We start from the raw sequence: 1,153,433 nt of genomic DNA on the forward strand, positions 1-1,153,433 counted from the left end.
CTCTGTACACATGAAAATATTTACAAGAGATACGTGAAAGTAATATGCTATATTTATTACTTAAAATGCGTTTTACATAGAAGGGTATTATGTATGTAATTGGAGAATATCAACTCTTCGTGTGTTGTTTCTATATTTCTTTAGTAGGTGAAGCTCTTCTTCAGAGTCCGGATTACTCGCGGCAGGTCTGTTCGTGCATCTCTTTCGTCACAGATAGCTGCGCAGACTTCAACCTACACAGCTTCTCGCCCACATCTTGTAGTCCCGGCTCACGTGCGGAGGTGTTATGTCTTCCGGAGGAATGGGAAGATCTGTTCCGGTGCAGCGGCGGCAGTAAGGCACTCTCTTCTGTTGAGCAACAGCAGCGGTTTCTTTGGGGATGGCTTGGCCCTTTTCATCAAGGCGTGTCACTTTCCCCCCTAACCAATCGCAGGGAAAACCAGCCATAAGGACCCGCCTAGTTCCGCCCACTAGCCCGTCAGTCAATTTCTAGCTTTCGGAATAATGTTTCTTACCTCCCTGCTTAAGAAGCTGCTTTGGTTTTAGTCAGCTGGGAAGTCGAGGCAATCGGATGTTTTGCGTTTTTCCCATGGGGGAGTGGAGGTAAAGTCTATGTTCAGAAATCTTTCACTTGAGCGGAGATTGTTGTTATTGTCGCTTTATTTCCTTTTTAGGTTTGTGTTTTTTTTGCATTTGCCATAATCAACACCTTAGATTCTTAAGCATTCACACCTGAAACTTCTTTCACTTATATGTTGTTTAAACGGCTACTTCACATATGCTTTACCTGCTTGCTGGAATTTGTGATAGAAACTGTAGGCATACCACACCTTACATTTAAAATATTCTGTTACCGGCTGTCATCCTAACCTAGTTGTCTGGCCTTACTGTATTGTTTTTTTGATATGTGTATACCACTTACTACTCCTTGATGATGTGCTGGAACACTAAACTACGCAAATGCTAGGTACAATGTGTTTCTGGGAAGTGTTTTCATGGCATGCGCGATGACAATCGAGTTGTGGTTATTGTTATGGCATGCAGAGCCGAGCAGTGTGACGAGTGAGGGCACGTGATAGATAAATGCACACATTATAATTGTGATTAGGACTGAAACATAAAGGTATCTACTACACAACACTAGTTTGGCCATAATGACAGCGGGATGCTCAGTGGGCATACCCAAAAAAATAGAAGGTAATCCGGAAGGCTCAGTAATCCACGTGGCATCATGTAATAGGCAGAGATGGTGTTGAATGAGTAAAAGGAGACCCAAAGAGCAAGAATTTGAATTTGTTACTTGAGCAATCGCCGTGTATCTTTTTAAAGGCTAGGATACTGGGTGCTGCTGAAAAGACACACAATGAAAGAAGAACGACGTAGATGAACCATCAATGCTGGCAACTTGAGCAAAAACTACATTACTGATATTCCCAAAGCTACTGCTTTTAACAGTTGCGATGTGTCCCGCCACACTCAAAGTCATTCCGATAAAGTGGGGTCCTACTTCCTGGGTTAACCGTTCCAAACCCCATAAAAAACAATATTCTCTTACACGCGGGGCAATAAGATAGGCAAACACTTATCTGCGGGATAAGTTGGAGAGAGAATATATAGGGGGTATTCTGGGCCCAATGGGAAGGGTCACCCACAAAGACGAGGAGAAGGCAGCTATCTTCGGGTCCGTCTATAGGGACCTCTTCGAGGGGGATTCACTAGATGAAGAAGCACAACAGGCATTCCTCCACTCACTGTCCTTGCCACAGGTCTATAAGGCATGGAATGATCTACTTACTGCTCCCATCACCTTGGAGGATGTCACCCTAGCAATTAACTCTTTAAAATCTAATAAAGTTCCGGGACCCGACGGCTATACAGCCCTTTTTTATAAAACATTCGCCCCTGAGCTTTCCCACCATCTTGTTTCCCTCTTCAACAAGATGGCTGAGGAAGGGAGGACATCTGGCACTATGTCAGAAGCGGTGATCTCAGTTATTCCTAAACCAGGGAAAGACTCCCAAAATTGCGCCTCATACAGGCCGATTGCATTGCTCAATTTAGATGCTAAACTTTATTCCTCTATCATTGCTAACAGGCTGAATGACCTTATGCCACTTCTCATCCATCCGGACCAGTCATGCTTTATTAAAGGGCGTCAAACACACGAAAACACCCGCAGAATCCTGCACCTTATAGAAAAGGCTAACAGGTGCCATATCCCGGCGATTTTAGTGGGCCTCGACACGGAGAAGGCCTTCGATCGGGTCGACTGATCCTTTCTTTTCCATGCGCTTACTGCCTTCGGTTTTTCCCCCAAATTTCTTGATATGATAAGAGCGAACTATCGCGAGCCTAACTCTAGAGTGGTGGTCAATGGTGTGTGTTCCGACCCATTTTCACACTCACGGGGAACTCGGCAGGGATGCCCTCTTTCCCCTTTACTCTTTGCTCTCAGCATCGAGCCTCTAGCCATGGCGATTCGTGATAACCCAAACATCAAGGGCATCCCGTTTACTGGAGACCCCCACAAAATCTCGCTCTTTGCAGATGATGTGCTTTTATCCCTCACGGAGCCTGACCGCTCCCTACCAAGTTTACAATTCGAGCTTGAACGATATGAGAGACTGGCAGGCTTTAAAATAAACTCTGGGAAGTCCCTTATTCTCAACCTCTCTCTCACTCCGGAGAAGATTGCCCAGCTTCGCTCCATCACACCACTTGCTTGGGCATCTAAGTCTCTTCAGTACCTAGGAGTCTCCCTGACGCCAACCATCCAGGGGCTGTATGGGGCCAACTTTCCTCCCCTTCTTGCGCGCATCCAAGCTGAGCGCACAAAGTGGAAACCATTTTTCCTCTCCTGGCTGGGCCGCATACACGCCATCAAGATGACCCTCTTGCCTAAATGTCTCTATTTATTTCAAGCCCTTCGTATTGGATTGGACCTCGATTTCTTCCAAAAACTCAAAACCATGATACTGCTCTTTATCTGGCAGGGAGGTCGTGCATGCTTCTCCTTCTCCCTGCTTCGTCGCCCCTGCACAGAGGGAGGAGTGGGCCTGCCGGACATCCAGATGTACTACAAGGCTGCTCAGTTACGGGTACTGGTCGAATGGTCCCAGAAAGAATCTGAAAAACATTGGCTTCATATGGATCGCAGTGTGACGGGTTGGACTATATGGGATCTGGTGTGGCGCCCGCGTAGAGATAGACCCCCAAATACTTACATCAGCACACCTACACACACCACTCTTAGGGTATGGGACAAAGTTTCGGGTGACGATAGGTGGACCTCCTTCCCATCGCCCTTTACCCCGATCCACCACACCTCCCTTTTTCCTCCGGCTCTCCATGAGGGCCCTTTTGATCCCTGGAAGCGGGGTGGTTGCTTAGCCTTGACCCATCTTTTTCGAGACGGTGAGCCTCTCACCTTTGCGGAGTGCAAGCGGGAGTTTGACCTGGAGAGTACATAATTTTACCACTACACACAGCTAATGCACTGGGACCTCAATCCTCAGGTTAGGGAAGCTGCCACTCGACTCCTCGCAAGGTTCGAAGCCTTTCTCTCCAAATCGTCTTCAATGAAAGGGGTGATCTCCTTTATTTACACCTTTCTGCTCAAAACCACCTCCTCACCTCGGCCCAGGTACATGAGTATGTGGGAAGAACTGATCCAACGCCCTATTTTAGACGAGGAATGGGCTCACCTTTGGTCTGATACTATCCGATTCAACCACTCCATAGATCTCAGAGAGGCGCACCTTAAAACTATGATGGACTGATACCTGCATCCCTCCAAGCTCCGGCGTATTTTTCCTACCACTTCAGATAGATGCTGGAGGGGGTGTGGGCTCCTGGGTGACTTTCGGCACATCTCGTGGGACTGCCCGTCTATCCGACCCTTTTGGAATGAAATTTTAGCACACATAAAAGAAATGTTGGGCTACCTTATTCCTACTACTATGGCGGGGGTTCTCTTGTGGCTGCTTGACTCTTCCCTAGAACATCAGACCCATGCGGATAAGATGATCATGTCGCTATGCATTGGGGCGGCCAAGGTCACCCTGGCGGCTGCCTGGAAGAAAAAGGAAGCTCTGGCTATATCCCTGTGGCATGCCCGCCTCTAGGGGACTCTTGAGCCCTTAACGTATGGCTGACATATTCAGGGATGACTATAAAAACTTTGAATTCAAATGGGGTCCGCTGGTCGCTTTCCTCTCTCGGGGCCTCCCCTCTGCTGTGTGTCCCTCCACCGTCAGGGCTCTACACCTCTTTCAACTCTGACAAACATACTGGTGTCTAGTGTTCTTTTCACTTCTTCATCCCTTCTTTAGGAATGCTGCCGCCACCACAGGGGGGGTGGGGGTGGGTTAGGGTTGGGGGTAGGGCCTTGTTCTTTTATTACTCGTCTTATTGCTTGCCCATGTTGGGGCGGGCTTGTTGAGCTACAGTAGCCTCCTTCGCCACTTGGCTGCACTAGGGGAGCGTGTTTCAGATGACATGATAATGCTGCCACTTATTTGGCTACACGAGGCTTGGCTAACTAACTATTCAGGCACCTGCTCTTTGAGGACCGGCAACCTCATTGTAGTGGGGGACTTGCTCCGATACTTGAGCAACTGTGACTCTCAACTAGCAAATGGACTTGGAGGAGGAGCTTCCCTCCCCTGCCTTCTCGCTTTTTTCTCTTTTTGTTTTCACTTTCTTTGTATGCCAAGCTTTCATCATGTTTGTGTACTCCTCTGCGTGGGACCTTTCGCTGTAGCCATGGATGCCTGTGCACTGTATGCTCCTACATTTTCCAATAAAAATATTTTTGACAGAAAAACAATATTCTTTATGCAATATTTGAGCAATATTCGTTATTTCATTTCACAATGTGTTTATCAACATATTGTGAAAAGAAATAAAGATTTTTTTTTTCCAATCGTATATGATTTAATGGACTCTTGAATTTCCAATTTGACTCTCTGGATATTTATGAATTCATATTGATGTGCAGTTAAATTGTTGGTATTTTTGGGTGTGCCGGTCCTGTCTTTCTTTGAGAAACTACTGGGCATATCAGCAACAGACTGCGATAAATATCGCAAAGCGCGCTTAGCGCTTTAAAATGTATTGCCGTCTGTCTCTGGAAATTATCACCCGGTTAGCGTGCTATCATCAAAGCGTATCGCCGAGGCGATCAAAAATCCTGCAAAAGCAGTGATAGGCGGGAATATTGCTGGAAATCCAGCGATATTCCAACAGCGATAGAGGAAAGCTTGATGATAGGGAGATGTGGATTCAACCATAGAATCCACCTCCCATGATATGCATAGCTAAGTCTGTATTTTTGCAGATGTTAGCTTACGGCGGTAATCGCGGTTAGCGCTACTTTTGTGGACGCAACGCGGCATTGATAATAGGGAGAACTTGTCTTTGCGACTGTTTCCCTTTACTGTTACTGAGGAACGCCTACTTTGCATGTCATTAGCGCTAAATATCGCTGACATGCAAAGCGGCAAGAAAATTGGAGCTATTGCAAGTAAACTGTCGCTAAGAGCTGTTAGCGACAGCCTGCTAATAGGGCGATAAAAATATCGCTGCTTTAGTGGCCAAAAGTCCCGCTAAAGCAGCGATATTGCCCTTGATAATATGCCCCCAAATAAGGCCCAGATTCCACGTACTCTTGTTAGGCTAAAGGAAGCAAAATCTTGTGCTGCCAAGTTATGCAGGCCCTAGTCAGGTCGATGCTCATACCCTACCTGGATTGACACCTAACAAATGCGAGAGTAAGATACAAAGCTCTTGGTTGGTTAATGCCCGAAAAGTGCAAAAGCGGATGGTCTTTGCTTAAGTTACCCAGCTGTCCTGACCACTCCATGTGAGTTCTTATTATAAGGTCATGGAACACCAAGGGGACTTACAGTGACCTTTTAATGTACAGCAGAAGGTATTCTATTTCTTATAATACATGGTCACACCATCACCTTTTCCACAAACTACATACATCCCTAGCAGTTGCAGACAGGAAGATTAAAAGCAGAATCTCCAGTGGAAAATGTAACTCACTTAAAAGCATGTAATAATTTGTTGCAAAAAAAGATATTGAAATCAGTTTATTGTAAGTCAGATTAACAAATGCTGTAACTCAGAATGTGCAGAACAATCCGGTTTATATTTACTGTTATGGCCTACAGCATGCAGAAAGTAAACATGTTGGCAAACATTTCCTTTCTGTTTGTCACTCTTCATTTGAGAAAAGCAAATCAGAAGAAAGAAAAGCCAGTTCTCTTTCTGTTGATAAAAGTGCAGTTGTAGTAATGCTTTGTGACATTGCCTTTCACCTTGGCTGCTGGGTCTGAAAGCAGGGTATTAGAACGTTACAGTTGAGCAGCTGCATAAATTCTTTCTTACAGGTGATTAGCGACAACACAATTCGACTGTAATTTAAAAACAAATAAGGGGATTTCATACTCCCACATTTTAAAAATGTGTAATGTTCAGGAATATTTTCCAATACTTTTTCTTGTTAGGAGGAAGCTTTACTAAATTCGAACAATGTGGAAATAGTAAACCTGACACTGAGCTCCATTTGAAACAATTAAAAAATAGTTAAATGTGAAAAATAAAAAGTCTAACTTTGGGAAGAGTAAGACTTAATTTGTATCTGGGTCAATCCATAATGTTAGGTTCTTTTGTTTTTGTAGGCAGATTTTGTGAAAGCAGAAGAAATGATCAATGTACTGTTTTTATTTGAGACTTGACTGTTTTAATGAGGGGCTTTGTGTGTTACATCAGGTAAATTGGTCACATGGGATGTCAGCGTCAAAGACGAGCTGGAGGGAATTGTCGGTTTCATAATTAGATCCCACATTTCCTTGTTGTCGGATCTACAGCTGCTTATTAGATGGATCAATTTTCATCTTCGCTGCCCCCAACAAGTGGGGAAAGGGTGCTGCCTTCTTCAGACACGGAACTACAGAAAATGCTAATAGATGAAAGGATGCGGTGCGAGAGTCACAAAACAAACTACCAGACTTTAAAAGCTGAGCACACAAGGTATGTTATAAAAAAACTTATATGCTCATCTGAGCAAATATCCCCAATGGTATATAATACATGATTTAGCATTCACCTACAAGAGTGGCACTGGTTTTTTAATGTGCTTGAATATCTTGACATTATTGATTTGGGAGTTTTGATGTGGGTCGGGTAGGTGTTCTGCAACACCTGTGTGTGATCGCTCAGCCATATAATTTGACAGTATTGCCCCTATCCACACATCAGTCCTTGCTACTTTGTTTTGCCTTTGGCAAAGTAGTAAAAAACATAACCTCTCATTTAATAAAATATGCAACCATAATTGTGGAAAAAGATCTATTGTTCTTGGTACTTTGGAACCTAGAAATTATCCTCATTATGTGTTTTCTTAACTTCATTGTAGGATCCTCAAACCTTTAACCTCTCTCGGTAAAGTATAACTAAACTAATGATCACATTATTGATCTTAGACACAGAACATTTATAGGATTTGAGTATATTTGTAGAATTACAACGTCGAGTAGCGAGACTATGCAAGCATTACATTAAAAGGTAGTTTGCTATGTATGAAAGTATGGAGTACCTCCAGTAGAGAGAGTGCTGAGTGACTGAGACATAAGATGATAATAAATGTATATTCAAAGAATGCACCTCTGTGTCACATGGTATTATACAACTTGTGGGACACATACATTTTTTTTTTACTTTAATAAAATTAAAGTATACAGTGGTGAAGGTAAGAATCAGATTAAATATATAGTCCATAAAACATTCTGGAACTGCTTTTTATTCCAGGCTGCAGGATGAGTTTTCAAAGTCACAAAATGAATTAAAGCGGCTCCTTGTTGAAAAGCAGACTGTTCAGGAAAAATTTCAGCTTTTGCTTGCCGAACTCCGTGGGGACTTGTTAGACAAGACAAGGGAGCTGGAAGAACTAAAGACACAGGTAATGATGAAATGTGACTGATGAATGATTACCTTTTTCACGAAGTCTGTCCATGTGATTCAGCGATTTTATGAGGCTTGTCTGTACCTTTAGTGTTTTAAAGCTGTTGTATTTTCCACTTAAATTAATGTGTATTTATTTATTTATAATACAACACAACACTTCTAGGTTAATTCTGTACACTTTTCCTTGTGCAAAGGTATTTATCTTTGTTTCTCTGTCTCTTTAAAACGTACTTTGATTTGAAACAGTGCAAAGTACATTCTGCATTTTTTGTACCTGTATTTTATTTACATGTCATGAGGCAGTGCCAAAGAGATACAGTAATTACATTGTTAAATGTAATACAATGTTATGCTTAGTACAGTCTCTAAATATTGGCCCAAGTAGAGGGGGAAGAGAACATGACCAAAATATCAAAACCATAAAAAGCATTCAGAATGTAGTGAAACTTGCATATTATTTGTGTAGGCTTGAGCGTAAGAAATGGGCAGGCATCCATCCAGCCCTTTACTGTTCCTAGGGGTTGTGATGGCGTGCGGGATTACCAGCTTGGTTTACCATACTCACCTGGACCCAATACATACACACACTGAACCGGTAATCCTGCTTTACCTTCTGCCTATCAGGATTTTATTCACTTTAGTACATATACCTATACACATTGACTTACCAATCCTTGTCACCTGTACATAAAGTCCTAAGGGGTCAAGGGTGTTAGAATAATAGGTAGAATATAACATTTACCTTCATAAAATAACCACAGACTCGGGAAAAGTTTAAAACACTTTATCTGTTCAAAGTCTTAAATGTCAGAGTCCATACTAGAGCAGTTAAAGCCTTTTCAATTAGGAAAATAATAATTAATGCAATGATCTGTAGGAATATTACGAGAATTCTTTTAGACATTGGTACCTGGGAAAGGTGAGAAAGGGAAACAATACAATGACATACCACACAGATTATATTTAACTAGAATGGTGTGAAGACCAACCCTGGCCATGGGCTGGAGCAAAGACAGGACTCCCGAATAATCCGGTGCCAACGGGACAGGACAGGTGCAGATCAGGATAGGACTGGTGCAGATCAGGACAGGACCTCAGCTAAGTGCAACACCAGCGTCACACCCCTCTCTCTCTGCGACTAACACTCGTACCCCCACTGGGTAATCGATTCTTCTCCCTCAGCAATTCCCGATTCTTCTGACAGAGTGCTCGACTAGCACCTCTGCTCTCGATCTCCTCCAGCATACGTTGGGTCAGTGACAGGTCTGTCACAAGTGGGACAATCTAACTAGCTAAGCCTACCTTAGTTATACCATTTACCAGGGCAATGTACCACCCCCCCTAGTGTTGCGAATTCATGTATTCCCTTGATTTGATTGGTCAGAAAGGTGAGGAGAGGTCATCACACCATACCAGTGTGAGATCATTTCCATTCAATAATGTAGATCAATGTTCCAGCCCATAATTTACTTTCCCATGAGTTTTATTCCACCCAGCATTACTGTAGCAACATTATATACAAAGTATAACAAAATATTAGAGTCTCTTCCTCTCCTGGGGTCAAATGTTTATGTTCCCATGAATATTGCGAGTAAGTCAGGACTTGGCTGCTTGTCAATGTCAGCGTCTTCAAGGATTTATGAGTTCCAGTGCGCAGACGCAGCCTTTTCAAAATGGAGTTTGGAAGCACCCATCAGGCCCAAATACCAGCTAATAACAAAGTCAAAGAGAGACACATTAGAATGTGAAAATAAATGAATTCACTGTATACCTATTTCTACTCTAACCCCATTACTTTATTTCACCTATAGCTTTAATAGATAAGCAGAACGCACAAGGTTTAGTTAGAGCATGAGCATGTGCTTTAGTATGTGAGACATGAGGCTGCCATCTTTAATACTAGTGTGCAGCTGCAAAAATTCCCACCAAGCAAAAGATGCATCACACCACATGGATGTGGCAGACGCATGCGCAGAAGAATTCCCGCGTTTTCGGTGGCCATTTTTAGACACTCGGGTTACTGTTAGTAAAAGCACATAGGCGAGCTTCCCCTAGATACTATAAATGTCATGTGGTGCAATTATTAGTAATACAAAACGTGTTGATTAATAAGTTTTATACGTTATTCTGAGAGGGCTGAATCCAAGCAAGTTTCTGTACGTATGAAACCTTGCTCCATCAGTTGGGGAAGGGGCTGTGAGTAACTTCCAATTTCACAGTTAGCGCCTTAGTTGTAAGAACTTTCCTGAAAACCATGTTATTCGAGGTTTGCTAATGTCAGCCTGGCCAACAGAAAATACATTGATGGAGACCTGTGTTATGTACCATTCTGTCAACTTGAAATCATGTGATATGCGGATGAGACTGAGCTGATCCTTTAGGGCAAAGAAAACATAAACTCCTCTCAAGAGAATTTGAACGCCTATATAACCCCTGTAGCATCTTGTATTTAAGAAAGCTGCCTCAAGAATAACGAATATTAATATTTGTTAAACTGATTTCTATTTGGTCTCCCATGTGGTGCCCTGTGGAACGTGATAATCCACGTATCCTGCAAAGGTAAGAAACTTGGTATCAAATTTGACCAAGATCTATCCTTTAAATCTCAGGTTGCTTAGTGTCCATCACATGTTTTACCTTACAGAAAGCCTAAAGAAAAACGCTGAACTTCTCAGACTCCTTTACTCATAAAATCATGATCCATGCTCCAATCTCATCTAGACTTTACTATGCGGAATTCTTTACATTTAGGGGTCCCTATGTATCTCATTAAACAACTTCAGAAAATCTAGAAAGCCTCCGTCAAACTAATTTTGAACTTTTCCAGACACCATCTTCTCAGATCTCTGAGATCTCTTTCAAAGCTCTAGTTCTTCCATGCCTTATCAAAGTAGGGATATAAATATCCTCAGAAATTCATTATTTCAGCGAGGTATCTCAGATATTCTAGGGCCAGCTTTTTGCTGGTTTGAGTTTAAAGTGGGCCAGAATGGGGAGGGGTGCTTCTTTTCGTACCTGGTCTCTTAGTAGTGGAACTCCGTTCCACAGGACCTTTGCCAGGCTTTCTCAGAGGTGTCTTTCCGAAAGCTCCTGAAAACCATTTTTTTCCAACTCCAATTAATCTCCCTTCTCTGAGCAAAAGGCTTATGGGCTGATTACGATGGCGGACAGACTGAAATGCGTCCCTCATCATATTGAGACCACTCGCCTACAAGGCGGCGATTCCCCAGGGGTAATTACAATGCGACCACCACCACTGCAGTCGCAATGCTTATATTTTACATAGCCACAATGTAAAAACGGGACATGTTACATATCCCTGCACTACGTGGCAGGCACCATGCGGTTTCTGCCACATGGTACAGGGATATGTACGGGGGCACCATAATAATAATAATAATCCACATTTGTAAAGCGCAAACAATCACCCGTAAGGGTCTCCAGGCGCTAGCCGCCGTCGGGAAGATTAAGCAAGCTATTGCCCAGAGTCACATGGTGCTGGGCTAATCTGCCGCCGGCGCCGGGAATCGAACCGTGATCCCCAGATTCCAGCGTCAGTCGCCCTGGCCGCCATCACCTCACCATAGGTGCCCCCCAACACCCACAACCAAGGGCTGGGGAGGGAAGGGGGCCCGCTATGGTCCCCCAATGTCCCTTTCTGACAGCCTTTTCATGGCAGGTAACCTAAAATGAAACAACTGGCGAAAAGGAACATTGTAATCCCTACAGTGGTGCCTGGTAGGCACCACCAGCATTGTAGGGACTACAAGCACCTCCGCTGCACAGGCGGGCTCAAGGAGCCCGTTGGATGTGTGGCGGTTGGTCTTTACGACCGCCACACATCGGTCCGCCTGCCATCATAATGTGGCAGGAGGTAAAGTTGGTTATGATGGTGGGGAGACCGCCACCTACAGCCTTTCCGTGGCTGTCTCCCTGCCATTGCAATCAGCCCCTTAGTCTCTAGCTTTAGTACATCCTGGTATTGGGGAACGGGGAACTGTCTAACCCTTTAAATAGTCATTCATTCATTCTCAAGAACTGATTTATGTGAACATTCTAGATGCCAGTAACAATTGCATTCTCATACTCTTTAATTCATCAACATGTCTATCTGAAGTGATTGCTAAATTATTTCGATCGGATGGGCCATTTGGTGCCTGAATATCAATGAAGTAGGTGTTCAGGAAGTTAGACTCTGGGCAAGAGGTTGAAGTAGAAAATGTTTTATGGTGCTTTAGGATTAAAGGCTGTATACAATAGCTTCTTCCAGTAAGTATGGAAATTGAACAGGAAAAGACTATATCCATTGCCTGTGATGTTAAACTTGAGGTCAACAGCCTATTTTATGTCCTTCATTTTGATCTTGTCATTTCCCGCCCACTATTATGGAAAAGAGGTGTATCTAAAGCTGCACAGGAACGAAGCTGATTTAAATGTTGACTTGCCTTTTATAATAAAATCAGGGCCTTCCAAAGAAAATCTACACTAATTTGTCACACTCATGGGAGAGGAACTGGGCGTTCCAATGCATGGTTTTTCTTAGAAGTTTGGGAACATCCACAAACTTATTTCTTTGGGCATTCCAACATTCTCTCTGTTCCCATTCAAATGCTGAAATGGTCAGAGATTAATTTTGGTCAAGGGGCCTCCACGATGGCTAGGCAGATGGAACATCTCCGGATTCCTTAGGGGGTGTAGGGCGTGAACTTTCTTTTCAGGGAATGTTTTCCCTCGCAGAGTAAACCAAAAAGTGTGCCAGAGGGCTCCATTCCCCACTATGCTGACTTCGCTGGTATGGAGAATGCTATATAACCGCAATAGTATACCACGAGAAGAGTCCTGTAACATTCCCGGGATTATGCCTAGAAACCTACCCTTGTGTCAGCTTTCAAGTTGCACTGTTGGGAGTATGCAGAAGTACCAATGGCAGTGAATCTTCACTCACACATAAGATTACATCTGTGGGTTTAGATTTTCTACTTTTGCATGAATCTGGCCCTCAGTATGGTAGGACAAGTTATCTAGCAGCCAAGTTGAAGAGTTTGGAAGATTAAGTGGACCTGGGTTTGGATCATTTCTTCCCAAGTAACAGAATGCTTTATTTCTGGGCCTCTCCTTGTTATCCAGCTTCTCTATCTGCTAAGAATTGTTGTGCTCAGAAGTCACTGATTGTTTTTAAAAATGTGCTATATTTCGATTTTATTTAGGGTGGCACCGGACTTAAAGGTTGACAGGGGTTTCATCCCTTCTTTGTATCACTGTACAACTTTCTGAGAGTAAATGTACAATTACCAGTCCTTATCCCTAACTGCCAGCCTTGTCACTATATTTCAGGGTGCTACACTCTGCTCATGTGTCCTTTGCATTTTTATGAACATGTAATGCCTCATTTTACTTTTGGATGTGCAGTTCAGTGGTAAATTGTGTAAGTATACTGTGTTAAAGAGTTGGCGTCTCTGAAATATAACATTTATTTAAAAGGATTGTTCTGGGTTTGTGATTGGAAACTGCTGTAATTCAGGTTTATGGTAAATACTTCAGCATCATCACTTCTTGGATCTTACCAAGAGTCTAGATGTGATCCTTGATAAATAGCTTCAGATTACTCAGCAAGCAAAAGTGCGAAATGAGAAAAGTGCGATGGAGCATGTCATTTGTTCTTCTGCACAAGCATACTGTTGCCTCAGGAGGAGTTAATCAGTTTTTGGATTGATTACTGCAATATCGTTTATTGAGGACTCCCAAAAAAGGAATTCTAAGTCTTGAGTGAGTCCTCAGCGGTCTTGCTTTTCTAAGTGTGGTTTTAGAAAGCAACCGTCACCTGTCAGGATCTCTCCTTTATTGGCTACCTGTTAAAAATAAGATTGATTTTGAAGTGCATTCCTCTAGCAAGGCCAAACCTTAGTTTGCAAATCCTACAAGACTACATTCCAATGAGAGTGTTGTGGTGCACAGAGTGATTAGGTCTAGTAATTCTCAAGTTCTAATTTGTCACTCAGGGAACAGCGTAATTTGTTTCAAGACTTTTTCTATGCCTTTTTGCTTGTAATCTGGTTTTAGCAGATGTCTTTAACAAACTGAAAAACTAGAACTCTTTCAGGTGAGATTGCTTTCTTTTTGGGGACTTGTAATATGAATGGAAAGGAGTTACATTTTGGTGTCTCTAGTCTCAAACTTTCTGGAACTTTCATGTTGTCAGCCATTATGTTTGACTCCTGCCCTCTCTTCGCTGTTTACCTTTAGGACAGGACTTTCAGTGGATCTTTTCTTATTTCACTGACCACTCCCATGGTGCATTTTGGGGAGGCACATTGTGATACCTTTCACTTTTTGAGAATTAACTTTACGTCTGTATTTGGGCTTGCATTCCCACCTAACACCTGCCACTCTCTATGCTCTCTCTCATTTACATCTTCCATAAACCCAGGACCCAGTCTCACTGTTGATGATTCTCTTTGTTTGCTCATAAACACAGGGATTATCTTGCTATCCCTGAATGCTCTGCCCTCACTGTTCACTCTACACCAGGGGCAACGTTGACCAACAAATGCTACACTTGCGTGGAAGAGGCCTTCTTTTTGTGATGTATGTAGAAGGAGTACCCAGCAATGACCACATTGTGTTGCGTTTCTTTTACTTGTAGGTGCTCACACCCCAAAAGTTGGAGTTATTAAAAGCTCAGATACAGCAGGAACTGGAATCACCTATGAGAGAACGTTTTAATAAATTAGATGAAGTGAGTACTGCTACTGCTAAATATTTCATCCATTATGTTTGAATTGTGTTAATTTGAATTTGAATTTCAGTCTTTCAAAACCACTTGAAATGTAACTGCACACACAGGCTTCAGAGAACTGGTAAAGATATGTCTGCACCTCACCACTGTAGTCCCCGTCCAGCTGGTTCATCACGTGGAGACTCCTGCCCTGTTGGGCAACCTGCTAGTACCGAATATGTCAAAAACATAGATAGTGTTATTGGACCCTAAGCATGCCATTTTGAAGCTTGGTTCATTGCATGACCAGTTGTACGTTGGAGAAGCTCTCATCAGTTTGGTAAAGTAAGTAAAATCTTTGGGGCTTGTGTTCAAATCAATAGCTCGTATCTCAGAACATTTTAGAGTGTTAAAACAACGAGAGGAGAGCTATCCTATAGCAACATATGCAAAAGATTGTGAGGCTCAACTTACACATCTGAGCTTTAAGTTCCGTGGGAATGAGTCTGTACAGAATGATGTAAGTGGTGGAAAACGGGAACTGAGACTACGACAATGTGAAGCCTGATTGATAATGCCACTGCATGCGGTGGAAAAGACTCTGAATATAGATCACGAACTCCAGTATTTTCTAAGCACTTGAAACGCAAGTGATAGATGTTTTCTTACAACCTTTGTATCCTCCATATCCTTTTCTTTGTCCTTTATGATTTCTGATTTTGGACTTTGAGAAATATTATGGTACTCAGGTTATTCTGGATTTATTTTATTTACGTTTATATCTGTTTGAGTTTGGGACGACTACTCTGGGCTTTTCAATTACAGGAACTATTTTTGTGACTTTGAGTTAGTGTCTTAAACTGAAACGCAAATTCCAATTACTGAAGTCTTACTATTGTTTTGAGACACATCTATATATATGTGTGTATGAACTTTCTCATTGGGAGTACGAGAGGAGAAGTGCATGCAGCTGATTTTAAGACCCGAGTCCATCGTATGGCTCTTCCCAAATATGGACGTGAATCAGTTGTGATTGCCTTGACGAGATGGCTGGGAGTTTGAGTTGATTATTCATATAAGCAGTATTTTGATGGACATGATGAATTGGAACTATGTACAAACCTACTTGGAAAATAGACAACGATATGAGGCTTCTTACATACAGACATTTTGGACTATTTCCATATTTGTATTGTATTGGTTAAGTGCATATCATACAGGGTTGGATGCCATATTGGACTGATTTTTCCATTACATGTTATAGGCTTTGTACGTCGATTCCCCCTCTTGATAACAAGCATTTGCAATGCAGTATGTTTCGCATTACTGAAAGTTTGAGCTTTTGGCGTTGCAAATAATAATGTTTGTTAGATTTTTGTTTTGTTAGCAGTAGCATAAGTAAGAGTGCAGTACTGTATGTGGTTAATAGAGGGCCCTTTACAACTCCACAGGGACACCTACTAACAGCCCGTGTTACTGCACCTTTTCTTGCTTCGTGGATTTTATTTTGTTACTTATGCTACTGTTGAGATATTTTTTAGCAAAACAAAAAAAAAGCCTAAACATTATCATTTGCAATGCCAGTAGCTCAAACTTTCAGTAATATAAGACCTATTGCATTGCAATCCCTAGCCTTGGAAAACCCCTATTTTCCTAGGCATGTTTTCTGAAAATAGTGGCAGTTCCTGAGGGTTTGAGTTGTGGATAGACACTGGGAGTTGACCATTTTTCTTCTTGGACTAAAATGAGCCATCATGTGTTAACCATTATCCCTCTATTCATTTAGTGCACAGTCCACAAAAGAGGGGTTCAGGAAGCACTAGACCAAGGACATATCCTATCTTCAAGTACAATTGCACATCATGATCATGCCAGTGGATGTCTGAATGCATAAGGAACCCACATATAGCATTCTTCACCTATAAGACTCTGGATAGCAGACGTCACAAGAAAGGGTGTAGCAAGGGAGCCCATATCAAAATCGACTAGGAAACTCTCTGTAGCGGAGCCAGTATATCCGCCTCTCAAAGAGGAGTTTCCAGCATGAGAACTCCCTGCCATACAATATTCTTTGTGGTCGTTCTCCAAGCATTGACCGCAATAGCTGGGAGGGGGATGGGGGGGTGCATGGTCTCTTGTATCCGCTGCCAAAGAGGGTTCAATCTGCTCCGCGAAGACCAGGTGTTAGCCAGCACCAGCTGTGCTGCCCAGTAGTATAAATGAAGGTCCTGGAGAGCGATACCCCCCATTGAACACCTTTCTGGACAAGGCTGACAGAGATATCGTCAGGGCCGCACCATCCCACAACAATAATCTTGTTGTGGCTGCCGCAAGTTTAAAGAAGCCGCCCGGTACCTCAAACAAGCAATTTTGGAGGGTGTATAAGGATTTGGATAAATGGATCATCCTATAAAGTGTGACACACACTAGCAGCGATAGTGGCGGTTTATGCCATCTACCCACGTCTTTCCCTTATTCTCCCAACAGCCTGCCCAGGTTATGCTGCAGAATAGCTGGCGATATCTGGTATTGCAAATGCCCAGGTACCTAAGTCACCGTTCCTCCCCCGGGACCGAACAGCTCCAACTCTCGCTAGGCTGCAATCCAGTGAGGTGGTTGAGACAAAATTTGTTCCTGCTGTTGTGCCCCCAGTGCTCTCCAAGGAGGGCTGTGAAGCTTCTTTTCCCTGCAATCAACGTGTGGGAAGCGCAGAATTTTGGAGCTTGTATAAACCACAGGAGCAAGAACCCATCAACCGTGTTGGGATTGGGGTAGAGAATATGATATAAACATGTGATATCCCAACTGGTATTATTTAAAGGCAATTAGAGAGGATATGTCTACAGCATTATCAGAAAGGAAACAAGGATACTCTATTAGATTATTGCATGTGCTCATGGCATCATTTATATATAGAGAAATAAGAAAGGGCAATTAGCAGTTGTAACAGCACTACAGCAAACAAATAAAACAAATGAAACAACCCAAATTGTGCTTGGTGCTCAAAGTGTGTGAGTGAAAAACACGGTGGCGACGCAGGTAACAATGTGATCAGCGTAAACGGCGCATGGTGACTGGTGCATAAATATATACAGTGAATGGACGACACATTGTGATTCCAGGTTACTTGAAGAGTTTGTTTCTACTTTTCGCTCACTCACACACTTTGAGCACCAAGTACAATTTGGGTTGTTTCATTTGTTTTATTTGTTTACTGCAGTGCTGTTACAACTGCTAATTGCCCTTTCTTATTTATCTATATATAAATGATGCCATGAGCACATGCAATAATCTAATAGAGTCTCCTTGTTTCCTTTCTGATATGCTGTATACATATCCTCTCTAATTGCCTTTAAATAATACCAGTTGGGATATCACATGTTTATATCGAATTTTGGAGCTTGTCATCCCTGCAACTTGGCGTGTCGAGAACGTTTGTGAGGAGCACTTTCCCTGCCACAAAGGAACACCCCAAGGTGGATGCATGGGGAGTGCTTTAGCTTCTGAGAAATTCATGTTCCTGAACTTCATTTTACACCGTTCTGAGACTCTGCCTGATGTGTGGAACCACTGGTGCCGTACCGTTGTGAACAGCCGAGGACCTTCTAGTGTACAGGGGGGGCGGGACCCGGCGAGGGAAGCTGTGCCCGACCATCCCTACTCTTCCCAGAGACAGCCCCTGCAACGGATGTCAGTCTCAGGCACCAAAGCACTGGTTGCCTCCTTCGAATCAGTGCGGTGCTAAGGTCCGTATTCGGAAGCTGTAGAGGGAGCCAAAGGAATGAGGAAGCTAATGGACTCGCCATGTCCCACCTCTCACCGGAGAGGAAGAAGCGAAGGGACTCGTCGTGTCCCACACCCCAAGGTGAGGAGGTGAGCATCCACTAGGGAGGCAGGCTGCCGCTCCTGCACCTTGGGGACATTTCTCCAGTTAACCGACCTTAAGTACTGGCAGCACCTGCCCCGTGTAATCCCGGGCAGCTGCCCTGCCTCAAGTCCTCCAGCAGGAGACCGAGTAAGGTCTCCCGTCCCCTGCGCAGTGGTGGTACATACCTGATGGGGGCCCCTGCTGCCACGGTAGTAGCAGTGCCGGATCTCAGCATAGGGACTGGGTCAGACCTCAACGGAGGCCCCCGATTCCCGAGTTGGGAGGAATTCTCAGACAAATCGCATTCCCTGGTATAGGCGGACAGGTGGCCCAGAAACCTATCAGGAAGGGAACAGAAGTACCGTATCATGGATAACAAGAGCGTAGTTGCCGCCTTGGTATTCTTTATTGTAACGGGTGTTAAATGTGGATATGCTAGTAATTCTTATGTGTCATGCCTTACCCCGATGCTACAGCTCGTGCCCTGATGTTATGATGTATGTTGGTGTATATTACCTCAGGAAGTTACATTTACGTGTACGGTGACGGTGGTAGGCCTAATGTTGGCACGATGTTTGCGTTATGACAATTGCCCTATGGCAAAGTGATTTATGATTTATGTGGCGTCATAACAAGTGCCTAGTGGCACAGTAATTTATTTGATTGAAGTCTAATGTGTGTAATGAACAATACAAAGGATATTTTATATAAGCTTGTGTGGAGTCTCTTTTTGTGGTGTGCCTGTGTGTCACTGGTGTGTGTGCTGCGCAAACACTTTACACATTGCCTCTGGGATAAGCATGACTGCTCTGCTGAACTACCAATGGGTTGAGCATGGGTTATCTTAGTTGTGTAACTCCCTTGCCCTGACTAGAGTGGTTGGTTCTGCTTGGCTTAGGTGCATAGTCTAGCCAACCAAAAACCCCATTTCTAAAAGTCTGGTACACCTGTATGGCTTAAAGTCTGATTGATCAGTGGCTACGATGGTGTGGATCACCAGCAACAGGCTATTCGCCAAGCCCTTCGCCAGAAGCTTGGTTTCAATATTGATAAGAGAGTTTGGCTGGTAGAAGGAAAATAACTCCACAACTATGTCTGCTTGGCGAAGATCTGCGGGCAATATCCTCTAGGAACATGTTTCCATGTACATTTGCCATGTGCCTGAGTTAGGCTCCGTAGGAATTAGTCCCATTTCTGCATACACAAGATCCTTTCCCAAATTTGCCTTCTATGTGCCAAATCGACTTTTGACACACATTTGCACTCATGACTTTTGGATTCTTTTCTTGTTGACTCTGACCTTGCTGACACGGTACACTTCGTGAGCACACTATCACACTGCTTTGACATTAGGCAGGGCCCTCTCTCACGTGCATGACACAAATGTGCTTTATTATTGCGACCATGTGGAAACGCATCTATCTGTGAAATACAAACAATGGCTGCCTGATTACAATCTCAGCCTGAGGTAAGGATACAATTATTTATATATATATATATATATAAAATCTCCTTTTGTTTCCTAATATAATCAGGGGAGACACTTCTGCTGTCTTCGAGAGGTCCCTGCATGCCGAAGGTTTCACCTAGCAGCTGACCGACAGGCATTGTGTGAGGGGTGTCAAGTTTGTGACCAAGACAGTGTCTTACACTCTTACCCATCAGGTAATGGGGTTAGATCATCCAGCAGGGGGTTTCTTGGCAAAACATACATCTTCACCCAAGGCACGTAGGTTAGGGTTTCGCATTGTAGGAGTGTGCCACATAGCTGTACTATTGTATATGTATGCATATTTGTGTCGACAAGATGGTAGACTATTCATCTTGTTCACTGTTCTGACCTTCAGTATATTTTGTTTGCTTCAGCCTATTAATCATTACAGCCCATTTTCTCTATGCAAGAATCACTACGCTTCAATAAACATTGAAAATGCCCCGACGTATATTCTTTGTTTATTTCTCTGAGAGAAAGAGCATGAGTGACAGAGTGAAAAGTTTGGAGTCTTGAGGGAACAGAGTTGTGATGTTCAGTGGTTGCCAGAACTATTTGCTCCCAGTCTAGATTTGGGGGGCTAACAGTGGCACTGTGAGCTAGTTGGTCTCTGGGACAACATATCCTGCAGGGGTGCATAGAATCAGTCTGGCGCCATTCTAAGTTTACACTACCCCCAAACGCGCAGTTCCTACTGATGAGTGGAAACTACACAACACATTGTGTGAAGTGGTTTTACCACCAGCCGCTTCACACAGTGAAAGAATTATATCAGGAATCCATTAGGGCCTAGCGACTTCCATCCTTTCATCTGCGTAAGTACTTCTGCTATTTCCACCTCCGGCGGTTCTCCATCGAGAGACTGTACCGCCCCCTCTTCTAGTTTCATCAGTGGGATATCCTGTAGGAATTCACTCAATTTTCTGGATCGACCTCTGTCCCACCACTGAGCATAGAGTTACAAGATAGTCTGTGAAGGTCTGCACTATCTCTGGGGCCGTTTCTGCTGTGGCACCCCCCTCTGTATTCTTGGTACCAACCTCCAGCCCTCTTCCTTCAGCGCCAAACATGCCAACATCTTCTTAGCCTTGTTTCCAACTTTATACAATCTTTTTACAAACTATGTTGTGTAACCGGGAACAAGGATCTGCCTACCTGGCGGGCCAACTCACGATGTGTCTAACTCGCGGCCTGTATACGGGCTGCTAGCGCCCTGTTGGGGAATATTACGTATTGGGCATCCCAGTCCAACAATTATTGTGGTTTATCTCTGAAAGCTCGCTCCCTTTTTTTCCAGTTTTTGGCCCACTGTTAGGTATTTTAGTTGGCTTCACACTACTGTTTTATATGCCTCCCTCAGTATGATTACTGATGGTACTGAGCCCTTGTTAACCTTAAAATAGCTCTCTAGGGCCTCATGGGTGTATCACTTTGAGGACAACTCCATAAGGATCTCGCGGTCCAGCCTCCACACCCGGCCCGCAAGCCCTACTTAGATCTCAGCTCTCATAGTCAGCGGAGAGTGATCTGAAACCCCATACAGCAAGAATCTCACATTCTTACATCTGCCTGTTTGTCCTGCTGGGGCAAGGAAGTAGTTGATTTGGGACATCTATTGCAGTGCGTTGGGTGCATTAGAGAACTGCCTCTTGCGGGAATTTGCAGCTCGCCAAGGGCCCTCCAACCTCAGTGACCCAAGAAGGTTCCTCATTTTCGAGTCATCTCAGAGACTCTTCCCACCTTTGGTCAGCCTGTACAGTTCCCCACCCCAGACCTAGACTCAGGTCTCCTCCCACCAAAAGCAGTGCCCCTGGGATTATGTAATCCATCTCAACATTTTGTGAAGACCCTAAGATTGAAGTCGCAGCGGGAAATACTAGGATGCCACTCTCAATTTCTTCCCCAGCCATCTGTCCCCTGTAGCCACCCAGCAGCCTTGGGGATCAACCCATGTCTCCGACACATGGTAGGGAAGCGATTTACAGGCCAGGTTACAAATACCCCTGGATACCCTTGTGAATCTCGAGTGGGCTAATAATGTGTATCTGTTTTTACCCAGGAAGCCACAATTGCTAGCAGAACAAACTCCAATGTATGCCTCATCAGATATTTCGTTACCATTCCCCATTTGAGCTTATCGCCTATACCATTCACATTCCAGAAAAAGAAAGTGAGGGCGACCCCTCCTGCAGTAAATATGTGACGCGTCTCCTCTGTGAATGTGCGTCTAAACTCTTAGTAGGGTTGTGACCCCAGTCCTTCTCTCCATGTCCCACCAATTTATTCCCCAACTCCCTAACCCACCCTCTTTCCTAGTGTGGTAAGACTAGAACCTCCCACCCGTCAATTCTCGAAGTACCTGTCACCGCCCCCCAACATGTCATACATCAACCTGCTGGTTCTTGCAGTTCTGCGGTGCCACCTCGAGCCGCCGGGCCTCTTCTTCCAACTCTTCGTTCATCATTGTTTTCAGTGAGCCCAACTATCATGGGCTCCAGCAGTCAGTTGCCCCAGGGATGGCGCCCCCAGGATAGATCTCTCACACAATGTAATCTGTTCTCATGGGAGTCACCACGGGAGGGGATTGCTTCCCATCATCCATCACCAAAAGCCTTCTCGCTGCCTCTCAAGTCTGGGGAGGCCATCGCCAAGTCGAACTACTTGTTGTCTTAAGACCATAGTTGCCTCTCCTGTACCTTCTGGCCTACCCTCGAGCCCTCCCTCCGTGCCTTGTCCTTTGCGGGGGTCACTCTGGCCAGCTGTCTTGTGTCCCTAACTCAGGCCGTGGGTAGCCCTTATGCTCTAACAGGTCCCAGGTCTTTGCGGCCAAAGCAAAGCAGGACGCCTCCCCCTCCACCATGATACATAGTTTTGCAGGAAAAAGAGGAGTGTACCCAAGGTTCAGGCTTCTCTGGTGCAATTTCACTTTTTGGAATGTTCCCCTTTGCTGTTGAACAGCTGCAGTTTAGTCCAGGAAGATATTGACTGGGTTGCCCTCAACCTGCCAAGGGACTTTGCACATGCCTCCTGCAGAATATGGTAGCTGAAATTTAGAAGTATGGCTAGGATTGGCCTGGGTGAGCCCCCGGGGAAGGTGCCCTGCCCGAGACCCTATGGGACCACTCCACAGTATACAACTTGGAGGCCTTGCCGTTGAGCACATCTTTTAGTAGCTATTGCTCCACAATCCTGTCCATGCTGGGGCCCTCAGCATGTTCCAGGACCCGAGTAATGATGACATTGTTACGTTTCCAGTGGCCTAAATCTGGCTGCATCTGTTGGATCTGTGTAGCATGGTCTTTGACCAAAGGAGTTAAGTCAGTTATAGAGCTTTCCACCTCTCCTACCTTCTCCGCCAACTTAGGGAGATCTGCCCGCAAAATGGCCACATCTTGAGCCACTGTCTATTTTCTGCTCCAATACCACCTTAGTGTTGCAGATTGCAGCTGGGATTCTATCAGTGTGCATTTTGAGTAGCTATTCCCCCCCACCCCTTCCCGGCTTTATGCCCTTGTCCAACTTTAGGCTGGGGGCCTCGGCCCCCTGTGACAACTTGTTTGTTTAGGGCACACCATTGCTCCTGGTGGGTGTTTATTTCCCTCCCCACCCTTGCCAAGCCTTTTAACTTCTGACCCTCGACACGCAGGCAGGACTCTCTCACTCCTTCATGAACTGTGGGAATCAGTCATGCCATTTGTATAGCGCACTACTCACCCGGGAGGGTCTCAAGGCGCTTGGGGGGAGGGGTATGCTACTGCTCGAACAGCCAGGTCTTGAGTTGTTTCCTGAAGGCGAGATGGTCCTGGGTCAGCCGAAGGTGGATGGGGAGGGAGTTCCAAGTCTTGGCAGCCAGGTAAGAGAAGGATCTTCCTCCGGCGGTGGCTCTTCGGATGCGTGGTACGGCTGCGAGGGCGAGGCTGGTGGACCGTAGCTGGCGGGTGGGCGTGTAGAAGGTCAGGCGGTCGGTGAGGTACTTGGGGCCCAGGTCGTGGAGAGACTTGTGTGCGTGGGTGAGGAGCCGGAACGTAATCCTCTTGTCGACGGGGAGCCAGTGCAGGTTCCTCAGGTGGCTGGAGATGTGGCTGCGTCGGGGGACATCCAGGATGAGTCGGGCGGAGGCGTTCTGGATGCGCTGGAGTCTTTTCTGTAGCTTGGCTGTGGTTCCGGCGTAGAGGGCGTTTCCGTAGTCCAGTCGGCTGGTGACGAGTGCCTGGGTGACAGTCTTCCTGGTCTCGGTCGGGATCCAGCGGAAGATCTTGCGAAGCATACGCAGGTTGTTGAAGCACGATGAGGAGACGGCGTTGACTCATCTGTGCCCCCGGAAGTGTTACAAGCTGGTGTCTGAGCATCAGTGACTCCCTGCGCCCCACTGTCAGCTAGGCGGGTCTCTTCTACCAGGGGCAGCCGGCTATGTATCTCTTGGTCTGATCAGGTTATTGAGCACTTCCTGCCCAGGGTCATCTTGTGTGTCTCCGGTGATAGGGGCAGGTCCCGCAGTTGCTGTCTGGGCCCACCTCGTATGCCTGTCTTCCACTGTAGCCCCTCCAGGGTCCATCAAATCTCTGTACAGGCGCCCCAGTGTGCCCTCCTCCGTAGTTTCAGTGGGTACGATGACTGGTGTGCTGCTCTTGGTCACGTCCCTTCTCACTCAATTCCCTCAGGCTTGCTTCTATATCTCTAACTGGAGTCCAGCCACTACCGAGGGTCAGGAGGAGGGCGCCTCCAACATGTCACAACACAGACTTCAGTTGTGCTGCGCAGTCACTGCTTCAGTCTTGTGACACCACTCTTGGAGTCCCCTTGAACCATTCGCAGAGCCACTGGGATGCTCAGTTAAAGTTATTGTGGGCTAAAAAAGCAACAGTCACATCTGATCCTCACCCTCATCCATTGCTTGTGTGCACTCCAAATTGCCCTTGATCTTCGGGTCGGGGACAGGCATTCCTCCTCCGTCCCCCCCACCTCACTGGTGTAGCTTGCAGTCTGCTGGGCCCTAGGGAGATCGCCATACCACTGCTGTGCAGCTACATTAAGAGTTCGTCTGCTCCGGGCAACCAGCTCTTCAGGATCCAGAAGTCTGCTATGCCTTTCTTGATCACTCCTCACTCTCAGCTGCCACCCGGTGCGGGCCTCTATTGCTTCTGGAGGCAGCCTCTCTGTCCTGCTGTGCTGCCATAGCCCAGGGGTTGCTCCGTCCCAGGAAATCTAGCGCTCCTCCCCCACTGCATTTGCTTGTTTGCTTGTCCTCCAGCACTCTCTCACTTCGCCCCCTCTTGGGCCGCTCCTAACAGCCGCATCTCCCCACAACCGTTTCACTAGCCTTGCTGCGTCACCTCCAGGACCTCTGTCGCTTCCACGGCCCGCTCTCCTCGGCCAAAGGGGTGGGGTGGGTGCACAGTCCTCAGATGTCCACCTGCCACAACCCGCACCGTCTGGATGCCGGGAAAGTAAGTTTCGACTGGGCCCCTGCAGAATTGTCAGGGTTTTCTTGCCCAGGGATGCGGGTATCAGCATGAGTCGACCGCCGCCATTGTGCTCCAGTTAGAACAGTTTGGGGGATAAAGAAATTGCATCATTTTTGTGTAGCTGAAGAGAAACTAAGGTTTCTCCCCACAGAAAACAAGCATTAAAAATGCAATAGGTCTCGCATTTGTTTAAGTTAGAGCGTTTGGCTTTGCTAATGGTATTGTATTTTAACTATGTGTTATTGAGTGTATGGATGTGATGTGTAGTGGAATGATGTGTTTTGGATTGTAATTGTTAATTGTGTGGCAGTGTGAAGCATAGAGTTAGGAGGAGAAGAATGTGTGAAGTTTTGGGAAGGAGAGTGAGGAGGAGAAGAACAGCATGAGTGATAATTAAGGAAAGTGAGGAGGAGAGTAGCATGAGGCAGAAGAAAGGAGAGTGAGGAGAGGAGTATGAGGGAGAAGGAAGATCGTGAGGAGGGTGAGGGTAAGGAGCAGACCGGGCAGGGTGAGTGCACCAAGGTAGATGGCAGTAGGAGAGCGCGCACGGGGTCGGCACTTCTGAATCTTGACGGAATAAAGATAGTGATCTACTCGTGACCAGTGAACTATTGTGGGCGCGAGAGAAACTTTTAGTTAGAGTTAGTAAAGCAATGAAAAAGATCTTCACTCCTGCCCTTTTTGGAGCATCTGAAAATGTAGTACCTGAAAAAACGGTGCTGCCCCTGACCCCGAGTGCTCTGGGCGTAACAGGAACTCCAAGGGGGTGGGTGGTGGTCCACACTGTGAAGGAGGGGGCACAGACTCACCTTGTTCGTGGAACGCTGTTTTATACGTGGGAAATCTTTTCTTTTGCCTGATGTAGAATTCACTGTGGCCGCCGGGTGGTGGAAACGGAGGGAGGCTTTTGCAGGTTGAAAAATGCAGCTTTGGTTGTGTGCCTGTCCCTCTTTCCTGCTCTGCCAGCGAATAAACTTGGGTCCAGGTACAAGCAGGACCTTGTGGCATCTCTCGCTCGTTGGTTTGTGCTGGAGTTGTAGGTTGTGATTTTTGTCTCTTTTCCGTTCTGTTGCGTGGAGGAGGGCTGAAGGGTTTGATTATGGGAAACTTGTTGCTATGAGGAAAATCCTTTATTTTGGCCTATTGCAGTGCTCGCGGTGGCCGGCGGGTGGTGGAAATGGAAGTAGGCTATTTTGTTTAGAAATGCAGTTCTGGTGTGTGCCTGTTTCTCGTCACTGCTCTGCCAGCGAGAATCTCGGATGCGGGCACGAGCAGGACCTTGTGGCTGGTGGTGTCTCCTGCTCATTGTTTTTGGCTGGGTTTGCGGGGTTTCAGTTCTCCCTTTTGGCGCTTTGTTGGGTAACTGGCTGAAAGGCTTTGGAAGATGAAAGCCACTGTATTAGAATGGCGGCACTCGTGATGTATATTTAAACATCAAAGGGTGGGTGCGGCGATTGCTGCAGAAGTAAAGCAATCGGAAAAAAGTGTGCTTTTTTTTCAATTGCTTTACTTTTGAAGTTATTGCGGCATCCGCGCTTTAGCTTTACATGTTAAATTCTCCCTTTTGGCTCTTTGTTGGGTAATGTTGGGTAAAGGGCTGAAAGGCTTTGGAAGATGAAAGCCGCTGTATTAGAATGACTGCACTCGCGATTTACATTTAAACATCAAAGGGCGGGTGCCGCGATAGCTACAGAAGTAAAGCAACCGGGAAAAAAAGTTGCATTTTTTTCCGATTGCTTTACTTTTGAAGGTATCGCAGCACCTGTGCTATAGCTATACATGTTTAAGGCTAAAACGGGGCGCCGCGGCCACTGTAAAGCAAAGTAAAATGAGAAAACAAAGTGCCTACACCAACTGATGGAGGAGAGTGTACCGCCGCCAGTAAAGCATCCAGTCCAGGTGGGCGAGACTAAAACTGTACAGGGTGGTAACTAGGAGGGACTAAAGCCTCACAAACAATGGAAAGCCAGGGTTTAGCATGCGTGATGACGCTAGCGAATGGAAACAGGGGGCGGAGCCTACACTCCACTTCCAAAACTGTATCGATTACAAGAAGCTCTCGCATGGCAAGAGCAACGCATGCGCTCTGCTAACGCCTGGTGAGACCTGAAAAAGGATAGCATTAAAACAGAGCCTTTAATGAGAATACACTCTCTTTTCTCTCTGATCTTATCATTCCATATAACCTTACAAGAACTCTCCTTCCCAGCACTGCCCTGCTGATAAAAAGACTTATGAACTCTAAAGCCTGAGCCAGGGGCAGAACATTTAGGGTCATAGGGACGACAAGCTGGAAAGACTTTCCTCAAAATATCCGTGCAATTCATAATTTTCTTGAATTTAGAAGGCAGCTTGTGCTCATCTAGCTACACAACCCCTGACCTTGCTGGCTTATTACATTTTGGTTATTCTCATTTGATCGGTCATTGACTTCTTTTCTGTTGTCTTATGTGCTTCTAGTATTGATGGCAAGGGAGGCTCCTCCTCATTTGATGGTTTATTTTAAGTTGTAACTAGTACCTAGATGGCTCGGTGATCGTGCTCTTAATAAATGTGGTAATAAAAGTAATTGTTTCAGAAGCATCCAACATGACTTATGTCGAAATTAACATTTCATCTATTTGTTTACACTGCTGAAGTTGAATGTAAAATTTTATGTAGGTGACGCTGTACGACAGGACAGAAATCATGAATTCTGGGGCAAATTGGATTTACTAATTATTCAAAATGACCTGGATTACATGTTATTGGTGGCCTGAGCTGAAATCTCCAGCGAAGCTCTTTAAGGACATGCTGTGCACTCAGCTGCTGCTAAATTGGAAATTACATTCTTTTGGAGCACCAATAAAGTTCCCACTCAAAACCTATGGTTCCTAAGAGTTTGGAAGCAGACGTCTATGGAGCCAATCCACAATAACATACTCCAGTTTCAATCCTTAAGGTGTCAGTTTGTGAAATATAGTGATAAATGCAGCAGAGAATATGTTCCTCAAAGGTGCAAGGTCTGCCGGGTTTCCCTTTGATTCTGCCCCTCTGGGCTTCTGTATGACAAGTATTTAGCAGTATATAGCATTAGTTTGTGCAATAAATTGTGAATACTTTTCTTGATTCATGGGAGTAGAGAGGAGGTTGACTGTAGAGTTTGGCATAATGGTAATTTGTTTATGAGGAGGGATCTCCTTAATAGTTTGATGTTGAATGTATTTTTATTTATTGTTTGTATAGCTCTCACCAAGTAGCTTTGTAGCCACATTAGTGCACTAGCTGGTGGATATATCTATCACAAAGTAATCAATTGAAGGCTGAAGAAAAGTAGCATCCTCCTAGTAATTTTATAGGGTGTCATCTTTTGATTAGCTCCTGTTGAGTTATGGGCTCATTGCCTGGATGACAGCTGGGAATACTCCCATTCAGGTGTTGGTGTGCTGAATGGCCTCTCTAAAAGGGTACGTTTATAGGTCTTTTCTGTGTATTAGGTAGCTAGTTTTGCTAGGTGTATAATATTTTTGTCTCAGAAAGAAAAGAAATAAATCATTTGAACTCTCGGTGTGTCAGAGTCAAAAGAGCTGTCTGCTACTATGTAAAAAGAGCAATGGAGGCAGAGTGCTATCACAGAATATGCAGTGGCAAAAGCTCTAGAATGCATCTTCCTTCAAGAAGGAAAATGGGCGACAGAATAACTGAGTTAGAGCACTTCTTAAAAGGATTAAAACTACCAAAGCAACATTTCTAGATAGCACCTCATTGTTTGTAATTTGCAAACCAGCAGTTGCCCGTCTCTCCAAGTTTTCTGCTGCCGCTATTGCCTGGACAGTCACTCCTGCACAGACACTTGAATAAGTAAGGTTGGTCCTCTTAATTTAAGGACTGCCTTTTGACACACATTCACTTTTTGCTAAAAGCATGTGACTGTTCAACCTCCAGTGATTTAATTTTGTTTCACTATATTGCTGGTGGCTCAGAGGCAGTTAGAAGAAAGCAGGCTGTGGTGACCTTAGACAAAGCCATTTGATGAAGCTTATAGATTCATTTAGTAATATTATTTTGTAACTTTATCGAGGTATTTCTGTAGTTTATATTTATATATCCATTTACAAATGACTGCCATAATAAAATCCGTAGAAGACTGTTGGGCGTGGCCTAACTTCATGGCAGGCTATTTGTGCTTCTTCGGAGCTCCTGCCCCAGAGGAATTTATCCTGCCTGCATCCTGGCGAAGAAAACAACAGCAGAATACCCATCGAAGTAAGCTGAGTCAGTCTCGGGGACCACCAGCGCCGGAGTGGAAAGGAAAACCGACTGCAAGAATTGCGATGAGGCAGCCTGCCTGATTTCAAAATGGCAGTGCCTGGCCATTGTCTGCAGTAATGATAAGCCTGCAAGACATTCAGCGGTAGGGAAGTCGCACCCGGGGACATAGTGACGAGCGGTGCCCCTTCTTATAGAGGTCCTAATCGCTCGACCCCACAAACTGAATACTGGCAGAGTGATGGGGTTGAGGCTGGAGCCCACTCGGACCGTCGATGACCCAGAAATTACCGACATTGTGGGGCCCGGTGGCGCTGTGGGAGGTAGACCCTGTGCCCCGGTTGGTGAAATCGGAACCGTCAGGCCCCGGTGCAGACACACGCCAGATTGCCTAATGCGAGGATTGCGGCGAGGAGGCCTGCCTGTCCCCATCATGGCGTTGCCTGTCCGTTGCGAGGAGTATCACTGAGCTCTAGGGGGCACATCCTGGGCCCTGACTGGTAGAGTCACCTCGGAGGAATGTAAGTGCGCCTCTGTCTAGGGTCACAGTACGAGGGGCTTCACTGCATGAGTTCCAGCTGCCCTACTGGCTCCACACTCTACTCCACAGCAGCAAACGGCCTACAAGTGGAAAGGGAAGGCCCTGGGATATGGGACACTGTGAGTAGAGGCTGCATGAAGCGTGATTCCTCTTGTGTGTCTCAAATATACAGTGTGGGAGAAAGCGGTGATGGGGGCCCCCTTGATAGGGACTGCATATTCCTGTGGGCCTGAACGTGGTGCAACACTTTGAGTCTTCAAGCCGGGGGTGGGGGGGGGGGCGGTCGCAGAGAGGTCCCCCAAAATAGGGAGAAAGGCTTCACACCCTGGTACCCCCAGAATTTGGCCAGCGGAAGGTGAGACCTCGCAGTGTTGCCTCCTCAATAGGGAGCTCTGGGGCTGCGCGGGGGTGTGTTATAGATCTGCTGAAAACACTGAGTCTGGTGTGACGGACTGGTTCGGCACAGTTGTAGAGGTTCCCAGACCCGGGCCCTAGAGAGGAGAGAGGGACGCTGGGCTCGTCTGAGACTGTCGGATACGGCTGGACTATGGGAATAAACAAACCGACGAGGGGGGCCCAGGCCAACAAGATAATGCAATATACGGTACCGGACCCGACAACATCCGACCACTCTCTACGAGATCCTGGACAGGCGCAGCATCCTGGAAATATGACGCAAGATAAAGCGGACATCTTAGCCGCCATTAGAGCCTCTCTAGTAGCGCTTGAAGCAAAAATGGATACTATGGCAATGGATATTAACCATCTGCGCCTAGACCTGCGAAAAGTAGCGGATCGAGTCACTACTACGGAAGGGTACTTGGGCACAATGCGGGAGGAGGTCCAGAGGCTCCACACGACTGTGGTCTCACTCCAGGAGCCAATTACCCGACTGGAGGAGAGAGCTGAAGACTCAGAGGGACGATCGAGGAGAATTAACCTCAGATTTCTTGGTTTCCCGGAAAAGCGGAGGGCCCGGCATTACCTGTTTCTTGAACAATATATAGGGTGATGTTTCCGGCCCAGCTTTGTGTTCAGTACGGCGGCAGAGTCCTTTTTTACTCCACACCACAAGAGGCCATGGACTGGACGAACTTGATAGGTCTCGCCGGGCAAGACCAAAATAGAGGCTGGCGAGAACAATGAAGAAGATCTGGACGACAGAAGAGTCAATGCCGTAACACTGGGGAACAGGAACATACGGCCCAGAAGGCTCCTGAGGTGAGATGGATACTGGTGGGCCCGGATGGCACCCTGCAGACAGACTTGGAGGGCAAATCAACTCGCAGCTCGTTCTCCCCACTCTGCCTGGTAGAGGAGACCTAATCACAAGAGAAGGGGCAACCTAGCTGAACTGGGAACAAAAATAAAAAAAACCCTGAGGACTAACAGAATTGCAACAAGCATTAGCATAGCCAATAGGTCTCGCCCATGGGACCTTATACGTGTTTAGTTATCCAGCACAATATCCTTGGTGCAACAACATAAAGTGTTGCATGGCTAAACACTTATAAGGTCCCAAAGGCGAGACCTATTGGCTATGCCAATGCTTGTTAGTAGCTGCGGGGAGATTATGTGATTTGCCTAGAATCACAGGTTGTTGAGCCGATGCCAAGACTTGAACCTGCTACTGGCATATTTAACATAAAGCTACAAACAACATAACTTCCACTGTAGCAAAGCTCCAGGTGTATTACACTATATAACAGCAAGTATCACATATAAATGTGACAGTCCTCAATCCATCAATCCAAAATCGTCTTATCTTCGTGCAAGGGATGATGTGGTCTACACCGAATCCGAATTTAATGGGCCCTCCGGTGAAAGATGGGTAGAAATGGGAGTTTCTTCCCAAATCGGCATTCCAAGGTTTTCTACGGACACATTTCACCAGGTAAATCGTAATTGAATATGTCAGCAGAAAACAGTGCGAAATGTGGGGGGAAAACGGCTGAAATCAGTGCAGAAACGTGGAATTGAATAGTGCATTAATGTTTCATTCCAAGAATGCCACCTTGCTCCAGTGTCATTATTTTCCGGTGCAGAATTCCCGTAACTGAAGTCCACGAGAATCCAAATGAGTGCCTTAGTTGTGTGGCGATCTCACACTGAGAGCTACGGATTTACTCAAGGTTTCTGCTGCAGAGTAGTATGCATATAGCTGGCCACGCTCCATAAATCAAACTATTGACTTCCACTGAATACTGTACCCAAGCAAAGAGCTGTGCAATGGTACACCCGTGAGACACCCAAAACTAAACAGTCCTTTGAAGAGTATTTCAACAAAGGGTGTGCAGGTGCAACATAGAACGAACATAAAAGGAGAGATTGAGACGCTCTGAAGACCACAACCTCTTCCACGGGCCTCAATAAGGTTTAATTCACAGTCTCATAATTTCAGAATTAATACATTTTCAATATTCATTATTTACAACAAAATCGTTGTACTTTCTTGTTTAAGCCATGGCCTTAATTACAAAATTGCATAGGCAATGCCCCTTTTAGAGACCCCACACTTTTTTCTTCCCACTTATACGCAATAGACACACACTATCAATTTGTCTATCTTATGCACACAACACTCGACATCTCTTATCCTGTTTTTCGTACAAACTCGCATCCGGAAGTCTCTCGCCTTCATACACGCATACATGTTGTCAGTTTCCCACTGGCAGTGTTTTTTCACTCGCATTTGCATTATTTCCCGAACCCCCCTCTCATACATATAAACTGTCGTGATATCTCACACATTCCTAGTCTGTCTCACACACGTGGCCCCTGTCTGTTTCCCTCCTTTCTCACACACGGATGCACGGAACAGCCGCAATTCAGTTTCGAATATCCCAGCTGGGGTGCACTGGAGTTGCCTCGTTATGCCTCGAGTTGGACTGGGCGGCCTGGTGCCCGACAGCCTTGCCGAACTTCAGACCACTGATTCTTCTTTAAAGTCATTTATTGTATTGCTTGATTGTAAAGTTGGGGAATGGGATGTAGGGTGGGGGGGACAATGGTTGTGCCTTGGGGATTAGCTACTACTGTCTGGGGAGGGGGTGGAGGGTTATCTGAGTTTGCACAGTTTTGTTACAAAGTTTAAAACCGGAAGTCCGCAGAGAGGGCATCCCGCGAATCTTATCAGTCTAACCTGAGTATATGGAATTGTCTCCCCCAAAGGGATGAGGGGACGAAATTGAAACTACCAGGAGCTTATAGGGTACAGCTAGTCATAGGTCGCCCTCCACTCAAAAAGCAAACAAAACATCAATGACCTAGACTTTATAGGCACTTATCGACTCTTGTGATTCTTTTTAGGTATACTATATGTTGCATAAATATTGCAAACTTCCTCCCCTTTCATTAATTGTTGGGGTAGTCGGTATAATCTAAAAGTGTGCCTCCTTTAATAATTGCCCATTCCCTTATGGTAACAATAAAATTCCAATTGCGAGACATATAACAAACACACACCTTAGTGTCAAAACTGTACCCAAAACACGTTACAGAAAAGTGTGTATGAGCGAGATGGCACCTCATGGGCGCACCACCAACGGGAACCTGGCAGGTACTCACCAGGATTGCCCTGTTCTCATCATTGGCACCATCAAGCTCGGAAAAATTGTGTCCAGAAAACACAAACAAAGGTAAGTGTATTGTGTAAGTATGCAGTGAGGATAGACCACAGGACAACCAGTAAAGTGTCAAAAACAACATATAAAATACACACGACAACACAGATATGCAATTTTATTCTGTCTTGTGTTGGGTGTGGAACCTAAAAGAAGTGAGTGTGGTTACTAACTATCCAACCAACACCACTTTACTTGCCGACATGTTTCATTGTCATCGATTTTTTTGGCAATTTCTTCAGGGCGTCATATATATTAAAGCCACTGCATAAGGACAAACAAGTCTTCGCAACTGAAAAACAAATAAAAATAAAACCACGTTTTTAAAGAACCTGTCTGTAGACCATGTATAGTCTCATCCCAAACACATATAATTCTGCCTTAATTACCCTCACTCGGCCATCTGTACTCGTACCAGCCGGTAGGGTAGTGGTCTCATGGGACAGCAACCCCGAATGTGGGTCGTTGATCCTTCCCCTTCAATTTTGCTGTAGGGGTTTAGACAAAGAAAACAGTGTACGCATATCACACTTGTAATCCTAACCCATATTATAAAAACATATATAGCGACATCATATTGTCCCTAATCGTTCTCAGGGTGTATCTGCCAAACATTTCTGAATCTCTTTGTAAGAAATTGCTCGACCATGCCCGAGCTCTCTATTTCTTACAGGGCTCGCAAGGTGTGTCTAGCTCGATCCTGCCACTCTATATTGTTCCCACAAGGATCGAATCAGCGAAATTCTTATTAAAATAGTGTATGTTCTGCCTATTTAGTGAAAATGAGGCCAACGATATTAAGGAGTTTAATGCTGTCGCCTCAGAAAAGATTCATATCTAGTTTGTCGAAAAACTCGGAAAAGGTTACTACCTAGTTTGCGGCATGTCAGGCTACTGATCTTAAAGAGTAAACTACCCTCATGCCGAAAGGTTACCCCGGAGCCCGAACTCCTTACCGCGATAGAGAAAGGTAACCGGCATGAACTCCGCCTGTGTTTAATCTCGGCTGCCAGTGTATTTTATCTCTGAGTTACGTTGCGTAGTCTCGCGGTATAACGCGGCCGCCATTTTGGATCAGTAAAAGGTTCATTGGAATCATTACTAATGTGTGTTGTGAGCCGAAATCTCGCGAGATCTCGGCTCGTGTTGAGGAATTTAAAATAGCTTTATCAATCTTTGCAAATAACATAGGGGCATCAATCAATGTATTTCGATGTTATTTTGTAATTAAACAGCATTTTTCAAAAAAGGAGAAAAAAGAAGGAAAAACTAGGGGAGTCTCATCACACCGTTTTTTGTTTAAGGGCATCTCTTGTTTTAAGTATTATTGAGGGGCTGTAACCCGGCTTTGTGTATATGGGGTTTCATAGCCAACATTGCACCAAGGGGGACCAAAGAGACCGGATTTTGAGTACTGGAGGACCAAATAGATGGGAGGAAATGTAATCCTTGAGGGCCAGACTTAGTTGTGCAAGGAACCAAGTTCGGCGGCAGAGATGGGAAACATGTAAAACAGTGACTGACACTGGGAATGTGGGAACCATTATTACTATAGGGTGGAAACATTCCGGTTACATTTCGACATGTATAAACAATGAGAACCCATCCAAATACCAAAGAACTGTGATATTCACTGTCCCAATTCAATGTATTTTGTTCCATTCCAATAATTTATTCAGCCCAAATTTTTCGCTTCTTTCCTGGAAGATCTATTTAGCCTCTTTCGTGATTAGTAATTGCTCCACTGTACGTGTTTCACCTGTCACTTTTTCTAGGACTACCCATTGAATGAGTGTTTATTACTGTGGCAGTGTTGCATCAATTTTGTTGTAAGTTTTCCAGTCTTAATGGTGCTTAAATGCCCCTGAATGCGGGTTTTTATTTTGCGTGTGGTAAGGCCTATATATTGTAATCCACACTCACAGTCCAGCCTGTATACCACATTCGTGGTGTTACAGTTACTGAACTGTCTCAAATGCCATTCCTTGCCTGATTTCAACGTGACGCTAGTAGTCTTTGAGGTTAGAGGGCAGACTGAGCAGGTGCCGCATGGATGGTGACCTGTAGGTAGTGTCCTGCTAGTGTCTTTAGAGATTTGGGTATGAGTATGCACTAACTTATCTTTCAGGTTGCTAGATGGTTTAAAAGCTAATCTGGGAGGTGGCATTTCAAAGTCCTTATTAGACAGGATGGCCCAGTGCTTCCGTATTGACTGCCTGATTTTTGTGGCTAAGGGATCGAATGTCAATACCACGGGAAGACAATCTCTTTTTTCTTTTTGGTTTTTCTCCAATAAAGCACTTCTGGGAGTATTAAGTGCTCTCTTCCTAGCATGGTTTACAATTTTTGCTGGGTAAATCCTTTTCAGTAATTTTTCGCATAGGACCTGTGATTGTTCACTAAATCTTTCAGTGGTGGAACAGTTTCTACGGTAGCGAAGAAACTGTCCCACGGGCAAGTTGTCTCTAAGTGCCCTAGGGTGGTATGAATGATAGGACAACAGAGAGTTTCTGTCCGTGGGTTTTTGATGGACACTTGTGCTCAGGTTGTCACCACTCGCTTCGATGTCTAAATCAAGGTACACTGCCAAATTTCGACTATATGACCAGGTGAAACGGAGGCTTTGATCTTGGCCATTGAGCAGGGGCGGATTGGCAAGGCGGGCATTCGGGCATGGGCCGAAGGGCCGGTGCCTCAGTGCCCTCTTTGGGACGTTTTTTTCTTGCCTGTCCCAGTCCACAGAGAGTGGACTAGGAAAAGGGGAGAAAAAAACCGGCCCACAGAGTGCACGGAGACAGACAGAGAAATGAAAGCAGGCTCGCTGTGCGGCCGGCTGTGGCCTCTCCTTCACCCCTTCCTGCCAAGCAATCAAGCTGAGGCTGGGCTGGGGAGGGGTGATTGTTTGCAAGAATCGGCCTCCCTGGGGGCCAGGTGTTTCTCAGGCCTTTGAGCCATTTTCACCTCGGCCCCCCTGGGGCCCACGCAGCCCAGAAACGGTGTTAGTCACAGCCCTTCACGTTCAGGGCATAGTGGGCGAGGAAGAATGGGTCTTGCTGTGGGGGCCAGAGGATGTTTGGAATTTTTTATTTTATTTATTTATTTATGCGATTTTATATAGCGCGGACTTTACCCGAAGGTGTCAGAGCACTTCACACTAGGAACAGCAATAATACATGAGGAGAAAAATTACAAGTGGACAGATTACAAAAACAAACGTTAAGTTACATGAATCAAAAGTGACAATAGTGAGCAACCAAAATACATCAGATAGCAATCGGTACATTACAGGAGGAAAAAGTGATGTGTGCAGGTTACAAAAGCGTACAAAGTACAAGTAGAGGTATAATACTGCAATAAATGGCAGACACTCCAGCACAAGAACAAACGTTACGTAGGCAATGGTGGCACTTGTGCAAGTATCGAAAGGAAACAAAAGTGAGAGGTAGCATACAGTGTGATACCAGAGAAAAGTGACGTGTGCAATTTACAAAAGGGTACCATACACAGGTACAAGGGTAATACTACAGTAAATGGTAAACACTCAAACTGCCAGAACACACTGGGGTGGCGCGCCCTTTGAATGTGGGCCACGCCCCTTAAATATGGGCCACGCCTCTTGAATGTGGGCCACTTTTTTCGTCAGTGCCCGGGCCGAATTGTGATCCCAATCCGACCCTGCCATTGAGCCAGTTGAGAAACTCCAACAGTCCAGATTCCTCTCCAGTCCAGATGCAGAGCACATCGTCTATATATCTCCTCCAGAGGCGCAGGTGGTCTCTGAAGGGATTGGTGGAGGGATAGACGGTGTGCTCCTCAAACTGGCCTACATATATGCAAGCCAGACTTGGCGCCATCGTGGCCCCCATTGAGGTCCCTGTGGTATGCAGGAATAACTTTTCCTTATAGGGGACGAAATACCAATACTTACTGTAAGCATGGCAGACAATGGTCAGAAATATAAGTTCATAACTTGGAATATTAGGGGACTAAATAATATGATTAAAAGGATTCAGATCGCTGCATACCTTAGGCGATATAAAGTGGACATATCATTCTTTGAAGAAACACACCTGTGGGGGGACTGCCTTAAATATGTCCAACGGAGATGGAGGGGTCCGTTTTCTACGACGTCATACTCCCGATTTGCTCAGTGCACAATGATATGGGTGGTGCCGGGAGTCCCATTTAAGGTGGGGAAGTCTAGCTCCGATCCATCAGGATGGTATGTTCTTGTGAAGGGGACACTAGATGGGCGAAAGGTCAGCCTGGTAAATGTATACGCCCCAAATAGTGATGACGGCGCGGTCCTGGGGTCAGTTCTGAGCCTGATGGATCTTGCTCCGGACGTAGAACTGATTCCAACCGGGGACTATAACTGTGCGCTGCATGGCACCCTGGATAGGCAACCCCCCCAGACCCGAAGCCAAACCTAGAACCAGAGAGGCTATGCATCAGATGTTAATCAATTATAACTTAGTGGCTATATGGCAGCATCGCAATCCCTACCAAAAAGTATACTCCTGTCACACACCTGCAACGAATACTTAGAGCAGACTGGACTACTTTTTTGTACAGGTAGGACTAGCAAATAGAATTGAGGTGGCACAATATCTGGCCTGATATTTATCAGATCATTCCCCATTACTTATAGTGTACACTTTGGGTAGGCCGAGATCTAGAATCCCGCTTTGCAGAATAAATACAGAAGCACTCACCGACCCTGTTTATGAGGACACAATTGGTATGGAGCTACAGGGATATTTCAAAATCAATTGGAACACAGCTAGTACTAACGGTATGGAAGGGGATGTAGAAAAGTCAGCCCATAACAAACCGGATGCCCAGGCTGCTGGCGCAAGGCGCCTCTTAGTTTCCATCGTAAATAATTACCAAATGAAGAGACGGGCACTGGAAGCAGGAAGACAAGGAAAAAGGTTTATTTCTCATGAGGAGAGCATGTCATTTGGGACACTCACATAGTGTCTTCGGGAGGTGCTCTAATAAGTTTCTCTGAGGCTTCGCCTTTTATACACAGGTTTGTGGCACACAGGCATCCTTTATTACAATCAAGACATTGAGAAGTATGAAGATATTCCAACACGTGGCTACAGTAGGGGCCCTTATCCTCCATGCAATAGGAGGGGGCTGTCACGCAGCTGAGTGTTCTGCTGATTCCATTGGAATGTGTGTGCCTGATCGAATCTCAGGGGGTGGGGTGGCCATGATCAATAGTGGCTTCTTTCAAGAGAAACGAGTGCATACAGTGGTGGGCAATAAACTGTATCCTCGGGCTAAGGGATGACCAGCGGTCCGTGCAAACAATTAGGTTCAGAGGAAGAGGTCATCAAAGGAGAGATATTCATGAAAGAAAAAGGTCAGTGTGGAAAATCGAGTGTAGAGAAAGGGTTTATCCAAAGAGGGGTATTCATGAAAGGAAAGGAGGTGTTGGTCAGGCGCGGGGTGTGATCCCTAGAGACAGAGTCATGCGGGAGGGGAGGTGCTCATGACTTGTACATGTGAAAGCGGGGGCGGTCAGGGAGCATGGGGGAAGCTTGCAGGGTCAGGGAAGTGTGACGACGATCGATCGTGAACAAGGAGACCATGATACCTAAAATGGCTGTCGTGTACGTGTGTGCATGGGTCTATGCTAGCGGGATAACACAGTCAGTGTTTTAGCGATATCCGTTCTGCTTACAACAAGGGGTACTGTGAACACAAATGAACGCCGCTTATGTACATACACATTGCTATTTTCAACAGGGATGCCATGAAAGGGGTCCTACGGAGGGCATGTGTGTCCACTGAAACTGGGGTTAAAAAGGTGCTGGAAGGGGATCTACAAAACCAGAAACAGCAATTGGCTGTCTTGGAAAACGCACTCCCTACTGATGTGGAGTGACCTACTAAATGGACAGCACAAAGACACAAGATAGGGGATCTATGGGACACATTAGACTAATACAATAGAAATAGAAGTAGGAGTAGATGGTATGTAGAGGGTGATAAAGCTGGCCGACTGCTGGCAAGGCTAATTAGTATGGAGACACAACCCCCACCGATCCTGGCAATTAAAACTGATCGGCAGCAAATGGTCTATACACAGCATGAAATCAATAAGACATTTGCTATCCATCTAATTAAAATTTACACTGAATCCCAGGACCCCACCGACACGCACACATTATCATCATTCCTAACCGAAGTAGACCTGCCCAGCCTGGACTCTGAGGCCCAAGACCTACTGGGAGGCCCCATTAGGGAAGAGGAAATAAAAGCGGCAATATCCCATCTGAGTACAGCTAAATCCCCAAGCACGGGTGGCATAGCAGCTGAATTCTACAAGGAATATGCTAGGCAGGGGGTTCCCAGATTGTTGAAGAAGCAAATGAGTTGGGCGAACTACCTGGTTCAATGCGGGAGGCATTGATAGTGATGATTCCGAAACCAGGGAAAGACCTGACGCTACCAAGCTCCTACAGACACATCTCTATGGTAAATGTAGATCTTAAATTCCTCAGACAGGTGCTGGCAAGTAGGCTGCTCCCATATCTCCCCCAGTTGGTGCATCAGGATCAATCTGGGTTTTTACCCGGAAGGAACACACTTAGAAATATTCGCTGTCTTGCACATGTAATGAAGTCTCTTGGGGACTGCGCATTATCGCTTTTGGATATCGAACAGGTGTTCGATTCGGTCCGCTGGGAATACCTCTGGCAAGTCCTCCTAAAAATGGGACTGGGATTGGAGTTTGTTGCCTGGGTCAGATTACTCTATATGAAACCTAAGGCAAGAGTCTGAAAGGGACGGTTTGTAACGGAGGCGATATCACTCCATAGGGGCACAAGACAGGGGTGTCCTCTGTCCCCTCTGTTGTTTGCTCTCGCAATGGAGCCACTGGCATGTCGTCTCCGGATGGAACTGCAGAGCTCTGGCATAAGAATAGGTCAAACTGAACACTAGTGTCCCTGTACACAGACGACACCTTGATCTATCTGCGCTGCCCGTCCCGATCGGTTCCATTACTGCTCAATACACTGGGGAGGTTTGGGGAGGCATCTGGTTTACGTATTAATAAACAAAAATCGCAATTGTTTCCGATAGGACAGGCTGGGGTTGATTCCCAGTCCTTGGAGCTAGAACTCCCGTGGGAACTGGATCCCGTGAGATATCTTGGGATCCGAGTGACCAGAGAAAAAGATGCCTTTTCTGAACACAATATGGGCAGGATAATAACGGGCCTCCAAGGGAGAATAACATTCTGGAACACCCTAAAATTATTCCTCATGGGGAAAAATGCCTTGATTAAAATAGTGGTGCTTCCCAGGTGTTTGTACACAATGTAGTGAACTTTTTATGAAATACCACATAGGGTATTCAGGCACTTGGATAGGCTTCTCATCCCGCTGTTATGGACGGAAAGAAGTGCTGGGTAAGCTTAGAGACAAAGGGGGTCTTGAAATTCCAGACCTAGAGCTATACTATCTAGCATACCAATTGCAACATTCAATAGCGTGACTGGATACAGATCCCTCCTGGGAGTGTGCCCTGTTAGAGGGTTCCTATAGTAGGGGACAGCTGGGGGTGCTGCTCTGGACAGCTAAGATGCGAGGAGAGGAATACCCCCCTGTTGGGACGGGAAGTCTCCTGCATGTCTCTGGAGAGAGTGCTTCCCCTGCCTTATGCTAATCTCCAGGCAAGTCACTCAAAAAGCTACTGTATAGTTTCTAGATCCCTACCTCAGTGAGCATGACAATCATACATGTCCACTGAGGGTCTCCCTGTTTACCTGGATTGAGACCCTAGAGCTTGGCTCTGAGGTCGAGGGGGCATGCCTAGTGCACCCCTATTTTTCCGGGAGTGGCTACTGCCCTCTCTATTAAGGCTGTGGTAGACTGACAGTGGTGGCAGCAATAAATCTATAGTCAGGAGGGGTGAGTCCCTAGGCACCCTCCTGACCAAGTCTGTGCAGTTTGCCATGCCTGTGGGCCTGTTGCCGTTGTCTGGCTGATGTGTGTTTGAGAGCCCGTGGGTGTACAGGGGAAGAATGGTGATTTGAGCCAGTGTGAGGAATGCGAGCTGTCCTGCTGGACATCCCAGCTACCCCGTCCCCCTCCCTATTTCCTTGGAAAGGCCTGGTGGGCTGGGGGAGACCCTCAGCTCTTATCTGGGTTTAGCTGCACTAACTGTGTGGATAGGACCTTCCCTCACTTGTCAGGGCCTCCTGGGCTGGAGTTAATTAAAATTCCTCTCTAGAGGGTGGCGCAGCCTGATACCAGAACACGACCTGCTACATGCTTTACCCATGCATTGAACACGCGGTGAATGATCTGTGATTGGAGGTGTAAAAAGTAGCAGACCCTCTGATTGGATGAGCCTATCAATCAGAGGTGATAAAAGTCTGGCCTGAGTGGTCAGCTGTTGTTCAAGACTGGTCTATGACTGTCGAGTGGCCACACCAGAGCCCTCGGACAGTTACCAGCCGCGACCCCGCGGTGTGAAGACAGAGATAAGACTCTGTTCACTGCGGTCTGGAAGGAAGGCAACATTACAGACCAGCTGTTTGTGAGGCTTGGATGAGCGTTCGCTTTGGACCAAGGAAATTACAGACAGCTGCCCAGTGTGGGAAGGAAGCTTGCGGCACATCACCAAAGGTGTGGGAAGGAAGCTTACAGCACATCACAGAGGCTGGTGGAAAGAAGCTTGCAGCACAGGACAAGAGCCAGAGAGAGAGGAGGATGCTTGATTCTAGTCTTTGAAGGTGAGATCAAATCCCCTCTAGGCTCCTCCCTTGCGCTGTGGGAGCCTGTACAAGCAGTAACTGGGAAGAGAGGCCAGTGAAGCAGACCCCCACCTTACTTTTTGTGAACTCTGAGGGTATCAGGGTGAACTGGCACTCTGTCCAGCCACTACCCTCCTTCAGCTAGCCAGTGGCTACTGGACTAGTGGGACTCCAGTAAACTGTGCCAAGACATCCGGCACCTTTGATCAGATCCCTGACACCACTAGAGCGGTGTCCTCACTCACAATGGGAGGGCACTTCTGTTGCTTTGGGTGGGGGGTTATGGGGCGGATCACGACCATTTGACTTCGCATCATATGCTGAAACTATATCCTTTCAATACAAAGTTTGGTATCAAGGCTCTAGTGAATGAGAACAGCCCTGTGTAACATGATCTGTAATATGCAATGCTTACTGTGTGTTTTCATGTTAACTGTGTTTTTATAGTGCTTGGCGTCTAGGCGCTATAATACTGTTTGGGGTCAGAACTCTGCCCCAGAGGGTTGTAGAGACTTCTCGTTTTCACTGTTTATCCTAGTTTTATGTGTAGAATAATTATCTTATGTGTATTAAAGTACTTTTCTTTTATAAAAAGTAAAGCACTGACTGGACATTGAGTTTATCAGCTGGTGGTACGGTTTACACTGTATTCTGAATGTCTAACCCCACCTCACCTCCTTGAGTAAGCCTTGGACTGCTCTGTCTCGCTACCCTGAGAGAGTCAAGTGCTGGAGAGGAGTACTTGGTTATCCAGTTTTGGGTCCTTTAGTACTGAGGCCCCAGGACATCAGTGAGGGAACACTCCAGTTGATGCGATTGGAGCGCAGTTACCCCTGAGTGCCCTGGTGCCCAGGAAGCCGGGTCTAACATTGGTGGCAAGCGGTGACAGATCACTAGACTTCAGGCTCAGTGGACACTGAGGCCAGTTGATAATTCCAGTAGATATCCATAAGCTATATGTAAAATGGCAGATAACATTGGAGAGGATTTGGAATTGCAGAACTTGACTGTGGAGCAGTTAAAGCAAATGTGTGCTGAAAGGGGGTGGAAGGTCCCAAGGTCTAAGGACAGGGGGCCCTTGATTAGCCACATGACAAAATGCTATGAACAAGAGGTCACTGTTGTGCAAGAGTTGGAGAGCACTGATACCACAAGCCTGCCAAGTCAGTCAGTGCAGGCTTCTCCTGTACCAGCCCCAAGGCATTCCCCAAGGCTTTCCCCTAGGTATTCCCCTAGACCTGCCCCTAGACTTTCACCTCCCCCTATCTCCAGGGCTACCTTTTCCCCTGTCCCAGGATTCGCCTCCTTAGGAGGGACTGAGCTAGCAGAGACCCTTAAACTTCAGCTGAAACTCCAGGAAGCTAAGGATTTAGTAGAGGAGAAAGCAAGGGAGTTTGAAAGGGAGAAGCTAAGGATGGCCCGACAGGCAGAAGAGGAGCAGCGAAGGGTCAGACAGGAAGAGTGGGCTTGGAAGGAGAAGGAGAGGGAAAGGGAGAGGCTGGAGAAAGAAAGGGAGAGACAGGAGAAAGAGAAGGAGAGGGAAAGGGAGATGCGGGAGAAAGAAAGGGAGAGACAGGAGAAAGAGAAGGATAGGGAATTGGAGAAAGAGCGGATAGCCCTAGAGAAAGAGAAGCTCAAGTTAGCAGCTGATAGAGGGCTTAGCTCTGTGGATGGTGCATCCACTTCAAAGTTCCAGGGAAAGGAAAATACCAAAAGAATTGATACACATGTATGTCCCTGGCACTGATATTCTCAGTTGGATGCGTGCCTTTCATTTAGCATGTAAGGCTCAAGGTCTTAATGGTCAGTCCAAAGCAGCGACTTTACTGAGTCGCCTCCCTCGGGAAGGGACTGAAGTGATTGAAAGGATGCCTGAGAAAGACAGTCTGACATATGAGTGCATGAAGGATGCTTTGATTAGGCGGTTTGGGTTGAAACCAGCCCAGTACTTGCAGAGGTTCCGTGAGAACAAGAAGGCAGAGGGGGTTCCTTTTGAGAATTGGGTCCATGACATAGTGAGAGACTGGAATGAGTGGGTGAGAGGGATGGAAGCAAATGATTACCAGTCCCTAAATCAGGTGATGATTGCAGAGCGTCTCCGGGAGGAGTGCTCTGTCCCACTCAGACAGTATTTGTCTGACCTTCCTGAGAGGGATCCTCAGAAACTTGCAGTGATGGCAGATAAGTGGCTTGCCAACAGAGTGAACAGGGGGCAGGGGCAACCCCTTTCCAAGCCCAAGGGGGAGAAGAACTCCCAGCAGGCTGGCCCTAAACCAGAGGGGAAGGGCCAGAACGGTTCCCAAGGCTCTCAGTCAGGACAAGAGTCTAAGGGGAACGGGGCCTCTAGTCAGTACCAGGAGGGGAAAGGAGGTAAGGGTCCTTTCACTCCCACAGTGATTAAATGCTATAAGTGCCACCGAGAGGGACACTTAAAGCCAGACTGCCCAGTGAAGGACGTGGTGCCAGTGGCACCCGTGATAGCAAGTGTGCTTTCAGTGGGGGCAGACTTGAAGGGAGGCCCAAGTGAGTTTAACGTAGTCACCAGGGACATCTGGGAACTTGACCCAGAAGCCCTTAAGCATATTCACCCTAACTCAACGGGGTATATGAGTGTGGCAAGTATCAATGGAAGGAAGGTTCCTGCCATGAGGGATACTGGTGCCCACAGGACTATGGTTGAACGCAAATATCTCAAACCCGAAGAGATCATTCCTGGTTCAAAGGGGTATGGACTTGTAGCTAGTGGTGATGACATGGAGTACCCTCTTGCTAGAGTGGAGGTAGAGGTGAATGGCAGGAAGGCCATGGTCAATCTTGGGGTGCGAGAGAAGCAGGGTGCTGGGTGCTTTCTGGGGAATGATCTTGTTGAACCCGGGTTAGTACCAGGCCCTGAGGCCTATATGGCCTGGATTTCATCCGCTGTGCTCACTAGGGCACAGAAGGTAAAACTGCTTCCTAGTGAAGTGGGGACAACTCTAGCGGAAGAGACACTCGAGGGGAACAGGCCCGAACAAGGACCAAGGGCAGATTCTGAGAAGGCACCTGTCCTGGTGTCGGCACCTCCTGCTCCAGTGGGAGAGGAGGGTGAGCATCCAGAGGCGGATAAGGTGTTGGAGTCTGGGTCCCTGCCAGAGCTGCAGGAGCTGCTTGCGGCAGGCGGACAGTCCCGTGAGGAGTTTTGTAAGGCGCAGGCTGAGTGTCCTACACTGGTGGGCCTGCGGAAAGCTGCTCAGGAACAGGTCTCTACTGGAGTAGTCGGAAAGCACAAGGTGGCTTGGGAAGATGGACTCCTTTACAGTGAGCCTGCTGACCCCGAGCCAGGAGCCAGCAAAAGGTTGGTGGTTCCTCAGGTGCACAGGAATTTCCTGCTGCAGCTAGCCCATGAAGTACCCCTAGCTGGGCACTTGGGCATCAAAAAGACAAAGGACAGGTTAGCACCTCTGTTTTACTGGCCAGGAGTTGGTCAGGATGTGGAGACATTTTGCCGAACCTGTCTGGTCTGTCAGGCCAGTGGCAAGTCTGGTGGTCAGACAAAGGCACCCTTGGTGCCCCTACCTGTTGTGGGGGTGCCCTTTGAAAGGGTGGGGATTGATATAGTTGGTCCGTTTGACCCTCCATCATCCTCGGGCAACAAATACATTCTTGTTGTGGTGGATCATGCCACCAGGTACCCTGAGGCTGTGGCTTTGAGGAGCACTACTGCTAAGGTGGTAGCTAGGGCTCTTCTAGGGATCTTTTCCAGGGTTGGATTTCCACAGTCGGTGGTGACTGATAGGGGAACCAACTTCATTTCATCTTATATGAAGGCCATGTGGGAAGAGGTCGGGGTGACTTACCACTTCTCCACCGCTTACCATCCCGCAACCAACGGTTTGGTGGAGCGCTTCAATAAGACCTTAAAGAGCATGATGGGGACTCTGTCTGATCCCCTCAAGAGGAAGTGGGATCTCCTCTTGCCATGCCTGTTGTTTGCTTACAGGGAGATACCACAAAAAGGGGTAGGGTTCAGTCCCTTTGAACTACTTTTTGGGCATCCTGTCCGAGGTCCCTTGACATTGGTAAAGGAGGGCTTGGAAGGCAACCCTAAGTCCCCTACCCATGATGTGGTGGACTATGTCTTGGGCCTCCGTAGGCTGATGGCCCAGCTCATGAGTAAAGCAAAGAACAATCTTTAAGCCAGCCAACAGCTCATGAAGGAGTGGTATGACCAGAAGGCTATGCTGACTGGGTACCAGGAGGACCAGGAAGTTTGGGTCCTGAAGCCGATTTGTCCCCGGGCTCTGGAGGACAAGTGGTGTGGCCCCTACAAAGTTGTTAGGAAGATTTCTGATGTCAATTATCTAGTTGACACAGGTGCTGCACGGGAGCCCCAAAGGGTATTCCATGTCAATCGGCTGAGGCCGTGTCTTCGCAGGGAGTACACAGTTTCTTTGCTTGCAATGGCTGAAGAGGTGGAAGAAGAGAGTGAGACCCTCCCTGACTTATTGCAAGGTGATGAGAAGGATGGTTCAGTTGAGGGAGTTAAGCTTGCCTCTGAACTGACACCTGAACAGCAGGTGGAGTGTAAAGAGCTGCTGGGGAGATTCTCCCATCTCTTTTCACTTACTCCTGGACTGACACCTGTCTGTGTGCATGACATAGACACAGGGGACACCCTGCCTGTTAAGAGCAAGACATATAGGATGTCAGACCGGGTTCAAGAGTGCATCAAGACTGAGGTGGCCAAGATGCTTGACCTGGGGGTTGTTGAACACTCCCGTAGTACCTGGGCCAGTCCAGTGGTGCTGGTGCCTAAGCAGGGGTCAGCTGAACTGCTCTTTTGTGTGGACTATCACGGTTTAAATACTGTGACAAAAACTAATGCCCATCCTATTCCCCGAGCTGATGAGCTGGTGGATAGGTTGGGTGCCGCAAAGTACCTTAGTACTTTTGATCTAACCAGCGGTTACCTGGCAGATTGCATTAACACCTGGTGCCAAGGAGAAAACAGCATTTTCAACCCCAGGGGGCCTCTACCAATTTAAAGTTATGCCTTTTGGATTGAAGAATGCTCCCGCCACTTTCCAGCGCCTAGTCAATCATGTATTGGCAGACCTGGAAGAGTTCTGTGTGGCGTACCTGGATGACATTGCTGTCTACAGCTCCTCCTGGGAGGACCACATGGGACACCTGGAGCAGGTGTTGGTGAGGATGCAGGGGGCCAAGCTGACCATCAAGGCAACCAAGTGTCAAGTTGGGCAGTCCTCTGTTGTTTATCTTGGACATTAGGTGGGTAATGGGAAGGTTCGCCCCCCGGAGGCTAAAGTCCAGGCGGTGCTGGACTGGGAGACTCCCACTACTCAGACCCAGGTAAGGGCCTTTCTTGGCCTTACTGGTTACTATCGGACCTTTGTAGCAAACTATGGGACCATTGTTGCTCCATTGACAGCCCTGACCTCTAAGAAGCAGCCCAGGAAGGTGATCTGGACTGAAGAGTGTCAGAAGACATTTGATGAATTGAAGACTGCACTATGCAATGCACCTGTGTTGAAGGCCCCTGATTACAGTCAGACCTTCATTGTTCAGACAGATGCTTCAGACAAGGGAGTTGGGGCAGTTCTTGCCCAGCTCAATGAAAAGGGAAGGGAGCATCCGGTGGCCTTTATCAGCCGCCGACTACTCCCCAGGGAGCAGAACTGGTCTGCAGTTGAAAAAGAATGCTTTGCCATAGTGTGGGCCCTTCGAAGATTCAGGCCTTACTTGTTTGGTGCAAAGTTTGTGGTTCAAACAGATCACAAGCCCCTCAAGTGGCTTATGGCAATGAAAGGTGAAAATCCCAAGTTGCTCAGGTGGTCCATATCTCTGCAGGGACTAGATTTTACAGTGGAACATAAAGCAGGCTTACAGCACGGTAATGCAGATGGACTTTCCCGCCGGTTTATCCAATCAGATGATCGGTCTTCTCCCACTGGGAAGTAAGTACCGGCCATTCTGATCTGGGAAGGGCATATGTTGGGACGGGAAGTCTCCTGCATGTCTCTGGAGAGAGTGCTTCCCCTGCCTTATGCTAATCTCCAGGCAAGTCACTCAAAAAGCTACTGTATAGTTTCTAGATCCCTACCTCAGTGAGCATGACAATCATACATGTCCACTGAGGGTCTCCCTGTTTACCTGGATTGAGACCCTAGAGCTTGGCTCTGAGGTCGAGGAGGCATGCCTAGTGCACCCCTATTTTTCAGAGAGTGGCTACTGCCCTCTCTATTAAGGCTGTGGTAGACTGATAGTGGTGGCAGCAATACATCTATAGTCAGGAGGGGTGAGTACCTAGGCACCCTCCTGACCAAGTCTGTTGAGTTTACCATGCCTGTGGGCCTGTTGCTGTTGTCTGGCTGATGTGTGTTTGAGAGCCCGTGGGTGTACAGGGCAAGAATGGTGATTTGAGCCAGTGTGAGGAATGCGAGCTGTCCTGCTGGACATCCCAGCTCCCCCGTCCCCCTCCCTATTTCCTTGGAAAGGCCTGGTGGGCTGGGGGAGACTCTCAGCTCTTATCTGGGTTTAGCTGCACTAACTGTGTGGATAGGACCCTCCCTCACTTGTCAGGGCCTCCTGGGCTGGAGTTAATTAAAATTCCTCTCTAGAGGGTGGCGCAGCCTGATACCAGAACACGACCTGCTACATGCTTTACCCATGCATTGAACACGCGGTGAATGATCTGTGATTGGAGGTGTAAAAAGTAGCAGACCCTCTGATTGGATGAGCCTATCAATCAGAGGTGATAAAAGTCTGGCCTGAGTGGTCAGGTGTTGTTCAAGACTGGTCTATGACTGTCGAGTGGCCACACCAGGGCCCTCGGACAGTTACCAGCCGCGACCCCGCGGTGTGAAGACAGAGATAAGACTCTGTTCACTGCGGTCTGGAAGGAAGGCAACATTACAGACCAGCTGTTTGTGAGGCTTGGATGAGCGTTCGCTTTGGACCAAGGAAATTACAGACAGCTGCCCAGTGTGGGAAGGAAGCTTGCGGCACATCACCAAAGGTGTGGGAAGGAAGCTTACAGCACATCACAGAGGCTGGTGGAAAGAAGCTTGCAGCACAGGACAAGAGCCAGAGAGAGAGGAGGATGCTTGATTCTAGTCTTTGAAGGTGAGATCAAATCCCCTCTAGGCTCCTCCCTTGCGCTGTGGGAGCCTGTACAAGCAGTAACTGGGAAGAGAGGCCAGTGAAGCAGACCCCCACCTTACTTTTTGTGAACTCTGAGGGTATCAGGGTGAACTGGCACTCTGTCCAGCCACTACCCTCCTTCAGCTAGCCAGTGGCTACTGGACTAGTGGGACTCCAGTAAACTGTGCCAAGACATCCGGCACCTTTGATCAGATCCCTGACACCACTAGAGCGGTGTCCTCACTCACAATGGGAGGGCACTTCTGTTGCTTTGGGTGGGGGGTTATGGGGCCGATCACGACCATTTGACTTCGCATCATATGCTGAAACTATATCCTTTCAATACAAAGTTTGGTATCAAGGCTCTAGTGAATGAGAACAGCCCTGTGTAACATGATCTGTAATATGCAATGCTTACTGTGTATTTTCATGTTAACTGTGTTTTTATAGTGCTTGGCGTCTAGGCGCTATAATACTGTTTGGGGTCAGAACTCTGCCCCAGAGGGTTGTAGAGACTTCTGGTTTTCACTGTTTATCCTAGTTTTATGTGTAGAATAATTATCTTATGTGTATTAAAGTACTTTTCTTTTATAAAAAGTAAAGCACTGATTGGACATTGAGTTTATCAGCTGGTGGTACGGTTTACACTGTATTCTGAATGTCTAACCCCACCTCACCTCCTTGAGTAAGCCTTGGACTGCTCTGTCTCGCTACCCTGAGAGAGTCAAGGGCTGGAGAGGAGTACTTGGTTATCCAGTTTTGGGTCCTTTAGTACTGAGGCCCCAGGACATCAGTGAGGGAACACTCCAGTTGATGCGATTGGAGCGCAGTTACCCCTGAGTGCCCTGGTGCCCAGGAAGCCGGTTCCTATAGTAGGGGACAGCTGGGGGTGCTGCTCTGGACAGCTAAGACGCGAGGAGAGGAATACCCCCGTTAATCAGACTCCTGGGCATCATTTGGGATAGAACAATCAGATGGCGGATCAAAAGGATACCCAACGCACAAGAGGCGGATATCTGGGTCGTTCCTCAGTTTTCTCAAATAGAGCATCATATGTCTGTTGAAAAATTGAAAGAGGGGGGCTGTCTGATGTTTTCTGAGCTTTACCCAGGAAATAGGTTCATTACCTACCAAGACGCAGTCACCACGTTTGAACTAGGGACCGGTCAATTTTTACAATATGCTGAAATAGCAGCTATGGCTCGTCACCTTCGGCCGATGTTCCTGGAAGCCCCTGAGCCTACATGAACACTGGTCATTATATTGCAATGGTGAGTGGGCGAAAACTGGTTTCCCACTTATACAGGGCACTTAGAGAAGATAAAATGACTAAGCCCCTGAAAATCGAGGAAAAATGGCAAGGGTTCAGTGCACACATGATATTGACAAAAGACTCGGGGAAGATCCACGAAAACGTCTGCAAAGTTTTGATCCGTAATAGATTTAAACAAATACAATACAATATTGTTCATATGACTTATCTTTCGCCCAAGAGACTGCACGCTATCAATCCATCTAGAGACCCCAAATGCCCTCGTTGCCAGTATGGCCTTTTATCCATGTGGTTTGGCATTGCCAAGTAATACAAGGTTTTTGGGCTGCTATTCTGGAACAACTGAACAGAATCACGGGTTGGGAAATAGCCCTAGAGATACACACATGCCTTCTCGGCTTAATTCCCAAAAGTAAAACAACTAGACTGTTCCTGGTATTGGGTCTAACGGTAGCCAAGAGAAGAATAGCGATCCACTGGTTATCCCCAGAGGGCCCACAGCTGGACAAATGGAAGAAAGATCTCAAAGAATGGGCAATGGTTGAAGAAAACCCTATGAGACCCACCAGAAGGGATGTTAAGCTCCCTGATGTGTTGCTGGCGTGGGGGGCAATGATAAAAGAGATAAAAGATCTAGGAGAGTCGACTTCTCAGGCTCCTACTGTCCTGGCGGAGGAAGAGCACCACATTGCAACAATTAGTCAGTGGCAGAACAAGAAGTAACAGACACATAACGAATAGCGATGGATTTGGGGATAGGATATCATTTAGCGGCACCGGTTACTTAAGGGGGGTTGGGGGAGGTTACAAGTGTTCTTGAATCCATTAAACACTGTACTCAAATCGAAAACTGGTATCACTGAGGACAAAAAGAAGAAACAGACAAAAATGAAAGAAAAACTGTAGACATAAGTCTTCTAATTGTTGTACCAGTAGATCGACGCTGTAATACTGTGTATAAATGCTGTAACATGTATACAGCTTGTCATAATGGATAATAAAGAAATGTTTTTTTTAAAAATCCGTAGAAACAGCAATAAGTATTTTGTAGTGACAACAAACCTTTTTTTTAAATTTATTTGGAATGTTCAAAGTAATCAAATACAAAGCACTTCATCTTACTCATTTGATGACATAGTACAGTTGCGAACAGTAATATATGGTTTTGCATATCACACAAGCCATATTTTGGGGAAAGTCTTTACATCAGGGAACAGTATGTAGAACAAAGTATCACCAATCAAGAGATTGGCCATTTTCTGGAATATCCTTGACCCAATTTCATTTAAACCGTTATTGTGAGATTGCATCATTAAATAATATTGTAGTGCTTGTATACTGTTCACCAATCTCAATAGACATACCTGAGGGGAGATCTCCAGTGTGTGTAGTGTTATTTCGGCTATTGTTGCTATTATTTTGTGCCAAAAATCTCGGATCCAATTTACTCTAAGCTGTTTTCCCGGCCATACTAGTCATAATAATGATGTCCTGATTTTGAAAAACAAGCGATTCTGTATTATACCTATTCATCATCTTTGCCAAGTTTTCTTGGTCTGCACCATATGAGTAGTCAAAATGTGGGATTCTATAAATGATACCACTCAAGGAAAGCCCTGATTAATGGTATGTATTTAGTCAGAGTAGTGACTACTGTACTATTACTCTGTCACCCTTTTTCCACCTGAGCAACACATCGCTGTTCAGATGTTGAGCTGTTATCTGTCTCAAAGTGTCAGATGTACGACCGATAAAAACTGCTACTTGCAAATTGCGTCACGTTGCAATTCGCGACTCTCAAAACGATACCTACGTACCATATTGGCAACATGATTGTGAGTCGCTCGCGTCGCGGCTATCTGCGAGTCGTTAAGCACTTGCAAATAGCATTGCCAGTTGAAAAGGACCCAAAGCATGCACAAAAAGCGAGAGAGCCCAAAACAAGCACAATCAGCTTATGCAAATTGCAAACGCGAGAAAAAAACGCAAAAACACTGCCTGGGAGAGCTGAAGGACCCCAAAACAGGACGTGGTGGCCCAGGAGATTCCTGAGCAGATTATCCAGCACATGGTCAGGTGCAGCAGCACAGTACAACACTGCAGGCAGGCTCTCTGAAAAACCTTAAGCAGCAAGGCCAGTGGCAAGGGTGGAAAGGAGCGGCTGAGGAAACTCAAATTCTCTGAAAAGAAGATGGACATTGAGGAATGCTGCAATAATCACGAGGAACTGTTTGGGCGGGCATCTCTAAAGGTCCCTGAGGCAGACAAACATAAGATCTGGAGAAGAATGCAGCAGCGCATATATGCCCTGGGTGTGGCACACAGGTCCCTGGACAACATCAAGAAGACATGGTGTGAGACGTACTGCCACCCTCTCTCTGCATCTGAACCATCTGCAGCTGAGGCCATGGTGGAGAGTACACTGGAGAGGGCGGCAGCTGTTGGATTTGGCACCCTTGACACATCACAGCACCACCTAACCCTGGTAAGTGTGAAATATGTAAGTCTATTTCACCGCTTAAGCTTGTACTGCCCAAACATACTAATCATCCACACCCAAAATTTCTGCGCCACACTAAATAAAAGCAGATGATGCATTATGGGAAATGTAGTCCGTGTCATATACAGTGTAGTAACTGAATGATGTGAGCTGATAGACATTGCAACACCACTGAGATAGTGAGTCACATAGTTTATTTTCACCTTACATCTTTTGCCACATAGATACACCACTGGGAGGAGAGCACGGTGCAGATGACATGGAGGGAAGTCCGGATCAGGTACAGATGGAGGAAGGGCAGGATGGGGGAGCATCCAGTGGCCCAAGTTGTCCTGAAGTCCCAGACACTGCAGCATTGACCTCATCACAGGCTGTAGCCAGTGTGACATCAGCATCACAGCAGACAGCAGCATCAAGACACACTCCTGTCACCAGGGTCCTGCTAGTGCGTCCAACCCAGCAGTCCGTATGCGTATGCAAGCCAGTCTGCACACTCAGCCCCCTGCTGGAGCACCCAATCAGATTTTTTTTGGAGGCCTGGAACAGGCGATACTCCAGATCCAGGGCCCTCAACAGCAACAGCAGAGGCAGATGAACCTTAGGCTGACCTAGGGATTTAGGGACATCACATAAAAGATGACTGATAACCAGTGCCGGCTGGAAGCTAAATTTGATGACCTCACAGGTACCATTGGTGGTCTGTGCAAAGAATTGGCAGAGGAGAGGGGGCAGCACAGACACATGGAGCGCAGCAGGGAACACAACATGGATGCCCTGACCAGGGCCATTGGGAGGCTAGCACATGCAACTTCCCAACACACGAACCACACCCTGGGTCTTCAGGTGGAGATGGGCCACTACAGTGGTGATATGGCATGCGGCCTGCAACAGATAAACGCAGACAAATATGTGTGCCAGTGGTGGTGCTACAGAGGGCGCTGACATTGAGGTTTCCAGCCGCAGTAGTGTCTCTGCTGCGGAAACACCAATGATGTGTAGGAGTAGCAGCCGCCAGGCTGAAATTCCAAGTGGCAGTTCTTACCAGGCAGGACGTAGAGGCAGGAAGTGAATTGTGTTGAGTTACTGCACAGTCATTGCCCCACACTTTCTTCAAATTCTGTGGGCATATGTTTGTAATGGACAGTTTGTCCTGCTATTGTTTGTGCAAGCTTGCACAATAAAGCACAAATTCAAAGTTGAATTCACAATTTGTACTGTCTTATGTAGAGGGTGGTGTGTCATTACTTTGGACGTACCTTTAAAACTAATTGTTAGCTATCTGGTCCCAGCGCCTTCTCCCTTCTGCTACAGAGCTGCCACCCCACTGCTGTTGGGCAGGTGGTCCTGTGTCCTCATCCTTCCTATTCTGAAGTAGTCACATCCCAGGGCAATTCAGCCCTGCAGGCCATGTGGTGGAGCATGGCACATGTTGCCACCATCTTGCACACTGTCTCAGGTGTATACTGTAGGGATCCACCACTCACGTGGAGACACCTGAAGTGCGATTTTAGGATGCCAAATTTGCGCTCAATCATGGTCCTGGTGCGCCGATGTGCCCTGTTGTACCGCCTTTCATGTGCGTTGTTGGGAGACAGGTACAGTGTGTGGATCCATGGCCGCAGGGCATACTCGCTGTCACATGGTGAGAGATATATGATGGTGAGACAGCATGCAGCCAGACGTTGCAGTGCAAATACATGTCACTGTGGACAAGTACATTCAGTACCTAATAGGTATCCTTCATCAAAGTCACGTCTTTCTAATTTCTGGTATATACCACTCTGTCTGAAGATATGAGTCATTGGTGCTTCCAGGATATTTGGCAGCAATGTTTGTGATTATGTTGTTTGCATCACAGACAACTTGGATGTTGAGGGAATGTGTGCTTTTCCTATTATGGGATATGTATTGTATGTGAGATGGGGGACATATGGGCACATGGGTCCCATCTATGCACCCTATGACCTTTGGAAACCTTGCTATTCTGTAAAATTGACGATTTGTATTTTCAAGTTCCTCATCATCTCATGGCAGGTAGATGTGTTGATCTATTTGGTGTAGCATGGCATCTTGGAAATTGCAAAGGAAATGCAAAAGCACACTCTACAACACACCTCCGGCCACTGCAATGACATCTTGGAAGCTACCAATGGCTAATAAGTGGAGGGAGCACAACACCTGCACATGTGTGGGGATTACATTGCTGCGCAGGGTTCTGCTATCCAATTGTGGCTTCAAGGTGTCTATGAGGTTTAGGATGCCAGTGCTACTCAGCCTGTACTGGTCATAAATCTCTTCAGCTGCATTCTCTAACAATGTCATCTTAACTCTGAAAATCCTCTGCTGTCTCCGCCTACTCTGCTGAGTAGCCAGTATCCGCATTCTCCTCGCTATCACGTACAGGGCAGCCATTGTGAAAAGATTTTTGATGCATTCTGGGTCTGTTTTTATAGGTTGGGCCTGGTTACCACATGGTTCTGGTTAGTGGTAAATTGCATGTGCAAATGTTTTTTTTTGCACATTTTCACTATTTGCTAATGCTTTGTACATTGGAATTAGCGACTTGCAAAATGCGATTCGCTATTTTTTCATCGTAAATACCAGTCTCATTTATTGCTAGTCGGTATTCATTTGCATCGTAAAATTATACATTGCGCATGACCAATTTTGCATGCGCAAATCCGGTTGCGACCGATTTTGCTCTCGCAAAATGGTCGTACATTTGGGCCAAAATGAGCTCCTCATCCCTTACGTGCAGTTAGGGTATCACATAAGTCTATAGGAGTGGGTGTCCAAGAATCCCCAGGTAAGTCTATCCAATAAATAATCTTTGCCTCTGTTTTTTCTCTCTGTTCCTCTCTTAATTTGTTTCTCTGTGTTGGTCTTTCTCTCAGCCATACTGTTTGTCTAATTCTGTTGATCTCCATCTCTGTTTAGCTGCCATCTTTCTTTTTTTTCTTTTTACTCTGCTTCCATCTTCGTCTTTATATATCTATCTTATTTGGTCTTCCAATCTTTCTCCCCTTAAATAAATGACCCCTCCCACCTCCCTTCCCGGTAGCTGGTCTGCAATGGTCAACAAAATATTTAATGAGTTGATATGAACAGTTGTCCTCTGATGTGTCCTGCAGTAAAAACTATTGATTCAACCTTTAGTGAAGGTATAGTACTTAGCCTGCAACAGGAAGCCAAAGGTGTTTATTCCTATTACCTTCTTAATCTCATACAGTTAAATGTTCACTAACCATCTGGAATTAGAAGAAATTTCACAGAAAACTTCCCTTGTCTTGAAGAGAGCCTGCAGGTGTGTTGTCACACATTAAGTTGTTTTAATTTCGAAATCGTCTGCAAGAAGTTATTGATTCAACCAGTGTTTACATAGCAAGGCGGTGATACTCGCTCATCTCATTATAGTTGGAGCCCACTGGTGCAGAATTGTAGCGGAGTCCATTGCTGTTTGTGTAGTAGGGAATGCAGCAAGAAGGATTATTGGTGGGCTACAATACGTGGAGTTAATTTACTAAAGCAGAAAGTTGCTACATTTGTACTATGTTGTGCAATATGCAACAGAGCTTGAATGTCTCGCAACTCCTAAATTCACTATATTTCTTATATATTATGCTTGAAAAGTGATGCTTCACAAATAGTATAAACCAGTTGTATTTTGTTGCAAACATCCGGTGGAAAACACGCCTGCTTCATTTGTCATTATGTAAGAAGGGTGTAAGGTAAAAATGGAACATGCTTCATATTTCTCCACCTTTGTAAAACAATAATAAACATGATCCTGAGTGCAAGTTATTTCCTAACTTGGGCACCTGACTCAGGAAAAACTGGTAATGTAACATCACAGCATGAATTCTGATCTGCTTTATTAAGCAGGGATAGTATGATGCATGAAAAATACCTTCCCTAAATATTCAACAAAAATGTATTTAGCAAATTGTCTAATAATTACCATTTTAGAGAAATCATGCTATCTTGTTTTCACTTTTTAGGAGGTGGAAAAATATAGGTCAGAATACAACAAGCTTAGGTATGAGCATACGTTCCTGAAATCTGAATTTGAGCACCAGAAAGAAGAGCAGCAACGGATATTAGAAGAAAAACGGATTAAACAAGAAGCTGAGGTAGGTAGTGATTGTCATCGCAAGTGTTATCAATGAAACAGTTTTTATTCTGGCACTTCCCTGTGTTGGTCCATTAGGTCACCAGGAGTTCCTTGCAGCACACCACGATGTCATCTAACTATGCTGAGTGCTTTTTACTTGAATGTGGCTTGGTTTGCACTGAATTATGCATTAAATGACTGGGTGTAACATACCTAATTACTGCAGAGTGTTCTCTGTGTCTCAAAGCATGCTTCTAGGAAACCAAACTGAATACATCAAAGAGAAAAAGGAGTCCAACTTATCACTAAACGAGAGGCGAATCCAGACAACAAAGAGTTAATTCTTTTTTGGAGAATAGTTGACTGTATGTAATGTTTCCTTCGGTTTCGATACCTTTGTAGGTATAAGCATGCTACAAAATGTAGGGAGTCCACGGGTCATTCAGTCAAGCTATGCTTGTTTGCTGCCCCACTAGCATGGTTGTTTAATATGGAATAGAGGGCACAACTGATATAGACCTCCACACTAGGTCAGCACATGTGCATTTAGTTGGGGAAACCTAACTCAAGAACACTCTAAAATGTAAGTGCAATGGTTCTTTCCTCCTTTTGTACCTGCCCATGTTTTGGAATGGAGTGTAAGTGACTGACTGACATTCATTCAGTCAGACAGTGAATGAATCAACAAAAGGGGCACTGAACTGAAGCATCTGATGGAGTGTGTCGGGGACGGCACAACATGCCACTTCACACAGCCTGTGCACGAGAACTTCCAAATCCTTAATGTTTGTATAACTCTGAAACCAAATGATATTGTAAAACAATTCTCACACACCAATTGAACTGTCTGAAAAGGTTTGTTAGAAATGGGGTTTCTGGTTGGCTAGGGTAAGCACCTAAGCCAGACAGAACCCACCACTCTAGTCAGGGCAAGTAAGTTACACACATGTGCTCACCCTCTAGTAGCTTTGCACAAGCAGAATTATCAACAGAGGCAATGTGTAAAGCGTCTGCACAACACATTCACACAGCAATACAATGTACACACCACAAAAGAAGCTCCACACAGGATTGTAAAAATATATCTATAGTATATTATGCTTAACACAAGACCAATACAACATAAATCATAAATACTGTGCATACTATGTCAACACTGAAATAGTACTTTTTATCCTGACAATGCAAGAATCAAAACATACATCATGGCACGAAATGCAGCAGTTTGGGGGAAAACAGATACATCCTCCAATATCACCATTCGTACATTAATCATAAAGTATCATCATAAGGACATCAGTAACAGTAAGACAAGATAGTCACAATAACCCCTGAACTCCTGTTAGTGGGATTATGGTAATCTGTGTGGGCCTGGTTGAAACAAGTGCAGGAGAATCTGCACTTCTATTATACTTTATCTGGTATTCCAGCCTCAAACTCTAGTGCATGGAAGCATCTGTGCCTCTACTATCAGGCCTATGGTACTTCTGAGGTTATGAATAAGCAACCACGATCCCCTTTGTGGATCAACCCAGGACGCGTGAGGCACAGAAGCTTTGAACCTCACAATGTCCAGGTGAGAGGTCTAAATTCTCAATCCCCCCAAAATTGCCTAGTGCGAGATCCAGCAAGTTAGGAGCCCATCTTAGCCTCTGGGACCGCCACATGTGTAACACAACAGAAGAATCATCTCAGAGTCGAGACAGTCCCTTACACATACATGGCCAGCCTCAGGCCCGTATTATGCAGGGAATCCCTGCTAATTCAACGGGAGCAGCTGGACCACTTGGGCCTGTCTAGCAGCCCCTTCTTGATTTCAGGTGCCCTGAATACGGCACAGCAGGCCACGCCGCCTGGTAAAGGAGCAGCGGTGTCGACCTTCAAGTGCGCACCGGCTGTCAACTAGGAAAGGGAGCACCCGCTGTCCCCCCTCATGGACAGTGGTGCTCGAGGGCCTCAAGTACTCTGCTCTCGAATCACCACGACGTTCCTCTGGTCAGAGGGCTGTACAGGTAGTCCAGCCAAATTTTGGTTTGATGCAAAAGACTTGTTGTTGCCGGGAACCAGCGCCCCGTTGGTCTGTCCCACACTGATGTAGAGACAGGAACGGAGTGCTCCACATATGCTGACTGGGGGGGGGGGGGGGTTAGGACACAGACAGAAAACCCATGGTCCGGGTGAATCCAGCGCTTACCACATGATGGATGACAGCAAATTTCCTAGTAGCGCCCTCAGTCCCAGCTCCTCATGAGGGCATGCTCCTTAGTAGGACACAGGGCAAACCACAAGCCCTGGGAGTGGACTAGAGCACACAGTGGTCGGCAGCTGGCAGGCTAGCACATAAGGCCCTTAGCAAAGTGTCAGTCCCTCAAGCAACCCAACAGACAGCAGGCCAGCACAACAACATAGGTAATCCTAATGGCGGTTCCTTCTGGTACCACAGCCATCCGCTGGCAATGTGCAGCATGTAGAGCCCGAAGCATCTGGTTACAAGTCCCACACAGTGTCTTGTAAGGGTCAGAGCTCCTGTACATATACTCCAAAATGTTTTTGTTTTAGAGGGAACTTCATAGGGAATCTTTAGAAGTGAGCAACAATCCCTTTCAATCTAGCCCTGGCTCCAGACATCAGTGTGTGACCCCGCCTATACAATTGTAAAGTGTGAACGCCCTCTCCGAGCCCAGGAACACCATCAGTATGCAGACGATTGCCGTTGTAACCCTGTCACACCCAACCCTTCCTGTGTGATGGCTGTCTGGAAAGTTGCACAAAGTGTAACTGTCACCTAGGCCCAGACGTGGATTGGACGAGTCAGGCTGCGAAGCACAAAGAGCCATAAGCACAGAGAAAAGCCCACTTTCTATAAGTGGCATTTCTAAAATAGTAATATGAAATCCAACTACACCAGCAAGCAGGATTTATCACCACTATTCCAAACAAGGAAACGCTACTCCTTTCTGATCTTGAATTAGCACTTAAAATATATAAGGGAATTCCCCATGGTAGCCTATGAGAGAAGTAGGCCTCACAGCAGTGAGAAACAAAATAGGCTGTTTGTCACTACCAGGACATACCACACAATAAAGGCACATGTCCTACCTTTTATTTGCATAGTACAATGACCATAGGGCTAACTAGGGCCTACCTTACGAGTGACCTATGTATAATAAAAGGGGAGTTTACGGCTTGGCAAGTAGTTTTCAATGCCAAGTCAAAGTGGCAGTAAACTACGCACACAGGGCCTGCAGTGGCAGGCCGGAGACAAATTTGAAAGGCTATGTCAGTGGGTGGCACAAGCAGTGCTGCATGCCCACTAGTAACATTTAATTTACAGTCCTTGGCATACCACTTTACACGGAACTTACAAGTAAATCAAATATGCTAAACAGGTGTAATAGAGGAGCGAGCACATTCACTTTAGCACTGATTAGCAGTGGTAAAGTGGCCAGAGTCCTAAAGCCAACAAATAGAAGGTCAGAAAAATAGGTGGAGGAAGGCAAAAAGTTTGGGAATAACCCTGCAAAAAGGGCCGCGTCCAACAGGGTTTATTGACCAATGAAAAATAAATAACCTGTTAATCACAGGACTAGCCAACCAGTGGTCGTCCTGGGAGTGAAGCATGCTGCTTATACAGAGGTATAGTTACAACTTAACAAAGGGAGTATACAAGTGTCTAGAGACTGAGATCATGACAAAGGAAGAAGACCGCCATCAGTTGTACCAAGAATGTAACATTGTTTGACCGAACAAGCTAATCAGCAATTTTTTATCTCAGAAGCCAAGATGTGAAAGAGCGGCTGAAAAGTTTGCTATAGACATTTGTTACCATGAGCTGGCAAACCTGGCTAAAGCTAGTAATAGTTACTCTGATAAAATCATTCATTAGTTCACATTATCTGTGCACTTAAGTTAAAATAAGGGAGTTAATTTGAGGGACAAACTTGCCTGCTCTGCGTATTTTCTCACCAAAAGACACACTTCACAGCCTCGTCAAGGTTCGTAAGCGCTATATAAATACATTTACAATGTAACCCCTTTAGTACGGAGACCCCCCTGTACCGCTAATCCAAGTGCTGAGCCTTTTTTCAATGTATGGGGCAGTTTGCATTTAAGCCCTTAAAATGTTTTTCCAACAAAAGATATCGAGGGCAAAAGTGTGACCTTTTTTGCCCCACATGTTGGCGTCTCTAAAGGTACCCAGCATTTGTAGATTTTCCTGGAGGGAATGGAGAAAGTAGCCAAAATGTAGCAACACTTTGAGGTTTTGTTTTTTGGGGTGGGGATTGCTACGCAAGAAATGTTTTTTCTCCTAATAATTGCATCAAGTATTCTTGTACTAAGACCACCTTCCTCCCAGCTTTCAGGAATATACAGAGGTATAGTTTACCTTGGGAAAAAGTGTGAAACCCGCAAATATACATGTGTGAAAAGTAGAAAAAAGTCTTAATTCAGCAGTGGGTCATTTTTGTACATCGCACATGGTTTTCATAGAGAAATTAATTGTTGATATAAAAAACAAATGTGACCAGGTTACAATGTTTTTACATGTTTTTTTATGGCTGATCTACACACGTAATATACCATAAGGGCCATCAGGCAGTTTCCAGCCACAAAGATATATGGTGTTTGTTGGTTGTCCCCAAACATGTGAAGTACATAGCCATCAGCTAAGCTGAAAGCCCACCAGACTACCAAGAGAAAAAAGTGAGAAAAGTAATGCTGTGTGACGTAGTCTCATCTTGGCATCTGGTCCTACTACTGTTCACCATATAGCCATTCTGTACCCCAGGTGAGGCAGAATAGAGGAGATTTCCCCCTTTCTATATGCCCATTTGTCAAAACTGCACACAGAGGAATGCAGATTTCTTCTCACTTGCCATGTGAATGGCTGTGCAAGCGCCTAGTGAGGCAGAAAGACTGTCTAATCTCTTGGAGTGTCTGGCCCGACAGGCGGACCACTTCACATCCCATTTATTTGAAAAATGGGGAAATAATTAATTATGGGCTCAAATTAAACATCGGACACACTGTCCCTTTTTACAACCTGGTACACCCTATTAAGGCCAGTGCACCCGATTACAGATAAATCCTGTCCTTAGCATAGGAGCAAACCTCCAATCTACCATCCCAGAAGGGCACTCTGGCTGGTGTCCTCTAGGGTTGGAGGTGTGGCCTGATGTCAGGACAGGCCGCTCCCACCCCAATTCCTGTGAGGTTATTTAAATGTTTTTTAAACTCAATCTGTACCTAGCATCTAGTGGGCATTCTGGTGGGCTACTCCAAACATATTTTTACTTGTAGTCAAGGGCTTGGGCTACAAGAGAAATTATGTTTGGAAAACGAAATCTTCAGTAAAGGATCATATGTTAACTTAAATTTTGGACCATCGTGACATCATTGAAGACTTTATTTGCTATTTGGATACAATATGTTCATCACCCACTAAAATCAGAATTTAAGAAATACGTTAAACTGTTAGGACCATATCCTTAGATATATTGAAAATAGAGTGCTGGGTCATATAGTCTAACTATTTGAGAGTTTTTGTCTCATCCAAAGAAGGAGTTGTAATGGCAGTGCTTCTTGGACTCTCTCAACCTGATGTGAAATGAAATTATACCAGTTGATAACGAAAGGCCTGTGTTTTTTCTATTAAGCTGCATCCATTTTTGTGAATTTACATTACATTTCCTTATCTAAGAATGGCTCAATCTGAAATAATTTCATGAAATTCCTATTGTATTGTAATTGCATTTGTATAGCGCTTACTACCCCTGACGAGGCGTTGAAGCGCTTTTGCGGCAGTATTACGCTACTCCAGAACCCATAAAGCATTAGTGTTATTAGTATAGTGAAATATGAAAGTAATTGGAGTGTTGGATAGGTTAGTCTGTTATTTGGATTCAGAAGGATAGCAGAGAGATAGAGGGAAAAAGGTTTGCATTTATATAGCGCTTGTTACCCCTGATATTAGAATACTGTACAACAGTACACCAAAGAATCAAGGCGTTAAGATTGAAATATTGCATCACGGTGTTAAAGACTCGTCCCGTGAATAGCGGAAGACTGTACAATAGTACACTGAAGAGACAACATATTAAGATTGAAATATTACATGACCGTGTCAAAGAGTCAGACCATTAATATTGGAATACGGTACAACAGTACACCGAAGAAACAACAAATTAAGATTGAAGTATTGCATGACAGTGTCGAAGAGTCAACCCATTAATATTGGAGTACTGTACAACAGTACACCGAAGAGAGAACCCACTAATATTAGAAAACTGTACAACAGTGCACAGAAGAATCGACGCATTAAGATTGAAATATTGCATGACAGTGTCATAGAGTCAACCCATTAATATTGGAATACTGTACAACAGTACATCGAAGAGACAACCCACTAATATTAAAATACTGTACAACAGTACACCGAAGAAATAACCCTCTAATATTAGAATACTGTATGACAGTACACTGAAGAGACAATCCATTAATATTAGAATACTGTGCACAGTATGTACAGTGCACCGAAGAATCAACGCATTAAGATTGAAAAATTGCATGGCAGTGTCAAAGAGTCATCTCATTAATATCGGAATACTGTACAACAGTACACCAAAGAGACAATGCATCAATGTTGTAATAAGATGCAACAGTACACCGAAGAGACAATGCATTAAGATTGAATTATTGCATGACCGTGTCAAAGAGTCAACCGATTAGGATTGGAATATATATATTGAACACAGAATGACTGCACAGGTGCTAGAGTCAAACTATTAAAGTTGTAATACTGTGCTACAATGTGCCAAAGAGTCCACAAATTACTATTGAAATATTGTAAGAAAGAGTCAGTGCTGGGATACTGAGTGACAGTAGGACGAAAAGTTAACTCACTGACATTGGAAGACTGGGTGAGAAAGTTATTTAGAGAAAGTAATGGCAGCAAATGTGAGAATGCCAGCAACTGAGTAACGTATGGGCAAGTGAAAGTGAGTGAACAATTTACAAATAGTGACAGTAAACGAGTGATTGAGGTTGAATGAAAGTGAACGACTGATACTGAGGGACACGAAAAGAGAGTGGACGGGTGACAATATAAGAGACACAGGGTGAATGAGTGAATGACAGCGAATGAGTGACACTGAGAAACATAAAGTGAGAGTTGACTGGTTGCAATAAGTGAGACACAGGGTGAACGAGTGACTGACAGTGAGTTCATGACACTGAGAAACACAAAGTGAGAGTGGGCGGGTGACCATGATCAAGACCCTGAGATTAAACAAGTGTTTGAGAGTGAATGAGTGACAGTGAGTGAGAAACACTTAAGTGGGAGTGGACGGGTTGCCATGAGTTAGAAACAGATATTGAACAAGAGTTTGACAGTGAATGTGAACACTAAACAGTGTAAGAGTGGGCGGGTGCCACAGGGACATTAAGCGATTTGCCCAGAATCACAGGATATTGAGCTGAATCCCAGACTCCAACCTGGTTCCCCAGTTCCAAAGTCGGCAGCTCTGGCCGTAGCGTGTGACACAGCAAGAGGCACACAATAACAGGGGCGTTTCCTCCATTAGGGCGGAGGAGCGCCGCCCACTGCTTTCTCACAGTGGGAGAAGCAGAAAACAAAATGGTATTTTAAATACCATTTTATTTTCTGCTTCTCACACTGCGAGAAAACAGAAGGCAGGGTATGTCTGGTTGTGGGGGGGGGGGGCTGGAGGATATGCCTGGTTGGGAGTGGGCCGGTGGGTAGGTCGGGAGGAGTGGCTCCACTCTGAGTACCCTGACTGTTCGGTTGGCCCTGGGACAGACCAAAGCAGTCCTGCACACTCTACATTTTCTTTATGTAGGCTGCATGCAGCCTACATAGAGAAATTGGCCTCTCTTCCGGTGCCCGACTGGACGCTGTCTGGGACTCCGCACCAATCACAACGCTGCCATTGCAGCATTGTGATTGGCTACAGGAGGGGAGGGAGCATGCCTGTTCAGGACCGGCCCAGGAGCAGAGGCGGTGCAGGACCGGGATCAGGTAAGTTTTCGTTTTATTTTATCCACGCCCTGCAGTATCACCCGCATGAAACACCCCGCGCCCCCCGAGAGAATTGTGAGCAGTGACTGACATACACAGCGCTTCCTGCAGACAGGTGAGCTTCTAGGCGCTGGATGCTGGAGCACACGAGGAAAGGCTTCACACCAAGCAGCTCTTATATACCACAGAGAGCGGAGGGCGAGTGGGAACAGGTCTGTGCTTCGAATGAAAGGAAGCCCAAATCAAAGGGAGGGTCTCACCTGGGGTGGTCCACAGGGTCTCGACGGTGAGGAAGAAGAGGAGGAGAAGGTGCCTGGGGGGATGGAGAGGGCCCCTGTGGGACCCTTGCCCGGCCTCCTGCTCCAGGGGTCCCTCCTCGGGGGGCTGCGACTCCTCCGGGAGCGGGTCCGGCCCGTCCCATCATACTTCCCCTCTACTAGGGCTGCAGTGACTCTTGTCACACCCACCTGTCTCTCCTCTCTGCTTCTACCTGTCTCTCCTTTCTGCTTCTACCTGTCTCTTCCCCTCCTCACCTTCTGTCTCCCGCGCTTTCAGTCCCTCCTGTCTCTCTATCTGCTTCTTTCTTTTGCTTTCCCCACCCTTCCTCTCACACTTGACTGTCTAGATCTCCCACCCCTTCCCTCACTCATCTCTCAGTCCATCTCCCCTTTTAGCACCATCACCCCTCCCACATCCCTCTATCTTCCTGTCTCTGTTCTCACCTCTCACTCCAAACTGTATCTGTCTCTGATCTGGCAACCTCAAACCTACCTCTTTCCTATCCCCAAGTTTCTCTATGCACCCTGACTCTACCTTTTATCTTTCTACCTCCAACTCCCTCTCTCCTACTTCCCACCCTACACCTACCTGCCTCTTTCTAGAACTCAAACTAAGACTGTTCGTATGTCTCGTAGACCCTCTGCCTGTCCTAAGACCAGAGCGCCTGGGGCCCCCTGTTCTGTAGTAGTGAGCACCCTCCTACCTCCTGCACCAAGCTCCCTCCCTGTGACACTCTCGGCCGGTCCTCTGTCTCCTGCAGTTCTCTCATCCCCTCCACCAGTGACCCGGGCCGGCCCAGTCCAGGGTCCCCTGACCCGCTTCCTCCCTGCCCCGGCTCCTACATTTGGAGTGTTAGATTTATCTTACTTGTACTAATGTTATTTAGTTTGGTTTGGTAATAATGGTACAGCCCTCCAAAACCTATACCTCCTTATTATCCTTGTAGTGTAAGTTCATGATTAGATTGTTGGCTGGAGAAGCAAAAGGAGGTTGACTGAATCTAGTAAAAAAAAGTTGTTTCTTTATTTTCTTTCCTCTGTTGGACCAATTGATTAACTTGAAAAATGTATATTTGTTTGTTATCAGAAAAGGTTTTTGTGAATATATTTTCAAACAGATATTCTTAGCTGAATGCAAGAATATTTTGCCTATTTCACATAACCTGCTTTGACATAAATTAGAGGATAGGATGGTGTTGTATCTTTGGAATAAGACTTTATCATCTTGTGGCTAACAGCCAGAACTATTACTAGATGTGTAAATATTATAGCAAGTGGAGTAATATGATACTCCATCGATTTATGGCTTCCTTTCACAGTACCATTCAGAGGAATACATCATGCAGACTGTTTGATAGGTAAGTAATGTTTTCCTCCTGTGTCTTTGCTTAGTCCATTATTGTAAGCTTAATATGTCTTGCATTATAACTAGATTGCACGGCTGGAGAAAGATAAAGTGGAGATGCGAAACCAGCTAATGACAGTTGATCCAACCAGAGACAGTAAACGTGTAGAAGCACTCCTGAAGGACAAAGCTCAGCTAATTCAGAAATTAAAAGGCTTTGAAGCGGAGGTAGCAGAATTACGAGCTCAGCGAGACCATTCTGGCATGCAGGCTGAAAATGTCCATAGGATACAGGTGCGGCAGCTGACCGAGGCGCAATCTACAATTCGTTCTTTGGAGGTAAGATGTGCACAGGTATCTTATCACTATACAATTCCTGTTTGATTTACAATTTGAAAAGGGTTGCAGTATGTGCTAGTGAAAGAGTACAGGCATTGTTCGCCATGGAGCTGGCGATCTACATTAAGCACACAATTGATTGGTATCTGGTTTGTGGAAAATCCAGAGGTTGGTAGCACAACTTCATGTTCTTAATTAGTTTGTATTTGATCATTTTCTGTGAATGAATCTGTCAGACTCCTGATTAAAATTTGATGTACTTATGAATTGGTTGACAACAATTATGTAAATAAATGTTTTGTGAATTGTGCCTTGAATGTCACTGTGTCTGTTGCATTCCTAGAAGTAGATGATTAGATGTAGGTTGTCAGTTGAATATCTAGGCTTGTTTTATATCTTTCTAAAATAAGATATGCTCTGGATCCATGCAGTCAACAATTTACTACTGTCCCTTTATCAAAAGCAACTCTTCTGTATTCAATCATGCCATGGTTTGTTTTCCCCAGAAGTGCTGTCACTCACAGTAACATCATCTCTTGCTTTATTCATGAAAAGTATGGAAAAATATAATGCTTCGATGGGGATTCTTTACAAATTGCAGCCATTTAGTGATTATCCCTGTTGTTCTGCACTTTGGCAGGAATTCTGCGGAGTCACAGAACTATGCTTGTGATCATAGAACCTTAGTAGGCATGGACTGGGACCTTAGTACCCATGAGCCTGAGACCAACTAACTATAGTGTCTCACATGTCCTCCTACTCATTCACAGAGGAGCAGGTGATTACCCCAGTGATTACTCTTGACCCTCTCAGGAATCGCGGTTACAGGACACCCTTTCGCTCACTCACTCATACTAGTCATAATAGGAGCTGACTGAGACACAGGAAAGTTTAAAATGTTTATTTTCTTTTTTTTGTAAACTCTTTTTTATTAACATTTCTCATTTCAGTTGATATGTCAATCCATTGGTCACATAGCATCAGACAAACAGGCAGTGTACAGTATAAAGAATAGTCAGTATTAACTGTTGACTGGACATTCAAAGTAAGACCCCTATCCCAGGCCACTCCCCATTCCCCTGTATCTTCTCCAAGGCCCCCAGATCTTCTTCCATTTTTTGGGGCACCCCCTGCTTGGTCTCCTCCGCCCTCTGACACCAATCGAGGTCCCGTCCCACTAATCCCACTGTGGAGGAGCCGACTCCCCCAAGCCCTGGCAATATTCCTTTTTGCCACCCCGGCTGCCATGGCCAACCAGAGTTCCCCATATCTGGTCCAATCAGTGGGCCCCTTGATCATTAACCACTTGAACGCTATGGGAATTTTTCCCCTGTGCTGTAAATACAGGAACACCATTATTCATGACGAGCTGGGCTCGTCATCAGTGTAGCAGGAGGCTACTGCATGACGAGCCCAGCTCGTCATGAGCGTGGAAGGGGTTAAGAGTAGCCATCTGGGCTCTCTCGGGATCGGGGAGCCCACCACCTTAAAATGTTTATTTTCAACTATTGTTTATTTATTTTATTTATTTAAAAGGTTTTATATAGCGCTGACTGGACCCAAGACTATCAGAGCGCTTTACAGAATTTGTAAATACAGAATAGCAGGAAAGAAAACTTTTGTACATTGAGTTAAAGAGGCAGGGCAAATTGAAATTTTAAGAACTTTCTAAAACTAGGAAAACCTAAATCAAACAACAGATCGGAGATAGAAGAACTGGAAGACAGTAAAGATTAGATAGTGTGTGAGAAAGAATGTGATGGGTTAGGGGGATGGGGTGATAATATAAGTAAAGGGGACCTATATTGAAAATGTAAGGGGGAAGAGTTAGTAGGCACAGCCAATATATTACGTACCCCAGTATTTATTGAGAAGGAGCAGCTTGAGGTCTTTTTTGAAGCAAGGGTAGGAGGCGTTGCAACATAGATCTTTAGGAAGGGCATTCCACATGGAGGGCGCGTTTCCAGAGAAAGAGCGAGACTGTGTTGTTTTCTTTTTTAACAAAGGAGGGACAAGGACAAAAGCTTTATTGCTCCTAATTGTTCTAGTACAGCCCGCTTTGAGTAATTTGTCAGAGAGGTAAGATGGGGAATTTTGATGGAGGGCTCTAGTATGCAATATACGTGCCACATTAAGTAAGAGAATGCCTAATACAAATATGGTCAGCATAGTAAGCAATTCTTAGATCATAAAAAGAGCTGTCATTATATCAGACAGGGTAGCCGAAACCCCCACTCTTTGGATGGAAGCCCGTTGATTTATGTATCAGAAGATCTCTGGGTGGTAGCAGCAGACCCCGTACCTTAGCATGCACAGATGAAAGTTCTACATCTCAGATGCAGTCGTGATCTCTTCCCTGGAAAGATCCCTCCCCAAGTTTCTTGTTGCCTATCTGTTCATACCTATATAACAAAAGTATGTGTCCCCAAACAACAGCTGCATGTGCATGTGTTGTCTAGGTGCTAGGGCCTGACTAGAACAGAATAACAAGGGGCATTGTTTTTTGACCTTGTCTACGATGTTCACACTAAATCTCAGGAAAGAAGAGAACTTTAAAACAACGGCAGGTTCAGTGTGAAAGTACAGTGTGGCACAAGAAAGATGCGTTTCAAGGTAACATGCAGAGGGTAGTCTGCAATGCAATCACACACGATCATGCTAACTTAGGGAAAACAACAGTGAGCCTGCAAGGGACATATGACACCCTCCCCTTGGTCAGGATGGTAGCACCAAAATAATGACAGAAAGCAGGCGATAAGCAGACCCAAAGCGAATAGTACATTTTTAAAAAATATTTTTGTTAGGAACAGTCATTGTCTCTTGTAGGGACAATGGTCAAATCAATAGTAAAGTATTTTTGTCAAAAAATATGTCCAATAACTGCATGTTGCTGGGACCCAGGATGTAGGACGCCAAGTGAAAAGACAATGATTCCAGTAAGAATTCGGAACCTTCCAAATTAGAAATATCAGACATCCAATAGAGCAGGTCAAAAGAACAAACATGGTCTTCGTATACAGTTGTTGACAAGACCAGAAGATAACCAGTGTTGATTTCGATGAAGCTGCGATCTAGGAGACGTTGTGCAGTTGCACAAGGATCGCCAACTGCAAATGGCCATAACACTGGGTTGTACACAAACCGCATACCCAAGGAACAGTCCGGGTTATGGGCCACTAAGGGACCATTCAACAGTTCGAAATCCAGGGCAGCGTAAGATTGTGTCGCCAGGCCGACATCCAAGGCCCATTGAAAGGGGCACCGGATGCGGTGGGACACACGTTGCTCACAGGTGAAGGAAGCATAGCGGAAAGTTAAACAAACATCAGCATCCAGAACATTTAAGGTTCATATTCCAAAAAGTTGTAGCATTCGCTCACGGTACAGTTGCAGTGATGCCTGACCAGGAAGGACCACAAATGGAGTAGCCATTGGGGCATAGAAGAAACGCAAGATGATGCTGCAAATTAAGACGAGCATCAGCAGGAACTCACCAAACACGCTGGAAAATATTGAATGTATAAAAGCTGGGATTACTCCGAAAATAATCTGAAAAGATGTCACATGTTTAAAATAGTGAGCCAGGCCCGTGGTATCATACGCATTACATATTTGATGTATCAGTTCTCCGAAATGTAGGGGGAATTCATGTTCAACAATAACTGTATTTCACTAAATGTTCTCGCCACCTGCAATTCGAGGTCTCTCGAGCTGAAGAGACAGCTACTTCCTTTTGAAACCATAACCCTTTGAGTCTACTCAACTTATTGAAATCTGTTTTCAAAGTTGAAATTGAAGGCCATTGCAAACTATTTACACTCCTATGTGGAGGGGGAAACTGTACGTTGTTACAACAAGTAACTAACTTGGAAACACACACAACACATATGGGATTCCCACCCACAGACCGCAGCAGTGCTAATTATTAAGAACGAAATGACTGCCATTCGAAAGCAGTCTGAGAGTGGGAATAATTGCGGCAAACAGGAGTTCCTTTCAAATAAGCCAGATCGGAAGCAGGTGCCGTGAATTTTTACTTGTTGACACACAAGGGAATGACCGGCAGTGGATTCACAACCCTCCCTGCAAGGAAAACTTCTCTCTGATAACATTAACAATGACATGTAAACGGTAGGGACTAGGGCTGGGTGGAATTTGCGTAATTCGGTTACACAAATCTCCGCGAAACTGAAGGATTCAAAATGTTATCTATCGGGCTATACTTACCAATAGCCCATATTCTATATGTATTATAATAATTCAGTCGGCAATGGAGAAGGTTCAATCGTTTATTCTTCAAATACAAGCCCTGACAGGGGAGCCTCGGTCTACACGACCCTCAGAGGTGCGCAGAGGAGACTGACTACATGTTCAAAATACAAAGCATATATACGTTTCATGAGTTCAACATGACACCCTACAAGGAAAAATACAGTTTGTCAGTAAGCCAAGAGGAATACCCATATAAGGCACAATTGATTGCTAGCAACCTAGGCCTAAGCTATTCCGGGGGCAGGTCAGTAGGGTGCCTCCCTGTCTATCTGGAGCCCAGGAGGACAGGAACAGGCTCTGCTAGAATGTGCTCATCCCACAAGAAAGGCAGGTGCGACCTTGAGTTTTCCTTAATCTACCAGCTAACAACTATCGAAGATGGTTATGCTGACGCCATGGTTTCGAGTAGAAGGCACTATCACGTGATTTCTGAGAACAAGGTTTGCACATAGAGAAACGAAACATAATGGCTTTGGTTATACCAATAGGAATACACAAGTAAAAACGGAAATCGTTGGTCGTTATGTGACCATAGCACACTCTAAATACATGATTATATAATTACGATAATATAATTGGATATATTAGGCCAATAGTGTATGCTATCGAAAATTTGATCCCAACAGACGGCCCTTTTGGCCTACTATGGCCAATATACCTAAATTCATTCCACAAAAACCCCTTCATCGATCTGCATGAGGTCTGACACTTCTTTCTGAATCATCTGCTTCTCTACCTTCATTTGTCGAGAGAAATTCAAAGCAGATGTTATTCTAGTTGCACAAAACGAGCAGCAGGCTGGGCCACATTGGAGGTACAGGCAGCACGTAAATATGACTCCAAAGGCCCCAGCTAGTATTATGAATATTTTCCAACCCCAAGTGGCTAAAAGGCCCCAGAACCAACTGCTTAGGGACCAAGTGCCGTTATCCACATGGGCCTCATTGGCCAATCGATGTAGCTTCTGTATAGCAAGGTGAATGGTAGGAGCTGAATCTGGAACATACACGGAGCAAGAGCTGCCGATCACGCGACAGGCTCCTCCCCTATCTGCGAGGATGACATCAAGAACCATCCGGTTCTGAAGCGAAACAAGCCTCGTCGCAGTAATCTCTACAGTGATATTGGTTAAAATTCCAGTGGTAGTTTGAACCACATTCTCAACTATTCGGGACAGGCGTCCTATACTGCGACTATTGAATATGGGTCCCCAGAAGGGAGTGAGACCCTTAGCAAAATCTTCGCATTGCTGCAAACAAGTATCTGTTTGGTCAGTACTATCGAGATCATAGCTTCTAACATTCCGGCTAACTACTACCCCTTTCTGCATCAACTGATGGGTTCTGTGATAGTCAGGCGGGGCAATATACACAGGAGGGTAGAGAAATGAGAGATAGCAACTTCCTGCCCATCCCCGGGGAAGCCATGTATAGGCATTCTCACCGCAAACAAAATAGACATCTGGTGGGGTGATCATAGGTGGGGTACTGTATACTTGTAAAGTGTAGGTGTAATTGCATCTACTCTTGCCTACCTTGACATGACCTCTTCCCTGTATGCAAAAGGAGAGGTAGTATTAATGATGGAATCGGCAAAGCCTTGTCATTTGTAACGTTCCTTTCTTTAAAATGCTGGAAGTACGTAGTATCATTGAATCCTGCATTTCCTCCATTTACCAAGTAACATTCTTATAGTTAGTATATATATTCATACAGGCATTGGGGTCTAAGGAACCCTATCCTTCATTTCCAGTTGCGTCAAATCCCTGAGGTTTCTCTATGTACTTCAAAATTGCTTCATAATCTTTTTCAGAATATAATTTTGGTTCAGCTACATAATGCGAATACATCAAAGATAGCAATTGAAACCAAGCTTCACAGCTGGCTAAATAAGACATTGGCAAGGAAATAAACAGTTCGTGTTGATGCATGACCGAAGGGAGTAACCCACATACCCAACAATTCGTCTTATTCGTAGTAGAGTGGGTCTGATGTAACATTTCAATAAAAGCATTTTTCATATAAGTTTCTCTATGTCTGGCCTTATGAGGGGGTAACGAGTAGAAGAGATGCTCTTCCGGGGCAACAGTAGTTCCTAACAACTTCTGTACTGGATGCTGAAATTCTAAATATACAAATACACTCATCATAATTATTGTAATGATAATAATAAAAGCAACGAATGCCACCTTCACTCTGGTAGACAATCCGGAAAACAAATGCATATTATCCACATATCGCCGAGGGGCTAGAGGTCTCTCGTCTTCCATTGCAAATCTGGCAAAAGGAAACATGCTCTCTAAAAGTCCAGATATAACTCTGTCCCTCTCTATAAGTCCAAAAACTATCTTTGTATCCACAAAGCACGCACGCCACCAGAGGGGATCTTCTTCCTGTGTCCGTTCAGAGCCTCACAGGCAGACTCTTATTATTTCTCCATGAACAAAAATAGCAAACAACTTCCTTCGTCTTGTAGAACAACCGCAGCCCCCAACTTAGTCTTTCTCGCTGAACAGAGCTACTTAGCACAATGTTCCAAGCTCTCAACGCGTTCAGTCCAGTGTCTCGCTCAGTACCTCAGCAAATCTATCCAATGTTTCTCAACTCAAGTCTTTCCCTAACTCCTACCATGAGGATCTGGGGTACCGCGCTGTTTTCGGGGCCGCAGGTCGTAGTTGCAGCGACTAGGTCGCTCTTGATCAGAAATCAACTCGGTTGCACGGGCATCAGATGCATTCGAACTCTGTGATGTACCCACAACACTGGTCTCCGCTGCTTGGGTCACCACCTTGTCAACTGGGGGCACTGCTTTACTTGGCTGCCCCTCCTCCCGAGCTTCTGAGAAAGGTACAAAGCTTTGGAGCGACTCTCCTTCTTGGCTTGGGATTCCCTCGCGGTTTTGCAAATCAAAGGGCAAAGGGAGAGGGAGTCGTTTTACATGGCTTGCATGGATCCAGTGAGTTCGCCCATGCACCTTCACAGCTGACCTGGTAGAGAGTATGATCTGGTAGGGCTCAGACCATTTCGGCTCCAAACTCGATTTCCGTTGATAATTCCTCACCAGAACCCACTGGCCTGCCTCCAGCCGGTGTCCAGGACCCTCTGGTAGCGGCCGCAATGTCTCGGATACCTGCTGATGAATAGAACGCAGATCTTTAGTTAAGGCATACAAATAATCTGTCATCAAAGGGTAATCAATATCTTTAAAAGACCTAGGCCTAGGGACTCCCCACACATTAGCGGGGCGGCCAAAGATGACCTCATAAGGTGATAACCCCGTTCTTGTGTGTGGAGTCGTTCTCAGGGACAATAATGCTAAAGGGAGAGCATCGGGCCAGTTGCTGATTGGGGGTGTTTGCTGCATGAAATTTCTGCCTAATTTGTAAACCATCACACACACTCTGAACCAGTGCAGAGTTGAAGTGTGTTCCATTGTCAGACCAGATGATCCGGGGCAAACAATATCGGGGGAAATACTCTTTAACCAAAGCCTTAGCAGTTGCAACTGCAGTGGCTTCCTTGGTGGGGTAGGCTTCAACCCATTTACTGAAAGCACAAACCACCACCAACACGTATTTCAAATTATTCACTCTCTCCATCTGTATGTAATCTATCTGAATGACTTCAAACGGCAGTGATGGTGGTGCAAAATTGTCACTCAGGACAGTTTCTTTGCCCCCTGAGTTATACCGTAAACATACCGGGCAATATTTGACCACATGTACTGCAGTTTTGGGAATATTTGGGTTACTCCAAACTGGGCCTAAGACTGCACAAATACCCTTTGCTCCGATGTGTGCTGGACCATGAGCCATGGTCACTACAGCGTATACTAATGCATTAGGGAGTAACCAATGTTGTCTCTCAGTTCGATCTATCCAACATTCATTTTTGTCTAGTTGTCCCACTTCCTGCTCCCACTTCTGTGCCTCGTCTATGGTAGCTTCCTTTTACAATTCCTTTACACTCTCAATAGTATTGTCAAACACAGATGTTTCCGCCACCCACCGGGCTGAAGCACTAGGGAACATGGGGGTCATTTTAGTCCGGGCTGTTTCCTTTGCTATTGAGTCAGCATAAGCATTCCCTTTTCCTGTGGAATCAATGATTTTCTGATGGGCACTACATTTGATGATGGCTACTTTATCGGGTAGTGTCAAAGCTAACAATAAACGATCAATTAAAGGACCATGCTGAATTTTCTGGCCATGTGTAGTAAAGAAACCCCTTTCCCTCCACAGCCTCCCAAAACTATGGGCACTATGTCAGTGTAAATATTTACTTATAGGCCTTTACTGATTTCACATGCTCGTAACAAAGCTATTAGTTCAGCTGCCTGGGCTGAGTGGTGTGAAATCCTAGCAGTTTCCACCACTGTTTTCAAAGTCGTAATCGCATACGCAGCTGTTGCAGTTCCATCTGGTAATTTAAAGCAAGAACCATCAACATACAATTCTCCTTGGGGGTCTGGTAAAGGGGTGTCTGTTAAATCTACACGCCCTTTTGTCTCTTTTTCAGTTCTAAATATACAATCATGGATATCGTCCTTTTTATCATTAGAAGGGAGAGGCAAAATTGTTGCTGGATTCAATGTAGCACATCTTTTAATCGTAATGTGCGGTGCAAACAATGTCAGTTCGTAACCTGTTAAACGAGCACTCGTGAGGTGTTGGGTTTTAGTTCTATTTAACAGAATATCCACAGCATGCGGTACCATGACTGTGAGGTCCGTATTCAGGACTATCCCCTCTGATTGTCGGATGGCCACTGCTACTGCCGCAGTGGCCCTCAGACAACTGGGAAGGGCTTGTGCGACCATATCCAATACTGATGAAAAGAAAGCACAGGGTCTCTGTTTTCCCCCAAAATCCTGAGTTAACACTGAAAGGGAACAACCGTCCACCTCGTGCACATAAAGTGAAAAAGGCTTCCGGTAATCCGGGGTACCCAAGACTGGTGCGGAACACAAAGCAGATTTTAAAGAGTCAAAGGCTTCTTGACATTCATCCGTCCAGGGTAGGGGTTCATGCACATCTTTGGTAGTCAAATACAACAAGGGTTTAGAGAGAAGTGAATAGTTAGGAATCCACTGGCGACAGTAAGAGGTTATGCCAAGAAAAGCACGGACATCTTGTTGAGTACGAGGTATAGACATGTTAGTAATCACATATATTCGTTCTGGTGTTAGTCGTCTCCCCGCTTTCGACAGTAAGTGGCCAAGGTGGGTCACTTCCTGTCGACAATATTGAAATTTGGAGAGGGAGACTTTGTTTCCATTTTTAGCCAAATGATGCAATAATTTCACAGTTGCATCCTTGCAACCGTCCTCTGTATCGGAGGCTACCAAAATGTCATCCACATATTGGTGGGCAAAATTAATTCATCCAATACTGCCTTCAAGGCCTGGCTATATATGCTGGGACTTTCTGTATAGCCTTGAGGTGCGCGCGTAAATCTGAACCTTCGTCCTCCTAATGAGAATCCGAAGATATGTCTGCTATCAGGATGAATGGGGATGCTAAAGAAAGCGTTTTTTGAATCAAGTACAGAAAAGTATCGTGCAGTCGGGGGAATCATGGTAAGGATTGTCGTGATATCTGGTACCACTGGTTATTGAGGGACTACTATTTTGTTAACAGCTCGAAGGTCTATCACAAAACGATATACAGATTTGTAATCAGGAGCACAATCAATAGGGGTCTTTTTCAAGATCGGTAAAATAGGGCTATTACAAACATTCGCAGCTGTTTCTTCAACTACCCCCTTTTCAATGAGGTCACGGATAATATGCAACAAGGCATGTTCACCTTCTGGTGAAATTTTATACTGAGGAATGCGTGGCATCTGTGCGTTCGGTTTCACGGTTATGGACACCGGGGCTATTTTTAACAGGCCAACATCGGTGTCCCCTGTTGCCCATAATGTCGTGGGAATGGTGGCAAACTCAGGAGGTAAGGTCTCATTCTTCGCAAAATATTGGGACATTTCCACAGGTGGCTTTTTCATTGTGAGAAAAATACCATCAGGAGAACAATACATTTGTGCATGTAGTTTTTTCAAGATATCCAACCCTAAAAGGTTCTCTCCACAATTGGAAGTGAGGAGAAAGGGTGTATGCATGGAAATGGGACCGATTGTAAAAGGTAAAGGCTTTGAAACGGAGCTCACTACTGGTATTCCAGAGAATCCTACTGATACATTATTTTGGCCAGACAGAGCTGCCCCTGGGACCAGTGTATGGGCAACTGAGCTACTCGTTGCCCCAGAATCCACTAAGAACTTTCCCGATGTACCCAACAGTTCTCCTTTTACATAAGGTCCCTCTTGGTCAACTGGTACTGTAATATGGCCCCCGCTCTGTCCTTGGCTGTCTCATGCATAATCTCGCTCATCATACCTGTCATCTTGATACATTTCATTGTAATATTGTCTACTTTGAGGGTCATCAAAATGATTCTTATGAGAACCCTCCTGGTGTGACTCCTCCCTTCTCATACTATTTCGGTCTATGTTTCCTCGACCCCTTCCTCGTCCTCTATTGGGTCCGTTCCTTCCCTGCAACAGAGGGCAATCCACCCTCCAATGTCCCTCCTCTTTACAATAGGAACATTGGTTTATTCCGATATTTGGAGGGCCCCCTCGACCTCTCCCTGTCATCTGGCCTCTTTGGAACGAGCCTCGCACTCCACGTCCTGAATTTTGCCCTCTACTGACTTGCTGCAGTAGTACTCTGGTTTTTAAATCCTTAGTCCTTTTCTCTGATCTTTCTTTACTCTCATTCTCACGATGTTCATAATATTGGGCCATACTAAGGATGACGGATGGTGCAGCCGTAGTCCACGTGCTCTCAGCCGAATGGAGACGAGACATGACCTCCGGGAACAAATTTGTGACAAACCTATTTACAAATATTCGAATACCTCCCTCTGTATAGAGGTCCTGGCCGCTAAAATCTATGAAAACTTTCTCAAATCGAGTTAAGAAAGCGGACACACTTTCATCCTTTTTCTGTTTGCACGCAGTCAATTTATCCCAATCTACTTTTCTCGGGGGAAGAAGGGTTTTCATATATGTGACAATTTTATCCGGTACTGCTAATATTTCATCCCGGGGCTTTTATTTTATTTTATTTATTTATGTGTTTCTATAGCGCTGGAATCGACTCCAACCGGAGTATCTCTGCGCTGTGATACCAAATAGAGTCTAAATAAATATGCAGATGAGGGGAAAGGTCTAGATTTTATCAATGAACAGCAGAGTTTTCAGTTGCTTCCTGAATTTTAAATGGTCTGTGCAGAGCCTGAGGGCCAGAGGCAGTTTGTTCCACAGTGTGGGCCCTGCAACAGATAGAGCTTTCCCTCCATGTCTGTTTTTTTTTGCACGAGGTACTGCCAACAGAAAATTCTCACTAGATCTCAACGATCTGGAGGGAGTGTAGGGGGTACATTTCTGCTCCAGGTATATAGGGCCATTTCCGTTTAAGCATTTATGGATAATGCAACATATCTTAAACTTGGCTCTTTGTCGGATGCTCAACCAGTGTAGTTTCTGTAATAAAGGTTTTGATGCTGTTCTAGGGGGAGCATTTAGGACAAGGCGAGCTGCCGTATTCTGGACCACCTGGAGCCTATCCAGAACTCCTTCATTAGCAGAAAGGAGCAGTCCGTTACAGTAGTCAATACGACTCAATATAAGGGCTTGCACCAAAGTTTTTCTGAAGGAATCCGGTAGCAGTGGAAATATTCTGCGCATCATGCTGATGATGTGGAAGCATGAGCCAGCTACCATATTACTGTGCTGTTTGAGAGAAAGGTCGTGATCAAGGCGTATCCCCAGATTTTTGACAATCTGTTTGGGCTCTGGAACAGTACCCAGATCAGATGGCCACCAGTCAGGGGTCCACAGTAATTTGGCATCTCCAAACAGCATTACTTCCGTCTTGTTGACATTGCACTGTAGGAAGTTGGTGGACATCCACTGTGCGACGGCTTTCATGCCAGCGGAGAAGGAGTTTCTTATTTCTGTGGTGAGATTTTGAAAGGGGAAGAGGAGCTGCGTGTCATCCGCATATGACACGGGGATGAAACCAAATTTGCGCATCACTCTTGCCAGGGGTGCCACGTAGATGTTAAAGAGTGTTGGGCTCAAACAGGAGCCCTGTGGCACCCCTTTCGTAATCTCTACCTCAGTTGATCTGTATTTACCCATGGTGACAGTCTGGATCCGATCCGTAAGAAAACTCCTTTCGTTCCTTATCCCAATTTTTTAATTGATCCCATGTGCCTCCTAATTCGGGAGTATGGTCTGTATCATGTATCTGTCTCCAGATATCCACAGGAATCAGAAGACCAAAAAATAGCTCGATGTCGGCTATAGTCATGATGGCAGAATTGGCGGCTTCCGTTAATTCTTTATAATAAGCCGTAGGGTTTTTACGTGGGTCTGGAAGCTGAGCTTTCAATGTGAGGACCTCGCTTCGTTTCCAAGGGGTATAAACCCATTGTTCCTGAAGCCTAGCATCCACACGAGCCCTAGTTACCACATTATTAGCATCTTTTATTTCTGGTACTTCAGGGAAGAAAGGGGATGCACCTCTCTCATGGGGTGCTGCGCTCCCCATTCAGCACTCTTTCGGTCCATCCGTTCCCGAAAATGTAAAAGAGTAGTTACGTTCTGATACACTTCTTCGATTTGGAGATGAAATTTATGAGCATGATCCCTGATGTCACGCAGTATCTGAGGAGGTAGACCCTCTTCAAAACACTGTTCCCATAATGAAATCAAACGGATCGCCATGCTTTCTAAAGCCAGTTGCTGTGCAACGGGTTCATAATCCTTCATTGTGCTCCAAATATCTTCTAAAGTATAAATAGGGTTCCGCATCCATTGGGACGCTTGAACAATAATAGCTCTCCTTTCCTCTTGTCCCAATAATGACCGAGTGAAAGCTCGCTGATCACTCGAGTCAGTTAACGGTCGCTTGGGCGTGGCACCCGGACTAATGGTAGTTCGGAGATCCAAAGTAGTCTGAGTCGGAGGGGAGAGAAATACAGGGTGTAAAGAAGAAGGGACAGCCGCATCCGGCTGAAGAGTTATTAGGGGTGAGGTAGTTGGTCGAAGGGATGGAGGAGAAAATGGAACGTCCGGTCCCAATCTACCAACAGGGGCCGTGGCGACCACCCCAGACTGTTGTCTAGTGGTCGAGACGGCTCCCGTTTGGTCGACTCGTACCACCGGTACAGCCGGATACAAGCCCTGAGGGGCATAAGGAGGAGGTGGGCGTGCTTCCAACAATTCTTCCAATTCATCTCCTGTCTCTGGTCTAGCCACATAGCTTTTATCAGTTTCCAGCCGAAACTGCCTATCCATTCGTTCAATATTTTTCTCCACCTTTTCCTTCTCATATGCTACTGCTTTTTGAGTTATCGTCTGACCTGACTTCATTTTCCCCAGCTTCTCTTCTCGAATTCGTCGTCTTTTTGCTTCCTTCAACCATAGGTTCAAGGAATCAAACATCGACTGACGGCTTTTCTTCATAAATAATTTATTCTGTATATAATTAATCTTTTTTTCATCAAAAGACCCCGTAAGAGGCCACTGTAAATCCAAATTATCCCTGGTATATTTATTCCAAAGGGTGTTAAACATGATTGGTGGTAAACAATGTTTGACATACATATCAAAACTGGGACTGCCCTCGGGAGGGGCCGGCTGCCTTTCTTCGAGCCGCGTACCTCGCTGACAGCAGCACCCAAAACATAGTTTACTAAAACAAGGCATTTCGTCTACCTAATTCGTTCAGTCTACACAAAATCACAAAACACACATACTCATTCGGACGCGTCCCTTCTTATCACCCACTCCTACACTCTTCATACTATGGTCACAGTAAAGTGCTGTAAAACAGTGCAAGGCAAATATTTTTCAAAACCTATTCAATGCAAATGATGTCTTCAAATACGAACAGAGCCCGTCAACTCCTGCTCGGGGAATCGATTCAAAAGAATTCCAGACCAACAAAGTTTCACCAAAGAGAGCAATCGTTAGATTGATCTGAGACCCTCTGATAGGCGAACCACGAAGTCTCTCACAGGCCATCCCATGGTCCTGTTCTGGTTGGGCCGGGTATCTGGACACGTCTCCAAAGTCCTAGCTTACCCAGTTGCTCCCAGAGCTTTCCTGGAGAGATTTCGGCCGAGCGAGCAACACCGTACTCTGCTAAGGCATCAGAGATAGTCTCAATTATTCACCAAACAAGTCCGTGAGGTCTCCACCCGTGCAGCCCCTTCGCCGCAACGGTAGATCCCCAGATTCCCTCGTGGTCCGGCTTCCCCGGCCACCTTCCAAACAAAAGACAGTTAACTGTTTATCCAAAAAGAACACACTCGCTCTGAGTGATCCTTATCCAATATAATCACGAATATCACTCACCTGGTGCACTCAGGTCGATTACGAATTCTCCACTGCCGACCTCCAAACAGACCGGCACAGTCTGTTCTTCTCTCGGGTTAAGCCCGTAGGACTCCGGCGTAGGGTCTTCAGCAGCTGGGAGGGATACTGGGCTAGAGAGTGGAACGGCTTGTTTTCATACCACAAACGGGTGTCTCAAATCAGGATCCTCTTTCTGTCCACCCCCTCGGCCAGAACTCCTCCTTGTCCCGTTATTCCTGTTTACAGGAAGGGACGACCCTATCGCGGAGTCCCGGTGGAGTCGCCAACTGAAGGATTCAAAATTTTATCTATCGGGCTATACTTACCAATAGCCCATATTCTATATGTATTATAATAATTCAGTCGGCAATGGAGAAGGTTCAATCGTTTATTGTTCAAATACAAGCCCTGACAGGGGAGCCTCGGTCTACACGACCCTCAGAGGTGCGCAGAGGAGACCGACTACATGTTCAAAATACAAAGCATATATACGTTTCATGAGTTCAACATGACACCCTACAAGGAAAAATACAGTTTGTCAGTAAGCCAAGAGGAATACCCATATAAGGCACAATTGATTGCTAGCAACCTAGGCCTAAGCTATTCCGGGGGCAGGTCAGTAGGGTGCCTCCCTGTCTATCTGGAGCCCTGGAGGACAGGAACAGGCTCTGCTAGAATGTGCTCATCCCACAAGAAAGGCAGGTGCGAACTTGAGTTTTTCTTAAGCTATCAGCTAACAACTATCGAAGATGGTTTGGCTGACGCCATGGTTTCGAGTAGAAGGCACTATCACGTGATTTCTGAGAACAAGGTTTGCACATAGAGAAACGAAACATAATGGCTTCGGTTATACCAATAGGAATACACAAGTAAAAATGGAAATCGTTGGTCGTTATGTGACCATAGCACACTCTAAATACATGATTATATAATTACGATAATATAATTGGATATATTAGGCCAATAGTGTATGCTATCGAAAATTCGATCCCAAAAAAACGTTAAAAAATCTCCTAGAACATGCGGAATTGCGTGTTCGCGATGCTTTTTTACTGTTCGAGGGAAATATCTCGCGAACACGCATTTTGAGAACGCTAACAAGCAAAAAATTTCGCAAATTCGCGGAACCCAGAATTTTGGGCAATTTCGCGTTCTCCACGGAACGGGAAATTACCCAAATTCCGCGAGCGGAACGGAATTTACTGCCCAGGCCTAGTAGGGCAAAATTATAAACAATCGGTTATTGGTGTGCACTGTATTTCTTCACTTGTCTCATATTTTACACAATATATTCATTAAATGCAGGATGGTTAAATCAATGCAAATTTACGAATGAAAAAGAGGAATCCAAACAAACTGCAGTATTGCAAGATACTTTATAATTGCATTCATTTATAAGTACTTTCATTTTACCGGAGTAAAAGGCTGTCAACTTTATACAGTGGTGGGCAAAGTGAAAATTTGTGACAATAGGTGCTCTGTGAAATTGTGTGCCAGTGTAATATACAATATATATACAATGCCAATTTCCAGCATCAAGGAGGGGAGGTAATGGGAAGGGGGATCGTGACCAGTATTTCTCAATCGCTAAGAGTATTCTGTACACCACAATAGTCAGTCTTAAGTACAAAATCCTTAGAATGATGGTCCACTGCTATGTTATGTTGACATTTCAACCCTGTACTTGCGCAATTGAGGCGTCTGCGCGGGTCTTCATCAGGACTGTGTGAGGGAGGTAGGGGTATGAGTGGCAGCCTAGTGATTAAAAAGGTAACTGTCCGGTTTGGATTCGCAAACATTTGGTCATTAAACCCAATGCGAATAGCGCATCGTACTGACAACTCTCCTCCTAGTAGACCCAGCCGGGCTATCCTATGGAGTTTGATGATGGCAGCTAAGCAGAAAGGGGGAAACACGACTCCTTCGAGTTCTGTTGGGGAGAATGCGGCCTCATAAGTTACTCCTAATTATGCACAATTAAATAAAGTGTCACGTAGCGTTCTTTACACTTACCTCGGTCTAATTCCTGTAAAGTCCCATAGTTACTTCAGGTTTCCTTCAATTTACTTAAGATACCCAGCGTTTTATTGCTTTCAGCTGTGGCTATGGAGAAAGGTGCAGTGATTTAGCCTTATGTGCTGAACTAAAAGCTACTATTGTAGTTTAAATGGTTCAAAGTGCGGGAATTTATCATCCGCTTACCTGTAATGGTAGGTTGAAAACGAAATGCTTGCGATTCTTTAGTGCGGTCCAAAAGGATCCAGAGAGATGCACGAACCGGCGGCGAATATCGCTCTGACCCGGGTCGGCTTCACGGCGTCAATGACTGCGCCTGAAATCCTCAACTAGTTAAGGCCGGATAGGCAAGCGCGAGGACGCTGAGGGTTCTTGCGCGTTGCCCGTTGCTAGGCAACCCTTGCAACGTCAAATCTACTCGTTGACAGTAAGCCAATTATTATCAGGACCCACGCCATGACGTGTTCCGCCCGCCGAGGTTAGACTGGGGATGCCAATTAGTGGACGGAATAGGAGTCCTCACAATTGTATTCACTATGTGGCATAAATCACAACGGAAGTGCTTATTGAGTAATTGCGGTGACATATTAAAAAACAATGTTACTTGAATCATACATTGTACACATTTCATACAGTTATTATTAAAAAAAGACCAATACATCGAGCAACATTCACTAGATTGTAAGTCATCACCATATATATTAATTGAGCAGTATAAACCCCAATGGTAAATCATATTAAAAACATGATAAGGCATAATAATTACACGTTATTCAATTGAGGATATCATTCATTGTTATGGGGCAATGCTAAAATTAAACACACATATATTCTTTAAACCATTTGGCGACGGCCTAGAACATACGCGGGCGTGTTCAATAATTGCAGCAACATAGTCCCTGCCCTTGGTTAGTATGCCTACTGGTGCATATAACTAGCAGGATGTAAGGTGATGAAATACTATCCTGGGTATGCGAAGGTGGGCCTACCCTCAATGATGATATGTAGGGACCATAATTCATGCATGTAACGGCTCCCAAGGGTTTCATATCTACCTACTGGGAAGTGTTTCATGCAGGCAGTGAACTGAAACATCGAAATGGGCAACAAGATTAACCATAACCGGAGAATGAGTTTCCACTATAGTGAAGGGAAATTGTTCAGGTTTCTCTATATGTAGCATGGTTTAACTAGCGTCTTTCATAGCCATTGATTGTTGTTTCCACGTCAAATTAATGGTGAAAATAATGCACACAGATCTGTGAGTGGGGATGAATGTTTTGCCAATGTGCAACATTTCGTCAATCACCTTGTGTGTTTTGCTGTTCGCCCTATGTGGGAAGGGTATTCCCAGACGTGGGTCCCGTACTCACTACGCCACTGGAGTCAAGCTATCCTGGCTGATGACGACTGATAGCCAGAAACCGGTCCTAGGATTCTTGATTCCGGTCCAGGGAAGACATGGCTTGGCAGTTCGGGCTGGACTGTTCCCATGAGGCACAGGGTCAAGACTGATTTACATATGGTCATGTCTCAACTGGGGTGGCGTGGTAGGCAAAATAACGATGGATTAAACCCAGATCTGTGACTGGGGTTGAATGTTTTGCCAATGTGAACATTCCGTCCATCACCTTGTGTGTATTGTTGTTCGCCCTATGTGGGAAGGGTAAGCCCAGACGTGGGTCCCATGCTCACTACGCCACTGGAGTCAAGCTATCCTGGCTGATGACGGCTGATAGCCCGAAACCGGTCCTAGGATGCTTGAAACCAGTCCAGGAAGATATGGCTTGGCAGTTCGGGCTGAACTGTTCCTATGAGGCAAAGGGTCAAGACTGATATGCATATGCCCATGTCTGAACTGTTGTGGCGTGATGAGCAAAATAACGATGGATTAAACCCAGATCTGTGACTGGGGGTGAATGTTTTGCCAATGTGCAACATTCCGTCCATCACTTTGTGTGTTTTGGTAGTGTGATGTACAGCAGGAGGACTGCGTGGAGAAACCGATGGATTCCTAATTGGTGCTTGGGAAAGATGATGCTGAATGTTCTATTCTTCAGCTGAGGAAATGGCCTTTGTGGTGACTAAGATGTGAAATGTAAATGTCCCGTTAGTGCTTTGCTTAGCTCTTTCTTGAAAAAAATAGATTCTACTGGGTGCCTGTAGTAACAGACACAGATTCGGGCAAATCGGTAGAAATACAGGGATGCATGCCCATAGAGCAACAGCTAGTTATGCACAGAGGTAAACACAATAATGGGGTGCACACTTCAAAACATCTGATATTGACTTGCTTGTTCAGGTCATGGTTCAGTTTGTGCTTGGCATTATGGGCCTTGTAGTTCATGCAGTTTTAGTCATTATTGTAAAGTACAGGTCATACAATTTCAGAATCGTATTATGCACACTTTTTTTCAAACACAAAGACATCCACCAACACACCTAGAAATACTAAGTGACCAAGCGTTCAAGTCCACTGAGCACACCTCAGTATTCCTGTACTTCAGTCAGTCAATAAAACGTTATTTGTTTTTTTACAACCATAACAGTATAGACTAAGCAGCATATCAATCAATAAAATAAACAAATCAGAATCATGGAATATATAATACATTTCTTAAGCCTATAATTCACATATCCTTAAAATAAGGGATAAATATCTTAATTTTTTTATTTTTATTTTTTAAACCAGCTATCCTTTTTTGAGGCACATCACCCTTCAAGTATGTCTTACACCATACTTCTATCCATAGATCCCTCATTCTAGTCCTGTACTTGTTGCTGTGGAAGTAAATGTTTTGTTTTCTGATCTCTGCAGTGCACCACATTCCATTTACAAAGACTGCTGTAAAAAATAACAATTAAATAAATACTTCTTATAGATCTGGTGCGTTGATGGATGTGATGGTGTATGAGAAAAGTGGGAAAACATGAATCATGAGAGTTTTTTGATTAGAAAAATGTTTTTTTTGTTTTTAAAAGGCAGAAAGGCAGTCATTTCAACCACAGGTTGACCGTCTGGAGAGAGAGCTTCAAATGACCAGCGAACAGAACAATTTTCTAACCAGCAAACTTCACAAAACGGAACGAGAAGTTAATTCCTTGAGTGCCAAGGTAAGCACCTAACTATTATTTTCACCATCCGATTTATTTCCTGAGAAAAACATTCTAGTTACCAGTTTGCAAAACCATTTTTTCATGCCAAATAACACTCATAAAAAAGGTTTTTTTCTTTTTTTTTTTAATTTAAATGTGTTTATTGGTTTAAAAAACAGTCATACATACATATTTGGACGACATTTTCAATTCAATCAATACAGTATTTTTAGCAAACAGTAATTTAAATTGCATATCAATCATTACTCTCTTGGCCTGCACATCTACGCATCTCCATTTCTACCGTAGGTGACACACAGGGATCTACCCGATATTTATTCCACTGCGACCATTTCCTATCCCATTTTTTGGGGCACCCCGACCACAAAAACTTCGGTCTCTGCCAACATACATCTATCTAACTCCGCTGGCCACAGGGTTACGGACGGCGGAATCACTCCCCCCCCCCACCGTCTCGCCAATTCCCCGCTTGATTAATGTATACCCCAGTGTTGCGAATTGTTGTTTGACTTCCATGAGGTCAGTTGCCTCCCATATGTTCAACAGTCCCAGTCGTTGCGTCAACACTATCTACTTTCTCAAGGCTCCCTCCCAAAAGGCATGTATCGTTGGGCAGCTCCACAAAGTGTGATAAAAGGTGGCCTGTTGTCCGCAACCCCTCAAGCATCGGTCGTCAGGTCTGGACCCTATTCTCGCCAAAGTTTTCCTTGTCATGTATGAACAGTGGTGTAGCCTAAGCTGTATAACCCTGAATTTAAGTGTGATGGCCGCTTCCCGAGGGGACATAAGAGCTACTTGCCAATCCTCATCACTTATGGGGCCTAAGTCATCATGCCACCGCTCCCTAAGCTTTGGAAAAGTGTCTGGCAGGTTATTACATAACTTTTTATATGTGAGAGATATGGCCTTGGAGCTTAGAGGCCCATCTAACAGCCGGTCCTCCAGTCGTGACGACTCCGGTATGTCCTTAAGGGACGGAAAAGCCGCCCGTATCGCGTGTCTAATCTGCAAATATCTGTACATTTCTCCCTGAGCCAGATGATACTGACTCTGAAGGTCCCCAAATGTAAGTATAGCTCCTTTCTTAACCAGGTCCTTCACTGCGGAGATACCTATGAGGTCCCACTTGTCAAACCCAGGTTGATAGCACAGCATACCCAGCTTTTGTTCATACCATAATGGCGTTGCCTGCGAGAGGGCACCTGCCCACCCCAAACGGAAATTGACTATGCGCCATATTTCTAATGTGTGTTGGGTAGGTCCAAAGAAGAATTTTCTCTTGTTCTTCCTGTCACTAGTGTACAGCGCCCCTAGAAAACCAGAGCGATCAGTTTAGTAGCAGTCAAGAGCATATGCTGGGTCACAGGAGGGGTGATATATCCAGTGGTTGACAGTCACTAATTGTGTCGCCCAGTAGTAGAGTTGCAGGTCAGGCAGCGCTATACCTCCTTCGTACCAGCCTTTTGTTAATTTCTTCAGTGCGACCCTGGGGGCCTTCCCATCCCAAAGCAGCGTGCGGGTTTCACCCTCCACTGTGTGAGAAGCAGAGACCTCCAGTGCTTCACATCCGCTCGTAGTCTAGCCAATTGGGGGGCCAGATTGGAGCTGTAGAAAAGGGCTGGATCCGGCGTGACAAAGACCCCCAAATATCGAAACCCCTCCTTCGCCACCGCTATGGTGCATTCACACAGAAGTCGGGGGACTTGGCCCTTCAACATAAACAGTACAGACTTGTGCCAATTAATCGCATACCCCGAATACTTGCCAAGGTTCGTGAAAATGTCGAGAACCACACTGATTGATTTATACGGGGAGGCTAGATATAACAATATATTGTCCGCATACAAGGATATACAATCTTCCACCTCATCCGCTCAACGCATCCCTCCTACCATCACATCCCGGCGCACCCAAGCCGGAAGGGGCTCCAATAGAAGGGAGAATATCAGCGGGGATAGCGGGCATCCCTGTCTAGTTCCTCTTCTTAACCTGAAAGTGCGGGACATATAGCTGTTAACCCTCACCTGTCCCAACACATCTGTATATAACAGCTTCACCTAGGCTATGAATTTTGGGCCCAATCCCACCCTTTCCAGGACTTCCAACAAATACGGCCATTGAGGCATCTAAATGTAACACCGCCACATCCTCTTCAATATACTGCCAACAAGCTATCACGTTGTAAAGGCGCCTTAAATTAAGGGCCGTATTCCTTCCTGGCATAAAACCAGATTGGTCTGGATGGACCAGTGTTGCGATAACCGTCACAAGCCTATTTGCCAGGACTTTCGCCAAAACCTTTGCCTCTACATTAATCAGAGAGATTGGCCTGTAGGAGCCACAACTGTCCGTTGGCTTACCCGGCTTATGGATGACCACAATAGTGGCCAGCCGCTGGTCCACTGGTAACCTACCCACATCCAAGCTCTCCTCACACATGGCTTTTAGGTGTGGCACAGTTCGAGAGGCAGTAGCTTTTAAGTACTCAAGCCCAATCGCCTTACCGGATTTAATCTGTCCTAAGGCCTTGCTAATTTCTTCGTCCAAAAGATCGTCAGAAAGATCGTCTTCCAGGGTTTCCCTCTCTGGCCCGGCACGTCACTATCTCGGAGGAGCTGGCGCGAGTCGTCAGCAGTGTAGTGGGTGTAGTGGGTTGACCCTGTGGCAGGGGGTCCACGCCTGTAGCTGAGGAAGCTGCAATACGAACTTTACAGGAAGAGACGCTGATTTTAACTAGCACTCCGCTGCATAAAGCGCAGAGGCGCGCTTTTAACCTTTGGACATTTTTGGTTCTTATTCTCCCCGGATCCCTGGACGCTTACCTGCTCACTCCTCCTGAGTGCACCGGCAGCCGGCTGAGCGCTGACCGCATCGGCGGGCTCTCAGCGGCCGGGGGCGCCATCTTGGGCTGGGCTGCTCGGGGGAGGCGAGGCCAGTGTCACCATCGCCACACCCCCCGAGTTCCGCCCCTACTTAGGAGGGCTGAATTCTCCAACTCGCGGCTATAGCAGGCTGGTTGACCCTGTGGCAGGGGGTCCACGCCTGTAGCTGAGGAAGCTGCAATACAAACTTTACAGGAAGAGACGCTGATTTTAACTAGCACTCCGCTGCATAAAGCGCAGAGGCGCGCTTTTAACTTTTGGACATTTTTGGTTCTTATTCTCCCCGGATCCCTGGACGCTTACCTGCTCACTCCTCCTGAGTGCACCGGCAGCCGGCTGAGCGCTGACCGCATCGGCGGGCTCTCAGCGGCCGGGGGCGCCATCTTGGGCTGGGCTGCTCGGGTGAGGCGAGGCCAGTGTCACCATCGCCACACCCCCCGAGTTCCGCCCCTACTTAACGGTCCATTATGTGTCGGCGCAGCGGACGAGCGCAGTGGGCGCGACGAAGGCGCGCCGGAGTTGCGCCTGAGTTAAGCCCGTCTGCGCCCGTCCGCGGCCGACCGGGACCCGGGCCCATTCCCCCTGGCCAATTTGTGAAGTACTCGTCTTTGGAACTTCTAAGCCTGCGTCCTCATATACCCCACGGTTCTTGCCAGCACTCACTATCTCCACATATATTGGCACGCATTCAACGGCTAGGACTCTCTTCCCCCCCCTCCCCAGCGACCGACGCTCAGCCTGTCCTACCATCTACTTCTGAGCTTCGACCTGCACCCACTGTAACGCACAGCTTGCGCTGTTACTATCTTAACACCCGGTCCTTGGTTAAAAACCAAATTGAAATTTTTCTATTCCTGAAGGAGGCAAAACCTGACATCCTTTTACTTGCTGAAACTTGGTTAACCCCCCACTCTCTTCCCGATATTCTTGCAGCACTTCCCTCAGACTATTATATTTTGACAGCCAATCGTATATCCGGGAAGGCGGGAGGTGGCGTAGCAGCTATTATCCTGAAATCCCTTCATTTTAGGGAATTTTCTAACGCAAACGAAGCCGCCGCCAACCTCACCCTATGGTTATCGAACACCGCCGACACCTTGGCACCACTGAAAAAACGTCAATGCAAACCTGGCAGCAAAAAGGCCTCATGGTTCAACGATGATCTTAAGAAGTCCAAGAAACTCTGCCGCTCCCTCGAAAAGGCCTGGAAAAAAGACCCAACCACTAGCACCAAGGACGCCTTCAAAAACGCCACCCGCACTCACCACCAACTAATCCGAAAGGCCAAGAAGACAGCATTCAAGGATCGACTTGACAACAACGCCCACAACAGCAAGGAACTTTTCAACATCGTCAAGGAATTTTCCAATCCCTCGGCCAACTCCAACGACATCACCCCCTCTCAAGCCCTCTGCGACTCCCTAGCCTCATTCTTCCACAACAAGATTGCAGACATCCACAACAGCTTCGACAACCAACCCGGAAACCAACCCACCCTACCATTTGCTGAACATTCTCCCCCCGTGAACACCCTTAACGACTGGAACCCAATCTCCACTGAGGACACAATCCACCTGATGAATTCCATCCACTCAGGATCCCCCACAGACCCATGTCCTCACCACATCTTCAACAAAGCAGACTACGTCATAGCACCTCACCTCCGAGACGTCATCAACCGCTCCTTCAACTCCGCCACCTTCCCGGAAGACTGGAAACACGCTGAACTCACCGCCCTTCTGAAAAAACCCACAGCGGACCCCACCGAACTCAAAAATTACCGCCCCATCTCGCTCCTTCCATTCCCGGCCAAAGTCATCGAGAAAGCTGTCAACAACCAGCTCGCCGCCTTCCTCGAAGCCAACAAATCCCTCGACTCCTCACAATCCGGCTTCCGAGCAAAACACAGCACTGAGACCGCCCTCATCGCAGCAACAGACGACATTCGAACTCTACTGGACAATGGAGACACAGTCGCCCTCATCCTCCTCGACCTCTCTGCAGCATTCGATACAGTCTGCCACAGCACCCTTTTACAACGCCTCATTAACATCGGAATCCAAGGAAAAGCACTTGAATGGATCACCTCGTTCCTCTCCGGAAGAACCCAGAGAGTCCGCCTCCCACCATTCAAGTCCGAGGCCACAGAAGTCATCTGTGGCGTACCACAAGGATCCTCACTCAGCCCCACCCTCTTCAACGTATACATGAGCCCCCTCGCGGCCATCGCCCGCCAACACAACCTCAACATCATCTCTTACGCGGATGACACTCAACTAATCCTTTCTCTCACCAATGACCCCAGCACCGCCAAAACTAACCTACACGAAGGAATGAAAGAAGTTGCCGAATGGATGAAACAAAGCCGTCTGAAACTGAACTCAGATAAAACAGAAGTCCTCATCTTAGGTACATCCCCCTCTGCATGGGACGACTCCTGGTGGCCGGAAGCCCTCGGAAAAGCACCCATCCCGACAGACCACGCACGGAACCTAGGCGTCATCCTGGATTCTTCACTATCAATGAACAGACAAGTCAGCGCCGTATCCTCTTCCTGCTTCAACATTCTTCGCATGCTCAGAAAAACATTTCGCTGGATCCCCACCGAAACAAGGAAAACAGTCACCCATGCTCTGGTCACGAGCCGACTGGACTACGGAAACACCCTCTACGCAGGCACTACCGCTATACTCCAGAAGAAACTCCAACGAATCCAAAACGCCTCAGCCAGGATCATATTAGACATCCCACGCAACGAACACATCTCTGGTCACCTTAAAGACCTCCATTGGCTACCCGTCAATAAGAGAATCACTTTCCGACTGCTAACCCACGCACACAAATCACTCTACGACATCGGACCAGAATGCCTCAACTCACGAATGTCCTTCTACACCCCCTCCCGCCAACTACGCTCTTCCAGCCAAGCCCGCGCCACGGTACCTCGCATCAACAAGACCACCATGGGAGGCAGATCCTTCTCATACCTGGCTGCTAAAACATGGAACTCACTCCCCGCTTACCTTCGCCTTACCCAGAACCACCTAGCATTCAGAAAGCAACTTAAAACGTGGATATTTGACAAGTAATCCTCCTCCCCTTTCTAAGCGCCTTGAGACCCTCTGGGTATGTAGTGCGCTATATAAATTCTCTGACTTGACTTGACTTGACTTGACTTGACCCTTCCGGACACCGAGAACCTGGTGATCAAGCTTGACACTGAAAGTGGGGCCCTCATCCTGGTGCTGATATATCGCCCTCCCCAATACATGGCCAAGTATCCATCTCTTCTGGTTGAGCAGTTAGCCTCATATGTAGTCAGCTACTCTAAAACCATCCTAATTGGGGATCTAAACTACTGGTTCGACAGTATAGACACAGATACCCAAGCTGCTGAACTAAAATACCTGCTCACAGACCTTAATCTAACCCAGCACATTCACTCACCTACTACCCACCATAAAGGTCACAGCCTTGACCAAATCTGGACATACAACCTACCACTACCCAACCCTGTTATTAGTCCATGCATATGGTCGGATCATTTCGTTATTCATTTCACTTTAGAAATACCAGGGAATGTTAAGTCCAGACCATGCATGGGCAAAGAATTCCGTAAATGGAAATCTATGGACCTTCCGGGATTCATTGATGCTCTAAGTAAATCCGTACCTTTGCCGCATGATGACCTGGACACTGGTGAGAGAGCATTGTCAAACTGGCTACGCCACGCAGCTGACGTCTCAGCCCCCCTAGTACTGGTCTCTAGCATTAGAGGGAATGATGCCCACAAATGGTTTACCCAAGAACTGAAAAATCTTAAATTAGGGGTACGACAAAAGGAACAGAAATGGAGACAAAATTACTCCCCACAAGACAGAAAAGTGTATTGCGCTGCCAGGAAGGAGTTCCAAAAAATTCTGCACCAACACAAAACCAATTACTTTTCCCAAAATTTTTTAACCTCTTCCAATAAAACTAAAGATGTATTTAATATAGTCAACGAGCTTTGTGACGATGACCGGACAGCTCCCTCAATGGCTCCTACCCAGAAGTTGTGTGACTCTCTGAATGAATACTTCAGAGAGAAAATTGTAACTATAAAACGCAACATTGCAAGTTCTCCTATACCATCTCCTTTGGATGACATTTTTAATAATCCCGCTACATTAGATGCCTTCCCTGCCATAGACTCTAAAACATTCTCTGCTCTCCTGGCACGTGTCAAGTCTGGCTCACCCGACGACATCTGCCCACCCTACATCTTCACAGAAATAGGGCATTCCATCCCTCAGGGGATCCTTCCTCTGCTTAATGACTCACTTGATCAGGGAAAGGTACCTGTAGGGTTTAAACACGCTCTACTCATTCCCTTGATTAAAAAACCTGGCTTGGATCTTCATGATCCATCAAATTATCGCCCAATATCCTTGTTGCCATTCCTTTCAAAGATCCTGGAGGCACATGCTGCTAGCTGTCTCTCTAGCTTCGTTGAAACCACTGGATATCTAGAACTTAATCAAGCTGGGTTTCGACCGGGGCATTCGACCGAGATGGTGACATTGGCGGTACAGAATGTACTCAGATGCAACGCGGACAAGGACATTCATCAAGCACTAGTACTTCTTGACCTATCGGCCGCGTTCGACACGGTCGACCATACCATCTTGGTCGACCGTGTCGAACAGGCGGGCCTTAGAGGCTCGGCCTTGAGATGGCTGAAGTCATTTATCTCGGATCGCACCCAGGCAGTGAGATTAGGAACCTTTACAGCCCCTAAAATTAAAAATGAATGCGGAGTCCCTCAGGGACCGTCCCTGTCCCCTCTTCTATTTAATTTGTATTTACGACCTCTGCTGTTTTCATTACGAAAGTTTAGAGCTTTAATTTTTAACTATGCAGATGATTTGCAACTGATCTTCCGTCTGGACTCCCCTGGTGCTGCCACCGAATTTCGGGAGGCCATGGTCCACATCCAGAGATGGATGAGCCTAAATCACCTGAAACTCAACCCAGGCAAAACTGAATTGATTTTGCCTGGGAAGAGTGAACTGTACTGGGGGCCACATTTTTGGCCTCCAGAAATGGGAAATCCTCCAACCAAGTCCCAAACAGTAAAAAGCCTAGGGGTTACTTTTAACGAAGATCTTTCGCTTAAAAGTCAGGTAGGGACTGTGGTATCTTCAAGTTTCTTTCAACTTCGTAAGATCAAGAAGATTGCCCACCTATTAACTCACCCTGCTCTGATCCAAGTTATCATCGCTCTTGTGCTGTCCCGTCTGGACTATTCCAACAGTTTGTATTTGGGTCTTCCAGTTGGGCAGCTCAAGAGACTTCAACTGGTTCAGAACCAAGCAGCCAGGCTGATTTGTAAGATTCCCAAATGGCAGTCCATCAGGCCGGGTCTGGCCAGCCTCCACTGGTTGCCAGTAGCGCAGAGAGCAACTTTTAAAGCTGGATGCATTATCTTTAGGGCTCTACAAGGTAAGGGCCCTGGATTTATTAGCAGCCTGCTTGTTAGTTACACCCCCTCTCGTGCTCTTCGCTCAGGTCAAAAGAACTTGTTAGTGGTGCCTCGTATTAGGAAACAACGCCAGGGAGGCGGTTCTTTTCACTTCTTGGCCTCCTCCCTGTGGAACTCTCTGCCTCTGACACTGAGACTTCATTAAGACTTGTTGGCTTTCAGACAGGCTTTCAAAATTTGGCTTTTTAGGCAAGCCTACCCATAGTTAATTTCGGGCCCTCTCTGTTATATGTTATGTCTTTGCAAATCCTCCAACAGCGCCATGAAGCCTATGGGCGTACGTGCGCTAAATAAATTTAATTTAACATAACATAACATAACATAACATACCTTTTCCAGGTGATCAGTGAATTCCTCCGCTATTTCTCGTGGATGCGTTACTATTACCCCTCTGGTTTCGTCAGTTTGTGTACCGATCTCGTTCCCTGTTCTTGCCTCTCCAACCACGCTGGTGTCCTGCCAGCCCAATCACCCATTTCATAGAGTCTATGCTGTGAAGGCGCAATATTTAGCCATCATGTGTTCCCTAGTCTTTATTCTGTATTCATCTTGCTTCAATGTGAGCCTATGACTAATGTCTGGTGAGGGATCTTGTGCATGTTCCCGCTCCAGTTCAAGGAGGTCTTCCTCCACCCGGACCAGGAGCTCACATTTCTTGGCGATATATCCCATCTTTAAAGATAAAGCTTGCCCCTTCAGAACCACCTCATATGCCTCCCAAATTGTTTGTGCGGATTCAACCTATCCCACGTTCTCAGAAAAATTGTTCTCTGTATGCGTGCGGATTTCCTGCCTTATGTCTGGTATGTGTAGAAGCCATGGATTAAGGACAATGGTGGTGCGTGCCTGCCGTTCCCAGTGTGTATATTCGACCCAGACTAGGGAGTGGTCCGATATGCCTCTGTTCAGGACTCTAGACTGGGCGAAGTTACCTATCGAGAACAAATGTGTAGGGAAGTAGTCAATACGCGATTGACTTTTGTGCACACTGGAGAAATACGTGAATAATTTAGCAGTTGGTTGGGACGCTTGACCTACGTCTGTCAAACCCTTTACCTCTGTAAAGTCAGCCATAAGGGCGTTAGATTGCACTCTAGACTTCGGCGAGTGGCGATCAATTCTGTCACCCAAGGTCATATTATAGACACCTCCCATGATTAACGTGCCCTCTAGGAGTCCCGTTAGTTTAGCTCCAAGGTCCTCCAGTGCTGCCTTACCCAGAGCAGGCGGTAAATACACAGAGAATATATTTATATCTCTTCCATCCCATTGGGCCTCTGCCCCTGCAAATCTTCCCCCTGGGTCTACCCATGTCTTCTGAACTATAAGAGGTGTACTCTTCTTCACTAAGATTGCCGTCCCCTTTGATCCTGTGGTATAATCAGCATGTACCAAGAGTTTATACCCCCACCTAGCGAGGGCCTTAGTTTTCAGTCCCACAAGGTGCGTTTCTTGCAACAAAACCACATCAGGTGGATGCCTATTTAAATACTGTTGCACTATCCCTCTCTTAATCTTATCACCAACCCCGTTAACATTCAAAGTCAGTACAGAAAGTTTCTGATCCTTATCCCCCCCCCATGTCTAGTCAATACAAAATTCCCAAATATACGAATCAATGCAAGCAAAAGAAAGTGTGTACTAGTCCACTCCTCTTTGTGCGTCCAATCTTCAGCATGGCTACTTTGCTCATTAGGATCACAAAATCACATTTTATACCAATAAAACAATCAACATTTAAACACCCATCCCTCCCTAACCCTTCGGTTCCCTCCCCCCTCCCTGCCCCCCTGCCAGTGGATTCAGGACTACCTCCTCCCAAACATGGCAGACTGCCTCTCTCCCCCTGATATGCTGAAAATGCACGTGGTTGGTCAACTCCCATCCCCACATGTACACATCAGTCATTTTGAATTTGAGCCATCCACTAATTAATATTAGTCTAGTTTCATTCAAATCACATTGTGTAAACCCATCAGTCTTGGCCTGTTTACTACGTCAGAACCTCAATGCCTCACATCAGTAGGTATCATGTACCTTGTCCCTCCCCCCCCATACTTGCGCTTTCAGCCAGTCGCTGGTTTTCTGCGACTGTCCCTGGGGGTGTTAGTCCTGCTCCATTCTCTGGCCGTCTTCCTGGACCATTGTTTGTTGCTCCTGCACTGCTGCCTCTGTATTGACCAGATCTGCCAGGACGATCCCGTCTGTGGCCTCCCACAGTACTCCAACCTTCCATCCAGTCCCATACTGCCTCCGGTGACTCAAAAAACCATGATTTACCATCTGATTCCACTCGCAGCTTTGCAGGAAAAAGCATAGCGTATTTCACCTCTCGGTCTCGCAGTTCTTTTTTTCACCGCCTGAAAGCTGCGACGTTGGGCCTGGACCTTGGCCGTAAAGTCGGGAACAAAGGGCACCTCATCATTCTCTATTTTCAATGGGGGACTAGACCTCGCAGTTTGCAGGATGATGTCTCTAGCGCGATAATTGAACACACGAGCAATAAGGGGTCTCGGGGGTGCTCCCGGTTTTGGCCTACCTCCCGGCACTCTATGTGCCCTCTCAATGAAAAATAGCTGGACAGAGTCTTAGGCTGTTTAGTAATAAGGTCCTCAACATTCAGGACTGCTGCCGGCCCCTCTGCCTTTTCCGGAACACCTAGGATGCGTATATTATTAAGGCATGCCTGGCCTTCATAATCATCAGGCTGTTGTGGAGCCCCTCCTGCTTATTTTGCATTTCAATCATCTGTGTTTGAAGCTCAGACTTATCCATCTGCAAAGCGCCGGTGACTATCCTCAGCTCCTTAACTTTCTCATCCAACTTCCGTAAGTCAGCCCTGATGAGGGAAACCTCTACCGTAACTGAGTCCAGCGAGGCACGCACCCCATTGATCGCCGCCATAACATCGTGCAGTGTTGGTTCCATTCCCGGCTTAGAGGCAACTGCCCCCCCCACCCCATCCTTCTCCATCTGCGGTGGTACACGTTTGTCTCCCGCCTTGGACCAGGAAAATTTGGCCAGTTGCTTCTGAGCATTGACCGTGGGACTTTTCCCTCCTGTTGCCATATGTGCACGCCGGCCGCTGACGCATCAATCGAGAATCAAAGGCAGCACCGGGGGCCCCTTGCAACCCGCTATTGAGAGTGACCAGACTTATATGTGACTCCCTTGGGGACGTATCCTCTCCGCACCGTCTCTGGAGGCACGTGCTGCAGACTTGACTTCTCCACCACCGGTGGTGCTCCGTCGACGTGGCGTAGCCCCGGTTTCGACCCCCCTCAAGAGGCTCCCCCGCAATTTACGGGCAACCCAGGTTCGGTACATCTTGCAGTCCCGAACTGTAGCGCCACCACCATGAGTTAGTCTGTGACTAGTTGCAGGTCCCCAGGGTACACGAAGCTGTAGCTGGCACCACACAGTCAAATCTAGGAGAGCCAGCGTTCTAAAATCTGGGGTATATATTAATGATCTTCCAAACCTTTCCCCATCAGAAAACCGGGATCTTGCTGCGTGGCTACCCCTGGCTCCACCACTGCAGGGCGCCCAAACCTAGGGCACCAGTAGGGTATACGCACTCAAACCAATGTCTGTCAGTCTCGAAGGTCGGGGCACCTCTGCCTGATCACATCTCAGACGGTGTTGCCAATCCTGGAGCTGCCATGCGGGCCGAGATGATCTCTTGGGCTCGGGCCCAGTTATGAAGGCCTATCACTGCGTTCCCCGCAGGCTTCAGGGCGGCGGTCGCGGCGCGTTGCAGCTCCCTAATCCCCCGCTGGCGCCAATCGCTACTCCTCCGCTCCCTCCAATGTGTGCAGGCTGTTGCTAAGCGCCCCTCCCCGGCCTGAGAGGCCGCCGCCTTACTGTCCTTCATCTGTCCTCTGGCGCCGCACCACAGCTGCAAAGCCTGGTCCTCTCCTAGCTGCGAAGCGCCGGTACCTGTAGGAAGTGGGCCTCCACGCCCTCTATGCTCCCTGGGTCTCTGATGACAATAGTAACGTGGCTAAGTCAGGGGGAGCCCCAGTGTCGGGACCTCGCTTCACCCCCGCTTTCTTCGGCTCATCTGTATAGGCCTCCTCCCCCCTCTCAGCCAGGCTTAAAGCTGTTGTTGCGTCATGTGAAGACGTCCAAGCCTCGAAGCCAGGGCCTCAGGTGACTGGAACACTCACCGGGTCTTCCCTTTTCAGGCTAGAGTGCAGGTCACTGATGCAGTCGGACACCTTCAAAACACCACAGAGTATCCCACTGTGTATGGGGTACCTCAGGACGTTCTCCGGATTTCCCGGAGGCTAAGCGCCGTCACTCTTTCTCGGCCGCTACCTCCCCCTCCATGCCTCGGGAAGCCGCCATTATCACTCCAGTGGGGACGCCACAACGGATCTGTAAATCCACTGCACCAGCCGCAACTCCCACCAGTCTTCGCAGAAGGGGTTGGGGATGAGACACTGCAATTATCTTTTAATTTTGGGCCGTGGATGGCATTGGATAGGGCAGGATAAAGGTCGGGGAAACAGGAGCCCACTTAGGCAGCAGCCATTCCCGTAGGCTGCTAGCCACTCCCCTTCAAAAGGTTTTTTCTTACATGTGATCAGAACCAATTGTAAAAATATTCAAGTTCAGTAGTTGTACTTTTGCAAAGATATGTGGTACCACTGCATACAACTTTTGCAAAAATTTATAAATGTTTGCAATATCGGGTTGTATACATGGAGAATGTTTCACTGACGTATAAAATTATATATTGCCCAGTGATGTTTTTTCTTTTTGTGGCCAGAGAGTGTTTGAACTATGTTACCTGTGTTCTTAATATTTTTACAAAGAGAGGATCTAAAGGCCGCCCTCTTCAGCCAATGGAAGCATCATTCACATTTATGAGCCCACATTCATCAGTTGTGTTTCTGCACTGGCAGACTATCACTTAATTATTGCAGCAGAAAGGTGAGTGTATAAGTAGGGAGGGGTGCGCTTTTAAAAAAATCTTTATGCAGCTCACCTGTCTATTCCATTATTAATGACTCATTTATTGTCTATTATTGCTTCCTTTAATGGGCATCTCTGTCATCTAATTACAGCAAGCATGGGCCACTCTGGTGCTCACCACCGACCTAGGCAGAAATATTGTACAACTTAGGCAGAAATATTGTTACAAGTGGAGAAACTTGATGCCCTTTAATTGGTTTGATTATATTCTTGCCAGATTGACTAGTGAAGTTTTTGTTCCTCATAGGCTGGCTGTTTGGCTTGAGACTATACCATGGTTTAAAATTCGGTAGGGAAACTCATGCCATTTTTTGTCTTCTAAAGATGGTGCGCTCACTGACTATTCAATGGGTAGGCTTACTGTTCCCTAAGGGGAAGCCTGTGCCCACACCTAAAGCAGATGGTATACCCTAGTAATATGAACATTATCAGTACTGTTGAATGGACTTTTCAGCCAGACAGCCAAAGTCTCACTGCACTTTGACTTGCCCATGTAGCAATAGCCAGTCTGCACCTAAGAACCACGGACCTGCATCTGTCGCTCCAGTGAGCACCTTTTTGTGGCTCCTATCCTCATAAGTACTATAACTCCATGCCCAGTACTACCACCACAATGTGCTTCCTCTGCTCGCCGGCCTCTACTAGAAACCGTCACAAGAAACATAAAAAGGACAGGCAGTATGGCATCTCAGACTGTTGTCCTCTTCCGTGCTGCACTTACCACTCCTTTGAGTGGCAGGCTGGGCTATCCTCTCCACACTGATCGCACATTGTACTTGACTTCTCATGATTGACATTACCTCAGAGCTTAGCAGTTTCATGACACTGGTAGGTTCCTGTCACAGACCTTTGAAAGAAGGTGATGTGTGCTGCTTTATTTTGAAAACTTCACATTATTTTATTTTTATTTTACCAGTTAAACAAAGCAATAGTATACACTTAATATCTTAAGTGAGAAATCATTGATACAGCAGGATATCAATGAGTCTTAGTTTCAACAGATATATTAGGCAGCATTCATTTTGTTTATCGCAGTCAGCTACGCACATCACTTCAGCTGATTAAATTCAAAAGCATTCAAAGACTTAATTTGGGAAGCATTCGAGTTAGGGTGCCATCACAGCTAATACATTATACTCAAGCAGCAAGTGACAGTATAATCATCCTACTGAATATGAAACACGTCATATTTTCATGTACATTTCTCATCTGTTTTATCTATGCCGAGTATCTCATATCTCAGCATAAATTGCCAGAGAGGGCTCCGTATATCTATGGTGCATTCCTGTACAGAGACAGTGACGTTGCACTGGTCTCTGCATCCCAAAAGGATTCGGACAGGTCTCTGACAAGCACAAGCCATTTCGCTAATCAAGGATTCCCTTGGCAGTGGGACACCTTTGGTCCATGGCAAAACATAGAACTGTAATAATGATCCATGAACTGCACGGTGCTGCACTCTCAGAACTCATTCTATAGCTGTGGCACTACCTGATGGGTCTGAATTGTCTCATCAAATAAGTAGTCTTTTTTTACATTCTTCCTTGGTGCCACGTTCTTCGCTTTACATAGTTACGAACAGGACCACGGATTGGACCATATGGCCACTCTAACCATCAACGTGTCCCCATTATCACCAGTCCTAATGCACACTTGTAGGAAAACAGGTTTTTTGCAGGTTTTACCAAAAGTTTTGCCCCCATTTGGACTACAGGCTGCTGTTTATGACTCTGAAATTGCTCTGGAGCCTGCTAAACAGGTCCCAGGGCCAGTGTTCTTTCCCTAAACACGATGTAGCAAATTGGTACTCCCAATTGAAAAGGACTTTAACTCCCTTATAAGTCTATAGTAAAGTGGTACCAATGGTACACGCGTCTGAAGCACTATTTGTGCCACCCCAAGTAAACAGATGACAGCAGGTCTGCCATTGCAGACTGCAGGCACAGTGCAAACTGCTCCAACTCTTCTTTGCCTTTACCATGTATTGTAAGGTCAAACCACTATCTTTAATATATGCCAGTCACCCCTAAGGTAGGCCTCTTCAGCCCAGGAGGCAGGGGTGCGCTATATTAAAGGCGTGGACATATATATGCCAGTTTATATGTCCCTGTATACTATATACTTATAGTAGTCCATGAAGGACTACTATAAGGGTTCAGAGATTCGTAGGATTACATGGGCTGGCACCTGGGCACACTCGAGGTTGCCAGCGACATTATGGTACCGCCAAAAATGGTCATGTTTGGTATTAAACAACATACCTCCTTACCCCTGACAGGATTCCTGTGTCAAGGTTGATGTGGCATGCACCCAGTTGACTTCCTTAGTTGACCCCCATGGTTGCCCCAGCATTTCCTGCAGCTGCCACCGCCCAGACAGTGATCTAACCTCTTGCCAGGCAATGTGAACGCTCCCAGGAATCTGAAGCAAAGTCCTGGTCGAGGAGGTGACACCTCACTCCCTGACAGAATGACTAGTGAAGTGGCACATCAAGGTGGTGAGCTTTCAAAACATTCACAGTCTCTGATATGCACGCAGGCTGACTCCCAAAGGAGGAAGCTGCTCACCCCCTTCCCACAGGCACATTTGCACCCGGGCAGGCATGAGAATTATTTAGTCAGAGGGCATACACCCCCAGAAGGCTAGCCACACCCCTAGGGTGGGCTACCTGATTTGTACAGCCAAGAAGTTTCTGTCATTTTTAGAAGTGGCAGGATAGAGGATTCTGGGTATTAAAGGTGATACACATCCCCAGATGTGGTCACCTCAGGGGCAGATTAGCCATTGGCTACTTGCACCCACACCCCTAACACCCCTAAGTCTAGGATTTATGGGACACCTCTGACACCAGAACCTCCGATATGTGAAGCAAACAACAAAGGACAAAGAAGAGACCAGAGTCTGCAGCAACAGGACCTACACAAACGGTCCAGTTACCACCCCCTTTATCTCGATGCAGCATTAGGAGGAAACCATGCAACACCTACTACCAACCACGGCAGTGGCCCATTGTCTACCTTTTGCATTCGTTTTTTTCCCAAGCACTGTCTAAGCAGTAAATTCTGATCTTCCGCGGATCCCACTTCAGCACCAAAGACAGCCAGGGCAACTCTGCACCCGGGACTCTTGGGCGAGATCAAATTTAACTGACTGTTGTGACTTGGTCCGGGGACCTGTAGCACCTTACCCCTCCATGGATTCCACGTATCTCGACTTCCAATTGACCGATTGTCCTTGCTCCAGAAGTAGAAATCTGTTCACATTCTGCCTTTTATTTTGAATAGCTTAGATAAGGCCACACTGTGTGGTAGCAATCAAATGAGTCCATGGCACATAAGACAGTGGTTCTCTGAAAAACATAGCATATATTTTTCAGAATGGGACTTTAATTCTGTAACAGAAATATATCACATGCAACAACCATCTTCTACGTTTAAACTGGTCAGAGGACCTAAATGTGTCCTCTGGGTAAAGTTCTCCCAGTTTAATAAGCTCCATCAGTGTCAGCTGTGTCTGGGCTTTTCTCTCCATAATATCTGCAAATGATTGGTTGTTTTCTGGGTTAGAATTTCCTATGAGTGTAGATTATTTAAGCCATCAAACTTTGTTATTTATGCCTGGCCCATGTTGTGCAAGCAGGTGTGTTAATCATTGTGCTGGGTCTCAGAAGAGCAGTGGACATTGCAGTCTTCAACAGAAGGGGGTCTATTGTATCAGCTTCAATCCCTAAATGTAGAGAACGGGAATCTAAACATGTTTTGCCTGCACTATTGAGTAGTAATGCTCCATATCAGGAATAGAGAATCTTTCCTTTGTATAGAGAAGAGTCACCGAATCCCAACTCGGATGAGATTATTTGCCATCTTATACAAATTTTTATTCATATTATTTGGATGTTTTTAAATGATGATTTATTTTTTGGGATTGGTATATTAGTGAAGAGATACAGCACCATGGGAAGGCACAGCATTTTTGATAACTGCTGTCTGCAACTAATGTTAAAGGGAAGGCTTGCCATCTAGTAGCTGCCTCATAGATTGTAGTAATCACAGGACTTAAGCTCTCCCAAATTATAGTTTCTGCTTCGTGATGTGTACTAATATTTAGGTATCTTACCAATTCCTAGCCTCATTGTATTGGGAATTCCAGTTGTGGTTTAGTTGTGCATGGAGGAGAGATGATTTGTTCCCATGTATTTCTAGCCCAGAAAATAGGCCAAATGTCATAATTTCCCCAACCATTTGAATCACATCATCAATGGATTTCATTTAAATATCATAATTTAATTAGCATATTGTGCACCAGATACCATTTATTCACGTGCCTCCAATGGTGTGCTGCTCTCTTGGGGCACATGCCAAGGGTACCACTGCGATTGCAAATTAAGGTGGCGAAAGAGCACTCCCTTCATTAGTGCTCCTTGCAAGGTAAATAATAAGCAAGAGGTTAGCATTGATCTTTAATCGGGGTCTAGAGTTAATATAGACCTAACCAACCCCTCCCCCAGTCCTGCCTTCTCAACAAGAGAACATGTACTCTCATTCTAGTGTATTGGACAGCCTTTTTGGCGTGAAGTAGCTGGTTTATCTTGGTCATTTTGTTGTGTCAGTGAAAAGAAAGTGTGAGGATTATCTAATGTCAACTGGTCTGGTATAAATTCAGCCTGCTACGGTATCTGGTAATACTAATCCCTGCATATATTGCATTAGCCAGGCTGTTCTCACTTTGGCCAAAATGTTTGTATCCATAATAATTAGTGAAATCGACCCGAATAAGGCACGCTTAGTGGGGAACTTACCTGGCTTAAGTATAACAGTAATGATGGCCCTCCTCAGTGTGGTGGGGAATGGGAAGTGCAAAACTGACATGCCTTCACATAAACCGCAAGTAGGCGATGTGCAAGAAGGTCAGCATACCCCTTGTCGATTGACTTTCATCTGGGGCTCATTTAGAGGTTCTCTCTCGTGTGGAATCTAGCCAATTTAGGGTGAGTCTTCCAAGATATTCAGTTAATCTGCTGCTATAAATGTCTTTCTTTGCTCATGTAGTATTTGGTAAATATATGGAGAATCACCAGTGTTGCCCCACGTTTTTATCCATCTCCCCTTCCAGCTTTGTTATCTTATGAACTGCCCTTTTAGTATTCAAGATTCTACCCAGTGTCCAGTTGGGCGCTGCCCCCCTCCTTATTTCTTGGCCGCCCCTTATTTACCAAGAAATGGTCTGCTTCTTCCTTGGATGCATGCAGCTTTTTGTAATTTTGCCCTAATGTATGAGTGTTAGTATATTCCTCCTCCTGATGTTTTGGAGCTCTTGCTCCAGACTCTTGAGTGGTATGTGTTGCTTTCAGCACTCCAGTTTGTTTGGAAATGCATACGCTTAAAAGCCTCCAAAAGCATAGCTGAAGTAGGTGCTGTATCCTCATAACTCTAAAGTATTTCATAATGTCTGAATCACTTCTTCCTTAAATACTGCATCTGAAAGCACATTGGTTACAAAACTTTGTCACAATCTTCTAATGCTATATAGAAAGTGGAGTGTAATCGTGGAATGTTAATGATCTGTGAACAGCTAGGAAGCTGCTGAGTGTGTGAGAGAAGCATATATGTATTTGTTACCCCAGAAACCAATTGCCTCCAATAGACACATATCACAAAATACCATAGACACATATCGAGACATTGAAGTTTTACAGTCCTTGGGGCAGCTCAGCAAAAACTGCCAACCAGGGGAATGGCATTGCTGACTAAATGTTTAGCATGGCGGTACCTTAGCACAGACCACAATAACAGATGTCTTAGTGCTAGAATAACCAGTGATTTTGGTGTCTTGACCATATGCAACACACATGGATTGCTGATTAGTTTCATCAGAAGCTTCTCCTAGAATTGGTCACTTGGATAAGTCTCTTGGTTATCTGTGACTTTAGAAGTTAATGATCCATGCCTATTTTGACCCTACTACCTCCAGAGGTGCCTTTTGGACGGACATTATTGTTCAGCTCTTCATCATAATAAGGCTCAATATGGGCTGATAGATTGTTGGTGTCATTTATATCCTAATCGACCCAGATTCACATATTACTCTATTCCCCATAAAACATATTCACACATTTATGTGTTTTTTAGTTGCGCAGAACCTTTGTTTTAAGCCAGCTGTTTCCAAGAATAATTTTGGATCATAATTCAGTGGTTGTAAATATCCGACTTATTTTACAGTGTTTCAATGAAATTTCACAGATGAAAATTTGATAGAAACCTTCATTCCAACCTGGACTATCAAATACACATGTCTAAAACTATTCTGGACTATGTGGATCTTAACAGACATTCAGCTACCCCCTGCATGGCATAGTACTGCCTAAGTGCAGTAATTAGTGGTTTAACTCTTACATTTCCCACCTTAGAACATCTATTCTTACTCTGTAAATTGACAAAGACAAAATAATTTCCCTCTCTTTTTGTAAAAAAATGATTTATAAAAAAATGAACACAAAATGCTGCTTTAAAATAAATTATGGGACAAATTTCCTCATAAGACTACTCTGTATTTCCTTACTTGATTTAAGAATAGTGAAAATGTGGCAAAAATGTATCTTTGAAACTTAAGGAGCAAGCTATCTGCAATTATATTGATGTTATACGAGAGTCACATGTGTTAGAAGTTCAGGGTAGGGCTGATAATATCACAACCTTTTCTGAGTACTACTCTGAACTTCATCAAGTTCATTGGGTAACTACTTCCAAGCCGATGTTCACTTCTTCAGAGCCAATACATTTTCCTTGTGTGACTAATAGCCAGCATATTTTACTGGAAACAACAATTATGAAATCATAAATTATAAACGCTATCAAAAACTTTCTGTATGATAACGCTTCAGACCAGCATTTTATTCCCTCCGAGCTTTATAAAATATTTTCACTAGTTATTATACTATTTTTGCTACACTTTTTTAGCTTTTTTTCAAAATGGCTTCACTCTTTGCCCACGCATAGAGACAAATAATGTTAGATTCCTTAAAAAGGACAGATAGCCTAAAGACTCTGGGTCTTATCATCCTATTTCACTGATAGACTATGATTCTAAGTTTTATATAACTTTTTTGGCCCATAGACTTTCACCCAGGGTAAATGAATGAGCGGATTCAGCACAGCATGATTTTCTTTCATCACATGATACTACTCACTATACATACAAATTTGGCTGTAGCTGACTTTGATATAACTACGATCACTGGCCAGTCAGTAGGTATGATTCTGCTGGACACTGAAAAGACATTCAGCAGTGTGTTCTGACCCTTCCTTTGGTTGGTCTTAATTACATCAAGCTTTGGTCTTTTTTCTTAAAAAGGATCCAATCTCTTTATCATGGACCCGCAGCCATATCATGTGTATCTGGATTGTGACTTCTAAATAATTCTTAATATAGGTTGGGCCCCGCCAGGGATGTCCTTAACCCTCTCTGCTGTTCGCCTGCCTTGAACAATATTTGAAGGCCCTAAGTGATTCTATTAGCATTCCCTCATTAAAGATTGATAAAACCCTTCTTAAATATAGCTGCTTATGCAGATAATATGGCCCATTGTATTAACAATTCTGTTACAGATCTTTTATACATAGAGCACAAGACCACTCCACTATGTCATGGTTTCTGGATATCCTCTCACTAGAAATGAAACCCATATTTTGTTTAATGGTGTAGTCAACAGTATTGATCCTCTGTATGTTCCCTTGGGTATTTACTTTGGCGTTTGAATTTTCATTTGAATCATGCTAAATCATAATTGTTGTTTCCAGCCTCTACAAATGTGGATGCGCAGTGTGTGTACCTCGCCCTCCTACAGACACTGCTCATCCACCACACCAGAGGATGATCCCTCTCCCACCTCGCTGACAAATCCTGGAACGCCCTTCCCATCCACCTTCAAACATCACCCTTCTTGGCGGTCTTCAGAAAGGGACTCAAGACCTGGCTTTTCGACTGAGATCCTCAGCCCAGCGCCTGGATACCCTCAGGGGTGATAAGTCATGCTATATAAGCAGGCTTATCATGTTGATCTCGTATCTCATCCTGACTTTTTTGATTCATCATATATCACAGGTTTACACTTTAAAGAATGAGCCGTCTATTCCCATGTATGGTCAGCAATTCCCCAAAAGTTCCAGATTAACACAATACGCTTATCTCTGGTAGATTCTATCGCTCCCTGGCTTTTCACATGATATATATGTGTACTTCAATGATCTACCTCTTCACTCCAAGATATAGGTCAACTCCTAGATGACTCCACTTTTCACTCTTTCACCAGGCTTGCTCTCATACACACACATCTAAAAACTGGATTCTTTAAGTATTTGCTGATGCATCTTTTTTATGAAAACCCCAGATTTCAACCTCAATCATGCACTTTATCCCTATCTGGAACAACTTTTATTCAAAACATATAAAGGCCAAATTGACCATACTTCCCAGATATTTCAGAAGAGACAGCCAGATAATCTACAATACTTGACCAATCACTGGACTGATAGAATTGCAGAACACTTATCTAGCTGCTGTGCACCAAAAAGGCAATTAAGGGTTCCTTGTATAATTAGTGGCATGTGACATCCTTTTTTGCTACTAATGTCATGCAGTTCTGGGAAATGTAGGTTTGGAATGGTTTGGGTTTTTAATCGCTGCTGACTGGAGAATATAGTGGAAAGAAAACATAATCAGCACCTTTCATTCCTGGCATCAAACTCTAAAAATAGTATTGTGCCCCTTGGCTGTCTTGGCCTCCACACTGTAGACTGATGTTGTCCAAAACGATGCTCAGGTCATGAGTTTCTTTTCAATAACGTACATCCTTTGTCTCCAGTTTGATTACTATCCCCAACATAGCATTAATGTTAGATAATGACACTGTTAGATTCACTTCAGCTTTGCCTTTATTGGAGAGTGAAAAAGAGTTATGGATGTTGCCATATTTTGGGCACTACCCCTTTATTTTTATTTTTGTATTCTTTATTTTGCAACAAAAGCCACAGTGTTATAAAGCCATGCACAAACACATGGTGAGGATGATACCAAAGCATAGTACAGTAAAGTGATTGCAGTTTAGAGCAGCCCATGATATACCAGCCATTGCCCCACCCCATGGTATGCCCGTGATAGTTGGACCGTTTCTTCTTGGTTGGTGCACCAGTTCATTGCTCACTCACAGAGAACGAAGGGAGGAGGAAGCGCTGCCTTCCAGAATTTTACAATGTCTTGTTTGGCTAGCACAGTTCCAGTCCCCACCAGGGTTTTCTCCCCGACCATGTCCCTGATCCCTTCTGTGACTCCTAAAAGTGCAACTGCAGGGGAGATAACTAGTGGCCTCCCAGTTGCTCTAGATAGTGTAGTAAAAGATTGTGTTAGTCTTGGGTGATCCAGGGGCATTCTCATACCTGGTAGGAAATGTGCGCTTGTGGTTCCGGACAGCGCCTACATGTCAGTACTACTAGTGTACCCATGTGCCACAGTCTGAATGGTGTAAGGTACGTCATGTTGAAGAAGTTACGTTTGATAAGTCTGAGTCTCGAGCAGATGACTAGTACCCCTGGATGTCATGTGGTCATCCCTCCAGTCTGAGTCGTCTTGGGGACTTAGCCATTCCTCCCACTGGGAGCACAACTGTATCAACAGGTCTGGGGCGTTAAGTATAAGGATTTTGTAGATCTGAGAGATGCCCTTTCCTTCAATAGGGCCATTTAGGATTTAGAATCCAAGAAGGCTTTATTTAATCAGAGACGGTCCAGAGGAATTTGCAGTAGTTTTTTATGGTGTGGCGAAGCTGTAGCAGCACAATGAAAGACAAGCTCGAAATGTTTGTTTAGCCCAATGAAACTCCTCAAATGTGTGCCATAATAGGATGGAGTAAACTTCGTTGACCTGGCAACCAATTTTAGAAATAACCGCCAATGTATTTCTTAAGCATTGGCAGGAACCACCATCCACCTGTTCCTGGCAGTGCTGTTTAAAGTTTGGTATATGGCTCAGTCAACATGACCGCCGTCCATCAAACGTTTTTTTTCTTTAAATTCCAAAGCGGGATTTTCTTTTTGAAAATAGAAATGAAAATGCTCCCCTCATCATGGAAGTTATCTCCCTTGGTGAGGGGAGCATTTAACAGTTTTCACTGCCTCTTTCTGACAGGCTTTTTTGGCTGCAGTGAAAACTGGCCTCTATGTCCGCTCATCTAATTTAGGTGGGCAGACATAGAGGTCAGCCTCTTCGGCCCATACTCCGTTGGCCTGTCAGTGGGATGTAACCATGGCGGAGACGGAGTAGTCTTCACCATGGTTACAACTAAGGTCCACCCGCTTCTAAATCTGGCAGGCGGACCTTTATGTTGGCAGTGGTACCCTTAACACCAACATATAAATCTGGCCCTAAGTTTATTTGAAAGTTTGGTTAAAAGTAGGATTATGACAATAAGATTTAGCTCGCCTACTCCATGTATGCGGAGTTCGATATTTGGTTCTGGCTTTATTTAGCAAAATCAGTTCAGTTTGGGAGTTGTAGTCTTCATGTACTTCAGTTAACTGATACATATTATGACCAGCATTTGTAAGTACATTGTTGAGTGCTGGATGCTGTGTGTGTTGTAGCTGAAGTCAAACCTAATTTTCTTATGTTGGTACTAAAGAAATTGAGATTCTTATTTGCACAGCTACATCTGAGAAGCCAAGCATGCAGTGCTCATGCAGAGAGCACTACTTTGTTACCAATAGGTAATCGCTCGAAGGATGAAAAAGATTGATGAGGCAAGGAGGCTGAAGTATTCCATTACCTAGTGCAGGTGACTTCTCCGATGAGAGGCCAGGGACTGACGCCATTCTTTCTTGTGCTTCAAATTTGTTTTCGCCAGCAAAATATCTAAGGTTTGAGAGGACTAAAAGCCAGCATCAAGGCATTTATCATTCCCTCATTCTGTTCATTCAACTTCCTCTTCCTCTTTGTGCTTGCTTATGTGCTGTCTGACTGTATGTTTGTCTCTGAGAGCCTCTGTGTTTTTTATTTATTTACATTACTACCTGAATATTCCTGTTTAGCCCTGGCATTCCTCTGATAGCCTTCCAAACAATCATTCCCTGATTCCTGACACTCTTTTCTGCCACCACCTTGCCTAATTTATGCAGCCTTTTCCCTGCTGCTGTTTTTCTTTCCTGCTTTTCAACTAAACCCCTAAGGTTTGCTCAGACTACTGTTCCTCCTTTTAGAATATCATTCCATTCACAAGGCTCCATCCTCATTCATTCTCTTGTTTCCTCCTTTTAACTTTTCATTCAGGTCTTTGAGAAGGCCTGAAGGCAGCATAAAGAACTATGCAAAAAAGCAACCAACCAGAACAAGCTAATGTCTCTTGCTCAATCTGAATGAATGACTGTGTGTCAGGTGGTCTCCATCTCCGGAGATATATGTGTAAATGTGCATGATGTCTGATTGTAGACTCTTCGCTAAACATGCCAGGGTGTAGAAGTGCAAGTCTGTGTGTCCACAAGTGTATTTATGTATGTTGTGGTCTTCACCTTTGCATAAATTGGTTAGCTAGCTGAATGTGTTCCTGGAAGTTGTACATGTATGTGCACTGATTGGTGTTGTCAGTGCTTGACAATCTAACTTTTAGATGTAATTTCCTACTTCTTAATTTGTCATGTAATAGGAAAATAAGGATAATAAGGAAATAAATAAATAGTACGGGAATAAATAAATAAGGAAATAAAGATATTCCATTTTTTAATAGGTGGAGGAGCTAATGCATACTCATAAAATAGAAGTAGCAAATGTCAAACTGGAAGCCGCTAAGAGTAAGAGTGAAAGTGACAGAGAGAAGGAAAAGATTCAAACTGAATTGGAAGGTAACATTTCTATTATGCATTGTAACCGTGTAAGATAAATTTGTATATTTTCAAGATGTTAATAACTTTCTCTAGTTGTGTTTGTGATGCACAGGTATGTATGCTATTCGCTGGAAGCTTAAAAGAATATATGAATATCATATAAGACAACCTTATGAGCAAAACAGTGTTGCAGTTGTAAATTAAACTGACAATTGCAGTATATTGGATTTAGGGCTGTAATTTTCAAATTCAAATTTCACAGAATCCGAATTTGAGTATTTTCCTATTCTAAATCTTACTTGCTAAGGGTACTTGTGGTAGCATTACTGTCCTTAAGATAGCTACAAGGGAGCATTCCTTGCAATATGGTGAACTTTCATATAGCCTTAAATTGAAAATAAAATTCAAATATTCACAGTGATGTTTTATGCCTATCCTGTACACTTAAATGCTAAACATGGGAACAGTGGGCATTAAAGGTACCAACACACCCCCAAGGTTTTGAACTGTAGGAAAATAGATTGTATCAATGGCACAATAATTGTATGTTCAAGGCATTTGATTTGTAGATCATATACTTGTGCATAGATCGCCATCTGGTGTTGGGCTCGGATGTATGCACGTTATTTTAGTCTTGGAAGAAGTCTTTGACAGTGTGCATGGGCGTTGCCTCCATCTTCAGATAGTTTTTTTCCAACATCGGCTTCGGATGTGAGTTGCTGCGCTCCGGGTCGGTGTTGTTTTCGAACCCCCTTCGACGCGCACTCCCCACCACTCGACGGTATTGTCGCGATCGCGTTCCCTTCTCGACGCGTATCTTAGGAAAATATAAAAACCTCTATCTTCGATGCGGACTGTTGGGCCTATCCGCGCCGGCCACGAGGGTATAGAGGCAACAATGGTAAAGGAAGAGGTCGCGGTAATAATACCCGCAACTCCCCTACCACCAAGCAGTAACTTCCCTTCACTTCCCCCTGATCATCCTACTCCTGTCGGGGGTCGTATCTCAGAGTTCCTACCTGTCTAGAATTCTATCACAACAGACAAGTTGGTAAGACAATTATCCAGCATGGTTCTTGCCTGGAACTCACCTCCACTCCCCCAAATATCCCTCTCAGACAATGTCCAATGTCCTTGGAACATCTAACTCTTCTCAAACAAGAGGTTCTCTCTCTATTACAAAAACATGCAATAGGACCAGTCCCCTTGCCTCACCAAGGCACAGGGGTTTACTCCCTCTATTTTCTAATTCCAAAAAAAGACTATTCTCTCAGGCCAATACTGGACCTCAGACCGTTAAACCTATACATTCAGTCAGATCACTTCCACAGGGTCACTCTCCAATAGGTGCTCCCACTGCTTCAACAAGGTGACTTTCTCTCCACTCTAGATTTAAAGGGCGCCTACTTTCATATTGCCATTCACCCCGCTCACAGGAAATATCTCAGGTTTGTAGTAGACGGGCAACACTACCAATTCAAAGTCCTCCAGTTCGGGGTGACTACAGCACCCAGTCTTAACCTAGTACCTTGCAGTAGTGGCGGCTCACTTACGAAGACAACATATTCACGTGTTCCCTTATCTGGACGACTGGCTCATAAAATAAAAGTGACACAGCAGCTGTGTGCAACAGACACGCACAAGACAATACAGCTGCTTCACAACTTGGGAATCACGTTGAACCTCACCAAATCCCACCTCCAACCATCCAGCACACAACAATATCTAGGAGCCACAATAGACACTTCAAAAGCTCTATCATACCCCAACCCACTCAGGAGAAGCAGTATGCAAGCTCTAATACAAAAATGTCAGCCTCCGCACTCATTAGCAGCTCGAGTGTTCATGTAGCTAATCGGGATGATGGCTTCTTGCATGCTCATCGTCCCTTATGCAAGATTCCAAATGCGTCCCTTACACAAGGGTTTGGCACGTCAGTGGAACCAGACTCAAGGCCAGCTAACAGATCTGGTGTTGGTGGGCAGCCGCACACATCGCTCTCTGCAGTGGTAAAACACACAAAACCGTTCTTTGACCCGGTTCCACAGATAGTGCTAACAACAGATGCATTGCTCACCGGCTGGGGAGCTCACCTTCAGAACCATACCAATCAGGGCATGTGGACCCTTCAGAAAAACAATTCCACATAAATTACCTGGAATTGTTGGCAATTATTCTAGTGTTAAAATCTTTTCAACTCCATCTGGTAGGCAAAGCTGTCCTGGTCCGTACAGACAACATGACAGCAATGTACTACATGCAGAAACAGAGGGGGGCGGGGGGGGCACACTCTCTGCAGCTTTCACACCTAACTCAAAGCATATGGAGATGGGCCATTCTGCAAAACATATATCTCCTTGTAGAACACCTCCCAGGAGTACACAATCAAATTGCAGATCTGCTCAGTCGGTAAAGACAGCAGCATCACAAATGGGAACTTCATCCTCAAGTTCTTCTTCCATTCTTTCACATGTGGGGACACCCAGAAATTGATCTGTTCGCCACACACCAAAACGCAAAATGCCCAAGCTTCGCGTCCAGGTATCCACACCTATTGTCCAAAGGCAATGCGCTATGGATGAACGAGTCAGGCAAATTTGCTTACGATTTTCTGCCTCTCCCGCTCATTACGTTAATGGTTCGGAAACTCAAACAGCATTCCCTCACAATGGTCGTGGTTGCTCCAATATGGGCCCGTCAACCATGGTTCACAACCCTCTTGGAACTTTCAGTAGTTCAGCATCAAAAGCTACACCTCTCACCCAAGCTTCTTACTCAGAACCATGGAGAGATAAGGCATCCAGATCCCAGTCAACTCAACCTTGCGATCTGGCATCTGAAGTCTTAGAGTTTGGCTACCTCAATCTCCTGACAGACGGCATGAACATCAATAAAGAAGCTAGACTTCCTACCACCAGAGCATGCTACACAGCAAAGTGGAAACAATTTGTGATTTACTGCACAAATAACAACATCAATCCTCTAGATGCTTCTATTCAGAACATTATCTGTTATATCTTGCATCTACAACAATGTAACCTAGCATGTACATATATAAGACTACATCTAGCTGCTCTCTGGTGCCTGCTATTAAAGCTTTTATGGAGGGACTTAAGAGAATAATTCCACCCAGAGTTCCAACCCCTCCAGTGTGGAATATAAATACTGTCCTGACCAGACTCATGGGTCCCCTATTTGAACCTCTACACAAATGCAAATTACAGGTCCTTACTTGGAAAGTAGCCTTCCTAGTCGCTATCACATCTCTTAGAAGAGTAAGTGAACTCCAGGCATTAACCATACAAGAACCATTTTTGCAAATACGTCATAACAAACTGGTTCTTAGAACTAACCCAAAATTTCTACCTAAAGTCATATCTGCCTTTCATCTTAACCAGTTTTTTTCTTTCTACCAGACTCAATGGCAGAATGGGCTCTTCACACACTAGACGTTAAAAGAGCAATACTCTACAATATTAAAAGAACAAAATCTTTTAGAAAGACAAAACAACTCTTTGTGGCTTTCTCCCCACCTCATAAGGGCAATCCCATTTCAAAAGCAGGAATTGCAAGGTGGATTGTTAAATGCATCCAAATATGTTATCTTAAAGCCAAACACACATTAACCGTTCCCCCTAGAGCTCATTCCACACGCAAACTAGGGGCTTCTATGGCATTCTTAGGGAACATTCCCTTAGATGACATCTGCAAAGCAGCAACTTAGTCACCACCGCAAACTTTCACAAAACACTATTGTGTAGATGTGCAAGCAAAACAACAAGCTAGTGTGGGCCAGGCTGTGTTAAGAACACTTTTTCAAACAACCGCAACAGATACAGGTAGCCACCGCTGAGGAGATAACTGCTGTATAGTCTATGCACAGGTATATGATCTACAGCTCATATTCCTCAAACGGAAATTGCTACTTACAAGTATGCATCTGTTCTTGGCATGTAGAGCAGTAGATTCATATATGCCCACCCGCCTCCCTGGATACCTCTATCTGTTGCAGTACTATCTTACTTAGATAAGTTAAATACAAGTTCCCTTTGGAACAAATCTGGATAACATATACACTGTAACTGAATACAAGACAAATGACACATTTAAAACCTCAAACGTGTAATTTAAGATCTCTCAACTCAGATGAGCCATTCAAATAAAATTCTAACACAAGAGCTAAAGCGTTACAAATGTCTCTTTAATTAAAATCACATAAAAATCAATTAATTTAACCCAAAAATTCATTAATATATTCCATTTGCTTCATAAAATCACTTTGACATATATTACAAAACTATACAAGACATGAAAATACATACATACAAAAGAGAAAACACAATTTCAGACACCTAAATTAGTCATTGTTTTTACATATCATCTATAGCAGTGAAATTATTGTCTGGTTAGACTTCTACTTATGCAATCCAAGACCACGTTCCAACAGAGATTATGTCATCCGAGTAGCGTCGACGCATTTCGATGGTTATTTCAAAATAGTTCCATCTTTATCAAGACAAATGATTGATAGGGTTGATAGCGTTTTCTCTATATATCGTTCCCTGATTCTTAATGGTCCTGTGTAAAAACAAATATATGGACAATATAATAATTATACCTCTGTTATAACTACACTCCAGTGCTTGCATCTCTTAAAGGCTGAATGCCAATAACAATATTCTCACTCTGGATTACGTAATATCTCATGGGAATACATACATTTGTACATCTTATTAAGTTACATAATGTTGTTGGTACAATGAATAAAAACTCATCCAAACTATTCTTGCTACCACTTGCTCTTCCACCTATCTGATACATAGCATGCGTAGAAGCTCCCCACTTCATAATATCATGTCAATCTGTCAAATATGTGACTGCAGCCTATTTAAAACCAGGGGGGAGGTAAAAACACTTTATTAAGTAGTGCCTTCTAATATGTATTGGATGTTATTAATATTAAACATAGCTAGGTTCATACCTTTTTATTTATATTTCGTGGGTAGCCTTCGGTATTAAGACCTGTCGTTTTATTAATAGCTCCACAGTATGAAATGTCAGCTCTCACTCCTAAGAAAGAATCATGAAAGGGTAAACCTAGAAGGAATCTTCCCTGATTTAAAATCACTAATTTTTAATTGTTAAAGAGAATGGTATTGTACCTTTTATCAATTAGTAATTTGACAAATTTAAGGGCGCAGTTCTTCGCGCCATCAGGGGGCAAATGCGTCTTACTCCTCCACATTGTGCTTCTTAAATAAAATATCGAATGTCCGCTTGTAAATCTCTTAAAACCCACCGTGGTACATGGTTAATGATTCGTATCATTCTTGCTTTATGTTGTGATTATATAGGTGTAAGGGCTTGCCGGCTAAATAAAGACACATAGGCCCCCATTAGGATGACGGGCAGACTTTGTCCGCCCGCAATCCCATCGGAAAAAAGGAACCGCCCACCATAAGGGCGGGGGTCCCGATGGTGGCATTAGGATGCGCCCGCCACAGTGGCGGGCGCATCCTGTATTTTTACCATTGCGGCGGGCGGTGCTGAAAGCGTCGCCTGCCGCAATGGTAAAAATACATGTCGTGCATTTCAAAGCACAACATGACAGGCACCGCGCGGTGCCTGCCATGTTGCACTTTGAAATGCGGGGGGGTACCATAGGTACCCCCATGTGCACCCCCCACCCACCCGGAGTCCCTGGGGGCCCGCAATGGGCCCCGCAGGGATTCTCCTCATGCCTTTCCGCATTCAAATTGGCCCATCATAATATGGCTGGCGGTGTCTCATAGACACCGCCACCATATTATACCTTTTCCGCCCCGGTCTTACCGTCCGCCGCCGCCCCCACAGCCATCCTAATGTGGCGGGGGTTTTCAGAGCAAGGATGGCAGGCGGATCGCCCCTGCCAGGCCGGCAGTGGCTACCGCCAGCCTGGCGGGGGCGATCCGCCCGCCATCCTAATGGACCTCACCACTTGCCTGCATATTTAGTCACAGAGCCCTTTTCTCTAAACACTCATTCTCAAATTCACTGGGAATCACTGGGATACACTATCGTTTTTCTAGTCACTCCTTCTTCTTAGTTATGTCCTTTTCATACAACTCAACATACATTTCAAATTATTTCTTACGGATTCAGGAAAACCATGAATTTAATGTTTTATCTTTTTAGTGCCATTTTTCATCCTTATTTTTTGACAATACAGTCATAGTTTCCAGAGTGCTTGTGAGAAAACCTTTGAATATTGAGTCACAACGTTCCACTTTTCCCTTACACAACGGTCATGATGGACATATCACTTCCCACCATTTGGCTGATGAAACTCACCTGAATGCATCTGAGCACTAGCTAAACGTTTTAAAACTAGGCTGCTAGTTAATATCTCAGTTAAAATCTCATCAAATTTAAACTTAAAATGTATCTACCTACAGATTTAAAAATGGATGGTTCTACTGTCCTCTTTAACTATAAATCTTGTCTTGCTAAACCATGCCAAATCATGTTCAGACATATAGAACAAGACAGGACAGAGATGGCTGGAGAGTCCTGGTTGATGGCCTTTACATCAGGAGGGGTGTAGGCGTAAGTAAGCATATAAAACGTGGAATATTAGGCAGATACTCAGACCTGTGGAACCATTTATTCCTGCATCAGACTTCAAAACTAACTAATTTGCAGCCCCTGCCAGAGTAGATTATTATAATTTAATTTTGTTGGGTGATCCAAACATAAATCTTGCTTCCCTGAAAGTGTTTTTTCATGTGGTGACTCGTCTTATGTTGGACTCCAAAAATGTGGCCATTATACTAGAATCTTATCAACCCTAAATTGGGTTGCTCCAGATCACCACTGTGACTATAGTCTGCATCACTTGCAGCTATCTAATCCAACTGCCCAGAATACATGGCACACAGGATTTATGTTTTAGGAGGCCGGCACATGGTTAGAAGCAAAAAGATCCGCAAGCGGAACTGTGAGCTAGGGGCCCCTCCGGTCGCCCTCCCTCCTGTTATTAGGAACACTGGAGACAATATGGGTAGTGTCTGGTCTTTTATTAATGCTCTTTTAATGTTTATCCCAATAGTTCTTAGGTAAGTATTTCCCTTCTTGGACTTGGGGATGAAGAGGAACGAATGTCTTGAATGGGGTAAAACAAAGAAAGTCCACGTCCACAGGAACCTATCTTCTCGATAGAGCTTCGTCCCAGCCTTGCTCTTCTCATCAGGATGGTACCAGACAAAAGGGAAAGGAGCATAAAACAAAAGGACACAGTCAGGTCACTTGGTCTGGTGTTGTTTTAGGGAAGAGTGCTCCCGTCACCAGTGCTCTCTGTGTGACGTGCCTAGGTGCAAGGAGGGATTCAGTGCTTTTGGGTGTGTGGCCTGTAACCTCCGCCAACCAACTCCTGAAGGCAAAAATACTTGCTTGGGGCACTTGACTAGACCCCCGACCCTCCTGGGCTGTGGGGAATGGAATCCAAGCCTCTGCTTCTCCTGTTGGTGTGCTGGACTCAAGGCTGTTGCTCCTGGAGCGGTCTCCTCTCCAATGGTCCTCTTTGATCGGTAACGAGTCTCCGGTCTTTTCTCTGTCATCTGTCTCCAACGCTTCTCTCCCGGGTTCGATCCCCTGCGTCTCCTTGTCACCTTGGCTCTGCCCACCTGCTTCCTGGTTGGTGGTCTGTCGGTTCCCGATTGGTCCACTGGAATGCTCACCCAGTTTCCGGTCCGGTACATGGCAGCCACCATGTTGGAATTGTCGGGAGAACTCGCCGTCATGGGAGGGAATTCCTCACACTGCCTCCCATCCAGGAATGGACGCATGGGCCATTCGGACACAGGACAGCGGGAAAGGAAGTCCACATTCATCTACAGTTTCCCTGGAACATGTATGGTGGGAAAGGAGAAGGGCGGCAAAGCAAGGAACCAGCGGAGCACTTTAGGGGTAGAGTCTTTGTTTTGAGACAGCCAAGTTAAGGGGGCATGATCGGTCAGCAGAAGAAATTCTCGGCTAAGAAGGTAGTATTGAAGGGTCTTGATTGCCCATTTGATGGCCAGGCATTCTTGTTCTATGGTGGCATACCAAGTCTCCCTAGGAAACAGCTTGCGACTTGAGAACAGGATAGGGCGAAGATCCCCCTTCTCATTGGGCTGGTAGAGGACAGTGCCAATGCCCCTGTCAGAGAAATCAGTTTGGAGACTAAAGGTCTTATGATAATCAGGACATGCAATAACAGGGGCATTACATATAGCTTCCTTTAGTTGTGTAAAGCTCTGTTTTTGAGGGGCTGGCCAATGGAGGGGTTTCCCTGACATGGCTTTAGTTAGCAGTTCTATGACAGGACTAGCGATAGCTGAAAAATGAGGGATGAACCGTCTATAGTATCCCACCAGCCCTCAGAAGGAGTGGGCATCTTTCCCGGTGATGGGGCGTGAGATGTTAGTGATTGCTTCTAGTTTGTCTAACTGCGATCTGATTTCTCCTGCCTGAATGTCATACCCGAGGTTTTCAATGTGGTCCGTACCAAAGGTGTTTTTCTTTAGGTTGATGGTGAGACCTGCCTTTTTGAGTTGTGTGTAGGACCTTTTCTAGTTGGACAAGGTGTGTCTTCCAGTCAGGGCTGTGGATGACTATGTTGTCCGAATACGCGACTGCATACGTTTGGCGGGTGTGTAACAGGACATCCATCAACCTCCGAAACGTTGCCGGGGCACCGTGGAGGCCAAAGGGAAGGACCTTGAAATGGAACAAGCCAGAAAGGGTGGAGAAGGTCGTCTTCTCTCTTGAGTCCGGGGACAAAGGGATCTGCCAGTACCCTTTTGTGAGGTTGATTGTGGGCATTACTCTTGTGTCTCCCAAATGGTCTATAAGCTCATCCACCTGTGGCATCGGGTATGCATCAAATTTAGAGATAGCATTTAGTTGTTTGAAGTCTATGCAGAATCTTATGCTTCCGTCCGGTTTGGGAACATGGACGTGTGGGTAGGGCCAGGCACTGTGGGAAGGTTCTATTATATTTGCTTCCAGCATGGTTTGTACTTCTTGGTCTACGACCTGTCTCCATGCGGCGGGTATGTGGTAGGGCATTGCTCCTGCTGTATCTATGTGGTGTTCAACCAGGGTTGTCCGTCCCGGTATCCCTGATGGAACATCAGAAAACGAGGAGCACAGGGACAGCAGTTGGTGTTTTTGTTCAGTCTCGGATTTTTTCGGGGTGAGAGCAACCGTAGGGATTTCAATGGGTTTGTCAAGGGAGATGTGGTGTACTGGGTTGTCTTTGCATGGAATCGTTGGTAAGGGACGTTTAAGAGGTTGACATGATATGTTTGCCTGTTTTGGTTTTGTGTGGTACAGGTAAACGGTATGAAACTGTGTTTACCTTATCCATAACCCTGTAGGGACCCTCCCATGTGGCCAATAGCTTTTTTGTCTGTACTAGGTAGCTATATCAGGACAAGGTCTCCCGCCTTGAACTCCATTAGCTTTGTATTTTTGTCGTACTATCGTTTTTGTTTGGTCTGGGCTTTCTCCATATTCGTGTGAATCTCCCCCCAAGGAGACGTTAAGGTGTCTCATAGGGTTGTACTGTACCGCAACAGTGGTTTACTCTCATCTTCTTCCTCGACCCATTGTTCGACCGCCATATCGAGGAGGGTATAGGGTTTTCTCCTGAACAGCAGCTTGAATGGAGAAAACCTGGTAGACTTCTGTTTGTGCCTTCGTATAGCGAACAAAACTAAGGGCAATTGACGGTCCCAGTCCGCCCTGCTATGTCAATGGTTTTTCTTAGCATGGTTTTAATCGTCTTATTGTATCTCTCGACCAAACCATCCGTTTGAGGGTGGTAAACGGCTGTACGTATCTGCTTAATGCCTAAGAGGTCACATATTTGCTTCGTAAGTCGTGACATGAACAGGGCGCCCTGGTCTGTTAAGAGCTCTCGGCGAAATCCTATGCGGGGAAAAAAGGAGACCATGGCCTGGGCTACGGCTGTGGTACCTAATGGCGTAGTCCACCAGAACCAATATAAACTGGTGTCCATGGGCGTTGGGAAGTAGAGGTCCTATGAGATCCATACCCACCTGGTGGAACGGTGTGTCAATTATCGGCAGAGCCTGTAAGAGAGCACGGAAAAGTACGGGGTTGCTCACTAGTTGACATCTAACACAAGCAGCACAATATCTAGCCACTTCCTGATGCACACCGTGCCAGTAGAATTTGTTTAATAAGTACTTCAATGTATGTTCCTTCCCATAGTGACCACCCCCTGCCTGGCTATGTGCAAGGTCCAACACATACTCTCGAAAGGCTTTGGGGACTAACAACTGTTCCTTAGCTTGCCCAGTCTCCCAGGTTATTCAGTATAGCAGACCTTTTTTGACACAAAACAGAGGGCCTACCTTCTCTGGGTGACCCCCTGAGTTTGGTTCCAGGCTTGTTGTAGAGTCCCATCATCCCTATGGGTGGTTTGGAAGCTCCAGCTTGGTGACTGTGGTTCATCTGGGGAAACAACGATAGGAGTAGACAGGAAATCATAGGGCTTAAGATACAAAGCCCGTTCTTCCCTCTTTTCCCTACAGGTTTTCATTCATTTGATGGAGGGGTCCTCTATATGAGTCTGAGAAAACTGGGTGCTTATCAACCACCCGACAGTGGTGAAGGGGAAGAAAGGGATGTAAAATACTCATGAAATCGGGAAGGGTCGGTCCCTAAAAGGACGGTTTCAGGAAGCGAGGGTATCACACCGCTTTCCCCCCTTTCTCAAGAGGGGCTCCCCATCTATGGTCAGTAGGACCTCTGCAAGAGGGTATAAAACAAATTCTCCATGTACACAAATGACCTGAATGTGTTCTCCCCCAAAGACCTGACTGTCTGGAACGAGCTCCTTGCTGATGACCGTATGGTAACACCCTGTATCTACCACTGGTTTCCCATTCACCAGTATCTTCTTCTGAGACCTCTGATGTGGTTCCCCTGCTATGTAAATGCTACCTCGGGTATACCCACCTTCTATGGGCTCCTGGGGAGGGTTACAAGAAGGGCACTGCCGGGCTATGTGTCCCCACTCTGCACTGTGGAAACATTGTGGTCCCTGCAATGGTTGTGTTCCCAAGACTACACGCATGTAAAATGTCTACATTCACGTTGAGTGCACCATCCCTTCAATTGTGTGAGCCCTTGACAGCACAATGTGCATTGTACTCTAAAACAGACCAGCCCTTTCCGTTATTTTTCGTTCTTCAATCAATCCGACCAATCAATACAGATTTGTTGAGGGCGACTTATCACCCTGGGGGTTATCTAGGCGTTGAGGATGAGCTGATTAGTCAAACAGCCAGGTCTTGAGTGCTCTCCTGAAGTCAGTGAGAATGGTGGAGGTCCAGAGGGGCTGGTCTTTCCAGGATTTGACAGCGAGGTAGGAAAAGGGTTGCCCCCCTTCTCTGGCCCGAAGGAAGCGTGGGACATGTGCGAGGGCTAGGTGGACTGAACGAGGTTGTCTGGTGAGCTGAAGTTAGAAGTGGCATCTCTTTTTGATTGGGAGCCAGTGGAGATCTCTGAGGGGGGGGGGGGTGTTATGCTTGACCGACTTGGGGGATCCAGTAGGAGTCTGGCTGCCGTGTTTTGGTGATTACTCTTATCACTTTCAATCAGTCAATCAGGGGTTTGTAAAGCGCAGCTACTCACCCGTAAGGGTCTCAGGGCGCTGGGGGGGTGATGGCTCCGTTGGGTACTGGGGTCACCTGAAGGGCCAGATCTTGAGGTCCTTCCTGAACTGTAGGGCTTTGCCCGAGGTGGAGAGGGAGGTCGTTCCAGGTCTTGTCTGCGAGGTAGGAGAAGGACTTTCTAACCGTTCTGGTCTTTTAGATGCGTGGGATGGTGGCCAGAGGGAGGTCAACTGATCAGAGGTGTTTCTTGGTTGCGTGGAAGGAGAGACAGTTGTTTAGGCATGCTGGTCCGATGAAGCAGGCAGAGGATACGGCATTGATCTGGTGGTTCATAGTGAGTGATGAGTTCAGTATGATGCAGAGGTTTCGTGCATGGTCTTTCGGGGTGGGAGGGGGTTTCCGTGGGTGGGGACCACCAGGTGTTGTCCCATGCTGAGGGGGTGGAGCCAAGGATATGGACTTCTATTTTCTCTGAGTTGAGTTTGAGGCAGCTCTTCTTCATCCAGGTGGCAACGGCTTTCATCCCTTCTTGGTTGTGCCTGGTGATGCTGGGTTCCATGGTGAGGAAGAGGATTAGCTGGGTATTGGCATATGAGACAATGTTGAGCCTGTGGTTTCTGACGATGGTTGCAAGGGGGGGCCATGTAGATGTTGAAGAGGGTGGGGCTGTTGTTTCTGAGAGGTAGGGCGGAAGTCTGACTAACTGAGTTTTGCCTGTGAGAAATGAGCATGTCCAGTCGAGGGCCTTTCCTTGGATGCTGGCGTCGTGGAGTCTGGTGGCTAGTGTGCTTGGGAGATGGTGTCGAAGGCAGCTGAGAGGTCCTTTAGCATGAGGGCTGCCATTTGGCACTGGTTGAGGAGGGCGTGGATGTTATTGTGGCGGCAAGTAGGGGGGTCCCCGTGCTGTGGTTGCTGTGGAATCCGGATTGGGGGATGTCCAGGATGTTGTTGGCTTCAATGAAGTTTGTTAGCTGGGTCTTGACGGCCTTTTCGAAGACCTTGGCTGGGAAAGGAAGCAGTGATATGGGCCTGAAGTTCTTGAAGGCCGTCGGGTCTGCGGAAGGTTTTTTAAGGAGAGGGGTTGACTCTGGCGTGTTTCCAGTCATCGGGGAATGTGGCGGTCTTGAGGCAGCAGTTGATCGTCTGGCGTAGTTCTGGTGCAATGGCTGTGGCGGCTCTGTGGAAAATGTGGTGGGACAGTGGTCTGAGGGTCCTCCGGAATGAAGCGTCATCATGGTCTTAAAGGTATCTTCTGCAGTGAGCGGGGTCCAAGTGAGTAGGGTCTGTTGGGTGGCGTTGCTGGGAGTGGGGGCGGAAGCAGTGCAGAGGTCTTGGTTGTCGAAGTTGTCATAGAGCGTCTTCATATTGAGGTGAACAAAGGTGCTGAGTCTGTGGCAGAGGTCTTGGAAGGGTGGGACGTTTGTTGTTTCGCTGCCTGGTTTGGAAAATTCCTGGATGATGGAGGGGAGTTGTTTGAAGTTGTGGGCATTGGTGGGGATTCTGTCTTGGAGGAAATTCTTCTTTGTGGATTTGATGAGTTGGTGGTGTGCTGTGGTGGTTGTTGTTTAGGCTGTTCATGTTTTGGGGTTTTGCTGTTCCTCCATATCTTTTCAAGTCGTCGACAAGAGCACTTGGAGAGCACTTGGATTCTTGGATGCCTTAGGCACGTCAGCGGCGCGCCCACTGTGTGTGTCTGTACAGCAGCCACCATTTAGTGAAGTGCGATCACTAATTCTTTTTCCTGTATTCCTAAATTATTTGTAGAGATCATTATCTGGTCCTGCAATGTCACCTCTAAGAAACCACTAAAGATAAACGTAGATGGTAACACAATGTGAGCAACCACTATTTTCTCTTTTGGTCACTGATGCAGAGATAAATGGTGTTCCAAATTACTTGGCTTTGGTGTGAAATAAAATTCCTATGCGTCTCCTGAAACCTATCCAACCCATCACTCCTTGTTGCTACTTGCACCACAGGCAAATATGTAAAATGCTGTTTCATCTCAGAATCTAAGCAGTGTAACACAATTGCTTTCCCTTGGTTCTGCACCTTTTACTGTAAGTCCTAAAGGCAGAATATTCCAGATTGCACATGTAAAGTGAAAAATCATCATCCATATCTTGAAGTGGAGGTAAAAGGTACCACTTTTCAAAGTGCTGGTCCAAACGCCATAGAATAAGCAGGCCAGTTGTTTCCAAATTTTATTTCTGTTAATACCCATTTAAATACAATACAAAAGCCACATTACATCATCTACATTTATAAGTACAAGGACACGTATATACTTGTTATTCATAATCTCAAAACGTTCATGTTAAGTAGACAATCAAGTTGTTGTTTTGATAACTCTTTTTCTTGTCATCGACATATTAAATACTTGTCAAAATTAGTATTGCAGTCAGATAATGACATTCTGAAGGCAACACTTGATCGCCATAAAGAGCTCTTGGCTGAAAAGGATCGTGAAATAGTACGAAAAGTGCAAGGAGCCAATGAATCCGCCTTCAAAGCCATCACAGAACAGCAGGAAGAAAAGTAAGCAAATTCCTTACTGCTCTGCCACACTGTAGTTTCAAACCTGTCTTAAATAATTGTCTTTCTACTTTTTGATATTTTAACCTCGGTTTTCATTTAAGCACTGTCGTGCTGCCTTTTGGTGTGATGATTTCCATGAATTTGAATAACTGACTTATTATTGGAGAGTGTACAAATTGATTTGAAATATTATGTTAAAGTCTTTAATGAAAAAGGTTGAACATGAAGACAGTTCTGTGCTCCCGCATTCAATGTGTGCTGTATATTTGTTCAAACCTGTTGTTGCTGCATTAGACTGATTAGCTCAAAAATGTGTTGTGCATGATATGGCTAAGCTTTACTAATTTGATTTGCTGCTCTTATCATGAATTGTGTTGGTTTTAATTGTAACATTACTTAAGTGTTCAAGCATATCCACGCCAAGCCTTTTAGAATTTTGTTTATAACTGTAAAACGTCTGTAAAATGTAACTTGCGGCCACAAACTCCTGTTAGTATTGTCAAACTGTTAAAGCCTGACAGGGTGGAGATTCAACACAAATGCAATGGTTAAACTCATTAGTAAATTCGATCAGCTTGGGTGGGAGGGGGAAGGGGGTCTTTTTTTCGATTCACCATGAAAAATAAGTATAATCTAAAGCTCCTCGATGTACTTGTTGCTTTTGCATTAAAATCAGTTCTATTCAGTTAGAAAAATACAGAAAGATTATCTCACCATTTTTGGAATCACAAAGTTGCAATCTCCTCGATACCTCAGTCTCAGCTGAAAAGTAGGAAATTGCAGTTGAGCCTATGCCCTTTTTGAACCAATGTATATGGGTAGCTCTTGAAGTTTGTTTTCAGTAGATCTGAAAATCAAATGACAGTGGTGGTACTGTCCCTCGAACATGTTGAAGTGGGAACCCTAGGGAGGCCATCACTATAAGGCCATCAGAAGTCCATCAATGTTCTTCAAGAAAAAGTCTGCACATAAATCTTCTGGAGCTGAGGGCAGTGTGGCTATCTCCCAAGACTTTTGTCTTGAAATTTGGAAGAAAAAAATACAAATACTGACTGACAAAATATCTAGAATTGCTTACATTTACCCAAATGGAAGAGCTGATTTGGGAGTGCCAGAAAGCGCAAATGTTGTATTCCGATCTGACAGTGGCGATGTACTATTTCATATTTTACCACCTCCACCTGTGACCACATAAAACAAGAATATGAGGATCAGTAGTAGAAACTGGGTAAGGGGAATGGGATAAGAGAAAATAGGCACCAAAACCAACCATTCTGACTCCTCAAATCTGCTCAGTACTAATGTCTGTGGGGGAAAGGCCATAGAGATATCTTGTTAGCCTACCTTGAAAGTCCTACCTTTGTTTGTGGCAGTGAAATTATATACCTTCACAGTATCTCTTTGTATCCACCTCTGACTGTTTCATGAATAGCAAGTTTCATAACAAAATATAAGACAAGAATACCTTTATTTAAGCTTTGTCACCATGTACTCTCTGGTGAAGATCGACCCTTGTACCACCGGAAAAGGAATTCTGTAAACCTATTGTTAACGGTACAAATTTTACTTACCCTGACCATATGCGTCATCATATAAACATCATGTGTAACTCTTATCTTGACATGATGATTCTCGCTGTTCTGTTCCATCATAGAATCAAACCCCAAATTTAAATGGAACAATTACTAAAGTTTTAGCAGTGTTTGAAATATTTTGAACAACTTACTTTAAAGTCTGTTTCTCAACATGTCTTGGTTTTTCAGAATACATCTCTATATTCACAAGCTGCCCTCAAGCAAACACTCAAAAAGCAACTCTTCATTGCAAAACAGAATCCAGAATATCAAATCTCAATACGGTATCAACGTTTTAGCATGATTACCTACAAGGGCACCATGAAGCATGAAAGTTGATATATTTTTAATAACCGGCTTGGCGCAGTAAAGGTTTTAAAAATGCAGATCTGAGGCTTACATACAGAGGGCAGAACAGAATAAAGTGAAATATGCATTGTTTGGATACATGATTACAATGACACAGTGGAAAATTGTGTTTCCAAGTACATTGAATGGAGAAAGCCACTTTAAAATATATAAGAATAAATCTAAAAAGGGTTAAAAGCCAACAGTAAAAAGGGTTTTCAAGCTAGCACAAATATGGTTCACGACTTTCACAATGGGGCTGAATAAGCTTCCACAGTCTTCAAGTTCAACATCTTACATAGTATTTCATTGACACAAAATTCCTGGAAGCTTGACTTTACACTGTGTTTTGCATTGATGGGTCAGTAACATTTCCTAGAGGCCTAAATTGTCAAAGTATGTTTTTACATATGCCAGCCATGGTATCTTAGAGACGTTTTGGAGAGACGAACAGTCCGTCATACACTTTCTTGTCAAACCCGCCTCAGGATTTAGCCAACATTTCAGCCAGAGTAAAAGTGGTGCCAATTTTATTTGATCATCTACAAAATAAATTCCCACTTCTTCATGACATAAGATTTGCTACATTTTTGGGGGCAGCCAGCAAACTATGTGGTTGGTGTACACCAGTGAATCCCTGTGTTTGCCTACTATGCACATGTATGTAACGTATGTTCTTCTCCCAGTGAGGTATATTTCTTACCCATAATGTGATGTACTCTAATACCCTCTTGGTCCTTTCCCACTATTATATCCTCCCTATCCAAATTGTGAAGCGCTCTGACACCCGCCTGGGTCATGTTCGCGCTATACACAACTTTATAAAAAAATAAATATGTACATAACCGTTTTCGATGTGCTGGAAAGTGTCTGAGGTAGAATACCCACTTTGATACTCATTGTCCTTGGATGTCTGAAAGAAGCTCACTCTGTCTAGCTTCTTAATATGCTTAAAGACCTTACTTACTGTTTCTAAAATAATAAGTTTTGCCTCAGTGGCCACCATTATATATCCTCTACCTAGAATAATGTAGCTATTTTGTGAGGGTCCTTTAATTACAGGTGCCTACAGATAACTACAGTGAGTTGTGCAAAACAAGTGAAAGTAAAATGCTCTCTTCCACTGGAGTTTGTAGATATCACTCAACAAAAGCATCGCAATCCAGTAGAGGAAATGTATTTTCTAGATGGTTTTGTGACTGATCTTTAAACACTCTAGAGTTTGAAGTGGCTGTTGTGCTTGTGGGTAGATCTAGCAATATAGGAACAGTGGAAGGATATCTCACTGCTCATTTAGGCATGTCTATAGTCCCTGGACCAAGGCTCTTTTTTCCCTCAGGTAGGTAGACTTACAAGCCTTTCAGAACACATTTCTCCTGTTGTCTTTTTTGACCCTCTAGGGGTCGTAAATCAAAATTGAAATTCTTTTCATCGAAGCATACAATCTTAACTTGGAAGATAGCCTTTTTGTTATCCATCACTTCAGCAAGGAGAAAGGGAGCATTGCTTTTGCTTTCAGATTTATTGCCTAGTTTATCTCTATCTTGTTTATGATCTTAACTAAATGCAAAGTAAAACTGGGTCAAAACCTCCCTTCTGCTGACAGTCATTTTAGAGTTCCATCTATCTCAAGATCATCTATATTAGCCATCAAATGAGGAGCACGAAACTTCAATGGACAAAGCCATCCAATCATGACCAAGGGGCAGACGCAAACCCGCTTTTACGTATATGTTTAAATATTGGTTGCAATGCTCTCTACAAAGCTCTGTGAGGCTGTTGTTCGGAAACTGCAAAACTATCTCCATGTGGCAGCACACAAAACAGGACTAGCACTTGCCAAACTCCTTCAGTTGTGGGTTTCAAGTGAAACATGACTCACTAGCCCTCTCAATGCTTTCTATTCAGTGTGGTCCATTTTAGCAAGCCTGGAGTACTTCCAGTGAAGCAAAGCTTGCCAACTATTAATTTCTTCACATCTTTCATTTTCTTATCTACAGACTCGCTTCAGTTTTCATGAGCTCTTTATTTTAATTCAACTAACTTCAAGGGATTTAGGCATCAACTTCCAGCACACTGAACATCACTCATCTGGAGATGCACTTGGTTATTGTAACGTTAATATCTGCACCATATAAATTAGGGATACTCAAAGTACGGCCCGGAGGCTACTTGTGACCCTCGTGACCTTTACATGTAGCCCTCAGTTGAACAGCAACACTGAGCTGCTGGTTATTTGAGAGAGCATTAACATTCAGAAAAACAAAGTTAAACGGGGAAGCGTCTATGTACACATAAACTGAGGTAAAAGAAAGAACTCACAGATGCTGTGCTACACCACTTATGTTTAGGAACACCTCTATGTTTAAAGATATCCTTCAACAAATATGTTCTAATTTCTTTTTTTTTAACTGTATTTATTTGACATGTAGAAGTGTTTCACTTTGATACATGACTTTATTCCACTGCATTGAGAGGCATTTATTAAAAGATATTGTCTTACACATGCACTTAAAAACATGCATGCCTCTCTCTACCCTGACGATAATGCAATTTGTGAACCAAGAAGCAAGTCAGTTGTGATGTAAACCCCCTGTGTGACCTAGGGTGTCATCTATGTGGAAGAACATTAGGGGCTATATAAAAAACACAAAATAGAGGGTTTTGTAGAGCAAAGAAAACACCATAAACTCATGCATTTCAAGGTGCTCTAGTATGTGATAAGGAAGACAAGCATTAGAAATGCAATCGGTCTTGGATTTATTTGAGTTAGAGCTAATGGCATTGTAAATGGCAATGTCTTTTAGCCATGTGTTATGGAGTGTATGCATGTGGTGTGTAGTAAAATTATGTGGGTTGGATTGGAACTGTAGCAATGGTGGCATGCTGCGCTTTAGATGAATATGTTTAAAAGTAAAGTGCACCATACTGCGATTGCTACAATAGTTAATTGTGGATGCGTTAACAATTGATGTGTGCACTGCCGGCTGGAGGTGTGTGTGCCTGGTGGAAGCGTGCACTGACGGCTGGTGGTGTGTGTGCCTGCCTGGTAAAAGCGTGCACAGACGGCTGGAGGTGTGTGTGCCTGGTGAAAGCGTGCACTGACGTCTGGTGTTGTGTGCCTGGTGGAATCCTGCACTGACGGCTGATGGTGTTTGTGCCCGGTGAAAGTGTGCACTGACGTCTGGTGGTGTGTGTGTGTGGGGGGGGGGTTGTGTGTGTGGTTGGCTGTGTGGTGGTGAGTGTGTGGTGGTGAGTGGTTGGTGGTTGTGGTGTGAGAGTGGTGTGTGTGGTCTTATGTGTGTGGTCTTATGTGTGGTGGACTTAGTTTGAGTGTTCGTACCCTGCACACTCACTCTCACTCTGCAGTCATTTTGCACTCACTCTCACTCTGCACTCACTCTGCAGTCATTCTGCACTCACTCTGCACTCATTCTGCACTCACTCTGCACTCATTCTGCACTCACTCACACTCTGCGCTCAGTCTGCACTCACTCTGCACTCACTCTGCACTCACTCTCACTCTGCACTCACTCTCACTCTGCACTCTCTCTCACTCTGCACTCGTACTCATTCTGCACTCACTCTGCACTCACTCTCACTCTACACTCACTCTGCACTCACTCTCACTCTGCACTCACTCTGCACTCACTCACACTCTGCTGCACTCACTCACACTCTGCAGCACTCACACTCTGCAGCACTCACACTCTGCAGCACTCACTCACACTCTGCAGCACTCACTCACACTCTGCAGCACTCACTCTCACTCTGCACTCATTCTGCACTCACTCTCACTCTGCACTCTCTCACTCTGCACTCTCTCACTCTGCACTCACTCTCCACTCTGCACTCACTCTCCACTCACTCTCCACTCACTCTCCACTCACTCTGCACTCGCTCTCACTCTGCACTCGCTCTCACTCTGCACTCACTCTCACTCTGCACTCACTCTCACTCTGCACTCACTCTCGCTCTGCACTCACTCTCACTCTGCACTCACTCTCACTCTGCACTCATTCTGCACTCTGCACTCACTCTCACTCTGCACTCACTCTGCACTCTCTCACTCTGCACTCTGCACTCTGCACTCTCTCACTCTGCACTCTCTCACTCTGCACTCTCTCACTCTGCACTCTCTCACTCTGCACTCTCTCTCACTCTGCACTCTCTCTCACTCTGCACTCTCTCTCACTCTGCACTCACTCTGCACTCACACTCTACACTCACTCTCACTCTGCACTCACTCTCACTCTGCACTCACTCACACTCTGTAGCACTCACTCACACTCTGCAGCACTCACTCTCACTCTGCACACACTCTCCACTCACTCACTCTGCACTCACACTGCACTCACTCTCACTCTGCACTCACTCTCACTCTGCACTCACTCTCACTCTCTCTGCACTCATTCTGCACTCTGCACTCACTCTCACTGTGCACTCACTGTGCACTCACTCTCGCTCTGCTCTCACTCTGCTCTCACTCTGCTCTCACTCTGCTCTCACTCTGCTCTCACTCTGCACTCACTCTGCTCTCACTCTGCACTCACTCTGCACTCACTCTGCACTCACTCTGCACTCATTCTGCACTCACTCTGCACTCACTGTGCACTCACTCTCACTCTCTCTGCACTCATTCTGCACTCACTCTCACTCTGCGATAGAGCGATAGATGGATAGATAGATAGAGATTTGATGTTTGTTTGTTTTCTACTAAAACCCAAAACAAATACAGTATATAATATATATATATATATATATATATATATATATATATATATATATATATGTATATGTATATGTATATATATATATATGTATATATGTATATATATATATATACATATATATATATTCAGCTTGGGGTGTAGTTATAGAAGTGTATGAATAGAAATAGATATGTAAATAGAAACAGACATACATAAAAAGACAAAAGTAAATAAAAACAAAGTAGGCTAGGTCGAAATTTATGACAATATGTTTTTTTCGAAATTATACACTATATAGAGAAAAGTCGTAATTGTGAAATATTGTTTGGGGAAAACAATGATATATAACATGGAGTCCATTCCCCCACTCCACGTCACTGAATCATTCTCACTCCTAGACGCCTGTCCGTTTCCCGCTACACGTCACCTGACTATGCTTTCCCTCTATGTCACCTGCCTTTCCAGCGTCCACATCACCTGCCCTTTGCCAGCTCACGCAGTGCTTGCGAAAGAAACACCAATAGCTAAAATCAACCATTTTCTCTCTCGGTTGTTTCTGATCACGAGGTGCGATAAGGTGACACGCGCGCCCTTCCTTCACTTTACGTGCCCAGCTGTGCTGCACGTCTCTTCTGGGGGGGTAGCGTTGCCAGTGGGCACATACATCAGTCCATATAGGCAGCAGTATCTCTTCACTGAAAATAAATTCACATTTTACAAATGTGCGCATTTTTGTTCCAGCACTCCTTGAATTCAGGCTGCACAGAACAGACGGGGCCATAGGGTGGAGTGAAGATAAACTCCCACCGCCAGCCACACATTCCGCCTGTCTTGTTTTCCCGTCATCCGGGGTTCCCAGTCTTCGCCAGGCACTGCTTCACACCAGCACCGGACCCAGGCCTCGAAAACCTCAGGCGAACCCAGTATGCAAATATGCATTTCACTCCGAAACAGGCACGCGTATGTTTATGCATAATACCTCCTGTTTTAAGAGTTCTTGTTAGTGCCGATGACACAAACAAAGTACCACTTAAACATGAGACCTAAACTGCACGCTGGAGAAAACTTTATGAAAACATGGTTTGTTGTGGCCTACCCCGACACTCTACTCCCCCTCCTCGAACTCTCCCCCACACCACCCCTTTGATCGCAGCTCGATGCCCTCATTGTTAGCGCTCCATCCTCTCTGTGTGACATCTGAAAACGGACATGGCTTGTGAGGTAATCCTGGACTGAGTCCACCCGCCACCGCTGCACACAATGAACACACTCGCATCCGCAGCCTCGAGCGCCTGCTGGGCTTCCATGCGTACAGAAATAAGCCTTGGAAGCAGCAAGGACGCGGGCCGGCTTCCTCTCAAGAGGGAATCATGGCTACCAGCTAACTCAGAGGCACAGTGACACAAGGCGCACACCCTGACAATCAGATCACTACAGGACGGCCGGGGAAAGCTCTCCCACACACAGACACACACGGAGGCACAAGGGTACAAGGCACACTTAATTCCTGACAACCAGAAAACTACGGCACGGCAGAGTCAAGCTCTCTCCATAGCAGTGAGCAGCCGGTGGACCATGTTACGGGAGGAACGCCATCTAGTGGTTACCATCCATAATATCAGTCGAAGTGTTTCAATAGCCTCAAGGAAGAACGAGAGTGGTGCACGCGTGCCCAGCATCTGTCTTCAATTACCGCGGGCCCTGACAGCCTCGATAATTGAAGGAATATGCCCTTCTGCTGCGTGTGTCCGCACGGAATATGCAATAGGCGGAGCTACTCTACCGCCTATGGCATATTGCGTGCTCTCTTCCGAAAACACACGCACGAGAAGGCCAATCGAAATGCAGCTGGCAAAAAAAAGGACGAAAAATCACGAGCAGCCAGGAATTTCTTGGGTAGCTTTTCGGAGACGCTAACTACAGGACTCTTGGGCTCCGCCCACACTGCTATGCAGTGTGACGTAGGCCCGAGCCCTAAAAAAGGAGGCACAGTGAAATAAGACAATTGCCTAGGATCTCACACTTTGTGCAAGTGAGGAAGCCGGGCATGGGGACGTATTTTCTGATTTCACATTTTGCAATTTAGCCACTAGATTGTTATCCCTTTCCTTCTTTTATTTTACATTTCTTTGCACATAAGGTTAGAACGTGAGTGGCAGACAGAAGCCACATGAAGGGGCGGCTTATTTTGGGCTTCAGGATTCAAGAGAAGCTCAAGCTCTAGCTGTGCCAGAACCCAACATCTGATTCAAGCTTGGTTTTGCCTTCAGTGGTTTACCCACCTCTCTACACTTAATTGCTATTATGTGATAGAGACATTGGAAGGACAGGATTTAACCATCATAAAAGTGTGTGGGGCAGAAGCACCAAAACCACACCACAGGAGTCTTTGTTTCACGGTACATTTCTGACTACACCACATTTAGAAAATGGACAATGAGATTGGGTGTTCTCTCCCTGTGAGTAAAATCAAATGTTTATTGGGTTACAGTCCTGTTTTCTTAATGCATACTTACTAGCAGAGTTTAGTTTGATTTACGTTCTTCCTATCACTATAAAATATAAAGGAGCAGAAAAATATGTTGAGTAAATGATTGCTCAAGAGCACACAATTTGTCACAAGGGAAGGACCTGATTAATAACAAGCATTTGCAATGCAATAGGTCTCGCATTTACACAAGTTTGAGCTATTGCCATTGTACATGACAATGTCTTTTATTTATGTTTTGGTTTTTAAAACAAATAAAAGGCATTGTCATTTGCAATGCTAATAGCTTAAACTCTCGCACATGTGAGACCTATTGCATTGCAAATGCTTGTCATTCATGTGTCCTTCCAGAATACTGCTGTTTAGCTGCCAATAATGTTACCTGTACAAAACTGGCCCAGCTTTAAAGAATGTCTGACTCCTTGTCTAGTGCGTCCAAAGAAGGAAAACACATTTAAACAAAGAAAACAAACAATGGTGTCCCGACATGAAACAGCAGGTAAGGGAATGTGAACTCAAAAAGAGGTCATTTAAACTCGAAATCAAATAGCCAGCCTCTTTCTATGTGGAATTAAATAAGCGGGTACGGTTTTGTGACATGGCGAAGCGTGTTAGGTCCTTCCACTCCACCAACTTCTAATGTGCATTCCGGTCAGAATGGCGCAGTCACCTTGTTAAAAGAGATGCTGTCATGGGAACAGTTCTGTCTTACACCTGTTTGCCAACCCAACTAGGTTTCTATGGTCTGTTCACACTCTATTCGCCCTCACGGTTAAACATGTTCTTCACTCGCAGGCATCACTTCCTCCCAGTCCTATACAGTTCTATTATCACGGAACTCTTACTGTATCATTACAGACTTCTAAATCTATTAGACAAAACTCGGATGTGGGCGGGTCCTTTACTGACTGTGAACCAAGCACCGTTTAAATATCCTCCCTCTTTGCAGCTACTTGTGAGACAACACTTCTCCTGGCTAAATGACTCGTACATCTTAATTTACATCCAAGAAGGCAATACAACGGGAGGTGGGGGTGGTAAAGAAGGCACGGACAACGGGAGGGGGTAAAGAAGGCACGGACAACGGGAGGGGGTAAAGAAGGCACGGACAACGGGAGTGGGGTAAAGAAGGCACGGACAACGGGAGGGAGGGGGTGGCAGGTAAAGAAGGCACAGACAACGGGAGGGGGTAAAGAAGGCATGGACAACGGGAGGAGGGTAAAGAAGGCACGGACAACGGGAGGGGGGTAAAGAAGGCACGGACAACGGGAGGGAAGTGGGTAAAGAAGGCACAGACAACAGGAAGGAGGGCAGGGTTGTAAAGAAGTCACCACGGACTGAATGTAGGCAAAGCACGTCGTACCTGCAGTAAGAGAAACTCAATAAAGAAAATGGTGCTTAAAGACTAAATAACAGGTACTGTGTAACAACCGAAGTAAAAGGGCCAGTCGCCATGGGAGGTGACAATTGAGGCGACACTACGGAGGGACTAACAAGCCTATTTTCAAATCGGAAGCCAGCATTTAGGAAGGACAATGTCACAAGTCAATGGCAAATATGGGCGGAGAGTGGGGGGGGCTTCTATTCCCTACTCCACTGCAATGAGTCTCGCAAAGCAGGACATGCGCGCTGACTCTAGGCTCGACTTAAAAATGTGCTAGCCGCAGAGGGACATCCATTTTCATTTATTTTTTTTAAATCCTCGTTTTGGAGGTTTGCTACTGAGAAAAAAATAAAGAATGCCAAGCAAGCTGCAACAATATAGCGACTTGCTCGACATCAGATTGGCCGAAAGTGCTCCCACTACATGTATTTTTTGCTGAGATTCCTGCCAAGCATACATTAATCTATAGGTGGGGTGAAAGGCTTCCAGCAGACAGGGGAGGAACGAAAGTTTCGAGGTGCTGTGCTTGTTACTACTCACCAGGCTCATAATGAGCCCACAAGACATGTTTACACCACATCTACAGCACATCTTTTTCTGTTTACCCGTGAAGCATCATGAAATTGATAGAATTTATAAAATGTTCCTCTTCTCTCAGGCCTCCATCTTGGTTAGTTTCTGCTTCTATGCACTGATGGGATTCAGTCTAATTCCCGAGTGCAGACATTTTAGGTGAATGTTCTTTGAATCTAGCAGCAAAACATGAGCTCACTTCAACCTTACTTTGCTCGTGTAGATTTCCAGCTTCGAGAATTTTTGACTGTGATTTTTCTTGGGGCTAATCAGCAGGGTAGACACAGTAGGATTACTTTTCAGCTTCAGTAGGCACTTCTGTTTATAGAACACTGTAGTTGGCAGCATGTTTTAATTCCATTTGGTAGCACAGCAACATTCTAAGTACTCTTGCCAGAGTTGGAAAGGGAAAGATTATACTTAGAGGCAGCATTTTAGCACAGATTCTAATTTGCTTTTGGCAAGGACCACACTTATGTTCTTTTGAGATGGTAAATATAACCTTCAATTGCAAAGAACCGAGTGCAGATAAAGATTGTTTTGTACTTACATATGCTTGTTTAATGTTCTGTATAGAATCTCTGTGTTGCCATAGTAGTTATGTGTGGGGGGTTCTATAATGGTCAGTTGGTGCCGCTCATCTGTTGTGAGAGGAGCGGTGGCTCGATGTTCCCACAAATAAACTCTTAAGACTTACCTGACGTGTCCTGTGGTGGCATTCTTCATCTGGGGGCACAACAGATTGCTTTATATTTGACTGCTCTTCACCCTTGTCCTGCTATTGTGGCACGTGGTTGGGTCATGCCAGTGTGGAGAGATGGCTTGAAGAAGATGCAGGAGTTAAGGACTTAATGACTGGGTTTTTGGGAGTCATTCGCAGTGTGACACTTGTAGCATCTCCAAAGCAGTGTTGTTATCTCACAGCCTAAAATTTGATCTGTTCAGCAGGGCAGATAAAGCATTGCTGTACTTGCAGTCTCCGCTCTCACGCTTTCACTAAAGTTTCTTGAATATATTCGGCTACAAACACGAGTTTTGAAGACATCTATGCCAGTAAAAACAAACACTGGCACCCACCATTGTCAAGTGTTTCTTTGGCACAGTCATCTCCAAGTGGTACAACCTCCCAAAAACCTGTTTCTTGCACTGCCATGACACTGTTGTGATATCGCTTTTCTGACTTGTGCTGAGCCAAAACAGGGATCTGTCCTCCTACCCAAAGCTGCATGTACACTCATTTCTCTGTGTGGCAGAACATCTGTTTTTGTGTATAATGTGTCATTAATTTAAGTAGCCGGATATGAAATATGTCCTAAACATGTAGACCCTTTCTGAGATAGTATTCCAATCATTGAAGTAAATGACTGTTTTATGCTCCTATCTACCCTTCTGATTTTGGTTCTGGATAACCAAGCGCAATAGACGGATGTGAAGGTTCTGGGGCAGGATGTTGGAAGAAGCCCTGTAGATGAGGTGCACATTAAAGAGATCTCCTTTCCTGAACTCATCAGCTATATCATTTATGAGACAGTCTGCATTGTTGCAACAACTTTACCATCTGACAAGAACGAGAGGAGAGCTACATCTTTGAGTGTGTTTCGTACCGACCTAGGCATTTTTGTGTTTGTACTGATGTACTTTTTTGTTGTTGAATGATTTATAGATTTTTTTGTGTTATTTTTGGATGTGTGTTTTGTTAAGAGGGTTTGATATCTTCCTCTCGTATTGTAGTGCACTGATTTCTGTGTTCAGTTTCTTTATCTTTCCTTTAATCCATCTGGTTCTCCAGTTGGGGACGTTTGACGGTGTTAGGGATACCACTTTGTTGGAGCGTTTTGGAGGACAGCTGAGAAAGGTAGACACAGTGATTTGTACAGGATCAAACATTTTTGTCAAGTGCTAAAGGCCGGGAGAGAGAGAGCGAGAACAAGAGAAAAGCAGACACAATGTTTATGCTTGTAAATTTGTTCAAAATTGTTCTGATTCGTTTATGCCTAACTAATATCTCTTGCTTGGTCACATAATGTCCCTCTTGAGCATGTAAATGTCTTCACAAGTTCACATGGTAATTATTCTGGGCTTCAATTAGAAATATAAATATAAATATCTTAAAAGGCAGTCTGTACAACCTTATAATACCTATCCCACTAAACGCCAAAATGGTTGGCAAATGAGTTTGCAGTACACCCTTGGACTCCACTCCAGCATTCCCTTCATCAGGTGGGCTTGCACATTTCACTCTCTCTTATAGACGTTTGCATCAAGTCAAGAAAAATGTATGTTTCATTGTGGTACACTTATGTTAATAACCGTGGGGTCGCAAACCTTCAGTGCCCCTACGTTGTTTGTAAATGCGAACAGCTCAATAAATATAACTGTAGCTCATACATATATTTGAAAACAAAATGCAAAGGAAAATATATCATTTTGGAACACCTAATTCAGAAGTATCCAGTTTAACAGTGCTTTTTCGGTAAGTAACTGAACTATCTGGCTCTCTCAACAGTGCCATGTGGTTTCAGTTTGGATCCGCTGATCACAGAACTTTAAATCAGTGTTGGCACATGCAAGTGGTGCAGGATGCCTCTTATGTGGTGGGATTGGATACTTCTGTGCCAAATGTAGGGTGTGTCAGCGACGGACAACTTACCGCAGATTTGGATGTTTGTGGATCTGTCTGAAGGACTCTGTGGCTCTTGTTACAGTATAATGCATGTTGAACAAAAGGATCTAGGAAGAAATTAATGCAAGGGGCTGAATGAGAGTGTTGTTCTGGGGATCAGAATGGCGTTAGTTCTGGTCGTGTAAATGTTACGGGTCACGTATCGTAATGAGGCTGTATGCTGAACCAAAGAATGTTCCCCTACTGCACATCATTGGCACTGTGAAGAGTGAATTGGGAGTTTCTTACGAATGCCTCTCAATATGTCAGAATCTTTATTATCTCTCTCCCATTTAGTTATACCCTCTTGGTAGGCAGGAGTCATGTAGCCAGTTCACGTAGGGTAACAGGTTGTAGTTTTATAGAAGAAGACGTAGCTTAGGGTACAAGTTACATGGTAAAGTACCCCACCAGGAGCAGCATCCTTACTGCTCAGCCCGCTCTCTCTAACTGACCTTCTTACAGGCACTCATCAACATTCCAAGAATTCACACACTGGCTGAGCAGCAGGGAACAGAGAGTTATGGAGAGAAAGCATTACAACTAAACAGCAGGTTATATCACATCTCCTCCTCTTTGAAAAATAATAAATACAACAGAAACATAAGATAGAAAATAATACTATAGAGAAGTCCTATAAATTATTCTGACAGGTATATTACAAAGCCTTCACCACTTGTCCCCCTGCCGTGCATACTTGCCGGGCCAGGGACATAGCGTTAACGCCCATCTTACTGCACACTTTGCATATAGGCAGGACCAGCTAAATAAATGGCAGGACCAGGAAAATACATACCCCCTCTACTGCACTCTCTTTTGGGAAACATACAACATGCTTCCCCTCTACTGCACACTCTTGCATTACCAGGAAACAAAGAACACACCCTATACTGCGTACTTTTGTAGGCTTAGGGAAAAGCACTACAAATTCACCGCTTAGTGCATACTCTAGCAGGGCCGGGGAACTCAACACTCATCCTCTACTGCACACCCTCTTGCAGAACCAGGGATAAATACACTATAACAAGTCTTCTTGGTATGCGCTCGCAGGACCAAGGTCACATTTCATACACTTACCCTCTACTGCATACTTTTGCTGGAGCAGAAACGCAAAACTAGCAAAATACGTTTGGCAACTGACATCAGTAAATCTTCAGCGTAACATTGCGCAAAATTGTCACAATTCGTCTAGATAGCATTTGTAACCATTCAGTATTACATTGCATGCAAGCCCTCTTCAAAACATTCTACTGAAAACTTCACTCAAACCGAAGCAAAAGAAAACATATACTGTAACATCAAAATCAACGTGACATTGTTTTAAAAATTGCAACCCCAAAGTCCTTCCCTACGGTGAGCAATATCACACCTGAATCAGCATGACATTAAAATAAAATAGCCTTGGCCGGTAACACAAAGTTTTCACCACTCTGGTTAGCGACATCTCACCTCAGTACCCTTAGTATGAGTCCAATACTTCACATCACCAACATGAACTAACGTGGGAATCCTTTCTCATTCTGAATATCTCTTTACTGATCACTGGAGATAATGTTTTGTTTATAGGCTCCTTACCCCCAAATACCTTGTGAGGGTTAATGTTGCAAAAGTTATACCTCCAGGTTGCTGACTGTGCGTATACACCAAATGCACCTCTTGAAGCCCGTTTCATGAAGAACTGCATGTGACTCGACTGCTTATTAGAGTCTTTAAAAGCAGCTCCAATGTCCCAGAATGCTCCTCTGTCGCACATGTCCCATTGCAATCCCACGCAACACTTCCTGCTTTGTCCGCGCTCGACTGCTCCAATCACGCAACCTTCACAATACACAAGTCCATTCTCAGCTATTAATACTGATGCAGTCCACATTGTGGTCTTCCCGGATGGAGGAACATCACAATGCAGCGCACTTTGCAACTTGCCAGCTTACGGTACACCTGACACACAACAGTAATGGCATGCGCTGCTCACATTAGTTTTGTGTTTGTGTAAGTCTAAACTTTTTGAACGTATCAACCACACACACCTCGCTGCACACATGTGTTTCACATGGCAGCGCTAATGATCCTGCAACGCCTTTCATGGCAAAACATCTGGCATGCTGCTGCTGCTGCACAATGGCACTTCAGTATTGCGATTAACACAAGTAAATGCTTGCACTTCTACCTGTCACTGCCATCGAAGTAAATGCTTGCGCTTCTGTCACTGCACAATAAACTCACCGCCCATATTCTGTGAATAATTGATCCAATGAAATCTGCCTTTGGCTCAGTTCCTACCAGGCACAGCCGGCCTGGCTCAAAAACAGTGACTCGCCCAACAAGCCGTGAGCGTGCACATCCCGAAACCGGAAGTTGGGGAGCGTCACGCCTGTCGTGGGGCGGGACTTCCGTCTTCTGCGAGAAACCCACGCCCACGGAGTGGATGGCCCAGAGGAGCAGTGGTGATGCGGGGCTCCCATGCCTGAGGGAGAGCCCCGCGGTGGCAGCAGAAGTCAGGAGTGGCGGCTGAGGCCGCTGATGCGGTAAGTGGGGTTAGTTGTGGGGGGAGGGGGCGTGGGCGGCGGTGTGTGTGTGTATGTGTGTCTGTGTCTGTGTGTGTGTGTCTGTGTCTGTGTCTGTGTGTGTGTGTGTGTGTGTGTGTGTGTGCACGCGTGGGGGGGGGGGGGGCGGCGGCGGTGTGTGTGTGTGTATCTGTGTCTGTGTGTGCGTGTGTGTCTGTCTGTGTATGCGCGTGTGTGCGTGCCTTTGGCCGGCCTGCGTAAGCGCGTCCACAGACCCTGATCGGCTCATGCACCGGTCTGTACCACTTGGGAGGGAAAAGAACAGCAATACGTCTCGCTGCCTTCTGTTCCCTTAGTTTGCATCTTGCTCATTACACAAGAACTGGAGTGTAAAAGGTTCTGATGGTGAAACTCTGATCACTCTAACTAAAGAAATTAAACTGTGTTGTGGAACCTGCCCAGTCATTAAATAGATTTGCCAGGATTAAACATCAAGCCTACTAGTGCCACGGCTAAACCTTTCCCTCTGTTCCATATCTAGTGGAGTTTGGATGCTTGGGTCCGCCTGCCTCATTGCACACCATTTTGGGGGTGGGGGTCTTTTTCAAGGATTTTTATTTATAGCACTCACTACCTTAATTGAGCCTGTTTCTAAGCACTCCTAACGTTTAAAGATAAGAAAGCAAGACATAGGTAAACGTAGAGTTCCATGGTTCTATTTCACTCCAATTCAATAATCAAGTTATTTTCTTGTACACTTGACTCGCCAAAGGTAATGATAGCAGGCAGAGTTGGCGACAGCAAGTATATGATAGCAAGCTTACCCCAGGGTGCAGTAGATCAATAGCAACTCAGATACAGCATAAGATAGTATTGTCAAATATGTCTAGGGATTTAATTTAGATGCCAGTATTCAATGAAACCCTCAAAATAACTCCATAACTCACAGTCCACACTATGTACACACACTGCTCCCCCTGTTCCCACCTTACAACCAAAACCAGCCCCCCACCCTGCTGGAATCAATGCAGCCCTCTGTCACACAACAGACCATACTTTTCAACCCATGGGAAAATGTCTCTGAGTGGTATATAAACCATTTTACAGGTGCAAAGTTACCTTTTTAACCCAGCTTTTCCAATCGCAGTCACTGAAATTTGGATATCAACATTTCAAAAAAAGTCTTTAATGTGGTTGTGCCAATAGTTTCTCCAGAGGGTCGAGAGAACAGTGTCCTATCCTTAACCATTTTTTCCATCAAAACCAAACACTTTTGTAGAGAGTGTGTTTGCCTAAATTGGACATAGAAAGCATTAACATATTACAAAGACAGGACTAAGAAAGTACACGCTTAATTACCTTATGTCTGATCGACCTTTTAACAGTGGGCAAGCTTTATCTTTACCGGCATAGCCAGAGGGAGTGTTTTCTGCATTAAGTTGTGCCACCGTAAAATGAGCTGACCCATGTCTGGAGGAATCACAGGTAATTTAAGCAGGAGATTTGGAGTGACTACAGCCATTCATGCGAATACATCTCGTCAGGCGATTTCTTTTAATGTCAGCAGCTAGTAAGATGCCTTGAAGATTTGCATGGTCTTACTGGCTTGATGTCCCATCATGATAGGCAATCACTGATCTGTACTTTGTTCAAGAATTGCACATGTATGAAGGCTGCAATGCCAGAGGCTGCAGTCTTCTGTTTGATATCTTACATTTTCTTTTTCAACTTGCCCACAGCGATGGTGAGAAAGACACTAAAACAAGTTGTGCTGGTCTGTTCTACTATAATTTGATGTGGCCGCGTGGGTAGGAATGAGATGTCCTTCCATTCGCTCACTTGTTTTGTGGGGCCGGAATATGAAATGTACATGGCATATTGGTAAATGTTGTTTATGTATTCTCTAAACTGCTAAATGTATTTACACCAAGGAGGATTCCCAGTCCAGTCTGTGAAAGGTATTAATAAAGGAGAAACATAATATTTTATAAATCTATATAGGCTTTTCACAGGACCATAGAGCAGCAGACAAGGCATATCGTTTAATAAGCAGATTTAACAACTTTTTCTTGTTCCACTTGCACAAGTGTGTGTGTATTGAGAGAGAGCACAATGTCATTGATCTTATTACACTATCTAATTTCAGATTAGAATTGGAAAACAGACTAGAAGTTTTGGAACGAGAGAAACTGGAAAAAAACTCAGTGAGGATGGCCGATATAAACCAATTGGAGGAAAAATTACGTTCTGCTCAGATGACTGAAGAGAACACCAAAAAGGATCTTCAGACACTCAGGTTAGATGTTTGTGGAGCGAGGCCATGTTAAGAAAAGATCAAATTATTACTTTTTTTTTTAAGTGTGCTGAAAGTAAATCTGCCCAATGTTGGACAATGATGGTACCAAGATGTTACTAAATGCATGCCTTGACAACTATTCAGTAATCTGCAAGCGACAATTCCTGAATAGAAGTCTACTCCCTTTAATGAAGTTCTAACGATGTACACTTTACATCTTGTAGGTCGAAAGTTCAACAACAAACTATTTACATTGAACAGTTGGAAAAAGAGAGGAATGAGGATGAAGCTCTTAAACAGGCAAGTGTGCATTGGGTAGTATTACCTGTTGATGTGATTGGATTACTTTTTTCTGTTAGTGTTTCCAAGTATAGAATTTGTCGCACTATTGCACTTAGGTCACTGCATATAGATTTAGGACTCATTTAAAATTTGGTAGACTGGCTGCCAGACTACTGATGCAGAGGAGCTCTTGCTTTTGCTGGTTTAACAGTTGTAAACGAGCACGAAAGTTCTGTGAAAAGTTCACCGACACAACAGGAGACATCCTTTTGGAGAAAGTGTGTAGTGCTGGTCAGTCTGCCATGCCATGGTGGCCTGTTATAATATTTTTGTTTGTGTTTCAGTAACAAAACCCCAATTACACCCTTTTTATTCATAGGTTGGCAGTTCATTTGCCATTTGTTTGGTGAATTATGCAAATAGGAAGTTTTAATTGTGCAACTCTGTTATTGACTGCTTTGTATTTTTCTAGATACATTTTTAATAAGTGGTATGTTTTAGATGCTACGGTTTGTAGGAATGTTGAACACCAGTGTCTTATGTGTGTGGTGAGCTGCAAATACATGTGGCCTGGACTCGTTCAAGAATGCATCTGAGAGCTATGGAGATGAATCATTGAGAGTCTGTAATTCATTTGTCTGTGTTATTTAGGGCTTAATGTTATGTCGTTTTTCCCAAAACAATGAATCTCTATAAAGGCACCGTGGCTCAAATCTTTATATGTTGGTCGCTGTGTAAATTGTTGAATGTAATGGAAGTGTCTGACTTTTTCTATAACATTTGATGTCCTGTCCATCAGTGAACTAAACATAACTTAAGCAGTAGAATTCCCTGCTCTTTTAAGGGTCGAGTACTCACTCTCATGGCCAACCCTAATACATCCCGGCTGCCATGACTTTCTGACTTGTCATTGGCCCTTATCTTAACAGCTCAGTACCGATAGCTACTTGAGTCTCCTAAACAGTAGATGGTTCAGTTGTTGAATGTTATTTCCTCTGTTCTGCAGGAGGCACAGAAGAATGAACTCTATTGAGAGAATCTTACTGCATCTCTCCTAACTATTACAACAATTACTGAAAAGTAGATGATTACCCTGACGGCAAATGTTGGGTCATTGTAGACAGCTTATAGGCAGTTCAAACCAGCTCCTGACCATTTATATTGTACTATACTGGCACTTTTGAACTCTCCTGAATGTTAAATGTACCGTGTTAGCTTACCTTTCTTCTTCCACCTACTCCACCTTTGTAATGACATGGGTGCCATCTTTTGTTCTTAATTTGGTTGCCCTATTAAATGTGAAGTTTGTTTCGACTAATACTTAAAAGCCCGTAGAAACATATCATTCTGAATCATTTGCATGAGTGAAAGTCTGTTTTGCATTTGTGTTGTGGGTTTTCAGTGCAGAACCTTTACTCATAAATATATTTTACATTTCCTGAAGTACATGTACATTCCTAGAAGTGTTCTACATTTTCTGTGCAAATGGAAATGTTCTTGGTGATCTTTGGTATTCAGTTGTGGACAAGCTTTATTTTAGGGATTACCAAACCCTTGAAGACATTGTTTGTTGTTCATTTCCTTCTTTGCCCTCAATCTCAAAAGACTGGTACCAGTCATTTACAGCCTTGCAACAGTAAATGCTTTTCATTTTATAACAAACTTGAAGGGATCATTCATTGACTGTACTGCTGATTTGTGCATTACTCCGACATATTCTGTCCACAGCAACTCAATGATTTGCAGATTCATGTGGCTTCTCTTTCCGAGTCTGAATGTAACTTGCTGAACATCAATCAGAAGCTGAGAGAAATGCTGGATATGTTGAAGCAGGAAAATCGGGATGCAAGAACTCAGAGTGAAAAGGCTCAACAAGATGCAGAAAGGTATGATTTTATCTTCTTGCACAAAGTCACACCATAATATTATTCTATTTCAAATGTGTTATATATCCAACTTACTAAAAGGCTCTCTAATCAATATGTGTCATTAAGGATAGGCAGAATGACCCTCTTCAAAACAACCAAAGGAATCAGGGTACTTTCCACCATTTGTAGCTGGGTCTGTTGAATTGATCTAAATATCCTGAGATCAGCCTGCAATCTTGTTCTTGAATCCAAGTCCCTGCAGGTTCTGCTCCTCCTGATTCCTACATGCATCCATTGGTTACCGATAATGGCATTACTCATAGTCCTAATCCCTCGCCTTCCTTCTAAAACAAAGATGCCCTTTCCTTCAATAGACCCCTCCCTATTCTAATAACAAGCATTTGCAATGCAATAGGTCTCGCACTTATGAGAGTTTGAGCTATTGGCATTGTAAATGACAATGCCTTTCATTTATGTGTTGTTTTTAAAACAAATAAATAAAAGGCATTGTCATTTACAATGCCAATACCTTAAACTCTCACAAATGCGAGATCTATTGCAATGCAAATGCGTGCTATACATTTTTTCAAAGTGTTAGGAAAGTGTGTGTCCTACCTGCAACAGCAGGCAAGACAACTGTATTTGAGAAAATAGTGCTCGGAGGCTGTAATTAAAGCCTACCGAGCAACAACACACGTAACAGGGGCAGGGGTGTCACCATGGGAAGTTACAAAACAAGCAGAGCAAAGTAGGGATGTTAGAATTCACCTATTTTAAAAAAATAATTGTGCTATGTAACGGTGTTAAAACAGCTAAAACGTCACCGTGCTAATCTGATGGAGATTGTATTATAGTGTGGGTGAATCGTGTCTCACCATATGTAGCTAGCTGCATGGGTGTATTTACTTCCTAAAAATCTGCAACCTGAAGGTTTTTGAAACACATCCACGTGTGACGCGCCTTGTTTAATAAAATCAGGGCTAACCTGTGGGCAAGAGAAATGCAACAATGCGGCAAACAAACATGGCATCAAGCGCGTGCCTTGAAAGAATAAATTAGGAGGATTGTTTGCAGTGCTATGTCATCATTTTACAAGATCATTAACCCATGGGGCACCAGGGTGGCTGTACAAGCCCGCAAGTCTGGAGGCGTGCCCCTGGCTGTGGAGATTAGCCCTCCCCCGTGGGGCCGCAGCGCGCTGTTGCTACAGTGGCGACCCTGCAACAACTGAAAGGTGGTGGGTGGCTTAACTCTGGGGTAGGTAAGCAGTGGTTGCCACAAAGTGCGGCAACTTTAATACATGGATTCATTGTCCGTCTGTGTGCACTGCGGTTGTAATGTAGATGTAAGCAAGCTGTGATTGTGCAGAAGTGAACGGGGCTAGCACCAGTCTTTCACCATTATAAAATGACCACTACCATCCCCACTTGTTAACTGTTGCAAAGCCAATGGGTATCGCCTATGAGAGAACTATTGGCTTTCTCAATGTGTTTTAGCCAAGATGTACAGCAGAGCGGCTGTTGTGCAGCATGCCTGGAAAAAAAGCACCGATGCTGTCAGTGTATGCCGCGCCATAGTGTGTTCTTACTTTATTGCTATGGGGCGGGCAATGGGACTGGAGGCAAGATGAAGGAAAGGTGTGGGGGCAGCAAGGACGGAGGGTGAGGGGGAAGAATCACTGACGCAGCTAGCATATTCTTGTTTATTGCAAGCGAGGGGTTAGGAGACAACAAGGAGTAAGGGGGTGGGGTAAGCGGGAGGGGGCACAGACAACAGAGGGAGGTGCTTGGGGTAAGCCGACTACAAAGGAGAGTGGGAGGGAGGGGCTGGGGCAGATAGACGGGCAACAGCTGGTAAGAGCATTGCTTTAAATGTGTATACATCTATGTATGCAAATAAGTATACAAAGTCCGATTTAAACATTTGAAGAAACCAAGTAGACATAATGTACTCTGTAGCCATCGGAGAAAACATGCCCGGGCTGGCAGCTGGGCTTCGATGTTCTGGGCTGCTGGCAGGACTTCCGGGGTGGTGAAAGCCTTCAGCTCCCTGCCCGCTTCCTTCTGCTGAGGGGAGGGGGCAGTAAATGCGTTGCCCTCGGAAACACCACACATGTGCATCACATAGGAGAGACTCCTCCAGGAGACCGACGTCACTATTTAATGTTAATTAACACTCCAGCAGTGAGAAGGTTAATTCAACTTACCCGGGTGGTGAGTGGGATTTGTGTTAATTAAAGCGCCGTAGTTTTTAAAGCTAAAGCGCAGTACCCGGGGGCAGGACAGGGATGAGAGGCTGCAAGTTGCCGGTGCCAATGGCAAGTTTGGGTTAATTGATTTCGGCAGCTGTGCATTAGAAAAGAAATGCGCGGCTGCCGTTCTCGAACCTGAAGGTGCCTCGCACATCAAAAGTGACAATGAGAAAAGAGCGAACTTTACCCGCAGAGAAATGTTGAAGTCAAACGCGATAGTACAAAAATAAGCTTTGGCCATGAAAGAGACACGGTCTCGCGGCCGTGAAAGTGAAAGCACGGCCGTGAGACGCTCTCTGTAGTGGGGGAGGGGGATGGGCAGGGGCCGTTGTAAGACGGATTCCTCTGAAGTCTGATACGAGGCAGATGGTGTTTATGGCTGATGGGGTGTGAGGGGAAGTGAGTCCCAGCGCGCTGGGGAAGCTTCAGATGCCTGGCTCGGGGAGCAATGGGTGCAAGGCTGATGGCTTTGTGCATGCGCGTCTCACACGAGTGCACCACATGAACTGGACGTAATCCGCCATTGTTCAAGAGTTTGTTTCTCCTACAATAGTTCAGAGCTATAAATAGATGGACCTAAAAACACCCCCACCCCCTCCACGACCTGTACCTGAGCAGGCCAAACCAGATACTTGGTTGTACCGTACTGGGAAGGCCCTTTAAGGAATACGAGGGAGTAGGACTAGGAGTAATGCCATTATTAGTAAGTAATGGATGAATTATCTCCCGTCTCTCCCACGCCTTCCTTCAAAGAGACATAGCAAGTAAATAAAAACGGACAACCGAGTCAAACAACAAGGGCCAAAAAACACACAGAAACACCTCTACACCTACATATAGAGGAGAAAACTATGTGACCTACTCAGTAATCCCAAAGTAACGAACCAAAGGGGATGGAGAAGCCCATGCCACCGCCCCACAAATCCCCACCACCGAGGACTACCGCAATGCAGCCACAGCTGCAGCCATCCCGGATGCAGCATGCCCCCCAAGAATCACAAACATCAAGAGAGGAAAACATTCTGCATAAAAGAACAAATGGAAGGATCAACCAAAGCCCCCAAAAAGAAGAGCAGAAACCAATGTAGAAATGAATGCACCCCACTGGGAGCAAGACAACAGTCCTAGGAAACCGAAGCACAAATGGACGGCCAGACAAGGCCTCCAATGTTAACCATAGAATCCAGCCAGGTAAAGAACGCCCGATCCGGAACACAAGGTTACAGCCACGGAGAAACCTAGGCAACCATCCAATCTGCTAAACTCCAGAAAACAACAGGCGAAGGTGGAAACCACCTGCCACCCCATCACAAGACCGAAAAAGGCCTCCCCACGCCGGACATAAGAAAGCAGAGTAGATGGCTTTCCAGATGCCAGCAAAGACATCTTCACAGGAACCCCAACCCCAGCCCAACTTCGCCGGCCAACCTCCAGGCTGACCAGACCAACTTCTCCATTTAACTCAGGGTAAGAACCGTAAGAATAGAGGAGATGGGATACCCAAAGAGTCCATTCTAGACTGCCCCATAACCCCAGGAGAGGAATGCAAGTTGCTTGGGGTCACCACGAAACAGAAAATTGATTAATCATGAAAGCAGGGAGAAATCCTAGCAGGCCGGGCTTCCCCATCTCAAAAGAGCCGCCCAGACAGTCTCCTCCACTCAAAAGCACAGAGCACCCCAAGACAAAACAGAAACCTGCGCCCGAAGAAAAAACATGCTCAGTCAAGGTCAGGGACTAGGACCAGCCACCATCCTGCCCATCGACAAACACTGCTGTTACGTTCATTCTCCAGCATTGCCAAATACCTATGAGACATAGCCATAGTAGACGCTCCGTGGAAAGACATGACGAAAAAGAAAGCCTAACTTCATTGGCCACGTGAATGCAAGCAAAGGTTAAAGAAATCCAAACAAGCTAAGGAGAATGCTGCTAAAGCGACTCCAAAGCTTCAAACAGAGGTTTCAGTGGATCCCAGCCCAAATGCTCAGCCGTTCTGCAGCAACCCCAGCCACTCCTTCAGGACCTCCTAACTGAAACCAGAAGCAGCAGACTAGTAGATAATTCCTCTGAAGAGAGGCCATAAAAATAGTTCCTGCAGAGTGAACCTGTAGAAGCAACCCATCCACCACCAATGGTGCATCAAGAGCCAGCAAGCTGACCAACCCACTGCCAGAAAATTCCCCAGACCTCTGCGAGCCAGAAAAAGCACCCCAAGGGAGGGAACCACAGAAGAATGGTACGTATGGAAGTTTACCAACAGATTGTCCATACAGAGATGAACAAGAAAACCCCTTCTGCGACAAGACAAGTCCCTAGAGGTGCGAGAACCACAGTAAATGCTCAGGACAGTCCGAAAAACCTCAGACACCACCTGAACCAAAGCAAAATGAAAAAGAGACCAAAAGCAAGAGTGACGGGACTCATGCATTGGAGGCAACATAGGAGGAGGAATGCCACCCCTAACCAGCCAAAGAACCACCAGTACAGGCACGGCAAGCAACAAACCAAAAACGGCCTTAGAGATTTCAGAAGCCACAGTTCCCACCCAAGGGAACCACATCAAAAAGGCCAAAGATCCCCAAAACCCCCGCCCCCCGGTCTCCCAAGAGCCGCTTTCCACAGAACACAGCCACAGAAATGCCCCTACAGCACTGAAAACCCCAGTGGACATGGCCAAATAGCATATAAAGTATGAGGAACTGTCCACAAGCAAATTCCTCTTCTGCACCTCAGAAGCCAACAGACTTGCACACTCTGAATCGTCCTGAACTGCTACTGACTGCCTACCAGTGCCCTGCCCCACCAAACAGAACTACAGCAGAGACCGAAGGACTTGAAACTCCTCCAAACCCATTGGCTACTCAAGTACCACAACACGAACAGGAACTAGAAGGGCTCAGTAAAACCAGAGGGCTTTACCTATGGGGGAAAACAAGCCACTCCTGTACCCAGCTCCCAGAAAGGAGGTGGGTACAGGAGTCACCAAGCACTCACGCACAATTGCAGGGAAAAACTCCCAAACACCTTCACGAAAAAAAGTCACAGTCAGAGCCTTGGCGACCACCAAAATAGTCCTGGGCTAGACTGCATTCCCAGGATGTGCCACCGCAGTCACATGCACGTCTTACATCACCTCCCCAGACATAAGAGGTGTACTACTGCCCCCCCCCCCCCCAGACTCAAGAGACATGAGCTTCCTGCGGAGGAGGAGGAACTCCACCCCCAAGGAAGAATGGATACTGTTAGACTTGGCATCCTTTGGCCTGTTTCCCCTGACTTTTTGCTTTCTGACCTCCCGGTTTTGACTCTGTTTATGCTGGTGTAATGACGCACTTTACTCACTGCTGTCCAGTGGTAAAGTACAAATGCTCCTGTAAAAAAGTGTTTCCATGTTTGGCTTATTTGATCTATGTGTCAGACCCTAGTAAAGTGCACTATGAGTGCCAGGGCCTATAGATCAAATGCTGTTGGTGGGCTGCAGCACTGGATTGTGCCACCCACGTAAACAGCCCGTAAAGTGTAACTCTGGCCTGCCACTGCAGAGCCTATGCGCAGCCTGGGGCTGCAATGACGACTTGGCAAGTGCACACACTTGCAAGTCCCTAAACCTTCCCTTTTCTACACATGAGTCACCCCTAAGGTAGGCCCAAGGTGTCCCACGGGCAGGGTGCATTGTAGGTAAAAGGCAGGACATACCCTGGTGTGTGTGGCATGCCCTGGTAGTGAATTACAGCCTACTTCGTTTTTCACTATTGCAAGGCTACCTGTTCTCCGTAGGCCAGACTGGGCAGTTGGATCATTACATCCTATGACCCTAACTGACTCAGAGAACATGGTATAAATTCGAGTTTAGTATGCCTGAACTCAGAACATTCTGGGTTTGAAAAGGCCACTTTTAGAAAGTGGATATTTTCTGACCTACATAGAAACAATGTGGACTGGCCCACTATGCGTGTGTGTATATTCTTAGTCACTTGTATTAGTGGCCTAGAGACTGGACATATTGGGTGTTGTTAAAGACCCCTCACACACCAACCTGGTTGGTGTCATGCTTCATCATCGGGGTCCCAACCAGGCGGCCGAGTGCCATCTGGTTGTGCTTCGACGCCTGACTACAGCGGAGCGGGTGTCGTGCAACAGTTTGATGTGAGTAAAGGTGAGCTAAAAAATACCTCTGGGAATCCTTACCTAATGTTTTATTCTTGGCGGATCAGAGTATTGTTTAAAATTATGTGAGATGCAACTACAACTGGAACTCTCTTCCTATGTGTTGACTTATGTGCGGCGGTCATAAGTCTGCTGTAGTCAGGCGTCGAAGCACACCAGGTGGCACTTGGCCGCCTGGTTGGGACCCCGATGATGAACCAGGTTGGTGTGTGAGGGGTCTTTTAACAACACCCAATGGGTCCAGTCTCTAGGCCAGTAATACAAGTGACTAAGATTATACACACACACATAGTGGGCCAGTCCACATTGTTTCTGTACATTATCCTCTGGGACAGGACGCGCCCCTCAAAACCCTTGCTCTCTGATTGCTCCTTGCTCTCTGATTGATTTTCTGACATTTTTGACCTAACCATCCAGTCTGCCTCTGCTAGCGCGTGTATTTGCTGTCTGGTTCGTGAGTGACAGGGCTGGGGGGAGACAGGGTGATTCAGCCAGGCTGAATAGGCACATCTACACCTAGATGGGTGGGAGGAGTAGCGCCTAGGTCTGAATAGGGCTGATATCACCTTCCACAATGCTGGCTCTACCTCCTGTGGTGCGTCAGAGGACCCTGGCCCACACTGACAAAGGAAAGAAGGTGCACCCTGGCAGAATGCACCCTGAACTGATTTGAACTAGGTCCAGGCCCCTCTGCCTTCAGAGGACAAAGGATTTGCTGGTATAAATATTTGGACCCAAACCCCAAGATTTTAGATCTCGCTAGGAATTAAGGAACCGGCCAAGAAGAAGAGCTGGAAGAGCTGCCAGGAGGAGTGTGTTGTTGCTTTGTTGGGTTGGCCTGCAGCTGCTGCTTCTGCCTTGGGCAGTGAAAGGACTGGACTTTCTCTACTTGTGCTGAGTATCTCCATGGGCCTGAACCAGAGCTGGCCTCCTGTTAAGAAGTCTCAGGGACTGCAAAGACTTCACCAACCTCTGGGTACCGCCTCTGGAACCGTTGTTTCAGTTGCCACAGAGGAATGGGAACCGCAACCGACTCTGTCATCCGACTCTAACAATGGCCTTGTGTCCCGAAGGCACCGCAACGGAGCACCATCTCGCCCTGCACCGCCCGCCTCGATCTCACCGACGCCGTCCTGGACGATCGCCACTGAGTCGTTGCTGGCAACACATCGAGGGACACCGCATCCTGCATCGCCAGCGCTTCACTTCGTTGGCCTAGGCTCACCGACATGGTCACTGCTGGCTCGACACCCGTGACCGCCTCGTCACGTAAAGCTGTCTGGCTCGGCCATCACCGATTCCCACCAACCGGCTCTGTCGCTGCATTGTAATTTGCCAGCCCCGCATCGAGCACCTTCTCTACCTGCACCGCCCGCCTTGGTCTCACCGACGCCGTCTGGACGACCGTCACTGCGCCGCTGCTCGCACCGCATCAAGGGACACCGCACCGTGCACCGCTTCCACTTTGCACTGTAACCGAGATGGACGCCACAACCAGCTCTGTTACCTGCATCGCAACCTGCCAGCACCTCATCGAGCCCCGTCTCGCCCTGCACCGCCCGCCTTGGTCTCACCGACGCCGTATGGATGATATTCACTGAGCCGCTGATCGCACCGCATCGAGGGACACCGTACCGTGCACCGCTGCCTCTTTGTATTGCAACCGCGACGGATGGCAAGACCGACTCGCACCTCCGTGTGAGCTGCCCTAAGAAAGGTACTGTAAACGAGTCTGTCCTGCTGTTGCTGACCCGTACCGACGCGGTCAGCTAGAACTGTGAGACTGTTGTTTTCAGCATCCCGGTAGGCTCTGACTGAGCTACTGACTCATACGAATTGTGTTTTCAACGTAACTTTGCAATTTAAAGACATTTTGCAACACACCTATTTTTAAAAGTACTGTACTGTGGATATTTAGCGTATTTGGTTGTTTGAGTATATAAAAATATTGGATATTTTTCTAAACTTGTGTGGTGTCCGTTTGTAGTGCTTACATTGTGTTACTGTTGGTTGAATCCAGTGGCAAAGTGAGCAAGGGACTCACGTCTGAGCATACCCTGCCAACTTATGCCGAACAAAGCGGTACAAAAGGGGGTGGTGATGGACATGCTCAGACGTGAGTCCCTTGCTCACTTTGCCACTGGATTCAAGCAAGCCTGGCTGATGACGGCTGAAATGCCAGAAACCGGTCCTAGGATGCTTGTTTCTGGTCCTGGGAAGGCATGGCTTGGCAGTTCAGGCTGGACTGCTCCCATGAGGCACAGGGTCAGACTAATTTGCATATGGCCATGTCTGAACTGGGGTGGCAGAGTGGGCTAAAGAACGGTGATGGATTTAACCCAGATCTTTTGACTGGGTGCGAGTGTTTGATTGGTTCAGATGCTCCGTCCATCACCACCCCCTTTTGTACTGATATGAAAGATGGGAGATGGGCCTCTGCAAGTAATGGCCTCACCCAGAAGTTAAAGCAGAAATTTAAAGAACAGACTGATTTGCATATGGCCATGTCTGAACTGGGGTGGTCGAGTGGGCTAAAGAACGGTGATGGATTAAACCCAGATCTGTTGACTGGGTGTGAGTGTTTGATTGGTTCAGATGCTCCGTCCATCACCACCCCCTTTTGTGCCACCTTTCATATCAGCCTCCTGGATACATGGATCTTCATGGATCCTGCCATTATGTCCAGATTCCAGTAAGTCTGTCTATCTTAAAAAACAATAAAAATTAATCTTACACCCTTCAGCTCATGAAACATCCACACCATAATAAGTCAACCTGCATACATTCTTCCCAACATCACACAGCTTTTGCAGATAAATGTGACTGACACACTCAACCAGCCCCCACCATAATCTATCCATCCACACAATCAAGATCCTATATTAATAGATTTACCAAAATATGTAAACTCCCCCACCTTTATATATATATATACATTCACTCACCATGAAATCACAAGAGTAGCATCTACCTAGCATAAGAAATAACCAACATAATGTCTAGATAACCACAAATAAAATGGACCACAATATCCATCTGATAACCGCCCTGAGACTGTCTGTCGATTTATTTTGTTTCCGAAAAGGGCGGAAAAAATGTCTTTTCCCCAAAAATTAGAGTGTGGGTTAAGACCTGATACGAACCATATAATTGCAGTTCTCCTTCACACTGTACGGCACCCCATGTCATATTGATGAGTAATACAGCGCCATAATACCTGTTTAGGTGGCAGTGCGCTTTATAAGTAATATAAATAAATAGAGGAATATTGTTCATACACCCATACCGAGAAACAGAAGAACTATCTTGTCCCAAACCGATTTTCAAGAAGTTAGAGAGATCGTGGATATGGAATTATAACCTGCAAGACAAGCTTGCCCACAAGGTGGCATTAAAACAACCCAACTGAAGACACCAGACATTCCATACGTGAAGTGTTTTATATTGTTAAAGATTTATGCAACCCTTCACATCTATCGACCTTCGTTATTCCCTCTCAATCTCTGTGATAAGCCTTCTCTTTACTTTGTCAATAAAATGGAAAATCTCTCGGCTGAATTCGCTAAAGCAGCTCTGGTAGACTAAAATGCATTCTCTCAATTTGATGAAAAGAAGAACTCATTAGAAACTTTAACTCAGTTTCTTCCACCCTCCATCGAAGCTACAGAAACAACTTATGGTAAACCCAAATCTGGTTCCCCCTTCAATCCTTGCCCTCCTCACTTTTTCCTTACAGTAGTTAAAGAAGTTGCTTCTATCTATTCTGGTGGATATTTGTAACACTTACTCGTTTGTTACCTTGCTTCTGCCATAGCCCAGAGAAGTTGAAAGCAGGTACTAATAATACCACTTTTTAAACAAGTCTTCCTCTGATAATACAATGATTAGCAAATTGATAATCATATTTTTTTCAACGAGGAAATAGTTGGAAGCTGACAAATTTGAGGAGCTTTATGTCCGATGTTGCTCAGTTTATGTCAGCCAGTTCTTTAAAACGAAATGGAGATAATAAAATAGGTGTTGATTTTTGAAGCACCGGATTCTGCTTGGTCTTCTTTTTGGAGGCCTCCCTCCTACCCCCAGAGAGTCAGCCAGCACCCTATGTGTGATTTTAGACAGCAAGCTGTCCTTTAAGACTCAACTCAATATAGTCCACTCTAGCTGCTTTTATTATCGCGCACACTACACACAATTCTGCCTTTGGTACCACTAGACCACCGCAAAAGAGTAATTTAGGCAGTGATCTTGTCTTGATTGGATTACTGTAATTCTCTTTGTGTTGGAGTTCCTATGACATTAATGAACAAACCATAGATTATTCAGTGTGTTGCTGCCAGATTTCTGTTAACCAGTTGTAACGGGTGTACTCGGGGGGGGGGGGGGGTTTGACAACCCGTAGAGTGAAAAGAGGGTCAGCCAGAGAGAGTTCAGGTGGGACAAACGTTTTTTTATTGGGTTGTACTTCAAGAGTTAAGAAAATAACAAGAGTCTCGTGTCCGGAGATAGCAAACAAGTCTTGTTAGGTCTGGGGGCTCTTTATGTCCGGCCAACTTTAGGTCCTCCTCTGTAGTTTCCCAGGGTGTAATCCAACATAAAGGCTTCAGGCTTCAAAGGCACTCGAAAGAAGGAAAGAAAGAATAGCCAAGGTTACTGGCGTGACTGATACTCCGGTTATAACAGAAGGGGGCGGGGAGTGAAGGGGATCACCAGGGACCGTAACTGATTTGTGCAATGCAGCGTTTGTATACACTCGTGGACGTGATTAGGCACAAACACACATGTCCCGTGACCGCCCTCAACCACCCCTACCCGTTCCCTCCCGGTGCAAAGAACACTCCCCTTAGTCTCGCCCGTACCTTGTGGAGCCACACTTCTCCTCCTGAAGTGTGGCGGGGCGGAGCGTGGTCCCGTTGGCCTCCCGGGTTTTTCTTCTCCTGCGGCGACGCGGCTTCTGTGTCCTCTCTCCTCTCCTGGGGCGGCGACGCAGCTTCCGTGTTCTCCCGCTGTACGCTGAAGTCCTCCCGAGGTTCGCTGGACGCTTCCTCCTCTCCTCCTCCGGTCGCGCCGTTCTTCTCGGGACGTTGCGTTAACAGTGCCTCCGTCGCTCCGGATTGGAGGAACAAGGATGACGTCACTGGCGGAGCTCCCTCCTCCGGGTAAGCCCAGGCTGCCTTAAAGGGAGCGTATCCGTCCTGTGTACGCCGGGGTGGAAAGGAATAGAGGTTAATGTCGGTACCCGACTCGTGGCCGGCAGGGACCCCCTGACACCAGTCCATGACCTAAACCTATCATTACTACGAATCTTTTGGGGCTTCTCTTTGCCCCAAAAACAGCGGCGACAACCTTTTGCGCATTTGCATTCAATATTCTTTAGGTTCAAATTCATTATCATCCTTTATGGATCAGTTTCACTTTCCATACTCCATGTCCATTTAATGTTTACTTTCACCACGCAAGTTAAATTTTGCCAATTTCCAAAGTTTCTCATATTCCTGTCGGCCTTCCGAACCTTTTTCCAAGAATACGCACAAAAAGCACCATTCTTTTAAAAGCAGTTTATTGATGTCCAATGCATTTCGGACCTGCCAAGGGTCCTTCGTCAGGGAAAAACTGCAATAATAACAAGAACAACCTATTAATCACATATCCCACCTTTAGGCTAGCCTTCAAAGCTTGTTTTTTTAAAGAAACACAAAGTTGCACATATTTTTCTTTTACTAAAATACTCCATATCTTACACCCCTCTCTCTATTGCAACTTAAAAGCTTCACCAATACCATTCCACTACCACCCTCCAGTGTCTCACTATCCACCCTCTAGAAACTGTAACCTCCCCTGCTTTTATAGCCTTCTACTCGTAATTTAACATTTATATTTCCTTTCGTAATTACTTTGTGCACATACCTGCGCTACTGTATCACTCTTACAGCCCAAAGCCGGCGAGTTAACTCTCCTGTGTCAGTTTCACAACGCTACTTAAATGCACTCCCTCCCAACTATTTACATGAGCCCCTCCCTCTCTTTCCGTGGAATGATTAGCACCTGGGATTTCTTACAAAACTACAACTCCCATGCAGCCTGTATATTATCGTTTCAATACGTGGTGACAAATGAGTCTCTCTAATAAATCTCACTTGTGAACAGGTTTCACTTATAATAATGTCGTATTATAAAAAAGTTTTTGTCCAAATTAATATGCAGTTCCAGAAAACACTTTCATTTAAACGTGCTCCGTGAATGTAGATCTCTTTCCTTGCATGACCTATCATTAAACATGTTTGCAATCTCAATGCGCATTTGTCACAAATCCTTAGCAAACTGTGTCACATTTGACAGATTACTCCTTGCTGTCCTTCACAGCTGCCTCATTCCACCTCTGTTTAATTAGTAGCTCTTCCTTGATTCAACAAGTCCCGCATCAGAGAGAGATTTTTTTTTAACCTCTCTGCCAAATGTTAGATTGCTCTTCTTCGTAACCTCAGATTGAAACCCAAATACCTAGTCCTCCGGAAGGAAATAAAAAAGTAGGTATTCAAAAATGTAATTGTTCAATATTATTCCTAATGAGCACTAGGACAACCTAGGACAAGTATTTCTCTCCCTTTATAAATACACTCTTCATTCAATTACAATTTGGCAACTAAGAAACATCGGTTATACAGTCAGCATTACCTAGAAACAAAGCCACAATTCTAATCAAAACAGCTACCATCAAATTTACAAACACTCTCTTTCATAGCCATCTATCATCTTTATATGTAAATACAAAAACAATCCGATGTATCCACACAGCCACCACTAACAAGTTGCTTCAGTGTCACTTAACAAAATTATTCAAAACATTAAGCAACCTTTGCAGACACCTATAAATAAACATTTTTTTAGGACAAAGCCAATAGATCATGGATGTGCTAGACCTTTGGCTTTGACAATGCTTGTTTTTTTTAAAATATATTTGTTTTACTGTTGGCAAGCCGCTATTAGCCATACTTAGTGGTTAGTGTTTTAATTAGTGGCTGGTTTATCTTTTGAATGTTTCAAAAGTAATTTTCATTATTTGGTCAGCCTGTGATGGTGGCCTACCTTAATTTTGGTTAAGGTTGGATCCTAAGAGATTTCTGGGTCTTTGGGCTGTGTAGTATGTTGTAGAGTGCAGGTCAGAAATGCATTTGGGTTTTACAGGAGTTTTGGTGTCATACGGATTATGGATTTTGTCACAGGATTGTGTCCCACTATATTGTTTTGTTCACATAATTACTCTGAATCTATTGATTTATTAAATTGAATGTCTGGCTGGACACTTCGAATGTAGCACTGATTTCAGTCTATATTTATCTAGTCTGATTATTTGCATATTATAAGGACCATTGTTCTAAAATATATGATTGCTACCCAAGGTCCTTATTTAACTTTCGGGTTCCCTTGTTTATTTTCTAAAATCTTATTTGTCCAGCACATTCATAGAATGCTTCATAACTTTGTGTGGATTACTAGTGGCGTCTTCCGCAGCAGCATCGTATTAGGAAGTCTCTCACGTTTACCTTTAAAGCATTTCACGAGTATCCAGCTGCACTAAAATACCTTCTTTTAACCCTCTCCCCCTTGTTATGATTTTGCCGACTCTTTCTCCAGCCAGGAAAACATCGCTGGTGCATAACTTAGTTTTATATTACTGATGTTTGGAGCCCGGTTCATCGCAAATATTCTTCTGTGGTGTGTGACTTCCTTTTGACTTTCCTGCAATTCCAGGGGGGATCAAGGTACACCGTTCGCAAATTGCACGTGTGAACCACAACCTAGTCTGTAGTGCAATCTGTCCGATATACACACTTTTTCCCCCTGGTGAATCACACCAGTACATCTTGAGAGGAACCAGTGTTCCGAGATGGGCGGGGGAGCATGTGCTTTGCAGGTGCAGCAGTAAAACACCTGACACACACATCAATAGTTGGCAGGTCCTGCTAATGCACAGGACAAGTGTTTTTCTGCTTGAATTGCACCCCAGATGCATGCTGGGTGTGTCTGTGTTCTGGACCGATGTGTGTCTAGAGCTTGTACACCATAACATCGCTACCCATCGCAGTGAAAGTGTCATCCCTGCAGTTGGTTCTGAAATCCCTGCATTGGGACATCAGGGAAAAAACAGGGATATTGTCAGTGCTAACTTTGTAAAAGCAAAGAGTGCTGGTGCATGGAGCGCTGCTTAGAAGACTGCTGCATGAGCTTTGGTGCACCTCATTCCAAGACAAGTAACTGGCAAATGTGACACCTATTGCATTGCAAATGCTGCTCGTTTTATTTCCTGAGTTTGAGCTATTGGCATTGTAAATGACCATGCCTTTTATTTATCTGTTTCCAAAACCAGCACATAAATATAAGGCATTGTAATTTATAATGCCAATAGCTTAATCTCTTGCAAATGCAAGACCTATTGCATTGCAAATGCTTGTTTTAATAGCTATTAAAAATCAAATTCAATAGTAAAGTGAGATGTTTGATGAATATTAAGGAAAAGTTACTTTTAGAAAGTTACCATTACTCTACCTGGAACGACTAGAGTCTACGTTGCATAAACTCTTCAGCAATGACCAGCCTGTACTTGGTCTGAATGAGGTGTGAACGAGTTGTGTAATTCCTCCCCAGTAGCTCTATAAAAGGTTCGCTTTATTGGCTGGTCGACTTCAATGGGCAGGGTGACTCCTCTAAGCTCATCAATATGTTCAGGCTGGGGCTTTGGCAACAATGTTGGCATAACAGTGTTAAAGCCTGGATGACAGATCTGCCTTAGAACATATTACAGTTTTGCTCCCTGAAAGGGATCAATCATGACAAGAGAACAACTATTGTGTATCTCCTGTCTGGGCATTGAGGGACCCTGCTTTATTTCACCGGATTTCTGTCTCCTGGTTTGTTGTGGTTCCAGGGCCAGCTTCAAACTGGATGTTAGTATTAGATGTGATAGGGCACTGGTGAGTTCCCTGTGACACTCCCACACACTCCCCATTCCTCGAAGCCCAATTTAGTGTGGCAGAAGACTTTCACCGTCATGAAAATGCCTGGGCACGTGTCATTTTGGGCTTGCTCGCCCTAAGACAAACACAAACTACTAAAAAGTTGAGTAGAGTTGCCTTCAGGAACTTTTTCCCCATTGGTGAGAGAGTGCCCAGGAGTCACCGCCACCAACTAGCTGGTGCCAGTCATTGATTTGGCACCACAAGTATCCCTCCTCCGAACACTTTCTGGACCTATGGAAGAACACAAGAGGACTGTATCTTTCTGCTTGTGACCTGAGAGTAACCTGGATGGACTGGACCTGCTCTTCCGTGTACCCAGGTCAAAGAAGTAGGTTCCAGCGGTCAGTTGGCTGTCCTCCTGTATGACTACTGGACACACCAAGCTACAAGAGGAGAGGCCATTTGCCTTAAGTGTGTAGGTGACCAGTGGCAGTTAAACTTCTCTGTTGGCCACTGTCTGATACCCTGAGGTCATGGGGGCCTTAAACATGTACATCTGTGGTTGTTTCGGCACCAGAAGAAAGTTCGAACACTTTAAAATACTTTTTTTCCAGATCTTCAGAGGGATATACGGGGGAAAAGTAGTCTACCTGCAGTCCCACAGGATTAGATTGAATTCCAGCTTTGTCCTCCAGGAAGAATTCCACGTGTTGATACTAAGAAGCCTTTTCGGCTAAAACTTGAAAAGCTCCAGAGCATCAGCAGGACCAACCTGCCTCAGGCATCATACCTATGGTTCCACAGCAGTGGCTACAGTTTCACCGTAGACCTAAGCAGATAGGATCTTCAGGTCAAGAAATTACATAGTCCATTTTTTAATTGAGTTGTAATTTGTAACTTTTTTTTGCACCATGCAACTTCTAGGCTTTAGTGAAACCAAACTGATTGCTTTATCCAACCAGGGCTTCATCGCCTCAGATCGCGCCTGGGTCCAAGACTACTACAGCCATTGACTACCTTTGACACTTTATCTCTAGTGTCTCTTGTTGAATTTTTGTTGTTTGGTGTGATTTTGTGTATTAAAATGTAATCTATTTTTCTAAATTGTATTGGGGTTTTTTTGTTTGGCATTTTGACTCTGTTATGGTTATGGTTCAGCATAAACACTTTTACACGTTGCCCTAAGTTAGCCCTTTCTGCTCTGTGCCAAAAGTACCAGGAGGTTGAGCTCAGGCTTATGTAGTGAGTTTGAGGTTTCACCCTGATGAGAGTTGTGATTATCCCTTGGAGTGGGAAGACGCTCACCCCAAATTATAATCCAGTTTCATATATTTGTGTTGAGCGATCGGGTTCAGGACTTGTGTTTTGCAGTACCACGCAGTGATTTACATTTTAATTAAAAAATCCCTTTAGAAATTGGCAGCAAAAATTTGATTTTTAATTGGCTTTTGGTTTTAATTTGGTTCCTTTTTAAATGTATAATTTTATTTTTTACAAATTAAATCTTGCACTCAATTTTTCAACAGAGATTTTTGGGAACATGGAAGTTAGCTTAGCATAGCTGAGGAGCATGCACAAACAACAAGGGTTGAAGCTAAAATAGCAGTCCAAGAAGGAGGATTACCACGTTGACATCAGAATCTAGGAGGAGGTCGGTCCGCTGCAGTCCACCTCACATAAGAATGAGGATGAAGTTGAAGAAGGAAATGAGGGTGACAAAGAGGAGGCTGCAGAGCTAGGGAGGGGCTTCCCCAAGGAGCAGCATTCCCTCCATTATCCAGGGCAGGGAGTTGTGTGAACTCTTGCAGTTTATTCCCATCAGACTGAAAGAATAGTCCGGCTCAGAGGGCTTTACAATTGCAGCTGGCACCATTACCTCTGAGGAGAAAAGGTTGGCCTTGCACTTACAAGAGAAATTAACTCTGCTGGCTAACAAGGGGAGCAAGTGCAAGATGGACCTGAGGTCATGTTGCAGGGATTCTGCTCAGGAACAGAACTTTGCTTGGGACCATAGAACGTCAGCCTGTAGGGACGGAGTCACCATACCCCATCAGCATCTATGGGCCGCATCTGATTAGCTCATAGTACCTCAGTTCCCCACCTAACCTTTCCAGAGAGATAAGTGATTTGGCATCCCAGAACACAACACTCCCAACCATCTCACCCCCTCTCCTTCTCTCACTAGTACGTGTCCACAATAAATAGAAAAGAGACACGAGGAAAGTTTATAATTTTTATTTAAGCTATCGTGCTCTATTGTGTTATAGTTGTACAACAACTGGCAAATAAATACAGGTCAGTAATATTATTAGCATGACTATGAGACCGTAAACGATAAAAAGCCCTGTCATATTATCTGACAGATTTGCCTAAACCCACTGTCACTACGAAAGCTTAATGATTATAGATCTCTGGGCTTAGCAGCAGACCCCATACCTTAGCATTCATAGATAGTTCTACATCTCAGCTGATGCAGCACTCTTGCCTGTAGATCTTTTCGCTGGCTGCCCGTCTCTGCTCTCTGTGTTTAGAATAACATGTCCCGGGTTATATGATAAAACATGTGTTTTGAAAAACAGCAGCTGGGTGTTTCAATTATATGAAGGTGCTAGTGTCTGACCACAGAGAATAACAAAGAGCAGTGTTGTTTAATCTTGCCTAGGCCGTGCAGAATAAATCCCAGGAAAAGGACAAAATACAAAAACGTGCTAACTATATGTGAAAATATGATATGGCACAAAAACAAACATGTGCTTTGGCAATGTGTGCAAAGCCGAAGTGGCCTACAACGTGCATAGTTAGGCTAACGTAGGGTAAATGACGATGTCCATGTAGGAAACACCAACAGTCACAAAGGGCCTCCAAGTACAGTGAGGATATTGGCAATGATTCAGAAGTGCTTAGGAGGGAATCCGAGTATACATCCCAAAAGACCTGGTGCCTAGTTATGTGGTGGGGAGTGATATTGATAAATGATTTGCAGCTTATGAGGTGGCTTTGCGGATGCATAAAGTCTAAGAGGAGGTCAAGGGGATTAACTTGGGGAAGCGCATGGCCATTGTTTGGAGGGATACACTGTTGGACCTAGATGCAATATATGGGTGGCTAACCAGAGTTGATGTTCTTAGTAGTCCCTGTTCAGTTAGTAATTTAGGCAACAATGTATTTGCACTGTCTTTTCAGTCCAGTGCTCGGTTTTGTACTATTTCATATACTAGGTTCTTGTTTTGATCTTTACCTTTAGATGAATCGTATTATCTCCCATTAAGTTTGCACTTTACAGTGCAGTTGTTGTCTCAGCAGGCTAGTCACATTTGAGAAAGTCAGGTCCTTACACTGCAAAATATAATATGATTGTTTTACAGGAGTAAGTGGCAGGTGAAGGTCATTAAGAATGTATAGATTAAATATTGTTGTGCACAGTGTCTTTTGGTACCGGTGTGTACATTCAAATTTCATTGTCACTGAAAAACTTTGCAGTACACCAATGCGCATCATAACTTTAACTTGTCTGTACCTATGAACTTTCTACTCACTTATGCCCTTTTCCTTCTTTCTGTTTAGTGTAACATGAAATTTGTTAACGTAGTCTTTCGTGCTGGGTATCTGGTACCATCTGTCATTAAAGGCAAAAATGTCGCCTCATGTAAGCTGAGTCAGAAAATAGCAAACGTTTTCCCTTCTTTTTTGTTTTTGCATTTTTTGTTGTTGCAGTTCTAGATGATCTTTCCTTAGTGGAACTTTATGTATGGATTATATTGACTCAGCAGTCTGTAGGGGTTGTGCCAAATTGGCGTAATTTCTTTTTGCAAAAATCCTAGAAATTTCTGAGAAATTAGACAACACTATGCTAAACATAAATCTGCAATTTTATGCTTTATTTTATGTGCTGCAAACTAAAGCTGTTCATGCTTTGTCCTTTCACTTTGTTCTGGGGCTCAAGCAATAGAATTTGTTGCTTTGGAACCCCACCTCCGTCCAACCCTCCATTTATTCAAAGTGGCATAATTTTGCAATTTCACATAAAAAGCAATATGCTTGCATATTTGAAATTCCACCCGGCCTAGTTGTGATTATTAAGAGTGCCTATAAATAAGGATTCTTTTTATTTCAAGAAATATTTTGTAATTAAGCAAATGAAGATGTCCTTGGATCACTGTCAGCACCACGCAGATTCTTCTAAATATTAGCACTCTGACCTTTCATACCGTTATTCTTTATTGCCAAAGGATTGACATTTCAGTGACATGCTTTTTAGGCTGAGCCTAGGCAGCGCGCATGCACTGTCTGCAAGACATGCTATATTTATAATATGGGCTTCAAGCACGCCCATTGCTTGACATCGGTTCTTTGTTTTGCCATTCATAAATGTAGGCTTTTTATTGGTGCATTTGTTGTAATTATTCCTCCTTTGGGTGCTTGGTTCCCTCCTAGCGGAATACACTATTGTTACTTCTGGTTGGCCATTCAGCAGCTCCAGGTTGCTCCCGGTCTGCCATCACCTTCTTTTTGTGCATTATATACTCGCCTTCTAAGGGGTTGCAAATTGCCATCTACGTGCATTAAATCTGTGCTTTTTAAAATGTCTGCCTCTGTATAACCTGGTGTTAGGATGGTAATTACCTGCACCATTGATGCATTGGTGTAGAGAACAACAAGCACATTTTATATTATTGTTTTGAGGGTGTGCACTACTGCCCACTACATACAATGTTTCTTTGCTTTGCTTGCTTTGCTTTATGTAGGTTATACATAAAGTAGCACTTCTTTGAATTTGGGTGCCAAATCCATGAATTGCAGGAATCTGCTGAACGCATTAATGTGCAAATTTGTATTTTCGAACACTTTTCGTGAGCTTATATCTTTTTCAAATATGGCCACCATTGACTGCCAATCCTGGCAGCACTTTTAACTTCAAGTCCTCTTTCCGTGTCAATCATTTTGGTATTTAACTTACATCCAAGGTATGAACACGCCACCTCTGCGTTTCCTGCATAGCATGTGTGTCCCAAACGTGGATACAGACTCCAAGGGTGATTATTACTCCTGTTTTTAACATGTTTTAATTGGGACTTTACTTGGGAAAAAACTATTTAGACTCAATGTAGTCTGGATTTCAGTTATGTCTTTGAAAATGTTGGCTGGAAATTAATGGGGGTAAAATCTTTGGAACTTTGCAGTCGGTAAATATTTTGTAGTGACAATATGTGGTGCTAATGTGATCGTTTCCACAATAACAGTGACCTGTAATTTTTTAGCAATTAAAGAATGTGATTGCCCTAGGTGGTCAGAGTCTAAAATCTCCTTTATGTCTACATCATGAATGTGTTTATACAAGGGCCCGGGAGATTTGGGGGCACACTGTTGATTGTCTTTGAGGATGGCTGTCCAGGCTTAGTCAGGACATGCTATCACCCAGTGCTTATCGCATGCATGGAAACTGACAATGGCTCAACAAGAGTTTATCAGCCTGATCTTTGTTATCGATGTCGGTACACAATCTAGTAACATAATGCTCTCAATTTCGCCGTTAGACATTTGACCTCTGTTTCTAAAAGACATGCTGAAAGGCATACTGAGATCCGGGTTGGCTGCAGATGAAATGTTGCAACCCATAGCTGGAAAAGAAAAAACAAGTGTCCATTGGCATTATTTATGCTTAGACTGTCTATCTAATGATGTCCTTTCTCTCTGTACCTTCATGTGAGAAGTCTAAATAGTGTCCTTCCTTTTTCCCTTCTTTTCTTCATTCCTTTCTAGCTTCCACCCTTCGTTTCTTCCAGGCTTTGTTTTCACCACTCCTTTCTCTCTTTCTTTCTTCATTGCCAGCCTTTTTTCCTCTTTTTTTCCTTTCTATATTCCTACCAGTCTTTTTTAATCTTTCTTCCTTACTTTCCTTCCTTAATTTCTCTTGTCCTCTTTGTCTATGCTTCCTTCTTTCACTTCTCATCTGCCTCATTCACCCGCTTCTTCCCGTCTTCCTACACTGCATCAACCCTTCCCTCATTCCTTCCCTCTTTCCTTCCTATCATACTCCTCCCCCTCCCCCTCGTTCTCGACTTCCTTCTTTCCCTCACGTCCTTCTTTTCTTCCTTTTTGCCTTCCGTCCCTCATCCGCTCCTTCCTTTCCTCATTCTTCTTTCGGTCATTCCTTCGTTCTTTACATCTTCCTTCCCCACTCCCTTTCTCTTTTCAGAGTGCTCGAAAAATAGAATCTTCATGACGTAATGCTGTACTTTACTATCCTTTTGTGTGAGCCCTTATCAAGATTGGACATGTTGGTTTGAATTTGCTTGGAATCTCATTTTACCCCCTCTGATCCCAGAAGCTAGGCAGCTCCAAACGTCCATGACAGAAAATATTTATATAGTTCTGTACTGGTGCATCATATTGGGGTTTACAAATAAGCTACACACTGCCACAGAGCGATTTCCACCGTAACACAGTAACACCAGCCCTAGGCTCTAGTGCAATGGGGTGGATAATAAATAGCTGTGGCATGTTTAAAAAGGCTCTTTAAAAGTGTGGATACCTGGCAGCTCAAAGGTTCATTTTTAGCTAGCAACTTAGTTTACAACACAATGTTAAACATCACGTTATTTGCTATTTTAAAAAAAGGGCAACAACCGCATTCCAAGCTTAAAAACTACTATGGGGTAAAATTGTGTGACTGGATTATTAACAGGATAATGTGCTGCATGCAGGGTCGGACTGGGAATCCAAAGCATCCTCTCAATTTCGTTGGACCAGATACCCTAGTAAGTCTGAAGTATTGCTGCTTTTGTTACTGGAGGGGAGAGGATATTGCAGGACGGCTGCAAAACGAGCCCCCAGTAATAAAAACAGCCCTCACGGATGCAAAACCTCCCCCGCCCGCCCCTTCCTGCCTCCCGGGGAAACGCCCGATGCTTGCTGCGGCCAGTCTGGCCAAAGATGCATGGCTAAACACCTATGAGGTCCCAAAGGTGAGACCTATTGGCAATGACACTGCTTGTTATTGTCTTTTTCTAGGCCCAGTGTCTGAGCAGAGTGGAGACATAGCTATCTTCTTAAATGAAGTTAGACTCGAGTATGATTTTGCATACATCTCTCTAATAAGGTCTCTGCTTTATCACCTTTATTTTCCACTCGATTTGGGGATTGGAAATATTAAGTTACATTTCAGTGCAAAGTGGTCCAAAATCTAGGAGTGGTATAAGATATAGTTCAGTATGCCTTCTTTGGGCTGCCAAAGGCAATGTTGGAAGAGAAGTTCCACCACAGAAATTTCTATTTACCTATCCCTCTTCTTGGATTCTAAACCCTTGTTATTATCACACAAGGCTCAACGAAGCTGATATATACAGGAAGCACTGACTCATATTAGACATGCCAGACCCACTTTATGGGAGTTTCCTCCTGATTCTGGCGTGTGTACCTCCTGAAGAGGAAAAATGCATTTTACTGTAGCATTAGCATTCTGCTCCTACATTAATTGTCCATCACATTTCCTGAGAGGCTTACACATTTCTTTGGGAATTTTGAGAATGTAATCTTTTATACAATATGGGGAATATTATAATCTCCCTTAATTGCTTTTTCTCTTTCTCATAGTTTGCAATTATTTTCCTGTAGCTCTGCCATCGCCCGCTCAAACTTCCTCTGCAAATTTGATTTTTGCTGAATTTTTGGGGTTACTAATCCCTAAAGTACATTCAAACCGAAGATTTGAAGCCACTCAGAAACGCCGATTTGATGTGCCATCAAAGGGGGAGACCTCATTTGTCGTCAAGCTTTTGTGGTGCATAATTCAGCACAGGGGAATAGGATCCCATGAGCAAATGCACCATTGTTCTTCCCTGACCCCAACCCCAAACACTCGAAAATATTTTTCCTGTGGCAGAATATCATCCTTTGCACCCTTACCCAATCTGGGGGTGAACTGTTCCTTCAGTCCTTGCTGGAGTAACTCTATGACCCTTTCCGGGGTGGAAGTGGAAGGTGAGGAGTTTGTTAAGGCTGACAAACAGTCATGTTTGCGGGTGGGTATTTGAATTGTACCACGCATGACATTTTGTGTGATAAACCTGCATTTATGCACTATTTGCCATTTGCATTTACATTCCTGGGGTTTCCATGAGAACTGTAAAGTATAATATGTTTTGTTATGATAACTGAGCTTTTGAAAATCCAATACTTTCATTGATTGTTCTTGGTAATGTATATGTGTTGTAAAAGAAACCATTTGTAACCCCATTTAGAGTACTTCAACATTGGTAAATTAAAGAATTTAAAAATTAATAACTTTTGCCTAGTTTGACTTAAAAACTTATGGCATAAGAGGCACTTTTCAGTTTTTTTCTGTTACATTGTATATTGTCGGCAGTTTTTCGTTAAAAAATTATTTTCTTAAGAATTATTGTGTGACAAGTTGTAATTTAATGGTTAAGTTGACTTTGCAATGAGCTTTAAATTCTCGTGTCACTTTTAATTCTGAATTGTCATCTTGGGCAAAGCACATCCCTTATACTTACTTCTCGTATCTACCAAAGTTGAGGGGAAACCATTGTAATAGAGTGGCATATATCTGCGGTTGTGGTGGGTTGTTGATGATGCTTTGCAGAGAATGCACCCTAAAGCTAATGAGATGGAGGACTTTGTATCCGAACAACGAGAACAGAATGGTAGGCCAATAGTGAAACTGGAAGACAAACTAATGTGACCTATTGTGGAAGAAACTGAGGGATCTCAAGAATCTGTAATCACCTTGAAATTGAATCTGAATGAGGAGAAACGACCACTTAAGCTTTCTAGCCATTGTCTACCAAAGATAGTAGTTGAAGGGTGTCTCAGTATCCATGTAGGATGAAACTTGGTTTCATCCTACATGGATACTGAGACACATAACCAGAAAAAAGGTATCTTTGTTTTTTCACAACCAAAGGATCTTTGTGTTTCTGAAAGCGAGCTTGGCTGTCAGACAAGGGGAGGCCTGGAGGACATGCTAAACGTTTTAGTCACTGGCTGCTCAAGGCTGTGTGTTTTAGGTGTCACAAAATCACAGGCTTCACTATGTTTCAGTATGTATTCACACTGTTGGTGCTTCTGTGCATCAGTCTCAGGTGAATTCTCTGCCCCGTTGTCTCTTATACAGGTCCCACTATGAGAGTCTTCCTGATCCTATGTGGGTATTTTCATTGTTTTGACCTCCATTATGTTATCTTTGCAGATGTTAATGTATTCCATGAAGGGGGAGCTCTAGAGGGTGTATGTATGTGAGTGTGTCCTGGCATAAGATACTGTGCTCTCCACTGTTGTTTCAGATAATACGTGTGTCCTATTGTGGGTGACCACCTTGCCCCTTTGTATGCCTCTGTTGGGTGTCTCTGTCCCAGTATTAGTGCGTTCCCTTTCCAAGTGATTGCATTTCCTTTGTTATCATGTATGCCTCTTTCTTTCTTTCATAGATGTAACTAATCTTTTAGTCCGGGCTCTGATACTCTGGGACAGCAAATACACAATGTTAGTGAATTCCCTTCCAGGTGGAGGTGCGCTTTGCAACCCCCATGTTATTGGCTTCTCTGGTCCCTTGTGTTGTTTCTTGTCCCTGGTCGTTGCATTTTCAGCCCCAAGCTAGTGTCCCTATTCTATAGAAAGTTTGCGTCTTTTTTTAGGTTTCAGTACAGATGGCTGTGCCAGTGTTGTGAACCTGGAGATGTGTCAGACATTGTTACTAGTAATGCTCTCAGTTGTCATTCAATGCAGTATAGATACATTTACCCAACCTGTGAACACAATGCGTGCACAAAAAGGAAATGCTGCCATGCCTAAAATCAAGATTTCAAATTCAGTGTGCATTTTTTTATTAGTCTCTATGACTCCGCCAATTCCTGGAACTAGAGTGGTTACCAAAGGTAAGAGGTTCTTGGAGTCTATTTTTTTTTTTACTAATGGATAAAGTCTCCCTAGCCAAGTCTTGTACATCTTATTACATATGCTTTTTTCTGCCACCAATTTCAGATTAGCGAAAATTAAAAATGAACTGTACATGTAGAAGCTAAATATTTTTTGTAGAACTAAATAAGCATTTTGTCACTTGGTGCATTCATTTGCAGTTTGCTCAGCTGAGCAAACCCTTTCTCTTGTCAGGCTGTACATTTCTCATTCTGAGCTCCTTTGCTTACTCCTTCTCTCTTGCTACTGATAAACTCTTGCCAGGCAATCTCTGGCCTCCGCACTCATCCCATCCCATGCTCTTGGCCATGTTACGCCTTAGCCATGCTTTCTTGCCCTCATTTTCACTGTCGCTTATTCCTCAAACCTCTGTCCACATGTTCTCTTCTTTCCTGTCCCATCACCTCTCCATGCACCTGTGCTCTGTATCCCCGCTTACACCCTGAAATCATGCTCTAAAGCACTTTACTGTTTTTCCCTTCTCGGACCACCTCCTCACTCGCACTATTTTTTTTACAGATCTCTGGAAGATAACCGTCTACAATGGTTTGAAGAAAAACACAAGTATCAGCAACAACTTTCAGAAATGACAGACAAGTACAGCCAGGTGAAAGAGAAACTGAGCCGTGCTTCTCTGGCTCAAAAAAAGGTTTGTTTGTATTTTTATTTACGACTATTGCAATTAACTTTATTCCTTTCCAGGACTGTGATTCCTCTACTACCTAGATGTAGAAATAAAAAAAAATGCTGTTAAAGTAGTTTAGAAAAATTAAGGCTGTGAGATCAAATAGCACACTTTACTCCTCTATTCTCCCCCATGTTCCATGCTTCATGTTGCAGGTCCTGCTTTTGTGCTGACCAAAATGGACTTAACCCTGAGCCATAGTTATTTATTAAGGACTATGCCCTTAATTTTGTGTGCAATTTTCTAACAACTCAGTTTGTGCCACTAATTCCTCAAATTGAGGACGAGTAGGGTTTGTGACCGACAGCTCTCTTAAACTGCCACGTTGGCACAGAGCTGTCCTTAGTCCTAGTATACACAGAACCCCAGTAATGATTGATATGTAACAATCTAGGCAAACATAAAAAACACAGATCAATGTCAGGAATATTAGTATCAAGGAAATTAAGCTACAACAATATAATAAAGTTCCAGTATTTTATTGATAATTAAACAGAAAATCATATTTCAAGACCTAAAAAATTCAAGTTGAAAATTCTACAATTGGAGAATTGACATAATAATGAAGACATTTTACATATTAAAACATTCTTTTTGTTAAACAACAAGTTAAAGGGGAATGAGTACCAACTTGCCACTCATTCCCCTTTAACTTGTTGTTTAAAAAAAAGAACAAAGGTTCGCCGTGAAAACAAATAGGTCCTGCACTGAAGCGCTCCTCCTACACAGCAGGGAACGCTGCATCAATCACAACTCAGTTAATCGCCTACATCTGATCAGGTAACAGCACCGGAGAAAGTAAGACGCTCCTCGTACTCCTCACAAGGCCGCCATTTTAGGGTCAGGCACTGATCACTTGGAAATCGCCATGAAGACGGCCCCGCAAAGAAGCGCTCCACATCAACCACCGTCACTGTATCCACATACAACAACAATTGATCAATCGTCTAGTCTAAATCTCGCAGCACCACCGTAGACTGGAAGCCGTTTTTAGGATCAGGCCTCGCTAATCAATGATCACCTCAAGACTTAAATCGTTGCTGTAAGGTGAAATTACCTTAACGGAAGAAATGTCCGATCAGATCCTCAAGGGGAGGGTGCTCGGGCGCTCGATAAGCAATCAGGATCATTACTGTTCCCTTGAAAAATAGCCGTTTCATTGTTGTTCGTAATCTGCCATCTTGATCTGTAACATTTCAATAATCGGCGGAGTTATATGCAATAATTCTTTACAGACCAGCACATTATAACCCACAGATCGTATTGGGCTTTGAAGGTCTAACATTAAAAGCGTATTTAGAATGGAAATAAGCGTGAGTCTCGTTAAGTGGCCCTCCATACAGGGAGCAGACACTCGGGATGGAATCCGGACCTCCATCAGGCTGCGAGCACCGAAGTAGGGCACACCAGGGACTCAGCCTTCCTGCGCTCAACGACACCATGCCAGCGCCGGAGGATTAAAAGTCCTAAAAGTAGATGGCGGCCGGTTGGGGAGAGCCGCCAGCTCACATCCTCTCAGCAGTGAGGCATCCCAGATGATCTGGCGGCCATAATGTCATGGCTCCGCAAGCGCTCCTTCTGTAGACTCGGAGGGTGAGCAGCAGGCCACAAAAACGAATCCGAGGGGAAAGGAAGACTCCGGAGCACGGTCAGTAAGTCCCCGCAGCAGTAGGCGGCAGGGGGTGAGAAAAACCCTGGTGAAGTGTCAAAGGTAGTTCTCAGTCGGAGGAGCTCCTGGCCGGAGCTCCTCACCAGGTGGCTATGCTCAATAAGTCCCACAGCTGTAAATTATATTTTACATACGGTCCTAATTGTGCAGATTTGATTTCCTGGCTTCTCTATTTGTGGTTTTTGGACTTTTTAAAGAACCCCGATGAAAAGGGCTTAGCGGAGTAATTAGTTGACACTAAATAGTGAAGTGACCCCCCACAGTTCTGTCTGGCTTGACAAAGAATGCGCAGCAGCAAAAAATAAAATAGTCTCACGCACGCAGACAGAAAGGCGCAACTCATTCCACCAGGGCGAAGGCTGCTTTCACTGCACTGGTGCACGGTGTGCCAGTCATGGACATTTGCCAGGCTGCTACGTGGGCGGCCCTCCACATGTTCATGAAGCACTAAAGCCTGGATGCCAGGTCAGGCAGGATGGTCATTTCGCTCGATCTGTCCTTCTGGATTTCCTGGTCTGAGCCATGCCACACAGACCCACCACCTGGGGAGGTACTGTTTTGGTATTTATTCACAAGGTGGGGAAGTTACTTACCTTCTGTATCACCTTTTCTGGTAGAGCCTCTATCTAGCTGCAGATTCCTCACCTATTCCCCCTCTTCCCGTTCTGTGAAATTGACTCATATAGTTCAGGAATACGATTACAATCTAAAGTCTGCACACTGTCATGAACTGATTTCAGTGGCTCAGCAGCCATCAGCACGGATGGAGATCAGAAAGAAACGGATATCAGCACATGGAGGTAGCACAGATATAGTAGCTTAGACGTCTTTCCCAGGGCAGGACGAACACCGGACACCACCTGTCAACGTCTAGAGGAATTGCTACAAAGGTTTCCCGATCCAGTCTGGCGCCTGGGGAAATTCACAAGATGAGGAATCTGCCATTAGATAGTCTCTACAAGAAAAGACATTACTGATGGTAACTAACTTGTTCTTATGTCCCTATACCTCTACCCACCCTTGACACTAAAAAATAAAAATACTTGCGTCCCTGTACATCAATCCACTCCTGAACTCTAAAAATCTTATCTTACTTTCTCCTGTGTTCTGAATACATGCTTTGTTAAAGCACGCATTGTAAAAGCTCAAGCGTTGGAAAACATTTGTTGTAATTTTATGTTCTAACGGATGCATTATATTGTAATACAATTGCTTAGTAGTACGTGCAAGAAAATTCAGTAACCGGGAAAAAGACATTCGGTGAATGGCAAATGCAAACAAAATCTACACTAAGTGACCATTTCACTTGCTGGGTTTTATACTTCAGTGAAGCTTACCTAGTATAACTAACTTTGAGTAGAAGTTGAATTCACTTCTTCCAAATCTGGATTGATTTTCCAGGAAAAGCCACTAAGCTGTTCGTGCAGTATCAGCAGAAGCAGATACTTATTTTATGATCACCACTAGTATTTGTTTTAGTCGCATTGTGTGAGATAGGCTTCCTGCCCTTCCATGGACTCCGATACATTGTATACATTCGTAAATGGAGCAATAGCAGTCTGGTGCATTTTTCTTGCTTAATAAAAATAAACGCAGACCTCAGCTCATTGACAAACATGAGTACACTCGGCAACAAAAAAACATTTGCAAAGGTTTCTATCTAATGTCAATAGTTTGCACATGAAGGGCTGAGCGAAGACCGGACACGAAGAAAATACTCGATTTAGGTTTGCTGCTGGTCGCTGACTCCTATGGAGGATCTCCTGTAGTGTGGCCCGCTGTACTCCAAAAGAAAGAGAGGTTTTCACATCAATCCCGTCTTGTAAGCAAAAGGATGGTGTTTGTGAAATATCTCCTTCATGGCAAGAAGTGGCGTGCACACTACCAGTAACTCTTTGTGCACCAGAGAAGAGAAGGCTGCACATACAGCTTAAAGGAACAAAGTTTGCTACTGGGATATGGGCGATGCCCTCCATTAGACATTATTGATCCGCACAGTATGGGGATGTGGCGGATGCCTTTAAGAGAGAGCCTTTAAGAGAGAATCCCAGAAAGGGTTTGAAGCACAGGGCAAAAAGTCACCTGAGATGGGCAGATGAAGCATGGAAGAAGTAAGTCAATCATTGCTGAAGGTATGTAGGAAGGTATTGCAGGAGGGACTGAAGAAAGCAGCGAATTGCAGAACATTATTCCCAGCAAAGCACAGGAACTCTGAAATGAGGCAAGGGAGCTGGCTAGTATGGGACTTCAACTGCATTGGGATGCAAGAATGCAGTTCTGAAGCTCTGTATATAGAGCTGAAAAAGGTAACAAGAAGTTGTTAATAGGAAGTTCTTCCTTCTTGGAATGGAAAGTAAAGAAAGGTTCCTGAACATTCTGGAAGGTGTTTAAGAATGGGTTTGCACATAATATAAATCCTCTTGGGCCATTTAAGTACATGTTTCTCTTCAGGACGCAATCCTCTGGCTCCAGTACAGTCAGTTACAAATCAGATGCACCTTCGACAAATCAGTTGAGCTGGAACACTGTTGGCTGTGCCAGGTGCATCTCTGACAAACCAGTAGGGCTGCAATAATGGCACTAACAGTAACACATTGGGCCAATTCTAGGGAACAAGAGGGCAGGAACGCAGTCAGTCACAACCCATGCCTCTCGGCTGGGTTAGAGTCAATCACATGATGAAGTCAATAGGATGGTCAAAAAAATGTTTGGTATCCATATAGCCTTTCCCTACTTAGCATCTCTGTCTTAAAGTGTATTGGAAAAGCATGCAGTTTATATTTTGTATACAAACACAAACCAGCATGAGGTGAGCCATCTATAACTTGTGACAAGTTCTCATCCTACAGTAGGCGTCTCCTTCTTGCGCCCAGTGCGTATCCCACCTTTTTACCCTACACTGTTTCTCCCCTTTTAGTTTTAGATTTTGTATAGTGAAAATGGATTCACCAGGTCAAATAATGTTTAAGACCGTTACAGCATGAGCAACAGTGCAAGTTTTCCTAACTCAAAGAACAGTTGAAGGACACGTGATCCCAGTGTATGCTTCCTTACAAACATTGAACAGGTATAATGTGTAGCAGCAGTAAAAGGTTATATGTGTTTCAGAAATAAGCTTTGGTACCTGCTACCCATGTGCAAGTGTTCATAAACAAATTAACAGCCAAACCTTATGGCATCATTGTTACATACTTAAATTTGTCATTACATACCTCAAAAGAATTATATAAACAGTTTCAGAAATTACAGGGCTTGACATGTTGCTTTAATTTCTGTAACAGGCCAGTAACACAGCCCCACCAGTTGCTTTAAAACCGGATGCTTAGGCAGTATAGGGGCAGAGGAAAGGGCAGAGCCTGCACCATTCAGCAAACAACACCCTCCTTCTCCTATTTTTGCAATACTAAAATAGTAATACATTTGAAAAGCAAAACAATATAATAAAGAGAACCGAAGATCAGAATGTAGGTTTTAAGTAGAAATCGCACCAAGAAGCACAAAGTACAAATGCTAGTCAATGGTCGCAGTAGAATAGGAACTAGGTGCAATTTGACGCAGATTGCGAAGGAGCGCATGTCGGATAACCTAGCCAGGTTCACTATGATCAATGATTTTACCTTCGCACTTTAGTCCTCTTAAGCCCCACTCCACCCCAGGAGTACTCTTCTAAAGCTCCGCAGGACTTCAGGGGAGGCAATTAGAGACTCATTGTGTGTCACGCAGTGTCCAGTGTAGCTTGAACAGTGGGTCTGCCTGATGGCCCTTGGAATACACTTTTATGTCCTGGGTACAAGATTGAGAGCATTCTTTAGTCTTCCAGGGCTCCAGGGTTGTAGACAGCAAGGGTCAGTCATCTTCTTATCTTCCTCATGTCCTGGAGTGTTCTGACGTTGGTGCCAGGATATGCCACATTTATGCTAACGGGTGGGCATGGCCCGCTGGAGATCCCAAGCCAATGGGTAAAGGTTCCTAGGGTGAACCCTACCCACTTTGAGCATTTACAAGATAGCCATAGTCTTCGGTCACAATAAACTTGGGTTCTAAGGGCTGATGGCAAGTGTGGGGAGTGTACTGTGGTAATCCTAGTCCTTTCACACCTAACACCAAAATTCAATTTGAGGCAGCCCCTGTACACTCAACCGCCTCAGAGACAGAAATCTGGTAGAACAAAACAGAGTTTTTGGGAACCAAACATAGGATGCACAAGAATTGTTTTGGCATCCTTCCTTCGCCCTTTGAAGTTCAACCATATGTTATATGAAAAACCATCAGACCTGTCAAATAGTGTGTGACACCGTTATCTCAAAAAGAAACCTGCTGTGATGGGGCCTCACTGGCTGGTGAAACAAAAGAAGTGTCCTGCTCAAGTGTTATTAATATATAATTTTTTTTTAGGCTTTTCACTGTAGCAAAATGTTTGACATTACATTTCTACAGGTCCTACTTTTAAAGCCCATTCACCTTGCCTTATGGACAATAAGACCTATTTAGCACTGACTTAAACATTTTTAAAGGGAAGGTTTTGACCTGTCAAAAGGGTTAATTTTGACAGGTCGAATTTGCAGTTTTAAAAACTGCAACAAATAGGCCACACATGGTAGGTTTGCCCTCATATTTGCATTGTCACTGGAATGGATGGCACAATGGGTGTTGCGGTCCACAGGTGACATTTAACTTAAAGGCCTTGGCTACACCTTGGCACCATTTACTCTAGACTAATAAATAAGTAAAAATATGCCAATCCAATGGATCCAATTTTACCACGTTGAAAGAAGCATGAGCACTTTGTTACTGATTAGCAGGGGTAAAGTACACAGAGTTCTATAGCCAGCCAAAACATGGTTCTGCAAAAATGGCAACAAAAATACAGAGTGACCCTGCAGAAAGGGCACATTTCCGACACCATCCCTCCTTCCAAGAGGATCTGAAACATTTAGGTTATAATTCAGATTTTAGGGGGAAAGTCCTGTGGCTTTACACCTGCTAGGTCAGCTTGCTTTCTGCATGTTCTTGGGCACGTACACATGCTGGCATGTAAGGTTTCACCAGGGTTGCCTCCACAGTTAGTGGTACCAGCATGGGGGTTAGCTGTCAAACTCCATTGTAATTACCCAGGATGCTGCAGCACTACTGACCTTGTGGGCAGTGGTGGAGAACCTTTCAAGAGAAATGTCTTTCCACTCGCCACATGCCATGGCCACGGTTGTGACTGATGAATATCCCCCCCCCACACCCCATGTGGGAGGGGGTAATGCATCTGGAGGACCCGAGGTCTGAGGCCTTTGGTCTCCGAAGGAGCAGGCTCTTCACATCAACCTACTCAAACTGTGTGTGATTTACCTGGCGCTCAGAGCAAATCTCCCTTTCCTTCATGGCCAGTCTGTCTAGATCTTGACAGACAACACATCTACTATGTGGTATACCAACATGCACAGAAGAGTGGGTTTCTCACCTCAGTTAGGAAGCGTTGAGGCTTGGGTGCACCAGCATGGAGTATGGCAAGTAGCCAACCATCTGGCCGGATCTCTGAACTGCAATGCAGACAGCCGGCCATGAGTGCCGTCTCTACTCATAGGTGGCCCAGCGTAGCTTTGTCCTGTGGGGCTCCCTTATGTGGTTCTGTTTGCCACTCGCAGCAACGCCTATTGCCTGCAGTCCTGCACCCTCCAATATCTGTTGCAGAGAATCTTGGGGATGCCTTTCGATTGAAGTGGAGTTTTCTAATTCATTACTCATTTCCTCTGGCTCTGGGAAAGATTTGCCAAGACCGGGCCAAAGTGATTCTCATTGCCCCGGATTGCCAGAGAAGTGTGTGTTATGCAGGCCTCCCTGTGTATCCAGCTTACTCTCAGGGCAGATCTCCTTTCCCTACCAGAGGGGCAGGTACTGCACCCCCAACCTCCAGAGCCTCCACAGCCATACCTGGAGATTGAGTGGGGACACTTTCAGCTGCTGGTAGAAGTAGTGGATGTCATTTGTCTGCTCGCCATGATTCCACCAAAACAGTGTACTCTGGAAGATGGAATACATTTGTAACTTGGTGTACCGATAACCATGTGGATCACTTGAGGGCACACCCTCAAGTGATCCACATCCACTTTTGGGGTGCTTTCCATGTGTTTTCCAGGTGTTTTCCACAATTGCATGAGCCAGTACACCTCACGCTAGGCCCATCAAGTTACTCACATGCTTGTGTTCCACCTACACCAAAAACATCCATGGACTATTTTTTCAGATGATTGCATATTCTACCATAGCAGAGTCAATGGCATAACTGGGCCCCTCAATAATGTGAGTTGTACTGTCAAAAACAAACTTTTCATGCTCTGCTTCAAGATAATGGCATTTACTTCTTGCTCATCACAGATGGATGATTCAATAATTCCTTAGCCCCAAATGCATTCAGTCTCCTTCCTTCAGGCCACAGAAGTAAGACTAAAAACCAAGACCAGGGAAGGGCAGGTGGGGTTGCTTTGGTCTGCTCATTGTTTTCAAGAAATTCAAGGACCTTCCTGTGAATAAGTTTAGTATTTCCTCGCCAATGCTTTAATGAGCCCTGCTGCCTTCCTTGTCTGTGCCATCATTTATCATCCACCTAAGAAATACCTTCATTCAGATCACCTTAATCTTTTTCAATATGTTCCAGCTAACTCTGACAGAGCCGTCATTTGGGATGATCTGAACTCCTGGGAAGATGTACCAACCTGTTACTGATAGATAAAACTTTATTGAAGACAAAGATTCACTTGGCTTTACCCATTTTGTCAATGAACGCACTCATTGGGTTGGCTATACACGTGACCTACTGTTCTCTATTGAGGCCTGAACTCAAGTGTTTCTATATATCCCCAGAACCGACTGTTATTAAATGAAATACTACATTGATTGTGAGCTTGATCCTCTGTCAAACTCAAATCAGATTATACATTCCATCTTATAGAGAAACAAAATCCAGCCTTAACTCAAAGGCTTCCCCTCACTTACAATCTCCAGCTGATATTCTAGATTACCTGACATTCAAACAAACCAAGGCTGTGGACCCACTGCTCTCATTTCCACCAGTGTACACTATGCCTCTTGAAGACAAACAAATGGTACACTGCTACCCTCGACCAATTGAAATTTCAATGGAAAGTGCTGAAAAGTGTTATGCAAAAAACGAAATTAACCCTTTGATCACACAGCCTGCCCGGCACAAATCAGTTTATGCGAGAGCAAATGATTACTGTCAGTCTTGCTTTGATCCAGTTCAGGAAATGCCGCTAAAACACTGTTCCTCACTATAATGAGACCGGGTCTTCTAGATACTCATGTGGCATGTCAGTGTGACAGTTATGCCTTTGTGACAATATCCTATCATACATCAAGTTGAGACCCACTGGGATTGCATCACTGCTCGCATGAAGGCGATTCTTCACTCTCCTACACCCATCTATGCAACCCAATTCAGTAAGAATACCAGCATTAGCAATTTGAAGCTCTGATATCACTCCTCAACAGCCTAGTCAATTCCTGCCTCCAGTGGTGACACCACTTAGGTCCTCAAACATGCAGTCGTCACCTATATCATAAAGAAACCCAGTTGATCCAGATAATCTGGCGAACTACAGTACCATCCCCAGTCTACTTTGTGTTGCAAACAGACTTACAACCATTGTCACCCTCCAATTGTACTCTAACAAAATCCTTTCAATCGTATTTTAAAACCTGTCAGAGCATGGACACTAATCTTCTAAACATCAGTGAAGAACTTCCTAACCCCTATTATTAGGGCCAAACCTGTGCATTGATCCTACTGAACCCTATGAGCCACCTTCGACATCATCAACGTTTTGGTGACAATTGGAAGACTGTGTACCTCAGCCCACATAAGAGAATCCGCTTGACATAGTTCCCTTCATTGTTTCAGAACTGTTGCATTAATTTAAGACTTGGTCATACCTTTCTAGAACAGACAAGCATCAAATATGGTAGCTGTGAGGTCTCTGCTTTGCCACCAATGCTATTCAGCGACTACAATCTTGGAGTTCTGCAAGATAACTTACTACATGCATGTGGAGGATAGACAGTTACATGTCAACCAGGAAAATAAACTATCATCTAATCTCAATCACTTTAACAGACTCTTTTTTGGATGCAAAGACTGTGATAAGTCTGACATTGGGCCATGCTCAGTATCACCCCTCGACCATTTTCTTGGCCTATGGAATTGGTCTCTCCTCGAGTGCTTGTGGACAAAGACAAAGCTCATAATTTTGGAATACTGTACTTTGATATCGATCTATGAATTACCCCAAAATAAATTTTATCTCAGGAGTGCATTCTACCATGTTAGTCTGCTGCTGGAGGACTCTGCAATTGCTCCACTGCTTTACAGAAATGTCAAATCCTCACCAGGGTGATGTCTTGCCAGGATTAATGAAGTAACTTAGTCACAGAACTTCCCAATGCTTCTCTGTGAAAACTTTTAAAAAAACTTCAAAACTACACAGAGTGCCTGGTATTGTTGCAAACACATCATACCAGCTTTGAAATCTGTACATTTGCTTTCCGTAAAAGAAAAAACAACCTTCAACATTCTCTTTTTATAACAAAAAGGGGCTCCATGGCCGAGCATTGAGCTTCCAGCCACCTCCCTAAATTGTTAGACCCTTAATTACAAACCAGAAGCCTACAATCTGCCAGCAAATGTCCCTTGACTACCCATCCTACTGTATGCATAAGCTTTAGTGGTTGATCTTTTCAGGGTCAGGGCTGTTTATTATAGAAACACCCATCATTACATCAGAGACATCAAAATTACTGTGTCAAATTCAGAAAATATTTAAAGATCCATCTGTTCTCCCTAGCATTTGAAAATTCCGTCTCCTTTGCTTGCCCTTGCAGTCCTAATTGGTCAGATGCCTACGATTGGCATGCATTATTACCTTCTCCTGTCACCCGTGTGTTCTTTAAAGATTTGTCTTCTTAGTGGGTCATATGTGTTGACAGGTATCCAGGCGGGGCCCACCCTTACCTGATGGTCTATTTCATCCTATACCAACAGGCTCCTAATGTACTTGCATGCATCCTACCAATATTTGTATGTACCTGTCCTAAAAAGCAATCCAAGGTCCCTGCATAGTGTTTGGAAATGCTTTACCAAAACCAAAAAGGAATTATTAATTGCTCATCCCCCTTCTGCCACCATCCCTCATTTCCAGCAATGATGAAGGTACTGGAATTGATTAGATGATCCTGCAAGCGTTCATAATTGATTTCAAACACCTTTTCCAAAGCACAGAATAATTTTAATAGGTAATAGAAATTGCAGGTACAAATGTGGTCTGTTCTTCTTCCAGAGAAAAACGTTGACTGAAAACAAGCAAAGAAGACTTCAAGAGAAAATAGAGCTCCTTCAGGCGAAGAATGATGAGCTACAAGCGGAAAGACTTGCTTTGAATGGGTACCTTTTAATGATGTGATAAATTGGCTCATGGGTTGGTTGAAAACAGTCTTCTGCATAACATGGAAATGAGTTCTAGTTTAGAGTAGGCCTTTAATTTCCTGTGAGTTCCTCTTTTCTTTTATCTGGCATAGTTGCTTTTTGCTCATATACTATTGTAGCTTACACAAGCACAATTCGAACTAACCACTGAAAGAATATAAAACTTCATCAGCATTTGTTGCGTTTTGGTTAAACAAACAGGGTGCCCAAGAATATTGTTTGCCAATCTTATAGTGAAATCCTGAAAACTGTATTACCTTTCCCTAGGACCAGCAGTATCTTCATAGGTTAAGCAATGATGAATGTGCAATTTTCTCGAATGTTACTTGATGTGCTGAGAACATAATTATATACAATTCTTCACAGCCCAAGGACCAGATATCCAACTCAGCTGAATTCTCAATAACCAGCATAATATTTTTACATAGTTCACATTTCTAGTGTTATATTTATCTGAACTCAAGAAAGCACTCTGAGCATCAATGCTGTGTGTGGCTGATGACACCCCATGAAAGTGTCATTGTCCTTAATAAAAATGTCCCTGTGCTTGTGTGGAAAGCCTGGTTTTATAGCTGTCTGTACACACTGTGGTTTTAAAATGTTGTTTCGTACTTACGGTTTGAAAGATCATTTATGATTTTCAAACTTAGTCAGTAAAGTTCAGGGGTGTAAGGTAGGGGTCTACAACAGTATGCACTCAAATATTTAGGACCTTATTTAGAATCTGGCCGTTCAGATACTGCATCAAAATGTGACCGATATCCGACCTACGGTATTACAAGTGCCATAGGCTGTAATGTACGTTCATGACAGAGTATACCATCCTCCAGACTCAACATGAGGCACTTAGCCTGTAAGCATTTTGTTATCATATCATAAGTACTGTTGCATTTTCAACAGATAGATGTGAATATTGCATGTTTCTCAATTTTCCTGTTGCGGTGTAAGGTTGTGTGTGCATGTCTCTCCCTGTGACCCCTAGTCGTAATCCTATGAACAATGTTTACTTCTTTTTAGGTCGGGCTTGGAACGTAGGGCCCGATTATGATAGAGAGTGTGGCTCAATGGTTAGAGCGGCAGACCCTGATGCAGAGGTCTAGCCAGGGACCAGGGTTTAATTCCTGCCTCGGCGGGTCTTGGGCTCAAATTTCCTCGGACCTGATAATTCTCGCCTCGGTGCCTATTCTAATTCATGGGTCCCACTCTGCAACTCTGGGCAATAGCTTGCTTAATCTCCACAACGGCCCCAAAAACTCTAGGATGCCTGCCTTCACCTTGGGGGTGCCCAGGAGCGGGCACTTCACAGGGAAAAGCCAGGAAGGGTTCCACAGCGGTATGCGAACAAGCGCCGAGATGCCTCATGGGTGATTCGTGCGCTATACAAGTACTACTACATTACATTTACACACTACATAGCGGGCGGTCGGACCACTGCCCGCTATGACGGCAGTCAGGAGATAGCCCAACAAGCAACAAGCGGTCCCTCCGACATTAAAATCAGCTCTTTAGCTGTCTATTCCTATTGTTTACTTTAAACCTATTGGGCCCTATTTACATAAGTACATTTGAGCCTGTTGATTTACTGATGTGTAATCTTACTACTGGTCCTAGTAGCATCCTCAGAACAGGAGACCGAGCCTTCTAGAACAAAATGTACATGTGTAAAGCTCCTACTATTAAGTGTTCCCACCTAGCCAGAGCTCTTCCTCTCCACGGCTGAAATCTGTCTGTGATAAAGTATAGGGAAAAATAATAAATATTAGTCATTAGGTTAATGTAATATGTCAATTTATTTAAAATAATTATTAACTAAGAATTAAAAAAAGTTACAGAACATTAACCCATCAAATTAGATGTTTAGTAAACAATTAAAGAAAATATGTTAGTTCAATTTATAATATTAAAATAATTTTGTAAAAAAAAAATCCCACCCTCACTGTAATTTTTAGATTTAATTATTATTTAGTACATTTGATTAAAAGGTATTTATTTAGGTTAAAAAAAGTTTAATTAAAAGTTTAAAATTAGCATTTTTATCTAACAATGTTAGCATTAATTTATTTGAATTAAATGTAAATTTAATAGAAGTTTTAAATAAATTCTAAATTGAAAATAATTTTAATTATTTAACATTATTCACTATGGCGGAGTGTTTTTAAGTCCCTGCCTTCACTTTTTTATATGGGAGTGTGTTGCAGTGGATTTGAGTGGCCCTATGTGGTGCTGGGCTTACAGCTAGGTTGGGCTGAAGTAGATTTACAACTGTTTTGGAACCTTTTTGGCTATAGTAAGTAACTTTAGATGTGCAGTTTGGGAATAACAATGGGCTTACTCATTTGTGGGTGGGCTGGTGTTTGTATTTGCATGACCCTCCCTAGACCCTTATTTATCCATCCCTATGTCCCGTCCCATGTCCCATGTAGTAATAAGTATTCCCCGTTTTACAGCCAATCCCCCAGGTTCCTCCTACATTTACTGCTAAAACATATACAAAAGACCTCCACTGTCTGGGTGTAGACTACCACGTAGAAAAGATAGGAGAGGTGGAGGCAGACATTTCGGCATGTAGGTTTGTATAACACATTTTGTAATGCATGAGTAGTCCTATTGCAGTGCTACTAAATGCACTACAAAGTGCAGTTAGGAATAGGCCAATTCTGTTTTTTTAGCCCTGCCCCCTTGAATCTTTAGCCTGTTTGGGTCGAGTCCCTTTAGAAAATGCTTTGTGATGGCATTAGTGACTTGTTGGATCAGCTCAGCAACGTATAAGTCCCTCACATTGTGCTGTGGCTGTTTGGTATTCCTCCCATTGCAATGTATAAGAGACTGTTCTCAATCTGAAAAGTTCACTCATTGATCACACTTTTTGTCGCAGTCAGCTCTTTATCTCATACATTCCCTGTATAGCCAACACAATCTTTTTATGTTCTTATTTTACATTACAGGAAACATTAGTCCACTTTATGGCAAAAAAAGTGAATTTCTACGCATGCCAAATAATCATTACTCTAATGGTGTACATTAAAGTAAGGTACCTTGGTGTCCCCAGTAACCACCATTCACCACCATTCTTCTGCTAGTCTGCTGATAAAATTATGTGCACCCAGCAGTTCTCCGCACCCAGCAGTTCTCCTGCTACTGCTGAAATGCAAGTTGAGCATGCCTAACATCTTTGGCAAAGCTTCTTTCACAGATAATGCAAGCCAGACATATTAGTTTTACTAGTGCTTGTTTAATGTAGTGACCCAGAAAGAGTTGACAGAGGCGAGTTGGTTGACTTTGAAGGTGATGTTGGTGCAGAAAACTCCAAGGAGAGATGAGGAAGAGAGATTACGGTTAAATGTTTAATCTTTATCAGATTGATACTTAACCTAAATGTTCATCACATATTCAATTTAAAGGGGTATATTAGTGGACATATAGTGGCCTCAAGCTACTCCCACCCACCCCCACTACCGGCAGTGTGTGTAGGGAATGTCTGATAGACTGTGCTCAGTAGTTGTACTTTTTTTCAAGGAGTTGTACTTTTAGCAAGGATCTATACCTCACACTCAATGGTTCATAATGTTGCTGTATTCAAATATTATTCAACAAAAATCCCTTCGAACACTTGGAAGGGAAGTCATCTATTCATTACTAAATATTTTAAAACTTGAAGATGTGGTCACCTGTGCCCACAAAATGGTCACTTTTTATCTTCTAATTTGGACCAGACTAATTCATACACAAGGTTTCTTCAGCATGGTTTATCGCCTTAACCACGGCGGCAATTCTGCTGCGGTGTGGGTGTTCTAAAGGGTGGGCGGGGCTGCGTCGGCCAACGGTCGTTCGCAGCACCAGGGAGGGATTAACAAACCATGCTCACCACTGCTTTTTTGTACTGTGTGCATGTATGCATGACAGTGGTGGTGCTAATGTGTTGATATTCCTGCCTGTCCTTTTACACTTTTCAATCATCGGTGGTGCCATTAAAGCATGAGAGGTTTGGCATGTGTTCTTCTCTGACCACTGACTTGGGATCGATATTCCTTTCAGACCATCCTCTTTGCCAATCACTGATAGAAAACAAAACTGCGGAAAGGTAAACATTATTTTAAGTCTATGTAATTTAAGTACCATCTAATTTGAACATGTATTCAGTCAAATGTAAATGCATGGTTAAAACATCTCCATCTTCAATCCTTCAGAAGCAAAATGGTTAGGTCTCGACTCTAACTGCAACAAATGATGGACGGAATGCTGAATGATTCAAGCATTCTCCCCCAGTCAAGAGATCTGGGTTAAATCCATTGTTCTTTTGCCCACTACGCTACCCCAGTTTGGACCCAGCCATATGCAAATCGGTCTTGACCCTGGTCTTGACTCTAGACAGTGTATGCACTATCTCAAAGAGACATTTTGTACTCTGTGGGCTTCAGCCCGCCAATAGGCTTTCCATTTGCTGTCTCCATCGTCGCTCTCCTATTCTTTCTGCCCATTTGTCCATAGCTTGCAAGCGTCATGCCTCTTCCGGTGTTCAGCCCTCCCGGAGGACCAATTACTACTATCCTTCCACTGCTCCCATTTAATGAACGTTTTAGGAACTTCTTTTTTCTTTGTTTAAGAGTCATCGTTTATTTTACTAAACTGTTTGGATCAGCACAAGCACTTTTTGAGCCATAGGCTATGTTGTTTTTCATCCTATATCATTTTTGGTTTCATTAGCTCAAATGTCAAATGTCCAAACCTCAAATATTCTTACTTAGTGGAAATGCAGTTTAAGAAGACGATCATATTAGGATCAACTTGGATACTATTAAAGAGGTAAACATGCTGTTATTGCTACATTTTCTTAAAATGGGAGCAGCTTTAAGTTGTTCGCTTTAAACTTTTGATGCTTTCTTTTAGGTTTCAATCGTTGGTGAAACAAAACCAATAACAAGGAATGCCTCCTCGTGCTGTCCAAACACGGCATGTAATGTGAGGTTATTTAAGAGTATATCCTGCGAGTACATAAGTTACAATCCCCAAACCATGTTTATGCTCCCATCACAGGTAAAACGTCTTTTGTTTGAAACTCTTGATCAAAAACCAAGGCGAGCAGACTTGACAGTTACCAATACATTCTTGAAGTACCGTTGGCATGGGAGGTGCGTATTTTGGGTTTAATGCACGTCATACTACATTTTAAGATAACCCTTTTGGAAGGTGTTCACATGCCTCTGCAATAGCGCAAGTAAGCAAATGAATAAAGATTGTTGCCACATACCCTCCCATTGAAAATGTATGAAAATCATACTTCATCATACCACGTGTGCCTGTTCTGTTCCTCTTCTTGTTCACACAGTTTTATGACCCTCACTGTGTATGGCACTCATATTTTGTACCCGTTCCTGTGTGTGCAGATCTCTCATTGCAGGTATGCTCTCACACGCATCCCTGGATGCTAACATTTAAAAAAATATTTTTCTGGTGAGCTTATCTTGCCATGTTCGCATCCAAAGTTGCTTGGCAACCAACCGGTCTAACAGCCTGTGTTCACTATAAAGATACAAAATGTAAACTGTCAAAATGTGTTAAGAACAGGAACCCATTATAAAGTGAAAAAACAAACCAACTTGTGCCTGAAAACCAGAGTAAATCTGGGCATAATGTATAAATATGTAATTGTTTTAGTTGGAAATGAAACACTGCAGATAGCCCATTGTATGGTACAGAACGGTAGGTTGTTTTGACGGATGATTTACTGCAGTGTATGGTAAATGGAGTCTTATGCATGGCACCTTTCTACCATTGAAAGAAGTAATATTAATGGACATATAGTGGCCTCAAGCTACTCCCACTCACCCCCACCACCGGCATCGTGTGTAGGGAATGTCTGATAGACTGTGCTCAGTAGTTGTCACACTCAATGGTTCATAATGTTGCTGTATTCAATTATTATTTGACAAAAAAAGCATTTTATTCCAGAAATTAATTTCATTGGGCATTTAGCAGTTGTATTTGTACATAGCAAGATGTTTCATTCATTATAATGACCCTTCAAAAGTGATTGTATTGCAGACTCCAGTGGAGAACAAAGTTTAAGAGTTGCTATTTCACACTTAAGACTGCAGCTGATTGCATTTGTGCCTCACCTGGGATATGAACATTCGGCACAAGCACACTCCCAGTAGCACTTTAAATGTCATTACATAGATATGCAGTGCTCTAAGAATGCAAACGTTTTGCCAACAAAATCATGAGTGAGTCATATTTCACCCATCAATTAATTTTTGGGAGATTCTGAAAAGTTGAGGGAAAGCAGCGGATCTTTCTAGAGGAAATCACTTGCTTTAGACTAACCTGCTGTGACCAGGGTTCAATTGCCTCTTATAACTGAGTTGCATACCCATGTTCCTACATGTCCTCCCGGTATGGGTTCCCCTCTTTCCTCAAATGCGTTTCTCAATTCCGAAGGAGCACCTCAGCTAAGGTGGGACTTCCAGATGTTAGATGTCCAAGGTGGGCTAATCCTCGCCTCTGTGTCCTTAATAGAATTGAAACGTATCTTTACGATAGCTAGGACATTTTTCATTCTATGGGAGGACCCGGAGGCGAGGATCAGGCTAGTTTAAAGCTGATCCACCACTGCATTTGCCAGAGAGGAGACGGATTTAAAATAAAAGGTCGTAAAAGTAGAATCAGGTGACCCGTCAGCAGCGTTGAGGATATCTTCAAGTCCTGCTCTTAAGGCAAAAGCCTTGGAGGCCATCACACCGGTCACTGAATTGGCTCCAAAACTGGATGTATCAATGCCCTCCTCCTACTTGACGCATCTGACCCACTGGCAGTCTTAGGGGAAGAAACCGCTCTGTGAGGTTTCGTGAGGGCAATCAATAGTTGCCGTTCTCCATGAGGCCGTATGTCCTCAGTGACCACTTCATACCTTTTAATGGTGCGGACCACACTCAATTTAGGAACCTGCAAAAAAGCTGGAAATGACACCAATTTAGAATTGCATTTTGTTTGTCGAGCAATATGAAAAGTCACCACTTCTGGGTAAAAAACTCTACCTGCAATGTCCAAGGCTCAAACATCCGAGACCCGGAGACAAGAAATTAAACATAACAACGTTGCCAATTTCACCTACAGCTGTTTCCTAGACGATACTTATTAGAAGGCCAACGTTGAAACAAAGAAAGGACCTTATTGACATCCCATAGTCCTGAGGACCTAGGTTCAGGGGGAAATGACAACTGGATACCGCGCAACAATTTACAGACCATCATGTGTTCCCCAACTGGTTGGCCACCCACTGGAAGGTTGCCCGCCGATATTGCCAATCTGAAGGTATTGATTGACCTGTAAGTGAAACCCTGTGAAGCCAAGCTTGCCAGGAAGTTCAAAATCTGGACAACATCTGGTGTTGGAGACATCTACCCAGCCATCTAGACCAGGCAGAAAGGTACTGTTTGTTTGTACTGTCCGCCCAGGCCTTGGCAAGCAGAGAGCCAGCCTCTCGTGAAATCACGGGAATTTCAATTGTTCCCAGTAACCCTACAGGCCATGAGACAAAGAGACTGATGAAGATTGTTCTGGGGATCCCGGAGAAGATCAGTAAACAGGGGTAGAGGGATTGGACAATCCCAAGAAAGTTCCGTCATCGCTGGAAGCCAGACTTGCGACCTCCATATTGGGGTAATCACAACCAGGTCCGCTTTCTGCCTAATGCACTTGAGCTGTCAGTTAAACTATCATCACAAAAGGAGGGAAGGCATAGGGTAGCTACTTGCTCCAGTCCTGAAGGAAGGCTTCTGTGGCTAACTCATGGGGATCCGGTCTTCAGCTGCAGTACCTGTCGAGCTGGAAGTCCAAACGGGACGCAAAGAGATTAATGGAAAATTGACCCCACCAGTCCTGAAGTTGCCGGAAGAGATGTGGATGCAACTTCCAAAGGCTCCGCTGACAGGGAGATGTGATTGGCCACAGTGTTCGAGCGAGGTCCGACAAGGCCCTTGACTGAGCACCCCCCAAATGGTTTGCATAGCGAATCGCTGCTACATTGTCCATCTTCAAAAGGACTGAGCATTGCACGTTCTCCTTGATGCAACACTGGAGGGCGAAAGAGGCCACCATCAACTCCACGCAGTTGATATGCAGACACCATTTTCCTCTGGTGAAGAACTATGCACAGAGCACGCCCCATCCGGAGCCGCTGGCGTTAGATTCGATTACCAGCTAAAAATCGCTCGACCATACCACGCTTCCATGGGAGAGCCACCATTTCATCTCCTCCCTCGCTTCTTCTGAGAGCGGAACCAACTAGGTGCACGACAGGCCTGTCTGAAGGTGTGAGAATTTCAAGCATTGCAACACCCGGTAATGGAGAGTACCTGGGAAAGTAGCCTAGATGGAGGATGAGAGGAGACCCACAATCCGCGCCAATAGCCATAGGGAGATTTGCGCTTTGGATATTGTCCTCCTTAGCTCCTGCCTGATCTTGGTCAACTTCCGAGCCGGGAGGCTAAATGTCACTTTGACTGAGTCTATCAAGAACCCTAGAAATTGCACCGATTGGGCTGATACCAGCGCGGACTTCCCTGTGTTGATCGCAATGTCCAACGACTCCAGAAGGTCGAGGGCGATCTGCAAGTGAAAGGAGAGACGTGGGCATTGGTCCGTGATCAGAATATCATCGAGGTAGATGATCACTCTCTCACCCCGCGTGTTCGACAACTGGTCTCATCAGCTTGGTAAAGCACCAAGGGGACGTGATGTACTGAAAGGAATGGATGCAAACTCAAACACACTGGAGCCCCACCGGAACTGTAAGAAGCCCTTGTGAGGCGGAAAAACAGGGACCGCCAACTAGGCGTCCTTCATGTCCAGACGGACGATCCAATTCGACATCTGGAGTAGGTCCCTCAGAAGATGGACACCCTGTATCCTGAAGTGTCTGTATAGGAGTCAGTCATTGAACTCCTTGAGATTGATAATTGGACCTAGACCGCCGTCCCTTTTTTCCACCAGGAAAAGATTGCTGAGGAAACTGTTGGGATGAGCTGTTGTTGGGATTGTCGCACCTTTCTCTAACTGGCTGGCTATCCTGATCTACTAGAGCCTCATGCTCTCATATAAAGACCAGAGGTGGGGTACTGTGGCTGAGGCGGAAACCCGTAAACTTTTGTGTGGAAGCCTCCTACCGACTGAAGGACCCATGTATCTTAGGAGAAATTTTCCCAATTCCTTGTAAAAGAGGCAAGACGACCCCCAATTCGGATTCCAATCAGGTCCTGTATCCTCACCTTGTACATTGTTGAAGTTGCTGGTGTCTCTCGGTCTGCTTCTGCCCCCGCAGCGCGGGGAAAAGGACTGGTCAGGTAGAAGTTTCCAAACTTGCTGGAGTCCTGCCATTGGCCTCGGGGAGAGTCGCCTCCTCCGGATGCTTGTAGGGAAGGACGGCCGGTCGAGCGCTCCATAACTCGACCGGCTGCAGCAAAAATTTTGGGGGGGGTGAATATCCTCCTATTAGAAATCTGAGCTGTGTCCAATAAATTAAAAGTATTGACAAATTTGCTCCAATTCATGTATAAAGTGGTCTCCAAAAAGGTTGGCCTGGGCTATTGTACCCGCCTCTGACGTGGACAGTTCCCTCAACTTGGGGTCAATTTTAATCGGCACCAATCTGCACTGTTCAGTAGAAATTGCGCAATTCGCATTCCCCAGGAAAATAATGTCTCGATGAGCCCAGCCTGACAGAGCATCAGGAGATATGAGTGACCCGGAGCCTTTAGCATCCTCCACCATGGCAATAATGTTTTCCAGGGGTCCTGCTACGTGTAGGAGTTTATCCTGGCTCGAGCACCACTATCTGTCAATGCCCTTCTTGGGGTCACGGACAAATTTAGCAAGGAAGGCGGCCATCTTGGCGTCTATCTTTGGTGTGAGGGCCAGCTTCCCCTCTAAAGATGGCCTAGGGCATTCTGCTTTGAGGCAGCTCCTCAGCTCCTTATCGAGAGGTTTCCTCAACCTGTCCGCCATGTAGGCGACTACCTTGGGTGCCGGGCACCACTCCGCCAAACACTGAAGTAGCAGGTCATCAGGGTCTACCAGGTCCGCCTCTAGTTGCTGAATCGGGCCGTGGAGGGGCCTGTGTCGGCTCGGGCTAGCAGCTGGGTGCCAAGGTCTAGAATGGTCCCCATCCCCATCTGAGGTATTGAGAGAGTCATCCCCATCCCCATGGGGATGACTCTCTCAAGTAGGGGTAGGGAGGGGGGTAGCAGGGGAATCCCCTGAAGGACCGGGAGTCTGAGGGTCCTGTAAGGGTTGTAAATCCATAAACGCCTTCTTGAGGCATGTGAAAGTGTACAGACCGACTTCAGGGTCATCCGTGCGTTTGTGCTTATCAGGGACCTGAGTAGGGGTGGGAGCAGGGATAGCTGGTTGTCCTGGAGGTAGGGAGGCCGATGGCCCTGTTGTACCTTCCCTCTGATTTAGGGTTTTTTGGCATTGTGCCTGAAGAGCCATGATCTTCTTTTCCAGGGGGCTACCACCTGCGAGACAGCTTTGAAGATGGAAGCATCCATCACTTCGCAGAAATGCTCATCAGTTGGGAGGTAAGTAATCTCTTCTTCCTCCACATAATCCTCAGAACCTCAAATTCCATTATGTGCATGCTGAGTAATGGGGTAATATGGTAGGTCTAGGAGCTTTACCAACATTCAAAAGCAGGAGGAAACAGGAGTAGAAAACCTCCTTGGGACGTGCACCCCTTTGTTTTATGGGGATTCAATGCCTGGAAAGTCACAACAAACGCCTGGGGGGAGGCTAGCCTTACCCTCATGGGTGTTCTTTCTTCAGGCGGTGGCTCACAGAGATGAAATTACCAATAGCTATAAAGAAATACATCTGCCCAGACAAAAACCGACTCTGTTTTACATTAGCGCTAATTGACGAACCAAAGCTCTTCCCCACATGTTTGGCATCACAGTGGGAGCACTTTGCTGTACCTGCATTGTGAAACTGCCGTGCTCTGCTGCCGGTCAAACGGACGTGCTCCGGCTGCCTGGGGAGGTAGGGGCAAGACGCGCAGCGCGCAAGAGAATGAATGAGCGGGCCCCCTGGCGGTCGGAAGATGGCACTGCGCACGTGCCATAGCAAAATGAAATATGACGGCATAGGAATGTGAACGTTCCTACGGTCAGGAGACACACAACGCTAAACAAAGTATAGCGATATGGACAAATATGCCACTGCATACATTAAACAGTTAACAATTTAGTCAGTCAACCATGAGATGACAGTGAACTTATCTGAAATGTTGCTGGAGCAGAGAAGAAAGAGGATACTAGAGAGTCTGTGGGGACTGTTATACAGGAAGCAGCACTCAAATTGGACAGACTTTCTGGTTTTCTTTCCCTTGGTCTCATGGGAAAAGTAGTTTGTGTTTATAAAAATCGTTTCTTTGGCCGTAGAATTGATACGGTCGGCGAGCAATTATAATCTTTTAAAAAAACATACAGGAAAGTGCCTGTTTGATTATACTGTTCCCTTCTTTCTTGCCACTTCGACTGTTATAACAAAACAGCAGAATAAGGAAGCAGGCTTTATAAACAAAATATTGTGTCGTGGGATGTCGAGGACGAGTCTGGCCGCAGTGTTCTGGATGGTCTGGAGTTTGCGTAGCTGGGATTTGTTGATTCCAGCATAGAGGGCGTTTCCGTACTCCAGTCTGCTTGTTATGAGTGCATGGGTGACGGTTTTTCTGGATTCGGAGGTGGATCCATTTGAAAGTCTTGCGGAGGGTGTTGAAACAGGTGGAGGTGACGGCGTTGATCAAGCGGGTCATGGTGAGGGGGAGTCGAGTATGATGCTGAGGTTCCTGACGTGGTCCTTGGGGTAGGGGGCTGCCGAGGGTGGTGGGCCACCAGGTGTTGTCCCAGGCTGAGGGGGTAGGTTAAAGGATGAGGACTTCTGTCTTCTTCGAGTAATGGATGATCATGATGTATGCTCCACTGATGACCTTTAACCTCTGTCGTTGACCTGTGCTTAAGGTTACGCTGCTTACAACAGCTCTCAGTGCTGGTATATTTTATTGGAAGACTCTTGCATGCTTTGCTACAACTCCAAGTATGCCATGTTCTGCTTGTAATAGAAGCAAAATGCTAGTAAAGACAGTTATTGTTGGACATGCTCACAATTGCATAATCTTAATATTTTGTTTTTGTTTTCTTTTTAGAAAAACTGTTCCTGCTGAAGAGTTTGCTAGGCTTCAGAGGAGGCAGAAGGATCTTCAGCGCAGACTCAATGAATTTCGCAGCTTAATTCTTGGGCCTAATGTTACAGTTGCAGGAGCGCTAAACCAGATTAGTTTTCTCTCCTCTACCGTGATTCCAGGATCTGAAGTGGCTTTCCCTCTTCAGGTAATAAGTGTTGAATTGATGGTGTAACAATTAATCTGAGTTGGTCATTGCTGCTCTTCAGCTAGGGGCGCTGTTTCACATATGCTTATCTAATGGATTTCAACGATGTCCGCTATATTCCTTTAGGCTTGCGGCTCGTGTAGAATTCTAGCCTAAGTGCAAGTGTTGCATATCGCAGTCAGATTAGTGAGTAGGTCCATTCACACAGCCTGTATTACAAAAGTGATTTGCATTTTGGCCCTATTAGAGAAAGATGTTTTCCAGTTTTAGGGATGGCTGGCAGCTGTGCTGAGACTGAACCAGCCACATCATGGCCTGCCAGATCCAGTCGTAAGAGAGGCTGACGAAAAGGCTCTTGGGGGCAGGAGAGTAAGAACTCCCACACAGGGGTCTAGCGTGCCTAAAGTCTGAGATCCAGCCTCCAGTTGCATCTCAAATTGGTGTCATAAGCCGTGGATGAGCATGCCCTATTGACAGCGGCATTAGTCTATAAGCATACAAAACAGGTCATTTAGTTTAAAGAGGGCACTGCCACGCAGAGTGGTATTGGCATTGTACTTATAATGATCAGCCTAAATTAGCATATAAAAAGGCTGTGCAAGAATTTCCATTATTCATAGCCTGCCCACAGAAAGTTGTTTTAGACACCAAAATAACTACCTGATAACTTGTTTCTCTCCCCTGCGAAGATTGTCCATTCCCAAAAACTCAGTGACTCGCTTAAGGATTATTTTGTTACGAGTGACCATGGAAGAACTGAGCTTACTGTGTAAGAGTTAAAAGCTGGGAGATCAAAGGTGGAGAACAAGACTTAAAAGCCACAAAGTTAACAAGATATTATTTAACCAAGGATATGTTCATGTCCATTTGTTTTGTAACTCACCATAACTATTTACACCTTTAGGAAGAGCAGCACCAAAAAGAACTTTCTCTTCTTCGTAAGAGACTAGAAGAACTGGAAGCTTCACAAAGGAAACAACTTGAGGAGCTTGGGCCACCAGGAGACCGTAGCCGTCTGGAAATCCGTGCCTTTCCTGACCGACACAGAACAGTGGAAGAAGATGCAAGCGAAATCAGCGACTGCAACGCGAGACTGAAACTGTAAACCACTAAGTTGTTGTTGCTTTGTTTACATCTGTGCCGCCATTTGCACCTGAACAAGCCTTAACAGTAAACCAATGTGAGCCATCTTTTAGATCTTCCATATTATTTATGTAGAATGGTTAGTGCAATCATCAACTGAATGCATATTTTTGTTACTTACTGAACCACTTTTCTCTGCTTTTAAAAACGATTACAAATTAAGTTATTTATTGCACTGTTTTTAAATCTGTGAATTGCAGAGCATTTGCACATGCCATTTTATTTTTTACCTTAGTACTAGAAAGTATTTTATTTACAAGCCCATCAATGCATTTAAATTTCAGTTATTGACCATAAATGTAAGTGTATTTGTTTTCTGTTTCTAAATGTAAAAAAATCAAACCGATGCAAGAATAATCAGATTTTTAAAATAAATATTTTTATACTTTTGATGATCATATGTGTATTTTTTCTTTTCTTGAAGTGTGCATTTTATAAGAGGTTATTTGTATTGGCAAAAGGGTATTTACAATTCTGACCATTTGAAAAAAGACCCAGTTATTATGGAACTCAATAAAAATGCAAAAATAGGTAAAATTATTTATACATGAAATATAGCTGCAGTGATGTGAAAAAGAAAGTACACACTCTTACTATTCTCTAGTGTTATATGATGACATTCCTGAATTTCATCTGTTGAATAAGTCTCAACAATAGATAACTCTCTCCACATGTGCGAAATACCATACACATATTTCATTTTGTCATAATTACAATAAAATATCCAACATTCAAAAGACTTTTACCTCTCTAGCTTCTGCCACAGCATCTCAATCATGTTGAGGTCTGGACTAGACTTTTGAAATCCTGATTCTATCCTTTTGCAACCCTTTGGTCATAGATATACGGATGTGTTTTGGATCATTGTCCTGTTGCATGATCCATTTTTTGCCAAGCTGTAACCGCTGGACAGATGGTCTCACATGTTCTTCTAGAGTGCACTGGAATAGCAGTGGCAGCTCCTCCGAGCGTTACCTCGCTGCTTTTAAGCAGTAAGGAAAAATAAAAAAATGTAATTATAATTTAATTTTTTCTTGTTGCTGGCGTGGCAGCTTTGCGAGGCAGGGCTGCTCTGCTGACAGAGCAGGGGACGGGAGGATTTTCACTCCTTAAGTGCGCATGAATGTTTGGCTGGCATTCTCGAGCATTAGAGCCTGGGTGGAGAGCATGCCCAGGCCCCCAGTCCCCGTCTGAGCGCCGGACCTGGGCGCTCACAACAATCAGAACACTTCCGTTCCGTGCTGGCCACTACTGTGGAATAATGAGAATTTAATGATGAACTCCATGATTGTGAGGCATCCGGGTCCTGCAAGTATAAAGCAGCCCCAACTCTTCATCCCTCCAATGCGATGTTTGACTGTTGGCATGTGATTTTTGTACTGATACCCAGTATTTGGTTTTTGCAGACGACCTTTGCATTACAGCACAACAACTCCACTCTGGTCTCATCTGTCTAAAGGGATGTATTGTAGTTTATTCAGTTGCTGTTTTCCAATCCAAAGCCCTGCTGCAATGTTTTTTTGGAGAGGTTTTAATTTTCAACGAAAGTCCAGTCTTTTCGTAATTGTAGAATTGTGAACTCTGCTTATCGTATTCACAGAGGACTAAACATCCCTGAACATAGATATGGTGTTCTTTACCATCTTTAGGAGCATTATGCAGTCTGATGGGGGGTGAATTTCTGTGTTTGAAAACAATCCTTTTAACAGTGGAATGATGGACTTCGTTTTTTTTACAAATTACTTCATAATACTCCCTAGACTGATTTTCTTTTACATAGGTATGATGTGTTACCACTTAAGTGAATGATGCACTGCAAAATCACACAGTGTCTGTTTTTAACTTTACATACAGTTGGTAGTACTTCCGTATGATCAAGTAATCAAGCGCAGTAGTTCAGCACCTGATTCTAATTACCTTCTTGACTGATATAGAAGCAGTAAAGGTGCACCTATTTTTTACACTAGACATATGAATTTTGGCCGATTGTTCATTCAAAACGTTGAGGTAGCCAGGTAAAATCATTTCCGAATTCATTTCTTGTTTCTGCCATTGGCTAGCATCTGACCTGTAATGTAGTGTTACCTCAATCCCCCTTGGCTGTGTACTTGATGATTTATACTCTTGGATTATGTTAAATGAATTCACCACAGTTGAGTTTTCCTATGTTTCTGTTTTCTCTCTTGAAAAGTACGTTTTTAGTAGTATTTTTTGATTTTTTAGATTGGAAAATAGCGGGAAGTAAGAACCCAAAAGTAATATACAAAAATAAAACAAACAATCACAAGTTAACACATTTAAATGAAACAACACGACTTGGACTTTGCCTTCTAAGGTACTTTTCTAATTTATTGGCAGAACAAAACCATACATTCCTCAATTCTCTGTTTTATTTTAACTAATCCCAATTCAGTTGCTCCTTGCTTTTATAGTAAATATACTCTAACTTCATGACTAATTTTAATTTATTAATCCAACCTACAAGGGAGGGTGATTCGGCAGGTCAACTATTATTTGTCCAATTAATAGTTGACCCAGTAATGCCCAGAAAACACAGAATTTCTTTCAGAGTAAGTTATGAATTATGGGCGATCGTCTTCAGTAGTAAACCAGCAAAGCCCTTGAGGTATTTTGCTTGATTTGTATTGTGTATGTCTGCCTTACCTTCCCCAGGCATCCGACTGTATTCAGAAACTTTTTTGGGCATTACCTCTTTGCACCGGTAGGTGCCCCTTGTCGATGTCATCTGCACCACATGTGATTTGCTTTGGCCTATGTAGGCACCATTTATGCGTGTTGACATCAGTTCCTTTCTTTCCACACCAACAGATGCAGATCCAGAGCTACCTCTGTCTAAGACCAAGCTTTTAAAGATTTTTCTTCTAAACTTTCTTCAACCAATATGCAAGACAAATGCCCCCTAATATGTCCACAGGCGTTAAGCCTTGTGGCCATTGTCATAAGCAGATGCCTATGATTGATCCCCACTTGACCTGTCTCTGGTTCTGGCGTCGAGCCACCACCCTAAGACTTACAGGGTCTGTGTTTCCATGCACCTGAAAGCCATCCAGGTGCGGAAGGCAATGCTCTTTGTCACCCGGCACCGTACGCCTCTGTGCTGGTCTAAGTCTTGCGGAAAGTCCTTATCTCATTCCCGGAGCAGTTACTGTGACCAGGTGCCATTCAAGTCTAAGTCGTCTAGTAAGTCTAAAAATAAGTAAGTCGAAGCGCAGCCTTACTTTATTGCACCCCTCCAAGTCCCCAGTGAGATTGCATAGGCATCTTCATACTTCACAGTCCCTCTCCTGCAGTCATTCTGTGGAGCTGGTGCCGTAACCAGACCCTGTGGCATCCCGCATTTCACAGGCCAGGGCCACTTGGCCCAGATTCAGGAGTTTTATGATGTGATGGGTCTCATCTTTGGCTTGACCTCAGTTCCCTGTGGCATGTCTTCGGGCCCCAAGAAGCTGAGATGTGCCCCACTTGGGTTACTGCGGACAGGATCTTCTTTTGGTGTCAGTGGAGGACGCTGGATCCGGACTGAATTCCATCCTGGTCTTGAAATATTCACCGGAGAATGATCCATTGACACAGATTTCCTTCTCACCAGACAATGCCCCTATTTTGGCTCTATCTGGTTTCGAGATGGTGCAGTTGCAACCTCAGTCAAAGGCTTACTCAGTGTACCTTGTACCCCTCGCTCCGGGGCACCCCTCTGATTCCAATACCCTGCCTTTGTGCTATGGCTGTCGATGCATAATTCACGATCTGTTTGAGGATGGCTCAGACAATGGCTATTATGAGAATGATCAACCCCCCCACCCTGCCACCTGATTAGGGTTGACTGTATAGTGACAATATTGACTACGCACGGTAAATAAAGGAACTATAGAATATCTAAAATTGCTTAATTGAATGTGATTTTTTCTCGGATATGAATTATCTAGTGAGGTTAGGGGATTTGGCACCAAACTTCTTGCAGCAGTGTGCCACCCAAGCGCCTTGAGACCTTTTTGGTGACCCGTGCGCTATACAAGAGCCTATGACTATGACTATGACCTTACAGCCTCTAAATATGTAAAAAAAAAAAACTTACAAGCCCTGATGGAATTTCTTAACTTCGAAAGTACTTATCTGTCACATTATACTGAGCAACTGCAGCCCTTGTACACCTTAATTTCTCCGAAGTTTTCTGAAAAACATTGAACCAAAAACGATTAGCTGTCTTTTGTGAACTGTCAGCAGAACTGTTCGAGACTTAGGGCCTGATTATGATGGCAGCCGGACCGCACACCGACAGGACGTTGGTGTCGATCTGACCACTGACAGCTCTTTGGTCTGACCGTCAGATTACAATCCAGGCGTTTGGACCCTAAGAGCCTCCAAAAGGATCAGTGATCCTGACGGGGCGGCGGTCAAAATCGTATTCCTAAATGAAGGCAGTGCCGCGGCAGGCAGGCACCACTGTCAGGATTACGATATCCCTTTCCTACAGCCTTTTCATGTTGGAAAGACCGCCATGAAAAGGCAGTCGCAAACTAATTTTGGGGGCCCAAACAGGGTCCTGTCTATCGCGGGCCACTGTAAAACTGACATTTGGTGCCCCCACTCACCTCCATTGCACCTTGTGCCACACACCGCTTGGTGCATGGCATACGGTGCATGGATTTTCAGGGCGTGCTCCTTTACACAGCGGCTTGTGCTGCACCCCTTTTCCTTGGCCACAGCACGAGCTGCCGTGTAAATAAGCACTTTCCGGCCACAAGCCCGGCAGTCGCATACCAATGCGGCGGTCAGACGACTGACTGCTTGTGGGGCGGTCTCCTGATCGCCGCGATAGTGTTCGGCAGTCCGACCAACCGCTATCGTAATCACCCCTAGTTTACGCATACATAGTATATAATGTAGGACAAACTAGTTCCTACTACTTACAAATCATGTGTGTACTCCACAGCTAAAGTACACTTCATTCCCAAAGAGAAAATTCTGACCACAGTGCAGAGGGTCATTTAGAAGGACATTCTGTGGCATAAGGGAAACTAATAATTATAGTTTTTCCCATTCCTACGCTACATCAAATAAAGTCCTAATGCTCGAGATCTACACCTATTTTGAGTGCTGTAGGACGCATCTTTAAGTGCAGCTGATGTACAATTTGACTATGATCCGATTCTCTGCACTCTAGTATTTCTCATTCAAACTCTTAATATCCTACCCATTGAGAACTAATAGAGCATCTTTCATACACACGGTTCTGCACAACCTGCAGTTGGTACTAAACAGAAATACTCTGAAGCCAGTCAATTTAAGCCACTAAAACCTTAGGTGATAGCACTGCACACCTTGCAGAAATTCATGCCTGTTACGTGCACTAGAGAAGGCTGATCCAGCCGTTCTCACTCTAATTGTGTCAAATTCAGCATTCTGTGTGCAGGAGTGTAATGATGAGTTAGCACTTTGGCAACTGAAAGGATTCAGTGATTCGAAAGGGAAAACAGTTAAGACATAAATGGCTCTAGGGAAAGATGGCTATCTTAAAAGGCAAACTTCCTTTGGTCCATGTTTAACATACCATGGCCAATAAAAGTGAGGGAATTCGCTCTAAAGGGAATTGTGTAGCTAACAGAGCCAAAAAAGTAGCGGTACATACTTTTAAAGTATCAGCAGTACTCCGATTTTAAACCAAGGTCAACTCAAACATTTTGGTTGAGATACAAGCAACAGCTAAAGGTGAAAAGCCTTCAGACAGTTTACCCTGCTTTCTCCTTGATGCTTCCTTTTTCTGTGTGATGCGCTCAGCATCACACATAGAACAAGGAAAATACCTTTAAGGATTGTTTTTGTATTGGAAGGTATTTGTTCCTGCCCAAAAACATTCCTGCTTTTAACAGAGGTATCGTGGTGCAAGGTTGCCTGTGTTGGCATTAGGCAGCCACAAGTGCGCCACTGCAAGGAGACAGAAGAAAACTGCCATATCTTAGCATATATGGCTCATTTCTGCTCTCTCCCTTTCAATCAACGCAGCATAACAAGTTGTCTTGCTGTGTTGAGTGAAATATTGATCATGTGTTGGTAAATCAGGGCAAAGAAGCCTTATTTGGAGCGTGCATAAGTCCAAAAGAAATTATCTTCCTGAAATAAATTGTCCAGCAAACCGCCTATCTATTTTGCTCCATTAAAGATTTCAAGAAGCTGTCAATTCCATAAGTAAATTTGACCCAATTTTCCAAATGGAAAAGAAAATATAATTAATTCTACATTAAATGACATGATTCAAAATGGTACCTACAATTAGACCAAGTTACACCCCAGAGGGATAGCCCTGTCGCCAGTTGATATTTTTGGATACATGTGCCAATTTCTTCCCAAACCTAGTGGTCCTTTAGCTAATCACCGGGACCCTATGTATAGTAAATATTCACCTGTAACCGTCACCACATACAGTGTGGCCAACGATGATTAGCCCATTCCAGCCTCCTGGCTGTGAATGAGCATCTATCCACAATTAGTGCAACAATGGATTCAAGTTATTTCCCCCGGGAACGACACTGACTCGAAAGACCCGAAAGTTAAAGGCTTCCAATCTGCATGTTATGCAATCTATTGTGAAATGTAAAGACACTCAGAAAAAGAAGCAGCTGACAGAACTCGAGAAACTGGCAAGGAAATTATGCAAAATACAAAGACTCATGGAAAAAGAAGCCACATATACCTTATTAAGTGTTGAAGAAATAAAAGATGCCCCTTTATCTTTAGCAGAAGACTCACATACCATGTGGCTCCAGCTTGGCAGTCATTTATAAATTTGGTGGGCGGAGTAGTCTCGTCCTGGAGGACATAATTCCTCCACCAACCAACCGAGATAACTTCATTTGTAAAAATCGAATAAAGCCCTTAATTTCTTCACTCAACTAGGCAGCCTCTTTTTTGCCATGGAATCTAGTATTTTCCATCTCGATTTCAATGTGTGGGGTTATCGATTCTCGATTTTTAGATGTTCTAAATTTACTTTGACAATTCTTAGCAAAACGCCTGACCTTGAATAGTATAGTATGTCCATAAATTCTGTGTATGTCTTATTTCTCTTTACTCATTTGAGCTGGGACTTTTGTACACTATTATCATGGGCTCAGGAAGTTTCTACTCTCGTCAATTATCACCTTAGTCTGTGTTTTTTCTCTGACTGATGTTCCCCTAAACGATAGTATAACTCCACCCCTAAATCAATTAGCTCTGCTTACTTGAGAAGAGAATCTACCACCTGGGCCATAATAGCCTTTAGTTCATTTCGTAGACATTAATAAAATAATGATTCTCTTTAAGCCAAGTCTCAACAGCTAAACCATTAAATGTGATCATGTAACTCAACAAATCTTGATGGCCCTGTTTTCAATGTAATAATTCATTATCTCAAGAAAGAATATGCACATTACTGACAAACCACATGCACATTACTGACAAACCACATGCACATTACTGACAAACCACATGCACATTACTGACAAACCACATGCACATTTCCTGACAGACGGCAGAAGAAATATGCAATAATGGATCATTTATCTCCTCAGAGGCACTCTCCAGTTAGCAGCATTTCCATTCAAATATGACAAGACTAAAGCTTCTTTAGTTTCGTAATCAGGTTTACAAAAATATGACCATAATTAACGAATAGTGTGAAATTATTTAACTCACCGGAATACCTTTTTGGTTGTGATAAAGGTATATTGGGAGTTACTAGTGGATAGGCATGTGAATAGAGCTCGGAATGTCATAAAAGATGGAAAGGCCCAAGCATCTGTGGCTATAAAATTAGAGTGCAATGACACTTGACTAGCTTCTTTCTTTTCAGTTTTTTACGTTATAGCAATACTTTGTATGACTTCAATTCATTCTTTATTCTCAGATATTAGTAAAATAACATCCTGCTGTAATTTAGCTGCTACATATAAAAAGTGAGACGAGTTACATTCAGAATGTATTGTTCTGTTGAATGATAACATGATAACTTAGTCCATCAGAATGCACTAACCTGAATACCAGGTCCAACATTCCGCACGTCTCTGCATCCTCAGTGAAAATATATTAGTTCAACATTGAATAGGAGAAGGGGGAAACATAGACCCTGTATTTTGCCATTTTAGTTCTCTGCTGAGCACTGATGCTGCTCATAGTAGATATCTTCAGATTATCTCCATGTCTCAGATGCTCTGGGTTTTAGTGGAAAACAAATATTGCTGAAACGTCTTTTGTGAATAAACCCTCTCGGGTTCTGTTACAGATTCAAGGTTGTCTTTTCATAAAATTAAAAATGATAAATACATTGTGAAAGCGAAGACAATGCTTCTTGTTTCCTCACATAGTAACGAATACAAAAATTTACAATAAAAATAGTTCTAAATTCCCCAAAGAATCAGTGCTTCAAACTATTAAAGTTAGGGAAGTGTGTTTAAGTTTGTTTTCCAAATGCACAACCAGGGGCCAGATGTATCAATGTATTTTCAGTTTTAAGTCCTAAAATCAAACAGCAAATTGCCTTTTCCTAATATAAAATCCCCATTTTATAGGTCAGAAAAGTTTTTCCGAATTTGTAAAGTGGGGGTTTGGCATCCACACCAAATCATAGTTTCAAAGAGCTGTATTTTTTTTTACAAATTGTGATTCGGTATCGTTGCATTTCCAGTCGCAAACCATTGAGCAAGTACCAACCCCTCAAGGTAGGTGGTAATTGATTCACAAAGGAGAAGAGGCCCTTGTCCCAATTGGTAATTGTGTTAACAGCCTCAGGGAAGTAGGCAGTGGTCGGAGTGTCCACAGCCTGCTCTCCTTGATGCTTTTTTTGATGCAGAAAACTCTTGTGTGTTTTTTAAAGTAGCACCGATTCCCTTTAGAAACTCGGGCTCCTTTGAAAACAAAATGCTTCCCGTTTCTGAATGCAAACACAGGGATGGTGATCTACTGTCCTTTGCAAGCACTCATTGCCCATATCTGCTGCCAATCTCAGACAGTGGTAAATTGAGGTCACCCTGATTAATATTTATGTGGCAGGTGTTCTACGACCCCCCTGTGCATGTTTTACAAAAAGACAATTTGGAACCCGTTTTTGCGAATGGACTCTTAGGACATTTAGCCCTTAATCCTTAGAAGATGTCTCTTTGTTCAGCTTCATCTTCCATGCACACATTCAAAAGGCAAACAAAGGCAACAAGGTTTTCCAAGTTCTGGCAGCAAGGCCAGAGCAGCAGCAACAATCCATCTCTATTGCCTAACAAGATCATTTTGAACCACAAGGATATTTATACTCTAACTTCTGCAATTTCCAAACATCCTGCAAGTTAATTGGTACATGGCAAATAGAGCTTGTGTTCAGGTGCTGATGTGCGGTGCAAACCTCTTTGACAAGTGGCACTGATGTTCCAAGAGCATTGACAGCACTTCCTTCCCCAAAACAAACTCCGCACTAGTGAGCTTGGAGTACTGAGCTTCTGTGCCAACCGAGCACATGATTGTGAGCCAAAGCTACAGATCATGACATATTTAGATCAGCACAAGATGTTTTTCACATAATTTCCTCCTCCTTTGTTTTAGAATCAATCTTCTTTTATTGCGTGGTATAGGATCAATATACACAGCTCCGCTGCCTACATCCAAAGGCCGGCAGAGCGTAAAGTTATGGTCAGTACACAGCGTACAGGTCTACAACCTGGAGGGCGCCCCCGCAAAGAAAAGCTTCCGCCCATAGCATACATACAAGGCAACTGCTAAGATACAACTTTTATAAAAGAAAAGAACAAGAAAATAGACAAACACCCAGCCCCTCCACCCCCTAAAATTCCCCCCCTCCACATCAGTCTCTAACTCCTCATCCTACCACCCCATAGCCGCCGGTCACACCTCAGAGTAATTCAGACTACTTTTGTGGCCCCCAGCGGGTCCAGAGGAATAAGCTGCAGAATTTATAGATATTTTGGGCACGTGACTTTCCTCATTTCCTTGGAAAGGAGCTGCAGAAATGGATCCCATAGCTTCGCATATTCTGACCCCTTCCCATCTATGCTAAGCAAGAGGTGCTCCATTTCTAAGAGGTGCCAGAGTCTCTGAATCCGGTCCCGCGGATCAGGTGTAGTCGAGGAACCCCATTGCGCTAGGAAAACCTGTCGCGCCACGAGCAATGCTAACGCTATCTGTCTGCCCCTCAGCGAGCGCAAAGGGAAGGACTTGGGGTGGGGGAGCCCCAACAACACGTGCTCAGGTGCCCGGGGGAGCGTAATTTGGAATGCATCATTAAGGTCATCAAGCACCGCTGTCCAATATTGCACCAATTTCGGGCAGTGCCTCAGCAGGTGTATCAGGGTGCCAGGAAGGCATACCCCCGCCAGCAGAGGCCTGACTTAGTTTTGTCCCAGGACTTGATACGCGCCGGTGTATAGTACCAATACGAGACTATTTTATAGGCAGATTCTGCACCCGCGATATTGGAGGCAGTGTGGTGGGCTTGATAAAAGATGTGTTCCCATTCTTTGTGCGTCAGGGGGCGCCCTAGTTCAATCTTCCAATGAACCTGCGCCTTCGTACGCTGCCTCTTAGGACGCGTCAGGATCATCACGTATAGTTTAGACATGAGCTTACGGTCATCCTCCTTGCAGACTAACCATTTTTCGAAAGCGGTCAAGGGGCGAGACATTAAAGCGACATTGGAAGGTTGGGTCACCCAGTGTGCCAGTTGCGAGTAATGGAAGGCGTCTCACTCCGGCAGGTTAAAATAGTCCTTGCATAATTGAGAGAAGGGGATCAAGCCATCTAGATCAAATAGGGAGCCCACCCTTTTGCATCCCTCCTCCCTCCAGTGATAAAAGATTGGGGATGCGCACCCCGGCTGGAAGTCAGGATTGTCCACAATAGGTGTCATAGGGGAGGGAAACATAGGCCAACCCCTAAGCTGTGCTAATTGATCCCAAGATTTGAGAGTTGGCGAGGTCACCGGCGAAGAGTAGAGGCCCCACGCTCTGTGTTTCGGCAGAAGCCACAGTTCACACCAGATATTACAGCCAGCTACTGTCTGGTCCATAAAGTTCCAGTGCTTGCTGGACAAGGGTAATATTCCATGATTTATCGGAGGCAGGACGCTTGATGATAAGCACTCAATAGCGAGAAGCCCAGCCCCCCCCACTGCTTCCGGCAAGGTGACAAGGGATAATGCGAGCCTCGATCTCTTGTTACCCCACAAGAATTTATTAAGGAGCCCCTGCAATTTCCGAAGGGTGCCCGGCGGCGGGCTCACTGGGAGCACCTGAAGCAGATAAAGGATACGTGGGAGCACAGTCATTTTCACTGCCGCCAGCCTCCCATACCAGGCCAAGTTGAGGCAGGACCAGTCAGAGAGCGCTTTGGTAGTTTGATCCACCAATAAATTATAATTGAGGGAGAACTTTTTAGTAATAGAGGAAGTCAGTCGGATGCCCAGGTATGTAATATCAAAGTGCACCCACTGAAAGGCAAAGTCCTGTTGCAAATCATGGACCTCATCATCAGGGACAGAATTATTAAGAACTTGCGATTTCGAAAAGTTTACTTTAACCCTGCGACCTTTCCGAATTCAAGGAGTTCCGCCGCCAGATACCGCAATGTGGAGTGAGGTTGGGTAAGCGATAGGATAACATCATTGGCATACATACTAATTTTGTAGGTGTCAGCGCCAAACATGATGCCCAGGATATCCAAATTCGATCGTATGCGTTGGGCAAAAGGCTCCATATAGAGCGCAAAAAGTAGCGGGGATAAGGGACACCCCTGCCGTGTCCCTCTGGAAATGGGGAAAAGGGCAGATTTACACCCGTTCATCTTACCGCCGCTTTAGGAGCCGCATAGAGGCATTGGACTCACCGCACAAAGTTATCACCGAGACCAAAGGCCCGCAGGACTGCAAACAGATACTCCCAGTCCACCCGGTCAAAGGCTTTTTCTGCGGCAATGGAAAGGAGAAAAGCCTTGGCCCGAGACCGGTGGACTAGGTCTATAAGGTGAAGAAGGTGCTTGGTATATCCCCACCCTGTCACGTTGGAATAAAGCCGGCCTGGTCTGGATCGATGATACCCTCCATCAGGGGGCTAAGTCGCACCGCCAATATACCCGCAAAGAGCTTTGCGTCGATATTTAAAAGTGAAATCGGCCGATACGAGCCACAGTCTTTAGGATCCTTCCCCAGCTTAAGGATGACCGTGATCGCTGCCTCTGACATGGAGGGCGTGACCTCCCCAGTATCGAGAAAAGAGTTGGAAAGTCTTGTCAGTGGCGTCACTAGGGTTGGTGTCACCCGGTGCGGGTAACTCATGGTGTCACCCCGTCACGACTTACCGCATGGACCTCCTCCGCTCCGAGCCTGCCAGTGGACACAGTTGGCAAATAACGGGACCATATAGAATCCTTAGTAACGTTTGTAAATTTCATTTGTCACACCCCTATTTGAGGGGATAGCGAAGTCTATAATCATTGCTCATGAGGAGGGGGCAGCCCTGCTAGCCCAGAGGAGACGGCTTCCCCCTCATTTCATGGCGAACCTGGCGGTTTAACCAGATTTAACTGGTGGATGCGTTTCTGCCAGGCAGCTCTCCACCATGGTGGAGTCGTGTGACAATGACACCGTAGTTGAGCCTCCCACCCAGGCTTGGACATCGGGGGGAGCTGCTCCTACAAGCTATTCCAAATAAAGGTCTCAGTTCAATAGCACATAAATGCCCAATAAAGGACAGCCAAATATAGCCCCTGCTCCCCTTCCTGTACTGTGATGGGAGTGCCAGAAGTAAATGGTCTGAAAAATTATAGCGCCACAGATTCCCCCCTTGTGTCGTCTTCACATTTCAAATACAGATGGCTGCCAGTGCCAGGTCCCATGATAGTGAATTTTACAGCACATTTTTCATTACATATTAAAATTGTATCAACTTTCAAAGCACAGCAAATAGTAGATGATGACTTTAAAGAACATCAGGCTACCCACCCAGTCATATGTACCCATAGACATTCTTTCAGAGAGCACCAAAAATAGACACAAGTAGTGAATCAGAGAGAGAACAAAGTAAAAGGGAGACCAGCCCCCACATGGTGTGTAGCGAGCAAGCGCAGTGAGCAACCACTACTAGGGGGAGTATTGGGGGTTGAACTTCTCCCCTCCCAAGAAAATTTGGGAGACAGAAAGGTCAAAAACAAAGCATTTTTCAACACATATTAGATTGATTTAAGGTTATAATGAGTTATTGACAGTAAAATGTATTCAGAAAGTGGCCGTGGGATATGCTTCTAATAGCAGAATGTCCCCAAATACGATAAAATGTGGAAGCACAAGCCATTTCTCTCCGAGCCATGGAGTTTCTGTCATCATTCAGCACTTCTCCCTTTTCCACAACAGCAGTTCAAACATGAATGGCTAAATATCCTAGTTTGCAAAAGTTTTCTAAATAATAATGGCTCAGCCATATTTGCCTCATAATGCAAGATCTGCAGCATGATGTGACCATTTCAACTAATAAACTGTTTGTAGCTCAAACGTATCAAAAGTTAAGAAAAAATGTGACTTGTGTTGCTGCGGAGTAGATGACATAGCTCAATGTTCTATGTTAGGATTTTAACTTATAAACTGCAAGTAACAAAAGGATCGCTCTGACAAAAGCGGTAGCCCACCACCCACTGGCCTATTTACATGATTATGTGCACTTTGTGATCTGCATGGCACATGTTCTTTGCAGCAGGTACATTAACCTTCTGAGCTACCTTTCCATGAGTCAAATCTTCCATTAGACAAAATTCCGATCTCTCTCTAGGAAGAACATTAATCACCAGAGTCATCATGACATTTTTGTAGTTACTGAAAATTGCTGGAGGGCAGGGAGGAGGCACTGGTTATTAAGGCTGGCTGAACTTGGTTCCCCAGTTCCAAATTCAGCAGCTCCTCTACCCATAGTGCCACATCCTCTTCCCCACTGAACACCATACTGCAGTGCCCCACTGAGAAAAACTCAGACTGCCTTCAACTATAACCCAATTGTTGCCACTGCGCTACAAACACCTGGATGCGGCTCAATTACGCACTAGGCAAGAAGAGCAATATGTGGCCTACAAAACAAAAGTGACAGCATCCTGGAAAAAGCAAACAATCAAAGGGAATGCAAAATGTTGCAAACCATGTGAAATGTAAGCAGGAACAACATGGTTACCTTAACGCTTTTACACTCAGTGTTCAGAAATTAGTGCTTTTGCCTGAAAAGTTAAGGACATGACTCGGGGCCCTGAATGGACCCATTTCAATGGCCATTGCTTATATCCTAACAAAACGTAAGCAGTATCTATGGTAAAAAAGACAACATCTCTAGATGCAGAGCAGCAGTACAAATTTTGTTCTTGAATCCTCACATTGCAGTACCTCCAGGATTGGTGCACTAGTTCCAAGCCCAGGGAAAACAATGCCAAGACAACAAAAATAGCGCTTCACTAGCAAACTCTGTAAAAGTGGCGGTAAATGTATTTGGGTGTGAATAAAATCATTCTTGCCAGTTTGCTACCACTAGTCTGTCTTACTTTATTTAGTTAATTCTTTTTCATATTTTTTAACTTTTATTCCCGATGCTGCACTTTGGAATTAAATGTCAGAAAAATACGACATTGATTTCCAGCAAGAACTACAACCCATTAAAGGCAGTGGGCAAAAAGAAAGTTAAATAGCAGCTCAAGGGACAATCCAGAATCACCAAAGGAACTATGTAGAAAGCAGACATCGATCTCGCTGCTCACCTCACAAGTCACAACCCATTTCAGACCAAAGAAGATCCTCTTTCTCTTAGCCCACCCCTGGTGGGGGTTCGGGACGGCCGGGGCAGATGGTCTGTATGCAACAAGGCATAATGGAAGTCTTTGCAACGCACCTGCAGAGGGTTTACACGTGCTGCGTGACAGAGCTCAGTTGGGGGTGTGCGTACCTGACTGATTTGCAGAAGGCCTCTTTATTGAGATAAGAGAGATAAAGTTTGGACGCTCACATAACCAGAGAAGAAATAGTGTTAGCGATAAGGGCATTGAAGATAGCTAAGGCCCCAAGAGGGGATGGCCTACCGGCTAAAATTTACCAACCCAGGGTGTGGGAATGGCAGACTGCTTGCTGGAGATTCACAATGAAGGATACGGAAGGGGGCGGCTTCCAGCTTCTGTAAGGGAGTCGCTCATTGTTATGTTGCCCGCAGCCCAAACCAGTTAAGAATGATTCAGAGGTGACATTCGATCATCCCACTGTTGATGGTCAATGTGAAAATTCTTAGTAAAATATTGGCATCTTGACTGCTACAGCGCTTGTCACAGTTGGTACACGAAAACCGGTCCGGAGAAACTCACTGACTCACCTGTCCTGCTGCTAGACGGGGAGGGGGGGGGGGGGGGAGGCGCGATGAACTCCCCCCGCATCACCAATTTCAAGGCCTCCCATACCGCCGCTAAAGGTGTACCCTCCTGGTCATTATCTGCAAGGTAATTGGTTATAGTGTCCCGTATTTGGGTGACAACCGATTCTGAGTGGAGCAGGGAGTCACGAAGGCCCCAGCCGGGGACCGGCGGGCGTTTGCCGTGAGAAGTAAATTGAACTGAGATGAGAGCATGGTCCGAAGAGAGCAGGGGGTGATATCCGCTGCAGATAAGTAGGCAGGAGAGAGGTTGTGGCTAAAAAGTGGTCTAGGCGTGCGTAGACTTTGTGCGCTGCGGAGTAGTAGGTGTAATCGCGCTCAGTAGGGTGTTGGACACGCCACAGATCATGCAATCCACCATCAATCAGCCACTGTTCCCCCCCCCCCCCGCGACAGCGCTCCTGTCTGCTGTGACCGCTGCTCATACCTATCCGTCCCTGGATCCATCACTATGTTCAGGTCTCCACCCACCAAGATCGAGGCATCTTGAGATGCCAGAACCTCAGAGAGGGCGACGCGCAGGAAGGATCCTTGTCGTTTGTTCTGAGCATGTAGCGACCCAACTGTCAACTGCGTATCCCCCATTTGGATGCGGACAGCCAGGAATCAACCCTTAATATCAGCCACATGAGATAGTACTTTGCAGTGTCTCGCTAAAAAGGATTGCCACCCCATGCTTCTTAGCCGAGCCCGAGGACCACAATTGTAGCGGGAAGCGCTTGTCTCTCATCCGTTTATTATCCTTGGAGAAGAGATGGGTCTCCTGAAGCAGACACACATATCCCTCAGCATTTTCCAAGAGAGAAAGGATGGCCGAGCGCTTGATAGGGCTATTCAGTCCTCTGACATGCAGGGTCACAACCTTTAAGGCTCTACCCATAGCACCCAGGGGAGAAGTAGTAGCTAGTTAGCTGCCCAAGATCATAGGTACGAGGTGAGTAAGCATGCAGTGACCGCGGACCATACATCCGGCATACCTGCCTGAGAACTGATGCAAAGCCCCAAAAGTAACCCCATTCCCTAAACCAAAATTCAAAAAGAGGACATAAAGAGGAAAGAAACTCGTCTTGCACAGGGACAACAGTCTGTCTCACGGATCAAATGTTATGGGGAACATGGCGCCATTCTGGGTTACGTAACACGCCTGATACAGGACAAATCCACCATACAAGGGTTGAGTGATGGTACAAATCCTCAACAGAATATCTCCCTCCTCCGGCGCTGGAAAAGAGCCCACCTGATGCCATTGGTGTCCAGCTCAAGGGATGCCTGTATTATCTATCACCTTACCCACAGATGAAACAGCCACCACCCTTTCCAGCATACTAGCAGACGCATCTGGTTTACAAGGCTGGGGGGCTTTCCCGCAATGTTGCCAGTCAGAGGAGCGCCTGCGCCGTCTCGGACGAGTTCCAATATTCCCAGGCTGAGAGGAGGACCGTTCCAACCCTAAGGCATCGAAGGCAGAGTCCCGGGAACGAATCTGAAGAAGCTTGCCATGGTGCTTGAAGATAAGCCGGAACGGGTGGCTCTATGAGTAGGGCATGCCTTGCTCACGCAGATGGATAGTGATCGGCTTAAAGTCCCTACGTTTGACAAGGGTGGAGGCCAATAAATCCTGAAAAAGTGCCGGTTGATGGCCCCAAAATTGCACCGGGTTGAGGTCGCAGGCTTTGCAAAGGATTCGCTCCTTAAGTTGGAAATCGTGGACACAGACCAGTATGTCCGGTGGGGGAGCCTTTGCGTTCCTTGGTAAGCCAACACGGTGGACACGGTCCATCTATATGTCTTGGTCCTCGCCTTCTCCTAAGATCTGACGGAAAAGCTCGCTGACATACTCACGAAGGTTATCTCCTTCCCCCTTCCAAGGCACCGCCAGAATTCTAATATTGTTACGCCGGGAGAGTTTTTCTAAATCCTCTGCGTGGGCCTGGAGATCTAGATTTTGCTCTGTGAGGCGAATTACATATTGCTGGAGCTGGTGGAGATCGTCCTCACGTCCCCGGTCGTGTTCCTCCAAGGTTGCTACCCGCTCCGCAATGGCATCCACATCTCGCCGCACCTCCCGCAGGTCGGAGGAGAGTTGAGAGCGGAGCTCCTGAATATCTTCCTTAATGGCAGAGAACAGTTCAATCATAAAAGCTTTGGTTGCTGGTACATCATTGTCCTCAGACTGCGGCGATTTGCGTCTGCCTGAGAGGTGGACTGACCTGCCGATTTCTGCAGGAGATCCTTCAGAGGCTTGTCTTTCCCGTTCCTGGAGGAAGACATGTCGTCTAGGGCAGAGGCCTACTCGTAGTAACGTGTGAGCAAGTAACAGGCGATATCAGCCCCTCAGGAAGCACTGGCGGGGCACACTCCATGCAGGGCCCAGACCCAGAGCTACGGCCAGTCAGCAAGATATTAGAGCTCAGTACCACCCAGGCAACGTGACTATCAATTTGCAGCAGAACCAGAGCTCTATTCACACTGAGGGGTAATTATCCAGGGCAGGTGGGGGGAGCCCCCACGACCTTCTCCACTCCCAGGTATCTCCCCGCCAAAGCACTGCCATGCAAGCCTGGAACAGCCGAGTTGTCCTTCGCCAGCTCGTCTAAGGCCCCTACTGTTCATGCGCACAAGTCACCCCTCGGTCAGTGGCAAGAGGTGCAGTGGGAGATCTGGCCCACGAAACGCTCTGAATTTAGGAGGATGGTATGTAGACCCTCGGCCAGGGAGCACCTCACACTGCAGCAGGGTCCCCCCCACCCTCCAGGCCACACAACACACACTGACCGCCGATACATGGTCCAAGTATCCCTACCGGGGGGCAGGCGCTCATTCTCTATCCCTTGCTGCCCCCGGCTGCTCACGCATGGAAGCAGGTTACCGGTCCTCACACAGGGCAGAAGGCCTCAGTAGCACTCCTCCACAAGCGAGACGCAGCTCAAGAGGGGGAACCACCACCGCTCGCCGAAGGTAGGCCCGCCACTCCCAGCATCGCAGGTCTCCCAGGCCACAGACTCCCAGCAAGGCCCATTTAATGATTACACTGGGGGGGCCACAGCTGCCACCACTCCTCAGGCCTCACCGCGGTGGGGGACACACTCAGCCCAGACTGCACTCTCCGTCCCAGCTCTCACCACATGGTGCCTGATGCCGTCTCCGAGCCAGGTGGGGTGGCGTAAGGGACGCCACAGACTACAAAGCGAGCTCCATGCGCCTAGTAAGGCCCCGCGCTCCCTCCACCTGCCAGGCCTCACACCGTCTGCCGACTCGCAAACCGAGATCAATGACCCACTGTCTGCCGCTCCTCACCTCGGACTTCTTCTGGGCCGCGAGCACCTCGGCCCCTCTCAGCCGCGGTGAGGTACCATAGACCCGCGCACTGGGGGTCCGATCACTGCTCACTGCCGGCCCACAGCGAGGAACATACTGGTGAGACGTCGCTTGGCCGCTGGTGCACCAGGGCTCCGCTCTCCCGGATTAGGCTGGTGTTTCGGCGCAAAAAAATGGCGGTTGCGGCGCGGGCCGTTCTGCAATGGGTGACGCTGGCCCGCAAAGTCGCCACCTCAGCTGTGCCATCGGGGGCCCTCCTAAACAGCCTGGGCACCACAGGGCAGGAATTCGCTGCAGCGGCCTTGCTTCACCAGGCCCGCCGGACCACAGCAAGGCCGGGGCCGCACCACCCAGTAAAAGCAGAAAGCTACCTCACAGCATGGAAAGAAGCACACCGCTGGTGCCAGGGGGCTCAGTATGCACCGTAGACCCCAGCGTCCATCTCAGATGGGCACCAGGAGGGGTGATGAACAAAGCTAATGCCGGACGGCGCCGGAGGGACAGGGAAACACGTCCTAATCCGCCGCCATCTTGGCCACGCCCCTCCCTACTTTGTTTTAGATTAAACTCTCCTTTCTCCTCACTTCCTCCTAGTGGGACACAACTGTCTGCCCCCTGTCTTGTCAGTTATTTTGGTACATTGTTTTATGCTTCTGTCAATCCTTCACTTCACAACCTGGCCCCCACTTGCCTTCTATACGCTGATTCTTTCTTACTTTATTGTTCAGCCCAGCATTATACTTTTGTTTATTTTCTCCTGTTCATGAGTGTTCGTGACCTGCATTTCTAATGTCTGGCTAAAATGAATTATTTTGATGTTGTCCAAGCTTATTTGCAGCTCCTGTGTTGCAGTTATACTGCTGCTATAGGTTAGGGTCATCGTTTCACTTGTACTTCCATGTAGTGTCATCATCAGATACATCTGCCTTTCCCGCTTGTATTCTAGCTTTCAAAAGCTGGACCTCTCCACTCTTGCAGCAGATCTGACCTTGCGGTGGGCTCTCCAGCCGCCCCATGTCCTATTTAACACTCCTGACCTTCTGTGTCATATCTAGGTCCTTAGTAGCTATGATTTCCCAGGTCGATGCCATTACCCACATTACCAGTGGTATTCTGTACTGTGGTACCGGTATTTAAAACAGATAAGACTATAAGGTAGATTAAATATCCAATCTCTTTGTATGCACAGGAAGAAAACTCTGTCTACGTCACAGATAGGAGGCAGAAGCAGGGATCTTGGCCCATGCAGAACTTGAGATTAGGTAACTTGTATCCAAACACGCCCCTCTGCCATCACCTTTCTCCCCATCTGCTTCTGTTTTGTCTCTCAAAGTAAAGTGCTTGTCATATATATTTAAATATTTATCTCTTCACAATGAGTGAATAATTCATATTGAGAAGTAGAGTGAGGCATGTTTATCAGCACTATGCTCCAGTGCAAAATCATGCAAACTGGAGAAAAGTCTTAATAAAGTATTTACTTTCCAATGCAAAACCTTTTTGGACGGATTTGAACATCTGCGTTACTTTGCATTAATTCGTATCAAGGGAGTATCACACACAACCACCCATGGTTTTTGACACAAACACGGGTCTTCTCAAATTGATAGACAGGGCTCTGTGCTTCCTTGATGCAGACATTAACAAGAAAGTTTAAATTTCTCCTAACGTTTCCCAAATGCATTTGTGAAAAGTTTTCAAGTTAGTCCAAGTATAGTATTTGTATGCCTGGAAGGGTACCCTTCCAGTGTAAAACCTTTGCTAGACATCACCGACATACCTTTGCCCTATTGATAGCAGTCTGGAAGAGTGGCAGCACTGACAAAGAGTGTGGAGCGCCAGTTCTTACTAAATATTTCAATCCGGCAAAACTGTTACATAGAATTTCTCCTTTACCTTAGCCTTTGATGGGACCAACCTTGACATCCCTTGGGGTGATAGCCTAGGGTACTTGTGCCATTGGCACAGACATCATCATTCAGCATTTAGACACTTGTCCTTAATATGATTCATGTCAAGAAGCTCTTCACCTCCTTGCTTTTGTTAAGCGCTTAGGACATCATGAGATACTACTTGAAACATAAAGTCATGAGATTTGACATTAAGAGACTATTATTAGTAAGTCTGTCTGATGTGTACTTCAACAATGAGGACATCATAGAAGACAAATCTCAGGACCCCTTGCATCTAATTGCCAAAGTGGCCTCTCCACAGTGACACAATCTGCTTTTCAACTAAGAAAGATTTACTAATCCCATACATCAGTAAAACCAGATGCAATGCCAGCCATGAGTCATTTGGACCTGCACATCAAAATAAAAGCAGGTTGGGCTGCCACAAAGTCGATATACTCTTTACGAAAGCTGCACATCGGCATACTCCTCCTCAAAGATTGCACCATACACGCTCAGAATCCCACTGGAGCACCCATTCTCCAGCTTCTTCTAAATCAGATACATGACCTCACCACAGGCAGGATCAGCAGAGCTGCCACCAGCTTCAAAATACATCCATCCATTCGTAAGCGGGGAATGTTTATAACTACCGACCCTTGTAAACCTTATGGTCCACCTAAGCTGTGCATTTCTTTTATTCATGGGCATTCTTAGCCTACAGTACAAACTATTCATTCTACTACAGTTGCAAAACATTGTAAGTAAAATAAATAATGTCATTGAGGATTGGATCCTTATTTTCATAAATAATACACAGATGTTGGCTGCTCATCCTTTAAGGGATTTCCGAGGGAGGGGAGAAGGTTTTCTGTTGCATTGCCCATTACCATGAGAGCTCCAAGCACCACTGTATTTCTAGGCATGTAAGAACATTGTTATCGGATACCATTGCCAAGCTAGCTGACAAATGTTAAAGGCAGGATCTTCTGGAGTCTATGTTGGATTGAAGATTTATCTGCAAGTAGATACTGTCTTGGTATCTTCAGAGTACATAAGACTGGGGCCTGAACATAATTGCCCGACGCAATATTCTAGACCTGCCTGCCTGAGGGTTTTACATTGATACAATCTCATGCTGACGATAAAGCCTGAAGCTGTAATCCTCAAATGACTAGATTCTCCCAAAGGAAAAACAAATAATGAAACCTTTGCCCAGAAATGGCAGCTTAGGACATCCTACTATTAACAGCAGCATCAAGAACTGAAATAGTTCTGTTACGGACAGAGGTACAAGACAAATAGGCCTGTGTGGGTGGAACTGATTCAACTGTAGCAGCAAAACCCCTAACATCACTGAAGCACACATGTACCTTTTCCCCCAACCAAGTTTGAAGACCAGGGTGGGAGGAAATATCAGCAACAATTTCCCAGCAGAACATGTAAAAAACATTTGGGTTCTCAGCAGCAGCAGCCGGCACAGGTAAGCGCGGTGAGGTGCGGTGGAGGGAAAGCCAGCAGATGACGTAATATGTGTTATTTAGTTACGTATTTAATTATATACCTATTCCATCGTCTGTCAACTTCCCCTGCTCCCATCCCGCCCCCGCCTTCACATTTAGCTGTGACGGCCACCGCTGGTTCTCAGTAGAGAGCACATTTGATTTGCTTTTGAATTCCAGCACTCACCACTTAGTGGCCACAATGGAAATTATGCAGACCGCCTGTTCTTTATTAGGTCTCGGGCCTAGCGTCACACTGCGTAAGCAGTGTGGGCGGAGCTCGAGATTTTATGTTTTGGCTACAGTGGGGCTTGAACCCGCCCCTCTTCTCCATTGGCTGGCTTCCTAAACGGAGGCCAGCCATTGGAGGAGAGGGGCGTCACTCTGTTCAGGCCCTGTCTTTTTGCGATTCGGGGGCGTGTTTTTTGCAGTTTTTAAGCGTGACGTCATCCGTCACTCAACTGCTAAAAACACGCCCCCGAATCGCGAAAATGTCGGAGCTTTGCGGCAGCAATTTCAGGCCGACCGCCGCCGGAAGAAGTCGTCCTCAGGTGAGTGCTTGTTCTCTCATTGTACTGACTCGCTAAATAAAATCTATAGCCAGGAGACACAGCCATAGTTCTACGAGGCCTAAAGACATCAATCTGTGCACGCTAAAGACGTCCATATATGCGTGCGTGCCACAGCACATTACCTCATGTCTGCTGACGTTAGCTCCCCGCTCGGCAGCAGGTTCTCCCAGAGGCGCTCCGGGGCCGGTTTTGACCTCTCCCTCGGACCGCAGTGCAGGCTCGGGGCAGGCCTCTTGCTCCCGGGAAGCGTCCGCTTCAGTCTTCTACTCACTTCCCGCAGGTGTCCGCGCCACGAGGTCGTCCCCACAGCCCTGCTGCCATATTAAGACTATTTGTGTCCCCAGCTGTTGCTATCTTTAAACTCCCCGGGCTCTTTCTGGAGTTTTCGTGAAGCGGCGTGCTCCGGGGCGATTGGCCTATCGGCGTCCAGTCTGTGTAACCCGAGAGCATTTATCGCCCCATACCCAGAAAAGGTGTCCCACTCACGTTGTGCTCATGGTGGAGTTGCCGAAATTCCTTACATTCCTTAAAGATTGTCCCACTGGCAAAGGTGCACAAGGTTGCTGGGTAGAACGAAGATAGTGGCCTTATCCATGGAGAGGTTGCCTCCCGGAGTAATTGACTGGAATATGATGACGTAGTTAGTATAGGGAACCATGTGCAAATGTGCCAATAGGTTTTTTCGAAGAAGTTTTGAAGGCAAGTGTATCATTTAAGATGGGCGTGTGAGTCACTCGGGAGAGCCGTGCGCCCAGGGGGCTAGCCATCTGTTAAGAGTGTCAGACTTGTGACCGTTAGAGAAAGTGAGCATCTGTCTGTCAGTGCATCCAGGCAGGAGCATGGTGCTCATCGTGTTTAAGTATGTGCCCAGACAGACTTGGTGAAAGTGTCTGTCTACGAGTGTCTGTGTGTTAGAAGTGGGACCGTTAGAGTGCAGAGATGCCGAGCTTCCCAGTTCCATGCCTGTGTAGCTCACTAGGGCCACGAAGGAGAGGAGGTGTTTGATCCCCCAGCCTGTCGCCGAGAGAAGAAGCAGAAGCCGGCGTCTCCCACGGGGCTGCCGAGAGCCAGGGAGAGCACCGTGGTGATCAGCAGAGGAGCCTGCGGCCTGTTCCGGCGGAGGGAGGGGCGCGAGGCACATTGCCGTGCCTACCCCCCGCCTCAGCCCAGTGGAAAGAATCCCAGTAGCAGGGAGACGCTGCAGAGGAGCGGCGCCGAGGAGGAGCCCCCGCCCCAGGTCCCGGTGAGTGGGACCCCCTTGTATTGATTTGGGGGAGAGGGAGGCCGTCGGGGCACATTGCGTTAGACGCGAGAGTGCAAACTACTCTGATACTGAAGGAATGGGGCTCTGTGTGTGTGTGTGGGGCTCTGTGTGTGTGGGACTCTGTGTGTGTGCGTGGCTCTGTGTGTGTGTGTGGGGGGGTCTCTGTGTGTGTTTGTGTGTGGCTCGCTGTGTGTGTGGGGGGGGCTCTGTGTGTGTGTATGGGGCTCTGTGTGCGTGGGGGGGCTCTGTGTGTGTGGGGGGGGCTCTGTGTGGGGCTCTGTGTGTGTGTGTGTGGGGCTGTGTGTGTGGGGGGCTCTGTGTGAGGGGCTCCGTGTGTGGGGGGCTTTGTGGGTGTGGGGCTCTGTGTGTGTGGGGCTCTGTGGGTGTGGGGCTCTGTGTGTGTATGTCTGTGTGTGTGTGTGTGTGTGTGTGTGGCTCTCTGTGTGTTTCTGTGGCTCTCTGTGTGTGTGTGTGTGGCTTTCTGTGTGTGTGGCTTTCTGTGTGTGTGGCTCTGTGTCCGCGAATACTCTCTACTACTCTCTAATGCTCACCTATTGCCATTGTAAATAACCACACCATTTATTTATGTTTTTAAAAAAAATGAAAAGAAATGTCATGAGCAATGCCAATAGCTCTACCTTTAATAATGCCGAGACCATTGCATTGTAAATGCTTGTATCTCTAGTATAAGAGACATATCTGTTCCAGGAAAAACAGTTTAAAAAGTGCAGAGATTAGCAAACGGCAGACTAAAATAATTCAGACTACTTCTGGGTAGCAAAGAAATATCTGTAGAAGAATATAGACCTTTTCTCCACTTAGACCCTAAAATTATAGGTGAAGGGAAAAGGTTCAAGTTAATTGCATTCACCAAGTTTATCTGAAGCTAAATAATTAAGCTCAGAGTTATGATTATGCATTGGGAGTTACGTCACTTTTGTGGCAAAACTGCAATGCAAAACCCTTTTTGGCATTTACTAAGTCATGCAAAGCCACTTTGCATGTGATACGTTATACAAAGTAACGGAAGGCAGCGCACAGCACTGCCTTGCTTTACTGTGCGCAGGGTAGGTGTTACATGGGAGGAGCATAGGCATTCCCATGCATTCACTCATATTTTGAGGCACACCCAGATCTACAAATACTTGTAAACCTGGGTTTGCACCAAAATTGTGCTCCTACCTAACAGAGGCCTAACAAGGAGAAATATCTTTATTTCACCTTATTACTTCCTCTTTGGATTACCTTCCTGCATAAAAACAATCTTGTCCGTTACACAGACACCCTTGCATTATGGTGCAAGTGTGCCTGCATTGGCACAAGACAGCACATGGTGCGTCACCACAAGAAGAGAGCAGACATGCTCCATTTCTTTGTAAATAAGGAGCGTGAAATATGAAGCTTTTTTGCTCTCTACATTTCATGCGACACTGCGGCACACTGTATAAATAAAGCAAATTAGCCTAATACGGAATGTGCCCCACAAACCTTCAAGAGGCAAATACATACATTCCTATTTCTAAAAACATAAGAATTTGTTGAGGATTTTGGTAAACAACCAACATTACCTTTACAGCACCTTCCAATTCTGCCTGAAGTCTGTGCCAAGCAGCTTATCCAAGTATATGGTGATGGTAGAAGCACACTTCTAGAAAGATAGTTTATATTTGACTAGTTTGTCTATCAAAGGCCAGTAGGATTCCGAAGGCCAACCCTTGCCAAAAACATCTCCATCCACCCAAGTTAAAAAACTCAAGTGTGAGACCATCTAGGGCTCCAAATATTCCACTGCATCAGCAATTTGTTTCAGTGCTGACACTACAATATTAGGGGGCTACTCAGGGCCTACAAGAGTTTTCTTAAGTGCAGATTAACGTTTTACAATTTTGGGACCTATTCACAAATGTAAACTTACACATGAGTAAATCTACACAAGTACATGTACTCTTATACTTTGTAGTAAATTTACTACTGTAGGCTAGATAACATTTACAAGTATACATTTACTATAATGTATAGGCTTACTGGTCTCCAATCCCTGAATTCAGAGGTTGGAGTCTAATTTAAAAGTGTGAAGTTTCTACTTATAACTTTACATTCTGCAGGACCTCTGCTCTCGTGGTGGAGATTTCTGCCAATAAGGGGGTGGAGACCTCGACATAGAAGGTAATGAAACAAATGATACACACCTGTCTCCTATCCCCTTACAACAATATAAATATTGCCCAAACTGTAAGAGCTGCTTTTCTCCCCTTTAGCTTTCTAATCCTGCAGATGCCACATCCTGCATGAAGGATGCAGACAACTCTTCTGAAGCGGAAGAGAATTTGAAGTGAGTAGACAACCCTTGTAGTCAAATTTGTAGTAAAGCATTACAAAAATCTACATGGACTGCATCATTTCGCCATCAGTGAAACACAGAAGGCAGCTCTATGGCAAGAGGTGATAGACTTAGTTTGTACTTGGGAAAGAAGGCATGCACTGTGGGAGATATTAAAAAGAAGTGACAAGATGAGATGGGTGAAGGTAGAGTCCTTCAGTTTTCAGCTTGCTGATGGTTTTCCTGGAGGGCCAGCTGTATCATGCCCCCCTTGAGGAGGCATGATACTGTATCTGACCTCCCTTGAGGAGGCTGTCCTCTCAAAAATGCACCCCCACCTGCTATATAGGCAGCCTTTTTCTGAAAACATTAATGTGGTGGTAGGTACGATTCTAAACCCCTCTCTGTCTTCCTCTTCCTACCTCTTTGTCCATCGCTCTTTCTCACTAACATCACACCTACAATTGCACACCCATATCTGTTGTTCACTCATACTTGCATTGTTAGGCATACATCACATTTACCTCTGTCAAAAAGACCTTCTCACACAACCCCTACAATTTGCTACAATTATTTATTTTTTATACTCTTTTCATTCAGCCACTCCTGTCATTGAAAGTGCAGAAGGACCACACACAGAAAATACACAAAAGGTGAAGGGGGAATGCTTGAAAAGGACTAACCACTGACAGTTGCTCAGGTAGCATTCCAATCCATCGTTCTTTTGCCCAGTGTGCCACCTTATTTTGGACCCAGCAATATCAACCTCGACTCTGCTCCAAAGTGTTCAGTATAGAACCAGAACACAAGGAACGCAAGACTGGTTTCACCATGATAGGTCCTCATCAGTTGGTCATCATCCCTTGCTCAACCACTCATAACACAAGCACAGTCTCAATTAATCTCACCACAAGCATTGTGTAGCAAGAGTAGTAGAAGAATCCCTCAAAATAATAGTAATACCCGCGTTGTAATGGCACGTGTGGTATTACTATGTGATGTAACGTCATACAACCCAGAAAAACATAGGTATCAAACTCCATACACCTTCCAGGTCCTGACTCATTTCCCTATGATAGCAGGCATGTAGGTGTATTATTGTTGGTGTGTTGGTGTATGATGTTGGTTGTGAAGCCTTATGATAATTAGTGTGTTAGCTTATGACGGTGGATGTGTCCTCCTGCAATCCCTCAATATGCCATAACAACCTGCCACTTGAGCCCCTCTGTGTCCACCCAGCCCTCCTAGTGACACCCTGATGCAACATCTCTTTGTGTCAGCTGTCACTCTGTGTGCTCCCCTGCCCCATCCCTAAACCCCTCTTTGTGCCTCATCCGCCCTGAAGCCCCTTTGTGTGTGCAAATATTTCCTTTGCGTCTTGCCCCCTTAAAGCCCTTATGCCCACTGTAGTCCTTATGTGCCATCTCTGCTGAAGTTCTGTTTGCTCCTTCACCCCCTGCGGTCCATCTGTGAGTCTCCCTCCTCCCCTGAATCTCCTTCCTCCCCTGCATTCTTCTTTGTGCCACCCAGCCCGCGCAAAACCTATGTGTGCCCCTATTGCAGCTCCTATGTGCTTCCCGGCCCCACATCCGATGGCCCTCTGAGTGCCCTCCGCCTTGGCAGCACCTCTGTGTGCCCACTGCAATCCCTGCAACCCTCGTTGTGTTCCTTGTGTCCCCATCCCCGGTATCCCCTACATGCCACCCTGACCCTTGCTGGCAGGCATTTTGATTTCTCCCTGCCCTGAAGCCCTGTGTGCCTCTTGCCTCTCTGTGTGTCCCAGCCCCCTGTTGCCCAACTGTGTATCTCTGCCATGCATGCAGCTCCTATGTACCACCCTACTTTGCCTCTGTTGCCCCTACTTGTGCCACCCAGCTTACAGTGTTAGCAAAGCTAAATAAAATCGTCCATCTGTTTATGAACATTAGCTGTTTTTTAAATAGCCAGGGAAGTGGCAGGATAATTCTTTCATACCCTCCCAATCACCTAAATTATTTGTTTAAAAATCACTCCAGATGCTCACGAACTTCGGGAAAGTTAAAGAACAAATGTTCAAAGGGGCTGAAATAAACGCCCAGGGACAGAAGGGACCTTAATGCCCCTACATTGGCAGGTTGGTGGGTAGGGGTAGTGTGTGGCCTTATTAAACTTACCAAAGTTCAAAAGGGAGTTCTTCATTGACCTACATCTCAGGAGTAGCATATGCCCCATGTCCCTGCTAGCCTTACCCAACAGCAAATAGAGTTGAAATAAGGGATTTAGGGCCAGATGTAGGTAGCCCAATACCGGTCGGTAACGGCCGAAATTACCGAATTTCGGCCGTCACCGAACGGTATTCAGGGTTTGAGATGTAGGAGGCAGGTTTAAGGATTCAGTAATTTACCGAACGGTAATTTAAGGAATCGGTAAATTACCGAATTCTTAAATACTGATTCGGCAAATTACCGAATCATTAATGTAGGGAGCACTCAAGTGAGTGCGTTTTTCATTTAAGGATTCGGTATTTATCACCAACTACAAGTTGGTGTTAAATATCGAAAGCCTTTCAAAAAGCAATTTTGTGCTTTTTTAAAAGTGCCATGTGGCAGACATACATGTCTGCCACGCAAGCCGATTGGTCAGTATCATGAATGGTTCTTAACATTGTGGGCTAACCTTTACACGCGACTGTTGCAAAGGTCGAATTCACACGCTGGCATTGGGAGCGTACCGGAAATAATTGTGCTCTCTCTCTTTACAGGCTTATACTCAGAAATACTGATAAAGCTTTAGAAAAGTCATACCTGTACCAATTATATATTGTATTTTTAACATCACTTGTATATAAATTTCTTCACATATTGATAGCAACATAGTGAGTGACTGAGGGATCATACTCTGTCCTGACGAAGAAGCATCTTTAGCTTCGAAACATGTTGACACCCAAAGGAGAATACGCACATTACTAGCGTGATCTCTCCGACTACACATTTTTTAACAATACCAGCCTATGACCAAATAAAGTTTTTTTGAAACCATAAGGCCACGAATTTTTTAGCATCACTTTTCACTCACCCCTGTCCCTTTTTCACTCACAACAGATACACATCACATAGCACTTACAAATAATCAGTGCTCCAGCGTAGTCGCCAGTCGCAGCACGCCCCATCCAGCAGCAGGGCAGGAAGACCCCGATGATGAAGCATGACACCAAGGGCCCTTTTGGTGTGTGAGGGGTATTTTAACAAACATTGTGTATGCCTGACATTTCTAGACATACAATAATCCTCTTCGAGGTGGTTCCTTTTGTTTCATTAAACTTTGTTTGGACGATGTATACACCACAGTACTCTTAGGAGCACTACCTCTTTACTCCCTAATCTTGGATTTTGATTAGGCATATTATCAAGACCTGCGATAAAATTATCGCCGCTTTAGCGGCAGGAAACTGCTGCTACAACGGCGATAACGAGCTTGATAATATGCCCTTGTGAATTCCCATAGCAGCCCAGGTTAACACCAGAACCTGGGCTGCTATGGGAATTCACAAGGACATATTATCAAGCCCATTATCGCTGTTTTAGCGGCAGTTTCCTGGCGCTAAACGGCGATAATTTTATCGCAGGTCTTGGTAATATGCCCCACAGTTATTAAAAAAATCATCTGGATGAGCTTTAAAGGGTTAACAATTTTGTATACCTCTGTCTTTTAAAATCACGATTTTGAAAAGTTGCAAACCCTTTCAGCAACATTTGAATTTGTTGTCACATGTGTTAAAGTCAAAATTTTTCATACAAATTTACTTTGGTTAACGTTGAAGAAAATGTGCCTGACATTAGAAAATGCGCTTAACTTTGTCGTACTGTAGAAGAGAAAGAGAAAACATAGAAATGCTTCTTTAAATTATGATACATAAATGATGTAGCTTCAAACCATAGGAGAAGATGCTTTCTTGAATGTCTAAAAATAAGCATGCAGTTTAAATAAGTAGCAGGCTGTCATACCTAATGTGCTTCTATGACTAGGCCTGAAATTATTTTTCATCTTCTGCTTGACATTTAAATAAAATGTCTTTTAGAACTGCTGATCTAATCGTCTGACTGTAAAATCATTCATCACTTTACATGTGCTGCTCTGAGAGAAATGTATTTCTTTGCTTCCTCACACCAAATGATCGCCTCATTTCACTAAACAATGTATCTTCCTATCTTTTATAATGTATATAGTATTAGCAATGTTGAGCTTATTGCAGATATTGTTTTGCATGGTTTCATTAAGATTTATTGATAGGCTAGCCCTTTGTCCACATAATGGGATACTGACAACAGCTAACGGAATAGGCCTGCAAGGGTTCTCAAGAGAACCTTCCTTCTGTATCTAGTGCAAGACATATTAGAAACTTTTATATAACTGCTCGCTGGCGTAAATGTTTTTCGTGGGAAATGGGAGGAGAGATGACAGGCCATCATAAGTAAGCCCAGGCGGAGCTGGCGTAGTTGCACTACGTGGAGCTCCACGGAGTTGGGCAAAAACTCAGTGGAGCTACGCTCCGCGCCTCCACCCCCCTAATAAATAAATATTTATAAAACATAATAATTAGATAAAAAACACAGTTACCTCTAATGCGGCATCTCCGGGCTTCTCTCCGCCTCCTCGCCGTGGTCTCTTCTGCAAACCGAAACACCTAGGTCAGACACACGTCTTGAAGGACTGCGCACTCATGTGCAGTCCTTCCACAACGTACGTCTTACGCAGGGGTTTCAGCAGGAGAGACCACGGCGAGGAGGAGGAGGGCATCCTGGAGACGTCGTAATTGTGATTTTTTTATCTTCTTTAGTTTTCTTTTTTTTAAATAATTATTCTGGGGGGTGGAGTTCTCTGCCCACATTTAATCATAAGACCCTTTTCCATTGGGCGAAGATGATTCAACTGTGTTGAATATTGAAAATGTTTTATGTTTTCATATATATGTATTCCTAGTTAGAGAGGCTACGCCATTCTTTCTTTCCATGTCAACTTACCCTCAAAGCTTTATGCATTATTTTCCCTTGTTCTTGCCCAGTTTGCTGTGTGCTACTGCTAATGGCAATTTCCTTTCACCCTGATGTTTTTGTGGGGAGACTTTCTCCTACAGTTGATCATAGCTACTGCTGTGATTGCATTTTCCTTGATTTAATTAACAGCTGCTCCTGCAACATTTTGGGAACTCAGCTGAGTTTCTGGAACTGATCTTTATTGGGAGTTCATTTTTTGACTAACTAAAAGTTCCAGAATGGTGCTCTTTTTCCAAGAGAACTCTTTATGGGTTCTTATTTAGGTTAGGACTCTTAGACTAAGATAGAGATTATTTCCTTTAAGGAACACATGGCTATATTATACTGACACTAATTAAACCTTTTCTCGATATTTCTGTGATTTTACTTATTTGAATAAAAACGACTAACACAATACTACTCTCTTAATGAGCAATACAGCTTTAAAGCTATTACAAACCTCTCGTCATTGACTGATCATTAAGTTCCTGAAAGTTGATGATTATATATGAAATGCAATTTATTAAGCTCCATTCTGCCATGGCACTAAGATCCATTGGTCGGAAGACAAAGGAATGCCAAAAATAGGAGGCCTTTATTGTAAGTTCTTGGGGTTTGCACTGGTCATCAAATTGCCCTCCCAAATTGTGGGCGCTAACCCATGTGAATGGCTGATATATATGAACAGAGAACCCCCACTCCATGCAGCTAAAGGACGTACACAGCACGGGTAGGCCACCTCTGAAGGACTGGGTGCAGGACCTGCTGTAGGGGGGATGTTGGTTGTAGGGCCTGACAGAAGAAAAAAAAATCCCAGTCCCGTAAAGGCAAGCATATCCACCATAGCCAGTAGAAGTAGAGTAAGGGAATAATACAGGCAACAGTATTGCCTATAATAGAGGAAATATGGATACCTTTTGGATAGAAGAAGAGTCCAGCTGCAGCTGCCCACTTTTCACTCCTGCCACTGAAAGACAAAAAAGGGGTCCACTCCACAAACTCTGAAACCTGGTGTAAACAAATCTAAAATAATTCATCAGAAAAGTGAGACTGGGCACTTTTACCACTAAGCCCAATCATTGCAACTCACCAATGGAACTGGCCACAACACCCCTGTATACAATCACCTCAAAGGGTGAGGCGGGATGAGGCCAGTGGCGTAAAATAAGCCCCTGCAGTCCCTGCGGGGGCCCTTGAGCTCCAGGGGGCCCCTTCAGAAAAAGTGGTAGTTGGTGAGCCAGGGAAGGATCCTGCTGTGTACTTTGCAGGGAGGCCCTGTTAGAATTGGGGCCTATAGTTGGCAGTGGTATACACCCTGTCCACGTAGGGACCCTTCCTTCTAATCAGGATGAGTTAAGTACACACCTAAGTTTGCCTGTGCTCACCCTCTAGTGGCTTGGCATAGAGCAGTTAGGCTAAACTACAGAGGAAATGTGTAAAGCATTTGTGAAAAGCCCACAGTAACACTGTGAAAACACCACAAATGGGCACCACACCAGTTTTAAACAATATAATATATGTATCGAAACCAAACAAGACCAAAACGACAAAAATCCAACATACAGATATCAAAGTATGGCTTTTAGTAGGCAAAAACAGTTCTGTTCATAGGAAACTATGGATGTATCACTTTTAGCACAAAGTACCTGGGATGCGTCAAAGACACAAGTAAAAACAGCCACAGGGAAGGTGATGCATCAGTTCCTTACATGCAGGGAAGATGATGCGTCGGTTCCTTGCTCCACGGGAGGTGATGCATTGGTTTCTTACTGCCAAGCAGGGGAGGTGATGCATTGTTTCCTTACTGTGCGGGCGAGGTGATGCGTCACTTTCATAATGCAGTCCCAGCCTTTGATGTAGACTTGGCGCACAGGTGCAATGCGTTGAAATCCGGATGCGCTGGAGGTCCATGTGACGCGGTCATTTGGTGCTGGGTTAATTTCTTCAGCTGTGGTCCAACGATGCGTCAATTCTTTTAGCAGCACAGCAGGGCAAGTGTCGGAGTCGGTGCAGCAATATCTGACTTGGGAGATCAGTGCATGGAACACAGCTTGCGGCTGTTTTTCAGCCCGTGGGCTGCCCCCGCATCGATTTCTTCGGCTCCACGAGGCTGGGCGTTAGAAAGTTCTCCCCCACGGTGGTGCTAAGTAATAAACAGCTGCTAGCAGAGCAAAGCAATGATTTTCAGGCGTTCACAGCTTCCTGTATCAGGATCAACCACCAGGGTCCCAGAACTGGAAACGGCACTACCCGGCTGGTCAGAACTCCCAGCAGTGGAGTTCAGGAAAGCTGGAGGTGAAGTTTTTGTGTCCCTGGGTCTTCAGAACAGGTGGCAAGCACACACAAGCCTTGGCAATTCTTTTCAAGCAGGTTTCACAGCAAATTCCAGTCTTGTCCTCTCCTCGACAGAAGCAACAACTGCAGGCCAACCCAGCAAAGCAGCAAACAGTTATTGGGCAGTACTCCGCCTCACAGCTCTTCTCCTTGGCAGAGGATCCTCTTGATTCCAGAAATGATGAAAGTTCTGGGGTTTAAGGTCTCTTACTTATATCCCATTTTCTCTTTTTAGTTTTTGGCTCAAGAGTTTATGAGCTCAGTAAAAGCCAGTTCTGTCCTCTCTGGCCCAGCTTCACTACAGGAGGTGGAGACAGCCTTGTGCAGAGCAGACACAGCCTATTCTGGTGCTAGTGAAAACTACTCCCACCACTCTAAAAGTAGAAAGGTATATTCAGACTGACTATGTGTCATGCAGGAAAGACAGGGCACACCTCAATCCCACCTTGTGGACTGTCTAGAGTGAATGCACATCCCCAGCTCCTGTCACTCCAAAACCAAACGATGAATTTACAGACAGGCAGAGGACACAAGAGTAAAGCAAGAGAATGCCCACTCTCTAACAGTGGCTTTTTCAAACGCATAATTTAAAAACTACCTTTAGTAAAGGTGTGCCATTTAATTCTGAGTTCAGGGAGCCCTAACTGCATTTCTCTAATTTGTCCCAATAGACAATTACACTTGTAAGATGTTACAAAACCCCTGAAACAAGCACTGTCCACAGAACAGCCACCACAGCACAGCACCAACTGATCAAATCCACAAAAAAGAACTTCCTTCAAGACAGACTCCTCATCAATGCCCACAATTCCAAAGAAATCTTCTCCATCATCCAGGAATTTGACAAACCTGGCAGCGAAACAACAGACGTCTCACTCTACCAAGATCTCTGCAACAGACTCAGCACCTTTTTTCACCTCAATATTAAGATGATCTACATCAACTTTGACAACCAAGACCTCTGCAACACTTCAGCTCCCACCCCCAGCGACGCCACCCAACAGACCCTTCTCACTTGGACCCCGCTCATGACAGAAGACACCTCAAAGACCATTAAGAACATCCACTCTGGAGCACCCTCAGACCCCTGTCCCCCTCCCCACATCTTCCACAGGGCATGCAACGGCCATCGCACCTGAACTATGACGGAAATCATCTGCCCCCTCGAGACCACCACATTCCCAGACAACCCCCTCCTGAAGAAACCCTCTGCAGACCCGACGTACCTCAAAAACTTTTGGTCCATCTCACTGCTTCCTTTTGCAGCCAAGTCATCAAAAAGGGCGTCAACACCCAGCTAGCAAACTTCATCGAAACCAACAACGTCCTGGACAGCTCCCAACCCTTATTCAATAGCAACCACAGCACCAAGACCCCTCTACTCGCTGCCAATGACGACATCTGTGCCCTCCTCGACCAGGGCCAAATGGCAGCCCTCATCCTCCTGGACCTCTCAGCTGCCCTAGACACCTTCTCCCACCGCACACTAGCCACCAGATTCTATGACGCTGGCATCCGAGGAAAGGCCCTCGACTGGACACTTTCATTTCTCACAGGCAGAACTCAAAGAGTCGGACTACCACCCTACCTCTGAGAACCGACAGAGACCAGATGTGTAGAACCCCAGGGATCCTCCCTCAGCCTCACCCTCATCAACATCTACATGGCCCCCCTCTCAACCATTGTCAGAAACCACAGGCTCAACTTTGTCTCCTATGCCGTCGACACCAAGCTCATCCTCTCCCTCACCAAGGAACCCAACTTCAACAGGCACAACTGCCAAGAAGGATTGAAAGCCGTAGCCACCTGGAAGAAGAAGAGCTGCCTGAAACTCAACTCAGAGAAAAAAGATAAGTCCTCAACCATGGCTCTACCGCTCAGCATGGGATGACACCTGGTGGCCCCCCGCCCTTGGTACCCCACCTCCAACAGCCCATGCCGAAATCTCGGCATCATACTGGACTCATCACTCACCATGAACCGCCGGATCAACTCCGTATTCTCGGCCTTCTTGAACACCCTCCACATTCTCTGGATAATGTTCAGATCAACGGTCACGCACTCCCTTATCTCTAGCAGACTGGACTACTGTAACGCCCTCTACACCAGAATCAACAACAAAACTCCTTTGTAGCTCCAGAATGTCCAGATTGCCCAGCCCGACTGTTCCAAGACATTCCCTGTCACAACTAAATCGCCCAACACCACTGCGATCTGCACTGGCTCCCCATCGAAAGAAGAATAACTTTCAAGCTCCTCATGCACGCATACAAGGCCCACCACAACATCTGACCAGCATGCCTAAACAACCGTCTCTCCCTCCACACACCCAAGAGACACTTCTTATCAGCCGACCTCTCTCTGGCCACCATCCCACGCATCTACAACACCAGAACGGGAAGAAAGTCCTTCTCATACCTTGCAGCCAAGGCCTGGAACGACCTCCCCTTCCACCTCTGGCAAGACCTTACACTGCTCCAGTTCAGGAAGGACCTCAAGACCTGGCTCTTCAGATGACCCCAGCACCCAACAGAGCCGCCCTCCCAACCCCAGCACATTGAGACCCTCGCGGGTGAGTAGCTGTGCTTTAAAAAGAACCTGATTGATTGATTTATTGATTGATTAACTATGGGACAGACAGCCTTTCAATAGTGAACAACGAAATACACAGTATTTCACGATCAGGACATGTAACACATACCAGTACCTGTCCTACCTTTCACATACACTGCAACATGCCCACAAGGCTACCCTGGGCCTACCTGAGGGGTGCCTTACATGTAAGAAAAGGGAAGGTTAGGGCCTGGCAAGTAGGTGCACTTGCCAGGTCGACATGGCAGTTAACAACTGCGCGTGCAAACACTGCAGTGGCAGGTCTGAGACACATTTACAGGGCTTCTCTTGTGGGTGGCAAAACCAGTGCTGCAAGCCCACTAGTAGCATTTGATTTATAAGCCCTGGCACAGTTAGTGCACTTTACTAGGGACTGACCAGTAAATCAAGTATGCCAATCATCGATAACCAATCAATATCACAATTTACATGGGGAGCACTTGCACTTTGGCACTGATCAGTGGTAACAAAGTGCCCGGAGAACCTAAACCAGCACTGGGATGGAAAACGTAGAGAAACACCATTAACATGTGGTAGTTTGGAAATGCCATTCGGTGCCAAACCGAATTAAGAAAAACCTGAAACAAATCCATCAGTGTCTATGCCACCAGGGCAGCCACGGGTGTCAATCCATGAAGGCAGAGGAAACCTCCATGCAAAACCAAAAGCCACTTAGTTGAAGTCTGAGAAAGAACACTTTGACACAAAACCCAGGGCTAGAATACACTGGCCCATCAGGGCGGCCGTAGCCCCCACAGAGAAAAGTGGAAACTGGAGGCCTGCAACATATGGCATCTGCGGATCTTGGCACTGGAGAAAGAAAGAAAATCTGCTCTTGAATGCCTTTTCAATCTGGATCGAACTAAAAAGAGTCGGAATTTATGATTAAGTTTAAGATTTGCTTCTTGGGTATCAGTATGTAGTAGAAAGAGATGGAGTTGTGTTCAACTAATAGAAGGGGTAATAAAAATGAAAATGGCAGTGATGGGGAGACGCTGCTGGAAGACTAAGCTATTTGTTTTAGTTGAGGTTACTTCAAACCCCAAATGGCAATCTTTTTCAATATGCGACAAAGGAAATGTGTGAGATGGAGCATTAATGAGGAGGGGCTCTGGCTGAGATATATTGGGATTGTAGTATTCTTCGGGATAGTCCAGAATCAGTGGTAAAAGGGAATGCGGTGTGGGTAATGAAGATTACTGACCATCCTGCATACACCAGATGCTCATCGAAGCCGCAAGTGGAGTGCAGGTCATGGATTACTTCAGGCAAGACAGAGTACAAACCACATATGAGACAGGCTAACAGTGTAAAAATGACCATAATAGGACAAATATGTATTCTGTAGCATTAGCCATTACATCACATGACATTCAAGGATCGCCTGGATAACAACGCACACAGCAGCAAAGAGCTCTTCAGCATCGTGAAGGAACTCTCCAACCCCAGCTCCAACACCAATGACATTCTCCCATTACAGGACCTGTGCCACTCGTTGGCTTCCTTCTTCCACCGCAAGATCACCGACATCCACGACAGCTTCAATGCCTAGACTCCCCCACCTACCACCGAGTCCCCCACCTCCACGACCACCACCCGTCTGATCTCCTGGTCCAACGTCAGCGACGATAACACTGTCTAGATCATGAACTCCATCCACTCCGGATCCCCGTCTGATCCATGCCCACACCACGTCTTTAACAAAGCCAGCACAGTCATCGCCCCCCATCTCTGGAGAGCGATCAACATCTCCTTCGAGACAGCAACCTTCCCGGAAAGCTGGAAGCACGCCGAGATCAACGCCTTACTCAAGAAAGCCAAGGCGGACCCCAAGGACTTCAAGAACTTCCGTCCTATCTCCCTGCTCCCGTTCCCGGCAAAAGTCACAGAGAAAATCGTCAACAAGCAACTGACCCGCTACCTCGAGAACAACAACATCCTGGACCCATCCCAGTCCGGCTTCCGCAGCAACCACAGCACAGAAACCGCCCTCATCGCCGCCACTGACGACATCAGGACCCTGCTGGACAACGGAGAAACAGCCGCCCTCATCCTCCTGGACCTGTCAGCCGCTTTCGACGCGGTCTGCCACCATACTCTAAGAACACACCTCCACAACGCCGGAATCCAAGAGAAGGCACTGGACTGGACCAAATCCTTCCTCTCCGGGAGAACCCAGAGCGTCCGCCTCCCACCCTTCCGTTCCAAGGCAACCGAGATCATCTGCAGCGTACCACAAGGCTCCTCACTCAGCCCGACGTTGTTCAATATCTACAAGGCACCACTCGCCAACGTCGCCTGACAGCACAGCCTCAACATCATCTCCTACGCCGACGACACCCAACTGATCATCTCCCTCACCAAAGACCCTCTCACCGCCAAAGCCAACCTCCACAGAGGAATGAAGCCCGTCGCCGAATGGATGAAGGATAGCAGGCTGAAGCTGAATTCTGACAAGACGGAGGTCCTCATCCTCGGCTCCACCCCCTCAGCCTGGGACAACTGGTGGCCAACATTGCTGGGAACAGCCCCGTCACCCACCGACCATGCACGCAACCTGGGGGTCATCCTCAACTCCATCCTCTCCATGACCAAGCAGGTCATTGCTGTCTCCTCATCCTGCTTCAACACCCTCTGAATGCTCTGCAGGATCTTCAAGTGGATCCCCACCGAAATGAGAAGAACTGTCACCCAGGCCCTCGTCACCAGCAGGCTGGACTATGGAAATGCCCTCTACTCAAGAACAACAACCAAGCTCCTGAGATGGCTGCAACGCATCCAGAACGCCTCGGCACAACTGATCCTCAACATCCCCCGCCGCAGCCACGTCACACCCCACCTGATAGACCCACACTGGCTCCCCATCAACAAGAGGATAACCTTCAAGCTCCTCATCCACGCACACAAAGCTCTCCATAACACCAGACCAGCATACCTCAACAGACCACTCTGCTTCTACACCCCCACCCGCAACCTCCGCTCAGCCGGCATCGCCCTCGCCACGGTCCCCCGCATCCGAAGAACGACCGCCCGCGGCAGATCCTTCTCTCACCTCGCCGCCAAGACCTGGAACACCCTCCCCACCAACCTACGACAGACCCAAGACCTACTGGCCTTCAGAAGACGTCTCAAGACCTGGCTCTTCGATCAGTTGCAGCTCCTCCCCCCACCTGCGCCTTGAGACCCTCACGGGTATGTAGCGCGCTTTATAAATACCTTGATTGATTGATTGATCCACCTCACTAAGATACACAGAAATTCCTTACAACCCATCACCCACAAACCTCATTGTAATGCAAACACCCCTCAAACAACCACCTCGCACCACAAACCTCACACTCTTTTCATTCAAGTCCCCGTCCTTCCCAATCCGCTTGCACTTGTCTCCTTTTCCTATCTCCTTACATGTGTCCTCCTTTCTTCCCTATGCAGCATTCAAATTCCAGTACCACCCCACTTCCCCAACACCTCCCTCCACCCTCCGAGCCGGAACTGCCCATCCAGTAACGGTCCAACCCTACTGAATGATTTATTCTATCTCCTGCCAACCAGGAAAACCATGACCCGTTGTCACCCTTTTCCCTTCTCCCTATTACTCTCTGTGGAGTCGCTCAACCAGAATCACCCATGTTGCCAAAACAGACATATTTTCTGATTCTGCAGGACCAAGACAGAATCCAGGATGGACGTGAAAGATGTTCTCAGTCCCTATCACTGATAACAACTCACTCCACCCAGGCACTGTTTAACTTCATCTAATACCCCATACTGACACCTAACTGCCCCTAACTGGTATCCAGGCAACAGCAGACCCTTCAAGTCTGATGCATAAACTAAGACAGGCCCTTAACGGTGGCGTTACCTGTCTTATTTTTCTGTCTATTCTAGTCTCTGGGATGGCCAGTCGATGTCCTATCATCTAGTTAGATTAACAGTACTGATACATCTACCTTCTGCCAGCAGGGCACCCCTATAGAATGACTACAATACATCCACAAAAGCAGACAGTGCTGGTTATATCACTCCTCCTTTTGCACAATGGTAGTGGTTGCTCAAGGGGAGGCCATAGCTCAATGATCTGTTGATGAAATGTTAATCTTGTTATAACTATGACTCTTTACGAAGCATGCTTACTTTTTACATGTTTGACATTAATGCTGTAGCAAGGCTGTTTCCAAGTTGGTTGATGATAATACTACAGTGTGTTATGCTGGGTGTCTATATCAGAACATGCCTCGTGTCTCACCACAGCCCTAGACCTCAACATGGTGGGTTATGGTTTATCTTTTAACAGGGAAAAGGAGAGAACAGATGGTGGGGTTAGGGGGTTCTCTTTGGCTTCTCCACTTTTACCAGTCACAGTTTCTTGTATTTCCTTTATTTCAACTATCTCTTTGATACATCTTGCCAGACTCTGCCATTTCTTTAAAAAACTCTCATCTAGTCTGAACAAGGTAACCGAGTACCCCAGTTTCTTCCACATGAGTTCCAGACACACAGTACTACAATGAGAAGTCGATGCATTCAGGGCCACCATACCCTACTTTTATCCTTCACCCCTGTACAACACCCCGTTTCACAGTGCCGACTCCATAAACATGGTGAATGGGTGACACCAAGGTTCTTTTATTAAACACAAAACGCCTTAATCACCCCGCTAAAATTCTTGATCATTGTCACAAATCCAAAGTGCACATAATCTGCCTTCAAGAAACCAAAACTGGCTATCGGGAAGCATTATTACTTAGAGGTAGCCGGATCGATTAACTTTCCTGTTCTGACGTCTGCATCAAAAAGAATGGTGCCATTACAGTAATCTCTAGGGGCCACATGCATCAAGCTTTTTTGCATTCGCAAACGGTGCGAATCGCAAAATTCGGCCGTTTGCGAATGCAAAAACCTTTTTTGGGATGCATCATTTTTTTTTCATTTTTCGCAATTTAAGAAATCGCAATTTTTTCAATTTCTCAAATTGCGATAGCATTTAAGAAATCGCAAATTTTGCGATTTCTTAAATGCTATGCATGATTTTTTTTAATTTGCGAAAACGCAATTAGGAAGGGGAAAATTACCATGAAGTAAGCCTCTAGGCCCATAGGAATCAATGGAAAGCGATTCCTTATTTGCGATTCGCAATTAAGGAATCGCAAATAAGGAAAATAAAGAAATCGCAAAAACTTTAGCGAATTCTTAATGCATAGGAATTTACGATTCCTAAATTGCGATTCCTTCATTTTCGCAATTTAGGAATCGCAAATTCCTACAATGATGCATGTGGCTGAAAATGTTTGGATCTGTCACTAATCATGTCAGAAACCAACTCTAATGTAAGATGGTCGATAACCAGGCTTCCAAGCAATGACACATATATATATACTATTGACATTTCTGTCCCTACTTCGTACTCTCTTTTGGGTCAACCTAAACAAGAAAATATCTGCCTTGTAACCATTCTATTATCTTCGGTAGTAACTTTAGCTATACAATTGACAGAAGTATAGACAGACATTACTCATGTAGATTTTGCCCCACTGAATCTCATAAAGAGGAGCTCAAACTATGCAACTCACATAGACTCAATAGATGATTGGAGGTTGCACAACACTCCCGGGACAGAGTACATGTTTTTCTCTTTCCCCCATCAAAACTGCACCTGCAGTGATTACTTCTTTGTTGACCTGGCCCACCAGCAGCATATCCCCAACCTTAATTTTGAACCTACTCTCAGTGCTGACCATTAATTTATTTCATTGACTCATTCCGGAGAGCTTCACCTGTCAAAAATATCATCTGGTGCATGAATGGTTTATTTATTCAAAAAGAGGAAGACTTAAGAGTAATTTGAGAGAGATTCATATTTTTTAGAAGCGAACTACAACTCGTGCAATTGACTGATCATTTTATGGAATGCCTTCAGGACCACCATGACAGACTTCATGGTAGGTTTATGGCCATGAAAAATAAAGATATCAATGAGAAATTCGTTTTCACTGCTAAAGAAATTAAATATGTAGTATCTCAGAATTGGTAGCATAATAAATTGAGCACATGAGCTCCTGGAGCACTTAAAATATGATTACAGTAAGATCCTAAGTAAAAGAGATCATATTTGAGTCCAAATCCAACATATGCAAAAACATTACAAGACTTGATAAATCAGGCAAAATATTAGCATCTTATTTAAAATTTAAGATGAATTCTTGTCTAATTTCAACGATCAGAGATTAATCTGGTACACTTTCCTCGAAATTTAGTGACATGGCCTAAGTGTTTAAAAAAGATTATGCTTTCCTTTATGCATCAAATTCTAAAGTCACAGGGAAATTGTGTTCCTATACAAGATAATTTTTTTTAACTAGCTGAGGAGTACAAGGAACTGCCAAACAATACAGTTTCATGGCCCAGCTCCTGGTCCTGATGAGTACCTGGTGGCTTTTTACAAAACGTTTGCTGACATCATCATTGATCCACTAGAAAGGGTACTGAAAGATTATGAGATGCTGTGGGAAGTCTCAGACAGAGCCTTAGTGTCAACAATAGTTAATATTCCCGAGGAAGGCAAGTTTTCTTCTCTAGCAAAACTATAGGCCAATCTCCCTTTTTAACATGAGGATAAAATCTACAAAACATTTCTAAAATTTACATTGCAGAAAATAACAGCAATACTGATTTGTCCTTCATAATTCAGCTTTATCAAAGGCAAACTAGCATGCAATAACACCTACTTCTTCTGTCAAATAATAGAAAAGGCCCAATTATCTACGCCCAACACTGCAGCTATAGCCTTAGAAAAATACCTTTTTAAAAAAAACATATTTGATTAATTTTGGTGAAAATCGCATACTTACTTTGCTATCAGTGAATTTTAAATGTCCAATGTTCCATGGCTAACAATCATTTAGTTAGATTCAGTTAAACTGGGTACCACTTGTATTATTGACACCGCTAAGCTATAATATTCATGCACACACCCTCCCCCCCAACTTCCCCCGTCTTTCCTCCCCAACTCCCCCCTCCCCCCCCCACCCTTGCACTGCAGGCTGTTGCCAGTCTTGCAACACTTAGAAAAAGACCTCTGATAAGGTTTCATGGACATACCTAAATCTGGCCTCAAAGAGTTATAATCTAGGAGATCAGTTCATCAAAGTGGCACTTTATGCAAGCCCAAGTGATAGGATTAAAACAAACGCACCTTTTTGAAGAATTTCGACTGGGGCAGGGAACCCGTTCAAGATTGTCCTCTATCCTGGTTACTTTTTCTCCTACCAATTAAACCCCTCTTACAGTACATACAATACCAACACCGATATCCCTGGCACCAAACTTAACACTCACATTTTGATCAACAACATATGCAAGTGATATCTTAGTCTTCACATCAAATGATCACCTAATCTCTTAAACATCTTTCAGTATTTCTCAGACACATCTGGCCACTGCCTGAACCATGTAAAAACAGAATACCCCTTAATACATTATTATATTAAAAGATCCAACTTACAATGGCAAGCTACATTTATTAAGAATTTGCTAATATAATTTTTTTATAATCAAAATTATTCCATTAAAAATTCCAAGGGAAAAACACTCAGTGAGATAAAATGCCTATTGGAGACCTGATCCTTTTAAAATATCTCATATTAGGGTTGATCAGAGCACCAACAATTGTGATTATCCAGTGCGATAGTGAGAACAAACGCAGCAGTAGGCAGATGTAACAATATACAAGTGATAGCGTTTACTTTTGTTATGTTCAGCAGTGTCTGACAGTCTTTATAAGAAATTATAAACAAATGTCTCACAGCCTACTTCTTTTTTTCTAGGTGGTGTATGTGTCTGGTTTTCTTCAAACCACTCAACTTTTCATTATCATCATTATTGGACTTGGCCCCTTTTGCAGGGTCAACCCTGAACTTTTTGCCTTCCTCCTGTATTTTGTCTGACCTGTTTTTGTTGGTTTTAGGACTCTGGGCATTTTACCACTGCTGATCAGTGCTAAAGTGCATATGCTCTCCCTATTGTAAATTGATGTATGGATTAGTGATTCCATGATTGGCTTATTTGGTTTACTTGTCTTACCCTAGTACAGTTCACTGAGTGTGCCCATGGCTTGTAAACCAAATGCTGCTGGTGAGCCTGCGCACTAGTTGTGCAACCCACAGAAGCAGCCTGTAAAAGTGTGTCTCAGGTCTGCCATTGCAGAGCCTGTGTGCAGTCTGGTACTGCCATGTTGACTGGGCAAGTGCACCCAATTGCCAGTCCCTAAACCTTCCCTTTCCTTCCTGTCAGACACCCCTATGGTAGTCCCAAGGGCAGGGTGCATTGCAAGTATAAGGTAGGACTAGTCCTAATGTGTGTGGCATGCCCTAATAGTGAATTACAGCCATTCTTCATTTTTCACTATTGCAAGGCTACCTATTCCCCATAGGCCAGAATTGGCAGTTTGATTATTACATCTTATAATCCTAACTGACTCAGGGAAATAGGTAGACATTCGAGTTTAGTATACCTGAACTCAGAATGATAAAATACATCTTTTAGTGAAGTTGGTTTACCTCAGGGTGACTACGCGCTTTATAAAATTTTTAATAATAATTCTGTGTTTGAAAATACCACTTTTAGAAAGTAGGTATTTTCTTGTCTAACCATCCAAGCCTGCCTCTGCTAGGTTGTGTATTCCTTGTCTGACGTTTGAGTGACAGGGGCTGGGGGATTCCAGGAGACAGGGTGAGTGAGCACAAGGCTGAATAGAGAGATGGGTGGAGGAGTTGCACCTGGGACCTGAATAGGGCAGTGCCTCCCCACTACAGTGCTGGCTCCACCTCCTGTGGTGCGTCTGATGTCCCTGGCCTGCACTGTGAAAGGAAAGAAGGAGTCTTGTCAACAAAGTGCTCCAGGACTGACCAGAACTGGTTTGGACTAGGCAAAGGCCTCTCTGCCTTCAGAGAACAAAGAGAAACTGTGTATAAAAGAGGGGACCCAGACCCCAGAACCTTAGATCACTTTGGGAAACAAGAAGAAACCTTTGCTGAGGAGTGGAACCTTAAGAAACTGAGGAGAGACTATTCCTAAGCTGAAGGGCTGCTTGGGGGATTGGCCTGCAGTGGTTGCCTGACTGCCAAAGAAAGGAGAAAGGAACTTTGTGTGCTTTATTCAACTTGTGAAGGATCTCCAAGGTTTTGAGAGAAGAGCTTTCCTCCTGCTGAAGTCTTACGGACAACAGACTTCAACCACCAGCTCCCCAAGAGTTCTTTGGAGGTGCCTGCAGCTGTTATCGGCCTTCAGAGGGACTGCGTGTCGCAAGAAACTGGAAGCGCGACTCACTCACGAAGAAGCATGTCACAGCAGCTGCCGTCGCATCACGGAGATGTTGCCGCTGTAGCTGTCGCATTGCACGGCATCACAGGAAACGTCTTGCAACATCGAAGAAGTGTGTCACCGTCGCAGCCACTGCCGTCCCATCACTGAGCAAGGTTGTCGCCGATGTAGCTGTCGCACTGAGCGGAAGCGTCTCGCATCGTCGAAGAGGAGTGTTGCCACCAAAGCCGCTGTTGTCGCATCACTGAACAAGGGTGTCGCTGCTATCGCATCGAGTCGAGACATCTTGCAACATCGGAGGAGCGTGCCGCATCAAGAAAAAGATGCCATCTTTGTATCTTTGCACAGGATCTTCAACGCATCACCGTCTTTGCGTGTAAGGAATTACCGCATCACCATCCCTGCAACACTTTCGTTGTAGAAGCGTTACGCATCTTAAGGTACATTGACTTAAAGTGTTGCATTTTAAGATCTAAAGAGAACTAAGATAATTCTACCATTTTAAGTACAGTATTGTGGATTTTTGTCGTTTGTGGTCTTGTGTTAAATCTATATAAAGAATACTTATTTTTAATATACAACTTGTGTGGTGTCCATCTGTAGTGTTGTCACTTGATTAATGAATATGTTCACAAATGCTTTACACACTGCCTCTGAGATAAGCCTGTCTGCTCGTGCCAAGCTACCAAGGCGGTGAGCAGGGGTTATTTTAGGAGTGTACACCCTTACCCTGACTAGAGGCAAGGGTCCCTATTTGTCACAAGTACCTACCTGTCCCAACTAAAGACCCCCAAATCTAACAATCATCATTATCAAATAACTTTATTTCGATCTCTATGGGTCATAAAAGTGTAGACAGACAAAACAGCCACAGCACACATATACATAAAAATACAAATATAAACATTGATAAAAAAGATTATATTAATATATAAAAAGCTCCGGCTAGCATATTTAAAAGAAACAATATTAAACCACAAAATTCATAACACAAATCAGTGTATCAAAAGCATAAAAAGACAGTAGTCGCAATTAAAATCTACAGCAATATTAAATGTCCCACCACAGTACATCACAGACAGCAAGTGAATAATTTCATAGTTCAGAAGCTGACTGTACAGGTTTTAAAAGCTTAATCCAAAATGCCTTTAAAAACATAGCCAGACACAAAACTACGATCTGACCGATGTCACACTGCAATAGTCTGAACATTTGCTGGAGCTACCTACTTCCCAGATTTTTGCACAGAGGAACAATCCATTTATTACTTAAGTGTTTCTGAAAGGAGCAAAAAAAGCAAAACATGGATGAGCGATTCAGAACATCCATCACAGCCTACACACAGATCATCGTATGGACCATTATCCTGTTGCCGTCTAGCGCTAAATGATTTTAAATGTAAAATACCACACCTAAATTAAAGGTGAAGTTTCCTAGCCAGTGGAGGCACAATTTCATAGATGGTACTTTCATAGAAGGCTATTGGCTTTTGATCAATAAAAGAGAAAGATAAGGAGCCCTAGCACTGTTTAATGTTGCATATTGTCAGAAAATGTATTTTATGCTGGCCTTACACATACTCTCTGGTGAGGCCCAATATTTATCCAAATTCAGTCTATGTAAAAGGGTCTCAATAGCACAGAGCTACGGAATTTTCTATGCGTAATGTGGGACCAAAAGATATTTGATTCCCTCCTGATAGGATTCGAGGGTGGGTATTTTCCATTGCCTATACCAGTAGATCAACATTCTGTTCTCAAACTTGTGGGCAATTTTCTTTTGGGCCATATCTAAGCATCGGGGAATCTATGGTGTGCTTACAGGAGATTCAATAGGGTTCTTATAAACCTTGGCTCCACTATCGAAAGGCTCTCTGAATGTGAGTAATCCCGCAACTCTGTACCGTGAAAAACAACCCAAAGGGCCTTCACATCATACATTTTCAATGCCGGAGCCACCCTTCTAGATGAGGTTTTTCTATGGATTTTCTCAACTTTTCAGTAGCAGATATCCCTCAGAAAACAACCAGATATGCATTAGTCCAGAAAAAGAAAGATAAAATAAAGAGGAAAAAATAATTCTAGTCTGGTTTCTCTTCTTGATTTCATGTTATATCTAATTCCCCTAATCTTTTTTTCCTTTCACTTTTCTTAGACCTTGACTTGTCCTTCTTTCTCTTCTATTCTTTGCCTATTTTAAGACATTTCTTTAGGTATCTGTTTTTGCTCAACTGTCTTTCCTCGAATGTCTATCTTTGTTTTCTTATGCTTCGACCTAGTTCTGGCTTTATTGTCCCATCTGTCTTAAATTTAGTAACCCGTAAATTTAGTACTGCTTCAAATGAAAATTAATTATGACATCTTGTATGTGATGGTGCCCATTTAGGAAATATAACTTTGCTTTCAGAGACTTTTCTAAACTCAAACACAAGTTCTACATAGAGGAGGGGCGAAGTAATAAAATGGCGAAAACGCCTATAAGAAAAGAAAAGAGCCCTATATCAAGTACATTTTCCCCTTAGTTGGTCTGAAGCTTTGAGAATTGTTTTCCTGTTATTAGACTTTCAGTTGATCGGGCTTCCTGGGATTATAGCAGCACTCCTCACTTCAGAAATCCTTTGGTTACCGTTTGATACTGGGCGTCCAAGATGGCGGAGTGAGGACGTCGCAGAGCAGCAGTCCGTCCTAGCTCTACTGACCCACCCTACTTGTCTGCATTTCTTCCGGAGAGAATGGAGATTCGGACCGTGAATCGAGGGCTATAATGCCGCTCAGGAAAGCAAAAAACTGAACTGGGTACCTTGCGGCTTCGGGTTTTGCTCATCTGCCCTACGGCTCTCAATCAGGATGGCCCGGAGGTTCGGAGTGATTGCGGGAAAGCCTGCGACGTACGGCCAATGCTGTGGCCCACACTGCTACAGCGCCCCTTCCAGCTTGCTCAGCTCGCTCGATACGCGATACCGCGTCTGGTTCGTGACTCGGTGCGCAGCTGGTCAGGCCTGAGGCTGAGGGTTCGGCTGGGTCTACAGTTCCCTTTCCCTTTCCCGACGCGAAGCACCGAGCGTTTAGAGGCAGGGTCAATAAGGAGTATGGCTCCCAAAAACCTACCAAGATCCACACGGGCAACTAAGGCAGCAATGGCAGAGTCTGGGCCGATTTCTGTGGCATCTGGCATCCCTGCTGTGCCTGCTGTGCCTGCTTCCACTCTGGCAACTTCACTGGCTGTGGGCCTACCCATTGTTTCCAACGGCGTTATCACCTCAGCCATGACCCCAGTAATGATTCCAGCAATCCCAGTGAAACCTCCTGTTGGGGGCTCAGCATCAAACAGGCAAGTTCTCCGCCCACCTATTTTTACTACACCTGAAATAATTGATTCTGCTTCACTAAATACAACTAATATGCTGAACGCAGACAATGAAAGGGGCGGTGTGGACAGTACTGGGGTATACTCAAAACCGCCAGTTAAGAACAATACTAATCTTACTAAACCTATTGAAGCTGATGGTAATACTGACATTTCAGTTAACAATAATAGGATTAATGGTACTGATAGTGCCGCTGACTCCGGGACTCATGTCGCTAATGTGGCTGCTATATCTAAAAGTCTAACCTCGGAATATCCGGATGAACGGAGTCTTACTGAGGATAAGGACAGAGAGGTATTGGCTTGTGAACCAGGGGGTTTGGAGAATTTGACGATTGGGGGCGGTTTGAGCGCTTCTATTCCCCTAGACGGGGGGGTCGAAGAATTTGAGAGGGACGGCTCGAATGAGGAATATGAAGAGACAGATGACGCTGATGAAGGAGGAATGGATAACTCTGTTACTGGTACTGGTACTGGTACTGTTCTGGATACTGCCAAACCTCGGGTTAGCCGAAAGGTTAAAACAAAACTGAGAGTCAAAATGAAGACAAAGAGCAAGAAAGGGAAAGTGGGTATAACGGAGGGCTTGCCAGTTAATATCATTGTTCCCGCCCCCAAAAAGACTCTCCTCATCGATAAAAGCCCCCTGAGGAAATGGATACAGGCTAAAGGGCTAGTAAAGAACATGACCCTACGGCTATCAGGTACTAGCCCACCAATACCTGAAACTGAGAAAAGTTGCTCCGATCCTAGCTTGCTCCCACTAGTGTTGGTGGTTGACCCAGTGCTTCCTTCTGAAGACTTCAACCTGGCTCTGTCAAAGCCACCAGCTGTACCTCCAGATCCAACTCCAAAAATTGTTACGGCCTCTGTTTCTTCCTCTGATTTATCGGATTATCCAGCTGGTTCATCGGCGCTGGTATCCCCGGACTTAGCAACATCAACTGATCTGATTCCACCCCAACTTAACATCTGTGGAGAGCAAAATTCTTTCTCTTCCCCTTTAGATATTATTTTGCAAACCCTAACCAGTCATAGAAGTGAAGCGCAAGAGCACTTTCTGCAACTTTGAGAGGACAACACCAAACTACAAAGCTCATTAGCGGAGATGGCCTCCAAACTAGGAGGGATTTCCCAGGACATCGAAGACCTCCAACAGAGGGTCGTTAACGTCGAAGAGGGAACTGCACAGATGGAATCCTCTTTATCTCAGCATGATGAACAGATAATTGCCCTGCAACTTAAGGTGGAGGATTTGGAGAATCGCCAAAGGCGATCCAATCTAAGACTCTTTGGTATTCCTGAGGGTTCAGAAGGCTCAGACGCTAGGGTGTTCATAGTTAAACTATTACAAAGAGCTTTCCCTGACCTAGCTGACTGGGACTGGGATTCCCAGGTTCAAAGAGCACATCGTCTCCCCCTAGTACAGAGATATAGGGAGAATAAATTTCCTAGACCTTTCTTACTTTGTTTCGGTAATTTTCTTTTAAGACAGGCTGTCTCTCTGAAAGCACGCCCTAAATCCCCTGTCGCTTTTGAGAATATGTCTTTATTTACACGCTCTGATTTGAGCAAAGCTACTATGGACAGGAGATGGAAATTAAAGAAATGTATCGATCCTTTTAAATCCGCTGGAGCGCAAGTATTCTTACAAGAACCTGCCCGCCTTAAAATTATTAAAGGAGGTCACACCTATTTCTTGTCTGATGAGAAGGAAGCAGAAAGTGCACTATCTAAACTTGGTTAAGGGCTATGTCCGTAATCTGTGAGGCACCAGTTCAGGCTTGGTTTTCCTTTTTTTTTTTTTCCTTCTTCTCTCTCTCACTGCTCTCTTCTTTTTCTACTCTTCCCTTGAGGGAAGACATGGGGTGGTTAGGTGGTCCTAGGGCTGCTCCTCTCAGCACTGCCTTTCCATCGGCAGCAGATGCAGGGGGGGTTTTCCTTCGCTTGGGAGCGAGGGATAGGGGGGTGGAGGGTGGGAGGAGCCTCTCCGAAGCTGGGTAGGTGTGGGGGGGAATTAAATGATAAAAGTAACAGCACGAGTGGGGCTTTCTGGTTAATGGACCAAGATGAAGGGAAAGAGTAGTTCTGGGTCTTCTTTTTTGTGCAGAATGGTAAATTTGGTTTAATTTATGTGCATAAATGTATAAATTAAAATGTTTAGCCTGGAATGTTTCGGGTCTTAATAGCAAGAACAAAAGACGCTTGGTTTCTGAAGAAATTAGACTTTATGACCCACAGCTAGTCTTTTTATCAGAGACTCATATTGGTTATAAAGATAGGAAGCTACTAAACCATTTGGGTTAGGATACTATAGTTTGTTCTACCCAACAAACACTAACTAGAGGCGTTGCTATCCTTAAGGATAAAAGATTCAGAATTGAAACACATAAAACTGCTACAGATAAAAATGGCCGGTGGGCCATCGCACAAATATCTTTTGGGAATAGAAAATATTTGCTTTGTGTTGTTTACGGATCAAATTTTGATGATGATTCTGTTTTTGACCAACTGAATATAGAGCTTTTAGGGTGGGAAGGGGAGCTCATTATTATGGGGGATTTTAATTGTATTATGAGTCATCATTTAGACACTACGAGACAGGGCGCCTCTCAGCGTATGCATAAAGTTTGTGCCGCAATTCTGGATATTAGTCGGATACACAATGTTAAAGATATATGGCGTACTATTTATCCAAACATACCAGGCTATACGTATTACTCGGCACCCCATAAACTTGGCTCTCGCATTGATATGGCCTGGGCCACGGATAACATAATACAATCTAGCTCTATGCAGATTGGCCCCCGGATTTCCTCGGACCATAATCCAATCCTATTGATATTTAATAACCCCCAAGCTCAAAAGGCTCCAAGAAGTTTCTCTTGCCCCGTTATCTATTTTCTGACCCAGATTACATTTTACAGCTTAAATCACATCTTAGGGAATTTATCGAAATTAATCTTCATTCTGCATCCTACATAATTGTGTGGGACGCTCTGAAGGCTAGTATTAGGGGATTCACCCAGCAATATATTTTTAAACAGAATTCGGTACGACGAAATACTAATGCCAAATTGATTTCTAATATTTTAGCTCAAGAATTACTTCTGGCTGATGCTGTACGAACTGGCTCCTCTAATTTAGTTGAATTGGGATTGACACTCAGAACTTATAGATCAAACCTAAAAACAATATTTTTTGAAAAAAGCAGTGCCAAATTACACAAATTAAAAATTTCTCAATATGAAGGGGGGGATAAAATTGGGAAAATACTGGCCTATAAAGTGGCAGATGACAGAGCACAGACCCTAATAAAGAGCATCAAGGGTCCTAATAATACTAAATATAATCAGCCAGCTCAGATTCTGGCCCAATTTGTTGAATTCTATACAATCTTATACACTCCTGAGCATAAACCTAGCTCACTGGATATCTTAGATTATTTACATAATAACATTAAGGATAAACACAACATTCAAGGATTTTACCAACTATCAGAAGAGATTACTCTCCTCGAGATTAGACAAGCTATATTATCTCTGCCATCAGGTAAAGCAGCGGGGGAAGATACTCTCCCAATCGAACTGTACAAAATATGCATTGAGGAACTAATTCCCCTTTTCTCCCAGGTAGTCCAATCTATTGGGGCTACTGGGCAGGCCCCCCAATCATGGAATATAGCAAAAATGGTCTTTTTAAAAAAAAAAAGATAAACCAGCAGATGATTGTGGGTCCTATAGACCCATCTCACTTATTAACACCGATGCCAAGGTCTTTGCTAAGATCTTGGCAAGTAGACTGGCTCCGTTTATACCAAAGATTGTTAATTTACAACAGCATGGATTTGTATCGGGTAGGGACACAACGACCCACATTAATACAGCTATTACCATTTTTGACATGGCTGAGATAGAATCCACCCCACTCGGCATGATTTTATTAGACGCTGAAAAAGCCTTTGACCGAGTGGGGTGGGACTATCTCTGGTCGGTAATGTCCTTTTTGGGATTTAAGGGTCAATTGATTAGATGGAAAAGATCGTAATACGATAGACCCACTGCCAGTATAAGTTACGCCGGTCTGTCCTCATCTATTTTCTCTATTTCTCGCGGCACCAGGCAGGGGTGTCCGCTATCACCCCTACTGTTCGCCCTCTCAATGGAACCTTTTTTGTCTGCTCTCCAGTCTCAGGCTCGAATAATCCCATATAGATCTGGACCACATATATTAAAAATTACTGCCTATGCGGATATTGCCATATACTCAACTAATGTTACAGAAGCACTGGCGGGTATAACCTTTGAGGCTGACAGATTTAGCGCTGTTTCAGGCTATAAGCTTAACATAAACAAAACACAAATAGTTGTCAACTATAAATTACCGGCCTCGATTTCTGGAATCTGTAAAGCCGCCAATTACCTAGGGGTTAAAATATCTGCTAAGATCGGCAATATTATTACGGTAAACTACGATGCTCTAGTGAAATCTACAGCTCTGTTATTTGAAAAATGGCATAAATTACCCTTAAATATTATAAGCAGAATCAATCTGATAAAAATGAAAGTATTACCGAAGTTTCTTTATCTTTTTCGATCTATACCGCTGGCTTTAAGTAATTCTTTTTTTAAGAAGCTTGATGGAATGTTCAGTAGCTTCATTTGGGCTATAGGAAAGCACGCAGATCTCTACTGCTATTTAAAGGCTCTCTAGACTCAGGAGGACTTAACTTTCCAGACTTTAAGTTATATTTTTGGGCCACTTTTATTGGTCGTTTACGTTCTTTGCTTAATCCAGAAATGCAACTTTTCTATCATACTATTTTGTTAAAATCAGACGCCAGAATGTTTTTGCTAAGATTGAACGACCCTAATTATTTTAAGAGGGTTAGATTCAAGACTGCAAGGGATATCGCTAAAATATGGTTTAACATTTTGTCCTTCTGTAAAACCTCCTTTTTTTACCCTAAATTAGCGCTCTGGGGAAACCCGGGTCTTCTGGGGATTTTCAACGATGGTCAAGCTAAATTATTGGCCAATTTTGGGATTGCTACATTAGGGGATCTCTATGGAGCTCAGGGCTTTCTAGATTTCGCAGCACTTAAAAACCTATATAAATTAACTGAGGGAATGAGGTTTAAAAATATGCAGATTTATGACTATCTGATACGCAAGATGAAAATCTTGGAGGTTGTAGATTCGGATATATGGAATTACTTACACTCATCCAAAACAAAATCCTTGATCAGTGAAGGGTACAGATGTTTTGTTTCATATAAGATTGATGACTGCTCTAAATTGGCGGAGAAATGGAGCTTGAAACTGAGCCTGCCGATTAACTCCAATCAGATCACTCACTCTCTCTCAAACCTAAATAAACTGGTCCAGTCATCAAATCTAAGATTGCAACAATTTAAAACAACATGTATGCTATATTATACCCCTGAAACGATTCTTACATGGTCGGCAAATACCCCAACTAGTGACCGTACTAAATGCCCTAAATGTGATCTGGTAGGGGCCAATTTAGAGCACATGTTGTTTTCTTGCTCCGTTCTAGACGAATTTTGGTCTGCCTTTGATCAAGTTCTGAAACTTAAATTGGTTAGACCACCTTTTCTTTCACCTCCTCTAATCTTATTAGATATACACAATGTTTTTCTTCCTCAACAGTCCTTAATTACTATTTTATTATCTTGTGCAAAATTGACCATCGCTCGTGCTTGGATCTCCCCTCAACCTCCACATATATTGGAATGGTGGGCCTTGGTTAATGAAATTTATAACATGGAGGCGGCCTTGGCTAGGCTTAGAGGGGTTCGATCTTTATGCAAATTTGAAAAAATTTGGGGTAATTTCATTTAGATTGTTAAAACATTGCTAATTCTTCAGAGTTATAAATCAATATGGTATTTTGGCATCTTCTGTAACATTCCCTTTTTTTTTTGTTTTTTTGTTTTTTCTCTTTCTTTTATCTCTTATGAATGTAATGTGATACCGAAAGAATTTCTAATATCCGTATTCTGCTATATTATGTTTAAGACGACTTTTTCCTCATATGACATGATTTGTCTTGTATACGTTTATTTTTATTTTTCCACCTGTCTTGCTGTTAATAAAAATATAAAATAAAAAAAAAGAAATCCTTTGGTTACCTAACTTGTTTGTTGGGTTCAGAGTGTGAGCCTTGTTTGAGTCATGCTAGCTATCTTCTGCAAGTGTCCTCTGTTGAATGTGCTGTGCGAAGACCTCGCTTCAGAATCATGTCCTGGTCCTCATTTTCCAGTCGCGGCTGGCATGACTCATGGGTGGCGGGTAACGCAGGAAGGAGGTCACGCGGGCTGTTAATTTAAAAGAAAATTAAAAACCTACCTTCGCCTGCCCGGTCTGGTCCCGCATCGCGTTGTCCCTGCCCAGAGTCCAGTAAATACAGCCTCCCTCCCCTCCCCTAAGCCAGTCACAGCGCTGCAATCGCAGCCTTGTGATTGGCGGGGACGCCGACCACACATGCGTCTATGGGCAGTGTGTATGACTGGTATGGTCGGCCCTGGGGCAGACCAAACAGTCAGTGCCCACAACAGTGAGCAAGCCACTCCTCCCCACCCCCAACCAAACCCTTCAACTTTCTCGCAGTGCTAGAAGCAGAAACATAAAATGGTATTCATAATGCCATTTTATGTTTCTGCTTCTCGCACTACGAGAAAGCAGTGGGGCATTGCTTCTCCGCCCACATGGAGGAGCCGCCCCTGCCATCTTCTCTGCTGTTTTGCAGCTCCCTTTTTCCATTGGCGTCTGTGTTGGACTACTTGCTTACAAACAACCAAAGCAATATTAATGAAGTACAAATCAAAAAGGACACTCAGTATGGAGCAACACAAACATAGCTGATACAGTATGACATTAATAAAAACAATAACACAATCACTTACATTGGCAATGCTGGCTCATCAGGGAAGAGGGTGGAGGTCATGTCCCAGACTTTGTGTGGCGTGTTTGCAGAGTGATCTGGTGTTGATCAGGAGGCAGCAGAGGTGCTCTGGGGGAGTACTGGCAGGTGGGGAGTGCGTGGTGTGGGTGGTTAGTCCAAGGATGGCGGTGAACCGGCAGTTGAGGCAGGTGAACGGTACTGCTGTGGAGCGAGAGGATACAGAGCAGCAGTTGTTCTAGGATCCGTTGTCCATTGCACGGGGATCAACAACGGAGTAAATGTGGGAATCTGGAGGGCCAGAGTTTCTGGTGCTGGTTGCGGTCCAGGCGTGGACGGGTGCAGACGGGTATGACTTTGGTGCGCCCATGGAGTGGCTGTGCTGTGGGTTCAATTAAATTTGTCCTAGGAGGGGCACATAGGAGGTGGGAAGTGAGAAAAGCAGGAAAGGTCGCACAGGGATGGTGAGGCGAGAAAGTGGTGAGGGTGTGTTGCCTAGGGCACAGGAACCTGGGTCTAGAGTGACTGGGACCAGGGCGGCAGTTAGGGTCTGCTGTCTGGCGAGGCTGTGGACTGGTGAGGGTGTAGGCTGGTGAGGCTGTGTCCTAATGTAGGTGTGGTCCTCCAGTCAGCTGTGGAAGAAGTTGGCAGCAGGGGAGAGCTGGCAAGGACCTCAAGCACGTTTCTCAATTGTAAACATATCAATTAATTCTGGGATGAAATCCACATCTCAATGAGATCTTTAAGTTGATTTAAGCGTTGGATTTCATTTCAGTATCACTAGCTATACATTCAGCCCCTGATTGCCAAAATTACCATTGGAACAGTCAAACAGTTAGCATTAAGTGTGATCAATAAATCAATCATATCATCAGTTGGTCGAGACTCTGAGAGTGTTCCTGTAGACGATGGCGATTCCTCCTTCTGCTCTGTTGGTGCAGTCCCTGCAGGTGTTCTTTTAGCCTTCCGGGACGGCTATGGCTATGTCGGGTGCCGAGGTGGGGTTCAGCCAGGTCTCCGTCAGGAAGGCGATGTCTGGGGAGTCTAGTAGGTCCCAGACTTCAACGGCGTGTTTGCGGATGGAGCGGGTGTTGACAAGGATGCATCTGAGGTGGTTGGGTTCTTTCCTGGTCGGCAGCATGGTGGGGCGGATGCTTGTGAAGCTGCAGATCCGGCAGGTGAAAGCTCCGTGGGTGCGCTTCGGGGCGGCCAGGAAGCAGGTGTGTGATCATCCGGTGTTGAGTACGTGGAGGGTTCTGGCATCGTAGCTGTGTCGGGCGTTGTGGCGTTCGCAGGGTCCAGGGGTCCTGGCGCTGGGCGCGGTCCAGGCACAGACGGGTGCAGACGGGCTTGCCTTAGGCGCACCTTTGGCGCTCCAGCGGCGCGCCCGCTGCGCGCGTTCGCTGTGTTTCCACTGCGCGTCGGCTGCTCGGCCTCCATATGAGGGGATGTGGGAGGGAGGAGCAGCTGGGAGGTGGGAGCGAGGCGGCGAATGTGATTGCAGGGGGGGGCCACAGGAACGCAGCAGCGGGAAAAACGGGCGGGCCATGGGAGAACTGGGCACAGGAAGGAAAAACAAGTTTAGGCAAGAAAACAAGTACAGGCACATAGGAATAAAAACAAGTCTGGGCAAGAAAGCAAGTACAGGCACAGAGGAATAAAAACAAGTCTGGGCAAGAAAGCAAGTTAGGCACAGGGGAAAAATACAAGATTAGGCAAAAACAATGCAGGCAGAGCCGTGCAGCAGCGTGGGGAGCGACCTGCCTGCGAGCAGGGCCAGAGGGAAATCGACTTTTTATCCTATTGCAACGCAACTAACAAAATATAAATCTTCCAAACGTCTATCAGTTGATACACTGTGGATGTGGCTCATGTTTATATAGGGGTTCTACCTAGCCAGTATTTCTCTCTTGAAATGTGAATTTAAGGCTGCAAATATACAAACAAATCAATTAAAACGTGTTTTGGGTAGTCTAAATTGTTTTTAAATGATTTTTTAACAGAATTGTGACATTAAAAAAGAATACTGCGTACTTTACACCTTCTTATTCACTTACAAACTACTGGTTTAGTCAGAATATCAAAGTTTCTGATGACAAGTAATGCTTCCTTAGAAAGGTGGTAACCAGGGGTGTAACTTCAGGGGGGTGTTGTTTGGGGTGTTACACCCCGCTAATAAATGCATTTTGTAATGAACAGGTACAGGTGCTTTCAGTCAGGTATGGTGAGGTGTGTGTCGGATTTCACGTGGGATTTTTGTATGCACACACTGACAAAACCACACACTCTTACTCATCTCTGTTTTGAAAACCCTAAAAAGTTACAATACTTTACAGAATATTGTGTTTCTCTCACCTAGTACTCCTAACAATCTGCATTCCTCTCCCTTTCCACTACCTCGTAAGCCCCACTCATGCCCATGGTCAGGGCCGGCTTTAGCGCTGGTTGCGCCTGGTGCGACAACCATTTTTGGAGCCCCCACACCTCATGACCACCTCCTGAGATTCTCTCACTACCACCGGGCAAAAGTGCCCCTCATCTCTCCAATCATAAGTTATTGCTAAACACAGCACCCCCATCTGAGGTTAGCGCCCGCTCCACAGGTCAGCGCCCAGTATGGCCGCACCAGTTGCACTGCCCTAAAGCCAGCCCTGCCCGTGGTATAATGTATTTTAACATCATATAAGCTAGCGTGATTTCGGGAATTCCCCCCAAGCCTAGCTACAACCCTGGTGGCAACCCTACATTGAATCGTAAGAGGCCCTTACAATCTCTACAACCCATCACAACCAGGCCAATCTTATATGGAACACATGAGACAAATACCTACAGAGAGTGGGTCCTCCATGAGATCACAGGAACGCTTTTATGATGTAACTTCCTGTCCGACTCATTCTCATTCAGCCTCATTCTTATCAAATGATCCTCCCCAAAGCGAGTCCCTCCATGCTAACACACTCGCTTGTCTTTTATTTTTTCCTTTTTTTAATTCTATTGTCCATGTACTCACGTGGTACCGAAATCCGTAACAGTATTGCGGAATTGATCCTCTTAATCTTACGCTATTGCCTTGGATGTCTTAATGTATTTTTAAATGCAATGTAATCTATATTCGCTCCTATCTCTCTTTAAAAATATGTAGCCGAATTTAATTATGACGATCTTCTATCATGAAAAAATGTTTAACAGTGTACAATGTATATCCTGTTCCATTGGAGTCCATTGGATTGTGATATACCTTTGTTCCATGGGGGAATTGCTCCATATGTTTGCTCCTAGAACTTTGACGTCATGTTCTGTTGTCTCTCGCTCTTAAAATAAAAAAATTAAAATCTGGGATTTCGCAGACCAACTTCTTGGCACTCAAGAATAGAGCGCTAGGGACATCTAGTGTCCATTTTATGAACACCTTCTCTCTAGGTGGAACGATGTGATCGGTACCCGAACCCTGTTGTATGCTGTTCAGTCGTTTCTTACTTGAGCAATGATGGGGAACACTGGGAAGAAGCGAATGTGAGAGCGAGCGGGCGTGGGCGGGGAATAGGGTGGCCAACTGGAAAAACTTAAACCGGGAGATTACATTAGCATACATGCCAATATTTTGAAAGAGGAAAGTGGGAGATTCTTGAAAAATAATCTGGAGAATGTATTTCTCCATTGACTTCTATAGCGGCTTGGTTCGGGTCTAATGGCATGTGTGGGACTTTCAAGTGTGCTGCTGCAGGACCCGATATCAGAAAATCAAATATACGTTTTTTCCACACTTGTGGAGAGCACAGAGAAATCGCTATGGCAGGCAGATAAAGTGTGACAAAAATGTGCTGCACTTGCCTGCAGGAGCAGTTACTGGCAGTGCATACTCCAAGGCAGGGCTTTAAGTGGGATGAAAAAACTGGGGGGTCTCTCAAAGGGGCGTGGCCAATATAATTAAGGGGATGGCTTAAAACACAGTGTGCCGCCCGACTTGTATTGTGTAGTTGTCATTACATCCAGATATATGATACAACAAGTAACGTCATACCTACAACAAGACACGACTATTGGCTTTGTCAATGGTTGTTAGTAGATAAATAAGCAGCAACTATGGCTAGGATATAATATTGAAAAAGCTTCCACTTAAAGCCCGGGTGACACCACGACAATGTTGCTGCTCCTGGGTTTCAAAAAGAGAAGGGAAATCCAGAGAGAAAATGACTCTTTTGAAAGGATTTCCCTTCCCCTACGAAGCTCACACCTGGCATGACGTTATGCCCTATCCTCCACTTGTGAGAAGTGGGCAGTGTGAGCATGCGCACATCGATGTGCCTAGTGTCACTGCAGTCCAGAAAAAACAAGGACCGCCTGAGCCAGGGCACAAAACAGAGCCCAATAGACCCATTTCAAGGCCCCCTTTAAAAAACTGCTGGTGCTCAGCACCAGTGAGACCCTGCCCACTTAAAGCCCTGCTCCATGGTCATGCAAAAGCAGTGAGTCCCTGCGGGCTGAAGCTCACAGGTTCGGGTTTTGGCATGCAGGAATAGGAAGGTGGGAGTCTAGACTTGAAATTGGTAGTCTCCCGACTGAATCGGGAGGTTTGGCATGTATGAACCAGCAGGGGTAAGACTGCAGTTTTGCATCGACCTAAGGGTATAGAATAATTTAAGTGACAGCCCGCACTGGCTTAGAACAGAGGTCTTTAAATGTGTTTGTTCTGTGCCCCCCTAAGCAAAATGTCTTGAAATCAGGCCCCATCCACCCCCCCCCCAAAAATAAACTTTATGGCTCCAAAACTTTATGGCAAGGATTGGATGAGTGGGAGGGAAATGGCTGAGCTTAGGGGGCATGGCTTATGAGATCATTTCAGAAGTACTTTTTCTGTAGCTCATGAACCACACTAAATATGAAACATAAAACAGCAAATGTATCAAACAAAAACTTGTATTGACCCAAAAATAAAGCTTCCCATAATTGTAGTGTTGTAAGTCCCCTGGCAATCCTGGACCTCAATGCAGCCACACTTGCTGAACTAATGATAACAGCAGTTCTGTGTAGCAGGCTATCTCCTCTGTTTCATACTCATTCGCCACCATGCCGGACCATCACCACAATCTTAAAGCAGGCCGTCTGTCCCGTTAAAAAAAAGAGCTCCCACATGTTGTCTCCCTTTTTTCTGCAAGGGTGCCCTCAATCCTAATGCTAGAAAGGAGAATAAGCTTCCATGCCCAATTTTTTAAAGCGAGACAGTCATAATTGTGATGCTTTGGGCCCCTCCGACTCAGTGGCATACCAATAGCCACTGCAGCCAGTGCCCAGACTCTAGGGGGTTCCCTCCGGCACTGTGCACGGATAGGCCTTAGAACACCTGACTGGGTCCGGAGCATGAGGGGGGGCCCTCCATGTACTTTGCAGTGTGGCCCCCTCAAGGTTAGCTGTCTCACCACTTCGACCCCTGGGATGCAGTGCTGAAGCACCAGCTTCACTAGTGTTAGCTACTACCTTGCAAAGAGGACACTCTCTTCTACCCTTTGCTAAAAACATGGGCTCCCTTCTAGACACACCCCCTTCTCTGCCATATCTCTGAGACCAAACAAAGGTGTCTCCACTGCTTTAATTTTTCCCCTCCGATGGACCATTGCTCAGAGGCCTAAATCAACACTGGCAATTGTGCAGTGCGCCCTAATGCAAGCAAGGAAGGAGAGTAAACAGCCATAATTAGGATTTAGTTGGCGCCTCATTCCTCTGGGCCCTGGTGCCTGCAGTACCAATGATTCTTTCTGCCCCTTTGTGTTAAAAAGCAGCACGGGTGACCTAGGCTCTAACGCTAACAAGGAAAATAGGCCCCAATTCCACTTCATGGTAAGAGAACCATAATTGAACAGCAGTGGCCTATTACACACCTGGCAGCAGTACCTACTGCACTAATGAATGGCCTTTTTTCACAAAAAAAAGCCCCTTATATTGTTCCCTTCATTGGGGTATCTCTCTGAGGAGTAATCTCTGGCCATTTGTTAACATACCCATGAGCCCCCACGCAGTGCTTCCTCTTCTGGGCCATCTTTGGCAATACTATGAATCTCGCTCTATTCCTCTTTCTCCTGGACTATTACTCTGAGGTCCCAGGGGTGGAGAGGATCCGGGCTCTGCATCTGACTTCACAAAGGCACCATATTTACAAAGATATGATGCATTTATGTTGCAAAAACACAACAAGGGGGCCCTGGGAGCCTGTCTAAGGTCCAGCATACATGCTCCCCAAATATACATGTATTCACAAAGAGCATGTAGTTCCTCTAAAGTCACAAATAAAAAGGAGAGTAAAGCAGTCAGTCGGTGGAGACTGGGCAAGCGGAATTGGGGGATCTGATTGCTCAGAAGCTGGTGCTGCAATGCCCAATGGGTCCCTCGAGGGGGCTTTTTGCTGGAGGTCTTTTGAAAATAAGATGCCATGATGAAGTTTGTGTGGAGGCGCAGTGTGTGTAAATTGGTGAATGTGGTTTAAAAATAACTAAGAGAAACCCTTTGGTAGTTTTTAATACGTAGGTCCTCTTGTTATAAATAAAAACAAGTGGTGGCTGTGTGGGAGACAATGGTCCAGTACGGCTCACAAAGTGATAAAAACATGGGTCAACATGTTTCTTGCCAGGGTGGCAAAGAGGGGTAGGTTGCCGGAATTCTTTCGTACTGGACGCCTTTTAACTCTGCGGATAGCGCGGTCTATGCTATCACTAAAGGGGCCATTTGCTCACTCAAATAGGGTCAGATTGTAGATATTTAGCCAGTTAAGGTATACCCTACACTGTGAGGGTAACTTTCTGTGATTGGTACTGTGTCAATCCTTACACCTGCAAGAAGCATGTCATACACCAACCCAAAGGTTTTCTCAGAAGCCTGTGTCCAGCTCTGCCAAAAGATGGGACTGCTGAATATCTTGGTGGCTTAGTCTTAATTCCATATCACACCTCTTTCTTGCACTACCATACACTCCCTGCCCCTTTATTCACACTTGCAGATTCTTTTTCATCCCTGCATCCCCCCTTTGTCACTGTTCTTCTGTTTTTGTGTTCCTCCTCCTTTCTTCTTTTTTCCTCTTTCTTGCCCAGGGTCAAAGTCTAATGTGAAAAAGTAAGTGTCAGTTCACAAAAGTGAGTGCCGGTGGTCCCCAACTGAGACCACCAGCTCAAATTAAGCACTGGGCACTACCCTTTCCCCTGCAGAGTTAGAAAATCATGGTTTATAGTCCACCCAATGCTCTCCATCACCTCACAAAATAACGTGGAGTTAGGAAACCCAGAATAACTTGAGTCTGTTGCTGAGACAACAAAGAGACCTTTACAGGTTTAACCGCTTCCGTGCGGCGCCGATTCCCCCCCTGTGCTGGATATTCCAGAACAGGGTGCGGTCGTGACGGAACCATTCCGTCATCTGTACAGCTCAACCGTGACTGATGACGGAATGGTTCCGTCACAAGCATCAAAGGGGTTAAGAGACTTATGAAATCTTCTCTCTTCCGTCATACCTTCAAATAATATATACAAATACCAGGCTGCGAGAATGTGTGAAACCCGCTAACTGCGTGTTTAAAAAGCTAATTTTTAAAATGTTTATTTTCCGTAGAGAAGTAACATCCACATCACATACACTTCCCTAGACTACTCCTAGAAGGCAAACGCCTGTGGCAAATGCATTGTAAACATGTTTTTATGCAAAACGTTATGTGATATACACTTCCATGGAAACAGGGTATCTTCAAAGGCACTCATTAAACATTTAACACACTCCAACAGTGTAATTATATTTTTCTAAGAAAACTAAAGTCCTTTCTTGAACATGATTTAAATACAACAAAGGAGGAAGTACAAGACTGGGTTGTCCGCTTTCTCCTTTAACTAGCGCTTTGTTAATGGTGAACTTTGGTCAGAAGGGGAGTACAGTTAGAGTATTTCGAGCATCAGATTTGTTGTCCCTGGGTGCTGGCTCATTTGTATCCTACAGGGGCGGATTCGTCTTAAATAAGGTGTAAGACTGCCTCGTTGGTTACATACGAGACCAGATGATTTGCTTTGCGGGGATCACAAGTGAATTTAATGTATTTGCTCACATCTCCACTATGTGTGAGGTTGGAATGAGTAGAATTATCCTATATACGAAAGAGCCAATGCTCTTCATACCAATAATAAGTTGCACATATAATAATATGTGTGTGCTGTTATATCACTTGGAACAAAAAGTATGAAGGACTCATCTTAAATAACCCATATAGTACTGTAAAAAATAAGAATAATCACACCATTGTAGATGTGGGCACTGACTGTATAAAGTAGAGTTCAACCAAAAGGACCTGAAGAACTGCTACATGACCATATGAGCATTAGCGTTTGAAACATATCAACAATAGGAGAGGGACCACAGACAACCTCTGGTTCAACTGGTCCTCTGTGTTTTTATTCTTGCCAGAGATCCTCAGCTCCAATAAATAAAGGTCTAAAGTGCTTTGGGGAGCTTGAGACAATTTTAATTCTCTGATCTATCTGACACTACACCCACTATTATCACTGATACACAAGTACTTAACACAGGAAGTGAAATGCTTCTGACTAAAGAACCCCCCCACATTGTGCGGCCCACTTGACATTACACCACCCGCTTAGAGTGGGACAGAATTCTATGATGGAGCATGCCACCTTTGTCAGTAAGAATTCTTGTCCCTAAAAGAATTTCTTTTTTGCTTTCGTGTGGCCGATGACACCATTGATCATACTACATAAATTCGGAGTATCAAACTTCACATTTAGCAATTTCATACTCAGATACGGAGTGCATTTGAGGGCCTGCCCCATATATTTTGTATATTCAGCCAAGTACGGGAAACGCGTTGATATCTGGATTTATACTAATGATCCTTCAACTGTTGCGGAGACAGAAGTCAAACATCTTGTAGAAACCAACAGGTTGCATTGCTAAGAGATGCATTCATTGTACTGCCCAGACATAATCCTGTGTCGCTATCTTAGATTGGGATGATCATTGCTGAAGATTGCTTGACAGCGGCTAATGCGAGTACATTGACAAGTTGCATTCAACTAGTTGTGCTCTTAATGTATTAGCCAAGATTAGGACACATCTCTTCTTCCTTCGTAGAAGTAGCGATATAAAAAGACAATTAAATTTATTTTAAGAAAGGCATCTCCAAAAGCTGAAGTTATCTACAAAGATATATATTTTATTCACATTAATACGATTATTGAATCAAAACATTTATACATAATTTATAGTGTTAGTAATGGACATACAGTTTATAAATGTAACTTTATTTCAGTGTGAATGTTAGTATTAAGAGTGTTTGTTTTTTTCACTACAAATGTACATTACTAATACAAATTGCAATTCCAAGCTGTAGCGCAACCCAACATATCTGACTGTATGGAACAACAAGGGCATGGCAATAGTTTAAAACTTCTGGTTCTAACAGCATAGTTATTTGTAGTAAAGACCTGTATCGGATAAAATAGAATACTATGATATACAAAAATGCTGAGAAAGTGCCTTTATGTTAAAAATATCAAGTAAGCAAACAGACTTCCCTTTTTATTTTGGCAACAAGCATGAACTAGGTTTCCTGATGTAAGCAGAAAGAAGACATGAATCATCAGTTAGTGTAATTCCCTTCTGACAAGAACTCTACTTATTTGCAGAAATTGTGGACAGTAATACTGAAAAACAGAAGGTCAAGCAGGAGTGTCCTACTGAGCAATTAAATGAGAAGTTGTTACTGGGGAATTTAATTTAATACAACAGCATTTGTATTTATTTTCTTAGTATCTCAAACCATTATGCTGTACAGAAGGTCCATCAATAGGTAGGATTTAATTAAGAAGGGATTGGTCACAGAAAGCTAGATATTGCATCTGTTAGGCACACATCATATTCCAGGGATGTTCCTGGTATGATCTGTACAGAAAAGGTAGTAGAGCCTGAAGGTTCTCTGAGTTGAAGTAGGTCTTCATAAACTCTTCTTATCAGACATTAGGTCAAAGAAGAGGCTACATACATGACGGGTACCAGGAAGGAAAAAGTTCCAATTCTAGAGGAGGCTGGAAACACCAGAGATGGTAAAGCAAGGTTGGGTTGTACATTAAACAAGTAAATAGATGGCTGAAGGTAGAGGATCAGGAAAGGGCAAGGTCGGGTGAGATCATGGACACATTTTAATACTAGATAAGTACATTATAGAGTGGGTTTATAGACTAACCAAGACAATTATACAAACAAGTACAACATTGTACAGACTAAAGTTGGGATTTGGCACTCTATATGTATAGGAACATGCCTTTTGTAGCACTGAAGAAAATTTTTGAGGATTTTGATGACTGAAACATTTGTTTCTGGTGTATTTTGCCACAACCCCTTATTTCTTATAAGTGACTATTTTGGAAAATGTAATGACAGTATTTTTTAGAATTGTACCACCAAAAACGGCCAATATGTGAAGTCCTACCCCAAAACCTTTGTTTACATGTGAAGTGAAACAGCTCATGGACTGTGAATGACATGCAATCTACTCAGGAAAAAGATAACAAGGCAGGAGTGATCCAATGACATGGGCGTCCAACTCTTGTTTCTACTTGCCACAAACAAGTGAACAATTCCTCACATCTAACATGAATATTTGTGAAATATGGTTGAATATATTTGGAATGCTTAAACCTCATTTGTTCACAATTTTTTTTCATACTGGATATCCAGGAAAACTGCCCGTTTCGAGGGCTACAAGGACCCCATTTCAACAATGTAGAAACAACATAGTATCACTGTTCAGGTGAAATACAAAGCTGAAGTAAGATAAAATGTAATGAAAGTACAGGGAAAAAATGGTGGCAACAGAAAAAGGTAAAGAAAAACGTGTTGTTTCTCATTTGACTACAGTATACATTCAGAGCATAGAGATTAAGCTATAAAGGATGCAAATCCACGTTAGTCAGCTCATCTGTAACACTGATGAATGTCTATGCAACAGAAAGTGCTGTTAGTGTACAAAATAGTGCACTACACCCCAACAGTAGTGAAAGGACCTGCTGGTGATTTTGTGAGCTCATATTGCCATTTGACCTCTTGCTATAGTTTCTGTCCAGTCATAGGTTTCAAATGTTTTACCGCTTATTCTTTTAACCTTTTTTCTCTTTGAACCGGAGTGGATGATTGATGTTGACTATTCTACTTTCTCTCAGTCATTTGATAGAATGGAGGAAACTGTTAACAAATGAAGAGGCGGCTGTCCTTGGCTCACATTTTGACACAAATAAGGTCTACTTTGCTGCAAGGCTTGCCAGACCTGCAGTAAGGCTTGCTGGCCTTTAGCGATTTCCTACTTAAGCAGGATAACTAAATACAGAAAAATGAAGTGACGTTTACATGTTTATACTTATACCAATTAATTGTTTGGTTTACTTCTTTTGCATTCTAAAAACATCTCTTTTCTCACATGTGCTTTTATTTTGGAGTGTTTTCATACATATACAGTACGTCATCTTCTTTGTTTCCTTTGAAACACATGACTAGGCTCAGGCATTAAGCTTCAAACTAAATATTCATGTTTTAGTTGTAGTGCTATTGTTGTTTTGGCTGAAGGATTGCTGTATGCACTGTGCTCGTGCAATCTGTATTGCTGCCATGTACAGCCTGATTTGGTCAAGGGTTAGCGTGTCTCAGTGACCTGGGGTTGTATACTGGTGGGAGCTTAATATCCTGGCAGGGTCACACAAGCTGTACAGATCAAAGACAAAGGACCAGCTGAAGCACTATCTACTGGTCTTCCAGGTTGGGTCATTAGTTACAGAAACATCAGTAAGAACCACTAAAACGTCTTCTGGGAATAAGCAACTTTATTTTGGGTTAATAGGATTAATTTCTCCTCCTCCTTCCATGTCTAGGAATGTCTCATTATTACTAGGAAGGACTCTGGAATAGATTTAATGATTTGTTTTGTTTGAATCCTCCAGGTTTTCCTTTCTATGATTATCAAAGATACACGGAAAGAATAATGAAAGGACACTGAAGGCATAATAGGGAGTGGTTTTAACAAGGTAAGGGATCACAGCTGCAAATAACAAGTCAGGAGGTGTGATGCAACATATACAGATGGAGTGATATAAGCTTGTTTTTTTTTTATTTTAGAACAACAATTCGTTGTGAAGTTGATCCTTGACACCCATATGTATTTCCTGGATAACAATCATGCAGGTAATTAAGCTAAATGTACACATGGAAGGAGGAGAAGAAATAAATCCTATCGACCCAAAATAAATAGTATCGATAAAAGGTAGAGGGCGATTGAAAATATTATTAACACAAGCATATAAATAACGAGCATGTCTCCAATAGTACATAAGTGAAGGGTAATAAGTGTGTCAACTGCCTGGGGGTATGAGAGTGGCACTGCAAGCTGAACTCTGTATATGTGATGATGTTTTGTATTAAAAAGTTATTACATTTTATGTATTTTTTCAAGAAATGATTGTTGTCATAATTAGAGTCATGAAGATGGTGGTTATATCAAGTATCATCCAGCGAAACTCTGCGTCGACAACTATATGCTACTTGAATCATTTTGAATATTTTTGATATCTGTGTTGTTTTTAAACTTGTTTATTGTGCATGAGATTTCTAAACAGCATTTTAAACAAAAGTTTTTAACATGGGGCATTTGATGCATGAAATGTATTTGCACAGAGAGGAAAGCCCTTTTGTCTATCTGAAAAAACAGTGTTTTTAATAATCCTGAACTGGTTTTATTTATATTGGTATAGTATAATAAACAATAACATTGTCACATATATTTGGATTCATGATATTTTGAGTTTGCAGAATGATTGAGGAGTGAAAGGAGTTAGCACCGTAAAAAGCTCTGTTACATTGTTTAATTGGGGATACTTTTACATTTTATTGCAGATTAACCCTGTCCTCTACTGTTGTAATGGTATCTCAAATTTTGTGAATAGTCTAATAGCTGACAGGCCATTGGTCAATGATCTCCCTGGCAGAACCATTGGCGACTCTGCCGACAGAAATCTTGAAGTGCATCCAACTTATAATAGAGTGAGTGGACAAGCAATTTGGCAGACAGGGAACTTCACCATGTATGCGGTGAAGTACTGTGTCAGCCAAATTTAAATTAAGGCTGCAAGTCACTACTGCTGTTTTTGCCTAATTTCTATTAGGACTTTTAGTCTAAATGGCTGAGGGATTATGTCCTACTATCTTACAATCCTAATGAGACATACTACATTGCTGTAGAAATTTCTAACTGTTCAGATATGGATTTAATGGTCTTCCTATAACAAAATAAATATGAATACTCTGGATTTATACAAGAAAACAGTAAGAAAAAAAAGAAAAACAGGAAACGTCAACTTGATTGATTGATTCAGTGCGCAGTGGCTTGAAACACGAAATTTGGTTGGTTGAGTTGCACTGTAAACTGACTCATGTTTCTGTAGTATTTGCAAAGATTAAACATAAAAACAATAAGGTCATTTGTTGCCTTAATGAGTCATGTGACGGTACTTGGAAGCAAAAGTAAACAGTCCTGCCTGTTCAGCCCCATTACCACATGTATTTTTTATTTTCTCCATGAATCTCCCTAGATAAGAGGGGTAAGACTAGGCATGGGTCCATAGATGGCTGTGCATAGGGACTCGAGAAGCACATCAAAGATTAGGCTCACTAAGCCTGACACGTATCTGGGTTTCTTTACGTAGATGTTTTGTTGGAGGCTAAGCCTGACAGGGTTGTCCACATTCTGTAATGGCACACATAGGCGCAAAACAATGGAATGGAATATTAAGCAAAGGAATTCCAATGGTTGCAACGCACTAGATCAACCGCTTTTATTATGCCTATTACTTCTACTGCCAGCATTAGCCAAATATAGTGTCCATTTTTCAGACGTAGAGTAATAACATTTGAAACACGTATTCCAATGTAACCATCACTATACAGTCGCTATCCATCCTGAACATGACCTCTGGGGAGGTTGAAGATTCCCAGATGGGTGCTATAATGCAGAGTGATTTTGCTGCATCAGAGGAAGAGCATCACAGAGTGAAGTTAGGTCCCATTTTGCAAAGTTTGAATGTTTGAAGGACCTCCTTCCACCCCAGCCTTGAAGGGAGTTCAGTTTCGATTGCTCTGCGGCTGAACTGGTGTCACTAAATTTTCCCTATCTCCTCTTGGTTCAATCTGGTCATGGTGAGCAGCCAGTGAAGATTGGCATATGGATACTTTAATTTTCTTGTGCTACTAGTGGATAAAGCTCACTTAATGGTAAACCCATAGCTCTAGCATTACCTACTTTTTGTGTGAGTTGTTTGAGTTGTGCTTTGCCATAAAGAACTGTAAGCATACTTTTTCACTGAAACTTCTCAGAGTAGCAGCATGTGTCACCTCATCCTTGTGCAATCTGGACCTGCCGCATTGGAGGTTATATATTGCATAACCATATCCGGATGATGCTGATGTTGGGGTTTAGCTTTTTGTGTCGCCTTCCAGTTGCGTCTCTCATATCTCCATGTATGTTCCAATTCCCGAACAATTACAACATGAGAGCCAACCAAGGACAATTACAAAGTCTTTACAAGGCAACACAAAGCTGTGTACCTCTCATAGTTAGCCCCATGAAGCAATAGCATTGCAAACATGATCCTACCTTCGTGGAGGTCTTTACCGTTACACTGGTTACTGTTTCTGGTCCTCTATATTGTCTTTGCCTTTTAAAAATCGGAATGTACAAAGCATTTAACTACTGCCTGATTAACTTTTACACCCTTTGATGGCTAGAATAGGCAGGAATGGCACTACATTAATAACCCAAAGTACTTCTACTGAGACACTGAGTTCACCACCACATTTCCGGAAACAATGTTGCTAACATTTCCACAAGAATCGGTGCATGTCTGTATTTCTCAGTTCTTCATCTCATTCCCACTTGCATTTCTTCCTTTCTTCAAACATGGCTTTAAGGTGCACCAGCTGCTTCCGGGCTTCCTCCAGCTCAGGCTCCTTTTCAAGCTTGCTTAACACCTGTAACATAAAATAAAAAGAACGCAATTATTTAAGTACCTCTCTCCATCTGTGTGGTTGCTTTTCGAAACTGAATATGTATCCAGGGTTGTTAGAAGAACGACACTTTTTTATCAATACTCATATCTCTAAAATCTATAAGAAACACAGGCACTGTAAATCATCTTCTTTTACTATAACTTTGTGGATTAATCATTGTTTCAAGGCGAGAGCAATAAGTCATTAATTGCCATGCTGTAACTGTTTTCAATAGCTAGCCACATGCTATCTCCTGTATGGTGCTAAATCCTTAAAATACTGGATTAGGAAGCCTAGTATACTTTGTTCCACAACTGTCTCATTTGAGAGAAGAGGCCCAATTAATAAACCAAAGTAGTAAACAAGTGAATGTTTTTGAAGATCACAAAAAACCATAGAAGATGAAATTGTTTTCATGGGACACAGAGATGCATGTCAATTATCTCCCTGCTACTATTGGGTGATGGCAACACAGTTAAAATGTAACTCTTTTTATTCCCCCCAACCCTAGATGTTCCTCATCTTCTCAACAGCCCAGATATGTTCCCTTGATATAAGAATTTTGAGACCCACAAGTTTGTCATTTCTATGACAGTATCCGAAGTGGAAGAGGTATCAGATAATTCAGTCTGGCACCGAGTATCAGTACAATCCTTGGGACATCTACAGAGGTAGAAAGATCTGTATCTGTTCTACTACAAGGGGAGTCATCGTTTAGCTTGTTCCAGGTACCTAAATGCTATGGTTCTTGGGGCTACGGAAAACATCAGGCTCAACGAAAGGGATGAAGATTATCATATCAACTGTTAAAAACAATCTACACTTGCTCCAGGTATAGACCAGAATCCATTTCAAGGCTTCCTGCCCATACCACTGACCCATACCACTGAGGCATCCAAGACACAACCCCACAATATCATAGGGAAATTCCACAACTACCACTTGTATGTACTGTCAGTTTTGGGAGGGCTGCATTGAGCGTCTTTCCGGTTAAAATCTATGGGTGTTAAAAGACTTTTAAGCCTTGGAGCTCATCTTTGGGACACCCTTCCTTTGGAAATATGACTCAAGTCATCCACTAGCCAAGTTTTAAGTATCCATTAAATCTATGTTGTTCTCTTAGGGCTCCATTACGATGTCATTTGGAAAGGCTCTGAATCGGAACCCGTCTTTCCGACCAATTCGGAAAGCTTTCCGATCGACCGTTTACAATGTTCGGAAAGTGTTCTGACTTTCCGAGTCGGTTCCCATGGCATTCGGAGGAACCGTATCATCAGAGCCAACTCGTAGAAGTATACCAACTGAGCGATTACGTTGTTGGATTCAGACAGTCTTTCCGAATCGGTTTGTCTGACACGGATTGGCTGTCGGAATCTGATTTTGGGGGCCCGTAGCAGGCCCCCCTTCACCCAGTGCCTTCCGAATGGGGCCCATGGGGGTACCCAAGAGACCCCTCTTTCAGACCATGCACAGGGTGGCAGGCACCAAGGGGTACCCGCCACAGAGTGCACGGTTTCCCAACCCACCCCTTTCTTCAATGGGAGCCTATGTATTCGGTCGGAACACAGACTCCCATTGAAGTCAATGGGAGTCCGACCGAATGGTATCCGGGACCATCGTAATTGGTTGGATGGACTCCCTGAATCCGATTCGGTCAGAAACCATTCCGAGGCCGATTCGGTCAGAATGCTTTAATACCGACATCGTAATCAAGCCCTAATGTTGTGCTGTCCTTATGAATTCAGATCAGTGTCTAGAGACTCTTCAGGGTAGTCTTTTATATATATTTGTTTTTCAACAAAACTCAGTCTAAGCATGAGGATGATCACAATGTGTTTCGTTTGTCTGGAAATTTTCAAATTTTTCTGACTAGTATTGGGATAGCACTAGAACAGAAAAGCTGCATACCACTTCATCTTAAAGAGAGGCAGTGTATCCTATAAGTCTACCAAGCACATACATTTCCAGATAATGTCTCGTTTTGGTTTGCTTTGTCATTTTAACAAAGTGGATTGGTGCACTGTTTGAACCTTGGTGGTAAGAAACACCTGAGAGTTTGTTCGATCCGAAGGCTGTAGATAAGATGTCTGTATTTCCATCTGCTGTTTGTCTTAGCCAGGAAGCTTTTGGAAATCTTGATCAAAACACCTGCAATTTTTCGAGGTGTTAATTTTGGAAAGTAGACCGTGTTCTGCCCGACAACCGGCAGTAACACTGACTCCTATGGGGAAATGGTGTGTGTGGGGAAATGGTGTGTGTGCGGAAAATCATGCGTCGTGTCGCAGTTCAGGGTTTTTACAGGAGGGTCCCTTAGGTACCCCCTCGGCCAACAACGATAGGCTGAGGGGCCCTCAAAGTCACTTTCTGACAGCCTTTCTGTGTCAGACAGGCCAACCCGGAAAGGCTGTTTGAAAATTACATTGTAATCCCGTGGGCAGAAACGCTGTCCATTAAGTTGTACAATGCGGCACTGACCGACACGAATCCTCAGCAAGTCGCTCGGAACCGATTCGGAATGACCGCATAGTTTACATTCCGACCACAAACATCGTAATTGGGCGGTCGGAATGTAAAGCAACTGAGTCGGTCGGAAGGGCTCTGATGCGGTCGAGGAGATTCCAACTGTCGGGAGGAGGCTTTTCACCCCACATCGTAATGAGCCCCTAAGTGTTGCAGAAAATGTTACAGATAGCGGAATCCAACTTAATTGAAAACTTTGTCATGGTTGATTGCAAAGTAAGCAGAATAAATTGGCTACCAGTAACCTGATTGCCACACTGTTGAAGAACCCCTCAATAAATGTGCACACTTAACTACATTTCTTAATAATTATTTCATGCAGATAAATAAAGTGATTTGCTAAGAAAAGTGCAAAATCGCATTTCTCATGTAAACTGAGCTGTGGTGGACAAGAGATATAACAAGCCAAAAGTACTAAAAAAGTATTATAAAAAACAGGAGAACACAAAAATGTGAATTGGAAACAGCAGTGGGACAATGGATAAGTGGAGTAGGATAGGTGATGCGGGAAAACACAGGGAAATTAATCTTCTGAAAAATAGGGTTCAGAACCCTGAACCCAAACAAACGATTAAAATCAAAATGTAAACAAACTGATTAGCTACATTGCATTTGTACAGCATAAACCTTGCTGAAAAGGCAGTGGAGCTCGGTAGATGGTCAGAAGCAATAATATACAGTTAAGCCAAGATAAGAGAGGTGACTGGTTATTGAATTTTTACTGCATTATGATGTAGTGTTCTTTCAAAGGAGTGTCTTCAAATCGTTCCTAAATTAGACCTGCATTAATGTTTTGACATGAAAGCTTCCTATCATGATATCATCCAGCATATCTAGAGATAAACGACATGATGTACTAAGTAATCTCACAAGGCTGTGTGTGGGAAGGAAAAATTAAGCATATAACCCCAATATCATTTGGTTAAGGGAAAATACACTGGTTGGCTACTGTGGACCCATTGACAACAACCCACGTATTTTCATTCATTTTGTGTTTCAAATGTTTTTGTTAATCTTGTGTTATGTTTTGTGTTGAACCATAATAAAGTGCTGCTTGTTTGTGTACTGGCTATACCAAACGGATAAGACTATCATCAAATTGAAAACTATGAAAAAATAATATAAATTGATGTATGAGATAAACTCTCAATCCCCTTAAATTTATGTGTAGGTTGTGTTTCTTTAACTATTTTTCATCATTAGCCTAGTGGGGTACTCAACGTGTTATTTGTGATATTGATCTCTTCCCATATTAGGCCTCACTGGATCAAACACCCTTTTTAGTCTCTGTACTAAGTAATCTATCACCACGCCCCTTACGCTGCATATATATATGTATGCCATCACAGCTCCCTTTATTTGAGATAGGAATTCAATCCACACTTCACCCCTCATATCCTAAAAGTTACACCTCATACATTCTCCCACTGCCCAAATGTGTCGCTCAGTGCCAAGTTACTAATTTCTAAATGTGGTGATAGGACTGACAGCTTTACTTATGGGGCATCTGCCATTTTCCACTGCAAAGCAAAACTGGCAAACTATATCTGAACCTGAGCAAATTGTAACACATCACCCTGGACCACAAAGAGATTCACTGGTAACTAATGGCACACACAATACATTTCAAAAGACGGTGTTAATTCTTCAAATCGTTGAAGGGCATTGTCCCAATGTACAACTTGAAGCTCACAATACACTACATCTACAATCACTCCCTGAGATTAAATAAAAACCATCCTGGTCACACAGACACATTTCAACCGGAAAATTCAGAGGTAAACCAATTTGGGTTATGGGTGCACAACTGTGGAGTTCCCATTGTATTGTCCAGATTTAAAAAGCCACTGACACCTGTCAACATTCAAAATATTTAATAGAGGCTGAAATTATTCGAAGTTTGACTATCTCTATAAACACAGCGGTGCTGCAAAACGTTTTATGGACACAGCTAGCACTAAGCAAAACAATAAATACATTTCATGCAGTCCCTTGCGTCAAGTCCACAATTCCTCTTTACCTTTCTTCCATGTCTTAAAATGTGCCTCAGAGATTAGTATGCGCTAAGATTCTATTCACTCACTCTCATCAGAATTAACCAAAAGCATCTAGCTGAGATGGGCTATTGTAACACTTTTTATTTACAGCACTTGAAAATGTGATTGGTAAGTATATAAATACATTTTTTTCACTTTAAAAGTAGTATCGCTCAAGAGCATGATAATAGCAGAACAACAAAACACATCTGATACTTTAACCCATCCAAATTCAAACTAGAAAATCTTGTCTTTGCAAAGAAAGTGCACAAGAGACATGTCCTTGAAGTGTCATCCACTTCCATCAAAATCCAAATTGATTCTGCAGAGTCATCCCAAAAACATTTTGAACTAGTAAAATATGTTACTAATCTCCGACCAACTTTGCTGTTGACAACCCAGACAATACGGCAAACATGTCAGATTTGTTTAGCATATTACTCAAACATCTTTATTCATAAATTGATTTAACTTCAAACAACCCTCTATTATCTGCAGATAATCTCTGAACCACTGGTCCCACCTTAAAGCAATATGTCAAATCGCAATTATAAAAACCTCTTTCCACCTCAAACCTTGTAATCAATTCTCTCACCATTCCCTCCTAATTTAGCTGATGATCTTCATGCACAACAAGCACCCTCAGGGCCAATCTAGTAAGTGTCTCCCTTTCTCAGAGGGTCTTCCTATACTTTCTGAGAGTCGGCCAAGATTCTCTGCTCTTTAAAAACACATCTGCAGCTTCAGATGACCTCAATAATGTCCACATACTCTAGTGCCAAGCCTCTCCTTGCTAACATTCTTAAGAGTTGGCATTTTGACACCAGCACTATCCAAGTTATATCTCAATCCACTTGGTGAGCGTCTTAATGACATGGGAATATTACATCATCAGCATGCCAAAGGTAGACTACTTCAATGTGTGCTCCCAGAAAATACCTCTGACTTAATGGAGGTTCTGGCCAAAATCCAAACCTGGATGACTCTTCATAATTTATAATTCAATCCTTTAAAAAGCAAGTTTCTTTTCAGCTCACCCCTCATTGTTACAACCCTTTCCTGACCTGGCTTGATGTTACTGACACTACCTACCTAACTGTAAGCCTACCATCACGAAGATCTCATAATGTTCTTTTTTTTTTCTTGAAAGTCATCTCATTAATCAGAAGTAACAACATAGCCAAAGACACTCACACAAGGCAAGGCTTGTTCCTCCCTGGACCAGGACCTTCTGTGAGTGCTCCAAATCCTGGTTCTCTCCGGACTCAGTAGCATAATATCAAAGGTTTTGAGTCACCTTTGCAACCTGCAAGGAAACGCAGGGCGACGCAAAACCTAGAATGAGAATTAAGAAGCCATGCAAGGCCACTTGGGGTGGCCCTGTGTGGATTGGTAAATCTGGAGTAAAGCAAGGCAGCACAAGTTGCCGCCTTGCATTATCTGTCCCGGGAACGCGTTCCATGGGGGCAGCATGGGTGTTCCCATGCATCCATTCATGGATTTTGGTGCATTCCCAGATTTACCATGAGTGGTAGACCAGGAAATGCGTCAAACAGCTATGCCTTCCCATGGAAATATCTTTATTTCTCCTCTTTTTTTCTCAATTCTATGTATGCTGCATTTTGCAGCGCACATAAGAAGAGGGAAACGCCTCAAATGATTGTTTGTGTGCAGAAAGGTGGCCCTTCATGCACAAAAACAATCCTGCCTGCAACGCAGGCACTCTTGCACCATGACGCAAGGGTGCCTGTGTTGACGCTAGGCAGCACATAGTACGCCAGCACAAGGAGAGGACAGGAATGAGTCATATAATGTTAATTAGAACATTGGAATGTTGGGAGCTCCATTGAAAACAATGGAGTGCTCTGGGCTTATAATGGCTGGTATAAGCCTGGAGCTCCAACATTCCAATGTTTCTTTGTTCACAGCTCTGGCTGTGAACAAAGGCTTCAGGGACCCTGAGGGGATTCCAATCCCCTCACGCTTTCAAAAGGCTTTGTTTTTTTTGTTAGAACATTCTGCCCACTAGTGACAGAATGTTCTAATAGCCTTATAGCCCTTCGTAGATGGGCTATACCGCTATTAAAGTCCCTCTCCCTTGTTAAAGGCCCTCGCCTTCGGCTCGGGGCCTTTAACGATGGAGAGGGCCTTTAATAGCCGGTATAGCCCTCTACGGCGGGCTATAAGGCTATAATATAGAGCATTCCTGCCATCTCCCTGTCACACAACACAGCTCAGCAAGCTGTCTTGATGTGCTGCATTGCGAGACATTTTAATACATTTGCCCCTAAGTTTGCCAAACTCCAAAAATCCACCATGTACGCCTCTACCGCTTGAAGATGCTTTCCACATCAGAGCCAGTTTAATTTTGGGAAGCAGACAAATGTACCATATAACCAAAATACTCACTTCGCTGGGAGTATCTATAAACTACATCTACAATCTCCTTCACTTAGATCTTCTTGCTACCTTGCCAGGAACTTCAATATGTTCTGATTCACTACTCCTAGAGACCCTCGCCTAAACCAATAATTCTTCAGTTTTGCACTGCTTGATCCCATTCTTTCTTGAAACACCTACTATTAGATGAACACTACCTCTCCTCCACCTCCTAACATAATTGTACATGATGCCTAGTTCTGTCAGTTGCTTTGTCTTCCCTTCCCCATCTTTACTGAATGCCCTCTATGATTCCCAGTTAGCCACATTATTATTTGATAAAGATTTTATCTTCAGACATAGAATCATATTTTTATAAATATTAATTTAAGGGAAGTGCTAATAGAATTGTAGAGTAATGTGTTACAGTGGACATTTTTAAAATTCTGATATAGACACCGTTTCTCTATGCAGGCATGTTAGAGTGGGATGTAAGACCTGACCAGATCTCCAGTTGTGTAGTCAGCTGCAAGATCAGAGATACCATAGGAGGTGCTGGAGGCTTATTGTTAAGGATGACAGAATGTGAGGGTACCTGATGAAGGGACTCCTTTGTAGGTGATCTATGTGTGTTGGTACCTGACTATAGGCATGCCTTTGTGGGTGTGTGGGTGTTTGTGTAGTGAAAACATTTGCGTGAATTCTGGATTGAGCCCATGAGGAGACTGGATGAAAGGTCTGGCATGCTGGCAGCCCTGGGTAACAGGCCGCTTCTTTGCTGCCTTAAAGGTGAATGTTTAGAGAGATTATGCCAGAAGAGCCCCAAACTGTCCATTGTAAGATAAAGAGATGGGACCCTTCGACACATTGACTGCACAGGTATGCATTATGCTGGTTCTCATCAACAGGCAGGGAGATTTTTTGGAGAGCTCTCTTTCCCCAACCTGTCTCGACAACAGTGAAAAAAGCTGTAAAGAGGAGAAAGGCTGAAGGAAACCTAAATTCATCACGTCCCACGTCAAGATGTAAGAAGGAGAATAACGTCAGGTCACTTTATGTGCGGCCAAACATTGGATTAGGAGGACTATCCACAATTAACACACAGCCAAGTACAGATATATTTTCTTCCCTCCATAGAGTCGACACCTGCATGGATACTGACCACCTGAACCAATATTATCTTACTGGCTACTGTTTGGCATTCCTAGGAGGAGATGAGAGTAAACACCCTTGAAGCCAGCTTGGAATTTAGGATGTTGCTCTGACCAGGTGGTGATATAGAACCTTATCTATAGGATTGTTAAGGTCTCTAAGAGCCAGAAGAGTATAACTGAATGGGATAAATTCCTCATATACGTGTTGTCCTTTTGTCTGTATGACAATCCCATGGTTATGGCATGATTACTGTCTTTGATTATTAATCACCACCAAAAAGAACATCTTTGTGCAACCCTTCCGTATGAAGGAGGTAAGTAGATTAAGAAACACACCGAAAATGACATCCCACGATCAAGGTGTATGTCAACAGTTTATCCATAGATATGTTACCTGAGCCATCCAAAATAGGTAGAGACCTTATTCATCTTTTACTACAGATTTTAAAGTAATACTTTAAGATGTATTCATTATAAGAGAAACTTAATCAAACGAGATTACTTAAAAAATTACATCAATAATTGTTAAGACACATTTTTACAAAAACTGCATATTTCTTGTAGTGTACAATTAATTAATCCTACCTCATCATAATAGCCTGTGATGTATTTGTAGAGCTCCAGCATTGCTGTGTCTTCTTTAAATTCATTTTCATGTTTCTGAAACAAGGCATTGTAGTAAATAACACTTACTGTGAGGCAGATGTGTGCAGAATTAATAATAACACTGCACATAATTTGGTTCCAGTAATCTCAAGCAACTGACCAAAAACTGTAAGACTGATTTATTGGACAAAATTATTGCACACTTAATTTTTACCATCTGAAGCAGCGGTCATGGGGTGCAGTTAGTCAGATGTTTTAGGGCTACTTGGAACGTAAGTGGTTCTATTGGTCTTTTAGATAAAAAAATAAATATATATATATATATATATTTATATATTTAAAAGCCACCACAAACATAATGGTCTCATGACCCCAGCAAGCCAACTTGCCTGTGACTCTAAGCAAATTGTGACCCTTCACAATTGCTTTTATGATTTATACTTTTAAATCGAATAAATCTTGTTTAGATTTGACTAGTCTAGTCAATTGTAATGGGTTTCATTTTGTGATCTATCTCATCCATATATCAATGAGGTAGGTCGAATTGTGACCCACTACGATTCAGTATTTTGTGAACCAACATATTAAAACATACGTTGGTTTGCAAAATATCAATACAATCAGTAGAAGTTGGCGCATAAATTGCAACCACTTCTACCGAATAATAAACATACTGTGAATTGTCATTGTTCGTAATTTATGATTTCTTATTTGGAATATTAGTACCTGAAACCCCTGGTTGCCTATCCAGTACCTGGGCCCTGGCATTCAGAAACATCTACTGCTGGAGAGTTTTTAGACGTTCTCCAGCCGCCCAAAGTTGCAGCAGCCATGGTTATTTCTCATATGCATGTATGAAACACTTAGCCATCAACATTCAGTGCCAGGTAACACACATTACCAAAACACTACCTACCTTTGATTCCTGATTCAGGAATGCTTCTAACTCCATAGAAGTGAGAGAAGGACAGTTCTGGATACTGCTGTAGTACTCTTTCACCTCACGCTTGTAGCGGGCCATGTCTTTGGCGTACAGAAGCTTATTTGTTGGTGATTCCTTAAGGAAAAACAATTATTGTGTAATATAGTCCTCAATTTCCGATTTATTTTATTTTCATGTTTCCTGAATTATGCATCCTTCATTCTCTGTATTTTACAACGGAAAAGTATTGTTTGAAGCACACAATATCAACATACATTTCTAGCCGTATCTTGGCTGATTTCACTGTTTGGTTTAGAAACCTCATGGAGAAAGTGGTAAGAACTTCCTGTACTCAGGCATATAATCTGCATGGTCTATGATGTGTTATATGACCTCTTTGTCATCTCCTCAGATTTCCACTATGATACATTAATTAAACTCAGTCATAGTGGGGGCTCTTGGAGACAACAAAAAGTACTTTGCTTCCTTACCTCTTAGAGACTTTGAAATAGTGAGTTGTAACACTAAGGGGCCGATTACTACTTTTTGTGAAGCGGTGGCACGGTGGTGCAAACTGGCTCGCAACCACTCTGCCGAAGGTCGCCGCCAGTTGCCCGTCAGATTCCTACTTTTCAGAAGTCTGGCAGGCAGCCGGCGTGGTGGTTCCATGGCAGTGCCTCTTTTAAAGCCTGCAGTGCCTTTAAAAAAGGCACCGCAATGGGACCGCACTACAAGGTTCCTGCATGGCATGGACTCGAAAGTCCATGCCATACAGGAACCTATGTGCATGCACACAGGGGGGCACATATCATGCCTCACTGTGTGCATATACATATAGTTGAGGCACAGGGGGGGGCTGTAGGGTCCCCTTTGTTTCCTCTCCTCCAAGGTTTACATGGAGGAAGAACCTCAATGTAAACCTTAGAGGAGAGACTGCGGCGGTCCCGCCAAGCATATTGCGGCCTCTGACCGCTACTCCAATGCCAGGGAATGGCGGTTCCCCAGTAGGCATCTCAAGTTTAAGAGCTCGGTGCTAGGACCATGTTGATGTGCCGCCTCATGTTCCAACAGTGCAGCTTGGCCTGACTACTCTGTTGCTGGGGGAGACCCAAACCAATCATCAACCCGCATCACTGGTCGTCACCAGACCTGGCAGTATGCCAGGTGGAGACCTTTACAAATCTTGATAAGGAATCTTGGTAGCCTAGTGATGTACTTGTTTCCCTGGGGACAAAGAAAGTGTTACCTTCCTCAATATAGTCACTCACTGACTGCACACTGAACAGCCCATTACCACATACTTTCTGCCTCCAGGCTTGTGGAGTGCCTGGTACAAGTGCAGGAGAAGAACAAGAAGAGTACCTTGGCGGGTTGGGTGCAATAAGAAGCCAGGTACAGTGGGAATACAGGAGTATCCACCATCCCTGCCCTGTGTATGTGTCGATGCTTGTGGGACCTGAAGTGAGTATGAGACTTGTCATTGGACTGTGTGTGCTGTGCAGACCAGTTCTAAATTTTCGAGTTCGGCTTCATGACCTTTCATGCCCTCCACAGCAATGCAACTGACGCCGAACTCTTTATCCCCCTCAAGCCCAAAAAAACGACTTTCGCTCAAAATGCATGAGTGCCTGTTTTGAGATAGGTGGCGGAGGTGCAGTTCATTGATTGCTAAAATCTAGGTGGAGGCAGTAGGTATATATGTTTGGTTCCCTTGGGAAACTGCACATGAGACATTCCACATTGCTTTCACTCAGAAGAGTCCATCCCATAAACTCCAATTTCTGCAATGCAGGAAAAAGGCTGTCCGGGCTCCGGCAGGGACCACTCTTTCTCCTCCTAGCTGGAGGTGGCACATGAAGGAACTCAAGAGCTATGTGCTGTCACTGTTCTAGTAAATTCCTTAGAGTGCAGTCAGCTGACCCTCCCTAACTGTGTGTGTCCCTTCTGTGAATCAGAGCGCATGCTTATTTGACTGTGTTTGCAAAAGGCTTGCAAGCTCAAAAATTGGACTTCTACATTCTTATGCAAACACTAGTGATCCTAGCAAACTGTATTCAGTTTCTGTGAAATTACTACATTCTGTACTTTGCAAAGAACAATATTACAGAGAGTGCATATATGCACATGCACAACCAATCGATAGAGTCTAAAAAAAAGAAAACTAAAAGCTCTAGCTTCACTGCATGGCAGTCTAGAATAAGACGGACGCTCTTGGCTCTCAAACCAATGCATCCCAAGGCTCACATGGAGTAAAGCACCGTGGGGGTGTCTTCGGTAACCAGGCAAAAGGCAGGACTCTACAGCTTCGTAAGTAGTGAGCAGAGAGAGTTTCTGAATCCACTCGCAAATGGTGTGATTGGCCCCACTTAGCCTTGCTGCCACAATTGTATTAATCAATCTCTCATTTAGTACTATAACTCTGTGTAAGGTAATTGTGGGGTGAGTATCCTCGGAGCATTCACTTTAAATGCTGTCTGTAATGATATACTATCGCTGACAACATGCCTGCTCCTAAAACAACTGCCTGCAGGGCAAGCTTCTTCTGTAATGAGGAGGCAAATACAGAATGAGACAAACTTTCATTTGTTGAACTACAACTCCATGAACCCTTTTCACTTGGCTTACGATTGCCATCCTAAACCTCCTAACAACTTAGAAAGCCTTGAGCGGTTTATATATAATTCGACAACATAGCCCTATTAATGTCACGAACAGTTACACAATACCTAGAGAAGAGGAAAAAGCAAATACTATACCTTGCCAAGCATCTGGTCACTGAGTGAAAAGGAGTCGATGAAAGCTTGCGCAATCACGGACAGGCAACCGTCTATAAGGGGAGTCTTCTTAATGTCAAAGACAAACTGGGGGTTCTTCAGAATATTCACCCAGAAACGCAGAGGAAGGCTGGTTATGGAAAAAGAAACACTCATGTCAAGGTGGTGGCCGAAGGTGACTGGAGTTGTGCTGCAGAACTTTCTTGAGTAAACGAGCACCTTATTAAGATCATCTATGTTTTCCCTGAAGTTTTAAGAATTTTTGCTTCGGTATTTTCTTGCAGATTTCATCAAAAATTAAGCTTCTCATTCGAGGAACATGTTCAGGATTTTAAGGACCCTAAGCCAAACATATTTTGGAGACCCCTGCTCGGAACAACTTTGTTATTACTCATTCATACCCTCTTAGGCAAGTTCACAGGAGGTATAATCTTCACTTCCACTATGACTGTGGAACTGCATAAAAAAATATTTTGGGGACCCCCTAGTTGGATAATTAAGAATTAGTCATCTGTACAAATTGCACCCCACGAAGATGAAATTCCCACAAGGAATAAGGACAAGATCAGAGTCAGGCTTGAACATCCTTGCAACTCTTCAACAACTCCGAATTGAACAAGAATTCCATTTAAGACTGCTTGTATCACTCACAAAGACCCCCAGGACTTCATACCTTCTCATCTGCTCGAAAAACTGAAATTTGCTGGAGCTCATCAGGTGCTGAGGAACGCAGAAATGGTTCTCCTGGAGCCTTCAGCATTCAAGCAAGCACACTGAATGAAGCATGCGTTGTAGGCAGTGCACAGATTCAGAACTCCCTTCCACCAGATGTATGTACGACCCCCTGTCCCGCTACCTTTTAAAAGCAACTCAACATCTACTGGTTTAAAGACACTTTGGCTGAAAGCATTTCATCCAATTCCCCTTTCCAAGCTCCACTGCCCAACTTTTCGATGATGTGACCGTACTTGCTCTGTTTTGATGCTCAACTGTTTGCATATGTCGATTGTTAAGCGTAACTGAACTCCTGTTCTCTGTAAAGCGCCATTTTGCACTAAGACCCACATTCGTGCTACAGAAAACTAAAAATAAAAGAAGGAACCTAAACACCAGTGAATGTAGATAGTATGCATTATTCAAAAAATGTCATTGAGGAAAGATGCTTAAACAATCAAGTTTTCTACAGTATTTCGAAGTAGAGATAGTTCAGTTCAGTATAGAAGTCACAGGCTCCGACTTGAGTAAACTGAGTTTTTTTCATATAACTTTAATCATACCCATTCAAGCTTTTAACCTCAAAGTAATGTCTCACGTTACACAGATGTTAACACAGGCTCAAGCGTCACACAGGAAAGCTATCACCAATGCTTCACATGTAGAGGTTGCAGTCTCAGATTTCAACTCCTGAGGTCAAAGTAATCATTTGAAGTTCTGCATATCTCTCAAGTTACGCAGACTGTACAGGCTCACTCCTCAGACACCAGCCCTATTCCACATGCTGCAGAGATCTCAGAGGTTCGAGGGGATAGCTATCCTTACACTTCTGACAGGAATGCCATCCCTCGAATTTTACATATTTTATAGACACACAGGGCCGGACTGGCCGTAGCAGGCACCGGGCAATCCCTCGGTGCGCCGCACGTAAGGGGGGGCCGGTTTTGGGCCCCAGGGGGCCGTTTTTGTTACAGGGACATTTTTGCAGAACCCTGTAACAAAATCGGCCGAAAATCGGTCCTGGCAAAGACCTCGGTGGCACCCACATCCCCCCAGGTCCCCCCCCCTCCCCGTCGCCCGACAGAGCACTTTGTGACACAGGCCCCTAACGGCAGGTTACATCGACCTTACATGCTACACCATATTGAAGCAAAACAACCCCTCAACTTACCAAGGTCTTACTGGCAAACTAAGTCATCTCTCATATTGAATAAATCCTACACACCAAGACACCAGGCATGAAACCCTTCTCTTAGATTACAGAAATGTCACCAGGTAAGGTTTTAGGCAGAATTGCATTCTGTTGTAAAAAATATCGCAGGCACAGACTTCATATAACAAAGATACACCTTAGGGTATACATGTTATACAGGTCACAGTCTGACAGTGAGACAAGGACACTATCCTACAGAGGTATCACAGGATCAGGCATCCGATAAGACAGTTATACGATTGGTTATATTTTTCTTAGAAGAGTGGCATCTGTCAGGAAAGATGTTCCTCACTTTACACGGATACTATTGACTCTGGTCTCTGAAAGTAAAGCTATCCCTTAAGTAATAATATCGAAAAATATCTAGCGAGCTCTAAGGTAAATGCTGTGACATGTATGCAACTCGCTGAAGACTAGAATATAACATACTAAAATGGGTGTTAAACTTGTAAGCCCAACAAGAATGTTTCACAATGCCACTGATACATTTCCATAACACCCAAATATAACTGAAAGACAAACAAAATTGGTGGCTACTATGATTGAAGTAGATTTGACTAAAGATATATGCCTAAAGTATTTAGAAGTACTAGCCTAGCTGGAACATTGGGCACTACCATTTTAGGAAGGGCACAGCTACACCAGCATTGCAAGCATCTCCCACACACAGGTCAGGATCTCCTACACACAGGTCAGAAACAGTGCAAAGAGCAGAGCAAATACCTTGGCACAGTAGTTTAAACATTATTCTCAAAAAGAGCAGGAATCACTAGCAGATTTGGGATTTATCATGGCAGGAGTTTCAGCAGAACACACCTGATTCAGGTAGATGGATGAGGTGGGGACATAGTCTTTCAGCAGCCACCTGCAGAGCAAGTCTCTGGGCATGAGCCCTCTTCTTTTCTAGCTGACGTGGAGCCTTTATGTGACGCACAGCGGCAGAATGTATAGTGAATGAAGTCTCCACTCTATGTACTTTTCCACCAACACTGATAGATTAACGCCTAACTTAAATCCAAATATGGATGTGAAATAGTGTCTAGTGTCTTCATAGAAGATGGTGTGGGAACACAAATGTGTTGGCATTATCATCAGAGACACAAAGGATAGGTTAGGCAAAATCTAAACCACTTTCTCTTATTATGATACAGAAAAGGGGGTGGTGATGAACAGAGTGTCTGAATTAAGCAGACCACTCTTACCCAGTCCAAAGATCAGGGCTTGATCCATCACCGTTATTTATCTCACTGCCCCATCCCAGCTCAGAACCTGGCTATATGCAAATTAGTCTGTCTCTGGCCCAGTGCATCATGGGAACAGGGCAGACCAAACTACCAAGCCAATTCTTCACCAGAAAGGAGACAAGCTACCGGGGACCGGTTTCTGGCATTTCAGCCTCTTCGGCCCGGCTTGCTTGAATCCTGATGGAGCAGTGAGAAAGGGACTCATGTCTGAGTATACCCTGCCACACCTATAGTGGCCAAAAACGATACAGAAAAGGGGGTGGTGATGAACAGAGTGTCTGAATTAAGCAGACCACTCTTACCCAGTCCAAAGATCAGGGCTTGATCCATCACCGTTATTTATCTCACTGCCCCATCCCAGCTCAGAACCTGGCTATATGCAAATTAGTCTGTCCCTGGCCCAGTGCATCATGGGAACAGGGCAGACCAAACTACCAAGCCAATTCTTCACCAGAAAGGAGACAAGCTACCGGGGACCGGTTTCTGGCATTTCAGCCTCTTCGGCCCGGCTTGCTTGAATCCTGATGGAGCAGTGAGAAAGGGACTCATGTCTGAGTATACCCTGCCACACCTATAGTGGCCAAAAACGATACAGAAAAGGGGGTGGTGATGAACAGAGTGTCTGAATTAAGCAGACCACTCTTACCCAGTCCAAAGATCAGGGCTTGATCCATCACCGTTATTTATCTCACTGCCCCATCCCAGCTCAGAACCTGGCTATATGCAAATTAGTCTGTCCCTGGCCCAGTGCATCATGGGAACAGGGCAGACCAAACTACCAAGCCAATTCTTCACCAGAAAGGAGACAAGCTACCGGGGACCGGTTTCTGGCATTTCAGCCTCTTCGGCCCGGCTTGCTTGAATCCTGATGGAGCAGTGAGAAAGGGACTCATGTCTGAGTATACCCTGCCACACCTATAGTGGCCAAAAACGATACAGAAAAGGGGGTGGTGATGAACAGAGTGTCTGAATTAAGCAGACCACTCTTACCCAGTCCAAAGATCAGGGCTTGATCCATCACCGTTATTTATCTCACTGCCCCATCCCAGCTCAGAACCTGGCTATATGCAAATTAGTCTGTCCCTGGCCCAGTGCATCATGGGAACAGGGCAGACCAAACTACCAAGCCAATTCTTCACCAGAAAGGAGACAAGCTACCGGGGACCGGTTTCTGGCATTTCAGCCAGAAACCGGTCCCCGGAAGCTTGTTTCCTTCCCAGTGTAAGAATTGGCTTTTGTAGTCTGGTCTGCCCTGTTCCCATGATGCCCTGGGCCAGGGACAGACTAATTTGCATACAGCCAGGTTCTGAAACTGGGATGGTGCAATGAGCTAAAAAACGGTGTTGGATCTAGCCCTGATCTCTTGACTGGGTGAGAGTACTCTGCTTAATTCAGAGACTCTGTCCATCACCACCCCTTGTTGTAAATAATTTTGTCCACCCTAAGCGTGGAAGGGTATACTCAGATGTGAGTCCCTTGCTCATTGCACCATCAGGATTCAAGCAAGCCGGGCTGAAGACGGCTGTAATGCCAGAAACCGGTCCCCGGAAGCTTGTTTCCTTCCCAGTGTAAGAATTGGCTTTTGTAGTCTGGTCTGACCTGTTCCCATGATGCCCTGGGCCAGGGACAGACTAATTTGCATACAGCCAGGTTCTGAAACTGGGATGGTGCAATGAGCTAAAAAACGGTGTTGGATCTAGCCCTGATCTCTTGACTGGGTGAGAGTACTCTGCTTAATTCAGAGACTCTGTCCATCACCACCCCTTGTTGTAAACACTTTCTCTTATTATAGCATGGTTCTACATGAAATCCTAATGATAACCACCATCTACATAGAAATTAGCTTTTTATCTGCATTAATGTAAATGCATCTCATACAGATATTTTAAGAATCTGTCATGCTACGTCCTTTCACAGGTCATTGCAAGATTACCCTGCATGACTACCCTGCGCTAGAACGTTCCCAAGCACCCTCTGCTGCTATCAAGACTATGACCCTAGCACATTTCTTGCACCAGGGCTCTAAGGGTGGTGTTGTGGGGAACTTGAAGGGTTTGCATGAAGCATAGCTCCTCCCCAAGTCCAAAGGTCTGGACCAGAGGCGATGATCTACATTGGTGTGCCTTGTGTATGTGAATGTGTGTATATGTTGAGTTAACTGCACCAGCACACGTGGAATAAGGGCACTATCTGCCAGTCCTACTACACCTCCTCCTCTTTCACCTCCTCACCTAATGTAGTTGTATTCTGTCAAAATATGTTTTGAAAAATATTCTGAGACACAATTATTGTGTCAAAAATATTGTGATGTCAGAATTATGATGGAACAGAATGAGAGGTAAGATTATCATTTAAAGTCTTAGATATTATTTTTAAATATTGTTCAATATAACATAATTTTAAAATATTTAGTTGTTTGTTACTAGTTTTTGTGTCATAAGTTATTATTGTTTCGTTGAGCTTGTTGAATTATTTTTGGTGTACTTTTTTTCAAATTTGGTAATTTATTATAAGTTTTGATATTTTATGCAAAGAAAATTCTGGTGGTTTGTTGGGTTGGAAGAGACTAAGGTGGGAAGTTTTAAAAAACATTTTTAATTGATGCATTTTGTATAAGTTTTAATTTGGTAATTTGACATTTTAGTTATTTAATGGATAATTTCTAACGTACAACAATACTTTTTATTTGGTGATTGCTTAGCTAGATAATCAATTGTGTTAGCTATTTAATTGTTTTGAATAATGTGAATATTAATTTATCATAATATGTTCAAGGTTTTGTGCATACTAAATAATTTATATTCTTTTATAATATATGTATCCTATTTTTATATTATTACTTTTTTCGTGGGTCTTGAAATTTTAGGGTAATAATGCGGGAAGTATTCGAAATTTAGTTATTAATTTTTAAGTGATATAATGTTTTAATATAATTGTATGTATAATTTGATATGTTAATTTTGTGTTTTTTATTCATTTATATAAATCTATATTGTTAAAATGTTTATGTTCATGAAAATATATTTTATGTTTATATATTTATATTATTTTGTTTTAGTTTATGATAGGAGAAAATTAGATTTGTGATTTCTAAAGTTTAACATTTCTCCTATTGTTACTTACTTTGGGGTGGGAATAGTTGCACCAACATGATTGTATCTTCAATGGAAGGCTGAGTCATGTCACACCACCCCTAACAAAGCTGGGTTTTGCACCTGCCTTCCTTGGGGTTTTCCTGACCAGCAGAGTAAACACCAAATGCCCAGACACGTTTACATGTCAAAATAGACATTCAAAAATGCATCTCGCAAAGCTGATTTCGCTTGTTTATTTTTTTCTCACCTCTTAGAGGAATGCTCCCAGACACATGCCCACATATATTTTCCATGCTGGAAAGGGAGTAAAGGTGGAATGAGACAGCAAGACAAAAGGCCTACTGCCCCTGCCCAATTCAGCAAACGACCTTTATTATTTTCGTATTCATATATAGTCCTTTTCACCCAGGAACCTACATGCTGATCTTGGATTCGGCATGTCACCAAAGCAATGCTGCAATACTACTTTGTACCCCTCATCACATTGAGTGTTTTTGTAATGTGAATCGCACATCACATAATATTGTTCTATGTAGTACACCTAAAATTGGAAATGCTTCAGCTAACATAAAAATGTTATCTGACCAGTGCTTGTTGCTCTTTGGAGTTCATGCCATATCAAATGCATCTTATCAAAGAACCCTTGTGGAGAGTGAGAAAGAGCCTCACACTTAGCAGCCGGTACATTACCATACCAAAGTATGTTACTGGCAGTGAAACCGTAACTGTGAGATTTTACATAGGTTGCTGTAGCAGACATAGGTGAAAAGAGCTCAAGAAGTGGCGAGAAGATTGTCTAACCAATGAGCTGTAGTTCAGCACACATCATACATACATACCTGTTGGTTTTCCAAATGTGTGGTACATCAGGGTCATTGATTTTTTTGTTTTCATATTGGGCATCCAAAAAATCGAAAAAGAATTTTATGGCAACAGGCACTTTGTTTCCTGACACACACCAAATACTTCTGAAGAGCCCTTCGACTGCTGAGTCCACCGCCACCTGTGGAGGAAAGGAAGCAGAAGGAATACAGTATTCTGAAGGAACCTGCTATTGAAGTGAATATTTAGCCATACTTTCAACGCCAGATTTCTCAAGAGCAAGATTTGAATATGTGCACAATTGGAAATGGCACCTAGGGCCTCATACTAAGAATGAATTTGGTAAAAGTGATCGCAATTTCCACACTGACTTTTAATTAATGCATTGGTATTTTGCAAACTGAACTATGTACTAATAAGTCAATTCGCAAAATACCAAACCGTAGTGGGATGCAATTCGACCTACCTCATGACAATTTATGAGGCAGGTTTTAAACTGTTGCCCATCACAATTCTCTCCCATCATGATCAGTAGACCACCATGTCGGTGACTGCTTTCAAATAAAGCAATCCTTTTTTTAATGCAGCCCATTTATAAACAAATGAAAAGTTAAAAAAACTTTCTAAAGTCTAGGCAGTTGTCGTTGGGACCACTCCGTACTCTTAAAAAATAGTTTTTGTCAACATTAAAAAACGAATTGGTTACCACTACCTATGTGTTAATATTATGGTTTTGCGAGTGAATTTTGGTTTAAAAATATTATTACGCACCATAAGAAATCAATATTTGGAAGGGATGCCCTAAACCTCTCCTATTCCAACTACTGATTTGGCATGGTTGCCCTTACCCATTTGATAATTCTGAAAACCTCTTCAAAATTGTTAAGTGGCCTTAGTGCATTTGGAAAAGGGTTTTAGCACTCCAAAAATCTCTGACTTACCAAATATTTTAAAAATATCTACTCATTAGTCAAAACTAGACTGGTGAATATATCAAAGAGTGAATTTCTTAACTTTAGATCATAATATTTTTTTCAGGGAGACCTCAATAGGGGTGGCAGAGTTTTATGCTTTGAATCAACTGTACTCGGCTGCAAAACATCAGACTACTCCACATTTTTCTGTTGGTTTCACATCTGGGAGGCGAGCTCTGGAAATCGGAAGCGCCTGGTAAAGGCTGTGGTGATCCTAAATTCATAGAATTCAGCTTTCCTTGCTAGAATGACTTTTATGTAGCCTCCCAGCTCTAGGAGGTATTCTGAGCGGGAATCTGCATTGTAGGCTTTGCGCCACGCTCTCTCCTGCTCGTGGAGGGTTTGTTTCAGGTCTCTTAGGGAATCATTGAACCAAGGGGCCCCTTTACCTTCATCCCTGATTCTGACTCTACGCGGGGGCCACTATGTCTATGGCCTGCTTCAACCTGGTCGCCAGGGCAATGCTAGCTGTGTCGGGATCACCACAGCTAAGGACACGCAAAAAGAAACCTTTTGTGTACTTTCTGAGCTAAGACAAACAGAGTCGGTGAAGCCTGCCCATAGCCCGGAGGATTGCAAAAAGTTCCAATCCTTCTTCCTAGATAAGGTCAAGGATCCACAGAAAGAGATCGTTGCTACTCCTATCATCCTCTGTCTGCTGTTACCGGGTCCCTCGACCCCCTCGCACGCTGCACCGCTCCCCGTCTTCCCTACACTGACCTCCGACTCTCTGCCCCCCTTAATGGGACAGGTCAAGTTTGGCTCCCCAGCGGACCCCTACCCACCAGCAATTTTTAGATGGTACTACCAGGGATTGTAGATGAGGTACTCTCTCTGCTCAATCAATCCCTGATACATGGCATCGTCCCCGCTAACTTTAAGGAAGCACGTGTCACCCCACTCCTAAAGGAGCCAGGAGCGGACGTGAAAAACTTAAAAAACTTCAGGCCCATCTGTTGAAATCCCTGTCTCACCACCTGGAAACAAACAACCTCCTGCAGCACACCCAGGCAGGTTTCAGGGCCCACCATAGCACAGAAATGGTCATGCTAGCAGTGCTAGACGATCTTAGGCTTTGGGCAGACAAGAAAAAGCTGTGTGCCCTGATCTTACTGGGTTTATCCACGGCATTTGATACGGTCAACCACAGGTTACTTTTTGTCACGGATGCACAATCTTGGCGTCCAGGGCACAGCCCTCAGATGGCTCACATCCTTCCTCAGTGATCGATTGCAGAGAGTACAGCTGATGGACCACATGTCTGACCTGGGCATTCTTTTCTGCGGAATCCCTCAGGGATCAGCACTGTCCCCCCTCCTCTTTAATGCTTACCTGCAGCCCTTGATTGCCGCCCTAAACAGCATGGTGTGTCAGATCTATAACTACGCTGATGATACCCAACTTATCATCCAGATCGACAACTCCCCAGCCTCCCACGCAAGAACACAAAACATTCTCAAATTTATCACCAATTGGATGACCGCCAACTCCCTTAAAATCAACCCGGACAAGACCGAGGTCCTGGCCATCACCACTGACTCTAATCCCTAGAGTAACCTCTTCTGGCCTCAGGAACTGGGCGCCAACCCGGACCCGGCCAGGCTGTCAAGAGTCTAGGCATCAAAGTGGATGCTAATCTGTCCATGACTCAGCAGGTGTCAGCAGTAGTCAGAGCATGCGCTGGCCTGATGAGACAGTTTCGGAAGCTTGCCCCCCTTCTGACCTTTTCCACTCTCAGACTGATTGTTTCGGCCATGATAGTCTCACGAATTGACTATGGAAACGGCCTGTACATCGGCCTCCCGGAAAAACTACTTGCCAGACTTCAGGTCACCATGAACGATGCAGCCAGGCTAATATTCAGACTGCCCAGTGGGGCCCACGCCACGCCCCTCCTTCAACAACTGCACTGGCTCCCAGTCAAGCAGAGAACTAAGTTCAAGGGCCTCTGCATCGCGCACAAGGCCATTTATGGCCAATCCTCAATGTACATCAAAGATCGCCTCAAACTTTACACCCCGAATAGGGTGCTTCGATCCTCAGAGGCTGGCCTACTGGCATGTGCCCGTTTCAGACTTACCTCTAAAGGGGAAAGAGCCTTTTCCACCTCCATCCCCCACTTTGGAATAAACTGCCAGAGAACTTGCGCTCCCCCCAATACTAATTCAGCACTTCCGCTGACCAGGACATGCCTCCCTCTCTTGACAGCGCTTAGAGACCTGACGGTGATAACGAGCTCTACAAATGCAAAATACATACATACATGCTGCTTCTGATTAAAAGATGAGCTGAATGCAAGTATAATGCCCTGAAACACAATAATTCCTCATTACCTGAGGAATGCGAGGAACAATGAACACTTGGGGAGTTCTGCATTGTTGAGGCTGTCGGTATAATAATCCTAATAGTACATGCATTAAGTCAATTAGTCCACCTCTGACAGTGCAAGAAAACACGATCCCAGCAAGGGACCTTTTCCTGGCATTTGCCTGCTAGAATGTCCTGAGGACTCTCCAGGCAAACTCCCCTTCAGGAGAAGTTGCTTTCAAGAGCATTATCAGGGGTCTAGGCAATGCATTTACCATAATGCAATTATCATTTAGGTCATTACCTTGCCCAACCCCTCACAATGCTACTAAAATCAACTGTGTTGGGCTTTGGGGTGTTTTTCACCGCCTGAGAAGTATCCGGAATTCTACTTCAAAGGCAGGAAAAACTGCAAATTGTGCCTATTCCAAAATGTACCTGAAAAAATGTGCCTTGCCTTATGTCTCAACAGAGACAGTATAAGACACAGTTCCTCATGTAATACTTGGGGACAAGAAATGTACCAGTGTGATCAAATTATTCAACTACTAGATGAAGACCCTTAAAAACGTTCTCCATTTCTGCCCCACTCAAGTCGGAAAGTTGTAGTTAATTCATCGGTGATCAGCCAGCTACACCATTTTCGAAAAAATTTCAAAATTAACTTATTTCTGAATGTCACCCCTATGCTCCCGAATTCCAATCTAAGTCCTATGTCTCTTAGGCAATCACTGCTCTAAGCCACATCCAGCAAAGCTCTTGTGCTGAGCGATGCATTCGTTCATCATAGGTACGTAGCAGAAAGCCCAGCTATTTTACAATCTGCCTATGTTTTATCTATTCTGAACGTTAGCGCTGGGAAGTCCTGTCTGTTTAACCGTGTAAGTTTGATAAAAAGAACAACAATAACAATAAAAATATTAATAATAACTAAGCATTCTCCGGCATCTCACATCCTAATGTAACTATCACATCTAATGGTGTCTCCAAAGGCTGTGATCACAAACAGTCCCTACCTTGGTGGAGATGAGCTTTGTGAGGTACATTTCCTTCACTTTGAATTTTTGTTTTCCTTTGTGATGTGCTCCCTGTAAGTCTTCTGTTTCTTCTGTATCAGGCAAAATCTGAAAGATAGCACCAGCAGAGTTTTCACTACAGTATTTTCTACAGCGACTTTCATGCACATTGTGTCTCAACATTCTCAGCATGATGATTAAAAATGCACCAGTTCAGTACTTTATTATCAGAGACAAAATGAATATGTTTATTAGATGGAGAATGTGTAAAGGTACAGAGGCCAAGTCAGTCAAAAACAAAAACATGTTTTGCAGAGGTCTGAAAGTTACATACAAAAGTAAAATCACACTTTAAAAGGAAATTAGGTGCAGTGTATATGTTTCTTATTTTTATTTTATAGTCATCATATCCTCCTGTCTTAAAAATTTGTTGTGCACAAACACATTCCAAAACAACCAATAAAGGGTATTTTAAGTCTGTTGTGCACAGCAATCCTTGGCAACCCTGCTCATTTTGCGCTTGATAAGCACCACTGCGAAGTCCCTTTACCAGGAATCCAGGCTTGGATAATGACACCAGTGCACAGGATAGGTGACCTGTGGCTTGCTAGCAAATGTTGAATGGGAATAGTAATTCCCAAAGTGCATGTGGCTGAAAATAAATGTAATCCGTGCAAGTCTAGATTCACATCTAGGGTCTCATTACGATGTAGGTCGGAAAGGCTCCGAATTCGGTTTGTCCGAATTCATGTCGGAACCCATGTTTCCGACCGACTCTGAAACATTTCTGACCACCTAATTATGATACAAGATAACCGTTTGGTCTCTCTGACTCAGTTCTGACCAGCATTCAGAGAAATCGAGTCGGTCGGAGCCGACTCGTTTAGCTCTACGGACCGCATTTCCGAGCGAGCGATTATGATGTCTGATTCGGGGAGCCTGTCCAACTCCGTTTGTCCGACATGGAACGGCTGTCGGAATCTGACTTTGGGGGCCGGTTGCAGGCACCCCTTCATCCATAGACCTCAGGTTGGGCCCATGGGGGTACCCATGGGACCTATCTTTCCAAAGATGCACAAAGTGACAGGCACCATGGGGTGCCCGCCACAGTGTGCAGGTTTTTCCGCAACCCCCCTATTTTGCAATGGGAGCCTGTGCTGTCGGTCAGAACTCAGGCTCCCATTGAAGTCAATGGGAGTCCAACCGAACAGTGTTAGGAAGCATCGTAATCAGTCGGTCAGACTCCCCAAAGTCCAAGTCGTCTGGAAATCATTCCAACACCGAGTTGGTCGGAATGTTTTCCAACTGACATCATAATGAGGCCCCTAGTTGTTTGGTCAGCACTAGCAGCAAAGCCTTTGGAGGTCATTCACTTTTTAAAACACATAAACAAAACATGCAACTATTCAACTTACCAAGTGACAGTAGTCATCAGTGTAGTCCCCATCTATTGAAATTGAAAAAATATAAATAAGATCATTCAGCATTAACGCCTGGTCAGCTGATGTCTTATGATTATGTTAGATCAATGTATGACAGAAGAGGCACCATGAAGGATGACTAAATAGGTCCAGCCAGATAGATTTTGGGACAAGTACTTCCTGCATCAAAGACAAAGTTTTTCGGTCCCTTATAGCAGTGTGTAAATATCTGAACAGGCTCATTGAAACTTCATGCATTTAACAGAGGTTAGTATGCAGGTGCAGATGAAATGAAATTTCGTCTGACGGGCACCCATCGCCAAAGCCTTAGACCACATGTGGACATAGAAGAACAGTGAACATGCATAGTGGTGAACACAAAGTTTCCAAGGTAAGTTGTAAATTGATACTTGTATAGCGCACTACTCACCCGCAAGGGTCTCAAGGCGCTTGTACAAATACCGCTGTGGAACCCATCCTGGCTTTCCCTGTGAGGTGTCCACTCCTGGGCACCCCCAAGGTGGAGGCCAGGCATCCTTAGCATTGTGGGGGCCATTGTGGAGATTAAGCAAGCTATTGCCCAGAGTTGCAGAGTGGGACTCCATGATTCGAATAGGCACCGAGGCGAGAATTATCAGGTCCATGGAATTTTTGAGCTCAAGACCCGCCGAGGCGGGGAATTGAACCCTGGTCCCGGGCTAGACCTCTGCATCAGGGTCTGCCACTCTAACCATTGAGCCACACTTCTCCACAGGGACAATAAGGGTATCAGAAGAGGGGTCAACTTTCTCTTGAATGTTTTGATTTGTTCTGCATTCCGTCCATCAATTGTCTGCCTTTTGCTATTAGAAGAGGGGTTACAGAGAATGAGCTATAGGCTAGCACAAGTGGTGCAGTCCTCATAAAAAATACAGCATGTCTAAAACAACACCAAGACACAATTGAAAGAGAGAGGGGCCCCTAAAAAATCCAGAATCTTCCTGTCCATTATTCAACCCATAATCTACCCCATTGAATGAGACAAAACAGGTAAGGAAGGTATTCCATTTCAAAACAAGTCAGAATATATAAAGGTTGTGTTTACCTGCTGTACAACTGCTGCTCTTTTTAATCACACTGATAGTCGATCCTTCTGATAGCTGAAAGGTGATTACCATTGTTAATGTAATTCAACACAAAGTGACACACATGCATGCTTCTAAACTTTATGAAATAATGCTTCATTCACAAGGTTTATTACTTTAAAGTTGTGTTATAAACAACAGAAGAAACCCATAAAACAGAGGGACAGGGTTAATAATGACATTTCACAACAACGTCCCAAGGGGCATCATTTGACATGACCAGTTTCCATCATAAATGTAATACAATAGCTCAGTACATTGCTTAAGTAAATAAATTACAAAGGAATATATGGCCAACCGTAATCCAGAAGATTTTGTTTAATATTTTAAAATATATTCATAATATGAAATTATTAATTGGCATCAGCAATGTAAAGTGCTCAATGTGCAAAGTGAATACAGTGCTTGTGAAATTAACATGGACGGCGCAGAGTGAACACATAAAAAAGAGAGAACCAGGCAACCACAAGGTAATGCCAGTCCGATATTGTGCATGAAATAAATGGAGGAAAATATATACCATACACAATAAAAGTATTTTGCAGCCAGATTTTATTGTCAACAGCGTTTCGAACCGCCACTATTTAACAGGTCGTCATCGACCGAGGGGAGCCCAGATGATGGTATTGAATCAACATAGTCTGATTTCACAATTCATGATAATATTATGGAGGCGTTCATTGGTGATTGAACAATTGAGGTTATCAATTTGGGCTACGGCATGAATACACTTACAGGGGAAACGGCCACTTTACTAAAAAAGCACAAGCAAATATTTTTAAAGACCATCAGAGAAATGTACTGCTTTTAATGGCAGTGACCTTTGTGTCAAGCAGCGGTTGCTTCTACACCTTTTCTTTGGATGGTGCACAAACGTCAGACATAAGTAAGATACCTCATGACTGCACTGAATCTACATTCCAATTGGATTCTTCAGTGATGATGCTATTTTGAAACCCGGCAGTGTCACTAAGATAGAAATCTTTTTAATTCACATAATATCTGAGGAAGGTGGAAATTAAAACGTTGTGCTGGAGTTTACTTAAGTTTATTATTATTTCTTCAATTCAAACAAAATGCTAGAGCACAATCAGCCTTCTAGGCACCAAAATCAAACACTGTAGGCCAAAACGGTACGACACGGTAGGATTACCGCTGTGCTGATAATTGCTGCTAATTGATACTCACTTTACTGGCATGATATTTATGTTTTAAAATAAGGCTGATACTACTTTTATATTTACTACACTTGGCACGTCACACTCATTTTAAACTGGCACGTTATTGATGTTTTTAAATTAAGGCTGCTACTACTTTTATACTTACTGCACTTTGCACTTTTATCAGGGACTTCATTGTCTTTCTGCCCGCACCTGGGTCCATCACAGCAAGTGCCGATTGAACGGAGTGTGATTTCGGGGCCTTTACCTTTCTATATACTTCCGGGGACTTTGCTACTTCCGGGTGGTGAGCGGGCTAGTTGTTCCCGCTGCTCACTCCACGTAAACCAATGCGAGAACGGACGCGCCCATCTGCACCCGTCTGCGCCTGGCCCGGGCCTATGGTCAGAACCCCTGCATCTTTATCGAACAGATCACCTGGCAGAACTTACACTCGCAACAAGCTATATAAGCTCAAGGGTAAACCAGGATGTCCACTCCTAGACATGCAGACTGAGACCAGGCAGTGTGAGCATTGTAAACTGACATTTAGTTATACGAAAATTAACGCGCTACAACTAAGGTGTTCCCCCCTAGTTAAGAAGGCCACTAAGGTCATTAAGGCGATGCTACTTAATACGCGATCTTTAGTGAAACCCAACACGGAGGTGGCGGAATTGATAGAGTCACACAAACTGGACCTGGCATTTATAACAGAGACTTGGGCATATAGGGCCTCGGAAGTGGACATCGCGTTAGCACTCCCAGTAGGCTACTCCATTTTTTGAGCAGACAGAACATGGAAGAGGGGAGGGTGGCTGGCGATTATTTTCAGAGAAGAGCTGCAAGTAAGAGGATCCGCAGCTGGTAGTTCCCATGGTTGCAAATTTGTATCCTTTCAGGTCTCACTGACAGTAATCATACCCTAAAAGGTCTATTACTTTATAGCCATATCTTAGAATCCAGCTTTGTTGGCCCTGATTTTACTATTCGAGGGGATTTTAACTATCACCTAGAAAAACTAGCTGACAACAATACGACCTTACAGGTTGACGCTATGGCCAGTCTTGGTCTAGATCAGACTGTCAAACAGGATACATATGTGGCCGGGAATACGTTGAACGGGATTTTCTCCTCCAACTGCAACCTTAAAATTGATTAAATAATACCTGTTCTTTGGTCAGACCACAAGGCTATCTTGTTCTCTGTAACTATAGATCAGGGGCAGCAAACAAATGAGCATAGGCTAGTCACCTATCAGGACTAGGCCAATATTGATGCCCCTACGCTACAGGAATTATTAGCTAGGACTAAACCGGAATTAGCACCAAACAGCTATGTGGCTGTAGATAGGCTCTGTTCATGGATGAAGTCAGCGGTGAATATTGCAGCCCCTACAAAAAACTTTGTTTCTAGGAGGTAAAATCCGTCAGAACCATGGTTCACGGAAAAACGTACGACACAAAACCAAATCTGTAGAAGGGCCGAAAGGAAATGGAGAACTAACTATGACCAAGATAGGAGAAGGGAATATGCTCGAACACTGGCGGAATACAAAAAACTGCTTATAGGGGTAAAAAGCATTGCTATCCAAAAAATAAGTGAGGCCAAGAACTCTTGCAAGGAGCTCTTCACCACAGTCAAAAAACTAGTGAATCCTCCCACTGTAAAACAAATGGAAAGTAGTACAGAACTCTGTAGTACTCTCGGACAGTTCTTTGCAGATAAAGTTACATCAGTTTATGAATCTTTTAAGAGTAATAATAACGGCAGCAATTTAGTCAAACACTTCAAGCAAGGCATGGATATTTCTACTCCCAAAACTGGGTTCTGCTTCTTACCTCCCTTAACAGAACAAATCAGCCTTGCGGTAAAGAACATTAGGTCCGGGGGTCCAACCGACCCTTGTCCACCTAAAGTGATGCACATATTCTCAGAAATACTTAGCGAACAACTAACACTTGTGTTCACTGAGATAATTCAGTCAAGCAACTTCCCAGACAAATGGAAAACAGCATCAGTGCTCCCACTTTTAAAAAAAAGCCAATCTGGATACAAAACAACCCAGCAGCTACCGACCAATATCTAGCATTCCGCTCCCAGCCTAAGTTTTTGAAAAATTGCTTAATAGCCAATTAAATCAAATAGTAGAGTACAAAGTTCCCCAAGGAAGGTGTGACAACAAGGAGGGAGGAGTAGGTATCAAAAGTAAGGTGACTGGAAGGGGTCCCTTGTCGGAACTTAGAGAGCCTCACACACCCAGAGTATTCGGTGTGAAACACACCTTGACTGGAGGGTGTCCAGTGTCATCATCGACTCACTGCCCCTCGACAGACCGGCGCTGCAATGTCTGTCGGAGCACCCGGAGGCACTCTTTTGGCGGGGTTCTTTTGTTCCTAGCCGACAGTGGGTGTGTGTGAGGATGAAAGAAGTGTAGTCTGTGCAAGTGTGGGTGCAAGTTAAAAAGGGTAGTCAGTCCACAATGACTTTTATTGACGTGGCTGATTCCCTGGTTAAAAGGGGTGAGAGGGGAGCTAGAGACCGTATAAATATACAGCAGGCTAACTCAACCCCCTGATGTGATCAACATGTTTCTCGCCAACCGGCGATTCTTCAGGACCTCAACAAGGTACTACACATTAACACATGCTCATTCACTTTGAAGAAGGCAAATACAACCTCTCTGGGTCGATGAACTAGAGGGCCAGGGGGTCCTGCTCTATTTAGGCGACCCTATAGGACTGGACAAGAGCCTCGCAGTATACTCCCGTGAGGCCAGCGCTGTTAGGTACGTTGAACCTTAAATCGGGCGCTGGGTCGGCGGCAAACCTACCCCTCACGCTCACGGCACCTGGTCAGGGTGTGGAGCAACTAGCCAATTGACAGAATTGATAGCATCTAAAAACTGGAATCTTCTCCCGATCATAATAAAAAGTAGTCCTTCACTTTTGCTTTTCAGAAAAGGCGTAATAACGTGGCTTTTCACCTGTTAAAGCAGCACACTACTCTTTCCCGGTATACAACCTTTACCACGCAACTTTTACAACAAACTACCTTTACCATGCAATTTTACAACGCAGGATCCATTACAATGAACTACCATTACAACGCATGTTTTTACATCGCAGATGCCTTTACAACGCATACCATTACAACGTAAGTATTGGTAAGTATATAATTTTATTAAAAATGTTATAGGTTTGGGTTTTTGGGTAAAGGGGTATTTTTAGGGTTCAGGGCTAGGTTTGGGTTTTTGGGTACAGGGGTATTTTTAGGGTTCAGGGCTAGGTTTGGGTTTTTAGGTAAAGGGGTATTTTTAGGGTTCCGGGCTAGGTTTGGGTTGTGGGGTACAGGGGTATTTTTAGGGTTCAGGGCTAGGTTTGGGTTTTTGGGTACAGGGGTATTTTTAGGGTTCAGGGCTAGGATTAGGTTTTTTGGGTACAGGGGTATTTTTAGGGTTCAGGGCTAGGTTTGGGTTGTGGGGTACAGGGGTAGAGGGTAAAAATAAAGTAAAATTAAAATTAAATTATATTAATTTTAATTAATTTACATTTTAAAAAATATTATATACTTACCAATACTTACGTTGTAATGGGATGCATTGTAAAGGCATCTGCGATGTAAAAAAATGTGTTGTAATGGTAGTTCGTTGTAATGGATCCTGCGTTGTAAAAATTGCGTGGTAAAGGTAGGCGTTGTAAATGTATGCGTTGTAACGTCATACATCCCTCTTTCCCAGCAATCCTCTGTGCATCGGCAGACATTTTCTACTTTCGTATACCATGCTTTAAAGCCCATGCATTTATCAATACTCACACAACCACTCTCCCATGCTGGGCATTGTATATTTCCCTTAGATCTCTGGGTTGACCTTCATGCCATGATCTTTAAGGCTGATATCATCAAAACACTCTCATAAATAAATCATTTATCTGTGGTATAAGACCTAATCTTACAGGTTTACTGCTGAGGCCTCATATGGGCATGATTTTCCATTCTGCACTTTCATCTAAGGAACTTCAAGCTATATCACCACTTTCCTACACAATTTCTTAATCTTTCATGAACCAGTTCAATATTCGCACATAGAACTCACACCATTGCAGATATCAACCTGTGGGTTGAAGACAAAAACAAGACTTAAATGGTACATCTACCTGAAACTATGGAGCAACTAGTGTCTGTCAGCGCTTGACGACCCCTGCTCTCAACTGACTCTTAACTATGGCCTTATCAAACACTGTTGAAATTTACAACATTTTAAAAGTTTGTATTGAATGATATTTCTCGAAATTTCACATTATGTACTTTTGTGTTATTTTCTTTCCAGAGCATGCACCTCATGTAAAAAAAAGACAATCTGAGATACCAATAAGAAATTGGTTTGCACAGAAAATGGCTCTACATAAGACATCTTTTCAAAAAAGTGTCCTACTGATATTCAGTAAGACTTCTTTATACAAGATGTGCACTTGAGTTAAAAAAATGATGTGAAATAGCAGCAACCACATTTTGCCACAAAAGCTTAATTTAATTACATTTTCATAGAATTTCCTGAAATTTCACGAGAAAAAATCTTACACACAATTACACACCACTGCCATTCTGCCCAACTGAAAGACAGAGGGATGGAAACTTGAATGACTACATAACAAATACAAAGCTGTGTCTTTTAAACGACAGACCCCAGCTTTTTTTTTATTTCAAAGTAGACAGACCCCAGCTTTAAGGTTAATCGGAAGGTTTGCTTTCGTGCAATTATATGTGCTAGGATTGTTCATTATCCCAAGGCAATTGTTTCAGCTAACTATCCACTGAATGAACTATTCAATATTATGTAGTAACAGACTTTTTAGTAAACAAGAGACTGGGTTCTTCAGAAAAATTCTATGGAATGAAAGAAAAACTGCTAAGAGCTTCTGACTTCTTTACAAATGAAAAATTAGAAAGAGATGCCACATCACAATGGTGTCATGAAAAAGCCTTCATTTCCTCCAAGAACTGCACAAACACTACAAGCCCCCTTCACTGCTTCAAACCGATCAGCTCAAGCCATGTTGAGAAAACAGACCTGAGAATGAAAGCCTCACACAGTATCTTGAGTGGTAACCAGCATCGAGAATTACCTATCTTCATTTGTTCCACGCTTTTCACAATTTACTTATGATGGAAACATAACTGTACAGAGCACCAGACCTTCCAAAGTAAGCTTCTCCACTACTAGGTCCAGTAGGTGACCTGCATTATAAGATGGAACATTGTGTTCTCTGAGTGAAGCGTAAGGTGTTTAGCAATGTTAGAAAATCTTGAAGGCCATAACCATCATCAAAATGGATATTAAAACCCCCTAACACACAGTGCCTTCTGCCGCTGATGTTACGGGGGTGGCAGGACCAACGCGCTCATAGCACTGCCTCTCGCCCGCAGCGCGGGACCTTTTCTTGCTGTCTTGCTGTTTCAGGGGTGCAAATCCATTGACAGCCCCTGTTTCGCCACCCTGGTGGGACTCCTTGTACCAGGGTGCTACAGTCCCTGCTGCCTCTGATGTCACGGGGAGGTGAGAGAACTAGCTCTCATAGCGCTGCCTCTCCCCTGTGGCGCGAGACGAGCGTGGGATGTGCGCAGGATGTGCGCAGGACGAGCTTAGCAAAGCCCGAGCCAAGGGCTGGTCCATCCACACCTGCCAGAGACAGGAAGAGGCAGGGCAGGGCAGGGCCACCCCCTTGGCTTTGAAAACCTGATGGACTGTGCTCCCTTGTGCACATGTAGGTGGACTTTCTGATATTGGACCCTACTTAAAACACTTTATATTCCTTATCATTATTCACGATTGGACTGGGGGAAGCTGGGTCCTGTTTAAAAAAAGTGCAAATCTCCTGTGCCATTGTAGCGAAAACATGTTCTATTAAAGTGACGGTCTAAACTGCACTTTTTTAGGTTTGCATTGCGAATAAAGAGCAGAATTAATTCAGAGTGCACCAAGTAGGGGTAGAGAGGAAGACCTGTAACACAAAACCTCAAAGTCTATACCTTCTCTTATTGTTGACCACTGTGCAAAACTGTTTTTATAAAATCTGTACTGCAAATGGTGAATTGCTAGTGCTTGTGAACCTCTCACCTTATAATGGAGTACCGTATTTAACTTTGTTTTCCCATGCTCTAGTGTAACCGATGACTGGTCCAAATCTAGAAGCTCTTTACGCTCAGGGCCTACAAGAAGTTCTGCAAAAAAGTAGATTTAGGAAAGTTAATTTCAAACTTTTATCCAGGAAAAGTGTTGCTAAATTCTAAACATGCATGTTCTATGAGCCTGGCTTGAGTTAATCGTAATAATTCTTTGTCCCAAAAATCAAAATAGAATTCACGTGTCCTGATTGATAAAACATATTAGAAACACTGATTTTGTCTCAATCAAATTTGATTGACAAAAAGTTGTTTTTAACATTTACCTGTAAGTACATTCACTTTACAGATTTGTTAATGCTTTTACAGGCCAACAAGACAGAAGGGTGTTCCATACAATATATCATATGGATTTTTCTTTATGTTGTTACTGAGGGCTGATTCGACAACAATATCCTGCCTTGCTCTCTTAAATAGAATACAATATCACCCAGAGGTCATTCGATTTTTAAAACATGTATTGCAAAAATAAACAAGCACTGGCAAGGCCAATACATCTGGCCTTCACAAACTTGCGAGTGTTGATGTTGACTTTTTTTACAACTACATGCAACTGAGAATAAAAAACATAAAAGTCCAAACAATTAAAAACACCACCATCTAAATGGGCGTGTTTGCAAATAAAATACTGGCCTGTCCTGTAGGCCCGCTGTGGATGAAGCTAAATGTGAATGGCACATCAACAGCCAGTGCATTAGAGGGCTGACTGTAAGTTCCATTATATGTATATGGGTTTGTATTTTTATGATGCTTTTCGGGAAAACATGTTACTGGCGAGACAGTTAAAGTGCTGTCTATTCCACACCTAAAAATGGAGCTGGTAAGAAAATAATGTACAAAAGCAAAGGAATGGAAAGTAAGGACAAAAAGTAAAACGAAAGAAGCAAAGGAAAATTGGAAAAAAGTGAAAAAGCAACAGAATGAATAGGGGAAGGAACATAAAGGAGGAAAATACAGAACGAAGGAAAAACACATAGAAGGAGAAATAAGAAAACAAGAAAAAGAAGTACATGAAAGAAAAAGAAAAGAAAAGAAAGGATGGAGAAGCCTTGTTTATCCTCTTCTTTCATAACACAATAGTAGAGGTAAATATCAAGTGTCACGATATGTTTACTTTAGATATTGACATAATGTTTTTTATTTGACTGACAAAAGGTGTGCAAAGTATATCTATCAAAACAGCTGTTGAGACTATAGTATAGAGTTTGGCTTCTGGATGCTCAGAAATAGACCATAAATACACCACCCGTCACACTTTAAACAGAAAAGGTTTCAGTGAGGGTGCACCCGTCACACTTTAAACAGAGAAGGTTTCAGTGAGGGTGCACCCGTCACACTTTAAACAGAAAAGGTTTCAGTGAGGGTGCAACTGTACCAATGCCTTATAAATCAACATAGGTTAGACGTACAATATATCATTAAACATTTTTTTTCCCATAAGTCATCTTTTCATAAAGTTAATTTAGATAAATATAAGTGACACAGTTAATATACCAAATATTAATAGAGCAAATTCAAACCATGACATCAAAAGATGAAAAGAAATTAAAACATCTGTATATAAGATCTCATGGAGCAGTGCTTAAATGTCCTAATGGAGAACAAGCCAGTTTAAAATTGCCGTCCAATGTTGAGATTTGCAGTCCTTTTTACAGCCAGTGTTGAGACTAGAAGCCAACAAGTGTTTCGCAGGAAACCCTTCTTCATCAGGGAGGTTAGCAGCAAAAAGATGCTTCTCTCTTTAGATACTCCTGGAAGCACATAGTAAGAGTAATGCCTCTACATCAATGAGATGTCCTGTTTCATGTTATAGATAGCTAAATCTCAATGTGCTCCCATATGGAATTACAGATCATCTGTGACAAATGCATCTCTACATACTAAGTCTAATATAACACAAATAACGCAAGGACTGTCCTAAAGGAAACACAATTTACAGTAGGGGACAACCCCATGTTGAAACGTCTTGCCAGAGGTGACTGGCCAAACTTTTGTGACTGAAGCAAGTAGTTAAAAACCAGCAGCGGCCGGCATGACTCATGGGTAGGGGGGTGGCCACGGGTTGGGGGGTAGGCATGTCACCCAGGGTCATGATTGCGGAAGGGGGGAATTAAATGTTAAAAAAAACACTTACCTTCCCACGTCCGGTCCCACACTGCTGACACTGTTCTCCTGCTTATGATTGCAGGAACAGAAAGCAGGCAGCCAGTCTCCCTCCCCTAAGCCAATCAGAACGCTGCAATTGCAGCGTTGTGATTAGTCTGAGCGCTATGACACGACGCTCAGCCAGGGGCTGTAGGGCCCGGTGGCCCTGTTCTCCATGCAGGATGTAATGCAGCCTGCATGGGGAAGTGGGAAAGTGCGCACGACTGGTTGGGAAGCCCGAGAGGGCCGACCAAACAGTCACTGCGCACTCTTAGGAGTGGGCAAACCACTCCTACACTGCCCTGCTCGTTAAACAGAGTATACCCGCCCACCCACTCACCTGCCTGCAAAGCAGCCAAACATAATATGATAATAACTAGAAGTTATTATCATTTTATGTTTTTGCTTCTGCACTGCCTGAAAGCAGTGAGGCGACACTTCTCTGCCATTGCGGAGAAGCTGCCCCTGTTAAAACCTTTGAATATCCCAGCTTTTGAGAGTACGCAGGTCCCTTGTTCGGAGATCAATTGTTTGGAAAGAAGCACACTTCACACAGAACCTAAAACTCTTCACTTAACCAGAACTGTATTTATACATTTTTAACAGGCATATCTGACCCAAAAGAAATGTGTTAAAGATAGTCAGCACATTCATATTGATGATCTGAAACATATATAAAACAGACAACCAAAGACTGACCTGGCAGAGGGGAAGATGCAATGTGATGATGCCCATCATACTGTTGCATCAGACAATATGACGGCCATCTTGAGAGTACAGAGCTTAAAGAAAACTGTGTTTTCTATACTTTCTAGATAGCTGCTGCACTGTGTCGTCATATGCATCCATCTTGGACCAAAAGTACAAAGCATTTTTTGAGTCACAAACTCTCTTTTTGAAATATACCAACCCCAATTTAGGAGTCATAAGTTTTTACCAACTCCAGTCGAAGAGGGCCTTTAACAAGGGTGCAGGACATTAATACCGGGATAGCGCAGCTACGCAGGACTATAAGGCTATTAGAACATTCCGCCACTAGGGGGCAGAATGTTCTAACAAATAAAACAAACAGCTGTGAATGACAACAGTGGAAAGTAGGAGCTCCGGGCGTCTGCCGCTCATTAGAAATGCGGAGCATTCTATTGTTTTCAATGGAGCTCCCAACATTACAATGTTCTAATAATACATAGGTTGGGTGTCAAAATTCCACACTGGACGCAAAAATACCTGTCGCAAAGCGTAGAGTGAGGGGTAAGGGATGGAAGAGATGGGAGGGCGAAATAGTAAATCAAAAGCAGACGTTAACAGAGAGGGACGTGGAACATGGAGGAGCAGGGGTAGGAACAAATAAAACCCACAGAGCATTGGAGTTGGGAAAAAAAACCTGAGCAGGACCAAGAATGGCAGGTGGTAAGTAATGGACGATTTGGGGTGTGAGAGAGCAACAAAGAGTGCAGCAGGCACACAGAAGCGAAAGGGAGAAACCAACAAAATAGATGCATCTACATGAAGTGCTGAAAGCAAACTAGAAAAAATAGTTAACTCCGTGCAAGCAGTGGAAGATCACAAGTAATCCAATCAAAATAATTTTAAAGAAGCTGTGTTCTTGGTTAGGGACAAACACAGAAAGGAGAAGAAAAAACATTGAATAAGTAGTATGCAAATGAGATTTAGAGGTAAGATAAAAACAATAAGCAATGAGCGGTCCCGATGCCTACTGACAGTATTGGTATCGTCCACTATAGGTCCTTAACCCCTTGGCTGCGGCGGTAATTGCACCGCGGCAGTAATTCCGCCGCGGCGCTGGGGGGGATGGGGGGGTCGCGCGGCACCGCCATGCTTGTGACGGAACCACTCCGTCATGAGCACAGCTCGACCGTGGATCGTGACGGAGTGGTTCTGTCACTAGCACGGTAGAGGTTAAAGACCTAAAACACTAAAACAAGTTGTTACTACTGTCAAATCTACCCTCCTGAAATAATAATCTGTATGTTCTATGTTTTCGACAGTTGTCTTCAGACCATGCTGTTGCCTTCAATTGTTCCACACTTTTAATTTCTTCATAATACATGTGGATATATTGCTAACTGCACATTACTAAGCTCCTAAAATTTTTTTTAAAAATACTCTAGTGTGGATTATTGTGGGAGATGTTGATTGCTCTCTTTTGTTGACGACATTTATGCTTGCTTTATATTTGTACAGTGTTTTCAGCACATTGTCGCATGTTTAAAAAACAAAGTTAGGGTACATTTACATTTATTTTGTGAATTTTACTGAGCAGAAACATTAGTTATCACATACCTATAAACCTGCAATATCCTTTATTAGTGAATAATACCCAAATTGAAATCCTGGAAAATATGTGCCACACAAATACATTTACAACATTTCAGAATACGTAAACACAGACAGCCCCCTGAAGCTTCTAATGATGTAATACATATGGGTTATAAGTTCTTCAACAGTTGAAGGTAGGTACCGTTCTAACTCATAATGAAAGTTGTGCCATAGGGAAACTGCAAGTCCTACTGCACGGTAGCCAACCAAAAGTAATAAAAATGATCTCTCCCTTCCAACATGCCATGTCCTAAAGCACCCAGTGGTGTGAGTCCTCATGTCTGATTGTACTCTGCAGTAAGTGCCCAGCCACACCATAGGTCCGGCAGCAGCTAGAAGCTGACACTCAGCTGTGAGGTGCCTTCTTTAACCCCTTGGCTGCGGGGTTTTTTCACCTGCTGTGCGGGGGGAGGGGGGCCGCGAGCGGGGCTGCTGTGCTTGTGACGAGCTCAACTCGTCATGAGGCACAGTGGAGCTGCACTCATGATGAGCTGAGCTCTCACGACCACACCCGTTTTGGAACGTTCAGCACAGCGGGGAAATTATCCCCGCATGTGAACGTTCCAACAGTCATGATGAGCTCATCTCATCATGAGTGCAGCTCAACCGTGCCTCACATGAGCACGCAACGGGTTAATGTATGTAACCATGTACGTGTACATTCTGAAGGCGCAGCCTCACCTCAGTGGCAGAAAGAGCCTTGCTTTGTACACGGAACTAATGACAGGCGTGGAGCATCAATGTGTGTGCACGACACGCTGTCCAAGGAAGAATAGTGAGCATCAGTAACAAATGTCAAGGACCAAGAAGCAAGAGGATAGACAATCTACGAGTCCTAAATAGAGAGGTTTGAAACCGGATTTACGAGATACTGATGTAAGCTAAAACAAAACGCAGCTATTTTTTAAATATTTAATTTAATGAGTGGGTCAATGCGTCTTCTGTGCAGAGCTGTGTGCCTTGCAAATCACCTGCTTCAATGTCAGTAGTGGTGACCCAGCATCCATATGTCTGAAGTTGAAGAAGTGATTATCAATTGGATAACAGTAACCTGTGCTTTTATCAGGTCCATTTAGTCCCTCATTATAAGTGGGTCAGTGATGCTGGTGAAGGACATTACCAATACCATGGGTATCAATCATTTTGGGATGCAAAATTACCTCAAGATCACAAGTTGCTCCTTATGCAATGGAAACTTACCAGGAACACTTTGTCATTATCCCACCTTCTACTAGTAGCTCCTGAAATCTGGGCCATTTCTAATTATAGACTGTGCCAGATTTGACCTGGCAACTGAAGCCTGGAAACTCCCAAGGTAAAGGCACATGCCACATATGAAACTACCATCTTATTCTGAATGATGGCCTATGTCGGGATCTAGTGGCAGCAAAAATACACCTCATTTGAAAATGTTTTGTATTTCAATCTCACTCACCGAAAGAGCTGCATATTCCACATATTTTTTTATAGGTAAAATCAGGAATTCTTTCAGAACACATTCTGGTTTTATCCGGGCCAGCGCTCACGCACACCCATACTGCGTGGGTAGGTCTGTGTGGCCCATGTGGGACATACACCCTGTGTTTCAGATACCCCTGCTGTTTCCTATCGCTAGGGTCTGGGTACATCAAATGCCTACAATGATGTCCTTACCAAGGCTCGCATCACATCGCTGAAGACCATATGGGTAGCCATTCTTGTTTAGAAAAGCTTCAAAGATCTTCTCCTTGACTTGCCCAATGCTGTCGCAGTCCAGGACTTTCACTGGAATGTTCTGACTGACGTCTTCCTCATGTTCACTGTCAGACAGTCTGGGGAAAAAGACATTTAAAGTCTGAAAGAGAAAAAACAGCACAGTTTAAGACCGGTTCTGGAGCAGGAAGCTGTAAGAAGTACTCAAATGAGAAAAGTAGAAAGAATCTTAGTTGTAGAACATTTTCCTGTGAGCTCCTTTATGCAATGATCTAGAGAGATCAAAACTGAGTGTACAACTGATGCGTAATTCAAACGCTAGGAATGTCTCTTGGACCACTGAGGAAGAAATGCTCAAACCAATTACAAATTAGCTGGATGCTAAACCATTATGTCATTAGGTGTTGCTTTTGACTTGACTTTCTGAACAGGAGATTTTCTTGATAGAACTGCAGACTGGTGTAATAGACTTGGGAAGAGGCCAGCTCAATTTGGAAATGCATAAGTGACACACAAGGTACTCATGTCAATATGCCACTTTGAGTTCTTAGCATCGATGACGTTGGCAGTTTAATGATGTTAGTAATGTTTAAGTACATGGAGCTTTTTAATTATACAAGGTTTACAAACAATGTGCAACTTTAAAACATGCGATATGTATTTGTAAAGCGCGCTTTCACCTGCGAGGTGTCACTAACAATTTTGGATAATTTGGCCCCAGCGGCGGTTGCTCCGTCTCCCTGAAAATTGGTATCATATGCATCCGGTGAAGATATCTTACTAGATCGTAATTTTCTGTTGGCCTGCACCTCGACTGATTCGTGGCAGAACACACGCTGTTCTGCCACGAAGCAGTCGAGGTGCAGGTCAACATAAAATTGCGATTGAGTCAGATATCTTCACCAAATGCAAATTATACCAATTTTCAGGGAGACGGAGCAACCGCCCCTGGGGCCAAATTATACTATCGTGTTTCAGGATACAGTTAGGATGCCGGCACTTCCAGTACGCAGACACACCGTCTGGAGTAAGCGCCAGGAATGCACATATACCGTGCTTTCCTGATCTCTACCCATTTCGGATAATTCCCTGTTGTTCCATTTAGAACTCTGGCAGCCTACTTCTACCCTTACATGGACGCCCGGCTGGGTCCCATGTGAGTATTGATTCCTTCACTATACTCATGGTGACACACACACCCGTCACACAAGGCTGCTCATAGAGATCCTTCAGGTGTCCCTACACTCCTAGGTCCTGAAGAGACCCTACATTGCACAAAGGGTCGAAACGCTGTCGACTGTTTATAAAAGCGTACCATTAAAAACCAGCACCTATCAATGTATAAAGTGTGGTTAATACACTATACATTCTCCAATGGTCATTTTTATGATACATTGGAAACCTTGTACATATGTCACAAATATGTCACCACTGTTTTGAGGTTCCAATTTTTCACAGGGACACCACTCACTACTGTTAAATTATTGTTTCAATATTCTGTGTGTATTTTTGTTTCAAAAATGATATAAATAACTGTTGAATTGCAAATTTATAGTGTGTTGGGCTTTCTCTCCTTTTGACATCACATTAACCTATTTTATTGCCATTGAGCATTGTTATATCAAAATTACGTTGCCATTAGTCCACAGGAGCCATTGTTTTTTGTTAACAATTTAAGTACCCTGGTTCCAAGTGAGTAGGGTTCACTTGTATTTTGTTCTCGGCAAGACCACTAGTAGCATTTAATGTACAGGACCTGGTTATATGGAATTCCACTTTATTAGGGCCTTATAAGTAAACTACATATGCCAATCAGGTGCAAGCTAATTTTACTATGTTTAAGGGAGTAAGCACAAGCACTTTACCAACAGTTATTAGTGGCAAAGTGTACAGACCTAAGGCCAACAAAATCGGGTTCAGAAAACAGAAGGGGTGAAGGCAAAATGTTTGGGGTGACCCTTCAGAGAGGGTTGGGTTCAACACAGCCCTATGTATGACCCAAGTTAAACTAATTATTCTAGTGAATAATTTCAACACTATAAACTGTATGTAATTCCCTGAATACCAGAGCAGAAAGGTGTTTGACAATGTTAGATTGCATATAAAGACAATACTAGGAATCACTGGCAACTTGATCACTGTGATGTGATACTTTATGGGAGAAAAGTTAATTTGTCTGTACTAAATCCAATCATGGCATCTCAGTTTGCATCAAGCAACTGGTGCATTCAACATTGACACCACTTATGGCAAGTAGTGTAATGATACACCTGGTCCATAGCTTTCAAAAGACTTCGGGGGTAAAACTTCATTTTTATTACTATCAGTAGACGTGCTAAAAAAACTTACATCTCGCAAACCATGAATAGTCTGTGAAAGTTCTTCTTCTCCACCACTCTGCTCAATATAAAGTTTTTTTCAACTCTGCAAAATGTGTATTCCAATGACCTGTGTCATACCGACCCCTTGAATGACGATACAGTTTCACAAAGGACAGTGATACCCAAGAACTTGTTGCCTATCGTCAATAGTGTTTCAAACTGACTCCCATTTCTCATGGCCTGAGTACCAAAGACTAAATCATGGGCATTTGCTGTAGCATTCGATGAGACACCAGATGGGGTTCTAGAACCATCAGTTTCATGCACAGCACTCTAGTTTGTCTCTATAGTTTGCGCCCTTGGCTTCTGGCACCATCCTTCACTCTGAAGTCAGAGTGTTGAGCAAATGTTACATAAGCTCATGAATAATAAGCATATACAGTGGTATTGCAGTGGTATTGAACTCTTCAATATTCCCATGACTTGCCAGACTTTTACTGCGGAACAGGAACTTAGCTTGACCAACTGCTCCCTCAGTTCAGAGAAGATCTGCTTGTTAAAGCACTTGGAATGTGCCAATGAAGATGGTGCTGACAAAGAAGGTGCAACCCTCAGCGGCATGAGGCAGTGTAAACACGGTGGAGACTACTCTGTATCTGCCATGGCTAGATCCTCCATGGCCCGACTGAGTAAGGGCTGTCAGAGGGTGACCTTTATGTCTGCCCACCTAATTTAAATGGGCAGACATAAAGGTCAGTTTTTACTGCCTGTCACCACCAGGAAAACTATGTAAGGGGCAGTACAAACTGCAAAACTCGCATGATGATTGTGGAATTGTTATTTTTTTTTTCAAAAACAAGTTCCCGCTTTGAGATTTTGTTTTTTAAAATATATATATATATATTTTTAACTTTCCGTACGGCTCTGTCATATGCCATACAGCAACAATACAATGCATTGATAGGAAGGTGGTTCCTGTCAATGAATTAAATGACCACCAGCCCGATGAACATTTATAAATTTGATTGTCAGGACCTCTGCAAGAGTAAAATACTCCATCGCCCTGACGAAGGATGGCCCAACCACCAAAGTTTAACTTGGGCCCCTCAGTGTTTTATGTGTATGCTTTTGCAGCACTTGTTGTACTGAAGGACAGAAGAGCATGATACCTAATGTCATGCAAACATACGAGTTTCACCCAGATACCATATGGAGTGGTCATTGTTGTGTCTTTGACATCCGCGATTTGTATTTCCTCACCACTTTAAACCTGTAGGCCTTTTGCTCATGGTGAGAAAATAAGACCAAATAAAATATGAATGTGCATGACCAATGACACCATTGGACTTGGCTCTTACCACATCCTGGAGTCTCAATACCTTTGGTTGGAAATGAAAACAGAAGATGTGATGGAATCATTTATGCGCCAGAGTGCCATGCATGGGTCTGTACAGGGCAACACAAGTTCCTTGGGACATAAGTTTCATCCCCCTAGGCCTAGACTGCAAGTTGATTAAAGTTTTGGAGTCTCAGCCTGTCGGTAGGATATTTTTCCAAAGATAAGTAAACTGCAGAGCAAACAGTGTCAATTACAACATGACATAGTCAAGGATGGTATCTAGGTATGCATTAGACTCTGTACATAAAATAGGATGATAGAGTTTGCGGGTATTCGATTTGCTTTAGTCAAATGAGAGGGGAACTTGTACACTTTTGCATTGGTTGGGGTAAATAACTTATATGTGGCCTATGGGGATGGAAGTGATAGTACAAAGTTTAGGTGCAGAGCAGTGCTTAATTTGAAAAAAAGGAATACGTGCCAGGACCCAAACTTTTTCTTGGAATCCCGCTGCAAGGGCTGTCAATTGTTGGTTTTGCAGATTGCCCAACAATTGGTGAAAGAGGCATGATTTCACCTCATGCCTCTCTGGGTGTGGTGGTGGTTGAAAGAGCCATGAGGTGAAATCATGCCTCTTTCAACCACCACCACACCCAGAACCACACACTCCCTTGCCCTTTATCTCACTCCTGCATGATTTTTCATCCCTGCTTGCTCCCTTTGCTGCAGTTTCTGTTGTCTTCTCTGCCTGTGCCACCCTCTTTTCTGCCTTTCTCACTCTCTTTTCTGAGTCAAAGTCTGATGATGAGAAATAGTCAGTGGGCATCACCTACAACCACTCGCTCAAACTAAGGACTGGAAGCAATGCTTAGTTTGTGAAAAAAGCTCTGCTCAGAAACCGGCAGCTAGTGCAATTAAATGTCAGCATGCCGAATACCAAGGCTGGTATACATTAATGTATTTTCCCTCGCTCTTGCAGGTTCCTGCTTTCTCCCTTTGTGATTATTTTGCTGTCTTTCTTTCCCACAGTCTTTCCGCTTTGGATATTTTTCCCTCGCTTGCACTGGATAAATATCTGATGTGGAGAAATAAGTGCTCGTCCACAAAAATAAGTGCCAGTGGCCCCTATCGGCAACCCTTGGCTCAAATTTAGCACTTGTTATGTTATGTTAAAGGGCTCTTCTATAGCGCGCGGCTACTCCATGGAGTGTCCCGGCGCTTTGGCAAAGAGAGAAATAGAAGGAAAGTACATAACACAATGCCCTCCACCTGGCAGCAAAGAAATTACTGGGCGAAAAGCCACGTCTTCAGGTCCTTTCGAAAAGCAAGCAGGTTAGAAGTAGTTCTCAAGGGCTCTTCTATAGCGCGCGGCTACTCCATGGATTGTCCCGGCGCTTTGGCAAAGAGAGAAATAGAAGGAAAGTACATAACACAATGCCCTCCACCTGGCAGCAAAGAAATTACTGGGCGAAAAGCCACGTCTTCAGGTCCTTTCGAAAAGCAAGCAGGTTAGAAGTAGTTCTCAAAGCAAAAGGAAGCTCGTTCCAACAGCACTGACTGTTAGAGTGTAATCGCTCCCTGTAGTCATCACTCACATTGATGAAGATATATCCACAACAACATTCCTGTTACAGTAAACAGCAGCATTATCTGGCACATAGCAATGTCTATTTGAACATAGGGACTTTAGCAAGTATATCAGCAAAAGTAAGATCAATTTCACACTGTGGTAAGGACCTATGGCATGATACTGCCTAAGTAATACCAAATCAGACCTTAAATCATTTTACTTATGTGGGTTCTCTTAAGGAATGTTTGTGTTCTATATAAGGATGTGTTTTGGATGAACATACCACAGTGTTGAACTCTGACACTTGCCACAGCAGCCAGTCTTCATTCAGGGTATACAGTGCTTTGCAAGATATGGCATCGACTGGGCCTTTGTGGATTCTTTGATTCAGGGTGGTCACGAGCATGTACAGGGGCTCGCCGACGCTCTCCTACACCAAAAAAGCAAAAACAACAAAAATGAGTCTGTCACACTTTATCAATGCTTAAACACCACATTCCAGTATCAGAGTTCTCAGTAAAACGTTCCCTTATAGTAGAGCTGATAATGTGAATATGATCCCTTGAAAATAACTAATCCACCGCAACCCTGTTCTTTAATTCTCGGTACAAGGGATCAACACAATGATCAAATAATCCTGATGCCACATCCTACACAGATGTGCCAGACAAACGAACTGGTGGCCAGCCATACACACTGAACCCATGGCACTGCTAGGCTCCACTCTAAATAACTTAGGACAGCACCTCGGAACATCACACATAGCTTAGCTACAACGGGTCGAAAGGTGAGTACTGTATGCCATCTTCAAAGAGGGCAGTATTTAATTTGAGCCGGTGGTTGTAGGAGGGGCCCACTGGGACTCATTTTTTAGGACCAGCACCTTTTTTTTCTCTTCCGACTTTGACTTAGGGCAACAGTGAGAAAAGCTCAAAAGGAGGAAAGAAGGAAGAAGCAAAACAGGGAAAGAGTGACAAGGGAGAAATAAGGGATGAAGAAGAACTTGCATAAGTTAGAAAAAGAGGGAGGGAGTGTCTGGTGGTGGAGTAAAAAGGCAGGAGGTAAAATCAAGACTATGCAGCTTTGGTACTAGGCACCCACAGGGACATCTTAAGAATTTTGGGGGCCCGGGGCCGAACGTATTTTGGAACAGCTTTGAATTCATTTCAGCTCTTTCATGCCTTCGTAAAATTCTAAAGTTGATATGTCTAATATTCAGGGATAGTGACATGTGTTTTCAATATTGTAACACAGCAGTAGCTCACTTATATTACTGCAAATCATCTCAGTGACACCCCCCCCCCATTTCTCACATGTGAGTCCTGTTTTGAACTTAAATAAACTTTTTATGGATGTTGCATGAAACATAAACACAGCATTTCTCTGCAAAATGTTTACAATAGACTCACACAACTCACATTAACAATAAATTATAGGGTTATAGGGTCAAGACTCTGCAGAACAGAGTTGGCTCCATCAAGGGGCCCCCCTCAAAGACTGGGGACCTGGGCCAGAGCCCACTTCGCCCATGCCTTCAAACGTCCCTGGGCACCGGCATTGGATAGTAGAAGCTGTGGACTTCTAAGCAAAGGTTTGAGCACTGGCACCTATTCTTTTACAAATTAAGCACTGAAAGAGAATGCAATTTTGGAGGAAGCAGGGTTGGATTAAAATGTAACATCAAATGTGCAAAACTTCCTAGGCAATCAAAAAATATATATGGGAACTAATGCAAGGGAGGACAAAAAACTAAGTAAATGCACGTACATTCATATATTATTTATTTACCAAACATATTTTTGTATACATATAATAAAAGGCTGTAATTAATACAACACAATAATACGCACAATTAGAAAAAAAGTTAAAATGATGATACAATCACCAACATTCAAAGGGAAAAACAACAATTAATAATTAAAAGCAAAAAACGTGGCAGTTTATTATTTTTCATCTACAGTCAATGATGTCACAATAGGTCTCATAATATAACCAGAACTCATCGAACAAATGGGCATTCATGAGTCCTCATGTTGGTGACTCTGGATTGGTTAATGAGATGTCGAATTTTCCTTGTCACTGAAAGGCCCTTTACATATATTGTGCTTTCTCCTGTCTCCTGTATTTTCGGCCTAGAGTAGTGTTTGTTTATTGTTTGTTGACAAGCTAATCTGCGTGTGGTTAGCAGCAAAGGAAACATTTGTGCAGCTTAGATTCCGATCCAGTTGCTTTTTATTGAAATTCTGATGCAGTGCTGACACTCCCTTTACTAAGCATCCTGCAGAGGATGAAAACAAGAGAAAAACGATATTGTCTTGCCTTGTTCAGGCTTGCATCCGTAGTGTCGTTAGTAAGCTTTTGACTGCTAAGCCCAGTGGTCCTTTCTAAATTATTGCTTGAATTATTCCTTCCCCTCCTCCAACTTCACATATTGAATCTCTTGATTTTGCTTAATAATCCTTCCAGAGCCACACACTCTGCAGTGCTCACCGGACAATATGGGACACCAGCAGAAAAGTAGGCCCGGCCTGTTCTACATTGACAATATAAAAATGTCAAATAACCTCTTTTCAACCCAGAAACAAGCGATGAGCATTTGAAAGCTCCCATCCAGGAAGAGCATACGGTGACTGAAAGATCTTTTTATAAATGGAGACTTTATATCACTTGCTCTAATACCAGAAGCTGGGTGTCTTGGCTACACCCTCATGAATGGAGGCATTCATAATACAGGTTGCCAAACTCGAGAACGGTGGAAGCTGGGTCTGGGTTATAACATAGACGAAGAGAAATAGTCATATTGTTGCAAACAAATTAAATTGATCTCTATGATGACCAGACACAAACTCATACATTTTAACCTATTCATCTTATTTCATTACATCCCTCAAAAGTTACATAGACTCGATCCAAACATCAACTCTGTGTGCTATTGCTGTGCACACCCCACTGCAGATTCCATGCATCTATCTTGGGAATGATGACCCGTGATCCATCCAATGGTTTCTGGAAAACTGGCGTCGAAACATTGACTTACGTCACAACCAATCATCTTGAAAACGCCCCATTTCTCACTCTTCTGGGATATGTTGCTTAAAAAAAAAAACACTAGATAGCTGACTCCTATCCTCCAGTTCCTAGCTAAACGCAGAAAAGCAGTGACCTGGCTCTGTGACCCTCTACCTACCACAGTACCTTGGCTAAACAACGCAACGCAATGTGCCGAGCTCAAGGGCACCTTCACATCCAGACAGCCCCCAAAAATTAGATCAAGAGTTATATAGGGTCACCTTAGGACATACCAAACCAGCAGGAAGGAGCGCCTCCTGCTTCCCCAAATCCACACCGATCGCAGTAGCTTCTTGTAATGTAGATCCTAATCGCCAGGGCCGAGTATGATTTTAGTAACATGGAGTACAGGTCTGCTGGTTTCACACTCCCCATTTCCTGTACTTCTGAGCACGTCCCTTTAATTCTGCGTATCCCAGTACTCTGTGACTGTAATCGTGCGGCATTGATTGACATATTTTGACAGATACAGGTGTAAAATGATGTTGACTAAAAACCTGGGCTGAATTTCGCTTTGGAATTGTGTTAACTTTCCTTTACAAATTGCGAAAATAAAGATTGGAAAAAACAGAGTTCTACATAAAACCAGCACTTGTAGCCTGCAGCACATTTAAAAAATAAGCCTAATCATATTCTTGTTTCTCCACTAGACTGAACGTTAGAGCGCAGCATTCACAGCCAAGCTACTGTGCAATCTTGATCACTTTCTAATGTACCCAATGGCTTACCAAACAGTTCAATTTAAAATAGAACATTTCGTGAAACCTCGGAATAACTTTTTATTTAAGTTTTTGCAATTTAAATGTTGAAGGGATCTTTCACTTCTTCCTTGCATTGTTTAACTTGTTGCTATATCATTACTTTCTTTATTGCGATCTGAATTTGTTGAAATTGGTTTACTGCATTAGCTATTTAAGAATGTCAAAGAATCTCAATACGAACATAAGCAGCAACTAATTAGAAAATAGATAAATAAATAATTGAATGCTGTTGCCAAAAGCGTATTGCCCAATGGCGGTGGGCCTTCCTTTCCTAGCACTGTGCACCTTCACCACTGGCTCCAGGGCCCCCAGCCTAGGTCTCAAGTGTCCCACAGCAAGTTTTCCCACTGTCTGCACCATCAAGCTAAGCTTTTGTCAATGTTATTAACAAACACCGCAGAACATCCATCCCTGGGACAGTGGCCAGCAGCAAAGAACCTTCCAAGAGCCCAAGGGTGCATGCAACCTCTGGGGGCTAAGTCAACAGGACTGAAACCGGCATGTCACATGTTTGAATCCTGGAAGGTCAACCCAGCAGACCCTCTCTAGAGATTCAACATAATTACCATAACCCAGCCACCTCGTCATTTCTACCAACAGACGACTCACCCTGCAAGATGATGGACAGCATTATTAGTCCATGAAGGGGCAGACACTCACTACAAAATCACTAGAATTACTCTTTAAAACACTATCACTCCCTAAAAGTTGAGGAGGACTTCAAAACAATGAAACATTTCTGTTTCTCTTGCCAGGAGACCAGCCCTTGATTCAATGTCAGCCCTGCAATGAAAGTGAGAAGCGAAAGTGCCCACTGCATCACTCCCTGCATTCAATTCTGCAATCCTTTCAACTTGTTGCACTTGGTGGCAGAAATATATGGGTGCTTCGCTACCAACAGCAGCTGCTGAACACATACATGGTTCACCACTCATGCAAAGCAGGAAGCACAGATTAGCCTGAAAGGTCCAACTGCAAGACCTTCAAACTGCCTCAGAAGCAGAAACACTTTGAGAGAAACCGGGGGCAACGACCATGACCAGCAGGATCAATTTGCTTTGTCCAAGCCACCCTCAAATGTTCCAGAGTCCATCAGCACTTCACAAACAGCCATACGTGTAGACGAGGGTCTCTCCGCGAGCTGCACAGCACCACTCCACGGGAACAAGTTGTGAAGCCGGACACAAGTGCATGGGGCAGGAGGGATATATATACACACCATCTCTACAAGGCAGGAGCAAAGGACAATAACATACTTCACATTCAAACAGGCAGGCGTTAGGGAAAAGTGCATCTCAGTTACAAGCAATGTACATTGCTTGAGAGAAGAATGTTAGAGCGGCATTGAGTTGGGTAATGGTAAAAGAATGGTTGAGATCTCAACTCCACACCTCCCACCATCGTGTCCGGTCAATCCCTTCTTTGAGACTTCTTGTGGTGCTGGCACCCAAACCTGCAGGGAAAAGCCAGCACAACAGTGTGATCTGCCACTGCCTGGAAGCCACACCTGAAGATGTGAGAAAAGCGTGCCCATCAGGGGTACACCTGTGAGGTCACTGGTGTCACAGGTGGTCAAAACCACATCATCAACACTGGTCATTGGTATGAACAAGCCAACCCAACCCAGTGAGCGCAGTGCAGCGGTGGGGTTGTTGCATCTTGCTTCTGGGCATGGGCAATATCTGCCTGAGTCACAAGACAATCCAACCGAGGAAGGAGGTACAGAGATAGGGATGCTTGGCTGCATTGGTATGCCACAGTCCTTGGAAAAGCAGCTAAATGTAATCAACCAATGAGAATTGGGTGAGGGCTGACCAGCACTCTGAGCCGTAGCTCTCCTGCCTTATGAGCATTCCAGTTGGGTGTGCTGACACGATGGATCCTCATTACATAATGATGCATTAGAACCAGGACTTCTTTACATAGAAACTGCCTCCCATTGGTGTTGTACTTTCAACCCACCTGAAGTGCAGACTGCAGATATGTAAAAGTGTTTCTGTCCCATGAAATATCCGCCAGTAGGGGGCACTGCCAATAATCAGGCCCTGGGAATAAGGTTGGGATGGTATTTGGCCTGTAAAGAACTACATCACCTGTCATCAACAAACACATTCTGGAAACCACTGATATGAAATATCCTTGCACGAGCGCACAGTGCTCTGGGGGTGTTAGGTATCCCTCTCCACACACACAGGCGTTGCTGAGGTGGGTACGTACTCCCCTGGATAAACGTGAGTGCATTAATATTTCACTCTGGTGAGACTGTGGAACTTTTGCGACCTCTACTACAAGCCTGGATGCCTTAACCTTTAAATCAAGAACATTAAAAAGCACTCAACTTTCCAGGTGCTGAATAGTTTACTCTTTCACGAAATTCTCCCTTCAGGGCTCTTTACTTACAGGGCACAGGTGTGAACACAACGCAGTTAAGTCCCGTATAAATCCCCTTGCATAAAACATAGACACGACTATGACCCACGTGGCGGGTTTATATTTATAATTACCTTGGAACTACCATTTGTAATAGCACATTACTTCATACAAGTGTATACTCACAGGTGTACTACAGAAATGACTGCCTCATCAGATTACACATTTGTCGTATACTTCCCGTTTACTATCTGTACAACATGTACATATGTGTATATTTTCCCTTTTATTAAAAGTAAACTTAGCATTCCGAGTCAGGAATGGCACACTATTTGTGATTGTTCAAATTAATAGAGACAAAACATTTTTATAAACATCAACAACCCCTTTCGGCTGCGGTCCCAAGATGTGACCTAGCAACCGGTCATTTGGCGCCCAACACATAACGCCATTGGAAACTTCTCTTGACATACCCGAGGATCAGGCATTTCCTGACCCTCGCGCTGGGACACAAACATGTGGTGCAAGCTCAGACCAAACACGAGTGGCTCTCTGATTGACTTGCGGTTAGGCTTCACCTACAGTCAGGCATCAGCCTGTCCTTTGGAAACAACTTTCGCTCCGGACACCCGATCTCGGGCTCGGCCATAAATCCACAATCAGTGACGTTATGAGCAGGTCAGGCAATTGACTTGCAACAAAATATGCGTCTCTCAGCCTTTTTCCATGACATTATCACTATTTGCGTGGCCGGTAACAATTTTGTAACACCCTTGCCTCTGTAAAGGTAGTGTGAGTATGGCCTACAGAGGAACTGAGTGTGCTCAAACGCATATGCCGGCTGATCCCTCTCGCCGAAGGCCCATTCATTGATTACCATCAAGTGAGCAGCCCAATAGTAAGCCCGTAGGTCTGGCAGGGAAATGCCACTGCTATATTGGTTACATTGCAGCTTCCATAGTGCCACCCTGGGGTATTCCCTCCCCAGCGGAATTCCTCAGGATGTCATCGATTTTAATGAACACCTCTTCCGGGATTGAATGGTAGGTCTTTTTCAGAATATACAAAACCTTTGGAAGGGTTATCATTGTGAAGAGCGCTGCTCTTCCGAGCAGTGTTAAGGGTAAGGAGGCCGATAGGTCCGCGACTAAACGGAATTCCCCCAGTACCATGTACAGGTTCCGCTTCACCGCAAGTTGCCTATCTAGCGTTATGTGGATACCTAAATATTTTATCCCCGTGGTTGCGACCTGTAGTTGGCTGGGATAAGCGATATTCTCGACATCTTGCCCTACCGGATAGACACTTGATTTTTCCCAGTTAATTCTATACCCCGCAAAGCTACCATATTTTTGCTAATTTTACCTTTGTTTATCCATATTTATTTCAAGTTTTGGGAAAAATGAAGTTGAACCAAGTATATTTTCACTTTTTATTTAACTGTTAAGAGTGCATCTATACATGTTTACCTAATGGGTTATATTGCTATAAGAAGGCATTTATGATGACTCACTAATATGCAAAACACTCATATCAATACATTAGCATCAATGGGGGCTGCTCGCATTGGTTTGTGGTGAGGTGAGTGGCGGGGGAAGTAAAACATAATTATAATTATTAAGATGTCACTTACCTGCCACTCCGATAGCCGCCGCCCTGCTCCTCTCTCCTGATCTTCGACTTGCGCAGGCTCCAGTATACGAATCCAGGAACTTCTCTCATGCTGGGAATGCTATACCCAGCATGAAAGAAGCAATGGGATTGGTCTGAGCGGCCTGGTTTGCTGCTCTGAAAGTGCCTGGGAGCCTGTTTTGTTTCTCCAACCCGGCTGTGCAACACAGCTGGGCTGGAGAAACCTAAGTGCGCATGTCTTTTTGGCCGGCCTAAGACGGCCAGCCAAACTGACATGCCCACTTAAAAGTGCCCATCACTCCTTCCCCTGCCATGCCTGTCACACAGGATTGCCTAGCCCTGCCCCGCTGAAGACTCACGTCGTTGGCTGTCAGGCAAAAATAAAATGATAATAACATGCTTTTATTATCATTTTATTTTTCATATTTTAGAATGGGAGTGGCTCTCCTCTGCCATTACAGAGGAGCCGCCCCTGATTTGCATGGTAGTAAACACATTGGCAGCTTCATTAAACACCCCGGTCAATCAGTCTGCAAAGCCACTGGGCCGACAGTTATGATTGACAGCACTAAGAATGATTCAAACGAAGACTTATTTTAATTTTGTTTCCACATTTAAAAATAAATACAGACAGATTGTTTTCTGTTTATGTGTATCTGTAAAAATCCGTTAAAACTGAACAAATGTGCGCAACAATATTGTATTATATGATATCCATAGTAGTAGTTCTTATCATTCTGAGGGAACATAGCCTGTCACCATGCAGACCCCGAGCTGGTCTTGCCCTAGTGTCTTCTCTAACTCTCTTAGTTCCCGTCCATCTCCTGACACTGGAATTGGTACCCAGTGTCTGCCTCCTGAAAATGGGCGAATGCAACGCAGCAGGTTCTGAGTGTCCTCGTGATGAAATCTCCCTGCTTGTAGAAAGATGACAAGTCACATTGCTGCTGAATGTACACGTGTTTTAAGAGTGCGGGGTTCATGATGGGCACTGCAGTGTGTGGCCAGGCATTTCATGAATTGCTTGTAGGTGGAGGTGGGTTTATTGATCACACTCGCCCATCAAACTGATATATGCCATGTCAGTGACAATTAATGCAGCTCAATAACTCTCTATTGAAAGCAGCTCTTTTAATGGAGTTCATACGTGTATTATTCCAGTGCAAGGGACACATTCCATATTATCATCATAGTGTAGTGATATTGTCAAGAGATAACATTGCTTGCTGCCTCACAGATTGCTTGTTGCGGTGGCCATTCACAGGGACACAAGTCTGCTAACAGTAAAGGAGGCATCTTTAGTGTGATTTTACCACACTTCATGAACCTCCTGTATCCTGGTTTTGGTTAAATACTCTGTTTAAAACAAATGCGTATGAAAAACGCAATGGAATAAACCATATAGACCGTACATGCTGATGTGCAAAGCGCAAATATGCTATCTATTGTCACTGCTGAGGGACTCCCACACTCAACAATGTAAATAAATAACATATTTACTATCTATTGGCAGTTCTCTGATGTGTCACTTAGATGGTTCCAGGGCCTGTATCGTGAACCATACACCGCTGTGAAAAAATAGTTTTTTGCATTTCTTTTTCCACAGGTGCAGACACTTCTGTCATTTATTATGACCCTAACCACCAGCCCGTTGTAGTTATTAACGCAGATTTTGTTTTTCATCAGTTAGTGCTCTATTCATGAAGTTATTCCAAATGGAGATTTTTATGTAAACTGAAGCAAGACGTACTTTTGTCACATTCCTAGTAAGGAGCAACTTCATAAAATGTGTGCGAACTGATGAAAAACACGGAAACACGTTTGCCTCTGTGCAATTAGTGGTGAGCAAACCAGTTACACAGACGCAAATTGTTCAGGATGCAGTGACGGGTGTTTTTCAATTTGTAATCTTCCCTCTTTATTTTGAGGTCAGCCATGCCTTTCTTTAATAATGACAGCACATTTCTTTTTAATTTACTGTAATTTGAAATTGCCTTTTTCCTGTTAATGCTGGTCTTTGGATATTGTCCTTTAGTATCTAGAATATCAACTCTGTATCACCGAAATGTCTTATGTGCCAGAAAACATATTCCAAGCTTCCTGTTTCAGCAGAACAGGCACACTCTGCGTGTGAGGAATGGTGCTTGAGGTCTGTGGCACAAATCACAAACGCGCCCTGTGGATTGAAATTTGCATCTTCAGGGCTATTGCACAACTATGGTCACAAACCAAAGGCTCCTATTCTTGGTATATATTACTGGCTCTGATACGGCACCAGTTTGCATTTCATCGGGAAAATACATGTCTACTTTAGGTGCAGCTTCAGTAATTGAGCTGGCACACTTTAAGTGAGCATTTATCCCAACATGGTCCGAGAAGTTCACTCAGAGTAGGTGTGAGGCACATGAAACCCCCAATAATACAGGTTGAGTGCTGCGTGTCGCCCAGTGGTGGTGCTTCCATAGGGTTGCTGGGGTGTATAGTGATTGGGCTGCAATTCAAGGAGTACAGCAGACACGTGAAGTATAAATTGTAGATTTATTCTCCCGAGCGCCGGGAATGCGACCGATAACTACATTAGCGTGCAGCAACTCAAAATGGCCGCCCGCACGTTCCCAGCATGCACTGGGTGCGCCCTCGCAAAGACTAGTGCGCAACACCACATATCTCCCCCCTTTGCGACGATGGGAAAGGACAGAAGGGAATTATGTACATAACAGTCTTACTTGACGTTCATGTCAAAGTCCTCAAATCTCTTCGGCATCTTGACCAGTCTACCCAACCTGGTGCGTGCATGCATCGGGGTACCGTCCGCATGTTGGTCACTCTCTGGGAGTCCACTTATATCCGTCGCGCTTGTCTGCCGCTCTCTCTTCTGTTGGTACTTGGGCGCCGTGGTGTTGACTGACTGGCCACTTCCACCCCTTCACTCCCCTCCAGGGTGTACTGATCTTCCCTTCCTCGGCTGGGAGAAGTTGGGCCTTGTGCTGTTTCCCCAAGTGCCTGCATCGTTTCTGGCGGATTGCTTTCTTCTGGGGCAAGTGGACTCGACCCTGCAGTATCTTCTATGATTTTGTTGCATCTTGCCATTCTATCGTGTGACCATACTTTCCTTTACTCAGTAGGGTTGACCTGGTGTATGGTTCCACTACTTGTAACAGTGGGCTAAACTTGCTGTCTCCTTTCTTCTTTAGTATTGCCTGTTTCACCCATACCCACTCACCCTTTTCCAGGATTACTTCCTTGACATTGCGACGTTTGTTGTAATACTCAGTGTATACGGCTTGCGCCTTGTCGATATTGCGATGCACCACGGCCGGAGACCATTTGCTTTGGATGTTGAGTTGTTTTAATGCTGGATTGTCTCTCGTGAAGGGGTCAAGTCCACGTAATATTCTGAATGGGCTGTAACCAGTGTTTGCTGGGGTGATGCGATAAGCCCATATCATCCTTTTTAGTTCTTTGTCCCAGTCTTGACCTGCGCTTATCGCTGCCTGTACCGAGCCCATGATTATCCAATTGAACCTCTCTGCTAGTGCATTTCCTGCCGGGTGGTACACTGGGGTGTGTTTGACTTCTATCCCGTTGCCGTCCATGAATGTGTTCCATTTCGCTGACGTGAACTGTGGTCCATTGTCACAGGTCACCACCTTTGGGATACCCTCCCTTAAGAAAGTGGAGGTGAGGAAAGATAACACCGCTTCTGAGTCGGCCACTTCACATACTTCCACCTCCGGCCATTTGTAACATCTATCTACTAGTACTATAGCATACTTGGGCACTCCATTGATGTCCAGAATGGGAACCAGGATGTCCACTGAAAGCATTTCCCATGGACTGGAGGGACACGTGAATTTTCCTTAAGGTGGGCGTAGCAGGACTTTTGCTTTGTCTGCTTTGTTGCATTGTTCACACATCCTGACGTGTTTTTCCACTTGACAGTCCATGGCTGGCCACCAATACGCCTGTTTAGTCCTAGCTTTGGTTTTCACTATTCCAAGGTGTCCTTCGTGGAGAATGGTAAGGAGATGGCTCACTAAGGGCTGTGGGGGGACCACTTTGTCTCCTCTTAGTAGGAACACAGGGTTGTCTCCAATTGATAATTCCTCCCTGACTTCCCAGAACTTCCTCAAATTGCTGTCTAGACCCTTCTTGTCCGGCCACCCTTGCATCACATAATTCTTTACAGCCTTCAGGGTGTCATCTGCAGCATATGGCTCTTCCCACTCCTGCGTACTTATCACTCCTTCTTGGTCTTGTGTTAGCGCCACCATATAGTCTTCCCATTCCGAGGGTTCTTGATCCGCTGCCGGTTCCATTGCTGCTGCTCTGCTTAAGAAATCAGCCACTCTGTTCTTGGTGCCAGGAAGGTACTCCACCTCATACACATAATCAAGAAGCCTCAGGGTAATCTTTGTTATTTGCTATGTGGGGTGTCGCGTGTGCATGTCCGCAGGAGGTCAGGACTCTCACCAGAGGTTTGTGATCCGTGCAGAGCAAGAATTTCGAGCCCCAGAAGAACTGTCTGAACCGCTCCATGGCCCAGACCGTTGGCAACATTTCCTTTTCGATCACACTGAATTTTTGCTCGTTGGGTGCTAGTGACCGTGATGCGAAGCTAATCGTTGTGATTTCTCCTCCCTGAGACCTCTGCGTAAGTACCGCGCCCAGTCCATTGTCGCTAGCGTCTGTGGTTAGTATAGACAGGGCTGCTTGATCAAACCCATTGAGAGGAGTGGCGGCGCAGATGTCTAGTTTTAAAAGATCAAATTCTTTTTGCTCTTCTTCTGACCATTTGAAGGTGTTCTTCTCCTTCAGGAGTTGCCGCAAGTGGTGTGTTTTGGACACGAAGTGGAGAACAAATGTACTGTAAAACTCCGCCATCCCAAAGAAGGCACGAACATCTTCCTTTTGCTTGGGTGTGGGAGAGACTTTTATGGCTGCTACGTTGGCTCGTTTCGACTCGATCCCTCTTTCGCTAATTTCGTGGCCCAGGTACGTCACTGATCCCACTCCAAACTTGCATTCCTCCCACTCTGCAGTGAGTCAATTTTGTGCCAGTATAGTCAGGACTGCATTCAGCTTGGCATCGTGGTCACCCTTTAATTTCCCCATGATGAGCATGTCGTTCTGAAAGTATTGAACACCTTCTACCTTCTGGAACAACCAGTGCATGAGCTTTTGGAATACTGCGGCTGCAGACGCCAAGCCGAATGGCATCCTCAGGAACTTGTAGCACCCAAATGGCGTGATGAATGATGTCAGGTGAGTGCAGAGCGATTTGATGATATGCCGAGGTGAGGTCCACCGTGGAGAACCACTTGACTCCCTTTGTCTTTGCCAACATCTCATTTATCTGGGATAATGGGAACTTGTCCACCACAATGTTCTTGTTGAGTTCCTTCAGGTCCACGCAGAAGCATACTTTTCCGTTGGGTTTCTGTGCAACAACCAATGGTGCGAGCCGTTCTGCACTTTCAATGGCTTCAATGACCCCGTTTCTTTCCAGGCGTTGTAGTTCTTCCTGCACAGCCTCTCTCCTTCTGAAGGGGATGTTGCGAACCTTGCGGCTTACTGGTTTGGCCCCGGCCTTGAGGCAGATTTTGTGCGTGAATTTTGTTAGGTGACCTATCATTCCCTTGAAGACTTCAGGATACTCCTTCTTCCGTACGTTTTCTTCATAAGTCTGGACTGTGTCTGTCATTAACACTTGGGTCGCCCCTCCCGGGTTGAGTTGGATTCCGAGGGCTCCTTGATCCATCCACCCTAGTCCTGATGGTCCTTTCTCTGTGACATACAGTTTTCCTTCTGCTGTCCGTCCTTTGAACTCGAATCTCAGTGGACGATAACCCACCATGGGTATGGGTTCTCCTGTGAACATGACTAGATGTATGTCCGTGGGGACCAGGTTCACGCCCACTCTAGGTCCAAAGTCTTGCTCCCATATTGTTTGTTGAATTATGGTGTATGGGGAGCCTGAATCCACCACCATGTTCACCTGTACTCCACCAAGTGAAATCTGTAACGCTGGTTTCCTGGATCTTGTGCAGTCTACTCCTAGAACTAGGTCATCTATACACAATACTTCATCATCTTCTTCCTCTTCGGGGACCTCTTCGTCTCTATCCAACTCTTGGGCGACATACTTCACTTCCGTTCTTCGGAGCTTGCTCTGGCATACCTTTACGTAGTGTTCCATTATTCCGCAGTATGAGCACTTGGCTCTGAAAGCTGGGCATCCTTTGTTGGTGCTTGAATGTGTTTGGCTACCACATCTGTAGCAGGTATTTCTGCCTTCTCCTTGCGGCTTTTGGGGTTTTGTGAACCTCGGAGGGTATTTCTACAGATACCTTGTGCCTGACGGTGTACGTTGGTGCGTCACTTCTGTTTTTTTTTCTGAGATCTTGCACACTGGGGTCCTGTTGATGCTCTGCCGCATCGCCGTTTCTGCGCATCTCTTGGACAGTCCGGCTTTCTTCACGAGTGCCACGACTTCTTTGAGTGGTGCCTCTCCGTTGACCCATAACTTTTCTTGGATCACTGTGTTAGCCGTGTGCATTATGATCTGATCTCTGATGAGTTCATCGTGTAGTGTGCCGAACTTGCATGTCACTGCCAACTTCTGTAGCGCTGCCACATACTCATCTATCGATTCTCCGCTGATTTGTTTCCTTTGGAAGAAATTGCATCTGTCTATTGCAGTGCATACTACTGGGCAATAATGGGCATCCAGATCCTCTAGCACGTGTTGGAACTCGTCCGTTTCATTAGGGAGTCTGGTCTTCTTTACCAGGTTGGCATACACTCTGATGCCTTCTGGGCGTAGGTTGTGTAGAACTATTTTCTGTCTCCTTGAGTTGGAGAAGGCTCCTTCCTCTTCTAGCGCAGATAAGTAATTCAGGAAATAGCGCTTCCATGGCATTGCTAGATCACCCGTTTTGGGCAAGAAGTGGACTAGTTTGGTGAGGCAGGACGACTGTGCGCACATTCTGCTCGCGTTGCGTTGCTGCGGGGCAGGTTAGGTTGCAACTCCTGGTGAGCTCCCTTGGGCGTGCCTCTCCCCGGACCCTTGTGCCTGCATGGGTAAAGGGTTGCTCTCCCCTTCTTGGTTTGGACCTTGGACCTCCACGGTCCGGTCCCTATGGGGTGTGTTGAATGACACTCGTAGGTTCACGCTGGTGCTTGCAGGGTTGTGCTACTTATGTGCTATGGTGTGCAGCAGTGTCTCCCCTTGTGACTCACAGTTTTGTGGTGGGTACAGCCTCCTTCCCTAGTCCCGGCAGTGTGGGCTGTATATGAGCGTACCTGTGCTCTGCTGATGGGGTTCCAATTCACTGGGCGGTGCACCCTAGATTCTCTCCTCCCATACACTGGCCTCAGGGTGCTCAGCGTGCTGTTTCATGTGCTGCTCTGACCTTGGGCGTGCCTACCCGCCCTCTAGAATATGTGAGCACTTTTCCTGCAAGGGGGGGGCTCAGCGCCGACGCGCGCTGCTTATGGCTTCTATGATCCGCTCCCCCTCGTGGTGTGGCCGTCTCCTCTGCCGCGCTCGGGTCTCTGTGCCGGTACCTGTGGTCTCATGGAGTCGGACTACGCCGTTGGACAACAGCAATGGCGCCTCACCGAGCCTTGTCACCAATTTTATAGTGATTGGGCTGCAATTCAAGGATTACAGCAGACACGTTAAGTATAAATTGTAGATTTATTCTCACGAGCGCCAGGAATGCGACCGATAACTACATTAGCGTGCGGCAACTTAAAATGGCCGCCTGCACGTTCCCAGCATGCACTGGCTGTGCGCTCGCAAAGACTAGAGCGCAACACCACAGGGTGTTGCCCCACTAATGCCACATGGCTTCATTCATGCAGCTTCATGCAACTTCCACTTAATAATAACGCTCGCAGTCTCGCGCAGCGGTCGTGCTGAAACGTGAATTGTACTGAGACACGCCCGAGGCTGCGAGGCAATCGGACTGTGAATAAAGGCTGAGGGGGGGCGGGTGGGTGGGGCTGCGGCAGCACTTGAGTGACAGAATGACTCACTGTAACAGTACTGACAGTGCAGCAGTGGTGTGCATGTTCGGCTTTGGGCTGGTAATTTTTATGACCAGCCCGAACAAGCGCACTACAGCCACTACTACTCTTCCCATTAGAAGAGCAAGGGACCCGAGGGTTGCTTCATGCAGCAGCCCAGCCTGCCCCCGGTCTCCTAAATGGGTGGGGAGTATCCCTGCTCTAGCCAATCCTGGCGCTGCTAATGCAGCGTCTCCATTGGCTGAGAGGGGTTGCCACTGCCAGCAACTTCAAACTTCGAAGACGTTGAAGGCAGGCGCCAACGCGGGAGTCGGGACCCCTGGCGCAGAAGCAGCAGAGGCGGCATGGACCCGGTAAGTTTTCTTCTATTAATACTTTATTTTTTAAACACCCACCCCACCTAGTTCTTGGTCTGTCTGCCTGCCTCAGAATGCCAGAAGCCCCTCGTCTAACTGCTCCTAGGCCTTCATGGCTATGCGGGTATCTGAATGTCTGGCTTCCAGCATGCCTGCCTCTGACTACTGAATGGGGCCTGCTTCATTATGTGTGCCCGTTCTGTTCCGCCTCAGTCTATTGTGCCTTCTTCTGTTCTGACTGCAGGCTGATTTTTGCACTTGTGTATACTTCTCTCTGTTTGTGTACGCCCCTCGCCCTGCCCGATTGAATGACTGCCTAACCTCCCTGCTCCCCCCACCTCAAATTTTGCCTGCTCGCCTCTGATTGCTTCTAAATCTCATTACGTGTCTGCCAGAAGCGACATAAAGGAAACATTCATTAATTGAGTGCTTTTTTGGAAATGTACTTCAGTGACATATGTTTTTAACCAGCACACCCTTTTATATTTTATACATTTTTTAAATTATAGAATAGAAAGAATATTTAAGCACAAGAGAATAAAATCCATTACGATTTGATCTGTCTCTTTCCTAAAATCTCTTCTCCCTTCTACCTCTTTAATTCCTTGCATTTCTTCTTTCTGTAACTGAACATTCGGTTTTCTACTCTCTGCGGATTCCCTTTATCTGTAATCTCCTTATGTGCCTAATGTGTCATATTTCAACACCCTATTTTGCAGCTTTTTGATAAAGGGTATACTTGGCCCAAGAGTACCCGACATTTTACTTCAAAGTTAGGCGTTACACATTTTTTAGGCACGTAATTAAGGGATTTTCCAAATATCACACAATGTTGAGTGGAGGCCGGGATTCGAACCCGGTTCGGCAGCTCTAGCCCTTACCCACATTGTCTGTATTAAAATCAGATCTTGGTATGTTTCTATATTCTCCATGTTCAGATTCAATTATATTTGAATTTCTTTATTAAAGATTTCTTGCATTTCTAATTTCTCTCTCTCCTAAAATATGCATGTATTTGTATTATCATCTCTCCACAATTCCGTTATATTTCTTTCGCTCTCAAACTTCCCTTCCTGCAGTGCAAGTGAACATGTGCCCCTCTTTTGCTCTCCAGTAGGGCTGGGGCAGGTGGCACTGCGTGTTGGCATAGAGCTCTCCTGTGAGTCGACATATGACCTCCTGTTAATTACAGGACCATGCCAGCTGGGACGATAGCTCAGTGGGGTCATGCATCCTCTGGGAGATCTCCATGTAAGAAGCAGGTCACAGGCCAGAACCATGGAATAGTCGTACCAACCTTTCATCCTTCCAGAGTGGATGTATGACATTACAACGCATGCTTTTAACACACATGCCTTTACAACGCGGTATTTACAACGAATACCTTTACAACGCATAGTGCTTTGGGGCGCTGGATAGTGAATAGTTTAATTTACTATTCCAACTCCAGTCCCCGTGCATAGTAGGGAAGGTGTTGGATAATAAATTAAATCTATTCCCTATCCTAGAGCGCCCCCTAGCGCAATGCATTGTAATGGTTTGCGTTGTAAAAGTTGCGTCGTAAAGGCACTGCGTGGTAAAAGTTGCGTTGTTAAGGATGTTTCCCTTCCAGAGTCAATAAAACAATTATCATTACTTTTTCAACGATTTATAGAGCTTGCGCGGGTAACACCGGGGGGCTGTCCTGACTCTCTTAAGCAGTGTCGGCAGGGTCATTACCCAACAGAAATGCAGTTTGTGGTCTTGGTGGCGAGTGCTGAGTAAAGGCGTATCCGTGCTGAGTTGGATGCGTGTGCACCGTTCTGTCTAAAGTGTGCTGTTGTTTGTTTTGTATGTGACATTTGATTGTAGATGTGTGATGTCACTACCCACCTATATGGCACATTGCTCCTGCGCTGGATGTATGTGGAACATTCCTGTTCAGGGTGTCCTACTAAGTGTTTACGTGTGCTGTCCATTCCTAGAATTGGTCTAGGAACGCATGAGTAATGCTGGAGACCGACCTTGCACAGTGATAAGGGGTGGAGGGGTATGTGCCCTTGAAAGAAGATATTGGGTAAACTGTGAGGGCAAGTACTTTTATTTATATAGTGCTTACTACCTTAAAGGATGTACTGAAATTACTCAGTTCCTCGTTCTCAGCATTTCCTATGTAGCTGAGCGCTGTTATTTGTGTGCCCGTTGCAAAATTGTGGACGCCTATGTTTGTGTACTGCCAGAAGTTTTTTATTTTCCCGTTGCAAAATTGTGGTCCTTATGTGTTTGTGTGCTGTCAGATGTTTTTTATTTTCAAAATGTAATAATGCTATTTTCAACAAATGCCAATCAAATTCAACTCCGGAATAATCAGCTCTCCCATCCCAGTATCTAATTTAAAATGTTATTTCTGTGACAAGTGTATCATGTTTAAACTTTAACCGCACTATCAGGCTCGGCTTCCGACTTCCTCGGGGCTGTGTTGAGAGTCCAATACCCTTCCCTACCGAACTACGTCAGAGTTCCATATACATTGAAACGAACAACCGAGATAGTACAGCGGGGCGCGGGAAAGGAAGGGAACAGCGGGGAGGGAGATCTGTAACAACAAAGAACAAGATTTAGAACACCCTATCTCCCTCAACATATAACAGTTGTTTTCTTAATCTATCGTAACCCAAAACCACCCCACTGTGACCAAGCAATACCTGTAAAGGAAAATACACAATGTTCAAATCCAATGGAGACAGTGGTCTGAGGAGATATGAGGAACTGCACCCAGCTGTGAAAACAAAACGAACACCCTTCAATGCCCTCTGATAGATGTTACCTATTGTTTTGGTTGTTGTTCAAAAGGGTGCAATACACATACCATAAACAATGCATCAATTCTATTTTATGGGTAATCCACAGTTCCCTTTCTCCAATACCCCTCCTGTCTCCTGTAGAAACGAGATAAGGAAATAATAATGAACCCTGCTCTCCCAGGAATCCACTCAGAGAGAAACAGGGGGGAAGGCTTCTCAATTTTGTACAAAGTGTTCCTTCACACTCTGAAACGACTTCTCCAAGATAACCATGCGCACATGTAAGTTCTGTGGGCTTACTCCTTTTTTAGGTATGAAAATGGCGAGGCTCAGTAATATGCTCCAAGTGAGTCCTATCGCCACTGTAATCGTTTATAACCAAGTACAAATATATACAATCACGGAGTATCAATGGTTTGGCTGTGTTTGGCACTCAACCAACAAAAGGTCTCTGTCCCTAATACCAAACGTACTGCCCACAATGTTTTAGACAGAAAGCGAAGGTCTAAGAACCTTCATGTAACACTCAGATGAGTGAAACTCCCAAACTGAATCCTGTTAGCTGGGTGTGCTGTTGGGATCGATGATACCAACGCCTCACACCGCCAAATATCAGAATACTCACGATCTCGTTGGACTTGGGACAACAAGTCTAATCCTACCGCTAACAAACCAGGAATACAGGAACGCCACCGCAGAACGGAATTATCGGCGTCTCACCGCCGTCTGCAGCAATCCTTTATTTCCTGCCATGCGCGCGCAGCTCACGTTGTTACGTGACGATTGCACGGCATGCCGGGAAACGTAGTTTTTGTTCATGTTGGCGGCCCGTGATCGTTTGGCGCTGTGGAACCTGACAGTACATCCCCCCTCACGAAGGGGTCAACCCCACCCGCGGCTTCTCAGGAAACAAACGGTGAAATTTGGCCACCAACCAGGGAGCCCGAACAGCCCTCGCCGGTTCCCAGGAATCCTCCTCCGGACCAAACCCCTTCCAAGAGAGCAGGTACTGCAGGCGACCCCTCACCCATCTAGAGTCCAAGACACTCTTCACCTCATACTCCCTATCCTGCTGCACCCAGATAGGCAAAGGGGCTCTACGCACAGGACTTCTGGAGGGTTTTAAGAGAGAAACATGGAACACAGGATGTATGCGTAGCTGCGCAGGTAAACGCAGACGCACAGCCACCGGATTCACATGCCCCACCACCTGGTAAGGGCCTATGAACCGTGGGTTAAACACGCTGTGTTTCTTGAATTTGATGTTCTTGGTAGACAACCACACCAGATCACCCTTCCGATACACCGGATTGGGTCTCCGGTGTTTGTCGGCTTTATTGTTTGTATCGAGCTTTGGCCCGTGCTAGATTCCTGCGTGTGTCCAAAAGAACTTGGCGCACCCGCAACAACCGTTCCCTCACCTCTGGCAGCCTCACAGTTTCGGATGGTAACAGCATGGGGGTGAATCTGGGGTGATGCCCGTAGGAGCAAAAGAAAGGAGTGTGTTGTGTGGATGCATGTTGGGTGCTATTATACGCTACTTCCGCCACCCACAACCAATCCACCCAAGAATCACTGCTTTCTTGTACATAACATCGGAGATATTGCTTCAAGGATTGGTTCAGTCTCTCCGTCTGTCCATCCGTCTGCGGATGGAAACTGGTGGACACTGATGAGGTTATGTGCAATGCTGTACACCAAGTTCTCCAAAATCGAGCCGTAAACTGGGCTCCTCGATCGGATACAATGTCCCGGGGAAGGCCATGCAGTCTTACAATGTTCACCAGGAGTAATTGAGCCAATTGGCCAGCAGTGGGCACCTGGGCGCAGGCGATGAAGTGGCCCATTTTTGTCAGAAAGTCCACCACCACCACTATGGCTGTTTTGCCTTGGTCTTTCGGAAGACCCACAATGAAGTCAACTGAGAACCTCTCCCACGGATTTTCCGGAGTGGGCAGAGGTTGTAACAATCCCTGAGGTCTTTGCCTGTCCGTTTTCATTTGATTACAGGTGGCACACTCCGCCACCCATCGGCTTAAATCAGGTCTGATGGAAGGCCACCAGAATTGTCTCTGGGTTTTCTCCAACGTTTTGATGAAACCCATGTGACCGGCACATGGAACCTCGTGGCACCAGGAGAACACAGTTTTACGCAAAACGTTCGTGGGTACTAGGACCTGTTTTCCTCTCATTGGAACGCCGTGTTTTATCTTCCATTCTGGATGATGTCTGAGCCATGTGCGCCACACACAGGTTTGTACTCCTCTCCGAACTCCAGACAGAATGTCATTGGTATGTGTTACTCCTATGACTTTTCCCGGCTCAATGATGGACCGAATGGGTTTCTCCGCAGGAATCAGGAGGTTTTCTCTTCTCGTTAGAGCGTCCGCTTTCCTGTTGTTGGTACCAGGCCGGAACGTAACCACAAAACGGAACTCCTCGAAGAACATCATCCACCGAAGCTGTCTAGGAGACAAGTGTTTAGCGGCCCTTAGAAACTGCAGGTTTCGATGATCGGTAAAAACCGTGATCAGGTGTCGAGCCCCCATTAGCCAGTGCCGCCATTCCATGAAAGCGTCTCGAATGGCTAGCAGCTCCTTTTCTGCGATCGTATAGTTTATTTCCGCAGGACTGAGCTTCCGAGACATGTAGGCTATCGGGTGAAGAGTGCCTGTTGAAACTTCTTTTTGAGACAACACAGCCCCCAGAGCTCTTTCGGAGGCATCCGCCTCGACTATGAACGGGATGTCAGGATTGGCATGGGTTAACACCGGTGCGGAGGAGAATGCTGTTTTTAGTCTGTCAAAAGCGTTTTGTGCTTCCTCGTCCCACACGAACTGTACGTTCTTTTTCGTAAGCCGCGTGAGCGGTGACACCATTCCGGAGAAACTAGAGATGAATCGCCTGTAAAAGTTGGCAAACCCCAACAGGCTCTGGATGTCTTTGACGTTGTTGGGACGTGGCCATCCCACAATAGCCTGTACTTTTCTCTCTGCCATCACCTGTCCTGATGGAGTAAGCATTACACCCAGAAACTCCACCGTCGTTACGTGAAATTCACATTTGGTGATTTTACAGAAGAGGTGATGTTCCCGTAGCGCTTGCAACACGGATTTCACATGTGATACGTGCTCCTCAGATGAATTCGAATATATGAGAATATCGTCGATGTAAACGACTACATGACGATCCAGATATTCGCGAAGCACTTCGTTTAGAAAAAATTGAAAAGCGGCCGGGGCATTGCAGAGCCCAAAGGGCATCACTAAATACTCATAAAGTCCGTACCGCGTCTTAAAGGCCGTTTTCCACTCATCACCCCGTCTAATGCGAACAAGGTGATAGGCCCCACGCAGATCCAGTTTCGTATAGATGTGCGCCGCCCGGACCTGTTCCAGCAACACCGGGATCAAAGGCAGTGGGTACTGATTCTTTACTGTGATGGCGTTTAATGCTCTGTAGTCGATGCAGCACCTTTTTTCACCATTTGCTTTTGGTATAAAAAACAAAGGAGATGCTGCAGGGGATCTAGATGGTCTAATGTATCCCAGAGCCAGATATTTATCTAGGTAGTCTCTCAATGTATCCGTTTCGGGCAGAGTAAGAGCATAAATTCTCCCGTTAGGGATTTCAGAGCCTGGGATGAGGTCAATGCGGCAGTCATACGACCGGTGGGGTGGAAGTACCTCTGCCTCTTTATCACTGAAGACCGTCCCAAACTCTGCGTAACACGAGGGCAAGGTCACGTCTTTTTCCGTTGCTGTGGCTATGGTATGCATAGACGCTAATGTTGTTGCCGGGTTCCAATTCTTCGAGAAACAGTGTTCAAGGCAATACTGAGAAAGAAACTGGATTGTTTTCGCGGTCCATCGTATATCAGGATCGTGTTTTTGTAACCATGGGAGACCCAGTATGATCCCATATTGCGGGGCTTCGATGATGTTGAATACCAGATATTCATGGTGGGAATTATCAAAAATAACTTCGTACTCCCTCGTATGGTATTTTATGGGACCTGCGTGCAGTTCATTTCCATCGACTGCGTAGACTGTTTCGGGTCTTTCTTTGGGGACTAGTTTTACTCCCAATCGACGAGCTTCGGTGAAGTCCATAAAACAACCTGTAGCCCCCGAATCAACCATCACATGAACGTCACGTTTCACGTCATCAATCGACATAGTCATGTTCACAAAGAGGTGATTCTGCTCGTCTACCAGATTCGGGGTGAGTGAAGGGATGATATGTGTGCTTGAGGGTTTCCCTTCATCCACCATCAAGCTGTGGAGTTTTCCGACTCTTTTTCTGCTACTCCTGCGAGGCTTTGCCCTCCCCGAAACCGGTTACTTTTTGGTTTCACCGGGCATTCACGCAGGAAATGGCCTTTCTTCCCGCTGTGGTATATAAATAAATAATACCGGATCTAGGTTTGACTGGACATAGCAATAACAGATAGCTCAATAAATAAGAGTCAAGATTCGAGGTAGTAGGAGTTTGCAGGTTTAATACAGCATAAGGACAGGAACAGGACAACCTGCACAGGAATAGGATGGCAGCTGCCTGGGGGCAGGATCTGGAATGATCGGCGTAACATTTAATAACAGTACACAAGCATATATACTAAAACAGTTGCAATTGCAATACATACAATAGGCGGAGCAGTGGGTGTGGTCAATAGCAGTCGCGAAAGATAAGGGTGAAAGTGGGTGTAACAAGAGGCGTATACATAGACATGTGATGTAAACGTAACAGAATATGTCATAAAGGGGGCGGAAACATGGAGGGGGCTACCTAAGGAGCCGGGACCTCTAACCTAATAGTGCGCGCAAGCTGACAATGACGTGTTACTAGGAGAAGCTGGGGGCTATGAACTCTGTACTAGGAGCAGAGACTGAAGTCTGGAGAGTCAGGGCAACATGTGCCTAAACAATATCTAGTATCTGATGTTTAGAGAACATGTTGATATAAACTAAAAGGTATCGGGGTAAAGGCTAACAGACTCTAAGACTGGTGCATGCATTATTCTACATGTAGTGCGTGTTGAAGAATATGAAATGACCATAAATACAGTATTTCTCTTACATGGAGACGTAAGGGCTAGACGATGACGGAAACTATTGATGCGATTCAGTAGCTTAGGAATGCAGAGAAGGAGGGCTGGACTGATAACTAGAATCATAACATACTCTTGGCAGACTGGAGGCAGAGCCAGGCCGAGCCGGGCACTGCCAGGCATGAAAGTAAGCTAAGGGTCAGGGATACAGGTGGGGCTGTATCGCTCCTCAGCGAGGGCTCAGGAGACAGGAGCTGAATCTGGTGTCCGGGCCCTTTTGAGGCCTAGAAACGGGGACTTTTCAATGAAATAACGTGCACACTGGGAAACGTGGCAACGTAACTTTACATAGGCCTAATACTCGTAGCTTTCACGAGAACTGGAAACTGGCATACTAGAGATGGACACAACTGTAATTGCGTCTTTAATCAAACATGGGGAATACATATGCATATTAATCATGCACACATAACATAAGATGGGGAACACGTAGGGACACAGAACATGGCAAAATTTACTTTTCCACATTCCCTCCTTGTCACTACGTTTCCATCAGGAAACATCAATATTCATGATACCATCTATCATTTCATACAGTATCATTTGCTCGTCTCGAATCTTCTTGGAACGGGATTTAGAACTGGACTTGGGACTAGGAACACAAGAGGTAGCACAAATGCCACAAATCGCAGGGCCACATTGTATACAGAGGCAGCAACTGAATATGATCGCTACTGCAATACCTAGAAAGGACAATACTTTCCATCCCCAGGCGGAAATTATATTCCAGAACCAACCGGACCATGTCCAGGTGCCTGGATCTTGGTGTAACATATGGGCAATTTTATGGAGTCTGGTTATAGCTGAATAAACAGACGGCGCGTTATTAGGAATGAAAATGCAGCAACTAGATCCGATGACTCTACATGCCCCGCCCCTATCGGCCAGTATGACGTCAAGGACGAGACGATTCTGGAGCACGACAATTCTCATAAAGGATTGCTCTTCGGTTAAGTTACTTAGAGCAGAAGTAGTCTCAATCACTACTGCTTCAAGAGTTCTGGTTAATCTACGTATCAGTTTACTATTCACAACAGTACCTAAATAAGGGAAGACACCTTTATTGATATCTATATATTGTTCTATAGCAGTTTCAGTATAATCGACAATCGGGAGGTTTCTCTTGTGTCTAGTATGTACTAGGTGGGAATTCCTATGATAGTCAGGTGGGGCTAGAAAAACTGGTGGCAGTAGGAAGGCAATGTAACAGGTTCCCTCCCAATCGAGGGGCAGACGGACATATGCGGTCTGACCACAAACAAAATAAGAATGACGTGAAGCTTTAAAAATAGATTTCCTACTGTCACTATACTTGACAATAATGGTACAATCACTATGTCCTACATGTACGGAACCATTCTTTCGGACACATAATTCGCCTTTAACTGGTAGTACTGACATAGCAGGTAAGTCTGGAGTAGTATCAGACTGAACATTCAGGACCATGAAATTCGAAGAATAATTACCTAAATTATAAACTTCATTTTCTAGATCTAACCCTGTTCTGTGGGGAAGACCTTGCTTGTCTGGAAAACATGTACTGTTAAGAAAAGACATATCTGTTGAGGATGACGTTAATGTGGACCATGCTCCACATGAACCGTTATGTGAAAATGGATAAGGAAAGAGTGGCAGAACTCCCTTCGGTGTCTGGAAAGGGGGGAGTCGACCACACACCCAACAATTAGTGGCATTGCTGGTCTGGTGTGAATAATGTAACATGCGGATAAAGGAATTATTACGCATAGCAAGACGATAAGATAGTTCATGAGGAGGCAGATCACTAAACGTGTGCTCTACTGTAACAATAGAAGACTTATTTACATGAGAAACTGGAAAACACAAATAAAATGCATAACCTGTGCAGGTAATCATGAGGCTGAAAAACAATATGAAACTTAGAAAAACGATACATCGGATTGAGTTTTGACTAACTCTCTCACTATGGGGGTCTATTTTATACATGTCAGAAACCGGTCTAACCGTTTCACCTAGGGGAGGACTTAGACAATCAAACTGGCTGACTTATTTTACTAGACCTTAATTTTAGCTTATACTCCTGTTGTGGAGTTTTCTCTAACAGGGAGGGTTTAGTATCATTGTCTTTTGCGGGACAGTCCTTAAGAATAGTACGTTGGCAGTCTTTCAAATCCTGGGAAATGTTCTTGGAAACAGTCTTTAGTCCATAAAACTTTTTTACGTGAGACAGGTGGACCCAGCCCTTCCTGCCTTCCAGCTTGACGGCAGTACGGGTGGCCAGGAGGACCTGTTTTGGCTCCTTCCAGCGAGGCTCCAGCGGACTTGAACGATCAAAGTTCCTCACAAGAACCAGATTTCCGGGAACGATCTCATGCGGTGCCACCTCGGTATTGTCTGGAAATGCGGCGGCAACCTGTGAACGACAAGAGTGTAGGGCAGACATCAAGGAAGCTAGGTAATCTGTCAGCATATTACTTGAAACATCTGTAATACTTCGGGGTCTAGGTGTACCCCACATATTAGGGGGGCGGCCGAATACGACCTCATACGGGGACAGACCTGATCTGGAATGTGCGACCATGCGCATATAAAACAAAGCGACTGGCAGAGCTACTAGCCAGTCTACACCTTTTTCTTGACATATTTTGGCAATGCGGATTTTCAGGGTCTGGTTATGTCTCTCTACGAGACCGGCTGCTTCTGGATGGCGTACACAATGGAACTTCCACTGGTACCCTAACAACAGGGAAATGTGTTTCATGAGCTCAGATGAGAATGGCTGGCCGTTATCAGAATATACGACCCTAGGGAGTCCATAACGGGGGAAGAACTCACGAACCAACTGCTTGGCAGTGGTCGCGGCTGTGTAATCTGGGACTGGATATGCCTCTGTCCATCTGGACAAAGCGCATACAACTACAAGGACATACTTGAACAAAGCACTTTGAGAATGACTCTTTCAGAAATCATTCAACCGTTAGACCCCAATAGCAATGTGGACCAAGAATACAAGGCTTTAACTTCTAGTCTGACCAAAGCTTTTGATCAAATCGCACCTGAGAAATCGCAAAGAGTCAGGGGGGTGGGAAAGGGAGCACCATGGTTCACTCAAGCCTTAAGGGAGCATAAGAAGAAGCTCCGTAACGCCGAAAGAAATTGGAGAAAGCAAAAAGATGAAATAGCGCGAGAACAATACAGAAATCTATTTCGTCTGTATAAAAAGCTTATCCTGGCAACTAAGGCTGCCTATTTCGAGACTCGGATCAGCCAAGCTGAGAATGTCCAGAAGGAGACATTCAAAATTTTAATGGAATTAAGTAAAAGACCCCAAGAAACGGAAATAACAATCTCCTGTAATGCGTTTCAAAGCTACTTCTTGGAAAAAGTAGATACCATCTTACAGGACATCAGAAAGGATGCTGGGCCAGGCCTTGTCGATGAATTGGCTGATCATCCTCTGAAGGATGTTGCCATTTCACATTTTCCCCAACTAGACTCTATGACCCTGGAGCAAATAATGATTAGAACTAAATCTGGGTCCCCAGCCGACCCATGCCCCCCTGGTGTATTTCGTCTAGCACGTTCCATCTTAGAGGAGCATATCCTCTCACTGCTAAACAAATCACTACTTATAGGGCAGCTACCTGATGGATTTAAAGAAGCTCGGGTAAAACCTCTAATAAAGAAACCTGGAGCGGATCCTAAGTCCCTGAAAAACTATAGACCGATCTCTCAGCTCCCATTCCTGGCCAAAGTCCTGGAGCAACATGTGCTAAAATCTTTGGCTATGTTTTTGGAATCTCACCATCTTCTCCATGAGCTCCAGGCGGGTTTCCGAGCACACCACAGTACCGAATTGGTGATGCTCTCGGTGCTGGATGAGCTGAGAGAGATGGCTGACAGTAAGAAACCGAGCGCCCTGATACTTTTAGACCTGTCAGCGGCGTTCGATACTGTCAGCCATACACTGCTTCTGGACAGGTTGTCCAGTTTTGGAATTCAGGGGCCAGCATTCTGCTGGCTGAAATCTTTCTTGACTGGGAGAATACAGAGGATTCAGTTGGGGGAGGAGATTTCAGAGGTTGGAAACCTAACATGTGGGGTGCCCCAGGGCTCTGCCTTATCCCCCCTCCTGTTTAATCTGTACCTTCAGCCTTTAATCAGCTCCTTGGCAAAGATGGGTTGCCGTGTATTTAATTATGCCGACGACACCCAACTGCTGCTGAGTATAGATAATACAACACAAGCTCAAACCCAGGCACAGAATATACTCAGATTTGTTGTCGGATGGATGTCCTCAAACCTTCTGAGAATAAACCCTGAGAAGACAGAAGTCTTAGTGGTTGCACCGACCTGCTCTCCATGGAGCGACTTGTACTGGCCCCAGGAGCTGGGCCCTACCCCCAAACCAGCAGACAAAGTGAAAAGCTTGGGCATTAAAATAGATCGCGAGCTATCAATGGCAAGCCAGATTGCCACCATAGCTGGTGCCTGCACAGGGCTGATTAGACAATTACGTAAGTTAGCCCCCCTTTTGTCCACGTCCATGCTACGTACGGTCGTATCTGCGACCATTGTATCCAGGCTAGACTACGGCAATGCCCTGTATCTGGGCCTTCCAAAAATATTAATTAATAGACTGCAGGTGACTCTGAACGATGCGGCTCGGCTCATTTTTAGGCTACCAAGACGCTCACATGCCTCACCATTGTTACAGAGCCTCCACTGGCTGCCCATAAGGCAGCGGTCTGAATTCAAGAGTCTTTGTATCGCCCATAAAGCGATTTACGGACAAGCTCCGTCATATATAAAAAAACGTCTAGAGCTGTATAAACCAGAACGGTGCCTTAGGTCTTCCAATTCTCAATTGCTCGTCTGTCCTCGTTATAGACTTGCTACAAAAGGTGGAAGATCTTTCTCAGTCTTGACCCCCAAGATTTGGAACAAACTACCTGAGTCCCTTCGCACAGAAGGAAATATCCTTCGGTTTAGGAAATCCCTGAAAACTATCTTATTCAGAGAGGCTTTGAGTTCAGTTTAAGCCCGCCCCTCTCTAGTCTCCCTGCTGAGTATGTTGTTGTGTTTTTTTGGTCAAAAGCGCCTTGAGACCTGCCGGTGAGTTGGCGCTATAGAAACCGGAAATACAAATACAAATACAAATACTTGAAACCTCGACATCGCTCCATCTGAATATAATCCATCTGGAGGACTTCAAAAGGGTGGTCAGGGGGCTGGAATCCACCTTGTTCCACCGGGACACTTTTACCTGGATTAAACTGGCAACATATCATACAGGTACGGACTTTCTGCTTGGCTGCAGCTCGTAAATGCTTGTTGAACCAAATGTTCTGGATACTGTCTAACATAGCTTTTTCTCCTAAATGTGCTGGACTATGTGCGGTATTGATAATGACTTGAACCATAGAGTCGGGGAGAAACCATGTGGCTCTACCCTTCGTTACCCATCCCTGATCTGTCTGGACCCCTCCTTGTTCGGACCATTTCTTGATTTCATCGGGAGTAGCATGTAACTGGATATCTATGACATCTTGAGTAGGGTCCTTAACTGTCATACAGGTAGTCGGATCTGGAGTATGTGTCTGTGTTGGATTAACTGAAATGTCTGGAGTCTGTGCTGTAAGCTTGGCTGTGCGATCTGCTAGATCGTTACCTTGAGAAATAATGTCTGTAACTTTCGTATGTGCTTTGCACTTCATGATAGCAATAGATGTCGGTAAATGGATGGCATCTAACAGAGCTTGAATAAGGAGACCATGCTGAATCTTGGTTCCATGAGAAGTCATGAAACCTCTCTCCTGCCAGAGCACTCCGAAGTCGTGTACAACTCCGAATGCGTAGCGTGAATCTGTATAAACATTAACTTTCAGGTTCTTGGCGTGTATGCAGGCTTGTGTCAGAGCAACTAGCTCTGCTGCTTGAGCAGACAGGGTGTCAATACGGTGTGTTTCTATAACTTCAGTGTCAGTAGTCACTGCATACGCGGCTACTAGTTCTCCTGTACTTGTTCTCATACATGAACCATCCACATAAAGTGTCAGGTCGGGATCTGGTAATGGGATGTCTGTCAGATCTTGTCTTGGCTTAGTCATTGTGTTAACTACTTCCACACAGTCGTGTGTGGCAGGATTTGAATTAACTGACGGTAACAATGTAGCAGGATTTAGAACGTTGCAGCGTCTGATTTCTATGTGTGGCTGGAACAGTGTCAGTTCATAACCTGTTAAACGTGCAATTGTCAAGTGCTGAGTCTGGGTTCGGTTTAAAAGAACTTCCACGGAGTGTGGAACTTGTACTGTCAAGGAATGTCCTAATACTATGGAATCACTTTGTCTGATAGCTAGTGCTGTGGCTGCAACTGACTTGAGGCACGCAGGCAGAGCCTGGGCTACTGGATCTAATGTGCTCGAAAAATAAGCACAGGGCTTGTATTGTCCTGCTTGATCTTGTGTGAGAACAGATAATGCTGTACCTTCGCGTTCTGTGACGAAAAGTGTAAAAGGCTTACTGTAGTTCGGTGTAGCTAGAACTGGAGCTTGGCATAAAGCTTTCTTTAACTCATTGAAACTAAGTGTATGTTCAGATGTCCAAGGGAGGACAGTCGATACGGCTGCCTCCTGTGTCGTTAACTGTATTAGTGGTTTAGCTAGAAATGCATACTGAGGAATCCATTGTCTGCAGTAAGAAGTAAGGCCGATAAAAGCACGTACCTCCTTCTGGGTCTTGGGCTGAGGAAGACTCGTTATTAACTGGATACGGTCGTGTGTCAACTGCCTACCCCACTTGGACAGTAAGTGGCCTAAGTAGATCACTTGCTGGACACAGAATTGAAGCTTCGAAGGGGACACCTTGTGCCCCATCTCGGCAAGGAAATACAAGACTGTAAGTGATGCTTGCTCGCAAGCACGTTCAGAACGGGCTGTGATCAGTAGATCATCAACATACTGGAGCAGGGCAGTGTCAGTTGGCATGTGAATGTTGTCTAGTTGTCTCTTAAGTGCTTGACTGTAAATACTAGGACTTTCTGTGAAACCTTGAGGAGCTCGTGTGAAAATATAGCTTCTTCCATTTAAACAAAATCCGAAAAGAAACTGGCTGTCTGGATGAATGGGGACACTGAAAAACGCGTTCTTGAGGTCTATGACTGTAAAAAATGAGGCTTCGGAATCAATGGCTGTCAATAGGGAAGAAATATCTGGAACAACTGGATACTGGGGAATAATACATTTATTGAGTTCTCGAAGGTCAATCACTAATCGATATACTGGGGGTGCATTTGGATCAGTACGTTTCATGACTGGAATGATCGGAGAATTACATACATTGGAAGTAGTTTCTACAACTACTCCTTGAGCGATGAGCTCGTCAATAATTTTGGATAAGGCTGCTACAGCCTCAGGTGGTAATCTGTACTGTCTGATTCGTGGTAACACTACACCTGGTTTGAGAGTCACACGATGGGGTGTGATTTGCATGAAACCTACATCAGTTGGACCTTGCGCCCATAGATGCTGCGGAACATTAGACAATCTTGGATCAAAATCTCGTAATACATAGTGACCCTTGAAGTCACTTAAAAACAAACGTATTCCCTCTGGGGAACAACATATGACTGCACCTAATTCTTTCAGTGTCTTAATGCCTAACAAATTTTCTGGACATGACTTCGTAAGTAACAGATCAGTAGTGCGGGACAATGGACCTACTTCTAGAGTAACTGGCTTAGATATCTCGTTTACAATAGGCTTTCCTGAAAATCCAAGGGAAACATTTCTAGAGCCTGAGAGCGGAGCCCCTGGAACTTCGGCGTGACTGATGGTCGTCCTACTTGCCCCTGTATCAATCAGAAACTTTCTGTCTTTCCCTAGTACCTGACTATGAACATAGGGACCTTCTTGATCTACAGGAATCTCGATGAGAGGCAAGCCTACCTCCCTCTCTAGGCTGTTTCATGAGTACTGCTGATACTCTGGATACTCAGACTGTGCATACTGGTACATCTGCTGTGTAACATGCTGTGTTGCAGCAATAGGCTGCGGTGCTGGAACTGTCTGTTGTGCATTCTGTGGCTGAGAAGTCTGTGAAACTTGTTCTTGTCTAGGCGGACGTGGTCTTTCTTTAGTTTTACCGGTAGCTATATTGTGTTTCAGAACTGCACACTCGTTTATGAAATGACCTGGCTGTTTACAATAATTGCATGTCCCTTTAACGGGAGCTGCAAGATGACTGGCTTGATTCGGACCCCTCTTCTGACTGTCTTGATGAACAGATTGTGCAACTAGTACTTTCATTTTTGTGTCTTTCATACGTTTTCTCTCGTGATCTTGCTCTTCTCTGATTCTATTCTGGTGGTACTGGAGCATCTGTAACATCTGGGACGGGGTACTAGCTTGCCATGTACTTTCGACTTTCAAAACTCGATTCTTAACTTGTGGACTTGAATTCTCGACTAATTTAGTAACAAAAAGATGAGGGTATGACTCACTACTTGTCTTGAGGCCACTGTTTATAATAAAGCATTTCTCAAATCTAGAATAAAAATCACTAGTGTCTTCATCTTGTTTCTGTTTACAGGCTGAGATTGCATCCCAGTCTTCCTTTTTAGTTGCTAATAATCTGGGCAAAACTTTTATTAACAGTTCTGGTAATTCTTTACATTTCTCTCCAAGACCGGTACCTGGTACTCGTATCTTATCTTTGGCTTCTAGAACTGCCCAATCGATCTTTTTCTCTCCCACCTCCCATTCTTTTTCCTTGAGTTTTTCATATATGCCTGCGGGCAACAGGACCTTTAACATTTTAATTATATCTGGATACGTGTATTCTCCCATACGGAGCATGTCTTTTAATTCTCGGTGGAACCCTGCTGGATCTTTGTCGTGACAGGGAATTAATTTCTTCATCTCTAAGAGTTCCATCTTTGTAATCGGGGTGTAAACAAATACTCGTTGCATTTCACCATCTGCTGTCCTGACTGGGTGTACTTCTCGTAGCGGGTTCTGTCTATCTATGTAAAACGGTTTACTTTCTGGGGGTGAGACATGAACAAAATGCGGGTTCAAAAACATACTATATTTGTGACGCTGTTCTAGAATGACACTAATTAAATCGGTACCTAAACCTTTCCATCTATACTGGAGTAACTCGTTCAGGACATCGTGTAACGGACCTGGATCAGAATGTTGACCCTCATACAATGTAATGAGGTGCTGGATCATATACATACCCACCAGTCGCTGCTCGGCTGGGGGCAATTTCAGAAACATGTGTGCCACTATTTCGTCTGGAAAAGTGGTAGAATCAGTAATCCATCGGACTGCTGATCGGACTAGTTCTTGTTCATGCATAGTACTTAACTCACTATAACCGATTCGTGATTTCAGAATATGATCGGTAGCTTGAAATACTTGTTCTAGAGAACCTTGTTCTGGTGCTGGATGATGAAAAACTGACTTGTGTTCTAGGCGTAAATGGCGATCTGGAAATCTAGATTTTCCTACATACGCTATTCTGGCGGGATTCTCGTCCTCTACCTCTTCCGTAGAAGAGTCATTCTCTTTCTCGCTTACTTGTGCTGCTTTACGTTGTTCGTGTAACTTTATTATTTCTTTACGAATTTTCTTGTACATACTCTCTATACTACTGATGGTTCTGTGTTTACCCTCGGCTATATTATCACTCCACCTTGTCAGGATTCTCATTTCACTCGGATCTTTGGACGGGTAATCTTGTTCTCTTATTAAACAATTAATCAGAAACTTTAATAACATGAGCTGGATCTCAGCTTTCCTTTGAGACATGGCTTCGCCAATACTTTCTGGATCATTCCCTGTACGGATGAAACGATATATTCTGTCTAGATCTTCTTTCATATCTGGTAGGGTGTCCAAATACCCGGTCACCCGTCTTACACGTATCGAATATATAACCGTACTATCATCACCTGCGACTGGATCATAGCGGCATTCAGTAAGAGCTCGTCGGATATCTGCAACGGACTTATATTTGGGCGTACGCTGTAATGCACATTCATGTAACTCGACTAACGTTAAACGTTGGTGTGGTGGCGGGGTACCAGGAGGACCTCCTCCTGCGGCCCCTAAACTGGTATCATCGACTGATACTCTTCGTGCTGGTGCGGCGGGCAATTGTAATGTAGGCTGGACCGGGGGTACCGTAGCAGGTACTCCGGTGTCTGGAGGAGCAGGAATGGCATGATTTACAGGGACTGGCGGAACAGGATTTGCATATTCTGGGACTGTGTCGTCCAAGTAGGACGAGATGAAAATATCAGCTGCGGTCGGTTTGTGACGTAGCTTGGTCGGAACTAATGGTGGCGGGAAATTACTGGATGCCTCCGGGGTCGCTTTTGGCAAGCCCTCGGCAAGAAGAGGATACATACCCTTAATAAGGGCATTCCTCTGTCTGTCTGACTGTTCGGTTTTGACTCGTTCACCTATCTCGATTAATTCCCTTTCGTGGGCTCTTTCTAAGGATTCTCTACTTAATTCTGACTTTCTGATTTCTTTTTCGGTTCTTTTATGAGATTCTTTGCGCCATAACTCGATGGCATCTTTCTGTGACTGTCTGGCTTTCTTTTTCCATAATGCTTCTTCTACTCGCATGATGCACTCGGCATCCCATGTACCCGATACGGGCCATCTATACTTTTCTTCTAACTGTTTGGTATACTCTACCCATAAATCTAGATACAATATGGCACTTATGCCATGCTTCTGATACATAAAATGACCTGGACTGTCCCTAGGCGGGACAGGAACTGCTTCTTCTAACAGACCTTTTCTAGTTCTTAACTGACGTAGTCTGGAAAATAACGGCATGACTGAACTGTAATCTAGACACAATACAATACACAATGAACACGATAATTACACCACTTTCATACCACGACACTAAAATACATGAAAAACATTAAAAAAATAACAGTTCGAACAGAATACTACCTGGAATACGGAAAACAGAATACATGAATCTTCTCGAGAACAGAACTGACTAGAACAGAAACTAGATGCACTGCTGAAACAGTACGAAACTTACCGGTCTCATAAAGAGACACGTCAGGACCCGCATCCACCGGAGTGGACACTTCGTTTTGGGATCTGTGTACCACCAAACCCCACGGACCAGAGACAATTAGATTGACCCTGTCTAGATACTCCCCAGCAACGGTACTCACCGGGCAGCAAGAACGGAAGGCCTCGGACTGGACTGGACTGCTTCGACGCCGGACGGACGAACTTCGGACTTCTGTTACGGGTGGGCCTCCGGATACCTCGGACCTTGGACTCTCGGCTTGGGCTCTGGTCGGGACTTGCCGCGTTCCTCCACCGCCTCGTCTGGATGCTGGACCGCAACCTCCGTCTCCTCCGTGGGCCTGAGGGATACTTGAAGCAGAAATATCTGCCGGTGCGCAGAAGAGTTCCGTCACGGCTGCAGAGGGTCAGGGGGCATACGTGGCTTCACCGGCGCGTGGGGAAAGGGCAAGTCCCTATTCGGGCGCCATTATGTGGTATATAAATAAATAATACCGGATCTAGGTTTGACTGGACATAGCAATAACAGATAGCTCAATAAATAAGAGTCAAGATTCGAGGTAGTAGGAGTTTGCAGGTTTAATACAGCATAAGGACAGGAACAGGACAACCTGCACAGGAATAGGATGGCAGCTGCCTGGGGGCAGGATCTGGAATGATCGGCGTAACATTTAATAACAGTACACAAGCATATATACTAAAACAGTTGCAATTGCAATACATACAATAGGCGGAGCAGTGGGTGTGGTCAATAGCAGTCGCGAAAGATAAGGGTGAAAGTGGGTGTAACAAGAGGCGTATACATAGACATGTGATGTAAACGTAACAGAATATGTCATAAAGGGGGCGGAAACATGGAGGGGGCTACCTAAGGAGCCGGGACCTCTAACCTAATAGTGCGCGCAAGCTGACAATGACGTGTTACTAGGAGAAGCTGGGGGCTATGAACTCTGTACTAGGAGCAGAGACTGAAGTCTGGAGAGTCAGGGCAACATGTGCCTAAACAATATCTAGTATCTGATGTTTAGAGAACATGTTGATATAAACTAAAAGGTATCGGGGTAAAGGCTAACAGACTCTAAGACTGGTGCATGCATTATTCTACATGTAGTGCGTGTTGAAGAATATGAAATGACCATAAATACAGTATTTCTCTTACATGGAGACGTAAGGGCTAGACGATGACGGAAACTATTGATGCGATTCAGTAGCTTAGGAATGCAGAGAAGGAGGGCTGGACTGATAACTAGAATCATAACATACTCTTGGCAGACTGGAGGCAGAGCCAGGCCGAGCCGGGCACTGCGAGGCATGAAAGTAAGCTATGGGTCAGGGATACAGGTGGGGCTGTATCGCTCCTCAGCGAGGGCTCAGGAGACAGGAGCTGAATCTGGTGTCCGGGCCCTTTTGAGGCACATAGAGACACAATCCTTGTTTGCGCCTATGTTCTCTCTCGCTGGCGGTTAACGAGGCTCGCACCGCTCCTATTTCCATAGCATCAGAGGATGTAGCCGTTTTGTCCCCACTACTGGATTGTTCATAAGGCATCACGGCTCGTTCCTTCTTCTTATGCTCTCCTTTCCTTCATGTGATGGTCTAAGCGTAAGGCGAGCTCTATTAAGGCCGAGCAAGTACGGGGCTGAGGGTCTATCTGAGCCAAAACGTCCTTCATTTCTTCACTGAGGCCTTGATAGAATAAGGCTGTTCTCTTGGCTTCAGGCCAATCGGTTTCGGCCACAAGTCTTCTGAAATTGTTGAGATAGGTAACAAGATCGGCCTCTCCTTGTTTCAGTTTCAACAACTCTCTGTCCGCCGTGAATGTTTCTGCTCTCCTATCGAATGTTTTTTCAAATTCTTCCCTGAAATTGTCCCAGTGATATAATAGGGGGTCATCCCTTCTGACTATTGGAACAGCCCACTGTGCAGCTTCCCCCCTAAATACGAGATAAGGAAAGCTACCCTCGCTTGATGCGTAGCAAACATCTTGGGTTTGCACATAAAGTGCAACTGAACCTGTGTCATAAACACTTGACCTTTTTTATTGTCCCCATAGAAATGTTCGGGTGGGGCTAGAGGGATTTGTGCAGGCATTTCCACCACCACGGAAGTGGTAGGGGAAGAGCCACTTGTTGCCCCTGTTGTTGCAGTAGTTGTGGGCAATCTATCCATCCTGGCTCGCAATTGTGCATTCTCTGCCCTCGAGGCAGCTACCTCTCTATTGGAAGCTGCCAGCTCCACCTGAACTAAGACCAAAGCAGCCATGACATCCTCTAAGGTGGTCATGGTGAAGTCCCAACACAGCCAAGAAGAGGCAAAATCCTTGGGCCGATAATTCTATCAGGCTCGGCTTCCGACTTCCTCGGGGCTGTGTTGAGAGTCCAATACCCTTCCCTACCGAACTACCTCAGAGTTCCAAATACATTGAAACGAACAACCGAGATAGTACAGCGGGGCGCGGGAAAGGAAGGGAACAGCGGGGAGGGAGATCTGTAACAACAAAGAACAAGATTTAGAACACCCTATCTCCCTCAACATATAACAGTTGTTTTCTTAATCTATCGTAACCCAAAACCACCCCACTGTTACCAAGCAATACCTGTAAAGGAAAATACACAATGTTCAAATCCAATGGAGACAGTGGTCTGAGGAGGTATGAGGAACTGCACCCAGCTGTGAAAACAAAACGAACACCCTTCAATGCCCTCTGATAGATGTTACCTATTGTTTTGGTTGTTGTTCAAAAGGGTGCAATACACATACCATAAACAATGCATCAATTCTATTTTATGGGTAATCCACAGTTCCCTTTCTCCAATACCCCTCCTGTCTCCTGTAGAAACGAGATAAGGAAATAATAATGAACCCTGCTCTCCCAGGAATCCACTCAGAGAGAAACAGGGGGGAAGGCTTCTCAGTTTTGTACAAAGTGTTCCTTCACACTCTGAAACGACTTCTCCAAGATAACCATGCGCACATGTAAGTTCTGTGGGCTTACTCCTTTTTTAGGTATGAAAATGGCGAGGCTCAGTAATATGCTCCAAGTGAGTCCTATCGCCACTGTAATCGTTTATAACCAAGTACAAATATATACAATCACGGAGTATCAATGGTTTGGCTGTGTTTGGCACTCAACCAACAAAAGGTCTCTGTCCCTAATACCAAACGTACTGCCCACAATGTTTTAGACAGAAAGCGAAGGTCTAAGAACCTTCATGTAACACTCAGATGAATGAAACTCCCAAACTGAATCCTGTTAGCTGGGTGTGCTGTTGGGATCGATGATACCAACGCCTCACACCGCCAAATATCAGAATACTCACGATCTCGTTGGACTTGGGACAACAAGTCTAATCCTACCGCTAACAAACCAGGAATACAGGAACGCCACCGCAGAACGGAATTATCGGCGTCTCACCGCCGTCTGCAGCAATCCTTTATTTCCTGGCATGCGCGCGCAGCTCACGTTGTTACGTGATGATTGCACGGCATGCCGGGAAACGTAGTTTTTGTTCATGTTGGCGGCCCGTGATCGTTTGGCGCTGTGGAACCTGACACGCACATCGCTTTTGTCATTAGCTTTCATTAAAACAATCCTCCGGTAAAAATTACAAGTTTTCATTTTGGACGCGTTGGTGAGCGGGATGGAGATTACCGTGGCAGGCATCAGGGAGGGGTCTGTCTCTGCAGCCATGACACTGCTGTGCCAACCCAGTTGGAGTCCAGCACTCAATGCCCAGCTCCACAAGACAATTAGCTGCAAATGAAATTTTTGTGTTTTTCTTCTGGTTTCTTTATGCACTGCTCCTATCACACTGTTCTAGCATTTCACTGGTTGCGCTTCACTGTGGTGTGTCTGTCTGGTACCCACGAGATAGCTATTTTATAATGCTGTTGTTTATCTGTATTTTTTTCAGTGCATACTTTGAGGCTTGAGTCATGCCAGGTTTTTATGCACCATCAGGATTCAAGCAAGCCGGGCCGAAGACGGCTGAAATGCCAGAAACCGGTCCCCGGGAGCTTGTTTCCTTCCCAGTGTAAGAATTGGCTTTTGTAGTCTGGTCTGCCCTGTTCCCATGATGCACTGGGCCAGGGACAGACTAATTTGCATACAGCCAGGTTCTGAAACTGGGATGGTGCAATGAGCTAAAAAACGGTGTTGGATCTAGCCCTGATCTCTTGACTGGGTGAGAGTATTCTGCTTAATTCAGAGACTCTGTCCATCACCACTCCTTGTTGTAAATAATTTTGTCCACCCTAAGCGTGGAAGGGTATACTCAGATGTGAGTCCCTTGCTCATTGCACCATCAGGATTCAAGCAAGCCGGGCCGAAGACGGCTGAAATGCCAGAAACCGGTCCCCGGGAGCTTGTTTCCTTCCCAGTGTAAGAATTGGCTTTTGTAGTCTGGTCTGCCCTGTTCCCATGATGCACTGGGCCAGGGACAGACTAATTTGCATACAGCCAGGTTCTGAAACTGGGATGGTGCAATGAGCTAAAAAACGGTGTTGGATCTAGCCCTGATCTCTTGACTGGGTGAGAGTATTCTGCTTAATTCAGAGACTCTGTCCATCACCACCCCTTGTTGTAAATAGGTTTTTATGAGGGGCTTTGATTTAGCATGAAGGCGCTAAGGTTAAAGCCAAACAAAGTGCCTGTCAGTGGGTTGGACTCTCTGCAGAGCACACATAACAATATTTGTGTATTCCGTTTGCAACTGAGATTCTGTGGAAATGTGTGTGAAGGGGGTACACTGATGTCAAAATATTTGCAAGGCAAAGGTAAGAGAAATTAAAGTGCTTATATTTGAGGGAGTGCAGTGCATGTTGGGAGCGGTGAAGTGACAGAGATATGAGGAAGGGCATTCCGAGAAGAGTGAAAAGAGGATGCTGAAGAGGAAAGAGAGGGTTGTTGAAGATGTGCAGGTGGACAAGATATGCAGAGAAAAAGAGGATACATATCTAACATAAAACACCCATTCCACAGGCCTCAATGCTATTTAATTCACAGACTCACTATTTCAGAATTTCAGAATGTAAACATTTTCAATGTTAATTGTTTATAAGAAATCATTGTTGTTACTCATTTATCTTAAACAGCTAACACCCAGTGACAAAGCCAATCATACTGACAGGCTTTAAGCGTATGTCAGTTGCTGTGCCATTTATCTGGATAAAATTACATCTCCGAGAGAAACCGAAATACCGGTCTGATGGCACACTAAGGGAATCACAGAAATGTATTTGGCACGTTCCTTTATATGGAGCACCCACTTTTTTCATCTCACTTAAAGACCTGTCTGCGCATATTTCTATATGACTGGTTACAGCCAGTAGCTGTGGGTGCTTCCCAAAGTCTGGTGAGAGCATATTTTTCCAAAGTTAATGCTGCATGCAGTGCAAGACACTGGGCAAGTATACATTTTAAAGGGCTAAAGTTGTCATGCAGAACAATTTACATGTTACAGTAACTGTTGAACAAATTAATACAAGAAGATACGTGGCAGTTTTTGATGTGTTTAATATTTCTAGACTATACGTTCCCACTGCTTAATAAGCCTTGTTTTATTGCTGCATTCATTTGCTTTAAAATTCACCATTTGCCAATCTTTTTTACATTTCTTTCTCAGGAGAGGGACTCTCCCTAGACCCCAAGTTTGTCCATTGAACTTGTTCACATCAGTAACTATTGTTTTCTATTTGAAAGGATAGAGCCCTAGCCCTCTTCAGAAGTCAGACTTGATTGGCAACCCAAAAATTCCCTGAAATAATGTATGAGTTTTCTGTTATGAGTGCCTAGAAGAACTGAATTTTTAGTTAATTTATAACAGAAATAGTGTTGAAAATCGCACCAAAAAGAGCCAATTTTTTAAAAATGTCTTCACGGGGGAGAACCCCCCGAACCCTCCTTATTGTCGTCAGGCTCACTCGTTGCGCTCGCATGCATCGATTCGTTCTACTTACGTCACACCAGTTTCAAATTCCACCAGCCACCACTGGTGTCACCGTTTGTTTGCCCCACACAGCCTGCAGTAAAATGAAAGCAGCTAATACAGGTTGTACCTCATGCAGCTTTGCTACAGGCTAGTCTGGATCGGGAAACTCAGTGTTTGCACCCTGGTTTTAACGACAACAATCTCATTTCTCAGTTCCTTGGTGTCTATGAGGATGTGAGGTTACATTTTGACCTCAAGTATCATCACGAGGGAAGCTGGGCTACTACAGAAAAGAACTGCACATGAAGAATGTGAGTAGATGCAGACAGACAGGAAGTTGTAAGTTCCTCTTTGTTAGTGGTATCACTTTTAGTGGGCCAAGTATTTGTATAGTACTAAATGCTTAGTAAGAAATATTCACTGTCTAGACTTTGGATGGGACTATGACATAAGGCTATACCATAGTATGCAATTTTTCTGGAAACGGTTTGATGTAGCACAATAATATTCTCTAGCAGAAAAAATATACAGTGATTCATTAGAAATTAATTTGGGGCAATCAATTATAGCTTAGCTATGTACACTGTTGGGCTAGCTCGCAAGTGCACATTTCCAAGTATGACCTATTACAACACATTAGTCTGGACTTTGTCTGGCATTTTGAATTTGAATGAAAAAAGCGACCTTTCACTACTGATCACAATTATGCCCCACTTTGTCGACATCTAAATAAACATATTTTTGACTTTCCAGAACAGATCTATAATCTGATGTTGCTGTTCAACACTTAAGAATATTTCATTCCAAACAATATGCTCCATTACTGTGAGCTTTAGCAGCATTAGAAATGTTAGATGATGGATCATGCACTATTTTGGTTGAAACGAGTCTCTGTGTATCACCCCTCTCAATATGTTCCACCCAGTACCCCCTCATCTCACTGAATTAACATGCTGACACAGCGGTGTCCAAACTAATTCAGGAGGGCTGGATCCAGGCTAGATTTTTCATGACATTCTCACAGGATAAAGGCACATGTAATGAATTGAAACATACAACATTTACATAGTCAACGGTAATTCGAAAATCTGGCATAAATATATTCCTCATGCACCAATTTTGTATACCACTGCACCAACTGATATCTTTTTAGAACAGGTGACCTAAGAGTCACTGCTTTGCCTTGAAACTAAGGAGTCTAACTTTCTTTCTTTTGAATTAATCTGCTTTTGCCATTGCTATTGATTGTGTTGTCTGAGATTCACAATCCCAGTGGTGGTCTTGTATCCATAGTGTATTCCCATTTTAAAAACAATAGGAATTTGGATTATTATTCGGAATATTTTTCTCCATCCACTCTCTCTCCTAAGTTTCCCTATAAATGGACACTCTCCATCTAAAAATAATAGGAATTTCCTTTCACCCTTTCAATCCTACTGGGACTAAATAACTTCTTGTTGCCCTTCTTGACCAGACCCAAACACACTTGCACCAACATCCCCTCTTCAAATAACTTACCTCTCTTGCACATCTTCTCATTATATCTTTACTTAAACAGAGCTTGATATTTTTCAACTCTGTATTTCATTTCTTTTGCCTCGATTTGATTGTGTCCACATCTTGCCATCCATGCTGGCACTTGTACTCTACCTCTGAATAGACTGAAAGGAGTCATGCCAGTAGAAGAACGTGGAGTTGTTCTCTAACTCCACAACACGTCCTTAACCTGATCCTTCCAATTCAAATTGCTTGACATGTTCAATTGAACACATACACAGAAAACTTGGTTAAAGCGTTCTATAAGACCATTGCCCCAGGGATGATAAACAGGAGGCCTACACTGCTTAACACCCCATTTCTCAAGAAACTCGATAAACTATCTTGAGACAAATTGTAGTCCATTGTCTGTGAGTATTTCCACAGGACATTCATCCCTACGGAAAATGTCTTCACGAAAAGTAACACTAGCTTTCACCTCTCTTACAAATGCCACCTCTGGCCACTTGGAATTAAAATCCATAAGCACCAGAGAATATTTTTCATTATTCCCCAAACCATCAAAGGGACACATATGTCAATGTTCAACTTCTACCAAACCCGATCAGGCAATTTCACAGGATCTATGGTACACTCCAGCACAATATGTGTCTTGTCACTATAAATGCACCCTTCAATGTGCCTGTCCATCCCTGGCCACCAAATATCCATTCTGATTTTCCTCTTCATGGCAGATATTCCCCCATGACCTTCATGCTTTATATTTATCAATCTCTCATGTAAACTTTGTGGCACCACCAACTTCTCACATCGATGCACAATGCTATCCTTCACAGATAGTACATCACAGACATTATTTTATTTCAACAAGGTGTCATCACTCTTCCAACCTAGTGGGACAGGTAATCTCTCCATCAATTTGACCAAAATCTCATCACACTCAATGACATTTATCCATTTAGTTTTTTTCCTATGGAGCAATTTGCTATTGACAATTCACCAACAGCCCATTCTTCATCCTCCTTATTCACTTCACTATTCATTGATAATCTAGACATATAATCAGCATTTATGTTTTTCACCCCTTGAACATATTTCGCATTGAAACATTCCTGAAGATGGTGCAACCATTTTGATACTCTATGGGTTGCCTTTCCAGCACCAGCCGTGGTAAATAAGTCCACCAAAGGTTTGTGATCAGTACGAAGCTCAAACCCCCACATGCATCAAGCATTTTTGTAGTCGCAAACGGTGCGATTCCTTAAAATCGGCCGTTTGCGAATGCAAAAGTGCTTTTTGGGATGCATGAAGCAATTTCAGAATTCGTAACATGTTTGCGAGTTCTAAAATTGCAGGTGCTTTTAAGAAGTCGCAGATGTGCGATTTCTTAAAAGCAATGCATCATTAAATTTAAAACTGTAAATTCGCAATTAGGGTGCCAAATTTACCGAGTGGTTGAACCACTCGGTAAATTTGGAAAAAGTGTTTAAAAAGCTGAAAATGTTTTTTTTTCAACATTCATGTTTCTCACACACACATGTCCTTAGGACATGTGTGTGTGAAACATGATGCGAAAAATACATTTCAGGGGTGCAGGGGGGGGGTCCTTTGGACCCCCCTCTGCACCCATGAAATTTTCTAAGTGCCACTCGCAATTTGCATTGACTCCTATGGGCCTTTTGGCCCATAGGAATCAATGGGAATTGCGAAAATTAACTTAAGAATTCGGTATTTATTTGGGATTCGGTAAAAATTGCGATTTTTACCGAATCACAAATGAATACCGAAAATAATGATGCATAGCATTTTGCACTTCTTAATTTGCGATTCCTTATTTTTCGCAAATTAAGAAGTGTAAAATGTCACAATGATGCATGTGGGTGATCGTGCGCACCAAACACATACATTTGAAAATGTTGCACCCCCTCCAGCAAGCCAATGCTTCTTTTTATACTTTGGAATATGTATTTTCCATACATTTAAGGGTACATGAAGCAAAAGAAACCACTCTCTCCCTACCATCATGCACCTGCATGAGCAAAGCACCAAGACCATATTCACTAGCATCAGTGACAAAAATAGCTTTATCCTTTGGATCAAATGGCTTTAACTTGACTGCCTTGGCTAGGGCAGATTTCACCAAGTTAAATGCTAGTTGGCACTCTTCTGACCATACAAATGTTGCATTCTTCTTCATTAGATCACGCAGAACATGTACTCCCTCTGCAAAATGATGCACAAATTTGGCATGATATTCCACAAGACCAAGGAAAGATCTTAACTACTCCTTGTCTTGAGGAGCTGGAGCTTCTTCAATTGCCTCCACCAAGTTATGTTTGGGTTTCATCCCTTCTGGCATTAAAGTGTGACCAAGATACTCTACTTCCGTTCTACAGAATTTATATTTCTGAAGACCAATAGTAAGACCTGCCTTCTCCAATTTACCAAGAACGTCTTTCAAATACTCTTCATGCAGGGATCTGTTCTCTCCCCATACCAGCACATCGTCTTGGAAAACCAGGAAATTTGACATGCACCCCAATAAATTCTGAATGACCCACTGAAACACTGCTGGCACAGAAGCCAATCTAAAAGGCATGCAAATAAATTGCTATGCCCGTTCTGGTGTGATGAATGATGTCAAATGCCTGGATTCCTCATGCAGTCACACATGATGGTATGCACGCGACAAATCTAACGTGGTAAAATACCTTTAACCAGAGATGATTGCAAGAATCTCATTAATATGAGGCAATGGATGTCGATCAACCCAAATACATTCATTGACCTTTTTAACTGGAGAAAAAAAAACTTCACATGAATCACTTTCACCCTCAATTACACCCTTCTCTAGGCACGACTTTCAGAAACGAATTTCAAAACTACTGCATAGTTGAGAAATAGTAATCAAATGAGTACAGCAAGGTAGAAAAGAAAAAACACAGTACTGTAATTTCTTATAGAGTGCCTGTCACTGACAAGGTATTGACAGGCTCCAATTTCTTATAGCGTGCCTGTCGCTGAAAAGGTGTTAACAGGCTCAAAGTGTGCCTATCACAACTTAAAATGTACTCCTTTACCTTTCTTCTGTCATCAAAAATAGTTACCTCCTCAATATCGCAGTTGCACTAACTAAATAGTCGCCTCCCGTCAAAGCATTCCCAAATTTAACAGCCGGAAACTGAATCTCTGATGCCAATCCAAAATGGTGGCATGCAAATATGCCTTCCGACATCACTGATTTGTCTGAACGTCGCCAACGTCCCATAATGCCCTACACTTGCTTATCACAGCGGCGCATAACACACACTGGCTCACACTTTTGCGGTCAAACAGCGAACTTTACCTACAAACGTCGCAGACCCCCTCGAGCCCGATGCTGCATGGCATCCTGCCACAGGTATCATCTGTGATGCTGCTGCATGCAAATTAGTACTCTGTAGTGACAGACTTACATCCACTGGCTCATGCCATAATCCTTGGATATTCAAATCTAAACACCTGAGTCTTTTGGGTGCTCTTGTTCTTTGCCCCCAAGTTTTGTTCCACAAACTCCGAAATTTCACTCAAGAAATTTGCTTCAGATGCCTAGTTCGGAATAGACACATCTCCATGTATGGCAGCTCCCAGATCATCAGGAGTCACAATGTCACCCAAAAACCACGATATCTTCTGACATCGCTCACAGATAGTTCCAATGCTCCTCAATTACAGTTCCCTGGTGAAAGCTTCTTACACGATGGTCACATCTCATCTCCATCACCAATTTTGGAAGAAGAGGCTTAAGGTAATCATCAAAATTGTACTTTATTGAGCTGGTACAAATGACACCTGATCAGGCTAGATCCTCAGCAAATGTGTCCTTCTCAGCTTCTTGGAATCTCCATGCCAGATTCCAGAAGTGGAAGCACGCTGGTTGCCTAGGAACACAGCGCTAACATTAAGTGAAAATAATATGATAATAATGTGGCAACACATAGGATGTAACAGTTGCACTACAGGTTTTACACTGTAGCAGCCAGGCTACACAATCTAGGCCTGAAGCCATACTTGCATTGCCACTATAGTGGATGGCACTATAGATGCTGCAGTCAATAAGTGTAATTTAACTTCCAGGCCCAGGGTGTGTCACACACCGGTCTGTCTGTGCTGTATGTTTCCTGCTATCATCACTATTTGCAATTAGGCAGGTGCCCTGTACTCTGCTATGTACTTTATTTTGTATGCTCTTCTGGGTGTTTAATTTGAAAGGCATGTACTTTATTGTGCATGCTCTGATGAGTATTACATTTAAAATCCATGATATAAACTTTAGTTTGTGCACACTGTAAGCAAGTTTGTTTAATGAAGTACATATTTTATTACCTCCTTCATAAACTTTAAGAGCTTGGATAATCATAATTCCTGTCAGAGCATTCAGCCAGTGCTGATGCACCTCCCTCACCTTGACTACAATCGTCATTCTCCTATCACCACTCCAGCTACTTTGGCTTGTTAGACAGATATAAGGCTACTACTAGTCAGACAACTCTAATGTTTGATTTCTTATTTCTTCAAGGATACCCTTACAGTTTGAACCTAAACGAGGAAGATTTAGTAGAATAAAAAAAGAAACAAGCAATGGCAAATCGAAGAAGTCTCCCATATGAGAGACCTACTGGTTTTGTCAAAGTCTTTATAGCCATGTTGTACAGCAGGGCAGCTGCTGTGCAGCATGGTTTAAAGTACAAAAAGGTGCTATGACATGGTCAACGCAGGCTACTTTATAGTCTTTATTTTCTTTTACTTTCAACCTTGCTGCACAGCAGACACACTGTAGTACAACATGGCAAAGAAAACACTGATTAAGCCAAACAGCTCTACTATGCATGGCTGCTGTGCAGCTTGGTTAAAAGCATGTTTGAAAGTTTAAAAAGGTACTATCAGACAGCCAGCATAGACCGTGTAGTAGCATTTTTGTTTTTGTTTTAGCCATGTCATGTTGCACAACATGGCTAAAAAACATTGCCAATCCAATAGATGTCGCATAAACATGACCTACTACTAGCTTTATAAAACCCTTGGGACCAAGGGTCAAGAGCCTAGCTTGTCAGTGACTAGTATTTGCAACACTCGCTGGAGTTGGAATCACTATGTTTTTGTGAAGAAAGAAAGAAAATGTCTGTCTTGTGTCCCCTCACTCACAAGGGTTTCCCCACGGTGACATGCTTCATCACTGGGGCCATCCCAGTCCTCTACGGACTGAGGCGTGCTGCGACTTGCGAACTACGTACGAGCACTTTAAGTGATGGACTATGTGTGGTGCAAGTGGTGTTGTGAAGTGGAGTGGTATGATTTAAGTGAGTTAAAACTACCTACCTAGTGAGCTACAAATGATTTATTCCTGCTCCTGGGGGTATATTAAAAACAGGGTGGAAACTAGGGATCCTACTGGCAATGAGTTAGGTGTTCCTAGTAATTTCTGTCAACATGTTTCGAGCTTCCCCAAGCTCTTCTTCAGGACTACACAGGGACCAGCCCTGTGTTCGCCACTCCTAAACGTGCTCAAGTGAGATTTTACAAAAACAGATTAAATTTAAATTAAATGCTGCAATAATAAGGCATGCATTAGTACATACGCAAAATAATGGTCACGTAGTATATGTATAGGGAAGTAACTTTGCCCCATGGAATGCGGAGTGTTGCTCGTATCCTTTCCAATTTGGATTTCAGGATACCAAGGCTCGATCAGCTACGCTGCAACCTCCGGACCTCTTGACCCTTGGTCCCAATATTGATACATGATTTATGGGCATTGGATGTCTTTATATGATATTAATTAAAAATCATAGACTTTAGATGATCCATGATGTAGAGGTGTATACATTTTAAAAGGATCTTCCTTGTTTTTTGTGATATGGAGCATATGTTTTTATATATTTGTATATTTTAAACATACTGTGGGATTAAAACCATATATACTTTTCTAAACTTTTATGGTATTCCGTTTTGCCATAGATTGAAGAGTATTGATTTATGTATTTGATTGTTATGAGATTGAATAGTTGTAGACTTTTATTTGTGGTATGTTTTAACGGTTACTAAGGTAAGCATTTATAGATTTGATTTAGTCTGGTTGGCCACCAAATATCTTCACTTAGAGGGGACACGAAAACTCCAACCGTGGAATGTAGGTCCTTATCCAGTTTCATGAACCATTAATCCTGTAACCATGAAATTCACCTTGCCTGAAAATTACCAAATCCATCCTGTCTTTCCTGTGTCCCTTCTCAAATGACCGATCAGGTACTCATACCAAATAACCTCCTAGCCCATGATGATTGCTAAACACACTGAATATGTGCTCCCCAAAATTGTAGACTCTAAATAGGGGAAAGGGAAATTATATTATTTGATTGACTGGGAAGGTTATTTCCCAGAAGACAGGTCCCATGAACCAGCCATACACATCCATGCCTCTAGTATGTTCGAAATCCTGATAAACCATGCCCAGTAAGTGTGCCTTTGCAGTGCAGGACTGTCATGCCCTGGTCTACCTCTACTGTATGTTCCCCGTTGTCATCACTATTTTCCAATTACGCAGGTGCCCTGTACTCTGATATGTACTTTCTTTGCATGCTCAGCTGAGTGTTTCATTTAAAAGGCATGCACCTGATTTTGCATGCTTTGCTTTAGTTTGTGTACACTGTAAACAAGTCTGTTTAATGAAGTTCAAGTGCCTGGTATGTTTGTTAAAACAACATGCACAGCTGAGCAATCAATTAAAGGCCTCCTTTCTTGCTGCCAGAATGTATGGCATTTATTTTTGTACAACAGCTGCTGATTAAATATACACTGATGAGCAATTACAGACCTCTGTTTCCTGCTGCCCTAATTTCCTACTGGAGTTTTTAGAGTCACTAGACTCTAGTGTCATGGAGAGCCACTGGAATCAAGCTATCCTTGCTGATGAGGGATGAAACCCCGAAACCGGCCCTAGGATGCTTGTTTCCGGTCCAGGGAGGACATGGCTTGGCTGTTTGGGCTGGACTGTTCCCATGAGGCACGGGGTCAAGACTGATTTGCATATGGCCAGGTCTTAACTGGGGTGTCATGGAGAGCAAAAGAATGATGGATTTAACCCAGATCTCTTGACTAGGGGTTAATGTTTTGATTTTTTCTGCATTCCGTCCATCACTTGTGAGTCTTTTGCTTCCTCGCCCTAAGAGCGCCGGGTATGCCCAGACGTGGGTCCCGGGCTCACTGTGCCACTGGAATCAAGCTATCCTGGCTGATGAAGGGTGAAACTCCGAAACCGGTCCTAGGATGCTTGTTTCCAGTCCATGGAAGACATGGCATGACAGTTCGGGCTGGACTGTTCCCATGAGGCACAGGGTCCAGACTGATTTGCATATGGTCAGGTCTAAACTGGGGTGGCATGGTGAGCAAAGGAATGATGGATTTAACCCAGATCTCTTGAATGGGGGTGAATGTTTTGATTTTTTCTGCATTATGTCCATCAATTGTGTGTCTTTTGCTTCCTCGCCCTTAGTGCACTGGGTATGCCCAGACGTGAGTCCCGGACTCACTCTGCCACTGGAATCAAGCTATCCTGGCTGATGAGGGTTGAAACCCAGAAACCGGTCCTAGGATGCTTGTTTACGGTCTAGGGAGGACCTGGCTTGGCAGTGCCGGCTGAACTGTTTCCATGTAGTACAGGGTCAAGACTGCTTTGTATATGCCCAGGTATAAACTGGGGCGGCATGGTAAGCAAAAGAATGATGGATTTAACCCAGATCTCTTGACTGGGGGTGAATATTTTGATTTTTTTCTGCATTCCGTCCATCAATTGTGTGTCTATTGTTTCCTCGCCCTAATGGGGCATGCCCAGACGTGGGTCCCGGGCTCATTGTGCCACTGGAATCAAGCTATCCTGGCTGATGAGGGTTGAAACCCCAAAACCGGTCCTAGGATGCTTGTTTCCGATCTAGGGAGGACCTGGCTTGGCAGTGCCTGCTGGACTGTTCCCATGTGGTACAGGGTCAAGACTGATTTGCATATAGCCAGGTTTAAAATGAGGTGGAATGGTGAGCAAAAGAATGATGGATTTAACCCAGATCTCTTGAATGGGGGTGCATGTTTTGATTTTTTTCTGCATTCTGTCCATCAATTGTGTGTCTTTTGCTTCCTCGCCTTAAGTGCGCCGGGTATGCCCAGACGTGGGTTCCAGACTCACTGTGCCACTGGAATCACGCTATCCTGGGTGATGAAGAGTGAAACCCCGAAACCAGTCCTAGGATGCTTGTTTCCGGTCCAGGGAGGACCTGTCTTGGCAGTTCAGGCTGGACTGTTCCCATGAGGCACAGGGTCAAGACTGATTTGCATATGGCCAGGTCTAAACTGGGGTGGCATGGTGAGCAAAAGAATGATGGATTTAACCCAGATCTCTTGGCACAGTGGTGAATGTTTTGATTTTTTCTGCATTCCGTCCATCAATAGTGTGACTTTGCTTCCTCGCCCTTAGTGTGCCGGGTATGCCTAGACGTGGGTCCAGGGCTCACTGTGCCACTGGAATCAAGCTGTCCTAGGTGATGAGGGGTGAAACCCCGGAACCGGTCCTAGGATGCTTATTTCCAGTCCAGGGAGGACCTGGCTTGGTAGCTCGGGCTGGACTGTTCCCATGAGGTACAGGGTCAAGGCTGATTTGCACAGGGGCAGGTTTAAACTGGGGTGGCATGGTGAGCAAAAGAATGATGGATTCAACCCAGATCTCTTGACTGGGGGTGAATGTTTTGATTTTCTTTGCATTCGTTCCATCAATTGTGTGTTTTTTGCTTCCTCGCCCTAAGTGTGCCGGGTATGCCCAGGCGTGGGTCCCGGGCTCACTGTGCCACTGGAATCAAGCTATCCTAGGTGACAAAGGGTGAAACCCCGAAACCGGTCCTAGAATGCTTGTTTCTGGTCCAGGGAGGACCTGGCTTGGCAGTTCGGGCTGGACTGTTCCCATGAGGCACAGGGTCAAGACTAATTTGCATATGGCCAGGTCTAAACTGGGGTTGCATGGTGAGCAAAAGAATGATGGATTTAACCCAGATCTCTTGACACAGGTGCAAATGTTTTGATTTTTTCTGCATTCCGTCCATCAATAGTGTGTCTTTTGCTTCCTAGCCCTTAATGCGCTGGGTATGCCTAGACGTGGGTCCCAGGCTCACTGTGCCACTGGAATCAAGCTATCCTGGCTGATGAGGGGTGAAACCCAGAAACCGGTCCTAGGATGCTTGTTTCCAGTCCAGGGAGGACCTGGTTTGGCAGTTCGGGCTGGACTGTTCCCATGAGGCACAGGGTCAAGACTGATTTGCATATGGTCAGGTCTAAACTGGGGTGGCATGGTGAGCATAAGAATGATGGATTTAACCCAGAGCTCTTGACTAGGGGTGAATGTTTTGATTTTTTCTGCATTCCGTCCATCAATTGTGTGTCTTTTGCTTCCTCACCCTAAGTGCACCGGGTATGCCCAGATGTGGGTCCCAGGTGCAATGTGCCACTGGAATCAAGCTATCCTGGCTGATGAGAGGTAAAACCCCGAAACCGGTCCTAGGATGCTTGTTTCCCATCCAGGGAGGACCTGGCTTGGCAGTTTGCGCTGGACTTTTCCCATGAGGCACATGGTCAAGACTGATTTGCATATGGCCAGGTCTAAACTGTGGTGGCATGGTGAGCAAAAGAATGATGGATTTAACCCAGATGTCTTGACTGGGGGTGAATGTTTTGGTTTTTTCTGCATTCCGTCCATTAATTGTGTGTCTTTTAATAGAATTTAGCAGACGCACTGTGATAAAAATCATTCTCTACAAATGAGGCAGGCACAATTTTTTGTAACTGCTATCATTTAGCATGTATGTAATCCAGAGCGAGGACTAGTTCAAATGAAGCCCAAAATTAAGTAACTTAGTTACACCTATACATAGATGGAAGCGATTAAAGAATGGTCTATTCAGTACCGTATGTAACCTGCAATAAAATGAGTACTGCAAGCTCGATTTAAAAATCACATTGCTAGTCTTCAGCAATCCCCAATGTAGCAATACCTGATCATGAGAATTTAGCAGTCTACAGCCATGCCAAACATGTTGACAGAAATACACATAAAGACATGCTTTTGAGCTATTCTTTCAGCTGTGGGATATTCTATTTGCTCATAAATATCCACTTTAATTGGCATTATAAATTCTGAATTAGCCAGACTAAAAGTACACTGAATAAGTTGTAATATTGCGAAGTTGGTGCTTTCATTACATTTACTTTGGAGTTTGGAGCCACAAAAGCTAGCAAGCAGAACTATGAATTATATTTAAAAAGATTAATTCCTGCGAGAATATATTTTTTAAACTGATATGTCAACATGTTTTTTTGATGTAGCATTAGCAAATTTCAGTACCATCAGAGAGCACTAGTTTGGTAAGTCGTTTTTAGACTTGTGGCAGGTGCATGATTAGAAGATTTAGGGTGGCAACAACTTACTATGGTCCCCTTTATTAATCTGTCAAGGAGAACAAACATATTTTTTCTAAAGAAGGCTGTAGTTGAGATTCTTTTAGTATCTGGATTGTGTAATGCTTACCCGAAGGAATCCGTAGAGACAAGTAGACATCCAGTTAGTCAGTAATTTTTCAACAACTGACTCGGTACGTCTCAGCATAAGTTTAGGCTGGGCATTGCTGGACTGCTCCATCAGGTCCCTGATCAGGACTTCTAGAATGTGGGTTAGATAAACCAGCTTACTTTGTAATGCAATGGTCAAAAATGATGCAAAGCGGCATCTGCAAAGAAAGGAGAAACAATCGTATTACAAATGAGCCTCTGTCAATTTAATTGCTGCTACATACGCAGGATATTTAATAATGCTGAGCACTTAAGACCCATCTAGAAATCCTTTCTGTCCTACTGGAGCATAGGCACCAACTACTTGTAGAATCTCAGTCCTACTATTTACATACCAGGAATATTATATCAAGCCACTCTAAGATCTAGGATATTAAGGTAAATAAAAATAGATGGGATGGAGGCCACGAAAGGTTCCGTTTTCTTTGCTCTTGATCTGTTTATACATTCCTTTGGTTACCAGCATATAATAGTGGGACAGCCATACACCTCCCAGTCCAACATACCTACCTGTCATGGACTAGTTGTGAAGTTCAACTGGCCTCCCTAAAACATGCATCCTATCTTGGAAAACACTAAATGTGAGCAATTATTCTGGTGCTAAGCAAATTTCACACTGATGTGCTCCCCCACAAATCTAAATAATTTTAGATCACCGCTAAGGCGCCTCAGTACATATAAGATGGCTAAAGTGGCCACAGAGGCTGAAGTGGCCACAGAGCAACATGTATAGTCATTATTACATACATAGAAATAATAAATGACTGAGGTCCCCAAACTATGGGCTTCACAGAGTCTGAATGACTGGAATGTAAGCTATCTTAATCTTCAACTGAGACAAGGACCCCTGAGAAGGTCATTGTATTTTCAAAATTACATGCTATACAACAATGCAGGTTACATACACACATCATGTGATGCCTCAACTGTTGAACATCAATTCTAAAAATTATTTTGCCTTTCACCATGCCTTTTAGTGAAATATAATCAAACCCTCACATTTCCTTGGTGACTCCAAGTTACTCTAGACTACAAAAAGTCCCTCTTCTTTCCTTGATGCTTCTGCACTACTTACAAACACATAAATATGCACACACACACCCTATAATAAGTCACAATTCATGTCACAGTCTCTCCAGCAACTATTTCCTACGATGCTTGAATGTTCAACCTAATGAACACAGCATCCTGTGTATGTTTTAAGTATCCCTGGAAACCACCTCTTACACCTTGAGGTTTCTTCAGATACTGGGACTGACAATCATAGCACCCAATAATCTACTAAACCCAAGAGACTGTTAACAAATTGTATTTTGTAGTGCTTTTGTAGCACTCTGGGAGTGCAGATCTCCACCTTCACCTCACTCACCTTTTCTATGGGGATATCTTCAGACATGTAAATTTACTACTTAGTAGTAAATGTGAGAGGGACGGGGTGACTGGAAAAAGGGATATACTTACTAATAAATGGGAGTGATTTGAGAGAAGTAAGGTGGGTTTTAGGGATGGTTAGAGAAGGGCCAGAGAGGGACATGCACCCATCCACAAAAGAGTAAGCCAATTATTTAAAATAGTTAACAATATAAACAAATGTAATGTTAAGAATGATATTTAAAAATAAACATATCTAATTAGAAAACATTTTTAAGCCTTTTTTTGAATTTTTTAAAATCATGTTATATTACTTTTTATTAAAATGAATTTAAATGATGTTTAATGACCTCTATACATAATTTAAAATAATTATTATTGCTTAATGAAACGATTACCTGTTTTACTTTAGGTGAAATTTTTATTATTTAAAATTTGGAGGAATTTTTTTATTTAATTCATATTTTTAAATTAACTTAAGGTTGAAGTTCAAATTAAGTTAATAGTGCTGTAGCATTTGCTTCTTAGTTTTTTTTACCATTAAAATAAACATCTAAAATTAGGTTACATTAATATCTAACAAAAAATATATTTACTAATTTGAGTTAAATCAACTTCTTTTTACATACCACAAGGAGACGCCACTGTTGATGTGTAAGTTTGTAAGCCTACACTTTTGAGTAACTATTCACTCAAATCATGTGAATGGGCTAAGGATGTAAAATTACTCAAAAGTGTTAGAGTAAACTTACATATGTAACTTACTCACATATAATTTACCTTTGTGAGAAGCTTGTACGTGTTTTGATATGGGTGAGGGTTACCTTGTTAACATTACTATCCAAAGAATCATATTGATATAATTGGTTTTGGCCACATTGCTAGTGTGTGAGTACTGGGCACCGTGTTAATGGCACTGGCAATTTATACAGTACGAATGATAGAGGAGATGGGCAGAAGGTCAATCTACAGAGGAATGATACAATATTAATTATATGCTTGGTGGGGAAAGTATTATTGGCATGGGAGAGGGACAACTAGTTAATGGTGTGAGAGAGGACAAATGTGTTAGTGGTATAGAAAATAGTGCTAGTTAGACCGGAGCTGAATACTGCAATAATGCAGCTAATGATATGTTTGGTGAGCACACATATTTTGAGAAACTTGGAGACATATACCTAAGTCTAGTAGAAGGAGCCTTATAAATAACCTCAAAACTGTAAATTCCAAGTGGATGGTGCTACATTCTCTCAATTTTATTAGATTAGAAATGTAAGCACCTAGGATCATTCAAATGAGTTGGCAAATGTTTCGTTTTTTAAAAATCCCCTTAAAGAAAACGGAAAATGGCCATTGCACAAAGCTTTATATTTCTCCTTTGATATTTTGTGACAAAAAATATAACAACAATAGATTTACAAGTATATACACGTTTGGTTGACATACAACACTGTTCAAAAGTGACTATAAGAAGTTTGTGACTTGATGTTTTCAACACTGGCCAATTGAAATGTCAGTTACCTGTCTTTGATTGAAAATGTCTTTTGCTTTTCCAGAGTGTGAATGAGTGTAACAAGAAAATCCTTGTTACCAATTAGAGCACACAGCAATGACATGCATTCATCTTTGTCATTGGCATCTGGGCTTCGAAATGGCTGTCAAGAAATGGTAAAAAGTAGATTGTCAGAAAATCATCAACATCATCCTACACTCTGATCTGAATGCATTGACCTAATGTTACGGCTGGTCGTTTTGAAGATTAAGACTCAATAATGCAACTTCATTCATCTTCATTTTGTTGCTCAAGTTGCCATGTTTGTTGTCTGCCATGTGTAAGCAGGCTCAATGGAAAGTGCAGCTAAATATCTGACCCAAAGCACGAGATGTTCATTTGAATCTTCATGTCGGCAAATTGCCATAAAAGTACATAGAATATCACAACAATGCTTTGGAAAATCTACAAAATGACTAAAAATCAATGTACAATATGTATATAAATATAAGAGCCATAAAATACAATCAGAAGCAGTCCCCTATCCGTAACAACAATTATAAAATCTGTGCGAAATTCACGATAAGCCTGCAGGGTTCATAGGTTGTGTCTTTGCTCAATAAAGTGCTGAGGTCAATGGCAGTAATAATCATACGTTCCTATAATATTACAACATTGGTACCTTGTTTGCTAACTATGTACTCAACTTCTGTCCAGCTCTCCACATCAGCATCAAAAATCGAGAAACAGCAAAGACTAAACATTGACTTGTATCTATTTTAAATTATGTTGATGCTTCTTTGTGCTCCCTAATGCCCGGTTTCCGCACAGTGGCAGTATCCATTTTTTTCAGCTGCTTTGATAGGCTGACAGAAAAATAAAACATGCTCAACTGTTTTATTGGACTCTCTACAAGAGGGGATCTGCCAATCTGCAGCCCTGGAATTGAGTGCCCACTTAGCAGTAAAAGAGAAGAGCGACAGGGTCCCAAATATAAACTGCAGAAAGAGCTTCCTGGCAACTACCGGTTCTATATCATCCAATAACTGCTCTTCTGAAAACTCCCCCTTCAGCACAAAGAAGGCTTCTGTTAAGGGGCCTGGGGTAGATTATGCCTGCATGTTTCTTATTTTGTATTGCCAATGGTTTGACTTAATGGATAGCTTAGAGGTCACACAAGCCTCCCCGGGTGCAACCCAGAGTCTCTCATTCTCAATCATTGTAAGGATCTTTCAGACATACCTAATCCAAACTGATCCTGGAATACGCAGACCTTCTTCTAGGCCCTGACGTCAGGAACATAGCTCAGGTGTGGCTCAGATCCTTCTCCACTACAAGACAGGTCTCACTCCTATCCTATCTGAGATTGGTCTGAGCCCCATATCTAATCTAAGGGAGAGCATTAGTGTTAATTGACACAAGAAGCAGTTTTCGACTGTCACCAGTGCAGTCACATCCCTATGACTCCCAGCTCCACACCGTATACGGCAGCTCCCAGGGCCAAAGGGTTATAAATTTGGAGTGCTGGAGAGATACGTCAAAATTGGGTAGCTTAATGCATTTTTACTATTCCCCCAGTAGATTGCTCCAGTTTGAGCCTACACTGCGCTGTGTTGGTTGGCCAGCCGAGCTGCTCTGTCAATATTATTCCTAGATATTCAAAGCTATGCACATGCTCCAATGGTGTCCCCCTTAACGTGGGATTAGATATTGTAGAGAGACATGGACTAAGAACCATGTACTACATTGATCTTCAGGCCCCTTTGTCTACAGAAACATTCAAAGCGATCTTGTGTTCTTTGCAACCCCATTGGTGTTTTAGAGATCAAAAGCGTATCATCTGCCAACATTAGAGCTGGGACCCTGGTACCTGCCAAACTTGGTGCATCATTCCCACATTGTTTCGGGTAGCCTACTCGATCATTAATATAAAGTGTAAATAAGGTGGGGGCAAGGACACAGCCCTATCTAACCCCTCAATTGACTGGGAATGGATCTGACAGTTCACTCAATTGGCCACACCTGACTTGAGCAAAGCAATTTTCATGCAACCTGATAATAATGTCTAGAAGTTACTGTGGGACCCGTATATCAGCGAGTGCCTGCCAAGGAGAAGATCTAGGCACTAGGTCAAACGTGAACCACAGGTCCACAAAGATCACATAGAGGTGTCTACCCCTCTAGGAGAAATGTTTTCCAGAATGAAAGCTGGAGTCAGAACACCGGGTCTATAGTTCTCGTGTTTTCTTGAAAAACTTCTTGCACGGGAATCAATATCTTAATCAAGATGAACCATTCCTGCAACCTATCCAAAATGATCCTGCTAAACAGCATTTGGGAACTATCAATGAAGCTTATGGACCTGTAGTTAGTCGGAAGAGCTCTGGGACCCCTTTTTAAAAATTGGTATTATTTCTGCCTGACCCAAGACGAGGGGGGTGGGTGCCCCTTTCATGATAGCATTACAGATCAATGTAAAATATGAGTTCCAAATATCGATCTCATCTATAAAAAGATCTCCTGGGATCTTCTCTAAGCCTGGTGCTTTATTAGGGACAATTTTCTTAATGGCCTTGTTTATTTCCAAAGTTGAGATGGGGAAATCTCTATACGTTCACTCAGTACAGTGGATCTGCTTATTTGGGTGGGCATCCCTACCATTGTGTCTCTGCAGGGCTGCCTACCTGGCATTAACCCTGCCTAGTTGCTTTGGGGGTCATGGTGATCAACTAAAATCAAGAACAGGCTAGAGAAATGCGTAACCTGAGCTGACGCTGCTATATGGTTTTCAACGGTGCAAAATCCGTCTCAGCTTCTCGTCGACACAATCTTCCAGAAGGATCAATGATCCACGCAGCTAGCTGCGACCAACAGTCTTTCCCATCTCCCATGTTCCAAGGCTCTTTTTGCTTCTGTAACAGTGTGTTTGTATGCCCCCCTTGTGACTTGAATCAATAGCAAGGACAGGAGCATTTTGGTCGCTATCTCGTCGAGGTGTAATGATCATATAAATTAATTAGGGTCGTAACCTTACATTCAGCATAATATTGTCAAAAAGGGTATTACTTTGATTACAATTAAATGTGTGATTTCCCTCTCTATCAGAAATTGTTCTGCCATTGCAAGCGCATAGACCCAGGTTGAGTGTTAATGCATTAATCTGAAGTGCCAGGGGAGAGCATTTCTTGATAGGAGGTATTTCTAGGCCCTGTATTGACCATACACTGTCTTCCTCAAGTGTAAGGGCCTCACTATTAACATTCAGTGGTTCAAAAAAGTCCCTCCAACCACAACTTTTACTACCCCCAACAAATAATGCTACAAGGTGGGAGTTCAGGAGCTCTACAACCAGGGATTCGGTTTTATTCCATGGTGGCCTACAGTACACATTATAAATGTTACAAAGTACATTATGCAGGAAGATCAAAATGATGCACAATATATCAGGGGAGTCCATCTCAATCACCTTGGCTGTACAGGTGAGGATGGCACTAAACTGGGTCTAAGTCCCGTCCCGAGGACCTGCCCTTCCCCATTGTTACAGATTCCTCACTAAATCTATTAAAGCCTGCTCAATACACAGGTTTCAGGGACCATGTCTCTTGGAAGACACAGAGGTCATGCTTATCAATAAATTGGCCCCATTCTGGGTAAATTAGCTTGGAGGATAGTCCTGATATATTGAAGGATATTGACTTGGTGGGGGCGGGGGGCTGAATGACTTTAATCAAAATCCCCGTTGTTCCTTCGGACGGGAGATCATCCCCTACTCGCTGTTTCTTGGGCAGCACGAGAAGAATGGGACTGTCTCAGATTGATCTAGACACCAAACTGTCTGCAAGAACAAAAATAGATATTGATTTGGATGGACTGTTCACATTGAGGCTGCTGGCCCACCACTGAGGGGGCTGATCTATAGCGTAGTTTTGGAAAAACTAGTGGCCAAAACCTCTATTTTAGCTGAATGGAGTTACAAGAAGAGGGGATTTTGCAATCAGGGGGTGGTGACATAGAAACTTCTTGTTTCTGCGAAGTATTGGCCCACCGAGAATAGTGTCTAGGTTTATAAAAAAATAGCCTATTGACAATAGCGCGATATTGCTCCCGTCTGTCTGCTTACTCAACTACCCAAATAGCAGGCTCTGCACCAACAGTGGGGATTTAAAGTTAACAATTACACAATCCCCAAGTAGATCCACCAACCCTGACCCAATTCAGCCCCCCTATGAGCCAATAGAATGTTGTTGCCAGAGAAAGAGGAAGATCTCTGTGCCGTACAAGCCAGATCTGTGTTTTATTAAACATTTTCTTGTGTGATTCCCCGATCCACACATAAAGGGGGAAGTCTAGTTAATACTACCACATAAGGGCCGGAGGGAGACTAGCAACAGGTAGGCTGCTGTTCTGAGGAACTGCACTAGCCCCAGGCTTTCCCAGCAAAGAAGCTTTTCGGGATTTAGACTCCTCAAACTGGCAAATCTTTGCACCTTGTGTTGCTTTCGGGGTTGGGAATTCTAGGGTCAGGGCGTTGGCTATCCAGAGTAGTTCAAATAGGTGGTACAAGCCCTGCAGTGCAAGATGGATTGCTATAGCTAGCCACCTACCCTTGGTTAGCCCTAGGAACATACGCAAAACTTGTGTGCTAAAGCCTGTGATTGCTTTATAGCAGTCAATACATGCTCATTAGCTACCAGGCATTCTATAACAGGAGATATTTCTACTTGTAAGATATCCTTGTCTTTAGCAATGCATTCGTCCATCTATTGTACCGCCCAGGGAGTTTTGGACACAATTTCCCCCTCTGTAGCCTCCACTAACGACAATGTTGACTGCACCAAAGTAGAAGGTGTGGGGGAGAATCTCGTTTGTCTGGCAACCTCCACAGATTTGTTTCAGGCGAGCCTCCTGGGCCATTTGGCAAAGGCAGCTAGCTGGGGACTCTCTATGACACGAAGCATGTTGTCGACTTGCGTAAACACACTGCTCACAAAAAGAAGGGGCAATAGATGATGGCAAAGGCGAGTTGATAGAAAGAGAAGCCATATCAATGCCTAGAGCAGTGCTGGAACCAATGAGAGTCTCTACTCCGCTAACTCGCTCTTAGTACTTATTACTCCCATAGCACTCTGCATGCGTCAAATCTATTAAAGTAATTTTCCCAGGTGGGGTGGAGGTAGAGGGGCCTCCTGCAACGTTTCACTTGCCCATGCCCACAAGCCATGGTAGCCAAAATACAGCAAAAGGATACTTACATCAGTACCTCCAAGATCCAAAATCGAAAACCAAGGAGGGGCAGCCCAGCACAGGCTCCAACAGGCTCTGACGGATTTGGATGTGCTTGCTCATGGCCTGGGCTGTGCCCTGGCACGGGCCGCGCAGCAGAATGTTCGTCTGTGCTATATGTGCTTGGGAAGACCAGCTCCTCCCCTCAAAGGTGCTGCTGGGCCGCTGTTCGGCTCCTCCGGGCGTGGTGAAACGTGGGACAGATAGTCCCTGATGCAAATTGTGCCTCAGTCATGAAGCCAACCAAGGAGAAAAAGAGTGGAAGAAATGGAAAACCTGAACTTGTGAGAGTCTGCCAGCTTGCATATTGGAAAACTCCAATGTATCAGAAGGGACCATATATGGACACCATGTATCACGGCTATGAAAATAAACTAGCCTACATTGGTCTGGATACAGAATTCAGTATGGCAGTGACTCCTGTAAGCAGCCTCTTCTCTGGACCGATGTTGGCTCAGTAGGAAAGATATATCAATCAAACAAACAGACCTTGCTAGGCTAGCCGAGGTAGAAGCCACCTTGGAGGGGAGGAAAGGAGTGGGAGTATTTAGGTGCAATGATAATTTATTAATCAGAATATATATTTTTCTTTTCTGTATAAGTGTGCACGGGTAGTCTATATAATCTTCAAATTAAGCACAATTCTTAACCAATGATCCTAGGAAAATAAAAGCAGACAATATCCTGGAAATGAATGTGAGTGACGTCCACTTGGTTAAGCTACAATTCGGACTTATTATTTGGAGTTTGTAAAGAGATATAAATTAGGAAACAATCGGTTTTTATAAAAAAGAATGTTTACTGTATTTCTCATATGATACCAAATAATACAAAATCAAAAGCAAACTGTGAACAGAAACTGATAGACGTGCAATTCCTGGCAATAATATTCCACTAACAGGTAACAGCATTTGTGGCGTCAAAATGAGTATATAAGCATTCCCAATTAAGAACATTTCAGGAAGCGTGCCTGGTGATGTATAGAGGCATGTTTCCCAAGCAGTGCCACAGTATTGGACATATACTGAGTAGGCAACAACTGAATCATCTTCAATCCTATAACCATAATTAAAACATATCTGTGCATAAATTGTCCACACACAGTTTGATGGTTTGAATGCAACTATTTGACAATCAATTACAGCTATACTACTATAACTTGGGAAATGTATTAGTGTGGGATGTAGTCAAAAGTGCTAGTCAACTACACAGCTCTGAGCAGATGCACAGCATCTCCTAAATAAAATCATCATGTATAAGTGGCAGTAGAAAGCACCATAATAATAACTGTTTGAATGAACTTACTGGAGGCACAGCATTGCACAGCTCTTCAATTAACGTGGAGTCAGGGCTGGTGGACTGAAAGAGACATAACAGAAACATTCCCCAATGAGATATGAAAGTGACACTTCCGACAACTAAATATATTGGCAAATTAAATTTATATTAATATAACAAACTCTTTGTTTGCTGTAAATAAAGGTTTAGAAGCCTGTTATGGTGACTATGTAATCTGTGGCAGAAATTACTTCCTGAGGGTGTTCACATGCGCCCAGAGGGCCGGCCAAACAGTCATGCTCACTTAAGTGCTCACCATTCCTCCCCTTGCTGGCTTTGACGACAGCCCCGCCCGCTCCACAAAGCTGCATGACTAAGGAAAAATAAAATGATAATAACACAGTGTTGTTATCATTTTATTTTTCTGTTTTCCACTGCAAAAAATGCAGTGGGGCGGCGCTTCTCCGCCTAAGTGGAGGAGCCACCACTGATTACATCACAATGTATTTTTCCTCCCTCTATCACATCAAGTAATAGGTCCAGTTGAAGCCTCTAGGAGAATATTACTAACTTCTGATGCAACACAGTATAGCACCCAGAGTTGCTGAGCTGCGTTGCATCAAAGTGAAATGAAAAGCAGTGCCATATTTTATGGCACTGTAACAGTATCTCCAAAGATGCGGCACTGTTACAGTATCTCTATCGATACAGCACTGTTACCGTAGCTCCAAAGATGCAGCACTGTTACATTATCTCTAACAATACAGCACTGTTACCATAACTCCAAAGATACGGCACTGTTACAGTATCCCCAACGGTACAGCACTATTACCATAGCTCGAAAGATACAGCACTGTTACCATATCTCCAAAGATACGGCACTGTTAACGTAGCTCCAAATATACGGCACTGTTACCATATCTCCAAAGGTACGACACTGTTACTGTAGCTCCAAAGATAAGGCACTGTTACCATATGTCCAAAGATACAGCACTGTTACCATAGCTCCAAAGATACGGGACTGTTACCATATCTCCAAAGATACGGCACTGTTCGGCACTGTTACCATAGCTCCAAAGATATGGCACTGTTACCATATCTCCAAAGATAGGGCACTGTTACCATAGCTCCAAAGATACGGCACTGTTACCATAGCTCCTAAGATATGGCACTATTACCGTAGCTCCAAAGATAAGGGCACTGTTACCGTTGCTCCAAAGATCTGGCACTGTTACCATAGCTCCAAAGATACAGCACTGTCACAGTCGCTCCAAAGATACGGCACTGTTACCATGGTTCCAAAGATACGGCACTGTTACCATAGCTCCAAAGATACGGCATTGTTACCATAGCTCCAAAGATACGGCACTGTTACCATAGCTCCAAAGATACAGCACTGTTACCGTAGCTCCAAAGATACGGCACTGTTACCGTATCTCCAAAGATACAGCACTGTTACCATAGCTCCAAAGATACGGCACTGTTACCATAGCTCCAAAGATATAGCACTGTTACCGTAGCTCCAAAGATACGGCACTGTTACCGTAGCTCCAAAGATATGGCACTGCTACCGTATCTCCAAAGATACGGCACTGTTACCGTATCCCCAAAGATACGGCACTATTACCATAGCTCCAAAGATACGGCACTGTTACCATAGCTCCAAAGATACGGCACTGTTACCATAGTTCCAAAGATACGGCACTGTTACCATATCTCCAAAGATACAGCACTGTTTCCATATCTCCAAAGATACGTCACTGTTACCGTAGCTCCAAAGATACGGCACTGTTACCATAGCTCCAAAGATACGTCACTGTTACCGTATCTCCAAATATACGGCACTGTTACCATAGCTCCAAAGATACGGCACTGTTACTGTAGCTCCAAAGATATGGCACTGTTACCGTATCTCCAAAGATACGGCACTGTTACCGTATCTCCAAAGATACGGCACTGTTACCATAGCTCCTAAGATACAGCACTGTTACCGTAGCTCCAAAGATATGGCACTGTTACCGTATCTCCAAAGATACGGCACTGTTACTGTATCCCTAAAGATACGGCACTATTACCATAGCTCCAAAGATACGGCACTGTTGACATAGCTCCAAAGATACAGCACTGTTACCGTAGCTCCAAAGATACGGCACGGTTACCGTATCGCCAAAGATATGGCACTGTTACCGTATCTCCAAAGATACGGCACTGTTACTGTATCCCTAAAGATACGGCACTATTACCATAGCTCCAAAGATACAGCACTGTTACCATAGCTCCAAAGATACGGCACTGTTGACATAGCTCCAAAGATACAGCACTGTTACCGTAGCTCCAAAGATACGGCACGGTTACCGTATCGCCAAAGATATGGCACTGTTACCGTATCTCCAAAGATACGACGCTGTTACTGTGTCTCCAAAGATATGGCACTGTTACCATATCTCCAAAGATACGGCACTGTTACCGTATCTCCAAAGATACGGCACTGTTACCATAGCTCCTAAGATACAGCACTGTTACCGTAGCTCCAAAGATATGGCACTGTTACCGTATCTCCAAAGATACGGCACTGTTACTGTATCCCTAAAGATACGGCACTATTACCATAGCTCCAAAGATACGGCACTGTTGACATAGCTCCAAAGATACAGCACTGTTACCGTAGCTCCAAAGATACGGCACGGTTACCGTATCGCCAAAGATATGGCACTGTTACCGTATCTCCAAAGATACGGCACTGTTACTGTATCCCTAAAGATACGGCACTATTACCATAGCTCCAAAGATACGGCACTGTTACCATAGCTCCAAAGATACGGCACTGTTGACATAGCTCCAAAGATACAGCACTGTTACCGTAGCTCCAAAGATACGGCACGGTTACCGTATTGCCAAAGATATGGCACTGTTACCGTATCTCCAAAGATACGACGCTGTTACTGTGTCTCCAAATATACGGCACTGTTACCATAGCTCCAAAGATACGGCACTGTTACTGTAGCTCCAAAGATATGGCACTGTTACCGTATCTCCAAAGATACGGCACTGTTACCGTATCTCCAAAGATACGGCACTGTTACCATAGCTCCTAAGATACAGCACTGTTACCGTAGCTCCAAAGATATGGCACTGTTACCGTATCTCCAAAGATACGGCACTGTTACTGTATCCCTAAAGATACGGCACTATTACCATAGCTCCAAAGATACGGCACTGTTGACATAGCTCCAAAGATACAGCACTGTTACCGTAGCTCCAAAGATACGGCACGGTTACCGTATCGCCAAAGATATGGCACTGTTACCGTATCTCCAAAGATACGGCACTGTTACTGTATCCCTAAAGATACGGCACTATTACCATAGCTCCAAAGATACGGCACTGTTACCATAGCTCCAAAGATACGGCACTGTTGACATAGCTCCAAAGATACAGCACTGTTACCGTAGCTCCAAAGATACGGCACGGTTACCGTATCGCCAAAGATATGGCACTGTTACCGTATCTCCAAAGATACGACGCTGTTACTGTGTCTCCAAAGATATGGCACTGTTACCATATCTCCAAAGATACGGCACGGTTTTTCTCTCCCCAGCAGTGGCACTCGTTAAGCTGCCATGCGCCAATGCACACACCCTTGCCCAATAACCAACGGGGTGTGCTTTCTGGCAGTTTTGTACTGGAAGAAGACCCTTCCAGTACAAAAACTATGTTTAATACTTTCCACAGTTTGGAGAAGTACTGCACAGTGAAGAACACATACAAAGTTGGAATAATGTGGATATTTTTTTAACTTGCTTCACCACTAGGCCTACCCTGAGGAGGCATAATTGTTTGGGGCACACTCCTGTCTGTAAATTTTAGTTGACAGAGATTTACATCAAAACCCATGGGTGGTTCCATGGGAATGTCCATGTAAGAATCCATGGAATGCTCCCTGATGCAAAATAGTGGATAGCACTATTTTGCATTTTCCACTATTTTGCATTATTTGGGCAACTTTACAATGCAAATCATGATTCAAGCTGAAAAGGAAATCCAAACACTACATTTTGTGCCAGTTTTCCACCACTTATATGATGCAAATCCGTCAAAAAGTATTAGTAAATATTTTCCCCGTGTCTCGAACACAAGGCCCTTTGGAGTTTTGGAGTTCCCTTTTGACTTTTACTAGGTGTGGGAAACCTCGCCAAGTAAACACGACACTCTGCGTTACCAGTTTGGTTATTTACCACGTGCGGTATTCCAGCCTTCCGAGTTCTATGCCCTGCTCACCACTTCCACCGGTAACCCTTTTTCAAAAGCATGACTTAGAAGGAGAATGGTGTCAGAATTCAAGCGGATTCATTTGAGGATTCTTCACGTTTCCTTCCTAATACCAAGATATACTTTACCTTTCCTTTAATTTAGACAGGCGACCGCATTAGTGTCAAATTAGAAACATTATGATCATGCGTAAGAGCAGCAGGTGTGAGCACCTGCCTTCCTCGAGCACCAGCACATACTATGTAATATCACAAGTCAGTCTGTGTTTAAACCACGTGTTTGCCATCTGGGGCTGAATCACCATCATGTGCACGTGCGCAGTGACAAAGCAGCGAGGTGCCTGGAGGTTTGAAACAAAACCTCTGTCTCAGCATCATATGCACTATTTGTGCACTGGGCTGTCTCTAGTGCGAATGCCAACTCACGCGTTAGTGCATGCGGTGCAGAGAAACTGGGCACGCGCTACCTTCCTGTGCAGTGTGCTCTTGTGCACGTGGCGATCCTGCAGCCTCAGTGCAAAAGCAAGCAGGGGGTGTTTTATATAGTGAGGAATGCTTACGTCTGTTAAAGAAGCCCAGTGTGGACGCATGAAGCACAATTCTCAGGACCACCACTGCTCTGCAAGGGTTGTTTGATATTTGTCACTGATGGATTAACAAGCATGTACCTCTGGGAAGAACGTTCGAATGGCGAAATGTTTGTAGTCGAGGAAAGGAATAGTGCCCGCGGCGTCCACCACGTCCGACTGGTCGATCTGCAGCTCTGCAAATCCTGGAAAGAACAAGCCCCCCAAAAACAGACTATCAGCCAAATAATACACGTCAGAGTCTTGCACCAACTCGCTTTCAATGCTGAGAAACTTCACAAAAACAGCATTATGACAATGTACCAAAGGTGTATGATGGTGATCAGGGTCAGGCGGCGTGTCTTTGCATCAAGCAGCACAAATGGCAAACTTCTTGGCAGGGATATCTGTCCTGATATGACTACACTTCCATGCGATTGATTGTAAACTTGAGCACTGTTCAAGAAGCCATGGAAAAGTCACCCACACCCTGCACATCACCCTGCAGCCAACAGCATTCACGAAGTGCATTCTCAAAGCTTAAGACATGTGAATTATGTCAAGGAATTGTGGTATTAACAGTTTGTACAACACAGCCTATGTTAACCACCGCATATCAGAATTGGCTGTACCCTGTTGTGGGCTAAACCCATCCCCGGTGACATCCACCAGGGCTCTCCACTATCATGATTTCTACCAACATCTGCACAAGGCTCCTGGCTCCTCGTATTCTAATGTACCCAAGAAACATCTACTGGCCGGGTAGTAAGTAAGGCAGAGTCGAGACTCAGTAGCACAGGCTACAGTAGACACACAACACCGAACCTTCTGAACATGAACGACATGAAAACAGAAACATAGTTTATTGGGGCCTTCATGAGAACACGATACCTTGAACCTGGTGTCAGAAAGTGGGAGCAAGAGTGTTCGCTACACAAAAATTCAGAAACCGTGGCGTGTCCTACGACCCAGGGCTCCCAGTCACAGATCAGATCCTAGCGGTCACCAAAATATTGACCACCGCCAGCTTGTGATGCAGAAAAGGGTTTCCCCACTCCCCCAGGACACCACCTTATTGAACAGCCCATGCTTTGCTTCTGTCCCAGTGAGATCTTTGCAACATAGTAATTCATGTTAGGACACTGAAGAAAGAAATTCAGAAACTCGATCCAATTCAAAGCAGGTGGCCAGGCTCTGCTTGAACCTTGCAGGCCCTGGAAGAGTGTCACTTGCTCACCATGGAAAAACGGTTAACATTTAAAATACTGTGGACTTGCTACCAAACGTTTTTGGAAGACAGTGACCCGGATACATGCAGAGAGCAACTAACCCCGGATGACGTGGCTTGTCAACACTTCTTTCTTGTTTATGATTATGATTGAGGAGTTGGCCCACTATTCCCCACATCCAGGACCATCACGCAGTGCAGGAAAGCAGTATTTTACATGTCAGTGGGTCAGGAGTCCCAGGATCCAGATGTGGTAGCTGAGGGCTGTCATGTGTTCACTAGGTGGGGTCAGAACGGCAGATGTTCAATTACAAACAGCTGTGCTGGTTAAAAATGGAAGTTGTGGGGCCAGTGGGCCTCCAACAGCAAAACATGTGTCACTGATGGGATGGTAATGAACCACAGCAGAGAAACCTGGGAGAAAACCCTTATCTGAAAGACCCTTCTCTTAGTGAGGTGCTCCAGAGCGCCACACATTGCCTCACAAGTTACAGGGAAGATGGACTTTCCCCCATTCCTAATAGCTGAACAATAGTATTTAGATGACTTTCCTTAATGTTAGTTCCTACTTTTATCACATATCTAAAACAATTTATTTGGACCGTGTATAACTGATGCTACAGTATATTCGCGATGCTAAAGAGAGCTCAAAGACAGTAGACATAAAAAGAGACATAAATAACACAAGGCATACTCAGCTGCCAGAGGGACCCTACCGTGCCGTATTTCGTTTCGAAGGTCGGATTCCAGAAGTTCGAGCTTCAGACTCAGTTTGCGGCTCAGCTGCTTGGATTTGTGTCTAGTTATCAAGATGGCGGCTGCCAGAGAAGAGAACATCATTAGTTGTTTTCAGTACAAACACACATTCACACTACCAATCTTCGCGCGACACGAACCTCTCGAATTAAATTCCAAAGCAACACTGAAGACAAACTGTAGGTATATATAGAGTTTCTCACTGACGGACCATACAGGCCTTCATTCTTTTTCTCAGTTCCTATGATGTCTTAAACGTTCATGCGCGTGACTCTGGGTCAATGACACTGCCATGGTCTACGTCTGCACTTTGCAAGCACGTAGGCCATACCACTAGAGGAAGGGTGCCAGTCCCAATGAAATCTCTTTCTAAATGATTTTAAAACCACCGAGGAATTACACCATGACCTCTAATAGTAATCTATAGTTTCGCTTTTTGAATTGTAAAAAAATGTTTTTAGCAACTTTCACTAACACACAGCACAAGTACAGGAGGAGTGCAAAGTTTTCCAGGGTTCGATTTGGATTAAAAATAGGCCCAGGTACCCCATAAAGTGGTCCACATTTTAAGATTGTGCCTTTCCACAAACCACTGCTTCGGTGTTTTAAGTATTGGAAAAGAAGGAGGGGAGGGGTTCTCTAAGATGCATGTTTTCTTAACTTCAATGAGATAAAACAAAATGCAAATATTGCCAGAACTCTACGTGTATGGATTAGTTCACAATGGTGAACCACACCTGAATATAAGTTAGGCCATTCCTGCTCAGGCCCCCTGCTTCTGGGCAATGTTCATACATTACTGGGCCGGCCTAGCGAGAGACTGGGAATGACACTGCCGCCCTGTTGGTAAAAGGGAGATAATAGAGGTCTACCTGCCACCGGAAAGGCCGCTTAGGCCCCACTGGACCACTAGTCGCATCTGACCAGCAAAGCCCAAATCGGCCACCACGCTGGCCAAAAAAGCGGCCCACAGCTGCAGCTCAAATACGGGACTTTCATCCATTGCCTGAGTGCCCGCCTTAACAATCCAACCTTGAGGTTCTCTACGACAATGAGCAGTTGCAAGACTCGTGGCAGCAGTGTACAATGCCATATCAAGCATCCAACAGGTGCAACACATGCAACACCAATGCAATCCTCCGCCTCATACACAGATGAATAATGGCACAGGAAGCAGCCGATGCCTTTCTCCCAGCTACCCGGTACATGTCCATACACTGCAATGGAAGCATTCAGGTGGAAGCCTAAGGAATTAGGCATTCTGCAAAAATAGAAAAAGAAAGGGAAACAAACTGGCTGAAAAAGAGCGGAGAGGATCATTGGAGGATCCTTATTGGACATATGTGCTCTACCACCCATTCACAATGCTTCAGGCCAGGATCTTGGTCATTTAATTGGTTGCACCTGCATTTGGAGTAGGATGCTATTTTAATTTGTTGGCTGATTTGGTACTAGGAGCTCACCACAGCTGATCTTGTAGTTCAGGTCAAGCCTGTTCACCTCGCCCAGTCTACAATTTGTTTCACAACTTATGTCCATAACCCTCCTCTGCACGATTCTCTGAGCAGCTTTGACGAAAGGACCGAAAGTGCTCCATGGAATACAGCTGTTCTTTGTTAGGGAGGTTTGCAGTGCAACTGTCCTTGCTGAGGTGTAATCCAGGGATGGTACAGGGTGTAATATGGATCATATGTTGGCAAGGGGAGGCGAGGTTGGGCGGGGCAGTGTGCTGCAAGAGAGTACAGGCGGGGGCAAGAGGGTGGACCCCAGAGTTCAAGCGGTGGAGTATAGGATGCTAGAGAGAGGTGAAGGGTTAGTGCAGTGTTCAGAGAGAAGAAAGATGTAAACTTGAGTTCTACACTCAGAGCACACACCGCTGTTGTCACTGGAGCATAGGGTTGTTTGGGACAGAGGCACTGGGAAGGGAGAGGGGAGAAACAAATAAAACACCATGGGGTTTCACAAAACACACACAAGGAGAGGAGAAATAAGACTAAGGTATATGGGGGAGGGGAAAATTGGCAGTAAAAGCAGTGCATCCTACAAAATTGTGGGGTTATGCAGTTGTACAAATTCAATTGCTGTGCAATGTTAGAACACTATTAATCGCAAGAACTGGAGTATGATGCTGATAAAGAATATGTTTTGCAGAACAAAACAAAGTGCCTTTGCTCTGGAAATTGCCTAGAACCCCTCCATCAAACACCACCGCAATAATGCATCTATGAGATCAGGTGGCATAACAGATAAAATGACATGGAAACATACATGGAAACAATCCAAAATGCAGCTTACCCACTATAATTATAATCAGCAAGACTGGGATCAGAGCAAGAAGGTACAACAACTCTGGTTCTGCTTTGACAGATGTTTTGAAGTTGCCCAGTTTGACCTAAAAACACAAAAGTATTGTAAAGGAATGACTATATCATAACATCATTAAAGCAGCGATAACCAGGGGAAGCTAATGTCATACGGTAGCACCAAAGAGCCTCTGAGACCATTACCTGTAAGTGGCTCCTGGTACCACTCAAATCCTTCCGCTGCTGAATGTTTGTGTAGTACTGTGATCTTGCAAAAAGATGAACCAACAGAGTTTCTTTGTTGCTGTGCAACCTACCCACAGGTTAGAGAGACATGAGATGCAGGATTTGGATTAGTTTAGCCTCCCGGTAAAACCATTACCCATAACCTCTAATAATCTTCCATTATTAACCATACTGCTAAGCCTGGCAGCCCGTGGATAAGTAAAAACACTGATTGGCTCCTTCGGATGAAGGAAAATGGTGCTGTGCAAGGAGAAGACCCACCGCCGCGTGCATGGTCCCAGGTGCACAAAGAATATATTAGACAGTTTTTGAAGCGGCTACCAGTCCAGGCACTAGGCGATGTCACCCTCAGGAGGGTAAAAACTAGATGTAATAGTGTCACCAGAAAGGTAACTTTACCCATCTTTGTTCTCATTGTGACAACACGCTGTGTGATATACTATAAAGTATCCCGCAGCATGCTTGCATACCTGCATTTCATAACTGAATACGGAAAATGTATTGGTGAGGAAGTGGCTCAATAGGACAGGACATAGGGAATTGAAGATAAACGCGCGCACAAAGTCAGTCTAGATTTCTATCAAACAGTAAACATCTGTTAAATTCCCAGTAAAAAATCATTCGACCTTCACAGGACTTTGGTGACGCCAGGAAAGTGGTTTGGCTCAGGTGCATTAAAAATGATGAGAGTGTCTAGTTTTTTGAAGATCATAATGTTATTCATTCATGTACGTTAAGTATTGTGTTTGTATTTATCTCTCTTGTTTGTATAGGGAAGAACTTAGTTGAAAAATAAATTTAAAAAGAACTATCTGAGCAGCTCCTTTTCCCTTATTTCTTCTTTGTATGTGATAATGAAGGTGAGACACTAATTGACAAACAATCATTTAAGGGTTCGAAGGGAAATATTTAAAGACCCGGGCACAGTTATAACCCCCAAGAACGAGTACTAAGAAACAACAAATAACTGTGGGTCTAATGATACATTCAAAACATGCTACGTACGTCTGGCTATGTGTCTGCTGCTACTGTTTTAAGCAGAGGACAGACTGGACAGTCAACCACTGTGAAAAATGTCCATCAGTTACTCATTTTTGGGCTCCCAGTACATCATTTGGTCTACTCCACAGTAGTATGACCACCACTCCATCCCCATAGATGTATATCGGAGAAGTAAAGTGGTGGATGAATGTCTGGTAGTTTTTTTTTAAATTATTTGTGAGTAACGGACAGCAGTGCATAAAGAATAAGTGCGAAGGGGAAAATATAAGATTAGATAGTGCATACAAACATTACTTTATTCTAAGGTCATGCACCTCCAATGTTAAAAACGACAATAGTGCAAAAAAGTCAGATGATTCAAACAAATAACTTCTGACTGGGCTATCTGGTCGACATGTTTCTGCGGGTAAAGGTCATTGATTGAACCAACCGCTTCCTCAGGACCCATAAACTTAATTGCTACTGCATAATGTGATAATGTGTGAAAACAACAGGACATTTGTGAACAGAAAAAAGTGTCACCTGTACACTTCCATTTTCCTCCTATGAAAGTCCGGTTGAAATAAAGCCAGCATGTCAACATGTAATGAAATATAAACAATAATAACACCTTCGTTAGTAAGGGCTATACAAGCGAAATTGCTATCATAATTTCAACACTATATCTGGGTCAAATGACCCTAGTATAAATCACATTGTATCTAGAATCAATGCCTCACCTTAATTTGTAAGGGGAATTGCCTCACCTCACCTGGCAAACAGCTCAGGAAAATGAAGCCCCGCTCTAAAAATGCAGAAAATGTATACAAAGATCAATATTAAAAAACCTGTGTCAGGTCAAGGCAAAAACAGACCAGTGGGATGCTTGGTAGGCAAGCCACTGGGGGTCAATTGTCTCATCACTCCAAAAATAAGTTTCAGACTAATGAGCCGAATTGTTAATCACAATAGTATCAGGCATCAGATGTTGAGAATAGCCAGTAGTGACATCTTGCTATTATTTCTAGATGTCTGCCCTTTGCCTGTTGAGCCAGTTTCATAAAGCGCAACAGTGTCTAGCTAATGGGCAATCAGATCTGCCATGTGCGGTCATGAGACAGAAAAGTATGTTAATCTGCACGCGCGTCGTGAATGACAAGACGCGCTCGAACACTGACTCTCAGCGCACTTGGTGTGCAGCAGCTCGTATCAGTCTGAGCCTCAGTGTAGCATGCAGACGCGCTCGCGTTCAATATCGCGTCTAGTACAAGCCCCTAATGAGTTAAAAGCTTAGCCCCTCCTGCGCCCTCACCTCTCCGTCGGTACTTCCAACAGTCAGCCGAGCTGTTTGGGGAGGCGCCGACGGGAGGAAGCGAGCATTACCTTATTGGTTCTGGGTCGGTTGACGAGTGTCACGTGGACGGCACCAGAAACTACCCGGATAGGTGGGAAATGTAGTCATTACACCTCACGCATGCGTGCTCTGGCACGCAGCAAAAACTACACACGCACATGGGGAATGTAGTTTATAGACGACAACCACTCATGTTGTAATTATAGAATTACACAGAGTTGGTTAATGTAGTTCAGCGCCACCGCGAGTAAAGGGTCAGTCTTTAAACATTATAGCGCGTGTGGAATATATAAGTGCTTAAACAGATGCTTAAACTGTGCACAATCATGCCAGAACTTAAATGTTCCTGGAAGATGTAGTCTCACAGCCACTGGCGCACAATAGTTGACATCCGCATGAACAGCGGTGGAAAAGTGGTTTATTGCGCAGCTACCAAGCGCTATGTAATTAAGGAACTACAGTTCGGTGTCAGCGCAAATACATCCGTCCGTATATAGAACGCGTGACAAGTGCCCAAGCGCTCAAGGGGGTGTTAATCATCAATGGAAGGAATGCCATCAGTACTTCCTAGATCTCACAGCGAGCTCACTCAGGAATGGCATGACGCCATCCCGGTGGGAAAGAGTCGGTGCACAAATAATGTAGATCATTACTCTAACCTCAGGATTCCAGTAGGAGGCCAGCCAATCAAATGCCTTCAAAGTCAGACCAGTATTCATGTGGTGATAGTAGGGGAGCATTGCTACAGTGTCATCCATGGGATGTCTTCATTAAGCCCGCCTTTGTCGCAGTTGAGCTTGTACACCCATTTCTGCTCGATCTTGAACAAGTATCTTGATATATCTGTAATATGCAGGGGAATATTGGGTTGCTCCAGCACGGTCCACTCAAATTCCGTAGGCTTGTGCCCCACTTGGATGAAGTGATTTGTCAGTCTGGTCGATTGTTTTTTACATCTTATCGTACTCTTATGTTCAGAGATCCTTGTTCTGATCTTCCGAGTGGTCATGCCGACATATCTCAGCGAGCAAGGACAAGTGATAAGGTAGATGAGATTGCTGCTATTGCAGTTTGTGAACCGCTTTTGTTCCCACTCACGGTTCGTTCCTATGTCAATCGTGGAGGAGTGTCTTGTCTGTGGGCACGCAGCACAATTGCCACACGGGTGATGTCCTGTCACAGGCGGCAGATCCCAAATTGCCCCAACTTGGTGGATTTCTTTGGGTGGAGGTCTGGTGTGTACCAGCTTGTCCCTTAAACTGGCTGCTCTTTTAAAAGCAAATAGAGGTTGAGGTAACAAGTCTTTACCAGTGTTCAAGATCCTCCAATGCTTCTGTACTATCCGTTGGATTGCATTTGATCTTGTGCTAAAAGTATTTACGAAAGTCATCCTTTCGTTCTTGACCTTGGGGACCGGTGGTTCCAGTAGAGCTTCCCTATTGTTATTAGCTGCCCTCTTCATCGAGCGTTTGATCAGTTTTTTAGGGTAACTACGTGCAGTCAGCTTAAGCGCCAAATCAGCTGCATGCTTTGTGGAATCCTCTTTAGTTGTACAGTTCCGCTGTACTCGCAGGAACTGTCCGTAAGGTAGATTGTCGCGTAGCGATTTCGGATGACAACTGGTATACTGCAGTAAGGAATTGCGAGCCATTGGCTTTCTGTATAATTCCGATTTCAAACCCTGTGGTGTTGCAGTGATCAAAAGGTCTAAAAAAGCCAATGATTGTTGGCTGCTTTCCAATGTGAAGCGTAGATATCTGTTCTGGTCATTCAACCACCCGTGGAACGCTTGGAGTGAGGCCTCATCTCCTCGCCAGATCACCAAGATGTCGTCAATATATCTCTTCCACGAGCGTATTGATGTTGAAAAGGGGTTGTCATTGTTCAGGACACAGTCTTGTTCAAACTTGTGCATATAGAGATTCGCCAGGGACGGAGCAAAAACGCTGCCCATACTTGTCCCGGACGTCTGTAAGTAGCACTGGCCCTCGAATTCAAAAAAGTTCTCCTTCATCGCTATTGTAGCCAGGTCCATAATCAGGGAGATGGGTGTCATTGAGTCCCACGTTTGTTCACCCAATAGCATCTCTATCGCCTCAAGTGTTTCATTCTGCGGGATAGAGGTATAGAGTGACTCGACGTCAAAGGATACCAGGTGGTCTGTCAAGTAGTTGAATTCGAGGTCTGGTAGCAGTCTGAGTAGGTCTTTGGTATCTTGGAGGTAGGTGGGCATCAACTTCACCATGGGCCTCAGGAATACGTCCACGAAGGTAGACAAGGGTTCTAATATGGACCCAATCCCTGAAATGATAGGCCTGCCAGGTGGTGGTCTCCTAGCCTTGTGTATCTTGGGCAAGATATAAAAATACGGTCTCACCGGATGTTGAGTCGTCAAGTAGGCCGCTTCTTTGGTTGTTATCCAGCCTTCTGCCAGCGCCTCTTCAACAATGTGCCCAATGGTTGTCTTAAGTCTTGGTGTGGGGTCTTCAGTTAATAGCTGGTATGAACTTGTGTCTCCCAATTGGCGTAGACACTCCTCCTTATAGGTGGTTGTGTCCAGGAGGACTGTGGCCCCACCTTTATCGGCTGGTTTAATCGTGATTGAGCGATCATTAGCCAGGTCTTTCAGGGCGTGCTGTTCCAATTTAGAGATGTTCATAAATGGATTATGCGGCTGTTTGAAGAGTTCTTGTACATCATGCTGTACGGCTTCCTCAAAGGTGACTACTTTAGCTGGAACCATTGCTGTGTGTGGGCTAAAGGTTGATGGATTTTTTAGTCCCGTATTTATAGGGACAATCTCTGTTTCTTCAGCCTTGGAGGAAAAGAAGAAATGTAGTCTAACCTTACGGAAAAATTTTGACATCTCAATTTGAGTCACAAAAGGGTCTCCTGCATTGGTACCCACAAAGCCCAGTCCTCGATTCAGTACTTTCTCTTCTAGTAGGGTTAGGTTGCGTGAGCTAAGATTCACTACGAGGCTGGTCCCGTGCTCTGACCCGCTTGTTCCTGGGGGACCTGCTTGCCGCTCCGGAGTCCCATTGCTTGTTGAGGGACATTCCATTGGACCTGGCCTTGTCCTTGTCCTTGTGCTGTCCGGCGTCTTCCGCGGGACCTCCCCCGGCCAAATCCTAAAAAAGGCATGTTCTGGCCTGGATAGAATGGTATGGGTCCAAACGGTCCCATCTGTGGCGGGACCTGAGGGGGCCCTTGCATCCAAGGGTTAGGTGGCCACCAAGGGTTAAACTGTCCCTGATTGTAATTCTGTCCCCCTCTTTGTTTCCACTGGCCTCTCCCTCTTGGTTTAGTTGCTGAATTGCTTTGATTGGAAGAGTCAGAATCACTTGAATTGTCAGATGAAGATGTCCCATATGTGGAGCCTCCTGTTCTCCCATTACGATTGAATGGTGTCGGGACATAGTTGGCACTGGTATAAGGATAAACTCTCTCCTTAGAGAACTTCTCTAGATCCTTCTTGCATTTCTCTAATTTGGAAAATAGGATGTTGTCTTTGAAATCCTTATTAGATTTATTGTTTTCATCCAGCTGTTTGGTGAAAAGTTTCCCAGTTATGGTTGTTTTGATTTGGCCTTCGAGCAGTTGGATCTCGATCATTATTTTATCTGCAGCTTTTTTTGCAGTCTTGATTATTAGGACCAGCCAATCCCTCGTGCATTTCCACGCAATGAGGTACCAGTCTCTAAGGAAGTCAGGATCATCTAGAAAAAGTCTAGGTGAGTTTACAACAATCAGGCCTGTTGGTGCTCCATTCCCTCTGAGATATTCCGCCATGGTGATACCATGAATACATATGCGGGAATGACTTTTCTTCAGAGACAAAATCTTAGGCCAGCCATCCTGACTTGCATCCTGAGGTTTGGATATATTATCCAGCATGCTAGGGTTGTCTTCTAATATCGACTGTATTTCAGCCTCATCGAACGCTAGGCCCAAAATGGATGCCATAGTTCTCAACAAAATGGAGGGATGAGAACAAAAGAGTTCCGCCTATACCGTGACACAGATAGTCAACAAAGACTAAGTCGCCTCAACCTCACCTTGGAGGTGGGCAGTGATATATTGATTTATCACCTAAAATAATGAACCCGCAGCCTCGGCTGCTCTGGAACTACAATCAACAAACAATCATTTAAGGGTTCGAAGGGAAATATTTAAAGACCCGGGCACAGTTATAACCCCCAAGAACGAGTACTAAGAAACAACAAATAACTGTGGGTCTAATGATACATTCAAAACATGCTACGTACGTCTGGCTATGTGTCTGCTGCTACTGTTTTAAGCAGAGGACAGACTGGACAGTCAACCACTGTGAAAAATGTCCATCAGTTACTCATTTTTGGGCTCCCAGTACATCATTTGGTCTACTCCACAGTAGTATGACCACCACTCCATCCCCATAGATGTATATCGGAGAAGTAAAGTGGTGGATGAATGTCTGGTAGGTTTTTTTTAAATTATTTGTGAGTAACGGACAGCAGTGCATAAAAAATAAGTGCGAAGGGGAAAATATAAGATTAGATAGTGCATACAAACATTACTTTATTCTAAGGTCATGCACCTCCAATGTTAAAAACGACAATAGTGCAAAAAAGTCAGATGATTCAAACAAATAACTTCTGACTGGGCTATCTGGTCGACATGTTTCTGCGGGTAAAGGTCATTGATTGAACCAACCGCTTCCTCAGGACCCATAAACTTAATTGCTACTGCATAATGTGATAATGTGTGAAAACAACAGGACATTTGTGAACAGAAAAAAGTGTCACCTGTACACTTCCATTTTCCTCCTATGAAAGTCCGGTTGAAATAAAGCCAGCATGTCAACATGTAATGAAATATAAACAATAATAACACCTTCGTTAGTAAGGGCTATACAAGCGAAATTGCTATCATAATTTCAACACTATATCTGGGTCAAATGACCCTAGTATAAATCACATTGTATCTAGAATCAATGCCTCACCTTAATTTGTAAGGGGAATTGCCTCACCTCACCTGGCAAACAGCTCAGGAAAATGAAGCCCCGCTCTAAAAATGCAGAAAATGTATACAAAGATCAATATTAAAAAACCTGTGTCAGGTCAAGGCAAAAACAGACCAGTGGGATGCTTGGTAGGCAAGCCACTGGGGGTCAATTGTCTCATCACTCCAAAAATAAGTTTCAGACTAATGAGCCGAATTGTTAATCACAATAGTATCAGGCATCAGATGTTGAGAATAGCCAGTAGTGACATCTTGCTATTATTTCTAGATGTCTGCCCTTTGCCTGTTGAGCCAGTTTCATAAAGCGCAACAGTGTCTAGCTAATGGGCAATCAGATCTGCCATGTGCGGTCATGAGACAGAAAAGTATGTTAATCTGCACGCGCGTCGTGAATGACAAGACGCGCTCGAACACTGACTCTCAGCGCACTTGGTGTGCAGCAGCTCGTATCAGTCTGAGCCTCAGTGTAGCATGCAGACGCGCTCGCGTTCAATATCGCGTCTAGTACAAGCCCCTAATGAGTTAAAAGCTTAGCCCCTCCTGCGCCCTCACCTCTCCGTCGGTACTTCCAACAGTCAGCCGAGCTGTTTGGGGAGGCGCCGACGGGAGGAAGCGAGCATTACCTTATTGGTTCTGGGTCGGTTGACGAGTGTCACGTGGACGGCACCAGAAACTACCCGGATAGGTGGGAAATGTAGTCATTACACCTCACGCATGCGTGCTCTGGCACGCAGCAAAAACTACACACGCACATGGGGAATGTAGTTTATAGACGACAACCACTCATGTTGTAATTATAGAATTACACAGAGTTGGTTAATGTAGTTCAGCGCCACCGCGAGTAAAGGGTCAGTCTTTAAACATTATAGCGCGTGTGGAATATATAAGTGCTTAAACAGATGCTTAAACTGTGCACAATCATGCCAGAACTTAAATGTTCCTGGAAGATGTAGTCTCACAGCCACTGGCGCACAATAGTTGACATCCGCATGAACAGCGGTGGAAAAGTGGTTTATTGCGCAGCTACCAAGCGCTATGTAATTAAGGAACTACAGTTCGGTGTCAGCGCAAATACATCCGTCCGTATATAGAACGCGTGACAAGTGCCCAAGCGCTCAAGGGGGTGTTAATCATCAATGGAAGGAATGCCATCAGTACTTCCTAGATCTCACAGCGAGCTCACTCAGGAATGGCATGACGCCATCCCGGTGGGAAAGAGTCGGTGCACAAATAATGTAGATCATTACTCTAACCTCAGGATTCCAGTAGGAGGCCAGCCAATCAAATGCCTTCAAAGTCAGACCAGTATTCATGTGGTGATAGTAGGGGAGCATTGCTACAGTGTCATCCATGGGATGTCTTCATTAAGCCCGCCTTTGTCGCAGTTGAGCTTGTACACCCATTTCTGCTCGATCTTGAACAAGTATCTTGATATATCTGTAATATGCAGGGGAATATTGGGTTGCTCCAGCACGGTCCACTCAAATTCCGTAGGCTTGTGCCCCACTTGGATGAAGTGATTTGTCAGTCTGGTCGATTGTTTTTTACATCTTATCGTACTCTTATGTTCAGAGATCCTTGTTCTGATCTTCCGAGTGGTCATGCCGACATATCTCAGCGAGCAAGGACAAGTGATAAGGTAGATGAGATTGCTGCTATTGCAGTTTGTGAACCGCTTTTGTTCCCACTCACGGTTCGTTCCTATGTCAATCGTGGAGGAGTGTCTTGTCTGTGGGCACGCAGCACAATTGCCACACGGGTGATGTCCTGTCACAGGCGGCAGATCCCAAATTGCCCCAACTTGGTGGATTTCTTTGGGTGGAGGTCTGGTGTGTACCAGCTTGTCCCTTAAACTGGCTGCTCTTTTAAAAGCAAATAGAGGTTGAGGTAACAAGTCTTTACCAGTGTTCAAGATCCTCCAATGCTTCTGTACTATCCGTTGGATTGCATTTGATCTTGTGCTAAAAGTATTTACGAAAGTCACCTACTATCACCACATGAATACTGGTCTGACTTTGAAGGCATTTGATTGGCTGGCCTCCTACTGGAATCCTGAGGTTAGAGTAATGATCTACATTATTTGTGCACCGACTCTTTCCCACCGGGATGGCGTCATGCCATTCCTGAGTGAGCTCGCTGTGAGATCTAGGAAGTACTGATGGCATTCCTTCCATTGATGATTAACACCCCCTTGAGCGCTTGGGCACTTGTCACGCGTTCTATATACGGACGGATGTATTTGCGCTGACACCGAACTGTAGTTCCTTAATTACATAGCGCTTGGTAGCTGCGCAATAAACCACTTTTCCACCGCTGTTCATGCGGATGTCAACTATTGTGCGCCAGTGGCTGTGAGACTACATCTTCCAGGAACATTTAAGTTCTGGCATGATTGTGCACAGTTTAAGCATCTGTTTAAGCACTTATATATTCCACACGCGCTATAATGTTTAAAGACTGACCCTTTACTCGCGGTGGCGCTGAACTACATTAACCAACTCTGTGTAATTCTATAATTACAACATGAGTGGTTGTCGTCTATAAACTACATTCCCCATGTGCGTGTGTAGTTTTTGCTGCGTGCCAGAGCACGCATGCGTGAGGTGTAATGACTACATTTCCCACCTATCCGGGTAGTTTCTGGTGCCGTCCACGTGACACTCGTCAACCGACCCAGAACCAATAAGGTAATGCTCGCTTCCTCCCGTCGGCGCCTCCCCAAACAGCTCGGCTGACTGTTGGAAGTACCGACGGAGAGGTGAGGGCGCAGGAGGGGCTAAGCTTTTAACTCATTAGGGGCTTGTACTAGACGCGATATTGAACGCGAGCGCGTCTGCATGCTACACTGAGGCTCAGACTGATACGAGCTGCTGCACACCAAGTGCGCTGAGAGTCAGTGTTCGAGCGCGTCTTGTCATTCACGACGCGCGTGCAGATTAACATACTTTTCTGTCTCATGACCGCACATGGCAGATCTGATTGCCCATTAGCTAGACACTGTTGCGCTTTATGAAACTGGCTCAACAGGCAAAGGGCAGACATCTAGAAATAATAGCAAGATGTCACTACTGGCTATTCTCAACATCTGATGCCTGATACTATTGTGATTAACAATTCGGCTCATTAGTCTGAAACTTATTTTTGGAGTGATGAGACAATTGACCCCCAGTGGCTTGCCTACCAAGCATCCCACTGGTCTGTTTTTGCCTTGACCTGACACAGGTTTTTTAATATTGATCTTTGTATACATTTTCTGCATTTTTAGAGCGGGGCTTCATTTTCCTGAGCTGTTTGCCAGGTGAGGTGAGGCAATTCCCCTTACAAATTAAGGTGAGGCATTGATTCTAGATACAATGTGATTTATACTAGGGTCATTTGACCCAGATATAGTGTTGAAATTATGATAGCAATTTCGCTTGTATAGCCCTTACTAACGAAGGTGTTATTATTGTTTATATTTCATTACATGTTGACATGCTGGCTTTATTTCAACCGGACTTTCATAGGAGGAAAATGGAAGTGTACAGGTGACACTTTTTTCTGTTCACAAATGTCCTGTTGTTTTCACACATTATCACATTATGCAGTAGCAATTAAGTTTATGGGTCCTGAGGAAGCGGTTGGTTCAATCAATGACCTTTACCCGCAGAAACATGTCGACCAGATAGCCCAGTCAGAAGTTATTTGTTTGAATCATCTGACTTTTTTGCACTATTGTCGTTTTTAACATTGGAGGTGCATGACCTTAGAATAAAGTAATGTTTGTATGCACTATCTAATCTTATATTTTCCCCTTCGCACTTATTTTTTATGCACTGCTGTCCGTTACTCACAAATAATTTAAAAAAAACCTACCAGACATTCATCCACCACTTTACTTCTCCGATATACATCTATGGGGATGGAGTGGTGGTCATACTACTGTGGAGTAGACCAAATGATGTACTGGGAGCCCAAAAATGAGTAACTGATGGACATTTTTCACAGTGGTTGACTGTCCAGTCTGTCCTCTGCTTAAAACAGTAGCAGCAGACACATAGCCAGACGTACGTAGCATGTTTTGAATGTATCATTAGACCCACAGTTATTTGTTGTTTCTTAGTACTCGTTCTTGGGGGTTATAACTGTGCCCGGGTCTTTAAATATTTCCCTTCGAACCCTTAAATGATTGTTTGTTGATTGTAGTTCCAGAGCAGCCGAGGCTGCGGGTTCATTATTTTAGGTGATAAATCAATATATCACTGCCCACCTCCAAGGTGAGGTTGAGGCGACTTAGTCTTTGTTGACTATCTGTGTCACGGTATAGGCGGAACTCTTTTGTTCTCATCCCTCCATTTTGTTGAGAACTATGGCATCCATTTTGGGCCTAGCGTTCGATGAGGCTGAAATACAGTCGATATTAGAAGACAACCCTAGCATGCTGGATAATATATCCAAACCTCAGGATGCAAGTCAGGATGGCTGGCCTAAGATTTTGTCTCTGAAGAAAAGTCATTCCCGCATATGTATTCATGGTATCACCATGGCGGAATATCTCAGAGGGAATGGAGCACCAACAGGCCTGATTGTTGTAAACTCACCTAGACTTTTTCTAGATGATCCTGACTTCCTTAGAGACTGGTACCTCATTGCGTGGAAATGCACGAGGGATTGGCTGGTCCTAATAATCAAGACTGCAAAAAAAGCTGCAGATAAAATAATGATCGAGATCCAACTGCTCGAAGGCCAAATCAAAACAACCATAACTGGGAAACTTTTCACCAAACAGCTGGATGAAAACAATAAATCTAATAAGGATTTCAAAGACAACATCCTATTTTCCAAATTAGAGAAATGCAAGAAGGATCTAGAGAAGTTCTCTAAGGAGAGAGTTTATCCTTATACCAGTGCCAACTATGTCCCGACACCATTCAATCGTAATGGGAGAACAGGAGGCTCCACATATGGGACATCTTCATCTGACAATTCAAGTGATTCTGACTCTTCCAATCAAAGCAATTCAGCAACTAAACCAAGAGGGAGAGGCCAGTGGAAACAAAGAGGGGGACAGAATTACAATCAGGGACAGTTTAACCCTTGGTGGCCACCTAACCCTTGGATGCAAGGGCCCCCTCAGGTCCCGCCACAGATGGGACCGTTTGGACCCATACCATTCTATCCAGGCCAGAACATGCCTTTTTTAGGATTTGGCCGGGGGAGGTCCCGCGGAAGACGCCGGACAGCACAAGGACAAGGACAAGGCCAGGTCCAATGGAATGTCCCTCAACAAGCAATGGGACTCCGGAGCGGCAAGCAGGTCCCCCAGGAACAAGCGGGTCAGAGCACGGGACCAGCCTCGTAGTGAATCTTAGCTCACGCAACCTAACCCTACTAGAAGAGAAAGTACTGAATCGAGGACTGGGCTTTGTGGGTACCAATGCAGGAGACCCTTTTGTGACTCAAATTGAGATGTCAAAATTTTTCCGTAAGGTTAGACTACATTTCTTCTTTTCCTCCAAGGCTGAAGAAACAGAGATTGTCCCTATAAATACGGGACTAAAAAATCCATCAACCTTTAGCCCACACACAGCAATGGTTCCAGCTAAAGTAGTCACCTTTGAGGAAGCCGTACAGCATGATGTACAAGAACTCTTCAAACAGCCGCATAATCCATTTATGAACATCTCTAAATTGGAACAGCACGCCCTGAAAGACCTGGCTAATGATCGCTCAATCACGATTAAACCAGCCGATAAAGGTGGGGCCACAGTCCTCCTGGACACAACCACCTATAAGGAGGAGTGTCTACGCCAATTGGGAGACACAAGTTCATACCAGCTATTAACTGAAGACCCCACACCAAGACTTAAGACAACCATTGGGCACATTGTTGAAGAGGCGCTGGCAGAAGGCTGGATAACAACCAAAGAAGCGGCCTACTTGACGACTCAACATCCGGTGAGACCGTATTTTTATATCTTGCCCAAGATACACAAGGCTAGGAGACCACCACCTGGCAGGCCTATCATTTCAGGGATTGGGTCCATATTAGAACCCTTGTCTACCTTCGTGGACGTATTCCTGAGGCCCATGGTGAAGTTGATGCCCACCTACCTCCAAGATACCAAAGACCTACTCAGACTGCTACCAGACCTCGAATTCAACTACTTGACAGACCACCTGGTTTCCTTTGACGTCGAGTCACTCTATACCTCTATCCCGCAGAATGAAACACTTGAGGCGATAGAGATGCTATTGGGTGAACAAACGTGGGACTCAATGACACCCATCTCCCTGATTATGGACCTGGCTACAATAGCGATGAAGGAGAACTTTTTTGAATTCGAGGGCCAGTGCTACTTACAGACGTCCGGGACAAGTATGGGCAGCGTTTTTGCTCCGTCCCTGGCGAATCTCTATATGCACAAGTTTGAACAAGACTGTGTCCTGAACAATGACAACCCCTTTTCAACATCAATACGCTCGTGGAAGAGATATATTGACGACATCTTGGTGATCTGGCGAGGAGATGAGGCCTCACTCCAAGCGTTCCACGGGTGGTTGAATGACCAGAACAGATATCTACGCTTCACATTGGAAAGCAGCCAACAATCATTGGCTTTTTTAGACCTTTTGATCACTGCAACACCACAGGGTTTGAAATCGGAATTATACAGAAAGCCAATGGCTCGCAATTCCTTACTGCAGTATACCAGTTGTCATCCGAAATCGCTACGCGACAATCTACCTTACGGACAGTTCCTGCGAGTACAGCGGAACTGTACAACTAAAGAGGATTCCACAAAGCATGCAGCTGATTTGGCGCTTAAGCTGACTGCACGTAGTTACCCTAAAAAACTGATCAAACGCTCGATGAAGAGGGCAGCTAATAACAATAGGGAAGCTCTACTGGAACCACCGGTCCCCAAGGTCAAGAACGAAAGGATGACTTTCGTAAATACTTTTAGCACAAGATCAAATGCAATCCAACGGATAGTACAGAAGCATTGGAGGATCTTGAACACTGGTAAAGACTTGTTACCTCAACCTCTATTTGCTTTTAAAAGAGCAGCCAGTTTAAGGGACAAGCTGGTACACACCAGACCTCCACCCAAAGAAATCCACCAAGTTGGGGCAATTTGGGATCTGCCGCCTGTGACAGGACATCACCCGTGTGGCAATTGTGCTGCGTGCCCACAGACAAGACACTCCTCCACGATTGACATAGGAACGAACCGTGAGTGGGAACAAAAGCGGTTCACAAACTGCAATAGCAGCAATCTCATCTACCTTATCACTTGTCCTTGCTCGCTGAGATATGTCGGCATGACCACTCGGAAGATCAGAACAAGGATCTCTGAACATAAGAGTACGATAAGATGTAAAAAACAATCGACCAGACTGACAAATCACTTCATCCAAGTGGGGCACAAGCCTACGGAATTTGAGTGGACCGTGCTGGAGCAACCCAATATTCCCCTGCATATTACAGATATATCAAGATACTTGTTCAAGATCGAGCAGAAATGGGTGTACAAGCTCAACTGCGACAAAGGCGGGCTTAATGAAGACATCCCATGGATGACACTGTAGCAATGCTCCCCTACTATCACCACATGAATACTGGTCTGACTTTGAAGGCATTTGATTGGCTGGCCTCCTACTGGAATCCTGAGGTTAGAGTAATGATCTACATTATTTGTGCACCGACTCTTTCCCACCGGGATGGCGTCATGCCATTCCTGAGTGAGCTCGCTGTGAGATCTAGGAAGTACTGATGGCATTCCTTCCATTGATGATTAACACCCCCTTGAGCGCTTGGGCACTTGTCACGCGTTCTATATACGGACGGATGTATTTGCGCTGACACCGAACTGTAGTTCCTTAATTACATAGCGCTTGGTAGCTGCGCAATAAACCACTTTTCCACCGCTGTTCATGCGGATGTCAACTATTGTGCGCCAGTGGCTGTGAGACTACATCTTCCAGGAACATTTAAGTTCTGGCATGATTGTGCACAGTTTAAGCATCTGTTTAAGCACTTATATATTCCACACGCGCTATAATGTTTAAAGACTGACCCTTTACTCGCGGTGGCGCTGAACTACATTAACCAACTCTGTGTAATTCTATAATTACAACATGAGTGGTTGTCGTCTATAAACTACATTCCCCATGTGCGTGTGTAGTTTTTGCTGCGTGCCAGAGCACGCATGCGTGAGGTGTAATGACTACATTTCCCACCTATCCGGGTAGTTTCTGGTGCCGTCCACGTGACACTCGTCAACCGACCCAGAACCAATAAGGTAATGCTCGCTTCCTCCCGTCGGCGCCTCCCCAAACAGCTCGGCTGACTGTTGGAAGTACCGACGGAGAGGTGAGGGCGCAGGAGGGGCTAAGCTTTTAACTCATTAGGGGCTTGTACTAGACGCGATATTGAACGCGAGCGCGTCTGCATGCTACACTGAGGCTCAGACTGATACGAGCTGCTGCACACCAAGTGCGCTGAGAGTCAGTGTTCGAGCGCGTCTTGTCATTCACGACGCGCGTGCAGATTAACATACTTTTCTGTCTCATGACCGCACATGGCAGATCTGATTGCCCATTAGCTAGACACTGTTGCGCTTTATGAAACTGGCTCAACAGGCAAAGGGCAGACATCTAGAAATAATAGCAAGATGTCACTACTGGCTATTCTCAACATCTGATGCCTGATACTATTGTGATTAACAATTCGGCTCATTAGTCTGAAACTTATTTTTGGAGTGATGAGACAATTGACCCCCAGTGGCTTGCCTACCAAGCATCCCACTGGTCTGTTTTTGCCTTGACCTGACACAGGTTTTTTAATATTGATCTTTGTATACATTTTCTGCATTTTTAGAGCGGGGCTTCATTTTCCTGAGCTGTTTGCCAGGTGAGGTGAGGCAATTCCCCTTACAAATTAAGGTGAGGCATTGATTCTAGATACAATGTGATTTATACTAGGGTCATTTGACCCAGATATAGTGTTGAAATTATGATAGCAATTTCGCTTGTATAGCCCTTACTAACGAAGGTGTTATTATTGTTTATATTTCATTACATGTTGACATGCTGGCTTTATTTCAACCGGACTTTCATAGGAGGAAAATGGAAGTGTACAGGTGACACTTTTTTCTGTTCACAAATGTCCTGTTGTTTTCACACATTATCACATTATGCAGTAGCAATTAAGTTTATGGGTCCTGAGGAAGCGGTTGGTTCAATCAATGACCTTTACCCGCAGAAACATGTCGACCAGATAGCCCAGTCAGAAGTTATTTGTTTGAATCATCTGACTTTTTTGCACTATTGTCGTTTTTAACATTGGAGGTGCATGACCTTAGAATAAAGTAATGTTTGTATGCACTATCTAATCTTATATTTTCCCCTTCGCACTTATTTTTTATGCACTGCTGTCCGTTACTCACAAATAATTTAAAAAAAACCTACCAGACATTCATCCACCACTTTACTTCTCCGATATACATCTATGGGGATGGAGTGGTGGTCATACTACTGTGGAGTAGACCAAATGATGTACTGGGAGCCCAAAAATGAGTAACTGATGGACATTTTTCACAGTGGTTGACTGTCCAGTCTGTCCTCTGCTTAAAACAGTAGCAGCAGACACATAGCCAGACGTACGTAGCATGTTTTGAATGTATCATTAGACCCACAGTTATTTGTTGTTTCTTTGAGACACTAATTGGCCAATAGAAGCGTCGGATTTAGCCCATAATCTCTGTTACTGCCTTATCTGTTGCTGATACTGGGGCGCATGAGACCGCTGCTGGGGCCGCATCCACGCCCAACCACTGAAAAGATCATCACCGCCAATAGGGGACTACATCCCCCATCATCCTTAGTGCCGCGCACGCCACGCACCGCGTTCTGTGTGGCAGGAGGAGCTCAAAAGGGGGCCACATAATTTCTGTTACTGTCTTACCTGTTGCTAAAACTGGGGCGCATGAGACCGCTGCTGGGGCCGCATCCACGTCCAACCACCAAAGGATCATCACCGCCAACAGGGGACTACATCCTCCATCATTCTTAGCGGCACGCATGCTGTGCACCGCGTTTTGAGCGCCAGGAGGCGCTCAAAAGGGGGTCAGGGCTCCTGCAGCGTGGGAGCCCATAATCTCTGTTACTGCCTTACCTGTTGCTGATACTGGGGCGCATGAGAACGCTGGTGGGGCCGCATCCATGCCCAATCACCGAAGGATCCTTATCGCCAACAGGGGACTACATCCCCCATCATCGTTAGCGGCGTGCACGCCGCACACCGTGTTCTGAGCGCCACGGCTCCCGCAGCGATACTGGGGTGCATGAGGCCGCTAATGGGTCCGCATCCACGGCCAACCATGAAGGCACATTACCGCCAACAGGGGACTACATCCCCCATCAACCTTAGCAGCACACACACCACGCACCGCGTTCAGGAGGCGCTCATTGGGGGCCAGGGCTCACGCAACGCAGGACGCACGCGGGCATGCCCTTGGTCGTCCTCGTGCAAAGCCCGGGCCAATGGCGGGACCATCTGCGCCCGTGAAAGACCGGAGGCAACTGGGCTGGGCTCCCCCCCTGAGATCTACATCAAAGGAACGTACTGTGGATGGCTCCTTATTATACATTATCTTTTAATTAACTTTGCCAATGGTGGAAAGCACCGGTTTAATATACAACTGTTCAGAGATCAAATATAAAGATGAGCAAGCGAGAGGTGAAGGGGAAAGGTGCGCAGCTAGCTGGGACTATCAATTAGACCCTTAACCAATTTCTGATTAAAGCCACCTCTGCACTTGAACACAAGATCGTGAGGGTGGAACGGCGACTATCACTGGAACCTGTAGTTAATAAAAAATCCTCATTAGGGGATATAGTCACAACAACACCTCAGTACTGTGGATCTAGTATTGACCTAGCGAGTGAAACAGCCCCTGATGTAGTCGCTGAAATAGTCCCTGATATAGCTACAGCCTCGATACCCTGTGACGCGCTGCACCAGAGTTAGAGTCAATTGGTACTTCCCAAAGATCATCCACCAGGGCATCAAGACAGACTAAAACTAAAACTGCGAGCTCAGTAGTAATTCCTGACCTAGTCGTGAAGAGGAAGAGGGGAGAGGGGCCCGCAGAGACTCAAACCTGCAAAACTTGCTAAGCTGTCAAAAAAAGGGGGAGATGTTACAACAAAAAGGGTCTCAAATTCCGCGGATATATCAAATATCGATTCACCCTAAACAGCTTGCCTACCCCAAGACGAAGCCTCATGGCAGAGGCTGGAAATTCTGATGTTTACCATGCTGAATCCAATCCTCTTGAGACTGGCCTATATAGAAGACAAATTAAATGGCATTGAATCACAATCCAAATCAAATTTCCGTATCCGAGAGGCTTTAATCACCAAAAATAGGTCTTTACCCCTGCTAAACGAACACGCATAGATCCCTGAAAGTATCTGCCAAGACATGAGTAAAGGGATGCTTGCTGTAGATTCAACATCACCTAAAAGGAATAAGCCTGTACCCCCAAGGCTGGCACTTTCACCTAATACCAACTTAGCCAAGAACATGGATGAATCTAACATTTTAGTGGACACAACCATAATTTGCCCGAGGCATAACAAGCCCAACTGGTGGTAATAACCTAAACAATACGGATGATGTCAATGACCAATGATGTTAATGCACCTATGGGGCAGGGCACAATATAGTTAAAACAAGAAAGCGCATGTGTTAACTTGACGATTGAAAGATCTGACCAACGTATAAAAAGGACTGGCATTCAGCCCCCGACCCTGCATCTTCCACCGGCAGCAGCACTCTTGGTGGTGGTACTGGGAAATGTGCCATTACTGAGGGAGGGCCAGGCAGAAACCACAACCCAAATAATGACTAAAGCTATGAACTGGGTGGAACAAAAGCTGATGGGGGTGGGAGTGTGGGACGGGGCTATACAAGGCCATTTGATCATGGCGAGGAGAGTTACTTGGATAGGGCCCACAAGGAAGGAAAAGGGGGGAGACTGTGTGGTCCTACATTTTAACAATGGTTTATTTGTACATTTATTATTGGATATTCTGGTTACTGACCTTGATAGAAATTCCAACAAGATCATAGTGCTACCTTTGGGCTTCTTCTATAGGCCATTCCCCATAAACCTATCAGAGACCATTCAACCATGCTTGATGTCGGGGAGACAGACCTGGGCGGTCCCTAGAGGTCCACCCATGGTTTACAATCTAAGCTGTGAAAATAGATTTGCTCCCCTATCCGGTTTAGAAGCATGTGATTGACTACAGCCAGTACAATTGGATTACCCTGATAAAAGCACGAGCCATCCCCCAATAGTCCCTTCCATCGGAGACAGTGTACAGGTAGTATAGTTAAATCCAAATGAGAGTAGAGGGACCATATCCCTTTCGGCCTTTTCTGTAAGTGAGTGCTCACAGCCACCTCATAGATCACAAGGGTCTCAAATCGTGAGATCTAAAGGAGACATTAGCAATACATTGGGAAATGATCTAATACAGCATGATAAATATCAGCCAAATACACAGCAAAACCAGGTCTGTCTAACTCCTTATTCCTATCAGTTAACATCAGAGGAGGCCGAAGTGATTGGAACACATTTTCGGCAACCCCCTTACTATGGAGGGAATTCATTATCATTGTACTACAAGCACCAATATAAGAAATGGCAATCCCAAAACAAATGCAAGAAAGGTTACCTTAACAGATAATTGTGAAAGAGAGATAGAGGTTGCACCTGAGCATGATTACAGTGACAAAGCCGTTAACCCCCCGATAGCTGATCCTGAAACACGATTGAGGAACATCCTAAAAATTACGACATGGAATATAACTGGCAGCAAAAACAAGATCAATGATGCCAACTGGCAAAATACACTGGAGGTTCGGGGGGTTGTTTTATTACAGGAAACTTGGTGCCCTGAAACTTTTTGCTTAAATGAGTACCAAAGCATTTGCACAAGTGCAATACCATCCAGAAAGGGAAGGGCGAAGGGAGGTCTGGCAACTTTAATTCCAGTTGCCTCCCCGCTGATCGTAGGGAAAACCTTTACTGAATCACAATATTATCAGTTTTTAAAATTAATTGATTCACTAGAAAGGGATTTAGATTGTTTTATGAAGGGAATTGCAGGGTCTCACGTTGGGCTGGGGATTTTAATTGTGTTACATGTGATATAGAAGCTGGCGAGCCATGCGGGTACTTTGATCCTTCTGGTGAAAAGATTGCCCATTTTAAACATGATAGATATGGGGAAGCCATTAATAATGTAATACACAAATATGATCTAATAATTTTAGATCCAATTACCTCAGACGGGGAAGAAAATCCGCATATGTTTGTGGGAACAAGATCATCCTCAAATATAGACCATGTAATAATATCATCTAATGGCAATGATTTGGCCAAGGAAGTGCTGATAAATATCAGTACATTTAGTGACCATCATTCCCTAAGTTTGATATTGGAGGTAAACTTGTTGACAAAACAAAGGAGTAAGAACGCAGACGCTGATATCGACACCCAAGGTAATAATGGTGTTTCTTTCAAATAGACAGGTGTTAATCCATCCCTATTAATGAAAACCCTTAAAGGAAAAACACCAAAACATCTTGAAATTTGTTTGGATGGTTCCTCTACCCAAACAGCGGTTATTAATGCCTTCGCTAATATCACTAAAGTAATCTCAGGTGATTTAAAATCTAAAAGAAGGATAAAACAGCGTAGTCCAACACAAAGATGGTTTAACCATGAATGCACAAGGTTATATGGGGAACTGAAATCTGTGCTTAAACAAAAACCTAGAGATCCCCAAAAAATTAGTGCCACCAGGAGAGATTATAAAAAGACACTGGAAATAAGACAAAGGGAGATCCGTGATGAGGCTTGGGAAAGCCTTAACCGCGCGGCAGAGCTGAAAGACCCAGCCCTCTTCTGGAAGATAGTTAATCATCCATACTTTAAAGATAATAATGCAGTAAGGATTGATACCGTAGTACCACCAGAAGACTGGGTGTCACACTTTAAGAGTATTTTTAACCCAGAAGATATAAACATCATAGACTAGAAAAATGAAAAATGTATGTGGGTAAATTCAGTTAAAACATCGTCAATCACACCAGAGGAAGTAAAAACTTGCACTTCAGAAAAGTGCAAGTGTGAAAGCAGCAGGTCCAGGTGGTGTGCCGATTGATGTTTTTAAGTATGACCTGGATTTCTGGACACCAATATTAGTGACAGTTTTTAAAGCTGCTTTGGGAGGAGCTTTGCCAATCACATGGGTTGAAAGTATTATTGTACCCATATTTAAAAAAGGGGCAGGGAAAAGGCAAATTGGTTCCGCCCAATATACCTTCTTTTTTTTTTTTTTTTTAGTTTGAAGTTTATTAAGGTATAAAGAAGCAATGACATATACCTTCTTGATTCCCCTTCTAAGATCATGGGCCGAATTATGCTGGAAAGGCTTGAAGACTGGGCCGGCGAAAATGACATCTTAACAGAGGCACAGTATGGTTTCAGTGGAGCAATGTTTAAATCTAGACCTGTTAATTGGGAAGTACACGTTAGCTAAAGAAGGTACACTTCACTTATGTTTTGTAGACTTGACAGATTTAGTTAATCATCAAAAACTATGGCAAACGTTAAGAGGGCTTGGTTCTCCCATAGAAATAATAATTTTTTATCGCAAATTTACACCAATTTACCCTCAAGGGTACAGTAGGGAAAATTACGGGAATGCACGCCTGACTTTGTAGTAAAGCGTGGTATCAGACAGGGATGCGTATTGGCCCCCCTTTTATTTTCCTTGTACATAAATAATGTGGACTCATTTTTACAAGAATTGGCTGTAGATGCCCCTAAAGTTGGAACACGCCCCACCCCCGTGTTATTATATGCAGATGATACTGTCCTAATGTCTAGAACTTTGTTCCCAATACATGACTAACATAGACTTACAGCAGAACTGAAAAAAACATTTGTAATGTCATGTGGAGGCAAGAGACAAAAGTGTAGACAGCATCATGTGGGTGGGGATTTTATAAGCATAGCTCCGACTTTTTCATATTTGGGGTTGCTATTCTGCAATAAAGGCACATGGAACTCACATATTGAATTATGTAAAATGACATTTTTAAAAACGACTGAGGGAATTTTTAGGTTCGGGACAAAACTTGGGAATAAATCCCTCCGAGAAATTTTGAACCTGTTTAGGAGTAAGTGCGTTCCAGCAGTTAACCACATGCGCGCTAGCGGTTTTCCCGCTGCGATTCGCAAAAACCCTCGTTACGTGACAAGGTCAGCTCATCACACGCGCAGCGCAGGTAACGCCCATGACGAGCTGACCTTGTCACGCGCGTCGAAAGGGTTAATTACGGAGCCGCCGTATGGGGTAGAGCAAACACGACAATCCTTCAAATTAACGAAAATAAGTCCCTAAAAAGACAATTGGCAGTCCCTAGTGCAACTGCAGACATGATTGTACACAAAGAATTGTTTGTCCCAATATCACTGGCCTTACACTCTGGCATGGTTTATGGACAAAGGAAGAAACAAAATTCTCTAAGGATCTAATTACAGATTGCCTAGCATTACACCATGGTATGAAAATACCATGGCTGTGTCACATTTCTAAACTCCCGATAAAATGTGAAATAAGCACAGACATCCCCATAAGCATACGAGAATATAGTAAAAGCGACCTGAAATTAAGATATATTACTGCCATAGACCATTATAGGGATAGGATGATTATGCAAAAACAGACAGTGGCAGCCTATTGTGAATGTCCATACATGAGGGGTACTCAGTTGTATCTTATCTTGGTCCAGAACGTTCAGCACAGATTTTATCTGACCAGGCTAAGGCTGAGCACTTTACATTATTTAACTGCTTTTCCATGAATTGAGAAATGGTACAGAACTCTGCAACCCTTGTCCATGTGACGGTAAAAAACTCCACAGTGCACTTTGCACTTTATTCTTTTTTGTCCTTTTTACATGGATATTCGAAAAACTGTATTGAAACCACTGTTTTAAAAATAAAATACTTTTTAACTATAAGGATGCGTTTAATTTTATATGTAGCTTGGATACTATAACAATCATTAGCTCTGTAATCTGCTTCATACAACAATCAAAAAGAAAAGATTATGCACTTTTAGACGCTCTGCTGTATGAAAAAGTTGATGAGTAATACCATTCTCTAATCACATTCTTTTGCACTGATTGCACTTGCACCTTATTGCATGAACTAGTGGCAGATTGTATTTTATTAACTTTTGGAAAATGGATTTGTTATTTAATTGTGTTATTTTCCCCATGAAGTCCAAATTTGCACATATTTTATTATAATTAATTTTCGCTCCTGAATAATAGTTAAAATGTATTTTCTTTTAGATACATGTGTGTTAGTATGCTTTTATGGTGTTTGCCTTGTTGTCACCGAATAAGGCTGTTTTGATTTGATTTGATTTAGTTAGATGTTGCTATAGATAAATAGGGGTCCTTATTCTATGGACCACTTAATACCCGAATAGGAAATACAAGTAGTTCAAAAATATCACTTTTTATCACACAAAGTTTGCGAAGTAAAACGAGTCAAATATGTGCAGGAAAATACCACAAGATTCTGAGTATCGCAGCTCGGAACTGAAAACAAAATGTTGCATAACCGCGTTATTCCCCATTCAAAAGTGTATGGGTCAGATGTGGTAATACTACGAGAATCAGTAATCACCGGGTGTGCCCTTAATCCCCCAAATACAGTAGCACTCTGAATAGGGAACTCAGTGGGACAGGAGGACTGGGGGATCTTGTGAAAAGTTAAATGAAGGTATAGTATCACCAGGATAAACACTACTACACAAACTGATCCGGTATCAACAAAGACGTTTACTTACAACCACTTCCGAGATCTTATCCTTTGCATCTCTCTGCGACTTGCAATGTATAGTGCTGGAGCTTATATTCTGGATCACACATGGAATGGACTTGTCCGTGTACATGACAGTGACTTCCAGTTCCATTGCCTCAATGTCAAGGTCATCTTTTTCTTTCTGTCCAGGCAAAAATGGAGAAGAAGAAGCTCGGGTAAGTACTAACCTAGACTTTAACAGATCTTTTGCAAATAAGTGAAGTTGAAAATTTTATCAACACATCCCACCTACGCGACCATCTGCTATCATTGTGAGATTGACGCTCTTGTTCTTTTAAGCGCTGCATGGTATGTGTGCAAAAGTTAGGTCAACAAACCCACTCACTCTGTTTTCAGGATGGCCTGATATGGTGTCACTGGTGATCTGCTAATATCTGCTTGTTTTTTGTTCCAAAGTTTTAGGTAATCACTGATAGAACAGTACCCATTGTAGCAGATAGGCTGACTTCAGTCCCCATTCCAGACCTCTTCTATGGACTCCGCTAAGTCTCTCTAGCTTGGCAGGACATGGCACGCTTGCACTAGTGTATGGCTGCTCACCTTGCCCCACGAACCACAGTAATCCTACATTAGACATTGCACTGGTGTCTGGCCGCTACTTCCGATCTCTGCCAGCCTGCTCCAATTTCACAGCTGCACTGAGGTCTGTCTGACTCCCTACATCCCGCCTCTGTTTTGCAGATTCTGCCTTCAAAGGTTTCAAACTTTAATCCTAGGAAAGGTATCTTTTTGGGCAGGAGCTGACCCTGCCTAGGCTAGAAAACAGATTATTAAGAAGAGTACACCATTAAAAAGGGCACCGTTACCTAGCAGCACTGTGCCTTTAGGGGAGGCTACGTCTGTTTAGGGAAGTGGGGGTTAATAATGAATGCCGCTGTATCATTCATTCAGGCCAACACATTTGAAGACATCAGAAAAAGAGAACAGAAGGCTTTTGTACTAGTTAAGCAGGAGAGGTTTTTAAGTCTCTTACTTGGGGACTGAGTTCAGGTAATGCACCACAATAATGTGGAAACTACTATAGTCTTTAGAGATGCTGTTAAAAATGAAAATCCCTCCATACAGAAACTATTTTCAAAGCAAACCTTTTTTTTGTTTGCAGACATAATTTTATTGGTGTTTTTAATAAAATAAACAATATTTGAAACAAAACACGTTTAAACAAAACACATTACAATAATTAACTATCCCCCCAAAAAAGCCCAGACCCCATCACATCATGTATCATACTTCCATCCCTTCTATTTCAGAAGATATTTCTACTTTTTTGTTACACATTTTCTACCTTGGATTCATCATCTGATATCAGAAGTTTTTTTCTCATTTTCTTCCCCGGATTCATCTTCTGGAACTTTTAGGCAATCTAATAAGTCATCCCAAGTACGTACCCAGTCTATTGATCCTCTTCCTTTCTTTACTTCTCCACACAGCATTGCACGCTCATAGCCCACCCACCGAACCAGTTCCTCCTTAAATTTCACTACACTCAGGGCCCTAGCCACCTACCAATGCATGGTTATCTCTCGTCTGGCAAGTACAAGGCCTCATATTTTTATTATTAGCAGGTCTTGGAAATCTTCCTAGTAGACAAACCACATGTGCACATTCACTAGCTCTCTGCGTCACCTCATTTATACATGTCATTACAGTCCTCCAGTATCCCATCAATGCTGTACATGACCAGACCCTGTGCAACTTTTCCGCACCTAGTTCACCACACCTGCGGCACACCCCAGTTGTGTCCTGATAAATCCGAGCGTTTTCCCCACGTGTCAGATACACCATATGTAAGTAAAAATAAAAATCTATTTCAATCGCATACTCTTGGATACAGTGTTTGAACTCGCAAGAATTTTCGCCCAATCTACCTCACGTATAGGAGGCCCGATTCACAGAACTAACTTAACACAAAATCCTAAACTTACTACCATTTTGGTATTCACAGAAGGCACTTACTCATTTTGCTATTCACAGAAGGCACTTACTCATTTTGGTATTCACAGAAGGCACTGATGCATTGATGAGTAAATGCCTTCTGTGAACATCAAAATGAATATGTGCCTTCTGTGAATGCCAAAATGAGTAAGTGTGTGCCTTCTGTGAATACCAAAATGAGTAAATGCCTTCAATATATATATATATATCTAACCACTAGTATATGTAGTAGACCTTTGTACTTACTACCATTCCTATGTGATTTTAGAGTTTATCTGTTTGTATCTCTTCCTTGAGTGACTTTACAACTTGTACATTTGCAATTTTTCCCTCCTTTCACTCCACTTGTACGTTTGCAATTTTTCCTGTTTATATCTCTTTTGTAACTTATGTAATCCAAAGTCCTGATGTAACGCAACTGATTATTTTGTAAAGCGCTCTGACACCTTCGGGTAATGTTCACGCTATATAAAATCGCATTAAATAAATAAACAGTATATCATCAGCATAGAACTCTGAATAGTGCTGGACACCCTGTACTACCAGCCCCCTGTGGATTTCACCAGTCCTCACATAACTGACAAGTGGTTCTGCCGCAACTGCAAACAATAATGGTGAAAGGGTGCAGACTTGTTGTGCAGCCCTTCCTACCACATACCGTTCAGAGATATTCTTTCCAGCTCGAACACGGGCAGTAAGTGCCGCATACAGGAGCTTCACCCATTGGACCAACCCATTACCCAATACCATTTTAGTAAGCTCCTTGGAAAGAAAATCCCACCAAAGACTATCAAATGCGTTTTCAATATCAATTGCTGCAATAATCGCTTTTTCTTTCTCTTAAAGATCTGATTTCATAATTGCTAGTACTCTCCTGATATTATGATCTGTATTTCCCCTAGGGATAAGCCAGACTGGTCTGTATGTATTAATTTGGGCTTTAATGGTAACAGTCAAAATGCCAAAACCCTAATAAGTATTTTATAATCTAAATTTACCATGGAAAGGGAATGCAACACCCGTACATCCTCCAGCACTCTTCCAAGTTTTAATAACGTAATTACTAATGCCTCTGCAGTTGTGGGGGACAAACGTCCAACCTCATGAGCAACCGAATAGAGACTAACCAATCTTGGTGCCAACGCCACCATATAAGCAGCATAGAATTCCACAGGAAATCCATCTGACCCATGGACCTTCCCTCTTGCTATATGCTTTATACTAGCCTTCACTTCTTTAATAGTAATTTCTCCACCCTAGTCTTTGGCTTCCTCCACAGTTTTTTTTCACAGTTCCACCGGGTCTAGGAACACTGAGATAAACTGAGGTGGGATCTCCGGATGGGGTTTGGAGGGGCATACAACACTGCATAATATTCCCTAAATCTATTATTAATGGCCTTCTGAGCATAGAGGTGTGTGCGATCCTCTGAATCCACCTCCAGGATCTGTATGCTTCTAAGTTTAGGTTTTGTAAGCCAGGCCAACAGAGTTCCCGCCTTATCATGCTCCGCATGTACCCTGGTCATGTTATGTTATGTTATGTTATATATTGATTTGTAACGCGCACTGTTAGTCAAGACTGTCCTGGCGCGGAAGAGAGGCATAGTGTCAGCTGAGAACAGTGGAGCTAGAACGCTTGCTGAAATAGATGAGTTTTGAGAAGTTTTTTTTAAATAGTCAGGTTCGGCGTGTGCCTCAGAGCGTCCGGTAAGTTGTTCCACAAGGAGGCAGCTCTAACCGCCAGAGATTGGCCACCTAGACGAACCCTCTTGAACCTAGGAATCACCACGTGTTTGAGGGTGGCCGATCGCAACTGATGTGTTGGCTGGTAGAACGCAAATCTGGCACTTAAGTAGGATGGGCACAGGCCATGTAAAGCTTTGTGGGCCAGTACCAGGGCCTTGAAGCGCACTCTTTGGGCGACAGGAAGCCAGTGGAGCTCGCAGAGCTGCTTGCGCACGCTTAGCCTCCTGGGGATATCACTGTCGCGTTCTGGACCACTTGCAATTTGCGAATCAAAAAGTCTGGGGCACCGATATAAAGGGCATTAGAGTAGTCCAGGCGTGAGAGTATAAGTGCCCTGGCTACTGCTTCTTTTGCAACTTTGGGGGAGGAGAGGGAAAAACTTCCTGAGGGTGGTTAGGGTGCCAAAACATGTACCCGCCAGCCTCGTGATTTGTTCGCGAAAGCACAGATCAGCTCCGAACCAAATCCCCAGGTTTTTTGCAATCCCACAGTCACCCTTGGGGCATGGTGATCCTTTGGGCCAGAGCGATTCTTTAAAGGCCAACGGGAATTGGCCGTAGAGGAGTATTTCAGACTTGTCCTCATTACACTTGAGGCTGGCCCGGGCAAGCCATGCAAATACCGAGGACAGGCATTGCTGGACACCCTCCGTATGAAGGTCACCATCGTCCCATTTGAAGAGAAGTTGGGTGTAATCGGCGTAGGCCAATATTTTGGCACCCAAACTCTCCGCCAGGTAGATGAGAGGGGTCATATAGACATTAAAAAGCAAGGGGCTCAAGGTGGACTTTATTGTTGGATGAGTGGAAGGGGGGCATCCATACTTGTTGGAAGCGGTCTGTGAGAAAAGATTTAACCCAGCTTAAGGCCGCACCCGTGATGCCAACATCCGACAGCCTAGAGAGGAGCTGGGAATGGGGTACCGTGTCAAACGCAGCAGAGAGGTCCAATAAAATCAGACCCGCCCTGCCGCCCCCGTCCAGACATTCTCAAATGGCCTTGGTGACCTCCACGAGCGCAGTCTCGGTGCTAAAAGAAGTTCGGAAGCCAGATTGGGCAGGGTGAAGCGCCCCGGAGGACTCCACGAACTTCTCCAGCTGTCTGAAAGCAGCCTTCTCACAGACCTTAGCTAATGCTGGGAGCAGGGAGATGGGCCGGTAATTGGAGGGAATCAGAGGATCTGCCAAGGGTTTTTTAATCATATACTTTCTGTAGTCGAAACTGCGTAATTTTTCTATATCTGCCGGTACTTGCTCTCTGGTATCTAAAAGTTGTTGTTTAAAACACGTTTCTTGGCCTTGCCAACTCAAGATAGCACAGCACCTATGCATGTTTCTCAATCTCATTCACCAAGGTGCGCCCCCTAATATTTCTACTATGCAACGTCCCTTTATAACAACCTTGAACCATCCCACTCTGTCAGAGGAGACGCAGCCAAACTCTCCTTGTCCTAAAAATGTTCCACTGCCTCTCCAATGATGTTACAAAACTCAGGATCCGCCACTCGGCAGCTCTCTATTCCACCCCAACAAAAGTGAAACAGGGTTATGATCAGAGACTGTCCTACACAAATACTCCACATTTTGTATTTCTCGATGAACCCCAGGGGGGCACAAAAATGTATCCAATCGCACATGAAGGTCATGTAGCCCTGAAAAGTATGAATAGCCCCAAGTATCAGGGTGCATCCGTCTCCAAGAATCCACTAATCCCGCCTCTGTTGCCAATTCCTGAATTGACTAGCAACACGATACACCGAAGAGTCTATCAAGGGTGGATGCGACCTATCACGATCTGGGTAAGCAATTCAATTAAAGTCATCTCCAATCCATATAGTATGCATCATACATGGCGCCAATTTCTTATTTAACTCTTGGGGAATCCAGCCCTGATCAGTATTTGGAGCATAGACCCGACAGTGGTCAAGTCCCGGCCATCCAAACACCCCAACACCACCACATACCTTTCTCCCGGGTCAATCAATTCATTTGTTTTCTGGAAAGGTGCAACAGGGTGTTCCATATTAATAACCCTCTGGCAAAAGCAGAATATGAGGTTGCATATAGCTACCTCCGCCAATTCTTCTGCAAAGCTTCCCCTTCGGAAGCAGCAATATAGGTCTCCTGCAGAGGTGCAACGTGCATTCCACAACTTTTTGAATATGCATGAACTTCATAGCATTTAGTCATGCTACTCAGTCCCCGCACATTCCAACTAAAAGAATTGTACCTCACAGTAGTCACCTTACCTTCTCCCAATCTTCTGGTATCATTTGAAGCAAGGCAATCCGAGATACATCCATGTCCTCGCACACAATCGCGGACAAAGCCATGTTCTCGCACAAATGCATTGCGATAGAGACCCTTGGACTTCCTAACTTACCTAACCAAAACCTAACTTCCCAACCCCAGGACACAAAGAAACACATTCTCCATCCAAACTGAGTAACTGACACCTTCCATATTATACAAAGTTGGCCTAACGGCTAGGGCGCTCGACCTCGGACCTGGGGATCTGGGTTCGAGTCTCGGTAACAACGCCAAATCTTCCTGTGATTCTGGGCAAATCACTTAATCTCCCCGTGCCTAAAATGAATGTGTGTCCGTCCTCATGTAACGTAACTGGTGCTATGTAAAGCGCTCTGATACCTGATTCGGTTCGGGTCTAGTTTGCGCTATATAAAACTCTGCAAAAAAAATAAAAAATACATAAAGGACTGCGCCCATCGTCATGCCTCCCCACCGTACATCACACTACCCAATTCTCATTGAGAATGATGCTGCCTACTATGTATCATTTATTATTTGCCTCACATACAGTACAATTCAATCATGCAAATTATATTCCCAAATCAATGACCCACACACAATAAAATCCCACATTTTCAATGCTTTTCATCAATACGTGTCAGGTGTGACATATGATTTCATCTTCTGCATTTCTGACGACATTACTTACTGTCCCGGGCACAACGTGAGGGGGGTGGTAATCAAGGACTAGAAGCCAAAGACTCGTCCGATCCCACTTCTTTTCCATTATCATCTGTATTTTGGGAAAGGAAGTGCGATCCCACTCTACTGCTACCCGCCACCTCTCTGCCCACTTTTTCTTGCTCTTGTCGAGCCTATAGCCTAGAGGGGACTGCACCGCCACCCGTCCTTCCCCAGCTTTTTTGTCATCTAACCGGTTGGCTCTTATTTTTAGGACAATGCCCCTATTCCTGGGAGACTTGACCTATCCACTCTGTAAGTAATTGGGGTAAATTAAAAAAACGGGCTTTCCGCCCATAAGTAACACGCAACCTAGCCAGGAACAACATTTCATAGGTAATCCCCGTATTGTGCAGACACCTCTTGACCTCTGTAAAAGAAGCCCTTTGCTTCTGTACTTCTCTGGTGAAATCAGTAAACACCATAACTGTCTAGTTTTGTACAATAATGTCATCCTTCTCTTGAGTTTGCGCTAGAATTCGATCCCTAACCTTATAATACAGTGATCTTACAATCACTGGCCTTGGCACCACTCCTGACAGAGGAGCCCGCCCAGGTACCCGGTGAGCCCAGTCCAGTGCATAGTCCTGAGAAAGTCCCACTGGAGCCACTACTTCTCTCAGCCATGCCTCCATGAATGTAGTCATGTTTCCATTGGCCTCCTCTATCCCTTCTGGCAGCCCTATAATGTTGATATTATTTCTTCAAGCCCTATTCTCTGCATCCTCAGCCCTTGACCAGTATTTTAACTCTCTTTTTCTGTAGGCTTTGCTCTTTTCGTGTTGTGGATACTTCAGGTGCAATCTTGCCCAATGTGCATTCTGTGCACCCTTTTTACTAAACGGCGATAATCCTCCCTTATTGGCCTCTGCTCTGTCACCAGGGTATCAATTTCTATTTCTAACGCATCCCTCAAAGCAGCAGTGGCCTGCAGAATAATGTCTAGCAAGTATCACGGGCTACAGTGACCTGACTTCCTTCATTCCCCGTCCAATTATATGCTATGTACAAAGATGTACAGACATTTGCTAAATACATTCAAATAAGCTAAATGTATGGGTCTCTTAATTAGATTTCTGCTATGTAATGTATGCACAATACACGTGTCTCTAAACTAGGAGTCAGTTAGACACCCCCCACACAAATAGGCTTGGGCCCTGCAATGTTAGATGCATCTGGAACAGGATGATAACTTGCATGCATACGTGCCACAACACTGCAAATTCAAATATTCAGTTAGTATCAAACCATTTGTCTGCATCGAAATGTGAACTTTGGCTAATGAAAAACACAGTCTGATAACCCAATATGCTGATATAATTCAAAAGAATGTGAGTAGGAAACTTTTTGTTTCCACCTAATGTACTTTGCTGCAAAACACATTTCATTCTGAGGAAAGCAGAAGAACCGAAATAAGTACCATAGTGACTATCACAAATACCATATGTATGTTTAATGCAGAAAAAGGGATATTCCATTATTGTAGGTTTCAATGCAAGCATGACAGCCAGATCACTGAGCATCAAATTTTTACCTCCTGATCATTTATTTGAAACATCTGTGCAGCCCTTAAGTGTGCCATATGTTAGTATTAGAGAGATTAAGGTGCTAAATTGTACTGATGTGTATGCATGATAATAGCAAGACGTTCAAGGTCTGAATGGCCCTGCAAAGAGTGCTGTGCTCTAACCTATATTTGTAGACAATGATTGCATAGATAAGGACACTAAAGTATTCTATCATCCAATAGTACTGATTTATCCAAGGCGAGGCATAGGACTGGATGAGCATTGACTCACAAATGCTTTTTTAATTCCCCTCAGGTTTTAGAGTGACTACTGAAAGATGGGGCACAAACCTGCATCTTTCCAGTGCCCACCATTCTTTCAATCTATTGGTCTATCTGTCACTCTCTCCATCTATGAGTGTCTATTTGCTGTCAGACTGTGCACATGGTTTGTGGAACTATACGTGTGTCTGCTTCTGCAGGCGTATTTTGTGTGCGGCCACAAGTGTTGGTCTGACCACTTGGGAAATGTATAACTCTATGTCTACTGACTGTGTACATGGGTGACTTCATGTCTTATGGGCTCTTTGCATATGTGACTGTAAGCCTGGGTGTACTAGTAGCTGCATGGCTGCTTGTCTTTGTGTTTGTGCGTCTGGGTCTGTGCTTTGTATAAGCATACATGTTCATAGTTGTTTATAGATGTGTTACGTTATTTGAAGGTGTATATATATCGTCAATCTATTCTATTTGCAAAAATGTAGATGTTTGTTATGTGTCAGTGTAATATGCAACCAAATCAAAGCTATTCTGTTTGTCGATGTTCGTTACCCTCTGATGCTCATTACAACTGACCTGAAAATCCTGATTTGTTCGTAACTCCTTGTTTGTTTCTTACACACACAATTTTTACTAGGTGAAACCTGCCACACATCGTGTGAGCAAAGAGTAGTAGGTCTGCACTTGCAGAATTCAGAACAGGGGAAAACATATGCCATTGGTGCATCATCCCCATTCTGAAGTACAAACTTAGATGTATATGCAAATTGTACACAAGCTGAATGCCACACCCTTCGCTATTTACCTAGTGTGCAATTTGTTTATCAAATAATATGCAACTCATAACGAAGCCCTAATAGCTATTAACAGAGGTACATCAATGTACGATGAAGGCGCAGTTAATGAATAGTATCACTGCATATAAGTCAATTTTTAAGGGAGAGTACACCTATCTACTATGCATGTTCTAAAAGCAGCAAAGTGGTAAGCTTACCGTTATCTTTAGCACAGATTCAGATTCTACAGGGGTGCGTAGAACACTGTATGAAGTAAATTGTGGGTCTTCCAGATATTCAAGTGCACCACAATCCGACTCATTTGCTCCTGTGTGCAGTTTGACCTGGAAAACCTGTTTTGCGTGTTCAGTTCCGTAAGAAGGCGACTCAAATTGGCAGACGGTTTCATTACCAGAGCAATCAAGGAGCTATACACAAGGTACAGGGAGAGAAAAACACTCAGAGACTGCTGCAAACAGATACATAGTTTCACTAAGTACAATTTTCCACCCAACAGTGAAAATGTACTTGCTGCATAATTGGTTGTACAGTTGGTGTCTTCCATCAGAAATGGATCATCAACCAATTCATCATTTAGCCAAGCATCTTGCATTCTGCTGTTTTCATTGTTTTATTGTATTCAGTGCTAGAAACAATAGCCCCATGATGGAAGAATTTGTGAAATGATTCCCCTCCCGTCCAAGCTATCTGGTGCCTGAGATATCGTGTCATCAAAAGGATAGACATAGTCGAAATGCATCCCAGGGATTGGCTTCAATTAATTCTAGACCATTTTTACATCTGAGGGAGTGACTATAGGCAAGTAGACAAAAAAATCCTGCATTAAATGACAAGAACGTAATTAATTGTGAAAATGCAGACACACTTACTCAAAATAACCAGGAAGCCAAAATGTGCCTTAACCTCAGCAAGCAGGGCCATATAAAACCCACTCTTAAACCACTCAAATGGCCTCCAGAAGACATTAGGATTACAGTGAGTCTTCTGCACCACTCACAAAGTGTACTCCTTTCACACATCTGCCAATGACACCAACCATCAATGATCCTTCAAGCATACAAACCATGGAGGCAAATAAATGGGAATTTAAGGTCCTAGTATGTAGAACACTCTCAACCCTTACCTGAGATCTGAGCCCAATGACATGTAGTTGCTTTCAAATGAACTATGTACAGACCCAGGGTTGTAGCTGGCAAACATAGACATGGTTACTTACCCATTGACCGGACTCCTTTTTCGAATGTCCAATTTTGCCATCATACGAATAGTAAAGTAACCACCTAGCTACACAACACACTTAACAAAACTGGTAAATAAACAAAGAAAGAAATATGCATCTATAATCTAATATGAGGAAAGAAACTGACGCTTGAGGTTCAGCCAGGGTCGTACATCTGGCCCTTAGTATCTGGTATTTAACAACAGAGTAATTTTGTTGCTCTAGAAATAAAGTCAGTCACCTTGGAATATTAAATCCCTCTTCTATTGCCATTACTCTTGTTAGTGTTTTTGTCAACCATACGTGGACGCTGCTACTGTATTTCCATCTGTCATTCTGTAGCTTTATCCAATAATTGCTAAATATGGTGCATGTGTTTGCTTTATTCTCTTGCTTTTCATTTCTAGGTAGTGTTCATTAAAGCTTTATAATTCCTCTGAAAGGTTCGAATGAGGAGGAAACATGTAAGTGCAGGTGGTTCTACTCAAAGAGTAAGTGCTCATACTATTAAATAACATTATGAACTTAAACAAATGAATGCTTATATTCCACCTTTTAGGATGAAGCTTTCAGAGCGCACCCAGCCTCACTGCCTCCTGCTTGGCATACATTAGGAGTACGTAAGGATACCTTGCATTCTACATCTGATCCTAGGTGACAGTCCTGGAGCACCCAAGTTATTGGTGCAGCTTCACCGAGAAGCAAAAGGGCACCATGTGCTAATGGCCATAATGGTTAGTTACAAACTGCTTGACACATGCACACAGTTCTTGCTGGAGGATTTAAAGTAAGATTTCCTTAATAACTGGTTAGTATGAGTCGCAGGGTCTTCCAGGGCACATCTCTGCCCCTGTCTCCTATGAAGCACACACTCCATAGAGCATGCAATGGGATGGTAGGTAACACATTCACCTATGCGTTGTCATATGGGCGCGGAGCATGCAGGATGGATGCTGGTGATGATAAAGTGAGAAATGTTCATAACAGAGGATGGCCACAGAGACAGAGGAGCAGAATGGGGGGTTTACGGTGAAAGTGTTATCATAGGAGGGGGCAGAGGGAAGGAACGGAGAGCAGGCGCGACAGTGTGGGAAGAAGTTATAACATTATAGTTTCCATATGAAGATGGTGTGTTGTTAGTGTGGGACAGTGTTAACAATAATCGACACTCCTACTTGATAAAATAGTTACTTCATCTCTTACATCCACTATAGTAGGGTGTGTGGTCTAATGGCTGAGTTACTGTCAAGCTTTGTGACCTGTCTTCTGACCCTTACTTACACACTTTAAAAAAAAATCTCTGACTTTTGGGAACATTTATTTATGTCCTTGTTCCTTAATTAGCTTATGGTCCAACATTGCTGGCTCTTAGCAGCAGGCTGGACACTAGCATAGATATAATATAAAAACATTGACTGAACATTGGCTTCCCTTCTGACCTTGAAAGTGCATAGAGATGATTCAAGTTATGCTGCAGCAATCTGCCTAATCTAGTTACTGGAAATGACAGATTTATTGAAAATGTATATCAACTTATAATTTAGGCATTCAACAAAAATATTTAGGTATTTCAGGCCTACCTTGCAAAGATCAGTTCTTTTTGGGTGTGATATGCTCATGTTATCAATGACATCCAAGTTTTTGCCAAGGACAGTTATTTTGCGGCCGCCACTGTGAATAAAGTATAGGCAAATGCTTTGTATGTCCCAGAAAACATGCAAGACTGAGGCAGGTTAATAGTTACATTCACGTAAACTACATTAAGCAAAATCATGTTAAAGTTTCTTTACATTTTCATTAAGGTACATTTGGAATCACTTAATTAGGTACGTAGTGCAGGTTATTTCACAAGATTAAGGCCTACTTGAGAGTTTCAACGGAACGGAAAATATTCCACTTTCTGAAGCACATTCTAAATGAGGAGTAGAATCTACTGGCTGAATTTCCTACACTGTGGTGATAGTATTGGGAAGAAATTCAGTCAGTGGGTTCTACTCCATATTTCAAGATTCTGCCAGAAATTGGAGGATTTTTAGTTCCCGCCAAGCTCCAAGTGAAGCAGATCGGGAACACTGTGGTAAATGAACGGCGCTCCAACCACATTTGTGGCTCCCTCTTTATTTAGAGTCAGGGGAAGGGCCAGCTTTACTTTCCTGGAGGCTGAGCTGGCTCAGCCAGTGTAAACTCCCAGTCTGGTGTCCCTTCCACCAGGTCACCCTGATGGTCATCCCACCCTACTGAGCACAGAGATGTCACGCATATGATGCATTCAGCATTGTGTCTCAGCTGAAGCACTCTCTAAAACTGTTATGAGTGTGAGGCAGCTGGGAGCGCATTGCCTGTTGCTTGCAAGCTCTGCTCCTGGAGGCGTGTGGCGATTGCAGCTCAGCTATGTGCTGCTAGTAGGCTGGATTTGCTGCCACAATGTATCTAGTTGTTGTGATGCCCGTGGCGCGTCGCCGCACAGCTCTGACTCAGGATGTAATGCAAAGTTTGGCTGCGGCGCCGCAGGGGGGCGACACTTCCGGTCCTGCTGCTAGAGCGGGAAGTTTGTGAAGAAGGTAGCTGGCAAATGGTTTGCAGGACTTCTGCACTGGCTTCGCAGCACTTCCTGCTGCTCACACCGCCTGCACTGTCCTGTGCCTGTAATTATGACCTCCGCTCGCGGCAAAATGAGGTATTGCCGTGCCGTACCTGGGAGAGAGGGAGTCATAGATAGGGTGACCAACTGTCATGGGTGCACATTTAGGACAGTAAGTGCAAAAATTCAGGACAAAGGGTCAAAATTGAGGACAAAAATTCAGGACAGAAGGTCAGAATTAAGGAGAAAAATTCGGGACAAAAGGTACGTTTTGCATACACATCAGAGGAAGTCGCGCAATAGTGCATAAGTAAATAGACAACAAACACAAGCACAAGTCAAAATAAGTTACTTTTAGGTTGAGAGAACCTTGCACTCACTGCATCTGTTGTGTATGCGAGTGAAACACACCTGCCTTTGCGAATTTAAAAAAAAAGTGAAGAAAAAGATCACAGCTGAAAGCTTCTCAGATCTGGCATTCCCCCTCACCCCCACTGAAAAAAAACACCTGATTCGAAATGCTGTCACTGGGCAGAGAGGCCCATTATCATTCTGAATATGATAATTAAGCCAAAATACAGAATGTTAATGGGTCTGATAGCAGTCTTTACCAGGTCGGGGAGGAGCTGCTGCAGGCCACAGACCATAGCAGGAGCATGAGCTGCCCCCTGCAGTGAGAGTTACAGGCTGCTTGTAGGGAGCAGCTCACGCCAATGTCTGAAATTACGGACAAAAGGTGTCCGTGGATGAAACCCTTGCGGACAACGGACAAGAGGCCCAAATTACGGGCAGTCCGTGAAATTTAGGGACGGTTGGTCACCCTAGTCATAGAGATTCAGTGACTGACCCGGTTGGGAAGCACGGCCGCAAGCACAGACTCTGTGTGCTGATTGGACTTAAAGGATGCGGGTGGCAAACCGAAATATTTGCCGCCCGCAGGGTGAGCGTGGATCGCCACCTGAAGAGCCTGACTGCTGCCTTGTAGGCAATAGGCTGCGGGGCTTTTGCAGGCAGTGTGGAGGCACAAGGTTAAAAGGCAGCAGTCCGCACCAGTTCTAGCCCCCTAACACAGTTGAGGACTTCTGCTGCCTCGACCTCAATGCCGCTTTTGCCTGCTTGCTGCTGAGTGCTCAGAGACTAGCAGAGGTCCAATGGCGCATTGGTGTGCGCAGGAAACAGCTATGGAAGTGCAAGGAGTATAAGGTGAATTCAGCTCATAGTGCTGCTGCAAAACTAAAGTCTTTGAACCACTATTGCTTATGAACAACCGCGGAAAAGCCAAATTGCTGCCAAACAACTGTTTATGGCGAGCAACCTACAATTGGTAACCTGCAGGCTTCAGCTTACAGCTACAGCAAAGACAGGGAAGCCTGCAAAGAGGCTGGCGTGATCCCCTGTAATTTGTATCACCTGAACGCTTGCAGACTATTCGCCGATGCAGTCACGATGCCTGCTAACTGCCTACTTACTAAAAGTAAGTAGTTAGCAACCACCCACCTGAGTGTGTCAGCCATGTTGATGCACAAATTCCAATGGCAGCACATGATCAGAAAGGTGCCCCTCAGCCTACATCCACGTCTCTGCAATGCCCTGCAGCCCCGACGGGCCAGATTAATTAGTTGTCACTAACATCATCAACCTTTTACTTCTCAAGGCACATATGCAGCCTGTGTGGGAGGTGTTTTGCTTTCCTTTCCTAGCCAAGCCCTCAGCACTGTTTGTGTGACACACAGTTGATGAGAGTTGGGGTCCTTGAGTCTGCAGCTGTGGTGCACCTCTTCACAAGCTCTTTTACGTAAATAAACTGGCAATTTGGCATCCATTTATCACAACGAGGATCTCCCCCGAAGTTATTGTCCTTCCATTTCTGGTGTTTTGAAGTAGTTTTAAGATCTTAGTTTCTCGTAGCTGAAATGTGTGTCATTTTTGATAGTTATATGTTTCCCTCCTCTTCATTGCTTGATTTTGCTCGCAAGAAAGTGTCACTCATGGTTGCTGAATGTCACTCATAAGTACACTGAAATTTTGAAAATGTCACACATTAGCAATCTGAAACCTTGGCAGCTATGCTGCGTGATCCGGAGTATTCACCAATTTTACAAAAGACTACTAAATAGGCAATCTTCTGTTTGAACACAGTCTGAAATATGCAAAGACATCTCACTGTGAGGCCGTCTCAATGTTGGATTTCAAAGCAACAAAACGTTAAATTAAAATACATCTTAACACTATCTTCTTTGACATTGTTTTAGTTCTTTGATGTAATAATGTTTACGTTTGCTTTAGCACAAGTCCTGATACTGGCTCACTCGAGTTTAGAGTTTTTCAATCTGTCAACTTTGTTTACGATTCTGTATTCTTCTCTTGTGTTCAAGTGCAAGTAAAAAAATGTCCTCACTTTGAATTGACTCCAAAGGAAAGACAGCAACATCTCTAACTCCAGCATATGTTCAAATTTAAAAGAGAAGTTTGTTTTAAGCATGGGCGGATCTAGCGGATCTCGCGTACGCGAAATTGCGGATTTACGGATTCGCAATCCGCGAAGATCCGCGAACTCTAGCGGATTTGCGGATTTTTCCGTTTTTTGTGTTGGCGCGTGTTCGCGCCGATTTTGGGACAAGTTCGCAATTGCAAACTTACTTTTCGGCTTGCAACGGCCGCGACTATGTTGTTTCTACGTCTGGTTTATCATCACAGGTTCACAGCACCCTCTGTTTCACCACTGCCACCCTCTGGGACACCCATGCCACCCTCTAGTACATCCTCACTGGCACCTATTAGGTTTATTTATCACTGTAGATTATGGTGGTTGAAAAAAGCAAGCACACCTGCCCTTCTTCAACTGCCATCAATTAATTTGTGTTTCATTAATGTGTCAGTAATTTTGAAAGTTCCAGTCTGGCTGGCACCTGCTTCCTTCCTTATCTGTAATTTGCTTTTTGTTGCAGTGAAATTTTTTTTTTACAGGACCTTTATGGTGCTATTCTATGAGCCTGCTGTTTGGGTCATAGCAGGGTCATAGAATAGTTGCAAACTCTGGAGGGGCCCATCAGGAAGCACTACCTTGAATGTTACTAATGTTAAGTTTGAACTTTTGCACCTGCTCATTGCTTTCATTTTAGCTAAAATCGTTTTTTTTGCAATTTCGCGCGTTTTTTGGGGCGCGAATCCGTGCGAGATCGATTTCGGAAGCCGCGAATACGTGCGAATACAAAATTGTTTTTGTTGCGACGTGTATGTTCGCGTGATCTTGCGCGTGTTCGCGAGGCGCTTCTAGCTATTCGTTTGCCAAGTTACCCTATCGGTCGTACACGGGCGCGGCCATCTTGTTGGCGTGACGTAATTCCGTTTCCGCCCGCTATGTGTAATCTCGCAAAGTGTGCTGCTCGCTAGTACAATTTCGCGCGTACTCGCAAGGAAAATCTCGCGCGAACTTACCCACGCGGTCGTGAACGGGCGCGGCCATCTTGTTTCTCATTCATTGCTATGGTTCTGGGCATGCTTTCTGTATCCTCTCTCAATCTCTGCCATCCTTTGCTTGTTTGAAGTTTTTTTGATCTAATTTTACTTATTATCTAACCCTCTATTTTTCTAGCTCTATATTTTTGTGTTTTCTGCAGCTTTTATTTACTTTTAAACTACTTTTTTAAACTCTTTTCTTTTCTTCTTCACTATTCTATTTCTTCTTTATCATTTAAGTTTATTTCTGCCCAGACCATGGTAAAGGGAGCCGGGAAGCACCCTGAGAAGGGGAAGGGTCCCGCACCCCGTGCCCGGCTCCCGTGCGGGCGTTTAAGGGGGGAGCAAGTGGTCCCGAGGGAGATCTTCAGCGCGGAGGAAGTGGCGGCACTGATCTTCCACGTCCAGCGCCGCCTCCCCAAGACGATCCTGGGAGGCGGCAAGATCGCGACCGGCTATGGCATCCGGGAGCGCCGCCAGCGGTGGGAGAAGGTGTGCCGGGCCATGTACAAGATCTCTGGGGTCCGGCGCACATATAACCAGGCCACCCACCGCTGGACCGATGTCATGGACCGGGAGCGGGACTTGCTGGACGCGCTCGGCGTAGAGGTCCCCGGGCTTGGTGAGTAGTAGTAGTAGTACATTTACTACTCTGTTTTATCCTGCTCTGTTATTTGCAAATCTTTGTTCTTTACCAAGAGCAATAATGCTGCCGATTACATTGAGGTAAATTATATTTCAAAATCTTCTATGCATTTCATTTTCAGGTGCACTGCTCTCCTTCTCAGTAGCCTTGCTTGCTACTATGCTTCTTTGTTTTGTATGTTGTGTTCAGAAGCATTTCATTGGCCTGAGAAATTATGTATGAGTGTACTGTAAAGAAAAGAACTGCGTAATGCTAGACAGTAAGGGTCATATTTTCAATTACCGGCGCATCCCTGCAAAGTAGCAGGGATGCGGCAGTAATTGTGTGCCATGCCACCACCACCCATTGGCCCAAAACGTCACAGAAGCCTTACGCATCTGTGCCGTAAAGGCAGCGCATTGCTGGAGTTGCGTGCCAACGATGGCGCAGCTCCAGCAATGCTCTGGGGTACCCTATCTCCCCAATGCTGCATCAAGCCGTACGTCGGCTTCAAGCGCGCAGGGTTTGAGTCATGCATCATTGTCCTAAAAATGACTGATTGACATCTTGTAGATTTCCCTCAGCCACTTTTAGGATTCGTTCCTGCGCAGGTACGCCCTCCCTTGCGCCGGAACGCCCCCTGATGGCGCAGGGCTTTACAACGTGATGCATCGCCCATATGCCCATATGTGTTTTTTTTTTAATATATACGCCGCACCAACACCATGGCGAGTCTTTTGTTCTGCCGCTGCGTCAGAAAAGGCACGCAACAATGGAGGAAAATCAGCCGCAACTTCCGCAAGGGACTTATAAATCAGCCCCAACAGACTGCAGTCCAGTCCTTCCTTTAGACAGTCACATGGCTATCAGAAGAAATAGTGGCGGTGGTGGCGGGTGGATTGATAGTTTGAGTATTCACTGATCTGCAAGCAGGATGGACTTTGTCTGTCACGTGTTGCGCACTGCTGCCTGCAGTGCCAGGCCTAGGCAAACCTCTTTAGTAGTCTGTTTATTGAGTTACATAGGAACTTTCTAAGTCAACGTTCCGCAAATCAGGCAATACGAATAACGTAGTATACCACATGAGATAGATCCCGTGGAATAGTTGTCTATCTATTTGCTATTTTTCCAAAATATGTTGTTATTGTTCTTTTGAAATGTTTGATTTGGTTGAAAAATCTCATCCATGTTTTCTGGTTTTTCTTTCTTTCATGTTGTACATCAGCTCCCCCCAAGGGCAAGAGGACACAGGAGGAGGGTGCTGAGGATGCAGGCCAGGATCGGGCAGGCGAGGGCTCCTTTGCTGGCCCCAGTAAGTTTACATTTTAATAAACAGTACATATTTTTTCCTAGCGTTCCTCATTCGATTTTTTCTAAATCGTCTTTGATCTTCTTGTAGACTGGATATAAATTCTTATCCTGCCTCGAATATGACTCCCTGTGGTATTACTAGACTATTCTTATTAGTCTGTCTGTGTAGCTAACTAAGATTGGACATTTGGCAATTCCATTGGACTCCCATTATATTCAGCAATACCTCTATGCACTGTCTCCTTACTGACTAGATAGTGTGGCAGAGTCATTCAGCTCCCGAAGTCACCGATTATAGATCCCCAATGATCTCTAGATTATCGTACGCAGGACAAGAGAGTAGTACTACGGAGTCACAGCACAGTCAAGAAGTGTCAGAGGCACTCATGCTTGCAAAAATTCCAAAACCTTTAGCTCATCCACTCTAGTCTAGAGGAACAAAAACCACAGAGTCTATTTAAGTGTAAAAGCTTTATTAAAAGTAAACACATTTATTAAAATCTACTTTGTCATAAAACTATTTAACTGTAAACGGAAAAGTGGTTAGTGCTGACGATTAATTGGACACATTTCTTGTGGTCGAGCCGAACTCTCACCTAGTTTGAACTTGATCCTGGTCGTGTTCTTAGGACTCAGGAGTCAAGCTTCTGTCTGTTAGGAGAAAAAGTGGTGCGTGTTAAAAATCAAAAGCAAGCATTCATCAGTTGTGCATAAAAGTGCAGCAAGACAACAGCCTTCCCTGGAAAATGGGACATTTTTACTATGGAGTAGACAGTCACAAATTATTACATTGTATTCTGTTTTTTTAACATTTCTCCTAGACCAAATATTATATAGTAGTGAGTGGTGTATTCTAACATTCTTAAATGTACTTTGTAGGTGTAACATCTGGTGACGGGGCCAGCGCGGAGGTGGCTGTGTTGGACTTGGACTCGGAGGCCTCTGGGGAGGAGGCGGCGTTAGAAGAGCTGGTGGCCGTTCCTGTGGGGGATCAAACGGTGGTGGCGGAAACAGGTAAGCTATATATTCCTTACTTATTGAGATTGAAGACTGCATAGTGTGCTTTCTGCACGGGTGTATTACAATTACAAATCAACCAGGTAGTAGCCTCCTCGAAATGTACTTCGACTTAGCTGTGAAGTTTTTGGTGAGAAGAATCCCAATAAGTTCTTAGACGAACGTGATGGATGGGATGAACGAAAAGCGAAAGAAGGGTGTAAGTAAGTGGGACGCGAACTTGTATGATGGCTGGCAAAGAAGAACGATATGTGTTTGCTTGGACCCAGAGGTGGCTGGGAAGGAAAGAATATGGTATGGTGCATGGCTGGGTCAATGATGAAGCAAGGATGGGTGGAAGGACAGCAGCCTGGGTGGGTGAAACAGAAACTGTATGTGTGCGTATACTTTGACTGAATGGATGCCTGGAGCATGGTATTCTCTGACTCTTACATAGCACATGTGTATCTAGAGAGAGTAGATGGTCGCCAGGTGAAGTAAGTGTTACCTTGAAGAGCATGTACCACCGCACCCGCACGTCCGTCCCAGTGCAGGGAAGGCAAGGAAAAGAAATTGTAAATGTGTCCAATACTACCATGAATAGTAGCAGTACTTTGTATTGCGTTTGCATTCACAGCATATATCTGGTTATTACGGTGGACACTCCGTACCTCTCTTAATAACTTTAGTTTACTTGTAGTACGTCATTCATGTGTGGGTGTATCACTGTTCACTCAATATTAAGCAAAGCACCTAAAGTCATCTCATCTGTCATTAAATACGTCCCATGTGAAGTGATAGATAATCAAATTAGTTAGCTTCTTCAGTTTCCTTTTCTAGTACTCATTTGCACTGTAGGGTGAAAGGTAAATTAATTAAGCAGTAGCCCTTGTAACAGAGTATTCTCAGTGCCACCCGTAATAGAAAAGTAATAGCTTCACCACCTGCATGTACTGGACCGGTACAGTAACGCAAGTCTGTCTCCATCATCATGGTGTGCAACTTTTTTTCTCGGGTGCAACTTCACTGTGCTGTGTCCATGTCATTCTGCCGGCTTGCATAAGATAACGTACCCATTTCCCTAAACAAGAGAGAAGAAGAAGAATAAGACTGGTGTACTGTCATAGTCGACTGTAATGGAAGTCCATAGTGGTCGTAGAATTAGTTCATTAAACTACCACTACTGTTAGAGCAAGGATGCAGAAGTGGGAGGTTACATAGATACTGTCCTCAATAGTTATGTACTGTGCTTTCAATTTGCTACTTGTACTCTGTGACCCAACTTTCGGCTCAATCACTTTGTGTTATTAATAAGGAGCATTGGTTACAGACTATGTCTTTCTTTCTTCATATAGTTGCTCCTTCCAAATCAACAACAAGGAGGGAGCAGGCTAGATTGGCCCGGCAACGGAGGCTGGAGGCCACAGTCGCCGAGTATCGGCGGCTGGTGGCCCTGGAGGAGGAGGAGGACACGCAGTCGAGCGGGGCAACATCTTCGACTGTGACCACTGCATCCTCCTCCGTGACTAAGCCAGCGGGACCGAGCCGGGCTAAGAAAGCCGACCGCCACCGCCAAGCAACCGAAATACCAGCTGCCCCCCACAGGAGCTGCAAGGAACGCCAACGCCGCCTACGAGTCCGCATGTCCAACCTGGAGCAGGAGGTCCTGAGGTATAAGACCTTGGTTAAGGGCCTCCGCTCCGAGCTTGCCACCCTCCGCAAGGAGTATGATGCCCATGCCGCATCATGCACCAGCACCAGCACCCTCCAGTAGTGGAGTGTCCCTTGCCCTTTTTTTATAGACTTTTGGGGGGTGGGATTTGGGAGTTGGGATCGTTTTGGGACGTTTCAGAGACAATCGTTGGGGTTAGGGTGGGTGAGGGAGATTATTTTGTTAGGGATAAATAAATATATTTTTCAACTTTATCTGACCATACCTGTTTTTTACTGCTTTTCAGTCTGGTGGGTGGGGGGCGGGGGTGTAACAGTAACTTTGTTTTCCTGAACAGTCGTAGGACTTTAGTAGTACAACCGTCAATCTCTTGTCTACTCCGAAATAATACTCCATTATACTACCTCCCACCAAACGCTTATCTTACCTGTAATTTGTGTTAGAAATTAGGGCTAGGCCCAGGGCTGGCTCCAGGTGAAATGGGGATTAACGTTGTCATTCCTGGGCGGGTGACATTTCCTCATTGCGGTGGTACTAGTGGTGTGACACAGTGGCAGTTGCATGCCTATGGAAAAAAAGAAAACGAAACCTTGTTTGTACTCCTTACTGTAGCATTACAACGGTTACGGTACGATCGAGAAAATAGCAGGTGACAGTACACTAGAACAGTGCCATAATGTAGCCTAACAAATGGTAAAGTATTGCAAGTATAACTAGTACTTGCGTTGAATTTATTTGACATTGGCTACTACTACTAGAAGATATAGTACTGAAGCTGAGTAAGTCTAGAAGATATCCTCGTATTCCTTCACCAGCCTGTTGCTGCTATCACCTTATCCTCCCCAGCAAGTGTGTGGAATTATTGATGTCATTTTAGTCAGACATCAAGCAAAACAACACAGCCCGGGGGAAGAGGGTTAGGGTTTGTAAAATGGATGGGAATGGGGGTTTCTTTTTGGGTAGGTTTTGTTGAGAGAAGAAAAAAAAAGCAGAGCATGGACAAACAATAATTGAAGATACAGAGTTTACAGACAATCTTTGGTTACAAACTAAAGGTAAGCACATGCAGTCACACTCATAGAATAAAAGACAACAATGGATACTGTATCTGTATTGCGTATGTTGTTGGAGTTGTCCTGTTGAAATTGGTAAGTAAGTTGCATGCAGCAAACAATTCCTCTTATTGGCGGCACTCCTCCATTCCAGCTGACGCTTCGTCCATCAATGTGGTGGTGACCACTGACAGAAGAGACACCCTGTCCACTGCCTGCCTGGCGGATGTTGACTGAAACCCGGCCTGTAATTATTGAACGGAAAACAGGAAGTGCTATTACAATACCACTGATAAATAAATAAAAGGTATGTACGCTGTGTGGTTCAAAAAGTGACACTTTGATTTCCCTAATAGACAGTACAATATTTTTTAAATTGCGTGCTCTGTCTGAGTCACCTTTTTAAGGATCAATAAGTATGGCCAAAATATTATAGCGGATCTTTCCCCTCAAGGTGGGTGTACTACTGTGTTTTAGAACAAAATTTGACCTTCCCAGCAATGCTCCCACCAAGACCCTTACTAAAGCCAGTCGCAAAAATGTAGAAGAACCCAATCATATCTCCAAAAACGATGCCTAGCAGAAAAATGGTTACAAAACGTACTTTGAAAGTAACAGTAGACCCAAATACAGACCGTGGATTGTATTCAAACCACTTGCCTGCAAGCAAAAGTATCCATAGCCAGCATCGCTCCAACAGTGCTCTACAACAACAGAACCGCGTTGCAATAGAACCCCCCTAAACACATGCAATCCTGCTGCTAGGGCTAACCCTAACGAACCCTAACTTACAAAAAGTGCCAAAACTGGTGTTTCCTTATGGATTTTGTCCAACAAATTTCTAGCCGGTATTAGACCTTCCCAGGAATGCCCCAGGCAAGACCCGCCAACCCACCCGCAAAAAAACACCCGACACAACACCACCAAACAGCGAAAAAGCTAAATCTCATACTTACAATGTCTCTCGGCCTTCGGTCCAAACGCGGCGCTGTGCAGCTAGGTCGTCATCATCATCAATCATCATAACTCCTGTTTTCCACCACGGATTTCCTGAAAAGCAAATGCAATCAAGATTAGACTGTCGCAGCAGTGCTTCGACAGAGACCCCGGCCGCAACCCACCCACGAACAGCAGGAAGCCCCCCAAAACGCTACATTGAGCAAGATGTCTGAAGAAATGGCAAAAAAAAGGCTTTTCCTTAAGGATTTTGTCCAAAACACTTCTATCCGGCATTAGACCTTCCCAGGAATGCCCCAGCCAAGACCCGCCAACCCACCCGCAAAAAAACACGCGACAACACCCCCAAACAGCGAAAAAGCTAAATCTCATACTTACAATATCTCTCGGCCTTCGGTCCAAAGTAACGCGCTGTGCAGCTAGGTCATCATCAATCATCATAACTCCTGTTTTCCACCACGGATTTCCTGAAAAGCAAATGCAATCAAGATTAGACTGTCGCAGCAGTGCTTCGACAGAGACCCCGGCCGCAACCCACCCACGAACAGCAGGAAGCCCCCCAAAACGCTACATTGAGCAAGATGTCTGAAGAAATGGCAAAAAAAAGGCTGTTCCTTATGGATTTTGTCCAAAACACTTGTATCCGGTATTAGACCTTCCCAGGAATGCCCCAGGCAAGACCCGCCAACCCACCCGCAAAAAAACACCCGACACAACACCCCCAAACAGCGGAAAAGCTAAATCTCATACTTACAATGTCTCTCGGCCTTCGGTCCAAACGCGGCGCTGTGCAGCTAGGTCGTCATCATCATCAATCATCATAACTCCTGTTTTCCACCACGGATTTCCTGAAAAGCAAATGCAATCAAGATTAGACTGTCGCAGCAGTGCTTCGACAGACACCAAAAATTACACACAAACCCCCGGAACCCCGCCAAAGAGCACCTCAAAGGCAAGCAAGTCAGCAAAAACGGCAAGAAATTTCCACCTCATATTTGGTCCAAAACACTTTTGTCCATTATTAGAGCTTCACAGCAATGGGCCCAAAACCGTCAACTCACCCGCAAAGAAGTACAACACCCCCACAAGTGCTGAGTCTTTCTTCATTGTGCGTAATCCAGCACTCTGCTTGGAGGGAAATCGCAGTCTGGAGGAGGAGGATAGAGGAGCATGTTCTTCAGAACTTGTGAACCTGAGGAATGTAGACTGCGGCACCTTCAAATCAATAAGCAAACAAGTGAAGACAGTTCTGATGATGGTCTTGTTTTTGGGATTAGGTGATTAAAGTTTGAATTAAATTAACTGTGCAAAACAAAGAAAGAGAGACACAAAGCACACAGGAATAAAAGTGAATAAGGACGAAAAAGAAAGTTCTTGATTGATTGTCTCATTTTCAGGGCTCGGTGTCAGGGAATAAGAACAAGATTTCGTCATCATACTCTGCGAATTCAGGCTGGATGAGGTCAGTGGCACCGAACAGAGAAAAAATCCCCTCATCTACGTTGCTGTCCTCCTCGTCTTCATGCGGCGTGCTTTCTCGTACTTTGTAATCTGGTGGTATGAGGTGCTGATTCATCTTGATCATTGTCAGCCGCTCCACATTTTTGGGCGAGAGGCGGCTCCGTTTGGGAGTTACAATGCCACCAGCAGCACTGAAAACACGTTCAGAAGACACACTTGCGAGTGGGCAAGACAAATAGTTTATAGCCAGGTTGTAGAGCTGTGGCCACAATTGTTTTTTGCCATGCCAATACTGCAATGGCTCCTCATTAAGAAAGACCACTGTTGAGTCATTCAGATAGTCCTGCACCATCGACTCAAGGTCATCAACTGTTCCTCCACTTTGCTTACTTTTTGCTGTGCCTGTGACATTTTTTCGAGAACCATACCCCATCAAACTTAGCCAATCCTCCTCCCCAGCCACTGTTAGTGTTGTCATTGTGTGTGGTGCAGATGATCCAGTTGCCGGTGTCTTTAACGGCTGAGAGGTCACTTGTGCCCCAGCCACAGGTGCAGAAGTGGATTCTTGTGACTGCGGATGGCCTGCTGATGCTGATGCTGATGTACTGGCTTCTCCTTCAATAACCTGCCGTTCTTTTTCAAACCTCTTGGCTGACCAGGCTAACCAATGTTTGTACTTTTGAACATCTGCATCAGCGAAAGGAAAGAATGCGTTGTCTGCCAGCGCCTTTTTGTAGCGTGGATCCAGAATAGTAGCACAAATGTAATGCTGATCTGAGTTGATGTTTTTAAGACGTTCATCACCACGTAGGCGATGTAATAATTTCTCAGACAAAATGAAATGGGTTTTTTTTTTTTCATCTTTTTGAAACTCAGAAGAAACCGCCATCAGTTGGTGCTCCAGTATGCACAACAATGGGATAGCTTTTCCCAAATTACAGTCCTCCTGGCTGACTGCACGCGTGAAGAACTCAAAAGGACGAAGCATGTCTGTCAGGCTTTTAACTATGGCCCATTGCGCCTTACTCATCCGCAGGTCCTCCTTCTGAGATGTAGCCTCTGTCAAGAAATAGTGATCGAGTACCGTATACTGCTCATACAGACGCTCAAGCATGTAGAAGGTTGAGTTCCAACGTGTTGCCACCTCCTGGATGAGTGCTTTCACTGGCATTCCACGTTCAAGTAGCAGTCTCCGCAGATGCTTCCGGGCCTTAAAAGAATGGCTGAAATGGTTGCACATTTTGCGGCAGGTGGCCATTACCTCGAACGCTGGACTCTCTTTATCACTCAAGAATTTTTGAACTACCAGGTTGATACAGTGCGCCAAACACGGCACTCTAACATGGTCACCCTTCAACATGGCCTTAACTACATTGGCGCCATTATCCGTGGAAACATAACCAATCTTGCGTTTTAGGGGGGATAGCATTGTCAAGACCTTTTTGTCAAACTCTTCCAAAAGGTTTTCTGCTGTGTGACTTTTCTCCAAGCCAAACATGGCTAGTGTTGCATGTTTCCGAGCAGCTTTGAAAACTTGGTCCGGGTCAACACCTGCGTTTAGCTTTGCTATAACACCTGAAAAAGAGACCCAGTGTGCAGTGATGCACATGTAATCATCGCCTGGGCCACTGGTCCACATGTCTGTTGTCAGATGTATTGTGTGAACAGCACTCTTCTGCAAAGCTGCCCCAATCGCCTGCAGCACATCTTCATGTAGTGCTGGAACCGCAACTCTGGCAAAATAGAACCGGCTCGGAACCTTCCATTTAGGGCAGAGCGTTGCCACTAATTCAAGAAAACCTACCGCTTCTACAAAAGAAAAAGGTAGAAGGTCCACAGCTAGCATTTTAGCCAGCTTAGTGTTATACAGACGCGTCAGTGGGTGGTTGCGTTCATATGGCACGTCTGAAGTAAGCATTGTTCTAATGTTGCCCTGGACCAAGCATTTACGGGCTGATAATGACTTCGTTGACCCAATTTTGCTCGCTGGTGAACTTTTGTGCGTTGGTGTCTCACTCGCTCCAACACTCTTAGTGTGCCTCACATTGGGTGTGCTGCTGACAGGGGTACTGGGTGTAAGGGAAGTGTTTGACACGTCTTCTTCCTGCTCGTCATCATCAGATGAAACATCAACGTTTCCTTGAATTTGGCCTTTCTTGATCGCATCTAGGTGCGCAAACCATTTGACAGTGTGCTGTCTCCTAAGATGACCTCTCTGGCCTCCGGTACCATAGTTGGTACCTGGCTTACCACGACTAACTGCTTGCTTACAAATGGTACAAATGGCAAACTTTGGATTTTTTGGACAAACAGTAAAGAAGTCCCAAACTGGGGACTTGAAGTGTCTGTGGGACATGGAGGAGGCGGCGATACTGGTGGTGGTGGTCATGAAGCTAATGCCAGATGAAGTGGAGGATGTGGATTGCCCAACTTTTGTACGTTTTGCACTTTCACCGCCACTAATTAAGGTCGAGATTGACGGAGGTCTCTTCTTGCCAGAAAGAAATATGGAAGCGGGACGAGTTGGTGTACTACTTAACTCCAATGATTGTGGTGTTTCCACTGCCTCCTCATCGACAACATCATCATCACGCTCAGCAGCTCTTCGGGCTAGGGTCAAAATGTCTGTTTGCTGCATGCCCGCTGGGGCTGCAGTGACCTTTATGATGACTGGGTCGTCGTTGGCAGAGTCTTCATCAGCAGCAGTATCCGCCACTTCTTGTTGAGACTCATCACACTCCATAACTCTGAGACTTTGGACGAGCTTCCTTTTACGCTTAACTACCTTTGTTTGTTCCCAAGTTTGATCCGTATCATCAGAAGGAGGTGTGCTTGAAGAGGATGTAGACACCACCCTTGATCTCTTCCTTGCTAGGGGTGTGGAAGACAATGAAGGATCATCAGGAGGAGTGGCTTCCTCAAATGATACCTCGCCTTGATTGTCGATTTCCTGATGTGCCCCTACTTCGGGAGGAACAACTATTGTGGGCACTTGTTGTGACCCTCCATGCACCTCTGCTTGCGCATCTCCTTGCGCTGCCTCTCCTTCCACATGTACTTGGGCTTGTACTTGCACATGTGATTGTTGTTGCGGCTGTGGTTGTTCAACACTCGTCAGATGAGCTACAACAACCTGTGTTGATTGAGGGACATTGCTGCTGCTTTCTTGCGATGAGCCAACATCACTGGTCGATGGTGATTGAAGAAGTATACTGGCTGCCTCTGCAGCACTCAAGGGCTTGGACTTAAGTTGGCGTGGTGGTGGTGGTGGCACTGAGCCCAATGGAGCGGGGGTGCTGCTGCCAGCTTGGTCCCCAGCAGATCCCGCTGCAGCTGCTGCAGGCATACTTTTTTTTTTACTCCCAAAAAAAGGGGCGGGCGGCACACCAGTGTCCTTGGTAACTTGCTTCTTCTGCTCCTTACTGGCACCTTTCTTGCTAGAGGAGCTACGGGTTACTTTTTTTGGGGCCATCTTCTTCAGAGCAGGTCAGCAGGCAGCAGTTGCACGAGTTGCAGAGGGTTCTGTGTCCAGAGTGACGTGACGTCGCGTGACGTTATGCTGCACACACCGCTGCAGGACTTCTTCCTGGCACTGGTGGTTCTATTGAGTCTTCTTGTGCACCTAAAAGCAATGGAAGACAGAGGAACATCAGTTCAGTTATACACCCCAAAAAATCGACAAAACACAGAAAAATGAGCACAATCCCATGCCATCCATGATGTTTACATTGAAGACACCCCACAGAAAGACTAGGGACATGCAAGTATGCAACACTCACTACCCCTGGGCATAAGGGATGAAAAGTAGGCAAAATAAGTGCAGGCCTCAGACACTGCCTCTCCTCAAAATGGCCCCCTTACACCCCAAGCACATGTTGCCTGTACCAGCCAGCACTCAAGATGGCCACCACCACCACCCACATGGCCAGTCCACATCAACAGTACACCCCCAAAAAACAGAAAAACAGCCAGAAATCACCACAATCCAATGCCATCCATGATGTTTACATCAAAGAGAGTGAGACCACACCACAGGCACACTCAGTCCATGCACCACCACCACCCCTGGGCAAGCAAAAGGCCACACCAGCAGCCCCCCAAAAACGACAAAAAACAATAAAATAAGCACAATCCCAGCCCATCCATGGCCTCAATTATGTTTAAATTCAAGAAGACACCCCACAGAAAGACTAGGCCCATGCAACACTCACCACCCCTGGGCAAAGGGCCACACCAGCAGGCCCAAAAAAACGACAAAAAACAATAAAATCTGCACAATCCCAGCCCATCCATGGCCTCAATGGTGTTTAAATTCAAGAAGACACCCCACAGAAAGACTAGGCCCATGCAACACTCACCACCCCTGGGCAAAGGGCCACACCAGCAGGCCCAAAAAAACGACAAAAAACAATAAAATCTGCACAATCCCAGCCCATCCATGGCCTCAATGGTGTTTAAATTCAAGAAGACACCCCTCAGAAACACTAGGCACATGCAACACTCACTACCCCTGGGCATAAGGGATGAAAAGTAGGCAAAATAAGTGCAGGCCTCAGACACTGCCTCTCCTCAAAATGGCCCCCTTACACCCCAAGCACATGTTGCCTGTACCAGCCAGCACTCAAGATGGCCACCACCACCACCCACATGGCCAGTCCACATCAACAGTACACCCCCAAAAAACAGAAAAACAGCCAGAAATCACCACAATCCAATGCCATCCATGATGTTTACATCAAAGAGAGTGAGACCACACCACAGGCACACTCAGTCCATGCACCACCACCACCCCTGGGCAAGCAAAAGGCCACACCAGCAGCCCCCCAAAAACGACAAAAAACAATAAAATAAGCACAATCCCAACCCATCCATGGCCTCAATTATGTTTAAATTCAAGAAGACACCCCACAGAAAGACTAGGCCCATGCAACACTCACCACCCCTGGGCAAAGGGCCACACCAGCAGGCCCAGAAAAACGACTAAAAACAATAAAATCTGCACAATCCCAGCCCATCCATGGCCTCAATGGTGTTTAAATTCAAGAAGACACCCCTCAGAAACACTAGGCCCATGCAACACTCACTACCCCTGGGCATAAGGGATGAAAAGTAGGCAAAATAAGTGCAGGCCTCAGACACTGCCTCTCCTCAAAATGGCCCCCTTACACCCCAAGCACATGTTGCCTGTACCAGCCAGCACTCAAGATGGCCACCACCACCACCCACATGGCCAGTCCACATCAACAGTACACCCCCAAAAAACAGAAAAACAGCCAGAAATCACCACAATCCAATGCCATCCATGATGTTTACATCAAAGAGAGTGAGACCACACCACAGGCACACTCAGTCCATGCACCACCACCACCCCTGGGCAAGCAAAAGGCCACACCAGCAGCCCCCCAAAAACGACAAAAAACAATAAAATTAGCACAATCCCAGCCCATCCATGGCCTCAATTATGTTTAAATTCAAGAAGACACCCCACAGAAAGACTAGGCCCATGCAACACTCACCACCCCTGGGCAAAGGGCCACACCAGCAGGCCCAAAAAAACGACAAAAACCAATAAAATCTGCACAATCCCAGCCCATCCATGGCCTCAATGGTGTTTAAATTCAAGAAGACACCCCACAGAAAGACTAGGCCCATGCAACACTCACCACCCCTGGGCAAAGGGCCACACCAGCAGGCCCAAAAAAACGACAAAAAACAATAAAATCTGCACAATCCCAGCCCATCCATGGCCTCAATGGTGTTTAAATTCAAGAAGACACCCCTCAGAAACACTAGGCCCATGCAACACTCACTACCCCTGGGCATAAGGGATGAAAAGTAGGCAAAATAAGTGCAGGCCTCAGACACTGCCTCTCCTCAAAATGGCCCCCTTACACCCCAAGCACATGTTGCCTGTACCAGCCAGCACTCAAGATGGCCACCACCACCACCCACATGGCCAGACCACATCAACAGTACACCCCCAAAAAACAGAAAAACAGCCAGAAATCACCACAATCCAATGCCATCCATGATGTTTACATCAAAGAGAGTGAGACCACACCACAGGCACACTCAGTCCATGCACCACCACCACCCCTGGGCAAGCAAAAGGCCACACCAGCAGCCCCCCAAAAACGACAAAAAACAATAAAATAAGCACAATCCCAGCCCATCCATGGCCTCAATTATGTTTAAATTCAAGAAGACACCCCACAGAAAGACTAGGCCCATGCAACACTCACCACCCCTGGGCAAAGGGCCACACCAGCAGGCCCAAAAAAACGACAAAAAACAATAAAATCTGCACAATCCCAGCCCATCCATGGCCTCAATGGTGTTTAAATTCAACAAAACAGTTGTATCATGCACCCATAACCAACCCTGGTCCTACTGGATACTGTGGCTACCCACAATATAATTTATTTAATTTTCTGAAAAAGTTCCAAAATTGTACTTGCAGCAACTGTAATGCCCCAAACAAACTTACTTGTGAAAGTTGATTTCTAATCCAAAAGTGATCCAAAGACAGTCAAAAAGGCCTCAAATCCAAATATCCAGCAGCACCCACAAAAAGTAATCCTTCCAGCTCCAGATCCAAATGAAAGTGACCAGGAGATGGACAAAGCACTGGGAGGAGCCTGCTGGACAGGAACAGGAAGTTGGAGACTGTGGGGCACTTCCTTCCTCCCCCCCCCCCAAAATGGACTCCTTGCAAAAAAAAAGGCCATGCAAATGTCAACCTGAGGAGTGATTCTGATAAAAATCATAATTTTCTGAAGGTTTATCCTGTTTGCTGGTGATTTTCTTGTGCGAAATTGCAAAATCTCTATTTCGCAAGTGCGAGATTGTTCCTTTCCGCCGCAACTACGTGTTCGCAATTGCGAACTCTCGCGAGGTGTGCTGTGCAAGGTGGCAAGCCGCGAGTACGTATTCGCGGGCGACAAACTCCCGCGGGAACACGCAGCAAGATCTAAAATGGCGCGTCACTCGCAAAGAAAAACAACTCGGCAAACGCTAAAATGACGGAAAGTGAACGCCGTGCACCACGCCGCGCGCCGCAACCAAGCAAAAAATCCGCCGCGAGCGGATTCACGGATTTTCGACAAATTCGCGAGAGTTCGCGGATTGCGAATTTGCCGAAAATCCGAAAAATCCGCGATCGGAGCGGATTTTACGCCCATGCTTAGTTTGTTTAGAGTTGTGTGTTTTTCCACTAGTAAAGCCTAAACTCATCTTTTGCTCTATCGTACTCACTTGAACCATTATAGACAATATTTATAAAATATGATATTCTTCAGAGATAGAGATATGAAGCAAAAGGAGGACACAAAGTATGAAAAAAGCAGAGAGTGAACTCAATAAATATGCAGGAAAGTCTCTATGTTACTAGGTAAACATGTATAAGCACATAAGCAATAGGCATGCTAAAAGAAGCACCTTTCGTTCCCACCAACTCACGTTTAGGAGGTGTTCATATTTTTGCCTACAAGAAAACTTGTATGGGGTAGCCTAGCTCCACTGTAGCCTTCGAAATTAATTCACAGTGCACCCATTGCTTTTTAGCAGAATTACGGTAGACCCCTTTTAGCTACCATAGCCCATTTTGTGCTGCTTCCTATCGCTGCACGTGACCTACTGGCAAGGGTTTAGCTGAGGGAGGTCCAGAGTCAAAGAGTCCAACAACGGAATCCACAGACCTAGGTGCACTGGGCAGACAATCCGCCAGCTCGCTCCACCCAGAGCATGACAGAAGCCCAGGCAGGCACGAGCCACGAGACGATTTAGTCATCAACCTTAGCAGCAGGATTTTGAACACAGATGAGCAAGCCCTCCTAAACAAAGGATTAGGCTTTGTACCATCCTATCGTGGTGATACTTTTGAGATCAGACAGGAGCTTGCCCAGTTTTTTTGCAAGATTTGTCTCAATTGTTTCTTTAAAGGCAGGACTTTGGAGGTCACTGATGAGGTGGACACTAATACTAGTCTAAGAAACAAATCAACGTTCAATCCTCTTGCCAATCAGGTTCCTGCTCAGGTCCTTACTTTTGAAAAGGCGGTGACCTCACAAGTCACAAACATCTGTGCTAGTAACAACAGGCAGTTTCAGAATCTCACAAAGAAAGAGCGACAGGCCATGTTCTCTTTGGCATCTGATGACACCATAACGATAAAACCCACTAACAAAGGGGGAGCAATCGTTATAATGGACACCTCTTCTTACCGAACGGAATGCTTGAGGCAATTGGAAGACACGTGTTTTTACACAGTATTAAGAGAAGACCCCACTAAGAGGCTTAAACAGGAGATCAAGATTATGGTGGAAGAAGCACGCTCCAACTGCTGGATCACTGCTAATGAAGCTAACTTTTTGATTAAAGTTCATCCCATTGTTCCTTATTTTTACGCACTTCCTAAAGTGCACAAGACCCAAAGACCTCCTCCAGGCTGTCCAATTGTCTCGGGGTTAGGGTCTCTATTTGAACCACTTTCCACCTTTGTGGACCATTTCTTGAGGCCTCTGGTAGTAGAGATGCCTACCTATCTGAAGGACACTAAGGATGTGTTGAGGTTAGTGGATGATATCAACTTCGACACCTCAAGTGATTTCCTCGTCTCCTTCAACGTGAAATCCTTATATACATGCATTCCTCAGGATGAGACTCTCTCTACAATTGAAACGCTCTTGCTTAAAAGAGCCTCAGACTCAATCACCCCGGTCTCTTTTATTATCAATTGTGCCAGAATAGCCATGAAAGAAAACTTTTTCAAGTTTGAAGATCGATTTTTTCTCCAGGTGTCAGGTACCTTCATGGGGAGCGTTTTCGCCCCCAGTTTGGCGAATCTGTATGATCACACTTTTGAACAACAGCACATTTTCAGGATCGATAACCCTTATTACTGACTTTAAGAGATAGTTGAATAGTCGAAATAAATATCTAAACTTCACCTGTGAGTACAGTACGACTCAATTGCCATTCTTAGATGTCATGATTTCTGCTTTGGATGACTGCCTAAGTACTGAGCTATATAAAAAACCAATGGCTAGGAACTCTCTTCTCTTTTATGAGAGTTTTCATCCTCAAGCTCTACGGAACAATTTGCCATATGGGCAATTTCTGCGTATCAAGAGGAATTGTTCATCCACTACCAAGTACCAAGAACATGCTAAGAATTTAGTAGTCCAATTGCAAGCTACACACTACCCTAAGAGACTTGTGAAAAGGTCCTTGAAGCGTGCAGCCAACAACAACCGGGCAGCTCTCTTGGAACCTTGTGCTCCTAAAGAAAGATCAGACAGATTGACATGTGCCCACACGTTTTGCAGTTTTTCCAATAAAATCAAGAAGAGCATTTTGTCAAATTGGAAAATCCTAAATATTAGTGAACCTGCACTACCTCGTCCACTCTTTGCTTTCAGACGCAGCACCAGTAATAAAGACTGGTTAATACACACACGCCCACATGTGGACAAGATAAATCTGCAAGACACCCTGTGGGGTTTACCTCCTGTACAGGGGCATTTTCCCTGCGGGTCTTGCACTGCGTGCCCACACACAACCCATACTACAGAGATTGATAACGGATCACTCAGACCTTGGGTACTGAAGAGCCACACGAACTGTAACAGTGATAATCTGATCTACCTAATTACTTGTCCCTGCACTCTTCGTTATGTGGGTATGACCACACGTAGAGTCAATACCCGCATCCTCGAATACAAGAGCACCATCAGGTGCAGAAAGGCTTCTACCAAACTGACCAGTCATTTCCTTACAGCACATCACAACCCACAAGACCTTAGGTGGACGGTACTTGAAAGACCGTTTATTCCATCACACTTCACTGACCTTACCACTGCAGGCACGACATGCTCTCCCGCAACTTAATGCATTTTGTTTTTGCAGAACAGCACGGCAAGCTTGGACTTTGACAATGGCAGCCTCGCGACATTTCTTTTGTTGTGCATGCTATGGAAAACATTTTCGTTTTACCAAGCGCTTAATTTTTATTAGCAATGGCAGCCGCGCATGATATTTTAAAAATGCATAGCCCGTCCAGCTTTCAACTTTTCATTTATCAAGTATGTTAAGCCTGTATTTCTTTTCGTCTGAGTAAGCGAGCCGTTATTTTCAAAACATGAGCCTAGCCTGCCTCCAGTGAAAGGTGCAGCTCACCAAACTCTATTTTTTCATTATTTTATGCATTTAGTAAGCAGCGCTGCACAGGCGGCGGGGTGCCCTGCTTACGAAAAACTTAAAAGATTGAAAAAATAGAGTTTGGTGAGCTGCGCTTTTCTTTTCTTTGGCGTTGCTTGCTAAACTCTGTCTCTGGTTTTGAGCTCCCTTCTCCCAACCAACCACCACAAGGACTATTTGCTGCAGCTAGATTGAATCTAACCCAAAGTCAAAACAACGGTCAGTCTTACATTTGCAACTTGCCGGCTGTCATTTTCGCATCAAACAAAAAGGCCATTTTCTTAAGCTGCAACCCATTACCCCATGTTTCTGTTAAACATAGCTAGACATCACACAAGGCTGCTTGGGAGGGGCTAGTACTTGCGATTGCGATTAGAAATATACGAACTATTACAGTCCCGGTAGCTGGTATGACTAACATAAAATTATACGCCGATGATATTGCCCTGTTCTTAGATTCCAACCCCCTAAGTCAAGCAAAAATTAAAAAAATATTTTCCGACTTTCAAAAACTAGGGGGGTATAAAATGAATGTTAACAAGACGGAAATTATTTTATTAAACTGCACTGTAGACACTTTAATACCAGAATTTAGGCAAATTTATAATCCTATGCCGAAGAGATATTTGGGAATATTTATTTCAGACAACTTAGACGAGTTGTTCTCACTTAATTATTCACCATTACTAAAAAAGGTTGAGTCCCTTTTAGAACGCTGGAATCTATTACCCCTGTCCATAATGGGCCGAACAGCACTGATACGCATGTCAATCCTACCTCTTTTCAATTTCTTATTTAATGCAGCACCCTGTGTTATTCAGGTCTCCTTTTTTAAAAAGATAGATTCCCTAATATCTTAATTTCTTTGGGCCAAAAAGTCTCCTAGACTCGCACTTAGCACTTTATATCTTACATTTGCACAAGGAGGGTTATCCCTTCCAAACATAAGGGAATACTATTTTGCGTCTTTTGCACACCATAGTTTTAGGTTTTTCTTTTTAGACACGAATGAGGCAGACAATTTTTTTATGAAGAAGATGTTGCTAGACGTAAAGATAATCGATCCGATTAGAGTTACTAAAGATCCCAAAAAAATCCGCTACAAGTCCCTCCAATGGATTTTTAGACAGAAAACCCAGTTTCTGAAATCCCATTCCATTCCTAGGATAAGTAACACAACTGACTTGAACAACTTTAACCTAGGTGAAGAGGGTTGTATGGACAGGAAAACAATAAACCTCTGGAAAGAAAATGGTTTTGATAAAATAGATGACTTCCTGGCCGGTAACAGTTGGAAGACATGGGATCAAATTGCCACCCAGGTGAGCCATTCTCATTCCTTTCTGAAATGGTTCTTTTTTATGTTGAATCCAATACTCAGAGAGCTGGATATAAGAAATCTTTACTTTAAGGAAAATATCTCTACATCACTGAATAATAAAACTCAAAAAAAGATGAGTATTTGGATCAAAACACTAAGAGAGGACAAGAAGCAGGAATCCTCAAATAAGATTATCGAGAGGTGGAAAAAAAGGGAGGATATTGAAATCAATCAACAAATTTGGGATAAAATAAACAAATTTATTAAAACAATTTTCCGCGGCGCTAATTTTAAACGCATGCAATTTTATAATAAATGATTGATTTACAGAACTCCCTCCTCTCCACAATATCTTTCCTATAGTTGACGATAAATGTTTCCGATGTGAGGAAAAAGGGACCTGGAAACACATTGTCTGGGAATGTCCTAAGATCCAACCGCTATGGAGGGAAATTGAAAAATACCTCTCCTCTGAGCTCCAAGCTCCTATAATATTCGATGATCTAGGCTGCTCAGCGATCAACACCAAATATGACAAAAAAAAATTCATAGATTCTCTAATAGCTAAATCACTCATATTGCAGTTCTGGAAAACCAACCAAGTACCGACCTTTCAGGCATGGAAGGCTAAATTAACACGAACACAGGGCAGGGAAAGAAAATATGCGCTTAGATCAGGGGCGCTCAAAAAATATGAAAAGTTCTGGAGTGTTTTTGAACTGTAAAAGATATCTTCATAATCACTAGTCTGCCTATATGCACTTTTAAGCACTTCTGCACTTTATAATTACTTTTTGCACTTTATAATTATGTAATGGACACTTGATTGCTGATTATTTATGTATAACCATATGCCATGTATCGTACTAAAGCTTTTTACCAATATATTCTGTAATGTTGATCTTGTTTTTATGAACTCTCAATAAAAATAATAATAAAAAAAATTTAAAAAAAAGAAAAGGCTTGTCTACCCGGCCCCCTGCCTACAATCTCAGCAACATCTGCAGCCCGGCCCACCTCACTGGATTCGTAAGCTCTTCCTGCTGGCTCAGCCTGGCAATCACTTACGGTTACCATACGTGTGTACAGCAGAGGCGAGCGCTCAACAAACTTAAGTGCTGCAATGGGGGTAGTGTCAAAGTGGGGGATGGGGGAAAATATGTGGCTAAAAAAGAGAAAATATTTGTATTGTGTCACTATTTTTGTTGGCTTTGACGTTCAGGTATAAAATAATGTTACACACTTAAAATGAAAGATCATTGCAAGTTAAAGTAATCAGTAGGAAATGCACGATTACACACCATAATTGAGTGGTTGCCACAAAATGTGCAAACAGATATACTGTCTCTAATCAAGTGGGTTAGTGGTCTTCCATTACTGTCATTAAACTATGAAATGTCACACATAAGCAGTCTGAAAAACGTGCCAGCTATGCAGACATGTTATAGAAATAAATGTTAGTAAGAGGTAAATCAGTGTAACCTCTCTCCTGAATGCACACTTCAGCCTGTCTAATAATAACGTGAATTCCGTTGCCTCATTTACAGAGAGTATTTATGATTCAAACTGCATTGTGCAGCTCGGATATTTCTGCCAGACAGAAGAGCACACGTAAACATGTCCTGCAGCACATGTGCGAACAAGATGCCCTCCAATCTCATACAGACTTCCTTTCATTAGAGAAGTTAGGGCTAGGGCTGCAATTAGATTATTCCTGAGTGCCACAACAAGGTGCTTCGGAGCACATCAGTAGTCCTCAGAGGACTAGATCCCCTAAAAAAAAGGACTGTGCACCTCTGCTCCAGCCCGCAACAGTTGTTATAGAAATGACACTATGGAGCTCATTTATGAAAAGTGGCATATCGTTGGGCAAAAACAGCGATGCAATACCTTTCTTAGCGCCATACTTGTGGCATCCTGGCTAAGCTGTATTTACACTACAGCGCCTCATGGTGCCAGGATTTTACAGATACATCAGGAATCCGGACATATATGGTGGCGCCATATTGACGCATTGCTGGAGTGTGTCGGATAACTGATGGAACTCCAGCAATGTGTCATTACACATGGGCGAGTCCCATGTGAAAAGCCCTGTGTCACTTATGCCTGCTTGAAGAAGGCATTAGGATTGTGACTTGGTCGAAGGAGTGGTGCAGTGAAATCTCATCATTTTATTCTTCACTGCTGTGGCAGCATGAGGGAGGGGCTGATCTGCTGACAGAGCAGGGGAGGAGTGGTGGGCACACTAAAGTGAGCTTAATGCTTTGACCACCCCTCTTCGGGCCGGCCAAACAGTCATGTGCACTTTAGCATGTTCTCCATGCAGGTTGCATTACAGCCTTCATGGAGAATATGGCCAGGCCCCCAGTCCCCGTGTGAGCAGCGAACCACAGTGCTGCATTGTAGAGTTGTTTTTGCTTTAGGGGAGCCTGGCTGCTGCCTGTTCGGCGAAGGAGAAACAGCGCGGGCAGAGTGGCAAGAAGGTAAGGGAATTTTTCAATTTTTTTTTTACAATTATGCCTCCTTACCCCCTCATCCCCCCCCCCCCCCGCCCCCGCCCCACCACCCCAGATCCGGGCTGGTCATTTTGTAAAAAGAGCGCAGTATGGAACATTGATTACTCTGTTGCAGTGTCACTGAAAATTGATGCAACTGCAGTGCATGACCTTCATAAAAAAGGCACTGTGCACCAAGTCCAAGCATTGCTAGCCAAAGGCACAGTTGCAATTCACTACCACTCACACACAAGAGAAATGTACCAAACACCTCATTAGAATGGGCTGCAGGCCCCAGTTAGATGGAGCGGCCAATCAGAACACAGTTCGTTTTCACAGGACAACAAGTAGAAGAGGGAGAGCAAACTATCCATCCTTGCTTTTCATTAATATAGACTTTGAAATGAAATCCATACCATATTGATGTAAGCAGCTCAGGAGTCTTAAGGGGTACAAGCAGCATAAACATTGACATCAGAGATCTTGAGATGTTTACTCACTTATTTGTTGATTTCAGTGTGGGCCTGGGCTCCAGAGTGATGTGCAGCAAAAACTTAAGGACTTAAGAACAATAACAAAGACCACAGAAGATCAATGTGGCTACAAAAGTACATCAGGCGGACTTCAAGCTATCTTTGTACAATGCAGGGAATGTAAATACATTTAAAAACAGAGTATTACCTGAACCATGTTTTTCGGGGGGATGATTGATAACACAGTGGTAAGGAGGTGTATGTTATTGCTATCCCCTGGAGACAGTTTGTCCCATCAAAATTGATACACAATGTCTTAGTTTCTTTGCGGTCAGGTGGCAGAGAAATCTCTAGGTGTGTGCTGTTAATTTTGCTGATCACATTTATTCTGAAAAAAATAGAAAATAAAATTTAGTTATAAAGTTTATCCGTTTCTTCAGTATGCTGTTCTTCTAAAAGAAGGGCAATGCTCTTTTAAGCCAGAAATTGGTGACACTAACCAATAACAACGTCAAATAACAAACATCTGATCTTTAAAAAAAATAATGCATCTTTTATCCTTCCCTTCATTTTTTAAAACTTAGCCAGAAATAAGCATCTTATTTTTTGCTGATGTTTGTGTGCTGATGAGTCTGTGAGTGAATGATTGTCTGCTGTGTCATTTCTTTTAGTATTAAGAGCAACCATGTGTCAGTGTTATAGGAGAGATTACTTTACCCATTTTGGATTAATTTATTTGAAGTCTCTCAATTAAGGCAAGTCCAAGAGTCGCAAAGCATTGCTCTTAACAATTCTTGTTCAAAATGATGAATACGGAGGTAAATTACAGACAAAGAAGGCACAAAAAACTAGTCATGTCCACATATACATCCAAACTTTGTGCCCACCTCCGTGGGTCAAGCGGCTACAAGACCAAATGAAAGCCAACGTTTTAAACAAATTTAAGCGGCAACTTGCATTAATGAATATTTGAACATCGCTTAATCTATCAATGTCCTGGTGATTGGATCACTGTTGTATCAATCCATGTCACTAAGTTATTTTGCAAGTGTTATATGACATTCCATAAAATAATCCAGTTGCTTCAAGCATTCTTACAATGATTCTTAAGTCGTCCTATCAGAGGACAGCCAATGTATTTCCTTCTGCTAGAGGGAACTTCCACAGGGCCAATGCGTTCTATTTTATGCTAATCAGGTCTTTATCCATTCTTGTATCCACATTGTAAAGAACCCATTATTTTTTTCATGGCAAGGTAAGTAAATTTCGTGGTTTTTTCCATAAAGTGTTTTTTTCTGTTGTTAGCATCACAAGAAATTTAGCTCCATTTTTTAGCATGAAATGTGATGGTCTGGACCGAAATTTAATGAGGTTTCATTCGGACAAAAGTCATATTGTGGGAACAAGGGAAAAAGCGGGAAACCTAACATAAGTTTGCATCACATGTCATTTTGCGCTATTTTTTTGGCACTAAATGTGTCCTCGCATCCATATTACATGTGAAGTACCAGGCCAACATTTCACATAATGTGTTATTACGCTAAACTTTGGGGCATTTTGTGTAAATTACACATTGTAAATTGTATGTGTTTTGCCCGCGCTTAAGTTAAAGTACATTGCAATAATAATTGCAATGCAGAATCGTCGCTCCTTATCAGGGCCGAACTGGGAACCAAAATCGGCCCTGGTAGACTGCTCAGTCGGCCCCCTGTGGAGTAGGAGGGGTGCCGCCGAGCTGTTTGCTAGGGCTGGTTTCGGCTGATTTTGTTACAGGGGGCTGATATTGCCGCCCCGGTACCAAAAACGACCCGCAGAGTCCCAAAACTGGCCCCCACCCGGGCGGCCTACCAGGGAAACACCCGGTGCCCGCTACAGCCAGTCCGGCCCTGCTCCTAGGTCAGAGGTCAAAAAGATCTCCTTCAATTTGATAGCAGAGATTTCTAATGTTTTTTCATTTTGGCTTCAAAAAAGTTCAAAAATAGTTTAACAGGATATAGGGATGGAAATCCTCATGTGGCAAAGTTATCTGTGTCACTGTTCTTCTATTTCACCTTTAGTTATATGGCATCTGATTTTCTCCCCAGTGAACTGTATAGTCTGTGAGTCCAACGGCGGGGCTTAATATTTAGACAATGTTCTGCTGCAGAACTCCGTGCTGGCTAGAGGTGCATGCCAAGCATACCCTAACTCATATCCAAGTGTAACTATTGCCAAACTAGGGGTTTGAGGCAGCTAAGTGGTCTTGATTAAAGCTTTTTTTTACCTCAACCAGTCACTGGTAAGGCAGTCCATTGGTACTCCTCGGGTGTGTGTGTGTGTTATTTTTGTTGTCTCCTGTTAGTGTGATTGTTTGAGTGTTGTTGGCAGTTTGCAAATTTGCACCCTGACAAATGTTTTTTTTGCTTTTTTACAGATTAAGCATGAAAGCGCTCTTACCCAAGGCTGCTATCCTACTCTGATCAAGCCATTTTGATACAAACTGGCATCTGGCTCACCCTCTCAGAATTGTTTGGTACAGAAGGTCGACATAGTCAAAGCAGGGATCTATAGGACATGCATCTGAGTTTTCGTTTAGGCCTTTTAGGTTTTCGGAAACAAGGCCTCACCCCACACCATTGACAAATTTAACTTAGAGACTGTCAGAGACCTGGTGAAACCCAAGACTTTCTGAATCTGAGTGTGGGTGGTAAAAATGAAGGGATTAGTGACAACAGCCTTGATTTATATGGCTTCCATTGCAAGAATGCTGAATATCACATGATGAGATGTTGGAGCAACCTAATATAAAGAAATTATAAATAAGAACACATTATCACGGAATAAATTGTGGTTTAAATATACTTGAGGGAACGTTATTTAAGAATTACAGAAAACATAAAGAGGGCACGTTATGTGTGGTTGCACTCGAACTGGAAGCTGAGTTTATGATCCTGTGTACACCTTAAAGGATTAAGGGCCATCTGTACAATGCTTTTTTTAGGTTACAAATGGCCTAATTCACAGAATCAGTCCATTTGGGACAGGAAAAAAGCATTTCTCTATGTACAGAGCCCTATTTTGCAATTCGATAATCTATTACCGAATCACAAAATGGGTTTGCGATTCGGTATTAGGAAGGGGCATGTTAAGGGTGTCCATTCCTAACAGCGACTCGCAATGGTATGTGTGAATGTTTTGCAACCAAAATACAGTCGCAAAACATTTGCATTTTACTGCATACTTCAAGTAAGTGGTAACCCATTCCCAAATGGGAAGGTGTCCCCAAGGAACCCATTACCCTTTGTGAATGTTTGTAAAATCATTTTTTAAGAGCAGGCAGTGGCCCCACGGACTGCTGCCTGCTCTTAAAAAATTAAAAGAAAACTTTCCATTTTTCTTTTTTAAATGCATCCCATTTTCGTTAAAGAAAACGGGCTGCATTTAAAAAAAATGCTTTATTTAAAAGCAATCACAAACATGGTGGTCTGCTGACTGCACTAGGCCATCATTCCATTAATTATATTTGGGTGGGAGAGGTTTAATGTTAAAGTGTGGTGTTGGTGGGTGGCATCAGGACATGTATTATTATTTCTATTTGGCTAGGGGAAAGGGAGTAAATGTAGAGGCGTATGGGTCTTCTAAGGCCGGTGGCTAGTTATATTTTGTAATGTTTGGGAGAGGGAAGGGAGGCTATGTTTTGTGTGGCTCGCTCGTTACTCCTGTCAATGTGTATATGTTGAAAGTAGGGACTGAGGACTTGAGGGCCTAAACAACTATTATAGATGGGGTTAGTGACCAACATGGATGTTTTTAATCTGGAGGTCTGAGTGACATAATACACAACTCAAGCTTCACTTGTTGTCTATTTGATGACACTCAGAACTACTTAGTGAAAAACATCCCTGTTATTCGCTGTCACCCATTAATCATTTTATATATTCTCACATGTGTCTTTATAGGCAAAACATAACACTAAACATTCACTGTGTTGGGCAGTAACACTTAAGTATATTGCCCTATCCCCCATTATAAAAGCAGAGTTTCATTTCTTACTGGAATATTTGAGAAAAACACCAACCCTTTCATTCACTGTCAGGACAAAATGTTAGTTTAATATTAGCTGCTTAGTTTATGTCAGACAGATCTAGCATTACGATGTTGGAATCAAAGTGGAAATGTCAACAGTGGATTAATTTACGTGCTTTCTGACATCTAGTCAGTAACACATAACGTTTCCACTTGAAAAAAAGTGAGTTATTATTCAGTCATAAAGATGCAATAAATTAAGATCATACATTGCCTTACTTACTCAATGGGAGGGCAGCTGCTGGTTCCAATTAGCAATATTTTTGTTTGCTCTGTGAAGTTCTGACCTGTTATTGTCACTTTGGCTTTACCTTGAGTTGATATCCTTTTAGGATCAATAGAGTTGATAACCTATTGAAAATAAACATCTGATAAAATGCAATCCTATCATCATGGATAATAATCGTTGAAGTATTTTTAATGTGATTTATGACGAAAACATAAACAATCTGAAAAAATGGTGACTTTGATATTCTTATCGATGGTGAAAGTAAATTACCAGTTTTGAAGCTACTTAGAATAACTTTGACATCATTATATACATTTATAACCAGTGGGAAGAAATTTGGTAAGTAAGGTTAAAGAGTGTACTGAAGCTCCCTTAAAGAAAAGGGCACACTTATGAAAGGAATATCCTACATCAAGTTTAGTACTCCGTTTAGTAGCTCAGGAAGATACAGTTACTATGGACCACATCCTTCCTGTCGACTGGTCAGACCACCACATCATTCTATTTCACATTAGCCAGCTGACTCACTGCCTACCCTGTACACAGGATGCACTTCCTTCTTCGTGAAATCTAAGACAGATTCCCCCCGCTGACCTGGAAGAAAGGGTAAGAACAGTACTTCCCCCAACACGAATGACCTATCTACAACTGAACTTACTACACACTACAATACAACAATGACAACCATACTAGACCAAGTAGCCCCCCTGAAGCAAAAAAGAGTCAGGAACAACCCATCGAGAGCCTGGTTGAATAAGGACCTAAACTCTAAAAGAAGACATCAAAGAGCTGCAGAAAGACTCTGGCGGAACAACCCCTCCTGATTTGATTTGATTTTATAATTTATACAGTGCACGAATGCCCGGAGGCGTCTTGGTGTTAAACACACAACCCAACCTCAACCCACCTTGACCAACTCAAATCAGAAGGCAGGAAATCTAAAAAACATATGAAGAACGAAAAATGTACCTTCTTCCATAATGCACTAGACAATGCCAAAACTGGTCCCTAAGAACTCTTCAATCTCATTAAACAACAAACAGCCAAGCCTCCCTCAACAACCATGCAGGCTTCCAAAGAGTTATGTGACATCTTTGCCATTTCTTTCACAAAAAAATCACCAAGATTGAACACTCTCTTGATAACCACCTCCTGTCAGCCAACAAAAACCTGCCCCCCCCTCCCAGCAATCCCGCTCGACACACTCCGAGCAGCTGGAAGACATTCAACCCCATCTCTGAAGCAGAAATCAGGGAAATGATTATCAGGTCCAAACCTTCCTCACACATAGCTGGCCCTATTCCCACCCAACTGGCTAAACAGTTCAAACTCACCATAGCCCCTCTCTGGGCCAAGATTACAAATAGCTCCCTGAGTACTGGAGTGAAAATCAGCCAAGTCGCGCCAATTTTTAAAAACACGGGTTCAGACACAAACAACCCCAACAACTTCAGGCCTGTCTCCAATCTCCCGCTCTTAGCCAAAATCCTGTAAAAATGTGTTCTCCTCCAACTTAACCAACACATTGACAGCAACAACCTTCTAGATACTCACCAATCGAGCTTCTGAAAAGGTTGCAGCACAGAGACAGCGATTCTGATTCTATAAGTCACTCGATGCAGACCGTGACTGCCCAGTCATACTCCTTGACCTATCAGCAGCCTTTGATACGGTTGACCACAATCTGCTCTTAAATGTATTCCAAGAGAGAATTGGTGCAGACGTGGTTGTCATACAATAGTTTACCTCCTTCCTTCAGAACCGCACCCAAAGAATAAAAATTAACAACGTCGCGTCTGACCTTCTCCGAAAAAACCAGGAGAGTCCCACAAGGATCAGTTCTCTCCCCATCACTGTTTAATATCTACATGGGGCCCCTCACCTCTATACTCAAAAAAGCCAACATCCCTTTCGACCTCTATGCAGATAATACCCAGATCTACCTAGAAACGTCTTCATTTGAAGACATACAGAAATTAAACAACACTGTCTATCCCACAACCACCTAAAACTCAACCAAGACAAAATGGAAATCCTTTTCATATCCAACAAGGAGCAGCCCCCCCTAGTCACAAAATGGCTAAAATCAATTGACGCTCTAAATTGCAATCTTACCCTGGCAGACTCTGTAAAACCCTGGGAATCACTCTGGAGCCAAGCCTAAACATGGACAAACAAATCAAGAACACTGCAAAGAGCGCTTTCTTGAATCTAAAACTACTCAACAAAATAAAACCCTTCATCACCCCCAATGAACTTAAACTGGCCACACAAACCTTGGTTGTGTCCAGATTGGACTACAGGAACACAACACTCACTGGCACTGCAAAATCTAACTTAGCTCCCCTCCGATCAACTCTAAATGCAGCTGCCAGGATGATCACTGGAGTAAAAAAATACGACCACATTTCACCCTCTCTTAAAGAACTAAAATGGCTCCCAATCGATATGGGTGCCAACTTCAGAACTGCATGCCTCACACACAAAGCTCTTCACATCGGTAAACCGGCCTACCAGGCTTCCAAACTCAAAAAGGTAGGACAATCGAGGAACCTCAGGAGCTCTAACACTCTTCTCATTCCACCCGAAATCTCGCAAAGAAAAAACCCTATCTCGCTCCTTCTCGGGAAATGCGCCCACAATTTGGAACTCCATCAGGACTAATCCCACCTTCTTAAACTTCAAAAGCCAGCTCAAAGACCTCTTCCTCGACCGATCTCCTCTGAATGGAGAGCGGGCTCACAGTGTGACAGAGCTCCACTACCAAAAGAATCCTGCCCAGCGCAGAACACGGACACTTCAATAAGAAGGCTTTTCATTGCCTGTTTGTTGACTTGCTCCCAGTACCGCCTGAACAAGATTCAACACGAGACAATGCTGTTTATTGTAACACTGTATAACTGATTGCATCACAATATATGTTGTAAAGTGATCTGATATCGTTGGGTCTGGCTAGCGCTATATAAAACTCTGAAATAAATAAATAATAGTACACTACAATAAGCATACATGCAAAAAAAACTTGAAAGTACAAGCAACAGACTGGATTAGTTTAACATGCTTGAATCCATCTGCGTAAATATTTTGTGTCATAAGTGCACAAAAATAAAATAAATAAACAAAAAAAGCATTTCAAGATGTTTAGCAAAGCATTGGAGGAAATTTGCAGTGACATTTACATTCCTTTCATGCTCCCTATGAAGCCACATGAGGCAATTTTCAAAATTGGAGTTGTTTCACTGACAAATTACTATTTGCAATACTACTTGCCACCTCCTTTTAGGTATCGTAACCTTTTAATGCTGAGGTTGTCTCTTTCAAGCCCCCTACTACCTCTTATGTGAGTTGGAAAAGCTTTCAGTCTCACAAAAGCGGTTGAGTACATGGTCAACTACCACTTGAAGGTCTCAAACAGTATGATTTTGTAAATCGTATGGTTTGCGCCCACAAAATGATATTGTACATTTGACCCAAAGATATTTGGAGGTAGATGTTCAGCATTCTCTAGAGTCTCCTACTGTAATAAACAGGTGGGTGGTTTAGCTTAATTCATCTTTACTATGATTATAGCGCCCCTGAGTCCAACCAGGTGTGCACGGATAGTATAGCAGCTTTATTTCGAATTGAACACATTTTTATTTCGAATTTACCCACCAATGCCAATAGGGAGTAAGGCAACAAAGTATCAACTTAGGCCCTCATTCTAACTTGGCCAAGAATTCTGCATTTTCAGAAAAACACATATTCACTGGATGGGATCACTGACATAATATCGACGACACAAATATCGAGATACACAAATATCGAGTCAAAAATATCGATTGACAAAATATCGACTCCCTATCTTCAAACAGGTAAGTACCAAAATATCGACTCCAAAATATCGACTTACAAAAATATAGACTGTCAAAATATCGATTTTTTTAAATGTCTTAAAATTAAGTTAAAACTAATATAGTAATAAATATATTTAATATAAACTTAGAAATAATTAATAAAAAAATGTAATTTTAATAAATAATTTATATAATTTAAAAAATTATATCACCAAAAATTACACACACATATATATATATATATATATATATATATATATATATATATATATATATATATATATATATATATATATATATATAAAAACATATTATTAAATAAACATATATAACATTTTAGAAAATGTTTAAAATGTATTGTTACAACTATAGTGAGTTCAACATTAGCAAAAGTGTTGGATAGCGTAGAGGTCAAATTTACTACTCCCACTCCAGTGGGTGCAACAGTAGGGAAAGCGCTGGATAGCGTAGAGGTTAAAATTACTATTCCCACTCCAGGGATGTATGACGTTACAACGCATACTTTTACAACGCCTACCATTACAACAAAACTTTTACAACGCAAAAACTTTTACAACGCATACATTTACAACGCAAGATTTTACAACGCATATACCTTTACAACGCATACCATTACAACGTAAGTATTGGTAAGTATATAATAATTTTTTGAATATAAATTAATAAAAAATATTATAATATAATTTAATATAATTTAATTTTATTAAATAAATTTAATTTAAATGTAATTTTACTTTATTTTTACAAAGTACCCCTGTACCCCGAAAACCCAAAACTGACCCTGAACCCTAAAAATACCCCTTTACCCATAAACTGAAAACTGACCCTGAACACTAAAAATACCCCTTTACCCGAAAACTGACCCTGAACCCTAAAAATACCCCTTTACCCCAAAAACTGAAAACTGACCCTGAACGCTAAAAATACCCCTTTACCCAAAAACTGAAAACTGACCCTGAACCCTAAAAATACCCCTTTACCCCAAAAACTGAAAACTGACCCTGAACCCTAAAAATACCCCTTTACCCCAAAAACTGAAAACTGACCCTGAACCCTAAAAATACCCCTTTACCCCAAAAACTGAAAACTGACCCTGAACCCTAAAAATACCCCTTTACCCAAAAACTGAAAACTGACCCTGAACCCTTAAAATACCCCTTTACCCCAAAAACTGAAAACTGACCCTGAACCCTAAAAATACCCCTTTACCCAAAAACTTAAAACTGACCCTGAACCCTAAAAATACCCCTTTACCCAAAAACTGAAAACTGACCCTGAACCCTAAAAATACCCCTTTACCCAAAAACTTAAAACTGACCCTGAACCCTAAAAATACCCCTTTACCCAAAAACTGAAAACTGACCCTGAACCCTAAAAATACCCCTTTACCGCAAAAACAGAAAACTGACCCTGAACCCTAAAAATACCCCTTTACCCCAAAAACTGAAAACTGACCCTGATCCCTAAAAATACCCCTTTACCGCAAAAACAGAAAACTGACCCTGAACCCTAAAAATACCCCTTTACCCCAAAAACTGAAAACTGACCCTGAACCCTAAAAATACCCCTTTACCCAAAAACTGAAAACTGACCCTGAACCCTAAAAATACCCCTTTACCCAAAAACTGAAAACTGACCCTGAACCCTAAAAATACCCCTTTACCCAAAATCCCAAACATATAACCTTTTAAAAATAATTATATACTTACTAATACTTACATTGTAATAGTATGCGTTGTAACGGTATCTGCGTTTTAAAAACATGCTTTGTAAATGTATGCGTTGTAAAAGTTTTTGCAATTTAAAAGTTTTGTTGTAATGGTAGTGCATAGTAAAAGTAGCGTTGTAAACGTTGCATACCCACTCCAGTGGGTGCAACAGTAGGGAAAGTGTTGGATAGCGTAGGGGTTAAAATTACTATTCCAACTTCAGAGAGTGCAATAGTAGGGAAAGTAAATACTTCACAAATATATATAAATAACATAAATATTAATACCAATTAAAAATAATTAAAATATTAAAAAAGTGTATACAAATATTAAATATTTATTTATAAATACAAAATAAAATTGTTTAATTATAAAAATTGCCTACTCATACTAATTAATTACCTATTAACAATAAATTAATTTACAATTTAAAAATTAATAAATTATTTTCAATTACCAATTATATTTTAATTAATTACCAATTAATAATTAATTAACAATTAATTCTAAATAAATATCAATAAATAAATTAACATATTTAATAAATTATAATTAAATTACTTCCCACCCTATTCCCCTATAAACACACAACCCGCTACAGAAAATAAATTACTAAAATTAAAATATTTATCAATTAATCAATTATAATTAATTACCAATTATATTTTCATTAATTACCAATTAATAATAATTAACAATTAATTCTAAATAAATATCAATAAATAAATTAACATATTTAATTAATTATAATTAAATTACTTCCCACCCTATTCCCCTATAAACCCACAACCCGCTACAGAAAATAAATTACTAAAATTAAAATATTTATCAATTAATCAATTATAATTAATTACCAATTATATTTTAATTAATTACCAATTAATAATTAATTAACAATTAATTCTAAATAGATATTAATAAATAAATTAACATATTTAATTAATTAGAATTAAATTACTTCCCACCCTATTCCCCTATAAACCCACAACCCGCTACAGACTTATATTACACAAAAAATAAAAATTATTATTAACTTACCTTAAATTCGATATTTTTGTTGTCTATATTATGTCTAGTCGATATTATGTCCATTCTATATTTTTGATTCGATATTATGTCCATTCTATTCGATATTAATTTTCTCTAGTCGATATTTTTGTTGTCTATATTATGTCTAGTCGATATTATGTCCATTCTATATTTTTTACTCGATATTCTGTCCAGTCGAAATAAAAGACTCGATATTATGACTGTACACCCACTGGATGATGTTATCAGTGATGTCATCAGTGATATTATTTGAGATGTCATCAGTGATATCATTTGAGATGTCATCAGTGATGTCATGAGTGATGTCACTGACCATATCATGAGTGATGTAATATGTGACGTCATCAGCAGTGCATTGCGGGCGCGCGAGTATAATGGGGGAATTTCAAAGGTTTTGTATGAGTGAAATGTCCAGCTAACTATAACGTGTGAAACCTATGGTTTTTTCAGTGAATTTCTAAGGTTTTTTAAATACTAATTCCTAACTATAACGTGTGTGAAACCTATGTTTTTTTCTGTGAATTTGCAAGGTTTTTTAAATGCTAATTCCTAACTATAACGTGGCTGAAACCTATGGTTTTTTTCAGTGAATTACAGTGTGCCAAAACTCACCTTAGTATCCAACACCACTAACAGACTAGCAATCAGTGACTCATTGGTTCTTCGTCCTATAGCAAAAACACCAATAACTAGTCAACCCAGAACATGCAACTTAGATTACCTCAAGTAAGGTGGATAACAAGAGCACTCTTTCGTAGTCTTACACCAGTCCCAAAACAAGCAGTAAATAAAGACACGTGCAAGTTTGAAATGTTTATTTCTAACGCCGTAATCTCAAGCACAGTACCTTAGATAACACAAGCAAACATATTATCAGAAAAAGGTTGTCAGCATTGTTACTATTCCATAAAATACCAAAGGAGAAAGCATCTTATAATGCTAAAGGGAAAGATATTTAAAATATACTTAGATTTCACACTCCCTACCTAGCAGGTTAGTTTATAACTACAGAAGGTCTCATAGGATTACATGGGCGAACCCATACCTCTGGTACTCAGCAGTAGTGGATCACATTGAGTTCTGCACAAACTGTCAGGATACGAATGTTCTCCAACTGTGTGTAATCATGCCTGCACAGTGCATTATTAAACGCGCCAGTATAAGAGGTGGCCACAGCTGCATATGTGCTATAGCTCAAATGTGCGAGGATCATTCCAAATAACAGACACAGTCTCCAAGATAACCTTGATGTTCCATGCTCTCACTATACACACTAAACTAGCGAGGCACTCTACAAATGTAGCATAACAAATTATTCTCATTTGAATCAAAATACTCAGCCTTCTCTAGACAATATCGCAAGTGCGTGTCATGTGCAAAGCAGAGCAGGAAAGCAAAAATGGTGTTTAAGCTTCTAAAAAAACCTATGCTAACTTAACACAGTGTGAGTGCAAGCTTCAGCCCCACGACACCCTTCCTTGATCGAAGCACGTGATATAAACGTGGACTAATTACAAACGCAGAGTCCAAGCCTGAAAAGCACAGTCAAGTTCATATTTGCAAAAAAAATGATTTGCTGTTTCATAGAAAGCAGTAACTAAATAATAAAGAATAGGAAGAAAAATCAAAGAGTCTTACTCCAACAGCGTATAAGCACAGTATGTAGCTATCCAATTCAATAGTGAGAATGAACATACATGTTCCTCAACGACCGGAGCCTCCATCACCATCGGAGGAAAAATCGGGTCATCTTCAATGTTAACTGCGTGCCAAGAAGTCATGCACCCCTGCAAAAACATTCCAACGTCCCATTATTCCATGTATCGCTGCTAAAGCAATAATCCCACCGTCAGAACAGAGCAAGTCATGAACCAGTAAGGGGCTCATCAGCTTGTCATAATCCGCGTTGGGAGACACCGTACTGCAGAGACACAAATCCAGGACCCAGTCGAAATCGCAGCTCAGGCAATGGAAGACAGGTTGAACGCATGTGAAAAATGAAAATTGAAACGATAATCCATAAGCTGCACTCAATGTAGCCAGAGGCAGCGATCCGTAATAATAAGCATTCGGTTGCGCACCAGCATCAACCGAGAAAAATTGTTGTGCGCTGCAGGATGGGCATCCATATTTAAGTAAACAAATTAATAGAAGACCACCGGCAACTAATGCGAGTATTAAGGGGAACCCACCAGCAATGCTGGAAAAAATCGAATGGAAAAATAACGACAAGACTCCAAATATAGTTTGAAAAGAAGTCACAATGCCACTGCTTTTAACTTTAAAAAATTAAAGCAACTCCGTAGTCAAGGACGCATTAAAGATAGTCTAAATTAACTCCCCAAAATACAAGGGCATGTCAGTATTTAATAATGCATGCACTTCAGTGCGTGTATTTGCCACTTGAAGGACAAATGTTTCTCTACCAGATGTAAGAGCGACCTCTTTTTGAGACAATATCGTTCTTATACGGCTCATTTGGTTGACTCTGCTTTCAAGGTCGGAATCGACGGCCAGATAGAAACATCCAGCTTCCCATGCAGAGGAGTAAACACAACTTTTTTATAGCAAACCACACGCTCAGTTACCGTAATCGTGTAACCGATGCCTGCTAACATTGCACAACAATCTGCATTATTTCAAATTAAATAACTCACGTTTCCAGTAAACTGAACGTTGGTATGATAGCAGGTGTCGGAGTGCCTTTCAAAACTCAGGCCAAATTAGGCGCATCTTGTTTACAAGAGCCATGCAATAGTATGTATCTACAAATTAAGGAGTGATCTGTTGCTATTGTGCAATCCTCGCCATTCAGATAGACTTCTTTTCCCTCCCTCATCCACCTATATGTAAATGATATTAACCAACCTTCATGCAGATAAGCGCTGCCTAAAGATCCATATCTGCCTATAGCATACTATTTCATGTAAACCTCAAACTTAAACAGGCTAAAAAGTAATGTTATTATACCGTGGATAGGCCAAATATGGACGACACCTGAAGAACTTACACCCCAACAACTTTGCTTGAGCTGCAACACAGAGGTTGAAGGACAACCCACCTGCTACTGCACCAAACACATCAACAGCTGCAGCAGCATTTTCAGCAAGCACTCCACACCCACAAATTAATCCTGATTTTGGTGAAGTTAAAATTCTATGCATTTATAGCAATAAACTTTTGTGTTATGGGAAACAGTCTATTGACCTGATAAAAAGCAGGAAGCAGGAGCATCGCTGTCCTCGACATTAGTTGTTTTTTTCATTCTTTTGTTCCTCTTGGCCACTTCCAAGCCCCCATTATAGAAAAAAATTGCCCCCGGGATTTGCCCCACGCATACCACGTGTTTTTTTTATTTAAAAAATAAAAAAAAGAATTTGCGCTTAAACATCCATGTGGGATTTCCTGAGCAGGCCTAGAGGATCAACATGTTTCTACCCTGCCCCCTTTCCTTATTTATTAACTTTCTTTTACTGTTTTCTTGTGACTCTGTGCTACCGAGGCACCAGATGGCTGCCAACACTTCCTGGTTTGGAGTGTTGACAGACAGTTGACATCCAATCAGCATGCAGCTCATGCTCGTAATTTTACGGATTTTGGTACGCGTTCTGTACTTCATCTCTAGCTATCGCTATGATTTTACTTTTGATATTCTCAGAAACTACTGAACGGATTTACACCATTTAACAAAAAGCACAATCTGCGAACCTAACTCTACCTCTCTGCCAAATTTGGTGTAATTTTGTTCAGCCGTTCGGGCTGTAGCCCCGGCTAAAGGTCCCTATGGAAAATTGCATGGGGAAAACACGTTTTGAGAACCCCTTTTTTCTCGGCCCCCACTTGACGAATCAGCCCCAAACTTTCACGGATGGAGTCGAGCCAAGCAGGCCATTTTCTTGGAGAAATTCAGGAAGATTCGTCCACCACGCCAAAGTTATTCCGAATAGAATGTTGTGGATTTCCTATGGAAACTAGGTCCTAACTATAACTACCTACTGGCAACCGCCAGTAGGTAATATATATATATATATATATATATATATATATATATATATATATATATATATATATATATATACATATATATATATATATATATATATATATATATACACATATATATATATATATATATATATATATATATATATATATATATATATATATATATATATATATATATATATATATATAAAAATTCACTGCTTATGTATTTTAATGCTTTAGATTTCCCTTCCCCATACCAAGCGTCAAACAAAATGGCGGCTGCAACTTTCCTGTCAGGTTGCGGACGGTATTTAGCACTTTGATTTTCCCTCAGATCCACAGGTGGCTCTGCAAAGGATCCGCGTCCCTTGATAGCGATACATTTTTTTCTTGAATAATTCCCAAACCACTGAACGGATTTACACCAAGTTACAAAAAGGTCGCTTTGTGGACCAAGATCTAACTTTCTGCCAAATTTGGTGTAATTCTGTAACCAAAATGCAATATACCCATGACAATGGATGGGGATAAAATGTGTTGAGACCCCCCCACTTTTTCTCAGCCTTCGCTTGACCAATCACCTGGAAACTTCTCCAAACATTGAAAATGTTGTGAAGTTTCATCAAACAGCGCCAACGTTATTAGCAAAGCAAAAAACACTTGGTCTATGGGAAAAGTTGACCCTAACTATAACTACCTCCTGGCTATAGCCAGTAGGTACTGTTTGTATATATAAAATATATATATTCAGCCAAATTGCCCCAGCAATGAAAGGTAACTCGACAGCACCCCTCACCAACAGGTGCCTTTTAGCCTCGCTGCCGCTTGCCTCACATGTGCCATAGTGAGTCTTTATGCTGACACGTTTCGAGGAAAGAACGCCTCTTCTTCATAGGCTTCAGTAAAACAGGCATTCAAAATCCACTTCAAACCAATGCACTTTTATTTGAGAAAACGCCCCCAGTGGGCTTGGATCTGTGCAATCTTTTTTGACAAGGCCTTCTGGGAATAATAGTCCCTTGAAGTGCATAACATTAGTAACTACGTAGTTGAATGTCCCATTTCCGAGCGAATACTTTAATCCTTAGTAGGTAGGCAAAGTCCAGGAAAGCTGTTATCTGCAATTGGAGCGCTGTGCTTCATAGCGAGAACAAGTTTCTCTCCACAGCCTTCCATTAAACCTGGAATGGTGCTCCTTTCCACGGCAGGCTGCCGTGCAGCAGTATTTTCAACCAAAGTGGTAAGTGCAACATTTTGAAAGTATATATTCAAGTATGGCTAAGAATTGCGGCAAAACGAGGATGAAATACTTGAATTGATACTTTAAAACTGTTGCACTTACCAGAGGACAATAATGAACTATATGATGTGGTTTATACATATAGTGGCTTCACACTCAATGAGAGCTGACCTGCCTACTAAGGTGCAAAGAAAGATGTGGGCACTACTATGTTGAAAGGTACATGCTGTAATGGCGAAAAACAACAAGCCATTCTAAGGGAGAGCTGCGAGTCCTCTGTTGTTTATGAAATATCATAATTTGAAATCAATTAACTGGTATCTAATAGTGTGTTTTTTGAAATTTTCAAAGGAACTGACGTGAATAAGGCCCGTGAGTGCTCTGACTGATTGCTTGGTGGACAATTTGCTGAAAAATATTTGCGCGAGTCCACATCTCACAACAGAGGCACCTGTTGAAGAGTTCAACAGTGTTTATGTGGCTTTGGTGGAGATATATATATATATATATATATCTATATATATATATATATAGATATATATATATATATATATTTCTGCTCCAAAACACCAAAGTGGTGAGTCACTCTCCAGGCGGGTGCTGCAGTGCGTTGGTGTGCCGCGATAATTATGAAAGCTCACAAATCCCCCACCGAGGAAGGGAGTTTTCCCGAAACGCGTCTGTCTTAAGCAATAAACATCACTTTTGCTGAAAATGCCTGTGAGTGCTGCATTCCTTTCCGAGGATTTGGAGGGGATTTGTGAGTGTATATATGTATGTATATATATATATATATTTGACCGCCCCAGTTTCCCGTCCAACCTGGGAGGAGGGGCGCTGCAGTTAAGCGGGGACACAGGACTGGCACCGCGATATTCGTTGTCCTTCAACCACCCTACCCTCCTGCCTGGGCACAAAACCACATTGCTCTCCACTCCCCCACACCAGCTACCTGACATTGCCAAGACTGTGCATGCTTGGATTTGGAGTCCGCAAAACTCAAAACGGACTGTCATTCGCTGTGCAGAACGCATTAGGGGGAGGGAACTCAGTGCTCACAGACATTCATTCACTGGAGGAGTCCATTGGGGGAAAGGCTCGTTAAGGAGGAAGGCGCTGAAGAAGGCACATAAGCCGAAATGCATTCGCCAATCCGGGACCTCTGAATAAACGGCTGCTTGTTCCCTACTCCCCGTGTGGCCTCTCATCTTTTCTTTTGGAAAGTGTGCGAAGTGATGTATACTGCGCAGCCAGACGCGCAGAAGAGATGGCCCTGCAGCTACAAGTAACTACGGGATTTACTGGCACCACGCTGCTCGCAGCTTTAAGACAATCAAGGAATTGATAACCCCGGGAGTCCGCCAAGATTCCCAGCAAGGAGGAAACTGACTGAGGTATTTTATCTCGACGGGGCAAACTGTCTCGCATTTGACCGCCCCAGTTTCACGTCCAACCTGGGAGGAGGGGCGCTGCAGTTAAGCGGGGACACAGGACTGGCATCGCGATGTTCGTTGTCCTTCAACCACCCTACCCTCCTGCCTGGGCACAAAACCACATTGCTGTCCACTCCCCCACACCAGCTACCTGACATTGCCAAGACTGTGCATGCTGGGATTTGGAGTCCGCAAAACTCAAAACGGACTGTCATTCGCTGTGCAGAACGCATTAGGGGGAGGGAACTCAGTGCTCACAGACATTCATTCACTGGAGGAGTCCATTGGGAGAAAGGCTCGTTAAGGAGGAAGGCGCTGAAGAAGGCACATAAGCCGAAATGCATTCGCCAATCCGGGACCTCTGAATAAACGGCTGCTTGTTCCCTACTCCCCGTTTGGCCTCTCATCTTTTCTTTTGGAAAGTGTGCAAAGTGATATATATATATATATATATATATATATATATATATATATATATATATTCACTGAAAAAACCATAGGTTTCAGGCCTTATATAGCTAGGAATTAGCATTTAAAAAACCTTGCAAATTCACTGAAAAAACCATAGGTTTCAGGCCTTATATAGTTAGGAATTAGCATTTAAAAAACCTTTGAAATTCACTGAAAAAAACATAGGTTTCAGGCCTTATATAGTTAGGAATTAGCATTTAAAAAAACCTTGCAAGCCTTGTAGCCCAACTATGTCCCAGAGTGTTCTAAAGAACAACTAGAGCGCTAACAGTCTTACTTATGACAAAAGTATGGCACACCTGAAGTCATCTTGATTGGAATAAAGTGTTAACACTTAAAATATTTAATTTGCAAAGGAACAAAATGAGGGGGTTCATTTTGCCATATAAATTATGATTAGTGCTGAAGAAAGAAAAATTAGGGCACATTTTGAGTGACTTCTCAAATCCTCTTATATTTTATTAAAACAATTCTGATATGCAGTCTCCCAAGATGGCCACCAGAGACAAAAGAGCCTGTGCTTAAAACTCCGTTAGCAAAGCAGGCATTTGAGATTTAAAAAACGTTTTAATATATAAAAACGTTATCCGCTAATAGAATAGGTTTCAGGCCTTATATAGTTAGGAATTAGCATTTAAAAAACCTTGCGAATTCACTGAAAAAACCATAGGTTTCAGGCCTTATATAGTTAGGAATTAGCATTTAAAAAACCTTGCAAATTCACTGAAAAAACCATAGGTTTCAGGCCTTATATTGTTAGGAATTAGCATTTAAAAAACCTTTGAAATTCACTCCAAAAACTATAAGTTTTAGGGGTGTTATAGTTAGCTGGACATTTCACTCATACAAAACCATTGAAATTGCTCCTATATAGTTAGTTGTACTAACTATATTTCGCGCACCCGCAATCCACTGCTGATGATGTCACATATTACATCATTCATGACATGGTCAGTGACATCACTGATGACATCTCAAATGACATCACTGATGACATCATCCACGTGAAAATCATATACAACTTTTCCTTCTCTAGTAAAAACTTTCATCACTCATCATCAGCAGTGGATTGCGGGTGCGCAAAATATAGTTAGTACAACTAACTATATAGGAGCAATTTCAATGATTTTGTATGAGTGAAATGTCCAGCTAACTATAACACCCCTAAAACTTATAGTTTTTTGAGTGAATTTCAAAGGTTTTTTAAATGCTAATTCCTAACTATATAAGGCCTGAAACCTATGTTTTTTTCAGTGATATATATATATATATATATATATATATCTATACTACTATTATAAAGAGAGAACTTGCACCTTTTGGCTAGGTAAACTCAGGAACCACAGCGCCAATCCACACACCCAATACATTGTTGGAATCCTCAGGGTGTGTAGATGGACATAGGCGACTTTAAATTTAAAAAAAACGTAAATTAAAAAATTAAATTTTGTAAACAAAGTAGTCCCCTAAAACAAGCGCCAGCCGCGACGTAGCGCTGACCGCGACCTAGACGTAATGATGATATGCGGGGAGGAGCGGTGACGTGCGGCGAGGAGTAACGGTGGAGTCCGTTGCGGGCGGCTCAGGTAAGGCAAAGGCAGGCGGGAGGCGGGCGGGAGGATCGAGGCGCGAGGCGGGAGGCGGGGAAGCTGCAAGCATGGTGGAGTTTGCTGAACTATGCCAACGTTGAATTTTCCTGCAAACATTATTTTAGCAGAAACATTTCTCCACTTACAGTTGTTTTTAAAGGGGTTGTTTGCGAAGAATGCACAATTTTTTGGCTTTTGTTTGCCGGTGTTTAGGGAAGGATTGCGTGTCTTTCTTTGCTTCTTAAACTCCAATGTTGCCAGCAACACCTCCGAAGGGGCCTCGGAGATGCTATCAGCTGCCTCAACAGACGCAGGGCCTCGAAGCATCAGATAAGCGCAAGCGGCGCTTCCTTCCACAAACACGGGTTGGATTCCCAGCTGGGACCCTGAGATCAGCATTACCAAACTCCCCCAGTAAGGAAGCGCCGAGGCTTAGAGGGTGATCAGCAATTAAGGGGGTGGGGGCAAAAGAATTAGGAAGAAGTCCCACCAGCCTGCTAAAGTGCTCCTTCAAAGTGCTGTCACTTTTATCGCAGAGCCACCAAAAGTGCCCTGGGGGTGTGACTGAGAGGAAGCAAACACCTTCGCCCTTTAATTGGAGCAGGCCGACACACAGGCAAGCGCTGCATACACCAGTGGGCGCTATAATATCACACACCCTCACCAATGAACGGGGGCGCCCACAGGTTGCCTCGTGAAAAGAAAAGGCAGCGGTGAGAGTTTGGACAGTACTTGTCACCCAATAAAACAGGTTATTTGGAGAAAGTGTCGGAATAAACCGGCGTCCGCACATTTATTATTACAGTTCAAAGGTCAAATTGGCTGTTATTACTGGAGTAGAGCCGGGTTAAAAGACCGCGCCTGCCCTCTCACACATCTCTGCAGAAAGACGCACTTTACAGCACTTTATCTCAACCCTCGGATTCAGCCCCTGCTCTCCGGTGTGACTTCAGCACCGGAATTGAAATCGAGGCCTAAATGAGAAATGCAGTTTAATACAATTGTTGAGGGAGGGGAAGAGTCATCACGACCCCCCCCCCCCCCGCACAAGACATGTTATAGAGGTTTCCTTACGTTTATAGTACAAAAGCAATATTTCACAGTGAATATTTTCATAGGGAAAAACTACGTCATTGGGGCTATAAAGAGCACAGAGTAAAACACTTTATAAAGATGCAGCTTCAAAACTTTTAAAATACTTAATTAAAGAGATTTTGGGGTAAAAAATAAATCAAAACCACTCTTCGACAACAATACCCAGTCCACAAGAACACAGCACACAACAGATTCACGAAATACACCTTTTGTGCAGTGCCATGATTTTTTTTTTTATTAAAAAAGGACAAATTATTTGATGCGCTTCAGTACTTTTGAGATGGTTTTGTAAGTTTTAAATTCCGTATCAAGACAACTCCTGGTTGTTTTTAATTATCAATGAAATATAGAGCTGGGTTTAATGCCACATTCTCAAGTTTTGAGCCAGCATTTGTTTTCCCTGTTGACTGGAGACCGGGACCTGGTACTTGTGCGTGGGACAGCCTGGCCTAGCCCAGTGCCAGCAGCCCTGGCATTACCAGGCACCAGTAGGAAAGATGCGCCCACGCGATATATAATGCGTAACTATGTAATATGGTCCAATATTGCCATCAAGGGTCCTGGTGAACCCACAGGCCCCACGTGTACCCGTTCCTTAAAGCAAGTGGAGGGTTGATATATCCCCTCGAATGTGTATGTGACTACCTCTTTCAGTCACAGATTTTTTTTATTACTTTTCTGTAGCATCCGTATGTAAATATAACGGGAAGGAAAGATTGGTTATCTATACTACTATTATAAAGAGAGAACTTGCACCTTTGGCCAGGTAAACTCGGGAACCACAGCGCCAATCCACACACCCAATACATTGTTGGAATCCTCAGGGTGTGTAGATGGACATAGGCGACATTAAATTTAAAAAAAAACGTAAATTAAAAAATTAAATTTTGTAAACAAAGTAGTCCCCTAAAACAAGCGCCGGCCGCGACGTAGCGCTGACCGCGACCTAGATGTAATGACGATATGCGGGGAGGAGCAGTGACGTGCGGCGAGAAGTGGCGGTGGAGTCCGTTGCGGGCGGCTCAGGTAAGGCAAAGGCAGGCGGGAGGCGGGCAGGAGGATCTAGGCGCGAGGTGGGAGGCGAGCTGGGCAATGTCGGGGCTGGAGGCGGATGGCGGGCTGGGCAATGTCGGGGCGGGCGGCGGGGGGGCGGCGGCGAGGCGGGAGGCGGGAGGGATGCGGTCTGGGCAATGTCGGTGCGGGCGGGAGTGCACAGAGCCTTAAAATGCTGCCCCCAGCCCCCTTCTCCCCCGGGCAACGCCGGGGCGGGCTGCTAGTATATATATATATATATATATATATATATATATATATATATATATATATTCCAGGGATAATCCAGTACGACGCAGGCTTCCTCTAAACTGCAGATACGGACACAAACCCAATTTTTGGTGCAAAAAAGTGATTTATTCAGCTGTGGTGTTCTCAGTCATTACGACGCGTTTCGCGCTTCACAGAGCGCTTGAACAGTTAATCACCAGCAATTGGTTTAAATACATTCCACACATCCTGACCGTGCCTACAAACGGCATAGAAATAGAAGAATTGTAACTTTGAAAACTACACAGGCTCATTTGTAATACCATCGAGTTTCACAGGATTCTATAGATTCCGCAATAGTTATTTTTTCAAAGAGGCAGAACACAATTGTATCTCAAAGTGTGGATGTAAAAACCATTATCTAAAATAAAAGGTAATTGTGATTTTTTTTTTTTTAAAACAAACAGCATATGTTTTTCAATAACATAAAAATATTCAGTATAGTCATTGTTTGTAGTGCAGTACCTATATTGACGTTTATTCTGTGTTAGTTTTATGTATATTTTGGAATCTCATACGATTTTGAACTGGAAATAATATGGAGCCCCATATGTTGGTTATATCCAGTTAATATATCCGCATTTGTGCAAAGGAGAGCGTAAAAGTGCTTGTGCAAATTGACATGTTTGTATCTCGAATGATGATTATATTGCCAATGATGTATTAGGTTTACAGGCAAAAGGAAATAATGACGGTAAAATACCTTACTCGTCCCTGGTGATAACCTTATATACATAGGCAATGTGCAAATAACGGGGAGGATTGGTGGCAGTCATCCTCCTCGATCTGAGCGCGGCATTTGATACCGTTAACCACGGTATCCTTTTACAGCGTCTCCTGGACACCGGAATATCTGACAGGGCTCTGGAGTGGTTTAGGTCTTACCTGAGTGATAGATCTTTCCAGGTGTATGAGGGCAACGTCATCTCCTCTAGTAAGCCTCTGGGATGCGGAGTCCCGCAGGGATCATCATTGAGCCCGACGTTATTTAACGTCTACATGAGGCCACTGGCTGAGATCGTCCGTCCGTATGGTATTAAGATCGTTACCTACGCGGACGATACTCAGCTGGTGGTTTCTCTGGCACAGGCAGGGGGATCTTCGGCGTGTGTTGATCTTGCTGGTTGCTTGGAGACGGTTAAGAACTGGATGACCAAGTCTTGTCTCAAACTCAATGGAGACAAGACTGAGCTCATGCTCCTTGGTCACACTATACCAACCTCCATAGATACTTTCTGGCCATCCAGCTTAGGTCCTGCCCCTGTTCCTAAAGACGCCATTAAGAGCCTAGGTGTCTGGCTGGATAGGTCCCTGTAATTTTATCAACAGGCAATAAAACTATCAGCCATTTGTTTCGGCATCCTGAGAGTTATTAGGAAGATCTTACCTTTACTCCCCTTCGAAGCAAGAAAGACCGTGGTCCTGGGCCTGATCCAATCACGGTTGGATTAAGGGAATGCTTTATATCTTGGAGCTCCTGATTTTACGCTGCGCAAACTGCAGTTGATACAGAACTGCGCAGCACGAACGCTTTTACAAATCCCCCGCAGATCCTCAGTAAAGTCTGGTCCTCTTCCCTACTTTAGCCCCAGCTGGTACTCTTAGCGCTTGGACCCCTCAGGGCAGCTATGTGCGCTTTAGAAATCCAAATTCATTCATTCATTAAAACATCAGACATCATTATTCAGTTTTCATAAGTTCCGCAATGAATACCCAACAATTCATAAATACACTTATATCTATAGGATTCATAAATATGCCTATTAAAACCTTAAAATGGTTATTAAAAATGGCTAAAAAAATGAATTCATATAGTATATCTAAGTTTGTTATTTCAATTGGTTGCTAAAATCATAAATAACATAGAAAAGTTAATATAGCTTCCATGTACATGACTGTCTAAGACCAATAAAACATGCTTAATAATTTACAAATCCCATAGTCGAATTGTACATATTTACATAGAAACGAAAAGGCCATCATAATCCCATGTTAAAGACAAGTGTACAGATCCTCCGTGGTATTAAGGCCTGAGGGATGCTTTGTGTTCAGTTCAATTATATACCTTGCTTCGAGGCGGCGTAGTTTGTCCTCTCTATTGCCGCCTCTTCTGCTAGCCTGTACACAGTCTATAACAAAATATTTCAGATCACTGCTCCTGGAGTTGTGTTTTACTTTAAAATGTCTAGCTACAGGGTATGTATTATCCTGGTTTCCTATTGCCCGTAAATGTTGCACAATTCTTTTGTGTACTTGGAGCTTTGTGCTCCCCACGTACAACAAATTGCAGGGACAAATTAACACGTAGACGGCATATTCCTTCTTACATGTCAATACTTTAGTGATCTTGTGTTTCCTGCAATCAAACGGTGAATAGTAACTTTTTTTGTTGGTTGCTTGTTGACAGGCTTTACATACCTTGCAGTTAAAAAATCCTGCATGTGTTCGATACCAAACAGAGGCTTCAAGGACCTCAGGACTGGTTTGAACCAATTCATCCTTCATGGACTGCCCTCTGCTGTATGTTATACTGGGCCTCTTAGGGAGATCCTTCCCTATCACTGGATCACTGAGAATTAATGGCCGATTTTTGCTGATAATTTTTTCAATTTCCTTGTGTTGGGCACTATATTGTACAATAAATCTGATTTCAGGGTTTCTTTTGGCAAAATCCTCATTCTTTGATGGGGGTTGTATCGCATTAGCCAGCAAAATGGATCTATCTTTTAAGTTGGATTTGGATATAGCCGCATCTATTATTTTGAGGGAATAGCCCCTTTCAAGAAATCTTGCTTTGCTATCCAACTGTGCGTCCTTTAAGTCAATCGGTCTACTATGTATTCTTTTTAGACGTAGCATCTCACCATACGGGATGCTATTGATTAGGTGTTTTGTATGTGAACTACTAGCGTGCAGGGTAGAGTTTCCCGCTGTGGTCTTGCGGTGTAATCTGGTTTCTATTCTACCCTTTTCGATGAAAACCTCAGTGTCCAAAAATGTAATGGATGTCTTACTCAGGGTGGCTGTGAATTGAAGGTTTAAAGTGTTTCTGTTGAGGTCTGACACAAAGGTTTCTGCTGATGTCATATCTGTAGAAAAGGTAGGGCCGATGTCGACCAAGGACCTTCAGTGTTTGCCCGGCGATAGTCGCCTCTCATACCATTTGTAGGAAGGGGGAGTCTCTAGTTGGCGCAGTGCAGCACTGGCGACAAGCAGGGACTCTCTCTTCCCCGTCAGGGCTGAGGGTTACCTTCAAGACAACCTCTGCTTACCCTCTAGGTAGTGTGGCTTAAGCAGTCTTAGGCTAATCTCTGGGGCATGTAGGGTTAAACATTTGCAACATTACACCATCACCACCAACCCACCACACAATGACACCAAACTGTATTTGTAAAAATATATCTTCTTTATATAAATCTCAAGCAGGCTTGTAAATACAGTCTTGGTTACTTTAAAATGCAGGTTCCAGTTACTCTTTAGGTTAAGTTGCCACAGTTCTTTCTCAGCAATAAGCTATCTTTGTTTAGTGTTATTCCCAAACAGTTCTTTAAGTTCCTTTCACACAAAAAGGGGGGGTCAGGCTCTTCAAGGTATCGTGGTGGTTCTGCAGGCGCTGTTCCTTGTCAGCCAGGGTCACCCCGGGCTGTCCGTGGACCTCTCTGCGCCCCTCGGCTCCTCCGCGCTGGAAAAGCGGGCCCGGTCTACCCACCCTCACGCTTCTGGCGGGGGCGGCGGCCGGAGAATCAAAGTCCGCCTCTCTCTGCGCGCTGCACGGCTGTGCGCGGCTGGCGGGGGAGAGAGCGGGGGCCCTGGGAGCGCTCAGCACGCGGCTCCTGGGGCGAGAAGAGGCAGCGGGCGGTGCGAGCGAAGCAAGACAGATGCTCGCACCGCGGGGCAGGACACAGTACCTTTTCTTGTTGAAGCAGCCTGGGCACAGTTCAGCGCGATGATCCGCGTCGCGGTGTCTTCCTTCCGACGTTGGAGCGAGCGGCGGCTCGGCTCTGGCTCGGGAGTTGGCGTTGCGGCGCGGGCCGGGCTGAGGAAGCGCCTCAAGATTTCCTGGCACAGGGGGCACACGAAAAAGGGGTAGCGATCGGCAAAGCACGCCTCTCTCGATCCAGGCGACGTTCAGGCACCCCACGCAACAGCTGTTTCTCGGACAGCGGCGGCGCGTTCAGGGGCACCAGACACGGCGGGTGCAAGCAGGCAACGGGCACCACCTCCTCTTTGCGTTGCGAGCTGCGGCTCGGGGTCAGTCACGATGTTTGGGTCAGCGGGGCTGACCTTCACGGTGCTTCTGGGCCAGGCAGGCAGCAGTCACGGTGCTCGGAGAGATAGCAACACCCAGAGCGTTGCTGAAGAGCGCGATGGTCACAGCGCGCTCCGCTTTTCCTGGTGAGGCGGGCAGAGGGAAAGCAACTCCCCACAGCGGTTCCTCTGTCAGGGGGTAGCGCTCACTGTTCCTGGAGCGCTGGTCAGGGGGCAAGTTCAACAGCAAGCCCTTGGAGATCTTTCAGCAGAGTTTGGCACAAAGTTCAAAATAAAAGCAAAAGTCTCTTGTAGTCTTTTCTCTTCCTCTCCTTTGGCAGCAAGGCACCAGACACAGGCCAGAGTCAGCACTCCTCCTTGTAGTCCTTCCAGGTCCTTCTCTTCGGGCAGAGTTTCTCTTGTAGCACAAACAGGATCTAATTTACAAGGAGCAGGGCTCCTTCTTTTATACCCAGTTTCTTTTGTTCTAGCAAGCCAGGGGGGCCTCTGCATAACTGCTCCAGTCTCTGAGCACTTGTTGTGGGTACTTCTGGCTTCTGCATTCAGTGTGAGGGCAGGCACATCAGCCGCTCCCCAGGGGGGCGGAGCCGGCATTGTGAAGGCAGGGGCAGCTTGAGCACTTTGTTGACAGGCTTCGGTCCTTCCTGGGCCAGGTGCAGGCTGAGTCATCAGTCGCTCCCCGGGAGGGCGGAGCCAGCATTGTGGAGGCAGGGGCACAGCCTGATGCATCATTCAGGGGAAACTCCCACCACCCACTAAGGGGTCATCCTGCTAATCACTACCTGTCAACTCCCAGCCCTGTCACTCACACACACCAGACAGTCAGATCCACATCCAAGCAGAGGCGGGCTGAAATGGTTAGGCCAGCAAATGCTAACTTTCTAAAAGTAGCATTTGCAAACACAGGATATTAAAATAAACTTTACTAAAAGAAGTATTTTATTATTCTGAGTTCAGGCATACTAAACATTAATTTCTACCAGGTTCCCTGAGCCTGCTGGGATTATAGAGTGTAATAATTCCAGCAGCCCAACTGGCCTAAAGGGAACTGGTAGCCTTACAATAGTGAAAAACGAATTTGGCAGTAATTCACTATTAGGACATGCCACACACATCAGGGCATGTCCTACCTTACACTTACAATGCACCTTGCCCTCAGGCCTACCATAGGGGTGACTAATATGAAGTTAAGGGAAGGTTTTGGGGCTGGCAAGTGTGTGCACTTGCCCAGCCAGTGTGACAGTACCAGACTGCACGCAGGTTCTGCAATGGCAGACCCTAGACACATTTTTCAGGCTGCTTCTGTGGGTGGCGCAACCAGCGCTGGAGGCCCACTAGCAGTGTTGGCATTCACAAGCCCTGGCACTCCTGGTGCACTTTACTAGGGACTAACAGTAAATCCAATGAACCAATCATGGACATCAATCACATGTACACTTTACACAGGGAGAGCATATGCACTTTAGCACTGGTCAGCAGTGGTAAAGTGCCCAGAGTCATTAAACCAACAAAAACAGGTCAGAGAGAGTATTGGAGGAAGGCAAAAAGTTTAGGGATGACCGAGCCAAGAGGGCCAGGTCCAACACAACCCCCTTCCAGCCAAAACACAGGGTAGACCAATCGCTACCTTGATGGTCTTCACTGCTTTGGGCGATAGAACAAGGACCTGGCCCGCAACTGCAGGGGCAGACTCCAGTTCTACGCCAAACTGAACCTTTTTCAATTCCTCTGGGTATGCTCTCAGGGTCCCCAAAGCCAATCCATGGGAAACCCTTCTCTACATCTGTGGACACCACCTGTGCAGCCTTGAACCTTAATTCTCTCACAGGTGTGTCCCAACAGGCAGACAGCAAAATGTCACAGTGGCCACTGACAGTAGTCAGGAATGAGACCCAAGCCTTACGCCTCTCAGGGCTCTCAAACCTCTGTGGCCTTAAAGAGTGGGGGGCAGTAACCCCAGGTGCTTGGCACCCTTTGTCCATTCTCCCTCCTGTCAGGTCAGGTATGACATCCTGGCCCTGACCCACCAGTCCCAGGTCTGTACCTGGCGGCTGTACCAAAGACTGGGGTGGCCTCTCCCACACCCGGTCCTCCTCCTTGGGGCTCTGTACCCTCCCACCTGGAGTGGTACCCCCTTCCAGAATTGTCAGGGCACCTGTGGCAGGTGACCTGCACAATTCGCCCACCAGTTCAGGGGTGCTATCCTGCAACTGGGGCACCAGGTCAGGGGGGACACCCTGCACCTGGCCCTTAAACCTAGGGTCTAAACCCTCAAACTGCACCGGGGTCAGAGGCGAGGACTCCTTCCCTCTGCACCCCCTTCCAGAGTACTGCCCACTCCCCACTGGAGTGGTACCCCTAGAAGTGACATGGGTCAGGACACTGATTACAGTGGTCCCACCCTCCAGGTCAGACAACACCTGAACCTGGCCCTCCAACTCAGGGACCCAACCCTGCAGTTGAACACTTGCCTGGCGCACCAGGACTTTCCGGGGAGCACGCCTGCCCCCCCTGAGGGTGGCACATAGCTCATGTGCTGTGCGACAGTCTGCCTGGCGCAGATCTCCCAAACCCTGTCCCTCTGACAGTGTGGGAAGATCCCCCAGGACAGAAGTGGTGTCCCCCTGGTCATTCACTGGGGACGCAGCCCTGCTGGCTGGCCCCTGACCCACTGGTTCTTCCAATGGGGACTCTTTCCCCCTCTCGCCCCTCCTTCTGGACTTCTGCACCCTCCCAACTGGAGTGGTACTGCCAGTCACCAGAACTACTGGAGCTCTGTTTACAGAGCCTCCACGTTCTCTAGCCACTGGGGGATCCCCCTCAGAGGGTGACTCATCCGGACAGCCTAGGCTCCCCACCTGGTGTTCCCTTAAAGAACCATCCAGGCTCTGAGACTGAGGTTGGGCACTACCGGGACAAAACCCATTCTCACTCCTTCCTCTTAAGGACAGGACGTGAGGCCCTACACCCATCTCACTACTACAGGACCTAGCTGGGCTACTCTGCGCCACTTCCACCACTCTGGGCTGGAAGATACCTGAGCCACTCCCCACAGGATCACACCCCAATGCCTCTCCAGACCCTCTGGAATCCACCACAAGGTCTGCCTCCAATGTGAGCTCCCTGGGGTCAGAGAACTCACTCTCAAACAGGTGTTGGCATAGCTCTGGAAAACTGGGACTTACAATATGCTCTCCCACAATTGGATTACACTGCCCCCTAGCAGGGTTAACCAAATTATCCTTCACCTCACCATCCAGCGCCTCACACACATACTCCACACCATTCTCCTGAGACTGGCCAGACAGTAGCGAACTGTCTCTGTCACACAACCCACACTCTTCTGGGCGGTCCTTACACTCACCCACCAGGACCTCAACCATGGGGGAAACCCTCCCGCCACTAGGACCATGAACTCCTACGCCAGCTACCCTATTCCCTTCAGGGACGCTGCGCACTACTGGAGCTACCTCATGCCCTTGAACCTCCTGGTGTAAGTTAACCCCCTCCAAGTCAGGTGCCATATCTCTAGGTGCGCGCGCTATGCTGTCTGCACTAGATACCGGAATGTTGCTGCCACCATCTGAGCTGGACTCCACCTCCAACTCAGCAAAGCTCAATCTCTGAGCTACACACATTTCTTGTTGCTGGGCTGAAGCCCTCCTGGCCTCAACCCCCTCGAGCTCCAAGTCAAGTTTCCTCATTCTTAAGTCATGCGCAAGCTCCATTTTCATTACTTCCAGGGCTAACCTCCTAGATTCTAGCTCCAGTTGCCCATTTATTTCCAGCTCTGCCAACTTCAATTCATGATCTCGGGTTGCCTGTCTGTCCGCCAGCTCCTCTGGCGACAGACCTCGGCCAGAAACACTGCTACCCAATGGGGAGGTTGCACCCCTACACTCTGGAGTCAGGGGTCCCTCCAGCTGCTGTTCTGCATCCTCAAATTCAAAATCCTTTCCAGGGGCATTCCTTGCCTTGACCCAGGCCCTCAGCGCCTTTTGGAACTGCTCCCTTCTGGAGAGTCCGGTCATGGAAATGTTCAAATTTTTGCAGAAGCTCTTGAGCTGTTTCCCGGTGTAGTTTTCTAGTTTCTCCCAATCACAGTCAATAGAAGAAATGGATGCTGCCTTTTGCATTTTCACTGACACAGGCATGACTTCAAAAACACATGGAGATCTCTTTTCGCAAAACATTAAAAAAGTCTGTGGCTAAGTTACTGGACTGTAATCACTATGCGATGGTCAGTAGCTAAGGTAAAACACTGCAAATGTAAATTCGCGAATCCTCACCGCTGCGTCCAATGTAGGAAGGGGGAGTCTCTAGTTGGCGCAGTGCAGCACTGGCGACAAGCAGGGACTCTCTCTTCCCCGTCAGGGCTGAGGGTTACCTTCAAGACAACCTCTGCTTACCCTCTAGGTAGTGTGGCTTAAGCAGTCTTAGGCTAATCTCTGGGGCATGTAGGGTTAAACATTTGCAACATTACACCATCACCACCAACCCACCACACAATGACACCAAACTGTATTTGTAAAAATATATCTTCTTTATATAAATCTCAAGCAGGCTTGTAAATACAGTCTTGGTTACTTTAAAATGCAGGTTCCAGTTACTCTTTAGGTTAAGTTGCCACAGTTCTTTCTCAGCAATAAGCTATCTTTGTTTAGTGTTATTCCCAAACAGTTCTTTAAGTTCCTTTCACACAAAAAGGGGGGGTCAGGCTCTTCAAGGTATCGTGGTGGTTCTGCAGGCGCTGTTCCTTGTCAGCCAGGGTCACCCCGGGCTGTCCGTGGACCTCTCTGCGCCCCTCGGCTCCTCCGCGCTGGAAAAGCGGGCCCGGTCTACCCACCCTCACGCTTCTGGCGGGGGCGGCGGCCGGAGAATCAAAGTCCGCCTCTCTCTGCGCGCTGCACGGCTGTGCGCGGCTGGCGGGGGAGAGAGCGGGGGCCCTGGGAGCGCTCAGCACGCGGCTCCTGGGGCGAGGCGAGGCAGCGGGCGGTGCGAGCGAAGCAAGACAGATGCTCGCACCGCGGGGCAGGACACAGTACCTTTTCTTGTTGAAGCAGCCTGGGCACAGTTCAGCGCGATGATCCGCGTCGCGGTGTCTTCCTTCCGACGTTGGAGCGAGCGGCGGCTCGGCTCTGGCTCGGGAGTTGGCGTTGCGGCGCGGGCCGGGCTGAGGAAGCGCCTCAAGATTTCCTGGCACAGGGGCACACGAAAAAGGGGTAGCGATCGGCAAAGCACGCCTCTCTCGATCCAGGCGACGTTCAGGCACCCCACGCAACAGCTGTTTCTCGGACAGCGGCGGCGCGTTCAGGGGCACCAGACACGGCGGGTGCAAGCAGGCAACGGGCACCACCTCCTCTTTGCGTTGCGAGCTGCGGCTGGGGTCAGTCACGATGTTTGGGTCAGCGGGGCTGACCTTCACGGTGCTTCTGGGCCAGGCAGGCAGCAGTCACGGTGCTCGGAGAGATAGCAACACCCAGAGCGTTGCTGAAGAGCGCGATGGTCACAGCGCGCTCCGCTTTTCCTGGTGAGGCGGGCAGAGGGAAAGCAACTCCCCACAGCGGTTCCTCTGTCAGGGGGTAGCGCTCACTGTTCCTGGAGCGCTGGTCAGGGGGCAAGTTCAACAGCAAGCCCTTGGAGATCTTTCAGCAGAGTTTGGCACAAAGTTCAAAATAAAAGCAAAAGTCTCTTGTAGTCTTTTCTCTTCCTCTCCTTTGGCAGCAAGGCACCAGACACAGGCCAGAGTCAGCACTCCTCCTTGTAGTCCTTCCAGGTCCTTCTCTTCGGGCAGAGTTTCTCTTGTAGCACTAACAGGATCTAATTTACAAGGAGCAGGGCTCCTTCTTTTATACCCAGTTTCTTTTGTTCTAGCAAGCCAGGGGGGCCTCTGCATAACTGCTCCAGTCTCTGAGCACTTGTTGTGGGTACTTCTGGCTTCTGCATTCAGTGTGAGGGCAGGCACATCAGCCGCTCCCCAGGGGGGCGGAGCCGGCATTGTGAAGGCAGGGGCAGCTTGAGCACTTTGTTGACAGGCTTCGGTCCTTCCTGGGCCAGGTGCAGGCTGAGTCATCAGTCGCTCCCCGGGAGGGCGGAGCCAGCATTGTGGAGGCAGGGGCACAGCCTGATGCATCATTCAGGGGAAACTCCCACCACCCACTAAGGGGTCATCCTGCTAATCACTACCTGTCAACTCCCAGCCCTGTCACTCACACACACCAGACAGTCAGATCCACATCCAAGCAGAGGCGGGCTGAAATGGTTAGGCCAGCAAATGCTAACTTTCTAAAAGTAGCATTTGCAAACACAGGATATTAAAATAAACTTTACTAAAAGAAGTATTTTATTATTCTGAGTTCAGGCATACTAAACATTAATTTCTACCAGGTTCCCTGAGCCTGCTGGGATTATAGAGTGTAATAATTCCAGCAGCCCAACTGGCCTAAAGGGAACTGGTAGCCTTACAATAGTGAAAAACGAATTTGGCAGTAATTCACTATTAGGACATGCCACACACATCAGGGCATGTCCTACCTTACACTTACAATGCACCTTGCCCTCAGGCCTACCATAGGGGTGACTAATATGAAGTTAAGGGAAGGTTTTGGGGCTGGCAAGTGTGTGCACTTGCCCAGCCAGTGTGACAGTACCAGACTGCACGCAGGTTCTGCAATGGCAGACCCTAGACACATTTTTCAGGCTGCTTCTGTGGGTGGCGCAACCAGCGCTGCAGGCCCACTAGCAGTGTTGGCATTCACAAGCCCTGGCACTCCTGGTGCACTTTACTAGGGACTAACAGTAAATCCAATGAACCAATCATGGACATCAATCACATGTACACTTTACACAGGGAGAGCATATGCACTTTAGCACTGGTCAGCAGTGGTAAAGTGCCCAGAGTCATTAAACCAACAAAAACAGGTCAGAGAGAGTATTGGAGGAAGGCAAAAAGTTTAGGGATGACCCAGCCAAGAGGGCCAGGTCCAACACCATTCTATATTACCAAACAAAGAGGCAGGCGCTGGAGACAGGAAGGCAGGAAACAGGAGTTTATTCCGACGGAGCAGAACACGTCAACTCAGACAACAAGGTATCTTCTCGAGGTGCTCTAACCGCATCTCTGAGGCCTGGCCTCTTATACACAGGTTTATGGCTTTATTACATACATTGCATCCGTAATGTTTCTTTGAAGGCCAGAAAAGACATCCTCGGAATCCCCGGTCCAGGCCCGTTCCCACACACATCTACAGTAGAGTTCCCACCCCAATCTCAGCATTTGGTGGTTGTCGCGCAGCTGGACATTCCGCTGGGAACGGGAAAGTGGGCGATCGGTCGGGTCTGGAGGTGTGAGGGTATGGATTAACCGCCGCTCCTTTGATGTGAGGCGAGGTCCTACTGTAGGGGGCAATAAACTGCATCTGTCGGGCTAGGTGATGGCCTGGGATCAGGCCGGACAATCGGGCAGGGAGGAAGAGGTTATCAAAAGGGCCTGTTCCATGAATGGGATGAAAGAGCGAGGGGGTTCAGCACGGGATGTGGCTCGGAGACAGGGTCGCGTTAGAGGTGCGTTTATGGCCCAAGCAGGAGAGACGGGGGGCTGTCGGGGCGCGGGGGAATGCTTGCGAGGCTGGGGAGTGAGGGGGAGAGAAGCGCAGGCTATTGGCAGTGGGCAGAGAGGTTATGACACACAAAATGGCTGCCACCTACGTTCGTGATGGGGCCTAAAAGGGTTAGGATGGCGTGGCCACTGTTTCGTGATTTTTCGCTTGACTTTCAACAGTGGCTGTGGTGAACATAAATGAACGCCGCTTATGTATACCTAATTTTAGTCATTTTCCACAGTCCCCAGTTTTTATCATACGTTAGTTCATTCCTGTTCATATCATAGGTGAGGATGTACAAGCTGACATTAGTTATACAATTCGCTTTGGTAGCCCATATGCATTACAGGCAGATGGAGATAATTCTGTTATCAATGCAGACAGACTCGTACATAACCATGTGTAGTCAATGTGATGGGCGGGGAGGCAGTGCATACAAGATTGCATTAGTTGTGTCATACATTAGACCTGGAGATGGGGACATTACTTAAGTGATGTAGGGGATTTCGTTCGAATACAAACATGATGTTATACATAAATGTTCTGGCCGAATAAGGGCTATTAAGTACATTTCTTGAGGTCTGGACTCCATGGGGGTCAAAACTAGACAGCATGTTCATGTGCATAACTGGTGTTCTACAATCATCAAGGTACAGAGTTAACGCCTTCTTAGTTATCCTTGTACAGTTGAAAAGTGACCGATGTAAGGTTACGAAAGCTCAATTGGGTGTTAATCAATACAAACTGGTTGGGAGAGGAATCCAACTTAATACAAGGGACAGTCAAGGGGTGGCAATGTTCAAAAAGGGTTCGTCTTTCCAGTGTCTTATTTACAGCGAGCCATCACTGGTAGGCTCTCATCGTTCTTCCTCTTTCATTGGCACTGTTGAGCACCGGTGGTGGAGCTATGCGTCCAGCTCTACTTCAGACCTCGTGTTGCAGGGTGTGGCCATTCTTTGCTCTCGGACCACAGTCCTGTGTTTGTCCTGTTCCCTAACTAATCTATCATAGGTACCTTAGGCGGGGTACCCGCATTCTGTTCTTCCTTCGTGATAAACCCTATTCTATCTTTTGTGCTGTGTTTCTTCTCAGAGTCAAGTTCAAAAATTCCATATGCAAAAAGGGGAAGGGTGATGGGGGCGTGCTTTGGGAGGCCGAGGGAAGAGAGGGTGGAGTGGGATCAGATCTGAGACGGACCAAGGAGGGCAGAAATTTCAAGCAAGTGAGCCCATCAATCGGGCACAATGGGCTGGGACTTTCGGCACGAGCTCATCAACGTGCAGGGGCTTCTGGACAGCCCTTCTTTCCTTCACTTTCCACGCTGAGAATGGTGCCTTGTCCCGCAACTCTTTGCTCCGTGGCTCCACCTTGGTCGAGGTCATAGATATTCCCCGATCTGCAGCCAGGCTGTGCGTCACGTCCGGCCCCTCTCCTCCGACGACTGCACGTTATCCTTAAATGAGTATAAAAAAAACAAGTCTTAGAGAACTGGCAGGGGAAGACGTTTACACACTTTAATTTCTCTCCCAACCCCAAGTAGTTGGGGAAACGTTCATTGGTCACGATAGGGTGGATGCTTAGTAATCCTTACATCGGTGTATGTTGTTAACTCATGCATCATTGCTGTAGTGCAGGTCGGCAAGCATTTTTCTATTTTCAAACATCATGTCTGTCTGGTGTTTTACTCCTGTTATATTTGCGAACGTGGCAAGAAGTCTGATATCTAAAAATTACATGGTTTATCGAATTCAAACCGGCTCCTTCAGTAGAGACTCGCGTTTGTCTAAAACAAATCCTGTTGAGCTATATGTTTCTTCAAGGTCTGTTAATTTATAAAAAGTGTGAAATGCTATTATCATGGGCTTATAGCTACAGTCTTTAAGATTTTCTGGAACGGCTGGTACAGAACTGGGACCATTCTGGAGAAACGGGGACGTATCGGACATTCTATTTTTGTGCAATGGGCGGTGGTAATCCGAATGATGAGGGTGGTGTTACTAAAGCGCTAAAACAAAAGCCACTGACATATAGTTCCCTTTTAAGGGTCAGATTAGGGGACATCAGTCGTCTTACCTGTCCTTTCTTTCTCAGCCAATTAAGTTCCATCATTTTACAGAAAGGAGAGGTAGTAATATGGCAAAATACGATCGTTTTGCTTCTGTCAATTTGTTCAAACACTGTCGTGTCTAAAGCCAATTATACCTGTACCGGCGAGGTACAGTGTCGTCATTTATTCAAAAGGGAGCAAGGGAGCCCTCAGAGGGAGAGAGCGTCGTGCGTACCAAATAGGCTATTAGTACACGTACAACATAAAAAAAGAGAGTGAGGAACGTGTATAATAATAGACTATTCAGTGCACACACATATAGAACAGTACGGGTCGGTTTCACGTTCTAAACACAAGCTGAGGGAAAACATAAATTCATAGTTTACGTACACACAAATACCAGATAGGGTGCGACAGTACATACATCAAGTACGAAAACTTAAGACAAAACGCAGAGCTATTTTGGGCAAAAGGACTTTGCCATGCATGTGGCGTATTCTCAGTATTAACAACAAGAAACCTGTAAGTCGAATAACTCTCAGAAAGTTAAACTAACACTGGATATGTTGCACAGAAAAAAGAAATTAAACTGACTATCAACAAATGCTGTTTAAGTCCTATCAGACCACCCAAATGGCGGAGCCTCATCATGTAGGACACCCGGACCTTGGTTTGTGTGCGAACGCCCAGATGTATTTTGGCATCGCATCACTTGGTCATGGTCTGGTCACCGCAGTTGTTCATATGGGTGGTGAGACTGATATGTGCAGTGCAAAAAATGAAGTGAAGTGTATAAAATGGCTGAACAAGCAAACAAGGAACTTTAATGGCGTTTGCCTGAACGTCAGATTAAAAAATAGTGAGGTGACAGTGTGACAAAATCACTGTCTAACTTGCTTGGTAGAGATCAAAAATTAGGGCCAACATGTTTCTGCCATATTGTGAAAGTTCACTGGCATTCTTCAGGGCCAAGCTCTTGGATGCTACTGCAATTACACTATTAAATGTGCTCTAATAAAGGCGTGTGAAAAGAATAATTCTTAACAAAATCAAGACAGAGTGGTCATACAAGACCATCCTACCGCATCTTCTTATTTAGTCCAATAGATGCAGTTGGTCTTCCCTGTAAAAAATGTAGAAAGAGAAACCATGTAGAAAATGCAAACAGATAATGCTTGTTGAGACATAAACATTACTGTAAAACAAGTGTGCACTTATTGATAAGTGCTAGTACTGTGCAAAAACCAGTGCCAGTTAAACAAACACTGAGACAGGTCCATCACCACTTAGCGATGGCCACATAAACGGTGCGCCACCTTGCGTCACCAACAGATAATCTGTGTGTCATTTATCATTAGTATGATAGATTTAGACAGAACAGAAAATGACTGGGTTTTAAACAGTACGTAGAAGTAACATTCTAGGGACAGATATCTAACATGGGAACTGTCTTTATTTACATGTTTAGAGCGGGGCCTTATCATTCCGAGCAGTTGCCGGGTGAGGTGAGGCTTACTTCCCACAAACTGTTGGGTAAGTGTTCATACTAATGATAAATGACACACAGATTATCTGTTGGTGACGCAAGGTGGCGCACCGTTTATGTGGCCATCGCTAAGTGGTGATGGACCTGTCTCAGTGTTTGTTTAACTGGCACTGGTTTTTGCACAGTACTAGCACTTATCAATAAGTGCACACTTGTTTTACAGTAATGTTTATGTCTCAACAAGCATTATCTGTTTGCATTTTCTACATGGTTTCTCTTTCTACATTTTTTACAGGGAAGACCAACTGCATCTATTGGACTAAATAAGAAGATGCGGTAGGATGGTCTTGTATGACCACTCTGTCTTGATTTTGTTAAGAATTATTCTTTTCACACGCCTTTATTAGAGCACATTTAATAGTGTAATTGCAGTAGCATCCAAGAGCTTGGCCCTGAAGAATGCCAGTGAACTTTCACAATATGGCAGAAACATGTTGACCCTAATTTTTGATCTCTACCAAGCAAGTTAGACAGTGATTTTGTCACACTGTCACCTCACTATTTTTTAATCTGACGTTCAGGCAAACGCCATTAAAGTTCCTTGTTTGCTTGTTCAGCCATTTTATACACTTCACTTCATTTTTTGCACTGCACATATCAGTCTCACCACCCATATGAACAACTGCGGTGACCAGACCATGGCCAAGTGATGCGATGCCAAAATACATCTGGGCGTTCGCACACAAACCAAGGTCCGGGTGTCCTACATGATGAGGCTCCGCCATTTGGGTGGTCTGATAGGACTTAAACAGCATTTGTTGATAGTCAGTTTAATTTCTTTTTTCTGTGCAACATATCCAGTGTTAGTTTAACTTTCTGAGAGTTATTCGACTTACAGGTTTCTTGTTGTTTATGCGGTTACACTGGGTGTATTTACCTGGTTTGTCGTTAAAATATTTCCCTCGGACCCTCCCCTACGAGTAGTTGTTATAGTATTCTCAGTATTCCCTTTAATTCATTTTGGGGGTCGAGCTCTTCGTTCTCCTTCCTTCCTAATAGTAGACAATTTTTGTTGGTAACCTCGCTTCAAGAATACTTACTCCTTTTTAATTGGTCGGACACTAGTCCAGTCGTGCTTATACTCACGGTGGGGTCTTCCAACATTTAACAAATGATGATCCAAGCTGAGGTAAAGGAGGGGTGTCAGTCGGACGTGCGATGGTACAATCCTGACTTTTCTATGAGGGTGGAAGAAGAAGGGGTAAATCTAAAAATAACAGTATCCCTAATAGCTGGGCTGGGGGGATTTTGGATGGACCCCAACCCGGGGTACTCTTAACTTTCCTTATTTTGTCAGCACATAAATTGACTCCCTGGTGCGTTTTATTTTGGGTGTACATTTGGGATATCGGTTGGGGTTGGGTTCGTCGTACTGAAATAAGCCTCCAAGTTTCTGGCGTAGGCCACTCTCCCATTCGCTAGCTCCAGAGAGAGTCGTTCCTAAGTAAGGAAAGTGCTATATTTTTATTCGTTTTTCACCTGCAGGTACCATGTTCGGGCTTAATTTTCTTATCCCAGTGACCGTTCAATCAACACCTCAGTCATACAAAAAGCATTCTTTCGTCAACCCAGACGTGCGCCACACATAAGCATTCATACGACACAAATCAGGGCCCATGCGCACATTCATACCATACAAAAAAAATGTTCTTTCTGCGTGGAACACGGTGCATTCTGGGTCTTCTCCATACTTCAGCTGAAATTCAGATGTAACCTGCAGAAAAGAAAAGAGGGGGGGCGACAGCGTTCAAAGCACATCAGCGCGCAAAAACACAAAAATGTTTTTACCTACCACATACCTAACTTATCTTCTTTGGGATGCAGTACCTTGCATCTCGGCATTGAAGCCCAGAGGAACTGGTCTATTGTCCTATTCATAGATATATCTAAATATCAGGATCTTTTACCTATTGCTTATGCTGCAGAAATGTAAAATACGACAGATCCTGACTATTCCTTTCGCATTATTTCTATGTACCATGTCTTTCTAATTTTTCACGACCAAAATTGCTTCATTTTACTTGCCCTTTATTTATTTTTAGAATAGTAGCCTTTATCCGAGAACCTACCAATCTAAGTGACTGTTATGAGGCTAGTTCCACATATTTAAAAAAACTTTATTTGTGAAGATGTCAGCATTCAAATACGGGCCTCCAACCATGTAGGCCGGCCACGGGGCAGACGGGAAACGCATAAGGTAAGGAGACATTACACTGTAGTATAGAAGTAAGTAAAGGACGAGCCATTTAATTGAAAAACTAAACGCGACTAACGGTTGCAGGACCAGTGAAGGTTTATTTTATAGTTGGAAATATAACAGGATCAGTTACAATAAAATCGTCCATACGTACACCATGGGCGAGTATCATCAGTCACATTATTTCGGAGCTTTAATAATACAAAAAAATGACAAAGAAAACACATCGATAGGGTTGTCCGCATGTTCAGTCCGTACCCTTCCCCGCCCGCCGTGTGCACAAAGGTCGCATACATATCCTATAACATCAAGGTTTAAGCAACTAGAACGTCATAAGGAATTGCGAGTCCCGCCCATACTGGCGCCATTTTGGTCGAGGCCGGGCGGGTCCAAATGCCTCCAATATCAAGTGGTCGGACCAGAATCCCTTTCGGCAGTTCAAAAGATTCCGTTAATGCCAGCAGAAAGGACAGGCGGCATGAACCGCGACTTAAAAGCGAGGAAGGCAAAATCTTCCCTACCGGGTCACGCTGAGGTCCCACCGGAGCTGATCGAGTTGGCAGTCTACAGTGTCTCTTAGTAATTTGGACAAAAGCTGGCATCAGCACGAGAGCACCACCATCTTGTGGCAACGTCGTGGCCACTCCAGAGAGCGGGACAGCAGGTGTGTCCCTCCACCGATGCGCCGAATCAGCCTCTCCCACGGCACCAGATGTGGACAAGGCGGCGGTCACCCGGGGCAGCGGCATATCCGTGGGGGATAGTCGAGCAACAGCGGCGGTTGCCCCCACCGGAAGCCCGCGGGAGTCGAGGGCCCATGAGCCGGCCGCCATCTTGTGAGTCCCGCAGCAGCCGCCCTTCACCACGGCCACCGGAGTGGGTCCCCCGGCCAGTCAACCGCGGGGGCCCGTTGAGTGGAACGCTAAAGGAAATCTTATTGCTGGAGAGGAACCTCTACCTGGAGCGGGAGGGGGCCGTCCGCGCCACCTCTCCGCGGGCGACCCACGCCATCTCCTGGCGTAGATATACAAAATGGCCGGACCCATGACCCTGAGTTTAAGAGTCTCATGCTCGATCGATTGAGCTAGCCGGGTCAGGCAACAGAAGAGGGTGCGGGGGGTGAGGAGAGCCATCAGCAAGGCATCCCCCCGCACACAACTTGTTGGGCACCACCTCTGGACGTCCTGGGGACGGGCCTCGGCGCGTGGTGTCGCCTCCGGGCTATTTGCACAACGGTCCTCCACCGACGCTACCTCGCCGGCTGATGGCTTTTGTAGACTTTCTATAGCCCAAAGCCTACTAAAAAGTAGCCCAAAGCAGCCCAACATTGTTACAGCGTCAAGCAGGCGGCAAATGCATTTGGGTTTGTTGTTGCAGCCGTTTGCCATGTAAATAGTTGTTTAATAAATAGTTGTATAATAAAACGTTTCAACATGTTACTTTGCTGGAGTGTTGTATATATTTATAATATTTGCATAGGGTTTGTCGTTATTTGGGCGGGGTGGGCGGTGGAGCCGAGCTGTCTTGCGGCCATCATGGCGTCGAGTTCGGCTCTTCTCACTAGTTTCATATTTCTCATGAGGGGTTGTTCCTAATGTTTCTATTTTAGCGAGGTCAAAAAGAGATCCCATCAGTGGCCTACTGATTTCGCTCGATTCCTTTTGTTTTTCCTAACGATTTTTATGTTATAGTTTGCTAGCACGATACAGCGGCTAATCCGTATTTTTATATATATGTCCTTTTTATTAGGGGTGTCCTCCGGGTGGAGCCGGATGATCTACCTCTAATAAACGGTCCGGGCTGAACCAACTACCAACAAACGGGGCAAAGATAGGCATGACCGGTTACAAAGGGGACAAAAGTCTGCACTACCTATCCTTCACTATCCGCAAAGACTAAACAGAGTATTGCGACTCTGTGCTTATTTGTGAATAGAGAATAACCCAAAGAAAACCAATTCCGAACGATCAATGTTCGGTCAAACAATCAATCAAATGAGGGATAAAAATAGGCACGACGGATTACAACAGGGGCAAAAGCCTGCGTTACCTATCCTTCATTATCTGCAAAGACTAAACAGAGTATTGCGACCCTGTGCTTGTTTGCAAATAGAGAATGATCCAAAGAGAACCAATTCCAAAACAGTAAATGCTTGGATAACAATCAATCAAATGGAGAGGGAAGCAGGCACGACGGATTACAACGGGGGCAAAGGCCTGCGTTACCTACCCTTCACTATCTGCAAAGAGAGAATACTCCTATTCTTCCCTGTTTGCAGACAGAGAATCTCTCAGAAACAAAGAAACAATCAAATGAGTAATACTAGTATTTTCAAACAATCAAACAATCAATTCGCAATTCGTCGTGTTACACGACCTTACCCGGACCGCATGGACAGTTTCTCGTCTTCCGCTTCCAGCGCCTGATCGTCCTCTATTCTCCGTAATTGCTGTGGCACTCCTGATGGTTCCCAGTCAGGACCGTAGATCACTCGAGAGAGGTCTGCTCAGAACCGGTGAAGTTCGGATGATCGGCTGCCAGACGAGGGTCTATCGGGCAGGTGCACTTCCCGATCGTTGCAGTTGTTCACTCTGTCGTTGGGACCTCTCCCACTGGATCCACGTGTCACTGATGGGCCCCACGTTTGGGACGCCAATTGTAGAAAAGGTAGGGCCGATGTCGACCAAGAACCTTCAGTGTTTGCCCGGCGTTAGCCGCCTCTCATACCATTCAATATTACCAAACAAAGAGGCAGGCGCTGGAGACGGGAAGGCAGGAAACAGGAGTTTATTCCGACGGAGCAGAACACGTCAACTCAGACAACAAGGTATCTTTTCGAGGTGCTCTAACCGCATCTCTGAGGCCTGGCCTCTTATACACAGGTTTATGGCTTTATTACATACATTGCATCCGTAATGTTTCTTTGAAGGCCAGAAAAGACATCCTCGGAATCCCCGGTCCAGGCCCGCTCCCACACACATCTACAGTAGAGTTCCCACCCCAATCTCAGCATGTGGTGGTTGTCGCGCAGCTGGACATTCCGCTGGGAACGGGAAAGTGGGCGATCGGTCGGGGCTGGAGGTGTGAGGGTATGGATTAACCGCCGCTCCTTTGATGTGAGGCGAGGTCCTACTGTAGGGGGCAATAAACTGCATCTGTCTGGCTAGGTGATGGCCTGGGATCAGGCCGGACAATCGGGCAGGGAGGAAGAGGTTATCAAAAGGGCCTGTTCCATGAATGGGATGAAAGAGCGAGGGGGTTCAGCACGGGATGTGGCTCGGAGACAGGGTCGCGTTAGAGGTGCGTTTATGGCCCAAGCAGGAGAGACCGGGGGCTGTCGGGGCGCGGGGGAATGCTTGCGAGGCTGGGGAGTGAGGGGGAGAGACGCGCAGGCTAATGGCAGTGAACAGAGAGGTTATGACACACAAAATGGCTGCCACCTACGTTCGTGATGGGGCCTAAAAGGGACAGGATGGCGTGGCCACTGTTTCGTGATTTTTCGCTTTACTTTCAACAGTGGCTGTGGTGAACATAAATGAACGCCGCTTATGTATACCTAATTTTAGTCATTTTCCACATATCCCCCCTCCAAATCACAAACAGGTCATCGATAAATCGTAACTAAGTTACCACCTGTGATTGCATAGTTTCTGAGTGTTGAACCAGGAGGACCAGTTCCTCCCACCAGCCCATGTGTAAACACGCGTAGCTGGGGGAGAAACTGGCCCCCATGACAACATCCTGCAACTGCCTGTACATCAAGTTATTGAACATAAAAATATTGTTCTCCAGGCATATTTTCACCATCTCCAGCAACATTTCCCTATGGTCTGGCATATCTCGCAATGCTCTTTCAAGGTAGAAATTAAGAGCATTGAGACCATCTGAGTATACAATGCTGGTATACAGCGAACAGACATCCAATGCAATCAATATGTAATCATTTTGCCATTCAATATTTTTGATTTTGTCAAGAAAGTCACTAGTATCACTGACATACGACGGAAGACCTTTGACCTCTCCCTGTAAGAAGAAATCGACGTATTGGGACATGTGTTCCAAACAGCTATTCCTCGCTGAAATGATGGGACGCCCAGGGGGGTTGGTGAGGTTTTTGTGCAGCTTGGGTAGAAAGTATATTGTCGGTACAACAGGATAGTCATTTCTGAGGAATTTGTACTCCTGATTGGTTATGAGGCCCTTAGATTTCCATTTTGATAGTTTTTTATAGCAGTTTGTGTACATAGTCTTGAGTTCTGTACTCGAAAATCTTGTATAGCAAGTTCTATTGTTAAGCTGTGAAAGGGCTTCTTTCATATACATGTCTCTATGAATTAGCACAATATTACCTCCCTTGTCCGATGCTCGAATTATTACATTACGATTTTTCTGTAATTTGGAGATGAGAGCTTTGTACTCGGCTATTTCCTTGTTGTATTTGTGTCTACCTCTGTGGATTTTCATATTTAGATCCTTTAACTGGTTAGTAACTTGTTCATGAAATAAATCTATTGAATCTTTAAGCATGACCGGAGTGTAAGTGGACTTAGCTCTGAAATTCGTTAAGGGTTTTTTCTGTTGTTTGGCAGGTGCATGCCTGAAATCATCATTCGTTTCTGGTTGAATAACAGTCATACCGCTGTCATGCGATGTGTTAGATCCCCACATTTCGGCTAGTTCTTCCATTAGTGCGTCTGTCGCCAGGGAATTTTGACTGGCATTGATGTTTCTATTGTCTGGCAGCTCCGCTTGCTCATCACCAAATTTATTCATTGTAAAATATTTTTTGACTTTCAATTTTCTTGTGCTTTTATAGACATCCAACCGTGTATTAACATAATTGAACTCCCTTTTTGGACAATAGGTCAGACCTAAGCTGAGTATTTGTTTCTCTTTTTGATTAAGGTCTATTCCGGCGAGGTTTACGATCGTTTTATCAAGATCCATGGGGGTTATTGATTCTTGTTCCATCCCCCTTTCTTTTTGTTCTTGTTTTTCCAGCTTGCTCCTACGTTTGTTTGCTTTCCTTCGCTCTCTTCGTTTGACGTTTTTTGGGCGGCGTGATGCTGTTGCCTTGTCCGAGGGCGCAAGGTCTGTCTTCTGTCCTCGCAAAAAAGGGCTAGCTCCTCATCTAGTGTATTTTTGGGACCCGCTGCCCTTGCCTGTTCATTTTTTTCTTTTTTTTCCTGGTCACTGTCGGGATTAGAACTATCCTCCGATACAGAAGATCCAGTTGCAGCATTTTCCATTCTCAAGGTTACCGGTTTAGTGCCTCCTTGTTTATCTGCTTGCCAGTTTTTCCTCATACTTTCTAGAGAGAGTGAATATCTGTCCCGTTTCATAATCAGTTTTGTCCCTGAAAAATGTATATGTTTTACGATTTTTTATTACATCTTCTTCTTTTTTCAGTCTTATGCACATTTCCTTTCTAAGCTTAATTGCTTCGTCCACATCATTTAGAACCTCGATTTCATCATTTATTTTGTTTATTTCTTCCAGTAGTTCGGCTCTATCCAATTCTGCATGCTTAACTAAAATTACCATGAGAGCGTGGGGTTCGGTTAGTCGTATGTAGGCGCCAATAAAATACGGAGCCCACGCGGGACCCGATTTACGTCTAGGTACATCTTCAATGATCGGGCCTCCCACCATTTACTTTGCTCAGCGCGATATATATATATATCCACAAAGCAAACCTTCATGAAGGGGGACCCCGACCCTGCAGGGCGGCTTCTGCGGACGGGGTTGGAGAGACCCGTTAAAGCACTGCAGTGCACAGAAGAAAGAAGTGCAGAAGCCCAATTCCAGATGTCAACAAAGCATTTTATGTCTCCTGGAGATTGCAGCAAAATGAAGTCCTTACGCATATTGGCACAGATGACTTATTCACGGGTGGGTGGGATTGCGATATCCAGGTGCTTAAATCCGTATTGTCACGTGGCTTGTGACATCCTCCTACCGATACCAGAATGCACCAGTGTTGTTCATTATACTCTGTACTGTGGGGCAAATCGAAATACAGCTTGAATAATGTCACAATACCACATTAAAAAGTTCATGTTTTTCAGTGCAGTTCATTCCTTCCACATTAATAAATAGCCATGTGCAATTCTCAATAATTATATATATTCTAGCAATCCTTATTGCTACCCCTCTATGGCCTATCTCACGCAGAGTCCAGAATTTCCAAAGAGAGGTGAATGCCTCCTTCATCTTCCTTTCTCACTTCTGTCTCCACTAATTCCAAGGTAAATCCAATTTCTGGAACGTAGGCAAGCGGGTCATGACCCCTATTAAATATCCAAAAAGGAAACCTCCATGAAGGGGGCCACCGACCCTGTAGGGAGGCTTCTGCTGACAGGAATGGAGAGACCCGTTAAAGCACTGCAGTGCACAGAAGGAAGAAGTGTAGAAGCCCAATTCAGGATGTCAACAAAGCGTTATTTTTCTCTTAAAGATGGCAGCAAAATGAAGTCCTTTTGCGTTTCGGCACAGATGCCTTGTTCACAGGTGAGTGGGATTGCGATATCCAGGTGCTTAAATTCGTATTTTCACATGGCTTGTGAAATCCTCCTACGGATACCAGAATGCACCAGTGTTGTTCATTATACTCTGTACTGTGGTGCAAATCATAATAACGCTTGAATAACGTCACAATACCACGTTTTTAAGTGCAGTTGATTCCTTTCACATTATTAAATAGTCATGTACAATTCTCAATAATGATATATATTCTAGAAATCCGTATTGCTGCCCCTCTATGGCCTATCTCATGCAGAGAGTCCAGAATTTCCAAAGAGATATGAATGCCTCCCTCATCTCCCTTTCTCATATATATATATATTTCAATCAAAACAATACCCCTTCAGGCTTAGAGTGCCACATGAATTATGCAAAACAGGAAGCAAGGAACTCTGGGTTGTTCCCAGGTTTTGGTGGAGAGCAGCACCTATAAAGGGAGAGGTGTGGCGCCGCGGCCAGGGCGACTGACGCTGGAATCTGGGGACCACGGTTCGATCCCCGGCTCCGGCGGCAGGTTAGCCCAGCACCATGTGACTCTGGGCAATAGCTCGCTTAATCTTCCCGACGGCCCCCAGCGCCTAGAGACCCTTACGGGTGATTGTGCGCTTTACAAATGTGGACTTTATAAAGAGCACCCTACAACACCAGCAATACTCTGAATCTGCTCACCTCAAATGTCTGTTTTTCTGGCAAAGTTTGTAAGAATAGGATTAGCACAGTGCCATCCACGCCCAGCTAGGACGTGACAGGGTTCCCATTTTTACAGCAAAGTCTTTAAGCATAGGATCAGTCAATGCCATCCATGTTGAGCTGGTTGTTGATTCAGGCAGGCAGATGCAGTATAATTTGGATGATAATCAACTGGGATTTCCCATGCACCTGAAGGTGCTGTCTGGCATAAGATGGTGAGGAGAACTTATGAAAGTAGGTGTCCAATCTACCTACTGCATCTTTCAACAAGAGCACTTTTTATTGCTGGATTTTTGTTGATTTTGATTTCGTACTTTTCTTCCATTGGGTTAATGTGTAGAAGTCAGCGTGGGTTGTAACTACCAAGAAATATAAGCGACTCCTCCTTGGTACTGCTTCACCATGCATAAGATGGGGTGAAACCCTAATTGAATCAGTAGGAGGGGGTCTCTCACTGATTCAAAGGCAGGGTCACTGGAATTGTGTGCTATTGCAGCCACAGTGTTTCCACATACTTATGGATTTGCTGTGTTTAGCAAATATTCTGTCATCTGCTGTAAAATCTGCAGATTTCAAGAAAAAACCTGTTTCTAGCCTAGATGGGTCAAAAAGTCTGTTGGTCCACTTTCTATTTCTTATTGTGTATTTGGGTGTTAGCCTGACACTGTGAGGTGAAACCTTTGCCCAGACAGTGTTAACCCATGTAACAAGCATTTACAATGCAACGGTTTCGCCTTTGTAAAAGTTTGAGCTATTGGCATTGTAAATGACAAATTTTGTATTTATTTGTTGGTTTTGAAAGCAGATAAATAAATGGCAGTGATCATGCTAATTGATTTCAAGATCAGAATACCCAATTTTTATTCTGTCCCACTTTGACTTTTAAACTATTAAATTAATCTAATGTGTTACATTAATCTAATGTGTACCGTTACATTAACTGCAATTGCACGGTCAACAAGAGTCCAGCACAAATTCGAGCTATTGAAAACGTGATTGGGGGAGAGACCTTCACATCTGATAGCTATTTTTGTTGCTTTCCAAGTTATCAAATTTCAGATATCCTATAATCACCTTTTAGAGGATTTAAAAAAATAAAACACCACATTTTTTCATAAACGAGATTTGCTAACTATGAATGTGATTTTCCACTGATATGTATTCCAATTGCTTAGAAATCAAATGCTTGCTCACTCACAAGTTGCAAAAACTGGGAATTAAATCTCAACTTGAAACTCTTATCCAGAGCCTCCCGACTGCCATACAAAATATGCTATGTCTCAAATCAGCCCTCTGGGCTGCCATCTCGAACTAGAAAGATAGTTCCAAATGAGGACCATAGTTGCACTAGAATGGTAGATAATCTTCAAATAAACCGGAAGGACATCTTTGAAGCATCACCAACTACAAGGAAAGCGTAGGCTACAAACAAAAATATTACGTCTAGTTAAGTCAAGACACTACGTTTACAGAGCTTCAGAGCTATCCTGGTGCCACGAGACAAGGTATACCTCTAAATGAGCATCTTCATTTATCAGTCCTAAAAACAATGCTTATTGACAACTTCCTTAGTTAATAAAAAGGATAAATTACCACTTTAAAATTTTTATCTGGAGACCAACCGCCCATATAGTCAATGGTAATATTACACCCATTTTAAATAGCAAAAAAATACATCACAGAAATTCAAACAGGTTGGAGACCAAAGCAGACAAAACTAGGCAGGTAGACGGAGCACCTACCTTATCATCGTGCTGCTGACAGTAGTTGGTCCTATCAGAGAAGAGGATGCTGAAGGATGGTGACTGCAGGTGATGGAGGAAGGCCTGAGATAGCTGTGAAACAGGTGTTGCCTGCTGATGGTGGTTGTTGTGAGAAGTGGATGTGGCAGTGGACACAGAGGAGCCAGCCGGGCTGTTGTTTGAAGTTGGTGCCTCATGTCCAACAATGGAAGAAGATGTTTGTGGGAAACGCTCAACGATGAAGTGGTCCTTTGTCAAGCGCACACGCTGGTGGGCTCGCACACAACTTGCACATAGGTTCTCCTGGCAGTCCAGGCATTGGGAGCTTGCTCCTGTCCCTTCATCACACGAGCTGCAGCGTGTACCAGTAGGGCTGGGACCTGGAGTTCGTCGAAGCAGTGATCCACCGCCACCACGATGATGGTGCTGGCGGCCACTGCTTCCATTCGTTCCACTGCGGCCGTTATTTTGCTGCTCCTCAACAGCATCCAAGAGGCTGCTGAGATGTAGGAAGGCGGTGCTGTCCATGGCAGGCTCTGGACAGTCACAGGCAGGGCAGTGGAGGAGCTCACCAGGGCTACGCTGGCCCTCTAAGCACTGCCGACAGAAGGCGTGAAGGCAGGGTAGTACGTGTAGAGACCGGCGCCAGACAGGGAGAAAGCAGGTACCAGAAGATGACGAGCAGGATGATGATGATGAGCCTGATGAGGTTGGGGCAGAGGATCCGCTACATAACTCTTTGCACTGATGGCACAGCTGGAAGTCTGACTCTGGGAAAGCAGCCATGTATGTGAATATGACAATCTGCACTGTATGTAGGGATAACTCCTGGATATATGTAAAAAATACCAGCTGACCTGAGTTGGGTAGGTATATTTAACAGTCACTGTCCGGAGGAGGTGCAACTAAGGCCACTGGGTTACTGAAACATCAAACTTCATTAAAGGTAGGTGCAACTTAGAGCCCAGTTATCTAATGATGGGTTACAATGAATGGATATGAGAAGGACAAGAGTGGTGCAAGTAAGCCCTGTGATGTATAGGGAGGACCCAGTAAAATGCCATCCAGTCCAGTGGGGAAAGCCTGCACGGGGTTGGCTCACGCGGGCGGCTTCTAAGCGCCAGGGGTGGCCCCGCGCTCCTCTTCAGTGCTCCCCGTGCACGCCATTTCTCATTCGCAAGAGCCGCGTAAAAGGGCAAAAAACCACAACAAACCCCTAAAATAAAATAAAAACTCAGGTCCCGTTTAAAAAGTCCCGACCAATAAATCCTGGAGCGCGTGTGGGCTTTGAGCAGCGGAGGGGTCCGAACCATTAACAGCTGGAATCGTGTTCCGTGCCGTGGGGAGCTGCACGAAGCGGGCATAGGCGCCCCCCGGCCAAGTGGCCCGCGGGTTGCTCCCCGCGCCATGTCTACCACCATTCTGCACATAAGCGGCCTACACCTCGGCATAACTTATGCCTATCGGTACTAACGAGGTCGGGGGGAGGAGAGGAGGGGGGGCGGGAGTCTACCGGAGGAGGCCGTCCCGATAAAGGCGCCTACGACACCCTTCCCCCTATATATAACACCGCAAGACCTGTAGGTACTGGAGCGCCCATGGGCCTACCTATGTTCCTAAATAAATGCACTAGAAGAAAATTGGGTATTGTGCCAGGGCCGTACCCGAAACTAATAACCCAGCTCCCTGCTCAGCGGTGGCTCTGGCCGTTATGCCACCATGGTCCGCAAGGCCTCTGGCCCGCCCGCACATCAACTGAACCTGCAGCCCCCGCCGGGCGCACATGCTGGGGGAGAGGGAGTGGTTGAAGAGTGCATTCGAACGTCCCCAAGCCGATCGTGTCTGACCTAGGGCCGCTCCCGACCCCATCCTGGAAAGGTGGCATAACACCGCAAAGACGACCGGCACTGCACTACTCTAACGCCATTTTAGATCCCGGTCGCCCACAGCATGGCAGCAAGCCACTGCGCTTGGGCCTCCGGCGATATACTAGCCCTAAAATATCTAGTTATACGGTTGTGGGCACACGTGTACAGACTACGGGATTCGAACATTTCACCCTACGTCTACAGCCTCTGAAGCTGCCTTGGTCGACTGAGCCATCGTGCGCACGCCTGGCGGGAAGGGGGACACGGACAGCGGGAGGGGGTGCTGGAAGGGGGACACGGACAGCGGGAGGGGGGGAGCACTCACCTGGACTTCTTGCGGTGGCGGTCGGCCTGGAGAAATGAAAAAAAAACCTTGGAAGAAAAAAAAAATAAACCACCGCCCACCGCCGCAATGACGTGCTAAAAGGGGCTGGATGAGAAAAAATCGCCGGAACGCCCACGAGTCGCCTCGCAGAATGACGGACGCCTCTCTCTTCCAATGGCTAGCCTCCATTTACGGAGCTAGCCAATGGAAGACAGAGGCGGAACTAAGGCCACACTGTTTCTAACATAAGATTTCGCCTGCGCGAAAGGCTGCGCAGTGCGCAGCTTTCGACAGGCGAAACCTAAAAATTACAATAACAAAAAAAGTAATACTATAACAAAATGTGCTGCACTGTCCGCACATTTCCTTTTCTTGCTGCTTAATTTAGCCAACTATATCACATTATTTGGTCCTCCCCTGCCCCATAATTCCAGTGGCCCTGATCAAAGGTAACATTGGGATTGTGAGCCTTTGTATTATAACGTATTACTTATACCCACATATAATTACATATTTGCTAGTGATAGCACTTGTTGGTAATGTTTGAACAGGCCTGTAGAAAATTAAACAGGGGCTCGTTTTGGCACCGTGTGGCACAACATAAAGCGTTTTTCATTGCTGCTGAAATAATAATAAAATTTGCACAACAAATTACCAATGTAGCTACCAATTTCTAACACAAATTCAAATCTGTTGAAATTATACAACCAATACCACTGACAAAGGCCATAACAAAACTGTTTACCTCACATGGCCCATAAAATCCTACCTACTTAGGCCCAGATGCATGAAAGGAAAATCTGGTCGCAAAGGGGCAGATTCCCAGAATCTGCCCCTTTGCGACCGGTATTTTTGCATTTGGGGTGCATCATCCCAAATGCAAAAATCGCAATTTAAGGAATCTCTAAATTGAGATTCCTTAAATTGCGATTGCATTTAAGGAATCCCAAATTGAGATTCCTTAAATGCAATGCAACAAAGTAAAAAAAATTGCGATTTCGCTAATAGGGGGAGAAAATTACCATGAAGTTGAACTTCATGGTAATTTGCAAAAACTTTGAAAAATTCACTTTTGTGCATTTTTCAAAGTTTCATGTTGTGCCCACACATGCCCTTAGGGCATGTGTGTGCGCAACATATGTGCACAGATTAATTTCAGGGGTGTAACAGGGTGTCCTTTGGACACCCCTGCACCCTTGAAATTGCTTTCTCAATTTGCGATTCGCTAATTGCTAATCGCAAATTGAGAATGTCTTCCCATTCATTCCTATGGGCCTCTTGGCCCATAAGAATGAATCGGGAGGTATTCCTTAATTGCGACTCGCAATTTGCGAGTCGCAATTAAGGAATATTAAGAAATCGCAATTTTTTTAGCGATTTCTTCATGCATAGCATTTTGCTATTCCTTATTAGCGAATCCTTATTTTTCGCTAATAAGGAATCGCAAAATGGATGCTTGATGCATCTGGGGGTTAGAGTTTTAAAATAACTTGTTTGAGTAATTAGGAAAATTAGACGGCATAACCAATAAGTCAATTGATAAAAATAACGAGTGAAAATATATCAATTTATATTGTAGACTATTAGCTTACCTGGGTTCCAGGTGCCTTTCCTCTGTTTGGAGCACTGGTTGTTTTTGACCGGCCTGAGCTAATCCCTCTGCAATAAAACTGAAAACAGACACAACAAATCTTGAGTCAAAATGTGCTCAACAGATGTGTGTATGAAAATCTGTCATGGTAAAAGTAGCACGCCCTACCTGATCTGCAGCATCATTCTGAGGTGTGCAGGAGGCTGCTGGTGATCGGCAAATTGACTCCCTTTTACACCAGACACAGCCGCTGAGGACACACTCCAGGCAACTGTAAGGAGAAAAGCAATATTTGTATTACTTTGATGCTAAGAGGTTAAACAGGAAGGGCAACTGCTAAGAAACAAGATACAATACTAAAGAAGATGTGAAGGAACAGCCATAGAATAAAAAAGTGGCTGAGAGAGAAAAAACTCAAGATAGACTGATGTGGAGCTAAATGTAGCCACAATGAGACATCTTTCAAGCAATGTAAAATATCAAAGAATAGAAAAGGAAACAACTAAGAAGCAATGCTAGACAATAACACAAGAGAGACACTACCCATGATTCTACATGGTAAAAGATTAACTGCACAGGGGGAGAGTGAATAAAGGAAAGACATGGTGGTCAGTTTAGGCAGATGGAGTAAATGGAGTGCCGCTATCAAGGCTAAAATGACAAATAACACTAAATAATATTGAATGGAAAATAGCTGTGCACTTCTTGCTAATTTAGGAAACATCTCTGTTTGTTAGAAAAAAGATTCTGTGTTTTTTTATATAATCATTTAGTTAAAACTTAACTTATAAGGTTTGTCTGATTTAGCTTTTGGGTAAAATGTACCAATTCTTTTTTTGCGCCTTTGAGTTTTTGAGCAGGCCAATCATTTGCCATAACAACACAGTCCTGGCACTCTTTCGAATGATTTGCAAACTAAAGGGTACAGAACAAAGTGATGGAGAACCATTGATGACAGTCTTATGAATTTAGTTTTTAAAACAGAAATAAGTAGCCTTTCTTCCACCCAAGAGTTAAAGGAGGTCATTTAGAAGGATGTGTCTCCACTGTCCTTGTGGCAGACCATTTGCCGAATCAAAGACCCCCACTGTGGGGAGAGAGGGCAGATTTTCAACAAAAAGTTAATCAGGAACGTAACTGCAGTTTCCTGCCTCGTAACATACTGGTCTCAGTCAGAAACTTCACCCTAAATGAGACAGAGAAAATGCAGGTGTGGTAGAGCAGTAGAAACAGGTAGGGAATTTTTTATCAGATTTGCGGAACAGAAATCATCAGTATGTCCAAAATAAATGACAGGCTCTTCTTGTACGGGACTGCATTTTCTATAGACATATTGAAATAGAATTAACGTGGCTGATCCTTGAGATGATCAAAGGCGGTTGGAATATAAGTCTAGAGAAACTCAGTGAGAGAGAGAGACATTTACCGTAGAAACCTTTACCTTAGAAACCTTAGACATTTATCTTTTACAAAAAGTCTGAATGAGAAAATAATTTGGAATCAACTTGACCTATGGAAGCGATACCTCAAGAGTTGGGGATCAGGATGGCTCTGTTCTGTTTGGAAGACTAGGGAAGTGGTTCAATACCTCTTCTGCACTAGCAGAGTTATCTGTATGGTCTAACCAAATTAACACGTTTATCTGATGTACTTTACAGATGGCTCTGGTAATTTAGGGCTATGACTTTGAATGCAATGGATTTGTCCCTCTAAATTTCAAGACAACATTTTGACCTTGTAACACATAATTATTTCAAAAGAGTTTATTCTATTCTTTATTTGATATCCACAAGTATATGTGATGATCTTTCACTTAGGAAGATAGAGTAAGGATCCATGTATAGCATTAATATTTCCACAGCTGATAAGATCCCTGGCAGGGAGGTCTTGAGAAGAGTCGATCATCCCCATTTTAAGGACTTGGTGTCCCTATAATATTGTTACAAATAAAGTTAAAGGAACCTTGCATATCTTAGAGACAGCCGAGCTTGGCAGCCACATTATGCCTGTGTTACCAAAGTGAATACAAGTGTGGGGCGGCAGCATTAGGCGATAGACTGTGAACTATGAAATGTTACCTTCTTCGAAAATCATTGATTGGCTATAACAAAATATATTGTATAAGAGACTTTTTTCATGTGGGTTATATTGCTTTTGTAGAACTTAATAGGTTGGGAGACCTTTCCACGATAGCAGCTAAGTTTCAACCAGTTATTCAGAGGATCTGCACGCCCTTTTGGTTCCCTTATTGAGAAGATCTAATCATCATTGACGTGCTGTCTTTCAGTCCATTATGGGTAAAACTCTACTGGGATTATTAGAAAATTGAAAGTTTATTCACCTGATCTTTATAGATGTGATTAGTTTGCATGAACTGGATCTACATAAGGGGCATCCCGTAGATGCACTTTTGCCCATTTGTTTGTCCAGTGTGGTTGGTATGAAGCAGTCTGTGGCACAATACGATGTATCACATTTAGTAGGTATTTAGTAATAATTAATAATAATAAGTATGTTCATAATATTAAAAGAGGATTGCAGTCTTTTTTTACATTTGTTGCATGTGTTTGCTAGTTTGGTTGCTTGTACAAATATAATTGGAAAGCATCACTATAGTGGTTGACACTTGATAAAGTTACAGTCTGTAGCTGACTTAGAGAGATTCACCTGGATAACGTTTGGTGCTAAATGGAACCACCTGATGCATGGATTTAGGATCTAATGTATCAGGTTGTCAAACCCATGGTATATGGCCTTATGTTAAGATGAGAGCATATATAAATGAGTCAAACAGGTATTTGGAGAAAGCACTAATATCATCTCTCAGAAAATGTATTATATGCTTTAGATAGGGCGAATTTACACTGACTAACTTGGGCATATTTGCAGACCTTCTGAGATGTGGTTGTTGACCTTTTTCTAATATACACAGCACTACTAGGAACAGAAACAATTACATATTTGATGTTTTTGGAATTCTTAATAAACAACTTCAGTTCAAACTGAGGTAGAACTACTTTATTTTATAGTTACTAGTCATGATATGTGGCTCAAATTATATAGGCATAGCCTTGCACATGAGTGATTTCCATACTTTTTACAGCCATGACCCATTTTTAGGTCTCGGCAACGAGAACTATTGTCGCCGAGTAAGCTCGCAAGGGAGTACAGAGCGGTGCACGAGCCGACCAGGGTCTGTGGACGCGCACACACAAAGGCAGGCAGGCAGGCACACACCAGACACACACAGACAGACACACGCACGCACGCACACGCACACACACACACACACACACACCCTCCCTCTCTGCCCACTCCCTCTCTGCCGCCCCCCCCGCCCCCCCTCCCCCTCTACCCCCACTCACCAGGCTCTTTCCCTCTGCAGCGGGTCAGTCAACAGGCAGCAGGCAGGCTCGGTGTCTTCTCCGGCGATCTTCAGCTGATGTGCACGCTCACGCTGCGTCTCCTGCGCGCCCACCACGCTGTTTCGCGCCCGTTGATCCTCAGCTTGTGATTACTACTCCTTCTAACCCGGATTCTAAATTACTATTTCTTGGTTCTCTAACTCCACTCTGTTGATTCGTAACAAACTGATATTCAGCACATTTCACAGTCTCGCTTTTGCTTCTCATAAATACAATAAGATTATTTTAAGCAATGTCTACCCTTCTTTTGGTTCTGTGCCTATTATGCTTCGGACTATAGAGTTTTAGAAAGTGTGGTGGAAGATTCCATGATATCAGTGGTGTGCACAGTGCAGAGTGAGTGTGCAGAGTGCAGAGTGAGTGTGCAGAGTGCAGAGTAGTGAGTGCAGAGTAGTGAGTGCAGAGTGTGAGTGCAGAGTGTGAGTGCAGAGTGTGAGTGCAGAGTGTGAGTGCAGAGTAGTGAGTGCAGAGTAGTGAGTGCAGAGTAGTGAGTGGGCAGAGAGAGTGTGCAGAGAGTGTGCAGAGTAGTGAGTGCAGAGTGAGTGTGCAGAGTAGTGAGTGCAGAGGAGTGAGTGCAGAGGAGTGAGTGCAGAGGAGTGAGTGCGCAGAGTAGTGAGTGCGCAGAGTAGTGAGTGCGCAGAGTAGCAGAGTAGTGAGTGCACAGAGTAGTGAGTGCAGAGTAGTGAGTGCAGAGTAGTGAGTAGTGAGTGCAGAGTAGTGAGTAGTGAGTGCAGAGTAGTGAGTAGTGAGTGCAGAGTAGTGAGTGCAGAGTAGTGAATGCAGAGTAGTGAGTGCAGAGTAGTGAGTAGTGAGTAGTGAGTGCAGAGTAGTGAGTGCAGAGTAGTGAGTAGTGAGTGCAGAGTAGTGAGTAGTGAGTGCAGAGTAGTGAGTGCAGAGTAGTGAGTGCAGAGTAGTGAGTGCAGAGTAGTGAGTAGTGAGTAGTGAGTAGTGAGTAGTGAGTGCAGAGTAGTGAGTGCAGAGTAGTGAGTAGTGAGTGCAGAGTAGTGAGTAGTGAGTGCAGAGTAGTGAGTGCAGAGTAGTGAGTAGTGAGTGCAGAGTAGTGAGTGCAGAGTAGTGAGTGCAGAGTAGTGAGTGCAGAGTAGTGAGTGCAGAGTAGTGAGTGCAGAGTAGTGAGTAGTGAGTGCAGAGTAGTGAGTAGTGAGTGCAGAGTAGTGAGTGCAGAGTAGTGAGTGCAGAGTAGTGAGTGCAGAGTGCAGAGTAGTGAGTGCAGAGTAGTGAGTGCAGAATGCAGAGTAGTGAGTGCAGAGTAGTGAGTAGTGAGTGCAGAGTAGTGAGTAGTGAGTGCAGAGTAGTGAGTGCAGAATGCAAAGTAGTGAGTGCAGAGTAGTGAGTAGTGAGTGCAGAGTAGTGAGTAGTGAGTGCAGAGTAGTGAGTAGTGAGTGCAGATTAGTGAGTAGTGAGTGCAGAGTAGTGAGTAGTGAGTGCAGAGTAGTGAGTAGTGAGTGCAGAGTAGTGAGTGCAGAGTAGCGAGTGCAGAGTAGTGAGTGCAGAGTAGTGAGTAGTGAGTGCAGAGTAGTGAGTGCAGAGTAGTGAGTGCAGAGTAGTGAGTAGTGAGTAGTGAGTGCAGAGTAGTGAGTAGTGAGTGCAGAGTAGTGAGTGCAGAGTGCAGAGTAGTGAGTGCAGAGTGCAGAGTAGTGAGTGCAGAGTGCAGAGTGCAGAGTAGTGAGTGCAGAGTGCAGAGTGCAGAGTAGTGAGTGCAGAGTGGAGAGTGCAGAGTAGTGAGTGCAGAGTGCAGAGTAGTGAGTGCAGAGTAGCGAGTGCAGAGTGCAGAGTAGTGAGTGCAGAGTAGTGAGTGCAGAGTAGTGAGTGCAGAGTAGTGAGTGCAGAGTAGTGAGTAGTGAGTGCAGAGTAGTGAGTGCAGAGTAGTGAGTGCAGAGTAGTGAGTGCAGAGTGCAGAGTAGTGAGTGCAGAGTAGTGAATGCAGAGTAGTGAGTGAAGAGTAGTGAGTAGTGAGTGCAGAGTAGTGAGTAGTGAGTGCAGAGTAGTGAGTGCAGAGTTGTGAGTGCAGAGTAGTGAGTGCAGAGTAGTGAGTGCAGAGTAGTGAGTAGTGAGTGCAGAGTAGTGAGTGCAGAGTGCAGAGTAGTGAGTAGTGAGTGCAGAGTAGTGAGTAGTGAGTGCAGATTAGTGAGTAGTGAGTGCAGAGTAGTGAGTGCAGAGTAGTGAGTAGTGAGTGCAGAGTAGTGAGTGCAGAGTAGTGAGTGCAGAGTAGTGAGTAGTGAGTGCAGAGTAGTGAGTGCAGGGTAGTGAGTAGTGAGTGCAGAGTAGTGAGTAGTGAGTGCAGAGTAGTGAGTAGTGAGTGCAGAGTAGTGAGTGCAGAGTAGTGAGTAGTGAGTGCAGAGTAGTGAGTGCAGAGTAGTGAGTAGTGAGTGCAGAGTAGTGAGTAGTGAGTAGTGAGTGCAGAGTAGTGAGTAGTGAGTGCAGAGTGCAGAGTGCAGAGTAGTGAGTGCAGAGTAGTGAGTGCAGAGTAGTGAGTGCAGGGTAGTGAGTAGTGAGTGCAGAGTAGTGAGTAGTGAGTGTAGAGTAGTGAGTAGTGAGTGCAGAGTAGTGAGTGCAGAGTAGTGAGTAGTGAGTGCAGAGTAGTGAGTGCAGAGTAGTGAGTAGTGAGTGCAGAGTAGTGAGTAGTGAGTAGTGAGTGCAGAGTAGTGAGTAGTGAGTGCAGAGTGCAGAGTAGTGAGTGCAGAGTAGTGAGTGCAGAGTAGTGAGTGCAGAGTGCAGAGTGCAGGTATGTGCAGTGCAGTGCAGGTATGTGCAGTGCAGTGCAGGTGAGTGCAGTGCAGGTGAGTGCAGTGCAGTGCAGTGCAGGTGAGTGCAGTGCAGTGCAGGTGAGTGCAGTGCAGTGCAGGTGAGTGCAGTGCAGTGCAGGTGAGTGCAGTGCAGTGGAGTGCAGGCGAGTGCAGTGCAGTGCAGGTATTTGCAGTGCAGTGCAGGCGAGTGCAGTGCAGGTGAGTGCAGTGCAGGTGAGTGCAGTGCAGTGCAGGTGAGTGCAGTGCAGGTCAGTGCAGTGCAGTGCAGGTCAGTGCAGTGCAGTGTAGTGCAGGTGAGTGCAGTGCAGTGCAGGTCAGTGCAGTGTAGTGCAGTGCAGGTCAGTGCAGTGCAGTGGAGTGCAGGCGAGTGCAGTGCAGTTCAGGTATGTGCAGTGCAGTGCAGGTGAGTGCAGTGCAGGTGAGTGCAGTGCAGGTGAGTGCAGTGCAGTGCAGGTGAGTGCAGTGAAGGTGAGTGCAGTGCAGTGCAGGTGAGTGCAGTGCAGGTGAGTGCAGTGCAGTGCAGTGGAGTGCAGGCGAGTGCAGTGCAGTGCAGGTGAGTGCAGTGCAGTGCAGTGGAGTGCAGTGCAGGTGAGTGCAGTGCAGTGCAGGTGAGAGCAGTGCAGTGCAGGTGAGTGCAGTGCAGGCGAGTGCAGTGCAGGTGAGTGCAGTGCAGGCGAGTGCAGGCGAGTGCAGTGCAGTGCAGTGCAGTGCAGTGCAGTGCAGTGCAGGTGAGTGCAGTGCAGTGGAGTGGAGTGCAGTGCAGGTGAGTGCAGTGCAGGTGAGTGCAGTGCAGGTGAGTGCAGTGCAGGTGAGTGCAGTGCAGGTGAGTGCAGTGCAGTGCAGGTGAGTGCAGTGCAGTGCAGGTGAGTGCAGTGCAGGTCAGTGCAGTGGAGTGCAGGCGAGTGCAGTGCAGTGCAGGTATGTGCAGTGCAGTGCAGGTATGTGCAGTGCAGTGCAGGTGAGTGCAGTGCAGGTGAGTGCAGTGCAGTGCAGGTGAGTGCAGTGCAGTGCAGTGCAGGCGAGTGCAGTGCAGGTATGTGCAGTGCAGTGCAGGTATGTGCAGTGCAGTGCAGGTGAGTGCAGTGCAGGTGAGTGCAGTGGAGTGCAGTGCAGTGGAGTGGAGTGCAGTGCAGTGCAGGTGAGTGCAGTGCAGGTGAGTGCAGTGCAGGCGAGTGCAGGCGAGTGCAGTGCAGTGGAGTGCAGTGGAGTGCAGTGCAGTGCAGGTGAGTGCAGTGCAGTGGAGTGGAGTGCAGTGCAGGTGAGTGCAGTGCAGGTGAGTGCAGTGCAGGTGAGTGCAGTGCAGGTGAGTGCAGTGCAGGTGAGTGCAGTGCAGGTGAGTGCAGTGCAGTGCAGGTGAGTGCAGTGCAGTGCAGGTGAGTGCAGTGCAGGTCAGTGCAGTGCAGGTGAGTGCAGTGCAGTGCAGGTGAGTGCAGTGCAGGTGAATGCAGTGCAGGTCAGTGCAGTGCAGGTGAGTGCAGTGCAGTGCAGGTGAGTGCAGTGCAGTGCAGGTGAGTGCAGTGCAGGTGAGTGCAGTGCAGTGCAGGTGAGTGCAGTGCAGGTGAGTGCAGTGCAGGTGAGTGCAGTGCAGGTGAGTGCAGTGCAGGTGAGTGCAGTGCAGTGCAGGTGAGTGTAGTGCAGTGCAGGGGAGTGCAGTGCAGTGCAGGTGAGTGCAGTGCAGGTGAGTGCAGTGCAGGTGAGTGCAGTGGAGTGCAGGTGAGTGCAGTGCAGTGCAGGTGAGTGCAGTGCAGGTGAGTGCAGTGCAGGTGAGTGCAGTGCGTGCAGTGCAGGTGAGTGCAGTGCAGGTGAGTGCAGTGAGTGCAGTGCAGGTGAGTGCAGTGCAGTGCAGTGGAGTGCAGGTGAGTGCAGGTGAGTGCAGTGCAGGTGAGTGCAGTGCAGGTGAGTGCAGTGGAGGTGAGTGCAGTGCAGTGCAGGTGAGTGCAGTGCAGGTGAGTGCAGTGCAGTGCAGGTGAGTGCAGTGCAGGTGAGTGCAGTGCAGTGCAGGTTGAGTGCAGTGCAGGTGAGTGCAGTGCAGGTGAGTGCAGTGCAGGCGAGTGCAGTGCAGGTGAGTGCAGTGCAGGTGAGTGCAGTGCAGGTGAGTGCAGTGCAGGTGAGTGCAGTGCAGTGCAGGTGAGTGCAGTGCAGGTGAGTGCAGTGCAGTGCAGGTGAGTGCAGTGCAGGTGAGTGCAGTGCAGTGCAGGTGAGTGCAGTGCAGTGCAGGTGAGTGCAGTGCAGGTGAGTGCAGTGCAGTGCAGGTTGCGTGCAGTGCAGGTGAGTGCAGTGCAGGCGAGTGCAGTGCAGGCGAGTGCAGTGCGTGCAGTGCAGGTGAGTGCAGTGCAGGTGAGTGCAGTGCAGGTGAGTGCAGTGCAGGTGAGTGCAGTGCAGGTGAGTGCAGTGCAGTGCAGGTCAGTGCAGTGCAGGTGAGTGCAGTGCAGGTGAGTGCAGTGCAGGTGAGTGCAGTGCAGTGCAGGTGAGTGCAGTGCAGGTGAGTGCAGTGCAGTGCAGGTGAGTGCAGTGCAGGTGAGTGCAGTGCAGTGCAGGTGAGTGCAGTGCAGGTGAGTGCAGTGCAGGTGAGTGCAGTGCAGTGCAGGTGAGTGCAGTGCAGGTGAGTGCAGTGCAGTGCAGTGCAGGTGAGTGCCATGCAGGTGAGTGCCATGCAGGTGAGTGCAGTGCAGGTGAGTGCAGTGCAGGTGAGTGCAGTGCAGGTGAGTGCAGGTGAGTGCAGTGCAGGTGAGTGCAGTGCAGTGCAAGTGAGTGCAGTGCAGGTGAGTGCAGTGCAGGTGAGTGCAGTGCAGGTGAGTGCAGTGCAGGTGAGTGCAGTGCAGTGCAGGTGAGTGTAGTGCAGTGCAGGTGAGTGCAGTGCAGTGCAGGTGAGTGCAGTGCAGGTGAGTGCAGTGCAGGTGAGTGCAGTGGAGTGCAGGTGAGTGCAGTGCAGTGCAGGTGAGTGCAGTGCAGGTGAGTGCAGTGCAGGTGAGTGCAGTGCGTGCAGTGCAGGTGAGTGCAGTGCAGGTGAGTGCAGTGAGTGCAGTGCAGGTGAGTGCAGTGCAGTGCAGTGGAGTGCAGGTGAGTGCAGGTGAGTGCAGTGCAGGTGAGTGCAGTGCAGGTGAGTGCAGTGGAGGTGAGTGCAGTGCAGTGCAGGTGAGTGCAGTGCAGGTGAGTGCAGTGCAGTGCAGGTGAGTGCAGTGCAGATGAGTGCAGTGCAGTGCAGGTTGAGTGCAGTGCAGGTGAGTGCAGTGCAGGTGAGTGCAGTGCAGGCGAGTGCAGTGCAGGTGAGTGCAGTGCAGGTGAGTGCAGTGCAGGTGAGTGCAGTGCAGGTGAGTGCAGTGCAGTGCAGGTGAGTGCAGTGCAGGTGAGTGCAGTGCAGTGCAGGTGAGTGCAGTGCAGTGCAGGTGAGTGCAGTGCAGGTGAGTGCAGTGCAGTGCAGGTGAGTGCAGTGCAGGTGAGTGCTGTGCAGTGCAGGTGAGTGCAGTGCTGGTGAGTGCAGTGCAGTGCAGGTTGCGTGCAGTGCAGGTGAGTGCAGTGCAGGCGAGTGCAGTGCAGGCGAGTGCAGTGCGTGCAGTGCAGGTGAGTGCAGTGCAGGTGAGTGCAGTGCAGGTGAGTGCAGTGCAGGTGAGTGCAGTGCAGGTGAGTGCAGTGCAGGTGAGTGCAGTGCAGGTGAGTGCAGTGCAGTGCAGGTGAGTGCAGTGCAGGTGAGTGCAGTGCAGTGCAGGTGAGTGCAGTGCAGGTGAGTGCAGTGCAGTGCAGGTGAGTGCAGTGCAGTGCAGGTGAGTGCAGTGCAGGTGAGTGCAGTGCAGGTGAGTGCAGTGCAGTGCAGGTGAGTGCAGTGCAGGTGAGTGCAGTGCAGTGCAGTGCAGGTGAGTGCCATGCAGGTGAGTGCAGTGCAGTGCAGGTGAGTGCAGTGCAGTGCAGGTGAGTGCAGTGCAGGTGAGTGCAGTGCAGGTGAGTGCAGGTGAGTGCAGTGCAGGTGAGTGCAGTGCAGTGCAAGTGAGTGCAGTGCAGGTGAGTGCAGGTGAGTGCAGTGCAGTGCAGGTGAGTGCAGTGCAGGTGAGTGCAGTGCAGGTGAGTGCAGTGCAGTGCAGGTGAGTGCAGTGCAGTGCAGGTGAGTGCAGTGCAGGTGAGTGCAGTGCAGGTGAGTGCAGGTGAGTGCAGTGCAGGTGAGTGCAGTGCAGTGCAGTGCAAGTGAGTGCAGTGCAGTGCAGGTGAGTGCAGTGCAGTTGAGTGCAGTGCAGTGCAGGTGAGTGCAGTTGAGTGCAGTGCAGGTGAGTGCAGGTGAGTGCAGTGCAGTGCTGGTGAGTGCAGTTGAGTGCAGTGCAGGTGAGTGCAGTTGAGTGCAGAGTGGTGTGTATTGACAATGTAAATGACAATGACATTTATTTATGATTTAAAGAAAAAAAAAATGTAATGAGCAATGCCAATACCTCTACCTTTAATGATGCCGAGACCATTGCATTGTAAATGCTTGTTTAGTACGACTAACTGTCACCACCCACCTAACTTTAATAGACGTGAGGAGGTAGTTTTTAATGTAACTAAAGCCTCATGCGGTAGGGTACTGTCATTTACAGGCAGCACATGTTCAATTGGCATGGCCACTAAAATTAAAGAGACATACATTTTAACTGATAAAACTGCATTGCGCACAAATGATAATGTGTGGACACCGGGGTTCGATGAATATTTATTTGTGCATCACAGAGTAAAGTGTCTTTATCTTTTGTGAACCTAAAACTTCAGAATTACAAAAAAATGGGCTGTGTTTTTGTTTTCCTAACTGCTGAACGTGTGCAGTTAATTTCTAAGTATTTACCTTTTGTTGTGTTATGTAAAAATGGCATGTTACCTCTCTTCCTTTCACACTCTATGTACCCCATTAATATTGTCACATAATTCACTTAACTGTTCTTTATCTGAATGCAAAGTAAGAGGAATTTGTAAACACCAGTCCCCAAGTAAAAAAAAATAAGCAGCAATTTGTTAGAAGACATAGCCTGACATTTCACCTCTGTCTTTGAAACAGAGCAAATGTGATAAGATCAATATGGAATTTAAAGGCATCTTTATTTATTGCTTTGACTTTGGCGACTCATTAAAAATCAAACCCCAACCCACTAGTAAGCAGTGACACACAACTTGGAAAACACTGCAGTGTACATACTTGCCTACGCTTATACTCATTGGATGTGTAACTGATCAGAGCAAAGGAATTAATTGGAGCATCATGAAAGTATAAAAGCAAGACTCATATGTATAATACCTTTGCAATGCAATTAGAAAACGTGGGTAAACTATTTCTACTCACTAACTTATTATACACTGTGAGATATCTGCAGTTTAGTGTCTGAAAGGTTTCACAATAAGTACGGTACGCATGGTCAATGTCACAGCTCACACAAGGTCATGCATCCATGGCCATTGTTTATAGGCATGGAAAGGTATAGGTCTAATTGAACATTGGCAATCATTTTTTGTAACACTTCAGAATGGATAGCAGTCGCAGACGGGATGGCTCGCCTGTAAGGTGGTGGTTGCGGGGTGTGTAAGAGATCGCAGGGCAGGGGAATCGGGTGTCATGCGAGAGGGGGAGGGGAGATTGGAAGTTAAAAAAATTAAAATGACATCGAGGCCGGGTCCCGCATCTTCTATGTTCCTGCTTTCCTGCTCTCCTGCTTCCGACAGGAACAGGAAACAGGCAGCCAGGTTCCCTTCCCGAAGCCAATCACAATGCTCCAATAGAGTGTTGTGATTGGTCTGAGTGCCGTGACATGGCATTCAGCCAGGGGCTGTACGGATGAGCATGTTCTTCAAGAACAGGGGAGTCCGCATGACTTTTTTAGGTAGCTCAGGGGGGCTGACCAAACAGTCATTGCGCAGTCAGGAGTGGGCAAACCACTATGCCCCATGCATGCAACATAAAATGGCAATAACTTTAAGTTATTGTCATTTTATGTTTCTCACTGCTTAGAAAGCAGGGTGGTGACGCGTGGCCTATTTAATTGAGTGTGGTCTAGGGCCTAAGACCCAGTCTTGTGGAAAAAAGCTACATGTACTCTCCTGACTGGGTGACAAAAGGAGGTCCTTTTGAACGTGTATGAATGTTAGATGTGTGTGAGAAGGGTGTGACTGCTATGTATGGCTGAGAATGAGTTTTGAAGTTTATAGTAATGCATTTTTTGAAATTATGAATTTTTGATTAGTGTTTATTAGAAACATTTATATTTTCCATTATCTAAAGATATTGTGTGCAATAGATGAATAAACAAATATATATATTTTAACAAATGTGGTAGCGTGGATCATTGTGCGAGGTTTTCACCATTTTGAAGTAATGGAGGTTAAGCAAAAAGATATTGTGATATATTTATGGGAGTAGGAGTTAAACCAATTTACAGCAGGAGGTCCGGTCCTCAAAGCACACCAGGAGGCCCTCAGCATCCCAGTAGAAAACAACAAAAATAGTGATAAGTCTTTAAGTGAGTTAGGATTTCCAGGATACCTGTGTTGATGGGTAGACTACCAAACCATCTTTGCAAGAACAGATTTTGAGAATAACCATTAATCACGTGGATACCAAAAACGTTGCTATCTACTGTCCATCTTTTTTAGCACCAGTCCCATCCTATTAGTGAATATGAGCATTGTAATGTAATGTAATGTAAGTTGGTTTTTGTATCGCGCACCTATCACTCCAAGGAGCATCTTGGCGCCTACACAGACCAGAGTGGATCTAGAATCTGGTCCGGCTGCATTCAGCAGTGTAACCAGAGTCCTCATACTAGTGCACGTGCGCAGGTGTCTGGGAGACTAAAAATCCAGGTTTTTACTGCCTTTCTGAATTCCGATTCCTGTTTCATAGCACGGAGATGTGGGGGGAGTTTGTTCCATGCCTTGGACCCCAGGACTGACAGAGATTTGCCACCCCTTGAGCTGAGTTTAAAGGTCGGGATGACCAGCAGGTTGGCCTTGGATGACCTTAGGGTGCGCGATGGGTGGTATCGGGAAAACCTCTTTTGTAAATACTTAGGTCCTTGCGAGTGAAAGGCCCTAAAGGTGATTACTAAAACTTTGAACAGCACTCGTTTGACCAATGGTAACCAGTGCAGAGTGTTTAGTGCGGTCGATGCTGAGGATCTCTTTGGCCATTTTAGAACCAGCCTGGCGGCTGCATGCTGCACCATTTGCAACCTGTGAATAATCATCTTGTTTGTTCCTGCATATAGAGAATAGCAATAGTCTAGTCTCGATGTTACGAGGGCGACCGCTACCATTTTCCTAGCTGATAGTGGGAGAAGATCGAAGAATTTTCTTAGACCTTTAATGACGTTAAAACAGGTACCAGCTACTGACAGCGCCTGTTGTTTAAACGACAGAGAGGCATCAAATTTGATGCCTAAATTACATGCCATATTAGTCGTATTTGGTGGTACCTACGCATTCTCGGGCCACCATAGCTTGGGGATAAAATCATTTTGCGGGCCCAATGGCAGGATTTCCGTCTTTCCTGTGTTACACTTCAGTTGATTCTTTCTCATCCAATCAAAAGTGGCCGACAAGCAGCGTTTAAGATTTTCTTCCCAGTTCTTAGTGTCTTTATCCAGGGCTAGGATAAGCTGCGTATCGTCCGCATATGCGATAGCATCCATCCCAAAGGACGATATCAGCTTGATGAGAGGGGTAGTGTAAACATTAAAGAGCATCGGGCTCAGACTAGAGCCCTGAGGAACTCCTGATGTGAGTGTTTTTTCTCTTGAGCAGAAATCACCAAGGGTGACTACTTGCCGCCTGTCACTCAGAAAGTCCTTAATCCACTCCAACACGACTCCTGTTATGCCAGATGTTGCTAGCCGGTCAATCAGGATGTTATGTGAGACCGTATCAAAGGCTGCCGATAGATCTACTAATATCAGGACAGCCTTCTTACCCTGATCCAAAGCTGTTCGAATGGTATCAGTGGTAAACAGGAGTACAGATTCAGTGGAGTGTTGGGCTCTAAAGCCCGATTGATTCGGGTGCCAGGCATTGTTTTCCTCAAGGAACTTTGTGACTTGTTTGTTCACAAAGGATTCTGTTAGTTTACATAGCAAGGGAAGCAACGAAATGGGTCAGAGATTAGACAGCGTGGTGGGATCTGCTAGTTTTTTTTCTGCAAAGGCTTAACTGCCGCAAGTTTCCATTCTGAGGGAATAGTTGCAGTGGCCAATGATGCATTTACAATATTATTGATTACAGGGTTAACCGTATCTACAAGCGCTTGTAGAACAGTAGGGGGACATGAATCAAACGGCGATCCTGACTTGATCGTCATTATAGCCTGGCGAGTTTCCTCCAAATTAATTGGCCGAAAAGTCACCATATTGTCCGAGTGCGAACTTAAAACGCTCCCTTCTTCCGCTGATTTTATATTGGGGGTGACAAACTCTTTGGTGAGTACCTGTACCTTTTGTTCGAAAAAGTCCGCTATAATATTGCAGAGTTTTTCAGACGGAGGGATTTCCTGCAGCAGAATATTTGGGTTATTAAAACCTTTCATTATGTTAGAAATCGATTTTTGTTTGTTGTTTGCCGCTTCTATTGCTGCCGTATAGAAAGTAGTTTTAGCCTCCTTAATTAGGGCATGATATTGACTTCTTGCTATCTTATATCTACCGCGTTCTTAATCTTGATAGTCTTTTCGCCACCTGCGTTCAAGGGCTCGCACGTCTCTTTGTTTTTCTTTTAAAGTGTGATTAAACCAGGGGGCAGATATTTTTTTTGGGCTCAACCTGTTTCTATCGTTAATGTGGCCAGCTTTATCTTTAAGAGCAAGCATCCATTCCTTGAAGCGGTTATTATCAGTTATCGCGTTTCCTGTCATTGAAGGCCTGCAATCACTGGCTATCGTAGTCAGATCTTGACGCCCAATAATCGATTTCCAGCCCCCATTTCTAGCCTGCGCCCCTTTTTTTAAATGTTTGCCCTTAGATCCCTCCTCTAGTGAGAAGTTAAAAGGGATCAATGAGTGATCTAACCATGTCTGGATCATAAGAGGGTTTACTTCCAGCGTAGCCAGGTTAGAGCAAATACAATCTAAGATATGTCCTGCCCTGTGCGTAGTGTTCAATGTAAGTACTGTTAGGCCTAATACATCCATTGTGTCTTTAAACGAAGTGGCTGCCGAATCTGTAGAAGAGTCAAGATGGAGATTAATGTCCCCAAGTAGAGTGAAGTTGGAAAATCTAAGGGCCAAGTTACTGAGTACCTCCCCAATACTTTGCAAAAATTCCTTATTCGGGCCTGGGGGGCGGTAGACCAATGCTCCAGCAAATGTAAAGGAGTCATTGACCTTAATGCGAAAACCTGCGCATTCTGCTCCTTTGATATCCAGGAGCTTATTTATAGAGCATTTCCAGGTATCACGGTGGATAATCGCAAGGCCTCCACCCAGTTGTTCCTCTCTGTCCATCCTTTGTATTAGATAACCTGGAGGCAAAGCATGCACTATATCAGGATTACTCCATGCCTTCAGCCAAGTTTCTGTGATGAAGAGACAATCTAGGTCACTTTCCGTTATCAGGTCGAAAATGTGCAAGGCGTGTTTAGACATTGACCTAGCGTTTATGAGACCCCCACGCAGCTCTTTGATAGCGCCTGTGACTGATGGTATTTGGGAGTAAGAGAAGGATTTTTTATATTCCCTGCAGCTGACCGGGCCTTCCCATAATGATAACTCGAATAAGTGCTGGCATGCATGGGGAGTTGTTTGTAATGATAACAGTTGATCCCTACTATATTGCATAGTTTTTTTGTAACCGGACATCATCTCCGGCCTGGGCCCGGCCGATGCGTGGACGGGCGCACACGGGCTTGCCTTAGGCGAGCCTTTGGCGCTCTGCCCACATCCACTGCGCGTCCGTCCTGACATTGCTTATAAGCGCCTGGGCATCGGTCGACTAGACCGCTACACGCCCGCCTCACCGGAAGTGCCCCAGCAGGAAGTCAGTCAGCTCTAGCCTGCCTACACCCTCCGTTCAATCGGCACTTGCCGTGACAGACCGGGGTGTTAGGGCAGAGCTAACAGGACTTGCGGGAGGAGTGCAGAGTGCCAAGCATCAGGTGAGGTTAGCAGACAATGTATCCTGATTAGCAGCAATATTTTAAAACTAGCGTTGCTGTACAAAGTAAAATAAAGTGCCATTTTTTAAAGGAGCGTCACCGTGTCAGGGTGTGTATGCGGCGTTAATCTCCTGGAGCAACGCGGTCTCTTAGTCAGACCTGCACTGCACTGCGAGTTCGTTCTGTGCTTAATTAAAAATGAGCAGCGAGGTCTCTTAGTCAGACCAGTCCTGCATTGGCCAATCCTTTTAAGCGCCTGGGCGTCGGTCGACTAGACCGCTACACGCCCGCCTCACGGGAAGTGCCCCAGCAGGAAGTCAGTCAGCTCTAGCCCGTCTACACCCTCCGTTCAATCGGCACTTGCTGTGACGGACCGGGGTGTTAGGGCAGAGCTAACAGGACTTGCGGGGGTATGCAGAGTGCCAAGCATCAGGTGAGGTTAGCAGACAATGTATCCTGATTAGCAGCAATATTTTAAAACTAGCGTTGCTGTACAAAGTGAAATAAAGTGCAATTTTTTAAAGGAGCGTCACCGTGTCAGGGTTGGTATGCGGCGTTAATCTCCTGGAGCAGCGCGGTCTCTTAGTCAGACCTGCACTGCACTGCGAGTTCGTTCTGTGCCTAATTAAAAATGAGCAGCGAGGTCTCTTAGTCAGCAGAGTTAATTTCTCTATTTAGGTTTTTTTTGAAGAAGTTAGTATTCAAGCATTACAATGGGGAAAGGCCAGTGAAAAGTTCACTTATGCATTCTGCAAAAAGGGCTTCATTTAACCAAGTAACCAAAATGATGCACAATTCTTATATAGAATTACCTCTAATCCTTCAGAATATGTCATATTGCTATGTTCTGCCACAGATAGTAAGTTTACCCTCAATAAAGTTCACAATATTCAAGCATTACAAACATTCCTGGTCACATTTTTCTAAGCTGAGCTACTTTGTTGATAATGTTCCCTATCTATTGATCTGACTCGATGGTGGCCTAGCGTATTTTTGCTTCTGTGTTCCCACCAAGGCACATAGCAGCTGTTTTAAACTATGAATTCTCAAACTATTTAAGCAAGGGGTGCTTATCAATGACTACAGTCTGTGCTGTAGCTTTGCATTTCTTAAATACGCGTAATTTTCGCTGTCTGAAAATTATTTCTTCTTATTCACTTGTTTCTTAAATCAATAATGAGAAGGTCTGTAAGATTTTAAAAAATTGCCCATCAGGAAGGTTCAAGTATCTCTCAAATATTTAATTTATATTGGGTTAATGTTTCAGCTCATTTCTAATACTTAAGGTTAGCAAGGGTTTATTATAGTATTTGTTTTACTATTCTCAGCCACCCCGACCATTTTTATAGTGCTTGAAGCCTTTTGGACAGTGAAATATCAAAGAGATCGATCTGCTGACAAGAAATCAAGCTTTACGGATATTTACACCTGCAGATGGCATTAGTACTAAGGATAGTCCATAAGCATAGCTGATTTTCCACATCTGTAAATTGAAGTTTGCGGCAAGATAAAGGGCATTCCAATGACCAGGGAAGGAGGTGGCCACTGGGAAGGAGAGAAGAACACACAAAGTTACCACTTATTGGGAATTCACATATAATCCCAAATGTTATATACAACTGATGGAGCAGGGTTTTCTGTAATAAAACCTGCTCAGATTAAACCTCGGATTGTATAAAAATCATTAACAAAGTTTTGAAAGAAACCGGAAAAAGTATTATTAACCTTTTGCTTTGGAAAAGAAAATAAGAAAGGGGCAGGAAAATTACAATGGGTTGCAGTAGGTCACAAATGATTCTCTCACAAAAGACAGCAAAAGAAGGCGCAAATAATATGATTTTTATCAGCACATCTGGATGAAAATGTATTTAATTAAGCAAATATTAATTACATAGAATGTTTGCATTTATATTAGACTAATGAAAGATTGAAATGAAAATGAAATGGAGCTTTTATTTTGAGAAAAATAACTGAATCTGTTTACCTCCTAGAGAAAACTGCACACTTCAAGGCCTCAAAAAACCTCGCATTAGGGTTCATTTTGCTTTGAAACATAGAAATGCACAAAAATGTGTTTTATACTTCGTAGATAACTTTTATGTTCTTTCCTGTCGATGGCTGCTACGTGTTAGAAGTATCAGCGGAAATTCCTATTGTCTGAGAAAATATTTAGATTGTGGATGAATATGCTAGTAAGATGTAACAAAACCTCCCCGAATATGTGCGCGTGCCGAGGAAGGAGAAGATTTAGATTTCCTTTTCTGAAGGACGATGATGACAGCATGAGTCTAAACAAAGAACTTTAGAGAGTGAAGAGTGACGGAAATGGTGTGACTTGACACACCATGTTTCTAACCAATGAGGAGAGAGTCTTTCCCTGATTTTGAAACATGAGTAGGGATGGGCCTTTAACTTTAGGGTATAACTCTATTAGTGTTAGAATCAATGTTTTTTGGTTGGGTCAGAGCGAGACTCCTGTACAAGGCGTTCATGTGAGCTGTTTCTTTGAGATTCTTTAGCTGATGATGTCTGTAAGCTGACTCCCTAACACTGCTCCTCATACATTTATGAGCATTGCCCTGGCTTTCCCTTCCGACCAGAGGGTTATGTTTTCCAGCTATTAGCGTGCTGTGCTATAGTTTTCCTAGGTTCATATGAAATTCTGTATTTGCATTAATCTTGTTATAATGCACTTTTGTCTCTTACTATATATCCACTCAACTCATGCTCCTTAAATGAGATGTTATTGTGAATTACTGATTTGTGTTCTCTTGTGTGATAGTTCTAATTCGATAGTGTACCTGTGTTTGACCATTTTATATGCTTTCAAAGAAAATAGATACAGCAAAGTAATAGAGAAACTGTTGTTATTGATTATTTGTAAATAATAAGATATATATTGTTGTATAAAGAGTGGTTTGTATAATATTCCCTTTGTTCTAGGTCCTCATAAGGGGGATATTCATCTAAATCTTTTGCCAAATCCCTGTCAACTCTCCGATTTGTCGAAGGACCTGATGTTGATATTGGCCAAAATACAGTCTTGTAAAATAGAGATTTTTAGACTGCCTTAGTTAGCCAAAACCCCTTTTCCGCTGTGCCAGGCGCTATCACAACTCATGCACATGCAGAAGGTTACTGCAATTAATAACTCAAGGGGTGTAAAAATTGCCAAACATCGTGTTTTTCAATGAAACACAAAGGCATTTCACCTACTGAAAACTATTTTTTCCTGATGAAACAAAAGAATAAAAAAATGACATGTGCCAATGCACATTTCCACAAAATCTATATATAATTTTTAAGGAGGGCGAGTAGCCATGTTGTGAAAGCCCATGTCGAAAATCTGTTCACTTTATATCAATATATGATGAGCAGATTTCATTCTTTTAAAATAGTTTGTTGACTCAACAGCAGGGTTTGTAACCCACAACTAGTAAAGGTTTGACACGAGCAATGTCCACACCCAACGCCAGGAAAGATTAACTCCCTTTGGAAAGATTTGATAAACGTGTATCTGTTGAAGACTCAATGAGGAAGAAGACACAGAAATTGATTTATTAATGAAGGAGACACCTCCGCAGAAGCTGCTTTTATCTGATCACCCTTCAAGGAAAGGGCAACAAATCATATCTTGCAGATGCAGAGACTGAGGGGAACTTCTGCTGTAGACTAAGAACCGTTCAAAATTAGGGGTACACAATAAACATGACCGGCCAAGTGATACTGTGGGCAAAATAGTCATGGATTATCTTGAGCTTATCCTTTCTGGTTGAGTGCAGCATGCCATGGATGTTTCTTGATCCTTCTAGAATATATATATATTTTAAATAAGATTCACATAATGTTTCACTTTAGCAGACAGTAGCATCTCGCATATATGCCATGCATCACAGACAATGTAATCCTGATATAAGGTACTATTGGACAATCCAAATTACCATCACAACCTATGCAACATTTTACTGATATACAGACATGAACTGTGGAGCCACAGTCCCACATTTTTCCTACCATTTGGCCTTCTAGTAGGGAATGGACATTCCCCCCTACCCATCCCTTATACAGGGTGTACCTCAAATGCCACAAACTTCAAGGTGACTTTAGTTATCCATCCTAGAGTGCTCCGTCGTGTGTCTGCCATGTTGTGAGTAGTCACAGCTTTGGCTGTTGCTAGAACATCATAGAACGGATAAAACAGTCCCTGTTTTTATGACTACTCCTTCACCCTTTTTTGCATGAGACTAAGTTGTGTAAGCAACTCATGCATGTCCATACTTCATTGATTTGTCTCAGATGTGATTATTCATTCACTTTGCTCTCAAGTTAGAGTGAATTGCAAAACATTTGCCCATTCCTCATAGCGTTGGAGGTTAGTGGTTAGGGGTGGTTGGTGAGGTTTGTGAGTGGGGGGGCGGGCATGCAGGAAAATAGGACACATGGATCTCATGCTGGGAAGTGAAGGGATGCAAAGTAGCAAGAACAGAGCTAGTGCCCTTGCTTGTACGCCTGTCTCATCCAGCCTCGCGTCTCTCTTTTTCCCGTCTGTCTCACTGTCCAGCCGCTTTCTTTTGTACCTGTTGCCGCTTAGTACCTCTCTGCTGTACCTGAAAAGGGGGGGCCATTGGCCCCCCCGCCCGCATGGCGGTGCGGCGACCCACCCCTCCCCCTGCTTCCCGGTGGTGGGGCGTGACCCCCGGCGTCCAGTGATGACGCAGGGGTGTGCGCCTCACCACCGATTAGCTGGCACCCGACCGTGACTCGGAAGGCGAAGGAAGACTTCCGGGTCAGGGGGGGCGGGCTGCTGAAGGGGCGGGTGGAGGGAGCGTGTTGCCCCCTCCCTGCGCCCCTGGAATAAAGGCGGGGGAGCGCTCGGATGGCCCTTGTTGCCCGGACGCTCCCCCACACCGGTCGTGCCCCGCGCTCAGGAGGGAGAGTTCAGACTCATTCACAACTTATCAGCACCAAGAGGAGGCTCATTGAATGATGCAATTGATGATGATATATGCAGTGTGAGATACGCTTCATTTGACCAGGCGGTGGCACTGCTGCGGGGACTAGGGCCAGGGGCACTGATGGCAAAGTCAGACATTGAATCTGCTTTTCGTCTCCTCCCAGTCCATCCTTTGGATCACCACCTACTGGGTTTCACTTTTGAGGGAAAATTTTACATGGACAAGTGCATGCCAATGGGTTGTTCCATATCATGTGCATACTTTGAGACTTTTAGTTCTTTCCTAGAATGGGTCATGAGGCAGGCGAGAGGCCATCAGCGGGTCATGCATTACCTGGACGATTTCCTCTTTGTTGGGGCAGCGGGCACTCGAGAGTGTGCTTGGGCATTGCAGGAATTTTGCGTGCTCATGCGGGCTTTTGGGGTCCCGCTGGCGCCGGGGAATACGGTTGGCCTGTCCACGTGTTTTGAATTCCTGGGCATCGAAATAGACTCAGTGGAAGGGTGTTTCAGGTTGCCCAGGGACAAAGTTTCTAAGTTTAGGGCAGCACTTCAGCAATGCTTACGCAAAGACAAGGTCTCCCTACAACAATTACAGGAGGTGGTGGGGCAACTGAACCTTGCATTGCGGGTAATCCCCATGGCGCGCCCTTTTTCACGCTCCATTGCCCAGGCCATGAAAGGCCTACGGGAGAAACACCACCGCACTAGGTTGTCATGTGAGGTTCACCAGGATATGCGGATATGGTCGGCATTCCTGGAGACCTTCAATGGCAGGGTGGTGTGGTCCGGCCCCCCACCACATCAGCAGAGTTGGGTTTGTGGACAGACGCTGCTGGTAGTGTGGGTTTTGGCGCCATCCTGGGGGCCAAATGGGTTGCGCAGAGGTGGCCCGAGGAATGGAGGACCTGGGGTCTGATCACCAACATCGGTTTCCTGGAATTGTTCCCGATTTGGGTAGCACTGGTGATCTGGCCAGAACACCTATGTAATCAATCAGTGGTGTTTTGGTCTGACAACATGAGTGTGGTGGAATGCATAAACCAGCAGGCTGCACGCTGTCCATTCATACTGCGCCTGGTGAAGGAAATTGTGCTGCAGTGCTTAAGGTGGAACGTAGTTTTCAGAGCTAAACATGTGCCAGGCGTCCTCAATAATGCAGCTGATGCCCTTTCTCGCTAAAAAATGCAGGTATTCAGGGAACAGCTTCCTGCAGCAGACCATTGGCCAACGCATTTCCCGGCAGCACTTTGGCAGATTGGTGCCCCAGATTACAGGACCTCGTGGTAGCTAGCCTAGCCCCCAGGACCAAGACAGCATACAAAGGGGCGTTCTTGTCTTACCGTACATTCCTGGGGCGCGAGTGGGAGGTTAGGTGGGCACAAGTGGACAGCTTTGCGACTTACCTAGAACAGATGCATAAGGAAGGGCGCTCAGCGGCAACAGCGAGCAGACACAGGGCGGCGATTTCCTTCTTTGCGCAGGCCAAGGGCGTGAGGGATCCCACTAACACTTTTCTAGTACGCAAAGCCTTGAGGGGTTGGCGCCGCATGCAGGGACACTCTGTGGATTCAAGAAAACCAATAGGGCTAGTGCGATTAGCTGCCTTATTGTCAGCACTGCATGAGGTCTGTAGTTCAACTTGGGAAGTACTGTTGTTCAAAGCCGCATTCGCATTGGCGTTCTACGGGGCGTTGAGAATAGGTGAGTTGATAGCAGCTTCTAAAGGAGACAAACAGGGCGGCCTTCACTGTGCCTGCGTCAAGATAAGAGAGGATACAATGTGGGTGACAATTCAGAGATCAAAAACGGATCAGGAGGCACGGGGGGACACCATAGTGCTCCACCGGGCTCGGACCAATCCTTGCTGCCCGGTATCGCACGTAGAGGTCTTTAGCAGGCAGCGGGAAGGGACGGCGGGGGTGGCACTATTGAGTCACGCCGATGGGACGCCATTGACCAGGTATCAGTTTAGGAGAGTCTTGGAGTCGGCGGTCAGGAAGGCAGGCTTGGACCCCAAGGAATTTGGGACCCACTCCTTTAGAATTGGGGCTGCAACTGAAGCAGTGAGTAGGGGACTCCCAGTTGAGAATGTGAAGAGAATTGGGAGATGGTCTAGTGATTGTTACAAGCGATATGTACGGATTGACATGTTGTAACTTACTAAAGGGACTCACGCCGGGTGTTTTCTCGTTTTTTGCAGTTTCTCAAACCTGTTACGCGGGGCGCCAAGGAAGTTCAGCAACTCAACACGAGCGACAAAAGGAGCAACGGACATTGGTGACGTGGATTGTGGGCTACTCTTATGTGAGGCCGCTAAAAATGTCTTTTTTGCAGGTGACACAAAAAAAAGGGCTGAGCAAAAGGGGTTTGCAGTCTCCTTCTTTGGGAGGGGGGGGTTTATGTCTCAGTCAGTTCAGAGATTATTTTCAGAAAATCCTATCCCAGCAGCCCGCCCCCCCGTCAGTGGTGATCCTTCACCTTGGGGAGAATGATCTGGCCAAACTAGGTAGGCGCATCCTTATCGAGGAAATCATCTCCGCTGCGGGGTGGGTGGCCAAGACATGCCCGGGTTGCACGGTAGTTTGGTCTCAACTTATACCTCGGTGGCAGTGGCGAGGGGGGGACTCGGTTAAGGCGTTGAATCACTCGGTAAAGAGGATCAACACGCAACTGGACAAATTGTTTCGAGCCCCCCGGTTGCAGACGATCCCTCATGGGTGTATTTGGGGGGAACATTTCTACCTGAGGGATGGTGTACATTTGACAGAGGCAGGTAATGTCCTGTGGGCCAAGAATATACTGGCATGGTTAGAAGGTTTCGTAAGGGGAGTATGACCTTTCTAGAGTATGGGGGGGGAGGCCAGATCGTCGGGTAACAATGCTGGCCTGTGGCGGTAAGGTCATGACCGGTGAGCAACTATTTTAAGGTCTGGGGGGGCGGCATCATCCTCGGAGGTGCCCGCCCAGGGGGGGAGGGGCCAATGGCCCCTCCTAGAACTTCAGGGGCAGGGTCAACTGGTGCTTCAAAGGGGCGCGGGTGGGTGAGTCACGCTTCCCATAGGCCGGTAGCCACCCCGCGCGTACTCATGATGTCAGCGAATGGCGCAGAGTAAGGGCCCTCCTTTAGTGGGTAAATGGAGTTCACGGCGTGGACCGAGTAATTAAAGGGCTCGGCTGCGCATGCGCACCTATGGGGAGGCGCAGCTAGTGGGACCTGACACCGGTTATCGACCTTGCCATATGGCCAGAAATGTTAGTATGCAAAATGAAGATGAGGATGTTAGATTCGGTTAGAAAACAATCTGTATTAGAAGTTTGTTAAGGTTAGCCTCTCATACCTGTTGAAAATATTGTATCTAATATCCTGTTATTTTGCATAGGAAATGTTGATATTTTTTATTACAATTTTATTGTTTTATATCTTAATAAATACGGCCGGGGGGTCTTCGGTTCCCCCGCCTTCCAAAGACAATTATGTTTCATGTCTGTGTTTGGGTTGGCAAGGGTTCATTGGGAGGGGGCGGTAGCCGTCACTGACCATGTTGCATTGGTCCCGACCTCTCATTACCCCGTACCTGTGGCCTTGTACCTCTCTTTTCCTGCTGAAAATCTGAGCAATATACACACTATGCACGGATTGTTCTCCTCCCGAATTTGAATTTGAATTCAGTGCTGAAAATGAAGTAGCATGCACCACCTCTTGGCGCTGTGCAATATCTCTGGCTACTTAATTTTTAACACAGTGGCAGGTGTTGCCACGCAGTTGAATGCCATGTGATGTGCAAAGGTTGATAGGCACTCTTTTTGTTGTTTATTGCTGTATTTGCGGGTTAAACTGGTACAACGAAGTGAGACCTTTGCCCAGAAAGAGTAAACGTGTAAAGATGACAGTAGTAACACTAACACAGAAAGTGCAGCACACGCTGCATACTTTGCCTTTTATGCCGCATAGTTTAGTTAACCCTGCTGCATAATGTGGTCCTCTCCTGACTCATAATTCCAGAGGCCATGAAAGAGGGCAACAGTGACAGAGGCGAAATAAAGTGGGCCAGCTGGCACCAGCGAGAGCCGTCTCCCACTCACAGGGCCCGATGGCACCAGTGCCCGCCCGGCTTCCTCAGTGTGTGGAGGGCTGTGGGGAAGCCAAGGGGCTGGGGGTGTGCTGCTTCTGATGTGTTGATATTACATTCATGGGGGACGGGGGTAGTTAGCAGTCACTAGGGGTCTCTGTGTTCTGCTTGCCACTTTTCCTTGCCAGCACCAAGATCGTTTCACTCCCTAGCCCCAGACAGGCTCCTTTCCCCTCCGGTACATTTCGTGAGAGTCACAAAACCAAGCACACACACAGCAGTGTAACCAGTGGCCCTTGGCCTGCTGCCCGGCACGTTGGGGAGCCCTTGACTGAGGTAGCAATGTGAGTTTTTAAAGGGGGATGCTTGGAGCATAAAAGCATACCTCGCGTTACACAGCCATCGCGCAGTTTGTGTTTAGGAGACACAAAGCCAAGGCAATCACAGCAAGTCCGTCCCGACCAAACACAGCCAACAGGAATGCAGCACACCTGCTGCCTGCGTGCCGATTATGCCGAAATAGGAGCTGCGCAGCCAAACTCTTCCACAGCTTACATTATCCTACCAGGAGGCCTAAAAGTACCCCGATGGCAATGGGTACTCCAGTTGTTGCCACCCACTACTCTCTCTTGAGAAAGGCCAGCCCTGCCCCTTACCATTCATTTCAATAGCGCGCTGCTAAAATCGGCAGGGCCACAGTATAAGTGCCCTATTAAAAACTAACCATTTTCTGCTTTTTCTGGCCACTCCCTTCATGCTGACAACACTCTTCTAGATTGTGCATCGTGGGTGAGCAATAGTCATTGTCCCGGTCAGCACATGCGCAGGAGGTCTCTGACGTGACCTCATCCCTTCCTAAAAAAAACGGAATTTGTATTCACAAATTTCACACGAAGCAGTGAGCACTTCATTTGAATCAAATGAAGTGCTCACAGCATTGTTTTGAATATAAATTCCGGATTTTTTTCTAGGAAGGGAGCTGCTGCATTATGTACACTGTCTCTTATCTCCTCCCGTCAGATCCTAGTCCAGAAGATAGGAACGCCCCTTTCGCCCTTTAACACCAGCCGCCCGTTAGTGGTTCAAGCCGAATCGCTACCTTCTGTTGACACCACTAAACAACCTTTTCTTCACTGAATGCCTCACCTGGGGAATTAGAATTTTAGTTGTGCCAATGTTTGACTGCGTTGCACCTGTACAGATAATTGCTTGCATATGCCACTTGTAAGGCTTTCTGGAGGCCCTCTGTCATTTTTACCAACATGGTAGAGCAGTATTACGCCAAGTTATATCTCATGTGCTAGGATTTTGTCTTCATGGGGGTAGTTGCTTTCTGTTAATGTCTTGTAGAGCTGATATCACTGGTGTAATCTTCTCTGGTTCTGGTGTCTTCTTATTGCTTTCATTAGGACTGTTCACTGGGAAGCTGTCAGATATCACTTTGTGTGGCTGCCCTTCCCAGTGGGGTGTCCTTTAGATGTCCAGGTCCGGGGGAGAAGGTGTGTGTAGTAAATTACTTCTCTACTATTCTCCACTGAATAGAATGTACCATGACATCATGGAATGCCGGTGTGTCTCTCTGTGCTCACAGTGTCAGTTGTTCAACTCAGGCTGAGCTGCTTGGAGCCTGCTCCTGGTGGGGTTTTAGCTATACTTCCTATCTTCTCCTACTTACCTATCCTAGAAGCAATCTACAATAAAGGATTATGTACTTACACAGTTGGACTGTGCATCTTCCTTTACTACAACTTGGCGACGATCTTGAACCTACGTGTGGAGTAAGGACAAATAAGGAACTAAAGGACAAGGAACTAAAGTCATTAAGCACTACCGCGCTACCGCGTTTTCCCGCTGTGCGTTGGAATTTCAAAAATGCGCTGTTTATGACAAAGCCAGCTCGTCATCCGCGTAGCGCAGGTAACGCCCATGACGAGCTGGCTTTGTCATTAGCGCGGAAGGGGTTAAGGACTTTCAAAACGTCAATTGAAAATCTAAGGTAATGCCCAGCTAGCCCCACCAGTGTCCTGTACCATCTGGACAGCCTGTACCCTGTGTGTTTGTCATTACTTTGGTGTCTGCTGTCATCTGCAAGACTTCTATCATTCCCACAAGCGCAACAGGTGTACATTTCTTAAGCTGTTTCATTACATCGTATGTGCCCTCAACCTGTGTGGGAATTGTTGTGGTACATCAGCAAGTCTTGTAAAGTAAAAGTCTACAAGTGTGATCAGCTTTCTGTGCAGAAAACAGACACTTAACAGCTTCTAACGCTTTGGCAAAGACAGCGACATTGACAAGTAGTTCTTCAGTACTTTCCCCGAGCATCTGGCTAAGTGTTTGGCTACTTGAGGAGTGGTATCCTAAGTGAGCATATTCGAGGAGCAGTATCCTAAGAGAGAGTATTTCCATGTGCGTGAACGGTGACCGGCTGTTGTGCAGCGAGTAGGGAAAAGCGGAACATTTTATTTTTGAGGAACGGTCTCTCTGGCGAATCGATGCACACATTTAGCAGGGCAGTAACTGTGGCTGTGTGACTTTCGGTGAGTATTATCACCATAGTTTCTTTGTTTGTGGACTCGGGCAGTCATTTCTGCTTCATGGCAGGTTGACCGTTTCAATTCAAACAATTCACGAGCTACACATCGCGTGCATGCTTGGTCAACACACGCAGACTCACCGCTTGTGTTTTGTTGTCCAACCATCCTCTGTGACGTCTTCAGCTTCACTGCCTTTCTTGTTGTGGTAGATGTTGTGGCGCACGTCCTTGCCGATAGCCACCCAGATCAGCATCTAGAAGCGTGCCGCCATCTTGTGCCTGCTGTGAAAGCGCGCCGCGCAAACTTCCGTGTCGGAGATGCCCGCCATCGAGATGATCAACAATATGGTACCGGCAAGAACATTCCGTTACCAGCACCACGAGCCAAAGGGTGAAATCGATGCCCCAGATGAAGAGTTGCCAGGAGTTGCCTTTTCGAGCAGGGGCAAGAAGAATCTTCCTGGAGCTGTTGTGGCTGTGTACCCGTTTCTTTGGGGAGGCTGTGGGGTAGTCAATGCTTCTAATTTTAGTCTTCAGTTTTCCAGGGTGAGTACCCTGTAGTGTACCCTTATTAGGGGAGGTTGTGTCTATTTAGAGGAGTTTGTTTATTCCCAGGGGATTTTACCCTGCGGTGTACCCTGTTTAGGGGAGTTTGTGTTATTTTCCAAGGTTAGTACCCTGTGCTGTTTCCTATTTTTGGTGGTTCAGTTTTCCAGGGTGAGTACCCTGCAGTGTACCCTATTTAGGGGAGGTTGTAGCTATGTTTTCCAGGGTGAGTACCTTGTGGTGTACCCTATTTAGGGGAGCTTGTGTTATTTTACAGGGTTAGTACCCTGTGCTGTTCCCTATTTTTGGTGGTTCAGTTTTACAGGGTGAGTACCCTGCGGTGTACCCTGTTTAGGGGAGGCTGTGTTATTTTCCAAGGTTAGTACCCTGGGCTGTCCCCTATTTTTGGTGGTTCAGTTTTCCAGGGTGAGTACCCTGCAGTGTACCCTATTTAGGGGAGGTTGTAGTTATGTTTTCCAGGGTGAGTACCTTAAGGCGTACCCTATTTAGGGGAGGTTATGTTATTTTACAGGGCTAGTACCCTGTGCTGTTCCTTATTTTTGGTGGTTCAGTTTTCCAGGGTGATTACCCTGCGGTGTACCCTATTTAGGGGAGGTTGTAGTTTTGTTTTCCAGGGTGAGTACCCTGTGGTGTACCCTAGTTAGGGGAGGTTGTGTTATTTTACAGGGTTATTACCCTGCGTTGTTCCCTATTTTTGGTGGAGATTGGTTGGGCAGTTCCTTGGGTTACTTCCCATGGGGCACCTTTTCATTTTGACACTATGCTCCGGGCGAAGTCTACCTGCTTGGAACTCGTGGCCAAGGGTTTCATGTTGGTAGGACTTTGACTGAGAAGCTTTATTCTAGTTTCCAGTGTCAGCATGCCTTCTATCCTGTTCAGGGGAACTTTTGGTTTCTTTCCAGAGTGTTTTTCTCTGGTGTATTTCTGTTGTGGGGGTTACACTGTTCCGGTTATCTAGAGTGAATCTTGCCCCTGTTGTACCTTTTATTTGGGATGTTCTATTTCTTCCAAGGGTCTGTGTCTACAGCCATCTTTGTTTACCAGGGTGCCTACCCTGTGGTGTACCCATGTTTGGGGAGGTTGTGGGGGTGACCACCCTTCTTTGTTGCATTGGTTTTTATTCATCTAAGCCATGCTTTGTTTTCCCTAAGGGAGGGGATGGGGCGTGTAGTAGTAACGTTAGCATCTTTTTGTGTTTCTGCTCATGCTAATGGTATTTCTGATACCTCATGTAGTACATTATTAGATTTGGGTATCTCATTATTATACTTTCATGTAAATGTTATATTTGAGGTATCTTACTTATCTTTCTCTCTATTTCTCCTGTCATTCCCTGAGGAAGTAGGATGTGTAGTAAATTACTTCTCCACTGTTCTCCACTGAATAGAATGTACCATGACATCATGGAATGCCTGGGTGTCTCTCTGTGCTCAAAGTGTCAGTTGGTCAACTCAGACTGAGCTGCTTAGAGCCTGCTCCTGGTGGGGTTTTAGCTATACTTCCTATCTTCTCCTACTTACCTATCCTAGTAGCAATCTACAATAAAGGATTATGTACTTTCACAGTTGGACTGTGCATCTTCCTTTACTACAACTTGGCGACGATCTTGAACCTACGTGTGCATTTGGAAGCTTCGGCAAAATTGTTGCTGTCTTTGCTGTATGTTTTTATGTTGGAGCATGTATCCTGCATAAATTGATGATGGTGGGCAGAAGTTGTTGGGTCAGCTCACATATGTTATGTTATGTTATGTTATGTTATTAATTTTTCTATCGCGCACAGCTGCCCCAGCAAAGGAGCGTCCTGGCGCGTGAACAGGTACTAAACATAACAGAACAAAAGAAAGAATCCTAGTGGGGAGCAGGAAACAGAAAGGTTTTAATCATACGTCTGAAAACAGTGAGATTGTTCAGTGCACGAATATGGGCCGGAAGAGAATTCCACAGACCAGCAGCGAGTACTCGGTAAGAGCGGCCTAGCAGGTGCAACCTTGATGGTGTTCAGTTTTACAGTTGTGAGTGCAGTGTGAGCATCCAGAACACTTCTTCATTTCAATGTTTTTTAATTGGAATCTTTAGTACCTTCCAGGGGAATACATACGCAGGCATTGCACATTGCAGATGTTTATGAAATTGGGGTGGTAAATGTTCTTAACTTCTTGGTGGCTGCTTCTGAATTATTCTTAATCCAAGCATGGTGTGTTCTCCTCCATAGAGGGGGAGAGGTTTTCAGTTAGGTCCACTGGACCGGCGACATCTCAGAATTTGTCAGGGGGTGATTCAGTCAGGGCGATAGAGTGCTTTACTCTGCCACCCTGACATGGCAAACACCCATCCGCAAAACTCTACATCATGCGTGAGTTTGGTTGTTAATCTGCAGTTCTCTTGAAGTGGTTTTTGGAGATTTTGTGCTTTGCAGGTCCGATGTAGGTGTGGATTATGTATTGTGGATGTATCAATAAGATCAGTTGTTGGGATGTTTGTGTGACAACTACCCGGGTGGTAGGTGCATTGTATTCTGGTTAGCATTGTGCTGAATAGCTGTTGTTTGTGTATTGTTGCTTATGGTGGGACACGGGGTTCATATTGTCAATGGCCTTGAAGCCCTTTGGGCAATATCTAAAAATGCCATGTCAACCTATCTCCATGTCTGTATTTTCTAAATGTACTACAGTGAGCCCTTTGTGGTACAACACTGTTATAATAACCTTAACAACACTGTATGAGCTCTGGGCTGCAGCAGCCGAAAAATGTTTTGAATTGTTGCCATTTGTTGTTTCCTTAGAAATCCCACACTGCAGCAGTCAAGCATATATTCTAGATTACTTGTACTTTTTGGGTCTTCGTACTTGCAAACTTGCAGGACGGCAACCAGTGCAAACTTCTGAACTGTGCACAATCTTGAGAATAAAAACGTTTGATCCTGTCTCTACCGCAAGGAAAAGTCTTAACTGAGCAGACAGTTCAGTCTAAACTCTCTACCTGGCCCACCAATCTTTCTGCTGACTGTGCCGCTATGGGCGTGCAGGAGCATCATCCTCAGAGGTCTGTGAGATCAGACGCAGTCAGGAATTACATGAAGCGACAGTGGGCCATAATTCCGCTATTGGGCCCTAAGCTGTGGAAAAAAATGTACGTTTTCTGCAAACTAGAAGTCATCTGGCCTACAGGTGAGCCCTTACAGCTTTTCATATTATGTACATCATCACTTTAGCACCCCTCCTCCTGAAGAGCTAGTCAGGGTATGCCTCTCTGTCAAATCGGGTTCCCCCTTGGACCCGGTGTCCCCTAAACGTTTGGGGGACAGCCTGGAAGTGTTGGAGCCTTACATAAGGCATGTCCTGGATACCTCCTTCAAATCGGGTATGTTACCTGAAGGGTGGAAACAGGCTGTGGTACTCCCTCTCCGGAAGAAATCCCACATTGGTTTTGAGGTGTTGGAAAATCTGAGGCCCATCTCTCTCCTGCCTTTTCTGTCCAAAGTGGCGGAAAAGGTGGTTAACACCCAAATCATGAAACATGTGGAGGAGGTGGGATTGCTCCATGCCACGCAGTTTGGCTTTAGACCGCGCCATTCTACCGAGTCCGCCCTTCTTATGGCAACGGAACATCTGAGACAGGGCATAGATAAGGGGCAAACAATGGCCTTGATCCTGTTAGACCTCAGCGCGGCGTTCGACACTGTAGCACATACCACCTTGCTACAGTGTCTGAACAGAGGTGGTATCACCAACACCGCGCTGAGGTGGATCCAGGCCTTCCTCACAGGAAGAAGCTTTCAAGTGAGGCAAGGCGACTGCTATTCAAAAGGGGTACCTCTGGGCCAGGGCGTGCCTCAGGGCTCGTCCCTGAGTCCAACCCTTTTTAATATATATGTAGCACCGGTAGCCTCCATTGTGGAGAACTATGGTCTCCAATTGGTATCATATGCCGATGATACGCAACTGGTCATCTCCCTGTCGCACGCACCCTGTCTTGCTGCAGATGGCTTCCGGTCGTGCATGAAAGAACTTGCCGACTGGATGGCCATCAATTGTCTGAAACTCAATGGCAACAAGACAGAGGTGTTGGTGGTAGGGAGAGCCCAGTCTGCATGGTCATCGGCATGGTGGCCACCCTGTTTAGGACCAACCCCCACCCCTTGCCAGGAGGCAAAAAATCTAGGGGTATGGTTTGATGCAGGTCTCACTTTCGGGCCCCAGATCAACCGTGTGGTTGGCGTGTGTTTTGGGGTACTGAAAAGATTGAGGAAAGTCCTGGACCTACTGCCGATGGAAGCTCGCCAAACCCTGGTACATGCTTTGGTAACCGCCAGGATGGATTACGGGAATTTGCTTTACCTGGGGGTGCCAGAGAAGAGCATGGCTCGCCTCCAAGTGCTGCAAAATGCAGCAGCTCGTCTGATCCTCAGGCTGCCCAAAAGGGCGCCTTCGAAGGCGGCACTGCAGAAGCTACATTGGCTTCCGGTGAGGCGCAGAGTTGAATATAAAGCCCTCTGTACGTGTCACCGTATCCTGTATGATAGGGCTCCTCGACTACTGAGGAAACTGGTTGAAGTGTATATACCTGCTCGAGCGCTCAGATCCGCCGATGGGGGTCTGCTTAGGGTCCCCAGGGTGAAGAAAGCGCGCATGGGAGGCAGATCTTTCAGGTGTCTAGCGGCTAACTACTGGAATAAACTTCCAGTGGACTTGCGTCTGGAACCTGAAGAAGCGAGGTTTCGAGCGAAATTAAAAACCCACCTCTATGCGAAGTAAATGGCTACTAAGCTACTCTGCTCCCTGTTTGCTGCCTCTCTCACTTTCAGCGCGTGGACACGCCGGTGCGCGTAACGCAGCGCTTTACAAATGTCCCAATAAATAAATGCCCAGGGCAGTCTTGACTTCCAGGTGATGTACTGTTTGGTTATCTTTTAGTGCCACTTGGCATTAAAAGACAATCAGTGTATGCTGCGCTATATAAAGAAATCAATAAATCAGTCAATCAAAATTGGGCAAACACTGTATGGAGCGCTTTATGAATCTATCACATTCTCTGATGAGGCAGCATGGGAGTGTATGTGCTTGAGATAGATGTCTGGGAACAGGATGTACATTTTTCAGTATTAGTACTGTAACATGAAAGTGGAGGCATTGTTTTCACTTTATTATATGAGGAAATCTCTGTGGTTCTGTGTATTTCTGACAGCATATTGTGATTCTTGAGCTTAGATTTTGTCCTCAGTGCATGGAATTTCTGAATTTTGAATTTGAAAGGGATTTATAAAGCACTACACAAATACACCGAAAGTGGCGCTCTTGGAAAACTTAGATGAGAAAACTCTTACATGTACAGCCAAGTCTTTGTTTTCTTTCTAAATAAGAGGTAATGTGGTTCTTTATCAGAACTTAATAGGAGCATGCTCCAAGCCTTGAATGCCTCGTAGAAGTAAGATCTCCCTGCAGTTTGCAATTTTTCGAATCAATTTTCTTCCAGAAGCAGCTTAGAAAAAGAGCTTAGGGTCCTGGGTGGTTGATAGAATCTAAAGTGAGATTTAATTGTCACAAGACCCTTATTCACCAGAGCCATGTGGCAGATACACATGGGCTTCAAAATGACTCTGTTGAGTCAGCAGCCAATGCATTGTGGCTTCTTTGAGAGAGAAGTCTGGGAGATTTAAAAGCAACCAGACCGCTCCATTCTGCATCATTCATTCATAAAATCTTTATTTCGGCCAAATGCCATAAAAGGTGCGCATATATAAAAGCAGTAATTTCAAAACAATAGACAATATAAAAAACAACAGTAATTCATGGGTGAAATTTGATTCTATGTATCAAAAGAAAAAAAGATACAGTCTCAGCAATTACAAATGCCATTCAGAGTAGCAAGCGAGGGAAGTTACAGATATAAGAGGATCAGCATCTCTGTTATATAATAACTGTGCATCACTTTCACAATGCTTTAATTAAGAACATTCGGTTGCACCACATTTTTACTAGAAATTGTGACACGGCAAAGACAATTGGTCTAGTTGTGTTTGTTTTTAAAACTCTAAAAGCATGCATGCAATATTTGAATCCCAGATTCTTGCACAGGGGCACGAGCCAGAACTTCCTAGGCTTGTCATACGCTGGACAGAGGAATAAAACGTGGAGATCATTTTCCCTATCACAGTTGCACCCAGGACAATTTTCACTTCCAGCTGGGGACCACCTGTTTGAAAAAGCTCGCAGGGGTAAAGCCCCATAACTCCACTGTATGTACAGTTTTCTAGCCAAGATGGGATAAATTTCATCCATAAACTCTTCGAATTTATAAAAATCTTAGTTAGGGTACCGATTGCAGAGTTGGACATAGTAGCAATGTGATTATTTTCATAATAAATCTTAGTGAGGTTTTTTTCGTGTGATCCTACTGGCAGAGTTCCCTGGGTCAGTCCACAGAGGATGCAATCCTAACCTTGAACATTCATTCTTTATGAATCTGACCCAGGGAATTCTCCCAGCCCCAGGGAGGGTCAATAATTTAGCTAGTTCCTGTCTATATTTTGCAAGCTCAGGAGTCACCCAGAGCCTGCGCCAGAACCTTAGGGGTTTAAGTGCTAACATCTCTTCAATGGGCCTAAGTCCTAAATCAAGCCTTAGGGGCAGGAGAGGAGTGCTAGGAGGTAGGGCCAGCAGCTGTCAATCAATTCAGTCCTCCGTGAGTAACCCCATAATTCCCCACCATAGACGATTGCACTCCTCGCTTGCGTCTTATATACCTCTAGGGGGGGGGGCAACCGGTTTGTTGGAGGAAGTATTAGAGAGTTTCAATATGCCACCGGCGAGTTGGGACAACCTTAGTTGAGATTTGACTATCTGGGGACCCCACGACAGATCCTCATTTAGGGTGACCCCCAGATAGTCAAAAGTCGATACCCTTTCCAGGCTTGATGCACCCAATCTTGGATTTAGGCGAGTAGTTACTGGGGGGTTGAAGATCATGAATTTCTTTTTAAGTGAATTGATCTTCAAACCCCTCAATCCAATGTGCGCTGGATCCCCACTGGTGACTTCGCGAGCAACAGGGTGTCATCGGCAAGCATGATGGCCGGGACCCTGCTGCCCACCAACTTTGGAGCATCGTTGTTCTGCAGTCGTTTCAGGTGCGAGATTACCCCGTTGACATAGAGGCAAAACAGGGACGGTGCAAGCACACAGCCCTGCCTTACCCCCCTGTCAACGGGGAATCTCGCCGACAATGCGCCATTTTTCCCACATCTGACTTGGGCGAAATTCGCCTCATGGAGCCTCATCAATATTGTCAGTAGTGGGACTGGTATGCCCATTTCAAAGAGGACAGTCCACAGTTTCGCCCGTGGGACCAAATCAAAGGCCGAGCGGAGGTCGACGAACACCATATAGAGGCTACCACCCTCTATATTTACTGTTTTCCAAAATAAAACTGATAAACGGAAAATTTGGTCCATAGTAGAGGTGTTCTTTCTGAACCCCGCCTGGTATAGACTCACGATTGAGTGCTCCTCCATCCAATCCTGCAATCGATCCAAGATTAACCTGGCGAAAATCTTCTGTGGGACATCTAAGAGGCTGATAGGTCTGTAGTTGGATGGGAGCAGAGGAGAGCCCTTTTTGAAAGGATGTATGACGGTACAACGCGTGCTTTTACAACGCCTACCGTTACGACGCAGGTTTTACAACGCAAGTCGTTCCAACGACTTGCGTTGGGGTGCGCTGAATAGTGAATAGTTTAATTTACTATTCCAACTCCAGTCCCCGTGGATAGTAGGGAAGGTGTTGGATAGTAAATTAAACTATTACCTATCCTAGAGCGCCCTCCAGCGAAAGTCGTTGTAATGACTTTTGTTGTTAAACCTGCGTCGTAACGGTACTTTGTTGTAAAGTTCAGTTGTAAAGGACGTTACCCTTTTTGAAAATAGGGACTATCTCTGCCCCCCAGCCAAGTACAGGGCACCGTCATACCTCCCAGGACTGCATTAAAAAGGATCAAGAAGTATGGCCCCCATATCCTCGGTTCCTGCTTAAAGAGATCACCTGGAAGTTTATCTAAGCCGGGGGCTTTGCCCGAGGCCAGTTTAGAAATTGCATTGCATACTTCAATAAGCGTAAAATCAGCCTCTGCCTCTACGTGTAAATTAAAAGCTGAGTGTGCCCTCACTGACTCAAGAGCATCCAGCTGGTCCTCACTTTGATACAAAGCCCGAAAATGATTTTCCCAGACTTCGGGTTCCCCTGAGCCATTATTTACTATTGCCCAGAATTCACGGGGATCTTTATTTCTTAGTGCAGCAGATAGATTAGCCCACTTCTCATAATCCCACTCCTTCTTTGCACATTTTAAAATTTCTTTATAGTATATTCTCCTGGCTTTAATTTCAGTTTTGTCAGCATTCTCTTTTAGTGCCTGTATTAATTCAGACTTGGCTTTCCTACAAAGTGTGTTATACCATGACAGATGCCTGGTCCTTTTACTCTTCTTTGTTCTCTGAGGATTAAATACCTCAGCCAACTTGGAAACTAGATCCGAATGAGACACCTGGATTTTGGCATGGTAGTCTGAGCACTCTGGCCACGTGATTATCTCCTCAACCTCATCAAATAAGGGGACAATGATGCTATACAATTTGCAGAGTTCTTCTGGATTATCAGCAAGTTTGTCCCATCTGACTCTTCGCCTATCATTTGTAAGAATGAGCCTATTCGCAGCATCCCCATTAGCCGAGCTACTGCTCCCCCTGGTGTCAAGCGGGCCCAACTCTAGTATCAGCGGGTTGTGGTCACTCTCAGCTCGCGTTACTATATTAAAATCAATGACTAGTGGCCACAACTGTATTTCTACCAGGATGTAGTCCAGGCATGACATCTGGCCTGGTTTGATAAAGGTACATTTTGCTGGTCTATCAGATAGAGTGCGCCCATTACAGGCTCGTAAAGAGTGATTTAATGTTAGCGCCATAATCTGCATAGCCAGTGGTGACCATGCTCTCGGAGATGGAGCCTGGGACGGTGGTATGGACCAATAATCGTCTTCTGCTGCCGGACATCGTCCTTCAAGCCCTCCAGCGGCTCAAAGTGGCAGTTCATAACCCCACCAACCATCAAATAGATATCACTCGGGAGGGTTTGCAAGAAATTAGACAGTTATTCAATAGCCCTAGACTCACTGGCTATACTCACAGGGCGGGAGTGCACATTTATGAGGGCAAGCTTCAAATGATTGGGCCATGTTAAAACCACACATTGAACATCATTGGAATGGGTTACTAAGGTCACCACGGCTTAAGCGCCGATGTAACTAGAAGCGGGACTCCGGAGCTCCTCCGCTCCCGCCTCGCTCCCAGCCATATCCTGACCCCCGGCTCGGACCCTGGACCCCCAGCCACGCATGGGAGGACCTGGGGAGCGTGGGGAATGACCTTGGCGGCCCCGGAGTCCCTGTAGCGGCCCCCGATAAACGTTTTTGAGCACCGAGGAGCGCCTGGGTTCACGAGCGCCCAAAATGGCGGCCGCGGTCCCTGCCGGCTCCGCCTGACGACGGAATCCTGTGGACGTCGGACAGACCTGGGGTGCAGCGACGACCACCCGCTCGGCGGAGGGGACCCCCCCGGTACTGGTGGAGGCGGAGGGCTTTGCCCGGCTGAGGGGCGCTTGAAGGCTCAGGCGGCAGTTGAAGCAGCAAGCTGCCTGACCCCAAAATGGCGGCCCGGAGGTGACGGGAGCAGGCCGGGCTCTCTCGTCGGCGAGGATTGACGGAGTGGAGGTATCGCTGGGCACCTGTAGCGGAGACCCTGGAGACCCTCGCCCTGGGGGAACTGACACTCGCAATAGAAGCGGACTCGAGGTGAGCGGCCCGAGCTGGGAAATCTGAAGTGTGGAGCGCCCAACATGGCGGCTGCTGCCCACATCTGAAGGCAGGGCGCTGTTGGAACTGGGAGGTCCAGGAGAGTGAGGGGCATCATTGCGGCGACCCCCCCGACGCCGGGGAGAACTGAGGGCACAGCAGCGTTATCGGGATTGGAGTGCGAGGGCATAGAAGACTGCAGGCCCCTCATTGGCGCCGCCCACGCACCGCGGGCTGCCCTGGTGACACTGTCTTCGGGGGTCCCGAGGCCCTCGTGGGAGGGTGGGGCCGCCCCGCTCCTGGTTGAGACGACCCCGGCGCCTCACGCCCTGCAGAGATCGACGCCAACCCTCACTGCGGATCAGTGGTGCGCTGGCTCTGTGCGTGGAGGACACGTGGGGACGACGGGCCTCGACTGACCCGGGGACCCTGGTGCCCCGTCGCCCTGGTGGAGGAGGAGACCTGCCCCTGGAGCCGCTCGGAGAGCTGGTGCCCAGCTTGAAGGGGGTGCGGAGACGCGACGGAGCCGAGAGCCCCCGTAGAATCTGGTGGGGGGTATTGGTAGAGCCTGCTTCGCCGGTGACCCCCGGGGGGGCGCGCAAGACTTGCCGCCCGGCAGGATGGCCCGAGGGGGCAAGAAGAAGGGCTTTGGCGCCCTGAAACTGGACGACCCGGGCCACCTGGTGGAGGAAGATGAGCCGGGGCCTGGAGCGGGGGGCACAGCCTGCCAACGTGACCCGTCTCTGGGGGATATCATGCAGGCGATAGTGGCGTCGCGGGAAGCCCTCGAAAAATGAATGGACACCATCGGATCGGACTTGACCTTGCTGAAGGACGACCACAGGAAACTGAAGGAGCGAGTGGCGACCTCAGAGGTGACCCTGAAAGAACTGCCGGGAGAAGTGGCCGCTCTGAGAACATCACTGGCGGAGATGGCACAGAAGGTCCGGGTACTGGAGATCAGGGCAGAGGACAGTGAAGGACGCTCCAGACGCAACAACCTCCGCCTCGTGGGGGTTCCAGAAAAAGTGGAGGGGCAGGACGCGGTCTCCTACCTAGAGGGCTGGCTGCGATCTGAGGTGGCCCCGGACGGCCTTTCCCCGTTTTTTGCCATAGAACGGGCACACAGGGTCCCTGCTCGTCCTCCCAGGTCGGGGGGACCGCCGCGGCCGATAATACTGCGTCTCCTGCACTTCAGAGATAAGGACCACATTCTTCGGAGGGTACGGGACCTGCCGGACCTGAGAATCGATAACAGCAAGGTCATGGTATTCCCGGACTTCACAAGAGATGTGCAAAGGCAACGGTCCTCTTTCCTAGCGGTCAAGCGGAAACTGAGATCACTGCAGCTGCCCTACGCAATGCTGTTCCCGGCTCGGCTGAGAGTCGTTGAAGGAGACCGTACCCACTTTTTCCTGACGCCACAGGAGGCCTGGAGCTGGATTGATGGCAAAGGGGGGCCGAGCGCAGATCCCCCGCCGGAGACCTCGCCCAGGAGGCGCTCTGCGGAAACGACGCCGACGCGGAGATCTGGTTCCCCGTCGGGATGGCAGCAGGAGAGAGCCCAGGCGGTGTTGGCAGTGGCGGCCATCAGCCAGGGAGACGCCAGTCCCTCCAGTAGTGCGTCGGAACGCTCGAAGGTCAGTGCTCCCAGTCCGGGATCCAGCAGTGGACAAGAGCTTTCAGAAACGGACCTGCCGGTGGTGACTCCCCAAACAGCTGATGGAATACTTGGCTAAGATGGGCCGCCGGACACTGATCACGTCTGTCAGGTACCGGGGTGCGGTTGGGGGGCTGCTTCCGGACGCTATGCGGTGAGGGGTGGAAGCCTCCTGGACTTAACACTGAGATGTGGAGGGGGGGGAAAGGGGGATAAGAACCGGGGCACCTCTCTTGGAAGTTCTGGGGGGTGGTGGGGCGGGGGCGGGGGGCTTCGGGTCTGATTGAGTCGGTATCACGGTCACCCAAGCCCTATTCTACTGAGATACGCTTTCATTGACTAAGTTTGGATGGGGTTTCCATGTTGGTGGTCTGTCCTGGGGTGTGGGAGTTGGGGAAGTTTTATTGTTCGGATGGGGGGGGGAACAGGGGGGGAACTCGGGCGTGCCAGGGGGGTTGCTGTGAGAATGGATGAAGCGAGATGGGCTCTACAATGGGACCCGACCTAGACTACAAATGTCTCACGTGGAATGTAAGGGGAATGCACACGATGCAGAGGCGCCACAAGATCCACTCCTGTTTAGTCAGACGGGGCATACACTTCGCCTTCCTTCAGGAAACGCACCTACTAGATAAGGAGGGTAGGGCACTGCAAAGGAGGTGGAGGGGACAGGTCTACCACACTGAGTACTCCGCATACGCCAGGGGGGTGGCCATCTGGATACGGGCGGGGGTTCCTTTCCAATGCACGCAACACCTGATTGACCCGGAGGGGAGGTATGTCATGGTGAGGGGCAAACTGGATGGGCGGGACCTTACTCTGGGCTGTCTGTACGCTCCGAACGTAGACCAACCTGCTTTTCTCTCCTTGCTGTCCAAAAAGCTGGCCCCGTTTCTGGTAGAGCCCCTGCTCCTTGGGGGAGACTTTAATAGCGTCACTGACACCACTCTAGACAGGTCACACCCCCCCCTACCCAACGCACCAGCTGGCAGACTGGCACTTGCGCGTACTGCGTGGCAGCGTCGGTGGGGCTTGGTGGACTCATGGCAGGCTGGCCACCCATCGGACAGGGACTATTCCTTTTTTTCCGCTCTCCATGAGCTACACGTTCGCATCGATGCCTTCCTGTGCTCTCAGAGCGTGCATGCAGAGGTACGCCATAGTGAGTACCTCACGCGTACGATCTCGGACCATAACCCGTTGCTTTTGCAATTGAATTGGTCCCAGTACCGCCCGCGTATCCCTGCCTGGAAGCTGCGCCCTAAGGCACTGGACGATCACCTATTCCACGCAACAATAGCCTCGAACATCGAGGAATACTTTCGGGTCAATGAGGGCACGGCGAGCTCGGCCACGGTGGAGTGGGACGCCTTCAAAACGGTGGTAAGGGGTCGGTGCATTGCGGCGGCATCGGGAGTTAGGAAGACGTTGTTAGCTGACATCACGAAGGCGGATGAGAAATTACGAGACCTAGAGAGAGCGAGACCGGAGCGGCCTGACACCCATGTGACGCTACTTGAGGCGCGGGAGGCAGTGGCGGCCACTGTGGAGCGACTCCGGGGCTTCGATTACAAGGCCTACCTCACGCGCGCGCACTCGGAGCGCGACAAGTCGGGAGCCCTCTTGGCCTGGCTGGCCAACCCGGCTCGTCGGAACTCGGTCATTCTTGAACTCAGGGACCACTCGGGAGCGGCACGGTTTGTTGATCAGGAGGGGATCAATGAAATCTTCCACGATTACTATACGGAACTCTACCGCAGCAGGATCCTGCTGTCGGAGGAGGAATTCCAGGGTTTCGTTGTGGGCCTGGAGTTACCCGAGTTGAACGAGGAGGGAGCGAAACGGCTCGGGGGCAGCATTCAGGAGAGAGAAGTGAAGGTCGCCATCAAGGGTACGGCGCGGAACAAGACGCCGGGCTCCGACGGGCTCCCAACGGAGTTTTATCTCACGTATATCGACCTCTTGGCGCCCCAACTGGCGCGGTTATACAATGAGGCAAAGAGGCTGGGCAGCCTACCGAAGACCGCCGGCGAGGCACTCATAGTCCCCCTCCTGAAACCGGGCAAGCAACCGTGGGACAGGACAGCATATCGCCCGTTGTCGATGCTAAACCTGGACTATAAGATCTTGAGTAAGATCTTGGCGACGCGCCTGCTCCCCCACATGGCCACGCTGATCCACGCAGACCAATCCGGCTTCATCCCGGCCCGTAACACGGCGCTCAACGTGCGACGACTCCTGCACGTGCTGGAGGCCGACACCTATGATGATGATGAAGCAGCGGTGTTTGCTGTCGACATGGAAAAGGCCTTTGACAGCCTGGAATGGCCTTACCTCTTCCATGTAATGCGCACGATGGGACTGGGCGAAGACTTCGTGGATTGGACGGCGCTACTATACCGAAATGCTACAGCCAGGGTCAGAACTGGAAGAATCATTTCTGAGATGTGTGCGGTGGGCAGGGGCACTCGTCAGGGTTGCCCTCTCTCCCCCCTGTTGTTCGCCATAGCGATCGAACCACTTGCGGCGAGAGCCCGCCTGGGGCGGACATATCAGGGACTGGATGTCTATGGGCAAGTACACCACATAGCTTTGTATGCAGACGACCTGCTAATGTTTCTGGCAGACTCAACTGATTCTCTGCGAGGCGCTAAGGCCCTCCTACAATCGCCGAGTCAGGTGTCGGGCCTCCGGGTAAACTGGGCGAAATCATACCTGTTCCCAGTCCGACCACGCAGACTAGGCCCACAAACCTCGGAGGGGGTGACGTGGGAGGAGAGGAGCCTGCGCTACCTAGGGACCTCGATATTTCACGACACAGTGGATATTCTTGAGGGGAACGTCGGATCGGCGATCAGGCACGCCAAGTAGAACTTCGAGTTTTGGGGCACGCTCCCGTTGTCGCTCATGGGGAGGGTGGCACTCCTTAAAATGGTGACCCTTCCACGGTTGCTTTATTTCTTTAGGACCCTCCCGATCTGGATCCCGGCGAGCTTCTTCAGGCGGTTAAGGTCGCTAGTGATCGACTTTCTATGGGGGACGGGCAGGCGCAGGGTGGCGCACAGCACACTCCTCCGCCCTAGGGAGGAGGGTGGGCTTGCGGTGCCAGACTACGAGCTATACTACCTGGCGGCCCAGCTACAGTGGCTGACGCAGTGGGTCGCACGAGCCAGGAGTGAAGGCGATGGCTCCGGAGAACCGGCGGGCCTGGTTCAGGTGTTATCCAGGATCGTTCTGGGGCTCCCGTTGGGTGATTTCCATCTTACTCAAGAATTTGCGACGGTCCGGAAGTGCTGGAATAGATACCGCCGAAGGGGCCGTATTGGGGTGCCGTACGCCCCTGAGATACCGCTTCGACTATGCGGAGCACTGCCGCATGGGGGCTCGTGGCGCGGACTGGGAGGCTGGGAACAACAGGGACTCAAGTCCGTGGGAGACCTTTATGAGAACGGGGTGATGTTGCCCTTCGACCTTCTGAGGGACCGCTTTGAGCTGTCGGGAGGAGATTTCCTCCTTCACGCGGCACTAACATCGGCAATCCGCAAGCACTGGAAAACGGGTATGACTGAGCCATCACTGTCGCTGGGTTGCCAATACGTGGTGATGATGGCGGGGACGGTCAAGGCAGTCACGTGCCTGTACAGGCGCATGGTCTCCGAGACTGTGGCTCCTCTGCAAGCCCTGAAGACAAAATGGGAGGCGGATCTGGCGACGGAGATCCCTGACGAGGCGTGGACTGGCATTGTGGCGCGGGCCAGAAACAGTACGCGCAACGCTCGGTTCCAGCTGATGCACTTCTATGTCCTGCACAGGGCCTTCCTGACACCTGACAAACTACATAAATACTTCCCAACGCACCCGGCTGCCTGTCCGCGATGCCCGGCGACCTTGGCTGACTTTCAGCACATGTTCTGGTCCTGCCCAGAGCTGAGCTCCTTTTGGCAGGAGGTAGTAGACACTTTGAGGGAGGTCACGGAGAGGGACTTGCATTTATCCATGGCACACTGCATCCTGCACTGGTATCCACACACGTCAAAGAACAAGATCACTAGCAAGTTCTTGGACCTGGGTCTGCTCCTGGCGAAGCGAGCCATAACATCACAATGGAAGGCGAATAGGGGCCCTGGGGTGGAGAGGTGGAAGGCTGAATTGCTCAAATGGGCCCGCTGTGAGGGGGAACTCCGTATGCGGGCTGCGCTCAGAGTAGACAACGACGCGGCACTGGAGAGGGCCAGGGCATGGGAAGGACTGATCTTAGACCTCTCACTTTTGGGCCTGGAGGAGGAGGACACCCCGACACATAGCCCTGCCCCGGCGGGCCGCTTGCCCGGTGGGGCGGCGACCTAGGCTCCCTACCTTATACCCCTGCTTCCTGAGTGAGGACAACGAGTTGTTTGGTGGATGCTCCTGATGACCCGCTTTGGGGCTGCTTTGGTCGAGGAGACTATGATCTCGCACTGGTGATGAACTGGCATGCCTGGGGGGGTGGGGGCTGGAGGAGGGGGGGGGTTGGGGGGGTAGTTCTGGAGGGGATGAGGGGTGGAGGGGGGCAAGATGGGCGTTAAGGGTGGGGAGTTATTGTTTGGACATAAAGAAAAGGTCTTCCTGACTTTGATGGACACAGCGTTACAGCGAGAGAGCGAGAGAATTGAAAAGCAGCATTGTCTTTCCCCAGAAAGCTGATTTCGACTGTTACATGTTATTTCACCCTACACACATATATCGCTGCAAGCACGCTGCTCGACCTCCGGGTTGTGAGCTGAAGAGCTGTGTGACACATGTATCGAACATTTATAAGGGGATTATTCACCAGGGGGACTAACAAACATCATGTTAATGTACAAATAACTATGCTGCAATAAAAACAGATCTACAAAAAAAAAATTGGAATGGGTTACTAATGTCGTGGCAGTGCATCCCAGATGGGAGCCAACCCACATAGTAAGGCCTCCCGAAGGTCTGCCCCTCCCTAGCCAAAGTGCTGGCACATGGAATGAGGTGAACCCCCGGCGATACTGCTCTTCACGGGCCCATGTCTCTTGAAAGAGACACACATCGTTCTCGTCTACAAAGGAACTCCAGTTAGGGCAGGTCATTTTATTTGGCAGGCCAGCCACATTCCACGACAATATCTTGACTGTTCATGCCTTCCTGTCCTGCTCAATACTCAGGGTCAACTCGTTCGAGTCACCCAGTGCATTTGCCATATCGTACAGAATCGCGCCCGGTGGGCAGGCTTCCGCCGGGATAGTAGTCAATAGGCTGGTTGATTTCTTTGGTACGGGTTCAGGATCACTTACAATAGATATCAGTTGGATAGTATGAGGGACAAGGGAAGCTGACTCCAGCATGCTTTGGCCTGTGCTTGTGTTGTTAAGCAATTTGGAGCAGGTCTCCCCTGTCTTCTTCCATCCTTAAACCCTCTCAGTCGCTAGGAGCGCCCCACTAGAGTCTGCATCCCCATATTCCAGTCAATCAACCATGTCTAGACAGCTATATCTATTTTGGGTACAAATGTCTAAGGGTGCAGGTAAAGCTCCATGCCTCTCCCTATTGTATCCCACCCTTGTACAAGACCCCACTGTCTTCCAGTACTGGTCAGTCAGTGGCCTTGAGCGGGCGGGCCCAGGAGGATAAAAGTACGACAGTGACAGGGATTGTATTGCTGACTCATGGACAGACTGCACCCACCCGCAAATGTGAGAAACCGTGCGTGCATCTTTAAATTTACCAGGACACAGTCTCCCTTTATGTTCTTAACTCTATGCCCAACCCAGGCTACCCTTCGAACTAGCAACATTTCGCTGCTGATGTGGGCGGGTAGTGGTCTATTTCTACTCAGCCAATCTATAGCCTTGTTTTTTAGGGACTGACGAGATTCTTCTCTGGTACCAGAGTATTCAGGTACCCCTGCCAAGACCACCACGAATGGACTCGATTCAGGGGGTAAGTCAATTCTAATTAGCATACTTGGCGCATTATTTGCATTCCCATGATTAACTACCGAGGGAAAGCTTGCCGAAGAACCGGAACTATTTTAACTGTACATGTCACCTTTTCAGACAATAGATCAGAGAGTATTGCAGGATTTTGCAACATAAGGCCGCCCTTTTCTGCTGCAGCTTGGACAGAGCTCACACTGTGTAACTTAACAAAGTCCATATTCTTGGTTGTAGATTTTTCAATGGTTGTCAGTTGTTGCTCTATCCGTGAAAGTCTCAATTCAAACAGCTTAAGTGCCATGTCAAGAAGAAGGCCGAATTTCGCCAAGAACAAATCCTCCGTTGACGGTAGTGTAGCTACTACATTTGACCCCCCCCGGCATGGGCACTCTTGCTGGAGTCAATAAAGGTGCAACTCTCCCACTGTCAGTGTCCTTTGCAGTCTCGGGGGCCAGTCCTGCTAGCCCCGAAGGAACCTTCTCCATACATTTAGCAATCTTGGGCTTTCTGCCGCAGGTAGCTGCGCCCCCACGCTTCCTCTTAGGTATAGCCCCTTGCATTCTTCCTCTTAGCTGGCCAATGGTGGAATTATTCGACCCGCCTGCTCCCTTGTTGGATACAGGTGTCATTGATGTATTATTCTCTACTACTGGCAATGGCATCAATTGTAATCTATTCTGGAGGGTTGAGGGTAAATCTACAGTAAGAAATGAGGTTATTAGCTGAGAGGGGGTCCCATTCGAATAATAAACACAATCCTTGTCAGGGTGAATCACAAAAGTAACTAAATTAACCTGTACTTAACCCTCTGGTAGCTTAGCACAAAGTGGGTAGGCTTAATTTGGAGACAATGTGTCAAGATTTTTATGCAGCATACAGACCGCATTATTTTTTTTATTCATTTATTATATTTCTAAAGCGCACTATCACCTTGCAAGTGACAATACCACCCACAGAGATTCCCAAACCAATTTCGAAAACAAACAGAGAAATTGTAATAAATAAAGTACCAGAACAACAAAAATCCAATCAATAGAACCGGAGATATGCAATTTCAAAGTTTTAAGTAGCTATATCACCTAAAAGCCCAAAGCGGCACTCATTGTCTTCTGATCGTGCTAGACTGCGGAAAAGTCACAAGTTCAAGCTGACTGCATTGGAGCGCTGGCTGGATACAGGGACCTGGTCAGTCCCACTGAAAAAGTTACAGTCTCAAATTCCAGCGCAAACAGTCCAGTTCACGGTGAAGAAGGCCGCCAACATCAGAGAAAGTGTTGCAGATGATTGTTGCTGTAGCACAGAGAGCAGGCCTGTTATTATGGATGGTCATCGCTGTAGCAGGAAGATCTGACTGGGCATCGCAGACGGTCATTGCTGAAGCTTCACACTGGCGGTCGCAACATGCTGTCATTGCTGTAGCACTAAATGCAGACCTGTAGTTGCCGGTCATCGCTGGCAGTTGCTGTGACGTAAAGAGTCTAGTACATCAGAACTTCCCAGTGGTGGTCATCACAAGCAGCAGAGTCTCGGCACAGTGGGCCCGTTCACCATCATGTAGAAGCCTAAACTTCAGAGTTTCTTCTTTCTTTACAGAGGAGTGTACTCTGATGACAGCCAAGTGTTCAAGACCAGGCCAGGCACATTTTGGGGATCAGGACTCACTGTAGCAGAGGCCAGCAGTGTTCAGTCATGTCCATTTGCATATCTAGGCACCTGGCCAGATAAAGGACAGGTCTCTGGTGCTTAGTATGTCCATGTAGCTCACATAGGAGGCCAGCCAACTACCCCTTTGTCACTCTGGTGGTCCTGGGTTCAAGATGCAGGTCCAGGATTTCAACCTCAGCCATGAAGGCAGCAGGGCAGTTGAATAGTGCCACTAAGTGTAGGCGAATTGTACGTTTTAGGGACTGAGCACAAGCGCTTGAGCACTGGTTAGCACTGGTACAGTGTACAGAGTCCTAAAGTCAACAAAAACAAATTCAGCAAAACAGGAGAGGTGAAGGAAAAATGTTTGGGGGACTACCACCAAAGATGTCAGGTTTAACACCTATATACAAAGTACTAGCAGGCCGCCCGGACCTTGTACGGGAGCAATCAGGCTTCCCCGACCCCCGCCCGCCCCAACATAGCGATACAAAAGGGGATGATGGACGGAGCGTTTGAACAAATCAAACACTCACCCCCAGTCAACTGATCTGGGTTTAATCCATCACCATTATTTAGTTCACTCAGCCACCCCAGTTCAGACATGGCTAAATGCAAATCAGTCTGACCCTGTGCCTTATGGGAACAGTCCAGCCCGAACTGCCAAGCCATGTCTTCCCTGGACCGGAAACAAGCATCCTGGCACAGGTTTCGGATTCATAATCCTCATCAGCCAGGCTATCTTGAATCCAGTGGCCAAGTGAACAAGGGACTCACGTCTGAGTATACCCTGCCACACTTAGGGCGAACAAAGCGATGCAAAAGGGGATGATGGACGGAGCGTTTGAACAAATCAAACACTCACCCCCAGTCAACTGATCTGGGTTTAATCCATCACCATTCTTTAGTTCACTCAGCCACCCCAGTTCAGACATGGCTATATGCAAATCAGTCTGACCCTGTGCCTTATGGGAACAGTCCAGCCCGAACTGCCAAGCCATGTCTTCCCTGGACCGGAAACAAGCATCCTGGGACCGGTTTTGGATTCATAATCCTCATCAGCCAGGCTATCTTGAATCCAGTGGCCAAGTGAACAAGGGACTCACGTCTGAGTATACCCTGCCACACTTAGGGCGAACAAAGCGATACAAAAGGGGATGATGGACGGAGCGTTTGAACAAATCAAACACTCACCCCCAGTCAACTGATCTGGGTTTAATCCATCACCATTCTTTAGTTCACTCAGCCACCCCAGTTCAGACATGGCTATATGCAAATCAGTCTGACCCTGTGCCTTATGGGAACAGTCCAGCCCGAACTGCCAAGCCATGTCTTCCCTGGACCGGAAACAAGCATCCTGGGACCGGTTTCGGATTCATAATCCTTATCAGCCAGGCTATCTTGAATCCAGTGGCCAAGTGAACAAGGGACTCACGTCTGAGTATACCCTGCCACACTTAGGGCGAACAAAGCGATACAAAAGGGGATGATGGACGGAGCGTTTGAACAAATCAAACACTCACCCCCAGTCAACTGATCTGGGTTTAATCCATCACCATTCTTTAGTTCACTCAGCCTCCCCAGTTCAGACATGGCTATATGCAAATCAGTCTGACCCTGTGCCTTATGGGAACAGTCCAGCCCGAACTGCCAAGCCATGTCTTCCCTGGACCGGAAACAAGCATCCTGGGACCGGTTTCGGATTCATAATCCTCATCAGCCAGGCTATCTTGAATCCAGTGGCCAAGTGAACAAGGGACTCACGTCTGAGTATACCCTGCCACACTTAGGGCGAACAAAGCGATACAAAAGGGGATGATGGACGGAGCGTTTGAACAAATCAAACACTCACCCCCAGTCAACTGATCTGGGTTTAATCCATCACCATTCTTTAGTTCACGCAGCCACCCCAGTTCAGACATGGCTATATGCAAATCAGTCTGACCCTGTGCCTTATGGGAACAGTCCAGCCCGAACTGCCAAGCCATGTCTTCCCTGGACCGGAAACAAGCATCCTGGGACCGGTTTCGGATTCATAATCCTCATCAGCCAGGCTATCTTGAATCCAGTGGCCAAGTGAACAAGGGACTCACGTCTGAGTATACCCTGCCACACTTAGGGCGAACAAACTGGGGTGGCTGAGTGAGCTAAAGAATGGTGATGGATTAAACCCAGATCAGTTGACTGGGGGTGAGTGTTTGATTTGTTCAAACGCTCCGTCCATCATCCCCTTTTGTATCGCTTTGTTCGCCCTAAGTGTGGCAGGGTATACTCAGACGTGAGTCCCTTGTTCACTTGGCCACTGGATTCAAGATACCTGGCTGATGAGGATTATGAATCCGAAACCGGTCCCAGGATGCTTGTTTCCGGTCCAGGGAAGACATGGCTTGGCAGTTCGGGCTGGACTGTTCCCATAAGGCACAGGGTCAGACTGATTTGCATATAGCCATGTCTGAACTGGGGTGGCTGAGTGAGCTAAAGAATGGTGATGGATTAAACCCAGATCAGTTGACTGGGGGTGAGTGTTTGATTTGTTCAAACGCTCCGTCCATCATCCCCTTTTGTATCGCTTTGTTCGCCCTAAGTGTGGCAGGGTATACTCAGACGTGAGTCCCTTGTTCACTTGGCCACTGGATTCAAGATAGCCTGGCTGATGAGGATTATGAATCCGAAACCGGTCCCAGGATGCTTGTTTCCGGTCCAGGGAAGACATGGCTTGGCAGTTCGGGCTGGACTGTTCCCATAAGGCACAGGGTCAGACTTATTTGCACATAGCCATGTCTGAACTGGGGTGGCTGAGTGAGCTAAAGAATGGTGATGGATTAAACCCAGATCAGTTGACTGGGGGTGAGTGTTTGATTTGTTCAAACGCTCCGTCCATCATCCCCTTTTGTATCGCTTTGTTCGCCCTAAGTGTGGCAGGGTATACTCAGACGTTAGTCCCTTGTTCACTTGGCCACTGGATTCAAGATAGCCTGGCTGATGAGGATTATGAATCCGAAACCGGTCCCAGGATGCTTGTTTCCGGTCCAGGGAAGACATGGCTTGGCAGTTCGGGCTGGACTGTTCCCATAAGGCACAGGGTCAGACTGATTTGCATATAGCCATGTCTGAACTGGGGTGGCTGAGTGAGCTAAAGAATGGTGATGGATTAAACCCAGATCAGTTGACTGGGGGTGAGTGTTTGATTTGTTCAAACGCTCCGTCCATCATCCCCTTTTGTATCGCTTTGTTCGCCCTAAGTGTGGCAGGGTATACTCAGACGTGAGTCCCTTGTTCACTTGGCCACTGGATTCAAGATAGCCTGGCTGATGAGGATTATGAATCCGAAACCGGTCCCAGGATGCTTGTTTCTGGTCCAGGGAAGACATGGCTTGGCAGTTCGGGCTGGACTGTTCCCATAAGGCACAGGGTCAGACTGATTTGCATATAGCCATGTCTGAACTGGGGTGGCTGAGTGAGCTAAAGAATGGTGATGGATTAAACCCAGATCAGTTGACTGGGGGTGAGTGTTTGATTTGTTCAAACGCTCCGTCCGTCATCCCCTTTTGTATCGCCCCAACATAGCAGTCCGTCCCGAAAGGAGTGTTCAGGGTCCCCGTCCGCCCCGGCCCCTGCCCGCCCCCGCCATGAGTGTTCAGGGCCCCCGCCCGCCCCGTCCCCCGTCTGCACTGACCCCCGCCTGCCCCGACATTGCCCCCGGAGCCTTACCTCAGCCGCCACTCCTCCCCCGCGCTCCTCAGTTCACCACTCTGCCGCTCTTCGCCGCTGGTCACCTCTCCTCCCCGCCTGTCCGCCGCTCCTCACCGCCTGTCCGCCGCTCCTCACCGCTCCTCCCCGCTTGTCCGCCGCTCCTCCCCGCGCCATGTCCGCCGCTCCTCCTCGTGCTCCTGGACGCTGCTCCTCCCCGCGCTCCTGACGTCAGCACGCAGATCGCGGCCGGCGCTTCTTCCACGGGACTACTTTTTTTTCGCTAACGTTTTTTAAAAAACATATACTTTTTTACTTTATATAGCCTATGTCCATCTGCACACCCTGACGATTCCAACGATGTATCGGGTGTGTGGATTGGCGCTGTGATTCCCGAGTTTACCCACCTCAAAGGTTCAAAGTTCTTCCTTTATAATAGTAGTATAGATTACCATAATCGAAGTGGGTAAATATTATTGCTTGTATTTTCCTTTTCTGATGCGACATCGGAAGAAATAGCTAAATTTTCCACAAATAGGCAAATGTAGGAAATTGGTTTACTGTCTGAGGGAGGTGAACTTAGCACAAAAGTAGTCAGGATAAGCTTAGAAGCAATGTGAAAAGGATTCACACCGCACTACAAACAGTTATAAAGTTAAAACACAACAACAAAAAATCCCACATTAATTTTGAAAAATAGTGTAAAATGTAAAAAATTATTTGAGACCTGAACAAAAATCCAATCAGCAGAACTTGAGATAAGCAATTTCATGTTTTAAGTGAAAATAGTACCTAGAAGTACAAAGCACCAACTGTGGTTATCTGGTCATGCCGGACCAACGCAAAGTCACAAATTCAAGCCAACGGCGGTAGAGCATACCCCGGATACAGGGATCAAGTTAAGCACACTGAACAAAGTATCTTAAATCCTGATTTGCTGAGCATTGTGAGACATAATCTTCGAGAATGCCCTCAATGTGGGGCTTGTGAAGCGAATTCCTGAGTCAACGATATATTGAACGCTGGCGGTTCAGAAGAAGCTGCGATATGGGGTACTGCATGAAACTCAAGGATGCCACAGAACAAGGTTCTTGAGATACTAAGGCTTGTGTAAGGATCGCAATCTCCGCTCCGCCACCCACGGGAGATTCGTCGTACCGAAAGTCAAGCGAGTTAAGATGGGGCAAAGCCTTTTCCCACCTAGGACCCACAACATGGAATTCAATGCCCACAACCCTTCGCAACGAAGCAAACTGCGCTAAATTCCGAAAAGCTCTGAAAACCTGGCTTTTCAATAAATAAACATCACAACCGTCTGTAAACCTCCGACATCTCCGTTCCTTGCGCCGGGAAACCCTAATGTGGGTAGCTGTTGCGCATTACAAATTAAATAACTAACTAACTAAGGATGCGTCATGCAGCGGCAGTTCCGAGGAAACTTGCAGGCTGTGATGCGAGGTCCGGCATCGGGGATGTGTCGTGCTGTCATGGTTCCAAAGTGGAGCTGTGAGGAGATGTAGCTCTGGATTGGTTCTGCCCACAGGACCATATCTGGGATGACAGAGCACCTTTAGGGACTCTTCCAGGGGTATAGGACCTGGGTGGCACCACTTCGGGGGTTAAGAGTCGACTCACAGTAGAGTCCAGGCGCTGGCTTCAAGGTGGTTGGAGCATTTTCTATCCCTGTGTCTCTGATGAGGAGGCTAGCCAATTACCCTTGGAGTCACTCTGGTGGTACTGGGTTCAAGTTGCAGGTCCAGTCCTTTCACTCAGGCAACAAGGCAGCAGGGTAACAGGCTTCTTGCAGAGCAGCATAGCAGTTCATTTGAGTCTTCCACAGTTCAAAAGGTGCACTGAATAGTTTGGTTTGAGGGTACATTATTCATTCCTGGTACCCACTTTTAAGTAGAAGGTTATGGAGGTTTCCACCCTCAGAGGTGCTTAGATTTTCTTGCCTCCCTGCCTTGGCCCCTGCTTGTCTAGGTTCAGATAAAATGAGTGGTAAACCCCTCATGAGTGTGCTCAGGCAGAGCCTAGGTGATGTGCAAGTGTGGTAGGTGACAATTCCTCCCGCTCATCAAGTCAGAGACGGCCATCCTGCCACACCTACTCCCCCTGTGTCTCACTGCCTGGGAGCAATGCACAAAGAGCAACTGCCAGCTGCACCTAGTAATGTGATCTAGGATACAGGCTGCAGGCACCCAATGCTTGCAACAAGAAAATGCAAACTTTCTAATAGCGGCATTTTCAAAATTGTGATTTAAAATCCAACTTTACCATTGAAGAGGGTTTTAAATAACAATTCTTTAGACTCCAAACTCGTTATCCCTAGCTGCTCCTAATTGAAAGTTAGCACTTGCTAAATGTAATAAGGTAACCCAATGTTATCCTATGGGAGAGGTAGGCCTTGCAGTAGTGAAAACTATTTTAAGAGTTTTTCACCAACAGGACATGCATAAATTAAAATTACATGCCCACCTTTTTTTAAATACACAGCACCCTGCCCCATGGGTTGGTTAGGGCCTACCTTAGGGGTAACGTATATATATTCAAAAGGAAGGTTTATGTCTGGCAAAAGGTTTATTTACCAGATCCAAATGGATGTTTAAAAATGCACTCGCTGCAATGGTAGGCCTGGAATATATTTGCAAGGCTACTTAGGTTGGTAGCACAATCAGTGCAGCAAGCCCACTAGTAGCATTTAATTTACAGGCCCTGGGTAGATGTAATACCACTTTACTAGGGATTTACAAGTAAATGAAATGTGCCAATTGGGTGCAAGTCAATTTAATCATGTTTAAAGGAGAGCGCATGAGCACTTTAGCACTCGTTAGCAGTGGCAAAGTGTGCAGACTCCTAAAATCCAATAAAATGGGTTCAGAAAATAAGAGGGTGAAGACAAAAAGGTTTAGGATGACCCTAGAGAGAGGATCAAGCCCAACAGCGACTATAATAAAAGTAGCTGAAACTTACATTGTTAACCTGAGATCTAAATGATAGCCTGTTGCGTATATACTAGATTCCAAGGCTCTTTGCCACATAACGATGGTTGGGGGTTGACTTATCCAGTGGGCAACCTGAGAAAAACATTGCTCAAGGTTCGCAGATACAGGTTGCAGGAGACCGCAGTGTGTGTATCATCTGCATAGGATATAATTTGGTATCCAAAAAAATCACATTAGGGCAGTGAGAAGCCAAGTATAGATTAAATAATGTTGGGCTCAAAGAGAAGCCCTGTGGGTCCCACTCGTCAAAGAGAGTGAACTAGAATACAATTCCTCATGGTATTCTGAAAATGGGTATACTCTATAATTCCATTCTGATTCAAAATGTTTTAGAAGCATGACATGAGAAACCGTATCAAAGGCAGCAAGTTGGTCTACTAAAATAAGGATTGCCTTGTATCCATGGTCCAGAGTCTCATGTAGAGCTTCAGTGGCAACATGTAACACTGATTCTGGACACAAATCCTGCCTAGGTTATTACCGAAAGATGATTTGATACAATGTGTTTGAGTCAGCTGTCCTTTCACCTCCTTTTCAATAGCTAACAGAGGTAGGAATGATACTGTTCTGTAATTACTCAACACAGAAAGGTAGCGTCAATGTTCTTGAATAGCAGAATCACATTAATTCTCTTCCACTCTTCCACTCCAGTGGAATAGTAGCTGAGACTAATGAAGTGTTGTGTAATTCTACTAACACTGGCAAAATCACATTGATTACAATTAGTCAAATGAAGGGAGGACAAGTGTCTAACGGTGTGCCACATTTATTCTCAGTGGCAGCCAGTAATTTTAGCAGGGAGAGGGTTCACACACATACAAACTCACTCATACCCATGCATTCACACATGCGTGCATGCACACTCATTCCCAACACTCACTCACAAATTTTCATGCATACACACACACGCATTCACCAAACATTAAAAAAATTACACTTACCTTCTGCATAACTCGGGGAAGGAAGCCTTAGATGTCCCAGGAGGGTTCAGACAGCCGCCTTCTCTCATTGGCTGATCTTAGGTCAGACAAAAAGAGGAAGCAGTAGTTCCTACCTTGTCACAGAGTTGTACACGGTCAGTGAGAGTTGCTGACAGCACCCCACTCTGCGACGAGGCATCAGTGATAGACACTCGTCTCTGCGCCCTCAGGGCTTAAAACTGTGTTGAGGGAAAGGCCTTTGAGGTGCTTCGCCAGGCTGAAGAGGTCACGCTCACAGGTGCTGTGACATCTTCAAACAGGCAAAGTTCAGCTCAGGATGCCCGGAGCCTGCACATTTGGTACATGTCCAGCTCTTGACTGCCTACCTGACCTGAACAAGAAAAGTGTTTGTCAGGCTGACCTTTCCCCAGCCTGACAGACGCCCTTCCTGTCATGATGGCATTTTTTCCAATGAGCCTGCTCTTCACAGTATCCATACCCTCACTTTAACATGGTCTGATCACCATGCCACTCTTTTTGGATATAAAACCCCTTTACGTGATGAAGAGAATAATGCTCCCATTAGGACCACTGGCAGACTGGCACCGTATCAACCCTGAGGTATTGATAGATCATTTGGCCCAAACCCATTCCGATCTGGAGCCAAATACTGATTCTGCAGCCATAAACTACACTTCATGGATGGATGCTAATTGCCGCACCCTTGCTCCTACTGCTTGCTACCATCAACAGTAACAGGAAATTGCCCTCAGCCCCCTGGTTCTCTGAAGCACTAAGATTGGATAAATAGGCCTGCAGAAGACAGGAAAGAGCTTGGAGACAACACTATGAAGCTCTGGAAAAAGCTAAATACAAAGCCTTACTCACAGAATTGAAAAAAGCCAGTATTTTACCTCTCGAATTGAAAAAGCTGGTCTCTCCAGTAAGGAACTTTTTTAAACAGTTAAATTCTTAACATCCAATAGTAATAATTACTCTGTTAATCACAATCAAGATTTTTGCGATGTCCTTGCTCACACTTTCAGAGCCAAGGTGGACCAAATCTTTAATCAATTTACTTCCTCTAATTCTAGCGAAAAGATAGGGCAACATGATGGAGTCAAACCTCTTCTTCTTAATTTTACCTCCACCTCAGATTGCCAAATAGTCACCTCTATGTCTATGGCCAATTTAGGATCACCGGAAGACCCTTGCCCTCCCAGAGTTCTAAAGAGTATTGGCTACTTTATAGGACCTTATATGTCCAAACTGTTTTATCAAATGCTGGCATAAGAATGCTTCCCTTCGATTTGGAAACAGACCTGCATCCTCCCTTTACTGAAGAAACCCAATCTTAATGTCACTGATCCAAATAATTATCATCCTATTGCCAGAATCCCCCTACCAGCAAAAATAATAGAGAAAATTATTAACAAAGAACTCTCTACTTTCATCTCCAATACCGAAGTCCTAGATCCCAGCCAATTTGGCTTTAGGTCCAGCCATAGTACAGAAACGGCGCTGATTAAAACCACGGAAAAATCCGTTCGTCTCTTGACAGCGGTGGGTCAGCAGCTCTCATACTGCTAGACCTATCCGCTGCATTTGGCACGGTAGACCACAATCTTCTGGTGCAACGGTTAAAATCGATAGGAGTCGGAGGAGCTTCTCTCACTCTTCTTACCTCCTTTCTGACTGACAGAACTCAAGTGGTTCAGCTCGGCAATTTTAAATCAGCCCCTTTCTCCCTGCCTTGTGGAGTCCCATATGGCTCTTCATTGAGCCCCACCCTTTTTAACATTTATGTTGAAGAATTGGCCCCTCTCATCAGGAGTTTGAATCTTATTCCTACCTCCTATGCCGATGATACCCAATTGGTTATCTCGACAGTGGACAAGGGTATCAACTTCTCCGCGAAGCTTCATGATTGTATGACTAAACTTAGCTCGTGGATGAGCAATCACTGCCTGAAATTAAACTCCCCTAAAACAGAGGTGATCATGTTCGGGAATCTTTTTCCTCCCTGGTCCCCAGACTGGTGGGCGAACAATCTTGCCCCCCCCCCAAGCCCCCCCCCCCCCCACGGCAGTGACCAAAGCAAAAAATTTGGGAGTTATTATCGATGATAAATTGACTCTCAAATCACAAGTCTCTAAAGTGGTGTCCTCTGCCTACTTTATGATAAGGACGCTAAGAAAAATCTGTCCATTTATTCCGCCTAAATCTAGAAAGACGGTGGTGACTTCGCTGGTTCTACCCAAAATAGATTACTGCAATGGGCTCTACATCAATATTCAAGCCACCCTACTCAAAAAACTTCAAACTGTACAAAACGCTGCTGCAAGACTTATACTGGATTTGCAAAAATATCAATCAGTTAGAACTGGTATTCAGGACCTTCATTGGTTGCCAGTTGCCCAAAGGGTAAAATTCAAAGCCTTATGCATCGCTCACAAAGCTCTTTATAAGGAAGGCCCTATTTCTATGAGATCTTTTTAATTGGTATACCCCGATTAGATCCTTGAGATCCTCCAATTCCCACCTGATACCTATGACCAGAATAAGAAAGGTGAATTGGGGAGGACGTAGCTTTAGTTACAACACCTCTAAAGAATGGAATTCCCTCCCCCGCCACTTGAGGGAAATACCTACCCACCTTCAGTTTAGGAAGCGACTGAAGACTTGGCTCTTCGAAACTCCTGTAGCAGTCTGAAACTTAGTAAGGAGATCCGGTGGCGCCAAGACACCTATGGGTATTCACGCGCTATACAAATTGCATATAACATAACATAACATATCATGAAAAGGTGGGAAGGTATGGCCCATCCGCCCGTATGGACAGGCTCCAGCTGTTTAATCGGCAGCTGAATGTTTGTTAGTTTTGCTTCGGAGAAAACAATGTTTATGCTGTTTAAAAAAAGTTGCAGCAATGGTTTCAGTCTTTGTTACAAAGAAAGTACATACGTTCTCACATAACGTTTGTGACAAGGGAATTGAAGTTGCTAAATTTGGTGGATTATGAAAGTTCTCAACATCTGAGAACATTTCTCGAGATGAATGCTGGCTATCTCTATTCTATTTGCATAGTAATTCATTTTTGCTACTTTTGATTTCCTTTTATAACTCTTTAGCACTACCTGGCGCATTTGGATTATAACCGTAGAAACTGACGATGCTCTAATGAGGTGTCATAATTGGTGGTGTGCTATTTGGTTGATTAACTATTCTGAGGAGAGCATTCCTTAGGCCATTTTTGGGGATCTGCACATATAGTTCAGAATCAGATGGACTTTGTCGTCTATGTTTTTGCTCATTTGATGCAAGTCTAATTTTGCCTTATGAAGCACAAATAATATCTTCACAGGTTCCTGGTAATCTCTGATACTGCTTCATATCTTTTCTCAATGGCGTAGTTTAGACTCATGCAAATGCAATTTGTACCCATTATACAGATGACACATAATCAAATATTGGTATATGAATAAAACAAACTTGACACAAAGAATTGCATTTATGGCATACAATGCCAATGGGGACTTTACTATGTTGATAAAAAGCTCAAAAATTCAATACAAGCTGAAGTGACAAGAGAAGAGATATTTGAAGAGTGATGGAAACTGATTATTTACTCAACATTGGAGGGCTGTGAGAAAGGGTTACTACAACATAAACAATTGTGGATTGAAGAAGTTCACTCAATGAATCCGGGAGGGATTGGTGAGAATCGAGATTTACTGAAAGGCAGCACACTGCACTTTACAAAACTCGGGAAAATGTAATGACATGTACAAATATAAAAATAGGTAAATATGCAGATAAATACGTTATGTTTGTCCTGTTTCCTGTAGCTTCATGCATTTAAAAACCACATCTTACAAGGAAAGATTACAACTGCGGCTCTAAAAATTCACATACTAACGAACCTTAGAAATGGTGCAATGAACTACAATAGAGAGAGAGAAATGTCAATGTTTTGTTAATCGAGCCAAAGGAAAAAATATTTTTGAAATGTACCTCTAAAAAAGAGGGAAGACGAACATAACAGTGGGGTATAGGTTGAATGTAAAATGACTGCCGAGACCTTGCACAAGGAAAGGATGCACAGACTATGCAGTGTTTTGACGTCTGATTAAGGACTCTCTAATACTTTCAGGTTTGACAAGTTATGATATGCTAAGCTGAATAACATGTGAAAAATAATTATTAATTTTTGTGTGTGAATTATCTATGTCCAAGTTTCTCCTATTCTCATACTAGGCCAGGGAAACTTGAACCTTGTCTGGACCCAGAATCACTAACGCATTGTGCTCAAATTATTTTAATTTTGGCATTTTATTTTAAATTCTGGCATTTGTTAAACAGTTGGCCTAACATTTGAAGCACTATATCGAGAAACTTCTTGCAGAAAGAGCCTGCATCTAAGACTAGGTAGTGTACACAAAACATTATACTTAATGGAAGAGGGGTCTTACTGAGAGGTAGGAACATACAATTTACACAATTGTGAACTTTTACTTTACACAATGTCATGTTTGTGACACATGAAGATAAAGTAATCTGCCCAGAATGATAGGGTTGTTTGATCAAGTGTCAACGTTCATCCAGGGTCCTAAGTCAGCAACATTGATTGAGAGTTGTGATGAATTTACACATTTTATCATGGTTGATGCAATCTTTAATTCTTCCTGTGCCGCAAGTGGCTTCTGCTGAGGCTTCCCAATTAATACTCAAAGTTATGCCCTTTTGAAACCATTAGGTTCGCTGGGTTTTTATGTTAATTTCTCCTGCCCTTCCAGACAACCATGTTTTCTAAATGGAACAGAACTTGTTATTTAGTTGTTAATTAACTCTAAGTCAGTTCCATCAGAATCTAAGCTCCAAGCCTATGTGTACGTGACTTGGTTCTTTTTCCTTCCCTCAGATGCTTCAGTTGTGCTGACAAATGTGCAATATTTTTGGGCCCTTTCACCTAGAGTAAGGTCTTTGTGTGATGTGCTATCCTGTGACTCTCAACAGATAATACACATGTGCGTCTGAGTCACTTCACCGAGTACAATTATTCTTTGTTAGTTATGTATATTCTGGCACAGCGGTTCTGCCTTTTGAAAAAAACGTTATTTGTATATTTCTATAATGTTCTGCAGGCTCCAGTTACGACAGTGAAATCACTGCTGACAAGGCCTATGGCACTAAGGATAGTAGGTGGTTGAGCCCTCTGTCCATAAAGTGGTACAGGAGCGCAGAAGTTGTGTTCAGACTGTGCGGATATCTGAACGTAATAATGATCAAGCAAAATGGAGCCGCCAGCTTTTTTGTAATGACTGCAAACAGAATTTGCACCAAAAAGTAGGAAAGTAGCAGCTAGAGAAGGGTCGTCATGTAACAAGGAATTGTTGGCGGTGTAGCTCAGACCCTCTACGAAGTTGTTATGCTGTAATTTCTAAATCCAATACCCCAATGCCCCAGATACCGGGCACTGATGTCCCAACTTTTGCAGAGTTGGTAGGGGCTCAATTCAGAATTTGGTGGAGTGCAACATCTGCCATTTAGAAACCAATGCTCTCTTAATACGATGAATGGGACATCCTCCACTTTTTGGTGGATGTCCTTTATCTGCTTAACTTTAAATAAGAACTCAAGTCCTCGTTTAGTTTCTGAACTTTATCTGTGAAATCATAACACATTTGCTTCTCAAAATCTGCCTTGGCATAAGAAGCTTCATTTTGAATATTTGTTCCTGTATGTCTCACATATGGTTCCATCTTGTGACCCACTCATCATTAAGTGGTATTTTGGAATTTTGTATGCAGGTATGATGTAAATGCAAGACCAATATTGCATGGAGCAAGCATGTTCAAGACCTTAGGAAAAAATTGAGCCAGTGCACTTTGTAGCACAATTTAACAAATACGTTGCCTAAATGCTAACTATTTTCTATATATTTCAATGCTTATTTAAGAGTCTACAAAGTACATCCAACTTATTCTAAGGGGTTTCGCACTAAAATAACTCTTTGGAAAAATGAGACAGAGTAGTGCATTTTAAAGAGAAATGTTCCAAACCGTTGCTAAACAGCTATAGTTTTTGCCCTATTCTGAGAAGAAAGTCATAAAAGATGCCAATACTCTACATTCTGCTACACTACCTAGGAAACATATCTCTCTCCATCAAAAAATCATGTTTCTATCAGAAGATTGGCCACAATGTGCTGGTAATAAACACTATTACCACCAATAAAAGCAAATATTTATATCACAGAAAAAGCAGAACCTAATATGTTTGACCACTGTTACGCCAGAAGGATTAAAGTGATAGTTGGTATTGAAGAACAACTTTAATCAGTGTTAAATACTGCACCAGGAGATGTAACGCCCATCTTTGCTCATGGGCATCTAAAATTACTACAGGAGACTACAGGGTCGGTAAAAATTATTTCCACAGGACCCTCTTTTGTAAATATGTGTTTTGGCATCTAAAATTACTACCATTAGTGTGGTAGAAAATGATATCAGCCTGGCGTCCTGTGTGGTGGTTGCGGATGGTAGGTATAACCAGCATTAATCATAAAGCCCACCGAGTTTGAAGGTAGGAGACTAGGAAGAAGTCACTCACAATGACCTTTCCTGCAGATGGCCCATGCGCACAGCTCCCAAAGAATGCAAACAAGTTTCTATGTTTTTCTTCCAATCCTCGGGGGCCTTAGTGGCTGTCCTGGTGGCTCTGGTTTCTTCCTAATATCACATGCTGACAAGCTAGCAGTCAATGATAATGAAATGCTGTGTTAAAAACATTTGATTAGTGCTTTCACATCCTTTACATCATCACGCAATACAAAAGAATTTGACACCCTCTACAGTTCTGGGATTTTCATTGACAGGAGCCAAAATCTTCTTTTGATATTGTAATTGATTGTGCTTGTAGTGTTTGTAGATGAGTCATACTGGTTAGAAGCAAAGATGGAGTAAGAAACTATATTTCAAACTATATTTGAACAATACTCATAAAGTATTGTTCAGGGATGGATTACATTGGATAGTGGACACCTGGAACCTGTTGTGGATTTTTGGGGAGGAATTAAGCGCATGGATGCTTTTGATAGTTTATATGTGCTTCACTGCTTTGTAGAACTGTGTGGAGGGGACAGGCTGGTCACAACACATTATTGCATATATGTTGCTTAAGGACGAGACTCATGGCCTTTGTATGCCCTGACAGTGTAGTCACTCACTTAAGAAAATGGCACTTCACCTAGACCTTGCCTACATCAGTAATGTAAGTGGAGGAAATGCTGTATATATTTGGTGAAGCAAAGTTCACTATTAACACGAGTCATTCATGTCCTTGTCTAGTCATAAAATGACCCATTTACAAGTTTGGACAACTGCTGAGATTGAGTAATTATTCTTTACTTGATCTCATTACCTACAATGCTGGTATTCACCTGAGTCTGTTTCATTTTTCCATTTAGGTTAATAAATGATCTTGGTTTATGCAACTGTTTCACATAGGAATTGAGGAGCTGTCATATATTGGGTAAAATATCTGTTGTCATACATTATAAGGATATTGCAAGTCACTAACGAGTTCCCGGACAACATGGAGGAACGAGGCTGAAGTCAAGTTCCCTTATGAGGTATGAAACTCTGAGGTAACTTGCAATATTATTTTAACTTATTGCAGAGGTTATTTAATTCCTAATAATATGTAGTCACATCATCAACCTTTCCACAAGCTGCTTAAATTCATGGTGTCTGTCTCTTTAGAACGGTGTGAACATGAAGAATAAAAGTGGAACCTGTAGCATGAAACTGAATACATCAAAAAGCAATTAGTAATCTGTAGCTAAAATATATTAGAATTAGTTTAATCTAAATCGTGTTAAAAAATGCTTTAGCTTAGAATGTGACATGCAGAGTCTATATTTCCTGCAAAGACCTACAGTGTACAAAAAGTTTCCATAAATATCTCTTATCTGTTAAAAACTTTTCTTTTAAAAACCTATATAAAAATATAATGAAAAGCCAGTTCTCGTTTTGGTTATTTAAACTGCAGCTGTAACTATGCTATGTGACCTGTCTTTCACCCTGAATGCTGGCTCTGCCAGGAGTCATTATGACATCACAACTCAACTCAGCTGTAAATATTACAGTTGAGTAGCTCCATCGTTTCGTTATTACAGATGATTAGAGACATCACACCTCGATGGTAGTTGGTAATTAGGAATCATAAAAAACTGGATATTTAGACATTCACAAAGTTATTAACTTTTTAGGGAAGGTACAACTTAAACCTGCCTGGTCACGAATCCTACATTTAGAAAGGGACATAGGAATGGCAATGGCAACAATTTAAATGATCACTCATATTTAAATAAAGCAGAGCCAGATGAAAAATATCTCTGAGTAAGATCATACCCTTTTCTAACTACCTGTATTCTTACAGGGCAAAACGTATTCCCATTCCAAATGTCCCTCCATCTTTGCAGTGTGAAACCATTGCTCTTTTAAAATGTCCACTATATTAACATTGAGTTGAAATTGTCGGGGTAATACCTATACAATAGCAATCCTTTAATTAACCCTACCACTTCCCATCCCTGAAACCTTAAATCCCTGACCTACCCTCTAATGCTACACTTCACCAACGCCAAAAACCCCTTCCCTAAACCTTAAAAGCCCCTTACTATTCCTTGACACTACCAATCCCTGAACCCAACCAACCCCTCACTACCCCATAACGTTATCCTTACCTGTACCTTAAAAAAACTAAATACCCTTTTAAGCTACCAATTCCTGAACCACAAAAAAACCCAAATGTACTTAATGCTACTCTTTCTTGAACCCTAAAAGCCCCTTACTATTTCTTAACACTGCCGATGTATCAACCTAAAAGTCCCGTACTTACTGTTATTGCAACCCTTTCCTGAACCTTAATAACATGTTGTACCCCATTAACACTGCCATTCTGTGAAACTTTAAACCTTTCACCCCTTCAACCTTTCACCCTTTATGCAACCTTTCCTGGACCCTAAAAACCCTAACTATAATGTAATGCTACCATTCTCTACACTCTAAAACTCCTTTGTTAATCTCTTAACTCTACCATTCAATGCACACTTAATACCCCTCACTACTCCTTAATGCTGTCCTTCCCTGAACCTAAAAACCCTTAACTTCACCTTATTGCTACCCGTCCCGAAATCTTAAAATACTCTTACTATGTGGGTCCCTTGCTCACTTGGCCACTGGATTCAAGATAGCCTGGCTGATGAGGGTTATGAACCCAAAACCGGTCCCAGGATGCTTGTGTGCGATCCAGGGAAGACATGGCTTGGCAGTTCGGGCTGGACTGTTCCCATGAGGCACAGGGTCAGACTGATTTGCATATGGCCATGTCTGAACTGGGGTGGTGGAGTGAGCTAAAGAATGGTGATGGATTAAACACAGATCAGTTGACTGGGGGTGAGTGTTTGATTTGCTCAAATGATCCGTCCATCATTCCCTTTGGTATCCGCGATAGCATTCCAGCAGAATTGTAAAAGGAATTTGATTTGCAACTTATTCCTCATTTGTTTAAACTTTTTACCTTTTTTAGTTCTACTGGATCAACTTCAACTTCAGGTTCCTTTACTGAAGTGTTGATTGTAGTTATACCTAAACCTAACAAAGACTCAACACTTGTATCAAATGATCGCCTTATTTCCTAAATAAATTAGGATTATAAACTATATGCCAAAATACTTGCAACCAGACTAACCTCCGTTTTGGATTCCCTTATCCATCTTGATCAATCTGGTTTCATGAAAAATAGATATTCTGTCAATATCACAAGAACTTTATTACATGCTATCGAACAGGGGTCTACTTTATCCTTAACATCTGGAGTACTTGCATTGAATCTTGAAAAAGTGTTTGACAAAGTTCATTGGCAATTTCTATTTCATATTCTAGCAGCATTTAATTTTGGTGATTTTTTTATCCGTATGATATCTGCTCTTTACTCTGTCCCAACTGATTGTATATTTATTAATGATCAAATTTCGAATCAAATTTTTCTTTTTAGAAGTACATGACAAGGTTGTCCAATGTCTCATTGCTATTTCTTCTTCTTATTGAACCTCTGCTTGTTTACATTAGAAAATGTAATGATTTTGCTGGTATTAATATTAATGAGGTCATTATTAAAACATTAGCGTATGCAGATAATGTACTTTTATTTATTATCAATCCTAAATTCTTACTTCCTCCTTTATTATATATTATCTCATCATATTCCTTAATTTCTGGTCATACCTTAAACAACAACAAAAACAGATTTTTCTTTAAATCCTCACTGTACCTCAGATATGTTACCCATAAAAGAAATAATTTGGCAAAGAGATCTGATCAAATACCTTGGCATTTTGTTCTCTTCATCTATGTAAAAAACAATAACATTAAATTGTGAATCTCTTTTAAATTACATTAAAGATACAATATCTAAATGGTCATCACTTCACCTTTTATGGTGGCCGAAAATGGACTCAATAAAAATGACTATAGCACCAATAATTTTTTTTATTTCCTAGCTATGATTCCTAGTCAATTTCCTATGAAGTTTTATAAAATTGCTGAGCAACATCATTCTAAGTTTCTTTGGAATAATAACTTCTTCGCCGCAGCGGACATTCCGCCGCGGTGCTTAAAAAATTGACGCGTGCAAGGTATGGAAGGCCCCCGGCCGTCCTACGCACACGGCCACTGTGACGTCGGACTGCCGGGGACCCTCCGACTTATCAAAGAATATAAAGCACCTCGTATTGGCTATAAAAAACAAAAAATGGCAAAGTGTAATGGAGGATTTGATTCACCAGATATTTTAAATTATTATAAAGCATTTATCTTACAACAAAGCTCTCTTTGGTTTAATCAATCCCACCTGATTAATCCACCTACATGGCTTCTTATAGAAAAAAAGTCTGGTAACTCCGTTTCCATTGTCTACCTAGTTAACCATGTCTAACAAGTCATTATTATTTCCTAAGTCTATTATTTTGAAATCCACAAAACTAATATTAAACGATTTTCACTAACTCTTTCAATCAACTATTTAAAATACTGTAGACATGTACTTATGGTACAATCCATGCCTAAAACTTTCTCAAAATGTTAAATTTTGGCATTCATGGATTAAGGCTGCCATTTTTTACCTCAAAGATATTTACCATAATAATACTGTTATATCGTATGATGTATTACAGGCAAAATTTCACTTACCATCTTCTGATTTCCTCAAATATGAACTTTAATATAATTCTATATTAGATTTCTCTCCTAATAATATTCCTTCAAATATAAAGTCAGATTTAACAATTTATGTTCAAACTGTATCCTCTTTGTCTCATGCTGTTTCATTAATGTATAAGAAGCTGAATGCATTTCAAGGTAACAATATTGATAAGATGTCAACGTTTTGGAATAATAAACTCTTGACTACTTTCTCCTATGATACATGGAAAAAAACATGTTTGAATAATATATCAGGGTGGTTACCTGTATCACTGTACCAAGCAAATTCTTATATTCTGTTGAACTGCTTATGGTCCCCCTTAAAGTTATTTCAGGCTAAGCTACTTCCGAGTTCAAATTGTTGGCATTGTAACTCACATATTGGTTTGTTAAAGCATATGCTTTTTTGAATGTACATCGGTTTTAAAAGTTTGGAATGAAGTTTGGGATGTTATACAAAAAATACTCGATATCTCTGATGAACCTTCATTTAATTTGTTGATATGCAAATCTTTTGCTCTTTCTCAGGAACTCTCTGACCTAGAATGTAAACTTTTTAATTTTCTGTTGTCAACTGCTCTAAAGTCTGTTACAACGTGTTGGAAGAACGTCTCATTAATATCTGTTCATGTTTGGTGGTCATGGATTATTTTCACTAGAAGAGGTGCCAATTTATCTTTGACTGGTATTACTCACAGCTGCAACTCTTCATTCATTTTGGAAACTGATGGATCATTATTTATCTTCTTAGCTATATCCTCTTCTATTTATTCCCTTATATTATACGTTGCACATGTTCTAACTTATAGTAGCTCTACTCAAATTGCTTTTTACAATGTTTATGCTTGTTCCTATCCCTTCCTTTTTATTTTTATGATTATTAATTATATATTACATTGTACCTGTTTTATATTCAATTACTGTTCTTCATTGATATGTTTCTTATATGGGTACTTTATATAGTACTCTTTTTTATAGTGTCACTGTTTATTATAAAATTTAATATACTATTTTGAACACAGACAAAATGAGACATGACGCATAAATGGATATTTGAGTTTTCATTATTACATTTCAGATGTAGTTTTTAAGCATCATTGTTAGACCTGGCATCTTTGGCGTGGTTTCCCCTGTCTTTTTGCCTCTGCCTCCTGTATTTTCGACGCTGTGCTGGATTTCGTTTTTGCTGGTTTAGATGCTTTGGGCACTTTGCCACTGCTGATCAGTGTTGAAGTGCAAGTGCTCCCTGTGTAAAGTGTTATTGTGATTGGTTATCCATGATTGGCATATTTGTGTCACCAAGAAGTCCCTAGTAAAGTGCACTGAGTGTGCCAGGGCTGGTGATAACAAATGCTACTAGTGGGCCTGCAGCACTGATTGTGCCACCCACATGAGTAGCCCTAAAATGGTGTCTCAGGCCTGTCGCCACAGTACCTGTGTACAGTCTGTGAACTGCCATGTCCTTCTGGTCAGTGTCCCCACTGACCAGGAGGCCTAACCCTTCCTTTTCTGTGCACATTGGTCACCCCTATGGAAGGCCCAAGGTACCCCTTGGGCAGGGTGCAGTGTATGTGAAAGGTAGAGCATGTACTAGTGCAGGTGACATGGTCTGGTAGTGAGTGACAGCCATTTTCGTTTTTCACTATTGTAAGGCTACCTTGCCGATAGGCTTTCATGGGGAATGCTGGCTACAGTGGCTACCAGCATATCTTCCCATAGGAGCAAGGTAGGACATAAAAGTCTGGTATCCCTGATCTCAGAATTTAATAACACATCTTTTAGGAAAGGTGGTTTTTAAATCCTGTGTTTGAGAACAGCACTTTTAGAAAGTGGCTGTTCTCTTGTCTGACCTTTCTGTGTGCCTTGGCCTGTTTGTGATCTGACTGTCTGGTTTGTGAGTGACAGGGGCTGGGTGGCTCCCAGAGGCTGAGTGGGCCATCCCTAGGCTGAATAGCTCCATCTGCATCTAGAGTGGTGTGAGGGGGTAGCACCTGGGCCTGAATAGGGCTGTGCCTGCCTTCCACAATGCTGGCTCCACCTCCTGCTGGGTGGCTGATGACCCTGCCCCTCTCTCTGAAAGGAAAGGAGAGGCCAGGAAAACAAAGTGCTCAAGGAACACCCAGAACTGGTTCAGACCGGGCTCAGAGCCCTCCTGCACAAAGGGAACAAAGACTTTTAGGGGTATAAGTATAGGACTCCAGACTACAGAAAATTGTATCATCCTGGAATCAAGAAGGAACCTCTGCCAAGGAGAAATCTGGAAGACTGAAGAAGGAAGACTGCTGTTGCTTTGCTGGCCTGACCTGCAGTTGTTTTGCTGTCAATGAGAGGGGAAGGCCTTGCTGTGTCCCCTTGCTTGAAGGAATCTCCAAGGGCCTTAAGAAGAGCTGGCTCCCTGTTAAGAAGTCCCAGGAAACAAAAGGGACTTCACCCCCAGCTTCCCTGAACTCTGCTGAGAGAGTTCTCTCCTTCCTAGAGAAGCTGGAAACCAAGATTTTAAAGACTTTCTGCAAGTTTTAACACATTGCTCGCTTGCGGAGCGCATCCACGTCAGTGCGAGGAAATTCCCGCCGCCGCGAAGGCGAGATCATCGCAGCGCCTCTTGCCACTGCCAGAGTCATCGCATCCTTCGCTTGCGGGACGCACCAGTCCGGTGCGGGAAGATTACCATTGCTGTGAGTATCTTCGCAGGGCCTGTCGTCACTGGGTGAGATCGTCGCACTGCTTGCTTGCGGACCGCATCACGACGCTGCGAGATTCGTCGCAGAGCCATCGCATCGAGGGGCCGCGAAAGGAGAAGATCGACGCTGAGCCGCGCATCATCGCCGCACCGGAGATCATCGCCGCCCCGAAGATTCTCGCATCGTACCTTTTGCGAGCTGCTTCCACCGAAACCTGTGCACCGGAATCCATGCAAGGTATCGCATCCCTCCCCATACAGACCGGAGTCATCTCAACATGCCCGCTGCATTCCAGTGGGGTTGTCACAATGCCTCCCCAGGGTCTATGGAGTGAAGCATCGCTTGCTTTTCACCGCTACAGCTTTCACTTGGAACTTTTGTCCCATCTAAAGGTACTGTTGGCTAAAACGTGATGCAACTGTGGATTATGTTAACGCAGCCTTAAGAACTCATTTGAAACCATATTCTTGAACTGTGTATGTTTGATTTTTGTCGTTTTGGTCTTGTGCAGTTTAGATTAAATACCTTTATTTTTCTAAACTGTTGGGGAGTCAGTTTGTGGTGTTTTCACTGTGTTACTGTGTTGGTACAAATACTTAGCACATTGCCTTTAATAAGCCTGACTGCTCGTGCCAAGCTACCAAGGGGGTGAGCAGGGGTTATCTAAAGAGTGTATCCTCCTTACCCTGACTAGAAGCAAGGGTCCCTATTTGGACAGTGGTATCTACCTCTGCCAACTAGAGACCCCCAGTTCTAACAATCATTAAAGGATAACATAACAGGGGATTGGTGTGTTGACTGGCTGTACGTACTTTAACATGTCTAATTTAATTCTGCTTGGAAAATGAAAGTCAGGGAGCTCAGACAATACATAAACAAAACATTTTGCCAGTTATGTTCTCGCCCTTTAGAGCTCCGTATGTGACCTTTAGCGAACTTGTAATGTTGCAGTTGATACCTTCTGAGTTACAAACTGTCTGTGTGTAAATACGAAGAGGCAGAGGGAAGTACCATTGTGTCACCACAGCTAAATAACTGCAAAATCAGGAAGAAAGATGCTGAGTACAAGTTCCACATCCTGCCCACTAAACCACATTGTGCCATTCCAGAGTAATTCTCTCAGGGGTTCACTCTGGTATTCAGTTCGCTTAGCAAAATGGAGTTTGAGTTTGACAAAATAATGAACATAACTGGAATCTTACTGCATCTCTAGGACAGAAGCCAGGTGAATGATGTGACCAATCAGCATCCACAGCCCAACAGAAAAGCATCAAGGATAGATCAGTGAGTTCAGCTCTTGCTGCTAAAATCGAGTGTGCAACACACACTTTTAGCAGAGCCAAACCAGCACACTTCATATTGATAAATCGATTACCACCTGAGATGGTAAAGGTGACAGATGCCAGTTAGGTTGCTGCAACGTAAACACAACTACAGCAGGAAACGTAACTTATAAAAAGGCAAGTCATCATTGTAATGCTTTGTAAAAAGACAAAGGAAGCCTACATAAAGTCTTGCATGGCATGTACATAAATGAAAGGAAAGTAAAATATGTTTGTTACAATCAGTGGAGAGGGTTGAAATGGTAAACATGCATTTGGTGCTTTTGTGTAACCTGCAATTTTTAATGTTCTTAAATGTGAAACGGTCCAAACTAGAGTAAAACATAAACTATGTTTGACACAATACATTATGAATTTGTTTACCTGCTTTGTAATTGAACACAGTTTTTGAGCCAGTATATTTCAGATAAGGTCCTGTTGTTTGTCACAACCTCTGCAGTTAATTCTGAAAAAGTAACAAAAAAACACAACCTATTTAAAAAATATGCCACATGACTGCAAGCTACCTTGAATATGCTGGCGGTGCAGTTCTGTCCAACCACCATAGACAAGTGAACTACTCTGCTGGTGTCGCTGAACATGATGGGCGGATTTTAATAATTTATTGGCAAAACTAGGTACATTACTCCTCCAATGTGTTGCAGAATCATCCTCTCCTAGTGCTGCTGCACCTGTTTGGATTTACAAGCCATAAGTATCTTGTCACTGCCAAACATTTTTCTTCCTTTCACTGGAGTGTGGGACTAAGCAAGGCAACCACAGAATAGCAGGATGTGAGGGACGGAGCATTCCTCTTTACAATCTTGTATTTGGTTTTACCACTGTCAAGCTTTATTTTGTCATTGTGCTTATGTCTGTAAGTAACATTAGTTAAAAGCCAATAGTACATTTCCTCTGTGACAGTGAGACTCATATCCCACCCCCACAGGGCAAGCTTCCTTTTGGGCCCTCTAGGAACCGTCCATAACCAATTAACCAACCCACAAAGGACACCACAGACCTTCCTTGGTCTGAGAACGGCCACAATGTATTACATTATTTTCAAGCTGGGAGATACATTTTTCATGAAAGCATTGGTCATTACTATGTTCCAGGAATGCACATATCTTATATATCGACGTTTCTCACAATAACCATTTGGTGATCATCAATCCACTTACAGTTGTAAAATTCTGGCATCATAACATGTCAAATCATCTTAGATTCATAAGTCATTTATTGGTTGACCACGAGTAGCTTCTATTAGTCCTCTTGAGACATCACTTTTTGTCTGCCCACTTTGTACAGGATGTCGTGGCATTGAGGCCAGGTCCGCCCTGCACTGAACATTTCTTGGCCCTCTGTTTGCCCTCGAGTGTCCCTGCCATGAGACCAAGGACCTTGGTTAGGCATTTTCTCTTTCTGGCCTTCTGTGTTGTCATTTTTGGCAATATTAGCTGTCACCTGCAATGCTGCTGGTGGTTGAAATGTCACAGCCTAAGAAAACCCTATTATCGCGAGTGTACCTACAATGTTCAGTAAAAACATATCGATCCCAACCTTGGCTCGGTGAACTCTGTCATCGACGTAGTAACCTGGCATCTTGAGGTTAAAGAGGCCATGCCTGACAAATTCCCAGCCCATGCCCCTGCAAAATATACTCATTTAGATATTAAGCTTCCTCCTGGACCTCTCCACCATGCTATGGTCCACCGCCCCTCCATTTAAATCTCCCTATCACCTCAGAACACAGTACATCATTGGGATGGAGCAATCGGGAGATGGCTGTCAGATCTGCCTTCATAATTTCTAAAGGTTTCTTGTGCTCTTGCTCCATGAGGTAATTGCCGCCTAGTTGTACCATGATGGCTTTGGGTTATTCCAGTGTCTGAGGCGCCTCCTAGTCTTTTGGCAGACCTGCCCATCAACACAACCATGGTGCTATGCATGCCTCCAAGCACTAGCACCTTGCTGTGCCCTTGTGATGTAGGAGTGGCCTAGCATCCAAACCATCCGTCTTCTGGCTTCGACCTATGTGACAAGGAAATTTGTCTTGGATTAGTTACTGTCTGGTCTGGTGTAGGCCCTGAGAGTGTGTGTTTGATTGATCCACTCAGCCCCAGGCAGCATGCTGCCGCTGTCGTGGCTGCCCGACACGGAAGGATCGTGACCCAAAAAACTCAGACATGAAACCAGTCCATGCTAATGCCATACGCATTATGGAACTGAACTGGAACTTGCTGAGATACATTCCATCAAGGTGCATGAACAATGGTGGACCACCTATGGTCTGTCCCACAGATAAAGATAAGTCAGGAATATGGGGCAAAATGACAGGGATGCCAGGCAATCTAGCCAAGCAAGTTTGGCCTTTTGCTCCTGGTCAGTCTACTGCATGAGGTGGAGCACCATGTATCTTTCCCCCATTTACACATCTGTAGCCGCAGGCATGTATTCCCCAGGTTGGCCTTGGAGAGGGCCACTAGTGTACTGATTCTGTAGGCAACAAAAAATGCTAAAGAGAAGACTGGCCTGTATAGGCCCATTTCCCTGGGCACAATGCAAATGTGGGTAGCTTGTGCAGTAGCTCCCTTAGTCTGGTAAAATCAATGGGCTGTGGTTCTGTAATTCTCAAACCTGACTCCATTTTAGTCTTGCCCTCACATAGGCCTGTGAAGTAGGCCCAACGAACAAGTGGCCTGGCCTTCTGAGTTCGTGCATATATTAACTTGGGTTTTTCTGACTCTGAATGAACTGCAGAGAGAGTGACCCTTTTCACCTGAAACCGACCTTTTGCAGAACCAGTTTCACTAGCTGATGGTTGTCTGAAATTGGCAATCACTGTTCAGGACCTCGTTAACCTTTAGTTTCCTTGCACATATCTTATCCTAATCAGCATCTAAATTGTTTCTTTCCTTACGACTTTTCATTACATGGGTAGTGCTTTCAATTATGGGTTTGTCCGGCTTGTGGAAATTGAATTTGGGACAGTCCTAATAATTAACTTTTGGGTTGGGTTACTGTAAATTGGGTTTTTGTTAATGTGATACTCAGTTAGAAAATGTGTCCTATTGGTCAGAATTTGGTGCAGTGGGTGTACATTTATAATGATAATATTGTGTATAAAAGGTGAAGTCTTGCTCTATGAAAATTGAGCAGTTTCTTGAGTTGTACACCGTGTTGTTTTGCTGGGATTTCTGCTACTAGCTGCAGCTAATAAATTTGATCTCTGACGCCACCTAGAAGTATTTCGTGTCTCTGTATACCAAGGCAAGGGAACCCAGAGGACTTCGGGCGTGTCCCTGGCGCCGCTGGGTACTTGAAATCCCAGTTCTTCAGGGCTGACTTTTGTCTTTGCATTTTGCCTGACTGCGATCCCATCCTTGCATAGCTGTGTGGCAGTAGAAAGAACTGGTCGGGCCTCCCCTCTGTACAGTTTGGAATAATAACCCATGGCGCTTAGGTGGGTCTGATCCCAAGCTTCAGATTTTCCACTAGTTAATGCAGAGTGTGGAAATTTCTCCACCTTGCCATTGTTGACGCCCTTTGTGTGGTATTAATCTGTCACTCTCTGGAAGTGCCTCCAGCAATTATGTGTTGGTGGGTTTTAGCAAAAGAGTCTTGTCATCAAGGACTGCCGGGTCAGTTCCACAACATCACACAAGTTGACAGGAAACAGTGTCATCTTCTCCTCCACCCATGGTGCCAACTGGTGCCAACTGGCAGAACCGTGCCCATTGAAAACGGAGAGTGTATCCGTGACTCAATTATCGCATTCCGGCACATGTCTGGAACTTATCGCTGTGTTTGCACTCAGCTGGCAGGCCACTTAGCATCACAACAGGAGCAAGACTTTAGGGCATCTTTAGGGCAACTAGTTGCGCCCATGTTTACTGCTTGTACCACCGTATGGCCATCTGACCGTAGTGCCACCTGCTTGTTGGCCAGCTTTTCTTCCCATTACAAGAATACCACCATGATTGAGAAAAATCAGTGCTATGTTTTTTGTCAAGCCTCTCTCATGCCACTTGTCTGACACAGAGTTGAGCACCAGGATGAGCACAAAATGGCCCCTTCCACATCTTTAAAAAGTTTCAATTTCTCTGCTGACACACAAGCGTCCCATTTAAGCTGGTGAAGAAAACTTGCCAATGCAGGTGGTCTCATTTGACCCTGACCATTATCATCTCATGACTCTATGGTGCTTCTGAGAGACGCCCCTTGTCAGCCATGCTAATTGCTTAGCGAATGTTCTTCCCAACATCCCGTTGGGAAGAACATTCGCTAAGCAATTAGCATGGCTGATAAGGGGCGTCTCTCAGAAGCGCCATAGAGTCATGAGAGGATGATGGTCAGGGTCAAATCTAGGGGCAAAGTTGAGTTTGCCCATTAGCTGCTGAATCTCACCTCGGGCCACCTTTTTCACTAATCCCAAGATACACATGAAATTGGTACTGGTTTGTCATGATGTGAACATAAGTTAGCTTTACACATAAATTGATGAGATTTATTATGTATTTTATTGTAGTATTCCCCTGAAGAAGGTACAATTACCGTAATGCATTGGGAATCAGGTTGTATGCAATTCATGATGTAATGAATCAAGAAAAGAACCATTTGCAAAAGAAAAGAAAAGAAAAATAAAGAAGAAATTACGAAGAATTGTTTGCGAATTGCTTGTGGAAATATATTGTTTTGTTTGAAATAACATGTTCACACAAAAGTGAAAGAATAATTTTACATGCAAGATTATGCTGGTTAAAATTCATCTGATTACATGTTAGCAAATATTTAAAATTTAGCACCTTTGGGGCAAGTGTATAGTACGTCTCTTTACAAACAGGTTCTGTTTGGTATAGTGGAGTATGATATAACCGACAGGAGCCAGTCGGTGTGCAGGGACAGCACCAGGATTACAAACAAAAGAATTTTTTGTATAAGATTGTCAAACCAGTTTGGTTTCAAAAAGTAAGGAGTGCAGGATATTTATTATTTTTAGCATACATGGTGTTGCTCTGCCAGTGAAATGAAATGGCCCAGCAGGGTGGTCTATTGTGTTGAACCAGTCTCCCCCCATAAAGAGAGAGTCACCAAGATAGTGAAACCTCCTTTCTTAGGGGTATCTTTCTCCAGTGCCTACTCTTAGAAGGTGATAAAAGCCTCAAAGTATGCGCAGGAAAAAGCACAGCCCATGAAAAGGCACCTATCGTTATTGAAGGATCCATCCAACTGGAAGCCAAGCAGGTAATAACTTTTCAGGTGTACCGGGAAAAGTCAGAAGGTGAACTCAACTTCTGCTTTGGTCATTAAGGCTCCTTTATCCACATCCCTCAGCATATCCACTGCTTCAACCAGTATAGCATATGATACCAAACATTGATCTTGGTCCAGCTTATCGTTCACTGACTCTCCCTCTCTGTAGGACAGTTGATGTATGAGCCTAAACTGGCCGGGCTCTTTTTTGGGGATGACTCTCAACAAAGAGACTATGAATTCTCCAACACTTGTTCTTGAAGTGGGAGTGGCCCAGTTCAAGCTCTTTGGCCACTTTGCGCCTTGTGACCTCGTGATTTTCCGAGACCTTCTTGAGTTTGCTACAGAAGCATTGTACCTGTGGACTCTTGTAGGGAATGGGAAAGCTTTTTGTAAGCCCTCCGCTGGTAACTGAACACCAACCTGTTTGTGATACTGATTGAGTAACAGAATGAGACATCTAACCTGTACGGGGGTGGATGCTATTTCTTTTTCCTCCGTCACACCCCCTCCCTCCATGTGTAGTCACTATGCTATTTTTTGGGGGGAGTCCGTCTTGTAACTGCCCCCTTTTCCCTTTCTGCAATGACTGATGGGGTGGGAACCCCCACAACTGCTACATGTATGTCTAGATTTGCAGGCTTGTCCCCACGTGCAGTCTCCCTTTCAAATTACCAGCAGGTCGTAGGTTGGGACTTTGTGAACTTCCCTTTTAAGTACTGCTTACCTTCGCTCCCTTGTTGGTACCACTCTGCTTTCTTCCTGTTTCCATACGAGTGAAATGCCAGTTAGTTCGGTTGAACTTCTTCACTTGCAGAGACATGTGATGAGTAAAGCCTGTAACAACCTGATGATCCCAATATATGAGAGGCCATGTTTGCATCTTTGCACTGAAGTCCTCGTCAAATCTCAACCAGGCCTCGCACTAATACTTGTGGTGCGTCTCATGGACCTTCTGCGTATATAGAAACAGTGCTGTTGTGCTATGTTGGAATTTCTCAACAAATACAAATGCTAGTGTGCGGTATGAGTGCAGCCAGTTGTCTATGGACCTCCTGATTCTTGGCTTGTGCCTTTCCCTTCTATCCTCATCCTTTTTCTCTAGGTCTAGAGCCATATGCTTGTCTTCGAGCGTAGAGTGTATGTTAATGAACTCTGTTCATCAGATCCTCTCTATTCCAGCTAGGGGGACAATGATTTGCTAGTCCCATCTTGGACGCAATTATGGGCAGATCCCCTGATGATGGCCTAATGCATTCGCTGGCTGGCTCGCCATTAGCTGTGCCATGTGAGGTACGCCCTCCCCTCCCCCGAGCAGCTGTCTGTTCAGCCACTGCTATCTGGGTGTTGTGGGTTCCTACTGTGTGGTTGTCCTTATGGTGGACCTCCTGTCAGGGCCAGACAGGGAAACCAAAGCAGCCCCTGTATGTTTTGTTAGACCAGCCCCAATACGTGGCATGGTGAGTGCAACGAGCGAGCCTGAACACTACCAAGGGTGACTCCTGGGGGTTCTCTCCTCAAGAAAATGTGGGGACAATGGTGCATTCTGCAACACATTTGCCATTATGTTTCCAGTTGTATTAGCTTTTAAATCATAATAAATGATGAACCCACTATGCACCAGCATACAACAATCTTTGTTGGAGCTTTTCAATGATTCTGTCACTATCACCCTCCGACAAGGGCCTCTCATCTCTTCATAGCCCCTCTCTCACATGTATTTTATCTGTTTTATAGCACCTCTCAACCCAGTGTAGGGTATTTGAGTACTTTATATCACACACACATACAAATACAATGACTCATAGGTGTGTAAATCACTGTATAGAAAATGTTACATCAGGCAAAGGGGGCTAGAAGGTTTAGGATTCGCTTCATCCAGAAGCAGAAACCCAGGATACAGACCATAACACAGTGCTGGAGATTGACTTTAATAAAAATAATGTATTTCAACCCAAACAAACCTTTAGCGCAACATCAGAATGATGTAGACCTGGGAAGAAAACATAACTGTCTAACCTGTACCATGCAGTCTGCATGCATCAATTTGATGGCAGCTAATAGCTCACACTGCTAGATTAAAATGATAACTTATGAACTGCACAGTAACAAAATAATCTCTGTGACAAAAACAGTAACCCACTGAACTATACACATGAAAAACTGTGTTTTGATATGACTGCTGCACGTTCTTTGCAGCAGGCACATTAACCCTCTGTGCTACATAGATGAGTCAAAGCTGTCACTAGACAAAACTCCCATCTCTCTCCAGCAGGTGCATTATTCACCACAGTTATCTTGACACTTTTATTGTTAACCAAAAATTTCTGAATATACAAGAACTTTGCAGTGCTTTTAAGGCTGCTACATTGCTACAAAGCCGGCCCCCATTACCAAAACAGGCCCCTCACCCTTCCAGCCTCCTGGGGAAAACGCCTGATGCGTGGTATGGCCAGTCCAGCCTTGTCTCCTGTTGTTTTGCAGCTGCTTTCTCCAGGCCCTCTTTCTGGCTGGTGTTGGAGGCCTAGGACCTGCTCCAGTAGCCAATTGATTCTACGCTGGCCTTCCACCTCTTTTACCTGCTTGACCAGCAGGTTCAAGTGCTTCCTGCTGGGTGCAGTCAGTCCTCCCATGCTGTGCACTCGCCGGCCGCCCCTTTAAGCCCCTAGGTTCAGCAGACGCTCATCACTTTCCTACCTCCTTGCAATTTCCCTTTCTGAAACGGGTGAGTTTAAAGAGAATCCTTTTCTGCGCCTGCTCCTTGCTGCCCGTGTTCACCCCCATTGGGTGCTGCCATACTCCGGTAGTCCTTGGCGCTCAGTCCTCGCTCATTCCAGGAGTCAAGAACTCGGCTGCTGACGCACTTTCACGTTTTCATTGGCAGCGGTTCCGAGAGGCTTGGCCGAGAGCGAGGGAGGAGATGACACCTTTCCCGGCTCAGCTCTGGCACCTGCTGCGGTGGCGCAGCGCATTAGAGAGCTAGGAGAGATGTCGCTGGCACCCCGGACTATGAGGAGATATCAGACTTGCGTGAAAACATTTTGTGGCATCATGGGCCCTTAGGAGCAGGAGGATTCCCTACAGATTGCCAAAGTGCAAGCATTCATGATTTGGGCGAAAGATGAGGGGAAGAGCCACTCGTGGATGGCGGGTCACCTGTCGGCCATCGGGCATCATGCCAGGCTGTTAGGTCAGAAGGACCCCACCACATTATTTACGACCAGGGCAGCGCTCAAAGGTTGGGCAAGAGTGATGCCTAAATCAGTAGACCAAAGGGCCCCCATTGATTATGAGACATTGAAGAACATGATAGACGCCCTTCCCAAGGTCACCCACTCTGCCTACGAAGCATCCCTATTCGCAGTGACATTCAGCTTAGCGTTTTTTGGAGCCTTTAGAATAGGGGAGTTGGTGGCCCGCTCCAAGAAAGAGATGAACTCTAGGGCCCTCTTGATGCAGGATGTGCGACTTACAGCTGAATCAGTAGAGATTTACTTACGATTCTCGAAGACAGACCAGGCAGGCAGGGGTAGGAACATCTCATTAAATCGCCTGGGCAACGACAGCTACTGCCCGGTGGCCCTGCTAGCCGCCTTCCTGGCTGGCCGCCCATGTACAGAAGGGCTGCTATTGATACATTTAGACGGCTCCCCGGTTACTAAATACCATGTGGAGCATGTAATGCAAGGGTGCCTATTCTTGGCTGGCTATACAACAAAAGGGGCCAAATTCAGCTCCCACTCTTTTAGAATAGAGGCGGCAACCACAGCCTACAAGGAAGGTCTGCCAGCCGAGGCAATTAAGAGGGTAGGGCGGTGGGACTCCAATTGCTTCAAAAGATATGTTAGACCAGTTAGTGCAATAGCCCCTCTTAGCAGAAGTGAGGTAGGGAACGTGTAAGCAAAGAGAAAATATGTTTACGTATGCCACGGTTACGTGGCCCCTTTTTTGGTTTGTAGTGCAATGTGAATTATAGACTACATTTGCCACGCTTTGGTGGTTGTTTTACTGTGCAGTGCCTTGAAGTGTTCAAATAAACTATAACCTTGCAACACATAGTGTTTTACTGCAGGCACAGAGGTGTGGGTGTTGGGGCACTCTTACGTCACAAGACTGGCGAGATGGGTGAATGCGAACACGTGGAAGCATGGCTTCACCAACACTAGTATATCATGATTTGGCCTCCCGGGAATGCACTGGCATGCACTCTTAGCGATGCTGCGTAAGACAATGAGGGAGAATAGACGACTGCCAGACATCTTGGTGGTGCATTTAGGGGGGAATGATCTGGTAACATTAGGCAAGAGACGACTATTAGATGCGATGAGGAAGGATTTGAGCATCTTGAGCAGTGAGCTGGGACCATGCAGCATATGGTGGTCGGAAATAACTCCCAGACCTATATGGCATGGAGCGATCTCGCAGGAGGCCCTGGAAGTTACCCGCAGGCGTGTAAACGCAGCTATGCGTAAATTTGCAGATATGCGAGGGCGGGGTTTCATCAGGCATGGCCTACTGCACGCGAAATCCATTGGTTGCTGGGAATCTGACGGGGTGCATTTGTCCAAAGTAGGCATGGCAATATTCCTACTAGATTTAGGAGAGGCACTGGAAACAGCAGGATGCAAGTAGAGGAAATAGGGGGCTAGGTAGTGGGGGCTCTGGGCGCAGCGGGTGCCACGCCCAGGGCTGTGGAAGAGGTACAAGGCGATCCCCATACAGGACAAGCGCAGGAACAGGACCTGAAGCCCCAGTGCGAAACGCACCGTGCTGAGTCATATATAATCCAAGGGGCCCTTCTTGGGGACTTGGTTTCGACGGCGCCCCGTTAGTCCTTAGGGCGGTTGTAAGCCTGAGCAGCCGGGGGCTTGCCGATAGCGCCCCACCCGGATGGGTAAGGTGTGAGTTAACTCTCCCTTGTCCGGAGGGTGGGGTGGGTGGACGATAGGTCCGCCGGTGGGAGGAGTTTTCCTCCCAGGTACCACACCGGGCTATGGCCATTGGTGTCTGTTACTTTGGCTCAACTTCAGGCTCCCTGCAACAAGGGGTTGCGGGGTGGAGGGGGGTCGCCTGTCAGTTAACCCATCTTGTTATTTGTACTACAAATAAACCTGCAACTTCTTCATCCCAGCACACTTGTCTGTGTTTCATTTGGGGGGGTTTGGGGAGGTTGTGGGCAGAGGCGTACCGATGGAACTACTATGTTGTTTACATTTAACCTCCACTGATGGAAGCAGCACAGAGCTGCCAGGCTGAGCCGAACAGGTTAGATGTTCTGAAAAGTAGCAAACTTTACTTCACTTATCCAACCCACCACAGATGAAGGGTTAGGGGATGGGGTGGTTGCAGATTTATCCTGAGAGGTTTGGACAAAGCACAGGAGCGGCATCCCCCATTTGCAATCGTGTTGGTGCTCCTGTGTGAAAAGGCATTGCTTTGCAGTGTGCCTCAGCAGGGGTGAGGTGAGGTCATGGACATTTGGTGCAAAGCAATGCAAGCCAATGTAATGTTAGTCGACAATTTAGTTATTATAGTACATCAGGCATATCATGAAGCATGTTAACTGTACTGAAAATGTGACTTAGATTGAGTAAGCCACTTTACTTTTTAAGCTCTCAAAGTGCTGTTCTATCATGGCCTGCACCGACCTGGTATCTCATTATCAAGACATCTAGAGAGCTTTCACAGTGCGCCTCTACCGTGACCAATCACGCACTGCTATCCTTGAAATCAGCCAATCCCAGAGCTTCCAAAGACCACCGGTGCACTGAAATACGCACTTGTGGCCTTGTGCTGACATCCAATGAGCTCTTGTGATTCATCTCAGTCCTGGCTTGTCATGCACTGCTATCCTACTGCTGAGGCTCTCTCAGCACACCTCTGTCCTGACCTGTCAGGAGCACTCTGCAAGAACTGAGAAATCCACAGAGCTCTCTGGCGTCTGCTGGTAACTACTGAACGTACATATGTATGAGCCTTCAGGTGATGTCAGTATAATGATGTCACAGAGGACGAATGAAACACTTTATGGCTCCGATTTCCTCTCTACCCCTGTGAAAGTTGAAGGTTGGCTGGCCCACTTCATAGAACATTATTCAGAAATGAATGACATTGTTCAGACACCACAACTGTTATCAAGAATATGGCATTGTAGATATAGTGCATGAAAAAAGTGACTAAATAGAATCACACACTCAGCAAATTCAGCTAAGGCAGAATCTCATTTATTTTTGAAAAAACTGCAAGGCGACATGATCCTATCTTGAACTGCACCATTGAGAAGGAAACCAGAAGTGGTGAACAGGAATGGGGAGGTGGTTTACAAGCGTCATTTTGAGTGATAGCCATCTCGCTGTTAATTTTCCATTTACGTTTCTCACGATGTCAGTGTTATTTTCATGTGCTGCTTTCCAAATGCTATACAAGACTATTTAACCCCTTCCATGCTGGTGACGAACCCCATCCGTCACGCTCCACGTGCTCGTGTGCTGATGACGGCTGGGGTTCGTCACGGCCCCGCCCTGTTCGTGCGGCTGCCGCACACGGGGGAATCGCGGCCGCACGGAAGGGGTTAATGATTTTTTACAAATACCAGGGGGGAGGGAGTACATTCCCTTTCATCCCAACACAGTTCATCCCTTTGCGTTCTGGTAAATGCAGTGCGCTTACTTCAAAGTTGCTGCAGTTTTTCACCAAAGTTGGTGCAGGTAGTCTGTTATTTCTAGACATGTGTTTCTGGGTTCAGTCCTTCATCAGTAGAGAACAGAAGTAGTAGAGAGCAGAGAAAGTCATCGGTGTTGCTGAAATGCTTTCCTAGTCTTCACAGGTTACGGTACAATTCCACAGGACCACAGGCACTTCCCAGGTGAGCTAGTCAGCTCGTTGGCTCAAGGGAACCTTTTAAACACAAGGGGGAGGGGGGAGGGTCTGGCACATGCAGTACACTTACTTCAAAGTTTATGTACAGCATTTACCAGAATGCAATGGGTGAACTGTGCTGGGATGAGCAGCATTGTGCTCCCTATCCCATTGTGTTTAAAAAGCTCCCCTGAGCCAAAGTGCTGACGAGCTCATCTGCAATGCACCTGTGTGCCTGTGTGCCTGTGGAGTGGTAGTGTGGGGAAGAGATCCACGACTGAAAGGCATCCACGTGAATTAGACCCATGGGTGTGTCACCTCAAAGAGTTCATCCCCTGAGCTCTGAGACCGCCCTAGAGCCCAGGCGTTGACCATTCACTGAACCACAGATGTTCCTACAACCTCCACCTGGAGCCCGTGCCAAGAGGAGTGCACAAGGATGAGAAAGAGGCTGTGCGTTAACTGAGCCGGGCTGGCCTGGGGTGTATGTGCATGTACTTGGAGCCTGGTGTCTAAATCTAGCTGTTATAAAAACCAAGTAAACAGAAATAGGCAACTGCACCAGTCGATCAACCAGCCCATCACTGACAGAAATTAGTTTTCATGGAAAACAAGTCATCCACAGATAGGTCAAACAGACCCATTCAGGATCATTATGACAGAAACGAGAAACCAATATAATCAAGCTCTTCACTAACACACTCCCTCTTCCTATCGCAGTCATTAGTCTATGGAAATCTATGCACTAACTGAAAGAGTAAGATTCATGTGCATGACACATCCTCTCACATGCTCTTCCATGGCTCATACACCACAGCAAGGAATACTAGTAAATTGCAATATCCCCTACTAAACTATAAGGCAGTGGAAGTTATCCAAGGTAGTCCCAATGGAAGAAGAGTCCATAAATCTCTTAAAAGAATGTCGCTCGATCCTGTCCGACAAGTTAATGTACATATTTCATGTCAATCAAAAGAACACTTTTCAGAAGATACACAAGCTGTCGCCGGCTCTCCCTCTGCAGATTAGCTGCATCTGTATTATAAAACACATACAGGGCCGGACTGACCGTAGCAGGCATCGGGTGCTTATCCGGGAGGCTGGAATGGTGGAGGTCAGTTTTGAAGTGGTGGGGGACGATTTTGTTACTGGGGGCCGGTTTTACAGCGATGCAGTAATATCAGCCCCCAGTAACAAAAGCAGGCTGAGTCTGCTGATGGACACGCTGATCCTGCCCGATCAGTTGGGATTTGTGCCCGGGAGGGCCACCTCCCATAATCTGAGGACACTCTTTACCATCCTGAATAATGTCTCCCAGGAACTGCCAATGCCTGCAGTGTTCTTAGACGCCACGAAGGCCTTCAATTCTATTGAGTGGGACTACATCTTTGGTGTAATGCTTAGGATGGGTTCCCCCCCTTTTCCTCTCGTGGATCCAGCTTCATTATCATCAGCCAGGAGCCAAGGTTCTTATAAATGGGCACACCTCGCCGCAATTTAAGATCACTAGAGGCACCCGTCAGGGTTGCCCACTTTCCCCGCTGCTCTTTGCCAACGCGGTGGAGCCACTTGCGGCAGGGGTGCAGCAACACCATAATGACAAAGCCTTGAAGTGTAATTTGCAGCAAATACTAATATCCTTATATGCCGATTACATCACTCTGTACATTCGAGACCCACAGCAGAATCTAAACCCAATACTAAGGGAATTTATAGTATTTGGAAAATTATCGGGAATCCAGATCAACTGGGGGAAATCGAATATTTTCCCTCTCACAACAGCGACGGTCCCCTTCCCACTTGATTATCCGATAGAATGGTGCGATGATGAGCTAAAATATTTAGGGATCAGAGTTACGAAGGACAGGGAGGAACTAATGAGACTGAATTATGGTACAGTCATGAGCCGCATAACGGACTACGTGACATGATGGATAGCTTTGCCACTCTCAATGGCAGGTAGGGCCTCCTTGATTAAAATGGTGATACTCCCCTAATTACTCTATCTCTTCCTTAATATACCATTCCATCCCGAACCTTCTTCTTTAAAACACTGAGATCTGAACTGATAAGACTATTGTGGGGTGGTAAACAGCCGCGACTACAATGGAGTGTGATGACCAGGCCCTACTCACAGGGAGGATTCGGGATTCCAGACTTCGAACTATACTATATGAGTGCGCAGGCCCATTATGCCTGGCTTTGGATAGCGCAACCGCGTTATATGCCACAGGTTGCGGCGGAACACTGGTTGGCACATCCCGTACCCTTATATGAAACCGTAGGGACTAGGAACAAGTTGCCGACAACCCTTACATGCACAATTGCAGCATGGCAGTACATAGGACGACTGATGGATACACACATGCTCTATTCTCCATTGCTACCCCTCACTTACCACCCAAACATGCCTCTCCTGCGGGAAGTCATCTTCTATAACTTTAAAAAGCGTGCGTGCATTTGCTAATGGGGGGACTTATACCATAACGGCCAGTTTGGAACCCTGAAATAGATGTTCCAAAACGCACAACAGACCCCAATGGACATCTTTTTGTATATCCGACTTAGGCAGGGGATTCGAACATTGACACCAGATTTCCCAGCCAAACCACAGAGTTTGACACCGCTGCAACTGATGCTTCAATGCGGGTCAGCTAGACGGATAATATCCTTAACATACCGTACAGCGCACACACAAAGCGTAGTCCAGGACACAGTGACCCGCACAAAGTGGGGAGAGGAGCTAGGCTTTGACCTGACTGATGACCAGTGGGAATTTTGGTGTGCGCAAACTGAACAGGTATCAGCCAGTAGCAGGCTTTGGATAATTCATTATAAGTTCCTACATAGATTGTATTATACACCTGCCAGAATGCATAGATTTGGCCTGAGGGACTCGGATAGATGTGACCGATGCCGAGCTGCAGCCGCAGACTTTCTCCATTTGGCGTGGGAATGTCCGGGGGTTTATGCCTATTGGGAACAGGTCTTTCAGGCTTTGACGGAGATGATATACGCACGAGTTGTCCCTACACCACTGATGGCGCTATTAGGCTATGTTAAGGAGATGCGTGCAGAGCACCGTAAGTTTGTTGCATTGGCAATGCTTTTGGCTAAAAGGAGAGTGGCATGCCACTGGGGGAGGTGGCGGGCGCCCAAATTCAAAACCTCGGTTGATGATTTGGTAACTTGCCAAGAAAAACTTGGGACATATGCTGAACTACTGCCAGTGGCCTCCAGGCCCAGGGACATATGGGCCCCGCTGACATGCTATCTGATTGCGCACCCGCGAGAACCCACCTAAACAACCTTGATATTCTATCCATGATGGGGAGGAAGGCAGACATGAAATGGGAGGTAGTAGGACTAAAAATGTGGATTGCGGGAGGAAGAGTTAAGAATGTATAGCATTGTGTTGGGCACATGCACATGGTACGCAATTAACAGCGAAGAGAACTGTGAAGTGTTTAAGCTGGTGGATGGGCAATTTCTCAGCATAAGGTGTAACTAAGTGAGTCGTGAGTTCTCACAAAAGGCCCAGAGGAGGACTAATGCTCCATGTATACAATGCTTGTATCGAGCATACCAAAGAGAACACTTTTTCCACGTGCCAAGGACATGAAACAGACTTGCCAATGTACCTGAAAATTGCACTATAAGATTATGTGATGATGGGTTGAGTAAGTATTGTATTTGAAATAACATCAATAAAAAAGAGTTTAAAATTTTTTTTACTGGGGATTTTTTTAAAGATGTTTATTTCTCGCCTTTATTTAAGTTACCTGCAGCAGGAGAAGTGGCTTCATGTTTTTTGACTGACACTTTTCAGCTCCATGAATTTTCTGACCTATGGTCTCAATATGTTTGTTGGAAGGCTCCATGTAAATCATTAGAAATGTAATAAGCTGTTTCTTCTGGTTAACAGAGATAGCAAATCAAAGTTTGGAACAGTTTCTGTGGTGCCACTATGATGCAACTCAAGATAATCAGGCTTCCCTTTTTACTAATTGCAGAATTTCCTTGTAACTATGCAACTCATACTGCTACTAAGTTTTCACCTTTATTCTGAATACATGATTTCCACCAAACTGCTTTCTTCTTGTCCCCTTATGGACAATTTAGGGCCCAATTTAATTGCAGGCATACCATAATCTCTGCTGGCTGGAAGGAGGACTTAACATCCGTCAGGCCAAAACTACCCACCCGCAAAATTTAGAAATAACCACCGAGTTGGCAGTCATTTCTAAAGCATTTGCAGTAACTGCCATTACAGTGGTTCTTAGTAATGTTGTTTACAGTTTGGTGCAAGGCTCCGTCAACATGACGGAGTACTGCACCAAACTGTTTTCTTTTTTATTTTAAAAAATGATACGCTGAAGCTGTTTTTTCTGATTGAAAATAAAATGTTTCCCCCACCATGGGAAACCTCTCTCGAGGGGAGCATTTAGCTGTTTTCACTGCCCCTTACCACCAGGGTTTTCCTGGCAGTGACAGGCATTGCCAACTGACCTCTTGTCCTGCCCGTATAAATTAGATGAGTGGAATTAGAAGTCTGCCTCCAATGGCCCTTACACCATAAGGCCATCAGAAGGGTTTAATCAAGATGGAGACAGCGTAGTCTCAACCGTGATTAAACCTAAGGTCTGCCACCATATAAATCTGGTGGGTGCACTATTATCTTGGTGGTATAGATACTGCATCACAATTGCAATGGAGTAACTATACTGCTAATACATAAATTGGCCCCTTATTTCCTACAGCTACTGATTGCTTGAATCATTTACAGAAATATAAACAGTTGTTTTTTGAACATATACTGGATCCTAAAGTCTAGACGAAGGAACAATCTGACAAATCAAGATCCACTTTTCCTCCGTTTGTTTCTAGAGTGAAAAGTTTGGCAGTCTCTTGGTTTCCTCCTATTCATTTGTTGGCAGTAATATTTCAACTGCAATTTGTGTTCATTTTGTAATTACTCATCAGATTAATCCTGGGGCGTTTTTGTCTTTCATTTTTTAGCAATTAAACTATATATTTCTGACTCTTATCATCAGTTTCCATCTGAACCTATGTTAAACATGATAGAAGAACAACCAGAATATAGTGTTCAATAAATATGTGATTCTTATATGTTTAGGGGGAGTTTTCACTTCTTGATTGACTGAAAAGACTATCCATCTACTGGGTGATCTTAGTAAAATGCTTCTTTTGTTCATGTTTCCTTGTCGGTTTGTTTTTTCTGGTGGTTTCCTTCAACCAAGAACTTCAGGAGGGGCCATACTGTCATATCCACAGCAGTAGTGTTCCAGAAGTATTCAGGAGAACATTGTGCACTTATTACCCAGCCAGGGCTCTACGTTCAGTGTGCAGCGTTGCGCCCCCTCAGCTTTGACCAAACTGCATTTCCTCCATCACCACTAGGGGTGATCTATGGTTTGTGAGGGGTGGGAAAGGCTGTAATGGTGCTGCAGAGTTGAGCGCTGGACAAAAATTAAAAACGTTGTTTTCTTTTTCATATGACTAATTGATGCAATGTGTTAGAAGAAAAAAGGCATGTCCAAGCATTAGGAACTGCCCCAAGATGCAGGTCTGACCAGAGATTTATGCCTAAGGTTCCTAATATATAAAATTGAAGTTTGTCCTGTGATGATAGTTGATCCTTATGCTGGGATTAGTCCCATGGAGCACATATTTTTAATATCTTGTAATCCAGGCTTCATAAATTTGTAGAACACACTTTCACTGCTCATAAAAAACTTAAATCAATTTACTACTTGATTCATTTAAAACATAAATTCAACATGTCCATCGTTTGAAAGAACTCTTCTACTCTTTTCAATACAAATTTCAAGTTTGAATCAACAATTATGCTGTGCTCATAGATGGAGAAAATGTATCTTGATAATTAAGAGGTAAGCTCAATTTTGTTTGTCCCAATGCATTTCGGACCATGTGGTCCTTCTTCAAGGGTTTTCCCATGGAGTGAAGTCTTAATGATCACGCGCAAAGCTCACAGGATCACCGGGGATGCTCTTGGTTTTCTCAGCTCCTCAAAGTTAATTGCAGCAGGCAGCAGAGGTTTTCAAGAGATAAGAAAGAGAGTGAAGGTTGGGCATTTAGAGGGAATGCGATCAGAAAGAAGAGAGGGAGACTGGGTAGATGGAAAGAGAGTGAAAGGAGGCTAAAGGAGCAAGGCTGGTTCAAACATTTTTGCTAGGGCTGTTTTTGGTTCCTCACTCTGCCCACTCTCCCCATTGAGAAGGAAATGTTGCACATTTTTGGTGTACATTCGCTAATAGGCTTCTGCCTTGTTGGTGATCTATTTCACAGAGATTTCCTTGTATTTGCTTAATTAATACTGGGAATCATTACAAATGCGTGCATCTGTGTTAACCTGGCTGTACCTTACTGTGCAGAGAGAAACCTGTACTTTTGATAAATGAGATCTTTGTTATTTTAATCACTTTAACCAATTATAGTCGTATATAACATGAAGTCAGGGTTTAATTTGACACAGGAGTGTATACTGATGAGGAAGTGGACTTACACTCATACTAATTTTGACTTATTTACCCAAATTAAATGGTAATTCTAAATGTGAAATTTCGAACAAGAAATAGAGGTTAAAAATACATACCATTGGACATCCATTCATTCTGCACTTTACATAACCATGATGATGGGCATGGTGTTGAACTTTCACAAATCTTGTTGTTGCTTATTGTGTTTTTCAGTCTGCAAAGTGTAGATCCATCTCCCAATTCAGTAAAATTTGCATAAACTGTGACATTTAACTATTGAATGAAAAATAGAAATTAGAGGCTGGACACCAGCATCGGCAAGAACACACAAAAATGAATATTAAACTTTCCTCGTTATACCTCTGTTGAAGGACTTTGCGTAAAGTGGAATTGAAGGCATTTGTTGGCTCCTTCCTGAACACTAACCCAGTAATTTGTGTTGTTTCCATTCACGCAGTCACCCTGGAAAGTGCAACTGAAAATTAGAAATAAAAAAATAGTTAGAAACTACAAAGTGAATTCACGTACGTATAAACAACACTTCATGTCCTGGTAGTGAAATGGTGTTGAATTTGGTTTTCACTACTGCAGGTCTACCTCTCCCACACAATAACATTGGAGTTGCCTTATTACATTTAATAAGCTGTAATTTCCAAATGGGAGCAGGTAATCAGTTTGTGTTTGGCATCTTTGGAATTGAAAAATACTCTCTTATGGAAAATTCCGATTTTAAATTGCACTTTTAGAAATTTGTCATTGTTCTGCCTTAGCCTTTTAGTGCCTGCTGATAGGGTGTAGCTAACAGTTGGGTTTTGTGTATTCCTCCTAGACAGCCACGTACAATAGAGAGCTTAGGTGTGCCTGGATGGGCCAACACTGACAGGATGAGATGGTAGAGCTGGGCACAGCCCTATTTACACTTGAATAGCCTGCACACTGCATCCACGCAAAAGGCTGCATACACTCTGTAGTTGCTGTGGAGTCAAGGGAGTCAGGAAACTTGTGCACTTTAACCGGAAACCTCTAGAAGAGTCTCCCACATCCAAGAGGCACATGGTATAAATATTGAACCTCAGACACCAACTCTTCAGTACACGTCTGGACCTGTGGAGATTCTGCCAGAGTTACTCCAAGGGCAAGTCTGCTGGTCTCCTGTTCAGAGCCAAAGGGACATAAGGGGCTACCAACCACCTGAAACAGCACCCAGATCCAGCTGGAGCAATCCCCTGACCCCCAAGCGGGGCCCTTTAGATCCTAGGCCTTTGGTATGGCTTCAAAGAGGCTGAATTGGATTTTGGGGCTCTTTGCGACTGCAAATGGGTCCACAGGCACTGAAACCATGTCTCTCACACTGCCCGCCAATGCGAAGTTATGTCAGCCCAACCCTTCGCGCCACAGCCTCGACCTCTTGTGGGGAGCACCATTGCGAAGCACCAGACCGACCATTGGCGATGACAACAAGATCTTTTCACTACAGTGATGACCAACCGTGACACCAGGCCTTCTCTTCTTCCTACATCGTGACTGTCTGCTGCAGTTATCTGCCCCTTGCAGCACCCGCCACTTCGTGCACCCCTCCAATGTGTAGAGGACTCTTTGTGCGAGACTGAGATGTTAACTTTTCAGCAGGACTAACCTGGTCCCTGTATCCAACCCATGCTTCATCATGGTCAGACAGAATTTGAGACTTCTCCTGGTCTTGTATAGCCAGATAGCCACGAGTGCGGCTTTCTGCTTTTTGGTGCTATTTTCACCAAACTCGTTAAAATTGCATAACTCTTGTTCTATTGATGGGATTTTTGCCCTTTTGGTGTCAAATTATGCAATTCATTTTCTCTCTATTTGTTCAAATTGTTGTGGAATTTTTCTTGTGTAGTGTTTTTAATTTATTAACGTTTGAAGTGCTATTTAAATACTTTGACATTGCCTGACTGCTCTGTGCCAAACTACCAGAGGATTAAGCACAGGTTAAATTGGCGTTTGCTTGTGTCTGACAGTGACAAGGATTGTGGTGGATGCTTGAGTAAGGTTTAACCCCCCTCAACCAGAAACCTAATTTCTTACAACAGACCAGCAGTGATTAGCAGGTATCAAGTCTTTGGTGCTTATTTACAAATATTTTAACACAAATATATAGGATAGGACAGGAGAGAGTCAGAATATGCAGCTGCATATGTTATATGTGGTTCATTAGGTGAAAAAGCATATAATGTATGTGTAAGTGTGAGTTACATATGGAATGTACTCATTATGCACCCATACATTCTGATTCATATTTGAAAGTTTATCATACCTAGGGGAGAATCAGAAAAGTGGGCCAGCAAATGTGGTTAAACCTCTAAAAAGTATCATTTTAGGGATTCACAAAGATCTAGGCACTTCACATAGAACACACAAATACATTGGCTGGCATCTAGTAAGCACAAAATACTGGGATGTGCACCATTCACCCAGCTCCTTTACGATGTATGTTACAGTAAAAGAACATGGAGAAATGGAAATTAAAATTACTATGTCTTCAAAGTGGTAGTCAAGCAACTTAATCCATTTTGTGTTGCAGAATCAGTACTATAGTACTCCTGAAAAGGGGGCATATGCACTAAAACGCTTTAAGTGAATTGAGGCACTGAAACCATGTCTCTCACACAGCCCGCCAATGCGAAATTATGTCAGCCCGACCCTTCGTGCCACAGCCTCGACCTCTTGTGGGGAGCACCATTGAGAAGCACCAGCTCGACCATTGGCGATGACAACAGGATCTTTGCACTACAGTGATGACCAACCGTGACGCCAGGCCTTCTCTTCTTCCTACATCGGTGACTGTCTGCTGCAGTTATCTGCCCCTTGCAACACCTGCCACTTCGTACACCCCTCCAATGCGTACAGGACTCTTTGTGCTGGACTGAGATTGTTAACTTTTTAGCAGGACTAACCTGGTCCCTTTATACAACCCATGCTTCATCATGGTCAGACAGAATTTGAGACTTCTCCTGGTCTTGTATAGCCAGATAGCGCCGAGTGCGGCTTTCTGCTTTTTGGTGCTATTTTCACCTAACTCATTAAAATTGCATACCTCCTGTTCTATTGATGGGATTTTTGTCATTTTGGTGTCAAATTATGCAATACATTTTGCTCTCTATTTGTTCAAATTGTTGGGGGATTTTTTGTGTGTAGTGTTTTAAATTTATTAACGTTTGAAGTGCTATATAAATACTTTGACATTGCCTGACTGCTCTGTGCCAAACTACTAGAGGGTTGAGCACAGGTTAAATTGGTGTTTGCTTGTGTCTCACAGTGACAAGGATTGTGGTGGCTGCTTGAGTAAGGTTTAACCCCATAAACAACACAGTGAGAAGGAGGGTCCAAGGGGATGTTTAGCGACCTGACACAGCTACAACCCCCAATAACAATACTTCAAGCCAACACAGAGTAGCTGTGCGTCAAACAAGTACATTCTGTTAACTAGACATGTATCTGACTACAGGAGAATAGTGACACTGGATCAGTTGGACACTTTCCGCGTGGAAAAAGTACCCATCAGTTTACTACGGATACCGCCCTTGTCATCATCTGGGCTCATCCCCACCTGGAAGGGTAATACCTCATACCCACTCAAATATTCATTTTGAATACAATGATGGGTAAACCAGTGAATATAAAATATAAGGGCAAGTGGACGTAACTGTACAGCAGTGCGTGGAAAAATAGTGAGGGTAAAAAAAGTAGTGAGAAACGCTAAAATTGGAGAGGAAAGAGGAAAATATGTTTAATTGGTACCTCTCTGCTTCCAAAATAATAAAATCAGTGCGATAGTATAGTAGTTCAAACAAATATCTACTATATCAAATGTGAGGTCAACATGTTTCTGCATTTAAATGGACCCAAGTTGCTGCATTCTTCAGGACCAGATAAATCGCTACTGCTGAAAGGTGAAAAAAGGAATAAAAAAGGAAATCACCTGGGTATCGCCTATGTTTCCATTCTCCTTCCTAATTGGCAGGAGAGAACAGCTCCACCTCACCTGGCTATGGCGCAGGTAAATGGAGCACCGATCTGACCGTCGGTACTCCGTGCGTCCTTCTACTTTTTTCACCCTCACTATTTTTCCACGCACTGCTGTACAGTTATGTACTTGTTTGACCCACAGCTACTTTGTGTTGGCTTAAGGTTTAACCCCCCAAACCAGTAACACAATTTCTTACAACAGACCAGCAGTGATTAGCAGTTATCAAGTCTTTGGTGCTGATTTACAAATATTTTAACACAAACATTATCATGGAGGAAAGGATAGGACAGGAGAAAGTCAGAATATACAGCCGCATATGTTATATGTGGTTCATTAGGTGAAAAAGCATATAATGTATGTGTAAGTGTAAGTTACATATGGAATGTACTCATTATGCACCCATACATTTTGATTCATATTTGAAAGTTTATCATACCTAGGGGAGAATCAGAAAAGTGGGCCAGCAAATGTGGTTAAACCTCTAATAAGTATCATTTTAGGGATTCACAAAGATCTAGGCACTTCACAAAGAACACACAAATACATTGGCTGGCATCTAGTAAGCACAAAATACTGGGATGTGCACCATTCACCCCAGCTCCTTTACGATGTATGTTACAGTAAAAGAACATGGACAAACGGAAATTAAAATTACAATGTCTTCAAAGTGGTGGTCAAGCAACTCAATCCATTTTGTGTTGCAGAATCAGTACTATAGTACTCCTGAAAAAGGGGCATATGCACTAAAACGCTTTAAGTGAATTGATTTCAACATGAGGAACAATTAAAAGTGGGCATTTGAAATGTGTAAAATATTCCTCTTTAACCAGTTGAGATATTTGACCTTAGGATTGATTTATGAAGATATTTTTAAGAAACAGAAACATAAATGGAATTGACCACTCAATAAGCAGGATAATAAATAAATAAAAGTGAACACATGGTTGTGGACGTTGTTTTACTTGAAGGTGTAGAAACATTAAAGTAATCAGCATGGGAATCTGCTGACCATTCAGTTTCTTTAGCACCGACTGCTGGCATTATACTTCCATGTGGGATCTACACAGTGGTTTAGCTTCAGAGAAGGTTATTGGGTTTCGTCCACCCCACCCCCTTCCAATAACTGCATTGTCCAACTGAAAGTTGAGTAGAGGGACTCTGATTTGGGTTTGACAGCATTAATGTTGGGTTTCCCATGGGCTCATCTCAGATGAGGCCCTTGTCCCTCTGAACCTAGGAAGCACTCATTTAGAGCAGCCCCTCTCTCTCTCTGTCCCACACACTATATGGCAAAGGTCAACAAAGGTATTTTGTCAGCTGTGCAGAGACTTGATGGTTCTTGCAAGATCAGATGCAGGACAACCTTTCAAGGTGCTTTTTCCATAAGAGAAGAGGTTTTCACTAAGTTTTGTATCCGTTACTTGAAGGCTCATAGTCAATCTCAAAACATCTTTGCTATATTAGAAACACAGAAAGTAGGGTAGATACAAGTGGTCACCTGTTCAAATAGTGCATCTGTATTTTGGGGAGGATAGGTATGCGGAGTAGGACACAAGTGCACAATGTTCCCCCTTGTACATTTTTGTTTTATAGCAGAAAGTAGTAAGTGTGCCAAGACTTAGATCCCTCACATATGTGTTCATAGTTCATCATACTTCCTAGCTCTCTTTTTAATAAGGCAATCATGACTTTCAGACCTCTTACTGCAAATATGCATATCAACATTCACTTATTTTCATAAAAATCCAATTGTCAAATATTGGAAGGCTCCCTTTTCTATTGTTGGGCAGTTGAGTGATGGAACACTTAAAATACAAATTACCTTCTGGTTTCTGTCATGTTTCTATCATCCACCTCCTCACATTTTGTTTTTGTTTTCCATCTGAAGAATATATTGTTTTATGGAAGGCCTCTCATGCTTTATATGGTCCAGGTACAACACAAATGACCTTTGAAAGGCAGTCTACTGCCCCTTAAAATTAAAGTTCCTGCTATGCATGTTAAATAACAGAAAAAAATCAAAACAGGCTTGAGGTTACAGACATATGCATGCCAGTGTAGGCGTACAGATACACACATCCACACATCCACCCCACCCCCACACATACGTTCAATGCAATAGCTGCATTTGGCCACCATATTGTCTTACCAAAAATGGAACTATGACCTGCAAGTTTTAACACCCTGATCACTTCAAGAGGCACATAACCGTGTGAGCTGTCTAACTGGATTGGAATCTATAAAATGCAGGTAACAGATTCCTACAGATGACAGTTTCTAATAGCATGTATCCAATCTAGCAGTCTTCTACTGGCTATTAGCAAGCTTTGTCTTCACAGCACAAAATGAATAGATAGATTTGAAGAGCTTTAGGAGAAATGCTTAACTTCATATACTCACCATTCACAACCAAAACCTCTAATCTCCAAATGCTGGTTATTACTCTACACCTGCTTGCTGAAAATCTTTCCTAATAGGGCACACTGCAGAGATGGTTAGGAAACCCAAGACTCACCCCCCGAATCTCCCAAGCCACATTACTTGATCTGTCTATGTCCTACCAAGTCTATGTCCTACCATATGTTATGTAGTATTATTGGTGGTCTTTTTAACAACAAGGGACCCCAATTAGTCTGCTCGGGACCTCGGGGAACAATTTTGTAAAACAACAGTGGTCCCATGCAAGGATAAAATGCAGTAACAATAAATATAGACGAGAATCCAATCTATATTTTAGAGTGACATGTCCAGCCGGACAGAGGTCACTCAAGTTTACTCAATAAACAAGTATCCAACATATAACAAGAATACCTTCCACAATGCCCCTGTGAGGTACACAAGCCTGTGCCCAACACTTGCGGGGTAAGTACAGGTGAGGAAGTGGTAGAGAAAGTTTAAAGGCAAAACAACGTTTTTCTGCTTACACATTCATTGCACAGAAAATATCAAGTTGCACCATTACATTAATTTCACAATCAAATATGTTTGTATATGGTGCATGAGCAAGTCGACGGCGTTTTGGTTCCCCTAGAGGATAATTGGAACCATCATCAGGACAAAAACAAATTATTTGCCTTATAGCACTAAACCTCAAATTGCCGAGGAAGTACAAACTTGGACCCATGCGAGTCGATGCTCAGTGTGGTCCAGTACTGCCAGCCTCGACGCCAGGGAATACCTCCATGAACGCCGATTCAGGCTTACCCTGGCGCCGTCCGGTTGCGACTGAGTAACGCGGACCCTGGCAGCCTTTTACTCCAGATGAATGCTGTGCTCTGTGGAAGCCAGTTTGCTCTTGCTAAAACCTCCATTACCTGGGTTTCCCTGCCTACTGCTTCGTCTCCACTCCTGGAGGCCACAGATGGGCGGAGGAATTCAGCACACCTGTGGCTCACAGGTGCTAGCCTGTTCACACCTGAGGCATGTGAACACAATAACCTCTTTTAAACCCCAGTTCCTTCGGCCCAGCAGTGGTCATTGTAGCTGGGTTCCTATTTGACTGACCCTTTGATTCCAGAGCCTCTGCTATCCTTGTTTGCAGAGTTCCTGAGCTATAGCTAATGCCTTGGACTTTGTACCAGCACTGCCTGCAGTGCTAACTTGATTCCTAAGCTTCAAGCTTTTCCTAGTTCCTTGATTCCTGATCCATGCCCTGTGGCTGTTTGTTTTCTTGTTCTTGAACTAACACCGCATGATGTGCTACCATGCTTCCTTGATTTCTGAGCCAGCACTTTTTAATGCACCCTGCCACTCTCTCTCCTTCTATATTTACCTTTTCCCTTGTGTCTGCTTTCTTTCCCTTTCCCATTGTTCCAGTTTCAAGTTTGCTACCATCCTTTCCCTGCTGTATTAACTTCTATCTTACTTGTATGATTTGTTACTTGCTTTCTGCCAAATGTCACCTTTGTTTTCCCTTCTTTCCTGTTAAGCACTCCTCATTGCTTGCTCCTCGTCTATCATGGCTGAATACTTTGTTCTTCACCCTTGCTATTCCCGCCTGGCATTTTCCTGTTTGATCGCCAGGATCCGTGGGCACAGCTGACAACTTAGTTGTTGTTTCTTGTTTACTGTGAGTACTGTCTTTGAGTTACCTTAATAACATTCACCTTAGGTATCAGCTCAACACTTTGCCTGTGCATGTATAATCTACATGTGGGTATTTGCATCCTGTTTCTGCAACAGCAATCATGGGGGAGAAATGTACCTAGCTTCAGTCTTACAGTGTGGAGCTCCAAAGTGCTTTACCCCACATTCCCTTTATTGAGCCTTTAACTCTCTTGTTCCCTTATGCATAGCTTCCCCTTGGGATACCCTTTCTCTGCGGTCTCTCTGTGTGACATTGTGGGGCTCAGTACCCAATTTTCTGCTTACTTTGTCTACCCTGCCACCAGTACCTGTTAGCTTTCCTGACAAGAGCTATCATTAGAAAAAGAGGGATGTCGGAAACACATTTTGAACACTTTGTCATGTAATTAGTATTGATGATATAATAAGCAAATATGAGGGAAAAATCAAAACAAATTAAGTTTAAATTTGACTTTTCGGGTTATAAAACAAGAAAAGCCATCATTTATGTTTTATACAGGCTATTCCTAGATCATCTTCCACTAGGTTTTACTTTGCAGATTTTTTGGGGTCAAACAATTGCCTGTGCCTCTAAAGATGAACTGTGCCCCTGAAAATGTGAATGTCTATTGTGACAGTAAGGACCCTTATACAAACATTAAGTTATCTCTTTAAAATGTATTCCTGCAGCATTTCAATATTTTACAGGCAGCGATATACGCATCCTTAGGAACTGCACACCTTGCGCTTGAATGGCACCAGCCGCAGTATGGATCCACTGGCAATAAGCACTGTCTGCAGGACTTGTATTGACCGCATTCTGCGACTTTCACCCTCACCACCTGCAGCAAACACACACATGAGAGAGAAGGTCAGTTGTACGCTCACAGAAACGTCATGTAATTACAGTATTTAGAATATTTACAATATTGGGCAGCTTATCAGATTGATTATTAGATCGATTGCTTGCAATATCCCCTCAGTCGATACTGAAAATGTTCACCTCAATCGGAAAATATGCTGAGCTGGGACGATATTCGACTCAGTAAACATTTTGCTAACTTCCCCCTTGCCTCAAACGGAAATTACACCCATTCACGAATTATGCAATTCACCATCAGAGGCTTTCAAATGTACAATTTCATCCATGAGAGAGGCCAGTGCAGGATTGCTGAACGCTCCAACCTCTCATGCTTCTTTCCTCTGGCCTGCACCCTCAGCTGGTGGAGAAAAAATCAAACAGTCCATAGCTGCCTGTTGAGAAAGTTTTAAACCACTATTTACGGCATACATACTCTCCCAGGGTGGGTAAAAGCATGGCACACATACTATCCCATGGTGGGTACAAGCATGGCATACATAATGTTCCATGGTGTATACAATCATGGCATACATACTCTCCCAGGGTGGGTACAGCATAACAAACATACTGACCTGGACTGGACCTCTCAGCTGCATTCGTGATCGTCTCCCACTGCACCCTAGCCACCAAACTCCAAACTGTGGGCATCCACAGCAAGGCCCTCAACTGGATACGCTCCTTCCTCACCGGCAGAACTCAGCGGGTCAGACTCCCTCCCTACCTCTTGGAACCGAGAGAGACCAACTGTGGAGTGCCCCAGGGCTCCTCCTGCAGCCCCACCCTCTTCAAAGTCTACATGGCCCCCTCGCAACCATTGTCAGGAACCATGGGCTCAACATTGTCTCTTACACCGACGACAACCAGCTAATTCTCTCCCTCATCAACGAACCCTACATCACCAAACACAACTTCCAAAAAAGGAAGGAAGCCATTGCCACTTGGATGAAGAACAGCTGCCTGAAACTCAACTCAGAAAAGACAGAAGTCCTTATCCTTGGCTCCACCCCCTCCACATGGCGCAGCTCATGGTGGCCCTCGGAAATACCCCACCCCGACGAACCATGCATGAAACCTCTGTATAATATTAGACTCATCCCTCACAATGAACCGCCAGATCAACACCGTATCCTCGACCACTTTCAACACTCTCCACATTCCACATGCTACGAAAGACTTTCAGATGGATCCCAACTGAATCCAGAAAAACTGTCATGCACGTACTCATCAGCAGAAGGCTGGACTACGGCAACACTCTCTCCACGGGAATCAACAAGAAACTCCTTCACAAACCCCAGACAGTCCAGAACGGCACAGCCAGGCTAATCCTTGACATCCCACGTCACAGTCACATCACCCAACACTTCCACTGTCTTCAATGGCTTCCAGTCAAAAGAAGAATAACCTTCAAACTCCTAACCCATGTATACAAGGACCTTCACAACACCGGACCTGCATACCTGAACAGCTTCCTCTCCTTCCACGCACCCAAAAGACACCTCCGATCAGCCCTGCTCTCTCTGGCCACTGTCCCACGTATCAACAAGACCAGAACATTAGGAAAGTCCTTCTCCCACCTCGCAGCTAAAACCTGGAACACTCTCCACCTCCGGCAATCTACCACATTGCCCTAGTTCAGGAAAGACCTCTAGACAAGGCTCTTCGGTTGACCCCAGCACTCAAAGGAGCCACCCCACCTCGCCCCCGTGCCTTGAGACCCTCGCAAGTGAATAGTTGCACTTTACCAACCCTGATTGATTGATTGGTTGATTGATAGTTTTCAGGAATGACTACTTTCATAGCAAACTGCAGACAGTTGATTACACAGGAACATAGTTTAGGCAAATCTATTCACAATTGTAAGTAGGTCTATGTCTCTGAAAAACACAACATCAGCGTTATCCCTTTGTTTGTAGGAATTCATTACATTCCACAGACATTATTGGCCAGTAAAGTGACGAGGCAGCAATGGCAGAGTCCCTTTCCTATGTTTTCTATCTTACCCCATTCCCTTTGACCCACCTCTACCATGAGTCCTCATAAGTCGCTTTATATGATAAGTAATGGGTGTGGTAGAGGTTGAACTATGTATTGCTCCCATTGGATAATGAGCATAAGGTTGGTGCAATCTGAGAGGCAGCCTAGACTACGACATCATCCACCCAAGCTATGTATCCAGGCTCCACTGATACTACAGTTTAAACAATTATCTGGTCCCAGGCACTGAGAGTTTAAGGCTCGTATTACCTACTGGCGGTCGCCAGTAGGTATATATAGTTAGGATTTTTTCTCTATGGGTTTTTTGAAAATTCTATGTCTAATAACTTTGGCGTTTGTGGACGGAATTGGCTGAAATTTTCAGGAAAATGGCACATTTTGTTTCTGAGCAGCCCCTGAAAATTGTGGGGGGGGTTCGTCCAGGGGGGGTCGAGAAAAAAGGGGGGTCCCAAAACGTGTTTTTAACATTGAGTTTTCCATAGGGCGGTTGGCCTCACTTTTAGCCCGAACGGCTGAATGGATTTGCACGAAACTTGGCAAAATTGTAGGGACTGGTAGCCCGATGTGCCTTTTGTAGGTCTCAATATATGTGCTACAGTGGATTTTGAGAAATTAACGTTTAAAAAAAGATATATATCTGTAACAGCGGACCGGGCAGCGCTCCAGGACGCGTACTTTTCGCGCAACGGAGCTTTGTGAAGCGAAGCTGATTGGTTCTCCGGCGTCTGTCAACATTCCAAACAGTCCGTAGCGGCCGCCATCTTGTCTCTCGGTAGGATCGAGAGACAAGAGGAGGCCAAAGCGAAGGGGCAAATGACCATAAGGGGGAATAGTAGATCCTCGCTGACCCCCTAGGTTTGATGTGGAGGTTTTAAAAGGGCCCCGCGGGGCAAAAAAAAAAAATAATAATAATAATCGAACGGCTGAATGGATTTGCACGAAACTTGGCAAAATTGTAGGGACTGGTAGCCCGATGTGCCTTTGCTAGGTCTCAATATATGTGCTTCAGTGGATTTTGAAAAATTAACGTTCAAAAAAAGATATATATCTGTAACAGCGCACCGCTTCGCGTACTTTTCGCGTTACGGAGCTTTGCGAAGCGAAGCTGATTGGCTCTCCGGTGTCTGTAAACATTCCAAACAGTACGTAGCGGCCGCCATCTTGTCTCTCGGTAGGATCGAGAGACAAGAGGAGGCCAAAGCGAAGGGGCAAATGACCATAAGGGGGCATAGTAGATCCTCGCTGACCCCCTAGGTTTGATGTGGAGGTTTTAAAAGGGCCCCGCGGGGCAAAAAAAAATAATAATAATAATAATCGAACGGCTGAATGGATTTGCACGAAACTTGGTAAAATATTAGGGACTGGTAGCCCGATGTGCCTTTGCTAGGTCTCAATATATGTGCTTCAGTGCATTTTGAGAAATTAACGTTCAAAAACAAGATATATATCTGTAACAGCGCTCCGCTTCGCGGAGATAAAATTATATCTGTATTACCTAGCTGTTGCTAACACCAGTTAGCGACGGCTAGTAGGAGATAGCGACCATCTTGGGCCCCACTTTGCATGTGAGTGATATTTATCACTAATGACATGCAAAGTGGGCATGCCAAGATGTTAGCGACTGGAAACAGTCGCTAACATCGCTATCTCCTATTATCAACTTTTGGAAATATTTGAGATAAGCGCGAATATCTCCAAAAAGTAACAGCTGCCCTGAGCAGTTCTTAGCCATGTTATCCAATGGGAGGTGGATAACATGGCTAAGAGCATTAGCTCGGTAATGCATGAATATCGCTGAGTTTTCAGCGATATTAATGCATTGCGGTCGTTTTTTATCGTATTTGCGATAAACCTTGATAATAGCAAGGTTTATCTGCGATAATTTCTGACGGTAAAAAAATCTTTGCAATGCATCGTTAGGGATAAATATCGCTTAACTTTGGTAATATGCCCCAACGTCTGTTAACGTTCGATTCGAAGGAAATCAGGAAGTGTTGAAAAACATTGTCTGCGCCATCTTGTCTTTTTTCAAATGCCACACTTTTGTCGTGCACGGCAGCCATTTTAGATGCCTTGACCAGACCCACTCTGTGCACGCTGTCGATCCTTAGCATGGCTCCCCACCCTCGCAAGCATCTCACCCAGGCAGTGGTCACCCCCGCTCTCTGTCTTATGCATGGGTAATAAACCTCCCCCCATCTGCGCTGCTCTTCCCTGAGAATCACACCCTGTGCCCGCCCGACACCTCCCTTTCGCCCTATTCACTACCGCACCCTCTGACACTTCTTTTCCTCTGTGTCCGATTGTCCAGGCCGGTCCTAGGCTATCAGCTAGCCCTGCAGATGTAGTTTATGGCCACAGCTGTAAAGAATCACCCCTCTTCAAAGGAGTTATAGTAGATCAAGGCCCACACTCGATGAGATCCGTCACAGCAGAAGCGTTGCTATTATCTGAAAACCATCCTGTATTGTGATTGGGGAGGGGACCGAGCGTGAAGCGGAAGATTCCAGGGATGACTCTTTGTACATCAAAGTTTTTACAATTATGTGTCACATTAAAAATATATAGCACTCCGACAAAGTAGTAAGATTATAAAACTTTAATAATTTATAAATATATACAAGAAAACAAAAATAGTAATAACATATAAACATTTTTAGGGAAAAACAACGAAGTAGCGGTCGGCTGTGCGAATAGTCCCAACGCAGCACAACGTCCAGATTTCCGGCGTGGGGCATCGCGGGGGGTGGGTCATCAGTAGCAAACTGTTGTGCGAATAGTTCCAAGGCAGCAGAACGCGCCGAAATCTAGATGACACGAAAGTGATGTCTAGTAAGTTGCCACCCAGCAAATAACGGCGTGGGGCGTCACGGGGGGTGGGTCATCAGTAGCAAACTGTTGTGCGAATAGTTCCAAGGCAGCAGAACGATGGCACCAAGGTGATGTCCAGTAAGTTGCCGCACTGGTTTTGGTATCCTACAATGCTGCTCCGAATAACGGCGTGGGGCGCCCCGGGGGAGGCGGCGTGAACGGGCCTCTCCAGGTGGAGTGTCATCTGTTGTAGTGGGGCGCCCCTTTACCGTTTCAGTTGCCATTCCGTCCGTTTTTGGTCCACTGTGTCAAAAGCCGCAATTCAGCTGAGTTGCGCCCACTCTTGCGGTGCAGCGATAGGCGGCTGTCACAGGACTCTCAAAATGGCGGCAGGCTCTATCCTTTTTGGGCCTGGTCCACTGAAATGGCCCTGGGACACCTTGGAAATCGGACGCTTGTCTGCTAGGTCTTGGACCCCATTCTCGAAAGCGTCCCCTCCGCCTTGAGAATTCATCAAAAGTTTTGGGGGCCCCGACTCCTGCAGGCTTCTGGTGGGGAGCGGCTGCCATGATTGCTCGCGGAATGACCACGACGGAGCTACGAGATGGTGGTGCTCTCATGCTGACGCCAGTTTAGTCTGAAACATCCAGAAACAAGGTGGGGCTTTCATCGTTTGGGAAAAAAAAAAAAGTTTTCATCCAATGAAAAGTGTTGTTTTTAGGTCATATGATCAAGCCTTCCATCATTAGGAAACCAAAAGTAAAATGAACCAATGAAAAGTTTTATAAACAAGTCACATGACCTGTTATGCGGCATAGGGTATAAAATGCGTAGAAAATACGTTGGCACGTGAGGCGGCGTCAGTAGCGGACCGATGTGCGAATAGGCCGAAGGCAATACAACGTGCCAAGATCCGGATGGCACCGAGGTGGTGTCCAGCAAGTTGCAGCACTGGTGTGGCCATCCTACAATGCTGAAAGTCGGCGTGGGGCGCCCCGTTGGCCTGTGAGTTTGCATCAGTAGCGGACCGATGTGCGAATAGGCCGAAGGCAGCACAACGCGCCAAGATCCGGATGGCACCGAGGTGGTGTCTAGTAAGTTGCCGCACTGGTGTGGCCATCCAACAATGCTGAAAGTCGGCGTGGGGCGCCCCGTTGGCCTGTGAGATGGCGTCAGTAGCGGACCGATGTGCGAATAGGCCGAAGGCAGCACAACGCGCCAAGATCCGGATGGCACCGAGGTGGTGTCTAGTAAGTTGTCGCACTTCTGTGGCCATCCTACAATGTTGAAAGTCGGCGTGGGGCGCCCCGTTGGCCTGTGAGATGGCGTCAGTAGCGGACCGATGTGCGAATGGGGCCAAAGGCAGCGCAACAATATTTTCTGACTGACACCACAAGGCGCTGAGATGCCAAGATCCGGATGGCACCGAGGTGATGTCTAAGTTGCGGACTGATGTGCGAATGGGGCCAAAGGCAGCGTAACAATATTTTTTGTATGGAAGATACCACTAGGCGTTGAGATGCCAAGATTCGGATGGCACCGAGGTGATGTCTAGCAAGTTGCTGTACTGGTGTGGTCATCCTACAATGCTGAAACTCGGCGTGGGTCGCCCCATTAGCCTGTGAGATGGCGTCAGTAGCGGACCGATGTGCGAATAGGCCGAAGGCAGCACAACGCGCCAAGATCCGGATGTCACCGTGGTGGTTTCATAGTTGAGAGGCACTTCATCTGCAGTGGGGCGCCGAGATCCGGATGGCACCGAGGTGATGTCTAGCAAGTTGCTGTACTGGTGTGGTCATTCTACAATGCTGAAAGTCGGCGTGGGGCGCCCCATTAGCCTGTGAGATGGCGTCAGTAGCGGACTGATGTGCGAATGGGGCCAAAGGCAGCGCAACAATATTTTCTGAAGAGAAGACACCAAAAGGTGCTGACATTCCAAGATCCGGATGGCACCGAGGTGGTGTCTAGCAAGCTATGCAGTTGAGTTGTGTGCGCACTTGCGGCGAATAGGTCGAAGGCAGCATAACAATGTTTTTTGAATAGAAGACACCACAAGGCGTTGAGATTCGGTTACCACCGAGGTGATGTCTAGCAAGTTGCTGCACTGGTGTGGCCATCCTACAATACTGCTCCGAATAACGGCGTGGGGTGCCCGAAGGGGGGGGGAGCCGGCGTGAATGGGCCTTCCTAGGTGGAGGCTCGTCTGCTGTAGTGGGGCGCCCCTTTACCGTTTCAGTTGCCATTCAGCTGAGTTTCGGCTGCTCTTGATGCTACAGCGACAGGCGGCTGCAAGAGGACTCTCAAAATGGCGGCCTGTTCTTTGGATTTGGGCCTGGTCCACTAAAATGGCCCTGGGACACCTTAGAACTCGGACGCTCGATTTTTTTTTCCTTTCCTGTACATGCAAAAAAAGGTAAATGCCCGGTACGTTACACGCTTCATCTGCCACGATGAACTCTCCAGAGGAACCGAAAAAAAATATAGTTGTGGTAACTATACCATGCATCGTCATATGGAGAGGTGGCACCAATTAATTATAGTGCTGCATAAAAGAGAGATTTGGAGGAGAACCCCTGACCTGCTAGTACATTCATCAAAGAAGTGGCACTGAGAGCTTCAGAGGCAAGGGAAACGGTCCCAAATATTTAGAAGAACTTTGGAAAGATTAAAATGACATGTTTAGATTGTGGCAAATTAATTTCATGTGGACAGATGAGTGTTACTCTAATAAATACAGCATATGAACATCATCATAGTCTATGGTTGGTAGAGACATTTTGACTATATCCTGGACCTGCCCGTCCTCGCCCAAAATGGCGCCGGAATAAATGGGACTAAAAACTCCTTGTTGTGTACTGGTTGCAGAACCTTGAAATCACGAGATACGTATGCAGTTTTGAAGCACATGGCGGGCGGGGACGAGAATTGATTGACTATTTCGACATCCCTATTGATATTAAGTTCTGATGTGTTATTGATTACTGTACTTTTGAAAGTTCGAATTAACGTCACCCATGGTACTTGCCCGCAAATGTATATCTAGATAATTTTATTGTAACTGGCCCTGTCGTATTTTAATTATAAAATGTACGTCCACCGATTCCGTAACTGTTAGACACCTTAGTTCTTGCAACCTAATGGCCCGCCCGTTACGTTCCTCTACAGTGTAAATGTCTATTCATCATATACGATTACAGTTTGCTCTGTGGCAGGCCCACGTGGTTATAGGCTCGTATTTGTATAATGACATTTTCACAATAAAGGTTTTTAAAAGAAAACATGGTAGTAGTATATACATTGGTAACGTTTTTAATAATAGTGACTGTTTTAGAATCATTAAAAGGCAAGTGAAATAAAGCAGACCAATTACATGAAGGGTAAAAGGTATAATACGAAGGAACGCAGTAAAGATAAATGGTCAAGGGCTGTTGTGTTTTCTATTCCTGTAACATAAAGTGATCGATAAGAATCTCATATTCAGGCGTATCGGCGACTAAGACAGCAGGTCGACCCTCTTTTGCTCAACGGCTCCGTCATGGGACGAAGAAACGCTCTTTTTTTCGAAAAAAGAATATATTTTACTTGCAGGACAGTTGTAAAATTTCCGGGAAAGTACATTAGCCTGGAACATTATAACATATATTTAAGAAAAAATAATGTTCGGAAGTAATGAAAAGCGTAATTTTTAGGTCATATGACCAAGCCTTTCATCATTACAATAAGAAAAGTAAAATGAACCAATGAAAAGTTTTATTAACAAGTCACATGACTTGTTATGCTTACGTTACGCGCTGCGCGCCCCGGATGACTTCCGGATGCGCTAACGCGGCGCGTCATATGACGCATTACGCGACAACGCAGGTACAGAATATAGTCAAAATGTCTCCACCAACCAGCGGTCGGAACACAACCCCTTTCAGCAGGCTAAATAGTTCTGTTAAATGGCAACAGAAGGGACAGGCAACAAGAACCATCAGTCAAAGAGGGGAGGGCTAGTTCTTCTCTACCGGGTTACATTGGGGCGCTACCGGAACTGATCGAATTGGTAGTCTACAGTGTTTCTGGATGTTTCAGACTGAAGCTGGGGTTAGCATGAGAGCAGCACCATTTCGTAGCTCCGTCGTGGTCATTCCGCAACCAATCATGGCAGCCGTTCTTTATCGTTATTTTGGGCGGGGTGGGTGGCGGAGCCGAGCTGTTTTGCAGCCATCATTGTGTGGAGTTCAGTTCATCTCACTAGTTTTGTATTTGTCATGAGGGGTTGTTCCTAATGTTTCTATTTTAGCGAGGTCAAAAAGAGATCCCATTAGTGGCCTACTGATTTTGCTCGATTCCTTTTCTTTTTTTTTACACGATTTTTCGTTATCTGGAAAGACTAAACAGAGTATTGCGACTCTGTGTTTGTTTGTAAATAGAGAATGAACCAAAGAGAACTAATTCTAAAACAGTAAATACTTGGATAACAATCAATCAAATGGAGAGAGAAGCAGGCACGACGGATTACAACGGGGGCAAACGCCTGCGTTAACTACCTTTCACTATCTGCAAAGAGAGAGTACTCCTAATAGAAATGAGGGGGGGGGGGCACCATTCAAAGCAGATCAGTGTGCATAAACACGAAAATGTTTTCACTTACCACGTACTTGACATTCGACAGCTTATGATATTTGCTATTAAAAAACCATTGAAATTCACTGAAAAAACCATAGGTTATAGACCATATATAGTTAGGAATTAGCATTTACAAAACCTTGAAAATTCACTGAAAAAACCATAGGTTATAGACCATATATAGTTAGGAATTAGCATTTAAAAAACCTTATTTTACTCACACAAAACCATTGAAATTCCATATATAGTTAGTTGCACTAACTATATATCGCGCACCCGCAATCCACTGCTGATCATGTCACATATTACATCATTCATGACATGGTCAGTGACATCACTGATGACATCACTGATGACATCTCAAATGACATCACTGATGACATCACTGATGACATCTCATTTGACATCATTCTTGTGCTAATACGATAAACCTCTTCAGACTCTAATATAACCTTAGATACACTCAGTGTATACAGACACTCACACACTGCCACTCATTCATGGAGTTACTCACACACCCAGTCAGTCATGCAAAGAAACAATCTCACCTCCATTTCTTCAACTATACAGTTAAACACACCTTACTTATTGAAACATATACTAACACATATTTACTCTCTTATACAATCCCTGATACAAGTTCACAATGATCGATACAACCACTCACTCATTCAGTGGCTCTCATGCACAGTTATTTATATATGCCAACTCTCACATGTACTGTGTTTTACATATGTACTTACTATGACATGTAGCATTGAGATATCCATTCACTCATCAATACACTCATGCACACAGTCAACTGCCCATGTAGCTGTTTCCACATGCACTCTTGAACTCATACACCTAGTGAATAAACTGCTCACACATCTATGCATAGAGTCACACACCTTCCAGCCACCCCCACACAAACTCAATCTCCCATAGAAATACTTGGGCAACCAATTAATAACACATATAGCCTCTCGTATAGCTAATGATCAACACATGCAGCAGTTTACAGAACAACAGACATAATGATGCACAAATTAAGACAGTTTAGTCACTAACCCATGCATTCAGTGAGACACATTTAATCACTCACTCATACAGTCAGTCACGCACCTACTAAATCCTTCATCCAGACACTTATACATCCACTCATTCTTCAATATGTAAGACATATTTTAACTTTACAGAAACATACAGTCACTGGATGTTGTCATCAGTGATGTCATCAGTGATGTCATTTGAGATGTCATCAGTGATGTCATCAGTGATGTCATTTGAGATGTCATCAGTGATGTCATCAGTGATGTCACTGACCATGTCATGAATGATGTAATATGTGACATGATCAGCAGTGGATTGCGGGTGCGCGATATATAGTTAGTGCAACTAACTATATATGGAATTTCAATGGTTTTGTGTGAGTAAAATAAGGTTTTTTAAATGCTAATTCCTAACTATATATGGTCTATAACCTATGGTTTTTTCAGTGAATTTTCAAGGTTTTGTAAATGCTAATTCCTAACTATATATGGTCTATAACCTATGGTTTTTTCAGTGAATATATATATATATATATATATGCGGTGGACATTTTTCACGAGTGCATCATCGAGGATTTGAAAAAACTCAACCAACAAATCCAGAGTACAAACAATATGTCCAGTTTTCAAACCCAACAATATCACAATCTCATGGCAAAACTGTCAAAAAACCAAGAAATAGTAGTTAACTCTTCCGACAAAGGAGGAAACATTGTTTTGTGGCAAAAAGATCAATACATCAAGGAAGCAATGCGACAACTTGCAGATACTAACTGCTATGTAAAAAGCAATGGTGTCCAATACAAGCATGCTAAGGATAACGTCAAAAATTTTTTGTTATCATACAAAAGAAGCAACTTGATTTCAGCAGCTGAATATGCTTTCCTTTTGGTGGAACATCCGGTTATGCCACATCTGTATCTTATTCCCAAGGTGCATAAAATGAAAGATCCAACACCGGGAAGACCCATCATTTCAGCGATCAAGAGTATGGGTGAGAACATTTCACGGTATATTGACTTTTATCTACAAGAGCATGTCCAAATGTTGCCCAGCTTTATTAAAGACACAGGAGACGTTTTGACTAAGCTGGAGTCCATACAATGGCAAGATAATTGGTGTATTATCACGTTAGACATCGAGTCATTGTATACATGTATTCAACATACTAAGGGCATTGAGGCAATCAGACATTTTTTGGGACGTAAATCCTGTGCATATTACAGCCATAACAAAATGATATGTGATTTGGTGCAGTGGTGCCTCAACAATAACTATTTCTCGTTTGGTAAGGAGATATGGAGGCAGATACGCGGTGTTGCTATGGGATCCTGCTTCTCTCCCAGCTACGCGTGCTTGCACGTAGGGTTGTGGGAGGAGCAGGATCTCGTCAACGTCCCTGGTATCCAACATGTGAAGCATTGGATGAGATTCATCGATGATGTGTTCTGTGTATGGGAGGGCGACATAAATGGTGCTAAAATCTTTGTCGATGCTCTCAACACCAATTGTTTCAATCTATTTTTTACATCAAGCATTAGCACTTCTTCTGCTGAATTTCTAGATGTCTGTATAAGTATCAACGGCGCAGTGATTGGCACTTCACTGCATCGAAAACCCACTGCAGGCAACAGTATTCTGCACGCCAGCAGTGGGCATCCCAGACACGTAATATCCAGTATCCCTTTGGGTGAGTTGTTGCGCTTAAAGAGAATCTGCAACACCCAGGAAAAATTTGAGGAAGGAGCAGTTGCCATGATGGCCAGACTACAAGCTAGGGGTTACAGTAAAAATTGCTTGTTTAATGCACTAGCAAAGAGCAGAGAACGATCAAGAGTCTCTCTACTGGCACCTAAATTGCTTGATGACAATACCAGTACAGACACTGTTAGATTGATAACAACTTACAGCAGACAACATCGCCAAATCAAATCCATTGTTAACAAACACTGGGCTATACTCAAGACAGATGGTGTTCTTCGTGACAGGACCGCTGACAAACCAGTGGTGACATTCAGACGGGCAGTCAGCATGCACAACAAGCTGGTTAAATCCAGCCCTGAACTGCCAAAGGCAAATGAGTGGTTTGGAGGTAAAGGTTTCCACAAATGCTTTTCCTGTCGAGCTTGCAAATATGGTCAAAACACCACCCACTATAGTACCCCATTTTCCAACATGGAATTACCCATTCATGGCAATTACAATTGCCGCACTGAGTTTGCTGTTTACGTACTGACATGCACCTGTGGTCTGCGCTATGTGGGTAGTACCGGTGCCCAGGTGCATGTCAGGATATTGCAGCATCTACGTGCCATTGTTAATCATGACGGGGCATATCCAGTGGCGCGTCATTTTAACATCAGACATAACAGGGATCTGTCTTGTCTTACCTACTATGTAATTGACGCTGTTGCCCCCCTCAGACGCGGTGGCGACCGCGATAAACTACTACGCAGATTGGAAACGCGGTACATAATCAAGCTTGACAGCAAACAACCCAACGGGTTGAATGCGACTGAGGATTTGCACAATTTTCTGTAGATAGTCGTTTCAATCGCATCCACAGCGTATTTAGGCCCTTATACCTCCATATTGGAGGTTTCAGCAATGCTTTACTTGCACTTTAGATTGGGGTACACACAAATATTTCATATGACACACATTAAGATGAAAACAAAGAGTGTACTCCAGTATGATGACCTCCAGTCCTACTACCATTTTTAGATTGGTTGTTTTGGTTATCAAACAATGCGGTCTTTTAAATATTATTTGGTTATTCTTTGGGTGGTTAAGTTACACTGTGAATATATAGGAGCACTTGTTAATCATTGTAATTACAATTTTTTGCTAGTAGGTCTTAATATTTATGAAGAACGAAATTTATAAATGCATAAATTTTAATAAATATATAGGACTGTAGCTTATAGTCACGGTTAAACACCAGGTGCATTTAGTGGCAATTCCTTTGTCGCATATGATCCAGCTGAGCTCTGGTCTAAGTTCCAACAACATTGCGTCAGGCCTAGCATTTAAACTTGTCCACAATGTCATTATATGATCATTTAATTTTTTGGTCTATTGAACTATGTAGCTAACAAGGTTATTCACTATGCATGTAGGCATTTTATTTTAATTAATCAGTGGATTATTTATCTGCATTCAAGCAGTTAAATATAACAACAATGTCATTAATGTATTCATACAGTAATTTTCTGTGCATGTTCACAATGAGTGTATACTGTGGCAGAATCAACATTAGTGGTATCATTTTTATCGCTATGTACGTCAAATGCCTCTTCATGACATTGTCCATTATCCCTGATTTCTTTTACATGTAAAATGAAGCGTTGTTGCTTTAAATCAGTGAAATCCGGGCCACGGGCTGGACTATGTGATGCACGTGTGGGAGGTGTGGCCCATAGGTGGGGTCAGAACCAACAACATAAAAAAGAAAAACAAAAAAACAAACGCAGTGTGTGTGAACAAGAGTACGCTAGTACTCGAAACGTTGCATTTTGAAGGTTTGTGAATAAAACAACCTGCCTGGATATCGTGGGGTCTGTCTCTTCTTTCGCCGCGCAAGTGAGGGTCTGAAGATTTCGGTGATATATATATATATATATATATATATATATATATATATATATAATTTTTATTTTTTTATCACAAAAAGTAAACGCCGCACTCAGGAACTGTGATTTACTGATTTATTAAGCAAACTCCACAGGCAGTCTGTCACACCGACGCGTTTCGGGCACACGTCCTTCCTCATCAGTGATGTCATTTGAGATGTCATCAGTGATGTCACTGACCATGTCATGAATGATCTAATATGTGACATCATCAGCAGTGGATTGCGGGTGCGCGAAATATAGTTATTACAACTAACTATATAGGAGCAATTTCAATGGTTTTGTATGAGTAAAATGTCCAGCTAACTATAACACCACTAAAACTTATAGTTTTTTGAGTGAATTTCAAAGTTTTTTAAAAGCTAATTCCTAACTATATAACTCCTGAAACCTATGGTTTTTTCAGTGAATTTCAAAGGTTTTTAAATGCTAATTCCTAACTATATAAGGCCTGAAACCTATGGTTTTTTCAGTGAATTTGCAAGTTTTTTTTAAATGCTAATTCCTAACTATATAAGGCCTGAAACCTATGTTTTTTTCAGTGAATTCGCAAGGTTTTTTAAATGCTAATTCCTAACTATATAAGGCCTGAAACCTATGGCTTTTTCATTGAATACCCAAGGTTTTTTAAATGCTAATTCTATTAGCGGATACCGTTTTTATATATTAAAACGTTTTTTAAATCTCAAATGCCTGCTTTGCTAACAGAGTTTTTAAGCACTGGCTCTTTTGTCTCTGGTGGCCATCTTGTGAGACTGCATATCAGAATTTTTTTAATGAAATATAAGAGGATTTGAGAAGTCACTCAAAATGTGCCCTAATTTTTCTTTCTTCAGCACTAATCATAATTACTATGGCAAAATGAACCCCCTCATTTTGTTCCTTTGCAAATTAAATGTTTTAAGTGTTAACACTTTATTCCAATCAAGATGACTTCAGGTGTGCCATACTTTTGTCATAAGTAAGACTGATAGCGCTCTAGTTGTTCTTTAGAACACTCTGGGACATTCTGTCATTGGGCTATAGTTGGGCTACATCTGGCTGATATTTGGGCTACATTTGTTTTTTTTTGTCTCTGGTGGCCATCTTTGGGCTACATTGGGCTACAGTGGGCTACATTGGGCTACATTGGGCTACATTTGGGCTCTAACATATTTATAGCCCAATGTAGCCCAATATATATTTTTTCAAAGTTAATTTTCATAAAAACCACTGGAGCACATATCTTGAGACATAGCAAAGGCACATCGGGCTACCAGTCCCTACAATTTTGCCAAGTTTGGTGGAAAACCATTCAGCCGTTCGGGCTAAAAGTGAGTCCAACCGCCCTATGGAAATTAACATGGGGAAAACACGTTTTGGGACCCCCTTTTATCTCGGCCACCGCTTGACGAATCCCCCCCAACCTTTCAGGGAAGGACCGAAGCGCCGCGAGGCAAAGTTAAGGAAAATTTCAGGAAGATTCCTCAACCGGCGCCGAAGGTTTTCCCAATAGAATGTTGCGATTTCCCTATGGAAAACAATCCTAACTATATATACCTACTGGCTATCGCCAGTAGGTAATATATATATATATTCAAACAGGTGCTGTTTTGTGATACAAAAAGCGAAGCTCAAACCCAAATCCTTATAGCGTGTTATTTATTCATAACAAAAACGTCAAAAAACACCCGACGCGTTTTGGTGCAGCCGCACCTTGGTCACGGGTCAAGGAGGATTGGCGAAATTGCAAAAAAAAAATATATATATATATAAATATATATATCTTAAACTCTCAGTGCCTGTTACCAGATATATATATATATATATATATATATATATATATATATATATATATATATATATATATATATATATATATATATATATATATTCTGCTCAATTCTCCACGTAACAAAGAATTACCCGCACTCACGGAAGTTTCGATTTTTCCAGGGTTGCTTTATTTCAAACAGACAAAGACAGACGCCCTCGTGTTTCGGCACACAGCCTTTTTCGATGTCGGTAGCCACCGGACATCGACATGTTTTTAAACATATTCACCTCATTAAAGGAAGGACTACTGGTCAACTGACCATAATCAGCGCCATTTTAGAGTGGTGTTTCATCATTGTTAATGTAATCACTTTCTATTTACCCGTTTTGATGTTAAATAACAGTGTAAACCACTCAGTGATACAAGTATGCTAGAGCGTGAGATAAACATTTATCGCCATCCTCTCACAAATACAATTATCATATACTGCTATTTCTGCATACTGGTTAGAACAAAACAAAAATGAGCCGTGGATCGGCCATTATCCTTCCGGAAATACTTTGTTTTCATAAGGGGTAAGTCAACCAATAATTTCTAACTTTATATACATTCTTATATTTGTCATAAATCATGTGACAATTTTGGTATATAATTTATATCATCTCAATATTTCATTGTTACATTTTTCATTTTTATATACTTTTATATTTCTACAGTTCACTAAGAAAGTTCATGTTTAGTCGATTCATGGACACACCAAGATCTGTTTTATGACCCTGTTCCGAACAAATCATATTGCAGGAGTCATAAATCATTTACTATCCAAACAAAATTCACAGAAGCAGTTAATCCTAAAAAACTACGAAGGTTCTCAAATACCATGCCTATGTACACATATACAATTATATACATATATACAAAATGCAGAGAATTCTAATTGCATCTTTGCAAATCAAGTAGCTGTTGTCACCATGTATTTATGTACCCATGTGAACCATCAGGTCTTCACCACTATTCATGCCCCAAGGTGTTTTGGTATGCAAATCTATAATGTACCTTGATTCAAGTCTGCGAAGTTTCTTAAGTCTATCACCTCCTCTGATGTTATCAGGAATCGAATCAAGGCCATAGCACATTAACTTGTTCCTGTCGCTTTCATGTACTTCGGCAAAATGTCTGGCGACTGGATAGGCCTGATCTACCTTATCAATTGCCCTCATGTGCTCTAAGATTCGAATTTTAAAGGGGTGCACCATGCTGCCTATGTACTTCAGCCCACATGGGCAAACAAGACAGTACACCACATATGGTGTACTGCAAGTGATAAACTTGCTGATTTTCTTAATCATGCCAGAATCTTGGATAGTGTAAGTAAGCATTCTTTTGCTATTACAGCATGCCTTACACTTATGGCAAGGGAAGAAACCTCTCATATTTTTCAGAGTGTTACTTTTGGAAGGTACCTTATCTAAGTGGCTCCGCACAAGGTGGTCACGAATGGATCTAGCTTTTTTAAATGTGACCAGTGGGTAGACAGGGACATCATCACCTATAACGCTGTCTGCTCTTAAAATATGCCAATTTTTCTTCAGCATACGCTTAAGGTGATTTGCTTCCGCTGAGTATGGGGTAATTAGTCTAAATTTCCCTCCAACAGTTTTTTTGTTATCTCTCTTTTCTTCAAGTAGACTGTCCCTGGTCATGGCTCGTACTTTGCAAAGTGTCTTGTTCAGGGTGATAGGATTATAGCCTCTAACAATGAATCTGGCTACACTCTCGGTGGCTGCAATTTCGAAAGCATCATCTCTTGTGCAATTTCTCCTGAGCCTAAGTAATTCCCCATAGGGGATACTTTGCACAAGTTTGGGGGGGTGACTGCTGGTTGCGTGCAATATCGAATTGCCAGCAGTGGCCTTCCGATATAATGATGTTTCAATCTTGCCCCCAACAACTTGTATTCTCAGGTCCAAATAGTCCACAGAAGTCGGACTAACTGTCCCCGTGAAATGCAAATTGCAATCATTGTCATTCAAGTATGTAATATAATGACGTGCAGTTTCCTCAGTTCCTTGCCAGATGATGAATAAATCATCGATATATTGATGCCATTTTATTACCGAGCCCCTGGACATATCGTCCCTGTAGGTTCTGGACACCTGCTCCTCCCACCAGCCCACGAACAAGTTCGCGTAGCTGGGAGCGAAGCAGGTGCCCATCGCCGTGCCAGACACTTGTTTGAAGTAGGTATCCTCGAAGAGGAAGATATTGTTGCTCAAACAGAATTGTAGAAAATCAATTAACATACAATTATGTTGTGCATATCTAAGCTGTCTCTTTTTCAGATATGTTGATACTGCTTCAATTCCCTTCGAGTGTTCAATACAAGTGTAAAGACTTGTTATGTCCAGAACAATTAGTAAGTAGTCAGGTTGCCATTGTACATTTTGGAGTTTTGATAAAAAGTCTTTGGTGTCCTTAATATAGGAAGGCCCCCGCTTGACGAATCCCCCCCAAACTTTCAGGGAAGGACCGGAGCGCCGCGAGGCAAAGTTAAGGAAAATTTCAGGAAGATTCCTCAACCGGCGCCAAAGTTATTCCCAATAGAATGTTGCGATTTCCCTATGGAAAACAATCCTAACTATATATACCCACTGGCTATCGCCAGTAGGTAATATATATATATATATTCAAACAGGTGCTGTTTTGTGATACAAAAACCGAAGCTCAAGCCCAAATCCTTATAGCGTGTTATTTATTCATAACAAAAGCGTCAAAAAACACCCGACGCGTTTCGGTGCAGCCGCACCTTGGTCACGGGTCAAGGAGGATTGGCGAAATTGCAAAAAAACAAATATATATATATAAATATATATATATCTTAAACTCTCAGTGCCTGTTACCAGATAGTGTGATCAAGAGACCGGTGGGTCTCGAAACGCGTAGCGACTTCTGAAAAATAAAACTTTGGCGAGTTTTACCCTCTATCTGAGTGCGCATCAAATCCTTTTGATAGGAATCTGGTCTGTATATATATATATATATATATATATATATATATATCACAAACACAACAGGGTCCTGCTGAGATCCTCTCTCCCAAGCCAGGTGGCGCAAAATTATCGGCGGACCACACAAAGTCGATTCAATATTCCATTTCAAGTCTGCTTCACAGCAAAAAGGTTGCGCACTCAGGATTCCGTAATACCAGATGATTTATTGTTTACAGTTTTACACGCTACGCGTTTCGACACTAAGAGTGTCTTGATCACACGTGAGTTGTCATATATATATAGTTTCACAGGGGGTTCCAAAGAAATTCATACTTACTTTTCCTTAATCAGTGTAAATTGCATTTTAATGTACATCAATTTCATTTCCAGATGTTAAAACCAATGTGGCATTCGTTTTATCATATTTAGGTGGGAATGCTGCTAATTGGAGTGTTTCTTAAATAGAGAGAAATTCTTTATTTTTGTATCATTATTTCGCCTTTTGCAAGCCGTACAGACGTTGTTTGACAGAAAATCACATACCCTCTCTTTAGAAAATTGGTAGTTACATTTGAAGCAGGACCACATATAATCCTTTAATAATTAACACTTGTTGGCCCAAAGAAAAAACATGTATGAGACCACACTAGAGGTAGGTGTTGGAATGAACACAAAGGAGCTAATTATGATATCGATTGGTCCGACACCAACGCAACGTCTGTGTCGGATCCACCGACCTCTCACACAGTGATCCGCCCACCACATTATGATGCAGCGGGCGGAGGCATCGGGCAGAGGGACTTTCGGCAGCGCTTCTGACGGGCTCAAGAAGCCCGTCTGTGCGTTGGAAGCCATCCATAATCCACATTGACGGCAGAACCAGCCTCGGCTCCGCCGTCGGGATTATGATAGCACTTTCAGACAGAAGTTCCATGTTGGCCTTTCCGACATAGAACTGCTGTCAGAAAGTGTCTTTGGGGTCCCCATCCCTCTGTGGCCTCCGCTCTAGGGCCTGGGCAACACCCCTGCACCGTGTGGCAGGTGCTGCATGGTGCAGGGATGTTTCAAAGCCTCCATTTGTCAATGGAAGCTTGTGCTGCGGGCATTTTACACCCACCACACAATCTTCCATTGACAAATGGAGGTTTGCCACCACCCTATGGGCGGTCACATTGTAATAGTGCAGTCGGATTTTCTCCAACGCTTACGTTGGTCCGACATCGTAATAAGGCCCAAAGAGTTTAGTTTTCAGGAAATTACAGCTTCATATTGAGCTTCAGAGAGTTGGTTGCACAGAGATAGAGTTCAGCTATATCTATTCACAATTGTAAGCGTGCTTAGTAGAAAGAAAGAAAGAAAGAAAGAAAGAAAGAAAGAAAGAAAGAGAGAAAGAAAGAAAGAAAGAAAGACAGCTATCTCTGTGTAGGAATTCATTACTTTCTGCAAACCTCACTGATGACAGTAATGAGGCAGAAGTTGAGTGCTGCTTCCCTCTGTTCTACCCTTTGCCCAACTTTACCTCTTGCCATCGTATTTACATACGCATTACTATTGAAAATACTATTGGACAGGCAGATATGTATGCATGACTTCCACCCACCTGGTATGTAGTCGGCAAGTATATGTATCTTTTGTCTGTAGGGTCCAGAACAAGCTTGGGAAGGACAGGAGTTTCTTCCACAGTTTCATACAGGATCTCTGGACATCCTGCTCTGAAGGTGTGGTCAAGGGAAACCTACGAAAAACATAAGGAGAAAAATGTATTGTCAAATCCTTTTATTTCAAATAGCACAACAGAAAATGCTGTGACGTTTCAACTTATGTGCCCAGTTCATGGTTATATCACAAGTGTAACCCGTTTTACCCCAGGGAGTTTCCTAAGACCTCCTTCTCGGTAGCATTTCCTTACATTTGCATCTAGTTTGATGCTATGTGTGCAGAAGCAGAACCCTGCCTGCTCCATGTGTCATACACATTAAAGGAACACGACATGACGTGTCAGTGTAAATACAGCGCATACACTAAGAAGCTAGATGAGTATCACTCTCAGTTTATTTACAGCTCCTGCAGAGCACGACAAACTATACAGAAACAACCACAGCACTCAAGCAAATCAAGAACAAACAGTTGCCTGGGTAGCAAATAATCAATTAATCATAATGCCTCTCACTGCCTCATGCCCTAATCACTCACCTGCACAGGGGATATAGCTTGTATCCTACTACGCCTTCCTGGCCAGGGCTATCTCAGCCCTCCTGAGGAGCGCCAACCTCCCCAGAAGTGTTTTAGACCTGCTCTGGGGTATGAACAGGAAATTTGCAATAAAATCTCCTTTTGGTCTGCATTTGTTGGTCTCTACCAATAATCTCTAGCTGTCAAAGCAAAAGCGTGCATCAAGGGTTGTGGGCAAAGGCTCGTGAGAAGGAACCACATGCCAGGTAACTCATCATGCAATCAACCTGTACCTCAACAGCTCTTCCGCCAGTCTTCCTTCCTGGAGGACTTACATTGCTAGCTTGCTCTGAGGCCTCCAGACACATGGCTTGCCTGGTGCTGAAGAAGTAAAGCGCCAGTTGCAGTCTGCAAACTCCCACATGCACACTTACACACACATGCAGGGAAGGTGGCCCTGTACAAGCCCTCAGCAACAAATAGATGGTGGTTCAAAACAACCCAAGGCGATAGTCGCTGTTTTAAACACACATCGCTTTGCATTGTTAGATTGAAATAACAATGCCCCTGATGTATGCCAGAAGCTTAGTGCTTGAAATATTTGAAGGCATTAAATATTGAGTCTTTGTTAGCTTCTGGTCTTTCATCCCTTTCATATGAAAGGGACTACACCTACTGCTTGGAGCTCCAGCTATATGTTATGTTATGTTATAGTTTTTTATTGGGCGCACAGCTGCTCCAGCGAAGGAGCGTCCTGGCGCCTGACAAGGTTAAACACAACATTACTAAAAAACACAACCAGAAGAGAAAAGCTAGAGGGCAGATCTAAAACAAGAAAGTTATAGACAGGCAGCTTTCAAACTATGGTTTATCATCCACCAAATGTGCTCAAATGGTGCTTCTTTTTACAGGTGAGTTTATCGCGTCTTCTGGTAGCTTTAATTATTTTAATGATATGTTTAATTGTACAATTGGTATTTACGTGCTGCAGGTCTGCCATTGGAATATAGTGCAAGATATGGGCTGAAGAATTGGGGCACAAGAATTGATTTGAAATGGGCCCCCGCTGCCTTCAGCCGACCCTAGCTGACTGTATTCCACAATGAAGGCTGTTTTTCAGCTTTCTGACATGTTTTCAATCAGCAATGTTTAGGTTGTTATGCGGGTCAATTACAAGGCAGCCCCCAAATGCCGAGCCAGACCCTGTCACCTATTGCTTTAGCCATTGAAGCAAGTTTGCTGAATTCTATTCAGGGCTTTAACAGATAATAAATGCACGTAAGGGCCATCAGCCCACATCCAATCTGCTATTGTACCTGCCTCCTTCTCCACCGTAGAAGCTACACAGCTTTCTGCCATGGCAGACAGCTTTTTAACAAATCAGAATAAGACGTAATGTATCACTCTCCAGGCTACAACATACTGTAGTGTTGCCGTTCTAGTGTTCACGCTACGTCACCACGTAGCGCGAACGGCGGCCATTTTAGGTCGCGCGCCGACAGCGCGAATTCAGTCCGGAGCGCGAGCTAAGGGTGTAAGCTCGGCACTCTTCGTTGATAAGGCCTTAATTAATAAATGATTATAGTGTTGCACACAAGAAGGTGTCCTGTCGTGAATAGGAGGAACCATACCTCTACAGTGGCGACGAGGCAGGGATCCTGGAAAAAAAAAAAGAAAATACCTCCAGGAAGCACCCACAAAAGGCACCAAGGCAGGACAGCCACACAGCAGCACAGGCAGGCCCCACACTGAGAGGCTGGGAGATCACGGAGAGCGTGGCAGTAGCACAAGAAAACACCAGGACCAAGAGGGAACAGCAAAGAACCAGGTACGAGGGTACAGTTCACCCAGAAAAAAAAAGAGGGAACCACTAGGACCAAGAAGTGTGAAGGGGCAGGAAGAAAGTCGCCCACAGCCACCGCAATCCCAGCACAGAGCGCAGGAGTGCTCCAGGGGCAGAGGGAGCCCCGTCTGGGCAGGAGCACTGGCGGAATCAAGGGGCAGTGAGGAAGGAGACGCAGAGAGCCCCCGCCTCCAAGCAGAACAGGGAGAGGAGAACAGTGCGCCAGGCAGTCCCAAAAGCCAGAATACAGTACCGGATAAACGCGATACCATGTGCGCGCAGGCGACTTTGGCGACAGCCCCAATACCATTTCTACTAAAACCGGGTGAACCCCTAATGAAGTGGAATGACTGGAGGGAGTACATCCTGAATTACATAGAAGACGAAAATGAGGAGACGTTCACGAGCAAAAGGAAAAGAGGAATTTTGCTGCACAACCTAGGCCCGGAAGGAATCAGGGTATTCAAGAACCTAGTACCCAAAATCCGGCTAGACACAGATGACGATGTATTCGCCCATGCGATTGAAAAACTCAATGAGCACTACCGGCCGGCAGTGAGTGTGTCGATAGACCGCTACAACTTTCAGCAGCGGAAGCAAGAAACCGGAGAATCCATTGACGAATACATGACGGCGTTAAAGAAATTAGCATCGACATGCAAATATGGCGGACTCCATGAGTTCATCAAGGATCAAATTGCGATGCACACAACAAATAAATCGGTGCAAGATAAACTATGGGCGAGTGGTGAGTCCTCCTTGAAAGAAGTGATCGCGATAGTGAAGAAGGCGGAACTGGCGCGGAGATGCGCAGATGCCGCCAAAAGAGAACCAGCAGTAAGACCGATGGTGAACAAGATTGACGAAGAAGGACCCAAAGGGGGGCCCAAGAACATGAACACGGCGTTCAGAGGGCCCAGCAAATGGCCGGGAAAACCGGGTCCATAAGGGAAGCAATCGAGAGGAATGAGGAATCCCTGCTACTGTTGCGGCAGTTTGGCCCATGAAGCACATGACAAGAGATGCCCAGCGTTCCGCGCCAAGTGTATGTTTTGCGGTGTAATGGGTCATTACGAAAAGGTATGCCGGAGGAAAGGCAGCCGCAACACGGTAAAATACGTAGACCAAGACCAAGAAGGCGTGGAAGAGAGATGTGAAGAGGAAGAAGACGAGGTGCTATGTATAGAGGAGCAAGTTCTAAGTGTGGACACCAGGAGATCGAACAAACCGGTATTGGACATGTTGATAGGCGGTGCGATGATAAGCGTAGTGGCAGACTCAGGATCGCCATACATGATAGTGCAGAGGGCAGTTTGGACCGAGAAGTTCACGCCTCAACTGGGTTCGCAGTTGGAACCACCAGACATCAGACCTGTCACGTACCTAGGAGACCGTATCCCCATAGTGGGATTCAGACCGTTGAAATTTGAATTCAGAGGATGCAGTGCCGCCTGCAAACTATACGTAGCTGAAAAGGGCCCGTTGTTATTGGGCTGGATGGATCAAGGAGACCTGGGCATCAAGCTGGATCCCGGTGGAGCGGTACAGGTGTTGATGACGGAGCCGGAACAATGGCCAGACATAGAAAAGTGGAAAAGAGACTTCCCCGAGGTGTTTGGTGGAAAAGTCGGGAAGTTAGAGAAATTTTCTCACAAGATCGTCCTTAAGGCGGATGCCTTGCCGGTATCGCACAAAGTCAGGAATGTGCCGATCGCTGTGAGGGAAGTGGTGCAACAGGAGCTGCATGAACTGGAAAGGAATGGCATAATCGAACCGATCACGTGTGCGGAGTGGCTGGCGCCCCTGGTGGTAGTCATGAAACTCAATAGCAAAGTCCAGTTGTGTGTTGTCCTGCGTGAACTAAACAAAAGTATCGTGGTGGAGAATTTTCCATTACCCCGCATCGAGGAAATGCTGGTGAAAACCAAAGGAAAAAAATGGTACTCCACCATTGATTTGACGTCGGCGTACCACCAGATAGCGTTACACCCGGACAGTAGGAAGCTGACGTCGTTCATTACTCCTTTCGGGTGTTATCAATTCTGCAGGATGCCTTTTGGCCTTGCATCAGCAGCGGCCGTCTTCCAGAAACTCATGCATCGCCTCTTTAAGGACATGGAGGGGATCCAATACTTCCAAGACGATATTCTGGTGATGGGTAGGGACCAACGAGACCACGACACCAAGTTGTCCAGGGTGCTGGAAGTGTTAGAGGATAAAGGACTGACTGCAGAGTGGAAAAAGTGCTGCCTAGGAATGGCCTCTGTCACCTATATAGGACATGAAATTGGACAAAAGGGGATCACACCTAAGAAGGATAATGTGAGAGCAATATGTGATGCCCCACCCCCCACTAGCAAGGACGAAGTAAGGTCCTTCCTAGGGATGGCCGAATATTATAGCAAGTTCGTACAACACTTCGCCACCAAGACCCACCACATGAGGCAGCTTACGAGAGAAAAAACGGCATTTGCATGGACGGAGGAGACGCAGAAGGAGTTCGAAGGTATCAAAAGGGATGTTGTCCATGCCATACCCCTCCAAGGATACGATCCGCAGGGCCACACGATGGTGACGACGGATGCCAGTCACAAAGGGCTGGGAGCAGTCCTAATGCAAGACAGGGGAGAAGGAACGATGGAGACATTAAGCTTCGCATCCAGAGCCCTGACGGACACCGAAAAGAAGTTTAGTGTCATCGAGAAGGAAATGCTAGCAGTAGTATGGGCCCTGGGCAGATTCCATCAGTTCTTATGGGGCACGAGGTTCCAACTTAGAACAGATTACAAACCTTTGGTGAGGGTTCTCACGTCCAACGGGCATGCGAGCGCCACTCCCAGAATTGCAAAAATGACTCTAAAACTGCTGGAGTATCGGTACGATGTGGAATACATCCCGGGCAGCAGGAATAAGGTAGCTGACTATCTGAGTAGGGCGGCAGCGATGGAAAACGCTGAGGAGGAAAAGGAAGGGTGGGAAGAAATGGTGGCAGCAGTGGAAGACCGGAGAAGGTGATTAGCAACCAAGAATGGAAGGAGGCGTACCAAGCTGACAGGAGCATCAAAGAGGTGAAAGAACACATTGTCGGAGGGTGGCCCGAAAAAAGGCACTTAAATGGAAACATGAGGAAGTATTTTGAAGTAAGAGAGGAACTGTCGCTGGATGACAAAGGAGTGTTTGTATACAGAGGGGACAAGGTGGTACCCCCGTAAAGAATAATCCCGAGGCTACTGGCAATATTGCACGAGGGCCATCTGGGTATTGGAAAAACCAAATTGAGGGCCAAACAGGGCTACTGGTGGCCAGGCATGGACATACAAGCCGAACGACACGTACGAAAGTGCGACCAATGCCAGCGTGCAGACAAAACAATGACACAGTTGAGACCGGCCTTGGGAAAATTTGCCACACCAAAAAATCCATGGGAGGAACTCTCCATTGACATACTGGGACCAATTTTGGATGAACAAGGAATCCCGAAATACCTGTGTGTTCTAATAGATAGGTACTCCAAATGGCCCGAAGTCCACATCCAAGAGGAGATGAGCACGGAGACCATACTCCGATTTCTGATGGCTACTTTTCTTAGAGAAGGAATTCCCAAGTCCATATTGAGCGATAATGGTCCCCAATTCACATCTGAGAAACGGCTCCAATATATGGAAAGGAATGGGGTTATCACAAAACACACGTCCATATATCACCCCGCTGGAAATTGACAAGTGGAACGATTTAATAGAGTACTAATGGGGTCCATCCAAGCAGCCATCATGATCGGAAAGGACTGGGAAAAAGAGATAATACACATGATTTGGGCCTACCGCATCACCCCTACCACTACAGGGTACAGCCCCTTTCAGGTCCTCAGAGGCAGAGATCCATTCACCAAAGACAATGTGGCATGGAAGGAAAAGACGGTTACCAGCAAATGGTCCCCTGCTGTGGTACAGAAGAATTTGGAAAAAGCTCAAACCATATATACTGAACATTATAACAAGAGGAAAAATGTAAAGGACACCTCGTTGGAAAAAGGAGAATGGGTGAGAGTTAAGCTGGCAGTACTACAGAAAAAGGGGATAGTAAGTACAGCCTGCCCCTTCAAGTCAAGGAAGTGTATGATCGAGCAGCAATGTTGAGCAACGGAAACGTGTGGTCCCAAGACCGCATGGCTCGATGCAACAAAATCCTACAATGGGCTACGGAAGATCAGGAACGAGGTGTGACAGATCAGAGTACAACAGAGAAGGATAACATCACCCCGGAAGAAGTTATGGAAGGCGTGGACCCAGGGTTTGAGCAAGGAGGTGTTGAAACCCCCAGAACAGAGACACTGAGATGAGAAAGTAGAGAGTCAACGGGCAGAGAGAGAATGGACACCCAAGAAGGTAGAGAGAGGGGGTCCGTGGTGACCAGCGGAAGAGAAGTGGTGTCCACCCCGGTACGATGCAAAAGGGGGGGGGGCGAGTAATTGTGAGACCCTCCAGGTTCCGGGACTACGAGATGGGTGATGAACAATACCCCTAAGACTGCTTTGTTTCATGTGATAAAAAAGGGGGAGATATGTAGTGTTGCCATTCTAGTGTTCACGCTACGTCACCACGTAGCGTGAACGCCGGCCATTTTAGGTCACGCGCCGACGGCGCGAATTCAGTCCGGAGCGCGAGCTAAGGGTGTAAGCTCGGCGCTCTTCGTTGATAAGGCCTTAGTTAATAAATTATTATAGTGTTGCACACAAGAAGGTGTCCTGTCGTGAATAGGAGGAACCATACCTCTAGACATACTGTTGTTCGATAGAACAGATTCTTTTTTCTGACCAAATGCTGACATTTATCAAATCTCTCACACAACACAACATTGTATGATGAAAAGATGCCCCTTCCGACCAGAACAAATGATCACCATTTCGAGAGCTGCTTTGGTCCAACCTGGACTGGAAGTAACTGTACGTCTGTTTTCTTTGTCTATGCTATGATTGCTCTCCAGTTTCTAGCCTTCTGTATTTACTGTTAGGATGTTGCCTCGGGGCTCCTGCTGGAAGGTGACACCGTGAATCAACAAGCCGTTCCAGAATTGTGGCCTTAGAAAGTGAACACAACTCTCTTGGTGTGACCTTATCAATTATCCAATCACTTTTTCGTTCTGCTTCTTTAAAAGTACCTTTCCCCCAGCTGCTCAATATTCTCTCGATTCTTTTAATTAATTGGATAAGACCTGCTTCCTCTATGCTGCACAATCTTGACTTTAGATTTCAGCTTCTTTTAATGTTGCTTACAACTTTGTAGACGAATGTTCAAGTTTCCCAAGACCTTTCTTATCAATGACTTTAATTCACTCCGAATTTACCTCGCCCTCTAGAGTCTTAATTCTGTCACACGCAGGAGATGGAACTCCTTGTGCAGTTTAAAATGCGTATATATAGAAATTATATTTAAACCTTCCCAATGTTATATTTAATGACTACACGGGAAATATCTACACTGTTCCCATAGGCCAAACTAAAAGGATGGATTTTCTAACCAATTATTTATGTATATAGAGTGGTTATACAGCAAAGAGCACAACATCTGCCAACATTAAGAGATGGATAGGGTGTTTTAAAAGCAAAAGAAGTGATCTGTCAATGCTGCAAGTACAGTTTCATAACATGTCCGCATTCAGAGAACCACATTTAATGTAAGAATGGCATTTGCATCACTTCCTCTAAACCTCTGGGTCGCCTATTTCACAATGCGACATACAGTACAGAGGACATTGCAAAAAGAAACGAAAATATAATTCACAAGGAAAACCTCCTCAGAGGTCACAACGCAAAAACGTCTGAATCCTGATACCTGTAATGGGTTTTGTCTTTCCTGCCATTTCAATGGGGTCAGTTTTTGCACCGCCTTTTATGTACAATGAGTGCCTCCTCAGAGGGAAGCACTGTAATGATTCTGGAGGGCACTCAATATCAACCGAGAAGAAGAGACGTATAATTCTTGAGGTGGCACAGTGCAAACTAAACCACGCATATGGAAACCCAGAACACACATGAGCCGATTACGAGTTTGGCGGACAGGTTACTCCATCACAAACCATCACAAATGTGACGAATATCCCATCTGCCATATTAGAAGTTCCATTATGTTCCATTGGATATAATGGAACTCGTGATGCGGTGGATGGAATAGCCGACACATATCTTCCAAACTCATAATCGGGCCCACAGTGACTTGGATGCTTGAACAACTTTAAACTCGACTACGCTACATCCTTGCACCTCTGCTTGCTGCATTAGCTATGTTGAACAGACAGAAACTGGCGGCAGCAATTTCATACCCATGGGCCTCATCTCTGTAGTTTAAAGCTGGGTCTCATCATATTTTTTGATCCTGCATTACATCAGAGGCTGTTTGCTATAACTTCTAGAAAGACCAGGCACAGATGCTAATCTTCCTTCCTCCAAGGAAAAAATGGGGAGCATAGGTGTCAATTTATAACACTAACTTACAAATGCGAAACAAAACTCATTTGTTTGCAACTCACCAAAATAATTTTTGTATGACTTAATTCAAAAATTAAAATGCAAATTACCGTATATCCTTGTGCACAACCGTGTGTGTGTTTGTTTCTTTAACAATTTACATTGGGGAGTGCATTATCATACAATTTATAAAAGAAAAAAAGTCATATACGGATAGACAAGACAAACATTTACACATAAATGAAAACTGAATGTACATATTCCATGGTCATCTGTTGTCTGTCCCAACCACAGATTTGAAAACAATAGGAGGCGTTTAAAAATGTTCATCAAAAGTTTATAATCAACCAGGAGGTAGCAAGGGAAAGGTATGGTTTAAAAGAAAGGTAGGTCTGACAAGTTTTAGGTCTTTGCCGCATAAGTATTTAGAAAGTTCATTTTCTATGAGCTCCTCCAAAAACACAACAGGTCAACATGTTTCAGCTTTTATCAAATTTAAGGCCTCTTCAGTACTGTGGGTTGACAAGTGACGAAATACCTCAATGATGTTACACACTAATGTACATTGATAGTGAAGATAAAAAAAAACTATACTTGTAGCCTCATTGCTCTCTCAATAGAACTGAGACTCAACTTTGCCTGCTTAACAGATCGTGTTGCTTAATTTAACTGTGAGTTTCACATGTCTGAAAAAGTTGCACTAATTCCTGCAATGTAGTGGGTCGGACGCCATTGACGAGTACGCCAGGCACGGGACTGCAACTGTATGGTTAGATCGATATCACGTCCCTGTGGACCCAGACTTATGCAAGTCATTCTTGGCCCTGTTCCAGTGGGAACAGACCATCACACAACAGGAAACAAAAACTATTGGAAAAAACAGAAAGGAATCAAGGATGAAACAGACATGATGCAAAGGGAAAGAAACAGGAGCAGAAACCTGAACCGTATTAGCTGTAGAGCAGCTTTAAAAGGCACCTGCAGGCCCTCAGGCTGAAGATTGTCATTTTTGAGCTGGAGGAGCAAGCAGCAGCTGGGAGAACAGGAGCATAAGGGAAGACAGTCCCACATGAGTTAAAAATTCAGGAGAAAGCTGCAGGCTTCATGCACATTTGCTGAGACCTGGGAACCGCAAGACCACACAATACTATGATCATGCCAGCAGGAGCGGCCTTAGGCATGTGCAAGCTGTGCACCTGCACAGGGCCGCCAAACCCCAGGGGCCGCACGCCAATACATATCCTTAATATCAAAATCCTCTGAGGATGGATACATATTTGCGTGGAAGTCCCTGGCAGGGATTTGGCGGCCTCTGGCTCTGTTCCACCTTCCTGAGCTCTGGGGGGCTCCACCCCGCCCGGACCCCCTCTTCTGGGCCCCCCTACCTAAGCTCCCTGCCCAGGGCCGCCATGAGCCTAGGGCCAGATCTTACAGATCTACAAGTAACCGATAATGGAGACAATAAAGCTTACCAACGGATTCAACATTATTTCTTCATAGATGCTTCATGTAACCTCACAAATCATGGGAGTTACAACTCACTGGAATTGGTGGATAGACACAGCAGTGGCAATGGCCACGATGTGTATCATAAGAAGATGGAACACATTTAAAAAAAAAATTTTATGAGTTTTATAAAGTGCGGATTTGACCTGAGGGCATCATAGCACTTCACAGAGAATCACACAAGCAGGAAATACCTAAGGTACGTTTGGAGTAAATACATATACATAGTGATGCAGCATCCTTTCATTGCATTAGCAGCAAGACGTGAGATACTTTTTTTGAGTGAAATATGGATACATGGTGACAGTATGCGACAAGGTATATACATTTTGATGTAGATTACAGGTACACACACACACACTGCGTATTTGCACATTTATTGCCTAGTTTGCAAATTTCATGCGAGCATTTAAAAGCCAATTTGCACAAAGCATAATTCATTTATGTAAATGCACAGGTTTTCATTGGCTGGCGGCAATTTCTGAGATTCTATCTCAAAACCATGTGGTAACCTGGCGGCCCAATTATTTGCGAATTTGCACATCCTAATTTCGACATTTGTGGTGACTGTTGACATATTTGATCAATTGTCAAATTTGAATGACCGGTACTGTATTGTGAAAAAGCTCTCAAGTTAAAGATTTTGTTTATGTCTACCATTGCTAAACTTGCAAGTGACAAGTGACAATGCACTATCACTTTAAATACTTGGCTCACTATCACAGCGTCATGTGATCAAGGCCCTTTTGCGGGCTGAAATGCGTCATGGCTGTGGTGCGTGGTGTTTGGAATCAATAAAAAAAATTGCACTTATTTCTGGGTCAGTGTTTGTCTTCCACGTCTATGTTTGGAGTTACAGATAGAGTCTTCTGCATATATATATATATATATATATATATATATATATATATATATATATATATATATATATATATTACCTACTGGCGATAGCCAGTAGGTATATATAGTTAGGATTGATTTCCATAGGGAAATCGCAACATTCTATTGGGAATAACTTTGGCGCCGGTTGAGGAATCTGCCTGAATTTTTCAGCAACTTTGCCTCGCGGTGCTCCGGTCTTTCTCTGACAGTTTGGGGGGGATACGTGAAGCGGGGGCCGAGATAAAAGGGGGTCCCAAAACGTGTTTTCCCCATGTTAATTTGCATAGGGCGGTCGGTCTCACTTTTAGCTCGAACGGCTGAATGGATTTTCACCAAACTTGGCAAAATTGTAGGGACTGGTAGCCCGATGTGCCTTTGCTATGTCTCAAGATATGTGCTCCAGAGGATTTTGAGTAATTTAGGTTCCAAAAAATGTATATATCTATAGCCGCGCCCCGGTACGCGCACCGGGGAGCGCTCCGAGCGCGCCACGCGACTTGCGCACGGAAAGCTGATTGGCTCTCGGGTGTCTGTAAACATTCCAAACAGTCCGGAGCGGCCGCCATCTTGTGTTTCGGTAGGATCGATACACAAGAGGTGGCAAAAACAAAGGGGGAAATGACCAAAAGGGGGCAGGGTAGACCCCCCCTGACCCCCTAGGTTTAATGTGGGGCCATAAAAGGGCCCCGCAGGGCAAACGTTTTTTTTTTTCGATTTTCGCGTGGAAGCGCCCGGTACGCGCACCGGGGAGCGTACCGGGGAGCGTACTATGGGGAAAAAAGAATGACAGAGTTTAAAAAAAAAGTAGCATTTTTTTATAAATTAGAGGTAGTTCTGAAAAGAACTGTTGTTTTTATTCTTTTTGTTGTTTTATATTTTTTTAATTGTTTTGGGATTTTTTTTGGCTTTTCAAAACAATTTTATATTTTGTTTTAGTTTTTCTGGGGGTCAAACAAAACACAGGGAATTGCAAACAGCTCAACTGGAGCAAAAAAAATAGAAAAAATTAAGGTCGCTTGCTGCAGTGATGGTTGTCTGCAGCTCGATTGAGTAAAGTGATGCTTTGCTCACCATATGAAATTGTTTTGTTGCAATATTTGCAAACAAATTTATAATCTCCAAACCTAGTTTGTACATTAGGGACCAACTCCCTAGCCTCTGCATTCAATAGAGTGGGTTGATTGGAGGCGTTTGAAGAAGAAGGATGGGATGGGTTCTTGGTCAGTTCCCTGACCTCTGCTGCTGAATAATTGTTTGGGTGCTTCTTCTGCATATGTCTAATCATCGTGTGGTTCCCAAAAGAATACTTCTTTTTCGGGTTCCCTCTTAACAGTTCTTGGCCACAGATGAGGCAAGTCACCGTAGCTGCATTCACCTTTTTTGCACCCCTTGGCATCTTGAAAAAGTTACAAATAAAATGTTCCTTGGGTCTGTATGGGGGATTGTCCTCAGGCAGAAAGTACCTCTCCACCTCCTCCTCTTCGTCCTCCTCTTCTTGTTGACCACCAATGTGGTCTTGTGGTGGTCCTTGTGGTGGTGGTGCAGATGCACCTGCAGCTGCTACTAGTGAAGCCATTTCTCACAGAATGAATGCAGGTCTTCTTCACTCAAACAAGAAAGTGAAAATGAGGAAAAAAGGTGGAGTCTTTCATCATTTATTAAACAAAACTGTTGTGAACCAATCAAAAGTGTTATTTTCAGGTCACATGACCTGACGCGCTTACGCTACGCGCCCCGGGGCGCACCCGTAGTCCCGGGGCGCGCAGCGTAAGCGCGTCGAGACGTTGCGCGATCGTATGCACTCGCGTGCTTCCGGGTGCGCTTACGCAGTGCGTGATATGACGCAACACGCGGCTACGCGTTACGTCACGATGTTGTTTTCGTTCGCGGCAATAGCGCTAACGGGACGCTCACCAGTACGCGCCCCGGGCGCGCCGTAACACTGCGCTTACCGGTGAGCGCATCGGTACGCACCCCGGAAGCGCTCCGGGCAAAAAATAAAAAAAATAAAATAAAAAAAAACAATTACACAATTATACAATATACAATATAAAATTCGTTATAAAAAAAATATTACTTTTCATACCTATAGAGATTTGCTATTAAAAAACCATTGAAATTCACTGAAAAAACCATAGGTTTCACACCAGTTAGGAATTAGCATTTAAAAAACCTTGCAAATTCACTGAAAAAACCATATGTTTCAGGCCTTATATAGTTAGGAATTAGCATTTAAAAAACGTTTGAATATATAAAAACGTTATCCGCTAATAGAATTAGCATTTCAAAATCTTGCGAATTCAATGAAAAAACCATAGGTTTCAGGCCTTATATAGTTAGGAATTAGCATTTAAAAAACCTTGCGAATTCACTGAAAAAACCATAGGTTTCAGGCCTTATATAGTTAGGAATTAGCATTAAAAAAACCTTTGAAATTCACTGAAAAAACCATAGGTTTCAGGCCTTATATAGTTAGGAATCAGCATTTAAAGAAACCTTTGAAATTCACTGAAAAAACCATAGGTTTCAGGAGTTATATAGTTAGGAATTCGTTTTTAAAAAACCTTTGAAATTCACTCAAAAAACTATAAGTTTTAGTGGTGTTATAGTTAGCTGGACATTTTACTCATACAAAACCAATGAAATTGCTCCTATATAGTTAGTTGTACTAACTATATTTCGCGCACCCGCAATCCACTACTGATGATGTCACATATAAGATCATTCATGACATGGTCAGTGACATCACTGATGACATCTCAAATGACATCACTGATGACATCATCCACGTGACAATCACATACACCTTGTCATACACTATTACAATTTTTCATTACTCTTTGTAAAATACAGAATATCATATTTAAATCTATTGTCACAGCAATACAAGTATCTAAAAATCCACTCAGTGATTCATAGATGTATACACACATTTAATCACTTACCTATGGATTCACTCATACATGCTGTCAATGAACAATAGAACACTATCAAAAATACTTATACACCTAAATGGACATTACACACCTGCACACATCCTATTCACATATGAAGTCATCCTACTCACTTATGCAAACAATGGATCATACTTACATATTTACTTAGCAAAACACTTATACAAACACCACTTCTTCTATTTATTTAGATAGTAAGTCATACTTAGTGAATTATAAAATCATTATTACAAGTATACAGTAATCCATACAGTCACTCAAACAATCATTGTGTCTTATGTATACTTATTTATATACAACAACTGACACATACACTGCCTTTTCTTTTTCTAGTTTATTGGACCTGTACCTTTGAGAAATATATTTGCTCATCACCACACCCATAAAGAGATTCCCTCACCCAAACTGTTAGAACATGTAGTTTTAACTTCATATATCTACTGAATCAACTATTCACACATCTTTGGACAGTCACACCCCCCCCTCACCGAACCACACACACTTTCACACTCCCATACAAATACTCAGTTAACTAATCAATAACTAATATAGACTTTCACATAGCTAGTAACCAACTGTAGAATCAGTTTACACAACAACTGACAAAGTGATACAGATATTCACACAGTTTAGTCACTATCCACTATATTTAGTGAGACATTATAATTGGTCAAGTAAACAGTCAATTACACTGCTACTAAATCCTCCATCCAAATATTTATTTATATATATCCACTTATTCTTCAATGCAAATTGCTATATATATAATGGATATTTAAATAACGAAGCAAACCACATTCACTGGATGATGTCATCAGTGATGTCATCAGTGATGTCATTTGAGATGTCATCAGTGATGTCACTGACCATGTCATGAATGATCTAATATGTGACATCATCAGCAGTGGATTGCGGGTGCGCGAAATATAGTTAGTACAACTAACTATATAGGAGCAATTTCATTGGTTTTGTATGAGTAAAATGTCCAGCTAACTATAACACCACTAAAACTTATAGTTTTTTGAGTGAATATATATATATATATATATATATATATATATATATATATATATATATATATATATATATATATTCTCCAACTCCCTTGGAAAAGGGAAAAAGTTCGCACTCACAAAAGGGTTTGGTCCCAGTCTTTTCGTTTTATTTGTCAATGTTTCAGCATTCCAAATCACAAAAACCAACGCGTTTCGCAACCCACCGGTCGCTTGTTCACGGTAAGTTTCACAACAAGTAACGAATCCCTCTATATTTTCGAAGGAAACGCCACACCCATCATGCTGATGACCTCACTTCCTGTGAGAACACAGGAAGTGTCATGGGAAATGTAGTTTTTTAACATTATTTACAATTTTTATGTGCAAAAAACGATCTGTGTCCTTAATACATTTTCATAGATAAAAAAAGGAATTTACCCCAAATTATATCTATTAGCTTTTTGGCATTATACATGTTTTTGAGAGTAACATAAAGGTTTGCAAGAGTTTAACATATTCATGCCCTCCAGTGGGCTGATTTAAATAAAGATGAGGGGAAAGGTCATCTAATTCGTTCGTATCTATCGGGGTGTATTCCAAAGCCCAAACCCTTAGGCTATTATATTTCCATCCCTAAACCGAACGCGATAACCAAAACATTCAAACCCTCCAGTGGGCGATATCAAAATGGAATTACAATTTAGTAACCATTCCCAGGTTTCTTCAGGCCTAAATTCATATAAATTTATGAATCATCCAATTATGTGCAAAACCCAAACATCCCACAGATGTCCCAGGATGATTTAGTTCTCTATTGGGTTACCTTGAATTAATGTTCATTTACACAGATCGTAATTATTTTTGTTTTTTTGTAGTTTTTCCTAACCATAAAAGAGATTATTTTGTTAGTTTCAAAAAAGACTTTCATTTTCTGTTCACAAAAGGCAAAAAATAATAAGCATAACCATAACACACCTCCCCCACCTACAAAATCGGTACTTGTAGTTTGCTCAATTAGTAGAATAATATTTACAAATGAACATAGAGTTCTTCGCTCTGATTTAATCCCCATGGGGTCATTGTTCGGAAATTCAGGATATGTCTTGATTCCCTGCGTCTCAGTTCTTTTTCCTGATCACCCCCTCTCTCATGTGGTAGAATGCATTCCAGTGCATATGTCTTTAACAGTTTCCAGTCGCTCTTGTGTGCCACTTCCATATGTTTCGCGACTGCGTTGCTTCGATCTTTATTTGTTGTCGCTCTGATATGTTCCAGAATGCGTTTTTTAAATTCATTTTTGGTACTCCCAATGTATTTTAGAGGGCACGGGCATTCTAATACATATACGACATGTGTACTGACACAATCAATTAGTTGTTTTATTTGCCACATTTTCTTGTTCGGTAACATTACTTCTTTTTTGTTTACTGCAATTTGGCAAACTTTACAATGTTGGCATTTGATAAATCCCTTGGACTTGAGCCATTGGATGCCTTTTTTCCTCTTGGTATGGTCTTGAAAATGACTCTGTGTCAATCTATCTTTTAAATTTCTCGCTCTTCGGTACGTGATCAGGGGATGATTGCCCATTATTTTTCCAGTCGTTGTATCCAATTGTAATAATTTCCAATTTTTCCTCAGAATATTTGCAATCTGTTTGGATTCTCTCGTGTAGTCCAAAATTAATCTTACTTTTCTGTCTTCCCCTTTTGTGTCTTCTTTGTTGTTTTTTCCTTTTTCACGTTTTGTGGTTAATGCATCTCTGCGATTTTTTGAGTTAGCTCTTTGCCATCCTTTCTTAATGATCTGTTTGTTATATCCTCGTTTTTTGAATCTTTGGGACATTGCTTCACTTTTTGTTTGCCATTCTCTGTCCTCAGAACATATTCTTCTCAATCTGAGAAATTCCCCATATGGGATATTTTCTTTTACTGATGGTTTGTGAAAACTGTCAAAGTGTAATATTGAATTTGTAGCAGTTTCCTTCCTATGAAGAGTTGTTTCTACTCTGTTGTTTTGAATATAGATTTCTGTGTCTAGGAAGAGTGCTTTATCTTTGCTGATCTTATATGTAAATCTCAGATTAGAGGTCGAGGAATTAAGAATTTGAAAGTAGGTGTCAAACTCTTGAGCTGTGCCTTCCCATATTATTAGAAGGTCATCAATGTATCTTGTCCATTTGGCAATTTTTTCCACAAAACAATCATTATCAGTATGCCATGCCACTTGTTGTTCCCACCACCCCATGGTGAGGCAGGCATATGCAGGACTGAAAGAGAAACCCATGGCACATCCATGGATCTGTTGATAAATTTCATCACCAAACAGAAAAACATTCTGTGTTAGACACATTTCAACCATGTCTATCAACATTTGATTGTGTTTTTGGAATTGAATATCACGTTCTTTGAGAAAGAATGCACATGCATTTAAGCCAATGTCATTGTCAATGTTTGTATATAAAGATACAACGTCCATTGTGACCAATAGAAAATTAGGTTGCCAAGGTAGATCTTCCAGGTGTTTAAGGAGGTCCGTTGTATCTCTAAGATATGAACTCAGATTGGTGACAAAGGGGTTCAAAAAGAAATCTAAATAATTGGCCACTGGTTCCAGTAAGGATTCTTTTGATGAAACAATAGGTCTTCCTGGTGGTCTTAGTGGGTTCTTGTGCACTTTAGGTAAAAAGTAGATCGTAGCCGTTTTAGGATGTTCCGTGCTCAAGAATTTCATTTCGTCAAGATCAATTAGATTTTGGCTGTTCCAGATTTTTAATTTTTGATCCAAATTTTCTTTGAAGATTTTGGTTGGGTTAGTTTCCAGTTTCCTATAATACTTAGTATTATTCAATTGAGAGTGTGCCTCTGATACATAGTCCTTTGTGTTTAAAACAACAATGTTTCCTCCCTTATCGGCAGTTTTTATTGTTATTGATTTGTCATCTGAAAGATTTTTCAGGGCAGTCCTTTCTTCTTTTGTCAAGTTATCTTTATACTTCAATCCTTTGATTTTGTAGATGTCTTTAATGACTGCTTCTTGAAATAAATCAATTTTATTACCTTGGGGTAACTGTGGGTAGAATTTAGAAGGAACTCTCATGCCAGTTAGGCCTGCTCCTTTTTGTGGTGCTACTCCGGATGCTGAGATTGTATCTTCCTCGATATTTGAATCTAGGTTAGTTATAGCTACCAAAGCAGGTAAGTCGACTGTAGTTAGTCCTTGTCCTTCTCCTATTGTTTCCAATCGTGACCTTTCTTTTATTTTCGCATATCTTGCCATTTTCTCATTTTCCTCAAAAGTTTTGGCTAATTTGATTTTACGAATGTATTTATAAATATCTATTCTCGTTTGTGCCATATTCATCGATTCCGTTGGGCAGAATGTAATTCCTTTCTTCAAGAGGGATATTTCATTTTTGTCCATGATTCGGTCAGACAGATTCATAATCACCAATTCTCCTTCCATTGTGGTTGTTATTTCTGTCTCTTCTGTCGCATTGCTCTTGTCTCTGTTCCCACCTTTTCTGAGCCATTTTTTCCTTTGTCCTCTTCTCGTTGTTTTTTTGATGACGATGTTCCTGATCTGGGCACCCATTTGCGCCCTCGACCTCTTCCTCTTGTTCCTTGAGTCTGGCTGAATTCCCAAGATCTTTGTTGAAGTACCAGTCTCATATCCCCTAAAAAATCTTTATTAGATTGATTGGTAATATCTGCTCCATCATCACTTGTTCCAGTTGATGTGAGGGATGTGGCACTTGAAGCACTTTGAGTAGCTTGTCCTATTCCTCCATGTTTTTTAAATACATCGTATTTTCTTGCATATGTGAAAATACACCCATTTGTGTAATCTTCCTCGTCACGTTGGAATTTTGATTGTTTTCGATTTCTTACCACTTCCTCGTGTTTATTGACATATTTGTCTAGATCCTCTTTTAACTTGGTTTGTTCCGATGTTAATTCCAGTATCGCTAGTTCTTTTTCCAAGTCAGCCAATTCTTCCTTTACTTTCACCAAAGTAATCTCCAGATGTTTGATCAGGATTTTCATCAATCCTAGAGAGGATTCCAACACAAATTCCCCCCATTCTTGTAATAATTCATCCGATACGTCTTGTTGACTAGGCATCAGAGAGATCCTCAAACCCCTAGGTACTCTTTGGACTTCCACATATTTCTTCAAGGTGATTAGTTCCCACCATTTATTAATTTCCTTTTTGCTCAGCTTCTCCCACAATCTGAGTTTACTTTTGGTGTCTGTTTTTTGATTTTCATTCTTATTTTTGCTTTTATTAGTAGTTGTAGCCTTTTGTTCGAAAAAGCGAGAGTCCAATAATTCTGTCCTTTCAGCATCTCGTTTATCCATTTTTCAGTTTGTTTTTTCAAAGAGAAACAATTCGTGATTGTATTTTGAAACGCAAATTATTTTCTATATTGACAGTAATTTGTACGTGAATCCAATTATTTTATAATGTGGATGAGTTTTCCTGGGAAACCTTTTGTGCGAGAAAACCACATGTATTAAAGTTACTCATGAAAAGTTTTATCCGCTGTCGTGTCTCATACACAAAAATGCGGTATATTAATTCTGGTACTTTAAAGTGGTTAGTCAGTTCGCAATGTAGCCAAGCCTTGTTTGTATCATTCAGCTATTTAGGACACAGTCCAAGTAACACGCAACACTCCCTGTGCTTACCTCCACCTTCCGATGTCGATCCGCCAGTTCGTGTGCGTTTTCCTTGTCCGACGTCTATCACTTTCAGCCGTTTGTACTCAGGTTTGGCGTTCACCAGGATTACCAAGTAAATTGTACGATTTGGCTCAAAGTTATTTGTAATCCCATGGCGCTCCCATCACCGGTGCCGAACTGCCAAGCAGAGCCCTGCTTCAATTGTATTCTCCAACTCCCTTGGAAAAGGGAAAAAGTTCGCACTCACAAAAGGGTTTGGTCCCAGTCTTTTCGTTTTATTTGTCAATGTTTCAGCATTCCAAATCACAAAAACCAACGCGTTTCGCAACCCACCGGTCGCTTGTTCACGGTAAGTTTCACAACAAGTAACGAATCCCTCTATATTTTCGAAGGAAACGCCACACCCATCATGCTGATGACCTCACTTCCTGTGAGAACACAGGAAGTGTCATGGGAAATGTAGTTTTTTAACATTATTTACAATTTTTATGTGCAAAAAACGATCTGTGTCCTTAATACATTTTCATAGATAAAAAAAGGAATTTACCCCAAATTATATCTATTAGCTTTTTGGCATTATACATGTTTTTGAGAGTAACATAAAGGTTTGCAAGAGTTTAACATATTCATGCCCTCCAGTGGGCTGATTTAAATAAAGATGAGGGGAAAGGTCATCTAATTCGTTCGTATCTATCGGGGTGTATTCCAAAGCCCAAACCCTTAGGCTATTATATTTCCATCCCTAAACCGAACGCGATAACCAAAACATTCAAACCCTCCAGTGGGCGATATCAAAATGGAATTACAATTTAGTAACCATTCCCAGGTTTCTTCAGGCCTAAATTCATATAAATTTATGAATCATCCAATTATGTGCAAAACCCAAACATCCCACAGATGTCCCAGGATGATTTAGTTCTCTATTGGGTTACCTTGAATTAATGTTCATTTACACAGATCGTAATTATTTTTGTTTTTTTGTAGTTTTTCCTAACCATAAAAGAGATTATTTTGTTAGTTTCAAAAAAGACTTTCATTTTCTGTTCACAAAAGGCAAAAAATAATAAGCATAACCATAACACACCTCCCCCACCTACAAAATCGGTACTTGTAGTTTGCTCAATTAGTAGAATAATATTTACAAATGAACATAGAGTTCTTCGCTCTGATTTAATCCCCATGGGGTCATTGTTCGGAAATTCAGGATATGTCTTGATTCCCTGCGTCTCAGTTCTTTTTCCTGACTGATCACCCCCTCTCTCATGTGGTAGAATGCATTCCAGTGCATATGTCTTTAACAGTTTCCAGTCGCTCTTGTGTGCCACTTCCATATGTTTCGCGACTGCGTTGCTTCGATCTTTATTTGTTGTCGCTCTGATATGTTCCAGAATGCGTTTTTTAAATTCATTTTTGGTACTCCCAATGTATTTTAGAGGGCACGGGCATTCTAATACATATACGACATGTGTACTGACACAATCAATTAGTTGTTTTATTTGCCACATTTTCTTGTTCGGTAACATTACTTCTTTTTTGTTTACTGCAATTTGGCAAACTTTACAATGTTGGCATTTGATAAATCCCTTGGACTTGAGCCATTGGATGCCTTTTTTCCTCTTGGTATGGTCTTGAAAATGACTCTGTGTCAATCTATCTTTTAAATTTCTCGCTCTTCGGTACGTGATCAGGGGATGATTGCCCATTATTTTTCCAGTCGTTGTATCCAATTGTAATAATTTCCAATTTTTCCTCAGAATATTTGCAATCTGTTTGGATTCTCTCGTGTAGTCCAAAATTAATCTTACTTTTCTGTCTTCCCCTTTTGTGTCTTCTTTGTTGTTTTTTCCTTTTTCACGTTTTGTGGTTAATGCATCTCTGCGATTTTTTGAGTTAGCTCTTTGCCATCCTTTCTTAATGATCTGTTTGTTATATCCTCGTTTTTTGAATCTTTGGGACATTGCTTCACTTTTAGTTTGCCATTCTCTGTCCTCAGAACATATTCTTCTCAATCTGAGAAATTCCCCATATGGGATATTTTCTTTTACTGATGGTTTGTGAAAACTGTCAAAGTGTAATATTGAATTTGTAGCAGTTTCCTTCCTATGAAGAGTTGTTTCTACTCTGTTGTTTTGAATATAGATTTCTGTGTCTAGGAAGAGTGCTTTATCTTTATCACGTACCGAAGAGCGAGAAATTTAAAAGATAGATTGACACAGAGTCATTTTCAAGACCATACCAAGAGGAAAAAAGGCATCCAATGGCTCAAGTCCAAGGGATTTATCAAATGCCAACATTGTAAAGTTTGCCAAATTGCAGTAAACAAAAAAGAAGTAATGTTACCGAACAAGAAAATGTGGCAAATAAAACAACTAATTGATTGTGTCAGTACACATGTCGTATATGTATTAGAATGCCCGTGCCCTCTAAAATACATTGGGAGTACCAAAAATGAATTTAAAAAATGCATTCTGGAACATATCAGAGCGACAACAAATAAAGATCGAAGCAACGCAGTCGCGAAACATATGGAAGTGGCACACAAGAGCGACTGGAAACTGTTAAAGACATATGCACTGGAATGCATTCTACCACATGAGAGAGGGGGTGATCAGGAAAAAGAACTGAGACGCAGGGAATCAAGACATATCCTGAATTTCCGAACAATGACCCCATGGGGATTAAATCAGAGCGAAGAACTCTATGTTCATTTGTAAATATTATTCTACTAATTGAGCAAACTACAAGTACCGATTTTGTAGGTGGGGGAGGTGTGTTATGGTTATGCTTATTATTTTTTGCCTTTTGTGAACAGAAAATGAAAGTCTTTTTTGAAACTAACAAAATAATCTCTTTTATGGTTAGGAAAAACTACAAAAAAACAAAAATAATTACGATCTGTGTAAATGAACATTAATTCAAGGTAACCCAATAGAGAACTAAATCATCCTGGGACATCTGTGGGATGTTTGGGTTTTGCACATAATTAGATGATTCATAAATTTATATGAATTTAGGCCTGAAGAAACCTGGGAATGGTTACTAAATTGTAATTCCATTTTGATATCGCCCACTGGAGGGTTTGAATGTTTTGGTTATCGCGTTCGGTTTAGGGATGGAAATATAATAGCCTAAGGGTTTGGGCTTTGGAATACACCCCAATAGATACGAACGAATTAGATGACCTTTCCCCTCATCTTTATTTAAATCAGCCCACTGGAGGGCATGAATATGTTAAACTCTTGCAAACCTTTATGTTACTCTCAAAAACATGTATAATGCCAAAAAGCTAATAGATATAATTTGGGGTAAATTCCTTTTTTTATCTATGAAAATGTATTAAGGACACAGATCGTTTTTTGCACATAAAAATTGTAAATAATGTTAAAAAACTACATTTCCCATGACACTTCCTGTGTTCTCACAGGAAGTGAGGTCATCAGCATGATGGGTGTGGCGTTTCCTTCGAAAATATAGAGGGATTCGTTACTTGTTGTGAAACTTACCGTGAACAAGCGACCGGTGGGTTGCGAAACGCGTTGGTTTTTGTGATTTGGAATGCTGAAACATTGACAAATAAAACGAAAAGACTGGGACCAAACCCTTTTGTGAGTGCGAACTTTTTCCCTTTTCCAAGGGAGTTGGAGAATACAATTGAAGCAGGGCTCTGCTTGGCAGTTCGGCACCGGTGATGGGAGCGCCATGGGATTACAAATAACTTTGAGCCAAATCGTACAATTTACTTGGTAATCCTGGTGAACGCCAAACCTGAGTACAAACGGCTGAAAGTGATAGACGTCGGACAAGGAAAACGCACACGAACTGGCGGATCGACATCGGAAGGTGGAGGTAAGCACAGGGAGTGTTGCGTGTTACTTGGACTGTGTCCTAAATAGCTGAATGATACAAACAAGGCTTGGCTACATTGCGAACTGACTAACCACTTTAAAGTACCAGAATTAATATACCGCATTTTTGTGTATGAGACACGACAGCGGATAAAACTTTTCATGAGTAACTTTAATACATGTGGTTTTTTCGCACAAAAGGTTTCCCAGGAAAACTCATCCACATTATAAAATAATTGGATTCACGTACAAATTACTGTCAATATAGAAAATAATTTGCGTTTCAAAATACAATCACGAATTGTTTCTCTTTGAAAAAACAAACTGAAAAATGGATAAACGAGATGCTGAAAGGACAGAATTATTGGACTCTCGCTTTTTCGAACAAAAGGCTACAACTACTAATAAAAGCAAAAATAAGAATGAAAATCAAAAAACAGACACCAAAAGTAAACTCAGATTGTGGGAGAAGCTGAGCAAAAAGGAAATTAATAAATGGTGGGAACTAATCACCTTGAAGAAATATGTGGAAGTCCAAAGAGTACCTAGGGGTTTGAGGATCTCTCTGATGCCTAGTCAACAAGACGTATCGGATGAATTATTACAAGAATGGGGGGAATTTGTGTTGGAATCCTCTCTAGGATTGATGAAAATCCTGATCAAACATCTGGAGATTACTTTGGTGAAAGTAAAGGAAGAATTGGCTGACTTGGAAAAAGAACTAGCGATACTGGAATTAACATCGGAACAAACCAAGTTAAAAGAGGATCTAGACAAATATGTCAATAAACATTCCAACGTGACGAGGAAGATTACACAAATGGGTGTATTTTCACATATGCAAGAAAATACGATGTATTTAAAAAACATGGAGGAATAGGACAAGCTACTCAAAGTGCTTCAAGTGCCACATCCCTCACATCAACTGGAACAAGTGATGATGGAGCAGATATTACCAATCAATCTAATAAAGATTTTTTAGGGGATATGAGACTGGTACTTCAACAAAGATCTTGGGAATTCAGCCAGACTCAAGGAACAAGAGGAAGAGGTCGAGGGCGCAAATGGGTGCCCAGATCAGGAACATCGTCATCAAAAAAACAACGAGAAGAGGACAAAGGAAAAAATGGCTCAGAAAAGGTGGGAACAGAGACAAGAGCAATGCGACAGAAGAGACAGAAATAACAACCACAATGGAAGGAGAATTGGTGATTATGAATCTGTCTGACCGAATCATGGACAAAAATGAAATATCCCTCTTGAAGAAAGGAATTACATTCTGCCCAACGGAATCGATGAATATGGCACAAATGAGAATAGATATTTATAAATACATTCGTAAAATCAAATTAGCCAAAACTTTTGAGGAAAATGAGAAAATGGCAAGATATGCGAAAATAAAAGAAAGGTCACGATTGGAAACAATAGGAGAAGGACAAGGACTAACTACAGTCGACTTACCTGCTTTGGTAGCTATAACTAACCTAGATTCAAATATCGAGGAAGATACAATCTCAGCATCCGGAGTAGCACCACAAAAAGGAGCAGGCCTAACTGGCATGAGAGTTCCTTCTAAATTCTACCCACAGTTACCCCAAGGTAATAAAATTGATTTATTTCAAGAAGCAGTCATTAAAGACATCTACAAAATCAAAGGATTGAAGTATAAAGATAACTTGACAAAAGAAGAAAGGACTGCCCTGAAAAATCTTTCAGATGACAAATCAATAACAATAAAAACTGCCGATAAGGGAGGAAACATTGTTGTTTTAAACACAAAGGACTATGTATCAGAGGCACACTCTCAATTGAATAATACTAAGTATTATAGGAAACTGGAAACTAACCCAACCAAAATCTTCAAAGAAAAATTGGATCAAAAATTAAAAATCTGGAACAGCCAAAATCTAATTGATCTTGACGAAATGAAATTCTTGAGCACGGAACATCCTAAAACGGCTACGATCTACTTTTTACCTAAAGTGCACAAGAACCCACTAAGACCACCAGGAAGACTTATTGTTTCATTAAAAGAATCCTTACTGGAACCAGTGGCCAATTATTTAGATTTCTTTTTGAACCCCTTTGTCACCAATCTGAGTTCATATCTTAGAGATACAACAGACCTCCTTAAACACCTGGAAGATCTACCTTGGCAACCTAATTTTCTATTGGTCACAATGGACGTTGTATCTTTATATACAAACATTGACAATGACATTGGCTTAAATGCATGTGCATTCTTTCTCAAAGAACGTGATATTCAATTCCAAAAACACAATCAAATGTTGATAGACATGGTTGAAATGTGTCTAACACAGAATGTTTTTCTGTTTGGTGATGCAATTTATCAACAGATCCATGGATGTGCCATGGGTTTCTCTTTCAGTCCTGCATATGCCTGCCTCACCATGGGGTGGTGGGAACAACAAGTGGCATGGCATACTGATAATGATTGTTTTGTGGAAAAAATTGCCAAATGGACAAGATACATTGATGACCTTCTAATAATATGGGAAGGCACAGCTCAAGAGTTTGACACCTACTTTCAAATTCTTAATTCCTCGACCTCTAATCTGAGATTTACATATAAGATCAGCAAAGATAAAGCACTCTTCTAGACACAGAAATCTATATTCAAAACAACAGAGTAGAAACAACTCTTCATAGGAAGGAAACTGCTACAAATTCAATATTACACTTTGACAGTTTTCACAAACCATCAGTAAAAGAAAATATCCCATATGGGGAATTTCTCAGATTGAGAAGAATATGTTCTGAGGATAGAGAATGGCAAACAAAAAGTGAAGCAATGTCCCAAAGATTCAAAAAACGAGGATATAACAAACAGATCATTAAGAAAGGATGGCAAAGAGCTAACTCAAAAAATCGCAGAGATGCATTAACCACAAAACGTGAAAAAGGAAAAAACAACAAAGAAGACACAAAAGGGGAAGACAGAAAAGTAAGATTAATTTTGGACTACACGAGAGAATCCAAACAGATTGCAAATATTCTGAGGAAAAATTGGAAATTATTACAATTGGATACAACGACTGGAAAAATAATGGGCAATCATCCCCTGATCACGTACCGAAGAGCGAGAAATTTAAAAGATAGATTGACACAGAGTCATTGTCAAGACCATACCAAGAGGAAACAAGCATTTACAATGCAATGGTTTCGCCTTTTGAAAAGTTTGAGCTATTGGCATTGTAAATGACAATTTTTATTTATGTGTTGGTTTTGAAAATAAATAAATAAATGGCATTGTCATTTACAATGCCAATAGCTTAATCTCTCGCAAATGAGACCTATAGCATTTGCAATGCAATAGGTCGCGTATTTACGCGAGTTTGAGCTAATGATATTGCAGATAACAATGCGTTTTATTTATGTTTCCAAAACCAAAACATAAATAAAAGGTCTCTCACACTGCTGTCTCTCACACACTGCTGCCTCTCACACACCATGCTCTCCCACACACCATGCTCTCCCTAGAAGACTCACACTGCTGTCTCTCTCACACTGCTGTCGCTCTCACACTGCTGTTGCTCCCACACACACACACACACATGCAGAGAGCGACACACACAGCCACACACATACAGAGAGCCACACACACACAGCCACACACACACAGCCACACACACAGCAGCTAAACCCTGAGCAGCAGCTAACCCTTGCACAGCAGCTGAGCTACACTTCAGTGTGCTGTACGGTTGTCCTAATAACCCCCAACTGATAATTAAATTAAATAAAAACAAAAAGGCCATGTAAAATATTATACAGACGGTTTTATGTAAAGTTTTGCTTAGGATTCCTGTCTGGGCATTTGCAGAATGTTACAAAGTGAACAGATGGCCGGTATTTTCTTTTGGAAAGGAGGCCTCCCTAGTTCCCGCACTAATGTTATTCGTAAAGAAACACTGCCCATATGCATTGTGTTTCTCTTTAAAAGGCAAAGACTTAGCCAACTTAAGCTGCTGTCTTTTTTAAGACCGCCCACTTGTGTGCCGAAATGAGGAAGGCCCTTTGAGTTTAACTCTGACCTGGGTCAATCACCAAACAGCACCTGTTTAATATACAGTGCTGTAAAATGGAAGCCTCGGAATTACGAGTTACTGCTATGTTCACGGTACCCAACTGCAAGTTGGGCAGTGGCACTGCTGACAACAAGTGTGTGCACACTAAACATGCACAACGCTAGGGTTCCTTGACTGCGCACGCACAAACCGAAACTACACATGGATTAAAGGTAGGTTTTTAGCCAAAAAGACTCCCTCAGTTTAAACATCAGCTGGTGTCTCTGGGCCAGAATAATATGAAAAATTCCCAAATCTATATTGATAGCGCTTTTGAAGTGCACTGCCTCTCTTTTCTTCCAGTGACAGGCACACGAATGCGTCCTTTCCGCTCTCTGCCAAACCGTCTCTCTAACCTGGTGATAAGAGCGTCTCCAAACGCTGGCAGTTCTTTTACAAATAATGGATTTATTCAACGGGGACAACAAGAGTTGCCCAGGATAACACAATGTAGTCAAGCAGGGAAGCTGGTACTTCACCCCCCTCCCCCTGCTGTGCTCAGAAGTGCAGACAGGTACTCTACCGTTCAAAGTAAAGAAGGGCAGGTGGTCAGTACTCCAATACCTGTCAATTTAAAGCATTGGGTCAAATATATTGAACTCTGTCATAATCTGACCCCTACAGCACGTGCTCAGGTTAAACGGACGACCGCCTCACATGTCCCCATGATTCACCCAGTATCCCCTATAGTCCTGAGCCGCATAATTTACTCTAACCACCCAAATTAATTTTAGCTGCAATCTCAACATGAACAAATATTTATAAAGTGCGGTCATAGGCTTGATGCTTTATAGCCCTACCAGCAGCAGGTATTAATATTATTTCTATGCGTTTATCAACCTTTAAAAGGTTAGAGGTGAGTGGACCACTGAAAGTGTAACAGGTAGTCAACCCCCTGAGAGGCCTTGGGTCATTAAATGGGAGTCATACACAAACTTCCAAGTGAAATTCAAGTGAAGGCAACATTTCTGTCAAAGGCATGTTTTGAAAACGCGCGTAATAAATCATTAGATTTCAATGAAATGGCAGAGCCTTATGAAGGCGAGCAGGGCAAAAAATAGTATAGTAAAGTTAGAATGCAGGAGTAGCGGCCACCTCCGTGTTTCTGAAATCCAGAGAGCGTAATATTTTATTGGACAATATTTGCACGAGGCATTTATTGCGCTGTGCAACGGCACGCGGCTGTCAGCACGAGGGCTATGCAAGCACATTAATGTTTACTTAGAACAGCAGCGTAGCACTGGTTCGTGTTCTCTGATGCAAGTAAACAAAACGTGCACCGCCCGTGTTCACTTTGGGTGCTAAAGCCAACCACGTTGGGGCCAACAGTGCCGTTCATATCACTTGTCCCCGGTACCACTGCACCCGATGCACTGTTTATGGCAGCGCCCGGCTCAGAATTCAGGAGTCAGTGAATCTAAAATGAACTGAATGTCATTGCAAGGGTGCAAGGGGTCCTTTGCAAGCAATGGAAATGGAAACCCCGATCCTAGTTTTGCATTAAAAACACCCCAAACATGTAGGCTTTGTCAGATGTCATAGCACCTGATGTCACAGCCTTAATGTTGGTGTTCTGCACGCCTAGCAATGGGTCGTTTACCCCCTCCCTCCCCCCCCACACACACACACAGTTGCGCAACTCACCTCCTTAGCCCCCCGGATGAGCTTGCGCACCGCGTCCTTGCAGCTGTAAATGCACTCTCCATAGTTGGGCTGGAAGTGCACCTCGGCCCGCGTCACTCCGCGGTAGGACCCGGCACAGCCGAGCTCCAGCGCCGGGGGCTCCACGTCGGAGCGGTCGGGGAAATACGTGACCGAAGAGCAGTCCATGGAGGCGGACAGCAGGGACAGAAAAGCCCAAAAGGCGTCCCGCCCCCCGGCCAGCAGCTGCTCCACTGCCAGCCGCTGCGCCTCGCTGTACAGGTCCCGCTGCAGGAGCGCAGCCTCGTCCCACTGCCGGGGCCAGAGGTGCCCCGAAGGCAGGTCGTCCAGGCACTGCGACTGGTTCGCCATGAAGCCGAACCCGGGAGCCTCAGCGGGGCAGCAGCAGACAGACGGCAGGGGGACAAGATAGACAGGTAAATTTAAACAAGTTTGAATCTCCCAGCTCGGTGGCTTCGGCGAGGACCTGTCTAGAGGGGAGAGGAGGAAACAAGCGGGAGGGGGGCGGGAGAGAACACGGACGACGGGAGGGGGGCGGGAGAGAACACGGACGACGGGAGGGGGGCGGGAGAGAACACGGACGACGGGAGGGGGGCGGGAGAGAACACGGACGGTGGGAGGGGGGCGGGAGAGGACACGGACGGTGGGAGGGGGGCGGGAGAGGACACGGACGGCGGGAAAGGGGAGGGAACGGGAAAAAACGTAACTCCGCCCAGGGAAAAAATCTCGGGAACGCCCCCGAATCTGGTCCGGCCTTGACGGACAGATCCGGCACCCAATGGCTAGCCTCCATTTATGGAGCTAGCCAATGAGAGCCGGGGGACGTTCCCGAAGTGCTTAGTGTCGACATAGGATTTCACCTGCGCTGAAAGGCTGCGCAGAGCGCAGCCTTTCGGCAGGCGAAACCCAAAAAGGCATCCAATGGCTCAAGTCCAAGGGATTTATCAAATGCCAACATTGTAAAGTTTGCCAAATTGCAGTAAACAAAAAAGAAGTAATGTTACCGAACAAGAAAATGTGGCAAATAAAACAACTAATTGATTGTGTCAGTACACATGTCGTATATGTATTAGAATGCCCGTGCCCTCTAAAATACATTGGGAGTACCAAAAATGAATTTAAAAAACGCATTCTGGAACATATCAGAGCGACAACAAATAAAGATCGAAGCAACGCAGTCGCGAAACATATGGAAGTGGCACACAAGAGCGACTGGAAACTGTTAAAGACATATGCACTGGAATGCATTCTACCACATGAGAGAGGGGGTGATCAGTCAGGAAAAAGAACTGAGACGCAGGGAATCAAGACATATCCTGAATTTCCGAACAATGACCCCATGGGGATTAAATCAGAGCGAAGAACTCTATGTTCATTTGTAAATATTATTCTACTAATTGAGCAAACTACAAGTACCGATTTTGTAGGTGGGGGAGGTGTGTTATGGTTATGCTTATTATTTTTTGCCTTTTGTGAACAGAAAATGAAAGTCTTTTTTGAAACTAACAAAATAATCTCTTTTATGGTTAGGAAAAACTACAAAAAAACAAAAATAATTACGATCTGTGTAAATGAACATTAATTCAAGGTAACCCAATAGAGAACTAAATCATCCTGGGACATCTGTGGGATGTTTGGGTTTTGCACATAATTGGATGATTCATAAATTTATATGAATTTAGGCCTGAAGAAACCTGGGAATGGTTACTAAATTGTAATTCCATTTTGATATCGCCCACTGGAGGGTTTGAATGTTTTGGTTATCGCGTTCGGTTTAGGGATGGAAATATAATAGCCTAAGGGTTTGGGCTTTCGAATACACCCCGATAGATACGAACGAATTAGATGACCTTTCCCCTCATCTTTATTTAAATCAGCCCACTGGAGGGCATGAATATGTTAAACTCTTGCAAACCTTTATGTTACTCTCAAAAACATGTATAATGCCAAAAAGCTAATAGATATAATTTGGGGTAAATTCCTTTTTTTATCTATGAAAATGTATTAAGGACACAGATCGTTTTTTGCACATAAAAATTGTAAATAATGTTAAAAAACTACATTTCCCATGACACTTCCTGTGTTCTCACAGGAAGTGAGGTCATCAGCATGATGGGTGTGGCGTTTCCTTCGAAAATATAGAGGGATTCGTTACTTGTTGTGAAACTTACCGTGAACAAGCGACCGGTGGGTTGCGAAACGCGTTGGTTTTTGTGATTTGGAATGCTGAAACATTGACAAATAAAACGAAAAGACTGGGACCAAACCCTTTTGTGAGTGCGAACTTTTTCCCTTTTCCAAGGGAGTTGGAGAATACAATTGAAGCAGGGCTCTGCTTGGCAGTTCGGCACCGGTGATGGGAGCGCCATGGGATTACAAATAACTTTGAGCCAAATCGTACAATATATATATATATATATATATATATATATATATATATATATATATATATAAAATAACATTGACAACGCATCGTTTATATCGCATGCCATTACAAAGCAAGTTGTTACAACGGTTTGCTGTAGGGGGCAGAAGGTGTTGGATTTGTCAATCCAACACCTTTCCTACTGTTGCACACACTGGAGTTGGAATAGTAAATTATACTATTCCACACTCCAGGACCCCCTCTAAAGCAAGTCGAGAGATCGATCTGTATGATTCCGCCCTTAGAAGGTCCTTTGCTGGTTTTAAAATAAGCACTATTGTTGCCTCTTTCCATGACCTGGTTCTCTTGCCTGCGCACTGATAAACTGAATTACATAGAATACCCATAACCGCGACCATTTCCTCCAGCAGAAGTATATATATTCTGCTGGGAGGAGCATCTGTTCCTGCAGCCTTATTATTTTTACTTTCTACCAATTTGCTCTCTGATCTCACCCTCAGTTACTGGGGCATCTAAGCGTTCACTACTTTCAGCTGTTAAGGTCGATAGTGATTTCTCCCTCAACCAGTTCTTAAGAGTATCCGTGTTTGATATGGTGTCCTCCTTATATAACTCAGAAAATAATGAAAGCAACTGGGTTTGCATGTCCACCAGTCTACTCGATGTTTCCCCATTGTCATTAACAATTAATTCATTTAGATGATTCCTTGCCCGGTCTTCTCTGGCTTTCCATGCCAGCAGTGCCCCTGCCTTCTCGCCATATTCAAAATTCTGCATGGATTTTGCCAGCCACTGTGCCTTACATTTCTGGTCGAGTTTCACTCTAAATTCCTGGCGGGCATTATCGAGGCCCTTTTGGACTAGTGATATTCTTTCAGGTTCCCCCAGATTGAGCCAGATCCTTTCTGCCTCTAGCTGGGACATTTTATTTTCTAGCCTCCAATGATTCCTCCCTGTTCTTGGTACAAATACGGCAATGTAGGTAGCCCCTCAAATAAGCCGTGAAGGTATCCCATACAAATTCCATAGAGGTAGACCCAATATTATCCAAGAAATAGTTTTTAGATACATCCTTGAGCTATCTCGGGGTCAGGCAGGATAGATTACGTGTTCATCTGGGTCTTACATTGTATTGGCTCCCTACCAAAGTACAGAAGATAGAAGCGTGATCTGATATATGATTGGGCTGGATGACTATTGATGTCATATCTTCTGCAATTGACCTGTCAATCAGAACATAATCGATCCTGGAAGAATGTCCATGTTTCTTACTATGGAAAGTGAAGCCCTGCTTATTACCAATTTTAGTCCTCCATAAATCCTTAAACTCCAAATCGTGTATCATGTTGTTTAGGGCCTGGCGCACCTGAGGTGCCCCTACATAGTGACTCCGATTAGATCTATCCTTTAGAGGACCTAAGAGCATGTTGAAGTCTCCTCCAATAATTATTGGGGAGGCTGCTTCCATCAGGGAGCTTACATATATAAGTAGGGTCATCAATATTAGTACCATAAAAAGATACACAAACCAACTCCGACCCTCCAAAATCTAGTTTAGCCAACAACCATATCCCTGATTAATTTGTTTTTATTGATTTGATTGTACACCCCACCCCTTGTTTGATTAGGATGGCCACTCCCTTGCAATGAACTGGCGGTTCTGAAGTGCAAAAGTATGTTATCCACGAGTACCTTGCAAATACGGAGCGAATCGCCAGGTGGTTCAGATGAGGCTCCAGGATTAGACATATTTGGGCGGCGCTTTGCACCAAATATTTCATCACTAATCTCTGTCTTTGGGGGCATCGCAAACCATTGATATTCCACAAAAGGAATTTTAGATCACCGACTCCCATTGCAATATCTTCACCTATTGTAGGAGGCCTTCCCAATGTTCCTACACCTAATACAAAAAACCCAAAGCAGACCGCCTGAGATTGGGAAGGTGATAGAGGAATTTTTTTATATATTTCCCACTGCTCCCCACCCCGTGCTCCCCCTTCTTTCCCCCTCCCCATCTCATGCCTCCCATGCGCTCCAGCAAACCCCGGGGAACCCTCCCTGCTAGGCCACCCGCCTTCAGGGGCCCCCTAGTAAAGTAATTGTGACAGGCAGAATTCTTTCTGTAATAACATGATAATTGGGTGCATTAAAAACACATTACGTTTTATAATCTGATAGTTGGACATGCACACTTCATGGAAGCTTATTATGCATGCATTACCTATCCAACATTAACACGTGGGTTCTCAGACAGTTGGTGGCTATTAACCCTTTCCATGCTCATGATGGAATGGTTCCATCATGAGCAACAGTGCTTGTGTGCGCATGACGGAACCATTCCGTTATGTGCACACAAGCACTAAATCCCTCATCTGTAAACAGCAGAGGGATTTCTGTTAATTTTGCCTCGGGAGGCCGAGAACAGCATCCCCAATCTCCCAAGGCATTTTGTTATTCAATGAGATGGCGATCAGTGCGCACGGCGAGCTGACGTCATTTCACTGAAACCGAAACTGAAACGAGCTGATCGGCTCGTTTCAGTTTCACTGCTTACGTAATTGGGGGTAGGGGTGGGCGGAATTTGTGTAATCGTGCTACGCAAATGTACGCGAAACGGTAAAAAATCTCCGCCAACACGCAGAAATTCTGTGAACATGCTGAATGGAGAATTTTGGGCAATTTTGCGTTCTCCGCGGAATGTGAAATTACCCAAATTGCGCAAATTCTGCGAGCGGAACGGAATTTACCACCCAGGCCTACTTGTGTGGCTATCTCAGCCCCCTGAGCATGTAGGCAGATGGGAGGCAAATCGTCTGAAAGGGGAGAATCTCCCACTTCCAATGGTATCCTTCACTAGTGGATCCCTGCTTGGGGGTCGACACAGGTCAGCGATCCCCCTAGGCGAACCCACTAGGTACCAGGGAGGGGGGAGCAGCCCCTTGGGCAAGGATCTTTGCTCCCTCCATATTTAAATGGGCATATTCAGTCTTTCTGCCTCCCTGGGGAGCATATGTGGGCAGTAGCTCCTTTCTAGAAACATAATAGCTTCTTTCACACTTCAATTCTTCTTGCTGGGGTTTTAATGTTGTGCTCTTTTACTACAATTATTTTCACTCTTTTACTGAACAAACCTGAATGTATTGGATTTGTTTCCTCTTTGGATCACATGAAGAGATGTGTAAATATCAATAAATTGCTCATTTTTGGAGTTGAGCTTTGTAAATGTATGTTTCCAAATGAAGGCAGCACAACAATCCTGTAGGTACCACTGCACAGCCTTCCACTAGGAGCCACTTGTATGGTAGATGTTTTAAAAAGGTTAGGTTAAGGGGGAGGAGCCAAGATGGCGGACTGACCGGACGTGTGAGCTCCCGGCTCCGCAAGCCGTCTGCCGTTTTTCGAAAATCCTGGCATTTATATGCACCTACAACGTGTGCGACTGGGGCCGCGAACGAATCACGGCTCCCAGCGTTCTTCCGACGTCCCCGCCGGCTGTTTTTGCTGAGGATTTGCGGAGTTTGCCGACTTCCGACTCTGCCCCCCTGGTTCTGCCCAGATCGTCGCCGCCGGACGCTGCGGGTCGTGTTCCGGGGGACGTGTTGGGGCAGGGCTGGAGTATATACTGCTGCAGCCGGCGGTGGAGGTGGGCTGACTGGAATACCTCTCATCGGCGATGGAGTGGGTCCCTACGAGGCTGTAGCCGTGCAGGCGACATTTCCTTTGTTCTGCGGCCGGTGGTCTGAGCTGCCTCCATCTTGGGGCGCCCCCTCCGCCGTGTGCCATCCCCATTGACTGACTCCGAGGGGGCTTTCACACCGCGCTGGCCTCGGACTACGAGCCGTGTTTCCTTTGGTGACCCTGCCTAACATCCCTTCTGGTTATGAAGTCGCCCCCCCCTCTCCGCTGTGGGCTCATTGCGAGGGTGATATTGATGCCGGACTACCGCACCGACACAGCGATCGCTTCTGTCTCCCCGGTCCGTGCTGCCCTGCCTCACTGCAAGCTTGAGGGTGCCCCGGTGGCGTCACTGTGCACTTCTACCAGGCCGATGTCGGGGAATGATCTGACTTATGGCGATATCCTGACTGCCCTTGCGGATCTAGGGGCGACTTGGCAAAGACACGCTTGTGAACTGGAGCGGAGGATGGACGGTGTGGTGCCCTGCGGGGAGCAATTGTGGCTGGCTGGCCCACTGGTGCCTCTCATTTCTCCTGCGGTGGATACAAGGTTGCACAGTGAGACTACTGTGGAGCGCCCTATCCTTGGATACAGTATCGAGGGTTCCCTTTCTGACGAGGCTACAGTTGCGAGGTCTCCTTCCACTTCGGAACTTGAGACTTTGCCTCTGCGAGTGCTGCGGGGGCTTTCTCTACATTGTTGGACTGTTTGCCTACAACGAACGCTCGTCAACTTGGACACAGTGATGCTCGGTGTTTGGGAACACTCATTTCCTCTGCTTCTTCTATTCCGTGGGCGGCCATCTTGCTCCTTTGTTTTGCCGGCGGTACGCTCGCAGCGGCAGCCATCCTCTGAGGGGTTTCAGCGCTCCGGCCAGGGCTGATGTTGTCTCCCTCTCTGATTTGTCCTGATCGACTGGCTGTGCCCGGACTATAACGCTTATTGATATACTGTTTATGCTGCCTATATGTGCTTCCCTACTTCAGACTGCAATTGCTATTAATCTCCGTGCTCCTTATTTTGGGGTGCACCTGATTTGTCTGATTTTTGTCCTTTTCTAACGGGATGGATGTAATCACGGGCTGGGGGTCCGGGGACGTTTAATATTGTTGGGGGTCTCGGATCTCGTTTCTGTCCGGCGGGAGGGGACTCGGGTTGGGGCTTTCTCTTGATATACGCAGGGGCTTTACTTGGGATATCGCTTCACATTGGTGTTGATGACTTTTGCATTTGCCTTGATATATTTGTTGTGTTGCTGGGGTCTGATGTTGTCAGTGGAGGCCGGGATTCGGTTAATAAGGCCCTCCTCCGGGGCGGCCCCCTTTTGATTGTTGGCGCTGGTTGGGACCTGCGCAGTCCATCCTGCTTCTGGGTATCTTCTTTCTGTTGTGTGCGGCCATTTTGTCTCTTCGTCCTAGATTGGGGCGGGACCTCCGAGGGAGATATGTTCTGGGATCCGTTTTTACGACTGGCCGGGGCTGGAGGGGAATTTTCTCTATGGACATGTGCTTGATTAGCGAGTGAGACTCGAGATGGGGCGTTTCTTCATTCTGTGTTGTTGTTTTGTATATGTCTTTCCCCATTCTCTCCTGTGTTTCATGCTGTATTATGGTATTTGGGGTGGACGGTTTATTGGTGATTGGGTGACCGGGACCATACGGAATTGGCCCTCTTATTTGCGATGGCCTTGCCTGGTGGGCTTCGGTAGTTCTGGCCGGACTGTGGGTGTTTCCATCATTGGTATTGTTTGCTCGGCTGGCGCGGACCCGGACAGCTCCGCCTTTTGCTATGTTGTTTTGTGTTGATCCGGGGCATTAGGTGTGCCTGATCCTGACACTCATTTGGTTCTCGGTCCTCCGAATCTACTGTTGTGCGCGGCGTAGAGGTTGTATATGGCTGGGAACTCCGGGAGCTCCGATATTGTGTGGGCTCCTCCCCACCTTCCCTTTTTCCTGGGAGTATTGGATTAATCTATCCTTTTTACTCCCTATATTTCAAGTGTGAGGGGTCCTTCTTTCCTTTTTCTTTCCTTTTTTCTTTTTCTTTTCTTTCTTTCTTCGTCTGTATTTCGGGTTCTTTAATGGGCGACAGACACGCTGCCGGGGGGGGGTAGGCCGTAGCCTCCGCATTGATGTTGGGTGGGGGGTGGGATTTATTTTATTTCGTTTAGTTTCTATGGGCCTTATTTTTCTATTTCTCTGCGCTTTCTTAACCTGTTTCCGTTCTGGGTCCGCGATAGGGGTTAATGGGGAGGGGGTGGCGCTGTAATGGTGTGCGACTGATGGCTGCTACTTTGGCTGTTTTATTTGGTGCCGCCATGTTGCTTGAGGTCTTAATATCCGTTGTTGTTTCCTGTAATGCGGCCGCATGCCCCTGCCGTGTTGCTATGGTATGGACTCAGTTCTCCTTCTATCTTCTCTTTCATTACTTTGTATTTAGATCAAAAAGACAAAAGAAAAACCTTAAAACTTAACCTTAAATGCTCCTTCTCCTCGGTGGCATGATTCTATTAGTGTAACGTTTAATGCTTATTGTTATATCATCCGCTACCACTGAGGAACTGTATTGCTTGCTCTTGTGCCTTAAAGTATTGTGGCCGGCCTGACGGTTGTGGGCCCGTATTTGTTTCATGTCTCTCTGCACAATAAAGGTTTTAAAAAAAAAAAAAAAAAAAAAAAGGTTAGGTTAAGGGAAACTTATAGGTGGTGGCAAGTTTCAAAGGTCACTCTTTAAGAGTCAGTAGTAACGCTACTGTTACCTCATCAACATGATGACAGTCCAGAACCCAAAAATGCAATTCTAGATGACCGCAATCTGAAATCTGGAGTTTACTACATTTTGTGAGCGGAGTTGCAAGTGTTTTCATTGAACTCAGTGTGAAACCTATATATTTCTGAAATGGGAACAAAACATAGAGTTTAGAAGCAATGGTTATTTTCACATCTCCAAAATTGTGGGTACCCATACAAGCATGTGAATTAGAAAGCATTTATCAAAGTGCCTTTTTTTATACATTGTATTTAATTTGGAAGGCATAAATGCAAAGAAAGTCAATTGGCAATAACACTTGTTCCACTATTCTGTGTTCCCCTAAGTCTCCCAAAACACTTGGAACCTCACTTGTGTGTATCATTTTTTGATGTCCCCACAATACGTTTTGGGCCCTTCCCTGCTGCGGGTACTTGGCCCACCCACACAAGTGAGGTACCATTTTTATCTCGAGACCTTTGGAAACCCTGGGTGGTAGTATATTTGTGTCAGCCCGGTGATCCCATAACTTTGCCACACAGAAACGTGAGACAAATTTTATTTTTGTCAGCTTAATTTGAGGTATGCAGGGAATTCTGGGTAAAAACATGTTGGGGGATTCACACAAGCCACACCTCCCTGGACTTCCCCCGGGTGTCTACTTTTCAGAAATGTTTGGGTTTTGTATGTTTCCCTAGATGTCCATTGATCCCAGGACTAAAAACGTAGATGTCCCCTATCTAGCACAAAACAACCTTGTTTGCATAAATGTACAGGTTTACCAGGTTTCCCTAGGAGCTAGGGTCCGAAATCCCCAGCTAGGCACATTGCAAAAAAGGGTCAGCTTTCAGTGGACAAATGTGATGTGTCTATGTTGCATTTTGGGCCGTTTCCTGTCACGGCACTAGGCCTACCCACAAAAGTGAGGCACCATTTTTTATTGGGAGACTTGGGGTAATGATAGGTGGGTGGAAGTTAGTGGTTCCCCACAGTTTCCAAAACTTTCCATCACAGAAATTTGAGGATAATGAGCTTTGCTTTTACAAATCTTGAGGTATGCAAGGGATTCTGGGTAACAGAACCTGGTGAGAGTCACACAAGTCCCCCTGTCCTAAATTCCCCTGTGTGATTAGGTTTAAAAAATGTACAGGTTTGGTAGGTTTCCCTTGGTGCCGGCTGTTCTAGGGCCCAGTGCAAAAAAGGTTACTGCAGAGTGGGCTTTCTGTCCCATGCGGGTGTGCTATTGCTCCCATATGCTCCAAGGGGCAGGGAGACTGTGCCCATTTGTATGGGTTGGTGGAGGCATTGGCAATGCCCATTCTGGGAAGTTGCAAGTCCCACCCCTACAATAAGAAAAAATAGCCCCTCATGCATTGTAAGAGTCAAACAAAAGCAAGGATATGTGCTTACCTTGAGGAGCTGTCCATTTTCTGTTCCCATGAAAACCACTATGCGTTGTTGAACCTCAATCCCATACACTGATGACAAACTACTATGTGTCAATGTGGTTGATTTGAGAATTGGGTAAACTTTACGTACCTGTAAAAGAAAAAAAATCAACAATATTGGAAAAAAGTCCTCTATGAAATACTCAAACTCATGTTGTATGTAGACTGGGTGAACCCCTCAGAACCAACATTGCATATCTCAACTTTAAACATGATAGCTCTAGGTCCAGGATACAAAAATAATATTAATCATAAATAACTCATATCAATCTGAGCATCACTCTACATATATTTACTGCAGTGGGTAACCTAAAGGATCTAGAGTAATTTGTGAAAATGTAATGCTTGATTGGAATATTCTGACCATTATTCAATTGAGAATTGTTCACTTACTGATTGTGTGTTTTATATTGATTAAGAATGTCACAAAAATATTATTTTGCAATTCATACCAACCATTAAACACTTTGCCCTCTTGGTGCATTAGTGACCTGATGCATATAACATTTGTGTTTCTGCACTCGATTTACAATTTATTTTAAAAACATTTTTACAAATTGGTAGAGTAACAAGCACAAGTTTTGTTCCCATTTAGTGTTCATTAAAACCTCACCTTCTATTTTTAAGTGGACTGTTACCACCATGTTAAAACTGTCAGGGAGCACATGCACTTCAGCACTAGTTAGCAGTGAGAAAGTGCCCTGAGTCCTAAAAACCAACAAAACAAAATCAGCAAAATTTGAGGCAAACAGGCAATATGCGTGGAGAAGATCCCCCCTAAGGGTGAAAGGTCTAACAATAGCTTATTACCAGCATACAGTTATTTGCTGGCTGCGTGGGTAACTAAACAGATCTCCCTTTGCACATGTCACTTTATGAAAAGTGTAGAATGGTCTTTAGTTAAAAACAGAAACAATATTGAAAACAGTTGGATCCCCCCTCTGTCTGGATAATTTCTGTTTAAGTTATTGATTTAGTTAAGGGGATACATCAAATATTCAATTTCAGATAAGGGAACACCTCATACCTGTTAACCCTTACTGCCTTGGACCCTAACATATAAACGGAATTTATTTGCACTTGTATGTCACACTGTGCACTCTTGCGGTTGCTAACAATAGTGTCATGGCTAGGCAAAGATAGGTACACTGAGCACGATTAAAATATACTGTATAAATGATGGAGCATAAAAAACTACGACTCCCACAATCCTCTGAGAAGGCTGGCTACAGCACCTGACGGTGGATACTTAAGCCCTGCCCTGATTGTGCTCAAGGCTTGTCACTCGAGCTACTTCCTGAACCAAAGAAACTACGTGATACATGCACATCTGATATGCGGTCGAACTTGATTTTTATTTCGTTTCCCAAATGCCGCCGCCTGAAGGACGGCTGCAGGCTTAATTGATCCGGAACACTCCTTCATGCCAAACCGCTACTTGCCGGCGTCTCCTCGCCCTGGTGCGGTAATCCTTGGAGACTCACTGAACGCCTCCCTGCATTCAGGTGGGCATGTACAGGACGCGCTTGATTGCTTCAAGCAACACGGACTTTCAATATTCCGAGAGTTTCGTGCTTCCTGACCGGAGGTTGTGGTTACGCGGAAAACAGCAGCTGAGCAATATTAGAGCTGCTTCTGTTTTTACTCAAGCCTACAGAGAAACAGCTGGTCAGCGCTTCATCATTTGTTTTTGTTCAGCGCAGCAGAGCAAACGCCCAGAAAAGCGAGGAAGCGCTGGGCTATTAATATTCTTTTCAGTCAACATCCAGAGAGAGAGAGGTTGCTTCCACGCTATTAGCGCCTCAGAGTGGGATCACTTCCAATTGCCTAGCTATCCTCTGGAGAGCTTATTAGGTGGGCAGTGATATATCCGCATTACAGGAGGCTAGAAGCAGCCAAATGGATAAGAACATTCACCCGCAAAAAGAGGATTATCTGCGATAAGTACCTCACAAGAACAATTTTTTTCCGATTTTCTTTATTTTTCTCTTTTGTGCCTTTTTAACTTGGGAGAAGCACCGCTATAAACATAAGTAAGTACATCACACAGCGTGCTACAGATATAGGGGAGTAATCTCATGTGTGTACTGTGTTTCCACTTACAGGGCAGATGGGGTGGACTGTAGGAGAGAGATGTATACATCTTCTGACAACATCACTATTCTGAGCCTAGCAGCGACAACATTATTGTTTCTTTTGTCCCTTTTCTCCCTTTCCCCTATGTTGGTGTTATCTGTGGAGTGTTAAGATATATCAACTCATGGGTATCTCCATATAGGGGAAGGGATTAATTAGCTTCAACCATCGTTCCTGCTGTATCCGGCTGTAAGGTTTGTGTTAACCATCCTCTGTGTTTGACAAATAGCATATTACCCATATAAAGTAATTTGCTCGCTCTGTGGTTAACTAGACATATCCCCTTTGCACATGTCACTTTATGAAAAGTGTAGAATGGTGCCCAACTAAAAACCAGAAACAATGGGCCAGATTCACAAAGTAATGTGAAACAAAATCCTAAGTTTACGACTTTTGGTATTCACAAAGGGCATTTAGGAGTAGTAAAGTTAGGATTTTGTCTCACTTAAACGTACGTTTCGGTCTTAAGTCTTGTTGGACAGGCCTCGTAGCTGGGCCGTCCCCCCTCCGCACAACGGGGCCCGGACCCGGCTCTCCCTGAATCCCCAGCAAGAACCACCCCGGCAACCCCCCGAGGCAACCCACAACCCGTCCATAACGGGACTCCAGCTCCTGAACCCTCCCGTACCGGCTGGCCCTGGTCCCCATCAGCACCATGGCCCCGGCCCAGCCACCATCTTTGGACACTACAGCACGAGGCCGCGTGGCCTCAACTCGACCCTAACCCTGGGCCTGGCCAGGCCCGACATCGAGGCACCAACCTCCACACAGGAGGTAAAGAGACCACCTGGCAGATCAATGGAAGAAGGAGTCGTCAACGGCTCTCCTCCGCCAGGTGTCGATCACCCCCGGCCTCCCTGGGCGCTGGCTCCACCCCCCTGCTGGGTGTCTAGACTCCCTCATTCCGGACCTCCCGACCTCCAGGCGCGAGGGTCCGGACATCAAAGGGGACCAGACCTATAACTGGGGCAGCTCCAGACCAGGAAGGGAGTTGTATCCTGGAGTCGAGAGACACCGAGAAGAACTCATCCTTGACGGACTGCTGGCGCTGACGCAGCCCTGCCCTGTGAACCCTTCGTCTTGGCCTGCTGGCGCTGCCGCGGTCCACCCTCGTGAAACCATCATCTTGGCCTGCTGGCGCTGCCGCGGTCCTCTGCAACGTGAACTACCACCTTGGCCTGCTGGCGCTGCCGCGGCCCTCTGCAACGTGAACTACCACCTTGGCCTGCTGGCGCTGCCGCGGCCCTCTGCAACGTGAACTACCACCTTGGCCTGCTGGCGCTGCCGCGGCCCTCTGCCACTTGAACCATCGCCTTGGCCTGCTGGCGCTGCCGCGGCCCCTTCGTTGTAGACCTTCATCCTAGCCGGCTGGCGCTGCCGCGGCCCGACCTTGCAGACTCCTAAGCTCGAGGATTGTGAGCTTCTCTCTTGCCACCCCCTGTACCGATCCGGTACCAAGACTGTCCCGCTACCCCTTTCCCTACAGAGACTAGAATTGAGGGGACCTTCGAGTCCTGAATCCTCTGTATCGCTGATAACCTTGCCTTACGAACCCTATATAAAGAGTGTTGATCTCATCCTTGTGTGGTGTCTATCTGTGGGGGGGAAGTGACTTGTCTGTACGATCGCTGGAGACGGCCCTTCTCGGAGGCCTCTCCCCCAGTACTCGGCCGACCCTCCGGGTCCCCGTCTAACATTGGTGGCCAGCGGCGCGATCCGAACCTACGCATAATCGTACAGAGGGTCACTCGCCCCACGACACACAACCACCATGACAACAAAAGAGAGCGGAACAACGGAAAAATTCCAGATGGAAAAGTTGGAAGAATACAACCACAGAGAACTGAAACAATTTTGCATAGAACTAGGCATTTCAACCACAGGACTAAGCACGAAAGAGGACTTCAAACGAGCCCTGGAATCTTGGGCGGAGACGGGTACGACCGTACCCCAAACACGAAACCCCGAGACACCCGAAACAAGCCCCACGCCGACGGAAGAAAGAAGATCGGGTCTCTCCCCGGAGGAGGTCCGGGAACGAGAAAAAAGCAGGCTCCATGAATTAGAACTGGCACGACTTCGCTTAGATGGAGAGCTCAAATTGGCGGAACAAAAAATAACGTTGGAACACTTACGGCTCCGAGAGGAGCGAGAGGAGAAACAAAGGCAGAGAGAGCTAGAAGAGAAGAAGCTAGCCTACGAACATGAGCGCAACCTCAAAGAACTAGAGCTTCGGAAGCAGAACAAGGAGCTCGGGACCCCCGAGCGCCCGAACACTCCTGCCACTACAGACCCCAAGGTCCACATCCCCAAGGATGTCATCAGAGAGTACTACAAGAACGATGATATCCAGCAGTGGTTTAAAGCCTACGAGGTAGCCATGACCTCCCACCGGATTCCCAGGAGCGACTGGGGAGCCGGGTTATGGGGGAGGTTTGTCAACGAAGGGCGAGACGCCCTGCTGCAACTCCCGGACCATCTGATGACATCCTACGACCACATGAAGGCCGCCCTCCTTACTCGATACGGACTCACACCCAAGATGTACCGCCAGCGGTTCCGCGACTGCAAACGGATCCCGGGTACCACTTGGGTGGAGTACGTGAACTTCTTTAGCCGGGCCTTCGAGGGGTGGATCAAGGGCAGCAAAGTGACCACCTACGAGCAACTCTTTGACCTTATTGTGTGGGAGCACCTTTCTAACAACTGCTTCATCGAACTCAGGCAGCACCTCCTGGACAGTAAACTAACGGAACCTCGGCAACTCGCCCCCGAAGCTGACCGATGGGAAAGCACCCGAGTTGGCCGAAACGGGCCCAGCGAACCGAACAGAACTGCCCAAGGGCCCCATCGCCCCCGTGGGGGAGGAGGAGGCCAGGGTCGGGGTAGAGACACCGGCCCGGTGACTCCCGCAAGCAAACCCCCGCCCCCGGCCAGCAGGGGAAACCCCCCGATGCGACCAGGCTTCCGAGCCAACATTACTTGCCATCGGTGCCAGCGACCCGGCCACTACGCCAATGATCCCAACTGTCCAAAGAACCCAAACACTATACCCCGCCAGGTCGCTGCTGCCGCCCTGGGGGAAGAGCAAACCCCGGAAGACCAAGAGGAGTACGAGACCGACCAGCCTGAGTGGGAACCGGCCGCCATGTCCCTGGTTTGCTTAGGGGACCGAGACCTGATCCCCCGGGCCCCCCTTCCCGCCAACACGCAGAAGTACAGCCAGTGGGTCAACATTAATGGCCGCCGGGCGGAAGCTCTCCGCGACACCGGGGCCAGTGTGACCGCAGTCCGCTGTCATCTGGTGGCCCCGGACCAGATCTTGCCGAATCTTCTTTGCCCTGTCCGGTCGGCCGACAACTCAGAAAGCCTATGTCAAATGGCCTACGTCCCCTTCGAATGGGGAGGAGTATCCGGGATGCTGAAAGTGACTGTCCGCGATGATGCCCCTGTGGATTGCCTCCTGGGGAACGATCTCGAAAGTTCTCCCTGGGCAGCAGTCGAACGGAGAGAGCACCTGGGGATGCTGGGCCTCTCCGAATGGGTCTGCGTCACGACCCGGTCCATGACCGCCCGGGCCGTCCCCAGTCCAGAGGAACCCGAGTGGCCGGAGCCTCCTCCCGCGATTGTCCCAGAGGAGGCCACCCCCGAAGCAAGTCCCCCAGCCGAAACCGAAGAAGGACACGGTCGGCTCCAGGACCTCCCCGATCTGGCCCAGTGGCGTCACAAGGGGGGTCCTACCCAGGAACAATTCCGGCAAGAACAAAGAACCTGTCCCTCCCTCGAGGGACTCCGGCAGCAAGCCCTTGCCCAGAGCACAGGGGACACCTCGGGGGCCCACTGGATCTACTGGGACAACGACCTGCTCTACAGCGAGCAAAGGATTGCAGAACTAGGGGCCAGTCGGGTGCTGGTGGTGCCCCTTCGCTTCAGAGATTTCCTCCTGAACTTAGCCCACGATGTCCCCCTTGCCGGACACCTGGGACAGGACAAAACGTACGACCGCCTGGTGACCCACTTTTACTGGCCCCAAATGCGAAAGGATGTCACCAACCACTGCAGGGCCTGCCCCACCTGCCAGTCCAGCGGAAAAAGTGGCCGAAAAACCAAAGCACCCTTACAGCCTTTTCCCGTCGTCACCACCCCGTTCGAACGGGTGGGAATAGACATTGTGGGGCCCCTGGACCCCCGAACCGCCCAAGGACACCGGTTCATCCTGGTCCTGGTGGACCACGCCACCCGCTATCCCGAGGCCATCCCTCTTCGAACCGTGACGGCACCCGTGGTAGGCCGAGCCCTGATGGGGATCTTCTCCCGGGTGGGTTTCCCCCGGGAGGTCGTCAGCGACAGGGGTACGAACTTCATCTCAAAATACATGAAGTCTCTCTGGCAACAGTGCGGGGTCACCTACAAATTCACGACCCCCTATCACCCGCAAGGAAATGGATTGGTCGAGCGGTTTAACCGCACACTCAAAGGAATGATCATGGGCCTAGAAGAACCCCTCCGTCGCCAGTGGGACGTGCTACTCCCGTGCCTCCTGTTTGCCTATCGAGAAGTCCCTCAAAAATCCCTAGGCTTCAGCCCATTTGAACTCCTGTACGGACACCCCGTCCGGGGTCCCCTCAGCCTAGTCAAAGAAGGTTGGGAGAGGCCCCCCCAGAAAGCTCCCCCTGATATATACAAGTATCTCCTGGCCCTTCGCAACCAGACCCGGCGATTCAGGGAGATCGCCAAAGCCAACCTTGAAGCCAGTCAGGAGGACATGAAGAAATGGTATGATCAGCACGCCTCCTCCATTGAGTTAGAACCGGGACAGCAGGTCTGGGTGATGTCCCCGGTTGAACCCTGTGCCCTACAGGACAAATGGTCCGGGCCCTTCAAGGTGATCGAACGCAAGGGGCCCGTCACCTATTTAATCGACATGGAAACCGCACGGAACCCCCTACGGGTCCTCCACGCCAACAGACTCAAACCCCATTTTGTACGCTCAGAACTCAGCCTCCTGATGGCTACCGATAATGGGACGGAAGAAGACTCCGAGCCCCTTCCTGACCTGCTGAGGACCCTCGAGCAGGATGGCTCAGTGGAAGGGGTCAGACTCTCCGAGGCCTTGTCCCCGGAGCACCGCCAAGACTGTCAAGCTCTCCTGACACGGTTCGCATCCTTGTTCTCTCTCACCCCCGAGGTCACCCCCTGGTGCCTTCACGATGTGGACACCGGGGACAGCCCCCCTATTCGACACAGGGCGTACCGCGTACCAGATCGGGTGCGCGCCTGCATCCAGGCCGAGGGATCCAAGATGCTGGCCCTGGGAGTGATCGAACCCTCTGACAGCCCCTGGGCCAGCCCAGTCGTCCTGGTCCCCAAGGCTGCCGCCCCGGGCGTTGCCCCTGAGCTCCGGTTCTGTGTGGACTACCGGGGTCTGAATGCCGTTACCAGGACCGACGCTCACCCTTTCCCCCGGGCAGATGAGCTAATTGACCGTATGGGGGGCGCCCGCTACCTGAGCATCTTCGATTTAACAGCGGGCTACTGGCAAATCGGCCTCACCCCCAGGGCCCAAGAACGATCCGCCTTCTCTACCCCGGACGGTCACTACCACTTTAAGGTGATGCCATTCGGCATGAAAAACGCTCCGGCAACATTTCAACGACTCGTGAACCAGGTACTGGCGGGCCTCGAAGAATTCAGCGCCGCCTACCTGGACGACATCGCTGTGTACAGTCACCACTGGACCGACCACCTCCGCCACCTGCGGGAAGTTCTACACGCCCTCCGGCAGGCCGGGCTCACCATCAAGGCCAGCAAATGTCAGGTTGGCCAAGGGTCCGTGACCTACCTAGGACACCAAGTGGGAAGCAGGCTGGTGGCCCTTCTCCAGCTCAAGATCGCTGCCATCCAGGCCTGGCAGCCCCCTACGACCCAAACCGAGGTCCGGGCCTTCCTGGGACTCACCGGGTACTACCGGCGGTTTGTGAAGGACTATGGCAGCATCGTGGGGCCCCTCACGGAGCTCACATCCAAGAAGAACCCCAAAACAGTCAACTGGACTCCGGACTGCCAATCGGCCTTCGAGAAGCTGAAGGCCGCCATGTGCACTGCCCCCGTGCTCCAGGCTCCCGACTACGGCCGGGAATTCATTGTACAGACGGACGCCTCCGATCATGGCGTGGGGGCCGTCCTCTACAAACTCAACACCGAGGGAGTTGATCAGCCAGTGGCATTCATCAGCCGACGCCTTCTGGCCCGAGAACAGCGCTGGAGCACCATCGAGAGGGAGGCCTTCGCCGTAGTCTGGGCCCTCAAGAAGCTCCGGCCCTACCTCTTCGGCACCCACTTTCATGTGCAGACAGACCACCGACCCCTGCAATGGCTGATGCAGATGCGGGGGGAAAACCCGAAACTGTTGCGCTGGTCCATCTCCCTGCAGGGGAAGGACTTCACTGTGGAGCATCGTCCAGGCCAAGACCACGCCAACGCAGACGGCCTGTCACGCTTTTTCCGCCTCGGCGAGGAGAGTCCCCAAGAGGATGGCTGACTCTCCCTGCCTTCAGCTGGGGGGGACGCATGTTGGACAGGCCTCGTAGCTGGGCCGTCCCCCCTCCGCACAACGGGGCCCGGACCCGGCTCTCCCTGAATCCCCAGCAAGAACCACCCCGGCAACCCCCCGAGGCAACCCACAACCCGTCCATAACGGGACTCCAGCTCCTGAACCCTCCCGTACCGGCTGGCCCTGGTCCCCATCAGCACCATGGCCCCGGCCCAGCCACCATCTTTGGACACTACAGCACGAGGCCGCGTGGCCTCAACTCGACCCTAACCCTGGGCCTGGCCAGGCCCCGACATCGAGGCACCAACCTCCACACAGGAGGTAAAGAGACCACCTGGCAGATCAATGGAAGAAGGAGTCGTCAACGGCTCTCCTCCGCCAGGTGTCGATCACCCCCGGCCTCCCTGGGCGCTGGCTCCACCCCCCTGCTGGGTGTCTGGACTCCCTCATTCCGGACCTCCCGACCTCCAGGCGCGAGGGTCCGGACATCAAAGGGGACCAGACCTATAACTGGGGCAGCTCCAGACCAGGAAGGCAGTTGTATCCTGGAGTCGAGAGACACCGAGAAGAACTCATCCTTGACGGACTGCTGGCGCTGCCGCAGCCCTGCCCTCGTGAAACCATCATCTTGGCCTGCTGGCGCTGCCGCGGTCCTCTGCAACGTGAACTACCACCTTGGCCTGCTGGCGCTGCCGCGGCCCTCTGCAACGTGAACTAACACCTTGGCCTGCTGGCGCTGCCGCGGCCCTCTGCCACTTGAACCATCGCCTTGGCCTGCTGGCGCTGCCGCGGCCCCTTCGTTGTAGACCTTCATCCTAGCCGGCTGGCGCTGCCGCGGCCCGACCTTGCAGACTCCTAAGCTCGAGGATTGTGAGCTTCTCTTTTGCCACCCCCTGTACCGATCCGGTACCAAGACTGTCCCGCTACCCCTTTCCCTACAGAGACTAGAATTGAGGGGACCTTCGAGTCCTGAATCCCCTGTATCGCTGATAACCTTGCCTTACGAACCCTATATAAAGAGTGTTGATCTCATCCTTGTGTGGTGTCTATCTGTGGGGGGGAAGTGACTTGTCTGTACGATCGCTGGAGACGGCCCTTCTCGGAGGCCTCTCCCCCAGTACTCGGCCGACCCTCCGGGTCCCCGTCTAACAAGTCTAACCTAAGTAAAAGTTAAGTATTCATGACAAAGGTAGGCCCTTCTGAACCCCATTTTTCTGGAACAGGAGCTGTTGAATTGAAAGCCTTTCTTATGGAGCAAGCTGACATAAATGATCATGGAGATGCTGGTTTAAAATGTGAGAAGTATGGATTTTGGTCATATTTTTTAGTGTTAGGCATATTTTAAAATGTAATGTAAATAATTAATGAGGGAGATCTTTACATAGGGACGGATATCCACACATAAGTCCACTATAAACACACCACATCTGTTTACTCAAGCTGTGCATCCTTCTTGTCACTTCCTATGTCCTCAATTTTAAAATAATACATTTTTGGTTGGCATTGAAGTTTTTTTAATCTTCAATTTTAGTCAATGGTAATAGATTTTGCAGTAGTGCAGAAAGCTATTAAATACTGATCTCCATGTAGAACACTGACCGTTTTGTCAGTAGTCTACCTTCATGAATGTGCACTTGATTTACAAAAATGTGAAAAATAATAATCATATTAAATATAAATATTTAGGGTCTGATTTAGACTTTGGCAGACAGTGCACTCAGTTGCAAAAGTAATAAAACCTCAGTCAACCCACCTCACCTGGAGAGGACATGGAGGTCTTTTTTTCTGTCGGTCACCGCAAGGAAACCGTAGCGGTGAGGGACTGAGAACAAAATAACGACGCCTACATTATTGGGAAGAAACTCTCAATGTTTGAAGGACATTAGTTTTTTTGCATTTCAGAAACAAACTAGGAGCTTGTTCCTGAAAAACAAAACTTTTGGAAAAGTTTGGTGATGCCGGATATCCATCAAACCTTTAGTTCCTTGAAGAGAACCGTCCGGATGGTACAACGTTGACTGCTTGGCTGGCAGTGGTCTCTAAACTTGCCGGAGAGTAGTCCCTTTGCATGGCAGAGGTAATGTCCTCTGACACACTGACGGATGAAGTACAGGCCTTCAAATTACAAATCAAGCCCTAAGTGTCTATATACCTTATAACTGGCTGCATGCAAGAGTAATTATTTAAAACATTTTTAACGTTGTAAACTAAATATAACAATGAGGCTGCTATTTTAAAACAGTGAAAACTGTGATGGACTGTGCTGATTTCTTTGGTTCCGTGGTTGAAGAAATAGTAGGTTAGAGGTCCGTGGGTGCTCTGGAGTGGATGGAGGACATGATGGCTCTCATGATCTGTGTGGCTAGAGGATTCCATGTGGTGATCGAGTGGCTGGTGTCCTTAGTTGGGAGGAGGCTGTTGAAGTTGTGGTCAGTGGGCTAGGGATCAAAGTTGTTGCAGATGGTGGTTAGCTTGCTGTGGAAATAGTCTTACAGGATGTTGCAGAGATCTTGGAATGGACAGACCTTGTGCTCAGTAGCTGACGGGAAGGAGTACTCTAACGATGTTGAAATGCTCCTTTGTGTGTTTGGCGCTTGTTTTAATTTGGTCTGTCAGGGTGTCTCTTTTTGTGTCCTTGATGCAATGGTGGTACTTGTTGAGGGGTGATTTGAACGTGGTTCAATTGGTGAGGTCTTTGGTGGTGTGCAATTGCTTTTCTAGTCATTTGCTGTTGCGCTTAATGGTTCTGATTTCGGGTGTGTACCAGCTAGCTTGTTTTGTGGATCTGCTGGTTTTAGCTGGCTTCATGGGGGCGACTCTGTTGGCGCAATTGGTGATCCAGTCTGAGAAATTCTTGACGGCCCATTTCAGGGATGATGGGGCTGGATGGTGATGAGGGTCTCCCTCCACTGGGTTTCAGTCACTTTGTCCAAGCTGCAGTGGGAGGAACTCAGGGACTTGGTGGGGTTGGCTGGGGAACCTGTGATAGTGAAGTGGATGATGGGGTGGTCAAAACAGGTGAGTTTGGTGACATGGCTGTACTTCACTCAGTTGCTGGATGAGGGCACAATGTGTACAAAAAGTTTCTCTGTTTCATAAATTAAGCAGAAAACCTGACCTCGGATTGCCAATGCCCACCTGAAAAATGCATTATATATATATTACCTCTCCATCCGCATTGCTCATCCAGTCCTTACTCCATGAGTTAAATTCTGCTTCCTACAGACATTGTGGCATATTACCAAGCCCCTATCGCCACCACAACGTCACTTTTTGTGACGTTGTGGTGGCGATAGGATCAGCGCCCTATTACCAAGGCATCGCTAAACCACATAACGTGGCTAAAAGCCACGTTAAGTGGCTTAACACTGCCTTGGTAATAGTGCCCCTTTAATGCTATACTTAGCGTGAAAGGGTGCGTGCAGTGGGTGTTGCGGTGGGCGATCCACCTCAACACCCATTCACTTGGACGCTGCCACCTATTATCAAGAGAGGCGATAATAGGTGGCAGCGTCAAACTCAAGACGAGGAAAATCCTGGTCTTAAGGTGACGAAACGAAGAGAAATGCTTAATTTCTCCTTGTTTTCGCTTTTTCTATGTGTTCTGCTTTGTGCAGCACACATGGAAAAAGAAAAATGCCAAGGTTTGTTTATGTACAGGAAGGTGTTCCTTCCTGTACATAAACAACCCTTTTTTTAAAATGCCATTTTGTAACTTACATGTGTGCTGCATGAAGCAGCACACATGCAAGTTACAAAATGGCATTTTAGGTTTGTTTACATACATGTGCAGACACCATTGCACTCTGGTGCAAGGGTGCCTGCGTTGGCATTAAGTAGTGAGACTTAGCGCCATCGCAGGGGGAAATGCCAGGCTGCACCATATCCTCGGTAATATGGTGCAACCTGGCGTTTCCGAAGTGGCGAAGAAAGGCGTTAACCAAGGAGGCTAACTCCTCTCAACGCCACTTCTTAGATAATATACCATATTGTTACCTAGCCCAACCAAAATTCTACTTCCGAGGTGAAGCCTCCAATCCAAAAAGATTATAAAGGAGGAATTGATCACATGCACTTCTTGTTTTTCATTCTGCAAGTACATTTGTTTTCCCAACGATCAGCTAAGAAAATGTTACATTTTGTTTTGTAATGTTATTTTTTTAACTACGTTGCCTTTTTTTCGGTGTTCAGACAGAATATCGAGTTGGACATGTCAACTTAAACAAACATCGAGCTGGAAATAGCGTGACACAGAAATATCGACTTTAGCTACAGAAAGGGGTTGGCCCTGAAACACCCAGCTAGAATGGGACTGTATATACCAATAACAAATGATCCAGCTGACAGTTTTGAATGGCGTTATTCACTTCAGCAAACGTAGACCAAACTGCAAGATGTCTTAGTCTACATAATTTATCATGTTAATTCTTTAAACATTTTCAAGAAGAAATCACTTAGACAAATTATTCAAACACAGATCAAGATAACACTCCTTGTTTACATTGACATAAAAACAAACTAACAATCAAAAAGAATTTTCTAACATAAATAAATGTGAATGTTCAATCAGTCAAGAATTCACAAAGCAACCCTCCTCAGAGTTCATTATCATGTTAACAAAACATTCAGGGGTTGCTGACCAAAGGGAACTAGTATTCAAGCCTAAGGGTTTACATAGTTGAGAGTAATCCCCTTTGAAGCTATTCCTATTTCAGGCACTTGTTTGTCGAATGGTAGAGCGTGCAGACGCGTTTCAAATCCCAATATGCTTTTTAGGATTTTCTTTAGGGCTAGGACTGGATAGAATCTATGAAAAACAGAAAGAAAAAGGGGATTTTTCTTAATTACACCCTTCCTAATGTATATGCATCATGAATAATTTATGTTTCAAAAAAGCACAGTCCCTGCTGTAAACCTCTTCTCATTGATAGAAATGCCGTACAGCTCGTGTTGCCGACCATCTGGTCAGCAACACAAACGATAAACAATCTGGGAACCACTAACATTAATAGAATCGGGTCCTGTGTTTATATAAGGAAATGCCACAGCCAATCGACTTAATTTCTGCAAGCAATGGGGGAATCTTTAACGACAGCCTCTGATTTACGATGCAGTGTTTTGGAGAAATATTCAAATCAGTGTTTGTGTCCATTTCGTATTCGTAATAAACTTGAACGCAATCAAAGGACTTACTTTCAAATTTCAAACGACGATGCATTTTCTGTCATCTGTAACAGAAAGCGTGAGCTACAATTGAATCAGCACCAAAGTTGGTTGTTCAAATCAGTGCGCTAGGCGGTTGCACTCACTTACTTTGATCTCAGTTTGTGTAACCGTTTGATGTGTGCAGCACCAGTGTATGGATCCAACTAATCAGGAGTTTGCTGTGGCATGAAACTCTGTCTAATCACATGTTTAAGACTTCTGGTTTCCCAGTGATGAGCCCGCAAACTTAGCGGATCGTCCTGATGTATCCTGGGCCTTGTTGTTCATGAATTGCCCATACTTTGAACAAGCTTGTTAATTAGGACAACATGTTGTGTATTTCAAAGAAATGTAAGCTGGCTTCCATAGCCTCCTCTTATATGTTTTAGAGTGGAGCACAGAGCTACATTCTGGAGATTTCCGACATTTCATTTAGACCTGTAATTGCACTGTTGTATTTCAAAAGCAAGAATGCCTCCTTTTGCAGCAGCAGTAGTGCTTCAACATCTCCTCCTCTGGGGGTTTGTTTTATTACGCACAATACAGTCCATTTAAGATCTCTCTCACTATGATTGGCTTGTATGAAGTGGCTGACCATCGGGGCATTTAAGACCTTTGTTCTGAATGATGTTGAACAATTCGCAACCTTACTTCTTTGTTCGTTTTACCAATATAGATATCGACAATAAGAATATCATGTTCAACAATATCGAATTTAAGGTGAGAAATATCGTTTTCAAAAATATAGAAGCCATTAATATTGTTTGCAAAAATATAGTTGTTTAGAATATCGATCACTTCCCTTCCTTGGTGGCATTGTGCCTATGTACCTTCCTCTTCCTCCAGATAATGGAGGGATTCAGAGATTCATCAGTAGATCTCATTGCCACACAGGAGAACTCTCTACAGCCTTCATTCTGTAGTCTAATCCCCTTATACAGGGCATGGGAGGCCAATGAGTTCATGATTCTGTGGGCTCAGGGTCTCCTTTTGCATTGCATTCCTTTTAATTAATTCCGAAAGTAGTGAGTAAAATCCAGGATGTCCATTCGGAGGTTCAATTTGTGGTTTCTGGATGGTCGCGGAGACCCTGGTACCCCTTGCTCCTGCAAATGTCTATGCCTCCTGACTGGCAATATCTGATTTACCCTCTCAGACTTCTCCATCTAACATCAGCCTCACCGAATCACCTCAACTTGGGGGTCTGTTATTTGAGAGGTTAACTCTAATCTCTTAGGCAATATTGATGTAATCCACAATATGGATTACATCAATATCGCACAAATTAAAGGCATTTGACTATAAAAACCTACCACAACATATTGTATATTAATCAGAAAATAATGATCATCCCAAAAGACATATATAAATAATCTAATAATGTTATAACAATTATATATATGTAAACTTAAAATGCCCAAGAAAATAATACACTTCAGTACATCAAATTAGGATCAAAGAAAACATACAACTAATGAAATATAAACATTAAACAATTAATAGTTATATATAAATAATACACTCAAAATAAAACTAAGAAATTGAAATATAAGAGGTGGGTGGAATGTTCTGTTCCACTGGCAGAATTGGTGGAATTTTGGCCACTCCATGTTCCTATTTAATGTGGAGTTCTGTCCAAATTCCGCCTATCTCATTGTGGCAGATTTTTTCTACCATGAGGCTTCAGAACATATGAGGTGGTAAGCGAGATTTGGCGTACCCTAGCACGACTACCTAATGCGGGCGGTCACTGGAGTTCGCGGTCAGAAGGCTGTGGAATGCATGGTGCTGTCCACGCTGATTTTCAGCACTGCACGTACTTCCAGCGCTACATTCAAGCACAAACTGCATATCTTCCACCCGATGGCGGAATTCCACAGCATCTTGCAGAGTTTTTCCATAACTCCATGGAATTCAAGTTCCACCCACCCCTAAAATATACATGTAACATTATAAAATAAACGCTAAGTGTCCACCATAAAATGCAATAACTGAAAAATAATTGAAAACTAAATGAACACTAACCAATAAAAACAACCGTAGAGCAAACTAACTAATAAAACTATATAGCCAATTGAAATTACTAGTAGCAATACAAAATATGGTCTCTTACTAAACCAAAAACTATGTAGTCTGCATGACAATGGCACTCTGCTAGATATGCTCCAGAAAATTGGAAAACAGAAGTGGAAGAATTCATACAACTGCCTTCTAAAGTAAGTAAAACATTTAATTACACAAACTAAAAAATAACAGAATTAAAAAATGTTAAATTATAAATACCTACCCAAAGACTCTATTTTTTTAAGTTATAAACTTTAGAAACTACAGAAGAATTACTACACCATCGAAAAACTACAAACCCACCAAGAAACTCCAGCTATCAAATATCTGGAAAAGGGTAAATACATTAAAACAGTTCTAAATATCTAGTAAACCTCAAACGCTCAAAATAAACCTAAAATCTACTACCCCTACTAGCTACCAACAAAGAAACTTTCAAATAAAGCTAAACCAACATTTTTTCCCAACAAAAAAGAAGACATCTGATCCACATTTATAACACCCCCAACTGAAAACAGAAAAAAGGACTTCAATTACCATCTAGAATGAATATGTGTCATTATCCCGCAGTCTTTTTCCCCAAAGAGAATCACAATGTGGTTGTTACAATGACCGCATTGTGATACCACATACCATTACTCCGCAAGTTGGAAAAACGACTTGCGGAGGGGGGTGCTGGATGTTCGAATAGTATAATTTACTATTCCAACTCCAGTCTGTGTGGACACTAGGGACACTAGGGAAGGTGTTTGGATTTTAAATCCACACCCCTCCCCCCCCGCAAGTCGTTGTTCTGACTTGTGGAGTATTGGTATGCGGAATCACAACGCTGTAGTTGTAACGACCGTGTTGTGATTCCCTGCGGGTGAAACGTTTTGTGGCAAACGTTTTTTACCATCTAGAATACATATGTGAGTATAATTGATAAAACGAATGCCATAATTTTTTTTATGTACACTATGTCAAGTAAAATTATTAAAATGTGATCATTTGACATAATGACAGAAAAAGCAAGATACATCACATCACATAAAGGGTAACAGTTACTCTCTCACATGGGCTACACTTACAGCCAAGAAAGTTCAAGCACCTAAAATGTTAATTGAAAATGTACAAAATATTACTCTAATGCTTGTTGTGGGAGTACATAAGATGATGATGTTATTAACACGAGAGAACAAACCTATTCCCAAATAGTACCAAAATCAAAGTAAGGCATCTACCGCAAGATTTAAGAGATGCAAGCGCAAGTCCCTAAGAGCCCAAAACTAAAAACTAAAATATATACTCCGTAAAGTACCTGAACACATCACAGGCCAGCTACCAGCTGTACCCACCTTGAAACACTAGATAGTAAGAACTAAAACATTACCAGTGATACTCCTCCTGCCCCTAGAAGATACCAAGATATCCAATTCCTAGAACACATAACCATCACACATAACAAAGAACCCTTCCTCTTGCATGACAACCTTAACAATGAGAAATGCATTATTATATTTGCTACAGCAGATACCTTATTGAAACTAAGCCAATGTCAAACATGAATGATGAATCAGTAATTCAAAAAGTCCCATTATCCATTACTCATTCTTACTATCAAAACACTTATATACCATTCATATAGGCTTTCCTAATAAACAAAGTAGCACTTACTACAAACTACTAAGCCAAATTAATCATCATCATCAAACTTTATTTGCTTAATAAAATCGTAGCCATACAAGTCCATAAAACATTTAAAACATCTGAATAAATAAAATCAATCAAAACAAATAAAAAAGTTAAAAGGTAGAAAAATAAAATCCTGCTGGTTCAAGCCATTAATTTCCTTAATTTGACAGTAGCCGCTGAGAAACTAGCAACAGCTTAACAAGCATCGATATTCGGTAAAAGTTGCAAATGTATCAAAGCAGGATGCTCTTGTCTAAAATTCAGGCTCTTTAACAAAGTAAACATAAAGACTTGTCTAGAAAGTGCATAGGGGCCGATTACGATGAAGGACGGACTGGAGTCCGTCCGCCATTGTGGTGGGAACCGGGGCCGTCCGCAATCCATGCGGCGGTCCCGCACACCATATTAGGATGAGAACGCCACCATGGCGGTCGCATTTTGCATTTTAATCCTGCAGTGGGTGCTGCCGCCAGCAGCACCTGCCGTGAAGTTAAAATGGCATGTTGTGTATTTCACTGCACTACGTGGCAGGCACCACATGGTGCCTGCCGCTTGGTGCAGTGAAATGTAGGGGGTACCATGAGTACCCCCCCCAGTGCACCCACACCTTCCCCCAACACAAGGGGGGCCTGCAACAGGCCCCCAAACCCAATCTCCACCAGCCTTTCAATGGCAGTTTACCTGCCACGGAAAGGCTGGCTGGAGACAGCATAGTGACCTGGCGCACTGTGTCCACCATTTCATTGATGCAGACCACTCCGTCAGACAATCGCAACGATTGCCTCTGGCGCTTCGGTGGTGGATGGTCTTTGCATCCACCGTGGTCCGAGCATGATTCTCTCGGCCATCGTAATGTGGTGGGGGGATAGTTGCAGTCTGATTACGGAAGGCCTGCCACGGCATGGCTGGCGGTGACGGGCCTTCAGAAACCCTAATTGGCCCCATAGTGTCTTGGGAGGAGGTGCCCTCAAGGACCGGGTTGTCTGTTGGGTTCTTTAGGGTTTGTAAACCACAAAAGGCACTGGAACATATTAAACCTACAGCTATGCAATAGAAACCAGTGGTGAACATTTGAAACAGCCCCCAGATACGGCTCCATAAAAAATATTGTTTTCAAGATGATCTAGTCTCTTGCTGTAAATGTAATCATCTCCTTCTGTCCCCTTAATGAATCTCTCCACCTGATGTAATTGGTGCAAAACCACAAGAGGTCCGCTTTCACAAACGTATCTGGGCTCACAAAAAGTTCCCAATCTCCCTATCTGAGAACAACAGTTGCTCACATACCTCACCTATGTGATCAGATGCAACTATCTAAAGAGAGAAAATCTTTCAGCACCAACCTACTTAATTTGCACTCAGATCTGGTCCAGATAGTAAGCCACCTTGTAAGGGGAATCTGACCAATAATGTAATTCAAATAGAGTAGCCCTAATTTCTGGTGAATGATATAAGAAGGTGTACAATGTGGGGCACCTAGCAATCTTCTGCAAAATGTATCTTCAATAAACTGAAGTGAACGAGCTTCCATGTAACCCCTACATCACCTCCACACATGGCAACTACAACACATTTTCCGTAATACAATTTTATCATGGTCCCTAAAGGTTTTTTACCCAACCTGGAGGGAAACCTAAAAATAGCCCCAATTGACCTGATCAGAGTGAGTTTCTTGTTTATCAGAGGAGGAGACCAGGTCCTATAACAGTCAAACGTTACCGAGGGGTATGGGAAAGAAGGGTCACGTTCAAAAATATGACTGTTGGCAGAAACAGCATGGAGGCCTACTGTGGTCCTAGACAACAGGACTGCCTTGTCATTGTACAATAGGGTGGGTGTAAAACGTGACCTCACTCGTGGGGAGTATGTATTCCACGATACTAGGGAGGATTCCAGCTTATTAATTTAAATATATAAGGTTAAAAGAAAGGGGGCCAGGAAGCAACCCTGACTCAATACAGACTAACCTTTTTCTCCACCCAACTTGTATTAACTGTGCGATTACTTAAAATCTTTACAGTATAAAACACATAAACAGCACCCCCATCAAAACTACCCTTCCCCCAGGAAAAACCCGGACTAACTTTGAATGATTCAGTACAAGAGCCATCCTTGTTAAATCTCATCATTGTAGTCATGTTCTGATGCAGATCACTTAAAAGGTACATTTTATACAGATCCAGCACCATTGCCAGGATAACTGCCCATAGTTTGGCCCTATTCACTATCTTGAAGGCAGAGGCCACGTCCATAAATGGAACATGATGGTGCCCTGGCCTTGCATTTGTGTATTTGCTTATAATCAAGTACAAGTTAAGACACTGGTCACTGGTACTAAAACAGAGTCACAAACCAAACTGCCAAACTGCAAGTCAGAAGAAACCTATTTTCCTCTGCTCAAACTGAGAGTCTATTAAGGATTACCCTCCCCTCTACTTGACAACTGCATCTATCAGAGAAATGGGATGTTAGCAGTGGGGGCCTGCCTTTTTACCCTTTTTACAAATAGGGACGATGACAGAGGTGGACTAAGACTTAGGTGGGCCCACCAGCACCACGTCAGTGATGAAAAAGAGCTAAAATTGGGGACCAGAATACTGGATCACTCAGAAAGAAGTCAGCTGGTATCCCATCTGTGCCTGGAGCCTTATTTCTTGAGAGGGTCAGAATGACATTATTTACCTTCATACCCACAGACAAGGTAGAGGCACCCACTCAGCTTATTGTTACTTCCAGTGAAGTGTCATTACCTAGATCACTTTGAAACGGGTCTCCCATACTGATGCTTGGTGATTTCCTCTCCCCGGCGAAATCTCTGCAATGTGGGGTGCCACAGGGGTCGGCATTGAGTCCGACCCTATTCAACATCTACGTGGCCCCCCTTGCGAGACTAGTAAGATCTCAGGGGATGGAGGTGGTGTCGTACGCCGACGACACGCAGATTATGGTGTCCCTGACCCACTCTGTGAGTATCTCCGCGTCCAACTTTAGGTCCTGCATGCAACTTGTTGCTGAGTGGATGATTTTCAACTCCCTAAAGTTGAACGGTGACAAAACAGAGGTCCTGGTCTTTGGCAAGGACCAGGACGTGTGGTCGGGTGAGTGGTGGCCCTCATCTTTAGGCACCTGCCCCACTCCCACTAAATCTGCTAGGAATCTTGGCGTCATCTTTGACACCTCGCTCTCTATGGAGCTGCAGGTTAACAGGACTGTGGCCACCTGCTGGGGTGTCATTAGGACCCTTAAAAGAATCCTTCATTATCTTTCCCCCCAGGCACGCAAGCAGATCGTGATTGCTCTTGTTGGCTCAAGGCTCGATTATTGCAACTCACTTTATGCCGGGGCCAACAAGGGGCTTCTGCAGCATTTACAGGTTGTGCAGAATGCCGCGGCGCGATTTGTGTTGGCCCTGCCATGGATGTCATCCGCTACCATGGCAAGAAAGAGCCTCCATTGGCTCCCTATTACCTCCAGAGTGTCTTTTAAACTCCTCTGCATTACTTACAGGGCCCTCATGGCTGGCCACACCGATGCTCTTGGGTCTTTGCTCACCCGGTATGTCCCGAGCAGATGTCTACGCTCTCTAGAGCTGAACCAATTGGTAGTCCCTCGCTCTAGGAAGGCCAGATGGGGGAGTAGGGCTTTTCCATCTTGGCACCCCAATTATGGAACACACTTCCTCTGGAGCTCAAATCACAGCCCTCATTGGATCTCTTTAGGAAAGCCCTTAAAACCTGGTGTTTCATTAAGGCCTATCAGTAAGCTCCTGTCACCTGGTGAATTCAGCTAGATATTGAGTTAGGCGCCTTGACGCCCACTGGGCTAAGTTGCGCGGTTACAAATCACATTTAATAATAATAATAATAATAATAATAATAATAATAATAATAATAATAATACTCTGGTGGAATGTGGGAAGAAACTGAACCCATGTCTGAGGTGCTAAAGAGAGTATGATTAACAACTGCCCAGAATTTAGCACACATTTTTTATATAGAGGTGGACAGTAGATCCTGCCAGAACTCATACTTAATTTTTTTTCCCCCCTAAGGATTTGGGCTAGTAATTCCTCCTGCAACTAGCAATCAGATTATTATCTCTGTGCCTGATGAAGTATTCTATAGAGCCTGATACAACATTTTTCAAACCATCTCTGGGTAGCAGGGCAACCCACACAGATAGGAGTGATGAGCAAGGTATGGACCCCATTTGCAATCACAGAAATGGTCCCTAAAACCTCCAAATGATTGTTAGAGCCTCTCCGACATTGTTCTAATTCTGAGGTGCAAGTTTTCCTTAACTGTGCATATAAAAATGCTGGGATCACTTTCGACCATCTTAACCTTCGACCTTGGTTACATTGGCCCTTCAAGTGAGGCTTTCTGGTAGGAGGGCCCCTGCAGCCCCCTGGGTGATAGTGTTATGATTACTAAGACTGAGTGAAAGTACCTACACCTCCTCTGAACAAATTGTCTGAAACCAAAATGAAATCAATAAGTATCATAACAGCTCCTTCCTGTGAAGGTACAAGGAAGAGATTTAGGCCCCTGCAAATCAAACATATAAAATAAACAAATCACGTTAAACTCAGAAGCCAAAACATTAGAAAAGTCAATTAAATTTGAGTGCTCAAAATGAAGCTTAGAATCCTGCAAAATTATAGACTTGGGCTCAAAAGCATAGCAATGACCCAAACAAGGGTGCAGAATCAATTCCTCCATTAGTATTGTCCAGCCGCAAGACAGATCTCTATTGCGTTGGATGTTAAGGAACTTGTGTAAAGCGGTCAAGTGGTGTAAAGAGAATCAACCGGAAATAGCCTAATAAAAATTAACTACTAGTCAATGCTACTAATTTACTTCTTTGAATGCTTGATCTTACATGAAACAGATAGGTTATTGGCATTAACAATCCACCCTTAAATCTCCCTGCACTTGAATTAACTGCAGGAACATAAAATAATGCCTCAAAGCCATCCAGGGAAAAGGAGTTGCTGGTGTCCCATGTCTCCTGCACAACAATAATACCATAGGAAGAGACAACCTTTATCCACTTGGGATCAGGTTTCTTTTCAGTTTAAGCCCACTACATTCCAACTTTATATGTTTAGTCCATGCCTACAGGCCTCAAGGGAAGGTTTCATATTGGAGGGAAGGAATGGGGCAAGAGCGGCAATCAGCGGGTCTGTCCCTAGTCATTCAACATCCGCCAATGGACTCAATGGGTCGAAGCGGTTAAAAGTCTGTTCAGTATAGCAGTCCAAAGTAATTGATGGTCGTTCTGGGTGGGCTGGGTCGAGAATAGGTACCACAGGCACGGGTGGATCTGTTACATGATGGTTGTTTGCTTCCAAATAAGGAAGGTAAAAATAACCTAATGGTAAATGCCTGATGGAAGATGCTTGGTGGTGGTCCACGAGTGTCAGCCAGAAGGCAAAGTGCCACCCTCTCACGAACTAAAATTCAACACCAAACAAACCCCGTCCCTCCTTTTATGAGTATGACCAATCCAGGGAATTTGTCAAGCCATAATGATAGAATTACTAATTAACACATCTGCTCCCGTGTGAGTGCTTAGCTAAAGTGTGACCTTGTTTTTAAACTTGGTAAAATCCTCAGGTGCTTCTTCCTCTAGGCGCTGGATGTTCCACAATACCACGACGAGAGCGGCTGCCTCAGGTGGCAGGCAAAAGACAATAACTCTCAGGTGAGACCTCTGGCCGCCTTGCCTACTTTCCGCAGAGTAAAGCTCCTTTAACAATCTGGGGTACAGTACTGGTATATCACAAAGAGATCCCTGGACTGAGGAGATGGCAGGCGACTTGAACTAGACAGGCTGAGTACTGACATCTAAGAGAGAGGACGAGGCATGTTTGATGGCCAGTAGGTTATAATGCCCCTTGCTCAGTGCCCTTCAGTGTCAAAATCATATTACGTGTTATCCATTTACACTACCCATTCATACTTAGATTTGTGGCAGGGTTAAGTGATGTGGTTGGATCAAGATTTGAGGAATCATAAGTCCTGATTCACATGAAATTAGTAACCACTTTCTCGATTGCTTTAAGCCTAGAGAGGCATTCATCCAAGTGTGGGTTGATTAAGCCTTTTTCCTACCCAGCAGATTATCCATTAGTGCCTCGAGGTTTAAGATATCCACTGGTTTGGAGTCACCATCAAATTTCTTCTTTTGATTTAGGACACTCTTTGAATTATTTAGGGCATCCTTTCATCTGTTCCTCTCACTTATAGGGTTTAATGGCGGCTCCCTCATTTTTCTTTAGATGGTGGTGGTCCTGGGTCATGAGGCAAGGTATTGATGAGACACCTTCCCCCTTCTATAGTCGGTGCAAGGTTATGCTGGTTGTTAACTTGGTGCCCTTCTTAAACCCAACAATATTGGACCCTGACCCTCATCCACCTACATTCAGCCTGATAGCAGGGTCTCCCGTATGAGTTAGCAAGACTGAATAATAATTAACATTGATCAAGCCATGATAGAAATAACACTTAAACTATACCCACACACAGCGATACAAGGCGGTTACTACCATTTAAACAAAAGAATTTGGAGATGTCTTCAACAATCTGCACTAGAATATGAAACAAACAGCCAATTTGCCTTTGAAATAAAAACAATACTTGCACTAGCTTATGTCTCTGTAACAGAGATAGCTAACTACTACAACTTACTTATAGAAAGTCCATTCTATCAACCAAACAAGCACAAACTATGTCCTCTAACGGACCACGTTGAACACACTTGGGTTGGCAGGCTGCACAGCTATGGAAACAGATGCCACCCCAAATTCCAAATACTATGGTGGAATGTCTAAAGCAGCACCATGGCTCAAGAAGCTTTACCCAATAATGCAGTAGAAGGATGATAATCTACACTAGGGAGAACAAACCTGCACTATACAATTTCATAGAAAACCTACATAAAAACAAATTTACAGGCAATTAAGAATGGAGTAATCAGTAACTCAAAATACACCTAATTATAGCAATCAAACCAGTAAAATGTATAATATGTCACAATGTAGACTAAAACTCTTTAACAACAACAAAGGAGTACCCTACCTAGAATCAATACCAAAACCCTATTATTAAAAGCCAAACTAACTAAACACTAATCAATAAACCTTAACAAAGTTGCACACCAGCATAAAAAAATATGTAACTAAATATTAATCAAATTATTATACATCAGTCAAAAGAACATACACTTAAAATAGCAACAAATACTGATATATAAAATAATTAGTTAAAAACAAATAAATTACCAATCACAAAGCTCACAATTACAAATTAAATGTCTCTAAATGGGTATAATTTACTATTCCGAGTCAAATCGAAACCATTTTAGAGAAGGTGTACAAGAATAAAGTGGTGAAATTACCTTTACCCACTCATTAATAATAAATATTTTTAATATAATTCACAGTAAACATATTAGAACTTATATATAAAGAAATAACATGGATTTTTCAAAAGAAGTAAATATTGTAATTATTTATAATAAATTAATTTAAAAAAACAGATGCACTACAAGACACAATATATCAGCAAGTCATAAAATTAATAAAGAACATACATTAATATTAAACCATATACTGAAAATAAAACATAATTATAATACATATATAATATATAACCATTATAAATGACACATATATTTACCTTCACTTAATTTAAAACATTAAGTAAATAAGCATAATACAAATAAATTACTTTGTAAATGTTAAATTATATATATATATATATATATATATACACATACATATATATACATATATATATACATATATATATATACATATATATACATTTCTGCAACGTCAAACTTTTCGTGATGTTTGAAGTAGAAAAAGGCACACACGAGGGATCTAAAGCAAAAATGCTTTATTGGTGCTGACCCCCCCCCCCCTTTCCCCTGACAGACGCTTTCACCTCACGGCTTTCTCAATGTCAAATTGCAAGTGCTACTTCGCATCCATTTTAGAACCACCACATGTCGTAGATGTTAATAGACATAGAAGACGGACTTCTGCATAACATACTAAAAATCCATGGCAGCCATCTTGTAGTGTGTTTTAAACAAAATTAGTTTACCAAATTATATAAAGTGCGTGTGCAAAAACCAAACAAAATAATGAACATCATGATAATTGCAATACCAATAATAATGAATTCCTGTGGTATTTTGCTACAATCATCCAGCATGGAAAAAACAGATATACATGTGTGTATATATATATATACCAAAATATACTTGATCATAATACAGAAAATATATATCAGTATTTTCAAGTGCTATTTCCATAATTGTGCCCTGTATGGGCTTTCGTCCAGTTTATGTTTTCCGTTTTCAAACTCCTAGCACAAATGCACATTCAATAGGAGAAGAAGTTGAGTGGAAAGGGAAAATATAGAAATTGAGAGAGAGAAGGCAAAAGAAATAACAGGAAAATGACTCAGAATATTCATGTCTCTTTCAAATTGCCAATACGTAGGGTCAGAATAGTTTCATTCCAAATGTGTCCACAGTTCCTCATCGTTATTGAGTCCTACTGGAGTCATACTTTGTAACTCAATGACGTAGCGGGATTCCATTGCCCTTAATTTTCTGACTCTATCACCACCCCATCGTGTTTCTCCAATCTGTCAATACAAAAGAATTGTAGGAGATCCCTGTTGCTCTGATGGGAGCAAGGGGCTGTTTGTTGGAAGTTACTGGACGGCTGCGTTACTGTGATGTGATGCTGCATACCCCACTGTGGTTCTAATTTTTAACCATTATCATGCTCCAAGGCAGGCAACTCACTGTAGGAGGACATGACATTGCACTACATCTACCATGAGGCCATGCTACCTGCCACGCCCACTGAGGCAAGGAGTATATTGCTGTGCAGATGCCAGAAAAAATGTTTGCTTTGGAGTTTGAGTCAGTGCCTCTGAAGAAGTAGAAATACGAAACGCGTCAGGCTAACTGTTCAAGTTGTTGCTGGATTTGCATCCATTTCGCAAGCTGTTTTCAACAAAGAGTTAAAAGCTGAAAATTCCTACCTTGCTCCTGGGCTCCTCTTTCTTGCAGGCACACTTTACGTTTGGATTTGGAGCGGCATGCCTGAGCTGCGGAGTTCAGCCCTGGGGCTGTTCCAGCCCACCACGGAGACGCTTTACAATGCCACCGATATGGGAGCAAGGGGCTGTTTGTTGGAAGTTACTGGAAGGCTGCGTTACTGTGATGTGATGCTGCATACCCCACTGTGGTTCTAATTTTTAACCATTATCATGCTCCAACGCAGGCAACTCACTGTAGGAGGACATGACATCGCACTACATCTACCATCAGGCCATGCTACCGGCCAAGCCCACTGAGGCGGGAAGTATATTGTTGTGCAGATGCCAGAAAAAATGTTTGCCTTGGAGTTTGAGTCAGTGCCTCCGAAGAAGTAGAAATACGAAACGCGTCAGGCTGACTGTTCAAGTTGTTGCTGGATTTGCATCCATTTCGCAAGCTGTTTTCAACAAAGAATTAAAAGCTGAAAATTCCTACCTTGCTCGTGGGCTCCTCTTTTTCGCAGGCAATCTTTACGTTTGTTTTTTGAGCGGCATGCCTGAGCCGCGGAGTTCAGCCCTGGGGCTGTTCCAGCCCACCACAGAGACGCTTTACAACGCCACCGATATGGGAGCAAGGGGCTGTTTGTTGGAAGTTACTGGACAGCTGCGTTACTGTGATGTGATGCTGCATACCCCACTGTGGTTCTAATTTTTAACCATGATCATGCTCCAAGGCAGGCAACTCACTGTGCAGGCAAACTATATATATATATGATAAAACTCCAAATGCTTGTTACAGGCACCAAATAGGAGAGTAACTGACACTTCAGATGTTGGCTGCTGGGGCAATATAAAGTGCTTTTTATTCTTTCATCAGTGCAAAACGTGACATGTTTCGGCGATCCCAGTCGCCGTGCTCACATAAACTCCATTGTAATTTACATCAGATATTTAAACCCACCCAGAAAGTCATGTGATGGGCCGACCCCAAACTAATAAGGAACATAGGAAAAATACTATTTTTTAGTTCACTATAGGGAACTGGTAATGTGCAAAGCATAGCATATTTTAAATATAGCAGCAATGATAGAATAAATAATAGTACAAATACTCAGCATCTGCAACGCAATTAATAATAGTCTACACCATACATTTTTTTTTTTTAAAGAATAAATGTATAAATAGGGGTACAAATACTCTGAATTGTGATAATAGATTGCAGTGCAAATACATAGATGATCACTTGTCCAATAGAACACCGCTGCAAAGTAAAATACTCCTCTGTGGTATTTTGGTCACGGGTATTTGATACATATATGCTAAGCAAACTAACCCTACCTACGGTTAACGGCCCAAGAAAGTGAATAAAGTGCACAGTGCTTGAAAAGTAACCTAAAACCCCAAATTGGGCTAAGGGCAAATGGGTATACTAATGCAGGTTGCTAGAGAGAAGGCAGCGAATGGTTTCAAACATATTGTTAGAATAGAATATGTTGTTCGAACAGAACACACTGGAGGTGTTGGTTCTGATCCTCCCTGAATCAACAAATTTGTCATATGTTGAGCCCCCCAAGTTAAAGATCCAGATATATATATATATATATAAAACTTTTGAAAATTTAATATTTTACCAAAAACAATAATACTATAAATTATTGAAAAAATTAACACACATCAACTTCCTGAGGCTAATCACATAGTTTACCACATCCTTCTGTGGACACTCTAGGGTTCATTCCCAACCCTCTCTGGCTAAGGTGAGTAGACCCCGCACTGGCTGTCCATACAGAAGTTCAAAGGCTCTGAACCCTACTCCCTTCTGTGGAATTTCTCAGTAGGCAAACAAGAGACAAAGCAGAAGATCCCACTTCTTCCTAAAGTTATCTGGCAGAGTTCCCAGTAGTGTTTTGTTAAAACGCTCCACCAAACCACTAGTTTGTGGGTGGTATACTGTGGAGAAGTGATATTTCACACCAGCTTGCTCCCACATGTCTCTCTTGTAAGACGAGAAACAACTGGTTCCTCAGTCAGAAAATACCGTTCTTGGAAATCTAACCGTAGAAAATATTCCCAGGAAAGCTCTTACTCCTCAGATTCAGGTTATCTGGTGGCATGATTCACAACCAAGAAAAACTTGGTGCCTGACTGTGTCTATTCCCACCTGCTCAAATGGAACACCTACAACTGGTAGAGGCACAAGGGGTGCCTTAGTTGTCCCTCTTTTCTCACTAATCAACTGGCAATCTAGACAGGTTCTATAGAACCACTTCATGTCACTGCACATCCCTGGCCAGTATAAAAGAGGGTCCAACCTATCCTGTGTGTTTCTAATCCCTAAATATCCTTGTACGGGCATTTCATGGGCCAGTGACAACAAGACATTTCTGTGTACTAATGGAACCACTAGCCTCCTGCTAGTCCCTGGCTCATGATTTACTGGTTCACTCTAAAGTAGACCATCTTCCCAGCCAACATAGTGTTTTCTGACCCTTCCTTTGATAACCTGTTCCAGGGCTTCCTTTCGAAGTCCCAGAAGTTTAGAGCACTCTTTCTGTGCCTTGCAGAAATCTTCCAGGGTAGTCCCCCATGCAGCTAGAAAACTAAGCAGCTCTGGAAGCGACCCAGACTCCAGCAATTGGACGGTTTCCGCAGCTTTATTCTCCCCTCTGTCTGTAGCAGAAGCAATGGCCTAGACAGCCTTTGCCTTCCCGGGGTCTGCCCTTTTCTGCAAACTACATTGTCTTGGTCCTAGCAAATCAGAGATGATCCCAGTCCTATTGTGAGACTGGTGTGCAGTTTGTGCTCTGGTTAACAGCATCTGACATTGACAAACCAAAAAGAATTCTGGTCATAGCAACAAGCCAGGGGCAATCAAATAATTGCCTAAGAGACATCCAGCTCCTTGCTTTACCCTTACCCTGACAATCATGGCCACCTTACCATTGACCTCGGTCTCAACCCTGGCAATAGGCGACTCTAAGCCCTCTCCACTGGCTACCAAAAATGTACCTTTAGTTTCAGAGAGTCTCTCCTCAGTGTTAAGGTACTTCAACAATAGTGCGGAAGGCTATCCTTTAGGACAGGAACTTTCCTCCCACGGATACCAACTTCCTGCACAAATCCCATTGTGTTAGAATGAATGTGATTCAGAGCATCTGAGTGTCTCTCCCAGAAGACCATAGGTACTAGGTTAAGCGCAACCAGTCCCTCTCTGGTACCTTCACCCACCATGTGTAACATGCTTGCTATCATGGATGTCACTGGGTCAAGTTCCTTATTTTGACAATCTCGATTAGAATGTCCCACCTTTCAGCACTTGAACCAAGTCACCAGCTTGGGCTTGGAAGGGCTTCCTTTCCTTCCCTTCTCTGGATTCTCCTTTCTGGATACACTATTACAATTCTCATGTTTTATGTGCCCTACTTGAGTCCTATGAGAATTACCTTGGCCCTCACCCTCAGGTTTGGAACCATCCTGTGGAGAGTTCTTTCCCCCTTTTGGCTTAGAACTGTTCTGTGCTAGCCCTTCATGAACCCTGTTAGCCAACCATTTATCAGCTAACACCGTATGTTTTGTGGGATCCCTCTCTGTCAAATCAGACAGGTATTGCCTGAGTGAGGTACATCAATTCTCGTTGAGTCGCTTGGGCTCCATCTTTCTTATCCACTCATTCCAATCACCCAATAAATCATAAGATACAAGGCTCAAAAGGAACACCATCCGCCCTTTTCCAGTCATTGAATCTCTTCATGTATTGAGATGGTTGCCACTCAAACCACTTAGTCAGATCTTCGTTAATTCACTCTTAGGCCATCTGGTCTGCTACAGGCATTTTTCCAATGATTACTGTCCCTTTCAATGGCATGCACCCCATTAAAGCAGCTGCCTTAGACAGCTTATTGTGTGCTTATGTCTAATTTTGCAAATTATAATGATGTTAAATACAACTAGCAATAGCTTTCTCTTCTGAGGATGACCCCGTGCAGTTTTAGAAACATGGGTCAAAGCATCAACATATCTAAAGCTAGCAGGTTTGGAAGCTCCAATATTTGATTTGTGTACTTAAACTGCTGGCTTGTGTTATTGAATTTAGTGCATCATCATTTTAAAACATTACCTAACTATCCTTATAAATGCGTGTAACAAAACATAAAATAACATATTCTGGTCTAGTGAACTTGTTAAAACTATAGATCCAGTTCTCAAAGATTTCCATTGCTGCAAACAAGACATACGCTGACGGACGCTGGATATGCCTGCAGCTTCACTGATATAGTCATGTTTAAATTCAATTCAAGAAAAAGCAGAGTGAGAGAAAGAGAGAGCAACAGAAAAGACAAGAGAGAGAAATTACTTCCATTGCAACAGCTGTTGAAGAACATATGTGGATTGGTTAGTTCTTGGGTGTAAAAAAAGCAGGCGATCAATAGGAGAGAGTGCTGGAAGGTGGCAAAAGTTTCTGCAGGGTCTTCAGCCTTAACCCCTTCGACGCTCATGACGAGCTGGGCTCGTCATGGCGTAGCCTCCTCGCACGCTCATGACGAGCCCAGCTCGTCACGTAAAGTGCGATTACGAAAAACCCAGCGTACGGGCGGAATTCCGCACGCACGCATGCGGTTAAACTGAAATCCAATAGACCTTTGTCTTTTTCATATTAAAAGCAATGCTTGCCACTATCTTTTTTTTAATGTTTTTCTCACATCTGAGATACACAGAAAGGAGTCGTAAATGGGTAATGTGTTGTGTATACATATACTGACCACAATGGGACCTGATAGAGGGAAAAATGGGCCAGTGACATTGTGGACAGTGACACACTGACATTGGAGATAGTGAGATATTGGTGCTTAGTTCAAGGAGACATTGGCACTTAGCAGTAGGACCAGTCACTGAGCTGAAGACTTGAAACCTGGACATCTGATGCTAGTGACTGGAAGAATGGAATATGGGACTGAGAGATTGACACTGGGGACTGGGGGTGGAATGGCAATGTCAACAAGTTGACAATGATGGAGGTGACTGAGAGACATCAACACTCGAGGATGGGAGACACTTAAATTGGGTCTGGGAGACACTGAGACAAGGAAATTGCCAAAACCTATGCCGACACTGAGATACGTAGATTCAAAAGCTAGGGCACAAGAAATGGACACTAGAACAGAGAAGGGAGACAGAGGAACACTTGCACTGGCACAACGAAACATTGCGACAGGATGATATGTAGCTTAACATTGAGAGGAAGGCACAGACACAGGGCATAGGGAACCATAAACATGTTGACATTTGGGAAAAGGAGGGACTAAAATATGGGATATTAAGATATAGGCAATGCAGTTGGCAGGATATTGACAGTGGAAGTAGAAAAAGGCATAACATTGAGATACAACATCATGAAGATAAAACCACAGATTCTGGATGACACAGCAGAATTGAATACACTGATGCAGCCAACCTGGAGACCCAGACAATAGCATTGAGAAATACACTGAGAAAGGAAGCCATATTTGTGGCACAGGAGGACACAGAACACTTCAACGAGGGGCTAGACAGACACATTGACATTGGGCCAAGGAGACAACTCCATTGAAACTTGGGACACTTACCCTGAGGCATAGAAATCACTGACGCTGAAGCTTAACAGGTGTTATTTTAGGTTTAAATATTTTTATTGATAAAGACAAGAATGCAATGAAACATTACAATGCTCTCTCTGGAGAGCTAAGCAGATGTGCAAAGCAAAAGACCATAAGCTGAAAAAATGGAGGCCCTAACTCCCCCCTCCACCAATCTCCTCCCATCCCCCCAACCCCTGTTCATACCCCCTTCCCCCATCTCATAGAGCAGCAGAGGAAAAGACCATGGGTATCATGGGGATCTTACGAGGGAAGACGCAATAGGTGCATAAATTTGGGGCAGGTGAGTTCCCTAAATTTGGAGTTCAGCAGTGCGGTGAAGGGGTGCCATTTTTCCGCAAAGAAAGCACCAGCTACAACCTGTGTAGCCACCCCTGGAGCATGGGAGTTCTATCCGTGCCCCATTGAGACAGTATGTTCTGTGGGGCCGCACCCAAAGCAATTCCCATCTGCCTGCCTCTACGCGATTTAAGGGGGAAAGTAAGCATGTTGGGCAGGCTCAAAAGAAAATACGCCAGGAAGCACAGTATTTGTATGCTAAAGTGTCTGTCCACCTCATCTAAAATCTGCTCCCAGTATAATGCCAGCCTAGGGCATTTCCACAGCAGGTGTGTCAGCGTGTCCTGAGACCCACATCCTCTCCAACAGCCTGAGGGAGGGCTAGGGTTACTTTGTGCAGTCGGGGAGGGGTGAGATACCAGTATGTTGCTATCTTGGTAGCGGTTTCTATGCTAGAAACGTTGCACGCCGAGTGCCTAGCCCGGTAAAAGATATCTTCACATTCCTTCTGCGTTAGTGTTCGCCCCAATTCCGCATCCCACCGCCTCTGTCCTGCGGATTTAACCAACTGTTCTGGCGGTTGCAAGAGGTGGTAGAGCGCTGTGATAAAGCACTTGCTTGACTGTTTGGTATGTACCCACTTCTCTGCCCCCGGCGTTTCGAGAGAAATAACCCAGTGGTGTATCTGCAGATAATGGTATCACTCGGTCTCGAGCACTGTAAAATCGAAGTGAAAGTCCTCGAAGGTCAGAGGGCCCTCCACGTCGAAGGAGTGGCCAATCGACCTGTGCTCCTCTATGTCCCAGTGTTTTAAAGCTACTAGATCGAGGCAAGGAGCGACGGGAAGGTGGTGAGGCCACAGCATTCAGTGGTCGCATCCTGGGCTCCTATAGTGGCCTGCGTGACCGGTGACCTGTAGAGCCCCGGGGGCAATGGGTTCTATGGAGAAAGGGAATCTTCCACAGAGATCGACCAGCTAGAGCACGCTCCATAAAAAGTCAGTGCTTTTTGAACTTACATTGGGACCACTCCAATAGAAACCGCAGCTGAGTGGCCAGGTAGTAGCGAACGATATTGGGAATCCCAAGGCCGCCCTCCCTTGTGGGTCTACAGCTCAGATCCCTATTCATTCTGTTTTTTTTATCCGCCCATACAAGGGAAAGGAACTCTTTTTGAAGTGACTTCCAAATGCCAGCGGGAGGATCCAAAGGCAATGTTTGAAAGAGATACAATATTTTAAGAAGCCCGCTCATTTTAAGTGCTGCCACCCGGACCAGCCAAGAAAAGCCAAACGGTCACCAGCACTGGAGGTCTCGCCGAGTCTGTGTCAAAAGGTGGGTGTAGTTTAAGGTAACTGTGTCGTGGATTGAGGTTCCCAGCTGTATACCCAAGTATGGTATCAATATCAGTTCCCATTATATCGGGCATTTCGATTGGAGAGCGTCTTTGGTATAAGGCAGTAGGGAGAACCCCAGCGCTTGAGACTTAGACACATGAACCAGATAGCCCGAAGCTGCGACAAATGTCTCCAATTCTGTGAGGAATGCTGGAGTCAATGTCGTGGCAGCCTCTAATGTAGCGAGGACATTGTCCGCATATAGCCTTATGGTGTGGAGCTCTCCCCCAAACAGAAACCCTGTGATATGAGGATTTTCCCACACCCTCTGCACCAAGGGCTACATATACAGAGAGAATAACAGCGTGCAGCCCTGTCTTGTTCCCTGTGCTATCAGAAAGGGCTCTGATGTGACTAAAAACCCATTTAAGGAAGCGGTTTCCCACTCCAAAAAGCTCCAGAGTAGCCTCCAAAAATGGGCAGTGTACCCTGTCGAACGCTTTTTCAGCATCGACAGACAGCATCACCCGCTCCTCAGATTGGTGGTGGGCCTTGTCGAGGAGGTGGAGTCTCCTTGTGTTATTGCCACATTGTCTGGTTGCTACAAACCCCACTTGATCTGGGTCCACAAGGCCCGGCATCAGCTGTCACAGTCTAGCAGCTACAATTCCTGTCAAAAGTTTAAAATCAATATTCAAAAGGGATATTGGCCGGTAAAATCACAAAGCCGGGTATCCTTACCAGGCTTAGGGAGAACAACAACTAAATATAAAATCATGGGAAGGCGGGATGTCTGCAGTGTTCCCAATTGCATTAAAAAGATGGGTGAGTATCGGCACTAGGATTGTGCAAAATGTTTTATAGAAAATAGCTGTAAACCCATCGGGACCCGGAGATTTAAGGTGTTTGAGTCGGGCTATGGATGAGATCACCCCCTCGACGCGGATTTGACAATCCAGAGTGGAGGTCTGCTCCGGGGACTACCGGCAGTGTGTTATTCCCTGAAGGTAATTTAGAGTATACCACTCGTAAAGCTGCTATACAGTGCATAGTTCGGCATTAAAGTCCCGAAATATGCGAGAGAGATCCGCATCTCAAGTGAACTCGGAGCCGGTCACGTCGCAAACCTTCTGGGCCGTAGCCGCCTGAAGTTGAGTGCACAATTTCTGGGCCAGCAAACGCCTGCATCTGTTCCCTTCTGTGTAGAAGGAATGCTTCAATCGAAGAGCAGCAAATTCCACCCTGTCAAGACTAGCCAGCTGGGAGTGCTTTGCCTCCAGTTGCTGCCACACCCGAGGTGCCCCGATCCGCTTATGGATCCCTTCTAATTCTAACAGTTGGATAGCTCATCTCTCTTGCCTCTGTGGATCTTATTGTCTGCGGAGGACGTGGCTATGGAGTCGCCCCTTGCCACTAGCTTAAGCGTTTCCCATAGGGACACTATTGAAGTATCTGGGGTGTCATTAAAGGATAAGAATTCTTCCAAGGTCTTGGTTACGTGCAGTACCACCTCGGGCGGTTGAGAAGGGTATCGCGCAGCCACCAGGAGTAAGGTGGTCTATCTGCGGAGGAACTGCCAATGTCTGAAGCTCGTGCCAGGCATATGTCTTTTGGGCATGGGAGTAGAATGTATAGTCTGTTGTGTGGGGGTAAGGAGCACGCCAGACGCCGACTAACCCCAGGCCTTTCAGCTATTCTTTCCCACTTTCGGACAGAGCCCCTGTTTGTCCCTGTCTGTGGGCTGAGCGTTCAAGCATGTTGTTAAACAACGTATTTAGGTCTCCCGGTATGAGTAGCTGCCGCTCTGGGGAGGCCACCAAGTCAGCGACCGCTCTGGGAATAAATGCCTCCTGGCCCTCGTTGGGTGTTTAGATAGTGCTGAGTGGGAGCTTGTGTGCACCTATAGTTACGGAGAGGGCCAGGAGCGGCCCCTTAATTTCAGATACCCTTGTTCCCACCACCCCCTTGAAATTATGGGAGATGAGGACAGCTACACCAGCCTTTTTAGTGAGAAGTGAGGAAAAGTATTGTTGTGGAAATGCCTTGGAGCAAAGTCTGTAGGTGTCTCTAGATAGGAGATGCATCTCCTGTAGCAGGCAAATGTGTGCGTCTGAGTTCTCGAGATATGACAGAATAGCATCTCTTAATGGGGTTGTTGAGCACCTCACGTTCAGGGCTAGGATTTTAATGTTGGTCAATGCGTGGGTCGAGATCGGAGTGTGCTGCTAAAATAAGGTGTCGGTGTATCACCAGAAACTCTCTTTGTAGGTAATTTCAATGGCGCAAGGGACGTGGCGGACATAGAGGCGGACATGTGTGAGCGGGACTGTGGGCGCAAAGGAATGGGGGAGGAGGCCCACGAAGTAAAAAGAAAGAACCCCAACAATACAACTATACAAATATAAGAAACCGCATTTAGCAAACAAGTGTCCAGAGCGCACCATTCTTGGGAAGTAGGTTATTGGGTCCTACGACCCCCCGATCACAACCCAGTGCCTATGTTAAGTGTCTCGAAAGAAGGGCATGGGGGCAGTCAGACTGACAGCGACTGCTCTGGAAAAGCTCCAGTAAGGGACTCCAGAACCGCTTGCCGTTCCTTAGCCATGGTGTCTGAGTCACGTCTTGATGATGGGCCCGGCGGCTTGATAGTGGCCATCCGTGGCCACCTCGGCGTCTGCTGCTGGACTTGCCCTGTTGTGGTTTCTCACTCGTAGGTTCCTCAATGTTCTGAAGCTTATAGGCTGCCGAGAGAGTGCGTATTTGCCTGAGCTCTCCTTAGAAGATAAAAATCATCCGGAATTGGTGCCCTCCTGGAGTACGCAACGGTGGCCTCCCAGAGGTGTACAGTTATAGGTCAGAATGCCTTGCACTTGACCAAGGTGGATTCTGCCAAGTCCTGGTACAGTGTGGGTGTCAGGCCTTTGTATTGGAAAGAGGTGTTGCCCCTGGCCACTCAGAGTATGCGCTCCTTGAGCTGAAAGTTGTGCATGCAAGTCAGTATATCCGCAGGAGGGGCCGGGCAGACCTCCAAGGTCCCACTCTGTGAGTACGGTCGAGCTTAATCGGGAAGTCCTAAGTTTCGCCCAAGAGTGAGTGGAAGAGGTCCACCACTAACTCTTCAATGTTAGTCTCTTCCGTTCCTTATGCTAAGCCTCGGATGCAAACGTTATTACGCTGAAACCTGTTTTCCAGGTCCTCTGTGTGTGCTTGTAGGTCAAGGTTCTGTTCTCGTAGTCGAAGGACCTCTTGCTGGAGGCTCTCCAGTTCCTCGTCGGGCCCAGCTTCTCGCTCCTCCAGGGTGTTGACCCGCTCCCTCAGGGACCCCACGTCTCGTCGCACCTCTCGCAGGTCAGCCGGGAGGTCTCTTTTCATGGCTGACAGGTCTTCATGGAGTTAAAAAAAGAGAGATTCCAGGAAAGATCGACTAACGAGAGCTTCACCTCCCTCCGCTCCCTCCATGTCTTCCGTGGCTTTCATGGTGATCTGGCCATCAGGCTGCGAATTGGTCGACTTGAGCAACATCTCCTTCACCGATATGTCTTTCTGGCCCTTGTTAGTGCCATTGTGGAGCTCTGCCGCCTCCGTGTCGAGGAGGACGCTACAAGCCTTTGTTTGATGCCACCAGGGCAGACAGCTACCCCTCAAATGGCCAGCAGTTTGCCCCTTCCTTTCTCCGCTGTGAGCGACGGCCCCCTCTACTGCATCCGCTGAGCTCTACTGGACACTCCAGTCAGGGCTGGCCTTCTGCCAGCAGAGTCACTCTGTGCCCCCTGGAAAGAGGTCATCCCAGGCACTAGGCCTTAAGCCATGCGCCTGAGCTCGCACTGCTGCTGTACAGCGTCAGGGCAATCCCCTATATCAGCATGTGCCAGTAGGATGTACTTAAGAGCGGGCCTCGCCACTTGCTCCACTCTTCTCAATGCTAGCCCTGGGCACCCTTATGCGGGGTCCCTTGGAGACCAATGACATCCAATCGGGGGCACAAACCTGTTGGGTCCGTATGTTCATCTGAAGGCCAGCACGGCCAGGCCCCTCAACGCAGCTCCTAGAAGTAGCGTTGTGGTCGTAGGTGGGCGAGGGTGCAGTTTCAGCTGCTGGGCCAGATGGGGGAATGGAGTTCTCACACCCCCATTGGGTCACCCAGGTTCTGGCCTGCTTGTAGACTGCCAGGAATGTCCCCACACTCACCGGAGCACTGGGTCACTAGTCCTTCCCCCAATATGGCCCAGCCACACTTATCGCCATGTTGAGCGTGGCCCCAGATCTCGGAAGTGTAGCACTGGGCAGTGGAGTCGCGCTCCTGTGGGGCCTGCATGCCTCCTAGCAGCCAGGGTCTCGCGCACCCCTCAGTGCAGCCTTCGCCTACTGTGGAGCCTGGCCATTGAAGCCCCATTCCGAAACGCCATTGTCGTGCACCAGGTCCCCAGCACCTCCACACCTCAATCTTGGGACTCAGGAGGGGCCTTGCTCCAGCGTCTCCAACCTCACCGCACCTGCTCCCACAAGATGGCCGCAGGCCAGCCGCACTCTGCCTCAGGACCGCTCCTGGCCCCAAATCTCACTGTCCAATGGTCCCCCACTTGCAGTGTGTTCTTCGAAGGTGTCTGCTGACTCAAGGACCCCCTGCTGTTGCAATAAGAACAGGGCTTTGCCAGGCGGAAGCAGAGAGACCCGATAAGATGTCTGAGCAGGCCACCATCTTGGCCATGCCCCCCAGGTGTTATTTTAACAAGCTGTGCATGTGTTATTTTAATGAGTAGTTAATCACAAACACTAAAGCTCCACAGGTGTTTTTTTAATAAGCAGAGAATCACGGACACTGAAGCTTGGCAGGTACTATTTTAAAAAGCTGAGAATCACTGACACTGAAGCTCGGTAGGTGTTATATTACAAAGCTTGTAGGAATACTTGTGCACCAAAAGTTTATATTGATGCATAACTAAGACACTGATTGTGAGGCATAGAATCACGGGCAATGACGCTTGTCCGGTGTTATTTTAAAGAAATAGAGAATCACTAACACTGATACTCGGCAGGTGTTTTCCTTTATTTTTTATTTATCTCATTTATTTTTTCATTAAACAACATAGATGGTACATGAAACACAGCAGGGCATATATTAGCTGGTTAAATTGGGAGGTGTTCTTTCAACAAGCAGATAATCACTGACAATGAAGCCCCGCAGGTGTTATTTTAACAAGCTTGTAGGCAAATTTGTGCACCATAAGTGTCTGTCGATGCATAACCGAGACACCGACCCTGAGGCATAGAATCACTGACACTGACACTTAGTTGGTGTTAGTTTGATAAGTAGAGAATCACTGACACTGAGGCTCGGCAGGTGTTATTTTTTTTCCTCAAACGTTTGTGTATTAGCATTTAGCATACACTTCGTTACCGTACAGCAGAAGGATTGTTAGTGCAGTATAGCAAGTTAGTTAAACCACGGGTGGACTTACATATATATCATGGGCCCATGCCTTTCTCGGTGATGGACCTACAGTAACAAGTACAGATTCTGGTATTGTACCGGCATGGGGTGTCCCATAAATTAAGAATGTATACATTCAACCCGTCTTTCTTTTGTGCCAGGTTTTAACTCAAACCCTTCCAACTGGGAAGGTACCCCAAAAAGTCAAATCCCACCTCCCTCCCAACAAACAATATAAATGATGGCGGCGACACATTGTAGTAGTCTTTCACTATCTAGTCATGTGGAGGGCGTTTAAAATTGTGTGGAAAAGTAAATTTTGCCATGTTCTGTGTCACTACGTGTCATCCATCATATGTTGTGTGTGTATGATTAAATATGCATATGCATTCCCCATGTTCGATTAATGACGCAATTACAGTTGTGTCCTCCTCTAGTATGCCAGTTTCCAGTCCTCGTGAATACTACGAATATCAGGCCTATGTAAAGCTACGTTGCCACGTTTCTCAGTGTGCACGTTATTCCATTGTAAAGTCCCCGTTTCTAGGCCTCAAAAGGGCCTGGACACCAGATTCAGCTCCTGTCTCCTGATGCCTCGCTGAGGAGCGATACAGCCCCCACCTGTATCCTCGACCCTTCACTTACTCCCTGCCCCGCAGTGCCCGGCCCAGCCTGGCTCAGTCTCTGAGTCTGCCAAGAATATGTTATGATTCCAGTTATCAGTTCAGTCCTCCTTCTCTGCATTCCTAAGCTACTGAACTGCATCAATAGTTTCCGTCATTGTCTAGCCTTCACGTCTCCACGTTAGAGAAATACTGCATTTAATGGTCATTTAATATTCTTCATCACGCACTACATGTAGAATAATGCATGGTCCAGTCTTAGAATCAAGTTAGCCTTTCCCCCTCCTAACTTCTAGTTTATATCAACATGTTCCCTAAACATCAGATACTAGATACTGTTTAGGTACATGTCGCTCCGACCCTCCAGACTTCAGTCTCTGCTCCTAGCACAGAGTTCATAGCCCCCAGCTTCTCCTAGTGATACGTCATTGCCAGTTTGCGCGCACCACTAGGTTAGAGGTCCCGGCTCCTTAGGTAGCCCCCTCCATGGTTTCCGCCCCATTCATGACATATCCTGTTACGTCTGCACCACATGTCTATGTATACGCCCAGTTACACCTCTTTTCCCCCTTTATCTTTCGCGACTGCTACGCGTCACGCCTTCTGTTCCACCCACTGCTACGCCTACTGCAATGTAATGCTATGTGTTTGCGTTATGTATATATGCTCATGTATTGTTATTAAAAGTCAGCGCGCTCATCCCAGATCCAGCCCCAGCAGCTGTTGGGCCCTGCCATCCTATTCCTATGCAGGTTGTCCTGTTCCTGTCCTTATGCTAATAAACCTGCGAAACTCCTACTACCTCGAATCCTGACTCTTATTTATTGAGCTATCTGTTATGATATATGTCTAGTCAAAAATAGGGTATTATTTATTTATTTACCACATAATGGCGCCCGAATAGGGACTTGCCCTTTCCCCACGCGTCGGTGAAGCCACGCCGACCCCCTGACCCTCTGCAGTCGTGACGGAACTCTTCTGCGCAGTGGCAGATATTTCTGCTCAAGTATCCCTCAGGCCCACGGAGGAGACGGAGGAGGCGGTCCAGCATCCAGACGAGACGGTGGAGGAACGCGGCGAGTCCCGACCAGAGCCCAAGCCGAGAGTCCAAGGTCCGAGGTATCCGGAGGTCCACCCGTAACTGAAGTCCGAAGTCTGAAGTTCGTCGTCCGTCGTCGTAGCAGTCCAGTCCAGTCCGAGGCCTTCCGTTCTTGCTGCCCGGTGAGTACCGTTACTGGGGTGGTATCTAGACAGGGTCAATTTAATTGACTCTGGTCTGTGGGTTGGTGGTACACAGTCCCACAAACGAAGTGTCCACTTCGGTGGATGCGGGTCCTGACGTGTCTCTTTATGAGACCGGTAAGTTTCGTACTGTTTCAGCAGTGCATCTAGTTTCTGTTCTAGTCAGTTTCTGTTCTCGAGAAAATTTCTGTTCTCAATATTTCCAGGTAGTATTCTGTTCGAACTGTTATTTTAAATGTTTTTCATGTATTTTAATGTCGTGGTATGAATGGGGTATAAGTATCGTGTTCATTGTGTATTGTATTGTGTCTAGATTACAGTTCAGTCATGCCCATATTTTCCAAGTTACGTCAGTTAAAAACTAGAAAGGGTCTGCTGGAAGCAGCAGTTCCCGTCCCGCCCAGGGACAGTCCAGGTCACTTTATGTATCAGAAACATGGCATAAGTGCCATATTGTATCTAGATTTATGGGTAGAGTATACCAAACAGTTAGAAGAAAAGTATAGGTGGCCCGTATCGGGTACATGGGATGCCGAATGCATCATGCGAGTAGAAGAGGCATTATGGAAAAAGAAAGCCAGACAGTCACAGAAAGATGCCATCGAGTTATGGCGTAAAGAAGCTCATAAAAGAACTGAAAAAGAAATCAGAAAATCAGAATTAAGTAGAGAAACCTTAGAGCGAGCCCAAGAAAAAGAATTAATCGAGATAGGTGAACAAGTCAAAGCCGAACAGTCAGACAGACAGAGGCATGCCCTTATTAAGGGTATGTATCCTCTTCTTGCCGAAGGCTTGTCAAAAACGACCCCAGAGGCATCCAGTAATTTCCCGCCACCATTAGTTCCGACCAAGCTACGTCACAAACCGACCGCAGCTGATATTTTTATTTCGTCCTATTTGGACGACACAGTCCCTGAATATGCAAATCCTGTTCGCGCTCCGCCAGTCCCTGTAAATCAGGCACATCCTGCTCCTCCAGATACCGGGGCACCCCATGCAGTACCTGCTACGGTACCCCCGGTCCAGCCAGCATTTCAATTTCCCGCTCCGCCACGAAGAATATCAGTCGACGATTCTAGTCTAGGGGCCGCAGGAGGAGGTCCTCCTCAAACCCCGCCGCCACGCAAGCGTTTATCAGCACTCGAATTACATGCTCAAGCATCACAGCGTACTCCCAAGAGTAATAAGTCTGTCGCAGAAATCAGGCAAGCCCTTGGCGAATGTGCCTATGACCCAGTCCCAGGCGAGAATAATATGGTTTTATATTCAGTACGCGTAAGGAGGGTGACCGAGTATCTAGTCACCCTACCAAATATGAAAGAAGATCTAGACAGAATATATCGTTTCATCCGTACAGGGGATGATCCAGAAAGTATTAGTGATGCCATGTCTCAAAGGAAAGCTGAGATCCAGCGTAAACAGAAGCAAGATGAGGATATTAGTGATTTTTATTCTAGGTTTGAAAAGTGCTTTAGTATCAACAGTGGCCTCAAGACAAGTAGTGAGTCATACCCTCACCTTTTTGTTACTAAATTAGTCGAGAATTCAAGCCCACCAATTAAAAACCGAGTTCTGAAAGTCGAAAGCACCTGGCAAGCTAATACCCCGTCCCAGATGTTGCAAATGCTCCAGTACCACCAGAATAGAATCAGGGAGAGCAAGAACACGAGAGAAAACGTATGAAAGACACGAAAATGAAAGTACTAGTTGCACAATCCGTTCCTCAAGACAGTCAGAAGAGGGGTCCAAATCAAGCCAGTCATCCTGCAGCTCCCGTTAAAGGGAATTGCAATTATTGTAAACAGCCAGGTCATTTTATAAATGAGTGTGCAGTCCTGAAACACAATATAGCTACTGGTAAGACTAAAGAAAGACCACGTCCGCCTAGACAAGAGCAAGTTTCACAGACTCTTCAGCCACAAAATGCACAACAGACAGTTACAGTACCGCAGCCTATTGCTGCAACACAGCATGTTACATCGCAGATGTACCAGTATGCACAGTCTGAGTATCCAGAGTACCAGCAGTATTCATGAAACAGCCTAGAGAGGGAGGTAGGCTTGCCTCTCATCGAGATACCTGTAGATCAAGAGGGTCCCTATGTTCACAGTCAAGTATTAGGGAAAGACAGAAAGTTTTTGATTGATACAGGGGCAAGTAGGACCACAATTAGTCACGCCGAAGTTCCAGGGGCTCCGCTCTCAGGCTCAAGAAATGTTTCCCTTGGATTTTCAGGAAAACCCATTATAAATGAAATATCAAAGCCAGTCACTCTAGAAGTAGGTCCATTGTCCCGCACTACTGATCTGTTACTTACTAAGTCATGTCCAGAAAACCTATTAGGCATTAAAACACTGAAAGAGTTAGGTGCAGTTATATGTTGTTCCCCAGAGGGAATACGATTGTTCCTACGTGACTTCAAGGGTCACTATGTATTACGAGATTTTGATTCGAGACTGTCTAATGTTCCACAGCATTTATGGGCGCAAGGTCCAACTGATGTAGGTTACATGCAAATCACACCCTATCGTGTGACCCTGAAGCCAGGTGTAGTGTTACCACGAATCAGACAGTACAGATTGCCACCCGAGGCTGTAGCAGCCTTATCCAAAATTATTGACGAGCTCATTGCTCAAGGAGTGGTTGTAGAAACTGACTCCAATGTATGTAATTCTCCGATCATTCCAGTTATGAAACGTACTGATCCAAATGCACCCCCAGTATATCGATTAGTGATCGACCTACGAGAGCTTAATAAATGTATTATTCCGCAGTACCCAGTTGTCCCAGACATCTCTTCCCTATTGACAGCCATTGATTCCGAAGCCATGTACTTTACAGTAATCGACCTCAAGAACGCATTTTTCAGTGTTCCAATTCATCCAGACAGCCAGTTTCTTTTCGGATTTTGTTTAAATGGAAGGAGCTATATGTTCACACGCGCTCCTCAAGGTTTCACAGAAAGTCCTAGTATTTACAGTCAAGCACTTAAGAGACAACTAGACAACATTCACATGCCAACTGACACTGCCCTGCTCCAGTATGTCGATGATCTACTGATCACAGCCCGTTCCGAACGTGCTTGCGAGCGAGCATCCCTTACAGTCTTATATTTCCTAGCCGAGATGGGGCACAAGGTCTCCCCTTCGAAGCTTCAATTCTGTGTCCAGCAAGTGGTATACTTAGGACACTTACTGTCCAAGAGGGGTAGGCAGTTGACACCAGATCGTATTCAGTTAATAGCGAGTCTTCCTCAGCCCAAGACCCAGAAGGAGGTACGTGCCTTTATCGGCCTTACTTCCTATTGCCGACAATGGATTCCCCAGTATGCATTTCTAGCCAAGCCACTGATACAGTTAACGACACAGGAGGCAGCCGTATCGACTGTCCTCCCTTGGACATCTGAACATACACTTAGTTTCAATGAGTTGAAGAAAGCTTTATGCCAAGCTCCAGTTCTAGCGACACCGAACTACAGTAAGCCTTTTACGCTTTTCGTCACAGAACGCGAAGGTACAGCATTATCTGTTCTCACACAAGATCAAGCAGGACAAAACAAGCCCTGTGCTTATTTTTCGAGCACATTAGATCCAGTCGCCCAGGCGTTGCCTGCGTGCCTCAAGTCAGTTGCAGCCACAGCACTAGCTATCAGACAAAGTGATTCCATAGTCTTAGGACACTCCCTGACAGTACAAGTTCCACACTCCGTAGAAGTTCTTCTGAACCGAACACAGACTCAGCACTTGACAATTGCACGTTTAACAGGTTATGAATTGACACTGTTCCAGCCACACATAGAAATCAGACGCTGCAACGTCCTGAATCCTGCTACACTGTTACCATCAGTTACTTCGAATCCGGACCCACATGACTGTGTGGAAGTAGTTAACATTACGACAAAGCCAAGACAAGATCTGACAGATATTCCGTTACCAGATCCCGACCTGACACTTTATGTGGACGGTTCATGTATGAGAACTAGTACAGGAGAACTAGTCGCCGCGTATGCAGTGACTACTGACACTGAAGTTATTGAGACACACCGTATTGATACCCTGTCCGCTCAAGCAGCAGAGCTAGTTGCTCTGACACAAGCCTGCATACACGCCAAGAACTTGAAAGTTAATGTTTACACAGATTCACGTTACGCATTTGGAGTCGTACACGACTTTGGAGTGCTCTGGCAGGAGAGAGGTTTCATGACTTCTCATGGAACCAAGATTCAGCATGGTCTCCTTATTCAAGCTCTGTTAGATGCCATACATTTACCGACATCCATTGCCATCATGAAGTGCAAAGCACATACGAAAGTCACTGACATTATTTCTCAAGGTAACGATCTAGCAGATCGCACAGCCAAGCTTACAGCACAGACTCCAGACATTCAAGTTAACATGACACATACTCCAGATCTGACTACATGCATGACAGTTAAGGACCCTACTCAGGATGTCATAGATATCCAGTTACATGCTACTCCCGATGAAATCAAGAAATGGTCCGAACAAGGAGGGGTCCAGACAGATCAAGGATGGTTAACGAAGGGTAGAGCCACATGGTTTCTCCCCGACTCTATGGTTCAAGTCATTATTAATACCGCACATAGTCCAGCACATTTAGGAGAAAAAGCTATGTTAGATAGTATCCAGAACATTTGGTTCAACAAGCATTTACGAGCTGCAGCTAAGCAGAAAGTCCGTACCTGTATGATATGTTGTCAGTTTAATCCAGGTAAAAGTGTCCCGGTGGAACAAGGTGGATTCCAGCCCCCTGACCACCCTTTTGAAGTCCTCCAGATGGATTATATTCAGATGGAGCGATGTCGAGGTTTCAAGTATGTCCTTGTAGTTGTATGCGCTTTGTCCAGGTGGACAGAAGCATATCCAGTTCCAGATTACACAGCCGCGACCACTGCCAAGCAGTTGGTTCGTGAGTTCTTCCCCCGTTATGGACTCCCTAGAGTCATATATTCTGATAACGGCCAGCCATTCTCCTCAGAGTTAATGAAGCACGTTTCCCTTTTGCTAGGGTACCAGTGGAAGTTCCATTGTGTACGCCATCCTGAAGCAGCCGGTCTCGTTGAGAGACATAATCAGACTCTGAAAGTCCGAGTTGCCAAAATATGTAAAGAAAAAGGTGTAGACTGGCTAGTAGCCCTGCCAGTCGCTTTATTTTATATGCGCATGGTCGCACATTCCAGATCAGGTCTGTCCCCGTATGAGGTCGTTTTCGGCCGCCCCCCTAACATGTGGGGTACTCCTAGACCCCGAAGTATTACCGATGTTTCAAGTAATATGCTGACAGATTACCTAGCTTCCTTGATGTCTGCCCTCAACTCATGTCGTTCACAGGTTGCTGCCGCATTTCCAGACAATACCGAGGTGGCACCGCATGAAATCGTCCCAGGATCCATGGTGATGGTCCGCAACTTTGACAGATCAAGTCCGCTGGAGCCTCGTTGGAAAGAGCCCCGACAGGTCCTCCTCACCACCCGTACAGCCGTGAAGTTGGAAGGACGCAAGGGCTGGGTGCACCTTTCTCATGTTAAACTTTTTAAAGGACTGAAACCCGTCTTTAAGAACATTTCCCAGGATTCGAAGGATTGCCAGAATATTGCTCTCAAGGACTGTCCCGCAAATGACATTGTTACAACCCCTCCCCTGTTAGAGAAAACTCCGCAGCAGGAGTATAAACAGAAACTACGGTCTAGTAAATTAAGTCAGCCAGTTTGATTGTCTAAGTCCTCCCCTAGGTGAAACGGTTAGACTGTTTCTGACATGTATAAAATAGACCCCCATAGTGAGAGAGTTAGTCAAAACTCAATCCGATGTATCGTTTTTCTATGTTTCATATTGTTTTCCAGCCTTATGATTTCCTGCACCAGTTATGCATTTTACCTATGTTTCCCAGTTTCACATGTAAATAAGTCTGCTAATGCTACAGTAGAGCACACGTTTAGTGATCTGCCTCCTCACGAACTGTCCTACCGCCTCGCTATGCGTAATAACTCATTTATCCGTATGTTACATTACTCACACCAAACCAGCAATGCCACTAATTGTTGGGTGTGTGGTCGACTCCCCCCTTTCCAGACCCCGAAGGGAGTTCTGCCACTTTTTCCTTATCCATTTTCACATAATGGTTCGTGTGGAGCATGGTCCACGTTAACGTCATCCTCAACAGATATGTCTTTTCTTAACAGTACATGTTTCCCAGACAAGCAAGGTCTCCCTCACCGAACAGGTTTAGATCTAGAAAATGAAGTGTATAATTTAGGTAATTATTCGTCGAATTTCATGGTCTTGAATGTTCAGTCTGATACTACTCCAGACTTACCTGCTATTTCAGTACTACCAGTCAAAGGCGAATTATGTGTCCGAAATAATGGTTCTGTACATGTAGGACATAGTGATTGTACTACTGTTGTCAAGTATAGTGACAGTGGGAAATCTATTTTCAAAGCTTCACGTCATTCATATTTTATTTGTGGTCAGACCGCATATATTCGTCTGCCCCTCGATTGGGAGGGAACCTGTTACATTGCCTTCCTACTGCCACCTGTTTTCCTAGCCCCACCTGATTATCATAGAAACACACATCTAGTACACATTAGACATAGAAGGGAGTCCCCAATTGTCGATTATACTGAAACTACTCTAGAACAATATACCGATTTCAATAAAGGTTTCTTCTTCTTTATAGGCCCTGTCCAGAATAGTAAGTTAATCCGTAGATTAACCAGAACCCTCGAAGCTGTAGTAAATGAGACTGCCTCTGCTCTAGGTAACTTAACTGAAGAGCAATCTGCTATGAGATTTGTCGTTTTGCAAAATCGTCTCGTCCTTGACGTCATACTGGCCGATAGGGGCGGGGCCTGTAGAGTCATCGGATCTAGTTGCTGCATTTTCATTCCAAATAACGCGCCGTCTGTTTATTCAGCTATAACCAGACTCCATAAAATTGCCCATCTGTTACACCAAGATCCAGGCACCTGGACATGGTCCGGTTGGTTCTGGAATATAATTTCCGCCTGGGGATGGAAAATATTGTCCTTTCTAGGTATTGCAGTAGCGATTATATTCAGCTGCTGCCTCTGTATACAATGTGGCCCTGCGATTTGCGGCATTTGTGCTACCTCTTGTATTCCTAGTCCCAAGCCCCGTTCTAAATCCCGTTCCAGGATAATTCGAGACGAGCAAATGATACTGTATGAAATGATAGATGGTATCATGAATATTGATGTTTCCTGATGGAAACGTAGTGACAAGGAGGGAATGTGGAAAAGTAAATTTTGCCATGTTCTGTGTCACTACGTGTCATCCATCATATGTTGTGTGTGTATGATTAAATATGCATATGCATTCCCCATGTTCGATTAATGACGCAATTACAGTTGTGTCCTCCTCTAGTATGCCAGTTTCCAGTCCTCGTGAATACTACGAATATCAGGCCTATGTAAAGCTACGTTGCCACGTTTCTCAGTGTGCACGTTATTCCATTGTAAAGTCCCCGTTTCTAGGCCTCAAAAGGGCCTGGACACCAGATTCAGCTCCTGTCTCCTGAAGCCTCGCTGAGGAGCGATACAGCCCCCACCTGTATCCTCGACCCTTCACTTACTCCCTGCCCCGCAGTGCCCGGCCCAGCCTGGCTCAGTCTCTGAGTCTGCCAAGAATATGTTATGATTCCAGTTATCAGTTCAGTCCTCCTTCTCTGCATTCCTAAGCTACTGAACTGCATCAATAGTTTCCGTCATTGTCTAGCCTTCACGTCTCCACGTTAGAGAAATACTGCATTTAATGGTCATTTAATATTCTTCATCACGCACTACATGTAGAATAATGCATGGTCCAGTCTTAGAATCAAGTTAGCCTTTCCCCCTCCTAACTTCTAGTTTATATCAACATGTTCCCTAAACATCAGATACTAGATACTGTTTAGGTACATGTCGCTCCGACCCTCCAGACTTCAGTCTCTGCTCCTAGCACAGAGTTCATAGCCCCCAGCTTCTCCTAGTGATACGTCATTGCCAGTTTGCGCGCACCACTAGGTTAGAGGTCCCGGCTCCTTAGGTAGCCCCCTCCATGGTTTCCGCCCCATTCATGACATATCCTGTTACGTCTGCACCACATGTCTATGTATACGCCCAGTTACACCTCTTTTCCCCCTTTATCTTTCGCGACTGCTACGCGTCACGCCTTCTGTTCCACCCACTGCTACGCCTACTGCAATGTAATGCTATGTGTTTGCGTTATGTATATATGCTCATGTATTGTTATTAAAAGTCAGCGCGCTCATCCCAGATCCAGCCCCAGCAGCTGTTGGGCCCTGCCATCCTATTCCTATGCAGGTTGTCCTGTTCCTGTCCTTATGCTAATAAACCTGCGAAACTCCTACTACCTCGAATCCTGACTCTTATTTATTGAGCTATCTGTTATGATATATGTCTAGTCAAAAATAGGGTATTATTTATTTATTTACCACAATTGAAAGAGGTGCATGTGCCTAACTGAGGGTGGACACACTGCCGATGGCAGTCCCGTGTGAGAAAAGTAACCAATGGTCGCCATTTATATTCAAAACTTTTATATTCATCTTGGAAGATATCAGTCTCGAGACAGAGTAGTTTCCAGAGCCTGGTGTGCCATAGAGAAAGGGTGGGGGCTGCTTTTTTTTCCGCGCTGCCGCGATTGTCACTTTCGCTGCCCCTATGCAGGTCCACATAACGGCCTTATATGCTCTTGTTTGGTGTTCAACCAATGGGTCTCTAATGCCCAGAAGGATTCCCTCTATTGTGGTCAGTAGAGGATACCCCAGCATGCTTTTAATTTGGGATAGAATTTCCTCCCAAAAAAGCCTTATTGTGGGGCAATCCCACCAAATATGCTGGAAGTCGCCAAGCAGCCCACAGCCCCTCCAACACTTATCTGAAGAGTTTGGGAAGATTTTATTAAGCTTAGTGGGGTATAAGTACCAATCCATCAATGTTTTGAGATGGGATTCCCTTATAATATCTGACCACAGCCCGGCCCATTCCTTGTTGAGTATGTCTCTTTGTATTACCCCTTTCCACATGGAGTGTGTGGAGAGTAGAAGGTTATACAGGAATGAGATTACTCCTCTCAAAGAGCCTACCTTTTGCACAAACTTTTCAAACCCCGTTTTCTCCCTAGTGACCATGTCGTGAATGTGGGGGGTAAGGGCCCAGTGCTTAAGCTGTAGGTAGTGAACATGTTTGTCCGGCTCCAGATGAAACTCCTTTCTGCAATTGTCAAAAGTTAGAATATCATAATTGTGAAATAATGGGAGATCATTAAGCATCCCCTTCTTTCCAGGGAGTAAAGGGTCCTTCCTGGAGAGCTGGGGGAAGGCCGGATTGAAGTGTATTGGTGTATTGGGTTAGGGGAATGTAGTCCACTGTTCGTTCCCAGAGATAGAGTCCCACACTTTCAGGGTGGTGAGTGTGGGGGTGCTGATATAAGCGTTCTTAGGTCGGTCCTTCTTGGGTTTCCATTGCGGGGATAGTCCTCCCCGCATTGGCAAAATCCGTGTTGAGCCAATGTTTCTCTGATTCCTTTTAGACCGCTCTGCCACTATTCGTAATTGAGCTGCTTTATAATAAAGGCCGAAGTCCGGTAGTTCCACCACCTCCCTCCGTTCTTGGTCGTCTCAGAATTGAAAAGGATAGTTTTGTCCTCCCCCCTTGCCATATAACCCGAGTAATCAGGGATCTGATCCTGGGAAGGAATTCTTTATCAAGTTCAATAGGTAGTGCTTGAAAAAGATATAAGAGTTTTGGGGAGCACCGTCATTTTGACCGTGTGTATGAAACCGAGCCAGGATATAAAAAGGGGTTTCTAGAGCTTGAGGTAATTTTGGAGTTGAAGAAGAGAGGACGGAAAGTTAGCTTTGTAAAGCACTTCCACGCATGGTGTCAACTGGATCCCCAGGTATTGTAGCAAGTGTGTAGCCCATTGAAGTGAAGTATGAGCCTGCAGTTCACAAGCCTCATCGGATGGAACCATGAGATTAAGTATGTATGATTTATTCAGTTTAACTTTGAAACCTGCAACGACCTCAAGCTGAGCCAGTTCAGATTGCAATGCGGGAAGAGAGTAGGCTTGTTCCCCAAGGGACAATAGTAAATTGTCTACGACGAGTGAGATTTTGTGAGTATCTGCACCAAAGGGTATTCCTTTAATCGCCGGGGTCTCCCTAATGGACATCATTAATGGCTCAATGGTTAGGGCGAACAATAGGGGTGACAAGGGGCACCCTTGTCTTGTCCCTCTCGTAAGGGGAAGGGGGCTGAGAGAGTCCCATTTACCTACACTCTAGAGTAGGGATGTATATATTTAGCACAGTTTTTCCTTTTTTATATGTGTGTTTTAGATATCACTACTTCTTTGTGACTCCTGAAGAAGGCGTCTTTATGCCGAAACGCGCGTCGAGTTTCACTCGTCTGAGTTTCACTCGCCACAGTGTGCATCTTTATAAAAATTAGTGATATGAATTTGTATATGTGTATTTTGAATAATAATATATGAAATGTATGTTTTTTTTAAAATGCTATGTTTACATCATGCGGTGATGGTTATGCCATCTACATGTATGATTTTTATCTGTTTCTATTAAAATCATGATTATTTTTAATTCATTTTTCTATATTTGAAGTTTTTGCTGTCATTTTATATTACTTGTTTGCCATTTGTGTTTTCTGCCTAGGGTTTTTGTTCACACATTATTGGCCCTGCCCTAGGAGTTCACTGACATCAGTGTCCAGGGGGTCCTTGTTTTTCTCAATCCCTATATTTAGCCCTGACCATGTTAATACATTTATCCGCGGAGGGAAAGTGTGTGAGAGTGCTAAAAAGAAATGACCAGTCCACCCTATCAAAGGCCTTCTCTGCATCCAACCCCACTAGGACTGCTGGGATCTTGCGTTTGGTGACTTTCTCAATGAGATGGACTATTCGCAGAATGTTGTCATGGGTCTGTTCACCTTTTATGAAGCCTGATTGATCAGGGTGGACTAGGTCTGGCATTAAGTCATTCAACCGGGCAGCTAGAATGGCTGAGTAGAGCTTCGCGTCTAAGTTCAGAAGGGCAATGGGACGGCATGAGGGGCACAGATGAATATTTTTCCTGGGTTTGGGAATAACCGTGAATAGTGCTTCGGCCATCGAGGGGGTCACCCCACCATTGTCTGCCATTTTGTTGAAAAGATGTGTACGGTGTGGCTATGAGGTCCGGGGCAAAGGTCTTATAGAAATGAGCCTTTAAGAGTGACATGATAGTTGCGCCCACCTCCTCCGGTGTTACGAGAGCCTTAAGTCTATCCTTCCAGGCTTGGGAGTCCTGGGGGAGTTATAATGTCTGGAGGTATCTGTTTTGCTGCTCTATGTCCTGTGATTCCCCAGCGTACAATGTTTAGTAAAAAGCTCCAAAGATGTCAGCCTTTCCCGTGTCTGTGTGGACCATTCTACCCTCCATGTCCTGTATGCCACCAATGTATTACCTTTTGCGCTTCTCTCTCAGTTGTCTAGCTAGGTGTTTGCCAATTTTGTTACCCTGGGAATAGGAGAGTTGAGGTAGATTCAATATTGTGTATTCTGCTCTGTTGTTGTAGATTGCCCTGAGTTTTCCCCTCAGTGCCGTAAGAGTGCGTAGGGAACCCCTAGTGTTTTTTTTGTGTGTTCTTTTACAGCTGTTTCTAGTGCTGCTTCTAGGCCTTCTCTATCCTTTGCCCCCTGTTTGTTTAGGGTAGAGCTAAGCTCTATGCATTTCCCCCATATGATCGCTTTAAAGGTGTCCCAGTTATTGAACACCGAGGTGTCCTCAGGCACATTTAAATTTAAAAAATCAGTAATCGCTTCTTGCAGTTCAATTCGTAGCACCCTGTCTCTCATGAGGAAGATACCACTTGGGTGATGCCACTCCACCTCAAGCAGATCGACACTGGGCAGTGGTCTGAAATGGGGAGAGGGCAGATCTTAGCCTCCTGTATGGAGCCTATCCAGTTCTGACTAAGAAAGATGTAGTCAAGGCGGGAGTATGTATGGTGCACATGAGAGTAAAAAGTATGGTCTCTGGTTTGAGGATATAGTGTACGCCAGGCATCTCTAACGCCCAAGTCATATATTTTCTGCTTAATATCTGCGGAGAAGGAGCTGGTTCCTGTTCTGTGCGATTGGGTGCTAGCTAAGTCAGCTTGCCAAGTGAGATTAACATCACCTAACAGGATTTTGGCTCCTCTGTAAAACTACTTAATTTATCCAATACTGTAGTTAGGAAAGCCACCTGGCCTGCATTGGGTGCATATGTTGCAAAAAGGTGCATAGTCTATCCTTCAGAGTGCCCTTGACCATTATCATCCTACCCTCTTTGCCTGCCTGGATAGCTGTCGGATGGAACTTTGTCGAACCGTGAAATAAGAGTGTGTCTCCACGATGTTTGGTGAGTGCCGAGGGTCAGTATATAAGGGGATATTGTTTGTGTCTGAACCTCGATTCCTCAGACCTCTGGAGATGCGTCTCCTGAAGAGCTACTATGTCAAAGTGGTGGTCTATGAGATATTTCCAGACTTTTTGTCATTTTTGGGGTGAATTGAGGCCCCTAACATTCCATGATCCTATAAAAGTACCATCTTTCCATTGGTGCCCCCTCTCTCCGTCTCTTGTCCCCTATTGTCAGATCCGTACTCCCGCCCCCAATGTCTGGTATCAGGAATCTACCCCCGCGTGCATGACGTGACATGTGTGTCCTAACTAGAACAAGCATAAAACAAGCCCCAACATTAAAAATGTAAATAAATGTAAATGTGTCAAGCGCACTGCCGCCCCATCTCGGGCATCCTGGCGCTGTATACCGCTGTGGAACCCATCCTGGCTTTCCCTGTGAGATGCCCGCTCCAGGGCACCACCAAGGTGAAGCCAGGCATCCCAGCGCTGTTGGGGCCGTTGTGGAGATTAAGCAAGCTATTGCCCAGAGTTGCAGAGTGGGACCCATGATTAGAGTAGGCACCGAGGCGAGAATTATCGAGTCCGCGGACATTGAGCCCAAGACCCTGCCGCGTCGGGAATTGAACCCTGGTCCTGGGCCTGACCTCTGCTTCAGGGTCTGCCACTTCTAACCAGTGAGCCACACTTCTCCACACATTAACGTGTGTCTGAGTGATGATAGATCTCCGACTGCGGGTGCGGGCACCCGTCTGGGCGTGTTGATGGATGGTGAAAATAGAGTACCTATCCGCACCCTTCTCGAGTGTTCAAAAGAATATATGGTCGCCTTCTTAGTTAGGCTGGGCAATACTCCTCTGATCGAGTCACCAGGCAGGGTTTAAGTTTGTGTTCCTCGGGTGGACTTCATTTGAGCATATCTGTCCTCCACTGTAGATCTCGTGGGTCCTCGATCTTTGTGAGTCCAGATCCTAAAGATCCTCAGTCGTCAATTGTAACCACCCCCGTGAGCTGCAGACCAACGCAATGTATTCTTACTGCCTTGGTCTGTCTCCTTTGACTGTCCCTGTGTGGTCGCCGATTCCTCTGAGGGGAGTCCAAGCAGTCTCAATCCTTCCTTTAGCTCAGTGACATGTCGCTGCTTATTTTTGTATTTGAAACTCAGGCCAAATGGATAGGTCCATCGATATTAGATATGGTCTTCGCGTAGCTTAAATGTAGGAAGTCTGATCTACAGTAGTCTCGCAAAGGGTGCAGGTGCCAGATCTTGATAAATACTGCACTGATGTCCTTGGAAGGAGATATCGTGTTTTTCCAGGCTGCCTGTAGGACTGCTTCTTTCACCTTATAGGAGTGGAACTTGGCAAGTACATCACGCGTCCATCTCTTTCCTCCGGTATTTATTTATTTGGTGGACTTCCGACATGATGTGCCCACTCCAGCTTGATCTTAATTGTTTGTGTGCTTACGATTTCTGCGAACAGCCCCTCCAGGAAGGCTTCAAGGGCCGACCCTTCCACTCCCTCCTCCAGGTCTCGGATCCGTATGTTGTCCCTCCGAGCCCTATTTTCTAGATCTTCGGATTTTAGTTGGGTCATGTGTAGTTGCTCTCGAAGGTCACGTAGTTGATCTTGCATCTCTGATGTTCTCTTTTCTACATCCTGGGTCTGTGTTTCCAAGTCTACTACTCTCAGGCTCACCAAGTCAACATTTTGTTGGAGGGTGGCTAGGCGGCCGTTTAGGTCAGTTTTCTATTGTTCAATGGAGGCTTTGATGTCCTGGCTGAGCTCTGCTTGGAATTCCGTTTTAAAATCTCTGAGTGAGAGCCATGGTGCCTGAGGGGTCGTCACGTTCTGTCGGAAATCATTTGTCCGCTGATGGAAAGAAGTCAGACATTTTATTGGAGGTTTTGTTTGGTGCCCTCTTCGTTGGCATAGAGACAAGCCTCGCTGTACCTCCCGCTACCGTAGGATGGCAGGTAGACCCCTGATATGTCTGTCCCATCCTGACGCACCCCCTGCTCTGTGCTGGTAAGGATCAGTGGCAGTAACAGTCATCTGTCCAGCAGTCTGCCAGCCCTGGGGGGCGATGCCACCAGCTCACCCGAACACCGATCTCTCTAAAGGTGTTCCATTGCCAGGCAGAAACCCTTCATTACCCCTCTCCTGAGAGGTAAAACAGATGGTCCACCCCACTGCTTTCGGACTGCCCGGGGACCACTGGAGTTATGGGCGCTCATAGGGTGGAGAATCTAGCTCCTGAGGCAAGGCCTCTACCCACCGCGGCCACCATCTTAAAGTCAGTCAAAGGGGCTTGCTTTAGTTCTTGGCGGTCAAGGAGTCTCCTCAGCGCTGGATGTCAGTCAAATCTCCACATGGCCACCCCACCCCACTCTCCTTCTTCCCTGCCGCAGTGTTGCTTTTTCTTCACCCGGCGTGTCTATGTCTGCCGGTGCTGGAACGTGGGTCGGCAGGGGTTCCTCCGGTGCGAGGCATGCAGTTGCAGCACATGAGGCTTTGGTGGCGTGAGCCTGCAGTAGTGCCCCACAAGTGCCTCGGCAAGCAAGGAGGGGGTCCCTGAGTTGAGGGGGCCTCCCGATCACCATGCCCTCGATCTGTGGCTTCCCCGTCACAGGGAGGTGGAGGCCACCATCTAGGGGAGCTCCGTGGCCAGCACTGTGCCGCTCCGAAGTCGCTTAAAGGAGGTATATCTGTCTGAAATAGGGGTCTCCCCATTGGCACTTGTCGTCCAGCTGTATTTGAGGTGTCAGGGTGGCAGTGGCAGCGGCCTCCATCGGTCCCTATACTCTCGGGATTCGAGCGCGGATCAGGAGCAGAGACGGATTACGTCCGTTCGGCCATTTTGCCAGGCCACGCCCCAGGCAGGTGTTATTTTAACAAGCTTGTAGGCACATTTGTTCACCAAAAGTGTATATCGATGCATAACCGAGACACTGACCCTGAGGCGTAGAATCACTGACACTTAGTTGGTGTTATTTTAATAAGCAGAGAATCACTGACACTGAGGCTCGGCAGGTGTTATTTTAACTACCAGAGATTCACTGCCACTGAAGCTCAGCAGGTGTTATCTTAACAAGCTTGTACATATGTGCACCAAAAGTTTATATTGATCCATAACGGAGACGCTAACCCTGAGGCATAAAATCACTGACACTTAGTTTGTGTTATTTTATCACTGACACTGAGGCTCGGCAGGTGTTATTTTAACAAGCAGGGAATCACTGATGCTGATGCTTTGTAGGTGTTATTTTAACAAGCAGAACGTCATTGACACTGAATCTCTGTAGGTGTTATTTTAACAAGCTTGTAGGTACATTTGTGCATAAAAGCTGTTATCGATGCATAATCGATGCATAACCGAGACACTGTCCATGAGGCATAAAATCACTGACGCTGAAGTTTGACGTATTTTTTTAAGAAGCAGAGAATCAATGACACTGAAGCTTAGCAGGTGTTATTTAATAATCTTATAGTCGCATTAGTGCAGCATTCTTTCGAGGTTTTGTTGCTAGATTGCCTTGCTGCACCAATGTATGGTACATTATTTGCAATGACACTATTTTCTCTAAATCCTCTTTGTCCTTCCACGAGCCACGCCTTCTGTGCCAAAGCATGACCTTTGTCCTTGAAGCTTGAACATGCGTATTCACTGAAAATATTGTTTCGTCCTTGAACACTGCCACGTAGAACAGGCTAAAAGCACCACTCTGGTCATTCACTTATGACACCAAAACACTGTATATCTATACATCAATAGGAGGGAGAGACGCAAGAGCCAGGAACCATTCGTCTTCCCAGATAATTACTGTTGGACCCGGCCTCGAGGCGTGGTCCTACCCCTCCCGCATGGCGGGCCCCGGACGACATCGACCCTCCATCCAGCCCGGGTCGGCCTCGGGCACACCTCTGCACGCCCTCCAAACCACCAGATCCGCCACCCGGCGGCCCACAACCACTGACACGGCACCCTCGGGCCGCCCCAGCATTACCGGTCCGGTGCCCACCCCGGACCCTCATTCCAGGCCCGACGCCCTCTTGGGCCCATCACGTCACAGACACGTGGTCCCGGACCAGCCGCGGCCACGGCCCCAGCGAGCCCGCCATCGAGGCACCAAGAACCCTCCGGGTGGTAAAGTGGCCACTCCACCAGAGACAAGGAGAGGGGAGTTTCGATGGCTCTCCAACCATCCCCGGATGCCTGGTTTCGATCGCCCTCCGGCCTCCCTGGGCTCTGGCTCCACCCCCCTGCTGGGTGTCTGGACACCATCATCCCGGCCCCTCTGACCCCCAGGCGAGAGGGTCCGGACATCAAAGGACTCCAGACCTATATCTGGGCCAGCCCCGGAGTAGGACAGGAGTTGTATCCCGGAGTCGAGAAGCCCTGCTGACGCTGTCGCGGCTGACCCTGAGACAAACTCCCCTTGCTGTTCTACCTGGAACCTGCTGGCGCTGCCGCGGTCCATCTTCGCTGTAACCCCTTTGGAGCCTGCTGGCGCTGCCGCGGTCCATCTTTGCTGTAACCATCTTGGAGCCTGCTGGCGCTGCCGCGGTCCACACTCGCTGAACCATCTGGGAACCTGCTGGCGCTGCCGCGGTCCACACTCGCTGAACCATCTTGGAGCCTGCTGGCGCTGCCGCGGTCCACACTCGCTGAGCCATCTTGGAACCTGCTGGCGCTGCCGCGGTCCACACTCGCTGAACCATCTTGGAACCTGCTGGCGCTGCCGCGGTCCACACTCGCTGAACCATCTTGGAGCCTGCTGGCGCTGCCGCGGCCCAACCTCCCGGAGCTCCCCAGCTCGAGGATTGAGAGCTGTGCGTAGAGTCTCCTTGCGACCGACCATCTATAAGACTGTCCCGCTACCTTGCCCCTTTGTCATGAGACTTTCCAGATCTCTGGATCTGCTGTATATATTGAAACGATTCTTATTGCCAGATAAAGATTGAAAACCCTATCTACGTGTGGTGTATATTTGTAGTGGTGTGGTTACTCTGCTGTACGATTCTAGGAGAGGGCCCTCCCGTCGGAGGCCTCTCGACATCGCTCGGTCCCTTCTCTGAAGGAGGGGTAGACCTAGGGGTGGCCAGTCAGACACCTTCTGCCTCCCCCGGGTTCGCCTTTCTAACATTGATGGCAGGCGCTGCGATCCGAGCCAACGCAAAACCGTACAGAGAGTGATCTACCCGCTACGACGAAAAAACACACAGAGACCATGACGACCCAAGGAACCAACCTACCTGCCGAATTCCAGAAAGAGAAGATAGAAGAATACAGCCACAAAGAACTAAAACAATTCTGTAAAGACATGGGTATCGCTACCACTGGCCTGAGCACAAAAGAGGACTTCAAATTGGCCCTACAAGCCTGGGTGGAAACCCGAGACAGACCACCCCAAGAGGAGAATAGCCCGAACGGGCAACAGGAAACCAGTGCACCCCCGACGGGGGAAAGAACCGCAACACTAAACGCGGACCTCATCTATGAAGACGCTCGAGAACGAGAGCGCAACCGGCTACACGAATTGGAGCTTGCACGACTCCGGCTAGACGGAGAACTCCAGCTAGCGGAGAGAAAGATAGCCCTCGAGCAACTACGGCTGGAGGGGGATCTAGAAGAGAAACGGAGACAACGTGACCTCGAAGAAAAACGACTAGCATATGAACACGAACGAGGCCTGAGAGAACTAGAAATCAAGGCCAAGAGCAACGAAGATGGCGCGGCCGGGGCTAAGACCTCGGCCCTTCCCGTGGACACCAAGGTTCACCTACCGAAAGATGTAGTCAAAGAATACTACAAGAACGATGATATCCAGCAATGGTTCAAAGCCTAGGAGGTGGCCATGACCGCCCATCGGGTGCCCCTGAAGGATTGGGGCGCCGGCCTGTGGGGAAAGTTCGTCAACGAAGGGAGGGACGCCCTGCTGGAACTCCCTGACACCGAAATGACCTCCTATGAGCACATGAAAACGGCCCTACTCACGCTCTATGGACTCACCCCCGAAATGTACCGGCACAGGTTCCGAGACTGTAAAAAAATCCCCGGTACCACTTGGGTAGAATATGTGAACTTTTTTAGCAGAGCCTTCGAGGGATGGGTCAAAGGCAGTCAGGTCACTACCTACCAGCAGTTGGTCGACCTTATGTTATGGGAGCACCTCTCCAACAACTGCTTCATTGAACTACGACAGCACCTCCTCGACAGCAAGTTGACCGAGCCGCGAAAACTAGCGGTCGAAGCAGATCGGTGGGCGAGCAACCGCGTCCACCGGAACACCACAGGAGAATACGGACGAGGGTCCCCGGGGAACCACCGGCCGCGAGGCGGCGGGTCTGGCATCAGCCGAGGCCGAGACCTCCCGCCGGGGTCTTCGCCCGCCTCCTCTACACCAGCCTCCAGCCCGAGGGGGGCCCATCCAGCCCGACCGGGGCCACGCCCCAACGTTACGTGCCACAGATGCCAGCGGCTGGGTCACTATGCCAATGATCCTCTCTGCCCCATGAACCAGCGGCCCGGCACCACCGGGCCCCCCGGTCGACAAATCACTGCAGCTGCTCTGAGCGAAGAAAAGGGCGAAGAAGAAGAGGTCCCTATGGAACCAGAAGAATGGGAGTCCGCGGCCATGTGCCTCGCCTCCCTGGGCGACAAAGACATGATCCCCCGAGACCAGATTCCGATCAACACCCAGAAGTACCGCCAGTGGGTCACTATCAACGGACGCCGGGCCGAGGCTCTCCGTGACACGGGGGCCAGCATAACCGCCGTCCGCTGCCATCTGGTGACCCCAGAACAAATCTTGCCCCACGTTCTGTGCCCTGTCCGGTCAGCGGACAATTCCGAGAGCCTGTGCCAGATGGCCCGCATCCCCTTCGAGTGGGAAGGAGTGTCTGGCATGCTGAAAGTCACCGTCCGAGACGATGCCCCGGTGGACTGCCTCCTAGGGAACGACCTGGAAAGTTCCCCCTGGGCACAGATCGAGGGAGAGAACATCTGGGGATGCTAGGCCTTCCTGAATGGGTTTGCGTAACGACCCGATCCATGTCCACCCGGGACGCCGTCCCAACCGAAGACAATCTGCCCGAAGAACCTGAATGGCCGGCACCGCCGCCACCCGCCACTGCCACAGCCGAACCCGAACTGGGGCCGCAGGGCCCCAGCCATGAAGAACTTCCCGAGCTCGGGCCCCTTCCCGAACTAGCCCAGTGGCGCCAAGAAGGGGGCCCCACCCGCGAGCAGTTCCGTCGGGAACAAAAGACATGTCCTTCCCTTGAGGGACTCCGACAACAAGCCGCCACGCAAGCCACAGGAGACTCCTCGGGTTCCCACTGGATCTATTGGGAGCAGGACCTCCTGTACAGCGAACAAAAGATCGCCGAGCTGGGGGCCGGCCGAGTGCTAGTTGTCCCCCTCCACTTCAGAGACTTTCTCTTAAACCTGGCACATGACGTGCCCCTCGCCGGGCACCTGGGGCAGGACAAAACCTACAGCCGCCTGGTGACCCACTTTTATTGGCCGAAGATGCACCGCGATGTGTACAACCATTGCCGAACCTGTCCGACCTGCCAAGCCAGCGGAAAGAGTGGGGGGAAAATCAAGGCCCCACTCCAACCGTTTCCCGTGGTGACCACTCCCTTCGAGCGAGTAGGGATCGACATCGTGGGGCCCCTGGATCCTCCCACCTCTCAGGGGCACCGCTTCATCCTCGTCCTGGTGGACCATGCCACCCGCTATCCAGAAGCTATCCCCCTCCGGACTATCACAGCCCCCGTAGTGGGTCGGGCGCTAATGGGGATCTTCTCCAGAGTCGGCTTCCCCCGAGAAGTCGTCAGTGATCGGGGCACAAACTTTATATCGAAATATATGCGGTCCCTGTGGCAACAGTGCGGGATCGCGTATAAGTTCACCACCCCGTATCACCCTCAAGGAAATGGACTAGTGGAGCGATTTAATAGGACCCTGAAAGGAATGATCAAGGGCCTAGAAGAGCCCCTCCGGCGCAAGTGGGACGTTCTGCTGCCATGCCTCCTGTTCGCCTACCGGGAGGTACCCCAGAAGTCCCTGGGGTTCAGCCCCTTTGAACTATTATATGGACACCCGGTGCGAGGCCCCCTCAGCCTGGTCAAGGAAGGCTGGGAGCTGGCCGCCTCCGATACTCCGCCCGATGTTTTCCGATACCTCTTGACTCTCCGCAACCAGACTCGGAAGTTCCGGGAACTGGCCGAAACCAACCTGAAGGCCAGTCAAGAGGAGATGAAGCGCTGGTATGATGAAAATGCCTCGTCCATTGAATTCGAGCCGGGCCAGCAGGTCTGGGTCATGTCCCCGGTCGACCCCGGCGCCCTCCAGGACAAATGGACGGGGCCCTTCAAAGTGGTGGAGCGCAAGAGCCCCGTCACCTACCTAGTGGGCATGGAGTCCCCCCGGAACCCCCTCCGGGTCCTACACGCCAACCGGCTCAAGCCCCACTTTGTCCGCACTGAACTGAGCCTGTTGTTGGCTACCGATGACGGAGCAGAGGACGACTCCGAGCCTCTACCAGACCTCCTGGGCACCTCCGAGAAAGATGACTCCGTCGAGGGAGTCTCCCTCTCTCCCGCGCTGACACCCAAACAGCGCCAGGACTGCCAGAGACTGCTGGGTCAATTTGCAAACTTATTTTCCCTCACCCCCGGGGTCACCCAGTGGTGTGTTCACGACGTCGACACCGGAGACAGTCCGCCCGTGCGGCACCGAGCCTACCGAGTCCCCGACCGAGTCCGGGCCTGCATCCAAGCCGAAGTTTCCAAGATGCTAGCCCTAGGGGTAGTCGAGCCCTCAGACAGTCCATGAGCCAGTCCCGTCGTCCTGGTCCCTAAGGCCGCCGCCCCCGGGGTGCCCCCGGAGCTGCGGTTCTGTGTCGACTACCGGGGACTGAATGCCGTCACCAGGACCGACGCCCATCCCATTCCCCGAGCGGATGAACTGATCGATCGCCTGGTGTTGGACCCGGCCTCATGGCGTGGTCCTACCCCTCCCGCATGGCGGGCCCCGGACGACATCCGCCCTCCTCCAGACCTCGGGCGGCCCATTCTGCCCGACCCTGCACGCCCCAACACCACCGATCCGGCTACCATCCCGGACCCCCATCATCGGCCTGGCCCCAGCGTAGGCCCCTCACGACCTAAGCACGAGGCCGGACCCGACTCCATCTTGGGCCCACCACGTCACGACCGCGTGGCCTCGGCCCCAGCCTCGGCCCCAGCGAAGCCCAGACTTCGAGGCACCAAGATCCACCCAGGTGGTCGAGTGGCCACTCGACAGATCCGGAGGGAGAGGAGTTTCGATGGCCCTCCAGCCGTCCCCGGACGCCTGGTATCGATCGCCCTCCGGCCTCCCTGGGCGCTGGCTCCACCCCCCTGCTGGGTGTCTGGACACCATCATCTCGGCCCCTCTGGCCCCCAGGCGCGAGGGTCCGGACATCAAAGGACCTCCGTCCTATATCTGGGCCCGCCCCGGAGTAGGACGCCAGTTGTATCCTGGACTGGAAGCCCTGCTGACGCTGTCACGGCCGACACCAGACGAACTCATCCGTAACTCGACGACTATCTGAGAGCCTGCTGGCGCTGCCGCGGCCTACCTTGCTGAGACATCTGAGAGCCTGCTGGCGCCGCCGCGGCCTACCTTGCTGAAACCTCCGAGAGCCTGCTGGCGCTGCCGCGGCCTACCTTGCTGAAACATCCGAGAGCCTGCTGGCGCTGCCGCGGCCTACCTTGCTGAAACCTCTAAGAGCCTGCTGGCGCTGCCGCGGCCTACCTTGCTGAACCATCTGAGAGCCTGCTGGCGCTGCCGCGGCCTACCTTGCTGAACCATCTGAGAGCCTGCTGGCGCTGCCGCGGCCTACCTTGCTGAACCATCTGTTAGCCTGCTGGCGCTGCCGCGGCTCGACCTCTCGGAACCCCCCGGCTCGAGGATTGAGAGCTGTGCGTAGGGTATCCCGTCCTCCGCCCAGAGTAAGACTGTCCCGCTACCTTACCCCCCTTTACGAGACTTTACAGATCCCTCGATCTGCTTGTCCATACTACTAAGAACCCGCAACCTTTTACTAGCTATAAAAGCTTAAGAACTTGACCTCTTGTGTGGTGTCCATCTGTAGTGTTGTGATTACTCTGCTGTACGATCCTAGGAGAGGACCCTCATTCAGGAGGCCTCTCAGTAAACGCTCGGCCCCTTCTCGACGGAGGGGTGGACCTAGGGGTGGTCAGTCAGACATCTTCTGCCTCCCCCGGGTCGCCTTTCTAACATTGGTGGCAAGCGCTGGGATCCGAGCCCACGCAGATCGTACAGAGAGTGATTCACTCACTACCCAGAAAAACCCACTGCGACCATGAGCACAGAATTCCAGAAGGAGAAAATGGAAGACTACAGTCACAAGGAACTGAAGCAATTCTGCAAAGATCTAGGCATCGCTACCACTGGCTTAAGCACCAAAGAAGATTTCAAATCGGCCCTGCAGGCCTGGGTGGACGCCGGGGAGGCGCCACCCCCGAGAGAAGATAACCCGGGCCCGAACGGAGGCCCGGAGGCTCAGCTGAACCCAGCGGGAGAGAGACCCGCAAACTCAAACCCGGGCCTCTCCCCCGAAGACGCCCGAGAACGAGAGAGGAACCGGCTCCACGAGTTGGAGCTGGCTCGACTCAAACAAGAAGGAGAGATCCAACTGGCAGAAAGGAAGCTAGCCCTCGAGCAGCTACGGCTAGAAGGAGACCTGGAAGAAAAGCGAAGACAAAGAGACCTCGAGGAGAAGAAACTCATGCTCGAGCACGAGCGCGTCCTCAAAGAACTAGAATTTAAAACCAAGGCAGGCGAGACTACCACCTCCGGGAGTAAGACCTCACCTCCCCCAGGGGACACGAAGGTGCACATACCCAAGGATGTCGTCAAAGAGTACTATAAGAACGACGACATCCAGCAGTGGTTCAAAGCTTACGAGGTCGCCATGGCCGCCCATCGAGTACCCCTCAGGGACTGGGGTGCCGGCCTGTTGGGGAAATTTATCAACGAAGGGAGAGACGCCCTGCTGGAGCTCCCTGATGCCGAGAGGACCTCGTACGAGCACATGAAGACCGCCCTCCTCACTCGCTACGGACTCACCCCCGAGATGTACCGGCAGCGATTCCGAGACTGCAAAAAAATCCCCGGTACCACGTGGGTAGAATACGTGAACTATTACAGTAGAGCCTTCGAGGGGTGGACTCGGGGCTGCCAGGTCACTACCTACCAGCAGTTGGTCGACCTCATTCTATGGGAACACCTGTCCAATAACTGTTTCGTCGAACTCCGGCAGCACCTCCTCGACAGCAAATTGACTGAGCCACGAAAACTCGCTGTCGAGGCAGACCGATGGGCCAGCACCCGAGTTCCCCGGAACATGATGGGAGATTACGGCCGGGGGTCCCCGGGGAACCACCGCCCACGAGGTGGCGGAGTAGGCCAGAGCCGGGGTCGAGAGACACCCCCCAGGGGTCATCCCCTACCTCCACATCGCCGTCCCTGGCCCGGAGAGGGGCCCCCCCAGCCAGGCCGGGGCCCTGCCCAAACGTTACGTGCCACAGATGCCAGCGACAGGGGCATTATGCGAATGACCCCCTCTGCCCGATGAACCAGCGACCCGGCACCACCGGGCCCCCAGCCCGCCAGATCACGGCAGCTGCCCTAGGTGAAGAAAGAAGGGAGGAAGAGGACGACGACCCCGAGCAGGCCAAGTGGGAGCCCGCCGCCATGACCTTAGCCTGCCTGGGTACTCACGACATGATCCCCCGAGGGCCGATTCCCGGCAACACCCAGAAGTACCGCCAGTGGGTCACCATCAACGGTCGCCGGACCGAAGCCCTCCGTGACACTGGGGCCAGCGTGACAGCGGTCCGCTGCCATCTGGTGACCCCAGAACAGATCCTTCCTAACGTCCTGTGTCCAGTCCGATCCGCAGATAACTCCGAAACTATGTGTCAGATGGCCCGCATCCCCTTCGAGTGGGGGGGAGTGTCGGGCGTGCTGAAAGTGACTGTCCGCGACGATGCCCCCGTGGACTGCCTCCTGGGGAACGACCTGGAAAGTTCCCCCTGGGCCGGCGTCGAACGAAGAGAGCACCTGGGGATGCTAGGCCTTCCCGAGTGGGTCTGTGCGACTACCCGCTCCATGTCCGCCCGAGCCTCCGCCCCAGCGGGGGAAGCTCCAACAGAGGAGCCAGAATGGCCCGCACCTCCGCCGCCCGTCGTCCCCGAGGATGCCGACACCGGGCCCGGCCCCCAAGGGCCCGACCAAGAAGATCTCACCGAGATCGACTGCTCCCGGAGCTCGCTCAATGGCGCCAAGAAGGTGGCCCCACCCGCGAACAGTTCCGGCAGGAACAGAAAACCTGCCCCTCCCTCGAGGGGATGCGACGGCAAGCCGCTACGCAAGCCGCCGGAGACCCCGCGGGGTCCCACTGGGTCTACTGGGACAACGACCTCCTTTACAGTGAGCAGAAGATTGCCGAGCTAGGGGCCGGTCGGGTGCTGGTTGTACCCCTCCGGTTCAGAGACTTCCTCCTGAACTTAGCACATGATGTGCCCCTCGCCGGGCATCTGGGCCAGGACAAAACTTACAGCCGCCTGGTGACCCATTTCTACTGGCCAAAAATGCGAACTGATGTACAGAACCACTGCAGGACCTGCCCGACCGGTCAAGCCAGCGGAAAGAGCGGGGGGAAAGTCAAAGCCCCGCTCCAGACGTTCCCTGTGGTAACCACCCCCTTCGAGCGAGTGGGAATAGACATCGTAGGACCCCTGGATCCTCGCACCTCGCAGGGGCACCGTTTCATCCTCGTCCTGGTGGACCATGCCACCCGCTATCCTGAGGCCATCCCTCTCCGAACAATCACGGCCCCCGTGGTGGGCCGAGCCCTCATGAGCATCTTCTCCCGAGTCGGCTTCCCCCGAGAAGTCGTGAGTGATCGGGGGTCCAACTTCATCTCGAAGCATATGCGGTCCCTATGGCAACAGTGCGGGGTCGCATATAAGTTCACCACCCCGTATCATCCCCAGGGAAATGGACTAGTGGAACGCTTTAACAGGACACTGAAGGGAATGATCAAGGGCCTAGAAGAGCCCCTCCGGCGCAAATGGGATGTCCTGCTGCCCTGCCTCCTGTTCACCTACCGAGAGGTACCCCAGAAATCCCTGGGGTTCAGCCCATTCGAACTCTTGTACGGACACCCGGTTCGAGGCCCCCTTAGCCTGGTCAAGGAAGGCTGGGAGACAGCAGTCCGAGATGCCCCACCGGATGTCTACCGGTACCTCCTGACCCTCCGCAATCAGACTCGGAAGTTCAGGGAACTTGCCGAGGCCAACCTGGAAGCCAGTCAGGAGGAGATGAAACGCTGGTATGACCAGAACGCCTCGTCCATCGAGTTCGAGCCGGGCCAGCAAGTCTGGGTCATGTCCCCGGTTGAACCGTGTGCCCTCCAGGACAAATGGACGGGGCCCTTCAAGGTGGTGGAGCGCAAGAGCCCCGTCACCTACCTGGTAGACATGGAGTCCCCCAGGAACCCCCTCCGGGTTCTACACGCTAACCGGCTCAAGCCGCACTTTGCACGCACCGAACTGAGCCTGCTGCTGGCGACCGATGACGGAGCTGAAGACGACTCCGAGCCACTACCAGATCTCCTCAGCACCACCGAGAAAGACGGCTCCTTCGAAGGGGTCCGGCTCTCCTCTACCCTGACCCCAGAACAGCAACAAGACTGTCGGAAGCTGCTGGGGCAGTTTGCGGATCTGTTTTCCCTCACGCCGGGGGTCACCCGGTGGTGTGTCCACGATGTGGACACCGGAGACAGCCCCCCTGTGAAACAACGAGCTTTTCGAGTGCCCGACCGGGTTCGGGCCTGCATCCAATCCGAGGTGGCCAAGATGCTGGCCCTGGGGGTAGTCGAACCCTCCAACAGTCCCTGGGCCAGTCCCGTTGTCCTGGTCCCGAAAGCTGCTTCCCCCGGAGCAGCGCCCGAGCTCCGGTTCTGTGTTGACTACCGGGGACTGAATGCCGTCACCAGGACCGACGCACATCCCATCCCCAGGGCGGATGAACTGATCGATCGCCTCGGGGCCGCCAGATACCTCAGCACCTTCGATCTCACGGCGGGGTATTGGCAGATCGGCCTTACCCCTGGTGCACAAGAACGATCGGCATTCTCGACACCAGATGGCCACTATCACTTCAAAGTAATGCCCTTCGGCATGAAAAATGCACCGGCCACCTTCCAGAGACTAGTGAACCAGGTGCTGGCCGGACTAGAGGAATACAGCGCCGCTTATCTCGATGACATTGCGGTGTACAGCCTTCACTGGGATGAGCACCTGTCCCACCTCTGGGAAGTCCTGACGGCCCTCCAGCGGGCTGGACTAACCATCAAGGCCAGCAAATGCCAGATAGGCCAAGGGTCCATGACCTATCTAGGACACCAAGTAGGGAGCGGTCAAGTAGCTCCCCTCCAACCAAAGGTAGACGCCATCCGGGCCTGGGAGCCCCCGGTCACCCAGACCGCCGTCCGAGCCTTCCTGGGGCTCACCGGATACTATCGGCGATTTATAAAAGACTACGGGAGCATTGTGGGGCCCCTCACAGAACTGACCTCAAAGAAACTACCCCAGAAGGTGCACTGGACCCCCGCGTGCCAGACAGCCTTTGAGACTTTAAAGACTGCCATGTGCACCGCCCCTGTGCTCCAGGCCCCCGACTACAGCAGAGAGTTTGTAGTCCAAACCGACGCCTCGGAGCACGGCATCGGGGCGGTCCTGTCCCAAGTTAACCCCGAAGGAATCGGCCGGCCTGTGGCCTTCATCAGCCGACGCCTCCTGGCAAGAGAACAGCGGTGGAGCACCATCGAGAGGGAGGCCTTTGCCATGGTGTGGGCCCTCAAGAAGCTCCGGCCCTACCTCTTCGGCACCCACTTCCGAGTCCAGACCGACCACCAGCCCCTGCGGTGGTTAATGCAGATGCGGGGCGAGAACCCGAAACTGCTGCGCTGGTCCATTTCTCTGCAGGGGATGGATTTCACTGTGGAGCATCGCCCCGGCAACGACCACGCCAATGCCGACGGCCTGTCCAGATTCTTCCGCCTCGGCGAGGAGAATCCCCAAGAAAGTGGGTGACTCTCCCCTGCCTTCAGCTGGGGGGGACGCGTGTTGGACCCGGCCTCATGGCGTGGTCCTACCCCTCCCGCATGGCGCCACGGCCCCAGCGAGCCCGCCATCGAGGCACCAAGAACCCTCCGGGTGGTAGAGTGGCCACTCCACCAGAGACAAGGAGAGGGGAGTTTCGATGGCTCTCAACCATCCCCGGATGCCTGGTTTCAATCGCCCTCCGGCCTCCCTGGGCTCTGGCTCCACCCCCCTGCTGGGTGTCTGGACACCATCATCCCGGCCCCTCTGACCCCCAGGCGAGAGGGTCCGGACATCAAAGGACTCCAGACCTATATCTAGGCCAGCCCCGGAGTAGGACGGGAGTTGTATCCCGGAGTCGAGAAGCCCTGCTGACGCTGTCGCGGCTGACCCTGAGACAAACTCCCCTTGCTGTTCTACCTGGAACCTGCTGGCGCTGCCGCGGTCCATCTTCGCTGTAACCCTTTTGGAGCCTGCTGGCGCTGCCGCGGTCCATCTTTGCTGTAACCATCTTGGAGCCTGCTGGCGCTGCCGCGGTCCACACTCGCTGAACCATCTGGGAACCTGCTGGCGCTGCCGCGGTCCACACTCGCTGAACCATCTTGGAGCCTGCTGGCGCTGCCGCGGTCCACACTCGCTGAGCCATCTTGGAACCTGCTGGCGCTGCCGCGGTCCACACTCGCTGAACCATCTTGGAACCTGCTGGCGCTGCCGCGGTCCACACTCGCTGAACCATCTTGGAGCCTGCTGGCGCTGCCGCGGCCCAACCTCCCGGAGCTCCCCAGCTCGAGGATTGAGAGCTGTGCGTAGAGTCTCCTTGCGACCGACCATCTATAAGACTGTCCCGCTACCTTGCCCCTTTGTCACGAGACTTTCCAGATCTCGGGATCTGCTGTATATATTGAAACGATTCTTATTGCCAGATAAAGATTGAAAACCCTATCTACGTGTGGTGTATATTTGTAGTGGTGTGGTTACTCTGCTGTACGATTCTAGGAGAGGGCCCTCCCGTCGGAGGCCTCTCGACATCGCTCGGTCCCTTCTCTGAAGGAGGGGTAGACCTAGGGGTGACCAGTCAGACACCTTCTGCCTCCCCCGGGTTCGCCTTTCTAACAATTACAATAATAACAAAATGAGAACGGATACCCTATTTCATTAGCTACTGTACCTATCACCCCTTTTTCATGGTTTTTGGGGGGCCTGCCTTGAAACCCATAGGGTGTTTTAAAAGAACCCTCACTCACCTACCTAGTAGGTCACATGCTCCATCACTGAGTTCCCACCCAGGTCGCCTAGTCCTCCTAGGGGGTGTTGCGACACCTGATTACAGCGGGCCTGTTTTTATTTTAGGGAAGAACAGTGATGGTGAGTTAATTAGTGAAAAATTCAGTTTTAAAGTTGGCTCTAGATTTCCAGTCAATTAGACACACATTTTAATGAGGGAAGTCTTGGGCAATGTTAAAAAATAGTGGAGGATATATGTGAGATATTAAATTGATCCAACTGATCCTCAATGTGGTCTACATGTTTCAGCCATCTTTTAGTAGTGCCTCTCAGGATCAAAATGGCTTCATCAGGACCAAAAAAGGACTAACATGCGAGTTATGGCATGCAGGGGTGGTGTGTGTGGATTATACTTGCAACCCACCAACTTGTCAGGAAAATCACATATTTTTTTCCTCTTTCCGGTGGTAGCCTCTTCCTACCTGAAATAGGCCGAGGAGGTGGACCCTGTTGTCAAACTTTCGTCAAGGCATCTCACCCTCTGTAGTACCTGATCACCTCGGTCATCCAGCTTCTTCTGCCTTGATGAACGTTTGACAACATGGTACGCCCAAACATGGCGTATTGCTGGGATGCTTCTAAAACGAAGTGCTATGTTTATAAACTGAATCTATTGATTTTATTACAAGACGGGTGGCTCATATTATGCTTAAATCTTTTCTTGCATTTATTACATAGCAGCCAAAAAGAAAAAATACATTACCCAGAAACCCTGGAAAACGAACTACCAACAATACATCACAATGGGATAACCAATAGGACGTCGAACACCATAATAACTATCCTGACTGAGAGCAACAACTTCTATTTTTTCTTTCTGCTCACAGTCAAGATAAGTACTAATTAATTATATGTGTACACATTATTATTGTGGTGATATTTGATAGTTATATTGGATTTTATCGTTGTTACAGGCTTTTGTGTTGAGTGTGCGCTCGTTCATGCATGCCGCACTTTCCTGGAAAATTCGTTTAAAGTTTCCCCTTTCATCCTTGGCTGACGCGCTTCAGTTCTCTCAGCGCTGCAGGACAATCTGAATACCCTCAGGGATTCCCTCACTTTGCAGCACGTTGGAACCTCAGCTCTGTAGGCCGCTTTTGCCATGGGGATTTCTCAAGCATTGGAGCGGCTTTTGAGCATGCCGCTACTTCTCACTGTAGTCTCCTTGTGCCGGTGGTATTCCCTGAATTCAGCCCTTCCCTCGAGATGCCTGTGAACACACCCCTGCCTTCGGTAGGTCCTTTTCTCTGGGCAGTCTACTTTTTTACCCTTCAGCTTCCTTGTTGTTTACTAACCCTTGGGGCATACTTTTAATGGTTTCTCCCTAGTTTTATCTTGTTCTTTCATTGATTACAATGTCTGAGGACAAGGACACTCCGGTTATGAAAGAGAATTTAAAATCCTTCATTAGGGATTCACGGCAACAGTAAGTTTCTGTCTCTATGTTAGGTTTCACAAAAATGTAGAGGTGTTGGTTTCCAAAATGTTGCATGACTCTACTGACATTCCTTCTAAAAAAAGAAAAGAAACGTGCTGCACCTCAGAGTGTGCTCTCAAAAGGCATTTCCAACAAAGCTGTTCCTCCCACCGAGATGTTTCTTTTTCGGGGCTCCCTCCCCTTCCCTCAATTTTACAAGTTTACAGGACACTGATAATGAAGACGATGAGGTCTTGGATGACGTCTAGGCCAATGTTATGTCAAGACCCGGAGGCCATCAGGATGCAATAATTCCTTTATTGCCACCACTCAGCAGCATGTTAAAAGCTTCTAGATTAGAGAATATAGAACATTCAAATACAATAAAAAAAAACAGCAACCAGTCCTCTTCCTTATTTTATTGCTGCTGCTCAATGAGATAAGTACAACATTTATGTTAGTCCTTCTAAGTTTTTAGTTCTAAGTTTTTAAATATTCTTGATAGTGTGTGTCTTACTGAGCGCTGTGGATGAGAGGTGAGTCGAGTATGTGACCTACTATGTATGTGCACTTAACTTTTCTGTTACTCTATGTACTATTTAAGCATTTTTTCTAATGCTATGAGCTTTGCTTGTTTTGATTTAGTCTGCGGAGTGCTGCCTTTTAAAATCTTTCGCCCGTTTCTTTGATACTGTGTATGATATTTCCTCTTTACCCATCCCCTACGAGGGCTTCATTTATGTGGCCTAGGGCCAGATGTACGACCCGCCAATTAGTGAGTCACAAATTGCTTCGCATTTGCGACTCGCTAATTGGAAAGCACAACAGTGTCTCAGACACTGTTTGCGATTCCTAATGGGGTCGCAAATTGCATGCCTCATTAATATTAATGAGGCAGGCTCAATTTGCAACCCCTTTAGGAATGACTAGCATTCACAGGGATGATGGCCTGCTGGGGTCAGCAGACCACCATGTCTGTGACTGCTTTTTAGGTCTCGTCCTAGAGACCTATTGCTGCCAAGATGTCTGTCAAGGGAGACAGACAGACAGGGGCCCGAGCGGTGATTCGGACCCGCACGTACAGGCACACGCACGCGCGCACACACAGCGTTACTGAGGCCGGCCAACACACATTCACACACACCGCCGCCCCCGCCCTCCCCCACGCACACACACACACACACACACACACACACACACAAACACACCCAAGCACACATACACACACACACCGCTGCGTAGAAAAGCCAATAAATACCCTCAGGACCTACGGTCCCCTCCCAGGGGTCCTCTGTACTGCGCCATACGTACTCCTGGGACCTTCTCTCCGTCAAGGCGTCCTACTCACCTCTCCCTCCGCCTCCGCCTCCTCCTCCTGCTCCTGCACCAACAATTGAGAATCCCGGGAAGTCGAGGCCTGCTCTCCGTCCATCTCTATGGGGGTGCAGCTGGCTACCTTCATTTAACGCTCTATTTACACTTCGGCCTGCGCGCACGCCTGTTAGAAGCCAGCCCAGTCTGTCAGTACGTGTGACGTCAGCTCATTACGTGCCGCGTCGACTGTCTGACTCTTCGTCAAGGAAAGTGTGCTGCTGCAGGAGTCCGTTTTAATTTTTTTGGTCTCTTCTGCAAGACCATTTTTAGGTTGAGCGTCAGCTGTAGCAAGGCCTGCTTTAAACACTCTACCATAGTGTAATCTGGCAATATGGCCTGCTTCTTGCAATTGGCATTTTGTTTCCTTGGTCCTTATTTGTTCCTGGTCCGATTCATCATTTCCGATTTTACACGGGGATAACCGGCTAATTACTGTTCCCTTACTCTCGTAAGTGCTATTGTGTTATTTGGGACTACTTGTATAGTGCTTGCTACCGCAGAGTATAAAAAACTGCTACTTCGACTCTCATCACTGTTAGTCAATTTACCAACTTCTCAAGGCAAAAGAGGCGTCGTCGGGCACGCCGGGCTTCCAAACAGTGAGCTGCGGCAGCACCGATGCAGATGAGCAGGTGCATGGCTCACTGAGCTGAAATGTGCGCTGGGCTACCTGCAGGTCCAAATGCCAGCCAGTCCCACACAGCCATCTAGCCGACTTAGCTCGGTAAACGGAGTACCAATGCAATGGGCAATAGTAGCATCTACTGTTTACAGCACTTGGAGGTGGCAGCAGGTGGTATAAGATGCTATATACAAACGTGATTGTAACTCTAAACAGCAAACTCTTAACCCGTGATCTATCCTGCAGCCTAAAGAATACCTGTGCATTTAGTGCATATTTATTTATAAAACGTAGGTTTTAGCAATCAATGAAATGAAATGTGTTTACTACTTTCATTTTGCTGTGGAAACGACATCACATAAGCACCGTAAAAAGAGTAGAAAGGAAGAGGGAGTCATTTGGTGAAACATTGCACTGTTACCCACAGCGCGGATCTTCCCTCCTCCCGCGTAATCTTTCCATCTCTGGCAACAATCACTTCAGACAGGGAGGATTTGCTCGACAATATGTTGCTCGACCCCTCCAAACGTAGCGTGTGGGGTTAAGATCCGTGACAGCTCTCGTGATTTCTAGCTACCTGATGATGTCCAGTCGTTGTATCTGCTGCAGCCATTAACATAAGGTTCTTGCTACTGCTGAGAAATGCGGCTTAAACCTTTGGCCTGCAGACACCCACACTCTCCTCTTCCAGGCTAAGGAATACTCAGACATAGCTTGGTGATGCACGCTCCCCCCCCACCCAATATTAAAATCCTGGGATAAATGAACCGTTATTACAGCAGGGAAGGCTTCGGATGTGTTATGAAAGAACAATGTCTTTAAATCTCTGCGTTTTTTATCATGGAATAAACAAGCGGCTGTAAGGGCTCAGGAAAGATTCCAAGTATTTATCAGAAGTAAAAGTCTTGCTCCTGCATATCCCGATTACACTTCACAGTGGAGTTTGTGCAGAAAGGTCGTTGAGGCTATGGAGGGAGGAAGCCTTGAGACTGTGTCCGGCCTTCACCATGTCTTTGTTGGCATGAGAGGTGGGCGAATCGTAGCGGCGTAAAGAAACTTGAGGGGGGCCCTGCGAAGTACATGGAGGTGGCCCCCCACATTTCAGACCCAGTCTGGAGCTCTCAGGCCAGGAGCTCACCGCCCGAGCACAGTGTCGGAGGGGCCCCCTTGAGCCTGGGCCCCCCGCACTGCAGGGGATGCAGGGGCTATTGTTACCCCACTGTGGGTGAGCCTCAAGCCACGCTCGGACTGACGGACGATCAATGCCTGCTCTTCCTCAACCCAGGACGTAGCATTACTGTCAGAGCTGCTGACCGTGTAATTGGGGAACCAGATTCCAGTCTCAGCGTCTGCTCAACATCCTGCGATTCTAGGTACAATACTTAATTTCCCCCTGCTTATGAACAATGCATGTGACCTTGCGGAATGTAACCTGGATAAATTATATGCTTCCCCACTTAAATTGTGTGATATTAAGCATAGTTTATTTCACCAAAAGTTTTTTTATTTCATTATCGCAATTTCAAATATGGATGTTCTGACTACGAGTTGTACAAAACTATCACTTTTAATAAGTACGTCTCAGTACAGTGCTATAATGTGCCTTGTTAATGTTAAAGCTTCCACGTGTTAAAGAAATACATGTTTTTGAATTTTAAAGAGACTTTATCATATTTTATATGACGTTTGTTGTAATATTTTCAGGGCTCAGCTCAGCCCTGTTAATTTAGTGACTCGCCCACCACTAGTTGGCATGCACTCTGTTCAGTGGCAGGCTAGCAGGCTTCTTACTCCACTCTTTTCTTAAACATCATTTTAATTTTCAGTTTCAAGTGGTCCAAGGGCTCAATACAATAGAACGTCGTTACATACAGTGCATCGAGAGTAAATCGTTGCAGTATTCGTCACCACCAAGCAAGCAAACAGTGCATACAGTGTTATGCATATCAGACCCTTCTCACACATAGAAAACATACCCCCCTCCCCAACCCTCACCACCCCGTGCCCCTTGCCATGCTGTCCAAGAACACTACTACAGTCAGTTTCTGCTCAGCCCACATATATGTGCACATCTTCTTAACCCCTACAATGCTTGGGTACAGAATATATCTAAACAGCCCCATTATCTAATCTGCCTACAGTGGTGGGGGCCCCTCTGGTGTATCCATATCAGGGTCCCCCAAACATTTGGTTCTCCCAGACGCACCCCGGTCAATTGTGCCGCACCCCCTCTTCACATCTTGGAGCAGGACTGCACTCTCAAACCCTGCCTATTTATCAAGCTCCTCCCTTCATCTAACTACTCTGGGATGCCTGGTGGCCTTCCAATGCATTGTGATTGCTGGCTTCGCAAAAAGAGCTAAGACCGTAAGTCTATTGATGGTTTTACATTTATGCAGGCGAGTGTATCCCCTAGCAAGCAGGCCATAGATGAGCAAGGAATCACCTGATAAGTAGTTGCGCCTCTGGCCTGTTCCCCGAAATCATTCCAAGCTGGTGAAATTTGGAGTCCGGATGACTTCCTTAGTTGCCAATGAAATAGCGATTTACCGAGCACTCAAAATCTTTCCGTTCACCTCACTGCGCTTACCTGGGATTCTTTCTTTTCCGTTTTTTTGTGTGTGCACATTTATACAGCGCAAACTCGACCTGAAGGCAGTGCTTTAAATGGGTCGGTACTCACCGGTACTGAGTACCACCACTTTTTAGGTCTCGGCTAGCGTAGGCTGCGCTTGCGCAGTCTCGCTGGCAAGATTTTATGTCTTCTAGTACGGAGGTAAACGAGCCAGCTCTTCTCCATTGGCTGGATTCCTAAACGGCGGCCAGCCATTGGAGAAGAGCTTTGCCTGTCACTCTAAGCCCCGTCCGTTTCGGATTGAGGGGCGTGTTTTTTGCTGTCCTTTCTCTCCATGACGTCTTCAGTCATTCAACAAAAGACACGCCCCGAGTCTGAAAAGGACGGGGCTTACAGACTCCTGCGTGAGCCTACCCAATGCTTATTCTCCTAGGACCTGGTAGTCTGGCCAGACAGGTTCGTAAACCTAGAAAGATTGTTGCCTTCTGTTTGTGTTTACTATGTAAAAGAAGCTGAAAAGAACTTCAGAGTTCCAATTGTTTTATAGACTTAATTAAAATACGTATCGTGAATCAGTAAAAGCATAACAAACATTTTTCGCGTCAACCCAGCTGAGCCACTTTGACCAGCACATATTTTCTCAGTAATAACCCAATATGCTTCCTTACAAGAAAAAAAAAATTGTATTAACCAAACTAAAAGGACTTTGCATGTGTTTTGCTGAAAAGCATGGAGCCTAATGTTCCACGTTGTTGTATCAGAGTCAGCACTCTAGTTCTCTGTGAGAGCAAAGTGCATACGACACACTGTAAGCATGCGTGAGCTTTGTCGTCATCACGTATTGTGGAACATTCGCCGGTACCTCTGTTACAGGAAGTCATAGAAGCCAGAGCATGACATTCACAGCCTGCTGACCCCGGCGTATCCCACCTGCCTCTCAGCGCCGGCACTTGAACCAACACCGACATGAAGATCCTCAGAGCTGCTGCCCTGATCCTGACACCGGGCTTCTCGCGCCCTGGACAGGTACCGTCACGTCAACACATCTCGGTGGTACAGAGTCAGCACAGTTCGAGAATTAGGAGTTCATCTTTAGCAATAATGGCACACGGAGGTTTTGCTGCTCGCCAGAGAGCCCGCTCAGTAAAACGCTCAGACACTAGAAGCTGTCCCTACTTCGGTGGAGAAACCTACCCTTGCAGCAGAACCCCAGTCAAGCGAGGTCCCTGCGCCATGCACTATTCAGAAGTACACACTGCTGTCATATTAGCAGTGCTTTAAATGGAGATTGAAAAGTGCAGGTACTTACTACTAAAGAGTACCTGCTTGCCTCTGAGAAGTGCTGATACTCCCCCATTAAAAGTATTTCTTCAATGCTGATAAGATATTCTTCCTTTCAAATTAAAGTAGTGCACGTGCTGCGTACCAGACAGTACTTCCCTATATAAAGCACTGATATTACATGATCCACTTTAAAGGTTGTCGAGCCACTGGAAGTTAGAACTTGCTTTTTTTCTTGCCTCTGTTCCCTGGGGCGTTACTGGGCAGAGATGGGCGTGTGGCTGACCTACACTGAGGGAAGCAATGGGTGAGCTCTGGGAGTTGGTGGGGGCCTCGAATAACCCATTTGTAAATAAGGAGACTCCCAGGGGTGAGGGTGTGTGTGTGTCTCTGTGGCTTTGTGTGTGGCTCTCTGTGTGTGTAGCTCTGTGTGTGTGTGTGTGTGTGGCTCTCTGTGTGTGTGTGTTGGGCTCTGTGTGTGTGTCTCTGTGTGCCTCTGTGTGTGTGTGTGTGGCTCTCTGTGTGTGTGGCTGGTTCTGTGTGTGTGTGTGGCTGGCTCTGTGTGTGGCTCTCTGTGTGGGTGTGGCTCTCTGTGTGGGTGTGGCTCTCTGTGTGTGTGTGGCTCTGTGTGTGTGTGTGTGTGTCTCTCTCTCTCTCTCTCTGTGTGCCTCTGTGTGTGTGTGTGTGTGTGTGTGTGTGTGTGTGTGTGTGTGTGTGTGTGTGGCTCTCTGTGTGTGTGTGTGGCTCTGTGTGTGTGTTGGGCTCTGTGTGTGTGTATGTGTGTGTCTTAGGCTCTGTGTGTGTGTGTGTGTGTGTGTGTGTGTTGGGCTGTGTGTGTGGTTGGGCTCTGTGTGTGTGTGTGTTGGGCTTTGTGTGTGTGTGTGTGGCTCTGTGTGTGTGTGTGTGGCACTGTCTGTGTGTGTGGCTCTGTGTGTGTGTGGCTCTGTCTGTGTGTGTGACTGTGTGTGTGGCTCTGTCTGTGTGTGGCTCTGTGTGTGTAGCTGTGTGTGTGTGTGTGTGGCTCTGTGTGTGTGTGTGTGTGTGTGTGTGGCTCTCTGTGTGTGTGTGTGATGCTGTATGTGTGGCTCTCTGTGTGTGTGTCTCTGTGTGCCTCTGTGTGTGTGTGTGTGTGTGGCTCTATGTGTGTGTGTGTGTGTGTGTGTGTGTGTGTGGCTCTGTGTGTGTGGCTCTGTGTGTGTGTGTGTGGCTCTCTGTGTGTGTGTGTGTGGCTCTCTGTGTGTGTGGCTCTCTGTGTGTGTGTGTTGCTCTGTGTGTGTGTGGCTCTCTGTGTGTGTGGCTGGCTCTCTGTGTGTGTGGCTGGCTCTCTGTGTGTGTGGATGGCTCTCTGTGTGTGTGGCTGGCTCTCTGTGTGTGTGGCTGGCTCTGTGTGTGTGTGGCTCTCTGTGTGTGTGGCTCTGTGTGTGTGTGTGACTCTCTGTGTGTGTGTGGCTCTGTGTGTGTGTGTTGTGTGGCTCTCTCTGTGTGGGTGTGGCTCCCTCTGTGTGTGTGGCTCTCTGTGTGTATGTGGCTCTCTCTGTGTGTGTGGCTCTGTGTGTGTGTGGCTCTCTGTGTGTGTGTGGCTCTGTGTGTGTGTGTTGTGTGGCTCTCTCTGTGTGTGGCTCTGTGTGTGTGTGTGGCTCTGTGTGTGTGGCTCTGTGTGTGTGTGGCTCTGTGTGTGTGGCTCTGTGTGTGCGTGTGGCTCTGTGTGTTTGGCTCTGTGTGTGTGTGTTGGGCTCTGTGTGTGTTGGGCTGTGTGTGTGTGTGTGTGTGTGTTGGGCTCTGTGTGTGTGTGTTGGGCTCTGTGTGTGTGGTGAGCTCTGTGTGTGTGTGTGTGTGTGGCTCTGTGTGTGTGTGGCTCTGTCTGTGTGTGTGGCTCTGTCTGTGTGTGTGACTCTGTGTGCGTGGCTCTGTCTGTGTGTGTGTGTGTGGCTCTGTGTGTGTAGCTCTGTGTGTGAGTGTGTGTCTCTGTGTGTGTGTGTTGGGCTCTGTGTTTGTGTCTCTGTGTGGCTCTGTGTGCCTCTGTGTGTGTGTGTGTGTGTGTGTGTGTGTGTGGCTCTCTGTGTGTGAGGCTCTCTGTGTGTGGCTCTGTGTGTGTGTGTGGCTGGCTCTGTGTGTGTGTGGCTGGCTCTGTGTGTGTGTGGCTGGCTCTGTGTGTGTGGCTCTGTGTGTGTGTGTGGCTCTGTGTGTGTGGCTGTGTGTGTGTGTGGCTCTCTGCGTGGGTGTGGCTCTCTGTGTGGGTGTGGCTCTGTGTGTGTGTGTATGTGTGTGGCTCTCTGTGTGGGTGTGGCTCTCTGTGTGGGTGTGGCTCTGTGTGTGTGTGTGCCTCTGTGTGTGTGTGGCTCTGTGTGTGTGTGTGTGTGTGTGTGTGTGTGTGTGGCTCTGTGTGTGTGTGTGTGGCTCTGTGTGTGAGTGTGTGTGGCTCTGTGTGTGAGTGTGTGTGGCTCTATGTGTGTTGGGCTCTGTGTGTGTGTCTGTGTTGGGCTCTGTGTGTGTGTCGGGCTCTGTGTGTGTTGGGCTCTGTGTGTGTGTGTGTTTGGCTCTGTGTGTGTGTGTGTTTGGCTCTGTGTGTGTGTGTGTTGGGCTCTGTGTGTGTTGGGCTGTGTGTGTGTGTGTGTGTGTTGGGCTCTGTGTGTGTGTGTTGGGCTCTATGTGTGTGTGTTGGGCTCTGTGTGTGTGTTGGGCTCTGTGTGTGTGTTGAGCTCTGTGTGTGTGTGTGTGTGTGTGTGTGTGGCTCTGTGTGTGCGTGGCTCTGTCTGTGTGTGTGTGTGTGGCTCTGTGTGTGTAGCTCTGTGTGTGTGTGTGTGTGTGTGTGTCTCTGTGTGTGTGTGTTGGGCTCTGTGTTTGTGTCTCTGTGTGGCTCTGTGTGCCTCTGTGTGTGTGTGTGTGTGTGTGTGTGTGGCTCTCTGTGTGTGAGGCTCTCTGTGTGTGGCTCTGTGTGTGTGTGAGGCTGGCTCTGTGTGTGTGTGGCTGGCTCTGTGTGTGTGTGGCTGGCTCTGTGTGTGTGTGTGGCTCTGTGTGTGTGTGTGGCTCTGTGTGTGTGTGGCTCTCTGCGTGGGTGTGGCTCTCTGTGTGGGTGTGGCTCTGTGTGTGTGTGTATGTGTGTGGCTCTCTGTGTGGGTGTGGCTCTCTGTGTGGGTGTGGCTCTGTGTGTGTGTGCCTCTGTGTGTGTGTGTGTGGCTCTGTGTGTGTGTGTGTGTGTGTGTGTGTGGCTCTGTGTGTGTGTGTGTGGCTCTGTGTGTGAGTGTGTGTGGCTCTGTGTGTGAGTGTGTGTGGCTCTATGTGTGTGTGGCTCTGTGTGTGTGGCTCTGTGTGTGAGTGTGTGTGGCTCTGTGTGTGTGTGTGTGGCTCTGTGTGTGTGTGCGGCTCTCTGTGTGCGTGTGGCTCTGTGTGTGTGTGTGTGTGTTGGGCTCTGTGTGTGTGTGTTGGGCTCTGTGTGTGTGTGTGTTGGGCTCTGTGTGTGTGTCTCTGTGTGGCTCTGTGTGCCTCTCTCTGTGTGTGTGTGTGTGTGTGTGTGTGCGTGGCTCTGTGTGTGTGTGGCTCTCTGTGTGTGTGACTCTCTGTGTGTGTGGCTGGCTCTGTGTGTGTGTGGCTGGCTCTGTGTGTGTGTGGCTGGCTCTGTGTGTGGCTGGCTCTGTGTGTGTGTGTGGCTCTGTGTGTGTGTGGCTCTCCGTGTGGGTGTGGCTCTGTGTGTGTGTGTGGCTGTGTGTGTGTGTGTGGCTCTGTGTGTGTGTGTGCCTCTGTGTGTGTGGCTCTGTGTGTGTGTGTGTGGCTCTCTGTGTGTGCCTCTCTGTGTGTGTGTGACTCTGTGTGTGTGTGTGGCTCTGTGTGTGCGTGTGTGTGGCTCTGTGTGTGAGTGTTTGTGGCTCTGTGTGTGTGTGGCTCTGTGTGTGTGTGTGGCTGTGTGTGTGTGTATGTTGGGCTGTGTGTGTGTGTGTTGGGCTCTGTGTGTGTGTGTGTGTTGGGCTCTGTGTGTGTGTGTCTGTGTTGGGCTCTGTGTGTGTGTTGGGCTCTGTGTGTGTTGGGCTCTGTGTGTGTGTGTGTTGGGCTCTGTGTGTGTGTGGCTCTGTGTGTGTGTGTGTGGCTCTGTCTGTGTGTGTGACTCTGTGTGTCTGTGTGTGTGTGTGTGTGTGTGTGTCTGTGTGTTGGGCTCTGTGTGTGTGTGTTGGGCTCTGTGTGTGTGTGTGTTGGGCTCCGTGTGTGTGTCTCTGTGTGGCTCTGTGTGCCTCTCTGTGTGTGTGTGTGTGTGTGTGTGGCTCTGTGTGTGTGTGGCTCTCTGTGTGTGTGACTCTCTGTGTGTGTGGCTGGCTCTGTGTGTGTGTGGCTGGCTCTGTGTGTGTGTGGCTGGCTCTGTGTGTGGCTGGCTCTGTGTGTGTGTGTGGCTCTGTGTGTGTGTGGCTCTCCGTGTGGGTGTGGCTCTGTGTGTGTGTGTGGCTGTGTGTGTGTGGCTCTGTGTGTGTGTGTGCCTCTGTGTGTGTGGCTCTGTGTGTGTGTGTGTGGCTCTCTGTGTGTGTGTGCCTCTCTGTGTGTGTGTGACTCTGTGTGTGTGTGTGGCTCTGTGTGTGCGTGTGTGTGGCTCTGTGTGTGAGTGTGTGTGGCTCTGTGTGTGTGTGGCTCTGTGTGTGGCTGTGTGTGTGTGTATGTTGGGCTGTGTGTGTGTGTGTGTTGGGCTCTGTGTGTGTGTGTGTGTTGGGCTCTGTGTGTGTGTGTCTGTGTTGGGCTCTGTGTGTGTGTTGGGCTCTGTGTGTGTTGGGCTCTGTGTGTGTGTGTGTTGGGCTCTGTGTGTGTGTGGCTCTGTGTGTGTGTGTGGCTCTGTCTGTGTGTGTGACTCTGTGTGTGTGTGTGTGTGTGTGTGTGTGTGTCTGTGTGTTGGGCTCTGTGTGTGTGGCTCTGTGTGTGTGTGGCTGTGGCTCTGTGTGTGTGGCTGTAGCTCTCTGTGTGTGTGGCTGTGGCTCTGTGTGTGTGGCTCTGTGTGTGTGGGTGGGTGTGTGTGGCTCTGTGTGTGTGTGGGTGCGTGTGGCTCTGTGTGTGGCTCTGTGTGTGTGTGTGCAAATGCAATAGGTCTCGCATTTGCGAGAGATTAAGCTATTGGCATTGTAAATGACAATGCCATTTATTTATATGTTTTAAAAACAAAAATAATGTCATGAGCAATGCCAATAGCTCTAACTTTAACAAAGACGAGACCATTGCATTGTAAATGCTTGTTTAATAAAGCAGTTTAAGAAAAAAAAAATCCAACCCCTTTTCCTTAAAGGAAAACGGGATGCATTTAAAAGAAGAAAAATTAAACTTTTCAGTTTCATTTTTTTAAGGGCATGAAGTGGTCTCTGGAACCACTGCCTGTTCTTAAAAAATGTTTTCCCACATACTCACAAAGGGGAAGGGGTCCCTGTCCGAGTGGTTTACCACCTACTTGAAGTAGGTGGTAAACTGCGAGTGTTTTTTACGGCCGCAAATGCGACCACAAAACATTAGTACATAGCATGTTGATTTGCTATTAGGAAGGAAGGCCCCTTCCTAATAGCGAGTCGCAAATGCTATTTTGCGAGTCAGTGACTCGCAAAATAGCATTTGTACATGCTATTACCGTTTTTTGCAGCTGCAAACGGGAGGGTCTCCCTTTTGCGGCCGCAAAAGAATGGTTGTACATCTGGCCCCTAGTCTTTTTTCAACTACAGGCTAACGGACTTTGTCGAACGGATAAGCCACATGAAGGCGTTGTCATGGTTGCGGCCCACGTTGGCACACTCGTCTCACCTGATGCTGCATTTCCTACGGGCATTGTGATGGAGACTGCTGTCTTGCCCCAGGGTCTGCAGAGAGTCTTCCCGTCTTCAAGACTTGTGATGAAGCTTGAGTTTCGTGAGTCTGACGTTGCTTGAAAGTGAACGTGCACACAAGGATCTAGACTGCTAGATCGTCCTTTCTGATGCTGCTCAGCTTCCGTAGCTGCTGTTTGGTCAGAATGTTGCATTCTGACAAGAAAAGGCCTTCTAGCCTCACAATTTCAGCTGGCTATTTTTAAGGCGGTAAGAGAGATTTTAGCTGGATTTTGGTCCTTTCTGTTGTGTATATTTAAGGACTAGGTTATCTAGGTTGTCGCAATTTCTTTATAGTTTTTCGGTTGTGGTTCTGCCAACGTGACATAATAATTACATTGTGTGAAGTCTGAGGACTGTGAAAGTTTATTTGAGTGTAATTTGTACTTCGTTTGGAGAGTTTCTTAGTGTGTATATTTGTTTTACTGTACAAAGGAGCAGAGTGAAGGATCCTTGGAGGATAAATTAAATAAGGCAATTGCAAAAATCACTACTGAAGTGTCTCTTAGGATGGAGAGGAAGTTAGAGTTGTTAGCTTCAATATCATCCAGGAAAGATGAGGAACAATGTTGGTCTGCACCAGAGACAGAGGTTGCTCACGGTTCAGCTAAAAAGGCTTCTCGTAAAAGGAAGCAAATGACTACCAGTATTTCACTGGGTAAGAAAAAAAGATCTACCAGGGTAGAACATGTTTTCTGTGTTGACAGACAAGAGGAGGATCTCACGGTATCATAGATGGGCAAGTGAAAAGAGAGCAAGAGGATGTGTTAAAGAGGGGACACAGACACAAGATGGTGATCTGTGACGAATCCTCCAGTAGTGCAGAGGTTGAGCTTAGTTGTTCCTCAGACTTTAACTCAGAGGATGATTTGTCTTACAACAAGAAGTAGATGACGGAAGGCATGTTGAACAAAGAGAGCGGTTCTCTTTTAGACCCCCTGGGTCAGAACATGTTCAACCCTTTACTGATTAAACACCTCCTGTCACTAGAATGGTTCCCTTCGGATCACGTGGCTGATTATGTTCGGCACTGGATCCGGAAGGAAATACATAAAGAGGTGCGTGTAAGACTAAGGTCTGAGTGCCCATGGCCCACTATTGATATTAAAGTGTTGGTGACTCCGGAACTTGATTCCAAGATCATTGCCTTTATCGCAAAAGGGGGTCGCGACCCTAGAAAGGGTATTGATAGAGGTCTTAAATCCTGTCAGGACAGGTTGTTGGATATAGCTAGCCCACTGACTAAAATTTTCAACATGACTGAGGAGACCTATGTGTTTAAGAACAATGGCATTGTGTCAGTGGGTGCAGAAAGTCCTTTTGCCTGTTAGGTAACGCTAATACTGCACTCTCTATTGAAAGAAGGAAGAGTATTTTACTCAAAACCCGAAGTTAGTGGATCTGGCATCTAAAGAGAAATGACCTTCGGCCAAAGGTCTCCTTTTTGGAGAAGCTTTTATTAAGGACCTTTCTAGGTATGTGGGGGCCTTTGGCTCACTACATAAGTCTCACAGAGAGATAAAAAAGGTTTTCAACTATAGTGTTTTTGGGTCGGCCGGGAGTACACAGAACCAGTTCCCCAGCTGAGGCCAAGGCATCACTAGAGGTTCCTTTTTGCGTGGTTACAGAGGATACCAGGGCCAGCAGTCATTCTGGGGTGGTGGATTTTACCCCCAGAGGCAAAGAGCAAGGGGAAGATATAACCGCGGAGACAGGCGGAGCAGAGGAACAACTGGTAAGTCTAGACCTTTCTGCTACTCCCTTAAAATTGTGCAGCAGACCTGCCCTGTTTTATCATGCATGGTTTTCGATCACACGGGACCTTTGGGTCTTAGAAACGGTACAGGGTTTTCGGATAGAGTTTATAGCTCATAGAGTTCAGAACGTTTTACCAAGACATTTAGTTTTCCCAAATGACCAGATGTATCTGATAGATATAGAGGTTCTCGAATTAATAAAACAAGCATTTGCAATGCAATAGGTCTCGCATTAGGAAAGTTTGAGCTATTGGTATTGTAAATTACAATTTTTTTATTTATGTGTTGGTTTTGAAAATAGCGAAATGAATAGCTTTTTCATTTACAATGCCAATAGTTTTAACTTTTGCAAATGTGACACCTATAGCATTTGTAATGCAATATGTGTTGTATTTAAGCGATAGAGGCCTGAGTCATCCAGGCCTTTTCTGAGCCCAGATTTTCAGGAGCAAAATCAAATAGGAATTATATTTTTTTTGAAAAAAAGTCTTGTTAGTTTGCTTGTCGAAGACGGCTCTTCTCTGTTACTAAGGAAACGCTTCTTATTATGCATTTGACTTTCCCATGCTTCAAGTGGGGGTGCCAATGTTGAAACTGAAAGTTGATCCAGGTGGCACTGCATTTGGACTAAATTATTAGACATATTTTCCTTGTTAGTAACAGGATTCGCACTCCAGCCTTGCGGTCTGAAACAGTTTTGTTTTTATTGTTATTAAATGAGACAACATAAACGTGCTTGTCCCCTGGGTCCTTGTTAATAATCCCAAAGTTAGCTTGTGTGATCACTGGTGCCGCTGTGGCTGGGCAGGTAGCAGCCACTGTCTTTTTTGTCCCACTTCGGTGTCACTCATAGACGTTGAAATGTCACTTCATAATTACACTGCAATTATGAAAGTGTCACACACAGCAATCTGAAATATTGGCAGCTATGAAGGAGTTATTGCTGGCAGGGTAGTACTGACATTACGGGGTCACAAACAATGCAGACAAAATGTGCTGAGGGGCAATTCTACTTCGGAGGATCAGTGAGCATTGCTCTGCGGGTTATCCTGCCGCATATTGTACTAAGGGCTGGCAAATTGGGGGGGGGGGGCCGGTGCCGGCTCCACCAGGCATGGCAGGGAGCGGCAGATAAGGGAGGCAGGGGGGGGGGGGGTGCAGGGAGCTTGAGAAGTGCCGGCAAGGTGTTCGGGACCCCCTCCCCCTGGTAGTCCAATAAGGAGGCATGGGTCAGCGCAACAGGGCCACGGATGGCTACAGATGGGCAGTTAAAGTGAGCACAAGAGGGGGTAGAGAGAGGGGAGGCAAGCATGGCACACCGCTGGCGGCCTCAACGCTTCATTGCTCTGCTAGGGTCTCGTGCCGCACACAAGTGAGGATGGGGCCCAGGGGGAAGAGCTGTCTGGTCGTAAGAATGGACTGGGGCAGACGCCGGTCAACACGTGTGTTACAGGCCGAGGCTCCGGGCATCCACGGAGTCAAGAAGGTATAATGGGTGGAAAACGGATGACAGTGGAATGGGGGCCTCGGAGGTCTAAAAGGGGGATGGGTCCAGGCAGAGCTAGTATAGAGTATAGGACGATGCCTAAGGAGGGCTCATGAAAGGACGTCGCGCAAGATGGACCAGGGCTTCTAGGGAGTCTAGCGAAACATAGATAGCGGCAGTAGGGGGAGGGCAGATCAGAGAGTGGAGCTGCCAACGGGGTGCCGAGTCTATTGTGCCCGGGAGCAGTGGTCGAGGGGTGGGCGGGTGCGGAAGGATCGGCGTCGTGCACAGACCCTTCATCCTTCCGGAGGCAGATTGGGATGGGGTTCAGTCCTGCGGGCGCTGGGGTGGTCACTGCGGGGTCCACTGCGGGGTCAGGCGCTGTCGCAATGCCTTCTTTGGGCCACTGTCAGTGTGATTTGGTGCAAGAACGTACTCTTCTTTGTTGTAAGTGTCTGTGAGGAGCCAACAGCGGCAGAGGGATAGGGGCGGCAATAAGAGCTTGAGAGGGGGGGGGCGGATTCGAGTGGGGGGTGAGCCGGTCGAGGGTTGCGGATGCGGGGGGCGAGGCGCGGTAGCACAGGGTGTGGCCTGGAAGATCGGAGAGAGGGGTGGCGGGGGGGGGGGCTCCCCTGGGTGAGACAGGCCGGGGGCTGGAGAGAGGGGCGACTGCTGCGAGAGAGTCAGGGGGTGCACAGTGATGAAGGGTGCTGCGGCGCACGCTCCTCCGTACAGCACAGTGACTCCAATTACATCTGGTTTTCCCCCCTCCCGCTATCCTAAGTTCTCCTCGGTTGAAAGGGCGGAGTGGGCTTTCCGAGGAGTGTGGAGTAGGGTCAAAGGTTTGCAGTGCCAGGCACTGGTGAGCGCTACACCCACGGCTGGGCCCCGGGGTGGGGAGGGGCATTTGACGTGGTGGCTTCATTAATACTGATACGGATGAAAAAACACGGAGGGGAGGTGTGGAGTAGGTGGTTTTAATTATGCGATTTATATAGCGATTTTATATAGCGCGGACGTTACCCGAAGGTGTCGGAGCGATTAATGAAAGAGGCGGAACTGATATAAGAGAACATTACAAGCGAGCGAATCGCGAAAGTTACGATACAAGCACTGGTGAGCGCCACACACAGGGCTGGGCTCGGGGTGATGGGCTGTCTGGGGGGGGGGGGGAAGGAGGATGATAAGGCGCTATAAAAGGCGCAAAGTCTTCGCGTTATTGTGGTATATAAATAAATAATACCGGATCTAGGTTTGACTGGACATAGTAATAACAGATAGCTCAATAAATAAGAGTCAAGATTCGAGGTAGTAGGAGTTTGCAGGTTTAATACAGCATAAAGGACAGGAACAGGACAACCTGCACAGGAATAGGATGGCAGAGCCCTGCAGGGGGGACAGGGAATGAGCGCGCTAACTTTAATAACAATGTACAACATATATATACTAAAACAATTGCATTACAGTGAATACAGTAGGCGGAGCAGTGGGTGTGGTCAATAGCAGTCGCGAAAGATAAGGGTGAAAGTGGGTGTAACAAGAGGCGTATACATGGACATGTGATGTAAACGTAACAGAATATGTCATAAATGGGGCGGAAACATGGAGGGGGCTACCTAAGGAGCCGGGACCTCTAACCTAATGGTGCGCGCAAACGGACAATGACGTGTTACTAGGAGAAGCTGGGGGCTATGAACTCTGCGCTAGGAGTAGAGACTGAAGTCTGGAGAGTCAGGGCGACATGTACCTAAACCCTATCTAGTATCTAATGTTTAGAGGACATGTTGATATAAACTAAGAGTCAGGAGGGGAGAGGCTAACAGACTCTAAGACTGGAGCATGCATTATTCTACATGTAGTGCGTGTTGAGGAATATTAAATGACCATAAATACAGTATTTCTCTTACATGGAGACGTAAGGGCTAGACGATGACGGAAACTATTGATGCGATTCAGTAGCTTAGGAATGCAGAGAAGGAGGGCTAGACTGATAACTAGAATCATAACATACTCTTGGCAGACTCGTAGGCAGAGCCAGGCTGAACCGGGCACTGTGAGGCAGGAAGTAAGTGAAGGGTCGAGGATACAGGTGGGGGCTGTATCGCTCCTCAGCGAGGGCTCAGGAGACAGGAGCTGAATCTGGTGTCCGGGCCCTTTTGAGGCCTAGAAACGGGGACTTTTCAATGAAATAACGTGCACACTGAGAAACGTGGCAACGTAACTTTACATAGGCCTAATACTCGTAGCTTTCACGAGAACTGGAAACTGGCATACTAGAGATGGACACAACTGTAATTGCGTCTTTAATCAAACATGGGGAATACATATGCATATTAATCATGCACACATAACATATAACGGTTGTCGCAATTTCTTTATAGTTTTTCGGTTGTGGTTCTGCCAACGTGACATAATAATTACATTGTGTGAAGTCTGAGGACTGTGAAAGTTTATTTGAGTGTAATTTGTACTTCGTTTGGAGAGTTTCTTAGTGTGTATATTTGTTTTACTGTACAAAGGAGCAGAGTGAAGGATCCTTGGAGGATAAATTAAATAAGGCAATTGCAAAAATCACTACTGAAGTGTCTCTTAGGATGGAGAGGAAGTTAGAGTTGTTAGCTTCAATATCATCCAGGAAAGATGAGGAACAATGTTGGTCTGCACCAGAGACAGAGGTTGCTCACGGTTCAGCTAAAAAGGCTTCTCGTAAAAGGAAGCAAATGACTACCAGTATTTCACTGGGTAAGAAAAAAAGATCTACCAGGGTAGAACATGTTTTCTGTGTTGACAGACAAGAGGAGGATCTCACGGTATCATAGATGGGCAAGTGAAAAGAGAGCAAGAGGATGTGTTAAAGAGGGGGCACAGACACAAGATGGTGATCTGTGACGAATCCTCCAGTAGTGCAGAGGTTGAGCTTAGTTGTTCCTCAGACTTTAACTCAGAGGATGATTTGTCTTACAACAAGAAGTAGATGACGGAAGGCATGTTGAACAAAGAGAGCGGTTCTCTTTTAGACCCCCTGGGTCAGAACATGTTCAACCCTTTACTGATTAAACACCTCCTGTCACTAGAATGGTTCCCTTCGGATCACGTGGCTGATTATGTTCGGCACTGGATCCGGAAGGAAATACATAAAGAGGTGCGTGTAAGACTAAGGTCTGAGTGCCCATGGCCCACTATTGATATTAAAGTGTTGGTGACTCCGGAACTTGATTCCAAGATCATTGCCTTTATCGCAAAAGGGGGTCGCGACCCTAGAAAGGGTATTGATAGAGGTCTTAAATCCTGTCAGGACAGGTTGTTGGATATAGCTAGCCCACTGACTAAAATTTTCAACATGACTGAGGAGACCTATGTGTTTAAGAACAATGGCATTGTGTCAGTGGGTGCAGAAAGTCCTTTTGCCTGTTAGGTAACGCTAATACTGCACTCTCTATTGAAAGAAGGAAGAGTATTTTACTCAAAACCCGAAGTTAGTGGATCTGGCATCTAAAGAGAAATGACCTTCGGCCAAAGGTCTCCTTTTTGGAGAAGCTTTTATTAAGGACCTTTCTAGGTATGTGGGGGCCTTTGGCTCACTACATAAGTCTCACAGAGAGATAAAAAAGGTTTTCAACTATAGTGTTTTTGGGTCGGCCGGGAGTACACAGAACCAGTTCCCCAGCTGAGGCCAAGGCATCACTAGAGGTTCCTTTTTGCGTGGTTACAGAGGATACCAGGGCCAGCAGTCATTCTGGGGTGGTGGATTTTACCCCCAGAGGCAAAGAGCAAGGGGAAGATATAACCGCGGAGACAGGCGGAGCAGAGGAACAACTGGTAAGTCTAGACCTTTCTGCTACTCCCTTAAAATTGTGCAGCAGACCTGCCCTGTTTTATCATGCATGGTTTTCGATCACACGGGACCTTTGGGTCTTAGAAACGGTACAGGGTTTTCGGATAGAGTTTATAGCTCATAGAGTTCAGAACGTTTTACCAAGACATTTAGTTTTCCCAAATGACCAGATGTATCTGATAGATATAGAGGTTCTCGAATTAATAAAACAAGCATTTGCAATGCAATAGGTCTCGCATTAGGAAAGTTTGAGCTATTGGTATTGTAAATTACAATTTTTTTATTTATGTGTTGGTTTTGAAAATAGCGAAATGAATAGCTTTTTCATTTACAATGCCAATAGTTTTAACTTTTGCAAATGTGACACCTATAGCATTTGTAATGCAATATGTGTTGTATTTAAGCGATAGAGGCCTGAGTCATCCAGGCCTTTTCTGAGCCCAGATTTTCAGGAGCAAAATCAAATAGGAATTATATTTTTTTAGAAAAAAAGTCTTGTTAGTTTGCTTGTCGAAGACGGCTCTTCTCTGTTACTAAGGAAACGCTTCTTATTATGCATTTGACTTTCCCATGCTTCAAGTGGGGGTGCCAATGTTGAAACTGAAAGTTGATCCAGGTGGCACTGCATTTGGACTAAATTATTAGACATATTTTCCTTGTTAGTAACAGGATTCGCACTCCAGCCTTGCGGTCTGAAACATAAGATGGGGGACACGTAGGGACATAGAACATGGCAAAATTTACTTTTCCACATTCCCTCCTTGTCACTACGTTTCCATCAGGAAACATCAATATTCATGATACCATCTATTATTTCATACAGTATCATTTGCTCGTCTCGAATTTTCTTGGAACGGGATTTAGAACGGGACTTGGGACTAGGAATACAAGAGGTAGCACAAATGCCACAAATCGCAGGGCCACATTGTATACAGAGGCAGCAACTGAATATGATCGCTACTGCAATACCTAGAAAGGACAATACTTTCCATCCCCAGGCGGAAATTATATTCCAGAACCAACCGGACCATGTCCAGGTGCCTGGATTTTGGTGTAACAGATGGGCAATTTTATGAAGTCTGGTTATAGCTGAATAAACAGACGGCGCGTTATTAGGAATGAAAATGCAGCAACTAGATCCGATGACTCTACATGCCCCGCCCCTATTGGCCAGTATGACGTCAAGGACGAGACAATTCTGGAGCACGACAATTCTCATAAAGGATTGCTCTTCGGTTAAGTTACCTAGAGCAGAAGTAGTCTCAATCACTACTGCTTCGAGTGTTCTGGTTAATCTACGTATCAGTTTACTATTCACGACAGTACCTAAGTAGGGAAAGACACCTTTATTGATATCTATGTATTGTTCTAGAGCAGTTTCAGTATAATCGACAATCGGGAGGTCTCTCTTGTGTCTGATATGTACTAGGTGGGAATTCCTATGGTAGTCAGGTGGGGCTAGAAAAACTGGTGGCAGTAGGAAGGCAATGTAACAGGTTCCCTCCCAATCGAGGGGCAGACGAACATATGCGGTCTGACCACAAACAAAATAAGAATGACGTGAAGCTTTGAAAATAGATTTCCCACTGTCACTATACTTGACAATAGTAGTACAATCACTATGGCCTACATGTACGGAACCATTCTTTCGGACACATAATTCACCTTTTACTGGTAATACTGACATAGCAGGTAAGTCTGGAGTAGTATCAGACTGAACATTCAGGACCATAAAATTCGAAGAATAATTACCCAAATTATAAACTTCATTTTCTAGATCTAACCCTATTCTGTGGGGAAGACCTTGCTTGTCTGGGAAACATGTACTGTTAAGAAAAGACATATCTGTTGAGGATGACGTTAACGTGGACCATGCTCCACACGAACCATTATGTGAGAATGGATAAGGAAAGAGTGGCAGAACTCCCTTCGGTGTCTGGAAAGGGGGGAGTCGACCACACACCCAACAATTAGTGGCATTGCTGGTCTGGTGTGAATAATGTAACATGCGGATAAATTTATTTATTTATTTATTTTTTGCACTTATAATGCGCGCAGATACCCACAAAGGGTTTCCCGGCGCAACAGATGTGAAAGCTGAAAAACACCAAAAGCGCAGAAAACAACCCATTTGAAGCCTGCAATTATTTATCAAAAAGCCAGGTTTTTACACCTTTCTTGAAACTGGCAAGATTTACCTCCTTACGCAGGGCTAAAGGCAAAGAGTTCCAAAGAACTGGTCCCAGATGGGAGAAAGACTTTCCCCCCATACGGGCCAGTTTAAATCTAGGAACCACAAAGTTGGCTCCATTTGAAGAACGGAGGTTTCGTTCAGGAACGTAGGGCCTAACCAAATTCTGCAGGTACTTTGGTGCAGTCCCTGCCTTGATCCTAAACATGTAGGTCAATGCTTTAAACCGGACCCGGTTCTCAACCCTAAGCCAGTGAAGATCCTTTAGGTGCTTTGATATCCTAGCTGTCCTAGGGATCTTACAAAGCAGCCTGGCGGCGGAATTTTGGACCAATTGGAGCCGCCTGATCACAGCTAAATTGGAGCCCAGGTATAAGATGTTACCGTAGTCAAGCCTAGATGTAATCAGTGCATTGACTACGGTCTTCTGGGTATCCATAGGCAGCATCCAAATGATCTTCCGTAACCATTTCAAGATGGTAAAGCACGTACCAGCTACTTTGTTTACCTGCTGTTTCATGGATAAAGAGTCATCAATGCATACCCCTAAGTTTCTGACTTGAGTGGCCGGGCAGGGAAAAGCACCCAGGGAGGGCGGCCAATGGGAATCCTGCCATAGATCTTTCTTTTTCCCTAGGAGAAGAATCTCCGTCTTCTCCCCGTTAAGCTTCAGCTGATTAGTTGACATCCAGCTGAAGACTTCCTGAAGGCCTGTTTTCAACGCAGAGGGGGATGAAGGCTTTGCGTTGGTAAGGGAAAAAATAATCTGCGAATCATCCGCGTAAGACATAAGTTCTAGGCCAACTCGCTCAGCTAGATCAGCGAGTGGGCGGAGATACAGATTAAAAAACAACGGGCTCAGGATTGAGCCCTGAGGCACACCATGTGGAGACAGAAAGGTGTCTGACTGAGCTTGCGAGGACGAGATCTGAAACGTCCGGTTGCTCAAGTAGGACGCGATCCAGTCAAGCGCTTTCCCTCCGACACCATCCTCACTCAGCCTAGCCAGTAGTCTGTTGTGTGAGATGGTGTCGAAGGCCGCACTAAGATCAAGTAAGACAAGAGCAACCGTTTGCCCCTCATCCAAAAGTCCCCTGATCTTTTCGGTGACTCCCAAAAGGGCGGACTCGGTGGAATGGCCTGCCCTAAAACCTGACTGAGTAAAATGGAGTAGATTATTGTTCTCCGTGTACATTGAGAGTTCACCGTGAATATGCTTCTCTAAGATCTTAGAGAACGCAGGTAACAGGGAAATTGGGCGGTAGTTGGCCAGCACCTCAGGATCAGCCGCCGGCTTTTTCAATAGAGGGCTGACCATGGCATGCTTCCAAGCCGCTGGAACAATTGCCAGATGGATGGAGGCATTTAATGTATCAGCAATAATCCCCAGAGCTGGGTCATCCAGCTGCCTCAGGATGTTGATGGGGAGAGGATCACAGGGAGAGCCTGATTTAATGGACGCAACTAAGGATTTCAGAATGTCCAAGGAAATAAGTGGCCAGGAGTCAAGCCGTGGTCCTATTTGATTTACCAAATATGGGGACGGAACTTCCCCGTCGTCCCTCATCAGAGGATTAATATTGGCCATAATCTTCTCTATCTTTTCCACAAAATACGTGGCAAGATTTTGACATTTTTGAGGGGTCAGGGGAGGTGCGGCAGCCATAGAATTTGCTCCGGCCAGTTCCTTAACAGTGTTAAAGAGAGTCCGTGCTTTGTTTGCGGCTGTGTTGATAGTCTCAGTTATGTAACAAGCCTTAGCTCTAGTGCAGGCTCTGTGGTAGAGGTTTCTGGCACTACGATAAATTTCCTTTGTTAAAGGATCGTAATGTTTACGCCACTTCCGCTCTAATGCCTTACACTTGGTTTTTTCTAGTTGTAATTCATCATTGTACCAAGGTGCTGGAGGGCGATGAACATTGCCTCTGCACTTAGTAGCGGGCAAACAGATGTCGACTGCTCTCTCCAGCCAAGTATGGGCTTCACGCGCAATCGTTTCCATATCGGTGCCCAAGACGGGGGGGTGAATCTTTAGTGCACTCTGCAACTCGGACAGATCTAACCTTTTCCAATTTCTCATAAGAATTGGGGGCCGAGCAGAAAGTGACGGCTTAGGGTCAGTAGGGGTAATGCTAAAAAGGGTTAAAAAGTGATCCGACCAACAGATGGGGTCGGTTTTCAACCATTTTAGTTCCTGTAAATTGGATATTATGGGGCCCAGCAAATGGCCAGCTTGGTGAGTGGGACCCTCATTCCGCAGTGTCATGTTAAGAGTATTCAAATCTTCCAGAAGGTTGACAACCGTGCTATTTGATGTGTCCTCCAAATGGAGATTTAAATCACCCAGTATGGTCAGATTTTGGGCATTCAGAAAGTAAGGTGAAATAACGTTGGCCAAATTCGCAGCCCAGACGTTACAGCCTCCAGGAGGGCGATAAATTAAAAAACCAGAGAAGGTAAAATTAGGGTTCAGTGCAATTTTAAAAAATGCTGCTTCGCATCCTGGGATATTAACCGCTTGGAAATCACAATTAAATTCCCTATTAAAAATCACAGCAATCCCCCCTCCAACCTGTCTTTCCCTATCAACTCTAGCGATAGCATAATTAGAGGGTAGTGCGGCCGCTACATCGGGACCAGCACCATCATGCAACCATGTCTCTGTAAGGAAAACCGCACATGGTTTTTCTTCTATTAAAAGATGGTAAATGTCTGCTTTATGTTGTGGCAGTGATCTGCAATTAACAGTATAGAATGTATAGGAACGAGTGTTTTGAGCCACGGTTGGAGTAGGTATCCTACATTTGTGTGTCACATCTGGGTAGGGCTGAAAATTAGATAAAGCAAAAGCACAATGATGACAGCTTTGGGAGCCCGCTAATACAGGGATTAAAATAGAACATTTACTATTTGTACAAGGGCGCAGAGCCTTTAGTTGGCCCGCCGAGAGCGTACCTCTGACAGCGTTTCCTGCCCCAAGCCCCGACCTGGCCCGGACGGGCACAGACGGGCTGGTCTTTGGCTCGTCTTCGGCGCAGTCAATGGCGCCTACCCTGCGCGCCATCGCTGCGCGCTGGGGCTGACGAGTAGCTAAATACCCTCAAGAAGCGGAGGTCTAGAGCGCTAACCGCTCGACGCTCCGTGAGGTGCCGCCCCTGTCCCGCCCTCGACAACCGCGATTGGCTAGAGTGCCGGTTGCCTTAGAACTAGGCGGAAAACAGTTCACGGGACACAATTAGGGTCACAGGTGAGTGCAAGTGAGTGCTCGTTTTTAACAGAGTGCTATTAAAAACATCCTACAAATTCTACCAACAGTTCTAACAATTTTAAAATTAGAGCTTCTGCTCAAGTACACTGCGCGAAGTGCATTAAAATAATTCCCAGCCTCTGAACACGGGCTGCGTTCAAATGAATTCGGTGCTCAGCGCCCAGCGGGGAGTAGCTGCCACCAACTCTTACCGTGTGGAACGTCTGCCTCCTCGCAACCTAAATACCCTCAAGAAGCGGAGGTCTAGAGCGCTAACCGCTCGACGCTCCGTGAGGTGCCGCCCCTGTCCCGCCCTCGACAACCGCGATTGGCTAGAGTGCCGGTTGCCTTAGAACTAGGCGGAAAACAGTTCACGGGACACAATTAGGGTCACAGGTGAGTGCAAGTGAGTGCTCGTTTTTAACAGAGTGCTATTAAAAACATCCTACAAATACTACCAACAGTTCTAACAATTTTAAAATTAGAGCTTCTGCTCAAGTACACTGCGCGAAGTGCATTAAAATAATTCCCAGCCTCTGAACACGGGCTGCGTTCAAATGAATTCGGTGCTCAGCGCCCAGCGGGGAGTAGCTGCCACCAACTCTTACCGCGTGGAACGTCTGCCTCCTCGCAACCTAAATACCCTCAAGAAGCGGAGGTCTAGAGCGCTAACCGCTCGACGCTCCGTGAGGTGCCGCCCCTGTCCCGCCCTCGACAACCGCGATTGGCTAGAGTGCCGGTTGCCTTAGAACTAGGCGGAAAACAGTTCACGGGACACAATTAGGGTCACAGGTGAGTGCAAGTGAGTGCTCGTTTTTAACAGAGTGCTATTAAAAACATCCTACAAATTCTACCAACAGTTCTAACAATTTTAAAATTAGAGCTTCTGCTCAAGTACACTGCGCGAAGTGCATTAAAATAATTCCCAGCCTCTGAACACGGGCTGCGTTCAAATGAATTCGGTGCTCAGCGCCCAGCGGGGAGTAGCTGCCACCAACTCTTACCATAAAGGAATTGTTACGCATAGCAAGACGATAAGAGAGTTCATGAGGAGGCAGATCACTAAACGTGTGCTCTACTGTAACATTAGAAGACTTATTTTCATGAGAAACTGGAAAACACAAATAAAATGCATAACTTGTGCAGGTAAACATAAGGCTGAGATAAAGCAGAAAACATAAAATAATAATGCAACTTTTAGAGTTCTCACTAACTCTCTCTCTGTGGGGGTCTATTATATACATGTCAGAAACCGGTCTAACCGTTTCACCTAGGGGAGGACTTAGACAATCAAACTGGCTGACTTATTTTACTAGACCTTAATTTTAGCTTATACTCCTGCTGCGGAGTTTTCTCTAACAGGGAGGGATTTGTATCATTGTCTTTTGCGGGACAGTCCTTAAGAATAGTACTTTGGCAGTCTTTAGAATCCTCGGAAATGTTCTTAGAAACAGTCTTTAATCCGTAAAACTTTTTCACATGAGACAGGTGGACCCAGCCCTTCCTGCCTTCCAGCTTGACGGCAGTACGGGTGGCCAGGAGGACCTGTTTTGGTTCCTTCCAGCGAGGCTCCAGCGGACTTGAACGATCAAAGTTCCTGACAAGAACCAAACATCCAGGAACGATGTCATGCGGTGCCACCTCGATATTGCCTGGAAATGCGGCGGAAACCTGTGAACGACAAGAGTGTAGGGCAGACATCAAGGAAGCTAGGTAATCTGTCAGCATATTACTTGAAACATCTGTAATACTTCGAGGTCTAGGTGTACCCCACATGTTAGGGGGGCGGCCGAATACGACCTCGTACGGGGACAGACCTGATCTGGAATGTGCGACCATGCGCATATAAAACAGAGCGACTGGCAGAGCAACTAACCAGTCCACACCTTTCTCTTTACATATTTTGGCGATGCGGATTTTCAGGGTCTGATTATGTCTCTCTACGAGACCGGCTGCTTCAGGATGGCGTACACAATGGAACTTCCACTGGTACCCTAACAAAAGGGAGATGTGTTTCATAAGCTCAGATGAGAATGGCTGGCCGTTATCAGAATATACGACCCTAGGGAGTCCGTAGCGGGGGAAGAATTCACGAACCAACTGCTTGGCAGTGGTCGCGGCTGTGTAATCTGGAACTGGATATGCCTCTGTCCACCTGGACAAAGCGCATACAACTACAAGGACATACTTGAAACCTCGTCATCGCTCCATCTGAATATAATCCATCTGGAGGACCTCAAAAGGGTGGTCAGGGGGCTGGAATCCACCTTGTTCCACCGGGACACTTTTACCTGGATTGAACTGGCAACATATCATACAGGTACGGACTTTCTGCTTGGCTGCAGCTCGTAAATGCTTGTTGAACCAAATGTTCTGGATACTGTCTAACATAGCTTTTTCTCCTAAATGTGCTGGACTATGTGCGGTATTGATAATGACTTGAACCATAGAGTCGGGGAGAAACCATGTGGCTCTACCCTTCGTTACCCATCCCTGATCTGTCTGGACCCCTCCTTGTTCGGACCATTTCTCGATTTCATCGGGAGTAGCATGTAACTGGATATCTATGACATCTTGAGTAGGGTCCTTAACTGTCATGCATGTAGTCGGATCTGGAGTATGTGTCTGTGTCGGATTAACTGGAATGTCTGGAGTCTGTGCTGTAAGCTTGGCTGTGCGATCTGCTAGATCATTACCTTGAGAAATAATGTCAGTAACTTTCGTATGTGCTTTGCATTTCATGATAGCAATAGATGTCGGTAAGTGTATGGCATCTAACAGAGCTTGAATAAGGAGACCATGCTGAATCTTGGTTCCATGAGAAGTCATGAAACCTCTCTCTTGCCAGAGCACTCCGAAGTCGTGTACAACTCCGAATGCGTAGCGTGAATCTGTGTAAATATTAACTTTCAGGTTCTTGGCGTATATGCAGGCTTGTGTCAGAGCAACTAGCTCTGCTGCTTGAGCAGACAGGGTGTCAATACGGTGTGTTTCTATAACTTCAGTGTCAGTAGTCACTGCATACGCGGCTACTAGTTCTCCTGTATTTGTTCTCATACATGAACCATCCACATAAAGTGTCAGGTCGGGATCTGGTAATGGAATATCTGTCAGATCTTGTCTTGGCTTAGTCATAGTATTAACTACTTCCACACAGTCGTGTGTGGCAGGATTCGAAATAACTGACGGTAACAGTGTAGCAGGATTTAGAACGTTGCAGCGTCTGATTTCTATGTGTGGCTGGAACAGTGTCAATTCATAACCTGTTAAACGTGCAATTGTCAAGTGCTGAGTCTGTGTTCGGTTTAAAAGAACTTCCACGGAGTGTGGAACTTGTACTGTCAAGGAGTGTCCTAATACTATGGAATCACTTTGTCTGATAGCTAGTGCTGTGGCTGCAACTGACTTGAGGCACGCAGGCAGAGCCTGGGCTACAGGATCTAGTGTGCTCGAAAAATAAGCACAGGGCTTGTATTGTCCTGCTTGATCTTGTGTGAGAACAGATAATGCTGTACCTTCACGTTCTGTGACAAAAAGTGTAAAAGGCTTACTGTAGTTTGGTGTAGCTAGAACAGGAGCTTGACATAAAGCTTTCTTTAACTCATTGAAACTAAGTGTATGTTCAGATGTCCAAGGGAGGACAGTCGATAGGGCTGCCTCCTGTGTCGTTAACTGTATCAGTGGTTTAGCTAGAAATGCATACTGAGGAATCCATTGTCTGCAGTAAGAAGTAAGGCCGATAAAAGCACGTACCTCCTTCTGGGTCTTGGGCTGAGGAAGACTCGCTATTAACTGGATACGGTCTGGTGTCAACTGCCTACCCCACTTGGACAGCAAGTGGCCTAAGTAGATCACTTGCTGGACACAGAATTGAAGCTTCGAAGGGGACACCTTGTGCCCCATCTCGGCAAGAAAATATAAGACTGTAAGTGATGCTCGCTCGCAAGCACGTTCAGAACGGGCTGTGATCAGTAGATCATCGACATACTGGAGCAGGGCAGTGTCTGTTGGCATGTGAATGTTGTCTAGTTGTCTCTTAAGTGCTTGACTGTAAATACTAGGACTTTCCGTGAAACCTTGAGGAGCTCGTGTGAACATATAGCTCCTTCCATTTAAACAAAATCCGAAAAGAAACTGGCTGTCTGGATGAATGGGGACACTGAAAAACGCGTTCTTGAGGTCTATGACTGTAAAAAATGAGGCTTCGGAATCAATGGCTGTCAATAGGGAAGAGATATCTGGGACAACTGGGTACTGGGGAATAATACATTTATTGAGTTCTCGAAGATCAATCACTAATCGATATACTGGGGGTGCATTTGGATCAGTACGTTTCATGACTGGAATGATCGGAGAATTACATACATTGGAGTCAGTTTCTACAACTACTCCTTGAGCCATGAGCTCGTCAATAATTTTGGATAAGGCTGCTACAGCCTCAGGTGGCAATCTGTACTGTCTGATTCGTGGTAACACTACACCTGGCTTGAGAGTCACACGATGGGGTGTGATTTGCATATAACCTACATCAGTTGGACCTTGCGCCCATAAATGCTGCGGAACATTGGACAATCTCGGATCAAAATCTCGTAATACATAGTGACCCTTGAAGTCACGTAGAAACAGTCGTATTCCCTCTGGGGAACAACATATGACTGCACCTAATTCTTTCAGTGTTTTAATACCTAACAGATTTTCTGGACACGACTTCGTAAGTAACAGATCAGTAGTGCGGGACAATGGACCTACTTCTAGAGTAACTGGCTTAGATATCTCGTTTACAATAGGCTTTCCTGAAAATCCAAGGGAAACATTTCTAGAGCCTGAGAGCGGAGCCCCTGGAACTTCGGCGTGACTTATAGTGGTCCTACTTGCCCCTGTATCAATCAGAAACTTTCTGTCTTTCCCTAGTACTTGACTATGAACATAGGGACCCTCTTGATCTACAGGTATCTCGATGAGAGGCAAGCCTACCTCCCTCTCTAGGCTGTTTCATGAATACTGTTGATACTCTGGATACTCAGACTGTGCATACTGGTACATCTGCTGTGTAACATGCTGTGTTGCAGCAATAGGCTGCGGTGCTGGAACTGTCTGTTGTGCATTCTGTGGCTGAGAAGTCTGTGAAACTTGTTCTTGTCTAGGCGGACGTGGTCTTTCTTTAGTCTTACCGGTAGCTATGTTGTGTTTCAGAACTGCACACTCGTTTATGAAATGACCTGGCTGTTTACAATAATTGCAGGTCCCTTTAACGGGAGCTGCAGGATGACTGGCTTGATTCGTACCCCTCTTCTGACTGTCTTGTGGAACAGATTGTGCAACTAGTACTTTCATTTTCGTGTCTTTCATACGTTTCCTTTCATGATCTTGCTCTTCTCTGATTCTATTCTGGTGATATTGGAGCATCTGTAACATCTGGGACGGGGTACTAGCTTGCCATGTACTTTCGACTTTCAAAACTCGATTCTTAACTTGTGGACTTGAATTCTTGACTAATTTAGTAACAAAAAGATGAGGGTATGACTCGCTACTCGTCTTCAAGCCACTGTTTATAATAAAGCATTTCTCAAATCTAGAATAAAAATCACTAGTGTCTTCGTCTTGTTTCTGTTTACAGGCTGAGATTGCATCCCAGTCTTCCTTTTTAGTGGCTAATAATCTGGGCAAAACTTGTATTAACAATTCTGGTAATTCTTTACATTTCTCTCCAAGACCAGTACCTGGTACTCGTATCTTATCTTCAGCTTCTAGAACTGCCCAATCGATCTTTTTCTCTCCCACCTCCCATTCTTTTTCCTTGAGTTTCTCGTATACCCCTGCGGGCAACAGGACCTTTAGCATTTTAATAATATCTGGATACGTATATTCCCCCATACGGAGCATGTCCTTTAATTCTCGGTGGAACCCTGCTGGATCTTTGTCATGACAGGGAATTAATTTCTTCATTTCTAAGAGTTCCATCTTTGTAATTGGGGTGTAAACAAATACTCTTTGCATTTCACCATCTGCTGTCCTGACTGGGTGTACTTCTCGTAACGGATTCTGTCTATCTATGTAAAAGGGTTTACTTTCTGGAGGTGAAACATGAACAAAATGCGGGTTCAGGAACGTTCTATATTTGTGGCGCTGTTCTAGAATGACACTAATTAAATCGGTACCTAAACCTTTCCATCTATACTGGAGTAACTCGTTCAGGACATCGTGTAACGGACCTGGATCAGAATGTTGACCCTCATATAATGTAATGAGGTGCTGGATCATATACATACCCACCAGTCGTTGCTCGGCTGGGGCAGTTTCAGAAACATTTGTGCCACTATTTCGTCTGGAAAAGTGGTAGAATCAGTAGTCCACCGGACTGCTGATCGGACTAGTTCCTGTTCATGCATAGTACTTAACTTACTATAACCGATTCGTGATTTCAGAATATGATCGGTAGCTTGAAATATTTGTTCTAGAGAACCTTGTTCTGGTGCTGGGTGATGAAAAACTGACTTGTGTTCTAGGCGTAAATGGCGGTCTGGAAATCTAGATTTTCCTACATACGCTATTCTGGCGGGATTCTCGTCGTCTACCTCTTCAGTAGAAGAGTCATTCTCTTTCTCGCTTACTTGTGCTGCTTTACGTTGTTCGTGTAACTTTATTATTTCCTTACGAATTCTCTTGTACATACTCTCTATACTACTGATAGTTCTGTGTTTACCCTCGGCTATATTATCACTCCACCTTGTCAGGATTCTCATTTCGGCCGGATCTTTGGTCGGATAATCTTGTTCCCTTATTAAACAATTAATCAGAAATTTTAATATCATGAGCTGGATCTCAGCTTTCCTTTGGGACATGGCTTCGCCAATACTTTCTGGATCATCCCCTGTACGGATGAAACGATATATTCTGTCTAGATCTTCTTTCATATTCGGTAGGGTGTCCAAATACCCGGTCACCCGTCTTACACGGATGGAATATATAACTGTGCTATCATCACCAGCAACTGGATCATAGCGGCATTCAGTAAGAGCTCGTCGGATATCTGCAACGGACTTATATTTGGGTGTACGCTGTAACGCACTTTCATGTAACTCGACTAATGTTACACGTTGGTGTGGTGGCGGGGTACCAGGAGGACCTCCTCCTGCGGCCCCTATACTGGAATCGCCGACTGATACTCTTCGTGCTGGCGCGGCGGGAAATTGTAATGTGGACTGGACCGGGGGTACCGTAGCAGGTACTCCGGTGTCTGGAGGAGCAGGATTTACATGATTTACAGGGACTGGCGGAACAGGATTTGCATATTCTGGAACCGTGTCGTCCAAGTAGGACGAGATGAAAATATCGGCTGCGGTCGGTTTGTGACGTAGCTTGGTCGGAACTAATGGTGGCGGAAAATTACTGGATGCCTCCGGGGTCGCTTTTGGCAAGCCCTCGGCAAGAAGAGGATACATACCCTTAATGAGGGCATTCCTCTGTCTGTCTGACTGTTCGGTTTTAACTCGTTCACCTATCTCGATTAATTCCCTTTCTTGGGCTCGTTCTAAGGATTCTTTACTTAATTCTGACTTTCTGATTTCTTTTTCGGTTCTTTTATGAGATTCTTTGCGCCATAACTCGATGGCATCTTTCTGTGACTGTCTGGCTTTCTTTTTCCATAATGCTTCTTCTACTCGCATGATGCACTCGGCATCCCACGTACCTGATACGGGCCATCTATACTTTTCTTCTAACTCTTTGGTGTACTCTACCCATAAATCTAGATATAATATGGCACTTATGCCATGCTTCTGATACATAAAATGACCTGGACTGTCCCTAGGCGGGACAGGAACTGCTGCTTCTAACAGACCTTTTCTGGTTTTTAACTGACGTAGTTTAGAAAATAAAGGCATGACTGAACTGTAATCTAGACACAATACAATACAAAATGAACACGATAATTACACCACTCTCATACCACGACATTAAAATACATGAAGAACATTTGAAATAACAGTTCGGACAGAATACTACCTGGAATACGGAAAACAGAATACATGAATTTTCTCGAGAACAGAACTGACTAGAACAGAAACTAGATGCACTGCTGAAACAGTACGAAACTTACCGGTCTCATAAAGAGACACGTCAGGACCCGTATCCACCGAAGTGGACACTTCGTTTTGGGATCTGTGTACCACCAAACCCCACGGACCAGGGACAATTAGATTGACCCTGTCTAGATACTACCCCAGCAACGGTACTCACCGGGCAGCAAGAACGGAAAGCCTAGGACTGGACTGGACTGCTTCGACGCCGGACGGACGAACTTCGGACTTCTGTTACGGGTGGGCCTCCGGATACCTCGGACCTTGGACTCTCGGCTTGGGCTCTGGTCGGGACTCGCCGCGTTCCTCCACCGCCTCGTCTGGATGCTGGACCGCAACCTCCGTCTCCTCCGTGGGCCTGAGGGATACTTGAAGCAGAAATATCTGCACGTGGCCGGTATGGTTCCGTCACGGCTGCAGAGGGTCAGGGGGCATACGTGGCTTCACCGGCGCGTGGGGAAAGGGCAAGTCCCTGTTCGGGCGCCATTATGTGGTATATAAATAAATAATACCGGATCTAGGTTTGACTGGACATAGTAATAACAGATAGCTCAATAAATAAGAGTCAAGATTCGAGGTAGTAGGAGTTTGCAGGTTTAATACAGCATAAAGGACAGGAACAGGACAACCTGCACAGGAATAGGATGGCAGAGCCCTGCAGGGGGGACAGGGAATGAGCGCGCTAACTTTAATAACAATGTACAACATATATATACTAAAACAATTGCATTACAGTGAATACAGTAGGCGGAGCAGTGGGTGTGGTCAATAGCAGTCGCGAAAGATAAGGGTGAAAGTGGGTGTAACAAGAGGCGTATACATGGACATGTGATGTAAACGTAACAGAATATGTCATAAATGGGGCGGAAACATGGAGGGGGCTACCTAAGGAGCCGGGACCTCTAACCTAATGGTGCGCGCAAACTGACAATGACGTGTTACTAGGAGAAGCTGGGGGCTATGAACTCTGCGCTAGGAGTAGAGACTGAAGTCTGGAGAGTCAGGGCGACATGTACCTAAACCCTATCTAGTATCTAATGTTTAGAGGACATGTTGATATAAACTAAGAGTCAGGAGGGGAGAGGCTAACAGACTCTAAGACTGGAGCATGCATTATTCTACATGTAGTGCGTGTTGAGGAATATTAAATGACCATAAATACAGTATTTCTCTTACATGGAGACGTAAGGGCTAGACGATGACGGAAACTATTGATGCGATTCAGTAGCTTAGGAATGCAGAGAAGGAGGGCTAGACTGATAACTAGAATCATAACATACTCTTGGCAGACTCGTAGGCAGAGCCAGGCTGAACCGGGCACTGTGAGGCAGGAAGTAAGTGAAGGGTCGAGGATACAGGTGGGGGCTGTATCGCTCCTCAGCGAGGGCTCAGGAGACAGGAGCTGAATCTGGTGTCCGGGCCCTTTTGAGGCCTAGAAACGGGGACTTTTCAATGAAATAACGTGCACACTGAGAAACGTGGCAACGTAACTTTACATAGGCCTAATACTCGTAGCTTTCACGAGAACTGGAAACTGGCATACTAGAGATGGACACAACTGTAATTGCGTCTTTAATCAAACATGGGGAATACATATGCATATTAATCATGCACACATAACATAAGATGGGGGACATGTAGGGACACAGAACATGGCAAAATTTACTTTTCCACATTATGCAGAGGGCGGGGGGGGGTCCGGGGATAGGAAGGACACTGGGAGGCTGATGCGGTGGAGGCAGTGTTCAAAACACCAAGCAAAACAAGTGACGTCAGGCGGGCGCATGCACTTCCGCGCAGGCACAGAGTGTTCTTGGTTGCTTCTCCGACACCTGCCCGCCCATCCATCGGGAGCCGGGCAGAAGGAGCCCACACGAAAACAGGACAAGAAAAGAGCCTGGTGAGGTGAGGTAAGGGCGAGGGGGGAGCCTGTGTGTATGCAGTGTGTGTGTGTATGCGACGGCGGGGGTGGGTTCTCTGTATGCGTGCGTGTGTGTATGTGCGCTCGTGTGTGTGTCTCTGGTGAGGTAAGGGGGGAGCGTGTATGTATGCAGTGTGTGTATGCAGTGTGTGTGTGCGCATGTGTGTGTATGCGACGGCGGGGGTGGGTTCTCTGTATGTATGGGTGCATGCATGGGTACTCGTGTGTGTGTGTGTGTGTCTCTGGGTATGCGCATGCGTGTTGGAGCTTCCGAGGCAGGAGAGGGGCACGGCGCCGTGCACGCCCACGAGGTGCAATCTGTGCTTGTGCACCCTCTCTTGTCCACATTCCCAGAAACGGGTGACAATAGATGTCTTCGCAGACTAAACAATGCTTCGCATTGCTTACGTCTAGCTCGACCTAAAAAGGGGCAATAATAAGAGAGAGAGATCAAGTCAACGGTTTTGTGAGCAACATCTTTCTGGTAGAAAAGAAAGACAAAGGTACGCGTCCAGTTATAAATCTGCGAGAGCTGAATGATTGGGTGGTTTACCACCACTTCAAAATGGAGGGGATACACTTGCTGAAGGATGTGTTGATGAATAGGGACCGGATGACCCTACTGGACTCAAAGGATGCCTACCTTACAATTTCGATTTGCATGGATCATCAAAGGTTTCTGAGGAATGATCAGATGTGGAAGTTTGTTTGCTTGCCTTTCGGCCTATCGTCGGCACCCTGGTGCTTTACGAAGGTTCTAAGGCCTGTGGCAACATATCTGAGAGTGAGAGGTGTACGCCTGATAATTTATTTAGATGACATACTGTTGATGGATAAAGACAGGAGGCCTCTGCTATCGCATATGAGACTAGCTGTAGGCTTACTGGAATCCCTGGGTTTCGTGGTAAACAGAACAAAATCACAGTTTGTACCAAGTCAGCAAACCCAATTTGTATGTTTTGTAGTGGACATGGTGAAAGAGGTATTTAAGGTGCCCAAAGGATTCGAAAGGAAATCAGGAATACTCTCAGGTCAAAATGTATCTCTGTAGTTCCCACCCGATCTACACAACATCTTCTCTCAACATGCTCTTCACCATTTAATTGTGCAGCATTATGTTGCTTCCTAGCTACGTTTATGCTATATAAATAAGAAAACATATTTTAAAAATGATAAAGAGTGGGCTTTGGGTCATTGGCAGGTTAGGGTCAATCACCTTCAGGCTGGACTTTTAGACCGTGTCAATGCATCTTTGGTCAGGGCACAGAAGTATTTCAATCTCATCATCATGCTATTGGGTGTATTATTCTGCCTTGCTGGAGTCCTCCTTTGCAAAGAACTGCACTGTTTTTAGGAGCAGCCGGCAATGACTATTTTCTGGAAAATAATCCCCACCTCCCCCAGTAAAATCAACACGTTTTACAATATAAACAATTAGTTGAAATATGTACGAAAAAAGTATGTAAATGCACTATAATATATGTCAATAGGGGCTTTCACCCAGATTTCTTCATCTATAGGTCTGTTGCTGTGTCATTCACATTTACTTTCCGCCCACTACAGCATACAGCATCGGGCAATGGATCAGCTCAGTTCAGTCAGCCATTGGATAACTTCACTGTGAGTGATGACATTTTGCTCTTGCACAAGGTGCACATCCACATAAAAATGTAGTCCCCTTAAATGTCAGAGACTACTATAGCCACATGTGCTTTTTGATTTAAAACAAACAAAAAAACTTTTACCACAGATAACAATCATTAGCAAAGATAAAATATTGGCAGCAAAAGTCCAGACATATTGACTTTGCTAATGCTTTTAAAATGGAAGGCCGCAGTCTGTTCTGCTTCTAGGAGATACACATTGATGAATGATTTCAAATAAAGGCTATGCGTTTGAAGTAATCTGATGAAAGCTGCCATTCAACCAGTGACTCTCCTTGTGATATGAGTGGAGAAAATTCGACCCACCCCACAAGTTATCACGGTCAGTCATGACTAACTGATCTAGTGCTGGCTTAATTTCATGCTTTGCAGTTTATTATTACACTTTTACTTTTATTATTATAAAGTCAAGACTGCAACATCAAGAATGCAAAGGAAAACTATCTGATCAGCTATGCATGCCTGACATGGGACAACTTATTATCTCAAGAATGGGCTACAGGAAATTAATGAAACTTCCTGTGTGCTTTCTGCCTTTCAACTTCTTACCCTCTCTTTAATCCCTCAGTTGCAAATAGGGGGTAGTAAGGTGATTTCATCAGAGTTTTAAGAATGCTTGATGTGAAGTCTGCTCCAGCTGTCATTTTCGAAAACTGATATACACGTCCAATCTGTCTGATTTGTGCTAACTCTAGATGCACTAACCTTACCTGGTCTGCAGCTTTGCCCTTGCCCGCACCATTATGATCATAATGGGCCTCTGTATTTCCCCTACACTGCTTAATATTGTGCAGGGGACTCTTAAGTCGAACCTTTGCTGTCAAAGAGGAGCAGGAGGTGGGCCCTTGTCATCATCAATCTTCTGCTGCATGGGATACCAAAGGTGTTTGCATGGGGCACCAAGTACCTGTAAACCTTGCTGTCATAGAGGAGGTGAAGAAGGAGGTGGGCCCTCATAATCAACAAGCGCTATAAAGTGCCATTAGCTGCCCCACTGCATGGAAGACCAAATACTTTTACCGGGGACACCAGGTCCCAGGAACCTTTGTTGTCATGGAGGACGTGGGCCCTGATAATCAACAAGTGTTGTAAAGCACCAACACTTGCACAGGAGACCAGCCAAAGACTTTTAGAGGGGACCCCAACTTCCAGGAGCCTTTTCTGTCATGGAGGAGGAGGGCCTTCATAATCAATGAGCGCTATGAAATACTGCTACCTTCCCTGCTGAGTGGGAGACCAAAGACCTTTATAGGAGACTCCAAATTCATGCAAACGTTGTTGTCAAGGGGGAGAAGGTGGAGGAGGTGGCTCTTGTGATCAACAAGCATTATTATAAAGTCCTGTTACCTGTCCCACTGCGGGCCCGTTCCATGCCCGTCAAAGCCAGGCAAAGGCAGGGCAGGGCCACCCCTCTTGGTTTTCATTTTTAAAAAGTGTTATGTGATTTGTGCCATTAATCCTTGTTGAGTTGTTTGTCTGCTATGCCTATGATGCACTATCTACATTGTTTTTCATAATTGGGACTGAATTAAGGAGAACTCAATTGGTTCAGCTCTTTTTTCCTTTAGATTTTAGTTTGTGGCTTTAAATATTGCTCTTGATTTGCTGTACCCTATAATGGCTGCTATTGCACTTCCTATTTTTTCATTAATGTGCCTCGTGAGAAACTGTGTGTTTGGTTGAGGGGGGTGTGAGCCCTTCTCAAGCAACAGCCACTATCTTCGACAGGGTAAACCGGAAAATGTCACTAAATTAACCTGTGCATAACCCACTTGTAGGATGGCAGAAAAGCATTCAAGGCAATATGTAAATTATTTTTGCAGCACTCAAATAGCAATAAGGTAAAAACACAACACAAGGAAAGCCGCATACAATTTTAGAAAAAAAAGAGTGAATAGAATGACGCCAAAACAACAGAAATCTAATCAGTAAAACTGGAGATGTGTAATGTTAAAGATTTAGGTAAAAGTAGTGCCAAAAGACGCAAAGCACCAACTAAGTTCATCTGGTTGCCTTGGACAGGGACCAGGGCAGGGAGACAGGGAGGCATTTTCAGAATTGTGACTTACAGTCAAATTCTAGCATTAAAAGTGGATTCTAAAGTACAAGTCTCTAGACATCAAACATGATATTTCCATCTCTTCCCAAACAAAGTTATCATTTAGTAAATGTAGTAAGGTAACCCAATATTATCCTATGGGAGAGATAGGCCTCACAGTAGTGAAAAACTAATTTATGAGTTTTTTACTCCCAGGACATGTAAAACTTAAAAGTATATGTCCAATTTTTTAATCCAATGCACTGTGCTCTATGGGTTGTTTAGGGCCTACCCTAGGGGTGACTTATATATACATTGAAAGGGAGCCTTAGGCCTGGCCAGGGATTTATTTTTCCTTCTCTAATTACAGTTTAAAACTGCATACAGACTGCAATGGCAGGCATAGGACATGTTTTATAGGTCTACTTAAGTGGGTGGCACAAGAGGTGCTGGTGGCCCACTAGTAGCATTTAATTTACCAGTCCTGGTTCTATGGAATACCACATAAGTAGCGACTTGTAAGTAAATGAAATATGTCAAATAGGTGTAAGCCAATTTTACCATGTTTTAGGGAGTGACCACAAGCACTTTTGCACTAGTTGGCGCTGGTAAAGTGCACAGAGTCCTAAGGCCAACAAAAAACAAATTCTGCAAAAAGGGTGGGCTGAAGGCAAAAGGTTTGAGGTTGACCCTGAGGAGAGGGCCACATCCAACATGCTGGTAGATTGTTTTCTCTTGTGGTTTCAGCTATTTGCTTAAAGCAAAACTATGTGGAAAAGACTAGCTGCTTATAGCCAGATATGTCATAAGAATTCAAAGAAATCAAGCAAACATACTGTTGAGAATTGTTCAATTGATACTATTGCTACTCTGATGGAGGAGGTTGAAATTGTTATTGCATGCAAACGATTCAACAAAGGATGTTTTGTTAAATGGGATTTAGGTGAGAAAATTGTTTAAAAAGAAACCTCAACTTCTGAAGAACCGTGAAGAGGACCCAAAACCTGACATTTGCATAGACTTGGTCTATGATAGGGTCCACATTGCTAGTATCTGAAAAAACGTTGAAGGACTAAAGTGGATGTGTTTATTTAGAAACTACTGTGATTTGTATGAGCCTCACGTGCATATATCACTCCTACCCATAAGGGGGGAATTATAATGATTTAGAAAAGGAGTGAGGTAGTAAATTATATCCTTAGAGAATATCTATTGATCCATCATGTAAATCTTTTGATGACACATGCAATCTGACTAAGAAATTTAAATTGGAGATATTCGATCTTAAACAGGTTGTTGACTCACTATTTGATCTTTTCAAATAACTTTTTAATAATAATGTTGTTGAACAATCTAAATAAATGGAATTCACGGAAGGCCCTTATAACATTTCCATTTTGTCGCCCTCACTGATTGGTCATGGGGAAGTAAATAAAAAAAGCCCTCTCTGCGGAGATAACCACTTTGAGCTCACAGGGGAGGCTGTCCTGTGGCAGCAGAGAGTGCATTATGGCTGGGGAGACAAGTTGCAGTCATTCTAATCAAAGGTTTATTCCACCATGCAAGGCTGTAATAACTGAGCATGACAAAAGGTACACAGGAGAGTTGGAAATAAGTTTGATAATAGATTAGATTACAAACTGAGAGATGAATGAAGCAGTGAGTCACAAGTACCCTACTATCAAGATATTTCATCCAAATATGCACTGATTTGCAAAAAGTCAGTAGGGCTCAGTCGACACATTTAAATGCCATATTCCTAAACCATGTTCCAGAACTATGGCAAGGCCTACAAAAGAAGAACAAATCTCTAAAATAAATAAGGTAATACATTGTATGAAAATGACCGGCAGTGCTGCTCTACTTCATTTCAGGTATAATTTATGCTGAGCGCCATTTGAACTTGGCAGACAAGTGCGATCACATAGAGGTAAATCTTGTAGATTTCAAACCTGTCCATGGACTTGTCTTGCTTGAACATAGATAATCTTTATTGGGTGGTTCTGAGATTAATTTTAAAATAAGACCACCACAAAAACCTGAGCCTGTGTTGCTAATGTCAAATAATGTCAACACTCCATGTTCTAACATACGCCCCAACCCAAAATCTGTGTGGACTCCTTGGGTGCAGCTGAGTGACTTCCAGGGTATCCGAGGAGTGGTTCACTGATCTCAGTCTTGACATCAAAAGTGATTCTCTTTTCAAGGCTCTTAACTATCAAAAATAGAAATTCGAGGACTAGTGTTTTCCCCCCAGACAGTTTGAGTTATTTAAGCAATGTCAATTCCCTCTGGTCCTAGCATAAATTCTATGTGCTCTGTAATCTCTGAGAATTCCAATTCAGTGAATACTACAGAAAAACCTTTGACTTGCTTAGTTCGAATATAGCTGGTATCAATTTTTAATAAGCAAATTGAAATTGGGGCTTGTTCATTGATCATTTCTACTTTTGTCTATTACAGGAAAAATTGGCTCATTTTGCAGTGTATAGATGGGGTTTAAAACTTTTAGAATTGAGGCCCCTGGCTCAGATATAGGGAGACCCTCAGGTGGCTTAACTGTTAGGGTTAAAACATGACAAGATTGTAAACTCAAACAGATTAACACGAAGTAGCATGATATCCTAGGATTAACTATCCACTTTCCCTGAAATCAAGATGACAAGAACAACCAACACAGGCATAGCAGACCCGATTCAGTGCCCCCAGACCCAACTACCAAGCTAAGGATGCATTTATTGGGCGTGGGCATCACGCCCCAAACACCCACCCTGAAGACCCAAATAGCAGGCAGTATGAATAATAATTCCCCCTGTAAAATTCATAAATTAACTGTGGTGGAGCTCAGCATGAGGTTTTCTAATGGGTTTTAAATATATTGCTAGACTGCAAACACTTTCCATCATTGTACTGCCACTAGGCCTACACCATCTTGCATTGACTCTATACTTAATTGACACATATGGCAAATTCACCCTTCAAATGCCATTTGCTTTACAAAAATGAATTGTAATGTACATCATTTCCAATCATGTTCACGTGGTCACTTTGGATTTGTAAACATGAGCAGGGTTTACTTACTTCTTTAGGGAGAGTGTTTACGCTGCTAAGCCCACTTGAGTGAAAGCCGCTGGCTGTAGTCTGTATGTCTTCCAGGTTGAAGATGCAAAGGGCTGTGCTTCCAGAGGCACTGAGGGGTGTTCCCAGCGTGAATATTCCCGCCCAGAGATCCCCTCCCTTCGACCTCTGGATGAGGGATGATGACACAAGGGTCTTTGTTGCTCGTTGGTCATCGCAGACAAGAGTCGCCTCACCGGTCAGCAACAGCGATAAATCTTTGCTACTATACTTTGTAATGACCATTGTGGGCCCACCACCTGTGCTGTTGAAGCTGGAAGGTGTGAATATGTAATCTTCCCACACAAAAGCATCAACAAAATGTAACGTCTCGGTGTTATTCAATTTAAGCTGGTTGTTCTCAGACGGAAGTAGGCCGTAATAGATAACAATAGCATTCTTTGCCCCTGTCGTGTCTTCACTGCTGATCAGTGCTGCTATGGCCAGGTAGGTCTTTGTTTGAAGTTTGAAGACGGTGCCGTGAGAAGGCTGGCCTGCGGTGCTCGACACCACTTTTGGTACTGTCTTTAAGACTTGGCCCACATCGCTGAGGTTGCGCTTTTCAATCGTGCCTTCCCAGGTCCAGCCCGTGTACACCACGCCGTCTTCCTGGGACACCAGCAGCAGGTTGTTGGCCTGGGTATGGTTCTCCGGGTGTTGGTTTTCTATGCCCGCTGAGGCGTTGCGTTCTAGCTGCAGCCGGGTGTCCAACTGATACAGCCGGTTCCCGGAGGTGATGAAAACGTGCCTCTGGCTGATGGCGACATTGGCTATCGGGTCCCCTGGCTTGAAGGATTCCCCTCCTTGGCACCGCGCTCCGCTGAGCAGGACCGACAGCCAGAGGAGGGCAGTGCCCGCGCCCTCGGCGGCACTGCGGGAGTATGTCCACTGCATGGCGTAAGGCGTGCCGTGGCTGAGCCGACGAGAGCTCCGACGTCCATGCCCTGCAAGGGGGAATGCTCGGCGCTTGAAGTCTGTCGAGGCTTCCTCTTTTTGCTGAGGGGTCAGGGTTGCGGGAGGAAGCGTGCGTTCTTCTCGCCTCTGCCCAACTTCCGCGACTCCCCAACAGCGCGGCGGACTCTTGCAGCAACGTACTGAGTGTCAGATGGGTGGGGAGCACACTTCAGCCGAGCGCAAACACGCACGGTGGAGGGTGATGGTTAAACAAGGATAGTGCATCATGTGGAGTGACCCCAAGTGAGATCTGTTTTTTCATTAACGGCAAACAAAATATTAAAACATCACAAGGAATGTCATACAATCGACGATTCTCTATACGAACCGGGATCTTTTTTTCTTCTTTTTTACATTAATATTTATTACATTATTTATGTTTGAGGTGGGGCTGAAATACTAATATTGCGAAATTCAAGACATGTAAAGTTTTAGGCCCACGCACAAGGAGTATTAAGTTTATCTAGGACAAGAAGTACACTACTGGCCCTGGCAGGCAAAGTCCAACTGAACAGCCCCGGGATTCTACGTTTCCATAGCAACTTTAAGAATGTCATTACATAGGTTAAAACATTAGGAATCCCCCCTCCCTCAGAGAAAACAACATGTAATACATAACGTAACAGACGAGAATTCGTCTTCATGCTACTACAGGGTAGCAAAAGTGAAAAGAGAATCCATCAATCATCAATCATAGCATTTGTAAAGCGCACTACGTAACCGTGAGGGTCTCAAAGCGCTGATGGGAGGGAGGGAGAATGCTGCTACTCAGGGCACAAGTCCTAAAAAAAGAAGTGGGGGGACGCTCCATGTTAGGTGGTGTCACCCGAAGTGACGTCACGACAGGAAGTGGCGTAACGAAATGTAGGCCCCTCGCATTAACAAAGGTTACAAGGCGATGGGGGCAGGTTCAAATGGCATGAGAAGCTCAATGAAAAACGGTAATCACCAGCTCATGCTGCCTTACGTGGAGGGTTTTGTTGCGGGGCGTGGTGATATCCAGATTAGACTACATGAATGTAGTCTCCACTGGGCTTCCTATCTGCTAAATGTGCAGGAAGAATCGCAAAGCCAGAGCTATTTATTAAATGAAAGTCAAGCATATTACCCTTGCACTAGTTGAGCTGCACTGGTTGGCAATCAACAGCAGCGTTAACTGTAACATGCACTACCTACCGTGTTTACCACGCCACCTTTGATCAGTATCTAAAGAGTTGTTTGTCAGAAGCGAGCTTCCATTAAATCTCAGGACAAGCGCCGGCTGCAGTATCCTGGCTCAAGAATGTCTGCATAATGAACGATTTCCCTGCAAACCAGCCTATGTTTGGAAAGGTGACCTGCATCGAGCAGGAATGCATACCTGCCTGCTCGAGGAGTTGTACTGGGCCTGCCAGAGAAGCCAGACTGATCCACACGCAAAATGGGGAGCATGTGGCTACAAGAGCTCTGTTTGCCCTCTGTCGACAATAGGAGGTGAGGTTTGCCGAGTGCTGAGCGCGCGCGCAGGTGCAGCCTCGGGTACCGGCTCCATCTTTTGGGCAGTGGGGACGGCGTCCACCCGGTAAAAACCCGGTAAAATAAGTGAGGGGACGCCGTCCACCCGCGTGGTACCCCGACTCGAGCCCTGCTGCTACTGCTCAAAAAGCCAGGTCTTGAAAAGTCTTCTGAAAGTCAGCAGGTCTTGGGTCTGATGTACGTGGATGGGGAGGGTGTTCAAGGTCTTGGAGGCGAGGTGGAAGAAAGATCTACTGCCGGAGGTCGCTCTTCGGATGCGGGGGACTGTGGTGATGGCGAGGTCGGTGGAGCGAAGTTGGCAGGTGGGGGTGTACAAGCTGAATCGTTGGTTGAGGTACGCTGGCCCGGTGTTGTGGAGTGCCTTGTGTGCGTGGGTGAGGAGCTTGAAGGATATCCTCTTGTTGACGGGGAGCCAGTGCAGGTCTCTCAGGTCGGGTGTGAAGTGGCTGCGGCGAGGGATGTCAAGGATCAGGCGTGCAGAGGCATTCTGGATACGTTGAAGTTGTTTCAGGTGTTTGGCCGAGGCTCCTGCGTAGAGGGCGTTTCCGTAGTCCAACCTGCTGAGGGCAAGGGCCTGGGTGACCGTTCTTCTTCTGTCAGTGGGGATCCACTTGTAGATCTTGCGGAGCGAGCGGAGGGTGTTGAAGCAGGAGGAGAAGACGGCGTTGACCTGCTTTGTCAAGGAGAGGGTGGAGTCGAGGATGACCCCTAGGTTGCGTGCGTGGTCGGTGGGTGTTGGAGCTGTTCCCAGTGCTGTCGGCCACCAGGAATCGTCCCAGGCCGAGGGGGTGGCACCGAAGATGAGGACCTTCGTCTTGTCCGAGTTCAGCTTCAGACGGCTGTTCTTCATCCACTCGGCGATGGCTTTCATTCCTTCGTGGAGGTTGGTTTTGGCGGTGCGGGGGTCTTTGGTGAGGGAGAGGATCAGCTGGGTGTCGTCGGCGTAAGAGATGATGTTGAGGTTGTGCAGTCATGCGACGTGGTCGAGCGGTGCCATGTAGATGTTAAACAGCGTTGGGCTGAGGGATGAGCCCTGGGGTACGCCACAGATGATCTCGGTGGCTTGGGAGGGGAAGGGGGAGGCGGACGCTCTGTGTTCTGCCAGAGAGAAAGGAGGTGGTCCAGTCCAGGGCCTTCTCTTGGATCCCGGCGTTGTGGAGGCGTCTGCGTAGTGTGCGATGGCAGACCCTGTCGAAGGCGGCATACAGGTCCAGGAGGATGAGGGCCACAATTTCTCAGTTGTCTAGCAGGGCCCTGATGTCGTCGGTGGCAGCGATGAGGGTAGTTTTGGTGCTGTGGTTTCTGCGCTACCCGGACTGGGACGGGTCCAGGATGCTGTTCTCCTCGAGGTAGCGGGTCAGTTGTTTGTTGACGGTCTTCTCGATGACTTTCAGGAGCAGGGAGATGGGCCGGACGTTCTTGAGGTCCTTGAGGTCCGCCTTGGGTTTCTTGAGTTAAGCATTGATCCCGGCGTGCTTCCAGCTCTCCGGGAAGGTAGCTGTTTCGAAGGAAATGTTGATGGCTTCCCGGAGATGGGGTGCGATGGCGCTGCTGGCTCTGTTGAATATGTGGTGTGCGCATGGGTCTGACGGAGATCTGGAGTGGATGGTGTTCATGATTTTGATGGTGTCGTCGTTGTTTATGTTGGTCCAGGAGAGCAGGCGGTCGGTGTGGATGGTGGTCGTGGGGGGCGGAGGCCTCAGTGGTTGTCGGGGGTGGTCGTGGAGTTGAAGCTGTAGTGGATGTCTGCAATCTTGCGATGGAAGAAGGTGGCAAGCGAGTCGCACAGGTCTTGCGAAGGTGGGATGTCGTTGGAGCTGGGGTTGGAGAGTTCCTTCACGATGTTGAAGAGCTCTTTGCTGTTGTGTGTGTTGTTGTCCAGGTGGACTTTGAAGGAGGCCCTTTTGGTGGTTTTGATGAGGTGATGGTGACTGCGGGTAGTGTTCTTGTGGGCTGCGTAGCTGTCCAGTGTTCGTTCACGGTTCCATTTCTTTTCTAGCTTTCAGCAGGTTTGCTTGGAGGCCTGGAGGTCTTCGGTGAACCAGCTGGCTTTCTTGCTAGTGTGGCTATTGGAGGGTTTCTTGAACGGGGCGAGGGTGATGGCGCAGTTGTCGATCCACTGTCTGAATATGCGGGCGGCGGTGTCGAGGTTGGTGGGATCGGCGGGGAGGCTTCAGGCGAGGGTGGTGGTTAGCTGGTCTTCGGTGACTTTGCTCCAGCAGCGGCGAAGGGTCTGTTGGGTGTGGTGGTGCGTTGTGGGTTTCTGGAAGGTGAAGTGGATGCACTGATGGTCGGTCCAGTGGAGTTTGGAGGTGTGGTTGAAGTAGATGTGGGGTGTCAAGACTTACTTTTTAAGAATACCTCAAAGGTCTTCTTCCTACGGCTTGCACAGGAACAGAGATGCTGAGTCCCGAAACCCCTTCAGAAATGTTTTGGAGGTCAAATAGAACTGAGCCTCTAAACCATTCATTGGGGGGAAGGGGGAATTGGATAAAATAACAAAGAGAAGAGAAGAGACTGGTCCTGAGCCGCTCCTTCGGTTCTTCGTCTTCTACTTTCGTTATCGTTAATGAACCTAGGGAAAAGAATACATTTATAATCTACATATTTCCTCTCTATCTATGTGTCTATCAATCTTGTATCCTATGGGCACCTACCGGGAACTCTCAAGAACTGCGCCCCTCTTCTGTTTCTATTATTTCCTTTTCTAGTTATCGTCTTGCCTAATTAGTTGTACCTGTAACCATAAGATACTATTATTGCTTATGTCCTTGTCTATGCCTCCTTATATATCTTTCTTATTATCAGTTCACTTACTTCACTAATTACATATTATTTCTGTACTCTTATTTCTTCATCCTAAGAATTCTGATTACGTCTTGCAATAAGGCTTCTCCTTCTGAAAATACACAACTTCATTAATCGTCTGTCAATCTTATTATGGTTTTCTATTTAGCTCTTGTATAACTACACTTACTCTCGGTAGTTGCCTGTATCTTCTTTTAGTGGTTGTTATTTCACTATCTTCTCTGAATAATGTCGTTCTTTCTAATGCCTCTTTTCTTGTTCTTTAGGTAATAGTATAACTTGACTAACCTTAAGTGAATCTATTTACAATTTTCGCTGTAAGTATTATCGCTCAATACATTCCAAACTTATCAATACAATGCTCTAATTTCCTGGTCACTTAGCTCTATGCTTCTTATGTCGCTGTGTTCTCCTAGGTACTCATATCTTCCTCTCGTCTCGCTGAAGCTCTGTCGCTACCGGTAGATGACGTCGTTTCACTGGTAAGTATTCTTTCAAGAATATCCTGTAAATATTTTCGTTGTCTTCAGGCCTTTTCCTCTATAATTCTTTTTCTATAACTCTACACACTTCTGAACTAACTAACACACTTCGGTACTAACTATAATATCTTCTGACTGAAAATACTCGAGAAGTCGGACTTGCTGCTTGCTCGGGCGAAATCTCAGGTGAAGTGCGCACTTCACAGAGGGCTCGCGCCTCACCTGAACCATCGGACTGTCACGAGCAGAAAGACTAGACCGTTATCTGGTCTTCGACATCGGCGGCCATCTTAGAACGCCAATACCGAACTATTGCGGTCCAGGAATTCTTCTTTGGTTGTATCTTACTGAATTTACACCTTCCGGTGCGTATCAAAGCTAGGGTTTGAGTAGGAGTCCTGACAGTACCCCCCACCAAGGGAGGTCCTGCCACTCTTGGTTTTGCAGGAAATCGTTGATGAAAGGACCTTACTAATCTTGGGGCATGAACATCAGTATTCAATTCCCAAGATCTTTCTTCAGGACCGTAACCCTTTCAGTCTATTAGATAATACAGTCTTCCTTTTGATTTCTTGGAATCTAGAATCTCTTTAACTCCAAACTCTGTGCCATTCTCCAAGTGAATTGGTTTTGGTGGTAAGATCTTTCGCAAATTTGTAGGTGCCTTCTTCAGCAAGGAAACATGGAAAACTGGATGAATTCTCAACTTCTCACTCAGGCAAGTTCAATCGATAAGTGACTTCGGACATCTTTTCTTCAATTTGATACGGACCAATAAACCTAGGTTGGAATTTCCTATTGCCTTATAACCTAAGGTTTTTTGTGCTTAACCAAACATGATCCCCTTTTTCTAAGGAAGGTCCCTGACGTCTTTTTCTATTTGCGTATTCTTTGTGCTTTCTTTTGGCCAGATCTAGGTTCTTAATCGCACTTTGATGTACTTGTTCTAGATGTGAGACTACCTCCTTAACTGCTGGAACTGTCTGATCTATTTGCTTTATTGTCAGATTAGGATGTCTCCCATAGTTCATGTAAAATGGCGAAAAACCAGTATAAAATTTTTTGGCATTATTGTGAGCAAATTCTGCGGCCCACAGATAATCTGACTAACACCCATCTTGTTTTAGAAGAAATAGCCTCAGATACTGTTCTAATTCCTGGTTTACCCTCTCAGTCTGCCCATCTGTTTCTGGGTGGTAACTGGTGGAGAACCTGACCTCTGTGCCTAAGCCTTCCATAAAGGCTTTCCAGACACAAGATATAAACTGGGAACCTCGGTCTGAAATAACCACCTTAGGAATTCCATGTATTTTGACTATTTGTGTGCTGAAAATTACTGCTAATTCTCTGGCAGTGGCAACACCTTTTATTGCTGTGAAATTAGCCATTTTGGACAGAGAGTCAAATACTACTAAAATGGTGTTGTAACCCTGACTGAGTGGTAAATCTACTATGAGATCTAAGGTTACCGTGTGCCAGGGATAGGGTGGTGTGGGTAAAGGTTGGTGTAACCCTTTCTTAGCCTGCCGTTCAGATTTTGCCTGAGATGCAAATTTCACAGGACTTAACGTATTGCTCAATATCTGTGCTCATATATGGCCACCAGTAATGTCTCTTGACGATGTCGTCAGTTTTTGCTTCTCCTTTGTGTCCTGCTAATACCCCATCATGACATTCGAGCATGGCTTGTCGTTGCAACTCATTGGTATGTAGATATAAGGCTTCTTGAACATAAGGTAAATCATGGATGATTTTTCTTCCGGTTCCTTCTTTTGCCCATTTTTGCATGTCTTCTGGACTCATGACTTCGGCCACATGCTTTTCTAAGCTAAAACACCAATGATTCTTGTCTCAGGAATTATTGTTTGCTCTCCTGTGCTGATTTTTTGACCTTCTGTGCCAATTCTGGATAACGCATCAGCCTTTCCATTTTGTGTTCCCGGTCGATAGGTGATTACGAAATCGTAGTCAGCAAAGTACAAAGACTACCTCAGTTGTCTCGGTGTGAGTGTCCTGGCTGTCTTTAGGAACTTTAGGCTACGATGATCTGTGAACACTGTTACCTGATGCTGGGCTCCCATAAAATGATGTCGCCACTCTTTGAATGCATCCTTAATCGCCAACAATTCTTTCTCAGTAATTGTGTAATTACTTTCAGCTGGGTTTAATTTCCTTGATCGATAAGCCACAGGGTGGAGTTGGCCAGTTATCTTATTCCGTTGGGATATAACTCCCCCGACAGCCTGATCCGAGGCATCAGTCTCCACATAAAATGGTTCCGCAGGATCAGCGTGTTGAAGGATTGGTGCGGTGGTGAAGTCTTTCTTTAAAGACTTAAAGGCTACTTCAGACTCTTCTGACCATTCAAAACGAGTCCCTTTCTTTAACAATTGTGTGAGAGGAAGAATCTTTCGCGAGAACTCACTAATGAAACTTCGGTAAAAGTTCGCAAATCCTATAAAACTTTGAACCTCCTTCACACTGGCAGGAGACTTCCAGTTTACCACTGCTTCAATTTTTCGTTCATCCATAAGTATACCAGTAGGGGAGAGGACAAATCCTAAGAACTCCACTTGAGTAACATTGAAGGCACATTTTCCCCAATTTCACGAACAGTCGATTTTCTCATAGTTTCTGTAGGATTCCTCTGACTTGCTCTTGATGTTTACTCGGATCTGAAGTATAGATTAGGACATCATCAATGTATACAATTGCACACTGGTCAATGAAGTCTTTTAAAACATCGTTGATGAAGTGTTGGAAAGCAGGGGGGGGGCGTTACAGAGACCATAAGGCATGACTTGATACTCGTATAGCCCAAACCTTGTTCTAAATGCTGTTTTCCACTCATCCCCTTCGTGCATCCGTACCAGATGGTAGGCTCCTCTTAAATCCAATTTGGTGTAGATTTTCGCCTCTTTCACTTGATCCAGAAGGATTGATATGAGAGGTAGGGGATATCAATTCTTTTTGGTGATTTTATTGATGGTGCGGTAGTCTATGCAAGTTCTCAAATCCCCTTCTTTCTTAGGTATAAAAAATAGAGGCGAGGACACTGGGGATTGCGAAGGCCTAATGAAACCATTAGCTAAATATTTGTCCAGATACTCTCGTAGATGATTGTGTTCTTTTTCTGTTAGCGCGTACACTCGACTGCACGGTAGGTTTGACCCAGGTTCAATGTCAATCTTACAGTCGTAAACACGATGAGGGGGAAGTTGCTCAGCTTCTTTCTCGTCGAACACGTCCTTAAATTCCTTATACTCATCAGGTATTTCTTGTGCATCAATAACACACATCGTAGCTTCTGCCGAACACAAGGAATACGCTGGATTAAGTTCTCGAATCTTTTCTTTATTTCCAAAGCAATTTTCTTGACAATAGTCAGAATTCATCATAATAGTTCTGGTGCTCCAATTAATTGTTTGATTGTGTTCTGTGAGCCAGGGAAGCCCCAGTATCAGCTGGAATTGAGGGGCATCTATTACATTGAATTCAATCTCTTCCTCGTATCCATCATTAGAAATTAGCTGTATTCATTCTGTATGGCTCACGACGGGTCCTGAAGAGAGATTTGTCCCATCAACAGCTCGAACTGGTTCACTCCTAGTTTTCTTTATCGCTTGTATTCCCATTTTTTCTGCAAACTTCAAGTCACAGAAGTTTCCGGTGGCCCCTGAGTCTATCATCACCGAAACTTCTGTCAAGGTGATATGCCTGAACTTAATTACCATAGACAGAATAAGATGAGGGGGCGATGATTGTAAGGTGTTAGCCACCTGGTGTTCTCCTGGAGTTGTCTTTTGAATAGCACCCACCTGTTCAACTCCTTCCACAGGTGGTGCATCTAGTTTTCCTTCGGCTTGAAAACGGTTTTCGGTTTCTTCGGACAATTCCTAACAAAATGCCCTCCAGAGCCACAGTACATGCACAAATTACTCGTTCTCCTTTTCTCTTTTTCTTCTTTCGTTAAAGGACCTCTCACAGTCCCAATCTGCATAGGCTCTGCTCCTTGTGGTCCGTCTGTATTTCTATTACTGTCGGTTCGAGCTCGATCGAATCTTGGAACCACAGATCGAAAATCCTTTCTCTTTTCACCTTTTCTTTCACCTTGGCGAAAATCTATTTCCAAAACTAAGTCTACTAATGCGGAAATCTCCGTGGGTCTGTTCGTGATTTGGGCTAACACGCCCTTAAGTTCATCTCGTAAACCCCAATAAATTATTGCTGCTCTTTTGCTCTCGGGCCAGTTTGTTTCTACCACAAGTTTGTTAAACTGCACCAAATAACCCACTAAATCTCGATTTCCCTGACGCAATTCGAGTAGTTCGTTATCCACTGCTTGAGAGATTCGTCTTCTATCAAATATCTGAAGAAATTCTTGTTTAAACTCTTCATAATTACGCAGCAAAGAATCATCTCTAGCAACCAGAGGCATTGACCACGACGCTGCATCTCTGCTCAAATATGACAACACAAAAGCCACTCTGGATTGCGCATCAGGGAAAATTGAAGGGCGCCACATGAAATGTAAAGAACATTGCATAATTAATATTTGGGCCTTCTGTGGGTCTCCACTGAAAGGCTCAGGGGGAGCTAAAGGAATCACTGGGGACAGGGAGTGAATTACTTGTGTGGTAACTCTATTTGTATCTCCCAAAGTAGCATCTAAGGAATTTCGTCCTGAGCCAAATGAGTGTTGAAATCGCTGTGCTAATTCTGCAGTTTCTTTTCTTGAATTTACTACCTCTTGCCTAGGATTCTGATTTTCTTCTCGAACTGCTACCAGCTCCTTTTGTATTGTATCTAGTACTGCCTCTAATGTCTGTAAATTAATTCCTTCCGTCATCTCTGTTTGGGTGCTGAGTGCAACGTGGGCACTTCACTTTGTCAAGACTTACTTTTTAAGAATACCTCAAAGGTCTTCTTCCTACGGCTTGCACAGGAACAGAGATGCTAAGTCCCGAAACCCCTTCAGAAATGTTTCGGAGGTCAAATAGAACTGGGCCTCTAAACCATTCCTTGGGGGGAAGGGGGAATTGGATAAAATAACAAAGAGAAGAGAAGAGACTGGTCCTGAGCCGCTCCTTCGGTTCTTCGTCTTCTACTTTCGTTATCGTTATTGAACCTAGGGAAAAGAATACATTTATAATCTACATATTTCCTCTCTATCTATTTGTCTATCAATCTTGTATCCTATGGGCACCTACTGGGAACTCTCAAGAACTGCGCCCCTCTTCTTTTTCTATTATTTCCTTTTCTAGTTATCGTCTTGCCTAATTAGTTGTACCTGTAACCATAAGATACTATTATTGCTTATGTTCTTGTCTATGCCTCCTTATATATCTTTATTATTATCAGTTCACTTACTTCACTAATTAGATATTATTTCTGTACTCTTATTTCTTCATCCTAAGAATTCTGATTGCATCTTGCAATAAGGCATCTCCTTCTGAAAATACACAACTTCATTAATCGTCTGTCAATCTTATTATGGTTTTCTATTTAGCTCTTGTATAACTACACTTACTCTCGGTAGTTGCCTGTATCTTCTTTTAATGGTTGTTATTTCACTATCTTCTCTGAATAATGTCGTTCTTCCTAATGCCTCTTTTCTTGTTCTTTAGATAATAGTATAACTTGACTAACCTTAAGTGAATCTATTTACAATTTTCGCTGTATTATCGCTCAATACATTCCAAACTTATCAATACAATGCGCTAATTTCCTAGTCACTTAGCTCTATGCTTCTTATGTCGCTGTGTTCTCCTAGGTACTCGTATCTTCCTCTCGTCTCGCTGAAGCTGTGTCGCTACCGGTAGATGACGTTGTTTCTCTGGTAAGTATTCTTACAAGAATATCCTGTAAATATTTTCGTTGTCTTCAAGCCTTTTCCTCTATAATTCTTTTTCTATAACTCTACACACTTCTGAACTAACTAACACACTTCTGTACTAACTATAATATCTTCTGACTGAAAATACTCGAAAAGTCGGACTTGCTGCTTGCTCGGGCGAAATCTCAGGTGAAGTGCGCACTTCACAGAGCGCTCGCGCCTCACCGGAACCATCGGGCTGTCACGAGCAGAAAGACTAGACCGCTATCTGGTCTTCGACATCGGTGGCCATCTTAGAACGCCAATACCGAGCTATTGCGGTCCATGAATTCTTCTTTGGTTGTATCTTACTGAATGTACACCTTCCGGTGTGTATCAAAGCTAGGGTTTGAGTAGGAGTCCTGACAGGGGGCTTGCGGAGAAGATGGGGTCAAGCGTGTGGCCGGCGGAGTGGGTGGGTGTTGTGACGAGTTGTCTGAGTCCGAGGTTGGCGAGGTTGGCGAGGTTGGCGATCAGAGTGGTGTAGTTGGTGTCGTTGTTCTCGAGGTGGAAGTTCAGATCCCCGAGGAGGATGTAGTCCATGGAGGCGAGGGCGTGTGTGCTGATGAAGTCGGCGATGGAGTCGTTAAATTGTAGTCCGGGTCCGGGGGTCTGTAGACGAGGGTTCCTCTGAGGGTGGTGTTGGGATCGGTGTGGATCTGGAAGTGCAGGTGTTCAGCGGTGCTGAGGGTATCATCGGTGTTGGTCGAGACTCTGAGAGTGTTACTGTGGACGATGGCGATTCCTCCTCCTACTCTGTTGGTGCGGTCTCTGCGGGTGATCTTATAACCTTCCGGGATGGCTATGGCGATGTCGGGTGCCGAGGAGGGATTCAGCCAGGTCTCCGCCAAGAAGGCGACGCCTCGGGAGGTTGAGTCGAGTAGGTCCCAGAGCTCAACGGCGTGTTTGTGGGCGGAGCGGGTGTTGAGGAGGATACATCTGAGGTAGTTGGGCTCTTTCCTGGTCGCTGGGTTGGCGGGCCGGATGCTGGTGAAGCTGCAGTTCCGGCAGATGAAGGGTCCTTGGGTGCGCTTCGGGGCTGCCAGGCAGCAGGTGCGTGATCGTCTGGCATTGAGTGCGTAGAGGGTGCAGGAGTCGTAGCGGAGAGGGGTGTTGTGGCATTCGCGGTGGCCAGGGGTTCTGGCGCTGGGCACAGTCCAGCAGTTGTTCTTTAGACTCACGTGCGCTACTATAATTCTAAAGCGGTTCATTTTGGAGACACGACGAACAGACCTATAGCCAAATAGGTTTTGAATGACAAAGCAAACAAGTTTCACCAATCTGTAGTGAAGCACGGAGTATCCATACACCCAGCAATATAGAAAAAACAACACACATACAACCATACGTGCACACACAGGGCAACAGCCATGGTAGTTCACACAGAACATTAATCAGGCACCGACACACAAAGATCACCAACTGACACCCATGCACACAGTGACGTTACTGCAGGCACTCTGTCATGCATTCGGGTTAGGCTAAGGATCAGGCAGGCAGCAACATTTTGCACTCCATGGAGCTTACATGCTTGGCACTTTAGCAGGGAGACGCCCACAGACGCAATTGTAGCAGATAATAGGTGAAACCACTCTGTAGGAACTCAATAATGTGTCTGCATTAGTGGTAATATCTGACAAAAGACTCCCAGGATGCGATAAAATCTTGATTATGTGCTTTTTCTGTGATATGAACAATAACTGTGACACGACATCAGGAGCCACCTATAGTGTTGAGCCAACAGAAGAACAATATGGACTCCGTGGCCACCGAGCCTGGCCTCTTTTTTTAGCTCTGCTGAGGCAGTGGCAAGTGCGACACATGCCCTGCTGTACGATGGTGAGGCAGTCTTTGTTAAATTATTGATTGTCTGGATATTTAGTTGTCCTAATGTGAACGTGTGTATCAACAGCAGTTGTGGCTGATTAGGAGCTGCTGATGTTGTAGTTGCGTTTCTAAAAGGAGACCCACCAGCATTGAAGAGGATTCAAAATATGGAAGGTTTGGGGGGTGAAAAAGGTCACTAGTGCCATCTGGACAGAAGCCTTGCATCTCAGAAGGATCCACATCGTCCACTACCTGAGTAAAGGAATGAGCTACATGTTCTGTGGGGCCATAGAACTCGCACATGCTTTGGCAATGCTGGCAGCCATTTTGGATAACTAGAGTGTAAGTTCCTTGTGGTCCATAGCATCATTGCTAGGCTACCGTGATACATATTTACTGCAGCCAGAACATGTTGTTGAAACCATGACAACTGTATTTCTACAATGAAGTCAACGAAAGACATCTTTGAGAGTAGACCGGAAAAGTAACATGCATCACATTTGCAGAGAATAGAGGCTTGCACGAGTTTTTTTTACCAAGGGTCACTCATTAGGATTATGAATTATATCACTCTATTTTGTTTTCCCAAGGTGTCAAAATGCCTGTGGAATTACGTTGGTACATAATTATGACAGAATTTTATGCAGATATCGGTAATTGCAAATATATGATGATTAACAATGGTTCAGATGAATATTAATTAATGCTTTTCATGTTACAGTTAGCAACTGGTTATATTAATGTAAATAGAATCGTGGAAAGTAATTCCATAATATTGCAGGTAGCTCTCTTTAGAAAACGACATATTAACCCTGAGTGTGATTCACAGTTACAATATCAACTTTACATGCATTTAGCCTCAGAAAATATTTTTCAACAATAGACAGTGGGAAATGCAAAGCTTCAGCAGGTATTTCATATGTAATATCAAAAGTTACATATAAGGTCGGGCTCCAGGCCGGAAGTGAACGAGGAAAACATGGCGGCCGCTTGCTAACGCGGCGCGCTCGTTTCCGACTGTGTCTCCTGCCGAAATGCCCTGAATCACGAACTAGCCGCACTGGTCACTATGGACGGGTGAAAGACGGTAAAGGATTGAGAGATGGCAAGCTAAGGCGCAGACAAACACTTGGAGTTTACCGGGCGAATGCTTTAGAGGCGGATCGGACGAGCAGAAAGCCGGGCACCGTGCTACGAGCTGAGAGGGGCGGGCAGCGAGATGAGTCCGCCGGGCTCGGCTGATCGGCTCCGAGAGCTGTCTGATTGGAGGTGCGGGGGCGTGGAGGCTGCCTGAGCCCTCGGAGCAACGGGAGTCGAAGCTGCTGATGTGCTGGGGGCGGGCTCTCCTCCCTGCGCCCTACCGCTGGGGAGACGCAGCCGTGGAGCTCCGAAGAAGCAGAAGGGCAGTTGCACACGGCGTCTCTACAAGGAGGGTGGCTGCAGACACATGGTGTGGTAAGGGGGGCCAGCAGGGTGGGAAAATATTGGGAGGTGAAACTCAGCCCACTGATAATTGGGGCCCCACAGATATACAAGGCTGCAGCTCCTCGCAAAATTTAGCCCCTATATCCAGAGTATTCAGCTTCAAGGCTCACTCACAAACTCCCATCCAGGCAATCAGTGAGACCTCGGGTATAAGGGCGGATAGAACCCTGGGGAAACGGAAGGCTAAGGGGAAAGGAAAAGGGAGCAATAAAGACAAGGACTCCGCCGCCCTTACAAGACTTAGAGACACAGGCCAGGTACAAGAACCCGATAGAAGCACAGGAGAACAGCTTCTCACAGAGTTCGAGCCAGGACCTGAGTCCGAGGCCATATCCGATACAACACAACCCCCAGTCCCAAGGGTCCCAAAGAGAGGGAAGGGATATCAGCTGCGGTATACCGGTCCTAAGGAGCTACCCCATAGGGGGAGTCCGAATAAAGACGATTGCAAAACAAAAACTATCAAAATCTCCCGAATTACACCTTCACTGAAGTCCTATTTCAAGGTCCTGCCTCAGGTTCTCAACATAAATCAAGAACCCCAAAATCTTGTTAACACTCAATCTGAACCCACATCAGTTGAAGCCCTTGAACCAACAACGACACTTACAACCACACTCTGCAACTTGGGAGCAATAGCAGGGTAAGTAATAGGGGCAGAAGCGCCGGTTGGTGGTGCAAGGATGGGAGACCCAGCAGAGCAGGCCATTAATACAATGCCCCTTATAGACCACCAAGGCACTACCTCAGCGGAGACAGAATGGGCGAATAAAGAGTCGGATCAATGCGGTGGGGGGAGCGCAGAGATTGAAAGTGAAAGCGATGACACCCTTCAGACCATACTTCTTAGTATGAGGGAGAAGATCAGAAGTGGGTTTGAAGAGTCGAGAAAGTGTTTTGAGGAATCGAGACAAACTCAGTCGGAGATCCGCACCATGTGTGAAAGCTTAGAGACGAAGGTAGATGGTCTCTCATTGAGAACTGGGAACTTAGAGGACTCTGTTGGCGAACTTAAGGTAAAATTGGAGCGCGCAGAGACTAAGATACAGTCTCTAAGACGAGAGGGCGATGCAGTCAAAGAGAGGGTGGAATCTCTTGAAAATTTCTCAAGAAGGAATAACTTGAGGCTGCTGAAAATTCCGGAGGGGAAAGAAGGAGGAGAGTTAAAGAACTTTGTAGCAACCATACTAAAAGACTCTCTTAATCTGGAAGAGCCTCTGTCTGAGATAGAATTGGACATTCAGAGGGTACATCGAGACCCTTTCCGTCTTAATTCAGGCAGAGTCAGGCCAAGGAAGATCGTGGTGAACTTTCTAACTTATTCACTGAAAGAGAATATACTGAATTTAGCCCTGAAAGCCAAGACCCTGAAAGCTTTAGACTTCTCTTTTGAAGTCAGGTCTGACCTGTCCAAAACCACATTAGATAGGCAATGGGAATTAGGCCAGCGGATGGAGAAATTCAGAAGCTTAGGAGCCACTGTTCAAATGAGATTCCCTGCCTTTCTTAAGATAATGTATAATAACAAAATGCACAATGTTAAGTCTCCTTTCGAAGCTGACGAGTTATTAGCTACTATAAGTGCACATGCAAACCCTCCAGACCACAGGTAAAAAAAGGTGCAAACAACAAAGGAAAACATAAGAGCCTTTCTAAAAAAAAAAATATATATATATATATATAGGGGGGAAGAAATAATGAGCACTTGGGTGGTAAACAGGGGGTAAAGTATAGTTTAAAAAAAAAAGGAAATTAATAAAAATATTTAAAAATAAAAATAAAAAAATCTTCTAAAAATAAGATACAAAATTAGCGTGGGGGGGAATAATACTCACTATAGACCTCCACCCTCTGTAAATTTAATGTTAGGAGCCCTGAGGTACACTAGGCTTATCTACAATTCCTATGACTCCCACCAAATAATATCTTGGATTCAAAGGTTATCGGAAGTAATAATATATCTCAATTCAGATCAGACAAGAGAATAAAAATCACACGTTCGCTATCGGCCACTGCTTATTTAAAAAAAAATATTAAGTATAGTGACCAAGAAATAGTGAAAAGATAGGCATGAAACAGGAACACGTCAGGGACGACTAGCTGGCAATACATCTAGCCAGAGTAAGTTGGGGGGGGGGGGGGTTCCGGGGGTGGGAAAGGGAAGGCAAAATATAAAAGTCCTCACAAGCCGAATTTTATAATCATCAAGAATATGGATCCAATGGTGTCTCAAAGTCACTGCTCGGCCAAAACAGGAAGCGATATTAGAAACGACAGGCAGATAACCGGCAATAAAGTATTAGTACTGAGGGATAGCAAAATTACGACAAAGAGTTAAAATTGATGCCAGATATTAAATTCTTATCCTGGAACGTCAATGGTCTCCGAGTTAGGGCGAGGATGAATAAAATTTTACAGTATTTACGAGACTCGCCTGCGCAGATCATGGCGATCCAGGAAACACATTTAAACAAACAAGAGATTATGGACATATTTAAAAAACTTAAATGGGTTGATAAATTTGTAACTACGGACCATAACGCTAGCATCCGCGGAACTGCCATTATCTTTAAAAAAGCTGCTAGGGCCCAGATCACGGACTGGAAATCAGATGCAAGCGGTAGATGGTTGATAGTTAATGTCCAACTATACTCAAGGGGTTTTACCATCACCAGCTATTACGGACCCAACCAGGACGATCCCTCTTATTTAAATACTCTACAGAATCATCTGATTACCTACTCTGATCCTTTAATATGGATGGGCGATTTCAACCTTGTCTTAGACCCAAAACTAGACAAATCTCCCACTTCCAGAGCCGTAGTTCACAGCAACATGAGGGATACGCTCCTTAGATGTATGTCGAATCTAGGCCTAATCGATCTTTGGAGACAAAGAGCCGGCAAGGCCATGGGAGTCTCCTTTCATAATTACAAATACAGGCACAAATCCCGAATAGATTATGCTTTATTCAGCCTTTCGCTCAAAGACCAGATTAAAAATATAATATACTTGCCTCTGCATCTATCAGATCATTCTGCTATCCTCTTTTCGATAAAACTAGAGCAGATACCTACTCATGCATCATGGTCTTTCGACCTAACTATATTATTGGAAGAGGAGGAGAGAGATCATTTGATGCACAAAACCGTCTCCTTTCTAGAGCGGAATATAGGTTCTGCCTCATTGGTTACTGTATGGGAGGCCTGGAAAGCTTTTATAAGGGGCTGCATCACCAATAGGGCCTCCTATTGGAAAAAGAAATATGGGGAGGCGATCTTGCACATAGAGCAAGAACTGACCCGCCTGGAGTCGGCGGACCAAGTTCCCTCAGACAACCAAGAGGAGAAAATAAAATTTTATCAAAGAAGTGAGGGTGGCTGGGACCGAGAACATGACAACTGACACTGACATTGGGGAAGCCTGCAAGGAATGGCTGGATAATATAGCTCTCCCAGAATTGAATAGTTCCCAAAGTGAAAATGTAGATAAAGAAATAACAGAATTAGAAGTTGAAAATACCATCAAACAACTAACTCATGGCAAGGCCGCGGGACCGGATGGTCTCCCAGGAGAACTATGTAGGGCACTTAATTCCACTCTTACCCCAGTCCTTACGACCCTTTTTAATAATATACTAATCAGAGGCGAGACACCACCAAGTTCCTGGGGGGAAGCAAACATAGCGTTAATATTAAAAACAGGCAAAGACCCAGTCGAGTGTGGATCATATCGTCCAATCTCGCTTCTCAACAATGATTATAAAATCTTTGCGTCAATTTTGGCAGCACGATTGGGAAGCGAGATTGGATCAATTATCCACCCCGATCAAAAGGGGTTTATTAGAGGCCGGCAACTAGCCGATTTAACATATGACTTAGTGGGAGCCGCTGATATTGCCTCAACTTTTTGCTCACCCCTGGCAATTATGACACTTGACGCTACAAAAGCGTTTGATAGGGTAAACTGGACATATTTAAACACAATAATGGGCAAATTTCATCTTGGCCCCAAATTTTGCAGAGCTATCGGCCTAATATACAACAACCCTAGAGCATCCCTCTTAATAAACGGTACACGAACATCTCCCTTTAAAATTAGTCGAGGAACAAGGCAGGGCTGTCCTCTATCTCCCCTCCTCTTTAATTTATACGTGGAACCATTTGCGCAGGCCATTAGGGAGGACATGAATATTCCACATTTTACTTTTTCCGGTTGGGATAGGAAGGTCGGCCTATATGCCGACGACATACTCATTTACACAACTGACCCCGCCTTGGCATTTCCTACAGTCATAAAGAAGGCGGAGGAGTTTGGAAGATTTTCGGGATATGAAATAAATGCCGGAAAAACGGAAATAATGGCTTGGAACATTCCTAATCTCCAACTCCCGGTAAAATCCTCAATGAGGTACCTTGGAATCACAATAACTAAAGACCTGGACCATTTAGCTCAAAATAACCTAGCCCGGATTTCCCGCGAATCCCTATCCCTGATGAAAGCTTGGTCTTTTCTCCCACTTACCATCTATGGAAGGACCAGCCTGATAAAAATGAGCATTCTTCCAAAATATACATTTATTTTCAACACCATTCCGTTATCATTTGACACTAAACAACTTGCAAAATGCCAACAAAATATCAATTCATTCATTTGGGGATATAAATCCAGCAGACTGGCGTGGAAGAAATTGAGAAGGAGAAGAGAGAAAGGGGGGCTTGCCTTGCCGGATTTGGGATATTATACCTGGGCGTTTCACTTGACCCATTCCAGGATGCTACTTAAGATCCCCTGGGAAAATGCAAACGGACTTATGTATAAGGCAATGTTACTGGGTTCGGACCTTCCATTGAACGGCTTTTTGTTTAAGTTCGGCCACCAGAAGTTTTTAAAAAAAGTTAGATTAAAGTCACTATTGGCCACTATAAAAGAATGGTCCCAAATTAAATCTAAGACTGGGATAGGATATCTATCCAAGCATGCACCGATTTGGGATTTACCCGGGCTATCACCACAAGACTCCAAAACAGTTAAAAAGGTCCTATTGGAAGCAGGTATAACACAGTGGGGGGAACTACTGGTAGAAGGATCCCTTATGAAATGGGAACAATTCAAGCTCATGGCAACATCATCACTCTCCTGGCTAGCATATCTACAACTGGCTAGCTGGATCCGAACTCAAACTAAGAAAAGAGCAATGACGGGGAAGATAGCCCCTTAGAAAACAACCTAGTGGAGAAACCCGCGGGAAGAAAGGAAGTCACACTCTTCTATTGGCACATCATAGAGGGTGGAGAGGACGACCCCAATCTCCCGGTAAAACTCTGGGGTGGAGAGGGTGAACCACATATGGAGGACATATGGGAAGAATCTTTTATCCTCCTCTATAAGATCATTAAGCCAGCATGGCTGAGGCGTAATCACTTTTTCACGCTCCATCGGGCATATTACTCTCCTAAGAGGCTCTCGAAATTCCAACCCGGGAAATGCTGCAGCAAATGCTCCTATCCAGCAGCCTCAGATCTTCATATGTTTTGGGAGTGCCCGAATATTGCCATTTTTTGGCAAGAAATTAGGACAACACTCGAATCCATCCTCAGTACACCTATCCCGTGGTCATGGCCTCTAATCATCTTTGGCCTAAATAATAACATCAAAGGTTTAGAAAGAGAGTTCTTATTCTATGCTATTCTATTAGCAAGAAGAGAAATTTGTAAAAACTGGGTCAATATAAACTCCCCGACACATGCAGACTGGTTGTCTTCATTATATGTAACATCGAAGGTCGATCTAACTAGAACATGTAGCCCTCGATCTTTGAGATTCTGGGATTTTTTGATTAAATGGAGAAGGTATAGTTAGTCAACCCGGGTTTTTTTTTTCTTTTTCCCCCGGGTCCGATGATTAGGCCTAAAATCTCCTTGTCCAAAGGGAGGCACCCCAAGCCATACTGCTATTGGACTACACGCCGAGCCGGCCTGAATGGAGATTGTCCGTCCAAGCACTGCCAGAGACATCAAGTCTGCCTTTATGGGCACTGGGGGCCTTTTTATAGGCCCCCAGGTGATACGGGGGCAAACGGATTTTGAGTGTTGCGGCTAGGAGCATATTTGGATCGACTATATGGCTAATGAGGACAAAAAAAAAAAAAGTTACATATAAGGTCAACTCTACAGCCACACTAAACATATCCTCTCGCTTTTATGTATCACTATTGCTGCAGTGCAAATTAAGCCCAGCTGTTCAAATAGGCAGAGGGACAATAGTCACTGTCTCGGTTTCTCTCTCTTGTCTTGTCATTACTGTTATCTGAGACGACATAGATTACATTTTGCATTTAAAAATGCACTAGGACACTCCAGTACTGATAAACTTAAGGGGCCATTTGAGTTCCCCTTAGGTTCTGTAGAAGAACTGTGAGCCCATGCAGACATTCTAATGATACGGGTAAAATAATGGGATTCACAGTAAGGGCTAAGGACAAAATGTTTTGAAACTCAGTATTTCATCAAACTGCAACTTACTAGCTGTAGAGCTCCTGGAGGTCTCTGTGTGGGAGTGCTTAGAAGTAATTCTGTATGCACTTTGCACCATTGAAGACAATGCATTTGTTTATATTGACCAAATGCAAAGATAATGATTTCTGACATAAATGGCTGTGGTTCAAATATCAAACACAAGGAGATGATGGTCGGAGCACTGAAATGTTTCAGACACTCACCCCAGTCACAGATCTGCTTTGAATCCATCTTTGTTCTTTAGCTCACTTCACCAACTCTGTTCAGACCCAGTCAGATGCAAATCAGTCTTGACCCTGTTCCTCACAGGAGAAGTCCCTCCTGAACTGCCACGCCAGGCCTTCCTTAGACCGAAAACAAGCATCCAGAGACTGGTTCCGGGGTAACACCCCTCATCAGCCAGGCTAGCTTGAATCCAGTGGCAAAGTGAGCAAGAGACCCACGTCTGGGCATAACCTGCCAACTTAGGGCATACAAAGCAAACACAAGGGGATGATGGATAGAGCGCTGAAACTTTTCACACTCATCCTGGTCACAGATTTGGGTTTAATCCATCATCGTTCTTTAACTCATTTCGCCACCACAGTTCAGACCCAGCCGTATGTAAATCAGTCTTGACTCTGTTCCTCATAGGAACAGTCCAGCCCGAACTGTCGTGCCAGCTCTTTACTGGAACGGAAACAAGCATCCTGGGACTGGTTTCGGGTTAACACCCCTAGCACATTCACCAGCTATGTCCTTCAGATATTTGATGATCTTTTTGTCTTCTGTTTCCACAATTGCATCTATGAAAACCTCAAAAGTCCCTATCCAAGCGGTCCATCTATTGCAAATATTGTGTTTTTTGGCAGTATCAAATGATGATGGCAGTTTCAAGAATGCAACAGCAGTATAGCAATTAGTGGACCACAGGGGTCTCTCTAACACTTCTTGGTGAAGTTGTTCATGCAAGCCATCTCTCGAGACTTGTGATGTGCTGGCTTCAAGGTCAACCTTGTGCTTCAAAGTCAACCTTGACAGCTGGAGGAGCTTTGACCTCACCCTTGCTCTCCATTGGAGCTGTTTAATTTGATGGAGATCTATGGAGTTTCTCTAAGCCCCAACTTGGCAGATTTTGGTGGCGGGCTGCTTTGTTTATGGATAGCTCCACATGCACAACCCCGGCCCTCTCTCTGGGGTCACTCAACAGCATGCGGTGGTCCCATGACTTTCTTTCATTGTTCCAGTAAGTAGACAAGTCTTCGTATTCTAATGATTTGATAAGCAGATAATGTTCTGCTATTCAATTGGCTGCACGCTTAAATGCCTATCCATAACCACTTGGTTGATCTCAGCTTCACAGCACATCAGATTACAGTATAATTTGCGCTGGAATGTCACAAAATACTGTTTTTCAAGACTTGGTTGCAGCTGCCTTTCGCATCATTACTGCATATGTCATGTAGCATTAGTTTGCGTAGTAGCATTATACCTCTGTTTGCAACCTTCTCATTCAATTCTTTGCCACCGATGTGCAGATTTTCAGTGATGCTTTCTCTGTTCACAAAGTTTTACACAGGCTAGCATTTCACTGAGAATTCACAGGTGCCAGCGTTGATTCTGCATTTCGACTGTGGCACTCATGGCATGCACAAGCAGTTTGCTGGACCATGGCAAACTCCCTGGGAGAACGCTGTCAGCCTACAGGTTACCTATCCCCTACTAGACGCCAGTTGTAGTGTCCTAACCAGCCCAGGTACTCACCAATGGATGCACCACACCAGAGAGTAGTTATACACATCTTTATCCTTCATCGTATAATGAATGAATGAGGGTATTTGTAAAGCGCAATGTTCACTTTAAGGAGCATCTTGGTGCTAGCGAGACAGTATCTGTTACTCTGTAGTAGGGGAGAAACCAGGTTGAGATACTAAAATCAAGGGATTAAATGAGAGATAAAACAGTGTCATCTGGTATGGTAAAAATCCAGGTCTTTAAAAGCTTCTTATAAGTGGGTTCAATGTGTGTATGACTAAGTTGGATGGGCAGGGAGTTCCATGCTTTAGTTTCTAACACCGCCATTGTATAAGCAAGAAACTCAACGTTCTAAAGGATCGTTCACTTCATTACCCTCCAATGCTTATATCACAGGTTAACGGAGTCCATCAGGTCATTCTTATTTATTTACACAATACTACAAAAAGGGGGACCGATTAAAACAAAAAGATGGAGAAGTTCCATCAAAACCATGTATTTAGCAGAACATTTGTGCCCACTTTTAAACAACTGTACTGCATACAGGACTGCCTGCCTCTGCGCAGATAGCACCCTGGGCAGAACCATATATTGCGCCCCTTAATCTTCCACTTGTCATCCTAGTTGCAGCCTGTAATTTAAGCTAAACAAAGAGCAAACCCAAATCTCCATTCACTTAGCAAATATGCATTTTCTTTGCATCCTGGTACTTGTAGTCCCATATTACCTGCTGTGTGAAAGATATCTCATTAAGGGGTACGTCTGCTGTCACCCAGCCAGTGTTGGCAGATTGGTCTAGATCACGCACAATTAGGCTATATTTTCCCGGTTACGAGGTAAAATATTAGTTTGTGAGGGTTGCCAAATTTTGGCCTATTTTATAAATTACTTTGTGCAATTTTTAACGTATTGAGCTAGACATTTATTTGCCTTCTCAGTGAGTCAAGGACAGCATACACTTTGAAGGTATGTTCCCAGGGAGAGAGACATGGTTTCTCCTTCGTAATATGAGAATTGGTTTGAGGGGAGTACGTGGTCCTCCTCTATGACCCTTTTCATTACCTATGCTCAATTTCTGAGCAATCAGAGAACCACCAGGTTATACAAGCCTGATAGAAGTTAAGCTGCTGTGCATAAATATTTTAACATACAAATTATTTACAAATGTACAACTCCTGACAAAATCGTCATCACCTTTCCAAATAGAGGGATGTGTAACAGCGCTGCTCAGTTTCTGCTATCTGCAAAAAGCGAGAATTGTTGTACACTAGTCAACTATTATCTGAGAAAAGACGCTAGTTTAAAACTTACTAAACGTCTGGGTTGAAAATGGCTAAATGTGCATGTTTGTAACAGTACCAAAAGAAATCAATGACCGATTTTCGAATGACCTTGTTGCCTCTCTCATATTGCAAAGCAACTCTCATAGAAGGTACACTGCGAGCACTGGGAGAGAGGTGCAGGTAATTAAAATATAAACTGATGGTTGCCGAGGCTGCTCCACTCCCTGTATGCCCACCTGCAATCCAGAGTACGGGGAGGTGGTGGCAAGTGAGAATAACAGATGCACAAATTAATCCAAAGGATACTCCTCTGAGACAATCACAGATGCTCAACGATCAATTAAAAAAGTAGGTGCTAGAGTCCAGGATTTCTCTCATAAGTGTGCCACCGGTGATGCCAAATGCTGGGTTCCCAAAACCTAAGGAAGCCGGATGCTGATTGAAGGTCACACCTCTTTCTTCCATCACCTACAAATCCTTTCTCTTGTTTGAGCAGGATCTTTTTCCCCATACTTTTACAATTTGTCATTCATGTCCTATCTTTCTGATCCTACTGCTTTTTCCCTTTTCTCCTTTTGGATTTCATGGTCTCGGTCGAAGTATGAAGATAAAAAATAAGTCCTGCTCCCCAGAAATATATGCTGTTGACCAACGCGTACAACTACTGGTACAAATTAAGCTTGAGTACAGGATTCCATCTGGTATGTTTGACTTGGGCTCCCCGAATTCGGTGTATGCAACAGTCTGAGACATTCTGGAGCAGGGACATCATGGGAGTACTGTGGCACATGTATCAGAGATAGAGCAGGAAAGGAGATAGATGGGTAAGGGAGGGGTAAGAATTTTTTTTTTGAAGTACTCGTGACAGGGAAGGGCACAGAGAGGCATAAAATGTGTGGCAGTGGCATACACATAAAAAATAGAGAAGAAAAATAGCGTGCAGATCCCTGGATGGCTATTTAAAATGAGCACTCATTAGGGTGCAATGGGCTTCTTGCATTACTGGAACCCGGTGCCACTGCACTAATGATAGCCATCCCTCCATTTCCACCTCTGTGCTGCACAAAGGTCAGTAGACGTCCAAGGTGTTGTCCCAAAGGAAAACCTCTTTCATAACATAAATAAATGCAAACACTTATTTCAACAGACATTTCTTGCAGTACCTGATCCACTTTTGAACTGAAAGTCTCATGAATATCCCAGATAGAATCTTTGTTCTGAAACAGTGTTGATGAATTTAACATCCGGACAAGGCAGTGGCAACTGAATTAAAGCTTGCAGAGAGAGGATTATGGAGTTGACATGCAGACTGACTAGTGAAAGGTCTGGAATCTGAACAGTCATTCATAATTCAAATGTGCAAGCTTATTCACAAAAGGGAAAGGCAACGATGACAATAAGGAGGTTTGCTATAGTGCTTATGTCAAGCGTCACAGCTTTCTTACTGGCCTCTTCAGTATAAATTGGCTTTCAAGTCTGCTTGTGTGCTTTCTGATACATTTCTAAATGGGAACTGCTGGGTTAGAGGAATTAAGTGGATTAGTTGGATAGTCAGTGTTTTGGGGGGTAAGATAACCACATATGGAACAATAAAGTGCTGCAAAAACACAAATGACCCAAAATGTAAACTGTTGGTGCCATAAAATGTACAAAACAATGCTGCAATATTCTGGGGGTCTGAATGGTATGGCATGTCATTGTATAGTATGGTATGGCATGTTATAGTTTGGCATGTCATTGTTTACTATGGTAGGGTATTATATGGCCGGTCATTGTATAGTATGGAGTAGCCTGTCACTGTATATTATGGTATGGTCTGTCATTGTAATAATATGGTCTTGCATGGCACATTATTGCCGGTAACTGTATGGTATGGTCTGGCATGTCATTGTATAGTATGTTCTGCCATTGTATAGTATGGCCTGTGATTGTATGGTTATGGTATGATATGGCCTGTGATTGTATGGCATTGTACTTCTCTTAATATATCATCTACCCCCACTCTCTGACTCATCCCAAATCTCATTCTACTACTGTGATCTCCAAAATAACGATTTCTAGACTCTTCCATCTTCTGTCCCTCCTTTGACTGACCCCAAACCTCATCTTACTACTATACTCTCCTGAACAACTCTTTCTAGACTCATCCCTCTTCTATCCCTTCACTATCCTTTTCAATCCAAATAACAGACTCACATGTATACTGCTCAAATTAACTCATATTTCCCTATACTAATCCACCACTAATCCTTTTTGGGTTGCGGAGTAGTGTGCTACTTGTCTAAAAGCGCTTTGACGCCTCTTCAGGGGTAGTAAGCGCTATATAAATGCAATTATAATTTATGGTGAGGAGAAACAATACTGTGAGTACTTATAAGCAAAGAGAACAAGCATTTGCAGTGCAATAGGTCTCGCTTTTGCGAGAATTTGAGCTACTGTCATTGTAAATGACAAATCTTTTTATCTATGTGTAGGTTTTGAAACCATAAATAAAAGGCATTGTCATTTACAATGCCAATAACTTAAAATTTCGCAAACGTGAGACCTATTGCATTGCAAAGGCTTGTTTCCTGAGACTTTGGTTAGCACATCACAATAAGGATAGTAGTTCCCATGCTAGGACAGGGTTGAGGCTATGCATGATCATTCAATTTTAGAAGTGGGACTTAAGGTTTGTGTTAGATTTGGTATTTAAATAAAGTATATTTGTCATTGTTTTCTTCCCAACGAAAGCCTGGTGGGACAAATCACCAAAGTTGTCCTGGAGCATGTAAGAAGATGCTTCTGCCGCTGCAACATGACTTCAGGCATCCCTAATCTTGTTCACTATGATCTGCCCTGCAGCAAATCAGGAGACACAAGGATGTTCAATAGTCAGTCACAAATTAACTGGAGGCAGTGTTAATACAGCTTTTTGAGCACCAATATTCACAAATCGTTCCAGGCATCTCCCAATCTGCAATAAAGGAAATACATTTGGAAAAGCTCTATGAAGATTGCCGTAACCATAGGAATTTCTGGGCCTTAATTTTCGCATCCTAGTAAATCTTAGACCGATACCCTGAGAAGATATTCAATAAATCAGAACCATGATCCTACTACTGACTTTTCGGGCTTCGGATGCAAATCATCTAAAAGAAGCAATGTCTAAGGGGATACATTTGCTATGCATTCACCATAAACCCACAACACTGTACTTTCTGGCAGCTGAGGGCAGGTAGAGGGAAGCCAAGAGTTCATGGCGCGTGGTAGCAATGTAAGGCAGAAAGATGCCACACAATTGTTACCTGTACAAAAGGGTGTAAGAAGGGTTATTTTCTTAATCAGCAGGGGAAGCAATCTGTTCAGACAATTGAAAGTTGACCTGTGTTAAACAAAATGTCACTACTCTTGAAACCACTGGGCCAGAAGGGAAGTGCCCGGACTGCAGCACACACCAGCCAGCGCTTGATCATTAACCTCTGCAGATGCCAGCGCCGCTGCGGTTGCCAGGGAGACTGTAAAAAAACAATTTCCTCTTCAAATGGAAGATAAATAATTCTGCTTTGCACTCTAGGGGTGAATCGTCATCTCTGCGCTACTATGAGTGCGCTCCTTTGAGTGGGCTCTGCGTCCGAGCGGGTGGGAGGAGGTGGGGGGTGGGCTTTCCAATCAGGACCAGCAGCAGTCACAGAAGACGGTGTGCCTCCAGCTGGGCACCAACGACAGCCGACACCGGAGAAATACAGAAAGGAGAGCAAACTACAAAGCCATTTTGGTGGCTCATAACAAAACAGGCGCTGGCCCTGTCAGGAGGGGCCGGCTCCCCGGCACAGGTGGGGACCCCGGGAGGCCCCCGACGGGTGGAGCAGGGGCAGCGGGTGGGAGTGGGGGCGCGTACTCCCCAAGGGCCAAAGGGAAAGCGCTGATCCTCGGGACATACGAGCATATTTCATATTCCTGCAGGCTGTGGAAAATGTAGAAACCACAGGCTCCCGCTGTTGGCCTGTGAACACTGCAGCTGTAGGAAACCGAGAAGGGTTAGCGGACTGAAAGGGGAAAGCCTGTAGAAAGGGGGCATGGGAGCGCACAGGAAAGTTTGGGTGACAGACATTAAAGATTTTTGAGTGGAAAGAGGGTGTGGATAAGGGGCAGAGAGGGAGGCTTGAACCTGTAAGATAGGGTTGAGGAGGCAAGGGTTTTTTCAGACGGGCGGAATTACAGGGGGTCTGGATAGACAAGCGCTCGCCAGGCAGCCGCTGTTTATGTTTGCATCGAGTTTTCACTTTTAAGTGAAAGCGCGGTGCAAAAATAAACACGCGGCACCCTTTCTCCATTTGAGACGGCCCATCCAGACTGGATCGCAGGGCTTGTTTACATAACACGCCTCTTACGATAAGAAATTGCTTCATGACAGCCGTGAAGTAGGCAATCCAGTCCGGATGGGCCGGACAAAAAAGCGAAAAGGAGGCACCCCAGAAAGCTTATTTCCAATGGCAGGCCACCATTTACCATAAACGGTGACACTAGCCAATAGAAATAAGGGGCGGGGCTTCAAGCCCTTCTCTCAAAGTCCTCCTTGACAATCAATCTTGGCGAGCGAGCTGCGCATGTGCGTAGCAACGCTAGACGAGGCCTAAAAAGTAGACATTTTGTTTTTCAGCATTTTTATATAATGCAAACTCGTCCCCTTACATGAGCACCAGTTACATTACACAAGGTCAAATTCATTTGAGCATGGGTGATGATGTTAAGCTGAGGAGGGGACTCAAGCCTGGTTCCCCAGTTCCTATGCCATAATGCCACATTCTCTCTCTTAATAAACTTAATAAAATACCAGTAATCGAGTAACACAGTAGTTTTTTTTTTCTTACAGAAGAAGCAAAGGTGCACCACCCAAAAACATTATATCACCATGAACAAGTCAATTGTCCAGAGAACAGACAATTCTTCAATATTTTCTTTTTTCTTTATCTTTTATTATTTCATTCTCATTTCGGACCTGTACTTGACAGCGCTGAAGAAGTCCTGTATAAGGACGAAGCACGTCTGATGTTCGTTGTGTTGAATCCTGTGTTTTATCCAAAATGTGAATGAAATAATAAAAGATAAAGAAAAAAGAAAATATTGAATAATTCTCAGTTCTCTGGATAGGACAATTGACTTGTTCTTGGTGATATAGTGTTTTGGGTGGTGCACCTTTGCTTTGCCTGTAAAATGTTAAGTCCCGGTTGGAAACAAGTACTGTGACGGTCGGTACTAAACAGTGTGCCCACATTTCCCACCCAATTTAGTGGGGATATTATTTATAGAGCATAAAAATCAGGTTAGGTGCTGGGAGTTAGAAAGTTCCACTGTCAGCTTTTTGCTTGTTTAACACAGTGGTTTTGTATTCGCTACAATGTGACCAGAAGTATGTAAGATGTTTTTACGGTCAGAAAAAAATAATTTGAATTAATATTATAGAGGTTCAGCAGCTTCAACCAAGACTTTACTGCCTGTCTGTCTGTCTTCTGTCCTGCCTTACCTCTTCAACCTCAGCTGTCTATGGTCTCGCCCAACATTTTCTGCCTTGCTGCTTCTACTGATTAACATTTGCCAGGAAGAGGAGATTCAGGGCAATATTGAGTGGGTGACTGCTGCATGATCTGCATGCAGACATCTCCTTGCGTCCCAACGAATGTCAACGCCCTGCCAAGCTGCCCTGGGCTGATGTTGACACTATGCCAGGCTGCCCCGGGCCACAGAAGGGGGCCACCTAAGAGGGCGCACACCCTTAGTGCCACAGGATGGCCCAGCCCCCTTTGAGCGGTCTAGTGTGGGGACCAGGGGTCCCCAGTGACGTACTTCCGGCGGGGGAGGGGCTGTCCGCGGCTATATGCTCTCCTCTAGTTAGCTCTCCTGAGGCGGAAGCCGGGAGTTACAATTTGGATGTATTTTAAAAATTACCTATTTGCACTACCGTGATTTTAAAACTGTCTGTGCTTACTTGTTGTTGTTATTTCTGCTCCTGGGCTTGAGGTTTCCTTGCACAGCGGTCCCAGCGCTGTTGCAGGGAGGGTCACTACAGCGACGCCATCACCCTCGAGGCGATAGGCCACGCCCCCCACAACAAGCCACGCCCCTTTTCGGCACTATATAGCGTCGCGCTGACCCACGAGCCGGCGTCTAGTTAGCTCTCCTGAGGCGGAAGCCGGGAGTTACAATTTGGATGTATTTTAAAAATTACCTATTTGCACTACCGTGATTTTAAAACTGTCTGTGCTTACTTGTTGTTGTTATTTCTGCTCCTGGGCTTGAGGTTTCCTTGCACAGCGGTCCCAGCGCTGTTGCAGGGAGGGTCACTACAGCGACGCCATCACCCTCGAGGCGATAGGCCACGCCCCCCACAACAAGCCACGCCCATTTTTCCTGCCAATAAGAATGTTCACTAATCGGAAGCGCAGCGGACGAGCACAGCGGGCGCGCCGGCAGCACGCCGAAGGCACGCCAAAGGCAAGCCCGTCTGCGCCCGTCCGCAACCAGGCCGCGGCGAGCCCAACTTACCATAAGCCAGGGGGCTTCCCCTTCACTATACTCTCTGGAGACTCTGCTCAACTTGAGCGAGTATGCGTGTGAAGGACGCTTTTCATTTGCCGATACTGCTTTCCCTCAGAATGACTTTGCGATCAGGGGTCTGCTATCATGCGGACTTCTTAATGTAAGATCACTGCCGAAGCATGCTGCTGAAATTCAACTCTTAGTAGAAACTTACCAGTTAGATGCTCTTTTTGTACTGAGACGTGGACCCACTCTGACTGTGAAATCGAACTTGACTGGGCTTGTCCGCAGGATTATAAAATCCTGCATTTACCCAGACCCAAAGGTCGGGGGGGTGGGTTGGGAATTATCTACAGAGCCTCTTGGCAAGTTAACATCCTAGATATGGACCCGGTTGTTGGGACTGAGCTCATCGGCCTTTCAATTAACAATCATACCGGAGCTACCTTCACGGAAATCATCTGTTATCGCCCTCCGGGGGCCTTCAGTGCCCAGCATCAACAATCGCTACTTACTTCTCTTTCCAACATGGCGACTTCCCACAACAAGCTAATCATTTTAGGGGATTTTAATTTATGGCCGAATGGTCCTTTAGATACTGGACTGCACAATCTTTTGCTCTCCTGTGAGAGCGTGGGGTTGCAACAACTAGTCAGGGAACCCACTCATAGAGCAGGGCACCTACTTGATCTTATCTTCTCCACCCCGCAGTTAGTACATTTAAATGATATCCTGCCCATGGGCTGGACTGACCACTCTCTCCTTAAATTCTATATCAACTGTAAGGGAGCTAAAATGCCGGCACGCAGTACCTCCTCTGAAGTCATGTACAGAGACTGGAAAGCTCTGGAAAGGCGGAGAACTACTGGTGCCGTGTTCCAAGTGGAGGACAGTTTCTCTCCAAATTGTCCAGCTGAGGATAACTATGAGGCCTTCTGTCTTAGGATAGCGACAACTATTGACTCCTTAGCTCCACTAAAAAAATGTAAGCACAAGGGTAGAGTATCAGCTCCTTGGTTCGACGACTCTCTAAAGGCCCTTAAACTGGCCTGTAAGCAGGCTGAAAGAAAATGGAGACAGGGTTACCTCGATGCTAACAAGCAACTCTGGAAAACCAAACTTTTGGAATATAAAACCGCGATTATGAAATCCAAGTCCGCTTACTATTGTTCCACAATTTGTACAGCCGCCAACAGTTCCAAAAGTATCTTCCAGATTTTGAATAACCTTACCCACCCTGACTGCGCTAAAAAATCAATCCCTCCCACTCAATCCCTTTGCGACAATCTTGCGCTGTTTTTCAAAGAAACAATTGAAATTATTATTCGAAACCTGAGCATCTCCCCCACTCTGGTCGGCTCCACTGGCCCTGAGGGCGTGTTCATTGATTATGGAGTCCAGGGTGCCAGCTTATGGACCACTTGTGGGAGTTTCCCTCCATGACTGAGGTAGAATTTGACAGACTGGCTCAAGGGATCTCTTCGGGATCTCCTCTTGACCCTATTCCTCCTAAAAACTGGAAGGCTTCCGGAGAGGAACTCTTTCCCACTCTCCGCAGGATCTGCAATCAGTCCCTAAGCAGTGGCCTAGTCCCTGCCCCTTGGAAGCAGGCTCTCATTAGGCCACTGTTAAAGAAACCCTCTCTGAACCCTGAGTGTCTACAGAACTATCGACCAATCTCCCTGTTACCATTCCCGGCAAAAATTGCCGAGCGCTGGGTGAGCTCTTGTCTCTCCGTACATCTGGAGCAGAATCATTTTCTGGACGAAATACAATTCGGCTTTCGTCCAGCCCATGGCACTGAAACAGCTTTACTTACTGCCATGGAGGACCTTCGTATGCGTGCAGACAGGGGCCAAGCAGTAGCCTTGATCCTGTTGGACCTGTCTGCCGCATTCGATACGGTCAATCACGTGATTCTATTGGAGAGACTAAGAGAGGCCGGGGTGGGCGGCACTGCCCTGCATTGGTTTCACTCCTTCCTGCGGGATAGGAAGCAGGCTGTGTCCCTCCCCCCGTTTCAATCTGCCTTCTCCCCGGTGATCCATGGGGTGCCTCAGGGCTCGTCCATCAGCCCGATTTTATTTAACGTCTATCTAAAACCACTGATTACGTTAATAAAATCCCACAGGCTAAAGGCAATTAACTATGCCGACGACACTCAGCTCATCCTCTCTTAGGAGGGCGAGGAAGCGATTCCTTTGGAGTCGTTTCATGACTGTCTGCGAGATACGGCTGGCTACACAAAATATCCCTACAGTTCAACGCCTCTAAAACCGAGGTTCTGTTCTGTGCCGGAAGTCGGATTCCACGCCCGTTCCCGGCAGAGTTTTGGCCCCATGAAACCTTGGAAAAGCCACAGCCGGTCACCACTGTTCGCAATCTGGGGGTTATGATGGACAACAAACTCAGCATGGAAGCCCAGGTTGCGAAAACAGTGTCCACCTGCTCCGTCCTTATTCGATCACTTTGCAAGATCTTGCCACTCCTTCCCTCAGAGGCCCGGGCCTTAATAGTCAGGTGCACCATTCTTAGTCGCCTTGACTATTGCAATTCGCTTTTGCTTGAGGCCCCGTCTGTGCTGCTAGACAGACTCCAAAGAGTTCAAACTGCCGCTGCCAAACTGGCCCTGGGCTGGCCTAGGAGATCCTCGGCCACCGCGGCTTTGGCCGAGCTTCATTGGCTCCCTATGAAACAGCGAGTTGCTTTTAAATCTCTCTGTCTTGTTTTTAAAGCTTTGCATGGAGTCGGGCCCGGCCCCCTGCAATCGATGTTTGACTGGTACATTCCAACCAGAGCCCTCCGATCTACAACGGCCTGTCTTGTCAAAGTACCAAGATTTTAAAAAGTCAGGACAGGAGGAAGATCTTTCAGGGTTGCTGCAGCGAAACTCTGGAACAGCTTGCCTTCGGATGTCCGTCAAACAAGTGAACTGCTCCCTTTTAGGAAACGGGTTAAAACTTGGCTGTTTCCAAAATGTTAGCCGCTGCTTATTCAACTGTTGTTCTCCCAGTGCATCTCTCTTAGGAGCTATCTCAGCGCCAGGATACCTGTAAGGTGATAGCTGCGCTATATAAATGTTTTAAATAAATAAAATAAATAAATATGGCCTGGGGTCGCGGGCCTGGCGCCCTCTTTGCCCCTCGATCGGCCACGTGGACAGGAACCTCTCCCCTTTGACCAGACGGTCGTTGCTGCCCGTACACTGTTTTTCTAGGTGAGTGAAGGGGTTTTGCTATGTAGGGTTCTCTGCCCACGACCTCTCTTGCAGCTAGGTCCTCCTCGGTTCCCTCTTCTCAGGGGGCTGCCTTCTGGGGTGTAGTGTGGGTTGCGGGTGGAGGGGCGCGGGGGCCTGGGATGGATGCGATATTAGGGGTGAAGGAGGGGTGTATGGTACGTGTGTGCCCGGCCTTGCCCCCGGGGCCCTGCGCCCTTTCTGGCTGCCTTGTGCCCCCCCCCCTCCCCTCAGCATTCTCGTTGTAGCCTGTCTCAGGGGTTGGTCGCCTGCTGCCCGGGTCCCCAGAGCCCTTGTGACGCCCATTGTCTGCCTGGTGCTACCCCTCCTTGACTGCTCTCACGGTGCAGCTTGTCCCCGTGGCTATTTCCTCCTGGGTAGGCCCTTTGTTCACTTTGGCAGCGGAAAGTGGGGGCCGCGCCCGCTAGCTGTGCCGCTGGCAGGTGCGCAGTGGTTGGGCCACGCGGCACGGGCCCGGTGCTACTGCCTGCTTTGCGGGCCCGGGCCCCGCGTGCGGCTTGTGCCCCTTGTGGGGCCTGTACTTTTCGTCACCGCGTGTCGGTCCCCAACCTGTGTTATATGTATTTAAAGATATGAAGCGCACATGATATTGTGCGCATGAAAGTTTTAGCACAAGTTCACTGGCAATGTGGGGCGGGGCGCGATGCCAAACCCTCGAGGTGGGCGCAGTTTGATGGAAGAGAGATGACATTTGTGCCAGTGTGGCTCTCTTCATTACCTTTCCTCTCTTCTTGTTCTTTGTCTCATCAACGTCGTGCTTTGCCACTATTTCATAATAACTATGAAGATAGAATAGTGATGACTGTGATTACGGTGAATTGTGGTAATAACAGTTGTGAGGAAATACGAAGGAAACTGAATTCAAGTAATTGATCCAGTGAAAATCAATCGTTGTTTGCTATTTGCACCCATAATTGTTAGCCTTTCATGGTGGGTGGAGGCAGGCCGGCAGGCTCAGTCACTCAATGCTATGTCTCTTCCTTCATACTGCATATTACACTCAGGTGCGTGGCACTGGCTGGGCCTAGCTTCAGATACTTTTCTTCCTCTCTTCCACATGTTGTTATATGACATCCCTTTATTAATGGAATAACTGTACTTTCACGGCGGAAGCGCTTCACACAGAGTTGTGGATATCATGGGTGAAAATTGGGAATATTAGGATAGAGTTGCTTATGGACACGAGGCTAGGGGAGGGTCCACAGAGCCGGGACACCACTTCGGAGGTAGCTGTGCCTTTACAAATATCGTTATTGAATTTTACGATGCCCAGCAACCAACACGCATACATGCTGTGATTCAGGGGTAATCATGTTCTTCCTGTGTCAGAAATGAGATGCCCCCTTGTAAAGTAACTAGTGCTATCATATTGGGGTTGGGACACAGACGACCGAGTTAGGGCCTGCGTACCTGTCAGCTGCCTACATGTATTGTGCGTGTAAACTGAGTCTGAAGTTTACTGGGGCTTTGGCATCAGGGGTAAAGGGCCCGCAGCCAGAGTGTGCCGGGATTCGGAGGCTGAATGATATGGGCGGACACACAAGGCAGTGCGATTCCGGCGCAGCATTTGTGAGTGACTATGTACAGCACTGTCAAATGGGAACGTGAGGTGTGTGTACGACAGCCTCTGCGCTTGGTTGAGTGCGCCACTATTGTTTGCGAACTGTCGGTGTGTGGAGTGCGGGGGTTTGTGTGACAGCAATGTGACAGGGGGAGCATTTGGTATCTCTTTAGCACGTCACCACTGTGCTTGAATGCACAGCATGGGTGTGTCGCAGATGTTTATATACCATCATTATGTACCTTCACTGCGAGTGTGTGCAGGGTCACAACCTTTTGAGTCCCTGGGGCTAATGGGGTCGGTGGCTAAGCTACTCCCAGGAATATGCAATATTGATGGCCTGTCTCATTGCAGAGAATCCATATTGCTTTATGGAGGGAGGGCAGAGATTCTAATGGATGTTTAATGTCGCAAATGCAGGAACCGCGCTGGAGAACCGCCCTACCCACATGGGGGCCACCGGAACTATCAACAGGTATTAGGGTCATAGCACACTGGGGGCAGTGTGCTCGGGTCTGGGATTCACAGGTTCTCCCCCAGGTGTCATTACTGTTCCTGGTGTGGGGAGCGCAGGTCACACTATTGCGAGTAATTCTTGGTAGTTAACTGGTGAGCCGAGACATATTAGGTAGCCCCTGTGCAATATTTTGATGTTCTCTCTTAAAAAACAACTGTTGAGTCTGGACAATTTGTTGTGTTACTGGGCAATAATTGGTGTGTTCGCTCTGGAAACAGGGGCAGAGCAAGGGCAAATCATGCAATCCCTGTGACAATTATCTTGTAATGCGTTTTCTTTTAGACAACTGGTTCATCTGGGCATATCATGCATCCCATGTGCAATAAGGAAATGTGATCTTTTGTACAGCAACTGGTGCGCAACTAAGGGGCTCTGATCCTGGCGATCGAGTGAGCAATAGGCTTACCTGTCATCGCTGGTTGGGGGCTGTTTTCATGGATTTGTTCTTTCTTCCAGAAACGCACGGGTTTCGCTCTAGAATGGCCAAACCACGCCTCGCTGGCTGGCATGCCAGGACTTGGAGCTTGTACAGTGGCAGAACACACAGGGGCCAGTGTGTGGGGGTTTGGGTCAGAACATACAGGATTTATTTTATTATTACACTTATAATGCGCTCTGCTACCCGCAGTGGGTTTCCCGGCGCCAGGGATAGACTCAAGAAGAAACTAGCAGTATAGAGAACACATCCAGGATTGGAGTGTAACCTTTTTTCTAATTTCAGGACAATCGGATCAAATACACAGGCACCACTCTGAAAAGGACAGGTGGGAATGGAAGCAGGAAATGGCCAAAGCGTGCTCTTGGCTCGGATCCTTAATGCTGTTCCTGGTTAAGTGCTCTTGGGGGGCAAGGTGACAACCAAGTTCTGACTTCTTGTAGGGGAGAATAGGAACAATTTTAAGTTTAGCGGTGGCGCAATTTGCCATGACATCCATATACAGCAACACCTGTTGTGCTCAATTACCTTATGCAACTACTGCCCTCAGCTCATAGGTAACCACAAGAGTAGATGGGCAGAAGACTAGTATGGCAATCATTAGGGGGGGCCCATGGATCTTTGCGTTTGCATGATCAGGGCTCGCCCAAAGTCAAGATGATGGTGGACAACTGCCTTCGGCTCAGGGCATCCTTTTAGCCTTATGGGGGCCTGGTTAGCTTCTTCTGACACACTGCGAGTTAGAGACGGATGGGTCAGTTCTGGGGTATTTAGAGAGCTCTTTAGGGTAAGGCGTGTGCAGCAGGGACCTGGAGTAACCAGATCAGGCTTGCTCCAGGGCTTGTCAAGTTGATGTATGGGCCAATTGGGCTGCACCATGAGTGATGGACAGAGTATGGCATCTATTTCACCGGTTCTGTAGGGAACCATCATTAGCAACAGCAGCTGTGCACATGGGTAATGGTGTAGCTTCCTTTAGTTCGCCTAGGGATGGGGCGGGCAAGGTCAGCAGCTTGGCGGCCGGATACGGAGTAGAATAAATTCATAACCGCGTAGGTGCAATGCACACTCAGCAGCCAACCAAGATAAGTTTCTGCAGAACCCTGGTTACTGTGGGGAATAGATACAAGGTTTGGGCTACACATAAATCTGCCTTGCTATGAGCAGTGGGTGTGATTGGGTTACACCCAGGAGGGTGCGATTTTGCCTTGATAGTGCTGAAATGGAGGGGATAGACTACCAATACGGACAACCCCAGAGCGCAGTTTGCAGTCATAGTTGAGAGGTTCAGGGACATTACTCATATGTTTTCCTCATGTCCCCCGCTCGAAATGATCGTAGGTTACCTGTCGCTTCAGTTAAGCAAAGCATTCCGAGGAGAGTGTCAGCTAACAGTAGGATCAGCTTTGCGGTAGTGAGCCGGCTGGCAGGCCCTTTAGATGTGGGGTATAACCCCGGTATGTATAAGTAAGGGTGAGGGTGCCAGAAGCCAGACAGGTGACACAAGTTCACAAGCGGTAGAGCGACTGAACTGATGGGGGGGTTTTAGTTGCTGGTCAGCACAGCCGTCCAGAGTAGGAGAGGAATTGTCCTGGCGTGATCTGAGGGAGGCCTCTGAAGCAGCCGGCTAGAGGTATCTCGGTCTATAGTGAGATATGGTGGTCCAAAATGATACCTAGGCGGTTTTGGCAGGGCACACGGTCAGGGGATGCCTGGGAGTCCTCGTGCAGGTGAGACAACACCGCGATACAAAGGGGCTGTGGCTTTGTCTGGAACGGGTTGCCACATACTAAATGCACAGGATGCTTTGAAGTTGTTGGGATGCACCTATCCTAGGAGTGGCAGAACTGATGAGGGAGTGTGGTTGTGGGGCAGCAGTGCTGTCCAGAGGAAGAGAGGACATGTCCTTGCTTGTGCAGTGGGAGACCTTTGAATGAACAGGCTGTAGGTCACTGGTCTATGGGCCACTCATTCCGCTTTTGGAACAGCTCTCTTTTCAGCATCTTTTGCGCTGACTTTCTTTGGTGCATTTAGAATGGGAGCTAGGGGCGAGATCCAAATAGGACGCATCAGGAGTAGCCTGGGGCAGACGCGATGCGGTCTTGACAGGCGAGAGCTTGACTTTAGGGTTAAGGAGATCTAAAACGGACCAGGAAGGGGCAGGAAATGTTTCATTGTTGAACAGGTTGGAAGTTGTAAGTACTGCCCGGGGCACCTAGTCGCGAGATACCTGGCACAGCGCCCCCTGGGCGAGGGTCACCTCCTGATGCATGCTGACGGGACCCCCCCTTTGACCAAACCCAAGTACAGCGCATAATGGAGGTATGTTTGGAATTAGCAGTGCAACAGAGTTCAGGGCAAGCGCTTTTGTAGCCACTCCTTTAGTTATGGGAAGCTACCACGGCTTTCCAGGCAGGCTTGCCAGTGGAACACATAAAACAAGGGGAGCGCTGGGAGTCAAGTTGCTACAAGAAAGACACGTCGTATGAGGCAGGTTTAGGCGCTGACCTCGAATCTGGATGTGCCGTTGTTCTGCGACCTGGAGTCGGTGGAATCATGTTTGCAGTGTTTGAGGCATTTGGTTGGTGGGCATAATAAACAATGTGTAAAACATCTGCCTGGGGCGCAGGGGCCTGCTGCACAGGATGAGGAACAGGAAGTGGTCGAGGCCGCGTGGTTAAGGCGATGGATTAGAAATCCATTGGGGTCTCCCCGGGCAAGTTCTGATCCTGCCGACTGCGGGGTGCAATTTTTCTTGGGCGAATTGAGCAACTTGCTGGGGACCTGTGAGAGATGGTGGTTCGAAATTACCCTGAGGCTATCTTGGCGGGGCGCAAGGTAAGGATAGGCATTGGAGGCCTCGCGCAGGCGGGTGAACAGCGCATTGCGCAATTCACTGAGCAAAGAGGATTTGGTTTTAGCAGGCTATGGGTTGCTACATGCAAAATGCACAGGGTGCTTGAAGAAAATGGCATACACCTATCCGAAGTGGGGATGGACCTCTTCCTGCTAGATTTAGCGGAAGTGATGGTAGCAGCAGGTTGCAAATAAAAGAACGCTAGAAGGTAGGGGGATCTGGGGCGGCGGCGGCCACACACAGAGCCATGGCGGAGTTACAGGGCGATCCAACGCTGGAAGGTACAGAAGGGTACCCTCTACAGGAGCACCGGAAGGGTGCGAGAGCCAATTATCCCCAGTGAGATCCCCGGTGGGATCCTGGAGGAGTGACGGCGCCCCGTTAGTCCTTCGGGCGGTTGTGGACCTGAGCAACCGGGGGTTGCCTGCAATGCTCTGTCCCTCCCTAGGGGGGAGGGGTGTGAGTAAGGGGTGAACTGGAAGTCCGCCGGTGGGAGGGGCTAGCCCTTCCCCCAAATTGACAACACCCCCGCTGTTAACACCACAGGGGGTTTATGGCTCATCAGGTGGGCAGGTGGCGAGAGGCGGCCTGACCCTGGATCGCCCGTAAGATAACACAACATGTTGGCATAATGTTTATGCAAATAAAGCTGCAACAACTTTCTCCAACAAAAACATTGTGTGGTGTCTGTTATTTGGGAAGTTATTATGAGCGGTCTGGGGTATGGGCTGATGTTGGCACTATGCCAGGCTGTGCCGGGCCACCAAAGGAGGTCACCTAAGAGGGCGCCCACCCTTAGTGCCAGAGGATGGCCCTGACCACTTTGAGCGGTCTAGTGTGGGGACCAGGGGTCCCCAGTGACATACTTCCGGCGGGGGAGGGGCTGTCCGCGGCTATATGGCCTGGGGTCGCGGTGCTGGCGCCCTCTTTGCCCCTCGATCGGCCACGCGGACAGGAACCTCTCCCCTTTGACCAGACGGTCGTTGCTGCCCGTACGCTGTTTTCCCTCCCTACCACTAACCCGGCTGGCAGACAGCAGGGGGGGGGGCTTATTTAATACAATTTTGTTTTGTGTTGCAGGCGGAGTTACAGGGCGATCCAACGCTGGAAGGTACAGAAGGGTACCCTCTACAGGAGCACCGGAAGGGTGCGAGAGCCAATTATCCCCAGCGAGATCCCCGGTGGGATCCTGGAGGAGTGACGGCACCCCGTTAGTCCTTCGGGCGGTTGTGGACCTGAGCAACCGGGGGTTGCCTGCAACGCTCCGTCCCTTCCTAGGGGGGAGGGGCGTGAGTAAGGGGTGGACTAGAGGCCCGCCGGTGGGAGGGGCTAGCCCTTCCCCCAAATTGACAACACCCCCGCTGTTAACACCACAGGGGGTTTATGGCTCATCAGGTGGGCAGGTGGCGAGAGGCGGCCTGACCCCGGATCGCCCGTAAGATAACCCAACATGTTGGCATAATGTTTATGCAAATAAAGCTGCAACAACTTTCTCCAACAAAAACATTGTGTGGTGTCTGTTATTTGGGAAGTTGTTGTGAGCGGTCTGGGGTATGGGCTGATGTTGGCACTATGGGCGCGGGCCCAACTCCCCCCCCTGTGCTAACGGCTGGCCCTTACTGCAAGGTGAACTGTCCATGGAGGAACGGAACAGTCCTACAAGATACCCTTTATTTATACATTGAAGACAAAACATCAAACTAACTCTTGTCCGTTAATACCGGGTGTAATTATTACCCAACTTAATAGCTGCTTTTGTCAACATTGGAAGGATGAAAAGCTAAATTGGCACTGTCAGCCATCGAACTTGTGACCTTTAGCCCATTACAGAAAGATTTTTGTAGCAGGTTCTCACGGTTGTATCACAAAGGTTAATGAAACCCAATTAATAAAAGCAATGCAATTAAAATTATAAAAACACCGCACTTTTGTGCAATCCTCCTAATTTAGTAGGCTATTTCGAAATACATGTAAGGTTTTGCAGCTGTTTCCAATTACTATTTTGGAACATCAATAGGACTGGTTTCATGTTCACTGTTTGAGGAGCGCTCCTTCCCAGCAACTCGCTTATTCTGTTCAAAAACCTGCGGCACTACAGCTGCTGTTCTCCACATTGAACGATTTAACCGACCAATTGGAGCTACAGACACCGGAAGTAAATGTAGAATGTAGCCAATCAGAGCCCCCTGGGTAGGCTACACTGCACTCAGATTGTTTGCCCTGCCAATCGTCTTGTAAATATTTTATCGTGAATGCTGATAATGTCTACATTGGTTACCGCAAGGATGGTGAAAACAGCGGTGGTTTGCTCGTAGTCTGCCAGAAATAAGGAAAGCGCACGAATGTGGGTTTGTCTCTGCTGCAGAATAAATACCTGTGCGGTTGCCATCCCGGACTGCCGCTGCTCCCGGTTCTTGTGCCGCTCCCTATCCCAAGCACCCTCTCGTTGCCCCTCCAGCCCAGCCAATGGGAGCAATAAATGATGAGACTGACCCGCAAACGCATCTGCTCCGTCCTGGTCTTCGTGTACTGCCTCTTCTCCCTGTATGCGGCGTACAGCGTGTTCTTCAAGCCCCAGAAGGCGACTCGGGTTCACAAGGTGGTGCATAAAAAGGAAAGGGGGAAGAAAGGTAAGAAGACTTTGTCCTGTACTGCAAAAGAGAAATCGTATAATACCCAGGAAAATATTTACAAAATGCCCGCTTTTAGTCGGCGTCTCTTATGTCACTGGCGCTTGCATTTGGTATGGTCTCATATTGTTACACAAATGGTGGCTTTGTAAAGTGCCTGTCCTGCCCCTAAAAGGTTACCTTTAATGTGTGTGTCTCTCCTAGTGACGTGAAATGAATACACTCCTGGTGCCTTGAGGGATACCAAATATAACACAACACAGAGGCTGCTTCTCACCTCTACATGAGTGTGTTTTTTGGCCCCGCATCGTCCCGAAAAAGCCTTTAACTCCAAGCTTTCTAAGTATTCATAGTAACAAGCAACATCCACAACTTAAAAATAAATTGGAAGTTATAAAGGAATAAATAAATGTTTTGAGCATGGCAGAAGGACATTTGTGTGTATTGTACGAGGCCGAGTAGGGGTAGAAGTGTGAGAAGTTAAGCACGGTCTGCAACCGGTGATGGATCGCAGAGCCAGAGAATGTTTTTGTCGTTTCTGTGTGGATTTGCTCTTGCTTGAAGCGCATTCTAGTCATCTTAATTTTTGTGAGTACTTTACGAGTTGGGGGCGAAACCGAAAGTATGTTGGTAGCTGGTGTGAATGCCTATTGTACAACATTTATATATCATTTACGTACAGCTCTAATGTTGGGAGTGTTTCCATGTCGTGTGCGATGACCATCGACATGTGGATGTGATGTTATGGGATGCAGCGCTTAGAAGTGTGAGGCGTATGGTCTTCAGTAAGCTGGCTGTGTTAAACAGCTCTGCAGTTCTCTTTTTTTTGTTGGTATTTCTTATGATCATTGTCCACTTAGCTGGTTACTGCACTGGGATCTCTATTCTGAAATATTTTGTTTAAAGTGTATATATAGTTTAGGTTGGAGAGAGACCTGTTGGAGAAATGTGCCAGAATGGTCTTTGGTAATATCATCCCATATCTGATTGTCATTGTGAGTTGTGTAAGAAGCAGTCCTAGTATGTAGCTTGTTGGGACCTGCAGTGGTGGATAAAGTTAAAGCTTTCCATTGGCCAGCATTATGTGTCAGATCTCTTCAGCTATTCCAGCCCAGTTTAGTTGGTGATGGGTGATTTATTGCTGTAGACTGGTACTGTACTGGTGATGGACATGAAGCACTTTTATATTATGTGAATGTGTCAAGCAGCACAAGGGAATTATAACAGTTGCATGGACTACAATCGACCACTCAACCACTGAGTGTTACTAGTAATGTGGGACAGGAGTATTTCATTGTAAGTTCATTTATATAGTGCTTACTACTGCTGACAGTTTCTACGTGGTAGATTAAATTAAGGAGTTGGGTGTGGTGTTTTGTGGAGGGTATGTTGATTCATGCAGATGGTGGTGGTAGTGATATATAAAATAAAAATCAATATTTGTAAACCGCAAACTACTCACCCTTGCGGGTCTCAAGGCGCTGGGGGCCGTCGTGGAAATTAAGTGAGCTATTGCCCAGAGTCACATGGTTCTGGGCTGAGCTGCCGCCTGGGATCGAACCGTGAACCCTGTGCTCCGAAGTCAGCTGCCCTGGCTGCTGCACCACACCTCTCCAATGACTTTTAAAAGAGAGTTTGGTCTTTGAAATAGGACGTAGACAATATGCAGACATACTAACATAGAGATTAAGGTGAACATGCATGTGACTTAGACTAGACTGTGCTCAGAGAGAGGAGGCACACAGAGGATGGAAAGTAACAGGAGATTCATTCTAAAGAAAAAAGGAGTCTCAACATTTGGAAGGTTTAAATCAAGGTCAGTTCATGGAAATACAGGAAATGCCTTTTCATTTTTTGTTTAAATCTGTTTTTATTACCTTTTCAGGAAGTTTACATATGCATGAAAGATAACATCCATCATATCATGCCAACCACATTTAGAACTTTCTGTCAATTTCGTTTAGACATCACAGTTGAGGTGGGAGTGTTCCACTGTACATGTTGGTGACCTTATTGCCTCAGTTCCGTATTGGACCTCAACAGGTGGGTTACGTCAACGAAGATAAAGGCCACCGTGCGTCCGTAATATAGTTCTAGTGGCATTGTATACAAAATGTTACTGGTCATTCATCACGGTTAAGAGCACAGATGTTATATATAGGAAAGACAAACAAGAGCTCAAAAACCAAGAACAGCAGCTAAGTCCGACTTCTGGTTACATACTCCTCACTTTGGCCCTTTTACCTCCCCCCACCCCTTTCGTCCCGTACTGTAGTTCTATATGGAATTGCAACTCCAACCGCCGCACACATCGGTGTCCCTCCTGAGTGTTGGTTAGTATATGTGTACCTGCGTGAGGCGGCGAGGGTGCACTGCCAGACCGTCTATCTCTAAATTTGGGGGCACCTCTCACGTCATCTAGTCACTGCTCGGGCTGTCCCCTTCCGTGTGTGCCAAGGCCTGGAGTAACCCCTCCCATTGTGCTGCTATAGGTGTCCTCCGCAGACCCAGTGTTTCCTCCTGCAGAATGGCGATTCCCTCTGCTTTGGCCCACGCTAGGAGTGAATACCTCCATGCCCTTATGTCCGGTGGGTCTTGTGCCTTCTATCTTTTCGTTAGGAGCCGTTTAGCAACCGCCAACCCCAGGTCAAGGAAATAGGAAGTGACTTGTGGCTGGGGTCCTACAAAAGTGATGTAACCAGTAAGTCGACCATTCTAAGGGTATGTTGCGGCCCGTGCATGTGTATAACGCCTCCCTAACAGCCCACCAATAAGTACGTAGTTTGTGACCGTTCCACAGCATGTGCACCAGTCCAGCACCTGGCTTCGCACAATGGGGACATATCGTATCCGTGCGGTGAAAGTACCTATTGATCTTCTCGGGTGTGAGGTATGCCCTATGTACTATAAACAATTGTATTTGCCGGAACCGCATGTTTCTGGGAATGCGTGTTGGGCTCTTCAATATCTTTTCCCACTCCCTGTCCTCTAGCTGTTGCTCCAAGTCTGCCTCCCAGCTACAGCGCAGTGAGTCTAGCTTTATTGCTGCGTGCGTGCGAAGGGATGCCGCAAACCATCAAATTAAGTGCCTGCCGCGACCCATAACGTGGAGGTACTGTATGGTTAGATGTTGACTCTGCTCGTCTTTCATGTCCCCCCCAATTAGAGGTCAGCGTTGTGATCAGTGAACGGTGTCGTAAAAATTGACCTGGCGGGAGCCCCAGTTCTTCAACTAGAGATTCATATGGCATGAGCGTGCCACCCCGATACAGGTCTCCCAGGGTCTGTATGTCAGCTTCGTGCCACTCCGTAAGTTCTAGGGATGTAAGCACCCCAGGCCCGCTGGGGAAGCCCTCTAGTGGTATGGCCGGTGCGTAGGAAACTAGACCCTAGTAATATATAGGCAGCGGCGATAGCACTTGTAAGCCACTGCCAGAAGGAGTGGGGCCAGTGTTGGCGCCCTAGTAGCCGGATGAAAAAGCCTAGTTATGTAGTCCGGAGAGAGGGTGGGAGCTATGGTTGCCGTGTCATCACGACCCCTGTCCGTAAGCCATTGGGCTATCCACTGCAATTGCGCAGCCACATAGTAGTGTTCAAAACATGGTGCTGCTAGGCCCCCCTGGTCTGTGGGCAAGTATAACTTTGCCAGCACCATCCTATGTCGCTCATTACCCCAGAGGAAGTCTTGAAGCTGTGCAGCCAGCATGTTAAAGAAGGTCACCGGGACATACAGTGGCAGGTTTGCGAAGTGGTACAGAAGACGAGGGAGAATCACCATCTTAGAGTGTGCCACCCTGCCCGTGACTGTTAGTGGGAGCATCTTCCAAAAATTCAGTTGTGACTTGATGGCTGTCGCCGCTCGTCCCAGGTTGCTATCAAAGAGATCAGCCGGTTGGCGGGAAATCTGGATTCCAAGGTAGCGGAACGTATCAGCCTTCCACTGTATCCTTGTATCGGCTCTACATAGCCGGGGTCCGGAGTGTCTCTCCTAAACGCGTAAAGACAGGATTTATTAGCATTCACCCGGAGTCCAGAGAGAGCAGCAAAGTCACTCAATATGTGCTCCAGTTGAGCCCGAATATTTCCCACATCTCTCACGAAGACTAGGAGGTCGTCCGCATATAGCGAGACCTGGTGCGTTGCATCCCCCAGTGGTATGCCATCTCCCAGCATGTCTTGCAGAGCCGCTGCCTGGGGTTCAATTGCCAATGCAAACAGGAGGGGCGACAGCGGGCACCCCTGCCCGGTTCCCCTGCGTATCAGAATGGCATCTGAAATGTATGGCCCTAGTCGCACCCAGACTATGGGGTTTTTGTATAACAAGTCGACCATCTGGAGAAACCCCCAACCCAGCTCATAACGCAGCAACACCGCCACGAGATAACCCCACTCCAAGCAGTCAAAAGCCTTCTCAAGGTCTAACACCAGGCACCCTGCCCTAGGCCATTCCCTCACACTGTCTGCCGCCACTCAACAGAACCTCCACAGTTTCAGCGAGGTACTGCGCTTGAGTACGAATCCGTTTTGGTCACTTTGGACCACTGGTTCCAGGTTCAACGCCAGTAGCTTTGCAAATATTTTGTAGTCTACGTTCAGGAGTGCCAAAGGTCTGTATGACCCTAAGTTTTCCGGGTCTCTATCCAGTTTGAGTAGGAACACCAGGTAGGCCTCAAGCATCGACGGGGGTAAAATGTGGTCTGTCAGGGCTGTGGAGTAGAGAGTGTGCAGGTGTTGCGTCAGAGTTTCCCTGTGGGCCTTGTAATATTCAGCAGGTAGGCCATCCGGTCCCGACGTTTTCCCGGACGCCCTGGACCCAATCGCCTCTCCGATTTCCTCTAGAGTGAGGGGACCAATCAGTGTCTCCTGGTGTGCTCCCAAGGCTGTGGGTAGCTGAATAGGGGTTAAAAATCTCTCAAGGTCGGGTTCAGAGCAACGCCCCCTGGATTGGTACAGTTGTGCATAATGGTCTGGCATCACCCTGTGTATCTCTCTTTGTGTGTATACTAGGGACCCCTCTGGCGTGCGTATGGCTCCGATTGGGACGTGTTTACTCTCTTACTTCAGCAGCCAGGCCCATAATCGGCCCCCTCTGTCTGCTTTAGCATGTGTGCAAGCGGTGTGGGCAGTGTAGTTGTGGCATCGCAATCGTTCAATGAGGTCCGCATGTTGTGCCCTAAGATTCTCTAGTTGGCCTGACCGCCCACCCCCACCCTCTCGTTTATACTGGTGTAATTGTGATTCTAGGCGAGTGAGTGCCAGCGTCAGTTGTTTGCGTATATTCCACATGGCCCCAAGACAGTGCCCCCTTATAGCTATTTTGTGGGCGTCCCACTCCACCAGTGCGGAGCTCGCCGTCCCCTCGTTATGCTCAAAATATTCCAGGACAGCCGTCCCCAAGGATGCGCGGAATTCTGTGTCTTCCAGTGCGGAAGTCTGTAGGCGCCAGGTGGGTATGGGAGGGTGGCCATGTTCCCAATTCAGTTTTACCCGTAAGGGAATATGGTCGGAGTGTGTTCTTCCCAGATATTCCGCCACCTCAACCAGGGGGACTCGTGACTGCGAGCCCACCACCCTATCCAATTTTACATGCAAGTCGTGTGCTGCAGAGTAATGGGAGTAAATACGGTCTGTGGGGTGCAGAACCCGCCATATGTCCAGTACTGCCCAGTGTGACAACCAGTCTGCGAGCGTGTGCGCATTCGACGCTGCAGTTGTTATCTGGAGTGGCGGAAAGGATCTATCCATGTGCACATCGAGTACCGACTTAAAGTCCCCACCTAGCAACCAAGGAAGCCCAACGAAGGGCATCAGCAGTATGGACAATCGTGCCAGGAACGATGATTGTTCTGTGTTTGGGGCATATGTGGAGCCTAGTAGTATCGGTTGGCCATTGAGTGTCCCCCTCGCTAAAGTGTATCTGCCTTCAGGGTCTGTCACTGTGTCTTCACAAATGAATAGGGTGCCCGCCCGCACCCAGATTAATGTGCCCCTCGCATGCGCTGAGTATGATGTGCCATATATATGTCCCCTCCAGCGCTTGCGCAGTCTATCTAATTCCAGCTGGTTCATGTGTGGTTCCTGTAATAAGGCTATTGCAACCGAAAGTCTCTGGAGATATGCAAATATGGAGTAACGACGCGCAGGCGTGTACATGTCACGAATGTTCCAGGTGATTATGTCCGCTCGGGTCATTTCTGATGGTAGTGAACAACCGGGACGCCAGGGACAAGGCACCTTGCCGGGCGTGGAGGCCAGGGACCTGTGTGGGGTTGTCGGAATGCTGCATCGGATACAACAACATTAAACAAACTATGAACATCATAACATCTGGGGCGGTCATTTCGCAATGGCCGTCCAAATTTCTGGAACACTGGAACATTGTGAACTAGGTCAATGTGTTGCCAACGGGGTGCGCTAGTGATGTTGTATTATAGCCTTCCACTTTATTTCCAGTGTGACTAGTGTGCCATCAATGTAAACCTCTGAAGTGTCCTGCGGGGCCAGCGGCATGCGGGACCGGCAGTCTAGGGAGGCGTGTGTATAACTTCTAAGTATAGCTATGTTTTGGCCAGTGGCGAGCATCTCATTATTGTATCGACTCCATTTGAGGTTCGTGTGATGTGTGACCTAGAGGGCCTACCCCCTAATTTTAGCAGCCAGCAAGACTACAGAGTTCAGTAAACATTGTTCTACTTGCATGAGCTGCTTATGTTCGAGCGCATCTCGCCATCGGTCCATCATATAATGCCATCAGCAGTATGGGGGGTGATCACTGGCACACCAAGCTCTTCCGAGATTTCTGTGGATGGTGACGAGGAGCCACTGGTCACCCGTATGTCTTGCGTGTAACAGTCTGAGCGTTCATTGAAGTGTGGGGGATCTGTGGGTCATAAGTGCTTCTAGAGCGTCTTGTCTTTCCTTCCTCATGCTTTCCGCGGTCAGGGCTGGGCCCCTTGGCCCCCCGGGCCCCCCATCTACGCTGTCGTCTGGGTCTCCCACTCAATGTGTTGTCGCCTTCTGAGCCCGAGGGCCGCACGCCTGTCCACAACCTAGACTCCTCTATTTTGAAAGTTTTAGCCAGTCCCACGCCTCCTCAGGAGAATCAAAGAAGCGGGTCCCGTTTTTCGTGGCCACTCATAGTTGGGCGGGGAACAGGATCGAATATGGCAGTTCCAGGGCCCGAAGCTGGCTCTTCACAGCTGTATAGTTGCTCCTGCGCCTCTGCACCAGAGCGGTGTAATCGGGGAAGAGCATAACTTGGTTGCCATTCACTTTAAGGTGGTCCATCTTGCGTTTTTCACGGAGCACCGCATCTCTGTCTCTATAGTTTAGTAATTTTAAATATGAATGGGCGTGGTCTGGCACCTGGTTGAGGTTTCTGTGCTGGTAAGGGATGAGCCAGCTCAACCACAAACTGCATGGACAATGTTCCCTGGGGCAGATGATCACGCAGCCATCGTTCTGTGAATTGCTCCGGGCTCCTACCTTTCTCTCCTTCCGGCAGACCCACCACCGAATGTTATGCGGCGTGAGCGTCCTTCCGCATCTTCAGCCCGGTCTTCCAGTGTGTGGACACAGTCTATCCGGTCCTGTAGTGCAGCAGTGTGACTTTGTGCCACAGGTTGGCGCTCCTTCAGTGCTTGATCGTGTGTAGCGACTTTATTGGCCAGCTAGCGATGGTCAGCATGAAGCAAGGTAAAGTCCGAGGTGACTTTGTCAATCCTGGACTCCAGAGATGTCCTGGTGGGGTCCAGTGCAGCGTTGATTCGCTCCACTGCCGCAAGGACGGAGTCCATTATGGCCGCCAGGGCTGTGGTCGTTGGTTTCGACATCTCTCCCCTAGTCCCTCACATAAGGTCGAGGCTGGTAGCTCGTGGGGTGCCTTGTTGTGTGTCTGCGGCAGGGTAGCACGGGCGGAGGCGCTCTGCGGTCACCACAGTGCTTGTGCGTGTGGGTGCGCTCAGCTCCGACATGAGTTTGTCACCGTTCCTTTCGGCCGCCGCCTCACGTGAAAGGGCTCTTCGCGCTCTTCAGGATGTCAGCCTGTCACAGCGTGTCAGTAAGAGTCCCGATGGGCACCGCAGTACAGCTCCAGATCTTTAGTGTTGTAGGAGCGCCTCCGCTGCCTGATCCTGCTGTTTTTCACCACTCCGCTGCAGTTACGGGGCAGATGTTCCTCTGCAGGCGTCCATCATCTGGTTAAAATTGTCACCCGAACCACCCCACTCTCGGTGGGTCAGACCGTGCAGCTCAGGGCTTCCGAGGTACAGCATGCCTTCCGATGCACGGTCCTGGTCAAGGTATGACAGAAGGCACTCTCAGGGTAAATATTACGGATAACAAGGGGAATTGATGGACGGAGCACTAGAGATTGGCGTCCGCCATGTTGGCTGGTTAGCCACACCCCCAGGAAATGCCTTTTAATATTGCATGTAATCTGAAGATACAAACAACATTATTTGCATGTGAGATAGTGTTCACCTGGTCAACTCAAAGGCTGGAAGCATAAAATAATGACTGCATGCAACAATAGGGAAATATCTAGAGGTTTAGGCTGTGCTCAAAGGCAGCAGTAACTTCATGGTCATAGTAACATGAGGGTGTATACAGGTAAGTAATATAAACATTGAAAAGGATATTCTGCCGATTTCTGATGTTCACCCTTAACGTTTGGCTTAAAAAAGCTAAGTGGGATCCATTTTGGATGCCCTGGTTGTCGCATGGCCCAAGATGGGGTAGAGGATGGTTTTTCAGACAGTGGAAATGTATTGCCTGCATTTCTGTGACTGGAGGGTGGAGATACTGATCATAGAGGCATTTGCTTTAGGCAGCAAAGGTTTGTCTCTTGGTAGCCATAAATCACATTTCCAGGCTTCACACTGCTGAGCTATCTCTCATTCTACCCCTAGGTTCAGGTTCCAGACACCCGAGCTATCCCTTAAGTGGCAAAGCTCTATCACCAAAGGGAAAGAGCCACAACCCATCATTTCTGCTCGGTTTCTTCTAAAATTGGCACCAACCCTGCATTTAGTAATTGTATTGAAAACATGTATATGAAAGAAATGAGTTGAGTTTTTACTTATAAAATGCAACAAACGCCCCAAGGCATCTTGGCACTGATCTAACTAATCGCATCAGAAAAAATATGAAGATAATCCATAAAATAGGCGCATTGTTAGAGCCTTCCAATATATAGAATGGTCCTCAACTGTGCTCGGGCCAAGCGGGTATGATTCCAAATAGATAAAGCAACAAAAAAGAAGGAACATGAAATACATGGCTTAGAGGATTCAGACATGGAAAATGTTGAATGACCCATACATAAGAAGAAAGCTCCCTGTGCAGCAGGCCATCTGTATTTTGTATTGGTAAAACAAACTCCTGCACTGAGAGTTTATTTTCTCAAAACACAGAAGTTTTCTAGATGGGAGCTTAAAAAATGGTGCCTGACCAGCAAGCCTGCAGTGCTTTGATGTGGGGGCCTCTTTGGCTGCTGACTTCACAGCGCAGAAGTTCTGGCCCTGCAGTTGGAATTCCTCTTCCTGAGTGGTCGAGGCCATGGTCTTATTCACCGGCAGACCTGCTGACTGTCCACCAGGTTCTAGTTGTACCTCTAAGCATGGTCGACAGGGTTATAGTAGGCAGGGCATTAGACAAGTCTGGTCATCTTTCTTTATCATCACTAGCTATGCATGTATGTGACAAGCTATCCTCTATGACGTTTTCATACTGCGGGAGCACAGACCGAGATGGTGACAGATAGTTTATGTACAGAGTAGATGGGTCACGTCACATCACATCTCCCTCTTCCTCTCCCCCTCACACTCCCCACACCTCCTCTGCAGGGCCAGACTGGCCATAGCAGGCAGCAGGCATTTCCCCAGTGGGCCACCAGGGTGGGGTACGGTTTTGGACCCCTGGGGAGGCGTTTTTGTTACCAGGTTCGGTTTTGTAGCATAGCTGCAATATCGGCCCACTGTAATCAAAGCAGCTGCTGTGGCCGTTTTTGTTGCAAGGGTGCAGGTTTTCCAGCAAAGTTGCAATATCTGCCCCGGTAACAAAAGCAGCTGCATTGTCTTCCCCGCGCACCCCCACCCCCCTCACGGCAGGTCCGACACAATTGACGGGGCCGGTTTGCATTCCCAATTCGGCCCTGTTCCTCTGTTTAGAATATGCAATTGTATAGTAAGCAGAAAGGCAGAGGTGAAGGTTTATTAAAGTTATGAGGTTATAGCTGGTAGAAAAATGGGCAAACTAAGTGAGCTTGGCGACCCCAAACTGAGACTAATACACTGTAAGCTGTGTATCTGTATGGATTTCATCATGCCAGGACAAACACAGATTTGGAGAGTAAGGCCTTGGTTTTAAGTTATGCAGAATTTAGGTGGTAATTGGTGTGTGCTGTAATTACTTCTACACTGATGTAGGGTATTTAGTGGGTAAAATAATTAAAGCCTGTTTCCACACCTTAGATTGAAGCCATACATGCGTAATCAGGGTTTACCACTCTGAATACTGCATGTTTTACATTTATGTCTTAGCATTTTATTCCAATGGATTTTTCTGGTGAAATCTGTTAGGAGAAAACTGCAATATGTGGATATTGGTTGCACAATTCCAAGCTGTGTGAAAAAATGCATTTGTGCATGGATAAAAATTAAAAACACAACTTTGAATCAAGGTCTATGCGAAGTCTGTATGCATTTAGAAAGCAGGGACATGGTTTAATAGAGTTTTGCCCTTCTCCTTGTTGCCATTATTATGGCTCCTCTGCTGTAGGGTTCGAGTATGCGTATTATATTCTAGTCATATTTATACAGTGCTTAATGCTGCTAATAAAGCACCAAAGCACATCTGCAGAGGGGTAGTACGCTACTCAATGGCCAGCCATAGTTGGAACAGTGCGTGTTTGTCGCGCGGCCTAGACTATCATATACCACCATCAGGAACAAGCCGCAATGAAGCTTTCTCTACCTGTAAGTGGCTTTAGGATGACCTCTGTAGTTTAAGTGAATGGCATCTATTGGTAAAGACGTTCTCAATCTTTTTCAGTTATACAACAAAAGTTCCCATAGTTTTTGAAAAAAAGACAACCTTTCCAGAACCAATGATGCCGACATTCATGTGTCTCTGGGTGAAAGGGAAGGAAGGACTTCTTCTAAATTTAAAGGTGGGCGAGCCACTAAAACATCAAGCTGGTTTCAAACCCGGTATCTGACTCTGGCACAGCCTGCGGTTCTATTTTGTTATTGAGCCAAAAGCAAGCCGAGCTTTCATGTGGCTTCTTACTGACACCCACGTGCTAACCTCATGCACAAATAATTCACAAACACAAAACCTTTGAAATAAAAAATAGAGCGAGAAAGAGATACCGATCTAGTGACTGAACTGCACAATGTGAAACCAGAAAACCTGTGTTGAATTCCAGCTTTCCCTCTTGACCAAACTGTGATACTAGGCAATTATTTTATTTTACTGAGCCTCTTTTTTTTTTTTTTTTTTTTTTCATCATCGCATATGACACCACCATCAAATATGTGAGTTCAGGACGTGTCCTGTACGAAAATCTCTTGAGTTTTATTTAATAGGCTATAATGTTGCTCCATGCATAAAAATAATCTAAGTCACATAGAGGGTACACATCATTGATGTGCCTCTTAGTTTACTAGTGCCATTGTCATCATGGCGGGTGTGTAGAGGCTTGAATGCATAAAACTATCACTCTAAATAAAACAAATTCAATGCAGTGATCTTATCTGGTGTACTAAGGTAAAACTCATTAGCATGTTAAACAAAGAAAATGTAAGATTTTTACATGATTTCTATCACTTGATTTACACATCAAATACCTTCAAGGCTCAGCACATGCATGGGCTCCTAGAGCCAGGCCAGTACCTGGTCGTTGAAGCCAAGGGAGAGATAAACAGTAAAAGTAAAAACAAGCCCTATCGCCAGGATGCCTGCTACCTGAAAGAAATGTAAATATGTGCAATTGGTAAATCAGTAAATATAATGGCAGCTTAGGAACCAGTATAAGGCTTTAATTGGTGGAATCATTTGAGCCTTCATGGAAACAATGATTTGAGAGGTAATGTAAAGGATTTACCTTCTGAGTTCTGGGGTGTGTCTTTCTAACAGGAACTAAAAAAAAATTAAGATTTGCACTAGGTACAGTCGAATTGCATATTACTAAAAATATATATTTTTAAAGCATACACTAAATCTCTGTACACTTTTTGACAGCCTATCTTAAACCATGTGTAATACTATTTTCAAATAGTTACTTGCATGTTCGCAGTGTTTCAGTTGATGGTAGGGAGCTTGTAGTACTACAAATACATCTAACCATTTTCCAGGTCACCATTTTCCAGTTCACCAACCAAGTTTAATTTCAGTCACTGTCTGGTTACAGGCAAAGACATATTCAGTGATTTCATTAGGCAACTGTTCTATCGTAATATAAAACAAGGCATTTCCCACTGATTACTTTAACTTGCACTTATTTTTCATTTAATGTGTGTGAGTTATAGTTTATATTTATTTACCAGAAGGGGAAAGACCAACTGAATAATTGCAGAATATTTTGTCTTTTTAGCTCTATCTCTGGCCCCTCTAAATTTCCTGCCACTGCCACCATTTTACTCAGGATCAGTTTCCACGCTTTTTTACGCATCTCAATCTCTGAACAGATCCCCCCAGGATATTGTGGCATAGATTTGCAAATTTTGTAGCACAAAAATAGAAATCTTGCAGCATTATTGCGCCACTTTATTTTACTCGTAATCCTTCATTTTCAGCCTTACATCAATGCAGAACAAAGAAAGAAAGGCATGCAGCTGGGTTTTGAGGAGGGGGAAGTTGGGAGCACTTAAGAACATTTTTGAAGCTTCCTGCCCGAGTCAGTGCCAAGCCTTATACTCCCTTTCAAATACAACGTTTAAGACTTCCTAACTTTATCCGTGCCTGAGGCCTACATAGAAACATGCACCCGTCGATCACACAGAGAGGTTTCGGCTGAGCTGGGCCAAAACGCGCCGCTGTAGAAAGGAGACTGTGACGATGCAAGACACGCAGTGAACCCAACAGGAAATCGAACGTCGCCCACACACACAGAGAATTGGTGGCTCAGTAGGCACAATTGTTTTGCTGTCTCCCGGGAGACATGTTTTTGCAGCCAAAACAGTAAATATTGCGACCATCGCGCTAGTCGGCTGATTTCACAATTTTGTTCGTGAACCGCGAAATGCTGAAGGCTCCATCTGGACAAACAACAAAAATCATTTAAACTAACAGGCACTGAAGCCCCATCCCTAGCACAGCCCAGCACACATCAGCTAAAAAAGTGTGTGTCCGAAAGGTGCAGGAGCCCGGGCTACTTCACACATCGGGATGGAGGGGGTTGGGGGCAGCTGAAGCCCTATTAGTCCAATGGGTGTTGTGTGCCTGCCTTTGGGCGAGGGAACCTGATAGGAAAGTGTAAATAATGCTAGCCATGCGGTATTGTGCTTGTGGATGTTATTTATCCCAGGATCAAGGCCTCATGGACCGATGAAAGAGTGTACACCTGCTGCAGTATTGCAGTGGTTAGTGTCACTAGCACCACACCCATGAGGAACAGAGGCTATAGCTGATCAGAGCACAGGTCTAGAATTTGGGATTACTTGCCTGTATGTGAGTCATAGGCACATTCTTTAGGCAGCTCAAAAGCAGCTGACTTTTAGTGGATTATAGCCACCAACCACTTGAGTACTACAGTAGGTATACATTCTTTCGTTAATCCACGAAACCTTGATTTTTCTAGACCGCCAACACGATATGCCGGATCAGTGACCGTGCCACAATTTAACTTGACTGAAATTCATCGACCATTGTAATTGGAGGAGCCTTTCTCTTAGGAATGGACTTTGGGCTAATTAATTTAGATGACAAGGAGCAATCAAGACCGAAGGCTCTTTGTCTAACTCTCTGACATTTTGACTACTTTGATGTGGATTATGTACTAATATACTAATAGATTACATGAACACCATACATAATTTGAAGCACATAACGAAGGTTATTTATAGGTGGTGTGTGTGTTTATATATTTATGTAAATGTGTGTGTGTTTATATATGTGATTTAATGCATGTGTTTTGGGCAGAGACACAAGTGTAAATTGAATTTTTTAAGTTCCTTTATGTTGGGCATTTTGAATAAAGTTGACCTGTTGGTAATCCTGATAAATTCAGATGTACAGTGATATATGATGTTACAAACCAAAGAATAACGGCAGACAGCAGAAAATCGCACCTTTCTCAATGTTCCATAATGTAAATTCTGGTGCACACATACCCCAGCACCAGTTGTTGAGTGGTGCTGCCGAAGAGCAGAGACGTTATGGGAAGGTGCACCCATAGAAAATAATATGGGATGGTGCACCTAATGATCAAAAGTCCAAAGTATCCAATTTGTTTAGAGCATTTTCTTAATTTTTCTTTCTCTGTTTATTTTTTTTCATACAAAATAATCATCGCGTTTCATGCATGAAATGAACTTCATGGCTGTAATCCTATACACACACACACAAAAAAATTCTCCTACAATGCTAGCACATCAACTCATATTAAAAGCAATACTTGAGGTAGTAAACATCCTACCACAAAGCGCCAATATATAAAAAACCTTGAGGTGACATACAGTGAGACCACATGCAAAATATCCTACTACATGCATCACATAATCACCCTATGCCCGATAACACGTATACACATATTCATTTGTGATTGTAACACCTCATTAGAAAAATCTGAAAATTAACTGTGGGAGGACCTGAAACAAGTGGCATTATTCTAATGTTCATAGCGTGTTCAATCAGGGGATAATGTTTCAAAAGAATTCTGGTTTTTTTTCTTTCTTACCCAATACAAGCAAGTCCACCCAAATACAAATGTTTTCACAAAGTAGCTTTCATATTACTTTGTATAATCAATAGAGGAAATGAAAGAATTCCTCTGTTCCAGAATTATTATAATCCCAGTCTCCACATGCCAGGATAGATCATGAAAATGCAACATCCATATATACAAGGTATAGGGTACCCAGTAGAGGCACCTAATAGGTTAAAGAATCATTTTGAGGACCAGTCCTTACCAACAATATAAAGATCATATGTCACCAAACATTCTTATGTGAGAATAGCCCCATTGTATGCCAATTAATGCAATTGCATCAGCGCACCTATGTTTCCAACAATAGCAGAGCCCCATTATTTTAAATCCCACTCATAACTACATATTCCACAATAAATATTGCGCCTGCTAACGACTTCAAAAATGCAAAGCAGTATCTACACCATTAATCTTTTGGAAGGCGCATGGAACAGCATAGGTGCCCGTGGTGATGCCTTCAATTAATAGATGTCGATGTATTCTGCTGGAAATATACAGAATACTAGTCCATATGATAAAAACAAATACCCAGGTATCTACATAAAGATGCATACTCAGTTTTAGAAAACCCAGCTGTAAGTTAGCAACAAGAATCCACGAACAGGATATTTATTAGAGGTGCACCAGGGTACCGTTAGGCTTCCAAGGCATGGCTGAAGGCTAGCAACAATGTATCAGCTAACAAGTTAATTGTTAGGGGTACACCCAGAACGCGTACTCTGTTGGGATTCCCAGACCTAGCCGCAGTCTAGCAGCAATGTATCAGTGAATAGGTTATTTGTTAGAAGCACACCCGAAACAAACAAAACAAAACATACATACATACATATCAGAGAAAGTTTGAAAGCAACGCGAGTCGCTGCAGAAACGCAAAAGCATAACAACGGGCAGGTTGGAAGTCATCCCAACTCAATAACTCCTAAAGAACATGTAAAAAAAGGCATATAATTAGACTGATTTTAAAAGATTAAAGTGTCGCTGTAATGTAGAGACAATCTGTATGATCAGTCAGCTTTGGAAAAATGTATAACGTTCAGTCTTTTGACGGTAACGAGATCGCATATGTTGTTAATGGCGGTTGAAGCCATCCTTAATTAACCCGAACAGAGTAAAAAGTGAAAGAAGGCTGGACACCACCTCCGCATGGGTCATGTAAACCCATTCAATGCCGTTTACACTATTTAGGCATTTTACAATGTGACACCCTCTTCATGCGCTTGTGTTTATGTTGCAGCCAAAATCGCCAAACGTGCACCTATTTTGGTGACCATGAGATCGCATGAGTTGTTAATAGTGGTAAAATCCCACCTCAATTAACCTGAACAGAGTGAAAAATCAAGAAGAAGGCTTTACGCAGCATCTGCATTGGTCATCTAAACGTATTTAATGCAGCGTTGTGTACACTATATAGCACATTCTACAATATAACACAATCTTCATCCGCCTGTGTATAGAGTCTTACCTGTATCCGTGTCTAGTGCATATGCCAGGTGTTACATGTCCTGAGTGACAAGGGTAAAATATGTCACACTGGTCTTTTGTTCTTTAAGTGCAAGCTTCCCACCCTGTTAGATGAAATGCACCTGTGCAGTTATTGCGGGATAAGTCTATGTGGTATAATCAGGGCCACTGGAATGATGCAATTGTCTAGCCACTACAATTTTCCCCATAATTCTAGATTTGCTACATAATCCATCATCTGTCGCATAATCTGCAGATTTTTACCAAAAAATGTGTTACTAGCTCAAAGGGATCAAAAGTTAATCAAAATACAGCAACACATGATGTCACACAGTAGAAAATCCGTTGCAAAGCTGGACTAGCCACCTTTCTGTTGCTTATTGCTATATTATGGTATTAAACGGGTACTAAAGAGGTGCAACCACTGCCTAGACAGTGTTACCAAGTTAAAAATGGGGGGGGGCGGGGGCAGAGGCACCTACCACGCACTCCTCTACCCCAAGCACAGCGCTCCTCACATGATTCCATAACATGGCGTGAAGTGCTCAACAGACCAGAAATGATGCGCTCAAACGCACTTACTTTGTCAAACTTTTGGTGACATGGGTGCAGTACACATCTCCCCAGAAATCGTCTTGGCACATGATGAGTGAAAGCATAAGAGCGTCCAACAGCACTCCCCTTGTGCTGTACTGTCAGTGACAAGGAGCACAAACCAGCATTCCTTGGATAACACTCGGGGGCACAAGGAGGGAGCAGGCAGGCAGGCCAGCATATCGGGGTCCTTGCAGGCAAACAAAAGTCCTTCCAGCAGGTCAGGACAAAACGTCAAAGTCCCAGTGTTGGTTTTCCAGGTAGCACCGCAATCCTCAGTCGCAGCATGTAGATCCAACAGTATCTGGTTACAAATCCCATGTAGTGTCTAACAACATGGGGTCAGAACCCCTGTACTTATACTCATAATGTCTTTGATGTGGAGGTAACTTCAATACAAACTTTAGTAGTGCACAACACCTCCATTCAATCCCTAGCTCTAGACACACTACAGGGGTGCGGAGACAGCATTGTGATGGGCCAAGCACAGCCCTATTCAGGTGTAGGTGACAGCTGCTCTCACCACTCTAGCTCAGGAAGACTCATCAGAATATGCAGGGCACACCACCACTCCCTTTGTGACTGTCTAGAGTGAAGGCACAAAACAGGCACTTGTCAGTCTAAACCAGATGTTGACTGGAGTCACGCTGCAAAGCACAAAGTCGCTATGGCAGTAAACTGTGCACGCAGGCCCTGCAGAGATAGGTTTGAAAGGCTACTTCGGTGGGTGGCACAAGCAGTGCTGCAGGCCCTCTAGTGGTATTTAATTTACAGGCCCTGGGTATATAAGATACTACTGTACAAGGGACTTGCAGGTAAATCAAATATGCCAAACGGGTGTAGACCAATCATACCAAGTTTACAGGAGAGAGCACATGCACTTTAGCATGGGTTAGCAGTGGTAAAGTGCCCAGAGTCCTAAAGCCAACAAAAACAGACCAGAAAAAATAAAGGAGGAAGCCAAACGGTTTGCGATAACCCTGCAGAAAGGTCCAGGTCCAACAATGTGTTTGTATTGTATGAGTATTAGTTGTTGTTTTTTTGTGCATATGTTTACAGCCCTGCAATTGCAATGACACATAATTATACAAAAAACATCCGTAGGGGATGTTTTTTGTATAATTATGTGTCATTGCAATTGATGTCCTCATTAGTATGCTGATCTGTGTATTCTAGCACCCATAGATCTGACCAAAAAAAACGTTGAAATTGAAACACCATTGAGTTGACTGATATTGCTTTTAACTTTGTTTAATGAATTCATGATTTTAATGTATCAAATACCTTTTTAAGGAATATCTGTTTTTATAATAAAATGTTGATGCTTTCTGCACATAAAATAGTTCCTGTTTTTGTGGTTCCATTATAGCATTTACTGGTGAATAGTATGAAAGTGAACTAGTGGCAATGAGTGAATGATTTAACTTCCCCCGTTACAACCAAGAACCCAGGGAACATTTTTCTCTTTTTCGCATTTATTACCCTGTTCCTGTGGGTGTAGACTAGAAGGGTACTCTCTTTCTTTTTGAATCATGAATTGATATGGCACAACATAGAACAATGCTCCACCTTCTCAATGGAAGGAAGCCATGAAAACAACCCTACTACATAAAGAATAGATTTGAATTTACACACTAAACGTAGAGAACAAGAGATTGATTCTGTGTTTCGCTTTCGTTATGAAATATTAAGCCACTCACCTAACACACACTTTCTGTAGTAGGCCTTTAAAAAAGAAAAGTAGAGTCTGATGCAGTGATCCTCTCTGTGACGGTGGGAGTCTATATGCTCCTGATGGCTAGAGGGTATGAGGATCAGCCATCTTTTGAGCTCCCCTGTTTACCCTCCTCCACCCCTCATCCTACCACTCACCAATGGATTTAGTCTATCTCATGAATAAAGTCAAGTAAAAGATGGCCACAGTAAGTGGTGATGATACACCAGTGGTGGTCCCAAAAATTGAATACCGTGATCCATAAGTTGACAGCAGAATTGGACACAAAGGGCCAGAGGTGGTTTCCAGAACTGAATGCCATACTCCAAATAATGCCACCACAGATGGATGCCAAACTCCAGGTGAGAGCACAAGACCTGGACACACTCCTCTGCTCCCTTTTCCGCTGGGTTTCTTACTCTGTTCACCCCGCTTCTTACTTCCCAGTGTTTTCATATTGTTTATTCGCTGTTTGGATTTTAGATTTCAGAACCTTTCAGTGCTCGAGAACAAGGGAATCTTTTGCTTTTGATTCCTTGCCGGTTATTGCTCTGTACGTGAGTATCATGGCTCTGCTGCTGCCAGTGCTATTCCCGCGGATGGTTGGGTGATTGTGCGGGTAAACATGAAGCACGCACTGCTGCTACAATGTTATTCGAGTTCTGTGTGTTACAAGGAAGCTTGCCCTGCTGCCGCCTGTGCTGCAACTATGTGCTTGTGGGAACCTGCTCCCTACCTATTGTGTGTGTTGAAGGGAATCTTGTAGTGCTGCTGCTGTGCCTCTGCTTGTGAACAAGCAGTGTTTGACTGAGGGAGCCTATTGGCCAGCAAATCAGCGTATGACCGAACCAAGCAGCGCTCTTATCTTGGCTGTACCTGCTCTTTCTGTGAGGAAAGCTTGCACTGCTGCTGACCATGGTGTACCTTTTTCTTTGCGTTATTGCTTTGCACACCTGTTATCGTGGAGAAGCCAAATGATTGCTTTTATTGTTTCAAAATGTTCCACTAATTGTTGCAAAGGCACCTTCTCAAATCAGCCTTTCCGTTCATGCCAGGCCCACTAAAACCACGTTCTAGCAATTGTGGGGGGACTGTGGGCATTTTCAAGTAGGATAACTATTTGAAAGAACAGTTCTCACTTAATCCGTCTAGCACTTTTATTCTCTCTACTTATTGTCAAAAGTCTAATGATGTGCATCTAAAGGTAACTGATGTGATCACAGTATATTATGCTTTTACATTGTATCATCATGAAGTCTATGTCAAAATAGTTTAATATCTGTGGTTTTCTATTTGTAACGTAATGTGATTGCAAGGCATCGCAAACAGCTGCTTCTAACTTGGCCACTGTAAATTGGTTTTCTAACCGTTCCTTAAAGGCTCTGATTTTGCTTTCATGGACGTGGTCTTTATTGCTTCTACACAGAACCATCCTTATTGGGGAAGGAAGACTGGAACCCCTGGAAGGAGGATGAAAATAATGAGCAGCAGGCGCTGCAGAAGAAATATGAACAAGACAGTGAAAGACTGAAAAATCTGGTGGCCAGAAACGAGCCGACAGAACTGCGAATTCAGATCTGGGGCAAAGCCGCTATTGGTAAATACGTCTGTGAGATTAAAAGTACCAAGTATGTAGTAGACCTGCCCGATTGGCTGTGGCGCTCACTGACCTTGATCATAGCCGTGACTATCCATAAAGGCTGTAATTGCGCCACTTCTCACTTAGAAGAAATAGAATAACATCTGATCTTCCAGAAGTGTTTAAACCATATTCAGAATGAGATAGGTGTATCATTTAGGGCCACAATTTGTACATTGAATTTGGTCTTTTTCTCTGTAGAAACAGGCATCCAAATCTGGACTTTATCATAACATCATATCCTAAAACTGAGACCTTTTCAAATAATTGCACATTACTTTTCTGAGTTTCTGACTGATTTACCACCTTGTAAAAGTAAATGTTACTAGTAACCAAAGGTGAGTAGGGTAAGGTATTATCCAACTGTGGCCAGAAGTTGTACATTCCCGGAGCTTGGGCGCGCAGCTCTGTATAAAATTGGTAATGCTTCCCAAAGTTACGGTAGCCGCTGCAACATATGCAAACCAGTGAGAGAGCAACATGGAGCTGGGAGGGGAAAGCAAGTGGGTGGGGAGCACACAATGGCGACCACATCCTGTAGGGGGCTGCGGGAGAACCACACGGGTGATAGGGGTCAAAGTGGAGCCTAAAAGAGAAGCACACGAAGAAGATAGCTAGAAAAATGTCTTGTACAGTGCTTAAAAAACAAAAGAAAAATTAAAGCCTGAAAAACTGAGCAGTGTAAGGACACAGTAATGCTTCCATGATCCAGGGGCAGTGCCAAACAGAAGAAGGTGAAGTAAAGCCTACACAATAATAAATAAGAAGCAAGCAAATTATAGTGACCATGAAGCCAACCAATGGTATGCAATGGCCGGGCTCCAAGCCCACTGTGAAAACAAAATGTTTGTCAAGATGCACCATGTAGTATGTCCGACCATAAATAGTTGCAGGTTGAGCAGGTGTGGGGCCAGTCCAATTAAAACTTCAGCAGATGTATTATGTCTGGGCTAGAATGAAGACCAACGGCAAAAATGGAGTCCGATGCCTGTCTGCGAGGGTGTGGGCTAGTGTGTGATTGTATTTCACGTAATATGACTTTGTCAAAGAAGTAAAAAAAATGCTGGTACGACACTTTTACGCTGGCAGTCCAGTATGAATTGGTGTATGTTAGCAAACAGCTTTGTGCATGAGTAGAGGATGTTCTATACAATACAACAAATTTAGGGATACTGGAGAGAGCACTGCAGAGACGATCCTCTATTCCAGATATACAAGTACGATGAAGGCACTATCTAAAGCCCTAGTGATGTTTACTTCAAAAGACCTAGGGAGGGGGTGAGATACAGTCGACCTTGACTTTAGTGCCATTTGCTTACCTACAACTTAACCTCCCAATAAAAATGTTTAACACAAAAATGTCCAACTTAGTTTACTTTCTTCACTTCTCTTTTAGTCTCTAACAGCCATTCCCTTGATTCCTAAACCTGATAAAGCCTACACAGCACCCTCTTGATTCCTACACCCTCCATACTCTCCATAGCCCCAGCAAGAATACTACGACATTCTAAGTTTTCACAGCAATAAGCTAGATTCCTTCACCCGAAGCAGCCTTCAAAGCTGCTCACTTAATGCATCAACCCAAATGAACCTTGAGACATGCTACCTTGCTACTCTTGTATCTTCCACAGTTTCAAGCTGATGCGTATATTCTTTTGCCTTAATTGCCAGGCCATCCGCATAATCTCTCTACCTGACATTACCGCTAGTGTTACTTGATACATATACTCAATCTCAACAATTTCTGCTTTAGTCTTACACGCTAATTCACACAACCATCCACTCTACTGTACGAAGTCTTCAGAGTTATCTGCTCAGTTTCTGTACCATACATATTCTTCTCTTTGGAGTCCCTTGTCCAACATTTTCTACAGCCAATGTATTGACTCCTATATTCTGCATAAACTTTACTTTATCATGTGATTCCATCTCCTTATTTCTACACCGTAGCTCCCTACTCTCTTCCTACACCCATTCTGCTTTTGATCATCCTCCTCTCGCTCAACTAAACCTTAACCTGTCTCGCTTCGTGTGACTCATAGCTGCTGATTAGACCTCCCTTCCCCCTTTTCGACACACTAGGTATTGCCCTCTTCTCTCTTTTTAGCGTCATATTTAACAGTTTTTAACACTCGTATTTTGAAATATTTCACAAACTTATCTGCTCAGCTCCCAGTGCATTGACACCAACCTCTTTCATCCCCATTCGCCTGTCAGTCTAATCCTGATTCTCTTTTAAAAAAACAACAACTTTTTATCGATCCGATTTTTAAGCATTTATCATGACTGTTGTTATGCATTTTCATGAGGTTAATATCTTAATTGCCGCGCAGGGCTTCAGTGCCTAAATTACTTATAATACATGTGTCTTAGTATGAGTCGTAGAAAATTGGTAGGTGTAGCAATAAGAAAAAAAATGGAACCAACATTTGAACAGTTTTTGCCCAGCGAGCTTACCCCTTTCAATTAGAATATTGTATACATCTGTTCCTGTCGCAAGTGAGTGCTGTCCTAAGCTGTTTGTCATCAGCTGGTCTGTGTGGCGGCTCCCTCCGGCGACAGTGGTCCATATGACTTTCTCTCTCACCTGTGGAAATCAGCACTAAGAGATGCCCAGTCAGCTGCTATTGGGTGGCGTTGAAGACTCCTTTGTTCTTTCGTTCGCAATGCTGCCTCTTTGGCTGTTGGCCATCTCAGGAACTCCTCCTTCCCCCTGCCATACGGTGGGCCATCAGATGACTGCCAGTGCATAGCAATCACCTGTTTAGCCAGTACTAGTCTCAAGTCAGTGAATTTGGAGCTCAATTTGTTAGGTGATCTATGATCGAGACCTAGCAGGCAAATGTCCACATTTGTAATAATAATAATAATCCACATTTGTAAAGCGCACAATCACCCGTAAGGGTCTCTAGGCGCTGGGGGCCGTCGGGAAGATTAAGCAACATTACTTTTCTGAGTTTCTGACTGATTTACCACCTTGTAAAAGTAAATGTTACTAGTAACCAAAGGTGAGTAGGGTAAGGTATTATCCAACTGTGGCCAGAAGTTGTACATTCCCGGAGCTTGGGCGTGCAGCTCTGTATAAAATTGGTAATGCTTCCCAAAGTTACGGTAGCCGCTGCAACATATGCAAACCAGTGAGAGAGCAACATGGAGCTGGGAGGGGAAAGCAAGTGGGTGGGGAGCACACAATGGCGACCACATCCTGTAGGGGGCTGCGGGAGAACCACACGGGTGATAGGGGTCAGAGTGGAGCGTAAAAGAGAAGCACACGAAGCTATTGCCCAGAGTCACATGGTGCTGGGCTAACCTGCCGCCGGAGCCGGGGATCGAACCCTGATCCCCAGATTCCAGCGTCAGTCGCCCTGGCCGCGGCGCCACACCTCTCCCACTGTTTTGAGGAGTGGGTGGTGTGTGACCCGTTCCAGTTCTTGTGTCATTCGTTACCAATAGGCATTCCCATACTATGAGTAAGAATCCTGCATCAGTGAAGGAACATCGGGGACATGACTTATGCGTGGTACCCATAACGACAATTAAACTATGTGATGTGTGGTGTTGGTGTGTGAATAGTTGAGCTGTGTGTATTTAAACCTAGTGTTTCTAAATACGCTGCGTGTATGTTTTAGTACCGCTGTCCATTCCTCAACCGTCAGTTCACCTCCCAGTACATCTTGACCCCTTCTATGGGCGTCATTTACATGGAAAGGATGGTTTTATAGAGCTAGGACACCAGTTTTCCGCCGTGATGTTCCAAACGTGAGGAATGTTTGCAGAATTTTATGCGATTGCTGTTGTGTCTGGCCCTCCCCCCAAACGGTCTGAATTGAGCCTGTAAAGGTTCCATATGTTAGGAACTGGAATCTCTGTAAATTCTCCTCTGCCATCAGGTCTTCAAAACTACACTGCATGCAGTTCATATACCAGTCCTCTATGGTGAGTATCCCGACCTCCATCCACTCAGCCATTAGTCTGGTCAAGAGTCAACCTCCTCTGGGTGTGGGGAACCTACCAGTGGGAGTGCCGGGGTGTACAGAGGTCTGTCCCCAGTTCTGCGCATTATCCCTCTCCAGCACCTCATTGTGATCTTGAGCATCTTTTTGGGGTCAAGGGCGCTTATCTTCCCGCCCAGTATCAGGGCCATCATTGCTCCCTCATTCTGAACATCTCTAGGGGGGCCATCTCCTTTCACCTCCCAGCCATTGAGCCAGCCACTTTAGTTGCGCTGCTGTTTAATATAGTGCTAGGTCCGGTACGGCCAGCCCGCCCTCCCCAAGCATTCGCTGAAGGAGACGGAGTGAAATACTGTATCTTCCACTATTCCATATTAGTTCTCTCATAAGAGTGTTTGTGACCCTAAATCACATCTGCGAGTCAAGGTAGGACTTGAGGGAGTATTGTCATTTTGGTTAGTGCCACTCTGGCCATGAGGTGCAGGTATAACGTGTACCAGAAGGTACCTGCGGTTCGCAACGAATGCAGCGACCTGGTGCAGTGTGTATTCAAATCTTTAATATCTGTCATTATGGTAGACCTGTACACTCATATATTTAAAGGTCGTTGGTTCTCAGTGCATGTGGAAGCTGAGCACTAACCACCGGCCCTCTGACAAGGTGGGTGGCACTGGGAATGCACATATTTTGTCCCAGCTAGATCTTACTCCTGATATTTCTCCGAAGCTCTCAGGCTCCCCAAGGCACATGCACCTCTGTGTCCCCAATGAACTACAGCATATCATCCGCAAACAAGGAGATACAGTGCTCCCCATCTCTGGTGGCCAGCAGAACTCGGACCAACCTCTGCATCATCCCTTAAAATAAACTAACCATGAAACGACACGTAAACACAGTCACCGCCTCCTGCTTCAACACACTGCGCATACTCCGCAGAATCTTCAGATAGATTTCAATCAACACCAGAAAAACCCTCACACAGGCCCTCATCTCCAGCCGCCTCGACTATAGCAACGTCCTCTACGCCAGAATGTCCACCCAGCTCCTCAAAAGACTCCAAACCATACAGAGCACCAAACCGTATTTCATCCTGGACTTCCCCAAAAGGACCCAGATCCACTCACCTTAGAGACCTCCACTGACTACCATCCAGAAGAGATGCCAGTTCAAGATCCTCACGCACGCATACAAGGCTCTACCTAACCAAGGTCCTTAGTACAGCAACCATCGACTGAACTTCCACTTGCCGGCAAGACACCTGCGCTCTCCCTCACTTGCCCTCGTAGAACCCCCACATCCATTGCAGCTGCAGCGTGGGCTGCTTCTTCTCCTAAATCACCTGGAATAACCTGACCCTTCACCTCCAAACAGAACGCTCTGGTGGATTTCAGAAAGCGACTCAAGACCTGGATCTCGAAGGAGACACCGCACATTCAGTTCCCAGATACCCCTAGCGGTGACAGTGTTGTGCTATACAAATACTGACTGACTGACTGATTGATTGAACCCTCAGGTGAATGCCTCTGTTTCGCTCCTCTGTTTAATGCAAGATCCCAAATGGGCTTGATGGCCAGGGCAAACAAGAAGGGAGTGAGGGGGGGGGGGGGGCAACCCTGTTTGGTGCCTCTGCCAATTTTTAGTGCGCTGTTATTCTAGTTGGCCAGATACCCCTAGCGGTGACAGTGTTGTGCTATACAAATACTGACTGACTGACTGATTGATTGAACCCTCAGGCGAATGCCTCTGTTTCGCTCCTCTGTTTAATGCAAGATCCCAAATGGGCTTGATGGCCAGGGCAAACAAGAAGGGAGTGAGGGGGGGGGGGGGGGGCAACCCTGTTTGGTGCCTCTGCCAATTTTTAGTGCGGTGTTATTTTAGTTGCTCAGTGTAGAAGCATTGTGGTGCAGGATAAAACCATTTTGATCCCGCTGAATCAAAGTGCCGATGAGAGAGCACAGCTGGTGTAGGATCATGAGTCTTTTGAAGCCTTTCCAAATTTGTTCTACCTGGACCCTGCTTATGCCAGCGAAGTAACATACATCTGTAAGGTGTTAATTCTTGTTCTTTTGAGACTTGAATTGTCTGTGTCTTTAGAAGGGTACACTGATTTAGAACAAAATGCAATTCTTCTCTCAACAGGACTTTATCTCTGGCAGCACATTATAGAAGGATTTATCGAACCTGCCGATGAAGTCGCCCAATGGAGAGAAGGAAACTTTAAGTTTGGAAAAACATTATTTAGGTAAAGTTTTTTTGTTTCATTTTTACCGTTCACCACATTAGCAGTTGCCTTGTGTGTTATCAAACTTAATGGGCGGGCCACCTTTATTTGCTGTCAAAATTTGGTTCTCGCAGTTGAGTTTTTTTTTGTTCTTTCCCAAAAGTTTCAAGGATGTTCATGTTGTGGAATTTTAGTGTGAAACCCACAAACGTGTTTAGTGTCCGTTTTCAGATTCAAATTGGTGCATAAAGTTTTGCATCGTACAAAACACGCCAAGAAGGGTGTCGAGGACTGAATGAGAGATGCAAACATTGACCTCGAAAATGGACTACCAGAAAAGAAACAGATATTATTGTAGCATGTGCACTGTAGCAAACTCTAGGCCTGTATAATACGTACAGTTGTGCCTAGCAGTAAGTAGTATGGTTTGAGGCTAAACCTTTTAAGTTGTTTCCAGTTAATGTCGTAAAATTCACCACAGCACCAAGCTTCTACTTGAGGAACGAACTATGCATAAGGTATAGAGGAAACCGTCTGCACAGAATGAATCTCACAGTTAAAATAGAGAGTTAAATGCATACTGTGACACACTGCTAAAAAGGAGAAGCTGCTAAACCACAGGTTTAAACGTTGTGCTGCTTCATGATGGATAGTTTTTGTTTGACTTGAAAGGAAGTCCTGCCATTCGTTAACTCCTTATTTGAGGCAGCAGATTTGTTGTAGATAGGTTTTCGCCCCATCGTTTCTTGTGAACGGTCCGAGCTTATCAGTAAACAGGCAGGTAAGAGGAAGCCAATACTTGGGATAAAAAATGTTGTTCCCTCATAACCAGAAAATACTGCCACAAGCCCAAATTGTTAAGAAAGAAATTGTCTGTGAACAGATGATCTGCACAAAGCGCCCACAACTCACTTTTTATTGCGTACTGAATATATGTGCCATACTGTTCAGTCTTGAAATTTTAGGCACAAAAGATTTTGAAAAACCAATGCTACAGAGCGGTCTGATTCACAAAGGCGTGTGTGAATTACGACATTTGTCAACTAAACCAACTCCTCTTACTTAACAGTTTGTCTAATTCTGAAAATGGGAGCAAGTGAGTGTATTTGAGGAATCCACTTACCTCTGTTCCTGCCATATGCTCGAGTACTCCCCTACTCGTGTATTGTACCCTGTTTACTTGGGTCTAGAGAGGGCGATTTCAAAGGTCTCTGAATTCATTCTTTTTATTTCACTTTAAATTAATGTGTGAATTCTTTCTACTCCAACTCAGTGAAACTAGGGTACCGTGCACTTGGATAGACTTCATGAGGTACTCACACCTGAACGTTTGCCATGTAATTTAGATGTGCTGAAAGTATGAATATTTTTTTATTAATTGTATGAAGTAACACTGCTAAATTCTTTACTCACTGAGCAAGTGTATGAAACATTTTCATTGAAAATCCCAGTGACTGCTCATCTTAAACACCCATGGCAACATTCAGTGCTTTAAATTTTGTTCAAAACACGACTACATAGCTTGCGCATGACTACTTGGGTAGATTGCAAGTGTTTACATTAGTCTCATGCTTTGCAAATTAACATTACATTCACATGGTTGTAAATTTCAATGTGGAAACATATTGTGTTAATTGAACCCTTTGTTTTTTGACATGTCCGAATCAAGCAGTAGCCTGGGTTCCCAACCCATGGAAGATTAAGATAACAGAGAGAGCCTGTCTGGGGTGGCATATATGTATGCATGCCACCAACTGGAAGGAAAGAGTGGTACATCTTTTGAATGTCTTATCTATAGATTACATTTTCACTTTTCCTGGATGAAGCCACCATTCATGAACGAGGTGTAAACTGTGCCCTTAACACCATGAAGGAGCGCGTTTCTAAATGTTTGATGTGAGTAGGGAGATGTATAAAATACCTATAATTTGATGGCGCTATGAATGCTCTGTGTGGTAGTGTACAAGAGAAGAGGCCGGCACCTTGATCTACTGGGTAACAACTTTTGACAACACAGGCATTGCCGGGACCCTCGTTGTCCTAAGTGTTTCTTCCAGGTCTCTTTTACTAAACAAAAGATTAAATCCAAAATGTTTGGGGATACATTTTGGCATATGTCTTTTGTTTGAAGACCCATGTGTTTATTTTGTGTTTCGCATTGTTAAATTTGGAATGCAACACCTGCAGCTCTATAAATCTCCCCTGGCCCTCTTAATTGTGTTTCAGGTTATACACCAAGACATCTGCAGTGATCACTTTAAACAACTGATCTTTCACAATGTAAAGGAGTGCATTTGCCACTGATTATTTTCCTTTGCATTAATTTTTCATTTACAGTATGTGCATTAGGGTTTATTTGGATTATATGTATTTACCTGAAAGTGAAAGGCTAACAAAATAGTTGCAGAATATTCTGTTCCTTTTGGACACATCTGTAGACCTCCCCACCTCCCTCCCCCAGACACGCACGCACACACACACTCACTGACTGACCCTTCCCTCATTTCACTCAGGATCACCAGTACACATACTTTTAAGACTGATCTTAGACAAGACCTTAAATTGCAGTTAATTTCAGCTGTTGGCTAACTTCACTGTTATTGTGAGCATTCTGCTCCTTCACTATTACCACATCCTCGCAGCGGTTGGACTTTGGTGAAGGTTTCTGTTGCTCTGGCCATTTGGGAACGGTAGGAACTACGAGGACCGGCAGCCTACGCTTCCATCAGCTGTCTCCTCTTCCCGGACCAAGCCCCCGCCTGCAGCCTCATTACCGCTCGCGGCCCCCGCTTTGCGGGAGCCGCTCGCAGCGGTTGGACTTTGGTGAAAGTTTCTGTTGCTCTGGCCATTTGGGAACGGTAGGGACTGCGAGGACCGGCAGCCTACGCTTCCATCAGCTGTCTCCTCTTCCCGGACCACGCCCACGCCTGCCCAGGTACATAGGCGTCTCCCATACCCGCGTCGCGGGGCGCGCGCCGGGCAAAGCCCGGGCCAAGGGCGAGCCCGTTGTAGCCCGTTCGAGCACGGGCGAGACCAGACCGGGCCACCCCCCTTGGCTCTTCACCCAGATATTGGGAGTTGGGAAAGGACCATGTCTACCAGAGAAACAAGGAGCAAAAGTGCTCTGGCAGGTGGAGCTCCAACCGGCACTCTGGACAATTACTTTGTTAAAGCAGGCGCCCTCCTGATTGATGAAATTACAGTACTGGAACGGCGCCTATCCCAGCAAATCGAGTGGGTAAGAAGATCTTCTATGGGAACTATAGCACAAGCAAGGACCCCCGAGAAAGAACTTGATTGCATCCCGCTTGCTACAGGGGACAATGGGAATAGTGGGATAGTGGCTATGTCTGATGTAGATATTTCAATCCCTTTTAATGATCTACCCCACCCACTAACCCCACCACAAATCTACACCCAATCTGGTTTCCCCCCCCCCCCTGTTGCCAACAATGCTAGCCCCAATCCCAGAGATAGTCGCTCAAAACAGGGAGCTAGGGAAAGAGCTATACCAAAAAGGAAAAGAGTCACCCAAAACCCAGGCGGTCGGAAGGCAAAAACTGCGAAGCTTAATCCCGTAATGGAAGCCGACTCTGTAGAAATTGGCAAATCTGCACCGACATTGCCTGAGAAAACCAGACCAACATCCCAAGTAAACGCACCCCTGGGGGCAACGGTGCAGGTGAATTCCAACCCTAGCCTGACTGAAGGAGGTGACATTACTATCCCTAACATCGCCGCTCTCCTGAAGTCTCTCCTTAGCCCTTTAGAAGCCCGCCTAACAAAAATCGAGGCCAGGCTAACGATCATAGAAAAATCAACGGTCCGATTAACAGATGCCCTCAAAGTAGATAACAAGGCCGATAGGGGTGGTGCTGAGCCTAAGAATAAGAGGGTTACACTAGTTCCATCAGTGAAGGAGGTTAGACAGCCCACTAAAACCGTACAACCTGTACCAATCACCACCCACTCTTTATCTTCCCAGCCAACTAAAGGAGCACCCCAACTGACTCACCCAGGGTCTAACACTATAGTCAATCAAGGAGACCCGGTTAGGACACATAAAATTAGGCCTCTAAATCTTCCCCCAGAGGCGGGACCATATGTAGTCATTCTAGCTGGCATACCGGAGTTGAAACCGGAGACCATAGAATCAGCCACTTCTCTTAAGAACAAGGTGGCCAGATGGCTCTCCTTAAGTCGACCTCTCCCCAAAGGAATAGTGAGCGAGGTTCTCGCGGCAAGAAGAGTCCCCTGGGTTGGCAACTCAAGGAAATCAATCAAAGGGGACAGTGCCGTGATCAACTTCAGGGATCACAGGACTGTTTCCCACATCTGTGGTTGGCCTTATCGTGACCTGGGGACTTCTATTCAATCCTTACCTCTTTCTTTTTTTTACCCACCCTCGAAGTAAGTACCTGATGAGGAGGGATGGGAAACAGTCCCTAGACGAGGGGATGGGTGGCGAGGCTGGGAGGGGGGAGACTCCCACCGGCACATAGCCAGGCAGCCTGCCTACTTTAACACGTACAATAGGTTCAGCTGCCTGGACATGATTGATTGACACCTCCAGAAGTGGGGGCGGGTGGGCCAACAGCGAATCAGGGGTGACGAGGAGGGAAACAATAGTCGATCTAACAGTCACACTGGTCGTTCTATAGGGACTATGCTCCACGCCGAACAGCACTATGACCAGGATGGCAAACCCCCCTAATTGTGGGTGTTGCTCACTCATGGGGAACCGGCAGGTAATCGAGGGGATTCGGTCGAAACCACACAACCATCTGTTGACCAACCTGACATGAGGATTGCCCCAAGTTCCGTTCCCAATCCCAGACCGCTTCCGTTAAAGATGCTCTCATGGAACTTGGCTGGCCTGGGAAATAAGTTTGGCTGCCCAGAGTGGAGCACCTTTGTGGGCAGCAAAGACATTTGTCTACTCCAAGAAACCTGTGCACGGGAGGAATACTCTCGTTCTGGCTTTGCGGTATTCTCTACCACTGCGAGATGGGGGGGCAAGGGGAGGCCTTCTGGCGGCCTTGCGATTTGGGTGGCTACACACCTAGGTTGTAAGGCCGAACCTTATCCCACAGCTTCGGATGACATTCAATGTGTCATCCTGGAATGGTCAAATTCCAGTAAACTGGCACTGGTAAACGTTTATTCAAGGCCGGTGAATGTAACCAGAGAATCGAGTACCATAGAGGAACTTTCCGCCTTCCTTAGTGATCTCCCACAGGGAATTCCATTCCTGGTGGGAGGAGACCTGAATTCCCATTTCGAGCCTCTCGCAGGATTATCTGATGAGATACCACTGGAGGAAGATGCGATGTGCCTAGTCCCCCCCCACCACGGCGGCCCCCCCACCTAGAGCTTGGACACCCCTCGCGGTACAGATCACCACTTTAACTCTTAATCATGGCATCAGGGCTTGTAACGGACGCACGAAGTCTGACATTCCCCCAAAATGCACATTTAATAAAGTGGGAAGGGAGTCAAGACTGGATTACATTTTTGTTCCACTGTCCTCCTGGTCACGTATCGAGGACTTCAGGGTGATACCCAGGGAGGATAGCGATCACAACGCGCTAGAACTAGAATACTCCCTCCCTGGTACTGATATTCCAAATGGGGGCGGGGCAGATGTGCCCGAAATGGGACTGTCCCTGGTCAGCAATAGACGGAGAGCGAGGTGGGAAAAGTTAGCTGCCAACCCAGAGAAGGTCTCCGGGCTGTATGCCCGTGTCATCCCTATTTTTGAAAGGGTGAGCGCATTGATGGACCAACCTAACTGCGGTGATGCGCACACAAAACTCTGGGTGGCACATGAGGACCTTATCAAGTCCAGGGCTGAAGTTCTTTTCTCTATGGGTAAGTCAGGGGGAGGAAGGCCTTATCGTCCTACTTGGTACAATGCGGCTTGCCGAAAAGCTAAATCTGGCCTACTGACTACCCTCAAGGGAGGCAAAAACAGATCTCTTATACAGGAAAGGAGAAAGGATTATAAGCGGATGATCACCCATGCCAAGGCCGAATGGGACTATGACAATTGGGAGAATCTGACCACCGCACTAGCTGAGAGGGACTCCCGGAAGTTTTGGCGATTAGTGAATGCAGGGTCTGAGGATCTGTCTCCCGCAATTGAGCCTAACATCTCAGCCGAGGTCTGGCAAGATCATTTCCAGACCTTGTATACGGCTGGAGATAGGGCCTCAACCGATGCAATGCCCACTACTGACACATTGCTGGAGGGGGATCTTTTCACAGAGGCAGAGGTACAGGTGGCCATTTCAGGGCTGGCTTCAGGAAAGGCGCCTGGCCTAGATGGCCTTCCGGGCGACATCTTCAAACAAGAACCGGATATCTGGGCTCCCTATTTGTTGTCAATTTTTAACGCCGTTCTGAGGGGCATGGAGGTGCCCTGTACTTGGCTGGGAGCAGAGATTGTCCCTATATTCAAGAAGGGATCGCCTCTGCTTCCAGCCAACTACAGGCCTATCAGCCTTATCGATGTGTCCCAAAAACTATTCGGCAGGCTGATACTTGACCGCCTCCAAAACTGGATTGAGGAGTTCTCCATTCTTAGCCCCTATCAGGCGGGTTTCCGAAGGAAGATCTCAACAACGGACCAGATTTTCCGCCTGAATCTTCTGTTCTGAAAAACTGCAAAAATCGAGGGAGGCAGCCTCTACACGGTCTTTGTAGACCTGCGCGCCGTCTTCGATTTGGTCCCAAGATCTAGATTGTGGACCGTGTTGGCGGAGATGGGTATCCCTCCTGACATCCTGAACATCCTGATAAGACTCCACCATGACAACTTTGCACGGGTCAGGTGCGGTAGAAACGGGATGCTTTCAGGAAGATTCCCCGTTGACAGGGGGGTGAGACAGGGTTGTGTGCTCGCACCGACCCTGTTCTGCCTCTTTGTTAACGGGGTAATCGACCACCTGAATGGGATAGCCGACATCGATGCTCCAAAGCTCAACGGCAGCAGGGTACCCGCTATTATGTTTGCGGACGACTCCCTGCTGTTTTTAAAATCCCCGATGGGAATACAACGGGTCTTGGATGGGTTTGAAACCTTTTGTGCTGAGCGGGGACTGGAGATCAACGCCCTGAAAACTAAATACATGATTCTCAGTCCCCCACCTTCAACACGCCCCAATCCCACCATAGGCACACTGAGATTAGAGAGGGTTCATACATTTGAGTATCTGGGTGTGACCATCAATCAAAATCTGACCTGGGATACACATCGGACAAAGGCTAACATTAAACTAGCACAGTTAACGGGTGGTATCTCCAGGATGGCAAACAGATCAACTCACAAACCCCTCGGCCCAGTGCTCCAAATTTATAAAATGCAGGCCCAGGGGGAAGTCACACATGGGGGGAGTTGTGGGGGCATATACCTGCCTAAAACCTGACAACCACTGAGAATAAATTTATCAGGCAGATGGTGGCCTTACCAGCAAGCACCCCACTCTTCCCGCTCAGACTAGATCTGGGCCTAAGATCAATTGAGGAAGAGTTGGGACTAAAACCACTAACTTTCTGGCGACGAATCTGGAGTACCCCAGAGCTCATGAGCTACCGGATGGAGTTACAAGAGATCTTATCTCTACCAAACATAATGAACATTCCCTGGCTAAAATATATAAAAAAAGACATGTGAGAGCCTGGGCAGGCCAGAACTGCGGTTGGACCCAATAAATGCTTGTAGTAAGGTTTCGCGCAAATCTTTATCACAGGACTACTATGATTTCAAAATAGCATCTTTACTACACAATCCTCGCATGGGGTCTTTAACTCAATTATTCATTAAATCCAAAAACTCATACCATCGGGAACTAGTCCTTGATTCAATCAGCCCTGCCCTCACAAGAAAATTATTTTTACAGTGGAGGTATGGCACACTCCCCCTCAGAGCACTCAGCAGCACCTGGTCCCACCCCCCTACCCCAGAGCTTTGTCCAGCTTGCAAGTACCATCAGGAAAACAATTTGCATGTTTTATTTTTCTGTAATGCTTACCAGAAACCTAGAAAGTACTGGCTCGTTCCCCTTTTTAAAAACCTGGGGTTCAGGCATTACTTGCCCGCGTACAGAGTACTAAAGACGGACGTTTCACCTCCGACTGTGTTTGCAATAGCTAAATTCTTAACTGCGATGTGGCATATACGTACTCGTAGCATGCACTCTGATATAGATTTGGTATAACTTTTAAAACAATTTCATGCTTTGTTGACATTTAACTGATACACATTGCATTCAATTTATGATACTTTTAATTTGGACTTGTGATTCACGATAGGCAAACCACTGTAACTGCCTGATTCTGTATAATTGGATGAAATCTGCAATGTCTTTTTTTTCTTTTAAACCACTGTAGAATTAACTTGTATTAACCAAGCGCATTTTGTTAAACTTTGGATGTACTCTTTTATGATCTATTCGATCGAAATAAAGAATGAAATGAAAATTTCCTTCACTGCCTGAAACTACTATGGCAATGTGTAGTTTATGAGGCAAAAAAATCTATTTGTGCTTCTTGCCAATTTTTCTATATATTGGCAAGGGCCCACCTGCTCCCCCAACAATAAAGATTTACAAAAAACATGACAAAATAACCATTGCTAAGCCAAAAGGTTGGCAACCAATGCCAGACCTATTACCTTTTGCCAATGCTTGTTTCATGCACTTCAACAGCTGGATCCAATGAACAGAAGTGGTCCTCACTATCTTACACTGGCAGCCGAGAACTGAGATGTATCCATACATCACTCTGCGGGACTGGATCGTCTGTTACTATGTCCTCTCTCTCCTTGACTCTCCATTTCAGCAATATGCCTTGTACCCTTGCAAGCCTATACATTGCTATCAAGTGGCTCGCATAAGCAGTCTGTGCGACTTGTTTTAAAGCTTCCTTTAAGAGCCCTTTCTTTTTGTGTATACTGCACTTGGTGTAGCCTAGGCTCTAAAGGGTTATATAGGCTCCCTCTTCCCCTCCCCCCCTCACATTCGTATTCTCTTGTTTTGAAGCTGGCAGCTGTGACACATCGCACCTCTTTTCTCTTGTTACCTATTTTGCTTTTGCTTGCAATTTTCTCCACCTCCTGAATTGTAAGACATATTTTACAAACTTGCTTACCTATTTGTTTGTATCCTTCTCATTGTGATTAAAAATTAACAATTGGTTACCATTTTTTTTATTTTATACACAACTGTAGGATTGTGTCAAACAAGAGATGGAAATGATTTGGCTGAAGTGGGTGGGAGAAAAAGCAAGAGATCTATCCCACTCTTTCTGTCAGAAAGTCAAAGGGGAGGTGATGGGGAGAAAACGGCAAATGATGTACAGTACACTCGAGCGTCACCAAAACTTATTCAGAGGTTTTGCATTGAAGAGTAACATTGTTTATTTAAAAGTGGTTATATCTTTACAGAAGGGTAGTTTAGATATTTGCTTGTATTTTATGCTATATCCTCCAGAATGTAGCGCTGTAAATGTTAATGCAGCTTCCAGCTTTTTTTAAGCTTTGATGTCTCCAGATCTAGCAACTGGATTGTTAAGAAATTGTTGCTTAGTTTGCCCATTAAGCTTCCATCTTTCAGAGTTCACTACGTTTAGTACCATTAATTGTTCAACAGTAACATCTGTTACACATAGCATTTCAAAATTCTAGAAGTATACTATAAAATATGTGTAAATGAAAAAGTTATTACAAGCTATTTTTGCAGTGCAGTTTCCAGCAGGTTTTTCCCACATGTGGTATTGATATTTGCACCCCAAAACTGTTACAGATCATGGTTGTGCTACTCAGACAAAACCCCCAGCTCAGAGAACAAGTTCACTATATGCAGAATGCATGCAGGAGTAGCTCCTGATCACTTTGTTCGTGTGCAACCCTACTGCTCCTGCCAGCTGCTTTCTAAGTCCCCGCTGCCCCCATTTCGAGACCGTAGTTGAAGGTCGCTGGGCTGAGTATTTCTCTGTTGTTATCACTTTAGCCTGCCAGTTGATTAATTGTATTTGGGTTACCATTTTAGCCTCCTAATTTTACTTTATTTAGGTTAAGTCTGCCTTAGGCCCTTTTTGATTGGGTTCTAATCAGGCCATTGCCTGCTTTGTTTCCAGCCTGCGCCCACCGTTCTTACCCCCCAATACTGTTGCGACTAACCTGACAGCCCCTCCCACCTCCCAGGACTGCTTATGGTGTGCCAAAGGCAAGCCCATCTGCCCCGTGCCCAGCGCCCTGGTCCTCCCACCATCCACTGCTACAGAGTAGACACGGTCCTAACCCTAGACCATGGACACGGGAACAGCAGCTGCTTCACCTGCAACCACTGCTGCTTCACTTACCACACAAGACCCCTGCCCACTCTGGACTCCACACCACGCCTACTCAGAAGACCACAAACAACCTGGCACCGCTTCACTGCATCCTGCTCAACGCATGCTGCCTCTGCAAACTTTCCACGGAAATCTGGGACATCATCACCACCCCCTCCCCAGACCTTGGCTTCATCACTGAAACGTGGCTCAAACCTTCCTCGAAACTCGACATCACCACCGGCACTCCTGACAGCAACAAAATGATACACCGAGGTAGTTCCGACAAGCACGGCGGGGGCATCACAATCCTCTTTAAAAAAAATAATTAAAAAAATCTGAATGCCACAATCGCCAGCGACAACCCAGCGCCTCTTATGGAACACCTCAACTTCCTACCCCAAAACAACACTAAGACCACAATAAGAGGCACCCTCGTCTACGGGACCCCGAGCACTCTTCTGTCACGCCATCACCCCCCTTGCCATCGACTCTCTACACCCTACTTGGCGACCTCAATTTCCACGTCGACGACCCCAACAACACCAACTCCATCATCCTCCTAGGGAACATCGGCAACATCGGCCTCACCCAAATGGGCACCGCACCCACACACAAAGCCGGACAAACAGACTCCATGCCATCTTTATTGTTCGCAACAGAATCAAATTCACCCATGTTACTCAACTCACCTGAACCGACCATGCCAGTGTTCACTTTACTATCTCTGACATCCAACACCCAACTGCCAAGCACCACCCACTGCAGCTGGGGCAAGGTAATCGAGGATCCATGGTTACAGTCCCTCAGACCCACAAAACAAGAAAATACAGTGGACCTCGACCAGACAGTCCAGAACCTCTCTGCTTGGATCAACAAATGCTCCAACAGAGTGGCCCCACTAAAAACAGCAGAACCTCGAAACAAGCCTACTCGTACACCCCAGAGCTCATATCCACCAAGTGTAACTGCTACTGACTCGATAAGTGTTAGCGTGCCACCAAGGACCCCTGGAACAGAGCCGCCCACAAAGAACCCCTATGCAACTACCACCTGCTCATCAAAGCAACCAAAAGAGCAGCCAACACCACCTGCATCGACGCCACAGCCAGCAACATGAAGGAACTTTTCTAAATTGTCTAGGAATACTCCAAACTGACAGCCACAGAGAACACCATCCACCCCTCCCAAGAACTCTGCGACACCCTCTCCGATTACTTCCACAGCAAGATTGCTGCCATCTACATCAACTTTGACACCCAACCCCCCTGTCCCAGCCTCTACAACCATGACAAACCAACGAACACCAGCCGAACGATAACCACCTGGTACCCGCTCACCAACCAGACCACCACAGCCATCATGTTGTCCATCCACTTCGGGGCACCCTGCGACCCCTGCCCCCACCATCTCTTCAACCTCGGAGCCAACCCTATCAGCTCGCAACTCACTAGGACACACACAGTGCATCCAACTAACTGCCTTCACCTCCGCACCCAAGAACATCATCTGCGGCATACCCCAAGGATCATCCCTCAACCCCACCTTATTCAACATATACATTACCCCCTCGTAGACATCGTCACATCCCACTGACTCAACATAATTTCCTAGACTGATGACACTCAACGAATCCTCTCGCTCACTGAGGACCCTTCCAACACCAAAACCTATGTCTGCAACACCATGAGCATCGTGGCAAAATGGATGAGAGACAGCTGCCTCAAACTTGACTCCGACAAAACGGATCTTCTGAAGAAACATTTTCATATGGGACCACAACTCCTTGCCAGCAGAACTCAGACCAACACCTACATCAACAGATGAATGCACGCAACCTATGCATTATCCTTGACGGCCAACTAACCATGAAACAACAAGTCAACGCAGTCGCCTCCTCCTGCTTCCACATGCTCCACCAACTCTTTAGATGGATCCCCATCAACACCAGAAAGACAATCCTGCATGCCTTCGTCACCAACCGCCTTGACTATGGCAACGCCCTGTACGTCAGAATCTCCAACAAGCTCCTCAAAAGGCTTCAGACCATACAAAACACCGCAGCCTGACTCGTCCTGGACCTCCCCAAACGAACCCACATCACCTCAGAAACCTCCACTGGCTCCCCATCCAGAAGAGATGCCAGTTCAGTTCAAGATCCTCAAAAATGCATACAGAGCTCTCCACGACTAAGGAGCATCATACATCAACCATTGACTGAACTTCCACCTTCCTGCAAGACACCTGCTCCCCACCTCTCTTGCCGTCACACACTTACCCCGCATCCATCGCAGCTGCGGACGCTCCTTCTCCTTCATCGCGGCCAAGACCTGGAATGACCTGCTCCTCCACCTCCAAACAGCTTCCTCCTTGGCAGACTTCAGAAAGAAACTAAAGACCTGGCTTTTCGTCAGAGACACGGTACCCTCAGCGCCCAGATCACCTTGGGGTTGACTGTGCTGCACTGTAGAAATATAGATTGATTGATGGAAATTGCCACATGGATGAAGTCCAATTTTCTCTAACTCCACACAGACAAAACAGAAGTAGTGATCCTTGGAAAAAGCACCTCTTCATTGGACATACTGTAATGTTCCTAGGCCAACTTCATAAATAGGTTTTTAAGCAGACATATATAGGAGAGACATACACTTAGGTGATAGAAAAATACAAAAATTGTTTTATTAATGATATTTTAGATAATTATTGTCATAAGAATAACAACGCATCCCACATTCATCTATCTGCCCATTCACACTATCTGGCAAGATATGTACAATATTATAGAACATTGGAGAGTTCATAGATCAACATAGAATACATTGTAGTGCATGTTTGTCACAGTAATACCAATAATTATCTCATACTTATTACAAATTTTAATCTGGATGACTAGGTTCTTGTCATGATACAATATAACTGTGTCAAAAAGCGTCTGTAGTTCCCAGGTGGTTTCTACATACGTTTCGGCATCAGTATGCCTTCTTCAGGAAAAGCCAATCTCCGATACAGAGCAAGCTTGGTAGGTATGATGGCTTCTTCGGACAAACCAATGTCTCTGTTTTCATAGCGGTGTAATGAATCCGCTCATGGAGCAAGACTGCCACCAAATGATAGAGATATATGTTCTTCTTTCAAATATCCCAGAACAGGGGTGAATGTTGTGTTCCGTCTATACAGTTTCATCGATAGCCAAACAGCACTTTGGGGTTTGGGAGGTATAGTCCTGATGAGACATCACTCTCCCTGTGAAAACCGAACAGTTCACGGGCCGAGCAGGCCCTTGTAGTGAACAGCCAAGCTAGACCTTACCCCACCCCCTGGTCACATGCCAGGACCCTAGGGATCATCTTCATTGACAACAAGCTGGGCCTGTCTGACCAGGTCAACGTAGTCACAGCACTCTTAAAGATGCCAAAGAAGATCTTCATATGGCTCCCAAGTAACACAAGAAAGACTGTCCCTCTTCACCAGCAGGCTGGAGTACGGAAACTCACTCTACTCTGGAATCAGCAAACATCTCACCAGAAGGCTGCAAACCATCCAGAACTTGGCAGCCACACTCGTATTCAACCTTCCAAGAAGAGCACACATCGCCCCACATGTGTGGGAACTCGACTGGCTCCCGATAGACAAACGTGCACAGCTCACACTCCTCAACCACACATTCAAAGCACTAGACGACACAGGTCCAGCCTACCCTAACAGCTGCATTTGCTTCCATCAACCATCTAGACACCTGCTGGAATGACTCCCACTCACACACACCCCATGCATACACAGAAACAGGACAGACAGTCGGTCTTTGTAAAGCATGGAACGATCTCTCACTACACATCGGAGCCTCCTCCTCACATCTTGAATTCCACAAGAAGCTGAAGACCTGGCACTTCGAACGACTCACCCTTGAAGCTATTCCTCTACACCTGCTCATTGCGAGGATACCCGCCAGGTGACAGTGCGCTCTACAAATAAACATCACATAACCCCAAATGTTATAATTATAGGTTGCATAAGCACTCGGCACATGTCCAAAAGATTAGGTTATGTGGCAATCGTTGTGTATATAGGAGGGAGGTTTGCTCCTAGCCCGCATGGTACTTCTTTTGTGTGCAAGGGACGCTGGCACTGCTGGATACCCATGTGGTGTGTGTCTGTGATGGGAATCCTCCCCTACGGGGATAGGAGGGTGGGGAGACCTCTTATACTCTACCTATTTCAAATGCAAAGAAGGTGGGGGTGCAAGGCTGGGGTGGCTGAAGGTAACGCCACAGCAGCCTCTTCTGAACCTGTTTTTTATGTGTAAGATCAGCTCGCACCAAGTGCTTCCTCCAAGATCCACGCGCTTCCCACGTGCCATTTTTAGAGTGCTGTCTCCCACGCAGCCTGCATTTCCTCTCACCCTTTGCTTGCACCTTGCACCCTGTTATCCCCCCCTTACGCCATGTGCTCCCTCCAGACATACGAAAGTGCTAATCCTCAGGCGGCTGGCATTGCCTGTGCTTATCGGTTTCTGTCCAGTTTCTTATGTTTCCAGCAGAGTTTTTAACAGGGACGGGAGGGAGAAACAGGGGTGTAATAATGAAGGCGGTTATCTCGTGAAAGTGGCTTTGCTTACGTCCCTACAAGGTTTTAGAATTACATTGAAACTATAAATCTTTCACTGTGGTTAAGAAGCGAAGTGCACGTTGACTTCTTTACGCAACGGATTCCGTAATGCTTCCTCCTTTCTTGTTTCCAGTTTCATCACCGGTCCAGCCGTGGTCCCGGGTTACTTCCCTGTTGAATCCGAGAATGTGGTGCTGGTTTTGAATGGCAGAGAGGAAGCGAAGATCTCTTTCGCCACCCAGTGGTTGCGTTACGCACAGACTCTGATCCAAACTCGCCGGCTCCAGCATGTGGCCGTGGTGCTGCTGGGAAGCGAGCAGTGCGACAATGACTGGATGTGGCCCTACCTGCGACGCAACGGGGGCTTTGTGGAGCTGCTCTTCGTCGTTTACGACAGCGCCTGGGTCAATGACGTGGACGTGTTCCAGTGGCCCCTGGGCGTTGCTACGTAAGTATTTACACCAGTGGCGAGAACTGAGGGGCATGACGAGCCCATGCTTTTTAAAACCGTTCCCCTACTTTTCTGAGCAGACAACCGTCCCGAGACGGTTAATTCTGACAATTCAAATGCTTCAGTTGAAGTGTAAGGCAGGGAGTCTCCAGGGTGCCTGCCTGTATGAAAGATATGTAAATGTGCACAAGTGGTTAAGCTGCAAATGTAAAGGCTGCTTGGAAGCATTGGCTTTAATTGATGGACTACCTGAAGCTTTATGATAACAGAGATGTATTTTTTTAGTGGCATTTCAAGGGAGGTACCAGCTGTGTGGTTTTAACGGACAGTTCTAAAAAACATTGCACTATGTCCAGCCATGTATTATTATCTATATTATGGAATCACTTTTTTTATCTTAAACCTTTTTTGCGCATGTTGTTGCAGCCTGTCTGATACTGTGTGCAATGTAAGTTTAAAATAATGACTTGCATATCAAGAGTGCTTTCTGTCACACACTGGGACCTCGTAGCACTAACCATAGAAAAGTAACTGTTCTCCACTGCACCAACCAGGATTCCCTTCTGTGGCTCTCTGGTTACACACACAGACCTTTGCAGTGCATTAACTAATAGAGGTTTCACAATGTACAATAGTGCATTTCTCATAGTTTAACTTAACTTGCATTTCTTATTCATTTAAACTGTACATTATTTTATATCTAATTATCTGAAGGTTAAAGACTTGCTGTTTCAGGCGGTGTAATGTGACGTGACTTTACCAGCACAATAAGTAATACATTTCATCTTTATAGAGAGATATCAGAGTGAGTGACACACAGCTGATAAAAACCAATATAAGCAAATTTCTGCTATTAGACTGTGATGGATTTGTATTGGAGCTTCATTGTCACTTCACAACGCTGTGTCTTTAAATCTTCCTCTTGATGTCTCAATTCACTTCTTGTTTTCCTCTCCCTAGCTGACTTTCTCCAGGCCAACGCTGATGGGCCCTGTACAATAAAAAAGTTGACTATTACAGGCTTCTGTAGTTAAAAGCCTGGCATTTTTAAAGAACGCAGCTTCTCTACAGACCAGCCACACACCTAGGACCAGCCTTACTCGTACTTAAAATCATGCCGCTTAATGCTCCATGATAATCTGCAGCATTGTGTTGCTCGAATGGGAAAAATAGTGCAGTGTGTCATCGACAGACGTCCTTGGTGATGCAAATGCAAGTTGTGCTGCACTTACATAATGCTAAACCTGACCTAGCAGTGTGCCATAGCACACAGGTCCTCTTTGAGTGCAATATATTTACTCAAAGGCCTACACTTACAAAATATTTTTACTGTGTGAGGAGGAAATGGGGCCTTTGAGTGGGCGAGACCTGGTGCCGATAGCTAACTAAAAGGCACTCTTCCCTTCACCAAGCCCCCCACCCCATCCAAAAAACAAAGGGTCATTGAGGCTGTCCCTGAAGTCCTGGGGTGTTTTTAAACCTTTTATGGATATCATCTGCTTACAGCCTCCGAAAATTAGCTGAAAATCCACTTTTTACTGTGATATTCAGCTCGTTTTCCCCTGCCACCGTGTGATTTCAGCTCCTCACCGAGTGACCGTTTGAAGGGAGCCGAAGTTGTGTGCCAGACAGTGGCGGCAAGTGAGTTGGCAAGTCTGCAAAGGAAATACATGCTCAGGTATATCTGTCACACATACAACCAGCCAGAGTTGACACCAGGGGCGGATTGGCAATCAAAAGCAGACATTGCAAAATAAAGTTAAAACGAGTCCTGCTCTCTTCCTCGCTTCTCTCTAGCTCTCTTTCCATTCAGCGCTTCTGTCTCTCTCCTCCCTCTCTCTCTCTGCCGTTTTTGCTTTCTTTCTATTTCTCTCTCTCTCGCTCTCTTTCTCTCTTTCATTCTGTTTCTTCTGATGCACCACTGTGCCACCTGCAATGAACCTCCGATAGCTGGATAACGTGCCAGAAGTGCTAGCAGTGGCCCTGGGCCGTTACAAAAACGTAGCTTAAACAGCTCCAGTCCCGGGGGACATGCCTGATGTGATACATGGCTAGCCCTTACCACGTTGACTCACAATATATAATACAATTTGGAGATAATTTACATGTGGATAAAATGACGCAATATGTCTGTATCCGAACTCATGGCAAACTCATTGTTAGCACAATGTTTTCCTTTGGCGATAGGATGCCACACAAAGCCAGGTTGCGCTACTTTGCATGACTTTAATTGAATTGCGGTTGCTTTGCTTGGAGTCCTACGGGTTTTTGCGCAATTTCCATTGCCATGTCGCCTTTGCGTAACTTATCAAGGGTTTAACTACGTGACACATTGGCATTTAACATTGCACATGTGTCCGCTTCTAAAGCACACAATAAAAGCGTTTGCAAAAAAAAAAAAACGTTGCTGCGTATTACCATTTACGCCATTTAGTTGCACTAATGTGAGCACAGCAGGTGTTGTTAAAAAACATTTTGTGTGTGTCTGAGAGTATACAGAAAACTTAATCTGCAACAATAAAGTGCCAGGTAAAATCAAAAGACACACAATTGATGGACGGAATGCAGAACAGATCAAAACATTCACCCCCCATTCAAGAGATCTGGGTTAAATCGATCATTCTTTTGCTCACCATGCCGCTTCTAAAAGTAACCTCACTGATGCTTGGATTTCTGAAACCTGAAATATAGATTTTCCCTATCCCACGCTGCAGAAAAGAAAATACAGCAGGCCTGAAGACCCCAGCCTTTCAAATTACTTCATGCCATCAGATTAAGTTGCAGTGTCTACCGTAACCAAATGTGCCTACCACTGAGGTTCCTCTTCATGAGGACCACTCAAGAAGGACAGCAAGATATAAGGGATAAAGTACCCCCTACAGTATATTATATGAATAGTGCAAGTCATGAAGAGTTCCATAACCATATAGAGGAACAAGACCAAGAGGGAGTCTCTTTATAAGGTTATAGAACCCTGAGGTGACTTTCAATATCCTTATTATGTGGGGGTACTTTATCCCACATATGGTCAGACCTTCACCTTCCCACAAACTGCTTAAAACCTTATGCTTGCTCTTTTATGCGAAAGAGCTATGCACTGTTTGCGAAAATGAATGAATAAAAATAAAACATCTGGAGCAAAATTAAACACATCAAAAACCTATTAGTTACAAACAGATATTCGAAACATTTCAATAGAAGTCAATTAAAAATAAAATGCCGCAGTAGCTCATGCTGTGTAGAAACATGCATACAGATTCTAGCTCTTCTCTATCTAAGGAGTGCATAACATAAACATGTTCTCTCCACTTGTCATTGTTAGCTAAAACATAGAGCAGTAGAAGGAAAAGCAATGTTTAATTTGTGTTGCTTTAAACAGCTGCTCCATGACATGACTTTCCTTTCACCTCCGCTCTGGCAGCAGGCATTGTGATGTCAGAACTTGACTGTAGTAACTGATAATAGTCGAGTTCTGATGCCTTTTCTTTATAATCGGAGAATGGGTGCGTCACAAGTTGCCGATTATAATGAAATTAGAGACAGGCATTTATACAGGGATTACAGAATCATATGTATAATAACTATTTGATAAGAACATATGCACCACTAACACTAGCACTCTGCTAAGTCAAACAGACTTCCTAGGAGGGAGCTACGACAAATCTCTTTGAAGAATCTCAATATTTCAACAATATTGCAGTGTTTGCCCTAGGAACAGAAACACTAACCTTGGATATATAACAAAAGGACAAGTATTTTCTAATCCTACAACAACCTTGGTGAGTCAGACTAAACTGGCTGGTAGGGATGTGGCTCATTGCTATGGGTTTTTGGCTACATTTAACAGGATTCCGAGACCTAAGTCGCAACAGAAAATCTTTGACCTGGCCTTTGTTAATGCTTTGTTTGGTGTCCAAGTCCAAGCACAAGACAAAATCATACGGGTGAAGACCAAGTCTGATGGCTCAAAGTCCATGGAACCGTAAAAGAAAATAAATCTTTATGGCTTCAGAGGGATCTGACCTGCGGGGACATCCGATTACAGGTGGTTTCAAGACCCATAGTAACAACGCCAAAATCAATAGTATAGGCCGAGATATTATTAGTAGTAGTGGTGTTTGTTATTATTATTTTTTTATGATTACTATTCTTATTGAAGTATAACTGTGGCAGTAAAATCAGTTATTTCTCTGACCTTCTCACCAGTCAGCACCTAGGTGGGGGTGATGGTGGCCGGGTGCCTTTTAGCTTGGAAGGACCTTAGATCTGACGCATGGCTGTTGACCAGGGGTAACCACTCACATTCACTACATCCAAACCAAGTCCGTACCATGCAACTCATCTGTTTTACTTGCAAGATGAGGACACCATTATATGCAGCACATGTCCGGTAGACCGAGTGTCAAAGAAATAGAGAAGATAAGGTCCATTTCCTGTTACAGAAAAACATCCAACAGGAGGGGTAAGCCATTTTCTAGACTGAACATGTGTGGAAAACCTCTTCAGAAAAGCTTAGTATGCTTGATTAGTAGATTTGTAAAACCAAAAATATGGACAGAAGGTCTCGGAGATAATTTCAAATTGAACAGTGCACCAAAAGTTGTTGACAGTCCAGTAGGGAGCTAGAACTTAACAGGACAAAGACCTTCTATTCAGACTGAAACTGGGCCTGTTTTATTTCTCAAAGTGCTTGGCTGCAATCCATTTCAGAAAAAAAGGCACCATTACACATTCAAAAGGGCTTGCGACACTGTATTACTAAGTCCTCTGATACTTCATCGGCTATGCATCTCCAGTAACTGATAAGTCATCAATGCTCCCCTTCATAAAAACGTCATCACGTGAAGTGATTTTGGACATAGAGGCAGGAAAAATGTTTTTGGGAATTAAGATTTTCATCCTTTCTTCAGCGACACTATGCATTCATTAACACTCCTCATCTGGCAGTGAGGACTCTATTCTTGGTCCTGAATGAATGAATGAATGAATAAGGTCTTATAAAGCGCAACTTAGCCCAAGGGCATCAAGGCGCTAGCGTGAGTCATCCAACACACAATCAGAGGAGTCCTGTACACCATGCAGTAGAAGACTATTGCCAAGCGTCTGGGAACCGAGAAGACAAAGTGGACTTCAAACAGAGTACAAAAATGTATGCCATGGTAAAGCATGAGAAGTATTCTAAAAGGAGTTCCCTTTCAAGAATAGAAGATGTAAGAGGCCTTAATTTCTGATATGCGCTTTAATGACTGCAGCATGTGGCATCTGAAAGCAGTGGCAGTTCATTGATCGAAGGCCTCTATTTAAACCATGTTGGAGCAAAGTACTAGCCTCCCTCTGACAATGTGCCACCCTCCGCTTTCAGCTGCTAGTAGGAGAGTCAGACGCAGGGATACTGCAAATGAGATCGCAGTGTCTTCAATTCGATCCTTACCAGTGAACCCACTCCAAGCCAAAGCTAGGGAAGAATCGGGGTTGTACACGCTTCCTGATTTTTACATGTCCTGGCATTGTGAAAGGATGTTTGTGGTTTGACAGTGAGGCCCATCTGGTTAAAACTGGTGAGCCTCTTTTCTGCCCTAGACCCCAGAACACCTTGGTAATTGTTGTACTTTGATCTCCTTGTCTTGCTGCTCAGCCTGTATGAATGTGTATTGGAATATTAGAATGTTGATGTGAGAGCAGAATGTTGGTGTGCCAGGTTGTGTGAGAATAGACAGTTGGAGACTGAGGGCTGAGCAGCTAAGAACCTGCTCCTGGTGGGGCCTTGAATTATTCTTAAATAAATCTGTACATGAAACTTACCTCATGACTATGTCTGGAGTTCCTACCATTCATCTTTATTACAGTAATCTTGTGGATTACCTTAGTGCAGGGCACCCATGAAAAACGTAGCATGCTCCAGATTCTGTCCCCTGGACCGTGTTTGAGTGGAACGCAGCAAGGAAAACCCTTGGAATCCGTTTTGTCAGGGTGTCCTTGTCACTCAATGTGAAGGTAATTGAAGAATTACATTCACATTGGGTCGCCCAGGCCCAAAGCCTTACCCCTGTACTGTTGAGCGTAGATTCATGGCAGTGTCAACAGCAGGAAGGAATTATTTAAAAACAAATGTAGCTCTTATTCCTGCATGGTTACTGTGTCCATGTGTATGTATTCCATGACCTAGCAACTATTGGCAAGGCAAGAGAACCACGGAAGTAACTTGGTGATCCAATTAGAGTGCCTGAAGCTGTGACGCCTGTGAAAAACTACTGTACCCAACATGGATAACGACAGCCCTAGGATATTTAGAAAAGGCCCTAGACGTACTTCATGAAAAGATTGAGATTGCAAAAATTACAAACTATCTCTCTAGGTTGCAGAGCGACTGTACATTACATGAAGGGGTAAACCTAGATTCTTAGGGTGCTGTGAAACTCACTATACCCTGTGTGAGCTGTAATGAACGATCTATTGTATTTTAACTTTGACCTATCATGATTACAGTTTCCTTTTCTATACTCTGATGTTTAAAATTGTGCGTGGCTGTACGTTTGCTGTTACAGATACAGGAAGTTTCCAGTGGTGGAGCCTAACTGGTCAATGCTGCGTGCTTCAAGACCTTTCCTTTGCAGTTTTCTAGGAACTGTTTATAAGAATTCCTCCAGGGAGGTCCTAATGGAAGTTTTGAAAAAAGATGGACTTGAAAAACTTTGTTGGATTGCAGTCCGAGAAGAGTAAGTCTACATATAATTTGTTTTGTTAATAATCCATGTTTTTCTAAAAAAAAAATAACTCAAATCATTGGTGACAAATTTCCATCTGGATCAGAACTTTTAGAATTTGTTTTCACCTATTAAATGTAAAATACATTTGTGTAATGAACCAATGTTACTTTTGTATGTTTAAGCAGCCAGCTTTTATGAATCATTACAACGTTGATGGTTGACTTTGTTTTATGTGTGATACAGGCCATGAAGATTTAAATGTTTGTTATGCATGTATGTATGTATGTGTGTAAGGAATTTGTTGAGCGCTGGAATCACCCCCGCAGGGGTATCTCCGCACTAGCATAGAAAACAGATCAGACAGGCACAGAGTTCCATAGCTCAAGCCTCGAATAATTCCGTTTTCAGAAGTTTTCTGAAGCAAGCGAAACTAGAACATTTACGTAACTCCCCTGGCAAGGAATTCCATTCTTTTGGGGCCAGATAGGCAACCGTTTTGCCTCCAGATCGAATTTTCTTAAAATGAGGGCCCACCAACAGCCCTTTTCCTTCTGATCTGAGACACCGGTTCGGAGAGTACAGTTTGAACTTACTCGCCATATAGTTCAGGCTTGTGACTTGAGCAAAGCCACAGAGCTGGAACTTTATTCTCTGAGGGATAGGAAGCCAATGGAGAAATTTCAATAGTGTCCCAGGTGTGTTGGGAGGTGGTTTATTAAGGACTAAGCATGCAGCCACTTTCTGAACAATCAGCAATCTGCTAAGGAAAGCCTTGTTCGCAGAGGCCAGTAAAGCATTACAATAGTCGAGGCGACCTATTATCAGAGCCTGAACTAGGATTCTACGTACTAAGAGGGGCATCCAAATGAACACCTTGCACAAAAGGCTCAAGGTATTATAGCAGGTCCCGGCAGTGGTCATTATTTGATCTTTCATCGATAACTTTGTATCCAGCCGGACCCCTTGATTTTTTGCCACCAATGTAGGAGAGGGGGCAGGGCCTAACACTGTCGGCCACTACGCAGGGGACCAGAAAATAAGTGCAGAACCAAACAGCAGGATTTAGGTTTTGGACGCATTTAGCTGCAAGAAGTGTTCAGTCATCCAATCTAGCAAGGCTCTCAACAGAGGTTCAGCTGCCAGCGCATACAGTAGCGGGGATAGGGGACATCCCTGCCTTCTGCCTCTGGAAATGACAATAAGATCAGATACAACGTCTCCCACTCGAGCCCTCGGCTTATTATAAAGGAGCTCAACCAGTTGTAAAAAGACAGCGCCAACCCCCACACATTTCAGGACTGCATAGAGGAACGGCCACTCGATAGAATCGAACGCCTTTTCGGCATCTAGAAAGACCACCACTGCTGGCACATCTGAACGGGTACACTGTATGACTCCGAATACCGTACGAAGATTGTGTGAAAGCGTGCGACCGGGGATAAAACCGGCTTGCTCAGGGCCAATTAACGGAGGCAACAGTGGGGACAGCGGTTTGCAAGGATCTTGGAGAATATCTTAGCATCCACATTCAGCAACAAAAGTGGACGATAAGAGGAACACAGGTGCAGATCTTTATTGGGATTCAATAAGGTGATGATCAAGGCTTCCCGCATTGTTTGTGGCATAATCCCAACCACGCCTATTTCCTGGAACAGCGTGGCCAGGTGGGGAAGTAGTAGATCGCTTAAGGCTTTATAGAACGTAACCTTTGGCCCGTCCTGACCAGACGCACTGCCTTCCCTCATGGAGTTCAACGCCAGTTGGATTTCTTGTAGCTCTATAGGTCACATTAAAACTCCTTGTGCAAGTTTTGTAACCAAGGGAGTTCGATATATTTCAGATACTGTACAACGTCTGCATCACTGGGGAAGACCTTAGAGCTGTATAGCTCTTGATAATTCCGGAACTGCTCAGTAACAATCACTGGGTCCAATTCAGTGGAGTCTGTAGTTGAAGTCAGAATGGGTACACAACTGAAGCGCACCCTACACCTAGCCATGGCCACCAGCACCGAACCCGGCCGATCCGCTTCCCCATATACCCGGGCCGTAGCATATTTTCCCATGTGCTTAACCTCTGTGTCCACCTCGTCATTGAACTCAGCCATCGCGGATTTCAGTAGGTCCAGCAGCTGTGGAGAGGACTCCTGAGACAGCTTGTCCTTCAACGCGGCAATCCGCGTTTCCAACAGCGTCAGTCTACCCCATATGGAACAGAGTACCCCCGCATGTTTACTAATGGCTATGCCCTTGATGTAGACTTAAATGATTCCCAGACTGTGGCAAAATAATCAACTGAACCTATATTCATCTCGAAGAACTCCGATATAGTTGCACTTAGTTTTGCCTTGAAGACTGCATCCAGCAGCGAGTGGGTAGGGAACCGCCATAGGAAGGGAGGGGGACTGCGAGGAGGGACGGATAGAGTCAACAGTAAAGGCGAGTGATCCGAAAGCATCCGCGCTAACACCACACAATCCTGCACCGTGGTCAGCAAGGACTGCGAAATGAGTCAGTAGTCGATCCGTGTATGTCTATCGTGAGGAGCTGAGTAGTGCGTAACCCCACCCTTCCCCCTCGAACGAGCCCTCCACACATCAACCTACTGCAACTGTACAGACACATCAACAACAATCAGCAGTCGAAGGTGGCCCCAGGGGAACCTTAGAATGGTCTAACATTGGATCCAACATGCAATTGAAATCCCCACCCCACACCATAGAAGAAGGGGCATGTGATTGAATAGCCCGGGAGACAGAAAGATAAAATTGTGGATTGTCATAGTTCGGGCCGTAGGAGTTTACTATCAGTATATCTATAGTGGAATTGTAACATTGCGTAATGGTGTATCTGCCAGAGGGGTCTGTCTCACAACAGTCCATCTGGAGCTTCGCACTAGGATTAACCCAGGTCAAAACGCCCCTGGAGTGTGAGGTAAAACCAGCAGCATGAAAAACCCCAACATACGACTCCCCGTCAGCAGACTGCAGCTGGGATGGAGGTGCGTCTCCTGCAATAGAGCGATGTCAACCTCTTTTCTCTTCAAATAGGCTAGGACTTTACGCACCTTTCTATGGTCGTTAAGACCCCTCACGTTCCATGTCAAAAATGTCAAACACTTCCGATTACAGTCAAATAATTAAGATGTAGAATAATGAAATATCTGTGCTGTGCCCTCACTTAATGGACCTCCCATCCCCCCGAACAAGAAATGACAATCATCTCCTGGGACCTGCAAAAAGAAGAAAATCATAAACGTACAGAAAAACACCCCCAAAACCATCCCCCACCCACGCCTTGCATACCCCAACCAAACAAGAGCGACATTCAACCCTCCCAATGAAAAAATGAACCCTATCCATCCTTAAAATAAGGAGGAGGGAAACCCCGAACATCAAACACCAAAACATTTTCAATGACAGTGGGTAACGCTTAAGGGCGGGTGTTACCCAGCAATCTCGAGCTAGAGTCTCCAAAAACCATATCACCTTGAGAGGATATGGAGCCTCAAGATCTTAGGAAGGACTGCGGAGGGGGGTAAATGTCAACATCCTTGCAGAAGCAAACAGTTATGAAATTAAGTCAATCAGTAAAGCAATACCACAATCATCAGACATCATCATTATAAGGGAAAGAGTCTCCCACCCCCTCCCTATTTTGGCCAGAAAAAACGGAGCAATGAGTAGCCCAATTAAGTGCATATGAAGAAACAAATGAGACCCAGTTCCTACATTCAGTCATTGTCACCCAGAGTGTTCGGCGAGGAATCGTCGTCCGTGCCTTCGGCCTGTGCTCTTTTTCGTTTGTCCGCCACCTCCCAGGACTTCAGCGCCTGTTGCAGCGACTGCGGATCAGTTAAGATGCGTGGCTTGCTGCCAAAAAGCACTTTCAACCGCGCTGGGTAGAGCATAGCATACTCGATGCAGTAATCGTGCAGCCTGCGCTTTAGGGGGACAAACTGCCTTCGGGCCTCCTGAACTTTGATGGTGAAGTCGGGAAAGAGGGAAAGGGAGGAGCCCTCATACTGCAATGTGCACAATTCTCTCGCTCAACGAAGTGCCGCGTCCCTATCCCGCTAGGTGAGGAACTTTAGCGATAATGGGCCAGGGGGGAGCAAGCGATGTGCTCTCTCCACTATGAGCACAGCAGAGAAGGTGTCAGCCCCCACCAGCGTTTTGAGATGCTGTTCAAGGAAGAGCTCCATGGGCCCCGTAGAAGTGGATTCAGGGAGGCCCGTGATTTGTAGGTTGCATCTCCTCGACCTGGCTTCCAAATCTTCAGCACGATCCTGCAGCGCAATCAGCACCTTCTCTACTTGCCGCTTCACATTGTTAGCATCGGTCTGAGCTTCCTCCGTTTCTGTGATACGACATTCCGCCATATCCAGGCGTTTTGCATGCTTGTCGACTCTCTCCGCCATCCGATCCTTCCTGTAGACCAGGGTGTCTATCTTGGCATCTATCGCCATCAAACCACTCTGCGTGGCAGCTATTATTTGCTTAATGTCACTCACTGGGTCATCAGTAGGGTTATCGGAATCTACCAACGCCGAGTCCACCGCCTCCTCATGGCGCTTCGACTTGCGGTGCTCGAATGCTAGTTTAGGCTGGGACTTATCTGGCTTTCCCATGCTGGCGCAGGGAGCATCTACGGGCGTTGCCCGGAACGTGCAGTCCAAGACACTGTTTACCTCCCCTCGAAACTCAGAATCAGGAGCCCAGGAAGGCCAGGTATCACGCGGTAAACAGGGAGGAGAAACAGTCCAAAACGACAGTCAATGTGACCCCAGTTACTATATTGCAGGTGATGACGGTAAGAGAGGCAGAGCACACCCCACAGTGCAGGACCGCAAGCGCTCACCCCCAGCCGGACAGCAACCCCGGTGTCACTGTTAGTGCCCGTGGTGTGCAGAACCCAAACAAGACTCTGTCTACTGGCCCCAGGGAACCGCCGGCAGCGCGACATAGGCTGCAACACAGCACAAGGGACACAGGCAATGGTGAGAGTGGCCAAAAAGTAGCAGTGGTGTAGGCGCCTGCCAAGTATCACCCCCTCCCACCCCCCTGGACCCCTGATGGCTCAGCTCACCAGGCGATCATCGGGCGCAATGCAGCGCCGGCTCCACAGCACGGATCTGCAGTTCCTGCCCGACGGGGACAGTGTCCCAGGTCCGCGGCCAGCAGAGCTCCACAGGATACCTTGCACCTGTCGAACCACGGATGTCTAGCGCCGATGGCTCTCCAAAGGCAAGCTACAGTAGGAGCCAGCAGGGACCGGGCTGCAACGACGCGCCTCACCGTCCCCTTCTCAGGGGACGCGCAAGCCGGCCATGCTTCCAGGCTTCACGCTAGCAAATCTATCGGCAATCTGTATCCTCCGGTCCAGGGACACTCCAAAATGAAGGATAGCATCGGCGGACTCAGCGTGAGGTCAGGATCTCAGCTCTGACTGACGTTCCCTCGTCGGCAGTCTTAGAGGCTGCGGATAATGAAGGATAGATGCGGTGAATGGTGGAGCTCGATCACCTACCAGCCATCTTGCAGCTAGGCAAGCTCCGCCCCCCCAATCTTACAAACTAGTTGTTCTGATGATATCTGAAGCCATTCATCTTAAATAACCTGAATCAGTTTGTATTTGTTTTGAACATCCCATACATGTTATACGTATGCATGCTAATATATGTGTGCAGTTCCTCATAGGAGGTCTAAGTGGTGTTTTGAAGTTAAGAAAATGCCAAATAAATGTTCCAAAATTAGGATATTGAGATCAGGTGTGTGATTTATTTTTAAGTTGTACACAATCGCTTTTTTACTGGATGTTGTGTCTGTGAATATATTCTACCCAGGACCATTATTATGCGGCAGGGAAGGCCAAATTATGCAGGAGGGTTGAGTCACTATATAATACAGCATATTTTGTGATTAATAATTCATTAGTCTGACATTTTTACACTTGTTAACACTGTCTGGGCATTGGTTGCACCTCATAAGTACCAGTTTAATATCCAAATATATCCATATACAACAGAAAAGTGACCACTCAACCTTCAAAAAAGGGCTTTGCTCTGCGTGGTCGGAAAATCTATTACTATGCAAAAGACACAGTGCCGCATAATCGCATAATTCCACTAGCCTTGATTATACCTAAACAAACTACTGGCAATGAACAGGTTAAGTGTTTATTGCCAAAAGGCTTAAAAAGAGAAATTGTCTCTGTCGTCTCACATAACTATTGCCCTTATTTAAGAAAAACTACCCAAGATCGATAGAATGTCCATTTTTGACTTTGCCTTGTAGGGATAAAAGAATGACTGACTGATGGGAGGATTAACCGGTCACACACATAGGTAAGCCTGAGGCCACCCAAAGCCTAATGTGGTGATCAGTACTTATTGTCAAATATTCTTTATTCGTTTTTAAAATAAATCACACAAGCACTTAGCAAATAAATACAACTAGTTAATATACATGTGCATAATAACTTGGATAAGAATCGCATTACCAATCAATGGCCAACTTAGCCGTGATTCATAATCCACAAATAGTATTGTATTGCAGTTAGAAAGAATAAAACAAAATAAACTATGGTTGATTTAAACATTCAGTCCGAGAAATTTGTGTAAAACAGTATTCCAGTATAGACTCCGTGCAGAAGCAACTTGATTGCCAACTAACCATTCATAGCTCTGATCAAAATCAAGGTCAAAAACTCGCTGGGTCTAATTAATTGTAGGATAACCGGTCATGAGAAGGGTTTGATTATGGCTTATGCACCATTCTCCAGCTATATTCTAAAAATAGTAGCCAATAGAAAAAGAAATATTGATACCTTCTTCCTGAGGTTATTGTTATCCTGAGCACATAAGGGATGGTCATTCATCCTTGTTCAAATTGCTTGTGCAGTGAGGATGAAGGTAATTCCTATTTATACCTAAAGACAATACTCGTGTGAAAACTAGGCAGTGCTTAAAATTGCCTGAACAGCAATGCATGTTAATACATTCATCCTACATTCAATGTAATTCCTGGGCCCAGAAAGTAATGGTAAATCAACATTGTTCAAAGTACTTGTACAATGAAGGTATAGATCAATCCTGTTTACACCTAAAACCGTACTCCTTAAAAATTGAACCACACTTAAGTAAAGTGTTCAGCCAACATAACTCAAGACACGTATGCAATACAATAAAGATTAAGATCAAACCTGTCTGAACCTATAACAATAAATATAAAACATTTAAAATTCAGTTTTAAATACCCATAAAATGGCATATTTAGTGCACCCCTCCTGAGTTGGTCATGCTTTGAAATTTTACATCTCATTCACCATGTGTAGGCTAGTAACTAGACAATGCGAATACTAGCCATTCTGTATTATCGCTTTTTACTATTCTAATGGCATCCGTTAAATGCGCTATATATAGGATACACCAAACTGGGATAATCCAGATCTTCCTTAATTTGGTGTAAAAGAGACAGAAACACATAAATTGTTCCTGTTACTCAATGCTTTCCTCGCATCAAGGACAGGAAGCTGGACTAAGAAAATCATCTGTTCCTTATAGAGTTGCACCTAATCCTCTTGCGCAATGAATTTCTACAGCTGGTGATATTAGTCTATGATTCGAGTTAATTAACTTTTTCACTATTGTTGATCCTGCATATTGCAGAGTCGACTGACGCTTGGCTATCTGCGGCACCCATGTTAGCGTATTGGCAATTCTGACACCCAGGTAGTCAAAATCTTTGACTTTCCAACTAAGCTGATTCTAACTTAAACTTGCCTCTAGAAGCCTTGTGTGGATAGAAGATCATGAATTTTGTTTTGCACACATTAATTTCGAAACCATGTTTTTCACTGGACGATGCAAACTGACTAATTAAATACTGCAGACCCATTGGAGTTTTGGAAATCAATAGCCTGTTGTCTGTGAAAAGCAAGGCAGGTACTTATTTGCATATTTATAATCCACAATTATAAGATACACTTTGTTTTCATGTTATCTAGACGTGGACAATATTCCCAGTACAGGTGGATATGGTTCAAAATGTGGGGAATGGGCCATAAGCCTCCTATTAGGAGGAAGACACAAGGGACTCTTCAATGGTCCTGATAGGATCCATGGAGCTTTGTTAACAGCTTGCAACCAAAGCATTTATATCATTCTTAAACACGGTATTTATTTATCCCAGAATAGATTTCATCAGGTGTAGAATCTCTAAATATGAAAGTGATGTTCCCCCACTGATTGTTCAACTGTGGTTTTTAGGTTGCTCCTTCCTTGTCCTGATGAAGACCCCAGCCTAAGGAATAATTGGCCCGTCCATCTTCTCGGTGTCGAAACGTCTACATTTTGAACCATATCCACCTGTCCTGGGAATATTGTCCATGTCTAGATAACATGAAAACATATGTATCTCATATTAGTGGATTATAAATGTGCAAATAAGTTCCAGCCAGGTGTCTATTTAATTGTTTGTAAATATTGTGTATATTGGCACTTTAATTCCAGAGTTTTCCTTATCTAATCCCAAGCACTCTCCCAAGCACCTTCTTTTCACTCACTATTGAGCAACTTCATTATAAAAGTGTATTGTACAAATTTAATTAATTTCTAAATACAACATAAAATTGCTAATCTATTTAATTTAAGTGTGTGTTATTAATTATTGGGTACTATTGAACTTTAAATATTTCCATTGGGACCAATTGTGTTTTGTATTAAGATGTAACATGATCTGTTCTTCTTCCATCCAGTTTTGAATCCTCGTCAGTAACTGCCTGTCAAATAGCTTCAGGGAATTATCAATCAGGCTAATAGGCCGATGATTAGCTGGATCCCCCTGATCTCCTTTGTTATAGATTGGCACTATTTCGGCACCTTGCCAAGTGTCGGGTATTGCCACCATGGCATTGAATATATTGTTCAGAATATAACCTCAAATAACTGATTCGTAAGAAAAGAGATCTCCTGATACTTTAACAAGACCTGGGACTTTCCCCTTTTTTATGTTGGCTGTTGCTGCCATTGTCTCATTCAGGGTGAAGTTAATCAAGGTTTCATCTTCATCTTCCTCTTCACTACCACTAATCGAATAATCTTTAACACCCTCACTGCCCGACATGTCTTCCTTTTTTGAATATAGCATTTTAAACTGGCTTACCCATATTTGTAGTTGAATGACAAAATGTTCCTCTTTTACCAATTGTGGAGAACCTTTTGGTTATCAAGTGCCAAAATGACTTACTGCCTTCAATGTGGTTGCTCTGACCAATTCCCGCCACAATTGATCATCCCCGTTTCTTCCTGGCACTTAGTTGAGTCATTTTGAACTGCTTCCTTCATTCAACTATAGCATCTCTGTTACCACTTTGGATAGCAATCATCAGCTTTTCCCTGGCCTCTTTGCAATGGGAATCATACTACAGAGCACCACTAGAATTATCCACCTTTTCCATGACCTCTTTAAAAAAGTATTTCTTGATAATTTCCATGAATTCATTACAAATACACATAATAGCATGATCATCCTGTACTTGATTGTTGAAACAAATTAGTGCATGGGTTGCCAAGGTGTTGTGTTGATAAAGTTTTGGAAGAGCAGAAAGCTGCTAAAATGCACTTTGCCAAGAAAGATGATGTTAAAGACGTTCCTATTGAGGTTCGTGATTGCATTCTCATTAGCAAGCCTCCTAACATCATGAAAGGTGAATCTAAATTCATATCTCCTTGCAAGGTGTTAAAGGTGCTGTTTTCATTGATGGCAAATGTTGGAGTAGGAGATGTTTGGTGTAATTATCTGACTTGCAAGCACACATTTTTCGTACCGACAAGTCCAAAGACTGGCATGGAAGGTGGAAAGTAAGGGTCAACGTGTTGGGTCTTGGTGGTTGCGTTCTTGCAACATCTCTTCTGATCTTTCTAATGTATCTCCATATGTTTCTGAAGCTTCTATTTCATCTGTACATATGTCACACTATGATACTAATGAGTCAGGGTTAACTAAAAACGAAATAGTTAATGGGAACTCTCCTTTAGCTCAGGGGTGTGTTGGAGATGAAAATGCCAGATCCGGTTCTGGTTGCTCCAGTCCTATTCAAAATGTTAGTTTTCCTGCAAAGTTTAAGGATTTTTATTTATATTAGCTTTTGGTTGTTTTTTTGTTTTTTTTGTTTTGTAAGGGGGAAATGATGTGGTGTACCGTAGATTGTATTCTGTATTGATTTTTACTACTGTACAGAATGTAATTACCTTGTAGTCATTTGCAAGTGTTCTATGTTATAGTGTGCGGCCTCTCGGAGAGTTCCATCCAACCGAACTATTCTTCGGTTGGATACTCTCGATGTGACCGCAGCTGGCCTGTGCTCCCTTGCTTTTGAAATAAACCTTTTTCTTTTACAAACCTGTGGATTATGAAGATTTCTTTACAGCCACTGTCATGTAAAAGTTATGATTGGCCACAAACGAGTATATTCCCGTTTCCAAAGAAGCGTGTGAGAGTAAATCTTTTTAAAAATGTGAAATAAAGTTTTGCGACACGCAAACCTGGCTTTACCTCCTAAATAAGGCAAATTGCATGTGTACGTTGAACTGGCACATGCAGATTCCTTTGTGAATCAGGCCAGTAGTCTTCTGATTGAAGTATTTTAGATAATTTGTTCATTCAGCACTGATGTTTTGCATTTGCGGCAGATGCAATTACTTTGCCATATTGCATAAACTGATTTCAGTGTTTGTATCCTTTCAATAGATGGCTGCCAAAAGAAACAAATGAATCGTTAAGGAGCTATCAGGATGCATTGTTACAGAGCGACCTTACGCTTAGCCCAGTTGGCATCAACTCAGAATGCTATAGGATTTACGAAGCCTGTTCCTGTGGCTCTGTCCCAGTTGTGGAAGACGTCATGACACCAGGGCAATGCGGTAATTCCTCATCCTACCGCAGTGCACCACTACAACTTCTGAAGTCCATGGGGGCGCCTTTTATCTTCATTAAAAACTGGGCTGAACTGCCCGCCATTTTGGAAAAAGAGAAAACTATGAGCTTGAATGATAAGATTGAACGCAGGAAGAAGCTTCTTGAGTGGTACAGACATTTCAAAGCACAACTCAGACTCAAGTTTACCCAGGCACTGGAAGAGTCCTTTTCGCCACAGACAAAAGAAGGTTAAAATCCTTGAGGTTGATCATGGACATTAAAGGGTTTGAATATCTGGGCATCTGTGGTATTGTTTGAGACACATTCAACATTTCATTAAAATGGAACAAAATGCAGTGATCTTTCTGAACTTGGAATATTGTGAAGAAGTAAACAATGTTCGCTGTACATTAAATTATAGTTTTGTATGTTAACTCTGTATTATGCATTACTGAAACAACTGGGCCCAGTGCTCGTTTTGTCCTGACTTTATAATACAGTGGCTATTTTTTTTATTTAATTGCACTGTACTAATTTAAATTGATTCAAGCTGGTTTGAGGCTCTCCCTGTTGTCCCATTTCCTTGCCAGGTTTTGTGCTTAAAACCCCATTCGCTTGCAACTAATGCAAATGCATGTTTAAGTTACTTTGGCACTAATAAGCACAGTGACGTCTTAATCTTTTATAATGCAAAAGACAAGAATGAAGTTCCTCAATGGTGTCCAAAAGGTTGACTGACAATAGCACGGCTGAGCCAGTTTTATTGTTGTATGCCTGCCATGACTCTTCTTTCTAGAGAATTGCTTTTGCAATATTTTCTCATATGGACAGGATGCAAGGGGATCCCATGCTCAGTTTGTAAAAGAATGAGTACGGTCCCCAAAGCTCTGCTAAGAAGCCCCATATCCTGCTGTTAATTGTCGGTGTACCAAATACCACAGCTGCGTAGCCTTGAATCCAACATGTGTCTCTTTAATCCACTACCAGACACCCTCTGCCTCTTTATCTCGCTCTTGCAGGTTTCTGCTTTCTCCCTTTGTGGCAGTTTTCAGTCTTTGGCTTCCTCTGTCTTCCATCTTTGTGGTTTTGTTTTCCTTTCTTCCATGCAGTAAATGTCTTATGCTAAAACAAAAGTTCCAGTCCCCCCACAAAAGTGCTTGTGGGTCCCATCAGCAACCACTGACTCAGCTAAATCTCTGAGGGGATCCTCCTTTAAGGTTTAGAAATATTTATTTAAGAAATAAATCATTTAGTAAATACAAAACTCTTTAATAAAATGTACTCAAAGGTGAAATAGGGAGTGCCATTACAAAATCAAAAGTTTCTCACCCATGCACATTTTTTAAAAATCTGCAGCATTGCAAAGTGCATGGTTGTCGAAATTTAATGAAAAAGGGCTCTGTGCAAAACAGCGGGATACTAGTCCTTCTGTCATTTACGAGCGTCAGCAGGTTGTCACCACTTGGAAACTGCACATCATCCATTGCCCACAGTCTGTCCTAAGGGAAGAGACCACTGGGGCTGGGAATCATGGACAGTGTGCAGCATCCAGACTATGGCTGATGTATTTTGATCATCAACAAGATGGTATGCTGTTCCCACGAGGCAAAAAAGTGTAAAAAGAGGGGGAGAGGATGAGGGATCCTCCTAGTCGGAACTAGAGTCCTCACACACCCAGCAAGCTAGGTGTCATGCTTCATCATATGGACTTGCTCCTCGTTGGGCAGGCGCTGCAATGCCCGATGGGCACCCAAACGGGGCTCTTTATCGGAGATCTTTTGTTCCTGCTGTTTGGTGCTTGGCTGTGAGGGCCCTAAAGAACAGTGTAGACTTGGTGCGTGTGAGTGATATTAAAAAAGGTTGGATAGTCCATAAAAAAACTTTCATTCGAATGGTAATCCACCGTCTTAGCTGCAAAATCGGCCTTGTAACAAAATCGGCCAAAAACCGGCCCTGGCAAAGAGCTCGGCGGCACCCCAAACCCCAGTATTGGGGGGTTCTGAGCACTTTGGCAGGGCCGGTTTTGGTTCCCAGTCCGACCCTGAACTCCTTCAGCCCTAAGTGTCCAACCAAGAGAATATTATAAAGACACCAAAATATCTGAAGTTTAGGAAGAAGGTCTAGACTGCGATTTACCCTACCTAAGGAGGCAGAACTACAATGAAGGTTTGGCTCGACAAAAGCCAGACAATCTCAGAGATCAGCCCCGAGAAAGATATAGGGCACTAATCTGGCAATCTGTAACCAGTGCACACCATGGAGTTCTCATGGGTCTTCCGAGTTATCCCTAAAGAGTATTTATCATAGCTGCCTTCAGCCAGTGCAATTCTGGGTTTGCTCTGTTGTCGCACTTAGCCTGTCCCTGCAGAGCATTAAACCTAGGATGCAGTAACTTTTGCATACATGTAGCCTTGCTCCTTTTCTTCCAAAGCTATGCCAGATCATAGAGAAGTAACCGTTCACTAGTGCTTTAGGAGAACTGTTCTCTGTCACTCCTGGCTGTACATCCTAGAGCATTCATGAACTGCCTTGTTAGATCATTTAAGATTCCTGCCTTCTGACTAGTTACACCCCACAGGGCATTTATGCTTACAGCATATAACCATTGCATGCTGCAAATACTTCCTCTGCTATCTAAGGCCCGCTGTAGCCAATCTTTGCACATGGGGAGATATGTTGTTGGCCCTGGAGTCATGCTATAGAGGCTCTACTCCAAGTATAACCAGCAAATGCTTGTGTGTCACAACTCTATCACTTCTACTATAATTGCCCCTCTCATTGCAGCCCTTTAAGCTCATCAAGTCACTCCTGGAGGAACTCTTAAAATCTGGTTTCATGGCTGGTTGTCACTATGAGCGCGTATCATCTGTCTCTCCAGGAATTATACAGGGCCTTTGGCCTGACTGCTGTATACAACATGGGCTGCTCTACTATCAACCTGGAAAGATTTTACAGAGACCTGCAGAATAATTTTCAACACTTAGTTAATGTAAAGTGCATGCACTCTCGCCTTCCTCGTCCTGCAATTACATTGTCAAGCGCTATAGTCCAATATAGGATATAAGAACCATTCTGTGAGCAGACGGATGGATGGACATGCACCTTCTGTCCATGCAAAGGCAGCTACAATACCTCATGGACCAACTGCTTCATGAGCGTCCTGTGGACCTGGGACCTCTCACATTTTGCTCCCTCCATACTTGTCAGTGGCTTCATTGTACAAGAGCACTATTTCCAATGCTCCTGAGAAGCACCTGATCCTTGAGCCACAGTGGGACACTTACTGGACCTTATGAGAACTACTCTGGTCAAAAGCACCCTTCATCCCTTGCTCTTCATGCAGCCTCCCGGAAATTAAGTCCGTAACTGTTGTAACAGACAGGAAACTTTTTTGGTTGCACGTATGCCTCTGTTTGATGGACAAGATAGCCTCTGGGGTAAAAATGTTATTCATGCCTATGGCCATTTGCTGCGAGGGTGGCCAGTTGCCACCTGCGGGGTTTGGGCACCGGGCCTGGCTGAAGGCCTTGAGCGATGGAAGTTGGCTTGCCTGTAGGGGGGTTGGGTGCAAGCCTGGCCCTACCGCCAACCCCACGCCGCACAGGGTCTTGCTTGGTGTGGGTTGGCTGCCCGCGGGGATGGGTGCAGGGCCTGGGCGTAGACCTGACCCTGCAGCCAAACCCACACCACCCACATTCAAACCTGTACACAGGGGAGGGTTTGGCATATTTAAGTATGGAAATAAAATTGTATTTTACGTTAAAAAAAAACAAAAAATTCACTGAAAAACACAAGCTTAAAGTGACATTATAGTTGGTTATAATAATATACTTTTCATTCAAAATAACCTCAGAAATTCACTGACCAAAATAAAGGTTGAAGTGACATATAGTTAGGTAAAAATATCAAAGAAAAAATACAATTTTAAATTAAAAAATCACTGACATTCACCAGTTATGGCTATTTCAAGGAACTATAACTTGCACCATCACATACTACATCACTCATGACATCGAAGATACCATCTTTATTCAGCTGTTTTGACTGTAGCCTTGATTAAATTTTTGTTTCGGGACTCCTCCACTCCCTACCCACCCCCCCCCCCCGTCCCCCATTTTCTTGGCCCCCCGGTTGAGGGATCACCCTGAACCTTTCCAGGAAAGAGCTGAGGTTGATGAACCTTTTTTTGGGGGGATTAGGACATTTTAAAGAAGATATGTTAAATGGCTCCACAGTTGTTAGCAAAACAAAAAAAATCTATTTTCTATGAAAACTTTGTTCTAACTAACACTACACAATGGCGACCGCTACAATGTAATTAATATCAACCTTTATTTATTTATTTTATTTTATATTCTTATATAGCGCAAGAATCGACCCCTTACGAGGTATCTCCGCGCTTTTGCTCACAAGATGGAATGGCTGCTGTAACCCAGAAATTGATGTTATAGACTGATGTATAGAATGTTTATTCTTCCTGGAATAGGACGGTTTTTAGATTCTTCCTGAAAGAGGAATGGTTAAGGGTTTGTCTTAGGCCAATAGGAAGGTTATTCCAGAGCTTGGGCCCTACCAGGGAAAAGGCTCTGCCACCTTGTCTGGTTTTTTTGACAAGTGGGGTTTTAAGTAGCAGTTGGTTGCTTGACCGTAAGGCTCTGTCAGGTTTATAGAAGGGTAGCTTTTGGGACAGATAGTTAGGGCCTTTCCCGAACAGGCATTTGTGAACAATGCAACAGATCTTAAACTTGGTGCGTTGTCGTATTGGCAACCAATGCAGTTCTCGCAACAGGGGTTTGGAGGGGGTTCTGGGGGGGGCATTCAAGACCATTCTTGCTGCTGTATCTGTCTGTCTAAATTAAAAATACACTGCCTTCCACATCCACTTTGTTTTACTCATTTTGAAAAGGTAGGACGCTGTAAAATAGCCCCATGGCTACTTGCACACAGCCCAACAACTGTCACCTTCCGAGGGGTGCAGTTTGTCAGTTCCAACCTGTCTGCCATGATAATTAAACAGCATGAGACCATATGCATGTTAAAATCAAGAATGGAGGACGCAGAATGATATTCCTGCCATAATAACCTATGTTTCCTGGCCTTTCCTGAAAGTGTGAAGGGCCATTCTACGGACATATTTCATGAATGCTGCATTCTGGACACCCTATGTCCTAAACTCCTATGAAAGTTGTTATCAATTGAAAAAGCACACAGAACCCTGGCACCAATACAGAAGATGGGTGCCACCACAAAGACTATCATTACATACTTTCTGAATTTCTGTGATTGCGACGCTATCCTTAAATGAAACCAGAAGGGTCGAAACGCTCAACATGATGGCCTCAATATCACAATTTTCACACTAACTGTACAATAACAACATAGATCATTTAGTGCAGTGAAACATAGACTCGGAGGGAATAGCCTGAAATATATGTGTTATTCCCAATCAAATTAAGAAATCGTAAAGGATGGAAGATCACACTTCTTCACATCACTGGAAATTTCATGGGACTGGTTAGAGAGAGGGGAACGGGGAGATGTAACATTCATCAAACGAAGGGGATTGAAGATTTCAATCAAACAATCGACTGGGTCAGAAGAGTAAAGCATAAAGCTTTTCAAGGATTTTGTCAATTACACAGTTTTTCTCTCTGCTCTTGGCGTGACCTTGCCGGTAATTCATGCCAGGAAGGGTTAAGATCAATCATGTTTTGGAATGTAGCACAATAGGACCCTAGAGTTACTTAGGAGTCAGGCCATCAGTATTGCATTTTGGACAGTTTGGGATTTTACGTATGTTGTTCATCTGCCAATGCCTTAAAGACAATGATATAAAGGCCCGCGGTGCAGGACCGGTATGGCGAACAGCTGGGGCTTCAATGACAGCCCATAAACAACAATGCCTAATGATATCTGACGTAGGCAAGCAATAACCAATAAGAAGGGAGGAGAAGGGAGTGGGAGGGGAATACAAGGATAAGCTGGAACGTCAACCCTCAAACATAGATTGCATGTTACAATATCTCCCTTTCTTTCAAAATAACAGAATGATATTAATACATTATAAAATCTCTAAACTTACATGGAATTTGTACCATTCTTCCTGAACTTGTACTAGCAGATTCTACAGTATTAGGATAAAATAGCATCTCTTTCTCATTCTGCAAACTATCACATTCATTGTATTCATTTGCAGCAGAAACCTGGGAATTCGACTCTGGGATATTAGCAGAAGCATCTTCTAAACACAATTCTCTATTTGATCTTAATGCAACATTAACTGTGTCTTTTGGCTGGTAAACTCCACCATTGGGATTTGAAGAGAAACACATTTCAGGCTCCTTATCATTAACCATATTCTCATTACTAGATGTCACCTCATACCAAAAGCTATCTGCGAGTGACTCTGCATTCTGATCTTTAGAATCAGACATCCATTTCTTTTGAAAACCCTTGATTTTGATGACATCACTCTTATTCCTCCAACCCAACTCCGACACACGAATTGCACCTCCTGATACTTCTACAACTTCGCTTGGACCCAAGTATTTAGAATCTCCTTTCTGTTTTACAATTGGTTTTTTTACTAACACCCAATCCCCTACAGCAATGTCTTTGTAAACTGCTTTATGCGTCTCATCATAGTATTTCTTGGATTTTAGTTGTTGCTTGCAGATAGAACTCTTGACTTTTAGGCTATCATCATCCACAACAGTAAAGTCACTTTTCCCTTTTTGATACACAGAAAGCCTGGGTGAGATGCTTGTGACGGCTTGTCTACCTCTCATAAGAAAGAAAGGGGAAAAATTGGTAACGTTATTGACAGTTCTGTTAAACATGTCCACTCTCTCTTGAGTGAATTCTACAACCGACAATTTGTTTGCCAGGGCCATTTGAATTCCATCTTTAATAAATCTGTTGACACGCTCCACCTGCCCGTTGGATCTGGGAGAGTACAATGGAGTTTTTTCTTGTGAAATTTGATTTTTCTTTAAAAAAGTCGTCCTCATTTCCGATGTCAGCTGCTTACCATTATCTGACACTAAGATTTGGGGCAACCCTTCAATTGTAAAAAGTTGTTCTAGAAATTGAATAGCACTTTTAGATTCTATATTAGAAACAAACTTGAAATAGACCCTTTTACTGTAATAGTCACACACCACCATTAGGAACTTACATGAACTTTCTAAAGCATGAAAAGGGCCAGAAAAATCTATGGCTATTTTTTTCCAAGAGGAAGATGGTATTTCCACTAATTGCAACTCTTGAACTCTGGATTTCCAACGTTTGTCAGAATTCAAACAGGTGGTACAAGATTCTATATATGAATTCACTTCTGAGTCCAAACCTGGCCACCAATAATACTGTTTAAGGGCTTTCTTGGTTAATGTAGATCCAAGGTGAGTTTTGTGAGCTTTTTGCAAGAGAATCCGTCTTACCTTAGGTGGGGGTACCAACAGTTCACCTCTCATTATGAAACCATCCTCGATGCTTAAATCATCTGCCACTTGTGCATACGTTCTCAGATCCGTACTCAAATTTCTTACTGGGGGCCAGCTACTGGAAATAAATAATTTGACTTTACTTAATACAGGGTCATCATTAAGCTGTGAAACCCAATCCGATTCTTCACAAATACTGGTAAATTGACTGCTACTGTTTACAAAAGAGACTACACATTCAGTGTCATCATATTCTTTAGAATCATCACAATCAAGAGGAAGGCGTGAGAGACAATCGGCTCTCGCATTGCATTTTCCAGAAATATGTTTGATAGTGAAGTTATACTCTTGTAAGTTCGACAGTATCCTGATCAATCTTGAGGAAATTTTTCCGTTCCCTCTACCACAACCATCCATAAGAAAAGTGAGTGGCTTATGATCTGTAACTAAGTCAAAACTTTTACCCCATAGATACATTCTCAGTTTCTCAACCGCCCAGACACAAGCCAATGCTTCTCTTTCTATGGTGCTGTAGTGTCTTTCAGATTCCTGTAATCTCCTAGAAATAAATGCAATTGTATTACTTTCATTGCCAACCCTTTGTGTGAATACTGCTCCAATACCCACAGAGCTCGCATCCACAGTTACAACAATTTGCCCTTCTGGATTGTAAGGCTTCAAAGTTGGGGCATGGAGTATTGCATTTTTAATCATTTTAAAAGACTTATCTTGTTCCTCTGTCCAAACATATTTCTCTCCTTTGCGCAACAATACTCGTAGGGGTTCAACTTTACCAGAATAATTTTCTACAAACCGCGAATAATATTCGCTAAGCCAGAGAAATGATCTAAGAGCATCCTTATCAAAGGGCCTTGGGGCATCAGTTATGGCTTTAACTAAATCAAGTTTGGGCCTGATACCCTCACAGCTTAACACGTGGCCTAAGTATTCAACCTCATTTTTTAAAAATTTGCACTTGTTTTTTGATACAGTCATCCCTCTATCAAACAATTTTCTCAAAACAGTATCCAATATTTCATTATGTTCTTCTACTGTTTTTGCATGTATAAGAATGTCATCTTGGAATTTTTGTACCCCATCAATTCCACTAAGAATAGCTTCCATCAATTTCTGGAATACGCTGGCTGAAGAAGCCAGCCCAAACGGAAGTCTTTTAAATCTGAATGCCCCTAAAGGAGTGATGAATGTGGTCAACTCCTTCGACGCTTCTGATAACTGCACTTGATGATATGCAGACTTGAGGTCAATAATTGAAAAATATTTTGATCCACTAGTGGCTGCCAAAATCTCCTGTATATTTGGCAGAGGGAAACAATCAACAACAATGTTTTTATTTAACGATCTCAAATCTGCACATAAGCGGATTTCGCCATTTCTCTTTTTAATTAAAACAATAGCCGAAATCCATTCTGAAGAATTGGTTGGCTCAATTACTTCCTCCTCTACTAGCTTGTTTAAGAGTTCTTGCAATTCAGATTTTACTGATAAAGGAACTGCTCTTACCTTGTTTAACTGGTATTGCACCTTTCTTCAGTTTAATTTCGTGCTTGAATCCTTTAACACAACCAATTCTATTGTCGAACAAAGATTCATATTTGTTAAAAATATTCTCCATATTACCATTCAAAACTGGACTCACCACAGATATAGATGCTTGTTGCCAGTTTTCATCCAACACAATTGGGTCATCTGCACCTGGTTTAAGTATAATGCCTAGCTTAGCTAAATCTTTCCATCCTACAATGTCTTTTCCTTTTTCAGCCACATAGATTTTGGTGGAAATCATTCTCCCTTTTATATTTAACATGTCATACAAATACCCAAATGCATTAATGTCAGACTCTCCAAATGCTTTGGCAAATATATCTGTAGCTAACAAGTCTGTATTAGGCCAATATTTTGCATATTTCACATCTGAAATAATAGTGATCGGAGATCCTGAATCCGCCATGATCTTTACCTCTACATCTCCAATGTGTGCAATACCTAATGGACCCTTAATATTTCCAGATTGATCATCAATAGACAGAACAATGTTGGCACACATATCTTCCTCAAAATCATTTACATAACTAACTTTCACCTTCTGGAATGTTTATGATCTGGAATTATTACAACTCGTTGCGAAATGACCGATTTTCATACATTTTGTACACTTCCTACCCTGTGCTGGGCATCCTTGAAAGTCTGCTTTATGGTTCTTTGAGCCACATCTATAACATATAATAACACTTGACTCTGTGCCCCTGACATCTCTATTTCTTTTCTTATAAGTAGGGTACTTTTGTTTTAAATCGTTAACAACATATACTTCAGCCCTTGAATTTGTGGAAGCAGATAAGACTTTTGATGTCTGAAGAGATCTCTCTATCCCTTTGGCAATATCTATCGCCTCTTGTAAAGGAGGGTTTTTACATGACAAAAGCCTCTCTTGTATTTTCTTTTCATGGCAATGAAAAACAAACTGATCCCTAATATATACATCCACCATGTCATTATATTCGCACTTAGTTGCTAGTACACGCAATGCACCAATATACTCCTCAACAGTCTCATTTTCTTGTTGTTTACGCATAGTGAAATGATGACGCCCAATCATTATATTTGGCTCCTCTCCAAACTGTCTTTCCAAAGGTTTGAGCGCCTCTTGGTATTCATCTAAAGGAATAAACTGTCCCGGGGGTGGCTCATACTCAGGCAAACTGTCGAAAATTTCCTGACCATTTGCTCCCAATAATCCAAACAAAATTGCTACCTTTCTCTCTGGTTCATAGTTCTTCCCATCTATTGCAACCAAATAACTTTCAAAAGCCCTCAACCAGTTTTTCCACTTCATGCTTGGTTTCCCTGGATCATTCAAGAATGGGGCTGGAGCACATATACTTGTATTTGTAGACATTTCTGATACTTTTCCTTCAACCTCTTTCTTTACAAGAAACGCTATTTTAAAAACTTATTATGAAAAGAGAAAAGAGAAAATTTTACAATTCTATACTTTCTCTAAAATACTACTAAATATTAAGTTTAGTTTTTATAAATAAAATAGCTTTTTGACATGAGGAAAATATAAACTTGAAAACAGGAAAATATCCTTTTATATCGTGTAACATCAAATTCCTCTCATGAAAAACGCTGTCCCGAGAGAAAACTAAGATTTCCTGAAAACAAAATGGAGTCACGCTCCAGATCGTAGGTTACGCGATGACGTCAGCAACTCTATCAGCGATGACAGTTACAGCTGACAGGAATGCCTGGCTGCAAGACTCTAAACTGAAAATTCCAACGGCCGACGCTGAAAAAGACGTGACCGTTGACAGCTTACAGCTGAAGAGAATGCTACTTGCTTCCTCGAAACGATGTCGAACATGTGACCCTTCAACACGTCTGCACATGGAAGAAAGTAGACGAAAGAATGATTTAGCGCTCGAAAATTTCTTTGGCAAAATTCGAAATATCATAACTTGCCTGAAATTAACTTTTAGAAGGTCGCTGAGTCTCGAGCCAAAGGAACACTCTTTTTCTTCATAAATCGACCTCACATGGAAAAGTAAATGAATTAATTAGCGCTGAACACTTTGCCCCGAGAAAAAAAAAATTTCTGAATAACTTGCCTTGAAAAAAATATTTTGAAGAAAGAAGACGATCCACTGTCACACACCGGCGGGCCTTGAACGACTCTTTAACGTCCCGTCCTCGTCGCCATCTGAAGTGTCATCGCATAAATAACACAGCAGCAGTTGAATTAAATAGGTAAGTTTATTTACGATATAAAGGCCCGCGGTGCAGGACCGGTATGGCGAACAGCTGGGGCTTCAATGACAGCCCATAAACAACAATGCCTAATGATATCTGACGTAGGCAAGCAATAACCAATAAGAAGGGAGGAGAAGGGAGTGGGAGGGGAATACAAGGATAAGCTGGAACGTCAACCCTCAAACATAGATTGCATGTTACAACAATGACCATGCTGGAGGTGTACAGCCTCTTGTGAACTCCTCCCATCCCCCCACCGGAGGTGTCAGTACACATCACCTGCTGGGCTAGCCCATTAGTGTATTGGGCTGGTGTGTGCCAGCTACAGTTGTGTCCAGATTGAGCGAGGGCAGTGAGTGCGAGCAACCTTGCTGGAATCCAGGTGAGGTTAGTCATTACCGCCTCATCAGACTTAATCATCGCAGTCCATACATCTTGAGCATCGGCTTCTCCCCCAATTCTACCCACTTCCCTCCCTCCTCACACCATGTCCACAGCGGATAAAGGAACAGATGAATCCCTCGCACAGTGATCAGCTGTGTTGAAACCCCCCACAAACCATTACAAATTTCAGCCACAGTTTGAATAATCAAAAGCCTGAGTTTGTCTTTTCTTATTTGTGTGTTGTTTGGTGTAATGACCTTTCTTTCTCCCATTTTTCTTTTCTGCTTGCAGGGCTGAATGTCTCATCCTTCAGTGATTGTGAGGTATCCCTAGTTTTCTGCTTTGTGCTGTTCTCATCCCTCGCCTGCAAATGTGCCTTTTCGCTTGATGGTCCCAGAGCTTCCTATGCTTTGTCTGATGTGCATATCTTGTAAGTCTTGGAAACCTTCTAGAACCACAATGCAATGGGAAACTCCCATCTATAACAAATGTGTCTCCTGTAAGGTTCTGGAGTCACAGGTGCTAATATTCAAACCTTATTCTAGGTGACTTGCGATAGGTCTTGGAAAAAGCCAATAGATTGTCTGTGGAAGCCAGGTCTGTATTCCTGGCTTCTCGCATTATACGGTCTTTCAGCTGTAAGCCCAATTTACTATATTATCTTGTGGTCCAGCCCCCGGGGAGGAAGTTCATGCGTGCCCTACTGTGTGTCCAAATAATTAGAATCTCATAAGAATGGCTCTCCTTGAGCACAAAATGAGCCACACCTCAGTACTGTCCCTTAGTCGATTTCGCAGACATTCTGAATCTGCACATTAGCTCATTCCAAGCAGGCTTCCATGTCAACCACCTCTAGTTGTGTAACTATTACTTTCTGCTGAAGATGAGCTTAATTTGAGTGTAATTGTCTCCGGAGTCACTGGAAAAAGCAATTAACAGGAATTAATATTATGTGGTTCCTATTGTAGCAGTAAATTTATCCCTGCTAAGAACTCTTAGTAGCTTATGCCTAATCATATATACATATCATGTGTAACCATTATATTGGCATGAGAATTCTTCCTGTCTTTAGCAATGCTCAAAGTCAAATGTTCAGAATAACTCAAAGTTTGTTTCTCAACATGACCTTATTTTTAGAATACTTCTCTGTATTCATAGGCTGTCCTCCCAAAAACTCCCATTGAAGTGATTATTTGCAAACCGGAATCCTGAATCCATGTAGCAAGCTCCAGGGCGCAACAACATGGTAGCAGAATTGCTTTGCTTGGACACCATGAAACACAAGGGAAGATTTATCTGCCAATCGAAGGTGGCCATTGCTTCTCTAAATAACATGAGAGTTCAAGGACAGCTGGGAAATGTAGTTTGTTGTCAGGGACGCATATCATAGTGTTTTCCACATACAGAAAGCCTCACACCAGGAAATAATGACACTGTAAACACCGCCAGCCTTTCCTTCTTTGAAATGGACTTGGCGTGAGCAGGTTTAGAGTAAAAAGTGCACACCAAGCAATAAGCAGTAAACCATGCCTTGTGACATGCCTCCTTACAAATATAGAAGCTACACTGCTCTGTGGTTACCTTACCTACGCGATGATTCATTACTTAGCCTAGGTTGTGCACACCCACTTGATGAAATGTCAAGGAACAATCTTATTATCCAAATTATTATTTATTGTAAGTTGACAGCACTAACTTACTTAGTTTATGCATCGTTGAGAGCATTGAAAACATTCAGAGGGTGAAAAACATGTTAGTTCTCAATGATTTGAGAAAAAGCAATTTCCAAATGAGAAAATGAATTGAAATACAAACACAAAAGGCGAACAAACATGAATGTTCTCCTTCTATTAGTTTTACATTGGGCTACTTGATATCTATGATATCTATTCTTGTACATTATATTCGGGCCAACTCCTTGGCCAGATAATGGACCCTTGGTAGCAGCAAGGGTTTGTTTCGTTTTGCACCCACCGCCCAAATTGATCCTACAATCATATAGTGTGAGCCAACCCCCAGGGATGGGGTAATTGAGTCTGTTGTCCAGCTTTGTCTTTCACTGTGCATGATGCTGCAACACGCATTGTTAGCAAAGTATACTGATTCCAGCTATGAAGATCCAGGCAATTAACTCTCAGCACCACCTTTCGATGCATTGATACTGTGTAATAGGAGCTCCAACCAGTGGTCAGCTTCTGCTCCCTTTGCGTCACATTGCATCACGTCACATCAAGACTTGCATGAGGCATCTCTGCCACCTTCAGTTATAATGGGGGCTACCATAAGCTACAAGGGATGTTGCAGACACTGACAAAGAGGGACAACTGATACAGGCTGCCTAGTAACAGGAACAGGGAAAGCTATCTTGCCTCGGAACATGAACGGGCTCCGCCTGCTGCCTTATAATGGGAATGCCTTGCTGTCTGTCTTCAAAACATATGACCAGAGTCCAGCCACACCTGAAGGTGCAACATCTCGATCCATTGCCTTGTTATCTCGGGAAGAGACCAGAGAGAATTTTAAGTCTACATACAAGTGGGTTAAAACAAGTGTTTTGTCCTGGTGGGCACACCGTCTTGGTCATAGCGGGCCAGCTGCCTAATATGCAAATAAGTGAGCTTTCACATTACATCCCATACAAGAACTGCTATTCTACCATGCTTAATCTTCCTGTATGTTACCCCACAGGCCGTGCCTAGCTGCTGGGATGGTGACATCAAATATCAGACATCCTCTTTGTCATTGCATACAATATCCTTCCCCAAATTAGAATAGACATAAATAAACAAAACTATGGTACATTATGTATTTGAGTCAGTAGTTCTCATAAGAGATCATATTCAGACAGTTTCTGTGGCTGGGATGATGCAGTTGTTGTTCATAGTGACCACTTCCTTGTTGTGTGGGAGAATCCTATATATAATGAGGAGGCAGATGTTGTACCCCAAGATGGTGACTTGTTCACCTTTTCGCTGAGTTGTAACCATTGTCCCTGTGCATTCAGTGACATTACAAGGATTACAGGCAAACAGGGTTCTGGATTGTCCTGTGTGTCTGTCTTGCATGCAGATCATGAACATCAATTCCAGAGGATTGGGTTTCGTGTTTGACATCCATCCTGTCTTTCCCACATTTTCTTCATTGTTCACTCTTGTTGGTAACGGTGTTGAATGTTCGCTATTCAGAAGTGGTGGGAATAGTGTCTCTGTGAGATCTTTCATGTGCCATGGATGCTAGTGTGCAACAGGTGGTGCAGTCTGGAGTATTGCAGTACAGGCACAGAAAACAGTGAATGGACCATTCCACGTTTTCCTCTCATTCTAAACTAATCTTGATGTTCTTTTTAGGGAGTGAATTAATCTTTTTACATTACCGCTTTGCTGAGGCCATGGTTGGGGTATTTTGCAGTGGTGATTAGTCTGTATGTTAAGGTAGTCCGCAGAACCACTGCCCTGAAATTTTGGGCCAGTGTTGATTTTCTTAATTCGCGAGTGACCCATACATTTTCAATTTTTTGGGACAATTTTTCAATTGCCTTGGATCTTGTGATTTCAACTACAGGATATCTTGTACAGCTGTAAAAGAGGACTAAGCGATGACTTTCATCAGGCGTGTTGCAAAAATCCATGCTGCCTTTCCCTCTTAATGTTTCACGTTCTTCTTCCTTGATGATGGTCTCTGGCCCATTTCTTAGGCCAATGGCTTTACAGAAGATGCAGTCTCCAAATGCTTCTTCACTCAGTTTGTCCATGTCTGGAAACCAGACCTTTTCTTATAGGCTGCGAATTGTGCGGACTACTCCTCTGTGCCTAGGAGTGATGGGCTAGTTTTATAATTCTATGAATGAGGCTGAGAGACTGGCAGTTTGGTGACTCTGCAGCATGACTCATTCTTTGCTGATGCTGAGCTCATGGCATACCATCTAGCATACCCTCCGGAATGACTATAGTTGGGCTTGGGTCTGTTGGGTCTGTAGGGTGAGGTTTCATTTTCCAAAGATGGCTTTCTAGGCATTATTCTGGATAGCTTGGCTGGCTTTCTTCAGGCATTTATTGACATTGGTGGGTCTTGCGATTCAGGTAGGTGTAATTCTGCCCTAAATGCCTCGTGAGATAACGTGGACATGTTTGCCACTTTATTCTACTTGGTGTCATTCAGCTATGGTGAGTGGATTTAGGTAATAAGTAGTCTGTTGATTGCCCACACCAGGGTAGGAGTTGATTTTAAAGTTATACATATGCAGTTTTAATGTCCATTTTTCAATGTGTGTAGGGAGGTAAAGGGGTGAAGTGCTGTCCTTGGAGAGAAATGGACGAGAGGATTATTGTCAGTGATAACCCTAAAATTGAGTTTTTAAATATAACTGAAAATGTTGGTATCCCCATTTTATAGCCATATCTTCTGTTCAATCTGGGAGGATCTTCTTTCAGTTTCTGGCTACAAAACCCATTCACTCTGACATTGTTCTCACAGCAGCACTGGCCCAAGCACATGGATGAGGATGTTATCGCTAACATTCAGCATTTTATTGCGGCAAGCTACAGCTTAAATGGATTTCTGGCAGATTTGGCGGCTCATTGTGCCAGCGGAGCCCTAGGTGTGTAGAGACAGATGTGATAAATCTCCTCTTTTCACCTATCAGTTGATGATGTGCGTTACTAACTTCAAGTAAAGAACCATTTGGTGACACTGAGGTTCCAAATTCTGTCTTCGGTGGTGGATGTCAGGCACTTCATGCACTTGATTGTTTTATGCAGGATTCCTATATCAATATATATTCTAAGTACAAATTGGTATTTTGGCTAAGTTGTAATCCTCATGCCAAAACCTAATTGTTTGGTTCAATCAAAAACTGGAACTGTCCGCTTTTTTTTTTAATTATTTTAAATTCTTTTTATTAACAAAAGAACAAACAACACATATACAAACATTGACCAGAGTGCATCAGGTGACCACTGTTACATACATTTAGATGCGGACCTCCAAAGAAAAATCAATCAATTAAAAAGAAGGTAACAGAACTAGGTGTCCTCCTGTTCCTCACTAACGGGATCTAATTCCGGTGGTGCACAGATGTCGCCTCGATAGGCAATCCAGGGTCCCCAGATCTTGACCCATTTGCGGGGCCGCCCTCTGGACACATACACAGACTTCTCACGAAACATACACCAGTCGAGGTCTTACATCCAGTGCCCGACTCGAGGCGCCCGAGAAGCACCCCAAAGCCGTGCAATATTACGCTTGGCAACCGCACAAGCGAGAGCCACCCAGACCTTACCGTGGCTCGGCAGGTCTGTAGGTTCCCACACATTCAACAAACATCTTCTTGCTTCCATCTCAACCCTCACTCTCCACACTTCACTCATTTGTTAATGGATCTTGGACCAGAAATCACGGACCCTTTCACACTCCCACAAAATGTGCAGGAACGTCCCAAGCAGGCCACACCCCCTTCGACAATCAGCAGACCCGGCCAAACCCATCCTCTGCAATCTCGGACCCGTGATATAAGAACGGTGCAGAATTCTTAGTTGAACCAATCGGAGCCTCATGGGGACCGCCACCTCCCTGGGGGACGCCACCGCCTCCCTCCAATCCTCCTCATCAAGCACAAAGCCATCAGCAACCCATTGTTCGCGTAACTGCACCAGGGGGTCCTCAGTGTGATTGATCAGTTTGCTATATGTTAAGGAAATCGTCTTAGTGGGGACAAGGCCATCCAGCAAACGATCCTCCAGTGGGGAGGCCACCGGTGGCGTCTCGCCTCTGGGGATCACGGCATTCAAGGCATGGCTAATCTGTAGGTATCGAAACCGTTCCGTCTCATTCAGCTGATACTTGGCCTGCAGTTCCTCAAACGTCAACATCCTGCCCTTAGCCCACATATCACGCACCTGAGTTATACCAATCAAATTCCAACGGTCAAACCCTTTCGTTTTCCAAAGCATCCCCAGCTTCTCAGAACTCCACAACGGAGTAGCCAGTGTCAGGCGCCCAGCCCATTTAAGGTCCCTGTTAGCCTCATGCCACACTTTAGTAGAAGTCGAGGGGGGCCCCACCAGCGGGGAATGACCACGCCTCGCATATAGCACTCGGGTGTACTCTCCCCCCCGGCACCTGACCGGGGTCCATCGCATACCCCGGATCAACTGGTGAGCCATAAATAGCGTGATTGATAGGGGCCAACTGGGACGCCCAGTAATACTTCGGGATATTAGGCAGACCAATGCCCCCGTCATACCAAGGCAGCATCAATTTCGATAATTCAATACGCGGCCTCCCCTCCCACAGGAGGCTACGCTGCAAAGACTCAATCTCGTTAAAATACGACGGGGGCACAGGGTCAAAGGAATTCTGTAGAGCGTATAGAAAGCGCGGAAGAGCCATCATCTTGAAAAGGACAGATCTTCCCAACAGAGAGAGCGGTAGCGTCTTCCACCTCTCAACATCAGCGCGAAGTCTGGCCAAGGGGGGCAACAAGTTAAGCCGAAAGCGCACCTTAGGATCCTTAGAAATATGAATCCCAAGGTAGCGAAAACTGACCGGTTCCACTTTCACGGGGCAGTTCCCAGGCACCCTAGGGGGATCTCCACTCAAAACAAAAAGGACCGATTTCGCCCAGTTAATCGCGAAGCCCGAATACCTCCCGAAGATAGTGAGAACATCCATGAAAACAATGAGGGAACTACGAGGGGAGGTCAAGTACAACAGAATATCATCAGCATAGAGCGATATCTTGTCCTCCCACTCCGAAGTCCAACGCAGCCCTCTGATCGATCGATCCCACCGCACCCAGGCCGCGAGCGGCTCCAGGGCCAAGGCAAACAAAAGAGGCGAGAGGGGGCAGCCCTGACGAGTTCCCCGACCTAGAGAAAAGTCACGGGACCTAGGATTATTCACGACGACTCAAGATAAGGGGGCAGAATACAGAAGGCGTACCCAACCGATGAACACTGGGCCAAACCCCAGCTTCGTCAAAACCGCGAAAAGATAGGGCCACTCCACCCGGTCAAAGGCCATAGTTGCGTCTAGAGACAATAACACAGCCGGCTCGTGAATGCGAGATGCACCCGCCACCACGCCATGCAGCCGACGAAGATTCAGTGCGGTGTTGCGCCAAGTCATAAAGCCGGACTGATCCGGAGGGATCAAAGTCGATATGACCTTCACCAGGCGGGCGGCCAACAATTTGGCCAAAACCTTAGGTTCCACATTTAACAAAGAAATCGGGCGATATGAAGAACAATCCAGCCGAGGCTTACCCTCCTTGTAAATGACCACAATATTGGCAACACGCTGATCGTAGGGCAACACCCCACGATCGCGGCTTTCCATGTACATGTCCTTCAGGTACGGGGCCAATCGGTTAGCATGGGGCTTAAACAATTCAATGGGGAGACCATTAGGGCCGGAGGCCCTACCAGAATGGACCCCCCTGACGGCCATCGCCACCTCATCATTCGTAAGAGCAGAGTCCAATAATTCCCTATGATCATCCGACGGGGCAGGCATCGGTATATCCCGTATCATTTCAGCGTTATCTGCCTCAGTAAAAGTTCCGGCCGAGGTATACACCTCCTATTAGTATCGAGCAAATTCCTCAACTATCAACTGGGGGTCCGGCGTGGCCACCGAGCCCGCGATACTCAGCTCTGGCACCAAGCGAGACCCCCCAGTCACCCTTTTCCAGCCAGGCAATCAGCTTCCCTGCCTTGTCCCCGTGCTCATAGATCCTATTCTGTGTGGTGGCGTATTGTGCCTTAGCACTGTCACGTGTCAAAGTCCTATATTCATCCCGGAGAAGCCCGAGGCGATGGCTCGCCCCAGGGTCACCCCTGGAGGAAACAGCAGTTTCCCAGGCCAAGAGCTCCGCCTCCACTCTATCCAATTCCGCCCTCTTCTTCTTCTGTACAGATACAAGGGAGAGGACCTCCCCTCTCACGACTGTTTTATACGCCTCCCAAAGGGAGCACCTCGAGGTGACCGATCCCTCATTTTCACCGAAATAACTATCAGTAATTCGCACCAACTCCCTGTTAACCACAGGGTCTTTCAGACGCCACACATTTATGGGGGCTATCCTACCATCATCACCCTGCCCCACACACAGCCGAAGCCAGATCGGCGAATGGTCGGAGACCCCCCGCGCCAAATGAGCTACGTCCCGAACAATGGCCGCCTGTGCCGCTGGCAGTAACACGTGATCAATCCTCGAAAGGGAGTGGTACGCCGCCAAGGCGTGAGTGTACTCAATAGCACTCGGGTGTCTGAGACGCCAGCAGTCTACCAGCCCCAACGCAGCAATAAAGTCAGGCAACCACCTCCGAGAGGGCAACAACACACGGGAGGGGAGCCTGTCCAGCTCCCCGTCCATGACTGCATTAAAATCCCCGCCCAGCACCGTGGTGCGGACGGGTAAAGTTAAAATCATCCGGCCCAAATCACGAAACGTGTCAACATGCAGCGCCGGGGGGACATAGATAGACACAAGTGTGACAGTCCTACCCTCCCATTGACCCAATATGGCTACATATCGGCCGCGATTATCAGACCAGGTCGAACGGACTGCAAAGGGGAAGGATTTCCTCACTAAGATGCCCACACCCCTAGAGCCAGATGTAAAGCCAGCATGGGCAACAAGTTTGTAACCGCCCCTGTGCAAAGCCATACATCGCCTTCCCATGAGATGCGTCTCTTGCAACAATACAACGTCTGGCATGTGCCGTCTAATGAGCTGATTCACCATGGTTCGCTTTATCTTGTCACCCAAACCATTCACATTACAGCTGAGGACGGAGAACCCCAGTCCCTGTCTAACGGAAGCCATACATCATTTCAAAGAACAGGAGATCCAAGAGCACCCATAGCAAACTCTGGTCATTCGAAACAAACCAAGCAAAACACAGAAACCCCCAACACTCAAGCCCCCAACCCCCCACCCTGCACCCCTGCATGCAGCAAAGGCACATCCCCAACTCGCAGTGTGCCTGTCGCCCCCAACTAACTACAGTTATCTAAAAGTAGAAAAACGGAGGAGGACCTTACAACAGGCCGCCCACCCCCTCCACCCCAGACCAAACCACTGTTCCCCCCATCCGGTAAAAGCACAAAAAGAAAAAAGAGTCTTGAACAAAAAATAGTCCAGAGAGGGGGGGAAAAAATGGGGGACAACCCCTACCAGACCCTTATGCGCCATCAATCAGTCTAAAACAGGTCACTGTTCCTCACTATCCGATCGGTCCCGATCCCGCGGCTCCGACCCCACAATTCGATCCAGCCAGTCCCCTGCCATTTCAGGATTGTCAAAAAACCAAGTTTTTCCGTCGCGTTCCATCCTCAAACGAGCCGGATACATCATAGAGTACTTGATGTCACGTTCCCTCAGTCGCCGTTTGATAGACCGAAACCCTTGCCGTTGTCTCTGAACCAGCTGAGTAAAGTCCGGAAAAAATAGCAACGAAGCATTCTCGTAGGCCAACGGGCCCGTGGACCTTCCTGCTTGCAGGATAGCGTCCCGGTCCCGAAAGTTCAGGACCCGTGCAAGGATGAGACACGGAGGCGCCCCAACCTTCGGGCGGCCGCCAGGGACCCTGTGTGCCCGTTCCACGGTGAAGAAATTACTGAGGCCCTTAGGCTTGAGATGGTTTAGGATAAGGTCCTCAACGAACAAGTCTGGGGTCACCCCCTCGGACCGTTACGGAACCCCCAGGATACAGACGTTGTTACGGCGAGCCCGACCCTCATACTCATGGAGCTTCCCATCGAATTTGAGTCGGGCTGCCTGGAGATCACGCACTTCCTTCTGGAGCGCCGAGACATCCTCGAGGAGACTCCCCGTCTTAATCTCAAGGTTCTTGTCCTTCTCAGTAGTTTTGGTGAGGTCAGCCCTGATGAGACCCACCTCAATAGTGACAGTGTCCAGTTTTGTGTCCATCTTGCCCAAGGAAGATTGAACCCCAGTGATGGCCGCCATTAAATCCTTCATAGTGGGGTCCTCGACGTCCGGACCCCCTTCCGCACCCACGGACGGGGTTCGTTTCGCATCCACTGGGGACCCCTTGGAGACGGCGTATTTATCAATACGATTCGACTGGACCTGCCGAGTGGATTTCAAAGATCTCGGCGGAGGCTTTTCAAGATCCCTCGACGCCATCTCGACCGCAAAGGCTGGAGAAACCCACCACTCCTCAGTTGAGTGGAGGCGGGTCCCACGATGGGCGACCTCAGAACTGAATAAAGAGGCCCGAGACGTCTCGGCCACCACCCGGAGGTGACAAAGTAAGATTCGACCGGCCACTTCTGGTCCCGGATGCGGATGTTGTTGCACTACACCCTGGATGGCCCCAGACCAGGGGTCCTGGGCTCCGAGACCACAGGCCCAAATCTTTCTGACGAGGATATTCAGTCACCGAAACGGCCAAACAAGCCGAAATTTCACCTGGCGGCTCAGGTACTGGTCCCCCACCCGTCGGCAGGGACCGGGTTCAGGATAGTGTGCCGGATAGTCGGTCAGGATGTGGCGCCTGGCGGAGCCGATGCTCAAGCGGCCATCTTGGTCGCTGGCGGAACTGTCCGCTTTTATCTTTCTGAGCACCTTATGTCCCAGTCAGTGGGGAGTTGGGGGTGTTGGTTGGTGAGTGCCTTAGGCAGAGTTTGATGTACTATGTTGGGGTGTAATTTCTTATATAAAGAAGGGCTAGCTTCCTGTTCTCATTGTGTTGTGCTAAATATTCTTTAAATATTGGATAATAAGAAAATCTATTAAAAATGCCAGCTCTTAGATTACAGTTCCTCCAACTTTGTGTTTATCTCCTCCTTATGATCTCTGCCTCTACCCCATCAGTTTACAAGTGTCCCCTTCCTTTAACCTGACTAGCTGAGGCCTGTCATACCCTATATGTGTGGTAGAAGTCTGAATTGCTCCTGCCTTACTTTATCTGTTAGTTTGTGTTAAGGAAGAGAGATAGAGAGAAATAAGAGACAGAAAATACAACCCAAGCTGTGAGGATCAGATCAGTCCTCATAGTGTGGGTAAATCCTGACAGAACCAGAAAAACACTATCTTTGTGAGGACCGGTGTGTTAGGTACTTTCGAGTGAGTGCATCAAAAAGCTAAAAGTGCAGTTATAATTGGCTTGGTACACTTTATTACATACTCTACTACCAAAGCAAGTGTGAAGTTTGAATTGTAAATAAATACTTCATTACAGTCAATGGCCGGTCCTCAGCATAATAGGTATGTTATGTTGTGTGTGTTTGATCTGTGCAAGCTGTGCTTTTTCTGTGTGTGTGAAAAGCTTGCAAGGCTTCTACTGATGTTGCTCCTGTTCTCTGCAAAGAACACAAACTGCATGTATAGTCTAGTCAAATTAGTTCAAAAAATGGGCTAACCTAGAACTAATTGCAATACAATTTCTGTGAGTGGGTTCTTATTGAAAATTTCCCGTAGAAAACGATGGTAAAAAGTCTACCACTCTATCATGTTAATCCAATATGGCGGATTTTTCAAAATGGCTGCCCATTATTTGAGATGTATGGTAAAACTGTTTATATGCCCATGTGTGGTATCATTTTATATGTTTTTAGGGACAGGAAAGTCAAAAATAACATCAAAAATTGTTTCTGATGACTATAACATAAAATTGTGATTAATACAATAAACAACGATAATTATATGTTAATATGCCAAACATAGTTTTGACATTATTTTTTATTTACATTTTTTTAACATCATTTGAAAAGGTAAACAAATTTCAACTAGAGAGTATAGCACTTCTCAATATGACACTAACAAATGAAAAATGTTAAGGAGATAAATTCAAACAGCACTCCTTAGTATAAGAAAAGCATGATTTCAATCATCGTCCATGTCCACTTCCATGGAATTGCAACAGCTTATTCCTCGACAATCCGTGCACGCATCTGTGCACACTATTCCCTGTCTTTTGCATATAGATTGCAGAGTCGCATATTGACTCTTGATACAGTCACATTTCACAAATTTTATTAAATGATCTGGTGCTGGTGCTTGACTCATTCTAATGGGAGCCAATCTTCCATCTTTCACTTCAAATCCCCACTGTAATGGATCCATATGAATACCCATCCACTGCTGCACCTGATGATATACTCTGAGCGAATGAAATTTGCAGGTATCCTCTGTAGGAGGCAAGACTTCTGGTTTCACATGTATTGTTGAGTTTGTTGCCTTTGAAGTGAAGTCTCATATCATGTAGTGTGCTGTCTCCTGCTATTCCTCCATACAACGATATAATCGCATTAAGAACAACATTTTCAATTTCTTCTGTTGATTTTTGTGAAGTTTGGAATACGGCAGCACTTTCTTTGAAGCTGCCTGATTTTCTTAGCGACTTTATGGAGTCACGTATTCCTAATCCAAATGGTTTGGAGGTGGTATTACATCCTAATACGGCGTGAGCAAATAAGATGTGAGAGCAGACGTCATTACCTAAAGCTTTTGCTAATTTCCTAATATCATACGCAGTTATGTTTTTGGAAGATTTCTTAGGTTCTGGGAAAATATCAAATTGGTTTTCTGAAAATGATGGAGTAGTATGAGAAGATCGGTGTCCTCGCCAACAATGGCTCTAGGATGAGTTTTGGCCGACTCAATAGGCTCCAAAACGACCATGAAGTCTGCATCACTATGAGCTTGCTTTGTTTTACACCCAGCTTCTTGTAACTTTTGCGATAATTGAGCAATGAAGGCTTGTTTATTTTAATTATTACTCTGAAATAATTGTTTCTGGATGGCGATGGAGGTAGAAGTTATGATATTTACTTTAGGTCCTACAATACCTCGGTTTCTTTTTAGATGGGCTTCTGATTTTGTAGAAAACATATCTCCATATCCGTCGAATACATGAGCAGCTGTACTTTTAAGTAACGACATCAGCAGTCCCTGCAACTGTTCCTATGAAGATTTCATCTTCAAAATGCGCTTTGAGTTTTTGTTTCATATACTTCGAACTGTATGGTTCACTATCTTCTGGCAGTAATTCTCGCATTTTATTAACAAGTTCTTTAACATAGTTTGTTCTTCATCATTTTCCTCCATGTATTTAACTACTTGAAGAAAAGTTTCCTGGCGAACTGAGTCCTCTGGTCGACCTGAAGATATTGGAGGGTTATCAGTGAACTGCCCAGGAATTAATTTTCCAGCATAAAAATTGACGTAACCCTGTTTGTGGTAGCATGCATCTACAGGATGTAAATCAGACACATTTTGGATACGTCTCTTAACTTTGTCTGCCCATTCATCATTGCGTTTGTTTCATTTTTGTAAAACTGAGGATTTGAATTCAACTGTACGTGCATTAAACCACGCATTTTTTTCCTCTACCTGAAGTAGAAACTTAACTCAGTACCACAGAAAAAAAATGTTTTTTCTATAATCAAACAGGGTTTCACACGACCGTAGAACACGATAAGTTGTAGGATCTGATTCTTTGTCCTGGAACGGAGTTTTCAAGTTAACAAAACGCGCTCTACATTTCTTGTGAACTTTCTGCCCAACATAAACGTGAAACTTAGATATTTTTCTCTCCTTGCATGTTTTTTTAATTCCAGTCACTCCTCTTTCAGTGAGTACAGATACGTTGTCATCTTCTTGAAACACCACATCACAAATAAAACACTTTTCTACGTCCATTTTCACTGTATCTCACAGCAACTCGCAAGAACCTGTAACACATAAATGAAACATTTTTAATTAACAAAAAACAAACTATAACAGCAAAGTTACAAAACAAAACACAAACAAAAGCAAACTTCTTATTTCAAAAGTTAATTGTAATATTTACGTTCCTTCACACTTCGTCATATAAGTCAATGAAAAAATTATACAAACTTTGTCTATCTGACATATTTCACGATTATTTGATATTATGGTCATCAGAAACCATTTCTGATGTTATTTTTGACTTTCCCGTCCCTAAAAACATATAAAATGATACCACACATGGGCATATAAACAGTTATACCTTATATCTCAAATAATGGGCAGCCATTTTGAAAAATCCACCATATTGGATTAACGCGTCATGATAGAGTGGTAGACTTTTCACCATCGTTTTTTACAGAAAAATTCCAATAACAATTCACTCACTGAAATTGTATTGCAATTAGTTCTAGGTTCCGCAACAAATTGACTAGTTTAGTACTACATAAAAATAACAACAGAGGGGAGTGAGAGAGATTTTTTTGGATTCGTTCTCCCTGACCGTACATGTATAAACACTAGGAATTCAACTGTGAATCAAGAGTGTTCCCTACAATGGTGGGGAGCACACAGTGTGTGTTAAATACCCCTCACACACCAAAAGGATCCTTGGCGACATGCTTCATCATTGGGGTCTTCAATCCCCTCTTCGGGATGTGGCGTGCTGCGACCTACGACTACGCGGGAGTACTTACTTTTGTATCTATGTGTGGTGCATGTGAGGGTTTTAAAAATTATAATGTGCGTGAGTGGAGGGGTTTGTCTAGTGAGTGATATGGAAAATTAAAAAGAACCTGGCTCGTGGGGAAGGCAAAAAAGATTTTTTAATGAGACCCCGGGCTGGTACTGTTAAAAAAGTGAAATTTGGAGATATTATGCAATTTAATGTGCATTACCTCCTGTGTGCGTTGACATGTTTCGGAGTGTCAACTCCTTCTTGAGGACAGGGTGCACAAATCCACTACCCTACTCACGTATTTTTAACAAACATTTTTTGATAATTCATGAAAAGTGCAATGTAATGCAGGCTAAATGTACCTACAATTTAAACATTGGTGGTTGCTGCTACTTGCAAGACCTGGAAGGGAAAAACAACAGTAGTCTGATGATCCAATCCCTATAAATATGAAAGTACAGTGACCTGTAAAAAAATACACAATTATATATAGTGAGGGCTGCTATCACTAGACACATAGTGTCATACTATCCGTGATGTTGTGGCCTGTAAAAAAGAAAGTACCACATTCAAAACATACCTACAAAAAACATAAAACACACGCTCTATTTGTTAATAATATTTCAGTTTCTGTGTCATAATTATATCAGGGGTAGATCTGATATGCTCGAGTGGTTCATACTTGTTTAGACCATCAGAAAATGCCTCATGAGCCTCTCAACGTAGGGGTTGTCGTGCCACACTGCTACCTGTAAGGGATACGCATTTTTAGTCTCAATTACTCACATAGTTGTTGGTAGATCTCCATAGTTTGTGCTGTAACCATACTCATGATCTGGAAGAGAAATTTGCTCCTTCTTGCCCCGTACGTGGCTCCGCTGTGAGTGCGGTGTCTGTACGTAGGTGTGGCCCTTTTATAGGTGACCTAATTGGAAGGGTAAATTACCGGAAGTAGTGGCCAGCCCATATATGGGTAATCTGGTTTTACTTGTGACAGCGCTGTCTTATGGGCATGCGCTGAAATGAAACGCTGTTCTGTTGCAGAGTTCGTGGCGATGCGTGATGCTTATTTCTAGCGCATGCGCACTTATACCCGTTTGGGAATAGTTGTTTATTTTAGGCATTAGCGCATGTGCGCATTTAGTCAATATCGTTAGAGTTGTGCTCACGTGTCGGTGCGTGATCTAGGTTGCTTGCGCATGCGTACAAAGACCCAGTAGGATCTTATTTAGGAAAGCTGTTTGGTATTGGTGCGCGTAAGTGCATAAGGAGTTGCTCCAATCCTAGTACTTATTTCTAGGTTCACAAAGGCTGCTCACTATAAGGGTAGCTAGTCTAGCTGTGTTAAAAATGTACTATAATGTATAGTCGTGTTATCGTGAGCATTGGTAATTACAACGGTCTTAGACTGTGAGTAAATTAAGTATGTAGGGTATAAGAGGTATCAGTTCAACTGGCCCCACGGGATCTCATCATTGAGGCCTACGACATGTGTGCCAAGGCGAAACACCCAACGCTGTTCTTTCTCGAAAAGGCCATTCTCACTCTGCAGTTGTTCTACAACGGTCCAGTGCAGGTCATTGACACAGTGTCCAGCCTCTAAAAAATGGGTAGCCATTTTTGTGGTGCTTTTTTTGCAACATACGTTGCTCTTGTGTTCGCTTAGTCTTGTTTTTACAGCCCGTGTGGTCATGCCTATGTATTCTAGGCCACATGGGCACTTGATCAGGTAAACTACATTTTTACTATTGCAATTAGTTGGTTTACGTTGGTCCCACTTGGTACCGTTCCTGAATGTCTACTGCTTACTCTTCTTTGTCAGATGGCAACTTCTGCAGTTGCCACATGGGAAATGCCCTTGAATTCCATGTAGGGATGGTGTGGCTTCCTGGTTCCAGTTGGGACGTGTATGGACAAGAATGTCCTTCAGATTATGCCCCCGTCTATGTGCAAACATGGGTTTCTCCAGGGTCAGATCTGCACATGTTAATATGCGCCAGTGCTTATTTACAATTTTAGAGACCTCATTTGAATGCGAGCTGTATGTGGTTACACAGATGGGTCTACTTTTTTCAGTCTGGGTTTTGACTTTTTCTTCCAGGAGGGCTTCCCTGTTGTTGTTGCGTGCTCTTTTCAAGGCCGAGTTAATAATTCGGTCCGGATACTGTCTCTTTTGTAGTTTGGTTTTCAAATCTGCTGCCTGTGATTTGAACATTGCTACATCTGTACAGTTTCTCCGCAGGCGCAAGAATTGGCCATACGGTAGATTTTCGCGGAGGTGCCGGGGATGGAAACTGTCAAACCTAAGGAGGCAATTTCTGGCCGTCGTCTTGAAATGTGTGGTTGTTTTCAAAATTCTGCCCTCATGGTAAATGTTTAAACCTAGAAAAACCAAAGAGTCCTTTGAGACCGAACTGGTGAATTTTAGTTAGGTGGTTTGTGTGTTCAACCATTCCATGAAGCTGTTTACTGACAGTAGATCTGTCAGTAGATCTCCCTGACAGATGTTAGCCAGTCATGTGCTAATGCTTCCTCCACCATGCCCCCAATGGTGATGCGAAGGGACTCTGTGGGGGCAACCAGTCACGTGTGCAGTGCCACGAGATCAGTGACCATTCTTTTTTAAACTGCATACCTGTTTGAAAAATGAAAGGTTCGTTTTTTACGATTAATCCCTGGGGGGCTACTGTGTGCCTCAAGTATTCCGTCATTAATAACCCGTACAGGGCTGCCTTTATTTGGGTTTGTCTTAGATTTGTTAGTTCGTCCCAGTCTGCCACGCTAGGGCCTGGTTCATTACTGCTGAGGCCTTCAAAGGGATTCACTGCTGATAGAATTCTCCGGCATAATTGTACCAATGTCAAAGATTTCGAGCAGTGATCATGAAACAAAAATTCTTCAATCGTGGCTATCCGAGAAGACTGATTAGGGAGGCCTACAAAAGAGCTCGTTTCTGTGATCGTGATCACCTTCTACAAAATAATACCAAGAAAGGACCTCCTAAATTAGTTTGTGTCACCCGACACTCAAAGTTTAATGAAAAAATTTGCCAGACCATTAATGCCCAATGGCACATACTCAACGTTAATGCTGACCCTGTTGCCATTTTGCCTCGTCCAATGTTTGCTCATAAACGCAATAAAAATGTGAAAGACCTAATGGTTCATTCCAGAATCAAATCCCATCCCGCACCTGTACAAAAAACTATAGGTGGCCAGTTTCCCATCACAGGAAATCATAAATGTGCCAATTGAAAGGCTTGTGAAGGAGGGATTATTAGGGATACATAAACATACAAACACATAGAAATCAAATTAAAATCCTTCACCAATTGCAAAATGGCTAATGTAGTGTATTTGCTACTCTGTCCCTGTGATAAGGGTTACTTTGTAGAGACAGCACGTCAACTCGTTTAACTGAATATCGGTCGGCAATTAAAACCAACAAACTCATGGCACCCATGGTCTGGCATTACAAAGATGCTCACCACAAAGAAAGTGAGAACCGTTGATTAATTTGGGAAAAAATTAACTGCACGAATGAACACGATTCAGAGTCAGTAAGAAAACGAAGAGAGGTCTTTTGGATCTTCTCTTTGGATATGCATATTAAAGGTCTAAATTCTGAAATTCCCTGGGACCTGGCAATTCGATATAATGATTAATTTACACCATCATTTTCATCTGTTCTGCCATTGTTAATATCGCATTATGTTGTCTATTTAAAGATGTTGGTGTATCCACATGTCAGTACCATCCATTACCAAGTCCAGCACCCTGTGTTAACATATTTGAAACGCCATTAGCCTTTGTCTGGGTAGAACTTATTAATTTTAAGTTTTCCCTTGAGTGACTAGCTATGTTGGTTTTTTTCTATAGACACCTTTGCAGTAAAGGTTTTCACTATTCTATTTTATTTACATATGGTTTACGCCCAGCTCCCCTCTTGAAATACTAAAAGGCTTTTCCTTATATACAAGGCAGTTGTCTGCTTTATACATCTGCTATCTAGTGTTGGGTTTCAGTTATCAACCGGCATGCATCAGCATAATTCTGTCATCCCCTTTCGTTACAATTCGCAGGCATCAGGCCAGTGATCGAGGTAACTTCTTCTGTTTGGCAATATTTTGGAAGTCAGCATTATGTGTGGGTTCCGATAATTAATCACTTCTAGCTGTGCATCTTGCCCACTTTTGTATTGTGGTAGCATAACAGTATGATGCACCGTTACCCGTATGTGTCATTTTTTAGAGTTCATGAGGGCCCTTCCTCTCATGTGCATACCAACTGGCACTGAGAGATCGGTACTTTCGGTATGGCCGATCCATTGGTATCTGAGGTCTGCCTATCTGGTAGGTTGTCAACAACAGCTGACAGCCACATGATGTTCATGTGACCAGCGGTTACACTTTAAAACAGACCTGTTACACTTTAAAACAGACCGCGAGAAACGCGAGCCTGATTCCGGATTTTTGAAAGGTCAACGCGGCACAGATCGTTACGCCACGCTGAGCTGTCTGCTCTCCACAGTTATTTATTGGTAAGTTGCACCGCTCTCGCTTCAGTATCTTACATTTTTTCAAAGTACCCTTGTAAACCTCTTTCGGCTATAACTGTCATGCGCGTAATTTTTTTAATCGGAGTGTATTGCCTAATAATAGTATCAATATGCAATGTAGCCCTACTACCTTCTTTGCCACTTTCTTAACCGCTAATATGCACGCAGCATGCCTGTGGCTCGTGTATGCGTTTTTCTGATCATTCAGCAACGCGTCCTTACCCCTTTGAGATACGATAATTTCAGGTCAGATTGAGCGCACACTACCCGATTTGCATATGCGCTTTTAACCATTGTTCGCATGCTTACTGGTACATATACCGGCTGGGTATTTTAAACATCCATTACCCACAGTGTATGAAGCTATGACTCCATTATGCCTTTACTAGACACTGCATGCATCGTACTTTAACCCTGTCCATTTGAAGCATATATCGTCAGATCACTAGGACATATTGAGCATCTGGCGGCTTCATTTGCATTCCTACAATATTGTAACACCGATACTTACCCACCAAACCTTATATTTTGTTTTCAGACATATGCAGGAGTTTCATGAAAACTCGGGATCAGCAGCTCGTCCATATATATGTGTCGTAGATACCTCTGGTACCTTACTTATTCTGCTTAACCTTTGGCATTGTTTCCAGTTATCCGCAGTTTTAGAATTAATGTTTTCTTGTACTTGTCGGTTTTTCCCACCATCTTCTTTAGAACATCTAATGAACGCAAAACTTTGAGGACATCAGGCTACTTTAGCCTCTTTTTCTGAGCTTTTAAGGTACAAAACTATTGACTAGGTGGAATGCATATGTTGTATAAGTCACCGATACACTTTATATAGACACATATGTCTGCCCGTTGTTTCAGCTTCTGGGTTCTCATCTGATTAAACCATTTCTGGATCTTTTTGTGTACCGTCTTTACCTTATCTTGGACCCAGTATGACCGATATATAGGTAGGCTAAACTTAACATCATATTGTTCTAGATGAAACAATTTAGTAGATTGACACACATAAATGTGACTTACCAATATTTTGCTCCGTATATATAAATAGAGGATTATACTCTCTTGCCTTTGCTCCATTTCTGTAGGATAAGGCTCTGACTATCCCAATATTTGTCTACTTTCACCATAGTTCTCATCATTTTTTTAGTATTACAAATCCATTGGTCGGTATGTATTTATATATATTGTTAGTGTAGCTATTTTTCAGTACACCAATAAGCACACAGTGTATGAATATGAGGTATATATTATATGGACGAGACATTCTTTTTCTTCTCTATATGCCTAAACGTTTACCTGTATTTTCCAGGTTGATCTTCTCCTTCTTCTTCTTTATTCATTTTTTTATTCTAATCTTTCCAATTCTTCTTTTTCCAAAGTCTCTATATTGCATAATTTGCAATTTTTTTTTTTTTTTTTTTTTTTTTACATGACTCGAGTCAAGTTCAATATAGATGTGAAACTGTATCATCTTTTTTTAAATTGAATTATCAATATTATAACAGTTGGTTTAAAATATATTTATAGAGTGACACTATGAGTTTGTTTAATTTTGGTAACATGGTAGTGACATGCAATTGTTCTTGCAGAATATACTTTTTTGGAGGTGAAACTCCTGAGGAAGGCAGCGTGGGCTGCCGAAACGCACTTTGAGCTTGAAACACCACCCGATAAATTGTTGTTCTATGGACATTGCTCTCAACAACTTGGATTGTTGTTTAATCAAGTGCTGTTTTTTATCTATATAATTTATCATTATTAATAGGCTGAATAATTGACTGAAGTACTTAATAATGCTCATGTCAATCCTTGCCTAGAGATGTATAATTATTATACAACCTCTTTTTAACAACACTGCCATGTATAATAAATACAATTATTTTTGTAGTTTTTCATATATTAGTCTCACTATTGATTTTCTGCTTAATTTTTCAATTTGCTACTGTTGAGTTGTTTATTTAATTGAAGTTGCCCTAGCTCATTTACAGTACATATGTTACGATGTTCATCACTTCTCTGACATCTGAAAACTTGAGGGGTGGGTATGTTTATTTATACGTACGGTACGCGATATTTCCTAGGTAGCGCCTCTACTCTACACCTCAAGACATGGCCTTGAGTGACTTCAGTGGAACTGGAGAGATTTTGCTCTTCTCCAGCCATAATATTCGGCTCAGAACATAAATGGGCCCTCAAGGGAGAGAGACACGGCCAGTAGAATAAAGCATGTTACAGATAGTGAATGCTAACGCCACATCCATGCTACAAAAGTCAGTTAATTGAGTGATCATTGAGAGGATATGTATACTTGTGGCCTGAGCCCTCTGTGGTGGTGTCCAGTTGAGGCAACCAGTGGATTTGTAGCTATAAGGGACAGAAGTGTTGGTCATGGAACAGACAGGAATGTAGGAACACATTCAGTGTGCATCTCCAGCCATGCTTTAGTGCTATGACTGATGCTATCAGGGCTTGCTAATGGTGGGTTGATAAGGATCACTTAAGTTTAGTTGAGTAACCGGTTAATTCCTTGGACGCCAGCTTTAGAGTTTATAAAATCAGCACATTTTAATCAGGTTAGTAATATTCTTGCTGACAAACACAATATTTGTAGTATCTTTTGAGACTTTGTTTTCTGCAAGATGTGAAGCTCTAGCTGTGTAACTTTGCTTGCAAGTATCTAATAAAAAATGTTGAAAAAATAAAAAATAAACAAGCAATCAATAGCATGTAAAATCCACTTACGAACTTCAGTGTGTTCGGTTCTGTAAATATTTCCCAGGGCACATTTGTCAGTCTTTGCACGTGCGCGCATTTGCCAGCAAAGCACAAACAGGAAAGCAAGGCACTTTTATCTTCCGTTCATGAAACAATTTCACCCATGAAAGTCAACAAGTGTCACCATCTGCCGTGTCTGGCCAAGCGCGGGAAACATGTACCTGAATATTCTTTTATGTTTCCCGCCGAAAGACAGGTGCCTGGCGTGCTCTTGAAAGGCTCGTATGAGAGCCCGGCTCCGTCACTGACAGGAGGCCTCTGAGCACAGCGGCAGCATCAGCTTGAAGCTCATTTCTACTTTGGCAGAAATAACTTCTCACAACGCTTTGAAATCTGTGTTGTGCCACCAAGCTGTCACACAAGTTAACGTTTCCCTGTTTTCTACACACTGGATGGATGGATGGATGGGTTTTTATATAGCGCAATATCACCGCCAGGTCTCAAAGCGCTTTGCATTGGGAACCCGTCCTGGTTTTTCCTTGTGATATAGCCCCTACTGGGTATTCCCAAGGTGAAAGCCAGGCATCCCGCCGCTGGGGGCCGTAGTGGAGATTAAGCAAGCTATTGCCTAGAGTTGCAGAGTGTGAATCTGTGATTCGAGTAGGCACCAAAGCGAGAATTACCGAGTCCGTGGACATTTTTTGGGCTCAAGACCCTGCCGCGTCAGGAATTGAACCCTGGTCCCGGGCCTGATCTCAGCGTTCGGGTCTGCCTCCTCTAACCAGTGAGCCACACTTCTCCACTTCACTGTGGAGAAGCGTGGCTCAATGGTTAGAGTGGCAGACCCTGATGCAGAGGTCTGGACCGGGACCAGGGTTCAATTCCTGCCTCGGCGGCTCTTGGACTCAATCTCCCTGGACCTGATAATTCTCGCCTCGGTGCCTAGTTCTAACTCACTGGGCAATAGCTTGCTTAATCTCCACAACGCCCCAGGAATGGACATTTCACATGGAATAGCCAGGAAGGGTTCCACAGCGGTATGAGTACACATTTACATTTAACCCTGGCTCTGACCAAGGTGAAGAGTTCATGAAACAGACACACCTTTGGGCTTTTGTGTTCTGTTGTAATAAGGAGTTATTTTTTCCAATGGTCAATAGCAAACCCAGGGACATCTTCAGGATTTTGAGGGCCCTGAGCAAAATGTATTTTGTTCAGTCCAGCTTTGAGTGCATGCTCCAGATCAGGTCCCTGCCCCTTTGGCAGGGTCTGTGCAGTGCAGAGGCACACTGGACCAATTAGTGAAAGTGTGTTTCCATCTAATACTCCGGCATAGTGACGTGTAATAAAGCAGCAGCTTATGAATATCATTGCAAATAATCTCTATGACCCCCTCCATTTTCTCATATGTGAGATCCTGTACAACCCAAAAACAAATGTTTTCTTGAAGGTATGTTGCTTCGCGTTGAAAAGCAAGCAGAACATTTCTCTGCAAAATATCTGTAAGTGTCCCAAAGTTCACCCATATTAAAAATAAACGAAAGGAACACCGTTTAAAAAAAATATAAAAAAAATAGAATTATTCAAGGTCCTAAAGGCAGGACTGTCTGTAGAACAAAGCTGGCTCTGTCAGGGGGCCCCTGAAAGGCGGGGCCCTGGGCCAACGCCCACTTTGCCGATGCCTTTAAACGTCTCTGAGCAAACTTCATCTCTTAAAGGACAGCCATAGTATTTTCCTGGTTTCAAATAGTGCCACGTCGCTTGTGCAACTATGTCAAATGATCACAACAGCCACGGTTTAGGTAGTGAAAGACAGCCATAATTGGGGTTCAGGGGGGGCCCTCACACCCATTGGCTCTGGGGTAACTACGCACCTTTGCTTAATTTGCCAGTAAATGAATGGCAGCTGTGTTAGCCTGCAGTCTTCAATCAAAATTGCAGCATTCTCCTTCACACGCACGTGACCTCTGACACCTGGACCCACTTCCCCTTAGGACGACTCTCTTCCGTTATCTCCTACATGACTGCACTGCTCTCGCCTTCAGCCTGGCTTCCATTGGTGCATCGTGTCTTCAGCACCAATAATCACAACAGACGTTTATTATTTAAACTCCGTTGTAAGCTAATATGCCCTCTCTGTGTGCAAAAGTAGGTACACTGCTGTAGCAGCCCTTAACTAACTACAATATTAGCTTTCAACTCTTCTAACCTTGGAGTGCGTTTCACTTTTCTGCTAACAAATCCGCCTATGAGTACATTAATCATTGCTGAATTCACCCATTTTTTTTTCTCCAGATAAATGCTGATTCGTTTTAATACGCCTGAGGTGCAGTGCAGGCGTCCACATGAATTTCCTAATTACTACTGCTTTCAGGCATTTATACAATTTGCGTTACTGCACACCTAATGCCATATACCGTGCAGCCAGACATGAGCTTCTAGCAATCATAGCCTCCTCCTTCATCTTATGCAATCATCATGCACATCGAAGGGTGCCATTCACTAGCGGGTAATTCCCAATTAGACCTGGTGTGGGCTCCAGATTGTGCTTCACACTGGTTAGGTCGCCAGAGGCTACTTTAGTATCTCTAGGGCTTGTTTCTTGAGCTGAATCTTATGGATCACTGCTTCTCCTCGAGGCAAGGCTGCTCCAGCCTCTGCTTCTCATCGTGACTATGTTGTTCTCTTTTAGTTTTTCCAGAAAAATTTAGCCGCATGCAAAGCAGCTTGCTGTTGACGTTTAGTGTGACGTGTTGTAGGCCAGGAATTCAAATAACGCAAACAACTCATCCTTATGGAGGTTGCTCAATTGAGTACCGTAGAATTGGGTAAAAGTAATGTTGCTTGCACAAAATATCGGAGAAAAAACATTGTGGGGACAAAATATCTTGTCAAGAATATCGAGGACAAAAATATGTTGAAGGCAAGTTTCTATCGGTAATCAAACTTTAACTACACTTAACTCCACATGTAAGCACCATGGCGAGATATATATATAGTTTCGGTGGGGCGGAGAGACGGGGTGGGGGGTGCTAAAAACCGGAGTATGGATAATTGAAGGTAAGTAAACAATTCAATTAATAAAACGAATTTCGTAGCGTGCCCTGCATCGCGAAATGTGATGCAGGGTGCGCTACAAAATTCGTTTTATTTAATAAATTGTTTACTTACCTTCAATTATCCATTTTTTTGTTTGAATATGTTTATTGCAGGTTTTATCATTTTCAGAGCATTACACATATGCGAGAATAAAAAAAAAAAGAAAGGATAAACCGTATCGTAGGACAAAATAATTATCACAGATCACTTCAGCAATTCATGCACATAAAGAAGCCCATTCGTAAGGATCAAGATAAAGGTAAAACAGGTAAAACAGCATGGTAGTATCATCATTTACAGTTACGCCAAAGAGAGAACATTGATCCTCAGTGGCCGTACACAAGGAAGAATAAATCAATAACTGTTTCCCAGTATCACAGCAGAGACTTGTTCAGTTCGGATCATGGGTTATGCTCTGGCAGCAGAGTAAGGCATAACGGGCACATCAGCAAGCAATGCAATAGATATCCAAAGCTTTGTTTCAAAACCAATAAATATAAAGAACAGTCTAAAGGATTGGGCGGCGGCTAACAGGAAATGCGTGTGTATGTGTGGTGTGCATGGGGCGGGTGGTAGGCGGGCATGTTTGGTGCTAGGTCGGTAGCAAGGATCTAGTCATATCTCCAGTCCGGCACGCAGCGGGGGGGGGAGGGGGGAGCGGGTGGGAAAGGGGGGTAAAAGAAAGGAAGGGTCGGAGAACGCAGTCGGGAACATGCAGAGAGCGGCAAGGGCGTCTAAGCAATCCAATTCCGCAGGCCCGCCTGGTGGTAGGTCGTCAAAGTGCTATCCCAGTCCAGCGCTATGGAATACATTCGGAGCCCCGCTGTCTCTTCTCTATGTAGCGCTACACTTTCCGCCCGTGCCCAGTTGTCAAATGAGGTACGCCAGTGAATCGCCTGGGGGGTGCACTATTCTTCCAGCGCTTGGTAATGAGACGTTTCGCAGTTATCAGCCCCAGGTCCCAGAACCGCACCTGGACTTTAGTCTGTTTTGTCCTTCTAAACAGGCCCAATAAGCAAGCCTCCCATGTATGCGGCAAGCTGCCTCCCGTTGCAGCTGCCAAAGTTGCCGACACTGCAATCCAGTAGGTGTGCAGTGAAGGGCATGTCCAAAGTACATGAAGGAGCTGTGCGTCAACTAGGGCGCATCTGGGGCATGCCGATGTATCAAGTCCAAAGTATCTATTGAGCTTATCTGGGGATAGATATGCACGGAGTACAATATAATATTGTATAATCTTAAAACGTGCATTGCGCAGTATATTCTGTGTCCCAGCTAGTATCTGCGCCCATTCCCTGTCAGTCCAGTCCTGGCCTCTGTCAACTGTCCATTTGTCTCGCAGCCGCTGTGACGAGAACTGTGTGTGTGTGTGTGTAGTGCTTGGCCCCAGGCACGTGTTAGTGTATGAAGGAGTGTCGCATGGGTCAGGAACTGGCCTACTGGTAGCCCCGTGTTGTCCGCCAGGGTTGCAAAAGAGAGCAGCTCACCATCGGCAAACAAGTCTCCCAGACTCTCCAAATCAACGGCCGCCCAGCTGCCCAATGCTGGCTCCGTAAGTGCGCCTCCCACCCAGGGTGTATCCAGCAGTGGTAGATTGGGAGCATACGGTTTGGTAGCATTGGTAAGTTTCAGGCTCCTTTCATAACATTTCCTCGCCACCACGAGGTGTATCTGAGCAGGGCGGTGGATCTTAGTTAAGGGGTGAAACAGCGCGTGTATTTGTGCGACCGTCATGACTGCGTTGTCCGAGGTAGTGTCCCCTAAGTTCTTCCCGCTCAACCAGTAAGTGACCCACTGCAGCTGCGCTGCCAGATAGTAAAGCTTGTGATTGGGGACAGACAATCCTCCACTCTCCACTGCTGCATAAAGTGTCTTCAATGCAACTCTGGGACGTCCCTTGTTCCAGATCAAGCGTCTGGTTAGAGTTTCCAGCTCACGGAAAATGCGAGCTGGAACATAGATCGGTAGGTTTGCATAAAAGTACAACAACCTAGGCAGGGCAATCATCTTAGCAAGCGTAATCCGACTGGGGACATTCAGCGGAAGGGAGTTCCAGAAGGACACCTGTGTGGTAAGTGACGAAATCGTTCTGGTGAGGTTGCCTTCCAGTAGATCAGCGAGTTCACGATATACCTGGATCCCCAGGTAACGAAAAATGGTCGGGTACCAGAGGAGTCGTTCACCCATCACTTCAATATCGCACTCCGGGGTGTCCGCAGCGAAAGAATATACACCTGATTTCGCCCAATTAACGCGAAGTCCCGATACTTCCCCAAAATTGCTAAATGTGGCAGTGAGCGCGCATGGAAAGCAGGTCAGGTCTTTAATGTAGATCAAGAGATCGTCAGCATACAGTGATACTGTGTGCACCCCGTCAGCTAAGGGAATACCCCAACCCGCACCGGAAGCGCGCAACTGTGTTGCCAAGGGTTCCATCATGAGTGCAAAGATCAAGGGGGAAAAGGGGCATCCCTGCCTGGTGCCTCTGCGAACACGAACCGGGTCAGAGAAAAGCTTGCCCGTGCGTATACACACTACAGGGTCAGAATAGAGGAGTTCCACCATCCGAAGATAGGCAGCCCCTAGATCAAATTTTTCCAGCACCCGCATTAGGTAGGGCCACTCCACAGAATCGAACGCTTTCTCAAGATCGAGAATCACCCACCCTGAGCGAGGCCATTGAGATACGGCCAGACTCTGCACCCGAAATAACCGCCTAATATTATAAGATGTGCTACGGGTAGGCACAAAACCGTTCTGGTCGGCATGCACTAGCCCAGGGACCAGAGGGGCCAATCTCTAGGCCAGCGCAGACGCCAGGATCTTGTAGTCCGTGTTGAGGAGGGCAAGCGGCCTGTATGAACCCATATTGAACACGTCTCTGCCAGGCTTCAAAAGCGAGATCACATTCGCCTCATTCAGGGTCGGTGGGAGAGCAGCATCTGCTATTGCCGCTGCATACACTCGTAATAGCTCGGGAATGAGAATAGTAGAGTAGGCCTTATAAAATTCTGCAGGTAACCCATCTGGGCCTGGGGTCTTACCATTGGAGAGGGAGAATATAACCGACCGTAGCTCCTTCGCTGTAAGCGGTGCGCCTAACTCCTCGCGTTCGTGACCGCTGGCAGTGGTAGTTCCGACAGATATCCAGAGATATCGTCCCCCGAGGCTCGTAAACGGGAACGGTATAGATTCTCATAATGACCTGTGAAAGCCTCATGGATGGCTCTCTGTGTGTAGACAATGCCGCCCTGTGTGGTACGGACCGACAGTACCGGTAGTGTTTGGGTGTCTCGTCGTATTAGCCAAGTTAATAACTTACCCGGCTTGTCCCCGGTGTGGTGTGTTCCCGCCGAGTGTGCAGCATAGTTTAAGCTCCTTAATCTATCTAGAAGTTGAGCATGGTGTTCTCGGGCAGTCACTAACCTCGTATCGTCACCCTCCACAGCTTCCTGTTCGCCAATCAGTAAGTTGGACTCTACCATCGTCAGATCTCCGTCTACCTGGCGTCTCATCCCCGCCTGTGTGCCCAAACAGTGACCCCGTGTGACCACTTTAAACGCATCCCACTCAATCTGCGGAGTGGATGCAGTGTCTGTATTTTCCTCAAAATATTGCAATATGCGAGCCGAGAGCAATTCCCTGAATGGGGCATCCAGTAGGACCTCCGGCTGAAGTCGCCACGTGGGGATCGGTGGGTGCAGGTGTTCCCAGGCAAAAGTAAGAGTGTGAGGGTTGTGGTCGGAGTGGGTGCTACCCAGATAGCAGGTGTCTGTGACATGGGGCAGTAGGTCTCTTGGTAACATGAATCTGTCAAGTCTGACATGTAGTGCATGGGCACCTGAGTAATATGAATAATGCCTCGTAGTGGGGTTACGACTGCGCCAGGCGTCGTGAAGATCCCACGGTGCCGCCCAGTCGGCGAACGCTCTCGATGTTCCAACCATCGGCGCATTGGCCGCGGGGGGGAGTGAGCGGTCCAGTGTGACATCTAGAACACAATTATAGTCGCCTCCAAGTAAAAGGGGAACTCCCGGCCATGGCGCTATCGCCGTCGACAATCTCTCAAGGAAGCGCACCTGATCAGTGTTAGGGGCATAAACAGAGGCTATGACCACCTGTTGTCCATCAAGTCTACCCTGAATCAGCACATATCTGCCCTCGGCATCTTCTTTACTGTGAGTGAGAGCAAAGGGGACCCCTGGACGGATCCATATTAGGGTTCCACGCGCATATGCTGAGAAACCCGTGGCGTACAGCTGCCCCCTCCACCGGCGGCGCAGGGTAAGCACCTCCGGGCCTGTCAAGTGGGTCTCCTGCAGCAGCGCTACCTGTACCTGGTGCCGCTTGAGATATGAGTAAACTTGGTAACGGCGTGAGGGGGTATGCATACCGCGCACGTTCCATGTGCAAAATTTAACTGAAGACATTACAGCCCCGTTTCCCCACGTCCCGCCCATGCCCCCCACCCACAGCTCCCAGACCAGCAGCGCAACAGAACAGATTGTCATATAATGTACCACACAGCGCCCGCATTTTCCCACCGCCTCGCACAAACACACATCAGGGGGAAGGGAAAAAGCCACCAGTCTCATAAACAAGGGGAACATAACCACAATTCCAAAAGGTCGACAGCGAAACATGCTGTCGTCCAAACGCTCTAGTGAGCTCTAACAGTCCGTAAATGCAAGGGGGGGTATACTGAGGTGTTAGTACCAAATATACAGAGGGTTCATGCAGTTAGTGTGAGGGTGCAATCTCCCCACCACAGGCAATGATTGTCGTTTGGCCTATCATCAGCGGGAGTTCCTGGTGTACGGGAATTCCAGTTCGAAAAGTTCAGGAATCAAGTGATCAGTTGTTGCGCTGGGCGGGGCGCAGGCAGCCACTCACCTCTGGGGGGGGTACGTCCACCCCCCCTATCCGGCCTTAGAACCCACCAACAGCGGGTGCGCCCGTGACAGGACTCAAATGTTAGTCTCGGCACGTGGTCTCATATCGAAAAGGTCCAAGCCACGCTGTCTCGTCAGGGCAGCACTTCTAGCCACCTTCCAACAAGTTGTGAATTCAGCGGCACAGTAGCCGTTGACGCGTTTTTGTGAGCCCATGGCAGGTCGCTTAGATTGAGGCGTGGTCAGTGGACTAAGTCAGCGGTCTGTGGTGTAACATCTGGAAGATCCACCGATACTTGGGAATCCGTCAGTCCGTAAAGATACTCATCATCACTCACTATACCTTCAGGGCTAGCTCCAGGGGCAGGGCCCTCTGACATCGAACCACTGATCTCCGCCACCATACGGAGGGCCTCTTGTTGTTCACTTTGCCTAAGGTCAGGGGTGGGGCCCATCTCCGTGTCAGCACGTGTCGAAGTCGCTGCTGAGGGTCTCCGGCGTCGGCGAGCTCCTCTATCCTGCCGCGTCCTCGGGTGTAGCGCACTAGGTTCGGTGTCAATGCCCGAGTCAAGCCATGCCTCCGCCGCTTCAGGGGTATTGAAGAAATGTGTCTTGTCTTGAGCCACAACTCGCAGGCGAGCAGGGAACAGCAGGGAGTACTGGAGAGCCAGGCGGCAGTCGTTGTTTCACCGCCAGAAATGAGTGTCGTTGACGTTGTACTTGTACAGTGTAGTCTGGAAAGAGGTCTTTCAGCATTGTTTTCGGTGGAAAGAGCTCACCGAGTCCCTGGGGGTCGCCCGAAAACAGGAGCATCCCCAAGACCGATCATTGCTCGACTCTTTAATTTCAGAGACAGGGATGCGATCTTACAGGCGGCGAGAAACTCACCCCCACTCAAAGTCCAAAACTCCACATTGACGTTCTTTCCTGACTACACGGCTGAGGTCGCACGCAGGAGGAGAACATTCTTTGAGGTTAAAAAGGAACTCCGAGCGAGAGAAATCCCCTATGCAATGCTCTTCCCGGCTAAACTGAGGCTAGTGGCGGACAATAAAACCTGGTTCTTTGATACCCCGGAGGCGGCACACGACTGGCTGGAGGGATGGAGAACGACGGGCCTGCCTCGCCGCTCCAATAGACCAAACAGACAACGCAATAATGGTGCGCGGCCGAGCTCCCAAGTATCCGGTGAAGACGCGGGACAACATCCCCCCCCTGAGCGAGGTTCCAGAACGTGAAGACAATGAAGAACAATGACTTCCCGTATTTGTAATGTTAGACCGAAGACAATTCTGACCGGGCGGGCCTCCAAGGACACTGGGCAGAGGTCCTCCGAGGACGTGATGAGGGGCCGCTGACTCCGGAGAGTCCTTCACCCCAGCGAGCAAGTACTGTGTTTTGGGTTCGGGTTAGGCACTCTGCTACATTGGGGGGGCGGGCAGTTCCAAGTCCGCTTAGCAGGGGGGCAGGGAGGGGGGGAGTTGAGGGTTGGGAGGTTTTGCATTTTACGGGTAGTTTTATAGGGCTAGATTGGTTGGGCGGGTACACACATGCAGCATGGCGAGCTCCGGGCAACTTACTAGATCATGTTCTCTGTGGCACATAGTCACCCTTTGCCGTACACAATATGGCACATAACACACGGACTGACTTAGGGGGGGCAGACCCTGGGATGGGACCAGCGCCACCTTTACATCTCTTGTCTTGGAATGTGAGGGGCCTAGGGGATAAGGTCAAAAGAGGCTTAGTCTTACAACACATAAGGAGATTCAACCCGGCCCTGGTCCTGCTGCAAGAAACACACTTGACAGGTTCGGCAGTACATGCACTAGACAGGAAAGGCTACCGTATGATTGCCCACTCGGAATTCACTAGGGGATCCCGTGGTACAGGTATACTGATGCACCGGTCCTCGAGGTACATACTACAATCCACGAAGATAGATACGCAGGGGCGATTTGCGGCGGCGCTTGGACAGTGGGAAGGGAGACCGCTAAATGTGGTCTCGGTGTATATTCCGCCGGCTTTGCATGCGGCTGCACTCCCAGAACTGGGGAAATTTTTGTTAGGGCTCCCAGAAGGAGATCTCATAGTGGGAGGAGATTTCAACGCAACGGTACACACTACCTTAGATAGATTCCCGATACGAACTCAGGCTCCCGGACCGTCCCGACTGACTGACTTCCTAGAAGCACAGGGTTTGCAGCGCTTTTCAAGATGATGGCGCTGCCCCGTTTCCTCTACGTCTTGGAAAATACACCGGACATGGTCCCACCTTCCTTTTTTAGACAGATATCAGGACAGTTGTCAGGCCTCTTGTGGGGGAACCGGCCGGCTAGGGTCGCACAGGTGAAGTTGGTTAGAGATTGGTACAGTGGAGGAATTGCGCTCCCGAACTTAGAATTATACTATTGGGCGGCTCACCTCAAGGTGATTAACCAATGGATACATGCTCCTCAGAATGACCAGGCATATCTAGCGGACCGGCGACAGCTGGGCACCACTACCCTTTTGGCCCCGCTATACAGTAAAGGACTAACAGCGAAATTGGTTGGCCCGACTAAGCACACTGTAACACTATGGCACAAAGCTCAAAGACGACTACACTGGGAGGGTGTGATCACACGGCTTACACCCCTGTGGGACTCCAAAGCCCTTGGGAATCTACGTGACAGCAAGGGCTTTACCCAATGGGATAACATCGGGATCTCCACGGTGGGTGACATGTGGACGAGAGATGGGGTAATTCCGTTCGAGACCCTGAGAGAGCAGTATGAGCTGGGCGTTACTGAAACATTCCGGTACATACAGATACGACACGCATTAATGGCTGCAATCTCACCGGGAACAAAGGTCCCAGAATCAGCTCCTTTAGAAGACAGACTCCTTACAGACTACATGGAGGCTAGCGCCACCTCCCTCACGTACCGCAAGCTGGTAAACAACCTGCCTGACCCATTACAGACACTGAAACGCAAATGGGAGGATGAGCTCGGGGAATTGGACGAGGCAAATTGGAATGCTGCACTGGCATCGCCTAGAGAAGCCGGAATCTCGGCGAGATTCCAACTAGTACAATTTAAAATACTGCACCGGGTATATTACACACGCACCACCCTACATAAAATTCAGAGGGCGAACCACCCTTACTGTTTGAGAGGTTGCGGGGAAGAAGGCACACTGTTTCATACCCTGTGGTCCTGTCCCAACGTGGTAGAATACTGGAGGCGAGTGATGCGCACTGTCGCCCAAACCCTGCAGCTCCCCATTACCCCTGACGCTAGAATTTGTCTGCTGAATGTCTGGGGCCCGAACAACCTGACCCCACAGGGGCGACAATGGGTAATTATTGGAATGATGTTAGCGAAGCGGGACATAGCGCAGAAATGGGGGGTTCCGAAAGCACCAACCTTGGCGCAATGGTGCAGAAATATGGACATGCTCATGGTGATGGAACGTGCGGTGTATCAACAAAGAACCAACCCACGTAAATGGAACAAAATATGGCTACCCTGGAACACATATAGAGGGGATATTTGTGATCCGCTACCCGAGGAGGAGGCTGTAGATAGCTCAGATGAGGAGGAAGAATTAGAGTAGGTGTGGGAGGCGGGAGGGGGCTGCACAATTAGTAGAAGGGTCCTGCGATTTCAGTGCACACATAATGTGAACGGAACTTATACATCCTGTGAGATACTAGGCCTTACTTGGTATGCTGCTCCAATGGGATATAGTAATTCATGTTTTTAGTACTACTAAGTTTCCAATCTATGACCCTAAAGTTGAATGTTATGTAATAAAAGGACTTGTTGCAATAATGGTCGGTTGTGGCTGAATGTTGACGCGGCACCGACAATGATATGCTGATACACAATAATTCATCTTGATGCAACAATAAAAACAAATTAAAAAAAAAAACTGTCCCTTACCAGGGCTTCTCTGTTCTAAAGTAGCATGGATAGCAATGTGATCCCAAAGGTGGCAGTTCAAAACGTCCTTGCAATCCAGAGCTCCAGTTATTTTGTCTGCAACAAAACACAAGGTGGTGGATGGAATGCTTGATTGATTTTCTCCCAATCGGGTTCGCTTGGTGCCACATTCCATTCCATCATTTCTCACCCCCATACCACTCTGAACAGAGGCCTGCCGTATGCAAATTAGTACTGGCCTTGTGCATCGTGTTAACAGTCCATCTGGACCTGTCAAATAAGGCCTGATCTGAAAGGAAACAATAGCAACTCCAGACCAGTTTTGATTGGCTTTGGCACCTGTAAACAAGTGTTAGCTTGGCTAAGTTATTTTGTCTCTGACAGATCACCTATTGTCAAGTATCCTACTTTGTTCTCTTCCCAATCACTTTAAGCAGTGGCGATCCTTGCTGCTCTTTGCTCTAAACCTTTTAATATTTACATATGCCCAGTGTCTGTTGTAGTCAGACCTTTTGGTTTCAATATTGTCACGTATGCTGACAAGACTCATATCGTGGTAAATGGGAACTACCTCAGAAAAACATGAAACACCAAAATTAATTTTCTGCAATGTATATCGGCTGTGGCCACCCAGATGAGCCAAAACTGTCTAAAACTAGACAGTGAATAAACAGAGATTCCTCTCTTCTTGGGCTGAAAACCTGAATAGTGGTCGAGGAAATAGGGTCTCCTCCTGAAGTAGTTACCTCAGCAAAGAGTCTGGGCATTATTTTTGATAATCCTCTCTCTTTCTTTACCCAAATAAACTGTGCGACAGCCACTGCTTCCATATATTTTGCATACTGTGCAAAATGTTCCCTTTACCACCTATCCCCTATCGGAAAAGAGTTGTACACTGTCCTACATACTCCTGGCTTGCTTTACTAGTGCAGAACACCATAGCTCAGCGTATTCTGAACATTCCCAGAAGGGCCCTCATCATAGCCCACCTAGAATGCACTATGCTCAAAGTGTTTGGCTTCATCCATGACACGTTATGCAACAACGCCCTGACTACATCAGAAAAAACTCCATTCCCTATTTTCCCACTCACCCCCTTCGTTCTGCTGCTCTGCATCGCGATCGCGATCGAGATCTCCGCCCCTCCCGCCCGACCAGGACATTTAAGGGCTGGGCACCTTAGTGCTCGTGATACTTTGCCAAAATTCACCCTTGAGGCGGAAGCCGGGGGTACTCTGCGCTCCCTTGCGCGCTGTTATTATATTGCTGATTGTGGGTGTTATTGACCACTAATAACATCTCTTTTTTAAAAACTTGTAAATATTTTAGAGGGAAATTTTTTATATCAGCCCCTACCTGGAACGAGAGTCACATCGCCCCAGGTTTCTCTCCCGCATCACACAGCGCCACTGTAGTCAGGCGCTAGGCACTTCCCTGAGAATCTGCAGCCGCCATCTTGGCCTGGGGAAGGCTCGCGATCGAGATCTCCGCCCCTTCCGCCCTCCCCCTACCCTTTCAGATGCATATAAACAACCGACTTGCCCGTCCTCGCAGCGGGCGGGCGCAGCGGGCGGGCGCAGCGGGCGCGCTGGCGGCACGCCAAAGGCGCGCCAAAGGCAAGCCCTTCTGCGCCCGTCCGCGCCTGGACTGGGCCCAGGGCCACCCCCCCTGGCTCTCATCCCTTGCCCCCCGGAGGCTTTTACACATCCAATCAGCTTCGACACTGGTGTCCCTCCCAAGACCATACATGCAAAACACTTGATCCGCGGCTCCTCACTGGAGACTCTCCTCGCTGTTGCCAGAGCTGCTCTGTTTCGATCCCTTTATGCATGGAACAACCTTTTCGTAACCAGAATAAAACTTCACGATCACACTCAATGGCCCTTATTAATGTCCGTTCACTCGGCAAACACCGACAGGAAATATCCGAGCTGATAGAGGATAGAAAGCTAGATCTATTATTCTTGACAGAAACCTGGATGGACAATTCATCTGATCCTGACCTAGTAATAGCTGTTCCCAAAGGTTTTTCTATTTATAGATTAGACAGACAGCGCAAGAGAGGTGGCGGGATAGCAATTATTGCCCGCGACTTATACGCGGTTAGAACCAATGCGGTCCCGCTCCTCTCTTGCAAAGCTCTTCAATTCTCAATCAAACTGACGCCTTCAGTCAATTTTAAAGGCATTCTCCTTTACCGTCCACCAGGTAATAGGTCTGGCTTTGTCTCCGACATTAGCTCTGTCTTGGAAGTTACAGCCCTGGATAGCTCCTTCACCATTTTAGGTGATTTTAATTTTCACTTTGATAAATCAGAAGATAATGACACAGCCATCTTCCTAGCGGATATGACAACTTACGGTCTCTCCTTGCGGGTTAAATCCCCTACTCATGAAGGGGGCCATATTCTTGATGGCATCTTTACCAACCTGGAAGACTTACATGTAACCCATATCCTTCCCCTCATTTGGTCAGATCACCATGTCATAGTGGCTTCACTGACCACCTATGATACTAGAATTCCCCTGGCAAGCCCTAATCCTCGCCAGTCGTATCTGGCCTGGAATGACATCGACGGTGCCAGTCTAGAATCACTCTTGATCACCTCCAATCCTTCCCTTTCACACGATCCAAATGTTGCCATTACCCAATATAATGAGTGGGTGGGTTCCGCGACCTCAGCACTGGTTCAGGTGAAACAATGCTCCCGCAACAGATCAGTCCCATCAGCCCCCTGGTACTCTGACCTCTTAAGGACACAGAAACAACTGTGTAGGAAGAAAGAAAGGCACTGGCGTAGAGATTATTCTGAAGAGGCCAAAATTAAATATAAAGAAATGGTGGCTAAATATAAAATCATGATCACTGAGGCCAAGAATAAGTTCTACTGTGAGAGAATAGAACTATCTAAAAACTCCAACAAGGCCTTGTATGAAACCACCAAACAGCTAGCAGGCTACTCGCCTAATTTACATCCTCCCCCTTCCCAGCCGCTTTGTGATGCACTGGCTAATTTCTTTTTTAGCAAAGTCAATGACATCTATGCAGCCTTTGCCAATAGTGTTAAAATCACCCCTAAAACCACCTCGGATCTGGCTTGCAACATTAGAACTACCCCCTTATTCCTTCAGTTTGCAGAGGTCTCTACAGCCCAGATTAGGGACATTATGTCTTCCATTAGGACGGGTTCTGCTCTTGACCCATGTCCCCTTAAAGTACTTACCCCGGTGATTGAAGTGGTACTACCTGTTATCACCTTCATTTGTAATACCATGATCACTTCAGGTGTTTACCCACTCACGCTAAAAAAAACCCTAATAAGACCACTGCTCAAAAAATCGAATCTTGACATGGACGAACTTAAGAGCTATCGGCCCATTGCCAGCCTCCCAGCCGTGGCCAAAATCGTCGAAAAGGCTCTGAATCTCCAACTTTCAGCCTTTATAGAGGAACACCACTTGCTGGACGATTCCCAGTTTGGCTTTCGTCAATATCATGGGACGGAGACGGCACTGATTAAGGCCACGGAGGACATTAGAACTATTCGGGATGCCGGGGGAACAGCGGTCCTTATATTGCTGGACTTGTCGGCGGCCTTCGACACGGTCGATCACACCATCTTGATCGACCGTGTCGAAAGCATGGGTGTTCAGCAAAGGGCTAAGACTCTCCTGGCCTCCTTCCTGGAACAAAGGACACAGGTGGTCACCATAGGATCTTTTCAGTCCTCCACCCTTTCGTTGCCATGTGGAGTACCCCAAGGCTCATCCCTGAGTCCGACACTCTTCAATATATATACGTGTCGGACCTGGCCAGTGTCATCCGAGCCCATGGGATGAGCCTTACATCCTATGCTGATGACACCCAGTTGGTCCTTGCCATCAGGAATAATGGCCCAAAAATATCAGACGAATTCAATCTGGGCATGGAAGCAATAGGGAATTGGATGGCCTCCAATTGCCTTAAATTGAACTCTGACAAGTCCGAAGTTGTTATTTTCGGAAATCTGATGCCGGAATGGTCTTCCCGTTGGTGGCCACTGTCATTGGGTCCCCCTCCCACCCCTGTGAGCAGGGTGAGGAATCTGGGAGTTATGTTCGATGACCGCCTTACCTTTCTCCCCCATGCTAATCAGATCACCTCCTCCGCTTTCCATAAGTTACGACTTATAAAAAAAATTCTTCCTTTTCTCCCGGCCACAGCGGGTAAAACCTTGATAACATCCTTGGTATTGTCCACTCTGGATTATTGCAATGCTCTATTTCTGAACACTCAAGAAAGAGTTCTCAATAAAATGCAAGCCATCCAAAATGCGGCTGCCAAGCTTCTGGGAGGTGTCCCCAAATTCCACTCAGTGTCAGGAACCATCAGGGAACTCCACTGGCTTCCCATCAGAAATAGAATTAAATTTAAATCCCTCTGAATTGTTTATAAGGCCTTGCATAACCAAGGACCAGCCTTTCTGATCCAAAATTTCACTCTCCATCGTCCCCTCAGACCCCTTCGATCTTCCAATCTACACGAGTTAGTGGTACCTCGTACCAAGCTGGTGTCTTGGGGTGACAGAAGATTCCTTGTGTCAGCACCTAGACTCTGGAATACACTGCCACATGCTATCAAAACTAGCCCGTCTCTCTGGTCTTTCCGAAAGCAACTCAAGACCTGGCTCTTTAATCAGTGATTCCCTCTTTCCCTCCTTGGCTGAATATGGCAGAGATTTTAGCGCCGAGATGCCCAAGGGCCTTCGCTCGCGCTCTATAAATACTATAAATAAATAAATAAATAAGGAGGCAGATCTGTCTCATACCTATCAGCAAAACTCGAAATACATCAATTATCTAATGTTATTTCTTTATCACTTGATAGGTGATGAGCCTTGAGCACCATGATGCCATATTAGTACTAGTTGCATTACGCAAAACAAGTTTGATATAATATTTTCGCGTCATCTTAGAGTGCGTCTGAGTTCTGTGGCACGGAACCCATATCTAAACATGCATGCCAACCTTAGAGTGCCAACCGCAACAAACAACAAGGTGATGGACGGAATGCTTACATTAATCTCAGGCTTTGGTGGTCTCTCTGGGATACAATCCAATCATTTTTTTCCTGCCATCGTGCCACTCTAGACAGAGGCACGTCTTATGCAACTCATTACTGACCATAATTCCCCCTAAAGTGCCCGCCTGGGCGGGCGTGCACACGTAGGTTTCTCACCTCGCAGAGACCTGCACACACTGCACACCACAAAGGATTCCTCTGCATTTGGAAAGCACTGCTGCTTTTGTTACTGGGGGGCGATATTGCAGCATCGCTGCAAACCTGGCCCCCTCTACTGAGGAAAGGAAATTTTACATGACCAATATGTCCCCTGCGTGTACCCTATGTTTAATGTATGTGCATGTCATACATGCATTTTCCCTTAAGTGGCCTGAATCACAAGGCGTCTGCATTTACGTCCTGCATTAGGATGCCAGTCATCAAGTCTCCCATGTAAGAAATATTAAGTTAGCATTTAAGGCCCATGTAATTGCATTGTGCACTTTTAAATAAGTCACGATGAACCCGTTTTGTGGCTCAGCCGAAAGAGGTGCCAAGACAGTGTTTTGCAAAATAGTTATCTGCTTGTTGTACAGAATCACATTCCTGCCCAGTGAAGAAGGTAAACAGAACCCGTCTTCAGAGATAGGGCCTAGCCTTTCTGTCTTCGTTTAAGTAAATTACAGAGCTTGCATCCGTAGAAAGCCCACGGCCCCCATGCAATCAACGAAGAAATATATGCCCTCTCTGGCTCTTAGTGATGAGCGACCTTTGCTTCAGATAAAACATCCCCGGACTCAAGATATCAGATAGTATCAGATAGTACCAGACGTGCTGGTCGCCCTGACACTGAAGGTTTCTCTACTAGACTTAAAGTCAGCTTTCCCCCCAGTCACACGTCAGTTGCACGTCATGATCAAATTGCACGCACAAGTAGGGCAAAGTTCCAGACTGCCATGCAACCCCCTCCATGTATCCACCCACCTATGACTCCTCCTCTAATGCACGCCCATATTCACGCCCACATGCTCTTATCTCTCTTTCTCTTGCTCTGCCTGGAACGTTTCACCCTATGTACAAGATTGCACGTATAAATATGTAATCAGAAACTAATGTTTTAGAAGACCCTTCCTGAACCTTAGAGGTGATGGAACAGATTCTCCCTTAACTCGAGTTATTGGAATAAAGCCCTTTCACTCGGATACCACGGACTCTGCCTCTCATTTACTGCATGATGCATTGTTTATGTATAGAAATTATGACAGGGTAATATTTTATTTACCACACTACTCCGACCTCCCAGACAAATGCCCAATGCCCGGTACGGCCAGTCCGGCCCTGTGATAGGATCACTCAAAGCAGGTACACAGATTCCATTGCTCATGTTCATGAATTCACCTCAAAAGAAGGGCAGTGTGTTGATTGTTTGTTATTGGTTTTATTAAGCACACTGTCCTAGCGCTGTGAAGAAGGCAAGAATAGGGAAGCAGAGATGACTAATTAGACATACATTCAGGTCTTCAGTTTTTTCCTGAAATGTATCAGATTCTGCAAATTGTGTAGAAATATCAGGATTGAGTTCTACACTTTAGCTACCACAAATGAAAAGGCTTTACTGCTCAACAGAGTACCAAGGATCCTCGGTACCTGAAGAATGGAGGCATCAGATGAACAACGGGTCCGACCCGGTACATGGCATCAGAACATATTTCTAAGTTCGGTGCAGCCCAAATGATTGTGTGCTCTATGGACACGACAAGGTGACTTAAGACAACCCTCTTCTCCACAGGGAGCCAATGTAGGGCATCCATGGCCACATATAAAGGAGCGTGCCAGGGGAAGCCTGGAGCAAGATGCCTGCCGCACTCTGAATGCACTGGAGTTTTTTCACTCCCACAGAAGCACCTAAAAACAGAGAGATGACACTGGTGACGGGTAATCCGGGTGACACAGTGTGCTCACATGGACAATTATGTGATGCACAGCTTTTGGAAAAAATTGCAATTTGTTTCTCAAAATACATAGCAAAAGTTGGCGCAAGTCCAGCTAAGGAGAGATCAGTTTCCAGCAAGAAACTCAGTTTTTCACAGACCTTTGAAGCTTTAGGTGGTGCAGGCACGGCAGGAGGTTAAACATTCAACGGACAGGATAAGATGAGAGAACTGTGGTAAATCCAGAGCAACGCTGTTTTATCAGTGCCTTGAGACCCTCACGGATGAGTAGCGCACTTTATAAACCCCCTGATTGATTGATTGAGAGTTAAGCCTCACAGGGTTTAGGCCCAGCCAGGAGAACCAGTAGACATGCAGTGATGGAAGGATTCAGTAGATACCAGGCCCAAAGGATCCACAGAGGTAAACTTCTGGGTATCATTGTAAAGTTCATACAGCTAAGTCTAAAATGTCTTATCTGTGTAGTCTGTGGACGGATGAAAATATTGTACAGCCTGAGACTCAGCGCTGACCCCCTGTGAAACTCCTCACTGTACAGTTGTTTTCCTACAGATAGTGTGAAAGGTACTCTGATTCATTAAGCAGAATTTACAACACAGTAAAGCCCGTCCGCGGATACCAGACTCCCACAATCTGGAGGTAAGGATCGAGGGTTATAATGTGTCGGAAGAGGCTGACAAATCCGAAAGGGCTAAGGTACCTGGATTTACCTTATCTTCAGCCTTACTCCGCTCATCCAGAACAGGGAGCAAAGCTTGCTTCTGTACATTGTCCTGGCTTGAAGCTTGATTGTACAGTCTCCAAGATGTGGTTATGTTTTAAAAAGCCAGACGTCAACTTATTCACTTGCTTCTCCAATATTTTAATAGCAAAGGGAAGCAGCATAGTGGTCTGTAGTTAGATAATGTAGTGTGATCTGCATTAGGTTTTGTTCAGTAAGGGTATAATAAGTGCCTTTTTCCAATCCCCCAGCACAGAAACTTTCACTAACGAGCTGTTACAAGTCTCCCACTTCGGGTTGGTCAGTTCAGTTTTTACAGCTTTCCACACATTGGGAGGACTCGGATCCAAGGATGATACAGAGATAATAGAGCCAGCAATTAAGTTAAATTGATCCGGCTTAAGTAGGTCAAATAGTCCATATGAGTGTGCAGATGTCTCTTTGAAAGGTGGTGGCAGTCATTATCAGAAAAATCAGATTGCTGCTTTCACAGGACTTTACAATTGAAGGAGGCGAGCAAGGTAGACAGGAATTTTTCAGTGGGCCAGGTCTTGGTTCAGGCTGAGTATATTGTTTTCTTTAGGGAGGTGGTATACTGTGGTCCAACCCAGAAATCCTCATAAAAAAATCCTTAGTTAGGATGGCGGTTAGAAGCTGAGCAGCAAAGTGAGTCCCAACACAGTTCAACGTAAGGACAACGATGACCAGTTACGATGGAGGTGTATTTGTGACTGATGGCGACCGTGTGTAAGCCTGTCTCCGTGGACTCTCTGGATTCCCACCTTCATTTGAACATCACCCTCATACCAACTTGACCTAAATGCAAAACTACAACCAGCTGCACCCTTTGCTACTCATCCTCCTTACACCTCAGGGTTATCCTAAAGCACATATTATATACAACCCCTCAACTCACCCACACCATAGCGACATGGGCCTCATTAAAATTAATAGGAACAGGCAAAACCCTTGGTTTACAGAATATCTAAAAACTCAAAACATGCCTCCACCAAGCTATCTTCACTGCTAAGAAAAGCTTCTTCTTTGGTTAAGTATTAGGGACGGTGGAAATCCCAAGAGAATTCAAAGTTTATAAACCCTCAGAGTAAGACCTAATCTTTACCCCAAACTCAGGAACAGTGCAACTCTTTTTACCTTCGGCACCGAAAGGCACGGAATACCAGGACAGGTATTTACACTAACGCCATTTAGCCACCCACCCACCCACCTACACAATCAAAGCAATGCCGATAAGGTCAAGTTCGAGTTCATATCAATGACTCCTGGTGATCTGCTTCCCTGCCTCAAGAGCTCAAAGACCCGGAAAAGCTGCGGGCAGCCCTTGACTTGCTACAATTCATGGCTGTCCATGTGAACTTACCAGTCTATCAAGTGACTGGATTAATTAACAGCAGCCTGACAGACAGCAAAGTCCCTAACACTCTCATGAACTCCTTCATCAGCTCCCTCCTCAAAAGCTGACTGAACCCTGCGGCACTAACAACTACCACCCTATCCCAGGTCTCTCATGGATCTCTAAACTACTACAACAATAGTAACAGCCAACTCTAGCAACAAATGTAGGCAACATTTACCCATATAACACATCTTCAAGATTTACCCATCTAACACATCTTCACGATTTACCCATCTAACACATCTTTCACATTTACCCATCTAACACATCTTCAACATTAACCCATCTAACACATCTTCAAGATTTACCGATCTAACACATCTTTCACATTTACCCATCTAACACATCTTCAACATTAACCCATCTAACACATCTTCAAGATTTACCCATCTAACACATCTTTCACATTTACCCATCTAACACATCTTCAAGATTTACCCATCTAATACATCTTCAAGATTTACCCATCGAACACATCTTCAAGATTTACCCATCTAACACATCTTTCACATTTATCCATCTAACACATCTTCAAGATTTACCCATCTAACACATCTTCAACATTTTCCCATCTAACACATCTTCAACATTTACCCTTCTAACACATCTTCAACATTTACCCATCTAATCTCAAACCCAAACCCTGCTTACAAATACATTTGAAACATTTTAGGGTTTATCTACTACTAAGGTTAGCATATGAAAGGTCACTCAGCATGCACATTCTGCCAGGCCTCTTAGCTACGTTCAACACTGTAGGCCACTACATTGCCAAACGCTGCCGACAAGGGCAAGCACATTAGTGCTAAATTGTGTACGTTGATCCCTGAACAGTACATAAAGTGTCATAATGAGGGAACTTATCAACCTCTCCCTCACAATCCTATAAGAGCCCCCTTTGCCACCCTGCTCCTTTCAATATATATATATATATATATATATATATATATATATATATATATATATATATATATATATATATATATATATGTATATACAAGTTTACCGCAACTGGAATCAGATTGCTTTCCAAACACCTCGCGGACACGTGGAGCCTTGCTCACATGACAACGTTCACAATGCAGAAGCTCATTTTTAAAGTGCAAGTGACCAATCAAAGTAACACCACATGATTGTACATGGTCATAGAAGAAAGATTTACTAAACATTCCCATGTTACCATAAAATACAGGTTATTGAATTTAACAATGAGGAATATATATAGCATTTGAATTAAAAGCACTCATGATAAAACTTTATCATACCGGTAAAATACCTATATAGATAACTGTTCAGATAAATGTAACCAGTTTGACCCGGACTACCACTCTAAAGGATCAACGCTAAATGTGCAAAATCTGCTATAAAGTGCAAATATGCAATTTAAACAAAACACCAATAAACCACAAAACCTAAAATTGGGTCTGCAGTTAATCTGATAAAGTGCATATATATGAATGTATGTGCAAAATCGCAATGTGTGCAAAATCGCCATTGGTACAATTCAACAATATGTGCAAAATTCGCAATATGTAAACATTCATTACATATCTTGCTGATCCAAACATGACCCCATTGAACTAACGCAATGGAGACCTGGTACAACAGTGCAGGGGTCAATTATATATAGTCAATCAGATGTCAATAATCAGTACAAAAATGTTTCCTGGGTGCTAAAATCGTATCTCTTCCAGATCCTCTCACAATCTGAAACAAAATGAAAAATGCTTGTACTAGTATAGCTATACAACGAATCTTCCCTGTGACCATACAAATAGTGATGAAATATATAATGAAAAATAAACTGAAGTGTCCAAACATAAACAACTGTGATGTTAAAATCATATTGTACATTAGTTGTATCAAAAAATGTTTTTCTTTTCTTGAAAGTAGCAGTTGCACATAAATCTTACGAAAGAATATATACATGTAACAGGTAACTGATTCTTCCTGGATCGATAATACATGTAGAGGAAATCAATGTACTTTGTCTTATCTTTACTGGTACATAGTGTGCATCACCAAACGGTTGGAAATTGAACTCGCTGTTGGAGTTGACCTAAGCCCCCTGTTGTTATGGTAGACAAGTGTACATGTCTTCAGTTATATTGAGGCCCCCCCCGGTACCTTAGTGTCTAATAATAAGATGTACCGGGTCTCCAATCTCCGCAGTTTAGTTTCCCTATCACCACCCCGTCTACTGGCTTTGATGGAGTCAATGACATAATATTTTAAGCTGGTGTTATCGCTATGATGTTGCTCACGGAAATGCCGTGCCACCGGGTATGTATTGTCCTGATTGGTGATTGCTCTTAAATGTTGGAGTATGCGTTTATGTACCGCTAACTTAGTACTCCCAACATACCTCAGGGAACAGGGGCATTCTAAAACATATATGGCAAGTTCCGTTTTGCATGTCAAGACCTGGGTGATTGGGTGCTCACGTCCACTGAAGCCATCCCTAAATGACTTGCTATTGATCCCGTGTGTGCAGGATTTGGAGGTTTTGCAACTGAAGAAGCAGCTGTTGTTGTGCAGCCAAGTCGTTCTCTCCAAGGTTTCGGGACAGGTATCAACCAAATTATCTCTAAGCGAGGGTGCCCTGCTGAATGTTAAGGAAGCTCTACTAGGTAGAGTTGGCCCAATTGTAGGATCATTGATCAAGATAGGCCATTTTTTGTTGATTATACTAAAAATTGCCTTGTGTTGTTTACTGTAACCAGTGATAATTCTAAAGATTTTACTATCACTGGTTTTGGATTCCCTTTCCTTATTCATCACATTGTCCATGGGCTTGATGTCCTGGCCATAATTGGTTAGAAGATCCTGTCTGTTAAGTCCCATTGATCTAACTCGGGCTGTCTCAATTAGTTTTTCAGAGTATCCTCGTTGTAAAAATCTGGTTTTACTGGCTAGTTGGACTGCCTCTAAATCAGAAGAGTTGCTGCAAATCCTTCTCAGGCGCAGCATCTCCCCATACGGGATACTGGCAATCAAAAGGGACGGATGGGCACTGCTGGCGTGCAGGATACTGTTGCCAGCAGTTCTCTTGCGGTAGAGTTTGGTCTCAAGTTTACCATCCCTGACATATACCTCAGTGTCAAGAAAGGTGATAGATTCTTGGCTGAGTGTGGCTGTGAATGCTAGGTTAAGATCATTGATGTTGATCTCCCTGATGACATTTTTAGCTTCTAATTCGCTACCTCTCCAGATAACAAACAAGTCATCAATTAATCGAAACCATCCAATCACATTAGCTTCAAAAACCTCAGTGTGTGTGGTTTTGAGGACCAGTTCCTCCCATGTGCAAACACGCGAAGCTCGAGGAGAAACTGGCCCCCATTGCCACACCCTGCAATTGCCGATACAAGAGGTTGTTATACATAAAAACATTGTTATGAAAACAAAATTCCAACATCTGTAACAGCATGTCATTGTGGTCCCTAAATAAATCAGGATGTCGGGACAGGTAATGTTTGACAGCTGACAAACCGTCCATTTGCTTAATACTGGTGTAGAGAGCTGTGATGTCCAGTGCCATCAGCCAATCGCCCTCTACCCATTGGATGTGTTGGAGCTTTTGTAAAAAATTCCCTGTGTCCTGCACAAAAGAATCAAGAGAGCGAACATAACCCTGAAGAAAAAAAATCAATATACATCAATGTGCGTTCCAATAGGCCCCCCCCTGGCAGAGATGATGGGCCTTCCAGGGGGGTTCTCAGCATTCTTATGTATCTTAGGGATAAAGTAAATAAGGGGGGTTACTGGATTCTCAATTTTTAGATATTTATGTTCAGTGTCCGATATCATTCCACTACTTTTCCATCTCAGCAATTTGCGATGGAATTCACTTTTAATGCTGTTGAGTGCCAAAATGTTGATTCGCTCGTAACACTGTCTATCATTGAGTTTGAGGTATGCCTCCTTGTCATAGTTGGCTCTGGTCATCAAAACGATGTTTCCCCCTTTGTCACTGCCACGTATGACAATGTTTTTATCCTTAGAGAGCCGAGAAACAATTGATGTGTATTGTTGCGTCTGTTTATCATATTTCTTTTTAAGCGAACAGGTATTCTTGTATAGATCCTTTAGCTGTTTAACTGTATTTTCCTGAAAGATGTCAATCGCGTCACGTGGCATAATAGGGTTGAATACCGATGGTGGTTTGAAAGGGGTTTGACAGGATATACGATTCCCCTCATGGTCAACCATTCCAATGGTGTTGAGTTTGGTTTGATGTGGGTCGTAACCTGCCCCTTCCGTATCCCATAATTCCACAATGTCCTCTGGAATAAGGGCACTAGAGTTGTCTGTCAAAGTGGCCACATTTGGTTGATGTACTGGGCCTTTTGATTTGGGTTTCAGGGCATAGAATTTACGCAGTTTAAGTTTTCGAATCGCCTTATAAAGATCACATCTTGTAGCGGGATAGTCAAAATTACAAGGGGGCGCATAGGTAAGTCCCAAATTGAGGATGTTTTGTTCATTCATTGTGAGGCTGAGAGGAGTCAAGTTAACTATTGTTCGATTGTGTCTAACACATCTTCAAGATTTACCCATCTAACACATCTTCAAGATTTACCCATCAAACACATCTTCAAGATTTACCCATCTAATACATCTTCATCTTGGATAACCTAGCCAATCTCGGACTCAAACAACTTGTTGACACCCCCACCCACATAGCCGGACATACGCTCGACCCAATCTTCACTTCCAGCAAACACATCTCCTTCGATCGCACCACAGCTCTCCATTGGACGGACCACAGTTGTGTTCACTTCAGCTACAAAACCACCTCGACCCACAACCCCCCACAACCTATTCCCCGAAGAAAATGGAACAAAATCACCACCAACCAACTCCTCACATCGCTCAACCAAAACACACCCGCCCTCTCATCTGACCCTAACCAAGCTGCCATCAAATTCAAACAATGGATCACTCACAGCGCTGACGAATTAGCACCCTTGAAAAACCATCACACCAAACAAGACAGCAAAAAGGCCCCCTGGTTCAACGATGATCTTAAAAAATCCAAGAAACTTTGCCGTACTCTAGAGAAAACATGGAGAAAAAACCCAACCACCGACAACATAACCACCTTCAAGGCAGCCACCCGCAAACACCACCAGCTGATTCAATCCACCAAGAAATCAGCTTTCAAGAGTCGACTCGACTACAATGCCCATAACAGCAAGGAACTATTCAATATCGTCAAAGAATTCACCAACCCCACCGCAGCCTCAAACGACATCACCCCCTCCCAAGACCTCTGCGACTCGTTATCCTCCTTCTTCTACAACAAAATTGCCGACATACATAACAGCTTCGAAAACAATACCAACGAACAATCCTACCCACCCCCCTCAGAACCTATACCGCCCTCCAACAATCTCAACGCCTGGAACCCAATCACCATCGAAGACACCATCCGCATTATGATGTCCATCCACTCTGGCTCGCCAACCGACCCATGTCCCCACTACATCTTTAACAAAGCAGACTCCATCATCGCACCCCACCTCCGTGATATTATCAACTGTTCCTTCAACTCTGCTACCTTCCCAGAAAGCTGGAAACATGCCGAAGTCAGCGCCCTCCTGAAGAAACCCACAGCAGACGCCTCCGAACTCAAAAACTACCGCCCAATATCCCTCCTCCCTTTCCCGGCAAAAGTCATCGAGAAAGCTGTCAATAGCCAACTCGCCGCCTTCCTCGAAGACAACAACTCCCTCGATCCCTCACAGAACGGCTTTCGAGCCAAACACAGCACCGAAACCGCCCTCATCGCAGCCACAGACGACATCCGAACACTACTGGACAACGGAGAAACAGTGGCCCTCATTCTACTCGACCTCTCCCCCTGCTTTCGACACAGTCTGTCACAGCACCCTCATACAACGCCTCAAAAATATCGGAATACACGGAAAAGCGTTGGACTGGATCGTATCCTTCCTCGCTGGAAGAACCCAGAGAGTACGACTTCCCCCATTCAAATCAGAGGCTACCGAAGTCATTTGCGGTGTACCACAAGGCTCATCACTCAGTCCCACCCTCTTCAACGTTTATATGAGTCCACTCGCATCCATCGCGCGTCAACACAACCTTAACATCATCTCCTACGCAGACGATACCCAGCTGATCCTTTCCCTCACCAAAGACCCTAACTCCGCCAAAAACAATCTTCACGAAGGTATGAAAGAAGTTGCCGATTGGATGGAAACCAGCCGCCTAAAACTTAACTCAGACAAAACGGAGGTGCTCATCCTAGGATCATCCCCCTCTGCCTGGGACGACTCATGGTGGCCTTCGGCTCTGGGCACAGCACCCACACCCACAGATCACGCACGCAACCTGGGCTTCATCCTAGATTCCTCACTCTCAATGACCAGACAAGTCAACGCCGTCTCATCCTCCTGCTTCAACGTACTTCGTATGCTCAAAAAAATCTTCCGTTGGATCCCCTCCGAAACAAGAAAAACTGTCACCCACGCACTAGTCACGAGTCGACTGGACTACGGAAACACCCTCTATGCCGGAATTACAGCCAAATTACTGAAAAAACTCCAACGTATCCAAAACGCATCAGCGAGACTCATTTTCGACATCCCTCGCCAAAATCACATTACCGGCCACCTGAAAGACCTCCACTGCTTCCCCGTCAACAAGAGAATAACATTCCGTCTCCTCACCCACGCACACAAGGCCCTCTACAAGCTAGGGCCCGAATGCCTCAACACTCGACTATCCTTCTACACACCCACCCGCCAATTAAGATCCTCCGATCAAGGCCTCGCCGCAATCCCGCGCATCCAAAGATCCACCATGGGAGGTAGATCCTTCTCCTACTTGGCGGCCAAGACCTGGAACTCACTCCCCACCCACCAACGCCTTACACAGAACCACATCTCCTTCAGAAAAGAACTGAAAACCTGGCTATTCGATAAATAATGAACCCCTTCCCCAAGCGCCTTGAGACCCTCTGGGTGAGTAGTGCGCTATATAAATTCTGGAACTTGGAACTTGAACTTCAAGATTTACCCATCGAACACATCTTCAAGATTTACCCATCTAACACATCTTCAACATTTACCCTTCTAACATATCTTCAATATTTACCCATCTAATCTCAAACCCAAACCCTGCTTACAAATACATTTGAAACATTTTAGGGTTTATCTACTACTAAGGTTAGCATATGAAAGGTCACTCAGCATGCACATTCTGCCAGGCCTCTTAGCTACGTTCAACACTGTAGGCCACTACATTGCCAAACGCTGCCGACAAGGGCAAGCACATTAGTGCTAAATTGTGTAAGTTGATCCCTGAACAATACATAAAGTGTCATAATGAGGGAACTTATCATCCTCTCCCTCACAATCCTATAAGAGCCCCCTTTGCCACCGTGCTCCTTTCAATATATATATATACATATATATATATATATATATATATATATATATATATATATATATATATATATATATATGTATATATATATATATATATCCAATCGTAAAAGAGTTGCCCCCTCACAAAGAAGCCTCCACACTGGTAGCTTATTTCTTGCGTTTTATTGCTTGAAAGGAGCAGCAACAGTGAATGCGATATCACCACCTTCAAATTTGTAGAGCCGACGCGTTTCGTGCTGCCATCACACTTCTTCAAAGGCTTGGAGCACACAGCAAACGGTGAGCAGGTAAGCACCGGATATCATCCTTGAGACCCGCCCCAGTGGGCGTCAACAGCCACGCTGCCTTCTGGTTTCTGTAGTGCTTGAAATGTTACTCAAGTGAGTTGCTCAGCGTTGCCAAATTAAAAGTTCATTACATCCCCCAGTGGGTTGGGGAATATCACATTTTCACCTCGCTGCACTGTACGAACTTCCAGCACGCGCCACCAGTCCCAATGACTGCACCCATACTCGAGCACAGCTGCGGTCCGCCTTCTAGCAGTGGGGCTTCTTCACGGCCGGGCCGGCCGTAATATAACCAATTGTAAAAGAGTTGCCCCCTCACAAAGAAGCCTCCACACTGGTAGCTTATTTCTTGCGTTTTATTGCTTGAAAGGAGCAGCAACAGTGAATGCGATATCACCACCTTCAAATTTGTAGAGCCGACGCGTTTCGTGCTGCCATCGCACTTCTTCACAGGCTTGGAACACACAGCAAACGGTGAGCAGATAAGCACCGGATATCATCCTTGAGACCCGCCCCAGTGGGCGTCAACAGCCACGCTGCCTTCTGGTTTCTGTAGTGCTTGAAATGTTACTCAAGTGAGTTGCTCAGCGTTGCCAAATTAAAAGATTTGTTACGACAAATAATCGGTTACAATAGTGACCACTTCAGAGAGCATTCCAATACTGGCCTTTGCATTCACGCTTACTAGCAGGGGTCACTTCAGTGCATCATACAAGGTCACCAGCAATCACTTGTAATTTTTGCATGGCCCTCTCATGTCATAACCATCATAAACTCAATCACGCTGGTATCTAAGAAACAACATCAGTAACAAGTGTCCCAATGCAACATGACTTGGCATTATCTTTTTCAATTTTGGAAATTGAAAGGAAGAAGAGTCTCCCAAAACAGGTAAAGAGTTTCATGCCATTAAGTATGAATCTGTCAAGCATTTAATTCAGAATCCTGTTTTCAAAACATATACCCAAAAATATGGTGAAACAAGATGACACATAAAATAAAAGTAAATAAGCCTACAGAACCACACTCATTCAACTAGAGAAAAGCATCTCATTTACCAGGTTGAGCTACACTTAGAGGGGCTGCTCCCAAATACCTGGAGAGCCCACAGGAGCTCCCGAGATACCTGCAGTTGAATCATGTTTTAGAGCAGCGGTCTTCAAATTGTGGGGTAGGGGGACCTGGGGGCCCCAAATGATCGGGGGGGGGGGGGGGGGTTGCCAGGCTCTGATGAAAAAAAGCATTATGCTGATAAAAGTGAGCTGTTTTCTGCAGGGGGGAGAGGGGAAGGGGGTGAGCGGCAGTAAACTGCTCTGTAATTGGCCATCACTAACTTCTTTCGTCATTTATATCCTGGCTGGGAGAAGGTGTCACAAGGGAAGGGACTCCAAATATTCTTCAAAACCCCCACCCCCATTTTTTTATAATCCCACTGTGGATACTTAGGTTAGTAAGGTCTGCCTGGCCAGAACAGTGTGTTTGGCAATCATGCTTTTGATTGCATTTGCAAAACAGTCCAGAACTTAAACTGCAATGTTTAAATAACTCTAGACATACGTAAAGTTTGCCAGTTTGCCAGAATAGTTGTAAAAAATTTCGAGGGAGGCCCCAGTGATCCCCCCCAGGGGGTCGGGGAGATTGGGGGGGGGGGTGTACAAAAACGTTTCTAGACCACTGGATTCGATCCCAGCACTTTCTTCTCTTTTATAACATTTCACCATGTGCTCACACGGTGGCGCTCTGACCTCGAAAACGGATAAGTGTTTGTTTCAAAGAGGCAACACAATACAATGCAATATCTCTTCGCTTGCATGAGGTCTAAGAGATTTAAAAGTGTTGCCAAATCTTTAGGGATTCCTTGCCATAGCTAAGCACAGGATATTTGTCTCTCTAATGGACTTTTAATCGGAGATGAGAAGGTTTACGCGCACTAGTTCTCTCCTGCTGTACATTACAGAGGTCGGAATGCGCTACTTTTACCGTCTCCAAAACAAAACACCTTTCTTTATATATATATATTTTTTGTGCGAACATTAAAGGAACCATAAGGAATTTATGTGTTATGTTTTCTTACTCATATGAATAGTTAAACATCCATTTACTAGGAGTGTTTGGGACTGAAATGGGAACTTAATCCGGCTGCACAACTTTTATGCTGCATGCCTAATATTTATGTATTTATTTATTTATTTTATCTATTTTTTTTATGTCGCAGAAACCACACCCATCCAGGTTTCAGGGCGCTGTGCAAAGAGGTGGAATAATGTTGGCTTTGCATTAGGTGATAACTGTCCTTAAGATCTACACAGAGTGGTTTTAGATATGAGTGCAAGAAAATCACAATCATACTGCTTTACAAAGGCGTTTACAGTCACAAGAGCATTAGGTGCACTTACTGTGCACATCTAGAAAAGCTGTGCAGGCATTTATGTCAAGAGGGAGAAACATCGAACTGAGAAAAAGAAGCCTGCGAACAAGTGGGCAGAGAATTGTAAAGTTGTGGGGCCCTAGGCCCACATGGTGGAATAAGTGCGACACAGACACCAGTAGATTAGTGGGTTAGTGAGCCAAGAGCACGTGCGCTCCGGCCTATTTATTTGCTGTGTCACGTGGTCTCGTGACATCAATGGTGGGTGGGGGTTAGGTGTAGCATTACATGGCTAACAACTAGACTGTGTCTGCTAGGACACTACATTCCTCCCAAACTTTAATAAAAATTAAGGAAAAGCAAAAAGTCCGAGCCTGTGGGAGGAGGTACATAAATATACAGTAATTACAAATTTACAGTGAGTCTCTTCAGCTGCTTGCTTGATGACGGTGATGGAAATTGCTGCTGAAGCTTTATTTCTTCGTGGCTCGACGTCCTGGTTCTCGGTGGGCGTGCTCTTCTTTGCTTGCGCCGTGGACGTGTGGTGGTCAGTCCACGGAGATCTTGCTTTTGAGGATGACGTCGAACAGGATGACCAGATGTTAGACTTGGATGAGGTTGTCTTCAGCTGGTCCGTCGGTTTCTTCACTGTAGGCAGCTTGGCTTTACTTTACAAAGAATGGAGTGTTCGAAGGACATTCTTCTCACTAGGATGCCCCTCTCGCGGGTGTTCTCCTGCCACGAGATGTCACCGGAGGCCCTTTTCACCAGGTTTCCACTGGGCCGGGTATTATTCGACAGCGTTTCTCCAACTCCACAGTCTGCGTGTGAATGGAGGAGTCGATGGGGGTACTACCTCACAAAGTCCGTAGCTCCACCTGAAGGGTAGTTGTTGACTCTTGCCTTTGCGCACAAGTTCCTCATCTTCCTGGGACGTGCAGGTTAGACGGCGATGGACTCATCTCTCGTGTTGGGACCCTCTGCCACCGGTGTCCCTGAGGCCTTTGCCCCTTGGATCTCCACGGGCTGGTGTGGATTGGTCGGTCGTCCTTGCTCAGGACATCTGAGCTCCCTCAGCTTCCAGACTTCCGCTCTATCCCAAAGTGGGTGTTGCCAATGGTCCGGCCTGTGCTCTCCTACCGTCCACGGGTCGTCGGGGTCTTGTGAATAGGTGCCTGTTCTGTTCTTGGTGTTATCAGTGTTCTCCTGGACGTGCGGGTCACTGTACACGATGTTGTGGTGTGTCACCTCTTCTTCTTGTAGGTGTGTGGACTTGTTACACCTCTCTTCACCTTTTCCAGAAGTTGTTGATGATGGCGTCGTGCCACATGACTTCTTACTTCAGTTCTTTTCTTCATGGCATCGTGCCACTCTTCTCCTTTCTCCTTTTCGCCACACGGTGCGGTCACCTTTCTTCCTTTGTCTGGCTGACCAGGCTTCTTCAAGCAGCGTGCACTCCGCCTGTTTCCCTCTGGTCTTGTCCTGTCTTTAGGACACTGTCTTCTCTCTACTCTTCGGTGACTGGACCGGTCATTACGATCTTCTCTCTTGTCTCCGATTACTTCTAGTTACTCTTGGTGTTGCGTCCGTCTCTCCGGGTCTTCTGATCTCTCAGTTCACGGACGTCTTCTTGCAGGACATATTCATCCTGACTTGGCAGAATTCTTCTTTCATTTCTGGCGATCATTTTGGGTGATCGGCTTTTGTTTGGGCACCCCTCTGGCTTGTCGATCATCCTTTTCTCTTGGGCGATCTTCTTTGCTACCAGATGGGGTGGACAGCTTGCTCTTCGTGAGTCTTCTTGCTATCCGCGACCGTTGGGATCGCTATTAGTTCTGCTGCAGTGCTTTTGCGTTGGCGCAGTTTCTCCTGCGCTCTTCGTGTGCTCTGCTTTTCCGGAGGGTTGGCTTCACGTCTCCATGGACCTTCTCCGGTGGGTGCACTTCTCGTGCTCGCTTCCGGTGAGGCTCTTTAGCTTCTTGGGGGATGTATGACGTTATAACGCATACTTTTACTCCGCAGACCATTACAACGCGACTTTTACTCCGCATACCGTTACAACGCATAGCGCCTTGGGGCGCTGGATAGTGGTAAGTATAATTTACTATTCTAACTCCAGTCCCCGTGGACCCTAGGGAAAGTGTTGGATAGTAAATTATACTTATTCCCTATCCTAGAGCGCCCCCCAGCGCAATGCGTTGTAATGGTATGCGGAGTAATGGTCGCGTTGTAATGGTAGTGCGGAGTAAAAGATCCGTTGTAACGTGTGTATACCTTCTTGGGGCGTTCACCTTGCTTGGTTGTTTCGCCTCCTTTTTGCTGTGGGGTAACTTTGCGTTACTCTTCCGTTGCACGTCAGTGTGCATTGCAGTGGCAAGTTCTGGCTTCACTTGGTACCGTCGTGATACGTCTTCAGTGTAGCTTTGTTCCTTGCACTTTTAGTTTCTTTGGCGTTGTCGCTCTTCCACTTGCGTGTCGCACTTTTCTTCTTTACACTTGGGTACTTGCCTCGCACGTCTTCTGGTGCTTTGGGTGTGGCTTCCTTACTTTCAGGCACTGTCCTGTACGGTCCACGTCCGGGGTACACTTGCGCTCTTCCAGTCGGTTGCCTTTGGATCTTGCTGCTTGCGGTAGACGTTTCTGACTCTCCCTCGCCGTCCAGCGTGAGGTTGTCTTCTGCGATTGCGGTGAGCACCTGTGGCCACAGGCGTCACTTCAGCAGGGATGATGGGTCTCAGTCTTCGTCCACGTCACTGCAGGCTTACTTCACCTCTGTAGGCTTTCCCTTGGCTTGTCTTGTGCTTGTTTGCTAATTGGATCTATTCCAGGCTGTGATTGCTGCAGGTCTGTTTTACTCTGGCGACCTTCCCTGGTTTGTCCAATGCTTGTTTGCTTCTTGTGGCTTCATTTGGTGCAATGCTCCCCAGTGTCCACTAGATGGCAGTGTAAGCTGTGGGTTTCCTTTAGCAACAGCTTACATGTAACTTGATTTACTCTCCTGTTGTTTCTCTTGCTGTTGCAGCTAATAGGACCAGCTCTCCGTGGGGTGTGCAGGAGAGGGCTAGAGTCACTTCTGACTGCAGGTAAGTCCTTTCCTTCCTTTCAAATTTTTTTTTTTTTTAAAACATGGGGCCAGTGGGGGACAAGAGTCTTTAAGGTGCGATGGGGGGTTTTGCCGGCTGAGGCTGCATTACTGGTGTCCCATGTGGGTTTGCCCTGTGTCCCGGGAATGTCTACCCAGGGACTGCAATTTCTCTCGTTGTCCTCCACCCACGGCAGGGTCCTTACTCTGTGATGCGCGGGGATTTGTCTGTGTGCTTTGGCTTGGGGCACTTGTGGTGATCGCGGGTGGGCTCCGCGTCAGTGTGTCACCGCCCGGCACCTCTTCAGCGCGCTGCTCCGAGTCTCCTCACTCTCTCCCTCTCTGCGGGCTGCATGTGGGGTTCCGGCGCCGCTCTGGTTCGCCGCGGGCCTTACGCTACTTTCTCCTTCCTGCTCTCAGGCCGGTAAGTGTCTCTAGGGCTGCGCGGGCAGGGGAGCGCTGGGGGGCATGTTTCGATGTGTGGGGTCGGTGGGTAGGCTCCGCTTTCACCTTCGAGCTCTCCGTGCAATCTTCACCCCGCCGCCGCACTCCACTCACTCTGCGCGGCGGGGGACGCTGGAAGCAGGCCACGGGTGGGCTCCGTGAGTCGTGCTTTGTTTGATGTTCATTGGGGGCACACTCACGCCCGGCGAGGCGCGCTGGTGATGCGGGTGGGCTCCGCTGTGGTAGCACACCGCCCGGCAGCTTTCCACACGCTGCGGGTGTTTTCTTTCACCCCGCCGCCGCGCTTCTCACACGCTGCGCGGCGGGGGAGGCTGCAGGCAGGCCGCGGGTGGGCTCCGCTGGTCTTGCCTTATTTAAAAGTTAATTGTCGCCCGTCTCGCGCTCTGGCCATGCGGGTGAGCTCCGCTTCTGTGACGATGAGGGGGGTCGCTTCTGGCATGCGCGACCCCTCCGGGCCATTCACAGCTCCTCGGCTCACCTCCGGCCTGCGGGCCTTGCAGTTGGGCTCCGGCCGCGGCGGGTGGGCTCCGTCGGTCTGTCCTCACCGGGGCAGTCGCGGCCGATGCGGGTGGGCACCGCACGGTCTGCTTGGTGCAGGAACGCCTCCTTCCGCACGGCGTGGCCAGAGAGGTGCGGGGTCAGCTCCCGATCACGTCCTCCTTAACGGCTAGGCCCGGGGTAAGGCTTACACCCCTCGGGCATCTCGGCTGCTGGCGCCACCTCGTCAGGGGGAGCCCTTCACACGGGCAGCATTCTCCTCCCTTTTGGCAGTGGCTGCGTCGCGTGGAGTTCGAATCACTCCCTCGTCGCCATTGTAAAGTTGTGGGGCCCTAGGCCCACATGGTGGAATAAGTGCGACACAGACACTAGTAGATTAGTGGGTTACTGAGCCAAGAGCACGTGCGCTCCGCCCTATTTATTTGCTGTCACGTGGTCTCGTGACATCAGTGGTGGGTGGGGGTTAGGTGTAGCATTACATGGCTAACAACTAGACTGTGTCTGCTAGGACACTACAAGAATAACTGAGTCAAGGACATGTCCCCGGTGAAGCTTTCGGAGCCCGCGTTTAAATAACAAAGATGAAGACATGTGACTGCGTGCGGGCGTGATGAGGGAAGTTCTTGCTGAGAGAAGAGCCTTTGATACTGAAAACCACAGCACAATATGATCAGGTGCCCCAGAGGCCGAAACACAGACAGACTATATAGCTAGGAAAAGACTTCTAAATAAAGCAGGGGGAAGGGATATCCGAAGATGTTTCTCAGTTCGCCTTTTTAGAAGGCCTTTAAAAGCCGAGAAAGAGGGAACGTTCCAGTAGTGTGAGCGTTTTAGGGGGGCTGTTTAATAACCAGGACACGAAATGATCATAGCTTCTACTACCTAATGTTTCATGCTAGCTCCCTTCCTGCAGTGTTTCTACAAAATGCCTTGGCAGAGATGCCATGCGCCTCCGAAATGCCATGATAAATGCTGAAGTCTCTAGAACTTACGGGCAGAATCTAGTCTTGTCAGGGCTTGTGGTCTGTAAAGACTAAATCACAGAGAGAAAAGTTTATCTAAAAGATCAATCCAAAATGGCAAAATTACTTCCTGTCTTCTGCTCCTTTCTCCTTCCAGGTCATTCCTCTTCTCTAAGGTATAATAAAATTGGGAGTGGAATGGCCTTCAGTGTGTTGCAATTTCTTATGCTGGTGCTCACTCCAGATGATATTTAAGGATATTCAGCTAGATTCATCAACGTGAAATCGGCTCGCAAAGGGCCGGATTCTGAGAATCTGGCCCTTTACTAGCGCAATTTTTGCATTTGGGATTCATCATCCCAAATGCAAAAATGGCTATTATAGAATTCGCATTTTTGCGAGGAATTGCATTTAAGGAATCTCTATTTGAGATTCCTTAAATGCAATTCATTAACCATTTTTAATTTGCGAATTCGCAATTTTTGGCCGCTATTCACCACGACTTGTAACTTCGTGGTAAATAGCGAAAACATAGAAAAAAGCACTTCCGTGCATTTTTCTAAGTTGCATGTTACACACACACATGTCCTTTGGACATGTGTGTGCGCAACACATGTGTACATTTTCATTTCAGGGGTGCTACAGGGTGTCCTTTGGACACCCCTGCACCCTTGAAATCGCATCCTTATTTGCGAAGGAAGATGTAGGAATCGCATTTCTTTATGCAATTTCTACATGAATCCCGTTTTGCAAGTCCTTAATAGCAATTCCTTAATAATCGCTATTAAGGACTCGCAAATCGGGACCATGATGAATCTAGCTGATTGTTTCTCTGGTCTTTTGTAGTCTTGTACTCATTAGGTTTCACTGATTTTTTTATCTTTCCAGTTGTTCTCCTCTCATTCTGCTGAAGCTCACTTCACTGTTTCATCATGTGATCTGTGTAATTAGATTGTAAGATGGATTCAGGAAGCTCCTCTCCCGAAAAAGTTCACAAAGGAGCCGCCGAGAAGATCAGCTCTTGACAGAATTAAACTTAAGATACAATTAGGTGCTTCTCTGTATAGGTGATAGAATACACCTAAATGCTTAAGAAGGCACCGGAATGGCGCATATGGCATAGGACTGGCCAACCTTCACCTGCGGAGAGCGATATGTGAGATATGATTTGAACCACTCTGGTTTTGAGGGTATCTAAGAAAGTTTGGTGGACTGCAGTTCACCGCTGGATGTGAGGTTCCTTGTGCACACAACCACACCAGTATGATCTAACACAAGAGAATTGTCTCTCTAGGGAGTGATTTTAAGTTATGTTCCTAGAGAGGTACTTGGTAAGAACAAGAGGAGGGGGTGCAGGAAGTGAGTATTACCAAAATGAACTCTGCTGGATAGTTCTACTGCAGTCAACTTCCAATGTCCAAGAAAGGTGAATGTATAGCTACTACCTCGGGGAGCCATCACTCTTTCATCAACAGCTGGTTTGGAAACTAAAGGCTTTATTTAGGCTGGCGGCCAACCATCATGCAATGGTGGCAGAGGTCATAACCTCTGCCACCCTGGCAGATGACTGGCAGCCATATTTAGAGACATCCACCTACCTAGATGTGTTCCCTGTGCCTTCAGAGGAGCCACCAACATGCTGGCTCCACTATAGGCACTGTAGGTTTGCTAGGGGCCACCATGGTTAATGCAGCCGCTCAGCAAAGGCCTTTTATTAAAAAAAAAAAAGTTGGAGTTTGTTTTTGAAAACCAAAAAAAACGAATGGCTCTGACCCCCTGGAAGTTTTCTCCCAGCGATTAGGGGTATTTTTTCTTTTTTCCTATTCAGGACTAACTAGTATTACCGACCAGTCCAAACAGGGGAAAAGGAACATCAGAATGTTCTTCCTTAATCAGGGGGCTGGTCTGAGGTACTTAGACTGACAGCCCAATGTCTGTGGGGCCATCGGTCTAAGGTTCCTGCTGACAGAATCAGAGGAGGCTTTCCCTTTGAAAACATGACGGTCCGCATTGGCCAACCAAGAGTTTGGCAGACAGGGTACTGTGCCATGATTGTGGCGGAGTACCTTGTCCAGCCCCGTCTCACTAAACTCAGGTCAGTTCATAGTTGTCTTTACAAATACAAATATATGAGGGGTAGAATAGTTCTTGCTATCATTAGATAGCAGGAGCACTTGGAGCTGGCAGAACAGTTGCATCAGAAGGGCTCCGTCTTTACCGTACATAACTACAATATGCAAAGGAACATTCATTTAAAAACGCAAATGGCTTTTTCAATTAAAATGTTATCAATTACTTACTTACAGAGCTCTCACCCTAAAAATACAAGTGCTTAATTTGAGCTGATGGTTGCAGGTGGGGCACTTATTTTTGGGCTTCTGCACTAATTTTTCCAAATCATAATTTGACCCAGAGCAAGAGAGGTAAAAGCACACCAGGGGTAGAGAAAGAGTAAGAGAAAGAACACCGTCCAAAACCATGACAAAGGGAGGAAGCAGGAACCTGCCATTAGGGTGGGTCTGGTGGCGCGATAAAAAGGTATTATGTGGATTCAACACTACACAGCTTTGGTGTTCAGCATGCCGACATTCAATAGCGTTAGCCGCAGGATCCTGAGATGGGATGAAAGAAAGGGAAAAGTCCAGAGCAGGTAAACTAAGTGAGCAGGAATGGAGAAGAGAAGACAAGGATAGGCGGTAGAAGAAAGGTGACCAAAGAGGGAAAACAGTCGGAACAATGCGGGCAGAGTCGCGCGTGTTTAGACAAAGCAAGCGCAACCACAGGTACCTTAACCACACATATGTGCGGGGTCTAGCTGATGGCTGGCGGAAGCAGGAAGATCAGGAGAGCCAGAGGCCGCTATGAGGTAAGTCGTGCTGTGCTGGGTTTCGGGCGGGGGGTTGTTTATGTGGGTTTAGGGGTAGTTTTCAGGGCTAGCGGGGTCGGGGTAATTTTTAGTGCTGGGGGTCAGAGTCGTTTTTAGGGCTTAGAGGGGCAGGGAAGATTTTAGCGCTCTGGCATTGGGGTCGTTTTTAGGGCTTAGGGAGGGCATGGTCGTTTTTAGGGCTTGGGGGCAGGGAACTTTTTAGGGCTGGGGAGGGGGTTGGTTTAGGTGTCAGGGTAGGAGCATGGCAGGCTGTTTTAGGGCTCAGGACAGGGGCAGGGATCGGAATACTTTTTAGGGCTTAGGGGGCCAGGGAAGTTTTTAGGGTTCAAGGGGTGTTGGGGTAGTGTTTAGGACTGAGCGAAGGGACATTTTTAGTGCTCTAGGGGGAGGGGGTTGGTTTTCAGGAGAGAGGGGGGTAGCTTTAGGACTCAGGGCAGGGGTCGGGGTTAAGACTTACCTGTCAAGTCTTAACCACGGATATGCCTTTACCATATATGCCTTAACATTGCATAATTCATTGTAAAGGCATGTGTTGTAAAGGCATATGCATGGTTCAGACTTGTGTTGTTGAGCCCGCATGGAACCGGCATACATGGTAAATGCATGAGTGGTTCCATCACACCACCAATTAAGAGCATTAGAGAACTTGGACACAGGATAAAGCAGAGGAGAATTAAAATATATAGGATTGAAAGAGAAGCTGATAAAGAGTTGAAGAGAGAGGCTAAGATGGAGAGCAGAATAAAAAAGAAAGTATGGGAAAAGGAGAGATGAGGGAAAATGTAGTAAAAGTGGAGCGAGTGAGGAAAGTGGGAAAGAACACTACAGAGTCACAAAGGAAAGTGAGGTGAAAGAAGGAGAAACTTTCATTGAGGGGCGAGAGACATGTTGACAAGAATGAAAGAACTGAATGGAGGTGAGGATGAGAGGAAGGAGAGAGTGGGGAAGTTCGAGATAACAGTGAAAAAAGGAACAGAGGAAGTTAAGAGAGAAGGGTAAACAACAAACCGGTGAGGACGACAAGGAAGAAGTAAAACAATGGGAAACTGAGACTAGAAGAAGGTTAGGAGGGAGAAGTAGAAGGAGTGTGAATGGGAAAGCTGAAAGAGGGGAAGACAAGCTAGGAGAAAGGTTAAAAATAGACCATAGATTTAGACAAAAAAAGAAGAGGCAAGAGTTAATGAGGAAAGATACGAATATGGCATGGTGCAAACTGGAAAAGTGCATTGTGGAAATTCAGCAGCATGTGTTTCCTGATCATGTGTGATTTAAAGTGTACTGTTTGGCCCTCATTTTTATGGTCTGGCTTGACAGTGCCGCTGTTACAGACAATTATGTGAGCCTCACTAGAGAGGGGCTTTGGTTCCGCCCACATGTTGGGAGCCAGGAGTACATGTTTTAATTGGGTAGAAAATGTGCACTTCCACAAAAAAGTTCATGCCCTCCTTACAGCTGTGATCATGTTGTTTATTTATCCCGCTGCTAAAACGTGAACCTTCAGGAGCACACACATGACATTGTAATGCTATTAAAGTGTCTTAGATTACTAGAGAATTTATGATGTTTTTCTCTGCCAGCAGCACAGATGGGAGTAGGGCAGTGATTCATCTCCATGTATGTTTATTCTGCTTGTAATTGTGACATTTTAACCTACACCAATATTATTCTGAATTTCTTTGCCCCCACACAAATATATATCCATTCCCATGTTATTTTCTTGTAATGTTTCAAATTACCATACAACATTCCTTTAAAGCCAGACATATTGGCATTGCAAATGCTTGTCTAACATTATAATTCGGAAGAAGTCCCAATTTCCTCCAAAACGGTCTTCAAACCAACCATTTTTAACAGTGTAATGGTCAGGTTTAGGCTTGTGAATCATCTTCACTTGCAAATCATTAATGTTTAACAACAGTACATACGAAGTGGGAGGGAAACCACTCAGTCAGTAAACATGAGTCCTGCAGATCTACTTGTAATGGGGTACAGAGACTGGTAGTCTAGATGGGATGCTGGCCTAGTCTTCAAACTTTTTGTATTTTACCCAAAGTGCTTGATCTTAGAAAGTGCACAATTGACCTCCCTTGCAAGTATTTCCAATCAGAAATAATACCTTGACACTTTCTATGGTGTGTGCTGCCACCTAAGTGCCATAAGTCTGGTCCTCTACTACCACACGTCGTAAAATTTATATTTTTCACCCTTTATCGACAGCCTCATTCTTGACTTCAGTAGCACTAAAAACCATTAAACCTACATAATGCCTTTATTCAAAATGTGACCAAAGTTAATGCTTACGGCTGGTTAATGATCTGCAAGGGGGGCATTTCATGCAGGATCTAAAAGGACGCGGGTGGAAACCACAAGGTGAAGTGGGGAATCAGGAGGAAGCAATATTCACTTATCTTTAATTGGCAGCAGGATGTGGTGTACGGCATCTTATGTTTACGTGACCCCAGTGGACTTACAGCAAACCTAAAACTATCAATAGATTTCATAGAGCCGCGCCAGGGCTCAACCACATTGTTTTATGCTTTAATATTCTGTGCAGGGTTCCAATGGGCACTGTGAATCATTTAGGAAAATGGCGGTCTAAAGTAGATGTTAGCAGACAAGCTGGCTTGGAAAGAGGAACTGAGGGAGGCATGAAGATATAAGGTATCTCTGTGGCTTGTTGGTGAAGGCACGTTGGGAAAGCTTCACAAGAGCTTAAGATAGACCTTGTGCTAAAATCATGCCAAGAGGATGAGGCAGAACAGAAGGCTTCAGGCATGCCACTGAGTCTTCATGATAACCAGCAAGCCAACGAGATTGGATGGAATTAGCTGGCAGTCATCGGCTGATCTCTATGCAGCTAAATTAGAGGCGCTTTAAAAACATTTGAAAACTCCCTGATCCCTTTACAGTATGAACTATCTGGGTTCCTGCACTTTTGATCTCTCGCCTTCATAACTATCATGAATGTTCACGGCTATGTGTACTGCTCACAGAGCTTTTGGTAAGCAAGGTCCAGCAGATCTTGCCTCTAGATTCAGGAGATATGTTCCTGGCAGACCACTAAGTCTGCATCAGTGCTTTCTATTGGATATTCCTTTTTATTAAACACAAGTGCAAAGGTGGTGGGTGTTTTCTTACCTTGCCCCGAAATTGTGAGCATCCTCCCCTTCATGCTGAATTCAGTCACCGCAAATTTTGTAAAGCTGGAAAGCCTGGTTGTTTCAAAAAGATGCTGCCTTCTATTTTAGCATCATGACACTCATTTCAGGACAGTTGTGCTTTCTAAATATGAATTATCAGTTTGACTCTACTGTTGCTCCTTTTATTATCCCCAACATTCATGGCATCGTAGTGTGATTACATGTTGAGAAGTCTGAGTTGTGTTGAATAGAGCAATGGATGTATGTCACACACCTCTCAAAACTCAGAGCAAGAGCAAAATATTAAATTCTCTTTTTAGAATTTTTCCAGTAAATAAGATTTGGGGAAGGAGGGATAACAAATGTGCTAGTTATGTCTGATATACTCCGGATATGTACTTCATATCCAGTTATTGTATTTAGTAGAAATTGTTGGACTTCTACAATTAAAGAGGTGTTCAGTGATGTCATCAATAATGTCATTTGAGATATCATCAGTGATGTCATAAATGATGTCATAGAACATGTCATGAGTGATGTATGCTAACTATAACTGGTGAATGTCTTTTTTTTATTCATTTAAAGCAGTATTGTTGTCACTGACATATTCACCTAACTACAACATCATTTTACCTCTTGTTTTTTTCTGTGAATTTCTAAGGTGTCCTTCTTAAACAAAAACAGATCTTTTTATCACACCTAACTATAATGTTACTTTCACCTTTGGTGTTATAGTGAATTTCTTGTTTTTTTTAACGTTAAGTAATATTTTGCTGCACTTTACACCACTTCACTCTATGCCACAACCCTCTATGCCATGACACTCTACACCATGACACTCTACGCCACGATACTTTACAATACAACACTCTATGATACAACACTGTATGACACTTCACTCTGCACCACTCCAGTCTATGCCACTTGTGTCTATTCCGCTCTACGACACTCTGCGCCCCTCCACTCTACCAAACTGTACTCCACTCTATACTACTCCACTGTACTCCAGTCTATGTCACTGTACAACACTGTAGTCCACTCTATGCAATTCTACCACACTAATGCCTCTATGGCACTCCGATGCCACTCCATCACAATTTACTCCACTCTACTCTATAACACACTACTTCACTCTACTCCCCATATTGTTACCCCACTCCACTCAACCTCATTGTATGCCAATTCACTCTACAACACTCTATGCCACTCCCCTGTACCACATTCTACCACACACTACTATATTCTACCTTACTACACTCTATAACACTGTACTTTACTCTATGCCACTCCCCTGTACCACATTCTACCACACACTACTATATTCTACCTTACTACACTCTATAACACTGTACTTTACTCTATGCCACTCCACTCTACAACATTTTCCCACATTCTATGACATGGCATACAACTCTAGTGTTTGACACTTCACGCCCCCCTCTAACACTTTAATCCAGTCACTGCCATGGCACTTCAGTGTACTCCAAACCGCGGCACTGTAGTGTATGACACCAAGGACATCTTAAGGAATTTTTTAGGGGGCGCCAGGCCAAACATATTTTGGGGGCCCTGTTCAGAACAGATCTGAATTTATGATCCAATTTCATCTTTTTCATGCCCATTATTGGCCAGGTCACTGAAACTGCAGAGGCACACTTGTCCAAATTCAAATTGTGTTTCTATCTAATATTCAGGGATAGAGATTTGTCTTTTCAATATTGTAATATAATAGCAGCTCCCTAATATTATTGCAAATAATTTCTGAGACCCACTGCCATTTCAAATATATGAGGTCCTGTTTTTATTAAAAGGGGACTTTTATATGGATGGTGCATCGTACTGAAAAGCATAAACACAACATTTTGCTATAAAATGTCTGTTACAACCTCCCACACATTACCTATATTAAAAATAAATTAAATGAAAATGGTATTTAAAGCAATGTGTGTTTACAAATCAATCAAGGTCATCAGGGCAGGACTATGTGGAGAACAGAGTTAGATCTATCAGGGGGTCCTCCTGAAAAGCTGGAGCCTGGGCTAGGACCTACTTTGCCCTGCCTTAAAACATCTCTGTATGACATGCCACTACACTATATAACTCTTTACTCCACTCAGTGCTATATCACTCCACTCGACTCCAGTGTACGACACTTTACCACACCCTATGCCACTGTACAATGCTCCACTCTAAGCCTCTACAACTCTACAACATTCTACTCTACGCTATACAAGTCAACTCTACAACACCACTCCACTCTATGCCACTGTACGACACTCTGCTTAACTCTGTGGCACTCTACCACACTCCACTCCACGTCACTCTATGCAACTCCCTCAATGCCACTCCACCAAAATTTACTATGCTCTTCTCTATAACACATTACTCCACTCTACTGTACTGTCATAGTTCCTTGTATTTATTTTTTCTTCCGCTACTCCTCCTTCCACTGCATTTGATTAATTTCCTGTTTTTGGTGTACATACCACTAGACGGTTTTCCATGCGAAATACCTTCAAAGAACAATCATTGACCAGTGTTTTTCCAGTTCTTCAAAATAAAAATAGCCATAATTTGTATTGTGTGCCTAATGGAATCATTAGTTTCGTACAATTGTCTTTTTCCATTTTTGTAACTTTTTCGATGTATTAGTTCTTACGATTCAATTTCAGAGATTTCAACTTGTCCAATTCAAGTTCAAGTTCAGAAATTTGTATAGCGCACTACTCACCCAGAGGGTCTCAAGGCGCTTGAGTGAGGGTGGGTACACTATTTATCGAACAGCCAGGTCTTTAGCTGCTTTCTGAAGGAGAGGTGGTTCTGTGTAAGGCGGAGGAGAGTGGGGAGAGAATTCCAGGTCTTGGCCGCCAAGAAGGAGAAAGATCTTCCTCCCATGGTGGATCTATTGATGCGCGGGATTGCGTCGAGGGCTTGATTGGATGAACGTAGTTGACGAGTGGGTGTGTAGAAGGACAGTCGTTTGTTGAGGCAATCGGGTCCTAGATCGTAGAGGGCCTTGTGTGTGTGGGTGAGGAGACGGAACATTATTCTCTTGTTGACGGGAAGCCAGTGGAGATCTTTCAGGTGACCGGAAATGTGTGCTTGACGGGGGATGTCCAGTACTAGTCTGGCTGAGGCGTTTTGGATGCGTTGGAGTTTTTTCTGTAGTTTGGCTGTGGTTCCGGCGTAAAGGGTGTTTCCATAATCTAGTCGACTAGTGACCAGTGCGTGGGTGACTGTCTTTCTTGTTTCGGTGGGGATCCAGCAGAAGATTTTTTTGAGCATGCGTAGGATGTTGACGCAGGATGATGAGACAGCGTTGATTTGTCTGGTCATCGAGAGGGAGGAATCTAGGATGAAGCCAAGGTTACATGCGTGGTCCGTTGGTATGGGTGCGGTTCCCGGTTCCCAGGGCCGGTGGCCACCATGAGTTGTACCATGCAGAGGGGGATGATCCTAAGATGAGGACTTCCGTTTTGTCCGAGTTTAGTTTTAAACGGCTGTTCTTCATCCATTCGGCTACTTCTTTCATTCCTTCGTGTAAGTTGGTTTTGGCGGTGTTTGGGTCTTTGGTAAGGGAGAGGATCAGCGGGGTGTCGTCTGCGTAGGAGATGATGTTGAGGTTGTGTTGTCGTGCGATGGAAGCGAGGGGACTCATGTAAACGTTGAAGAGGGTGGGACTAAGTGATGATCCTTGTGGTACGCCGCAGATGACTTCGGTGGTCTCTGATTTGAATGGGGGGAGGCGGACTCTCTGGGTTCTTCCGGCGAGGAACGAGATGATCCAGTCCAAAGCTTTTCCTTGTATTCCGACGTTGCTGAGGCGTTGTATGAGGGTGCTATGACAGACTGTGTCGAAGGCGGCGGAGAGGTCAAATAGGATGAGGGCAACTGTTTCTCCGTTGTCCAGAAGCTTTCGGATGTCGTCTGTAGCAGCGATGAGGGTGGTTTCGGTGCTGTGTTTGGCTCGGAAGCCGGACTGTGAGGGGTCGAGTGAGTTGTTGGATTCGAGGAAGGCGGCGAGCTGACTATTGACGGCTTTCTCGATGACTTTGGCCGGGAAGGGGAGGAGTGAGATGGGGCGGTAGTTCTTAAGTTCAGAGGGGTCCGCTGTGGGTTTCTTCAGAAGGGCGCTGAGTTCGGCATGTTTCCAGCTTTCTGGGAAGGTAGCGGAGTTGAAGGAGCAGTTGATGACGTCGCGAAGATGGGGTGCGATGATGGAGTCTGCTTTGTTGAAGAGGTGGTGGGGACACGGGTGAGTTGGTGAACCTGAGTGGATGGAGTTCATCAGGCGGATGGTGTCTTGAGTAGTGATTGGGTTCCAGGCGCAGAGGTTGTGAGAGTGCTGTTTTGGTTCGGAGGTGGGTGGAGTGGATTGTTCTTCGGGCAGGTTTTCAAAGCTGTTATGAATGTCGGCGATTTTGTTGTGGAAGAAGGAGGATAGAGAGTCGCAGAGGACTTGGGAGTGGGTGATGTCGTTGGAGCCGGCGGTGGGGGTGGTGAACTCTTTGACGATGTTGAATAGTTCCTTGCTGTTGTGGGCGTTGTTGTCGAGTTGATCCTTGAATGCTGATTTCTTGGTGGATCGGATCAATTGGTGGTGTTTGCAGGTGGCGTCTTTGAAGGTGGTCAGGTTGTTAGTGGTTGGGTTTTTTCTCCAGGTTTTCTCGAGGGTACGACATAGCTTCTTGGATTTCTTAAGGTCATCGTTGAACCAGGGGGGCTTTTTGTTACCTTGTTTGATCTGATGGTTTTTAAAGGGTGCTAATTCCAATGTGAGGTGTGAGTAGTTTATCCAGTCATTTCTTTTTCCACTACATTCTAATATGTGTAAGTTTGATGCTTCACTCTAAATACAAAACTACATTTATGTGAATACAACCAAAAAAATAGCGCTGTCGATTTCAACATTGAGCCACTTTTCTTCTTGCAATAAGATGCCACTTAAAGTGGCACACGGGATGCTTGCAGCTATCACACTTGGGGACACTGAAAACATAGAAGTGTCCATTAATGCATAGAATGACCTTGCCTGTTATGTGCTCCCCTCGCATGAAATTATGGGCACTTCGGAGCTCCATCAGTACTCGCCTATTCCAACCATTACTAAATCTTTACATTAAACAGCATTCAAACACTATTTACACGATTCTGACTTCCATACTGAAACCGAGACTTTCTACATGGACAGCGGATCCGGTCTGCACCAGCTGCTTTACGTCACGTTCGACATTTGTATTAAGCAATGATCTTATCAGCTATGCTTGTTCCTTTTTCTTCGGTAGCCAAAGTTCATCTGCACGTTTTTTGTTTTCTGTGCTCTCTTTTTTATGGAAGTGGATTAGAAATGGCAAGTACACTTCACAGCGGTAGCGAATTTACTTGAAAAGCGACCTACACTTTTCTGTCATCTCTGTTCTATTACTACATGTTATGTTATGATTGAGAATAGCTCCATGTCACTCCAAAGCCACCTCAAAGAACGGGTGAGGGTAAGGGGTATGAAGAGGAAAGGATGCAGGAAAGATGGGAGAGAGGGACCCGGCAAGAGAAATTAAGGAAATATGAAAGAGGGACTGAGGAAGATGATTTTTGACTGGAATGATTACCCCCCAAAAATTTGTATCCCCGTTTATGAAGCAGTGAGGCACTGCGGGTAGCTTACTATGCGCAACTGATCAGCTGGTCGGAAAAGAGGAGCAGGATGCTAAACATAAATGCAAATAAACTGGTGTTATTTGTACCTGATGCTAAATACTGATGGTACTACACAAACTGTGCTTCATGTGTTTTTATGTTTTGACCAGTCTAAATGGTCTATTGATTATATTAACAATGTGAACAAATATTGATCATTTAAACATTCTAATTGTGCAGTACTGTAACCAATTTCGAATAATGAACAGTTTAATCAAAAGATATATACGAATTTACACATTTAAAGTTACAGATATGGTACTTGATGGCTACTTGAAGGTCGTCATTCAGGAGGCAGCTTTAAAAGTCAGTTCTGGTACCCAAAAGGGCACTTGGGGCAGTTTACATGGTCCAAAAGAAATACACATTCCACCAGAAGCAACACAATACACTGTAGTGTTGGTGGATGTGCCCCCACTGCCACATGGAGAAGCTGAGCATTAGACGACTTTGCAAACTAAAGCCCTCCATTTCTTAGGTGGGAAAACAAGAATAACTTCTAAACTTTTCACCGAATCTAGGATGGCACGGCGAATAGGGTGGCTATAGGAAATTCTAACAAAGCTTTGCCCGGTGACTGTGTAGTGCTGTCCTTCAGATCCCCAGCCTTAGTCCGAACTATCTTAGATAGGGTGGGTAATTGGCCGGTCAAAAGTAGGGGGATAAGTGTTGTACCCTTAGGGTTCTTCTATCAACCCCCCAGACCTTCTCAGCACTTCTTGGAGGAGGATTTCGGTTTGGGGATAGCTCGGCACAGTTATGCTGTCCCAGTCAACAACTATTTTGAAGCCCTTAACAATCTGGAAGATATTGACTGACTGATCCCCCCCCCCCCAACCCGCATCTAGATTCGGGTGGAAGGCCGGTTGTGGGCTTTGAGGCGGTACTTTAGAGCAGGCTACCAGACCGGGCTGTACTAAGATAGTGGAAAGATCACCTGCCTCGTGGAAAATAAAGGACTTAATAGAGAGAGATGGTGTTGCCCTGTCCATGACCCAGTGCTCAGACCAACGTGAACGCTGTTCTAGTCCCCTGGCCTGATGTTGTACGGATTGTTCTTCCCCCCTAGTTGTGCAGTCATTTAGTTCCATGCCCACCCCGCAGATCATCTCAGGAGGATTACCTCATGGAATACTGTTTGATTGCGCTCTAAAACCCAGGCCTTACAGTCTCTGGGTGCGTCCAGTGACACACAGTGTGACATGGCCTCGAAGTCTCCGGGTGCGTCCAGCGACACAGACGCATCTGCCTCTGTTGAGCTGGATGCACAAGCACCGATTGATCAGGTACTCCAAGAGGGTCCAGCCTCAGCTCCAAGTGGCGTTGAGAGAGTGTAAATCACTGAGAACACTTTCATAACTTACGGAAGCCTCTTTTGGAACATTGCGGGCTGTGGAATGAATTAGAGATAGAGGAATAGGTCAGCTTTATTGAATAATATAACATAATTTGTTTTCAGGAGACTTGGATACGTGACATTGCACATTTAAATGGGTTTTACTCCATCCATACACCAGCAAGGGTATCCCTAAAAGGACACAATAAAGGAGGGCTTCTAACCTTGGTCTCAACCACCTTAAATAGGAAACTGGTCAAAATGTGCCTGGAGTCCCAGCACTTTCAAATCATTAATATTTTATATTAAAAAAATCTGACTGTGGTTGTTGTAAATTGTTACCATAATAATTTTAATATGTTAGATACCTGTATTGCCAAGAATTGGAATCCATATTATCCAGGCATATTGAGGAGATAACTATGGATTTTGTTTTACTCTGGGGACGTGACTTCAACTGTAAGATATGCCCCTTTTCTAAATGCTCTGTATGCCATTTATTTAATGGGGACAGTAATGGTGGTCACCGTTTTGATCATAACCAGAGTGGGAATATATTTAACTCCCTTTTGTTAAAATATTCTCTCTATATGACTTTTGATCTTCTAGAAGACATGGGCCCTGACTTGACAACATATGTAGGAAGAGGCCAGGGCACTCTGATTGATTTTATCGTCTTATCTGATTATTTTAGCTTGCATTCTGTTATTTTTAATATACACAAAAATGGACTAAGTGATCATTATCCCCTTTCACTAGATTTGGTAAACTTAATTGATGACAACTATTATCCAGTTAGAATACCCCCTTTGAATCTTGTTCGAAACAAGGGGTTACTTAGGAAATGGTCGGCTATAAATCCTGATTGCGTCCTTAAGCTGATCATAGAAGTTAATTTAAGAGACATTTTAAACTGTCTAGCTGAGGATATACCTTTTGAGTCCATTGCAACATCATTTATGTCAATAACTGAGACCACAAATGTTATATTAACCAGGAAGCAAGGTGCAAGACCACAGAATAACAAACGGTGGTTCAACAGTAATTGCACCTTTCATCCCTGTAAATTAATTAAAGCCTTAAAAAAAAAACGAGATACTGTCAAGATAAAAAACTTACGCCATAAATACAAACATGCATTGGAGAAACGCAAGACCGAGCTTAGGTAAGAAGCTTGGGGTCTGCTTCACGTGACTTGTCAAAATAGAGATTTCAGACTTTTTTGGCATACCGTAAATCAAGATTACTTTAATGGTTATTCCAAAGATAATATCAATGTAACAATTATGCCTGAGTATTGGGTAGACCATTTTTCTAGCCTGTACTGGAGTTGTAATAATTCTGATGTGAGGCTTACTTATCAATCTGGGGGTATCTCTCTGACACCGCCATCATTGGAAGAGGTGGAGAGAGCCTTATCCCAGACAGTCAAGAACAAGGCCTCTGGACCTAATAGCATGCCAGCAGATCTGTCTTTAGCCAATATTCCCCTCTGGCTGCCTCTCCTGACCAATTTACTGAGATGTTATGCGGCCCGTGGTCCCCCAGAATCCTGGAGAACAGTGATAATAGTCCCTATCTTCAAAAAGGGTAATAGACCGTCCCCAAATGTTACCACCCCATATCACTGATTGATTGCACATGTAAAATCATGGGACGGGTAATATTAGAGAGGCTAGAGACTTGGGCAGACGAGACTGAGAAATTCTCAGATATTCAATATGGGTTCAGTAGAGGCCTTGGCACTGTTGAACAGTGTCTGAATCTGTACCTGGTGTAATAATCCAGGAAAAGCTTGATTTTCAAGAGGTTTATTGCACAGCATCATATCCTAGTACAGCAAAATCCAGGTTACAACTGACAAGTAGTGCAGAATGCTGCATGAGCAAAACTCTGTTCAGAATATGGAGTGTATACAGAAACATAACATGTCTCATGCAGTTAAAGAGACAGGACTAAAGGTTACATAATAGTATAACTATTACAGAATATAACACATCTCCCTCATTAAATAAATAAATAAAATATACATATCATACAAAATCCTGTAAAGCAGTGGGTCTTCTTCTGACACGCATATCATCTTTGACTCTTGATGCTACTGAGTCAGAATAAGAACAAGATCTAGTCTCACCATTGGAACTATCACACTGACCAAAACTACCTTGAGACTGAAACTGTTCATCATTTCGTGTTGGACATTTAGCAACCTTGCTCACATTCCAGACCTTGCCATCTTGAGTGATGACAGAGTTACTGAACACTCTTTTGATTTGAATTGGTTTACCATACTTACTCATTCCCTTGCTAACCATGAAAGGTTTCAAGATCCTAACCCAATCACCAACACCCAAACTATGCTCTCTTGTCTTCCACTTCCTATTGTGGTAAACATCGTTTACCACAAAGTTTTTACAACGTGGTACCTTTAGCACGCATCCCTTACAACGCAAGTCGTTACCACGACTTGCGCTGGAGGGCGCTAAAGGATTAAAAATAGTAAATTTACTATCCAAACACCTTCCCTAGGGTCCACGGGGACTGTTGTTAGAATAGTAAATTATACTATTCGAAATCCGCACCCCCCAACGCAAGTCGTGGTAACGACTTGCGTTGTAAGGGATGCGTGGTAAAGGGATGCGTTGTGACGGTATGCGTTGTACCGTCATACATCCCCTATTGTGCCACACTGCTGACTTACTTTGTTTACAACTAACTTTGTTCGCAATTTTTGGGATGTCAACCTCATCCTCTCCCACATTTTTACATTTCTCCTTAAACCACCAGGGACATATATCTGATGCAGGATCTCTACCCTTAAGTAGTTTGAAAGGACTAACTTCCATGGTGGTATGAGGAGTTATACGATAAGTCCAAAGCTTCTCCCTAAGCACATTTAACCAATTACTTCTCTCCTTAATAGCAACAGCAACAAAACTCTTTAATACTCGGTTGAAGTGCTCAACCTGTCCGTTCTCATGTGGTTCATAAAGAGATATCCGAACTTGTTTAATATTGCAGGTCTGTAAAAATGATTGCATCTCAGATGAAACTAACTGCACACCATTGTCAGACACTAAAACAGAAGGGCATCCTTCTCTTGCAAAAACTTCCTTAAAAAGGAAATAACAACCTCAGAAGTTACTTTAGCCACAAATTTCACTTCTGGCCATTTAGAATGGTAGTCTATTATGACTAATGCAAAACGCGAGGCCTCTGGTAAAACATGAAAAGGGCCTGAAATATCAAAAGCTATTTTGTTCCAAGGAAACTTTGGCCATTTCGCCGTTTTAAGAGGTGGAACATACAACTTTAGCATCTTATCTTTAGTACAACACTCGCTACACTCTCTAACAGTACGGTCTATAAACCTGTCCATCCCTGGCCTCCAAAAATTTAACCTTATCAGGCGCTTCATGGCCGAGATCCCAGGATGGGTTTTGTGCGCTAACTTGAGTATCAGCTCTTGTACACCACCTGGCGTAATACATTTGTCAGATTTGAAAATCAATTCACCTTCACAACACAACTCGTCCGCCACATTATAAAATGGAAGTATATCATCCCTGACATTAGCTTTGTTGGGCCAACCCTCCAAAAGATATTTCTTTAACATTACCAATTTCTCATCCTCATCTTGACATCTCATCCAAAACTGTTCAGTGATATCTTGATACTGAGGAGACACAAAATCAGATAAACCTAAACCAAAATCGATCTTCCTAAGACTATTAACATTGTCACCCTTACTTTCACAAGGAAGACGTGACAGACAGTCAGCAGTAAAAAAAAAATTCCAGGAATGTATTCTTCTGTAAAATTGTATTCCTGTAAATTTAATGCCAAGCGTGCAATTCTTGCCGTGGAGTTCCACCCTCCACCAACCGATAAAATATGTACAAGCGGCTTCTGGTCGGTTCTCAGGATAAACTTGCTGCCCCATATATAAATTCTGTAATGTTCAATGGCCCACACACAAGAAAGCAGCTCTCGCTCAATAACTGCATACCTGCGCTCCGTATCAGTCAAGGTCCTAGAAGAAAAAGCTACATTCCATTCTATGACACCATCCGTTTGAGACAACACACACCCTAAACCATACAAACTTGCGTCAGTGGTGATCATACATTTCCTACCCATCCTAAAAGGTTTCAAAGTTGGCGAATTGACAATATCGTTCTTAATATCCGTGAATGCTTTTTCTTGCTCAGTTTCCCAAACAAACGCATTATTTTGCCTTAGTAATCTTCTTAATGGCTCCATTTTGGTAGCAAAATTAACCACAAATTTGCTGTAATACTCACACATGCCCGAAAAAGACAGCAGTTGTTCTTTATTGCTTGGAGCTGGAGCACTGAGAATGGCTTTCACATTTGATTTTTTTGGAATTAAACCTTCCCCCGATAATGTAAGGCCCAAGTACTCAACAGATTTTCTAAAAAGTTTGCATTTGTGTGCTTTGAGGGTAAGACCATACCTCTCCAGTCTACTACACACCTCATGTAAGTGTGAAGCATGCTCTACCTCATTTTTCGAAAAAATCAAGATGTCATCCTGGAAGCACTTTACAAATATATCAAGGTCTCTAAAAATTTGGAACATAACCCGTTGAAAGACAGAGGCGGCAGATGCCAACCCAAAAGGCATCCTTTTGTATTGAAAAAGTCCCATAGGAGTGATGAAGGCTGTATATTTTTTAGATTCTTCAGTAAGCCCAATTTGATGGTACGCTGACCTAAGATCCAAAGTGGAGAAGATCTGCGCACCATCAAAAAGGGAAACAAGCTCTTTAATGTTGGGAAGGAGATGACAATCAATGATAATATTGGAATTAAGTGCCCTCAAATCAATACAGACTACATTTTTGGTCATGTTTACGCACTAGCACTATGGGCGAAACCCATTCTGATGACTCAATGGGCTCTATAATGTTGTCCTTCAGCACATCATTTAACATTTCCTTTAACTAATCCCTAACATTTAGAGGAACCCCTCTTAACTTTTGTTTAACTGGAAGTGCCCCTTCCTTCAACACAATCTTATGTGCAAAGTTTTTCAATTTTCCTAACTGATCACAGAAAACTTTGTCAAACTTGTTGCTCCAAAATGAGATATTATTTTTTTCCTCCCCACTAGGACAAATGGCATTTATCATTTCTTGCTCACTACAAAGAGAGACAGGATCCTTGGCACGTGGATTTAATTTGATGCCAAGTTCCCATTGGTCATGCCAACCAAGCACATTGACTCATTTCACAGCAATGTATAATTTGATGTGAGCTAACCCTCCCCTAAAACTTAACGGGACCTTTAAAAATCCTTCAATATCAATTTTGTTCCCATTGAAGCCTTCAGCTATTATGTCCGATGGTTGTAAGTTAGAAATATCACATACATCTTGTAATTATTCATTAAAGTATTTCTTAGTAATTATGATCCACGGGGACCCAGAATCCACCATAAGCTCAATAGCAATAGTAAAGATATGAAAAACGCATTTGGGAGATTTCTTACTAGTTAACACTACACACCCACTTTGAACTATAGACACAACATACCCTCTATCAAGTTCCTGTTTTACATCCTCAACATCACTAATGGACGAAACCTTTGTAGGAGTAATGGTGTTAGTGGGTGGACGTAATTGTCCTGCTCGCCATTGGGAATTATAACGTTTTTCTCTACAAACGTTACTAAAGTGTCCCAACCTACCACAAACATTACATGTTTTGTTCATAGCAGGACATCCCTGGAAAGAAGCAATGTGTGATTTGCTACCACACCTAAAACATGACACAGAAGTATTTGTAAAATATGTTCTTCTGTTATTGATACTATAAGCATTCTTTGTTCTCACTTGTGTAGGAATAACATTTTTGCCATCCACTTTGGGCTTAACCATGCAAACTTCTTCTTCCGTATTAGTTTTACTAGAGTTAACACTTTGTTTAACTACTATATCAATCCGTGGATTTAGCGATGGCAATCGTTTCTTCCAAGTTAGGGTCACCTATACACCATAATTTATCCTGAACCTTTTTGTTTTTAACATGAACAATGATCTGGTCACGGATCATTTCATCGGACATGGAGCCAAAATTACAATGTAAAGTTAAAGCTCTTAAAGCAGTGAGAAAATCATCAAACGATTCCTCCTGTTTTTGTGCTCTAGTGTAAAATTTGAAACGATTTAGAGCGATATTAGCTGTGGGTTTAAATCTTTTCTCTAATCTACCAAGGGCTTCAGTATAGACATTCAAAGAATCACCACTACCAGTAGGAACTGATAACTGGGGTAAAGTTCTAAGAATCTCTTGGCCTTCAGAACCTAAACAGTGCAGTAAAATACTTTTTTTTCTTTCTCCATCAATAGCTCTCATATAATTGAAAAATTCCTCCTTCCACCTTGACCAAGGCATGGGAGGATCACCCTTGATCTGTAAAAACTTAGCAGGAGGATCAAACTGCATTGTTACAAAGTACAAGAAATTCAAAGTAGGCTCAAATAAATTAGCATAAAACACAGTGCAGAAAGCTCAAAATACTTGCTCAAATAGAATGAGCTCAAAACAACAACAACAAAAAATCAGTTAGCAATAGTTGGCACTAAACAAAATATGATGAAATAAAATCAAATTCATAGTTGTCAATGTACTTGTAAACGTTGGAATAGAAGAAAGAATCCATAGATGTTTTCCACTCAATCTGCTATGCTGCTAGGCGCTTTGATGGAACTTGACAGAAAATTGCAGTGAACAGCAGCAAAAGTAATCCAGAAATGCTTAAACTAAGCAAAATCGGCAACAAACTGCAAGCGCCAATGTTTAATGATCAAATATGGGAGCGCTAAGCAAGTGCGAAGGTGTTCGATGTTCGCGTTAATCCAACAAAATTGCCGTGTAGCGGTTGCTAAGCAACATAAAAAAAACAACAAAAGGAAAACAAAATGGAGGCACGTTGCACGTTGCGTGAATCGCGTCACGTGCGCGATGACGTTTCCTTGATGTTTCCTTATGCTGCGTGATGATGTGACAATCACGTGTGCGATGACGTTTCCTTGACGTTTCCTTACGCTGCGTGATGACGTAACATTTAGTTCGTCTTTCTGACCCGGCTCATGTGAAGATCACTCACGTTCCATGATGACGTTCCTTCAAGTACGACAACACTGGTGGAACGCGAAGATGAAACCGGTTACCAGGCAGCAGGAGAACACATTCCAAAGAGAATAACGTTGTTAGCGAGTTGCAGGTAACAGGAAAGTTGAAAGATGCACACGATGTAAAACGATGTAAAACAAGTATAAAGTACTTTCCAAACACAGACTAGCAGGAACTCTTCTTGTAAATAATATTTCTTACAGAAGAAAGGAAACAAAAGGTACCTTTAACAAATAAACAGCCAATAAAAATCCCAAAACTTCCAAATTGTTCCAAAGTTGCAGTAATGGGTCCAAACTCCGCTCCTGTGCTTAAGATGGCTGGAGTGAGGTTGTCCTCGTCGCCAAAAATTGTAATAATACAGGAAAAGCTTGATTTTCAAGAGGTTTATTTAACAGCACAGCATCATATCCTAGTACAGCAAAATCCAGGTTACAACTGACAAGTAGTGCAGAATGCTGCATGAGCAAAACTCTGTTCAGAATATGGAGTGTATACAGAAACATAACATGTCTCATGCAGTTAAAGAGACAGGACTAAAGGTTACATAATAGTATAACTATTACAGAATATAACACCTGGTCACTGCCAAGTACACCTTAGCCAGGCCAGGAACCCTTTATTTGGGGTTCATGGACTTGACATCTGCCTTTGACTGGGTGCAGAGGGGAAGACTCTGGGAGAAGATGCTCTCTATGGGTATAGAACCATCGGTTGTCAACTTCTTGGCAGCAATGCACCAGGGTGTAATGGGTAGAGTGCGGTATGGTGTCAACGGCGAGCTCAGAGCCCCAATAAAGATGGATCGCGGGGTCCGTCAAGGTTGCGTCCTTGTCCCTTTTTAATTCTGCCTCTACATCAATGACCTGGAGAGTAATTTGCTCAGTGGTAATATGGATGAACATCAGATAGGCTGTAGACCCCTTCCAGCACTTCTATATGCCGATGATTGTGTTTTAATGTCTAGAACAGGGGTGGGGCTGCAGAGGCTTTTAACTAGTTTTAATGGTTTCATGAGTGATCTTGGACTGAAAAGAAATATTGCTAAATCCCATGTTATGGTGGTGGGCAAATCTCCCATGAACACAAAAACATGTTTTATTAATAATGAAAAATTACTTTGTGTACCCACCTTTTCCTACTTGGGCATTCTTTTTAATCAAAAAAATACATGGTCCCACGAAGTGGAGGCAAGAATTGGAGGTTTTAATCATAATGTTTCCATCGGGCGAAGGTGAATACGGCGGTTTGCGGCTACTCTGCAGACATCGCGTTACGAGTTAAAGGCAAGCTTGACTACAGTACTACTCGTTGCCCTCTGCTTATTGAAAACTAGCCATTTTTGGAAAATTAAAGTAAAGGGGGAAGAACTCACGGATCCATCAGAGAGGCTGTAAGTTTGGAGGTCCACTTCTGTGGGTTGCGATATTGTTTTCTTGCCAAATTGTTCCTGTGTTGCAAACGCCGTACAGAAGTTAAGAAAACACATGGCTGAGATTCTGGAATTGAAGCCTCTTACTTCTGAATAATTATTCCTTCGCGAAGAATTGACGGGGTTTAACTCCGGAGATGCTTTTACTGATGTTTATCGTGAGTAGAGGACAACTTTGCTAAAACTTGTATTTATCTTCAAAAGACTGTTATTGGTACTTACTTGGAAAGTGTGTGATTTTACTCTTCCCGGGTGGAGTGACTCCTTGCCCCCCTGTTGTGGGGCTGTATATCTGGCAGGTCCTGATGAAGGTGGCATTCTACCAGCATGCAGCCACCGAAACGCGTCGACCATGGCCACTATAACACCCTGCCACTGTGCAGTTTTTATCCTTGGTCATTCCAGTTACTTTGGCATTCTGTAATTGTGTATTGTATCCATATATCATGGATGTGAATGTGTGCTTGGATGTGTGTGAGTTTAGTCTGATTGTGTTGATGTGATGTTCTTGGTTGTCTCTTCCCGGGTTTTCATGATTTGAGTATTTATATATCGTGTTTATCATTTATTCTGATTTGTGATTGAATTATATCTATCTGTTTATATATTTATGGATTTGTATAAGTTATGAAAAAATATTGTATAAAATTAAATGAAAATAAAAACTGTATATCTTTTAGGTTGTTGGTAATATTTCCTTAGTGGGGTCTGACATTTGCGTAGGTGCTCACATTTGGTATCTATGATTAAGTCTTCTGTATAAATAACTTTGGTCACAAGGGAGTTTCTTTGTTAGGTTCTCATTTTTGCCCTCTTCTCCCTGACCGTGCTCTTTCTTCTTAGAGGGGGTCCCCTAATCGTTTTGTAGAGGCTATGTTTAAGTTCACAAAAAAACTAGGCTCCCGGCCTATAAAAGTCATTACAGACATATATAAGGCTCGCACATGCGCCATCACTATGTATGGCTCTGGTGTCTGGGGGTTTTGTAACATTGTTGGTCTACAGAGAGTTGAAAATATGTTTTTGAAACGGTTGTTAACAGTGCCTTAAAGTACTGCCATTACTATTTGTCATAATGAATTAGGTGTAACCCCGCTAACTTTTCGTCTTCAGTTATCACCTCTTCTGTTAAGGCGTAGTATTTGGGTGAAAGAAGAGACTGTCCTAAATCGTGCTATAATCACTGATTGGTTAAAACTGGACTGTGACAGGAAAATTCCCCGGATTATGTATATACACGAGCTACTAAGGAAGTTAGGGCTACCAGACTGTATTGACACTCCTGGTAATATAGTCAAAATTCCGAGAGTCGAATTGAAAAGAATGTTTATGACATATAGCTATGAACTCAGAGATAGTGCAGAATATATCAAGAACAGAGTTGTCGAACACTCATTGCTGGTTTGTTCTTTAGGTACTGAACCCTATCTCTCTTTCTTTTGTAATCACCCTAAGATGTTTTATCTTATAAGATTCAGGATGGGTATTGCCCACTTATTGGTTTCCTATCCCCGTGATGCACATTGTGACGCAAAATTGGATCTGTGTCCTTGTGGCTCAGAATCAGCATAGAGCACCTTACATTTTATGTTTTTCTGCGGACTCTATACTATTCCTAGACGTGCTTTTTTAAAACCACTGTTAGGATTTTTAAATATAAGAAAGTGCAGGTCTGCATTACAATATTTACTCCTCTTAAAAGATGAATTTATTTGCCTAATGATTTATAAATACATTTCCACTGCGATGAGCCTTCGGAACATGGTGGGTAAATGATTTTATTTTGCTTAAAACAATATTTTAACATAAATTTGAGTATATTAATTGTATGAAATGTTTTATTATGTAATCTTTTTTGGTTGATTTGCAGCCGAATAAAGATTTATTGATGATGATGAAAAGTGAGGCGGAGGGTGTTCTACTGGGGTGGGTGGTCCTTAAATATAATATGCCTTATTTTGAAGAAATGCTTGTGATTTTAAGGGTGTGGTGACAAAGTGGTAACGGGTATTGAAGCAGATTCTGGAAGGTAAACCTTTGGTATGATCTGTATAGTAGAAGGAGAAACCTTTTAACAGACCTGAAGTACTTTGTGAGCAAGCCTGACTGATTTTTAATGGCGTAGTAGGTCTAGGAAGGTAATTCAGACAATGGGGAAAAGCCAGTAGTGTAGGAAGTGTGGTGCGGTTGCTGCGGGCTGCCCCGGGTATCATCACTGAGGGGGGGGTGACAAAATGGCAAAAATATGTGTTTTCAACACATATTTTTGACATTTTGTCAAGCCGGGGGTAACAAGAAATGTTATGCACCGGGTACCACCTGACCTTGCTACACCACTGGGAAAAGCTTAAGGCTTTTTTCATATAAATGTAGGAAAATACATGGACTTATAGGACACCCACTCATAGCGATGTTGAAGTGGAGTTAGCGGAGTAAATGGAATCTACGTAGAAGGTAGTGAAGAGCCAGTAGGATGCAGGATCAGTGATCCCACGATTAATGATGTGGTCAAGAGTATGTTGTGTATGACAGTATGGAGGGCAACAGAGAGATAATGGAGGATGAAAGCAGGGGAAAGATGGTAGTAATGAGTAAAGCATATGAGGTTGAAGACGTGGGGTTCTTTTCATAGATGTCCAATTGCAAGGATTCACATAGGTAGGAGACCTGTCTAGTAATTAAAATGTATATCTAGAGGCGAAGCTCTGAAGACCTCAGTATAGGTATGGACACAGGCGATCACCATTGACTAACATGTGACTACAGGGCTCACCCCCCCCCCCCCAGGAGCATCCATGTAGTAAGAGACTACTGATTGACAAAAACTCAAATGAAGTAATACAGAAATCCGTAAGTTACGCAATGTAATACTATTGCATGCCTTAGCGTGCATGTAATTCTGGTCCTGAGGAAAGCTATACTGACCCCTAGGGGCAGCATAGACATTATTGCTGAAACATGTCGACCTATATCAAGAATGTGAGCAGTCATTAGTTCCTTAAGTTAAAAAGTAAAGGAGGACCCCGCACAGGCTTATAGGGGACTGGGGGGATAATGAATCTTAAAAGACAGGGATGTCCCCGCGAGAGAGCAGTCTTAGACTGAGTTTCACACCTGGTTCTTAAATTCTAGGGTGAACATTTCATTCTAAAATAAAAGTATTTACGAAGCATGCCTTTAATATGGCGGGAGAGGTAAAGTTACAATGATTTGTACTCAACTTCTATAAGTGTATGGTAAGACCAACTACTTGCTTATATCACTAAAGATGCCAAATACAGAAGGAGATGATTGTTATATACCCTTGTTCAAACTGCAGTTATTACGTATTCCCCACCATGAGCACAATATTTGGTTGTTAAACAAAAAGAATAAACAAGACCCAATGACAATAATGTAAAAGATAAAATGCAATAAAAAAAATTTCACACCATGAGTTACTCTGTCAAACATTTATTGTATATACACATTGTTAAAAATTTCATTGTTACACAGTATAAAAACTTTTTCAAAAACATTTAATACATTTGAATGAACACAGTTAAAAAACAAAGAATCACAGGTCGACGCGGCGTTTCGGTTTCTTGGATTAGTACCTTCTTCAGGACAGATTCTTAAAACCAGTGGAATAAATTCCCCACCGGACAACGTTTTCTGTTTACAATCTTGCAGCCGTCTTACTTATGGGCTTAATATTTGGTATTTCACCTTTTATTGGCTTTTACAAGAACTTGTTACCGGATCGGAGCAGACCGAAGGAGAAATGCCAGAATAGACTGCCAGGACCAAGGAGCAGGGAGGCCGATTGCTAATTAAAAGCCACGAACCCTGATATCCATAAAAGGAACTGAGAATCAGAACACGCAAGGAACTGCAATAAGCAGAAACACTTTTTTGGGTCATTGAGGAAACCCAAATAGGACAAAATACGGTGGCTCCTCCTGGTAGTCAAAGACAAAGTAGACCAAGTGTGAATAAAAGGTGAAATACCAAATATTAAGCCCATAAGTAAGACGGCTGCAAGATTGTAAACAGAAAACGTTGTCCGGTGGGGAATTTATTCCACTGGTTTTAAGAATCTGTCCTGAAGAAGGTACTAATCCAAGAAACCGAAACGCCGCGTCGACCTGTGATTCTTTGTTTTTTAACTGTGTTCATTCAAATGTATTAAATGTTTTTGAAAAAGTTTTTATACTGTGTAACAATGAAATTTTTAACAATGTGTATATACAATAAATGTTTGACAGAGTAACTCATGGTGTGAAAATTTTTTTATTGCATTTTATCTTTTACATTATTGTCATTGGGTCTTGTTTATTCTTTTTGTTTAACAACCAAATATTGTGCTCATGGTGGGGAATACGTAATAACTGCAGTTTGAACAAGGGTATATAACAATCATCTCCTTATGTATTTGGCATCTTTAGTGATATAAGCAAGTAGTTGGTCTTACCATACACTTATAGAAGTTGAGTACAAATCATTGTAACTTTACCTCTCCCGCCATATTAAAGGCATGCTTCGTAAATACTTTTATTTTAGAATGAAATGTTCACCCTAGAATTTAAGAACCAGGTGTGAAACTCAGTCTAAGACTGCTCTCTCGCGGGGACATCCCTGTCTTTTAAGAGTCATTAGTTCCTTGCCACTCATCCACCACTGTTTTTAATCTTTGTCCATGGGTACTATTATGTCCAGTTCAGATACAGTACCCTACCCCTTCAGGCCTTTACTTGCAAATGGGCTGGATCGCCCCAACAGGGGTGTCCAGCATGTAACAACCAGAAGGAGTCAGAGCTGCATGTCCTATTTTTTGCCCTGGGTATAAAGCCGCAAGGCGGTGTTTGCTTATACAATTGTGTCGCAACTTGGGGTTTGTGCAATGCCAGGCAGCATTTAGAGTTCTGAATAGCGATACCTCCAAGCCTATTGTCTTTTCTGTCTCCCGATTTCTAAATGCAATGTGGCGCAAGAGATGGGCATTTTTCGAAAAGGAAAAACAAACAAAAATTACCGGGCAGATAACAATACCAACACAAGTGTCCAGTGCATAGATTATTTTATTGTTATAATAATGGAGAACAGTTTTTAAATTCTTTTTATATGAAATGATGATTTTAACTGATGTCCGCAGTTTTAATTATTTATTGTATTAATTGTTGTTATGTTATGCACTGGCTGATTTACACTAAATGAACTGATTTGTTAGCTGGTATTTTTGCCCATGTATTGTTCCCTCTGTCTTATACGCCACTATTGCACTGGTATTTTCACCGATGGAAATGTCATGTTGGCCTGTGCAGTCAATTTGCCCGTGATGAAATAGATGTCTCTCTACTGTAGGGAGTGTTTAAATTTATAATGTTATGTTTGTCATGTGTGTATACTTTTATGGTCTTAACGATCAAAAAAAGGTTTTTGAACGAACTATTATTAAAAAGTACATCAAATTGGTGGGTAACCCACAAGCCAATTTTAGTTTACCTCCTTGTCTCGTTTGAAATAACCCCCCCCCCAAAAAAAAAGCCAGCTCTGCTGTAATCAGGCATCAATCAATCAATCAATCAAAGCATTTATATAGCGCACTACTCACCCGGAGGGTCTCAAGGCGCTACTGCTCGAACAGCCAGGTCTTGAGCTGCTTCCTGAAGGCGAGGTGGTCTTGGGTCAGGCGGAGGTGGGTCGGAAGGGAGTTCCAAGTCTTGGCAGCCAGGTAGGAGAAGGACCTTCCTCCTGTGGTGGCTCTTCGGATGCGGGGGACGGCGGCGAGGGCGTGGTTGGTCGATCGAAGCTGGCGTTTGGGAGCGTAGAAGTTGAGGCGGCTGTTGAGGTATCCTGGGCCTTGGTTGTGTAGGGCTTTGTGTGCGTGGGTGAGGAGCCGGAAGGCATCAAAGTACACCCTTGACGAGCTAGGCCCCAGATAATGAAGCATACCACCAGCTAGGTTGGTGGATGAGGGGGCTTTTATAAAAAACCTAAAGGTGTTTTTTTTCACACTCTGTGTGGGGGAATATCTAAGGAACTTGGTAGCTTGCTCGCTCTTCTTTTGTTTTGTGATATTGATATGAGAAGGTGAGTGAGCTCTCACTTCTCACTCTCCTCTTTGATAACCCTATATTGGAACCCAGACAACTCAATACTAATTCCAGATTTAGTGAACATCAAGATAATTGTGTGACCTTTTTTATTTGGTACCTCAATCCTTTAAAAAGAATAATAAAATATGAAAAATAAAACAAATGTAAAGCACTGTTCTGATTAGGCGAATCCCCTGACCCTCTCATATCCTAGTTCCTGTAATCTGAACAAATTTTTTTTTACGGTTCTGTATACAGTTTCTAATGCTAAAGATGCCCATGAAAGCTAGGTGGGTGCTATTATAAATACTGTCGTTCACAAAAATGTGACGGATGGAATGCTTGAATCAAGCAGCCACTGGTACTCACTCGGCCGCATCCTAATCCATTGTTACTTTGCACACCATGCAAATTCAGTTTGGACCCAGCCATATGCAAATCAGTCTAGACCCTTCTCCAACGGGAACAGTCCAGCCTGAACTGCCATGTCCAGTCCTCCCGGAACCGGAACACAAGCAACCCAAATTCGGTTTTGCCATAATTAGGGGTCATCGGCTGAGTAATTATCTGAGATTACTTCAACCATTCCAGCCATCATTTTTATGTATACATTTCTATTATAAATACCTACAGTGAAGGCTGCTGTGGAGAAATTCTTGTTAATTGTGTTGAATACCATCTTTAAATCGTTTTAAAGCCAGGGGGCTCTGTTTAGTGATGTTGTGGTGGCGATAGGGACCTCGCCTTTATTTACAAGGCAGCGTTAAGCCACTTAGCGTGGCGTAACAGTGCCTTGTAAATTAAGGCCCCCTTTCACGCTATGCTTAGCTTGAAAAGGGTAGGCAGTGGGTGTTGTGGTGGGAGTTCCACCCCAACGCCCATTTATTTTTATGCTGCCCCTATTTACAAGGGCAGCGTAAATAGGAGGCAGTGCTAAAAATAAGACCAGGAAAAACCTGGTCTTAAGTTGGTGACCCGAGGAGAAATTCTTTATTTCTCCTAGTTTTCAGGGCTCGCGCAGCGAGGAGCACTTTTGTAGGGGGTTTCAAAATGTACCTAGAAATTGCACATGCTCGTGCATGCGCTTTTTCTTTTGTGTTACGGGATTGGCTTGTGCGTGCATGTATTTCACAAACTGAGCACGCAATAGGCCAAAGGCGGGCGCATTGCTCCGCCCATGGCCTATTGGTGTCTGTTACGAGCACCGGTCGTCACGTGGCTTCAATTATCGTGCCCAAACAGGAGCGCGATAATTGAAGCCACATGTCTCGCTGTAGCCGCTCGAGCTTCTTCTTTTTTGGACCCATTTCACGGGGAAGCAAGTAAATGAAAGAACCGCTGACGTCTTGTTAATCTTCCTGGATTCCAGGCAAAAGCTCGAAATGAACAGTTAACACTGTTTCCATCTATAAGAAGTAAATAATTTTCCCAAAGCACCATTGCGCCGCCAGCTATATGCACTGAGGCAGGCACTAGATGCCCCTATAGGTTATTGAGAGGGCATATTATACCATTAATTCTTCACTTAACTTAATGTATACACTTTCATGCAACATCAAACAAAACAGAAGTTTACCCATGCATATTTACTCCCACAGCTTCCAGTATTTCCATTTGCTTTAATTCAGGTTTTCAAAAGTAACGTTTAAGAATTAGCAAATAGGGAGGAGCCACGCGTGGACTCAAGATGGCCGCATGAGAGCTCGGCTCCATCGACCCCTTCCTCCAGTGTGACTATCCTGGCGACTATCCTGATTTCTAACCCCCCTACCTGATGGCCGATTGGAAGTGATGCTCCCTGTTGTGCTCCCGGGCCCCCTGCGACATCGGGGGCTGACGATACGGCGAACGGCGGAAGACGGCCTACTTACTTTCTGAGCCGGGGGCTTGGGTCTGCGCTGCGGCCGGAACCGAAAGCGTCAACACCAGGGCCGATCGCCGGATGTCACTGCTCCGGCCCCGGAAGTGCTTTGTTGGCGGGCGGAGGCCGCACACAGTGGAGCGGAATTTTGGTGGGGTTCCGTGACGCTCTTCTGTGGCCCCCTGCCTCGCCCGATACACGCGGCCCTGAGTGGAGAGAGCGGGCCAAATTGGCAGAGCACTAGCCCGGCCACCGGCCGTGTGAGGAGCTGAGATCGGCGGGAAGGTGGTCTTCCGGTACGTCCCCGGGGCGCCGCGGGTCCATTGAGGTGCTCCCCAGGGTCGGAGGGCTGAATTGAACTGCCCCGCCCGCACTGGAGGGCCGGTCCCGATGGGGACTTGTGCCCGTGCTGCAATGACGTCAGAGAGCTCCAGGTGCCCTGGGATGTAACCCAACACGAGCAGATGACAGTGGCCGATTGCCTGAGTGCCGAAGGGGGACCTACAATGCGTTTGGACGACGGGTCCAGGTGAGAGGCTCCTTCTGGTGGGGGATTCCTGGAGCAGTGAGGGGGTGCATTGGCGGGACCCCCGAGTGGTGGCGGCTGCGAGCCGCTCATTCATGCCTTCGCCAACACAGTGCTGGAATGTTGCTCTTGTGACCTCGTGTAGTGCGCCTCGGGAGCTGCGACCTCCGGTGGGGACATAGCATCTGGTGGAACTTTGGAGTGCCGCGAATTAGCTGTGGCAGCCCCGGTGGCTGCAGAGACCAGGCTGCATTGACCTGCCCACATGGGGCGATTTGTAGAGCAGTGGGCTGAGGACTTTGGGACAGTGGAGTGCTGGGGGCCCTGAGAGCTCCGTGGTGGATGCGGGGAAACGAGTGGCTGGCTGCAGTAGCGGAGTCTGGCTGTCGGGAAGAAACCAGTGCTGCAAGTTGGCGAAAGGCCCGGTGGAGACTCTGATCAAGCGTACTCAACCCCTGCAGAGGTGCTAAGGTGCAGTGGTAGGACTTTTTGGCGTTGGCAGCGGCGGAGGAGCGCGCATGACTACTTAGTACCACATTGCCGGTGCTACTGCTCTTGAGCCTACACGTATTGTGCCCCATTGATGAGGGACGGAAGCTGCGGGCGCCATTTGACAGCAATGTGGACACTGTGATGCTCGCGGAGTAAATGGCCCTGGGTGATCCGTTATTTCGTCCCACCGTTCCGTGGACTGGGACACGCAACGCTAAAGTGCCCCTGAGACTGGAGCTGCGGGTCCTGGTGGTGGGGTACCAGCTATCGCTTTTTCGGGAGACCTTCATTGACACTGGTGTCGCTGGTGGAGACCGCTTGCGTCCCTGCTCGTTGACTGGGATGCATAGACGGGTGTCAGCCTGGCTAATTGGACCGCGACGGTGCTATCAATGAGCACGGAGAAGACGGAAGACACGCGGTACGCCCAGGGATCCCGGACCCCGGGAGATTTATCGTGATCCACAGTTCGAGACGGAGAGTGATAGATGCCCTGATGGCGACCAAGCCGGATACTGACAAGACCTTGCCCAGGTCCTCTAAAGGGTCGAAACATATCCAGTCTAACAAGCTAGACTGCCACACGTTGATTAGGGGCTCCCCTACCGATCCGAAGAGGACCCAGTCGACGGTGGGAGACTCTCTGGGTTCTCCGGCTGAACCAATGCTCACGGATGTCATGGCGGCTATAAATGGGGTTCAATTTTCATTGGGACAAAAAATGGAATCTTTGGACAACAAATTGGACACTGTCACGATTGAGGTAAACTTGATACGGGCGGATCTTACGAAGGCAAATGAAAAAGTTAAATCGCTCGATATCAAGACTGCTAGCCTAATCGATGACATGGCGCTGTTGCAGCAGGAGGTGCATGATCTCAAGACTTCTCGTGACCTGATGGACTGGAAGCTCGACGACTACGAAGGAAGAGCCAGGCGTAACAACATATGCATCCTTGGGGTGCCCGAAAAATCAGAGGGCCCGGCACCGGATTTGTTTGTGGAAGACATTGTCCTCAATCACCTCAAGCCCAAGGGACTGAGCAACTTTTTTACGATTGAGTGCGCCCATAGGGTGCCGGGGGGAGGCCCAGGCCTGGGGCACCCCTTCGGCCAATGATTGCGAGAGTATTGAATTTCCGGAACAGAGATGCGATTCTGCAGGCGGCTCATGCAGGGGCCCCCCTGCGGTACGAAAATGCTACGCTCTCCTTCTTCCCAGACTTCACCCAGGTGGTGCAGAAACAAAGGCAAAGTTTTCTCCCAGTGCAGAGGAAACTCAGGGAGACGGGACTAAAGTATGCCATGATGTTTCCGGCTAGTCTACGTGTGGAACTTGAAGGGAAGGCTTGGTTCTTTGACAACCCGGAGGGGACATCGGACTGGATAGACAGTAGGCATGTGACCGGGCCGGAAGGGCGAGATCGAGGTGGAGGAGAGGAACCGCTGGAGCAGGAATGAGGAAGGGCGTAGGAATTTTCATGTTGTTTAGGAGTGTCAGGTGGTGGGGTGGTCCCGCAGTTAATTCCTTCATTAGACCTTGTTGACTTTACGATTGCTGTGGACTACCCCAGAGTTAGGGGTTGTGCTTCATTACTACCTTTAGTTAGTTTGTAGGTTAGGTATTGGGCGACAGGCACACTGCTAGTTGGGGACGGGCGTCAGCTGTATGCAGGGGTGCAGGGAGGAGAGGCAGGGTCGGGGGCAAATGGGGGTTTTGCTTTTGAGATTGCATTGTATGCAGAATCGTTTGAAAGGTGTTTTTTCCCTTTTTTCCATCTTTTTGCATCAGGTGACTACGCTATGGCTCTATTGTGTCCATTCCGGTTAAATGTCAAATGTTAGACTGGGATCGGGGATAAATGTGGTTAGTGGGAATGTAAACGGCCTAGGGGACAGAATCAAGAGGGGCATGGTCAACCAGTTGATTAGACGACATTCCCCAGACGTAGTGTTACTGCAGGAGACCCATCTCATTGGCAATCGCTGCATGGCCCTACATAAAGGGTGTTACAAGTTGGTAGCACATGCTGGGTTTACCACAGGGTCCAGGGGGGTTGGGGTCTTGGTGAAGAACTCTTTTCCCCTACCCATTCAGGCCACATGGTCTGACCAGCGAGGTCGTTATATTGGAGTATCAGGGCAGTGGGAAGGGAAGACAGTTACTTTTGTGTCCATTTATGTCCCGTGCGGACTCCAGTCCGACACTTTCTGCGGCCTGGGCACTATCTTCCTCACTTTGCCGTTGGGCCTCCTGGTGTTGGGGGGGGACTTTAATGCGTTGGTGGACGGGGAGATGGACAGACACCCGGCCCGAGCATTGAGACCGGCGCAGAACTGGCTTACCGACTTTTCAGAAACAACGGGGCTTGTAGATGGGTGGAGGTTACGTAATCCGCCTGGGATACATTATACACACATGTCCGCCGCACATCACAGCCTGTCTAGAATAGACTATATACTGGTACCAGCGGCACAGGCTGCCGCGGTTCGTGAGGCGCGACTTCTGGGGAGGGGGATCTCCGACTACTCTCCCGTTTGGATCCAGTTGGAAACTGGTCAGAGTGATGCAGTGTGGCAACTATCAGCGCATGGCACTTGAAGGACCCTGCCACCAAGAAAGAGGTTGTCAAGATCACGGAGAGATACTTCCAAGAGAATAGGGATACGGTGGACTCGGCACAGACCCTGTGGGAGGCATATAAAAATGTTGTTCAGGGGGAGGTTTTATCGCTGGTCGCGGGTAAAAAAAAGAAACGCCAGGCAGAAATGGAGAAGGCAGAAGTAGTGAAGTTGGAATTTGAGGTGTCTAGGGCAGCAACCCCGGAAGGTCTACACCGTTTAAAATTGAGACGGGATGAGTATAGAGGCCTCTCAAGGGACAAGGCCAGAGCGCAGAACGAGGATACTCAAAGCAGGGTATACGAGCACGGATATAAAGACGGTAAATTAATAGCATGGCTTGAGAAGGGAGAGTGGGCATCGCGGCTGGTACCAGAACTACAGGGAGCAAATTCCAATATAGTCACAGACCCATAAGCAGTAGCGGATGAATTCTCTAAATATTACGGCGGGGTGTATATCTTAGTCGGGGGGTACATGGAGGAAGAAAACAGTGCAATGATCAAGGACATCCAGATGTCTAAGTTATCGGATGACAACTGGGAGAATTTAGACTCCTCCCTCACAAATGATGAGGTTGCGCTGGCCATTAGAGGAGTACACCCTGGGCAGGCCACGGGCCCGAACGGAATTCCCATAGAACTGTATAAACTGAGTGCTAATAAGCTGGCTCCATTTGTTCGGTCCATGCTTTAAGAGAGTAGAGAGAGGTGTCAGCTCCCTTATGACCAGCCGGTGGCAAACATTATGGTTATCCACAAAGCGGGTAAGCCCACGATGCTCTGTTCATCATATAAACCTATCTCGTTGCTCAACGCTGAGCCTAAATTCCTGGCTAAGCTGCTTGCGACGGGACTAGCCAAAGTGATCACTATCTTGATTCACCCGGACCAATCCGGCTTCGTGCCGCGCCGAAATACGGCCCTCAATCTGCGCTGGCTGAATGGGATATTGGGTAGGACCCCAACAATCCAGGAGCCGGCGGTGCTGGTGTCACTGGATGCCACCATGGCATTTGATAGGATCGAGTGGCCCTACCTGTTTGCGGCTTTGTGCCGGAGTTTATTAACTGGGTGCGTCTCCCCTAGCCAGAGTGGTTGTAAATAATCGTTAGTCCGCCGACTTTCCCCTTGGCAGGGGCACGTGACAGGGATGTCCCTTGTCCCCGCTCCTGTTTGCTCTGGCCTTAAAGCCCTTGGCTGCGTGGGTTCGGTGGGAGAGATCAATACGAGGCCTGCGGTGGACGTTGGAGTGGGAGGACAAACTTTCACTATACGCCTTTGATATCCTGCTATACCTTACCAATCCTAGGGGTTCCCTGATGTGTTTTCTGGATGTGCTTGCGGTATTCTGGAGGTACTCCGGTTTTGCAATTAACTGGTCAAAATCCGTGCTCTTCGTCCTCCGAGGCGACCCGCCGGTAATCCCGCAGACCTGCCCGATACAAATTGAGCCGACTGGGTTTCGATACCTTGGTATCTATGTCACGCTTGACCCGAAGTTACGGTATGCCAACAATCTGGGGCCCCATTGACTCGATTTAAGGGGGACGTGGCGCGTTGCAAGGCTCTCCACCTCTCCCTATTGGGCAGAGTGGTGCTTTTAAAGATTATGGCCCTTCCCCCGATTTTTATACGCACTCCAGAACACAATGGACCCAGTACCGTCATTCTATTTCAGGGAAATAGAGGCCCTCCAGAGGCAGCTTCTCTGGGACGGTAGGCCCCGAATAGCGTTTTCTAAGCTCACTCTCCCCTGGTATGACGAGGGGATAGGATTTCCGGATCTACGTAAATACTATTGGGCCTCCCAGTTGGCGGCAGTGAATCATGTCATATACGGGCCCCCCGGGGATCCGGGATATGCTATGGACCACTGGCAGGTGCCTGGGAGTGACTTTACTAGGGCGCTCTACACCAGACCTCACTGGTTTCCCCTTGCGGGACCAACGGCGCACGCTGTGCAGGTGTGGTACGCAGCTAATAGACACCTCAAGTGGGATGGGAAGCTCACACTTGCCACCTCATTATGGAGTTCGGAGAAGCTTGGAAGTTTATGGAAGTCCAAGGGGTTTGACAAATGGGATCTCATCGGGATCATGCAGATCAAAGATGTCTGGAGAGAGGGCACGGTTCATACATTTGATTCCTTCAAGCAACAATACCACCTACACGACAGAGAGTACTACTGTTACCTCCAGATTAGACATGCTCTGCTTGCACATATCCCAAGAGACAAAACGCTCCCCGACACTTCCCCTCTCGAAGACCGAGTGTTGGATGGGCACCTCCCAGAGAAGACTATCTCACTAATATATAAAGAGCTCATAAATAATATGGAGGGACCCGTTACTTTTCTGCCCAACTTACGCTGTAATTCGGAGGAAGTGGGTTATTCAGTTATGCAAAAAATTGGGCATTAGAAATGACCTCGCATTTTACAGGATTCTGAGAACAGATACTAGTCCTGTGATAGTTGCTCTAGTTGCAAAGTTCCTGTTCTTAATGTGGCAATTCCAAAGGAAACTCATTAGCCAAAATTACGTAGTCCTTCTCTATTATTTGTACTCAGGAATGAATTTGTGTAAACATGTAACTGTTTTATTGCTTTTAGACCTAATTAAAAAAAAAAAAAAAATCAAATTTTACTTCCCATTTCTGATATTTTGTAGTGCTGATGCATTTTAAAGCAAATAGATTGTGAGGAAATGTATTTCTGTTTTTAAAAATTATGAAAATTGATTATATGGAATATGTACTGTTTTATCATGAATATGTACTGGTTTAACATGTATGTGCTTTTATGGTTATATCTAACCGTAATAAAGCTTTTTGGAATGGAATGGAATATGGAGGGACCCGTTTTTCTCAGGATGCACTGGAGTACAGGTGTATTGGAGCTAGATGACGAGGATTGGCGGGAGGCGGTCTCCTCTCCAAAGGTCGGGCGATACAGATGAGGCTCAGTTTAGTGCAACTAAAGATACTACACAGGTCATATGTCACGGGGCCTCCTCTGGTTCGAATGGGTCGAGTGGAGAGGTGGGATGTGTCTTGAAATTGGCCGCCCGGAGTTTTTTATTGACCCATCGAGTCTGGAGCAAATATCGAGGAAAGCCTTGAGAAGGCTCTTAATGGACCATTTAGAAGCCAAAAGATGGTCTACCCAAAAGGACAATAAAACTGTTTTTGCTTTCCAGAGGATCACTAAGGTTCAGGGTCTTCAACTATACCTGACAACTGACATTAATTGCTTCTCAAGAATGCTCCTCTCCAGATTTAGATTGGGCTTCTTTTTTCGGCTAATTACTTTCCCCTCTTGCAATGATTGGTCCCGAAACCTGCTCCCTTGCCCTTGTGATGATATTGCACCCCAAACAAATATACATTGCATACTTTTCTGTAAATACTATCAAGTACCTAGAAAATCCTTACTGAAACCTCTACTGAAGACCTGGGGTCTGCGGTCTTGTAAGGATGCTTTTGTTCGTTTACAACAATTGGAGAACAAGGAAGTGATACTTATTGTGGAAAAGTTTTTTAAATTACTGCTAAGGTTCAGGAAGTCGATATGATACATGAATTTTTTATAATTATTTATTGTCTATATATTCTTTTTAATATCTCTTTTATTGCTAATGACAACTCCTTTGTTTCTTGTGAAGCTACGTTCTTCTGGCATTTTATAGTTCTATATGTGGTTTTTTAATTGCAATTCGATTATTTTAATGTGTGCTTTTATGATATCCTTGTGATTATCGAATAAAGCTTATTTGATTTGATTTGATTTGAGTGGGGAATGTCGGGGGGTGCGGAGAGCTTGGGACCTTCATGCATATCTTGTGTCACTGTACGGTGGTACAGGAGTATTGGGTGAAGATTCACGATATGCTGCGAGATGTCCTAGGGGTGGAGATACATCCGGAGGCCTGTAGGTGCATATTAAACGTCTGGGAACCCACAGATCTGAATGTGTATGAGAGGCAATGGGTAACATTGGCATGTATGGTAGCTAAACGTAACATTGCTCAGCTGTGGGGAGCCAGTCAGCCGCCTCGGGTTGTGAAGTGGGTAGAAGACTTGGATTGGTGCATGTTCAGGGAGAGGTCAGTCTATGTAGCCAGGGGTTTCCCTGAGAAGTGGGGGAAGGTATGGGGGACTTGGAATCGATACCGTGGAGATATCTGTACCCCCCCCGTACGTATAGAGGCAGTGGAGGCGCATGAGTCCCTGTGATCCATCGCCTATATTATGTATTAATTATCCTACCATATGGAAATGTACCATTGACAAACATGTGAGCTGCTAATGTCACCTCATGTTTTTCTTTGTTGTTTTGTTAATAAAAAGATGTTTTAAAAAAAAAAGAATTAGCAAATAGGAGTCTTTCAAGCTCCTGTTTCAATGCATGTGAGGTGCAGTTTCTCACCTTTAATATTTACAGATCTAGGACTGGAACAAAACCACCCTTATGAACAGTGTTCTGTTCCAGGCATGGCATTTAACCAAACTGTGCATCATCAGAAAGAACAGTTTATCCCTGGCGTCAGATTCGCATAACGGAGTAGAATGCCCGACTCCTCGCTGTTCTAAGACACCTGATGCTCTCTGCTCAGTGCGACCATTTTACTCTCATTTTGTTAAATAATTAAAAGAACCCCGTCTTTGCAAGGCATGTGCTCATTACAGGCCGGGGTCCTGAATAGCGTACGTTTAAAAACCGAATTGCTTTGTTTTTTATTTATATAGAGTTTTATAAAGTGCTACGCATTCCATTGAGGAACACTTCAGAGCACTAGACGGTATGTAACACGTTTACAAATGGAGAGAAGGCGGGGAAAGTAAATTCGGATTGGTAAAAACCCACGCATGATCGGCTTTGATTGCAACCGATGATATATGCATAGTGAAAATTCTTTAACAAACTTTAACATATGCACAGGCACAGAATGAGATGTAACACTACAAGCTTCCCTTTACGCATAGGAAACAGGTGTTGGCAGCACAAACTTCCATTGAGCACACTTGACTTGTCCTATAGTGACCCAAATTTGGATCCCCCTATATGAGAAGGCCTATGGGAAAGAAAAAGGACTGTTGGGGTGTAACCAAAAAGAATAAAACTTGATAAAAATTGAGGCTGCGATACAAGCATACACATCACGGTCAAGGTCACTTTTCTGTGGTATTGTAAACCATCCCAGATGGGTGAGGGACCACCAGGGCCCTTTTTGCCATCTACTGGCACCAATCCCCCAAACACTCCCTGAAATAAGGGGGACACCACCGGCTGGAGTGTAAACGGCCACAGTTTCTTAAATGTCAATTTCATAAATCACCACGAATTAATGGTCATAAATATGCCCCATACATCCTTAAGATGCTAGTCCTGACAGCACAGCCCTATTCAGAGGCCCTTTCATGGTGTCAAGCGTTGCAGCTTCTAGGATCCTCTTGCTATGGTAAGTCCTGTGTGGGTGGCACTCAGGCCTTGCCTAGGCTGCAAGTGCTGTGTCCGCCTGGGGCGGACCCTTTTTTGTTACTTCGCCTACTCCCAGTGCCCCTGCTACGCGGCATCCCTGGGGCACTGTTAAAGCGGCTCTTCTTTTTGGGCTACTGGGCTAATATTAGATGTTTTGGTTGCTGTCTCCACTACGATGCTGGTGGTTCCATGACCGCCAACAGCTCCTGGCGTTTCAAGCCTGCTGTGCTGCCTAACCTAAGAGAACCTTAAACTGTTCGGGCTCTCCTCTATGCTCAGCAAGAACATGTCTGTCCCTACCACGGCTCAGTGGACCCCGTTCGCAGCTTAGTTGCCTGGGGTTTGGAGACTGATAAGCCCATGCCATTGCCCTTGTACAACATAGCCATTAAAATGTTGTTTCCTCCTGGACCTCTCCACCGCATTATGATCAATCGTCCCTCTCCTTTAGAAGCGGGCTATGACTTCAGACCATCTAACCTCTGCTGGCTGAACTAGTTTGGCCAATGCAGTGAGCTCCACCTTCATGGACTCTAAACTTCCCTTCCTCCCTCGACTAGCCAAGTATTTGCCTCCTAGGTGGAATAGGACAGTGCCCAGTTTCGCCATCTGCTGCAGCATGCTCTGTAAGGCTGGCAGCAGCTGGGCCCAACGTCATTCCTGAACTTCCCATTTACCCCACCATTGTGTGTGCAACAAAACACTCAGACATTCCTTCCATGGTGCCGCCCATTACTGCGCCCTTGTGACATAGGAGTGGCCCAAGATCCAGACGTTCCACCTTCCTCCGCCCTGCGGCGAAAGAAACATCACTCATAAGACAGTAGGGGCCTCATTTATGAAAAGTGACGCATCGCTGCGTGAAAACAGCGATGCGTCACTTTTCACTGAGCCCTCCTTGCGACAACAATGATGCGTCATATTTACAGTATGACGCATCATGGCGCAAGGAGTTACAGATACGTCAGTATTTCTGACGTATCTGTATTGCGCAAAAGTGACGCAACTCCAGCAATGTGTCCTTTCACATGGGGCAAGCCCCATGTGAAAGGGCCTGTGTCAGTCTTACACCTGCTGTTAGGCAGGCGTACGAAATTGACGCATTTGTGTCCTAGAAGTGGCGCAGTGAAATCTTATAGATTTCACTGCATCACTTCTATAACCCTTTCTTGCGTCAGAACGCCCCCCCTGCATACATTATACCTGGCGTAGGTATAATGTAGCGCAGGGGTTTACAAAGTGACGCATCTACCCAGCTATTCTACTTCGCATGTGCGCATTGCGGGTGGTCTCTGATTGAAGAGCGGCCACTCGCGCATTTTTAACCTTCTTTTGTGTTTTGTCCACTTTTACAGAGCTGATATTTACTCTCTGCCCTATTCTTACCTGTCCTCATTGCCTGCACGATAAAACGTTAAACCCACCGCTGTTGGGCGGACCTTTTCCCCGATTCATTTCCCGGTGTGGATTCACCGGTGGCGGCCATCTTGGGGTGGTCGGGGCTCTCAGCGCGCTCTAGTCGTCAAAAGGACGCTAGAAGCCTTTAAAGGAGGGAAAATTAGGTGTCCGGGTAATTTCAACTATTCTACTTCGCATGTGCGCATTGCGGGTGGTCTCTGATTGAAGAGCGGCCACTCGCGCATTTTTAACCTTCTTTTGTGTTTTGTCCACTTTTACAGAGCTGATATTTACTCTCTGCCCTATTCTTACCTGTCCGCATTGCCTGCACGATAAAACGTTAAACCCACCGCTGTTGGGCGGACCTTTTCCCCGATTCATTTCCCGGTGTGGATTCACCGGTGGCGGCCATCTTGGGGTGGTCGGGGCTCTCAGCGCGCTCTAGTCGTCAAAAGGACGCTAGAAGCCTTTAAAGGAGGGAAAATTAGGTGTCCGGGTAATTTCAGCTATTCTACTTCGCATGTGCGCATTGCGGGTGGTCTCTGATTGAAGAGCGGCCACTCGCGCATTTTTAACCTTCTTTTGTGTTTTGTCCACTTTTACAGAGCTGATATTTACTCTCTGCCCTATTCTTACCTGTCCTCATTGCCTGCACGATAAAACGTTAAACCCACCGCTGTTGGGCGGACCTTTTCCCCGATTCATTTCCCGGTGTGGATTCACCGGTGGCGGCCATCTTGGGGTGGTCGGGGCTCTCAGCGCGCTCTAGTCGTCAAAAGGACGCTAGAAGCCTTTAAATGGAGGTCACGCTGACGCGCAGCGGACACGCGCAGCGGGAACGCCGGACTAACGCTGGAGTTACGCCAGAGTTCAGCCCGTCTGCGCCCGTCCGCGCTGAGGACGGGCTGGACTCCGGACCATCGTTCCTTCAATTTGAGGTACCTCTTTACTATTCTATATCAGAGCTATTAGCCCTTAAGCCTGAGATTTTACCCTGTACCCACAAATTCTCTCCTGATGGTATTCGGCACTCCTCTTGTTGTCATACGTGTGACTCTGCCGTTCTACCCCCTATGCTCCCCTTATCAGCACACAGGAGCAGCTTCAGCTCCTCTGAGAGTCCAATAAAAAAGAATGGATTTTTGATCAATGCTAGATCCATCATTAAGAACAATATTGCCTTCCATGAGTTTGTGACAGATAGGAAGCCGGAGTGGATGTTTGTCACTGAAACTTGGGCCTCTGAGTCCTCTGGTCACGATCTTTTAATGGCCATTCCTGAAGGGTACAATCTGTTTCGGTATGACAGGCTCAGACGAAGAGGGGGTGGATTGGCCATTCTTTGCAGTACTGCTTTGCAATGTACGATTAAACCTCTGACTTCAGTCTCAGACTCTTTTGAGGCCCTACATTTTTCAATACTATGTGCTCCTTCGGTCTCCTTCTCTGGAATCCTTTTATATAGACCCCCTGGTTCCAGAGCATCGTTTACCGAGGATCTTCTTAGAATCCTTGAACCATATTTCGGTAACCCTCGCCTGGCCATCCTTGGAGACTTTAATTTTCATTTGGATAATTTGGAGGACCATGATTCCACCAGGTTGCTGGATGCGCTGGCGGCCTGTGATTGTATCCAACTTGTAAAGACTCCTACTCATAGGGCGGGCCATATCCTGGATGGAGTCTTTACCAATGATGACAGGCTATCTGTGGACACCCCGGTATCCTTAGTATGGTCTGATCATCTTGCCATTCCTCTTCAGATGACTTATTCTCTGGAAGGAAAGACTGATCCTTGCACCTTCACTAGTGGACCAAAGAGGAGCTTCAAAAACTTTACGAGTGATGCCGTTGCACCATTTATAAACAATGACAGCTACTCTGCCTCAGGGGATGTGGATGAAGGAGCGGAACTATTCTCTGATTCGATCTCCAGGGCGGTGGATGAACTAGCTCCATTGTCCTACAGATACTCTGCGCGCCGTAAACCCACTGCTCCCTGGTATACGGAATCTCTTAGACTTCTACGACAGGGATGCAGAAGACAAGAGAGGAAATGGAGGAAAAACTGGGATCCACAGGATAGGGAATTACATAAGAAACTGCTAGCTGACTATAAGTCTTCGGTCATTAAAGAAAAACAGTTATATTTTACTAATCTCACTACTTCCCTTACTTCTTCTAGTGAGATATTTAAGATCGTGGACTCACTTTGTACTCTTCAGGTGCCGGATCCAGTAGTGGGCTCACAGGAGCTTTGCGACAACATATCAGAGTTCTTCTATAAGAAGATTGATGATATCTATACGGCTTTGGAAATGCAAAGAACTAATATGGATGATTCCTCTCCTCAAATCCTGAAGAGTTTGGAAGCCTGGTCTAGTGACCATGTTAACACCTTAACGGACTTTCCGCCCCTTACTTTGGATAAACTTGATAATCTTCTTGATAGGATCAAATCTTCATCCCCTCTGGATCCATGTCCTCTGAAAATCTTGAAGGATTGCAGAGCTACTCTGTTGCCACCTTTGCTAGAGGTGATGAATGGATCTATCACCCAAGGCATCTTCCCTTTATTGTGGAAGGGGGCGATAGTTAAGCCATTACTCAAGAAGCCCACGCTGGACCCGGAACAGCTGAAAAATTTTAGACCTATTTCGCTGTTACCCGCTCCCGCAAAAATACTTGAGTCTCACCTTAATTGCCATCTCTCTACATTTCTTGACTCATCTGGGTATCTTGATGGATCCCAACATGGCTTTCGCAAAGTCCATAGTACGGAGTCTGCGTTGACCATGGTGGTCAATAACATCCGTATGAAGGTAGATGCCGGACACACTACGGTATTGGTCCTTCTGGACCTCACCGCAGCATTTGATACCCTGTCTCCTTCCATCTTAACATCTCGGTTGAGGGAGGCAGGGATCTCAGGTGTGGCTCTTAACCTTCTGCACTCTTTTTTACAACATAGAGAGCAGAGAGTCAAGCTCGGCGAATTTCTATCCCCTGTTAAATCCTTGCAATGTGGGGTGCCCCAAGGGTCGGCCTTGAGACCGACCCTATTCAACATTTATGTTGCACCCCTTGCGAGGCTAGTAAAATCTCAGGGGATGGAAGTGGTGTCATACGCCGATGACACTCAAATTATGGTGTCATTAGCCCACTCAGTATCTACATCCGCCGCCAACTTCAGAATCTGTATGCAGACAGTTTCTGACTGGATGCTTCAGAATTCTCTGAAGTTGAACGGCGATAAAACCGAGATCCTGGTCTTTGGCAAGGACCAGGATATCTGGTCTACTGAGTGGTGGCCGTCTGCGCTGGGAACCTGTCCTTCTCCCTCCCAGTCAGCCAGAAATCTCGGCGTTATTTTTGACACCTCGCTGTCTATGACCCTACAGGTTAATTGCACGGTCGCTACCTGCTGGGGAGTTATAAAAATACTCAGAAGAATTCTTCATTATCTCTCTCTCTCAGCACGGAAGCAGATAGTAGTGACACTGGTGGGCTCGAGGTTGGATTACTGCAATGTACTTTATGCAGATGCCAACAAGGGGCTCACCCAGCGGCTACAAATTGTACAAAATGCCGCGGCCCGTTTTGTCCTAGCACTCCCCAATACTTCTTCTGCCACTATGGCCAGAAAGACTCTTCACTGGCTTCCTATTCAACTGAGGATTTCTTTTAAAATACTTTGCTTAGCTTATAGAGCTCTGTCAGAAAGATCTACGCACCCTTTAAGCGCCTTGCTTACTCCCTACCAGCCGGGGAGAGCGCTTAGATCTGCTGAGTTGAACCTGTTGGTCGTCCCTCGAGCCAAAAGAGCACGATGGGGGAGATAGGGCATTCTCAATTGTTGCACCAAAGCTGTGGAACTCTCTCCCCCTTAATATTAAGACACAGTCCTCTCTCTCCTCTTTTAAAAAGGCCCTTAAAACCTGGTATTTCATCAAGGCCTACCCGCAATAGTTGTATAACTGTATAGTGGTACTTTTAACAGCTGTTACTATTTGGTTATGCGCCTTGACGCCCATTGGGCTTAGTTGCGCCATATAAATTGCTTTTAATAATAATAATAATAATAATGCGTCACTTTGTAAATATTGTGCAACAAGGCACATTTTTTACACTGCTGGTGCGTCACAAAAAGTGACGCACCAACGGCGTAAAAGTGATGCACTGCCTCATAAATGAGGCCCTAGGTCTTATATGCCCCTTAAAGTCCCCAGGTGGGCACTTGCAGTTTCTTTTATGCACTCGTCGCCCAGCCCGCAGGCCGCCGCAGTCATAGCGGTGCCTATTTGAAAGGAAAGTGACTGAGACTCTCGCCGGCAGGCCAGCCTCACCTGACGCCATTTTGAGTCCTGCAGAGAATTAAAATCGACAGAGTCATGTGCCATCCAAGTGTACAAACAGGTGCCCCGCCTGGAGGTCTCTGTCGGATATATTCCTTTATTAGGCATAAGAAACAGGGTTTCCTGTTTTCAAGGAAGGCAAGGCACGTGTGTGTAACCTTTCCTTCTTGATCTGTTTTTGACCTCCGATGCTTTACTACTATGTGGCCTTCCCCCAGGCTAACGTAATCGTGGCGCACAGATGCGTTACCCAGGTGAAAAGTTGAGAGGGCCAGCAGCAGCTCACCAACTAGTTTGCCCTGGAGAAAGCGAATGTAAATGGAGCTTGGAACAAAACAACCTCACTTACAGTCCCACATGTGAGGTAGCCCTCATAGCAGTGTCGCACTTTAAAAATAAAAAATAAAAAAATGGATTACCTGCGGTCTCTCAGTCTCCACCTAGGTTGCATTCGCCTTCACCCCTTCATTGCAACCTGACACTAGAAAGCCCACAAGATCCTTCCCCGTGTGCAGCTTTGAGAAGTAAGCTATTGCGCCAAGGTGAGATTGTGTACATGACTTTCCCTTTTTGCTCAGGAATGCCCAGTGGATGAATCTCTCAGAATCCCTGCTAGAGCCACTGTTCTGCCCCCGCACCTTTATTTCCCCTTGGAATTGTGCCCAGCCCTTACAATATTTAAGGGCTGTTTTGGGGGCTAGTGCATTGGACACAAACACAGTTGGGTTGGATCTACCAGGTTCTAAGAATCCACTGGGGCTGGTGTCAGGCTCTGATCTTCTTGCGGAGACAGCCGCCTGAATTTCTTCACTGAAAATGAGAAAGCGCATCGCCAATGGAGTTACCACTACCTGAAATGCGCCTCACTCTAATCGCTATGTTAGCTCTCAACTGACCGATGACCAAATTGCGCACCACTACTGGGCAATGCGCAGTTACCTGATTAAATGCTTGCATTATTGCATGGTTGTCAGACCGCAATGTAATCTGCCTGTTAGTAAGCTTGTCTTCCCAGACAGAGAAGGCTACTATGATGGAGAAGGGCTACAGCAAAATAATGTTTTTTGTTACCTGCTTCTCCTGGTCCTGGTGGACTGCACACCAGGCTGTACCTAAAATAGCCCTGAAGCCCGCCCCCCACTCCACCCCTCCCCGTCCTCAGCCAACAGCGTCAATGAGCAGATCCAACTGGCTGGTTTTGGCAGCACAGTGCAGAGCTACTGCTCCTTGCCCATTGTTGGTCACGGAAGGCCTGACCCTCCATTCCCATTGGAAGTTTTCAATCACGTGGGACATTGCTGAGCATGCTACTTTTGCAGCCTTGTGGCCACCCTGCCTGTCCCCTGCTTGCTGCCTCTCCTCGGGATGAGTTCTTCATTGGCCTCTCATTGGTTCGGCTCCGTCTCCCCGGCCTGCGCCTCATCTAATTCTAAAGACTTATCTAAAATATATATCTAGCACAGTGCCTGAATTTCAATAGTGCTACCACTTTCAGAAAGCACAACAAGCACATCATAAGTCCAATTCTGGGCACCAAATCTAAAAGCTGTCCATTTATTGAAATATAATCTGGGGTACGCTGTGCCAGGTGCCTGTAGCCCCATCTGCAGTGGTTTAAGGTCAACGGCTCACATGAAATGCGACTATTAATTTTATACACCAAGGATTGGCTTGCACATAGGGAGACATACATACACCAGACATTTCTGACAACTGGAAACATGGCGCAGTCCAGTGTGGAGCAGTCAGTAGCTCATACTGCATTTTCTTAAATAGAATGGCTGTAGTTGTCAAACTTTGGCAAAAATCGTAGATGTTTCCCAGGTTCGTGAAAGGAAATTCCCGAATCTGTTGTAATTAACAAAAGTCGTACCACCCAGCTTTCCCACACTGCTGATAAAAACAGTGTCCCACTTGTGTTGGTTGACCCATTGCCCTTTACCTTGTTACAGTTTTGTCCCATTCCTATGACGTGACTTAGCTACACCCAAATACAGAGGTAGCATTTTTAGTAAGAAAAGAATGGGAACTCAGGGTGGTGAGACTTTGCAAATTGGCTGGAAGTGCCTAAAATTGTGGTCACAAATATGGGACAAAAACGGTTCTTTTTGACCCAAACTTTGACATTCACAGATCGTTCTGGGTAAGAAAACTTTCTGGAATCTACTCATGCCACACTATCACCTGGGCAGCCTAATGAGTCTCTAGGTTTTCCAAAATGCTCAGGTTCGAGAGGAGTCCGTCGGTGCCAGCTGACCCAGAGCCACAAATGGAACATATTCGAAGAGGGAGGAAAGTGAAACTGGCCTTACTTGGGGCAAAGTTTTGACATATGGGCTGTCCGAGTGCGTAAACTCCCCATTCTACCTCCTATTAGCACTAGAAATACTGCCCAGGAATAGGGTCTGATGCCAAAATGGTCCAGCAGTCTACTCCAAACCTTTTCTCACTTGTTTTGCCCTCAGGCCTGTCAAGTACAGAGAGCCCCAAGTAGAAAAAATAAAAGAAAGGGCCACACAGAAGGTGCCCCGGGCTCATATGGCTTCCTCAAGTTTTACTTAAAAGGGGTGTTAGTTTTTCTGACCAGAACTTGGGATTTGTTTTAACCACCTGAACAAGTGCCAGATTTTTGGTGCGGGCATTTACTCACCCCATATTCAAGGGGCAAAATTATTCCAACTAAGCCTACTCTCAATAATAATAATAATAATAATAAAGAGCTTATAGAGCGCACAGTAACGCCATCACGGCGTGTCCCCGCGCTAAGCTACCAGAGAGCCTGCCTAGAAGACCCAACACCTATGCAGTATATAGGTGGGTTTTGAGCAGAGCCCTAAAATGTAGTTCATTGTCCTCCAGTCGCAGCACAAGAGGTAGTTTATTCCAATTTTGCGCTGCTAGTAGCGCGAAGGAACGACCACCTATTCTCGCCTTCCTAATCCTGGGGACTGTCAGCAGACCGGTACCCTCTGAACGGAGGGTCCTGGTAGGCTCATATCGGCTGACTAGCTCCTTCAGATAAATTGGAGACTTGTCCCAGACAATACGGTGGCAAAACAGGAGGCACTTAAATAGCACACGCTTCTTCACCGGCAGCCAGTGAAGCGCATCCAGCGCCAATTTCGAGCTAGCTCTCCTGGGTCTTCTTAACACCAGTCTGGCGGAGGAATTCTGGATGACTTGTAGGCGACCTATGCTGCCCTCGGTTGCCCCCAAGAACAGAATGTTACCATAATCTAACCGCGAGGTCACCAGCGCCTGCGTTAGAGTTCTTCTGGCTGATAACGGCAGGAGGTCTAAGGTTTTGTTTAGGGTCTTTAGGACTCCAAAACATTTGCCCACAAGACGCCTTATGTGGCCTTCATATGAGAGCGAAGGATTCATCCAGATTCCCAGATTCTTAGCCTCCTGACATGGTATGGGGGTAGGGCCCAAGCAAGACGGCCACCACTCATCAGACCATTTCTCGCTTTTTCCCCCTACCACCAACACCTCTGTCTTGGAGCCATTAAGTTTTAAACACTGGGCATCCATCCACTCTGCTAGTGCCTGCATGCAGGATTTAAAATTTTTGGGGGTGTTGGAAGTACTCTGCGATAGGGAGATTAACAGCTGAGTATCGTCAGCGTACGACACTATTTCCACCCCGAAGGAGTGTACAACTTTCGCCAGGGAGGCCATGTATAAATTAAAAAGAGTGGGGCTCAAGGCAGAGCCCTGAGGCACTCCCTGGTCTAGTGACATCTCCCCTGAGCGGCATGTCCCCTGCTGAACCTGGAAACATCTGTCTGTAAGGAAGGATTGTAACCAGCCCAGCGCAGGACCGGCAACCCCAGCTTCATTCAGACACCGTAGCAAGATGGAATGCGCTACGGTGTCAAAAGCCGCGCTCAGGTCAAGCATGATCAGGGCCATTGTATGACCAGCATCTGCCCCTGCTCTTAGAGTCTCAGTGGCTCTTAGGAGGGCTGTCTCCGTAGAGTAGCCTGCCCTAAATCCCGATTGCGAGGGGTGGAGTAGGCTACATTTTTCCAAATGCTCCGTGAGCTGAGCATTGACCACCTTCTCGGCGACCTTCGCCACATACGGCAACAAGGAAATCGGTCTGAGGTTTTCTAGTACCTCCATGCTGACGTTAGGTTTTTTCCTTATAGGAAGTACTATTGCCTTCTTCCATTCTCTAGGAACTTGTTGAGTGGAAAAGGAGGTTTGAAGGACATGTCTGATGTGGGGTTCCAAAGCTATCAGACCCTCAGATAAGACCCAGGCAGGGGCCGGGTCATTGGGGGAGCCGGACTTGACGCTCCGACATATGGATGCTAGCTTGTCAGCTGCCGGAACCTCAAAGGTTAGAAGTGAGGAGTCCGGGGCTGCCAATGTGCTGTTTGCTCTAAAATCCGTGCCCTTAGCTGGTATGTGAGAAAAGGAAGCATAGATCTTCTTGACTTTAACAATAAATCTCCTTACTCTATTATGAAGCCAAGTACATTGGGGACCTTTTACCAAAAGATCTTGAGTTCTGCGCCACAGAGCATAAACTAGTGCAGATGAAACAAACATGTTTTAGGGAATGAATCAACACTTTGCAACCTAATTGCCCTTTCTTTATTAAATCGGCAATACCCTAATCAATGGATCACTACTTTATCTCCGTTGCAGATTTTAAATCCACTTTTGATTTGGTCCCTTGAGGTGAAATAAAGTTAAGACCAGCAAAAATGTAAACCTTCATTTTCTCCTAGTTGTGGTATATTGAGGGAATTACTTCTTGCAAACAGGAACTGAACGTTCTTTTGAAACGGGACAAGATCCGAGTAAGAAGGTATACCTATTCACGTCACATAAGTATATGTGAAAGCCAAGTTCCTTGAGTGGATATACCACTGCCTGCAGCAAGCACAAATACACGCAGTCTCCCATACTTAGCAAAATATACACATAGTGTCCTTACAAGCTCAAAAACTGCACCAATTTGGGTCCATTTTCGATTCCACTCCAGTCAAGCCCAGAGCCAAACCCTCAGGCACCCCTCTAGTTGGATAGAGAAAGGGTGAAAACTGAAGAATTTATTCTAAAATCATGCAAGGACACATTTTCTCACCCACCACACCAATAATCTCTACTAGAATGGGGCGGAGAGAATGTCAACTGCAGCAGATTATCTCAAATGGATTAGAAGTGCACAGCCACCCATGTCTTATGCACAGCACAAGTCACCCAGGGCAGTAATTAACAAGCATTTGAAATGCAATAGGTCTCGCATTTGTGAGACTTTGAGCTATTTGCCTTGCAAATGGCAATGCTTATTAATGATGAGTTTGAAAATCTACAAGCAGTAAGTAAACATGCACTTTCTACTAATGTTCCTTGCTTACGAGAAGCAAAGCTGGCAGTAACTGCTCCACTTTTACTGCCAGCAATGCTTCTTGCAAGCAAGGACTAGTCGGAAATGTGCATGTTTACGCACCGTTTGCAGGTTTTCAAAACATAAATAAAAGGCATTGCTATTTACAATACCAATAGCTCAATCTCTAGCAAATGCGAGCCCTATTGCATTGCAAATGCTTGTTGCTTTTACCATGAATGCTGCCATGTGCATACTTCTTCAACTTAGTAAAGTTCACCTACACATACATTTTTTCCCTCTAACTTTTCTGTCATCTACATCAAAATCACAGTTCTGTCTTGCACCCTACTAACAAAACCCTTCACAGATATCCCCTTTTATAGTTTATCTGAGAAATCTATACCTCTATCCATCCACATCACTTTGCTTAGGTAATTTCCAACCTCCTTTTCCTTTACTGTCTTGGAACTGATATTTTGGAAGAATAATTGAAGTTAGCTACAAATTTTAAAGTGTCTATTCAACTTGCAGATAAAACATGGACCTTCACTTCCACCCATGACTTAGATTCAGTGTTTCTGTATAGTAATTCAAAAGAATACCGTAACCACCACCCGGTTTGTCATATTTTTATTTGTCCTAAAGATAGTGTTATACATTTAAAAAATATTTTAAGGTTGTTCAGGAAAAAATTAAAGAATGTACTCAATTCAAACAATAAATGTAGCATTTTACTCTAAATCACGAGTTCCCTATGGTATCATCCTCCATCTTCCTGAGTTGCACTGCGATCATGTATCATGTACATCCGTAACATCCGGCTCTCCCTGTCGATCTTGGGGATCCTACCCATTATGGACTCCTCTCTTCCAGCTCTTGCTCCGTTCCCTCTTCCTGCTCCTGCCTCTCGCCCCCCCAGTCTGGATGCTCCCCCAAGGTGGCAGACTCAACCTCTTAAACCTCATTTGAATTAGAGCTGTAGTTTATACACAATAGACACTGGTAGAAAACTCACAGGTTTGTTTTAGAAATATGGCTGATTAGCTCACAATGCCCTCCCTGAGACATAACAAGGGCATCCACCTAATTACAAACTACGTAAGGATCCAGTAACATTCATAGATAGATACTGACAGACCCTTAGGATAAACAATGCTTTTTTTGGCCTAGATAGTAATACGAATTCTCTCAAGTTGTCATGATATAAGATTTGTATTTATTATTATTTACAGAATCTCGTAAGGGGCGGGGGTGTGTACTAAATTTATCAGATTAAGAGTAGACCTAGGCTGGAATTTGAATCTAGAAAGAACAGAGACAGGTGAGGTTAAATGAAAATAGACACATTCGAGAATAACAAAGGACACGTAATATAGTTTTTCACTGTTTAAATAAGCAACTACCTGTTATATTTGGAAAACTAAGGTGTAGGTGCAGATTAAATACTAAAAAGGATCGGATGTAGTAGGGTAGAAATGCCACTTCCTAAATTCAGTAATTGTACATATACAATGATACAAAACTTTGGTACTGAGGATTATTTGAGCATAGTACCCCAGTATGGGATGTATGACGTTACAACGCATGCTATTACAACGCATGCCTTTACGACGCAAGTTTTACAACGCAAATCGTTACAACGACTTGCGTTGGGGGGCGCTGGATAGTGAATAGTTTAATTTACTATTCCACCTCCAGTCCCCGTGGATAGTAGGGAAGGTGTTGGAAACTATTCGCTATCCTAGAGCACCCCCCAGCGCAAGTCGTTGTAAAAGTTGCGTTGTAATGGTTGCGTCGTAAGGGTACTTCGTTGTAACAGTTGCGTTGTAAAGGATGTTCCCCCCCAGTGTGAGAAGGTGGCCTGGTATATGCTGTCCACTAATTAAAGTGGGCACCCTGTACCAGTCCACATGACCCTTATGATGTACGAGGTCAAAGATAACCTTACTGAAAGCTATCCTGGTGGTAGCTATGGAGAGCAGCCTTCAGGCTTAATCTTAAAGGAATTTAAAGCAGCTTGTTTTACCAGAATATCACCTCCTAAATGACTAAATAAAAGGAGAACCACACAGTAGTTATAAAAAAATAAGAAATTATCAATATAACACTCTCTACTTGTCTCTATGTGAGACTAGGGCACAAAGTACACAATACTGAATCAATAGAACGTTCGTAAATAGCACAATATACAGCGGGCTCCAGGGGGAGACCGAACCATATAATAAAAAAATGATATAACAACAACATCAATAGACACAGTGCCTACAGCACGTAGAATCGCTGGGACCACAAGGAACCACCCAAAGGAGTGACACAGGGAGCCCACGGAGGACGGGTACAGAGAGGAAAGAGGAAAGATGATGCGAAGTACTCGTGTTACCTATCCCACAGGAGCCGGGTGCATAGGGGTCAAGTGGTGTCGGAAACCTTCGTCATTTTCAATGGAGAGCTGCAAAGAAGTCCTGCTGCCAAGAGGGCGAAGAATGTCCGGTGGAATCCAAGCCTGGATTCAAGGTGAGAGGAACCTGAAAGCAGAAGGGACAGGGTCTGGGTCACTTTAGATGACCAGGGGTTGGTAGTCGAATGCCCTCTGATGTCTGGTGCTTCAGGTGTGAAGAAAGGCTGCTTGACTCTGCACCCACGGGGACCAGGAGATGTCGAGGACAACCAGGATCCGGAGATGGGCTGTCCCACGAAGGATGTAGAGTGCTGAGGGGTCGTTGTCCAGCTGGCGCACCAAGAAGCCTTAGCAAATGCAACCCACGTGGTCAGAGGAAACAGGTTACGGAGTGGACTAGCAAGGTCCAGGGGACTCTCCAAGCAATGGAGAGCCAGGGCATGTCTGCAGCAACCAGGTAAGCCCAAGAAGTAACAAGGTGACCCTCACCAGCACCCATAGGCCAACGGACTGTTGCAGGGATTCTGCTCATGCACAGAACTATGAGCAGGAAACCAGGACCTTGGTGTATTGTGGTGTACCAAAATCCCACCACAGTGCCCAGAAACCCAATCCGACTAGCATCAGTGTCTCATTTGTTCTCTGTGCTACAGCGAAGCTACCAATGATTAGACAACCCAGAACAAGGAACTTAGGAACCTCTCAGGAATAGTGGGAATCAAGAACACTCTTTCGTTTTTATTCTCATATATGTCCACAACGTGAGTTATCAGAGACACGGTATAGTTTAAAATGTTTATTTTAACTACGTGTTCTAAGATGCAGTATCTTTGCCAACACAAGTAAAGAGATGCATAAAATCAATACAATCAGCATTATTACAATTCCATAACATACAAAGGTAGAAATCATGTTATAATGATTGTGGAACCAGGTCTATAGCGCTTTGTGTACCACCCTCCCCTTGCTAGGAGCTAGCTATTATAATAATAGAAGATCTCTAGGTTTTAACAGGGACCCCCATACCTTCAAAATCAGGTGAAGTGAATCACACCCCAGATCAGCACAGCTCTTTGTGGATGAAAAGGTTTTCTCCAAGTGTCTCTCTCATGCATACAATGCAATATTAAAAGCACCTGAGTTTCAGTGATGTGCATGTTATGTCAAGAGCGTGGGCCGATCAACCTGAATCGACAGCATACATTGTTATTTAACCTTGAACACTGCGTACAGACTTGAGGTCATGGTGTAAGTTTAGAGATGTGAAAAACAGACCGTTCTCATTTGAAGGAAAGCTAGCAGTTTGTCTTCGTAAGAACAGCGGCATGTAGTGTTATGCGCAAAAGTGGCAAAATGGCGTTTGAGCAACTAATTCACTTATGCTAACATAGCAATGTGTGCAAGCAGAACCGTATCTTCACTACAGGACCTAGTGATCGCAAGTAGACCTCAAGCAAGTTTGCAAAAGATCAGCCCACAAGACACTCGGAGTGTGGAGGCCAGAAATCTTCAATGCAAATACTGCTCGGGGTCAGGACTACACAGAGTCCAATGCACGAGCTCGGGAATTGTCGACAAGCATAAGCAACTGCAAATGGGTGCAGTGCACAGGGGTTCGGTTTGCACGGTCCCCATGAGAGATACTGGTCTCAGAATCGCTGAGAGGGCAGATCGACCTCAGGGACCTTTGGTGACCCACCTCCTGTGTTGCTGAAATCTTCAGAGTCCTCAGGAGCTCGGGAGAAGTAAACTGGTCAGATGCGTTTAGGTGCCTGCTTTTGCAGGGGAGTAACTCCTTTACTCCAAGGGAGATCCTTCAGTCATCCAGCATCCTGCAGGAAGTCAAAGTACTTGGTTTCTTCTTAGTAGAATCTTGTCCAGGTAAAATCTAAAGTCCTGTAGTCAGGTAACCCACTTTATACCCATGGGAAGGGTTTGGATGGATTCTGTGGACCCTCCTAGGGGAGGGGCAAGAAAGAGGGGTGGCAACACCCATGTCCTTTATCCAGTTTCATGCCAGAGCAGGAGCCAATGGCTACCAGAACTGGTTTGAGCTGGACTATGCACAGGGACACCAAATGTGCGCCCAGTGCAGACTTTCTGGCACTCAGAGAGTGCACCCACCCAGCTCGAATACACTAAAACCTGTGTGGGAGGTGGTCACACCTCCCTGTGACAGGATGCCTATTGTCATGCCTTCCTCTGCTCGAGCTTGGCTCAGCAGCAGGAGAGCAGAATTGTGTCTGTGCCTGGCAGCATCCATTTTGTGTTGCCCAGGTTGTGAAAGCTTGTACCAGGCAGACCAGTGGACCACAGTAGTGGTTTTAGAAGGGAGGAATCATACCTCCCACACCAGTTACTGGTGTGGAGGTATGATTCCAAGGTGTTTGACACCAAACACAACATGTTTCTAAGCAGCCGTTTTAAAGTTAGCATTTACCTTGAGGTTAAAATGCACTTAAACATATATGACTGGCTGCATCACAGACAACCCCGGAGAAGAGTCTCCAAAGGCTGCAGAGGGGCTCTGCTCATGCAGGGGCACCCTCTCATGTAAAACTCAGCACCCTGCCTTCAGGATTGTTAAGGGCTGCCACGGAGTGACTGATAGGTATTTAAGTGTAGTGATTTAGAGAGATATAGTAAACCTATATCTCAGTAAGTGGTGAAAGCACCATCTTACACAATCTGTAGTAGCAGGCATGTTGTGTCAATTTGGATGGCCTCTCTGGGGGGGCATAATACATGCTGCAGCCGAGGGGAGGCCCCTGGGGTACCTATGCCCTGGGTACATGGTGGTCCATATACTAGGGACTGATAAGGGTACCCCAGTATTCAATCTGGAGTGTACCTAAAGTACATACATTGCAATTTAATGGAGAAAGCAGATAGACTGGGGTCCTGGATAGCAGAATCCTATTCAGACTAGGCCAAAAACAGTGATACACCAGCATAAAGTGGAGGTAACCATAAGAAGCAGATCCTACTTCCCTATAGCGCACATAATGATTGAGCAATATCACTGCCATCCATATATGTAGAGAAGATAGACATTACACAGTCAAAGGCACTGCTGTAGTAACTAATCAACCTGAATTGCAGCAATACATTACAATGTCACAGGTTCTAATTGCAATCAGGGCATTCAATATGTCACGTTTCTCCAATCTCTTTAGTAAACTGGCGGCTTTGTTTCAGTACGCACCGCAATTGTGCAGGTTCCCTGGCCAAAGGACCTTTCAGTAGGATCTTTACACTCCAAGTCATAGAGATGTCCGCTCACTGGCATCCAGCGGATTGGTACCCAACGTTTCATTAGATTGAGGACCAGTGCCTCCATATGGTAGTAGATTGACTACTTTTGGGCTAGGGTTTATTGAAATGTATTGATATAGGCCAACATCAATCAAATTATCAATCGCTCTCTTTAAGTGTGGATCACCAATTCCCAAACCAACTTTACAGTGTGGAACAACCATAACACATGAAAAAACCCATCCATCTCTGTATGATATCTCAGACATCCCCCTGAGTGTATATGATACATTCTTGAAGGATAGTGGATGCAAGGTGCATTCTGTGTAGAAATAGTAAATGCGCAAAGTGAACACGAGTCATTAGCGACTGTGGCATACATTAACAGTGTGTTTCAGCAAGATTGCCAAATCAGATTCCCACAGACCTCATCCCACTCAGGCCTTGATTCTGAGTTTATTGGAACTTTCCGACCCCTGTACAAACCTCTGTTTGTGTATAGGTTGGAATTCCAAGTTGGGTGTATTAATTATACGCAGTAATTACCGGATGCATTAAATACCTCATCCTTCATTGAATTTCAGAAGGTCAGACCAGTTGAAATTTAACAGTGGAAAACAATACGGTAATTTCCAAGCCATGAAAAGTTTGTTTCGGTAATCTCCAGAATTTCCATGTTATTCCATTAAAACATGATTATGTGTTCCCAAACCCGAGGGCATTGGATTTTAATTGCCACGAAAAATAGCACCTTCAATTCGAAAAACTCAGAATCAGGCCCATAGCTATTGTTTTTAGCGTGAATTTCGGGTGGCCACGTCTCAGGCTGACAAGGTGCGCTCTCCTCCTTGTATTAGTGAGATAAGCCCCCAATAATATTTATCCGCAGGGCTTTAAGTGGGCCAGGTCCTATTGGTGCTGATCACCGGCAGTTTTTTAAAGGAGGCCTCAAAGCGGGTCTCTATCGGGCTCTGTTTTGTGCCCTGGCACAGGCGGTCCATTTTTTTCCGGACTGTAGTGACAGCAGGCACATCATGTGCGCGTACTCACACTGCTCACTTCTCACTAGAGGAGAAGTTATGGCATGACGTCATGCCAGGTGAGCGTTGTAGGGGAAGAGAGTCATTTTCTCTCTGGATTTCCCTTCTCTTTTTGAAACTCAGGAGCAGCAACATTGTCGTGATGTCACCAGGGCTTTAAGTGGAAGCTTTGTCAATATCATATAATAGCCACAGTAGCTGCTTATTTATCTTCTGCAACTAATAATCATTGACAAAGCCAATAGTCCTGACTTCTTGAGGGTATGATGTTACTTGTTGTATCATATATCTGGATGCAATGACAGAAACAGCAAAATACAAGTTGGGCGGTACTCTAGCTAAGCACAGATATTTACCTTAGGTGTTTTTAAGCCATGCCCTTAATTACATTGGCCAAGCCCCCTTTGAGAGACCCTCCAGTTTTTTCATCCCACTTGAAGCCCTGTCTACTATCCGTGACCAGACCAGCACCCCACCCCCCAAATTAAATGCATGTAAGTTTTTATTTCACCTAGAGGGCGGGGCGTCCTCGCGCCGTTTCTGTGTTCGCCCATATTTCTAACACCATGAGGGGCGCTGGCTTGTTTGCTATTTATGCTGGAAGTGTTATGCATTCTGCAGATAGCATTCAGTAGATCCTAAATCTATTTGATTATATGCAATTCCGGAGCCAACGTGCGCTATTTTAATCCCAATAATTTAAATCGACGTTTCATTGTAAATGCTCACGGAGTGATAACAGACTGATGGGGTGGATAACACTGTTATCTCACGCGACAGAGACGAGCCCCGCCCACTGCTCGGACAGGACAGCTGACAGGCTGCAGTCGAAGAAAGCCGGGGAAATGATTTAAATCTGGCGGGCGGAGTCAGGATTAATAACGTGCATCACCAACGGCCATTGCTCAGCACCGCTCGTGGCAGACGCACGGTTTAAAACAGGTCAGAGCGATTTATAGTACACGGTAGGGGAGCCCGATGTTCCGCTGGTCAGTATGCAGTGACAGCTGCGAATCAGAGAGGAAATAAGCCCCTACACACTCCTAGAAGTACATAAACACATCGCGGCATAGGGTATCAACGCGTGGCCACAGTGTGCACACAAGCTGTGGCCTGCCTTGTGTTGTTGATGTTTTCAGGTGCTCGTGTTACCCCCATGTTCATGCAGAAACACTGTTTCTCCTGGAGTTTAAGTCAAGACAAACATTTGCAAAGCCAATAGGTCTGGTGTTAGCCGCCAGCCAGCACCTGATTTGTCAATATTTGACTTGTTTTGTCATGGTTTTTGCAAAACTTTCTTGTGAGGGAGCTGCCTGTACCTCATCAATCTGGCTGAAATCAAAAATATATTTTGGTCTCAAATAACACATATTGCTCTAGTAGTCCCGGGCACTTAAATTAAGGGAACTACTTTTGTGTTTGTGGATGTGCTCCTTGTGAGGGGGCAGAATGCATCGCTTATGGTGAAGTTAGCCATCCCATGAAGGGGGCTGGTCCACTGTCCTTGCTGCATGCAGTAATGAGCAAAAGAAAAGTACGAATGACACAATACCAAACCAATGGATGAAAAGGGCTGGCCGATAGCCCATCTAGGTAAGTCTATTATACATATAATTTTAGTAAAATCAAAAGGCCTTAGCTAACCTAAAAAGCCTTGGGCAACGTAAGACCTACAATAGTCAAATAACGACTTGACTGTCAGTCCATACATATTTGCCTCTGAAATAAGATGTGCCCACAGAATAGCTGGCAGATGGTACTGAATGTGGATTACTGCCAGGAGCAACCCTAAACTAGCTGCTGGCAACTGGTGCTGTATGTGAACAATGCTTTCGTGAACCCCCCATTTCTATTATTCTTTTTAATTTCGAAACATATTTTACTTGATTATGGCATTTCACGTAACTTGGCACCTTAGGCGGTCCCCTAGTTCACCTAAAGTTTTGTCGGTTTTGAACGATTAACGCAGTGTTGAAACCAGTAGAACCCAATAGAGGAGGTGTGGTGGCATTGTTCAAAAGATGAGTGCTGCAAAAGTAACCAGAGAGCACAGGTGGATCAACACAAAGGGATGCATCATGTGGGACAGACAACAAAGAGTTATCAGGGCAAGGAACATATCAAAATAGCTCTCTTTAATCCTTTGTACCACTTGTAGGTTACCATTTTCCCTTATGGTTTTCAAAAGGCCTTGATTGTTGGAGTTCTCTTTCCCTGCAGAGCCAAACCATAGCCTTGCAGTCTGAGTGGGCAACAGTAACTAGAACATCTTAGGGTATTAGTGTTTTTGGTAGTCCAGATCTCGTGTTGCCCTTCATTTCTTATTACCCCACACTACACACACAAGACCCTTAGCAGTACACTGCCTGATCTGTAAACTAGCAAGCTCTAGATTCTGAGTCTATACAGCAGTAGGCTATGTGAAGCTGTAAGATACATGCTACGGATGGAACAATAATGGAGACGTAATCCCAATAGGTCTTGCCCATGTGAGAGCTATTGGCTTTGCGACATGTTTTACCCATGTTACACACCATCGTGGCTGCTGCTTAGCATGGCTAAACGTTAATGGCATAGAGGAGCGTGGCATGGAGTGTCAGAGGGTGGAATGGCAAATAGTAGAGTGTTGGGTATTGGAGTGGCATACAGTGTTGTGTATTGGAGTGGCATAGAGTGGAGTCGCATAGAAAGGCGTAGAGTGGACTGGTGCAGAGTGCTTTGGCGTAGACTGTTGCAGAGTATAGTGGCATAGAGTGAAATGACTTAGAGAGCAGCGGCAAAGAATGTAGCTTTGTAGAATGCAATGAGGTAGATTAGAGTGTTGCATAGTAGAGTGCAGTGGCCTAAAGTGCAGTGGCGCAGAGTGGACTGGTGAAGAGTATAGTAGCATTGAGTACAGTGGTGGAAAGAGCAGTGGTACAGAGTAAAGTAGTGCAGAATAGAGTGGCAAAGAGTGGTGCAGAGAGTAGAGTGGTGAAGAATTAAGTGCCATAGAGTGAAGTGGTGCAGAGTAGAGTATCGTGGTGTAGAGTGGAGTGGCGTAGCATGCAGTGACTTAGAGTAGAGTGCTGTAGAGTGCAGTTGTGAAAAGTGCAGTAATGCAGAATAGAGTGGTGTAGAATTCAGTGGAGGAGAGTGCAGTATTGCAGTTTAGAGTGTCGTACAGTGCAGTGGTGTAGAGTGGAGTTGTTGAGAGTAGAGTGGAGTGGCCTAGACTGGAGTGGTGGAGAGTGCAGTGGGGTAGAGTACATTAGCATAGAGTAGAGTGGTGCAGAGTAGAGAGGCATAGAGTGAAGTGGGATTGAGTGCAGCAGCACAGACTGGAGTGATGCAGAGTGGAGTAGAGTGCAGTGGCGCAGAGTGGAGTGCAGTGGCATGGAGTGGTGTTGAGTGGGTTGGCGTAGAGTTGAGTATACATGGTGTCAATCAAACAATCAATCAGGATTTATAAAGCGTGGCTAATCACCCGAAAGGTATCCAGGCGCCGGATGTGTTGTCTGTAATGGCAGTGGTAGAACACTTGCATTACAGACAACACATTTTCAATTGAAATGACCACTAAATCTGCTGAGATATACAGTTTTACTAATAAAATGATACAGCACACAAACAATAACGTTTGGAAATGGCATCCCCTAGTGTATTGACTTTTCTGATCATATTAAAGTATTTGCAATAAACAAGTAAGTTTAAATGTTGTTGTGTGCTAGAAAAAAAAACATTTCATCTACCCCATTATCCAGCAAGACTGTCACATAAATCCTCACACTTTGAATTCAGAGAAAGAAAAGTAAACACCTAGCTCCCTCGGGAGACAAAGCCTGACATTTGACCTCTGTCTTTGATTGCACAGCAAATGTGACAAGACGAGAACAGGATTTACAGGTCTGTTTACAGAAAGGAGCACTCGTGGAAGAATACAAGGGAGGTAGTGGGAAAAGGCTTTTGCTCCTTGGGAGGGACAAACTGAACCTGGACAGCCTAAAACAAATTAAGCCAGCAAATAGAAAGCCAGAAAATGTGAGTTACACACCACAAAGCCTATGGTAGGCAATGGGTGGAATGCACTCCCGGGGAAGCTTTCTGAAGGTCCCCAAGATGTCTTTAGAAAACCAGACAGCTGTCCTGTCTGGCAGGGTTCGGCCTAAAAATTGCACCCAAAGCACAGAAAGATGTAGTGATCTTCCTCCTTGCACACTGGTTCCGAGCGGTTTCAGTGTAGTAAGAATGTTCATCAAGAAAGCAATGACCGAAAGAAAGGAGGGAGTGCTGACTGTTGTTTACATACCAGATGACCATTATACACAGCAAAGATTGGAGAAATAGCCTGATACTCTGTGTAGGTAAAGAAAAGGTGCCACAATCTAACCCAAGGACTTGGTATCCTCTGAACTCCATGCTCTCTCCTCATTACCAGCCATGTTTGTTCCTTTTTTCTCTATTGTAGAAAAGTAACTAAATTAGCTGATTACTTAGATAGATCACATTTTTAATTCTCTCAGTTTTTTACTATGTTGATGTGTTTTGCCTATTTATTTCCTTGTAAAAAGAACCTTTTTATTTTTTCTGTTGCAAAAGTGGGATGGTTGAAAGGAAAATAAAAACAAAAATGAAATAAGTCTTTGACGTAGGGCATTTCTCATCCATTCTGGGCCAGTAGTCCTATGATGGTGACCTGTCAAGCACTACCCACACCCTTCCACTAATCTCCAAACACATGCTCAATCAGATGCCCTCAAACTGAGTCACTCACACCAGGCTCTGCACATGTACACCACCCGAACATCCCTTAACTAGTTCGCAGGGACACTGTTCTCCTGCAAAACATGAAAACATGAGACACAGAGTCCCAAGATTGTTACTAAGAGGGAAGAGGTATCTACACAGGCTTTAGTCTGATCAGACCCAGAATGCACCTCTGCATTTCAGGTGGCCAGAAAATAATCCAACATACACTGGAATATGGCTGTGTGAGTGGAAGTAAGGCACTTCGTTCACCCAGAAGGGAGACTAGACCTGAGTAGGTTGGGGCTAGAACATTGTTATTAATTTCCTCCATTTTAGCCTCTTTTCTCCTCATTCTCCCAAGGGTTACACTGACTTCTGGAAATATGGCACTGCATCAGCTGCACCCCTCCTTGAGCACCACGACTTGGCTGTATTCAATTTTTGTATTGTATTTTTTTTTTATAAAGCCTAAACATTCCAAGGCAAGGGACCATTGGCATACCTTACCAGTAACTTTTTATAGTTTTTTCTAGATTACGTTAGGGGACACTAGCTGGAGGTTATGGATTTCTATGAAGTTAGGGCTGTAGTAAGATGGTGGCGCTATTTGAAAGATAACAGGGTCTGGTGGGACCTCCAGCTCTTGGAGTAGCATGGTCTGTCCGTAGCTCTACATCAGCTGCCACAAGATCTGTGACTCGGGCTCATGATACCATTCTGGGGACTGTGTGCCAGGACTGGCTTGTGCACGTAGCCGAGGCTCTGACGCTGCTGCGGGTGGCTCCAGAGGCTTGATCGGCAATGCAATAACAATCAATGCGGTTCAAACAAGATGGCGTCCAGCTGAGGTTGAAGAGTGCCAGGCCCGCTTCATTCTGTCTTGTGTTGTGATGGTAGAGGTCCATGGAAGGATCCAGAAGCCTGACAGACCCCAGTGGAGAATGCAGGGCTTTAAGTGGGCCGGGTCCTGCTCCTGCTGGTGGTGAGCACTGACAGTTTTTAAAAGGTGGCATTTGAAACGCGTCCCTATCGGGCTCTGTTTTCGAGCCATGGCACAGATGGTCCGGTTTCAGGAGAGTTGGCGTGAGCATGCAAACTAGTGTGAAAAAGATGTGTGCATGCTCACTTCTCACTAATGGAGAAGCTGTTGGTGACATCACACCAGGAGAGAGTTGAGGTGGGAAGGTAAATCGTTTAAGAGAGACATTTTCTCTCTGGATTTCTCCTCCCTCTCTGCAACGTCAGAGCAACAACAACATTGTCATGCAGCCCCTGAGGAAAACAGATCATTGGAGCCACCAGAGACTGGACGGGATCACCACGTCCCTGCTCTGCCCACTAGAGTCAGAGCTCACAGGGGACCAGCAGTCTACAACCACCAGCACGACCCTGCTCTCCCCTTTCAGAGAGAGTGACCAGTGTGTATGGTCTTGTAAATGAAGAAATGCTGGGACTCTTTTTGTTCCCAGTTTACACCGTAGGCCTTTGATGTAAGAGTGTGGATGTGTTGAAGACAGGCTTAAAATGTGAAGTTCTGACTTACACACATCAGAATAAAGACATGTGCAACTACTCTCTGTGTGTGGCTTGGTCACTAGCAAGTATGGGGGCTGGTAAGACTCTACGACTGGTGACGAGGATGGGATACGAAGCCCGTACACTGAAAGCATTCTTCCACAGAGTTTGCCGGGCCAAGCAAACTGCTTGTGTGTGCTATGTGTGCCCCCAGTCGAAGTGCAGAGTCAGCGCTGCCACTGGTGGAGTCTCAGCGCACTGCCAGCCTCTGCGCACATTTGCTCAGTACAAACCAAACTGAACATGCATGTGTTATGAAACAGATATTAAGCAGGTGTATGGAAAGAGATATTTAAGCACAAAGCTGACACAAAATCATAATGTTATCTACTTTCATGGTCTAGTAGTGTACAAGGTTTATCTACTTACTAAAACCATTAACAAATCATCATTCCACAACCCCAGAGAGGAGAGGGCAAGGGGTTGTACTTATGGAGCTTCTACGCTGAAGAAGCAGTCCAACACCACGCTACCACATAGAGGCCCAGAACAACTTCACAGACCGCCATCAAGTACAGAGCCACAATGGAGAGACAGGGCAAGATCAAAGTTCTAAAAGTCATTAAAGATGATCCTGATGCTAGCACGCCCCAAGGCACTAAAATAGCTCTGCCTGATCAAGTTACATAAGAAGCGCCTGAGGTACTACTACTGTCGACCAATGCATATACAGCTGCTGCATTCTTAAAACCGCCATCTGCATTTGATACAGCCAAGAAACGCAATATTGCCAATAGATGGACTGCATGAATAGAGATTTTTGAAGATTTCATCAATTCAATAGATGAAAAAGATCATAACGTATCTGAAGAACATGTCTGGTGAAGGAGTGAAAGAAGCCATGAAAGAGATACCACAAGTAGGTGAAAAGACGTATGATCAAATTAAAACAGCATCAAATGTCAAGTTTAATCCAGTGCCAAAAGTGGATTATGAAAGAAACATATTCAGTCAAGAACACCAGAGACCAGATGAAACCATCGATGAGTTTGTTCAGAGACTGGATGTTCTGGTGAAGCACTGTACATTCAATGGGTTTAATGATGAGGAAGCTATCAGCCTCAGAGTAATCAATCGATGTCTGTCAGATTCCTTTCAACAATGAATGCTAAAGGAAACTCTGAGCTTAGAACAAGTCCTCATGGCTGGTCATGCTGAAGAGCATGCTAATCGTCAAGCAACTGACCTTGAGGCCGGAGGAGCCCAAAGTGCGTCAGTCATTAGCATGAAGAGTAACCAAAGTATAACGCTGAGGGACACAGGGTGATGTCTCAACAGAAGAACAAAATGTGTTACAGATGTGGACTCTCATTTTCACACAAAGGCAAATGTCCTGCAATCAGAAAACTATGCATTGGCTGTGGTAAAGCAAACCATTTCATGATGACTTGCAAGGCGAAGAGAAAAGTAAGTGTGTCACTGCGTGAAAACAAAATGGCCAGCCGAACACTACCTCAGTGACATTTGATGCAACCCCAAAAGGCCAAGCAGTCACACCAACTGAGGCAAATCAACACCAAATGAAGTCGATGATCGTCTAAATCATCGTAAGGAGTTCCTCAATATCAGTTTCAAGTGAAAGTGACAATAACAATTGTGCAATGTCATTGTTTACCTCAGAAAGGCAAGCATATGTAGGACTAGTTGGATGTGAGGAAAAATGTGAAAAATTGACACAAAAAGGCATCTCAAACATTCAAATACTGTCCGAAAATCACTCTCAAGATAAATGGGTGTTTGGTACCATTCTGAATTGACAGTCAATAAATATCATGCCTGAGGAGAAGTATCAAGCGTTATCTCCGCTTTCTCAACTTATGAAATCAAAGGCTAAAGTATAGACATGGGGTGCCTCAACGCCCTTAAAGATTCAAGGTTCTTTTATAGCTACAATGAAACATAAGAAAACGGTGGTACAAGCACCTTTTCATGTACTTCAAGGAAGAGCTGCAAGGGCCAGTTTGGTGAGTTTTAACACTGTTGCTGATACGGGACTGATGTCAGTGAACTACAATATGAACGCCCATCATGAAATTGTAAGTCAATTTCCTTCATTATTTCATGGTTTTAGAAAACTAAAACCAATGAAAGTAATGTAACATATAAATGAGGATGTTAGTCCAGTTGTACAAAGACACAGAGAAATTGCGTTTCACTTGCAAGAGGCTGTTGAAAAGGATCTTAATTCATTGCTTAAACGTGATATCATTGAGCCCTCCTCTGGTCCAACGCCATGGGTTTCTCATATTGTAGTAGTGTCTAAAAGAGACAGTGATTGTGCTGTACAACTTTTCCAGGACGTCATTTGATGTGTCATACAGCTTGAAATTCTTTGACCATGTATTTTCCAATGGGGGTATGAAACCAGATTCAGCTAAAGTGCAAGTGTTGTCTACTGTCAGTCTAAACAACAAAGAAACTTGAAGGTCTGAACTAGCTGAGTTAAATGGGTTATTACCAGACTCGGCACAATACATGTGCAGTACATCAGCTATCACGTGATGGAGAGACACTCAACATAATAGTTTAAGTCCTATCAGCCCACCCACGTGGCGGAGCCTCATCATGTAGGACATCTTGAACTAGGTCTGTGTCCCGAAGCCCAGATGTATTGGCTTTGTGTCACTAGGCCATAGTTCAGTAAATGTAAGTGTCCTCACCACTGGTGAAGCTGATGAATGCAGTGCAAAAAAGTGAAGTGATGTGTTATAAAATGGCGGTCAAGGCAAATAGAGAAATTTTAATAATATTCACCTAGACGTCAGGTTAAAAAACAGTGTAGGGACAGTGTGAAAAAATCACTGTCTGCTTTGCTTGGTAGTAATTCAGGCCAACATGTTTCTGCCGTAAGGTGGAGATTCACCGGCATTCGTCAGGGCCAAGCTAACTGGTATGCTACTGCAAATTACACTATTAGAAGTGCACAAAAAAGGAACATAATAACAAAGAATCTAACAGACCATACTTTGCCTGTAAATAGTCACAAAAATGGTCACAGGGACCATCCTACCATGTCCTCCCGATTGATGCAAATGTGGAGGAAGTCTTCCCTGTAACAATTTTAAAGAGAGAAAAACTTTTTGGTAAAACAAGGTACAGTCATGAAGAATCTACTAGCTTGTAATATAAAGTAGAAATTAAAAGCAAAATAATCTGCGGGTCGCACAAAACAATGTGCGACACTAGTGATAGTCAAGAAAAACTCAGCTCAGCCATTCAAAATTATGATAGCCACATTAATTATGCGCTATAATAGTCGCCATCAGATAATCTGTGCATTGTTCAACAACAAGATCATAGGGGGGGACTTACCAGACGCCGTGAGGTGAACGGCCAGCGACACTTGGGCAAACCAGAACGCCCTATCATCCACTGCCTTGCCTGAACGCCGTGAGGGAAACGGCTAACACCGCCACATCGAGGACGCCGTGAGGGCTGGGACTCCACATCCCAGGTGCCCCGGCGGAAGCAGGCACGGGAGTGACGCAACAGGAGCGCCCGGAGGCGCAATAACGAACGGAGCGCCCAGAGCTCCCTGGGGGACTTACCAGACGCCGTGAGGTGAACGGCCAGCGACACTTGGGCAAACCAGAACGCCCTATCATCCACTGCCTTGCCTGAACGCCGTGAGGGAAACGGCTAACACCGCCACATCGAGGACGCCGTGAGGGCTGGGACTCCACATCCCAGGTGCCCCGGCGGAAGCAGGCGCGGGAGTGACGCAACAGGAGCGCCCGGAGGCGCAATAAAGAACGGAACGCCCCTCGCACACGCGAGTCGAGCGCGCGGGAGAAGCCCGGGACAAGGGCGGGGCCGTCAGTGGACTGCAGTGGACGGGCGGGCCACCCCTCTAACATTCAACAATCTACTCAAAGGTGAGCATCTAACTTGGACTATAAAATGGGTGATAGTAATAATACTGACGTATTACCCCAGGGTGTAGACACTTCTGTCTCCCTCATCACATCCTTTGAGACATTGATTGAAACTGCTTTTAACAAAATTGTGGAGACTGAAAGGAGGTTCTCGATGGGTTCCCTTACTATCAACAACAAATCGAGTATAACAAGTGGTACAAGTTGTATAAATGAAGACATACACATAACCCCTGAAGTAATTGTGGTAAAACCATCACATCCTTCTGTTGATGTGCCAACTATTTTGGATGATGAAAATACTGTTACTTATATAGCACCTGACCCCGCCTCTTTAAAATCAGCGGTAGTAATCTCTAAGCCGGTACTGATACCAACATCCCCAGTATCCCTGTTGACAGAAAGTGTCTCTACTATTATAACAGCTTCCCAGGATGATGTTATTACCCTGGATAGTACTGATTCCAGTAGTAATAAACAGGGAGGGGAAAAACGTAAAAGAGCCATAACCAAGCAAAGTGCTAATAAAAGGAAACAGCTCGTAATCCACAAGAATCAGCCCACACCACAAAGTCTGTGGAATAAAAATAAATCTTCGGGGGAACAAATTGTCCTTACGGAAGACAAAGACTCATCTGGCAGGGACAGTATTTCTACTGCAACCACCACTCACTCTAGTGGGAACTCTAAAACCATATGGACTCAAACAGCATTAATGGGAGATAATTATAATCTCTCAAGACAGAATGGGAACCTTATAGAAACCATAGTGGATACTATTTTTAACCGTCTAGAAAAGCAAATGATCAATCAGTTTAATAACGTTTTTAAAAGACTGGACAGATTAGATAACCTGGTCAAGAATGGAGAAATAAAAAGGAAGGGGTCTGTCATCCTGGACCAAATCAGAGCTGATCGCCTCTTAAAGGAATTGGAAACTGCAAACAATACATTGTCATCAAAGAAACAGGAGATTACCAGCTCTTTGGGTGGGGTTTTGAGTAATCCTGGATTATTACCTCCGTCTATTGCACCACCTATCACTCAACCCCGATCTACTAACAGAGGGCCAACTCTGAACACATCTAATTTACCCAAAAAATCAACTCACATACCTTCTCCTAGAAAAACTATTATTCCACCAATTTCTAACATCTCTGTTTCTAACCGCAATAATGGCCCAAACAAATCCACAACAGTATCAAGACCAACTGCTGCCAATAACGATGTGGGCATTGGCCCACAAGGGACAAGTAAACCTTTTAAACACCAAGGGCCAGCCTTATATTTGCCACCGGAGGCTTGTCCTTTTGTTTTGGTTCTAGCAGGAGTACCGCCGTTGAGGGAGGACCAGGGGGAAACATGGGTGCAATTGCGGAATAAGTGCATAGACTGGCTGAATAAGCACAAAGGTGTTGGATTTGACATTTCAAGAGAGATTATATCGGCCCGCAGGGTATCGTGGGTCGGGCCTTTACTCAAGGACAAGGAAGGTGACTGTATAGTTCTTAATTTTAAAAATCCAGGGACCGTAGGAAACCTCCTTAATAGAAATAGCAACTATTCTACCATTTCTACTGTTGCAACTATGTTACCCTTGAGTTATTTCTATAGACAAATGGCAACACAACCTCGTTCCCCATTTGTGCAATTTCAACCGTCATTAATGCATTTCCAACCACCACCTATGCATTTCCGGCCACCGCCTATGCAATTTCAACCCCCCCCATTTCCATTTCAAATGTATAATAGATTTGCACCTCTTTCGGATCTGGATATGCAAGACTGACCATCTCTGACTACTTCTGTCGAATTATCTTTGACACCAACACCTGAACTCCAGACTGTCTCACAATCTTTGCCTCGAACTGCTCTGAGTCAAACACCCCCGACTCATAACCAATTGTCTTTGGATTCAGAATTATCTCTTGTCAGCTGGAATATAGCAGGTTTAAAATCCAAATTGAAAATTACAGAATGGCTTAATTGGGTTGATAATAACTGCGATATAATGATGCTACAAGAAACTTGGAGTACAACGTCACCAACAATGGAGGGTTTCTGTTGTTACAATCATAAAGCTTCCCCTTCTCACATGGGACGACCAAGTGGGGGCTTATCTATCTGGTCCAAAATAAAATCCGGGGTGCAAACTAAATTGATCCCTACACCGGGTAATTGTTGTTTTATGGCTATGAAGTACATTAACAGATTGAAATTATGTATTATTAATTTTTATAATAATGACTTTGTTAGCCGTCCTAATGGTAATTTTATGTTATTGTTTAATTTTATAGATGAAATTATGGGAGGGCAAAAGTATGGGCCCTTTGATGGTATCTGCATTGGAGGGGACTTTAACGCCCATATGTATCGTAACAACCCACTATGCAAAAACGGTGAGGAACTGAAAAACCATATAGCTTCCCGTGAACTAGTAAATGTAATGGAAATTGCAGGTACTAGTGCAAATAATATAACAACCCCCACTTTCATAGGTCAGGGCTGTGCTTCAACGATAGATTACATATTTACATGCCCAACTCTAAGCGATATAATTTTAAAAGCAGAAGTCATCTGTTCCGCTTACAGTGACCACTATCCGCTTAGAATATATTTATACAATCCACAGACCTCAAAGGTTGCAGCAAAGTCAGAGGCTGGGCCTCAAAATCTGGCTTTATCAACGGATAGATTGAGACTAGTATGGAAGGGAGTTGATAATAAAGAGATTCTATCCAGAGTAATTAAAAAACATCCTGAGACAGTAGAAATTTGCCTGTCATACACAAGTCCTAGTAATGAGGTGGTTGGCGCCTTTGGTGATTTATGTGGGGCCATTAAAACAGAATCTTCCAAACCCGTTAGGCAGAATATATCCCATGGTCCCCGCTGGTTTGATTCCTCTTGTTCTAGGGCCAATAGGGACTTGAGGGCAGCCTTAAATACCAATCCAAGGGATGTTCCACTCGTGAGAGAATTAAGATCAAAATATAAAATTGCCTTACGAACCAGATCCGAGGCCCTAGTGATTAATCACTGGGAATCTCTCACGCGTACTGCCACACTAAAGGACACAACAGGTTTCTGGAGAGAAGTCAAGTCTTTAAGATCTTTTGGTTCTAACATCAATCCAATTAATAGTAATATAACGAGTGAGGCGTGGGTAGAGCACTTCTCCCAAATTTACGCCATATCAGCCACTCCCTTAGATACTGTCTCTCTATCTAATAGCGCTGAACCTCTGACCTTTTTATTATCAGAGGTCGAGGATGCTATTATTGATAGCGCTAGCAATAAAGCCCCTGGCCCGGACGGCCTGTCAATTGATCAGATTAAATCAGAAATTAATTTTTGGGCCCCTCTACTATGCAACTTATTTAATAACCTGAATGATAGCTCAATTCCCGAATCCTGGTCGAACAGTGTCATCGTACCCATATTTAAAAAAGGTGACAGGTCGGATGCCGCCTGTTACCGTCCGATCCCACTGATCGATAACACGTTAAAAGTACTTGGAAGGGTAATTTTTAAACGGATAAGGGATTGGGCGGAGGACAACAATGTTCTTCATTGTAGTCAACTGGGCTTCAGAAGCCAAGTAGGCACTATTGAACAATGTTTAAACTTAAATTTGATTATGGCTAAGTATATCATTGTTAAAAAATCCCCCCTTTATTTAGGTTTCATGGATTTGAGCTCTGCGTTTGATTTTGTTAATCGTTCTAGGTTGTGGTCACTTTTGCTTGATTATGGTTTGGATGACTCATTGGTGTATTTTCTTTCTTATTTACATAGGGACTTAAAAGCGAGAGTACGAATTAATAATGATGGTGCTTTATCCAATGACGTCCCTATTAGCAGAGGAGTTAGACAGGGCTGCGTACTCGCCCCACTGCTTTTTATTTTATATATCAATTGGTTGAGTAGCACTTTGAGTAAGATCACTAAGGACGTTCCAATTATAAATGGTTCCCCCATTACTACCCTACTTTATGCGGATGACGCAGTATTAATGGGGCGTACACCGAATGCTTTACGCATTTTAATCTCTGGGTTTGTTGCTTTTATGTCCGATCTTGGTCTAAACACCAATTTTAAAAAATCTTTTATTATGAATTGTGGACTAAAAAAGTATAATATTACATCCATTAAATCTGGTAACAACACCTTAAAATGCACCAGCACTTTTCCTTACCTAGGGTTGTTATTCTCTAACTCAGGCTCATGGCAGCCACACGCTGCCCATGCGAGAAATAAAATTGGCAAGTCAATTAATTCAATTTTATCCCTCCGTCAACCAAAACAGGCTGATGTTGTTACCCCCCTCCTCAATATCTATCGCACCCAATGCCGGCCAACTGGGACTTATGGAGCTGAAGTGTGGGGTTATTGTAACAGCATGGCCCTCCAGTTGGAGGAAAATCGATTCTGCAGGAGGGTACTGGGGGGAGTTCCTTGTGCACCTACATTTATTTGTCACAATGAACTAAGGCTGCCATATATTGTCGATTTTATTAAGTCAAGGCCTGCGCTTTTTTGGATTAAAATATGGCTAAATCCAGCAGCATCCTTAACGCGCAGTATAATATCAGACTGTCTGTTAAGTGATAGATCTCATCACATACCCTGGTTGAATGCAGTCAAAAACAGTCTGCTGAGCGTGGGTCAAGGATCTTTATTTAGCTCCCCTGATTCTATTGTACCCGCTCATAAGAACAGTATTAAACGGGCATTGCTGGACTTATATAATGAGGATCGAATGAGATCAGAATCCTCTAAACCAGTTGTCACTAGATATTTGTGCATTATTGACCCAGGTATTGAAAATTTGAACAATCCTTTAAGATACTTGTCAATCCCTATAGGTAGATGGAATCGGAGCCTTTTATTCAGGTTTCGGGATGGAAGCATAGTTAATTTGCTCAGCTTCCCCATTGGCTATAACAAAAAATTAGAAGAGTTAGATTGTCCTTGTTTTCACGGCGGTAAACAAAGTTTATTGCACTATCTCTTCTTTTGTGGCCACTACAAATTGTATACCTGTCAATATTTAAGGCCGATTCTACGTAAATATGACATTCGAGATTCCATTCATGCATTAAAATTCTTGCAAATGTTGCACACAGATGAAGTCATATATACTGTAAGTTGCTTCATAAAAGCTTGTGTGAGATCGAGGGCAAGTATGGATTATGGTTAATGGACAATAGCACTATGCCATCTCATGTATTTTGAGCACTTTATTATTCTACTATAAATTGACTACAGATTTAATTGTATACGTGCTTTGAATTAAATAAATCCTGTGGGAGAATACAAATTGAATTTTGAGATTATGTATACTAATAGATTAATGTTCTTCCTCTACTATGCATTTTTGTATTTCATATATTATGCACATTGCACTTTACATTACACATGCTGCTTAAATCCCATTGGTTAATCTGTTTTTAATTTTTATATATGTGTTTTTTTAATTTGTTTTTAAAATGTACTTTCATTCTGTATGTACTTTTATGGATTTACTAAATTCCGAATAAAGATAATTTGAATTGAATTGAACAAGATCATAGACTTACCCAACTCCGTGTGGGAAGATAGCCTCACCTCACCCGGCAACGGCTCGGAGAATGAGGCCCCGCTCTAGACACATAAACAAGGACATTTTCAAGACATGATAAATGTCACAACCTATGTCTATATACATGCTTTATTTAAAACAGGTTTTCATAGAAACCTCAGTTTTCTAGTTTACCCCTAACGTTCGCCACACACTGGAGACCAAGGCGGGCACGTTCAACGCTTCAAATCTAAAAACAATCCTCTAGCATATCATAACAGGTTGCTGCACCCAGATGAGTGCAGCGATTATGTCTCTGAATACCAGCCACTCCCCAAGGCGAGCAGTTGAAATACTGGTGGGGGCGCTTGTCTCAATGACACAAAAAGACTAAATCAGGTCTCTGTAATAGTTAATTAGTGACTACTGTTTAGAGCTGCAAAACGGAGCTGCGCTGATGAAATAAAGCAGCGCTCATGATCCAAGACCTATGAAAACTATGAAAATGCCCTTGTGTGCGAGTAACTACTGTATTGCGCTACAAACCGGAGCTACGCTGATGAACTAAAAAGTGCTCGTGATCCAAAAGCTATGAAGGTACCCTTGTGAACGCGTAACAAACCCTCTTACCTGTCCGTCGGTACCTCGCGGCGTGATCCAGAGCCGAAAGGGAGGCACCGACGGTCAGTAGGGGCCGCGTTTTTATGCTGTCACTGATTCGCGAAATGGACATCAGCTGGTTTAGAGCGTAATTCAAATTGCGTCATGGAGCTCTGTTGTACGCATGCGCGCATCACACTCTACTGCTCAGAAGGAAAAAAAGGAAAAAAGGGGGGGGTGTGCCAAACCAGGCATGCGCATGGGTCAGAGCGTAATCACTCGCGCATGCGCACCGGGTCTCCTAATAAGAAGTGAACACTACTTAGCTCGGTCGGGAGAATTACCCGGAAGTGGTGTTTGTAATGAACAATACTCTCTCTAAACAATGCTCCGAGTGCACTTATAGATGGTCACTAAAGAAATTTGGCCGCCGGTTATAGGTAATTACTGGTTTATAGAATGCCTAACCAAAAAAAATGCATAATTACTTTGCATTGATCGATGATAAGGCTACAACCAGAGTAATGGTGTCTAAATATACCGAAACTGGCCAAATATTCGATATTAACTAAGTAAAATGACCACTGATCAGAGGTTAATAGAGTGCTGTTTATCTCAATCCTGCTGGTAGAAATCCATAGGTTTTCCAATTAAGTTGTGCTGATATAGCCGCTAGTGAAGGGGAGATTATTCACTATGTCCTTGTCAAAACGGACCTGGGCCTGTACTAAGTGTGCAGTGTTTAGCACAGTATTTATATGAATAACCCGGGCTCTTCCGAGCCTCATGGACAGGAACCTGACGGTAGATTCATCTGTATCAAGACTCTAGGGGTCTGGTGGCATTCAGTCAATCCAAAATCAGACAATGTCAAGATTTAGGGTTTCCTCAAGCTAGAGGTCAGTGGAGCACCAGATGGTAAGTGTGATCATCAGATTGAAACCCAAGGTATGTTGTCGTTGAGCCCTGTAATGTCGGTCTTCAGTTTAAAAATCCAACGTTGTTCTTTTACAAAAAGAAACCGTGAGACATCGGTAATGTGTGGTGGGATGTGCGGCTGTTCTAACACCACCCACCTCAAGACCTCAGCTTTATGTTTCATGTCTAAAAAGTGATTCGTTAAGCAGGTGGATTGTTTGTTACAACAAATCGTGCTCTTATGCTCGCTGATGCGTGACTTAATCTTTCTTGTGGTGTGGCCAATGTACTTCTGCATACAGGGGCAAGTGATCATATAAATCAACTTCTCTGAGTTACAGTTAGTATGGTTGGTCAGACACCATGGTCTTGCTGTGCCGATGTCTATTGTCAAAGACTTCTGTGTCTGTGGACAGGCAGCACAACCGCCACAGGGATAGTGACCTCGTACTGGGCTGGTGTTCCAAAGAGTATTCGTGATTTCCTTTCTTTGGATTCTGGGTCTGGTATGTACCAGATTGTCCCTGATGGACGGCCCCCTCTTGAAAGCAAAGAGTGGCCGAGGTATTTCTCCTGATACTGTATTGAGGATCTTCCAATGTTTAAGAATGATCTTTTTAACTCCATTAGACAATGTACTGAAGGTATGCACCATCGTCATCCGGTCATTAGGCGTATCTTTTTTTGTATGTTCTACGAGCGCCTCTCGGTTATTATTAAACACTCTTTTGCACGCACGGCGTACTAGATGATTGGGGTAATGTCGTTCTTTCAGGTTCAATGACAACTCCTTAGAATGATGTTCAAAAAGAGTGTTGGAGGAGCAATTTCTCCTCACCCTCAAAAATTGACCCACTGGTAAGTTGTCACGGAGTGATTGAGGGTGGAAACTATGATAGGATAGTAGAGAATTACGTGCCATGGGCTTTTTATAAAGTTCCCTCTGTAAGCCTCCTTCTCCAGGGGATATTAGAAGGTCAAGGAAAGGAAGTCTCTCTTTGCTGCTTTCCATCGTAAACTTCAGGTATTGGTTTCTTGAGTTTAGCCAGTTGTGGAAATCCAACACTTCAACAGAAGAACCCCTCCAGATCACTATGATGTCATCAATATATCTTCTCCACAGCAACACCTGATGGAGAAATGGGTTGCTGTGGTTCAGAACATGGTCTTGCTCAAACTGATGCATGTATAGATTTGCAAGACTGGGTGCAAAGACACTCCCCATTGAGGTCCCTGAGACTTGAAGGTAGAGGTCCTCTTGATATTGGAAATAATTCTCCATCATAGCAAGTCTGGCACACTCCATAATGAATGGTACTGGTGTGATTGTATCCAGTTGCCTCACTTCCAGAAGACTCCTGATGCAGTCTAGTGTCTCCTGTTGAGGGATACATGTATACAGAGACTCAACGTCAAAACTGACCAAGAGGTCAGTTTCGACGTTGAACTCTATCCCTGCCAATAGTCTGAGAACGTCACCCATGTCCTGCAGGTACGTCGGTGTCTCTTTCACAATTGGTTTCAAAAAGAAATCTACGAAAGTGGACAAGGGCTCGAGTAGGGAGCCTATACCCGATATAATGGGTCGTCCAGGAGGTGGTCTCGTAACCTTATGAATTTTCGGGAGGCAGTAGAAATAGGGTGTCACTGGGTGTGCCGTGATGAGATACCTGGCCTCTTGGGGAGTGATCCATCCTTCTGATTATCCTTCCTCTACTAAGCTCTTAATTTCATTGGAAATTCTCGCTGTAGGATCCTCGGTGAGGCGACGATAGGCTCTGGTATCGTTCAGTTGTCTCTTACATTCATCGTGGTAAATGTTGGTATCTTGTAGCACGATAGCTCCGCCTTTGTCGGCGGGTTTGATGGTAAGGGAATTGTCGTTTGACAAACCGGAGAGTGCTAGTTTTTCAGCGGTGGTCATGTTGTGATAGATCTTCTTTCGGGTTTGGTTCAGGCCCATAATCTCGTGAGTCTGTGGTAAATAAATAATTAATTACCGGTCTATTTTTCAGGATACTCTAATAACAGATAGCTCAATAAATAAGAGACAAGATTCGAGGTATCTTGAGTCACAGGCTTTAATAAGGCATAAAGGACTGAAACAGGACAGCCTGCATGGGAATAGGATGGCAGCTGCCGGGGGCAGGATCTGGGAATGGCTAGCAAACTTTAATAACAGTGCACAACATTTATAGTTAAACAAAACACATTATATTCAATACAGGGGGCGTAGCAGTAGGCGGAGTTTGTAGCAGTCGCGAAAGATAAGGCATAAAGTGGGTGTAACAAGAGGTGTGTACAGGGCGTATACATAGACATGTGATGCAAACGTAACAGAATATGTCATAAATGGGGCGGAAACATGGAGGGGGCTACCTGAGCAGCTGGGACCTCTAACCTAGTGGTGCGCGCAAACTGACAATGACGTGTTACCAGGGAGAACTGGGGCTATGACTTCTGCGCTAGAAGAGGAGACGAAAGTCTGGAGAGTCAGAGCGACATGTACCTAGGCATATCTAGTATCTAGTGTTTAGAGAACATGTTGATAGAATCCAAGAGTTATCAGGGCAAAGGCTAACAGACACTAAGACTGGTGCATGCATAATTCTATATGCAGTGCGTGTGCGAGGAATATTCTATGAATATTAATACAGTATTTCTCTTACATGGAGACATAAAGGCTAGATCATGACGGAAACTATTGATGCGATTCAGTAGCTTAGGAATGCAGAGAAGGAGGGCTGAACTGATAACTAGAAGCATAACATACTCTTGGCAGACTGGGAGGCAGAGCCAGGCCGAGCCGGGCACTGCGAGGCATGAAAGTAAGTGAAGGGTCAGGGATACAGGTGGGGGCTGTATCGCTCCTCGGAGAGGGTTCAGGAGACAGGAGCTGAATCTGAGTCCGGGCCCTTTTGAGGCCTAGAAACGGGGACTTTTACTGAATTAACGTGCACACTGTAAAATGTGGCAACGTAGGTTTACATAGGCCTAATATTCGTAGCTTTCACGAGAACTGGAAACTGGCATACTAGAGTTGGACACAACTGTAATCGCGTCTTTAATCGATCATAGGGAATACATATGCATATTGATCATGCACATATAACTTAGGATGGGGAACACGTAGGCACATACAACATGGCAAAATTTACTTTTCCACATTCCCTCCTTGTGCCCTACGTTTCCATCAGGAAACATCAATATTCATGATACCATCTATCATTTCATATAGCATCATTTGCTCGTCTCGAATTGTCTTGGAACGGGATTTAGGACTAGGAATACAAGAGGTAGCACAAATGCCGCAAATCGCAGGGCCACATTGTATACAGAGGCAGCAACTGAATATGATCATTACTGCAATACCTAGGAATGACAATACTTTCCATCCCCAGGCAGATATAATACTCCAGAGCCAACTGGACCATGTCCAGGTGCCTGGATTCTGGTGTAACTGATGGGCAATTTTGTGAAGTCTGGTTATAGCTGAATAAACAGACTGCGCGTTATTAGGAATGAAAATGCAGCAACTAGATCCGATGACTCTACATGCTCCTCCTCTATCGGCCAGTATGACGTCAAGAACGAGACGATTTTGGAGCACGACAAATATCATAGCAGATTGCTCTTCGGTTAAGTTACCTAGAGCAGAAGTAGTCTCATTCACTACTGCTTCAAGGGTTCTGGTTAACCTACGTATTAACTTACTATTCTGGATAGGTCCTATAAAGAAGAAGAAACCTTTATTAAAGTCTTGATATTGCTCTAGAGTAGTTTCAGTTTGATCGACAATTGGGGACTCAATCTCCCTTCTATGCCTGACGTGTACTAGATGTGTGTTTCTGTGATAATCAGATGGGGCTAGAAAAACTGGTGGCAGTAGGAAGGCAATGTAACAGGTTCCATCCCAATCGAGGGGCAGACGAACATATGCGGTCTGACCACAAACAAAATAAGAATGACGTGATGCTTTGAAAATAGATTTCCCACTGTCACTATACTCGACAGTAATAGTACAATCACTATGTCCTACATGTGCGGAACCATTCTTTCTGACACATAATTCGCCTTTGACTGGTAGTACTGAAATAGCAGGCAAGTCTGGAGTAGTATCAGACTGAACATTCAGGACCATAAAATTCGAAGAATAATTACCTAAATCATATACTTAATTTTCTAGATCTAACCCTGTTCTATGGGGGAGACCTTGCTTGTCTGGAAAACATGTTCTATTCAGAAAGGACATATCATTTGAAGATGACGTTAACATGGACCATGCTCCACACGAACCATTATGTGAAAACGGATAAGGAAAGAGTGGCAGAACTCCCTTCGGTGTCTGGAAAGGGGGGAGTCGACCACACACCCAACAATTAGTGGCATTGCTGGTCTGGTGTGAATAATGTAACATTCTTATAAATGTATTATTTCTCATAGCAAGACGATAGGATAACTCGTGAGGAGGCAGATCACTAAATGTGTGCTCTACTGTAGCATTAGGAAACTTATTTACATGAGAAATTGGAAAACATAAATGCAATGCATAACTTATGCAGGTAACCATCAAACTTAGAAACAATAGAAAACTTAGAAAAACGATACATCTGATAGAGTTTCGACTAACTCTCTCACTATGGGGGTCTATCTCATACATGTCAGATACCTGTCTAACCGTTTCACCCGAGAGGGACTTAGACAATTAAACTGGCTGACTTATTTTACTAGACCTGAGTTTCTTTTTATACTCCTGTTGCGGAGTTTCCTCTAACAGGAGAGGCTTGAGTTCAGAGTTTGTTTTTAGGCAGTCTTTAGGAGGAAGGTAGTCCTTAGCAAATGTTTTTACACGCACTCCATGGAACTTCTTTATGTGGGACAGGTGGACCCATCCTTTTCTCCCCTCTAGTTTGGCCGCAGTCCTTGTTGTAAGTAAGACCATACGAGGCTCCTTCCAACGGGGCTCCAGCGGACTTGAACAATCAAAATTTCGGACCAATACGAGGTCTCCTGGAACGATTTCATGCGGTTTCACCTCGGTATTGTCTGGAAATGCAGCGGCAACCTGTGAACGACAAGAGTGTAGGGCAGACATCAAGGAAGCTAGGTAATCTGTCAGCATATTACTGGAAACGTCTGTAATACTTCGGGGTCTAGGTGTACCCCACATGTTTGGGGGGCGGCCGAATACGACCTCATACGGGGACAGACCTGATCTGGAATGTGCGACCATGCGCATATAAAATAGAGCAACTGGCAGGGCTACGAGCCAGTCTACACCTTTCTCCTTACATATTTTTGCAATTCGGATTTTCAGAGTCTGATTATGTCTCTCTACGAGACCGGCTGCTTCAGGATGGCGCACACAATGGAACTTCCACTGGTACCCTAACAAGAGGGAAACATGTTTCATTAACTCGGATGAGAATGGCTGGCCGTTATCAGAATACACGACCCTAGGGAGTCCATAACGGGGGAAGAATTCACGAACCAACTGCCTGGCAGTGGTCGCAGCGGTGTAATCTGGAACTGGATATGCTTCTGTCCACCTGGACAGAGCGCATACAACTACGAGGACATACTTGAAACCTCGACATCGCTCCATCTGAATATAATCCATCTGGAGGACTTCAAAAGGGTGGTCAGGAGGTTGGAATCCCCCTTGTTCCACCGGGACACTTTTACCTGGATTGAACTGGCAACATATCATACAAGTACGGACTTTCTGCTTGGCTGCAGCTCGTAAATGCTTGTTGAACCAAAGGTTCTGAATACTGTCTAACATAGCTTTTTCTCCTAGATGTGCTGGACTATGTGCGGTATTAATAATGACTTGAACCATAGAATCGGGGAGAAACCATGTGGCTTTTCCCTTCATCACCCATCCTTGATCTGTCTGGACCCCTCCTTGTTCGGACCATTTCTTGATTTCTTCGGGAGTAGCATGTAACTGTATGTCTATGACATCTTGTGTAGGGTCCTTAACTGTCATACAAGTAGTCTGATCTGGAATGAGTGTCAGTATCGTGTTAACTGGAATGTCTGGAGTCTGAGCTGTAAGCTTGGCTGTTCGATCTGCTAGATCGTTACCTTGGGAAATGATGTCAATAACTTTCGTATGTGCCTTGCACTTCATGATAGCGATAGCTGTCGGTAAATGTATTGCATCTAACAGAGCTTGAATGAGGAGACCATGCTGAATTTTGGTTCCATGAGAAGTCATAAAACCTCTTTCTTGCCAGAGCACTCCAAAGTCGTGTACGACTCCGAATGCATAACGTGAATCTGTGTATATGTTTACTTTCAGGTTCTTGGCACGTATGCAGGCTTGGGTCAGAGCAACTAGCTCTGCTGCTTGAGCGGACAGGGTATCAATACGGTGTGTCTCTATAACTTCGGTTTCAGTAGTCACTGCATACGCGGCTACTAGTTCTCCTGTACTTGTTCTCATACATGAACCATCCACATAAAGTGTCAGGTCGGGATCTGGTAATGCAATGTCTGTCAGGTCTTGTCTTGGCTTAGTCATAATGTTAACGACTTCCACACAGTCATGTGTGGCAGGATTTGAAGTAACTGACGGTAACAGTGTAGCAGGATTTAAAACGTTGCAGCGTCTGATTTCTATGTGTGGCTGGAACAGTGTCAGTTCATAACCTGTTAAACGTGCAATGGTCAAGTGCTGGGTCTGTGTTCGGTTTAAAAGAACTTCCACGGAATGTGGAACTTGTACTGTCAGGGAATGTCCTAACACTATGGAATCACTTTGTCTGATTGCTAGAGCTGTGGCTGCAACTGACTTGAGGCACGCAGGCAGAGCCTGGGCTACTGGATCTAATGTGCTAGAAAAATAAGCACAGGGCTTGTACTGTCCGGCTTGATCTTGTGTGAGAACAGATAATGCAGTACCATCACGTTCTGTGACAAAAAGTGTAAAAGGCTTACTGTAGTTCGGTGTTGCTAGAACAGGTGCTTGGCATAAGGCTTTCTTTAATTCATTAAAACTAAGTGTATGTTCAGATGTCCAAGGGAGGACAGTCGATACGGCTGCCTCCTGTGTCGTTAACTGTATCAGTGGCTTTGCTAGAAATGCATTCTGAGGAATCCATTGTCTGCAATAAGAAGTAAGGCCAATAAAAGCACGTACCTCCTTCTGTGTCTTGGGCTGTGGAAGACTCGCTATTAACTGGATACGGTCTGGTGTCAACTGCCTACCCCACTTGGACAGTAAGTGGCCTAAGTAGATCACTTGCTGGACACAGAACTGGAGCTTTGAAGGGGACACCTTGTGCCCCATCTCGGCTAGGAAATACAGAACGGTAAGTCATGCTCGCTCGCAGTCACGCTCAGAACGGGCTGTGATCAGTAGATCATCGACATACTGGAGCAGGGCAGTGTCTGTTGGCATGTGAATGTTGTCTAGTTGTCTTTTAAGTGCCTGACTGTAAATACTAGGACTTTCTGTGAAACCTTGAGGAGCTCGTGTGAATTTATAGCTCCTTCCATTTAAACAAAAACCAAAAAGGTACTGGCTGTCTGGATGAATGGGGACACTGAAAAATGCATTCTTGAGGTCTATTACAGTGAAAAATGTAGCTTCAGAATCAATGGCTGTCAATAGAGATGAAATATCTGGGACTACTGGATACTGGGGTATAATACATTTATTAAGTTCTCGAAGGTCAATCACTAATCGATATACTGGAGGTGCATTTGGATCAGTACGTTTCATGACTGGAATGATAGGAGAATTACATACATTGGAGTCAGTTTCTACAACCACTCCTTGAGCAATGAGCTCGTCAATAATTTTGGATAAGGCTGCTACAGCCTCAGGTGGCAATCTGTACTGTCTGATTCGTGGCAGGACAATACCTTGCTTGAGGGTCACACGATGGGGTGTGATTTGCATACAACCTACATCAGTTGGACCTTGCGCCCATAAATGCTGCGGTACATTTGATAGTCTTGGATCAAAATCACGCAATACATAGTGACCTTTAAAGTCTCTTAAAAACAATCGGATTCCTTCTGGGGAACAGCAAATAACTGCCCCTAATTCTTTCAATGTTTTAATGCCTAACAAATTTTCTGGACATGATTTCGTAAGTAATAAATCAGTAGTTCGGGACAATGGACCAACTTCTAGAGAAACTGGTTTTGAAATCTCGTTCACAATAGGCTTTCCTGAAAATCCAAGGGAAACATTTCTAGAGCCTGAGAGCGGAGCCCCTGGAACCTCGTCATGACTGATAGTAGTCCTACTTGCCCCTGTATCAATCAAAAACTTTCTGTCTTTCCCTAATACTTGACTGTGTACATAGGGACCCTCTTGATCTACAGGTATCTCGATAAGAGGCAAGCCTACCTCCCTCTCTAGGCTGTTTCATGAATACTGTTGATACTCTGGATATTCGGACTGTGCGTACTGGTACATCTGCTGTGTAACATGCTGTGTTGCAGCGATAGGCTGCGGTACTGTAACTGTCTGTTGTGCATTCTGTGGTGACTGAGAAGTCTGTAAAACTTGTTCTTGTCTAGGCGGACGTGGTCTTTCTTTAGTCTTACCAGTAGCTATGTTGTGTTTCAGAACTGCACACTCGTTTATAAAATGACCTGGCTGTTTACAATAATTGCAAGTCCCTTTAATGGGAGCTGCAGGATGACTGGTTTGATTCGGACCCCTTTTCTGACTGTCTTGTGGAACAGATTGGGCAATTAATACTTTCATTTTCGTATCTTTCATACGTTTCCTTTCGTGTTCTTGCTCTTCCCTGATTCTATTCTGGTGATACTGGAGCATCTGGAGCATTTGGGACGGGGTATTAGCTTGCCAGGTACTTTCGACTTTCAATACTCGATTTTTAACTTGTGGACTTGAATTCTCGACTAATTTAGTAACAAAAAGATGAGGGTATGACTCGCTACCTGTCTTCAGACCACTGTTGATAATAAAACATTTTTCAAATCTAGAATAAAAATCACTAGTATCTTCGTCTTGTTTCTGTTTACAGGCTGAGATTGCATCCCAGTCTTCCTTTTTCGTGCCTAGTAATCTTGGCAAAACTTGTATCAATAGTTCGGGCAATTCCTTACATTTATCCCCAAGACGGGTACCTGGTACTCGTGAATTGTCTTCAGCTTCTAGAGCTGTCCAATCTATCTTTTTCTCTCCCACCTCCCATTCTTTTTCCTTGAGTTTCTCATATACCCCTGCGGGCAACAGGACTTTTAGCATTTTAATAATATCTGGATACGTATATTCTCCCATACGGAGCATGTCTTTTAATTCTCGATGGAACCCTGCTGGATCTTTGTCATGACAATGAATTAATTTCTTCATCTCTAAGAGTTCCATCTTGGTAACTGGGGTGTAAACAAATACTCGTTGCATTTCACCATCCGGTGTCCTAACTGGGTATACTTCTCGTAACGGATGCTGTCTATCTATGTAAAACGGTTTACTTTCCGGAGGTGAGACGTGAACAACATGCGGATTCAGAAACGTTCTATATTTGTGGCGCTGTTCTAGAATGACACTAATTAAATCGGTACCTAAACCTCTCCATCTATATTGGAGTAACTCGTTCAGAACATCGTGTAACGGACCTGGGTCAGAATGTTGCCCCTCATACAGTGTAATGAGGTGCTGGATCATATACATACCCACCAGTCGCTGCTCGGCTGGGGGCAGTTTCAGAAACATTTGTGCCACTATTTCGTCTGGAAAAGTGGTAGAATCAGTAGTCCATCGGACTGCTGATCGGGCTAGTTCTTGTTCATGCATAGTACTAAGTTCACTATAACCGATTCGTGATTTCAGAATGTGATCGGTAGCTTGAAATACTTGCTCGAGAGAACCTTGTTCTGGTACTGGAGAAAGGGAAACTTTCTTGTGTTCTAGGCGTGAATGTCGGTCGGGAAGTCTAGTTCTACCTACATACGCTATTCTGGTGGGATTCTCGAAGCGTCTACCTCTTCAGTATCAGAGGCGTCTTCTTTCTCGGTTGCTTGTAATGCTTCTCGTTTCTCGTGTAACTTTACTATTTCCCTACGGATTTTCTTGTACATACTCTCTATACAGTTCTGGGTCTTGTGTCTTCCCTCGGCTATATGGTCACTCCACCTGGTCAGGACTTTCATTTCTTCTGGATCTTTTCCTGGATAATCTTGTTCTCGTATTAAACAATTAATTAGAAACTTTAATAGCATGAGCTGAATCTCGACTTTTCTTTGAGTCATGGCCTCGCCAATACTTCCTGGGTCTGCTCCTGTACGGATGAAACGATATATTCTGTCTAGATAACCTTTCATATTCGGCAGGGTGTCCAAATACTCGGTCACCCGTCTTACACGCAGTGAATATATAACCATATTATCATCGCCTGGGACTGGATCATAACGGCATTCGGTAAGGGCTCGCTTGATATCGGCAACTGACTGATGCTTGGGCGAACGTTGTAACGCTCGGGCATGTAGCTCGATTAATGTCACACGCTTATGTTGAGGCGGGGTTCCAGGAGGACTTCCCCCCGAGGCCCCTTGACTAGAATCGTCGATGGGTATCGTACGTGCTGGGAGAGTGACTGATGTAGCGGGCACATGTACTGTAGGCTGGACCGGGGGCACCGTAACAGGTGCTGTAACGGGTGCCCCGGTGGCTGGAGGTACAGGAATTACATTATTTACGGGAGCAGGCGGAGCAGGATTTGCATATTCTGGGACTGTGTCGTCCAAATAGGACGAGAGGAAAATATCAGCTGCGGTCGGTTTATGACGTAGCTTAGTCGGAACTAGTGATGGCGGGAAATTACTGGATGCCTCCGGGGTTGCTTTTGGCAAGCCCTCGGCAAGAAGAGGATACATACCCTTAACAAGGGCATTTCTCTGTCTGTCGGACTGTTCGCTTTTAACTCGTTCACCTATTTCGATTAATTCCCTTTCTTGGGCTTTCTCTGAGGATTCTCTACTTAATTCTGTTTTTCTGATTTCTTTTTCGGTTCTTTTATGGGATTCTTTGCGCCATAACTCGATGGCATCTTTCTGTGACTGTCTGGCTTTCTTTTTCCATAATGCTTCTTCTACTCGCATGATGCACTCGGCATCCCATGTACCCGATACGGGCCATCTATACTTCTCTTCGAGATGTCTGGTATAATCAGACCATAAGTCTAGGTATATTATGGCACTTAAGCCATGCTTGTGATACATAAAATGTCCTGGACTGTCCCTAGGAGGGACAGGGACTGCTTCCTCTAACAATCCTTTTCTAGTTTTTAACTGACGTAATTTCGAGAATAGAGGCATGATTTAGGCTGGAATCTAGACACAATACAATACACAATGGACACGATGATAACTTGAATAACAAATCACTCATACCACGACATAAAAATACATGAATAACATTACAGAATATTACCTGGAATACTTTAGAACAGATCACATGAATTTCTCGAGAACAGAACTTACTAGAATTACTAGATGTACTGCTAAAACAGCACGAAACTTACCGGTCTCATAAAGAGACACGTCAGGACCCGCGTCCACCTAGGTGAACACTTCGTGTTGGATTTGCGTACCCAAACCCACGGACCAGAGACAAATTAATTGACCCTGTCTAGATACTACCCCAGCAACGGTACTCACCGGGCAGCAAGAACGGAAGGCCTCGGACTGGACTGGACTGCTACGACGACGGACGACGAACTTCGGACTTCAGTTACAGGTGGGCCTCCGGATACCTCGGACCTTGGACTCTCGGCTTGGGCTCTGGTCGGGACTCGCCGCGTTCCTCCACCGCCTCGTCTGGATGCTGGACCGCAACCTCCGTCTCCTCCGTGGACCTGAGGGATACTTGAAGCAGAAATATCTGCCGGTGCGCAGGATGGTTCCATCACGGCTGCAGAGGGTCAGGGGGCTTGCGTGGCTTCGCCGGCGCGTGGGGAAAGGGCAAGTCCCTATTCGGGCGCCATTATGTGGTAAATAAATAATTAATTACCGGTCTATTTTTCAGGATACTCTAATAACAGATAGCTCAATAAATAAGAGACAAGATTCGAGGTATCTTGAGTCACAGGCTTTAATAAGGCATAAAGGACTGAAACAGGACAGCCTGCATGGGAATAGGATGGCAGCTGCCGGGGGCAGGATCTGGGAATGGCTAGCAAACTTTAATAACAGTGCACAACATTTATAGTTAAACAAAACACATTATATTCAATACAGGGGGCGTAGCAGTAGGCGGAGTTTGTAGCAGTCGCGAAAGATAAGGCATAAAGTGGGTGTAACAAGAGGTGTGTACAGGGCGTATACATAGACATGTGATGCAAACGTAACAGTATATGTCATAAATGGGGCGGAAACATGGAGGGGGCTACCTGAGCAGCTGGGACCTCTAACCTAGTGGTGCGCGCAAACTGACAATGACGTGTTACCAGGGAGAACTGGGGCTATGACTTCTGCGCTAGAAGAGGAGACGAAAGTCTGGAGGGTCAGAGCGACATGTACCTAGGCATATCTAGTATCTAGTGTTTAGAGAACATGTTGATAGAATCCAAGAGTTATCAGGGCAAAGGCTAACAGACACTAAGACTGGTGCATGCATAATTCTATATGTAGTGCGTGTGCGAGGAATATTCTATGAATATTAATACAGTATTTCTCTTACATGGAGACATAAAGGCTAGATCATGACGGAAACTATTGATGCGATTCAGTAGCTTAGGAATGCAGAGAAGGAGGGCTGAACTGATAACTAGAAGCATAACATACTCTTGGCAGACTGGGAGGCAGAGCCAGGCCGAGCCGGGCACTGCGAGGCATGAAAGTAAGTGAAGGGTCAGGGATACAGGTGGGGGCTGTATCGCTCCTCGGAGAGGGTTCAGGAGACAGGAGCTGAATCTGAGTCCGGGCCCTTTTGAGGCCTAGAAACGGGGACTTTTACTGAATTAACGTGCACACTGTAAAATGTGGCAACGTAGGTTTACATAGGCCTAATATTCGTAGCTTTCACGAGAACTGGAAACTTGCATACTAGAGTTGGACACAACTGTAATCGCGTCTTTAATCGATCATAGGGAATACATATGCATATTGATCATGCACATATAACTTAGGATGGGGAACACGTAGGCACATACAACATGGCAAAATTTACTTTTCCACAAGTCACCGCTTGCTCAAACGCAATAACCCTTGCAGGCACTTGCTGGTTCAGCGGCATATACGTAGACTTGGGTCTGAGACCCGTATTGCGGTCCACTTGGTCCTCCATGTTACTGTCGTCCGAATTTGGACGAGACATCTTGAAGAAAAAGTGCAGGCGTATCTTTCTGTATAAGTTTTCAAGTTCGCATCTCAGGTTGAAGGGGTCTCCCTCATTGGTAGGGACAAATCCCAATCATTTGTTCAGGACAGAATTTTCGATCGGTGTAATAGCCCGGGTGCTGAGGTTCACCACTAAGTCGCTGCTCCTGTCCTCGTTGGACCCCCTCTGTTGTTGGTGTTCTCTGGTGCCCAGTTCACCGACTGCTGACCTCTTCTTCTGCCGTGGTTCCTGCCTTGACCCTGCCATAAAAAAGACTGGTCAAAGTAGAATGGCGGATTAGGTGGATAATTGGGCATCGGGTGGCCCATTGGTGGTGGTCCCATTGGCGGTTGGTGGTAATTCCAAGGTACTGGAGGCCACCATTGGCCTGGACTGGAATAATGTTGTGCTCCACGCCCTCTATTGGATCTCCTTTGGAAACCTCTCCCTCTGCCTCTTTTTGAACATCATTCTAAGGAGTTGTCATTGAACCTGAAAGAACGACATTACCCCAATCATCTAGTACGCCGTGCGTGCAAAAGAGCGTTTAATAATAACCGAGAGGCGCTCATAGAACATACAAAAACAGATACGCCTAAGGACCGGATGACGATGGTGCATACCTTCAGTACATTGTCTAATGGAGTTAAAAAGATCATTCTTAAACATTGGAAGATCCTCAATACAGTATCAGGAGAAATACCTCGGCCACTCTTTGCTTCCAAGAGGGGCCCGTCCATCAGGGACAATCTGGTACATACCAGACCCAGAATCCAAAGAAAGGAAATCACGAATACTCTTTGGAACACCAGCCCAGTACGAGGTCACTATCCCTGTGGCGGTTGTGCTGCCTGTCCACAGACACAGAAGACTTTGACAATAGACATCGGCACAGCAAGATCATGGTGTCTGACCAACCATACTAACTGTAACTCAGAGAAGTTGATTTATATGATCACTTGCCCCTGTATGCAGAAGTACATTGGCCACACCACAAGAAAGATTAAGTCATGCATCAGCGAGCATAAGAGCACGATTCGTTGTAACAAACAATCCACCTACTTAACGAATCACTTTTTAGACATGAAACATAAAGCTGAGGACTTGAGGTGGGTGGTGTTAGAACAGCCGCACATCCCACCACACATTACCGATGTCTCACGGTTTCTTTTTGTAAAAGAACAACGTTGGATTTTTAAACTGAAGACCGACATTACAGGGCTCAATGACAACATACCTTGGGTTTCAATCTGATGATCACACTTACCATCTGGTGCTCCACTGACCTCTAGCTTGAGGAAACCCTAAATCTTGTCATTGTCTGATTTTGGATTGACTGAATGCCACCAGACCCCTAGAGTCTTGATACAGATGAATCTACCGTCAGGTTCCTGTCCATGAGGCTCGGATGAGCCCGGGTTATTCATATAAATACTGTGCTAAACACTGCACACTTAGTACAGGCCCAGGTCCATTTTGACAAGGACATAGTGAATAATCTCCCCTTCACTAGCGGCTATATCAGCACAACTTAATTGGAAAACCTATGGATTTCTACCAGCAGGATTGAGATAAACAGCACTCTATTAACCTCTGATCAGTGGTCATTTTACTTAGTTAATATCGAATATTTGGCCAGTTTCGGTATATTTAGACACCATTACTCTGGTTGTAGCCTTATCATCGATCAATGCAAAGTAATTATGCATTTTTTTTGGTTAGGCATTCTATAAACCAGTAATTACCTATAACCGGCGGCCAAATTTCTTTAGTGACCATCTATAAGTGCACTCGGAGCATTGTTTAGAGAGAGTATTGCTCATTACAAACACCACTTCCGGGTAATTCTCCCGACCGAGCTAAGTAGTGTTCACTTCTTATTAGGAGACCCGGTGCGCATGCGCGAGTGATTACGCTCTGACCCATGCGCATGCCTGGTTTGGCACACCCCCCCCCTTTTTTCCTTTTTTTCCTTCTGAGCAGTAGAGTGTGATGCGCGCATGCGTACAACAGAGCTCCATGACGCAATTTGAATTACGCTCTAAACCAGCTGATGTCCATTCCGCGAATCGGTGACAGCATAAAAACACGGCCCCTACTGACCGTCGGTGCCTCCCCTTCGGCTCTGGATCACGCCGCGAGGTACCGACGGACAGGTAAGAGGGTTTGTTATGCGTTCACAAGGGTACCTTCATAGCTTTTGGATCACGAGCGCTTTTTAGTTCATCAGCGTAGCTCCGGTTTGTAGCGCAACACAGTAGTTACTCGCACACAAGGGCATTTTCATAGTTTTCATAGGTCTTGGATCATGAGCGCTGCTTTATTTCATCAGCGCAGCTCCGTTTTGCAGCTCTAAACAGTAGTCACTAATTAACTATTACAGAGACCTGATTTAGTCTTTTTGTGTCATTGAGACAAGCGCCCCCACCAGTATTTCAACTGCTCGCCTTGGGGAGTGGCTGGTATTCAGAGACATAGTCGCTGCACTCATCTGGGTGCAGCAACCTGTTATGATATGCTAGAGGATTGTTTTTAGATTTGAAGCGTTGAACGTGCCCGCCTTGGTCTCCAGTGTGTGGCGAACGTTAGGGCTAAACTAGAAAACTGAGGTTTCTATGAAAACCTGTTTTAAATAAAGCATGTATATAGACATAGGTCGTGACATTTATCATGTCTTGAAAATGTCCTTGTTTATGTGTCTAGAGCGGGGCCTCATTCTCCGAGCCGTTGCCGGGTGAGGTGAGGCTATCTTCCCACACAGAGTTGGGTAAGTCTATGATCTTGTTGTTGAACAATGCACAGACTATCTGATGGCGACTATTATAGCGCATAATTAATGTGGCTATCATAATTTTGAATGGCTGAGCTGAGTTTTTCTTGACTATCACTAGTGTCGCACATTGTTTTGTGCGACCCGCAGATTATTTTGCTTTTAATTTCTACTTTATATTACAAGCTAGTAGATTCTTCATGACTGTACCTTGTTTTACCAAAAAGTTTTTCTCTCTTTAAAATTGTTACAGGGAAGACTTCCTCCACATTTGCATCAATCGGGAGGACATGGTAGGATGGTCCCTGTGACCATTTTTGTGACTATTTACAGGCAAAGTATGGTCTGTTAGATTCTTTGTTATATGTTCCTTTTTTGTGCACTTCTAATAGTGTAATTTGCAGTAGCATACCAGTTAGCTTGGCCCTGACGAATGCCGGTGAATCTCCACCTTACGGCAGAAACATGTTGGCCTGAATTACTACCAAGCAAAGCAGACAGTGATTTTTTCACACTGTCCCTACACTGTTTTTTAACCTGACGTCTAGGTGAATATTATTAAAATTTCTCTATTTGCCTTGACCGCCATTTTATAACACATCACTTCACTTTTTTGCACTGCATTCATCAGCTTCACCAGTGGTGAGGACACTTACATTTACTGAACTACGGCCTAGTGACACAAAGCCAATACATCTGGGCTTCGGGACACAGACCTAGTTCAAGATGTCCTACATGATGAGGCTCCGCCACGTGGGTGGGCTGATAGGACTTAAACTATTATGTTGAGTGTCTCTCCATCACGTGATAGCTGATGTACTGCACATGTATTGTGCCGAGTCTGGTGATAACCCATTTAACTCAGCTAGTTCAGACCTTCAAGTTTCTTTGTTGTTTATACAGTTCTACTGGGGGTATTAACTTGGATGGTCGTTAAACATATTCCCTCTGACCCTCCTCTGAAAGTTGTTGTTTTTGTCTACTGTCAGTCCCCACAGGACATTTCTATTTTACAATCATTTCTTGGAATGGCTAGTTACTGTTCTAGATAAATGCTAAACTTTACTACAATCAGTGGGCTGTTACAAGAACTGACGAAAAAGAATGTGTCTTTTCATTGGTCATGTGAATGTGAGAAGAGCTTCCAAAAATTCAAACACGCTGGAATGGCACTGAAATGGCTTACTTTGATCCCAAACTTCATACAGAGGCTGTAGTTGGCGCTAGCCCTTTTGGGTACGGAGCACTCCCGTCAACGCACAGCAGACAGTTGAATGCTCAGAGACATATTATGGCATACGCCAGCAAAAGTCTGTCACAAACAGAACGTGCATATTCACAACCTGAGAAACAAAGTTTGGCAATGGTCTAGGCTTGTAAATATTTCCATTTGTTCTAGTATGGAAAGCCTTTCACATTAGTAACTGATCATCAAGCACTGTTGGCGATATATGGCAATCAGAAAGTCAAAATGGCTCCTCGAATTGAACTTTGGGGTTTGAGGTTGTAACCGTAGAACTATGCAATTCTCCATCGTCCAGGAAAAGATCAACATCCTGCTGATTATTTTTCGAGATGCGATTGCGATGTCCTAGTACAGCATCTAAGGCAACGGAGGCCTGCATCAATTTTATTGTGACATCGAGCACACCAGATGCCATGTCTTCAGAACAAATTGTCACTGCCACAAGCCAAGATAGTGGCATGTTAAAGTTAAAAGACATCTCCCGTCGGACCACCACTCTAGACCTCTCACTAGTGACAGTGAGTAATTGAAAATCAAAAATGTAAGAGATGAACTTTCAGTGACTAAGGAAGGCCTCATCCTGCTAGTTACATGAACAGTGGTTCCCGAGAGTCTATGACATGTAATCGACATCACCTATGATTTGCCACTAAGAGAGCTCTCCGTGACCAAGTTTGGTTTCCATATCTCGACAAACGAGTTGAGAAAGAATTAAAGACTTGTCATATATGCAACTGTCTTTCATCTCAAGTCATTCAGCACCCTTTGAATATGTCAGAATTCTCACTATACACCATAGGTCTGTGACGTAAATCTTGGAGGGATAAGCTGAAGACTGGCTTAGAATGTGGAGTTATGACTTACACGCAGCAGAATAAGGACGTGGTTATTGGGAGTACCGGGCTGGTAGGATGCTACAGCATGCACACTGCTGTGGAATTCAGCCACAAGAGAAGCTTTTCTTCTCACCCTGTCATTTGGGATTTGCAAAGGAACCAACATGCGTGATCCTGCCCCCGCCCTAAGAGCACCAGCAAGTTTCAACTCTGAGCAAAGATTTGGATGCCTTGCTGTGCTGTGCTGTGAAGGAGGGTAAATTGGATTTTTTTTTTGTTATTCCTAAATTCATGTTGTGTTACAGTGTTTGTATATTCCTGTTATACATTTAGGTGTGACAAATACTCACCATGTTTGTACATCGGAAGCAAAAATTACTGTTGCGTGTGAGCGGTGGTGACTCCTCCGCGATGGCCTCACTGCTTTCAAGCAGTGCGAGAAGAGGAAACATAAAATTATAATAACTTTATTATCATTTTATGTTTGTGCTGCTTTGGGGGCAGGTGAGTGGGCGGGGCTGCTCTGCTTTCTGAACAGGGCAGGGGAGAAGTGGTTGGTCTACTACTAAGTGTGCAATGACTGCTTGGCCGCCCAACCAGTCATGCACACTTTCCCCGTTCTCCATACAGGCTGCATTACAGCCTGTGTGAAGAGCATGCTCAGGCCCCCAGTCCCTGGTTGAGCGTCGAACCAGGACACTCAAAACCAATTATAACACTGCATTGCAGCGTTGTGATTGGTAGGCACCCAAGCTCCCCTGACCAATCACGTTGTGATTGGTCAGTGGGGCCTGGCTGGGCTTTCTGTTCCTCGAGGAGAGCGGGAGCTGAGACGCGGGACCTGGCTGGAAGGTAAGCTCATTTAAAAAAAAATATATATTATGCACATCCTCGCACGCCTTCGCTGCCCACGAGCCTTGCCAGCCGCCACTGTATGTGTGGCGAGCAGGCCTTGAAAAGGAGAATGCCGGACACCCACCGCAGGAAGGTCCACACGGCGCACATCAAACTGATGACATGCTCCTCGTTTCTGCTGCTTTCCCACCCCCCTGCCCCATGCATTGATTGAATTATTTCACTGAGCTTGCATTACTTGTTTTCTTACAAGTTTCTTAATTTGCATATACTGTAGGAAGAGCCTGGTCTCTGTGCACTGAATGCCAATGGCGCTGTGTTTTATGAGGCTATATGAAGATTGTAATGATTGTTCAAGCACTGGGATAGTACTTGCATGCCCTACTGAGAAGCATTCCATCTTTTTATGTAAATCGCCATCCTAGCAGTGCATTGATTGTGACACTTGCTTTTGTTGTTTGTTTTTCTGTTCATTTGTTATGCACATTCAATAGGATGGAAGTATACATGCGAGCACTGCATTTATTGATTTATTTGTTCTTCATGTTGTAGGGCTGTGAAGCTTATACGGCTGACATCTCCCTGTAATGTTCATTGTTCAAAACGAAGATTAGCATGCTACACTAGATGCCAAAAGTAAGTGGTACCTACAATAACAAGGTATAGTTAGACGAGAAATCAAGTCATCTGTAATACGGTATTCAGCTCCCACATATACATATTTAAGGAATTTAGGGTGGTAAAATGTGAATGTTTTGCGACTGCATTCACGGTCACAAAACATTCATGCATACCATTAGGTTTTGCTGTTTGAAAAGGACGCCCTAAACACGCACCTTTCAAATACCGAATTGCAAACCCATTTGAGATTCGGTAACAGGTTACTGAATTGCAAAATGGGTTTTGTTACATGTATAAAGCCTTTTTTACGTTCTCAAATGGGCTGATTCGCAGAATCGGCTCATTTGCAAAATTGGTTGATACATGTAGTCCTAAGTCAATAAGTGATCACAAAGAGATTGAACCTCTCACGCAAATCTGCCCAAGATCAAACAGCCTAGCTCTACAACGTCCCCTAATACGGCCCAGTCTCAGAGACCCAGTTACAAAAGAGCCGCATCCCCCTCCCGAGACTCCTCTTCCCTTCCCTACGTTAAGACGAACCAGCGACTGGCCCTGCTTGAAAGCCAGCTAGAAACTGTAATTCTGGGCCTTTCCGAAATATTACGGAACCTCACCACACTCAGAAAACCCCTTCATCATTCACATCCGACACCCCCATCCACCAAATCTAATCATTCAAGGCCCGGGACCCAACAGCTCAGTTGGAACATAACCCCCCTCCCAACACTCAGAGACCCAAAAGAACAAAAGCCACCATGTCCACTAAGGCAGCAATGGATCTTGCCTCCACAACCACTAATGTCACCTCTAGCTCCAGGATTCAGGTGATCACGGGTATGGGCAGAGACTGCACGCCATTCAGACCCTTAAGGCCGCCAGCCTTCCTCACCAATATCCCTAGGGCTCCTGTAATGAAGAATCCCGTTAATGAGAGACCCAACACCAACTGCATGCTCATTAACTGCAGGTCGACCTCCAAACATTCAACTGAATTGGCAGGGACCATCCTCACACATGACATTGACATCACGTTCATTGCAGAAACTTGGCTAAACGAGTTCTCTCCCCCAATTATTGACATTCTTGTCCCCCCAGGCTTCGCCATCATACACAAAGACAGAAAAAGGAAGCTTAGCAATCATACACAAGAACAGCATCTCCATAAAAGAAACTGATGCCCTCAAATATAACTCTTTCGAATGTCTTTCTACAACCATTAGGCTGAGTGACAACAAATCACTACTTTGTCATCTCCTCTACCATCAGCCGAGAAACACCGCCTCCTTCGGGGGACATCTTTCCAACCTATTAGCTCACTCTTCACTCCAGGATTCAAACAATATAATTCTAGGCAACCTCAACTTAAACGGGAAAGATGAAAACACCGCGCATATCAAATCCCTAAATGATCTCCTAAGCAACCTCGATCTTACACAACACTGCACAGAGAAAACCCACATCAAAGGATCCACCCTCAAAGCCATTATCGACCTCTCCTTGCCTGTGGACTGGTCGGATCACCATATCATTCTGTTCCACCTAAACCAGAAGATTCAAGACCAACCCTGCACTCGGACCCTCCACGCTTGGTGAGAAATTTAAGTCAAATTCCACTTGTAGACCTGGAGGAGAGGGTAAGCTCGCTCTTCCCCTCCCACACGGGTGATCTCTCAGTAACAGAACTCACTTCTCAGTACAACACCACGATGACCTCCATTATGGACCAAATAGCCCCCCTGAAACTAAAAAGACCAAGAAACATTCCATCCAGATCATGGTTCAATACAAACTTAAACTCTGAAAGAAGAGAACTAAGAGCGTTAGAAGGACTGTGGCAAAACAACCCATCCAAAATCCTACGAGCTAGACTCAAAGCAGTAAGAGGGAGATACAATAAACCCATAAAAAATGAAAAAATGTCCTTCTTTTGCAACGCCCTTGACAAAGCAAAGAACAGACCTAAGGAACTTTTCAGCCTCATCAGACAACAAACCTCTAAACCCCCCATGACACAAGTTATGGCCTCCAAAGACCTGTGTGACAACTTTGCCAATTTCTTCATTGATAAAATTTCCAAGATTGAACTCTCCTTGGACATACAAAGCAATCCTCACAACAGTAAAGCGTCCACTGAGTTAGATGTTTTCACTCCCAAGCACCCTCCTAACTTATGGAAATCCTTGAACCCATCTAGGAAACAGAGGTCATCAAATTGATCTCCAACACCAAACCTTCAGCACACATCATGGATCCCTTACCGACCCAACTAGCAAAAAAACTTCAATTATGCCAAGCCCCGCACTGGACTAAGACAGCTCCTTGAATACAGGAGTCATGCCTGACTGTCTCAAAATCGGCCAAGTCACTCCTCTACTGAATAAACCTGGCTCGGACACAAACGATCTGAACAACTGCGGACCCATCTCCAATCTCCCTCTCCTTGCGAAAATTATGGAAAAATGTGTTCTTCTCCAACTCACTCAACACCTAGACAGCACCAACCTTCTCGATCCTCATCAATCCGGGTTCAGAAAAGTTTACAGTACAGAGTCAGCGATCCTAAATATAATAGACAACATGCACAAATCTCTGGACAAAGGTCAGAGCTGCCTACTCATACTTCTGGATCTATCGGCAGCCTTCGACACGGTTGACCACAAACTACTCATTAAAGCGCTTCAAGAAAGAATAGGAGCAGAGGAGGTGGTCCTACAGTGGTTCACCTCTTTCCTACAGAACCGCACACAGAGTATAAAAAACAAGAACTTTTCGTCTGACCCACTGCCCGTTGGTAGGGGTGTCCCCCAAGGATCAGTACTCTCCCCACAACTTTTTGACATCTATATGGAGCCTCTTGCCTCCATACTAAAAAAAAAGCAACATTCCCTTCCACCTCTATGCAGACGATACACAAATCTATCTGGAAACCTCCTTCATCGAAGATATCAAAAGACTGAACGACACTCTACGAGAAGTCCAACACTGGCTCTCTCGCAACCATTTAAACCTAAATCAGGGCAAGACGGAAATCCTCCTCATCTCCAACAAAGAGGAGAACCCACAAATCACAGAATGGATAAAAGCCATTGAGGCTTTCAACCACAACCTCACCCTGGCTGACTCTGCAAAATCGTTGGGAATTACTCTGGACCCGAAACTAGATATGACCAAACACATCAAAAACTCTGCAAAGAGCGCCTTCCTCAACCTTATACTACTCAAAAAAATGAAACCATTCATCCCTACGAGTGACCTCAAACAAGCTACACAATCCCTGGTACTGTCCAGACTGGACTTCGGGATTGCAACCCTCACAGGAGCAGCAAAATCCCATCTTGCTCCACTCAGATCAACTCTGAACGCAGCAGCCAGAATGGTCGCCTGAGTAAAGAAATACGATCACATCTCACCTGCACTAAGAGAGCTAAAATAGCTTCCTGTTGCGTGCAAATTTCAGAACCGCCTGTCTCACGCACAAAGTGTTGCACACAGGGAAACCCGCCTACCTAGCTGCTAAACTTCAGAAGGCCGGTCAGTCAAGAACCCTATGGAGCTCAAACACTCTACTCCTTCTCCCACCAAAATCTCGCAGACAAAAAACGGCATCTCGATCCTTCACAGGAAGTGCGCCGAAAATATGGAACTCCCTTCCAGTCCATATCAGGATTAATTACTCCTACATTCAATTCAAAAGGCAGCTCAAGGACCTCCTCCTCACCCGATATCGCCCAAACGGATAGTTACAAACCATAAAAGCACATGGACACTCTTTCATCAATGACCTCTACCTCACCCCCCCCCCTCACCGGTAGAACCCCTCCATGAGTCACTGGATCCTCAACGACCACTGAAGCGAGGCGTCATTGGTTCCCAGTACATTCTACTGTAATAACGATCTTATGCTCCCTGTACATTGTACTGAGATAACTTACTTTACGTGTACCATTTCTGCACTCCACGTCGATATTGTGTGATGCTTCTTGGGACATTGTATATACCAATTGGCTTAATTTATCCTACGAGTGATTCATGCTGTAAAACGCTCCGATACCTTCGGGTCTGGCTAGCGCTAAATAAAACTCATAAAATAAAAATAAAATACATTAAGACCTCTAAGAAATCTTTGCTTAAGGCTGTAGTGAGCTATAAAGCAAGGGTTTTAAATGTGATTATTTGTGTCTGCAGTCATTAGCTGCTGTTACATAAATGTTACATGGAAATTATGATTATAGTAGCCGGACTCCCTCATCAATTTTTCTCATATCATTTTTATTAAATCTTAACAACATAAATGTTTTAAGCATCTTTTCTTAATTCACAATCCTTACTCTCAAGGCATTTTGTAGTTTTACAGTGCAGTGGCATTATGTGACAATAACATGTTTGAAAGTACTCTATGTTCACAATAGAAATAGGAGCCTTGTATGTTTCTCTTGTCCCTCAACCCATTTATTAAGCAACCCCAACATTAACCACTTTCACATAATAGTAACAAGTTGAATTCAGCGCTTTTAAGCAGCTGACTGCAGAGCCACACTGTTGTTGAGAGATAAAGAAACTGGGAGCAAGGAATGAAAACCAGAGAAAGAACAATTTAGCTTTCCTTACTGCTGAATGTGTGCAGTTCATTTACATATATTTATTACATTTTGTTGTGTGTTACCCCATCGGCATTGTTGCATAATTCACTTTACTTGTCTTTCTCTTACTACAAAGAGAGAGTAGTTTGTAGGCACCAATCCCTGTGGTAAAAAAACATAAGCAGCATGTCTCAGAAGACCTAGCCTGACATTGGACCTCTTCCTTTGAAGTGCAGCAAATGTAACAAGATAAATGCAGGGCCCGATTCACATGGGCAAAGTTACACCAAAAGTCAAACTTTACTACTTTTGACGTTCACAAAAGGACTTGTGAGTAGTATCTTTCCGTGCTTGTAGCGGAGTAAGTGTATTTTCATCCTGATATGCCTGTGTCAGTGTATACCATCCCTCCACCCAGCTCCAGCTGAAAGTTTGTAGCCCAACAGCCAATCCCAGCCTGGCTGCATTCATAAACCCAGAGCTACCACAAACAAACCCTTTCAGACTTTCAACATGTCGCTAAATGCAGTGGTGGCTGCCCTCAATGCCAACTGGTGAGACAGCGTGGTAACAACATCTAACATAAATACACCAAAGAATCCGTCATACTGCTACATGTCTACCAGCATGCTCCGGTCACAACACCGGGGCATACAGCATTACATGGTGCTCTGCTAATGCAGAGAGCAACTCGCTTTGGAGGCAGCAAGTTGAGCAGTGTTAATGCGCTTTAACAGTACTACCCCACGTGTTTGTTTCCACAGATTGTCCAAACAATAAACCGCACAGTTACAAGTGAACATTTGTGGAAAACGGCAAACATAGATGACAGCAGTTTAATAATTTAATTTATAAACATTGTTATAGCAGCAATTCATTTAAAGGCCTTCTCCGTAGGACTGCAACGCTGAGAAATGACAGATTTACACCTAGCGGACATGTGGGCACCATATAGCCAGTGGCAGTTGCTGGCATATTGAATAGGACGGGGGTTAACCAACAATTACGCAAACAAAAAGTTAAAAGATTCAATTATCTTAAACAGCACCTCCTCAAAGTCCTCCTTGATGTTTCTGGCTCCAGACCAAGCACGAGGTCAAACAGTCAACTCCTTTAGACCATCAATGCGCTTCACTTATGCTGTTAGAGTGAAGTGTCTTGATTGGCTGGAGCCGGCATGCTCTACGCTCCTAAAGGCACTGTTGGTCTGTGCCTGCTCTCCAACCCAGCTGTTTAAGACAGCTGGATTGGATAGGTTTGAGGTGCGCATGTCGGTTTGGCCGTAGCAATGTAGCGGCTAAACAAACATGCACAATGCAAACTTAAATGGCCACTCGTCACTACTGCCAATCAGCAGCAGTGACGCACTGGCACCGCCCCACCCTGCGAATGGTGGCAGAGAGTAAAAAATAAAATGGTGATACAATCATTTTATTCCCATTCTATTTTTCACTTTCGGTGCAGCAGTGTGGGAGAGCCACGCAATACTGCTCATATGGAGGAAGCACTGCTGGTTCAATGTGTTTGCCGGTTTGCCCCTTGTCATGCGGCAGAATGATTTGAGGAGAAGGAGGAGAGCATAGAGGATCTTCAGGCAAAGAATGAACCTTTCTTGGATGTCAAGCCAAGATGTCAAGTCCAGATACCGTTTTCCCTCCGAAGTAATCTTGGACATGGTTTGCAAGTGGGAGCAGGATCTTGACAATGTGACCTGCTGCTCTCATGCCATTCCAGACTATTTCAAGATCCTAGCAGCTCCCAATTTCTTTGCCACTGGGTCTTTCCAGTGGATGTCCAGTGACATCGTGGCATCTCTCAGGCAAGTCAGTCCCAATGTTTGCTTCAGGCACTGAGCTGCATCAATGGGAGACTGCATCTCTATGTATATATTCCTCATACACTGGCAGGAAGGCAAAGGGTTGCTAGGAATTTCTACAACTATTCCCGCTTCCCACATGTGGTAGGTTCAAGTGATTGCACACATGTGGCACTTCAGCCACCTTGCCACAATGCACACAGCTTCTGCAACAAACACCACTGGCACTCCATCAACATGAAGGGTGTGTGTGATGACAGTGGCTGCTTTACAGATATGCATGCAGTGTTCGCAGGCAGTACACATGACAGCTACACATTCTCTTGCCCGGTGGCTGGCAGTGGGAGAATTTGGCACCATGTGGCTTCTGGGTAAGTACTGAAGCACCAGACAAGTCTTGTATATATAATTGTTCTTTCAACATACACAGCATTATAAGTTACAAATCCTATGACACATACATGACCCCAACAGTCTCTGTATGTACCAGTTCATACATTATAAACTAGGCCTGGCCAAAGCTTGCGGAGTTTCAGTCAGCGGAATTCCTCAGAGTTACCTAAAAACTCCGCAGAGTTCCGTGAGTGGGCAGAGTATTATAATAGTGCACCCTCTGCACTAACCCTCCTATCACATCACCAATAACCACCAATCTGTTATGATTGGAAAAGCTCATTTTCAAACACTTTCAAGCCATGGAGCCCTCATGATGGAATGTGGAACTATCTTGGTCAGTGAGCGTGGAAGACCCCTTCCCAATGTTCATGAGGATAACAACGAACCTCTGTCCCCCACAGTGATCATGATCTCACGGCAGGGAACGCAGCACGGTGGCAGCACAGTGCACTTCCTGGATAGAGAGGGGAAGCTAGCGTGCTCGGAATGGATAGTAAAGGTAATGCATCTGTACTCACAGATACAGAAGACTGAAAAAGTGGAAAAAGGAGGAAAAATATATCTAACTATTCCTACAATAGGTGACTCTAAATTCTCCTATTGTTTGTGTCATTTGTCCACTTATAGATCACTAACAAAATATCAACATCATCACTGACAGATGAGGACATGATTACACATTTTATTTATTGTAATCAAGCAGAATTATTCTCCGCTAATATCTTTTATCAAAAATGTTTTTCACTATACACATACATATGTACACACCTATATACAATAAATACAAACAAAAGACGTCATATACACTTCATACAAAAATCAAAAAAGTCATGAAATAATTTTCTTCTTCACCCAATCAAACACAATATTACAGCAACAGCAAAAGTCTAAGTGGTACACTAAGAGGTAGTCAGACACAACTGGTTCAACTCATAACTTAACCGAACCCAAATCTTCAACTGTGTCAAATGGCAATAATTTCCAAAATATTTAAAAACAATGACTCCTCATTATGGAAAGTATCCAGTACTCACAGAGGCGCCTGCACTAACTGCAGTCAACACTCCACAGGACACGGGCAGACTATCTCTGGGCTCCAGCCATCAGTGCAGAACTGAGTAGCGCGCCACAGCCAGCACCGACCAGACTCTCCATGCCGGGAGCCATCCCAGTACACAAGGGTGGAAGCTGGCAGCAGTGACGTAGCTGCCCCTAGGGAAATCTCACAGGTAGCTGCTGCTCAGGCTAGGGATGCCCAAGGTAACTAACTGCCTCCTTCATTGCCTGGTCCAGACTGCGACCCATGTGTTGCTGTTGCAGGATAGAGGGTACCTGCTGTGCAGGGCAACAGGGGAAGCAGGGATCGATGCAACGGTGAATCCTCTGACGCCGCCGTGTTGGGACTGGAGACGAGACTGACAATGCTGTGGGAGGCCGGGGTCACCAGGAATTGTGGGACCACACAGCTAACGGGACATGCACGAGCTCTAAAGTGAAAGATCAACCATGAGTTTAAGGGCGGGGAGACTGATAAAAGGCAAAGCACAAGATCTGCCTGAGGAAGTGAGCTGAATCAATCAATCAGCCGACAAGGACTCTGGCAGCCAAGTGAGACTGGTGAGTGAAGTGGGCAGGAGAGTGGAGAAATTTAAAGTCAAGGTGGGCGCCGGCCGGTAAACTCCGCTATGAGGTGGTAGCAGAGTTTTTGCAAAACTCAGCGCAGAGTGGCAAAAACTCAGTGAACTCCGCCAGCCGAGAGGAGTTTGCCACCCAGTTTTATTATAAACTCTACAGATGTAATAGTTACATGTACAAATATATCTTTATTTTCCTGCTCAGGTGATGCTGCATATGCGCTCTCCTCTCATCTCCTCCAACCATACAGATGTACAACCACTGTACCTCAGAGTAGGTACAATAGGGCACATATGCGTACACAAGCCATCATAGAGCGCACTTTTGGTCTTCTAAAGTTGCGATTCAAATGTCTAAACCATACAGGAGGATGCGGCTGTACTCCCCTTAAGTTGTGTGCAAGATACTAGTAGCTTGTTGTGTCTTGCACAACATTGCAATAAATCATGGCTTACACATACCTAGGAACCCTCACCTAGGTCTGAACCCAGGGCACCATGCCATTGCACAAAACAGAGGGCAGGGTATGCAGGTGATTTTTTTCTCTTGAGCAACCATTTGTGTTGCAGCCTTTATGTGGTTTCACAGTCTGTTGCCAATGATGATTGGTGCCATTGTAATAAATGGGGTCACCCAACCAAAAGTCCATGTACCTGGGTATCAATCGGTACAGAAAAACAATGGTCCCAGACCTATCTTTAAACAAGAGTTGCTTCTAAAGGCAGTGATTGTTCAACAGAGACTTGGAGTGTCCTATCAGTCAACTCATGGTTACATAGAACCAGCCTAATTAAGATATATAGATGTGCAACAACCGTTAATTTTACAAGAAAAACATATATTTAGTGAATACAAAATCAACATACATTCACTGTATGGCTTCATCACAGTTTAAAAGAGGACAGAGAGGAAAGGAAGGGTTGCTCCAAAGGAACGGGCTATAAGGTGTGCTCAAGTGTCAAATAAACGAGGGAAGACTTTCCCAAAAGGAAAACTAAGGGCACAGATTAGGTAAATAAAAATATGATTGATGATAATTAATCAATCTATAAGACCTGGCCAGTAGTGGGACAATGTCCAATTTTAATTTCTCAATATGATTCACAACAGTGAAATGATGTGTCTTCTTGGGCTGGATAGGGGGATAGGGCCATATGGTCCAGGCCTGCCGGAAGGGGCGTCGACGTTTCGACCCGACTTGGGGCAAAAGAGGCTGGTTCTTTGTAACCATGAGTTGACTGATTGGACGCTCCTAGTTTTTGTTGAACAATCACAATGATGATTGGTGGACAGTTAACACTCTCCATAAGTTCCATCTTGAGGCTATTATGTAAGCCATATATAATATATGTAAACAACAGCTGTTGCCAAGAGACAAAAGATTGGCCATGCAACACATTTTGTGCACATGTTAGGGATTAGTGTGGATAATGTCTCAAAGGACTCCATTGTCTTAGAGGAATAAATGTCCCTGCATGTGTGAGACCTCCCTGGACAGTATTACAATAGGAATTTAAAGTTGGTGTCTGAGACACAGTAGTTGTGGGGCTGACATAGCGAGACTAGGAATGTTCAACACTTCTCCGTTGGCCATGATCTACTGTTTACCCATGTTGTATCATTATGGCTTGCAAGATACCATAGTAACATTACTACACACTCCTTCTATCTCGATTTGCATATGTGATGTACTCCGACATTACTGAATGTAGAATGTGAAGTTTTGTTTAGGATTCGTAACATAAAACATAGGAATGTACAGGTATTGAAAATATATTGGACCTGATTCACAAAGGGACTCCACACTTGTGGCGGTCCCCAGTCATGGGGAAAGCTCTGCACTTGGGGCGTAATCTCCCCAAAGAGGAGGATGGGAGGATGAAAGGTCGATAGGACCTGCTACACTGAGCCCGAACTAAGGTTTAGGATGTAATGGGCCTCTCCTCTCAGCTCCACTCACACAGGCCACACCTGTATCATTGGAGCAATTGGAATGCTGTTTTCTGAGGGCTTTCTGGGACTTGTAGTGTTCTAAACAACTTGGTATATTACCCTTACAGTAGCATTTTTAAATGTATAAATGCACTTATATCATCACAACTATTTAACTAAGGGTCTTATAAGTGTTGTATGCAGTGGTGAAGGAATGACTTGGACAATGCCTAGTATTGGTAAGAGTGTGGTTTGGGTGGTGGATGTTTTATCATGCATGCTTTTTGTGCGTATTTTCTCCAGGTAAAATATTATATTTTGTACCATGAAGTAAAGGCTGACTTTGTGATACTTGTCTCATTCAAAATGATACAAACATATGCAAGGGGAACAAAATACATACATCTTCTCAACAGAGGCAGGTATGTCATTTCTAATATCTAGGTAGCTGTACTAACTATGTGATTACCAGTATACAGCACAAACAAAGCAGTCTTGGCATGCTAAATGTGATACTTGCCATGTAGAGTGTCTGATGTTGTCAAGGGGTATTCCAATATTTAGAATCACATCTTTCAAAGGTCATATCCAAGGCCTGTTTGTATATGCACCCCCAATTTTGCAAGTATGCTTTGTTATGCTGTGTTTCACTATGCTACATAACAGATGACATTTGATAGCAAGTGTAAGACTGTTGAGACTGCACATTAAAGGATAATCCTGGAACCACTTTTAGGTGTGGATATACCCATCCAGACGGTGTCCCATCTCCAGTTGTAGACTTACATTGGAAGTCAACCATGTTTCAATGTCAGAAAACACACATCGCACTAATGCTGAAGATGAGGTTTAGTAAATACTAAAGAGTATACTGACCTAAGTTGCAAAATATGTTATTGTATGAGTAATTTCTGGACTTTACAGTGATAGTACACATACGTTTGTGTCCCAAAACAATTAATTGGTTAGTGAGATCAAAGAAGTACAAAGTCAGCACTTGCTTTATGTAGCCGTGTGCTTTGTTATGAATTGTACACCAACTACATAATTGTTTGCCTTCTTGTTCAGTGGACCAGGCAGGCCAAGGACCAGGGGCAGAGTGGGAGGTCCTCGGCTCATCAACAGGCACATCTTCTGGATCCCACCAGCAAGGAGGAGGGACATGAACCATCAAGCAGGAGTAGTGCACCCACGCAGACAGAGCTTTTAATATCTACAGCAACAGCCTGGGGGGTGACTGAGAGACTGAAGGGAGAGGGACGTTGATAGGGACAACTTGGAAATGGTGTCTCCAGGGCAGGCCTCATCACCATCTGAGCCTCTCACCAACCCCTCTCTAACTCTTGATGCCCCCATACCATCAGGCCTCCAGCTTCACCCCCTGCCAGTGCTCCCCCTCCAAATACCTGCCCAGAAGAGTTGAGGGAGACACCTATCCCCAGTAACCCACACCCCTGTGTGATTACCCTTGTAGCTGCATCCCAGGAAGTGATGGTGGCATCTGATGTTGACCAGTATGTGTTCTCTCAGGTCTTACAGGAGATCAGAGATGAAGTCTGTATGTTTCGAGAATGACATTCCAGACAGATGGCCAAATCAATGCCTTCATCACTTCCTTGGGTGCAGCTATCTTGTCTGTGTTGGCTCAACGACACATCCAAACCACTCCAGTTGTGTCTCCCAGTACATCTTCCCTCATTGTTTTCCCTGCTACCCATCGTGTTCCCTGCTCCTGTGGGATGTCTGGTCCTGCATTGGCCAGCCAGGAAGAGTGCACAGGAGCAGAAGATCTCCACATCGTGAAGAAGAAGGACATTGCGGATGACCAGTGACTGGACTATATTTGGAATGTGGACTTTGTTAGTCTGTCAATCATTTTCTGTAGAGAGTCTGAAATGTCAGACCGAGTAGCCCCTATGGCACAAATGTCCTGCCTTACAGCAGCCTGTTGTTGGAAGAATTCACCCTCCCACTTACCATCATGACCATCATCCAGCCCCCTCACATGGAACGGCCTATGATACAACTATTAGGTCCATCTGTACGGGAAGGGGTGACACGTGTGAGGCTATAGGGAAGAGATTAGTGCCTAGGGGATACCTGCTCCTCACCAGGGGTGTTAGGTCCCTCAGATACTTGAGAGAAGGCCTGCACTGTCATGGTAGGAGTGTGTGGGAGAAGCAACATGTCTAGCTTGCACATGAGGGCCGTGAGGAGTTGATAGTTGTTTTGGGGTAGGTGAATGCCGTGGGTGATTGGCTGACTGCAGGGAATAGGCAATCCTCAGAGGTGATGTGGGAGGCACAATGCTGTCTGGACCTGATGTAGGCTTCAGTGTTTTGCCCAGTGGGCCAACAATGCACTACTGATAACCCAGGTCCTCCTCCACGACCAGCACCTGATCAACTTCTCCATCCTCATCTTCTTCCTCCTCATCCTCCTTTTCTTTAGCATTGCTGGCCTCTGACATAGCTACTTTGAGGAGGATTGAATTCTCTCCTTGCATTGCCTGCCACAACTCCACTGGTGGATGATTCAGCTTCTTCAAGTGACTCATTGTCCTCATTGCCTGAAAGACACAGATTGCAACATGCTAAGTATGTTCCATCATATATCATGTGCTACAACACAAGGGTAGGGTCCAATAATCTTTGCATCCATCTAATGTTCAACATGTGACCTGGTTTCTGTAAACCTACATATGCCAGCTCACACCATAGCATTGAGGTGTGCAATGCAAATTCAAACTCACCGATTACAGCCACAGCTCTGTCTGGCATTGAGATCCACAGTGATATCAGCTGCTGAACCTGGCTCCATCAGTGTGTGGCAGAAAATGTGGTCCTTGATCCTGCAAATTAAAAAGGAAGTGACACCGTAATTGATGTTCAGCATTAATTATATGTGCACATGCAAAGTAAACACAGCCATCACTGATTATGTTGTTAACATATCATACACACCAACTTCAGATGATACACAAAATGTGGTAATATCTGCTAATATCCTTTCGCAAGGATTTGGTTATTGTGCAGTATTTGGGACTCAATAGTTTACAACACTATAAGGCACACTTACCTGACAGATGGATGGTAGTGGGTCTGATTGCTGTAGCCAGAATGTCTCCCTAATCCCTGGATGGTGTAGTTTGGATAACTGAGGAAGTCCTGACAGCAGTTGTAATGTGCCATAAATATCCATATTTCGATACAAAGGCTGACGTTAATCATTCTTGTCATAGGAATAGACTTTCATCCCAGTTGTGGCTACTTCTCTTTAGATGAGACAATGTGAGCTATTTGGTACATTCTGCATTTATTTAAAAGAAGTGTAGAGTCATCATTTCATTAGCCAACGTGTTATGAAGTAGTACATTCTTATGAGTCATATCTGAGCATATTGAGATAAGTGACAACAGGCATATTCAATACACAGCACTTACTTCTGACATATCATTAAATATTTAAGACTATGGATCTTTTATAAAGTAATTATTAAGTGTACTTACTAGGGTCTACCATCCGCCCAGTCTGAGGTGCCTGACCAGGATGTATGTCATTACAACACATGCTTTTACCACGCATACCTTTACAATGCAGGTTTTACAACGAAAGTCGTTACAACGACTTGCGTTGGGGGGCGCTGGATAGTGAATAGTTTAATTTACTATTCCAACTCCAGTCCCCAGGGATAGTAGGGAAGGTTTTGGATAGTAAATTAAACTATTACCTATCCTACAGCGCCCTCCAGCGCAAGTCGTTGTAATGACTTGCGTTGTAAATCCTGCGTTGTAAAGGTACTGCGTGGTAAAAGTTGCGTCGTAAAGGATGTTTCCGCCTGACCATATGTCACACCCTTAGGTGGTGCAGAGATCGCTGTAGTATGTTTTATTCTGGCCAACATCACAGGGCCGAAAATGATACCAGTATATTTAGTTGGCATTCTAGTTGACACTTAATGAACAACATATCCTTCCCAATTCAGTTGAAATGTTTGAAACTATTGATGTATTTTATGTAAAGTATCTATGGGTTGCCTTATCACAAAGTAGTAAATGGGGCCGCCGTCTGGCCGTATTTACATACCAGTTTGTACTGGTATGTAACCCCATGACATTGCTTCCCTGCAAGTGCTGAGACCCCTGCTCCAGTGGGTGAATCTACTCTGGCTGTGTCTGGCAAGAAATAGAAGAAGTCAACAGACAATACCAACAAATGATGATTATGTACAACCATTCACATATTAACTGGGATGGTTACTATATCAGGAACGTTTTTTGTGCCATATACCAGAGTAAAATGAAATCACCAGTAGTGTAGTGATGGGCCACTGTTCGTAAATGATGAATTGGAAGGTACCATTTCCATCACAAAGGATTCTGGGATTTGCAGTGCAAAAGACAAAATTAGACATATTAGAATCTAAGTCCCCATGAATATTACCACAATTTTGAAGTGGATTCCATAGTCATCTTTGCAGTGTTTTGTACACATTTACCATTTTAAGTCATTGTTTAAATCATCACATATTACCTGGCATCACATTAAGGTCATCGTTAACAGGTAGCCCATGCAGCAGGAGGGTGTGCATGTCTAAGAAGACGTCCTGCTCAAGTGGGGTGAGACAAGGCGGGTTCCGGTGTGTCTACCAGAGAGAACTCTGGCAACCTCTAACCTGGTGAACTTTTCCTTCACCTGCCTCTTTTTACTCTGTCACTTCTGTTTGATGCCTGTGAAGGTCCAGACAGCCTCCCAATTGATTGACTAAAGTAGCCAACTGCTGCAGTGGGGCTGCCTTCTATGTTGCACTGCTGAGGTACGGCGGTAGACCACACAGTTTTTTGTACTTCCTCACTACAAATGTTACAATCATTTTGGCCTCCTCCTCAGTGTAGGTATTCTTCCTCTTCATATTTAGCATGCTGATGGCAAGGCAAGGCACAGTACAGGCAGGTGAAGTGTGAGTGTGGAAAAACCGGACCCATGGATTTGTGCTGCTTGTATGTGGTTTGTAGAGCATGAGTTGCAGGTTACAAAATTGTCGGCAGGCATATAAAAATTACACTTATTCCGCCCTAACTGCGGGGATTCTGTACCCACTGCGGAGAATCAACCCCAAGGTGCGGAAACTCTGCAGTCATAAAGACTATACTCATAAGTCCCTTTGTGACTACAAAAAATTACTCGTTAGACTTTTGGTCTAACTTTAGACTTCTGGTCTAACTTTCCCTTTGTGAATAGGGTCCGCAGAATTTAAAGCATCTTTATTTATTGCTTGGACTTTCACAGCTCACCAAAAATGTGTTGTGATCCACATTTTAGGAAACACTGATTTAGGCAGCTGCTAGATACAAATACAGTTACAAAACTATACATGTCCATGTATTTTGAGTACCATTGTGTGACATGTCTGGTTAGATGTACCAGTGCCATCCTTGAGGACTTTTTGGAGCTCCGTTCAAGCCATATTTTGGGGCTTCCAGATCAGAAAAAACTTGCAACTGATTTCAGCTATTTCAACCCTCATGATACCCTACAATATTAGATTACTTAAAGCTTTTGGAAATGTAGTCACTCAAAAACAACAAAAAGCTCAAGCTGCCTGATGTCTCTAAGCCTCAAATGAAACCTTTAACATGCCCTTTCCTTTTGTCCTTGCATAAAAGTGCTCCCTTCTGAAATGGTTTGAGCTCATATGCACTGTTTTATCCCTGGAGCTTCATTACTGATATTTTTAAAAGAAATGTATGTTCTGTGTTAAAATGTTATACATACTTCCACATCTACACACTCTGAACTGAATAACTAAAAGAATTTTGTGAGTTTGTTGAAACAATTATCTGTGACTTCTAAATACTAGCAACAATAGCTGGCTGTCTCTACTTCCTGCAACTGACAGGGTGATAAAAACTGTTATAGAACTTTGTAAGAAACTTCCCTGCGCAATGGGAGAACCTTTAAAGAGTAGAACAAAATGAAGAGAAACATCTGCCTGGAAGATGGTACTTTGACAATGTTTAACTGATCACTGGAGTAAATAATATTTTTGTTGCAGATGAGAAGGTAAATATTCTTGTTGCATGATGCAAGGCTTAATCACTTGGAAAGCAAACCAACAGAGGAACAAGATTTTATTTTCCTTTTCTGATACACAAGCCCAACCTTTAAGAAGGAAGGTCTAACTTTAACATTGCTATTAGTTGCATGTCTGCTACTGCTCCAAAGTCTCTGCAATCTTCAATGTTTGACTTCGTACCATCACTGAAGCGACAATGTATTGCAGAGGAGGCTTTTCCAGTTCAATCAACTAGTGATGAGGCTAGTAAAATGCTTCAAGAGTCTGCAAAGGACTTTCCACATTTAGAAGGACTTCAACATGTGCAAGAGACAGAAACAGTCAAACTCCACAACTGCTGGACCACTCAGCTGTGGTATTACTTTCAGTAGGAATATAAATGATTGTATCTGACATCAGGCTGTATTGGATGTTCTTCATGTTAACATGCTAACTTAACAGGTCTTTCAGGCCGCAACAACACCAAGGGCCTGCGCATAGGCCCAGAGTGGGTGGATGGCAAGGTTGGTCTTTCCGGTGAGGGAAAAGCTTTCATGCAGAAACAGATTATAAAGCATAAGGCAAGTGCTGCTAACTTGGCAGCTGAAGACATTCTTAAAGCTAAGCAGAGCAAGGCATTGGCTGTGACAGTACAAGAATGCAATATCAAACATCTGGAGAGCACCTGCGGGTTATTTGACACTGCCTACGATTTAGCAAAAAAAGATCATCCATTTACAGACCAACCTGATTTAATACTCCTTCAGACAAAAAATGGCAACGCAATGGGCTGTGTGTATGTGACAGCAACTGAAATAATCAAACACATTACACTAGTAATGCAACACAAGTTAGTCTGTTTCATCAGACAACATAAACCAAAGATTGCAGTATTTATTGATGAGAGCACAAGTATTGGCTATCCGTCTACCTTAATCATCTACCTTCGTGGCATTTTTGGAAATGAAAGCACTCAGTGACAATCTTTTTTGGTCCTCTGGAGCTGGCAGAAACAAATGCCCTCACCGTAAAGACAGCTCCCCTCAGGGGCGTAACACAGGCCCCCGCATCCCCCGCAGTGCGGGGGGCCCAGGGGCTGCAGGGGGCCCCCTCAGCACTGTACTCACGCCAGAGAGCTCCGGATTAAATCCGGAGCGGGCCCCTCTGCGTACCTTGCAAGGGGGCCCCTACGACTTTCCTTACGCCACTGGCTCCCCTAAGCTATTTCAAAAAAGTTAGAATCACAAAAACTCTGTTAAATAATATCTTGATTGCGATAAATTCAGATGGAGCAGCAGTAATGTTTGAGAAAAAGGAAGGAGTAGCAGAATTGCTGAAATTGGAATTTCCAAATCTTGTACTGAAATGGCACTGTCTGGTTTACAGCCTAGAACTTGTTGTGGCAGATACAATTGATGAGGTTGCGGGGGTCAATAACTAACTCTTCATTGACTCGTATGCCAAACATACAGCATGTCACCAAAAAAGCAGAGAGAGATAAATCAGGCTACCAGTGAGCTGTGTGCACAGCTTCAGAAGCTTAGGAAAATGCTTGATACTAGATGGGTAGCATCACGTTACAGATCTGTGAAAGGTGTTTGGAACTGCTTCCTTGCCTTGTATACAAATATTGAGGATGCTTCAAAAGACACATCCAGTCCCACAAGAGACCGGAGTAAGTATAAAGGTCTTTTGAAGAAGCTTACCTCCTTTTCTTTGATTAGGCATTTGGGGGTTTCATGTGATGCACTCCAGAACTCAAAGACCTATCACTCTCTTTACAGCGGAGGAACATTAGATTGTTAGTGCCCACAGACTTTTGGTCAGTTAAGTACGTATATTTATAGCAATGATGGACTCACCAGGCGAGTTTGCTTCTGCGGCTCACAGAGCAGTTGGCGAGGGCAAATTAAAAAATATTCCTCTTTTCCAGGGAAAAGATAACTATGTTGCACTTGACTAAAAGCTGTTTATAAAGAGTTGGTTGGTAGAAGGTTGAAGGTATGTTGTGAGAAACCCCAGTAAAATAGACACAATGACTATCTTGAAGGGTTTGGGGAAACCCTGCAATAGATTTCTGAGTAATGAAGGTAAATCATTTGCAAATGTTTTTCTAAAATGTTTGTTGTTTTATTGCATATTGCTAATAAATATAAATTTCTGGTATTTTTATTATCCTTTGTGAGTGATATCTCATCATTTTATTAAGCACACAATGCTAGTTCCCATGATTTAGGCTATGCCCCTAAATGGGTTGGCCACAACCCTGTAACAGGGTTGCCACACCCTTTTAGAGACCACCCAGTTTTTTTCATCCAACTTAAAGCCCTGGGAGAATATATGGACAGCTGGATACTGGGGGCTATGGAAGAAACGTGGGGCTTGCATGGTGGTGACAGTAACTAGAGCAGCAGGTCAGGCTGGACTAGGAGTCTTGCAAGAGGTAAAGCAGAGGTCAAGGGGTAGATGAAAGTGAAGGTCAGAAACAAAGCCATAACCGGCCACCCTCTTCAAATGAGGAAGAAACCAAAGAGAAGAGCAGAAATAAAAGAGTGAAAAAACCATCTCAGCAACAAGTGCAGGAGAAGAAGAATGTGTAGTGGCTACAGCAATGGAAATTTGTGACACATGACCAAGTGACACAATAGGTGATGCATTGGGAGATACCTCCAATACAGGATGGGGCACACACTGCACCACTGATGAAGACCAAGTCTGCTGATGCTGACTTCAAGTTTAGCAGATGACTTCATGTAATTTAATTCATACAGATCGAGGGCAACAAGTTACCTAAATGTTATCGAGGGCAATTCTTTTATGTATGCTTCTTCTCTTACAGTCTAATGCCAGAGGGGCTCTGATAAGGGGTGTCTTGGAGGTACATTTAAAGCCAAACATACAATAACTAACCAGGAAGGTTGCCTTTTTATCATCACTGGTAAATTAGATGGAGTATAGGTGGTCCTAATTAATGTATATACTCCAAATAGCAGCATAATCTCAGGCAACTATGGTAGTGGGAAATGGTTTTAATAGTGTAGAGGATGTTAACTTGGATAGATACAATCCACAATTACCAACTTATCAGTATTTCGAACAGCTCAAATGTTGAGGGATTGGCTCATGAATTTGGGCATGGTAGGCTCTTTGAGGACAATGTATCCTACCAAAAGAGAGTACTTGCTTTTTCCAAGCTGCATGATATACAATTGAGGTTAGATAAGATACTGTGTACTACTCAACTGCATACTTTGGCGCTACATGCTGACCATAATACTAATCTGACTACGCCAGACTCCACCTCCCCTGTGAACACCACCAGTGCCAACCGCCTGACCTCCTGGTCCAAGGTCAACGACAACGAGACACGCAAGGTCATGAACTCCATCCACTCAGGATCTCCGCTAGACCTGTGCCCACACCACGTATTTAACAAACCAGACGCAGCCATCGCACCCCAACTATGGAAGGTCATTAACATCTCCTTCAAAACAGCGACATTCCCGGAAAGCTGGAAGCACGCCGAAATCAACGCCCTCCTCAAGAAGCCCAAGGCATACCCCAAGGACCTCAAGAACTTCCGGCCCATCTCCCTGCTCCCGTTCCAGGCAAAAGTAATCGAGAAAATCGTCCACAGGCAATTGGCCCGCCACCTGGAAGACAACAACATCTTGGACCCGTCCCAGTCCGGATTCAGACGAAACCACAGCACCGAGACAGCCCTCATCGCCACCACAGACGACATCAGGCGCCAACTAGACAACGGCGAAACATCAGCCCTCATCCTCCTGGACCTGTCGGCTGCCTTCGACACGGTCTGCCATCGCACTCTAAAGACACGCCTCCTGGAAGCCGGAATCCAAGATACGGCCCTAGACTGGACCAAGTCCTTCCTCTCCAGCAGAGCCCAGAGCATCCGCCTCCCACCCTTGCGATCCAAAGCCACCAACATCATCTGCGGCGTCCCCAGGGCTCATCCCTCAGCCCGACGCTGTTCAACATCTACATGGCCCACCTCGCACAAGTGGCCCACCATCACGACCTCAACATCATCTACTACGCCGACGACACCCAGCTCATCCTCTCCCTCACCAAGGACCCACACACCGCCAAAACCAACCTCCACGAGGGAATGAAGGATCAACCGTCTGAAGGTGAACTTGGACAAGACGGAGGTACTCATCCTCGCACCCACCCTCTCAGCCTGGGACGAGTCCTGGTGGCCGACCACACTGGGAACAGCACCAACACCCACCGTACATGCACGCAACCTAAGATTCATCCTCGACTCCTCCCTCTCCATGGCTAAACAGGGCAACGCCGTCTCCTCCTCCTGCTACAACACCCTCTGCATGCTCCGCAGGATCTACAAGAGGATCCCGACCGAAACTAGAAGAATGGTGACACAGGCCCTCGTCAGCATCAGACTGGACTACGGCAACGCACTCTACGCAGGAATCCAAGCCAAACACCTACGACGACTACAACGCATTCAAAACGCCTCCGCCTGACTGATCATCAACGTCCCCCGCTGCAGCCACATCACCCCCAACCTGAGAGACCTACACTGGCTCCCCGTCGACAAGAGGATCACCTTCAAGCTCCTCACCCACGCACACAAAGCACTCCACAACGCCGGACCAGCCTACCTTAAAAGCAGACTCAGCTTCTACACCCCCCGCCAGCTCCGCTCCGCTAGCCTCGCCCTCGCCGCTGTCCCCCACATCCATCAAACGACCTCCGGTGGCAGATCCTTCTCCTACCTCGCCACCAAGACCTGGAACACCCTCCCTACCCACATACGGTAGACCCAAGACCTACTCGCCTTCAGAAGACTCCTCAAGACCTGGCTCTTCGAGCAGTAGCAGCACCCCCCCCCACCGCCCTCCCCTCAGCGACTTGAGACCCTCACGGGTAAGTAGCACACTCTACAAGTACTCAGATTGATTGATTGAATCAACCCTCCAATGGGGGAAACCTCAAGCAACAATCCCTACCTCGAAGATGCAGGTGCTAAAGGACTCTGTCTTCAGAAGCATAAGTTGAGATACAAATCACATATCATTTAGAGACATAGTTGCACTGCATCAGATGTGTTACTTGACTGGGAGGCCTCTAAGGTAATACTATGTGGCAAATTGTTAAAAACAGTATCCAAATTAGGACAGGTTTTAGTGAGGGATGTGGACAGGCATGAATGCAAATTGTCAGAGTTAGAGAATATGAGATCCTCTGACTCTATTATGTAAGATATTGGAAAGAAGATAAGAGAAAGCCCAGTTCATTTATTTGAATGGTTGCCATGTATTAATCACAGGAATGCCATGCTAGGTTGCACAATAAGAGTGACAAACCTGGGTAACTGTTAGCGTGGCTTACATAACCGGAATCAAGAGGAGTGCCACTTATGAGTATCCACACAACCCAGGGCAAAATAGTGTATTTATAAACTGAAATAAACTGAGTGTGTGTAAACCAGTACGCTGATATGTATACAGCACAAGAAGTGGCGGTGAGTGGTAGGGAAGTAGAAAATTATTCAGACTGCACTGACTTTGGTTCACTACCTTCTTAGGTTACTGACATCTAAGATACATACATAACTGCATCAGGAATTAAGCAGCAGGAAAAGCCATGGCCACTGGGAAAATACCTGAAACATATGGTCTGCCAGTGGAGTTCTATTACATATATATCAACATATTAACACTCGAAATAGCGAAGCTTTACTTAGCATCTTTACAAGTGAACTCCCTGCCAAGCACGACAAATTATGCCCTCATAGTGTCTTTATCTAAGCCCAGTCATGAAATAGCGGAGAAGACGGCATATCAAGCTCTGTCAATGTTGAATGTCAACTATTACATTTTGAGTGAGATGTTAGCCAGGCTGACACAGGATTTAAAGACAGTTTAAGAACATCAAGGCCATCAGTGTAAAAGGTGATGATTATACTTATTAAGCCATTTGCTAAGGGTACTTAGATATTTCAGTCTGACTGCACCCGCCTGCAAGGGAATCTCGAATCCCCCTTCTAAGTGCAGGCGGGTGCCGCCTCCACTGTGAAACCATAGAGCGGTATTAAAGCAGCCGCTCTGTTTTTCACGGGAATGAGCTGCCCCCAGGGCAGCACAAGTTGACTGCTGCCCTGGGTGCAGCGTATTCATGGTAATAGGGTGCATTTTCATTGTTTGCCCCGGCACACAGTTTAAAAGGTGCACCCAGCTCAATCAATGAAAATGAGCCTTTAGCGTAATATGGCCCCAGAACTTCATGGCCTGTGTTAGTTGAGGCAGTTAACAGCCTTGAGAGAAAAAGGAGCACAAAGACAGGGGATTTATATGAAAATGGGATCCTAAGGCCATTCCCGTGTCTAGTCTAGGGCTATGATATTCCTAAAGGTCAATTCCTGTTATATGGTTTCATATCCAAATCTCTTAGGTGGACATGGGGAATGAGAGAAAAAACCCCAGCATATACAGAATTGCAGTTAGTATGCATGCTAGGTTGTGGAAGAAAAACTGTATCATTGATATATGGACCATTTTTTCAAATGTCAAAGTGCTTCTTAGATGGTGTTGGGATGGGAATGTCTCCTCCTTGGTGAACAGACAAGTGAAACTGGTATTCTGGCTTTTATTTTGGCCCTGGCGTCACACTTATCTATGTGTGTGCTTATACCTGCCCCTGCTAATGCAATGTCCAGACCCTGTTCTGTGACCTGAATGGGCACGCCAACTATGCCCTCCCAGTGGGCATTGGACTTCTGTCCATGCCCTGCATGTATCACATGAAACGGAGGTGGTAGCTTACCATGATGACCAAACCTTTTCCTCTATGTTGTGCAGAGGCACGCCTATTGGCTACTCTTGTGTAAAGTTTTGTTGTTATGTAAAACAAAGAACCTTGTACAGGTATCCCACATGCATGTCAAATGTGTGTATGTACAGAGTGTGTAGCACATGCATAAAAGTAGGTCCCTGCGTAGTGTATGAGTCAGAGTGCTGGGGCTAATAGGATTCCTGTTAGATGCAACTGCCCCTTGTTTTGCATGGTTCAATGATGAGAATGAGGACAGCTTCCTTCACAATGTGGGTACCTAGGATGAAGACTTAGACAAAGAAGTGAGGCACAAAGTCCACAGAGCTGGTTTTAGACACTCAATAAGGATCTTGTTAACTCATCCCAGGAGGGACATCTTGGTGCTGGTGGGTTTGAAAGAGGAAGCATTTAAAACATCCAAGTTTTGCGGTGTTTTTTAAATTCTACAAGGCTAGAGCATACACTCATGATCAGAGGAAGTTTGTTCCAGTGGAGCGGAGCCAGACGGGAAAAGGTTGGGCCACCTTATTTGGCGGTGAGGATCTATCTGGAGAAAAGATGAGACAGGTTGCTAGATCGCAGGCTTCTGCTTGGCGCATAAGGGATCAGTCTGTGCAGAAGGTATTTTGGGCCTACCCCTGAGAGCAATTTATGTGTTGGGCAGAGCAATTTAAACAGTGCTCTCTTACGAATGGGGAGCCAGTTTATTGCACTGAGAAAGGGGGGCTGACGAGGATCTTGGAGGCAGGTTATTTACCTTCCAGGCGTTGGAGTTTTGGACCACTTGTAGTATTGATAGAAGGGATTCATTGGAGGCCAGATACAGGACGTTGCCATAATCAAGGCAACTGATGGCTAGTGCTTGGATGAGGGTTTTACGTGAGCTTAATGGAAGTCATCTGAAATGACTAGACGCATAATGCCAAAACAGGTGCCACATGTAGCAAGGATCTGGTCTTGCATAAATAGCTGATCTTCTATAATTATGCCTATGTTTTTTGCGGTTCTGGTGGGTAGTGGAGCAGGACCTAGCTCTGCTGGCCCCCAGTCCTCTGTCCAGAAGTTCTGAGCTTTGTAAACAATATGATTTCTGTCTGCCCCTGTTAAGTTGGAGACAATTATGGGACATCCAAATGGCAATCTCCTTCATGCAGGTAAAATCTGTATTTGACAATTGCAATGTCCCGTCCAAACAAAATGAGCGATTGGGTGTCATCTGCATATGAAAATGTCTCAAATCCGAAGGATTTAATTTGTTGTGCTAGGAGGGCATATACATCAAACAGTGTAGGGGTCCGAGAGAGCCTTGAGGGACTCCTTTGTTCAGGGGATTGGTCCTGGAATAAAATGTACTCATGAAAACAGTTTGGGCCCTATCTTTGAGGAAGTCTATCAGTTAGTCCAGAGCTAAACCCTGTATGCCTATCTGTTGGAGGCGCTGTACCAGCATTAAGTGCAAGATGGTATCGAATGCAGCTGATAGATCAAGCCAGACCGGCATAGCTAGTTGTTGACCATCCAAGGACAGTCTTGTGGGGTCAACTACTACTGCAATTAGAACTGTTTCAGTATTATGAGAATATCTGAAGCCTGACTGACAAATGTCTAACATGCTGTTTCTCTCCAGGTAGGCCATTAGCTCTTTGTTAACGTGGGTCTCCAAGATCTTTCCCAGCATTGGGAGGATACATATGGGATGGTAATTTGTCGGGTCGATAGGGTCCATGGTTGGTTTCTTCAAAATGGGTGTTACCTGGGCTGCTATCCATAGTTTTGTGACAGTAGCTAGGGTCAGTGATTTGTTGCATAACGCTGTGATGGTAGGAGCAAGAAAGGGGGAAAGACGTGATCATGTTTGGGGGATCGAGATCGACAGGGGATCGAGATTTTACTTTGGCTAGTGAGTCCAGCATCTGTGTTAGTGAGATGGGCTCGAAACTATCTAGTATTGCTGAATTGAAATGATGTGGTATAACTAAGTATGAGTTGGTAGTGGGTTGAAAGCTATTATAGATAATATCAATTTTGGTTTGAAAGTGAGTAGCCAAGGTGTCGAAGAATGTTTGGGAGGCTAGGGTTTCAGAGGAACATGCCTCTGGATTGACAAAGGTTTTTATGATTTTAAATAATTCCTTTGAGGAGTTGCCTGACAAACAAGTTACTTACCTTCGGTAACACTTTTGCTGGTGGATACAGTATCTGCCTGGGGATTTCTCACCTTTTGAATAACCCCTGCGCAAGCATTCCCCAGAAATTCTTTTATTAGCTCTCCCACGTCGACGAGGACGTTACAATAGCACAGCTCTGCTCGCGACACCATATGACATCACCGGAGCCATAAGAGACCTAGTCGACGTGCTGACGTCAGTTCCAGCCATTTTTTTTTCGTGCCTTCAAGGCGAACGTGCAGACTGACAACATAGCAAAAGTATACCCAGTATACATAATATATATACAAACACATATAGGTTATACATAAGTAGACAGGAAAAGCCAATAACCAAATCATTTCCTAGGAACAAACTGTATGCATGAAAATGACATATAGAAAATAACAATGTCAGAAAGTCAGAACATTTTCGGTATATGCAGGAGGACAATGGGGGGGGCGGGTGGCTCAGTGAGGAATCCACAGGCAGATACTGTGTCCACCAGAAAAAGCATTACCGAGAAGGTAAGTAACTTGTTCTACTGATGGATACATCTGTCTGTGGATTCCTCACCTTTTGAATTGAATCCCCAAGCTGTCCCTCTCCTGGAGGAGGGGGTCCACCTGCTTCTACCACAAAATCTTGCGGTACAGAGCGTGCAAAATGGCCGTCCCTTCTAACCTCTGAATCCAAGCAGTAAGGCTTGGCAAAGGTGTGGAAGGAGGCCCACGTTGCCGCCTTACAGATGTCTACAACAGGAACACCTCTAGCCAGAGCAGAAGAAGAAGACTTAGCTCTGGTGGAATGAGCTTGAATACATTCAGGAGGCTCCTTTTTGGCCAGGGCATAGATAGCAGATCTTGATCCACAAGATGATCCACCTGGAGAGTGTTTGTTTATGGACAGCATTGCCTTTCATTTGTCCAATGTAGCCCACGAAGAGCTGATCATCCAGCCTTAGGTCCCTGGTTCTATCCAGGTAGAAGCTGACAGCCCTCTTAAGCTCCAGGCGATGAAGTCTCTCCTCCTCCTTGGAAGGGTGAGGGGAAGGAAGGTATGTAAAGTAAATACTGTCCTAAATGGAAAGGAGTAACCACCTTAGGCAGGAAAGTAGCCCTGGTATCCTGAGAACCATCTTTTCTGCATGAATGGTTAAAAGCTGAGGTTTAGAACCAAGAGCCTGAAGCTCACTTTCCCTCATAGCTGAGGTTATAGCGATCAGAAAGACCGTCTTGAAAGACAGAAGCCTCAACAGGCAACTATGAAGAGGCTCAAAAGGAGGACCCATCAGAAAATTAAGTACTAAATTCAAATCCCACTGGGGCATAATGAAAGGAGTGGGAGGAGACCTATTGGTGAAGCCCTTAATGAACCTCATAACAATGGGAGACTTAAATAAAGACGGCTGATCTGGCAAACAGAGGAAAGCTGACAAGGCCAACAAATAACCCTTTACCGTAGCCACAGCACAACCATGCTGGGCCAAGGAAAGTGAAAATCCTAGAACGTCAGATAAGTGGGTTTTCAAAGGATCAATGGACCTCTCTCCACACCATTTCACAAACTTGGACCACCGAGATGAATAAATAGATTTGGTGGAGTGTCTCCTCGATGATAAAATAACATCCTCCACATCAGGTGGGAGAGATAAAGTACCTAAATTGCCCATTTCAATCTCCAGGCATGAAGGTGCAAGCTCTGGAGGTGTAGAACCTGCCCCTGCGATTACGAGAGGAGGTCTGCCCTTAGAGGGAGACGGAATGGAGGGTGCGATAAGTGGTGAAGTAGATCTGTGTACCACACCCTTCTTGGCCAATCCAGAGCGATCAATATGACTTGGGCTTGGTCTTGGCGAATCTTCCTCAGAACTCGAGGAATAAAGGGTATGGGAGGAAACACATAAATAAGTTGCGAGCTCCAATCCAATTGAAACGAGTCCCCCAATACTCCCTGCATCGGATACTGAAGGCTACAGAACGACGGGCAGTATCCTCCTTTCCCAGGATCGGTTCCTTTGCATCCCCCATCAGTATGCCCAGGCACCTTTCATTTTTCCTTTATGCCAGCGGCTCCATCTTGTCAGTCTTCAACGCGGAGGTTTTCGACTCCAATACCTCATAGATTTCACTGCGTCCCTTCTACGAGACTTACTTGCGTCAGGACGCCCACTCTGCATACCCTGTATACCTAGAAGCAACAAAAGACAGCTAATTACTCATTGCGCACTGCGAGGAGAATACCTGTTTGTCAACTCTTTTTATATAATGTGCCCGTGTCACCTGTTGCACTCGTCGTAAAAATATAGCCAAAATTGCGAAAACTGTTTCAAACCTTTTTTAAATTGCCCTTTGTTTTACGAGGTGTTATTCTTACCTGCACATTAAAATTGAACTCAGACACCCCACTGCTTTAGTGGGAACAGAGTAGCGGGCGTCTTTCGGGAGCGCCATCTTGGGTGAGGGAATTGGGCTCGGCCGCACTTCAGGGGCTGTGGTATAGCGGTCAGGCACCTGCTTGCCTACTTAAGAACTGGCAATGCAAGGGCGCAGCGCACGTGCGCAGCGGGCGCGCCACGCCAGAGGCAAGCCCGTCTGCACCCGTCCGCCCACCGGCCGCGCACAGCACCAGCCATGCTGCCCACCGCAGCCCTCACCAGGATAGAATTGAATACACCAGGGAACAACTACTTACTATAGGTAAGAGGGATGGGGCTTCCCCCCACACACTGGTGTGGACCAATGTAAGAATACACTCAAGTGTGGTTTGATCAATTGCAGATCTTTGAACAAACACTACCACGAGGTCTCCACCCTGTTAGAAATGATGAAGCTGGATGCCCTCTTTATAACAGAAACTTGGACCACCTCAGATACATTGGTGCACTTGGGTCTTTTTGCCCCGCTGGCTATAAAATATTTCATAAGCCACGGACCTCGGGAAGAGGAGTGGGGGTTGGGGTAATCTTTAAGGAGGAATGGGACTTTGCACCTCTACAGATAGATGAGGTTGCGGGGATCCAAAGACTGGGTTTCTCACTCCAGGAAACTAAAGGCAGAATACTCACAGGTATACTTTGTTATAGACCCCGGGGGCGGATACCCAGTACCAGGCCCTGCTCAACTCTATTATCAATCTGAGTTTAACTCATGCCTGCATGTTAGTACTGGGAGACTTTAACCTAAGGGATAACGGAAGCCTAGATAACCATCTAAGGGACTTAAGGCATACCGGTGGGAATCTCAGGCTCCACCAAATGGTAATGCAACCATCTCATACAGGAGGACATACTCTGGACCTCCTGTTTGCGAATCAGGCCGAGACGGAGGTGGTTGATATTGTTCCTCAAAGCTGGACTGACAACTTCCTGATTCACTTTTTATTTAAGCTGCCCAGCTCAGTGGATAAAAACAACCAGCCATCGATCTTCAGGAAGGGTTGAGAATGGAACAAGGTGGTAAAAAATTGGGCCCAAATGCCTTTTTAGGTCTCGCCTGTCGATGCGCATGCGCATCGAGCTTGCGAGACTATTGGGGCTTAAACAGTCTTTAACTAACTTGCAAGGAATCGTGGCGATTCCTTGCAGTGCCCGTGACTTTTAAGCTCAATGCGCATGTGCATTGAGCTTAAAAGCGCTTGCACATCAGTTCCCTCAGCCGGCTGCTTTAACACCCTCTCCCCGCTCCGCCCCCTCCCCTGCCCGCCGTGTCGCATTTCTCCTCCCCCCTCCCCTTCTCTCGGCTGCTTTAACACCCTCTCCCCGCCCCGCCCCCTCCCCTGCCCGCCGTGTCGCATTTCTCCTCCCCCCTCCCCTTCTCTCGGCTGCTTTAACACCCTCTCCCCGTTCCGCCCCCTCCCCTGCCCGCCGTGTCGCATTTCTCCTCCCCCCTCCCCTTCTCTCCCTCCGTCTTGTTTAATCCCTCCGTCTTGTTGCTCCATTGCAGTAGTGTGATCTGGGGTGAAACCTGTTACTCCTGGAAGATCAGTACGCCTCGTGTGCGCTCTGTCTCCCAATATGAGTGGCTCATCTTTGTTCCACCTACACTGCACTGCGCACCTCCCCTTCTGTTCCTTGTAGTCTGCCCAGGCATACAGCCGCCAAACTTTCAGCAGCTGTGCCAGGTCACCCATATCCCCGCTAGTGATCCAGGCGGGAGATAGGAAGCTGCACCCCAGCAGGGAGGACATCTCTCCTCGGCCATCCCCTTTCTTCTCGGCCATCCCCTTTCCCCTTTGGCGTTTTCGTGCTTTGATCCGACCGACACGCACACACCGTACCGGGGACGCATCCCGAATACATGTGTCATTGAGAGGAAATATTGTGTGCAGTGCAGCCTTTCAGACCACACGCTGCTACTACGATGCGCGTTTTGTATCCTACTCCATTCCTTGTTTTCATTCATAGGAGCAGCATGAACCACGGGGCTGAAACACATGCAATGTTGTAAAAAAAATTGTAATACTGCTTTGAAGTTTACATTTTCATGTGCTCATAAAAGTAGTGCCTATCAGCAGAATGCATCGCCTCCCATGCACCCGTTGCTTTTATACTGTCGGCAAGGAGTGAATGTTTTTGTCGGTCCCGAAATTTGTTTCTTAATGTTGCCTGTTGAGCCCTGGAGCCTCTCTTCATACATGTTCGCCTCAAATGCAGTTTCATGGTTTTAATGGCATCTTTAGTGAAGATACTGTGATGTATTCACAATACTAAAGGCGCTTCTTTGAAAATAATCATCTCAGCACTTGAATTCCGAATGTGTAAAATGAAGTGACAACAGATATGCTCTGCTGTCTGTATTTAGCGGGTTCACCATCCTGTCCTTGTTCAACTTCAAATCTTTCGGACGTCTCATAGAGAACATGGCAGTCGGTGAGTGCTTCCCCACAAAGGTGGCATGCCTTTATGGATGTCTCATAGAGGACATGGCAGCCGGTGAGTGCTTCCCCACAAAGGTGGCATGCATTCACGGATCTCTCATAGAGGACATGGCATTTACCACGAAGACCATTCTTGTAGGTACTGATTGGATGTCGGTTTAGGACTAGTACTGAGTGGCACAGCAGAGGGAGCCATCATATGAGTGACTCTGCAGCCCCACCAGCCCTGCGAGTGACCAGCCTTTAGTGCGTTCTCCGTAGCCCACTCTGGCTTAGGAGTGTGTACAATTCAGGCATTTGGGGATATTCAAAGGCATTATACATAGCTCTCATCATCGTCTGAAGCAGATCGCAGGACAGTGCCAGCCAATCGCTACATGAGGTAACATTTAACATGTGACACTTAGAAATTAAAACGTACACTGGTCACAAGGAGGGGTATGTTCTACCCCACATAAGTTTTTTCGAGGTGAAAAGGGGACACATTTAAACAAGCATTGGCGTAGCCAATAGGTCTCACCGTGGGGACCTTATAAGTGTTTAGCCATGCAACAGTTGATGTTGTTGCACCAAGGATATTGTGCTGCATAACTAAGTACTTATAAGGTCCCAAAAGCGAGACCTATTGGCAATGCCATGCACACATGCAACGCCACTCAACCACGCAACGCCACTCAACCACGCAACGCCACTCACACATGCAACGCCACTCACACACGCAACGCCACTGAAACAGCGCCACTCAAACAACAGCGCCACTCACACACGCAACGCCACTCACACACGCAACGCCACTCACACACGCAACGCCACTCACACACGCAACGCCACTCACACAAACAACGCCACTCATCCACGCAACGCCACTCATCCACGCAACGCCACTCATCCACGCAACGCCACTCATCCACGCAACGCCACTCATCCATTTGCAAAACGAAAAATGTTAAACTCTTCTATTGCGAGACCTATTGCATTTTCAATGCTTGTTAGGATCAGCTGTCATTCTCCTCCTCCTCCTCGGTAGAGGAAAACTATCAGACATATTGTAAGGCGATGGGGGAAACTCTTGATGTAGTGGCCCCAGTAAGATTCTTAAAACTTAGGAAAAAAATCTCGGCTCCCTGGTATAATGTCGTACTGAAGCAGCTGCGGGAAGCATGTAAAAGAGCAGAGAGAAAATGGAGAAGGGCCTACTGGGACTCTGATAAAGAAGCGCTGAAACGGGCTCAGACCCAATATAAGGAAATGATTGCTAGGGCCAAAGCAGAATACTATGCTGAAGCCATTCTTTAAGCCCCCAATAAGGTAGTGGCATCACAGGAACTCTGTGGTGAAATGGCTTTCCTTTTTTAGGGACAAAATAACCAACATTGTCGGTAAACTTCAATCTGATGCTCCAGATGACATGGCCTTGATGCCTGACATCGTCTCCCAGAGTACCACCTCACTGGACATCTTTCATGCCCCTTCGGAGGACTCTTTTAACCAGCTCGCTTTTAGTGTAGCGTCAGGCTTCCCCTTAGACCCGCTTCCCCATAAGATCTGGAAGATCCTGGGCAAAGAAACCTTCCACGGGCTATGGAAGATTTACTGTCAGTCACTGGAGGAAGGGGTGGTTCCTGAGATCTGGAAACAAGCAGTTGTAACACCCTTGCTGAAAAAACCATCCCTGGACCCCACTGATCCAGCAAATTTCAGACCCATCTCCCTATTGCCCTATCCGGTTAAAATCCTGGTGAAGGTTGTCAGCAAAAGTTTGTCATGTTATATCGAGGACAACTTCTTGCTGGATAGGGATCAATTTGGCTTCCGCCCGGGACATGGGACAGAGACCGCGCTGGTAACGGCAACGGATAACCTGCGAATGCGCGCTGACCATGGTAACTCCTCGGTCCTTGTATTATTGGACATGTCAGCCGCATTTGATACGGTGAGCCGGGTCATGCTGCGTGTGAGTTGCACATTCGACTTTTGAGATTATTTGGACCGTCCGCATCTCTGCCTAATCTTTTCTATGCCTTTAGTTTGTTGGGGACGGTAGATATGGGAATTGGACTATAAAGGGAAATAGGAGGATCCCAGGAGACTACTGGGAAGAATGTGTAGCACCTCGCTATACAGACCTTAGTTTGCAACCCTGTTAGCTGTTTCCATTGAATTATGTAGCGTTTATGTCTGCTGTGTAGTTAAAGTATTTCCTTTTTCACAAATAAAAAGTTAAGCACTGATCTGGACAATATGTTATTGTGTCTGGTGGTTGACTATTGAGTTCTGTTGAGTTCCAAGATCGAACCTTCACCCCCTCCAAGCTCCCTCCCTGTGAAGCCTATGGCTGCTCGGTGACACTACCTGAGAGTCAAGTCTGGAAACGGTTGTACTTGGCCCAGTTTAAAGAGCTACAGTAGAATGGACTCCAGGACACTAGTGGCAAATTACCTCAACCACTGTGGTTGGGGATCAGTAGTCCCAGTCAGCTCTTTGACCCTCCCCCTTCCCCTCCCCCCTCGAATGGAGTCTGACAGATGGCCTTAGAGTCAAATGGACTGGCAATTTTGGTAGGCGATGTTGAGAATACAGGCCAGAGATGCAGCAGTGCATCTGCAAAGTCTTAGGAAATTCATGGTGCAAGCTCCTTCAACATTACTTTGTCCACAGACGGTACCTTATACCTCAACATAACTAATGTTCAAGGGTTGCACCATACACTGCGAAAGATAAGATAATGATATACATGGCTAGCCTTAACTATATATGGAGTGGCAGAAGCAGGGTTCCATCATACGGTATGAGATTGCCCACCTTTAACAACTTGTTGGAAAGATTGCCTGTGCCTGGCAGCATTGGGCTGTCGGTTCTGGTGCAGCGAGAGATTTGCCAATTGAGCCTGTAGCCACGCACCACACATACAAATCTTAGCAGTACATCTATATATCTTGCCATTGTATTAGCAAGGAGACAAACCGCGATGACCCGGAAGATACCTGGAAGTCCATGCTTGACAAGATGGAGGTCTGATGTGCTCAAATAGGCAGCAATAGGGATCCTAAAGAATCCTCCTACATATGGAGCAAAAGAAAAGAGTGGGGTAGCCAGGCACTACCCTGGCAGGGGTTGAAATGGCTGACAAAGGAGAAGCAGTAGCCCATCTTACTACGGGGCTAAAGCAGGTCTAGTCACTATGGACTGAATGCACCAGTGCGGGGTATTGCCTTATATGCATGCTGTGCACTTTTTATGGCATGGGCCAAGTGAGCATTACCCCAGGCCCCCGCCTTTCATGGGGGCTACTCATAGCCTTCTCAGCTGTCTGCCTGAGCCAGCAGGGTTCCGCAGACATTCCTTTCCTGATGACCTTGAATGATTCTTGTGGATTATTTTAAATGCCATGTACTTTTAATTTATTTTCAGTAACAGTAATATTTGGGAGTTCATGTTATAAATTTTGCAGATAAATGTCGTGCTTGTATTTTTTAAAAGAATGCTAATTCCATATATTTTCGTTTGACTGAAACAGTCCCTCACTTATGAGAAACCGGAGGGTGTCACACAGATTATTTTCAGTGACATTAGTGAGCTGCTGATGCTGCACAATTTTTAAAACAAATGGCGCTAAACTGCCTCTGGTACACGTAATCTGAATATTCGATGAAAACGCGGGTAGAACTTGCATTTCTATCTGATGTGTGGCACATATTTACATTTGTTTTGCATATTACATCTCACCTACTTCATGTTTCAGCACATGTTAACATTGATAAAGCAGACACATGGTCTCTATCGAGCTTCCTAAACAAGAGTGATTTCTGGCAGCACCTTTTTCTACAAGTTCACTATGGATGTAGGCTTGCTGCTAGAGCAGGGCCGGTCCTAGGATTCGTGGGGCCCCGGGCAGGATAGGAACATGCGAGGCCCCTCTAATTTGCATAAAATGTAGTATCACAGCACGTGACATCATAAGAAGTGTCCACTGACTAATCATTTTCTGGCACTGTTGAAGTAGCTTTGCAAGAAGTTACCTCTCTAATGTGTACATCACTGAGATGGTTACAAATAAAAATAATAGCCCTAATGAAATAAGTGCAAATATTTTTTAAGCTCTATTATGTGGAAATGCAACACGTCAAACGGGGTTTAAAAGCTAGGCCTCTATTTCTTCAAAACCGATGTTTCCAGATTAATGAATGAATAAAATTCTAAGACAGACTGTCCCATAGCTATACAATGGATCTTCAGGTGACTCCCTGATACTCCAGTCGCACCAATGAAGGTCAAGGTTAAGGCATTTGGTTTTAGCAGGCATGGACATCAAAATAAAGGGATCTATGCTGGTTCGGGTGAGCGACCTGAAAATGCTCCAGTAAACAGAAAGCACAAATAAGAGGATGAAATGGCACAGATGACATACACAGGTTGGGTGGCAGGAGCACCAGAAGCTAGACCTTTCCCACAAACTGAATGCCTAATCCCGGCAACTACTGTCAAACTTCATTTTTAAGAGATGAAAAGAAAGAACTAACTTAAAGATATAAAGATGAGATGGCTAAATAGGGACAATAATGCGTATCCAGGTAAAAAAAACTGCCAAAAGCTACAATGGGAGCCAGTCACTCAACAGACAAGTAGTAAATAAAGCAACACAAGAAGAGGGATTTATTTTAGCAGACTCAATGCAGGTTTCCCTTACAAGGAAATTAAATCTAGCAATGTGGAATAGGTTGGGGAAGCGGTGTTTGATTTTCAAAATAAATCTCCCAGAATCCCTCAGAATCCCTGAGCTTTGCATTTTTAAAGATTTGAAGTCACATTTTAAGTCACATATCCTCAATAAATGAGAAGGCACCTGCCAAATTGCGATGGGTCCAAACACATGTCGCTTGACTCAAATTTAGCCTAAGAAGTAACAACCAAATTGCACTTAGCCGCAGGTAAATGCACTGGATCTTGGTTAAAGAGACAATTGAAAGCAAGACCCTTGAAAGACCATGTCCATTATCCATAAATTACTCCAATCATGCCCCAGGCTACCTATTCAAAAACATTTGGTCCTTCCAATCGCCAATACTATATTTACCTTACTACAACTACTGGCCACCCACTCACCTAGGCTCAGTGACTGGCAATCGCTCCATGTGTGATGATGTACTCTATGGAAATGAGCCACTCGCTCCTCAGTCAGCTCCCCTCTGCAGCCCCCTTTTACTGTAAACTGCCACTTATTCTCACCTCCAAAGCAAGGCTCATTTAAAGTGTACTGCTGAAAAGCAGAAATTTCCCCAGGCCTCACATCACTACATCTTGTGTTGCCCAGGCCTTCCCATTGTCATTCCGCACTTGACAGTGATCAGGCTATCTTTGGGAGCATGACCAGACTGACCCTGTGCAGCAGCCTGGTAAATATATTTTAATACTCTTTGGGACAGGATACCTAGTGTTCTAGTGGCTCTAGTTTCTTGGACAGTTATTGACAAATGCTAAACTTTAAAACATGTTGGAGCAGATACCTAATGGGCCTGCAAACTACTTTTACAAGATATTTGGGTATCTTCTCCTGCCTCTTTCCTCAGGTTTGTTTTGTTAAATTACACGAAATTGTGCAGATAAAGCAAATTTCTTTAGTTATTGTTTTATGGAAAGAGATGAATGACAATACCACACCAAGAGGGTAACCTGGTGCTAAGGAATTTCCAAGGAAAAGGTACATGCTATACTAATGTATTGAAAGGCCAGTTTTACGTTTTTTTCCCAGAAGATTTAAGATGACCGTAGCTCAAGACTGAGACATTTCGAGTCCTGTGCAGCTAGAAAGGAGAAGGATCTACCTCCACTATGTTTCCTCCTAATTTTAGGATGGCACAGGTGCATGGCTGTTACAGAGCGTAGGATTCTGGAATAAACAGAAGGACTAATATAGTACTGAAGAATGAGCAGGCCCTTTTATGCAGTGCACAATGGCAAATTGATAGATCATTTGATTTCGGTAATCAGCAGAAAGAGTATCTAGAGCAGCCTCAGATTAGAATCCTATCAGTGTTCTTAATGATCTGAAGGGTACCAAATGCATAAGGTGGGAAGTTCAAGACAGGGAACACTTGCATAATCTGGTTGTGAGAAGATAATTGACTGTACAGCAGTCTTGCTTAATGACAGGTGAAAATGCAGATATTGGTATTGCATATGGATGTAGTAGAAGTAGATAACACACCATTTGTCCAGACACAGAGAGAAGACATTGGAAAATAAATCCAAGATTTTGTTGTTGACACAACCATGGTGGTTGATTGACCCAGCTCCAGAAGCCACCAAAGAGCAGTGTGTATGGTACCAGGCCCCTTAAAGATGGGGATGTCTGATGTTTTGCTGTTTAGTTTTAATGAATTTGTCTTTATCCAAAAAGCAACTGATTGCATGCAAGTCCAAAACATTTTCTTGGTTAGAGACCGGGCCTCTCAGAAAGGATAGAGCTGAAGCCACGTCAGGGGAATACCTTGAATTACAGGTTGTTTCAGCTGATTCAAAAGCACCAGATGGGAAACTGATAAATTCAACAATATAATTTAGTAATATCAAGGCTGCTCTGCCTTCCTGATCAAGAATCAGGCACAAACTGTTCGACACAGCAAGAAATGCTTACAACTTATGGAGAGGTCAGAATCCAACTAGCAAGCGATTAAGAAGTAATTTAGTTAATATGAAACAGATTTGTCAGTTGAATTATTTTTTAAAGATTTTTCAGAAAAAGGCAGCAGAGGTGTTAGAAGATGCTGAGAAGCTTTGAGCCTGCTGAAGGATTTTTGAGCAGAGGAACACACGCTGCTTTTTAGTTTTTTTTTTTTTCTACATTGGTTGAGACAGATGATAACGTAAGGGCGATATTGCAAATGGAGGTCAGGGCAGGGTCTATGATGTTTAGATATCCATTCATTAAATGTGCAGGAAAGGGTCCCAAATGGGAGCTACATTTATTAGAAAGATCAAGCGTAGTAAGAGTAGTAAGAGTACGCAGAGAGCAGGCTGTAATTCCGCAGACATGGCGAGGATGGTTCGAGATCACAAACGTTTGTAAAGGATGACACACATCGCAAATCTATGCCACACTTTCTACTTGGAAAATAAAGAGACAGGTAATTGAAAACTTTGGCATAAGGCTAAATGTACTTAGCAGCACATGCTAGTTCAAAGACACTTTTACCTCTCCTCCAGCCTCCTACTTTTTTTGCTGATTCTGCCCACTTACATTCACCTCTCTTCTCTGTGCTTTACTTTTTATCTCACCTCTTGTTCAGCCCCTCTTACATCCACCTCGTTCTGCATGCTCTCCTTTTAAAGTATTATCTTTCCCCAATGCCCAAGCCTTTTACCTGTACTCTCTTGTTCTGCCACTCTTATATCCATCTTGACCCTCGCACCTCCATGCTCGACTCTTTATCTCTCATCTTTCCACCTTGCCTCTCATATTCACTTGCAGATTCCGCCCCTCTTAAATCCACATCTCTCGTCCCTGCCCTACTCTTCACATCTCAACTCTCCACCCAGTCTTTATCTTCTTTGCTGGTTATGCCATCCTAAATCCAGCCATGCCTTTAACTTCTCCCTTTCCTTTTATCTTTTCTTTCTGCTCCTGCTTCGTTACATACACCTCTCCCCTTCCTTCTTCCCTCTCTCCTTGCTGGTTCTGCCCTTCTTACATCGAACTCTACCTCCCTGATCTACACTTCATCTCTAATCTCTCACCAAGCCTTTAACTTTCTCTTTCTGGTTCTGCACATCGAACATCTACCTTCCCCTCCTCTCTGACTCTTCATCTCACCTCTGTCTTTTGTTAGTTTTTCTCTCTTCCATCCACTTCTCTCTCTTGCCACTCTGCCTATGTACTCTTGCTGGTTATGTCTCTCTTACAGCTATGACTTTTATCAATACACTACCTTCACTGCTCACTGCTTACACCACCTATTTCCATTCATGCTCTACTCTTATTCTCATCTCTTCCTCAAACCTTATTTTGTGGATTCTGCACCTTTTACATCAATCTCTCTGCTATCCCCAGCTTTGTTGCTTCTCTTTCTCGTTATGTCCTTCTTATATCCACCTTTCTTCTCCATGCTGTATGCCTCATCTCCCCCCCCCCCTGCCTCTTACCTTTTTCACTGATTCTGGCCTTCTACACCCACCTCTCATCATTCCCTCTCTCTTCTCTGTATAAGGTTTCTTGATTGTAGTGCCTCTTTTACATCTACATACCCCATCCATGTACTGCCATTCTCCTCTCATTTCTTCCTTCAGCCTCCTAAGATTTCTTAGCTGGTCTGTCCCCTTTACAGCCACCTCTCCTCTTTGATCTCCTTACCTCTTACCTTGTCTCACTGTTTGTCTCATAAATCCATGTCTCCCTTCCATGCTCTACACTTCACTTTATCTTACCTACTGTCCCTTACCTTTCTCCCAAATTCTGCCTATATTTCACCCACCTTCTACCTACCTGTTGAGCCCTTCACCTCTCATCTCTCTGCAGTCTCTAGCCTTATCTCACTGGTTCTACCTTTCTGAAATTTACCTCTCCCCTGCCTCTCTACCCCAGCCTCTTACCGGCTCTTGGTTGTCTTGCCCTCTTATGTGGACTTTACTTTTACTTACATCCAACACTTACCATTCCCTCTGTATGACACTTAAGTTTTCCTGATGGTTCTGCTTCTCTTATATCTAACTCTCCTATCCAAGCACTGCTTTTCATCTTTCTCTTCGGCCTCAACTTTGTTCACAGGTTCTGCCTCCCTCATGTCCACCTCTCCCCTCCATGCACAACTCTTCAGGGGAGATTTGAAAAAAAGTCATGTGATGCAGTGCAGCCCCCTCCCCCCCACTCCCCGGTGAGGCTGCGCTGCAGTGCGCGACAGGGAGGGAGCAGGAGAGCACCATATCTTCAGACACATGGCTCTCTCCTCCCCTTTCCCTTGCACCGTTACTCATTTCAGCTCTGTGCGCCATGCACACACCTTAGCGCTGAAGCGCTATGGTGCTTTGCGCTGCTTTGCACTGCTTTGCACTACTTTGCACTACTTAGATGGTGCTTTCCAGCGCAAAACAAGTTTTCGCTGGAAAGAAAATAGCAGCAAAAAAAATTGCGCCGGTTAGCGTCACTTTTGTGACACAAAACCAGGGCAAAAGGTTTGAAAATCTCCCCCTTTATCTCTCTCTCACCTCTACCCTCCATTCGCTGTTTCTGACTCTCAAGTTCCATCTCTCCCCTACATGCCCTGCAATTCACAACTCTTCTCTCCGGCCTCGTACCTTGCTTCATGTCTTGTGCCTGGGCACAATACAGGCCCCTGCAGCACAGATGGGCCCACAACACTTCTGAGGGCCCCATCCCACCTGGGGCTTCCATGAAGCCTAGGGCAAATGAATATCTGTGAGATGTGGGAGACTCTGGGGCCCATTATTACATTCTGCAGAGAGGGACCCCATAATTTTGTTGTTACACAACTGCTCTCGTGTTACTTTTCATGCATACAGCAATGAATGGTGAGTGGCTTGAGGGGTTATATTACTTGGATGTATCTTGGAGGGTTCATTGCACTCCCCTTGGGTGATAAGGATGGATGTGGGATCACCCTCCCCCTCACTGAATGTTAGCATCTCCACTAAACTTTTAAAGACCCAATTGCTCATTCTTCCTTCGGTTCATGTAAATTACATGAAAATAAAAAACACCAAGCGCTTATAACTGGAGTTATTATTTATGTTTTACTCCTTTAATGTTTGTTTTGGATGAACGTGCTTGTTTGAGAAAAAAAAAACAGAATTGCAAAAAAAGAAAAGAATAATAAGCCCTTTATCCATTTCTGTCTTCTCCCTTCCATGAAAGGAGCAGCGCCTTTTGTGATGTGAGCCCTGCAGGATCCTCTGCGTTTCATTCATGCAGGGGCAGGGGCAGGGCTTACTTCACACCTCATCCCAGTTCAGGTAGCTGCCTAACTGTTGTTATGCAGATGCATCGATTAGGCTGATCACGGCCACAAACCCGCCTTCCCACTCTGCAGCACCTGAAAGCGATGGGGTGTCATATTGCCTTTTTCAGTCAATGTTAGCCGGGCGAAGTGAGGAGGTGAGGGGGGCCCCCTCCGTGGGCCTCGCACTTTACACCACGGCTGCAAACCCCAAGGGAGGGGGCTCCCCACCTGTCACTTTTACAATGGCACCATTTCAAAAGGTTGATGGGCTCGTGGGGGGGGGGCCATCACAGTTAGACAGCCGCGAGGCCCTGTGCGGCTGCCCACACTGCCCATGCCTAGCGCCGGCCCTGTGCTAGAGCAGTCGACCTCGAAGTTGGGGAACCGAGAGAATCGGCAACGACGCTCAGCATCCTGTGATTCTGGGCAAATCACGTAATCTCCCTGTGCCCAACAAAAATGAATGTGTTCATCTGTAACGAAACTGGTGCTCATGTAAAGAGATCTGATACCTGATATCATCGCGTCTAGTTCGCGCTAGATAAAACTGAAAAAATAATATGTTTTTGAAAGGAAAGACAAAGATATTCTGTCCATGGCAGGGCCCACATTTCACTTCCAAGCACAGTACACCGCTGCTCTGCTCTACTTGCTGAGACACGGTCACTTGTGTGAGGAAAGCTTGCTTGAAGTCTGTCAATGTGCGAACCAGCTTTATGTGGGTGTGGAGAGAGTTTGGAGTGCTTTATGTGGGTGGGAACAGAGTTTGCAGTGCTTTATGTGGGCGTGGAGAGAGTTTGCAGTGCTTTATGTGGGTGGGAACAGAGTTTGCAGTGCTTTATGTGGGTGTGGAGAGAGTTTGCAGTGCTTTATGTGGGTGTGGAGAGAGTTTGCAGTGCTTTATGTGGGCGTGGAGAGAGTTTGCCGTGCTTTATGTGGGTGTGGAGAGAGTTTGCAGTGCTTTATGTGGGTGTGGAGAGAGTTTGCAGTGCTTCATGTGGGTGTGAAGAGAGTTTGCAGTGCTTCATGTTGGCGTGAAGTGAGTTTGCAGTGCTTCATGTGGGTGTGAAGAGAGTTTGCAGTGCTTCATGTTGGCGTGAAGTGAGTTTGCAGTGCTTTATGTGGGCGTGGAGAGAGTTTGCAGTGCTTTATGTGGGTGGGAACAGAGTTTGCAGTGCTTTATGTGGGTGTGGAGAGAGTTTGCAGTGCTTTATGTGGGTGTGGAGAGAGTTTGCAGTGCTTTATGTGGGCGTGGAGAGAGTTTGCCGTGCTTTATGTGGGTGTGGAGAGAGTTTGCAGTGCTTTATGTGGGTGTGGAGAGAGTTTGCAGTGCTTTATGTGGGTGTGGAGAGAGTTTGCAGTGCTTCATGTGGGTGTGAAGAGAGTTTGCAGTGCTTCATGTTGGCGTGAAGTGAGTTTTCAGTGCTTTATGTGGGCGTGGAGAGAGTTTGCCGTGCTTTATGTGGGTGTGGAGAGAGTTTGCAGTGCTTCATGTGGGTGTGAAGAGAGTTTGCAGTGCTTCATGTTGGCGTGAAGTGAGTTTGCAGTGCTTTATGTGGGCGTGGAGAGAGTTTGCCGTGCTTTATGTGGGTGTGGAGAGAGTTTGCAGTGCTTCATGTGGGTGTGAAGAGAGTTTGCAGTGCTTCATGTTGGCGTGAAGTGAGTTTGCAGTGCTTTATGTGGGCAAGGAGAGAGTTTGCAGTGCTTTATGTGGGTGGGAACAGAGTTTGCAGTGCTTTATGTGGGTGTGGAGAGAGTTTGCAGTGCTTTATGTGGGTGTGGAGAGAGTTTGCAGTGCTTTATGTGGGCGTGGAGAGAGTTTGCCGTGCTTTATGTGGGTGTGGAGAGAGTTTGCAGTGCTTTATGTGGGTGTGGAGAGAGTTTGCAGTGCTTTATGTGGGTGTGGAGAGAGTTTGCAGTGCTTTATGTGGGTGTGGAGAGAGTTTGCAGTGCTTTATGTGGGTGTGAAGAGAGTTTGCAGTGCTTCATGTGGGTGTGAAGAGAGTTTGCAGTGCTTCATGTTGGCGTGAAGTGAGTTTGCAGTGCTTTATGTGGGCGTGGAGAGAGTTTGCAGTGCTTTATGTGGGTGTGGAGAGAGTTTGCAGTGCTTTATGTGGGTGTGAAGTGAGTTTGCAGCGCTGCTGCTCAGCTGCTGCTCATACTGTACCCGTGAGAATGAGGCGTTCACCTGGTCCTACCTGTTCTGTATGAGGGATGCTTGAACTCTTGTTGCATCCTCCTTGTTTCAGGGGCATGTGCGCGTGCTGATGCCCACATTGCTCTAGTGTTCGTGTGAAGGGATCTTGCAAACTTGATCCTTCCTTTGCTTGCTTGGTCATTTCTGTCTTACAGATACGCTTTCACTCGTGATGCCCGTTTGGTGTCTGAAAGAAGCTCCCACTGTTGCTACCTGTTATTTTTTTATTGTCTTTTGCATTATTGTTACCAGGGTTGTCCAGAGGATGTTAACTCTGCAGTTTTCTCTGCTGTGATTGTTCTATTTCTCAGGGAGGCTTGCCCTGCTGCTGATTTAGGTTGTCTCTTTCGTAAAAGTTGAGGGCCGGATGTGCTAAGATTTTGCATATGGATGTGTCACCATGTTGGCGTAGCCCCAATGCTAACTCTATTATGGTATTTGAATCAGAAATCTATTATAATATTTACAAAGTCATGCAAAGGCCAATTTGTGTGACTATGTAACAAAAAAAAAATAGCACAACGTAGCACATAGCGCTGCCTTGAGTTACTCTGCATCAGATTGGTGTAACATGGGTGGAGCATGCGTGTTCCAATGTATTTTGACGCAAACCCAAATTTACTTACGTCTGAAAACCTACGTTTGCACTTAAATTGTGCATTAACTCGCCTAGTTGTAAAAAGAAAAAATATCTTTATTCCTCCTTGTTATTTCTTGCGTCTTGCAGCCCACATACAAAGAGAAATACACCCCTAAGGATAGGCACCCATGAATGGTGGCACACAGGTGTCTGCTTTGGCGCTAGGCAGCCATAAGTGCGCCAGAGCAAGGCGAGAGCTGGAAAGAGCTGTAAATATGGCACAGTTCAGCTCTCTCCCATTCATGCAACACACCACAGCAACTTGCCTTGCTGTGTTGCATTGCATGAACTGTTAGTAAATCCGGGCCTTAGTGTTCAGCATTCCACTTCAGCTTTAACGTGCCATATGTGACATCTCTTAAAGCTATTTGAAGCATATTAGCCATCGATTTGTGTTTTTTCCCACTATTTTCTGGGTTAAGGAAATGGATCTGTTGCATTGTTGGAAACATTTCAATTGGTGTTGAATTTTGACATCCATAATAGTTAAATATGCAATCTTATGTGTGCAGCATACAAGTGTGAGCATTCACCCCCCCTCCCCACTGGCTGGATATTCTTCCACATTAGTACTTATGCAGCAGCTTTATAGATGTTTAGGTGTCCTGTCGCTGCCCTGATTGTGCCCCCACTGTCGTTTGTAGAATCGCCGTAGTATTGCCCTGATTTGTACTGTTCTGTCTGTTCCTGTTGCCTTGTGCTGTGTACTGTTCTGCCCCCTGTTGCGCCGTTTTCTTGCCCTGATTTGTACTCTTCTGTTTCTGTTGCCCTAGCACTGCTGTCCCCGCTCTTGCCCAACCCGCTCCCTGCCGCTGCTCCCCCGCGGCCCTGCCCCCACTCCTGCTGGTTTCCCTCGACCCTCCCAATCGCCACCCCGCTCCCACCTCCCAGCTGCTCCTCCCTCGCTCCGTCCCCCCACTCTCCATTTAGGGCGGAGTCCGCGCATACGCACAGCGTTCACGCGCAGCGGGCTTGCCTTTGGCGCGCCGTCCGCACCTGGGCCGCGCCCAGCGCCAGACCCCCTGGCCCCCGCAGATGCCATCCCACCAGCCAGACCTACAACGCAGTCACCCTCAACGCACTCAACAACGGCCGGATCCCCGGCTGCCACCGAGCCACCCGAGGACGCACCCACGGACCCTTCACCTGCCAATCCTGCAAGTTCTCCTGCATCCGGACCTGCACCGCACCCGCCAAGCCGAGCACCAGCAGCAACCACCTGAGGTGCATCCTGCTCAACACCCGCTCCTTCCACAGACACGCCGTCGAACTCTGGAACCTCCTCGACTCCACATCTCCAGACGTCGCCTTCCTCACGGAAACCTGGATGAACGCCTCCTCAGCGCCCGCCATCGCCATCCCGGACGGATACAAGATCACCCGGAGGGACCGCGTCAACCAGACAGGAGGAGGCATCGCCATCGTCCACAAGAACACCATCCGCATCACGACCAACACCGACGACACCCTCACAACCGCCGAACAACTGCACTTCCAGATGCACACCGACCCCAAGACCACCCACAGAGGCACCCTCATCTACAGACCGGCGGGACCACGCACACAGTTCAGCGAAGACATCGCCGACTTCATCAGCCCGCAAGCCCTCCCCTCCGCTGACTACATCCTCTTAGGGGACCTCAACTTCCACCTGGAGAACAACAACGACCGAAACACCACCACCCTGCTGGACAACCTCGCCAACCTCGGACTCAAGCAACTGGTGACCACCCCCACCCACTACGCCGGCCACACACTTGACCCCATCTTCTCCTCCAGCAAGGACATCTCCTTCAGCCACGCCACCGGACTCCACTGGACAGACCACAGCTGCGTCCACTTCAGCTTCAGAAGGACCACGCTCCACCACCACCCGCAACAGGTTCCCCGCAGAAGCTGGAACAAGATCACCATCGACCAGCTCGCCACATCCCTGAGCCAGAACCCTCCCGCCAGCTCAACGAACCCTAACCAAGCCGCCAACAACCTCACAAGGTGGATCAGCAACTGCGCAGACGACCTCGCTCCACTGAAGACCCCCCCATCAGACCCGGCAACAAGAAAGCATCCTGGTTCTCCGACGAACTCAAGAGCTCTAAGAAGAACTGCCGAGCCCTCGAGAAAGCCTGGCGCAGAGACCCGACAACAGACAACATGACCACCCTCAAACACGCCACCCGAAAACACCACCAGCTGATCCACACCACCAAGAAAACCGCATTCAAGGAACGACTAGACAACAACGCCCACAACAGCAAGGAACTCTTCAACATCGTCAAAGAGCTCTCGAACCCTAGCGCCGGAAACAACAACATCACCCCATCACAAGACCTCTGCGACTCGCTCGCCTCGTTCTTCCACAGCAAGATCGCAGATATACACAACATTTTCAGCACACAGCCGACGCACCCTACGACCGCACCAACGCCCCCCACCACTACCCTCCGCGCCTGGACCCCGATCAACACCGAAGACACCATCCGCACAATGAACTCCATCCACTCCGGATCACCAACCGACCCCTGCCCTCACCACGTCTTCAACAAGGCCGACTCCATCATCGCACCCCATCTCCGGGACATCATCAACGCCTCCTTCGACACCGCCACCTTCCCAGAGAGTTGGAAGCACGCCAAACTCAGTGCCCTACTGAAGAAACCATCAGCGGACCCCACCAACCTCAAAAACTACCGCCCCATCTCGCTCCTTCCTTTTCCTGCCAAAGTCATCGAGAAGACCATCAACAGACAGCTGGCCGCCTTCCTCAAGACGAATGGATCCCTCGACCACTCGCAGTCCGGTTTCAGAGCCAACCACAGCCCCGAGACCGCCCTCATCGCAGCCACTGACGACATCCGAGCCCTGCTCGACAACGGGGAAACTGCAAAAAACACAGTTGATGGACAGAATGTAGAACAATGTCATACATTCACCCCAGTACAAGGAACTGGGCCGAAATCCATCGTTTTTTTGCACTCCACACCACCCTGGGTTAGACACTGGCTATATGCAAATCAGCTCTGACCTTGTGCCTCATGGGAACAGTCCAGTCCGAACTACCAAGCCATGTCTTTCCCAGACCGGAATCAAGCATCCAAGGACCGGTTTCTGGCTATCAGCCTTCATTCAGCCTGGATAGCTTGACTCCAGTGGTGTGGAGAGCTTGGGACTCACGTCTGAGCATACCCAGCCCACTCGGGGTGAAAATTGCAAAAAACACAGTTGATGGACAGAATGTAGAACAATGTCATACATTCACCCCAGTACAAGGATCTGGGCCTAAATCCATCATTTGTTTTGCACTCCACACCACCCTGGGTTAGACACTGGCTGTATGCAAATCAGCTCTGACCCTGTGCCTCATGGGAACAGTCCAGTCCGAACTACCAAGCCATGTCTTTCCCAGACAGGAATCAAGCATCCAAAGACCGGTTTCTGGCTACTGGGGTGAATGTATAACATTGTTCTGCATTCTGTCCATCACCTGTTGTTTTTGCTTTTGTCACCCCGAGTGGGACGGGTATGCTCAGGCGTGAGTCCTGTGCTCTCCATGCCACTGGAATCAAGCTATCCAGGCTGATGAGGGCTGAAAGCCCGAAACCGGTCCTTGGATGCTTGTTCCCAGTCCAGGGAGGACCTGGCTTGGCAGTTCGGGCTGGACTGTTCCCATGGGGCACAGGGTCAAGACTGATTTGCATATAGCTGGGTTCAAACTGGAAAGGCATGGTGAGCAAAAAAACGATGGATTTAGGCCCAGATCTCTGTACTGGGGTGAATGTATGACATTGTTCTGCATTCTGTCCATCACCTGTTGTTTTTGCTTTTGTCACCCCGAGTGGGACGGGTATGCTCAGACGTGAGTCCCGTGCTCTCCATGCCACTGGAATCAAGCTATCCAGGCTGATGAGGGCTGAAAGCCCGAAACCAGTCCTTGGATGCTTGTTCCCAGTCCAGGGAGGACCTGGCTTGGCAGTTCGGGCTGGACTGTTCCCATGGGGCACAGGGTCAAGACTGATTTGCATATAGCTGGGTTCAAACTGGAAAGGCATGGTGAGCAAAAAAACGATGGACTTAGGCCCAGATCTCTGTACTGGGGTGAATGTATGACATTGTTCTGCATTCTGTCCATCACCTGTTGTTTTTGCTTTCGACAATGGGGAAACAGCGGCACTCATCCTCCTGGACCTCTCCGCAGCGTTCGACATGGTCTGCCACCACACCCTAGTGCAGCGCCTCAGCAACATCGGAATCCAGGAGAAGGCAGTGGAGTGGATCATCTCCTTCCTCGCCGGAAGAACCCAGAGAGTCCGCCTCCCCCCGTTCAGATCAGAGGCCACCGAAGTCATCTGCGGCGTACCACAAGGATCATCGCTCAGCCCCACGCTGTTCAACATCTACATGAGCCCCCTCGCGGCCATCGCACGCCAACACAACCTCAACATCATCTCCTACGCCGACGACACCCAGCTGATCCTCTCCCTCACCAACGACCCCGCAACCACCAGAACCAACCTACACGAAGGGATGAAAGACGTAGCCGAGTGGATGATGAACAGCCGCCTGAAACTGAACTCGGATAAGACGGAAGTCCTCATCCTGGGATCATCACCCTCCGCCTGGGACGACCCCTGGTGGCCCCCTGCCCTGGGCAGCGCACCCAAACCAATGGACCACGCACGCAACCTGGGCTTCATCCTGGACTCCTCCCTCTCGATGACCAGACAAGTCAACGCTGTCTCCTCGTCATGCTTCAACATCCTACGCATGCTACGGAAGATCTTCCGGTGGATCCCCACCGAAACCAGGAAGACGGTCACCCAGGCTCTCGTCACCAGCCGACTGGACTACGGTAGCTCCCTCTACGCCGGAACCACAGCCAAACTTCAGAGAAGACTCCAGCGCATTCAGAACGCCTCAGCACGACTCATCCTGGACATCCCCCGACACAGCCACATCTCCGGACACCTGAGAGACCTGCACTGGCTCCCCATCAGCAAGAGAATCACGTTCCGACTCCTCACCCACGCACACAAAGCTCTCCACAACCAAGGCCCCAGATACCTCAAAGACCACCTGACCTTCTACACTCCCACCCGCCAGCTACGATCGACCAGCCACGCCCTCGCCGCCGTTCCCTGCATCCGAAGAGCCACAATGGGAGGAAGATCCTTCTCCTACCTGGTGGCCAAGACTTGGAACTCCCTCCCCATCCACCTCCGCCTGACCCAAGACTGCCTCTCCTTCAGGAAGCAACTCAAGACCTGGCTGTTCGAGCAGTAGCGGACCCCCCCCAAGCGCCTTGAGACCCTCCGGGTGAGTAGCGCGCTATACAAATGCTTTAATTGATTGATTGATTGACTGTCTGATTCCTGAGCATATGATATATGTGCAGGATAGTTCTCTCTCACTTTGAGACATTAACCTGTATGTTATTCGTACCCTTAGGTATACCTTAGTTGTAAGAAGTCTCAGCATGTGAGATCTCCATAAGATGTACTTCTATTTGATGCCTTACATGGTACGTTTTATGTGACCTAAGGCACAGGCTATGGGTCTGATGTCTGAGCCAGTAAGATTTCTTTAAGATAAGGGAAAGCGTTATTGACAGAGGCCCGAGCGTGTTCATTAGGGAAACCTGAGGAATAGCGTTGCCTTCAGATGCCTGAGGATGCAAATTAGATGTAATCTGGAAGATCTCTGTAACTCACCGAGGTGATACCTGAGCCTCTAAAGCATTTACAGCCTTGGGAGTGACAGCATTCCTGTGTGATACCCGAGTCCCTGTTAAGATATATGCAACCTGAGACAATACTTTCTTACTGAAAGCATGTCTGATTTATGTTAAAGGACTAAAACTCAGTTTTTCAAAGGTCAGGTCATGTGGCATCTGTGCTGATGGCAAATCTACCCAAACATGTGTAGATCATTTAGATGTTTAGAAAATGCTCACAGTTCGTATAAAATGATCCTGCAAAGGCTGCAATGCAACCCACATTTTTAAACGAATTACATTTAAAGAAAATCCTTGTTTTTAAGATTATCGATGTTCGAATCTCTCTCCAATGTTTGACAAACTGCTTGATGTTCTTATAATTCAATGTGTTCTTGTAAATTGTAGTCCTTCTTCTTTGGCCAGGGATTCATATGTGGAACTGTATCTCTGAGGTGCGTAATTTGCACCAATTAATAAGTCTAAATTGTCAAAACATAGGTCCACAATTTTTGTTTGGGCCCAGTGCCCGTGTATATGCACTGCCACTGAACTGGATCAAGAGGGTATGAGAGAGCTGAAAGTGGATAATACATTCAAAGATTTTCCGAACAGGAGCACCAAAACATGTTTGGCTGACTGTCCCCTAAATCCTTAAGATGTCCCTGCAGAAGCTGGTAGAGAATACTGTTCAAAGCTCTGTAAAGAATGCATGTTTGTGTTCGTGGGAGAGTTCGAGATGCACCACCTACTGCCAATTAACTGTCAATCCACTGGGCCCTGGAAATACGAGCTATATACTCTGTGCGACAGTAACTGTTTACATTCATGCAACAGAAGCAAACTGCAGGTTCAGCCCACGGACGGTATAAAGTATCTTTTTTTTCTTTTCTTTGTTCATTAGTATAGTATTATTAGAGCTTACAAAGATTACTTACTCACACTGGCAATAATAAAATTTCAAAAACAGAGTAATAACTCACAACACATATCTATGCTTGCTAGGACCGAGAGATATTATTTGATAATAGACAGACCTGCTCTATTGTTTATGTTTTATCTCTTGAAAAACAAATAAAATGTTTTTTTTTTAAAAGGTGAAAATGATCAGCGATCAATAGCTATACTTTGGTAACTTAACACTGCCAGAGGTTTTGTAGGGACTTACTTGGCAGACTGGGAAGATCCAATGAAGAGAAATGCAGACTATCTTGGGCCCTGGTGCTTGTGCAAGTGCCCCGCCAACCAGACGTCAGTGTGCTACTGACAGATGCAACCTGTGTGATGTTCGGATAGAGTAGCAGGATGTTTCATTTTGAACTACTCACAGCCTCTTCCCATAGCTGGGGATCTATTCTGGCTTTTAGGGGCCTGCAGGCTAGGGGTGGAGACATCTAAATGGGATGGGTGTCCACACAGCAGGCGTGTGCGGCACGCGCACCAGTTGCATGCCAAAGGTAAGCCCGTCTGTGCATGCACACACCTGGACAACGTGAACCACCAGGAGATGCTGTTGGGTCCAATATGAGGCAGCTACAATTGTGGAATGAAGGTATATGGTTCCCTTAAACATGCCTTGCCTTGGGGTAAAGATCTAGAATTTATGATGAAATCTAGTAGGAATGAGTTAGTAAAGGGGTTTGGAGTGAATTAATTTGTGGTGAAGAAAATGGTAATTGCGGGTAAACATGTGACTAAAACAGAATCAGCAAAATAGGTTGAAATGCTCTCCAAGAATAGCTGTACCTTGGCTTTCTTTAACAGAGATTTGGTGTACGGGAAGGCTCTGACCTTGACCTGGGAACAGCCATTCAACATGAGGCAATAGTGGTCCACTGGATAATATCGAACAATGTGAACATTTATTTGGTCATTGTACATAGATCACCTAGCATTAGTTCTTTAGCTCTGAAAATAAATAGGCTGTGCTTGTTATAGAAGAAGCATACTCTATGTATCCTTAAACATATTAAAGTTCCTGTATATATTGCTGGGCAGACCTTGGACTGCATCTTTGTGCCAAAAGTACTAATCAAAGTAGGATTTTGTTCTTCGATGATCTGGCCGGACTATTATAACATCTTATTCTCTGTAAATACTTGCTAGCGGCCCAAGATTGCAATTTGCAGACAAAAGTCTAAATCTGGTATTTATCAAGCAGTAGAAGTGATATCAAGAAAGAAAATGGATACTTTGACCACCTTTGGGAAACATCTATTTTTCACACTAGCACTGATGACTTAAAGGAGAATTTCCAAAAATGTTTAGTGAATTGTAATGAATGTTCGGTGCATTTAGTTCATAAGAAAGGCAGGCACAAATATAAGGACAATCTCTGGTTTAATACTCAACTGGAAAGATAGATTAAACTTTAAGCAGGCAGACGGAGCATGGATGAGAAAATATATAAAGACTACGCATACCAACTCCAAGGAAAACTTGAAGAAATATAAACTAACTTCATTGAAAGCCAATTCAGACTATTTCTACAAAATTATTGGGCTTATGGACAACTGTCCTTGAAAAGTTTTTCAGATGGTGTCTGAATTAGTTTATTCTGCATGTATATTGATGGTCCCATCTCACTCTGCAGAGTTCTGTGAATTGATTACCAACCATTTCACCGATAAAATTCAAAACGCATATATGAAGAGATTAAAGCTGATGGCACTAAGTATGTTTTTGGGGCTATTGGCTACATGAGGAATGAAACAAGGGAAATCAGTAGAACTACAACACTACACTCAGCAACTGAGTTTGAGGTGGAGAAAAGTTTGTTGGATTAAAAAATGAGAGAATGTATGTCGCGTTACAAGCATGAAATGTCTTGCTTATGCCACTGGCCCAGCTATTACATCTATTTTAAACTCTTTGTTTACCGCTAAGATTGTTTCAGGTCTCAGTGGTCAAGCCTCTTTTGAGGAAAGCTAGCTTAGCTCCCTATGCGGCATTGTATTTTTCATCACATTTGTTTGCTATTAACATTTGCCAAACATCAGAGAAAAGTTTACCTTCTGCTAGCTCATTGAATATCTTTAATCTAACCAGGTATTAGACAGAAACCAACTAGGTTTTCATCCCAGTCTTGAAACTGCAGCTGAGACTTAATTGAGAGGCCGAGACCCGACCTGCCTTGCCCTCCTTTGTCAATCTGCCACATTTCATACAGTGTAGATTATTGCTCCTTGATCAGGTGCATTCAGAAGGGGCCTATTTAACTTTCTGTCATTACGGCTGTTAACCTCTGTACTACGTGTAAAAGAGCACCACCCCAGAGGCGGTGTCCCCCCTAATGCACTGCCAGGTATCCAATGAATGGAGTAATCCAAATTTAATCAAAGGTGAGACAACTTAATCTGTTTTCAAAATACAGAATTTATTGTATCCTCATAAATTCTTCTTTACAATGATAATTCGGTGTGTTTCCTTTATATATTGCTTGGTAAGAAACAATTTGTGGTAACACGAGTCATTGCTCCCAGATTATTGGTGAATAATTGGTCCCAATTCATTTCGGGCTAAGTTCAGCCTTTCATCAGGGGAATATTAAACATCTGAAGAATAGAAAAGAAGAAGGGAAAACGTGGGTCACAGTATGGTAATGAAATGGTCGATTAGTGTCATACATTGTGTTCAATGGCCCAATACAGGCGGGATTACAGCCGATTAATCATAAAATGAAGTGGAGTGTTATATCGGTGTCAGTATTTCATAGGTAAATCAAAATATGTGAGGTCTGTCACGTCCAGCATAGCTCGCGGGTGTCATGGTCGCCCAGGGGTTCGTGCGAGAGGGAATTTAATTAAACATTTTTTTTCGAAGCAGGCAGCCTCCATTCCCTTCCCTAAGCCAATTACAACACTGTAATGGCAGTATTGCGATTGGTCGGGACGACGACCAGCCAGACGCCTATAGAGCAGCCATAAAGGCACGCTCCAAACCAAGCTGGAGAAATATGCCACCCATAGGGCGGGAGAAGCTGACGCAGCAAACAGAGCGAACAATGATAAGACTACTATCTCGGACAAGGTGGAACCCACACTCAAGGATATGACAACAATAGCTGTGTACGAACATTGTTGGAACAAAGAATGGACGCCATCACTACCCAAATGACCTTGATAAGTGCTGATCTGCAGAAGACGAGTGTGAGGGTGAAATCCATTGAAATAGTGACGACCGATCTCAGCAGCGAAACCCATCAGATGCGACAAGAGATTAAAGCACTTCAGGCTGCGCAGAAATGGGCAGAAACTCAACTAGACGATTATGAAGGCCATTCACGATGCAATAATGTACAGATTATGGGGGTTCCAGAGAGAGCCGAAGGGCCAGCTGTTTACCTATTTGTGGAGGACCTTATTCTACACCACCTCCGGCCCAAAACCCTATCAAAGTATTTCACAGTCGAAAGAACGCTTGGAGTACCAGGGGGAAGGCCTAAACAGGGAGCTCCACCATGGCCAATACTGGCCAGACTCCTGAATTTCATGGACCATGACACTATACTGCAAACAGCTCAATCAAATCCCTGACTTAAATTGGAAAACAGTGCACTGACCATTTTTGCGGATTTTACCATCACAGTACAACAACAAGAAGAACCTTCCTCAATGTCAAAAAGCAATCAAGAGACAAAAACATTCAGTATGCAATGTTGTTCCCCACAAAGCTTTGAGTTGAAACGGACGGAAAGGCCTGGTTCTTTGACACCCAAGAATCAGTGCAGGAGTGGCTTGAGGGTTGGAGACCGGCGAGGGACCACAACCCACGTCGAGGAAAGACCCTGGCTCCCACTAGACACCCATCCCATCCCTCAGGCACTCTGCACTATTGGGGACTTGGGCAGTTCTAGGCTCAGAGTGCGGGGACGCAGGGAGGGGGATGTTGAGGGTTAAGAGTTTTATTATCTCAATTGGGCAACAGCCAAGTGAAGTACACAGTCGGGCTTGGAAGGGATGGTGCGGGCACACAAGAACTGATGGCCTCAATATGCTAAAGTGCAGCGAAGAAGGCAGTGATGCGGGTCTCGGGGGAGTGGCGCTGAACGGGTGGGGGTAGGGAAAGGAAAGATGGTTTTGGGGGTGAAAATAAATTCAGGCACTTCTCCTGGAATGTTAACGGCTTATATATAAATTGTAGAGGGGAATAGTTCTACAGTTTATCAAAAGACAACCTCCAGACATGGTGTTGCTCCAAGAGACACATCTGATAGGAAACAGATGTAGGGCACTAGGCAGGTGGGGCTACCGACTGGTGGTGCACTTAGGGTGCACTTAAGGGTCATGAGGTGTTGGTATTATGATGTGTAAAACCTTTCCCATGTCAACAGAATGCACCTGGACGGATGGACTGGGCAGATATGCAGCAGTGTCAGGGAAATGGGAGGGTGGACGGCTAACTCTGGTGTCTGCCTACGTCTCTTCGAGATTTGGGGAGGATCCTGATAGAGTTCCCAGAAGGAAGGCTGAGTCTTGGAGGTGACTTTAACTCTGTTGTATGCGGTAGGCGTGATCGTTGTTACCCCCATAGTTTTGGGGCCAGCACAGCAGGCTCTACCCTCCTTCATTGACATTATTGGATTGGCAGATGTGTGGAGGATCCTCCATCCCACCGACACCCGGTTCACATTTCATTCAGGGGCACACAATAGTCTATCATTTATTATATACTTACATATGTGGACCAGGTGGGACACATTACAGAAGTCATTTCAAAAAGGGGGTGGTGATAGACAGAGTATCTGAGTTAATCAGAACACTCCTACCCAGTCAACAGATCAGGGCTTGATCCATCACCGTTTTTTAGCTCACTGCACCATCCCATTACAGAAGTCAGGCACGTGGCACGGGGTATATCTGATCACTACCCCATATGGGTGCAGGTAGGGAGGGGTGAGGGTCTAGCAGGCCGAATAGCGCCCTCTATCAGGCAGAATATCACACAGACCATCGAACATTACTTCCAGGACAATGAGGGATAGGTGGGCTCGTCACAGACACTCTGGGAGGCATTTAAAACGGTGGCCGGGGGGCAGGCAATTTCTCATATAGCAGGGGCACGAAAGGAGAAAAATGCAGAGCTAGCCAAGCTGGAAGAAGAGATTTCAGAACTTGAGGGGGCCCTGCTGGCATCAGATGACCCGACATAACACACAAGCTCAATCTCAAGAAGGAAGAATATAAAAGCGTGGCTACGTATAGGGCCAAAACATTAAAAAGGGCCAAACTCTGTAGATTATATGAACAGGGGGACAGAGCAGGCAAATTACTAGCGTGGCTTGACCGACGTGACCAGGCTGGTTGCCTGGTCACGGAACGTACACTTGGACAGGGGAGACAATTTTAGATACGCAACAGATAGCGGATGAATTCACCAAGCACTACACTCGAATATATAAATCGCACACTGCTCGTCCGGTGGAAGAATCAAGGGCCTTGTTGACTGACATACGACTATCAACGTTGTCGGAGGCAAACGGTAGGCTAGTTAATAGCGATTTAATGAATGATGAAGTGGCGCGGGCCATGCAAGACCTCCAATCAGGAAAGGCAATGGGCCCTAACTGCCTCCCGATTGAACGTTACAAATTAAAAAAACCTGACAGAAGAGCCCCATACCTTAAAGCAATGTATGAGGAAGTCTAGAGATCGTCCGACTGCCCCAGGATCTTCGACTAGCCACAATAGTGGTGATACACAAAGAAGGCAAGCCATGGGATCGGTGCTCCTCATATAGGCCTATCTTATTATTAAATGCTGAGGTGAAAATTCTTGCTAAACTGTTGGCGACACAACTGGTTGGAGTAATCTCTGGGCTGGTCCATCCAGAACAATCGGGCATCATGCCTTCCCGAAATACCTCCCTAAATCTCAGTCGACTTCTCTGGGTACTTAGGAGAACTGACACGCTGAGGGAAGATGGTAGTGGTGTCCTTGGATGCCCCGATGGCACTCGATACAATCGAATGGCCCTATCTTTTCGCGGTACTAGAGTAGATGGAGTTTGGTCCTAGATATATTGGATGGGTGAAACTCCTTTACTCGGAGCCGCTGGCACAGGTGGTGGTCAATACCAAAAAATCTGGGATTTTTTCCCTTGGAAGGGGGACGAGGCAAGGATGCCCCTTGGCCCGCTACTCTTCACATTGGTCCCGGAGCCTCTGGCGAGCTGGATCCGTAAGGACCCTATCATCAGAGGGCTGAAATTGACAGAAGAGTGGGAAGATCAGATCTCCCTGTATGTTGACTATATCCTGTTGTTCTGGCGTCACCGGGGGCCTTGATTAACACAGTCCTATATATATTCAACACCTTTGGTAGATATTCCAGATATGCCATCAATTGGACCAAGTCGTTGCTATTCATACTAAGGGGAGGTTTCCCACTCCTGCCCAAGGGATGTAACCTGACAAAGGCAGTGGATGGCTTTAAATATTTAGGCATATACATCTCTAGAGATCCCAAGATGTACTATGACAACAACCTCCTGCCGCCTTTGCGGCGACTTTGGAGTGTTATGGAACACTGGAAGTCACTTTCCCTGTCCCTGCTGGGCAGAGCAGTGCTTTTCAAAATGACGTCTCTGCTCTGCTTCTTGTATATGCTGCACAATGCACCCGCTCCAATTTCAGCAATTTATTTTGCGGCGATAGAGAGCGAACAAAGAGCTCTCCTTTCGGAAAAAGGCACACCATGAATACCACTTCCTAAATTGGTCCGTGGATGGTACGATGGAGGGATTGAACTCCTGGACACCAAAAGATACTACTGGGTGGCGCAATTGGCTGCTATCAACAAGGGTAAATACCGACCACTTCGCGACCCAGGATATCAAATGGACAGATGTCTTTTCCCGGGGGGCTCCTATGAGAGGGCACTATACTCTAGTCCTGCTAAACTACGACTCGCGGGACCTAAGTTACACTCAGTCCATATTTGGCACAAAACCCACAAAAGTCTAGGATGGGACAAAAAAATCACGCAGGCCACCCCCTATGGGATTCCTGCCTGTTGGGAACACTTTACAACTCCAAAGGGTTTGACAAATGGGATATGATTGGACTGTCCAGGGTGGGAGACTTACGGAAAGGGGTCAGGGTGGTAGAATTCTCTGTGTTGTAGCATGGATATGACCTAGCAGACTCCGAAATATTTAGTTACTATCAAGTTTGGTATGCCTTATATGCCTGCGTCCCGTTAGGGGAGATACTGCCTGAGGCATCTCCACTGGAGGACAGACTCCTTGATGGCTTCATGCCCAGGAAATTGATATCCCTTACCTTTCAAAAGTTAATGAATCATGCATCCGATCCCCTAATACGGCTTCGGGGAAAATGGGCCGAAGACCTGCTAGAGCTAGATGATGAAGACTGGACGGAGGCACTAGCCTCCCCCAGGGAGGTTGCAATTTCATCGCGGCTTAAACTGGTGCAACTTAAAATCCTACATAGAATATACTACTCTAGGCCAGTCTTGGTCCGAATAGGAATGGAGAAGACACCAGCTGTATGAGACAATGTGGGCGGGAGGGTATGTTCATACATATACAGTGGAATTGCGTTAATATCCATGAGTACTGAACTGGAGTACTGCACTGTATGATGGAGGTGCTTGGTCAAGACTTAAATCTAGATGCCAAGAGGTGTCTGCTTAATGTGTGGGGCCCACCGATCTGAGTAGCAAGGAGAGGCTTTAGGTAACCCTAGGACACATGGTGGCTAAGCGTAACATCGCTAGAATTTGGGAAGCAATATTCATCCTTCCAGCGGAAATAGCTGTGATACAGGGAATAGTGTAACAATTCCAGGAGAAAGATTTTTAAATCTTCATCCCAATCGGTTTGAGTCAAGAAATATTCAACCTCCTCTATGTCTATGTCCTGGGAAATGGAAGTGTAGAGGGATTTGGCATGTATAATGCATAGTAGAATGTTGGAATCACCTTCAAGATGGATGGTTTGGATTATGTTCAAGAAATCTGTGGTATCTTTGACGTAAGTTGACATTTGTTGAACTAGAGGTTGCAAGTATTGGGCCAAATATTTGCCAATAGGTTCATGTAAGGAGCCACATGTTGACACAATAGGTCTGAACTGGGGTTTGTGCAGATTCTTGTGAATTTTGGGCAGCATATTGATAGTTGAACATCTTGGATTTGCTTTAAGTAAATAACGTCTATCATAGTCAGTGAGTACAAGAGAGTTTTCAATGTATTTACAATTTATTGATTGGATATTTTTCAAGTTTCATGTAGGTCGAAGGGTCAAATACATGTTCATTGACACTCTGGTTTTAAAATGATGAATCCATAATTACTATTGCTCCTCCCTTGTCTGCCATGGTGCATTTGATTTGTGTACTGTTGGCAATGTTACTAAGGATGGCAAATTCTTTGATAGTAAGATTTGAATGTTTGGTTCTGTTACCTTTGTGCAGATTTCGCATGTTTTGTTTGAAGATGGTTTCAAAGGAGTCCGAAATTTTATGGCTGACAGGAGCCATAAAGGTACTTCTGGTTCTTAATTCTTTCAATGTACCTTTATCTTCGGATTGTTGATGGTAAACTACATTAGAAAAGAAGTATTTAAGGAGAAGCGTGCGCATGAACTTAAAGAAGCTCACCTCTAATTCTAATGGATTGGAAAGGAAAATTGCAACTAAAGATGGGCCCTTTCGTAAGGTATCCGTTTCAATTTGGCTCAATTACTGTAAGGAAATATTGAACACAAATTCCTTTTCGATCAAGTTCTGTGACTCCTGGTTACTCTCTTCACAATGGTCAGATCAATGGTTGTTTCTACACCTGTTCTTGCAGCGGGCCTTGTCGTAAAAAAGGCACCTGAGATGTAAATCCACTTGGTTGTTCAGTTGATAAAGGTAGAGTATCTCTAGTCACTTTCATGTCCCAAATGTTGCGTCTGGTGGATCTTCTGGTCATAGAATTGCTGTCAATTGATGTTGTTTCAGTGTCCGACGTTTTGTAGAATGGATTGTTTTGCCACCGTTTTGCTAATACCTCGGCCCACGTGTACACTTCCCCCAATTTGTAATCAATGATATCCCGTTTATATTTTCGTATTTTGCGTTCATTAATTTCTTGGCTGTTTCTCTCCAATTGAATGTTAATGTCGCTAAGGGTTTTAGACCAATCCTCAGCATCCATCTTAATGGACAATTCTCGTTTGAGTTGATTAATTTCAATGTTGAGGTCCTCAATGAGTTTGGAAAGTTCTTCAACGTTGAGTAGGATTAAATCTAATTAACATTTATTAAGGATGTCGTATCCTCTTTCTATGAGTCTGGTTTTGTTTTTACAAAGCGAGGGTTTAAGTGAGATTCTTAGTCCCCTTAGAATGCGTTGTGTTTGATGATATTTGATGAGAGTGCTGGTGTGAAGTCGTTGGCTGATCTCTCTCTTAGTCAGATATAATAATTGCTTGATGTTGCTCTGGATGTTGCCAGTACTAGAACTAGCGATTTCCACTTCATTGATTAAAGCATAGATTCTTTGAGCTTCATTCTCAGAATATGCAAATGTATTCACCCGATTATCAGTGAGATTAGAAATGTCTTCATATGACATCTTTTGAAATTGGGTGCTGTGAGCTAAGATCAGATAACAAATGCTAAATACGGCGGTTCATGCACACCAAAAGGTATTCCAAGGGCTCAACAGTTCACGAGGTGTTGCGTGCAGACAGGGTATCGTTCTCTGATCCACAAGCGTCAGTCGAAATGTGTAAAAAAGCACCACCCCAGGGGCGGTGTCCCCTGAATGCACTGCCAGGTATCCAATGAATGGAGTAATCCAAATTTGATCAAAGGTGAGACAAGTTCATTTGTTCTCAATATATAGAATTTATTGTATTCTCATAAATTCTTCTCTACAATGATAATTCGGTGTGTTTCCTTTACATATTGCTTGGTAAGAAACAATTTATGGTAACAAGAGTTATTGCTCCCAGATTATTGGTGAATAATTGGCCCCAATGTATTTTGGGCTAAGTACAGCCCTTCATCAGGGGAACATTAAACATTTAGTTATGCATAAGTTTGAGATGGAACATATCTTACACAAGGACCTGTGGACTGAAAACCTACTGATGTTTGTGAGATATACTGACGATATATTTTTACAGTGCAAGGATCCAGAAACGAACTAGCAGCGGTGATCCAGCATTTGAATTCAATTAACAGCTGTATCAAATTCACATACAATTCCAATGATACTAGGATCAATTTCCTGGATATGATCTCCAGATCTGGTAGAAACCTAGACCTCGACTTGTACAGGAAAGACACGTATCTCAACAACTTACTTAATTTCAATAGCTTTCATCAATTCTCTTTAAAACAACACCTACCATACTCTCAGTTGTTATGTGTCAAAAGAATAGTTTCTGATCTTGGCAAACCATCCACAAACATCCATGATAGTTGCAAAGGTTCAAGGACAGAGACTATCCACCCAATATATTGGAAAATGCCCTAGAAAGTTTAGTATCTATACTGTGTGAACAGCTTCTGGTACCGATCACAAAACCCAACAAGGTGAACCGTACCGTTTTGGTGTCTATATTTTCCACCTGTAGATCGGGATTCAAAAAATTAATCTTGAAATATTGGCCTATGGTACAAACGGAACCAAATTTTAAAGGCATTTTCGCTGCTCCCCCAATGTTCGCATATGAAGGTAGCAAAAACATCAAAGACATTTTATCTACACCTGCCATTAAACGTATTCAACAGTCGCATAAAGGCAAAAGTCTATATTTCAACTGAAACAATTACAATAACATTATCATAGGGAATTATATAACACAGCCACGCAGAGGCAACAAGATCAAGCTACATACCACTGCCAATTGTGATAGCATGAATGTTTTTTATCTGTTGAAATGTCCTTGCAGTCCGGCCTATATTGGAAAAACTGAGCTCAAAATCAAGACAAGATTTAATAAACATAAAAGTAACATGCAAACCCACAATTTGAAATCAAGGGTAGCCTCGTACTTCTTATTATGCAATCACAACAGCAGTCAATTATGATTCATGGTACTTGAACAAACTATTGGACACCTTCTATCCAAATGGCTGAATGACCAGATAGAATATAGCTGTTTTGTATAAATGAACACCACCAAGGCATGTACCGTGGTAATTGAACTGAACTGATCAGAATGAATTTCTCTTTCCCTTTGTTTACATTATATACAGTGTTTTCCTCAGTTAGATATCTCAATATTTTGTCTAGCATCATGAAACATTATTTGAATCCCTGTCCACTGACTTCACTAATTGTCTTACAATTTCAAGATGGCAACCTAATTTATTCTTCTATACATTTTTCCATTTTAATTTGCTGTTATTTCGACACTCTCTGTGATGTCCTTTCTGTTATCATCACTAATGCTGCTACCACACATCTTCAATGAGAACAGCCACCACTAAATGGCAAAGGAGTCAGTTTTTGCCTTTCACTTTCCTTGCATATCATCGAGTCACCTGTTCTGTTTAGTCACACCAATTAATAACTGGTCCGTTTTTGCCTTTCACTCTAGGTCCAGACACACCTATTGGTATATTTAGCTTGTGTGAGTTAGTCCGTCATTTAACCTTTCTCCGCTTTACAGCCGAGCTACTCGCCCCATTTCAACCTCGTTGCTGTGTTTTCAACCAACTAACGCCGATAAGAATTAGAATGATACGTGGAAGAGGTGTGGCGCAGCGGCCAGGGCGACTGACGCCGGACGCTGGGGATCACGGTTCGATCCCCGGCACCGGCGGCAGGGGTCTGCCCAGCACCATGTGACTCTGGGCAATAGCTTGCTTAATCTTTCCGACGGCCCCCAGCGCCGGGAAACCTACTATGGGTAGCTGTGCGCTTTACAAATACAGGATTATTATTATTATTATTCCTCATTTTTTCACTATTCTAGATGAGTCACACATGATCACCTGTTTGCTTGCATGAACTTCGATTTTCCAAGCACGCTCTGGAACGTTAGGACCTTTTTGCATGTCAATCGCCATCACACCTACTGATGCGTTCTACCTTCACCTCGGACCCCATTGTATTTTATCACAGCACTGATTCTGATGCATGAGTGAACCTCGCGCAGGGGTGGCTCCTCCATTAGGGTGGAGGAGCGTCGCCCCACTGCTTTCTCGCAGTGCGATAAGCAAAAACATAAAATTGTAAAACTACCAATTTATGTTTCTGCTTCTTGCACTGCGAGAAAGCAGAAGGGTTTGGTTGGGGGCCGGTGGGTGGGCCGGTCTGGTGGGGGGAAGCAGAGTAGTGGCTAGCCCAATGCTACGGGCCCTGATTGTTTGCCAACCAAACCAGTCATGCACACTCTCCCTTTTCTCCATGTAGGCTGCATGAAAATGGCTGCCCTATGGGCATCTGGCTGGTCGTCGTCCCAACCAATCGCAACACTGCCATTGCAGTGTTGTAATTGGCTTAGGGAAGGGGATGGAGGCTGCCTGCTTCGAAAAAAAAAATGTTTAATTAAATTCCCTCTGGCACGAACCCCTGGGCGACCGTGACACCTGCGGGCCATGCTGGCCGTGACAGACCTCACATATTTTGATTTACCTATGAAATACTGACACTGATATAACACACCAGCTACAGTTAGGTTCCACTTCATTTTATGATTAATCGGCTGTAACCCCGCCCATATTGGGCCATTGAACACAATGTATGACACTAATCGACCATTTCATTACCATACTGTGACCCATGTTTTCCCTTCTTCTTTTCTAATCTTCAGATGTTTAATATTCCCCTGATGAAAGGCTGCACTTAGCCCGAAATGCATTGGGACCAATTATTCACCAATAATCTGGGAGCAATGACTCTTGTTACCACAAATCGTTTCTTACCAAGCAATATGTGAAGGAAACACACCGAATTATCATTATAAAGAAGAATTTATGAGGATACAATAAAATCTATATTTTAAGAACAGATTAACTTGTCTCACCTTCGATCAAATTTGGATTACTCTATTCATTGGATACCTGGCAGTGCATTTGGGGGACACCGCCCCTGGGATGGGGATTTTTTTACACATTTCAACTGACGCTCATGGATCAGAGAGCGATACCCTGTCTGCACACAACACCTCGTTAAGCTCGTAAGAACTTATGAGCCTTTGATTACCTTTTGGTGTACATGACCGCCATATTTAACCTCTGTACTACGCCATTGTCTCTATCATATCCAAACTCAGGCAAACAAGCTGGATATGATTCACAGACATATTTTTATAGATATAAATCTTCTTTTAGTAGTTTTGTCTTATGATATATTTAGCACTCTTCTGGATTTACAAAAAAGCTAACTCCTAAATTGCTTGATGGAAAATCCAACTACTTTCTCTTAATATAGGGAACAACCATGTTTCCCCTTTTTTCCCCTCAAATAAACTATTTTCACTCTTGAGAATCCTATTCTTCCCCCATCTCTTTCCCTTTCACCCCAAGTAAACATATGTGTGTTCGAAGATTCTTTACACCTCATTTCCAAACTGAGGGCTGGATTGCGATGTCGGACGGACCGGAGTTCGACATCACCCAGCTAAAAGGATGTGCCCGAACCCTGTTTGGTCTCAATCCTATACTTTGCTATGGGAGCATGCATTCCAAATGGAATGCATGCTCTCATAGCAGAGAGTAGAGGTGCAGTTTATCCCTACACCCCGTGGCAGGCACCTCAAGGTACCTGCCACGGGGTGCAAGGATCAACAGGGGGCACCATAGGTGCCCCTAAGCCACCATTCGGCGGCTTTACACCCATGGGGGCCCTGCTGGGGGTCCTCAAAGACAGTTTCCCAATGCCTTTCTGTGTCAGAAAGGCGGGCACAGAAAGTCAGTGGGAAACTCGGCCGGTAAGAGGAGGCTGAGGGATTGCTTAACGCCTTCCAAATGGTAGCGTTATAAGTAAGCCATTTGCAACTCCTGTTTGGAATAATTTCCGACCGACTCCATCAAAATGGGTCGGTCAGAAATTATTTCAAACAGTAAATTACAATGCATTGGAATCGGGCCCTAGGTGTTTGGAAATTAAAAGTCTGATTGGTTTAATGTGTAAGTAACATTTTAGTACTGCATTTCTACATAAAAGCATGCCATGAAATTGTGTGCTGTCTTGGTCTGGTACATCATTAAGGATGTCCACTTTGGGAGGAGTTACTAATTTCATTGCTTTTACTCAAAGGGTTACATGCTGCGAGGTCCTATTGTGTTGAGGTTGTTATTATTCGATTTTTTGCTAACGTGTTGTGGCTATTTAAATACTTAAAGGCACAGTGCATTATTTAATTTTTTAATGAATTGGCTTCTGATTCTAACTAAACTTTTCCTTTCTGTAATAACTAATTCGACATTTAAATAAGTCTATAAATTTAGACCAGGAAGAAGCCTAACTGTGCATTTTCCTCAGTAATGATCTTGACAGATTCTTTGAGCCGAGGATTTCATGTCAAGACCGCGGGCTAGCATTATGCATCATCGTTTTATTGCTACTCCATGCCAGTCATTAAAGGCAAAATATCACAAACTACATAAACATTCTAGAGTTGGAACTTGACTGTCCATATAAACACCAGTACTGCAGTCATCATCCTTTTTTCACTGCTGCTCCATGACAGATATGTACTTTGTCTGTGAATTGAGTTTTAAAGAATATGTAAACTTGTTATTTTTTTCCCTTTTTTAACTTAGAATTATAAGCAGATATTTATTTAGTTTAATAGGTTTTAGGTAGTCAAATGTTGTTACTTTATTTCCGAATTTTGGGGAAGTACGAGGATTAGATTGCGTTTATATCACCATTTAGTTTGTGTGGGTGAGTGGTTTTTGATTTTTTAGTTTTCTAATTTGGGCAAGATTGCCATTGGTTGGAAGGGGTTCACTTAACTCTCGGTTGGCAGTAGCGCAGGTTCGCATCTTTTGAAGGCTGCATGAGAGTTCGCGAGCATGCGATCTCTGTCTCGTGGTGAATCTTAGGTTGAGGTTCAGGTGGGGCTGTGGGAGATGCACTCCTTTCAGTCAGTCGGAATAAGTACATTTTCCTTGTAATTGAGTCCCGCTGAGCGTGATGACATAATCCTGCATGTAGATGGCATTTTGAGAAATGCATACTCCACAATGGCTGTCAGGACTCGATGGCTATCTTAACTAGGCCGAGATAGCCATTTGATGAGTTTTGACAGTTGTGTAAGTTTCCAGGCAAAAGAAGGCAATGAGGTTTGCCATGTGAGGGTGAGACAATTTGTTAAGAAGGGAATATTTGAAAGAAATAAAGAAATATAATTTGTAAGGATGGAAGGATCTTAGGGGAACAGGTTAAAGCGGATATAATTAAAAGAATAGTGGAAAAAGGTAAGAACTTAATGAAAGAAGCTTTAGAGCTTGTTTTGAACAGGAAAAGGAAAGGAAATGAGTTGTCTGAGGCGAAGGAGGCATATTAGTCATTGGATGAGGAGGATTCTTGAGCTGTAAGGAAGTAAGGAGAGAAACATGAGATAAAAAGAAGCATCTTTAAAAGGCATATGATAGGAGTCTCTTGACTAGGGAGAAAGGTGGTCTAAGCGCAATGGAAGCAGAAGGTGTCCTTCGCGGCACAATAGAGGGTATCCTTGGAGGCACAAAAGAGAATCAGGCTAGACCTTATGACAAGAGTTCTTTTAACTTTGATGGCTCATGTGATGATAGGACAAACGTTGATGAGTTTGTGTTTGATGTATATGGAAAGGAGTATGGGGACCTGGATGATGACGAGAAGGGAAGTTTTCAGAATGAGAAAGGAGTGCCTAAAGATCCTCAGGGGGAGAGATGTTTTGTCCAGGCATGATAAGACATCCAAGGATCTCTGACTGGTGGCCTTTGAACCATGTTGCAGAGTTATAAGAGTTTCAGATCGGAAGCCCTCGGAAAGGTAGAAAGAGATGCTAGGGCTGCGACGCATGCTGAGTGTTCGCAACCAGTAGTTCATAATAAAGCATGCATTACTCTGGCTATGGATGCAGAATTTTTTAACCCCGGGCTGGTAACTCCACTCCGCCAACGGAGTTTGCAGATTTTTGCCTACTTCACGCTCCTTTCCAAATACGGAGTTTAGGCCAAAACAACCCTCCATATGGGAGCCGAGTTAGCCAGCCCCTCCACCCTCCCAAATTAATAAAAATTTCAAAAAGAGGGCACTTACCTGCATGGCTGTCTCCTCCTCTGCCTGGCCGCTCTCCCTCCTGCTCCTCACCGTCTTGCGCAAAACGCACAACGTATGTTTTTTCATAGGAGAAGGATGGCACCCAACTAGAAAATACCTGGGAAAGATGGCATCCTGGCTAATCTTATAAGATTGAGAAAGACATGCTTACACCACGTTTCACCAAAGCCTTTAAAATAGGGATGATAGCCGGCTCACTGGGAGCCATATCCAACAAAGTAGTCATTCCCCTCCTCCCCAAGGGTGATAAGGATCGTTGGACTGTGCTAGCTACTGTCCAATCCTCCTCATAAATGTGGACCTTAAGGTGATGGCCAAGATCCTAGCGACCCGGCTGGGGAGGGTGATTCTGCAACTTGCTCATGAGGCCCAGGTGGCTTTGTACCAGGACGTAGCTCACACAACCATCTACGGACCTCCTATGGAGTACAAAAGAGACAGGTCAGAAATACTAACACTTTTACTGGAGGCCAAGGAGGCCTTTGACCGGGTTGAATGGTCATACCGATTTTAGGTTGTGTCCCATTTGGTTTTAGGGAATGACTTCCTCAGAAAAGTTCAATTGCTATATGATTTCCTTTCCGCCAAAGTGTTCTGTGGTAATTTCCTTTCTGACACGTTCCAGATCAGGCATTCACCCATCAGGGCTGCCTTCTCTCCCTGCTACTCTTTCCTCTGGTGATGGAGCCCTTGTCTGCCACAATTTGTGGTTCAGAAGAAATGTTCAGCGTCTCTACGCAGGTCGGTGAAATCAAGCTCCAGCTTTATGTGGATGACATCCTCTCTTTCTGTCCCATCCACGCCCATAGACAGTGGCAGTAATGTCCATAGGTGAAATAAGGAAAAAATCCCTTAGGAAATATATTAATCAAAAAACCACCGTTTGAGAAACTAATTACTCAAATATGCTTTCATGCCCATTCATCACAATGACTCGTTTCAAGATTCGGCCACATATAAAAAGAAAAAAGCTCAACTACTAGGTAAAAATCAAATGACATATATTTATTATGCCTAATACAGAAATTATCAAGATAAAAACACAGAAATATCCTATCTATTAATACAATTTCATAAAAGCACAAGAGCTAATAATACATCAAAAAACAATATGCATGAAAATGTCAAAGGAGTGGAAAGACAAGAGTTAGACCAAACAACTTGGTCTTAGCTGGTAACACATCTGTTGTAATACCATCTCAAAGACCTGGGTTTAAGCACTCTATAATTGGCTTTTTGAACACCACTGTCCCCAAACCGGATTGTGTATGAAGGTATAGCGTCGACGCGTTTCGATGGAGAAAATTTTATAAATACATCTTTTTCAAGATTCTGGTAATGAACATTGGTCTTGTAACATATTTTCATGCAGAGACCTCTGTATAAACGAGAAGGGGCTAAGGCCTCCTTAGTTGCTGTTTTCTAAGTTAAAATGTCCCAGCTTGGTGGCGACCTCCCAAGAGCTTATAATTGCAGCAGGTGTAAATCGCAGAAGTTATTTTATGGTATTATTCTTTTTCTTGTGCCATCTTCTCTTGTGATTACACCTTTCATAAAAACAGGGGAAGAAACCTCCCTGGTTGGATGTGATATCTTCCTACTTGTTGGTATAGACACCGTGGATATTATTGTCTGTTTCAAAATGACTGGTTAAAACGGTCCCTTTTTTTCTTTAGGAATCCGTGGAGAAGGACGAACCGCGTATATTCTTACTTCTCGAAAAAAATTAGTAATGTCCATAATCACATATTTCTCCACACTGTGGGGTTATTAGGTTAACTGTTGTAAAACAACAAAAGAGTGTCGTGAGAGAAGTGTGTAAGCACTAGACACAGAGAAGAAATCTCCCTGAAGAAGTCACAGTGGAAATCAGCGGGTTTTTTTTTAGGAAGCCCTCACTCACCACCCTGGGTGGTGACATGCTTCATCATCGGGCCCACCAGGAGAAGCCGAATGCCTCCCTGGTGTGCTACAACGCCAGATTACTGTGGAGCAGGTTCTTTGTGGCAAAAGTGTCAAAAAGAAATGTGAATTAAAAATGTCAGAAACTGTACCATACGGAAACATTTTTATTCAATGGTCAGTTTGACATAAGTAAAATATGTGTGGGAAACTTACCAGTTAATGACTCGGTTGTTTCCACTTAAAGTGGGGTCAACATGTTTCTGCCCGTCTATGTGTCATTTACTGGGCTTTCATCAGGACCGTCAGGTGGTGTACCTCGGTGGTATGGCCGCGGTATGGGCGCGCTAAGGCCCACCCTTACCAGAGGACGTGAAAGTTAAAAACAAGTGTGTAAAATAAAGTGCAAAAACCAAACAAAAGTGATGGGAAACCTTCAATTTGAGGTCCCTGTACTGTTTGTAATGCACAAGATCCACACCCATGGGTCTCGGGAAGGGGGAGGGGAAGCGACAATGGCACACCGCCCGCAGTAATCTGGCGTTGTAGCACACCAGGGAGGCATTCGGCTTCTCCTGGTGGGCCCGATGATGAAGCATGTCACCACCCAGGGTGGTGAGTGAGGGCTTCCTAAAAAAAAAAACGCTGATTTCAACTGTGACTTCTTCAGGGAGATTTCTTCTCTGTGTCTAGTGCTTACACACTTCTCTCACGACACTCTTTTGTTGTTTTACAAGATTTAACAGGGGGACCAAGAGTGTCCTTTTCCCTCTCTTTCAATTTGTTATTACCTATTAGGTTAACTGGACAAAAGGTGAGGCCCTTTCGATAAAAAGGACCACCAGAAATGCATGCATCCATTGACTGGATATGACATGGGTACAGAAGGGACTCCGCTTCCCTGGTATTCAGATTAATAGGGGCCTTTCACACATGGTAGAGGATAATCGTCTCCCCTTTCTGGAAGGGATACGACAGGACTTCCTGAAATGGTCCTACCTTAATTTGTCTTTAAGGGACAGAGTGCAAACAATAACAAGCATTTGCAATGTAATAGGTTTCACATTTGCAGGAATTAGAGCTATTGGCATTGTAAATGATAATGTCTTTTACCCATGTGTTTTTATTTGGAGTGTTGTGGATGTATGTGGTGTGAAGTGGAATTACGTGGGTTCGATTGGAACTGACAGACAAATGAAAAGCAATGACAAGTAATGGGTGTAGTTGAACCCCACAAGGCATATACAACAGGTCACTAAGCGACAGCGCAATCGCTGTCTAGGCTCAGCCAAAAAAGGCGGTATCAATGTAGAAATCCTCTACATGTGTAATACATAACATAAACAGCTGCAATTCCAATGGCACCAAAACCGATATTGCTAGTCATAAGACTCTCCAACACCACCTACTTTATCATTGAAATGGCTTTACATTTATATTGTGGAAATTCAGCATTTTTTCTCCAAACATCAGCTTATGGGTTCTGATAATACACACATACATTTTCATATTGAATATATGCTTTTTAATTTTGATTTACAAATATTCAATCAAGCAAAGGCTTCTGATTTCGAAGGGTGGGCTGAACACAGGAGAGCTACTTCCAGGCAGCTGGAGAGCTACCAGTAGCTCACGGGCAACAAATTGGAGAAGCCTGATGTGGCATCATGACAGAAAGCTGCATCTACAATATTCTAGAATGGGTATTTTAATGTCAACTAGGTCCAATGTGTGGGGGAATTTGCTTGCACTAAAGCATCAGAAGTCACACACACTGCAACTCTTTCTGTAAACTCTTTAAATACAAAGTATTCTGCATGCTCTCAAATAAAACTCAAGTCGCAAGGAGGGTGTTGTGCTTGTTAAATACAGACAAAAGATCCTCTCACAATTTTTCTGCCTTTCGCCTAGCACTTTATAGTAAGTAGAAGAAGATATGTAAAGAATGCAAAATGTACTGGCAAGAAGACTACATTTGTAGTGGACAAAATACAAATCCCATGCAGATCAAAATATTTATAACTACTGAGTGCAACTACCCCTCACTTCAAAAGACTGATGCTGAATGGAGACAAAAAGGAAAACAGTATAACAAACTATGTCTGGTTGCATGTTGATAAAAAAACACCTGCTTGGCTTTCCTTCTCCAGGGCAAAAGTGCTGTTGTTAACCACTTGTAGTGGAAGGATTCTGGATCTCTGATGCCAAGAAGTGACCCCTCCTCAGACTATGGTGGCTCTGCTGGGGCTCCGCAGGGTGGCTCTGCCGGAAGACTTGAGGGCGCCTGTCCTGCAGCTGGGAGTTTTAATCTCAACACATAATGAGGCAAATTACCTTTGTACGAGGGTAACTGTTTGGAGTTTATTTCTACATGCTTACCTTGCACAGCAGGCTTTGAGAATCTGAACTAAAATGTGTCCTGTGAAGTAAGTGACTCAATTAGGGTCACCTGGGTCACTCGCGACCACCTCTCAGCCTTCCATACAAATGAAGAGTCGGTCAGACAGTAGAGAATAGAAACCAAAGGTATTCATTAGGAGTACACTCGAGTGGAGTCTGGTCGGAGCAGCCTCCTTAGATTGCTGCAGAGGGACTGACCTCCGCCAATGTGGTAACACATATTGTACATCTTCAGAAACACTAAAGTCACGCCCAGATTGGAAATTTCCAGTTGGTAGCTAGTGAACAAAGGAGATACAGAAGGATGAGCTGCCATCCTGGGGCAGGGTACATGTTATCTCAGCGTCAAGGTTACTCTGCCTTTACCCGTGGCTCTAACGGTGGGAGCAGACCTATCTAGTGAGAAAGGTATGTGATGACAAAACAGTCTATTCATTAGTACAGCGAAGCTCAACCTTGGAGAAATACAGAGAAAATATTGCAGCTGCTTTCTACTGAGGCGAAAACAGTAAGACAGAAGTTAGTTTCGCTCATGGCTCAAAATAGGGGCTGAATATAAAATAGTGCAGCGAATGCTAACTTTTCGGCTAATACATTTCTATTCCAACACCTGGGCGCAAAGCACAAAAATCACTTCCTGAATGTAAATATGTTTCAAAAACATACATTTAAGTGGGACAAAAACCAAGAACAGTTTTAACAAATAAAAGCGTTTAAAAGCTTAAACTAAAATGTAAATATTTTCTCATACCCACGAAATTCCAAAGAACTGTCACATAAGGTGATTGTTGCCAGCTATTAACATAGACCACCAGTGAGCTCATCATACTGATATCTGTTGCTGATAGCATCATTACTTCCGGTTCTCAAGACAGCCAATACCATGACGCACCATAATGCAAGTGGAAAGGGAAAAGACTTGTAATATGTAAATACAATCGTCACATACAATGTGACGTTGGATTGGAGCATCGTAGGCAGCTGGGCCAATCATAGTGCACTGCACAAAATTTCAAATGCTTATTGGCTGAAAAGTCCACGTGTGCCTTTGTTGTTTGTAAACAGTGACTGAAACTGCTGAAGAGCAGGGGATACATGATCTCAAGGGGATACCAGTTATTACACAACACCTTTGTTGACTTCTACTACTTGGCGGGTGCCATGCAGTTTGCAGCGAGTTACCAGGACATAAGTCGAGGGTACATAACTATCACAGCATATCAGCTACGCTCCTCGCTCTCGGGCAAGCAGAGTTAATCAAAGCTGAATGTTAATGACTAAAGCACATTATGTTTTTCAGAACCGGAGCTGCTTCTGAGATCTGTTTGAGTGTATACGAGGGGCCCACATGGCTGCTTTATGGGAGGCGTCCCCCACTGCTTAGTACCGCCTGATCGACCTGGCTGCAGTTACAACAATGGAGGGTGAATTCCCATTTAGTCACTATGAAAAAAGGCTAAAAACAAGCCTGATCCCCTTTAAATGGAAGCCCAAAACTAATATCTTACCAAAAGAAGCCCAACTGACGGTCTGCATCCAAAACTGCATAAGGCTAAAAAAATACAAGCAACGGAGCGGGGGCCCGGCGCGGGAAGCAGCACTAACACAACTATGGCCTTTAGAGGAGGTGAGAGGGCGGAATGTTATATTAAAATGTAAGCATCTATGGTGCCGAAGCTGAGCACAAGCAAACAGTAGCAGAGCAGGAAACCAAGAAAGAAATAGTCCCCCAAACAACAGATAAAGAACTATAGCTTAATGACACAGTACTTAGTCCCTGCTCCGTGAGAGGAACAGAAGACAAAAAGGAGGAACAAAGATGCAGGACTGACCAGTAGGAAGGAAGGATTTTTAAAGGACACTGACACTGACAAATGAAAAGCAATGGGTGGAGTTGAACCCCACAAAGCATATACATAAGGTCGCTAAGCGATAGTGCAAGCGACCTCTAGGCTCAACCTAAAAATGCCCACAGCACTCCGTTTCCAATATATTATCAGCATGCATCTTCCCCAGATACTCAAACCATTCTGGCATTGAGGCTGATATCAGTCCCTACATCTAGAGCAGATGCAAACCACATATCACATCCTGACTCTGGACTGAAACGAGATCAGAAGGCCTCAGACTTCCCCATCTCTTTTCTTATAGCCTGACTTTACACCTCTACCAAGTCATGCCACCTATTTATTACAGCCGGGATCCTCCGTTTTGGGCCTGGCTTCAGCCATGACCCAGGCTACATACCTATCAGCCCAGAGGTGATTCAAGCCCGATACTAGCAATGACAACCTGGGCTTGGCGAGAGCTGTATCGCCTCTTGGGGGTATCTCCCTACATCCGTTGGTGCTGTTTTAGCGAAACCCCACTCTCTGCATTGGTGGACACCCATTCTATTGGGCATTCTGGAACAGCAGATATGCATTGTGTAGGCCAGATCTTAACCGGAGGTGCACTCAAACCCTTTGAGCTCCTGCAAACAGAATGTGGGTTGCCGCATGCAGATGTCTGGTGATATCTTCAACTATCCCATCACCTATGCACGGCATGCTGCCCACGATCACTTGCCCTGGTTCTTTCTAGTCCAATACCTGTAAACGTTAGGATGAATCAAGGGGTTGGTCTCGAATCTATATAAAGTGCTCATCAAATTACAATATTCCTTCCTTTCTTCGTTTCTTTCTTCCATAAGACTTTGATGACATCAGTTTCTAGGAAAGGCATACTTCCCAGAAGACTGGGTGATGCTTCTTTTTGACCATGATAGATCCCTTAGAGACTCTAGGATGAAATTCCTGTACATCAAAATCCTCCATGATTGCTACTGGACAACCTGGAAGCTCTGTAGGGTGAAGCTCCTGCCCCACAACCTTTCTTGGAGATGCAGATCTGCAGGGGGTGACCTGCTTCATATCTTGTGTCTATCGCGCCTTAATGGATACAAGTCTGGGATAGGCTATGGCCACATGGTCCTATTACAACTGATCCCTCACTTCCCTAACCCTCTTGCATGACTTCTCCGATCTCCCTGGCAGGATATCTCATGACTGCAAGTGGCTAGCCACCTCTTTGGCCACAGTCAAGCTCTGCATACTATCTTACTGGTGACAGCACACCCTTCCCATACCCTCTCAATGGCTCCTCCAGCTGTATTGTGTTGCGGGATTTGAAAACATTATTTATTGCTTAAATGATCAGTCACACATCTTTGCATCCACTTTGGGCCCCTTCGTGATTAATCCATCTCCATCTATTGAAGAGACACAGACACATCCCCTCAACAGATAAGAGACATGAAGTTATTGTCCAAGAGGTCATGACCCATTGTCACACTGCCCCACCCACTGCAATGTTCACATACCTATGGGCGCTCAAATGTGCTACTACCTGTTGTGCCCCGTTCTCTTCTTCCCTCTGCTACCCCCAACCCCTTATGTCCTGCTTACATTTAATGTGCCTACTGGTCCCCCTAGTTGATGTCCCTGGGGCAGCCTAGCCTTCCTCCGTTCAGGGGATTTAGCAACCACAGACCACTTGATGGTAGGTCCTTAGCATTCTGTATTACTTACATTTGAATTATGATACATGCAATATTTCTTTGTTACCAGGAAATACACCTTGCAATTCTGTATTTTTCATAGGGTCGACCCCTCGTTGTCTTAAGACTTTTACTGGCATTGTGTTTTTTAAATTTCAATAAACAAAAGCTGGAAAAAAGGTGTGTATAAGAACACAATTCTATGAGCTATTGTTAAGAAAAGTTTTCATATTGAGTTGTACATCTCGGGAGTGCAGTTGCTGAGGAAGCAAGCAAGCAAAAGATTTTGCTTACCTTAAGAAATAGGTCACTGTTAAGAGTCTTCCAATTTTATGAAAATGCTTTTGATTTGCCATTGCGATCTAACCATACTCATGCCAAGCTGAGTGTTCTACTTTAATATTAAATGTGCATTAATTGTGAAGAAAGAAACCCTGGTTTGAAGGGTCATGGCAACCTTTCATTGTCCTCCTGAAACTCTGTCCATTTAATTTAAGATTGACCTTACTTACAATGCTGTCAGTAGTCCTTATGGGTTTGCCACTTAGAATTTGGATTGACTAAACTGGGTTTCTGTTATGATTTATGATTCTGCATTCTTCATCTAAGCCTTTATGGAAGAATATGCAATTTTCTTTGTAATGCTCATTTTGATCATTCTGAATGAAACTTTTAAAACGTAATGTTAATCTAGAATTCACCTTTTGAGTGGCTTCAGTTACTAATTATGATTCACTCTGCTAAGTTTATGCATTAAGGGTGAGGGTACTCTCCTGCCGCTAGATCAAACAGAAAGGCTCATGAAGCTGAACTACCGCAGGTAAATTTTGGGATACATTCAATATTGGGGTTTGGAGAATATTGCAGTTTGGCTCCCCCAACAAGCATTGGGAAGGCCAATAGGTCTCGTCTTTATGACCTATTGGCTTTGACAATTGTTTTTAGAGATGCTGTAGAGCATCCCCGGAACTGTGCTCCCTGGCTAAGGACAACAAAAAAGCCCAGGCCCTTTGATGGCCATGGCTATGTCATTTTGTAAGTACAGACACCAAGTTTGTAAATGCCTCACAAAATGACACAGGTGCTTTTTTTTAAACTGACTGATCTGAGTTGGATTGCAAATTTTAAAAAACAAATAGTTTGAAAGAGTTTCTTTATTTAATGTGTGGGTGAAGGGGAAGCAACATGCAGGGCTCGGATGGGAAGAAGTCACATGGAGGACCGGGGTGGACAGAAACAGCACAGAAGCTGAAGTGGGGGGAAACAGAACGGAAGGTGGGAGGCAGAAACAATGCCGATGGCAGTGGGAGAGAAGCAATAGGGGAAAGCCAGCAACATGAAGTGGGGGAGGAAAAAGCAGTTTGGCAAGAAAGTAACCAAGGGAATTGCACACACTGATAAACGCAACACTGACAGGGGTAGAGAAGCACACGTCAGAAAGAGCAACATAGAGTGCGGGTGAGAAAAGTACATGAGGAATATGGCTGGAAAACACACAAACTCCTATGGAGTGCCTAACATAAAAGAAAAAAACAGAGCCTGAAAAGTAAGCAGTGGAAGGACACAGGTAATGAGGCCAGGCTTTAGGAGAGGGATAAAAGCAAGAACAGGAAGGAAAGGCCAGACAACCTAACACATAAAAAGCAAGCAAATGAAAGTGGCAATTAAGCCACCAAATGGTAAGCAATGAGTTGGTTCTAGGCCCACTGTAAGCTGACAATAGGCCTTTTTGCAAACAGACAGTTTGTCCTGTCTGGTAGGTGAGACCTAAAAAGAGAAGTATACAAAAAGAGAAGGAAATAGTTGATGAGGAGATTAAAGAGGAAGGCAAAACTAGAAGAATGAAAAGAAAACCTATAAAAAGAAAAAATCTACAGAAACAAAACGCAAACCAAACAGAGGAAATGAGTGCCTTGAATTTGAAAGGAAAAAGTGAGCATTGCAATAGGTGGAAGGGCTATTGACCAGCACAACCAAATCATTGTCTTGAGACAATGATACAGGTAAAAGTAGTGACTTAATTAGTCTGTCCCATCAGCAAATACAGAGTACATTCAAGAGGGCAGGAAAAGTCTGCCCTTTTTAGGTCGAAGCCTACCAGACAGTGCAGCTGTCTAGTTTGCTAAAGATATCTTGGACCTTCAGACAACTTCCCCGGGAGTGTATTCTGCCCACTGCCTACTATTGGCTTTGCGGTTTGTAACTCACATTTTCTGTCTTTTTATTTGCTGGCTTTATTTGTTTTAGGCTGTCCAGGTTCAGTTTGTCCCTCTCAAGGAGCAAAAGCCTTTTCACACTACATTGCTCTTATTCTTCCATGAGTGCTCCTTTCTGTAAACAGGCCTGTAAATTTTGGTTTTATCTTGTCATATTTGCTGTGCATTCAAAGACAAAGGTCAAATGTCAGGCTTTGTCTTCTGAGGGAGCTAGGTGTTTACTTTTCTTTCTCAGAATTCAAAGTAAGAGGATTTATGTGACAATCTTGCTGGATACTGGGGTACAGGAGAGAGTTTTTGTACCACAAAACAATATTTAAATGAACTTTGCAAGTATTTCAGAATATATCAGAATTAGCTAAGCACAATGAAGCACATTTTTGGTTAATTCTGAAGTGTGTTGGAAACAAATACTTTAATATGATTGTGGGAGGCTGGCTTAGTATATGGTGCTCACTTATGTAAGTGTGAAAAAACAATTAATGGACAGAATGCAGAACAATGTCATACATTCACCCCAGTACAGAGATCAGGGCTTAAATACATAGTGTTTTTTTGCTAACTATGCCATTCCAGTTTGAACCAAGCCATATGCAAATCAGTCTTGAGCCTGTGCCCAATGGGAACTGTCCAGCCTGAACTGCCAGGCCAGGTCCTCCCTGGACAGAAAACAAGCATCTAGGACTGGTTTCAGGGTTCCACCCCTCCTCAGCCAGGATAGCTTGGCTCCAGTGGCTTGGAGAGCACAGGACCCATGTCTGGGCATACCCGTCCCACTCGGGGTGACAAATGCAAAAAGAACAATTGATGGACAGAATGCAGAACAATGTCATAGATTCACCCCAGTACAGAGACCTGGGCCTAAATCCATCGTTCTTTGGCTCACCATGCCATTCCAATTTGAACCCTGCCATATGCAAATCAATCTTGAGCGTGTGCCCAATGGGAACAGTCCAGCCCGAAGGTTCCATCCCTCCTCAGCCAGGATAGCTTGGCTCCAGTGGCTTGGAGAGCACAGGACCCACGTCTGGGCATACCCGTCCCACTCGGGGTGACAAATGCAAAAAGAACAGTTGATGGACAGAATGCAGAACAATGTCATGCATTCACCCCGGTACAGAGATCTGGGCCTAAATCCATCGTTGTTTTGCTCACCATGCCATTCCAATTCGAACCCAGCCAAATGCAAATCAGTCTTGAGCCTGTGCCCAATGGGAACAGTCCAGCCCGAACTGCCAGGTCAGATCCTTCCTGGACTGGAAACAAGCATCCTAGGACCGGTTTCGGGGGTTTCACCCCTCTTCAGTCAGGATAGCTTGGCTCCAGAGGCATGGAGAGCACAGGACCCACGTCTGGACATACCTGTACCACTCAGGGTGAATGTTTGCATAGTCCAGCATTCCGTCCATCAATTGTTTCTTTTGCACTGATGTATGTGTAGCACCCTGCACTAATCCAGGCAACCCTTATGGTGATTTTAGCAGTCGTAGACAACCTTAGAAAGCTCTCTAAGTGGCAGGGCTGGACTGGGAACCACAACCGGCCCAGGCAAAGTGCTCGGCCGCAGCAAAAACGGCCCTGTAACAAAATCGGGCCCCAGGGGCCCGAAACCGATCCCCACTCGTGCGGCGCACCGGGGGTTTGCCCGGTGCCCGCTATGGCCAGCCCGGCCCTGCTAAGTGGTATCTATCGAGAGCAGCCTTCAGGCTTAGTCCAGAAGGAGTGTAAAGCACTTTGCTTTACCAGTGGTAATCACACACTGTGATCCTGAGCAAATTACTTAATCTCATGTAAAGTGCTCTGATACCTTTGGGTCGAGTTTGCGCTATATAAAAAAACTTTTTTAAAAACCTGGGAGAATGGACTTCGAGGATTGTATGGGTGCCCTGCTCATGCATGGGCACCCTCACACTTATAACTAAGCACCCTGCCTTAAGGATTGAAAGGACTGCCTTAGGGGTGACTTATAGGTTTTAAGCGCAGAGACCTCAGATATAAGAAATCTTATGTCTGTCGTAAGTGGTGCTAGCATCAGCTTACACAGGCTGCCATGGCAGGCCTGTAGACACAATTTGAGTGGTCTCCCATGGGTTTGCATAATGCATGCTTCAGTCCATAGGGGATCCCTGGTGTACTTATGCCCTGGGTACCTTAGTACCATATACTAGGGACTTACAAGGGTACACTAGTAGCCAATCTGGGGGTACCTAAGTATTCACCATGGTCCAATTTAGGTAAGAAGCACAGAGACTAGGGTCCTGGTTTGCAGGATCACAGTCAAACTAGTCAGAAAAACATAATGACACAAGTTAAAAGTGGGGGTAACCATGAAAGCAGATCCAGCTTTCCTACAATTATCAAAACCAATCAATACTCTAGATGATGCCATTTCCACACATTATCGTTTGTAGCGTTGTATAGTTTATTAGTAAAGCTGTATGTCTGTGCAAATGTTGTGGTCATTTCAATTGAAAATGTGTTGTCTGTACTGGCAGTGTGCTACCACACCATGTATACTTCACTCTATGCCACTCCACTCTACTCTGCACTGCTCCACTTTACCTCATGCCACTGAACTCTACTCCACACTGCACTACTTCACTCTATACCACTGCACTATTCCTCTCTACTCTACTCTGCACCACTCTACTCTATGTAAATGCACTTTGCACCACTCTCCTCTACACCACTGCACTGTACAACACTCTAGTCTAGGCCACTGTACAACTCCACTATAGGCCACTCTGCAACACTGCACTCTGCTCCACTGCACTCTATGCCACTACACTCTACTCTGTACCAATACACTCTCCGCCTCTGCACTCTATGGAAATCCACTCTAATTTACTCTGCACCACTGCACTCTACACCCCTTTACTGCATGTTCTACGCCATTCTACTCTACGCCACTGCCCTCTGACCTTCACCACTACACTCTATGCCACTTCACTCTACCCTGCACCACTCCATTCTACGCTATTTTACTCTCCTCTGAAACAATCTCAGCAACACCTCTGCATTCTATGCCACTCTACTCCACACTGCGCCACTTCACTCTAAGCCACTGCACTCTATGCCACTCTACTCTAAACCACTGCACTCTACTCTAAACCACTGTAGCCTAAGTAACACCACTCTACTCTAGGCAATACACTCTATGCCACCCTACACCACTGCACTCACTGACACTCTACTCTGCACACTTGGCCACTGAACTCTATGCCACTCTACTTTGCACCACTACATTGTACAGCACTCCACAGCCCTCCACGCCACTATGTTCCACTTTGAATCACTCTATGCCACTGCACTCTATGATACTCTACTCTGCACCACCCTATGCCACTGCACTCTATGGCACTGTACTCTATGACACTCTACTCTACTCTGCTCGATTGCTCTCTACACCAGTGTATTTTATGCCACATCTATAATCTACACCACTGCATTCTAAGAAGTTGTGTTGTACTTTGCTGACATATATGCCATTGCACTCTATGCCACTGTACTCTGCAACACTCTACACCAGTCCACTCTACATTACTCTACTCTGAGCCACTCCCATGTATGCTACTGCACTCTGCCCCCCACTACTCTAACCTATGCCACGGCACTCTACTCTGCACCACTGTACTCAACGCAACTGCACTCTACATCACTGTACTCTACGCCACTGCATTCAACGTAACTCTCCACCACTACTCTCTACGACTTTACCCTGCACCACTACACTCCACGTAACTGAACTTTACCACACTCTACTCTCAATTATTATATTCTGTGCTATAGCACTCTATATCATTGAACTCTAGGCCACTGCAGCACTCTACTCTATGCCACTGCACTCTATGGCACTATACTCTACTCTGCACCACTCTATGTCAGTCTACTTTGCACCTCTCTATGCTACTGCACTCTATGCCACTGTACTCTGCACCACTGTACTCTACACCACTGTACTCAAAGCCATTCTACTATTTACTTCTCCGCTCTGCACCACTCCACTCTGAACTACTGCCTTCTATGCCACTGCACTCTACGCCACTACACTCTACTATACAACACTCTAATCTATGCCACTTCACTTTACTATGCAGCACTCTAATTTATGCCACTGCACTTTACTATGCAACATTCTAATCTACGCCACTGCATTCTACAACACTGCATTGTACACCACTGAATTCTCTGCTGCGGCACTCAATGCCACTGCACACCACTTTATTTTGCAACACTGTACACCAATGCACTCTACACCAGTCCACTCTACTCTACGCCACTCTCCTGTACACCACGTGTCTCGACTCCACTCTATGCTACTCCAATACATGACACTTTATGCCACTTCACTCTACAACACTGTCAAACAATCAATCAGGGAATTGCGAAGCGTGCTACACACCCGTAAGCAGGGAGGGCGTTTCCATAGTCCAGCCTGCTGGTTTTGATTGTGTGGGTGAGGATCTTTCCCGATTCGGGGGGGTTCATTTGAAAGTCTTGCGAAGGGTGTTTATTCAGTTGGATGCGACTGCGTTGATCTGGTGGGTCATGGAATGTGAGCAGTTGAGTATGATGCAGAGGGTCCGGGCATGGTCCTTGGGGGTGGGGGTCTGCCGAGGGCGGTCGGACACCAGGTGTTGTCCCATGCAGAGGGGGAGGGTCCGTGGACAAGGACTTCTGTCTTTTCCGAGTTGAGCTTTAGGCAGCTGTTGCTCATCCAGGATGCAACGTCCTTCATTCCTTCCTGGAAGCTGAGTCTGGTGGAGATAAGGTCCTTGGTGAGGGAGAGGATAAGCTGGGTGTCATCAGTGTAGGATACTATGCTGATTCCCTGCTGTCTGACAATGGCGCGGGGGGCCATGTAGATGTTGAAGAGCGTAGGGCTGTGCGATGATCCTCGGGGTACTCAGCAGTTGATCTCTGTGGGTTCGGAGAAGGGTGGAAGTCTGGCTCTTTGGGTTCTGCTGGTGAGGAAGGAGCAGAGCTAGTCGAGGGCGGTTCCCTGTATAATGGTGTTGTGGAGTCTGGCGGTGAGTGTGGGGTGAGTGACGGTGTTGACCACCTATCATACACTGTAATGATAGGTACATTGTATTAGTCTTTTCTTTATTTCCCTACATTTTTTGGACATATACGTGTTCAAGAATTGTTGTTGTCTAACAGTACATGTAGTGCCTGTTATTAACATGTTGTTATTTAAGATGTGGCCCATGACTGCTCACTAGCTCTGTGTGTTCTGAATTGCCGCTGCTACGGCAGTTGTAGACTGAAAGCACAGGACAAGGTTGCACCTCCTTGGACTCCTGCATTTTTCAACAATAAACTTTGAAAAGGAATTTCACTTGCCTCTGACTTCATTTGCTATTGATACAGACCCGTCAATGGTTCTTGTTGTGTAGCATGAAAGGTAAAGTTAAAACTCCTTTCCACAATATCTACATTCTAGAGCATACAAACTGCTATACAATAATGACAGGTCGACAACTAAACGCAAGTTAGTTTGTTTATTTCAAACTCTGAAACAGACTAATATACACCAATCAAAACACAATGGTATAAAAATACAGAGTATATAGGATGAAGTCCAATCTACGGGACTGATTCACCCTATATAACAAAAAGAAAATGACTAGTTTGATTACCGCTACATAGGTTATGGAGACAAAAGTGCACGTTGGTTTGCATCAAGACTCCATTCAGAGACCCTTTCAAGTCTGATATATACCTTAACAGATATAAATGGCAAATCGTAAAGTATAAGTGTCATAAATGTAATATTAAACAAAATTTCCAAACACATTTAGTTTGTTATCCCTTAACTAAGTATTAATGCACAATCTTGTCAGTTACATTTCTAGAGTGCACAGGTGATTTGAGTTAATCATGAGGATACTTCGACATCTCGTATTCCTCTTTTTTCTTTTAATATATTAGTCACACAGAATATATGTGAGTGCAGACTATCCATGATTATAACGCACTTCTACTGTCAATTCAGAAAAGCGGCCCGAACTACTCTCCTCCAATCCCCTCTCTGCAGGTGTATAAATCCCATATCAAATCTTTATCAACTTATCAGGAGATCTTTTCAGATAGACCAATCTAAACCATTCTTGTTGCAATTCATTTTCTTTTGAACTCTTCCAATCGTTTCAAATCATGATAGTATTCATCTTGAGCCCTTTCCAATCATATCTCTCCTGATTTCTGATTCCATCCTTTCGTTTCTTGATATCTTGTACACCCTTTGACAACACCCACCAGGAACAGTGCACAAAGGCCAATTATAAGCAAAGGCTTCAGGATAGAACCAACTTCCCATGTTTGCAAACCATATGCCTACAGCATTACCTCCATTTCCAGCTTGAATCCCAAACACCTTCAGCTGCCAATCCTCTCAAGTTTCTCTGAATATCAGTAATGTTCTTTATGTATTTCTGTAAGTGCCTACTCTTATCAGGAATATAAGCGCGACACTGCTGAACTTTAAGTGCCCTGCAGACTCCACCTTCCTTTGTGAGCAGGATGTGTAAAGCAAGACGGTTCTTCAAAACCATTGATCTAATAGCAACCATATCAGTATTCACGAGCAACAAAGATCCAGCAGTACTAGTAGATAACTTATCAACCACTGTAGACAATTTCCTAATCTTGATGTTGTTCAGTATCATACCAACACTTGGTATTATCACTCCAAAAATGTCTCCTACAATTTCTCCAGCACTCAAACCACGTCTATGTCTTGACTTCTCCTCCCAAATAGGATGATCAAAATCGTCCACATGATAAATCTTTGGAAACACCACACCTAAATAACAAATGCCATACCATTTACGAGGTAATTTAAAGTAGGCATTCTTCCCACAGACAAAATAAACTCCAGAAATCACTGGATCTCTTCCATCGACAAACTACTTCCAGGATCCATAAACTTCAAATGAGTGATCGCATTCACTTTTCCCTACAAATATGAAACTGTAGTCACTCCGGTTGTGGTGCACACACAATTTCTCCCGGTGTAGCCAATCTAATGACAACGCTCCAGTGTTCTTGCATTCTGCTGGTTCCTCTCCGGCGGTCTCAGCATTAGCTACCACCGCTCTGAATCTATGTTCTACCTGATCAATGAATTTCTTTTCAGTGTCAGTTAGTACACATTTTAAGTTATATTTGTGTGCATAAGCAGTATCAATTGTTTGGGATGAAACAGAATATTTGCTGGCCTCATCAGCCGTTTTAGCATATGAATGTTTATTCAGGTGCTTGAACACCTCAGAAAGAACTAGATCATAATTTGAAAAATAATACTCAAAATGACCCTTGTTATAGAATATACTAAGAGGCAAACTACAACTAATGCCATATGTGAAGGGAAGGTGATGATAAGTAATGCCTTCAGCTACTAAAGCAGGCAATTGCATGCAAACATAACAATCCCTCGCCTCCATAGCGTCCACATACTCATAGAGCAACCTAGCACAAGCATTGCATGTAAAATCCCCTCTAGACAAATAGGTATACAAGTGGTGGTCTCCTACCAATCCGAATTCCCCTCTTGACATAGGTGAGGGTGTCTGTGCAGGTGTAGGTAGCTCTTCAATGCTACCAGCAGGCCTCAAACATAGCACTACAACTAACACTACTAATCCTACTACTTTAAGGGTTATGGATGCACACATTATGCATTTGTGTATACTATTAGAACGATTAGTTTCCATTCGCCTTTTACATTAAGGCTGAGTTCGACAGAGAAATAGCAGCTAAAGAACCATTTCTGTTGTTCTCCGCCTGTGCAAAGAGGAAAACAGTCTCTTGTTCAGAGATCAATTTATTTACTTCAATATACAGACTTTGTGAGACTTCCCTAGACTTACTTCATTCTTCTTCTAAATTGTCACTCCCTAATTTTTTTATTCTTCCACTCTGGCCTAGGTTTTTTTTTTAAGACACCTTTGGCAAGAGTTCATAACATCTTGAATTAATGAGGTAATTTATATAGCGCAGCTTTCACTCCGAGGAGCATCTTGGCGCTGAGAGCGGGTAAAATGAGGCATGGAGGAGAGTAGTCTCAAACAGGAAACCGTCAGATAAGAGATAATACCAGATTATCTGGGGCTGCGAAAATCCAGGTTTTCAATAGTTTCTTAAACATGGGTTCTGACTGCATAATTCTCAAATGGGTGGGCAGGCAGTTCCAAGCTTTTGTTCCCAGGACAGCCATTGACTTTCCCCCTCTGGGCGTCAGGTGAAAGGGGGGAAGTGCTAAGAAATTTTCAGATGCGGATCTCAGAGGACTTTGGGTAACATATGGTTTGATTCTTTTCTGAGGTATTTAGTTCCAGTTAACCTGACCATTTTAAAGGTGATTACTAGGATCTTAAAGAGGATCCTTTTGTGTATTGGCAGCCAATAGAGGGTTTGGAGTGCCTCCGAGGCTGAGGACCCACTTGGCAGTTTCAGTACCAGTTGGGCCGCTGCATTTTGCACTATCTGTAGCTTTTTCAGAGTTATTTTCTTTGCTCCTGCGTAAAGACTGTTACAGTAGTCCAGGTGAGACAAGATTAAGGTCACTGCGACTGTCTTACGAGCAGTAGCTGGAAGAAGATCAAAAAAAAAATTCGGCTTTTGATCATGTGGAAGCAGGTGCCGGCCACCGAGAGTGCTTGCCGGTGGAAGGACAGCGAAGTGTCAAATTCAATCCCCAGGTTCTTTACAGTATACACTGTGTTCGGAGGGGGTACTGCGTCAGTCAGCCACCACAGTTTGGGCATGAATATGTTAGATTTCCCATGCAGCAGGATCTCCAATTTTTGGCTGTTGCACTTGAAATGGTTAGATTTCATCCATTCAAAGATTCAAAGACAGTGGAGAGGCATTGCTGAAAGTGTTCTTCTGCTGCTGTGGATCTTTATCTAGAGTTAGGATAAGCTGAGTATCATCAGCATATGAGACATACTCAATGTCAAAGGATGCCACCAAGTCCAGTAAAGGTGCCATATATATATTAAAAAGTGTTGGCTCACGGCCAAGCCCTGAGAAACACCAGAGAGCAGCTGTTTCTCTGTTGATTGGTAATTGCCCAGGGTTACTATTTGTCTCCTGTTCTCTAGGAATGATTTTTGCTAGGCTAACGCTTTGTGTGAAATGCTGTTTTTTTTTTAACTGTTCTCCTAAGATGTCAAGGGAGACAGTGTTGAAAGCTGCCAATAGATCCAACAGAATCAGTACTGCAATTTTGCCTTAATCTAGGGCAAATTTTAATGTTTTCCTAGTATGTAGCAATGCTGACTCTGTTGAATGACCAGACCTAAATCCTGATTGCCTGGGGTGTAGAATGTTGGTTTGCTGCAGAAATTCATTAAGTTGTGTATTTACTAACTTCTCAGTTAATTTGCTTAAACATGGAAGCAGAGAGATGGGTCTAAGATTGGAGATGTTTGTAGGGTCCGGTCGTTGTTTTTTAAGGGGTTTCACTTAGGCGAATTTCCAATTTTCGGGTCCTATTGCTTCCCTAAGAGAGGAATTTATGATTTGATTAATAATTGGATTTACAATGTCGATAAGCACGTGTAGGATTTTTGGGGGGCAGGGGTCAAGAGGAGAACCTGATTAACATCCGAGGATAGCTTGTTTGGGCTGTTCAAGGGTAATCTCCTTGAAACAGTTAAGCCTCTGTCTGTTTTCCAGATTCAGATCAGCTCTTTCTTCAGGTCATGTGTTGGTTGGCTTACATTTTTTTTTAGATCTTTGATCTTTTCATCAAAGTAATCTGGTCACATAGTTTTTGTGATGGAGTAATTCCGTGATGGATCATCTTGGGGAGAGTAAAGATTTTACAATTTTAAAGATTGTTTTTTGATCAGAGACCACCAGCTTGATTAGATTGGTGTAATGGGCCTTCTTTGTTGATTTAATTTTTTGATGATAATTTAAGAGTGCTGTTCTAAAATATAATAATCTCTTCATATTTGTTGTTTATCCTCCATTTCCGTTCAGGTTTTCTACATTGACCTTGCGATTCTTTTATCTGGAAAGTGTACCAGGGAGCAGAGTTTTTGCCAAGGAGAAATCTACGAGGTCCGGCCGCAGGCGCTAAATTATTAGCAAGTGTGGCCACCCAGTCATTAAAGATGACCGTGTCTTGCGAGTGGTCCCCTTATAGAGTGGGTTTGCCCAGTTCCGCCACTGTATGCAGGTTCGGATTTGTTAGCATTTTATTCCATTTTCGTCTGGTTGTATTGCATGTTTGGCCAGAGTCTTTCCCTGGTTGTGTAGTGGTAAATCTGACCCCAAAAGGGATGAATTTATGGTCCGACCAAGTTATAGTGACCAGAGGGTCTACTGTAAGATTGGTGGAATTGGTGCAAATCCCATCCAGGGTATACCCTGCGCATAGCGTGGGGCCGGCTATCAGCTGCTTAAGTCCTAGAGTTTCTATAAGTTCTTCAGTTCTTTATGAGTTTTTATAAGTTTTGATCCCAATACGTTTATGAGCAACTGTAGCAAATCTGCTCTCAATACCGCAACCTCCTCAGGTGATTGTTCTGGATTTAAATAAAGGAAAACAGTATCATTCAGTATCAGGTTTTGTAAGCCAATCAGTCTCAGTGGATAAGGAACAGCAAATGAAGAATAGCTTTCGAATCAGTCCCCTGAATCTTCAGCAAAGCATCTATCATCAGCAGGGCATTTGTGGCTAGGCAGGTCCACTAAGGAGAAGCGTACCTCTGACAAGGCACCCTCAGTCTTATGGTTCTCCTTGCGTAGTATCCTCCACCTTCACTTTGTTCTGAATCAGATGTTTCACTTATGGGTCAGAGCTCTCCTCCCAAGGGCAACAGCAGACTTCTCCTAGGCTGCCCTTTGGCCAACTTTCTTCCACCTCCACTCGCGTACCCAGCACTAATTCTTTTATTAAAATCCAGACCAGGTTTGTTCACCACTTCGACATCAGTTTCGTCTGAGCGAGCTCCTTTTGAGTGTTCTTCTGGTCTTCATTCACCTCGTTCTTGTGCTGTTTTGACTCGAGAGTGTTTTCTTACCACTTGACTGACCCTCTTCCTTGGCCTCTCAGCCACTGCTGGTGTCTCTTCTGGAAAAGGAGCTGTTTCATCAAGGGGACACGGGACCCTGAGAGTGTGTGAGTTATGCATCCAATTCGGAAGGCCGCCACACTTTACAGCAGTTGTGGTACCTAGAATCACCTCAAATGGGCCACACCAACAGAGTTCAAGACAGCTCTTCCTCACATGCTTCTTGACCACCACCCAGTCTCTGGGGTTGAGGACATGGCATTATTCCTGTTGTTGCGTTGCAGTTGCTGCTTCAACCAGGTGAGACATAGAACGAACCACGTCAGCCAGCCCCTCACCGTAGTCAAGCACCAGATCCTCCGATATATTAGAAAGCATGAGGGCACGCACGTTGACAGGCACATCACGCAACCTCTAGCTCGCCCCATAAGGATCTCATGTGGTGAGAGTCCAGTCCTTCTGTCTGGGATGCTACAAACACTTGTCAACATAAGAGGCAAAGCATCAGGCCTTTTCTGAGACATCTATGCCAACCTGGATTTCAAAGTACCATTAACCTGTTCCACGATACTGGAAGCCTCCGGCCAATAACTGAAATGTAGTCTCTGTTCCACCTGTAAAACGGCACATAACAATTTCATGGCCTCATTATTAAAATGAGATTCTCGGTCGGACTCCAAAGTAGTTAGAAATCTGAATCTCTGGATAAGTTTCCTTAACAGCAACTTGGCCTCTGTGAGACTGTCACATCTTCTCGTGTGATAGGTGTCTACCCACCGAGAAAATATGCACACCACCTCCATAATATACCTCAGTCAATTACAAACAGGCATCTCAACAAAGTCTAACTGCATCCAATTAAATGGTCCTCCTGACCTTCCATTATGACTTGATGATGTGGTCCTTTTGCCTACATTCATCTGCTGACATGTCACACACCGGTGACACAACACCTCAGCAATTATTTGAAATTTGGAGTTAAACCATGTCTGCTGAACAACATCACCTTTGAATCCCTTCCCTTATGTGTTGGTCTATGATTATGCCTTGCCATTGGATGTAGCAAACTATTTGGCAACACTGATCTCTCATCTTCAGATACCCAAATGTCATTCTTCCTCTTCACACATCCCGCAGTGATCCAGCCTAAATGTTTTTCCCCAGAAACCTCCTATTGCAAGGTCTTCACCTCACCTCAAGTATCAGCAACTGTCATCAACAGGTTGAGATAAGTCTCATTGTTCTATTCATTTGCATACTCCCCAATAAAACTGCAGGCGTTCAGTGGATGTATGTTGTTACTGCGCATGCTTTTACAACGCATGCCTTTACCACGCAACTTTTACAACGCAAGTCGTTACAATGACTTGCGTTGGGGGGCGCTGGATAGTGAATAGTTTAATTTACTATTCCAACTCCAGTCCTCGTGGATAGTAGGGAAGGTGTTGGATAGTAAATTAAACTATTCCCTATCCTACAGCGCCCCCCAGCGCAAGTCGTTGTAACGACTCGCGTCGTAAAAGTTGCGTGGTAAAGGTAGTGCGTGGTAAAAGTTGCGTTGTAAACGCTGTTTACCCGTTCAGTGCACAGTAGCGTGCAAATTTGACTGAATACCCATTTTAAAGAGTAACATAATCATTTCCTTTACAATGAGAAAAACACTTAACAATTGGGACCTCCTGCAGCACTTGTATATCCTCCAACAGTTTTCTCACAACCTCCCCACAACAGATAGGTGATCCTGAAGAGGTCATACAACCTCTCTGAGACCACAACTGTCCAAAGTCATGCACCACACCAAAAAGCCATACTGGTTGTCTGTGAATATTGTCACCCTCAGTTGATCTGAGACACAACATGCGTGTGTCAGGACAATCAATTCAGCCACCGGTGCAGAGAATACTCCTTGAAGGCAAGCAGCTACCACCACCCCTGAGATGGTACTGAAGCACATGCAACCTCGGGTTCCGTTCATAATCCTTTAAACATGAGCCATCCGCAAACAGTATTTGGTCAGACTCGGGTAATGGCTCGTCAACAATGTCAGGATATGGTAGGTGCATAGTTCAGTGACATCAAGACAGTCATGTTCTCCCCAGTCTCATTCCCCTCACAATCAGGCATTGGCAAAAATGTTGCAGGGTTGAGTATAGACAGCTCTTCAAAGTGATGTTCTTGTTCGTCACATGTAAGTCTACTGTATGCCATGTGTTGGGTTTGTGTTAAATATTATTTCACAGAATGTGGAACATAAACAGTAAGTGGATGGCCCATCATGATGCCTTTGAATCTCTCTAGGCTGACACCTGTTGCAGCAACGGATATGAGACTTCTTTGCAATGACGAGGCTACTGGATCTAGAGCTGCTGAGAAGTATGCAACTGGTCTACGGGCACCTCCATGATTCTGAGTCAACACTGAGAGAGCACAGCCCTCCCTTTCATGGCAAAAGAGAGAAAACGCTGTAATGCAAAGAGGCATTCCCAGCTCCGGAGCATGGCAGAGGCTCTATCTCAACTCCAGGAACGCATTTAGGCAATAGTTGCCCCAGGGCACCAAATCGGGCACATCCTGTGTATCAACCTCTGGAGAGGTTTGGCCACTGGGGAAAACTGGGTATCCACTGGTGACAGTAGCCCACTATTCCCAAATATATCCTGATTTTCTTCTGTGGATGTGGCGATTCATTTGCATGATTACCAATAGTCTCTCTTGAGACTTTTCTGACACCTTTTGCAATCCGATGTCCCAGATAAAGAAATTTGTTCAAAGCGTACTGCAACTTACTCGGGGACACCTTATGTCCATTCTTAACTAGATGGTTCAACAAAGTAATGGTATCAATTCTGTAAGCGTCCTCAGTATTTGAGGCAACCAAAAGGTTGTCGATATACTGTACCAGGACCGAATTACAGGGCATGACCACAGACTCAAGGTTTTTCTCCAAAATCTGGTTATTATGGAAGGACTCTCTGTGTACCCTTGTGGTACACAATACCACGTTAAAACATGATCCCTCAGCCTCCACGCAAACAAAAATTGCATGTTTCCGTCAAGGGGACGAAAAAGATGGCCTGGCAAAGTACAATAGGAGTGAACCATTTGGCCTCACATGGAATCTGAAACAGTATCACAGATGGATTCAGTACCACAGGACAACAAGGAACTACCACATTATTTATTTGGCGGAGATCCTGCACTATGCGGTACTTGCCATTAGGCTTCTGTATGGCCTGAATGGGAGAGTTACAGGGACTCCCCAGGATCTCCTTCAAAACACCTTGCTCGATCATGGACTTGATCACATGCGTTATCCCAGCAATTGTCTTGGGTGTCAAATTGTATTGTGGGATTCTCAAATATTCTACATTGGGTTAAATATGTATACAGACGGGCTCATCTCCTTTGATGAGTCCAATGTCCTTCCAAGTAAAATCTCAAACCACACTTGCCACAGTGTCTCTGAGATCTAGCAGAAGGTCCTGCACCGTCAATAAGGGGAACAATAAAACATCGAGATTAAACACAACATCCTCATCTTTGGTCTGAACCTCAGTACCCCTTGGAGTGAAATATATAGTGCAGTTTAGCTTGCACAACAAATCTCATCCCTATAGACTCACAAGGCTCAAATCGCACACCACAAACTGCTGGTTGTCCTCTAAGGTCACTATTTTCACAGGTACTTCTTTGGTCAAAAGGTTTGACAAGTTCTTACTTGCAACACCTACAACTTGGTTTGTTTTTCCCAAGAGGGGTAGTTTGGGAGCTTCTGCTGTTCGTACAGTAGAGCGGGTAGGACCAGTGTCAACCAGAAAGGTGACATTATGACATCTACATCAGCATCAACATAAGGTCTACTGCTGTCTACCTCTAAGACTGCGCCAAGTGTACAGTCTTTCTCTCCTCTTAGGCACCGTCATAAGGAATAGTCGGTGCCAGAGTCATTAAAAGCCACAAGCATGGGATATTGTTGGAATGGAACATTACTATAAGAGACATTCTGCAAGACTTGTAGTGGCATTGGAGGCTGTGGTACCGGCATCAGAGGGCTTTGGGAGTCCTCCCATATTTTGAGATCCGGGCCTTGGCATATTCTGAGACTGTACGATGTTACCCTGTGGCTGATTTACCCCCCCCCCATTCTAATCTTGAATTGCAGGATTTAGATGACGTTTGTGCTTCCAATGTCTCACCCTATTACAATAGTGGCACGGGTTGGTTTTCTTTAAGGTAGCCACATCCACTCCGGTTTTTTGGATCTACCGGACAACCCCTCCCTCTTCCTTGCCCCTGCATTCCTCCACATTGCTGCACTTTATCTCCTTGTTGGTATGTTCCGGTCGTAGGGATGGCATTTCCACTAGCCTTAATCTGTACCAACATCAGTTTCTCCTTCATCCTTGTCTCATGTCAATTTCCCCTCCACAATATTCGGCATAGCTCAATCTCATCGATAGACTTGGTCTGCCAACAAATTAAATGCTGTTGAATTATTAAGCTAATTCCAGTTTGCAACTCGGTCACAAATTTAGATACAACTGTCCTATATAATTCATCTCAAAAGTATCTATCACACTGTGGGCCAGATGTAGGTATCACCGAGCAGTATTTAGATACTGAGATGTAGGGCCACCTAAAATACAGATTCGGTAATTTTACAGAATCGGTAATTTTACAGATTCGGTAAAATTACAGATTCTGTAAAATTACCGAATCTGTATTATGAGATGTAGGTAGCACTGTAATCAGTGCTACATGGCTTTAAGAATTCATTATTTACCACCAACTAGAAGTTGGTGGTAAATAATGAAAAGCCTTGAAAAAGCATTTTTTTTGCTTTTCAAACGCTGCCATGTTGCAGACATACATGCCCTTAGGGCATGTATGTCTGAAACATGTGCACCCATACAAGATTGAGGGGTGCAACAGGGTGTCAAAGTGACACCCTGCCACCCTTCAATGTTTCCCCCAATTACCGAATCTTACCGATTCGGTAATTTAAAAAGAAAAATTACCTACATCCCATTTACCTACTCTTAAATACCGAATCGGTATGATTCGGTATTTAAGAGTAGGTAAATCGAGATTACCTACATCTGGCCCTGAACTACTTAAAAGCCTGCAAAAACCTCTTGTAATACGCATGAACAGTCTCCTTAGGCTCCAGTGTGGTTCTGTCAATCTTAACCCAATCAACATCCTGTGGAGCCACCTTAGCCTTTAACAATGTGATCACGAGATCATATTTTTTCCTCACCACCGGCGACGGACCATGCATCACGGGATCTCTTTCAGGCTCACCATCAGGCCACTCTATAGCTATTTTACATGCTGACCACAAATCGCTTGGAACCACAATTTTCAAACAGTGTATTAAGATTGATCCATAGTACTTTCGAGATGTTCATAAAATGATTGGCCTGTTTGTACCGCTCTACAGGTTTTTCGCTCAGTCTCTGGAAGTAATTTGTAAATGTGGCTAGATCACCCCTACTCAAAGGCACATGTACATATCATCCAAGTACCTCAACGACCGCCTGACCTTCCACACGCCCACCCGCCAGCTACGGTCCGCTAGCCTCGCCCTCGCCGCCGTACCACGCATCCGAAGAGCCACCGCCGGAGGCAGATCCTTCTCCTACCTGGCGGCCAAGACATGGAACTCCCTCCCCATCCACCTCCGGCTGACCCAGGACCACCTCGCCTTCAGGAGACAACTCAAGACCTGGCTGTTCGAGCAGTAGCGACCCCCTTCCCCCAAGCGCCTTGAGACCCTTCCGGGTGAGTAGCGCGCTATACAAGTGTTATGATTGATTGATTGATTGATCCGCCTCGCACCTCTCGTAAAGGGAATGCTTGAACACTCTCTCCCTTTTCTTTAGTTTCACCAATCTCTCTCCCGACTGATCCAAAGTGCTCCAAATTCGAATGCATAATAACAGCTACCGAATTTGTGTTTTGAGTCCTGGTACTCTCAAATCCTTTATGTCCTAATCACTAAATGCAAATTGATGATTTTTCTGCAGTCCGCTCCATGTCAACTTCAAACTTACTTTCTTTATCTCTTCCGTTCTATTCCTTCGGCACTGAACAATATTTTTTTTAAAAAGCTAGACGGAATATTTAGCAGCTTTATTTGGGGCTATAGGAAAGCTCGAAAATGTTTATCTTCATTAAAAGGATCTACTGATTTGGGAGGTCTTTGCTTCCCAGACTTTAAACTTTACTTTTGGACAACTTTTATAGGGCGCCTTTGTTCCTTACTTAACCCTGAGCTTAATAATTTTTTTTTTCACACTATAATGCTGAATTTAGATGCAAGAATGTTTCTGCTCAGATTGAACAACCAAAATTTTTACAAAAGAGTCAAATGTAAGACAGCTCGAGACATTGCTAAGATCTGGTTCGGTATGATGCTTTTTTGTAAAACCTCCTTTTATCACTCAAAATTGAGGCTTTGGGATAACCCAGAACTTCCAGGGATATTTAATGATAGTAGGGCTAGTGTGTGGGCAACCCATGGTATTTTAACCCTAGGGGACATGTATGGTACTTATGGCTTTTTAGATTTTGAGACATTAAAACATCTATACCATCTGACAGAGTCTATGAGGTTTAAATATATCCAGATACATGATTTTCTGATACGTCGAATGAAAATTTTAACTGTCTCAGAATCTGATATTTGGGACTGACTCTATTCATCTAAAATTAAATCAGTAATAAGCACTGGCTATAACTGTTTAATTTCTTATGTAAAACAAGACTGCTCCAAACTAGCGGAGAAATGGAGCTCTAAACTTGGAACTACGATCTATCCGATCAGATCTCACACTCCCTCTCTAAAATAAACAGTTTGGTTCATTCAGCTACCCTTCGATTGCAACAGTTCAAAACCTCTTGTTTGTATATCATACCCCGGAAGTGATTCTTAAATGGTCTTCAAATCCATTATATACTGATCGTACCAAATGCCCCAAATGCGATACTGTGGGTGCAAATATAGAGCACATGTTATTTTCTTGCCCGCAATTGAAGGACTTTTGGTTAACTCTAGATAAAGTTCTTAAATTTAAAATGGTAAGACCACCAGTACTGTCAGCTTCTGCTGTACTTTTAGATATACACAGTATTACCTTACCTCAAAAAGCTTTAATTACTATTTTGTTATCCTGTGCCAAACTCATTATAGCTCGGGCATGGAACTCGCCACAGCCACCACAGATTATGCAGTGGTGGTCCCTGGTTAATGAAATCCACAACATGGAAGCTGGATTAGCTCGAATAAGGGGTACCAGATCTATGCTTAAATTTGAGAAAACTTGGGGCAACTTTATTTAAAACCTTCTTTGCAGGGACTTTATTTTTTTTTCCCATTGTATGAATTTTCTTGTATACTTTCTAATTTATTTTTTTCTTAGCCTATATTTTATGCCTTTCTGTATAAATCTATGTAAAGATTATGATGGTATATATGTATTGCTTTTGTTCACGTTTTCATTACGTGCTGATAATAAAAAAAACAAATTAAAAAAAACGTACTGTCCAATTCAGATAACTTTGAGCGTGCCTCTCTCGCCCTTCTAGTAACTTCTTTGCTCATTAACAACAATTAATTCTGTTAGTAAGAGTCTAATCCAGTTGCGGCTCCTCCGCTATGGCGAAGGAGCCTTGCCCCACTGAACAAAAGGAACACTTACATGATAATAACTATTGTTATTATCATTTTTGTTTTCCTTTGCAGTCAGTGTCTCTTGTGCGGGCTGGGCACAGCAGGGGAGAAGAGTGCTTTTCACTCCTTAAGTGGGCATGACTTCTTGACTGGCCCTCTCGGGCAGGCCAAACAGTCAAGTGTACTTTGCATCTTCCCCACCAGGCTGCATTACGCAGCCTGGTGACGAATGTGCAAAGCCTGCAAGCCCCTGACTGAGCGCCGATCCATGGCGCTCAGACCAATCACAACGCTGCATTGCAGCATTATGATTGGCTTAGGGGAGCCTGGGTGGGTGCTTCCTGCTCCCGGCCAGGACTTCAGGAAGATGAAGAGGATAGAGAACGGAGGAGAGGCGGTGGCTGTCTGTTTGAGGTAAGTGTTTTTATTTTATTTTATCTTCGTCATCATTCCTCCACCCTGCCCCCCCCCACCCGAATCCGGTAGCAGCCGCTACTGGACTATTCAATAAAGCTCTAAAGCTCCAGTTATCATTGCATCTCGCTCCGTCTTCAACTTGATCACATCCACCAAATCTGCCTTTATGGCAGACTTAATAGTCCCCTGACTTGGATCCTACTCTGGCTCTCCTTACGGTTGTTACTTTCTTTCAACCATGTTTTTAAATCAAGGACATTAAATATGTGTTGGCTCTCAAGTGATCTCTGTGCATTCACAATCTCTTAGAAAGTACTGTTATGCACCCTGGAAAGGGTCTCTCACTCAGTGAGTCTAACCCCATTAATTTAGAAGGGGCCTTACAGTTCCTGACTCATTGGTACTGACGAGGAATCCGCAATCGCTACACAACGGGTACTTGCATTCATCAACGTTAAGGGAACAAATCTTGTGTGAAGAATCTCTACTCATTCTTGTGCTGCTCCCCCTCTCCCCGTTACTATGGGCATCCCCTGGTCCCCAGTCCCAATTGGGTTTGGATCATATAGGGTAACAATAGAGTCAATAGAAACCAGTGCTGTAAGAGCATCTGGAATTCTCAAAGCAAGTCTGGAGTCACAACGTCCTGAAACTTCCGAGACCTCTATTCACATCTCCCCCTAGCTTGAGACTTCCCTGCCGACATAATCCTTACGACATTCAGGTTGAAAGCCACTGGAGCTGAAGCACTTACAGTGCTATTAGTGGCATCCGAGTTTTCTACATTCCCAGGTGTCACTGCGGGTAAGCAGGACAACACAATTATTAAAGGTTTGGTTACCTTTCTTTAGTCTCTTATTTCTCAGCCAAAAAATAAAGACGTCCCAAATTAACTTAAATATATCCCAATGTATATTTCGGCATATACATAGAATGCCCTTTAAAAGTCCTTAATTATTGTAGCTCTTTTTTCTCTCTTTCAGGATCTCCCCAACCTCTCTTGGAGTCTCGTCTCAGGGGGTCCAGACGCCCTCAAGGAAAGAAAATAATGTTGGGGTAAGACACTTTCTTTTGTATTCTATATATAGTGGATAGGCCACCACCAGGGAAAAGGCATAAACCACTGTGTTTATAAAAGAAAAGAAATCAAGTAATGTGCAATTTCCAGTCAATAGGCCTTAACCAGAACGAATAGCAAGCAGAGAGATATAGGATACTCAAATATCCATCTAATATCGCTAATCATAGAGAAAGGCAGACATAATAGAAGGGAGGTTTAGCTTTCTGAAGAGTTTGTCCTCTCTGCTTTCCATGTTGCCCAGAGTCAGCCCCGTACCTGACTCAGCCACAATTCTCCTGAAATGTGATGAGGTGACTCGTCATTGGGTTGCAGGTTCTTCGTACTCTCGTCTGACCAGCAGAGGTACCAGGATACTCCTGTGGATGGATGTTGGAGGTATTCCACCCTCCGCCTGCCGAAGTTGTAGACTTGCCAAAACCTTGGAATCCTCCATGCTGTCAACTCCGGGACAAAAACCACGTTGGCTCTGGTTCCAGTCGTTCCAGTACTGAAACACACAAACGTTCTTCCAGAATTTCACTAGATCTTCTCTCCTTCTTGTTTGGTTCGAACCACTGTGCTTTCTGCGGACAAGCCTTAAGAAGGCCAGACATCTCCGTGATTGGTTCCTTGGTCGTAACGTGACTGTCTTCATCCGGGTCACCGACTGTTGATTCCTCTGGGTTGGTGAAAGAATCTTGTAAGCGTGACTGCAGAGGGAGAGAAGACGGCATAGGTAAGCTTGTGTTCCATAGGAAAGGCCATGGTATCATATCATCGTCTACGGAGTCTTGTTCTAACTCTGGTCTACACCAGGGTATGACTGCTATACAGGGGTGGACATTCTGCCAACAGTCCATTCAACAAACTATCACCAACATCAATGTCGCTATCCTCTCTTTCCTTCGTCCTCCATATTGTCTCCATCAGTCACTAATGCGGGGTACAATCTCGCTCCCTCAAAAATGTCTCCTCTCCACCTCTTTTGTTGATCGTCCCACCTCGCATCTACATATGCTCACATCACTTTCGTCCTTTTCCCTTTGTATTAATCCCTCGTTTTGACATGTGCTGCTCGCTTCCAAGCATTGAACGCTTCAAACTGTGTAGGTATAGGGAGTGGTTTCATTTCTAACAACATTCCCCTCAAATAATCGATTATTCTCAGATTAAATGTGCCATAGCGTACAAATGTCAATGCACACTCTTTCTCTGTAATCTTATGTCAATTCTTAAGCCAAATTATTGTGAGAAGCCCTGTGTTCATCGCTATGTAATGAGCTGGAATATTCTTCGGAGGTGCCTCTTCACTCATTCTAATAGGAACATGCACATCTCCTCTAAACATTTCTCTTATTGCTTTAAAACACCTCTTTTTACTCTTCTCTTTCGTATTACACAATCCAACTTCAAATTTAAATTCTCAGAGTTTCAACAATAGAATTTCAAATATTTTATCCTACCTTTCCCAGCGTGGTGCACTCTGACCTCACTTTCACTCCTCGCAGCAGCTCACTCTTGTTCACAATTTATTTGCCCATACACATTTCCTTTTTAAACAACAATTGTCTGCTGCCCTAAAAAGATTGGTAGAATTCAATCATTCCAAGAACACACTCTAGCAAATAAAACCCCGACCAGCGGGGAATCACCTGAATCAGTATAGTATTCCCTTCTGCGCAAAAAGGTTACCTCACTATTCACAATTGTCCCATTCACACAGAATCCCCTGATTCAATTTGGCCTGACGACGATATCTCAGGACAAACCACACAAAAGTCAGCAGACAAATACAACACAATGTCTTCTGCACCTAAATATATATATCCCAGGATCTTAGGCCACGTTGGGCCTGATAACAGCTCCAACAATAACTTGTCACCACATTCACATGACTCTCACAACATCTCTGCCACACATCACACAACCAATTTTTCACCGCAATCTAATATAACTGTCATACAAACACACAACCCTAATAATACTTCCTTCTCATCCGCCACTGGATTTTCTGCACGTCACCGGAACTCCATTTGTCCTCCAATTCTCGATTTTGGGTTGCAGGCTAGGGATGCTAGGATAGACTCTAGTACTATTCTAGATCTGGTTATAAGCTCTCCCTCACTTCAAGTGCAAACCATCCTCTGTAGCTACTATCTGGGAAAGCTGGAACCCGTCCGTCTCATTAGCCTAGTCAATGATTCTTGTTGTGCAGAGTGAGAGGTAAAGAGAAAACACCTTTCCTGTATATCTAAATTCTAGAGTATCCAAACTGCTATACAAGAACTCAGGTAGACCACTAAACTCAGGTTGGTTTATTTATTTCAAACTCTGAAACAGATTAATGTACACCAATCTAAGCACAATGGTATAAAAGTACAGAGTAAAAAGGATGAAGCCAAATCTCTGGAACCGATTCACCCTATATAGCAAAAAGAAAATGACTAGTTCGGTTACTGCTACATAGGTTATCAGGAAACAAAAGTGCACATTGGTTTGCATCCTTCAGAGATGCCTTCGAGTGCCTAATTGTCCCTACACTACCCTACAAGGGGAACTCCTTGTCTAAGGCATGTTTCAGTAAAGATAAAGTAAAAGGTGTCAGCTGTCAGAGCCCTCCAAAGAAGGAACTTCAACCGGGTCATGTTAAATAAAGCCACAACCCAGGATAAAGAGGTCTGTACCTCAAGGCGTCCTAGGCAGAAGTGTCAGCTGTCCCTAACTACCTTACAACATGAGCAATTGCTGGTTTTAGGCACCTCCCACAGTTCTACTTGTATTTTTCTATTATTTCAGCATCCTCCTGCTTCAGTTCTCCCCCTCCCAAGTCATACGTTGAGATATTTCATACATCCTTGGTGCAATCTCCTTCTCCCATGAGAACTTGCCCCTATCCGTTAACGCATTTCTTCTTCTCAGGCCTCGCTATCTATTAGGAACATGAACTCCTTCTCTCAACTAATGAAGCCTTGCCACCTGCAGTGGGAACACAAGATACATGCAACATTCCACAGTACAAGCAAAATGTGCATTCAAACGTTAAGTGAAAATATATGGGAAATGCATTTCGGGGCTACAGTTAGGCTAAATTAACAATGCACAGGTTACATTATTTGTGCCCTTCTACAAACAAATAAGCCATATTCTCGATATATACCTTGACAGTTATGAATGGCAAATCGTAAAGTATTAATGTCATAAGTGTAATATTAAACAAAATTTACAAACACATTTAGTTTGTAATCCCTTAACTAAGTATTAATAGTCAATCTTGGCAGTTACTAGATGCCACCAAGGCGTTTGATCGTGTTAATTGGGTTTTCCTGACTAGGGTCTTAGAAAGGTGCAACTTAGGTTGGAATTTTTGTAGATCTATCGCAGCATTCTATCAAGCACCAACTGCTAGAGTATTAATTAATGGAAATCTATCTTCTCCCATAAAAATTAACAGAGGTACAAGACAGGGTTGTCCCCTTTCACCCTTGCTCTTCGACCTATATATAGAGTCATTGGCAGAAAATATAAGACAAGACCAACGCATCTTACCATTTAAATTCAACAATTGGGAAAACAATGTCTCTTTATATGCTGACGACATGATGATATATACAGCAGATCCAATTAATGCTATTCCTTTTATTTACAGTGCCGCGTTTCATTTTGGTCAAATTTCAGGCTATCAAATTAATCAGGCCAAAACAGAATGCATGATTTGGAATGTTAGAACGTTACCAAATATTCCAATTTTAAAGCAGGAAATAAGATATTTGGGAATCCAAATTACGCAGGATATAAATCTAATAGCGGAAAAAAAAATCTTATGAAAGTAGAGCGGGAAAGTGAGGAGGCATTGAAAGGCTGGGCACTTCTTCCTTTGACCTTGATTGGTAGGGTTAATATGATCAAAATTATGTTGTTACCTAAATTAATCTTTATTTTTCAGAATGTTCCACTTGCCTTTAGTGAAGCCCGGCTAAATAAAATTCAAGCTAAATGGAACACTTTTATTTGGGCCTCAAAGGGCATAAGAATCGCATGGAAGAAGTTACGTAGACGTAAATGTAAAGGTGGGCTATGTGCACCGGATCTGAAACTGTACTCCTGGACTCTACTGATTAAGGCAGGAATCAGGCTATTCGACTCTCCAGCAATGACAGAAACAGATAATATGTTCCAGATTATGCTTTCTGAGCTCCAGGAAGGAGCTCATGGATTTTTGTTTAAGTTCGGAGATGTCCGTTTTTTCAAAAAAGTTCGGTTAAAAGTCCTTAGAGATATGGCCCATGTGTGGACAAGAATGAGAAGGGCGTTGAATATTTCATATTACTCTGCGATGGCTCCAATCTGGGATTCACCAGGCTTGCCAGAATGGACCAAAGATTCTCTAGCATTGCCTCTACGGGCAGCAAATTTGAATGCATGGGGCCAGATAATTCCGGAAGGAGTTCTTTTGAGTTGGGAGGAGATCCTCACGCTTACAGACAATAACTTATCCAAGTTTAAATATTTACAAATCAAAAGTTGGGCTCAGGATAAGTTAGCTCAGATTGGTGTAAAGTCGGCTTTGGGAGAACTCTTATTGAATAAAGCAAGAAAAATTAAAACATCGGTGCTCTATTGGACAATCTTAGAAGCAGAGGATGGAGAGTTTTGCCTACCGGAGCATCTTTGGAAAAATCATGTTGTGGAAAATGACAAAATGTATATGTACATAAGCGGCGTTCATTTGTGTTCACCCTCGCCACTGTTGAAGGTAAAGAAAGTCACGAAACAGTGGCCCCGCCATCTTGTTCCCTTTTAGGCTCCATCTTGAACATAGATAGTAGCCATCTTTGTGTCATGACCTCCCTGCCCATTGCCGATAGCCATCATCTCTCTCTCTCTCTCTCTCTCTCTCTCCAGCCCCGCAAGCACCCCGCGCCCCGACAGCCCCCGGTCTCTCCTGTTCGGGCCATAAACGCACCGCTAAACACGACCTTGTCTCCGTGCTGAACCCCTGCCCCCTCGCTCTTTCATCCTACTCATAGAACGGGCCCTTTTGGTAACCTCTTCCTCCCTGCCCGATTGCCCGGCCTGATCCCAGGCCATCACCTAGCCCAACAGATGCAGTTTATTGCTTCCTACAGTAGGACCTCGCCTCACATCAGAGGAGCGGTGATTAATGAAGGCCTTCACACCCCTAGACCTGACCGACACCGCCGCATCCCTCCCAGGAACACCCTTCCTCTCTTCTGATGGCCCCCCCCCGGCTACACCTGGCCTCTCGACCCAGTCCCACATCATAAAACTAGGTCTCGTGGATGTACCCCTCTGGCCCCGCATAGCGAAACATGATCTTATCGCCCGCCCAACCTTAGATCTGACCACCCCCTCCTGCCCTGTTGGAATGTCCGGCTGCAGATTACAATCACATGTCACATTTGGGAGGGGAAAACAACATCAAAGCGGTCAGTATGGGAATGGGCCTGGAGCTGGGGTCCCAAACATGCCCTTTTTGTACTTCAAAGTGTCTTTATTGCAATAAGGAATGTTTGTACGTCATAAACCTGTGTATAAAAGACTGAGCCGTAGAGAAACTTGTTAGAGCACCTCGAGAAGATACCCTGTTGTCTGATTTGACGTGTTCTGTTCCGTCGGAAATAAACTCCTGTTTCCTGCCTTCCAGTCTCCAGCGCCTGCCTCTTTATGTGGGTAATCGTGAGTTGGGTGAGAAGCGGCTAACGCCGGGCAAACCTAGAAAAGGGGTAAACGACCTGATCTGCCTGAACCCTTGTTCCACAATTGGCGTCCCAAACGTGGGGCCCATCAGCGACACGTGGATCCAGTGAGAGAGGTCCCAACGACAGAGTGAACGACTGCAACGATCGGGAAGAGCTCCTGCCCGATAGACCCTTGTCTGGCAGCCGATCATCCGAACTTCACCGGTTCCGAACAGACCTCTCTCGAGTGATCTACGGTCCTGACTGGGAACCATCAGGAGTGCCACAGCAATTACGGAGAATAGAGGACGATCGGGCGCTGGAAACGGAAGACGAGAAACCGTCCATACGGTCCGGGTAAGGTCGTGGAAACACGACAAATTGCGAATTGATTGTTTGATTGTCATTGGAAAATACTAGTATTACGCATTTTGATTGTTTTGTCCTGAGAGATACTCTGTCTACAAACGGGGAAGGATAGGAGTATTCTCCCTTTGCAGATAGTGAAGGGTGGGTAGCGCAGGCTTTTGCCCCCGTTGTAACCCGTCGCGCCTACTTCCCTCTCCATTTGATTGATTGTTATCCAAGCATTTATTGTTTTGGAATTGGTTCTTTTTGGATCATTCTCTATTTGCAAACAAGCACAGGGCCGCCATACTCTGTTTAGTCTTTGCAGATAGTGAAGGATAGGTAACGCAGGCTTTTGCCCCCGTTGTAATCCGTCGTGCCTATTTTTATCCCCCACTGATTGATTGTTTGACCGGACCTTGATCGTTCGGAATTGGTTCTTGGAAAGGATCTTCTCTGCCTACAAACAGAGAGGAACAGGAAGATCTCTCTCTTTGCAGATAGTGAAGGGTAGGTAGCGCAGGCTTTTGCCCCCGTTGTAACCCGTCGCGCCTATTTTATTCCTCATTTGATTGATTGATTGTTTGTCCGAACTTGACTGTTTGGAATTGGTTCTCTCTTTGGGTATTCCCTATTTGCGAATACTGTAGAATAGAAATATTCTACCTAGTCTCCGCAAAGTAGTGAAGGATAGGTAGTGCTGACTTTTGTCCCCGTTGTAACCCGTCATGCCTATCTCCCCCCCATTGCTCAGTAGTTGGTTCAGCCCGGACCATTTATTAAAGGTAGACCATCTGGCTCCACCGGAGGACACCCCTAATAAAAAGGACATATATAAAGAAAATGCGGATTAGCCGCGGTATCGTGCTAGCAAATAAAAGAACATAAGAATCATTAGGAAAAACAAAAGGAATCGAGTAAAGTCAGTAGGCCACTGATGAGATCTCTTTTCAACCTTACTGAAATGGAAACATTAGGAACGACCCCTCAGGAAGTATGAAACTAGTGAGGAAAGCCGAACTCAACGCCATGATGACTGCGAGACAGCTCGGCTCCACCGACCACCCCGCCCAATTAACGACAAACCCTAGGCAAATATTAGAAATATACAACACTATAGCAAAGTAACAGGTTAAAACGTTTTTATTTTTGAACAAAAATATATTAAACAACTATTTACACGGCAAACGGCTGCAACAACAGACCCACAATGCATTTCGCCGTCTGCTTGACGCCGTTCCTGTCCCTCCTTCCCCAAAGTAGCTATGTCGGGCAACTTTGGGCTACTTTGGGCTACTTTCTAGTAAGTTTTTGGGCGTCAGAAAGTCTACAAAAGCCGGCGGCGGCGGCGTGGGGTGGAGAACCATTACGCGAATAGTCCGGAGGCGACACCACGCGCCAAGGCCCGTCCCCGGGATGAACCAAGGGACCCGTTCCTGGGGCCGTGGCAAGGAACGGCCGGCCGCCGAAGGCATGGGCCCGACCCGGAAGAACTGGTCCTCCCATTCCCTTCTTCTCCCAGCGCCTTGCAGGCCACGGGGGGGGGGATGTCTTGCATATGCCTCCGACCCCCCCCTCTTCTTCATCGCCTGGTCCGGCCATAACAAATGTCAGCGAGACGCCGTGGGGTGCACTGGGAGGGAGAGGTGGCGCGGACGAGCCTCTCCCGCCTCCCCAGGTGGAGGCCCCTCAGCTGCACCCCCAACGCTCCACGCACCCGGCAAAGGGTTCGTCCACTCTCGCGGTGCAGTGTCGCTCCACACACCCGGCAAAGGGTTCGTCCACTCTTGCAGTATAGGAACGCTCCACACACCCAGCAGGGTCTCGTCCACTGTGGCGGTGCTACGACGCCTCACCCAACAGGCTGGAGTCCGTCTGCTCATGTGACCCAGTGACTGCCGGTAGCTGCAGAACTCCTAAAAATGGCAGTCGACCTTGCAGGAACGAACCTGGCGTGCAAGGATGGCCTGGTCGCTGGCCAACTAGAAAAACGAGTCCTCCGTTCAGAAACGTTCTCCTCAGCTTTGAAGATTCTACGAGAGTTGCGAAGGGCCCTCGACCTCCGCGGGCCCCCAACCGCCACCGATGGGAAGTGACTGCCATGATCACCCGCAGAACGACCAAGACGTAACCACGAGACGTCGGCGCCCTCATGCTGGCGCCAGCCTCAGTTTTGAATGACCCAAGATACTGCAGACTACCGATTTGATCAGTTCCGGTGGAACATCAGTACGACCCGGTAGGAAAGATTGTTGCCCCTCCCTTTTCTTTGATTGATGATTCATGTCACCGGTCCCTTCTGTTGCCCCCTTAACGAAACTTCTGGACTGCCGAAAAGAAGTTCTGGTCCAACCACGAGTTGGTGGAGACAGTTTGACTATACTCGGACCCGCCTGACCCCACCCAAAATGGCGCCGGTACAAACGAAACTCACGATTCCCCGTTGTGTCCCGGATGCTCAGACTTGATATCGTGAGATATGTATGCAGTTTTGAAGCACATGGCGGGAGGGGATGAGTATTGCTCGAACATTCGAACAGTGAATTTGATATTAAGTTCTGACGCATCATTGATTACAGTATTATTGAAAGTTCGAATCTTTTTGACACTGATGGTACTTACCCACAATGAATTTTCGATATGATTTTATTGCACTTATCGTACCTTGATGAAATAAAACAACCACCGACTCAGTTATGTTTTCCGCAGATAAATATGCCCTCATGTACAGTTCCAGTCTACTCCGTGGCTGGCCCACGTGGTTGTAGGCCTGCATTTGTACGTCAACATTTTTAAATAAAGATTTTGTGACAACAAATACAGTCGTAGTTTTTGGATTGGTAAGTTTTTGAATACATAGCCCTTGTTTCCGATCTACGTAAAATATAGGCGAAATAAAGCAAGTTGATTACTGAAAGGTTAAAAAGCAAAGTACCTAGGAATATTGAAAATGTGAACGATCCAAGTTGTTGCGTGTGTTTTTTTACTTTTGTGCAACCTAAGGCAATCGATAAAGGTCTCGATGTTCTGTTTTACTTTGTATGCCACATATCTCAGGGAAATTGTTTCAGATACCCCTAAACCAGACCCGATACCACTGTAGACCACCCCGACTCCTCGAAGAAGAACATGAGTTCACCCCCTTTACCCTGATTGCCCTTTTGTTTCAACCCCCCCACACAAGATCCGCAATACCACACGTGGGCGATCTATGCAATGTGCAGTCCATAAATGATTATGCCTCCCGCACCACCAGTCCCACGGGGCTTAAAACGCCGAGATGGAAGGGACTGCACCCTGCGGAGATAGGTCGAAATACGTAGTAAGTAAAAAGCCTTTTGGGTTTATGCGCGCGAATGTGTCTTTAAACGCCGCCCCCACCCCTTCTTCTTCCCCTTCTTTCTGCAGGTCGCATCAGAACATCGACTAAAGTGTGGAGAAGACCTAAGCAACGCGGATTTGGGTGATATGGATGCATGTGTGTATGACCGAATGTGTGTAACTCGACTGGATATACGTTGCACGCGTTGACCTGATAAGAGAGATGTCTTTGTACGACTTGAGTGATGATCGGACGGCCGATGAAATGGGGAAAAAGGGGGTCTGGACATAGCACCTATACACGATGAACAGTCATAGATATAACGCACCCTTACTTAGAAACGACCATCTCTCTAATAATGCAACCAAGATTGACGTGCACCTACGAGTAGATTCTTACGCCATGAAACTCGAAGTTGCCCATTGTTCCCCCAACTAACACCCTCTGTTGCCTTGGCCTGGATACCCGTCCGCTAAAAATGATTCAAAGATCCCACCGTAAGTACTAGCCAGACCAGGATAGTTCCAGAACAATTGACGAAAGTATAAGTATTTGCAACAGAGACGAACAGCAAAAGACAGCCAGGCGAATTAAATAGGAAACTAAGGATGCGCAGCATGCAGGAGGAAATGTCTTTGGCCAAGTACTGTTCTATGTTTTGTCTTGAATTCTGTATGTAAATGCATGTACCCCCAGCCCTCGCCTTAATTCATGTGTACGTGGTATATGGATTTACGTTGTCCCTCAGTCTGTGTTTCTATATAATATGACCCCTACTGTTTTGTGTTTTGTGTGCATCAAAGTGGCCTATTATTGTACACGTTTCCCTCTCTCGTCCTTTCCCTTCATGTTGTACGTGTACCGAATAGTTCATTTAAAATGCGAACGACCCCTGCTCCCTCTTCCTCTGTGTGGTAATGTTGTGCCCCGCCGGCACGAGCCTAATTGGTTTTTCGATTCAGAAAAGGGGGTGGTGATGAACAGAGTGCCTGAATTAAGCAGACCACTCTTACCCAGTCCAAAGATCAGGGCTTGATCCATCGCCGTTTTTTAGCTCACTGCACCATCCTAGCTCAGAACTGGTTTTTCGAACACAAAGGTGATCGACAAAATTGCCAGAAACTAAAACGATTGTAATTTGCCATGTTACTACCTCTCCTTTTCTGTAAAAATGACAGAACTCGAATTGGCTATAAGGAAAGGACAGGTAAGACGACTGATGTCCCCCTAATCTGGCCCTTTTTATAGGAGGACTATACGTCAGTGGCCTTCTGCTCTCAGCTCGTTAGAAACACAATCTCCTAGGCCCAGATTGCCCCACCCCTCCGCACCCAAGTACGGATGTCCAAAACGTCCCCGTTCCTCCCGCTTGACCCCAGCTCCGTAAACTCGAGGTATAACTGATGACCCTGCTTAACTGTTGCTCCCCGAGAAAAGAGTGTTTAGCCTCTACCCCTCTCTCATGATGATAAAAGACTGCCAGGGCTAGGGTCAGAAAGCCACATGCGACATGAATGAACGCCAAATAGACCTAGTTCAAAATCAGTAGACACGCCTGTATACATACTCCACAGTGATAACTTCTGACCGTGACCGATGAAACGTACCCCCAGCTACCTAGATCTGGGACGGAATTGAAATGTATAAATGCCTTCTCTTGCCAGTTTGCTAAAACCTGTTTTGTACCCATTCAAGGATACACAGCCACCGGAGGAGAGGGGCTGGACGTGACGCACAGCCTGACCACAGATCGTGAGGCGCGTGTGACCTCGACCTAAGATGGAGCCGCAGAGCAACGGGACGCGGGACGATGCACCACTCTCAAAGGCAGAAAACGAAGGAATGGGGGGCTGCCTTGAAGCCCTCTACTTGTTGACCCACGCGTGCCAGAAGTCCCCGCCCCTTTGAGCCCGATTGATGGACCTGCCTGCGCATCACCCTTTTGCTCCCCTGGTCCGCCTCAAAGATCCGGTCCCACTCCGCCCTCTCCTCCCCCGATTATCCGACAAAACCCCTTCTATCCTTTCCACGTGGATTTTGACTCCGAGACAGAAATGCAGGTGCCCAGCATAAGGCACCCTTAAGAGAGATTAGCTAGGAAACAGGACTGTGGCCTAACGGCAAAGGACAGATCACACCCTGCGACGTGTAAAGAAGGACCCGAGCTGGACCTATAGCTCCACCGCCGGTGCTCAACAGCGCCAACGGAAGAAAACGAACTACCAGAACCTACCAGTGATGACTCGATACTAATAAAGACACTGTGGCGAAGACCCCCCTTTTTCGGAACTTTCTACACCCCTTGACTAATTGCTTGTATTGGACTAAATTCCTCCCTCAATCACTTTTGCCTGTAAAATGTTTCATCGGTCACTTTTAAGTACGACAAATGTAAATTTATATGTATTCCACCTCGTATGTTGCATCAACTACACACGGTTATAAGTAAGTCTACCAATATTGACAAACGCTATTTCGTTGACTAAACACGACTATATGTATGATAAACACGGAAATGATCTAGCTTATGTAAAAAGCGGCGACTGTGGAAAATGACAAAATGTATATGTACATAAGCGGCGTTCATTTGTGTTCACCCTCGCCACTGTTGAAGGTAAAGAAAGTCACGAAACAGTGGCCCCGCCATCTTGTTCCCTTTTAGGCTCCATCTTGAACATAGATAGTAGCCATCTTTGTGTCATGACCTCCCTGCCCATTGCCGATAGCCATCATCTCTCTCTCACTCTCTCTCTCTCTCTCTCTCCAGCCCCGCAAGCACCCCGCACCCCGACAGCCCCCGGTCTCTCCTGTTCGGGCCATAAACGCACCGCTAAACACGACCTTGTCTCCGTGCTGAACCCCTGCCCCCTCGCTCTTTCATCCTACTCATAGAACGGGCCCTTTTGGTAACCTCTTCCTCCCTGCCCGATTGCCCGGCCTGATCCCAGGCCATCACCTAGCCCAACAGATGCAGTTTATTGCTTCCTACAGTAGGACCTCGCCTCACATCAGAGGAGCGGTGATTAATCAAGGCCTTCACACCCCTAGACCTGACCGACACCCCCGCATCCCTCCCAGGAACACCCTTCCTCTCTTCTGATGCCCCCCCCCCCCCGGCTACACCTGGCCTCTCGACCCAGTCCCACATCATAAAACTAGGTCTCGTGGATGTACCCCTCCGGCCCCGCATAGCGAAACATGATCTTATCGCCCGCCCAACCTTAGATCTGACCACCCCCTCCTGCCCTCGTGCCCTGTTGGAATGTCCGGCTGCAGATTACAATCACATGTCACATTTGGGAGGGGAAAACAACATCAGAGCGGTCAGTATGGGAATGGGCCTGGAGCTGGGGTCCCAAACATGCCCTTTTCGTACTTCAAAGTGTCTTTATTGCAATAAGGAATGTTTGTACGTCATAAACCTGTGTATAAAAGACTGAGCCGTAGAGAAACTTGTTAGAGCACCTCAAGAAGATACCCTGTTGTCTGATTTGACGTGTTCCGTTCCGTCGGAAATAAACTCCTGTTTCCTGCCTTCCAGTCTCCAGCGCCTGCCTCTTTATTTGGGTAATCGTGAGTTGGGTGAGAAGCGGCTAACGCCGGGCAAACCTAGAAAAGGGGTAAACGACCTGATCTGCCTGAACCCTTTTTCCACAATGTCCCAGATGCCGACTTGCAGACTATATGGCAAGTATCTTTTGACTTACTTCACCTGGCAGTCTCACCTGCCAATTTAAAGCGAAATCATCTCTTTTCCCTCCATAGAGTCTATTGGTCACCGGCCAGATTGGCCAAGTTTTCTAAAGGCCCTATTCCATGCTGTCCAAAGTGTAAGTTGGAGAAGGCAGACGATCTCCATATGTTTTTAACCTGTCCTAATTTAAAGATTTTTTGGGCCAAGATTGAAGAAGGTATGAAAACACTTTTCAATTTTGATATACAGGTTAGTATATTATTAGTTTTCTTTGGATTATTTGGTAATTATGAGGAACTCTCAAGATACCAACAAACTGTCTCTTTATTTAATAATTCTTGCTGGCAGAGAAATATGTAAACTTTGGGTGAGTGATAAATCACCTTTGTATATTGATTGGATTAGGGCAATCAGACACACACTTAATTTAGATAAGGTTGTTTGGAAAAGAAGGAAGCATTTCTGGAACCCATGTATTAATTGGTTGGATAGGATGTGAATAACCTCGTCCAATGATTATGCCTTTTTGCAGACGGAGTTACCCTAAGATCAGTTCATGGGCCTCGATACTCGGTAGAACTGAATTGAAGCGATATAGTGCAGTTCTGCTATGGACGCACTTGGGTATCTGCAGAAAGCGCACCCATAAGGATCGTCAGAGTCTAAGAAGGGGCCCCTCTGCATTTTTGCAGAGGGTGTTTAGGATCACTGATTCTGAGAATATCCTTACGGCATATGAGGACAAAAAAAAAAAAATCTTGGCAGTTACATATCTAGAGTACACAGGTGATTTGCGTTAATCATAAGAATACTTTGACATCTCGTATTCCTCCTTCTTCTTTTCATACATTAGTCATTTGAAATATATGCAAGTGCAGACTACCTGTGATTGTTCCCTTTGGCTGACAGATGAGTCTCGCAAAGTACCTGCTGTGCTTAATCTAACATGTTGGGGGGGGGGGGAAGCTTGCATTATCGCCTTGTGAAAATAAAAAACTACAAAAAAAACAGTACGAAATTAAAACAGAGTATGAGCAATCTATAAAGACGAATAGTAATCAGGAATCCTGGAACATGTGGGATCGGGGAAAGTCTGTATTCATTTATTCACCTCTATTATACTTTCTAAATCTTTACGGTCGCTAAGAAACGTCTCGTAGAAAGAGGAAAAGGTATACAAAAATTGAGAAAATATTATTTCTTAGGGTTGTTCCCACTTCCAAGTTTTTCTAAAAAAGTCTGTTCAAAGATGGCCGCGATGTTTTCATAAGATTAGAGACATGTGTTTGTGTCAGTTGGAGTCCGACTTCTATTTCTATGATCTGTCTGCTGTGGCCTGGAGGCGTCGCTGTACCCTTGGAACTGCAGGGCTGGAGTCAGTTGATGCCGGAATTGCGAGGACCAGAAAGGGGAAAAGACAGCAGAGGAAAGCTAAACATAGCTAGGACGCTTGTTATTACACTTATATCACTATTTAGCGATTAACAGATTCTCAGCATCTCATCACTGAACCCTCCCTCGCCACCACCAACGTCCACAGGTAGTACAACCGGCAGTCCATGCACCTAGCCCCGCACGCTCCTTGCAAGAGCATAGCTTCTGCACCCTGGCCAAAAACACTGCTTCCGTACTCGTGCACATAGCACGGCCACGACCTCACAACCTCCTCCCCGCGCCTGCCAATTGCTGCAGCAACACGCCCCTTGTCTCTTGGACATGTATTGCAATCGCGTTGTCAGTCACTTTCAGCTTGCAAACTGTTCTCCGCACTATCACATTACCCGCCATTCCACCTTCCCAAAACACTGTTTCGGTGCCCGAGCCCAGTTGCCGCACCCAGCATTAGCACTCACCTCTCCCAGAGGCACAGGCAGAAGAAACTCCCATCTTTTCCACTTTCACACACCTTTCCCCTCACAGCGATGTCACCACCCGTATGAGCAGGGCTGCCACACCTCTTATAATTTCGTTCACACTACCAGTACCTCTCCTCAGCAATGCCACTTTAAACCCTGTCAGCCTGTAGCATTTACAACCTACCACGACCCTGGGTATGGTACCAACCTACCACTGGTACCATACCCAGGGCTTTAAGTGGGATGAAAAAACTGAGGGGGGAGTCCTCGCAAAGGGGCGTGGTCAATGTAATTACGGGCGTGGCTTAAAAACAGGTAAGATAAACATCTGTGCTTAGCATAGTGTGCTGCCCAACTATTATTGTTTCTGTCATTGCATCCAGATATATAATGCAACGAGACAAGTAACATTATACTTAGAACAAGTCAGGACTATTCGGTTTGTCAATGGTTGTAAGTTGCATAAGATAAATAAGCTGCAACCATGGCTTGTATAAAATATTGAAAAACCTTCCACTTAAAGCCCAAGTGACACCACAACAATGTTGCTGCTCACGAGTTTCAAAAAGATAAGGGAACTCCAGAGAGAATATAACTCTCTTTTAAGGATTTCCCTTTCCTTACAAAGCTCACCTGGCATGACATCATGTCATAACTTCTCGACTACTGAGAAGTGAGCAGCGCCCATCCATGTGCCTACTGTTACTGCAGTCCAGAAAAAAACAGACTGCCTGTGCCAGGGCACAAAACAGAGCCAATAGAGATCCGTTTCGAGGCCCCCTTTGAAACACTGCTGGTGCTCAGACCCGGTGAGTCCCGGCCCACTTAAAGCCCTGACGTTACTGTTACCAGAACATAAAGTACTTCAGTCAAAGCCTCCTCCTTAACACTCTCACCACACCCTTTGTCCCACCACTACTATCGATTCTTGGTCACAGTCGGAAAAACTCCTTGTCGACAGCACTGCCACAACCAACCAGCACGTTTGTGCCATACAAATTACAATGACACAACACACCATGCATACAGTGGTTACTGCTGGTTGGGAAGATCTAGAGGACAGGTGGACGTACCTTATCACAGAAACCAGTGTACTGACAGAGCAGCCCCATGAGCTATTGTGCCTCACTTAGTTGATAGGACTATACTCTGTTGCACTTAGAGCACTTTAAATTGAACAAAACTGGCTTTGCTTCAGCTGCTTTAGTGCAAAGGAAGCTGGCTGTTGCTCGAGCAAAAATAAAGAATAGTGGGATACTTGCTGTGAGCTAGCTCATGATATTGAGTCAGTGGTAAAGTGGAGGTACTTTTTCCCAAACTGAGGGGATTAGATGCTTCAACAAGGGATAAAACACCAAGAACAGTGGTTCTTAAACTTTTGTTTTCTATGGAGCCCACTTAATCATACTGGGACCCAAGGACCCATGCAAATCATTATTAGAATCCAGGGACCCCCCACTGAGTCATTTCTGTAAGCCGGTGACCCCATCCTAAACTTTTTTGGTGACTTGAATCGCTAAACAATACACAAAAAAGGACGCATTCAAATATACATATACAAATTCTGAAACATTTTATTTAATTCACAAGCAAATATAAAAATAATTTTAATGGGATGGTTGGAGCTTGTCTAAATTAAAGTAAGGCCACTCGTCATCCATACTGTATTTTGTTTGATGCACTTGCAATGTCCCCACAAATAAAACTGAGGATACAAACTCAATTTTTAGCCTTGATTTTCACATTCCTTCACATTTTGAGTATGTTTTATACATTTTACTTCTTTATTTAGATGCACTTAATTAATCTGCTAATATTTAGCTTTCTAATCAGTCACATGCTCCCTGAGTAGGCTCAACAGAACACAGGTTTATGAAGTAAGGAGTGCTGGCTGTATAGTGGGATTGATTGGAGCACGATGCACCTCAGAACCACTGAAGCGATGTAGAACTTAATATTTAAACATTTAGGGGTGCCTTCTGTGTCGTGCTTCTTTCTAAACTGCTTCTGATTCTTAAAGTCACAGTGTGAAAATCAAATACATCAAGCAGGTGAACAATTTCGAGTATACCTGCCTGTAAGCTCAGTTAATGGCTGTTATACTTCTAAACCTTAGCTGATATGCTTCTAAACTGTTTTCTCTTGCAGTTGAAATATAGACAAAGAAAATACATGTTGTTAATGGTTAAATAAAATAATTTTTAATAGCTGGAAAATTTGTAATGAAATATACTTTGCATTCTAGTGACATGGTAGTGTAACGCAAAGAAAGGTAGAGGTAGCTTGTTTGGGTCTTAAGAGAAGAAACGGGAATGGTCAGCTCTATCCATATATTGCCATTGTGCTTTTGGTTGGTGTCTTCACTGATATTTTGACCTCTGCACAAGCCTATTTCTCTGAGCTTGTAAAGAATGCATATGTGCAGCGGCAGCCAATGCCAACATTTGCCCAAGTGTAACTAGAGCAGGTACTGACGCTTGCTCTGAATCAACAAGTGTTGGGATTAAAAAGTCCTCCGCATGGAAATGGACGTGCACGCCTTACCTGAGTGCTCCTCTGTACTGATATCTGGGACCCTAATGCTGAATTTTCAGTTGTTCTAGGCAATCACAGATCATGCATGTTTGTCATGTCATAGGCCTGTCTCAAAGTTTGCAATCTTGGACCGTAGGGGTTCCCAAAATGCTACCCTCGTTGTGGTGAAAGACTGCTGCCTTTACCAGGAGTTAAATGCAAAAACAAAAGTCAATCAATCAATCAAACAAACTTGTAAAGCGTGCTACTCACCCGTAAGGGTCTCAAGGCGCTGGGAGAGGGGGAGTCGCTACTGCTCGAACAGCCAGGTCTTGAGTTGTTTCCTGAAGGAGAGATGGTCCTGGGTCAGCCGAAGGTGGGTGGGGAGGGAGTTCCATGTCTTGGCCGCCAGGTAGGAGAAGGATCTTCCTCCTGCGGTGGCTTTGCGAATTCGTGGGATGGCGGCGAGGGTGAGGCTGGCGGATCGGAGCTGGCGGGTGGGTGTGTAGAATGTGAGGCGGCTGTTGAGGTATTTGGGGCCCATGTCGTGGAGAGCCTTGTGTGCTTGGGTGAGGAATCTGAACCTGATCCTCTTGCTGACGGGGAGCCAGTGCAGGTCTTTCAGATGGGCGGAGATGTGGCTGTGACGGGGGATGTCCAGGATGAGTCGTGCCGAGGTGTTCTGTATGCGTTGGAGTCTTTTCTGGAGTTTGGCTGTGGTACCAGCGTAGAGGGTGTTCCTGTAGTCCAGCCGGCTGGTGACGAGGGCCTGGGTGACCGTCTTCCTGGTTTCCGTGGGGATCCACCGGAAGATCTTTCGGAGCATGCGCAGGGTGTTGAAACAGGATGACGAGACGGCATTGACTTGCTTGGTCATCGTGAGGGAGGAGTCCAGGATGAAGCCCAGGTTGCGTGCATGGTCCGTTGGCTTGGGTGCGGCGTCCAGGGCAGGGGGCCACCAGGAGTCGTCCGAGGCAGAAGGGGATGGTCCCAGGATGAAGGCTTCCGTCTTGTCTGAGTTCAGTTTTAGACGGCTGAGCTGCATCCCTTCCGCGACGACTTTCATTCCATCCTGGAGGCTGGCGGTGTCGTTGGTGAGGGAGAGGATCAGCTGGGTGTCGTTGGCGTAAGAGATGATGTTAAGGTTGTGTTGGCGTGCGATGGCTGTGAGGGGGCTCATGTAGATGTTGAAGAGGGTGGGGCTGAGCGAGGATCCTTGCGGGACGCCGCAGATGACATCGGTGGCCGCGGATCGGAACGGTGGGAGGCGGACTCTCGGGGTTCTTCCGCCGAGGAACGAGATGATCCACTCCAAGGCCGTTCCTTGGATTCCGGTGTTGCTGAGGTGCTGTATCAGGGTGCGGTGGCATACAGTGTCGAAGGCTGCTGAGAGGCCCAGGAGGATGAGGGCAGCTGTTTCCCCGTTGTCAAGCAGGGACCTGATGTCGTCGGTTGCTGCGATGAGGGCGGTCTCGGTGCTGTGGTTTGCTCGGAAACCGGACTGCGAGGGGTCGAGGGAACCGTTTGTCTAGAGGAAGGCAGAGAGTTGTTTGTTGACGGTCTTCTCGATGACTTTGGCAGGAAAAGGGAGGAGCGAGATGGGGCGGAAGTTCTTGAGGTCCGTGGGGTCCTCGGTGGGTTTCTTCAGGAGGGCGCTGAGCTCGGCATGTTTCTAGCTCTCCGGGAAGGTGGCGGATGCGAAGGAGCTGTTGATGATGTCCTGGAGTTGGGGTGCGATGATGGAGTCGGCTTTGTTAAAGATGTGGTGTGGGCATGGGTCGGTAGGGGAGCCGGAGTGGATGGGTGTTCATCGTGCGGGTGGTGTCTTCGGTGCTGACCGAGGTCCAGGTGCAGAGGGTGGTGGTTGGGTGTGCTGGTTCGGCGGTTGGGTGCGTGGTCTGTGCGCCGAAGCTGTTGTGTATGTCGGCGATCTTGCGGTGAAAGAACGAGGCGAGTGAGTCGCAGAGGTCTTGTGAGGGTGTGATGTCGTTGTTGCAGGCTCTGGGGTTGTAGAGCTCTTTAACGATGCTGAAGAGCTCCTTGCTGTTGTGGGTGTTGTTGTCTAGTTCTTTGAATGTTGTCCTTTTGGTGGTGCGGATCAGCTGGTGGTGTTTGAGGGCGGCGTTCTTGAGGGCTGTCATGTTTTCTGTTGTTTGGTCGTGGCGC

At 45.1% G+C, this 1,153,433-nt stretch overlaps 3 protein-coding genes across 5 annotated transcripts; 2 read left to right on the forward strand and 1 right to left on the reverse strand.

Annotated features, from left to right (window-relative positions):
* The first annotated feature begins 469 nt into the window (after positions 1 to 469).
* Positions 470 to 198,777, forward strand: CEP83 (centrosomal protein 83). Its single transcript, XM_078675995.1, has 16 exons — positions 470 to 603; positions 6,781 to 7,041; positions 7,819 to 7,969; positions 14,618 to 14,710; positions 57,617 to 57,748; positions 67,478 to 67,729; positions 87,430 to 87,561; positions 112,721 to 112,835; positions 126,877 to 127,021; positions 145,413 to 145,562; positions 145,787 to 145,862; positions 147,573 to 147,730; positions 173,540 to 173,669; positions 184,716 to 184,819; positions 197,061 to 197,244; positions 198,149 to 198,777. The coding sequence occupies exons 2-16, from the start codon at positions 6,890 to 6,892 to the stop codon at positions 198,347 to 198,349; spliced, it is 2,175 nt and encodes a 724-aa protein (XP_078532121.1). The 5' UTR covers positions 470 to 603; positions 6,781 to 6,889; the 3' UTR covers positions 198,350 to 198,777.
* A 64,666-nt stretch (positions 198,778 to 263,443) lies between these two features.
* PLXNC1 (plexin C1) lies at positions 263,444 to 774,116 on the reverse strand. The gene is made up of 31 exons (XM_078676006.1): positions 772,946 to 774,116; positions 660,351 to 660,479; positions 620,634 to 620,768; positions 600,087 to 600,187; positions 591,635 to 591,749; positions 591,391 to 591,547; positions 573,027 to 573,108; positions 502,429 to 502,531; positions 502,262 to 502,339; positions 454,103 to 454,230; positions 450,023 to 450,202; positions 422,795 to 422,885; positions 420,193 to 420,402; positions 410,705 to 410,860; positions 386,180 to 386,276; positions 383,845 to 383,946; positions 382,003 to 382,106; positions 377,094 to 377,147; positions 370,535 to 370,668; positions 367,602 to 367,800; positions 314,692 to 314,838; positions 309,140 to 309,320; positions 302,937 to 303,040; positions 295,619 to 295,673; positions 294,529 to 294,560; positions 293,114 to 293,221; positions 288,834 to 288,997; positions 281,711 to 281,858; positions 278,949 to 279,089; positions 278,012 to 278,086; positions 263,444 to 269,319 (listed from the first exon to the last, which is right to left on the reverse strand). The coding sequence occupies exons 1-31, from the start codon at positions 773,873 to 773,875 to the stop codon at positions 269,215 to 269,217; spliced, it is 4,545 nt and encodes a 1,514-aa protein (XP_078532132.1). The 5' UTR covers positions 773,876 to 774,116; the 3' UTR covers positions 263,444 to 269,214.
* Positions 774,117 to 814,782: 40,666 nt separating this feature from the next.
* Positions 814,783 to 875,199, forward strand: RXYLT1 (ribitol xylosyltransferase 1). Of its 3 annotated transcripts, none has more exons than XM_078676039.1 (6): positions 814,783 to 815,238; positions 835,363 to 835,533; positions 841,668 to 841,770; positions 856,823 to 857,137; positions 863,686 to 863,856; positions 870,143 to 870,192. In XM_078676039.1, exons 1-6 carry the CDS (start codon positions 815,088 to 815,090, stop codon positions 870,162 to 870,164), a joined length of 933 nt encoding a protein of 310 aa, XP_078532165.1. In that variant the 5' UTR covers positions 814,783 to 815,087; the 3' UTR covers positions 870,165 to 870,192. The 3 variants fall into 3 exon arrangements, with proteins under 3 accessions (XP_078532165.1, XP_078532146.1, XP_078532157.1); XM_078676020.1 differs by lacking the exon at positions 870,143 to 870,192 and adding an exon at positions 874,598 to 875,199 and having other exon boundaries at positions 814,785 to 815,238; XM_078676031.1 differs by lacking the exons at positions 856,823 to 857,137; positions 870,143 to 870,192 and adding an exon at positions 874,598 to 875,199 and having other exon boundaries at positions 814,785 to 815,238.
* The last annotated feature ends 278,234 nt before the right edge of the window (positions 875,200 to 1,153,433 follow it).

The sequence above is a fragment of the Lissotriton helveticus genome, chromosome 1_1, assembly GCF_964261635.1.
Source record: "Lissotriton helveticus chromosome 1_1, aLisHel1.1, whole genome shotgun sequence".
NCBI classification, from domain to species: domain Eukaryota; kingdom Metazoa; phylum Chordata; class Amphibia; order Caudata; family Salamandridae; genus Lissotriton; species Lissotriton helveticus.

Coding starts and splice junctions, on each gene's coding strand:
- CEP83 (XM_078675995.1), top strand. CDS start 6,890: ATGGATCAATTTTCATCTTCGCTGCCCCCAACAAGTGGGGAAAGGGTG. Junction 145,563..145,786: donor AAGGATCTTCAGACACTCAG/GTTAGATGTTTG, acceptor TACATCTTGTAG/GTCGAAAGTTCAACAACAAA. Junction 173,670..184,715: donor CTTCTCTGGCTCAAAAAAAG/GTTTGTTTGTAT, acceptor TTCTTCTTCCAG/AGAAAAACGTTGACTGAAAA.
- RXYLT1 (XM_078676020.1), top strand. CDS start 815,088: ATGATGAGACTGACCCGCAAACGCATCTGCTCCGTCCTGGTCTTCGTG. Junction 815,239..835,362: donor AAAGGAAAGGGGGAAGAAAG/GTAAGAAGACTT, acceptor GCTTCTACACAG/AACCATCCTTATTGGGGAAG. Junction 841,771..856,822: donor TTTGGAAAAACATTATTTAG/GTAAAGTTTTTT, acceptor TCTTGTTTCCAG/TTTCATCACCGGTCCAGCCG.
- PLXNC1 (XM_078676006.1), bottom strand. CDS start 773,875: ATGCAGTGGACATACTCCCGCAGTGCCGCCGAGGGCGCGGGCACTGCC. Junction 502,532..573,026: donor TGTGTTCAATTACAAAGCAG/GTAAACAAATTC, acceptor TTCTCCTTACAG/TTGCCTGGAGTGTGTCCTCA. Junction 454,231..502,261: donor GAAAGGCACCTGGAACCCAG/GTAAGCTAATAG, acceptor TATTTTCAATAG/GTTATCAACTCTATTGATCC.